Here is a 1,153,433-nt window from a genome sequence, read left to right as displayed (position 1 = left end):
AAAACGTTAGGCAAAATATCAAATACAAGGAAGCTAAATAGCTATTTTAATATTAAACAAAATATGCTATGAAGCAAAAACATTATTAGATATAAGTATATTCAACACATAAGATAAATTACACTGGGAAGATAATTTAAAAAGTGTATGCACTTAATATAACTCCTAAAAATATATACGGCAAACACTGGGGAAACAAAAACAATAGGAGAAATTCAGTATCTTAAAGGGAGTTTGTAATACTTCTCTCAGTTTGGTGGATCTAATTGGCAATTCAAGCTGACCTCAAATGAATAAGTTATAGAATACTTGAATAAATAAATAATAATATTGCTGTAATGACCATGTTTAGAATATCATACTTAACAATTTGAGGGTAGATATTCTTTTCATACTTCATTTTTGTAATCAGTCTTATACTAGGTTATGAGTCTTAAAAACTCAGTATGATACATAAAACACATGTGAACATATACATTTAATTTAGAAATTCATAATAGAGATAATTTTTAAAAACTTCATATGTTTGAAAACTTAAAAGCATTTTTAGCAAACTCATAATAAAAAAATAAATTATTACAGCAACTAAGTGAAATAATTTAATATCCTACATGTTAACTCTTAGAGTATCAGAAAGAAGTTTTCAGATATAAAATCTTATGGGAAAGAATAGGAAAGGTAAAAAATTAATGAGCTGGGAAACAAATAAAAATTAGAAAAATAATAAAAAATTGGCACAAAGACACAGAGGATAAATTTAAAAATAAGAATAGATGTTAATGAAATAGAATACAAAGCTATAAAAGAAAAGAACAAAGAAGCTAAATTTATTCTCTACAAAAACTAATAAAATCGATAGACTTCTAGTAAGATCAAGAAAACAAGAGTGGGCAATATAAATAACATTAGGAGATAAAAAGAGGGACATAACCGTAGATGCAACAGATTAAAAAATAAGGAAATCATATAGAAATTTTATGGTAATAAATTTGAAAACTTAGAAGAAATAACCCTCAGGTAAAATATAAATGACCAAACTGACTCCATATGAAATAAATTAAAAAGTCCCATAATAAAGAAATGAAATCTATCGTTAAAAATCTTTATTCTTCCCCAGAAAACAGCAGGGTAAGTGACTTTAGAAGTATGCTTACCAAATATTTAAGAAATATGTCATTAAATCTCAACCACACCCTTAAAATAGAGGAGAAAAAAAAAGAAGATTCATACCTCTACTCATTTTATGAGATTTGTATAACAATAATACCAAAACCAGACAAAGATAATATGGAAAATAGCAGTTAAATGCCAATCTTATTTATGAAATATCTTTAAAAATTTTAAATATTAGTTTTATATTCTTCACCAATTACAGAGAGATATTACAGACTCATTTACTTATATAAAGTTCAAAACTGTGCAAAATTGAACTCTTTTGAAATATATGTGTATTTAAGATGGTAAACTTATTTATTTGAAAAGCAAGAAAATGATAAGCAAAAAATTCAGCATAATGTTAATCTATAGGAGGATCACACAAAAATTCAACATACTGTTATATTCTATTTCTTAAACTGGGTGGTAGATATGGGGTTGCTTGTAGTATTATTGGACTGCATGTATATATACCCTTTTGCAGATATATTTATTATATAAAAATATATAATTTTCTTTATATATTGGTTATATTATGTAACCAAAATCTAGAAATAGGAACAGTAGACAAAGCAGAGTGAAGTAGATTTGTGATCTTTACTGGTTGATGAGGCTAAAAAATTGACACCAGTGTCTCAGAACATTGTGTGACTAAAATAAGCTGAAATCTGAATCTCCTTGGTGGATTAATAATAATAACAATAATTTTAATAATAAAATTGAATGAGCATATACATTGTCCTATGGTGAGAATTTGGCCTCATAGAGTAGAGAGGCTAAAATTCTCATTTTATCTGCTTTGAAAATGAAACATTTGCAGATGACCAGGAAGAATAATACAAATGAATATTCTGTACAGGGTTTTACTTAAGAAATGAAGGAAAATTTTTAGGGCTATAAGCCCATCATCCAGGTTCAAATGCAGATCTTGGAGAGCCAGATGTCCTTCAAAATAAGGAAATTATTTTGTCATAAAGTTTGAGATTTGATAGCAGAGAACTGAGTGCTGCCAAGAAGGAGGGAGATGGTTGGTGGGAAGGGGGTATTGAGAGAGAAGCTTATTGAGATTGTTGCCAAACTTCCAATCTGTTAAAAAATTAAACCTGTCTTCTACAGGAAAAAAAGTTACCGTATATCATCTTAAACAAGAAATAATTACTACCATTCCAGCATTTTTTATAATTGCCTTTACTACTTACATTAATTAACTTATTATAAGTTTAAATAGATTTCATCTCAAATAGCTTTTATTTGGCATCTCTCATAAAACTGTATTTACACTGAACATTATTCCATCTTATTTAATGATGTGGCTTCTCATTTTTACCAACACAACTAACTTCTTGAGATAAGTATATATACTGAAGGAAATTCTCATTATTACCAAATGTAATAGATTTTTTTGTGAATAGTAGAGTCAGGAATGATGAGGTGTTTCATCAAAATGAATCATTTTGTTTAAATCATTTAGTCATAAGGTCCAAGTATAATACATGCCTTCAGGAAGCTTCACTCACAACTGTTTTCGCTGTGATGACTCACTCCTATAACCCACCATGATTTGACCCTTCTGTTTCAGGTCTTGATTCTGCCTTGTAGATGTACTGGCTACTATTTGCATACTAATGTAGCTTCAAGAACACTGAGAGGTACTGGCTAGTCAAGAACTTTTCTTTGTTGGTGATGAGGACATGGTTTGGCTCTGTCCATCTTAATTCCTGTCCGCAAAGAAATAATATATGCAAAAGAGAACAGTAACAGCCAATAATTTCTCTCTTCACACATGAGCAGGTTCAGCTAGTTACAATATAAAGAATTTCTGTTTCCCCTAACAGAATGAAAATTGCCTCATTATCACTTTCATATAAATCAATAGAAATATGCTTTCCTTCTGAAAGTTTATAAGAACACAATATCCAACCCGTATATGAAAGAACCAACTAATTCACATGAAACCTCAAGTTCTATAATTATAAATGAGAAGCATAACTTTTTACTCTGTTACTATTTATATGTTGAATAACATCTCCTTACATTAGCGTACCAGCTAGCACATAACAGTGAAATTTGAGAACACAAATAGTGGATTCAAAGAACTTAAGTTTCATATCCATCTCTAACTCTTATTAGATATATGGTATTCAGCAAGTCGCCTTCCCTGAGATTCAGTTTCCTCATCTACAAAATGAGATTAATATACCCATACTACAGAAATGTGGTGTGAGTTAAATGCATTGCTATATATAAACTACATATTGTTTAACCTGTAGAAAGTGCTCAATCTAAGATAAATTATATGTGGATGGACTTCAACTTTTGGTGATGATTGTATAAGGCCCTGACAACACCCTTTCCCAAAGAAAACAACTATAAAATGCAGACATAATTAAAAAAATACCTGAAGACACTGCAGAGTGATCAGAACTCCTCGATGGAAGGGAGGAAGGGAGGTGGATGAAATAAGTTCCTATCTGTGGCTATTAGCCTGGAGCTAAGTGCAGTCCAAGTGGTAAAACATAATTGAAAATATGCAGTTCTTTTGGCCTGGAACATCAGAAAAAAGATGTATCTGGGGAAACCATGATGACTTAAGAGAACGAGGAAATAATGGAAGGAAAAGATCCATAGAAGACATCACCAAATTTGGTCTATCTATTTTGGTCTATCAAATTTGGTCATATCTATTTTTGTTTCCTGGACAATGTATTTGCAGAAAAGACTAAAGCATTTTAGCTAAAGATAAGAGATTTGAACTGACACTAGAGCTGTTGCCCAAGAAAGAGAATTTGCTATTCAAATCCTGCAAAGTTAATTGTCTGTTGAAACAAAAATTACAACACTCATCAAAAAACAAAACAAAACAAAAACAAACAACTTAGGTTTCCTACAATTAAACAATTATAGTGTGTAGGATGCATTTGAAAATTACTTGACATACAAAGAACCAAGAAAATGGAACACATTTTTAAGAGAAAAGAAAATCAACTTATTCCAACAGTGCAAAGAGTAAGAAATTGGAATTAGCATAAAAGTACTTTAAATAAGCTATTTGAACTATCCTAAATGGAGTAAGGTAACATATGCTTGAAGTGAATAAAATGGTAGAATACCTGAGCAGAGAAACAGAAACAATAAAAAGAGAACCAAATGGAAATTCTACAACTAAAGAAGAAACAATATCTGAAATGAAAAATTCACTGGATACAATTATAATCAGTAATCAGAGATTCAGAGGAAAGAGTAAGTGAACTTGAATATAGATCAGCAGATGTGAAGAACAGGTAAACAGTGACTGAAAAAATAAGAACAGAACCTCAGGAAATTGTTACATAATATTACACAGCTCAATATACATCTAATTGGAATTTCAGAAGCAGCCCAGAGAAAAAATGGGGCAGAAAATATTTGAAGGAATAATGTCTGATATTTTTCCAAATTCAATGAAAGATGAAAATTTATACATATAAGATTCTTAATGGAGACTATTGACCTTAAACAAATAGTGAGTTATTTCTCCAGCAAAAGTGGGTTTATTTGGGATCCACAAAAAATTGCAATTCAAGATTTGCAGCCATGGCAAGCCACTGTGCAAGTCCCCAGCAGCAAATGGAGGGGAAACGCTTTTATAGAGGGGAAGAGGAAGTTGGGAAGGCTACTGTAAACAAAGAGTCTGTTAGGGGAATTGAGATTTCCATGTTTAGTGCCTTTTCATTGGCTGAGCTGTGACAGTCTCATTCACTGAACTGTTGCTGGGCAAGAAGAGGAAGTCTTCTTCCTGTTGGGTTCTGCAATCATTATAGGGCAGGAGAGCTCCCCCTTCTGGCCTCTCATCTCCATTTTAAATGAGGTTTCTGTTTATTAATTTTCACAAGAAAAAGCAGAATAAACACAAATCTAGGCTGAGACACATTGTTGTCACACTGTTGAAAGTCAAAGATAAAGAGAATATCTCAAAAACAGAAAGAGCAAAGGGAAATATTATATACAGGAGATCAATATTCTGATTAACAGCTGACTTATTAAAAATCAGTAAGAACAAATAAAAGTGGAACAATATTTTTAACCTGCTGATGTTAGTAAAAACTAAAAACTTAAGAACCTGCATGCACTGAAAATATCCTTCAATAAAAAAGTTATAAGTCGATGATTTTAGATAAAACTAGAGAATTCACTGCCAGCAGTTCTTTTTCACTGTAAGAAATGCTAAAGAACATTACTCAAACTGAAGGTTAGTCACACCAGATAGAATCTTGGATCATCAGAAAAGAAAGCTGAGCATTAGAAATGGTAAATATCTGGTTAAGTAGAAAAAAATCTGTATATTTTTGTTTTTGTCCCGTCTAACGGTTTTCTAGAAGATGTTAAAGCAACATAACACAGTCTTGTGGGGTTTACATAATATATAGGTGTAACCCATAAAGTAACTATAACATGAAGGATGGGAAGGGGTAGAGCTAAAAATTGGTGCAAGTTGTCTAAATTTTTTCATGAAGTAGTACAATATTTACTGTAAATGGAATGTGAAAGCTTAAGGATGTATATTGTGATCCAACCACACTTTTAAAAAGTGAAGAGAAGTATAGCTAAAAACTTAAACTAGTAAGTTTAAAATAAAATTCTAAAAACTATTCAAATATTTCTTAAAACACAGGATGGGATGGGGGAAAATGGAAATAAAAGAGGAGACATAGAAGAAACAGATATTGAAATGATAGACCTAAACCTAATGCTATAAATAACTATATTAAATATTAATGCACTAAGCTTTCCAATAAAAGGGTACAAGTTTTCAAAACATTTAAGTAAATCAAGACCCAAGTATATGTTGTCCACAAAAGACAAATTTTAAATTATAAGACACAAATAGCTGAAAGTAAATCGGCGGGAAACATTTACCAAGCAAATACTACGCGTATGTATGTAGGAGTAGCTACATGGAAATCAGAAAAAAAAATGCATTTTTAAGAAAAAATTATTAATAGAGACAAAACAAAACATTTCATAATGATAAAGGGGTTAATTAAACAAGAAAATATAACAATATAAGTATCTATGCAACCATTAAAAGAGTTGCAAAATACAAGAAGCAAAAATCAACAGAATTAAACACAGAAATAGAAAATTCCACAGTCATAGTTGGAGAATGTATTGATTTCTTGGGGCTTCTGCAATAAGTTACCTCAAATTTATTTTTTGTTTTATTTTCTCACAGTTTTGGAGGTTAGAATTCTGAAATTAAGGTTTCAACAGAGCCATGCTTCATCTGAACGCTCTAGGGAAGCATATTCCCTTGCCCTTTCTGGCCTTTGGTGGCCCTTGGCATTCCCTGGCTCATGGCAGCGTAACTACAGTCTTGGTCTCATCTTCACATGACCTTCTCCACTCTGTCTCTGTGTGTGTTCTCCTACAAAGATGCCTGTCATTTGATTTAGGTCCTACCCTGATCTAGGATAACCTCATCTCAAGATCCTCACCTTAATTGTACCTACAAAGACTTTTATTCCAAATAAGGTCACATTCTGAGATTCCGGGTTGACGTATCTTTTGGAGGCCTCTATTCAATGTACCACAGAGAGTTAACACCTCCTCTCAGAAATTCGTATTCAAATTAGGAAAAAAGCCAGCAAAGATATACAGGATATGAACCATCCTATCAACAACATTGACTTAATTTATATTTATAAAACACTATACCCAACACAGGCAGATTACACATTCTTTTTAAGGGCACATAGAATATTTCTCAGACTAGATCAGATTCAGGGCCATAAAAACTTGATTGAAAAAGACTGAAATCATTCAGAGTATATTCTCTGAACAAAATGCAATTGCATTAAAAATCAAGCAAAATAAAATAAATCCCAAATCCCAAATATTGGAAAATTAAACGACACACTCATAAATATTCCATAGGTCAAGGGAAATAATCAAAAGGGAAGTTAGAAAATATTTTGAATGGAATAGAAATGAAAAGATCATGAGAAAAATTTCAAGACGCAGTCAAAGCAGCGATTGGGGTGAAATTTATTATTTAAATGCAATGAATACATCAGAAAAGGAGAATGATTTCAAATCAATGATCTGGGTTTGATTTTAGAAAATTAGACTGAAATAACAAACTCAATTAAGTAGATATGAGGAAATAATACATATAATAATAAAAATCAAGAAGTGAAAAAAAAGAACAAAAGAGAAAAATCAGTGAAAAGGACCAAAGCTGGTCCTTTGACAGGGCAAATAAAATTGATAAGCTTCTAGCTTAACTGGTTAAGTAGAAATAGAGAAGATGTACATTGCCAGGATCAGAAATGACATGGGAAGCTTCACTATAGACCCTACAGATATTGAAGGATAATGAGAAAATATTATGAAAAACTCTTGCCAATAACCTCAGCTACTTAGATTAAATGGACAAATTACTTGAAGAAGACTACATAGCAAAACTCACTCAAGAAGAAACAAAAGAATTGACTAGCCTTCTAATGAGTTAAAACATTTAATTTATAATCAAATAACTTTTCTATGAAAATTTGATGAAGCCTAGAAATATTAAAGCAATAAATAATATCAATCTTACACAAACTATTCAAAAAGAGAGAAAGAGAGAACATTTTTCAACTTACTTTATGAGGCTAATATTACCCAATCAAATTTTAACAAGATTTTGGAAGAAATTGACAAGCTCATGTTAAAACTTGTGTGAAAATGTGTGTGTGTGTGTGTGTGTGTGTGTGTGTGTGTGTGTGTATATATAAAACAGTCAAAACAACTTTGAAATAGAAGAACATGATTGGAAGATTTATATTATATGATTTCAAAACTTAGCATAAAGCTTCAGTAATCAAGACAGTGAGGATCGACATAAAGATAGACATACAGATCAACAGAACAATATAAACAGTACAGACAATCCAGAAATAGACTCACTGTGATATGAACAATTGACTTTTGAGAAAGTGTCAAGATAATTCAACTGAGAAAAGATATGTTTTTCAAGAAATGTTGCTAGAAATATTGGATATCTGTGTGGATAAAATGAACGTTGGACTTTTACCTCACATCATACACAAAAGATAAATCAAAATTGATCATAGACCTAAATGTAAGAGCTCAAGTTACTATATTTAGAAGAATATATAGCAGAAAATCTACGTGGCATGGTTAGCCAAAGAGTTCTTAAAATGGACCCACAAAAAATGAAAACAATGAAAAAATAAATTTAATTAAAATAAAAAAGTTTGGTTCTGTGAAACATACATTTACAAAAAGGAAAAGATATTAACTGGCAAAAATATATTTGCAAAGCAAATACTGACAATGGTTTTGTATCTAAATATAAAATGAACATTTATAACTTGATAATGAGAAGACAAATGACACAACAAAAATGGGGAAAAAGTTTTGTATAGATACTTAACAAAATTTAAAATTGGTACACTCATTTTGGAAATCAATATGGAGGTACCTTATAAGGTTAATCATATACATCACACAATTTATCAATCCCTCCTAGATATTTCTGAGAATATGGAAACACATTCACACACAGACTTGTGAGTGAATGTTCATAGCAGCATTATTTATAATACCTGAAAGTGGAAACAGTACAAATATCCACTGACTGCTGAATAGATGAACAATTGTGGTATGTCCATCCTGTGGAATACTACTCTGCAATAAAAATGAATGCAATATTTACGCATTCATCATCATGGATGGATCTACAAAACTTTATGGTAAATGAAACAAGCCAAAGAGGAAGGCTGCATACTATATGATTTCATTTATATGCAATTCTAGGAAAGGCAAAATTTAGTGACAGAAAGCAGATCAATGATTGCCAGGGACTAGGGGTCAAGTAGGGACTGAATGCAAATAGACATGAAGAAATTTTGGGGGCTAAGGAAATTTCTACATCTTGATTGTAGTGTGGTTACACAACTATACACAATTACCAACATTCTTAAACTGTACACTTACAATGGGTGAATTTTAGTGTATGTCAGTTATATGACAATAAAGCTAAAAAATAATAATTTTACGTAGATTCAGAGATCATCATCATACAGTTATTTTCAGATATTAGTTAGCAGCAGAATCTTCTAGGAAGTCTGTTAAAAACCCAGATATTTACGCTCGATATCCAGATATTCTTATTCTGTGGGTCTGACATGGAGCCTGGGAGCCTGCATTTTCACCAGTAGCCAAAGGGATGGTCTACATACAGATGGGCTACAGACCTGAAACTAGGGAATTACCTGAATTCAGGGAGAAGCTAAATAAGTCTCTTATAAATAAAAATAAAATTTTAGATGTTAAGCTTTCAGGGAGCAAGTATTGTACAAACATGACTTGTCCATATAACAACCAGTTAAACACAACACTTAATAAATCAGTTGTATAATGCAGAAGTCATGAAGGTTGTTATGTGTCAATGAACCTTTGGGACGTGGGGCTGATAAATTATTCAGGGAAATGCGAGGTAAGGGGAGCATGGGAACCACAACTTGAGAAAAAAGCAGGCTTCACAAAGGCCTCATCTGCCTCACAAAGACAACTGGGAAAATCCACAGTTCTGGAATGTACTTGAGTGCTTCTTGTTAATAAGGAAAGCCAACACTGCCACCCTCAATGCATCGCTTGTCCAGGCCATCCAGAGTGGGGTGCTGCTAGAGTCCTCTGGGGTCAGCACGGCGACCAGACTCCTTGAGAGTGTTCTCCCTCTTCTCCTGAAGGGAGACAGTGAGAACATTTCCAGTTCCTGAAGAGAAGGCAGGAGCAGCCAAGAGAGACAAGTGTCCTGCCGTGAGGACCTCTCTGGAGAGGGCAGACTGACTCCAGGGGTCCCAGGAGGGTTCTCCACGTGATGTAACAAGGTCGTGATGCAGTGCCATGGAGGCTTCTGAGGCAAAACCAGTTGCAACTCAGTTGGAGCAGGAGCCATCTTCCTTGAGATAAGAGGAGAGGTGTTAGTAGGGAGACGACTGTCCCACCAGTTTGGGGGAGAATTGCTATTTTAAAGTGTGGGTACATTAATAACAGAGTCTAAGAAGTAGAGTTTTCAGAGTCTACTTGGGCTCTGGGCTCATCCTACTCTTGGGCTCATCCTCTCCATCCTTTGGTTACTTTTTTCAAGAGTGATTCTGCTGAAGAGCAAAACACAGGGGCAGGACTGCCTACATAGCGTGTGCATCTAGCCCAAAATGAAAATGCTAGGTCCTTTGTTCAAAAATTATGAAGAATTTCAAGATGGTAACACCATGCATTGAACCAAGTGTGAGGCCTTTCTAAGGGCTGAGCCCACTGTAGCTGCACAGGTCGATGCCTAGGAAGGCAATCCTGACGGGGGCGATGGGTTCTCAGTCCAGCCCAGCAAGAAGAACATCGGATTCTACACTGGAACGCTTCTCAGATGGGGTTAGCAGAATCTTCTGGGGCAGCGCTGAGTTAACGAGGTTCCTAGATGCCCAAAACGGAGAGTCTGATGTGGAAGGTCATGGGGGTGTTCCAGAATACTGTTTTAATTTGCCAGGTGATTCCACTGTGCAGACAGTTTTGGTAATCAGGGCTATATAAGTCTCATGCTAATTTATATAAGATGAGATTTGAAAAGGTTTGAATACTCAACTCATTGTTTAAATCGAAAGACCTTTGTAATCCTATCTGATATTTAGCTCTTTAATATTAAACATGGGTTATTATGGTAATTATATTAGATCATTATGAAAGCGTTGGAATCAGCTAGGGAGTCTAAATATTGTGTCAAATTCTGCACTTCACTTTTCAATGCATTCTCACTGCCAATTGACTCCTACTATCTTTTTTTCCTTAATCCCCATTTCCTTCTGCTACTTGAACCTTAAATATAACCTAGTTTTTAAAATATTTGCATAGTATTAGTTCTTAACACTGTTTAAAACTCTTAGACGATCCATTAGGTTCATAAAAACATTAATAAAACAGTAAATCCTATCCAAATGCCTGCAATCTAAAAAAATTGGTATATAAGAGAATTCTTAGGACGATGCCTGGTAACTGATTCGCTTCAAAGTACCAAGATCATCAGAAGATATTACCTAAAATTTAGTTTTAGGTTTTTAAAGTACATTTTAATTCTTTTTTAAGGCCTTTGTGAGTAATGTAATCCTTCATTTTCCATTTGCTGAGACTAGCAGTAAATCTCAGTGTCAGAGGTCACCGAGCACAGTCATCAGGCAGACATGGACCGCACTTCTTGAGCTCGGCACTGAGACAGGAAATAATACATGTGAGATACACAAAGTAGTTAGGAGTCGAGGCTAAGCTGCTCACTTTACACACTGGCATCGAATCTAGCCCAATCTCTACAGAGCTCAGCTCTATGTTCTCCTGATATTTTCCTATTTCCTTCATTTGGAAGCAGAAGATAGACAAAAATAAAAAGGATATTCTCCCAGTACTTCCTTTCTAACAGAAAATGTGGTTTAAAAATAAATGAATTTTCAGGCAACTATTCCTTCCTGAGCCAACTCTGTTTTGTTACAGTGTGTTTCCATTCCCCTCAGGGCCCCTCTATTTATTTTCCTTGTAAAAGAATGAAGGAAAGTGAGGGTTATACCAAGCAATTGCCTCCTATCCTTCTTTCTCGAGTGCGAGGGCCAAGTGCATTTCCTGCCATCTGTTTCATTCCATCTTCTGGTGCTTGTTAGGAACCTGGCAGCAGTGGGCAGATGGAGAAAACTGGCAGGACTCGTTGTTGATTTGTAAAAGCAGCCCGATTTGGTAGATTTGCCAAGCAAGCCCCTCGTGGTAAAGATAGAAAGACTATTGAAACTCTCAGTTGAGGACAGTCTTTCATAGTACAGGGATGAAAGCTTAAACTGAGAAGAATACTAATATGGTGGGGCCCCCCGACACCACCCAAAGTCAGTGTAGTCTCCATCCTTGACTCTTAATTCGTTGTTGCCACCATGACACACATTTAGTGGCAAATGCTGATGATAATCTGCAGTCTGGATCAGGGCTTCCTGCCTCCCCATCTCTACACCTTGACTTAGAAAAATGGGTGTGAATCCTCCATCTACTCTTTGCTCAGAGAACCCCAGGTTCCTATTTGCAGTGTCCACCCAAATGCAAGTTTTCAGATTCTTTCAAGTGTCAGAAGAGCTAAATCTTTCCCTTCAATCTGTTCACGGTTGCTGGTTGAAAATTTACCCAGAATATAGAAATAGAATTTGTTGGAGTAGTTTAACAACCACCTCACTGCCTGTGGAACAAGGATCACAATTGTATCCCCAGGTTTTATTTTTATACCCAAACATTTGGAGAATCACTGCCTTCTGGAGTCCCCCAGATGAGATATCGACATTATTGTACAGTTCTCAAACCCAAAAATTCCCAGTGAAAGTCTCTGTTCTAGACCAATTGCCCTGAGTCTCTCATCCTGCAGGCGCTATAAACCTGTCTGGCAGCAAGTAAGACCAGCAACGTTTTCACTGCATACGTCCAGGGAAGCCACCAGACATCCTGCTGGTTGGATGGCCGTCTCGAGATGCTCAATTGCCATATGCTGAGTCAGCTTCTCTCCAGGTTCCCTGGGTTCTCAATCATTTCAAACTCAAAGACTTTCAGGATCAAGCCTATCATTCCTCACATCTCCCCCAATTCATCGGTCATTATCAGAAATACAAGACTCTCAGAGGAGTCATCATTATATAGGCTCATTTTTTAATTTCCCTGTGTAAATCTTTTGTTCTACCCAAACTCCCAGACTTTCCTCCCCAAATCTTCCACTTAGCTCTCTTGGTCTGTTAAAAGCAAATTCTTTTCCTCTATACCCCCTTCAGTTTGTTGTTCCAACTGAAACTTAGCTGCCCCTTGAGGATACCTCTTCCCCTCAAGTCCTCACAAATAAAAGCTTTTTTTCTTTCTGTACCCTCATGCTTCAAAACCTGCTTGTGGAGTTGATAGGATCCGTGCTTTTATTTATTGCTTCTGGACTCTTCTCATCTTCTTTCAAAAATATAAGCTCCTTTGAAGTGTTTGTCACCAGACTTTACCATTTCTTCTCCTTGTCAGTGTGTTCTGCCAGCTCCCAGCCACTGTCTTTCCCTTCCCTGAAACCTGGTGATGTCAGACAGCCAGATGACTCATCTAATACTCTGGCCCCTCAAGTCCTTGAACTCCTTGTCGCCAATGAACTTCTCTTCACCTCACCTCTCACAAGGTCAGGACCCAGATCTGGTCATCACCAATGACTGCACTGCCTCTGAAATCTTGACTTCAAATGTCAAGAGAGTTGTGTACGCCCACCTTTTCTTTCAGAGCGTTTACTCCACTATACCCATTCCAGCAATCTTCACTGAGACTTGGAATCTGCTGATTCTTTTCCCTATCTGTTATCACCTCTTCTTTCCTCCCTTTCACATTTAAGAAAGTTTTCTTAGATCCTGTGTCTAGCTCCTACTAGCTCCCAATTTATTGTTCCAAATTTTGCAAAAGAATTGTATGAAGTTTCTGTTTTCACTTTATCACCTTCTGATATCACTTTTAACCACTATAATTGAGCCTTTGCCCTCATCATTCCACTCAAAGCAACTGTTTAACAAAGCTATTAATATTTGACAAAGCCAATGGTCAATTCTTTGTCCTCATCTTAGTTGCTCTTGGTAGTATTAATGATAGACATTCTTTTGAAAGCACTTTGTTCTGCCAGAATCCACAATGCTAACCCTCCTGGGTTTCCTTATAACTCGCTGGTTACTCCTCTCACATCATATGCCGACTAATCCTCCTCTGCTGTTGAATACTGGCTGCCCAGAAGCCTATCCTTACCATTCTTCTTTATGTCATTCCTTCTTTCTAAGTGATCTCAATCAGTCCCATTGACTTAAATACCAACCATACACTGATGACTCTCAAATGTGTGGCGTAGCCTGGGCTTCTCTCACGACTCTCAAATTCAGTTATATACTTGTTTATTTGAAATTCTTCTCTGATATCACAAAATCAACATGGTCAAAACAAAGGTATTAATTTTCTATCAAAATTTTCTATATCCCCAAACTCTCCATCTCAATAAAAAATACTATTATTCATTCAGTGTCTAAGTCCAAAAGCTAGAAATCATTCTTGATTTTTCTCTTTTCTCCACATCTTAAATTTAATCCACCAGTATATCCTACTGGCTCTACTTTCAAAATATACGCCCAAATATGACCATTTCACCATCCCTACTACTGCAAGATTCAGTTCATCATCTGTAAAACAATTGCCACAGGCTCTTAACCAGTCTCCTTGCCTTTGCTTACCTACCCCTTCACCTCCAAAGTCATCCCCCCATCTGCAGACTTTCCTTCTAAAGTGTAAACTATGTCACTCAACATTTAATACGTTCTAACAGTTTTCCATAAAATGCAGGAAAAAAATTCAATTTGTACCATAGTACTAACCCCATCTCCTTCCATTTCCCCCAGAATTCATTATGTTTTAGCAATAATGATCTAAAGAGCTGTCTCTTGAACATGCTAATGCCATTCCCATTTTAGGGCCTCTGATGCTTACCCTTCCTTGTATAATTATTCTCCTAACTATCTTCACACAGTTTCCTCCTTGCTCATAATCCAAGTCTATATTCAAATGTTATATTTTCAGAGAGGGTTTCCCTGACCATTGCAGCTAAAAGAGACATCTGCCTTTCAGTAATTCTGCATCACATTACCGTTATCTTACTCATAGCCCTTACCGTTACTTCCTAGTATTTTTATTTGTATGTTTATTAGTTATCTACCAGCCCCTTTCACCATGATGTAGCCCCATAAGACTCTGTCTTGTTAATTGCTTTTTCTCAGGAAATGCAAATTGTGCCTACACAAAACCAATAATAATAATAACAACAACAACAACAAAAATAACTAACATTTATATAGTGTTTATATGAGCCAGGCACACTTTTAAGTGCTTTTCATACATTAAATCATCCAATTTTTACAACAACTGTATGACCTAACAACTGTTTTTTTACAGATAAGAAAAATGCACAAGCTCACATAACCCGGAAGTTAGTAGAGGCAAGACTCAAACCTAGGCAGGCTGGCCTCAGAGTCCAGACTCTTAGCCACTACACTGTATCCTTCTGATTTATTGGCTGCCTGACTACCTCACTCTTGAAGTAAGGGTCTTAAAATGCATGCCCGCCCATATGTCATCTGACTCATGTAGAGCACTGGTCAGAACATCTCAGTGACATAGTCATTACACCCTGTAAATGCAGCTCAATATTGTTGTAGACCAGTGTTTCTCAAAGTTTGGTCTTAGGACACATTTACACTCTTAAAAAAGTATGGGGGGGTCCCCAAGGAGCTTTTATTTATATGGGTTGTATCTCTTAACAGTTATCATTTTAGAAATTAAAACTCAGAATTTTTAAAAATACCTATTTATTAATTTTAAAATAATAATGCCATTACAAGTTACTATAAATAACATTATAGTGAAAATTAACTACATCTATAAAATAAAAGAAATATATTGCAAGAAGGATAGCATTATTTTACATTTTTGTAGCTTGCTTTAATGTCTGGCTTCACAGGAGCTAGCTGGATGCTCATGTCTGCTTCTGCATTCAATCTGTCGTGATGTCTCCCTTCATGTAGCCTCAAGAAAACTTCACTGTGCACCCGGTGGAGAACTTTCTTGAATTGAATTTGCACATGGAACTTCTGTTCCCTAATCCCCCAGGTTGTTCTCACTAAGGTAAATAATTGGTTTGCATATTTTTGCCTACATTTATGTTTACCACATTAATTTTCATTATTTTTTCCAGCTCAATTGTTCCTGCTTGCTTGGGTCATTTAAAAATAGCTAATTGCTATTAAATTTAATGCTTTTAAAAGACATAAGCTTAATATGTGAAGTTGCCAAAAAAAGTTAAATAGTCCTCAACTGGAATTCACTCCAATCATTCAACAAATGCTAACAGAGTGCTTATCAGGTGCCTGGCTCTGTTTTAGGGCTTGGGCTGCATAAGTGAACACAAACAGATAAAAGCCCATGCCCTCGTGGGGCTCACATACTAAGAGAGGCAGACAGTAAAGAAAAAATATATAGTATGTTCAAAGGTGGAAAGTGCTATGGAAAAAGATGAATTGGAGCCTGGTAAAGGGCATAAAGGTGGACATTTTTGTGTGAAGGTGAAGTTTAAACCTAGGTGGTAAGAGTTGGCCTTATAGGGAAGGCGACGACTGAGCAAAGGCTTGAAGAAGGTGTGGGAGTTAACTGTGCAGACAACTGGGGAAGAACATTCCACGAAGAAGGAGCAGTGGCACAAAGGCCCCGGGCAGCACAGGGACTTGGTGTTTGAGGAGCAGCAGGAGGTCTGTGTCTGGAATGGGTGGCCAGGGGGAGAGAGAGACACGAGGTCAGAGCTGTCAGTCAGGCGTCAGGCCATGTGCATCTCATGTGCTGTCAGCCTGTATTCTGAGCAAAATGAGGAGTCAGTTCTAGTCTGGATTATGAACCTGAGCTTCATAAACTTGCAGAAAATGAATAATTATATGTCTTAATGTCTTTGAATATAAAATTCGGAAATAATACCAGAAAATTTCCAAGATTCCAACAGACTATAATTCTGTGATACTAAGGCATTTTAAATGCAAATAAAAAAATCTGTTAGTGAGCCTGAGCCTCTGCTGTCAACAATCAATAAAAGCTAAAATTATTAGTCACAAAACTAAAATTTTGATGAGGGTATATTTCACAAGGATATATTTTAAAATGTGCAAATCAGAGACACGAAGTGAGCAATAGATGGCACAGGGATTCAAAGAGTTTAAAAGAAAAATAAAGTCTAGTCTCTAACGAGGTAAACAAAAAGCAAATAATTGAGATGAAAGTCAGAATGCTACTGATGAAGCTATTAAGACACATACATTATTTATTTTTTTTACCGTTGGTAGAATATTGTATCTTAAAATATTATAGTGTTGTATCTTAAAAGAAACTAAACATCCTGTTCCACACATAAGAAGCTTGAAAGTCACCACTCCATTCTAACAAGTCAAAGGCTGAACAGACCGAAAAATCAACTCTTCCTGGATCCACAAGAGAGGGAAGGACACAGGCCATACCACTGCTCCCAAGACTGGAGAGGCAGACAGGCAAATGCAGGGTGTCCTGGCTTACCGGAGCAGTCACACAAGGGGACACTGCATCCGACCCAGTGCCAGGGTAGGAAACCAGAATCATAACTGAAAGTGCTAAAGGCTTAGTGTGGACAACTCTGAGAGTTAAAACCTGCAGGGGGACCCAGTCATAGTCAGGGCTGCCCAGTACTGTGAGATTTACCTCCAGGAATATAACCAGATTCCCACAGTAAATATAGAAGAAAAATCCCCTCAGGCTTCCTGCAGCAGGAGAGAAAAGCAACCATTTTGAAATACCTCAGAGCACTCTCTTCTTCTTAACAAGGCCTGCCCTCAGGGGAATCTAGTTAACCACTGCCTAACCTGCTGGGGCATTATTAGAGTCTAACTGACCTGAGGAAGAGAAATACCCAGCTGTGCCTCACTCTAGTCATCCTGTCCCACCTAAGGCGGGAGAAAAAAACTGAGTTCAGAGTCCGGAGGCACAGGCTCACTAACAGGTTGGGACCCAATCACAGGACTATAAACACTTCCCCTCCCCCCACACCTCACCATCACATGACTAAAGCCAATTTACAGCAGTGCCTTTTACCCAGTACGTCAGGTCCAGTTATCAAAAATAAGGCACACCAAAAGGCAGAAAACACAATTTAAGAGACAGAGCAATCACCAGAACCAGACATGGCAGGGATGCTGGAATGATCAGACAGGGAATTTAAAACAACTCTGGGGGCCAGCCTGGTGGTATAGTGTTTAAGTTCACACGCTCTGCTTCAGCCACCCAGGTTTCAGCCACCCAGGTTTGCAGGTTTGGATCCTGGGCACGGACCTACACCACTCATCGCCAGCCATGCTGTGGCAAGACACATATACAAAATAGAGGAAGGTTGGCACAGATGTTAGCTCAGGGCCAATCTTCCTAAAGCAAAAAAGAGAGGAAGATTGGCAACAGATGTTAGTCCAGGGCCAATCTTCCTCACTAAAAAAAAAAAACCACCTTGATTAATAGACTAAGGGCTCTAACAGATAAAGTAGACAGCATGCAAGAACGGGTGGGCAACATAAGTAGAGAGAGAGAAATCCTAAGAAACAACCAAAAAGATATGCTAGAGATCAAAAACACTGTTAATAGAAATGAAGAATACCTGTGACAGGCTCATTGGGAGACTGGACGTGGCTGAGGAAAGAATCTCTGAGCTAGAGAACATATTTGTAGAATCTCTGAAAACTAAAAAGCAGGGAGGGCAAAGACTGAAAAAAACAGAACAGAATATCCAAGGACTGTGGGACAGCTGCATGAGGTGAAACATGTACAACAGGAACACCAGAGAGAGGAAAGAGAGAGAAAGCAACAGAAGGAATGTTGGAAACACTTATGAACTGAAAATTTCCCCAAATTCACGTCAGACGCTGAACCACAGATCCAGGAAACTCAGAGAATACCAAGCAGGATAAATACCAACAACCTACAGCCAGGCATATGATGCTCAAGCTGCGGAAAATCAAAGATAAAGTAAACCCCTGAAAGCAGCCACAGGAGAAACACCTCACCCACAGAGGAGCCAAGAACGATATCCAGCTTCTCCTCAGAAACCATGCAAACATGAAGAGAGTGGAGTGAAATATTTAAAGGGTTGAGAAAAAGAATCACCAACCCAGAATTCTGTACCCTGTGAAATTATCCTTTAAAACTCAAAAAGAAATCAAGACTTTTGTCAGACAAACAAAAGTTGAGGAAATTTATTGCCAGCAGATGCACCTTGCAAGAAAGGTTAAAAAAAGTTATTTAGAGGGGCCGGCCCCATGGTGTAATGGTTAAGTGCGTGTGCTCTGCTGCTGGCGGATCCCGGGTGTGCACCGGGGCACTGCTTGTCAGGCTATGCTGTAGCAGCATCCCATATAAAGTAGAGGAGGATTGGCATGGATGTTAGCTCAGGGCTGATCTTCCTCACACACACACAAAAAAGTTATTTAGAGTAGGAAAATAATATAGAATATGCAGAATAATGTAGAATATGCAGAAACTCCAATCTGCATAAAGAAAGGAAAAACATTGAGAAAGGAATAAGTGAAGGTAAAATAAAAACTTTTATTTTTCCTATTCTTAATTGATCTAACAGATAACAGTTTGTTCAAAATAATAATAGAACAATGTATCAATTATATATGCTTATGTAAATATGATATCTATGTTTATACATAAGTTAAATGAGTGACAGTAATAATATAAGGGACAGGAGGGAGGAATTAGAATTATTTTGTTACAAAGTACTCACACTACTGGTAAAGTGGTATAGTGTTATTTGGAAGCGGACTTCTAAACATATATTGCAAGCTCTATGGCAACCACAAAAAAGTAAAAAGAAACTAAGATCCGAGGAATACTGCAGATTTTAAAAAATATATTTAAATGCATGTTATTCTAGTAAGCCTTAACTGGCTTCCAGAATAATGGGTTCTTGGTAAACTGTCAGCTTTCCATCAGGGAATTCAAACAAGCCTCTTGGGTCAGAGATGAGGATCTACAATTTGGAGGATCTGCCAGTGGATTTACAGTTCATGATCAGTATAGTAACACACTTGTGTTTTTTGACGCTTTAGCCTCAGACCTCAGCTTGAGGAAGGATATGTTATCATGTTGGCTTCAGAAAGGGCTTGGAGAGCTCCCTTTTGAAAGAACTAGCTTTACACTGTCACTTTTCTGTTGGACTTTCCTAGTTATCACTTAAGGCCTAAAGGAGAAAGGAATTATGTAGTGTCCTTTTCTCTCCCAGTCCAGGGTCTAAGAACCCTAAAGCTAAGCGCAAAAATCAATGCTACCTCAGAAGAAAGGGAAGCTTAGCCCAGTGTCCACGTGCAGGTTTACAGTGACAGATGCGTTCCGGCACCCAGATACTCAATCCAGCGTCCTGGAAGGGACAGCTTACAGGCTGACACTCCAGGCTGAAGTCAAGGCAAAATCCACTAGGCTGTCAACCAAATTCCAAGCACCACTTCCTGGGCTCTTTTGACTTGTACTCTTCTGTCTTCATCTGCTTCTAGAAGTTTCACTTGACTGGGTGATTTTAGCTCTGATCAGTGTTCCTATTTGGGACTAAGAAACACCTTCTCTACCTGGTTAAAGCTACTGATACATTCTCACTAACTTCATAACCGTGACATAACTAAAGATGAGTTTAATTCAATATATTTTTATATTGAGTGTCTCCTATGTGCCAAGTACCACAGTATTCCAGGAGATTCTAAAAATAATAGAGTAATTCATAGAGGAGCTCAAATTCTAGAGTTGTGCTGTCTAATGCAGTAGCCTACATGTGGCTATTGACACTTGAAATGTGGTTAGTCCAAACTGAGATGTGCTCTAACTATAAAATGCACTGGATTTCAAAGACTTAGTATGAAGAAAGAATATAAAATATTTCATTAATAGTTTTATATCGATTGTATGCTGAAATGATAATATTGTAGACAAAATAAAAATATAATTAAAGTTAATATCTCCAACTCACAGAGGGATCCAGATGATGGATTTATGAGCCATGGCCTTTAAAATAAGTTTGATTAGGGCCGGCCCAACGGCATAGTGGTTAAGTTCACCCGCTCTGCTTTGGCGGCCCAGAGTTTGCAGGTTTGGATCCAGGGTGCAGACCGACGCACCACTTGTCAAGCCATGCTGTGACTGCATCCCATATAAAGTAGAGGAAGATGGGCATGGATGTTAGCCCAGGGCCAATCTTCCTCAGCAAAAAGAGGAGGATGGGCAACGGATGTTAGCTCAGGGCTAATTTTCCTCACACACACAAAAATAAATAAATAAGTTTGATTAATATATTTGAGAAATCAGATAACAAGAAGGAGAATTTCAGCTGAGGAATGGAAACTATAAAAAAATCCAATGGAAAGTCTAGAATCAAAAAATGTCATAACTGAAATTAAGAATGCTGAAGTATGTATTCATTCAGCTCCTTGATAAATACCCAAAGAAATGCCTAAGAGAAATGTAGATATACATGCTCCAAGAGAAATGAAGAATTTTAGACTATTCAAAATAGTCTAAGATTGATTTAAAAATTGCGGTATAGTCATACAATGGCATACTAGACAGTACTGAAAATCAACAGCAACATAGATGAATCTCACAAACACAATGTTTTGTGAAAGAATGCATATATGAAAGAATATTTACTGTATGATATCATTTATATAAAGTTCAAAAACAGGTAAAATTAATCTATGGTGTTGGAAGTCAGGATAGAGATACCTCTCAGGAGAAGGGAGAGGGTCATGATTAGGAGGGGACATAACCAGGACTTCTGAGAAGCTTATAATGTTTTATTTCCTGATCTGGGTAGTGGTTAGAGAAATGTGTTCACTTAGTGGTAATTCCTCAAGCTGCACACTTAGGGTTTGTGAATGTTTCTATCATATATAAAAAGTTTATAATATAATGTGATACAATATAATAAACTTCAATAAAGTGTTTATTGAAGTAAAGCAAAAAATATATATAGTCCCATTTCTTTTTACCTTTTAAATATGGTTACTAAAAAAATTTAAATGACAAATGTGACTCATTATATTTCTATTCGATGGCACTGCTCTAAAGAAATAAAAGATTACCGTAAATCATTAAGTAGGATCACAAAGTAGATCATGCAAAATGCTATAACTGAGGTTTTTTTTTTTTTAATACAATGGAAGACTAGGAAGAAGTCCAAGAAAGCATCACAGAAAAGATGGGCTTGTCTCTGTGCTCTTATGGGTAAATCTGAATATTACACAACTATAAATACTCTTTGAAGAATTAAATAATTTATCTCAATTAATCTTTCCTTCATACAGCAGCCGCTGTCCTGCACTAAAACTTCTTCCCTCTCGTCCATCATAAAACTTCCCTTGTGGTTTGGGAAATTGTATTGCTGATGAAACACAGTGCCATTATTTCAAGGGATCATGTGCCTTATGGTTTTGTTTTTTATTTTTTAACAATATTGTCACTAAAACCAACATGGATACTACACTGTTTCATCAGAAGTCGGGATTTAATTACATAACTGAATTCTCCTGGACCCTCAGTATCAATGTAACATGAACATTCTCTTACTAAACCCAACAGAAGCTCCTTAAGTTAAGAACCGAAACCAGAGTCTCTGTTGCTGTTTAGTGATGAGCATTTGCCTTCCTTCCTCAGTCAGGACCACTGGGCTCTGAAACTGCCGTAATCTGCAACTGAGACCACTCACAATTAAGTCCCACTCGACTGCACCATCTTTACTAGAGTAATTGTAGCCAATTCACCGTTCAGGCCAGGCCATGTCAGCAATCTTGATAACCACCTTAACAAATACACCGTGAACCCTGGAATCCAGAATTGGTAGGCCTTGTTTTCATTTTATAAAACATATATTTTGATTCTCAGAAACTCAACAATTTGCAGAAAATCACTACCTTGTAACTGTGAAGGAACTACAGAAAGTCAAGATCCACCTTTCTTTTTTACTCCCTGCCCCTCGCACCTCTGAAGCCAATTCAAGCCAATCCCTGGCAAATTTGTACTTGTGGAAGTCAAAAACACCTATAAACTCATGAAACCCAAAACAATATCTAATCCCAGAAGAACAGGAAGGTCCTACCTCTAAACCAGATGTTTAACACAAGTATACTGATGTAGCAACCTTTTCCAAGACATGCTTCCTAACATAAAACTCTTAAAGGCTTCCATGATAGTCCACTTTTGTGTTCAGGAGTTCTTCTGCCAGTGTGAACGTCCTGACTTATTAATCTCTAGCCAGAGTAATCCATAGCTCCTTTTTATTTGATCTCATTACGGAATTTCAGGTAACATATAGTTAGCTTCTCATCATAATATCCACACAAAAAGAGAGATATATTCATAATGATCTCCTGTAGTCCACTTGTTTCCTCTTAGACTCTAGTTTCAAAGTGTCATTCTGCTTCTTCCTTTGCTCTCTAACTTCTGGTTGACAAATCTTACTAGCTCCACTACATGTGGACTTATCTCTACCCCTAACCCCCACCCCACCCTCTCTATCCTGGGACCTGACAGCTCATCACCACAATTATTCACCCCAAAGAGGCTATGCTGTCTGTGACTCTCAAGATAAGCCAACAGCTTGGAACGCAATGATCCCCAAGTACATGGGTGCGTTTTTTATGGGTGTGAAATATTAATCAAGTAACATGACATAGAAAGTCTCTCTGGTGCCAACGCCATGGAGAAGATGGCTCTGGGGATGGAACCAGACTGTGTAGCAGCATAGAATCAGGCAGCAGGATAAAGAGGAGAGGTGGAGGCAGCAATTTCTGAGAGCCTTGCTTTGTGCCAGAAGCTGCCCATGCAAAAATCTTCATTTTATACACTTGGAAATGAAGTCTCAGAAAGATGAAATATGTGTCACACAGCAAGTAAGTGGGAATAGGCTTCAAACATTGGTCCCCCTAACTCTTAACCACAGGCCCTTTTCTTTCCCTTTATCACCTGTAAGTATACTCAAGCACATATTCATGTATTTTTGGAAATTGTGCTCAGAATCAGTTTTAAGCATAAATAAAAAAGCACTGGTACAAAAAGAACCCAGGCCTCCCCTTGGACTTTGTATCCTCAGGCATCTAGCCGAGTTCAGGAGGCGATTTTCCTTGTTTCACAACAGGCCTTGGAAGTACAGAGTGATGACATCATGGATATCTTCCATCCCTATGCTCTGGTTTGAATTTGCTTCCATTTGAGGCCAATATTAGGTCAAATTTCCAGTCTTCAGACTTTCCATTTTTAGCAATAAAGACCAAGTTTTACAATGTCTGTTTTGTTCAAGTTCTTCCCTGAGGTGATCCAATACCTAGTACATCTGGACAACTAAAATGGCTTAATCCCACTGATTAAATAAAACCAAAAAATATTCTCATAATTTTAAGGCACAACCTATTAATTTATTGGCTTAGGCTCCTTAGATTTGTTCAAATAAACTATTTTTTTGGCCTTAGTACATGTCTAAATTGGAGTACAAGTAAAATTACCTCCATGCTATGAAGGTCCAAAAAATGAAGCTGATGGGTTTTTGGCTATTTTCCAAAACAACATAGTAGCGTGGATAGTACTAGTAGTGTTGATAAACGTAACTTATAATACGTTTTAAGTCCGTGTGACCTCCATGTAAACTACATTTTTGGCAACAAAACATCTAGAGTCATCACGTTGTAATAGTGTAATGCAAGCTGTGCAGATACATTTCCATCAGATGATTTTGAATGTTTCATCAGAATTCTTGCTTGTTAATAAGATTTAGAGTAGAAGAGAAGCTGAAGTGTAGAAACAGAAGCACAAGCGTATAAACTTTGGAGAAAATGCCTCTACTCCTTCTCTAATTTTAGTTTAATTTTCTTATTTCACAGATGAGAAAATTAAAGCCCAGGGCTGTAGAACCTTATCCCCAAATTATTACCCCTCCATCTCATATCCTATGATTTCAGAGAAAGGAGTAGTCTCTTTGAGGACAGGCACTGGCTTTTCTATAATACTTGGCTCATACCTACCCTAGAGTAAGTATTCATTACATGTTTCCCAAACTGAGTTGAATTCATGATGAAATCCATGTCAGTGAATTTTCTTATAAACACATAGGCACATCTATATAGTGAATAGTACCTTTTCATAATCAGTCTTTCAGTTATATTAATATTAGTCTCTCACCATTTAATTATATTAAAAACTCTTTGTAATGAAGATTTTAACATTAAAAAATAAAATATTATATAACATAGCATTTACCCTTAAGAAAACGATTGTATACAACATTGAACAAGAGCAAGCCATTACTGCTCTGTCAGTCCAAAATCTAATATCATGCGATAGCCTTTAAATTATACTGTTATAAAAATATTGTTTTACTGGTTCCTTAGGAATTAATAATGGTCCTGAAAATAAACTAGATGATTTTTTTTCCTTGGTCTCCATTGTAGGTCTTAAATGGCATTTCTGTGATTACAGTCATCTTTTTTAGTGAATAAACTTGTTTAACATCCAGGAATTGCTTTGGGGAAAGAGAGTCTACCTATGACTTTGCATTTCTTTTTTTCCCAAAAGAAAGGAAATTGGGAAAATTCCCGAACCACTGCTATTCCCATTTCAGTCTGCCCTTCTTTCCTTTCCTGTGCTCTTTGGTCTGCACTGTGCTAACCAGCTCCCCTCTGAAGGATGATCCTGGGGGCTTCTCCTTGAAAAGTCAAACTGGCAGAAACCGGCAGCCAAAAGGATGATAAACTCAGATACCGCTGCAGTGCAGAGCATCTGAAGGATAACATTTCAGTTCTGTATACGATTCAGGACAGCCAATTAAAAAGCATGTAAGTCTATTCATGCAACTACTAGCCACTTGTATTTTCACACAGCCCAAGAGTTGACCAGGACTAGCAAAACGGAACTTGTTTTCTGCATGGAGACATCTACCCTCTTAAAATCCAATCTGAACACAAGTTTGAGCACTACCAGGTTGCAATTTACTCTTCAAGAATACACACGTTTTAAGCTTATTAAACCATAAAGAACTCAGCACAGTGTTTTGGCACTAAATTAATTCCTGTTAATTAGGAGATGATATTTGTAAATATATTTTAAAGGCAAAGAATAATTTTTGCTATTTCAAATAAACTATTTTAGAAATATTAAAGACTGTGTTTTCATGTAAGTATAGTTAAATCTTACCTCAGTTTCCTCATCCATAAAATGGTGTGGAATAAAATGAAATCAAAAACGACGCCTGAGAACAGGATGGACTCCGTGTGGCTAATCCGGACCTAAAAACAGAATGGAGGGAAGCGGCCACGACAGAACGGGACGCAGTTACTCTTTTGTTCTCGGAAAAACCGCAGAATGCACCCTTAAACTCTGTCAAAGCTCCTGATGTTACAAAAGTCCCTAACAGCCACCTAGACCTAACCAATAAAACTGTGACGTGTGCCAACCAATCAGGATTAAGCAGGCTTGCTGTCCTCATTTGCATAAGTGGACCTGAATGAGAAGTTGGGCGGGAACTTTTTCTATCAAAAACAGCGCTCTTCCTTTGTTCCGAAAGGCTACTTTCGGTTTGCTGTGGAAGGCTACATTTGCAAACTGTATGACAATAAAGCTTTCCTAACTAAATTCTTGTATTCAAGAGATTTTTGTTGACATTGGAATAATAACAAAACCTTACTTGTAAGATTGTGAGGGTCAAATGGGTTAACACCCTTAGCACTTAGAACAGTGCCTGGCAAAACGTAACCCCCGAATGAATTTTAGTTCTTATTCCTGCTCCTCCTCCTTTGTCTTTTATTGCTATTACTGATTATTAAAGTCTTAAGGAAGTTCATTGTACATACTTTAAATTGCTCCATATTTGCCAGTAAAAAAAAACTGGAAAATATGTACACGCAAGCACTCATATACATACATTTAAAATGTTCTGTTTTTAATTGAGTAGTAACTGGTGAATTACTGGAGTCACACTGTATTTTCATAGAATGCTTTTTCTGGAGCAAGTCTAGCAATCCCCGGAACTCCAACAGGAAGCCTGCTACCAGCAGCGCCCCAAAAATGGAACAGTCTGTGCAATGGCTGCAACAAGGTAGCCCACGAAACAGCCGCCTGCCTTCTTCAGTGGCTTCTAAATCAGAACTGGGTGCCAATGCTGCTGGAAACACCAGGTTCTCTGGAGTAAACCAAAATTCCCAAAGCCCGTTCTCCTTAAAAAGGTTCATACATTCACACACATATCCGCTCATACACTCGCACATTTTCACCCACACAAAATCTTATTGCATATCCTCAAAGAGGTAAAAGCAGGGTTTAGGACATCTGTAGACTAGGAGGACCGTCTTCCCCACTTATTCCTCTCAGTATTTTCTCTTAAATCATCCTTTCCACTCACCTTGCTCATTATTTTCAAAGCTCTAATTTTATCTTTGGAAGATAGTAATCTTAATAATTATGATAAAAATAATTTTTAGTGTGTGAATATTCATCTTGGTGTGTTGCCCTCTTTACAGGAAAAGTGCTAGAGGGTAGAATAGGACCTGGAGATAGCAACACTTAAACCAAAAATGAAGACCAGAGTTCAGATTCTTCCATGTGGGTAAATATGTTGAGGAAAGAGGAGTGTTTATGAGATCCTTCATTCCAAACACTGTGTACAACTACCTACTTCTCTCACATGTAAGAATTCCTTGAAATCCATTGGAAGACACTAGGGCCAGCCCAGATGCCTGAGGTACCCAAGCAGGGATGCCTGTAGGATGGAGAAACTTCTGGCCTTGATATGACCTAATATTAATCCAAAGACTTTGATTCTGGCCAGATACATCTAATCAGAAGTGAGAGCATGCACCATTTACCGAGATATCTATGGCAGGTACCTTTACCCGCTTTGTCCCAGGGAGTGCACTGTTGCCAATTGATATCACAGGTGGAAGCTTCACGATGAGGCACTTGCGCTCAGTGGTCTGAGGGAGTGAGAGAGAAACACAAGCCCATGCTCCTTAACACTCTTTTCTAACCTCTATATAGGCAATATTAACCCTCGTGATGTGAGAAACTTCCTTTGTTTTTCCTCTCTCTAGGAGCCTGACAGGCCACTATGACCATTTGCCATTTGATAACCTACTGCAAACTCAAGGAGCTGTCTGAACACCTGTACTGATCATGGTTTTTTTTCAGTTGCCCCTAGTTTGCCCTATGCAATGCAACAATCAGGTACTCAGGCAGGGACTTGCCAAAAGAAAATCTAGATAACCTACTCATTTACATAAAGGTGCTAGAAGACGACCAATCCAAAGAAATTAGATAGATATGGAACTATCTTCTTTGTTCAAACAAAAGTTAAATATTTTCTTCAGTCATTTTTGAGCCAATGGCTTCCTTGTATCTTTCTGATAAATGGTCTCTGGTCTATTTTAAAGCATGGCTTTAGGACACATTGGTTTGGCATTACCTTCTGGTTCTTTGATGCAATGTTAATCATTGTTCTTGATCTCTTCTTTCATACTACGAAATCCGTTGGGTATTCAATGATCATGGAGTCATCTAGCTCAGTAAAACTGATCAATGGAAATGAAAAGAAAGGTTCTTAGGTTCTTTGTCACTATCTCATGAATTGGCTCAAAGCTTCTTGAAGATGTGTCCTTTTTCTTTCTTCTTCTTTGGTTAAAGAAATTGCTAGAGGCTTCTCAAGAGGCAATTCTAGTCTTATAAGAGCCTGAACCTGAAAGTCTCTTTTGACTTCATCCTCCATATGGTGTGAACCTCATTCCTTTTTATCCTTTTTTACTTATATCCATTTCATACTTCTCTTGAGAGCTGCTTTCCTTCTTTCTCTCTTTCCTCTTCTCTCCTTGTGTTATGATCACTTTTGTACATCAAAGAGTCTTGTGTCATGCCGTGAACTGCCAGTGGGAGCCCTGTGATTTCCTTTCCTCTCACTTTTAAGGCCTCATTCAAGGCTTCCCTCATGGAGGTCTCTGTGAGACTGTGATGGACCTGTTGTAGTACCTACTCCCATGCCAGAGCCAGGTTGTGGGGCATCTTCCAGTGTGACCCAGAAGAGTGTGTGGTGGAAGCAGAGCCTGTGAGACCCTGAAACCCTGAGACTCTAAGGGGGGCAGCACATGCCTGGGGGTGATATAACCTGTCCCCCAAGACCCTAAAGGGGGCAGCAGGAGAAGCCAGTTTGCTAATAATTTTCTTATGATTTCTGAATCTATTTTTGTTAGTGAGATTGGCCAGTAATTTTATTTTCTGGAACTATATTTATCTGGTTTTGGTATCAAAATTATACTCGATTCATAGGAAAATTAGAGAATATTCTCTGGTTTTCTAGTGTTTGGGTATGTTTGTATGCATGTGGAATTACCAGGATCTTGAAAAAATTTTAAAGTCACATCTTTGAGTGTCTAGGTCACTGGTGTTTTCCTTGTAAGAATGGTTCTTTTTTTTTTTTTGTAATTTTATTTATTTATTTATTTTTTCCCCGAAAGCTCCAGTAGATAGTTGTATGCCATAGCTGCACATCCTTCTAGTTGCTGTATGTGGGACGCGGCCTCAGCATGGCCGCAGAAGCGGTGCGTCAGTGAGCACCCGGGATCTGAACCCGGGCTGCCAGCAGCGTAGCATGCGCACCCAACCGTTAAGCCACGGGGCTGGCCCGAGAGAATGGTTCTTTACATGGTTATAAAATTATTTAAACTTTCTATTTTTTTTGTCAGTTTTAGTCATTTATATTTTTTCTAGGAATATGCCCATTTCATTTATTTTCAAACAAAATAGTAAAATGTGTTCCATAATATTTGAGGTAGATTAATTTCATTAAAGGCCCCAATTTTTCATGCCTCACAAATACCATGGATGTGTGGCTTGGTTTGGCCAACAGGACAGTAGGTCTGGCCAACTTGAGGTAAGCCGAGTTTTGAAAAAGCACTTGCACATTTCTGCAACATTTTTGGGATCCTGCTACTTCCACAGAAGCATGTCAAGTCTAACCTGTTAGAGAGTTGTGCCAGAATGTGCAGAAAAGTTGACTCTTCCTAGCCTATGGTGGCATCCTAGATCAGCCAGACCCTAGTCAACCCACCAACAGACACAGGAGTAAGACCAGTTCATATCAGCCAAGTACAGATCACATGAGCAGAACTGTCCAGACAACCTGTAGACACATACATGGGTGGTTTTATATACAGCAAAAGAAAATGATAAAATATTCTTATTTGCTTTCAATCTCTGTGTATCTATAATTAATAAATTCTTCACTCTGAATATTATATAGTTGTCTTTTCTTTTTTGCTTGCTCTACCTGTTTTGGTTTATTAATATTCTCTATTGTATCTTAGTTTCCTATTTATTTCTTTTCTTTATTAGCAATGTTCTTTTACTTTCTCTGAATTTATTCTGCTGACATTTTTTTTCCAATTTAAGTCAAATATCTTTTAGTCATTCTTTGTAATATGAGCATCAATTACTATAAATATAATTTTAGCTGCATCTCACAGTATTTAATATATAGCATTTTAATTATGTTAATTTCTAATTATTATTATTTTAAAATTTCTTCCTTGATTTTTCCTTTGAACCATGGATTATTTTGATGTATAATTTATTTTCCCAATATGTTTTTTCGGGTCATTTATTTCTATCTTAAGTGCATTGTTATTAGAGAATATACACAGTGTTATACTAAGTTTTGGAAATTACTGAGGCTTGCTTAATGACCTAAAGTGTGATCGATTTCAGTAAATGATCTGTTCTTCTTGTGACAAGTATATATTCTCTAATTATAGGGCACAGCGTTCTGTAGATATCAATTACATCTGTTTTTAATTCAGTTTTTAAAATATCCTCTACCTACAATCATGATATATCAATCAGTCAGAGGCATGATTTGACATCTCCCACTATGATGGTGGATTTTTCAATTACTTATTTTAGTTATCTCAATTATTACTTTAAATAGTTTGAAGTTATTTTATTTTTAAAAAGTTATTTTCTCCCTTAACTGAAAATGTATTATTATGTAGTACACTATATATCCTTTCTATTGGCTTCTGATTTAATGTCTGTTTTGTCAGATATAAACATAGATATGACAAGCTTCTTTTTGCTAGTATTTTCTGCATTTAAAATTCTTTCATTTTTTTATCTCCTATCCCTATATTTCAGAAGGCTTCTTTTTCCATCATTTTATCTTGAGTCCCTATGTTTTACAGGTCTTCTGTAAATGTCTCTATGTATTTTAAATTGTGAGTTAATCCAGTGATTATTGATATATTTGGATATATTTCCATTATTTTACTTTTTGCTTTCTCTCTGACCCACTTTTTCTTAATTCTTTAACTTTCTTTCTTTTGGATGACTCATTTTTGTTAATATAATTGTTATTACTATTAAATACTTTTATTACCAAACTATAGATTTAAAAGTTACTTTATGTAAAGTTTGAAATAATGTATAAAGACCGAGATTTGGAAAATTATAAAAACTACAGTTTGGAAGTATAACTAAGTAGAATAGTTATTTTAATAAAATTTGTTTTTATTGATCAATAAAATTTAAAATAAAATTTATTTTATTGATTTGTTTTTACTTTTCACAGTGCTTATTTAATAGTCCTTCATCCTCCACTGAAATATAAGTGCATCAGCACACTTCATCTCTGCTTCATCCCAATGCCTCTGGATTTCTGTTTACAGGAATTTTAGATCTCTTACTATCTTTAACTGTAATCCATTACTTGCAAGTTAGTACTGTTGTTTCAAACTATCAACATTTGTTCCATTTATCATTTTTTTTTTTTTTTTTTTTTTTTTTTTGTGAGGAGATCAGCCCTGAGCTAACATCCGCCAATCTTCCTCTTTTTTTTTTGCTGAGGAAGACGGCCCTGGGCTAACATCTGTGCCCATCCTCCTCCACTTTATATGGGACGCCGCCACAGCATGGCTTACCAAGCAGTGCGTCGGTGCGCGCCCGGGATCCGAACCAGCGAACCCCGGGCCGCCGCAGCGGAGCGCGCGCACTTAACCGCTTGCGCCACCGGGCCGACCCCTCCATTTATCATTTTTTAACAAATTTTTTGCTCAATATTTCTTCTTGCACTTCAAAAGCTGGCTTACTTTTGTACTTCCTGATATTTAGTTTTTCCGGTACTATTGAGATATAATTGACATTGTATAAGTTTAAGGTGTGCAACATAATAATCTGATATATGTATATATTGTGAAATGATTACCACAAGTTTAGTTAACATCCATTACCTTGCATAGTTAGTTTTTTTCCTTGTGTTGAGAACTTTTAAGATCTACTCTCTTAGCAACTTTCAAATATAAACTGCGGCATTGATAACTACAGTCATCATGTTATACATTTCATACCCAGAACTTATTTATCTTAAAACTGGAAGTTTGTATCTTTTGATCACCTTTGTCCAATACACCTCCCACCCCACCCCCACCTCTGGCAACCACCAATCTGTTCTCTCTTTCTATGAGTTTGCGTTTTTTAGATTCCACGTGTAAGTGAAACCATATGTATTTGTCCTTCTCTGTTTGACTTATCTCATTTAAGGTCCATCCATGTCACAAATGGCAGGATTTCCTTCATTTTATGATTGAATAACATTCCATTCATCCATCGATGTATACTTAGGATGTTTCCATGTCTTGGCTACTGTGAACAACGCTGCAATAACATGAAAGTATAGATATCTCTTCGAGATCCTGTTTTCATTTCTTTTGGATACATATCCAGAAGTGGAATTGCTGGATCATATGGTAATTCTATTTTAGATTTTTTGAGAAAAAAACCATACTGTTTTCCACAGTAACTGCATCAATTTACATTCCCACCAACAGTGCATAAGAGTTCCCTTTTCTCCACATCCTCACCAACGCTGATCTCATCTTTTTAATAATAGCCATTGTAACAGGTGTGAGGTTGATATCTCATTGTGGTTTTGATTTGCATTTCCCCAATGATTAGTGATGTTGAGCACATTTTCATGTGCCTCTTGGCCATTTGTATATCTTCTTTGAAAAATGTCTGCTCAGTCTCTCTGCCCATTTTTTAATCAGATTGTTTAGGTTTTCTTTCTATTGAGTTGTATGAGTTCTTTAGATATTTAGGATATTAATGCCTTATTAGATATATGATTTGAATTATTTTCTCCCATTCAAGAGGTTATCTTTTCATTTTGTTGATGGTCTCCTTTTCTGTGCAGGAGCTTTTTAATTTGATGTAGTTCCACTTGTTGATTTTTCCTTTTGTTGCCTTTGCTTTTGGTGTCAAATCCAAAAATCATTGCCAAGACTGATGTTAAGCTGTTTACTGACTATATTTTCTTCTAGGAGTTTTTCACTTTCAGGTCTTATGTTCAAGTTGTTAATCCATCTTGAGTTGATTTTTGTGTAAGGTGTAAAGTAGAGGTCCAGATTCATTCTTTTACATGTGAATATCCAACTTTCTCAACACCATTCATTGAAGAGATTGTCTTTTCTCTATTGAATATTCTGGGTCTCTTGTTAATCTAGTTGACCGTATATGCTTGGATTTATTTCTGGGCTCTCAATTCTGTTTCACTGGTCAAAGTGTGTGTTTTTATGCCAGTACCATAATGTTTTGATTACTACAGCTTTGTAATATAGTTTGAAATCAGGAAGTGTGATGCCTCCAGATTCCTTCTCCTTCCTCAGGATTACCTCCTCAAGATTGGCAATTCAGGGTCTTCTGTGGTTCCATACAAATTTTAGGATTTTTTTTCTATTTCTGTGAAAAATGTCAGTGGACTTTTGAAATAGATTGCATTGAATCCATAGATAACTTTGGATTGGATGGACATTTAATCAATATTAATTATTGCAATCCATAAACACAGTATAGTTTTCCATTTATTTGTGTCTTCTTCAATTTTTCTTTGATCAATATCTTATAAAGTTCAGTGTAGGGATCTTTTATCTCCTTGGTTAAATTTATTCCTAGGCGTTTTATTGTTTTTGATACTATTATACATGGTATCTTTTCTTTATTTCATTTCACATAATTCATTGTTAATGGATAGAAATGATACTGATTTTGGTCAGCTGATTTTTGTGTCCTGCATTTTTACTGAATTCATTGATGAGATCTGACAGATTTTTGGTAGAGTCTTTAGGATTTTCTATATACATAAAATCATGTCAAGTGCAAATATAGACAATTTTACTTCTTCCTTTTTGATTTTGTTGCCCTGTGTTTCTTTTTCTAGCCTGATTGCTCTGGCTAGAACTTCCAGTACTTTATTGAATTGTAGTAATGAGAGTGGGCATGCTTGTCTTGTTTCTTCTCCTTCTGGGATTCCCACACTGTATATATTTCTTTTCTTTTCTTTTGGTGGAGTCCAAAAGTCTCACAGACTTTCTTTACTCTTTTTCTTTTTGTTCTTCTGAATGGATAACTTCAAATGACCTATCTTTAAGGTCACTGTTTCTTTCTTCTATTTGGTCAAGTTGATTGTTGAAGATCTCCATTTTTTTCAGTTCTTTCATTGTATTCTTCAACTCAGGATTTCCATTTGGGTTCTTTTGACATTTATTTCTTTTATCTCAGCTCTTTGAAACAATTGCTCCATTATATTATTTTTTTCCATTATTATTGTTAAGAAATGTGTAGTCATTTAATTTTAATTCCTATTATTTAGCTAAAATTTCTCTCCAGCAACTTCCATTTTTCTTTGTATTTAGTGTTCTGCAATTTTCCTTCAAAAAGTCCAAATTTTTATTTCCTTTTATTATTCCTGCCTGCTTTAAGCTCTTATATAGAAATGTTTTTGTCTTTCATATATTTCTCCCACAGGCTCTACATTTTCTTCTTTGGAAACTCCAATTTGACTTATATTAGATATTCTTATCATATCTTTTATGTGTCTAAATGTCCATTATTTTCTAATTCTTTATTATATAGTACTTTATCCTTGGTAATTTGTTCAGATTTATTTCTCTTGTTCTCTAATTCTCTCTTCACGTCTAATCTGTTATGTAGTTCACCCATTACATTTTTAATATTTATTTTAGTTACAACGACCATATTTTCATTTTTCAGAGTTCTATTTTGTTCTTCCTTAAACTGCCAGATCTGGAGTGTCATCAGCAAAATCTTGGAATACGAGTTTTCTACTGTCTCCCAAATAAGAGAAATAAGAACACCAATATTGACAATCACCATGAATGATGATGCCTTTATGGAAGTCCAGGATTTTGGTGGAGAAGTTCCAGCACACAGTTGGAGCAAAAGAATTAGAAATTGGACACATTGAAGAGGGTAAGAGGAACAGTTTCAAATGACCTGTGTGAGTCCTCCTCCAATGCAGCACAGCTCAGTGCTGAGAACTTTTTGGCGTGATATTTCTTCCACAGGGGAAAATGAGATTGTGTAAGTGAGCACCTGGCTTCCTCATCCGTGTGGTATGCAGAGAGCTCCAATTCTTTCTCAACTTGTTCTGAATACTGAAGTGTGCTGCATCACTGGGGGATAAGGAGGGGCTGAGAAACATGCAGTTGGAGCTGTTGGAGAAAATGACAAGGATGAGGAGCCTACTAACCTCTTCATGGACCTCATAAGAAAGCTGTCCTATGCATCTCCAATGAGGATGACTTGCCTGTGGATCCCCTCATTTGGGCCAAGAGCACGACCAACACTCCAAACCCATCACCCACACAGCTCCCCATAGTATGGCCAGCTTCCTGTGTGGGACCTCAAGAGAAGTGAGTGCAAGTTATTGCAGATGGCTAGTGAGTATGTGCAAAATACAAACCAAACTCAATGGGATTGGGAGAAAGCACAAAAACTTAAGCATTAAGCACTGCCATAGGGAAGGCAACTGGGAGGCTGTCTGTACCTGGTCTGGCTTTGCAGGATTGAGAGGAGGCATATAATCTTAATAATTTCCCCCCCAACAGGGAAAAAAATGTATGGAACAAATTTATCCATAGTAAAGGTCTGAGAAAGCTTCAGAATCCCCAGCAGAGCTGACAGAGGTATTTTTCTTCCCAAACCAGTCAATAAAGACTGAAGGATGTGACTCCTTCTTAGAATATGAAGATAGCAATGCAAGACTTCAAGGAACATGAAAAATCAAGGAAACATAATACCACCAAAGGAACACAAGAACTTTCCAGTAGCCAACTCCAAAGAAATCAAGATCTGTGGTAAATAATTCAAAATAGTTGAATTAAGGAAGCTCAATGAACTACAGAAAACAAAGACAAAACAACAAAATGAGAACAAAATTACACACAAAAAATAAGAGTTTATAGAGAGAAAGAAATCACAAAAAGGAATAAAACAGAAATTCTGGAGCTGAAGAATACAATGAATAAAATGAAAAATGCAGTAGAGAGCATCAACATCAGACTTGATCAAGCAGAAGAAAGAAAACGTAAAGTCACAGAGAGGTCATTTAAAATTCTCCAGTCAGAGGAGAACAAATAAAAATGAATGAAAAGAGTGAATAAAAACTACATTAATTATGAGATACTACAAAAGAAATAATCTACACATTATTGGAGCCCAGAAAAAGAAGAGACAAAAAACGGTGCAGAAATCTTATTTAAAGAAATAATGGCTAACTTACCAAATCTGGAGAGATTTAGACATCCTAGTTCATGAAGCTGATATGCCCCCAAAATGAGTCATCACAAAATGAATATCTCCAAGACACATTATAATAAAACTATCTAAAATTGAATACAAAGAGAGAATTGCAAAAACAAGAAGAGAAAAAAATTTCTCATATACAAGGGAACCTCCACAAAGCTATAAACAGATTCCTTAACAGAAACCTTGCAGGCAAGGAAAGAGTTAGATGTTATATTCAAAGTGTTGAAAAAAAAACCTGCAAAAATAATACTTTATCTTGCAAAGCTGTATTTCAGATATAAAGACTTTCTCAGACAAATCAAAGATGAAGAAATTTATCACCACTAGACCTGACGTATAAGAATCATTGAAAGAAATTATTCAAGATTAAATGAAAGAATGCTAATTAGCAACATGAAAATGTTAAAAATATACAACACACTGCTAACAGTAAACATATAGAAAAATTCAGAGTACTCTAATACTGTAATATGGTAGTGTGTTAATCACTTAGCTCTTAATATAAAGGTTAAAGGATAAAAATACTAAAAATAACTATAGCTACATTAATTTGTTAGTGGATGCACAATATGAAAAGATGTAAATTGTGACATCAAAAACAAAAAGAGGGAAGTGAAAAGGTAAAGTTTTGTATGCAATTCAGGTTAAAGTGTTATCTGCATAAAATAGACTGTTATATCTATAAGGTGTTTTACATAAGCCTTATGGTAACCAAAAAGTAAAATCCTACAGTAGATACACAAAAGATAAACAGAAGGGAATCAAAGCATACCACTACAGAAAATCATCAACTCGAAAGGGAAGACAGCAAGAAAGGAAAAAAAGGAACAAAGAAACTAGAAAACATTCAGAAAACAATAAGATGGCATCAGCAAGTCCTTATTTATCAATAATTGCTTTAAAGGTAAATGGATTACATTCTCTAATCAAAAGGCATAGGATGACTGAATGGATAAAAAACAAGACGTGACTATATGCTGCCTACAAGAGTGAACATCAGTTTTGAACACATACAAAGACTCAAAGTGAAAGAATGGAAAAGATAGTGCATACAAATAAAAACTAAAAGATGGCTGGGATAGCTATACTCATATTAGACAAAATAGACTTCAAGTCGAAAACTGTAACAAGAGACAAAATGGTCATTATATTATGATAAAGGAGTCAATTCAACAAGAGGATATAACAATTGTAAATATATATGCACTCAACAACAGAACATCTAAATATATTAAGTAAATACTAACAGATCTAAAGGAAGAGAAAGATAATAATACAATAATAGTAGGGAACTTTAAACCCTACATTCAATAATGGATAGGTCATCCAGACAGAAAATAAATAGAGTAAGCTTGGACTTGAACTATACTTTACACCAAATAGACCTAAAGACATATACAGGACATCCTAATCAACAGCTACAGAATAAAAATTCTGAAGTGTACATGGAACATTCTCCAGGATAGATCATATGTTACATCAAAGAACAAGTACTAACAAATCTAAGCATTGAAATCCTACCAAATATCTTTTATGACCACAGTGGTACAAAACTGGAAACTAAGAGGAAAATTTTAAAAATTTGCAAATATGTGGAAATTAAACAATACACTCCCGAACAACCAATGGGTCAAAAATTAAATCAAAAGAGAAATAAAAAAGTATCTTGAGAGTTTTCAGTTCAAGATGGTGACATAGGAAGATCCTGATCTCACCTCTCACATGGACACACTGAGTCTACAGCTACATATGCAACAATTTCCTCCTAAAAACCCTGAGGCTGGCTGAATGATGACTACATGTTGGGCAAATGAGAAGAAACCCACATTGAAGCATGTAGGAGAGGATGGGACACAATCTCACCATAAATCCCACACCTGGTGTGGCATCCCATAACTGGGGGAAATCCAAAACCCAGAGCTTCTCCCTGAGGAGTGAAGGGTTCAAATCCCACATTAGGCATCCCAACTTTTAAGACATACACTTGAGAGACAAGCCCCCAAAACATATAACTTTGAAAACCAATGGGGCTTTCATCTGGAGACCACAAGACTAGCAACCTGAGAAACTACTCTTAAAGGGCTCACCAGCCCCAGGTCCCAGCTTAGACGCAAATGATTACACCTAAACTTCAAGTGAAGGATGCTCACCTGCTTATATTAAAGCACTGGCTTTAGGGACAGCCATCTAATTTATCAGAAACACCTAGGAGCATGCTGGAACACTCTTTGGGAACTGAGACTGGAGGGTGCCATCTTTGAGCTCTCCCTTTGCCGTACTCCAAAGCACCAGTATTTCACAGAAGGGAACTTTTGCACATGTCTGGTGACTTGACTTTTGCGGCTGCCATCTAGGGGATGCCTCTTGATCACCTGGCTCTGGTGGCTGGTAGGGCTTATGCTCATGGGTCTCAGAGGACTGTAACTGATGGAGAAAGAGTTCTTAAACAGCTACCACCCCCAGGACAAAACAAGGGGCAATTGACTTAGGAGCTTAGTCTTTCCTTGGAGGCCTATTAGCTAATAATCATGACTTTAGCCTGCGGGGCAGGGTTCTAACTAAACATACATCTTGGGGCTGACTGTAATCCTTTCCAGAGACATTGTACAGTGGGCACTATCTTCATACTAACTCTGCGTTGCACTCTAGAATGCCAGTGTCTCCTGGAGGGGACTTTTCATGAGTCTAGTGTCGTGGTTTTATGTTTGGTGCCTTGGTTTTGGGGCTGCTGCCCAAAGGATGCCCCTTGATCGCTTGACTCTGCTGACTGGGGAGGGCTCGCATTGCTGGGTCCCACAAGACTGTGGCAATCAGAGAGATAGGTCTTGGCGGGCTACCATCCATGGGGCACTGCACAGACAGTGGGCGGAGGCACACTCCCCAGGCTCTCTGAGAAGGAGGCCTCTTTGCTTGTCCTGGAGCTTTGATCTGAGAGGCAGGCTTCAGGTTTGGCACACATTTAGTGGCCCATGGAGCTGCCCTCAAGAAAGATAGGCTTCGGATGCCATGTTGACACTTTTCCTCTGCCTACCCCAGTTCCTGATATCACCCAGAAAAGAGCTTATCACTTGTCTGGAGCCTCGATTTCTACGACTGTCATCCAGGAGATGCCTCCAGCCTGCCTGACTCTGGCGGCCAGTGAGGCTTACACTTGGGGTCCCACAGGACTGTATATATTTGCATACTTTTAAAAGCTGATGCTTGAGATTCTGGCTTTCAGCCAGCCTGAATCTAAATGCGGAGATCCTCCCCTTTGGGACACCAGCAGGTCTTGGCACACTCTCAGCCACTGGGAGCTATTAAAAATATAATAGGCTGCTTGGACAACCACAAAGGTTTGAGAGACAACCGGGAGCTGTGGCAGGATTGAATGACAAGGTTCACCTCCTATAGGAGGCCACTTTTTCAAGAGTAGGATAAGTGGTTGTTTCATCTACTAAATATAAACCAGCAAAGAGAGTCAAGCAAAATGAAGAAACAAAGAAATATATTCCAAATGAAAGAACAAGATAAAAACTTCAGAAAAAAACTTTAATGAAATGGAGATAAGTAATTTACCCAAAAACAGGTTCACAGTAATGGTCATAAAGATGCTCACTGAACTGGGAAGAGGAATGGATGAACACAGTGAGGACTTCAGTAAAGAGATGGACAGCATAAGAAAATATCAAGTAGAAGTCACAGAGCTGAAGAATATAAAAACCGAACTGAAAAATACACTAGACAGGGGCCGGCCCGGTGGCGCAAGCGGTTAAGTGCGCGCGCTCCGCTGCGGCGGCCCGGGGTTCGCTGGCCCGGATCCCGGGCACGCACCGACGCACTGCTTGGCAAGCCATGCTGTGGTGGCGTCCCATATAAAATGGAGGAAGATGGGCACAGATGTTAGCCCTCAGCAAAAAAAAAAAAAAAAAGAGGAGGATTGGCGGATGTTAGCACAGGGCTGATCTCCTCACAAAAAAAAAAAAAAATACATTAGACAGTTTCAACAGCAGACTAGATGAAACAGAAGAAAGGGTCAGTAGAACTCAAAGACAGGGAGGTAGAACTCAATCGCTGCGGCAAAAAGAAAAAAAGATGCAAAAAAAGTAAAGCTAGCTTAAGGGACTTATGGGACAACATCAGACAAACTAACATTAGCATCATAGGGCTCCCAGAAGGAGAAGAGGTAGAGAAAGGGGCAAAAATCTTATTTCAAGAAATAATGGCTGAAAACTTTCCCAACCTGGCAAAAGGAACAGGCATCCAGATCCAGGAATCCCAGAGAGTTCCAAATAAGAGGAAACCAAAGAGATCCATACCAGGACACATATAATTAAAAAGTCAAAAGTTAAAGACAACGAAAGAATCTTAAAGGCAGCAAAAGAAAAACAATTTGTTACTTACAAGGAGACCCCTCTACAACTATCAGCAGATTTTTCATCAGCTATTTGCAGGCCTGAAGAAAGTGGCATGATATAGTCAAAGTGCTGAAAGAAAAAAATTTCCAGCTAAGAATACTCTACCCAGCAAAATTATTGCTCATACTTGAAAAAGAGAGAAAAATTTTTCCAGACAAGCCAGAGCTAAAGGAGTTCATCACCACTGAACTGGCCTTAGAATAAATGTTAAAGAAACTTTTTTAAGCTGAGAAGAAGGGTTGCTAATTAGTGACAAGAACAAATATGAAAGAACAAATCTCACTATAAAGGTAAATATATAGTAAAGGTGGAGAATTAACCACTTATAAAGCTAGTAAAAGACAAAAATAGTAAAAATAACTATGATTACAACAACTAGTTAAGGGATACACATGATAAAAAGATATAAAATTTGACATCAAAAAGATAAAACATGGGGGGTAGAATAATAATGTTGAACTTTACAATGAGATCAAACTTAAGTTTTTAACAACTTAAAATAGACTGATATAGAATATAAGCTGTTATTTGTAGGCCCCATGGTAACCAGAAAGCAAAAACTTATAGTATATACACAAAACATAAAGAGAAAAGAATATAAGCATATCACCAAAGAAAGTAACCAAACTCTCCTCCACAAAGGAAGAGAGAAAGAGAAGAAATAAACAAAGAAGAACTATAAATACAGTCAGAAAACAATTAATAAAATGGCAATAAGCACATATCTATCAATAATTACTTTAAATGTAAATGGACTAAATTATGCAATGAAAAGACATAGAGTTGCTAAATAGATTAAAAAAATTCCATTTATATGCTGCTTACAAAGAAACTCACTTTTTTTGTGTGTGTGTGTGTGAGGAAGATCAGCCCTGAGCTAACATCCATGCTAATCCTCATCTTTTCACTGAGGAAGACCAGCTCTGAGCTAACATCTATTGCCAATCCTCCTCCTTCCGCCCCCCCCCCAAAGCCCCAGTAGATAGTTATATGTCATAGTTGCACATCCTTCTAGTTGCTGTATGTGGGACGCGTCCTCAGCATGGCCGGAGAAGCGGTGTGTTGGTGTGCTCCCGGGATCTGAACCTGGGCCGCCAGTAGCAGAGCGTGCACACTTAACCGCTAAGCCATGGGGCTGGCCCAAGAAACTCCCTTTAGATGTAAGGAAGCACACAGACTGAAAGTGAAGGAATGGAAAAAGATATCCCATGCAAATGGAAACCGAAAGAAAATTAGAATAGCTATACTCATAGCAGACAAAATAGACTTTAAAACAAAGACTGCAATAAGAAACAAAGAAGAGCATTTCATAACGATAAAGGGGTCAATCCAACAAGAAGATATAATACTTGTAAATATTTATGCACCCAACATAGGAGCACCTAAATATATAAAGCAAATATTAACATACCTAAAGGGAGGAATAGGCTGCAATATAATAAGTAGAGGACTTTAATACTCCACATACATCAATGGATAAATCACCCAGACAGAAAATCAATAAGGAAACATCAGCCTCAAATGATGTGTTAGACCATACAGACTTAAGAGATATTTACAGAACATTCTATCCTAAAACAATAGAATACACATTCTTCTCAAATGCACATGGAACATTTTCCAAAATACATCATATGTTAGGCCACAAAACAAGTCTTAATAAATTTAAGAGGATTTAAATCATATTAAACATCTTTTCTGACCACAATGATATGAAGTTAACTACATGAAGAAAACTGGAAAATTCACAAAAATGTGGAGATTAAACAACATGCTACTGAACAACCAATGGGTCAAAGAAGAAATCAAAAGAGAAATCAAAAAATGCCTTGGGACAAATGAAAATGGAAATACAACATATCGAAATTGGTGGGATGCAGTGAAAGCAGTTCTAGGAGAGAAGTTCACAGTGATAAATGCCTACCTCAAAAAACAAGAAAAATCTGAAACAAATACTCTAACATTACATCTCAAGAAACTAGAAAAAGAACGAGCAAAACCCAAATTTAGTAGAAGGAAAAAAATAACAAAAATTAGAGCAGAAATAAATGAAATAGGGACTAAGATGACAATAGAAAAGATTAATGAAACTAAGATCTGTTTCTTTAAAACGATAAGCAATATTGACAAATCTTTAGCTAGACTCATAAAGAAAAAAGAGAGAACTTAAACAAAATCAGAAATGAAAGAGAAGATGTTACAACTAATACCGCAGAAATACAAAGGATCATAAGAGACTATGATGAAAAACTATGTGCTAACATATTAGACAACCTAGAAGAAATGGATAATTCCTAGATAAATAACTTACCAAGACTGGATCATCATGAAATAGAAAATATGAATAGACTGATTACTAGTAAGGAGACTGAATCAGTAATGAAAAATTTTCCAACAGACAAAAGTCCAGGACCAGATGGACTCACTGGTCAATTCTACCAAACAGTCAAGAAGAATTAAAACCAACCCTTTACAAATTCTTTCAAAAAACAGAAGAGGAAGGAACTCTTCCAAACTCATTTTATGAGGCTAGCATTACCCTGATACCAAAACCTGACACAGCTGGCACAAGAAAAGAAAATTACAGTCCAATATCCCTGATAAACATAGATGCAAAAATCCTCAACAAAATATTAACAAATCAAATTCAACAATACATTGAAAAGTTCATACACCATGATCAAGTAAGTTATATTCCAGGAATGCAAGGAGAATTCAACATCTGGAAATCAGTCAATGTGATACACTACCAAATGAAAGATAAAAATCATATGATCATCTCAATAGATGCAGAAAAAACATCTGACAAAATTCGACATCCATTTATGTTAAAAACTCACAACGAACCCGGTATAGAGGGAACATACCTCAACATAATAAAGGCCATATATGACAAGCCCACAGCTAACATCATACTCAATGGTGAAAAGCTGAAAGCTTTTTCTCTAAGATCAGGAACAAGACAAGGATGCCCACTCTCACCATTTTTATTCAACGTAGTATTGGAAGTCCTAGCCAGAGCAATTAGGCAATAAAAAGAAATAAAATGCATCCAAATTGGAAAGGAAGAAGTAAAATTGTCACTATTTGCAGATGACATGACACTATAAAAACTCTAAAGACTGCATCAAAAAACTGTTAAAACTAATAAACAAATTCAGCAAAGTTGCAAGATACAAAATCAATATGCAAAGGTATGTTGCATTTCTATACACTAATTATGAACTATCAGAAAGAGAAATTAAGAAAACAATCCCATTTACAAGTGTATCAAAAATAATAAAATACCTAGGGATAAATTTAAAGAAGATGAAAGATCTGTATATTGAAAATTATAAAACATTAATTAAAGAAGACATAAATAAAGAGAAAGATATTCCATGCTCATGTATTGGAAGAATTAATATTGTTAAAATGTCCATACTATCCAAAGCAATTTACAGATTCAATGCAATCTCTATCAAAATTGCACAGGCATTTTTCACAGAAATAGAACAAACAATCCTAAAATTTGTGTGGAACTATAGAAGACCCCAAATAGCCAAAGCAATCTTGAGAAAGAAGAACAAAGCTGATGGCATCACACTTCCTGATTCAAACTATAATACAAAGCTATAGTAATTAAAATGGTATAGTATTGGCATAAAAGATCAATGGAACAGAATGGAGAGCTCAGAAATAAACCCATGCTTATATGGTGAATTAATTTACAGCAAAGGAGCCAAGAATATACAGTGGGGAAAGAACAGTCTTTTCAATAAATGGTGTTGGGAAAATTGGACAACCACATGCAAAAGAATGAAACTGGACCACTATCTTACACCACACACAAAAATTAACTCAAAATGGATTAAAGACTTGAACATAAGATCTGAAACCATGAAACTCCTAGAGGAAAACCTAGGCGGTAAGCTTCTTGACATAGGTCTTGACAATGAGTTTTTGGCTATGACACAAAAAACAAAGGCAACAAAAGCCAAGACAAGTGGGACTACATGAAACTAAAAAGCTTTTGCAAGGCAAAGAAAACCAAAATGAAAAAATGAAAAGGTGGGGCTGGCCCAGTGGCATAGTAGTTAAAGTTCACATGCTTTGGCAGCCCCAGGTGTGCAGGTTTGGATCCCAGGTGTGGACATGCGCACTGCTTATCAAGCCATGCTGTGGCAGGCGTCCCACATAAAATGGAGGAAGATGGGCACAGATGTTAACTCAGTGGCCAGCCTCCTCAGCAAAAAGAGGAGGATTGGCAACAGACGTTAGCTCAGGGCTAATCATCCTCACCAAAAAAATATAAAATAAAGAAAAAAGGCAACCTATGGAACAGGAGAAAATATTTGCAAATCATTTACCTCATAAGGGGCTAATATCCAAAATATATAAGAACTCATATAACTCAATATCAAAAAAAACAAGAAAGGATCCAATTAAAATATAGGTAGAAGGTCTGAATAGACATTTTCTCAAAGAAGACATACAGATAGACAACAGGTACTAGAAAAGATGCTCTACTTCATGAATCATCAGGGAAATGCAAGTCAAAACCACAATGAGATATCCTCTCACACCTGATAGAATGGCTATTATCAGAAAGACTAGAAAAAACAAATATTGATGAGGATGTGGAGAAAAGGGAATCCTTGTGCATTGTTGGTGGGAATGTAAATTGGTGCAGCCACTATGGAAAACAGTATAGGGCTTCCACAAAAAATTAAAAACAGAACTACCATAGATCCAGCAATTCCACTTCTGGGGATTTATCTCAAGAAAATGAAAATACTAACTCAAAAAGATATATACACCCCCTTCATTGCAGCACTATTTACAATAGCCAAGATATAGAAACAACCTAAGTGCTCATTGATGGATGAATGGATAATATACAATGGAATATTATTCAAGCATAAAAAAGAATGAAATCTTACCATTTGTGACAATATGGATGGACCTCTAGGGTATTATGCTAAGTAAAAGAAGTCAGACAGAGAAAGACAAAAATCATATGATCTTTCTTATATGTGGAATCTAATTTTATATATATATATATATATATATATATATTTATTTATTTATTTATATTGCAAGTCCATAGATACAGAGAACAGACTGCTGGGTGCCAAAAGACAGGGGATGGGGGGTGGGAGAAATGGGTGAACTAGTAAACTATTTTTTTTTTTTAGTTTAAATAAATTGAATTAAAAATGATATCTTGAAGTAAATGAAAATGGGTACACAACATACCAAAACTTATGGGATGTTGAAAAATTAGTTCCAAGAGGGAAGTTTATAACCATAAACATACACATAAGAAAAAGAAAAGATCTTGAATCAACAACCTAACTTTGCACCTCAAGGATCTAGGAAAAGAAGAGCAACTAAGCCTAACATTAGCAGAAGAATGGAAATAACACAGATCATAGAAAAACAATAGAAAAGATCAACAAAGCTAAGAGCTGTGTTATATATATATAATATTATATGTATATATATAACTATATATCATTATAATATATGTAATTTAGCCATGAGAAGGAAGGAAATCCTGTCATTTGGTTGAAACTAGAGGTATGTGTGAATAAACTTAGAAGACATTATGCTAAGAGAAATGGCAGACAAAGACAAATACTGTATAATCTCACTTATGTGTGGAATCTAATTTTTTTAAAAAATGTCAAACTGTGAAACAGAGAGTAGAATGGTGGTTATCAAGTGCTGGCACCTGGAGAAGATAGGGAGATGCTCGTCAAGGGGTACAAGATGAATAAGACGTTATAAGATGAATAAGCTCTGAGGATCTAATGTGCAACATGGTGACTATAGTTAATAAAACTATGGTGTACCTGAAATTTGCTGATATAGTAGACCATAAGCATTCTCCCAAACACACAGAAAAGTCTCTATGTGAGGTGTGCATATGTTAATTAATCTGTTTATGGTAATCATCACACAAAGTATACACATGTCAAATCATCACATTGTATACTTTAAATATATACAATTTTATTTGTCAATTACACTTCAATAAAGCGGGGGGAAAAACTACCTGGTCTGCTTTATATTTATTACCTCTTTGTTATTTTTTTCATGAATATATCTTAAAGAAATGTATATTTCATATGCAGTTGTCTTAAATTCTATTTGATCATCTCATTATCAGAAATCATGGGAGGGTGACTAAATTTGTTATTTTATTCTCTGCTGACTCTCATATATAATGGCTTGTTTCCTTATGTGTTTCACACTTTGCTCATATATATTATTACGATTATCAAAATATTATATTAGTAGTAGTTACTCTAATGTTAGATTTCATAGTACATACATTAGTATTAGAATAGTAGTCATAGTCATGGCTGTAGTTGTAGTCATAGTAGTGGTATTACTAATGGTAGTATTTGCCATAAGAGGATCAGAGAGAAGCTGGTTTCTATTACTCCTTTTTGCACGGGGGAGATTTTTTTCACTCAGGCTTTGCTGAGGATATAGCCATTCCAGAAATCCCAGATTCACACAGGATTTTCCATTCCCAACTGCCCCGTGTGGCACTAGTGTAAGGTCCAGGTTTCCATTTCCTTGAGCCTCTGTTAACCCCCACTGGAAGTTCATAATACTGAATTTTCCTCCTGAGGCAGCCTTAGTTTCCTCATTCGTGTTAATTTTCCTTTGTAGTTTCATCTATTTTGGCCCTTAGGGATTTCCCTTACTTGTGAGTCCCCCCAAAATATTTAAATGTATGCTTGGTGTATTTTATTTAGCATCTAAGTATTTGGTGGTAGAACATTTTGGTCTGGGTTTCTACCATATTGTCAGATTTTTTTATAAAGTCTAACATCTTTTATATTGGAGAAGAACATTAGACTAAAAATATATATATATGTTTATATACACACAACCATATGTGTATATATGTCTATATATATATAGGGTTTTTGATGAAATCATAATATTATTACAAGTGAAGTGCTGGGAAACTTTTAAGGTCCACATAAAAAGAATATCCTGATGTTTTATGTTGTAAAAATCACAAATAGAGAACTATATAATACTAAAAAACAGCAACAACATTCCTATTGTGTTGGGAATGAGTACCTGTGATTCCAGGTACAATTTTTAGGAGTAAGAGTTATACCGTAATAGAAATATACTGTATTTCAAATAATGAAGATGTAATTGAAGATGGTGGGGTATGTAAAACTCTTAAATGGTAATTTGGCTGTAAGTCAATGAGCATAGTCATGCTAAAAATGCATGCGAGGTATTTGAAAACGTTTGTTTCTTGAAGCATGAGTGGAAAGAGCACTAGTTTTATTTATTATTTTATATAATATATAACACAAATGTTTTACATGTAACTAAATTAAATAAATTTTATAATTGAATAGTTGACTTTTATCTACTTGCCTAATGGTTTATATTTCCAAGTAGACAAAACTTTCATTGATCTTTTCATTGGGATTGTTATATATTTGAAGAAATGTGAAGAATGTGTATTAAATTATTTTTATGTAATACTACTGGAAAATGTAATATTTCCAAATTAATGTATTTGTGTAATATGTGATTTTAAATATGCATGTGTAAATTAATTAATTGATTGATTATAAGTAGACTATCTGTTCAACATCTTTTAAAGTTTAGATATTCAGTTTGGTCGAAATACTCTTCTATCTTTTCATTGGTGTCTTTTTATGTCTGTGTATGTATAATATTTATTTTAAAATAATTTTCAGACTGCTCAATTAATTGCATGTAATGAGAAAGGATTCTTCTTCTAATTGCTGATTATCCTTACTTTTAGTTTCTATTATGCACTATAGAATTTTAGTTTAAAGAGCTTCTTGTGTGGAAGTGCTATTTTTCTCTCTGCATTCACCTTTCCTAACAAGGATTTTAGTTTCTCTACTTGGCTACTTTGAACTCAGAACCAGGCCAGGACCATGACCTTGGGGTTTCTGTCCAGTGGACATTTAGGGACTGTCACAATACAATCACCGAGCATAGAATGTGAATGCCCAAGTCTTGGATGCTGGGCCGCCATTTATTTCTCTTGCAGGTTTGTAAACCCTACAGTGGAGAGAAGAAATGACATATATTTTTGTGTTTTTCAAGGTCTGGAAAGTTTGACTGAAATCCCTAATCTTATGTAGTGAATTTTTCTTAATTCACCCACCACAATGGAGTATTTTTGGTCTTATTAGCCCAATAGGAGTCAAAAAATGTTTTTCAGGTATAATTGACATAAGAACATTATATTAGCTTCAGGTGTATAACATAATGATTCGATATTTGTATATATTGCAACTGATCACTGCAATGTGTCTAGTTAACATCCATCACTGTACAGAGTTATAGAATTTTTTTTTTTGTAATGAGAGCTTTTAAGATCTACTCTCTTAGCGACTTTTAAGTATGCAGTACGCTCTTATTAGCTGTAGTCACCATGCTGTATATTATATCCCCGCAACATTTATTTTATAACTGCAAGTTTGTAACTTTTGACTCCCTTCACCCATTTTACCCACCCCTTACTCCCCACCTCTGGCAAGCACCAATCTGTTCTCTGTATCTGTGAGCTTGATTTTGTTTGTTTGTTTCTTTTTAGATTCCACATATAAGTGAGAGTGCATGGTATTTGTCTTTCTCTATCTGACTTATTTTGCTTAGCATAATGCCCTTGAGATCCATCCATGTTTTCGCAAATGGCAAGATTTCACTCTTTTTTTATGGCCGAGTAATATTCCATTGTATATGTATACCACATCTTCTTTATCCATTCCTCTATTGATGAACATGTAGGTTGTTTCCATATCTTGGCTATTGTAAATAATTCTGTAATGAACATTTGGGTGCATATGTGTTTTCAAGGAGTCAATTTTTTTGTTTTGTTTTTTTGTGAGGAAAATTGGCCCTGAGCTAACATCTGTTACCAAACCTCCTCTTTTTGCTGAGGAAGATTAGCTCTGAGCTAACATCCATGCCCATCTTCCTCTACTATATATATGGGACACCGCCACACATGGCTTGAGGAGCAGTGCATCCGCCGGGACCTGGGATTTGAACCTGTGAACCCTGGGCCACTGAAGTGAAGCACAGAAACCTAACTGCTACGCCACAGGGCAGGCCCCTCAAGGAGTCAAATTCTTGACATTCCCTACTTATTTTTAATTAGCTGTCCCAGACTTAATGCCTCCTTTTCTCTGTGTAATACTGTTCCACTTTTGATCCAAGTAGATATTAATCTTATTTTTACTTGTTCTATGTCATTTACTTAAAAAATATTCTATTTATCGTTGCTATGTGTTTGGAGCACAAAGAAGAATTAAAAAAAATAAATTCCCCTCTCTCTTGACCTGCTTATATTTTTAACAGAAAAGGGAACAATAAAATATATCACAATCTCCTGATATATAATTTTGCACTTAACTAGAAACTTTCTTCTTTTAAAATTTTTCATATAACTTTATTTCTTACTTTGCTTACAACATTTAGTAATGATGGAGTTTTCTTCTTTAAACATACTAAACCATACTTATGGAAATGTGTCAGTTTCTGTCATCTTATTCTATGGGGAAGAAAGAAGAAAATTGCTTATGGTGAAAATATCCACGGCACAAAAACGTCTTGGGATTATAATTTGTAAGTAGTTCAGTTCAACAGAAATTTAATGAAGATGTCTCGTGTACAAGGCATGATACCTGGTTCAGATGACAAACATGAGAGATCAAAAAGGCTTCTGTGAGAAAGTGACAATTTTACTAATATCCATTTTGAAATTAGTAGTCTGATATACTCCCAGACCAATTCTAAAGGGAAAACAGTTCATTTAACACCTATAATTGACTCCAAGAGAAGTGATGCAGGTTTTGGTGTCAGGCAAAATATTGTATTCTAATTGTTTGACAGAGACCCTTTAGATTTATGGGAATCATAACTACCTTAAGGATTTGTTAAAGTATGATTTTGTTCCAATTAATTGCTGTTACAAGTGATAAAAATGTATTCTCTTAATCACGGCATTAGATTGTCGACGGAAAATACTATTCATGTCAAAACGTATTTTAACCCTTTCCTTCTAAATAATTATTCTCTGGAATGCCAAGCATTTTTTTTTCTTTGATTAGATCTTAGCAGGTCACTACGCTGTTTCAAATTCTTTTAATTTCTTTTATTGTTTTCAAGGTAAAATCCAAATTTCCAAGCGTCACCTAGCCCTTTCTCATGCGGCCATTTTCCCGTGTCCGGACTGCTGTGCTCTCCTGTCACACACTGTTCGTCAGCCTCAGGAGCGGCTTGTCTTTCCCCCAATAGGCTTCCTCCCAACACTGCAGCTTTGCAAACCTAGACGCTGTCTGATTTGTACCTCACCTAACACCTTCATCCTTCAACACACTGAGATCAGGATGGGGCTTTTATTCTTGCATTGTCAGCCATCGATAATTCTGGGTGCATCTTAGTTCACAACAAGTTTTTAAGTAATTACTGATTGAATGAATAAAGTTAAGATATCAAGCCCACAAGGGCAAATGATTAAATTTCAAATTGCCCTATTCTAAATGCCTAAAATAAGTGACCTACACTGAAGCTGTTCCACTCGTTGACAGGTAGTTTTTCTAAAGAGTGCTTAAGTCATTTTCTCATAACTCCATGCACACTACACAGAGCAACTAATATATCACATCCATGTAAATGCAGATATTACTTGAGAATTATATATATTGATAGCGTCAGCTCTGACTCATTATATCTTTTCAACTCTCCTTTAAAAATTTCAAAAGTAGGGCCGGCCCTGTGGCTTAGCGGTTAAGTGCGTGCGCTCAGCTGCTGGCGGCCTGGGTTCGGATCCCAGGCGCGCACCGACGCACCGCTTCTCCGGCCATGCTGAGGCCGCGTCCCACATACAGCAACTAAGAAGGATGTGCAGCTATGATGTACAACTATCTACTGGGGCTTTGGGGGAAAAAATAAATAAATAAAAATTATTAAAAAAAAAAAATTTCAAAAGTATATGAATTTGAATTTCTTTTTTCATTTATAAATATGTCTATAACAAGATATTACATTTAAAAAGTAAACATGTGATAGATTAAGAAAAAACAAAACAAACAGAGACCAAGAGGACAACAACCGCCTGCCATGGCGGCTCCGAGTGACGGTTGTGGGTAGAACTCCTGATCTTCTGCTCTGGCCAGCAGCTTTGCATAGATGAATATTCTGAAGTTAAAAGCTCTCAATTTAAGGAGTTTTCTATATTATATTAAAGTCTAGATACAGAATATGAAAATTATCTTCCTCTGAATATTTTTGGTAGCTGTCTTATGGTTGTATGTGAATTATCTGAGTGGTTAGCCTTTTAAACAAATAAGTAGGCATATAATAACATATATAATGCAAAATATTCATAGCATGTTGTTCTGTACCTCAGAATCTGAGAAAGTAATAATAGACATTGTTCATGAAATGGAAGAGCTTTCCTATACACTAATAGAAGATCATATTCTTTAATATTTTTCTAATCATCTACTCTGATGCCTTTTGGTGATTTTTTTGCTTTAAATTTCTGACATGGCTGAATATATAAAATAGGAGTTTAGAAGAACCTTAGGATTAGCAAAAGATGTAATTTTCTTTTAAAATCAAAAACAGTGTGAAATTACGTGTTATATTTGGTTATTGCTGTTGGTGCGGATGTTGTTCCTTTTTCTTGATATAGCTTAAAGCATGAACAAATGATCAATTTTCCCATTAGAATTTTATGTTGACATTATTACCCATGGGAAAATAAATTTCACACCTGAGTGGAGCCAGGTTATTTGCTACTAGTATGGAAAATCCACTTATTTTGTTGCCTTCTTTTCTTGTTCATTTTTTGTATTTTTTTGGCATGAGTTAATATTTATAGCTTAAAATGCATGAACAAAAAAATAAGATTTTACATTTACAATTTCTTGTGCCATTTTGACAGCTTTTGTGAGATATTTGAGCCTTTGGATGAAAATGATACTTGGGATATTTAGTGAATGTAATTAATTCATATAGTCTTCTCCTCTGGATCATTTGGATTTGTACAAGCTGGTTATAACCGCAAAACGTTTTCTTCCCGTTCTCAATGGAGTATGACCCTAATTAAACTAAAATACAGTGTTATTATTCTTTTTAAGAAAATTTTCCTTGTATGTTAAATTTTTCCTTAATAATTTTGCAATACTAAAAATCAAGAGGAAAGAAGAGAAATCTAGTTTCCTCTTTCTCCATTGCATTTCATCTAACAAAGAAGAAACGATGGCACTCCAAATAGAAAGGCAGCCATATGTTGGAAAGAAATATGAGAAACCGAATTGTCAAATTCTCTATTTCAAGAGTTCTTTGGCGAAACTGGTCATCAATCATGTTTTAAAATAGAATGTGGGCACAGGAAACATTCAGGAAAAAGCATTTTTCCACATTACTCTTTTCAGTTTTATTGGTGGCCCAGTGCCTTATAAGGATTGTTTATGTTCATTATAACCACAAAATTCGCTACTCTATAAGCAGGACTTCTCTACTTTAACTGATCATACATTGGATGTCAGATAGCAAATTGCCAAAGACTATGTTCAATATCTGGATAGAAGAAGAGGATAATGTTTCCTTTGTGAAAATTGAATTCTATTTATTTTTTCATTCATTCATTCATTCATTCATTCATTTACTTTTTCAGTATTCAATACAACAAACATTTTTAGCTTTTACTCTGTGCCAAGGTTTTTGTTAGGTACTAAGTATTAGAAGATGAATAAAATATTATACTTTCCTCAAGGAGATCAAATATTCCATCCCAGTCACTCTCCATCCAAAGGGCTATGCCAAATGTCAAGTGAAAAAGTTACCACAGTTCCAATTATCCATAAAGAACAACTCATTGTTATTCCCACAACTTGTCTAGCTTAATCACCACTCAAGTCTTAAAGCTGTCAGGCAATATTAATTTCAGTGAGATCTAAAAGGAGCACAGACCCAAAAATCCTGCTTGAATATAAAGAACCCTTGTGTTTTGCTACTCCACTGTTGGAAAACGCTTTGTTATTGTTGGAAAATGCATTAACCTCATAGAAAACAAATGTCTGCAGCCATCATGAAGCCATACTAGACTTTCCATTAATCCCTACTTTAGGCCATTAATAAAATTAAGAGAAAAGGGATAGAGGTGAGTTGAAAAGAGCTGAGTTTTCATTTTCTGGTCACTAAAATACAAAAATAAAATACTGCATTTTTATGAAGGACTATTTATACATTATAGGGCTATTTTCAAAGTGTGACTTAAGTTGTGACCATGACAGCCAATGCCATGATTTTATACTGAGTATGAAAAGGACAACTACTTTGGTAGTACTGTAGATTTTTATTTCCTGGCTATAAAAATTTAACTGAATTTATTTTAAAGTGTTTAGTTTCCCAGAAGAAATGCCTTATCATTACAAATGATAATCTACCTCCTTTCTTTCTTTTTGTCATTTTTCTTGAAATGCTTTTTTGTTGGATTAAAATGATTACATGGCCTATTTAGTTGTAGTTTAGTGTAGTTATACTTCAAAATTGTATAGAATATTTCTTTTAAAAAAGTTGTGTTTTCCCTTGTGGGAATGATGTTAATTCCTTGTTATTACCTACAAAGAAAAGAGTGATGATACTTAAAAACTGCTGTTTCTGGACTGGTAAACAGCTTTGGCCACATCTATAAAGCTAACTTTTGAACAAACTAAAAGTGGACAAAACCAATTTTTTTAATGAAAGATTATGAGAAGATAATGAACAGTAGCAGACAGAATAACAAAAATGACAGAATCAAACACCTAGAAACAACATCTACAAAAAAAATAAGGGGATAAGAATTCCTCCTGAACCCCAAAATACAAACTACAAACAGCTACAACACCATTTAGTATCATCATTTGTGTGGGAAAAAGCATAAAAAAGGAATCTGTACTTCTAGTGGCCCTGAGAACAGTAGAACAGTAAAATTACCACTAGGTACTCAATGGAAAGTACAACAGGTCAGTCTGCAAACACAGAGAAAAGTGGAATGGGCTTCCGCAGTACATAAATGTCAAGTTAGTGTAAGGAGACAATGATGGGTATATGATGCTCCTGGAGAGTATGGATTCCAGAACTGTCAAACACAATCTCCTTTCCAAGACAAAGCCATGCATTGAGTTGAAACTGCTGACAGCTGAATATAAATTGAGCAGGGTAGACATATTATGATCAAAGGAAAAAGAAGTTTTAGATAAAAGTGTTACAGTGGGAGTAAAATTTCACAAAACATTATGTCATATTTTAACACTTTCCTTAAAAAATTAATTAAGAGAGGGAGTCCTAGAAACATAAAGGTAGAAATTGTCTCTGGGTCCATCCCTCCCTTCTAAAAGTAGAGGAAAACTCATTTCATTGAGACTATGGTTCACAGAAAAGGATTTCAGATAAGCCCCATATACAATAAATTTATCATGAAAGAAAAAGAGAATAGGAGCAGAATAATATCTCTGTAGATGAAGCAGAAAAGCATATGTTTTTTTAAAATGGTGAAAATTATAAACTATTTCAATATGACTCAAAAACGATCTGCCTTGAACAAAAAATAGACTTGAAAAAAGTGGTAACAAAATTAGAAAAGTACCAAGAATGTAATAAAAAAATAATTTCAAAAACTAAGACTAAACTAGTAATAGCATGAAAACAACACAACAGCTAATGCCTTAAGAGATATGTGAAAAGAAGGAAAACTTTTAAAATTCAAAATAAAGGGTCTGATAACATGTTAGAGATAAAAGATAGATGAATAAGGTCCAATATATGTCTAATAGGAGACCTTGGGGAAGAAAACTAAACCAGTCAAGAAGGACATATGCTAAAAATTATGATTCAAGAAAACTTAACAAAAATAAAAGACAAGCTGAAAATGCACATTGAAAGGACACACTGTATTCCTGGAAAAATTGACCTGTTAGAGCCAACACTGAGGAATATTATGGTAAAATAATTCAACTTTAAAGAGAAATGCAAATATAATCCTCTGGTGTTTAGGCAAAAAAGACCAAGTCAGTTAAAAGTGGAAAAAAACCATATTGTCACCATTCTTTTTGACATCAAAGCCAGAAGACGATATTTAAGATACTCATGGAAAGAAACTACATGCTTGCATTTTATATTTAGCCCAACTGTTCAGAAATAATCGTTATTAAATTGCAAATATCAGAAACTTTTTTTTTCCAGGTCCTTTCTGAGGAATTTACAAGTGGACAAGTTTCAGACAAAGGACATGACTGGAGAGACAACATAAAATCTGTTGGATTTGCTTTAAAATACTTGATATGTCAAAGAAGATTTTTTTTTTCTTTTTGGTGAGGAAGATTAGCCCTGAGCTAACATCTGTTGCCAATCCTCCTCTTTTTGCTGAGGAGGATTGGCCCTAGGTTAACATCTAACATGTTAACATCTGCCCTAACATCTAACATCTGCCCATCTTCCTCTACTTTATATAGGGGACGCCCCCACAGCATGACTTAATAAGCTGTGCATAGGTGTCCACCAGGGGTCCGAACCTGTGAACCCCAGGTCACTGAAGTGGAGCCCATGAACTTAACCACTACACCACTGGGCCGGCCCCAAAGAAGATTTCTTATGTTAAGCAAGCAAGGACTTCAAAGATGAGATGCAATGAAACAACATGCATAAAGTATCAAAGTAACAGGAAAAAACCATCTTGTACTCAGTTAGTGAGAATGTATCAGGAAAGAGTTGGGGTGTTTGGTGCTGAAAGAACTGAGGCAAGAAGGTCACGTATGGAGCTTAAGATATCAACTGATATGCTTCAGACTGTTTCAGGGCAGGCCTGTTCAATCTATGGTCATCTTTCCAGGATGATCTTGACAACAGCATTAATGTTTATTCCCACTAATGCTAACGATTTCAAGATTATATCTCTTTCCTAAACTCTAGGTCTACATATCCCAAATCTCTATAAACTTCTTCATCTGAATGTCTTACAGTTGTCTCGAACACAACATATTCAAACTTACCTTATTTTCACATCTTGTCCAATGTTCATTTTCTCCCCAAACATACTTTATTCCTGCTTTTCCTAGTCTGGCAAAATAACACACAAGCTTCAATATTTTTTAAGACAGAAACCTGTTAACAAAGTTTCAAGTGCACTTTCTCTTATGCATTATTTTTTGCATTACAACAAAAAATCTCCTTCCTAGTTTCATCATTGTCAACAAGCCACTAGAATGAACCTGCTAAAATCAAATGTGATCATGCCCTCTTCTGCTTAAGAGTATTTAACAGCTCCCCAATGACAGGAGAATAGACTGTGTTCATCTTTATACTTAGCACAAATTTCTAATATTATACTGTATTTCTACCATACTGAATTACATACACTTGCGCTTTATGCATATTTTTTTCAAGCCAATGCAAGTAAGAACTTCAGCACAGGTATTATATTTGATTATATATACAGTATAATACCTGTATATTGCACTTTATATCACATGTAAAATTTGAAATTATGGAAAAATGACATTGAAGTTGGACAAATTTGAGTAGTTTTTAGATTGGTGCTTATTTATTTTATAGTTTTGAGTAGGCTTGAAGCATTTTTGAATATATAATTGTAAAAGAACTGTGAATAAAGCCATATTAAAGAGATAATGTAATGCAAATATCATTGGTCAGAATTACAACTTCACGGCTATTTTTCTCTCTGTGATATATATCCAGGCATGTGAAACACCATCATTTAACTATTGAGATCTGTATATCATGATGGTAAAGAAGATCCTTTACTTACAACAAAAACAAAAACCTAGCAGCGTCTTTTTATATAGACCTTAATGAAGAGGCCTCTCTAATAACATAATAATAACGATAATCACAACTATTACTTCTACCATCACTTAGATTACTACCATTTACATACTTATCTCTGACTCATACGTATGAGTATTTTGGTCAATAATTTATAGAAGATTGAACATATTGCGGGCTATAAGAAAGAGTTGATTACTGTAAGAAATGTGTTTGTGTGGCCACAGTACTGAATTCTGTACATATGCCCACCATACATGGACACAGTTGCCTCCTATAATCAACTCTCTCATTAACTGTATACGAACTTGAAAATGGCAAAGTTACTTTAAGCCTATACAACCTTCTACACAAGCTCTACATTATTTGTTCTTTTGAACTTAGGTGGAGAAGTTCCTGTATAAATGTGAACATTATCTGAGAACCATAAAACATTAAGTCCGTGCTGGTCGTTAGCATATTAATTTGAATTTAATTATCTAATTAGCGTAGTAGAGGAAAGCTCCTATAGGTCTCTAGGCCCATGTGTTTATTTGAGCAATTTAAGCCACAGACTCGAGTTCATGGATTTTGGAAGGTGTTCATTCTGTGAGGTGGAGAGCAGGTTCCTCTGGCAGGTGCGAGGTCAGCCACCGCGTCAGGTTGGCACCTCTGTGCACCAGGAGCCTGGCAACTGGCCAACTGCTGTTTGGAATAGCTAGAGAGCCTTGTGGGAAAACACCAATGTTGGGGCCGCCCTAGAATATACTTTTTCCCCTGTTTAACTACAAAAGAGAGGTGACTCTATAGCCAACAGAAAGGAAAGAACTTTGACATGGAAAGACAGGAACCACATGCACCATCTCCTTAGATCCATGTCCGGTGGGACGCTCCATCCCACAATTGCTTGGCGGCTGTGATAGTGAACGGCACCAACCACCTTCAGTCACTGCTCTGCAGCTTCAACTTCAGTAAGAAACTTCCAATGCATTCCTTCAAAATTATCTTTTATAACACAGGAAGAATTATCTTTATCTTGAGGGCTTTTTTTTCCAAAATGAGGTCAGAGGACACTTTGTAAACTTACTATACAAAGATGAGAAATGAACCATTAGAAAACAGACTTTGAGTTGTAACATATTAAATAATTCCAAATATTTACATCCTAGTGGCTAAAAAGCAGTGTCAATTGTCTAATGCATATCATTTTATTCCATAAAAGGGGTAAATCTAAATTGAAGGAATATACATTTTTCTCTAATGGAATCCTTTTCATTTTTAATAGGAAAAAGAAATGTGATCTATGAATATTTTAGAGTTTTAAACAAATTGCCCTCCTTGAAAGGTGATTTCCAGTGAGACTGTGGAAGGTAAATGGGCTTTGGAGTTAGCTTGGCCTGGACTTCGCTTTGGCTCTACCACTAGTGTTCTGAGTGAGTTAATCAAGAAACTGAAGCTCCCCAAGGTTTGGATTCCTCGAAGTATGTGAAATTACTTAGCACCTGGCAGTTTCAAGATTATTGTCTTTTTCTGAGTACTTAGCAGGACAATAAATATTGATGACAGAGAGAGGGAAGAATCTAGATCAGGCTGTGAGGACAGGCACTGCTCAGGAAGGAAACTATAAACAGGAAAGTGCCTGGAGCAGTGGACCTTGGCTCGCGGGCTGCCGAGGGGGATGGACCGAGGGAGAAGAGATGTCGTAACAATACACACGAAATAAGCTTCGTCCTGTCTCTAGTTACATGTGAGGAGATGGACAGATCGTCATCAAATTTGAGGGTCATTTGGGATGATTTGACTTAAAAATATAGATTCTGTGAAATGAGAAAAATCTTCGTCGTGTGTCCATACTACGTGTGTGGAAGCTGGCGCGTCAGAGCAACAACTGAGCAGTCTCCTCAGAGGCCCCAAGCCTCGGTATGAGGTGGGGCTGCTTCCCACTGCCTGTCTGCTTCCAGGCGAATCCCAGCAGGGCTCGTTTATAACAGGACAGAGGTAGCTTCCACAGCCAATTTGTAGGTGTAAACTTAGTGATCGTGACGTCTCCACCCACTGCGCGCACCGACCGTGCGACGCAAGAACCTACAGGGACGTTAGAAGCTGTGAGTCACAGTGGTGAAGACCCAGGCTCTGAGACGGAATGCCTAGGGTCCAGCCCGGGCTCTGCCACTGACTAGCTTAGCCGCATTATTTAGCTTTTCCAGGCCTCAATTTCCTCATCTTTACAATTAGGGATAATAACAATCCCTTTCTCATAGGGACATTTGGAGAGAGTTCAGTGTGACATCAGCGTATAAGTCATCTAAATTTGCTCATCTTTCTGCCATATGGGATCTAAGTCCTACAGCAATTAACACAGCAGAACTATATTCGTGTAAGTAACTTGATAGTCTCTGCTTGTATGCTGAGCAGAACTAATTCATTTCACACATAATTTGCAACTTGTTATAGAGCTTCCTCAATACTAATACCCAAACATGTGGGACAAAGAAAAGAAGATAGACAGTTTTGTTTGGTACATTGTTGGTTTTCCATGGATTTTTTAATACTCTATTTTCAACTTCTTAGCGACGTTGGCTATATTAAGGGTTTGTGCCATGCACCCTGTTGTGAATGAAAAAACATTTTTTACAGTTGCCATTACAATAGAAAACCCCTATTTTCATTAAAAGTAATTTTAATGTCCTTTCAATATAAAATTATACTAATAGATCATTTTAAAGTAACACATTTCTCTTAAAGAGACAAAATAGGAAAATAAAGTGATAATAATGTGTTTAATTTATAAGTAAACCCTAGGAATACAACTTATTTCATTTTGTTACTATTAGACACAATAAAAATGTATTGTTTTTAACAGATGCCAATTATTAACAAATACCATTTATCTCCTATTTATTCTTTTATCATGTAGGTGAAATTCCTTTTCTTCTCCATGTTGGAGGCTAAATTGTGATGATCAAATAGAACAGTATAAACAAACAATTAGAAGATTAATTTGCTACATACCTCCCTAAGATATAAAACACGTTATCCAGTCATGTATATTTATGGCCCAGGTTATCAATAAAATATAAGCAGAAGTTACAAAAAATGATGAGAAATAAGATAAAATATATTCCTTAGTAATTCTCAAGTCCAGTTTTTTCTTCTTGTTTTCTCACATCATTCAACTCACTAAAGATTTATTGCTTATTAGATGACAAGAAATATAATATTTTAGGTATAAAATGAATAAAGCAAATTCTCTACCCTCAAGGAATTTGCAAGAGAAAGAGCAAGACACATTACTATAACACTGTAATGCAGTGCACTCCAGTGAGTACCATTTGATGCAATGACAGTGCTATACGAGATTTTTTTTTTTTAATTTTTTGTTTATTGCAGTAACATTGGTTTTTAACATTGTAAAAATTTCAGGTGTACATCATTGTACTTCTATTTCTGCATGGACTACATCATGTTCACCACAAAAATACTAATTACAACCCATCACCACACACATGCTATACGAGATTTGATAAGCAAGTGCTGTGGAAGAAGAGAGGAAGGACCAGTGACAACTGAGCCTGACTGCTGGAGAAGAACAGAAAAGGACCAGAGAAGAGTTAGCACCATTACCGACCCTAGAGGATTAAGCAGGATGCCTCCTGTGGAAAAGAGGTGGACATTCCACATAGACCATGTGCAAAGGCAAAGAAGAAGAACTATTTTGAGAGATAAACAGGATTTGGGTTGAAGGGAACATAGCATGTATGACAAGGATTAGTGAGAGAAAAATTTAGAATAAAAAAATTAGGGCCACATGGTCAGAAATTTTACACATCCTGGAGGCTTTGGGGGAGCCATTGGATAATTTAAAAAGGAGTGTGGTGGTCAGAACTTTATACAAATAATAAAACTGAGGGCATTTGGGAGGCTAAATCAGGAAATAGCAGAATGTAGACATAAATGGACCAAGCATAAAGGTTGGAAATGTTTACGTTTGACCAACTTACTGAATTGAGGCATGCTAAATATAGAGTCCATAAGTTTGCATGTTTTAAAGGAAGGCTAATGTTCCTGACTTACTATTATTCACTTAAGCTGGAATCACTACACTTTTATGCATACAAGTACAGATATAACAACAATACGGATACACCGAAAGTTATCAGTATGGTATAAGTAGATTCTCCCATTCTTCAGTCTCTTGTAGATTTCTTAAGATGTTAAGAGCACTGTTAGTGTATGATATATAATATAATGTAAAAGCAATTCTTAAATCCACGTAGGCTTCAAGGAAAATTCAATATATTTATTCTTAATTCATTGACAACTAACTCACTAACTGTGGTTTTGTTAGAGTTAATTAATGTTCAGAAATATTTCTCAAATTTTTATAGTTAGATTTGAAAAATTATATGTGTACCTTGATGCACCACACCTGCAAAAAAAATTATTTAAAAATATAAAGCAATTTTTGAAGGAGCAAAAAAAGTATATTTTACAGTAGGAAGATTTGAATTTAATTCAAAGCCTTAAAGCCATGAAGTTTAAGTGACATCAAACTTGGCATTAAGTGTCTCTGAATTCTTACTCACTGCAATCCAGAAAAGTTGCTTCACAACTAGACTAAAAGTAGAAATTGTTTGGGATAGGTTATTCTTTCCTTTATGTAGTAAACTAATAATATCTGGAATACTATGTGCTTCCAATGTTCAAATTATGTTCCCAGCCTCAGCGTTAAAAGTTACTAAAAAGTGAAAGTTTGTAATGATTTTGAAAGGAGGAATAAAAGTTGCTGTAGAGTATAGGAAAAATGGAAATATAAAATATTTTAATGGAGAAAGAAAATAGTTCTAAAGGAGACACATCTCACTGTATTTAGAAAGCAAAAAATATTAAGAATTTGGCATAAAACAGTTCATAAAATCATATACATGAGTATTTTGCACATTAAGATTTTCCACTGAGTTATTTAGCAAATCAGTTTGTTTCAAAATAAATGTGAGTTTAAAATTTTAAGTGTAGATATAGCAAGACATACAAACTATTTTGAAGTAAACTGGCTTAATTCAAACAAAGTAGACTGATTTTCAAAACTTCAGTTGTTTAATTGTGTTTTCAAGTAAATAGTTTTGATTCTCTTTGAAAGTTTCAATTTTGTAACACCATTTTATTCCTATATTTATTTGCTCATCCCCTCATTCAAAAGCTATAAATGAAGCATTTATTATCTGCCAGGTATGGTGCAACTCACCAATACAGTGGGGAGCGGGGCAAGCTGAGGCTTTGCCCTCACAGATTTTCAGTTAAGCAGGAGGGCAACCTGGCATTTAAAATGGAGCAAACAGCATGGATGAGCATGTTGTGACACAAATATTTACAGAATGGAGAGAAGTTGGATGTGATTAAGTACAGCTTGTGAAGGAGACCAGTAGGATATGAAACGGAAACAGTAAAGTTATGGTCATTCATTTATATTAATTGAGTGGATCTTATGTCTCAAGCACTGTGCTAAGATTATAGCAAAATCAATTAGGAGGTTATTTTATTGATCCATGTGAGATCTGATGGCAGCTTGGACAAGGATGATGGTGGTGGATAGAGGTGTAGAAAAAAGAAGAGAAATCAAAATTTTGACCATGGTCTAGAATAAGATATAATTTTTACCTTTCACCCCAGAGTGTGCATGCATGGGCACACACGCAAACACATGCACATATAAATGTCTAATGAAAGTAAGTGTTTGTGACTTAAAATTTACTCTGATCTCGTTCATCTTTAGTTTAATATAATTCTTTTTTCATTAAAAAAAAAGGGGGGGATGGTCCTGACCCATTTAATTGATATCAAAACTTGAGAAGTACAGTTTGGAAAACCCTAGATAGGTAATTAAGAATGATAATAAAATCCTTAATTTTTTGGTTAAAGGAATAGAGGATGATGAAGGAAATGTATCAAGCTTGGCTCTAAAGCATTTGCTTCTTGAAACAAGATAGCAAGTAGTAACATTTCCTGAGTAGACTAGGTTTTGGAATGAATTTATGAGTTTGGTTTTGGACAAGTTGAGTTTGAGGTTCTTTAGAGATATTCAAGGATATCTGTCAAGGGGGCAGTCTGATTCCTAGGGTCCAGGGCTCGGTGCAGCGGCCTAGTGTGTAGATGTTGATGTATGAGTCATCTGCATGTATATGGTCATTGCTCTGTAGACACGGATGCATCACCTAGGAAGAGACTAGGGAGTAAGATGAGAAGACTGAGGCCTGAGCTCTGAGGAGCTCCCGACATTTAATGGCTGCTTGGAACTGAAGAAATCCAAAGGAGACAGGAAATCCAAAGGAGACAACATCTAGAGGGACAGGAGAAAAATGAGGCAGAAGTTGTGTTGATAAAGCCCACAGCAGAAGCAGGTGCTTTAGGAAGGAAGGGTGTCTATTCCATTAACTGACAAGGAGGTCAGTGGTGACGTTTCAGGGCAGTAATGAGGGTGGAAGCCAGGTCGCACTCCCTGCCGCTGAGCAGTGAGCATATGGGAAGAAAAAGAAGAAAGCAAAACCACGTCTTTGGAGAAATCTGGCTGTGAAGCAGAAGAGGGCAACGAGGTAGGAGGCAGTTGGGAACAGACTATACAGAGCCTTGTGTGTTATGCAGGGAAATTGGAATTTGTCCCATTATCATTGAGAGATCACAAATTTTTACACAGAAGTGGGGTATAATTGTTTTTGTGTTATAGATAATTAACTTCGGCAATGGAGTATGAGGTGGGTGGGCCGTGTTTGGAATGAGACTGGGGGCATGGAACCTATTTAGGAGTCTATTACCATAATCCAGGTAAGAGAAGGCGGTAATTGAATATCATTTAAGGGAGATAAGTTATAAAAAGGAAACTGAAAGTCTGAACTTCTTTCTCATGCTTTGTCCTCACATACTTATATCAAATCAGTTTCTTCATTTCCATTTTATATAATGTACTAAATTTTTTAAAAATCCATATAGAGGAGATTCTTTTCCCTAAGGGCTTTTAAAATGAAATATATTGTTCTCAATAAAATAACTGCGGAAAGAAGCAGAGCAATTTTAAAAAAACTAGTGGGGAATAAAAATAATTAACTTTCAAAACTTAAGGCAGGAAAACAGCTGACAGGTCCTCAATCTACTCAGGATTTAAGTTCATTTCCCGTTAGTAAGTCATTTACTGAAGGAATAAAATTAGGATACTCACATTTCAGTACACTTAAAAATTAATCTATGTACTCTATGAATTAGGAAAATAGAATGCTTTCTTTTAATTGACATGGAAAACAAATGAGAGTTCTTAAGATACTCTATGTATTACTCATTTTAAAAAATAGTAGAACAACTAAAACCATAGAGTAGATAAAATCAAGTTTTCCTGTTTGATGAGTGTTAAAACTTTGAAGTGATTAACCATAATAAGTAATAAAAAAAATGCACTCCAAGTATGTGTTTCTGGGTTATTTTTCCCTTTAGCTTTCCCTTAGACAATTTTCCATAACCGGAGGACACGTCAAAAACACTTTTGGAAATTGACAGTGTTTTAGAATTAACGAACAACATTCTAGAAACATAATTTGACTTAGCTAAAGGGCATAAAAATAAAATTTTCAAGACAGGCCTGAATGACCTAGAATGTAGTTAAAACAAATAAAACAGAGAAAATAAATGCACAAATTATGATTTAAAATATGAAGATTATTGTATATTTAATAATTTTACCTTAAAATAAACATATGATGCCAACTCTTGTCAAAAAGGCATTTGAATTACATTGCAGTAGTGGACATGGATTTTTACTGACACTCTTTAGAAAGGTAGAAGGAAAAGTAAACAGTGTCATATTATTCAGAGACAAAAATGGTTTAAGAAAAGAGGAGGTGTGATGGAAAGTGAATAATTTTGTGATTTGTGTGCTTAATAAGATGGCTAAAATATTGAAATGAATTTTGATTAAAAAAAAATCTACTGCTTCCCTTGGGAGTCATTAAAAATGAAAGAAATCAATCATATGGAAGCAGATGTTGGAATATTTGGAAGTTTTCTACTGCTGATTGATAACTGTGAAGTTAACAAGAGAAAAAAAATTAAGTGGCTGGACAGATTTGTATTGCTAATGACTAAATGTTCAGTTTTATGTATTCATTTGTTTGTTTGAATGTTCTATATGCTTTTGCTGGTACGTGTTGAAAGAGTGGAAAATGGAGAATAAAACCAGTGAACTTGGCGATGTTGAAATTAAACCTTCTGTTTATGTTTATTAAAAAAAGATGAATTCATGCCATGTAGTATAAAAATGGAATAACATAAAAGGGATGAGAAAAGTAACCCTCTCCCCTAATTACAGAATAGATTCTTAGAGGCAATTACTTTTAAATATTTGCTATGGAGACTGTTGTCAGGATTGGAGTAGACAGGAAAGGTATAGGAAGTCATGATACAACACGTGGGCCCCTGGGCTTTGATAAATCCTCTCAAAGCACTCTGTGCATCAGCCCCAGTAATGCACTGACTACATTATACTGGCTGGCTGCTAGTATTTTGTGATTATCTTCAAATTACAAAAATATCACTATTTATTGATGTTCATATATTCCTGTTCCAATAGATAAGAATTTTGTCTGTTTGAACATCTCAATTTCTGCTCCCTCTACTCCCGTATTTTGATTGTTGTCTCACTGATTTTAGTTCCTGTAATGGATACCTTTGTAACTACATGGATAACTATGGATAACTTTGTTTCTTTAAAGTTCAATTCATCAGCATTCCGCAGTGTCTTTTGATTTGCTGCTTTTTAAGATGAAAACAGTAATTTTTTGAGTGTAACCTCTGCCTCTACTCAAGTTCTACTTCCAAAAATCTGACATATCCTATTTCTGTTCTATAACTAAAATTAAGTTCTTCATCCTGATTCTAAAAGTTGACAGCCAATAAACAGTGTTTACATAATTATGACCAGGTGAATATTTTTTACTGAGGAGCCAAGCAGTATGCTATTGTTATCTTTCCTTCTCTTCAGTTCTGCTGTTATGACTCTTATGCTGTACACAAAAACTGGTATTTCAAACATCAAATAAAATTATATTTCCCTTTCGTTCTTGCCTATCCGTTGTTTATGATAAGCCACATTCTATTTTGTTTCATACTTAGATCGTATCTTTCTTGGACATGTTTTTGTTTTTCCTGGAATTTGAGATTGCTTTCTATTTTTCTCATTGAGATATGAAATCAATACCATATTTATTTCCAACATCTTCCAAGTTCTTGCAAATTCTAACCTTTCTCTGTAGTATACTTTTCTCTTATATTTAAAACATTCTTAGAAGCAACTGACTTTCTGTCAAAATTTAGAAAGATTAATAGTAGGTCTCCTGCATGGCTAAGAATTTTTTTAATTGAACTCTTAGGCAAGGCCAGCATTTCCTGTATGCAATGTCTTTTTCTTTCTTGTTTTCCACCCTTGTTTTGCTAGAGTGCGACTTCAAAACCTTCTTCATGGAGGATGCTTATGAGATAAAATTTATGAATGTTTTATCTAAAACCTTTACTCATACTCATACTTGATTCATATTTTGGCTAAAAATATAATTTCAGTTTCTTAAATATATCCCTCCATCCTTTAAAAATTTCTGTCCTCTGTCTTCTATGATATATCATTATTGTAAAAAAAATTAGATGAAAGACTGGTTCTTGTTTCTTTATATATGTTTTGTTTTGTTTTTCTTTATGAAACTTTCTGAATTTTGTTTTGATATATTGAATACTTTAATAATTGACAATAGTTTTTTTAGGTATAAGTCTTTCTCAAATTCTTACTAAATGACACTTAGAGGGTCCTTAAATATGAAAACACATTTAATCTGTCCTATTACTGTTTTGGAAAAATTTCTTCCACTATTTCTTTGATAATTTCCTCAAAAAATTAAAGATAGAACTACCATACGATCCAGCTATTCCACTGCTGGGTGTTTATCCAAAGAACATGAAAACACCAATGCATAAAGATACATACACCCCTGTGTTCATTGCAGCGTTATTCACAATAGCCAAGACTTGGAAGCAACCTAAGTGCCCATCAAGGGATGAATGGATGAAGAAGATGTGAAGAAGAAGATATATATACATAATGGAATACTACTCAGCCATAAGAAACGATGAAATCCAGCCATTTGTGACAATATAGATGTTGTCATTGAGGGTATTATGCTAAGGGAAGTAAGTCAGAGGGAGAAGGTCAAATACTGTATAATCTCACTCATAAGTAGAAGATAAAAACAACAACAAACACATAGAGACAGAGATTGGATTGGTGGTTACCAGAGGGGAAGGGGTGAGGGAGGAGGGCAAAAGGGATGATTAGGCACATGTGTGTGGTGATGGATTGTAATTAGTCTTTGGGTGGTGAACGTCATGTAATCTATGCAGAAATAGAAGTATAATGATGTGCCCCTGAAATTTATACAATGTTATACACCAATGTTACTGCAATAAACAAAAAATTAGAAAAACAAAAAAAACAAAGAAAGAAATGAGGGAGGCTTTGTGGAAAGGGATAGTCAGATTGCCTTCCTCTCCCTGGCCGCTTCTTAAGGTAACATATATTATACACATTTATTAAGGTTGTAAATAAGTAAGCAAGTGCACACAGAGGCCTTCACCTCCATTCCTCCTCCTCCACTCCTTTCCCCTGAAGGGAGAGTTGCATGCACTCTCCCTTGTGTGGCTGGATGGAGGCCCAGAAATCTGGAAAGTGTATTAAGTGTGATCCCCACGGAGAAGCACTTGGCTGCCGGCAGCTCTGGCTCTGGGTTCCCACACACCATCAATCTGGGGCCTGGCAGTCACCGCTCCCCTCCTCACCTCACCTCATACAGAGAGCAGACACAGTGCAACTATTTGTCTCACGTTGCAGCAGCCAAGCCATTGGAGGAAGCAAAGAAAAGGGGAAAGGAAAACGATTGGGGTAGGGAAAAAGAACAACCTTCCAATAGCCCTTACAACTCCGTTTTACCGTCAGATTTCTTGTTATCAGCTTTAGCATGGACATTAGGATACAGATGGTGGAGGAAGAAACCAGAGTTGACTCAGAGGGGCAGGGCCAGCATCTTGACCAGCCTTCGGGAATCATTTCACAGTGAACTAAGTGAAACTTCAGGTGTTCTCAGAAAAAGGGTGGATTTGGAAAACAGTGCTGGAGGCTACTTTGCAAGTGAGAGCAGGAGCTGAGTCCTTCACTAAACAAACCCCTGTGGTCTGATTCACATCCTTTGTACAGAATAGGAAACTGAGGTATGCAGAGGTCAACTCAGCCGTGAAAATCACACAGATTACCAGGACCGGTAGCATATATGTTAGGCATCCTGTTGTTAGAATAAAGTGCATGTGTTTTCTTAGACTTCTGAAGTCAGCTTGATAGTCTCAAAAAAGCAATAAGGAAAATAGTATTTCTGTAGAGAAAGACTTTTCTCAGACCTCATGATGCCTTTGAAAAGTTCCTACTTCTGGTTTTTCTAGAAGAGCACTCTGTATGCTTGTGTCTTTTTGACTGCTGCTCAACAGTGGCAGGAAAAAAGCCAGACTATGATTCAAATGACATCTAAACTCTCGCTCCTGCTTGTTTCAACTTTGACCTTAACTGCAAGTCTCACATTTTCTTGCAGTAGGAAAGGACCGCAACCTGCTTGATCAGTTTTTCTATAGCTCGTCTAAGGTCTGAGACCTGAATCAGACTTGACTAGGGAGTAGAATTATTTGTCAGCCCTAATGAGTGCAAATTATAGTAGAAAGAAAATTTGTAATAAATGCCAGACACTTTCAATGATGAAAGATAAACATTTCTATATTCTTCAACTTCCTTTACTCATACTGGAGGGTTGTGTCAGAGAATTAAATATTTTCAGTGACTACAAGGAACACACAAAGGCATAGATTTGTCCCTGAAAAAAAATTATTGTCTGGTGTAAATATATGCTCAAATGTGTTTTTTACTAAAACTCTTGAGGTTGTGCTTTCTGGACACAGATTATGAGTGTTTGTTCTGTTCTCACAACACTTATGACACCCACTCAGGTATTACCACTCTTTCGTGAATGCAAACCCCACCTTCTAATTTGGAAGCTCTAATTTTATATTGATAGACTTGGGCAAAATTTCACTGCTAGCAAAAACAGCTTTATTCAGCCCATAGTTATTTAGTATCTCACGAGATTAGGAGAATTGCAATACCTGACTTAAACATATAAATGCTTGACTCTCTGAGCTCACAGTGTCTTTGGTTTCCAAGAATATTACAGAAAGTTTATTGTACTTTCAAGCTTGGCAGTGCTTTATGCACAGGAGCTTTCAAACTGGCAGTGGGTCTGGAGCTAATGAAACTGTAGGAATAACACATAGCAGGAAATGGTTCACTGGTTTTGAGGCTTCATTTATTCCAAAGAAAAGAGCAATGTTATTGTAAAAAGGTTAGCAGTATTTGTGTTAGAGCAATTGTAAAAATCTTATCTGCTACATTCACATAAAACGGGAATGAAAATTAGTTTAACTTTTAAAGGGAAACAGTCATTTAACCTGTAAGCCTGTTTTATTTCTTTGATAAAGATATTTTAACACAACATTTTATAGTGCTTTACACTGAAGCAATCATAGTCTGAATGTTTTGCCTTAATCAACTAAAGACAGAAAAAATTATTTCATTCTTTATTATCAAAGGATCAAGGAGATTAGCCATTTAAAAATGATGAAAATGTTTACTTATTCCCAATAAAATTATTATAGCTGTTCCCTTAAACCCTAGTTTGCATCCTCTTTTCCACTAACTTTTCAAAATATGAGCCTCTGTTAATACTTTGTTGTATCACATTAATTTTCTTAATTCTTTTTTAGTTCCAGGAAGAGTATTTTTGAAGCCTAATTCAAAAGAATTCTGCTCTCCCTCATCATACCTGCTAGACCTTGCACAAATCAGACTCAGAAAGCATGACTAGAAATAATTTCCTTTTTTTGGTGCTAGGGGTTGCAAAGCAAAGTGAAATTAAAAAATAAATAAATCACAGCTCTGCAAAGTATGGTCTTTGGAATACGTAATTATTATAAAAATCCATGGCAGAATATTTTATTACAGATAATTCTGCATGCTTCATTCCACCCAATGGGATCTTTGAGGTCAAAGGTCATTTCCCCGCCACCATCTCCTGTTTCTAAGCAACTGACACCTCTGTCAAGTGTGTTGCGGCTTCACTCCTCAGGGATGGTTCACTGGTGTTTCCCTGACTGAGCACGTGTCTTATTTTCCTCTGTCACCCAGAGCAAAAGAGGAGTCAGTCCCTAGATAGTCACTGATTTGAGTATATACTGGGGCTTCTGCAGGTTGCTGTTAAGTCAGCAAGAGCAGAGTTGACTTCAGAGCACATTCTGGGTCTGGTGCAGGCAAGCAGCCGAAAGCTCAGCTCTTGTATGAAACCTGACCACGACCTGACGACGGTAGTGCCGCGCCACAGGAAACACTGGAATGGCTTCCCTCACAGCACTGCTTTCTTATCACTATTTTTGAAATCTCTACCTCTAATCAGTTCCATTTCAGAGAACAATGAAAAAAAACGTATATTCCTATTCAAGAGGTTCACTGCAAATGTTTAGATTGAGTTAGGAAGGTGAATGATTAGGAGTAACAGGGGAAGTTTTTCCTTTATCCCTAAATGAACAGCTTGATATTCTGAGAGTGTAGAATTAATCACTCTTTTTATTATTAAGTTAAATAGTTCATTTTATTTGAGGTGATTGAATTTTCCAAGAACAGTTTTGTTCTCTGGCTAATTGTTGAGCTGAGCACAGTGAGGATGAATAACACCCAGCTTGCACGATAAGCAGGTGTTAGCCTTGGTCTCTAGAAACACCTGGTTTAATCCGGCATGATTGGTTCCTTTATGTGGAGGATCTGGTAAAGAAAGCTGGACTCTCTCCTCAGCCGCTTGTGATAGCCTTTATTAAAAACAAAATATTCAGCTGTGGAGAACTTGAGCTTCACTTTGAGTGTGTACAGAACGTGATTCTAAGTGACACAGAGCAGGGGTCTTGTGATGTATCACAATGATTTAAATTGCTTTTACTGATTTATTGTGAAGCCTGTGGAATATGGAATTTCAGTGGTGAAATTTGTATCTAATATGGTGATATTTGTACCAAATTTCTGTGTTGATAGTGTGAAGATAAAGACAAAAGGGATTCCCATCAGGAGAGGTTTGTAATAGCACAGCAGTAGCATCCAAATTCACCATTTGGCCAAGGAATCATTCTTAGAGTTGTGTGTGTATAACTGTATACTCATAAAAGTCAGTAAGCGGTCATATGAGTATATTTAGTACATTTTTAAATTTAATAAGTCAATGCAAGAAGGAAACTGTGCAGCAACTATAAGGGAACACAGTTTATGCCATGTTTACATCCCTAGTCCACCGTAACTAGGCCTGGTGGTCCTCAGGTGGTTAGACCCTTTTGAACTTCCCTTGGAAGATGAGATTTAACATTTTAGCCTTAGACCAGCCTCAACTTCCAAAAAGATCAACTTTTCAGAGTTGAAATCAGAAATAAATACAATTTATTTATTTCTCATTCATTTATTCATCCTTTTATCTATTCAACTTGTATTGATTGAATACATGAATATCAAATGACAGATACTAGGATAGGCATACATAGATGAGTAACACACCATCTTTCTTCGAGGTGATTAAATTCTAGAGAGGGGGGCCGGCCCCGTGGCTTAGGGGTTAAGTGTGCGCGCTCTGCTGCTGGCGGCCCGGGTTCGGATCCCGGGCGCGCACCAACACACGGCTTTTCCGGCCATGCTGAGGCCGAGTCCCACATACAGCAACTAGAAGGATGTGCATCTATGACATACAACTATCTACTGGGGCTTTGGGGGAAAAAAAAAAAAATTCTAGAGAGGGGTGCAAAAGAATAGAAATATAACAATATAGAGGGATAAATAAAATGAAACACATAAGATGTTTTACTTAACTTGTTTTATGTGATCAAGGAGGTGTTTTCTGATGGTGGTAATATTGGAGATCATTTATGAAGAATGTGTGGAAATTTTCCAGGCTTTCGTATCTGTAAGTATATTTTTGACAGAGGGAGTATTTAGTGTATATTAATTAGCAAGATGATATATTCTAAGAAATGCAAATGGTTTGTTTTGCAAGTGTTTGGTTGACCTTGAATATGACTGTCAAGATGTATCTGGAAAGGTAAACATAAGCCAAATGATGAAGGCCATGTGGTCATATATGCCAAAATAAAGGGGAATATTTTGTCCTCCTTGAGAAGGATATTTAATTAAGAGACTTAAGCTATGGAGAGAGTGTTGAATAGGTGAAGTACATGGCATCTTTTAGGGGGGATAAAACAATTCTGCATGATACTATAATTGTAGAAACATGACCCATTATGCGTTTGTCAAAACACATTGACACAGATAATGAACCCTAATGTATGTAAATTTAAACAATTACTAAAGAGCTCAATGGATATTAGGAGGGAATGCAGAATGTAATAAAACAATCTAACTGTACTACAAAGGTATGAAACAATCTCGCTGAAAACAATGGGGGAAAGTTGCTGACTTCAGTAACTTTGGAAATAAGTCGAATCTATAAAAATCAAGACAAAAGGAACTGTACATAAGCCCTGTGCCTTAGTTCTTAAAGTTGATAAAGTGAGTGGGAAGTTATGGATACACATGGGGAGAAGGCTAGAATGATCCATGGGTAATAGGTTAGAATTGGAGATATCAGAATGAACTCATGTTCACCTTAGTATAGATGCAGACAGTTGCACGTAGAATTATATATAGTTGTGTGTGTATATATATATATATGACTTAGTATATATAGATCTATTTCCTTTCTCTATCCACTGAAGTGAACACACTTAGCACCCAGATATTGGTTTCTAATACCATTCTCCAGACAAAGGAACCAAGCTCCTTGCAGAAATAGCTAATTCCAGGACTGGGGCAGAAAACATACAAGATGAGCCTGGAGCATTTTGTAGTGCCAGAAAGTAAGAAGTATTAAAAAAAAATAAACAGAAAACACTGATGGGCATATGACAAAGAAGCACAGGAGCCAAATGAAAGAGTTTCTAATAGCCAAAATGCCTTAGAATTGACAATCAAGTATCAAAATAAATGAATAAATAATTGAAAAATGATAATAGTATATTTTGTAGTTTTTTTTTTTTTTTACAGTTCCTCTACATATCAGTTAGAAGATATACACTATTTGTGATATGAACCACATATCTAAGTTGTTGTTGGTCTAAGTCCTGGGGACACTCCAAACATTATCATACCAGTTGGGATAAAAATCTGGCGGAAGACAGGAGAGATAGGAAATAATGAACTCTGGGCCAATCAAATGGAACAATGTGAAGACAGAAACACAAATTTTCCACTGAGAGATGACCATTGTCACTCGCTAGATCATCCTGAATTAACCAATCATATACTACAAAATGAGAAAGAGGTTATTTCTCAAATAAACCAATTTCAGTGAAGAAAGCATAGCTTGGAGAATGTATCTTATTGAGCCTCTGAGGTTTTATCCTTCATTTATCATTTTTAAGTGTTTTTAGAAAATATTTGAATGTTAGGAAGTGACATTCTCTTCACCGTTATAGTGTTTTGTGAGTTAGTGTTTCGTTGTTTATTACGACCGCTATGATCATAGAATACTTTCTTTATCTCATATCCTGTATCTTTACTGTAATTTATGTTCTTCTCCTTCATGCTACTTTGCCAACTCAATTCTGTCATCCTTCTGTCAAATTCAGTAGCCACTTTTAAGTCCACCCTGACGTAGCATCATTACAGCACCTGGGGCTGTTGACTGCCTTACAAGTTTGGGTTCTGAAATTAGAGTAGCGATCTCCGAATCTTTGTTCAACTGTATACTAACCACTTAAATTCAGGAAAGTTATTTAAGCTCCATAAGCCTCAGTTGCTTTGTCTGTAAAATGGACAGAATAACAGTGCCTACTCCATTCGAATGTCTTAGTATTAAACAAGATGATGCATATAAAGTACTTCACACCAGATACGTAGTAAGTGCTTAATAGACACTGGTTGTCAGTCTTCAACACACTTAACAGCACTCTTTACTGGCCCTTCTGCCTTCCTTTTCATTGTTGCTCTGCTCCACTGGTGGCTCTGGCTCATTCCCAGTCTCACTACTCCTTATTTTACAAATTCTTACTAGACAAGCCTGTGATTTCAACTTGTTTGCTGATTACTTATAAACATCTATCTGAACCTAGGTATGGTTCCTAAGTATGAAGACTTGTTTATTCATTTTTCACAGCATGTTTATTAGTTCTTTAAAGATAGAAATAACATCTTCTTTGTTTCTGCATTTCCCTGCAAAGCACTTCATGCAGGGCTGGCTATTCAGAAGTGCTAACCTGATATTTATTGAGTGAATGGGCCTATCAAATTCATTCGTTTTCTATTGTTTTCTTTCTGACTTTTGTCTTTATTTTGGCTTATTATTCTGGGTAAATTCTTAGAGAAGATCAGCTATTCCTGAGTTAGTATTTTGTTTCCTACATGACGTAGAACCAGCCCAAGGTTCTTGATGTTACCAAAGACAGAAACATTTTAACCCCCAAAATTTTCCAGAGCTTTTGAGATGTATATTGAGATGTGACATAGAAGGATAATGTTAAGACATATAAAGTGTTAATCAAATGAATATGAAAAAAGGTGTGAATAAAGAAATAGAGACAAAAAGAAAAATGAATCATAAGAAATAACTTCCCTATATTCTCCACGTAAATCTACAAATAATTAACCCTACAATTCTTCCTCTTTATTTTAAAATGTTCACACAGACAAATAGTAGGATGGTATACCAATTTACTGACGTATTGAGTCCCTGGCCAGAAAATTCACATTTCCATAAAGAATTTAATAAGAATGCAGAACAATAATACCTCATACCTGAAAGTCAAATCTCCCCTATCCTCTCATGTATTTCTGAATTCCCACGTTGGTGTTTTTGGACTCCTGAGGTCGTCACCACCTTACTGCGCACGTTTTCAGGTATTTCTGACACATCGCCTGAGGGACACTGTGTGCTGACATCCTCTGGCATCATCATCTTAGGCAAAGAAATGAATGTTGTGACTCCTTGCCAATAAACTTGAAAATGACGACTTGGTCTTAGGTTTTAGGTCGTGGTGCCAAGTTTCAGCACCAAAGCCAATTTTGCAACTGGTTTCTAAATCTCTGAAAATTGGGGTCCATGGAAGGGCAAGAAATGAAAATGCAAACTCAGTTTTGGTCCATCCAGTCAAAACTACACATATAGATTGAAATGTAAAAACTCTTATCCATTTATTATCGTCCTACAGAAAATATTTGTTTAATAATTAGTCCTGCAAAATATATCTCACTAACAATTTGATCTATTTAATGTAAGTTGTTTGAACTGACTAAGCAGTTTGATGTACTTAACTGTGTACTCTTTAAATCTTTAGAAATAATCTTCAAAAATAAAGCAGACATCTTTAGGTAGATATAGATATGCAATTTTTTTTCAGTTGTAATTAAAAAATAAAGGTAATGGTTAAAATGTTACAAAACGCTATTGTTAAAAAACGTTAAGCATAGAGAAAAGTTTAAACACTTATACAGTGAACATTCAATATCTACTCCTTAGATTCTACCAATAAAATTGAACTATATTTGCTTTATCATGACATTTTATATCCATCAATCAATTCATCTTTTTAATGCATTTTTTTTGTGTGTGAGGAAGATCGGCCCCGAGCTAACATCTGCCAATCCTCCTCTTTTTGCTGAGGAAGACTGTCCCTGGGGTAACATCCACGCCCATCTTCCTCTACTTTATATGGGACGCCACCACAGCATGGCTTGACAAGTGGTGCCTCGGTGCGTGCCCGGGATCCGAACCGGGGAACCCCAGGCCGCCGCAGCGGAGCGCACGCACTCAACTGCTTGCGCCACCAGGCTGGCCCCTTTAATGCATTTTTGATGCAAATAAGTTATAGCCATTAGTATACATTCCCCTAAACACCTTAACATACATATGATTAAGAAGAATTCTGTAATTGCTGTTCATTTTTTTTCTTTTGAGGTAAAACTTATATACAATGAAATGCAGAAATCTTAAACATACAATTTGATGAGTTTTGGCAAATGCATACAGTTGAACACAAACCCCTATCAGGGCATGGGATATTAATGTTACTCCAGACAATTCTGCTATGCCTTAATTATAATTTTCAACTGATAGAATTTTAAGCGAATATTCCATATTGAGGGATCAGGATTCCGTCTCCTACTAACTTATTGACCTTGTAAAAATAGCAATTCAGAAATTATATTACTGATTCAGTAAATAACAGTAGCTGTGCTTGAGGAAGACAATATTGAACAAGAAAACTCAATTCATTCTTCTTGCTGCAAATACAGAAAAATGTAATTGAGAACGGAATTGAAAGTATCCTCTTATCTGAAGAGAAAAGTTTTATTCTGGTCATCATCAAAGAAAGAACTACGTATTATTTCTCCATAGCCTTTATCTTACTGTAAGAAAACAAAATATTGGTTATTCATGAAAAGTATTTTGTATTGACCTTTGTTGATGAATTCAAAATTGAAAACATTATCTTTCTTGACTTGTTGAAAAATTTCTTATAGATAATACCTTGCAAACAGCTAGTCAGTGTTTTAAAACATAGTAAAACTAATGAATAATACTGATCCATACATATATGTCAAAATCAAAGCCTCCACTAGGTCTAGTTCAAATGATAGAAATGTGAAGACAAAGCCAAACAGTTTCTACTAAACCCTCAAGTTTTTTTTTTTAATTGATGTTTTAATAGTTTATAACATTGTGAAATTTTGGGTTGTACATTTTTGTTTATCTGTGACCATATATATGTCTCCCTTCACCCCTTGTGCCCACCCCTCACCCTCATTGCCCCTGGTAACCACAGTACAGTTTTCTCTGTCCATGTGTTGGTTTATATTCCACATATGAGTGAGATCATACAGTGTTTGTCTTTCTCTTTCTGGCTTACTTCACTTAACATAGTACCCTCCAGGTCCATCCATGTTGTTGCAAAAGGGATGATTTTGTCTTTTTTATGGCTGAGTAGTATTCCACTGTATATATAGACCACATTTTCTTGATCCAATCATCAGTCGAGGGACACTTAGGTTGCTTCCACTTCTTGGCTGTAGTGAATAATGCTGCAATGAACATAGCAGTGCATAAGCCTCTTTAGATTGTTGATTTCAGGCTCGTTGGATAGATTCCCAGTAGTGGGATGGCTGGATCATAGGGCATCTCTATTTTTAATTCTTTGAGGAATCTCCATACCATTTTCGATAGAGGCTGCACCAGTTTGCATTCCCACTAGCTGTGTATGAGAGTTCCTGTTTCTCCACATCCTCTCCAACATTTATTGTTTTTTGTCTTGGTGATTATAGCCATTCTAACGGGCATGAGGTGATATCTTAGTGTTCTGATTTGCATTTCCCTGATGATTAATGATGTTGAACATCTTTTCATGTTCCTATTGGCCATCTGTATATCTTCTTTGGAGAAGTGTTTATTCATTTCCTCTGCCCATTTTTTAATCGAGTTGTTTGTTTTTTTGTTGTTCAGTTGTGTGAGTTCTTTATATATTATGGAGATCAACCCCTTGTCAGATGTATGTTTTGCAAATATTCTCTCCCAGCTGGTGGGTTGTCTGTTCATCTTGATTCTGGTTTCGTTTGTCTTGCAGAAGCTCTTTAATCTGATAAAGTCCCACTTGTTTATTTTTTCTTTAGTTTCCCTAGTCTGGGTAGGCATGTCATCCAAAAAGATTCCTTTATGACCAATGTCAAATAGTGTGTTCCCTATATTTTCTTCTATGCGTTTTATAGTTTCAGGTCTCACCTTCAGGTCTTTGATCAATTTTGAGTTAATTTTTGTGAATGGCGATAGCACATGGTCCACTTTCATTCTTTTGCATGTGGCTGTCCAGTTTTCCCAACACCATTTATTGAAGAGACTTTCCTTTCTCCATTGTATGTTCTTAGCTCCTTTGTCGAAAATTAACTGTGTGTATATGTGTGTTTTTATTTCTGTGCTTTCAATTCTGTTCCATTGATCTGTGTGTCTGTTTTTGTACGAGTACCATGCTGTTTGATTACTATTGCTTTGTAGTATGTTTTGAAGTCAGGAATTGTGATGCCTCTTGCTTTGTTCTTTTTTCTTAGGATTGCTTTAGCTATTCGGGGTCTTTTCTTGTCCCATGTGAATTTTAGTATTCTTTTTTCTATTTCCGTGAAGAATTAAACCCTCAAGTTTTAAATCTGTTGGAAAGTAAAGTGCCATTACTGAATGGGTACTAATTTTCACAAATTTTGCTCAATTTATTCAGGCTTATGACTGGATGATTAGGATTCTCAGATTTGGGGATATTAAGGCATTTAAGCCTAACTCTTAGATTCCATGAAGTTTATCTGTTAGTTAAGGAAGACAATGTACCAATACTCAAATTCAGAAGTTTTATTAGTGGGATATCCTTTATGGAAAATAGGCTGGCTTTTCCTATATCTAAAGAACAGGTTGAAGAGCAAGATTTTCACCTTCAAATTGTCTGTATTTACAGATAATTAGAAATGTCAACAGATATCTATTTGCCCCCAAAAGTCTGTATCACTGGACCACAGATATTAAATCTCTGCTCTAGCAATCGTGGTAAACGTGTGTCTAAATACTGCAAGCCACTCCTCGATTATCCTTGAACTTACTATCTTTTTGTTTTTTTTAAATTACTCACTGGAATTGTAGGAAGAGACCATTCAGTCAGAAACACATAAATCTGGGTATTATTTTCCCAAGCAATAGGAGAGGGCCTGGAATAAGAGAAAGCCATGCACTTAGAGAGGAGTCTCAAAAGAAATAAGCAATTTAACCCCTTAAAAAATGTTCTGTAACTCAGACTCTCTTTATTAATCACCACTTGGGATTAAATTATTTTTGAAAAAATTTTAAAATATTCAAATTAAAGATGAATAATTAATATTTTAATGTAATTCAAATGTACTTTTGTGGATAAACAGAAATTGAAAACATTCGTTTAGTTCATCTGTTCCTTTATGGTATATAGAATTTCTTTGCGTCAAGCTTAAGTCTAAGATGATCTTTTCTCAGATTTCCAGCTATTGATGTGCCTTCATTGAGAATTTTAGGTCACCAACGTCAACAATGAACAGCAATAGTGATGCTGAAACAGAGCTTGTTAATATGCTCCATTTTACATGGGTTTTCAAAACTATGCAGGATGTTTCTAGAGGACCTATCAATTTTGAGAATAAATTCTAGAAGTTAAGTAGCTAAAATAAAAGGATCCGTATTCCTTTCATACATGCAAGTAACATTTTCTAAATTCTCCTCCATCATTTTCTATATTTGCCTCCCTCATCCCCTCCTCAGCCTTATCCCTTCACCAAATACAAAGGGAAAAAGAGAGCTGACAGAACCAAATTACAGTATTTCTTAGCTGTTCAATAGCTTTTAATGTTTAATATAAACAGTTTCACAATTCACAATTCATAATTCAAAATTTCACAATTCCTAGATGTATACAGGTAAATTATTTTAAAATTTATCTTCTTGAATGTAAAGTTCAGTGTACATCTGGGATGTAGATTTTACCTACCTCTTTTTTTTTTCTTTTTTTAAATTTTTAATTATAGATATTTTCAAACACCTACCTCTTGATATAATACTTACGCAGCTTTAAGTTAGCTGACATGGCTCTACCACTATGGCCTGTAAATACATGCAAGCTTCTCTTTCAAGTACTGTGTCAAAATTAGTCTCAAATGTATAGACTACTTAGCTATTTAGTGTAATTGTACAACTACTTTAAGGCAACTCATTTTAAAATATTTCTATCCACCTACCCACATTTACATCAGATGTTACCAACAAATGTCTATCAAGGACAAGGGCAGAAATTAATCATCAGAGTCAGGCTCAAGTTAGGCCAAAAAGATATCTTGTTATATTTGTATAGCAATATAAGACCAAAGGAATGCTGCAATCACTGTTCTTTTCTATCTCCAAGAATGGGACTCGAAGAGCTGAAAAGTTCCCCTTTGTGGCAATTCAAAATGTGGATGCATCCATCGGCTTTCTGCAACTCAGTGCCCCCCTGTTGATCCAGTACTATTCTAAACAGAAATACTAGATAATTTCACAGATTATCCATGAGATTTCCCAAGTATAGTGCTTTTTCAATAACTACCCTTTTAATTAGTGTATTATAGAAACAGAGCACCTGGAAAAGTGTTCCTGTATCAAAGTCCTTTAAAGAAAATGGAAATCGTTTTAGGTATTTTAACTGAGATCATTTAATTCAGGGAGCTGCTTACACAGGCGTTGTTATTTCATTACAGAACTACCGCAGAGCCTGAACATGACCTCGCTCCTTAGAGACACGGTACTCACAGCAGCTACTACGAATTAATCAGAGATGGCACTGGATGAGGCAGACAATTTAAATTTCACACGTCTTTCTCATTTGTAAAATTTATTTTTTCTTGTATTTTGCTAAACTGTGTCACCCCATAAGTACTACTCATTGATCACTGAATAAATCCAACTGCTTTTCTTTACTAAAGAAAATCTTTTAAAAAGATCTGAAAATCTTTTAAAAAATCTAACATACCTAATATGTTTGCACTGCTCTAGTCAAACATCTCTTGGTCCTTCAGTCACTCCAACTAGAATAAAATATAATTGTGCAAGCCTCGTTGATCTACACACGCTGGCTCTGCTATTTGTTACAGCAGTTCATCACAGTGTTTGGAGACCCGCTTCCAAATACTCCTTTTAAGAATTGAGCTAATAGAAAGACATTTGGTTTGGCATTAAGTTGTCATTTTTCCTTAAAAGCTAAGCCTGAAAATTTTCATATTTCTGTTACAGAAAGAAAGAAGGAAAGAAGAAGGAAAGGAAGGAGGGAGGGAAAAAGGAGAGGAAGAAAGCAGGATGGAGGGAGGGATGGGAGGAAAAAGAGAGGGTTATGGAAGGAGACAAGGAGAGATATGGAAGGAAGGAGAGAGGGAGGGAGAAATGAAAAAAAAGAATAAAGTCTCAAAGTCTCTTTGGAAGAGGGTATATAAATAAATGACTAAATAAGGATCAAAACATTATTCATTCAATTAATTCCTGTTGAGCATCTTTGAGTGGATAATCTTCATTCTAAATAATGGAGATATACAGCTAACAACAAATAAACTCACTGGGAGCTTACATTCTCGTTTGGGGGAGCCATGTAAAAAATAAACACAAATAAAATAACTAAGAAACACCAAGGAAAGAGTCACAATGGAGTGAAGTGATATACAGAACGTGGAGGGAAGTAACAAGTCACAGTTAGTCTTGAAAGGTATGAAGAGCCAGACGTGCAGAAATCAGGGAGGGACATTTCGGGCAGGGAGCAGAGTTGGTGCAAAGGCCTGCTCCCAGCAGAGAGGGGCTCAGTGTGCCCAACAGCAGAGCGGGGCCTGTGACGGGGGAGAGTGCAGTGGGATGAGAGCTGAAGGGCAGGAGGGGAAGGGGACGGAAGCTGGTGTAGCCCAGAGTAAGAATTCCACCTGAAATAAATGTGAGGGGAACATCTTAAGCGGATGAGTGGTGTAATATAATTTGTGTTTTAAACACTTCTCATTGGATATTTTGTGGAGAAAGAATGATATAATTTACCTTTTATTAGGTTTATAGAAAAATATCATAATCTTTTCCATAAATGCTAAAATGGTGCTTGATGCATATTTTAAGCATTTCTCAATTTCTTTTTCTGACATTTCATTATATTGCCAGTAAGTCAAGGGCAAGGACTTCTGCTTTGCAGAGGGGTCTCCAGCACTTCTTATGGTGCCTGAACTGTAATACGTGCTCCATCAATATTTGTAGAATAAATGAATAAACGGAAAAAATATAACAACATACATAATTCCCATTGCTGCATACATCTTTGTTCAAAAAAATATTTAAGTCAGATTTTTTCCCTAGAAGCCGTCTCAAATATCCATGTTAGCCAGTGATTCCCTGGCTTCTCCTTGTTCAAGCGATTGATCAATATTAGTGGACTTGGTATAAAGTGCATTGTTGTAAATTTTTCTGAAAAGTAGTTAATTGAGAAGAAAATTCATTCAGTAATTAAAGTGTGAGTTTTTTTTTTAAATGCTCTTAGATCACTGAAGTTTCCAGATACAAGTATGGATAAAATATGGTGTCAGGAGGGGGAGGGGAATGGGAAGATTCTTTATATGTTTTACTCAAACGTACATGAATTATAATGTCTTACCATCGGTTTTACTCTTTATTTAGAGTATAAAATATTTCTCATAAAGTGTTACATATTCTACTCTAACTGCATGTGCCCGCTTTGCTGTTAGCCAACTTGAACATACTCGAATTCTTAATGAAGAATTCTAAGGTGAGTTGAGGAAAATTAGGTGAATTCCTTGAAAAGCCAGCCCCTAGTTTCCTGTTGTCTCAGGTTATGCTCTTCTGGGGAAAGCACGTGTCAGCCTTGTGAGGCAGCCTGTTCTGTTTCACTCCACACGGTGTCACTCTGTCCCTGCCAAGGATGCAGTTATCGCCAGTTCAGTTTCTGAACTTCTCCCACTGTATAATAAGGAGAAGCATCATATTTATTTTGAATCACAGTAATGGAAAAAAATACCAATTTCCACTGTAAGATAGTATGGTAAATTGTCCCAACTGTCTCTCATTTCTTTCAAACTTCAAAACAAACAGCACATTGTAAGATAAGTAGGAAGTATACTATTTTGTCTCCCCAGGCTAAGTCACCAAATTAATAGACTTAAAAAGTAATATTCCCCAAATGCATTTGCAACAACTTCATTACAAACATTCCTTCTTAACCTTTTCTTAGTGTATTTATTTAAATATGGTTTTATGTTTAAATATAGATTTTTAAAATTTAAAAGTTATATTTTAAACTATGTATAATTTTTATATTTAAATATAAAATATACTACTAAGTGATTTACTAGTTTCTTGAGAAAATGCAAAAAATAATGTAATATATAGCTTAATTAAATTAGAGTTTAAAAAACAAGTAAGTATTAGGTGACAGTAGTGTGTTGATTCTTTGCCTCAAAAATAACTATAGTAGGTGCAGGGAGTAGACTTTGCCAGAAGAATCTTTTGATAATATCCACCATGGCTTTGTGGTTGTAGAGGCACAACCCCCCTGATATACTTGGACCATCACAGAGGGAAAATAAGAAGCTATACACTGGTCACTGTGATTGCATTATCAGTATACAACTGCTTTTTTAAAAATTATTTTATTGAGGTCATATTGGTTTATAACGTGTAAATTTCAGGTGTATATTATTATACATCAGTTTCTGTATAGACTGCATCGTGTTCACCACCAATAGTCTAGTTTTTATCTGTCACCATACAAATGTGCTCCTTTACCCCTTTTGCCTTTCCTCCCTCACCCCCTTCCCCTCTGGTAACCACTAATCTGTTCTCCTTATCCTTGTGTTTGTTTATCTTCCACATATGAGTGAAATCATATGGTGTTTGTCTTTCTCTGTCTGGCTTAATTTGCTTAGCATAATACCCTCAAGGTCCATCCATGTTGTTGCAAATGGCATGATTTTGTTTGTTTTTTGTGGCTGAGTAGTATTCCGCTGTATGTATATACCACATCTTCTTTATCAATTCATCGCTTGATGGGCACTTGGGTTGCTTCCACGTCTTGGCTATTGTGAGTAATGCTGTGTGGAACATAAGGATGCATAAACCTCTTTGATTTGTTGATTTCATGTTCTTTGGATAATTACCCAGTAGTGGAATAGCTGTATCATATGGTATTTTTATTTTTAATTTTTTGAGAAATTTCCATACTGTTTTCTGTCATAGCTATACCAGTTTGCATTCCCATCAGCGGTGTATGAGTGTTCCCTTTTCTCCACATCCTCTCCAACATTTGTTATTTTTGTCTTGTTAATTATAGCCATTCTGAGGGGTGTAAGATGATATCTCATTGTAGTTTTGATATGCATTTCCCTAATAATTAGTGATGTTGAACATCTTTTCATGTGCCTGTTGGCCATCTGTATATCTTCTTTGGAAAAATGTCTGTTCATATCCTCTGCCCATTTTTTGATCAGGTTGTTTGTTTTTTTGTTGTTGAGTTGTATGAGTTGAACAGAATTGAAAGCCCAGAAATAAACCCACACATTTGTGGACAGCTAATTTTCAAAAACGGAGCAAAGAACATACAATGAGAAAGGAAAGTCTCTGCAATAAATGGTGTTGGGAAAACTGGACAGCTATGAGCAAAAGAATGAAAGTAGACCATTATCTTAAACCACACACAAAAATTAACTCAAAATGGATTAAAGATTTGAATGTAAGACCTAATCATAATACTACTGGAAGAAAATATAGGTAGTACACTCTTTGACATCGGTCTTAGCAGTATCATTTGAATACCACATCTATTCAGGCAAGGGAAACAAAAGAAAAAATAAACAAATGGGACTACATCAGACTAAAAAGGTTCTGCAAGGCAAAGGAAACCATGAACAAAACAAAAAGACAACCCATCAAGTAGGAGAAAATATTTGCGAATCGTATGTCTGACAAGGGGTTAATTTCCAAAATATATAAAGCATACAACTATTGATAGCATAGTGACACTATATCATACAGAGAGACTCTAGAGCCAAGACTCCCTGGTCTCAAATTTTGATTTCATACTGTGTGACACACTGTGTCATTACATACTGTGTGATCTTAGGCAAGTCATCTCACCTCTTGATACCTCAGTTTCTTCATCTGTACTACGGGGATGATAACGATACCTATTTTAAAAGTCATTGTTGGTATTAGGTATGTTGTATTTACACAAGATATATATATACAATTTGGTTTTTATATGTATATATGTATAAAATAATTAGGGACCAATAGACGATTTTGATGAATGAAAAAAACAGGACAGAGTCTAAGAAGAAAAATTTTATCGTGGAGATATATACACTTGTCTATGGTTCCATAAAGCCAACCCTACAAATTGGATAATCCTTGTCTAGATTTGATTTGGGATTTTTACATAGCAGTAAAAAGATGAGATTCAGAAGTAACAAAGTATTTATCTTCAGATATTCACTGGTCAACAGGGAAAGAGAGATTGGACTTAATCTTGACATTGTGCTTCGAAACCAGAAGGAGATGGTGCAAAGTGGTAAAATCTTGACACTGAGTTAACCATTACTGGAGACATTCAGGTCTGAAAAATGTGACCACCTTGTGATGATGTTGAAGGAGACATTCAGGCAAACAATGATTTTCTCCTTGAAGTTCTTTCAGCTCTTTTGAAATGTAGGATTTTTGCCTCAAAATTAAATATAGTAGGTGCAGGGAGAGAAGGAGAATGGGAGAGGCATTAAAATGTATAAAGTCCAGCCTCTGAATACATTACAAACAAGGATGTACAGTTACTGATTACCTGGTAGAAAAAAATTCTAAATCTGATTTATATATCAATATTTTTTCTCTCCAAAAGTTTTCAAGCAACTTAAATACAGTTGTAAAATTGATCCTTGCTACCATAGCAGCTAGTCAAGTGATAACAACATGGTAGGAATTTAATATGTAATTGTCGAGTATACTTTATGAAATCAAATTAAGGCTCAAATTCCAATAGCACAATACCGCTCCGGAAAGGTACAAAAGCACCTGAAATTCCAGGTGCTATAAAATTCTACCCAGATGTGAAAAAATTGGGAGTAACACTTATAATCTCTTTTATGTGACTGATTGAATTATACAAGTGGCTTATGAAGACATTTTTATTATAACTATTATAAATATTGTGCTGTGTAGTCTTCCAATTATTTTACTAGTATGGATGTGTGTGCATGTATGTGTTTGCTTAATAGTTTTTCTTCTATATAGATGAGGTCACACCATGGGTATTTTGCTGCACCTTTATTTTCTTATCACTCATGTATTCAGTCACTTATCAAATAAACATTTAATGAGGGCCCTCTACATGTCATGGTAATTGTGAGGTACGATGATGAATAGGACACAAACGAGTGAACAAGAAACTGTAGGACAACATGGCCAATGAGCTGACAGTATGGGCTGCACGGACATCTATGGCAGCATGTAGAAATCTTGCCTTTGTGATTGGGAAAATCTTCTTGAAGGAGGTCATGACTAAGTTGATATTAAAAATGGAGGAGTTACTCAAGATAAAAAGGGGAGGGGTAAAGACATTCCAGTTCCAAAGAAAGAAAACAATATGTGGAAATAAAAAAATAAAATAACGAAAAAGACGTGGCACGTTAAAGAGCTGTGGAATTGTGCAGAGGGGTGACAAGGGAGAGGGGGCTAGGCAATGCTGTGCTTCCAGTTCCCTGCTGAGGGTCACTCTGACGGATAGGTAAGGTCATGGGAGGCTTCTGGCAGGTATGTGGCATCTTCAAAAGTTTGACTTTTTAGAAAGATCAGTTTGGCTGCAGCTTGGAGAATGGATTGGGGCTGGTAAAACTGAAATTATGGATACATTTAGGAAGTAGATATAGTTCCCAATCAAAGGTAATGGAAGCTAAACGAAGGCAAGGGAAGAGAGGATGGTGAGAAGCGGAGAGATATGTGGCGGATGGGAAGGCTAGGAGGTAAAGGAGAGGATGGAAGTTGTTCCTCAGGGTTCTTACTGGAGAACAGTAGAGACAGTGGAACCACTTGCTGATGTGTGTGTGGAGCAGATTTAGCCTTCCCTTGTCCGAATTCATCAGGTATAGTGTCCACCCTCAAACTTCAAGGTGCTCTGGCTTGTCAGAATCTCGGCTGAGATGTCTTTAGATCACATTATCTCCTTAGACCTTATAAAGAAAGAAAAAAGGGGAAAGTGAAGGGAAGCAGGGAGAGAGACTGAGCGAGGGAGAGAGGAAGAAGTGAAAAAGAAAAGAAAGAAGCGAAAGAAGAGAAAGCATTAGATTAAAGAGGACAATAAAATAGTGTTTTCTTTCATACAAGCCTGGCTTTTAATTTTGGCTCTACCATTTGAAGATATGCAAATTTTGACAAATTGCTTAACATCTCCCTACTAGGTTTCCTCATTTGTAAATGTACTTTCTTAGGGATTTTACTAACTAGTGTGATAAGATATGTAAGGTACTTAAGAGTGCCTGAAAATATGATAAGTTCTTTAAAAATATTTCTCTCTTCCTCTCTCTTCACAATGTATTGATTGTCTATTCTATGCCAGGTATTAATGTCAAGCATTAAATTATGTATAGTAATTACGAACACAGGTCAAAATGCAGAACAGAGTGTGTATGTGTGTGTTTGAAAGCATCAGAGAGCTACCACATTAGTGAACACCTGTGGATTGTTGGGACAAGATTCTGGACTTCAGAGATGTGAGCCCTACAATCAGTGTTGCTTTACCCCTGGAGATATTTTTGATTTTTGATGAGGCTGCTGAAAGGCTAAAAAGCTGGTAGAGCTTCTGAAAATCCTATGGAGCTATGAGGACAAAAATTGGAGTTCAGAGCTTATGAAGGATAAGGGAACATTTAATATCTCAGGCTATCAGCTGGGACCCCTCAAAGGATTTTATGCAACAAATTGAGGTGAATCAAAAAGATCAGCTCTTAAAAATTCAGAAGCCCTGCTCTGGATCACCCCTCATTAGCATTAAGTTAATCTGCACCTACCTTAACTGCTTGGCAGAAGTAACAGTAACTCTTCTACGGAAGAAAATAGCATTATTCAGATCTGCATCTTATAATTTTTTTAACTTGCAATGTCGAGAGTTCAACAAAATTCCAGTCATATCATGACACAACTTCACACAACTTAAAACCAAGAGAAGAAATAGATAATAGAAACAAACCTAAAACAGATCACAGGAAATTCAAATGTTAGAATTTATTGCACACGGATTTTAAAAATAACCACAATCAATACGTTGAAGAAATTAGATGCCACGGTAGGAGATGTAAAAAACTAGAAAGTATAAAAAAGAATCAGATAGACATTTTGGAGCTTTCAAATGCAATAATTGAGCTTAATAATCCAGGAGATGTGTTTAATAAGAGACTGTACACAGTTGAAGAGAAGATTAGTAAACTTGAAGACAAATCATAAGAAATATACAGACTGAGATTCAGGAAGACTAAAAGGTAGAAAAATTTAGACAAAAAGTAAAGAGATATGAGACACAGTGAAAAGACTTAACATATGTGTGAGTGGAGCTAAAGAAAGAGAATGGGACAGAAAAAATATTTGAAAGATAATGGCAGAGAATTTTGGAAAATAAACTAAAAACAAGAACTTACAAGTTCAAGAAGGACTTTGCAACCAAAACAGAATAGTACAAATAAAATTATACCTAGGCACATCATAGTAATGGTTAGATTAATTAATTTCTGAAGAGGCCTTAGAGGAGTGCCTGGAAAAACAAATATCCAGTTATTATAGTTGTTATTAATATACTATTATTGTTATTTATACTCAAGTTTCTCTTATGTAAGTTAACTGGATTATTTGATGAACTAATTTAGGAAAAGTGTGTGATAATGTATCATTCTTCTAAGATATTAATATTGAATAATAGCCTCTCAGTTATATATTATGTGTTGTTCAAAGCTTTTCATGTATGTTAATGTATATTATATCTTTTTAAAGCTCTTTAAAGCAAATTGATAGCATACTTCTTAACAACAACAATAAAAGTGGAAAATAATGAAATGGTAAAACTGAGAGTGCTTACTACCAACACACCAATACAAACAGAACTTCTAAATGATGTATTTCAGGAAGTAAAGAAGGAAGGAAGGAAGAAAGAAAGAAAAGAAAGAAAGGGACTTACATGTAAGGAAGAATAGTAAGCAAAGCAAATGGTGATAATAAGTAAACTTAAAACAATATTATTGACATAAAATAATTAAAATCACAATGTGTAAATTGTTATGTTTTTAAAAAGGCTAAAGTATAAAAAAAGCAAAGTAGAGTCAGGAAATAATACCAAAAAAGAAAGAAATAACAAAGCAAAAAGTAAGCAAGAAATAAAGAAAACGAATCTAGGAAAAGCAAGACATATATTAAGCTCAAAGTAAGATAGTAAAGATAAATCTAAATTTATCAGTAATCATAATAACTGTTAATGACTAAATTTGCCAGTTACAATATATAAATTATCAGTTTTGTTTTAAAGAATCTAGCAACATGCTATTTATAAACAATATATCTAAAACACAAGAACAAAGAAATGTTGAGTATCAAATAATGAAAAATGACACATAAACAAATACAAACCAGAGAAAACTGGGGAAAATACCTTAATTTAGTGAAAAACAAATATTAAGACAGAAAGTAATCAGAGGGCTGTTAAAAGCTCAGAACTTCTGAACTACACTGCCTGATTTCAAATCCTGGCAGTATGATTTGCTTTGTGACTTTGAACAAGCTACTTAAAGTTTGTAAATCCTCTTTCACTTATCTGTAGAATATGGGTAATCATTGCCTCCATCTCAAGGAAAATCTCAAGGATCATCTGTTATGAAGATTAATTGAGTTTATGTATGCAAAGCACTTAGAACCTTGCCTAGGGAATGACAAACCCATGCATGTGTTTCTTAAAAGGAACGAGACCATTAATAAAGTGAATTGATAGTGTAAAAATTACACATTTGTTCTTCATCAGTAATTAGAACAATATAGCAAATCAACAGATTTTTGTTTCATTCCATTTTATCTTCTAAAAATGGCAGAATGCCTGAATAGCTGAAAAGAACAACAAATTGCATAGAAAATAAAGACCTAAATAACCAAGAGTTGACTAGTAGAATGTTGGTAAATGAGAGAAAACATTACAGAGATGTATTTGAAACAAAGTCATTTTAAAGACTATTTTGTATAGAAATATTCAAAACCATATTGCCACTAAGAGATCAAGTTTGGACTTTGTAGTTCTTCATCCCATGTCTTTGTTGATAGTATCATTCGAGTAATTGGATGTGCAGATAAGTTCTTGCTATCCTAATTGTTTTAACATACACACATGGCTACCAAGACCAACAGTAATTGATATCTTCCTCTAAAACAAAATATTAGCACTTTTTTGGCAGAAAGAATTTGAGTAACACTGACTTTCTTTGGTAAAAGAGCTATTTGTTGCCTGAATGAAGGGAAACAATTAAATACTGTCTTTAAAAATGACAAGTTAAATTCACAAACATCTGCTGTTTGGTCAGAGTTTGCTGCAGCTTTGGGATGGTCCCAGGGACCCATATTTCCCTATTATAGGGAGTTAATGTACCCATAATGACAATGCCATGGGATTCGGCCTTGTTTTTTCTCCATCTTTTCTAAAGACGAAGATTTTCAGCTGTTCTTTATTAGTTTCAAAATAAGGTTTAAATAGGCCAGAAGGTCCATTTCTGAGAATAGCGACATTGTAAGATTAAAGACTCATATCTGTGCCCTAAAGTGACAGAGGACATTCAGTCTTCATTCTCAGTGTTGCTTTTGTGTGAGCTCAATAGTGTTAATAAAAAACATTATATAATCACAGAAACATTATGTAATCACTTCTGAATTACCATTAACTTAACAGAAAGCTTCTGAGTTTAGTGACTTTTCTCTTTTTTTGGACCAAGTGTGAGAAAGAGGTCAAGGGCACTCATTCCTAACAAATACATGACAAACACCATATGTTTTTATTTTTAAGGAACTTACTGAACTAAGTGTAAGTTTGTAATTTTTATGGTGACGGTGTTTTCAGTTCCTCTGGGAAATGGAAACTAAAGAAATCACATCTAACACAGTGATTTTAACACCGATTTTGTTAATATTCTGCAAACCAGTAATGTTCACACTCTCGGGTAATGTCAGCTTTTGAGATTTGTATAAAATTCGACCCTCTCCCCAGAAAAAAATGCACTTAGACAAGTACCTGCTCAGTGCGGCCTACTATTTCAAGATTTTCCTCAGTCTATTCATTTGTGGGTCCCCAAGAATCCTTAAACACTGGTATCCTTTGTGGAAGAATTTGACCACTTGTTCTTTTGGGAGAAAATAAACTACTGCATCCAGTGGTGGGACATGTGACCGATCTGTCATGGGACAATTCCCGGTGCTCCTGCGATGTTCTCTTCCTCTTTTTTTGTACAAAATGATGTCATTTTTAATCTTTTTCAATTAAAATCCAGTCCAGGAAAATTTTCTTTCCTAAAGAGAAATAGCCATGAGAGACATCACTAAGGAATGTGGATAGACTTGGGGCAGCTGGATAAGCCAGCACCCATTATCAAGTCACTAGACTCTCTTCTCAAACTATCTGTTGATAGTGAACTTTCTTCAGGCATTGTAACACTTTCTTGGTAGTAACCATCTTTTACTTGTGCTTCTCCCTGTGTAGACGACTTCTAAGTACTTAACATAGGCTTTTTTTCTTTTAGAAGATTACGAAAAAGTAGGATTTTAAAAATCCATGGATTCATGGATTTTAAAAATAATATTGATAGGGCAATTACTCTTCCTCCCATTCTCCCTCAAGATATACAATAACACACAGGGGTGGGCTTCGCAGTGATTAAACACAGGTTTTTCTGACTCCTCTAAGCAGTTGAAATCCCCATGGTATGTGTTAGTTCCATGGGGACACAGGCTTGAAAACAAGTAAACAAAGCTGAGGGCATGGTGGGAGCAGGTGGCCCTCTGACAGTGGCATGCCCTTCACCTCTGCCCAGTGCCAGATGTTTTTGAAATGATATTATCAGTCTCCTAGACACTAAAAGTAACTATTCACTAAAGGTATCCATTTCTACGCCTCCTTCATAAGAAAACCATCAAGATTTCATGTAGCAGATCAAAACTTTCAGAAATAATAGGAGAAGTGGCTCCCCACCCAAATCTCTATATCAAACTCGGCTTTTTCACAAGGTAACATCCGATACCAGCCCTTATACATGAGGAAAATGACCTTTTGTCCAGTGCATTTCAACTACTGTAGGTTGTCAACCCTAAGGTTGAGAAAAAAAGTAGAAGAAATGAGTAAAAAAGGAAGAATTTTAAGACCTTTGTCAAACATCTGAAATGCTATGATCCTAGTGTCATTTAAATTTCTCCAAAGATTTAGGACAATTCATATGGAAGACCTGGGACTAATCCGCTTAAAAACCAAAGTCATTACAAATCTCATTTCTTTATAGATTGCCTGATATTTGACAAATCAGAACTAAATAAAGGTGTATTCTTCTGAAACTACTAGAGTCTAAAATCATGGCAACTCTGTGAAGACCAATGTGGTACCTTTCAAATAACTAACTTGGATTGAAAGCATATTGTGTAATCATCATAGTGGTGAAGATAAGTTTACAGATATGCTCCTATTTCAAACAGAACTATGTTGTAACAGAGACAAAGACTATTAGCAAATTCATTTGGATTCTTTTTCCCAGATTAGTAAGCATAAATAAGAATGGTTTTTTAGAAAGTTAAATGTAACAGAAGAAATACAGATGTGCTTAGAGGTGAATTTGTGATATTGAATATGGAATTTTAAGTTTGATATCTGACTAGTGTACATCTAATCAAATTGTTATGACATTTTAACACATAAAGCCTACCAATGGAATAAAAATACTATCTTAAAATCTTTTAATAATTAGAAATATCAATTTATATATGCTGTATTAAGATGAAATTTCCTGAGTATTCTGAGACATTTGTCTGAAAAACTACATGAACATGGGAGATGATTCTTTCACGGTTTTTTCATTCAAATAGTATGAACTAGCTTGTAGGGATACCATTTTACCTTTCCTTGTTCTATTTTATTTTTCAAATGACCATGGCCTACTTTACTGACATTTAAACAGAGAAATCACAAGCAACTCTAGACTGAATCAAGGTAATTCCTGTATTTGGTTACAGGAACTTTATAGTTAACTGCTTTTCTTCTCTTGTACTTTGAAAGATGTTAAAATTTGAGAAAAATGGAACTTTATGAAAACTGGTAGCTCCTAAATGTCAGTAAAGAGTCTGATGTTATATTTTATTTCATAGTAAATGAAATTACTTCATACTGTATCAAATGTGTTTCCACATGGAAAGCCAAAACCTACATAAACTGTATTTTGCCAAGAAATTTTCTGCCATGGTTCTCATTGTTGATATAGAGTCTAAATGGAGGCCTCCGTTGAAGAGGGAAAGTGCATCTTTACATCCAGCTTTCTTGGCAACAGAAGAAAGTGCTATATTGTTCTTCACACAAACCATTCCCATTAGAGCTCAAGATGTTCTTTTCCTTCTAATCCTCATTTGTACCCTTAGCCATTTGTTTAGAATTAAATTAACTGCAATTTGGAAAATGTGGATGAAAGGTAGTGCATTGAGTAGATATCACATGCTTCCTGAATGGTGCCTGTTCGGCCTCTTTCACGGCCACTCATTGTGCTTGAAAGAGTATAGTGTGTGAATTGTGGGACTGTCACTCTGCGGAGAGGTCTGGCAGCCAGGGTTACCATGGAAACAGCAGGAAAAAGACAATTAACAAAATGGCTCTGATTTTTTTTCCTATTTCTTTTTCTACTCTTTAGATCTAGAGAGGATATTCCCCCTTTAAAACACACATACACTCATACATACACACATGCAAACATGCACACATGATAAAAAAAACAATATTTGAAATTCTACTTACATCTGGATTCCTCCATTGATGGTATCAGTGAATTTTTTTAAAAATCATACTTCTAGCATAAAATATTTATAAATGCTCCTCTCAAGTTATATCTCCCTCCCCTCTTCAGTTTTTGTTCTTTTCAGACATTGAAAGAATTCTTTGGAAATATCCTTAGGTAAACGACTGTTAATGAGCAGAGTCTGTGATTTTAACCCTGGCACATTCATTGGACTTTTAATTAGTCCCTCTTATCTTCACTCCTGTGACAGAAGCACAATGTGGGCCCAAGGGCTTAAACCAGAAGAAGGCTCTCTTTAGATTTGCCAAACTTAGTTTAAGTTAGAGCATCAGGAAAAGTGGGTTATGTATGGTCACTATGGCTGGAATTTGTGACTGAAGGGTTAACAGAGCATAATGAGTAAATATTTGATGTCACCACTAATACTAAAAACGCATTGCAGTCCAAATTTGGTCAGACTTTGATTTCCTTTAAAAAGGCTATTTAGAAATAAAGGAAATGATTGTACATTGTAAGCATCATAATTAAAGTAAAATATGAGTGGGAGAACTATTGAGCCTATGTGTCAAATATTCCATTGAAATGAAACATTGTACTTTGCAGATAAGCACGCTAAGTGCAAAGAGATACTGGAAGTGTGAGAACTGAGGTTCCTTTGGATACTGTAGTTACAGTCTGTTCTCTTTCCTAAGCCTTATGGAAAAATAGAATTCTGTAGGAGGCATAAGTCCAGTAGTGACCTTGAGTTTGCTCTGACTTTAGTATAGATTAAAACAAAGTTTTCTACCAGAATGAAAGGGAGTGCCTACTATTTTATAGAACATTTATTGACATCCCTAAGATTCTAAGCAAGCCTCTAGAAATCATTCTTCAAGTGTCCCAAACCAAGAAAGGCTTAACCAGTGCTGAATTATGTGTTCTCTTACTTTTCTCCAACATTCTTCTTTTCCTCTATTTGACAATATTTACTTCTAGTTGTGAAAAGGGTCATTTAAACATAAAACAACAGGAAAGATTTTCAGGCAAGGATGTAATCAGTTTTTCCAAATTTTAGAATCTTGGTGAATTTTTTTAAAAGCCTATTAATTTCTGCTAATAGTTTAGGGTATAGTTAACGTGATTGGACAGATAATTGTCTTTATGAAGTAATTTTAAAACAGATCCTTAGAAAAAGGGAAGGTGTTCTAGACTTGTACATTCCCATACTTTTGGAAAGTATTAGAAATTTATACCATGAAAAAAAAAACTAAAGAAACTATTGGCAGGAGAGAAGTCAAGATGGCAGCATAGGTGGACTCTGAACTCACCTCCTGCCATGGACACAGCAGACCTGCAAGTACTTTTGGAACAATTACCCCTGAGAGATAACTGAAAACTGGATAAGAGGAACGCCTGCAATAAACAACAATCTTAATTGAGGTGGAAGAGGCAGAAATTCCCTTCAGCAAGAAAAATGCCACCTTCACAAGCCACAGTGCTTCACAGCCACCAGGGAGCAATCCAAAGGCACCCAGCCTTCCCTGGAGGAGTGGGGACCTGAGCTGGGGAGCATTGCCACTATAAGCATTTTTTGGACCCAGTACAACCAAGATGAGTTGTGCTCATCTGGCATAATATCTGGCTTTGCTGGCTACTAACAACAATCAGGAATACCCCCAGAAAAGCTGGGACATAAGGAAATTAAAGCCAGCTCTTAAAGGGCCCATGCTCAAATTCACCAATTTCAGAAAGCAACCTAAAATCACCAGAAAGAAAGGTGCACAGTCCTTTGGCAAAAAGAGACTTACCTGATAGGCTCTGGATACATCTCAGTGAGAAGTGAAACCTCTCCAGGGACTGAGACATTGGCGATGGCCATTGTTGTCACAGGGTGCAGGCGTGCTGACACAGATGCTGGCAGACTCTATTGGAGTTCGCCCCCTGGCCTGCTGGCCCAGGGTCTGCCCCACTAGAGCACTGATTTAATCCAGCTCAGCCAAGGCAAGCAGCCCACCCTAGGGACGGGCCCCACCCAGCAACAAGCCCTCAGGCAACTTGTGGGCTTGCATAGGCAGGGTGCCTGGATTCTCTGCAGCCTAGCAAGTGGGTCTACCTCTGTGGGTCAGGGCATGTGCAAGGAGTGGGTGGAGAGTGTGGGGCATTGGTGGAGTGAGTGGGGCTCCTGCCTTGGAGAGACTGGGTCCTCTTCAGGACGTCAGGGCATGTGCACGGAACAGGACTGTGTTGATGGTGTATGTGGCCCTGAGGATGGTGGGGCTTGTCAGCTGCAGAAGACTTGTGCTTCTCAAATGGCCACATAGGGGATTAGTCTCACCTTCCACAGCCTGAAACAATTGGGTGCTCCTGTACCTGGGGCCAGCCTCACCCAGCTGCAATCCTCAGAGAGCTGACAAGACCCATATAGGTCAGAGGCCTATAGCGATTGTAAGCCCCTGAGCCTAACAACCAGCCATGCTGGGAGACTACTCACTGACAGAAAAACTGCAACAGGAATTTGCTATTAGACCTTGCAGCCAACACTTCTGGGGCTCCCCACACCTGATAGAGACTGAAGGGTCTGCAACAAGCACACACAGCTGAACATTACAACCAGCTGGCCAGGGATACAGCTCAGCCTCCCTGGGAACCTACAGCAAGAGCAACCCTGCCACAACACAAAGACATGTAACTCACACAAGGGTCACTCCTGGAACATTTGGAACTGGTGATGAGAGGGAAGCACATTGCTGGGCCTCATAAGGCATCACTTACATAAGGTCACCTTTCCAAGATCAGGAGATGTAGCTGAACTACCTAATACATAGAAACAAGCACAGGGAAAGAGGCAAAATGAGGTGGCAAAGGAATATGTTCCAGGTAAGGGAACAGGACAAAACACCAGAAACAGAACTAAATGAAACAGAAATGAGCAATCTATCTGACAAAGTGTTCAAACAGAGTCATAAAGATGCTCAGTGATCTTGGGAGAACAGATGAACTCAGTGAGAATGTCAACAAAGAAATGGAAGATATAAAAAAGAACCAATCAGAAATGAAGAACATAATACTGGAAATGAAAAATCCACTAGAGGGACTCAAGAGCAGAATAGATGATACAGAAGAACAGATCAGCAAGCTGAATGAAAGACTAGAGGAAATCATCCATGCTGAACACGTAAAAGAAAAAGAATTAAAAAGAGTGAGGACAGTCTAAGGGGCATCTGGGACAACATTGAGCACAGTAACATCTGTGTTGTAGGTGTCCCAGAAGGAGAAGAGAGAGACAAAGGGGCTATTTTTGAAGAAGTAATAGCTGAAAACTTTCCTCACCTAAGGAAGGAAGCAGACATCCATGTACAGGAAGCACAGAGAGCACCTAACAAGATAAACCCAAAGAGGCCCACACCAAGACACATCATAAATAAAATGCCCAGAATTAAAGATCAAGAGAGAATACTAAAAGCTGCAAGAGAAAAGCAACAAGTTACATACAAATGAAACCTCATAAGTCTATCAGCTGACCTCTCAGCAGAAACCTTACAGGCTAGAAGAGAGTGGCATGATATATTTAAAGTGCTAAAAGGAAAAAATCTACAGCCAAGTGAAGGGATGGAAGACTATCCTCTACGCACTCTGGGTCCTTTCTGGTTGGGCTACAAATTAAATTGACTTATAAGACTGAATAGCAGAAGAAAATCAAGCAAAGCTTTATAATATTTAACATGGGAGAAACTCAGAAAATAGAAACTGAGCAACTCATCATTCTGATTAAGTTACTTGCTTAAGTATTTTCCAGCTCAAGATAAGGAGGGTATTTGGGTAGTGGTTTGGGATTTCAGAGGGGAGGAAAACAATTCACATGGAGATGGAAATGCAAATATTTGTCAGACAAGTCTTTACAGGGCCACCTATAGAGAATGTGGCCAGAGAAAAAGAACTTTTGATAAGATGGGCTTGTTGGTGCCTTACTTATCACATCTATTTTACATATGATACTACAACTATCATATGGGAGTGGTTCCTTCCTGGAACAGGCCTTCTATGTTAAATTCTTTAGGCAGTTTGGGAGGGAAGGTCAAATGTCCTTCAGAGAAAATAATCAAGGTAAAGAGACATATTTTGAGGTGATCAATTTTGATCTCCCACACAAGAATGCTCTACCCAACAAGGTTATCATTCAGAATGGAAAGAGAGATAAAGAGTCCCCCAGACAAGCAAAAATTAAAGGAGTTTATCACCAAGAAACCAGTACTACAAGAAATGCTAAAGGGACTTATATAAGGGGGAAAGAGAAGACCACAAATAGGAAAAAATTATCTATTTCCATGATAAAAGACTAACAGAAAGAAATGCAAAAAAGGGGTTAGATATGATATCAAAAACATAAAATGTGGGAGGAGGGGAGTAAAAGAGTAGAGCTTTTAGAAAGAGGTCAAACTAAAGAGACTATCAATGTAATATAGATTGCTATATACGTAGGTTATTATATATGAACCTCATGGTAGTCACAAACCTGAAACCTATAATATATACACAAAAAACTAAGAGAAAGGAACCCAAACATAATGCTAAAGAAAGCCATCAAACCACAAGGGAAGAGAGCAAGAGAAGAAGAAAGGAACAGAAAAGAACTACTAAAACAGTCAGAAAAGAAGTTATAAAATGGTGGTAACATACTTATCAACAGCTACTTTAAATGTCGATGGACTAAATACTCTAATCAAAAGGCATAGGATGGCTGATTGGATTAAAAAAACAAGACCCATATATACATTGCATACAGGAGACACACCCCAGACCTAAAGACACTCACAAACTAAAAGTGAAAGGATGGAAAAAGACACTCCATGCAAATGGCAATGAAAAGTAAGCTGGGGTAGCAATATTTATATCAGACAAAATAGACTTTAAACCAAAAACTGTAACAAGAGATAAAGACAGGCACTACTTTGTAATGATCAAGGGAACAATCCAACAAGAGGATATAACACATGTAAATATCTATGCACCCAACATACGAACACATTAATATATAAAGCAATTATTAACAGATATAAAAGGAAAAATAGGCAGTAACACAAAAATACTAGGGGGATTTAATGCTCCACTTACACTGATGGATAGATCAGCCAAACAGAGGATCAATAAGGAAACGTTGGTCTTAAATGACACACTAGACCAGATGGACTTAGTAGATATATACAGAACATTCCATCCAAAAACTGAAGAATACACATTCTTTTCAAATGTACATGGAACATTCTCCAGGACTGACCTCATATTAGGCCACAAAACAAATCTCCATAAATTTAACAAGATTGAAATAATACCAAGCATCTTTTCTGGCCATAATGGTATGAAACTAGAAATCAACTATAGGAAGAAAATCAGAAAAGCCACAAATATGTGGATATTAAACAAAATGCTACTGAACAATTGGGTCAACAAAGAAATCAAAGGATAAATCAAAAAATACCTTTAGACAAATGAAAATGAAAATACAACATGCCAGAATTTATGGGATACAGCAAAAGTGGTTTTAAGAGGGAAGTTTATGGCAATATAGGCCCACCTCAACAAAGAAGAAAAGTTTCATATAAACAATCTAACAGCACACCTAAAGGAACTGGAAAAAGAAGAACAAACAAAGCCCCAAATCAGTAGAAGGAGGGAAATAATAAAAATCAGAGCAGAAATAAGTGAAATAGAGACTAAAAAAAAAAAAAAAGAAAGCAAGAAAGAATCAATGAAACCAAGAGCTGGTTCTTTGAAAAGATAAACAAAATTGACAAACTTCTAGCTAGACTCACAAAGAAAAAAAGAGAGTAGGCTAAAATAGATCAAATCAGAAATGAAAGAGGAGAAATTATGACAGACACCTCAGAAATAAAAAGATTGTAAGAGAATACTATGAAAGCTATATGCCAACAAATTGGATAATCTAGAAGAAATGGATAGATTCTTAGAATCATACAACCTTCCGAAACTGAATAAAGAAGAAATAGAGAATCTGAATAGACCAGTCACCAGTAAGGACATTGAAACAGTAATCAAAAGTCTCCCAAAAAATAAAAGTCCAGGGCCAGATGGCTTCCCTGGTAAATTCTATCAAATAGTCAAAGAAGACTAACACCTATCTTCTCAAACTCTTCCAAAAAATTGAAGAACATGGGAAGCTTCCTAACTCATCCTATGAAGCCAACATTACCCTGACACCAAAACCAGACAAGGACAACACAAAAAAAGAAAATTACAGATCAATATCACTGATGTATATCTACGCAAAAATCCTCAACAAGATACTAGCAAATCAAATACAGCAATGCATTAAGAAGATCATACACCACGATCAAGTGGGATTTATTCCATGGATGCAGGGATGACTCAACCTCTGCAAATCAATCAACATTAACAAAATGAAGAATAAAAAGCACATGATCCTCTTAAGAGATGCAGAGAAAGCATTTGACAAGATACAGCATCCATTTATTTAAAAACTGAATAAAATGGCTATAGAAGGAAAGTATTTCAACATAACAAAGGCCAAATATGACAAACCCACAACTAACATCCTTTCCAATGGTGAAAAACTCAAAGCTATCCCTCTAAGAACAAGAACCAGACAAGGATGCCCACTTTCACCACTCCTACTTAACATAGTACTGGAAGTCCTAGCCAGAGCAATCAGGCAAGAAAAAGAAATAAAACGTATCCAAATTGGAAAGGAAGAAGTGAAACTGTCACTATTTGCAGATGGCATGATTTTATATATAGAAAACCCTAAAGAATCCACCAAAAAACTTTTAGAAATAATAAATGAATACGGTAAAGTGGAGGATACAAAATCAACATACAAAAATCAGTTACATTTCTATACACTAACAATGAAGCAGCAGAAAGAAAACTTAAGACTATCACATTTACAATTGAAACAAAAAGAATACCTAGGAATAAACTTAACTGAAGAGGTGAAAAATCTGTACAATGAAAACTATAAAACATTTTTGAAAGATATTGAAGAAGACACAAAGAAATGGAAAGATATTTCATGCTCTTGGATTGGAAGAATTAACATAGTTAAAATGTTCATACTCCCTAAAGCAATCTATGGATTCAATGCAATCCCTGTTAAAGTTCCAACAACATTTTTCATAGAAATAGAACAAAGAATCTTAAAATTTATATAGAACAATAAAAGATCCCGAATAGCCTAAGGAATACTGACAAAAAAGGACAAAGCTGGAGGTTTCTCACTCCCCTATTTCAAAATATACTACAAAGCTATAGTAACCAAAACATCACGGTACTGGCACAAAAACAGAAACACAGATCAATGGAACAGAATTGAGAGGCCAGAAATAAACCCACACATCTGTGGACAGCTAATTTTTGACAAGCAAGCCAAGAACATGCGATAGAGAAAGGAAAGTCTCTTCAATAAATGGTGTTGGGAAAACTGGACAACCGCATGCCAAAAAATGAAAGTAGTCCTTTATCTTACACCATACACAAAAATTAACTCCAAATGGATTAAAGACTTGAATGTAAGACCTGAAACTATGAAACTTCTAGAAGAAAACATAGGCAGTACGCTCTTTGACATTGGTCTTATCAACATATTTTCAAGTACCATGTCTGACTGGGCAAGAGAAAAAATAAACAAATGGGACTACATCAAACTAAAAAGCTTCTACACAGCAAAGGAAACCATCAACAAAACGAAAAGACAACCTAACAATTGTGAGAAGATATTTGCAAACCATACATCTGATAAGGGGTTAATCTCCAAAATATATAAAGAACTCATGCATCTCAACAACAAAAAAACTAACAACCCAATTAAAAAATAGGCAAAAGACCTGAACAGACATTTCTCTGAAGAAGATATACTGATGGCCAACAGGCGCATGAAAAGATGTTCAACATCATTAACTATCAGGGAAATGCAAATCAAAACTACAATAAGATATCACCTCATGCCCATCAGAATGGCTATAATTAACAAGCCAGGTAACAACAAGTGTTGGAGAGGATGTGGAGAGAAGGGAACTCTCATACAATGTTGGTGGGTGCAGCCATTACGGAAAACAGTATGGAGATCCCTCAAAAAATTAAGAATAGAACTACCATATGATCCAGCTATGCTATTGCTAAGTGTTTATCCAAAGAACGTGAAAACATGTGTGCATAACCATACATGTACCCCTGTGTTCATTGAGTATTATTCACAATAGTCAAGACTCGAAAGCAACCTAAGTGCCCATGAAGGGATGAATGGATAAAGAAGATGTGGTATATATACACAATGGAATACTACTCAGCCATAAGAAACGATGAAATCCAGCCATCTGTGACAACACAGATGGACATTGGGGGTATTATGCTAAGTGAAATAAGTCAGAGGGACAAGGTCAAATACCATATGATCTCACTCATATGTAGAAGATAAAGAAAACAACAAACACATAGAGACAGAGGTTGGATTGGTGGTTACCAGAGGGGAAGTGGTGAGAGAGGAGACTGAAAGGGATGATTAGGTACGTGCGTGCGGTGATGGGTTGTAATTAGTCTTTGGGTGGTGAACATGATGTAATCTATGCAAAAATAGAAGTACAATGTTGGATACATGAAATTTATTTAATGTTCTAAACCAATGTTTCTGCAATCAAAAAAAAAACACAAAACAAAACAAAGATGTAAAACATTTGTATAGATGATGATAGGGAAGTCATTAAACATAATTTTGTACTTGTTTTTTAAGTATTCTTTATTAAATGTCTGCTCATCTTTTTTTGTAAAAAAATAAAGTATTGGCATATAAGAAAGACAATGTTAGAGAAAAAAGTCAAGTGAAATTTCAAAAAACTGGTATGGTTTGAATTGAAGTCAAAAACTTGGCATTTTTAACAAGAGGAAACCACAAACAAAGTAGGGACTTTCAAATTCTCTAATCCTGTGCAGTCTTACTGTTCACTGTATCGAACTTATTGTAAACATATCATCGGGATGGACAGAAACCCCTAGAGAAGTATTCAGGAGCTAATTGAGAAGACAATTACTTTTAATTCATCGTGCAGGATTCTAGAGCAAAGATGTTGAAAACCTAATGTCTAAAATAAAAAAAATGACATGGCTTACCTAGCCATTATTATGACATATATTTCGTTAACAAAAACTCATATAGCATCAATTTTGTGCCAGGTAGCTATAGGACAACAAACCTGGGTAATGATCAATAAACAAGTTGGGATTTGTGAGGTTCACTGAGATATCAGCTTCATCAACATATTTACAATCCTCCCAAAGAATGCACACTTAATGAGAACAAGGATGCAGTGACTAGACCAATGCCTGCCATGAACTGTGCACTTCAAGATGTGTTTGTCTAGTGAACTCATCTCTCTTTGTCACTGACAAATCAAGGGGTTCTGACTCGTTCATCTGTCCATGCATCCTTTAACGTGCATAATTTCTTCTTCTAGATTTTTTCCTTCAATAAGTTTCATATAAGGTTGTTAGGTTATGGATTTCTACATCTCTAGAACTGATTTAACACATACTTTAAAATTTTTGCCCATTTCCTATGTTTTCTATAATTTTTTACATTATTTATAGCCAATATGGTATAACAGTGTTACAACTAGTATAACTAGTTATGTACAGAAAATATAACTAAAATTTAGTATATTAATCTCATTTCCTCTTGTATTTTCCATTTTAAAGGTAATCTTACATTTTCACTATATTATGCTACATGCTATCAAAGAAAAAGAAAAAGATGCAATAAAAAGAAAATGGAAACAAGGAAGAGATGAGAAGGAAGTAGAGGAAGAGGAGAAAAGTGAAAGAAAGAAATGAAGTTTAAAAGCAAGAAAGTAATAAAATATATCATCCTATACATTGCACCATATAAGGACACCTAGGCTTGGAAGAAATTCTATCTTCAAGACAGTGTTCCTTCTGATTATATGATAAGTATCTTACAAATCAGTCCTTGAGTGCATATCTAAGTTATTTTACCTGTTTCCTGAGATGACCAGTTACTAAGCAATGAGTAATCTCGAATTCTACATACGCAAACGAACTGGTTACAAAAAAACATAGAGGAATTTGAGAATATTGAGATACTATAGAAGTAAAAAGACTAAATGAATATTTAATCTTGCAAAATAGATATAAAGGACTTTAAGAACTTGGATATCAAAGAGGTCAGTGAGGCTAATAAGCCACAAATACTCTGATTTTGAAAAAGAGACATACATCCTGACATGTCATCTAGAAAATACTGTAGCCAGGAGATTTTTGAATGTGGTCAACATTTTTTTCTGCTGCCTCATTAGAAACTGATACTGGATTCTAACATTGTCAATTTACAGTTTTCCTCATATTTATTGTTTCTTCCACATATATAGGTATGCATATTCATGTCTGCATGTTTATATAAATATATGGTTTATTTTGACTATTACGAAAAATACTGAGAAGACTCAGAAATAAAATCAAGTCATTCATAAGATCATCACATATAGAAAATCACTGTGAACAATTTTCTGTTTATCTTTTCATTAATTTTTGTGATTATCTAAAGTTTCGATATTCACAGAAAAGAAAATTTAACCTACATTCTAGATCTGTGTTTCCCAATAAGTTAGGCCACAAGTCATATATGACTCTTTAAATATAATTTAAAATCAATTAAATAAAATTTAAACTCAGTTCCCCAGTCATACTAGCTACACTGTCAAGTGCTCAGTTGCCACATGTGACTGGTGACTACCACATTGGGTGGTGCGGATTACAGAATTTATCCATCACCACAGAAAGTTCTCTGAGGCATTGCTGTTCTAGGTCCCTCTTCCTGCAATGGTGTCGTCTACTATATACATTGCTCTGTTACTAAATTTTTTCACTTAAAAGTGTATTGAATAACTTTTCTTATGACATTAAACATATATATTATTAAATAATACGGAGTTACCTTAATTATCTTGATAAGCAGGTATTGTGAGACATGGAACTTTTGCTTTTTTATTATTGAAAAAATACTTATCATAAATGTATTTTATAAATATGCCTGCATAGAGGATTTTAATTTGAGTTTTAGTAAAAACAATAAGACAGACATAGCTATAGCCATCTGATCAGATTGCAATTACCACCCATTCTGTGGTAAAGCTCTTCTAATAATGTTGCATTTTAGATTTAGGCAGTAGTTTACAATGTTTTATGTAAGAGTTTGCTGGTGAAACAATATCTATTTTCTACACACATTGACTAAAAATACATATTTTCTTTTTGCTAAAAATCCAGAGAATTACATAACTTTCTGAGTTTCTGAAATGATGCACCAATTATCTCACCATTATCCAGTTCTAGCTCCTTCTGTATGCATTTCTTTTTATTCAAATGCTTTAGATGAAAATAGAATCACCATTAAAAGTCTATCTGGTCAGTAGAAAATGCATGCTATTTTACTTAGAGGTTACCCATTCAAGATTCCCCTTCCATTTTCTTCAATCTTTTCGCAATTTAAACTATGCATACACTCACTCCTTTGAACTGTTTGACTAAGGTAATTGCAGTTTTTACCAAACTCATTTGTTTTTTCTTAGGCTGTACCCTTGGTCCTAGTACTCTTGTGTTCAAACATCCTTGCCTCTTGTTTTTCTTATCATCTCCATGTTTAACTTCATTAAGAGTTTACAGAAATTCTCATTAATTTCACCATAGACCACTCTGTCAGTAAGCTGTATAATTCACAATGTGAATCTTTAAATTTTAAAGAAAAAGAGAAGAAAAATGTTTAAACATGTGCATTTCAGAACCTTGCTAAATTAGATTTTTTCTCCTTCTAGTAACAATACCCCAAGATAGTGAAAAGAGTTCTCAAGAAACTCACAGGATATAACAAATGTTGACATGAGCAGAAATTACTCCTTTAAAATTATGTCCCAGAATTTGAAATTCCTAATTGTTTCAAGTATTTTTTAGTACAAGAAGTGCCATGGACTCCCTCCCACACAATACAGATTGCAATGAGTATAACTGTTTGTTTTATACGTCTATAAGCATGTAAAATCCATACATTAGCATGGTGTTATGTGCATATTTATTAAAATTATTCTCACTTAGCACATTAATGAAAACAATTTTGTATTTCTATGCATTTTGGCACAGATCAGAGTACAATCTAATGTTCTTTTCTTTTTCTTTTTCAGTTGCTCTTGTATTGCATTTTTTGCCTTTTGACTTCATGTGTCAACTTCACAGGGAATGCATAATAATGAGTCTTCTATATTCATGAAATGTGGAGTCCTGAATTTGTCTCACTCAACCCTGTGCCTTTAGTTCCCAGTCCATCTCAAGCTCTGCTGCCAGCACCCAGAAACAACGCTCTATAACCTCAGGTTTTGTAGTCAGTGTTTTCTACCATTTGCTGCAGTCAAATGCACACCCTGCTTCCTAGTCTCTCTGTCCTCCTGGACCCCAGTCTTCTCTCCTCATCTGAGTTCGGTGGCAAGGCTTTGCTGCTCCAGCCCCTGGTCTGGTCAGGGGGCGGTCTCTCCTCAGCCATTCTCAACTAACAATTACATTCATGGTTCTGAGGAACTTCCTGATTCAGCCGTAAGATAGTACCTAATTAAGCATTTATTTTATGACTGATACATGCCCTAACCTGTCTCTCTTTATGACAATTTCATTTCAAAATTTAACTGTCTTTCAGATTACTTTGGGATCTCCCTACAAGCGTGTATTTCAGGAGGCTGGTATTGGAGTTTTGTCAATTCCCATAAAAAGTGTCCTATTTTAAGTTGGAGGAGTAGGGAGTGTCTTTTGTGAATCCATTGAGGCTACCACTCCCAGAAACCTCTGGAATGTAGAAATAGTTTCAGGCTGAGAGAAGAGCAGTCGGATCAGCTTGTTTTAGGAGATTTTTCTATTTGCTTGATCATCAGAGTGATTTTCTGATAAATCAAAGCTTTTAACATCCATCTTCCATTGAAACCTAACAGTGGCTTCCTAAGGTCCATAAGGATAAAATTCAAACTCCTTTCCATGTATATAAGACCAAACATGATTTAATTGCTAACTAATTCTTCTGCTTTATGTTGATTTAGTGCACAAGAAAGTTAAAAAAAAGAAAAAGAAACCTCAAAGAATACATCATTTAGTTTTATCTAATGAAATTGATTTTTTTTTTTTTCCTGCAAAACAACTATCATCTATTGACTGAGAAGCATCTCATTGCCTTGGAGGATTTGCACTGTATTTATCATATTTCTGTCATGAACTGAGGCCAAGAGCAGTGTAGGGAAATGGAAAGGCACAGTAGGTTAAGCATCTGAATATCTTCTCAACTCCACATCTCAAGTTAAATTGTTGTTTGGTGAACGTAAGTGTGAGAACACGTCACAACTCAAACAATTACAGAAGTGCTTTCTTTCAGACAACCATCCTTCTTTGGGATGCAGCATACTTCATGCATAGATCTTAAAGAGGTGTCCCTCCTAGTTCAAATAGCACTGCATTCCACCACGCGATGCTGCTCTCCAACGGTGCACCACGGACACTACAGATGGATCCTCGTATAATTTCTCCAAAGGACTTGGGATTCTCCCTCTTCACATATCTTCAAGAAAAAGACATTATCTCTTCAATAGCTCATGTACACAGACAGCCCGCGCTTGAAATCCCCTGGCCAGAATCAGCATGCTCCCCAGCTGCCCAAGGTCAAGGTCAGCCTGAAGGAAAAGAAAAGTGCCCTCCCCACCCCCACCACCTCACTCTGTGTCACTCAGCTCCTGAGGCTGCACACACTACTCCGCAATCTCAAGTCAGACTGACGGTGTTCCCTGATCTATAAACTCTTTAGATAGTTTGGACAAAGCCATGTTTATTCTAGGGAGATTCTTAAAGAAAGTGAACAATAGGAAATTTAAAATAATTATGTTTTGTAAGGCAGTGAGAAGTAACAGAAAGAATAATGGCTTTGGAATCAGACAGAAGTGCATCCCAAAGCTGTGGATATTGATTGGCTCTGTGATCTGGAGCAGATTACCTTTTTTCCAGGGCCTTGGTTTCTTATGTGCAATACCGAGGTAGGGTTAGTTATCTTGAAAGATGGTTGTAAATTAGGCAACACAAATAGTGCTGTACATGGCCCATAAATGGTCCTGAATAAATTAAGGCTGTCATTATTATTACAAATTATGTGCTTTAAATTTAGTTTTTTCTCATCATTGTCAAGAATTCAATCGCATAATTGTGGTAAAGATCTAGACATTCTTTGCACAATTTATGTGAGGCTATTGAAATTTCCTATTTCCTCTAGATTTCATTGGAGAAAGTTGTCATCTCTATGTGACTATTCTAAGAAGGCTACTTGGGAAAGTGATATTTTAATTGTTGCTTCAATAAAAGAAAAAACAATACTTTACGAAATTATGGGATGTGTGATCCATTAGAGATTTACTGAAATTTGAAAGAAATTCAAAGCCCGAATTTGTAAGATTATATATACATTTAAGAGAATTTTAAATACACAAAAGCTATTGCTGGGGCCGGCCCGGTGGCGCAAGTGGTTGGGTGCGCGAGCTCCGCTGCGGCGGCCCGGGATTCGCTGGTTCGGGTTCCGGGCACGCACCGACGCACTGCTTTGTCAAGCCATGCTGTGGCGGTGTCCCATATAAAGTGGAGGAGGATGGGCACGGATGTTAGCCCAGGGCCGTCTTCCTCGGCAAAAAAAGAGGAGGATTGGCAGATGTTAGCACAGGGCTGATCTCCTCACAAAAAAAAAAAAAAAAAGAAATCTATTGCTGTGCATTTTTTATATTTATACAGAGAAAAAGCGGCTGTTAATATGAACAAATTGATAGTTTAAATTTAAACAATTATAAAGGCTGGCATTTTGATGAGATAATGGATTTGGGCATGTAAATACAATATATATACAATCTGACAACTCCTACTTTTCTATTTAGAATTATGAACCACTGTCTATCACTATCCTTGGCCTTCACTATCTGTACATATTCACACTCATCTTATTAGCTTTCCACTCTTCTCTGGAATTTATCCGCTCTTCCCTCTTCCCTCCACTCACCAGCTAACAGCCCCTCAATTATTTATTTATTTGAAAAATTATTTATATCAATGTTGACTCACAGATATTTATCTTATACTTTGAATTATAATCCAATACCACTTCATTTATTTTATTGCTCAAATTAATCTATCCTTGGACATTGGGACTCTTTCATTGTTTTTTGTTGTTGTTGACTTATTTATTTTGTTTTAACACTCTCTTACTTTCTGGCACAACAAGATGCTCCAAGCCAATCTTGTACATTTCCTGTTCTATTTCTATTTCTTTTGTCAGTCATTTCTTCAAAGTAGCAATTCCTTTGATTTGAGATGATATTAGAAACCAAGATCTGGTTGTGAGGTGTGCTCATTTCTACTGGTATGTCATTGCTTGTAGGCCCTCTCAGTTTACAGAGCAAGGAAATAGATGTGTGTATACTAAGCTGTGTACATAAAAGTAACTATAACACATTTCTATATGTAAGCATCTCTGTCTTTTTGTTAATAAGTTCACAATAATGTCTCCAACTCAATTCCATTGCCACCTGGATTGTTTTGACCTCCTTCCCTTGCTTAGACGCAACCTCTGACTCCAACAGTGAGAAACTTGGTTCCTATCACTTGCCACCCATTTACTTAAGTGTCCAGTTTCCGTATACATGCATATCAGTATCAGGATTGCTACCCCATTCCACTGTGGGAAACGACTTTACCAACAAGAGTACATTGCTCATGTGCAGTTCCTTTTGCTTTTAGTCTGACCATCTCCATTCATTTTCAAAGATACTTAGGTCAGCACATTTCCCCCCTTCCCCTCCTTTAGTGAGATTGCTTCGTACACTTGTAGTACGGTTAGATTGTTTATTATATTCTGTATTCCATCCTGGGATGCCCAGACCATCTAAATTTTTAAAAATTTGTATACATTAAAGTTCACTCGTTGTGCTATCAAGTTCTTTGGTTTTTGACAAATGCATAGTATCATGCTTCCATAATTACAGTATCTTACCAAATAGTTTCACTGACTCAAATAACCCTCTGTGCTTCACCTATGAAACCTCCTCTCTGAACCCCTTGACAGCTCATTTAATTTATAGTTCAATCATATTTCATTTTATGGATGTACCACAGTTTATCTATTCATCTGTTGTAAGACATCTTGGTTGCTTCCAGTTTTTGGCAATTATGAATAAAGCTGCTATATATATTCATGTGCAGGTTTTAGGGTGAACATAATTTTCAAATAAGGTAAGTAAATATCTAAGAACACTATTGCTATATTGTACTCTAAGACTCTAGCTTTGGGGCAAATTGCCGGTTGTCTTCCAAAGTGGCAGTACCATTTTATAAATGGTGAGAGAAATATTTCTTGCTTTGCTCTTGATCTTAGGGGAAAAGCATCCAGTTTCTCACTATTAAGTATGATGTTAAAGTGTTCTTGTAGATGTTAAAGTGTTCTTGTAGATGCTCTTTATCAAGGTGAGGAAATTATCCTCTATTTCTAGCTCACTGAGAGTTTTTAAAATAACGAATAGATTTTGTCAAAAGCTTTTTCTGCATCAATTGATATAAGCACATAATTTTACTTCCTTAGCCAGTTGATTTGGTGGATTACACTGACTGATTTTCTAATGTTGAATGAGCTTTCCATACCTGGAATAATTCCCACTTGGTCATGGTGTGTAATTTTTTTATGCATTGTTGGATTCAGTTTGCTGCTGTTTTGTGAAGGACTGTTGAACCTATCCTTCACGAGAGATCCTGATCTGTAGTTTTAATTTTTTATAGTGCCTCCATTGTGTTTTGGTATCAGAGCAATGCTTACCTCATAGAATGAGTTAGGACGTGTTCTCTCTGTTTCTATTTTCTTGAAGAGATTGTGGAGAATTCGTACAATTTTTTCGTTAAATGTTTGGTAGAATTCACCACTGAACTCACCTGGGTTTGGGACTTTCTTTTTTGGAAGGTTATTGATTTAATTCCTTTTATAGACATAAGACTATTCAGGTTTCCTATTTTTCCTTGTATGAGTTTTAGGAGTTTGTGTTTTAGAAGGAATTGGTCCATTCATCTAGGTTATCAAATTTGTGGGCATAGAGTTTTTCATAATGTTCCTTTATTATTCTTTTAATGTCCACAGAATCAGTAGTCATGATCCTTTTTCATTTATGATACTGGTAAGTTGTGCCTTATCTTTTTTCCTTGGTTAGTTTGACTAGATGTTCCTCAATTTTATTGATCTTTTCAAAGAACCAGCTTTTGGTTTTATTCATTTTCTTTAATGTTTTCCTGTTTTCAAATCCATTGATATCTGCTCTACTTTTTATTATTTCTTTTCTTCTCCTGCTTACTTTTGATTTTCTTTTCTTTTTCTAACATTTTAAGGTGGAAGTTTGGTTATTGATTTTATATCTTTCTCCTTTTCTAATATATGCACTTAATAAATTTCCCTCTAAGTACCGATTCTCTGTATCCCACAAATTTTGATAAGTTTTAATTCTATTTTCATTCAGTTCAAAATATTTTTATTTAAGCTTAAGACTTTTCTTTAGACCCATATGTTCCTTAGAAGTGTACTGTTTAATCTTGAAATATTTGAGGATTTTCCATCTCTTTCTGTTATTTATTTCTAATTTAATTTTATTTTGGTCTGAGAGCATGCTTTGTATTATTTTTACTCTTTTAATTTTTTTAAGGTGTTTATGACCCATAATGTGGTATATCTTGGTGCATGTCCCATATGAGGTAGAGAAGAATGTATATCCTGCTATTGTTGAATAGATTATTCTATAAATATCATTAGATTAATTTAATTTATAGTGCTGTTCAGGTCAACTATATCTGTATTGATTTTCTGCCTTGATCTACCAATAATTCAGGGAGCTGTTGAAGTCTCCAACTATATTAGTGGGTTTGTCTATTTCTCTTAGCAGTTCTACCAGTTTTGTTTCATATTTTGATGTTCTGCTGTTAGATGCATCCACATCCACATCCACACATATGATTGCTATGCCTTCTTGGAAAATTTTATTATTATGTAATGCTACTTTTTCTATTTACTCTTTTGTCTAAAATCAACAGCTACTTCAGCTTTCTTTTGATTTTTTTTTTAAAGATTTTATTTATTTATTTTTTACCCCCAAAGCCCCAGTAGATAGTGTCATAGCTGCACAGCCATCTAGTTGCTGTACGTGGGACGCGGCCTCAGCGTGGCCAGAGAAGCGGTGCGTCGGTGCGCGCCCGGGATCCGAACCCGGGCCGCCAGCAGCAGAGTGCGGGCACTTAACCGCTAAGCCACGGGGCCGGCCCAGCTTTCTTTTGATTTATGTTAGCATATTTTATCTTTGTTTAAATTTTAACTTTTAATCTATAGGTATTTTTATATTTAAGGTGGTTTTCTTGTAAACAATATGTAATTCAGTATTGTTTCTTTATCTATTCTGACAGTCTCTGTCTTGTAATTGGTGCATTTAGACCGTGTACCTCCAGTGCTATGTTAAGTATGAGTGTTAATAGGGGAAGTCTTTGCCTTGCTTCTTTTTTTTTTCATATTAGTATTTTGATTTATTTTCTTCCTCTTTTTCTATGCATTTTGACATCTCTATGAAACTAACATATGAGCATTTTCCTATGTCATTAAAAATTCTAAAAATGTTAATTCTTCTGCCTTATTTTGGACATTTACTCTGTTTCTGATTTTTCCTATTATAAATAACACTTGATGAATAACCTTCTGATAAATCTCCTTGTCTCCATCTCTGATTAGTTCTTTAGAATAAATTTCTGAACATGTAATTGCTGGATCAAAAGATGTGAACATTTTTAAGGCTTTCGATATATTTTGCCAACACATCTTCAGGAAAGATTGTTTCATTTTTTTCAATTATTCTATTGAGGTCTTATTGGTTTATAACATTGTGTAATTTCAGATGTACATTATTATGTATCCATTTCTGTATAGACTGCATCGTGCTCCTCACCAGTAGTCTAATTTTTATCTGTCTCCATACATATGTGCCCCTTTACCCATTTCGCCACCCCCCACCCCCTTCCCCTCTAGTAACCACTCATTATCCATGTATTTGTTTATCTTCTAACAGGAAAGCATCTAGTTTCTTACCATTAAGTATTACATTAGCTGTAGGTTTTCTGTAGATATTCTTTACCAACTTATGAAATTTCCCCTCTATTCCTAGTTTGCTGACAATTTTTAGCATGAATAGGAGTTAGATTTTTGTCAAATACTTTTGCTGCATCTCTTGATATGATCACGCGATTTTTCTTCTTTAGTCTGTTGATTTGATGAATTACAGTAATTTATTTTCAAATGTTGAACCAGCCTTGCACAACTGCTATCAGTCCCACTTGGTTGTGGTATATAATTCTTATTATACAATATTGGATTTGATTTGCAGGTATTTTGTTGAGGATTTTGACATCTATGCTCATGAGAGATACTGGCCTGTAGTTTTCTTTTCTTGTGACGTGTTTGACTCATTTCGGTATTGGGATAATGCTGGCCTCATAGAATAGGTTAGGAACTACTCCCTGTGCTTCTACCTTCTGGAAGAGGTTATAGAGAATTGGTATAATTTCTTCCTTAAATGTTTGATAGAATGTACTAGTGAATCCCTCTTGGCCTGGTGCTTTCTCTTTGTGAAGTTTTTAAATTTTTAATTCAATTTCTTTAATAGCTAAAATCCTAATCAGATTATCTATTTGTTCATGTGTGAGTTTTGCCAGATTGTGTCTTTCAATGAACTGATCCAATTCATCTGGATTATCAAATTTGTGGGCATAGAGTTGTTCATATTTCCCTATTATGCTTTTAATGTCCATAGATTAATAGTAGTGGCTTTTCATTTTTTATATTATCAATTTTTTTCTTTTTTTGTGAGGAAGATCAGCCCTGAGCTAACATCCGTGCTAATCCTCCTCTTTTTGCTGAGGAAGACTAGCTCTGAGCTAACATCTATTGCCAATCCTCCTCCTTTTTTTTCCCCAAAGCCCCAGTAGATAGTTGCATGTCATAGCTGCACATCCTTCTAGTTGCTGTATGTGGAACGTGGCCTCAGCATGGCCAGAGAAGCAGTGCATAGGTGCACACCGGGAATCCAAACCCCTGCCGCCAGTAGTGGAGCGCGCACTTAACCGCTAAGCCACGGGGCCGGCCCTATATTATCAATTTGTGTCACCTGTTTTTGTTCCTCAGTTAGCCTGGCTAGAGGTTTATCAATTCTATTATCTTTTAAAAGAATTTGTTTTGAATTTGCTGATTTTCTCTATTGATTTCCTGTTTTCAATTATACTGATTTCTGCTTTAATTTTTGTTGTTTCTTTTATTTGCTTACTTTGGATTAGTTTTCCCTTCTTTTATTCCTAAGATGGAAACTCAGATCATTGTTTTTAGATCTTTCTTCTTTTCTGAAATATACATTTGATGCTATAAATTTCCCTTTAAACACCGCTTTCACTGTGTTCCACAAATTTTGTTATATTTTCATTTTCATTTAGTTCAAAATATTTTTTATTTATTTATTTATTTCTAAATTATTTTTGTGTGTGTGTGAGGAAGATCGGCCCTAAGCTAACATCTGCCAATCATCCTCTTTTTTTTGCTGAGGAAGACTGGCCCTGGGCTAACATCCATGCCCATCTTCCTCCACTTTATATGGGACCCTGCCACAGCATGGCTTGACAAGCAGTGCGTTGGTGCGTGCCTGGGATCCGAACTGGCGAACCCCGGGCCGCTGCAGCAGTGTACGCATCAAAATATTTTTTAAAATCTACCTTGAGGTTTCTTCTTAATCCATACTTATTTAGTAGTGTGTTATTTAGTATTTAAGTATATTGGGATTTTCTAGCTATCTTTCTATTATTGATTTCTAGTTTAATTCCATTGTGGTCTAAGGACAGACACTGCATTACTTCCACTTTTTAAAGTATGTTAAGATGTGTTTTATACCCTAGAATACAGTTTAACTTGATGAACATTCCATGTGACCTTGGGAAGTAGATATATTCTGCTGTTTGTGAGTGAAATATTCTATAAATGTCACTTAGATCCAGTTCATTGATGATGCTGTTGAGTTCAACTATGTCCTTACTGATTTTCTGTCTGCTGAAACTGTCCATTATTTTTAGAGGTGTGTTGAAGTCTCCAACTATAATAGTGGATTTGTTCATTTCCCTTTGCAGTTTTTGATTTTTGTGTCACATATTTTGATGCTCTGTTGTTTGGTGCATACACTTTAAGAATTGCTATGTCTTCTTAGAGAACTGCCCCCTTTCATCATTATGTAATGCTCTCTTTATCCCTGATAATTTTCCTTGCTCTGAAGTCTGCTTTGTCTCAAACTAATATAGCTACTCCAACTTTTTTTTGATTATCATTAGCATGGCATATCTTTATTCATCCCTTTACTTTTAATCTGTATGTGTCTTTATTTTTAAAGTGGAATTGTTTTATATATCATATAGTTGGGCTTTGTTTTTTGATCTACTTTTACAGTCACTTTCTTTTAATTGGTATATTTAAACCATTGATGTTTAAAGTAATTATTGATATAGTTATTATTTTTTGTTCATTGCTCTTCCTCTTTTTTTCTGTCTTCTGTGGTTTTAATTGAGCATAGTATATAGTTCTACTTTCTCTCCTTCCTTAGCATATCAGTTATGCTCCATATTTTACCCTTTTTACTGGTTGCCCTGGAGTTTGCAATACACATCTACAGCTAACCCAGTGCACTTTCATATAACACTGCTGCTTCATGGTAATACAAGTATCTTGTAAAAACGTGTTCTTACTTTCTCCCTCCTGTCCCTTATATCTTTGTTGTCATTTATTTCATTTATTCATATACTATAATCATTGAAGACATTGTTGCTATTATTATTTTGAACAAATTATTGTATTAAGTCAATTACAAATAAGAAAAACAGAAGTTTTTATTTTACCTTGACTTGTTCCTTCTCTCATATTCTTCCTTTCTTATGTAGTTCCAAGGTTCTGATCTATATCATATTACTTTGCTCTGAAGAAACTTCTTTTAACATTTCTTGCAAGGTAGGTCTATTAGTGACAAATTCCCTCAATTTTTGATTGAGAAAGTCATTTCACTGGATACAGAATTCTAGATTAGTGGGTTTTTCTCTTTCAACACTTTAAAGATTTAATTCTACTCTCTTCTTTCTTACATCATTTCCAAAGAGAAGTCAAATGTAATTCTTTATCCTTGATCCTCTATAGCTAAGGTATTTCTCCCCACCCTTGGCTTCTTTCAAGAATTTCTCTTCATATTCGATTTTCTGCAGTGTGAACATGATATGCCTAAGTATACATTTTTTTTTTTTTTAATTTATCCTGCTTGGTATTCTCTGAGCTTCCTGAATCTGTGGTTTGGTGTCTGACATTAATCTTGGGAAATTCTCAGTGATTCTTGCTTCAAATATTTCTCATGTTTCTTGCTTTTCCTTACAGTATTCCCAGTAAGTGTATGTTACACCTTTTGTAATTGTTCCATAGCTTTTGGATATTTCATCCTAGGTTGGCTTTTTTTCAGTCTTTTTCTCTTTGCTTTTCAGTTTGGGAAGTTTCTATTGATATGTCAAGTTCCTGGATTTTTTCCTCAGACATTTCCAGTCTAGTGCTCATCAAAGGCATTCTTCATTTCTGTTACAGTGTTTTTGTTGTCTAGCATTTCATTTTGATCTTAGAATTTCTATCTCTCTGCTTACATTATTCCTCTGCTCTTGTACATTATCTAAGTTTTCCATTCGAGCCACTAGCATATTAATCATAGTTATTTTAAATTCCCAGTCTAATAATTCCAACATCCCTGCCACGTCTGAGTCCAGTTCTGACGCTTGCTCTTATCTCTTCAAACTCTGATTTTTACCTCTTAATGTGACTCGGAATTTTTTGTTGAAATGCAGAAAAATTACCAGGCATACTAAAAGGTAATGTAAGCAGAGAGAGGGAAATTCTAAGAACAAAAAGCAATGCTGGAAAATAAAAACACTGTTTTGAGTAAAGAGAACTGACATTGGCTCCAGCAGTGGTTTCTGGGCATCTCTGCTCTAGGTAAACCACGTGCCTCTGTGTCTGCCTTTGTCTCCAGTTTCCAGTGTGGTGGTTTGTCTGGTAACCTCAGTTCTTTGAGGAATCTAAAAGAGTTGTTGATTTTCAGTTTTTCAGTTTTTTTCTTGCTGTGATGACTTCCAAGTTCCTTACCTGTAGAACCAGAAACCAGAAGACTGTAGTCGTTTTTTTCAATCTGTAGCATTTTTTAAAAATTCTTTCCTAATGCTTCAGTCTCTCTGCTTATATGACTCCTATATTCTTGCATGTTGTCTACTTTTTTCATTTATCCTCTTAACATATTAATCAGTTATTTTTAATTTTGTCTGATAATTCGAAAATTTGTGTCATATCTGAGTATGCTTCTGAAGCTTGCTCCACCTCTTCAGATTGTGTTTTTCCTTGTGATTTTGTTGTTGTTGTTGAAATCCAGACATGATTTATTGGGTAATAGGAATTGAGATAAATAGTTATTTAGTGTGAGGTTTCATGTTAATCTGGCTAGGAGCTGGGTGCCAGTTTTTACTATTTGATATAGCTTTAGGTGCCAGAGACTTCAAATTCCTTTAATGCCCTTGTTTTTATCTCCTGCGTTGTCTTTGAGTTTCCCTAAGAACTCATCCTGAGACAGAGTATGAATTATGAAGCTCTCTCAGCTGTGAGCCACTGTTTTTACACTGCAGCCCTGTTGCTATGGTGGTAAGTGCTCTATAATCTTATGATTAAAACTCAGTCTTCTAGTGGGCATATGTCTCAGGGCTGTGACCTTCAAAAGGGGTTCTTAATTCCCCCTCTAGATAGGCAGCCTATAGGGGGGTAGAGTCAGGGAAATGTCCTTCCCCTAAGTGTAATGGGGCTATAAAAAGTCTTTCACTGAAGAGTGTTCTGGGAAAATTTCAGATGGTTACTTTTCCCTTCTGTCTGTCAGAGCGATGAGGACATTTTACTTGTTTCTTCCCCAGGAGAATCTGGCAGGGTTTCTGGTGATAAAACCTATGAAGGCTGGGGATCCCTCTAAGACTCTTTCCCTTAGGAATCTTCCTTCACGCTAGTCTACTCTCAACTTCCATCAATTCATCAAAGTTACCATTTAAGTTTTCCTACCACTTTTTGGCTCCAATGACTTTTTTTCAAGTGAACGTGTCTTGGTTGTAACTCTGAATTCACCTGTCTCTCCAGATTCGGGGATGGTCGTTTTCACTGTGACCTCAGTTCTCTGATGGATACTAGAAAAGTCATTGATTTTGAGTTTGTTTGGTTTTTTATTGTGGTAAGGATGAAACTGACAATTTCCAAGCTCTTTAATGTTGTGGATCTACTGACATCTTTATATCAAAATCTAATATTCTATAATGACGGATATTTTGGAGGTAGACTTTTTAACAACTTTAAATATCACATTGTGCATGGAATCAATTTAACTTTCATACCAGATGGGCTCTACTGATTGTTATTTTAAAATGTTCTTTTTATAACATTTCAACTAATAGCACCTCATTTTCCTTAGTCACATTTTTGAAATTAGTCATGACTTTGGAGATGCCTATGTGACTCGCTATGACTGCTCTTCTTTGGTAGTGACTGAAGTGAGCTTCCAGTGACCATGGCTCTCCTCCGTGACTCCCCTTCCCAGGTAGGGCAGCTCGGTCCAAAAGGAGACATTTCACTTAAAATGCGCCAATCAGGTGGGATTTTGAATTTGGAACAAAGAAGCCTATATATTCCTATTGCTAGACACTTGTTCTTCCTGAGACTTAGATACTTAACTGTTCCTTGAATTATTAACTCCATAAGCTTTTTAATAAATTCTCTTTTTGATGGGCAGTAATAATAGCACTTTTCCATATGCCAGTCACTCACTTTTTGATACCTTCTAATATATCAACTCATTTGATTCTCACAACCACCTTGGAAGCTAATTACTATTATTTTTCCCATTTTACTGATGAAGATATTAAAGCACAGGGATGTTAAATAACTTCTCCAACTTCTAACAGCTAGTAAGTTGTGAAGGTGAGTTTCAAATGCTAGGGTCAATTGAAGATCTGGTAGAATATGGGATAGATTAGTATCAGATGAAAAATATTTGGAGACAGTTGATATCCAGGTGAGAAAATATAAAGGCTTCAATTCAATTAAAAAAAAACAGTGGTAGTGGAATAGACAGGCCCATTTCATAGACATTTCTAAAGTGAAACCGGACTGAGTAACTAGTTAAATGACTTTTCTGGGCAGTGGTGGGGATGGAACTTGATGATAACTCAAACTTTTTATTCTGGAAACCTGGGTGGATGGCGACATCATTATCTGATATAAGAAGAACAATTTTAAATGGATGAAAAGAGAAATAGAAAGAGATGAAAATGAGTTCAGCCTGAGGCCTGATGACTTTGGATTCTCATTAAATACCCATATGGCAATGTCTACAACTTTTAAAGTATATGTTCATTTCAAAAGATAATTTAAATCTGGAGATACAGGACTGGGAGTCACTGGATAAACGAGTTAAATTATGTTCTTATTAAACCAACCCATTGGATATAATTTTCTAGGCAGTAAATATATTTAAAAGAGACAGGAAGCTTTCGGATAGAAGTTGTAGTAATTTCTATTTGCTTAGAAAGACATATTGGTATAGTCCTCTAAATCTTATTAGCTGATAACAATGAGAGCACACTTAAGAGGGCATGCTTACCATGTACAACGCCTTATTCTAAGCATTTTGCAGGTATTAACTAATTTAATTTTCACAACAACCCAAGAGGGTGTTATTAATTTCTGTTCTTCTTTTTAAGAGCCCTCATAAAGTTAAAATATTTTTTCAATGTTTTCTTCCAAGCATCTGCTAAAAATACATCAGAGTTGGCGCCTGGGCTTAAGACTTTTGTCAATCCAGACAGGGGAATTATTAATGCTGGTTAACCAACCGTGCCTGTTAAGCTAAGGCAAAAGTATTTGGATTATTTCTTTAAACTTTTAAAGTGGAAATCATTGAAGGTATTTATTACACTCCAAATTAAACAAGTTAGTGTTACTTTCAGAGGTAATAGCCTAGGAAAACTTTTAAAGTATTTGGCAATGCATTTCACATATCCTTATCCTGAGGAACGAAACCTTTTATTTTCCAATCACAATTTTCCTGTTCTCTCTACTCATTCCAGAATAATTTTGTCCAGCACATCAGCCATGCCCACAACAAAGTCTCTTCTGGCTACTGTGGTCCCAGGATTGGGGAGCTCTGTAAACTTTATTTAGTAAAATTTTCTGAATTGCAGGGAAGAGAGAGTGTTTCCATCTCCATACATAAGGGACATATTAAGACTAGACCAACTTCTACCCAGGGGAATGAAGGTAACCTGTGTTTGGGGAATTTTGTAGAAAAAAGATATTGGAAAGAATTAGCTTAATTTAGATTTTGGCTTTTAGAGCTGTCTTTAAAAAGTCGCAATATGTTGTAAGACTCAATAAGTCCAGCAACTCAGGTCTATATGACTCTAATGCTCAAGTTCATTCACTACATCCCTGAGTAAAAAATATCTTTTCTCATAAATTGGTTTTTGTGGGGACAAAGGGCTCCAAGGGTAGAAGGGAGTTAACAGTTAATAGGAATAAAGAAAGTAGGATTTTGGAGCCTTCTTTATAAAAGCTAAGGAAAATACTAGACACAGTGCTGGGCCAGAGAAGTAGCCCAGCAGAAGAGCGGCCATGTCTTCATGTAGTAAATGGGATTAATATTTTTCATCTTTATTATCAAATTTAAAAAAATTTAACTTTTTTGGGATATATAAATCATCTCCTATAGGCATCCAAGTACTGTAATATTGAATTGTATTATTTCTCCATCATCAAATGCAGGCCCACAATATTTTTGAGGCCAGATTCAGAAATTTAGGTTTAGAAAGATACTATTGTGCCCGTGCTCTTCAGTGTGGTCTGGAGCAGCACTTTGTAATAAGCATGTTAATATTTCTGCACCAAGTTATGTGAGGTCAGCTCAGGCAGAGGTCAAGTCAGGATTCCCACCTGAGGACTTCAAGGCAGGTCACTTTCAGATTTGGACTTTGGAATTGTGGATACCAAAAAGTGGACCAGTTTGTTCTGCGTAGTATTGTGAATAGACGAGAGGACTAGAAAGGAGCAGCCTTCAGTGGGGTGTAGATGTCTAAATAGCAGACGTTTGCCTCTGTCCAATTTGCCTAATGAGAAGACTAGAGTACCGTGAAATTCTACCTTCAGTTTGGTATGGAATTCTTGCACTGTTTGTGACTACGCTCAGTAAGAGGAAGGAGGGAGGGAAAGGTGAAGGGAGAAAGGAAAGGAAGGGGGAGGGAGGGAGGCAGGGAGAATGAGAGAGAGAGGATAATTTTCAGGAGCTTGCAAATTACTAAACTAAGGCTGATCTAAACAGAAAGCTGTTTAGATTCATGGAACAGACAAAGTTATAATTTGTGTCATGACAGACTCCCTATATTTAACTTGGCACAGAGCAATGGGTATTCAACTCTGTTTCTTACAGCTTTAGGATTTCTTTGAAAGTGGGAAGAGGAGTGGGGGGCAAAGAGAGGATCTCAGGGGTTGAATATAGTGAGATGATTGGATTGGATTTTGGACTTTTTCCTGACATTTTAACCAAGTCAGTCGTGGGCCATTGTTTGAACACAGAGTCCATGACGTTTCTGCTTCCTCTCTTGTTTTCTCCTCTTCTCGCTAATGGAAAGCCACCGGCCTGTTTCAAATGTAGAACCCTCCAAGTATTTAAACATCAAAAAACAATAAAAGCTTAATTATTGGTCAATGTATACTATTTTAAAAATACTATCTCTGCAACTTAGAGCATCAGCTAATATCAGGACTAAAAAAACCCTTAGAACCCAAAGATCATATGGATCCCTTCTTCATCCGAAACATCAGGAAATTGTTTCAGAAGAGATATGATTTGAATAATGATGATTAATGAGAGATTAGAAGAATTTTAAGATCTACAATTTTCTTCAAACTTATTAAATACTGTGTTATAGTAAAAGTACCTTATGTTTCTTTTAAGAAGCTTGATATCATAAGGAACATTATCCAAAACTTGGAAATAAAGCAAAAGCGAGAGACACCTGTCTTTTCAATGTTATACGCAGGAATTGTTTCACAGGCTGATGCAAGGATTATTTAATATCCTAGAAGAATTTAATTAGAGCCCAGAAACTGAGAAGTTATACGTTAACTTGCAGATTTCTCTTTGGTAGAAATGATAATTGCAAAAGTTGTGGTTTTGCTGCCCTGTATAAACAATTTTTTCTCTAACCTAGCAGTCTTATTATAAATTTGTAATTTTTTAATAGACATTAACAAATATCCATTTCCTCATATGCTCTTGGCACTAGGCTTACCATCTCAATGCATAAGGAATGAGTGAAACACATTTTTAACTTGTGTTAATTTTATATTTACATAAGAAATGTGTTTTTAGTGTTTTGAAAATTATACTTTAATTCTTACGGAGATTGGCTCACCAGGATGCACAAGTGGACTCCCTACCAAAGCCAGATAAACTGTGCTGTCTGCGAAGCGTCCCTCAGTTGAGTTTTATTGCCAGGCCTATCTCATCTGGCCCCTGGAAGGAATCCCCATTGGCAAGCAGAACTGAAATGTTGCCTCAACTCTCTCTCTCTCCTCCTGAGTCTATGTGGGGAGTTTTGTTTCTACTTCTTGACCAAGTCCAGTTCTGGTTTTAGTTGGCACAGAGCCCATAAATTATCCCCTCTGCTGGCAGCAGTGATTGGAGAGCTGAGTTTTTGGTCTGACCATTGAGTAATACCAAATAGAGAGATGGGGACTTATCCTAGTTGGGAGGAAGATGGCAAAGACCTTATTAATCCTCTCATTTGTTTGTCTGCATAAAATAGCAAATTATTTTATGCCCACTGGGGGACAACAGCCCTTTGTGGTCTGGACTGGTGAATTTTTGTGTTCTGTGCTTTCACTTTTCCCATGTCTGAGATAGTAAAACTGAGATTATGAAACTCCAAACTGTGTGTTTGTTTGTCTATCATTATGAGAAACTTTTAGCTCTCATTGTGTTGTATGTGAAGTATTTTCATACTCTCAGAGAATATTAGTAAATTAATAAATTAGATTATAATATCTTTTACACTAAAAAATCTGTTCTGATTAGTTTATAGAGATTAAGAAGCAATTACCTAAATATAACATTCTTTCATAGCTACCAGAAAATTAAGAGACATAATTTTCCTATTTAGAAAAAAGGCCTTCTCAAAAAGAGTTGCTAACTCAGGAGCAATCATATATAACAATCCAAATTTATTGGATCAAATTGAATCTTTGGAATAATCAGAACGGCTTAATAATTTTGGTTTAAAAAGAAAAGCTAAGGGGCCAGCCTGGTGGTGTAGCGGTTACGTTCGCGTGCTCTGCTTCAGTAGCCCGGAGTTCACAGGTTCGGATCCTGGGTGTGTATCTACACCACTCATCAAGCAATGGTGTGGTGGCATCCCATATAAAGTAGAGGGAGATGGGCATAGATGTTAGCCCAGAGCCAGTCTTCCTCAGCAAAAAGAGGAGGGTTGGCAACAGCTGTTAGCTCAGGGTTAATCTTCCTCATCAAAAAAAAAAAAAAAAAAGAAGAAAAGAAAAAGAAAAGCTAAATGTGTCTGCTCTTAGTTTATCAGTGTAGGCAATAATACAAGTTTGTCTTTAAATATGTAATAGTCACACATATTCTTCATTAAGATAATAGCTAATTTGGCCGTTTTTAACCTCTTCTATTGTTTACTGATTAGATAATTTAATATTACTCCCACATGATGTTTAAGATAATGAAACAAAAATGTAAATCTTTCTTCAACTTAATTGAATTATTATTCTGACAATTTTCATATCAACACTCGTTATGTTTTGAAGTGCATCAGCTTAAACATAATTTCCAAGATCCTTAGTTAATGTAAAAATTTGGACTAATACTAGAGTTAATTAACATAAATAGTTCCTAAGTAAGATACAATACCAAAACCTTGGTGTAATTGCAGAGTGACACAATTGCACCATTTGTGAAAGCATAAAGGGGTGTGTGTGGATTTGGGAATTGCTTTCCCCGCTGCTCTAAGTGTGACGTAGACTTCTCAGCTGTCCTTCTCCCTGGGCTCTCTGCGAAGGAGAGATATTTTGGTTACACGATATAATTATTAGGAGTAGTTGCAATTATACTAGAATACTTATGGCGCATTATATGCATTCAAAGGAATAGGATGTATTTTTGTTTTCAAAAGATAAAGTAGTTATATAAAGATTCAAAATATGAAAGAGTATTGTGAAGGAAAAAACTTGAGTGTTTATAGCAAGTTGTAAAAGATTTGAGGAAGTGATATTTATTTTCCTTTAATTATAATACCTGCAAATGATGAGTCTGAAAAACAAAATGAAATGCATTATAATGTGGCTAAAATTGGCTCAGAATAGACGGATTTATTTATTAAAAAATTGTGAATTCTTTAGTGTCAGAAGTTATATTAAAGCAATACTAGAATTTGGATTTCTATTAAAATGACAAATGAATCTGGTAATATTCATTCCACTGTAAGGATTAATAAAAGATCATTTTTTACCATTTGGGAATCTTCCTGTAGGAAATTCCATATTTTAATGTACTTGGAACAGCATACGTTGCTCACTTTGAAGGGGATAAGTTTCCTTACAATTATGATATCTTCTTCTATATTTATTTTAAAATACTGTATTGTCACTTTGATCATTAGATAGCTAAGCTGCCACCATTAGATTCTCAGCATTTATACTCCTATCTTAATCAAGGGACTAAATCTTCTTTGATAACACATTTTATTTTTGCCCATCCAAAATTATATCCCAAATTCAGAAAAATGAAATTTTTAGTATTTGTTTTAGGACAATAAAGGCATCCTTTAGATTTCCTAGAGGACTCTTGGAAAAGCCATAAAGGTTTTCACCTTATAAAATGAGTGATGCTAAAAGAAATTAGACTTGTTTGGTATAATTTTTCTTGGTTTTTTGGGAGGAAGATCAGCCCTGAGCTAACATCCATGCTAATCTTCCTCTTTTTGCTGAGGAAGACCGGCTCTGAGCTAACATCCATTGCCAATTCTCCTCCTTTTTTCCCCCAAAGCCCCAGGAGAGAGTTGTATGTCATAGTTGCACATCCTTCTAGTTGCTGTATGTGGGACGCAGCCTCAGCATGGCCGGAGAAGCGGTGTGTCGGTACGCGCCCGGGATCCGAACCCAGGCCGCCAGTAGCAGAGTGCGCGCACCCAACCGCCAAGCCGCGGGGCCGGCCCTGGTATAATTTTTCATCAGCTTCACACATCTGTATGGGTTACATAAAAAGAGTTGTCAAATCTGAAAAGCTCAGCTTTCCCTGGTTAATTTTACAGCGGTAAAGTATTATTGATATACGTGTTTCAGGGATTGTTTATGTTACCTAATAGATTGGAGATTTCATGGCCATGGTATGTTCATGCGCTCAGGTGAGACATTGATAAAGTCTTTATGAAATATTGAAGTATTGCACCTTAATGCAGAATTGTATTCTCCTCTATTTTGAAACTCTTTGTTATTGCAATAAATTAACCACAGCCATTGAGTCTCATGTCTAAGTGGTTTTCCCTTTCCTGTAACACTTGCTTGAAGGTTCTGCTATAAAGCAGTGACCACACCAGTTACTTCTAAATCTTATTTCAAGGCTTTCTCTTTTTGATTCAGAAGCAGATGACTTTATGAAAGTAGAGGACTGACTCATAATCCAGTGGAACAAGCATTAAGGCTTGAAAGAATTCATGAGGGAAATTCAATTGTGTAGAATAGTGATATGGTTTTAATGTTTTATTTTCTGGTGGATAGAGAACTCTTTTATCCTTTTTCTAATTTATCTCTGATTCTTATAACTGAAATACATCAATTAAACAGTATCTATCTGATTTTCATTTTTTTTTTGAGAATTCAGAACACATAATTTTACAGAGTCTCCTTAGTTTTTATAATCTGTCTTTTTTTCTCTGAGATTTAATTGGACATCCAAGGCTATCCATCTCCTTTATCGGGTATAACAAATCCACCATTAACAAACAAGGATTGCACTTCAGGTGTTGATCCAATGCCTACCAAGTCCTCCCAGGGAAAGACAGATACCTGTTCTGTGGTCCCAGCCTCACAAGTGATGAGAAAGTCGCTGCCAGCAGGCCATGAGTTTTAGCACCCTGGGGAAACTTGAGGACGGAAGACTTCTCCCATGAATTTAACTTCTTCTTTCTACATCTATGTAAATCATCAGGGCCAAACATAGTAAATTTTTTTTTTGATCTGAATAACATTTGGATATTATTGATGATCAAAATAAGGAACTGGTAAGAGGCCTTAGTTACAAATTAGTATTAACCAAAATAATTTGTGATAGGAGAGTTTTAAGAAAAATTAACTATAAACTCTGATATAAGACATGTATTTTCAATGTTATACTGGGATATTATTTAACAGAACAACCAAAGAATTACTTAATTCTCTTTTGACTTGACTACATCCGATTTGATTTCATCCTAGACACTGTGAAAGTACATGTTAACTCGTGAGTTTCTCACTCGTGCATAAAGACAATGCCAGAAGTTACGGCCCTGAAGGGGTATTAATCAGTTTTTTTCACAACTGAAAGCAGTTTGTTGAAATTTAGAAAAGTTACCCTTGAATACATTTTACCATATATATCATTATGAGTGTTACTATATTATATTAAGTTTCCAATTTCCTTTTTTCTAATAAGGTTTAACATTTATATTCAATCACCACAAATACAATGCAATTGGAAAGGTTTTCTTTATTGTGGTAAAACATACATAACATAAAGTTTACCATTTTAACCAATTTTAACTTTAAAATTCAGTGGCATTCACAATGTTGTACAAACATCACCACTATCCATGTCTGGAACTTTTTCTTCACCCCAAACAGAAACTCTGCACCCATTAAACAGGATATTACTACACCCCTCAGTTCCTAGTGACCTCTACTCTACTTTCTGTCTCTATGATTTTGTTTATTCTAAGTATGTCATGCAATATTTGTCCTTTCATGTCTGGGTTATTTCACTAAACAATGTTTTCAAGTTCCATCCATGTTGTGGCATGTATTAGAATGTTATTCCTTTTTAAAGCTGAACAATATTCCATTATATGGGTAAACACTTGTTTCATCCATTCATCTCTTGATGAACGTTTGAGTGCTTTTTCCTCTTGGCTATTGTGAATAATCTGCTGTGAATATCGGTGTTCAGTATATATCTTGATTTTCAATGCTTTGGGGTGTGTACCTTGGCATGGAATTGTTGGATCATATGTAATTCTAAGTTAAACTATTTCAGAAGCTGCCAAACTCTTTTCTATACCAGCTATACCATTTCACCTTCCCATCATCAATGCACAAGTGTTCCAATTACTCCACATCCTTGCCAATGCTTGTTATTTTCTGGGTTTTTTGATAATAGCCACCCTAATAGGTGTGAAGTGGTATTTCATTGTGTTTTGATTGGCATTTCACAAAGTGCTAGTGATATTAGGCATCTCTTCCTTTGCTTATTGGCCATTTGTATATCTTCTTTGGAGAAATCTGTATTCAGCTCATTTGCCCAATTTTAATTATTTGTGTGTGTGTATGTTGGGTTGGAGGAGTTCTTTATATATTCTAGATATTAATCCCTTGCCATATATATAAATTGCAAATATTTTCTCCCATTTTGTGAGTTGTCTTTTCACTCTCTTGATAATGTCCTTTGATGCAAAAAGATTTTAATTTTGATGAAGTCGAATTTATCTATTTTTTCTTTAGTTCTCTGTGCATCAGTGTCACATCAAAGAAATCATTGCCAATATTATGAAGATTTTCTCCTATATTTTCCTCTAAAAATTTATAGTTTTAGCTTATACATTTAGGTCTTTGATTCATTTTGAATTGACTTTTTTATATGAATTAAATCAACAATCCAACTTCACTCTTTTGCACGTGCATATCCAGTTTTCCCAGCACCATTTGTTGAATGATGTTAACCAATTTTAACTCTAACCTAGCTGTCTTATTCTAACATTCTTGTTTTTGAAAAAAATGTCTATAGAATTTTTCTTTCTCACACATTCTTGGAACCACGCTTCCCATCTCACAGGTTCCCTCATGGATGGGTAAAATAAAATTTGGCCCAGGTTTATTTTACTTGTATGAGAGTTCTATTAGTAAGCTTTCAGAAAATTATACTCTAGCTGTGTAAATAGCTACTCTCTATTAATTGTAGAATGCCTTCATTTCTTTTCTTTCTGTAAAGAGGATTTATGGGATTTGAAATATCACACAGGGCTGTTAGGATCAGGTGACCATTGTCCATTGGTAGGTTGGGGTAGTAGACAGATTTTTAAAATTAACAACAAAAAGTCCTTACTGACAGAAAATGTGTGTCCATTCTTTCTTTACACTTCTCGCAAGGTACATAACTATGCCCATTTTTTTATTCTGAGACTTCTGTAGAGGGGTGCTCTCACCTGAAGGGTACTTTCTGTCTATACTACAAAAGATGCCTTGATCAATCTCAAGAGATATTAAAAACTGCAATAGTGCAATGTGAGATACCCAGTTACGTCTCTGCAGGTATTGCATCGTGGTACTTGCAGGAGGGTTGCATGAAATGATTTAAAGCTTTCAGATCATGGGACAAGCTTAGAACCCATCTTTGTGAACAGTGGCTACAAATCAGTATTAACCAGAGGGATATTGAGATATCGTGTTGATTTCTAGCATATATTTGTGCCAGCAAAGCAGCTGCAAGTTAGTCTCTGCTCTCAAGGAAAAGGCTTCATGTGGACACCTGTAAAATCCCCAGCTGTAATCACTTGCAGGCGTCCCCCCACAAGGACAGCATTATAACCAGTAGAGCAACATTCATTTCCTCAGGGCAGATCAGCAATTGAAAAAATAAAACAAAACCCACAGGCCTAGGCATGAGTAAACTTCTCACTTAAAAATATGTTTCCATTTAAATGAAAGCATGCTTTTTTAAGGAAGAGAGATGTGCAAAGAATAGAACTGTTAATATAAGGGGGACGGTAAGCATAACACAAAGGCAAATGAAGAGACTTGACTAAAGCATCAAATTTGCAGGTGGGAAGTGATACTCAGCTATTTCATCTGGTAGTTAGAAAAGACAGATCCATGGTAAAGGAAGTAACTTGTAACTCTTTGGAAAAATGAATTTATGATATACTAATTGCCAATAATTTTGAAGATGGTATATAATTCTGAAGGATATAGTATACATATATTTATATAATATTATATATAATATAAATATATATTATATATATTTTTATCAATATATTGTGAATTGATAAAAATCAGATTGTGAATTGATTTGCTCTCCTTTCCTTCAACCCAAACTCTAGCTCCAATACAAAAGTGACATATGGGACTGAGAGTAAATTAAGTGAAAATAGAAATGATTATTAGTAACTAAAGAAAAAAGAACACTAATTACCCATTTATTTAAAGCAGAATATTATGTTTATGCCTAAAATACAGACTGAACTGTTATTTAAATTGCCTTTAATTTTATTCTTTTGCTCTTTCTTTCCTAAGATTCCACTTCTTTTGCTCTTTCTTTCCTAAGATTCCACTTAGAATCATGCAAAATCAAACTAAAAAGAACACGATTTACTTACATTACTGAGGTCTTTAAAAATTTAAATAAATTTAGGCATTTACCTCAACCAAAACTAAATGACCAGAGACCTACACGCTCCACAGGAAATGAGCTGAATTCGTATTTACCTCAAACACTTGTCAAAACCCTAAACTTAAACCCATTTTACAACACAAGTAGTTGTTAACATTTTCTTTTGCATGTCTTTTTGCTTTTTCCTTAGCCTAGCTGTTTCCTTAGCCAGACATGCCTGTATTTAAATAAGATCAAAGACTTAACCAAAGTAAAGGAAAACTGCCAGATTTCATTCTGAGATTCAGTCAAAGCAAGGTAAGAGAAAATTTAGAGCAAACGTTGACCTTCTCAATGTTTTTCTGAACTGAAAAGAACAATGGCAATCTCAGGATCTTTCCTAGTGATTAAAGAATGGTGCTATTTCAATTTAAGATTCACTTTAAGAAATTGTTGCAGGAAATGCTAGATTTTTCATATATCATTTTGCTCCATTTTTGTTTTAATTGCACAGTATGCTATGTGCAAGATCAACACAAGCAGAAACAAGAAAAAGTTTATAAATGTGATCATTTTGTCTCCAAATCAAGGAAAAATGGCAATCTTGGCATTAAAATTGTGCATTGTATGTAATTTTCTCTGCTTTTAGTCATAGCATTATCTAGAATTTTTTTCTCCTCTAGCTTTCACAGATATTGGGATTTTTTACAAATGATGTACCATGTTAAATGTTACCTATAACCAGCATTAGAATTTCATGGTAATTTCCATTGTTTTATTTCAAAAAATGTGACTCTCAAAAATGAAATCAGTTTTCTTTTGGAAATTAGAATCTATCAAGGCAAGGACATTTCTAAAGGAAAATACTTGAAAAGACAATTGATAGGTGAATTCACCAATAAGATTAATTCAATTCAAAATTATTTTAGCAAATTATATGTGCACAGTACTCTGTGAAACAGCAGGGAATATCAACATTAAAATGACAATACTGTTTTATAGCAGGAGAGAGAGAAGCCATTAACTAACTGAAAAATAAGGCAGAGCAAGGTGATACCAAATTACTATATATACAAGAAAGGCTGGAGGAATTACGGGAGATGGCAATTAGTTTCAAAACAGCTTAAAGACATATACATGGAAGACATAATGCTGAATTTTCTGAGCCTACTATCAGGAAAGGGGTAGGAAAATCCAGGCCGTCAGATGATTTAGGTAAATGCATGGTGAGAAGGCGCTGGCTACGCTCAGGGAGCAATGAATCCCGCACGACTGCAGCACTGGGTGCTGCTGTGAGCGTGGAAGAGAGGACACAATGAAGGAGAAAAGTGTGGCATGGTAATTGGTATCCACAGTGCGCCAAGCATTATAATTTTACTTTCTAGGCCAAAAGAGACTAGAGGTTTTTGAGTAGACAAGTGATAAAATGAGATATTTGTGCTTTAGAAAAGTTAATTGTAGCAAAATGCAGGAAATTTTGGAAGAGAGAAGAAATAAAGTCTATATGGTGAACTTAAAAATATTTTTAAAATACTAAACTGAGAGCCTAAGCTAGGAAGTTATTTTTCTGAGAGAGAGAATAAGACACAATTAGAAACATTATAGAGGGAAAATTGATGGGAACTAATGACTAGTTATAAGTGGGAAGTAAAGAAACAAAACAATTTAATAGAATTCTGAGGTTTTGAGTCTGGGTTAGTAATGCCTTTTGCAGAGATAGGAAATGTTGACGATAAAGCAGATTTTGAGGACAAGTAATTTATATTTGATTTGATTTATGGAAATATTTATTTTCTTTTATATTTTTATTGAAGATATAATTCACATATAGTAAAATCCACAAATCTTAAATATATGGCTGGATTAATTTTTACTTGTGTTTATCTGTATGTGTTATATGTGTCCATGTAATCATGTTTCTAACCCTCCTCTAGAAAATTCCCTCCTGTCCCCTCCCTGTCTATAACACACCTTCTCAGGTGATCATTACTCTAATTTCTCATACATTAGTTTTGCCTATTTTTGAAATTCATAAATATGGAATTATACAATGTGTACAATTTTGTGCCTAGCTTTTCACTCAACATATTGCATTGAGATTAACCTATGTTGGTTTGTGTAACAATAGTTTCTTCTTTTATGTTACTATGTAATATTTATTTGTATGAACATATCAGAATTTGTTTATCATCTTCTGTTGATGGACATTCAGACTTTTTCCAGAATTGGGCTACTGGGAATAGCTGCTATGGACTATTTAGTACAGACACTTTTTATTCATTTATTTAGAGAATATGTACTAATTTTTCTTAGGAATGGAATTTCTCAGAATATGTTTAATTATAATAATATCTGTCAAGCAGTTTCTGAATGAGATTGTACCCACAATCTCCCACAACCAGTATATGAAAGTTGTGGTTGCTTCGTATCCTATGTCCATGGACAAAACTATGTCCATCTTTTTAATTTTAGCCATTCTAATGGATAGGTAGTCCTGTCCCATTGTAGGTTTAATTTACATTTCCCTTACGTCACACTAATTTTCTTATGATTTGCATGTTGTTCTCCATGTTTTAACTTTCAATCTATCTGTGTTCTCATGTTTTTAAGTGAGCTTTGTATAAACAGCATAAAGTTAGGTTCTTTTCTTTTTAATATGGTCTGAAAAATCACTCTATTTTAGTTGGAATATTTAGTCCATTTATATTTAATATAATTACTGATTTGGCTGGAATTAAGCCGGCTATCTTGGGTTATTTGTTTATTTCCAACTGTTATTTGTTCATCTCTCTCTACTTTTAGATTAATCAAGTTTTTATTATTCTATTTTATCTCTTTTGTTGTTTTTTTTAACTATAAATTTTTGTAGTATGTTTCCAGTGATTAGCAATTTACAGCTTCATGGATAATGTAAGAACCTTACAATATTATAGTTTTATATACCCTTCAAACCTTTTGTATTAGTATTGCCATATATTTTACTTCTACATGTGTTATAAATCCTTCAATATATTGTTACTATCAATTGCTTTAAACAGTCAATAACCTTTTTGTTTTTTTAACTTCCATTTCTACCCTTTATGAGAACCAGTAGGTGGGCAGGGAGAACTAACTCTGCATTTAGGGATTCTACAAAATCCATGCCCATGAATGACCTCTCTCAACACAAACAAATTCTCTCCGTCCATGAAAGGCCTGTTTCTCTTCTGGCACATGCTCAGACTTGGCAACACATCCAGCTGTCTCAGATCCCTCACCCTCTTGGAAGGGCTTGTTTCACTTGAGAATTTATTTCCTTTAGGTATTTTTTGCATCAAAGCTCTTCAATTGTTAAAAATATATTTGATGTTTTTAGTCTATCTTTTTATTCTATTTTGTACAGTTGGAGCAATGTAACAAGATGTGGAAACTGTCAGTGTTTTATATAAAATATTTATATTTTTATGATTTTTATGCAAAATATTCAAATCATATTGAGTTCTGTCAAAATATCATTGCTATTAGTTACTATTAGGATACAGGGTACCTTTGTTAAAAATTCTAGGTTTAATGATATAGTCGAGATATACATAGTATAGTCATTTATCAGAATGTTTATATTATTATCATAAAGAATAAATGTTATATGTTCACCAATTTCTCAAAATTCTTCTTAGGATAGAATATGATACCATGTAAAATGCTTTGCAAATTACACGAACTTTGCATATGCAAATGATTATTATTGTGATCTGTAACAAAGTGCTAATTACTTTTGGAAATGAAGATAGGTATGATATATGAGTTCTTCATGAGACTTAAGATTACATATATATATATATATATATATATTACATGTATATATAATATATATAGAAAGAGACAGTGACAGAGAGAGTGACAGAGAGAGAAAACTTACTGTGTCCCAGGCATTGGTTTATACTTGTTACACAAGTTAATTTATTTACCATCACCACAATCTGATCTCATAGACAGGCACCATTATTTTTGCCATTTTACAAATGAAAACAAAATAAATTAACATAAAATCAAAAAAATTTTTATTGAGTATAGAAGGTGAGAGATAAATGGAGAGAAAGAAACAACAACAGGAATTTCCCTTAACTTCTAACACTAAACACACATACACACACGCACATATGCACACACACACAAATACACACAACTCAAGACATGGTCAAAATGAAATTTTCCTTTCATCAGAATCTTTCCAATTATAGCTTAAAAGATTCCTGGAGGCCATATCTGGGAACAATGCTTTAAAAAAAAAGTGGTGGTGCGTACACAAGTATGTACTTTGTGTATATACAAGGTATGTGGTTTTTTTATTAAAATAGAAATATAAAATTTTTAAAAAAGCATAGTAGGGTCCTCATGAGAGTCTTGAGCTGATATTGAGGATTCAAATCATGAACAGAGCTATGAGAAATTTGAAATGAGTAATTAAAGAAAGCAGAGAAATGAAGCATTAAACCTTCTAAAAGAGACAGTTTAAGAAATCAGGGTTAGGTTGTCTAGGGTACCATATTAAGTATAGAATCTGTTGATATCATCAAGACAATTACACTAAGTCCATCTAGTTATTCTTTATCTCTCACAAGGAATGTGGCATAATGAGTTGTTTAGGTCAAATTTCAGGAGGATTTATTCAACAGTAGAAAATTTGTGAATTTATATGCAATTGTCCTGTCTGATCCATAAATAAACATGAATCAGTAAATTAAAGTTCAGCTTTATAATGAGTAATCGGAAACCACAGATTAAATAATTAGAGATAGATACATATTGAAAATAAGGATAAATGCATGCTAAATTATTATATTTGAATTGTAAATCTAAAAACATCTTAACTCACAAAACTTGATGATTAAAAACATAGTAACAAATTATTAAAAAGCATCATTTTTTTCGGTAGTGGCTCAGTGTTCACACTAAACATAAAATGTCCCCATTGTTGTGTAAAAGTTTTACTATGTGAAGTTACTACATTCACTCATAGAAATCTCTTCCCAAATAAATGATGTAGAAATCACAATAAAAAAATAATGTTTCATATTTACAAAAAATCTAATAAATATATGATTTTCCTTTTTAGATAAAATTATTAAAATGATTGAAGTGGAAAATATTGTATATAAAATTTAAAAATGATAAATCTCTGATAATATCAAAAATCATTCCTAAGGTAGAAGTTTTTGTTGTTTAGAAAAATGACTTTGAGGATTTTTTTTGATGAGGAGCTAAGTTGCCTGGCACAACCAGGATTACAACAGTGAAACAAAGAATGAACTGTAGTGCTGGGTCATGAACTAAGAGGAAGAGCCAGTTAACATCAGTGGCTTGGGAGAGGGAGCATGGCAGACTCAGATATAGAAAGAATAATACGAGAAAGGTTTGGACAAGAAATTTCAAGAATATGTTGTTAGAATAGAGCTGGAGAAATTCCGTCTGATGGAAATTAATGGAAAAGTTCAGGATAGTGATGTCAAAACATGCATGTACGTATATATGCAGTGTGTAAGTGTATTTTGATACCCCAGGGTGATGTAATATTCCCTTGTCTCATCCACATAAGAGCCTTGAATTAATGGTGCGTGGAGTATGATGCGGGAGGAAGTGGGGTGACTTTCCCTGCCCGAGAGAACTGAGGTGGAGAAAACCCTGCCTTGCTCTTGTGCAGAGAGGAGTCAGGTGCTGCTGGGATGAGGAGAGGCCAAGATTGACACAACATGAAGAAATTCTCAGAGAATGTTGGTGAAGGCTCTGAATGCCACAAGTACAAGGGATAGGGAAGTCAAGACTTTTTAATATTAAGAGAATAAAGGATCCTGGAAGCCTGAAGAAAGTAGACACAACTTGACTGTGGTTGTTTGTTTTTGTTAGAGTTTTCTCCAAATATGGAAGCATGATTGTTTAGGAAGAACATTCTTTCTTACTCCCCAGTGCCTTACAAATATAGTGATATTCTGAAAGCAAATGCACTAAGCATATAGAATCTTTGGGAATGGCTGGATTTTGTGGGGAGCATTCCTGCTATCCACAGGAATTAAAACTCAGTGTACTTGGCCCCGGTCCTGTATTGGACAGTTAGGTGTGTAGGAGATACAAGTTTTTGCTTGAACAAAGGGAAAGCACAGGGTTAAGCGTAAGAAGGTTATGGTTTTGTGTGTGTGTGTGTGTGTGTGTGTGTGTGTGTGAGGAAGATTAGCCCTGAACTAACATCTGCTGCCAATCTTCTTCCTTTTGCTGAGGAAGATTGGCCCTGAGCTACCATCTGTGGCCATCTTCCTCTACTTTACGTGGAACGCCTGTCACAGCATGGCTTGACAAGCGGTGCATAAGTCTGCGCCCGGGATCAGAACCTGCAAACCCTGGGCCGCTGCACGGGAACTCAATCACTACACCACCTGGCCAGCCCCAAGAAGATGATGGTTTTAGTTGTCAGTCCTGCTGTTACTACAGACTAACTTTTTATAAACACATAATTTGTTAGGGTTACCATCTCCTTGTCTGTAGAATAAAATATCTTAAACTTGCTTAGAATTTATAAGATGACTTTACACACATCTGCAATTTGACCTTCACAAGAACCTTGGGAGATACGTGAATTCACCAGAACAGGTATCATTACCCCATTATACAGATACAAAACAATATCTGGGAAGCTAAGAGATATGAGCAGATCCCATTGCTAATATGAAATGGGGCTGGGAAGGCTAGGACTCGTAACTCCCAGGTTTTCTGACTATAAGTCCACTTTTGTTTATGCATTGCTCAATTATTCCACACTCTAAAATTTACCTAGTGCTGTCACACAGAGAAGTGCTTCTAGCAAGTTCACTTAATTAAATAGATTTTATAATTCCATTAAGAAGTTCTAAGATTAATTGAAGATTTTGTATTTCCATTCAAGTCTTCACTCATTCTGTAAAAATAATTATTTTTAAAATAACTGTATTGAAAATATGCCAGGTTTCATGAACCACTGTTAATCTTACTTTTTGTTCCTTATCATGTGCCACTTACCCACCACGACTTGACTAACCTAAAAATCTATATGCTACCTTATGTGAGTATTCCCTTGCACATACTATGCTTTCCTTCACAGTCTCCTCCTGTGATTCAGGTGAACTCTTACTGATCACTCAAAACTCACACCTTCCAGAAGCCCTTTCTAATCTCAGTGACTCCTCGTAAAGTTAACTATTCTATCTGTGCTCTTATTTTGTCTTCAGCAAAATTCTTTTCTTGACCTTAATACATGTTACCATATTTGTCTGTAGGTCTGGCTTTGTGAGCAGGGACCATATTGTAGTCTCAAAACCTAGAGCAGTGCATTACTGAAGGATCCTACTGGAGTCTCCATGAACGTTTGTTAAGTTGGATTGAATTAAAATGCTCCAGACTTTAGCATGGAACTTAAAATTCTCATATCCTTGTAATATTCAAATAACATCATTTACTGAGTCAGCAACATGTAATATCACCAAGAAAACAGCAAAATGATGTTATAAATTAAAATTGAATTACAAATTTAGCTCTAATTTAAAAAGTATTTATAAGTTGTCCCCAGATCTAGAGATCAGTCTGAAATTGGTCCTAGTTATACATATATAAAATAAAATATATATTCATATGAAAAATGAAACGGGCCATCCAATATCTTAGTGAGGATATGTCCATCTTTTCTGATTTTGTATACAGAGTTGTTTTAACAAAATTCAGGGATTCTACTCTAGTCCCAATGAGTTAGGATATTTTAGATGAATAATATGGAGAAGCTTCAGAACGCTTTAACCCACTCAACTTACCATAGGTCCAGTAGGTATTTCTCAACTTTACTTCTCAAAACACAAGGTTATATGGCCTTAGTGCTGAAGATGATAAAGCTGGACTGTGCTCTGGCTGTATTAATTCCACTAGCCCACCTCCGAGCAGTTCTCACTATCAGACAGAAGACGGCAGCCCCCAGGACAGCGCGGCTCTGCCTGCTTCCTTTAGCCCTCTAAACAATGTATTGCAGGAGCCCCTTATCCTGCTCTGCTCTGTCATTTCCCTTTTTCCTTCTTCAGCTCAATTTTTCTAATGAGAATCATTGAGGAGAAATGTAAGATTTTCATAGAATAGAAGTGAAAGTCTTACAGGTGTGAGAAAAATAGAATGGAAACTATGGATATTCAAATTGATTATAATGGGACGGTCTTATTGCAATAAAATGATGCTTATCAAGTCAAGGAAATATTTCATCCTGGGACTAGGACAAGAGATTAAGTGATGGTTGTGAGATGACCATCATGGCTGTGTCCAGGCCTCCCTAATGTGTAATGTAGCCAAGACAGGGGCCCCAATTCCGTCCCATTCATGCAAACAACTTTTCACTCAATGGTGTATATAAATAAATAAACATAGACACACAAGCACACATTTTTTATATTTTTTTATAGAGAGAATGCACATATATATTTACTACATATGAAAAGTAAAATATCCCTTTCAAGATGTTAAAAAGAGACATTCTTGTCAAGTGAATCCTCTTTCTATATGACATTTATCCACCTCAAAACAAGAGTTATATTTTGAAATAACCTAAGTAGTTATTGATGAGAAAAATACATAAGCATTAGGTAAGTAGAATTGTTAAAATAAATTTCTTGAGATTTATGGTGTGATTTTATGGTATGATAACAGGGTCTGTAAATCTAATGGCTTCCAAACAACGTTAAGCAAGGGGAAAAAAGGGAGCCCAGTTTTGAATATGTATACATTTACATGGTAATCATCAAGTTGTTTAATTTCTGGCATGAATGATTAGGCCTAGCTATAAATCTGCAGCTGAAACTCGGTCCATTTTGACCAAGGAACTGTATGTGGCACATAACAAGAGTTTGATTTTAGTATTTATTATAATTTTATTAATATACTCAATATAATGTTAGTCTACATGTCTCCAAAATGAAATCTATTAGTCTAATTCTACATACGAACTCAAAAGACATGTGTTTGTGCTTCAATGTGGCACAACTCAAAAGACGTAGAGCTAAACGTAGCTCTTCTTTACTCACACACACTGAGTGTACAATTACTGTTAGCATTTTTATTCTCTTGAGGAGATGTTGGTGAAACCTGATATTATAGTCAACTGACTAAAGGGCATTGTTTTGCCAATATTCATCAATTTCAAGAAAATTCTGGATCAATAAATATGCCTTTCATACAAATATTCATAAACCTAATTAAGTACTCAGAACTACATAGGATACATCAACATCATATTCCTTTTACTGTATGTTTACCCAGGATCATTTTTCTTACCTTTAAATTTGCAAGGTTGAAAATTATAGTCCCATAATCTGCTCAGCTAAAGATGTCCCTGTATTAGCTTGAATTTCCTTCAAGTCCTGATGATATTGCCAATGAAAACTTTTAGGTAATTTTGATGCCAAGAGTTAGAACAGGCAGCCAAGATACTTATTTTGAAGAGAGGAAAACAGAGAAATTTGTAAATATACTTCTCAGGAAGCAATTATTAATGGTAGCATTTTTTTCCGTTTCAATTCTCCAATTTGTTAAGTGTAGCTGTTAAAGATGTCTATTTGTCGCAGAAAATTATAGGAGTAATTAAACTTATTTAAATAAAAAATAACCTGTTTCATAATAGACCCAATTTTCATCAGAGATATTAATTACCATCCACTTAATTTGATGTATTTCTATGTCTCAGTTTGTACTCTCTCTATTACAAGTATTTTCCATATGCCTAATTTGTGCTGGGGAAGAGTATCTCTTTTGATGCATGCTTACTCTGAGGATGTACACAAATGGCAATTGGTTTTGTAATTTGTATTCTGTACCTGTTGCAAAAAAATGCCTCGATTATCCTAACTGGAAGCAAGACATGGTTTAATAAACACCAAAGCAAATAACTCTAGAATTCCAAAATAGTAGGATTTTTAGGATTATGATATTTAGGTTTCAATTATTTTCTCCACCAATTTTCATTAGGAAACTAGTAATGAGAATGAGAGAATTCAGGTATTTAAAAAAATCAAATTAACACCCTGCTGATTACAATAAAGAACTATGAAGTAATCCAATACCTGCAACCTAGATAGAGAAGTTCACATGAATTAAAGAGGCTCCGTGTATAAAAGCAAAAGCCAGTTGTGCTACATACACCTGGCCTGTTCATTCACACTGGAAAACTGTGGTTGCCTAAACAGTGCTGCTCTGGATTTGTAAGGGCCTCGAAACCCAGTGAAGGGGACAGGAAAAGAAAAAAAAGAACAACCTAGCAATTTTCAGCAGGGAGCACAGTCATCAGAAAGCTGGGGCCGCCTTTAACCCAATCACAGGTTAAACCATTTGATTTATAACAATGACAGAACCTTCTGCTTGTACTTGAGTTACAGCACATCCCTTTGAGGACATCCATACAATAGAAAGCCAGGGCAGGTGACATGCAGGAGAACAAAGCGTGTTGCCAAGCAAAGGAAATACTGCACTTGGATGAAATTTTATCAGCCTCTTTAATTAAAAGGTGGCAGGGGTAAGTAAGAAAACCATAAGCAGACACAATCCATAGGTAAGAAAAATCATATCCAGGAGGCTGTATTTAGTAATATTCATTTCAAATATCCTTGGATAATTATGATTTGACTGTTTTTTGACTATAAGAGTCTTTATTCACTTTTTAAAACATCACCTATGATGTAGCTTGAGTAGGTAAAATATGAAAACATCACACTGGAAAATTCTCTCTTTTACCTCCCAAAGCACTATAATGTGGCTTTTGAAAATATTTCATCATTTTTCTTTAGTTCTTGAAATGATATCTGAGAAAGTGCCTATGTAAATACAGTGGTATTCCATATTCCTTGCAGATGTGTCTATTCAGGAGGCTTCATTTATATAGATGCTCTAAATCACAATCTTTGATGATGTATCAGCTGGAAATTTTATGAATGTAGCTAAAAGGAAATATTGAGCCTTCACATTTCTCTTCTTAAATAATTAGAAATTAAAAGTGCCTTCTCTGCATTTTATGGTTCTTTATATGAAGGGAAACAGACTTGACAAAGTGACTGGACTTACCACTTCAGTTCAATTTATAAATTCAGTGACGTACGCTTGTCGGGTCAAACTAATCTGTAGATACTCCACAGGTATTACACATAATTCCCACTGTTTGTGTTTTCAAGCAAAGAGAAAAATAAATTAATTATTTTACATGTTATAATCTTAAGTAAATTCTTTCCAAAATTGATAAGAAAGAGCACAGCAAATCAAAGCTTAGTTACATAAAATAGTAGACCAAAATTCAGCTCAGAAGATTTAACAACTCTTGGACTCCACCTACTCAATTGGAAAACAGAGGTAATAATCCCAACTATGATTATCTCGCAAGGTTGATGCAGGGTTCATTTGAGAAAAATATTCCTAAAAATGCTTTGAAAATTATAAAACGTCATCTTAATAAAAAGTAAAATTATAAAATTGGTTTTGAAACAATACCAATTTATTGGGGGTAAATTATGCTGCATACAGAGCCCCCCAAAATAGGCAATACTTATATCATCTATGTCATCAAAGAGGAAATGATTTCAACTTGCCTGGTCACAAAAGCATTCTCTGTTTGCTGTGGTTCTGGTCCATCCACACACTAGTTAATCACGATTGGAACACATATTTTTTTTCTGAAAGCTAGAAATCTCTGGTCAACAGGCTACTCTCAGAAAATAAAATATGGTTAAGTGTTTCACTTCAATTCATTGTGCTTGCATGAAGAGTCAAGTGAAACAAGACTATTGAGTTATGTCCCATATAGAGTTATGGTATTCAGAATATGGAAGAGAATTGGAGGATAGTTCTTCTACTTCAAGTTTCCATCCCATGTATAAATTCCTGCTTTGAAGCAGAAGAGTATACAGTTGTAAAATTCAGGTATAAACTATAACCTGCACATGATTGGCATTTCATGGCAATAAAAGCAATATGAGTTTAACATGGGGAGATAATTAGATAAGTAATCAATTGACACTAGTGTAAAAAGCAAACAAAGCTGATAGTTGATTGCTTTCCATATATTTCAGATCTTTTGTGTGAATTATGGATCACTGAATGCAGATCTACTTGTTTCAAGCATTTCCTCTCAAAACCCCCCATTTACAGAAATTTTCTTTATGAATTTGGCAGTTCTTGTGTCTGTTACAAGTCTTCCAAAAACATGCTATTTTAGAAAAATATAGTGAGTTAAAGCAAATTTTTTTAATACAAGGAATTTTTGAAATTAACCTAGTTGAAGCTTAATTTGAATTCAATACAATTAAGTGGAGAGTTGCATGAGTTTTGACAAGTATATGCAGTTGTGTAACCACCACCACAATCAAGATTCTAAGATTTCTATCATTCGAAAAATTCTGTTATGTTTCTTTGCAGTTGGTCCTTACCCTAACTTCCCAGACAACCACTAATCTGCAACCCACCACTACAAATTCCAGTTACAGAATTTCATAATAATAAAATTGTGCAATATGTACACTTTTGTGTCATTCTTTCAGCATACTGTTTTAGAGATTCATACATGTTTTGTATAAATCAGTAGATCTTTCCATTTTATTACTGACTAGTATTCCACTTTATGGAAATATCACAATATATTTATACTTTAACCTATTGATGGATATTTGGACGTATTTCCAGTCCTTGGTTAGTACAAATAAAGCTGCTATGTTCATTTGTGTAGACATATTTTCATTTCTCTTGAATAAGTATCTAGGGATAGAATAACTGGGTCAAATGGTAAGTGTATGTTTAATAATATTAAAAAAAAAAACAAAACAAAGTTCTGCCAAACTGCTATCCAAATTGATTGCATCCCTTTATATTCCAACCAGCAGTGTGTGAGAGTTCAGTGTTACTATGTCCTCTCAAACACTAGATGTTGTTATTCTTTTTTTGTATCCATTACAGTTTTGGTACAGTACTATTGCATTGTGATTTTAAGTTCCATTACCTGATAACTAACGATGTTAGCATCTTTTCAGTGTTTATTGGTCATTCGTGTATCTTCTACTGTGAGCGTCTATTTAAATACCTTCTCATTTTGTTATTTCTTGAGGCTTACAGAATGCCTGCTTCATGGGCATGAAATCTCACAATATAGCATCTGACCAGAATACCCAGTGAAGGATATACAGAGGTGGACCCGTTACCATGGAATCTACTCTTCATATTACATAACACATCACAAGAAGCAGCTGGGCTCACAGAGCGCTGGAAAAGCATTCTAAAGAGATAACAGAAACACTACCTTAAAGTAAACATTCTGAATGCAGTGGGGTACTAATCTCCAGGGAACAGTATATCATGGATCTCTGTATGATAGTCTTTCCTCAATAGGAAGATTGTCCTCAACAGGATTGTCCTCAAAGGTCCTCTAGGGTTTTTGTGCTTCTCATTCCTGCAACTCTGGGATCAGTAGTGTGTGCATGTCTGGTCTCCAAGGAAGGCTCTCTACTGGGCATTTTGGATTCCTTGTGTCCAGAAACTAAAAGCAAGAAGAGACCTCATCACTGAGGCAGGGATAATTGACTCTGAGCAGCAGGAGGAAATAGAGGTGCTATCCCACAAAAGCATTTATGATAAAAATAATTCCACAAAATCCATTTATGATAAAAACTCTCAACAAAGTGGATATAGAGGTAATGTACCTTAACATAATAAACACCATCTCTGACAAATCCACAGCTAATATCACACTCAGCAATGAAAAATTGAAAGCTTTTCCTCTAAGATCAGAAACAAGACAGGATGCCCACTCCTGCCAGTTTTATTTAACATAATATTGGATGTCCTAGCCACAGCAATTAGGAAAGAAAAAGAAATAAAAGACATTCAAAATGGAAAGGAAGAAGTAAAATTGTCACTATTTGCAGGTGACATGATACTATATATAGAAAACCATTAAGATTCCACCAAAAAACTGCTAGAACTAATAAATGAATTCAATAAGGTTGAAGGATACAAAATGAATACACAAAAATCTGTTGCATTTCTATACACTAATAACAAACCATCAGAAAGACAAATTAAGAAAACAATCCCTTTTATAATTGCATCAAAAAGAATAAAATACCTAGACATAAATTTAACCAAGGAAGTGAAAGACCTGTACTCTGAAAACTATAAGACATTGATGAAAGGAATTGAAGAAGACACAAAGAAATAAAAAGACATACATGCTCATGGATTGGAAGAATTAATATTGTCAAAATCTTCATATAACCAAAAGCAATCTGCAGATTCAATGTAATCCCTATCAAAATACCAATGGCATTTTTCACAGAACTAGAACATATAATCCTAAAATTTGTATGGAACCACAAAAGACTCCAAATAGCCAAAGCAGTCTTGAGAAAAAAGAAGAAAGCAAGAAACACCATGCTCCCTGATTACAAAATATACTACAAAGCTACAGCAAACAAAACAGTATGGTAATGCCCTAAAAACAGACACATAGATCAATGGAAAAGAATAGAGAGGACAGAAATAAACCCACACATGTATGGTCAATTAACCTACAACAAAGGAAGCAAGAATATGCAATGGGGCAAATACAGTCTCAATGGTCCAATGATCAATGGTCCAAATGGTGTTGGGAAAACTGGACAGCTACATGCAAAAGAATGAAACCGGAACTCTATCTTACACCGTATACAAAAATTAACTCAGAGTGGATTAAAGACTTGAATGTAACACCCGAAAACATAAAACTCCTAGAAGAAACCATAAGCAGTAAGTTCCTTGACACCAGTTTTAGCAATAAATTTTTTGATCTGACTCCACAGGTAAGGGAAACAAAAGCAAAAATAAATAAATGGGACTACATCAAATTAAAAATCTTTTGCAAAATTAAGGAAACCATCAACAAAAAAAGAAAAACAACCTACTGAATGGGAGAAGATATTTGCAAATCACATATCTAATAAAGGGTTAATATTCAAAATACCTAAAGAATTCATACCGCTCAATATCAAAAAAAAAAAAAACAATCTGATTAAAAAATGGGCAGAGAACCTGAATAGACATTTTTCCAAAGACATACAGATGGCCAAAAGACACATGAAAAGATGCCCAACATCACTAATCATCAGGGAAATGAAAATCAAAACCACAGTGAGATATCACCTCACACTTGTCAGAATGGCTATTATAAAAAAGACAAGAAATAACAAGTGCTGGCGCACATGTGTAGAAAAGAGAACCCTTATGCGTGCATGTTGTTGAAAATGTAAATTGGTGTAACCACTACAGAAAATAGTATGGAGGTTCCTCAAAAAATTAAAAATAGAACTATCATACAATCCAGCTATTCCACTGCTGGGTATTTATCTGAAGAAAATGAAAACACTAATTAAAAAAGATATTTGTATCCCTATGTTCATTGCAGCACTATTTACAGTAACCAAGACATGCAAGCAACCTCAGTGTCCGTTGATAGATGAATGGGTAAAGAAGATGATGTATATATACATTGGAATATTACTGAACAGTAAAAAGAACGAAATGTTGCCATTTGTGACAACAGGTATAGACCTTGAGGAGATTATGCTAAGTGAAATAAGCCAGACAGAGAAAGATGACTACCATATGATTTCATTTATATGTGGATTCTAAAAAACAAAACAAAGAAACAAACAAAACAAAACCAGACTCATAGATACAGAGAACAAATTGGTGGTTGCCAGAGGGGAGGGTTTTTGGGGGGAATGGGTAAAATGGGTGAAGAGGATCAAAATGTACAGGCTTCCAGTTATAAAATAAATAATCATGGGGATGTAGCATGTAAACAGCATGGGGAATATAGTCAATAATAGTGTGTTAATTTTGTAGGGTGACAGAGGGTAACTAGACTCACTGTGGTGCTCATTTCACAATGTACATAAATATCGAATCACTGTGCTGTATATTTGGAACTAATATAATATTGTATGTCAGTTACACTTCAACAAAAAGAAGCATAAACACAAGAATACATACAACAAAGAGAGAATGAGTCAATTCAATGACAATAATAAGGAATTTATCCAGATAAAGAGATTAAAAAATCAGAAAAACTAGTTAAGAAAATCTCCAACACACTTCTCATAGGAATTTCAAAAGAAGGAAAAAAGAAAGAATGAAGGAGAAGCCATATTTAAGGAGAACGTTCATTCAATCAACAAATATTTACTAAGGGCCCATTTTGATAAGTTTCTGTTCTAATCATAGAGAAGACTTAAGAGAGAAAAAATTGACAATCCCTTTACTAATTTTACACTTTGTGCTTCAAAATTTCCAAACATGAAGAAATACTTGAGTCCTCTGAAAGTATAAAACAAGTGCTGAGCATTATAAAGGTGAACGCACGCCCAGATACGTTGATGACATTCATCTTTAGTGTTTATAAAACAGTCTCTAAACAATTAGTTTACTTTGCAGTAAGAGGATTCATATCCTCCTCTTCATTGTTTTCCTGAATGTTTTCTTCCATTCCTCTTGATTATTCTAACTTGAGGTTATTTCCTTAAGAAAATGTTTTTAGTCTTACCATTTATTAATCAATTTTATATTTTTCATTTTCTAAATCATGATTTTTGTTTTTCTTTATTAATTTCCTTCCCTTAGAAATGTTTTATGATCTTTTATGCACTTGGTGGGATAAATGATTAACTCATCTATTCTGTTTCATTAAAAAAAATATTGACAGTCTTGAAATTTTTACCTTGTAAGGTTTGGCACCACAACATAAGTGTTTATATATCTCTCTGTGTGTGTTTCTCATTATCATTTTTCTTAATTTTATAATTTTTTAAAAGATTTTTAAACTTTTTCAAATGTAGATTGTTTATTTATAAATTGGTTATTAAATTCTTGTTTCATTTCCATATGGTAATTTCTGCCTTGGAGGATAAATTGAAAAAAAAGGAAGAATAATAATATTTCACTGGCTTTTAAAAAGAAAGTGTATTTTTAATTTGGAAGGTACAGAATTAGATATTTTTATGAAAATAAGATAATTATACAGATCTTCTACATTGAATAATCTGTTTCATTTCCTGTGAAATCTGTTAAAAACCAGAAATATTGGTCTGTTTGGTCTGTTTACAAATTTTTATTAGTATATTTAAATAGAGATATTTAATAAAAACCTCACAATTTTTAAAAAATTATAGGTTGTACATTTACTCAATTAAAATTTTCTTCTCTCTTCTAATTTTTGATTAATGTTTTCCTAGCATAATTTCAGCAATGTGTTTATCATTCTAATTTAATCTTCTCTGCATATACTGAGGTTGTTCCTTTTACAACATAACATATAAAACATTTTAACAACCTAAGAGTAATTGTTTTTATTGTAGAGTATTACTTTTATTTTTTCATATTTCCTTAAGATGCCTTACTTTTAAATTTTTCTCAATTTACTACAGTTCCTCTCATTTTCCTTTCTTGTTGACTGATTTTAATAAAGACGTTATTTAACTATTTACCACTTTAAGTTAAATTTCAGAAAATAAAAACAGTTTTTTAAATCAATACCAAGAATAGAATGAAATATACAGTTACACTATACATGGTTACAAATTAAGTAAACTGTTATCTCTTCCTAACCTTTTACGTGCTACAACTGACTTGAATTTAAACTCAGTTTTTTATTCTTAAATTACAACATTTTTGCTATATATAAACCTCCTCTAATAATTTATTTTGATAATTCCTGAATTCACAGGTTGAAAGGCATCACTCAGTAGCAAGCAGGATTATCACTCTGTGTGAGTGATTACAATCCTCATCCTTGCAAGCTTCAGTTGCATAATTTTTTAAGACACAATTTTAACATATTAACACTAGAATTAGCTGAAGTCAGGAAATTACTTCTGAATTTGAGAAGGTTACAAGTGAACATCGATGAGGGAGCATACATAATAGCTAAACTTTTCTGTCTGCTAGGCACTGTGCTAAAAATTTTGCATGAATATGATCATTTCAAAACTACATACAGAAAAACAAATGCAAAAACAATAAGAAATATAAAAGAAGTCTTTCCTTTAAATAGATATAATCTCCAATTATTTTACAGTGTAGATTTTTACCCCTGCCTGACCTCCTTTAAATTCAGGCATTGTACTAAATATTTTATAAATTTATTTAATTTGGCTTAAAGGTTTTATTTATTAGTAGTACCTTTGTATCCATGTAAATCTTGTATGAAATAAACAATTTGAATCTAATAAGATATTTAAAAGTTATTCTTTCTGCATTTGAAATTTTGAACCTTTAAAGCACTAAAAAATGCCTTGTGGAGGAAATATTATTTTTACTTTAAGAAATATTAAAGTAAAATAAAAATTTGTGACTCATAAAGACACTTCATTTTTATCCTCTGTGTTATTTTTCTTACAAATGGCACTTAAATGTTTTAGAAATAATATTTTGAAAATATCATGTAATTTTAATTCAAAGTTTCAAAAAAATGAAAGCTTTAATCCAATTCCATTTACTTGAAAAAATACAATTCACACTGGGTATAAATTTATATATATGGATGTAATGTTTATCATCAACAAAGAAACACAATAGAGTCATTGTTAAATTGGGTAAGGCAAATATTAAAAAAGCGATGCAAAGTTACATTACCTGTATATGTATGTATGTGTATGTGTACATGCATGTATATATACATACATATGTATGCACACACACATGGAATACCAATGGGAATCTATCACTTAATGCACAGTGCATAAAGAACAGACGAGAGAGGTCACCAGAATGCAAACTTAAAATTCCTGAGACGATTGTTTCTGAAATTCTTGCAGGATATGGAGAAATTAAAATCTTGTTTAATCAAGCTTCTTTGTTTGTTGTTATTAGGAGACTCTTACAAGCAAAGCAAATGGGAATATTCTCTCACTGAAACTTTCTGTCAATAGTCAAGTTTATAATGTAAGGGTGATTCAAATGGCAGATTGAATATCAAATATGAAGGGCTTTTGTCCCCCATTCTTATTTTTAATCAACCACAAACCGCCCACACCTCCTAAAACGGAAGCTAAAGAGGCAGGTGGAGGAAAAAATGTTCTATACCAAGGTGTAGATGTTAAGCCTGTTATAGTGTTTACCATACCACCCACAGATATACACAGATTTCGACAAAAGTGGCTTGATCCTTCAGGAAATGGGCTGTAACATCCAATTCATTAGCTATTTGTTTTCTTCTTTATAAAAGACATGGGAAATATAAAAACAAAATATCCTCCTCTACGGTTTTTTGTAAGTTAGAAAAGGGATTTGTAACTTTTACTAAAAGATATAGGAAGTAAGCTGAAATTAGTATATTTGTTCATTTCTGAGATTCACACCTCCTATAAAGAAAGCCAGGAGAAGGGCTGAACTAACTTTTGTGCTCTGTTGTGCTCAATAGAAGCAACGAGCCACACCCACATCAAGAGGAGAGAAGCAAAGAAGGATTTGGAAAAAGAAAACCTACGATATTTAATTTCTCTAAATATTTATTAAATTTCGAATGCTAGGTGATTGCTTTCATATTAATTTTTTCAGCAGAGAAGCTAAATATAATTCAATAGATTTTTAATTTGATGAGATTTTTGATGTTAATTTTGAAAACATGATTTGCATTAGGTGTAATAACTTCAAATATAAAGATGAAAATCAAGGAAAACTGATTTTCTTTAAATTCAGTCAATAATTTCTTTCTCATAATAATTAAATGAATGATATTACTAACTACGTAGATTAATTAGCTCATGGTTAGCTGTTCTATGTAACAGAACAATTAGCTATTCTATGTAAAAAATGTCCAACTACTTTGAGAAAGACTGTAATCGTGTACTTTAAACAGTTTTTACTTATTGATATCAATCCTTTTATGACATAATTTTTTTTACAATTCTGTATCTACTGTTTTCCAGCAGCAGTTACAGTTGTATAGGGTGAGCACTACAATAAAGGAAGTTATATGGTAGTCTAGGAGCTTAAAAAAGAGGTAAAAATGATTTCAGTCTTTCAATAAGACAGATAAAATCTTCATACAAATGAAAATATTTTAATTGGATCTTGAAGAATGAATAAAAATTGACAGAGAGAAAGAATGGTCAAGCAGATGGACTAGAAAAATTAACAGAGTTGTATGAAAGAGTGTGTATCTTTGAAGGACATAACCAGTTCTATGTGTGACTACAGTGTGAGTCTGTGGATGAGAGTGGTAGATAGCTGGGGAGAATGTCCCTAAATATCAGTGAGTCTGTATTTTACCTTCAAATGTTGGGAAGTAAGTCAACAATTTTTCCAAGAGTACTTTGTATAAACTTTTGCATTCTAGATATATGTCTTTGGGATCTATTTAGAAAAAGGAGGCAAAAAGACCAGTCAAGACTATTTTAATAGTACAGGCACAATGTGACAGCTGTCTGAATTAAAACAGTAACAGCAATACAGAAGAGAAATGGCAGATTAGAAAAGTAATTCAAAGTAGAAATGACAGAATTTAATAATTTGATTTAGAAGGAAGAGTTAAGGAATACTCTGAGCTTTCTTGGTGACTGGCTTGATATTGTCGTTAGCTGGGATGAGCAATACCTTAAAAGGAAAAAGTTTATTTGCTAACATACAAAACTTGTTTATGAATATGTTAAATTTGAGGTGCAGTAGTGAATGCAGATGGAATCAGTCAGCAATTAAAAATATGGGACATACAAGAGAAATCTGGAGTGAAACTTTGAGAGACATAGGTCAGAGGAAATGTTGGAATGGATAAGAAAGTGTTGGATCAGGAAAAGGATTTAGAACACTGTTTCCCGAAGTGCTATGGAGTTTTTACACACATATACATACATACTCATAAACACAAATATTTCACCCTCAAAGAAATTTAGGAAACATTTGTTTAAACAAAGTTAATAATCTTTCTTTACTGAAACATTTCTTGGAGCATTTTACATCACATTTATAGGTATATGGTATATAGCATTTCCCAAACTATTGATGGCATTCAAGGCAGGCTGCCCTGAATAAGCCATTTTGGCACATTGATTATTTTTAAAGTTACTTAAGAAACAGCCACTGTAAGAAGGACACTGTGACCCTATTTTGTCTCCCTGAAATCAGAATATAAATCTCCCACAGGAAAGGTATCCTCTCTGCAGCAGGAAAAAGAGAGACATCCTTATCACCAGAGATAGGGAATTTAGAGCCAAGAGGCTGTATAAACAAAACTTCTCACTTCTTTACTAATTTACTACCCAAGCCCAAACCTCTTTGTCTTGTCAATACTTCACAAATTTATTGTTTCTTTGTCTAAAAGGCATAAAAGCTGCCCACTTTGATCACTTCTTTGAGTCTCATATTTTTATGAGCTCCCATACATACAAAATTAAATTTGTTTTTCTCCTATTAATCTGTCTTATGTCAATTTAATTATTAGACCAGCCAAAGAACCTAGAAGGGAAGAAAGGAAAAGTTTTCCTCTCCTACATTATCATAGAATTGCATTTCATGAGCACGTTTCAGGAAAATTATTCTTGATCTGGGAAATATTGGTGCAGAAAAATAAGATAAGAAATACCTATCAAGATCAGTATTTACACAGTGGGAATAATTAGAAGCCTATAAGAAAAGAAAATTGTTAAAGAGATAGGGGGCCAACATTGAGTGGTCTTAAAGAAGTCAAACCAGAAGAAAATTTCAAGAAGGAAGTGGGAATTGTTGAAAAAAATTGCAATGGGTTAAAGGTTTTAAAAACAGGTGAGAAGAGAGTAGACTGTTATTTAAAAAGAGAAGAGAACAGGGAAGCAGAATTGGAGAAAAAGGGACTTATTATTGTTGCTATTATTTGCTTTTAATGGAAAAGAACATAACAATGGATTTCAACTTATGAGTGCTTAAAAATATGGAGACCATGATTAAAAAAACCATACAGCAGAGCATAGTGACTAAGCATGTGGTGTCTGGCGCCAGGATATCTGGACATGGGATTGAATCCCAGCTCTGCCACTTTCTGGTTGTGTGACCTCAGCAGATTACTTAGGCTTTTAGTGTCCCAGTGTCCCCATATGTAAAATGAGAATATAATAGTAACCTACTTCATGGCTTATAGTGAGGATTAAGTGAACACATGCAGAGTACTTCGTGGAGTTCTTGTATTAGTTTCAAAGTGCAGCTTCTAGAGCCCCTTAAGTTCTGATTCAGTAAGTATGGGACAGGTGAGGATCAGGCATCTATATTCTTAATAAGCACCTGGGGTCATTGTCATGCAGATGACCTTGGGACCACACTTTGAAAAACCCTGATGGAGCTGATCTATAGGTACATTCAAAGAATGGTTTTAGGGAATGACTAGGAAATTATTGATCTTGCCCCAAAAAAGAGTTAGAAGGTGTAATTTCCTAAGACTGCTGTGATAAAGTAGCATAACCAGGTGGCTTAAAACAACAGAAATTTATTCTTTCATAGTTCTGGAGGCTAGAAGTCTGAAATCAAGATTTTGGCAGCACCTCTGCCAAGCTGCTTTCTCTGAAAGGGAGGAATCCTTCCTTGCCTCTTCTAGTGTCATGATTGCTGGCAATCCTTGGCGTTCCTTGACTTGTAGATACATCACTCTGATCTCTGCCTCCTTCCTCACATGGCCTTCTCCCCCACGTGTCTATGTCTCTTATCCTTTTCTTACAAGGATATCAGCTACCTTGGATTATGTCCTACCCTAACCCAGCATGAGCTCATATAAATTGTACCTTAATTATATCTGCAAAGACCGTATTTCCCAATAAAGTCATATTTACAGGTACCAGAGGCTAGGACTTCAACATATCTTTTTTGAGGATGTCATCCAACCCACAACAGGAGGAAAGGACTTTAACATAAGATGATAAATAATTCCAGTAACAAGATAATGTTCTTTAAAAATACCATTTCCATCTCTACAAATGTCAGATGACTGAACTCAGATAAATGCCACTCGTGAGATAAACAATCATTGGTCTCATGGTTGGCATTAACCTGAGATTGAACTACTATGGCAAAACACATTATCTTCAGTGGTTGCAGGGTTTGGGTGAGCATTTACATAGAATATGACTATTATAACCTCACTCATCTCATTTCCATAGCTCTTCACTGATCTGCCTGATCTTCTGATCATGTTCTGCCAAATCTCCTACTGTCAGGCCAAACCATAAGCCCTCTATGAGAATATTTTTATAGGAAATGGTAAATGAAATTCTACTCTCTTGAAAGATTTCTTCTCTCCTCTGTCCAAAGGTGTCACCCTTGAGTAGAGATATAACATTATAGAAAGCCACTTCTAGCAGATGGCCACATAATATAAAGGGCCTTCTGTAATGCAGATTTTTTCCCTCGTCAATCATCCAGTTACAAGCAACTCTCTGTGAGTCACTGAGGTACAGAAAGAAGGTGGCAGTGTGGCAGGAGCAGGCATGCTGGGACATAACCTGCTCATGAAATTGTGCCTTGGGGCCTTCTCCGGCATAGCACCGTGTGCACAGTCGCCACCTGGATGATGGAAGGCTGCTCTGTACTTAATTTGATCACACAATGCTCAGACCATGATGGGTCACCCTTATGTCATGATCAGGCATTCCTTTTCATCAGTGCCCAGGTGTCAAACTGTTTCTCAAAAAAAAAAAAAAAAAGCAATATTTGCAAAAGAGCTTTACTCCAAAATCGAGTGGCTTTCCCTGTATTTCTCCTCTGGGGACTTGCCACAGGCTCCATAGAGCAATTCTATCCGTCATAGATACCTGAAGCATTGGTTCCCCCCAAAAAATAACAGATCTACTTTACTGCAGTCTTCTGTAGCTCAAAACTTTTCTCTTTCTCTGAGTCCCACTCATAGCCAACATCTTTCTTGGCACATATCTGTGAATTAGGACACGAATCCAAATATATTACATGTTGCCTCTAACATTCAAGAGAGCTCACTAGCAATGTTCCTCTTAGTGTACTTCCCTGTCGTTTGGAGATAGTATGCCCAAATACCACATTCTACTGGATTCTTAGACTTCGCAAAGGTGTAAACCCTCATTTTTGCCATGGATATCTCTAAGACATTTAAAGTATGCTCTACTTCTCCTCAGAGCTCTAGAGCTCCAGAGCCCATTGACTGTTGCCATCCATGTAAACACCAAGGTTATGCCCCTTGGGAGAAATGGGCAGGATTTCTAAGAACAAAATTGTGGCAGAGTGAAAGAGAGTTATACGTCTGAAGCTGGATAGTGAGGATGTCTCACTAGTGAAGATATTCTACTAGATAAAAGTAAATAATTTCAGCTATTTTCCATCTATGGAGACAGAAAAATAATTTGCCTAGCTGCATAGCAGGTACCAGGGGCTAAATGTATTTACTACAGCAAGGAGACTACATCTGAATTTAACATCTCCATTTTCTTAAGTTTACTACACTATTGCTTTCTAATATCCAACTCTTGTGCAATTAGCCAAACTGAAGGCTTAAATGGGAATATGGGAGGAATCATTGCATCTGCATTTTTCAAATAGTTGATGGTGATATTCTCTGGATATCCCCCAGAGATGACTGTGATGATGATGATTATGATGTCCACAAGTTACATTTACTGAGGCACTACCTGTGTAACAATCACCAGTCTAAGTATGTGATATGAACCATCTCCAGTGACATTGCTGTTTACTAAATAAAGTAATAGGAGGATCTATCAGGACTATTATTGGGCCCTTTCTACAAAAATACTATTTCCCACACGAGTTGGGATCAGAGTGGGAATTCTTCCAGTTCCAGAAGATATCTTGTCTGTTTGTATCATCTAAAGATGGAGAAATAACCACTGATGCGGGGAGACAGTTCCTGAAGTCCATTGTGAGGCAAAATTTGATTAATCCTGTTCAACTCTTGATACCTGCTCCGGGTAATCTCTAGGCTGCCTCAGCTGTTTGGATTCTCAGAAATTCTATCACCTATATAACAAATTTCCTGCATTAAAATTCCCCTATTGTAAATGTTCCCAATGATTTCTGTTTTTCTGCTTAGACCATGACTGATATGGGACCAAATGATTGATTAAAGCTTACCAAATCTTTCTGTAGATGAGACCATTTTTATTGTGATGCTGGCCCTTAAAGCATTCTGTTAACTGCTCCCAGCACGCTTCTGTTGGTCCCTGGCACCTACCCATCCATAGCCGCTGAAATCAAGTGGACAAATTTCCTTATCAGCACCTTCAGAAAATAGCCACTAACGCACTTTTGAAAGATACTAGTGGCCCCCTTACCAATCTATTTCTTAAGGTCTTAATAAAGGAATTATATTCCGGAGCCACATTGTCAATATGGACAATGTATGTATGAGAAGATTACACATGATAAGTTCATTCCAATATTTCTATCTCCCCAAGATTTTTTTTTTTTTTTTTTAGGAAGATCAGCCCTGAGCTAACATCCATGCTAATCCTCCTCTTTTTGCTGAGGAAGACCGGCCCTGAGCTAACATCTATTGCCAATCCTACTCCTTTTTTTTTGCCCCCAAAGCCCCAGTAGATAGTTGTGTGTCATAGTTGCACATCCGTCTAGTTGCTGTATGTGGGACGCGGCCTCATCATGGCAGGAGAAGCCCGTGCGTCGGTGTGCGCCCGGGATCCGAACCCGGGCCGCCAGTAGCGGAGCGCACGCACTTAACCACTAAGCTACGGGGCCAGCCCGTCCCCAAGATTTTGAGTGCCCTTCTCTACATTATACAGAAGAAATGTGCGCATCTCAATTTCACTTAGAGTAAGCCACTAACGTATTCAAATATCATTTAACCAACCATGCAAATAATGAAAATCGCTCACAGTTGCCTAAGTAGAAAAATAGAGAGATATACTGTTCCTTACCCTCAGGGTCATGAAGAAATTCATAACAGTTTTTATAATAAAGGAATTTACCTTTCCTTCTAGTTGTTAATTATTGAACTTGGAGACATACACCAAGTAGCTCGTTTTGTTGAACTTAGAATCTCTTGTAGCCGGATCATACTAATGAATTTAGCCAAATCCAAAACTTTGCTCCTCTTTCCTTGGTCTACCACCTATAGGATCCATTTCCGCACAGTTTTCAGATATTTGTCAATATAAATTGTCAAAATCTTGCAATTGTTTTGGGGCATCCACTTTCTATTCCGAGGTTTGCACAGAGCTGGCGGTAGTTATAGACAGGGGAATAGAAAGAAGCTTTAGGAGGGATGCAGGAGGAAACTAGCTTCCCCTCGTAAAGTAATTCCCTAAGATAAGGTTACTACAGAGCCTTCAAGCAAGGCAGGGACAGCATCAAACAATAGGGCTGATTGCTTCAGCTGGTAAGGACCCTCAAGAGGGTCAGGGGCTAGGAGTACCCTGAGTCATCCAAATCGCCCGCTACCTCTCCTTCCCCAAAATTCTCCATGTTCAACGTTTGCTGAATTGTGCCAAAACTTTCACATAAATGATTTTGGAGGCCTTAAATTGAATTAAATTGATATTTCTATAATCAACAGAATCTATATTTTCATTTGACCCTTGGCAAGCCCAACCCTTGTCTACAAGAGAAAAAATATTTTAACACAGTCCGAGAATGCCACTGCCTATTCAATCCATAGTTTTAACTGAGAACTGTGGAATTTAAGCTAGTCATTTTCTCTTGTAGTGCTACAAAGAATTGCATTTCAGGCAGGAGATCCTTAGAGAAATGAAGAATATAGAATCAGTTACTTGACCAAGTTGGGGCTATTAGAAGTGAAAATATTTACTCACAGATGAGATTCTGCCAGCTCATGGCATGCAGTCATGAATGTTGTTCATGACATCATCAACGGACCCCAGTTATGAAGTGCCCATTGAAGGAAGGATGAGGGGCCAAGTGGCAAGAGGAAGTTACGGATAAGAAAATGACTAGCTCAAATTCCACAAAGGGTTTAGGAGTCCCAGAGAAGAAAAACAATGTACAATAGTGGAGAAGACAAGTGCTCAATAGTGAGATTATGAAAATAAGGAGCAAGTGTTGTATCAGAGATCAAGATTGATTCAGAAAGGGGAGCTTTCCCAGCACTGGGGAGGAGGGATGCTTAAACTTCCAGAATTCAGTTATAAGCTTAAAATGAACTCCTATTGAATTTCTCTTTGACCTTGGCAAGTGATGTGTTTAAATAAGATATGATTAGAAATAGAAAAATAATGAAATATGCTATTCCTTATCCCCAGTGTCATGGAGAAATTCATAACAGTTTTTTATAAAAAAGGAATTTATCTTTTCTTCTAGTTGTTAATTATTAGAGACATACATCAAATAGGTCATTCTACTTCTGAAATTTTGTTTTAGTTCCTCCCCTCCCACACACACAAAAAAGATTTCAGACTAGCACAGAGTCAAGGGCAGCCTATCTGACTGTTAATAAAATGTTTCATGCTACGTTTACATTTAATAAATATGTTCTTGACTTACCTGTCACAGCTCCATCTTACTTCCGGTATTGTAAAACTCATAAGTAAGGAGGAAAACAGTGTTTTCTGAGCTCCAAATCATCAACCAGGAAAAGCCCTCTTCCCTCCACCCCAAACTGAGGGTCATCTCTAAAGGGGAATTCTTGAGTTGAACCAGGACCACTTATATTCTGTGTTCCTGACGTCACTGTGCACAATTAAAATCAGCTAATATGAGCAATAGGGTGTTTACTGCAGTGATATTTAAGATACTAAATAGTTGGAAATAATCTAAATGTCTCATGAGGTAACTTGTCAACTAAAGCAAGTATATAAGACTTAATATTATTCACACATTAAACATATGTTTAGAAAAATAACAACATAGGAAAATGACTTATTGACACAGATATAAAATAGCCTAGAAATATAACTAAACCATCCTAAAATGCATTTTAAAAGAAAATATGCAAAATACTTTTGGTGTTGATTTTGGATGATGGAATTATTACTAAGCTTTTTTATTTTCTCTACTTTTCTTAATTAACTTTTTTAGTACTTTTCTAAATATTTTTATAACAAGATTTGTGTGTTAAAAACATCAAGTGAAATCTGGAAATCAGAAAAAGTCATATTGCCAAAAGGGGATGGAGTGAATAAATTTGAGGTTCTATTAAGTTTTGTTTGGGATGGGTAAACAGACAAAAACAAAACAGCAGCAGAAACAAACATCCCACTCTCTTCTGATAAAGGTAAATGAAACTCCAGAGAATTTTCATACATGGAAGCTATAAATTTCAAGTCAGTTCTTAGTCAAATCATACTTTTCAAAGAAAATGATAAAGTTTTAATTCTCATTGAAATGCTTATTAAAGAAAAAGTCTATCAATATTAAAAGACAGATATGGTGAGAGAAAGCATTGAGTCATTAAGTGTTGTAGTCACAGAAAAGGGAAAAATGCCATTTCTTTGCTTAATGTTGCCTTAATTTAAAATAAGCCTTTAGATTTTTTGGCTGTGAGGTGTAAGTTTGCCAAAATAAAGTATCAATTTTTTACCTATAATTTATTCTGTGATAAAACACAGAGATAGTTATTTATGTGAAGATTAACAGATTTTTCAAAAGTGTGAACTGTAAAGATAATAAATCTCTGCCTTAAATTAGTAGAAAAGGTGCTCAAAACCCAGCTGAGTGATTCGTCACTGCAATGGCTTCCTGTGGCACTGCACAACCCCTCTCTTCATTTGTGTTGGCAGTTTGAGTCCCTGTTAAGGACTTGGGCTTACAATGACGCTTCTATAAATTTCTGGATCTTTGTCATGCTGGCATGTAGGTCATTCTCCTTTGGGAGTGAGGAGGAGGCTGGAAAGCAGGTGCCCCAAGGGAAAGGGGAAGTTTTCAAATCTGAGCTGTCCAAGCATCTGTGTGAAATGGAGTGGGCTGCTGATCCAGGCTCTGACAGAGGCAGCAGCCCAACAGAAGCAAATCTACAGACCCTTCTGCCAGGTCTGTCCCAGCAGCTGTCACCAAAAGGCAATCCCGTGGGCCTCTGTAGCTGTGCTAACGGGGAGGAGTAGGAGGAAGCGACCTAGTGCTTCACCCAAAGGAGAGACTGGGACTTTTTCTGCATGTCTTCCCTCCCCTTCCCACTCCTGGATTCCCAGTAACATATTGATTTGAATTTATATTATCAAACCACAATGGTAATAAACAGATTGCTCTTTCCTTTCACAGATAATGTGTTGGTTTTATATTTGTATTCCCAGCCGAACAATGTCTAAAGATGTACTGAAACTGACATGAAATGCAGCTGATCGCCGTCTGACCGCATGTCTACTGCAAGAACTTGGAGATAATTGAAAGAGGAGTTCCTGCAAATGCAGAGAGTGTCAAGCATTTGAGTTTAAGATACATGTTAATTAAACGGCAATGTGAGGGGTAGGGCAAGAAGAACCTTTCCATCAGAAATCCTGCAAGAACAACTAAGTTTCCTAGTCATTCAGAGCAAGACCTAACGTGATCTACTAAATGCATGGCCTTGGACAACCTCTGGGTGCCTGTTTTCTCTACAGCGGAGAAAATAACACCTACGTCAGGGCGGTGCTGTGACGATGGTAATGAGCTCCTGCAGGAAAAGATTCAGAACAGTACTAGCACGTGTTCAGAGCTATATAAAGGTGACTACAAAGTGACCAGTGGCATCTGCTAACTGCTGTCTCCAATTTTCTCAGTAATACTATAAAGCTGTCTATTGATTGAGCAATTTTATTTATTCCTTCCTGATATGATAAAATATGGATCCCCTCACTAAACCACCTCCCAAACCTCTCTTCCCTTTTTCCTGCATTGGTGACTTATGATTTTAAGTAGCTTAAATATAACTGCATCTTTTCCAGCAAGTCAAGATTGCTTCCTGCTTTGTAAGAGGAGGGTGCTAGTGGCCGTTCTTCCCCTCCGCTCTTCTCCACACATCCCACTGCTCAAATTCAGGCATTTGTACTTTTTCTTTTATATTTTCAGGGTTTATATATTTTATAAATATATATATATTCTTTTATATGTTTTAGGGCTCATTATAGATGGCAATGGTAATATTGCAAATTACTTTTAAAAATGGAATGCCTTAAGTAAGCAAGGTACACAATCTCTACGAATCCATAGGCCTTACTCACCATTTTTTAAACGTCTCCCTCCCCCACCCTTTGATATTTCTTCACCTGCTTGGATACTGAGAACACGTGCGTTTATGATAGCTGCTGTGAATTATGCTGGGTAACCAAAGCTACACATTTCCTTTGCCCCCGCAGTGACAAACCAGCGTATCAGTACCTTTCCCTTCTTTCCAGCTCTTGTTTTTCCTGATGTTTCCTTAATGTTTTGTTTTATTTTGCATCCTGCATCTTTAACATTTGCTCAGTTCTTTTCCAAATTCTCCTTCCCCCAATTTTCCTCCCTTAACTCGCTTCCTTCCTGGGGTTCTTTGTCCACAAAAGTTTTGCTTTCTTGACCTACTCTATACTTGTAATTCTGGAACTTCTCTTCTCTTCTGGATTAGGTCCACTCTTTCCTGGGTTCTACAAATCTCATTTTTCTGGATTATCTACACTCAAAAAATTCCTAAGAAATGTTGCAAGGGAAACAAATTTTCGGGGTTCTCATAATAAGTTAAAATGTTTTTATTTTTTCCTCGCTGTTGTTGATATTTGGCCAACTATATAATTTCAAGGTGAAAAAACTTCCCACACAGTTTGAAAGCGTTGCCCCATTTTAGTCTAGTATCTAGCACAGCTGATGTCCGACGTTGATGTTTGATGCCAATCTGGTCTTTATTCCTTTGTGCAGATCCCTCATCCTCCTTCTCTGAGAGTGTCTAAGTTCTGCTCTTTATGTTTAGTGTTTTGAGTTTCACAACTACCTTCTGAGTGTGGGTATTTTTCGCTTCTTGACTGCACTGGCCCTTTCAGTCTAAGACTGGGAGCCTGTAACAGCATCAAATTCACACCTTGTATTTCTCTGATGAACTCCTTTCCTCCATTTTTTCCTATTCTTTCTTTATGGAATTCCCATTAGGTGAACGATTGTAGTACTAGACAGATGATCTTTGTAACTTATCTTTTCTCTAATAGTTTTGTCTATTTAGATTTTTTTTTTGCTTTACTTTAATGAGTGATTAATTAAATTTATCTTTCAACAGTTTGATGGACTTTATTTATTTTGGCAGTCCTATTAGAGTTTCTTGAGCTATTTCCTATTTGCTGTTTCTTCTTTAGTTCATTAGTCTCATTTTTTGATCGTAATATTTTCTCAAATGTCTCTGATGACAATTTTATCTTTTTTTCAGTTCCCTGAATTACATCATTAGTTCTGGAGCCATTTTTCTGAATCTTTCTTTTTCATGAGGCACATTATCTCTTTCAAATTTCCAGTAACCATTACTTGTCCATCTACATTTAAGACAATGGCAGCATTGACCGTGAGCTTATGGCACAGCCGAGCCTGTTCCACACTCAAGCACTGCTTTATGATGCCCGCGTGAGAAATGTTGTTTGTTTTGAGACAACGAATTTGAGAATACAGAGGGCTTTGGTCTAGAGTACTTGCACCTAATCTGCCCTAGACCTCTCCAAAGATGCCACAACATCCGTTTGGACAGAACTCTTTCTGTTTGTGGTGGTTGTTAGCTTGGGAGGTAGAGAGCCAACACTGGCCTACCAGGACGTCTTTGCATTTGGCAGCCTTCTCTGCCCTGCTTCCACAAGTCACTTCTTCTCATCTGCTTTTCATCTACCAGAAAATATTTTAAAACTCTCTTCTCCCAATGATTGCCATCACTATCATGGATTTTTACCTTTTTTATTTCTTATCTGAATGGTATCTCAGAAAGGATCAAAGATGAAGATATGTGTTCAATATACTATATTAATTGGAAGTCCTTTGAAAGTACCATATTTTATATAACCTCATTCTTGGACATTTATTTTGCTTTTTTTTTTTTTGTGCTATTATAAGCATTGCATAGATAAACATTTTGTCTTTTGTTCTATTTGTCTTTTTAGGAATGCTTTCCAAACTTGGAATATCTGTGTTTTAGGCCTAATACATGTTCCCAGATTAATCCCTAAAAATATTTTAAAAATTCCCTATCTAGGAATCAATTAAAAGAATATTTACATCAATATTATTAATATTCTAATATGAAAAATATACTTGGTTACAATGATATCCAATGATTTAAACCAAGTACAGAGGCCTTCTAAGTGTGGGGATCTATGCAATGGCACAGGTCACACACCCCTGCCCTCGGCCCTGATCACTGGATTCAGGAAACACTGAGAAACAGACTAAGTAAATCTACTTCAACTCTCCTTCCTCTCACTCTTTTTTAATTGTAACTCATTGAAGAGTACAAGATATCTCATATATTTGCAAAGACATAACCATTTATTTTTCTCTTTTATGCCAGTGTATACCTAAGTTTCAATTTTACCTTATGTAAGCATAGAGTTGTTGATTACAAAGAGCAAGGATAAGTTTTTAATGTCATGTTGGGAATGATTTATATCTGGTACTGCCATCTCTACCTATTGACTGCGGAAGTATTAAAAGTGTTAGTCCCCAAAAGAATGGGAATAAAATCTTCGAAATATCAGAATATGCAGAAATTACACACATATGAGGGAACTTCAGAGACATCTGTGTCTTATCAAATCTTTGCCTTACTCTGGAAGGATCTCCTTAGTAATTTCTTTAATTTATGGTTACAGTTGTGCACATTTTGTAGACTGCTATTGTCAGCGTTCTGACTACAAACGCCTCATGCTTTTCACAGCTCTGACAGAGGTTTTCACTGCTCAACCACTAAATTGCACTAATCTGTGAGATAATAAAATGTGCTAAATGGCACACAGCATGATATATATTTGCATAATTCTCTGAAATGCTTCATGTCTCTTAAAAATCTTAATGGAAAACTTTTCATTCCCCTTATTGGGGTTTTCTCTGTCTTTGATTTAAGCCTGGGAACTGCAGCTTCCCTATAAAGATCTGGGACTCATCTTCAGAAATTGTGTGCCACTGAAGAAAGCACTATAACAAAGACCTTCATGAGCTTCTGAAAATAAGAACAGTTAGAGAGGACCCAAGGCTAAGCCTCCTCATATACCATTTCAACACTACAGTTTAGTAGTCCCTGAATTTATGACACTGAAATAAACATGAGTAAGGCTTTTTATCTCTAATGCCTAAAACGCCCTGTGTTTATTATCACAATGTAAAAATTAGTGCTTAACTATTTTAAGTTAAATAATTTAATAACTTTTAGGTTAAATAACTCATGCCTCTTGTGAAAACCCTAATTAAACAGGGCTGGGAGAAAGCAACAACCACCTCATCTGTGGATCCCAGGATAATTGTTGTTTCTTGGTAGTTGTGGGTCGTCAGGACCAGAGGAGAGAACTGCCTTGGGGTCAGCTTATTTTTCAAGACAGTTTTCTCTCTGTCACAGAAAAGCATGACAGAGCCTTACCACGAATATCTCCAATTGACTAAAACCTAATCATCTTAGCACATGAGATTTAAAAATGCTGTTAGATAATAAGGTGTCTGCTATTCACAAGTATGGAATTGAACAAAGATCAGGAATTAACATCTTTTCCTAGCTTCACTCAGTATTTTAAAACTTCTTTGGTTGGAAGATAGGGATGACGAGTAGATATCTCCAGGCATTTACATTGATATGCACAGAAATATATTTTATAAACTAAAGCAAAATTATTTTTTATGAAACTTGTGGTATTCTCCCTATATTGATTTTATAGGTGTGCTATATAGAATTAATCAAATTACAAATCATTTCTATCCTTTGGGTAATAATTTCAACAGCAACAGATGAAATCACAGTAGCAGTTATTCTGCCTCACAGGAAATATTTTTTCATTGTTGCCTCAAACGTATCATCAATTTTATAAATGGAAAACAGAAAATCATTTCTTAGTTACTCTCTAACCCCATGAACTGCTCTGGGCCTTACTTGTTGACTGAGTTGAAATCAGGTGGCTAAAATACCATTCAATATTCTGAGTGCTTAAGTATGAAGAGCAGAAAATGCTAAAGCAAAGATGAACTACCTCAGTGTGCAGCAGATAAACTAGAGACGGAGGAGCTGTTAGTGAACAGAGTGCTGTTTTAAAAATGTTTAACTATTTAATTGATGATGATGATACAATTTAAAAATTTTGATTTTCTTTTCCCTGAGGATATTATATATTTACTTCATGACAGAGTTTTTGTGCTTGGTATCTTTTAGTGTTTTTATTTTTGTATTGCAGTTTGTTAATAGTTTATTTAATTGCTAAAGGTTTTGATGAAAACAATATAAAAAACCATTTGACCTTTGTATAATGTCCAGTATTATTGCTTTGTTGATCAACTAGCATACTTCAAGGATTAAATGCGCAGTTGTGTATGTCTGCTTCTGCACTACGATAGCAGAGTTGAGCGGTTGCAACAGAGGCCATGTGGCCTGCAATGGCTGAAATGGCTTTTCCATCGCCGTTTACTGCAAACATTCGCCAAAGCCTACTTTAGTGGACAGTACTTATCTTTCTGGAATGATTTAGTTTACTCAGAAGTCCTTGTTTCTTTTTCTCTTTTTGGTATTTTTTCTTGCATATAGAAATAGAAACATAGAGTCTTATTCAAGTAAGGCTTGGCTAATTATTCAGAGACAATTTCCATTCTTTTCTGGGGAACCGCATTAAATTGCATTGCTCATCTTTCTTATAGTTAGTCGTAGTCAAGGGACTGAATTCCAGTTAATAGGATTTGAGTGGAAAAGAGATTTGAACTGGGACATGAGAAAAAAAATTCTTTATTAAACTGCTGAGGGCCAGCAGTTTAATAGTGAGTAATGCATTTATAAACATATATTTAATTTACAGAAAAAATAAAATTTCCATATTTTATTTTATTTGTTTAAATGAATGCTCCAATTCATGTTTCTATTATATCTACCCTTCTTTTACATTACAAGTCTCCTTGTTAACAATTTATACTAACATTTTCTCTCTTTTGAAGATTGCTATGAGCACATGCTCTTCTAAAAATTCAACTTTTCTAATTAAATTTAATTATTGTGTCAACAAAATCTTATATGTTGTTATCAAATAAAATATAATTGAACTATTATTGTTTATTATTTTATGTTAGGACTGTTACAAATTAACTAGTAGGATAGTCTTTAAATTGACACTTTTCCATACTCCCCCTAAAATTTTGATGTTTTATAACAAATGTTTCAGATTTATGGTGACTTTTTTCACTTCAAAACGTGGAACTAACTAGCTTCAAGGAGTCTGGGTTCCTTTTATTGGAATACAGTATTAGAATTGATATCTGGGTGTTAGTGTTGTACATAAGAAGTAGCACTGGTTAAAAGTTCTCCTGCTATGACAGAGATGGAAAAATACCATATTTATTTTTAAGTTCGCATTTGTTTTTCCAATTTACCATATATTTCTATACCCCCACTGTTTCTAGCGTACAGAGATGTATTGGTGTTCTACTGTAATGACAATTTGCATTATAGTTATTCAATGCTCCAGTGCAATTTAAGATACACATAAATGATTTGTTAAATTTATGTTTTCTTTCTGCTACCTAGTAATGACCTACTGCAAAGTAATGTAGCAACAATATCTACTGATTTAATTTTCATGAATGATAGATGTGATTTTTTCAATATAAAAAAATGTATAAATAGGTGCAAAGCAAAATAATGTTTGAATGGTGTTCAAGGTAAGCCTTGTATGCATCGACATAATGTCTTGTTGTGCACATGACAACCTTCATTCACTGCCACTAGGGGGGTGCTAGAGGTTCATGCACTAATGCGAGAGATGCTCTGCTTCAATTTCTGTTATCAACCATCTTTCTTTCTGATCATACAACTATTGAGGGCAAGAAATATCAAGCACATAATATCGTTATTTGTGATATCTGGTTACCAGAGCACATGAAAACAGAACTCCCACCATCAGATTTTATAGTGAGGATATGAGTAATGTAGAGGAGAAAACCTTTCCCCTTCTATCATTCTAGCTTCATTGGCTGGTCTAATAATTAAATTGACATAAGACAAACCCCAAAGATATGAGGCAGCTTTTATATCTTTAAACAAAGGAAGAATTGTTTGTGAAGAATTGACAAAGGGGTTTGGGTTTAGGGGAGCAAACTAATGAAGAAGTAGCAAAGTTTGTTTATACAGGCTTCTTGGCCTTGAATTCCTTCTTTGGCGATAAGGATGCCTTTTCCCCTCCAGGTGCAGGGAGAGTATCCTTCACATGGGGAATTTATTTCTTGCTTTCAGGGGGACAAAGGAGGGTCAGAGTGTCATTCTTGCATTGGCTGTCTCTTAAGTAACTTTAATTCAAAATAATCAATATGCCAAAGTGGCCTGCCCTGAACCCAATCAGTTCCCTCCACTGAAACTTCGTTGTAAGTTTTACATATTAAAAAGCTGAGCTGGTAAATTGCTGTATTATTTTATTAAATTAATCTCTTAGTCGTGAAAATAGGTCACTTAAGGTAAACAGTTGTGTCTCATTTTAGGAGGTGGTAATGCAGCTGGGCTCCCAAAGTTAGGCCTATATTATCGGAGAAATCAGGTATTTAATAAGGCATTTCTATGGAAACAAAAAGAAAACAGTGGTTAATGATTGGAGCAAACTATAAACCAGTTTCCAAGTTCTTGGGGTAGGAAGTTGAGAAAATTTCTAGGTGTCAGACTCAAAGCATCTTCAGACAGAATGAGGACAGGCAGTGGCAACCTGATAGATCTTCCTGGTTTGCACTGTGAATGTCTCTGGTGACTTTTCTGCATGCTTACGCAGCAACAAGCTCAAAGATTGTCCATACATGAGCTGTTGTGCTGATTTCTCTCAAGTTTATATCAAGTTGTCCAACTTTAGTTTGTATGACTTAGGAAAATGGGCAGTTTTAGTTTTTAATGACTCTAAATCAGAAGGTTGGGAGAAAAATTGGAAACATTAGTTTGGAGAGTTGCAGCCAGATATTGGAAGAAACTAGAAGAATTCAGGGTCCAGTCCAGTTTACAGGTAGAAAACAAAACCTCAATGGCAATTAATACAACTAAAATCTAATATCCACAAGTGTGTATTATAGTTTCTATTGAAACATAATTTTTTCTCTCTATGATTATCCCCATTTTTATTAAAGATAATGATAGTAAGACTAATTTGTTTGCAAATTAAGTCTAGTTTCAATAAACTTGGCTTGATTATTTACGTAAGTGAAGCAAGAATAGCAATTGACCATATAGAATCTTCTAATGTGCTTTGTTGCAACTTTTCATAAGGAATCTCAGAATGGACTTTTCAAAGCCTCTTGAGGCTAGGAAGCCAAGTCATGGACTTTTCATTAGACTTCACCTGCAATACCTATTGATTTGGGTTAATTTCTCTCTTCTCAAGGTCCCCCAAATATCTTAAGGTTCTTGCACCTTCCAGGGAATGAAATTACTTACTCACCTTGTAAGACTTCTGGGAACCCTGTAAGCAAGATAAAAGTCAATTTTTCCAAGGAGCTTTATTGGTTCCATAAAGTCAACCTTAGTTCCTTAAAGCTGTCTGGTCATATCTGAGTCTATGCCTGTCTCTCTCAAACACGACATTCCGGTCAAAGCCTTGGTAATATAACCGATGTTTCCAATTATGTCCTATTACAAGCAAAGCAGATTCTTATTGAACTTATGTAAACAACTATTTTGTCATGAAAATAAGACTACTAAGAGTTTTTGAATTCTGGAGGGATCAGGTAGGGAGAAAAATTCTGCTTAAAGAGGTATAATTTACCAAATTGTTATAAATCATAATTAGCTTAAGAAGAAAGATTTCCTTGTAGCTGGAAAACAAATGATTAAAGAACCAGCAATATTTCAAACAAAAAGTCATAAAAATTATAATGATTCTTGTCAGTTAATTTAGTCCTGTGTAATTAATTCATGTTGATCTTGATCTTTTGTTAGCAGTTTTATGAAGCCATCAGTTTTTTTTTTTTAATTTTTAATTAGAGTTCTGTAATTTCTTACCCAGTTTAGTGGTATGATCTGAAAGCTATCAGAAAGCTGTATTCTAGAGTACAAGTTATTAAAGTCCTTTCCATGAATTTCTGTGAAGATGAAACACTTTCACAGGAACATTTTTCCAAAAGCATGAGAGTAAAATAATAACTACCTATAAATGACAAAAGATCTAAAAATGGCCATGGTTAAAATTCAGATGAGAGTTCATTATAACTCAATTGATAAGAAAATTTGGTTGTTCCTGTGACACAACATTTTAAGATAATAAATAGAATCCAAGTGATAATATTATCCCAGGACATATAAGACTTCTTGGAATTTTACAGAATTTCTGGAACACTAACAACATATATCTATACAAATACAACAGAGAAGGCTTAATATCAACTTCTTATTTGAAAATGCTTCTCGTGTAATTTAACATATCAAATACATCTATTTAGTTTAATATCTTCCTTTCTATAAAGAAAGAGAACAAATCTTTTGAGATGTTCCAGGGGCCCTCTGGAAAATCCTAAAGTTATTTCCAGATCAAAAAGATTAGAATTTGATTTTGTGAAGTTTGTCAAAAATATCAACAACATTTTAAAACACTTGGTTAGATAAGATCATAGGTCACTATGAAACAATAATTACTTATCTATTTAACCAAAATGACAATTAAATATTCCAAGCAATATAGAAAGTTACATAGTTGAACAAAAACCTTAGTTATTTTAATAGAGAAGATTCAATTTTCTTAAGTAATCAAAGAACTTATTAAGACAACAGGAAGCACAGGAAATTATTTTGATAAAACACAGAATCTTTGTTTTCTAGGCAGATTACATAAAAGGTAAAGAAAAATCTTCGTTTAAATTTTTTATTAAGAGCAGACCAATAACTAAGAAAAGTTTGTCCTCAAGAGAGAGAAAACCAAATTCTAATTTTGTACCAGTGTACTTTTGGTATTAAGATTCATTCATTTTTTTAAATTTCATTAAATCCATTCCAATCTTAGCCAGCTTGACCATATATAAGATTCCTTTCTCAAGACTCCTTTTCCGTAAACCTTCTTCAACTTTTTATGGCCATTTTAGTTTGTCTTTTCTTACCAAAACATGCATCCTAATTTCCCTGCTTATGGAGATGTTTTCCTTATTATTTTTAGTAGTTTTAATTACATGTATTAGAATTTTTAACCCTTAAAACCTTAATTTCTAGTGAAAATTAATAAGTAAACAATTATTAACTGTATGTTACTGGCAAATTTATGAATATATTTTATAATTTCTGGAAGCATATTCTTTCTCATGGTAAATTTTTCAATGTGGCACCAAAACATGTTTACTAATAGATCCAAATATGTTTAGTTTCTCTGTAAAGGGAAATCAAAAGTGGATAGACTTATGTTCAGTAATTAATGTGTCTGTACTTTATCTTATTTGGAAATGATCTAGATATTCAATAAAATGCCATAATTTGATTTAACTTAGAAAAACTCTTAACAGTCGATGTCATCAAAGAGATTTGGGAAACTGTTTAAGTAGACATATAAAACAATCATTACTGAAAAGTTCACCTAAAAGCTCCTATCCTACTTACGTCTATTTAACTCACTTGTTTTTAACAATCATATTTAGGTTACCCTTGAAGATTTCATAAGACATTAAAGCAGTTAGCCATCATCTTATATTATTTTTCTTGTTAACAAATTTTGTAATAGAGATAACATGCTTATTTGGCTTTTAGTAAACCTAGGTAGAATAAAAGTATTATACTTAATGCTCTAAACTCCAAAGACATATATATAGTCAATAAATTAACAAACTTAAACTAGCTTTTAAATTATCCTAAATCATGTAAACTTGAAAAATATTTGGGTTCGTTTTTATATTTCTATGTTTTAGAAATACTTAATTTGATAAGCACTTTTTTTAAGTCAATTAAATAGAGCTCTTTTGGACATTAATTTTGGCAATACCATTCGGAGGTAGAAAAATATCATATCTATAATGTACATACACAAACATATAGATAGACACAGATCTCATAACTCTCATTCTAAAACTTTAGCCATGAATCAGGTACAATACAAAAGTCACTAGTTTATAAATAATTGTGTCTCTGGCAGATGGAACAAGTTAAGGTTACCTGTTTAAAAGCTTTTTGCTAATATTTGTGGAGAAAACTTTTATTTGTATTTGTTCTTGATGAGCAATCTTAAGGAGACTGTGGTCCAGAGTTTGGACAAGAGAGCCCTTTTAGCAGTTTATATTTTAAAAAGGCTTCTTTCTCCTCTTCCCTTTTTCTTTTAGTCTCAAGCAAGTTTTAGTTACCTGCTAGTGTGTTTACATTTCAAAGACATGGTAAGATTTACATCTTCAAGGGACAGAGAAAGAATGTAAGTTTACTATCTTTAAATTTGGTAGGATCTTCTGAAAGTGGAGGTAAAAGGACTTTTTAGTTTAAAAGATCTGCTGCTGTCCAGGTGACATGAATTCTTTGAGTGGGAGTCTAGAATCTATTCACAAGGGACATTGCATAGATAGTCCTGAAGCTGGTAGATGCTGATTACAAAGCCCAGCAAAATGAGACTTACTGTCTGTCCTGGGTGCTTCTGCTAAATTTACTTCCTGGCTTTTAGTATTTACATAAGTAACCTGTACACCCTGGGCCTAGAGATTAGGCTGGAGTGCTCTCCGTAAATCTTTTAGGGAAAGGGAAGCTAAAACAGGCAACTGGGTGTTTAAGGGATTTTCCGAGGAAGGTAGAGGACTTTGGGAGCTAAGGGAATTTGCTGAGGAGACAGGACTGGATTTTAAGAAGCGGAATTTATGTTGAATATGGATTTTAATTTTTGTTTTAAGTCAAATTTCTATTCTTTCATCCTGTTAAGGGAGTCCCTAAGGCTAGCTATTATACTATTTTTGTATCCACTTTTAAATTTGGTCTTTCCGTAGGAATCAATAAGACAATTGTTTATGATGAGAGCTCTCTAAAAAAATTTTTTTCAAATATGGAAGTTTTTCCAATTCAAAAGATCCATCTTCTGGCCATTGATGAGTAGGAGCTATTAATTTCAACAGCTACTCAAACCAATAAGCCTTTTTATGGCTTAACCAAGGAAGCAAGAAGAGTACCACAAGAGAGTACAACAGATGCAGCCCTCACAGGATCCAGGAAGTTCACTCCCAGAGTTAGCCTAAAAAAGTAAAAGCCTTTGCTGCCACAGGTGGTAAGAATTGTGTAGTTCTCTCATGGGAGAATGAGATGCCTCCAGTCACAGACCCGCTAATCTGTGACACTGAGCAGGCACTACTAGAGTGGGACTTTTCCAGCACTAACAAAGCAGTGAAGGTTGAGATGACAAAGGCCTCTTGTGGACGGGGACCCCTTATGACAAATTCCCCTGAGAGCTGGCGTGGCTGGACAAACAGTCTTGGAATCCCAGGCTATTGACTGGCCACCAGATGTACACTGGTATGTACACCTTCCAAATGGTGGAGGCCAGAGAGAAGATTTTCTATGTCTCAGGACATAGAACAAGATGACAGGAAATCTCATCTGGTTTTCCTCCCTAAGACAAATGACACAAAAGACAGAGACAAATGAAAATAATGACCATCTCTGGGAGGAAGAAGATCCTTACTTGTACTCATAACAAATCCTTACCAAAATCACTATACCCAAGAAAGGAATTCACAGAAATATTTTCTCCTAATAGTTTAAATTTAGAAAAAGAAGAGGACTCTCACCACTCTCACTCCCACTAGGCTCTGCAGGTGGAGATCCAGGAGACCGACATGGTAAGAATTTTTATGTTCTGCCAGCTCTTGTCAGAGGCTCCAGGATCTCTCAGTTGCAGAAGCCCTCAAGTGAGCAGTGTCCAGCCAGCAAAGAGCCCCATGTTGGGCGTCAAACTATAGGGGAGAAAAACTTCCCTTCTTTCGTTCTAGGTTCTTTGGCTGGTCTAATAATTAAATTGACATAAGGCAGATTAACAGGAGGAAAAAAACAAATTTAATTTTGTACATATGGGAACCCCAAAGATATGAGGCTCAAAGAAGTGACCAAAGCAGGCGGCTTTTATACCTTTTAAAGGAAGAAACAATTATTTGTGAAGAATTGACAAAGGAGCCTGAGCTTGAGGTAGCAAATTAATGAAGAAGTAACAAAGCTTGTTTATACAGCCTTCTTGGCCTTGAATTCCTTACCTCTGGTGATAGGGTGCCTTCTCCCCTCCAGGTGCAGGGCGGGTATCCTTCACATGGGGAATTTATTTCCTGCTTTGAGGGGGACAAAGAAAGGTCAGAGTGTCCTTTTGCATCAGCTGTTTCTTAAGTAACTTTAATTCAAAATACTCAACGTGCCAAAGTGGCATAATTTGGGATGGCCTGCCCTGAACACCATCAGGAATGTCTGGATATGCGAGTGAACTATGATGCTTCGGGCCAAACCAGGTGCAAAACAGACTTCTTCATTTAGTGAGCAAACAGAACATTGAAGAGTGGATTTTTACTGAAAAGATGAAAACATGAATGTGACTCCATCATAAATTGGAAGGTTTTGAAATGCCAGGGTAAGTAAGGAGTATAAATGTCTTTTTTCAGTAATTACAGTTCAAAAACTCAAGAAAGGATAAAAATATACAGGTGGCCTTCATATGTCCTGAATGTATGCAACACAGAAATCAGAGAAATTAAGAATAATAAACTGTGTACTGTATATAACGTTGTACTGTGTAGGGAGAAACTGTCTTTTAAAATTGTGATAACTGGCTTGAACAATACAGCTCAAAAGGGTGGGAAGCTTCTCAAATGACAGTATAAGACCTAGATTAGAACGGGATAATTAACTTTACTTCCTAAATGCTTCCATTTTTAACTCTTAGTTAGACTATGAGTGTCTCTGTTTTTCCTTCACATACATTCTATATATAATTTCAGATGTGTTTACATTCTTATTTGGAGTTTCAAAAAATAAAATGAAATGTCTTTATTTGAATTGATTGACATAATATAAAATTTACCCCTTTATTTCCCTCTTATCCAAAAATGATTGCTTTGAAAATCTACTGCCTGGAAGAATGTTTGAGAAACACTAAGCTTTTAAGAATTTTGTGGACCTGAATGGAAGTATAATTTTATTAAATTTAAATGTTTTTCTTTTTCTCATTCCTTTTTTCCTTCTTTTCAATTTTTTATTTTTTCCCCAAATTTCCCCTTTGTGTTCCTTTCCATCTGCATGGATTACCCATCAGTTAAGAGAAACTTAACAGGTGGTCCAAACGAAATGTTGATTGTTTAGGAAAGTTTAAAGAAAATAAAATTAAAAAAACACTTATATTGGGGCTGGCCTGGTGGTGTAGTGGTTAGGTTCACGTGCTCTGCTTTGGCGGCCCAGGGTTTGCAGGTTTGGATCCTGGGGGTGGACCTACACACTGTTCATCAAGCCATCCTGTGGCAGTGTCCCACATATAAAATAGAGGAAGATTGGCATGGATGCTAGCCCAGGGCTAATCTTCCTCACCAAAAAACACCAAAAGCAAACAAACAAAAACACACTTATGTCCCAAAGCATATCTGAGATAAGCAGAAAGTTTCTGGACATGTCCTACAATAATGAAGTATTTGATACAGTTTCTGAAACCTTATTGCTATAAACAACTGAAATAATATTCTTAAAAACAGAAAATTTGCAGAAGTAAGCAATGGGAAAAATTTCTTCTATCTCTTCTACTCACCTTTTTGCACACACACACTCACATGTACACACACATACACACCTAAGACCATAATTTAGTAACTACAAAGGAAAAGCAATGTATATGGAAATGAGAGCCTTGCAAATAAATGCATTTCTGTTTTAGTCATAGATTTGGATGCCATATATATATCTGTATATTCCTTCAAATGTTTCTCCTGTGGTGTTAAAATATGAGTCCATTGTGTGGATAAAACACCCTCCTACTTGGATTAAACTTCACTCAGTATGAAGAGCTAACTTTACAGCTGCAGAGATGTACTCTGCATATTTCAGATATCAGTGGAATAGAAAGCTAGAAGTATTTAAAAGAGTTGGTTTGACATCGCAATTCTCCACCAAAACAGAATCCCAAAAAGAGATTGGAAAATATTCCATTGGTCTTTCAAATATACACTGTAAGCATTTTCATCTTATATCCAACTACTTCTCAGCAAAAGTCATTTTTTATTTCATAGACAGAAATAATGCATCTTGAAAGCCAAAATTCTGACACAAGTTTAAGCTTCTAAATCACATTTTAAAATATTTCTTGAGGATGACAATATTTTATTTAAATATTCTTACCTTTAAATCTTTCCTCATAATAACAATTTTGTCAACACCCATTTTATATCAATAATAATTTTATATAAACATTCACTTTTCCCTAATTTTAAAATTAGCTTAAGTCAATTTTTGCTTTAAAATACATATTTCAAATTTAATTTCACATAAAATACCAATTCTAGTTCTCAACTTTCCCTTAGCAAGCATTAAATATCCCAATTTCATAATTCTTTCCCAAACCTTGGCCTTAAAATGTTGTATACAAAAAGCAGAGAAAGAACACAAACTTGTTCAAACTCTAGGAATGTTTGAGCCTGTAACTCTGGGAAAGCCTTTATCTAAAACCAATGAACTTTTCAGGGCTGTTGAGAAATGACCAGAGGGGCCAATTAGCTGTTGCACAATAGGAATCTTCCTGACGTTTTGTCAATAATTTATAAAATGGAGAGGGCAGAGGGGTCACTGTCACTGAGGAGAAGTTAAAATTAAAATGTTTCTCTTACATATTGTGCTCTAAAAAGCAAGAGGATGCTTTTTTCACTGAGGAAATCCATTTTGATGTAAAACAGACAATAAATTGTGCGTTATTGAAATCCAACAATTGTGCAGTAGCCATAATCTATTTTTACATATCATCTTTCTTACCTGCCTTAGATTTCAAATCCCTAGTAGATAATGCAAATATATTGCTTTAATTTTTTTCTCTATTGCTGTTTATACACATGATTAGAATCCTGCTAATTCCCATTGCTTCATTTCCTGAAAAAGAGGTGTAATCAATCCTTCCTTTTCTTTCTTCACTCATGAATATGAAGAAGCTCGGGAGGCTAAACTATTTCCCACTTCCCTTTGGGTATCTAGCTTCAAATTCTATATTAGTCACAAAAGAATGAATGTGGATCCCTCATTCCATTGGAAGAGAATGGATATCCTGAGACTGAGATTACTCTCAGTAGCAGGACAACGTTCAATTTAATTCTCCAACTTCATGACACCATAAGGAGAATTATATGAAGCTTTCATTATTTAGTAAGTTCATTAAGTGGCATAATAAATTAAAACTGGCTATATTTAAAGAATTTAAGCTGAGAGTAGATACACGTTAACAAGACATATTAGCTTTGTGAAAGTTTTGGATTTAGGAAATTTTGATAGGTAGTTTAGAGTCATGAGAAATCCTGAGTTAACTAAAAACAGTCCTTAATAAAAAGGTAGAGTGGAGGCAAGTGAAAACGTAGAAATGAAGCTAAAAATGATTCAAGTCAAAATGATCACTCCATTTATTTAATCTTCATCAAGAATGTTTCACTGTTTACGATGTATGCATATATCAAATCATCATGTTGTACACTTTAAATATCTTACCATTTTATTTGTCAATTATACCTCGAATGAGGTATAGAAAAGAGGCTGGAAAAGAGTAAAAAATAAAAAAATAAAAGAAAGAATGCTTTACCACACAAAAAGTCATCAGAACATTCAAATGAACATAAAATCTTTAGGTGAAAATAGATTTACTACATTAGCATCCAGAAGAATAAAAATAAAACGGATTTTATCTAGCTTTTGAACAGAATTAACATTAATTATTTTTTCTAGCCCCTGTCTTAAGTTTGATTAAAATCTTTTTTTTCCCCCACATGGGGAAGAAGGGAGATAAAGAAATGAAAGAAATAGTAGCACATATTAAATAATAAGTTTATTCAGGGATGAGTAAAGGATACATATCAATATATTTAGACACTCAGAAAAACAACATAACTCATAAACCTTTTCAAATGGATTCTTCTCAAGTGCTCCTGAACCGAACCAGAGTCATCCCAGCACCCAGAAATCTTTGGCACCGAGTATGCTCCTGGGTCTTCCACTTTTGAGGGAAGGAAGTCACTCCACTCGTTCCATGGTCCTACATTCTTTCCTTTAAACCTAGCTAACCATGGTTCCAGCCCCTTTATTCACTTTTACCAAAATTCTTTGAGCTGTCCCATTATACCTCCTTGCCTTCAGTTACCACTTGACTTAGGACTCTGAAACCTCGTCATCAAGGTTGACTCACTTATTCAACTTTTTCTATAATAAATTGTGTTTAAATATGTCCTTCTCAACCATGTCCTCTGTGAAATACTCCTGGAGATACGGCTTCAATGATGCCAATATTCCTCCCTGTCCTATTTCTTACCCTTAGCATAGACTTCTCTCGTAATTACCTACTAACTTCTTCCCTGAACCCTCATCGTCAGAATAACAAACTCTTGAACATCCACCTGGCTGTTGTTTTGGGCAATTCATGGAACTATAGCTAGATCTCAGCTTACCTTACTTCTGCCACCAGTGAAAGAATATCCTGCCGGATGAGCTGATCCTGGCTTCCTAAGTACTGATTCCTGGTGGTTGTACAGAGCATCAGGCCCTGCATTAGAGGGTGGGGTCACTGGCAGGCAACGAAGGTGTCCTCTGCTCTCACAATATTGCTCACTGATGCTGAGGTAAAATTCAGATGGTTTATCCTAGCAAACATCTCCAGGCTCTTTCTTCTTTCTTATTTTTCTTGGTTAGCCTGGCTAAAAGATTATCAATTTTATTGATCTTTTCAAAAAATCAGCTTTTGGTTTAGTTACTTTTATCTATTCTTTTCAGTTTCAGGGATTCTCCTCTAATGTTTATTGTTTCTGTATTTCTGTTCTTTACATTGCTCTTCTTTCTCTAGTCTCTTGAGGTGGAAACAATTTTAAATCTTTCTTCTTTTCCAATATATACATTTAATGCTGTAGATTTTGCTATAAACAACACTTTTGCTATATTCCACAAATTTTAATGTTATATTTTAATTTTTCAGTTATCTCAAAATATTTTTTTAATTTAACTTGAGAGGTCTCTGGTGAATCATTTAGAAGTGTCTTGTTTAATTTCCAAATATTTGGAGACTTCCCAGCTACTTTTCTGTGATTTCCAGTTTAATTTCATGTGGTCTAAGAATATATTTTGTATGATTTCTATTGTTTTTTTTATTGAGGTACAATTGATATATAACATCATTATATAAAATTGGTATATAACATTATAACTTGACATCTGTATACACTACAAAGTGATCACCACCAAAAGTCTAGTTTCCATCCATCACCATACAGTTGACTCCTTCACCCACTTCACTCATCCCCTAACTTCTTTCCCCTCTGGTAACTACCAATCTGTTCTCTGTATCTATGAGTTTGTTTTTGTTTTTATTTTGTTTGTTCATCTTTTTTGTTTTTTCAGATTTCCCATATGAATAAAATTATATGGTGTTTGTCTTTCTCTGTCTGACTTATTTCACTGAGCATAATACCCTCTTGTCCATCCATGTTGTTGCAAATGGCAAGATTTCCTTCTTTTTTTGTGGCTAATATTCTATTGACTATACATACCACATCTTCTCTATCTATTCATACATTGATGGACACTTTCATATCTTGATTATCGTAAATAATGCTGCAATGAACACAGAGGTGTATATATCTTTTCAAATTAGTGTTTTTGTTTTCTTTTGATAAATACTCAGAAGTGGAATAGCTGGATCACATTGTAGCTCTCTTCTTAATTTTTTGAGGAAATCTCCATAATGTATTCTATAGTGGCTGTGCCAATTTACACTTCCACTAACAGTGTACAAGGGTTCCCTTTTCTCCACATCCTCTCCAACACTTATTTCTTGTCTTTTTGATAATAGCCATTCTAAGAGGTATGAGGTGATATCTCATTGTGGTTTAATTTGCATTTCACTGATGATTAGTGATGTTGAATATCTTTTCATCTGCCTGTTGGTTATTGATTTCTATTCTTTTAAATTTGCTAAGGAGTATTTTATGGCTCAGAATGTGTTCTACCGTGATGAATGTTCTGTGGGACCTTGAGAGAATGTGTATTATGTGCTTGTTTGATAGAATGTTATATAAATGACAATTACATAGAATTGATTAATAATGCTATTCATATTGACTATGTCCTTATTGATTCCCTGCCTGCTTGATCTATCAGTCAGCGACTGAGTTGCTTAAATCTTCAACTTCAAGAGTGTAATGTGTCTATTTCTCCTTTTCTTTCAGATTTTACTTTATTTATGCTTTATGTATTCTGATGCTCTGTTGTTTGGGTCATACATGATTAGGATTGTTACATCTTCTTGGAGAACTGGCTCCTTTGTCATTATGTAATGCCTCTGTTTATCCCTAATAATTGCTCTTGTCTGAAGATTGCTTTGTCTGAAATTAATATGGATATTCCAGCTTTCTTTTGATGAGTGTTAGCGTGTGATATCTTTTTCACTTCCTTTACTTTTACCCTGTCTGGGCCTTTATACTTGAAGTGGGTTTCTTGTAGGCAACATATATTTGGAGTTACTTTTTATTCACTGACAGTCTCTGTTTTTTAATTTGTGTATTTAGACCATACACAGTAAAATTGATTAGTTGTAAAGTTAGATTAATATCTACCATGTTTATAACTTTTTTTGTTGCATTTCTCTGGTTTTAATTGAATATTTTTATAGGATCTCATTTTATTTCCGTAGTGTATCAATTATACTTCTTTATAAAAACTCTTTATTGGTTGCCCTAAAAGTTACAATATACACTGAACTAGTTGAAGTCTATCTTCAGATAACACTGTACCATTTCATATGTAGTACAGTTACATTATAACTAAATAGTCCCAATTCCTCTATTCTGCCTCTTCTGACATTATTTTTTTAATTAATTTTTTGTTGAGACAGCATTGGTTTATAACATTATATAAATTTCGGGTGTACAGCATTATATTTTGACTTTAGTATAGACGACATCATGTTCACCACCCAAAGTCTAGTTTTCATCCATCAACGGACACATGTGCCCTTTTACCCTTTCCCTCTGCCCCTTCCCCTCTGGTAACCACTAATCTATTCTCTATGTTTGTGCATTTGTTGTTGTTGGTGGTGGTGTTTTAATCTTCCATATATGAGTGAAATCATGTCGTATTTGGCTTTTTCCATGTTTCACTTAGCATAATGCACTCAAGGTCTATCCATGTAGTTGCAAATGGGAAGATTTCACCTTTTTTATGGCTGAGCAGTATTGCATTTTATATATATACCCCATCTTTAACCATTCATTCATTGATGGGCACTTAGGTTGTTTCCAACCTTGTGACATTCTTGTCATTGATTTTGCATGTCCATATGCTGTCATAACCCAATACATTGTTACTATTATTTCTTTAAACAGTTATCTTTTAAATCAATTAAGAAATTAAAAGTATTAAAGATTTTAACTTCATTTATTACTTGTCCAATGCTCTTCCTTTCTTTATGTCGATCCAAGTTTCTGACTTGACATTTTTCTTCCGCCCAAAGAACTTCTTTTAATATTTCTTGTAGGGTTTGCTGGCACTGAAAGCCCTTAGGTTTTTTTTTTGGGTTTTTTTGGTTTTGTTTTTCCTGAGATAGTCTTTATTTCTTCTTTGCTTATCAAGAGCTACTTCACTAGAGATACAATTCTAAATCGGTGGGGTTTTTTTATTTCAACACTTTTATTTCACTATGTTCTCTTTCTGCTTGCTTCTGATGAGAAATCCACTGTAATTTTCATCTGTATTCCTCTATATGTAAGGTGTTTTATTTGCTTTGGCTTCTTTTAAAATTTTCTCTTTATCTTCTGTTTTTTTGCAATTGGCATATGATATGCCAATATGTGGTGGGTGTTTTTGGAGGAGTGGAGTGTGGGAGAGTGGTTAATTATTCTTCTTGGTGTTCTTTGGGCTTCCAGGTCTGTAATTTAGTATCTATCATTGATTTTAGAAAGTTCTCAGTCATTATTACTTCAAATATTTATTCTGCTCTGTTTTCTTTCTTTTCCTGCTGATATTCTCATTATGCATATATAACACCTTTAGAAACAATCCCATAATACTATAATGTTTTGTTCTGTTATTTTCACTCTTTTTTCTCTCTGGATTTCAGTTTGGGAAGATTCTGTTGATCTTCATTCAAGAACACTGATAATTTCTTTGTATGTGTAGAGCCCACTGATGAAGGACACCTGTGCTGCTTCCAGTTTTTGGCTATTATAAATAACGCTGGTGAATATTATTGGGGTACAGGTTTCTGTGTAAACATAAGTCTTACTTCTCTGAGATAAATGCACAGAAGTACAATTTCTGCCTCCTAGGGAACTTGTGTGTTTACTTTTTCTTTTTCAAGAAACTGACAAATTTTTTTCCAGAATGGCTGTACCCTTTTACATTCCCACCAGAAATGTAAGAGTGATCCATGTTCTCTGCATCCTTGTCATCATATGATATTGTTACCATTTTTTATTTTAGCCATTTTAATAGGTGCATAGTGGTATCTATTGTAGTTTTAATTTGTATTTCCCTAATGGTTAATGAACATTTTCTCATGTACTTGTTCGCCATCTCTCTATCTTCTTTGGTGACATATCTCTTCATGTCTCACACCCATGTTCAATTTAACTGTTTTTTTATGGTTGATTTGTGAGAACTTTTTACAACTTCTAGATACTAGTCCTGTGCTGGATATGAGATTTACAAATAATTTCTCCCATTCAATCCTTGTCTTTTTATCTTCTTCACAGAGCAAAAGTTTTAATTTTTTGAAGTTCAATTTATCAATTTTTCCTTTAGTGGAACATGTTTCTGATGTCAAGTCTAGGAACTCTTTGCCTAGTCCAAGATGCTAAAGTTTTATCTTGAATTTTTTTCTAAACATCTTAGAATTTTACATTTAAGTCTGTAATCCATTTTGAATTAATATTTGTATAAAGCATAAGACTTAGAATGAGGTTCGTTTTTTTGCCTGGTGATGTCCCCTACTCCAACACCATTTGTTAAAATGTCTCTTTCCTCTATTGAATTGCTTTTACAAACTTTGTCAAAAATCAATTGGGCATATTTGTGTGTGGGTCTATTTCTGGATTCTTTATTCTGTCTTATTGATTTATGTCTATTCTTCCCACGAATTCCAAACAGTCTTGATTACTGTACACATACAATAAGTCTTGAAATCAAGTGGACTGATTCCTAACACTTTATTTTTCTTTCCCAAAATTGTATTTTTATTTTCATTCATATTTCCCTTGAGACTTTCTGACAAAGAAATTATTAAGAAATGTGCTTTTTAGTTTCCAAGTGTTCAGAGATTTTTTTTTCAGCCTTTGATTTCAAGTTTGATTTTATTGTGTTCACAGAATACATTCTGCATAATTTCAGTTATTTTAAATTGGTTGGCGTTTGTTTGATGGTCCAGACATGGTCTATCTTAATGTATGTCCCATCGGCATTGCTGTTGTTACTTGATGTGTTCAATAAATATTTATTAGATCCTTTTTGTTCATGGTGTTATTGAGTTTTGCTATATTCTTGTTGATTCTCTATCTAGCTGTTTTAGCAACTGTTAGGAGAGGGGTGTTGAAGACTCCATGTATAATTAGGGATTTGTCTATTTCTCCTTTCTGTTCTATCAGTTTTTGCTTCATATATTTTATAGCTTTTTTGTTTGGTGCATACATATTTAAGATGTCTATGTCTTCTTTGATGATTGACCCTTTATCTTTATATACTATCCTTCTCCATCTTTGGTAAGTTTATTTGCACTAATCTATTTTATCTGATATTAATATAGCTACTTTTCTTTATTGTGATTAATTTTTGCATAATATATATTTTTCCATCCTTTTGGTTTCTATCTGCCTTTATTATTACATTTGAAGTGAATTTTTTGTAGATAGTGAATAGGTCAGAAATTTTTTTTATTGTGAGTTAGTCATGCTTTTAATCAACTCTGACAAATTCTGTTTTTTAATTGGTATATTTGGACCATTTACGTTCAATGTGATTATTGATATTTTAGTGCTTAAGTTTTCCATTTTATTTTTTGTTTTCTGTTTCCTCTGTTTCTTGTTCCTCTGATTCTTTTTGTTGCCTTCCTCTGAGTTACTTGTACATTTTGTAGAATTCCATTTTAATTTATTTATAGTGTTTTTGCATTTATCTCTTTATATAGCTTTTTAAAGTGGTTGCTTTAGTTATTAGATTATATATCTATACTTGTTATAGTCTATTGGTGTGGTCATTTTACCAGTTCAAGTGAAATATTGAAGCTTTGCATCCTTTGCCCTCTCTGGTTTATAATTGTCTTAAACTTTTCCTCCACATTCATTTAGAAACACATCAGAAGGTGTTTATAATTTTTGCTTTGACTAACATAATTTAGAAAACTCAAGAAGAGAAGGCTAGTCTATTATATTTGTCAGGAGCTCAGGTGAGCTGGAGAGAGCTAAGCTGTCAGGTGTCAGAGTAGACAATTAAAGTAACAAGACAAAAACGGAAGTCACAGTGAAGTCTTTAATTGCTTACTGTGATGGTATAAGCAAGGGTCTAAAACAGAGAAAGCTCCAATCCCCACTGTTCTGCTTTCTCCCATGCAGTGTGCCCTGGGTGGGGGTCAGGTGGATCAGCACAGATGTGGGAGCTGTCTCAAAACAAAAGGCTAATGCAATTTTATGGACCCTGGGACTGGGTGGGAGGCAGGGAGAAAGGGAAGGGCTAGGTGTGACAAAGTACTGAGTACTCAGTCAGAGTGGGGAAAAGTGTCTTCAAGGTTCCCACTCCTCCCTGTTATAAGAAGTCCTCACAGAGGCACCTGAAGACTTCTGCCCAAGGCCTCAGGTGAAGAAAACTTGGAATGGAATGCCTGGTCTAGGCATGCAAATACACATAAGAGGATGGCCTGCCATGGGGGCCTGAGTCTTTGATTTCAACACTCCTTAGAACTGACATCCACTGACTGTGCACCAAGCCTGGTGTGTGTGGGGGGGCAGCTTTGCCCCATGAGGTCTGCCAGGTAATTGCTTGTGTTAAGGCCTGAAAAATCACATATAGGAGCTGCAAGCCTCAGTATTTACCCATATTTTTGCTTACTGTGCTTTTACTTCTGCTCTGATGTTCCAAGGTTCTTTCTTTTATTGTTTTCTTTGTATTTTAGAGAACTTCCTTCAGCCATTTGTTTTGGGTAGGTCTTCTAGTGACAAGTTGTCTTAGTTTTTCTTCATCTGAGAATGTCTTCATTTCCCCTTCATTCCTGAAGACTATTTTCATTGGATATTGAATTCCAGGATGACAGGTCTTTCTTTTAGCACTTGGAAAATATTGTGGTACTTCCTTCTATCCTCTGTGGTTTCTGATGAAAAATCCACTGTCATTAAAAATGCTTTTTCTCTGTAGGTAACATGGTATTACTCTTTTCTTGTTTTCAATATCTTTAATGTTCAAAAGTTTAATTATGATGTGTCTATGATGTGTCTATGATGTGTGGATTTCTTTGAGTTTACTCTGTTTATGTCCACTCAGCTTCTTTAATCTGTAAGTATATGTCTCTAGCCAAATTTGGGAAGTTTTTACCCATTATTTCTTCAAATACTTTCTTCAGCTTTACGCTCTTTCTCCTCTTTTTTCTGGGACTTCAATAATATAAATTTTAGATCTTTTCTTATTATCTCACAGATCCCTGAGCCTCTATTCATATTTTTTAATTCTATTTTTTCTCTGTTGTCCATACTGGGTGACTTATATTTTTCTGTCTTCCAGTTCACTGATTCTCTCCTCTGCTTCCTCCATTCTGCAATTGACCCCATTCACTGAGTTTTTAAGTTAACTGATTGTATTTTTTAAATCTAAAATTTTTATTTGTTTCTTCTTTATGTCTTCTGTTTCTTTGCTGAGACTCTCCAATTATTCATTTCTTTTTGTTTTTTTGCTTTTTCTTTTTTTGGTGAGGAAAATTAGCCCTGAGCTAACATCTGTTGCCTATCCTCCTTTTTTTCGCTGAGGAAGGTTAACCCTGGGCTAACATCCGTGCCCATCTTCCTCTACTTTATATGTGGTACTCCTGCCATAGCATGGCTTGATGAGCAGTGTGTAGGTCCATGTCCAGGATCTGAACCCGTGAACCCTGGGCCGCCGAAGCAGAGTGTTAGAACTTATCCACTACGCCACCTGGCTGGCCCCTATTCATTTCTTTAAAATGTGTTTGTAATTGCTCATTGACATATTTCTATTACGATTGCTTTAAAATCTTTGTCAGATAGTTCCTTCATGTCTGTACTATTGATGTTGACATCTCTTGATTGCCTTTCTTCCTTCAGTTTGACGTCTTCCTGATTCTTGGTATGATGAGTGATTTCCTATTGATTTCAATTGATTTCGTATTGACTGGACATTTTGTTTTATGTTATGAGACTATATTTTATTTAAATTTCCTGTTTTAACTGCATTTTTCTGATGTCAGTCTAGCAGGAGGAGAGGGAGGTATCACTTCATTACTTCCAAGTGGAGGTAGACATCCAGGTTCACCACTCAGACACCATGACACCAGATTTGGGGGTCCTTACTACATGACCTTGTAGGTAGGGGTGAGAGTTCCAGCTTCACTTATGGTCCCCACTGACACCATGAGGGGGTGGTTTTGGTACCACTGGGCAATGGTGAATGTCTGACTCTCCAATGGTCTTCCCCAAACATCAATCCATCAGGGAGGGTAAAGATTGTCTTGTTACTTCTGGATGAAGGTAAAAGTCCAGGCTTCCCATGTCGTCTCTGTGAACATCATGAGTTGGGAGGGCTTGTTACCAGTGGGTGGGGAAGAATGTCATGGCTCCCTACTTGGTCTCATCTGATACCACCAAGGCAAGGATGTTGGAGCACCTCATCGCAGCTTAGTGAGACTGGAAGTCTAGGCTCTCCACTTGGCATTTGTTGGTGTTGTGAGGGTTGGGGCTGGATGTTTTCTTCTTTTGTGTTTGCTGTTGTCTAAAAGTTCCCTGTCTTGCTCTGCTGTCCCTTTTGTGGTCCTGTGGCTAGGAGAGCAGGTTTTTGTCGGAGCTTTTATGGTTTGTGCCCCTTGGGATTTCCATATTACTGGCTTCTTCAGTCCAAGTCTTAATTATATGAGGCAAAAAGCAAACCCAGGAACTCACTACCGTGTTGTTCCCTGTGTCCCAAGTTCCCTAGCTGATCTGCCTTCTTCTCCCCACTTTTCAGAATCTTCTTACATTTGTTTATATACAATTTCCAGTTTTTAGATGTATTTAGCAGGAGGAATAGGGAAAAATATGTCTACTGCATCTTCATAGAGGTAGAAGTCCTGTATTTTTTGTTTGTTGGTTGGCTGTTTGGTTGTTTTTCTCCTGGGTGAGACAAGAAAGCTAGAGGGGGCTGGAGTAGAAAGAATTCCCTTCTCTCAAATGGAATAAAGCTCTAGCAAAGTCCCTTCCTCCAGAGGATGAGTCTTTGTTATGGAGAAGTCTCTAGTGCATTTCACAAGGATTATTCTTCCCTTCCCCTGCCAGAGTCAAAAGCTAGAAGGGAATCTTTCCTGGCTCCTCCTCATGAGTATCTGATGAAAAGTTTGGAGGTAAATGTGGGGGCTAAGTTAAAAAACTGCAGCTCCAACTCTCCCACTAGCCCATACAGCCTCCAACAATTCTTTCAAATTGTTACCATGCAAATGAGGTCCTCCTACTCAATGAGCATTAAAAAAAGCCAATTATTACAGCATGAGCTTTTGGGAAAAGAAAATAGTTTTACTGCTAAATCAATCTGCAAGGAGTCAGCAGGTATATGCTTTCAGATCTGTCTCCCCCGTCCAGGGCTTGGGGCATAATTTACGGGATGAGGAGCAGAGTGGTCTGAAGTGTGGAGATAGACGATTGGAGGTGAGGAAAAGTGAAGTAATTGATGAACTGTGCAAGCGTAGTCCAGCTTCATGGCTCTTCATAGGATGCATGTTCACAAAATGGCGGTGTTAGCATGATCTGAGGGCAGAGTTGTCAGCCCTTTGATGTCAAAAAGGTCATTTATTGGGCACTTGTACAGGCCCAGCTGATGGGCTGGTGGCCTCAACCAGCCTGGACAAGGGAGACTCTCAGTTCCTCAAAGACCACTCTTAATTACTCTGTTGGTAAGATTGGGTCTGGTCCAATTGAAGTTGAAGCGGTCCTAGTATGCCTGTGGTTACAAAATGACCTTTTAAGTAATCATACCATTTTATGGCTCCAGTGGCTTCTGCTCCAGGTCAACAGATCTCAGCTTTGACTTTTGGGATGCCCTTGCCTCTCCAAATTTCAGGGCGGCAGTTTACCCTATGGTTATTTTTCTGTTGGATTCAAGAAAAGTGGTTGCCATTCAGTTTGTTCAACTTGTTTCTTGTTATACAGATGAGAAGGACTATATCCATTCTCTTTACACATTAGAGCTAAAATTGGAAGTCTCCTGGATGTCCCTTACCTTTCTGTCTTTATCTCATGCCACCTCCCTTCATCTTGTTTGCAAATGTAGCAAGATGTATTTTGAGTTATTAATTGAAGAACTCCTCCCAATAGTTGCTTGTCTCCTATGAACTTTACCCTCTAAGACCTTTCAAATTTCTAGCCTACAAAAGAAATAGTGAAAGAGAGAGGAAAGAATAAATTAAAATACCTCAACTCTTGAATTATGACAGCTGTGGAGCACACTTGAGAGCACAATCTTTGGAAGAATATGGCAGTTTTTCCCACTCCCCTGTAGTCCCTGTAACCTCTCCATGCACCCACTGAGCCCTTAGCTTGGGATGGCAGCAGAGAGGAGTAAGAAGGAAAGAAGTCACTTAAATGCTAGTGGTTCCCTGAGCTTGACTCATGTCCTCTTCCTCAATGTTGGGTCACACTGAATGTGTGTGTGTGTGTGTGTGTGTGTGTGTAGGTAGGGATATGGGAAAGGTATATGGAGAAGCAACAGAAACATCAGGACCACCTTCATGGGCATGCAGTAGCACAGGGTCCTTCTTTCAGAAGGGCTCCACACTTGTTTCAATGATTTGCTGTTGCAAATTTTTAATATTTTAAAATTTTTTAATAATTTTTTAAACAAAGGACTCTGAATTTTCATTTTGTCCTGGACTCTACAAATTTCGCAGCTGGTACTAGGAAATATAAGAGCCAAGGAGCTTGATTCCTGGGACAGGCTCTTGGTGGAGGTAAGCTTTATAGAGTTCCACCAAGTCTATAACATATTGAGAGTGGTAGTAGAGAGATGGCTACAGGGAGTGTCCAGGCAGATAGGCCTAGGATAGTGTCACAGTTTCCTATATCTATCCAACATTGAATGGGGAGCAGCCAGATGTTGATGCATAGTAATGAGGGGTATAGAAGTTACTGTGAAGAATGGGTGTGAGGGGGAGGAGAGAGAGAAAGAGACAGAGGAAGCACACCAGACTAAAGAGACCTTATGAAGAAAAGAATTAAGGGGCCAGCCCTGTGGCACAGTGGTTAAGTGCTCACGCTCCGCTGCTGGTGGCCCAGGTTCGGATCCTGGGCGCGCACCGACATACTGCTTGTTAGGCCATGCTGTGGTGGTGTCCCACATAAAGTGGAGGAAGATGGGCATGGATGTTAGCTCAGGGCCAATCTTCCTCAGCAAAAAAAAAGAGGTGGATTGGCATGGATGTTAGCTCAGGGCTGATCTTCCTCACAAAAAATATTTAAAAAAAAGAAAAGAATTGAGAATGAAGCAGCAGGAACTGACCACCAAAGACATGATCCCAACAATGACATGTCAAAGATGCCATCTGGAGAGATGATGAGTAGTGATGTTCTTATATGGTCACCTATCTAATGCCCTAGTACTATGTTAACCCTTGGAATTTAGTTAACCCTTGGAATTTAGACCTAGTATAGAGAATGTGGGGGAACATACCATGAGTTGCCAGAGATTACCCCAAATTAATTGAAACTAACTTCCCGCTGTCTGGTAGAATTGGGATATGAAATAAAATCAAACTCAGTGATATGGACTGAATGTTAGCATTTCCCCAAAATTCATATGTTGAAGTCCTAACCCCCCAGTGTAATGGTATTTGGAGATAGAGCTTTTGGGACCTAATAAGGATTACATGAGGTCATGACAGCAGGGCCCTGGTCTGGTGGGATTAATGCCTTTATAAGAAGAGACACCAGAGAGCCTGTTCTCTCTCCTCCCTGTGACGACGTAGTGAGAAGACCACTGTTTACAAGCCAGGAAGAGCGTTCTCACCGGAGCTTCCCAGCCTCTAGAACTGTGAGAAATAAATTTCTTGTTTCAACCATCAGTCTACGGTATTCTGTTATGGCAGCCCAAGCTGACTACGTCACTCAGTTAAAGAAAAATAAAACTATACTTCCTGTCCTTTTTAATTTAAGGTTAGCTATTTGTGTCAATTTTAAACTACTTTTCAGCCCAGCAAAGAGTCTGACATTTTCCAAAGGTGACATTCTTTTCTTCGCTTCTGAGTCTCTGTACACATTCTAATCATGTTAGATTAGGTTAGATTAGGTTCTGACTATGCAGGGGTGTGTGCGTGTGTGTTTCTCTTTCATTTTGCCACACCAGGGAGGAGGTCTTTGCTGCCCCAGCCTGAGCAACATTTTTTGCCTCCATTTATTGGTAGGATGCCCTTCCTCTCAACTCCAATTTCAGAGTGAGCCAGGCTTTGACCCCATAGGATATTGAAGCGTACTCAGTTACTCACTCCCACGAAACTGAATTCCAGGCCATATCTTCCTGTTTCTAGACCTGCAGTACAGTAAGTCTGCACCTTCAACCTCCATTTACTGCTGTATTGTTCTATTCCATTTCTAGTCCACAGAGATGATTACACAATTTTTGAGTGAAACTGTATATGTAAAATATATTTTCAGTGTTTCCAGGTAGAGATAAAAAAAATTGCAATAATGAAAACCAAAAAGACATAGTCACAGTCAAATGTAAGGCAAATATATCCCTTGCAAAGAAATGGATCCAAATTGGTGAAAGAGCTGAAGTTTCTACCTTGCTGAGTCTGGGACCAGAATCAGGCAGTGGCAGTATAATTTTTTTAATCTGTTCTCCCAAAGATTGTTGTTCAATGTGTGTTGTTACAATGCTTCAGTGGACTTGATGCATGTGTATATGCAAGAATGTCTTTAGGGAATACAGCTAGCAGAGAAATTGCTGGGTCATGGCACAAGGCACATTTTGAATTTTCAATATATTGTCAAACTGGTTTCCAAATTGTAGCAGTTTACACTCCCACTAGCACAGTTATGAGAATTTCTATTTCTCCATATCTTTCCAACATCCGTTGTCGTCAGATACCCCTCTCCTAATTATCCCATCTGATGGAAGTAATGTGGTATTTCATTGTTTTCATTTGTGTGTCCTTGATTACTGAGGCTGAATCATGTTTCATCTTTTAATATGTATTTGGGGTTCATCTTCTGTAAACTTACCTGTTCATTTCTGTGGCTCATTTTTCTCTTGGTTTCTTTCCTGTTTTTATATTTTAGAAGTCTTCTATACCTTCTTAAACCTAGCTACAATATAAGTTCCCTTCTGAGCACAGCACTAAAACTGCTTGTCAAGGTCACCTCCCTATTTCCAAATCCCACATATACTTCTCCAGCCTCATCTTGCTCAACGTCTCCACATCGCTCATGGAGTTGACCCCTCCCTTCTCTTTGTCAGTTTCTTCTCTCTTGGATTTTGTATCTCACTTTCTTGTTTTTTTTGTTTTTTTTTTTTTTGTGAGGAAGATCAGCCCTGTGCTAACATCTGCCAATCCTCCTCTTTTTTTGCTGAGGAAGACTGGCCCTGGGCTAACATCCGTGCCCATCTTCCTCCACTTTATATGGGATGCCGCCAAAGCATGGCTTACCAAGCGGTGCGTCAGTGCGCACCAGGGATTGAACCCGCGAACCCCGGGCCGCCGCAGCGGAGCGTGCGCACTTAACCGTTTGAGCCACTGGGCTGGCCCCTGAATTTCTTGTTTTTTCTTACAGATTATGTGCTTTCAATTTTGAATTGCCAGTGCCAAGAACATTGTCCAGCACGTCAGACACTTAATAATTACACTTAGCTGTACAATTTCTAGTGGAGGGTTTCTAGCAGGATCACGATGCACACATTGACCCTCTAGTCCTGTCTCTCTCTCATCACCCAGCAGGGGCCCCTGTGCAAGCTTCTAGAGTTTCATCCAGTTTTAACTTCTCACAAGGAACGTTCCTTGCTTTCCTCTAAATGTATTCATTGATGTTGCAATCAGTAGCCTTTTTAAATGAACTTTGATCCTGACACTTGGTAACGTTTACTCTAACGAGCCTGGGTACAGGCACCAGTAATTGTGTTAGATTATGTAGTACCTGTGGGATGTGCTAACATAATATCTAGAAGAGGTCATCACACTCACCTTTCCTAGCCACCAATGTAGAATTCAAAGCCAGTTATCCAGAGGCAAATAGTTACTATTTTACCTACTGAGCTGTTTCACATTGCTGAACTAGAAAACAAAATAAAATTGAAAAAATTTTAAAACTTTTACCAAGTATAAGATATTTTAAAGGGTTAAACTCTTTTTTATTCTAAAATGTCAAAATATGAGATAATATTTCCCAAATTTTATTAGTTAAATGACTATGATTTACCAATATCAGAGATTTAAAAATTACTTTAGTAGTAAGGAAATGGATTGATCTTTTGTGACTATGAATTATTAAAAGGTACTTTTTTTCTAAAAAATAGGTGACATATCTGGTTTAAAAGAAACTAAATAAATATACATGTCCATCATGAAGAAAAGAAAAATCAGTACTGCTTATTTAGAATATAACTTGATTTGTAGTGACTTAAACTCATTATATTTTAACCAAGAAGTCCAATATATGGTACGGAAATAGAACAGACAGAGATTTGAGCCCTTTCTTTCCAATCTTTCTTCCCATTTCTCCTTTCACAGGCTGCTCAAAGCAGTGTTGAATGGAGAGTTTTCTTTGCTAGTATATTGAAAATTATTACATATATTAGGGATTAAAATAAATTATTTGAACGGACTCCACTGTTATATTTTGAAAAAAAAGACACTCTGACATTTAATAAAACATTGATTTTCTGAGTTCTATGAAAAAATTAATTGTGAAAAGTGTGATGATGAAGCAGCACAAAAGGGTCCACTATACATAATGAGAATGGTTGAGAACTCTTAACTTTCCTAATTTACGTCCCAGCCAAAAAACATAAATTTTTTAGAAGTGGCATTGACAGTGGGGGAATAAAAACCAAACTTAGTTTTTATTTTATTTTTATTTTTTCATTTTTTTTGTGAGGAAGATCAGCCCTGGGCTAACATCCGTGCCCATCTTCCTCCACTTTATATGGGACGCCGCCACAGCATGGCTTGCCAAGCAGTGCCTGGGTGCACGCTGGGTCCAACTGGGGAACCCCAGGCCGCCACCTGCAGAGCGTGCGCACTCAACCGCTTGCGCCACCGAGGTGGGCCCAGTTTTTGTTTCATTGTTTAATCACAAGTGAGATGGAGAAAAAAACTGAAGAACCAGTGGAGCCCAGCTCTGTAAGACAGGGAGCAGTTGACTTTCTTGTGGGCCCGCTGTCTGTGAGGCTCCCTGGACACTCTCATCACTGAACGAGCTACACGCAAATTCCTCCTTTCTGCCTCCCCGACCCCCACCACCACCTGCTGCAGCGCAACGAAAGCCACGTAAACCCACACTCACGACGCTTTGTTGGTATGTGGAGGAACCAGAAGGCAAAAACTGGTTTTAGTTGCCGAAGAGACCAGCACCTCAGAAACATGGCTACTCTAAAGAAACAAAAGGTCTCGGATGACTCACTCCAGGCAGGTGGGATGAGCAAGAGAAGGCGCACCATCTTCCAGGTAGGCATGGGATGGAGTAAAACTGCAGTCTTAGTGGGTTCGAGGAAAGTCTCTGGCCCATTCATACTGTTTTCTGTTTATTGGTGGCATGTATGTTATCCTTGAGAAGCTCTAGGTTTTGCATTTATATCAAGGAACTCCCACACTGAAAATGAAGGCTGATATACAGGAATCTAACTGAGTTTTCAGCAAATGCAGTGGAACTTGCAAGTTCCAGTGAATTTTTCCCCTTTAATCACCTAAAGAGGTTTTGTAATTATAGTAATATTGCTACCACTCGAAATATTTCCAGCCATTCTTTTTGCAATGTTCCTCCGGAGAATATTCTCACACTTGCAAATTTCTCATTCTTTGAGGAATAATTTTATTTTTTAAAAAACCAAATCCAACGTCCGGCCAGTGGCGGTGGGGTTTGCAGGTCTGACTCCCGGCGCGGACCGATGCACCGCTTGTCAGGGCACGCTGTGGTGGCGTCCCATATAAAGTGGAGGAGGATGGGCACAGATGTCAGGCCAGGGCCAGTCTCCCCCAGCAAAAAGGAGGAGGATTGGCATCGGATGTTAGCTCAGGGCTGGTATTCCTCACAAAAAAAACAAAAACAAAAACAAAAAAACCAAATCTAAATTTTAAGTAACATCTTATGAATATTTTTAAGCAATGTGAATTTTTTTCCAATTTTGAAAATTATAATCATGTAATAATTTGGCTTATAAAGTGACAATAAAAATAATCGCTATGATTCGATCAAGGTACAGTATTGAACTTAGTCGATAGTATCAGAAGGTGGATACACAAAGGTGCAACATTTACTTGAATATGTATATATATTTTTAAATGCAGTCACTTCACTTTAGTATCACAATTCAAACGAAAAGAAGGAAAACTAATTCATCCATGTGATATTTCCTGAGGGTCCTGAGGATGATGAATAAAATGAAGACACAACATTATATTTGCAATTCTCTTCATCATAAATCAAATTAAAAAGCTGATGCAAAAAAATCCATTTTGTTTGAATTCTTAGCGTGATCCATTCATTCTGCAGCTAAGGCTGAAAAACATCATCTTAGGAGCTTTCAGAACATCTCCCAATGAAAACTTGGAGGCTAAGGTTATGGTAGACTGGTCCTTTTACATGCAAAATTAATGATGCTGACCCTCTTGTCAATAAGGCACGGTCTCTGAGTTATTTTTCCAGCATTGGAGATGGATTTATTCCAGCCCCTTCAACCTCTCTGTCCTGTCCCTTTATAACCTACAGCACACATTTGCCAGACGACTGCCTAGAGTTTGAAGAATATGTGTGTAACTCTGGGCCTGTGGACAGCAAATCGAACTACACAGTATCATGCAACAGTCTGGCACTAAATTTCAATAAGAATATCTGTGATGCCTGTTTGAAAACAGAGTCCCCCACTCGCCAGTCAGACCACATGCAGGAGCTTGCAGTCCTGAGATTCTACTCTGGTGACCAAATAGGAGAGCTAGAGAGGAGGATGCTATTGTCCGTGAACTGAGCGATATGCAGGCTAATCATGTAAATCATGAGTTTGTAAATTCATATAAATCATACAATAATGGATTATTACTTTATCTCTTATAAAAGGATGAAAAATTCCTTGGCAGTATCCATTCTTGCAGTTAGCACCTTATAGAAAAAATTCAATCAATATGAGAAATACATTGACAAAGAGAGGAATATTTAACAAGCATCTTAGCGACTGTATTTACCCTGTCATGAATCGTTGAGCATTTCCCCAATTAATCCTTTGAATAATCTCTGATTATAATTTTAGGCTTAAGTATTTGAGTGCTTTTGTATAAAATTTGGACTTTAATGTAAAATGTCATTTTACTTTTCCTATAGATTTTCAAAATCCTGTGGTGGCACAAAACTTCACCGGCTAAGAAATAATCTTGATGACCGCTGCACCATGAAATGGCAATTGTACAGTTGGAACCACCCCCTTCAGAGAGAAGAAATGCATATGTCAAATTGCCTTAACTATAGATCCTTCAGGCAAAATGCATCCTTCTTTTGGCACTGTCAAGAACTTGAATAAATCAGAGATAAGTGGGTTAAAATGTCAGTACCCACTGGGGCTGACTGAGAAAAACCTACTACTTTTCCACAATTCAGTAAAATATTAACCATAGTACCCTCAGTTCTTCATGTATTAATATGGGGAAGGAAATGATAGTTTCATAATCACTGGAAGATTGTCAAATTGCCAGAAGACTAGAACTATTGTCATAAGAGATTAAATGGGATGATATGAATTATCTTGCTAAAAGGTTTTAAGTCTCTGTTTGTTTATAGAAATAATCCTTTCCCCTCTGTTTCATCAATCACTGTTTCTAAAATACCAACCATTTGGATGGCAATTTAGATTACTACTGCTTTTTAAAATAGTTTGCTATTTTAAATCACCAAAATGTGATTGGTGAATTTCAATAGAAAATCATTTTCAAAGATTTGTAAGTAAACCTGTTAAAACTAGGAAACTTGCTAAACCCAGTGAGATAGCCCAGGGCTAAAGACACTTGCTGGGTCATTGATCAACAATGACAGCAAATAGTGACCTCACACCAACAGAATGTAAACTTCCAAACTCATTGATAGCATTCCTGACTTGGGGTTAGAATTTATGTTCTCTCTCTATAAACTGTTTGACTTAGATGATGAATGATGGTTAAGGTAATAGAGCATAGCTCCGATGAAAATGCAGTTGAGTTTAGGTTATTTTAAGTCTGGCTTTCTTTGAAGGTCAGTTTAAATGTCTTGATATTCTATAAAAGAAAAGTTATTAGAATTGCTGTTTCTTTCTTATTTTAAGAAGGAAAATTCATTTTACCAATGCAATTTTTCTTTCTGAGTCATTTAGTGAAAATAATCTTTAGCTTCCAATTTTGCTTTTCTTTTTAATTCGACAAAATTTAGATTTTAACTATCTATAGTTTCCTTTACTATTATATATTCTGACTAATTAATTAAAAAATGTGAGTTTAGCTACTCTTCCTGCAAAAAGTCTTAAGAAGATTAATTTCTTAGAATACTTTTACTTGTTGTAGTCTTTTTTTTTTTTTGGATATAGTGTGGCTATTTCCAAATTGGTGAGTCTTCTAAAATTTTCCAAGTAAATTGCCATATCAAAGATTCTATTTTATTACCTCAAAATAGTCTCCTTTTTACTTATTAATTTTTAATTCTTCTAACAACACATGAGTTCTTGCATGCTATTACATGACATCTTATAGTAAAGATGGGAAACAGACAAGTTTCATGAAAATGCTAAAGGAGTAAAATAATTATATTCATAAAATTATATCTACCATTTATTGAGCAGCTGGTAATAATGTGCGATGCTTTTTACTAATGTTATAACAAATAACACCTCTGCATGGCTGAATGTTATAGGTCCACATTATAGTCCATGTTAGGCCTTCTGCTTCCTTATAGATGAGGAAATTCAGGCTAAGAGGCCAGCCTATGAAAGGCACAAGCATAGTAAGGGCATATCCATTCAAACAGAGGCCATGGGAAAGTCAGAAAGGAATAAATATAAGCTTATATATTAGATGATATGGGAGATCAGAGGAGAAAACAGATGTTATGGTTAAAGTGACTGATAAGGGCCAAATGCAGCAGGTAGAACTTAGACTATGCACCACAGATTGGATGTGCCTGGCAAGATGGAGAGAAGGGAGAACTGGATGCAGTCACACTCTGTATCTTTCAGATACAGATCTTTCAGAGATTAAAATATTCCTGAAAGAATAGAATACTCTCTTTGAAGGTCCTGGAATACCTCTTAATTGGGAACATACTTTTCGTCATATCTCACATGTTGACTTCCACCTCTGATAGAATACTCACGTTTATTATGGGAAAGGCAAAATAACTTTTTAAAGCCTCCACACTCTCTAAAGGAATAGAAAGAACCAGTCACCTCAGGGGTTTTCTTAAATGCTACTGAATATGTGTGAATAAACTCCAGATAAAATCTTCCAGAATAGAGTCACCTGGAACCAGCTAGAAGACTCAGTCTACAAAGTGGTAATAACAGAGGCTGTTAATGTGATCTCCACGCCAACCTCCCCTGAAATCCAGACGTATAGCTATGATTGCCTACTTTGTTTCTCCATTTGGGTGTCTACAGAGGCATCTCAACTTGGTATATTCCAAACCAAACTCTCGATTTACCCCACAAAACTGCTCCTAACCCCAATATTCCTCACCTCAATAAATGGCAACTCTGTGTTGCTTATCCAAAAACCCTCCAACTTCCTGACTCCCTTCTTTCTCTCACATAAACATTCTTTAGTTTTTTATTCAACATATGGTCAGAATATGAACGATTGTCATCAATTCCTCCAATATTATCTTTATCCAAACCATCCCACTTGGACTATTGCAGTAGCTTTTCCTCACAGACCTCCTTTTTCCCACCTCCCACCTCCACAGTCTATTCCCTATGAAATAGCTCAGAGAGATCCTCTAAAATAAAAGAGATTACATCCTTTCTCTGCCTAAAACCTGTCAATGATTTTCCAGTTCACATAAAATAAAATCCAAAGAATTTCAGTGTCTCTTTATGACTTGAATTCTCTGCTCCTCCTTGCTCAGTCTGACCCAGTCTCACTGCTCCCTTGCTCTTCCAAGAACACACCTCCCTAGGCTTGGAATGCACTTTCTCCAGATATCAGCAGGGCCTGCCTCCTTATCCCATTTAGGTCTCTGCTTAAAAGTCACCTTATCAGAGTCCTTCCCTGATCACCCTATACTAAATCATGGTTTTCCAGATCACTCTCAGCAGGACCACCATATATGGTGCTGCAGTTGTGCTTGACAGATGGGCACCTGGAGCAGGAGGCAAGCCAGGGCTGAGGCCTGCTCCCGCCCTGCCGGCCAAGCCGTGTCCTCTAGCTCCATGGTAAGTCAACTCAGAGAAAGAACACCTTTCTAAAATTTTTGTCAAAAAGAGGAACCTATTTAAAATTTCATGAAGAGAAATTTTAGCAGTAGCGACAAATCTGAAGTTAGATGGATGGATAAATAGATAGATAGGTAGATACATACATACATACATAGACATACACACATATAGACACATATGTAAATATACACACATAAGAAATACATATAAACATATTTATATGTAATAATTATACATATTATTATGTATAAAATCTCTTTCCCCAACTTGTCTCCCGCTCCGCTCAACCAGGATGTAAGCTTAACAAGAACAGAAACTTTATTTTGTTCTCTTCTGGGTCACTCAGCTCCTGGAACAGCACTGAGCACCCAGTGAGCAAAAAAATAAATATCTGTTGAATGCATTAACGGTAAGTCAATAAATGAGTTAGTTTATGTGTGTGTGGGAAAGAATGTCATAAAAAGGTCTGAGCATAGACGTTCAAAAATTATTTAAGATTTCCAGATGCTGTTGTAAGATTTAAAACAAAACCAAAGACACAAGAAAGGAAGGTTCAATTTAGACATTGCATTGTTAGATGTTAGCTCAGAGCTGGTCTTCCTCAGCAAAAAGAGGAGGATTAGCATGGATGTTAGCTCAGGGCTGATCTTCCTCACACAAAAAAAAAAAAACTCCTCTAGATATTGCATTGTTAGAAACAGTAGTGTGTTTATTGACTATGGTTGAAAAAGATAGGCTTTAGCTTTTGCAAAGCTGCCCATGTTAATTCAAGGTAATTGCTTTAAAATATGTCCAAATAAGGCATGCTATAAAATGGTTGATTTAGCTTAAACACAAACCAATAAATCCAAAAGGAAAGGGATGTTTTCTTTCATAGTGAGAGTTTTAATAAAGAGACTTCATTCCTTTTCTCAAACCTTAATGATCAGCAGTGAAGCAAATGACTAACTCATTTTCTCGAAAATCTAGGTGAGCTTTTGCGTCACATAATCAGTCTAAAGAATGATCTTATAGATAGAGAAACCCAAATCCAAAGATCTCCAGTGGTTTGCCAAATTTACGTAGTGAGTAGCCTGAGCTTGACCTAGAACTCATCTCTCCCAACCGAGCCTGCTGTATGTGTGACCACAGCGGAGTGTTTCTTCTTCAGTGAAACAAACGCTGCTGCTCACTGTTTGTACAAAATGTTCCACAGCAACTTGAGAAGCTCAGCCACATCCTTCATCTGCTCCCTACCACCTGTAATACTTGGGGATGTAAATAAACATGAGATGCAGCAATTCAGAGACCCCTCTTCATGGCCACTCCTCCCATCCCATCTGTTTACTATCCTGATGCTAATAGCCGGGAAAGTGCCAAGGACGGCTGTTTCTCCTCTCTGTGGTTTATGTCTTGGCTTTTAGCATTCATAAAAACATCTAAATTGAATCTTTACTGCCTGTTTTACTTTCCTGCTGTGTAGTGAAAACTACTGTCTCTGCAGGGGTCAGCACACACACTCAGGCTTAGTCATCTCTGTCAGTGGTGTCGTCTCCCAACCTGAAACAGAGCAATACATATCTGCCTGGGATTCTTTAAGAGCTGTCCTAACCTTCTGTCTCCTATGAGACACACACACACACACACACACACACACACACACAGCACTCAGCACTCAGTAGCGCTTGGTGAACAGGAAGGTTAAATTAACCCTCATTAGGCTTTATCATAAGAAGAGCATGCTTGGCTGCAATAGGTCTTCCTAATCTGGTTTTAATTCCTCAGAAATCACATACTGGCTACATGAATGCTCTGCAACATGTAGCAGGAAGAAGTGCTTTTTGGAGCTATAATTAAAAGGCTATTTATACCACACATGCAGTTATGTGCTCTCTCTGACTAGCTCTTAAAGGCGCCTAGGTTGAAGGAACCCCCAAATCAGTTGCACGTGTGAATGATTTTGCTGCAATATTACCTGCAGCTGCTGAGTATAGCAAAGTTTATCATTCTATTAACCCCACATTAACCCTCATTACATGGCCTGCTCGGTGAAGGTGCACCCCCAGAACGTGTTCAGTTTGTTAATGGCCAATCCCATTACACAAGTAGACATTATCACGGCTCAAGAGGACATGCCTACCACATATGCTTTTGGTATGGAGAAAGAGTGGTTGCCTAATTCAATTGAGTGGAGTGTCTTCAGCAATAGAAGATGAACAACAGAGGTACAATTGATGTAATTTCTAACTTTGCTTCTTTCCACTGCAAGGTACTGACTCTCACAGTTGTAGTCACTTAACCACTGTACCTATAGAACACCAAGTCAGACTCCAGTCCACCCTACCCCCAAAAACATGGCCCTAGGCAGGAAGAATATAAGATGTCCCAGGTGAATTAGATTAGCAATATAACTGATTTTATTCTGACCCTTTGCCTCCTTTTGCCAAATACTGTCACACTGTCTTCACTGTCCAATGTTGGCTCTCAAATTCATAAACTGGGTCCTTTTATGAGAAATATTTTCCTTGTTTTTAGGATTATACTTAGTGGTAGTGTTGGCATTAGAATGGCTGAGCACAGTACCTCTCTTATTCCGTTTGAGTTTTTTGTTGTTGCTGCTTGTCCTTGGAGAAATAGACATATGTTGACAAGACCCAATCCTTGCTATTAGAATAAACAAAGTTTCCTAATTTAATCACCAAATGTGTAAATAAGATTAAGTGCATACCACAGTTTGGCATTTAAAACCAATTTTATTTTTTGTTCTCAGGAGAGAATCTTTTCTTCAATCCCATTTTCCTGCTATGTTGGATTTGGCTCTCTTGCATGTGGAGGGTGAGGCACATTCCTCACCGTACCACATCCACACCCATAACCCAAGAAGGCCAAGTGAGGCTGACAGGGTGTGACATTGGATCTCTTGACTTGCTGAGAAATGGGCCCAGTGAGCCTGAGAGCAGATATTCCCCAGGAGGAGGAATCAGACTTGGTGGCCAGTGAGTCAGATTTTGGTTTACCAGTATCTCTTTCACTTCCACCAACTTTGCTGCAGTAGATTCATGAGTCAGTGTAAAGTGTTCCTTTATTTATCTAGACTTACCGGCCTCAGTCAGTGAAAAACAGCCATTTTCACACTGTTGGCTTTGACGGCCAGTGGAGTTCAGTGCCCATGATTACTACAGAGTGGTGAGTTAGGCTATGTGATTAAAGTTTACGTCTCCCAAGTCATTTCCAATAAGCAGGGCTATGTCTTAAATTGCTGAATCTATATATATGCAATGGAGATGTAATGAAAAGCATACTGCATTGAGAACCGGAAAATCTGGGTCTACTACTCACAAAATCATGGCCTTTATCAAGTCAATTTAACCCTTCTGGACTTCAGTGTTCTCATCCGTCACAGGAAAGAACTGGATTGGATCCATTCCTTAGAAGAAAAAGATAGATAGATGAAGGATAAATAGGCTGATAGATCACACAGTATTCAGTGGTGAAGAAAACAGAAATGGACTGTGTTTCTATAGGGTCTAAAATCTAAACAAACTGACAAATACATGCATGATTAGAGATGATTACATATTGTGTTAACCTTCAGGGTGATATGAGAAGGGACAATAGAGTGAGAGGAAAGCTCTCTCTAAGGAGGTGATGGTTCAGCAGAAACATGAAGAGGGCAAAGGTCAGGCACAAAAGGAGGAAGAGGAGGTAGGGGCAGAGGATCATATATACTGGTCAGTTTGAGGAACCGAAAGAGGCCTTTGTGTTCAGAGAGTAGTAAGTGTGAGAGGAGAGCAATGCAAAGATAACGCTAGAGAGGAGACAAGGATAAATTTCTGCCAAACTTATGATCCAGGTTAAAATGTTTGAAATAGAAGCACTGTGTGATGCAATGGAATAGTCTGCAGCAGGGAAGTGTGATGATCCAAATAGGTTTTCAAAAAGAAAGTCAGAGGAGGAATTCAGAGAGGGCCTCGATAAGAAGTCAGAGCAGGCGGAAAGGGAACAAGGTTGATTAGTGAACAGAAAATGAGTTAGTGTAAACATTTAACCAAAAGAGCAAAGAAAACTTACAGGGAGACAGACAAATTGGAAGAAATTTGTAGGACCTGTAGAGTGATATTCATTTTTTCAATAGTGAGATAAAGGGAAGACAGTGAAATTACGGTGTCAGGAAAATTGTGCAATACCACTACCAATTTCCCTGACGATGAAGCCCCACATTTTGATAGTGATGATATAACGAACAAACAAACAAAAACAAAAAACAATAGACAAAGAAACAAAGCTTATGAAGAAATTCATAATTAAGGACAGAACTACGTATGGTCTGGCTAGCTTCCCCTTGGGAAAAGTGTGTGTCTCCAGAGAAGATAAGGGGAAGAATTGGTATTTTAAATAAAAAGGGTAAATTGAGTCTGCTGGCTCAAAAGCTTCTGGTGGTACTGCAGACCTGCTGTTTCTCACTCTGTTTTATTCTTAACCAATTCCAATAAATCCAGGAGTTGCAATCCCCTCCACCATTCACCCCAGCCCCACCCCTAGCAAACTGCCAAAAAAGACGTTTAAAATCACTCTCCTGCATTGAACAGAAGTATCACCAGGAGATGTGAAAAGGTAGATTCTAAGTCCACATGTTTGAAGTGAGGCCTGAGATTCTGCATTTCTAACAAGCTCTTGGGTGACACTGATGTGGTCCAGAGACCACACTCCGAGTAGCAGAGTCAGGGAGAGTGAGGAGAGGCACTGAGAAGAAAGTTAAATGGCTATTAGAGGAGTTCAGGTTGGAGATGGTAGAGCTGTCTTTGACTAAGGCAATGACAGGGAAGACGAAGAAATATAAACAGGCTGGAAGAAAGTCTATAGGTCAAATTAGCAGGATTGTTGACAGGTGAGATGGAGGGGAGCAAACTGTGGGAAGGCCCTGAAGTTTCCAGCTTGAGCAAGCGAGTGTGTGTGGTTACTGGACGAGGCAAGGTTCATGAGGGCTAAGGTCACTGCCGGCTCTAAAATCTGGACTCCAGGCCACTGTGAGGCTTAAGTGCTTTCTGTGGACTCAATATGTTCACAGCTAGAGTGTTACACGTGTATGGAAAGATGTGGGGCAGTGACCACCAGCACGGTTTTGGAGTCAAGTAGATTTGGGTTTTTGTCCTAGTTCTCCCAAGTCAGTAACCCCTCTGAGACCCACTCCCTCATCCGTATAATTTGAAGGACATAATATCTACACATAATGTCCCTGTGAGGACAGACAGAAGAGGTAGAAGAGCACTCAGCCTCCTGGCCAGCACAGAGTGAACGTGATTGTCGTCATCATTATATGAGAATTGCTTAACTATCTTTCTCTAAGAATAAAAAATTTTACTTTAAAATTATATACTTTTTAGAAAATTTAAAGTTGAATTAAAATATGTAAAACATGAAGAAATGACTATAAAAATATTTTTTAAAATAGCAAATAGCTTATTATGTTGGTTTCCTTTTTTAAATACCTTAATATCGTCATTAAATGAATGAATTGAAATTACTTCTCTTATTTCCTGTTATTTCATTACCACCTGTAAAAATAAATAGGATCAACAAAGATATTTTCTAGGACATTCATTTTCTCTCCTGTGTGTTATGGCAGGACGTTCTCTCTCTCTCTCTTTCCCTCCCTCCCTCCTTTCCTCTCTCTTCTACTGCAAGGCTGTAATTAACTTCTGTGCAGTAAGTATATTTGTGTTCCTAAGCCTGTTACAACAATTGGCTCTTAGGAAGTTCTCAATAAATGCTTCTAAATGAGTGGATTAATACATGCCTATTAAATGAGGCAGGATGAAGCCCCTTATCTTGTTCATCTAGGAAAATTAATATTTTCAATTCTCTAGGTTTGGTTTTATAGGTGATAAGGACACAACTCCAGCAGACCTGGAATTTAGTGGTGTAGTCCTAGAAGATGCCTATGGTATAACCAAACAGTTGAAGTTAATGACCCCTACGATCTCAGAGATTTGCTCAGCCACAACCTAAGGGATATTACATATGCTTCTAAGGGATGTTGTATATGATATTTCCATTGATGTATTTGGGTAAAGATTTTTATTATTAAATGTCAAATCTACATTGCATTTCCTTTAAGATCACAACAAGCCGTTCTTCAGAGGTGCTCTGTGGTCCTGTAAATCATTCTCTGACTATAAAATAAACCCCTGATGGCAGCAGTTACTCTCAGAATGAAGTGCAAATCAAACTCTTAAAACTTGTAAATGCAACATACTGCTGGTGATTAAGATGAAATTATTTTGACAGGTCACTATATTTTTTCCATTCAAGTCTCTGTTGTTTATCCATTGCAATAATACAGGTTTAAATGTCCCTGTGGTGCGAGACAATACTTGAGAAAGTATCTGCCATACAAAATGGCCATCCACTGCCCAGGTCACTTTCTGTGGAAACCTTCAGAGATAAAAAGAGTCAAACAAATCGGTTACTCATGTCCACCATGGTTGAAACTCCTGTTTGTTGACTGAAAACATTTATTATCAATTCATTTTTATGATGCTTCATTTTACAATCAAATTATAGTCTGACAAGTAGTTTTGGTCTGAGGAAGGACTGCTGGTGAAGTAATTGAATACAAGCAATAAATATGCCTTCCAGAGAGTTTTCCTAACACATGAAACATTTTATATTTTTAGAATATTTATTTAACCAAAGGAAACACATGGAAAATGAGAGGAAATGGACATCAATTTGTGTTTTTGCTTACTTCCCCCACAAAACCTTTTGGATTACATAGTTTAAAAATATAATTAAAAAAATCTTGTTCAGAATTCCAGTTAAATACAATAAAAAGTAGCTATGACCCACCCTAATTTTATTTGTAAGTAAAATGCAATAAAATTAGCTTCTGGTGATTTGTTCTGGACAAAATCTATTTGAATTTTACTCGTGTGTGTCCAGAAAGAGAAAAGAAATTGGAACTCACTGTTTCATTTTGTGAAGTTTTTAATGAAGGCTGATTATCGTAGAGACATGCATTTTAACAAAGACTGCAGCTCATTTAGTTTTAAAGGCCTCGTGTTTCATGATAGCAATGCATTATATAAGACTGCCCATGTTCAAGGCATCAGGTGGTCCTGTTACAGAAGCCAGAATGTGGTCGTGCATTTATTTTTTTAAGATGGAAATAACGGTCTGGGTTTCCTTTCTCATTTCTGACTGCTCAGAGCTCCCTCTGAGGTTGTTCTTCCTAGCATTGGAAAGTTACCAGAGTCAGAGTCAGAAAGCCTGGCTCTGCTGTGACCTGGCGAGACTAGGCAAGTTACTCAAACTTGTGGAGGAGAGTTTATAGTGGATGAGCCCGAGGGTTCCCTCCAATTGTGACAGTCTCTATTCTATGATTTCCCCCTTTTAAAAAAATGCCACTTCTCCCAGAGCTGGCTGGGAGCGTTCTAATCCACTTTCAAAAACATGAAGAAAGTCAATGGAACCTAAATATATCAAGTATAATTCTTTGAACTAATAATTTAGGAAAATTAAAACCTAGGAGAGTTAACTGACTTTTCTAAGTGTGCCCGCCTGGCACGAGGCTGACTGAGACTGGAACGCTCCAGTTCAGTGAGCTTCCCAGCCCCCCAAAGTGAAGTGGCAGAGGACAGGATCAGGTTGGATCAGTCAGCAAGAAATCCAATGTAGGACTATGGCACTAACCAAACAAATCTTCCCTACAATGAGTTACCCTCCGTTTCTTCATTCTTTCCCACTCGTCTATGGGTAAGAATTAAGACACGTCACGTAGTAAACATTAAAATGTCAGATAATAGGATATAGATCTATTTTAGCAAGGGTCATGGACAGAGCCTAAAGAACGTGTCTACCTTGTGTACAATGGCATAGATTTTTATTATTAAAAGGAAAAGTAAAAAGCCAACAGTTTCAGTTGCAAGAAATCCCTACCATGGAGAAAGCAGTAAATGCTACTTAGGGACAAAAATTCAATTGAATGATCTCACTTACATCTCAATTCCAATTCATCATCAAATCTTGTTTGTTTTACCCTCAAAAAATCAAGAATATTACCATTTATACTCCCCCTGCTGCCACTCCTGTCCTCTCCACCACCTCCTGCCCAGGCTGTGCAACTCGTGTCCCAGCAACCACCTTGTCCTCCCGTCATCTATGCTCAACACGGCAGAGAAGCAATTCTGTTAAAACGGGAGGCAGATCACGGCATTCCTCTGTTAAAAAATTTCCAATGGAATAAACAAACTGTGGTACATCCAGATAATGGAATATTATCCAGTGCTAAAAAGAAATCAGCTCTCAAGCCATAAAAAGACATGGAGGAGGGGCTAGCCCAGTGGCAGAGCAGTTAAGTCACCCGCTCTGCTTCGGTGGCCCGTGGTCCGCAGGTTTAGATCCCGGGCGCAGACCAGCGCACCGCCTGTCAATCCATGCTGTGGCAGCGTCCCGTACAAAGTAGAGGAAGATGCGCACAGATGTTAGCCCAAGGCCAATCTTCCTCAGCAAAAAAAGAAGAGGATTGGCAATGGATGTTAGCTCAGGGCTAATCTTCCTCACACACACACAAAAAGACATGGAGGAAACTTAACTGCATATTACTAAGTAAAAGAAGCTGATCTGAAAAGGCTATGTACTGTATGATTCCAGCTATGTGACATTCTGGAAAAGGCAAAACTATGGAGACACTAAAAAGATCAGTGTTGGCCAGGTGTTAGAGGGGAAGATAGGACAAATAGGTGGAGAACAGAGGATTTTGAGGGTAATGAAACTATTCTGTATGATACTACAATAGTGGATACATGTTATTATAAATATTTGTCCAAACCCGTAGAATGTATAGCATCAACAGTGAACCCTAACGTAAACCATGGACTTTGGATGATAATGATGAGTCAGCATAGGTTCATCGGTTGTAATGAACCCACCACCCTTGCAGTGGATATTGGTAATGGGGGAGTCTACACATGTGTGGGGCACGGGTCGTGCTGGACTCTGTAACTACCACTCAATTTTGCTGTGAACTTAAAACTGCTCTAAAAATAGTCTATTAAAAAAATTTTGAAACAAGATAATGGTGATGGTTGTCAAACATTGTAAATTGACTAAATGCCACCTAATTGTACACTGCAATATTGAGAACTGATAAATTTTTTATGTGTATTTTACCATGATAAAAAAAATCATTTGGGGTGAAAAGAAACCTTTCAATGGTGTTGAGTAGGAAAAATCTACCCTCCTCCTGTGTGTTTCCCTCCTTTACTCTCACATTACTGCCACACTCACAACATTTCTGATGTCAGATATTACAGGTTTTTCCCCACCAAGCAATTTCGTGTAACATCAGCAGGGTGTCCTACAATTCAGTTCAATCGTGGCACTAACCGGAGTTAGTGCAGACCCCAAGGTTAAGGGCTTGGTCCCACGAAACCAATAACAAACCCAGACGCCAATAACAAGTAGTAGGTCCCCAGGTTACCCACAACTTCTGTCCAACTTGGCTACAAATCAGAGGTTCCCATGGTCTCTCTCACCTTAGTACCGATTATTTTATGGAACAGCTCACAGAACTCAGGGAAACACTTAAGTTCACTGATTTATTATACAATAAAGGGTATGGTAAAAGATACAAACAGCCAGGTGAAGAGATACATAGGGCGAGGTCTGGAAATGTGTCGATTGCAGGAGCTTCTGTCCTGTGCACTTAGGGTGCACCACCCTGCCGGTACGTGGATGTGTTCACCAATCTGGAAGCTCTCCAAATCCCAAACTATTGGGATTTTATGGAGGCTTCCTCAGGTAGGCATGATCAATTATTAACTCTATTTCTAGCCTCTCTCCTCTCTGTGGAGAGTGGTAGGTGGGGCTGAAAATTTCAAGCTTCTAATCATGTCTTGGTCTTCTGGTGACCAGCCTCCATCCGAGAGCCACACAGGAGCCCACTCAGAGTCACATCATTAGAACAAAAGATACTCCTATCTCCCAGGAAATTCCAGGGGATTCAGAAACTCTGTGTCAGCAACCTGGGTCAAAGACCAAACATTAGAACAAAAGATGCTCCTGGTGCTCTTATCACTTTAGGAAATTTAAGAAACAAGGATTTTAGGAGCTCTGTGCTGCGACCTGGAGTCAAAGACTAAATGTTAGAACAAACGATTCTCTTAGCACCTCTATTTTCAAGGATTTTAGGGAGCTCTATGTTGGGAACCGGGGGCAGAGACCTATATATATAGGTCCATATATATTTACTATAGTAGTATAGTAATAATATAATAGTCTTTACATGATTTCTTCTTATTTCACAAGCAGCCTCTCACATCCTCAGTAAAAGCTCCAGTTGTTAGGAAAGCATGTAGGGTTCTCTGTGGCGTCTGGTCCTCCGTTACTTCTCTGACTTCATATTGCAATAGTCTACCTTTCACGTGACGTTGGCCTACTTGCTGTCCTGTGAGAGTGCCAGGCACTCCCCAACCTCAGAATCGTTGATGTCTTCCTCTTCCTTCAGGTCTTTACTAGTGTCACTTTCTCAGTGGACCTTCCCTGGCCATCCTATCAAAATCTCAAATGTCTTCCTCTGCCACTTGCTGTGCCTGTTCCCTGTCTTATTATTCCTCCTTAGCACTTATCACTATCTAGTGTACCACACGTGTCAGTGGTCCTACACTAGAAGGCATGAAGGCATCCACGAGGGCAGAGATTTTTGTCTTTTTTCTTCATTGCTCTGTCCCCAATCACATCATAAGTTCTTAGTAAATATTTGCTGAATTAATGAATTCACTGGTAAACAAAAGTGTATACTCCTGACCCAAGAGAGAAGGCATCTCAAATTCTGAGGAACATTTGGACCCAGGAAGGCAGGAATTAGTCAAAACATACATTCTTCATCTACATCAGAGATTTTAGGTTGAGAAGAACTGTCTGATACAGCAGAGAATGGTGTCCTTTAACTGCCCCCTAGCTTACTACACAAGAAGCTTTCTAAGTCCTTTAATAGTGGAAAGCCTCAACACTGAAAGAGAGCCAGGGTGGCAGATGGAGGTTCCTGTCACTAGAGAAATGCCACATTGTAGCTCAGATCCACTGTAGTCAGGGCAGAGAGTGCCCTGGAAGTTTGAGCAACAAATATAATCATGCCAGGTCTTGAGGCCATTAGTGCATCCATTTAGAAATATTGAAAACCTGCCTCAGGCTTCCCAATTTCCAAGACAATAAAAATGAAACCCGGAATTAAACTGATCGCTTCACCCAACTAATGGGTAGAGACTGGTAATAGTCCACTTGTCTAATCCTGGTAATTGATAGAGCTTGACTGGGGCTTTCTTGGGCACTCAAGAGCCCAGCAGGCCATAGCCTTCCCCCTTAAATTTTATCTAGAAACTTCTGGCCTATATTCCATGAGCCTCACAATAATAATGACCTAATCTGAAATTCTGGACATTTCATTAGGGCTCTAACATTTGCCTACCTTCTTGTAGCCTTCTCTGTACCTGGGGTTCTGGACCTGTACACCCAGCCATTTGCTGGGGCCTTGATTCAGATTAGATAGGCCTTCTGGGAATCCAGTTTGACCATGCTTGTATATCCTGATCATTAACTCTTCTTGGGCCTGACATTTTCACATCCCCTTTTCCTGATGCATCTTATTGAAAGAGGTATAAGGAGGAAACCAGGTTTTAGCTGAATGGAACTCGTATTGAGGGTTGAATTCCTGCTAACTATGATGGAGCATCTTCTGCGTGGAGATCCAGAGACATAAGCCAGGTAAAGAGATCTTAGGAAAAGATGTGATGAAGTCCAAGTACTAAAATTAAGTACCTGCTATTGACTGAATTGTGTCCCCCTCCAAATTCATATGTTGAAGGCTTAATTCCCAGTGCCACTATACTTGGAGATAGGGTCTTTAAGAGATAATTAAGGTTAAATAAGGTTATAAGGGTGGGGCTCTAATCTAATAGGATTGGTAGCCTTAAAAGAAAAGGAAGAGAGGGAGATGTCTCTCTCTCTCTTTCTCTCCGTGTACGTGTCCTAGGAAAAGTCCATGTGGGAACCCAGGGAGAAGGTGGCCATCTGCAAACCAAGAAGAGAGTTCTCACCAGAAACTGACCATGCTGGCACCCTGGTCTCAGACTTCCAGCTTCTAGATCTGGGAGAAAATAAACTTTTGTTGTTTAAGCCACACAATTTGTGATATTTTGTTATGGCAGGCTGAGCTGACTAATCCAAGCCCAAAGGGTTGTGGATCCAAAGGTTCAGAATCAGGTAAAAAAGGGTCAGCAGAAGAGCAGGTCAGAACAGACAAGGAGCCCGGAAGGTGTCCTCAAGCAGCTCTGGGCTTTCCCTGACTCTTTTCTATTGACCAGAGATTTTAGGGAGTGTAGAGGTGAAGGCTGGCTTCAAGGGGCAAGGGGCAATAAAACAATCCATAATGGTGTGATTCAATTGCTAGCCACAGCCCGTTGTTGTCACAATTATCACTCTCATTTCTTATCTCAAAAACCCTTGTGGAGCACTTCCTTCCCCTAAATTGGCTGAATATGAGATTCCAGAATATCTTAAATCCAAGTTTAATGTGGCCTTGACAGATATGGCAGGCCCTGGTATGTGTTTACCAAACTAGTTTGCCAGCCTCCCTTGGGCTTAGCCTCTCTTGGGACTGTCATGTTACTGAGTTTCAGCCACTGGAATATAAATTAAATTTTGTTGTATCTGGCCCATAAAGACCATCCATGAGTTACTTCATGCTCTTTCCCCTTCCACAGTTGGATAGCTTTAACCAGGAGAACCTCATATGCATGTATTCAAGATGGCAGAGCCTCCATTAGCCTGGATCCCTGAAGAACTATGTGGAGCAGAGCCTTGCCAACTTGGAACTACCTTGGACTATTGACATTAGTGAGAAATAAACTTCTATTGTGCTTAAGCCATTATACATTTTGGATATATTTGCTACAGTATTTCACCTACCCTAATTAATATGAAAGAATGCAAATCAGAGGCGTAAGATGCAGTGACAACTGGCATAACAACATGGAGAGAAGAAGGCCCAGAATCTTGGTAATTATGTACATGAGTTCTGGACAGTAACTAGCCTGGTTGTGCTCAAAGCAGTCATTCCACTGTGATAATTTGTTACAGGTTCCCCCCACCCCACAAGACCCCCAGTCTACCTGACTCCACTGAGATGAGCATTGTCCCATTCGGTTCTCAGTCATCAATCCAGTGCTGCACTGCCACATCAGTCCTTGTTTCTGACTTTGATATTCTCAGACTCTGGCTCTTTTTCAACCCACCCCCATTTTATGCTCACAGGAGACATTTCTACTCTTTGAGCATCACTCTGTAGTCTATAAGACTGGAAGAGATTATCCAGGATGCTTCATCATTTCCATTTTCCACTTTGATGAAAGAATATTCTGCTCTTTCCACATCTTGTTTGGGTGCAAAACTCCATATCACATGCTGCCATAGGCCTGTTAGTTGGGAAAATTCATATAGCTATTTTTTCTCAATGCTTCCATGTCACTCCAGGACCCAGGGAAGGCCTGAAGTCTTGGTCTCCAGGAAGAAATGCAAAGGTCCTCTTTATTCTTGGATCACCCATACTTACTTAGGACTTTCACTATCACCACACACCAGTAGGTTGGGCCCTGGGTAGGGAGAAGATGTAACCCCCTTTTGCAAGATCACACAACACTTTCTCTCTATTTCTAACTTGCTGAGAAAATTTAACATGAATGGATATTGATTTTTTCAAATGCTTTTCTATATTTATTGGCATGATCATACAGTATTTTTAACTTAGTCTGTCGATATAGTGAATCACATTGATCAGTTTTCAAATGTTGAACCAGCTTTACATTCTTTGGATAAACCCCACCCAATCATAATGTATTATCCTTTTTATGGATTGGTAGATTTGAATTGCTAACATTTTGTGAAGAATTTTTACAGCTATGTTCAAGAGGGTTTAATTTGCATTTCCCTTATGGCTAATGATATTGAACATCTTTTCATGTGCTTGTTTGCCATCTGTATATCCTCATCAGTGAAATATCTCTTCACACCCTTTTGCTCATGTTCTAATTCGATTGTTCATGGTTTTGTTTTGTTTTTTTTTTTTACTGTTGGGTATTGAGAATTCTTTATGTATTCTAAATAATAGCTGTTTGCTAGATATGTGCTTGGTAAATATATTCTCTCATTTTGTATCTTGCCTGTCCATCCTCTTCACATGTTCCTTCTCAGAGCAAAATATTTTAACTTTGATAAAGTAAAATTTATCAATTTTTCTTTATATGGATTATGTTTTTGGTGTCAAGTCCAAGAACCCTATATACCAAAGGTTTTCTTTCTAAATATTTTACAATTTTGCATTTATATTTTAAATTAATTTTTATATAAGCTGTAAAACTTGTCAGGGCCTGTTTTTTAAAATTGCCTATTCATGCCCAAATGGTCCAGCACTATTTGTTCAAAGGGCTATCTATTCTCCACTGAATAGCTTTTGAAACTTGAAAAACCTTGAAAACCAAAATAATTGGGCATACTTTGGTTCTACTTCTGGATTCTCTTCTCTATTCTGTCACATTGATCTATATGTCAATCACTCTGCCAAAACCACAGTATTGACTACAGTAGTTATTTAATAAGTCTTGGAGTTGGGTAGACTGATTCTTCACACCTGATACTTCTTTATCAAAATTGTTTCATCTATACTGGCTCTTTTGCCTTTTCATATAAATTTTAGAATAATCTTGCTCATATCTAAAATAAAATCTTTCTGGAATTTTGATAGGAATTCTTTTAAGTTTATATATCAATTTTGAGAGAATTGACATCTTTATTACATTGATCTTACAATATATAAACACAGTCTATCCCCATTTAATTAGACCATCTTTGATTTCTCTCATCAGCATTTTGTAGCTTTCAGCATACAAGTCCTGTATGCATTTTGTTAGATTTACTGTGAAGTAAACCATTTTTTGTGAAGTTGTAAATAGTATTGCATTTTGAATGTCAGTGTGCACTGCTAGTATAGAGAAATACAATTTATTTCTGTATGTTTATCTTGTATCCTGTGACTTTGCCGAATTCACTTCTTTGAATTTTTCTGTGGATTCCTTGGGGCTTTCTATGGAGACAATCACGCCCTCTGTGAATCGAGACAGTGTCTTTAAATACATATAGTGTTATGTCTCTCTTTCCTATTTGTATGTCTTTTATGTCCTTTTCTTGCCTTATTACATTGGCTAGAACTTTCATCATTACTTTGAATAAGAGTACTAAGAGCAGACATTCTTGTCTTATCTGTAATCTTAGTGGAAAAGCATTCAGTCTTTCATCATTAAATGTTATGTTAGCTGTAGTTTTTGTTTGTTGTAGATTTTCTTTATGAAGTTGAGGAAACTCCCTCCTATTCTTATCTTAGAGGTTTTATGATGAATGGATTTTGAATTAAGTCAAATACTTTTTCTGCAATGATTGATGTGATCATATGAGTTTTCTTCTTCAGCCTGTTATGGTGAAGCACATTGATTGGTTTATCAAATATTGAACCAGTCTTGCATTCCTGGAACAGACTATCCTAAATCATGGTGTATAAATCTTTTTATATATTGCTGCATTCTTAACAATATTTTGTTAAGGATTTTTGCATCTATATTCATGAGTGATATTGTTCTGTAGTCTTTTTTGTGTGTTATCTTTATTCGGTTTAGGTATCATGGTAATTCTACCTTCAAAAAATGCATTAGGAAGTGTTTCCTTCTCTTCTAATTTCAGTAAGATAGATTGTGTAGAATTGGTGATAATTCTTATTTAAAAATTTGATAGCATTCTCCAGTGGAATCATCTAACCTAGAGATTTACTTTTTGGGAATTTTCAAGGTAAAACTCAATGTCTTTAATGGGGCTATCCAAATTATGTACTATAAATATCTATATACATAGGGTGAGTTGTAGTAGTTTGTGTTATTTAAGGAATTGATTCATTTCATCTAGGTTGCCAAATAATATGTGTAGAGTTGTTTGTAGTATTTTTTTATTATCATTTTGATGTCTACAGGGTCTAGAGTGATATACCCTGTTTCATTCCTGATGTAGCAATTTGTGTCTTCTTTCTTTTCTTCTTTGACAGTCTTACTAGATTTCTTTAAAAAAAATTATTGATCTTCTTAAAGAGCCACCTGTTTGTTTTACTAATTTTCTCTATTGTTTTTGTTTTCAATTTTACTGATTTCTGCTCACAGCTTTATTATTTCCTTCCTTTTGCTTCCTTTGAGTTTATTTTGTTCTTTTTCAAGGTCCTTGAAGTGACAGCCTAGATTATTGATTTGAGACTTTTTTGCTCTTCAATGTATGCATTTATTACTATAAATTTTGCTCTCAGCACTGCTTTAGCTGTGTCCTACAAGTTTTGATATGTTGTGTTTTCATTTTCATTTAGTTCAATGGATTTCTAAATTTTCCTTTGAGATTTCTTTTACCAATGGATGTTTAGGAGTATATTTTTTAGTTTCCAAGTGCTTGGATATTTTCTTTTTATCTTTCTGCTTTGATTTCTAGTTTGGTGCAATTCTGGCCAAAGAACACATGCTGTATGATTTCAATTCTTTTAAATTATTTGCTAAGGTTGGTTTTATGGCCCAGGATATGGTTTATTTGGAATATGTTTGTTGGCACTTGAAGGAATATATATTCCACTGTTGTTGGTTGAAGTGTTCTATAAATGTCAATTAGACCCTGTTGGTTAATGGTATTGTTGAGTTCTTCTACATCCTTGATGTTTTTCTCTCTAGTTGGTCTATCAATTGTTGAGAGACGGGTGTTGGAAATATCCAAGTATAATTGTGGATTTGTCTTTTCTCCTTTCACTCCATCAGTTTTGCCTCATGTAATTTTTCATCTCTCTTGTTCAGTGCTTATGCATTTATAATTGCTGTGTCTTCTTGGTAGATTGACATTTTTATCAGCACATAATGTTCCTCTTGTCTCTGGTGGTTTTCTTTGCTCTAATCTACTTTAGCTAATTTTAAAATAGCCATTTCTGCTTTGTTTTCATTAATGTTTACTTAATATATATTTTTTCTATTTGTTCCCTTTCCACCTGTCTATATTGCTATATTTGAAGTGAGTTTCTTACAGATAGCATATAGTTAGGTCATGTTTTTAAAATGCTCTTTGTCAATTTCTGTCTGTTAATTAACATATTTAGACCATTTATAGTTAATGTAATTATTGTTATCTAAGGGTTTAAGTCTTCCAATTTACTTAATGACTGTCTTTTTTATTTATTTTTCTTTCTTTTTTTAAGCCTTTATTTTTTTAGAGCAGTTTTATGTTCACAGCAAAATAAAGGAGAAGGTACAGATTTCCCATATATCCCCTGCCCCCAAACATGCACAGTCTCCCCCATTATCAACACCCCCACCAGAGTGGTACATTTGTTATAATTGATAAATCTACACTGACACAGCACCATCACCCAAAGTCCATGGTTTACATTATGGCTCACTTTTGGTGCTATACATTCTATGGGTTTAGGAAAATAGATAATGACATGTATCCCCCATTATAGTATCATACAGAGCATTTTCACTGCCATAAAAATGTGCTGTGTTCCACCTATTATCCCACCTCCTCTCCTCCCCAACTCCTGGCAACCACAGATCTTCTGACTATCTTCATAGTTATGCCTCTTCCAAAATGTCATATAGTTGGAATCATATAATATGTAGTATTCTCAGATTGGCTTCTTTTACTCAGTAGTATGCATTTAAGTTTCCTCCAGGTTTTTCATGGCTTGATAGTTCATTTCTTTTTAGTATTGAATAATATTCCATTATTTGGATGAACCAGTTTATTTATAGATTCACTTAAGGAAAGACATCTTGGTTGCTTCCAAGTTTTGATAATTATGAACAAAGTTGCTATAAATATCCATGTGCAGGTTTTTGTGTGGACATAAGTTTTCAGCTCCTTTGGCTAAATACCAAGGAGTATAATTGCTGGATCATATGGTAAAAATATGTTTAGTTTTGTAAGAAACCAACAAACTGTTTCCCAAAGTGGCTATATCCTTTGCATTCCTGCCAAAAATGTAGTAGAGTTCTTACTGCTCCATGTCCTCACCAATCAGTGCTCTGGATGTCGTCCATTCTAGTACCTGTATAGTGGTATTGCATTGCTGTTTTAATATGCATTTCCCTGGTAACAAATGATGTGAAGCACCTTTTCATGTGCTTATTTGCCATCTGTATGGTTTCTTTGGTGAGGTGTCTGTTAAGGTCTCTGGCTCATTTTTAAATCAGGTTGTTTTTCTCTTTTGTTGAGTTTTAAGAGTTCTTCGTATAGTTTGGGTAAGAGATTTTTATCAGATGTGTCTTTTGCAAATATTTTCTTCCAGGCTGTGGCTTGTCGTCTCATTCTGTCACCATTTTCCTTTCACAAGGTAGAGGTTTTATTTTTAATAAAGTACAGCTTATCAATTCTTTTTTTCATGGATTGAGTCTTTGGTGTTGTATCTAAAAAGTCATCACTATACCTAAGATTATCTAAGTTTTCCCCTATGTTATCTTCTAGGAATTTTCTGGTTTTGCATTTTATACTTAGGTATGTGATAAACTATGAGTTAATTTTTGTGAAGGATGTAATGCTTGTGTCTAGATTCATTTTTTTTGCACGTGGCAGTCCAGTTATTAGAGCGCCATTTGTTGAAAAGACTATCTGTGATCTATTGTATTGTCATTGCTACTATGTGAAAGATCACTTGACTTTACTGATGCAAGTTTATGTTTAGACTCTCTGATCTGTTCCATTGATCTATTTGTCCATTCTTTCAGCAATACCACACTGTCTTGATTCTTGTAGCTTTATACTAAGACTTGAAGTCAAGTAGTATCAGTCCTCCAATTTTGTTCTCCTTCAATACTCTGTTGGCTATTATGAGTCTCTTGCCTCCCTATATAAATTTTGGAATCATTTTGTCAATATCTACAAACTAATTTGCTAGGATTATGATTGTGATTATGTTGAATTTGTAGATCAAGTTGGGAAAAATGGAAATCTAGACAACATTGAGTCTTCCTATTCATGCACACTGACTGTCTCTCCATGCACTGAGTTCTTCTTGATTTAGTTCATCAGAAGTTTGCAGTTTTCCCCATATATATTTGTATATATTTTGTTGGATTTATACCTAAGTATCTCATTTTGGGCGATGCTAATGTAAATGATACTTTGTTTTTAATTCTAATTTCCACTTGTTCAATGCTGCTATATAGAAAAGCAATTGACTTTTGTATATTAAGCATGTATCCTGAAACCTTGCTATAATCAATTACTAGTTCTACAATTTTTTTGTCAATTCTTTCAGATTTTTTACATGGATGATCATGTCATCCACAAACAAAGATGGTTTTAGTCTTTCTCTCTCAATCTGTATACATTTTGTTTCCATTTCTTCTCTTATTGTATTAGCTAGGAATTCCAGTATGATTTTGAAATGCAGTGGCGAGAAGGGACATCCTTGCCTTGTACCTGATCTTAGCAGGAAAGTTTCGAGTTTCTCACCATTTAGTATAATAGATATATTTTACTGTAGATGTTCTTTACCAAGTTGAGGCAGTTTCTCTTATTTCTAGATTATTGAGAGTACTTAATATAAATGGATGTGGATTATTTTGCTGATGATTTTTGCATCTATGTTCATGAAAGAAATTGGCCTGTAGTTTTCTTTTCTTGTAAGATATTTTTCTGGTTCTGTTATTAGGGTAATGCTGGCCTCACAAAATGAGTTATTAAGTATTCCCTCTTCTTCAATGTTCTGGAAGAGATTGTAAAAAATTAGTGTAAATTTTTCCTTAAATATTTGGTGAAATTCACTAATGAAACCATTAATTAAAGATTCAATTTCTATAATGTATACATGCCTAAACAGGTTATATATTTTTTCTTGTGCATTTTGGTAAATTGTGTTGTTCGAGGAAATGGTCCATTTAATCTAGGTTACAAAATCAGTGGTCATAGAATTGTTTGTAATGTTCCTTTAATATCCATTAATATCCATGGATCAATAGTGATGGTCCCTCTTTCATTTCTGTATTATGAATTTATATCCTCTCCTTTTCTTAGTTAACCTGGCTAGAAGTGTATCAATTTTATTGATCTCTTCAACCAACTTTTGGTTACACTGATTTTGTCTGTTTACTTCCTGTTCACAATTTCATTGATTTCTGCTCTAATTTTTATTATTTCTTTTTTCTTCTTACTTTGGGCTTAATTTTCTCTCCTTTTTATAATTTCTTATGGTGGAAGCTTATATTATCGATATTTTCCAATTTTTTCCCAGCATTATTGTGACATTTGTCATATAATATTGTGTAAGTTTAAGGTATATAATCGGATAATTTGACACATGATATATTGAAAAATGTTTATCACAATAAGCGTAGTTAACACACTATTTACCTAACATAATTACCATTTTATTATTGTTGTTGTTGTTACAGTAAGAACAGTAAAGCTCTACTCTTATAGCAACTTTCAAGTATACAGTACAGTATTGTTAACTATATTCACTATGCTATACCTTTCCTGGATTCCTGGAACTTATTCATATTATAACTGAAAGTTTATACTCTTTGAAAAATATCTCCCAATTTCCCCCACCACTTAACCCCTGGCAACCACCATTATATTCTCTGTTTCAATGAGTTTGATGTTTTTAGATTCCACATGTAAGTGATGTCATACAGTATTTGTCTTTCGCTGTCTGACTTTTTTTCAGTTAGCATAATGCCCTCAACGTCAATCCGTGTTGTCGCAAATGGCAGAATTTCCTTCTTTCTCATGAATGAATAACATTCCATTGTATATATACCACACCTATTTACCCAGGCATCTGTAGATGGACACATAAGTTGTTTCCACCTCTTGGCTATTGTGAATAGTGCTGCGATGAACATGAGAGTATGGATATCTCTTCAATATCCTATTTCCTGTGGATATATACCCAGAGTGAGATTGCTGGATCATATGGTAGTTCTATTTTCAATTTTTTTGAGGAACCTCCATACTGTTTTCCAAAATGCCTCTACCAATCTATATTCCCACCAACGGTACAGAATGGTTCCCTTTTCTGCACATCCTCACTAACGCTTCTTTTCTCTTGTCTTTTTGATGATAGCCAGACAACAGTTGTAAGGTAATATCACATTTGTGGTTTTGATTTTCAATTCTCTGAGGATTACTCATGCTAAGCATCTTTTCATGTATTTGTTGGCCATTAATATGATCTCTTTGGAAAAATGTCTGTTCGGTTTCTCTACTCATTTTTAAATTGGATTGTTTGTTTTGTTTTGCTATTGAGTAGTATGAGTTCCCTATATATCTTGGATATTAACTTCTTAACAGACATATGCTTTGCAAATATTTTCTCCCATATTGTGTGTTGCCTTTTCATTTTGTTGATTGTTTCTTTTGCTGTGCAGAAGCTTTTTAGTTGGATGTGGTATGATTTATTTAATTTTTCTTTTGTTGCTTTTGTTTTTGGTGCCATACGCAAAAAGTCATTGCCAAGGAGCTTTTCCTCTGTTTTCTGGTAGCAGTTTTATGTTTTCAGTCTTTTGTTTAAGTTTTAATCCATTTTGAGTTAATTTTTTTGAGTTGTGTAATATAGAGGTCCAATTTTATTCTTTTGCATGTGATTATCCAATTTTCCCGACACCATTTATTGAAGAGACTATTCTTTCTCCATTAAATAGTTGGTTACCTTGTCAAATATTAGTTGACCAGATACATGAGGGTTTATTTCTGGAATCTCTATTCTCTTCCATTGGTCAATGTGTCTATTTTTAGGGCAATACCATACTGTTTTGATTACTATATATATAATATCATTTAAAATTAGAAGTGTGAGGCCTCTAGCTTTGTTCTTCTTTCTCAAGATTGTCTTTTGTGGTTCATAATAATTTTAGGATTGCTTTTTCTATTTCTGTGAAAAGTGCCATTGAAATTTTGATAGGGATCTCATTGACTCTATACAGGGCTTTGGGTAGCATGGACATTTTAACAATATTAATTCTTCCTATCCATGAACGTGGGATATCTTTCTATTTACTTGTGTCTTTTTCAATATCTTTCATCAATGTCTTACAGTTGCAGTATATAGATCTTTCACCCTCTTGATTAAATTTATTCCCAAGTATTTTATTCTTTTTGATGCTATTGTAAACGGGATTGTTTTCTTTATTTCTAATTCATATAGTTCATTGTTAGTGTATGGACTTGCAACTGATTTTTGTGTGTTGATCTTTTATCCTGAAACTTTACTTAATTTTTTTATAACTTCTAAAGTTTTTGGGTGGATATCTAGGATTTTCTACATACAAGATCATGTCATCAATAGAGACAATTTTACATCTTCTTTTCTGTTTTGGATGCCTTTTATATCTTTTTCTTGCCAAATTGCTTTGGCTGGAACTTTCAGTACTATGTTGAATAGGAGTAGTGAGAGTGGGCACACTTGTTTTGTTCCTGATCTTAGAGGAAATGTTTCAATCTTTAACCATCGAGTATAATGTTAGCTGTGGGTATGTCATATATGTCTTTTATTATATTAAGGTATGTTCCTTCTTTACTAAATTTGTTGAGATATTTTATTATGAAAGGATGTTAATTTTGTCAAATGCTTTTTGTGCATCTATTGAGATGATCATATAATTTTTTCTTTCATTCTATTAATGTGATGTTTAGTATTTATTGATTTGCATATGTTGAAACATCCTTGCATCCCAGGAATAAATCCCACTTGATCATGCTGTATGATCCCTTTAATATGCTGCTGAATTTGGTTTGCTAGTATTTTGTTGAGAATTTCTGCAGCCATATTCATCAGGGATATTGATCTGTAGTTTTTTTTTCTTTTTGCTACTCCGCTTGGATAATGTTGATTGACCTCTCTTCTAGATCACTAATTCTTTTTTTGCTCAATGAAGTCTGCTATTGAAGTTCTCTATTGAATTCTTTAGTTCAGTCAGTGAATTCTTCAGCTCCAAAATTTTCTTTGGTTCTTTATCATGTTTTATATCCCTTTATTGAACTTTTCATTTTGTTCTTGAGTTGTCTTTTTGATTTTTAAAAATGTTTATCTGTGCTCTCTTGTAGCTCTTTGAACAATTATTTTGAATTCTCTGGTGGGCGATTCATGTATTTCCATTTGTTTAGGGTCAATCACTACAATTTCACTGTGTTCCTTTGGTGGCATCACGTTTTCCTGATTGTTCCTGATCTCTGTAGTCTTGTGAAAGTGTCTGCACATTTGAAGAAGCAGTCACTTCTTCCAGACTTTGTGGACTGACTTCAGTAAGGAAAGACCTTTATCTGCTGTTGCGGGCAAGCTGGAGCATGTTGTGACCCCAGGTCCTGTGGTGCAGGGTGTCAAGCACAGAGGTGTGTGGCAGGTCTGGGTCCAAAGGCCTGTGATTTCTTGTGTGCTCAGGTTGCTGGTGTCCACAACATCAACAACTACACGGTCCTGTGTGTCTCTTTGGGCGTTTCCAGAGGCTGCAGGGCTTTGACATCCTAAGCAGTGCCTCCAGATCCAGTGGCTATGAACCAGGTAGGCAGCAGTGGTGGCCAGAGCCAGTGTCATGCACACACTTGGCTGCAGAGTCCAGCTGCATTTGCCTGGGTAATGGTAGGGACTGGTTGCAGGCACACACATAGTGGTGGGGGCCAGGGCTATCAGCAAGGGCTAGGGCCAACTGCAGGTGCACTGGCAGCTGTGAGGGTCCTGGCTGTCAGCACGCACCCCTGTGGCTACAGTCTCCCCACAGGCGTGCACATGACAATAGAAGCTGGTGAGGTGGTTTCTAGCCAAGGCTGTGCAAGTGCACAGCTAGGGGGCGGGGCTACCTGCAGGTGAGCCCAGTGGTACAGGCCTGTCATAGGAGATAGGGCCAAAGCTGGGCCTACGACAAGCTGCAGTGGCCTTGACTGTGGCTGCAGGGTCTCACCATAGGTACACAGCAGTGGGATCCAGTCACGGGGTTGGGCCAGGGGCATGCAGCGACACAGCTGGAGGGGCTAGCTGTAGGTGAGTACAGTGGTATGGGCCAGTGACAGGAGACAGCACAGAATCTGAGCCTGCAAGCAGCTCGGGGGCCTTGGCTGTTGCCGTGCACTTCTGTGGCTTGCAAGATTTCACAACAGTCATACCTATGGCTTTAGGAGCTGGTGGTGACAGCTAGAGGGGATAGCCCAAGCAGGTGCACAGTGCTGGGGGTCAGCCACAGGTTTCTAGGCTGTTTTCTTGCACTCTTGCAGATGCAGAGTCCTGGGCTAACCGCCAGTGCAGATCCCAGCCTCCTACGGGGCAGAGGATGGCAGTGGGGAGAGAGCAGCAAGGAACTGAGGCAGTGGGTATTTTTGAACACGAATACCTGTGGGAGGAAACCCAGTGAAATCTGCAGCAGCTGTGCTGGCCTTTAGTTTCTTCGGTGGTGAGAGCTCCTGGGGTCCTCTGCAGAGCAGGTCACTGGGGACCATGGTGACTCCTGTTACGCGGCTGACACTGGTAACCTTTTCTCTTCTTCCTTGTTCCTAGCCATCTCCATGTGTCTCCACTGTGCTGGTCTCTGGGCGAGGTGAAATCAAAGTGGGTTCTTCATAAGGTGTCCTGAACAACTGAGGAAGCTGGTTGCTCACCCAGCTCTCCCTTTCCCAGTGAGGGGTCTCCTTCTACCCAGGCAGTTCCCTCTCGGCTCTGAGCAGTGCCAGCCAGGGGATGGGATGACGCAGGCAAAATGAAGCCCACCTTCAGTCCCTTGTTGTGAAGGTATTCTCAGAGGTTTCTTTTTCTACTGTGTTGTTGAAGTATCTTAAGTGAGCTCCTGAGCTCTCCCTGGCTGTATTGTTCATGGATTGCAGTCTAACTGATGATCTCTGTAGAAGGACAGAGGATGGTGATATTTACCATCTTGGTGACATATCCACACATTCTTGATTTTATATCTTTCTTCTTTCCTAATACCTATATTCAATGTTAATTTACTTTTGAGCACTGCTTTTGCTGTATGCCACAGATTTTGATAAGTTGTGTTTTTATTTTCTTTTTGTTTTAAATACAGATGGTCCCCATCTTACAGTAGTTGGACCTACGATTTTTCAATTTTACAATGGTGTGAAAGTGAAACACATTCAGTAGAAACTCTACTTTGCATTTTGGTCTTTTCCTGGACAAGCAGTATGTGGTACGATACTCTCTTGTGATGCTGGGAAGTAGCAGCAAGTTGAAGCTCCCAGTAAGCCATGTGACCATAAGGGTAAACAATTGATACACTTGCAACCACTCTGTTTTTCACTTTCATTGAAGTATTCAATAAATTACATGAAATACTCAATATATTATTATAAAATAGGCTTCACATTAGATAATTTTGCCCAACAGTAGGCTAATATAAGTGTCCTGACATGTTTAAGGTAGGCTAGGCTAAGCTATGATGTTTGGTAGGTTAGGTGTATTAAATGCACTTTTGACAACGATATTTTCAAACTATGATGGGTTTATTGGGATATAACACCATCATAAGTTGAGGAAGATCTGTATTTTAATTTCTCCTAAAATTTCTTCTCCGAATCACACGTTATTTAGAAATGTGCTGGGGCCAGCCCCGTGGCTTAGCAGTTAGGTGCACGCGCTCTGCTACTGGCGGCCCGGGGTTCGGATCCCAGGCACGTACCAACGCACTGCTTGTCCGGCCATGCTGAGGGGCGTCCCACATACAGCAACCAGAAGCATGTGCAACTGCTACATACAACTATCTATTGGTGCTTTGGGGAGAAAAAGGGGAAAAAAAAGGAGGAGGATTGGCAATAGATGTTAGCTCAGGGCTGGTCTTCCTCAGCAAAAAGAGGAGGATTGGCCTGGATGTTAGCTCAGGGCTGATCTTCCTAACAACAAAAAAAATAAATTAATTAAAAAACAACAAAAAAGAAATGTGCTGGTTAGTCATTAACTATTTTGGGATTTTCCAGCTATCTTTCTCTTATTCGTTTCCAGTTTAGCTCTATTGTTATCTGAAAGCATACTTTGTATGATTTTTACTCTTTTAAATGTATTAAGGTGTATTTTATGGCCCAAAATGTGGTCCATCTTAGTGAATGTTCCATGTGATCTTGTGAAGAATGTGAAGAATGAGTTGCTGAATGAAGCATTCTGTAGATGCCAATTAGATCCAGTTGATTGATGGTGCTAATCAGATTCATTATGTCCCTCCTGATTTTCTGCTTGCTAGATCTATCAACTACTGATAGAAGACCATTAAAGTTTCCAACTATAATAGTGGATCCATCTATCTTTCCTTGCAGTTCTAATCAGTTTTTGTCTTATGTACATTGATGTTCTGTTGTTATGTACATACATACGAAGGATTGTTATGTCTTCTTGAAGAACTAACCCCGTTGTCATTTTGTAATGTCCCTCTTTATTCCTGATCATTTCCCCTACTTTGAAGTCTGCTTTTTCTTAAATTAATACAGCTACCTCAGCTCTTTTTTGATCAGTGTTAGCATGATCTATCTTCTTCATCCCTTTACTTAATTTATTTGTGTATTTATATGTAAAGTGTGTTTCCTGTAGACAACATTTAGTTTGGTCTTGTTTACCTAATTTGACGGTCTTTGTCTCTTAATTAGTGTACTTAGACAATTTACATTTACTCTGACACTTCACAGGTAATGGAAATACCATCTAGCAAAGTATTCTCGACTCCTCCTTCCCATCCCTTATGACACTGCTGTCATTCATTTTACTTATCCATAAGCTGTCATTACCAAATGCACCCTTGCTATTATTTTAAACAAATTGTTATCTGGTAGAACAGCTAAGAATAAGAAAAATAAAAGATTTTATTTTACCTTCTTTTATTTGTTTTCTAATGCTCTTCCTTTCTTTAAGTATATTCAAGTTTCTGACCTATATCATTTTCTTTCAAGTGATATATTTAAAAAATTCCCTCAAATCTCTCAAATTTTGAGGTGACAAATTCCCTCAATTTTTTTTTTTTGTCTGAGAAACTCTCATTTCTTCCTCACTTTTGACATACAATTTCACTGGCTACAGCATTCTAGGTAGGTAGGTATTTTTCACTCAACATGTTATATATTTCACATCATTCTCTTCTTGCTTGCATGGTTTCTGAAGAGAAGACCAATGTAATTATTACCCTTGCTTCTCTATATATGAAGTGCCCTTTTTCTTCTGACTTTATTCAAGATTTTTTCTTTGTCTTTGGTGCTCTGCAGTTTAAATATGACATGTGTGGGTGTAGGTTTTTTGCTATTGATCCTACTTAGTGTTCTCCGAGTTTCCTGGATTTTTGTATGATATTCATCATTTATTTTGAAAAATTTTCAGTCATTATTCTTTCAAATATTTCTTCTATTCTTTTCTGTCTTTCTTCTCCTTCTGATATTCTTACAGTGTATGTTACACCTTTTGTAATTGTCCCACAGTTCTTTGATATGATGTCTGTCTTTTCCATCCTTTTTTTCCCTTTGCATTTCAGTTGGGGAATTTTCTATTCACATTTCTCTAAGTTCACTGAGTTTTTCTTCGTCCGTGCTCAATCCATTGATGAGCCCCTCAAGGCATTTTTAAATTTCTGTTTCAGTGTTTTTGATTTCTAACATTTCTTCTTTCTTTCTTAGGCTTTCCATCTCTCCCTTACATTGCCTTTTGTTCCTTCATGCTGACCACTTTTCCATTAGAGACCTGAACTTATTAATTATAGTTTTAAATTCCAGGTCTGATAACTCCAACATCACTGCCATATGTGAGACTGATTCTGATGTTTACTCTGTCTCCTCAAATTGTGTTTTTTTAAAATCTTTTAGTATGCCTTTGTAATTTTTTAGTGAAGGTCAGATATGATGTACTGGGTAAAAGGAACTTGGGTAAATGGGCCCTTAGTGTGAGATTTTATGTTTCTCTGGCTACATATTAGGCTATGTTTATTGTTTGCTACAACTGTGGGTATTAGAGGCTACAATTTTCTCTGGAGATCTTCTTGTCCCCTTTATTGTCTTTGGGGTTCCCTAGAGGCTTCTTCTTAGACAAAGTCTGAGAAATGCAATTTTTTTAGTTGTATTCCCCTGTTATTATACAGGAGCACTACTGATGTAGTGGTTAGGTTTGAAGCAAGGAAGCATTCCATAGTCCTATGCGTAGATCTCAAATTTTAGTTAGCCTGTGTCCCTGGGCTGTTACCTTCCCAAGTCCTCCTCAACGCCCTCCCCAGCCCTATGCCCCTTTAGGTGAGACAGGAAGATCAGAGCAGGCTGGAGTTGCATATTTCCCTTCCTCCAGGTCAGTTAGGCCATGGCAAAACTCCAATTGGTTAGGTTCTGGTGAAATTGTTTCTTTCAAGAAGAGGCCTTCTTAAGAAGAACAGAATGCTCTGAGTGTATTTCAAAATGGCTACTTTACCATTTCCCCTCCTAAAAGCACGAGATTGGATTTTTCTCTAATCTCCACTGTGAGAAGCTAGTAGGACTCCTGGAAATGAAACTAAAACTGAACCCCTTTGGAGTTTTTTTTACTCTCAAACTTGTCTACACTGAGCCTGGAGCAATTGGTCAATTACACTTTAGGTTTTCTTCTCCTGATACTGGTTCTCCTGGAGATTTATGCTCATGAATTTCTGCTCTGGAAAGTTGTTACTCTCTGTGTGTTCCTCTCCATCTCTCCAATTTCAGGGGTGGTAGTTTGCTCTGTGACCTCAATTCTCTGATTAATCTAAGTTTGTTCAGCTTTTTTCTTGTTGTGTGAATGAGAGTGATGATTTCCAAATTCTTTCCGTGCCAGATCAGAAACCAGAAGTTTCCATTGAATTTTTTATTTTGGTTATTATATTTTTGAGTTCTAAAATTTTCTTTATTTTTTCCTTATATCATGTTTATTTGCATATACTCTCTACCTTTCTTTTTCATTTATTTTAAGCATTCTGTAATCCTTGAAGAATTGAAGAATTTTTATGATGCTATTTTAAAATCTTTGTCAGACAGTTCCAACATGTGTGTCATCTTGACATTTTGGGTCTTATTCTATGAGACTTTTGATCTTATTTACACCTTCCGTTTAAGCTGGCTTCCTTTAACACTGCTCTGGTGGGGAAGAGGACATCACCATCACTTTACAGCCAGTAGGATAAAAGTCTAGGTTCCCCATTCAGCTTGTTGATACTTGAGGAGGGAGTTCCATGTTACTGTCAGGCAAGGAGGGGAGTTGTGACTCCTCAGTAGGATCTATTGATTTATCCCTGGGTGGAAGGGTTAGAAGTGCTTCATTCCTGCTGCTCCTGTAGGCTCCACTGCCCTCATGAAGAGGGGGTTGCCTGGTAATACTGAGCAGTGGTGAAATCCTGGCTAGCCATTAGATCTCCTCTGAAACTTTACTCAGTAGGAATGGTTAGTTTTGCTGATGTGGTTGGGGATGGGTCACAGTTTATATTATTGTGTTTGGTTGGAGTAAAGTGGTTTTTTTTAATTAAAGTATAATTGACACACAATATCCTATTAGTTTCAGGTGTGCATCATAGTGATTGAATATTTATATACATTATGAAATGTTCACTGCAATAAGTCTAGTTACCATCTGTCACCATACAAAGTTATTCCAATATTATTGATATTATATTCCCTATGCTGTACGTTACATCACCTTGACATATTTATTATATAACTGGAAGTTTGTACCTCTTAATCCCCTTCTTCTATTTCATCTGTCCCCCAACCCATTCGCCCTCTGGTAACCACCAGTTTGTTTCCTGTATCTATGAGTCTGTTTCTGTTTTCTTTTGTGTGTTCACTTATTTTGTTTTTAGAATCCACGTACAAGTAAAATTATACAGTATTTGTCTTTCTCTGTCTGACATTTCACTTAGCATAGTATCTTCTAGGTCCATCCATTTTGTCACAAATGGCAATATTTCATTTTTTATGGCTAATATTCTATTGTGTGTATAGATATACCACAACTTCTTTATCCATTCATCTATTGATAGACACTTAGATTGCTTTCATATATTGGCTACTGTAAATATTACTGCAATGAACATAGGAGTGTATATATCTTTTTGAATTAGTGTTTCTGTTTTTTTTGGACAAATACCCAGATGTGCAATTGCTGGATCATCTAGTAGTTCTATTTTTGATTTTTTGAGGAATCTCCATTCTATTTTTTTCCATAGTGACTGCACCAATTTACATTCCCACTAACAGTGTAGGAGGGTTCCCTTTTCTCCACATCCTCACCAACACTTGTTATTTCTTGTCTTTTTTATAATAGCCATTCTGACAGTTTTGAGGTGATATCTCATTGTGGTTCTGATTTTCATCTCCTTGATGATTAGCCATGTTGAGCATCTTTTCATGAATCTGTGGCCATCTGTATATCCTCTTTGAAAAATGACTATTCAAGTTCTCTGCCCATTGCAGAGTTGTTTGGTTTTTTTTTTTTATATTAACCTCTTATCAGATGTATGATTTGCAGATATCTTCTCCCATTCAGTAGGTTGGCTTTTTGTTTTGTTGGTAGTTTCCTTCCCTCTGGAAAAGCTTTTTAGGTTGATGTAGTTCATTTGTTTATTTTGCTTTTGTTGCTCTAGCCTGAGGAGACTGGTCCAAAAAAAATATTGCTAAGACTGATGTGAAAGAGCTGACTGCCTATGTTTTCTTCCAGGATTTTATGGTTTCAGGTCTTAAATTCAAGTTTTTATTTTGAATTTATTTTTGTATATGGTGTAAGATAGTGGTTTTATCTTTTGCATGTAGTTGTCCAGTTTTCCCAGCAGCATTTATTGAAGAGTCTGTCTTTTCCCCATTGTATATGTTTGCTTCCTTCAACATAGATTAATTGAACATATGTGCATAAGTTTATTTTGGGGCTCTTTACTCTATTTCACTGATCTGTGTGTCTTTTTTTGTGCCAGTACCATACAGTTTTGGTTACTATAGTTTTGTGGTGTAGTTTGAAATCAGAGAGTGTGGTATCTCCAGCTTTGTTCTTCTTTTCAAGATTGCTTTGGCTGTTTGGGGTCACTTGTGGTTTCATACAAATTTTAGAATTGTTTGCTCTAGTTCTGTGAAAAATGCCAGGGATATTTTGATGAGGATTGCATTGAATATGTAGATTGTTTTGGGTAGTATGGACATTTTAAAAATATTGATTCTTGCAATCCATGAGCACGGTATATCTTTCCATTTATTTGTGTTGTCTTCAATTTCTTCCATTAATGTCTTGTAGTTCTCAGAGCACAGATTTTTCAGCTCTTTGGTTAAATTTGTTCCAAGATATTTCACTTTTTCGATGCAATTGTAATCAAAAAATGTTTTCTTAATTTCTCTGATTATTCATTATTAGTATATAGAACCACAACCAATTTCTGTACATTAATTTTGCATCCTGTAACTTTACTGAATTCTTTTATTAGTTCTAATAGTTCTTTGGTGGAGTCTTTAGGGTTTTCTATATATAATATCATGTCATCTGCAAATAGTGACAGTTTTACTCCTTCCTTTCCAATTTGGAAGTCTTTTAGTTATTTTTCTGGCCTATTTTCTTTGGCTAGGACTTCCAATACTATGTTGAATAAAAGTAGTGAGAAAGGGCATTCCTGATTTGTTCCTGATCTTAGAGGAAAATAGTTCAGCTTTTCATTGTTGACGATGGTGTTAGCTGTGAGTTTGTCATATATAGCTTTTATTATGTTCTATTATGTTCTATATACACTTTATTGAGAGTTTATATCATAAATGGATGTTAAATTTTGTCCAGTGCTTTTTTGCATCTATTGAGATGATTATATGATTTTTAACTTTTATTTTGTTAATGTGGTATATTACGTTGTATTACATTGATTGATTTGTGGATGCTGAACCATCCTTGTATCCTTGGAATAAATCCCACTTGATTGTGGTGTATGATCCTTTTAACATATTATTGAATTTGGTTTGCTAACATTTTGTTGAGAATTTTTTCATCTATGTTCATCAGGGATATTGGCCTGTAGTTTTCTTTTTTTTGTGGTATCTTTGTCTGGTTTTGGTATCAGGATAATGCTGGCCTCATAAAATAAGTTTAGAACTGTTTCTTCCTCTTTAATTTTTGGAATAAGTTGAGAAAAATAAATATTAACTCTTCTTTAAATATTTGGTTGAATTCTCCTTTGAAGCTGTCTGGTCCTGGATATTTGCTTTTGGGAGTTTTTAAATTACTGATTCAATTTCATTACTTGTAATCAGTCTATTCAGATTTTCTGTTTTTTCCTGATTCACTCTTGGAACGTTGTGTGTTTCTAGGAATTTACCCATTTCTTCTAGGTTTCCAATTTGTAGGTGTATAATTTTTCATAGTATTCTCTTTGATCCTTTGAATTTCTATGGTATCAGTTGTAACTTCTCCTTTTTCATTGCTGACTTTATTTATTTGGGTCTTCTCTCTTTTTTCTTGATGAGTCTGGCTGAAGTTTTATTGATTTTATCTTTTCAAAGAATCAGATTTTAGTTTCATTGATCTTTTCTATTGTTTAATTTTAGCCTTTATTACATTTGCTTCCTCTCTGATCTTTATTATCTCCTTGCTTCTACTAACTTTGGGCTTTGTTTGTTCTTTTTCTAGTTCCTTTAGGTGTAATCAGATTTTTTATTTGAGATTTTTCTTGTTTCTTGAGGTATCCTTGTATTGCTATGAACTTCCCTAATAGAACTGCTTTTGCTGCATCCCATAGATTTTGGAAAGTTGTGTTTCCATTTTCATTTGACTCAAGGTATTTTTTGATTTCCTCTTTGATTTGTTCATTGGTGGTTTAGTAGCATGTTGTTTAGTATCCATGTGTTTGTGTTTTTTCCAGCTTTCTTCTTGTAATTGATTTCTAGTTTCATACCATTGTGGTTGGAAAACATGCTTGATATGATTACAATCTTCTTAAATTTATTGAAACTAGTTTTGTGGCCTAATATATGATCCATCCTGGAGAATGTTCCATGTATACTTGAAAAGAATGTGTATTCTGCAGTTTTGTGATGGAATGTCCTGTATATATCTATTAAGTCTATCTGCTCTAATGTGTCATTTAAGGCCAATATTTTCTTATTGATTTTCTGTCTGGATGATTTAGCTATTGTTGTAAGTGAAGTATTAAAGTACCCTACTATTATTGTGTTACTGTCAATTTCTCCCTTATATCTGTTAATGTTTGCTTTATATATATTATGTACTCCTCTGTTGTGTGCATAAATATTTATAAATGTTACTTCGTCTTCTTGGATTGATTCTCTTTATCGTTATGTAATTTCCTTCTTTGTCTTTTGTTATAGAATTTTTTTAAAGCCTATTTTTGTCTGATATGAGCATTGTTACCTCCTCATTCTTTTAATTTCCATTTGCATGGAATATCTTTTTCTATCCCTTCACTTTTGGTCTGTGTGTATCTTTAGATCTGAAGTGAGTCTCTTGTAGGCAGCATATAGATGAGTCTTGTTTTTCTTATCCATTCTTATCCATTCAGCCATCCTATGTCTTTTGATTGGAGCATTTAGGCCATTTTGTTGGTTGTTTTCTGGCTGTTTTTTAGTTCTTTCTCTGTTTCTCTCCTCTTCTCTTGGTCTCTTCCCTTTTGGTTTGATTTTTTTTTTTTTTTTTTTTTTTTTTGGTGTAATGCTTGAGTTCCTTCCTCTTAATTTCTGTATATCTATTGTAAGATTTTTGGCTTGTGGTTACCATGAGGTTTATATATATATATGTATATATACATAGCAGTCTGTTTTAATGTGATAGTTATTTAAGTTCAAACACATTTTAAAAGCACTATATTTTTACTCACCTCTCCCATGTTCTATGTTTTTGATGTCATATTTTACAGCATTTTATTTTGTGTATCATTTAACTACTTATTGTGTTTATAGTTGATTTTACTACTTTGTCTTTTAACCATCATACTAGCTTTTCAAATAGCTGATTCATTGCCTTTACTAAATATTTGCCTTTATCAGTGAGATTTTTTCTTTCAAATGTTTTCTTATTTCTAGTTTTGGCTTTTTCTTTTCTGCCTAAATAAAGGCAGAAGGCCTTCTAACATTTCTTGTAAGGCCAGTTTAGTGATGATGAACTCCTTTAGTTTTTGCTTTTCCAGCAAACTATTTCTCTCTCCTTCAATTCTGAATGATAACCTTGCTGGGCAGAGTATTCTTGATGGTATGATTTTTCCTTTCAGCACTTTAAATATATCACACCACTCTCTTCTGATTTACAAAGTTTTTGCTAAAAACATCAACTGATAGTCTTATGGGGATACCCTTGTGTGTGACTTATTTTGTTTTGCTGCCTTCAAGATTCTCTCTTTATATTTAACTTTTTAAAAAAATCATAATGTGTCTGTGTGGATCTCTTTGGGTTCATCTTATTTGGGACTCTCTGTGCTTTTCTATACCTGGATATCTGTTTCTTTCTCCAGGTTAGGGAAGTTTTCAGCCACTATTTCTTCAAACATGTTTTCTGCCCCTTTCTCTCTCTCTTATCCTTCTGGAACGCCTATAATGTGAATGTTAGTATGCTCGATGTTGTCCAAGAGATCCCTTATACTATTCTCATTTTTTAAAATTGTTTTTTTCTTTTTGCTGTTCTGATTGGGTGATTTCCACTATTGTGTCTTTTATATTGCTTAGCCATTCTTCTGTATCATCTGTTCCTTAAATCCAGAGTTTCCTAAACAATCTACCATCTTCTCTCTGCCTTGTTGAGTCCTCTTATGTTTGTTTTGTATATAATGTCGAAGATTTTAGTTGTATTTACTGGGAGGAATAAGGAAAAGTACATCTATGCCATATTTCCAGAAGCAAAAATGTATCTCACCCTCAATTTTGAATGTTATTTTCTCTAGGTGAGAATTCTTTGTTGGTTTTTATTGTTTTTTGGGGTTTTTTTGTCATATCACTTGAAAGATGTTAATCCATTGATTTCTAGCTTACTTAGTTTCTGACAAGATGTCTTCTAAAATTCTTTTTTTTAACTTTGCATATATGTCTCATTTTCAGGCTCACTTGAATATTTTTGTGTGTGCCTAGATGTGTGTGTGCATGTGTGTATGTGTGTGCAACTATGTATTTATCTCACTTAGTGTTCTCTGAGATTCTTGGCTATATGGTTTGATGTGTATCATTAACTTTGGAAAAATTTCTGGCCATTACTTTTTCAAATATTGTCTGTGTTCCAGTCTGTATTTTCTCATACTGGGACACCAGAATATATGTTAAACTGTTTAATATTATCCCACAGATCTTGGATGATCTCTTCATTTTTATTATTATTCTTTCTTTATGTTTTAATTTATATAACTTGTGTATATCATTTGTATAACTAGGTATTAACTATAATTTATTTTACTTATGTATCATCAAGTTCACTGATTTTTTCCCCCAGGCTCTTTTGAGTCTACTGTTGAGACCATCAAAGGCATTCATCATCTCTATTACTGTGTTTTCAAATATAGTATTTCCATTATTATTTTCCTATAATTTTCATCTCTCTTCATAAATTACTCATCTCACTTTGTATGTTGTCTACCTTTTCCTTAGAGTCTTTTTTGATACTAATCAGAAATAATTTAAACTCCTTGTCAGTGTCAACATCTGTCTCATGATTCTTGTCTCGTTGATTGCTTTGTCTCGTGGTAGTATGTTCTTTTTTAATTGCTTCTTTTTATGACTCAGAATTGTTGGTAAACTGATTATTTTTTGTAGGACAATAGATACTAAGGTAAATAATATTTTACATGGAACAAAGCATACAACAAACAAAAACTGAACACAAACAAAAATTAAATATAAAGGCATAACTCAATGAAATAGAAAAATAACAGTAACAACAGCTAGGGAAGATTATCAAATTAAAAGTTGTTTTCTCAAAAAGAAGTGTAAGTAAGACACACTTCACAAAATTTTTCAGAAAAAAAGAATGAAAATGGAAAATTTTATAATACAAAAGAAAATAAAAGAATATAACACAACAGAGAATAATACATAGGAAAAAGATATTATTAATAACTATGTGTTAATAAATTTATAATAGATCAATAAATTTGATAGCCTAGATCGAGAGTCAGCAAATATTTTCTCCAATGTTCCGGGTAATAAATATTTTAGGTTTTGTGAGCCACATACAGCCTCTGTTTGTATTCTTTTTCTTTTTTCATTTTTTAAAACTCTTTAAATTAAATCCATTCTTTACTTGCAAACCATACAAAATGGACAGCAGGCTGTAGTTTTCTGACCCCTGGCATAAATGAATGGATGAATCCCTAAAACTATATAAAATGAGAAAATTATAAAATAAAAAAATGGAGAAATTTAATATAAGAACTTTAAAGTGTTAAAAAATTACACACAAAACAACTCATATTTTATAACATATAAGCAATGTATACTTTGGGTACATTCATTAATTCATTCGGCAAATATTTATTGAGGCCTTACTACAATGGCAGGCGCTGTTTTGGATTCCAAGGACGAAATGTGATCAAAAGAGGCAGAGATTCTTGGCACCTCCTTTTCTCTCTCTACTCCGTTATGCATAATTTATTCAGATATGCATATTTTTTCATATATTTTTGAGTTACTAATTGTCTTTTTACCTGCATTTACTGTGCAGAGCAATTTAAATCATCCATTACATTTTAAAGATTTTTATTTATTTATTTTTATTTTTCCCCCCAAAGCCCCAGTAGATAGTTGTATGTCATAGCTGCACATCCTTCTAGTTGCTGTATGTGGGACGCAGGCCGAGGCCGGAGAAGCGGTGCATCTGTGCGCGCCCAGGATCCGAACCCGGGCCGCCAGCAGGGGAGTGCGCGCACTTAACCGCTAAGCCACGGCCGGCCCATCCATTGCATTTTAAATTTCAATTATTACTTTTACTTCAATTCTAGAGGAATTTCGTTGGAACTCTGTGTGTTTGAATCCTTTGAAGACAGTGTCATAGTTCTTTATTTTTTGAAATTATTTTCACTTATTTTTGTTTACTTTTGCCTAATGTTTGTGGATAGTAAGTCTAATCCTTAGTAGTTATTGGTATTTTCCACTTGTCTTTTATGGTTTAGATAATTTCATGATCACTACCATTCATCTATTTATGCTAAATGTGAGCTAGAATAATTGGACAGTGGTGCTAGAAGAGAAGGAATTAAAAAATAAGAGATTAAAGTATCTCTTCAAGTTGGCAACTTGAAGTGTGAGAAAGCTACAGAAAAATGTTATAGCTGTCTTAATAATAGTCAGTCTAGAAACTAGATTCAGTCAATCTAGTTGACAAACTAAATTCAGTAAATTCAAGGAAAATGTAATGCTGGTGGCTTGCACAAATTCAAAAATATATGTCATAGAACTTCACAGCATTGGACTTGGTGATGATTTCTTGGATATGACACCAAAGGTACAGGCAACAAAAGAAAAAATAGATAAATTAAACTTCATGGAAACTTTTTAAAAATGTGCATCAAAAGACAATATCAACAGAGTAAAAGGGAAACTCACAGAATGGGAGAACATATTTGCAAATCATGTATCTGATAAAAGAATAATATCCAGAATATACAGAGAACTCCTACAACTCAACAACTAAAAAAAGAAAAAAACTGATTAAGAATGGGAGAAAGATGAATAGACATTTCTCCAACGAAGATATGCAAATGGCCAATAAGCACACGAAAAGATGCTCAACACTACTAGTCATTAGGGAAATGCAAATCCAAACTACAATGAGATACCACCTCACACCCATTAGGATGGCTACTATCAAAACAAAAACAAAAACAAAAACACTGACAGAAAACGAGTGTTGGTGAGGATGTGGAGAAATTGAAACCACGCTGCATGTTGGTGGGAATGTAAAATGGTGCAGACACTGTGGAAAACAGTGTGGTGGTTCCTCAAAACATTAAAAATAGAATTGCCATATGATTCAGTAATTGTACTTCTAGGTATATACTCAAAAGAATTGAAAGCAAGGTCTCAAATAGACATTGGTGCACCCATTTTGACAGCAGCTTTATTCAAAATAGCTAAAATGTGGGAGCAACCCAAATGTCCATCGATGGATGACTGGATAAGCAAAATGTGGTATATACATACAATGGAATGTTACTCAGCCTTAAAACAGAAGGAAATTCTGACATATATTACAATATGGATGAATCTTTAGCTCTTTTTTTTTTAATTAATTAATTAATTTTTTCCCCCAAAGCCCCAGTAGATAGTTGTATGTCATAGTTGCACAGCCTTCCAGTTGCTGTATGTGGGACGCGGCCTCAGCATGGCTGGAGAAGCAGTGCCTCGGTGTGCGCCCGGGATCCGAACGCAGGCCACCAGCAGCGGAGCGTGCTCACTTAACCGCTAAGCCACGGGGCCAGCCCATCTTTAGCTCTTATGCTAAGTGACAGATGCCAGTCACAAAAAGACAAATACTGTATGATCCACTTACATGAGGTACTTAGAGCACTTAAAATCTCAGAGACAGAAGGTAGAATTATGGTTGCCGGGAGCTAGGAGGAGGGGGAATAGGGAGTTATTTTTAATAGATATAGAATTTCAACTTTGCAAGATGAAAAGAGTTCTGGAGATTGGTCGCACAGCAATATGAATGTACTTAATACCACTGAAGTGTATACTTGAAAATGGTTAAGACAGTAAATTTTAAGTGTATTTTGCCACAATTAAAAAAAAAAAAAGTGTACTGAATTCTCTAAGTTTAAATGGTAGAAATTAAAATTTTAATTTTATTATTCATTTAAAAATTAGTACATGCAATCATAATCTGTGCAAAAGTAAGTATTATTAATTGCTTTTAAGAACACAAACATCAAACATCAAAGAACATACCCAGTTAAATAAACATTATGCTTCTCAGTGGAATTACCTTGGAAGGACATATTTTTTACCAAAGCAATGTTTCTTTTGCACAAAACTTTCTAGAAATAACTCTTTGAGAGATGTCTTCAGAGCTGATGTCAAGAATTATCTGAGATAACCTTAATACGTATCTGCACATTTTGAAGGTGGATTTTGATTTTTGGAAAACAAAGTGATTCAGAGCTAAATATGTGAATAAGAAAGTGATCAAGTTAAAAATCACTATTTTTGGTATGAAAAGTTTAATTTAGAAGTAATTTTGTAGTAAAGTTGTAAAGTACGATTCCAAAAATGATTTTGTCAATTTATTATCCTCACAATAATGGCATAGTTCTCAAGAAAAGTTATTTGAGGGGCCCGCTGGGTAGTATAGTGGTTAAGTTCACGCATTCTGCTTCCGTGGCCCAGGGTTTGCAGGTTCAGATCCAGAGCATGGACCTACACACTGCTCATCAAGCCATGCTGTGGTGGCATCTCATGTATAAAACAGAGGAAAATGGGCACAGATGTTAGCTCATGGCCAATCTTCCTCACCAAAAAAAGAGAAAAGTTATTTGAATGTCAATTTAGTTGGATGTGTTTATCCTTTTTTAATGCCCTAATTTAAGTTTTGATTGTTTTGCAGTCATATTTTATATTAATAATGTTGTTTTATTTTATTATTTATATTTATAAATAATACAATTAAATTGATAAATTTGACCTTTAATATTTATTGGAATTGGCAAATCAGTGGAGTACAGAGAGAAAATATACTATGATTTTTTTTCTAAATTTCTTTTATTTCTTCATTCTCCTATTTTCTGTATCATTATCACTATGGATCCTTAAGGGCTTCCTTGCATATCAATGTCAACTTTCTTTTAGGCAGACTTTTATAAGCATCTCTTTTGTTTGAGTTTCTGTATTTTAATATGCTTTCAATATTTTCATCTATTATTAGAATACCTTCATTCTTTTAAAAATATATGAGATGAATTTTGCCAACCTATTCTATTAAAAAAACCTCTATTTATAGCTTATAGAGAGTTATCTTAATATCACACAAATTAAATACATATGCATTTGATTAAACAATATATGCACTCTTTCACTCAAAATAGTGTTAAATGCTGTTAATATGTTGAAAATACACAAGAAGAAAACAAATTAAAATATATATTCTCTTTAAATGAATCTGCTAAAAGAGAATCAGACTAGACTACTGAAGCCTGATTAAGGGACTTGAAAGTGAAAATAACATAGATTACAGTCTCAAGGAGGATTGAGAAACCAAGGCTAGAAAAGGTTACCCCACTCCCAGCCCCCACAGTTAGCAGAAAGACATGAAGCAGAATATACCCTCTGAGTCCTACTGACTCTTGGGAAATCCTTACCCTGTCACACTTGATGAGACAAAATTGTCAAAAGAACTGGTGCTCAAATTCTGTCGGTTTCTTAATTTTCAAACACCATTTATTCAACCACTAATTATATTATTATTAATTTATTATATTTATATATGTATGTGTATATGTGCATATTATCCATTCTTGTTGGAGAGAAAAGGGCAATTTTAAACAAATCTTATGTTTTATGGTCTTTCTCTGTGTTCCTTCTATTTAAAAGTATATTCAGTTTCACGAAGTATAACAATCATTTTACAACAAAGCTGGTTTCTTTTCTTCCGTTACTTCAATTCTTGCTGTTACAACCTTTATATATTACTTTCAATGCTTAAGTTTCTGGATATGTCTATGCCACTCCTCAAAGATATCCCTCTGCTGGTTCTGTGAAGTAATAATTAATAATGCCCTTGCATCAGTCAATACATATTCTACTGATCACATTCCACATGCCAGGCTTTGCTATTTATACTAGAGAATTTAATCAAGGCAGCCTTGATTCCAAGAAATGTTGCTGCACATAATCCCCACTGTAGGGCGGCTCAAAGACTGCAGGTTTTAGAGAATGCCCCTACTCTGGGGAGCTCAGAACGTACTCTGGTACCACTATTCTACTTCGCTTGTTATCTGCGAAGAAAAAGTTAAAAAATTACTACTGAAAATGTATTAGCAATGAAAAACGCTTTTAAACCAAATCAATTTGCTTTGGTTTGACTGCTTGAGTAAAATACTTTTTTCCCCCCATTCTTTTCTTTCCCTGTGCAGTCATAGAGCACATTCTTTCCATTCTAAGCCTTGACCTCTACACATGGGAAGTGTGAAAATCTAACTAATCAACACAATCGTGGGTGGCTAATTATTAAGTCTAGTAATGTGTATATGTTTTTGAAAGTCTCTTTTTTGTGTGAAATGTGTTATAACATAAAATGATTGGGGCAATAAAGAGTGGATATGATTAAAAGGTATATGTATTTCATACAAATCTTTGATTTTAACTTAATCCTTGAAGAAATCTTCCTGGCCTGACCAGGGCTGTTTTTATTTGGTGTTGCTTGATGGAAGTGGAGCAATTTATTATTGCTTTGTCTTTAGAAACAAAGGAAAATGAAGTAAGAAATTCCTAGAATCACAGAAATCAAAGCTGAAAGCAACCAACTGTGCATTTTTCCATCCCTTCCTAGGACAGACTTTAACTTGATTGAGAATTTCCATATGCTATAGAACAGTTTAAAATAGTAAATTACCAAATAGCTCAAGATGGGAAACATTTGCTTTTACCTCCTATTTCCCACTTGTCTCTATACAGCTTTCCTTGATGCTAAATATGCCTTTCCCTTTTCCTTAACTTTACTGAAAAAAAGTATTTATGCCATATAATTTCCCTTTTTGATTTATAATAATAAGATTTTTTTTCATTAAATCTGGTGATGGCATCATTATTGATTATGAAGGCTGAATGGGTTATTTTGGGCTTTTTCTACAAGGAGTTTTGTTCTATTAACAGTATTTTACTCAAAATAGATCTAATGTTACATAATACAAACATCAATATTCAAATCAATATAGTAATTAATTTATTAAACCCACATTGGATGTCTTCTGTATTTCCTGCTAAGGGCTGAGAATATGAAGAGTAGTAAGACATAGACCTTTTCCTGAAGAAGTTTTAGTTTAGTAGAGAGAGAAAAGCATTAAAATACATGCATGTAACAATGTGGTATAAATTCTGGTAACTTCTAAATCTCCATCTTCAGCCTAGAATTTCAAACTTATAGCCAAGCGGTCACCCCAGCCAAGTACTCATTGAAGCTGGAAACCTGATTGTTATCCTACCTCTTCTTTATCTGTCCCTCTTCCAACCCAGCTAATACCTATGAAGTCCTACTGATTATATCTGCTAAAACGTCTTAAATCTGTTCCCTCGTCTCCATCCTTGCAACTTTCTAGCTGGTCTGCCTATTACCCACCTTGTCCCACTGCAATGCCGCCACCATAGAGCTACCATTTTAAATAGAATCCTGTTTCACAAGTGTCAGCGGCTCTTGTAACTGACAAGAAAAAGTCACAACCCTTTATAAAAGGAAAAATTGTTCTCCATGATCTGTTCCAAACTTTATCTCCAGCCTGACTGGGGGACACTCCTGACATAAAATTTCAGCAGTACCAAAATGCGCATAGTTTCCTTACAAAGACACAAAGGGAGGAAAGAAAGTGTGAAATGTTTCCTTCTTTTCCACCTGATTAGTTCCTGTTCAAGTTGAGAGATTCATTTCAGTCACACTTCTTCCAAAGAGCCTTCAGAGGAGTTAAGACTACCCACACATGCTGACTTAGGGTCTGCGTGCTCATCTCCGCCATGGAATTTCTGCATTGCTGTATTCATGTCCTGGGGTTGCTGTAACAGATTACCACAACCTTCGTGGTTTAAAATAATCTAAATTCATCCTTTCATAGTTCTGGAGGCTAGAAGTCCAAAGTCAAGGTGTTGGTAGGGCCGTGCTCCCTCCAGAAGCTCTAGGTAGAATCTGCCCCTTGCTTCTAGCTTCTGGTGGCTGCTGGCATTCCATGGCTTTCTTCGGTTTGAGGCTGCAGCACTGCAGTCTTTGCCGCCATGTTCATATTGCTTTCTCCTCTGTGTGTATCTCTGTCTAATCTCCCTCTGCTTCTCTTTATAAGAATACAGGTTCATCTGGACAACCCAGGGTAAGATTCTCCTCTCAAGATCCTTAACTTAATCATATTTTTCACCATATAAGGTAAAAATCAGAAGTTCCAAGGATCAGGAAGTAAATACCTTTGGAGTACCATTTTTCCACTTACTACAATTGTTGTCTCACCTATTAGACTGTGTCTTATTCTCTTTGTGCTCTCAGCACCAAGCATATACTAGTTTATAGAGAGAATAAATATCAATATCTTTATTAGAATTCTACTTAGGGTATCCTGAAGGAAGCAAGGGGCAAAACATCTTGGGCAATGTGACATCTGAACTTAATCTTGAATTCTGATTTCAGTTAGGTAAGGTGGGGGGCATGACATTGAAACCAAGATGGTGGGAGCCACGATAGGATTGGGTGAAAATGGAACAGGCCAGAGAGAATACAGAAGAAATGTAAGCTGAAGACATAACTGTCTTTATTTTAGACAAGCACTCTGGCAGCAGTGGGAAGGAATGCTGGAGGCACCTGAGGTCGAGTCGGCAGGCTATAATATTTCAGGCAAGAGATACTTACTTGTATAGTCATTAATAAAGAGTACGCTACCCTTAGAACTATGGCGCCTGTGAAGGTGTCATTTCCTAATCTCTGAAATCTACTAATGTTATGTTATTTTGAAAAAGATTCTTTGGAGATGTAATGAATTTAAAGATTTTGAGATGAGGAGATTATCCTGATTATCCAAATGCCATCACATGTATGTTTGTAAGAGAGAGGCAGAGGACATTTGACACAGAAGAGGAAGGCAGTGTGACTACGGAGGCAGAGATGGGAGTGATGTGGTTATAAGTCAAGGAATGCCAGCAGCTGCCAGAAGGTGAAAGGAGCAATGAGCAGATTCTCCCCTAGAGCCTCTGGAAGGAGTGAAGCCACACTGACTCCTTGATTTTGTCCCACTGATACTGATTTTGGACTTCTGGCCTCCAGATCTGTGAATTTTGTGGTAATTTGTAACGTCAGCCCCAAGAAACTGATACATGGTATGTCTTCATAATAAAAAGAAAAACACTAATATTAAATGACCAGTTCAAGGTCACATACCTAGTCAGCAGCAATGCTAGGACTTCAACACAGGCAGTCTTCTTCTAGAATCCATAATATTATGCTGTTAGTTTGGCTGTGTTACGTCTGAGACACTTATGAAACATCAAATTGGAAAGATGGTTGGGTTATACAACTGTAGGGTTTGGAGAACAGCTGACAGGATGAAGAGGTCATCAAGGCTTGGATAACTACTAGAGATATGGGAATGGATAAGATCACTCTGAAGACTACTTAGATTTTGGCAAAAAAGAACTAAGGATAGAATCTGGAGGTAAACACCTAAGTGGTAAGAATATTGAAAGGGAACAACAATAGAAGCTGGAAAGAAAGGATAAGAGAGAAAGAAGAGCTATGAAGGGGGAGCCCAAAAGGAGACAATTAAAAAAGAAATAGAGATAGAGGGAAAGAGAGAGACAGAGAGAGAAGGAGACAAGAAAGAAGGAAGGAAGGAAGGGAGATACAGCTTTCACTCTGTAAAAAACTTATTTAGCTGTATATTTGTGATTTGTGCATGCTTCTATATATGTATCATACTTAAATATTAAATTTAAAAATGCTACAAGAAGCCTAAGGAAGATAAGAACTGGAAAGAATTCAGTGGATTATCAATTGAAAGGTATGAGTGACCCTAGCCAGACAGTTTTAGGGTCCTGTAGTCCTGGGATAAAGACAGAAGTGAAGGGCAAGCAACAAGGACAAGTGTAGGTAATTCTTTCAAAGACGTTTTTACTGACTGTCAGATGGAGTCTGTAAAAAGGAATAACTTACAGTGTGTGGGTGAGTGAGTACTGGTGCATCAAAGTCCTTGAGAAGAATTGCATCAAATCAATAGCAAAGGTTGAGGGACACAGCTTGAAGAGACGGGCCGCAGCCTCTCCTGAGACGCAGGAAAGAAGAGTCTGAGATCAATGTGCAGGCATGGACTAGGAGGTGAAGGGAGCGCCTGATTCTGTCAGGCAGTTTTCTGTGCTCCTTATCAGCTAACTGCTATAAAATTTCCTCCCTTACATTCAGCTCTGTTGTTAGTACTACAATTGCCAAATGAAGAATTATCTCCATCATTTTCGTATTCTTCTTTTAAACATTTTTAAGACTGGGTTTGGAACCAGCCTGCAGTGTTTCACATGAATTCAATCTTCTCACAATGTATTGTTAAACCAATTAGTAGGAATAATGATTTCAGTGAAAAAGCTTGTGATTCACTAGGAATCAATGATCTTTTTTTTTTTTTTTTTTGGTGAGGAAGATTAGCCCTGAGCTAACATCTGTGACCAGCTTCCTCTATTTTTTTATATGGGATGCCAACACAGCACGGCTTGATGAGCAGTGCATAGGTCTGCACCCGGGATCCAAACCCGCGAACACTGGCACACCGAAGTGGAGCATGCAAACTTAACCACTATGCCACCAGGCCGGCCCATCAATGGTCGGTTTTTTTTCCAGTCACAGTGAATTCTACCATGTCATTCATCAAATTTTCCTATATATTTTAAAATTTTATTATCTACTTAGTATTCCACAAATATGTAACTAGAGGGTAAGTGCAAAGGGAGATGAGGTGAGGAGCAGATTATGGTGAGTCAGGATGATCCTAGCGACTTCATGCAGGAAGTGCCTTTGAATGAAAGGAGCCTGAATGTTTAGAAGAAAGAATGACTATTCCCCATGGCTCGATGAAAAGATAAAACTTGCTTAAACATAATGTAGGTATCACACATCCTAACTGTTTTCTGTAAATGGAATTAAAAACAAACAAATAAACGAATAACAACAAAACCCTCCTTGACAAAGCCATGGAGACCAGAACACATTAAAGAAGAGCATGCTTTGAATTCCTGGGGAAAAGTGCTTTGTAAATACCCAAGATTAGGTTTCATTTATATGTTTATTTTTCCCATTAAATGAATGCCTTCTCCTTTATGTAACAGCTTATTCTTTTTTTAAGAGCTGAGTTTATTTTATCACCCACCTTGTATGCAGTTCAGGATTCCATTGTTCTCAAAATATTCACAAATATCCTGTTAATATGTGTTCTATTATTTCAAAAAGTATTAATGTCTGATTTGTAAGACAGTAATTTGCAAGTTCATTGTTTATTCCTATTTTGAAGCTTAATACAAGACTTTATTGTTTTTCTAGCTTCTTTTGCCTCCATTAGGTCAATTTGTGTTTCAAAATAGTGGTAGGTGGCAATTCAATTTGTTGCTTTGTGTGTTCTCAGGTTGTTAACGTTTTCAGTCCTCCATGTTGCCAGCAAATCCTCTTGTGCTGATTTGTTCTCTTCAATTTTCATCTTTAAATAGTATTTTAAATATGATTTTATGGAATTCTCATAACTACATGACTTTGAAACAGCTAATTTTGTCATTGGATTATCTCCAAACAGTATTATCTGTATATAAATAAATATTTTTATTTTAATTATATTTTCTTTCTCATTTTCAGGAATATACATGATTCTTGATTAGGGCAAGGTTAGAAGTCTAGGGAGGATCTCAATTGTACAAATGCATACACAAAAGTTAAGTTTTTTACTTCTGTGGAAAATATAAAGGGGAAGGATTATTTGGTGAATTTAATCTATGCATATAGAAAATCCAAATTCTCAAACACCTCTTACTTTCTCTCTTTTCTTTTTCTTTGTTTGTTTCCCTCCCTTCGTCCCTCCCTCCTTTCCTCCCTTCCCTCCTTCCTTTCTTCCTTCTTCCTTTTTCAGTATGCATTTATCTTTACCAGACAACTGCTAAAGCTATTCTTTAAGAATTCAGCAACCATAACTCTGCCAAGGGAAAAAAAAAGTTTGGGACTATTTTATAACATCATCAAGCTCTCAGGAAAATGAATGAAAATTAAAAAAGAGAAAAGTTAACTTACAAATGAATGTAGACATCATTACTGTCTTAGTAATAGATGATCATTAATTAAACCACAGAGCTGCTGCTTTCAATGCTTGCAATGCCGTAGTACAGGGGAATAAATACATTTTCAGAAATGTTGCTGGGAGTTAGAAATGTATTATGGCAGCCAGACTAGAAGGAGCAGGATCTTGGAAATTCGCCTTGGGGACACATCAGGCCGCCAGCAGTGCGAGGCCGTCCAGGCTGGAAGAGAAGTGTCTACACTTCGTTCCTAACCCTTTCCTTCCATGACATACAGGAAAGACGCTGCCACATGCCCAGTATCCTCCCGTGAGTGTGAGCAGATTCGGTAAAACCAAAAAAGATTTTGCATGGAAGAAAAGCATTAGAATATAAGAATTTAATCACTATAATTAGTGATGTTCCATCAGTAATGATAACTCATAAAGAAAATAAGAAAATTATTTCACTATAGTGTAAATACCCTTAAAACGGGAACAGAGCGTCTGTCAAAGGAGAAGCACAGATTGCTGTGGGAGTTCAGAGGGCAGGCCGTTTCCTCCTTCCTATATGTTTATACATGTTTATGTGGGATGAGTCTAATTCCAGCCTTGAAGAATATGAAAGATTTCTGCCTAGAAGAGAGAGAAGGACTATTCCTGCTAGAGCGAACTCTCCTACAAAGAGAAAGAATTCTCAAATGCCTGAAGGCCGGTGTGACTGCCCCCTAAGTATGGACACATAAAGGGGCTTATGAACAGGAATTATGAAAAAGTAATCCAAGACCAAATGGTGGAGGCTTGTTTTATTTCTTATTCATTTTTCTATCACCTAAAAACTAAATATTTTACCTTTCCTTTGGGTTAATTGAAAATATTTTAAAAGAGAAAATATTTTATTACATTTATCATAGAAAGGGGTTGTTCTTTATACTAATGCTTTAATAGAGTACTTTCAGTTCAGGTGTGGTTTTATTTTAGTTACTGATTATGAAGGACAATCTCTACTTAAATATAAGCTTTGGAAATAAGTATACATATTATGATTTTTTTAAATGCAAGGGTATATCTGAATATTCCAATCCTAGATAAAGAAGAAAGAAAACATAATCTATCATCTTTGGCTTTGGGCTGCACTAGATTCATTCTGACATTGCTATAAAGTTTTAGTTAAATTATCCCGATAATGGTAAGTGTATGTTTTCCCTAGGTTGTTCTGCTGTTTGGGAAGTTTGAGAGAAGCTAGAAGGTCACTAGATTATTTTATTCTAACTCATCACAGTTACATCGTCTTGCATTCTTCTAACACTTTATCTTGTAATCGGTATATACAAGAACAATGAGAATATATTGACATACAAGAATTACTGCAGGAAATAATCACGATTGACATCACATTTTTAACGTGTTTTAACCGTGTGTGTGTGTGTGTGTGTATGTGTGTGTGTGTGTATTTAAATCTAGCATTTAATGTTGAGTTGTTTAAAACACAGAGGGAGGTGGAGATAACCTTTCAAAACCATTCAGCGTCCTTTCTGTTCCCAGCACAGGGTCCTATTTGCTCTGTCTGTCATGATGATAGAGTAGGATGAGGAGAAAGAAAGGGCATGCAGGAAAAGAAGAAAAATGACTTATCAAATACAAACAAATCACCAAAATATAGGTCATTTTTTCTGGGTTAGCTGCTAGCTAGTGATTGCTCCAGAACAAATCCAAAGCATATAGCATATTTATTTTGAATTCTTCTTCAGCGATAAACAATATGTTAACTGTAACTGAAAAAAACTGTTACTATTTCTCCAAAGTAACAAATGAGCTAAGGAGAGGACAAGTCAAAAAATATTATGGCTTTACCCTTCTCACCCTGAAAACAACTTTTTAAAGAAGGTATCATCTTCTCTGCATATTTGCTGAATTTTCATTTCTGTCCTATGATATGTCCTATTTCTAGTGCTATCAAATTAGGTTCAGTTTATCTATCAAGTTAAGTTAAAAGAAAGTTCAAGTTCTTCTACAAAATAGCATTATATTTAAAATAAGCAAATGAGATTTTCTAAAATTAATCACTGAAGAAGGTATTGGGGAGGGGAGAGAAAATGATCTGAGTCACCGGTGGACAGAAGGAAAACCCAAAGTTTTTCCAGCAAGAACCAGGTTGTTAAAGCCGTGAGTAGTAATGCAGAGAACACAGTAATGGGAGGCTGGTAACCTACTGAGACCAGAGGCTGCAGTCAAACAAATGGCATGTTTTCTCCCAAGAAGATCATCATAATCTATTACTCATGACCTTAACTTCAATCTAGTCATGAATAAAGAGCGAACAGTTCAGGCATTACTTCACCCCATCCTGCAATTTTGAGAATGTCTTGCAATTTTTAATTTAAGACATGCTTATAGGAGTTATTTTTTTAAATAGAAGTCAAAATAACATTATATTTTCTAATTCAGTGTTTGCCTAGCAACTATTTAAAGAACAAATAAAAAGAACGTGAAAAGATTTTTAAATAACCAGTAAAAGCTTGTTTTGCTCAAAGGTGACATCCATGGTCAGGTAGAGCGGGAAGAAAATCTGATTATAAGCATTACATTTTATGTGCCTAATATATTTTACACATTTACCAGCTTTGATATGATATTAGATAGTGTTTCTTATGAAAGGATAAATAAAGAAATCTTAGATCCTGAATATTTACTTTTGACTATCTAAATACCATAGTTAATTTTATTCTTAAATGTGATTTTAGAATCTTTTCCTATTTTGAATTTTCTTTTATAATGGCATTATTAACAAAAAAGATGAAGTTGTGTTACTACCTTCGTTCTCGGCCATCATTCCGGAAGGAAGATCAACCTCCCTCCAGCAGCATGCGAACATCCCCTGAAGGAGCCGGCGTCACCTCCTCTCCAAGCACACGATGTGAAGGAAAGCACTTTGACCAGCAGAGGTGGAAGCCGACTAGATCTGGGGCATTTTTAGCCTTTCCTGAGACTGGAGAGAGACTAGGAGCAAGGCAGCAGAGATGGATATCTTAGAAAGATGCGATGCGAGCGTCATTCTTGAGCAGCAGCGTCCAAGGACAGAGAGCTGGGCCGAGCGCTCCACCACGGCCTCTCCTGAGGCTGAAGCCAAGACGGCGCCCCCTCGGGGCAAAAGGCTGTACTGCTCACGTTCTTTTCCCGCCCCCGCTGAAACGCGGAATTCATATATGATTCTATGCAGGGGATGAGGAAACACTGAAAGGACTGACAGTGAGCTTAGTAATATCCTGGTAGGTTAAGCCCAAAAGAAAATTATATTTAATTTATAGTTCTGTAGAAATGTGACTTTTCCAACGCACGTTGCCCTGACCGAATTTTATATACACTCACTTTTAACAATGAATATAGTACTATATACATATCACTTAGCTAAACATTCTTTTCTTTATTTTTTTTTGTTTGTTTTTTGTGAGGAAGATTCACCCTGAGCTAACATCTGCCAATCCTCTTCTTTTTTTCTTTTCTTTTTTTTTTTTTTGCTGAGGAAGACTGGCCCTGGGCTAACATACATGCCCATCTTCCTCTACTTTATATGGGATGCCGCCACAGCATGGCTTGACAAGCGGTGCGTGGGTGTGCGCAGCAGAGTGCACGCACTTAACCTCTTGTGTCACTGGGCCGGCCCCTCTTTTTCTTTATTTTCAGACATAAAATTAATACTTAAATAAATATAACCTTTTTCCTGGGATAGTTAAGTGGTTCTTAAACAAGATGTAAAATACCTTAAATTGAGAAATTCTGTTCATCAAAGGCACTATTAGGATAATGAAAATGCAAGCTAGAGAATATAAGATGATCTTTTATATATATATCCCAACTCTCTAAAGGATTCAATAAAAGACAGGCAATCAAATGGAAATATGGGCAAAAGATTTGAAAAGTCACTTCACAAATGGGATATTCGATTAGCAGCATACAGACAAACAGAAGCTCAGTTTTATTAGTTACCAGAAAAACGCAAATTCAAATATGGTGCTTCTACACCCTCACAGAATGGTGAATATTGAAAAAATAAAACATACAATATGTTGGTTTTGAGGTGGAGCAACTAAAATTCACATACACTACTTGTAGGAATATAAAGAAAACTACTGGAAATATCTTCCAAATATGTGCTATGACCCAGCAATTCCATTCTGAGGACTATGCCCAAGAGAAATTTGTACATATTTTCACCAAAAATACATCAGAAATAACCATTGAAGAACTATTAGTGTCAACCCCAAACTAGAAACTACCAAATGTCCATTAATAGGATAGTGGATAAACTATACTACATTCATATGGAATACTAGGCAACCATGAACATGAATAAACTAGAACTGTACACAGGAACATGGATGAATTTAGCAAACAAAATGTTGAGTGAAGGACGTCGGGTATGAACAATCAACTACTGCAGGATCCCATTTTTAAGAAATTTAAAAACGACGAAACTAACCTCTAGTACTAGAAAGCAGCGTATGGCTTCGGAGTGAAGCAGAGACTGAGGTGGGGGGCTTAGTGCTGCTTCTTCATTTGTGCTGCTTGCACAGGTGTGCCACTGTGTAAAAACTCTTTGCGCCGTACACTTAATTTATGCACTTTCTTGTATTTAGGTTTTGCTTTACTTAAAAAAATTTACTTAAAAATATAATCACTTTTTTATAGAAAGATGATTTATGCTTTCAGCTATGAGCCAAGTTCTAATCTGCAGATCCACAAGAGGAGAATAATTTTATTACAACTCAATATTTCTAAATTATTTATGAAAAGACATTATTTTATTTCCTCTTTGGATACTCTGAAGTACTCTTTCCCATCAGCACATTTTAACATAATCTACTTCCGGGATATGCCTTTAGTTATTGCTGGATAATGGGAACAATTAACTACTACTTTTCGATAAACTGTGTAGCTGATCACCCAAAAAGTATCTCTTTCAAAGAGAGAGAGAGAGAGAGAGAAAGAGAGAGACTGATTATCCAAGCCCCTATAAATGCCCTCTCCTCTGTAATACTCAAATCAAAGTTTGATTTGATCTGATCTAAGCTTTGTTCAGTCAAGTGGCACTGAGCAAGTTCAAAGATGAAGGGGGAGAGGAGGTAAAGTATTATAAAGGTGTGTCCCCCATTTTAGCCACAATAAGTAATTTCAAATCTGCCACCTGTACAGAACACTTTTCTGTATTTCAGCTTTTCATATGGTGGAAAATGAACAGATTCTAGATAGGAAAGCCATCAGCAGACAATAAAAACATTGAGTCTTGGAGAGAAAGGAAAAACATTCTTTACAATGGATTCCATTAAGTAGATTTTGACAGCTTCCTGCTACTCTGAAAGAGTTATTTCTTTTTTCTTTCTTTCTTCCCTTCTTTCTTTCTTTTCTTCTTCTTTTTTTTTTTTAAACATACATGACAACTGCAGAAATTGTTTTGAAATCAGGAGCTACTTTACTCTAAAAAAATTACAAATCCATACTCTTAAGTAAACAGTTTGGGAACGCTCTCAGCATGTGGCCGGAGCAAAGAAAAATAGATAAATATTTCTTAAAAGCTCTATCAAAGTATAAAAACTCCTTAAATCTTTCTCAGGCATCTGAATCCTCAAGGACTATTCCCCCTTTCTTTTTTCTTAGCGGTGTGGAATCCAGCTTAGGTAATCTTTGTCACATTTGTCCAAAAAGTTTTTAGAGAGTTTTGTCAATAGTCCAGGGACATCTAGCGTATAGATTACGATTACTTTTATAGCAATAAAGTAAAATACTGTACTTACTTTATTCTCTTTTCAAAATAACCTTTCATGTTTCATTTTTGAAAATTTCATATACAAAAATTCCAGTATAAAGCACAGTAAACTGGAAATGGTTGGGAAGAATGATTATTTCTCTATAAAAATACTTTGTGGTACAAATTATTCAGTAAGTTTCACACATGTATTTGCAGCGCATTGATTCAACAGTGAACAGAAGAATGCTTAAGCTGTAAAATGCTAGATACATCTGCATTTCACTTTTTTATTTTATGATTACTCATATCAGATCCTTATTCTAAATAGGCACATAAAAATGCTTCGCAGATGTATTTGTGTACAGACCCAGAGCTAGCAATGTGGCTGGGATTGAAATTCAGTACTGCTAATCTGTAGGCCATCAGTTTTGGCTGTCTCCACCAGAAGCAAAAATAAGAGAGAAATAAAACATTATAATATAGTTAATTTCATACTATGAATTTTGGTATATCTTTCCTTCTTTGACAGCCAACTGGTTTTCTTTTAAGATCTAAAGAGTGATTTGTATCCTTTATATACAGGTTTCTTCATATCTCGATTAATACTTTATTCTAGCTTAGAGAAATGTTTTAGGAATGACAAAGTTGCTATACATTTAGGCTCTGAAGACCTTGAAAAAAGGGTATTACCCAAACAAAAACCGTTGTTATTCTTGGCAATTTTAGCAGAACCTTCCTGTAGCATGATACGATTTATTTTCTTGAGGAACTCAGGATGTTAATGTCATCAGTCAGAGATTCTTAAGTATAATAGAATAGTTCCTTTAGAAAAATTGTCAAGGAAATTAGTGGTATCGTCAAGGTTCTTTTCATTTCCCAAATCCAGGTGGAGAATGACAAGATCCACAAATTCGATAAGACATTTACTACTGTTCCTTGCATCAACATTTCAACCTATGAATTACTCTTGGCCTCAACACTATGACAGGAAGCCTGCATTAAGGGTAAAGGGAAACAATAAATTCAACGAGAATTTTCTGAATGGATGCTGGGTGCCTAGTGCTGGGAGAGACATTACATAGTGCACCCCAAAGCAGTGCACACACAGTCCTGTTAATGCTGAACTTAAAGACGTCAGTAGGAAGACAGGACACACATATGTGAAATGATTTGATGAGGCAAAACAAAAATTAATTAAATGCTAAAAGTGTATGCTTCAAATGATAAATGTCAATGGAATTTCAGGAAGGAGAAAGGTCAATGTAGGCTAGAGATTTTAGGGTAAGTTTCAAAGAAAGGGAAGTAGAGCTGTATCTATAAGACCTAACAGAACTGGAAGTTGATGGGACTATAATTCCTGGAAAAGGGGCCAGCTTCTTCCTGCCTCTGACCCTTACACATCATCATAACTACACATCAAAAACGTATTCCTGCATCTCCCACTTTACCGCTCCATCTCTTCCCTATATAAATCTTAACTATATTTTAGCTACAAAATATCATTTATCCAGAAAGACCATCTCCGGTTTCCCACGGTAGATGTAGCATCATTACGTCACCATAGTTCCCTGAATTTTATGACAGTATATTTTTACTTTTTTTTTTTTAACGTTGATCTCCTTTACTTGCCTGTTTGCTGTATGAGGGCAGGAACTGTCTTGTTCATTGCAACATACCCAGTGTCTGGTATTTATGATTAATGAATACATAAAGAATTAACAGATCATATGTGCTGTCACCATTATTTAAAGGAACCAACAAAAGCTAAATGACATAGGCTACACAGACAGGTGTGACGGAGCCAAAACTACAATCATACCTGCAGACTTTCACCCAATGTTCTGTCTACTCCAGCACACGGCCTCACCTGTATTGCATAGGGGAAGGGATGAGGCAAAGGAGAAAGTCTTCCAGAGGAGTAAATGTGCGTGGCTTATCAGAGAACTGGGAGAGGTCTGTGCTTTCTTAGAGGACTAGACTTTTACAATAAGGGATCAGCATCGTGCATTGTGTACAGTAGACCCCCTTATCTGTGGGTAAGATAAGACCCCCAGCGCATGCCTGAAACCACAGATAGTACTGAACCCTATATACCATGTTTTTCCCTATACATACATACCTATGATAAAGTTTAATTTATAAATTAGGCACAGTAAGAGATGAACGACAATAGCTAATAATAAAATAGAACAGTTATAGCAATATACTGTAATAACAGTTATGTGAATGTGAGCTCTCTCTCAAAATATCTTCTTGTACTCAGCATTCTTCTTGTGATGCTGTGAAATGATACAATGCCTAGGTGATGAGATGAAGTGAGGTGAATGATGTAGGCACTGTGACATAGCTAGGCTACTATTGACCTTCTGACAATAGATCAGAAGGAGGATCATCTGCTTCAGCAGCACAGGTAACGGCAACTGAAACAGAAAGTGAAACCTCGGATCAGGGGGAACTAACTACTGCGTTTTCTAGTATGCACTCCACTAGTCATTTCCTGCCATCATGTTCAAATGGATTGTCTGCCGTCTTCCTTTAACATCTAAACCAGATTCCATTTTACATGGGAATACAATATTGTTGTTGTTTTTAAGTAGAAATCATTTCCATAGACCCTATATTACAATTATTCAAAAGTTCTCCATATATATTCTTATAGCTCATTTAATGCTATTATTTTATTCCACTTGAGAATAAAACAATGTATCTTGAGATAAATTGTTCTGAAAAAAAAAGCTAGTTTATTTTTCCCAGCTTTATTGAAATATAATTGACATATAACATTGTATAAGTTTAAGGTATACAATGTGATGATTTGATACACATATATATCGTGAAATGTTTACCAAATCAGGTTAGATATATATTCTTCCCCTAACATAATTACCAGTTTGTTGTTGTTGTTGTTATGGTGAGAACATTAAAGCTCCACTTCCACAGCAACTCTCAAGTATACAATATAGTGTTGTTAAGTATAGTCACCAAGCTGCACATGACATCTCCAGAAGCTTTTCATCTTATTCCTGGAAGTTTGTAACCTCTGACCAACATGTCCCCATTTCCGCCACCCCTCAGTTCCTGGCAACCACTGTTCTACTCTGTCTCTGTGAATTCACTGTTTTTAGATTCCACATATAACTGACATCATGCAGTGTGTGTCTTTCTCCGTCTCACGTATTTCACTCAGCATAACACCCTCAAGGTCCATCCATGATGTCCCAAACGGCAGGATTTTCTTCTTCTATGGCTGAATAATATTCCATTGTATATTTATATATAGAAGTATAGATTAGATAGATAGATAGATAGATAGATAGATAGATGATACATAACTTACATCTTCTTTATCCATTCATCCATCGATGGACATTTAGGTTGTTGCCATGTGTTGGCTGTGGTGAATAATGCTGCAATGAATGTGCAAGTGCAGATATGTCTTTGAGAGAATGACTTCGTCTTCTTTGGATGTATACCAAGAAGTGAGATTGCTGAATCACACGGTAATTCTATTTTTAATTTTTTGAAGAACTTCATTACTCTTTTCCACAGTGGCTGCACTGACATACATTCCCACCAACAGTGCAGAAAGGTTGCCTTCTCTCCAAATCCTTGCCAGCATTTGTTATCTTTTGTCCCTTGATAATAGCCATTCCAACAGGTGTGAGATAATATCTCATTGTGGTTTTTTTTTTTTAATTTTATTTATTTATTTTTTTCCCCCAAAGCCCCAGTAGATAGTTGTATGTCATAGCTGCACATCCTTCTAGTTGCTGTGTGTGGGATGCGGCCTCAGCATGGCCGGAGAAGCGGTGTGTCAGTGCACGCCTGGGATCCGAACCAGGCCGCCAGCAGCGGAGCGTGCACACTTAAGTGCTAAGCCATGGGTCCGGCCAATCTCATTCTGGTTTTAATATACATTTCCCTGAGAATTAGTCATGATGAGCACCTTTTCCTGTACTTGTTGGCCATTTGAATATCTTCTCAGAAGACTATCTATTCAGTTCTCTGCCCAATTTTTAATTGGATTGTTTGTGTCTTTGGCTATTCAGTTGTATGAGTTCCTTAAATATTTTGAATACTAACCCTTTATCAGATATATGGTGTGCAAATATTTTTTCTTACTGCGTAGGTTGTCTTTCCATTTTGTTAATTGCTTCTTTGCTGTGCAGAAGCTTTTTAGTTTGGTATAGTACCACTTGTTTATTTTTCATTTTGTTGCTTGTGCTTTTGCTGTCATATCCAGGAAATCTCTGCTGAGACCAATCTAAAGGAGCTTTTGCCCTATATTTTCTTCTAGGAGTTTTATGGTTTCATTTCAGTCCTGTGTTTAAGCTTTAATCCATTTCAGGTTAATCTTTTTGAGTGGTATAAGATAGGGGTGTAATTTTATTTTTTTGCATGCAAATATCCAGTTTTCCCAACACCATTTATTGAAGAGACTATCTTTTCTCCATTGAGTATTCTTGACAGCCCTGTCAAATATTAGTTGACTGTATATGTGTGGATTTATTTCTGGCCTCTCAATTCTGTTCCATTGGTCTGTGTGTCTGTTTTTATTCCAGTACCATACTGTTTGGATTACTATAGCTTTGTGGTATAGCTTGAAATCAGGAAGTGTGATGCCCTTTGCTTTGTTGTTTCTCAAGATTACTTTGGTTATTTGGATCTTTTGTCATTCCGTACAAATTTTAGAATGTGTTTTTCTATTTCTATGAAAAATGTCATTGGAATTTTGATAGGGAATGCATTAAATTTGTATACTGCTTTGTGAAGTATGGACATTTTAACAATATTAACTCTTCTGCTATCCCAAGAAGATGGGATATCTTTCCATTTATTTGTGTCTTCTATAATTTCTTTCATCAATGTCCTATAGTTTTTCATAAATACATTTTTGACTTCTTTGGTGTAAATTTATGCCTAAGTACTTTATATAGTTTTTAATGTTATAGTAAATGGGATTGTTTCTTTACTTCTTTTTCAGAAATTCATTGTTAGTGTACAGAAATATGCCTTATTTTTGTATGTTGAATTTGCATCTGAAACTAATAAAATTCATTTATTAGTTGTAACAGTTATTTGGTGGAGTTGTTAATATTTTCTTTATACATGATCATGTCATCAGCCAGGAGAGACAATTTTACTTCTTCCTTTCCCGTTTGGGTGCTTTTATTTCTCTTTTCTGCCAAATTACTCTGGCTAGGACTTCTAGGTGTATGTCAATTAGGAGTGGACACCCTTGTCATGTTCCTTATCTTAGAGGGAAAGTTTTCAGGCCTTCCCCATTAAGTATGATGTTAGATGTGTGTTTGTCATGTATGGCCTTTATTATACTGAGGTATATTCTTACTATACCCAACTTATTGAACATTTTTATCATGAAAAGATGATTTTGCCAAATGCTTTTTCTGCATCTATTGAGATGATCGTATGATTATTGTCTTTCAATATAGTAATGTGATGTGTCACATTTATTGATTTGCATATGTTGAAACATCTTTGCATCCCAAGATATAGCGATCATGGTGAATGATCCTTTTAATGTGGTTTTGAATTTGGTTTGCTAGTATTTTTTTGAGAATTTTTGTATCTATACTCAGTAGGAATATTGACATGTAGTATTTTTTCTTGTAGTATCCTTATCTGTTTTGTAATGCTGACCTTATAAAATGAGTATGGGAATCTTCCCTCATCTTTAGTTGTTTGGAAGAGTTTGAGAAGAATTATTCTTTAAATATTTGATAGAATTAACCTTTGAAGCCATTGGTCATAGGCATTTCTTTGTTGGGAGATTTTTTTATTACTTAATCAATCTCCTTTCTTATTAGGGACAGATGAACAGATTTTCTGTTTCTCTGTGATTCAGACTTGGTAGGTTGTGTCTTTCTGGGAACTGTTCCAGTTGCTCTACGTTGCCCAATTTGTTGGCATATAATTATTCATAGTAGTCTCTTATGATCCTTTGTACTTCTGTGATATCAGTTATAATGCCTCATCTTTTTTTTTTTTTTGAAGATTTTATTTATTTATTTTTTTCCCCCAAAGCCCCAGTAGATAGTTGTATGTCACAGCTGCACATCCTTCTAGTTGCTGTATGTGGGACGCGGCCCCAGCATAGCCGGAGAAGTGGTGTGTCGGTGCGTGCCCGGGATCCGAACCCGGGCCGCCAGCAGCGGAGCGTGAGCACTTAACCGCTAAGCCACGGGGCTGGTCCTAATGCCTCATCTTTCATTTATTATTTTGTTTGAGTCCTCTTTGTTCTTGGCAAGTCTGGATAAAGATTTGTGAATTTTGTTTATCATTTCAAAAATTAAACTCTTAGTTTCGTTGAGCTTTTCTATTGTTTATCTATTCTCTATTTTATTTCTGCTCTGATCTTTGTTATCTCCCTCCTTCTGCTACTTTTGGGCTTATTTTGTTCTTCTTTTTATAATTCCTTAAGATGTAAAGTTAAGTTGTTTATTTGAGGGGTTTTTAAATATAGATATTTATCACTATAAATTTCTCTTTCATTCTGCTTTTGCTGTATCACATAAGTTCTGGTATGTTGTGCTTCCATTTTCATTTGTTTGAAGATTTTTTAGATTTCCCTTTTGATTTCATCTTTGACCCATTGATTGTTTCTAAGCATGTTGTTTAATTTCCACACATTTATGAATTTGGCTTCATGTTATTGGTTTCTAGTTTCACACCATTGTGGTCAGAAAAGATACTTGGTATGATTGCAGTCTTTTAAGATTTGCTAAGACTTGTTTTGTGACCTAACACATGATCTATCCTGCAGAATGTTCCACGTGCACTTGAGAAGAATGTGAATTCTGCTTCTGTTGGATGGAATGTTCTGTGTATGTCTGTTAAGTCTATTTGGTGTAACGTGTAGTTCAAGCCCAGTGTTTTCTTATTGATTTTCTGTCTGGATGATCTATCCATTGTTGAAAGTGAAGTATTGACTTCTACTATTGTTATCTCTTACTACCTTCAGATCTGTTAGTATTTGCTTAATATATTTAAGTACTCTGATATTGAGTGTACATATATTTACAATTTTTATTTCCACTTGAATGGCTGCTTTATCATTATATAATGACCTCTTTGCCTGTTGTTACAGTTTTTGACTTAAAGTCCATTTTGTCTGATATAAGTATATGTCCCCTGCTCTCTTTTGGTTTCTTTTTGCAGGGAATGTCTTTTGAACCCCTTCACATTCACCTATGTGTGTCCTTGAAGCTGAAGTGAGTCTCTTGTAGGCAGCATATATTTGAGTCTTGTTATTTTATTCATTCAGCCACTCTATGCTTTTGATTGGAAACCTTAATCCTTTTACATTTAAAGTAATTATTGATAGATAAGGACTTAGTATTGCCATCTTATTAATCGTTATCTGGGTGTTTTGTAGTTACTTTGCTCCTTTCTTCATCTCTTGCTGTCTTTCTTTGTGAACTGATGGTTTTCCATAGTAGTATATTTTGATTCCCTTCTCTTTATCTTGTGCATATCCACTCTGGGTTTTTGCTGCTTTGTGGTTAGCTTGAGGCTTACTTGAAATATGTTATTGGTATAATAATCTATTTTACTCTTAACTTTGATCACATACAAAAACTCATATAAAAATGTGAATCCCCCCCACATTTTATGTTTTTGGTGTTACAATTTATAACTTTTTATATTGTGTTTCCATTAACAAGTTATTATAGCTATAGCTATTTTTAATACCTTTGTTCTTTAACCTTTATACTAGAATTAAGTGGTTAACACACCACTATATTACAGTATTTGAGTATTCTGAATCTGACTATATATTTACCTTTACCAGTGTGTTGTATATTTTAATATTACTAATTAGCATCCTTTTGTTTCAGCTTGACAAACTCCTTTCAGTATTTCTTGTAAGGCAGGTCTAGTGGTGATGAACTCCCTCAGCTTTTTCCCTTGGGGGAAAGTCTTTATCTCATCTTCATTTCTGAAGGACAGCTTTGCTGAGTAAAGTATTCCTGGTTGGCAGTTTTTTTCTTTCAGCACTTTGAATATACCATCCCACTCTCTCCTGGCCTGCAAGGTTACTGTTAAGAAATTTGCTCGTAGCAATATGAGGTTTCTTGTATGAGAGAAATTCTTTTCTCTTATTGCTTTTAAAATTCTTTGTTGTTGATTTTAGAGAGTTATATTATAATGTATCTTGGGGAAAATTGTATTGGATTGAAATTTTGGGGTGACCTATTAGTTTCATGATCTCAGTTGTTCAGATCTCACCTCAGGCTTGGGAAGTTCTCAGCCATTATTTCTTTTAGCAATCTTTCCGCCCCTTTCTTTCTGTTCTCCCCCTGCAACTCCAACGATGCATAGATTGTTTCTCTCAATAGTGTTCTGTAAGTTCCATAGGCTCTTTTCATCATTTTTTCTCTTTGCTCTTCTAACTGGATCATTTCACATGATCTGTCTTTGAGCTCACTGATATTTTCTTCTGTTTAGTCCAGTCTGATGTTGATGCTCCTCATTAAATTCTTCAGGTCAGTCTTTGTATTCTTCACCTTAAAAATTTCTACTTGGTTCTTTGTAATATGTTCTGTATCTTTGTTGAAGATTATCTGCTTATGTTGTTCTTGTATTATTTTCCTGATTTTGTTAAATTATGTGTCTATGTTCTTGGGTAGCTCTCTGAGCATCTTTAGGACAATTATTTTGAATTCTTTGTGGGCCAATTCATGGATTTCCATTTCTTTGGGGTCAGTCACTGGAAGTTTGCTGTGTTTCTTTAGTGGCATTATGTTTCTCTAATTCTTCATGATTCCTGTAGCCTTGTGTAGGTGTCAGTGCTTTTGAAGATGAAGTCATCTCTTCTGGACTTTCTGGACTGACTTAGGTAAGGAAATACCTTCTCCTGCAGGCATGCCATGACCCCAGGTCTGGTGCCACAGAGCACCAAGAGCAGGGGCGTGTGGTGGCTTGAGGTCTGGGGAGGTGTGATGTGTTGTTGGCTCAGGCCACCCAGTGCCCACAGTGTCCACAATTTTATGGTCCTTTGTGAGTCTCTGGGGTGTCTGCAGTGGCTGCAAGGGGTGTTTGGGTCCTCAACAGTGCCTCCAGGCTCAGTGGCTATGGACTAGGGCTGGCAGTGGTAGTGGCCAGAGTGGTGGTCAGCTGCAGGGAGCAGCAGCATTTGCCTGTGTAGTGGCTGTTGCTGGTTGCACATTGTGTTTGGGGTCAGTGCCAGTAGTAACGGCTACAGTCAACTACAGTGCACTGGCAGTGACAGGAGCCCAGGCTGTCAGCAGACACTCCTGTTGCTTCAGAGTCTTCCCATGGTAGCACTCACAGCAGCAGAGGCTAGTGATGGGAGTCAGGCTGAGGGGGTGCAGGTACACAGCTGGAGGGGCTAGCTCCAAGCATGCACATGGCAGTGTGGGTCAGGCATGAGGGTCTAGGCTGGCGTGTTACATTCGCACAGCTGCAGAGTCCTGGGTTGTCTGCCAGTGTGGATTCCAGGCTCTGAGAGGCAGATGTGGGAATGGAGCAGGGAGGGACTCAGGTGGCTGGATTCTGTGCACATGAATACTGTGGGGTAAGAACCAGTGAAATCTGCAAAAATCCATGGCAGCTGTGCTGGCTAGTGGTTTCTTCAGTGACAGATGCTCCTCGAGTCCTCTGCCGAGCAGGTCACTGGGAACCAGGCCCCTCCTGCTGTGTGGCTCTTATTGACAGCCCATGCTCTTCTTCCTTGTTCCTCACCATCTCTACATCTCACTTTGCTGGTCTCTGGGTTGGGTGAAACTGAAGTGGGTCTTTCTTGACGTGCCCCAAAAGGCCGGGGAAGTTGGTCGCTCACCCCATTCTCCCTTTCCTAGCAAGAGGGCCTCTTTCTATCTGGGGGGGTTCCCTCTTGGCTTTGAGCAGTGCCGTCCTGGGGATGAAATGATGCAGGCAAAATAAACTATTTTTCCTTCCTTTTTGTGTGGTTATATTCAGTTTTTTTGTTCCACTGTGTTGCTAAAGTTTCTTAAGTGGGCTCCTGAGCTGTCTCAGAGCTGTTTTTGTTTCTGGATATCTGGTTAATTGTTGATCTTTGTGGGGGATAGAGGCTGGGGTCTCCTACTCTGCAATTTTAGTGACATCTCCTAGCTTTTTTTAAAAAAACAGAATTCACATATATGAAAATTTAGATCATTTGAAAGTTGGAAAAACTAGAAATTAGTAAGGAGAAAATATGTGTTAAAATATTGCAAGTTGAAAGCAAACAAAAATGTTAGTTTTTCTTTTAGGTTTGTCTGAAACAGTCTTTCAAAAATACTCTGTGTTTGTAGAAATACTTAATTCAAAAAGAAATAACACGAGAGTGACGTCAGCATCATGGTGGAGTGAGCTCTCCCATGAATTCTTCCCCCACAAGATACAACAAAAGCAATAGCCACAGACCAACAACGGAATCCCAGACAGTGAAAACCTAGAGCAGAGGGATCCACACTGCCGCACATCTGAGAGCGGAACGTGCTGCACCCCCGGAGGAAGTGGGGAGAGGTAAGGAGAACTCCGCTCCCTCCCCATCAGATCAGCGATCCCGGTCCGCGCGGCTCCCAGAGAGGGGGGAGGGGCGGCCCTCGGCGGGAAAACTGTAGCTCTTTGGCCCTCTCAGCCAGTGGGAAACTCCCGCACAGAGGACTCAGAGGAGCCACAGGGCTACCATCAACATCTGAGCACCCCAGAGAGCGGATAAAGAGGGGCAAACGAGAAGCCTCCCACGTCAGGGACCCAGAGGGCAAAAGAGAGAGCTCCCCCCTCCCCGCAACCCGGAGTCTGCAGCTCGACCAGACCTAGCGATCCAAGGCAGACCTGAACAAACTGGACTGGACCCGTGGATCGCAGCGGGAAAAAAAAAAAAACTGCGGATCACAGCAGAAAAACTGGGACAGCGCGCAGGGGGCTTAGACTACACAGCCCTTTACCACCAGACAGTGGCGGCAGGTGGAAATTGCAAGCAGAGACTTCCAGGATGAGGAAAATCAAAACCAACACAGGAACCACAATACAAAAATATATGAAATCACCAGACCAAAAACAAAATGACAAGTGCCCAGAAATCAACCCCGAAGACACAGAAATCCATAAACTAAATGACAGAGATTTCAAAATAGCTATCATAAAAACACTCAACGAAATACGAGACAACACAGACAAACAATTCAATGAGATTAGGAGTTTCTTCACAAAAGAGATTGAAATCATAAAGAAAAACCAATCAGTCCTGATGGAGATGAAGAACACAATGGAGGAGATAAAGGAGAATCTGGAATCTTTAAAGAACAGAGCTGACAATATGGAGGAAAGAATTAGTACTTTAGAGGATAGGAATACAGATATACTCCAGATGGAAGAAGAGAGAGAACTAAGACTAAAAAGAAATGAAGAAAGACTCCGAGAAATATCTGACTCTATTAGAAAATGTAACATAAGAATTATAGGTATTCCTGAGGGAGAGGAGAGGGAAAGAGGAACAGAGAGCCTATTCAAGGAAATAATAGCTGAAAATTTCCCAAATCTGGGGAAGGAGCAGGAAATACCAGTAAGCGAAGCCAACAGGACACCTATATATATTAACAGACAAAGGCCTTCACCACGACACCTAGTGGTAAGGCTAGCCAGGGTCAACGACAAAGAAACAATATTAAGGGCAGCTAGACAAAAACAAAAAATAACGTACAAAGGAACTCCCATCAGGCTCTCAGCGGATTTCTCAACAGAAACTTTTCAGGCTAGAAGAGACTGGAATGATATATTCAAAATACTAAAAGACAAAAACTTTCAGCCAAGAATACTCTATCCAGCAAAAATATCCTTCAAATATGATGGAGAAATAGTAACTCTCCCAGATAAACAAAAGCTAAGGAAGTTCATGGCCACGAGACCCCCATTACAAGAAATACTCAAGAAGGCCCTCAGGCCTGAAAAAAAGAAGAGAAAGGGAACACAAAGCTTGGAGTAAGGAGAAAAGTAGGTAGACAAAATCAGAGAAATAGTAGATCTTTACCAGAATAGGTTAGCAACCACTTAAATACTAAACTCAAAGATCAAAGGAAGAAATTCACCAAAAATAAATTTAACCTCATCACTGTAAACACACAGCCACAACACAAGATAGAATAAGGTATAACAAGAGCAACTTAGAAGGGGAAGAGGAAAGTGACTGAATTGACTTAGTATAAGGAAATAGGAGGCTATCAGATAATGGACTATCTCATACACAAGATTTTTCTCCCAAACCTCAAGGTAACCACTAAACAAATAATCAAAGCAAAACCACATATGATAAACAAAGAGAAAACTAAAAGAATCATAAGACAGAACAACCAAACTGAATTGGCAGTCCAAAACAAATGGGACAAGAAACAAAGGAAATGCAAAGGAACCAGAAAATAAGTGACAAAACAGCAACATTCAGCCCTCATATTTCAATAATTACCCTAAATGTAAATGGATTGAACTCTCCAATCAAAAGATACAGAGTGGCAGGATGGATTAAAAAGCAAGACCCAACAATATGCTGCCTTCAGGAAACACATCTTAGCACTAAAGACAAGCACAGGCTCAGAGTGAAAGGATGGAAGACAATACTCCAAGCTAATGGCAAACAAAAGAAAGCAGGTGTTGCCATACTCATATCAGACAAAGTAGACTTCAAGATAAAACAGGTTAAGAAAGACAAAGAAGGGAAATATATAATGATAAAAGGGACACTCCATCAAGAAGACATATCACTTATAAATATATATGCACCCAACATAGGAGCACCAATGTACGTAAAACAACTATTAACAAACCTAAAAGGAGAAATCAACAACAACACAATAATAGTAGGGGATCTTAACACCCCACTTACAGCAATGGATAGATCATCCAGACAAAAAGTTAATAAAGAAATATTAGACTTAAATGAAAAACTGGACGAGATGGACCTAGTAGACATATACAGAGCACTCCACCCAAAAACAGCTGACTACACATTCTTCTCAAGCGCACATGGAACATTCTCTAGGATAGACCATATGTTGGGAAACAAAGCAAGCCTCAATAAATTTAAGAAGATTGAAATCATAACAAGCATCTTTTCAGACCATAAGGCTATGAAACTGGAAATGAACCAGGAAAAAAAAACTGGGAAAGTGACAAAAATGTGGAGATTAAACAACATGCTACTGAACAACCAATGGATCATTGATGAAATTAAAGGAGAAATCAAAAACTATCTGGAAACAAATGAAAATGATAACATGCCATATCAAACCATATGGGATGCAGCAAAAGCGGTCCTGAGAGGGAAACTCATAGCGATACAAGCCCACCTTAACAAACAAGAAAAAGCCCTAATAGGCAACCTTAAATTACACCTAACAGAACTAGAAAAAGAAGAACAAACAAAGCCCAAAGCCAGCAGAAGGAGAGAAATAATAAAAATCAGAGCAGAAATAAATGATATTGAGACCAAAAAAACAGTAGAAAGGATTAATGAAACAAAGAGTTGGTTCTTCGAGAAGATAAACAAAATAGACAAACCCTTAGCCAGGCTAACTAAGAAAAAAAGAGAAAAGGCTCAAGTAAATAAAATTAGAAATGAAAGAGGAGAAATTACAACGGATACCATGGAAATACAGAGGATTATAAGAGAATACTATGAGAAATTATATGCCAACAAATTGGACAATCTAGAAGAAATGGATAAATTCTTAGACTTATACAACCTCCCAAAATTGAACCAAGAAGAAAGGGAGAATCTGAATAGACCAATCACAAGTAAAGAGATTGAAATAGTAATCAAAAACCTCCCAAAAAATAAAAGTCCAGGACCAGATGGCTTCTCCAGTGAATTTTACCAAACATTCAAAGAAGATTTAATACCCATCCTCCTCAAACTATTCCAAAAAATAGAGGAAGATGGAACACTTCCTGAATCATTCTATGAGACCAACATCACCCTGATACCAAAACCAGACAAAGACAATACAAAGAAAGAAAATTACAGGCCAATATCGCTGATGAACATTGATGCAAAAATCCTCAACAAAATATTGGCAAACCGAATACAACAATATATTAAAAAGATCATACACCGTGATCAAGTGGGATTTATACCAGAGATGCAGGGATGGTTCAACATCCGCAAATCAATCAACGTGATACATCACATCAACAAAACAAAGAATAAAAACCACATGATCGTCTCAATAGACGCAGAGAAGGCATTTGACAAGATACAACATCCATTTATGATAAAAACTCTCAATAAAATGGGAATAGAAGGAAAGTACCTCAACATAATAAAGGCCATATATGACAAACCCACAGCTAACATCATACTCAACGGGGAAAGACTGAAAGCCATTCCTCTGAGAACAGGAACGAGGCAGGGCTGCCCACTCTCACCACTCCTGTTCAACACAGTACTGGAGGTTTTGGCCAGAGCAATTAGGCAAGAAAAAGGAATAAAAGGAATCCAAATAGGTAATGAAGAAGTGAAACTCTCACTATTTGCAGATGACATGATTGTATATATAGAAAACCCTAAAGAATCTGTTGGAAAACTATTAGAAACAATCAACAACTACAGCAAAGTTGCAGGGTACAAAATCAATCTACAAAAATCAGTTGCATTTCTATATGCTAATAATGAACTAACAGAAAGAGAGCTCAAAAAGATAATACCATTTACAATTGCATCAAAAAGAATAAAATACCTAGGAATAAATCTTACCAAGGAGGTGAAGGACCTATACAATGAGAACTACAAGACATTATTGAGGGAAATCCACGATGACATACAGAAATGGAAAGATATCCCGTGCACGTGGATTGGAAGAATAAACATAGTTAAAATGTCTATATTACCTAAAGCAATCTACAGATTCAATGCAATCCCAATCAGAATCCCAATGACATTCTTCACAGAAATAGAAAAAAGAATACTAAAATTTATATGGGGCAACAAAAGACCCCGAAAAGCTAAAGAAATCCTAAAGAAAAAGAACAAAGCAGGAGGCATCACAATCCCTGACTTCAAAACATACTACAAAGCAATAGTAATCAAAACAGCATGGTACTGGTACAAAAACAGACACACAGATCAATGGAACAGAATTGAAAGCCCAGAAATAAAACCACACATATACGGACAGCTAATTTTCGACAAAGGTGCTAAGGACATGCAATGGAGAAAGGAAAGTCTCTTCAATAAATGGTGTTGGGAAAACTGGACAGCCACATGCAAAAGAATGAAAGTGGACCATGTGCTATCGCCATTCACAAAAATTAACTCAAAATGGATCAAAGACCTGAAGGTGAGACCTGAAACTATAAAACTCATAGAAGAAAATATAGGCAACACACTATTTGACATTGGTTTTAAAGGAATCTTTTCGGATGACATGCCTACCCAGACTAGGGAAACTAAAGAAAAAATAAACAAGTGGGACTTTATTAGATTAAAGAGCTTTTATAAGACAAATGAAACCAGAATCAAGATGAACAGACAACCAACCAGCTGGGAGAGAATATTTGCAAAACATACATCAGACAAGGGGTTGATCTCCATAATATATAAAGAACTCACACAATTGAACAACAAAAAAAACAAACAACCCGATCAAAAAATGGGCAGAGGAAATGAAGAGACACTTCTCCAAGGAAGATATACAGATGGCCAATAGGCACATGAAAAGATACTCAACGTCACTAATCATCAGAGATATGCAAATCAAAACAACACTAAGATACCACCTCACGCCCGTTAGAATGGCTATAATCACCAAGACAGAAAACAACAAATGTTGGAGAGGATGTGGAGAAACAGGAACCCTCATACACAGCTGGTGGGAATGCAAATTGGTGCAGCCTCTATGGAAAACGGTATGGAGATTCCTCAAAGAATTAAAAATAGAGATGCCCTATGATCTAGCCATCCCACTACTGGGAATCTATCCAACGCACCTGAAATCAACAATCCAGAGAGGCTTATGCACCCCTATGTTCATTGCAGCATTATTCACCATAGCCAAGAAGTGGAAGCAACCTAAGTGTCCCTCGACTGACGATTGGATTAAGAAAATGTGGTATATATATACAATGGAATACTACTCAGCCATAAAAAAAGACAAAATCGTCCCATTTGCAACAACATGGATGGGCCTGGAGCGTATTATGTTAAGTGAAATAAGCCAGAAAGAGAAAGACAAACACTGTATGATCTCACTCATATGTGGAATATAAACCAACACATGGACAGAGAAAACTGGACTGTGGTTACCAGGGCAGTGGGGGTGGGGGGTGGGCACAAGGGGTGAAGGGAGTCATATATGTGGTGATGGACAAACAAAAATGTACAACCCAAAATTTCACAATGTTAGAAACCATTAAAACATCAATAAAAAAAAAAAAAAAGAAATAACACAAGTGAAAATACCAGTTAAACAAAGTAGGAAGATGCAAGGAAAAATGTCAAGAGCTTAAAACAGTGTATAAAAAACCAAAGCTTTCATCTAAATACAGAAACAATATGTGGATGTGCATACATGTTCAGGAACTCTCCATATCTTACACATGCTTTGTTTTTGTATGTTCCTTCCATTCTCAGAAACCTTGCATTGATGCTAGATACTTTAGGTGGAATGCCATGTCACCATGAACAGAATTGCAGGCAGGAAGAGAACTGGGCTTTCGAGACCTCGATGAGGAGACTCACACAGTAGGAGAAAGGAACAAATAAGAGTCTGATACTAAATGATGTTCTTTTTCAAATTGATAAAAACATTCACACCTTTCCATTTCCTATTTTGACCTACAAGTACTAACAGACACTAAAGAAAAACTACTCTGCTCATGAAGTTAATCTGACTGAAAGTAATACAGCTATGTTTTGGTTTCTCAAGGAAATTCTTTCCAGGTGATATGATTTTCTCTTGGATGAATAAAACAGGAGTGCACAAATGTCATACACAACACATAAATGGTGTGTATTGGTCTGGGGCAGAGCAGATGGGAGTGGAAGTGAGGGCCACCTAAAAATGAGGACTAGCAAGTTCTCTTGGTGAATTTTCCAGTGTGTTGGTGTAAAGTTGATATTACTCAGACCAAAAGATGATGAAATCAACATTAAGCATTAAATTCATGCCTTCCCTTACAGAAAATAGAGAGATAAGCTGGGATGCAATTGTATACCATAAGAAGATTTTAATTACATGTGATGCATAGAAAATACGTATGAAGCACGGTTGCTATTATATCCAACCTGAAGTGTATGATAACAATGCCAACTTCGTGGCTTCAAATGTAAAAATAGTTAGTACATGCCTCACTTGTGTGTTCATTCAGAAAGAATTCAAGAAAGGCTTACTCTACCCAAAACACTGTAAAAATCCTCATAGGAAAAACAAATATGACACCAAGCAACAGTGCCTGATTGTGGATTTGTAATGTATTAGGTGCTGCTTTGTCAACATTATTCACTCTCCAGAACCAAGATATGTACTTTGAAAGTGGCCTGTTTAGTTTATTTACACTCTCTCATGCCCAAGTCCCATTCTAGTCAATTCCTTCTTTAGAGAAGGCTAGGAAAAGATAAAAATAAAATGTGTGGCTTTTTAGAGAGCAAAAATAAATAGCAGGCTGGGAATTAAAACATCCACCAGGAATTAAAAGTTATGTAAATAAAACATTGTTTGTACATGTATTAGCCATGATCCTTTTGGTTGCAAATGGCAGAAACTCAAATAGGTCTACTTTTGACAAAAGGGAGAATGTACTGGTCTGCGGAGTCCAGAGGAAGGGTTGAACCACTAAGAGCAGGGAAAAGGGGGTTGACAAAACCTCGGGAAAGACTTGAACTATGGACTTAAATGTCGACAGTGCTGTCTTCAGCTGTTCTCGATTGGTTTCTTTCAGCATGTCAACTCCGTTTTTTTCACACTCATTTCCTTCGCATTGTGGAAAATAGAAACACCGATTATTCTTAATTTTATATGCTATGGCTTACCACCAAACTAATTGCCCAAGTTCAAAAACCCAGATAAGTTTGATCAGGTTCTTTCCAGACCAGTGACTTGGGATGATCAAGTAAAAACATAGCAGCTTTCATTGGAACATCTCGGTTGGAGCTGAGGGAGAAGCAGTTCCTCAAAGAACAGGTTGGTGGCAGCCAAAACAGTCCGGATCTATTAGGCCACATGTGGCAAAGCAATGTTCATCATGTGAGTCAGTGTTCCTCACAAAAAGATCCATATAATGAGTCCTTGAAATGTAAGACCAGGAAAATATTTCTTCCCCAAAGCAATTTTTTATTGGACAATGGAAATGACAGAGCCAATTATGTTTCCTATTTTTGTTGTTGCTGCCAGAAAGTTCAGAATTAAATTAAAACATATAGTCAATTATAGTCATGAACTTACTTCAGGTTCATAGAAATATCTCCCACTGTTATCTATATTTTTTACTTTTTTCAATTATTTATTTATTTTTACTGTCCTTTTCTATGCCTTTTAAAAAATAAGTCCTTTGAATCTTTTGGAATCAGATGAAGAAGAGTAAGTAAATAGACAAGTAATCTAAAACATTGGCCTCATGGACACTGCACTTGCTAAGATAATCCCCTCAAATAAATGCTATGCCATTTAGAATACTCTCAAATGTATGGGGAAAATTCCATGTTAATAAAAATAAATAAATAAACTGAGCTCATTGATACAGAGAACAGACTGGTGGTTGCCAGAGGTGGTAAGTGGGGAATGGGCAAAATGAGTGAAGGTACAAATTTCCCATTATAAAATAAATAAGTCCTGGGGATGTAATGTATGGCATGATGACTATAGTTAATAATACTGTATTGCGTATTTGAAAGTTGCTAGGAGGGTAGATCTTAAAAGTTCTCATCACAAGAAAAAAAATTTGTAATTATTTATGGTGACAGATGTTAACCAGACTTATTGTGGTGATTATTTTGCAATATATACAAATATCAAATCATTACGTTGTATACCCGAAACAAATATAGTTTTATGTGTCAATAAAAAATAAATAAGTAAATAAGTAAATGGTTGGAAGGGTACATTTTAATAATTACAACTGCTTTGACTCAGATATTTCAAGCATTTTATTTATTTATTTATCTTTTTTGTGAGGAAGCTTGGCCATGAGCTAACATCCTTTGCCAGTCTTCCTCCCTTTGCTGAGGAAGACTGGCCCTGAGCTAACATCTGTGCCCATCTTCCTCTATTTTATATGTGGGATGCCTCCACAGCATGGCTTGATGAGTGGTAAGTATGTCCACACCCAGGATCCAAACCTGTGAACCCGGGGCCGCTGAAGCAGAGTGCGGGAACCCAACCACTGCGCCACAGGGCTGGCCCTGCATTTTTTTACTATTTTTAATTGCTGATTCTTTGTGAGCTTACTCTTCTACTACTATGCCTTCCCGAAATCCTTTTATTTATTCCAAATAAATAATCACAATTTTTGAAAAAGTGTAGATAACATCCCTCTAATTTTGATATAGGGAGGAATTTACATTTAACCAGCAATTCTCTTCCAATACAAGAGTAGAAACCCTTTGCTCTACAGAAGATGCTGTTCTTGGTTGTCAAAGAAACAGCAGTGAGAATAGTGGAGGGCCAAAAAAGGTGAATACAGTAAGAGGAGGAATGGGACAACCGTCCCGGTACATGTGTGTCCTCCACATCATGTGCTTAATTGCTCTGGTTGACTTCTCCTTGTAAAAGGAAAGATTTACTGCTTCCTGCTTTACTATAATCAGGATAAAAACCTTCCTTCCTAATCTCAGCTGGCAGACCTGTATAGCAATGAATCTATTGAAGTTAGTAGATTTTAAACCAGGGGCAAATGTCTTCGGATGCAGAATTTTTCTTGTTAGGTTTCTGTAGCCCTTGAGAAAATGGTTCATAGTGCTGAATTTCTTCACAGTAGGGTTCGTTGTCAATGGTTCAGAATGACTGTTGATTACCGTTAGCAATAACAATATAAAAAATAAATTTAATGTCAGGTGTTTAGCAATTGACCCAAAGTGTCATTTTTAAAAATTAATCTTATACGTTCTTTTTTCAAAATAAGAATGATTTTAGAGTTTGATTTCAGAGTTTCATTTTGGAAAACCAACATATTTAGTTTAAGGAAAATCCTTTAAATAGGATTTTGAAATCTCAATAATTTATGGTTTTCTTTGTTGAGGTGCACAAACCCAAAATTGTGTAAAAGAAAATATTAGAACCCTCTTGCTTGTGATGAATGACTCAGTTTTCTCATAATTTACTAGACCTCAGATTTTTGCCTCCAGTAAAATGCCATTAGACCCAAAGAATGCAAGAAAGTCTCTCTGTAGCATGGGTAAAATATTATTTGGGCTTGTAACACATCTATCCATACAAATATTCATTAATTCCTGATAAGGTTTTCAACGACACATTGCTAGGTACATTGGCTGTTCCCTAATTGTTAGGAGTATGAGACAATATGATGGCACAAAATACGAATTCTTAACCCAACCTTGATGTAGTTGGAGGTTTCTTGGTCTCTTAGGGCCTAGTCTCAAAAGTTCCACAAAATTACTTCTGCTTTATAACATTAGTTAAAGCAAATCATGGAGACGGGTATAGATTCAAGAAGTGAACGAAAAGATACCAGTTCTTGATGAGAGGTGCTGCAAGCTGGTGGGCTATATTCTCATCCTCTGTCCGCAGCTGCGACTTCCTTCCACTTGGGAAATATGTTCCCCCAACTCCCAAAGTCTCATCCCTTTATGACGTCTGCCTTGGGCTTACTGATGGACATACATTCATCTGATGGGTCAACTGGGGGTTGAATTTTATCCTTAGAATGGCTGACCATTGAAATTTTTTTTAATTTAGGGAAACAATATGATCAGATTTGCATTTAAACAGTAACTAGGGTAGTTCTATTGGTTATGGAAAGATATTGAAAAATTCAGGAGTTTTTAGGTGGTAAAATCAGCAGCTCTCGTTGATTATTTAGATGTGTATAGTGAGGGATGGAGGGTGTGGGGAGAAAATTGACACGACACCCAGGATTCTGGTTTGGGAAACTGGATAGTGTTTATTAAGTTGTAGAACATGTTGCACTTGAAAAGCCTCTGGATCAGCCAAGTGTAAGTTAGCTCCGTATTCAGAGCTAACTTCTTTTTTTGGAATCATCATTTTAACGATATCATTGAGTGCGATTCCATAGAGTGAGTAGAGAAGAGGGTCCAGGATAGTACCCTAAGGATGAACAACATGAAACAGCTACAAATAAAAAGCAAAGGAGACCAAGAACAGCAGCCAGTGCGTTGGGAGAAACATTGGAAGAGAGCAGTATCAAGAAACCAAGGAGAGTGTCAGGTACTTCACGTGAAGGAGTAAGAAGAGAACATGATCAAATGCATCAGAGAGAGCAGGAAACGTAAGAAATGAAACATGTAAATGTGACATCTTGGAATATCTGAAATACAAAGCACCATTTTCCCTACAAAATTATGTTATTATAGTATAGTATATTAAAATTATATTAGATCATAAATTTACATTGGCATACAATATCTATAACACATTATGGAAGAGTAGATTAGTTATTATAGCCTAAATATCACCAATTGACCTCATCCAGCGAGTTGAGAAATTGTAAAAGATGAATTTTCTGTTTCAAGGTAACCTTGATACTGACAAAGGCAGAGAGACAGAAATCACAAAATAAGACAATACTGAGAATTCAGTTAAATAAAGGAAATGGGGAAACCTAAATCGTACAGCTCCTGTTATTTACCCCCTGCCTGACTGAGGTGTTACACCCCCATATGTACACAGTCCCCTGTACGCCCTAATGGTTAACATCACTGATAGCATGTGCCTAGGGGCATGGGTAGGGGCAGAATTGAGGTGGCCAGATTAGTTAACCAAGAAATTACTATACCATCAAGGAAATGGTAGGTAGCTTTCCATATTTCCCTTCCTAATGGAGATATGTTGGATATGTTAGGGATTGTTAACTGGGTCATTTAGCTGCAACTTACTAGACCATGAAAAGCCACATCCAGACCTGACTCAAAAGATGTTACCCAATATCGTGGCTTAGAAAGAATGCCAGATGGGGGTTTGTTTCAGGTTGTTTTTCATTGATGAGAGCAAGATTGCATATCTTATTGTATATAGGATAATTTCTGATATTAGGTAGGAACATTTTTGGAAGCGTATATATGGAAATAAATGTGCATGTCAAAGCATCCTTCTTTGGGGAACCTAACCATCACCTTTCCAATAGTTCTATGGGCCATAGGGCCAGGCACACAATCTATGCTGGACCTTTCAGAGAATCCCAAAACTCTACCAACAACTGGTTCAGAGAGGATTATGTGATCTAAGCAGAGATAAACCAATATTCTTTTTCTAAGATTGTCTAATAGGATTGAGAAGGAGAAAAAGAGAGAGAGAGAAAGGGAGACAAAGGGCCCATCTGAGTGCTGAACTTGGTAACTAGAAGTATGTGAGTCTGGGACTGCCAACAGATATCCACATACATATAGAAGTCAGCCATACAGAAAAAGCAGAGTAGAGAGGTTGAGAGAGACAGAGGCTTGGCAGCATTGTTTTTCTTGCTAGATTTCATTGAGGCTGAAGATTCTCCCCTAAGCCTCTCAGTTTGGTAAACCAGTGAATTTTCAAGCTAGTTTGAGTTGACTTTCTGATATTTGCATGTAGGAATTTTTAATATGACCATGCAAATCAAATCAGACACAGATAACAAGCACCGGAAAATACAACATAGTCCTGCAGAAAATGTAGGAATTTAGAATTGGATATCAGGAAATGTTGGATAAATTATATCTGCCCTAACACATGAGCAAAAACCTGCAATTATGCCCTAGGCTCTTAGCTACATGCAATGGAAGGAAATATACATTCATTTGAAATTAATCATTTGCATTTTGAGCAGTTAAGTAGTGGAACCATCTGCCATTAGTTGGTCCAGGAGTTATTCTTTGTGATGCTCAAATGTCATAAAGACATAAATAAAGTAACGTGACAAAGTTCGCTCATTCAAACAAAGATTAAACCATAAACATACGTGAGCCCATGAACTGTATACACACGTACAACAAATAGGAAAATATACATATACATATACAACTTAAAAACAAATCTTCTTTGTACTTGTCAGAAGAGCTTAATCCAAAATCAAATGTGATCATTATAAATCTATATTAAAATTTGTTACAGCTGTCTAAATCATGACCCAGACGAAGGGTTCGCAGTTTCTTCTGTGACACCACCAAGCAGGGGAGGCACAAGGAGTTTCTCGGTGCTTTGAATGACTCTGAGATTAAGGAACGCCCTGCAGGCAGAATGGACTGCATATTCGTGAGAATTTCTTCCTGTCTTCCTCTCCGTTTGCCAGTGGAAACACACATGCACATACATACACACATTTTATTCTATTACTTCTCCCCTAGGATGCCTAGAAAAGACCACAAATCTGCTTCCACAAAATAAATAAAAATAGTTTTGCTCCCTGACTCCTTGTACCCCAAATCTCAATTCTTACACCTCCAATCAAGGCTGTCATCTGGAGGCCTAGACCCCTAGAGAATCTAAATTATTCTCTCTCCTGGAACAAAACTCTGTCTCTTAGGTTTGTGTGTAATGTAGTCAATGAAAAAGTATTACTGGTTCCTCAGGGGGGAAAATACTATTAGGCAACTTTAGCAAAGGTAACTATTCTGTCTGTCTTTACATTAATGTAATACTTTATGAGGAAAGATATCTATTGAGCCTCTATCATTATAACAAGTTGCTTTTCTTTAACAAATATGTCATATCTATCTTGTGATCACTTAAGATTTCTTCTAACTAGTCAAATTCTCATTATGCTTGAACAACCAGGAAGTTGAGAGCCAGATTTACAGCACCTCGCTATTCAGCCCCGCCTACGTCTCTATGCACTAAACATTATGGGCTGAATTGTATCCACTCAAAATTTATATGTTGAAGTCCTAACCCCCAGTACCTCAGAATACAACTGTATGTGGAGACAGGGACTTTAAAGAGATAATTAAGGTAAATGGGGTCATATGGTTGGTCCCTAATCCAATACGATGGGTGTCCTTATAAAAAGACAAGATGGGGACACAGACACACACAGAAGGAAGACCGAGTGAAGACACAGGAGAAGATGGCCATCTACAAGTCAAAGAGAGAGACCTCAGAAGAAATCAACTCTGTGGACACCTGGTCTTGGACTTCTAGCCTCCAGATCTGTGAGACAATAATTTCTGTAGCGGAAGCTATGCAGTCAGCCTGTGGCATGCTGTTATAGCAGCCCTGGCAAACTAATCCACTCACCTTTCAGCACAGCTTCACAACTTTCCTACTAAATTTGTGTTTCCCAAACTATTTATTTTTTCTTCACTGTTGTGCGTACTTCGTCTACTTTCTGGAGTAACAGATTTTTAAAATGTACTACAGTGCCCTTCCCTCTGCTTCAGTGCATTGACCTTTGAGATAGCGTACCGGCAGCCTCAAGTACTTGAGTCGTCTTAAACTCACACTTGTACTGTTTGTATTAGATGAGTCTTTGGCTAACACATTCTCTGGCATCCTGGAGGTAGCAAACACCGTTTCATTAGTTTTCTGAAACAGGAAACTAATCTTGATGCTTTGTTTACCCAGCCCACAACAATGCTCAAGCTGGCATAGCTATGAAACAAAGAAGTGAGCTGTTGGTGTCACTAGGGAATGTGAGTCTTAAGAAATGATTCTTCCCTGGTCTTTGGGGCAAAAATTTTAAAATAAATAAATAAATAACCTGAAAACATTTAACCAAAATAATTTTTGCATGTACAACTGGGAAATCTAAATCACCTGTGGAGATTAATTCTGCTCTCCACTTTAAGGTGATTATTCACATTCCAAGTCACAAAATTACTCATTTTCAGTTTTAGCTGAGGTGCCTGTACGGAGGTCAGGATAAAAACCAGAGAAACATCTGCTTTTTCCCTTTGCTTTTCACCTCAAATTGCTGATTCATGTTACCCCTGGATACCTAAAAAATATACATCTTTCCCTTATATCTTTTTAACATATTGAAATGAAGAGTTAGAATGGGAATGAAGGAAAGAAGGAAGGAAAGAGGAGGGAGGGAAGGAAAAATGGGGGGAAGGAAGAAAGGGAAGAATTAAGAAAACATGATTTAAAATACAAATGTAATTAGGCCTTTAATATAGTGGAATATCTTCAACCTTTCAACCTCAATTTGTGTGTTCCATCTCCCCAACATATGATTAAATATATTCGATATTAATTATTCTGTACAGGTTTTTAATATCGGATCTTCAACAAATATTTTCAGTAACTAATTTCTCTGTGGTGACACTAAGTCTATCCCTCTCTGAAATGTAACACCTGGCAATTCCTCCGGACTACAGGAGGCAGCTGTGAGGACTCCAGAGACAGCAAAGAGGAACATGTTCTGGTCCATGTCAGTGGGGCTTTATGGCTTTGGGGGAAAAAATTGAGTTTAAATAAGTAAAGTACTTATTACTCCCCAAAGTCATTAACTTGACACCTACCAGAAAAAGAAATGACTAGAAATCAGTGCACAGCAGTTTGAGTTGAATCATGGTTTCACCTCTCCTGCTCTCTGCATGGATGAAGATACCGGTTTGACACAGCATCATCCCTACCGCACCCTGCTCTGATATCCAAACTGTAATACAAGGATGTTTCTGCATATTGGCCTGGTCTCTAAGGACGGAAAAAGTTATTCGTTGACGTCCATTCTTTCAAAAGAAACATCCTTATGCTTCTAATATGTGTAAATCTTTGTAAGAGTATGAGAGACAGGGAAATGAAGAAGCCTGCCCTTCCCCTCAAGGATCTCACTCTGTAAAGGACTAGTGAGATGGACAGGGACTAAAATCTATTTAATATCTGCTGTAAACCAAACACTGGGCTAAGTGCTAGAGTCAGATTTCATCCCTGAGTTCACAGACATGATTTCTGTAAAGAAAAGTTATTAATTAAATTTGCATGTAAGTGTGACAAGTGTACGAATGAGAGGTACACACTGTTGTAAGATTCTACATCAGGGGTCATCAAACCACAGCCTGTGAACCAATCCAGCCAACTGCCTATTCTTGTACAGCCCACAAGCTAAGAATGGATTTTAAAATTTTAAATGGTTTCATTTTAAATGGTTATATAGGTAACTCCATAATATCTTTGATTTTTCCTATTGGCTTATATAGTCTAAAATATTTTTCATTTGGTTCTTTATAAGAAAAATTTGTAGATTCCTGTTCAGTGTCATAGACATTTGACCTAGTTGGGGTCGTAAATATAGACAAACTAAAAATTATAAATGTCTGTGAATCAAAACAGTTGATTAACATATTTTGTACCAATTATTTCATTAAAAATGTATACATATATACTTAAAATTAATCTGAAAATCGATTACATAAAGTTACATTGTATATGCAACTGAGTCCAGGATGCTGTATTAGATTGTTGCTTCAGGGGACATGGGGTTTTGGCTATTAGGCTTTTCTTTATGTAAAAAGGGACAATTATGTACAGGGACAATTTTTATGGAAAAAGAGTTTTCCATGGTTAGAGCTTAGAGGGTGGGGTTAGAAAATAAACTGGGATAAAGTTCATTTTAAAAAAAAGGATTGAAATCATAGAAGGAAAAATAAATAATTTGTTGACTTTCTTGTTAGAGAATCAAAAAAATTCACAAAAAGGTTGTAGTGGGAGATCAGAAAATATTTGGATAGTTCCCACCGAAGTATAAGACATGATGATAGCAAGAGCAGTTGAGTGCAAGGACAGGGGGCTCTGGGTTGGCAAAGAATAAGATCTGCTTTCTGTATATTTCTTCTGATTTAAAGTTACAAAATTTAAAATTTTTTCAGAATGAATGGAATCAGATTATTAGGACTGTAAATCACTAAAATAAGAAAAACAAAAAAGAACCGTTGTGATATCTGATGGCATTCAGAGAAAGCCTGGTCTTTTCAAGTCAGCCCTGAACAATTAAAATTGAAGACTGTTATCTTGGAAGCCCTGAGCCATTCACTGATGCAAACTTCAGTTTCCTGAGTCACTAGGTTAAGGAGATCCTTCTCAACGTTTTCACCACTCCAGAGAGAAAACCTGACACTCCCTGTATGGGTGGGAAAGGACTTGTGAGTCTGCACCGCTGAGGTCAGGGAGACAGCCGATGCCAAGGGCATTGCTAGAAATATGTAATATATATAACATGTAAAAAGAAAAGCAAATATTTTTCAGGATGATGAAAGCAAAACAAGAATACCAATAACAACAATGCAAATGAATAATTCCTTTATTTCAAATAAGCTTTATTTCCCAGAGGAAGTTAAATAAAAAACAAATTTTAAAGTAATTGATATCATGAATAATAATTGTTAAGTATAGTTTTACTTGTTTTGCTTCTAATTACTCACTTTACTTTTATTGTAGATTTTGCCAACTTTTTAGCATGCACAAAATTTATATCACAGCCTCTTCAATCTCAGGCTCTGAGGAGGAAACACAGCTAATCTCTGTAAGCAAAGGGAAGGCAAAGACAATGTTAGAATCAGAATCCCAGCGATATAGTGAATATATTGATAAATAAGTAGATTGAAAGATGTTCAAAAGGATTGTAAACAATTAACATATAATTAAACATACAGTAGTGAAGGGGCAACCTTAAAATCTATTGTACTAATAATAACTTCCAAAATAGTTGCAAATAGGATGCTCCTATAGATTAAAAAACAGGTAGTACATTAAATTGTGCATCCTTATAGGAAACAGTTCAGTGAAACTCAATTTTTTCTTGAAGATGTTATTGAGAATATTTTGTACTGCATTACAGTTGTCTACCCTCATCTGTGGTTTCGCTTTCTGTGGTTCTGGTTACTGGAGGTCAACTGCAGTCTGAAAATATTAAATGGAAAATTCCAGAAATAAACAATTCATAAGTTTTAAATTGTGTGCTATTCTGAGTAGCGTGATGAAATCTCAGGCTACTCTGCTCTGTCTTGCCTGGTCGTGAATCCCTTTGTCTAGTAAACCCACTCTGTATAAGCTACCCGCCTTTTAGTCACTTAGTAGCCTTCTCGTTATCAGATTGACTGTAGAGGTATTGCGGTGCTTGTGTTCAGGTAACCCTTATTTTACTTAATAATGGCCCCAAAGCATAAGAGTAGTGATGCTGGCAATTCAGATACACCAAAGAGAAGCTGTAAAGTGCTTCCTTTAAGTGAAAAGATGAAAGTTCTCAACTGAATAAGGAAAGAAAAAAAAATCGTATGCTGAAGTCGCTATGATCTATGGTAAGAATAAATCTTCTATTTGTGAAATTGTAAAGAAGGCAAAAGAAATTCTTGCTGGTTTTGCTGTCACACCTCAAATACGTATGTTTAGAAAGAAATATACTACATATAGAGTTCAGGACTCTCCGTGTTTTCAGGCATCCACTGAGGGTCTTGGAACGTAGCCACCGCAGACAAGTGGGACTATTGTATGATGTCTTCTTTATCATGGTCCACAGGAGATATTTTTTCTCAGATCTCAGTCTTCATTAGGTATCTTGAGCAAATACTTTACTTTTTAAAGAAACCAATCCTATGCATTCTTGAGTTGACTGTACTTCCTCTTCAGGTTGGCGGGTAGTGCAAATCCTATTTGAGCAAGCATGATGGCACATGGCGGCTGTCCACTTGTGTTTCTGCGGAACGTAACCTAACGGAGGGCAGCTTTACCTCCATCGTCTGCCTCCCCTGTGCAAATGCCAATAGGTGCATAAAAATCTCTCAACAAACAATAGTGTATTTTAATAAAATCAATGGATAGATGGGCGAATAAAATATATAGCCTAGCTCTAGCCAGTACATAGGAATTTATAGTCTAATTTTTTTCCATAACTTCACCTTAACTTTTACCTATCCCAATAGTTTTGAAATTCTAATTTCCTCTCTTGACTATTTTTTAACTATTTGTCAGCCATTTATAATCTTTGTTTTAAAAATAGGAGTAAAAATTAATAAATAAGCAAATAGATAAATTATGTCGCATCCTCTTTAATGCTTTCTTAGCACTTAGCATTTAGAATAGTGTGAGAGAAAGAAAGAAAGAAGAGTCATATAATACTTAGCATGAATTTTTTTCTCATGTGATTTGCGTGGCCTTTGCTAGATTAGCAATGATTATACATATTCTAATAGTGAAAATGCCCAAGTTCAATTTAGGAACCCATAAGCCCAGCATCTATGAGTGCTGCACTCATCTCTGGACTGACGCATCTATCATTTTTTACCTGTCTCAGATATCATACTGCCCAATAAGATTAAAAGGTAAGCCGATGAATAACATTCAGATTTTTTGGTAGAGTTCAAAATTATTGCAGATAGATTGTAAATATCAACTGAAGTTGGTATAAGTGAGCAGATCAGGACTTGGAGACAGATTGCCTTACTGGGGCAGACACTGTCAAATTTAGACAGTTTGATAATAATACAGATAATAAAGGAAATAGTTTTTAAAAACATGTCTAAATATTCCTAGTCTACTTGCTATCATATAGGATCTAAAAGTAAGAAGCACAGCATTTACTATTTCTGAAAACTTACACTTTTCACTGAAAACAACCTCAATTTATTAGCTCACTGGGTTTTTAGATGATCTTTCTCAGCATTATCTCTACAGAAAAGGTAAAATATGGCATTGATTATTTGTAAATAAATACACACATACATAAATAAATAATAAAAAGTCTCATGAGTCATATGCCTAATCTCGGTAGGCTGCTGAGAAAGTATAGACAAAATGATAGATTTTACCCTGATATAATTGTAAGAAAACCTTCCAAGTTGTGTACTGGTTGATCACACATAAGAACTTAAAGTGAATTTTCTTTAGTTTTTGTTGTTTATTCATTTGACTGAATATTTTGCTTGTCAAGCATGATGGTCTATATTATGCATCAACTTGACTGGATCATGAGATAACCAGATACTTGGCTAAATATTATTTCTGGGTATGTCTGTGAGGATATTTCTGGATGAGATTAGCATTTGATTCAGCAGACTGAATAAAGCAGATTGCACCCCACCACCATGTAACTGGGCATCATCTAATTCATTGAGGGTCTGAATGGAACAAAAAGTTGGAGGAAGGGAGAATTTTCTCTCTGCTCCTGACTGCTTAAGCTGGGACATCAGTCTTCTGTCTACAGATTGGAAATTACACCATTAGCTTCCCTGGTTCTCAGGCCTTCAGGCTCAGACTGAAGTACACCACCTGATTTCCTGGGTCTCCAGCTTACAGACGGCAGATTGTGGGACTTTTCATCTTCCATAATCATGTAAGTCAACGTATTATAACATATATATATAATAGACTATATTATATATAAATACATTATAAATATAGTATTTATTATATAATATAATGTAATATCTACATATGTAGAGAGAATATGATAAACATCTACCTCTCTGTTTCAATACATATTTCTTTTTCCCTGGAGTACACTGACTAATACATCAAGAAACTCTGGTACTCCCAGTGGGTTTTTTGTTGGACATTGAGAAGTTGGAAAAGCAGAGAGTTTTTTTTTTTTTTTTTGAGTGCCTAGATAAAAATTCTCTAAATGGGAAATATAGGTCATTCTCTGATAGAAATGGAACATGCATTGACTCCTGGGTAACTGTTTCCCTATCACTTGAAGAACAAAGACTATTTCTGGTCTTATAGGGATGCTATTTGTAAATTTTGTTTTTATAGTTTTTTTGTTGTTTTCTAGTTTATATTATTTTAAAAAGATGATAGTGAGGGGCCAAGTTGGAACACCCCAAGGCAAGAAAATGCCTCAGTGACATTTAAAAAATTCCACAGAAATATTAATCTGCCATGTTTTGCTTGGGATTCTAGAAAACTTCATTGTTTTCCGTTTTTGCCCTCAGTTCTGTAGGACATGTATTATTTTTAATATGGCTCATTCAGAAGTTAGTAAGTAGCAAAGAATGTTTCAGTGTATTAGACAATAGCATTTATAGATAGAATTTTTCTCTCTCTCCATTAATACTGGATCACAGATTTGCCACACACTGAAATTTCCAACTCTAAACAAAAAATGATCAAACTACATGAGGATTGCTCCCTCAAGGGGGTCTTAGGAAAAAGAAAAGGTGGGAAAAGTGGGGAGAGGCTAACAACACCGTGACATCAAAAGATCAGAGTTTCCTGCAAACTCTAATTTTACACTCAGCTTTTTGACTCTTTTAAAATGTTGATATTTCTTGGCTGATGATCATTTGATAAGATCACATAGATAAAACAACACTTTTCATTTTCCAGGCATAATTAAATGCAACAAAAGCAATATTCAAAACAGAGAAGATTAATACACAATGAATAATTATGTGCATTGAGTTCTCTCTCAGTAAAGAACCTAATTAGACCTTAAGGGACAGTGCATCTCTGCTAGTCATACGTGCCAATCACAGCCCATGTGCCTGATAAACTTCCAGTACTCTGTCGGTTGCTAGTGTTATTCAGCTGTTTGTTTCCCCCTCGTTGGTACAAATTTCCCATACTTAAATTTCTATTTCGAATGTTTTCCCACATTAATATGATAGTAGCAGCATTTAATTTTTTTGTTAAATTCAAATAAGCTTAATTATTCTTCTAGAATAACATACATACATATGCAGAGAAACCTACTGAAAATTTTAAATTTGAATTGTTTGCTATTATAATTATATAAAGATTTTTTCAACAGGATTTAGCAGTGGATTTTATTAGTTCATTATGAACATAAACTCAATTTACTGGAGGTAACTTACCTTTTGCTAAAATTAAAGGATTTATTCTGTCTATAACTCAAGAGTCATTGGTTCTATTTTTTAAGGTCATTTCAATTAATACAATGAAAAATGTTTGACCATGCCAAACTACGAGTGTCACTTCTGCAGGTGAAATTAGCCCTGCTTCATTCTTAGCTTCTTTTTCCCCTAGTATTCATTAAAAATTATAAAGTGCAATTGGCTTTAACTGTTTTAAATGTAATTTTTTTCAAAGTAATTTCCTTGGTTTAAGTTGATTTAAGTGAGTGTCTAACTAAATTTGTAAAATAAAATATATTAAAAAAACAACTCCATTATGACAACCAAGACCCAGAGGAGATTGGTCTAGAATAAAGAATTTAAAGGAATTCATTATCAGAATGAAACTTGCTGTCTATACAGAGGGATGGAATTTTGGAGGTGGAAAATCTCTTCATATGCTTATTTATTACACTTATATGGCCGTAGAAATACTGGCATTAAAAAGTCATTTAAGATAATTGATTTAGTACAGTGGTTCTCAATCACTGAGTATTCATCAAAATTATCTGTAAAGCTTTTCTTTTCTTTCTTATTTTTAAAAACACAACTGCCTGGACCAACTCATGGAGATTTTGACTCAAGAGATTTAGAAAAGAGCATGTAAATCTGAAGGATTATAATCTCCACAAATAACTCAGATTTATTTGGAATTGAGACTGAAGAAACACTTATTTACATAAAAAATAATTGATTAAATCTATTAACCACACACCTAAATTCTCCCTAAGTTGTATATTCAACCCGAATGTTATAAACATACTTCCTAAATAATCTTTCTTGACAAAGACTCTCTCCTTAACTGAACTTCAGACGGCTTCCTCCAACCCCTCTCTTCTGCTAGGCCTCTTCCTTGGGTTCTGTCCTTGGTCTACTGAAGTCAGTCTTAGCAAAGATCCTGCTAAGTCATTCCCCCACCTTTGACTGCTGATCACCCTTGTATTCAAGTTCCTCATCCCTAACCTTTGACGTCTTTGGCCATCCTTCAGTAAGAGTCTAGTGAAGTCAATTTAGCAAGAATCTCCCCACCCTGTTGTCTCTTCTTACTAATTTCCCACCCACTGACCCCTCCCACTCGCTCCTTGGCTATAAATCCCCACTTGTCCTGTTGTATTCAGAATGGAGGTCATTTCTACAATGAGGTCTCTTCCCCCTATTGCAATAGTTACTGAATAAAATCTGTCTTCACAGCATTTGACTAGGGTCTGGCTCTATTTCTCCTGAACATTCTAGAGGCAAACACATTAATAATAACATAAAAAACCTGTTACAGTGTTACTAATAACTTTTAAAGCAAATAGTCTTTGAAATAGTTTTCCAAAATGAAATACAGGAGGCAAATTGCTTGAGCCTGTGTTGATCATGTGGTCTTTAATAAAAAATTCTTAAATACCTTTAATTTTCCTACTTAAAAAGTCACACAATTCAAATTTCAAATGTAATATGTAGAATTAATAAAATGTACTCAATAATTAATAGAATATCTAGATTGTTTTGGCCAATATTAATATTAACTAAATCTATCGTTAAAATAATTTAAAATAAAATAAAAAGTTTGATATTAAAATATCAAACTCAATGTATATTAACTATTTTTTTCCTGATACACGAAAAATGTATTCCTCTGAGTTGTGAATTGAAGTTTTTCCCAATTTTTTAAATTTAAGAACCTTTAAAAAATTATGAAATAGTGTAAAATATAATAAATATTCAAATAAAAAATAAATATATGGCAACAGAATTAGAATTGATAATTCTCTAAAATGGCTTTCTTTTCTGACAATATGGTAGACTCTAACTTGAATAACCATCATAGAGCAGTGAAAAAGAAATAATGCTTCCTGTTTCCTTGGGGGAGGAGCTGGTCTTTGTAACCAGATGAGGCCTCAGACATATTAAAGGTGGTACGTTAGATCCCTGTGTAGACCCAGAATGATCAAAATACTATAAATGCTGTGAAAGGGGAATCTATAAAATCCCATGTAGTGACAAATAAGACGACAAGAAAACTTTCCTGTCTGAGTCTGAGCTCTGGTTTAGAAGAAAAAGAGTCTCCTGTTCCACTTAACCATGCAGCTACAGCATCACCACGAGACACTGAACCAGGCTGCAAAGACAGACTCAGAGAAAACCCACAGAGCGTGAGTTCCCATTCTTACACGTTGTTGTATTGGACCCTAAAATGCTCAGATAAGAGATTTATCAGATTAATACTATCAAAATGTTTAAAATGAAAAGACATAAGAAGAAATTGAAAATATTAGAAACTGCAGAACACCAAACAAATAAAAAGATTTAAAAAGTAACCAGAAAGGAAAAAAATAAATCAGCTAACAACTATGATGCTGATAGTCAACTTCTCAACAAGTATAATAGAAGCCAGATGAAAGGGGAAAACATCATGGAAGAGCTGAAAAGATAACCACCAAGCTTGAATTTTAAATCTCACTATTTAAGAATGAGGCTATATAGATATTTTCAGTCCCAAAGAATAATTGAGATTTAACAATGAGTCCTTCATTAAAGGAAATATTAAAAATATATTTTGGATAAAAAAGATTATAAAGCCCAGATGAAGGACTGAGATATGAACAAGAACGTGAGCAGAGAATTTAGAAACATGTGGGTGGATCTAAAGAAGCATTGATCGTATAAGAAAAAGAGTCATAATAACAACAAATGAGGGGGTGTATAAAAATATAGTGGATTTAAGATACTACAAAGAATAGTAAATTAAGTTATATCACAGGTTATTAGAGCTAAAGTTTTAACACCTTACTATTGTTAATGAGGAGGATAGATATGCTTGATTTTAGGTAAAAATCCGTATTAAAAGTTTATGGTGAGTGATGAGACCAAGATGACAAAATAGATTATTCCTGACTTCTCTCCCCTACACAAGAAAAACAAGTAACAACTATTCAATAGCAAGAAACCATTGAGAGAACCTTAGAACACAGAGGTGAGGTTGAAGCACCCCCCTGCTCTATAAAGACCAAGACAGCCTGCATTAGAAAGGTGAGAGAAGAGGCTACATGCTGACTGCATTGCCCCTCCCCCAGGCCAGCACACCACCAGGTGCTGAGGTCTTCCTTAAGCCTCTGGTTCCTCCAGTGGGAAAAGAGAACCCAGGAGGGACAACCAGCCCCCACGCAGCATTGGGATCGTTGTGTGGAAGTCCCTATTCTGATCTTGCACCACAGGATTCCAGGGGAAACTGTGAGGCTCAATCATTGGGAATCTTACTGTGACAGAGAAGGGGAGATGCGTTTCCAACAACATGGATCTTGGCAGACCAAGAGTACTGCAATGTCCAAGCAGTACTCCCAATCAGTGCCTTTGCTCATCTGCAGAACCAAGTCAGTGTTGCACTCTGACCAGGGAACTTGGCGGGGTGCAGATCTATCTGATTTGGATCCTGAAGTGAGGGGTTTTGATGGCCCTAGAGCCAGGTTTGCCCATGCCAGGCAAGGAGCAGAGTCATAGCCCCACCCACTGGAGAGGGTCTTCCAGCCGCATCTGATCAAGAGGGCTGGCAACAACTCTTGGAAGCTGCATGGCTCATCAGTGGTGCTCCAGCCTAGAGAAGGGCAAGCAGAGCTGACAGTTCGCAAAGCAAAGTCAGTGGCCGTGTTTGGCCAGGGAACTTGGGGTGTGAGTCCAGCTTGAGTTGAGACAATAAACACAGAGCTTTACCAGCTTTAGAGAGGTTTGCCCCACTGTGCCCACGCAGGGAATCTAATTGGTAGCCTGCTCATCACTGAATACAGCCTTCAGCCTGTCCAATAAGGGAACCCATCCAAAGCACATGGGAAGCCGTGTAGCTCCTTCAAGAGCCATACATACAGTGGCACCTGAACAGGAAGCATGGCCTGTGGCTTCCCTCATCTGCAGAGCAAAAGTAGTAGCCTCACCTGACCAGGGAATTCAGTGCACACTCTGGCCTCATGCAGGGTTCCAGACAATGAGCTGTACAGGGTCCCATCCTGCTGCCTGGCCAGGGCAGGGAAGCTAATTCATAGCCACATCTGCTACTGAATAGTACCCAGTTCCAACCATCTAGTAAATCTGACCAGGGAATGTAGGCAACTGTGGAGCCATCCTATAGCCTTATTTGTGTAGGGAACAAAGACAGTAATCCTATCCAACTGTTCTCAACCAAAGGTACACCCTCCAATCTCTGTCCTCAGAGTTTGAACAGTTGCCTTGCCCTGAAATAGACATAATAGCAAGTCCTACCCACCCAAGGACATTACCAGCAGCCACACCCAGAAACCCAAACTGAGTTAACTGGTGAAGAACAGTCTCTGCCAAAGCAAACTTGTAAAGTCTAGAAGAGGACCCCAATTACTCAAATGTGCAAATACCAAGGTAAGGAATCAAGGACCACAAGAAATCACATAAATATGACACCACAAAAGGAAACTAATAAAGGTTCAATACTGACCCTTAAGAAATGGAGATCTATGAACCATTAAACAAAGAATTCAGAATATTCCTCTTAAAGATGTTTAGGGAACTACAAGAAAACACAGACAGACAACTAAAAAACAATCAGGGAAAAAATGCATGAGCAAAATGAGAAGTTAGGCAAGGAAATAGCCACCATAAGAAAAAAAAAAAAAAGAAAGAAAAACCAAACAGAAATCCTAGAATTGAAAAATACAATAACTGAACTGGAGAATTCAATAGAGAGTTCCAAAAGTAGACTCTACCACCCAGAGGAAAGAATCAGGGACCTGGAGAACAAGATATTAGAAATTACCTGGTCAGAGGACCAAAAGGAAAAAGAATAAAGAGCAGTGAAGAAAGCTTACGGGAATTATGGGGCACAATGAAAACAAATGATGTTCCCATTTTGGGAATTCCAGAAGAAGAAAAGAAAGAGAAAGGGACAGCAAATATATTTAAAGCATTAATGGCTAAAAACTTACCAACCCTGAGGAGAGGAATGGACATCCAGATCTGTGAGGCCCAAAAGACACCAAATAGTTGGAACCTAAATAGAGCTACACTGAGACACATTATAAATAAATGGTCAAAAGTAAAAGTCAAACAAAGAATTTTAAGAGCAGCAAGAGAAAAGAGAGAAGTTATATACAAGGGAACTCCTATAAGACTATTAGTGGATTTGTCCACAAAAACTTTTCAGGCCAGGAGAGAATGGGATGACATATTAGAAATATTAAAAGAAAATATTGAACTGTCAACCAAGAATTCTATATCCAGTGAAGCTGTCCTTCAGAAGGAAAGAAAGGAAAAAGACTTTCCTGAACAAACAAAAGCTGAGAGAGTTCATTACCACCAGACCTGCCTTACAAAAAATGCCAAAGGGAGTTTTTTTAATGGAAGTAAAATAACGCTAATTAACATCATAAAAACATAAAATGGTAGTGTAAATCTCACTGGTAATGGTAAATATATAGTCATAGTTATATTCTACAATATGGTAATAGTGGTGCATAATTAACAAGCTCTAGTTTAAAAGTTTTTAAAAAAGAAGATATCAAAAATAACTGCAACTACAATTATCTGTTATTAGGTACACAATATAAAAAACGTAAATTGTAATAACAATAACCTAAAATGCAAGGCGAAGGAGAAGTAAAAGTGTAAATTTTATGAATTCTGTTGAAGTTAAGGTGTTATCAGTTTAAAATAGGATATGATATATTTAAGGTATTTCATGTAAACCTCATGGTAACCACAAGGGAAAATCCTGTAGTAATTAAACAAAAGAACATGGTCAAGAAATCAAAACATACTGATACCAAATGACATCAATACAAACACAAAAAACAACAGGATAAGAAACAAGAAACAATGGATCTATGAAACAACCAGAAAATAATAAGCAAAATGACAATAGTAATTCTTCACCTGTCAATAATTGCCTTAAATATAAACAGATTAAATTCTCCAATTAAAAGACATAGAATGGCTGTATGAACAAAAAAACAAGATCCAGGGGCTGGCCTGGTGGTATAGTGGCTAAGTTTGTGCACTCTGCTTCGGCAGCCTGGGGTTCATGAGTTCGGATCCTGGGCATGGACCTACACACTGCTCATCAAGCCATGGTGTGGCAGGCGTCCCACATATAAAATAGAGGAAGATGGGCACAGATGTTAGCTCAAGGCCAATCTTCCTCAGCAAAAAGAGGAAGATTGGCAACAGATGCTAGTTCAGGGCTAGCCTTCCTCACAAGAACAAAACAAAACAAGATCCAATAATATACTGCCTACAAGAGATTCACTTTAGCCTTAAATACACACAAAGACTGAGAGTGAAGGGAAGGAAAAAGAAATTTCAAGAAAATGGTAACCAAAAAAAGCAGGGGTAGCTATACTTATATGAGACAAAATAGACAAACTAAAAATGATAATAAGAGAAAAAGAAGCTCATTACATATGATGAAGGGATCAATACCTCAAGATCTAACAATGATAAATATTTATGAGCCCAACATTGGAGAACTTAAATATATAAAGCAAGAAGTAACAGAGCTAAAAGGAGAAATAAACAATAATACATTAATAGTTGGGGACTTTAATATTTCACTCTCAACAATGGATGGATCATCTAGACAGAGGGAAACAGAAGATTTGAACCACACTACAGACCAAATGAAGCTACAGACACATAAAAGCAACAGCAGAGTATACATTCTTCTCAAGAGCATATGGATCATTTTCTAGGATAAACCATATGTTAGGCCACAAAAAAAGTCTTAGCAAATTCAAGAAAATAGAAATCATAATAAATATCTCCTCTGACCACAATGGCATGAAACTAGAAATCAACAAGAGGAAAACTGGAAAATTCATAAACAGATGGAAATTAAATAACATTCTCCTGAACAACAAATGGATCAAAGAAGAAATTAAGGGAAAATAAAAAAGTTTCTTGAGACAAATGAAAATGGAAACACAACATACCAGAACTTACAGGATACATGAAAAGCAGCTATAAGAAGGAATTTCATAGCAATAAATGCCTACATAGAGAAGCAAAAAAGATCTTCAATAAGCAATCTAACTCTACACCTTAAGAAGTGAAGAAAAGAAGAAAAGAACAAACCGAGCCCAAAGTTAGCAGAAGAAAGAAAATCATAAAGATTAGAGCAGAAATAAATAAAATAGAGAAGAGAAAAACAGTAAAAGATTAACCAAACTAAGAGTTGGTTCTTTGAAAAGATAAACAAAATTGATAAACTCTTAGCTAGAATAACCAAAGGAAAAAGAGAAAGGGCCCAAATCAGCAAAATTGTAAATGAAAAAGGAGACATAACAACTAATGCCACAAAATTTAAAGCAACATAAGAGGCTACTACAAATAACTATATGCTAACGAACTGGACAACTTACCTAGAAGAAATAGAAAAATTCTCAGAAACATACAACTCACCAAGAATGAATCACAAAAAACAAAAAATTGGAACAGACCAATTGCTAGTATGCAGATTGAATCAGTAATCAAAAATCTCCCAATGAAGACAAGCCCAGCACAAGATGGCTTCACTGGTGAATTTTACCAAACATTCAAAGAAAAATTAATACCAATCTTTCTCAAACTCTACCAAAAAATAGAAGAGGAGGGAATACTCCTAAACTCATTCTATGAGGCTGGCATTATCCTGATACCAAAACCAGAAAAGAACATTACTAGAAAAGAATACTAGAAGCCTGTATCCCTGATAAATATAGATGCAAAAATTCTCAATAAAATACTAGCAAATTGAATTCACATTAAAAGGATCATTCACTATGATAAAGTGTGATTTATTCTTGAGGTGCAAGAATGGTTTAACATATGAAAATCAATGTAATTGATAGATTAATCTCGTTAATAAAATAAAAGAAAAAATCATATGATCAACTTAATATGCACAGAAAAAGCATTTGACAAAATTCAACATCCATTCATTGTAAAAACTCTTAACAGAATAGACATAGAAGAAACATATCTCAACGTAATGAAGGCCATATATCACAAGCCCACAGCTAACATCATATTCAATGGTGAAAGGCTGAATGCTTCTTCTCTAAGGTCAGGAACAAGACACAAGTACCTACCCACTCTCACCACTCCTATTCAACATAGTACTGGGAATCCTATTCAGAGCAATTTGGTCCATCAATGGATAAATGAATAAAGAATTTATGGTATATATATACAATGGTATATTATTCAGCCATAAAAAACGAGGGAATGCTACCATTTGCAACAACATAGATGGATCTTTAAGGCATTACGCTAAGTGAAATAAATCAGAGAAAGACAAATATTGTATGATATTTGTCTACAAGGTCTACGAAATCATTTTTTCCACATCAGAGTGCTGAATATGCACAGATATCTAAATAAATTAAATCTCAGAAATTGATAAGGCAGGCCAAGGAGAAAAGATTTGTAAAGCTGCTTCCATTTCTGGCAGAGGAAGAGGAAGATGAATCCATTATGAACAGGTGTGAAAAAATAATCATCCAAGATTTTGAAAAACTTAACAGCTATGTGTGGGCTTGTGTGGCATATAAATCTCCTGGAGAATTCCAATCCCAGAGCAAATTGGCACCCACCTGCTAAAATTTCTTCACAGTCCTTCACTGAATACACAGTGGTTTCATGTCACAGGCAAGAGGCAAGGCAAGAGACATGAAAGTGGTCCTCTGAAACATGTAGGGCCTTGCTCAATTGTAAGTCAGTGGCCCACAGAAGATGGAAAGCGGAGTAGAGCTGAAAATATCCCCTCAAGGCACTCTGCCTTGACTAAATGCACTGCATGGCTTCTGGAGTCTTGCTTGTGTGGGGGCAAGACAGCAGGCAGGAGAGAGACCTGCAGAGGCACAGAAGCCTAGAGGAAGACCGAGGAGTAAAGAGAATTCACAAAGGCCCCCAAACAATGAACTAGTTATAAAATATAGCATTCCCATGAGTTAGAAAGTCGGAGGCTGTGCTTGAAAGCATAGAGTATTCATGGCAGACTTGCAGGTGCTCAGATCACATGCTCGACTAAAGAGAAAGCCTTTGGAATTTGGATAGGAATTGCTTTGAATGTATAGATGGCTTTACGTAGTAGGAACATTTTAACAATATTAATTTTTGCATTCCGAGAACATGGGGTATCTTTCCATTTATTTGTGTCTTTTTAAATTTCTTTTATCAATATCTTATAATTTTAAATGTACAGATCTTTCACCTCCTGGTTAAATTTTTTCCGAAGTATTTTATTATTTTTGATGCTATTGTAAATGGGATTGTTTACTTTATTTCTTTTTCTGATAGTTTCTTGTTAGTGTATAGAAATGCAACTGATTTTTGTATGTTGATTTTGTATCCAGAAAATATACTGAATTCATTTATTAGTGCTAACAATGTTTTAGCACAGTCTTTAGGGTTTTCTGTATATAAGATCATATCATCTGCTAACAGGGACAATTTTACCTTATCCTTTCTCATCTGAATATCTTTTACTTATTTATTTATTTGTGCTTAATTGTTCTTGCTAAGACTTCCTGTGCTATATTAAATAAGAGTGGTGAGAGTGGGCACTCTTGTCTTGTTCCTAATCTTAGGCAGAAAGCTTTCAACCTTTCACCATTGAGTAGGATGTTAGCTGTGGGTTTGTCACGTATGGCTTTTGTTCCATTGAAGTATGTTCCTTCTATACGCAATCTGTTGAGAGTTTTTATCCTGAAAAGATGTTGTCCTGGACGTTTCTTTGTTGGGAGGTACTTCTTCAACCTCCTAAGTCCTTATTGGTCAGTTCAAATTTTCCATTTCTTTAATCCAATTAAAAGTTAACAAAAGACTTGAATAGACATTTTTCCAAAAAAGACATACAAATAGCCAACAGGTACATGAAAAGGTGTTCAACATCACTAATCATTAGGGAAATGTACATCAAAACCACAACTAGATATCACTTCATATCTCTTCAAATGCCTATTATCTAAAAGACAAGAGACAAGTGTTGGTGAGGGTGTGAAAAAAAGGAAATCCTTGTACACTATTTGTGAGAAAGCAAATTGGTGCAGCCATTGTGGAAAACAGTTTGGAGGTTCCTAAAAAACTTGAAAAAAGAACTACCTTATGATCCAGCAAACCCACTTCTCAGTATATAGCCAAAGGAAATGAAATAAGGATTTTCAAGAGAGATCTGCACTCCCACATTTATTGCAGCATTATTCACAATAGCCAAGATATGGAAACAACCTAAATGTCCATCTACTGATGAATGTATAAAGAAGATGCGGTACATATATATACTGCAACATGGATGGATCTTGAGCACATTATGCTAAATGAAATGTCAGATGGAGGAATAGAAATGCTGTATGCTCTCACTTATACGTAGAATCTAAAAAAAACTGAACTCATAGGAATAGAGAGTAGAATGGTGATTATCATGGGCTGGAGAGAGTGGGGGAAATGGGGCAATGTCAGGTACAAACTTCCAGCAATAAAATGAATGATTTCTAGGGATCTAATGTACAGCATGGTGATTAAAATTCACAATACTGTATTGTATACTTGAAAGTTGTTAAGAGAGTAATTCTTCAACGTTACCATTACAAAAAAAAAAAAAATAATAATTATGTGCGGAGTTGGAGATGTTAAGTAGTCTTATTGTAGTAATCATTTTTATTATATATACCTGTATCAAATCATTATCTTGTACATCTTATCTTGTACAACATATACATATGTTATATGCCAATGATATCCCAATAAAGCTGGGGACAAAAGGGTCTTGCCCTTTTCTGACGTGAATATTATTTACTTCAGTTTCCATTTTTCCTTTACATACAATGCCTAGCATATCTGAATTTTTAAAAAGTGAGATGCTCATAAAGCAAGAAAATGAGGCTTATGTTCAAGAAGAAAAATAGTCAATAGAAGCAGACCCATTGATTGCTCATATCTTGAGATTATGACAAAAACTTTAAAATAAGTATGATAAATATGTTAAAGAATAAAGCAGAAAAGGTTGACAGATAAGTAATTTTAGCAGAGAAATAGATGAAAGAAACAATCTTTTAAAAAAATGCAACATCAAAACAGACACATATAAACTAAAAATCTAAATAAAAGACAAACTATGTCTATATCGAAAGATGTATATTAGCTATGCTTTATTAAACCACTGACATTCCTAGAGAGTAATTTCTGTGTAGAAATTCCTTAGCCTTTATTCTCTCACTGTACCGAACTGAGAATTACTGATCTAGAAGTATGAAATAACAGACAAAGCTAAATGACAGCATTTTAGGCCAAAGTCAAGTATCAAGAGACACACTGTCCATTAAAATGAAGCAGGATTTATGATTTGATAGGAAGGCATATTTCTGGCATTGTTATTATTCATCTCCTTGTATTTTTTTAGTCTTTGTCAAGTTTATACTGGGAAATTGCCATGAGTCATTAATGAGATAAATGCAGATTACCATGAAATGGATAAATAATGCTTACAGATGATTTAAGAAATATCAAAAGCATATGAAGACCAAGGTAAGGAATGATCTAGAACTGAGAGACAGAAAAATCATGTGAAAAGCCTAGCTCTGTTTCTCAGAATTTGAAAGTGAATACTTAATCTGTGTACACCTCAATTCCTTGAAAAATAAACTTACATTACTGTGTGTTGTTAGTGCTGTTGAGTCAATTCTGACTCCTAGCTCCCTGTGGACAGCAGATTGGAACCCTGCCCAGTCTTTTTGCACCATCCTCTCACCTTCTGGCGCTGTGTAAGACAATGTTCTGCTCTAGTCATAGGGTTTTTATGGCCAATATTTTTGGAAGTGGGTGGTCAGGTCCTTCTTCCTAGTCTGACTTAGTCTGGAAGCTCCACTGAAACCTGTCCACCATGATGACCCTGCTGGTATTTGAAATACTCATGACATAGCTTTCAGCATCACAGCACGAGCAGCCTCCACAGTATGACAGCCGACAGACAGTGGTGTGAGTCCTTGACTGGGAAACAATCTGGGCTGTGGAAGTGAGAGCGCTGACTCCTAACCACTAGGGCTGGCTAAACTTAGGTTATTAGGTTATAATAAAACAAGGGTCTTTTTGGCTCTAAATTCTATGACCACAGAGACTTAAATAAAGAACAGTGAAGATCCTAAGAACAGACACTGAAATAGCATAGAGTAAGAATCACATTTCAAAACCATTGAGATATCCACTTGAAAAATCAATGGAGATGATGGCTAGGTGAAATTGTCATGATAGTGAAATGATTTATAAAATAGAAATATTTTTCCATGGTATAAAAAATCTATTGACTTGATTTACTTCTCTATGGAGCAAATGACATAAAAAGGAAATAGAAAGTTAAGTTATAGGCAGAAAGAGCTGAAGCGTTTACACTCAGAATGAATGTATTCAGCACTTTGTGTGTCTGTTCCTGGGAAATCTACCTAAACTGGGTGAGCCTCAGCTTACCCAAGTATAATGTGAGAATAATAAGTCACTGCAAGATAATGTTGAGAAGATTAGTGATAAGGTTCTTAGTGAAATGCTTATCATAGTAGATGCTCATGAATAAATATTATGATACACAGAAAATTAATTTCATTTGAAGTAGGCTACTATGGAAAACATATTATAATAGCAGAAAAGGTAGGTTGCTAATATGTTCTTAATACCAGACATAGATAATTCACTTAACTATGGAAAAAGGTTTAGAACATTAAATTTTAGGATATAATTCAGTTGATTAAATTCAGTGTAGAGGAAAGTAAACAGGACCCAAGAAACTAGCTAAGGTTTTGATCTTATATTTAGATTTTAGGGAATCCAAAATTTTTGTTTTTATTATTGTTTTTAACATTTAATGTGAATTAGTTACCAAGGGATTCAACTATGTTTTCCTTACCTACTATATCAGCGTGAAATATGTACATGGAATTTTATTTGTAGTAAAACAGTTTAAAGTTTTAAATACTAGCTGTTTTAAAAGTACAATTCATGTGCTGAACTTGAAACCTTGGCTTCCACAACCATTTTTTACTCCCATGTTCCTTTCAGTCTACAGAAAAGAATTTCCTGTATTCTTATCATTTTTTTCCTTTCCCTCCTCCACAAATCCATCTGTGAATGCCTCGTTTTCTGCTTTGCCATACAGTTCCCTAACATGTGTTTACTTCTCTCTTTCTCCCATAGCAAGAATTCATCTCAAGAAATAATAACTGAATGAATGGCTTTCATTCATTTAATTTAAGATATGTGAGTGGGAGTGCTCTCAAATAGCTAAACCATCTAGGTTAAAAAATGACTCATTGGACTAGATATGACAATTCTTGGCCCAGTCTTTCCATTGAATAAATAAAATAATTGGAGCTTATGGCCTAGGCCTAGAAGACACATAGTAGCAAACAAAACCTACAACTCTATGAACCTTTCCCAACACAACTCTGCTCCTGTGATCACACTGGTTACATTCTATTGACCTTACAAAGTGAATATTCAGGCTGTGTGGGAACAGCATTGCAGACACAAAACACAATTACCAAAGGGGGAGGAAAAGAAGGACAGCATTAGTGTCCAAACAATCAGCATTGTGATTTAGCTTTTTGGGGTTAAACGTACATGGGAAAAACTGTTTACAGAATAGGATGCATCCAATTCTTGAGTTTAACCTATTGCTGCATTGGTGGAATAAATCCTTGTTCTAGCATGCCTTTTTATTACAAAATATCAAAAAACATAGTTGGCTTGTAGTTCCATCATTAATCTTTGAAAGAGAATAGAAAAATAACCACCACCTCAATCACCTCCCATAACTTATAGTTAAATTTATAAAATATAATGTTTTTTGCTTGTTTGTTTTGCTACAAAGGTAATGGAATTCAAATTATAAGCTTCAAAATCAATTTGTTTGATATCCTCCCCTACCAGTACCTTGTTCCAGTATGATAACAGTCCCCATGGAGTGAGAATCGATCATTCCCAATATCATACTTTCCAAAAAAATACAACTATTCATTAGAGAAATTCAAGTTAAAAGGAGAATATGTAGTGTAAAAGTAAGAGAGGCAAATCCAAAAAGCATATGTCTCAATAATACCTTTCTGGCATTTCCAAGTCCCAGAAAGGGAAGATGTGCTGAATAGGCTGAGCGTAACACCAGGAACAGGGTTGATGCTGCTCCACTTCCTCTGCAGTGATCCGGGCAAAGGCGGCCTGAAAGCTGTCCTCCTACCCCACATACACCCCCGGGGCCAATGATGCTAAAGGAGAATCGGCAATGCAACGTGCACGATGTGTAAGCAGAGAGACAATGTGATGTTTTTGGTTCTGCCAAGCCACTGCCGAGTTCCCTGTGGCTTAGGTGTGTCTTAAAAGTTTGGACACACATCTAGGTGTGAAAATGTAAACACACAGACTAAGTAGCTTGCCAGCATCCCCATGATAGTGTTGTGGTGGCTCCACAAGGAAGGCTACGGAAATGACTGCCTGAGTAGAGGGAAAGGGGAAGTCACAGAAAAATCTCTAGGAGGTCTGCCTCATCAGTAGAGTCAGAATGGTCAAGTCTGGAGGCCACTTGGCCCTGACAGACTTGAGAAGGAAGTCACAGATTTCATGACTGAGCACCTGCAGGGCAATCTGGGGTAAGATCCCATCAACCTCATTTCCATGGTCAACACCCACCATACACCTAGGAACAAGAATTATACCAGGTAACCTTCTTTCCCTGAATGGAGGCCACAATATCTTTACACAGTGGTACGATACTGAAGGGGAAGAAAGGGTGTACATGGAACTCTGAAAAAAAAAAATCTAAAAACTGACATAAAAACATGCTTAAATTTTGAAATGAGATTAAATTTATAATTTGAACTAAAAAATAATAGTTTTATTTTTTCCCTCTTCGATCACAGATAATGAAGGTTCACAGGAACTTCAGTTAAAAATAAGGAAAGAAAAAGAACAGAAGGAAGAAGGGAAGGAAGGAAAGAAGAAAAATAAAATGCATGGCAGGAGAGACTTAAGAATAATACTAATCTACAATCTTAAGATAAACATATTCTTAGGATCTTAGTACAACTTGACCGTATTCTGACATTTTCATCAACAAAATCTTAGTGTTCACGTGGCAAGCCCACCTTATTGCTGGCCATTTGAATTGGTTATTTTTCAAAGAAGTTTTACAATGCAAATCCACCACCCCCACAAGCACATACACACTAATATTGAGAATGGGTTTCATTACATTTCTTTCTTTTTATTTTAACAAGATTAAATAAAGGATAATGAGAATTTTTTGATTTTTCAAAAAAAAATCATGTCTATATTTAAATGAGACAATTATTGATTATCACATCCATATTTAAGTATGACATTCTACTTAAGGTTCTACTTAAGACAGTCTACATTTAAATTTCACATTCTACTTTGAAAGAAAGTTAAAAGATATTCCTCAGAAAGAAGGAGAATGATGTAGGTCAGAAACTCAGATCTACATTAAAAAAGGAAGAGCATTAGAGAAAGAATAAATGAAAGTAAAAACAAAACCTTTTATTTTTCTTATTCTTAATTGTTCTAACAGATAACGGCTGTTCAAATTAATAATAGCAACAACATATTTGGCGTTTATGGCTTATAAAAAAATAAAATGAATGAGAGCAATGATATACAGGATGGGAGGGAAGAATTAGAAATACTTTAATATAAGGTACTTGCACTGCCTGTGAAGTGGCATAGTGCTATTTGAAAATAGAATTGGATTATAATAATTATTATAATGGATATGGTAAGGGAAGAGAACATTGAAATAATACAAAATGCTCAATTAAAACCACAGAAGGCAGAAAAAGAGTAGAAGACAAGAACAGGAGCAAAGAACAGGGGTGCTGAGTAGAAAACAATAACAAACATGTTAAATATTAATCTACGTATGTCAATAATCACTTTAAACATCAGTGGTCTAAATTTACCAATTAAAAAACAGAAATTGCCAAAGAAAGATAAGCTGTGCTAACAATAATAAAAAGAAAGGTGTATTAGCCATAATAATTTCAGAAAGCAGACTTAAGTGCAAGGAAAATTATCAGGGATAAAGAAGGGTATGATAAAGGGGCCAATTCTATAAGAAAACATAACAATTCTTAATGTCCAGAGAAACAGACAAATTCACTATTATAGTTGAAGAATTCAATACCCCTCTATCTGTATACACGGATCTATCTGGTAGAAAATCACTAAGAACATAGTTGAACTCCACAATATCATCAGTCAATTGGATCTGGTTATACTTCATCCAGCAACAGCAGAATACACATCCTTAGCCAAAGAGAGGCCACATTCTGGGCCATAAAATACATCTTAACAAATTTAGAAGAATGGAAACCACACAATACATGTTCTCAGATGACAATGTAGTTAAACTAAAAATTAATAACAGAGAGATAAAAGGAAAGTCCTAAAGTACTTGGAGACTAAATAGCACATTTCTAAGTTACTCATGTGTCAAAGAAGGAGTCTCAAGATAAATTTTAAAATATTTTGAACTAAATTAAAATGAAAATAGAACGTAAAATTTGTGTAATACAAGAGAAGCAGTGCTTTGAGGGAAGTTTATAACATTGAATGCATATATCAGAAAAGAAAAATGATATAAAATTAATAATCTAATTTCCACCTTTAGAGACTAGAAAAAGAAAAGCAAATTAAAGCAAAGAAAAGCAAATTAAATCCAAAGTAAGCAGAAGAAAATATTACATAAAATTAGAGCAGAAATCAGTGATATTGAAAGCAAGAAATCAGTAGAGAGTATCAACAAAACCAAAAAATGATTCTTTGAATAAATTCATAATATTCCTAAACTTCTAGCCAGGCCAACTAAGAAAAAAGAGAGAAGATACAAATGACTAATATCAGAAATAGAAGAGGCACCATCACTACTAATCCTATGGACTTTAAAAGGATAATGATAGAATATTTTGAACAACCTATACCCACAAATTTGATAATCTAGATGAAATTGACCAATTCCTTGAAAAACACAACCTATCAAAACTCACCAAAGAAAAAATAGATAATATTAATAGGCTTGTTCCCTATTAAAGAAATTAAATCAATATTTAATAACCTTCCAAAAGAGAAAGCATAAGGCCCAAATGGGTTTCTTGGTGAATTCTATCAAATACTTAGCAAAGAAATTATACCAATTCTCTACAATGTCTTCCAGAAGGTAGAAATAGAATGAATACTTCCTATCTCATTCTATGTGGCCAGCCTTACCCTAATATCAAAGCCAGACAAAGACATTACAAGAAAGAAAAACTGCAGACAACCATCTCTCATGTTATGGACTGAATGCTTGTGTACACCCCCCCAAGTTTATATGTTGAAATTCTAACCCCTAAAGTGATGGTATATGGAGGTGAGGCCTTAGGGAGGTAATTAGGTCATGAAAGTGGAGGCCTCATGAATGGGATTAGTGTCCTTATAAAAGGAACCCTAGAGAGAGTGCTCTCCCTGTCTTTCTACCAAGTGAGGATACAAGAAGTTGGTTATCTGCAACCTGAAAGGGGGCCGTTACCAGAAATTGACTATGCTGGCACCCTAATCTCAGATTTTCAGCCTTCAAGACTGTGAGAAATAAATGTCTGTTGTTTAAGCCAACGAAATGTCTGTTGGTAATTTATTATACCAGCCTGAACTGATTAAGACATCTCATGAACATTATTACAAAAATTCTCAACAAAATATTTGCAAATCAATTACAACAATGAATAAAAAGAATTATACACTACAACCAAGTGTGATTTATCCCAGGTACTCAAGCTGGTTCAACATTCAAAAATCAATTAATGTAATCCATCATACCAACACGTTAACAAAAAAAAATTATTATATCAATAGACGCAGAGAAAACATTAGACAAAATCCAAAATTAACTCATGATAAAAATTCTAAGCAAAATAAGAATAGAGAGGAACTTCCTCAACATTTAAAAAGAACATCCAAAAAAAACCTACAGCTAACATCATACTTAATGGTAAGATAAGGAACAAGATAAGGATGTCTACTCTTACCACTCCTATTTCAACATCATACGGGAAGTTCTAGCTAATGCAGTAAGACAAGAAAAGAAACTAAAACATATTTAGAATGAGAAGGAAAAATAAAACTTTCTCTGTTCACGATCACATGATTGTCTATGTACAAAACCCCAGAGCACTGAAAAAAACACAAACCTCCTGGAACTAAGTGATTATAGCAAGGTTGTAGGATATATAGTTAATATAAAAAAATCAAATTCTGTTCTACATACCTGCAATGAACAATTGGAATTTGAAATTTAAGACACAATACCACAATATCACTTACATTAGCACCAAAGTAATCTAACAAAATGTGTACACAATCTATATGAGGAAAATCACCAAGCTCTGATGAAAGAAACCAAAAAGAACTAAATAATGTATTCCATGTTCATGGATAGATGTTCTCAATATTATTACGTATCAGTTCTTGCCAACTAGATCTATGTATAGACTCAAAGTAATCCCAATTAAAATCCCAAAAAAGTTATTTCATGGATATTGACAAACCGATTCTAAGGTCCACGTGGAGAGACAAAAGACCCAGAACAGCCAACTCAATATTGAAGGAGAACAAAGTTGGAGAACTGACACTGACTTCAATACTTACTGTAAGGCTACAGTAATCAAGACAGTATACTGTTGGCAAAATAATAGACAAATAGATCAAGGGAACAGAATAGGGAGCCCAGAAATAGACCCACAAAAATACAGTCAATTGATCTTTGATATAAGAGCCAATGCCATAGAGTGGTTAAGGGATAGTATTTTCCAGAAACGGTGCTGGAACAACTGGACACCTACATGTAAAAAAATGTATTTAGACACAGACATTTCACTTTTCATTAAAAAATAAAAAACCCTCAAAATAGATTATAGACCTAAATGTAAAAAGCAAAACTATAAAAATAAAATGATAAAAACAAAAAAATAATAAAAACAAAAGAAACTGTAGAACTACAAAAATAGAAGGAAATCTAGATAACTTGGGTTTGATGATGACTTTTTAGATACAACACTGTATTAGTCAGGGTTCACCAGAGAAAGAAAACCAATAGTCTGTCTGTCTATCCATCTATCTATCCATCTATCTATCTATCTATCCTTCCATACAATAGTATGATGTAGTGTTAAAAATACCTAAATACTATGATGTAAAGTCAATATATCTTACATTATATGATAAGGGGATAAGAGAAGAAAGAAAGAGATATTTGTGAGATTATATATATGTGTGTGTGTATAAGCATACACAGAAATATATTAGAACGAGAAGGAAGAAATCTTCATAACAGATACAGTTCTCATTTTCATAATTGGTCACATGGTACCTGTTATTTATAACTACCTCCTTCCATTACTCATTCCATATTTCGTTTGCCCTCAGCAAGCATCTCAGCTGGTTGTGGTTCTTTACTTGGTGGGGTAACACAAATAGCCATTTTTGAAGGGTCTAGGCCATTAGTAATTCTGCCGGAGTTGGGTTGTTGTAGTTTTCCTTTGAATTTGATCACAGGGCATGGTAGTAATAATTGATGCCATAAGGGATCTCCTGTATTTCAGACATATACTTCCTTACCTCCATTGTGGAGTAGCAGTCCAATTTCCCTTGGGAGTCAGAATTAATCCCTCCAGCCAGCACAGTAACTCCTTTGCCTGTTGATTCAGAGGCATGAGAAGCCTAAAGTGGCCAAATGGCAGTCTTAACTTCCTGTTCAATGGAATTGTTGTGTCTCTTGATGGAAGCATTCCTGTCTTTGGAAGTAAGACATCTAGATGAGAAGAGCATAAGGTTTTGGAGACAGACAGCAAAACTTTTTCTAGTGGATCACTAGGGGTAATAGTGGGTGGTGTCACTCGCACTTCCACATCTTAGTTCTTGGACCCATGAATCCTGGCTGTCAGAGAAACAATAAAGTTTATCGGATGTTGATTCAGAGCATATACAGTGTCTTGGAGAACCTTGCTTCAGCCTTGCAAGATATTGCCACCTGTCAGGTGCAGTAACTGAGTCTTCAAAAGGCCCATCCACTGTTTTATGAAACCAGCTGCTTTAGGAGCGTGGGGAACAGGGCAAAACCAGTGAATTCCATGAGCATGGGTTCATTGCTGCCTTTCATTTGCTGTGAGATGAGTTCCTTGACCAGAAGCAATGTTGTGTGGAATATCATGATGATGGATAAGAAATTCTACAGGACCACAGATGGTAGTTTTGGCAGAAGCATTTCATGCTGGGAGGGCAAGTCCATATCCAGCATAAGTGTCTATTCTAGTAAGATCAAAACACTGCTCTTTCCATGATGGAAGCAGTCTAATGCAATCAACCTGCTATTAGGTTGCTGGCTGAGCATCCCAGTGTTAGGGACTCAGTTTTGGTTTCTGCTGCTGTCAGACTGGATACTCAGCAGTGTTTGTAGCCAGGATGGCCTTGGTGAATAGAAATCCATGTTTCTGAGCTCATACAAAACCTCCATCCCTGCCACCATGTCCACTTTGTTTATGAGCCCATTGGGCTACAACAGGAGTGACTGGGGAGAGATGGACTAGTCTCCACAGAATGAGTCATCTTAGCTACTTGATTATTAAAATTCTTCGCTGCTGAGGCACCCTTTGGTGAGCATTCACATGGGACACAAATACCTTCATGTCTTTTGCCTATTCAGAGAGGTCTATCCACATACCTATTCCCCAGACTTAACTGTCACCAATTTTCCAATAATGTGCTTTCTAAGTCCCTAACAATCCAGCCAAACTATTGACCACAGGCCATCAATCAGTCTACAATCGCACATCTGGCCATTTCACCTTCTACCCAAAAGGAGCCTTCAGGGGAACTGTTCAATGTTCTGCCCACTGGGGGATTTCCTTTCACCACAGTCTTTTAGGGATGTCCCAGACAGCGGCTGTGATGCTGTAGCTGTCCACATTTGGGTGGTGCCTGTATATTGCACAGAACCATCTCAAACCAAATCTGAGTGTTTTCTGCCTCAGTCAACTGATCACGCAGAACAGGTACAGGCTGGGAGAGAGAAGGTAATACAGGAGGAGGGGGCACATGGGCTTTTGAGCCACTTCACCATGTAACTTACTTGTGTCATTAGGACCTGCTCGAGCCCAATCTCACATATGCCACTTCCATTTGATGATATAGTTCTGCTGTGCACACCCAAATTTTTGACTTGATAGGTCACATAACACCCAGTTCTTAATAGACAGCTCAGGTTGCATGGTAATTTGGTGGCCAATGGTCAAGCATTCAGTCTCCACCAAGGCCCAATAGCAAGTCAAAAGCTGTTTCTCAACAGGAGAGTAGTTATCTGTAGAGGCTGACGGGGCTTTACTCCAAACTCTAATTATCTGTGCTGTGATTCACCTATAGGGGTGTGCCAGAGTCTCCAAACAGCATCTTTCTCTGCCACTGACACCGCAAGCATCTTTGGATCTGCTGAATCATACTGCCCCACTTGTATGATTCAGAGCTGCTTGTGTGGCAGCCTGACCTGTTACAGAGCTTTCTCTTTTTCTGGGCCCCACTCAAAACCAGTAGTTTTGGGGTCACTTGGTAAATGGGCTGGAGTAGCACATCTGAATGAGGAATATCTTGCTTCCAATATCCAAAGAGGCTCACTAAGCATTGTGCCCCTTTTCTAATTTTAGGAGGGGCCAGATGCAACAATATATCCTTCATCTTAGAAGGAATATCTCAACATGTCCCACATCACTGGATCCCTAGAAATTTCACTGAGGTGGAAGCCCCCTGAATTTTTGTCATATTTATTTCCCACCTTCTGACATGTAAATGTCTTACCAAAGAGTCTAGAGTACTTGTTGCTTCTTGCTTGCTAGGTATAATAAGCATAATGTCCTCAATGTAAGGGAACAGTGTGATGTCTTATGGAAGCAAAAAGTGATCAGGATTCCTGTGAACTAAATTATGACCTAGGGCTGGAGAGTTGACATACACTGAGTGAAATGAAGTGAAGTGAGTGAAGTGAAGGTGCATAGCTGGCCTTGCCAGCTGAAACAAACTTCTTCTGTGGTCTTTACCAGCAACTATGGAGAAAAGTGAATTTGCCAGATCAATAGCTGCATACCAGGTATCAGGGGATATGTTAATTGCTCAAGCAATAAAACCATATCTTTTAAAGCAGCTGTAATTGGTTAAGCTTAAAATAATCCACTGTCATTTTCCAAGACCCATCTCTTTTCTTCATTAAAATTTTATTTTATTTTTTTAAATAAAAATTATATGTATTGAAGGTATACAACATGATGATTTGATATACATAATGAAATGATTAATACAGTCAAGCTAATTAACATATCTTCTGCACAGGCCAAATAGGTGAGTTGAAAGGGGCTATGGTGGAATGACCCCTGCATCCTTCAAGTCCTTGATGGTGGCATTAATGTTTGCAGTCCCTCTAGGAATGCCATATTGCTTTTGGTTTACTCTTTTTTTAGATAAAGAAAGTTCTATTGGCTTCCACTTCGTTTTTTTGCCATGATAGCCTTCACTCCATGTATCAGGGAACCAACGTGGGAATTCTGCCAGTAGCTAAATATATCAATTCCAATTACACATTCCAGAACTGAAGAAAAAAAACCCCAGGTGGCTTTAGAAACCCATCAGACTCACTGTTAGACAGACTTGAGCTAAAACTCTATTGACTATCTGACCTCCATAAGCCCCTACACTGACTAGTGGACCATAGTGATGTTTTGGGTCTCCTGGAATTAATGTCAGTTTAAAGCCAGTGTTAGTTTAGAGCCAGTATCCCCAGAAATGTCTGAGTATTTCCTTTTCCTCAATGCACAGTCACTTTAGCAAAAGGTCATGGTTCCTTTGGGGAAGGCTGGGAGAAAGATTAACAGTACAAATTTTTGGCAGTGTATTGAGGTCTTTCCTCAAAGGGACCTAGCCTCCTCTTCATTCAAGGGGTTCTGGGTCTGTAAACTGTATGGAAGTTGATTGAGGAGCCATGACTCTCTATTTTAATGATTCAAGTTAGGTTTGGTTCAGTTGACTAAGAACTCTTTGGCTTATACAGGTCAAGTAAGAAGTTGTTAGACTTTCATGTATCTCACTTCTGGAAACATCACAGGCAACTAGCAAATGCCAGAGGTCTATGTAAGTCAGATTGTTCTGATTGCTGCTTTGACTCTACTGTTGATTACAGTAACCTAGTCCACGGTCTTTACTGAATAAGTGCTGCCACTTGGACCCTCCACTGCAGGATCCAATCACCCCCATTGTATATAGGTTTCCCAATTCAGTGGCAACAGTTCCTACTGAATATCTTACCTACAGAGAGAGAGAGCAATCGCAGAGCTCTCCAAGAATGCTGGAACTCCCCTCACAAATTTATTTCTCACAGTTTTAGTAAAAGATGTGTCCTCTGGGCCCTTCTAGGGTGGGAGCTTAGGTCTTAAATGAGAAATCCACTCTCACATTCTAATCTCCCTAAGCTTTGGATCCCTTCCCTTATAGTGTAGCAAGGCAGTTCTGGCATTTCAACTTCATTTAGTGCTGGTCACTTCTTGGTCCATGTTTCAGCCAATGGGACAAACTGTTAGAGCCCTTTCTAACCCCTCTGAGCTGCAACATTAAACCCAGAATTCCTGCTGGGTGGGCCCATATCAATAAATTCTTCCTGATTCAACTTTATGTTCTTTTCACTACTATCTCAATGCTTAATGTCCATTTCCACACATATTCCCCAGATTTCTGTCTGTATAAGTTGGAAAATCATGTAGTTCTTTTGGAGTGTAGTGTACCTCCTCATGGGTCACACTTTGTACCTCATCTTTTGGGTTCTTCTGGGAATTTAGTCTAGTTATAGGTCTAGAAGTAAAGAAGGGTGGTAGGGGTGGGTCCAGAGAAGAATCAGCAGTGTCTTGCAAGACAACTACCTCAGAGGAGGGCTTTACAGTCTCCCCAGGCAAAGCAAGGTTAATCTTCTCAGATGGGTGTAACAGCTGCTTTTACTGGCAAAGAAGATGGATCAGAATTTAGGAGTTCAATGTCTCCAGCTTCATCAGGATCACCTCATGTGTCCCCATTTCAATATTCAAGATCCTATTTCTTCCCAGCCAATGCCCTCACTTTAACAGCAGACACCCTGTGAGGTTGGAAATTCAATCTTCATTTTAATTCAATTACTTGCAAGATGAGGCTCTGGGCTTGGTTTCCAGCAATCTCAACTCTGTGGCAATAGAAGATAAGGATTTCAGGGCAGACATAGAAATTTTCAGGTAACTTATGTGGTACTTGAGCCAGGTATTCGAATGCCTGAGCTCATCCTTTGCTTTCTCCACTTTGTCCAGAGCAATTAGGAGTAACCAGCCAATCTCATTATATTCATTAATTGAACAAATGTGTTCTAAGGTATCAAATACATGATCACCGAGAAACTTGCCTCTAAGAAGTATTTGATTAGCATTATCCAGTGGTGATATTTTGTGCAACTGATTGCCACGTTATGCCATAGACTATCAGTGCTCACTTTACTACTGGAAACGGGTTCATTAATGCTTTTTAAACTAATTGGATTGGAAAACCAATTCAAGAAACCTGAGAAGCAACCCAGAAAACTCATCCTTAAGATTTTGTTCCTCTACAACCACTGTTAGTAACAAAATCTGTATTAGTTAGAGTTCTCCAGAGACACAGAACCAATGGGAATATATATATGGATAAAGAGAGAGAGAGAGAGATTTTAAGGAATTATTTTATTTTAAAGAATTAAATTGATTTATGTAATTGTGGTAGCTGGAAAGTCTGAAATCTGCAGTGCAGGCTGGCAGAACAGAGACCAAAGGAAGAGTTAATACTGCAGGCTAGAATCCAAAAGCAGTCTGGAGACAGAAATTTTCTTCCTTGGGGAACCTCAGTTTTTTTCTCTTAAGACCTTCAACTGATTAGATGACACCCACCCACATTATGGAGGGTAATCTGCTTTACTCAAAGTCTACTAATATAAATGCTAATCACATGTAAAAAAATACCTTCACAGGAATATGTGTTTGAACAAAAACTGGGTTACATGGTCTAGCCAAGTTGACATATAAAATTCACCATGATAAACATCGGTGTCATGACTATGAAAAAAATTAATAAGTTGGACTTCATTAAAGTTAAAAACTTTTGCTCTACAAAAGGCACTGTCAAGAGAATAACAAGAGAAATAACAGACTGGGAGAAAATATTTGCAAAAAACATATCTCATAAAGGACTGGCATACAAAATATACAAATAACTCTTAAAACTCAAGACTAAAAAAATAACTCAATTTTTAAAAGGGCACAAGATTTGAACAGACACTTCACCAAGGAAGCTATACAAATAACAAATAAAAATAGAGAAAGATGCTCAACCTCATACACCACTAGAGAATTACAAATTAAAATATCAATGAAATACTACTACATACATATTAGAATGGCTAAAATCCAAATTACTGACAACACCAAATTCTGGTGACAGTATGAGCAACAGGAACTCTCATGCATTGCTGATGGGAAAGTAAAATGGCACAGCCAGTTTGGAAGACACTTTGGCAGTTTCCTACAAAACTAAGCGTACTCTCACCATACAATTCAGCAGTTGTTCTCCTTAGTATTTAAACAAATGAGCTGAAAATTATGTCCACATATAAACATGCACAGGGATGTTCTTAGCAGCTTTATTCAAAACTACCAAAACTTGAAAGCAACAAAAATGTCCTTCAATAGATGAATGGATAAATAAACTGTGGTACATCCACACAATAGAATACTGTTTAGTGCTAAAAAGAAATGAGCTATAGGGCCACCCAAAAAACATGGAGGAACCTTAAATGTATGTAGCTAAGTGAAAAAAAGCCAAGCTGAAAAGGGTACATACTGTAAGATTCCAACTATACAACATTCTGGGAAAAACAAAACTATTGAGGCAGTAAAAAGATCCATGGTTGCCAGGGGCTTGGGGGAAGGGAGGGATGAATTGATGAAGCACAAAGGATTTTTAGGACAGTGAAACTATTCTGTACATTATAATGGTCAACACATGTCACTTTACATTTGTCAAAACCCAGGAGAATGTACAACACCAAGTGTGAACCATATTGGAAACTGTGGACTTCGGTTGATGATGATTCATCGATTGTAACAAACTTACCACACTGTGTGGGATGTTGATAGTGGAGGAGGCTGTGTGCATGTAGGTCAGGGGTTGTGGGAACTCTGTACTTTCTGCTTTGTTTTGCTGTGATCCTAACATTTCTCTAAAACCCCCCAAGCTATTACTTTAAAAAAGAAAATAACTTTGTTGAGTTGTTTGAACACAGGGCACAGAGTCAGAAGAGCTGAAGTTCTAGTCTTATTTCTGAAAAACTTCATAGCATTGAACAAATCTCCAAACATTTATTCCTTAATGTCTTTTCTGAAAAATGAAATCATGTTTACATCATCCTATATCTGTTGCAAAGAAAAGTAAATATAAAGGAGAACTGGGCTTCGGTCCATGTGTTGCCACTGATTTATTGGGCGGTAAAAGTCACCTTCTCTCTTGGTTTCTCATTTGGTTAATAAGAGTAATAATGTCTCCTTTCCTCTCTTCAAAGGGTTTTTTTTGAAACCCCCAAATTATATGGTATATATGAAAGCCATGTTATACCTTTCACCAAAAGTCTTTTTCCCCCAACTCATATTTTTTCTCTCTCTCTGACAATCTCTCTCACACGTACACATTCACACACCACAAACAGTGCTTCTAGTACTAAGATATTGTTAAAGAATAGAGGTTAGAGACTGCAGATATACTATAAAGGGTCCCACTGATCCTCTGTTGTTTGATCAATAGCATCTATCAGTCATTCAATGGCATGATAGATACTTCAACAAGGTCATCAAACTAGTGCTAAGTGACACTCTCTGCAACTGCAACTGCGCCCTCCTGATCTGATTGTACTTGGAAAATAGAGGATAGTCTTCCCACACAGATGCTATTGGGCCGTGGTAGAAATGAAGTGACATACCATAACGGCATCCTGACACACAGCTTTATGTGAAGAAACTTTGTCTTGATGAAAAACTACACAAAAAGATGTTCTAATTACCAATTTATGAGGAAAAATTTGTCAGGGTGCCTTCACTCTCTGGAACACTCGTAGGTACTTCTTTTTTATTTTACTGCTTCCATCACATATAAGAGTTCTGTTCACATTCACAGCACAGAGAATGTGAGGACTCTCAGATGTCAAAGTCTAAATGGTCTCAGTTTTAACTCAATGCCTCATCTTTCTACTTCAAGAGTAACAAAAGAAAGTGGGAAAAAGAATGACAGACGATTCTGTTATAATTTGGGGCTTAGATTTTAACAACCTATGAAACAGAAAACTACTTGTGATTTTTATTAAACTCAAAAGGTGTGCAATAAACAGTTGTTTAACTAAAAATCAATAGTATCAGGAAACTTCACGGCTCTGTCAATAGTGAGTATGAATTTCATCTCTTATCAGAAAGAGCTTTGGATGATAGATCTGTTTTCTTTTGTCTTTAGTCATTCCATGCACATGGGCAGTGAGTTGATGTGAAAAATAGAGACCAAATTGATATTTTTGTTTTGAATGAGAATTTTAAGGAGTATGTTTTTTAGGTAAATTATTTGTAAATTCTTTGTTAAAGTTAGTCAAGTACTTGGAAGGCTCTCATCGTACAAGCAGATTATAACAAATGTTAACATTAACATTTGATAATCAGTGCTATCTCTATTGAACTCAGAAGAATAGAGAAGCATTGACCTCAATCAATGCTTCCATAAGCAATAATTGATTGTGGCAGTATAATTACTATAATATTAATTATTTTTTTTTCTTTTTGGAGGATTGTTACAAATGAATGTTGGAATTTGATAATAATACACTCTCTACCTATTTAAAAATCTGCACAACAGAATGTCTTCTATGCCCTCTTTATGATACTGACTTGGATGGTACCTTTGACTTACATACTAAGAGAAAATGGAAAATTAAAAGTATCCAAGTGAGGTGAAAATGAGTTCAGGAAATGAATATTACATAGCAGGCACCCTGTTGTTATAAGGTTAAGAAGTTCTCAAACTCCAGCCAAAATATCATAGCACTCAAAATTAGATTCTGCTTATTCAAAGTTAACCAAATATAAAGTTTTTGAGGTAAGGAATCTATCAAAAGAAAGACCAGAGTTTCAAATGGTCACCAGAGGGCATAAAGCACTTTGGAATAGCTGTTACAAAATACTTTGAATTTTTTCAACCAGACAGGAAGATTCATAAATGCCATAGTGTAGGCAGGAGGTTTCAAGCTAAATATATCACCAGCTTCCTCTGTCACCACAAAGCATATGTAGTTTGATGTAGTACTCATGAGTATAGACAATCATCTTCTTCACCCAGAGTCACCATCCTAAAGAGAAATTTTATTTTTTTTTAAAGGGCAGAGTAGATCAAACTTAATCAATAGATAATGGATAAATATTTACTCAACTTGAGTTTATGGTCATGGATGGTGTTTCCAAGCTGCATCTAAGGTGGCCATGTAGAATTCTCATTAAAAAAAGTAAAATGTAACTACATCATCAAGACATAAGAATATGTAGATAATGGATTTTTTAGACCCATCAGACTTAATTATCTTACCTCTACTGAACTGCATAGCAAAATAGCACTGATATAATTATACCATCACCCCACTTCAAAAATTTAATATTTTACCTCGAATAATGATTCTCAAATTTTTGGTCACAGGAACATTTTGTACTCCTATGAATTATTGAGGAACTCAAGGAACTTTTGTTTATGTGGGTTATGTGGGTCTATCTCCATCTACTATATTAGACATTAAAACTCGACACTTTTAAGACTAGAATATATGAATACACATTGCATTTCCCATCAAAATAATGATGTCACTGAATGTTATGTAGACTCTGGAAAACTTCATTGTGTGCTCAAGAGAGAATGAGAGTAAAAAATGAATATAATGTCCTAACATTATTATAAAAATAGTTTTGACCTCAGGAATGTCCTGAAAATGTCTCAAGGAGCCCCAGCGTCACAAACAACACTTTCCAAACTACTAGCCTAGAAAACACAAATTCTTGCTATAATGGATTTCACATAACCTGTTCAGTCCTTTATACTCAGACCTCTTTCTACCCACTATCCCTTTGTATCTCCTACCATACTCTGTATTCTTTAGCAATATCTATTTACTCATCCTTTAACACAAGTGTTTACTGCATGTCTATGTGCCTGGCATTAGTATAGGCAAACAGTGAAGGTACAATCCTTGCCTCCAAGGTCTGAGAATACATTGAGCAAAGCAGAGATGTAACTCAATAATTAACACATACGTCATAGATTTTATAATAGAGATGTGTACACAGTGCTACAGAAGCTCAGAAGGAGGTCTTGCTAGACTACTGACCCATCATGATTGACTCGTGCTCTTTCCTCCATCTAATTGCTCTTCTTACTTCTCCAAATTGAAAACTACTTATTCTTCCAGTCCCAGGTCAAACGTTTATTCCGTCTGAGCTTTATCCTAATGCTGTAATCAACTTTAACTCTATGGTTTTTTCATTACACTGCACAGCATTTTAAAGATGTTCCATTACTATTTTTATCTGTTTTTTTAATATATAGAAAATTAAAGAAAGTCACTACATAATCCAAAAGAAACTAAAGTACCCTTGAGGCACTAAAGACAGTTTATTGTTTAGAAAATGAAAGAGGTTCTACTGTCTATATTGTGTAGGTTGGGGCCTCCCAGGGACAACCAGGATATTGACATTAAGCAGTGTGGGTGGGTATTCTATCTTCAAAAGTCTCTTCTGTTTGAAGGATTAGAAGGGAAAGCTTGTCTGGATCATCTAAGAGAAAAAGAGCTACAAGGAATGGATGCCCAAACCAATCTAAACCCAATGGCCCTGGTGGGGCTGGTGCCACTAGGAGAAGTGACTAGTAACAGACACAACGCTGGACATTCGCTACCTCTTGGCCTCTCTCGGCCTTTAGGGAAGAGGCTTATGTCCCCTCGAAGATCCAGAATGGCAGACTATCCTCCCTTGATAATTAGGCTAAAAGAAAAATTTTGAACTGGATTAATACTAGCAGCAAAACAGCATAATATAGTGGTTATAATCATTGGCTCTAGAACTAGACTGTGAGACTTCAAACTAGCCCCTTACTAGCTGTAGGAGATTGGACAAATTATTTAACCTATTTGTGTTTTACTTTGCTCATTCATAACATTGAAATAATATTAATGCTTTCTTCACTGGAATGAGTAAGTTAGTCAATATAGACATAAACAATGTCTGACCCACAATAAGCATAATAACACAAATAATCATTATTGTCACTGAATGCAAGGTTTTTAAAAATAAACTTTGTTTTCCAAGCTGTTGTATTTTCAGCTCCTAGAATAGTGCTTGGAACGTAACATCAATCCATAATATTTGTTAAATGAATGAATGAAAAAATCGATAGTCAAAATGGTAGGACACATTGTCAATAACAACATCATTTTACTGAAAAATAAGTTGCAGTTGCAGATCCACTGATCTGTGCCTCTCTGTCTGTGGCTGTGAAGTGGAGCAAACCCCACATTTGGACTGTGCGAATCTCTTTGACCATTGATGCATTTAAGAGATGAAGGAATCCTATACAGAGATAGTGGTTTTGCAGCAATTTTGAGATGTGGGCTCAAACCAGTATTAATTTAATTGGAATAAAGTATAACTATATTTTATCTCTGTTTTGTGATGTAGTTTTTACTGGTTATATCTCTATCACAATACTTATCACTTTGTATTGTACTTACTCCATGGTCCCCTAACAAACTGGCAAGAAAAATCTGATAGATTTAGAGAAATCAAACCAAGTTTTAAGGAAGAGATTTTACATAGGTTGTGCTATTGGCAGTGATTGAGTTGCTGAGGACAAGGAAGGGGCTTTCTTTTATCTAAGTCTTCCAAAATAAGATATGGTTCAATGAGAACATTAAAAACTGATGTAGAGAGAAGGTATTCAGGGGGGAAGTCAAGATGGCGGTGTAGGCAGACTGTGAACTCACCTCCTCCCGTGGACACAGCCAATTTACAACTACTCGTGGAAAAATTACCCCTAAGAGAGAACTGAAAACTGGATAAGAGGAACTCCTGCAACACAAGACAACCCTAATTGAGGTGGAAGAGGCAGAAACTCCCTTCGGGAGAGAAAAAAACGCTGCCTTCACAAGCCACCAGCTGCATGGCTGCCTGGGAGCAGCCCACAGGTACGCAGCCCTCCCTGGAGTAGTGGAGCCCTGAGCGGGGGAGCGCCTCCGCTGTGGGCATTTTGTGGACCCAGCAAAACTGAAAAGAGTGGCAGAATAACTGACTTTGCCTGCTACTAAAACATTGGGGAGTACCCCCAGAAAAGCTGGTTCACAAAGAAGTTAAAAGCTGCTCTTAAAGGGCCCACGCACAAACTCACCCATTTCAGAAAGCAACCGAAAATCACCAGAAAGAAAGGTGCATAGTGCTTTGGTGAAAAGAGACTCACCTGATAGGCCATGAGTGCATCTTGGTGAGAGGTGAGACCTCTCCAGGGACTGGGACATTGGCGGAGGCCATTGTTACCGCCTGGTGTGGGCGTGCTGACACAGACGCCATTGGAGTTCTCCCTGGGCCCTGCTAGCCCAGGTCTGCCACACCCACTAGAGCACCAATTTAATCCAGCTCAGCCAGGGCAGGCAGCCCACCCTAGAGACTGGCCCCACCCAACAACAAGCCCTAAGACAACTTCTGGGCCTGCATAGATTGGTGACTGGATTCTCTGCAGCCTGGCAACTGAGCTGACTTTAGCGGGGCAGGGTGTGCACAAGGAGCGGGTGGAGAGTGTGGGGCGGTGGCGGAGTGTGTGGGGCTCCTGCCGTGGAGAGACTGGGTCCACTTCAGGAGGTCAGGGCATGCACACTGGACAGGACTGTGTTGACTGTGTGTGTGGACCTGTGGGTAGCAGGGCTGGTCAGCTGCAGAAGACTTGTGCTTCTCAAAGACCCACATAGGGGGTTTGCCCCACCTTCCAAAGCCTGAAACAATTGGGTGCTCCCATGCCTGAGGCCAGCCCCACCCAGCTGCAATCCTCAGAGAGCTAACAAGAGACATAAAGGCTGGAGGCTTATAGCAATTGTAAGGCCCCTGAGCCTAACAACCTGCCACACTGGGGGCCTACTCACTTAAAAGAAATACTGCAACACAAATGTGGTATTAGAACTTGCAGCCAACTGTGCTGGGGCTCCCCACACCTCATAAAGAGACTGAAGGGCCCACAACAACTACAAACAGCTGAGCATTACAACAGCTGACCAGGAGCATAGATCGGCCTACCTGGGCACCTACAGGGAGACAAACAGGCCACAACAGAAGGACACACGTAGCCCACATAGGGTTCACCCCTGGAACATTGACAACTGAGGGAAGCACACTGCAGACCTCCTAAGGCATCACTTGTATAAGGTCACCTATTCAAGAGCAGGAGACGTAGCTGACCTACCTAATACGTAGACACAAGCACAGGGAAAGAGGCAAAATGAGGAGGCAAAGGAATACATTCCAAGTAAGGGAACAGGACAAAACTCCAGAAAAGGAACTAAGTGAAACAGAAATGAGCAACCTACCTGACAGAGAGTTCAAACTAAGAGTGTTAAGGATGCTCACTGATCTGGGGAGAAGAATAGATGAACTCAGTGAGAATGTCAACAAAGAAATGGAAGATATAAAAAAGAATGAATCAGAAGTGAAGAAGCAACCTAAGTGTCCCTCGACTGACGATTGGATCAGGAAAATGTGGTATATATATACAATGGAATACTACTCAGCCATAAAAAAAGACAAAATCGTCCCATTTGCAACAACACGGATGGGCCTGGAGGGTATTATGTTAAGTGAAATAAGCCAGAAAGAGAAAGACAAACACTGTATGATCTCACTCATATGTGGAATATAAACCAACACGTGGACAGAGAAAACAGGACTGTGGTTACCAGGGGCAGTGGGGGTGGGGGGGTGGGCACAAGGGGTGAAGGGAGTCATATATATGGTGATGGACAAACAAAAATGTACAACCCAAAAATTTCACAATGTTAGAAACCATTAAAACATCAATAAAAAAAAAAGATTATACAGCATGATCAAGTGGGATTTATTCCAGGTATGCAGGGATGGTTCAACATTCGCAAATCAATCAACGTAATACACCACATTAATAAAATGAAGAATAAAAATCACATGATCATCTCAATAGATGCAGAGAAAGCATTTGACAAGATACAGCATCCATTTATGATAAAAACTCTGAATAAAATGGGTATAGAAGGAAAGTACCTCAACATAATAAAGGCCATAAATGAGAAACCCACAGCTAATATCATCCTCAATGGTGAAAAACTGAAAGCCATCCCTCTAAGAACAGGAACCAGACAAGGATGCCCACTGTCACCACTCCTATTTAACATAGTACTGGAAGTCCTAGCCAGAGCAATCAGGCAAGAGAAAGAAATAAAAGGGATCCAAATTGGAAAGGAAGAAGTGAAACTGTCACTATTTGCAGATGACATGATTTTATATATAGAAAACCCTAAAGAATCATCCAAAAGCCTTTTAGAAGTAATAAACGAATTTGGTAAAGTTGTAGGATACAAAATCAACATACAAAATCAGTTGCATTTCTATACACTAACAATGAAGTAGCAGAAAGAGAAATTAAGAATACAACCCCATTTACAATTGCAACAAAAAGAATAAAATACCTAGGAATAAACTTAACCAAAGAGGTGAAAGATCTGTACACCAAAAACTATAAAATATTACTGAAAGAAATTGAAGAAGACACAAAGAAATGGAAAGATATTCCATGCTCTTGGACTGAAAGAATTAACAAGGTTAAGATGTCCATACTTCCTAAAGCCATCTATAGATTCAATGCAATCTGTATCAAAGTTCCAACAACACTTTTCACAGAAATAGAACAAAGAATCCTAAAATTTATACGGAACAACAAAAGACCCTGAATAGCTAAAGGAATCCTGAGAAAAAAGAACAAAGCTGGAGGTATCACACTCCCTGATTTCAAAATATACTACAAAGCTATAGTAACCAAAACAGCATGGTACTGGCACAAAAACAGACACACAGATCAATGGAATAGAATGGAAAGCCCAGAAATAAACCCACACATCTATGGGCAGCTAATCTTTGACAAAGGAGCCAACAACATACAATGGAGAAAAGAAAGTCTCTTCAACAAATGGTGTTAGGAAAACTGGATAGCCACGTGCAAAGAAATGAAAGTAGACCCTTATCTTACACCATACACAAAAATTAACTCAAAATGGGTTAAAGACTTGAATGTAAGACCTGAAACTATGAAACTTCTAGAAGAAAACACAGGCAGTACACTCTTCGACATCGGTCTTAGCAACATATTTTCAAGCACCATGTCTGACTGGGCAAAAGAAACAATAGAAAAAATAAACAAATGGGACTACATCAAACTAAAAAGCTTCTGCACAGCAAAGGAAACCATCAACAAGATGAAAAGACAACCTAACAATTAGGAGAAGATATTTGCAAACCATAGATCTGATAAGGGGTTAATCTCCAAAATACATAAAGAACTCATGCATCTCAACAACAAAAAAACTAACAATCCAATTAAAAAATGAGCAAAAGACCTGAACAGACATTTCTTCAAAGAAGATATACAGATGGCCAACAGACACATGAAAAGATGTTCAAAATCACTATCAGGGAAATGCAAATCAAAACTACAATGAGATATCACCTCACACCCGTCAGAATGGCTATCATTAACAAGACAGGAAACAACATGTGTTGGAGAGGATGTGGAGAGAAGGGAACTCTCATACACTGCTGGTGGGAGTGCAAACTGGTGCAGCCACTATGGAAAACAGTATGGAGATTCCTCAAAAATCAAGGATAGAACTACCATATGATCCAGCTATTCCACTGTTGGGTATTTATCCAAAGAACTTGAAAACACCAATTTGTAAAGGTACATGCACCCCTGTGTTCATTGCAGCGTTATTCACAATAGCCAAGAATGGAAGCAACCTAAGTGCCCATCAAGGGATGAATGGACAAAGAAGATGTGGTATATATACACAATGGAATACTACTCAGCCATAAGAAATGATGAAATCCAGCCATTTGTGACAACATGGATGGACATTGAGGGTATTATGCAAAGTGAAATAAGTCAGAGGGAGAAGGTCAAAAACCGTATGATTTCCTTCATTAAGTAGTAGATAATAACAACAATAAACAAACACGTAGAGACAGAGATTTGATTGGTGGTTACCAGAGGTGACGGGGGGAGGGAGGAGGGTGAAAGGGATAATTCAGCACATGTGCGTGATGATGGGTTGTAATTGGTATTTGAGTGGTGAACATGATGTAATCTATGCAGAAATAGAAGTACAACGATGTACACCTGAAATTTATACAATGTTGTAAACCAATGTTACTGCAATAAACAAAAATTAAAAAAAAAAAACTGATGTAGACTTTTAAAAACATTTCCTTTTGCCTTTATTCTCTGTTTTCCCCACAATATTGCAGAAAGATAGGTCATGTTAAATGGGAAAGAAAAGGAGAGAGGTTTTCAATCTCTCCCTGACAATGCTATAATTCATAAACATCCTCCTCATAAAGTATAGTGGTCCTTTTTTTATATAGAAAAACACTGAAAGATAAACAAGAACCAAATCCGTATTAGATTTGGAAAAGAAAAATTTGTGGGTAGAAAAAAATCTACAAAACCATTGCATGCATTATGCTGTCAATATATCAACCAAAAGGATACTCAGCCTTTTATAAACACTGTAATGGTCTTGAAAACCTTCCTGTGTAAACAAACTAAATGTCAGCCTTTTAGGAGAAGAGTCATAGAGTTGCTTACTCAGGAAAAAAATAATGATTTAAAAGTGCTTCTGGACTGAACTGGTTTTAAAAAAAAAGGAGGGGATTGCATTCAAGGATAGAGTAAATTAACCAGACAGAATCATTTGATACGTGGATGAATAGAGCATTGATTTAGAATGGTGAAATTTGTGAATCATTTGTCTTTCCTTTAATTCACTTAATTTTTTCGTAACATATATCTTCACTTGGCTATATCATGCTTTTAGTAAATTAGGAATGTCTATGCATTTACTAGGGATTTACTACATGCAGTTGTTTTGGAGTTCATTATCTCATTTAATCCTCACTACAGTCCTGTGAAGTACACACTGTCGTCCCCAGCATGTATAAGGCAGATGAGGTTACAGAGGTTATGTACCTTACCAAGGTCATACAAGTTTAATTGAAAGAGGTGAAATTTGACACCATGTCTCATAATCCTTTTTATTAATGTTGATTAAATGTTAAATCTAGATTATATATTTCAAAAGCCTTGTGTTTTTATTTTATTGCTTTTTAATTATATAATATAAAAATAATTTGCTAAATATGCTCAGAAAGTTTATATTATTTATCTTGTAGTACAATTATTATAGCATCTTATATTGAAACTCTGTTCAGATACGATTAATCATATGTTCTACAAATGAAGAAATAAATTTTGTTTCATTTGAAAACTATAAGAGTTATAAAAATACAAGATATTAATTATTACTACTACTACTTTGAGAGAAACAAGTGTTATGGAAAAAGCTATTGTGAGAGAAGGTAATAGAATCCTTTCATTCTGTAAATGGACGTTAATAGATAGAAGCAAAAGAAACATATCAGCCTTGGAAAGCAGAGCAGAATGGGAGGCAATTTTATCTAAACACTAGTGGAGTAGCCATCATGTTTTCTAGACAATTGGGTCTGAATCATATTCCTTGCCCACCTATAATTAGGATTCCCCAAGACAAATTCTGGGAACTTGCTCATGTTTGCCTTCTATCTGGGATTTTAATTCCCCACATGGTCACCTGTTTCTGAGCTTACCAGAGCAAGCTTCTACCTTACGGCTCCCCAGAGTTGAAAGGTATTACACTCCTTTGCTCGCAATGCAGAACTTATGCTGCACTGGTAATAATTTAGGAAAACATAACAAAGTGCAAAGATGATTTAAGAAGATTTCCCCTGGACTTTGTTCAGAGCCTGACTCTGTTCATTGTGTATGTGCCGTGAGATGAAGATGGGCAGAAGGCTAGGGGCCAGATAACATTTTCCTGATAAACTTTTCACTCTTGCATGCTCTGGGGATTCTTCTGTTGCTCTATATCTTTTCCTTGCTCACTGACAAAAACATCTGTGGATGTGCTTTTCAGTCCATTTAATACCGATACTATGCATGAATTTTCAAGAAAAGTGCTGTATCTTTTTGTGAGAAATATAATCCAATATGCTCTTTTGAATAACACATAATTTATAAAGTAGCTAATGTCTTAGACAGATGTTGGGTCAAGGCTAACTTGCTTCTCTTCAAAAAGTTACAGATATGGACATATTAAACAGACATCTAAATTTTCAGAGGCTAATGAAACACAGATACTTTTTCAGCTTTCTAGGTACATACTACAGGAAATTTTTGTATACTGTCAAATCAATTTGCTTCTTAAAAACAAAAGGGAAAATAAGAAAGCACTAACACAATTAGGTACTAGAATATGTTGTTTTATTTTTTATATTAACAGTTACATTGACAAAAGGTGTCCTCAGAGGAAATAAGAGGTAAGTATGCTTCAAAGTTTGAGCATCTGGTTTCTGTTCCTATCATTTTTATTTTTCTGTGGTTTGTTGGCATGAGAACAAATTATCTAACTGTGTAACCAAAATGAATCACCACGTGAAAGCAGAGTTACCTTGAAACCTCCATAGCATTCAGCATCACTGCAGGGCTCCAGCTACACTTACTCAGCTGGAGCCGGTCTGTTTCCCAGGTCAGGAATTAGGGGGACAGAGTAAGATTGTGACAGCAAGTGAAGTGATTCACCATTGTGAAAGGATACGGAAGATAAGTGACAAGCAATCATCTTTGATTAATGTGAACCTTCAGATTTCCATTTTACAGTCTGGATTATAATTTGGGACACAGAGGGAGAATACACATGATAATTTTTGGTAAAAACACACTGTTTTGCCTACTGTGCACTATAACAGTAGATTGCAAATGGCTAAGATGTGAAAGGGTGAGTGGAACATGCTAAACTGTACCTGGGTACATCGGAATTAAATATTGTTTTTGGCCTCTCCTAGACTCGCATGAATACAATGAGATACCATAATATGTGGTTAACATAAAACCAAATTCTATGTTGAAAACATGGGTTTATTCTCCTTGAAGGTGTCATGTTTCTAGATTTGATTTCTTTCTACAACCACAAAAATGAAGCGTCTCCCTACTGAGAGAACATTTACCGCAATAGTAGGAAGAAAGTGAAGCTAGCTAACGCTTGCTGAAAAGTCGAACATTCAAGTAGCCCTCTACTGTGATTGCTTTTATCAGACCCCAGCACCTCAAGAGCCACAGCTCACTTTTTTGTGTATAAGAAACAGGCACTGATAACCACAGCAAAAAATCTACAGTGCTTAGAATCTCTAAGTAGGTGATAGGCAGTAAAGGTGAGGCAGAATCAGACATGTGGCCTCGTATTGCTTTGCGTTGTTTTCTGTAGCCACATAGGTCTGTATAATTTCTTTTTTTTTTTTTAATTTTTTGTTTATGGCAGTAACATTGGTTTATAACATTGTAAAAATTTCAGGTGTACATCATTGTACTTCTATTTCTGCATAGATTACATCATGTTCACCACCAAAATACTCATTACAACCCATCACCACACACATGTACCGAATTATCCCTTTCACCCTCCTCCCTCCCCCCTTCCCCTCTGGTAACTACCAATCCAATCTCTGTCCCTATGTGTTTGTTTATTGTTGTTATTATCTACTACTTAATGAAGGAAATCATGCGGTATTTGACCTTCTCCCTCTGACTTATTTCACTTTGCATTATACCCTCAATGTCCATCCATGATGTCACAAATGGCTGGATTTCATCGTTTCTTATGGCTGAGTAGTATTCCATTGTGTATATATACCACAGCTTCTTTATCCATTCGTCCCTTGATGGGCACTTAGGTTGCTTCCAAGTTTTGGCTATTGTGAATAATGCTGCAATGAACACAGGGGTGCATGTACCTTTACAAATGGGTGTTTTCAAGTTCTTTGGATAAATACCCAGCAGTGGAATAGCTGGATCATATGGTAGTTCTATCCTTGATTTTTTGAGGAATCTCCATACTGTTTTCCATAGTGGCTGCACCAGTTTGCACTCTCACCAGCAGTGTATGAGAGTTCCCTTCTCTCCACATCCTCTCCAACACATGTTGTTTCCTGTCTTGTTAATTATAGCCATTCTGACGGGCGTCAGGTGATATCTCATTGCAGTTTTGATTTGCATTTCCCTGATAGTTAATGATTTTGAACATCTTTTCATGTGTCTGTTGGCCATCTGTATATCTTCTTTGGAGAAATGTCTGTTCAGGTCCTTTACCCATTTTTTAATTGGGTTGGTAGTTTTTTTGTTGGTAAGATGCATGAGTTCTTTATATATTTTGGAGATTAACCCCTTATCAGATCTATGGTTTGCAAATATCTTCTCCCAATTTTTAGGTTGTCTTTTCGTTTTGTTGATGGTTTCCTTTGCTGTGCAGAAGCTTTTTAGTTTGATGCAGTCCCATTTGTTTATTTTTTCTATTGTTTCTTTTGCCCAGTCAGACATGGTGTTTGAGAAGATGTTGCGAAGACTGATGTCGAAGAGCGTACTGCCTATGTTTTCTTCTAGAAGTTTCACAGTTTCAGGTCTTACATTCAAGTCTTTAATCCAGTTGGAGTTAATTTTTGTCTATGGTGTAAGGTAAGGGTCTACTTTCACTTTTTTGCATATGGCTAGCCAGTTTTCCCAACACCATTTGTTGAAGAGACTTTCTTTTCCCCATTGTATGTTCTTGGCTCCTTTGTCAAAGATTAGCTGTCCATAGATGTGTGGGTTTATTTCTGGGCTTTCGATTCTATTCCATTGATCTGTGTGTCTGTTTTTGTGCCAGTACCATGCTGTTTTGGTTACTATAGCTTTGTAGTGTATTTTGAAATCAGGGAGTGTGATACCTCCAGCTTTGTTCTTTTTTCTCAGGATTCCTTTAGCTATTCGGGGTCTTTTGTTGTTCCATATAAATTTTAGGATTCTTTGTTCTATTTCTGTGAAAAATGTTGTTGGAACTTTGATAGGGATTGCATTGAATCTATAGATGGCTTTAGGAAGTATGGACATCTTAACTATGTTAATTCTTCCAATCCAAGAACGCGGAATATCTTTCCATTTCTTTGTGTCTTCTTCAATTTCTTTCAGAAATGTTTTATAGTTTTTGGTGTACAGATCTTTCACCTCTTTGGTTAAGTTTATTCCTAGGTATTTTATTCTTTTTGTTGCAATTGTAAATGGGATGGTATTCTTAATTTCTCTTTCTGCGACTTTGTTGTTAGTGTACAGAAATGCAACTGATTTTTGTGTGTTGATTTTGTATCCTGCAACTTTACCATATTCGTTTATTACTTCTAAAAGTTTTCTGGTGGATTCTTTGGGGTTTTCTATATATAAAATCATGTCATCTGCAAATAGTGACAGTTTCACTTCTTCCTTTCCAATTTGGATCCCTTTTATTTCTTTCTCTTGCCTGATTGCTCTGGCTAGGACTTCCAGTACTATGTTAAATAGGAGTGGTGACAGTGGGCATCCTTGTCTGGTTCCTGTTCTTAGAGGGATGGCTTTCAGTTTTTCACCATTGAGGATGATATTAGCTGTGGATTTCTCATTTATGGCCTTTATTATGTTGAGGTACTTTCCTTCTATACCCATTTTATTCAGAGTTTTTATCATAAATGGATGCTGTATCTTGTCAAATGCTTTCTCTGCATCTATTGAGATGATCATGTGATTTTTATTCTTCATTTTATTAATGTGGTGTATTACGTTGATTTATTTGTGAATGTTAAACCATCCCTGCATCCCTGGAATAAATCCCACTTGATCATGGTGTATAATCTTTTTAACGTATTGTTGTATGCGATTTGCTAGTATTTTATTGAGGATTTTTGCATCGATGTTCATCAGTGATATTGGCCTGTAATTTTCTTTTTTTGTGTTGTTCTTGTCTGGTTTTGGTATCAGGGTAATGTCAGCTTCGTAGAATGAGTTAGGGAGCTTCCCCCCCTCCTCAATTTTTTGGAAGAGTTTGAGAAGGATAGGTATTAATTCTTTTTTGAATGTTTGGTAGAATTCACCAGGGAAGCCGTCTGGTCCTGGACTTTTATTTTTGGGGATGTTTGTGATTACTGTTTCGATCTCCTTACTGGTAATTGGTCTGTTCAAATTCTCTACTTCTTCTTGATCCAGTTTTGGAAGGTTGTATGATTCTAAGAATTTATCCATTTCTTCCAGATTGTCGAATTGGTTGGCATATAGCTTTTCATAGTATTCTCTTATAATCTTTTGTATTTCTGAGGTGTCTGTTGTAACCTCTCCTCTTTCATTTCTGATTTTACTTATTTGTGCCTTCTCTCTTTTTTTCTTGGTGAGTCTAGCTAAAGGTTTGTCAATTTTATTGATCTTTTCAAAGAACCAGCTCTTGGTTTTATTAATTTTTTCTATTGTTTTTTTGGTCTCTATTTCATTTATTTCTGCTCTGATTTTTATTATTTCCCTTCTTCTACTGATTTTGGGCTTTGTTTGTTCTTCTTTTTCTAGTTCCTTCAGGTGCATTGTTAGATTGTTTATTTGAGATTTTTCTTGTTTGTTGAGATAGGCCTGTATTCTATAAACTTCCCTCTTAGAACTGCTTTTGCTGTATCCCATAAATTCTGGCATGTCGTATTTTCATTTTCATTTGTCTCCAGGTATTTTTTGATTTCTTCGTTAACCCAGTCATTGTTCAGTAGCATTTTGTTTAATCTCCATGTATTTGTGGCTTTTCTGATTTTCTTCCTATAGTTGATTTCTAGTTTCATACCGTTGTGGTCAGAAAAGATGCTTGGTATTATTTCAATCTTCTTAAATTTATGGAAACTTGTTTTGTGGCCTAATATGTGATCAACCCTGGAGAATGTTCCATGTGCCTTTGAAAAGAACGTGTATTCTTCGGTTTTTGGATGGAATGCTCTGTATATATCTACTAGGTTCATCTGTTGTAGTGTGTCGTTTAAGGCCAATGCTTCCTTATTGATCTTCTGTTTGGATGATCTATCCGTTGGTGTAAGTGGAGTGTTAAAGTCCCCTACTATTATTGTGTTACTGTCTATTTCTGTTTTTATGTCTGTTAATAATTGCTTTATATATTTAGGTGCACCTACATTGGGTGCGTAGATATTTACAAGTGTTATATCCTCTTGTTGGATTGTTCCCTTGATCATTATGTAATGCCCTTCTTTGTCTCTTTTTACAGTTTTTGTTTTAAAGTCTATTTTGTCTGATATGAGTACTGCTACCCCAGCTTTCTTTTCATTGCCATTTGCGTGGAGTATCTTTTTCCATCCCTTCGCTTTCAGTTTGTGAGTGTCTTTAGGTCTGAAGTGTGTCTCTTGTATGCAGCATATATATGGGTCTTGTTTTTTTATCCAGTCAGCCACCCCATGTCTTTTAATTGGAGCATTTAGTCCATTGACGTTTAAAGTAGCTATTGATAAGTATGTACTTACTGCCATTTTTTAACTTTTTTTTTTCTCAGTGTTTTAGTAGTCCTTCTCTGTTCCTTTCTTCTTCTATACAGAATTGATGGTCCCTTTAGTTTGACCTCTGTCTGAAAGCTTTACTCTTTAACTCCCCTCCTCCCTCATGTTTTTGATATCATATCTAACCTCTTTGTTGTGCATTTGTATCCATTACGTTCTAATCATGGAAGTAGATAATTTTTCCTATTTGTGGTCTTTTCTTTTCCCCTTAAATCAGTCCCTTTAACATTTCTTGTAGCACTGGTTTCTTGGTGACAAACTCCTTTAATTTTTGCTTATCTGGGAAAATTTTGATCTCTCCTTCCATTTTGAATGATAACCTTGCTGGGTAGAGTATTCTTGGCTGTAAGTTTTTTCCTTTTAGCACTTTAAATATATCGTGCCATTCTCTTCTAGCCTGTAAGGTTTCTGCAGAGAAGTCAGCTGATAGCCTTATGGGGTTTCCTTTGTACGTAACTTGACATTCTCTTGCGGCTTTTAGGATTCTCTCTTTATCTTTAATTCTGGACATTTTGATTATGATGTGTCTTGGTGTGGGCCTCTTTGGGTTTATCTTGTTTGGGGCTCTCTGTGCTTCCTGTACCTGGATGTCTGTTTCCTTCCTTAGGTTAGGGAAGTTTTCATCTATTATTTCTTGAAATAGATTCTCTGACCCCTTGTCTCGCTCTTCTCCTTCCGGGACACCTATAACACGGATGTTAGTGCGCTTGATGTTGTCCCAGAGGTCCCTTAGACTGTCCTCAGTCTTTTTAATTCTTTTCTCTTTTACCTGTTCACCTCGGGTAATTTCTTCTAGTCTTTCATCCAGCTCACAGATCCGTTCTTCTGTATCCTCTACTCTGCTTTTGAGTCCCTCTAATGAATTTTTCATTTCCAGTATTGTATTCTTCATTTCTGATTTGTTCTTTTTTATATCTTCCATTTCTTTGTTGACATTCTCACTGAGTTCATCTATTCTTCTCCCCAGATCAGTGAGCATCCTTAACACTCTTAGTTTGAACTCTCTGTTGGGTAGGTTGCTCATTTCTGTTTCACTTAGTTCCTTTTCTGGTGTTTTGTCCTGTTCCCTTACTTGGAATGTATTCTTTTGCCTCTTCATTTTACCTCTTTCCCTGTGCTTGTGTCTACGTATTAGGTAGGTCAGCTACGTCTCCTGCTCTTGGAGGTCTGTATAATTTCTGATGTCCTGGATGAATAAGGTCTCTTTTCATTAAGGGAATAGCCCAAGTCAGAATCTTTTTCAGTGGTTTTCGTGATGGGAAATTAAAAAAATAAAATAATTTTTGAATTAGCTGGAAAAACAATTTTCCTACTTTAAAATGTTTCCATCAGTCACATATTAGCAATGAAAATTAGGGCTAGATTATATCTTGAAAAGGAGTCTGTAGTTTCTATCTATCATGGAATGGTTCGTAGACAATGTCAAATACTCCATGTTAAATAATGGAAATGTTTGACAGGTAGCATTCAATGATTATAAATAAAAATTATGAGGGGTATGTAGAAAATTTTTAAATTTATATGATAGACTAGTAAGCTAAAATAGTACATTACATATAATGAGGGTACTATGAATGCAACAATTAAAAATTAGTACATATGTAAGTTAATATGCACAAAATAAATGATGGAATTGGGTAACATTTATATCATACTTCTTTAATTATTTAATATTAAAATATTTGCTAATGTTTTACTATTTTTTAATCAAGGCAGTGATAAATGTTCACAGAATGTTAATATAATTGGTCTATAAATTTTTATCTTATGGTATTTTAGATACTTGGATAAAACAAGGTATAGAAAACAAGAGTGACATCAGCAAGGTGGTGGAGTAGAAAATCCTGAACGCTTTCTCCCAAGGAGCACACTGATTCAGCAACAATTCATGGACAAATTCCCTTTGTGAGAAATCCAAAAACTAATTGAAAGTCTCCAGTACCCTAGGCAAATATAAAAACAGACTCATTGATGCCAGTAGGCAGATACAAGACACACTCTTGCCAGAATCCCTACTGCTGGCACAGTATCATATGATCAGTAAGAGAACCCTCAGGTTCCAACTTCTCCCAGGGGCAGAAAAGAGAAGCCAGTCTGTGAAGACCAAGAAAGTTGCATGCTTTGTTTAATGCACAGAAACCAACACAGAGAGTCAAGAATAGTGAAGAAATAGATAAATATGCTCCAAAAAAAAAAGAATGAGATAAATCTCCAGAAATTGATACTAATAAAATAGAGTTGTATGATTTGCCTTACAGAGAATTCAAAATAACTCATAGAGATGCTCACCAAGGTCAAAAAAATAATGTGTGAACAAACTGAGAATTTCAACAGAGATAGAAAATATAAAAAAAATACTAAAAAGAAATCAAGGAACTGAAGAACACAATAACTGAAATAAAAAATTCACTAGATGGGTTCAAAATCAGACTAGATAAAGAAATATTCATTGATCCTTTCTTTTCTTTATGATTAAAGAAGAACAGGGTATGCATTATGGGAGTCCCAGTAGGAGAAGGTATAAAGAAAGAACCAGAAAATTTATGCAAAAAAAAAAAAGGCTAAAATCTTCCCAAATCTGGGGAAGAACGTGTACATTCAGATCCACGATGCCTAAAGCACACCAAAAAAGATTAATTCAAACAAATCCACACCAAGATGCATTATAATCAAATTGCCAAAAGTCACAGAGAGAATTTTGAAAGCAGCAAAAGTAAAGCAGCTTTATAAGTAAAGCAATTTGTCACATACAAGGGCATCCCTTATGAGACATTCAGTGGATCTTCAGCAGAAACCTTGGAAGCCAGAAGGGAGTAGGATAATATATTCAGTGTTCATAAAGGAAAGACTTACCAGCTAAGAATACTATACCCAGAAAAGCTTTCCTTTAAAAATAAAGGAGAGATAAAGACTCTCCAACAAACAAAGCAGAAAGAGTTCATCATCACTAGACCATCTTACAGGAAATGCTAAAGGAGAAGAGATCAAGATGATGGAGTAGGAAGATCCTGGGCTCACCTCCTCCCACAGACACAGCAAAACTACAACTACATATAGAACGACTGTTGAGATTGATCTGAAGACTAGCAGAACAAATTTTTCACAACTAAGGATATAAAGAAAAAGCTACCTCAAAATGGGTAGGAGACGTGGAGATGCAGCCTCTTCAGGACCCACATGCCCAGTGCAGTGATACACAAACAGGGGGGATATCATAAACATGGAGGTTCTCCCAGATGAATGAGAGGCCTGAGTCCCACATCAGGCTCCCCAGCCCAGGGGACCTGCACCAGAAAGATGAGCCTCCATAAGGTCTGGCTTTGAAAATCAGCAGGGCTTACCAGCTGGGAAAGCCAAAGAGCTATGGGAAACCAAGACTGCTCTTAAAGCGCATGCGCACAAACTCACTTGCTCTGAGTCCCAGTGCAGGGGTGGCAGTTGAAAAGTGCCTGGGTTATATGTGAAGAAGACTCATTGACTAATTTTAGGGCATATGCCAGAGAAGCCAGGATCTATTGGAACTTTTTCTGGGGAAGGAAGTGCTGGCAGGTGCTAGTTTTCTTTGCTGTCCTTCTATTAAGTTGGCCTGGTCTTAGCAAGCACCATTTCTGACATTCTCTATCTGCCTTGCTAGCACTTCTTTCCCCACCTTGGCATTCACCTATGGACCTGCCCTGGCTGACACCCCTCCAAATATGCTCCCTCCTCACTCCATCCAGTGAGTGGCCCTGGCTGAACTAGAGCACCTCCAAAGCAGCTCCAACTCTGACCCACCTGTTGGGTGGCCCTGGCCAGCACCAGAGCCTCTCCAAAGTGGCTTCTGCCTCACCCCACCTGGTGGGCAACCCTGGTCAGCATTGGAGCCCTTCCAAAGAGTATCCTGTCCTAGGAGGCCAGCCCCCTACACCAGCATGCCCCCAGCAATCATGGCCCAGGCAAAACAGGAGGACACATGCAACAAACACAGGGGACACACCTGGAGCACCTGGGTCTGGTGGCCAGGAAGGATTGCAATACTAGGCCCCACAGGACACCTTCAATGTAAGGCCTTCAAGACCAGGAGATATATACAATCTACCTAATACATAAAAACAAATGCAGAGAATTAGGCAAAATGAACAGGCACAGAAATATGTTCCAAATGAAAGAACAAGACAAAAACTCAGAAAAAGAACTAAACAAAACAGAAATAAGAAATCTACCAGATAAAGAATTGAAAGTAATGGTGGTAAAGACCCTCACCAAACTCAGGAGAAGAATGGATGAACGCAGTGAGAACTTCAACAAAGAGATAGAAAATACAAAAACAAACCAATCAGAGCTGAAGAATACAATAATGATAATGAAAAACACACTAGAGGGAATCAACAGCAGATTAGATGATATAGAAGAACAAATCACTGACCTGGAAGACAGGGTAATGGAAATCACCCAATTACAACAGCAAAAAGAAAAAAGAATTTAAAGAAATGAGGATAGCTTAAGGGACTTCTGGGACAACATCAAGCATACTAACATTCACATTGTAGGAGTCACAGAAGAATAAAAGAGAGGGACAGGGAGAAAAAAACAAATTTCAAGAAATAATGACTGAAAATTTCCCCAACCTGTGGAAGGAAACAGACATCCAAGTTTAGGAAACACAGAAAGTCCCAAATAAGATGAACCCAAAGAGGCCCACACCAAGACACATTATAGTTAAACTGCCAAAAGTTAAAGAGAGAATCTTAAAAGTAGCAAGAGAATAACACCTAGTTACATATAAGGGAAGCTCCATAAGACTACAAGCTGATTTTCCCACAGAAATTTTACATGCCAGAAGAAAGTGGCAAGATATAGTCAAAGCACTGATAGGAAAATCTTGCAACTGAGAATATTCTACCCAGCAAGGTTATTATTCAGAATTGAATGAGAGATAAAGAATTTCCAAAACAAGCAAAAACTAAAGGAGTTCATCTTCACTGAACTAGCTGAACAAGAAATGTTAAAGGAACTTCTTTAAATGGAAAAGAAAAGACCATAACTAGAAATAAGAAAATTATGAAAGAAAAAATCTCACTGGTAATGGCAAACATATAGTAAAGGTAGTGGATCAAACATCTACATAGCTAGTTTGAAGGTTAAAAGACCAAAGTAGTAAAATCATTTATTTCTACAATAATTAGTTGAGGGATACATTGAATAGAAAGATGTAAAATATGACATCAAAAATATAAAAGGTGTGAGAGGTGAGTAAAAATGTAGTGTATTTAGAAAACACTTGAACTTAAATGACTATCAACTTAAAATAAACTGCTATAAACATAGGTTGTTAGAACCTCTTGGAAACCAAAAACCTATAATAGATATACAAAAAATTTTAAAAAGGAATACAAACATAACACTAAAGAAAGCCGTCAAATCACAAGGGAAGAGAGCAAGAGGAAAAAAGTACAGAGAAGAACTACAAAAACAACTATAAAACAATTAACAAAATGGCAATAAATACATACTTATCAATAATTACTTTAAATGTAAATGGACTAAATTCTCTAATCAAAAGACATAGAGTGGCTATGAATAAATAAACAAGAGCTATCTATAGGCCACCTACAAGAGACTCACTTCAGATTTAAAAGCACACACAAACTGGAAGTGAAGAGATGAAAAAAGATATTTAATTCAAATGGAAATGAAAAGAAAGCTGGGGTAGCAATACTTATATCGGACAAAATGGACTTGATAACAAAGACTGTAACAAGAGACAAAGAAGGGCATTACATAAGAGTAAAAGGGTTGATCCAACAGGAAGATATAACATTTGTAAATATCTATGCATTCAACAAAGGAGCATCTAAATATATAAAGCAAATATTAACAGACATAACAAGAGAAATTGACAGTAATACAATAGTAGCAGGGGACTTTAACATCCTATTTACATCAATGGATAGATCATCCAGACAGCAATTTAATAAGAAAACATTGGCCTTGGGTCCGGCCTGGTGGTCTAGTGGTTAAGTTTACGTGATCTGCTTTGGTGCCCCAGGGTTCATAGGTTTGGATCCCAGGCATGGACCTATGCATCGCTCATCAAGCCATGCTGTGGCAGCAATCTACATACAAAATAGAGGAAGATTGGCACAGATGTTAGCTCAGGGACGATCTTCCTCACCGAAGAAAAAAAAAAAAAAAGGAAAGAAAGAAAACATTGGTCTTAAATGACACAATAGATCAGATGGACTTAATAGATAGATACAGAACATTCCATCCCAAAACACCAGAATACACATTTTTTTCAAGTGTACACGGAGCATTCTCCAGAATAGATCACATGTGTGTCCAGAAAATAAGTCTCAATAAATTTAAGAAGATCGAAATCATTTCAAGCTTCTTTTCTGGCTGTAATGGTATGAAATTAGAAATCAGTTACAAGAAGAAAACTGGAAAAAACACAAACACGTGGAGGTTAAACAACATGCTACTAAACAATGAATGCATCAACAAGAAATTAAAGAGAAAATCAAAAAACACTTTGTAATAAATGAAAATTGAAATACAACATTTAAAAATCTACAGGACACAGCAAATCAGTTCAAAGAAGGAAGTTTATAGCAGTACAGGGCCACCTCAGGAAACAAGAAAAATCTCAAGTAAATAATCAAACTCTCACCTAAAGGAGTTAGAAAAAAGAAGAATAAACAAGCCCAAAGTTAGTAGAAGGAAGGAAATAATAAAGATCAGAGTGGAAATAAATAAAATAGAAAGTAAAAAAATAATAGAAAACATCAATGAAACTAAGAGCTGGTTCTTTGAAAAGATAAAAAAATTGATAAAAAAAAAAGATAAAAAAACTCTTAGCCGAATTTATCAAGAAAAAAAGAGAGCGAGCTCAAAGAAAATCAGAAATGAAAGAGATATTACAAGTGACACCACAGAAATACAAAGGATCATGAGTTTACTATGAACAATTATATGCCAACGAATTGGACAATCTAGAAGAAATGGATACATTCCTAGAAATTCAATGTTCCAAGACCTAATCTGGAAGAAATAGAAAATCTGAACAAACTGAATACTAGTAATGAAATTGAATCAGTAATCAAAAAACTCTCAATAAATACAAGTCCAGGAGCAGATGGCTTCAAGGTGAATTCTACTAAACATTTAAATAAGAGTTAATACCTATCTTTCTCATACTATTCCAAAAAAATTGAAGAGGAAGTAATACTTCCAAACCATTCTATGAGGCCAGCAATACCCTGATACCAAAACCAGATAAAGACACTACAAAAAAAGAAAATTATAGGTCAATATCCCTGATAAACATAGACTCAAATCCTCCACAAAATATTAGTAAACCAAATTAAAGAATACATTAAAAGAATTATACACCATGATCAAGTGGGATTTATCTCAAGGATGCTAGGATGGTTCAATATTCGCAAGTAAATCAACATGATACATCATGTCAAAAAATGAAGGATAAAAATTGTACTATCTCAACAGATGCAGAAATAGAATTTGACAAAATTCAACATCCATTTATGATAAAAACTTTCAACAAAGTGGGTATAGAGGGAACATATATCTACATGATAAAGGCTGTATATGACAAACCCAGAGCTAACATCATACTCAACAGTGAAAAGCTAAAAGCATTTACTCTAAGATCAGGAACAAGAGAAGAATGCCAAATTTCATCACTTTTATTCAACATAGTATTGGAAATCCTAGCAACAGCAATCAGACAAAAAAAAGAAAGAAATGAAAGACATCCAAATTGGAAAGAAAGACATAAAACCGTCACTATGTATGATACTATATATAGAAAACCCTAAAGATTCCACCAAAAAAGAATGTTAGAACCAATAAATGAATTCAGTAAAGTTGCAGGATACAAAATCAATATATAGAAATCTATTGCATTTCTATACACCAATAACAATCAGAAAGAGAAATTAAGAAAACAATTGCATTTCCAATTGCATCAAAAACTATCTAGGAATAAATTTAACCAAGGAAGTGAAAGACCTGTACATTGAAAACTACAAGATATTGATGAAAGAAATTGAAGATGACACAAATAAATGGAGAGATATACCATGCTCACGGAAGAATTAATGTTGTTAAAATATCCATTCTACCCAAAGCAATCTACAGATTCAACACAATCTCCATCAAAATACCAACAGCATTTCTCACAGAACTAGAACAAATAATTTTAAAATTTGTATGGAACCACAAAAGATCCCGAATAGCCAAAACATTCTTGAGACAGAAGAACAAAGCTGGAGATATCACACTTGATTTCAAATTATACTATAAGGCTATAGTAAACAAAACAGTATGGTACTGACACAAAAACAGACACAGACCAATGGAACCGAATAGAGAGCCCAGAAATAAACCCATGCTTATATGGTCAGTTAATTTACAACAAAGGAGGCAAGAATATACAATCAGGAAAAGACACTCTCTTCAATAAATGGTATTGGGAAAACTGGACAGCTACATGCAAAAGAAGGAAACTGGACCACTTTCCTACACCATATACAAACATAAACTCAAAATAGATTAAAGACTTAAGGTAAGACCTGCAAGCATAAAACTTCTAGAAGAAAACATAGGCAGTCAGCTCTTTGGCATCTTTCTTAACAACAGTTTTTTGAATCTGTCTCCTCAGGCAAAAGCAACAAAAGCAAAAATAAACACGTGGTAATATATCAGACTAAAATCTTTTGCACAGGTGAAGGAAACCGTCAACAAAATGAAAAGACAACGTACTGAACCTACTGAATGGGAGAAGATATTTGCAAATGATACATCCAATAAGGGGTTAATATCCAAAATATTTAAAGAACTCATACAACTCAATATCACAAAAACAAACAATCCAATTAAAAAATGGGCAGAAGATCTGAATAGATATTTTCCAAAGAAGACATATAGATGGCCAACAAACACATGAAAAGATACTCAACATAACTAATCATCAGAAAAATGCAAATCAAAACCACAATGATCTATCACGTCACACCTCTCAGAATGGCTATCATCAAAAAAGAATAAATAGCAAGTGTTGGTGATGAAGTGGAGAAAGGGGAATTGTCATCCACTGTCAGTGGGAATGTAAATTGGTGCAGCCACTATGGAAAACAGTATGGAAATTCCTCAAAAAAATAAAAATAGAACTACTATACAAGCCAGCAATTCCACTTCTGGGTATTTATCTGAAGAAAATGAAAACACTAATTCAAAAAGATGTACCTCTATCTTCATGGCAGCATTATTTACAATAGCCAAGCTATGGAAGCAACCTAACTGTCCATTGACAGATGAATGGATAAAGAAAAAGTGGTGTGTGTGTGTGTGTATATATACACACACACACAATGGAATATTACTCCCATTACTCAGCCATAAAAAAGAATGAAATTTTGCGATTTGTGACAATTGGATGGACCTAGAGTGTATTATGCTGAGTGAAATAAGTCAGACAGAGAAAGAAAAGTACTGTATGATTTCACTTATATGTGAAATCTAAAAAAAAAGCCAGACAAACAAACAAAACTAAACAGAAACAAACTTCTAGATACAAAGAACAAACTGGTGGTTGCCAGGGAGTAAGGATGGGGCAATGGGCAAATAGGTGAAAGCGTTAAGATGTATAAACTTACAGTTATTAAATAAATCACTGGGATGTAATATACAGCATAGAGAATACAGTAAATCACATTGTAATAACTTTGTGTGGTGACAGATAGTTACTAGACTTGTCATAGTGATTATTACATAATGTATATAAACGTTGAATCGCCATGTTGTACACCTGAAACTCATGTAATAGTGTATGTCAACTATACTTCAATAATAACAACCAAAGAGAAATGCTAAAGGAAACAAAAAGATGCTAAAAATACAACATGATAGCATAAGAGAGTATAAAACTTGGTAAAGGTAAATATATAGACAAATACAAAATAATGCAATATTGTAATGGTGAGTAAATCACTTTTAATTCTAGTGCAAAAGTTAAAAGACAAAAGTATTAAAAATAACTATAACAAAAATATGTTAATAGATATACAACATAAATAGATGAAAATTTTGTACATGATAACATAAAATTTGGCGGGAAGAAGGGTAAAAGTGTTAAGTTGCTGTATGCAATTGAACTTAAAATAGCTCAAAAGAGACTCTTACAACTATAAGATACAGTCATGCACCACATAACACTTCAGTCAACAATGGACTGCATATTTAATGGTGGTCCCATAAGATTATAATGGAGCTAAAAAATTCCTATCACCTAGTGACATTGTAATGTTGTTGCAATGCTGTAGCATAATGCGTTACGTGTTTGTGTTGATGCTGATGGCATATACAATTAGGTAGAGTATATAATACTTGATAATGATAATAAACAACTATGTTACTTGTTTATGTATTTACTATACTATACTTTTTATCATTATGTTAGTGTACTCTATTTGTAAAAAAATGTTTACTATAAAACAGTATGGTGTGTTATACAGGCAGTAGCTTCATAACTTTTGTGTTTACTGGGTGTCTTGACTGCATCAGTTTCTCTTGTGTTTGATTTAATCTTGTGTTCAGTTGTTCATCATAGCCCCTAGGCATACAAAATCCACTGCTAATGCTGCCAGTAAGAGGCCACATTGAGTGATTGACCTAGAAACCAAGTTAAAAGTCATTAAGGACAACAGGTGGAAGGTCAGTGATGGTTATTGCTTGTCAGTCAGGCATGATCCCTGCCACCATAGCTACTATTTTAAAAAACAAGAACAAGGTGATGGAAGCTGTTAAAGGATCTGCTTCATTGAAGGCAACGAGACTACCAAAAATTCAAGAAGGGCCTATATCAGACACGGAGAAACTGCTAATGATCTGGATTGAAGACCAGACACAGAAGTGTATCTCTTTCAGCACCATGACAATCACGGCCAGAACAAAAAGTTTGTTTGCGATGGTCAAAGAAAAGACTGCATGTGACTACAATTATGAATATACTGCTAGCTCTGGGTGGTTTAAACAATCCAAGGATCATTATTCGTTACATAATGTGAAAGTGAGTGGTGAGTCTGCAAGTACTGTTGTGAAGACAGCTGAAGAATTTTTGGAAACTCTAGATAAACTGAATGTGGAGGAAAATTACTTGCCAGAGCAAATATTCAATATGGAGTTTCCTATTCTGGAACTGGATGCCTGAAAAGATTTAAAGGAGGCCAAGTCAATGCCAGGTTTCAAGGCTTTTAATGACAGGATAACAGTCTTGCTTGAGGGGGAATGATGTAGGCTACAAATTGAAATCCTTTCTGATCTGGCACAGTGAGAACCCCAAGGCCTTCAAGCATATCAATAAGCACACACTACCAGTACACTATAGGAACAATAAGAAGTCATGGATGACCCAGCTCCTCTTCCAAGATGCCCTTCTGAATTACTATGCCAGTGAAATGGAGAAGTACTGTTTGGAGAATAACATACCTTTCAAGATTTTGCTTATTGTTGATAATGCTCCTGGATATTCACCTTATATTGGTGATCTTCATCTCAATATAAAAGCATTGTTTCCCCCTCCAAACACCGTCTCTTTGATCCAACCAAAGGATCAAGGAGTTATCACAGCTTTTAAGGCCTACTACCTGAGGAGGACCTCTGCTTGGTTATTGCTGCAACTGAGGAAGACACTGAGAAGACATGGATGCAATTCTGGAAGGATTACAACACCTACGACTGCATCAAGAACCTTGCTTGGGTTTGGGGTGAGGTCACCAAGGAATGTATAAACGACATCTGGAAGAAGACACTCAAGAGGTTCATCTGTGACTTGAAAGGATTTGCCAAGAAAAAGGAGGTTGCAAAAATCAACAAGGCGATGGTTGAGATGGCAAACAACTTTAACCTGGATGTGGATAAGGATAACATTGAGGAGCTCCTAGACATGGTTCCTGAGGAATTGACTAATGAGGCATTCTTGGAAATGGAACAGTAACATATAGCTAAAGAAGCAAGAGAAGGAGAAGAAAAAAAAAAAGAACCACCAAGAAAACTCACAGTGAAAAGTTTAGCAGAAGCTTTTGTAGACCTCAACAAACTCCCTAAAATATTTGAAAATCTGGACACCATGACCGAAAAGTTTTTATTAATAGAGAGAAATATTCATGGTGCATTATCTGCTTACAAGCAAATCTATGATAAAAAAAAAAAAAAAAAGAAACAAACCAAGCAAACCACCATGGACATATTTTTGAAGAGTGACACCTCCTCAAGATGAGCCTCAGGCAGGTCCTTCAGGAGGTGTTCCAGAAGAAGGCATTATTATCATAGGAGATGACAGCTCCATGCATGTTATTGCCCTTGAAGACCTTCCTGTGGGACAAGATGCAGAGGTGGAAGACAGTGATAATGATGATCCTGACCCTGTCTGTGTGTGTGTTTGAGCTGATGTGTGTGTTTGAGTCTTAGTTTTTAACAACAAAGTTAAAAGTAAAAAAAATTAAAAATTTTAAAAATATAAAAAAGCTTATAGAATAAGGATATAGAGAAAGAAAATATTTTTGTACAGCTGTACAATGTGTTTGCGTTTTAGGTTAAGTGTTATTACAAAAGAGTCAAAAGTTAAAAAAATTAAACAGTTTATGAAGTAAAAAAGGTACAATAAGCTAAAGTTTACTTATTATTAAAAAAAGAAAAACTTTTTTTATAAATTTATTGTACCCTAAGTGTACAGTGTTTAGCAAGTCTACAGTAGTGTACAGACTGTACACAGTCTACAGAATGTGTACAGCCTTCACATTCACTCACCACTCACTCATTGACTCACCCAGAGCAACTTCCAGTCTTGCAAACTCCATTCATGGTAACTGCCCTCTACACATGTACCATTTTTTATCTTTTATACTGTATTTTTACTGTATCTTTTCTATGTTTAGATACACAAATACTTACCATTGTGTTACAATTGCCTATGGTATTCAGTACAGTAACATGCTGTACAGTTTTGTAGCCTAGGAGCAATAGGCTATACCATAGAGCCTAGGTTTTTAGTAAGCTATACCATCTAGGTTTAAGTATACTTTATAACATTGACACATTGACAAAATTGCCTAATGACTCATTTCTCAGAATGAATCTCCATCACTAAGTGATGCATGACTGTATGTGGAAGCCCATGGTAACCACAAAGAAAATACCTAAAAGTTACACAAATGAAAAAGAGAAAGGATTCAAGACACGTCAATACAAAAATTCAACAAAACTCAAAGGAAGACATCAAGGAAGGAAAGATGGACAAAAGAACTATGAAATCAACAGAAAATGATTAACAAATGGCAATAGTAAACCCATTCATATCAGTAATTACTTTAAATATAAATGGACAAAACTTCCCAATCAAAAGACATATGGGCTCACTTATATGTGGAATCTAAAAACATCAAATACATAAAATCAGAGAGTAGAATGGTGGTTACCAGATTTGGGAAGGTGAGAAAAATGGGGATATGTTGGTCAAAGGGTACAAAGTCACAGTTATGTAGGATGAGTAAGTCTAGAGATCTAATGTACTACATGATGATTATAGTTAATAATACTGTACTGAATTCTGGCAATTTGCTTAGAGTAGATTTTAGTTGCTCTTGCCACACACACACAAAATGATAACTATGCGAGAAGATGATATGTTGATTAGTTTGAGCGTAGTAATCATGTCACTATGTACGTGTCTATCAAATAATCATATCCTACAACTTAAATATACACAATTTATAATTAAAAATAATGATAAAAAATAAAAAAAATTCTAAAACTCACATAGGGCCACAAAACAACCTGAATAGCCAAAAAAATTTTGAGCAAGAAGAACAAAGGTGGAGGTACCACACTTCCTGATTTCTAAATATATTACAAAACTACAGTAATTGAAACAGTGTGGTGCTGGCAGAGATAGACATGTGGACCAATGGAGCAGAGTGGAAGTCCTGGAAATAAATCAATGCATGTACAGTTATCTGATCTTCGACAAAGGTGCTGGGAATACGCAGTGGAGAATGGATGGTCTCTTCACCAAATGGTGCCGGAAAACTGAATATCCACATGCAGGAGAGTGGAATTGGACCATTGTCTTAAATCAGATAGAAAAATCAATTCAGAATGGATTTAAGACTTGAACACAAGACTTGGAACTGTAGAACTCCTAGAAGGAAACATGAGAGAGAGGTTCATGGCATTAGTCTTAGCAATGAGATCATGGCTATCACATCAAAAGCATGAGCAGTAGGGGCAAAGATAGGTAATATCAAACTAAAAAGCTCTACACAGCAGAAGAAGCAATTGGCAGAGTGAGAGGGCAAACTATGGAATGGGAGAAAATATTTGTAAGCCATATACCCGATAAAGGATCAATTTCCAAAACGTATAAGGAATGTCTACAACCCAATAGCAAAAATAATAATAGCCTGATTAAAAATTGAGCTAAAGACAATAGATGTTTCACCAAAGAAGACATACAAATGGCCAACAGGTATATGAAAAACTGCTCAATGTCACTAATCTTCAGGGAAATGCCAATCAAAACCACAATGAGATGTCAGGTCACATCTGTCAGGATGGTTATTATAAAACAAAAGAACAGGGTTTGGTGAGGATGTGAGAAATTAGAACTCTAGTTTATTGTGGTGTGAATGCAAAATGGTGCATTCACTAAGGAAAACAGTATGGAGATTCTTGAAAAAATTAAAAACAGAACTACTATGTTTGAGCAATCTCACTTCTAGATATTTTTCTAAAAGAACTGAAATCAGGAACTTGAAGAGATATTAACACTCCCAATTTCATCACAGCACTATTCACAATAGCCAAGCTGTGGAAACAACCTAAATGTCCATTGATGGACAAATGTATAAATAAAATGTGGTACACATATACAATAGAATATTACTCAGCCTTTAGAAAGAAGGAAATCCTGCAATATGTGACAACACGGATGATCTTTGAGGACATTTTATTAAGTGAAACAAGCCGGTGATAGAGGACAAATACTGCATAATTCCCTAATATGAAGTGTCTAAAATAGCCACCAGTGTAGAATCAAAGACTGGAATGGTGGTTTCCAGGGGCTCAGGTGAGGGGGAATGGGGAGTTGCTAATCAATGCAAATTAAGTTTCAGTTAAGCTACATGAATAAGTTCTAAAGATCTGCTGTGCAACATTGTACCTATAATTAACAATATTGTATTGTACACTTAAAAATTTGTTAAGAAAATAGATCTCATGTTTATTGTTCCTACACAAATAAAATTAAATTTAAAAAATTTTACAGAAAATAATTTCATGATTACCATCTTGGTGTGACTTGCTACAAAATATTTCATATAAGTAAGTCTGAAGTGAAGTAGTTGAGCACCTTAAAAATATCTGGTTCCATGAAACATAGGAGGGATATCTGGCTTTTTGTATAAAAAAGAGATTATATTGTTCTATATAAAAGCACAGATCTTGTTGATTCTTCAATGGAAGTGTCACATGATATATAAATATATTTAAATATTTATTATTAATTTAAATAAATGTACATATAATTATAAATAATAAGAGATCCAGTAATGTTTTATGTTGACCTTTCTGTTAAAATGTTCCTGCCCAGTTATAGGAAAGATTAAAACACGTAGATACCAAATGATAAATAATAACTGTCTAAATTTGTTGTTTAAAAATAAACCTAAGAAAAAATGTACGAACTAAAATGATAAATTTTTATTTAAAAGCATTAAAATACCAAAATAAATTGAATAGCATTTCAACTTTAGAGATGAGCAGATTCAATTTCGTAAAGATGCCAATACTTCCAAAATTTATCTGTAGATTAATTGATAATTCTAATGAAAATACAATAGATTTATTCATTAAACTTGACAAAACTTATTCTAAAATATATTTGTAGAGCAAAGGTCCAGAATTAGAAAAGGCCTTAAAAAAAATTAGAAAAGAGAAGATAGGGAGATCTGTCATATTAGGTTTCAAGACTTATAATAACGCTATTGTAATACTGTAGAAATCAAGACAGTGTGAAATGACCAGAGAGAGACAAAGACATTAATGAAAAAAAAAATACAGAATCTAGAAAGACACATGAAACTATGATCCTTGTTGGAGAAAAATCTAGTGTTGAGTCTTGTGGAAAAAAATATGGACAAATGAATTTGTACTAGAATAACTGATTACCTGTAACAATAAATGTAGATTTGGTTCCTTACCCCTCACCATATGCAAAATCAATTCCCAGGTGGACTAAAAATTTGAATGAGGAAGAACAAAACTTCAAAAATTGCAGAAAAAATATAGGAAAGTTTGAGTATAAACTACTTAGATAAAACAAGAAACACGATTAAAAATTTTGACTACATTATAATTAAGCAATTCTGTTCATCAATAGACACCACAAAGAACATCTTTATCCAAATAAGAAAAAGACAGATAACCTAGTAGAAAACATGAACAGTCGTTTTCAAGGAAGAAATCACAAATTCCGTAACCATAAGTGAAGATGTTCAATCTTAATAGTAATCAGGAACATGTAATACTCAGTAATTCCATTCCTTGTTATAAAGTATAGAATAATTGTATTAGTATAAAAACAAAGAGATTGGGGAAAACTCAAATGCACATTAACAGAAAAATGAAAAAAATGTATTATATTTATAAAATGAAATATTCTGCAGCAGTAAAACTGAGTGTACAATGCGAAAGGATCTTATAAACATTATTTTAAAAAATACATTCCACAAAAAGATGTAATTACATCTACTTCAAATTTTAAAAATGTAAAGCCGCACAACACTTTGTTTTGACATACATACATCACTATAAATATAAAGGGAAGCCAGAGAACTCTCACATGTATTTGAGAACAGCATTGCTCTCTAAATTAGGAGGGATACAAAGCTCTTCAAAGATATTGGTAATGTTCTGTTTCTTACATCGTGTGCTATGTATTCATCGCCCTTCTTACTCTTTACATATTTTTGCATTTGTAAATTATTTAATAATAAAGTCTTTTAAAATAAGAGATAGGAAATTAATGATTATTTCCAGTTGATTTTCAATGACTGGAACTCAGACATATGGCCACATCTACCCACAAGAGAGACTTCAAATGCAGTTTAGTTTTGTCCCCCAAAATAGGAAATGAGTTTGCAGTTCCATCATTAGTCTCTACAGAAGTCTGTTCTTCTCGGAAAATATCAGTGTAACCCTTTTCCACACAAAGAACATTCTCATCCCTTCTCCAAACAAGATAACACAAAGCCCCATTCTACCGCTGTTTCTGGTTCAATCTAGGCTCTTCAGGGGATGCGCATTTTTCTCCATCAGGAAGAGGTTGAATTTCAATCACAATGAGAGAGAAATGTCTCTGTAGGAAATCAGATCCTTCCACATCTCCTACAACTTCCAAAAGGTAGCCATGGAATGGTTCTTTTAGCTTAGGAGTCCACTTCCACATCTAAGTTTCAAAGGGTAATGGTACCGTTTGTGAAACCAGAATTTTTCCTTGGTCTTAGGATTTTATTTTTGAGTTGAAATTGTTTCTTAAAAGTCAATTAGGTACTGCAAAATATTTTTTTAATCAATTGATGCAAAGCAGCAAATCTTTAAAATGGAGAGAAGATACAATTGGCAAAAGTGCATGTTGGGTTCTGCTGAAAACAACAAAATACGTTGAGACATGATGAAAGTAAAGCCCATCTATGCTTCTCAACACTACTGCATAGAGAGAGAGAAAATCTCTGCAGCTTGGCACATGTGCTCCTTAAAGAAATTTGAATCAAGACTTTTATAAACGCCCTACTTCTCTCCATGAAAGCTCTGTGAGCCATAATGTTAGGATAAGCAACTGTGCCCATTTCCTATGAATTTTGGGAATTTATCAAACATAAAGATGGAGCAAGTCAATTTCATTTTTTTCCTAGACAACTATGAGTGCATTTTCTTCTGCTCTCACATGTTTTTAAGAATTTTCAAAACCTGAGTTTCAAGAATATAAAGTCTAAAACAGATTGTCATCTTCATCATTTTTATGCTCAGCCATTTAGGCAAAAGTCATTCACTGCTTTTAGCATGGATTACGTTTTTGGAAAATTTTGTCTCTGTTATGGATCAAAAAATACACCTTCTCTTTGAACTCCTAGACATTCCAATATTCTAATTTTCTAGGAATGGTCCAGAATATTTTTTCAAAAGTCTTAGCATTCTGCTTCTTGATCAGATTTATTCTGTTATTTGTAGACAACACATAATTTTCTTTAATCAAATTATTTAATTCTGAGCCAGTCCTGATGGTCTAGTGGTTAAAATTCTGCACTCTCCGCTTCAGTGGCCCGGGTTCAGTGCCCAGTCGTGGAACCACACCACTCATCTGTCAGTGGCCATGCCATGTCGGTGGCTCACATAGAAGAACTAGAAAGACTTACAACTGGAACATACAACCATGCACTGAGACTTTGGGGAGAAGAAAAAAAAAGAGGAAGATTGGCAACAGACGTTAGCTCAGGGTGAATCCTTCGTTGCACAAAAAAATTATTTAAGGGCCCGGCCCGGTGGCATAGTGGTTAAGTTCGCATGCTCCACCTTGGTGGCCCAGGGTTCGTGGGTTCAGATCCCGGGCACACACCTATGCACCGCTTATTGAGCCATGCTGTGGCAGGCATCCCATATATAAAGTAGAGGAAGATGGGAATGGATGTTAGCCCAGGGACAATCTTCTTCAGCAAAAAGAGGAAGATTGGCAGAAGATGTTGGTTCAGGGCTAGTCTTCCTCACCAAAAAAAAAAAAAAAAAAGAAAAAGAAAAAAGAAAACAAAATTATTTAATTCTGCTTAAACTTTTTATACAAAAAGTTACTAATCCCTCACATCTGAAGTGTGCAATTTAGTCACACGATACATACATTTTTATTATAATACTTGGGGTAAGACACTCAGTTAAAAAATAGGTTAAATATATAAAGATAATTTGTTCATTGTAAAACAAAATAAAATTTATTGATTTGTATGAAGTTAAAAATGGAAGTCTGTCTGGGGCCGGCCCGGTGGCGCAAGCGGTTAAGTGCGCGCGCTCCGCTGCGGCGGCCCGGGGTTCGCTGGTTCGGATCCCGGGCGCGCACCGACGCACTGCTTGGTAAGCCATGCTGTGGCGGCGTCCCATATAAAGTGGAGGAAGATAGGCACCGACGTTAGCCCAGGGCCGTCTTCCTCAGCGAAAAAAAAGAGGAGGATTGGCGGATGTTAGCTCAGGGCTGATCTCCTCACAAAAAAAAAAAAAAAAAAAAAAAAAAATGGAAGTCTGTCATCTTCATCCTCATCTGCTCATCACTGATTTCCACTCCTAACCCCAAGCATTCCACAGGCTAGTGTTCAGCGCTATTGACAGGTTTAAATTTACACTTTAAGGCCATTTCTAGACATTATACTGTACAAAATAGATGTGTACACTAGATGCTCTCCTATGACGTAACTCATTCATTTTGGTATTTATAAGGATAACTTGTGCTAGCTTTTATAAGACACAAGACTTGAATTCTCAGTGGCTTAGCACCACGTGTTTATTTGTCAGTTATGTCACAGATTGATGTGGTTTAGCTGGGGTTCTTCCATGTTTTAGTTAGACCATCTGGAATGCATGGCCCCAAAGGCCACTGCACTAGGGCATAAGAAATACTTGAGAGGCGCACTGGCTCTTACCAGCCTCTGCCCAGAAGTGACACACATTACCTTCACTTACAGTCCATTGGCCAGAAATAGTCTTACTGCTGAAAATTTCCTATAAAGGAGGCTGAAACGTGGAGTCAATCACCAGGATATTTGGTGAGCATTCATAGCGTCTCTCACATTCACTTAACATGTTCAAGATGTCTCCCCATGTTGGTGTGCATGGATATACCAATAAAGTTTTTTAATCAAATAATATTTTTGTAATATAAACAGCATTCAAGCATCCATTTTTTTCGGTGTATAAGACCATAAAACATGAATCATTACAGTATATCTTTATTGATATAAAATGAAATAACTAAACAATTGTCCAAATTATTTCAAGACACTAAATATTATAATAAGAGGAAATAATAGGGATTCAGGACAAAAATATCTAAATTGAGTCATCATTGTACTTGAGGAAATTAGTAGTCCTGAAGCTTAGGGCCTCAATGTTATTGTGGCTTTAGAAACATAAGCTAAATAGTGGTCAACTGAATATATACAGCTTTGAAATGCCCTAATTCTGCTCTGTATTATTTGTGGTCAATAATGAGAACATTATAAGGACAAAAGAGTTCTGCACACCTCCTATCTCATAAGAGCTGTTTCATCTACACCCACACAATTCACAGCTATCTTCTTGACTGTTTTTCCAGTCTTTTCATTAAATAACAGTCTCCTTGAAATTTACGTTCACATTTAAATTTAACCAGGAATTGTTAGTTGTTTTCCTCTGAAATGCTCCTGTTACAACATTATTGACCAAAGGGTCTTGTCTTTCTGTATTGTTGATAAAATTACAAACTGCTATTGAAACATAAAGTCAATATTATATTGAGATAGTTAAATTACAAAGTACAAGTTGTACCTATAGTAAAATATGACAATATTATTCTTTTTGAAATTTCCTTATGGCATATTGGTTTATCTCTGATATTTTTGATAATTACTAGAAAAATTCCATCATCAAATTTATATAATTTGGTTTAAAATTTACCAGAAGTAATTGATGCATTTTTTTCCCCTAAATAACACCAAAGGACAAAAGGTTTACTAACTTCCAAGTTTTACCTATTTGTTAATTAATTTCTGCTCATTATCTGAAAAAATGTGTTTTACTGGAATTGATACGATTTCATAGAAACCTGGCTCAGCACTGATTGTGAAACAGATCTGAAGTGGTGTTTTCATCAGGGGCACCACAATGCATGTGAGCTGAGTCTCAAAGAATGTGCAGGTAACCACAAGCTATAATTTTGCCAATTACTGTGATGGTATTTTGAGAGATCGGATGACTTGGGAATTGTTTTTCTATTTCCTTCTAAAGGATCTTTTTAAAATTACTGATTCTGTTGAGTGTGGCTGACATAGATCTTTGCACATATTGTTTTATTTTAGGAAGATGTCTAATACCACCATTGTCTGATCACAAGGAGAGCACCATTTTCTTTCCTTCTTTGGGCCTCGGATTCTTTAAATTAACTCAGAAAATACCTTGAATATATATTTATTGATGAATGAAAATGGAGTAAAGTCACTTAATAGCCTAGCCATATCTCACTCAAAGGTCCTTACAATACTTGTGATTCTCATAACTGTACTGATTGCAGGTAATTGCAAATGCCGAAATATAGATGCTATTGCTTTGGAACAATGCATTGAAACTTATCAACCATTAACATATTAATTTCAATTAGTTGATCTCTTTCTAGGATTCAGAGGGAGTATGACTTAAGATGAGTTTGAGTTAGTGGAAAGGAAATGTTCCAAAACATATGGTAACATAGGCAGAAACAAAGCTTAACAGAATCTCATAATTGGAGAGCCTGGGAAATTAGCAGCTTATATGAAACGAGTAAAGTGGATACAGCTGGAGGCTAGAGATACACTGAGGAAAAATATCCTATTATATAACTTTACACAATATTCTCACAGTATTATGTTTCCACAGCAGGTCTAAATATAATAAACTAACAAACTCTATATATCCAGGTAGAACGAGGCAGAATGATATTGGATAATCACCGTGGGATGAGGGAGGTGAGTTGAAGCTAAGGTTCAAATTTGCCAGTGGGAAAAAGAAAGCTATAGAAGATTTTCTTTTGCAGTTTAAATAATCAATTAATCAATGCATTTTATGATTCGATTCTAAAGACTGGCAACAGAATCACTGTAGAATGCTTCCAACTATATCTTTGCTCTCAAGATATAGTTATTTTAGCAAAGACTGCTAGTTCATACCAATCTAAACTTGGTCTTCATGTGGATGAAGTGGGGGGTCAGCGGAGCCACCTGGAAGTCTTGCTAAAACATCAATCAATGGGCCCTACAAACAAGATTTCTGATTTAGTAGGTCTTAGAATGGGGTGCAAGAATTTGAACTTGAACGAGTTTCCAGGTGCTGCCACTGCTGCTCTGGTGAACCACTGGTGTAAATTTTCCAAACTAGGTGAAAATTATTAGTATGATAACTAGTGTAGATGATTTTATATTTGATAACATAAATTGAGAAACACTGGCTTGTTTTTCTTGCTTTTGTTTTTGATCTTTTAACCTTGAGAATTGAGTTTCCAAATTAAATATTTTTTATACAACAGCTATTCTTTACTTAGTTTTGTTACGTGCATTTAAGGAAAAGCTGAATAGTATGAGTTTTAAACAGAGCTGCTTCAAATGCATATCTATTATGGGCTATGAAATTCTAATAAGATGAGTTGACTTTTAGAAGTTTCTGATGATCACAATGGAATAAAAAGTCAGAATCAATCCATGGTTCTTTATTGTTCTTTAAGACACATTCTAGATCAGTGACCACATAGAGAGCATTACTTTAAAACTGAGAAAGCTGCCGTTGACAAGATGGACTACAATAGCTCCATAGGAGGTAGTATCGTTGGCCATGTCAATGATCCATACAATAAAATTCTGTGGCTTACTGTGTCAGTGAGCTAAAGTGAGTGGATTATTCATCTGTCTAAAGCCTTTGAAATCATATGTATTCTTTTTTTTTTTTTACTTTTAAATCGAAGGGGAAAAGAAATTAATCATCAAAACAGTACATTAAAACCATAAATTAAACTGCTCTAGAAATAAGTTTAGTCATCAAATTACTAATGTATCTGAAGAAGTAGAATATGGCTTGCTTTATTTATTTGAGAAATGATAGGTATGATGAGCAGAGTACGTTCTGAACATTTTAAGGCTTATGAGTTTAATGTCATGGAGAGCAGCTACGACATATTCTTGTCTAATATCCCCTGGGGCCATTGTCAAAAACACAGACACTGGATTAGCTGGACCACTGGTTTAACCGCCCTGGTATTCTTCAGCTATTCAGGAAAATGTTTTATGAGTAGTGCAGATATTGAAGCTATCCTTCATTTATAATTATATGGCTTTAAATAATTTAAAATGTATATTCATATACACAGTCTCTTGTAACATAGCAATCTTGTATGTGGGCAGAGCAATCCCATGACCAAGACACATCTTGCTCTCTGAAATCATGGAAGTTCCTAATTTAATTGCGGTAAAGCTGACCGTCCCTACCCAATACAAAATTAAGTATTCTGAGCAGTTGCAGCACTTCCATTCTTACTAGCAATTTGACATGATCATGGCGGTGAAGGACCGTTAAGCGTAGCCTCAGACCTTGCTCCTCCATGTTATAGGCCTTTTCCTTAATCACCTCATGATCCTCTGATTGTTCTTTTCAGCAGGTTCAGTGTTACTCATAAAGAAAATCAAGACTATTAGTCACAAGTCCTAGCACCTTGTTCTGGCTTTGTGCCTGGTGCCTCTTAGTTGTTCATATGAACATAAATTTTCTCATAAATAACAAGGTTGGCAATGTCTATATTACATAATATACTTATTACTGATATTCACATCAACCAAGGGTTAATGGGAAATGTAATAAATTCACTCTCACACCTATGTACCAGGTATCATGAAGATTGCCAGGGACAGAAGAATGAAAAGATGTGGTGCATGGCTTCAAGGATCATATTGTGTAGCATAGAGATAGGCATAAAAAGCAAATGTCACATATGAGATTATAACTACAATGGAAATATAGAGTAAGGACAGTGGAAACATACAAAGATGAGAAGACATATTTAGTTTGCATGGGCTAGGTGAGAGGGGCAATTCAGAGAAAAATAAAGTGCAGACTTCAATACAAATGTAAGGCATTTTATGACTGTCCTGTGGTGTGACTATTTCATAATACCCATGATATAAACAGCCTTATTGCTGTCTTGCATTTATAACATATGCCTTATATTGATTTCCCAATTGTATTTTAAATATCTCAACATCTAGGGTATTGTCCATAAACTGCTCTAAAAAATCTAAAGTGAAATACTAACATAACGAATGTATCTATATCTATATCTAACCTATATCTATATCTAATCACCTAAATAATTCAACACGGCTCCTAAATTTTCCTCCTTAAATGGTGAATTTTTTCTGATATAACTAAAATTTATCTATTTGCTTAGTATGGGACCAACGTTGTCCTAAGTGATAGTGCAGAAGATCTGCTTGTTAGTATTATTCCCTTTTTACAGACAAGAAAACTGAGTTCAGGGGTCCTAAGGGACTTGGCCAGGGCTATACTACTAAAAAGTCCTAGAATTTGTTTAATAACAAGAAGCAGAGGTTACTATAGCTTTATAGCAAATATTAAAATCAGGAGGGGTAAGACCTGAAGCTTTGTTCTTTTCTAAGATTATTTTGACTATTCAAAGTTTTCTGCATTTCCCTATAAATTGAAGAGTCAAGATCTTTTGCATTTCCTTTTAAATTTTTAGAACCAGCCTGCCAATTTGTCAAAAAAAAAAGATAGCTGGGATTGCAACTGATATAGTATTGAATCTACAGATCCACTTGGGAATAATTCATATGTTAACAAAATTGAGCCTTCCAATCAATAAATATGATACATTCTGCATTTATTTAGCTTATTAATTTCTCTCAGCAATATATGGTCATTTTCATGTGTAGATGACTTGCATATCTTTTGTTAACTATATACCTAAGAATTTTTAGAATATATCTAAAATTTTTGATTATATTTTTTTTAATTGATATTTTAATGGTTTCTAACATTGTGAAATTTTGGGTTGTACATTTTTGTTTGTCCATCACCCCATATATGACTCCCTTCACCCCTTGTGCCCACCCCCCACCCCCACTTCCCGGGTAACCACAGTCCAGTTTTCTCTGTCCATGTGTTGGTTTATATTCCACATATGAGTGAGATCATACAGTGTTTGTCTTTCTCTTTCTGGCTTATTTCACTTAACATAATACGCTCCAGGCCCATCCATGTTGTTGCAAATGGGACAATTTTGTCTTTTTTTATGGCTGAGTAGTATTCCATTGTATATATATACCACATTTTCTTAATCCAATCGTCAGTCGAGGGACACTTAGGTTGCTTCCACTTCTTGGCTATGGTGAATAATGCTGCAATGAACATAGGGGTGCATAAGCCTCTCTGGATTGTTGATTTCAGGTGCGTTGGATAGATTCCCAGTAGTGGGATGGCTGGATCATAGGGCATCTCTATTTTTAATTCTTTGAGGAATCTCCATACCGTTTTCCATAGAGGCTGCACCAATTTGCATTCCCACCAGCTGTGTATGAGGGTTCCTGTTTCTCCACATCCTCTCCAACATTTGTTGTTTTCTGTCTTGGTGATTATAGCCATTCTAACGGGCGTGAGGTGGTATCTTAGTGTTGTTTTGATTTGCATTTCCCTGATGATTAGTGATGTTGAGCATCTTTTCATGTGCCTATTGGCCATCTGTATATCTTCCTTGGAGAAGTGTCTGTTCATTTCCTCTGCCCATTTTTTGATCGGGTTGTTTGTTTTTTTGTTGTTCAATTGTGTGAGTTCTTTATATATTATGGAGATCAACCCCTTGTCAGATGTATGTTTTGCAAATATTCTCTCCCAGCTGGTTGGTTGTTTGTTCATCTTGATTCTGGTTTCATTTGTCTTATAAAAGCTCTTTAGTCTGATAAAGTCCCACTTGTTTATTTTTTCTTTAGTTTCCCTAGTCTGGGTAGGCATGTCATCCGAAAAGATTCCTTTAAACCCAATGTCAAATAGTGTGTTGCCTATATTTTCTTCTATGAGTTTTATAGTTTCAGGTCTCACCTTCAGGTCTTTGATCCATTTTGAGTTAATTTTTGTGAATGGCGATAGCACATGGTCCACTTTCATTCTTTTGCATGTGGCTGTCCAGTTTTCCCAACACCATTTATTGAAGAGACTTTCCTTTCTCCATTGCATGTTCTTAGCACCTTTGTCGAAAATTAGCTGTCCGTATATGTGTGGTTTTATTTCTGGGCTTTCAATTCTGTTCCATTGATCTGTGTGTCTGTTTTTGTGCCAGTACCATGCTGTTTTGATTACTATTGCTTTGTAGTATGTTTTGAAGTCAGGAATTGTGATGCCTCCTGCTTTGTTCTTTTTCTTTAGGATTTCTTTAGCTATTCGGGGTCTTTTGTTGCCCCATATAAATTTTAGTATTCTTTTTTCTATTTCTGTGAAGAATGTCATTGGGATTCTGATTGGGATTGCATTGAATCTGTAGATTGCTTTAGGTAATATAGACATTTTAACTATGTTTATTCTTCCAATCCACGTGCACGGGATATCTTTCCATTTCTTTATGTCATCGTAGATTTCCCTCAATAATGTCTTGTAGTTCTCATTGTATAGGTCCTTCACCTCCTTGGTAAGATTTATTCCTAGGTATTTTATTCTTTTTGATGCAATTGTAAATGGCATTATCTTTTTGAGCTCTCTTTCTCTTAGTTCATTATTAGCATATAGAAATGCAACTGATTTTTGTAGATTGATTTTGTACCCTGCAACTTTGCTGTAGTTGTTGATTGTTTCTAACAGTTTTCCAACAGATTCTTTAGGGTTTTCTATATATACAATCATGTCATCTGCAAATAGTGAGAGTTTCACTTCTTCGTTACCTATTTGGATTCCTTTTATTCCTTTTTCTTGCCTAATTGCTCTGGCCAAAACCTCCAGTACTGTGTTGAACAGGAGTGGTGAGAGTGGGCAGCCCTGCCTCGTTCCTGTTCTCAGAGGAATGGCTTTCAGTCTTTCCCCGTTGAGTATGATGTTAGCTGTGGGTTTGTCATATATGGCCTTTATTATGTTGAGGTACTTTCCTTCTATTCCCATTTTATTGAGAGTTTTTATCATAAATGGATGTTGTATCTTGTCAAATGCCTTCTCTGCGTCTATTGAGACGATCATGTGGTTTTTATTCTTTGTTTCGTTGATGTGATGTATCACGTTGATTGATTTGCGGATGTTGAACCATCCCTGCGTCTCTGGTATAAATCCCACTTGATCATGGTGTATGATCTTTTTAATATATTGTTGTATTCGGTTTGCCAATATTTTGTTGAGGATTTTTGCATCAATGTTCATCAGCGATATTGGCCTGTAATTTTCTTTCTTTGTATTGTCTTTGTCTGGTTTTGGTATCAGGGTGATGTTGGCCTCATAGAATGATTCAGGAAGTGTTCCATCTTCCTCTATTTTTTGGAATAGTTTGAGGAGGATGGGTATTAAATCTTCTTTGAATGTTTGGTAAAATTCACTGGAGAAGCCATCTGGTCCTGGACTTTTATTTTTTGGGAGGTTTTTGATTACTATTTCAATCTCTTTACTTGTGATTGGTCTATTCAGATTCTCCCTTTCTTCTTGGTTCAATTTTGGGAGGTTGTATAAGTCTAAGAATTTATCCATTTCTTCTAGATTGTCCAATTTGTTGGCATATAATTTCTCATAGTATTCTCTTATAATCCTCTGTATTTCCATGGTATCCGTTGTAATTTCTCCTCTTTCATTTCTAATTTTATTTACTTGAGCCTTTTCTCTTTTTTTCTTAGTTAGCCTGGCTAAGGGTTTGTCTATTTTGTTTATCTTCTCGAAGAACCAACTCTTTGTTTCATTAATCCTTTCTACTGTTTTTTTGGTCTCAATATCATTTATTTCTGCTCTGATTTTTATTATTTCTCTCCTTCTGCTGGCTTTGGGCTTTGTTTGTTCTTCTTTTTCTAGTTCTGTTAGGTGTAATTTAAGGTTGCCTATTAGGGCTTTTTCTTGTTTGTTAAGGTGGGCTTGTATCGCTATGAGTTTCCCTCTCAGGACCGCTTTTGCTGCATCCCATATGGTTTGATATGGCATGTTATCATTTTCATTTGTTTCCAGATAGTTTTTGATTTCTCCTTTAATTTCATCAATGATCCATTGGTTGTTCAGTAGCATGTTGTTTAATCTCCACATTTTTGTCACTTTCCCAGTTTTTTTTTCCTGGTTCATTTCCAGTTTCATAGCCTTATGGTCTGAAAAGATGCTTGTTATGATTTCAATCTTCTTAAATTTATTGAGGCTTGCTTTGTTTCCCAACATATGGTCTATCCTAGAGAATGTTCCATGTGCGCTTGAGAAGAATGTGTAGTCAGCTGTTTTTGGGTGGAGTGCTCTGTATATGTCTACTAGGTCCATCTCGTCCAGTTTTTCATTTAAGTCTAATATTTCTTTATTAACTTTTTGTCTGGATGATCTATCCATTGCTGTAAGTGGGGTGTTAAGATCCCCTACTATTATTGTGTTGTTGTTGATTTCTCCTTTTAGGTTTGTTAATAGTTGTTTTACGTACATTGGTGCTCCTATGTTGGGTGCATATATATTTATAAGTGATATGTCTTCTTGATGGAGTGTCCCTTTTATCATTATATATTTCCCTTCTTTGTCTTTCTTAACCTGTTTTATCTTGAAGTCTACTTTGTCTGATATGAGTATGGCAACACCTGCTTTCTTTTGTTTGCCATTAGCTTGGAGTATTGTCTTCCATCCTTTCACTCTGAGCCTGTGCTTGTCTTTAGTGCTAAGATGTGTTTCCTGAAGGCAGCATATTGTTGGGTCTTGCTTTTTAATCCATCCTGCCACTCTGTATCTTTTGATTGGAGAGTTCAATCCATTTACATTTAGGGTAATTATTGAAATATGAGGGTTGAATGTTGCTGTTTTGTCACTTATTTTCTGGTTCTTTTGCATTTCCTTTGTTTCTTGTCCCATTTGTTTTGGACTGCCAATTCAGTTTGGTTGTTCTGTCTTATGATTCTTCTAGTTTTCTCTTTGTTTATCATATGTGGTTTTAATTTGATTATTTGTTTAGTGGTTACCTTGAGGTTTGGGAGAAAAATCTTGTGTATGAGATAGTCCATTATCTGATAGCCTCGTATTTCCTTATACTAAGTCAATTCAGTCACTTTCCTCTTCCCCTTCTAAGTTGCTCTTGTTATACCTTATTCTATCTTGTGTTGTGGCTGTGTGTTTACAGTGATGAGGTTAAATTTATTTTTGGTGAATTTCTTCCTTTGATCTTTGAGTTTAGTATTTAAGTGGTTGCTAACCTATTCTGGTAAAGATCTACTATTTCTCTGATTTTGTCTACCTACTTTTCTCCTTACTCCAAGCTTTGTGTTCCCTTTCTCTTCTTTTTTTCAGGCCTGAGGGCCTTCTTGAGTATTTCTTGTAGTGGGGGTCTCGTGGCCATGAACTCCCTTAGCTTTTGTTTATCTGGGAGAGTTACTATTTCTCCATCATATTTGAAGGATATTTTTGCTGGATAGAGTATTCTTGGCTGAAAGTTTTTGTCTTTTAGTATTTTGAATATATCATTCCAGTCTCTTCTAGCCTGAAAAGTTTCTGTTGAGAAATCCGCTGAGAGCCTGATGGGAGTTCCTTTGTACGTTATTTTTTGTTTTTGTCTAGCTGCCCTTAATATTGTTTCTTTGTCGTTGACCCTGGCTAGCCTTACCACTAGGTGTCGTGGTGAAGGCCTTTGTCTGTTAATATACATAGGCGTCCTGTTGGCTTCGCTTACTGGTATTTCCTGCTCCTTCCCCAGATTTGGGAAATTTTCAGCTATTATTTCCTTGAATAGGCTCTCTGTTCCTCTTTCCCTCTCCTCTCCCTCAGGAATACCTATAATTCTTATGTTACATTTTCTAATAGAGTCAGATATTTCTCGGAGTCTTTCTTCATTTCTTTTTAGTCTTAGTTCTCTCTCTTCTTCCATCTGGAGTATATCTGTATTCCTATCCTCTAAAGTACTAATTCTTTCCTCCATATTGTCAGCTCAGTTCTTTAAAGATTCCAGATTCTCCTTTATCTCCTCCATTGTGTTCTTCATCTCCATCAGCACTGATAGGTTTTTCTTTATGATTTCAATCTCTTTTGTGAAGAAACTCCTAATCTCATTGAATTGTTTGTCTGTGTTGTCTCGTATTTCGTTGAGTGTTTTTATGATAGCTATTTTGAAATCTCTGTCATTTAGTTTATGGGTTTCTGTGTCTTCGGGGTTGATTTCTGGGTGCTTGTCATTTTGTTTCTGGTCTGGTGATTTCATATATTTTTGCATTGTGGTTCCTGTGTTGGTTTTGATTTTCCTCATCCTGGAAGTCTCTGCTTGCAATTTCCACCTGCCGCCACTGTCTGGCGGTAAAGGGCTGTGTAGTCTAAGCCCCCTGCGCTCTGCCCCAGTTTTTCTGCTGCGATCCGCAGTTTTGTTTTGTTTTGTTTTGTTTTGTTTTTTTCCCCACTGCGATCCACGGGTCCAGTCCAGTTTATTCAGGTCTGCCTCGGACCGCTAGATCTGGTCGAGCTGCAGACTCCGGGTTGCGGGGAGGGGGGAGCTCTCTCTTTTGCCCTCTGGGTCCCTGACGTGGGAGGCTTCTCGTTTGCCCCTCTTTATCCGCTCTCTGGGTTGTTCAGATGTTGATGGTAGCCCTGTGGCTCCTCTGAGCCCTCTGTGCGGGAGTTTCCCACTGGCTGAGAGAGCCCGAAGAGCTACAGTTTCCCGCCGAGGGCCGCCCCTCCCCCCTCTCTGGGAGCCGCGCGGCCCGGATCGCTGATCTGATGGGGAGGGAGCAGAGTTCTCCTTACCTCTCCCCACTTCCTCCGGGGGCCCAGCACGTTCCGCTCTCAGATGTGCGGCAGTGTGGATCCCTCCGCTCTAGCTTTTCACTGTCTGGGATTCCGTTGTTGGTCTGTGGCTCTTACTTTTGTTGTATCTTGTGGGGGAAGAATTCACGGGAAAGCTCACTCTGCCATGATGCTGACGTCACTCACCAATTTTTGATTATTTTTTATTGTGTTTGGTAAATAAAAATTTAAAATTTCTTTCAACTATTAGCAGCTAATATTTGAATATACAATACAGTTTTGTATATTAACCTTTCTAATTATATTTATTAGTTCTTTGTGTATTTCTTAGGTTTTTCCAGTAAACAATCATTTCATCTGCAAATAGAATAGTTTTATTTATTCTTTTTTGATCTTTATGCCTTTGTGCCCTTTTTTTCTTTTATAGTCTTACTGAAATGGCTGGTATCTTGGGTAGACTATTGAATAGACGTGGTGAGAGTGGATATCCTTGTCTTGCTCCCAAAAGAAGGGAGAAAGTGTTCAGTATTAAACCTTTAAGTACGATGTATGTAGGTTTTTTTCATAAATACCACTTAACAGATTGAGGATATTTATTTGTATCCCTTGTTAGCTGAGAGATTTTATCATGAATGATTGTTAAAATTTGTCAAATGGATCTTCTAAGTCTATAGAAACAATCATATCTATGTTCTCTTTACTTTGTTACTACGGCGAATTACATTGATTGCTATTCTAATACTAAACCAACTTTGAATCCTAGAATAAGCTTACTTGGTCATGATATATTATCTTTTTTATATGCTGATAGATTTAATTTGAATATTTTATTAAGGAATCTTACACTGTTGTTCATAGCAGATATTAGTCTTCAATTTCCTTTTTTTTTCGTAAAGTCTTTATCATTATATTTGCTCCATTAAAAAAAGTTTGGAGAGTGATTTCCTGGTATTGTGTTTTCCAGAAAAAGATCATGTGATATTGGCTTTAATTCTTCACTAAATATATGATATAATTTACCTAGAAAACCACCTAGGCCTGGGGTTTTCTTTGTCACAAGGGTTTTGATGACAAACTCAATATTTTTACTAGATATAGAGCTATTCAGATTTTCTGTTTTACTTCTTGTTGGTTTGGTAAGTTGTGTTTAAAATAAATGTTTCTATTTCTTTGAAGCTGTCAAATTTGTTAAGTAAATACCTGGGCACTACAGCCTTACCAAGTTGGCATATAAAAGTGACCATCACACCTGCCACGTGCCAAGAACTGTTTGAGGTGCTGGAGAGGCAGCGGTGAACAAAACAGACCAAAAAAAACCCCTGGCCCCAAGTAGCTTATATTACACCAAAGGAAGGAAGGTAATAAAGAAGTAAAACCTATGATATGTCATGTTCCTGGTAATAAGTGCTGGAGCTAAATTAATAGTGTGAAAAGGGAGAGGGAGCCATTTCAAATAGGGTGGCTTGGGAATGAAATATTTAAATCATGACCTAAAGAAACTGAAGGAACCATAAGAATATCAGATGGAAAAGTGTTGCAGGCAGAGAGAATAACAAGGGCAAAGACTGTGAGGCAGAAGCCTACCTCGTGTGTTCAACAAACGGCAGAAAGGCCAGCACAGCTGGAGGAAACCAGGAGAATGAGAATGTTAAGAGATGCTGTCAGAAGGTTACCTGAGTGTGGAGGACGGTTGGAGGTCATGTGGGAACAGCTTTTCTCTCTGGGTAATTGGGGAACCAAATGAGTGTTTTGAACAAAGGAGTCTCTCCTCTGTTCTAAGTTGATTCTACCACCAACTATATTGAAAACATACTGTGGAGAGTTTTAGAAAGCTATTACAGCAATTTAAGCAAAAGTGATGGTGGCTTGGAGCAGTAACGGCAGAGGTGGCGAGAAGCGATCATTTCAGGAGTGCACAGCCTGGATCCTCGCATAGGACTCTACGGCTGGTCGCCAGAACCAGCAAAGCTCCCACATCTGCTATGTCTATCTTTTCTCACGTAGCAAGAAGCCATTAAGTTATGAAGTGTAGTAAGCCCATTAACCAAATCAATTATAAAAGCATTGGACTCTGAATACGTCTGATTCACGTTTGTCCCATTGTGCTGTGGCTCAGAAAGATCAAACAAATTGCCCATGGTTATAAAAACATACTCAAAAGTAAATAGGATATTATAATGAATCTGTACGTACCCATCACACAGCTTCAGCAATTATCACTTTATGATGATCCTGCTTCACTCCACCCCCACTCACTGCCTAACACACTGTCTGTACACACATACACAGGGGATTATTTTTTTCCTAATATTCTCAAATAATTTCAAACTTACAGAAAAGTTGCAATAGTAGTTTAAATAACTTTTTTTCTGAATCATTCAAGATCAGGTTGCAGGCATGATGTCACGCTACACACAGAGACTTCAGTGCACATCTGCCACAAATAACACTTTCCTACGTAGCCACAACATAGCCGTTAAAGTCAAAAAATAAACATGAATCTTTCACTATCACCCAATCCAAACCTTTTTCAAGTTTTATCTAATTTCCCAACCATATCCTTAATTGCAAAAGATTCTCACTCAGAATCATTTATTATGCCTATGGTCACGTCTTCCCAATCTCTTTCCACGTGGAACAGTTCCTCAATTTCTTCTTGATTTTTACATGCATGACATCTTTGAGGACTACAGACCAGATACCTTGCAGAATGTCCCGCAGTGTGGATCTTTCTCATGTGTCCTCATGAGTAGACTCAGGCTGTGCACTTGGGCAGGGCTATCACAGAAGAGATGGGGTGAGCCTCTCGCTGCATGCAGGTGGCATGCATTCAGCTGTGTCCCGGGACAGGTGCTGGTAACTTCAATTACTTGATGGAGCATTGCCTCACTGGTGTTCCCACCACATTTTCCCGTTTCATTCGACAAGCATTATGTGCACGGATAATTTAAGAACATGTGAACATCTTACTAGAACCAATTATTACTATCATGGTTGCCAAATTGTGATCTTCCAATTTCACTATCCATTTTACATTTATTAGTTGGCATTATACTCCAAGGAAGAGCTTTCTTTTTTTCCTGCTTATTTATTCATCTATTTCATATTAGTATGAACTTATGGATTACTATTTAATTCACTAGGTTAAAATCTGTTGCTCTCATTATTTATTTTGATATTCAGATCATCCCAGATTTGGCCAGTAAGAGCCCCTTTGCGCTGGCTCGTGTATTCTTCTGGCATATCCCCAGCATCTTGGAGCACCTCTTTATTTTCAGGCAGAACAAGACAGTACCGACTCATCTTGTACTTTCCTTGCCTCAGCCCTAGAATCATCCATTTCTCTGAAAAGCCCTGGTTCTTTTTAATGGAGAATGATATTCAGAAAGCAAAATCAAGAGTCAGAAATGTATATATACATCTGCAATCAGCATTTATATTTTTCACTTGTTTTTATATCTATTGTTATATATTAGAAACCATGAGTTCACACTAATCCTTGTAACTCCAGTTCAACACTGACGTGTCATTTTAGTATTTTCCTTTCTCATATTTATAACTCCCTTCTCCTACAGGGAGAAACTTGTCTCCCATTCTCTTCAGTATGTTTACGATTTGCTCAGCTGTCTATTCATACTCAACCCCTGTACCCCAGTGGGCCACTCAGTGTTCTAGGCCGTCTGCTTTGTTCAGCCACCACTGTGCTGCCTGGCCACCTTCCTCTTAGGATTCCATTCCAGCCCACCCATGCTTTCCCCGGTGCTCTTCTCAGGGTTTTGGGTGGAATTTTCAAGGAAGAATGAAAGATAAAAGGAAGGAAGACTTTTCTGTTCTCAAACCTGGTTCTTTGGCCTACTTCTTGAAAGAATGTTTCACTCTGTTACCATGTCCCCTAAAAACGTTATTATGTGATAACCATTCCAATGAACAGTCCATCAAGGAGTTCTGCTGTCATTTCTTGTCAACAAGTTTAAAAACTAGCATGGGTGAAGAAATTGCACTGATATCTATGAATGAATAAAATAAGGATGCTATTCATTGCATTTCCCACAAGAAAGAGCAATTGTCTGGGAATGCACCCCAGTTAATAATCCACTTAGCCACAGACTGGCAGGGGTCCAGGCCATTTGTAAATGTGTTTCTGTGGCATACACAATCTCACAGATGTCTATTTAAACTAAAATTACAATGAAATCCTAATGTCTTAATGGCTATTCCATGTGACCCTAAATAGCCATCATTCTATTTAATGAGCTTTTATTGATCAAATGAGAATATTTATAGCATTCAAAGAAAGAATTTTTATATAGTAATATAAATTGACTCATCAGTATGTATTTGAGAATCAGAAACCTTGTCCATAATAGTGCTTTGTATTTATATTGGACCTAGATTTGTTTTTAAAAATGCATCTTTTTGTGGCTTGTAGTATTGTCTTGATCATGTTCCTCCCTTCCTCCAAGAATCATTCTTAAAATAGTTTTATGATAACTTTAGGGCTGGGATACACAGTACTGGCAAAAGATTTTTTTTATTCTCAGATATTAGTCTCAAAGTTTATTTAGGTCTGATATTTGTGTGGAGGTTTTTGTTTGTTTGTGTTTGTTTTCCCAGTGAACAAAAAGTGACCACATCTCTTCTAGAATATCCCATGTAAAGTCCCCTGAGTTCAAATAAATAGTCTATACTCACGCTCTCCACTTTCTAGTCTCTCATGCATTCTGTATGCTACAACCTCACTCCACACAGCCTCTGAGGCTGCTCTGACTAAAGTTGCAGACTAACGTTCTGAACGCATACCCACTGGACTCGGCTCGTTTTCATTTTGCTCGAACACTCCTGGGTGTAGGAGCCTGCCAGCCTGTACCTTCTCTCTCGTGTCACTCCCGATTGCACTCCCCTGTGCTTGCTGATCTCTGACCTTTCTTCCACGTTTTCCTATATGGCCATGGAATGTTGCAGTTCCACAGGCTTTTATTCTTGTCCCTGTGCCCTTCTCACTCTCCATGTTTCCTATGGGTGCCTTTATCTACTCACATGGCATCCGATACCATGTATATGCTAAAATCTCTGCACTGAGGCTTACACAAATATATCCAAAGTCTCATTGGGTATATTTAGCAGCATATGAGTCTCTTGAGGACCAGAACCACGTCTAATATGTCTTTCGTATCTTCAGCACAAATCGGAGTGCACTGATAGTAAACATTTGTTAACAACATCCTACACGAACAAAGGAACAAAGTTCTCTTTTCCAAGAACTTGGCCAACTTTCAGTATTACTTACCTTACTAAGTCAGAAGGACCAGGTACAAAAGCATAATGGTTGTTGTGACATAATGGTTGACTTCTCCATTACTGTCCACATCCAATCTGTGAAAACATCCATCATTGCCTCTCTATCCTCATTGCCCTTTGTCTTCTCTAACCTGACCCATTGCAATAATCTGTTATCTATTCTCTCCAGTCCTGACTCGCTAAAAAAAATCTACAAAACTACTGCCATAATTTGTGTTCTAAAAAGAAAATCTGATCATCCTATTGCCTTACTTAAAATCTTTCAATGACTTCACTTTGGTAAGAGGACAAAGTCTAAACTTCATATTCTCATAAAATCAAGACCATTTTTAATTCGATATATCTACCTCTCTGGTCTGTTCTCTCCGTGCTTCCTGACGCTTTCTATCCTGCCGCACCAAGCCAGCTGCCCTTCTGCAGTTATGATATACAGTCTCCTACCTCTCTGCTCATGCTGTTTCTCCTACCAAGAATTCTTTCTCTTTTCTATATATGCCTCTTTATCTTTCAAGATTTCCTTGGATGTTTCTTCTTCTTTTTTTTGTTTTTGGAACAATTCTGATTTTGTAAAATGATTGAATGTATATGTACAAACACGTGTGTATATACATAGATACATATGTACCATACATACACAAACACAAAGAAACATTGAAAGACTTGAAATTAATAAAGGATAAGATTAACAGTGATCATTCAGGTGGTAGGATTAAGTGTGATTTTAGTTTTCTTCTTTGTATTTTTCTGTATATTCTATAATGGACAAGTTTATTCTCATAGAAATTTTTTTTAATATTACTGATTAACTCAATTTATTAGCATCTTATGTCAGTTGTGATATTTGACCCTATTACATAAGTAAAATTGTGTATTACATTTTTTAGGTTTGGTATCAAAGTTACATTAGTTTCATAGCATTGTTTAGATAATTTTCCAACAAAATTTCCATCTTGTTTGTATAACCAATTTTTTATAAAACTTAATATTTCTTTATGTTTTGTCTCTTTTTTCAAAGTACCTCATGAATTTATCAATTCTTCTATTTGTTTGGGTTTTTTATTTATTCTTCTCTGCTTTTATCTTTTTTTTTCAGGTGTACATCATTATACTTCCATTTATGCATAGATTACTTCATGTTAACCACCCAAATACTAATTACAATCCATCACCACACATGTGCCCAGTCACCCCTTTCACCCTCCTCCCCCACCACCCTTCCCCTCTGGTAACCACCAATCCAATCTGTCTCTACGTGTTTGTTTTTTGTTGTTTTTATCTGCTAGTTATGAGTGAGATCATATGGTATTTGATCTTCTCCCTCTGACTTATTTCACTTAGCATAATACCCTCAGTGTCCATCCATGTTGTCACAAATGGCTGGATTTCATTGTTTCTTATGGCTGAGTAGTATTCCATTGTGTATATATACCACATCTTCTTTATCCATTCGTCCCTTGATGGGCACTTAGGTTGCTTCCAAGTCTTGGCTATTGTGAATAATGCTGCAGTGAACACAGGGGTGCACGTATTTTTATGCATGTTCTTTCATGTTCTTTGGATAAATACCCAGCAGTGGAATAGCTGGATCATATGGTAGTTATATTCTTAAATTTTCGAGGAATCTCCATCTGTTTTCCATAGTGGCTGCACCAGTTTGCATTCCCACCAGCAGTGTATGAGAGTTCCCTTCTCTCCATATCCTCTCCAACATTTATTTCTTGTCTTGTTCATTATAGCCATTCTGACTGGTGTGAGGTGATATCTCATTGTAGTTTTGATTTGCATTTCCCTGGTAGTTAATGATGTTGAACATCTTTTCATGTGCCTGTTGGCCATCTGTATATCTTCTTTCGAGAAATGTCTGTTCAGGTTGTTTGCCCATTTTATAATTGGATTATTTGTTTTTTTCTTGTTGTGTTGTATGAGTTCTTTATATATTTTGGATATTAACCCCTTATCAGACATATGGTTTGCAAATATCTTCTCCCAATTGTTAGGTTGTCTATTCATTTTGTTGATGGTTTCCTTTGCTGTGCAGAAGCTTTTAGTTTGATGTAATCCCATTTGTTTATTTTTTCTATTGTTTCCCTTGCCTGGTCAGACACGGTGCTTGAAAATATGTTGATAAGACCCATGTCAAAGAGCATACTTCCTAAGTTTTCTTCTAGAAGTTTCATGATTTCAAGTCTTACATTCAAGACTTTAATCCACTTCCAGTTAATTTTTGTGTATGGTGTAAGATAATGGTCTACTTTCATTTTTTTGCATGTGGCTGTCCGGTTTTCCCAGCACCATTTATTGAAGAGACTTTCTTTTCTCCATTGTATGTTCTTGGCTCCCTTGTTGAAAATTAGCTGTCCATAGATGTGTGCGTTTATTACTGGTCTCTCGATTCTGTTCCATTGATCTGTGTGTCTGTTTTTGTGCCAGTACCATGCTGTTTTGGTTACTATAGCTTTGTAGTATATTCTGAAATCAGAGAGTGAGATACCTCCAGCTTTGTTCTTTTTTCTCATGATTGCTTTGGCTATTCAGGATCTTTTGTTGTTCTATATAAATTTTAGGATGCTTTGTACTATTTCTGTGAGAAATGTTGTTGGAACTTTGATAGGGATTGCATTGAATCTGTAGATTGCTTTAGGAAGTATGGACATTTTAACTATGTTAATTCTTCCAATCCAAGAGCATGGAATATCTTTCCATTTCATTGTGTGCTCTTCAATCTCTTTCAACAATGTTTTATCGTTTTCAGTGTAAAGATCTTTCACCACTTTGGTTAAGTTTATTCCTAGGTATTTTATTCTTCTTGTTGCAATTGTAAATGGGATTGTATTCTTAATTTCTCTTTCTGGTGCTTCATTGTTAATGTATAGATATGCAACTGATTTTTATATGTTGATTTTGTATCTTCAACTTTACCATATTCATTTATTATTTCTAAAAGTTTTTTGGTGGATTCTTTAGGGTTTTCTATATATAAAATTACATCATCTGCAAATAGTGACAGTTTCACTTCTTCCTTCCAATTTGGATTCCTTTTATTTCTTTTTCTTGCCTGATTGCTCTGGCTTGGACTTCTAATACTATGTTAAATAGGAGTGGTGAGAGTGGGCATCCTTGTCTGGCTCCTGTTCTTAGAGGGATAGCTTTCAGTTTTTCAACATTGAGAATGATATTAGTTGTGGATTTGTCTTATATGACCTTTATTATGATGAGGTACTTTCCTTCTACATCCATTTTATTCAGAGTTTTTGTCATAAATGGATGCTGTATCTTGTCCAATGCTATCTCTGCTTCTATTAGATGATCATGTGGTTTTTATTCTTCATTTTGTTAATGTGATATATCATGTTGATTGATTCGTGGATGTTGAACCATCCTTGCATCCCTGGAATAAATCCCACTTGATCATGGTGTATGATCTTTTTAATGTATTGTTGTATTTGATTTACTAGTATTTTGTTGAGGATTTTTGCATTGATGTTCATCAGTGATATTGACCTATACTTTTCTCTTTTTGTGTTGTCCTTCTCTGGTTTTGGTGTCAGGGTAATGTTGGCTTCCTAGAATGAGTTGGGAAACTTCCCCTCCTCTTCAATTTTTTGGAAGAGACTGAGAAGGATAGGTATTAAGTCTTCTTTGAAAGTTTAGTAGAATTCACCAGAGAAGCCGTCTGGTCCTGGACTTTTATCTTTTGGATGGTTTTTGATTACTGTTTCAATTTCCTTACTAGTGATTGGTCTATACAAATTCTTCATTTCTTCCTGATTCAGTTTTGGAAGGTTGTATGATTCTAAGAATGTATCCATTTCTTCTAGATTATCCAATTTGTTGGCATATAGCTTTTCACCATATTGTCTAATAATCTTTTGTATCTGTTGTAATTTCTCCTCTTTCACTTCTGATTTTATTCATTTAAGACTTCTATCTTTTTTTCTTGGTGAGTCTAGCTAAAGGATTGTCAATTTTGTTTATCTTTTCAAAGAACCAACTCTTGGAGTCATTGACTTTTTCTATTTCATTTATTTCTGCTCTGATTTTTATTATTTCCCTCCTTCTACTGATTTGGGGCTTTGTTTGTTCTTCTTTTTCCAGTTTCTTTAGGTGTACTGTTAGATTGTTTATCTGAGATTTTTCTTATTTGTTGAGGTGGGCCTTTATTGCTATAAACTTCCCTCTTGGAACTGCTTTTGCCCTATGCCATAAATTCTTGCATGTCAGATTTTCCCTTTCATTTGTCTCCAGGTATTTTTTAATTTCTCCTTTAATTTCTTCATTGACACAAGCATTGTTCAGTAGCATTTTGTTTAATCTCCACATATTTGTGGCTTTTCTGATTTTCTTCCTATAGTTGATTTCTAGTTTCACACCATTGTGATCACAAAAGATGCTTGGTATTATTTCAGTCTTCTTGGATTTATTGAGACTTGTTTTGTGGCCTAATATGTGATCGATCCCAGAGAATCTTCCTTGTGCATTTGAAAAAATGTGTATTCTTCAGTTTTGGGATGGAATGTTCTGTATATATCTACTAAGTCCATCTGGTCTAGTGTGTTCTTTAAGGCCAATGTTTCCTTATTGATCTTCTGTTTGCATGACCTACCCAGTGGTGTAAATGGAGTGTTAAAGTCCCTTGCTATTATTGTGTTACTGTCTATTTTTCCTTTTATGTCTGATAATAATTGCTTTATGTATTTAGGTGCTCCTATGTTGGGTGCATAGATACTTACATGTGTTACATCCTCTTGTTGGATTGTTCCCTTGATCATTACATAGTGCCCTTCTTTGTCTCTTGCTACAGTTTTTGTTTTAAGTCTATTTTGTCTGATATAAGTATTACTACCCCATCTTTCTTTTCATTGCTATTTTCATGGAGTATATTTTTCCAGGCCTTCACTTTCAGTTTGTGAGTGTCTTTAGGTCTGGAGTGTGTCTTCTGTATGCAGCATATATATGGGTCTTGTTTTTTAATCCAATCAGCCACCCTATGTCTTTTGATTGGAACATTTACTCCATTGACATCTAAAGTAGCTATTGATAAGTATGTACTTACTGCTATTTATTAACTTTTTTTCTGGGTGTGTTAGTAGTTCTTCTCTGTTCCTTTCTTCTTCTTTTGCTCTCTTCCCTTATGGTTTGATGGCTTTCTTTAGTATTATGTTTGGGTTCCTTTCTCTTAGTTTTTTGTATACATATTATAGGTTTCTGGTTTGTAATTACCATGAGGTCCATATATAATAACCTACATATATAGCAATCTATATTAAGTTGATGGTCTCTTTAGTTTGACTTCTTTCTAAAAGCTCTACTCTTTTACTCTCCTCCTCTCACATTTTATGTTTTTGATGTCATTTCTAACCTCTTTTTTGTGCATTTGTATCTGTTACCCTCTTTTCACAGAACTAGATAATTTTTTACTATTTATGGTCTTCAACTTCCCCCTTAAATAAGTCCCTTTAGTATTTCTTGTAGGACTGGTTTCTTGGTGAAAAACTCCCTTAATTTTTGCTTGGCTTGGAAACTCTTTACCTCTCCTTACATTCTGGATGATAACCTTGCTGGGGAGAGTATTCTTGGTTGTAGGTTTTTTCCTTTTAGCACTTTAAATACGTCGTGCCACTCTCTTCTAGCCTGTACAGTTTCTGCTGAGATGTCAGCTGATGGCATTATGGGGTTTCCTTTGTATGTAACTTGTTTCTTTTCTCTTGTAGCTTTTAGGATTCTCTCTTGATCTTTAATTCTGGGCATTTTAATTATGATGTGTCTTGGTGTGGGCATCTTTGGATTTACCTTGTTTGGTGCTCTCTGTGCATCCTTCCTTAGGTTAGGAAATTTTCAGCTATTATTTCTTCAAATAGATTCTCTGCCCCTTTGTCTCTCTCTTCTTCTGGGACACCTATAACACAGGTGTTAGTGTGCTTGATGTGGTCTCAGAAGTCCCTTAGATTGTCCTCACTCTTTTTAATTATTTTTTCTTATACCTGTTCAGCATGGGTGATTTCCTCTAGTCTTTCATCCAGCTCACTGATCCATTCTTCTGTATCATCTATTCTGCTTTTGTGTCCCTCTAGTGAATTTTTCATTTCCAGTATTGTATTCCTCAGTTCTGATTGGTTCTTTTTTATATTTTCCATTTCTTTGTTGACATTCTCACTGAGTTCATCCATTCTTCTCCCAAGATCAGTGAGCATCCTTATGACTCTTTGTTTGAACTCTTTGTCAGGTAGATTATTTCTGTTTCCTCTAGTTTTTTTTTTCTGGGGTTTTGTCCTGTTCCCTTACTTGGAACTTATTGTTTTGGTGCCTCATTTTGCCTCTTTCTCTGTGCTTATATCTAAGTATTAAGTAGGTCAGCTATGTCTCCTGATCATGGAGAGGTGACCTTATGCAAGTGATGCCTTATGAGGCCCAGCAGTGTGCTTCCCTCTCATCACCAGTTCCAAATGTTCCAGGAGTGACCCCCATGTGTGCTACATGTTCCTTTCTGTTGTGGCAGGATTGCTCTTGCTGTAGCTTCCCAGGGAGACTGAGCTGTCCCCCTGGCCAGCTGGTTGTAGTGCTTAGCTTCGTGTGGTTGTTGTGGACTTCAGTCTATCAGGTGTGGGGGTCCCCAGCACAGTTGGCTGCAAGGTCTAATAGCACACTCCTGTTGTACTTTTTCTGTCAGTGAGTAGTCCTCCAGCATGGTTGGATGTTAGCCTCAGGGGCTTACAACTTCTATAGGCCTCCAGCCTATAAGTCTCTTGTCAACTCTCTGAGAGTTGCAGCTGGGTGTGTCTGGCCCCAGGCATGGGAGCTCTCAATTGTTTCAGGCTTTGGAAGGTGGGGCCAATCCCCTATGTGGCTGTTTGAGAAGCACAAGTTTTCTGCAGCTGACTAGCCCCACTGCCCACAAAGCCACACACAGATTCACCACAGTCTTGTCCCATGCATGCCCTGACCCCCTGAAGCGGACCCAGTCACACAACGGCAGAGGCCCCACACACTCCACCAATGCCCCACACACTCCACCCATTCCTCATACACGGTCTGCCCCATGGAGGTGGACCCACTAGCCAGGCTGCAGAGAATCCAGGCACCTAGCCTATGCAGGCCCACAAGTTTCCTGAGGGCTTGTTGTTGGGTGGGTCCAGTCCCTACGGTGGGCTACTTGCCTTGGCTGAGCTGGATTAAATTAGTGCTCTAGTGAGTGGGGCAGACCCTGGGCCTGCAGGCCAGCTGGAGAACTCCAATGGTGTCTGCCAGTGTCTGTGTCAGCACATCTGCACCAGGTCACAACAATGGCTGCTGCCAATGTCTCAGTCCTTGGAGAGGTCTCACCTCTCACCAAGATGCATCCAGAGCCTATCAGAGTGAATCTCTTTACACGAAGGGACTGTGCATCTTTCTTTCTGGTGCTTTTAGGTTGCTTCCAAAATGGGTGAATTTGAGCGTAGGCCCTTCAAGAGCCGGCTTTAATTTCCTTATGTCCCAGCTTTTCTGAGGTTATTCCTCGTTGTTGTTAGTAGCCAGCAAAACCAGATATTATGACACTTGTCTTGGTTGTGCTGGGTCAAAAACATGCTTATAGCAGCAATGCTCCTCAGCTCAGGTCCCACATTCCTCTATGCTGTGTACCTTTGGATTGCTCCCAAGTGGCTGTGAAGCACTGGGGATTGTGAATGTGGCTTTCTTTCTCTCCAAAAGGGAATTTCTGCCTCTTCCACTTCAGTCACGACTGCCATTTGTTGCAGGGGTTCCTCTTATCCAGTTTTCAGTTCTCTCTCAGGGGTAATTGTTCCAAGAGTAGTTGTAGGTCTATTGTGTTCATGGGAGGAGGTGAGTTCAGAGTCCACCTATGCAGCCATCTTAATTTCTTGTTCAGATGTTTCTTCTTGATGAATCCTTTCCTGGCCTCACTCTCTGCTCCCTCAGTAGGATTGGGTAAATGTCTTCTTCTTGGGAGTCTTCTATATATGTTCTACAGTGGTCTATCATAGCACCAAAATGCTTTTTTCACTTATTTTTCATAGTTCTGTACCCCAGTAACAGATAGTGCCTTCCTTGAGGTTAAATATAATCTCTGTCTGATGGTTTTTACTTCAGTTCTATCCCAGCATCATGCACTGGTGCTAGATGATGCTTAATGAATATATGTTGAAAGAATGAAAAAAATAAATGAGGAAACAGAAGAGAGAAAGGAAGAAAAGGAAGAAAGAAAGTGGCCTGACTCTACAGCTTACACTTAATGTTATATTTCATTAAGAGATCCAGTACAGAGATATGTGATATGTCATGTAGGCTAATTTGTATATGTTGGTTCACATTGATGATGCATTCTGTGTATGGATGTAGAGATATCAGCATAAGGGGGCAGGCCCTGAAGCCAAATCACCTAAGTCTTAATCATAGCTCCATTATTTACCAGTTTAGTAAACTTAGTCCAGATGGTAATATGAAAATTAATAAATAGAAAGCACATCAAGGTGGAGTGGAGACGCCAAAAGGGAGAGCTCTCACACCATCCATCATGGATGGCAGAGCACAACAGGAAGAGGAAAGACCTCCTTTCTTGACGGTAAGAAGCTCAGCCAATGAGAGACTGTCACAGCTCAGCCAGTGAAAAGCCACGACACCTGGAAGTCTTTGTTTACAACAGCTTCTCAACTTCTTTTTCCCTATATAAAGAGTTTCTCCTCCCCTTGCTGCTCTGGACTTGCATGTGGCTTGCCATGGTTGCAGACCTGGACTTGCAATTCTTTGCTCATCCCAGGTAAATGTATTGTTGCTGGAGAAATAGCTGGGAGGTCCATTTGTTTAAAGTTAACAGTAAATTTCGTTATTTGTTAAATAAAGATAAATTGGGTGTCTAGCCTCAAAGGTAATTTCAAAAATTTAATTGAATAAGCAATGCAAAGCACTCAGCTGTAATATTAATGGAAATTTAATAAAAATTGGCAATTATTATAATAAAGTGATGGAAATTTAATGATTAAATGAATCATTTTCGATATCCATTTTTAAAAATGGAAAACTATCTTATTTAAGGAATTGATTGCTATGTAGTAAAAAGGTAGGAATTTGCTATTTTCATTCAACAATATAAAAATATCAATTGTCCAAATCTTTTTTGTCCATAAAAAGATTTTGTGGTTTATGTTTTATTGTTTAACTTTGATTCCAAGATATTAAGTTAAAAACATATTTTTAAGAACAAATATTTTAATAAAATTATAAGAAAAATAATTCTTTAATTGAGTTTAAATTAATTCAACATCAACAAAGAAGTTAATGCTCTTTCTTTGAAAGAGCTCTTTACTAGCAAATATTCCACAAATTTATCAATAAAATTAAGCTTTGAAATTGATGACAATTTTTATTTCTTTAGTAGAAAGGAAAGTTGTTATCTGTGATTTAAACTTAGAAGACTAACTTCATTAGTAATGAAATTAATGTTTCCTTTCCAATAAGAAGAATTCCAAGATTTCCAGAATTTCTGCTTAACAATTATTGTATCATCCCTAATTACACTTTGGGAAAATTTTAAAAGTGATGACATGCTGAGGAGTAGATTCATGTATACCTAGAAATCTTGGTCAAATTCCTATCCAATTAATGTGAGGTGATATTAGCTATAGTTTGTTTTCTCCCTTAATAATATGGCTAAAGAACAAACTTCTTTACCAATAGCAACCCTCAATTTTATTGACCACTAATTAGTCTGATTTGCACTATAAAACATTGTGCATCTGCCAGAAAAGTTTCCTTTTTCCTTAAATATACAAATTTAAATGACCAATACCTTTTCCCATCATATTGCCCAAATGAGACCAGCTTCACCAAATGGTTCCTTCCTTTGGCTAATTTCTTTGTATAAGGCCGTTTGTTAAATGACATTTTCTTTGACTCAGGCTTCCAGAAGCATGCCTTCACTGCTAAGGGACCACTGCTTCTGCAGCTGCTGAGGAAATGCTTAGGCAAATGGAAAGAAGCCCAGAGCCCTCCCCTCAGGCTGACTCCTGCCTCTCCCTTTCCTGCCTGGCTCATTTAGCCACTGCCTGAGCTTCCTGAGGTTTTGCAAACTGTTCCATTTTGTCCTTCAATAGGTAACATGTTATGAAGCATTTCCCGGTTTAGCGTAGGAAGAACAATAATCTAGAGGTGCATCACAGAAAGACTGTGGATAAGGATGTGTGGGGAAACCTGCCTCCAGTGACTTCTTTCCTGACACATCCCTGGAAATCTGCATGAGCATCACTAGGTTACAGATTCTGAGAAGTTCCGCACCAAAGAACCAGGTTTAACTCTGCCAAGGTTCCTAATGTCTGTAATTAGTAATTTTTGTAACATGTATTATTATGCGCATACTTGGAGAAGCAGCGACTCCAGAACATCTGGGAGGACTGCATTTTTCTTTAGCCCAGTCAGAAACTCCTGGCTGAAGAGAAGCCGTGATTTCAATGCAGAAGCTTCTATATCCCAAAGCAATAATTCAAAGAGGAAGCCAGTGCGCCGTCTCTTTGAAAAATGGGCACTTTTCAAACACAATAGAGCTCCACTTCAGAGTGAATCTGTCTGCTTCTATTAATCCCTCTGAATGAATTAAAGGGAGCATACACAGTGTACCAATGCATTAAAACAATTATTTTCATAATTCTAAAAGACATTGTCACAGATATGTTTTATCAACTGGTTCAAGAAAAGGAAAGAAAATAACGGCTTTTACTGAATAAATGGATAAGGATGTGAACTTGTGTACTCATGCAAAGAGGGAAAAATACAAGTCACACACAGTGCGATACCTGAAAAATCGGATAAACACAAGTTCCCTACTTGCAAAGACAAAAGACAAAAAGTCAGTTAAATATTTAGGTGGACTTGTCTTGAAAATATATTTTATTTCAATTCTCCATTTCAGATGACTTATTATAAAACAAAGGTGAAAGGGTAGTATTGTCTTCCTAATTTTAATTTCATTTTTAAATGAGATCGTCTAAGGAATTTCCCAACAATTGGTATAAATCTTTTTCCATTCACAGTGTTTCCACTGGCCATTTAGAAGGGCAAAACATATAGAAATAGGCCTAAGGAAGCAGATATCAGATAAACATAGGAAGTAATTATTCAGCAGGAAAGGTTGAAGGAAATGGATTGTTTTTGTTTTGTTTTGTCTGTCTTCCACGGTGTTCCTTAAGGTCTGAGGCATCAGCACTAATGAAGGAAATAGATTTGTAATTGTAGGACAGCTATTATTTACACAATGTTGGCACTAAATGTGGCTCACAACATATTTACTTTTAAAAGCAAAGATAAACATTATCCTGAAATGAAAACAGTTTGCAAACAATGTGTCTTTCAAAATCTATACATCCTACTGACTTTTTGGAAATTAACATAAGGAAGAAAAAGTCCATCTGAAAAGAAGGTAAGAATTTTTAGCCCTGGATTGTATAGCCTGGGTTCTAATAACAGTCACAGAAGAAATGAAAAGGTACTTAAGTACGGTAATAATTTTAATACAAAATCTCTGTTACTTGAGCAAGATAAACTCAGGTGGTTACAATGATTTTAATCATAGGGAAATTGTTTTGAGATTAGAAGAAAACTGAATTTATTATATTTAAAAATTACCTTATCTTTTACCTCTTCCTATCAGTATTTGAATATTCTTCTGTGTTCATTATCTCCAAATAACCGCCGATGCTTACATAAACAGTCATCAGGACGGTATGATCCATGCTCACATTGTGGATTTGCAACCAGAAGCCTCCTGACTTGGCTGCTTTCCTCAGTGACAGTGGCTGCTTTCCTCGTCGTGGAGGCATGTAAGTCCAGGGCCCGAGAGCCGTGCTTGTAAACCTAAAACAGGGCCTGATCCTGTAGCCTTTTCAACAACCTTACACATTGCATGGTGATAAATCCTTGTCTGCCCAAAGTATTTAGAGCCATGTGAGTTAATGGTAAATAAAGATAACATCTACAATGTCTCCAAAATAGAAATATGTACACTTCATTCCCAAAATCAACCAACGAGTTGACCAATGTGTGATCATTCAGTTACTATAGCATACGAAGTTACCAGTACAAATGGTGAACATTTTGGAGCAGGGAAACAATGAAATGAAAAAAAAAACTAATTCTTTTGAGTTATAACTTTTTTAGGTGAAAAACTCTCATCAAACATGAACACCTCAAAAGTAAGGTATAAGTAATTAAAAGGCTATTTTTGATGGCATACCATCTGGCGTCACCTACAATGAGGTGACCCTTAAGTAAGTTTCGGAATCAACTAGAACCTCCCTTTTAAAATGTCAATGTTTTTATTTTAATTTTATTGATGCAAATATTTATAATGTATATCAGAAATATTTGTAACTTTTCTTAGTGTTTCAAGATTCTTTTACCAAATGTTAATTTAACACTTTTTATGTATAAAACATTGTTTCATCATTATATTATCTATAACTATGCTTTGCAAAAGTATTATCCACCCATTGGTGGATGGAGGAGGTATGAAATGCCCCATTGGAAAGCATTTTGTTAGGAAGCTTGCATATTTCTGGACATTTCCTCAAACAAATCTGAATAAGACAGATAAAAATCTTTTCAGAGTGAAAAATATTTGTGTAATTGAACATCCTCTTGCGTCATGAAAGAAGAAAACTGAGGATCAGAGACATTGAGATAGACCATCAGCCACACAACCATTATAGGGAAGTCGTAATTCAAACGCGTCCCCTGACTCTGAGCCCAGGGTTCCATCTAGCCCGCCCTGGCTCACCCTTCAGTGGCCTGTACCTAGAGCAGAGCAGGGCATGTCACCTGTGATCTGAAGAGGTTCCTTTACTATCTAAGGATCCAGGCTGTCCCCTCTCTAATTTGTGTGAAATAAATTTTGCCACCTCATTTTCATCATTTTGTTACTGCTTAGAATCTACTTATTTATTTAACTCACAATTGCATTGGTGGTGCTAATGGTGACCTCACCTAGTTACTTAACTTCTATAAGCCTCAGTTTTTCATCTCTAAACTGCTAATAACGGTATGAATCTTCCAAGCCTGCTTGGGGGATCATTTATTTATATATACATATATACCTAAATTTTATATATACATATATACACACACACATAGAGTATGTCATGATAAATATAATATACATATGCAAATATATACAATTACTAATATATAAGTATATATGTAAATTAACTAAATTAAATGTATATGTAAATTATATATATAATATTGTATGTAATGTGCTTACCACACAGACAGGCCCATGGTAAAGACAGCAATAAACACCATCTTTTTTTAATAAATACTATCAAGCTTTGTGGCAGTAATTTGCCTTTTGGCTGTCTGAGATGCTAGTTGGCTGAGATTGCTAGGTTTTTCACCTGGAATAAGTGAGGTGTACAAGCAGTAAGGTGAGTTGCTCACAGGATTCTGAGAGTTTGCATGATAGAATAAACACTGATACGAAGAATCAACAGGACTCTAGGCTGTCCTGGAAGACAAGCACGGTTTGCCTCTGGGCTATACTATTACCAAAAATAAAACAGGGTATTGGCAAATTGACAGGAAAGTGAGAGATATGACTTTATGATAAATGCAAGGAATTTTGCATAAAATGCCAGAAGATACATATGTGAAAAGAAAGAAATCATCAAAATATTCTTAGCAGCCAACAATGAGAAAGTAGAAAAAGTAATTTTGATATTTTTAATATTAGCCAAACTTTTTAAACTCATACTTTAGGGACTTTCGTTTTAACAAATAATATTGCAAACATGTTAATACTGAATGAGGCTTGGAAAACAATACTTATGCGATTTTCCTTATAACGGTATTTTTGTCCTATACTAAACTATTGCATTGAAATAGAAGAGCATGTTGAGTATTTTCTAAGCGCCTAAAACTAGAAAATCAAGCAGAGCAAAAGAAGGAAAACCATCATCCCTGCTGTCTAAGTTCCGCTGTTCTTATTGCATAGTATCTTTTAGAGTAAATTCATCAGATTTAGCAAATAAAAATACAGGACACTCAGTATAATTTGCATTTTAGATAAACTAAAATTTTTTAGTATAAGTATGTATGGGACATACTTATACTAAAAAAATTTACTCATTGCTTATCTGAAATTCATATTTAACAAGGCATCCTGTATTTTATTCTAGCAACTGCCTTTGGTGGATAATGCCTTGTTTAAAGTAATTCTAGCTGCTGTAGATAAACTGTCAAATCTTGATCGCCTAATACAATAAAACTCTATTTCTCACTCATAACTGATACGACCATTCCCATTTGGGCAGTTCCACTCAGGAGAAGAAACAAAAGCCCCTCCTACACTGTAGCTCCATTTTCAAAATATGGCTTGCAGATTTGATCTGGGGATTGTCTCCATTCCAGACACCTAGAAGGGAAGCCTCATTGTTGAGTGAGAGGGACAGACTCAGACATGACTTACATCTCACATTTCATTGGCTGAAACTCAGCCGCATGACCCCACTTACTTGGTGTCGGGAGAGACAGAGACAGAGAATCTCCCTCTGCCCTTTTCCTTAAGGTTCTTATGGCTGGCCAAATAATTAACAAGACAGGTTAGCTGGAGAAAATAATACCAAGTTTAATAACATGTATACATGGGAGAAACTCAGAAATGAGCAACTCGTCCCTCTGTCTAAGCTGCTTGCTTAAGTATTGCAGCTAAAGGCTAGGAAGGTGTTGGGGGTGGGTAGTGGTCTGGGACTTCAGAGGGCAGGAGGACAATTCTTTTCAGGGTCGTCTATAGATAATGTGGTCAGGGAGAGACAGAGTTTTTGATAAAAGGGGCTTGGTGCCTTTCCTATGGTAACCTCTATCCTACATTATCTTTACAGCCATCATGATAATAACTCCTTCCTGAAACAGATCTTTTGTTTTAAATTCTTTAGGCAGTTTGGGAGGGGAAACTCAAATATTCTTCCTGAGTTCTCTGAGTCCTTATTGTCTTCAGCTTGAAATAATCCGCATACCAGAGTGGTGCCTCCTGGGGTAGCTTGACCTGAGCACCATCACTGGGAACTGTAGTCTAATGTGTGGCCCAGGAAAAGAGGAAGCAAGTGGAGTTATTAACTAGTAGTCTTTGCTACAGATGCTGAAAATGATAGAGAAATAAAACAATGGTATCAATGGAAGATCTTTATGCAGTTTGCACACATTCAAGAAAAAAAACTACATTAATGTGAATTCTAGCAATGAAAAAATAATTTATATAAAAGTTTAAAAAGAGTGAATTACTATTTACAAAACTAAGTCAAAACACAGACATGTGATTTACATATAGTTAATTATCAATTATGCATATAAATATACACAATGTGCATGATCTTATTCTATTCATTAATGTCCTTACGGACTTCTAGTGGAAAATGACACCACTTTCCTCATAACCTCCTTTTAAAGTTGTTTGTGTTACCAGTCATATTTGGAAGCAATAAACCTGCATATCTTTCGTTCTCCAAATCTTATTGAAATTTTTCAGATAACTACAGTTTTAGTATGAAATTCCCATGCAAGTGCATGCAAAATGCAAAATAAAAGTATAGATAAAATATAGATTGAATAAGCGAGCTAAGATAGGCAAGTAAAAAACAGAAATGATAAAATATAGAATAAAATTTATAGTTAGAATTTATCAATTTAAAGAACATTAGTTAAAGAACACTTGCTATAAGTGATATTTTAAAATATATGTGAGGAAAGAAAAGAAGGTAAGAATAAAAAGCCAATCGGGAAGATATAAAAACCAGAGGAAGTGGAGGTCAATCTTCAAAGTGAAGGCCAGTGAAAAGAAGGAGGTGACACAAGGAGGTGTTTCTGTTTTTTCATTTCATTGTTTCCCTGCTTCAAAATGCTCACCATTTGCACTGGCAACTTCGTATGCTATAGTAACTGAATGATCACACATTGGTCAACTCATTGGTTGATTTTGGGGATGAAATGTACATATTTCTATTTTGGAGACATTGTAGATGTTATCTTTATTTACCATTAACTCACATGGCTCTAAATACTTTGGGCAGACAAGGATTTATCACCATGCAATGTGTAAAGTTGTTGAAAAGGCTACAGGATCAGGCCCTGTTTTAGGTTTACAAGCACGGCTCTCGGGCCCTGGACTTACATGCCTCCACGACAAGGAAAGCAGCCACTGTCACTGAGGAAAGCAGCCAAGTCAGGAGGCTTCTGGTTGCAAATCCACAATGTTTCTGACATGATCTTTTTCTCAACATAGTTGCTTTGTGACCTTTCTGCTTCTCTCTGCCTAACTCAGTTCTGAAATCAATTCTCTCAAACATATTGATGAAATTTAAATCACAATCAGAACCCTAACTGAGAGGAAGTCTGAGAAGCATAATATTAACATTGTAGGTTGTGCGGGGCAATAGACACCAGACTGGGGCTTCACATCCTCAGTGCTGTGGGTATTTGGGGCCAGATAATTCTTTATTGTGGGAGCTGTGCTGTGCATTGTAGGACGATTAGAACATGCCCAGTACATGTCATACTTTCCCCGTTGTGGCAGTCAAAAATGTCTACAGACGCTGCCAAATGTCCCTGGGGGGCAAAATCACCCCAACTGAGAACAACTGTCCTAGACAGTGCCTTGCGTTTTGTAGGTCACAACACATTAGACAATCATAAAATCAATCTTTTAAAAACATATATAGATTAGAATAAAATGCATAGAATATCTTCCTATTTATACTAAACTATACTATAGAAAACATGAGTCCACATGCCATAGGTTAGTATAGTTTCATGATGTTTTCAATTCTGTCAATATGTATGTACATGTATTTACTGACTTAAAGGTCAATGTATTTCGTATTGTGAATATCAGTGCATTTCATACTGTGGATAGTAGTCAAAAAGTTTGAAAACAACTGGATTACAAAATTGGAATGGAAGTAGAACAAACCAGTCCACAGAATACCCAACAATATTTTTTATTCCAAATACGAGAAAAAAAGATCAATCAGCATTTCCTCCACTGCTTGCTCTATATTCCTATCTATATAAAATTCAGTGTTATTGGACTTGCCTGTCTAGTCTTTCTCTAATACTACCGTACCACCTATAATCTCTCTTACGTGTTCTAGAGGACAAGTCTATTGCCTATAATTTTCACAAATGTAAGTATTTTCTTCTTTAAATATTGACAAAATTGAATGTGATGAGTATCTGATAAAAAATGAATTGCAGAGCTTCATCTTTTCTTATTCTTCTGGCTAAAACAGAAACCATATTACTAAAGGAACTTTTATCCTTAAGACTCAAAGTTGCATATTGATGGGTACACATCCAGGGACATATCTGGAAATCCCTGTGGATAAGCCACAATATGGCCAATCTGTACAAACATGATAAACATGGGAATAATTAGAGGCTAGTCTATTTTGTAGGATACATTATGGCTATTGTGCAAATATAGAATAATGTCCATAGCAAAGGGTATGAATCAGCAAGTTCATTGGATGAAATGCTGCAAACACTAAATATTTTTTTGAAATAAAGTATTTACATTAAATACATCTCAATATATTTTGACTGAAATGTTTTAATCCCTTCAAGTGTTTTGAAATTGGATACATCTCATAGGAATCCAATGTTAAACAATATTTGCTCATTATGACACTTCTATTCAATGTGTAGTGTTTTACTTAAGTTAATGCAGGATTAAACTTTATAATAGAAAAATAAAACCACCATGATGCAGATTTACCTAATAGTTCTTCCTTAAGAAGCTGTTAGCCTCTACATGATTTGTTTTAGTCAACAATACCCTAAGACTAGTAAAGTTCAATTTATACTGTCTGTCAAAGAAAAATCTTATAATTTTATGTCATATCAGTTATACTTTTAATACAAAGAACCCAGCAATAGTAGACAAAACCACATGTTAAAGAATAATGTTCTAGGTGCCTATCTTTTCCGGTACTCCATCAAGGGCATTCTTTAAAAAAATATCTTGCTAGTAATAAAAATATGATATGAAATCATTCTTTTAAACTAATAGCTCTTGCTTTCTCAAATCTTAACTCTCTACAACTTGCTTGTATGAAGTAAATCTCAGCTTCCCATTAGCTGTGATAAACAATCCTGAAAAGTTTAATGGTCCCTTCATCCCATCACAACAATTCCTGACTTGTATAGTCCTGTATTTAATAAATATATTTATTTTGCATAGCCCTCATGTTGAAGCCATGCTGACAGAATTCACTGAATTCCAGAATTTCTCTATGATTACATATGTCAGCAGATCCTGAAGTCTCACACTCTGTAAGTTCACGTGTTACGCCTCAGGGGACTCCAGAGTTAAATAATTCAGTGCTGGGGCTTGCTGTATGGCCATATCATCAAGTCTTGTCATGAGTTTGTATCCATGGAAGCATTTTCCTCGGTGTTCAACTCTCTCACCCTTCCCCATGTGTTCCTTGAACACATTCTTTTCACTTACATTGGGAGAAGTTCTGCAATCATAGGAAAAGATTTGCGTCAGTTGAGGGAGGCAGGACTGTAAATACAGCCCCATAATTTCAAGTGAGAAAGATGAAATTAGAGCCATTTTCCATTTTCTCTTCTCCCTCGGGGCCAATTTTAAGCAATATTATGAAGTAAATTTTCAGCAGCTCCCAGAATTCCACTTCTGATCCTTGCTCTGTGGTCATAAACACAGCTTCTTTAGGTTTATTTTATAACTCTTCCAGCAGGTCTGTGATTTGAAACAGAGTCCCTAACTTCACACACATTATCTATGCACTCAAATAGTGCCATGTGCTACTCTGGATACAGAGACTGAGTAACTGTGTTGTCTTGCTCTGTGCTGCTTTAGATCTTGCGGTGGCGTAATGGACACTGCCTTCACTGCTGGTGACCGTAGTTAGGTGCTGGTGTCCATTCTATCCTGCTGAAATGAGGTGATGGCTGGTGATGGCTGGTATGTAGGGAAAGCATTAATCCTTGCCAACCAAAATTGTCATAGTTAGGAATATTCACTAGATGATGCTAAATTTAGAAAATTAATAAAAATTAAGTTTGAGAGACCAAATGAATATTACAGTTTCTGTCACTATTTTGGGTTGATGCAGTGCAGTTGTGTGCTATTAAAATTGCAATTAAACTCCATCTTCTTGGACCACTTGATTGTTCTAATACATCAGTAAAAGCAACCCTCATTCCTGGAATATTGAGACGTGAGTGGCTGTGCTGAGGTTCAGCGAGTTTAAATTTCTGATATTTCAAATAATTAGCTACTTTATCAGAGACTGATCATTTCTGAATATTAAAGGACTTTTCTTGTTAAGGAAGGAAAGCACTTGAGTGTACCATCTCCATCCTAAGGAGAGGCTACTTTCTAGCAGATCTTTTCTTCCATGATTAGAGAACCAACTTCTTCTGATAATGCATTTTCACTCTTGTTAAATTACATAATTGTTTAGTTTAATTATCAAATAAACTTAAGAAACTACTAAGTCCAAGAAAAATTCTAGACACGGTGAAGATAGAGAATATGAAAAATAGAGTCTCTAGGGCCTTCACAGTATTCGCAATTTAGTTAGAGAGACAGATCATAAACTACGTAAAAGTTGAATAGTGCATGAGTTAATTATAACATGACTCAACAGTAGGAGGAATATTACAAGGCATTCATTAATTAATTGACAAATGGAAGATGTTGTCAGTTATTGCTTTGACTACTTTGACGTAGATTAACAACCAAGAGTAAAACATATTGACTTAATCATTGCATCCACTCACTTGTTTCTGATGTGTAGAATACAGCTACAGCAGACAAAACCACATGTTAAAGAATGACGTTATGGGTGCCTGTCTTTTCTGGTACTCCATAATTGATGCTGTTTTTAGGATAATGACTCTAAGATCCCAGCTCCACCAAGCCTCCCAACCCAGCTCTGCCATCCCTGTAAGAAGAAGCTCCGACTGCTGGCATGAAAAAACTTCTCATTAGAATCCAAGTCCAAACTTAGAGCACTAATGTCATGATTCTTTTGATGGGTGACTCCCTGTGAGCTGTTGGACATCGGATATGAACAGAAGAAATGCTTATTAAAACGTTTGTCATCTGAGATTTACTTTCCAAAATTGAAGTGCAGATATTCTAATAAAGGATGAAGGTATAATGCAACAAACACTGCATGTAGATTTCCTCTTTAAGTGAAGTCATCAAACACCACTTGAGCATTAGGAAGTGGTATTCACTTCAAGAAGCTTTTAACAATTTAAATCACAGAGCATTTCAAGTCATGTCTATGTGACACTAAAATATAGGGCAAAAAATTCAGAGAGTAATTTGGATATTCTTTCTTCATATGCCCAAAACTGGGACATTTCCAAATATGATAATAAAGTTTGTTTTTAATATTACATACGTACTAATGAAAAAATCTCTCACGGTAATGTTTCTGGTATGAAAAATAGACTTTAGAGCCTTTGATAATGAACCCACATTTCTAATTAGAGCAAACTTCTGAAAAAATAGAAAGTTAGATTTATACACAGTATCTTTAGAATGCCACTATTAAAATAAAGATAGCTGGAACAGGTAACAGATAATATTGTCAGCAATCACATTAAAAAATGTTAGAATTTCTTAGTACAGGTCCCTGGAAAAGCCTCTTGTCAGTGTGTATATAGCAGGTTGTGATTTTTAGCTTCTCTTGATGGGGCAAGAGATGGAGTGAAGAGGAGTGATTCACAGCCCTCTGAAACCAAATGTGCTTACGGCCTCTCTGTAATTCTTTAGGGTTTCTTTCCCATCGCCAAAGCACACAGAAGAGAGGGCATCATTACCATTTCTACAAATGCAGCTGCCTGTAGCCAGACAAGGCCACGGTGACCAGCCTCTGTCAGGATACACAAAAGAGACAGCCAAGCCGGCCTGGTTAAACTGATCATCTCAAAAGAGTTTATGCACCATCCTTAACCAAAGCAAAAGATGACCACAGATGCTGCTGGCGCGAAGCTGACAGCGCTCCACGCCAGGGCCCAGTGTATTTGCTCCTTGGAGGACGTGTGCTTTATTGCCTTTGCGAAGGAAACAGAGGTGTTCCCACAACATAAAGCTCCTGCTTTACTTCTTTCCTCATCTCCTTTTTATCTTTTCTTTTTTTCTTCCTTCTCTTCCTTTTTTTTCTTTTTGGAAATTTACTCTTGGTAATGACCAGAAGGAAAGAGAAGGGCAAAGAGAATCCATCCGGTTCCATTTTTGCCTCCGAAAAAGACATCCTTTTCTTATACTATGATTTTATGATGTTGTGTTTAATTTCTTGGAAATTGGCTAGTATAATATAATATCTCTTTTGAAAAATCACTCATGGCATGTGGACTCAAGAGAAAAGGAAACGGAAAAACGGGGGAGGGAAGAGATGAAAACTGTTTCTTGCCCCAGGCATCTTTCAATTTCTGTTCATCCAGTAACTGGGAAAATAAACAGTTGTGTGTTTCCCTTGGCCTCACAGGTGGTCTCTTAGAACACCAAGGTGCCCCTGCTAGTGTATTTTCTGTTTCTTATTTGATAAGATGTTTCATGTGGGCTTCAGATGGCAGAAGAGGAGGGTACCACATTTTCCTCACATACTCCATTTTCTTAATGTTGATTTCATGTGGTGACACTGTAGACTACCCAGAGTCTTCATCACATCTGTCTTGGCCTTCTACTGTTTCTGCACAAGGACACTTTTACACCTCCTGCTTTACTACTGCAAGAAGCACAGTGCAAAATGCACACTCAAGCCTGATGAGATGCTCTAAACCAACTTCTCAGTTTATTTTTTCTAACACGCGTAGAAAGAAGAGAAACTCTCCTCTAAGCAATGTATCATTTTGACCCAGTCTATTTTGGGATTTTTCCTGAGTAAAGCATCCACCAACAAAGGAACCTTAGAAATTGACCCAGATGGCTCAGAGAGTGACACCAGCAGAATCAGTAACCAAGTGTTTATAATTATATATTATATAAAAAAAATATGTCATACGTTTCCATGTCTTTCTATTTCCGTCGGCACTTCCGTCGCTTAGGCCAGTTGTTTTTCAGACTCCCGCCACAAGCTTTCAGACTACTCTGACGGCCTCCATCCTCACTTACTTCCAACCCATTTCCTACACTGCAGTCGATGTAATTTCTCCATGTTGCAAATATAATTACATTATCTTCAAGAAAGGAAAGCAATATCTTCCCATTGTTGTTAGTTTTATAAAGTTCACATTTGTAACAACTTTACTCTTTGCCTGATTCTTCAGCCTCGTATTTGGCAAACTCCTTTTCAGTCTACATAATCCGTCTCAGTTTACACTCTTTAGCCTCTGAATGCTCATACTCTACCCACCACATCCCCTTCCCCAAGTTGAGCGTCCTGTTTTACGTGTTTCCTTATCGCCCTCTTCCTTCCCCACCACAGCCCTCATCACACTTTACTGTGATTACTGCCAAACTCCTGTGTTCTTCACTAGTAGAAAGCTCCGTGAAAGCAGGGGCATTGCCCGTCCTCCTCTGGTTTACAGCATCTCATAAAGGGAGTGGCACAGAAAAAATGTTTGCTACATAATTGTGAATGAATGAATAAGTATGCTAGATGCTCGTATTGTGACGTGCTGGCTGAAAGTAACATCTGTTTTGAGGAAGTCAAATAGCCAGTTAACAGAAAGATGAAGAAGAAATTGAGAAACTTACAGTTTTTTCCTGAGAGCCAAATTCAAACTGGAACTGGGGACTCAAGAAACCAGAAAACATCTTTCTTCCTTAAACCAATCTCCAAGGAGAAATGGATTGGAATGGAAGGTGCAAGGCTTATGCATTAGACATCAGGATGGACTCTTTGATTAAGCTTAATAAAAGGTCATTGCTTTCCAGTTTATGTTTTTCACCTCCAAACTCCTAACACTAAATCACAGTTGTCTTCATAACATGTACAGCTGGCTAAGAGTGTGTTAATGATCAATATGATTCATGACTGAGGACACGTCATAATGAGGACAAAGGGGACATGCAGTGTCTGAGGCCACAGTGTGAAGAAGAGGGAAGCTTCAATACGCTGGGCAGTGGCACCAGAGTTTGAAAATAATGAAAACAAAGAAACTTCTGTTTGAGATTACTCTGTGGAATTTTACACTAAATTCCCAAGGCATTTTTCTTTCTAACATTCTGTGATTTGGTTGAAAAGTGTTCACCTTACCCACAACCTTCATGCTCTCAGAGATTTCATTTATCTCTGCTTTCAGTATTTCAAGACTGAAGAATTCATATCTTTTCAATTTACTCTGAATACAGTAGCTGGTCAAACTCGTTAATGGCATTTTTCACAGAAACAAAAAATAACAATCCTAAAATTTGTATGGCATCAAAAAAGACTCCAAATAGCCAAAGCAATCCTGAGAAAAAAGAACAAAGCTGGAGGCACCACACTTCCTGATTTCAACTATTCTATAAATCGATAGTAAGCAAAACAGTATGGTACTGGCACAAATGTAGACACATAAACCAATGGAAGAGAATCAAGAGACCGGAAATAAATCCTTGCTTGCATGGTCAATTCATATTTAAGAAGGGAGTCAAAAATACTCAATGGAGAAAAGAGAGTCCTTCAATAAATAGTGTTGCAAAAACTGGATAACCACATGAAGAACAATGAAATTTGACCCGTATCTTGCATCACTTACAAAAATTAACTTTAAATGGATTAAAGACTAAAACATGAGACCCGAAACTGGAAAACTCCTAGAAGAAAACAGAGAAAAAGCTCCCTGACTTTAGTCTTTGCAATGATTTTTTTGGATATGACACCAGAAGCACAAGAAACAAAGGCAAAATTAATAACTGAGACTACATCAAAAAAGCTTCTGCATAGCAAAAGAAACAGTCAATAAAATGCAAAGGCAACCTGCAGAATGGGAGAAAACATGAGCAAATCATATATCTAATAAGGGGTTAATATCCAAAATATATAAGGAACTCATACAACTCAATAGCAAAAAAACAAATAATTTGATTAGAAAATGGGCAGAGGAACTGAATAGACATTTTCTCAAAGACAAAGATACAACATTATCCCTATTTTACAGATAAGAAAATTGAGACTTGCAGAGATTGATAAATTATCACACAACTAATTCCAAGAACCCAAGAGTGCTTACCTTTAGAGACTAAACTCTTAAACGTGATGCTGTACTGTGAACTCATTAATTCATCCTCCAACGAATATCTATTAAGCATCCATTTTGAGTCAGACACTGATTTTGAAATACATAATTTTTACAAAGAATTATGCAAAATATAATGTGGAGCATTTTTTTTTGCTTTGTTGATGGTTATTTTTCATATAAAAATGATTTAATATATTGGCTGCCTGGCCCCTAATCACGCTGCACATATTTTTTGTTAGTTCATTTCAGGTCACTGTCAAGACTGCAAAGTAACATATGATTTCTCAGCATCTGCTTCGTGTCTTGGACTCTGCTATGTTTGGTGCTACGACAAAGTTCTCTGTCCTCATAGGATCCATTGTGGAGGGTTAAAACATAAGACACTGTTACCTCAGAGTGCAAAATGTGCCACAAGAGGGGAAGAGCTACAAGCCACTGGGAAGACCCGCGACAGAGGCCTGAGCCCATCAGGGAGGGCTTCCCAGCAAACAAGAGGTCTAAGGAGCTGGCACTGTAAAGAGGGTGTGTAAAGTAAAGATGAGAGAAGGCGTGAGAGGCCCGAACGAAAGAAGGCAGGCACATTCCGGAAAACGAAGGAAGTTGAATGGGGCAGAACTGCAGAGCCATGGAAGTATAGAGAAGGATACACAGCAGAAGGTCATTGAGAGACAGGCCCAGGGCCGTGCGAGCCAAGCTAAGGAGACTAGATGCCTGGTCCTGAGAAGTGTCCATTCATCCACTCTCTAAAGGAGTTTTGGGAAACTCTGTACCTCACTGCACATTTTTAGAATCACATGTTTAAATTGTTATATCTTGTTTCCTTGCTTTATCAACTTTTAAAAATAACAACTGATCCCTCGCTGTGAAACATGTGGATTTAATTGACTTACAGCCCCATTCTATACTGTCTTATAAGCATACATATGTGTGTATGTGCACACGTGTGTGTGTACACGTGTGCTTTGTTTCTTTCCTGTTTACATTTGTTTCTTCATTGGTTTCATTTGTAATGATAAATAATACTTTTAAATCTCTATTTTTGACCCACCAAATTCTGAAAACATCTGCGAACGCCTCTTTACTGGCTCAGGACATTAGCATCATACGCTTGTCATATCCTAAGTTTCCCTAGGCTCTGCTTATCATGAGGAGGGTAATATTTTCATTGAGCTATCAAAACCAAGTTTTCTGTGCTTCATCCATAAATTGACTAAGAATTGAACATAAAAAAATTCATGTTATTGTGATTACATAGATATTGTTCAATGATGTGCTAAGACTAGACTTCCTTCTCACTGGGTCCCGTGCAGACCTGGATCATGTGAAAAGAGTATATCTGTCGTTCATAAGAGCCATTAGTTGTTGACAGTCATGTTACATGTTACTTTGATTCATATTTCAGCCAAGTCTTTGTTGAAGAATTATTTGTTTTTCCTGGAGTTTCTAATTAATTTTCTTTCCTTTATTTTCCATTTTTTGCCCCAATGTTCTTTTTCAAAACTTATCTATTGAGATCTCTTTTGTTCTCTAAGATATCTCTCTTGGAGTCCTCCATTCTCCTACTTCAATTTAGGCTGGTAAGCAGCTACTACCATGAGACTTCCATTCAGCACTCTCCTGGTTTAGAGCCACTGTTAAAATGGAGGAACCAAATTTACCTTGATATAACTGTGGCACATCCAGTGGGAATTTAGATATACTAGTCTGGAGCTTATGATCAGGATGATATGTGAAGATAAATATTTTCAGATTATTGGATCTTGAAGCCATCAGGTTTGATGAAATCACTCAGTGGGAAGACAATTCTGATAGAAATACACAATAATATATGTGCACTAGTGGATATTGTGTGAATCCAGATAGTAATTAATTGTTTCTTCATGGTTCAATAATACTGGGTTCATATATAAAAAAAAAGAATGTTAACAGTTAATTACATAAGGCAATAGAATTATTGATATAGCCATTATCCTATGAAATTCGAGTAATTTAGTCTAGAAAACAATGTTAACCACATATATTCTAAATTTTAAATATACTTTATTTTAAAAACAAAGAAAATAGCATAGATTTTTCAAAAACAAGTGCTTGTTTGATTTCCATTATGAAATGTTGCAGTTTCAAAATGTTGAGTTTTTTTTCAATTAATATATTTACATGATATATTTTATTTAAATATATATATTTATTTTTAAATATTTAATATTATTTAAATATTTTTAAATAAATATATTTTATTTATTTAATAGTTTCTCTCTTTATTTACACAAGGAAATACATAACAGGTACTTTTCATATGTAGCATACAGGTCTATAGGTATACATTAAAACCGAACTAAAAATTAATTTCCTTCTATGCTACAATATTTATGTTATCAAGGCTCTCTCTGAATATAGACAACCATGGACATACTTCTACTAACCCCTCTAAGCTAATGTTTACCTAATCTGAAATAGTATATCATAAGTGCACTTATTATACATGTGGTACGATTATTTAATTATTTACATTTGGGCAGTATGAGTTTGAATTACTAGAGCTACAGATAGGCAATTTAAAGAGTAACTGTTTCAGATCAAGAGTACTTCTGTAATTAGTGTTTCATCACAAAATCGCATATCTTTTCTACATTCTTTTCATGTGGAAAAATCTTTTTTTTTTTTTTGGTGAGGAAGATCAGCCCTGAGCTAACATCCATGCTAATCCTCCTGTTTTTTTGCTGAGGAAGACTGGCTCTGAGCTAACATCTATTGCCAATCCTCCTCCTTTTTTTCCCCAAAGCCCCAGTAGATCGTTGTATGTCATAGTTGCACATCCTTCTAGTTGCTGTATGTGGGACAGGGCCTCAGTATGGCCGGAGAAGCGGTGCGTCGGTGTGCGCCGGGGATCTGAACCTGGGCCGCCAGTAGCGGAGCACGCGCCCTTAACCGCTAAGCCATGGGGCCAGCCAGGAAAAATCTTTTTTATATTGTCTTGATCTTTCATATGAAATTTAAGGTTAATATTTTTCTTTCATTTTACAGTGAGCAGGGGGAAAAAGAACTAAAAAGGCAGACTAAAAATGTAAGAAAACAATCTCCTGTATCAAGAGCTGAAGCAGCAATATTGCATATAGTTTTTATCTAACAATTTACAAACTAATGAGCCTGTCATTATATAGAAGGTTAATGGTATGTGTCTTTTCTACACATTGTTAGAAGCTACTTAAGCACAATCAGAAACTACAAATGGATTTCACTAAACATTAATATTGAGAGGAAGGTGATCTGGAGATAGGTCTTAAAGAATAAGTGACAATAATTTCAATAATTTGAAATAAAGTTCAAATTGTAATTAAAATGTTGCTATCAGGCTTGGCAAATCTCACCATGAACTGGCAGCAAGAGAAAAGCTACTCAATAACAAAATACTGTAATAGCCGACAGGCTCCTGACAAGCAGTTTCCAGATAGTTCTAATTACATGTGTATAAAACCCACACTTTCTTTTTTGCCAAGGCTAATCAGATATAAAATCATAAGCAAGTATGAGGAGGCAATTAATACTATCTCTGTCTTTGTTGATAATTTTGAAGCAAGATATAAAGAACAAATCATTCCAAACCTACCTTTTACTTTGCATTTAGAAAAGAGCTAGGTTATTGAAGTGAACATTCTTTCTCAGAATCACATTTAGCAAACAACTGGGAATTTATCTGGTATAGAGTGGCTATAATTATTTCACAAGCTTTCATTATGTTACTGATGTTTACATTTTTATAAATGAGAAGGCAATTGAGTTTCAGTCATGTCAATTTTATCAAACTTCTAGCAGTTAATTAAAAGAAGTGAGTGTTCTTTAGAGGTTGAAGAACATGTTGCTTTTAAATAAATTGGTATGTATTAATTACTATTTATACAATAGAGTATGCCAATCAAGATAATAATGGCTTTAAAATTTTCGGTTCTCTGACTAAAGACATAGTTTTGATTTTGTATATGTATGAGAGATTCCATAGTCTCCATAATTTATATAATAGATTAGTAATACAGTCTTTCATTTATGTAGGTAATTGTTTATTTCTTAAATTCATGTTTAAATTGGCTTTACCATAAAGGGCTATGATGTAAATTCAAATGACCTACCACAAAGTTCTTCTAAGTTGCAAAATATGTTTCATGGAAGATTTGTTTTAAAAGCACGTGTGAAAAATTAATTCATGTACCTTTCATTTATTTATTCAGTGAATAAATTAAGCACATGTCCTGTACCAGGTTGTGGTCTAGGTGGTTTGCATACTTCAGTGAACCAAATAATCAACCATCTTCTTCATAATGTTCATATTCTAGAGAAGATAGACAAATAAGTACGGTGTTTGGGATGACAGAACGCAGTAAGTCTATGAGAAAGATAGAAAGTAGAGTGGAATGAAAGGGTTTCGAGTGTGAGACATGGAGGCAGATTGCAGTGTTAAATGGGGTGAGCAGGTGAAATGATGCTATGAGAACAGACTCTAAGGAAGTGAGGGAGTTGGCCACAGCCCAAAGACAGCTGCAGACAGAGGAACAGCAAGCCTTGAGATGGGAGAACGTCTGACGTGTTCAAAGAATCACAAGTCAATCAGTGTGTCTGGAGTCAAGTGAGGCCTGAGAGGAGCAGTCAGAAATGAGGTCAGAGTGGGAACTGCGGGCCAGATCCAGAGACGTTGTTGTAGACGGTTGCAAGGACATCGGCTGTTATTTGATGTAAAATGGGCAGCCATAATAGCATTTTAAGGAAAGGAGTGTCATGATTTCATTCATGTCTTAGGGGAATCATTATAGCTGCATTATTGAGAATGACTGCTGTGAGGCTAGAGTGGAACAGAGAGATCAATTATTAGATGATTATAATATGACCAATAGTGGCTTTCAGTCAGAGTACTAGTAGGGGAAGTGGTAACAGGTGTATAGACTCTGGACATATTTGAAGGTGGAGCCAGGAGGATTTCCTGTTGTATGGGCCAGTTGTGTGGGAGAGAGGAGTAGGGATCGCTTCTATGGATTCTGGCTTGAGAAATTAGAAGAGTGAATTCCATCTCTTCAACTGAGATAGAGAAGTCTGTAGGTAAAGCAGTTGGGGATGGATCTATCAAGAAACCAGTTTGGGACAAATTAAGTTTGAGAAGACTTTACAGGCAAGTGATGATGCAACTGAATATAAGAATCTGAGTTACATAAAGATGCCTGGGCTAGAGATAATCACTTGGGAGATATTGCCATATAGATAGCACTTAAAACTAATAATACTAAATTAAATTACCGTGGGAGTTAGTGTGGATAGAAAAGAGAATCAAAGACTAAGTCCCAGGACATTTCCAATAAGAGGTCAGAAAGTAGAGAATGATCCAACAGATGAGGCTGAGAGAGGGCATTAATGAGGCTGGAAGAAAACCATGGATGTGCAGGGTCCTGAAAGCCAAATGAAGAGACGCCATCAAGAGGAGGAAGCTGGTAACTGTGTCTAATGCTATTGACATGTCGGGTAAGATGTCAACTGAAAAATGACCACAGATTTAGCAATCTGGAGGTTATTGTTGACCTCGACAAAAGCAGTTTTTGTAAAACGGTGGAGGTGAAAGCCAGATCGGAAAAAAAATTCTACAAAAATGTTTTCCTCCCAAATTTAAGAACTATTTTCATTTTATACCTTAGTGAATTAAATTCTTCCCTTTACCACACAACATAGCACAATTTAACCAAATAGAAGAACTTGCTGACCTTAGAGTTATCTTATGAACAATGACAATTCCAAGCTCATCTTTCTCACAAATATATAGATATTTACATATTTAACTTATATATTTAATTCACACATATGTCTACTCTTGCCAGCGGATATGGCTGTTATAAGTCCTATCAAGAAGTATGGTCCTTTCTGAAAAGTCCAAAGCTACCCAGATTCAGATCAGTGCATCTTCCTTTGAGAGATTCCCCAAAGTCTTAGAAAGGACAGAATTTGCTCCACCACACTGCACTCTTACTAAAAGATAAGCCTAACTTGTGTTCTGGAACGAAGCTCCTGTAAAAGAGAAAGTGTATAAGATCCTGTGTAAAATTATGCATAGTGAGAATCATATTCAAAAAATATAATTAGTAACTAACTTCTGAAAACATAGAAGACTAGTATAAATATTTATATATTTTTGATTAAAAATAACATGTTTTTCCAATTAATTAGACTAGCTTATAATGAAAGGAAATAGCCAGAAACCAGAAAGAGAGAGGTAAAAGAGAGCAAGTAGAAGTTAAAGCCAGCAAGACACACAGAAATTTTATATTAGAGGGCCTAGAAGCCTGAATCTTGCCTTCTAATGCTCATGTAGGAACAGAGGATGTGGGCACATGTAAACAGAGGGAGCTAGAACTCAGCCCTCCACCAATACAGCAGAGATCTTAAAATGTCACCCTTTCCATAAGCTAGGAAACAGCACCCGGTCGTCTGAAGAAGCAGCTGCAAATCTGGCTATCTATGTAGTATTTGCGAATGGGAAAATGTCCCTACCTTAAAAAAGGGCATACTTGTTAAAGAAATAAATAAATTTGTCAGACATTCAAATATCATAATTGAAGTTGAAAAGAATTCTTAGCAAAAAGGTTAAACAGAAGATGTAATGAAGATTGGACAAATCAAAAATTGACAGATTTAAAAAGTGACAAATCCATAGTAATACTAGAAAAAAATTTAATTTAACACTCCTCCAGAGATAGCCCACAAAGATTTTAAAAATTAGTTGAGATATAGAAAACATGAATATCAAAAGAAACAAGTTATATAATAGACATAGAATTCTGTATATAATAAATAGAAACACCTTTTTAAAACTTTCAAAACATATTTAAAAAGTGATCATATATTAGAACATAAAAGTTAACAATATGTAAATATATATTTTGTTTAGAATATATTTTCTAAAAAGTTCAACAAAATAATAAATTAATATCAAAAAGGTCAGCCACAAATACAGTTGTAAGGTAAAAATTAAACTTGTAAATAGTTCGTATGAGTCAAAGAAAAATTATAAGAAAAATTTTTAAATAATTAACATTGAATGACCCAAAAATTCACTATGTATTAAAATATGTGAGATGAGTGTCTGACACTCATTTGCCTATTGTTTCTCAGCTTCAAATGCATCTTTCTATTTTGTGCTTGTAACGCTAGGACAGACACTCTGCAAACTCTTTTTCCACTCTCAGTTGGCCTCCAATTAGGGAGCTAGAAAGGAAGTGGTGAAAAAAGACTTCTTTGTCCTGGCTCCTGCCGGCCCTCTTAGCATCCGCTCAGTAATGGCCCATCAGCCAGGCAGCACAAGTTTGTTCCAGTCTCTAGCATTTTTAGGACTTTCTCAAACCAGCCATACTACACTCCTTCAGAGAGAGCATAACCAACCAAGAGTCCCATCTCTGTGGGGTCTTTCCTCTGAGCTTCTATCTTCTGACAACTCAGTGTCTTCTTTCTTTTCCTCCAGGCGACAATCTTCCTGCAGCTGTTACATTTGTTTCACTTCAGTGTTCTCATCTTGCTTCTTCAGTCATTCAATACCTAGTTAATCAAGTCCTTGTGTTAAGTTTTCCCTATTGAAATACCTAATACTAGGCTTCCCTGCTGGGACCTTGATTATTATAAATCTAAGCCCATAGGCAGAGGACTTATGTAGTCTTAAATGTATATATAAGAAGGATAAGATCAAACCTCAGTGGACTAACATTCTCTTAAAAAATTAATAACGGAGCATCAGAGAAACTCCAAAGAAATTAGAATGATAAAAATAATAAAGATAAAGCAGAAATTAATGAAACGTGAAATAGACAAGAGAGAAGATAAAGAAAATCAAAAGCAGTTTATATACAGAGTATAAAAGCAATTGAATCAAAAAGGTTTTTAAAATATATATTTGATCAAGGAAACAAATACATAAATTTCCAATGCCGATTTGATAATATAAACTCAATTAGTAGAACTGATTTTATTGAGAGAAAATAGAAAAAACATGTAATCATATCACCAATTTCAAAATAGGATTTTTCTTCTAAAATTCAGCATCCATTTATTAAAATAAATCTTAACAAAGTAGAAAAAAGAGGCAACTTCTTTGTCCTAAAAAAGTGTTTCTATTAAAATGTTTTATCAATCATCAGACTTACTGATGGAACAGAATCATTCTCTTTAAAATTAAAAATAACGGGGCCAGCCCGGTGGCGCAAGCGGTTAGGTGCGTGTGCTGGCTGCGGTGTCCCAGAGTTCGCCAGTTCGGATCCCAGAAGCGCACCGGTGCACTGCTTGGCGAGCCATGCTGTGGCGTCGTCCCATATAAAGTGGAGGAAGATGGGCACGGATGTTAGCCCAGGGCCAGTCTTCTTCAGCAGAAAAAGAGGAGGATTGGCAGATGTTAACACAGGGCTGATCCCCTCACAAAAAAAAATAATAAATAAATAAATAAATAAAACAAAATAGTAAATAAATAAATAAAATTAAAAATAAGAAAAGAATTTCAGCAATCACCATTTTATTCAAAATTTGTTCTGATACTTCTAGCCAACAACCAAGATAACATGAAATAATGTCGTAAAAATTGAAAAGAAATTTTAAAAAATTGTGCAGTGTGTGTGTGTCTAATAACGGCCACTTCTACAATTTATGTAGAGGTTACACTAAAATATGTTTAAATTAATAAATTAAGTTTAATTATGTTTGTTTATATTTCACATGAAAATTATGGACTCTGATTAATCACATACCAATAAATATATCCAGGGTTAGACTCTAAATAACAAAAAGTTGTAATTTTTGTATTATACATTAGCCTTTATGCTCTGGAATATTCAACATGTTTGAAAGACAATTTAAAAATTTTAAAGTTGAGAATTAAAAATCGTTTTTCTTGAGTCCCAGTATGGTTGTTGCAATTTGTTTCAAGTGAAAAAATTATAGAGGTGTTTCTAACTGATAATAAAAATGTAATATTAATCCTTACAATAATCTTGAGGATCTGCTATGTGGAGATGTAAAAAGGTGAGACGAACAATCACATGAATTAGGACAAAAAATGGGATTATAATCCTTGATCTTCCAGTTGTTACTTTTGGGAAGTTGGACTTATCATGTCCTCTCTCTAGGTCTCACTCTTCTTATCTGTCAAATGGGTGGATTGGACAAGATCACTGATGTGCAATTTTTTAATGTAGAAAAATACTTCCATTCAAAATTAATATATGATGGAATTAAAAATACAGAGCATATACAGGCATAATTAATATTCTGTAAATAATTCATTGAAAGTCCAAAATCCTGCCCCCCTCATCTCTACCTCTGGCTGGAGCTCCCCCTCCTACAACAAATCCTAAAACAACTCCACATCATCTTATTTTTTTGTTATAATAGTAAATAAATTAAAAATTATAAATCCACAAGAATGAGAGGAACAGAAGAGGAGGCGAAAGTAGAATATGTCAACAAAATGTTGACATCTAAAAAGTGGATGGTTGGACAGTAATTGAGTCAAAACTAGAGAACACAATGCAAGAACAGAGCAGAAAAGACACAAGCCTTCTCCAAAGCAGCAGTCATTTCTGGAGGAGCGAATCACATTCTCATCCTTCCATCAGTTCTACAATATTTTGAAGGAAAACAAATACAAACAGTCAAGGATAAGCAAGAACAATAGAAGCAGGATGTGCTGAGAACGCACCAACAAAAACAAAAGACCACAGAAACCAGTCCATAAAGATTTCAGATGCTGGAATCATCAGATACAGACTATGAAACAGCCATGGTCATTATATTTAAAGAGATATAAGACAAGTGTGAACACACTTGCCAGGAATAGAAAACTAAAATAGGTATATTAGAAAGATTTTTACAGCACCAAAGATACTTTTAAATATTAAAAATAGTGTAACAAAAATTAAAAACTCAGTGGACACACTTAACAGTCAACTTCACAAGGATGTAGAAGGACTTTGTGAACTAGAAGATAGATGAGAAGAAATTAGCCAGAATGTCATACAGAGACAGAGATAAAGGGGGGGCAGAGGAAAAAAAAAAAAGAAACAGAAGAAAGTGAGCAACATTGAGAGGACAGAGTGAGTGGCTCTAACTTACAGTGAACTGACATTCAGTAAGAACAAAGGGAGAACGGTCAGAGGCAATATGTGAAGCAATAATACTAAGAATTTTCTGGGAGTGATAGAAGACCAATCTACAAATTCAAGAACTTGAATGAATCTGAAGTCTAAAAATTCTTCTTGACAATGTCCACACCTGGCCACGGTATAGCAAAATAGCAAAACAGCAACTATAAAGAAAAAATCTTAAAGACAGACAATGGCAGTGTACAGCTGACAATATCAACAATGGAATCTAGAACACAGGGGGAAGATACCTTCAACAGGGTGAAGAAAATGTTTGCCATCCTTAAATTCTAAACTCAGTGGAAGTATGTTTCAAGAAAGATGATAATACAGAGACATTTTCACACAAAGAAAAACTTGAAGATTTTTCGAGTGGTACAGACTTGTTAAAAAACATTTTAAAGGATATATTTCAGACAAAAGGAATCTGAACTCAGATGGCAAATTAGTAATACAAGAAGAGACATCGTGCAAATAAAGCGATAAATGTGTGAGTATAACTAATTTAATACTGACTCTCTCAAACGATACTACTCATGACCTTTGACACATAAAATGTTAGAAATGAAACGTTCAACAAAACATACATGTGACTCTAGAGTTTATATGTTCTTACATCTTTGTATTATTGAGGAAGAAGTTTTACCTTCTTTAAAATTTGACATTAGACTGACATCACCAAGTCAGCAGAGTATGAGACCCCAACCTCCATAACCCAACAGGGATCAGCAGTTAGACAGCTGTCCACGAACAAAAACAGCTCTGGGCGAGCTCGGCGGTCCACCTAAGAAACTGCAGCAACACAGCGGGACAAACACCCTGAGAAGAATCACATGAAAAAGGAAGGAAGATGAGCGTCATTTTGCTTGCATCGTCCCATCCCCCACGCCAGCACTGCTCACAGCCGAGAGGGAACTCTTCAGATAGAAAGAGACCCGGCACCAGGAAAGGGAGGGAGGGACCAGCTTCCCCAGCCTGTTGGGGCACCACACTAAGGACCCACTTCAGTTTCACCCCATCTAGAGACCAGCAACGCTGAGACGCACAGAGATGGCTAGGAAAAAAGAGGAGCAGGGGCTACCAATGTCAGCCACGCAGCAGGAGTGGCCATGGTTGCCATTGACCTGCTCTGCGGAGGACTCAGCAGCCTTCCGACTGAAGAAACCAACAACCAGCACAAGCGCCACGGACCTCTGCCGATTTCACTGATTTTCACACCACAGGTATTCGCATTCACAGACTCCAGCTGCCTGAGTCCCTCCCCACTCCCCATGGCCACCTGGCCCACACTGGCAGTCAGCCCAGGGCTCTACAGCTGCACGAGTGCAAGATGGTGGCCTAGATCCCGGTTGCTGACCCACATCATTGGGCTTGTGCTTGGGGCTGCTCCATCCAGCTGTGCACCTGCATGCTGCAGGCCTGCATCTCATGACTGATTTCTACTGCCGTGTACATGCCTGTGGGGAGATCTCGCAGCCATGCAAGTGCATACCAAGAGCCCAGGTCCTCAAAGCTGCTTGTGGGCCTGGATATGGCCCTATCTCCAGTCAATAGACTGCATCACTAGATTCACTTTCAGCTAGCACCCCAAGCTGTCCACCTGTACACTCCTGTCCTGACCCCTGTCACCAGCCTGGACTGCCATTTGCACGCCTGCGGGGATACCATACAGTCAAAGGAGTGCATGCCCACAGCCGGGGCCACTGCAGATGCTTATGGGCCCAGCTCTGTCCGCTGTCACTGGCCTGCATCGCAGGACTCATCTGCAGCTGGTACCTCCGGGCGTGCGCCTGCACGGCCCCAGCTGGACTCATCACTGGCATCCACTGCTGTGTGCTGTGGAGAAACCCTGCAGCTGCAGAAGTGCAGACCACAGCCAGAGCCCCTGCAGCTGGCCCTGGCCCCACCAACCAGGACTGAATCATGAAGAAATAGAAAATCTGAACAGATCAATGTGTATAGAGATTGAATCAGTAATCAAAACCCCTCGACAAAGAAGCCCAGGGCCAGATGGATTTATGGGTAAATTCTACCCAACATTTAATGAAGAACTGACATCAATTCTCAAAGGAAAATATATCAAACTAAAATGCTGCTGCACAGCCAAGAAACAATTAAAAAAGGAAAAGGCAACCCATAGAATGGGAGAAAATATTTTCAAAACAAATATCTGATAAGGGGTTAATATCCAAAATATAAAAGGAACTTATTTGACTCAAAGTAAAAAAATAATCTAACTTAAAAATGGGCAGAGGAACCGAGTAGACATTTTTCCAAAGAAAACATACAAATGGCCAACAGGTATATGAAAACGTGCTCAAAATCACTAATCATCAGGGAAATACAAATCAAAATTACAATGAGATATCACTTCATACTTGTTGGAATGGCTATTATCAAAAAATCAAAAGGTAACAAATGCTGGCAGGATGTGGATAAAAGGGAATCCTGGTGCACTGTGGTAGGAATATAAATTGGTATAGTCACTGTGGAAAACAGTATGGAAGTTCCTCAAAATATTAAGACTAGAACTGTCAAATGATCTAGCAATCCTACTTTTAGGTATACATCCAAAGGAAATGAAATCACTCTCTCAGAGATGTCTGCACTTTCGTGTTCATTGCAGCATTATTCATGGTAGCTAAGACGTGGAAACAACCTAAGTGTCCAGTGATGGATGAATGGATAAAGAAGATGTGGTACGTATATACACAACAGAATATTATTCAGCCATAAAAATAGAAGGAAATCCCATCATTGCAACAACATAATGGGCCTTGAGGGCATTAAGCTAAGTGAAATAAGCCAGACAGAAAAAGACAAATACTGTATGATCTCACTTATATGTGGAATCTATAAACATTGAACTCAGAAACAAAGAGCAGAATGGTGGTTTCCAGGGGCTGAGTGATGAGGGAGATGGGGAGATGCTAGTCAAAGGGTGCAAACTTTCAGGTATAAGACAAATAAGTTCTGGGGATCTAAGGTACAGCATGGTGGCTATAGTAAACGATCCTGCATTGTATACTTGAAAGTTGCTATGAGAGTAGAGCTTGAATGTTCTCACCATAACAGCAAAACAACAAACTGGTAATTGTTTGAGGTGAAGGATGTGTTAACTAACTTTATTGTGGTAAACATTTTGCAATGTATATGCAATATATACATTTATACCTTAAACTTACACAATATTATGTGTCAATTATATCTCAGTAAAGCTGGAAAAAAATTTGACTTTGAGCACTTAAGTATGTAGGTTTTAATTTCTGGAATAATTACTAATCCTTTTAGAAACAGAGTTTTAAATTTAAAAACCTATAGAAAAGAATTCAAAAATATAAAATATATAAAAATATCCCAAAAGATAAGGAAATATATATAAATCATCCATAAGGAAAGAAGATGAAAAGAAATGTAGAATAGGTGAAATAGACAGCAAGGACAAACTAAAAATGTTTATTTAAACCAGAGTTAAAATAACTAATTATTCCAGTTAGAAGACAGACATTTCTTAAACCAAATGTACACTGTTCAGAAGTGTATGAAATGTGAAGATACAGAAGAGGTAATGTTAAACAATGGAAAGGGGCATACTATTCTTATTTCAATATCAAAAATTAATTTTAAAGAAAAAGCATTATTAGAAATTAAGATAAGTAGTTCTTTGCAATAAATGATAAAATGTTTTTATTGTATGATACTGATGCTAATCATAAGATGATAATGATAAAATGTTTTAAGTCACAAAGAAGAAATAATTTTAAATTTGTATGCATCTAATGACAGTACTCAAATATATATATATAAAATACAATCTGAAAAACTTTATGGCAAGATATATAAATCCAAAACCATAATGAGAGATTTTAACAACTTTTTTTTTAATTCATTTTAATCTTTTCTTTCTAATTGTGGTAACATCAGTTCATAACATTACATAAATTTCAGGTGTACATCATCATATTTCGATTTCTGTGTAGATCACATCATGTTCACCACACAAAGACACTGCACACATGTGCCCTTTTATGCCTTTTGCCCTACTTCCCCTTTGGTAACCACCAATCTAATCTCTGTATCTATATGTTTGTTTGTTGTTGTTGTTTCTATCCTTCACATACAAAAGCACACAGTATTTGACTTTCTCCATCTGACTTATTTTGTGTAGCATAATACCCTCAAGGTCCATCCATGTTGTCACAAATGGCAAGATTTCATCTGTTTTTAATAGCTGAGTAGTATTCCATTGTGTATATATGTGTATGTATACCACATCTTCTTTATCCATTCATTCATCAATTGATGGGCACCTAGGTTGCTTCCAAGTCTTGGCTATTGTGAATACTGCTGCAATGAACATAGGGGTACACGTATCTGTAGGCATTCATGTTTTCACATTCTTTGGATAAATACCGAGCAGTGGAATACCTGGATCACATGGTAGTTCTGTTCTTAATTTTTTGAAGAATCTCCATACTGTTTTCCATAGTGGCTGCACCAGTTTGCACTCCCACCAGTAGTGTATGAGGGTTCCCATCTCTCCACATCCTCTCCAACACTTATTTCTTGTCTTGTTCATTATAGCCGTTCTGGCAGGCATGAGGTGATATCTCATTGTGGTTTTGATTTGCATTTCCCTAATAATTAGTGATGAACATCTTTTCATGTGCCTGTTAGCCATCTGTATATCTTCTTTGGAAAAATGTCTGTTCAGATCTTTTGCTCATTTTTTAAATTGGTTATTTGTTTTTTTTTGCTGTCGCGATGTATGTGTTCTTTTTGAATATTTTGGATATTAACCCCTTATCAGACATATGGTTTGCAGATATCTTCTTCCAGTTATGTTGTCTTTTCATTTTGTTGATGGTTTCCTTTGCTGTGCATGAGCTTTTTAGTTTGATATAGTCCCATTTGCTTGTTTTTTCTTCTGTTTCCCTTGCTTGGTCACACAGGTATTTGAAAATACGCTGCTAAGACTGATGTTGAAAGTGTACTGCCTATATTTTCTTCCAGAAGTTTTATGGTTTCAGGTCTTACATTCAAGTCTTTCATCCACTTCCAGTTAATTTTTGTGCATGGTGTAAGGTAAGGGTCTACTTTCATTCTTTTGCATGTGGCTGTCCAGTTTTCCCAACACCATTTGTTGAAGAGACTTTCCTTTCTCCACTGTATGTTCTTGGCCCCTTGTTGAAAATTAGCTGTCCATAGATGTGTGGGTTTATTTCGGGGCTCTCGATTCTGTTCCATTGATCTGTGTGTCTGTTTTTGTGCCAGCACCATGCTGTTTTGGTTACTGTAGATTTGTAGCATATTTTGACATCAGGGAGTGTGATACCTCCAGCTTTGTTCTTTTTTCTCAGGATTGCTTTGGCTATTCAGGGCCTTTTGTTGTTCCATATAAGTTCTAGGATTCTTTGTTCTATTTCTATGAAGAATGTTGTTGGAACTTTGATATGGATTGCATTGACTTTGTAGATTGCTTTAGGAAATATGGACATTTTAACTATGGTAATTCTTCCAACCCAATAGCATGGACTATCTTTCCACTTTTTTGTGTCTTCAATTTCTTTCAACAATGTTTTTATAGTTCTCAGTGTACAGATCTTTCACCTCTTTGGTTAAGTTTATTCCTAGGTATTTTATTCTTTTTGTTGCAATTGTAAATGAGATTGTATTCTTAGTTTCTCTTTCTGTTGCTCTGTTGTTAGTGTATAGAAATGCAACTGATTTTTGTATGTTGATTTTGTATCCTGCAACTTTACCATATTCATTTATTATTTCTAATAGTTTGTTGGTGGAGTCTTTAGGATTTTCTATATATAAAATCATTCCATCTGCAAATAGTGACAGTTTTACTTCTTCCTTTCCAATTGGGATTCCTTTTATTACTTTTTCTTGCCTGATTGCTCTGGGTGGGACTTCCAATCTTTGTTAAATAAAGTGGTGAAAGTGGGTATCTTTAGCTGTTTCCTGTTCTCTGTTGAGTATGATATTAGCTGTGGGTTTGTCATATATGGCCTTTATTATGTTGAGGTACTTTCCTTCTGTACCCATTTTATTCAGAGTTTTTATCATAAATAGATGACGTATCTTGTCAAATGCTTTCTCTGCATCTATTGAGATGATCGTATGATTTTTATTCTTCATTTTGTTAACATGCTGTATCACATTTATTGATTTGCAGGTGCTGAACCAACCTTGCATCCCTGGAATAAATCCCACTTGATTTTTTTAATGTATTGTTGTATTCGATTTGCTAGTATTTTGTTGAGGATTTTTGCATAGATGTTCATCAGTGATATTGGCCTGTAATTTTCTTTTTTTGTGTTATCCTTGTCTGATTTTAGTATCAGGGTAATGTTGGCCTTGTAGAATTTTTTGGAAGAATTCGAGAAGGTTAAGTATTAAGTCTTTGAATGTTTGCTGGAATTCACCAGGGAAGCCATCTGGTCCTGGACTTTTATTTTTGGGGAGGTTTCTGATTACTCTTTCAATCTCCTTATTGGTGATTGGTCTATTCAAATTCTCTATTTCTTCTTGATCCAGTTTTGGAAGGTTGTGTGATTCTAAGAATTTATCCATTTCTTCTACATTGTCCAATTTGACAGGATGTAGATTTTCACAGCATTCTCTGATAATCTTTAGTATTTCTGAGGTGTCCATTGTAATTTCTCCTCTTTCATTTCTAATGTTTTTCATTTTAGCCTTCTCTCTTTTTTTCTTGGTGAGTCTAGCTAAAGGTTTGTCAATTTTGTTTATGCTTTCCAAGAACCAGCTCTTAGTTTCATTAATTTTTTCTGCAGTTTTTAGTCTCTATTTCACTTATTTCTGCTCTGATTTTTATTATTTCCTTCTTTCTACTGATCTTGGGCTTTGTTCTTCTTTTTCTACTTCCTTTAGGAACACTGATTGTTTATGTGAGATTTTTCTTGTTTGGTGATTTAGGCCTGTATTGCTATAAACTTCCCTCTTAATACTGCTTTTGCTGTATCCCATAAATTTTTACATGTCATATTTTCATTTTTATTTGTCTCCAGGTTTTTTATGATTTCTCCTTTGGTTTCTTCATTGGCACAATAGTTGTTCAGCAGCATTTTGTTTAGTCTGCACGGAATTGCAGCTTTTCCAGTTTTTTTCTTATAGTTGATTTCTAGTTTCATACTGTTGTGGTCAGAAAAGATGCTTGGTATTATTTCAACCTTCTTAAATTGATTGAGACTTGTTTTGTGGCCTAATATGTGATCCATCCTGGAGAATGTTCCATGTGCATTTGAAAAGAGAGTGTATTCTTTGGTTTTTGGATGGAATGTTCTGTATATATCTTCTAAGTCTATCTGTTCTAGTGTGTCATTTAAGGCCAATGTTTCCTTATTGATCTTCTGTTTGGATGATCTATCCATTGATGTAAGTGGAGTGTTGAAGTCCCCTACTGTTATTGTGTTACTGTCTATTTCTCCTTTTATTTTTGTTAATAATTGCTTTATATATTTAGTTGCTCCTATGTTGGATGCATAGATATTTACAAGTATTATATCCTCTTGCTGGATTGTTCCCTTTATCATTATCTAGAGCCCTTTTTTGACTCTCTTTACAGTTTTTGTTTTAAAATCTATTTTGTCTGATATAAGTACTACTACTCCAGCTTTCTCCAGCTTTGCCATTTGTATGGATTATTTTTTACATCCCTTCACTTTCAGTTTGTGAGTGTCTTTAGGTCTGAAGTGTGTTTCTTGTATATAGCAGATAAATGGGTCTTTTTTTTATCCATTCAGCCACCCTATGTCTTTTGATTGGAACATTTAGTCCGTTGACATTTAAAGTAGCTATTGATAAGTATGTACTTATTGCCATTTTGTTACTTTTTTTCTGGATGTTTTAGTAGTTCTTCTCTGTTCCTTTCTTCTCTTGCTGTCTTCCCTTGTGATTTGATGGCTTTCTTTAGTATTATGTTTAGGTTCTTTTCTCTTAAGTTTTTGTATATTTATTAGGGTTTCTGGTTTGTGATTACTATGAGGTTCATATATAATTACATATGTAAATAGCAATCTATATTAAATTGATGGTCTCTTAATTTTGACCTCTTACTAAAAGCCTTACATTTTACTCCCCTCCCGTCACATTTTATGTTTTTGATATCCTAGTTAACCTCTTTTTGTGTGTGTGTGTGTGTGTATCCCTTAACCTCTTATCATAGAAATATATCATTTTAGTTCTTTTGTCTTTTGACCTTCATATTAGATTTATAGGTAATTGATCTGCCACCTTTGCTGTATATTTGCCTTTACCAGTGATTTTTTTTTCTTTTGATAATTTTCTTATTCCTATTTGTGGTCTTTTCTTTCCCCCTTAAATAAGTCCCTTTAGCATTTCTTGTAGGACTGGTTTCTTGGTTATAAACTCTTTAGTCTTTGCTTGTCTGGGAAACTCTTTATCTCTCCTTCCATTCTGAATGATAACCTTGCCGGATAGAGTATTCTTGGCTGTAGGTTTTTCCTTTCAGCACTTTAAATATATCATGCCACTCCCTTCTAGCCTGTGAGGTTTCTGCTGATAGCCTTATGGGGTTTCCTTTGTATGTATCTTGTTGCCTTTTTCTTGTGGCTTTTAGGATTCTCTCTTTATCTTTAATTCTTGACATTTTAATTATGATGTGTCTTAGTGTGGGTCTCTTTGGGTTCTTCTTGTTTGGTCCTCTCTTTGCTTCCTATACCTGGATGTCTGTTTCCTTCCTTAGGTTAGGAAAACTTTCAGCTATTATTTCTTCAAGTAGGTACTCTTCCCCTTTGTCTCTCTCTTCTCCTTTTGGGACAATAATACAGATGTTAGTGTGCTTGATTTTGTCCCAGAGGTCCCTTAGACTATCCTCGTTCTTTTTAATTATTTTTTCTTTTATCTGTTCAGCTTGTGTGATTTCCTCTACTCTTTTGTCCAGCTCACTGATCCATTTTCTGTGTCATCTACTCTGCTGTTGAGTCCCTCTAGTGAATTTTTCATTTCTATTATTGCATTCTTCAGTTCTGATTGGTTCTTTTTTATATTTTCCAATTGTCTAAGTTCTCACTGTGTTCATCTATTCTTTCCTAAGATCAGTGAGCATCCTTATGACTCTATAAAGAGTTTGTACTCTTTATCAGGTAGACTGTTTATCTCTGTTTCATTTACTTCTTTTTTTGAGGATTTGTCTTGTTCTCTTACTCAGAACACATGCCTTTGTCTCCTCATGTTGCCTTCTTCTCTGTGCCTATATCTATGTGTTAGGCAGTTCAGCGACGTCTCCCAGTCTTGGAGATGTGGCCTTATGTAAGTGGTGCCTATGGGGCCTAGCCATGTGCTTCCCTCTCATCAGCAGTTCCGAATGTTCCAGGAGTGTCCCCTGTGTGGGTCACATGTGCCCTTCTGTTGTGGTGCTGTTGCACTTGCTGTTGGTACCCCCAGTAAGCTAGGCTGAGCCCTGGGCCAGCTGGTTGTAAAGCTCAGCTGCATGAGGTTTTTACGGCCACTTGAGTCTTTTTATTGGGTCGGGGGAGCCTCAGCACAGCTGGCTGCGAGGTCTAATAGTGCACCCCTGCTGCTGTTTCGCTGTCAAGTGAGTCAGGCCCCCGGTGTGGCTGGTTGCTAGGCTCAGGGGCTCAAAATTGCTGTAGGCCTGAGGTCAGCAAGGCTGTCGTCAGCTCCCTCAGGAGTGCAGCTGCATGGGGCCAGCTCCAGGCACGGCAGCACACAATCTTTTCTGGCATTGGAAGGTGGGGCAGCTCCCTTGTGTGGCTGTTTGAGAAGGCCAGTGACACAAGTTTGCTGCAGCTGACGAGCCCCACTGCCTGTGGGCTCACACACCTCACCCACGCAGTCTTGCCCCGTGTGCAAACCCCACCAAAGTGGGCCCTCTGGCCCTGCTGCAGAGGTCTGACACAGCCTGCTTACATGTGGGCCACAAGCTCCAAGCAGGCTTGCTGGTGAGTGAGGCCTGTCCCTGGGGCTGGCTCCCTGACCTGGCTGAGCTGGATTAAATTGGTGCTCTAGGGGGTGGGTCAAAACCCTGCACTAACAGGCCAGGAAGAAATCCAGTGGTGTCTGCCAGCATCTGTGTCAGCAGACATGTACTAGGTCACAATAATGGCTGATGCCAGTGTCTCAGTCCCTGGGGAGGTGGGCCCAGCCACCTCTTGCCTCTCTGAGATGTGTTCAGAGTTTATCAAGTGAGTCTCTTTTACCAAAGCACTATGCACCTTTCTTTCTGGTGATTTTGTGTTGATTACCGGAACAGGTGAATCTGTGCATGGGCGCTTTAAGAGCAGGCATTTCTTTGTCTTACAGTTGATTGCTTTTCTGGGGATGTTCCTCATTGTTTTTAATAGCTAGCAAAGCCAGGTAATATGACATTCCTCTCGAGTGTGCTGAATTCAAAGGCTGCTTATTGTGGCATAGTTCTCCCCCTCAGATCCCCTGCTCCTCCGGGGAACACCTCGTACCTTAAGATTGCTCCTGGCTGTGAAGTATCACAGCTAGAATGTGTTTTTTTCCTCAGCAGAAAGGTATCCTTGCCTCTTCCACATCTGTCAGTGTTGTCCCTTTTGTGGGGGTTCTTTTTATCTGTTTCTAGATCTCTCTCAGAGGTAATTGTTCCACAGATCATTGTAAATTTGTTGTGTCCGTGGGAGGAGGTAAATTCAGAGTCCTCCTACACTGCTGTCTTCCCAGAAATTTTAACAACTTTTCTTAAGAATTAATAGAACACTAAGAAAACCGGAGCCTATAGAAGATTTAATCAACATGATTAACAAACTTGTTTTTCTCAACCTATCTAGAACACTGCAGCCAACAACTGAAGAATACATATTCTTTTTAAGCACAAACAGAACCTTTACAAAAATCAGCTATGTACTGAGCCATGAAGCAAGTGTCAACAAATTTCAAATTCCTATGCTGACAGTGTTCTCTAACCAAAAGATAATTATGCTACAAATTAATAACTAAATGGTTGCTAGAAAATCCCCATATGTTTGATACTCAGCAATGAAAATGAACAAACTACTTCCATGTACAACAATGTAGACAAATCTTGTAAGCCTAATGTTGATAAAAGAAGTAAGATATATAAAAAGGATTTCAGTGATTAAAAGCTCAAAATAGGAAAAACAAAACCATATTGTTTAGGGATAACAACAATAGGTAGTTAAACTAAGAAGAAAAAAGCGAAAGAATTTTAATACAAGTCTAGATAGTGGTTACCTCTAGATAGCTGGATAAGAAAGATATATGGTGGGGCTTTTGGGGTGTCAATGTTCCATATGTTGACCAAAGTGGGAATTACAAGGGTATTTGCTTTACAGTTATTTATTAAACTATATGTATATATTTATATATCTCTGTATGTACGTTGTATTTCACAATAAAAATAATATTAAAAATAAAATGAAATGAATAAATTACATTTCACTATGAATTCTTTAGAAAAACCAATGTATTTGTCTCTGATCCAAATGATTATTTAGAAGTACAACTATCTCCTACGCTGATTCTACCAAAGACTCTTAATATTAAAATTTACGCAACGTTACATTAGTCAGGAATAAGCTTTGTGCTGTAAGAATCTTAAAATCCTAGTGGCTCCTAACAATAAAGCTTTATTTCTTGTTCACCTCATACGAACGTGAATTGATAGCACTCCAGTATGGGCAGTTACTCTGGGATCCAGTCTTTTCTAGTTTGAGGCTCCACTGTCCCTAAGGAGCTTGGAATCAACCATTGAATTCTCTGTACTCGGCTTTCAAACAACGGAAGAGAGAGAATATACAGGATTATGTGGAAATTTGTACGGGTCTGTACATCTCTTTGCCCCACATTCTACTGACTGACACTGAGTTACATGGCCATGTCTAATTGCAAAGGAGGCTGGGAAATGTAGTGTAAATTGTGCCCAGGAGGAAGAGGGGAACAATTTGTGAACATCTGCCTAGTCTCTGCCACAATTGAACAGTCTCCATCACACTATTAATTCAGAGGGAAAATGTTTTCCATTCTAGAGTTCTATAGAAAATTATACTGCAAATTAAATACAATAATAATTAATTTATAGATGTTTGTAAGGTCTCTAAAATTTTATTCCTAGAAGATATGTTTCATCAGAATGAGGGAGTAAACTGAAATATAACAATTCATGTAGTCCATAGATCCAGTATATGTAGAGTTAAAAAACAAAAGAAATAACTGGATGATGGTGAAGGGAAATTTCGGGTGACTATGATGTATTAGGTTTGGAGAACAACTGATAAAAAATTGGAGCTAGAGAATGAAAAGAGAATGCAAGAGCTATTTCTGTAGTTAAAGTACGCACATACTACATTTATATAAATATGAGATAATGTTAGGTTTAAAGATAACTAAGCAAATAAATGAAGAAATTAGCAACTGGAAAAATGCATAGAATACAAGAAAGCAAATGTAATCATAGTTCATGATATGGCTTAGCTGCAAACATTATTTTCATGGTCATAATAATGTGAACCACTGAACATAGATTGAACAAAAATGTCATAGATCTACAGCAATATTAAGAAACTGGGGGAAGGAGACGTGTGCATGTGTGTGTGTGTGTGTGTGTGTGTGTGTGTATTGGGGGAATCTGTAAGAATACTGAAACCTCTTATATGTACATTAATTAAAATACCTAGATTATTATTTTTGTTCTTTACCTTTCTCTTGTGACTATTACACAAAATGCTAATTTAAAATTGATCACAGCCTGGAATGGAGCTCAATTAATACCTATTTGGAGCTACTTCACAATCACCACTTACGACATCTATTTAGACTCTTTCGAAAAAAGAAAACTCAAAGAGCATAAAAAGAAGTTTACACACTCCTCATTAATCATCACAAAGCACTGTTGATTTTCCTGTGTAGCTCCTTTGTGAAGTTTCACATCGATTCCATCTGTTGTTTCAGCACTTGGTCCCTGAGCCAAATGCTGATGGATTTGTCCTTTTTAACAGGCCTGTGTGGGAATTTAGGAGCACAGTTGATCCTAAACATTGCTTCCAGGAAAGAGACTCCAAAAGGGACAAGCAAAGGAATGATTTGTTTGTTTTTAATGCCTTCAAATGGTAGGGGGATACTTAAACTGTGTAAAACTCTGGCCAAATTCAGATTTGAAGTGGATTCTTCCTCTAATCTCTGAGTGTGTTGGTGTTTTGAGAAAGAGGTCATAACAATGACAGAAACAGTCTCAAGCTGAACTACGAGTCAAACTGCATAATGATAGTAATTTGAAAATCATTCAAGTGAATTGGATTGCCCTTCTCTTTAAAAATCTTCACCTCCAATGTGGAAGATAAAAAGCCAAAAGAATTTGTAACATTATTCTATGATGTTTCATAAAATTATTTTAAAATATCAAACTTGACATAGAAATATGCTTCTGAAACTATATTCCCAGATTAAACAAGAGAATAATTTATTGGGTCTTGATTTGAAACCCATATAAATGTATTAGGTAATTCTGTCAAAGATGAAAAAAACCTGAATTTGAACTCACAACACATTTTGCTTGGAAAAAAATTAAATCATCAATTATGATTAATTCATATTGCTGTCTTACTGATCTTAAATGATCAAGCATTTTGGTTTGACTTTGCTTAAGGGAGAGGGGGGAACCTACATGATTCACTGAATAGAATTGTTGATGAATTTGATACAGTTACATGTCAATAAGAATCTTTATAAAGGCTTGAATCACTATCTTTTGCAGTGTTTCCAGTGCTAACCTATTAGAGCTGCCCATGACATTAGTTTTATTTTGAATATAATGTTTATATTCAGTAGCTTTTAACTGAATCATACTGATTATTTTCTTGAATAATTCACTCTTGAATTCTAATTCTTTTAAAAACATATTAATTTCTTTTTATAAAATTAATTTTAAGAAAACATAAGTGTGACTTGCTTTTAAAACTGTGAGCAATTTCTTCATCAATATGAGATGCAATTGTTTTGAGTAACTTACAAAAAACAAACATTCAGAGGCCCAGTGGCGCAGCGATTAGGTGTGCACACTCTGCTTCGGCAGCCCGGGGTTCGCAGGTACGGATCCCGGGCGTACACTGACACACCACTTGTCAAGCCATGCTGTGGCGGTGTCCCATATAAAGTAGAGGAAGATGGGCACGGATGTTAGCTCAGGGCCAATCTTCCTCAAGAAAAAGGGGAGGATTGGCTTCAGATGTTAACTCAAGGCTAGTCCTCCCCACAAAAAAAAAAACAGGAAACAAAAAAAACATTTATAGTCACTGACATTTCAAGATGATAATTTCAATTTTTTATAAACAAGTATATAAACATTTTATTTTCTGCTTTAGAACACACTCATATTCTCAGTGGGAATCCTAAATGATACTGATGTTTTGAAAGTTCAATTTAATCACCAACTATAGGATTTAGAAATGATGACTGATACGCCATATTAACAAGATCAATGGATGTGAGTTATAGCCGCTGAAATCAGACTTCTGAAGCAATTATCCCTCTTAGAAACTATATGCATTAAAATCCTGGGTAGAAAATAACTAGTCTGCATGAAAGAGAGCTTGGGAATTAAAAACCACCTGAGAATATGCTGAGTTTCTGAAAATAAACTGGAAGCTTGAATATTCTTAGGAAAAAAAAGTTAAAAGGAAGGAAAGGATGCAAAAAAAAGAAAAAAGAAACAAAGAGAAAAGAAAACACAGGAAAAACAAAGACACAAGCATGGTTTATTTCATAAATTAATTTAGGTAAGATTACCTTTTTTGGAGAATAATTGATTTGAAGAATCAGAACTGTATTTGGTACATGGTATGTGCTTAATAAATATTTGTTGAACAAATGAAAGACAGTAATACTACAGTGATGATTTACCTGAATTCAGCAGAAAATCAGCTAAAAGTGAAATAGAGTTCTCCAGACGTCATAAAATCTATAAGCTGTCCATCTATGAAGCAGGATTTGGTGGTTGATCCTTTCACCTACAGCACAGATCCTGATCTGTTTGTTATTAACCCTGTGTAATGAATCCTGTAGCCTGGTACCCAAATGTGTTTTACTTTGATCAATAGCAAGTTCCAATAGTAGTGGTGTTTCTTTGCCTACAATTTTCTGAAACAGTGAAATGGGTTGGAATTATGAGTCATGTTAAGCCAGTTTCACCCAAAGAAATCCTGGAGGAAAATTTGTCACCCTCATAATGTGCATTTACATTTATTGAAAATGTAATTAAGTCTTTACTCAAGACAGTTAAGGGCAGACAAATTTCAAACCTCTATAAAATTAACTCAATAAACTGAGATTTTTACATTTTCAGATGAATTGGTTTAATATTGCTCATCATACGTACATTAAGAAACATTTATCAAGTGCCTGTTATATGCAAGCACTGTGCTTGTCTCGGAGGATTAGAAGGTGGTTGAGGCAGAGTCCCTGTGTTTAAAGAAAGCACAGAAGAAGTGGATGAAGCAAGGAATGAAAAGTTCTTGGTTAGAAAGACACGCCGTGAAAATACAGAGAGGGTATAATTCATTCTGTTTGAAAGAAACCAGGAAAACTTCCCAGAGCAGGTGAGATCTGAGATAAATGTTGAAGGATAAGTATAAGGTTGACAAGTAGACAAGGCAGATGGGGGTTCAGACAAAACGAACAACATGAGCAGTGGCTCAGACCTGAGACTGTGCAGTTAGAGTGGTTTTGTGCTGCAGGAGGACGGAACGTTGACGACAGTAATGAGTTCTACGTCAGCAAGAGAGGCGGAAATAAAAACAGGAAGCCCTTCTTATGCCGTTTTAAAGAATTTGCACTTGCCTACTGCGTATAGAAAGGGGGTCAATGGAGCCCTTTTAGGGCAAGGAGTTATATAATTAGATCCATAGATTGAAACAGTATTTAGGAGACTGGAGTAGAGGAGGAAAAGAATGGAAGCAGGAAAACCAGTAAGAAGCTACTGACATCACCAAGTAAGAGATGATGGAAGCCCAGAATTAGAAGAATATCAGGCCTCTGCAAAGAGGGATTGCATTTGAAAGATATTTTAATTAAAATAAAGAGCATTTAGTAACTGATCTATAGAGACCAAACAGAAGAAAGAGTGAATGATGGCTTCATGTTTCAGGAAGGGTAGTGTATCATTAGCTTTTACTGCATAATAAAGCACTCCAAAATTAAATGACTTAAGGAGCCAGCCCAGTGGCTCACATGGTTAAGTGCACAAGCTCTACTTTGGTGGCCCAGGGTTGGCAGGTTTGAATCCCAGGCCCGGACTGCCGCGGCACTTGTCAGGCCATGCTGTGGCAGTATCCCATATAAAGTGGAGGAAGATGGGCATGGAAGTTAGCTCAGGGCCAATCTTCCTCAGCAAAAAAAAAAGGGGGGGGATTGGCATCAGACGTTAGCTCAGGGCTGATCGTACTCACACACACAAAATTAAATGACTTAAGACAACAATAATTTATTATTGCTCATGAGTGTCTTGGTCATCTGGACATTGCTGCTGAACTGGGCCAACCTCAGCTGATGTCGGCTGGGTTTGCTCATGTCTGTAGTCAGTTGCTGGGTCAGCTGGGGCCCAGCTCATCTACTATGGCCTATGCTGGGGTACCTGGTCTCTGCTCCACGTAGTCTATCACCCTTCAGCAGGCTAGTTCAGAGGCTAGGCGGGGCTTCTAAGACAGTGAACACAAGCACACAAGCACTGTAAGCCTTATGCTCAACATGAGCACACAATCACATTCTATTGGTTAAAGCAAGTCACCAGGCCAAAAACAATCAAACAAACAGAAAGCAAGTCAAAAGGTGGGGATAGACTATGCTTTTTGATGGAAGGAGCTGCAAAGTTACATCACCCAGGATTATTGATTTGGGGAGAAGAAAACTTGTAGCCACTTTTACAAAGAATCTACTACAGATAATAATTCATCAATAGAAAGAGAAAGTACAGAAGATGGGTTAGATTTGAGAGGAAAGATAAACTCTTGGAATATAGTTAGTTTCAGGCTCTATCTAAACATCTAGAAATATTCAGTGAGAAATTCAATTCAGTGAAGTTAAAGTGACTTGCACAATATTATATAACTACTTTGAGACAATTAAACCCAGAACACAGGACTCAGTCTACAGTCCAATAGTCTTTCCACTGATCTATTTATTTAGAAGACACTTCAAGAGGACCAAATGATCAATTGTCATTCATTCACTTGATTGGTTATTTCTTTTTTATTTTTTTGTGAGGAAGACCAGCCTTGAGCTAACATCCAATGCCAATGCTCCTCTTTTTTGCTGAGGAAGACTGGCCCTGGGCTAACATCCGTGCCCATCTTCCTCTACTTTATATGTGATGCCGCCACAGCATGGCTTAACAAGCGGTGTGTCGGTGCGGGCCGAGGATCCGAACAGGTGAATCCCGGGCCGCCGCAGCAGAGCGCATGCACTTAACCGCTTGTACCACCGGGCCGGCCCCTTGACTGGCTATTTCTTAATTTTCTCTCTCATCTCCTTTCCTCTTCTCTCCCCACTCTTTCTTCCCTCTGTTTCTTCTCTTCTTTCTTTCCAATATTTATTGAATACCTAATGTGTGCTAGATGCTATAGATGTGGACAAAAGAATTGGACTTTACCTTATTTGAAATTGGTTAGTTCAGATTAGATCACAATGTAATTAGAAAGAACACCGACCACCCTCCTCACTTAGGAAGATATTTATCTGTTTTGAGCTTCAAGTTGGTGATAATGTAGTCAAGCAACTTTATTTACCCTTTGGCAAATAAATGAATACCATAGAGCAGACTGAATATAATTAATTGCAAACTGCCTTTTGTAACTTAATTAAACATTCTGCTCCTGAAGCAGGAATTTGAATCTTTCGTGTGGCTGCTAATTAGAGTATGTGAAGCCTATCTTTAAGTTGGCTAGTAATAAGTAACTGAGCAGAAGAGTGCTGTTGTTTGCCACTATCACAGTAGTTTTAATGTAGATATGTTTACTATCTTAACTAAAATGGGTTTTAGAAATGTAATGCTTTATTGGGTCTAAGTATGACCTTTTTTTAAAAAAAAACAAAGATCACCTTGTCCAATAAGAACAAAATGAAAACAAGCTAATTAAATTTGAAAAAAATCTTTTCAAATATGCATAATGCTTAGTTAAGAAATAGAACCCACAACTCACTCCTAGCTAAGAAATTAATTCATTTACGGGCAGATACGCACTAGGGTCTCAGTCTTGAGTGAACGATTGATAGAGATGGAATTTCAGATTTCCTTCTATCGAGTATTGTTGTCCAAGGAAGAGTGTTTATAGAGAGAAGGTAATCTTGGTTCTTCCACCAGTATCCACGAGCTGTAGCCTCAACGTCACCTGAAGTTGTTGCAGTTCATGCATTTAGCCCGTGTATTTGCAAATTCTTTCTAGATTCCTGCATTGTTGGTGATCTTGGTACTCATAAATACCTATTCCAAATATGCTTTAAATATTTCAACTAAATGTTTAAATCTAAATGCTTATATTTAAATATTTACACTTGAATGTTTAATATTTAAATATTTAAAATTAAAAGAGGAATACAAAAGGTTCCAAGTAATAATTTCACTTTCATTCTTTAGTTCTGATTAAATAAACAACACATACTGAAAAGGAAAAAATTAAACGAGAAAGGAGGTGAGCACTGCTTAAATATGAATCACAAATTCTGTATGGCATGTATATGTTTACACTCCTTGCTTAGCACATGTAACTGAGAACTACTGTATTCACCCTAAAAGAGAGAGAAGCATATATTCCTCCTATTAAGTTTTGGTCTGCCTTGTCCTTTTAAACAACATGTCTAACCATATTAATACATATTTAGAATCTATTCTGCACAGACTATATTCATTTTTATGACTTTCAACCTGTTCTTTTAATAAACTAACCATAACTTTTGGCATCGCTTATTCTCTTGGTGCACTTCTTATCCTTAGTCAGAATTGCATAAGTTTGCCTTTGTCAAAAACAGAAAGGGCAGACCCTCAATAACATACACCCGATGCTAGAAGGCAGGAATCATAGTTAACACAGTGTTCTGCAGTCAGTATTTCAGCTGTTTCTCAACTCCATGGAAGAACCTGGAAGGATTTTAATTGGTTTAGTCCCTAGTGAGTGTCCATTTGCTACTACTCAAATGAGGTAAAATATATTACAGTTGGAGAAAAGAGTAGTGGGTAAGTGACTTGCAAGTATATAACCAAAAATATCCAAATCAAATTAGCAGGAAGGAGGGAGGAGAAAAACAGAGTGGAGAAGGAGAAGCAAAAGGCAGATGAGGAAGGGGGAGAACAAGAGGAGGAGGAGAAGAACAGGAGGAGGATAGACGTTAGGATATTTCATGAGCTGCTCATTATGCTTCTGGCCTCTGGCTACATGACTCATGGGATGGGGATAGGCTGTGGGAGAGAATCTTCCTGGGAGCTCCAAGAATGCTACAAGAACCTACAAAAACACTTCTAGTATGCTTTGAGTTATAACAGGAAATATCCACATTTTTACTTTATGATTCATCCATTTGACATCATGGATATTTTGATATCCCAACCTAGAAGAGTGCTAATGCTTTATTATTTAAGATTATTAAATTCTTCTATAATGGATGGGAGAAACAAATTAGGAGGACAGATTAAAGTAAGTATGATAGTAAGTAGCTTGTGAGAATCGTCAGATGTAGATAAAGTGAGTTCAGCCTAAGTGTGCTGAACATAGATAGGAAGGGAGAAAAGGACCCAGTAGGCACTAAACATGCGTGGGACAGTAAATATTCGTCAGTCTTTGGTGACTCTCATTCTGGCACCATGTATGTCCTGCCTGAGATATACAGACAAGAGCCAGACTTCTCAGCAAGCTGTCAGTGAGCTCCAGCTACTGGCCAGAAATCCCGGAACCCATGCCTCTCTGCTGGAGGAGGTGAGTGCTGGCTTCAGCACTCCTTGTCTGCCCTACACTCTGGTCCTTGGAACCACATCACCAGCAGGGAAGGTTGATGTGACAGACAAAAGCAAGGAGACATGAGTGTTGGGTAACACTAGGTCCATGTGGTTTTTCCATTCCACTGGCTCCCTTCCCTCAGTCTGTGAACCTACTCCCTCTCTTTCCCCTTGAATTTGCTGTACAATTTAACAAAACATATGACTTGAGCATCTTACTTTGGTCTGAGAACATTTCTCTTCCTTGGTCTCGGGAATAATTTGCTTATAGTACACTTGGAGGCCACTAGGACTTCAAGAAATTATCCCACCACATGAGATATAATTGAGTCCACCTGGTGATGTTTCCTGATCAGGGAAAAAAATACCAAGTAGTTTTTCACTTTCAAATTAGATTTTTTAGCAAAAGAAGTTCAACCACAACCCAGTGAGCTGTTGCTGGCCAGTGGCACGGCTTGTTTTTCTTCAGTTTGAGTCTGTTGTCACCAAAATGTCTCAATTATATTCCTAGCTCTTTGAAGGCCAAATTGTTTGCCATCTGCACACAGTTGCCGCTGCAAAAGTCTCATCAAAATTTCATGACCCTAAAGCACTTTCTCCTCCTTTTATAATATAATGCTTTTCCAGATGCTCTATTATTTTGAAGGGAGCAGTAGTCTCCTGTGTAGCATAATAAGTAAGGCAGCTCCCAGTGCTGTATGTTAAATGCGTATACCCCAGAGAGAAAAATAGAAAATGGCACTTTCCTCTCAATCCCTCCACCTCCCCCCATGCTCCCAGTGTATGGGCTGACAGATGTATATGAGATTTTTTTCCTCATAGTGTATGAGGTTTGTTAGTAAGCCTGACATGTACAAACAAGAATTGCTGAAACACTAAGTCACATATGAATAATGAGAGAAAAGCCAAGTTTCCAGCTAAATCAGACAATTCCATGACTCAGCTAAGTTATTTTCAGGAGGTAAAATTTGTGTTTAGAATGTGAAAGTAATGGAGCCATGTTGCTCTAGACTACTGAAAACCACACACACAGAGGGGATACTTCACATCTTTACTTGATGTGTCTGAATAGGTGATTAGGCAGAAATAAACTCTACTGTCAAGTGAACACATTTTGTTTTTACATAGAATCCTCATGAGGAACCAGGGCCTAGAACAGATCAATCACAAGACCCGGTCTCAGATACTTGGCATCCCACGGTCTCCTACAATTACACCTTGAGAATCTGATTAAAAATTTCATGCAGAGACACAACACACCTGAATATCCTTGATCCCAGCATTGTTCTCCTCTACCTGTGAAGGTTGTTTTCCTTTCCTTAAGCTCTTATTAAGAAAAGATGGACCTAAAACAGTAAAGAATGATGGGGATCTCCACCACAGCCAAGCAGAACAGCAAATCTCCATGTGCACTCAACAAGGTGGCAGTTATGGCTAGGGGGCCCTTAGGTCTAAAATGTTCAGTAAGTCAATTTCTTTGGTCTATGTGTTACTCACCATGGAAATATTTCCAGGCATAGCAAACCTTTTCTAAACCTCAATATTAGATGACAACATTGTCACAGGTTCTATAGTTTCCTGTCTTACATTAGACTTTTTATATGCACATGATAATTTGGTGGTATAAAGATAAAAATCTTGAGCTGTATGACCACACTCCAGCTATACATGGATAGCTTTTTTTAATATTCTGTTCCATGTTTTCACACCACATAGGTATAATCTTAGCATTACTAATGAAGAAATTGTTTAAAATGTGAAATAAGCAGTCAAACAGGACCAATCTCCACTAACAAACACACCTTTTTTTAAAAGAACTTTCTCTTCCTGTTACTTGAGAAAAACGAAGATGGAAACAAACACAACCTACTGAGTATCTAGTACGTACAATAACCACTTCCACGTACATCGTTTCATTTAATCCTTATGCATCTCATAATGTCTCCTTCTTTCCCTCTGCTCCAGCGGCTCCTTGCCAGTGTACATGGCGCTGGGACGCAGTAAACTGAATGTTTCTACCACAGGCATGCTTAGTCACTCAGCCCTGGAGAAGCTTGGCTGACGGCTGACTGGGGCCATGATGAAGTGAGAAGTGACTGGTGATGGTGACACCGTACCTAAGCACACCAAACAGTTTTGTTTTGTTTTCTTTAGGAGAACTACACACAGCCAATGTCTCTAGCATAGAAAGTTAATGTGAATTGGGTTGATGAAATGAGAATTACATCATTTACAATTTAATGCCCTAGTTAAAGGGCTAAATTAAATGTAAAGTTAGAAGGAAAAAGAAAACAAATGGTAATCCTAAAGAAATGAAATAATCTACCAATTATAAAATAAAGTAGATTAAAATCTAAGATTTATTGGATATATATTTTCCTTCCACTGATGGGTGATGAAATAGCATATCATTTTAAAAAATGAGGCTGGTTTGGTTATCCAATTAAACAATCAACAGCTATTTATTGAATGCCTGCTATATGTACTATAAATTTAAAATAGCTTAATTTTCTGAAGTAACTATAAGCTTCCCAATTGTTATGTAAATAAGTAGTATGTTTTCTAAAGACATTCTTTAGCTCTAATTATGTGGTCTCATATATATCTAACAATTTTTGAAAAAAAACTATGAAAACACTATTTACAGATTAACTTTCCCTTTATTAAATGTATGCATGACTACATTGAAAATAGAAAAATCCAAAAGTACATGGATAAAACACACTGATTCAATTCTATACAGAATTATGCTTATTTTGGATATGATAGAGAAATTCAAGTAATCTAAGCATTATTCAATAAGTTTTTTATCAACTGCTATGAGTCATAATTATTGTCGATGAACCAAGGTAAATCTTTATTCTGAAATTCATTCTAAAACATATTATTAAAAGTAAATCCCCTTGCAAATGAATGGAAGTATGAATTCAAGACTCATAGATTTATACATGGTCACTTTGATTACCTTATTCATCTTAGAGAAGGCCATTGCACAAATAGTTCATTCAGTGGTCCCTCATTGTTTACAAAATCAAAATCGAAATCCTTTTCCTGGCTTCCAAAGACCACCACAACTTGTATTCAACTTCCTAAACTTATTTTTAACTATTTCACTTTAGGCATCCTGTGCTAAAGCATATCTCAAATAGCAAGCAGCTTTTTCTTTTCTTTTAAGTTTTCTAAGATACTTTATTTTTTAGAGCAGTTTTAGATTCACAGTAAAATTGAGCAGAAGGTACAGAGATCTCCCGTATAACCTCTGTACCACATACACATAGCTTCCTCCATTATCAGGATAATGCACCAGCAGGGTACATTTGTAGCAACTGATGACCTACACTGACACATCATTATCACCCAAACTCCAGAGTTTGCATAAGGGTTCACTCTTGGTGGTGTACATTCTGTTGGTTTTGGCAAATGTATAATGGCATGTTTCCACTATTAGAGTACTACGCAGAATAGTTTCACTATCCTAAAAATCTGCTATTTGTATTCACCCCTTCCTGCCCCTCAACCTCTGGCAACCATTGATCCTTTTACTGTCTCTATAGTTTTACCTTTTTTAGCATGTCACAATTGGAATCATACAGCACGCGGTCTTTTCAGATTGGCTTCTTTCACTTAGTGCTATGTATTTAAGACTCCTCCTGTCTTGATAGCTCATTTCTCTTTAGTGCTGATTAATATTCATTGTCTGGGTGTAGTACAGTTTATTTATCCATTTACTTACTGAAGGGCATCTTGGTTGCTTCTAAATTTTAGTAATTATGAATAATGCTACTATAAACATTTGTGTGCCGGTGTATGTGTGGACTTAAGTTTTCAACTCATTTGGGTAAATACCAAGGAGTGCCAAAGCTGGATATTATAGTAAAAGTATGTTTAGTTTTGTAAGAAACTGCTAAAGTGTCTTCCAAAATGGCTGTGCGATTCTGCATTCCCAGCTGCAGTGAGTGAGAGCTCCTGTTGCTCCACATCCTCACCAGCATTTGGTGTTATGAGTGTTTTGGATTTTGGCTATTCTAATAGGGGTATAGTGATATCTTGTTGTTTTAATCTGAAATTCTCTAGTGACACATGACGTGGAGCATATTTTCATATGCTTATTTGCTATCTGTATATCTTCTTTGGTAGGATGTCTGCTTAGGCTTTTTGCCCATTTTTTAATTTGGTTGTTTTCTTATTATTGAGTTTTAAGAGATCTTTTATATTTTGGATGAGTCTTTTATAAGATATTCCTTTTACAAATATTTTCTCTCAGTCTGTAGTTTGTCCTCTCATTACATTGATAGTATCTTTTGCAGAGCAGAAGTTTTTAATTTTAATGAAGTCAATATAATTATTTATTTTTTTCATGGTTCGTGCCTTTGGTATTGTGTTTAAAAGTTCATTGCCACACACAAGGTCATCTGGGTTTTTTCCTTTGTTTTCCTCAAGGAGTTTTATATTTTGCTTTTACTTTTAGGTTGATGATCCATTTTGAATTAATTTTTGTGAAAGGTATAAGGTTTGTGTCTATATACATATATGTATATTTTGCATGTTGATGTCCAGTTGTTTCAGCACCATTTGTTGAAAAGACTATCTTTGCTCTATTGTATTGCCTTTGCTCCCTTTTCAAAAATCAGGCTACATTGATATGGGTCTCTTTCTGGGTTTTCCATTCTATATCATTGATCTAGTAGGTAGCACTAAATACTGCCCAAAAGAGGCCCTCTAAAATACTACTTATTTCTGCTCCAGTCTTATTCGTGTCTCAACAGATGTCCTTGTCAATGTTTATTCAAAGCCACACTGCAACCTTACCACCTTCCCTGTATCCATCTGAATATCTGCTAGAGTCCTCTAAAATGCCGACCATTTTCCAAACTGGGTTGATTCTCTGGTCATGGGCCATTGGAGGCTTACTGCCACTCTCCGTTCAGTTGCCAGATGATGAAGGAACAATGCTATCCTTCTTGCTGCTCTTCATTGCCCTTCCTCAAACTCAGTAATGTAAATTAAGGCTTTGAATTCCTGAGGCATATGAGACGATCACCCATCAAATCAAATAACCTGGTATTTCCACCTGGAATAGATTGATTCCAAATTATTGTAGCTCTGTGAATCCCCACTGGTCATCCAGCGTTGCAGGCCTGTGCATCTTCGCTGGGGATTTCCACACTTCACAGGGCTGATGTTACTCTTCAGGGAGTCAGAGTGTCTATCTTTATTCACACAGTATCCCCAATGAGGCTAACAGCTAAGCACCACCTTGCCCTCTCTTGACCTTAGAGTAATAGTAATAGTTTGCCCAGAAGTAAGAACTTTAAATTTCTCAAAAATAGTTTTTTTGCCACTTTTATAGATCATCATGAACCTACACAGTAGGTGTCTCATTTTCCTTGAGTTAAGCACAGATCGTAAGCTCCATCATACAATACATGCACTCCTTGGATGGTACTGATACATTAGATAACCATTTGTTACACTTCTGTGTTAACTGTGTTAAAACATAACCAAAAAGAACTTATTTCAGAAATTTACAGCAATGGCATTACATTAGGAAAAGATTTGAAAATAAGGCCCATTTCACCAAGAGTATTCAGACAAAGACATCAAAAATATAGAATTAAGACAACATTATTGCCTCACATTTAATTACATGAGAGGTATGCAGGATTGGTACAGCAGATCCATTTGATTTAAAATATGTAAATATGTTGATGACTTTTTACGTGGGCTTTGCTTTTCCAGAATTTTCTAATAAAATTCAATTAAGGAGAGTATTTTGGAGGCTAATTTTGAGATAAAGGGTAAAAGTTTTAAGATAGGAGATGTCATTAGGAGTCATCATTTCAATCAAAGTTTATTTCCAGAAAGCCTTATTGCTCTATGAAAAAAAGAAAAATATGAAATGCCTTAGAATGCTATGCTATATTGACATACCTCAACTCTCAGTGGACAAGGATTAAATCAGTTAAGTGTGTCTTTTTAAAACTCCATAAGATTTAATGTGACCATGACATTTTAGCTTCCTCCTCTGTTAGGTGTGAACTCTACTAAAGGTTTATAAAGGTGTTTAGGGAGAAACAGAATACAATCTTTGCTAACCTGACCTAGTAAGGATTTATAGAGGAGGATTTGTATAAGTTAGGGCAATAAAGTCCCCAAAAGGAGTAATTGGAACATCTGGAATCAATAATCTCATAGGACTGGTTTCCTCTCCCCAACTTCTCTTTTCTTTTGCTTCCTGGCAGGTTATCAAGCCAATAACTCTAGGAAGTTATATTTTGTTTGAGAATTGAAATATTTGTGAAGATGCAGCTGCAAACATCAGTTTAGAGTCAGAATGAGATCAACGATATAGAGAATTAGGAGATGGAAATTGGAAATAAACTCATTTTATGTGTATTTTTTCAATTACAAAATAAGTAGAACTATTGTAAGAAATAATAGCATTTTTAAAAATCAGTATTTAAATAAAATAAGCATAGATCTTCTATAGAAATGAACTCGACTGGAAAAGAAAAGTTAGGATCATGTATTAATTTGATTTATCTCATTGAGAATCCAATTGTTGAAATACAAAGGTGAAATACATTTCCCCTAATCTCACAGAGTGCATTAATAGTGAGTTGAGGAGGCAAATCAAGAAATTGCAAAAAAAAAAAAGAGGAAAAAGAAAAAAAGGAGTCTTTTACTTCCTGCTGCTTTGAATGTAGTGTCACTATGTATTCAAACCAGAAGCCTGAGATTCATCCTTGACTCATTTCCTTGTCATGAATTTTTCTAAACATGATAAATAAAAACAAGGAGGTAGAGTTCTTTTTGTACCTTGTTTTGCTTTGATTTTCCTTTTTGGATCAGTAAATGGTCAAGTCGACGAGGGCTGAGATTTCTGCTTGTTTTGTTCTCTATGTGCTTGTTTTGTTCCCAGTACCTGAAATCATACCTGGCATGTTGGAGGTGCTCAAAAAGTATTGTTGAAAAGTTTACAGATGATACTATCAGGGACATCATCAAGGAGGAAAAGATACAGTGACGTCAGTCTATATTCATCATGATATTTGAAAAGTGCACAGAAGTGTGTCGCCTTGGGTGAGTTGTTTAACCTTTCCAAATCAAAGTTTTCTCACCTGCAAAATGGAGGTTAACAATCACAGCAACATCATAAGATTAATGTACCAGTCATTGGGGCTCTCTTCTCTCTTTCCTCTTTCTCCTAATAGATCCTCGTTGAGGAAGAGAAGGCAAGAACGGTGCCAACACCATGAGAAAATAGCAGGTTTCATAGTGGTATGACTGAAGTAAAAACGGTAGCTGTGGCTCTCTGAGCAACTGGAGGCTGAGTGAGACGGGGCGGGGTGGATGAAAGGTGCCCAGGGTAGTGCGAGTGTAAGAGAACATGCTCCAGACAGGAACCACTCCCTGGAAATCTTAGGTCTCTCTTAGGAAGTAGACCCCTCCAGTGTTACACCTAAACAGATCCATCATTCAACGGTGAGGGGACTAAGAGGCTTGGGGGAGTTCACATGCCTCATTAGCCTTGTACTTGTTTGGATCTGAAGTTCTATCAAAGCACGAGCAGTTGAAACTGTAACTGACACTGAGCAGTAAAGGGCTGCTAATGTAACAGTTTCCCATAAGTGAAAGTTTGAGGAGAACATCAATCTATAGCCTGAAGTGACTGCCAATACAGTCTATGAAATGATTACAGCCCCGTGACTAATACACAGGACTGTCAATCCACTATGACCACCACCTGCTGGGAACTGGGATGTTTAGGAATATGACAGACAGAAAGACAGGAAGGAGAGAGGGCAAAGGAACAGAAACACGTACACTTAAAAAATGGTAAGCTATCAGTCTTCCCAAATCTCCCGACCAACTCCGGAGTTACATTTTCAAATGCACATAAAATTAGATATTTTCACGCTAATGGCAATGCCTATTTCACTATTAATTACAATTTAAATGTTTATTCCAAGAGCAGAGGAGACTGTTTATTAATTAGCTACTTTGTATATTTAGTTATTAAGAGGTCTTTTAAACGGGTTCCATTCCAACAGAATTTCCCTTCATAATTATCAGAAGGATATAAATATTCTAGAGCTTTCCTTCAATTGAGAAATTCAAGTTAGTTCTGCCAAAGTAATATAACATAAACTCTGATTAATGAATGAATATCAATGTGGTTTTATGAAAAGTAATATTAACTCTGATCAAAGTTCACAGTTACTGGGTTTATGCTTAAAATCCATTAAACCTTGTTGTCACCTTTTATTTCATAAAAGGCACATGTAGACATTGATTACATTTGAATTGCCTTTTATTTCTGCTTATAGTCCAGAGAATTAAATGGAAATACCATCAGCATAGTCTTTAATAAATTTAGAATTTGTTCTGGTTTTAAAGATCCCCAAAATTCTTTGAGATATTTAGGTATGAGATATCTGTCAACAACCTAAATAGAATGTTATGTCGGTTCCACAAATTTGAAATAAACTTTATTTTTTCTGTTTTACTACAGTTTTAGAAAATATGCAGTTTTGGATTTTCATCAAATTTTTGCATAGTGGAAGTTCAATAATAAATTGTTACATTAAGTAGGTGTATCTGGGAACATTTTTTAGTAGATTTTAAAATTTTAGAGCAGTTTTATTTCAGAACAGTATGCAGAATTATTGCAAAGATAATATCCCACACCCAATTTGCTTTATTATTAACAACTTATATGAGAATGGTACATTTAAATTTAAAGTTAACTTTGATCACCTGGCTGAGGTTGTGTTTGTCAGGTTTCTCCCCTGTAAGTTAATCTTTTCTTTCTCTCTTTCCATACTGCACTCTTTGGAAGGGAGCCATTATGTACAACCTACACTTAAGGAGTAGGGAGGCATGCTCTACATTTTTCAGGGCAGAGTGTCTACATAAGTTAATTGGAATTCTTCTGCACTAGAGATTTGTCTGTTCTCTTCTCTTCTTAAACTTATTCAATCATTTATTTATATGTGTAAGGACTCAGGGATATTTATTTTATATTTTGGGTTATAATCCAATGCTACTTTACTTTTGTACCCAAATTGTTCCAGCTTTGACCATTGGGAGATCTTTCAGTTAGATCCTGTATCTGTTTGACATATCCCCATCGTTGTGGAGTTTTTTCTTTCTTTTGAGCACTTTTTCTTTTTAAGCACTACAAGATGCTCCAGGCTCATCTTGTGCATACCTGCCCCAGAATAAGTCATTTCTCTAAAGAGACCTGGTTTTTTTTTCAGAGAATGACTTTAAAATCCAAGATCTGGGTGCTAGGTGTCATTGATTCTAGACCCTCTCAGTTGACATAGCAAGGAATTAGATGTATGTGTGCCCACCTACAGATATAAATGTATATCTTGACGTGTATCTGTATGTAACTAATCTGTATCTACATTAAGCTGAATATGAGTTCATACTGATGTCTCCACTCTAATCTCTTACTCATTGATTATTCTAGCCTCTTCCCACTGCTTATCTATAACCTCCCACTACAAGGGTGAAAGCCTGCTTCTCACCATCAACTCTCCATTTACTTAATTGTTCGGTTCCGGGACACGTGTGTAATAGTTTCGGAATCGTCAGCTCGTAACCCTGTGGGAACCAACTGCATCAACTAGACTACAGTGCTTACATACGATCCTTTTGCCCTTAGTCTTACAGAATTCACTCATTTACAAAGTGGTTTAAGTCAGCACAACATTCCCACACTGCCTTCAGTGAGATCGTTTCTGATATTTGTAATACATTTAAATTATTTTCTCACGTTCTGATTCCATTCACTGTATGGATACACTACAGTTTACTTGTCCATTTACCTATGGAAGGACATCTCGCTTGCTTTCAGGTTTTGGTAATGATGAGCAAAGCCACTATAAATATTTGTGTGCAGGTTATTGTGTGGACATAAGTTTTCAAACCAGTTGACAAATACCTAGGAATGTGATTGCAGAAATGTGTGGCAATCCTGTTTACCATTGTAGGAAACCGCCCAACTGTCTTCCGACAGTGGCTGTACCACTGTGCGTTCCCGTCAGCAGTGATTCAAGTGCCTATTTCTTTACATCCTCACCAGAAATGGCATTGTCAGATTTTGTCTTTTGTTTTATTTTTTGTTTTTGCCATTTTAATAGGTATGTAGTATTTTCTCAGTGTTGTGTGTTTTTGGTGTGTTTTTTGCAGTATTTTTTATATGTCTCTTTATTGTTTTGCAGGCATTGATTTACCCTGAGCTAACATCTGCTGCCAATATTCCTCTTATTTTTTTTTCCTCCCCAAAGCCCCAGTGCATGCTTCTATATCCTAGTTATAAGTCCTTCTGGTTCTTCTATGTGAGCCACCACCACAACATAGCTACTGACAGATGAGTGATGTGGTTCCATGCCTGGGAACCGAACCCAGGCCACTGAAGCAGTGAGAGCGCTGAACTTTAACCACTAGGCCTGACTCCTCAGTGTTGTTTTAATTGCAATTTCCTAATGGCAAATGATGTTGAGCATCTTTCCATTTGTAAGCTGAAACCAAAAGTAACCTAGATTCCAGCAAATTATTGTGTTTCACGCCAGATTGAGTTCATGAAAGATTTCACTAATACTACATTAAATTTGATTGGATCATAAAAGATTTTACTGTCACATAATTGATAAGGTCATCTAAGCTCATGCAGGAGCCATCTACCAGCATCATGTGTTTTGTAAAACCCTCCTAATTAGAATGCATGATATTACTGAATATTAAGAAGTTGAGAGCACACCATCATTCTTTTCCATTGTTTGTGTTTAGTCAAGAATATATCCAGTAGTTCACCTCAAGGGATCATGTGACTTGTAAGTATGACAGCAAAGTACCTCTAAGAATTTGTCAATTACTTAGTTAAGAATGTACTTCCAGACTGGATTAAAAAAAATTTTTTTCTATTTTTTTCTGGTAATCCTAGTATCAAATATATGAAGTCAAATAGAAAGTCTATGAAAGATAGTCTCAAAGGTTAGAGAGGACTAAAAATAGAAATGTTACTGAAATGACTGGGAATTACAATGTGAAGTGAATCTTAATTTTCAAGACCCAAAATCCTCCTTTCAAATTATACTTGTATTTTTATTTAGTAATAAAGATGTCATTTTGATGGAATTTTAAATTGATAGAAGACAATTTGCCAACACATTTTGAACTGCATTACATAAAATCACATTATATTAAATGGTGTCATTTTAAATGAGCTGGAGTGTTTGTTAATTGTTATCTGGGTGATTCTGGAAAACTCCTACAAATTAATTACCTTAATAATTAGATTATGTATCCTTTCTAAAATGAGCCGCAAGTTTTCTTTTTAAGAAATGTTTCGAAACCATCAACAAAATGAAAGGGCAACCAATGGAATGGGAGAAACTATTTGCAAATCATATATCTGATAAGCGGTTAATATCCAAAATACATTAAAAAAAACTCATATAACTCAATAGAAAAAAAAATTGATTAAAAAATGGGTAGAGGAACTGAACAGGCATTTTTCCAAAGAAGACATACAAATGGCCAACAGGTATATGAAAAGGTCAACATCAGTAATCCTCAGAGAAATGCAAATCAAAACCACAATGAGACATCACCTCACACCTGTTAGAATGGCTAATATAAAAAAGACAAGTAATAACAAGCGTTCATGAGGATGTGGAGAAAAGGGAACACTTGTACATTGTTGGTGGGAATGCAAATTGGTGCAGCCACTATGGGAAACAGTATGGAGGTTCCCTCAAAAAATTCAAAATAGAACTACTATATGATCCAGCCATTCTACTTCTAGGTATTTATCTGAAGGAAATGAAATCACTTCTTGAAAAGATATCTGCACCCCCATGCTCATGGCAGCATTATTCACAGTAGCCAAGACATGAAGACAACCTAAGTGTCCACTGACAGATGACTAGACAAATAAACTTGATATATGTATACATATATATCACATTTTCTTTAACCATTACAATTGTGTGTGTGTGTGTGTGTATATATATATATATATATGTAAACATTATTCAGCCATAAAAAGAAGGAAATTCTGCCATTTGCAACAACATGAATGGAATTTGAGAGCATTATGCTAAGTGAAATAAGTCAGACAGAGAAAGGCAAATACTGTATGATCTCACTTATATGTAGGACATTAAAAAAACATGCTCCTAGATACAGAGAACAGATTGATAGTTGCCAGAGGCGGGGGGTGGGTTGTGTGCAAAATGAGTGCAGGGGATCAAAACATACAAACTTCCAGTTATAAAATAAATAAATCCTGGGGATGTAATGTACCGTACGGTGATGATGGTTAATACTGAATTGTATGTTTGAAAGGCACTAAGAGGGTAGATCTTAAAAGCTCTCATCACAAGAAAAAAATTATAACTGTGTGTGGTGATGGATATTAGCTAAACTTACTATGTTGATCATTTCACAATAGATACATATATCAAATCATTATGTTGTGCACCTAAAACTAACACAATGTTATATGTCGATTATATTTCAATTAAAAAAAAAGAAAGGAAAAGCCTTGGGAAAGAGTTGAGATGTGAGATGTTAGGACACCAGCAATAAGAGACATGGGAAGAGGACGTCCAGACAGATGAGTCATTACCAGCCAAGAGATGTGGGGTCCAGGGAGAGGGATGAGGTCAGCACAGGATGCTAGGATAGCTGGACTTCTCCCAAAGACCAGATAGAAAAAGCCAAGTTGGGGGCCGGCCCCATGACTTAGCAGTTAAGTGCGCGCGCTCCGCTACTGGCGGCCTGGGTTCGGATCCCTGGCGCGCACTGACGCACTGCTTGTCCAGCCATGCTGAGGCAGTGTCCCACGCACAGCAACTAGAAGGATGTGCAACTATGACATACAACTATCTACTGGGGCTTTGGGGAGAAAAGGGAAAAAAAGGAGGAAGATCGGCATGGATGTTAGCTCAGGGCCGGTCTTCCTCAGCAAAAAGAGGTGGATTGGCATGGATGTTAGCTCAGGGCTGATCTTCCTCACAAAAAAAAAAAAAAAAAGCCAAGTTATAAAAGCATGTGCTTCCTGCTAACCATCCAACTCCTTTTGGAAAGTGAAAAACATCTAAACAAAAGCAATAACAATAACCATACAGTCCTTTCTTCACTGATTCCACATAATTTTTGAGAGGGAAAAATTAATTCCCAATATGTGATGCAATGGACCAGGAGTCAGTAGAACCAAGTTCTGTGATTATTTAAATTAATGAAAAAGAAAGAAAGAATGTTTCCTTCTATCTTTGTAGTCATGTCATAATGTATTAATATGTGCACAAGAATTGTAATATAATACACCAAAGTGAAAATAGATATTTCTTATGTTATGATTGAATTTTCTCCCTAAAATTTTATCTAATAGTGATATCACATCTAAAAGATGGTTAATTTTTACTGATATATAAGAATTAAAAATAAGCAAAAAAAATAAAAATAACCACGAAAAGAGACATTGAAATGTTTTTACAGCTGCCAATATCATACCATTCCTTCACAAAAATCCCTTTTTACTTATGTGCTAGGCAGTAACCTCAGGAACAATTAGGGAAGTATGTTTCTTTGAGCTGGATAATTAAATGCCAAGAAAACTCACCACTCAATATGTAATTCACTCAACATCTTGTTGTTTGAAGGAGCCAGTGTTCATACATAGGATGGATTGAATTCCTAACAACATCTGGCATAAGCAGTGGACTTGGCCCTCACCATAATAACATTACATTCATGGTTGGAATGACAGCTAAATGGATGGTTGGAGCTTGTCTCTAATGGGGCAGATTCATGACTACAGCATAATGAATCAGAAAGTTATAACCTCTGGTCACATACACCCTGGCCTGTTGCTCCTTACAAGCTATATCAGGGGATACGGAGTAAATTCCTGTTGTCAGATCTAATGGTGAAAGATTCTGGCTTCTAACTTACTGGGAAAGCAAAGTAGAATTTCCATTCCAATAATCTGGATCAAAACACTTCCTGATCGCCGTGGTCAATTTATTCTGTCACTTAATTAAACCCAAAGCATTGCAAATTGTATAAGTAAGCAAAAGAAAGACTGCCTCTTCAACCTTGAAAACCAGTCCTTAAGACAAATATCTTATTAAGTTAGTTAAGTTCTAGGACATGCATTACAGGAGGTTTTCTCTAGGGCTTTTTCATGGGTTAAACAGGGATTAAAGCAAATGGCAAACAAAGTCATAATTAAGAGTTACAAGAGAAATTGAAATGCAAGAGGAATTCACACAAAGTGATAAAAAGCAGAATTCTCACCACAGAAGCTTTTTCACACAAAGAAAAAAAATTTAAGATCTGGGAAAGGGAAAAGCAAAATAGCTCATATTATTTTAATTTTTCCTTAAGCTTGAAAAGTTAGCTATATAAGTTTTCTGAGCTGAAGGCCCTTGGATATTGGGGAGAAATAGTACTAATTGATTCTTTAAAAGTTTGAAAATTTGTTCATTTTTCAGTACATCCCTTTCCTTTACTTCAACATAGGCAAGCTTTAGCAAAGCTCAGATTGAATGAAAGGGGAACTGCAATAATGGTGTGGCTTTCATTGATGGATACTCATCACGCTCAGATGTATTCAAAATTAATATTTGTTCACGGGGTAAAATGTCCTTGTCTCTCACACACTGTCATGATTTAGGTTACCCTATGTTCTAGAAACTTCCATAGGGAGAATTACAACTGAGCTCATGTGTGCAAACGTTTGTAAGTGTCTGCTGTTAATGTGCACTGAGTGAATAGTTCTACACTGCCCCGAACTTTTCTTTCTCTTGGAGTTGTGAAGCCCTGATGACATGCCTCAAGAGAGTAGCTGTTTCCTGATGAAGTGTATTTGTTAAGGAAATGTGCATAAACTCTACGGGGAGGTAGACAGCACGCTTTCAAGGAGACTAACAAATTAGAATACATGGCATAATGACTGCTTTCTGCAGCACAGTGTGCACTCTGTATTTTAAAACACTGAGACTATAATTTGGGTATTTTTAGGTTAATTTTCAAGAGTTCCGCTAGGAAGAAATTATTCAAGAGGCATCATACAAATCGTTACACAATTGAGAAATGAACATGAGAGTTTTAGTATCTGCAAGTTGCTCTATAACACATGTTCTGAAAAAATACTATAACTAAACACAGAGAGAGAGAAAGAGAGAGAGAGAACCTCAACTAATTCTTTTCCAATGCGTTAAAATTACTCAATACGTAGATTCAATAAGTGCTTATGAAAAATGATGGCTACATAGGCATAAAAACTGCAAAACTGTACCTTGATTTTTGCTTCAATCAGTAAACCTAGAGCATTTTAAAGCTTTTGAAAACATTTAATAGCTGTTAACATGTGGAGGAGATTTTACAACTAATGACATAAAAGGAATTATACACACTGTTTATTAAGATGTTCTGCAAAGGCTTTTATCCACCAGGACTCAATTTTTTTGTTAAACCTTTAGTGGTTGAGGCACCATCAGCATTTCAAAAGTGTTCCAACGCATTCAGAGCTGTGTATTCAACTACAAATACCATGTTATCAGTGTAAGTGCTCTGTATGAAGGGAAAATATTGTTTCACATATACACAGAATGTTAAGATGAAGTGATAAAAGTCACAGGAAGGAGACAGCTTTCCATACTTTTGTTTTTAAATTTAACTGTATGCGCATAATTCATGGATGTGTGCTGAGGGACAGGATCTTGAGATCTAGGAAACCTTTCAGTATTATGGGTAGGTGGGCAGAATATCCCATTTTTTAGGGAAAATAGCTACTTTCTGGCTAATTATCCACATTAGTCCATCAGAAGATGAAAGAGTATACCAATACAGTTTTTATTTGATTATTTCCTCTACTGTTGGGCAATATTTTTTAGCAATTATTTCAAAACTTTATCTGTAAAACATCTCTTGTTCTAGAAAAAATAAAACAAAGCATGAATAAATATTAAAATATGAAAATTTTAATCATATTTGCATTTTTAAAAACAGAAAAAACTGTCAAGGCCCTAATTATATTAATTACATAAGGCCTTTCCCATAACTACTTAGGAAAGCAGAGACCAATCTCTAGAGCTAAGTAGTGTCCTAAGAAATGGTGCCATGGCCCTTCTCACAGGTTGTGCTCCAAGTCAGAGGTACCATTTACTCACTGGACATAGAACTGGTGTCTACATATAACCATTAACTAGGCCATGTTCATTCAAAAGAAAACAGTTTTTAATTTGGTATTTTGTGGTATACATGACCCCAAAGAATACATATGATAGATGACTTTTCACACCAGTGATTCTAGAAGTATGAAAACACAGATGCACAAAGACATGAAGAGGAGGAATAACAATAAAGCTCCTCCATCTTTGAGCCAAGTGAAATGTGGTGGTTTCCTTTAGTCTAAATTTTTCTGACGTAGATTTTCAAAGAAGCCAAATTTCAATACAACTGTTTGTACAATGTTAGAAAACACATGCTACCAATTCACTGAAACACTAAAAATGCATTATCTTTTTTTTTTTTGCGAGGAAATCAGCCCTGTGCTAACATCCGCCAATCCTCCTCTTTTTTTTTGGCTGAGGAAGACTGGGCCTGGGCTAACATCCGTGTACATCTTCCTCTACTTTATATGGGACGCTGCCACAGCATGGCTTGTCAAGCGGTGCATCACTGTGCGCCTGGGATCCGAACCGGCGACCCCTGGGCCGCCGCAGCGGAGTGCGCGCACTTAACCGCTTGCGCCACTGGGCCGGCCCCTAAAAATGCATTATCTTTTAAAAGAGATAATCACATATCCATGTTTTGAAGTATAACTTTATCATCTGTACAGGCAGACTTTATTCGGGGCTATTGAGATAGGTGTCAAGACTACTGCAATGGGGGAAAGGGATGGAGCTCAACTCCAATACAACAAGAACAAGTGGGGATCCACAGCCAAGGAGGAAGCTGTGGTGGGGGCAGTGGACAGAAAAGTGCTAAGAGAAAACATCAAGAGTGGGGGGAGTCTTATTAAACGGACCTAAAAGGATTCTTGCTGAAGTCAGGCCAGGGTGATCAGACGTCTCCTAGGGATGGAAGAGGGTCAGGAGTTTGATCCAATATCAAGGTTGATTAGATATCAAGGATGGGAGAATTTTCTCTAAACTGACTTGGCAGGATTCTTGCTATAACTGGACGCTGCAAGGACAAACATGGAAGCCCAAGGTGGAGGCCTAGTCAAGAGGAAGGCTGAAGGAGCCTGACTAAGGTTTGGTCAAGGAGAGAGTCTTGTCACGTCTCACAGGAATAAGGAGGTGATACATGGTATTCCCAGTACCTACAACAGTGACTGGAGAATAATAGGGACTCAATAAGCCTCTGTTGAAGGAGTAAATACATGTATAAATGTCTATGCAAATTCCGCACATTTTTACTTCTGTTTAGTATATCTAAAGTGGATTTTGTGATATTATTTGATAGATCACATTTATAATAATAATGTAAAATATTGGAGCTTTGGACTTGGTATCGATGCTAAAAGAAAACATATATGGGATAGAAGTTCTATCCCATGGCTCCATTCTTTGAAACCTCTTCTCCTCTTGTGGACCTAATATTCCAGAGGAGGAAGATAGGTAAGTACTACGTAAGTAAATAAACAGATAAATAGGACCAAGTTGTCCATGTATTGAAATAAGTAAAGTCTAGTATGTGATAGAGGGGGTCTGGATGAAGGGAGGGTGCTGAGGACCCCAGGAAGAGTCACAGGCACCATCCCAGGGCGACTGCTCCAGGCAGAGAAGCAGTGTGTGCAAAAAGGCCGCCCCAAGGGAGAAGGGCCGGCATGAAGGACAGGCTCGCCCGTGTGGCCCTACCGTGACTACCAGGGGGGACAGCGCTACAAGGTCAGGTCAGAGAGGTGGCAGATCTCGTAGGGTTTAGGAACCATGGTAAGAAGTTTCAGGGTACAGAATTAAAAGAGCAGAGAGATGAACTTAGTTCTTAGGTGACAGCAATGTTTATGAGCCCAGTGAATGAAGAGGCTCCCCTAAAGAAAAACAGAAAGGAATAAAATTGTAGAAGGAAAATTAGAAGCCAGCAAAGGGAGAATTTCAAGAAGAAAATAGCTGTTCCAGTATGTCAAATACCACTGAGATGTCAAATAAAATAAACACATAAGATTGTTCCTTGGCCTTGGAAATGTACAAGTAGGAGAGACTTGAGCCTATAGTAACAGTTTGCCAACAAAATACTACAGACTGGGTGGCTTAACCAACAGACAATTTACGTTCTCACACTTCTGGAGGCCAGAAGTCCAGGATCCAGGTGTGCGCAGGGCAGGCCTCTCCTGAGGCCTCTCTCTGTGGCTCGCAGACGGCCGCCTTCTCCCTGCGTCTTCTCGTGGGCTCTTCTCTGTGCACACGCATGCCCGGCATCTCTCTCTGTACATCCTAATCTCCTTTTCTTGGAAGGACAGCCATCAGATTGGATTAGGGTGCACCTTAATGGCTTCATTTTAACTTGATTATCTCTTTAAAGTCCCTATTTCCACACACAGTCACATCCTAAGATACTGGAGTTTAGAGCTTCAGCACATGAATTTTGGCAGCCCACAATTCAGTCCATAACACCTATATAATCAGTTCTCATGACTTACAGCTTTTATATTCATAAATTCACCTACTTGCAAAGCTGCGTTTTTAACCCCAAAGCCGAGACTCCCCGCACTCTCACTGCCGTTTGCGTACATGTGCAGAGCAGGGGAAATTTCAACTTTCCCAATGCTTGCGCTCCCAGCTGAGTTCAGCAAGCTGACAGTCTGCTCTCTTGTTTCAGCTCTCATACTGTAAACAAGTGTCCATTTCGTGATCTGTTTAGGGCCACTGTTTTCATGCTTTTTGTTGGTGTTTTCGCTGTGTAAGATGGCCCCCGATGAGGCGCTGGAAGTGCTGGCTAGTGTGTGGGAGCACAAGGCTGCCGTGTGCCTTAGAGAAGATACGCAGTTACATAAGCTTCCTGCAGTCCTCAGTCGCAGCGCTGTCGGCCGTGCTTTCAGCTTTAATAGCCAGCAATTCCTAGTAACTTAGGAGTCATTAAACAGAAACATACATAAAACAAGATTAATGTATTCATCGGTTGACATGATGTTGTGGCCAGAGGCTCACAGGAATCTAACTCTGCATTTCCCAAGGAGCTATGGTTTAGCGTTCATTAATTCAGTGTCTGTGGTGATTGTACAGCACATAACTACTAGGAATAACTCAATTCTGTGTGCTGAGGAATAAATGCTAATAGAACAGGAGAGCTGAACTTGCAGGGGTCCGGAAGGGATCATCGTTAGAAAGAGGTCCTCAAAGGGGCAAAGCAAGACAGGTCTAGAGCACAGCTGGAGGGTTAAGACATGGTCAGGAGGTTGATCGCTGGTTATACAGAGACAGAGGGCCGCCTCTATAACCAGGTGCAAATGGGAGTGAGTTGGTAAGCAAGGCTGCATTGTGACCTCCATAGGCCCTGGGAATTATGCCCTCATGGGCTCCATAAAAGATGTTGAAAATTATATTTGATACAAAGGTGAATATAGTAATCTTATACATTAAAACATTCTTCAATCTAAAGGTTCTCTTTTTTTATTCTGATTTTAAAACAAATTAAAACATTTTAGTAGGCTCCTACAAGTATTGTGGGTTCTGGGCACTGTGCCTTATAGTTAAGTTGGCCCTATTTGTAGGTATGAGGGCAGTGAATTGAGAAAATTCTTGCTCAGTGGTCTCAGTTTTCTCATGAACTAGTAGGCAATAACTACTGTAGAGAAAGAGATGAGTTATGGATAGAAAAAGGAATTCATTTGAGTAGAAATTTAGAAATGCAAGAAGGAGCTTGCCAAGATCCAAATGAGAACCCCAAATTTAGGATCCACAGTCTCCACAATTATTTGATTTTTCTTGAGTGGCACTTAGCAGTCTTGGGTTAGGAGTTGAAAGGAGAATGTTAGATTACCCAGGGTTAGATTTTGCAAGAGATATTGTATGCAAAAATTCAAGAAATCAGATCAGCGGGGAAAGAATGAATACATAATGTACTCCAGGAGCTGAGTTAGCAAGAAGAGAGCAATGACAAAGTGAGCCTGACAGTTTGGGATAAAATCTAGTTGCCTGGGAATTGTATTTAATTTTTTTGTTTCTTGTTTTACAGAAGGTTTTGGAGCTATTGAATGGAAGATTTGGGGGAATAAGAAAGTGAAGGAGCCGTAAGAAGGCAGCCATAGTGGGAGTGAAATGTAAGACACTAGTGGTAGAGAAATTCTAGACTGCGACGAAGTCCAGGGAGTGGGTTGTTGCAATGAAGCGGTAGTGAAGATCATTCACGTGGAGAGCTTCCGTGTATAGACTGGGGAGTTGGCTAGAAATTGGCTTGAGAGCTCTACCAGGGCTGGAGAAGCCAGCCCTGAGCCAGGGGCCAAAACAATCGATGCATAAAAGGAAGAAAGGTCAAAAAGTAGGGAGATGGCAAGAAAAAGATTTTCTTATGCCAGACAGAAAAACTATAAAGGACGGTTTCATTTGTTCTTGTTTTTTCTTTGTATTCTGTCCAAGCTTATTAGTAAATAACTGAGTAGTAGCAAATAGAAGCAAGAAAAGTGACAGCCCTGCCTTATACTTGGTCTTGTATTATTTGGAAAGTAGGATAATAAGTATTTTACATTGGAGAGGGCTACAGGGAAGAGCACGTTCCCTTGGATTAGCCAGGTTTCTGCCAAGACTAGAAAAGAGACAAAGGATGTAGTAAAAAGCTAGAGTACAAAGCAATTTCATTGCAACGGGAAGGGTATGCAGGTGAAAGGCTTCGTCTGAACTAAGCAAAGGAAGAATGAGTTTGAGGAAGAATAATATGGCAAAGTTAGAGTAGAAAAGTAAAAGAGATATATTCTGGAGTTTATATTTTTAGTGGTAGTCAAGGATAAAGGCAATGAGAAGTGTGTTGTATTTTAACTCTAACTGAAAACTATGGCATGAAGACACTTCTGCCTGCAAAGACAGATCTATGGGATGGTGTCAAGTCATCAATTTTTGCAACTATAAGGAATTTATTTTTCTTAGCAAAGTTTAGGCTTGTTCATTCCTAGGTCAAAACATAAGAGGACCAAAGCTCACTACATTCTTAAAAAAAGCCCATATAGACATCAAGAGCACTCGCCTGGATGTTAATAATGTTCTCAAAGTGCTATTTTCTGCGAATAGTGTTCTCAAAGTGCTATTTTCTGCACATTCCCTTGGACATTTTATGGGCTAGTTATTTTTTAATGAGTCAATCTGAGGACCTCACTACCATTTAACATTGTTTCTATTGAAAAATTGATTAAAAGTTCAAAACATCTGATTTTATAAATAAACTTTCAGAAGCAAACTCATTTATAAGCTGAGGATGTATTATAGTGCCCAGGTTTGTGATATTCGTAGTAAAAACAAAAAAGAATCACACTAAACCAGAGAAGTCAATATTGGTGCGTGTTACCGAGGATTACTTAATGGATTACATCCTTGTTTCTTTGGTGTCAGAAACTCCCTGTGGAATGATCTTTTCTTGGATGGCTTGTGAATAATTTAATATGTGATTTTAAGCAGTGAATAATTGCTTTGCATGGCATGAGGTGCTTCAGCGATCATCCTGGTGAGCGTGGATAGTTTAGTCTTTCAAATTTATCATCTCTTGATTTTCTCCAAAATACTTTCTTATTTATCAGGCGTTATGTGACCTTGCCCTGCACATAAGTCATTTACTTTTACTTACATAGATGGGATATGGTAGGATTACACGACCATCCATCCGTCTGTGTAGTTTTATGGTAATAGAAAATCCCCTGAAGTCGATAAATGTTTCCCCTCCAGTTCATAGCAGTGCTTGAAATTCCATCATTGGAGATATATTGCTTTAAGTTCACTGCTGTTTGAACTTAACTTAAATTAGTCTATATGGTATTAAATTATTCTGATAAATAGCAGAGAACAGTACCCTTCAAGGCAGGGCACAGTGATCACAACGGCGGACCCACCCAGGGCAGCAGATTTCAAGCATTGCTTCTCAGTGTCATTCTTAGAGATGCTTCAGGGGCTCTGCAAATGTGGGGCTTCAAGTTTTTATAAATTTTTGCAGGATTGTTTTTATAGAACTTACTTCTCTGATCCCAGGGCATGGGATCTGATAGTACAAAGTCTATGTACGTCAGCCTGGAAAAGAGGACAAGTGGAGGTTCTTTTTCATCTGTTCAGTGATTTGCTCAACCCCACATCCTCACCTGTCTTCCTTCTCCCTAATGTTTAAATTTCTGGAAGGAATACGAGCAACCAGAGAAGGAGGGAGGGCATTGCCTTGTGGTCTTCTTTGGGCCCCGTTAAATAAAACTTCTCTCTTCAGATATGGGATAGGATATGGCTAATGCTTAATGAACTCCAAAGATGTGTCCTGAATTGGGATGCAATATTTAAAAAGAAGGTATGATGCCTCAGGATGTGCGTACACACGTGTGTGTGTGCGTGTGTGTGTTTCTGTGTTTCTGAGGATAAGGGTGAGAGTTTAGAGAAAGAACATTAAAAGGTAAGGTATACTTCAAAATAGAAGAAACGGTATATACTAAGAAACGGAAAATAACAGGTTTTCTTAAGCTTCTGGACACTTGGGATCACTGGGTTTTACACTGCAGAGGACATGAAAGTCTGCTGCAGCTCACACACGTCATGGCTCATCTACTGGCTCACCTGGTTGACGTGGGGCAGCGTTCGGCACACAGCTCCTTTAGCCTCAACACGATCTTCTGCTTTAGCTTTCCCACCCTTGGGCCGGGTGCATGTCTAGCTTCTCCTCCAGGACATCCCCGCCCAATGGGGTGCTAGTAAATTGGCTCTATGGGGAAAAAAATACTCATCTGCAATGTTTGCCAATTTCCATAGTATAAACTCTCCCGTCATGGCCAATTTCAAGTTATTAACAGTTTAACAAAGAGATGGCACAATTCCTGAATCCCGAACAATCTGCTGTCGTGAGGCAGAGTGAGCCAGTCCAGCATGCCACCGCCCTCTTGCCTACTGCACTCACAGAAACAAACACTCCCAATCGCTTTATGGGGAGCTCTGGGTGGGTGGGAAAGAGCCTCATGTACATTAAAGAAAAGTAATATTTACTTTTATAAGTGGTGTTCTACATTACTATTGAATCTATAGTAGAGATGATTAGAAAACTGTTCTAAAGGAGTACAACATTTGCATTCAAAACCAGTATATTTCACTACTCTGAGAGGGTTATGGAATGAGGGGTTCACTAAAATGTAAGCCTTTCTTCCAGGCACTAAAATATAAAATTGTAACCAGGGAGCCAAACAAAGAAAGGGATACTGATGGTCTGTTAAAAACTAACATTATCTGTTGAATGTTTGGCAGACAAAAAGTTTCAGGAAGAGCCTAACCACAGAAGGTTCCCACAAGCAAGCTAGCTGAAGCCAGTTCTAGCTGCCTCAAACTGCTCTAAAATAAACTAAAGTAAACTGTTCCCATTATAGTCTCATTAACATCTTCAATTCTCCTCCTCTGGGAGGAGTACAGCAGCCACTTTTAGATCATGTAAGTATGTAGTAGCATGTACACATGCCACACACGCACCTTAAAAGGACATGGCTATTAGATGATAAACCCCAATCTCCTGCCTTTTCCTTAACTGAATATTCATGAACTGGACTCTGACCTAACAACAAAAGGACCCCTCAAATCTTTGTTCGGGAGGCACTGTTTTGGGAAATGTCCCCCGTGTTCTCCATTGCTTGTGCAAAACATAAACCTCTCTTCACCCACTTCAGCTTTGATTGTGCTTTTCGGCTCAACACTCACCAAGAGACAAATCCACTGCGTTCAATTACAGAGTGACATAATTAAACTGATATACTTCAAACATATGCTAAAAAGTTAGCATTTAACATCTCTACTATCTCTATTTCTTTTTAGCACTTTTAATACTTTACCAGATGCATATCAGTTTGCTATTATTTAAATGTTACCTTTGTTAACGTCAGGTTCCCCTCAATTAAATTACAAGTTTCTTGAGGATAGAATCCAGGTTTCGGTTTTTATCCAGTGTATTAGTCAGAAAAACAGAACTGATAGGAGATTTATGTATATATGAATATGAAGAGAGAGAGAGAGATTGGTTATGAGGAACTGGCTCACACAATTGCAGAGGATGAGAAATCCCACGATCTGCTGCCTGCAAGCTGGAGACCCAGTAGTGTAATTCAGTCCACGTCCAAAGGTTTGGATCAGGGGACACAATGGTGTAATTCACAGTATAAGGCAGGAGAAGATGAGATGAGATGTCTCAGCTCAAGCAGTGAGATAGAATAAAAGGGGGCAAGTTCCTCCTTCTTCTGCTTTTTGTTCTATTCAGATCTTCAACAGATTGGATGATGCCCACCCACACTGGTGAGAGCAATCTACTTTACTGAGTCCACTGATTCAAATACTAATCTCATCTGAAATACCCTTACAGACACACCTGGAAATAGTGTTTAAGCTGGGTATGCCATGGCCAGGCAAGTTGACACACTAGAAGTAGCCATCACAAGTTCATCCTTTGTCGGTTTGACACCTCTACATATCTCCTTCAACCATATTTAATCTCCAGCTAAAAACAATGACAGGGTCATAATTCTGCCTACATGATATAACTATCCTATGTACAACCAAAAACACACTAACCCCTTCCTCAGAAGAGGAGGTAAAGTCCTTGTGTGATGTTTACTCTTCTCCTTGATATCTTAATTTAAATACTATGATGTAAAATTAAGTATTGTTAATTTTACATCAGGGTAGTTCAGTTTCCCCTTGGTAGTCAAGACAAATCATCCAAGCCAACACAGTAACTCCTTTCTTTGCCTGTTGATTCAGAGGCATGAAGAGACCAAAGTGGCTGGTGGTAGTCTTAACTTGCAGTTCAATGGAATCATTGTTGCATCTCTGGTGGAAGCATTCTTCCCTCTGGAACTAAGACCTCTAGGCCAGCAGAGCACAGTCTTGGGAACAGGAAGCAAAATTTTCCTATTGGGTCATTAGGGGTAATAGTGAGTGGTTCACTCCCATTTTCACTCCTTGATTCTTGGACCCGTGAATCCTGGCTGTTGGAAAAACAGCACTATATATTGGATGCTGATTCAGAGTATATAAAGCCTTTTGGTCTCAGTAACAAAATCTGTTTTAGTCAGGGTTCTCGAGACAGAGAAACAGTTCCAATAGGATATAGATATATAGATATATGTAAAAGGATACTTACCATGAGGAATTGGCTCATGATTAGGGACGCTGAGAAGTCCCACGTTGTGCCATCTGCAAACTGGAGACCCAGGAAACCCAGTGGTATAATTCAGTCCAAGTCTGAAGGCCTAAAAACCAGGGGATACAATAGTGTAAATGCCACTCCAAGGGCCAGAGAAGATCAGAGGAAATGTCTCAGCTTAAGTAATGAGGCAGATAAAAAAGGGGGTCGGGGGGCAAACTCCTCCTTCCTCTGCCTTTTATTCTATTCAGGCCCTCAGTGGACTGGATGATGATGCTCACACACATTGGGCAGGGCAATCTACTCTACTGAGTCCACCGATTCAAATGCCAATCTCATCCAGAAACACCCTCACAGACAAGCGCACAAATAATGTTTAATCTCGGCACTACATGGCCAGTCATGTTGACACAAAATTAGCCATCACATCTGTTTCCTGAGGAGCGTAAAAATATCTTGTCAACAGAAAATGTGTAGCCAATGAAAAGCAGATGTTCAATTCTCTAAAGTTTTAAAAGTCCCTGTCAAGTCAGCAACACTGTACTCCCTGGTTCTTCATACTAATGTTAAAAATGATCCTACCTTCATAACGGTGAATATCAGGTGAAAACATGGTGAGCATGGAATGAAGTTTCTTTTCATGTAGAAGGTTCTCTCTGGTGAGTGAACTTAGGCATTACTAGTTCAATTGGGTGTGTGGGAGGCACTCTTCTACATGGCTTTTAATCCTGTTTAAAATCTGCAAATCATTTTTTTAAATCAACTAAATCTCTCACTGTTAAAGAAGACTCTTTAGAATGCTATAAAAAAAGTAATAGTCAGCTTTCTATTATAAGCTGTCTCCTAGTTCACTTAGGTGTTTAAGTAAACAAAAGACTTGTCAAAAGACAATTTTAGAGCCAGCTCTGATGGTCTAGCGATTAAAGGTCTAGCGATTAAATTTAAGCATGTTCTGCTTCAGCAGCCTAGGTTCAGTTCCCAGTCACAGAACCACACCACTCGTCTGTCAGTTGCCATGCTGTGGCAGTGGCTCAGATGGAAGAACTAGAAGGGCTTACACCTAGGATATACAACCATGCACTGGGGTCTGAGGAGGAAAAGAAAGACAATTTTAACTGAATGCTAGTGCAGTGCAGAATGAACTTCCAGCTGACACAACTGATGTGAGCTTCAAAGGAGAAGACAAGAAGTCCTTTCACTCGTAAGGTTTGTATTTTCCAACCAAGGAAAAATGTGACTAGAGCTCAGTTGTATTGAAGGGGAGGTGGGGTGGAGGGACTGTGAATGCCCAAAATACAACCTAGTGTGTTAAATACGTGTGTTGGGATCAAACCTGAAATAGAACTTTGAGTCTTTATGGTTACTTCCTCTAAATTTCAAATATTTTACTAATGATTTCAAGTCATAGAAAGTGAAACCATTTTGTAACATTAACTACTGAGAAATGTCTCATATTTCTTGAAATTGACTTCAGTTGATGACTGGACCACTATATTGTCCAGATTCTACTATCCTTTTCTCTTTTCCTGGATTTTTTTCGGACGCTTCCATATTATAGATATCTCCTAAGACTTAGACCCTGACTCTCTAATGCAAGCTTATTCCTGTTCACATTCTCCCCCCTAGAAACTATATTTGCAACTTCACAATGCGTTCCCGTTTGACATCTAAATATATCTGTAGCTCATATTTCCTTTGTATCAGTCACCCACGAACCTCCTTTCTGTCTGGATGGCCCATCCTTACTCTAAACTCAACATGTCTTAGTACCATGACTTAATACCATTTCTTGCCAGAGATGAGGACTTCTCACAGCATATATCAAAAGGAAAAAATCTTTGATCACTGTTCTTTCCTAATTACTCTCATTGCTTAAAATAGTATAGCCACTAACATGAACTCTCAAATTGGGTATTTTAGTCCTTTAAACTACCTTGCATATTGACAACAAATTACTGTTTAAAACACTAGTTTCATCATGGCACCACTGAGCTCAAAGTTTGTAAATGACTCTTTAGTAGCTACTCTGTGAGATCCAACTGTTAGCAGCCATAGCTTAATCTGTTTCCCTTAAGAGCACATCAAACAGTGTTTCCAAAGACCAACACCGACCTCCTACCCAGAACGTAGTCACCTGCTGTTTCCATCCATGTGGAATCGACCACTCTTTCCAGAAATCCCTGCCTCCTTCATGGTATCTCTCCTAACATTGCCAGTCCCCTCCATACATTTTCAGTCAAGTATGCTGATTTTTCTATTATGTATATCTATTAACTCAAGTAATTAAGTTTGTATGTACCCCTCTTGTTTTTTGAATTAAAGCATACTTTTTTTGGGGGGGGGGTGAGGAAGATTGCCCCTGAGCTAACATCTATTGCCAATCTTCCTCTTTTTGCTTGAGAAAGGTTGTCCCTGAGCTAACATCTGTGCCAATTTTCCTCTGTTTTGTATGTGGGATGCCGCCACAGCATGGCTTGATGAGCAGTGTGTAGGTCCGTGCCAGGGATCTGAACCTGTGAACCCCCGGCCACCAAAGCAGAGCGTGTGAACTTAATCATTATACCACCAGGCCAGCCCCTCAGGTATATGTTTTTTATGTGCAGGAATGTACAGACTGTGTGTACCTCACAAAGCAACTGGTATAATACACACAGTGGGTATTTAACAAATGACTGCTCAATAATTTTAATTGAAATAAACAAATATTTATCACGTATCTATTATAGCTTCATTACTGTGGATACAAAGAAAAATAATACAAAGTTCCTACTCATAAAGTATTACTATAATCTATGGGGAAAACAACATCATGGAGAAAAAGAAGAGAAAAAAATTATTCATGATTCTATAGATTTTTGGTTATTTGAAATCTATTTGAAGTATGTTACTTTCTCTCTGTAATGATTAGAAAGTTATACAGTAAGTTAAATTGATTACCTGTACTAAATAATGCCATCGGTCCAACCATATTCCCTTAATACTCACCATTTCAGTGCATTCCCATGGCAAGCACTGGTGACTCTGCCTGAGGGGTCTCTTTGGTCCCTGGAGCTTCCAGGTCCAGGTGTGTGCAGGCCAGAAGAGCCAGTGAGTTATCTCTCTGGGAAGCAGTCCTCAACCAAAATGAGTCTGGCATCTGTATTTAAATATCTCACTTTTCTGGCTCCCTGGGGGGAGTGATTGTTCTACATTTCTTAGACCCCAGCAGGGTGGATCCCCAGTTGTCCTCAGCAGCAAGCTATACATTAACACCCTCTAAAGGCTTCTTTCCTTTCCTGTCTGCTTATTCACTGTCCTACTAGTTCAGGGGATCACTTCCCCATAGAAACTACATGCACCTGAAAACTCATCTCGAGTTGTGCTTCTGGAGAAACCCACGTAAGACATTACGTAAATTACACAGTAGGGCCCAACTTAATAGAGCACTCAGGTGATGGTGTATTCTGTGGTAGTGTCTTTATGCTTTCCAAACCTGGCCCTTATTTGGAAACTATAGATAATTTTTCTTCTGATGATATATTGAAATGTGCAAGAACTTAGCCTCTGGAGTTAGAGTAGCATTGGTTCAAATCCTGGTTCTATCCCCCACCTTGGGTAATTTTGTTAAACTCCTGAAGATTTGGTTTCCTCAAAGATATAAGAGGAATAATGACAATCCTCACTCCATAGGGTTGTAGTGAAGATTACATAAAAACATGCACATGAAGCATTTAGCATGGTGCCGGGTACATTGACAATGAGCAATAAACACTAACTACTACTTTTATCTAAAGATTTGAAACATCTTTTTCATCATGAATGTATAGAATGCTTCAGAACATACATTTCAATACTAAGAAATTCAACTTTAGATTGAAACTTTAAAACTTAATTTTTGGAAGTCTGGATATGCTCAGCACAACGTGTTCTTCAAAAGCTTGTTTGCAACAGCTTATTTGAAGAGTGTGCCTGATGGTCAGGGCAGAGTCTTGAGGGCTGAATGTGGGCTCCACAAATATAATCCTAGGCAGTTTCTAAAAGCCCTACAGTGATTCATTGTTAAGATTTACAATTTAGTAAAATAATTCTGTTAGCATATTACATATAGTAAATATTTAGGAAATTAATCAATGGCATTTTGAGATCAAAATACTTTATATTCTAATTGAGGTTATAAAATATGTTTAAGGAAATATTTAGAGATTGTTTACTTCCAATAAATGTTTTCCACAGAGACATAAATTGGCTGGAGATTTATCATGGAAAAAAGCATTCCACTTCTTTTTCTTTTAGTAATATGAACTTTTGGTCCTTTTTTGTTATTGTTTCTGGGTGGGTACAGAGCTCTTGATTTATCTGAGAAGTTATTGGAATTTCATAGGAGGAATCATTGGAAAATATTTCAGTCTCTAAAGTTGCTGCAACAACATTCTTAAAAAAGAAGAATTTTAGTAGAATTGAGAGATTTTCTTGTTTCCATTAGATAGCTTGGTGAGATATTTCATTGGTTTCATGCAAATTAGAGGTGCCAAGGTCTCTTGTGTCTCCTATGTAGTCTTTCTACTAACATACACTGACTATTTCATCAAGGTTTTCTTGATTTTTAGTTCATGCTATCAAAATATCTCCTTTTTTCTCTAAATTCATTTTGATGCTTCAGAGTCTACTACAAATATTATTGCTTGCAAAGCATCCCTATCCTAATAAAAGTTTTAATTTTTACTTTTCTCCCAGCATATAGTAAAAACTAAACAAGAGCTGGAATCGAGAAATAAATAGGCAGAGAACTAAAAATGCGGTTAAATTGTTGTTTCCATGGTCAAATATTGAGAGGGCTCTAGATATTTTAATACATTCCCTAACCATAAAGAAATAAAGCATATATACTTAAAGGATAGAAATGTCAAAAGAAAGCCCTTATTGGTCCCAGATTTTTCCTCTCATTGATATGTGCCAAGGGCATGCTGCTGGCAATCAGAGGCGTCAGGCCCAAGGAGAAAAACACGGCACTGGGAGCTTTGTGGGCCTTACGCAGGTGGCAAACCTCTCTCATCCATATTTTTTATCTGGCCTCTCTAGACTGCTCCCCCTGTTTCGTTTGTTCTCCTATAATCTAGATTTTTCTCATCTATTGACTTTGGAGTCAAAAGAGTTAGGTGCAAACCCAGGCTCTGGCAGTTACTATTTGTGTGACCTTCAGCATGCCAAATAACGTCATGGAGCAGCAGCACGTACTTCCATTAGAAGTGGGCTAACAGTCTACCCACAAAGTTACCATAGGAAGTAAATGAAATTACCAGCATGACACTTAGTGGGAACCTAATAAATATTAGTTGCACTCTCCTCAACTCTCTGTGGAAGAAAGTGTAGTCATATAACGTTTTATTATATTCTTCTTTCCCTGAAGATACCTCTTCTGCAATTGTAATGTTCCCCTGATAGCACCTAAGAGGCTTTAGACAGTAAATGCTTCAGTTTCCTGTGTCTTATCCTGTGGCTCACCTCCATCCCATCATCCTTGCTTTTGAGAAAGAACAAGTCAAACACACGGTAGATTTTCAGTGTTACACAAATATTTAGTAAAATCGTGTGATTGTGTGGAAAAATAGCTGGACTTAGAGTCTGAAGTCTAAAATTCAAGAACCATATCTTGAATTCTCTAAGCCTTAGTTTTCTTGTCTTTGAAATGGGAATAATACTTTTCCCATCTTCCCTGGAGCGTATTTTTGGTATCGAATTAAATCCTTTCATATGAAAATATGGTAATATATCTCAAACAGTGTACACACAGAGCAAACCACACTGAAGTTAGCCAGTGAAGTTGTCACACTGAGGCAAGAGTGATGACAAGTAGAATACAGGGACTCACTCGGCCCTGTACCACACAAATTTCTGACCCCTGAAAGCACTATCATGGAACAGGTTGGGCGAGAATCAAAGAAGGCAAGGAATGACGATTTTGAACAATGAAAAAATGAGAATGTTAGGTACATACAACTCAAGCAGTGAGACTATGAAAAAAGATGGATGTTGTCAATGGAGGGTTTCTCTAGGTAGTCATTTAGAGGCAAGGACCAACTATAGTTCAGGAATACATAAGTTGAGTGCAATAAACATTAAAATTCAAGGTCATTTCTTTTTCATTGACCTATTAATTCCATTATGTACTAGCTGACTACCCAAAAATCCTGGGGGCCGGCCCCGTGGCGTAGTGGTTAAGTTCGTGCCCTCCACTGCTGGTGGCCGGGGTTCAGATCCCAGGTGCGCAGAGATGCACCACTTGTCAGGCCATGCTGTGGCAGCGTCCCATATAAAGTGGAGGAAGATGGGCACAGATGTTAGCCCAGGGCCAGTCTTCCTCAGCAAAAAGAGGAGGATTGGCATGGATGTTAGCTCAAGGCTGATCCTCCTCACACACACACAAAAAATCCTGGTGACACTCTCCCGTCTTTGTCATGGAAAGCGTGGTAAGCATTAGTAGGTGTGGCTGCAACACGTACCCAGTAGCAAAGAAGGCACTTGTAGTGATGACATCTGGACAGGATGGGAAGTTTCTGTTGATTCTCAGCCATTGTCTTTTTTTTTTTTTTTTTATGGCAACCATCTGGATACCAGCAGTGCTCATATGTCACAAATCCTTTTTATTTCATCCATGGCATTAAGGATAAAGAACACACACACACACACACACACACACACACACATACACTCCTCACTTTGAATGGTTCTTTTAACAAGGCATGGTAAGAAATGCCTACAGGAGGCTAAAGGAGATGGAAAAATGTACTCCATAAGAATTTCCATTCCAGGCAAGAGTGCCAGACCACCAGGCCTGCGTGTTTCGACAGTGCCAGAACCAGTAGGTCAAAAAACGGAGGTTTGCTGAGGCATAAAGAATGAGAGGGAAATAGTTTTTCAGCTCTGGAGAGTCAGAAGTCAGCCTAAGAGCACACAGGTAGTGCCAATTATATTTTTAGAAAAGTCCTTTAATGATCCCACTCTTTTTTATTATCAAAGAAATAGGATGTGGGGGAGGGGGTTAGATGTTGCCAATGAGAGAGAGGAGGAAGAGGCTGGATACCAACTTAAAAGTAATGGCTTTTTGATGAAGGAAATTTCATCATTTTGATACAAAATTTGATTTCTTTAAACCAGCCCCAATCAACAAATGAAGATGTGTCATCCTTTCTAAGTTTCCTCTGCAACTGGAAATAAAATGTTATCTATTCATCCATTATGACAATAAAAGTTATAACTTTGAAGTCAAGTACAAACCTGAATGATAGAAAGCTGTCGCATGTATATGTAACAGTGGGAAAATGCCTTTACAAGCAATATATTCTCCCGCGTTGAATTCTTTCAAAATTAAATTTATGGACCGTTCATACATTCCAAAAGTGCAGGGTCACCGTAATGTCTGAGTGTATCATCTGACCTCAGGAATTCAGACACGGCGATTCTTCCCACTGAGGCATTAATTGCATAATTGGCAAGTATAAATATTAAATATTAAAAAATCAGTATATTTATCTGGATTTTAAAATATACTTTTAATTATTTGCTGATACTTATACTGTTTGAAGTAGAAAAGGGTAAAAATGTGTGTTAAAGATTTTGGAACAAAAAGCCAAAACCACTTTGTCTGGTTACCAAAAGGGGCAGCAGTTTGGTATAAGATGTCGGCTTCCTGGCTCCAACCAGGCTAAGCAGAAAAGAAAAAACCCACAGATATTGCCTGACAGGAAAACAGTCCTGGTCCTGCTGTTAGCTGAACATCGGATCTTAGGCAAATCATCTCAGTTTCCTTGCCTGGCAATTTAAGATCTCCTATTTGTTTACCTCCCTTGAACAATAGATCTGAAAACACTTTAGAAACGTATACGAAAGTGCACTGAAAAATAAAGATTTTTACCAATAGAAAGTTCTATTATTATTATTTGGTTTAATGACTCATATGAATCGTGCTCACAGTGGCTTTGCTGGCAGATTTGTAACATTTTTCCTGGTTCTAAGCCCACTTTCACTTGGATCCTGTACAGTCTGGGTTTTTATGGAGGAGACATTCTGACTCTAGGTGAAGGGAGATGTGAATCTGGATTTTTAGCAGTTTTCCACAGACGAGACTTGATCTCTCCCAAACATCAGCCCACTTCTTTAAAAAGTAAATAATATTTCTTCTGCAATTAGATTCAATCTCCTTAATAGGCAACAAAAGAATGGTATTTTATCAGGAGATGGAGCTAACTCTTGATTTTTTCAAACAGCTAACAAAAGTTGTTGTAAAAGGTCAGATGACTTTGTAATATATCCAGTCAAAGAAATAACAAAAAACTAGACCATATTGGGCCATTTAAAAGCCTGATAACATTTGGAGAATAGATAAAAGGAGAAAACGAACCCCCCCAACAGAAGCAGCGACATGGAACATGGTAAAAATTGAGGTATTTTTTCCCCTCAGGTAACACTCTTCCTCCACTTCCCTTCATCCCTGCTCAGCTTTCCATTGGGGCTGCCCGTTTGCCAGCGAGCAATGTCTTGCATCAGGAGAGCCCACAAGTCGAGGTTGAGAGTATTCTTGAGGCCTTGGCAGGAGCTGTGTGGTGGGAGGAGGGGCTGAGAAGGTGGCTGTGTTACCCAGACTCCTGTTCCTCACGTGAAAATTCACTATCACCAAGGTGAGATGAGTCACCAATTGACATAAGTACTCTGGAGAACCCGGACTACATTTTAGTGATATATTAACTAAATTAATCTTCAGGTGTTGATGAGGCACTTTGTATAGCAGTGGGCCCTCCAGGGACCTGAGACAACATAGCTCTGAAGGGCATCACCGTTCTTCTGTTTAGGGCTCACTTTGTCCATTCAAAGGAAGAAGCAGAATTCATTCTAACAAGTATTTCAGACTTTCAGGCCAAGCTGTTTTAGAATTTGTTCACAAAAGCCATTCAGAGCAATTAAAATAATTCTGTCTACTGTTCTCTCAGCTTCCAATTTGGGTTTTTCCATTTTAGGTCAGGTTTTTCCAACCTAACCACAAAATCTTTCTGCTTTCCCTAAGCAGACCCTTTATTCCACTACAAATGTAATTAATTAATAGTAGTTTGAAATGCCGCCTTATGATGTCATTGCTATCAATTTCCCAATAGACTATGAGCATTTTAAGAGCAAGTGATATTTTTTATTTTTTTAATTTTTTTTGTATTGTTCTTTGTATTCCTATCACCTAGCAACATACTTGGTATGACAAGAGAAGCTAAATCAATGTTTGTTGATAAATGAAAAAACCCTTAGAGGATGTGGTGAATATTTACTACATGTAAGACAATATATCAGGTGCCCTTGGAAGAGATATATTTATATCTTTATGTTGTATCTTTATCTAGGAAATAAGCATGTTTGAACCTCTTGTAGCTACTACACAGGGTTGGTCTGAAAACCAAAATAGAAATCTAAAAGGAAATTCATCGAAAAATAAAAGATGTTCTAAAACAAAATGTTTCACTGTTAAGCAACTATGTGACCATGTTATGAACCGTATTCATGTCCTCCAAAACCTAATCTCACGTGTCAAAGTCAATTCCCTTGGATGCTGGTCCTTTCCCAGACAGTACTGTATTGAAGAGGTTTTAATTCATTTTCTGTTCCCATCTGCATCTATATCAATTTATTCTAAAGGGCAAGGCTACAGCTGAGCTGTTTGCCCATTTAGTCGTTTGTAAATGGAAGATGGTCTCTACAGACAAATTTACAAATCAAATAATGGTTACCAAATGTGGTGCCACAGGAAGACTCTCAGGAAATGTGAGGATAAGATAGGGTAAGGAATGTGAAACAAGTAATCAGTTGAATCAAAGAGCACATTAAGATAATACAAGAAAAAAGGAGTTAACATGATGTGGCATTTTAATAGAAAGAGCACAGAAAGAAAGTTTAGTAAATAACTAGATGGCAAAAGTACAAGAAAACTGAATCACATTTTATTTTGTACAGAAGTAATTTACTTAATAATTTAACAACAGCCTAATACATGCCAAACACTGGTCTTGGCTCAAGGGAAGCATTCACAAATATGACAACTCATCCTTCTAGAGATCAAAATCTATTGAGGGAAGCAGTCAATAAACTAGAATTAAACAACAATTTCTTTCCCCCTCAGGTCACGCTTGAAACCCCATTAGCATTTATCTGCCCTGCTGGCTGAGGACAGGAAGAAGGAAGAAAGGGATCAGCCCAGAGAGAATGAGAAACCCACAAGATAAGTCGGCTCAAGAGGGAGAAGTTAGCAAAACCTAGGGATACGATAGAGAAAATTCAATGAGTAAAACTCCTGAGTAAATCTATGCGGGGGAACAAGAGAAGTCTCCTTTACAGCTTTCAGTCTGACGTCCTGAGAGCAGCCATCAGTATTGTTTTAGTCTTGTTTTTAATAATAAACACTTACTGGTGCCCAAGGTCATGACCTTTAGAGGGCAGTAGTTCACTGGCATCCACCGGAGATGAGAATGGCTTGCGGAGCCGGAATTAGAACAAAATGCATCAAGATTTTTACACGGGTTGTCTAAAAAGTGACTTTTTCTCCAGACACAACTGGGTTAAGCATTTTCCTGGTGCTACTTTTTCATTATAATGATGCCTCGGGGAATCTATGAAGGAAAGAAATTTAATCTGGCTGTGAGTGAGGGTGCTGCTAGAAGAGCTTAGAATTCTTTAGCACTTTTTTTTCCCCAAGAAGGAAACAATAGACTTAAGTGTTTTTAAAAATGTGCTGACTTCTATCAGGGTTTTAAAATAAACTGATAGGAAGGTTACAGCTCACTCGCCGTGCCTGCTGGCGAGAGGAAATTAGAGAGGAAATTCTCCCTTGGCTTCACGCTCGGCCACCTTTTCTAAACTGGATCCAGTTCCAGGTGACAGGCTCCCCCGGTCTCCTCTGACCGGGTGCACAGCAGAGGAGGGACGGTGGATTCCCCACGTCCACAACACTCCAGGACCTCCACTGACGGCCCGGCCGCACTGGTTCCGCTGAAAGGAACTCTACAAAGTCGTTCTGGCCAAGAATCTTTGGCTCTGAACCAGCAAGAAAATATTTCCTAATTCTTTTTTATTTCAAGCTAAGGTCAAAAGAACCTTGAGTCCTCAAGAGGTTTTCCAACAGCTTTCCCTTCTTCTGTGTGCAGGATAACAGCTTGAAGTAAAGGAGGGTTCCTTTTCTGACTGCAATATATGGCGTATCATACCTTAGAGGAGGGGTTTAAGCAGAGTCGCCACATGCACTGTGAAATTATATGAATGACTGAAACTTCTTTCTTTGACAGGGCACACAATGCCTTTTTTGTAAAGTGCCAGAGACTAAAGGGAAAAATCTACCTAGAAGATTCTGGAGTCATTTGGCTACTGACAATGTAACTTGTTTAAAACAAGGAAAAGAGGAGGGATACAAGGGTGGGGACAGTGGTTGGGAAGGGGATTATGAATAGTTCCTGCTCAAAAAGAAACTGGTGTTAGAGAAATGTAAATCAAAATGACAGTGACATATTATTTCACATCTATTAAGATGGCAATTATTGAAAAAGAACACAGAAAATAACAAGAGTTGGTGAAGATGTGGATAAATTGAAAGCCTTGTGCATTGTTGATGGGAATTTAAAATAGTACGGCCACTATGGAAAACAGTATGGCAGTTCCTCAAAAAATTAGACATAGAATTGCCATATAATCCAGGAATTCCACTTCTGGGTATATACCCAAAAGAATTGAAAGAAGGGACGCAAACAGATATTTGTACTCCCACGTTCACAGTAGCATTGTTCACAATAGACAAAACAACGCAAATGTCCGTTGATAGGTGAATGGATAAACAAAATGTAGAATATACATACAATGGAATATTGTTCAAGCCTTAAAAGAAAGAGAATTCTGACACATGGTACAACATGGATGAACCTTGAAGATATTATACTAAATGATATAAACCAGACACAAAAGACCAAATATTTTGTGATACCACTTATATGAGGTACCTAGAGTAGTCAGATTCATAGAGATTGGAGGCAGGATGGAATGGGGAGTTATCATCTAAAGGGTACAGAGTTTCGGTTTAGGAAGACAAAAAGTTCTAGAGGTCTGTGTAATGATGGTTGAAATATAATGTGAATAAACTTAATGCCACTGACTTTGCACATGAAAAGTTAAAATGGTAAATTTCACGTTTTTTATGCGTTATATTTTGCCACACAAAAAAAATTCATTAACTCACAAATAACAGAGGCTCTATCCATTAACATTTATTTACCAATGCCACCCTCAGGAATTTTCAGTTATAATTTCCCCACATGCATTATCCTTCACCAAGGGGAAAAAGTGAGCAAGAGCCCAATTTTGGGCACTTATGAAAAATGCAGCTATGAAAGTTATTTTACATTATTCATGGTGTACTTATGCCAGAGTTTCTCCAGGGTTTGTTCCCATGAATGCAATTGCTAACTCAGAGAGTATATCTTCAAATCTACTAAATAGTAAGTTTTCCAAGGCTCTTGGGCCTGTTGAAACATTCATAAGCAGTAATGAGTTATGTTACATCCTGAACAACATTTCAGTAGTTCATAATTTTGTATTATAGGGCTTTAATTTGCTTTTTGATTATTATTAATAGATTTGTTCCATACATATATGTATATATATGTGTGTATGTACCATATATATATATATATGATCAGTAATGACATGTGATTATATCATGATTAGCAATGTTGAGCATCTTTTCATGTATCTGTTGGCCATCTGTATATCTTCTTTGGAAAAATATCGATCCAGGTGCTCTGCCGATTTTTTAATTGGATTTTTTTTGCTAGTGAGTTGTATGAATTCCAATTCCTTATATACTTTGGATAATAACCCCTTACCCAATATGTGGTTTGCAATTACTTTCTTCCATTCAATAGGCTGTCTTTTCATTTTGTTGATTGTTTCTTTTGCTGTACAGAGCTTTTTGTCTGATGTATCCCAGTTGTTGATTTTTGCTTTTGTTGCTTGTGCTTTTGGTGTCATATCCAAAAAGTCATTGCAAGACTAATGTCAAGAAGTTTCTCCCTATGTTTTCTACGGGAGTTTTATAGTTTCAGATCTTCTTATGGTTAAGTCTTTAATCCATTTCAAGTTAATTTTTGTGAGTGGTGTAAGATAGGGGTCCAATTTCATTTTTTTGCACATAAATATCCAGTTTTCTTAACATAATTTATTGGAGAAACTATGCTTTACTCATTGAGTATTCTTGGCTCGCTTGTCAAATCTTAGTTGACTGTGTATGTGCACAGTCACATACTTTTATTTCTGGGCTCTCAGTTCTGCTCCATTGGTCTATGTGTTTGTTTTTATGCCAGTACAATACTGTTTTAATTACTATAGCTTTGTAATAAAGTTTGAAAATTTTCCGATGAAATGTGATGCCTCCAGCTTTCTTCTTCTTTCATGGAAGAAGTTGCTTTAGCTATTCAGTTTTTTGTGATTCCATACAAATTTTAGGATTGTTTTTTCTATTTCTGTGAAAAATGCCATTGGAGTTTTGATACATATTGCACTGAATCTATAGATGGCTTTGGGTAGTATGAACATTTTAACAGTATTAATTCTTCTTATCCATGAGCAGAAGATATCTATCCATTTCTTTATGTCTTTTTCAATTTCTTTAAAGTCTTTTAGTTTTCAGTGTACAGATCTTTCACTTCCTTGGTTAAATTTATTCCTAAGTATTTTATTTATTTTTTTGATAATATTGTGAATGAAACGTTTTTCTTTCCAGATATTTTATTTTTAGTACATAGAAATGCAACTAATTTATGTATCCTGTATTTTGTATACTGCAACTTTACTGAATTTGTTGATTAGTTCTAACAGTTTTTTGCTGGAATCTTCAGGATTTTCCATATATAAGATCATATACAAAGAAAATTTTACTTCCTCCTTTCCAATTCTGATATCTTTTATTTCTTTTTCTCGCCTAATTGATCTGTCTAGCGCTTCCAGTACTATGCTGGATAGGAGAGGTGAGAGTGGGCACTCATGTCTTGTTCCTGATCTTAGAGAAAAAACTTTCCACCTTTCATTATTAGTATATTAGCAGCGGGTTTTTCATATATAGCCTTTATTATGTTGGGATATGTTCCTTCTATACTTAATTTGTTGAAGTTTTTATCATGAAAGGATGTTGAATTTCGTCAAATGCATTTTCTGCATCTATTGAGATGATCATATGATTTTTATCTTTCATGCTATTAATGTGGTGTATCACATTTATTGATTTGTGTATGTTGAACCATCCCTGCATCTCAGGCACAAATCCCACTTGATCATGGTGTATGATACTTTTAATGTGCTGATCAGTTTGGTGTGCTAATATTTTGTTGAGAATTTTTGTACCTATATTCATCAAAGATATTGGCCTGTATTTTTTTGTAGTGTCCTTATCTGGCTTTGGTATCAGAGTAATGCTGGTCTCGTAAAATGAGTTGGAAGTACTCCTTCCTCTTTAATATTTTGGAAGAGTTTGAGGATTAGTGTCAATTTTTGTTTAAAAGTTTGGTAGAATTCACCAGTGAAACCATCTGGTAGAATTCACCAGTGAAACCATCTGGTGCTGGGCTTTTCTTTGTGACCTTGTCATGAAGACTTGTTTTGTGAGCTAACATATGATCTCTCCTGAAGATGTTTCATGTGAATTTGAGAAGAATGTGTATTCTGCTGTTGGACAAAATGTTCTATGTATGTCTATTAGATCCATTTGGTCTAAGGTATACTTCAAGTTCAATATTTCATTATTGATTTTGTGTCTGGATGATCTACTCATTGTTGGAATTGGAGTATTGAAGTCCTTTATTATTATATTTTTGTCTGTTTCTCCCTTCATATCTGTTAGTTTTTGCTTAAAATATTTAGGTGCCTCAATGTTGGATACATATATATTTGTAATTGTTATCCTGTCTTGATGAATTGACCCTTTTATCATTATGCAATGGCCTTCTTTTTATCTTGTTACAGTTTTTGAAATAAAGTCTATTTTGTCTAAGTGTTCTAAATATAGTGACCCCTGAGGTCTTTTGTTTTCCACTTGCATGCAATATCTTTTTCATCCCTTCACTCTGAGCCTCTGTGTGTCCTTAAAACAGAAGTGAGTCTCTTGTGGGCAACACAATATTTGGGTCTCGTTTTTTTTATTCATTCAGCCAGTCTAACTTTTTGATTGGAGAATTGAATCCATTTACATTGATAGTAATTATTGACAGGTACAGACTTACTAATGCCATCTTTAATTGCCTTATGGCTGTTTTGTAGTACCCTTGTTCCTTTTTTTCTCTCTTGGTGTCTTTCTTTGTGAATTAATAATGTTCTGTAGTGGTGTGCTTTGATTCTCTTCTCTTTATCTTTTGTTTATCTACTATAGGTTTTTGCTTTGCAGTCACCATGAGGCTTACACAAAGCATCCTATAGATTTCAGTCTACTTTAAACTGATAGCAACTTTACCTTCATGGCATACAAAAACTTTACACTTTTACTCCTCCCCCTCCACATTCCATGTTTTTGATGTCACAATTTACCTCTTTTTATATTGTATATCCATTAACAAATTATTGTAGCTATAGTAATTTTAATACTTTGTCCTTTAACCTTACCATACCATATTTCAGTATTAGAATATTCTAATTTGACTACATACTGACTTTTATCAGTAAGGTTTATATTTCCATATGTTTTCATGTTACTAATAGCATGTTTTCATTTCAGCTTGAAAAACTGCTTTCAGTATATCTTAAGAGGCAGGTTTAGTGGTGATGAATGCCCTCAGCTTTTGTTTGTTTGGGAAAGTCTTTATTTTGCCTTTATTTTTAATGGACAACCTTACTGGTAAAGTATTCTAGTTAGTAGTTTTTTCTCTTAGCATTTTGAATATATAATATCTCTGTCTCCTGGTCTGTGTGGTTTCTGCTGAGAAACCATTGAGAGCCAAATGGGGGCTCCTTTTATGTAAGAATTTTTTCTCTTGCTTCTTTTAAAATTTTCTCTTTTTTTTGATTAAGACAGTTGTATTATAATATGCCTTGGAGAAGATCATTTTGGGTTGGAATTTTAGTGTGACCTATTAGCTTCATGAATGGGATGACTAAATTGTTCCCCAGATTTGGGAAACTTTCAGCCATTATTTCTTTAAATAAGCCTTGTGCCCCATTTCTCCTTCTGGGACTTCAATAACATACATTGTTTCTCTAAATGGTATTCCATAATTCATATAGACATTTTCACCCTTTTTTTTTCCTCTCTACTGACTGGATGATTTCAAATGACACATCTATTGGTTCACCAATTCTCTCTTCTGCTTGTCGGAGTCTGTTATTGAAGCTTTCCAATGAATTCTTCAGTTAAATCATTGCATTCTTCAACTGTAGGATTTCTGTTTGTTTGTTTTTTAAAGGTTTCTATTTCTTTGTTGAACTTTTCATTTTGTTCATGCATTGTTTTCCTGATTTCTTTTAGTTGTCTATCTGTATTTTCTTGTAGTTTACTGAATTTCTTCAAGAGAATTATTCTGAATTCTTTGTCAGACAATTCATAGATTTCTATCTCTTTAGAAACATTTATTGGAGTTTTATTGGTTTCCATTGGTTGTGTCATGTTTCCTTGATTATTTATGTGGCCTTGCATTGGTACATGCACATTTGAGGAGGTAGGCACCTCTTCCAGTCTTTACAGGCTGCTTTGGAAGGTAAACCCCTTCACCAATCAACCCATCCAGAGAGTCTAGATGGGCTGACCAGAGGCCAGGGACTAGTGGGGCTAGGCCAGTCATCTGGGTCTGTCGGGGCTGGCCTGGTGCTAGAATGAGCTGGGAGCTTGAGTTCACTAGAGCCCACCTTGAGCGTGGGACTGAAGGCTGGCCCAGTCCTGGGTGGGCTGGGTCTTGGGAGCCCACTGGGATCACAGCCCTACAGGGGCTTGTCTGGCACTGGGGCTGGCAGGGAGCCTGGGTACATGAGAACTGGCCCAGAGGCTAGGCCCATGGGTGCCATCCTGGTGCTGGGGCAGGATGGGAGCCTGAGTCCCTGTGAATTGGCTCAGAGGCTAAGCCCATGAGTGCCATCCTGGTGCTAGGGCAGGATTGGAAGCCTGGGTTTGTGGGAACTGCTCTAGAGGCTACACCTTTGGGTGCCAGCCTGGCACTGGGCCCAGTTGGGAGCTTCGGGTCACGTGAGCTTGCCAGGGGCCTGGTGCCATAAGAGCCTCCTGGGGCTGCGGGAATTGGCCAACTTGTTCAGGTTTTTTTCCCAATTTTCTATTTTTATTTTTATTTGGAGAAATTATTTATAAATACCAGAAACTAATCCATTGTCAGTTTTATATGAAATAATACCTTCTCTGAGTTGATGGTTTGCCTTTTCAGTCTCTTAATGGTGACTTCTGATGAATGGAAGCTATGAATCTATTAGTCTTTTAGATCATAAGTAGTACTTTCTGGGTAGTATCCAGAAATGATGATACTCTCTGATATAGTAATAGTTTTGCTGTTTTGCCTCTCATCTTTAGGTGGTCAGTAGTCCTGGAATTGCTTGGTATGGCTGATGTGAGATTGGAATCAAATTATATTTTTTCCCCAAATGAATATGCAATTATCAGCACAATTTATTGAAATGTGCATTTTTTTTCTTCCCATGGTGCAATTCTGACATTATGTTATATATTATTTTCTCTCTTTGTGGCTCTCTTTTCACTTCAAAATAGATAGAGGGCTCTATGTGCCAAGCACTGTTCTAGACATGTGTTACTTCTCAATAAACAACACAGAATAAGATTTTCTGCCTTCATTGATTTTATAGTTTTGTAGGGAGAATCAAATAACAAACAATGGACATAGTAAATAAATAAATTGTTTAGATATAATAAGGTGATAAGTGCTATGCAAAAAGAGGAAAAGTAGTTCTGGAGTGGAAGCGGGGGTGTGGGTATCAATTTAAATTGGAATGGTCAGAGCAAACACATTCAAAGGGTAACATTAAAGAGTTGAAGGAGGGGCCAGCCCTGAGTACTAGTGGTTAAGTTTGGCATGCTCAACTTTGGCAGCTTGGGTTCGCAGGTTTGGATCCCAGGCATGGACCTACACCACTCGTCAGTGGCCATGCTGTGGTGGCGACCCACATACAAAATAGAGGAAGATTGGCACAGATGTTAGCTCAGGGTTAACCTTCCTCAAGTGAAAAAGAGAGGAAGATTGGCAATGCATGTTAGCTCAGGATGAATCTTCCTCAGCAAAAAAAAAAAAAGAGTTGAGATTAGAAAGTTAGCAGTATGGTTATCCAGGGAAAGAATAATTGGCCAGTGCAAAGGCTAGGAGGCAGATGCATGCCTGACAGATGAAAGAAAAAGCAAGGACACCATGTGGCTGTATCGAAGTGAGTTAGAGATATATTAGTGGGAACTGAGATCAGAGAGTTAATGAGGGACAGATTAGGTGGGGTTTTAGGCCATTATAAGTTCTTTGGGAGGCCATTGCATGGTTTTGAGCAATCAGATTTACTTTTTATAGGACCCTTCTGGCTGCTGGTTTGAGAATAGAGTGGAGCTAGGGTAAGAAGAGAAGTGGAGAGATCCATTAGCAGGATATTGTATTAGTACATGTCAGATATGGTTAAAGCTTGCACCAGATGGTTCCAATGGAGGTAGAAAAATAAGGTCAAATACTGCATATTTTAAAAGTACAGCCAACAGAATATACAAATTGATTCGTACATGGTAAGAAAAAAAAAGGATGAGTAAGAGTGAGGCTGGCTTAGGTTTTGGGGGGTGATTAGAAGTTCAATACTGGATACATTGAGTTTGAAATGTTCATCGAGCTTCCAACTGGAAATACTGAAAAGACAGAGATGTGTAGCTCCAGAGAAATGTCTAAATTTCAGATATAAATTCATTATTCTGTTGAATTTCTCTTTCCCTGAAGCAAATCTACACTTTCTTCAGTGCCTAGCTTTATGAGCACAGTAAGACCAGGTAGGTAAAAATGTAGTCCTCCCATGTTATGTTTCTCCTCCAAGAATGTCTTCACTATTCCTGGTCTTTTGCACTTCCATAACAATTTTGGAATAAATTATCACGTTCCATTAAAAAGCAAAAGAAAAAATAAGCAAAATTTAGTGATACTGTCAATGTAATTCCTTTGACTCTATAACTCATTTTCAGGGAAATCAACAACTTAATATTTATGAGATTTCCAATATGTGAATACAATGTATAACTCAATTTATGTAGGTCTTAATTAATATCTCTTAATGAGGTTTTCTAATTTGCTTTATCATATCTGTTCAGTTTTCCTTTCCTCTCCTTTAATGCCTTGTTTTGGAATTAGCTACTTTTAATCATTTCACTTTTTTAAAATTAGAATTTGTAACTTTGATTCTGTTTTTAAATATAGGTTACCAGAAAAATTGCAACCTTTATTTATTTATTTTTGTTTGGAAGATCAGCGCTGTGCTAACATCTGCCAATCCTCCTTTTTTTTTTTTTTTTTTGCTGAGGAAGACTGGCCCTGGGCTAACATCCGTGCCCATCTCCCTCTACTTTATATGGGACGCCGCCACAGCATGGCTTGCCAAGCGGTGCGTCGGTGCGCGCCTGAGATCCAAACGGGCAAACCTGGGCCACCACAGCGGAGTATGTGCACTTAACCATTTGCACCACTGGGCAGGCTCCACAAGCTTTATTTACTAAAGTTTAATTTTAATACTTGCACTATCCTCTAGAACCGACACATAAATTTTAGAACACTTGAAGTCTTTTCATCTCTTCCCCAATTTATTTTGTTTTTGTCATTTATTTTACTTCTGTTTTGTTTGTTCAATAATCTCACAAGTTTTTAGTTACTGATGCACCAGTACTTGTTTGGATTTGCCCACGTGTTTGCAGTTTCTTTCGCTCCATTTCTACTGCATCTGAGGCTTTTCATCTGGGAGTCTTTCTCTTCTGCAAAAACTACAGCTGTGAGAAATTTCTCACGCTTGGCTCCGTTGTTGTTAGTTCCTGACGCTCCCTTGACGTGGGTGAAATTTTAGGCTCAGGGCACCCTGAGCGTATGGCCCTTTGGTGAGCCCGCCTGGCATCAGGAGAGTCTCCTTTCTGCCTCCCATCTTGGACAGACTCTTCACCTCCATTTCTGTCTGTCTTACCATTAAAACTGGGAGTATGAGGACACATTTCTCTTGATAGACAGATGCTCTCAGGGAAAATCAGCTTCCGTGTGCCCTGTTTTCTTCCCTGAATTCCCCCTTTCTCTTCGATTTGAAAACCATGCGGATAAATGGAGCATAAGCAGTGAACATTTTACCTCTTCAAATGGTGATCCCCTCTACCTGCGACCTTGTCTCCCTCCTCTCTCAGAGGAAGAACTGCTTCTGTCCTGTCAGAGCGAAGCCTCGCCTGAGGCTCCAGCTAGCACCTCTTCTGACTCCTTTGCTCTGCTGATTAGCCCACTTCTCTTCTGAAGAAACCCCACGGCTTCTTTCCCATGGCTCTCAAGTACCTGCAAGTCTGCCATTATTGAAAACAAACAAAACAACCTCTTAGACTTACTCTACAACAGCTATTGTCCAATTTCCTCACCTGTACATATTTTTTAAGATTATACATTTGTTGCCTGTTTTCCCCATCTTAACCCACTCCAAGGAGGCAAAAAAAAATTATCTCAATTACATTTGGAGAACCTCCCTCATCTTCTATCTACCGATGATAAAACGTCTCTACTTCTGAGTCTCTTATACTAGAGAGCATATTGCAAATTAAAAGCTAAACGAGTAGACGTGTCGCAGAGGTGGCCTGCCTCTGCTCGTAGTAACAACATGGTGGCACCATGACCTGTTCCTGAGGCTGTGACGGGACTGACTCTCGTTTAGGAGGCCCGGGTCTTAATCAGCTCTGTTACTGCTACTGTCAGAACTCAATCATTATTTGCTAAAACATAATAAAACCTTATGGCTATTTTGAAAGAAAATTATTCTAAAGAGCAATGGTTTTTAACATATATTTTCTTATGTGGAAAACCTTCAAAGATTACATCATATTATTAATATATTTTTATACATATATTTCATAATGTTTCTCCTTTGTAATGAAAAGATATTTGAATTTAACAGAGGAAAGAAATTTACATTATCTCTTGTCTTGCCTGTGTGATTCGGATTACGTGTTACTATAATAATGTTAGTGAGTAACGTTCTGGAAACATTTTAACGCATTTATCTTCCTAATTTAATGAAAAAGTGAACAAATCCGTGATCGTATGCCCTATGTAAAGTGTTACACAAAGGATTTGTGCCTTTATTATTTTACAGCACAGTATTTAAAACTGTGCACTCTGGTTTTAATATTGTATCCTAGTGCCAGCAATTCCTAGCTGTGTGACTTTAGTCAAGTTACTTAACCTCTCTGTGCTCTATAAAATGGCAAATGACAATAATTATTCCTATTTTATAGGATTTCTCGAAAAAGGAAATGAGTTAACTTATGTAAAGTCTTAAAATAACACCTGGAACATTGTCATCCCTCAATAAATATTAGCTACTTTAAGTCATATTATTATGTCATTTTATATGTTGTTATATGTTTTAAGTTTATTAATATTTTTTAATAAAAGCTAGATATCATAAATAGTGAAATAGATAACATTACATACTATTTTTCCAGCACTTTTTCAAGTTCGTTGCACACAATTATCACCCTGTTTGACAACGTCATGTGGAGTGAGCAGGGAAAGATGAATGTGATATTCTGATGATGATGCAGTCTCAGAGAAAAAAAATGACTTGAAAAAAGCACATCACGATTTTGGCACTAAACTAGATTCTGAATCTTTTTGTTCCCAGTAGGGGTGGCGGGTATGTGCTTTCCCTACTGCTGGCCATTTCTTCCCGGTGGTAGAGTGGACAGAGAATGGACCTGCCCTGCCAGCTCTGCTGCGCCATGTCTTAGCAGGTGACTCCAGTCATGTCACTGTGATTACATGAACAGCTCTACTCTCACTGTTAGCATGGGGATAACCTTCCCTTAAAGAGAGCCAACCCTTAATTCTCATTCTAGACCTGGCTCCAACCCTCGGAGCCTCACACAGCAAGTTTAAACCCTGCTGCGCACGCCGGCTGACCCCCTCTCCTCTCTCTGAGTGAAGTTCGTTCTAAAGGTACCTTTGCTCCAATCACCTCCTATCATCCTGACCGTTGTCTTCTGAGTCTGTGTCCTGGTGGTTGATAGCCTTCTAAATGAGAGGTTCAAAACTCTGTTATACACGTGTAGCAGAATTTTACTGACTTTATGCTTATTAATAGTCTCTACTAATGCTTATTAATGGACTCTATGCTTATTAATGGTCTAAAATGAAATTAATTTTTAAGGCAGCCATTTTTCATAATTGACTCATATTCAACTTTATATTAACTAATATGTATATTTTATATACATAAATATAAATATATATATATATTACATTGGAAAGGGAAAGGAGATAGCTACAAAATCCAATAGGTAGGTCTAATGAGGATATTTATAAAAAACAGATGAATAATGGATTAAAATAATAAGCAGCAAGAAAAAGAAAATGCTACACATACAGATGCATGGACCAAGAGAGGCATAATTTTTAGAGCATCTATGACTTTCAAAACCTGTACTTCATTCTAGTCTGATTGACTAACAAGTACCCAAAATAGATTTGTGTTGGGGGCCAGCACCACGGCCTGGGGGTGAAGTTCGGCGTGCTCCGCTTCAGGTGCTCAGGATCAGTTCCTGGGCACAGACCTACACTGCTCGTCAGTGGCCATACTGTGGCGGCCACCCACACACAACACAGAGGAAGACTGGCACAGAGGTGAGCTCAGGGAGAATCTTCCTCAGCAATAGCAATAAAAAGAATAAACGTAAATAATTATACCCTTTAAAAAATAGAAATTTGTCATCTATATATTTTCCCAATATGTAGAAGTATGTCTTTTGTGAATAAAATAAAGACAGGAATCAGAATGCCCTATACAAAGTAAGTCCATGAAAGATGCCTATGATATTATGAAATTCCTGTATCAAAAGTAACTCTTCATATAAACCTCACACCTTATGACCTCCTAATAAACCTGTGTTAAATGAGCTTTATAATGGTATTAAATATAATACTTCTGAAATGTAAATTTAAGACATGCATATATATATGTTTATTAAAATATATATTTAATAAAAGGGGATTTTATTGGATAAAAACTTTCCATCAAAAAGTACTATAAATGTAAGTACTTATTTATGTGTTTTCATTGCAAATCAAGGGGTGATGTTTAGTTTGAAGCTATAATATTCATAGATATTGCTGGGAAGTACCATATGAAGATTAACATTTTTAAAAAGCATTTTAAAAGTGTGAATTATTTGTAACTAATCAAGTGCTTTCATATATAGTGGTTACTCTGATGCATTGTTCCACCCATTCATTTTACTATTTTGTATGGAAGCCTGAATCAAACTGACCATTCAATGATCCAGAGTTTTCAGTAAGGCTGAAATAATAACAAAAATAACCAGACTGACTCTTTAAATATTCAATAACATTGAGTATCCACAGCATGAATTTCAATATTCTTTATATTTTGTTTCTCAAAAGATAGCTTGTGTTTGCTTAGGCTTTCTTTTATTACATCATACAAGCAATATATTTTAGAAAATGGCTTGTTCCCCTGTATGATCCATCAGTCCTACACCATAGAATGTAAATAAGAGATTAACCTTCCCTAAACAAAAATATGGTACAATTGGTTATAAAGCATGGAAAGATGATAATACTGAAATGATTTGTTATATATATATGTGTTTGTGGTATATGTGTATATGTATATTTTGTTATATATAAAGCATATCTTGCTAAAGAATCTATTTTTGTTTCTAAATTCAAATTTTTCCAATTGTTTTTAATATGGTGTTAGCTCCTCTGAGTTCCATCAAAACATGCCACAGGGTTAGAAAGTAGAGAGAAATGTGACAAAGGTGTGATGAAAAGTCCTTTTTATTAATTCATGAGTTAATACGAGTCTCTGATGTTGCAGATACTTTAGGTTGATAGAATTTGACATTATTGTGCTTTAGTACGTTGGTCCTCTCTTTGGCATCAGAATTCATCATAGCTTTGGACATGTTGGATAATGATACTTTCTTCTTTTACGGAAATAGATGATCATATGCAGAACTCTTGTAAATGATTTCTAAAAGCAGCAAAGAATAGTAAGATAAATATTGAAGGACAAGCGGATTCAAAGATTGAGTTCATTTGTTTTTTCTAAAAACAAAGCATTAAATTTTAATGTTGCATTTGTTCATGACAGTTAAAGCGCTTCAGTGGAATGCAGAGATCTTTTTATGTCAGCACTGTATTAATGCGGGAATAGTTTATTTGGGTAATTTATGACCGGTAGAATTGAATGAGGCTGCAGGCTTTCTGCAGTGGATGGGGGCTCAGGGTTTCACATTTGTGCGTGTGGTCCGTTGCTCTGAGGCCGGCAGATTAAAGACAGCCACAGATTCTTTCACGATTTCTCATCAGCTTTCCCATTAAGAGGCAGGGTCTGTTTCTCTGCCTCCTCCTCCTAGCCCCAACCCAGGACTGGCCTGGGACAGCTTTGACCAATAGACTGTGACAGAAATGACACTGTGACAGTCCTGGGCCTGAGGTACTGGCTCCTGCTTCCTTGGAATTTTGGAGCCCTAAGCTACCTCATAACTGTTTACTCCTCTGCGGGAGAGACCCCAGGGCTAGGTCCCAGGAACTTATGTGGGGATCCAGCAAACCAGCCTCCAGATGCCCCGGCCAAAGCACTGGGCACGTGCTCGAAGACCTCCTGACCCTCTAGACCTTCCCGCCACTGGTCTCCTATGTGTGCAGGAGGGAGAGGACCACCACCAAGTGACCCAAGGTGATGCCACCTGGGACTGAAGTCACACAGGCGAGACTTGCCTGAATTCCTGACACACAACATTCTGGAGTGTAATAAAATGGTGGTCTTTTTTAACCTCCTGCTTTTGGGTGTTTAGGTGGCAATAGATAACCAGAACAAAATCACCAAGCGAATAGTTAGTGTCACCAAAGCAGCCAGTGATATTAATGGTATTAATTAACTTTTGAAAAACAATAAAAGCTAAAATTTAAATTCTAAGTTTCCAGTTCTGTATATATGCCTCCAAAATATCCTGATGACTCCAAAACCAATATGATCAAAATTCAAAATAAATACATTCATTAAATATATAGTTTATTCTAAATCAGTGCTTTCTATATAAATAAATTTTGTTGTTGGCTTTTTAATTTTCATTCATACTGTGGGTCAGAGAAAGGTATATATATATTTTTTTTTGTGAGGAGGACTAGCCCTGAGCAAACATCCTATGCCAATCCTCCCCTTTTTTCTTGGGAAAGACTGGCCCTGGGCTAACATCCGTGCCCATCTTCCTCTACTTTTTATATGGGACACTGCCATAGCATGGCTTAACAAGCGGTGCGTTGGTGTGCTCCTGGGATCCAAACATGCGACCGCCGAAGCGGAGCGCGCTCACTTAACCGCTTGCACCACTGGGCCAGCCTGAGAAAGGTATATTTAATAACCTGTGGACTTAAGAATTATGGTATTTTCACAGTGATTTCAGTAGAAGAGATTAAATTGATAAAAGAAGAGACGGCACAGATCTGTTGAATGTGGTGTCCAGGCTGCCAGACAAGATGCAACGGCAACTGCAGGAGAGAGTGTGGTTCATAAACCCGGTCTGCTCAGCTGGACTTCTTACCGCTCCTTGATCTCTGTATTGCCTCGGAGGCCTCTTCCTGGAGCCCCTTCATCCTTCTCCATAGTTAATCCTTCTCATGTAGCTTCCTGACTTGTTCAATGTCACCCACCCAGTGACACCTCTTTTTGATCATCTGCTATGGACTAAATGTTTGTGTCTCCCCCAAGATTTACATGTTGAAATCCTAACCCTCAATGTGAAGGGTTGGAGGGGAGGCCTTTGGTGGGTGATTAGGTCATGAGGGTGGAGCTCTCAGGAATAGGATTAGCTCCCTTACAAAAGGGCCTGGGAGAGCCTCCTTGCTCCTTCTGCTGTGCAAAAACACAGCAGAAAGATGGCTGTGAACCAGGATGTGGGCCCTCACCACACACGGAATCTGCTGGCACTTTGATCTTGTACTTCCAAGCCTCCAACACTGTAAATAATAAATGTTCGTTGTTGATAAGCCGCCCACTCTATGGTGTTCTTTTATACCAGCCCAAATGGACTAAACCACTATCCAGTGACAGCTGTTTAATTCTTTCCTCTTTACAACCCCATACACCTGGGGAAAGGTTAAATGAATCTCTAGATGTTCATCCTTACAAAGGACCATCCACTGTAAGCCTGGTGACCATCCAGGGAGCTGTGCTGTATTCAGTGAGCCATACAGAGGTCGAGGGCTGTTCCAATTTATGGTTCCATTGTTACAACACACGGCCTTTTAGGGTACAGGGCAAGAAAAGGCTTCTTACTGCCTCAGCCCATGTGTAAGAAGGCTGGAAGGGCTGGTCTCCAATGTGTGCAGGAGGGAGAGGATAACCAGACATGTGTGGACAGTGTCTGCACCATACTTAACCATAAGATATAAGACAAAAGCAAGAAGCAGAGAAGGTGCTGTGAGCAGTTCCGTTTTTTTACAGACTCTACCCTATTAACCTTTATAAATTGTAGTTATCTGAGGTAAAGTCATTTGGATAGATAAGCCCATGTTTACAATGCAGGAAAGAGTGAGCATCTGAGATACATAGAGCTCTGGAAACTGAGACTATATTATTCAAACTCTTAATGTGGTATATCTGGGGGATAGGGTCCTGTATGTAACCAAGGCTACACAGCCAGCAAGTGGCCACAACAGGAAGCTCTGAGCTCCTCTAGTAATACACTTCCAATCTCATCATTGGTGATAAAGCAACTGCGGAGAGAAGGGAAATTTGAAATGAAAGTATTTACCCATCTTCCAATGGTTTCCATTTTTCTCCACTTTCTTTCTGATCTGACGTTTCTAAGTTGAAAATCATACCAAGTTCAGGCCATTACATTTGGACACACGCACACACACATATCAAACATGAACTTTGGATTTACAAGTGTTGAAAAGCATTAACTATGAGTTTAAAGGGTTTTTGTTGTTGTTGTTGTTATTTGCTAAGGAGACCTTGGGATCTGTTCTTGCTTGCCAAGCATTGTATATAAATAGTTTGCTTAATGAAAAGAGGCTTGAGAAAGATTCTTACTTTGAAAAGGAGATTATGATTAAAATTCTTAGAATTGCAGTCCACAGGGACAAATATTATTATGGACTAGGTGATTTGAAGAAATAATTTGTTTTAAAAATTAACTCTACTAATTAAGTTTCCAAATTCATGCACACAGAGGTGTTTTAATTAGTATTTCCATTTATTTATAATATATGTGTATATATTTTAGAAAGAACAGCTTTCTTAGCACCTGAGGTATGAGTCATTTTTGCCCAAAGCAAGCCAGGATAGTGAGCTATACTACAGGATAATGAAGACTTAGAGGGGAAAAAGAGTTCTGGCATAATTTTAAAAGAATATTTTATCTGTTGAAGTAGATATCTGTCAACTAATGGTCTTTCAGCACATTTTTTCATATAGGAAAAAATGAGTTTTATGTTACTCAATTTCTTGACTTAAGGTAGATTAAAACTACAGATTAAATTTAATCTTTATTCCCAAAGTCACTCCTATGTACTATGTTAGGCACTTGGGCAGCACTTAAATTCTTTGAGTCCATTAGAATTCCATTTGTTCTGTCATTGTTTTAGCACAAAAAGCTACTTTCATTTGTGGGTGCATGATTTAAGTTATAAATATTTAAAGTGTGTTTTTCATCTTCTCTTTTCTTACCGCCTCTTTCCCTCCCAATTAATCCCTTCTGCCCCAGGATCCCAGGACACATGACATTGTTTCTGACTTGGTTCCTACTCTGAGTCTCTATTTCGCTAAATTGTGTCTCTCTGCACAACCCTTGAGCTTTTGTTAGTTTCCCTCCCCACGGACCAGAGTCCTGTTTCTAAATCTCAGGGAAGAACTGAATTTGGTCACTTTTAAATTGAACTCATTTTTATAAGAGATACTAGCTGTTTTTGTTCTATATGCCATTTGAGTTTGCTATATGCTTCCTTTTTACCCAAATCCTGACTAGAAATTGGCTTTTCTTTTAGTAATTTGGCTTCACACACCCAAATTCACCCCTTACTTGAGCAGGTTGCATTCTCCAATGCCTGTTTACTTTCTGCCCTGTTCTCTCCCTTCTCTGCTAGTCACACCACAGGAAGTATCCTGAAACATGACATTGCCAAGTTATCTTTGTCCTCAAAACAATAAACACGGTTCCATTATCATTTTGATATTCAAAACACCACATATGTCGGTATCAATTCATGTATTTAATCCATTACCAAAAGCAAAAGGAAACTGGCATGCAAAGAGAAGTTAAAAGGAACCAATGTAGGTGTAACAACCCTGTCAATGTATCTATGAATGTCTTTCTATATTCATTCAGAGAATTCGTTTCATAGAATATGGCCTTAGTTTGCTCAGTTTCTAACTCCTCTTTCTACAAATATTAGCTATGAGAGACCACCACTCACTACTCCCTCCTTCATGTGAGTACTAATACCACCAAATATAAGAATTATAATTAGAAAATGACATTACTTAAGAGACATTAAGATTGTGTAATGTTTAATATGTAGGAACTAAATATCCCTAAATTTCTAAGTATCTAATCATCTAGTGGTTAAAAAGATGGAGTGTCTTCCTGGTTTGCTTTCTTGCTGGCGAGCTACTCTTGTGTGGTACTCCCACGCTCTCCCTTCTTCAAAGCCTCACCTCCACATTTTCAGGGTCTGTGGACATCTGCTGTCTCTGGAGCTTCCTCATCTGTGTGCCTGACTGCCTCAGTTTCTCTCACATATTCATGACACTGGGAGGGTTGAGAAAGGAGAAAAACTTTAGTTTCTTTTTAGGTGCTTTTTACCAATAAGCACCATTTCTTAATGCCTAGGTTTTTCAGTGTAGGATTTTTATTTATTTCCATTTCTTTTGTTGTTGTTGTTCCTTTTTATTCCCTCTGGGAAGAGAAACATTTTTGATGCCCATAACTTTAGAAACTTTGTTCTTTTCTATCACTTTAGTTTTTCTGGGTAGAAAAGCCAGCCCCACCCAGGAATATTATCCCTGACCCAAAAGAGTCAGTTTGCTGTTGTAGGCCTGCCTCACAGGGTTTCTAAACTATATCTCCATTTTTAGATAGCCTCCTATGAATTTGTCATATGGTCTAAAATAATTATTTATTCGATATTTATTGAGCACCCATCATGCAGTAGAAAATAATAAACAAAACAGAACTGGTCGCTGCCCACATGGACTTACAATCTTATGCAACTTACCTGTTGCATACCACTTTATCAATATCACATACTGCGCAAGGAGAGCTGGGCTCCATATGTAGCTTGACAGCTGTACAAGGTTGGCACGTATTCATTTATTTAAATTTTTCCTAGTTAAGCATAGACTTTAATTATTCTCATCTAGTCTTTTACTCTGTCCCTTCCACCAATGTCAGTTCAGGAAGCCAATCACTCTGGTTTGCCTTTTCCTGCTGCATACTACTAAATTGGTACATTTTTTTTTTTAAAAAATGGCTTTTCCGAGAAAATGTGAAATGCTCTGATAGTGCTCAATGAAGTATCAGGGTGAATTTTACTCTGATCTTGACTTCTTGTGTTACTAGGCAGCTTCAATCACACTTTTGACTAAAACAAAGTAGGAAAGAGTAAAAGGAAGAAATATTGGGTCATTCCTTACTTTTGTAAATTAAAGAATCATCTTCATGCTACAAGAACATTGAAATGACCTTAAAACATTTAATTACTTTGATTTTTAAAATTTATCATGAAAATGAAATGAAATGGAGGAGATTGTTAAATATAAGAAAAATATTTATCTGAAGAAATAAGATTTCCTTAAAGAGGTCTCTAATGTTAATCAAAGTCTTTATGAAAAACATTAAGAAACTTCCAGTTTTCAGTTGCATATGTAAGAAGCTTGGAAGTTGCCACTCTATCTTAACAATAAGTAAAAAGCCGAACAGACGGAAAAATCAACAACTCTTTTAGGATCCATAAGAGAGGTGAGGACAGAGAACAAACCAATGCCCCAAAGACTGGAGAGAAAGACAGGCAAATACAGAGAATAACAATTGACCAGTGCAGAGACTCAGGAGCAGATACTGCTGCAGGAACCAGTGCTGGGGTAGGAAAACCAGAATTGTAATTAAGTACTTGCTTGAAGCTCAGTATGGACAACTCTGAAAGTTAAAAACTCCATGGGTCCCAGCCGTAGGAAGGCCTCCACGATTTTGTGAGATTTACCTCCAAGGAGCTTGACCAGGTTCCTAGAGAAAATATAAGAGAAAAATCCTCTTGTGCTTGCAGCTGGTGGGGGGGGGGGGGGACAAATTTGAAATATTTCAGAGTACTCTTGCCCTCAGCAGAAACTAGTTAACCAGTGCCTAATCTGCTGGGGCATTATCAGAGTCTAACTCAACCAGGGGAAGGGAAACACCTGACTTCATTCTGTACTTGACTTCCATGTGAGAGAAGGGAAATACCCAACTCTAGCCCACTCTAGCCACCCTCTCCCACCTAAAGGGAGAGAAAAAAATTTAAAACACTTGTGAAGTTCATAGTCCAGAGGCATAGGATCACTAACAGATTGAGAACTAATTATAGGACTAGAGAACAGTTCCCCTCCCCCCACACTTATCACCACATTACTAAAGTCCTATTTACAGTAGTTTCTTTTACCTAATACACCATGTCCAGCTATCAAGAAAAAATTACAAGTCGTATCAAAATGTAAAAAACACAATTTGAAGACAGAGAACAAGATTCAGAACCAGACATGGCAGGGATATTGGAATTGTCAAACCAGGAATTCAAAACAACTATGATAAATATTCTAAGGTTCTAATGGATTAACTAGACAGCATTTTAGAACAGATGGGTAATGTAAGCAGAGAGAGGGAAATCCTAAGAAAGAACCAAAAAGAAATGCCCCAGGTATAGATGGGTTCACTGGTGAATTCTACTAAACATTTAAGGAAGAAATTATACCAATTCTCTAGAATCTCTTTCAGAAGATAGAAACAGAGAGAATACTTCCTAACTCATTCTGTGAGGCCAACATTATCCTAATAACAAAACCAGGCAAAGACCTTACAAGAAAAGAATACTACAAAGTAAAATCTCATAAACAAAGATGTAAAAATCCCAAATGAAATATTAGTAAATCGAATCCAACAATGTATACAAAGAATTATATACTATGACCAACTGGGATTTATCCCAGGTATACAAAGCTGGTTCAACATTCAAAAATCGATTAATGTAACCTATCACATCAACAGACTAAGAAAGAAAAAACACATGATCATATCAATAAATGCAGAAAAAGCATTTGACAATATCCAACACTCATTCATGATAAAAATTCTCAGTAAATTAGGAATAGAGGGGAACTGTCTCAACTTGATAAACATCTGGAAAAAACCTACAGCTAACGTATACTTAATGGTGAGAAACTCAAAGCTTTCCTGCAAAGATCAGGAACAAGGAAAGGATGCCCTCTTTCACTACTACATTTCAACATTGCACTGGAAGTCTTGCTAATGCAATAAGACAAGAAAAGGAAATAAAAGATACACAGATCAGGAAGGAAGAAATAAAACTGTTTTTGTTTGTAGATGATGTGATAGTCTATGTAGAAAATCCACAATAATTGACAAAAAAATTCCTGGAGCTAATAAGTGATTAAAGCAAAGTTTCAAGATAGGAGGTTAATATGCAAAAGTCAGTCACTTTCTTATCTACCGTCAGTGAAAAAGTAGAATTTTAAATTAAAAACACAATACACATTATCAGCCAATATATGAAATTTATGGGTATAAATGTAGCTAAATAAGTAAAAAATAAGTACAATTTTCTATATAAGGAGAATTACAAAATTCTGATGAGGAAAATAAAAAAAGAACTAAATAAATGGAAAGATATTCCATGTTCACGGATAAGAAGACTCAATATTGTCAAGATGTCAGTTCTTTGAAATTTGATCTATAGAGTCATGCAATCCCTGTCAAAATCCCAGCAAGTATTTCTGTGGGTATCAACAAACTGATTCTAAAGTTATATGGAGAGACAAAAGATGCAGAATAGCCACTATACCACCAAATGTATTATTTATATTATTTTCTTATCAATTTTTGCTGGTATATGTTATTTTCCTTCTATCTACAAATTTAATACATTTATATTTCAGAAAATATTTTCTGTAGTGTCTACTAGTACATATTCTCTTCCCTATATTGAGCTCTCTATTCCAAGGAAATTTTCCTTATATTGAATTTTCAGTATATATTCTCCATATTTTTCATCTTCTCACTAATCCCTTCCATCTTTTTTCCTGGTTGCATTTATCACTGCTCTTACAAGCCTTTCTACATGCCAGAATTTTCACTTTGCACAGGTATATTCTTTTGCTTTACATTCTAACTGATTTATTTGATTTTCAATGTCACCATTTGACCCTCAATTTATTTTCATGTATTTGCAATTTCTCTTGATTGCCTTACTGTTTAGTATTTGAGATACTCTTAGTAAGTTATCCCATAATGTAGGATATTTCTAGAGATTATGTATCTATTCCTGGGGAAAAAACGTTATCTCCCAGACTGGGTTCTTCATTTTTCTTTTATTATGCCATGTTCCTTTCTTGCTTGAGGAGGTGAGGAAGGAAAGGTTATAGTATTACTTGCATGATTATTATGCTATTCTTTTCATCTTGCTTATGTTTAAGGTGACATATCTGTTCAGATTTTCTATTTACTGTGATATATTACAAAGGACTATTCCTGGATAACGTCTACCCTCTTGAAGTTTCATTTTTAGAACAATGTGACTTCCATATATTAATTCTATAGCCTTAGCATATGGGATTGGACTATTTTTTTAATAGTGTAATTTGTAGGAGTGAGAAGGAAAAAGAGCTTGGCTGGACTGAAGACAGACCTTGCTAGGGAACCTGACTTTGTTGTCTCTCTGGAGATCTCTCCATATGCCCTGTACCAAACACCACTCTACCCAGCTAAGGGAGTATCACCCCCAGGGATCTTCAGCTTATTCTCCAGTCACCACCACACCCCGGAGCTCTGAACATATTCAATGGGCAGTCAACATCCATCCTGGCCTCCTCTTACGTGCCTTACGGTATTGTAGAAGGCATTTCCCATACTCCTTTGTAAATAAGGAGAAGTAAGCAAACTGGATGTATTCATGCTATATTCGGAATTTATCTTTGAAATGTAAGCTATCATCCTGCTGCTATTTCTGCTGGCAGGCCAGGTCCCAGGGATGTACATATTGAGGAGAGCTGTGGAGACCAGCTTTAATGATCTATATTCTGGTCACTGGGACTGTGAGGATACTTTGAGGTGGTTGTGGGAGTGGATATACCAGTGGTATGACTTCCAGGTCCTTAGAGCACAGCTATAGTAGTGATTTCTAAACAAAATAGATCCATCGGTAGCCCTACTTCCTACTATTGGAGCACTTGCAAAAATGTTGTATTTTTTCTGTTAAATTCCTCTCTGCTTAAAATATCCAAGTCCATTTGTTGCCCTGAATCTGTGTAATATGCCTAGAATATGACAAGACCTGGCAGGCCTTCCTGCTAATGCTGAGATTTGCAGGTGACCTAGGATTTCTTACTCTCAAGGGTTTATTCTTGATTTTCCCCAAGCTGACCACTCAGTCCTTAGGTTTGTTTATTTGATACAGGTTTTGTTTTGTCACTATGTAGGGGTTTATTTTACTAGATATGGAGCAAGGCAGAGTTTAGCACCCTACTTTACTCCACTATCTTTCCCTAATAGTGAAGGGAATGATTTAAAAACTCATCAGGAAGAAATATACATTAGATTAATTTTATTTGACAAATTTAATTTCAATCTTCCCCAGAGGCCTTATAAATTCAAAGTGGAAAGAAAACATACAATTAATTATATTTGCAATTAATTTGCTTAGGGTCTATTTTATAATATTGTATTTATTTCGTACATTCACTTTATCATACGTGGTCACTTTTTCATAAACATATTTTGACCATTTTAAATATTTGATCTTTGGATCATTGACTATTTGTTGAATATGTCTGATACACCAAGCACTTTTCTAGGTGCTGGGGAAAAAGATGAGTCAGACCAATTCTCAACTGTGTCTCCAGTGACCATTGCTGCTTCAGAAACTACCACTATATGTCTCTAAAATGGCAATGTCTTAGATAGAGCAACCTATCTTTCTTATATTTATTGAAAGGGAAGAATGAAGAAAATTGACATGTATTGGTTCTGTTACTTACATTGTTCATTAATCTTCACAGAAATATTAATATGCAAATATCATTCAAATTTTACAATGGAGAAACAAAGATCAGAAACATGAAATGACTTGAAAATCATCTTTCAGGCCATAGAATAATGGAGCTGAATTCTAAAATCCATGTTATTTTCACTTCTTCATGCATTTTCTAAGGAGATAGAGTTATAAAAAGGTAATTTTTTGGAAAATTTAATATCCATGTTATCCTACAAGTAAATGCTCTTAACACTTCTCAAACCAATTTGTAGTTTCATTACATAATTTAGTAGTTAAATAGTCTTGTGATATTGGCAGGAGTGGAAATGTACCCATTTTATAGATGTGGGCAGTGGAGGTCCCTAATCTAAATTTTTACATGTCACTTAGTTTTACATTTCAAAAAACAACAACTTTCACTTACCTAAATTTTGCTGAGTAAATACATTAAGCAGGATTTTAAAAATTAGTTGGGGAAATTCTTACTTTCTGACAATCTGTCTGAATAATATTCATTTCAATTTTACTTAAATGGTTACATTTTAACCAGTTTTTCAAAATTTTCTTAAAAATGAACATCAGAAAAGACTATATGAATGCATCAATAAAATTTTAAAATGAATATTACTGCAGGATCATGCCAACTTGTGAGTTAGGACTATTATAGAAACTGAATGCTATTTAGTTAAAATACAAACATGCTTACTCTTGCCCTATGCCTTTGCTCTGGCTTTATTAACTTCAGCATTTTTCCAAACATCCTCTCTGACTATGGACTAGAAGAGAATTAAACAGTGTATCAACTCTAGATGGGCATTATCTCCTATATAACTGAGCCACATCAGAGAAAGAAAGGGAGCAAGTGTGTAGATGGTGGGTGCATCTTATAGCCATGGCCTTCAGAATATATGTTGTGCCCTTGAAAGAAGAAAATCAGAATGATCAAATAGGAAGGTTCAACGAGATCTTGGAAATAAATGACACTGTTCCTTTTGCCAGGCAAAATTGTACTAAAACCACCTGGGATTGTTTCAAATTAGGCTATTTGTCTTTGGTTGTTTTCTGTTTTATACTAGTCAGAATTTGTTCATTTTTAATCTCAAAGTTATTTTACACTTCAACTATTGCTTAGAAATGTCAAAATTTCTTGTTCATTGAGATGCATAATATACCTTGCCCACATTTAATCCTTTGCCCCATTTAAATGTACGTATTCTGATTGCTCCTTATGTTACCATGATGAGTTGATGATTACCTCCTTAAATGTCACATGCAATTTGAAAATATGACTGGATTTCAGCTTGTTGTTTTTGACACATTTCACATTAATTTTAAGATAGCTTTCTTAAAGACTACAGTTAAAAGGGAAAATAAAATAACAATGCCATGGATCTCATAAGAGCTATTCTGAACATTAATTCTTTCCAAACTACGATTGCTAAAAATTCAACTGAGATAAAAGATAGCACCCTTCTTAAAAAGATACGGGAGCAACTCAGAGCCTACTGTTTTCACACAAAGAATATCAAAATCTAATTCCTAAAAATGTAAAATGTTGCCAAGCCTTCCAGCTATAACTTATCAAAGCTTTCAGGGATTTCCAGTTTGCACTTTCTTCTTCCTGCCAACCCTGAGTATATACCTAGTGGCTTGAACAGCTTCACGTTGTCTTCCTTCCAAAGACATATTTTAACAACATAGGTGCTTCTAATTTTAGGATTCTGGCGTAAGGGACATCTAACTGCTGACAAACATGTTGATTTCATGCTTTGGAAATCATTAACTATCAACATACAGTGAATTTTGTAACACAGAAAGAGCTTCAAGTAATAAACTCTACAATTTTAATGCTGTTAAGTTAGAAACCATTTCTATAAACAGAACAAAGTAAAGCCCTGATAGAGAAGGCTTTGAACAGGAAGAGCATGTTGAAATACAAAATATTTGTGTGTCACACGTGTTTACTTTGAGACAGTCTTGCTATTCAGGCTGGACTTAGAGACTCTGTGGAAATCAATTGCTATTGTAAACAGAAAGGGCACTAACTAAGCAGTGGCACTATATATCAGTAAGAAAGGATCTGATAAATCAGCTGATATTAAAATAAATTGACCCTCAATATTTTCATATTTTAAAAGGGGTATTGAGAGTGACATCAGCAACATGGCAGAGTAGGAAGGCCTGAACCACCCTTCCTCCTACAAATATACCAATTAAGGGACAATTCATGGACACATTCCATTTATGAGAAATCCAGAAACCAAATGAGAGACTCCTGCACTCCAGGTGACCATGAAGCTAGACCCACATAAACAGGTAAGGAGATTTGGGATACCTTCTTACAAGAGTCTCTGACTCTAGCACAGTGCCATACAAGCAGAGACCTCCTAGTTCCTGGCTTTTATCAGAGGAGAGAGGGGTTGACTTGCACAATCAGTGGACCAACTTTTCTGAGATGGCTCCCTGGAGAATTGACCTGGATCCTGCTGATCTTGGAGCTCAGATGGGTCCACCACAGTCTAGCAGCCTTTGGGTAGAATGGAGACAGCAGTGTGTACTTGCAGACATCATGTCTCACTTCCTGTCCAGCACAGAGTGGGTGGATGGTAAAGTCCAGTTCTCAGCTTCTCCAAGGAGGGAAAGAGTAGAGGTGCACACATGGTGCACCACCTTCCTCAAGGGGGTTCCCCAAAGGACTGATCTCAGTCCTGCCAGTCTTGGAACTAGCTGGGCCTACCACAGTGTAGTAGCCCGGGGAGAATGGAGATGGCAGCCAGGGCTGGTAGAAGCTGTAGCTGACCCTCCTGGCTCACCATAGAGCGTCTTGACAAAAACCACAGCTGCCTGCTTCTCCCTAGAGAGAGAAGGAGTGGAAGAGGCCTCTAGGATCTCTGTGCTGATTGGTGGGGGTAATTTTCTGTATGAGGCCAGTCCATGAAGACTAGGACTAATGTACTGACAATGACACAGAGATTCAAGAAAAATGAAGAAAGAAGAAAACATGTTCCAAACAACAAAATAACATAAATCTCCAGAAATCGACCCTAATGAAATAAAGTTATATGCTTTTCTTGACAAGAATTTAAAATAACTGTCAAAAAGATGCTCACTGAGGTCCAGAGAACAATGCATGAACAAAGCTAGAAATTCAACAGAGAGAGAAAATAAAAATAAAAAAATACCAAACAGAAATTAGGAAGCTAAAGAATGAAATAACTGAACTGAAAAATTCACTAGAGAGGTTTAATAGCAGACTAGATCAAGCAGAAGAGAGAATTAGCAAGTGTGAAGACAAGCCATTGAAATAATTCAAAGAACAAAAATGAAAAAAGGAAGACAGCTTAAGAGATTCCTATGACAACATCAAGCAGATCAATAAACACATTATGGAAGTCCCATAAACAGAAGAGAGAAAAGAACAAAAAGATTATTCAAATAAATAATGGCTGAACACTTCCCAAATCTGGAGAAGGAAACAGATATCCAGATTGAAGAAGCCCCAAATCACCAAATAAGATGAAGCCCCCAAAATCCACACTGAGACATATAATCAAATTGTCAAAAGTCTAAGACAGAGAGAATTTTGAAAGCAGCAAGAGAAAAGTGGCTGGTCAAAAAAAAGGGTCATTCCATAAGACAATAAACAGATTTTTCAGCAGAAACCATGTAGGCTAGAACGAAGTGGGATGATATATTCAAAGTACGGAAAGAAAAATACCGCCAACTAAGAACACTATACCTGGGAAAACTTTCCTTCAAAAACAAAGGAGAGATAAAGATTTTCCCAGACAAACAAAAGCCAAGGGAGCTCATCACCACTAGACTAGACCTGTCTTACAAGAAATGCTAAAAGGAGTTCTTAAGTCGAAACAAAAGCATGCTAAAGAGCTATCATTTTCTTATGATAGCATAAGAAAATATGAACCTCATTGGTAAAGGTAAATATATAGACAAATACAGAGTTGCTGTAATGGTGGTGGATAAATATCTTTTAATTAAATATAAAAGTTAAAAGAAAAAATACTAAAAATAACTATGACGACAAATATGTTTACAGAATATAAACAGATGTAAATTGTGGTGACAATAACATAAGGTGAGAGGAGGGAGAAGTTAAAGTGTAGTGTTTTTGCATGCAATTGAAATTAAGTTATCAACTTTATTTAGACTGTTAAACAGTAAGATATTTTATATAAGCCCCAAGGTAACCATAAGAAAACCTATAGAATTTACATAAAAGTAAAACAGATAGGAATCAAAGCATATCAATGCAAAAAATCAACAAAACACAAAGAAGGTAGCAAGAGAAGAAAAGACAGACAAAAGAACTACAAGACTAATAGAAAACAACTAACAAAATGGCAATAGTAAATCTTTCCCTCTCAATAAGCACTTTAAATATAAATGGATTGAATTTCTCAGGCAAATGACATGGAGTGAATGCATGAATAAAGAAACATGACCCAACTATGTGCTGCTTACAAGAAACTCGCTGTAAAATTAAGGACACACAGAGGCTGAAAGTGAAGGGAAGGACAGATATTCCATGCAAATGGTAACCAAAAGAGAACAGGGGTGGCTATAGGTTTTTCAGAAAAAAAGCAGACTTTAAGTCAAAAACCATCACAAGAGACAAATAAGAACACTATGTAATGATAAAAAGTTCAATCCACTGTGAAGATATAACAATTATAAATATATATGCACCAAATATTAGAGCACCTAAATATATTTATTTGTCAATGTCAAGCAAACATTAACAGAACTGAAGGAAGAAATAGACAGCAATACAACAATATTTGGATATTTCCACACTCAACTTTCAATACTGGATAGAATTATAAGACAGAAGATCAATAACAAAAGTGAGAACTTGAATAATGCTAGATGCCAAATGGACCTAACAGACGTGTACAGAACATTCTACCCAGCAATAGCAGCATACACATTCTTCTCAAGAGCACAAGAAACTTTCTCCAGGATATATCACATATTAAGCAATAAAACAAGTCTGCACAAATTTTAAGAGATTGAAATTATATCAAGCATATTTTCTGACCACAATAGAATGAAACTAGAAATCAAAAGTAGGAGAAAAACCATAAACTTCACAAAAATGGAGAAATTAAGCAACACATTCTTGAACAACTATTATTGAATTAAAGAAGTAATGAAAAAAGAAATTAGGAATATCTTGAGACAAATAAAAGTGAAAATACAAAATACCAAAACTTATGGGATACAGTAAAATTAGTACTAACAGGGAAATTCATAGTGATAAACACTTTAAAAAAGAAGAAAAATATTAAACAACCTAACTTTATTTTTTTTGTGTGTGAGGAAGATCAGCCGTGTGCTAACATCTGGCAATCCTCCTCTTTTTGCTGAGGAAGACTGGCCCTGGGCTAACATCCGTGCCCATCTTCCTCCACTTTATATGGGATGCCGCCACAGCATGGCTTGCCAAGCAGTGCATCGGTCACGCCCGGGATCCGAACCGGTGAACCCCAGGCTGCCACAGCGGAGCGCGCGCACTTAACCGCTTGTGCCACCGAGCCGGCCCCAACAACCTAACTTTATACATCATGAAGCTAGAAAAAGAACAAACTAAGCACTAATTCAGCAGAAGGAAGGAAATAACAATGATTAGAGCACAAATAAACAAAATAGAAAAAAGAAAAACAATAGGAAAAAAACAATGGAACTAAAAGCTGGCTTTTTTGAAAAGATGAACAAAATTGATAAACCCTTAGCTAGACTAACTAGGAATAAAAGAGGTAAGGCACAAATAAATAAAATTTGAAATAGAAGAGATATGACAACTGATGCCACAGAAGTAAAAAAAAAGATTATAAGAGACTACTGTGAAAAATTACATGCCAACAAAATAGATAACTGGAAAAAATGGATAAATTCTTGGAAACATAGAACCTACTAAAGCTAAATCATGAGCAAATGGAAAGTCTAAACAGATTCATAACTAATATGGAGACTCAATCAGTAATCCAAAACCTCTTAATAGAAAAGGTCCAGGACCAGATGGCTTCACTAGTGAATTCTACTAAATATTTAAAGAATTAAAATCAATCCATCTCAACACACTCCAAAAAATTGAAGAAAAGGGAACGCTTCCAAACTCATTCTATGAGATCAGAATTACCTGATACCAAAGCCAGACAAAGACATCATAAGAAAAGAAAATACAGAACAATATCCCTGATGAACGTAAATGCAAACATACTCAACAAAGTCTTGGCAAACCAAATGCAACAGCCCATTAAAAGGATCAAACACCATGATCAAATGAGATTTATCCCTGAGTTGCAAGGGTGGTTCAACATGTAAAAATCAATTAATGTGACATTTCACATCAACAGAATAAAGAATGAAAATTCCACCATCTCCTCAGTAGATGAAGAAAAAGTATTTGACAAAATTCAACACCTTTTCATGATATAAACTCTTGACAAACTAAAAATAAAAGGAAAATATCTCAATGTAATAAAGACCATATATGAAAAGCCCACAGCTAACATAATTGCTAGAGCAATTATACAAGAAAAAGCAATAAGTCATCCAAATTGGAAAGAAAAAAGTAAGTTATTCATATTCACAGATGACATAATCTTATATGCAGAAAACCTTGAAGACTCCATAAATAAATTAAAACAAAAACCTGTTAGAACTAATATTCAGTAAAGTTGCAGGATACAGAATAAACATACAAAAATCATTTGCATTTCTATACAGAGACAATAAACTATCTAAAAAGGGAGATTAGGAAAATAATCCAATTTACAGTAGTACAAAAAGAATAAACTACTTAGGAATAAACTTAACAAGGAGGTAAAAGACTTCTTTACTGAAAACCACAAAATGATGAAAGAAATTAAATAAGACACAAACAAATGGAAAGACATCCTGTGTTTATGGATTGGAAAACTGAATATCTTTAAAATAATCTAATACTCAAAGCTATCTACATATTTAATGCAATCTCTATCAAAATCCTAAAGACAGTTTTTTACAGAAATAGAAAAAAGAGTTCTACAATTCATATGGAACCACAAAGACCAGGAATGGCCTAATCAACACTGAGATAGAAAAACAAAGCTGGAGATATCATGCTTCCTGATTTCAAAATATACTATGAAGCTACAATAATCACAATAGTATAGTACTGGCATAAAGAGAGACATGTAGACCAATGGAACAGAATAGAGAGCCCAGAAATAAATCCATACATATATGATCGACTGATCTTTGACAAGCGTGCCAAGAATACACAACAGGGAAAGGATAGTCTCTTCAACAAAGGATGTGGGAAACACTGGATATTCGCATGCAAAAGAATGAAATTGGATCTTTATTCTACACTATACACAAAAATCAACTCAAAATGAACTAAATACTTAAATGTAAGACCTCCAACTATAAAACTCCTAGAAGAAAACATAGAGGAAATGCTTCTAGACATTGGTCTTAACAATAATTTCATGGATATGACACCAAAAGCACAGGCAACAATAGCAACAAAATACACAAGTGGGACTACATCAAACTAAAAAGCTTCTGCACAGCAAAGGAGACAACAGAGTGAAAAGGCAACATATGAATGGGAGAAAATATTTGCAAACTATATATCTGACAAAGGATAAATATCCAAAATATATATGAAACTCATATACTCAATAATAAAAGAAAATTGATAACCCTACTAAAAAATGGGCAAAAGACTTGAATAGACTTTTCTCCAAAGAAGATATTCAAATGGCCAACAGGTACATGAAAAACTTCTCATAGTCACTAATCATCAGGGAAATGCAAATCAAAACCAAATGAAATATCATGTCACACCTGTCAGCATGGCTATTATCAAAAAACAAAAGGCAATGAGTGTTGGCAAGTATGTGGAGAAATTGGAACTCTTGCACACTGTTGGTGGGAATGCAATATGGTGCAGCCACTATGGAAAATAGTATGGAGCTTTCTCAAAAAATTAAAAATAGAGCTACCATATGATCCAGCAATCCCACTTCTGGGTGTATGTTCAAAATAATTGAAATCAGGATCTCAAAGAGATATTAGCACTTCCATGTTCATTGCAGCACTATTCACAATAGCTAAGATGTGGAAACAACATAAACATCCATTAACAGATGAATGATTGAAGAAAATGTGGTATATACATAGAAAGGAATACTATTCATCCTTAAAAAAGAAGTAAATCCTGCAATATGCAACAACAGGGATGGACCTAGAGGACATTATACTAAGTGAAGTAAACAAGACACAGAAAAGCAAATCCTGTGTGATTCCACTTATATGTAGTATCTGTAATAGTCAAATTCATAAAATCAAAGACTGAATGGCAGTTACCAGGTGATGAGGGCAGAGGGAAATGGAGAGTTAATAATCAGCAGGTTAAAGTTTCGGTTAGGTAAGATGAATAACCTCTAGAAATCTGCTTTACAGCATTCTACCTGGAGTCAACAATAATGTATTGCACACATATAATTTGTTAAGAGGATAGAGCTCATGTTAAGCATTCTTACCATAATAAAATTAAATTAAAAAAAATCATTTTTCAAAAAGAGTATTGATACAAATATTTATTTAATTTTAGGCAAACATAATAGGTATCCAGAAATCTTTGCCAATGGCTCACGATTCATGTGATTTCAGTTATGAAAATTTCTGACCCTGCTGAGCAGGAAATGTAATGCCTTTGCAACTCCACTAGGCAGACCAGAGCAAAAGCAATAGCCAAGAATAGGATCATGACAAAAGGTTTTCTCAATCCACGTCTATTGCTTGCTTTGATTACATCCTCTACCCAGTAGTACATTTAAGTGATTTGGTTATCAGAATATAAATTTCTGTCTCTAAATCTGCTGATGGATTTCTCCCTGAGAACATGGATTCATAGAAGCCAAAAGTGAATAATCACACTATAGAGCAAGATGAGTTTCTATAATATTCTACTCAATGTTCTACAAGCAGTAATATTCATAATAGCAAACATATGACTGTTCACTGTATTCCAGGAACTTTTTAACATGTTTTATATGCATTCACTCACTTAATTCTCATAACAAGCCCATGTAGAAGGTATGGTCAATATCCCCACCTTAGAGCTGAGGGAACTGATGCACAAAGAAATTAAATAGATTGCCCACGGCCAGGTAAGTTGAAAGTAGCAGAGCTGACATATGCGCCAGGCAGCCCTGTTCTAGAGCCCCTGTGCTCCAGTCTCTCACTGGAGGCCTTCACTAATGTATTGACTGATAAGGGCTAAGGTTCTGTTATGATTGCAGTAGTCACTGAGCCAAGACACAGAGTTATCACAATTACCTCTTATTTTCTAGTATTTCTTTTCCATTTTCCCACGTTTCTTTTATGCCTTACCATGTTTAAGACCCTAATCAACTGTGCCTTAGTGCTATCTTTGTGCCAACGGCATTCTTTCTCTGTAGCCTGCTAGGGAGCTTTCAGCGTACATGATTTACCACATAATTAAAAGATGGTCTGCTTTGATAAGTATTTGTAAATTGTCTGAATTTGGAAGAGAAACCAAATGACTTCGACCCACAGCTTTTTAGGCTCAGTTGTATTTTCTAAATTGAATATCTTCACAATTTGTTTATTATATAAATAACAAAAGAAAAATATAATATGGAGAAATTCTATATTCTCACATAAATATTTTTACATTTTATTTATTTTGCTATATTTACATTTAGATAGAATAGTAATGACCATGAATTAATTTATTAACAATGTTATTTGTGATGGTACATTTCAGTACAGCAACAACTATTTTTCTCTGTAGCAATGACATATATCTGCTGGAAAAAAAATAAGACTCCCATCTCTACTGACTCATTTGGTGAAAAATAGAAAAGAATTCATAAACCAAAGATTAGTTTGACCCAACATAACCCATTCATCAATCTTTAATGTGTTTTATGCTAACACATTTTGAGAAGTGGCAAGCTTGTCTTTGACATTATGTTCTTATTCTCAGAAATTTCCATGGACCCACAACTGGCATTCTATGAGATGCATGTGCCAGAGACTTCAACAGCAGAAATATCATGTGACTTCAACCCAGGCCACAAATTGATGCATGAACCGGTTGGCAACTTGTAGTTTATCACTCCATCTGCGTGAGTCAGTTAAGATGAGAATGCCAATTTCAGCAGATGTGTGTTTTCTGTTTTCGTAATATAATGCGAATGTGAATGATGATTTTCACAACTAAATCTCATTGTCAGTCTAATCTGAGCTTCCTTAACGTGGAAATGTTTTACTGCCTGCATGAATTGACACTGCTTATGGAATGACTTTTATAGCACCCAAAATCAGAGTGAAGTAGGCCAACTTGGTCAGGTAAGAACTTACGGTAAATTATATGAAATGATTATTTAGGTGTTTTATATTTAAAAATTCTTTACAAATCAATGCAATAAACAAGTCATGTTAATACTAAACATTTTCTTTTTATATTATTATCAATTTTACAATTAAAAATATTCAATAGGGAGGGATAAAAAGACCTAGAAATGGATGCATATGTCTATTTTATGGGCAATGAAAAGGCAGAGTGTAGCTTCAAGGAACTTAAAATGGAGGTTGAGATATAAGACAGCTTTATGTGAAACAACTAGAGAGAAAATAGATCAATACAAATAAATCATCATGCAGGATCAGAAACAGACAATTTTGGTGTGCAATCCACCTGATAAACCTTCATGGACAAGTTAAATCTTGATAAAGGTCTTGAAAAATATAGAATATGAATAAAACCAAAGTAGTGAGTAAGATGATGTTGAATAAATAGATTTTGGTAAATAATAAGGTGATATAACAAAATAGGAAGGCATAATGCTTTTGTAAGGGAGAGAGTCGTGGCATTTAAGAGCCTTTAAGAAGATTAACTTAGCACCAGTGAACAAGCTAGTTTTGGAAGAGGAGGATGAGCAAGTTGAGAAAGTCCTTGGAAATCTTTGTCAGGAATCCAAGTGTGAGGAGAGGAGCTTAAGTAGAGACAAAGTGTTGAATTCAAGCATATTTCATAAGAAGTATCAGCAGAACATCATATATTGATTGTCTATGATAGTTCAAAAAGGAAATAGTCTATAGACAATTCCCAAGTCAGGTTAGTGGATTATATGGGGAATGGAGATGTTAGTGAATGTAGGGAGATGACAAGTTTATTTTTTACACAAGTTGCTTTTCAGTAGAAAGTTGCTCATTAAAGTAAATATATCATGTACCTCATCTTTATAACTCTCCACTAAAGTGTCAGCTCCTGGAAGCCGAGAGGTATGTTTTATGTTTCTTCTATAACTCATATAATTACAACATATGTTTGGTAAATATTTAATGATGCTATATGAGCTAGAAATATTGGAGGAAAACTTAAATAAAAATTCAAGAATAAATATATAGATAAATTGTTTAACATAATCAAAGAAGGAATAGTTGAAGCCATGAAACTGGATCTTCAAAAAGAGATTGTGTCTGGGGAGGAGAGAAAAGAATTGAGGCCATCACTTTGGAGAAACATGATTTAGAGAATGCAGTTGAGGTAGAAAGAGAGGGATGAGTTATAGAGGTAGGAGGGAAGCAGGAAAGTAGAGCATCATTGATGCCAAGAGACTGTTTTAAAGGGCAGCATATAAAGGTTCAAAAAAGTCTGACACTGAGGAATGACAGAAGACTATTAATTTTGGCTAAATTAAGTGAGGACAAATCATAGTTTTGAGCAGTTCGGCCACAGAGAGATTGAGAAATATCCATGAGAGGTCCTGCTGGGTATTAGACTGCACCAGGTCAACTGCATTAGTTGTAAGCTAGCCTTTAACTTAGAATTTTCACCACCAAGACAAGTCAGTATAGCTAATTGCAGGGTTTGTATAAACTCTATGTTAGCTATTCAGAGCTTTTGCTATTTTGCCATTTATCATAACTAGAATGGCGACCACATATTAATGGTTGAGCCAGGAGTACACCAAGGGGCTTGTAGCATAAAAACTCTTTCCTCTCACTACTGGAAAGTTAAAGGCACACATAAATAATAAAATAATTCAGGTTTTAAAAAAATAAATCGTTGTACAATGCTAAGGTATTATGAGTGGTGATGACAGTACCAGTGGTAGTAGCAGCAGCAGGTATAGCAGTCACATCAGTAGTGGTATATTGGTAATGTCGGCAATATCAGTATTACTAACGATCCATTGTGGTTTGGAGCATTCTCTATCAATCCACAGCTACAGAACTCCCAAACATAGTGTGACTGCCTTTTGGTTTTACTAAGTTTTGTAGCTTGTGTTTACTTTTAAATAGGAGTCTTGACTGAATATGTCTTTACCTACTACTGAATAATGTTGATATATGTATTTTTACTTCCTGACTGACAGTGGAGAGTGTGATGGAGTGATCAGGGCAAGCATCACAAAGTCTGTTTCTTAAAAACATCTCTTTCTAGAAAGGTCAGTATTTATTTGGTTTCACAAACTCTTCTTGAAGATTACAGAATCCCATAGGATTAAGCTGCCTCTAATCATACTTGAACGTCATAAGATTGATAGCTTCATTGAACCCAAATGTGGATTAGATGAGAAAGGAAGAAGTAGGAAGAGAGAGAAAGAGAAGGACAAGAGGAGACTAGGGATAACTGCTGAGGAAGGTCTGACCTGATTTCTCCCGACCCACCGTGGAAAGCTTCCTTTAAATATTAGGAACCTCTAGAAAATGGTTTTACAATGAGTTTAAATCCATGTTCTTTTTCGATACCATAACAATCTCAAATACTTAGGATTTTGTGAAATTTTCCCTTGTGTAGGAGGGGAGAGTTGATTAGCCATATTCCTCTCCAATCAAATTTTCACCAGCCCAGTAGACTTTGTATAACTTTATATTTTATACTCTGTTTTATAAAAATAACAGTTTGAAGAGAAGTTATGAATGTCTAAATTTGGGGGGACAGTTTTTCCAGTTATGTGAAACTGAAGAAAAAAATGAAGAGACATATAAGCTGGCAGGATGAAGGTGATAATGGCAGGCAAGGGGACACATCTGGAAAATGTATGATGGGTGATCACAGGCCCTCTCCTTCTGAGGACTGGGCTTGACTCTTGCTACAGAGATTTACAGTCTTGAAGCAACACAAGTTCAACATCTGCTTACAGATTCCCAAATGGTGTGTACAGGTAAGAACAGTGCTTGTGCCTCTGATTTCCTTAGAAACTGCATAGACAGTTCGTACAGATATATATATATATATATATATATATTCTCCATACCCAGATGAGCCTGCTAGCGGAGTAAGTCCTACGTGGGCAACCTCCAAGTCCATTTGAGAACTTCACTCACCATAAGGGCCAATCGGATTACATGGAGAAGGTTCATCCACTGAAAGATGAAACAGAATGGATAGAATTTGTCAAAAATTTTCCTTCATATCAATGTCTTTGTGGCTATTAAAAAAATTTAGAATGATCACACTTGAATTTATTTTTTAGAAAGTTAAATTACTTTGATAATGGTACTGTTGTATGGCAGTATAACATTCGTAGGTTATGTAAAAGCTTAGTTTTTGAGATTTTAATGATTTCCATATTATACACACTCAATTTTTTAAAAATATTAAGAAAAATACCTCACTAGCCAATTGATAGTTAGGCAGAAATTTTCCTGTACATTTACTCTAATTTTTAAATTTAATGTACATAACTTTAAAAAGATGGCTGATCACCATTAGTCCTCATATTCTTAATGAAAAATAAACTGTGATTTAGGATTGTTGGCACTTTGTTAAGCTCACTGGTCCATTATTTCTTTTATATGGCGTTTAGTGGCTAAACGTGATTGGTTTAAGTCAAAAAATCACTTAGGGCCAAAAGATACTCCACTAGAGTGCAGTTGCCCACTGTTCCTTCCTGTTGTTACGTGGGATCAGTAATTGACTCACATGTAAATTGTTTTGAGAGAGTTAATTTTGCTTATCTGACCTTGCCTAGTAATCAGATGTCTTCACTGATGGTTTTTAGATCTGACAAGTGTCAAAGTTAGCTAGCTAAATCTCTCTAATGTATGCTCATGTTGGAAATCTTAATTCTGTATTCCTCTGACTTTTAGAAGTGGACCAACTGCTCCAGGAGTCGTCATTGTAGAAAAATTTTTAGTTTATAATGTTGGGAAATATTCTCTTCTTATTCTTGACTAGGTCTTGGAAAGCAGTGATTCATTAGGATATTTTTTTTCTTCAAACAGTCAAATTAATGTTTAAATTGAGTTTGGCCATGATTCAGGACAACAAATGTGTGGTCTTGAACTAAATTATTTTACCTCAAATAATAATCATCTTTAAGTTATTTTATTTCTTCTTGCATAGTAAACCATTGAAATCCTATATTTTTACTTAATCAGATAGGATAATTTATACTATGTTAACAAATTAACCCCAAAACCTCAGTGACTTATTAACAAAATTTCTTATCCATTCACCCAAAACGTGCTGCAGATCTAAGGGGTTGCCAAGGGAAGCCGCCTTCCAAGCAGTGACTTGAAAGCCATCTTGAAGATCCACAATAGCAGCACAATGACCTTGGCAGTGGTTGAAAGAGAGAAGGAGAACTCATGTTTCAACTTTGATATGACATACATCACTTCTGTCCAATTGGCCAGAATTAATCACATGGCCCCAAAAGACTGTAAGGGAGGCTGGAAAAGAAAGCCTTTATTCCTGTCCGACTAGGAAGAGAAAAATGAAATGAGATTTAAAGAATCAGCAGAAATCCTCAACAAAATCCTAGCAAATCAAATCCAGCAACATATGAAAGGATGACACATCATCCCAAGTAGGGCTTATCCAGGAAATGAAAGACTAGTTCAACGTTAAAATATTATTGTAATTCACTTTATCAACATAAAGAAAAAGAAAAAAAATATGAAAATTTGATAGATACAGAAAAAAAAATTCACAAAGTTCAATATGTATACATGATAAAAATTCTCAACAAACTAGGAATAGAAGGATACTTCCTCAACTGAAGAAATCTACAAAAAAAGTATAGCTAACCTCATACTTAATTGTGAAAGATTGAGTTCTTTTCCCCAATATTGGGAAAGAGACAAAGCCGTCTGCTTTTTCCACTCCCATTAACATCATTTTAAAGGTCCTAGCCAGTGCAATAAAGAAAGAAAATAATAATAAAATGCATATAGAAGAAAGAAATAAAACTCTGTCTATTTGCAGATGACATAATTATCTCCATAGAACATTGTAAAGTATCTATAAACGAGCTATGAGAAGTAATGTTTGCACTTACAAGGTCACAGGATATGGAGTCAATATGCAAATCTCAATCATATTTTTATAAATAGTAGCAATGAACAACTGAAAATTGAAATTTTTAAAGTACTCAAAAAATGAAACTTATAGGCGTAAGTCTAACAAAACTGTTAAAGATACATATGCTGAAAAAAATAAAACAGTAATGAAAGAAATCAATAAAGACCAAAAAAAAAAAAAAAAGGGAGATATACAATGTTCATAGTTGGAAAAACTCAAAATTGCTGAGTTGTCAAATATCTCTAAATTGATTTAGGATTCAACATAATTCTAATCAAAATCCTAGCAGGATTTGTTGTAAAAATTAACTAGCTGTTTCTAAAATGTATGTAGAAAGGCAAGTAGTCAAATGATTTTCAAAGCAAAGTTAGAGGATTCACTCTATCTAATTTCAAGACATTATAAGGCTATATTAACCATAACAGCATATATTAGCATAAAAATAGACGCATAGATAAATGGAACAGAACAGAGTAGCGATCAGCAAACTATAACACTCAGGGCAAATTTAACCCACAGTCTATTTTTATAAATAAAGTTTTATTGCAACAGAGCCATCCTCATTCATTGATGTATTCTCTATGGCTGCTTTCCCACTATAATGGTAGAGTTGAGTGGCTGCAACAGAGATTGTATGGCCCTCAAAGCCTAAAACACTTACTTCCTGGCCCTTTTCCAAAAAAGCTTGCTAATCGCTGGAAGAGAGTGTTCAGAAAGAGACTCACACATGTATGGTCAATTGATTTTTGACAAAGGTGAAAAGACTATTAAATAGAGAAAGGATAATCTTTTTAACAAATGGCGCTAGAACAATTGGACATTCATAGGTAAAAACGAAAAAAATCTCTTGACTATAGATTGCATTAATTTTTTTAAACAAAACCTCTCAGTGAATCATAGATCTAAATGCAAAACCTAAAGTCATCGAACTATTAAAATAGCTAAACTTTAAAAAATGACAATATCAAATACTGGAGAGGATTTGGAGGTATACGTTTTCCGTGGAAATGCAAAATGTTATGGCAACTTTGCAAAAGAGTTTGGTAGTTTCTCATAAAGCTAAACATATACTTATCATATGACTCAGCAATCTCACTAGTACGTATTATTAAAAATTTATAATCATTAAAAAATAACTAATAATTAAGTAATCTCATTCCTAGTATTATTAAGTGAACCAAAAACTTATGTTCACAGAAATACTTGTATGCAAATATTTATAGTGTCTTAATTCATAGTCACCAAAAACTGGAGACCACCCAGTTGTCCTTCCACTGGTAAATGGATCAACTGTGGTACACTTATAGAGTGGAATACTAGTCAGCAACAAAAAGATGCGCACTACTGATACAAGCCATGACATGGATGAATCTTGAAAGTATTCTAAGTGAAAGAAGCCAGACTCAAAAGGCCACATATTATATAATTCTGTTTTGAAAAAGGCAAAATCATAAGGATAGAAAACAGATCCGTGGTTGCCAGGGGTTGGGGGTGGGAAAAAGTGCTGACTTGAAAGCAGCACGGAGGAGTTTGTTGGGTGATGAAACTAATCTACATCTTCCTTTTGTTGATAGCTCCATGACTGTACGCATTTGTCAAAATTCATAGAACTGTACCCTAAAGAGAGTGAATTTTACTAAATGTAAATTTTAACTTCATAAAAATATAAATATTTATTATCCAGTTCCATAGGACATAAATTACTGAGAGTACTTATGGTTAATGGCTTAATTTGGAGTCAGACAGCTTGGGTGCAAATAGATCTCTATCAGTTTTGAGCAGTCTGAACTTGGGCAGATATCTTATTGTGCTTCACTTTTCTCGCCTCTAAATGGGGATAATAATTATACCTATATCAAAGGGTGGGAGAAACAGTTAAATGAAATGATGCATGAAAACTACTTGAGGCAGTGTCTGACAAGTGGTATATATCCAGTCAGTGTTAGTGGCTGGTAGTACCAGTAGGATGCTGGCATATGCTCAACACAGATTCTTACCCACTGTGATTGTCTCTTGTCTGATTTCAACTTGTTTATATTTATTTTAAATATCTACCATTTGCCAAGTACCAGAGACAGTCAAATGCATAGCTCTTGCTCTTGCAGTTTATGATTTTGTTGGAAACATGAGTTAGGCCCATAAAAATATTTAATTAATCAAGACCCCATCTGTTCTGCAACATAGGCTGGGATGATGCCACAGCAAGGCACTGCATCAAGTCTTTGGGAGCAGAGATGCAAAGCCCTGATATCTGCTGTGCTCCCAAGGATGTTACAACCTCGCTGCTGAGGGAAATATGAACACAGACCACAGATCGCTAGTCTACACTGGAATGAAGGTGCAATAGGAGACGTAAAATCGAACTCTGAAGGGTGTGGGAGAGAGAGACAGAGATAAGGAAGAAGACATTTCTTGCAAGAGAGTATATATGTTTAAGCGTCAAAATGTTCTAAACAGGCTAAATAGAGAGGAGGAAAAAGGAAATTGGGATCAAAGACAGCTTGAATTGTTGAAGGAATTCCCCTGGACCAGTTGGATATTGAATCAGTCTAAAAGAGATAAAAATATTATGGATAATTTAGAAAAAAGGAGAACAGAATTGCAGTAGAAGGAAATTTATTAAAGGAAAAAGCACGCTTGGAAATATACTATGATGCTATGTCTCTATGGTCTTCTGTGGGTTGAAGCTTTTTTACTCACATCTTATTTTCATTGTTTTGAAAATGGAAGGGCTCAAAAGAAATTTGAGATGTTCTGCCCCTCCTCCCTGTACCAGAAGTCTAGAAGCATCTGTTTCAAAATAGTGTCAGGGTCGCTGTGTTGCTTACCACAGAGACTTACTCAATAGTTTCTCACATACTTTTCTTGCAAGCAATTCAATATTTCTTCCCACTGATTTATGCAGCTCCCTCTGGCTCAATGAGTGGGGCCACAGGGCCCAGACATGAATGGCTTTCACACTGTCTCACATTCTGGTCACCGCCGCAGCGCAGAGCATTCTGGTACTAAACGCACTTTGCTGTGTGTGCGGGGGGATGGAGGTGGGAGAGGGGGCAGCACGGTGATGGGGTTCTCTGTGAATATCTAAAAAGGCATCATGTGTGGACTTTCATGTGGGAACAACTGTTAGTTGTTTCCTGAAAGTAAAAATAGAATCTGGCTTATATTGCAGCTACAGAAATGTGTCTGCAATTACAAAAACGTTTGTTCTTTCAGAGGAACAGGTTGTTTCTATTGTTATGATGAAGATGATTTTATTTTTTCGTTTCACTCCCACCCCCACTCCACCCAGCGCAGAAGGTGTGAGGACCTGGGGAAGTGACCTCACCTCTCTGGGCTATCGAATGGGTTACACTGAGTCGTTTCTGCCCAGCTCCAGACTTCCCGAGTCTCGGTGCTCCGGGGCGGGGAGGTCAGCTGAGAATCTGTGCAACGAGCTCAGCAGTTCCCAGCTCTCAAATAACAACACTCCTGGCAGTTGCTCAGCAAAGGTTAGTTCCTTTTTCCAAGGCAGCCTGTCAAATTCCTTTCTAGCCTACAAATGCTGGATCCTGCGTAGGGATCATTGGAGGTAGGAGGAAAAGATTGACAAAGGACATAACGAAACTACAAAAAAGCCAAGAATTATTACAATAGAAAAGAGGCATTACACACAATCCCCTCAGGAAATGAAAAAAATGCAGAAGTTCATCGCACAAAAATTTAGGAGAAAAACGAACATGACCCGGAGAAGCAGTCTCCTGAGTCCCTGAGGACTGCAGAGAACAGGCAGGTGCGCGTCCGCTCGCAGCCCGCTGTCTTCTGGGCCCCTCCAGCATTCCCGTCCTCACGGCCAACGCGTCCCCCGCTGAGAAACCCGACGGCGGGTGTTCAGGATCACAGGAGTGTACCGGATGTTGCAATCTTAACCTGTTGTTTGTGCACATAGTTAGGTACACATACTTCTATTTTGAACACTGCTGATGTATTTTCAACTAAATGGCCCAACAAGCTTACTGTGTGTGTAGGGAAATAAAAACCCAAATTTTCCACCGATTCTAACAATACGCCATTATGCATTAGCCTCCTCTGAGGTGCAGCTTATGCAAATGACAACACTACAATTGCTGCTAGGTTTACCAAGAGCTCAGTGAAACCATCAGAACAAAGTTACTTATTACACAGAGCCAGGCCAACAGTTTGACATTTTGAGGGAGATAACCTTTAACCTGGAAAAAAGGCAACCAAATAGAATTTAAGTTTTCTGTGAAAACAAAAGTAACTCTTGCTCTAAAATATTCCTTATTTACTGAAGGAAAAAACAAAAACAAAAAATTTCAAGTTGTTTCTGAAAAAACAATTAAAACCATGAAATTCAAAATAATTTAACTCTGAAAAACTTAAATTTTGGATCTGTCACATTGTTAATGTAACCTAAATATCGAGTGTTAAAAACTGACAGTGTTGTAATCAGAGAATGTTGGCCGAAGAGAAGATACACAAAGAAAACTGTCCCTGAAATGGAGACTTTGAACTCAAAAGGGGCACATGTTTTTCACGTCAATTAAGGAGGAAATTGCGGCAAGATTAATTCTATTGAAGAGAAAATACACCTTAAAATAAGAAAATATTTTTTTAAATCACATTGGTTGCTCATCCCCAAACTTCCAGACTGTCTCTGTGTTTGTGGTGTGTGTATTTTTAAGGCTTTTCTGTTCAAGGAAACTGACTTTGCACCAAGAATATATTTTTTTGTTCTCTATTTTCTTAGAAAAGAAATCCAAGGAGAACAGGAGAAAAACAAACCTAATATTTTAAAGTCAAGTTCTTTTCGGAGTCTCTCATGGAAATAAACCATTACTATGTCAGCCAAAAGAGGTCAGAGAAGGGAGAGAGAAGAGCTGCAAGGGAGGGAGCTCCTGCAAGAGCCCTAGGCCTCTACCCGCAGTGAGACTGCATTCCAGACTTGCATAGTGGAGGTGGGAGCTCCAGCAAGAGGAGAGCGGGCATCTGTGTTCTCTTGTTTTGACATGTGCCGCACTGCTCTGGGTCCCATCCCCTCTGAGTGGGGTGAGAGGCAGCTCCGCACTGGGAACGCGAGCCAGTGGACGCTGCCAAGAGCAGAGGCAGGTCGCCTGTCGGGCCCTCCGGACGCTTGCCAGGTGAGGCCTTTCAGCGCCTGAGGACATGAACACAAATGGATACTCCTTGCCTGCAGGCCACGGTTCTCAGCCAAAACATCTGATTCTCACAGTCAGTCACCGCTTGACATGCATTGGTTATATTCCTTTGGCTTCTTCCTTTCTCCTTTAAAAAGTGGTAAGAATCCCAGTGTTTTCTCACCAGTATTGTATTGCCCTGTTGCAGCCAAATTTTACGGTTGCAGAAAGCATTAGCAAACCAGGCCAAAAAATACTCTGACTTTCATTTAATATGAAATTGCACATTGCATTTCCAACTATTTCCATCATTACAGTAATTATTTGGCTTATTTATGCTTTCATGATGACTGTAAAAAGTTTCCATTTTTCAGAAAAGCAGTAGTGTTTGATAATAAACGAGTATAGCTCAGATTCAAATAAACACATTCGTCAATAGTGCATTCCTACATGGCACTCTGCTAATAACTTTTTTAAAAGACTCGATGTTACGTTATTTTATCCACCGAATTTGCTCTGGTGTTCCACGCATGCACTCAAATAGCTTGGATTTTCTGTTTTTCGAATTTTCTATTTTTCCCTCATCTCTGTAAAAGTGAACCATCTTTTTCTCTGTCTATGTATTGGATGATATCTATTATCTACAATAATATATATTATATATACAATATATAAAATCATATAACCTGCATTACAAAATATTGGGAACAAAATTACTGTTAAAATATTTTATTTGGATTGATATTTCAAAAAAGTAATTGCCAGATATCCTTTGTTTTATCTTCACCTTGGTATTCTTACAATGAACTATATATATAATCTCCTGGTTACAAAATAAATCTTTGTACAGATTGTGATCACTACAGGACAAAACAGTTATCCATGTAGTACAAAGTAACCGTGATATTTTATGAAAAATTATGTAATAATCCAAAATAGTGTTATCAAAAAGCACCCTATTTTATGACGTTAATGTTCGTCTATTTTTCTGAGGCTACATATTTTTTCTTTTCTTGGTAGTCCCTAGTTCCATCACAATTTTTCTATGCTCCATGTGTCAAAGAAATATCCTTAAACAGAATGGAAACTTCAAGTGCATAGAGTGGAAAAGTGTTCTATCTTTCTGAGCAAAAACAAGTGAAATCAGGTTATCTATGAAACTTCTGTGGGGCCAGAGAAGCGAAATACGTAGACGGAGCCCTCCCGAGAGCAGCCCAGGCGCCCCGCAGGCCGCCTCACAAACAAGGAGCTGCTCCGTCGCCCGTTTGTCCTCACTGCACTCGGATGCCGTGTAATAGTCTATTTTGGGGATAGAATTATTGCTAAATCAGAGTCCTCTTCATGACCTCTTGAATTGGGAATTGGAATTGCTCAATTTTTCAGCAGTCGTTAGAAGTACTTTCTGGCTGTGTCTAAATATGTAATGATAAAATTGCAAGGGGAAAGTTCCAACTTCATATTTATGGCAATGAACCAGATAAACCTACTGTTCACACTATATCTTTGGGCCAGTGGAATATAACTTATTAATTTGGACAAAACTTATTGTTCAGGATAATTTTATTTTATTTTATTTTATTTTTGGTGAGGAAGATTAGCCCTGAGCTAACATCTGTGCCAGTCTTCCTCTATTTTGTATGTGGGTCACTGCCACAGCATGGCTAATGACTAGTGTAGGTCTGCGCCAGGATCCAAACCCGCAAACCCAGGCTGCTGAAGCAGAGCGCGCCAGACTTAACCACTATGCCATGGGGCCAGCCAGGACAGTTATTTTAGGAAGTATCCAGCTGAAGTTTAAATGAAATGATGTGGAATTCAATAATAAGATACCAAAGAATTTTTCTACAAAAAAAAAAACGGGTACTAGAACTAGAACTATGATTGACTATTACAGAAAGATAACATACAAAACTACTTCCTAATATTCGAGCTGTATAAACACAGAAGAGGGTGTCTTGAGAGATAACCACGTAGTTGTCATGGAGATCTCATCTCTGAAATGCTCTCTGGAGTTCACAGGACCATCTGGCCTTGATACTGCACATGGGTGGTTATACCACATGACTTGTAAAATCCTTGTAATCTTAATGTTTCAGTGAATACCCAGAAGAGCATTTCACAAACTGTTCCTGTGCCCCATGATCAAATAAGTATAAAAATAGTGCATATGTTTTTCCCTGGTTGGAGATTTTAAAGCTCATATTTGAAAAGTAAAGGCTCTAGGAAGTTCTGCAATAAAGAAATCTGCCCAATATTGTCTAACTCAAGATTTTCCAACTCTTTTATTTTTCACAAAACATGTTATTATAATGCCGTTGAGCACTAATTTTTTGACACACCTGGTAGAGCAATGTCAAACTAGAAGACTTTTCTTCTTAAATCCAGCTTGCATGTTTTTTGTGAGATTCTTCCTTAAATAAATGCAATTTTCCACTCTTTTTAAACACGTCCACATTCTTTAGATTGTCATTGAAGGCCCCAATTTTTTTTCTTTCCAAACTTATGGTTCCATTCCCTAAAAGGACTATTTTTTAGTCTATCCCAAATATTTTTCTCCCTCTCAGATCTATTACTTACATTTTTTTTCCACTTTGGAATGGCATCCACTTGATAGTACTTTTTTTTTTTTTTTTTTTTTTTTTTGCTGAGGAAGATTTGCCCTGAGCTAACATCTGTGCCAGTCTTCCTCTATTTTGTATGTGGGTCACCCCCACAGCATGGCTGCTGACAAGCAGTGTGTAGGTCTGTTCCTGGGATCCAAACCCGGGCCACTGAAGCAGAGCGCACCAAACTTAAACACTAGGCCATGGGGCCAGGCCCATATAGTGCATTTTTAAGTCTCAGCTCTCATCCCAATTTATTTTATGAGAGCGCCCCTCCTCCATGACTTCAAGCTGCACTGGCAGAGCATAGAATCTAAACTATACATCTTAATCCTTCAATTTCATTTCTTGGAATTTCCTTCTGTCTTTCTTTCCTTCCTTCCTTCCGTCCTTCCTTCCCTCTTTCTTTTCTTCCCTTCTCCCTCCCTCTCTTTGTTTCTTTTGAATTTGTGCTAATCTTATCTATCCAAATTGATTTCACACTTCTTGCCAAAAAGTCATTCCTTATATTTATATATTTCACAGAATAACAGCATTTTGAGATATATAAAACATTCTTTCCTTATGGAATTTACAATCCTATAAACATATGAATTGCACAAAGAAAAACATTCCTTCAATAAAAAAAAAAACAAGAATTTAAGAAGCCTTTATTATTAGAATTTATGTTAAATACCACATTAATAATATGAAGTGCCAGCCACATAGTGAGTACTCAATAGCTATCTGTTGAATAAGTGAATGAGTGAATGAATAAATTAATCTGTGTGATTCTACTTCATCTCCTTCTTTTTCATATTTTACCCACATTTTAGTTTATGCATTTTCTCCTTTGAAGGGAGAGGGGGTGAAGAATTCATTTTTTCCCATAAGATACATAAAATTATTAAAATCTGGATAGTCATAGAATTATAAATGTCCTAATGAAATTCTTTCTCTCATTTGTGTGTGTGTGCATGTATTCTTTTGTAATTTCATGTTCTGTTTTATTTGGTTTTGTTCTCAACAAAAATCCAAAGTGTCTTTATATTGATAAGACTGTATCTGGTAACTTTCCTGAAGCTTGTCTCAATATTTCCAAAGTCATACTGAAATGAAAACTATATAGACACCCATGTGTGTGTGTATTATTTTTTAATGTTGGCATTTATTCGTATCATTCAGCTAAATATAAATTATTTAACTCCTGTTCCTGGGGCAGATTTTCATGAATTTAGTTCTCAGTGAGACATTCAGTTCTAGTTTTAGACTCTGCAGCAACTTTCTGAAATATTCTTAAAACACAGATTTTTTTGACCATTTACCTAAGTGACTGTTTGCATATAAATTTCTACCAATGGCTAACTAACGCCACACTTTTAATTTCAATACAACGGACTCAAGATTTAGGACTATGGCAAAACAAGGTAAGCCTGTCAGATTTATTCTGACCTATTAGAAATTTACGATTGTCACCACCTGCCTACCACATCAATTTCCTGCAATGATATTTTCATACAAAATGGTGTTCAACAGATCTAAAAAAAATGTTGCCTGAATTTTCTGAATGAATTTGCTGACTATTATCATTGGGATTATCTTACATCATGTATTAACTACCAAAAGAAAGTGTGTGTTTGGGTGAGGAGTGTGGGTGTGGGTGGAGAGAGAGAGATGTACATTGTGTTATTTTTTGTTTTTATGAGAAATGTGTATCTGAAGGAATGCATGGGAAACTACCACCATCAGCAACTCTATCTCTTCTATCAAAAGAGAAGCACTATGGGGCTGGCCCTGTGGTGCAGCGGTTAAGTGCACATGCTCCGCTGCAACGCCCCAGGTCCACAGGTTCGGATCCCAGGCACGCACCGACGCAGCGCTTGTTAAGTCATGCTGTGGCGGCATTCCATATAAAGTAGAGGAAGATGGGCACAGATGTTAGCCCTGGGCCAATCTTCCTCAAGAAAAAAGGGGGAGGGTTGGCATCGGGTGTTAGCTCAGGGCTAGCCCTCCTCACAAAAAAATAAAAAAAAAAGAGAAGCACTATTCCAAAGACTTTTATTAGAACATGTCTGTATTTTTTACTGAGGAGGGGTGAATTCTGCCAGGTCTTAAAGCCATAAAGATTTCAATCTTCCATAGTACAATATTGAGGATCCAATCGTTCCCACAAATCAGGACTAAAAACCCTATTACTATAAAAATATTCCATTTTTATTAGGAGTCTAGTAAAACTGGGGATATAATCTAGAGACAGAGGTAAAGTTACAATTAAAAGTAGAGCTGGAGGGGTCTCAAAATACTAATATTCCAACTAGCTACTACGGCTTCCTTTTCTGATTCATCTCTGTATTTTCCACTAATGTTTCCATTCATAACAAGACAAAATTGAGGATATGATTTAGAATAAACATTATTTTGTATAAATCCAGACTCATGCAATTTCTGAGTGCTTATCAGCTCCCTGTGGAACTGAAGGCAGGGGAACCCTAGAGCTCCTATATCCTATTGTTCTTAGAAATTTTGCCTTCAAATGATTGGAGGACAATGGCACATTTGTGAGTGTGTGCCTGAGTGCATGTTTAAATAAATCATCCACATCCTCTCCCAGACATAGATAAACTTGTCAGCCACTTAAAGAGTGTGATTGGTGGGGTGGTGAAAATTGTACCAGCCCAAAAATATCACCCCTATCAGCCTACCACTCAGTCAGAAATTCTCTAGAGGCGAGTCACTCCTTATCTACCCAAAGTTCCTGTTAAATACCAACAGTTTTACTCTGAAAGAGGTAACATATAAACTCATTAGTATGTCTCGGTTCTTTTGCAGCGAGCATGACTTTAAGGGAAAGAGACAGATAGCAGAATGCATGATTTCAGATTGATACAGATCATAAGATTCTAAACATGGTATAAACCTTGAGTCAAGTGCTTTACGGAGATGACTTCAGTAATTGCGGTGAAAATGGTTGCAGGGCACACTGGTCAACATAAGCACCTTGCTATCACAAGGGAGTCAAGATAAGAGACCATCTTTGAGAAGCGAGACTTGCAATAACTATAGTGCAATGTCCACTATGATGAAGGCTATAATTTAGACAATAAAAGCTGAGTAAAACCTAGTGCAAACCTTCAAAGAACTGAGAAAAGGCCAATACAAATAACAAGTAATAAAAGCACGGAAATTGGTATGAAGTAAGCATCAGTAAATATTTGTTCAAATGAGCAAATATCACTGCAGAAGTACCAGTAATGGAATAATGAAACTCAAACAGTGAAAGTCTACCCAGCTGTAATGTCACTTCAGACTTTAGAAAAATGAGGCATTTGTAAAGGCGGGGTAAGACTTCAGCAGGTTGATGTGAAGGAAGGAGGAAAAGGAAGACACATCTGGTAGAGAGAACAGGCTTAACTGTGCACAAGGATGGGAAAGTGGAAAAAATAAATGAGCAGCTGTTTATAGTCCACTTTGTTTATAACTCAAGAAATGTATTAGAAACAATGTGGAATAAAGCAAAAGGGCTGTTTTATGGGAGAATCCTGGAAATCAATGAATGTTGGACTCAGGGTCTTATACTTACCAATGTAAACACTCTGAAGTTTTTAATTTTTTAACCAGAAAATAACACCATTTTCAAATTCAGAAATATCAATCTGACAAAATGGAAGCCACATACAGGTTTGACAGAGAAAGACACCAGAACCCGTTAGATGCAATGGAAGCATGGAACAATGATTTAGTCCAAAGTCAGGAAGGAAATGAAAATCACTGGAGAGGACAGATATCCAGGACATTTGGCAGAGAATCTTTAGGAGTTGGAAAGTAATTAGAACGTAAGAGCAGAGAGGAAGAAAAGAGCGGCAGAACAACTCTGGAGTTCTGAGTCTACAAAGTTATTGCCCAGTAAGTTTATGGAATGGGAAAGAAGAGCGATAGAGAAAATAGTATATTGTTTTAATTTGGTTTGTGACTTGACACATATAAGAAAATTTTTTCCTTGGAAACCAAGTGAAAGAGTTTAATAGGTATTAGAAAATGTCACTTTGGGATCCAGGAAATAGTTCAGGCATAAAAGACAATTGCTGTGTAGAATTTACGAGAAAAGTGACAAGAGTTAACTGAAAAAGCAGAAGTAAGGTCCCAGGCACGTTAAGGGACCTGTGGAGTGGGCCTGACCTGCAAGGTTTTGTCGTATTCTTAGAAATAGGAGAAGGGAAAAGAGACTTCAGGAGTTAAACAGGTATGAGAATTAGCGAAGTGTTCAAGTAGATGAAGGAGAGGATCAAGGGCAGGAGAAGAAACGTCTAAATAATTGAATTGAGTGGAATCGTTTAAAAATGACTAGGGCAATTGCTTACTGGCAGCTCAATCATTTTCTAGAAATTACGTAATATGAAGCTACAACTTTGTCTTCTGGCTTCTTATCCATTGATAAGATGAAGAATTAAAGAGAGAAAATGAAGTACATTTTCTAGCTTAAGGAAACTCTCTGTGTTCACACGCAGCAGACTCCCGATTGGGTGCTTGTTACGTGGAACACGGGTGTGCTCTTGTGCTGAGCTTTCTCCACCAGGCTTTCCTGTCCACTGAGCTATCACGATCAGCAATAATGTTGACTTCACCTGCATGACCATGACAACTGATTCAACTTTGACATTAGCAGCTGTAGAGAAGAGCAACCTGCAAAGGAACCCAAAAGATAAAATGGAGTGTTCCAATTGGCTCCTAATATACTCAAACTACCAAGTGGTTGCCAGTAATTGTTTTCTCCATGTTTCTTCATTTTTCACATGGTTTCTGATTATAATAAAAGATTTGAATCAGCAGGGGAAAAAGGGAGGATTAGGAACTCAGATATTCCCATGAGTTTATTGTAGGATATACAAGGACTGGTCAGTGAGAGAAAATCAGTGTGTAAGGAATTTTAGCGTCTTTGAAATTATTCCTAAAATTCCTGTGGTGTTATGTTTCATTCATTTCAATTTTTCATTCAAAATATTTACTGATTAAATATTTATTCAAATTAAATAACTACCATAATTAATAGCATATAGACTGTGTACAATGCTCTGGGGAAAAACAAAGATGAATAATGCGTAGACTCTGCCCTCAGGGTGCTTCCATTCTCACAAGAGAGCTGAAGTATACACAAGAATAACTACAATGCGAAGTGAAATCTTATCAAGAGCAGCTTCTGTTTCTCGCCATGACAGAGTAAGTCATAACAGAATAACCCTGTCACCATGAACAACTATAAAAATGAAGCACAGACAGTGCAGGATGGATCCCTGAGAGAAGAGAAACATGTGAAGTGAGTGCCTTGATTGCTCCTGCCTTTTTCCTGGAGGTACTTTCTAGAAACGATGTGGGTGTCCAAGAAGAGAAGAGCAGTGTCATTGAGAAGAGGAGGCACACATCAGAGTTCAGGGCTGCTGGGGAGGCTGGGATTGTCAGGAAAGGGAGCAGCATAGGAGGGACTCGTGCTGAGAAGGAACCATGGGCGTCTACACAGGCGGCTCCTTCAGGTCTTGGACAAATAATAAGCGGCGCTCGGAGAGCTCCCTGGGAAACCCAGGCATCTATCCGGGACCTCAGAACCTCAATGTAGAAGTTAGACTATTCTAGACCTATAAGAGCTGCTTTATATGCACCCTAACTAAGCTTTAAAATCACTGAAAAATGAAGCAGAACTGTTAGCAAATTATCTGCCAGAATAAAACTAATACTCATGTAAAAAAAACTTAATTTTTAATAAAGTAGCATTCACAATATCCATCGTAATTTTATTTTTAATTACTACACATGCAAAGAAGAAACAAAATGTGACCTAAAATCATGGAAATTTTTTTTCCAAAATGCCATTAAAACAGTCCCAGAGATAACAGAGATGTAATTGGCAAACAAAGACAAAGGAAATGATGGGCATAATGAGGAAATAGATGCGGAGGCTCAGTAGAAAAATGAAAATGGTAGAAAACATTTAATGAAAATTCTAGAACTTAAAAAAATAAAATATTTGAAATTAAATCATCACTTGATATGCTTTGTAGTAAATTGGACACTGTGGGAAAAAAATCAGAAAATGTGAAGATATGGCAGTAGGAAATACCCAAAGTGAAGCACATAGAATAAAAATGCTGAACAGTTAAATGAACAGAATCTCAATGACATGTAGGACAATAGTAAGTGTTCGCACATATATGTAATTGGAATCCGAGGAGGAAAGGAGAGCTAAATTGGTGCAGAAACATATTTGAAGAAATAAAAGCTTCAAATTATATTGACTGACAGATCTGAAAAGCTCAATAAATTTCAGGCAGATTAAGCACACACACGTGCACACACACACAAGCCACTTACAGAACTATCATAGTCTTATTGTTGAAAAACAAGGATAAAAAGAAAATCTTACAAAGCAGTGAGAAAAATAAATACACCTCAAATAGAAGGAAAAAAAATACCAAGTAAAAAGGATTGTATTTCTCATCAGAAACAATGCAAGACAGAAGACATTGGAATGACATCTTAAAAATACTGAAAGAAAAAATAACATGTCAAACTAGAATTCTATGACCAGTGAACATAGAAATTACGTAATTACGTAAAGAGAAAGAGAAAGAAATCTCTTTCTTTCAACTTCATTTTAAAAGAAATGAAGTTGAAAGAAAGAGATTTTAAAATAAACAAAAGCTAGAGGAATGTGTCAACTCAGAGCTGCACTGAAAGAAATGCCCGATGAGGCTCCTCAGACTGAAGCAGAAGGATGCTGGATGAGAACTGGAGTTGCACATTAAAATGAAAGCAATGGAAGTGGGAGATATGTGGGTAAAGATAAAAGATCTTTTCTCTTCGTAAAACTTATTTTAAGAAAATTGAATATTTAATACATAGCAATGTATTATGGGGTTTATAACAGAAGTAAATTATATATAACAGCAATGGCGTAAAAGATGAGGGGAGTAGTAAAATATGTTGTTATAGATGTGTCACCTCACCTGGGGAGGGGCAATTGACTACAGTAAATTAATTGCATAATGCAAACCATAGAGCAACTCCTAACACTAAAACAAAGGTGTTCACCTAATGAGACAATAGTCAAGGTAAAATGAAACATAAAAATAATAAAAAGAACACTTATTAATTCAAAACAAGCCATAAAAAGAAAGAAAAGGAAACAAAAATAGATGGGACAAATATGGGGAAAAAGACAAGATAGTAGAAATAAACCTAACTTCATCAATAATTATTTCGAACATAAATGGATGAAACACTCCAATTTAAAGTAGAGATTGTCAGACTGGAGAAAACAAAAACAACAAAACGAGACCCCACTATACGCTTTTAACAAGAGTTTCATTGTAAATATATGGACACAACAAGGCAAATATTAATCATAAAAACACTGGAAAAGTATGTTTCAAAGCATGGAGTATCACCCAAGATACAGAAGGACATTTCCCAATGATAAAGAGTCAATTCTTCAAAGAGACACATGTGTGCACCTCATAAAAGAAAATCAAGATATATGAAGCAAAAACTGAGAGAATTAAAGGACAAATATGTAATTATAGTTGGTGATATTAACTCTTCTGTCTCAATTATTAATAGAAACAAGTAAACCAAAAGTAAAAGAAAAAATAGTAAGGATATGGAAGATCTGATCAACACTCTCAATAAACTTGACCTGATTGGCACTTATACAACACCTCACCGAAGCAGCAGAGTACATTCTTTTCAAGTACACATGGAATTTTCAACAAATGGACTTTATGATGGGAATAGTCTCATTAATTTAAGATTATTTAGATGATACAGAGTTTATTTTCTGACCACAATGGAATTGAAGTAGAAATCAAAACCAGAAAGATATTTGTAGAATGTCTCAAATATGTAAAAATTAAAAATCATATTTAAAAAAATCCCAGGGGACAAGGAAGAGATCACAAGGGAAATTAGTAATTTATTTATATTGAATGAAAACATAAACACAGCATATCAAAATGTAGGGGATTCAACTACAGTGATATTTATAATGAAATGTTTAGCTTTAAATGCTTATTTTAGACAAGACGAAAAAGTATCAAATAATGATCTAAGCTCCTATCTTAAGGTAGAAAAAGAAGAAAAATGTACACTAAAGCAATTAGAAGGAGTGAAACAATCAAGAGTGGAAATCAGGGAAATAGAAAATGAACAAACTAGAGAGAAAATTTAGTTTTCTCAAAAGATAAAAAAAATCATATCCCTGTTGATAGAGTGATCAAGGAAAAATATTAGTTGCCAATTTCAGTAATGAAAAGGAGGCTATTACTATAAAATCTATTGAAATTAAGAGAATAATAAGAAAATATTATAAACATATAAATAAATTTGCCAATGAATCTCTTAAAGATGCAAATTATCAATGACATAAGAAGGAAACAAAAATAGGAAATAGCTCAGCATCTGTTAAGTAAAATGAATTTTCAATTGAAAACCTCTGACAAAGGAAACTCTGGGCCCAGATGTCCTCATTGAATTCTCTCAAACATTTAAGAAACCATAATGGTAATCTTACACAAGCTCTTTCAGAAAATAGAGCAGAAGCGAACACTACCCAATTAATTTATGATCACTGCATAATCCTAATTCCAAACATTAACAATGATATTATATGAAAGTAATAGTATAGATCAATATCTCTCAAGTTGAAAAAAAATTCTTTACCAACTGCTAGCAAATCAAATCCAGAACTATATAAAAAGGAAATGCAGTGTAAATAATTGTGGTTTATTCCAGGAATGCAGTTAGCTTAACATACAAATATCAAAGTTGTTCAGCACATGTGGGAGACTGTATCTTACAAAGAAAGCTACTCCGATATATATCTTACCCCACGTGCTCTGTTTGACATTCACTACTGACACCCCTCCTTTGACTGAGGAGGTCTATATTCTCTCTAGTTGGACCTTTGTTACTACCTTGATGAGTAGAGTCTGGTGGAAGTGATGCTAGACGGCTTTTGATTCTGGATCATAGATGACAATATGGTTTCTGCCTGGCTTTCTCTCTCTTTCAGGAAATGCACCTGGGAAGCCTTTAGGGAATATATAAGAACTCCAAACTATTTAGGGACTATATAAGAACTACTCAAACCCAGGAACTGTCTAACTGCAACTTCATGAGAGGCTCTGAGTAAGAACCACTGAGCCAAGCTGCTCCTGAACTTCTGACACAGAAATTCTGACAAACAAATGACTATCACTGATTTAAACCATAACGTTTGGGGAGATTTTTTTTTTTTTTATGCAGCATTAGATGACTATTAAAGAGTTTTTAATTACACCTGCAATTGGGATGCTGCCAAAACTTTGATAGTGGCTTCAGGACCCGGCAGCAGGCAGAAGTTAGAAGCATCTTGAAGAGGTTGTTAGCGGAAGCCCGATGACCCTGAGCAGGTTGCCAACGATGGTGATTTCCGGGCAGTGTACTGAAGGCGTTGTCCAGCGTGTCCTGCTGCCTACGGCAAAAGATGGGAAGAGAGATAACATAGAGAAAGAAATGTTAAACACAGGGAGTTAGGACTTTGTTTCCAGCCTCTCCAAGATCCTCAAATTAAGAAAAGACATCAGAGCAACAATCCGATCCAGCGTGGTGTTGGGAAAACATTGTCTAAAGATGAAGCCAAGGGCATAATTGTAAAATTTTTTATTAAGACTTCAAAAAGCATAGAAGTAGTATTTCAAAGAGTAAAGCAAGTCCCTGTAAGATTCTTATGGGTGTGTCTCAAATATCTTCTCCATTACTCATTAAGGTTTCTAATAATCTTAAGAACATTGTCCCACAGCTGCCTTACAGGAAGTCCCGTGTCATGAGGGGCTTGTATTGGCATTGAAAGGGTAGGACTTTTATATAATCAAGTACAAAAAAACTCATAGGAACCCTACTGGTTTTAAAGAGAACAATATTGGCAGAATCATCACTAGCTTTGGGAAAAATGACGGTATAAAATAAAAAGAGGTCTTGAAACCCTGAACAACTACAAGCAGGAAGTAGGTTGAGGAAACTACTCAGCTGCAAACACCAGCCAGACAATGCAGAGAGAGGGACAAGGAATTCAGAGTGTGGATCCAAGAGAAATGATGGATTATTCCAAGTCAGTAGAACTGACTTGACTTGATCAAGAAACTGACAACATATGCCAGTATGTATTTCAGAATTGCTGTGGACCAGAGATTACCATGCGCATCTTTTCCCTCCTCTTTGAATGGGAGATCTACAACATTAGTCTATGCCTAACTTACCATTTTATGTTGGGTGTGTGGTGAGTAGGTAACATATCCCTTTTGTTCACAGATCCTCTGATTGAATAAACTGTATTCAAGGAAATTCACCTGTCATAAGGGCCTTATTTGCATCTTTACATGATTTTATATAATGAGATTCCTGACTTTGGGCTTGGTAAATTAATCATAATCAAGATTAAAACTTGTACTTATAAAAATACACAATTTAGAACATGTCAAGCCAAGCCACAGACTGGGAGAAAATACTTGCAATAAATATACCTGATAAAAATTTTGTACCCAGAATATACAAAGAACCTCTAGAAATGAATAATAAAAAGGTAAACAACAAAATATAAAAATTAGACAAAAGTCTTAAACAGACACCTCATTAAAGAAGCTATATGAAATGGCAATAAGTACCTGAAAAAAGTACTCAACATCTTTAGTTATCAAGAAAGTTAAAATCATAACTGTAATGAGTTACCTCCATATTCCTGCCAGATGGCTAAAATTAAAAGGACAGACACTAACTATTGATGAGGAGGTTGATCAGTTGGAACTCTCATACATTGCTGGTTGGAGTACAAGATATTTCAACAACTGTGGTCAATGATTTGGCAGTTTCTTATAAAGTTATACATATGACTCAGCAAGTCCAACCCCTAAGTATTTATTCATGAGAAATGAAAATGTATATCCACAAAAAGAATAATCATAGCAGCTTTTATCATAATAGCCAAATCCTATTGCTGTTGGGTTCATCTTGTGTCACATCTTGTGTCTATTTCTAAATTTGTCTTCAGTAACAAACTTTTTTCTTTAAATACAGTGATGGTTTCATTTGTGTCGTGCTTAGATTAAAACAGCATCTGGGGCTTTAACTAAGACCAGTTTTACGTTTAGGTAGTGGCTCTTGTAGTCTCCCTATAAGAAAGAAACTCCGAGTAGCAACGCTCCCCTCTCACCCCAGCCAAATATGTCTCCTACACTATTTGCATTCCTTTTTATTAATGTTTTGCTTCCTTTAAAAATAAAAATGCCCCCTAGAAAGTGTCGCACGCAAATCTATTACTATTTTGGTCTCGATGAGTGTGTCAAAAAATAACTTGGTGGTCATCTGTAATGTCACAGAGTGATGAGATAGAGATGAAGTAAGTGTCAAAGAAGCGGAAAAGAAAGAATCACTATGGATCCCTGAAGTGGGGAAGTCTGAGGAGCCAGGAAGAAGGGGCGTCGTTAGGACATAGGCTCTCTGAAAAGAAGGCAGAACAAAGCAGAGCGAGGCAAGAATGTGGGGAAATCATTGCTACCTACCTTTGTAAGACCAAACAGTGATACAACGCAAACAGCAAAAACCCAACAACCGTAGAAGAGGTAAGGACATTTAGTAGTGGTCACATAGAGGAAAGAGGATGAGGAATTGACTTTGCTCCCAGCATTACCTCCTCCACTCAAACTGTGAAATACTGGACACAATGTATGTACTGGTGTCCTCAGGTTTCCTTCTCTCCCATCAGTCACCATCAAAACCAGCTTTCACACTCAGGGAGAGATGAATTACAAACAACTGAAAATGTTGCTTCCTTTCTGTATAAAATGCAGTAGTATAGCACAATGTCTTCCAACATTTTGAGCCAAAGTAAAAAATATATTTACAATATGTCTTCATAAGCACAGGTGTATAAAACAGAGACAAACCTGATAATCTATGCTATGCTAAGCCATGCCATGCTACTTCACTCCTTCCACCCCATCCCATCCCACCCCATCAAATCCTATCCTACTCCATCCCATCCCACCCCACCCTACCCCATCCCATCCCATCCCACCCCACCCTACCCCATCCCATCCCACCCCATCCCACCCACCCCATCCCATCCCACCCCACCTCACTCCATCCCATCCCACCCCACATCACCCCATCCCATCTCATCCCATCCTATCTTATCCTATCCAGTCCTATCCTACCCTATCCTATCCTATTCTATTTTAATTTATTCTGCTTTGTTTCATTAAAAATCATGTCTCAACACATGTATTGATGTCATGGCTCACGAAAGGATTAAAATCAACAATTTGAAAAGCACTGGCACGCTGTTTCAGAGTTCAGGCTGTGTTTATGTGTGTGCATGTGTGAACATCTCCATATGTGTCCATATTTCAGATGTGAAAATTCCCCCAGATCACCTGTACATCTCACCATCTTCAGATGTGTTGTACATTTCGCCATTCTCAGTCCTACCAGATTTAATACCCCCTTTTTATAACTAATAGTTTGGAATACCCATTTACTCTCTTGAAATAAAATCAATTGATAATACATTATTCACATAATATAAATTTATATTGTAAATTTTGAGTAAGTTACATAATTCTAAACAATTATTACAATGTCCTAATGTAAAATAAAACATAAATAATAATTTATAACAAAAATATGTATTTTATGCCTAGGCACAACTACACTAGAAGATACTGTAAAGTAGTCCCCTTCACACCTATACCTAGAATCTTCATGTAATTGACCTAAATTTAGATGGCTACAGGTGGTTGTACTGGAACTCACATACTGCAGGCGTGATGTCATATCAATTTTCCAAAATGTTGAACAACTCTTGGTAGAGTTCTGAACCAAACAAGCCTGTATTCAGGCTTATCTTCATTTATGTAATTTTTTGCATTTTTAGAAAATTCAGTGCATATTAAAATCCTACAAAAATTGTTTTTATTTCTATGTAAAAGAGATTTAGGTTTGAGGCTTAGAAAATTAGATAATTGCTTACATGAATACCCAGCAAGACATTGTGAAGTCATGTGGGCCATCTCACTCACTCAGCAGGATCTTTAACATTGCTGGCCCCTACCCTCAAAATGCATCCTCTTCCCATCTGTGTGAAAATCAAAACAGCCCTCTAATTTCCTAACTGTATCACCCCTTTTGAAAACACAGCTACCAGAGAAGAACTGGTTGGATCTCTTCCAGTCCATGACTCTGGTCTTCACCGAGCGTGACATACTACGAAAGGCAACGTCCCGGGATCTGTCCAGGATATCAGGGCGAGGGACTGCTGCAAAATACAACCACCACCATCTAATTTGCTTTACTATTTTATTTTTTTTAAAGTATGTATACAAACACATAATGATAACAACGTTATTAAATGTTGGTGGAGAACAAACACTTGTGAGGCCGGCTCCGTGGCTTGGCGGTTAAGTGCGCGCACTCCACTACTGGTGGCCCGGGTTCTGACCCCAAGCGTGCACCAACACACCGCTTCTCTGGCCATGCTGAGGCCATGTCCCACATACAGCAACTAGAAGGATGTGCAACTATGATGTACAACTATCTACTGGGGTGCTTTGGGGAAAAAAAAAAAAAGAAAGAGAAAAGAGAATCAACATTTGAAATTTATATAATTAATGAGTTTGGTGAGAGCAGAGGCTAAAAACTCAGTGGTCATATATGAGGAAAGATTACAAACTATTGCTTAAGAGCCATTTTCAACTACATTTCTGGAAGATTTTAAGTTTTCCTTTCTGTGTAATCATGCCAGAACTGTGTGTTTTTTCCCTAAGCCAACTCTTATTCTATTTGGCCTCCAAGCCCCTGAGGTGCACTGTTGAAGACTGGGAACAAGATTTTGATGGGCCAAAGATTTTATGAATATGTAAAATGGAATCTGGGCCATTTCTAAATATAAAGTATTGTTTTTGTTTTCCAGGACATAAAAGAACTTATTTTTAAAATCAATTTTAAGACATAAAAACTGTCGAGTCATTTGCTAAATGTGATGTAAAAATATATAATTAGGGGGCAGCTTTGAATATCATTTACTTGAGCTAATTTTGCCAATTAAAGCTAAAAGCATGAGAAGAAGTAAATAGTTCAGGTCTTTTTTATTCTCCTTTGCAACAAAAGCCCAGTCGTACCCTCCCTGTGCTAGAAGAGAATGCTTATTTCATAACTCTATGTTTCTGGTGTACCTTTTTAACTAATAAAGAAGACATTTTCTTTCTTCAGTTACTCATTCCCTCTTACATAACGCAGTTCTACAGTTTAAATGCTAATTGGCCATTTTGGCTGAGGAATTCCTAGTTAAAAGGTTTGCCATTTAATCCCAAAGTGTCTTTTGATTTCTTGAGAATGATTAAATGGAAATCCAGCCCTAGTTCAGTATCATAGAAGCCCATGCGTGCTCCCCTGTTGAATTCCCATGGTCTGAGCATCCTGCTGGGAGACTCAGGCTGAGATTTTATTGAATCGGGCCCTCCGTAGCCAGGCTCAAAATAACCTCCAGGAAACTGATAAAAATAATGACCGTTTTGCAGTTGTAAAACTTGAAACTATTCCTTGAATGTTAACTAATGCCAAAAAGCTGTTTCTGCAAATGAAATGGAGGAATTGGAGCCACGACATCTCTCTGGATGAAGACCTGGAAATGGCATTCCACTTTTCCTTTCAGTGATTACGAAATGGTGAGGTTTCCTCGGAGCTCGTGAAGCCGTCTCGCTCGATTCCATTACGAGAGCAATACACAGAGATGATGACACCGGGCAGCATCTTCAGAGGAGCGGGCATATCTGCCCACTTAATTCATCAGGAGTGGCTTCTCAGTCCCCAGTGCTAATGGCTTCTGCAATCATAACATTATTTAGCTGATGGAAAATAAAAGATATAAGCTCAAAGTAAGTGTTAGGAAATGCTGACAACTTGCAGCATTTGACATCTATTTCCCAAAGCACTTGACATTATAAACACTTGCAGGTAAAACGATTCCGTTCTCTCATCTTGCTAATGTTCTCTCACAGGGCAAGAAGACTTTTACTTACAGCCAGTTTAACAGGCAGTGGGAAATAGCCCTATTAGATAGGTTTATTTATGCTGACGCAAAGAAAGCCACGAAAAATCCAAGTTCTAATCTGTAATTTATTCCTGATATGTGTAAATCAGTAGGATTCCATTGCCCAAGTAGGGACTTGCCATTAAACAAGAACTGAAACATAATGAACCTCATAAATGTTCTCAGCGTTATGGAGCTGTTATTTATACATGAGCTCATTCAACAAACTCTCCTGCTGGTCTGGTCATGATAACCTAGTGTCCTCAAGATACTATAAGATATACAAGAATAATGGTGACCAAATTCTAGCGTTAAAATTCAAGAAAAGTGTTTTTTTTTTAGTTATGGTTTATTCATTCTGTCAGATTAATCTCATTACTGCATCCAGAGCTTTTCTGAACATCTGCTTAATTTCTCAATTCTAAGCCCTTTGTTACTATTGTTGTTGATGTTTTTGGAAAAGGTAGCAATTGTCTAGACCATATCATGTGAGATACAGTTAGACAAACTTTCAACAATTTTTCTCCAACTAAAACAGAAAGTGGTTTTCCCCCACGAGAGGTGATATAGAACATCTATAGAATAAGATCATAGTTTTCTTATTCCCAAAGTAAATTATGGTCCAATACAGTGCACACATCAAAAATTAAATGGGGGGCCAGCCCTGTGGCCTAGTGGTTAAGTTCAGTGTTATCGACTTCGGTGGCCTGGGTTCGGTTCCCAGGCACGAACATACACCACTCATTGGCAGCCATGCTGTGGTGGTAGCTCACATACAAAACAGAGGAGGATCGGCATAGATGTTAGCTCAGGGTGAATCTTCCTCAAGCAAAAAGAGGAAGATTGGCAACAGATATTAGCTCAGGGCAAAACTTCCTCAGCAAAAAAAAAAAAAAAGAAAAAGAAATGAGAATAGTTATATATTCATGTAGAGGGTCTGATGAAAAAATGGGCTATTCAGAATTACTGTAGTGGAACATCATATTGGAATGATCAAAAAGAAATCTGTTGGATTAAGAGAAAGAAGGCCTGAATTTTAGTCCCAGATCCTTTATTTTCCAATTGTGTGAACTACATTAAGTCATATAACCTCAGCCATATGTTTTACCAGTAACAGAAGGGACAGAAGAAAATGAATATTGAAGGAATTGGGGTGGAGGGCTGTAGAGAATATTCTGGAACATGAAAGTGCTTCCAGTTTAGGGTAGAGCTAAAGGGAGCATAGAAGTGAGGTCGCCTGGTGACCTGTCAGCAACATGAGTATCTGGAACACTTTGGGGGAAGTCATGACATAAACAAACAAGAAAGATAGGGAGTGACAAATGTGGGCTTCCACCTCGTGTTTTTTCCAAGGACTGACCTTGGAGAGGCTGCAACATGTCCAAATCCCATGCTTAGCGTGTAGACACTGGCCTCTGCTTCCAGCCCAAACAGAGGGAGTGGTGATGGTGTTTTCCTACTCCATCCAAGCCCTGCTACTGAGGCCTCCACAGTTCAGCTTTGTACGGGAATTCCCAAACGGGCCCCGCACACAGTATCAATTCTGTGTAGTCCTGAATGAGACACCGAAAAGAAAGGCAGAGTGGGAGAAGAAAGGGGGAAAGGACCAGACAAAGGACCCCGGGCATATTTTATTACACCAGTGTACCTGATACCTATTGCAAGATGCAGGTCTTATAGAATAATCCCCGGGAACAGGGTCAGGTGCTTAATTCAGATATGCAAGACAGGGCATATCTGAGCTCTCCTGAGCTCTCTTTAAATAAGAAAGCAGATTAGATAGCTTTGGGAAAAACGCCCATGAGGTAACTGAGGGTGGTAGCCTGTTTTAGTCTCTTTTTGTTTTCTTTCTATGCTGAAGAGTCTGCTGTTTATAAGCAGGATTCCGGTATCCTAAGTCTCTATTGAGACATACTCATGTGAAAAAGCATCCTCAACAAGGGAGGCATTACAAGGACTAGAAGAAATGGAATTCAAAACAAAGGGATACTCCCTATGAATAAGCCAGCTTTGGCTGCTCTTCTTGAGCATCACACAATGTTTCCAAAATATCCCTGGCTCCCTGGCTGGAGAACTTGCGCTTGTCAGTGAATCTGTTTATGTTGATTTGCACGTCTAAATTGGAACATATCAATCACTATGATCTCATTAAAATCCTGTTCTTCTTTTACCTAAAATCTGTGCACATTGCATTTCTCAAATGGAAATTTTAAAGGCAAAGGAATGCACCAAATTATAAGAACAGATTATATAAGCAATTTCTTAAAATATATTTCCCTCCTTGGGAAGGAGTTGAAAATATAGGTATTTCCAGAACCCTTTTTTTGTCTCATCCTTTCCCCCTTCCCTTTAGTTTTCTCTAGAAAATAACTAATTTTAGATTGCATGTTCATATCTATACAAAAATTCAAAGAGTACTTTGAAAGCTATAGTCTAAATTTTATGAAAATTACATAGACTTTATTTCTTCAGTAGAAAGAATAGCCAATTTAAGTCATTTATTGAATGTAGATTTTTGCAGACAGATAAGTAAAAAAAGAAAAATTTGTTTAACCCGCCTTTGTCCTCTGGAATGGATGAAGTCTTTGAGGCAAGAAAACAAATACACATATGCATACATATACGTGTGTGTGAAACAGAATAAATGTTTTGTCCAACACAAACCAGACAAAAACCTAACATAAATAGGAAAATTGCATTTTTAAATGAGAGTGGTTCCTTCCATAAATGCAGAAACTGACGATTTCTAGTAAGAAAATAGTCAAGCAGGGGAATAAACTCTAGGATGCTGGAAGCTCTTCTGCAGGAGAGGTTCTGACTGGCAGCAACACACACTCGTGTGTGCGCACACACCCCCCACGTCCTGCATGCAGGAAGAGGGCAGTCAGGATGCCTGTCCAGATGTCTCATGAGACGGGACAGCAGGAAAACTGATGGGAGAGAGACATTCAAAGACGGAGAGGAGCAGGTTTCTAAGCCCCTGTTAGTGAATGGCAGGAGGAAGTGACAATGTAATGCTCAAGATTGTTTTTAGGGAATTTACAAATTGATTTCAGATATAAAAGCAGGAAAGAATAATTCCTCACTGCTAACTTAAGGTCACATTGTGTAGACAAAAGGCTGAAATCCTGAAAAAGGACCAGATGATATTTTTTGGACAGACAAATATGGACTCAGACAACCTGACAAGTGGAAACACATGCTCTATAAAATTTACCCGTTTACACAAAAATTGACGTTATGGCCATTCACAAAGTGACCCAGGTAACTTCTAAGATGTTTTGACAGTGGGTCTTCAGTTTGGCTTTCTTTTACTGGAGAATATTCCTGAATATCCTAAAAGGGTCCCCCAAACATCTCTGCAGGAGGGAAACCTGTAAATAAACTCAGATGTGATGATTAATTAAAATAGGATTAAAATAATCAGGAAAATAAATTTTTGCACAGCAATATCATGTACTTATATAAATATTATAAGTAGATTTTTAAATTATAACATACACATAATAAGTGCAAAACTCTTAAGCATACAGCTTAATCAATTATCACAAAGATAAATTACCATTAAACAACCATTCATGTAAAAAAATAAAACTTGACCTATACCTCAGGAATTCCCTTTGTGTTCTTTCCCAGCAACTACTGTTTCTTTCAACCCAAAAGATAACTGCTATTTGGACTTATAGTACTATACTTTATTTTTAAATTTTATATACATGGAATGATGTGATTTGAATTGTAATTGGCTTCTTTCCCCTATCATTATGCATGTGAGATTCATTTAGGTTATTATGCATGGTATTAATTCATTCACTATCCTTGCTGATGATAATTGTTAATGGATTTACCCAAGTTGATTTCCTTGTTCTACTAGAGATGGGCATTTCAATTACGTACAGTCTTTGTCTTTTACAACTATTCCTGCTCTGAACATTTTGTACGTATTTCATGATGAACACACACAAGCATTTCTGTTGGCTATACCCTGGGAGTAAAATTCTCTGGGCCATGGGCTATGTGTATATTCAAATTTAATGAATAATACTAAACAGTTTTTCACAGTGATTGTCACAATGTACTCTCCAGCCAAGAGCACATATTGAGTTCATCCTCGCCAGCATGTATTATCGTTAGTCTTTTTAAACTAAGCTATTGGGCATGTAGTCTTTTACACTGTGGTTTTACATTTCATTTTCTGGTGACTAATGAGGTTGAACACTGTTCCATATGCTTCTCGGGCATTTGAATATACTCTCTTGTGTATTAGTTGTCCAAATCTTCTATATGTGTTTTTTTTATGTCTACCTGTTTTATTAGTTACTGAGAGAAGTGTATTAAAATCCCCAACTATGACTGTGGATTTGCCTTTCAATTTCTGAAAATTCGGAGTTTACATATTTTGAGGCTATATTATTAGGAGCATTCAAATGTAGAATTATGTATCTTCCAGATGCTTGATCCTTTTAGCTTCAAAAAATGTCCTTCTTTACTAATACTAATACTAAACTTCAATACTAATGTTTATTCCTTAAAATCTAGTTTGTATGATATTAGCACAGCTATGCCATCTTTCTTTAGGTTTTTGCATGGCACATCTTTTTCTATCATGTTGTTTTCTGATTTGGATTTAAATCAATTCTTTACTGTTGGTCTTCTACTTGACCACCTTCTCTCTGTTTGTTTTGTTCTCCTTTATTGTCTTCTTTTAGAGTAATTTAGTATTTTTTCATTATTCTAAATTTCCCTGTGCTATCTTGTCAGTTATACATCCTTCTACTATCATTTCAATGGCTTCTTTAGGAATTCCAATTTTCATTCCTGAATTATCAGACTTACTGTAAGTCAATACTTTAACTACATCCCAAACAATGAAAAAATCTGTAACTCTAACCGTATTTTCCCTTTCAGGATTCTTTTGCTATTGTTTTTCAATTTTTTTTATTCTCCCTGTATTTTAAACAATAGGAGACACAATTACTTTTATATAGATGATATTCATTTAAATTTTCCCATATAATCACTCAAGTTATTCCTTCATGTATTCCTTGCCTCCACCTAGAAACACATTTCTGGATAACACTTTTAGTACTGGGGCGTGAGAATTAACACTTCTTTCCTTTTAGTCCTTTAACACGTTTTCTGGCTTCAGTTGTTTTTGTTAAGAAGTCAGCTGTCAGACATATTATTGCTCTTTTGAAGTTAAAATATCTTTGTTCCTCTGGCTACTTTCAAGAAATTATTTTTCCTTGCTGCTTAACAGGTTTACAACTTTTGCCCAGCTATGGCTTTTTCTGTATATATTTTGCTTAAGATTCTTTGTGCTTCTTTTATCTGTGACTTAATGTCTTTCATCATTTCTTCACATGTTACTACGCCCCTTTCTGTCTCTCTTCTCCTCAGACTCAAATTATGTGTATGTTAGATCTTTTACAATGTCTTATACAATCCTTATGCTGTTTTCTACATTTTCCATCTGTTTGCCTCTCAGTGCTAGAGACTCAGAAATTTCTTCTGACCTGTGTTTTAATTCACAAATTCTCTTTTCAGCTGTATCTAATCTGATACAAAAACTACTATTGGATAATTTTTGTTACCATATTTGTTAGTTCTAAAATTTACATTGAATTTATTTTTATAATTTCCAGTTCTTTGATGAAGTTCTTGTTATTGTCATTAAATTTCTTGACAAATAATAAATTTAATTTTCTTCACAAACAATGTCACAAATTGAATTATCAGTAGGTCTGTTTCTACTGTCCTTTTAAAAACATTTTTTCAATTCTTATTTTTTCTGATTGAATAAAACATTATATATGAAATATTTTAAAGAAAATTTTAATATTCTATTTTAAATTATGTTGCAAAAAATATGGTATATTTGTTTTTGAACTTTTAGGAAAATATGCTACTTGTACAAAGGCTTTGTGTGAATGTGTGTCTTTGTGTATATGTATGTACGTTAAAATCAAGAGAAAAGACCCAGTTCTGCATTTCAGTTGATGTAGTATTGAATCAGGACACATGGTCGGGTCTGGTGTGGTATGTCAGGGTGCTTCAGAGAAACAGTATGTTATGAGAGGTTCGGGGATTCGATCGGAGATGTAAAAGACACTTTCCACTCCAAACAAATGGACTGAAGGTATATTTTATTATATAGAGGATAGTAAAGGCGACAGTCTGCAAACAGATCCAAATAGGTCAAATATTAAGAGGGAAAAAACATCAGCCCGACTGGAAAGGGAAAACACCCACATTTGCTGAAGAGAAATGACACAAATCAACCGGAAAGAGAAACACCAGGTTGACCGAAAAGAGAACACATCAAATCAATTACTTCATATCAAATCAATTACTTCACATCAAATCAGTTACTCACAACATCCACGCCCCACTGCCGGGAGAGCCCTGTCAATCGACGCGGCTGGGCAAGGATCACACGTCCTGGGCAAGGGGTCCCTTCCACAGGTGGAACTCTCACTAGGGCTCAGTTTCCAGCAGTTTTTATACCATCAGTAATTTTCAGAGTAAGCAATTACAGAGTTTGCAGAGCAAGCATTTAGTGTTTCCATGCACAAAATGGTTATCAGTGGCGTACGTGCACTGAGCCCCCCTGGCTAACGTCCCAGCCCAGTAGTTGTGTACGTGCATTGCTCTTTGGTTATCGTCCCAGCCCGGCACAGATGGCCAGTCCATCCCGGGCTACGACGCTCCAAGAGCCTTGAAATGTTACAACTTGCAACTCTCTCTGTGGGGGAAGAGCCAGTTCCCACCACACAGAAAGCAGCTTGGTATTTCTGTTTGTGCTGGTGGCTATAGGTCAATGGAGCGGCCAAACATGGCTATACTCATGTCAAGACACAGTACCAATAGGATGTATGGATGTATAGAGAGAGGGGGATTTATTTTAAGGAATTGGCTCATGCAATTGTAGGGGCTGGCAAGTCTGCAATCTGCAGGTCAGATAAGCAGGCTAGAGACCTAGGAAAAAGTTAATGTTCTGGCTTGAGTCTGAAGGCAGTCTGGAGACAGCATTCTCTCTTCCTCAGAGGACCTTAATATTTTTCCTAAGGCTTTCAACTGATTGAATGAGGCCTAACCATATTGCAGAGTGCAATTTGCTTTATTTAAAGTCTGCGTGGGTTTATACATTAATCTCATCTAAAAAATACCTTCACAGCAACATCTAGACTGGTGTTCAACCAAGTATCTGCAAACCATGGAGTAACCAAGTTGACACATAAAATTAACCATTGCATATGGTATGGTGAGATGGCTCAGGAGTCAGATCAGAACCATAATTAACTAAAAGAACATGTCTCACTCCTCCCAAAAAATATTCATGAGATTATTGGATATTTCACAAGTGCTGCAATGGGGTGCTTGCTAATGCTTATAGATCTTAAGGGCAGAGAAACTGATACTGCATTATACTTACAATCATTGCTAATTTATGCATATTTTAATATTTTATTAGGTAATGTAGAAATACTAAAATGCATGCTTTTACACACTGCAGTGAATGCTGTGGTAGTCTTCCAAAATCCCCTTTGATGCCAATGGACTCATCCCCCTAATGCTAGAGATATTTGTTCCTATTGACCCACAGCTGTGTCCCTCACTGGAAAGTGTTCTCACATTCAGGAACTGCCTCACTTAAGTTTATGACCTTTCCTAAGTGACAGACCATGGCCAATGACTGACTTAACCCCCCTACAACAGTTTAGGACAATTCTGAGGGACAATTCCAGCTCCAGTTTCAAGGTTCCCCATAGAAGTGCCTAAAGCTACATTTGAAACTGCACTATAGGTCAACCTTTTCCTTTGTCCAGTCCTGCCTTCCTCATCACCTGGTAGTTATATTTCTTCATAATATTTCCTGACAAATTTAGTGCACATGTCTTAAGTCTGTATACATGGGAAGCAGAGATTTGCACGCAAAAGCTTTATTGATGAGTGTTCTGAACAACATTATCTTTAAGGAAGTAAGAGTGGAACAAAAAGTTGAACTGTGATGCAGTTACAACTAAGGTGCTTTATCCAATCCCACAGGGAGTTTAGAGAAGAGAGAGACTTTCATAGTTGTCCTAAATTGAAGCAAGGGATCTGGGTTTGTCTCCTTATATGGCGCACTCACTGAATGCAGGCTGTCCCTGATAAGGGCCTATAACTTTAGATGAGGCATAACTCTTTGTCCTTTTCAAAAAGGGAACTTCCTGGGGAGGGACTGCCTTTTGAACCACCAGCAGGCACCACTCATGGCAAGGGGGGAATGAGTGCCTTAGTCCTGAAGGGAAGATCCAGGTAGCACACTACAGTATTCAGTGCACCACTGAACTCTCTGTCTCATGCTCTGTCTTCTGGTGCCAAAAGTGTTCCTAGGAAGCAGACTCTAAAGTATGATTTTGGACCTGGCTGCCTGGCAATGAGGACCTTGTTGCTTGTGGTAGGTAGTGCATCAGTAATTACTGCTGTGCAGTAGCAGTCTAACTCTTTAAACTTTCAGTAATGTAAACTGAGAGGAAATACAAGTGAAAGGAGATGTGCTGGCTGGTGCAATATATCCAGTGTAAGGGAAATGACAGCTATAAGGATTTGGGAATTTGGTGGTTGTTGCTAAGCACCAATGATTTGTTAAAAGACATAATATCAGACTTAAGGGGGTTAATTACTAATTCAGGCAAAATATCTCCTTGCTAGCCAAAAAATCTCCTTGATATGATTCCCCCATAGCCAGAAGGCAAACACAGCAGAGAACGAGGCTCAGGACTTAATTTTAAAAGTAATAAAGCTTCAGAGAAAGTTCTCAGCCCTGCTAGGTTTCATATGCCAATGTGAGGGTCAAAATAGGGAATTAGTGAGATCCTGAGACTTGAGAGAGAAATACCTGGGTAGATGTAGCTCATAACCTTGAATGCCTACATTCCCTTAAACCCACTGGGTCTGCAAAAGTGGCCCATTCACTCTTATTAAAAGTCAGTCTCTCCTCGCCCTTACCTGTAGATCATACAGAAGCCTCAATTGAGGCAGGTGCCTTAGAGGGCTATTCTTGCCCCTACCTTAAGATCTACCCCCACTGCCTCTTCTGTCCACCAAAACAATTGAAAACATCAAATCCCAGCATAGCCTTACCGGCAATGCTCTGAGCCTATTAAGGGAGGGCAGGGACTATCAAAAAGAGATGCATAATTTGGTTAATTGTAAACTGGGAACCATGGGCATGCATGGAACTGGATTCCAAGAATGCTGGATTATGTGATGTAGAACATAAAGTTGGATAAGGGAGAGTTGATGGATATTGGAGCACTGTCCCATGATACAGGACGTATCACCCTGGGGAGAACCCAGGAGACATTGCCAATACATGGCTGGGATGGACTGTGGAAAATTGGAAAAAGCGATCTTCACTAAAAGTAACACTTCACTAAATGAAATGCCAGAACTGACAGAGTAGATAATCAATAAACAAATCAAAATGTAAAAAGAATTGGAAATACCAGAACAGAGTAAATCTAGAAATCCTACCAGCTAACTATTTTATGGGAGAGGACAGAGGGTACTCCATTTGTCAAAATGATGACAAATGTGACAGTGAGAGGGACAAAAGTGTTACTGACATGCTCAGTAGTGTTTTTCTACAGGATTCCTGGGCTGATTGGAGGCAAAGCTATTACAGAGCTGGGCACCCTGAGGGCAAAGAGAATGAAATAGCAGAAGCCACATGTTGATGCTTAACTGTCAGAAGCAAGGTTTGGCAAAATTATTGTAATAAATAGCAAGACTGGAGTGGCAGCCAGAGCAGAGAACGCCAATGCTAAGAAAACTAAGGAAATAATGAAGAGAACTCAGAGGCCTTAGGGGCAGGATAAATGGGCATTCAAAAAAGATATTACTGCTCTGGTCCAGCGTGTAGGGAGCTTGGAAGCTGTCACTCCATCCTAACAACAAGTTAAAAACTGAATAAACTGCAAAATCAACAACTCTGTGGGATAACTACAAAAGGTGTAACAAACACATAATGGGAATTCCAGAGTAAGAGAAAAGCAAGGAAAAAACAGAAAAAATAGTTGAAGCAATAATGACTGAGAATTTTCCCAAATTAATTTCAGACACCACAGAGCCAAGAAAATCAGAGAATACCAAGCAGGATAAATTAAAAAACAAAACAAAACAAAACAAAAAAACCTACATCTAGGCATATCATATTCAAACTGCAGAAAATCAAAGATACAGAAAAAATCTTGAAAGAAACAAGGCAGGGGAAACAACCTAGCTATAGAGAAGCAAAGATAAGAATTACATTCGACTTCTTCTCAGAAATCATGAAAGCAAGAAAAGAGTAGAGTGAAATATTTCGTGTTCAAAGAAAAAGACCATCAACCTAGAATTCTATACCTTGTGAAAGAAACCTTTAAAATTAAAGGAGAAATAGAGATTTTATCAGACAAACAAAAACTGAAGGAATTTGATGCCAATACCTGCCTTGCAGGAAATGTTTAAAGTTCTTTGAAGAGAAGGAAAATAATATAGGTCAGAAACTTGCATCTACATAAAGTAGGAAAGAGTACTGAAGGAGGAAAGAGTGAAGGTAAAATAACTTTCATTTTCTTATTCTTAACTGATCTAAGAGATAACAGTTTATTTAAAATAATAATAGCAAGAATGGATTCCATTATATATACATATTATACTTATTTATATATATAATTATGTATACATGAAATGAATGAGAGCAACACTACAAGGGATGGGAGGGAGAGATTGGGAATATTCTATTATGAGGTACCTGCACTACCTGTGAAGCAACATAATGTTATGTGAAAGCGGACTTGGATCAGATCTAAAGGTATATTGCAAACTCTAAGGTAACCACCAATAGAAGTAAAATAAGAAATATGAGTGATATTCTAAGAAAGGAGATAAAATAGAATCACATAAATCTCTCATTTAAAATTACAAAAGGCAGTAAAAGAGTGGAAGACAAAAATAGGATCAAAGAATAAGAACAATAAATAGAAAATAGTAATAAATATGGTGGATATTAATCCAACTACATAAATAATCACTTTAAACACCAAAGATATAAATATACCAATTAAAAGACACAGATTGTCAGAGTGAATCAAGAAAAAAGATTCAACTATATGTCGTCTACAAGAAACTCATGTTAATATAAAGACACATATAGATTAAAAATAAAGGGATGGAGAAATACATACCACACTAACACTAATCAAAAGAGAGTGGGAATAGCTTTATTAAGTTCAGACAGAGCAGACTTCAGAGTAAGGAAAGTTACCATGGATAAAGCAGGGCATTTCATAATGATTAAGGAGTCAGCTCTCCAAGAAGAAATAACAGTCCATAAAGTGTATGTGCCAAGCAGCAGACAGTCAAAATGTGTAAGGCATAAACTGATAGAATTGCAAGGAGAAATGGATGAATCCATTATTATAGTTGCAGACTTTAACACCCCCTATTAGAAATGGGCAGATCCAGCAGGTAGAAAATCAGTAAGAACCAGTTACACTTAACAGCACTATCAATCAACTACATACAATTGACATCTATTAACTATTTCATCCAACAACAAAAGAATACACATTCTTCTCAAGCTCGCATGTAACATGCACCAAGATAGACCATATTCTGAGCCATAAAATACATCTTAAAAAATTTAAAAGAATAAAACTCGTACAATGTCTGCTCTCAGACCACAATGGAATTAAGCTATAAATCAATAACAGAGATAGCTGCAAAATCCCAAAAATAATTAGAGATTAAACAAACAAAACATTTACAAATAAAACATGGGTTGAAGAATAAATCTCATGAAGAATGTAAAAATATTGTGATCTAAATGGAAATGGAAATACAACATTTCAAAATTCTTGAGATGCAGTGAAAGCAATGTTTAGAGGGAAATTTATAGCATTGAATGCATATATTAGAAAAGAAGAAAGATCTAGATCTAAAATCAACTGTCTAAACTTCCACCTTAGAAAACTAGAAAAAGAAGAGCAAATTAGATCCTAAGTAAGTAGGAGGAAAAGAATAACAAAAATTAGAAGAGAAATCAATAAAATAGAAAACAGGTCATTCATAGAAAAAAATCAACAAAACCAAAAGCTGGTACTTTGAAAATATCAATGAAATCAAGAAGTCTATAGCCAGGTAAACTAAGAAAAAGAGAGAAGACACATATTAATAATATTGGAAATGAAAAAGGAGATATCTCTATAGATCTCATGGATATTAAAAGGATAATAAAGGGGCCTGGACCATTTGGACATTCCACAGAACATTGCTTTTGTGCATTATATTAATGATGTCATGTTAATAAGACTGGATAAGAAAGAGTTGGCAAGCCCATTGAAGACTTGGGTAATTTATATTCACTAAAGAGAATGGGGTGTATTCTATGAAGATTCAGTGCCTACCACATCACTGACGACTTAAAGCCCCATTTGTTTGAGGCAAGCTGGAGTATCTCTTCCAAAGAAAAGAATCAACTATTGTATCTTGCACTCGCTACCACAAAAAGGGACTCATAACGCTTGAAGTCTTCTTTGGGCTCCGGGGGCAGCACATCCTTCATATGGCAGACCACTCTGACCTTTTTAACAAACACCTTTGAAAAAGCAGCTCCTAGAGTGCTACTAGGCCCTTGTGGAGACTGAATGTCTGATAATGGACACCAAATGACCTGCATACAGCTCCCTATGATGAATGAGTTTCATCCTACCCATCCAATCACTTAGACAGGCAGGCCTGGCCTAACAGCAGTTCACCACACTATAGAAGTGGTTCATCAGGATTGGGTTCAAGCAGGGACAGAGAACAGAAGTAAAGAAGGTCCAAGTGTGGGTACATGTCCATGGAAGTCCACGAATCTTGCCTCACACTGTACCACCCCAAAGCCACAGGTCAAATAGAATGGTGGGATAGCCTCTTAGATATATAACTGAGGCACCAGCTTGAAGATAATACCCTGCAAGGATGGGATGCCGTCCTCCACAAATCACCATGTATGATGTAGTGCTGTTTCCTCAGTAGACAGGAATCATGTGTCCAGAAACCAAGCAGTGCAAGTAGGAGTTGCTGTCTTGTTATTACTCCCAGTGACCTACTTGGGGGAATTTGTGCTTCCTATTCCCAAACTTTTACCTCTGTGGGTCTAGAGATCCTGATTCCCTGAGGGAAATGCTTACACCAGAAGACACAGTAACAGCCCCATTGAGCTTTCAGTATAGCTGATGCAAGGTTGCTTTAGACTCATCATGCCAATAGACCAGCAGGCAAGGTAAAGAGTCATCAATCTAGCAGGGATCATTTATCTTACTTATCAGGAGGAGGTAGGGTTGCTCCTGTTGGGGCAAGGCAGAATGTTTGGTGTTCAGACGTCTCAGTGGGTCTTTTCTTGGTGTTCCATGCCCACTCTTACATAGGCAAGTAGAGCAGCCAGAGCCTGAGAGGGACATGATAACCAGGGATCAAATCTCTCAGAGATGAGGCTCTAGGTCTCCCTAGCAGGCAAACTGAGCAGACCAGGAGAGGTGCTAGCGGAGGGCAAGAGGAATCTCGAAAAGGTGGGGAAGGAGGAGTTAAAGAGTATCATTACAACCTCAAAATCAACATACGATCTTTCTCTTATAAGTTTTCCCAGGAAACAAGACCAAGAAGAATCTTGGAGAAGCTCTCCCCGAGTTGGGCAAACACTATAAAAGCTAGTGTGGTTATGCAGTGCAAAGACTGACACTGCGCTCTTAGGAATTTCAGATGCTGATGATCAACAGCTGCGTCCCTCAGGCACTTGCGCTTCTACCCAGGAAACTGCCTGCCCCCAGTTATGCTCCCTCCTAGGGTGAGCGGAGGTGGGTAATGATTGTATGATGTGGGGATGCAAAAGCCCAGCTCCCTTGCTTCACTGTGGAGTAATTTTGAAAACCCATTGGAGTTTCCTGTACGATCAGCTGAGACCTTAGTTGTAACCAAATTGTAGGTCAGTTTCTCCCTCTGCCCGGTCTTGCCTTCCTCACTTCTCTATGGATTTATCTCCAAAGACCTCTTCCCAGAAAACCCTTAGGCAACTCTTTGTTTCCAGGAAACCCAACTGAAAATACACACACACACACACACACACACACACACAAGTAGGGTACTAATTAATCTTCTATCCATTTTGCTCAGCTAATTAGACCATGGTGCTAAGCGAGATAAAGTTGATGATTACTCTTCATCTACAGAAATGGAAGTGAGGGTTGGAAGCCGTGATTTATTAGGTTTCTGTCAACAAAATACTAAGTCTAATACACTTCATTGACTTTAATTAGTTCATAAATTATTTTTTTTCCTCTGACAGAGAATATAATATGTGGAATATAATTCCATAAGAAATGCATCTAACCCAAGTGATTGATCTAAAGGATACGTGTGTTTTATGACAAGACAACTAGAGAATATTTATAGCTCAAAACAGTGCCCCAACAAATACTAGAAAACACAATAAATCTGATTTCCCAACATTAATGGGTCAGTAATGTTATTTTCCTAAAATAACGCACTTTGTCATTAAACAGAAGTACCTGGAACACCATGTTCACAGTTGTAGCAATATTCTGTAAAGACATAGAAATTCTCTTCTATTACTGATTTGGGGCCTATGGTAGATACCCCCTTGAATATAACTCGTGTGTTGTTTCCTACTCTTCAGTTCATTTCCCTTTAATCATTTTGTTCAGGCTCCTGATCAAGGATCTCTTCCCAACACTGAACATGTTAGTCATGGTTTTTATAACTGCTTTATTTCTTTTTCAGGATGCTATATTTTTTTTAAATTTTTTGTTTATTGCAGTAACATTGGTTTATAATATTGTAAAAATTTCAGGTGTACATCATTATACTTCTATTTCTGCATAGATTACATCATGTTCACCACCAAAATACTAATTACAACCCATCACCACACACATGTACCGAATTATCCCTTTCACCCTCCTCCCTCCCCCCCTTCCCCTCTGGTAACCACCAATCTCTGTCCCTATGTGTTTGTTTATTGTTGTTATTATCTACTACTTAATGAAGGAAATCATACGGTATTTGACCTTCTCCCTCTGACTTATTTCACTTTGCATTATACCCTCAATGTCCATCCATGTTGTCACAAATGCCTGGATTTCATCGTTTCTTATGGCTGAGTAGTATTCCATTGTGTATATATACCACATCTTCTTTGTCCATTCGTCCCTTGATGGGCACTTAGGTTGCTTCCAAGCCTTGGCTATTGTGAATAACGCTGCAATGAACACAGGGGTGCATGTACCTTTACAAATTGGTGTTTTCAAGTTCTTTGGATAAATATCCAGCAGTGGAATAGCTGGATCATATGGTAGTTCTATCCTTGATTTTTTGAGGAATCTCCATACTGTTTTCTATAGTGGCGGCACCAGTTTGCACTCCCACCAGCAGTGTATGAGAGTTCCCTTCTCTCCACATTCTCTCCAACACATGTTGTTTCCTGTCTTGTTAATTATAGCCATTCTGACGGGCGTGAGGTGATATCTCATTGTAGTTTTGATTTGCATTTCCCTGATAGTTAGTGATTTTGAACATCTTTTCATGTGTCTGATGGCCATCTGTATATCTTCTTTGGAGAAATGTCTGTTCAGGTCTTTTGCCCATTTTTTAATTGGGTTGTTAGTTTTTTTGTTGTTGAGATGCATGAGTTCTTTATATATTTTGGAGATTAAGCCCTTATCAGATGTATGGTTTGCAAATATCTTCTCCCAATTTTTAGGTTGTCTTTTTGTTTTGTTGATGGTTTCCTTTGCTGTGCAGAAGCTTTTTAGTTTGATGTAGTCCCATTTGTTTATTTTTTCTATTGTTTCTCTTGCCCGGTCAGACATGGTGTTTGAAAAGATGTTGCTAAGACCGATGTCGAAGAGCGTACTGCCTATGTTTTCTTCTAGAAGTTTCATAGTTTCAGGTCTTACATTCAAGTCTTTAATCCATTTGGAGTTAATTTTTGTGTATGGTGTAAGGTAAGGGTCTACTTTCATTTTTTTGCATGTGGCTATCCAGTTTTCCCAACACCATTTGTTGAAGAGACTTTCTTTTCCCCATTGCATGTTCTTGGCTCCTTTATCAAAGACTAGCTGTCCATAGATGTGTGGGTTTATTTCTGGGCTTTCGATTCTATTCCATTGATTTGTGTATCTGTTTTTGTGCCAGTACCATGCTGTTTTGGTTACTATAGCTTTGTAGTATATTTTGAAATCAGGGAGTGTGATATCAGGATGCTATATTTTAAAGACAATTCATATTATTTCTCTGATCTTGCTGCCTTTTGCCACCATTCCCAAGGTCATGACTTCCACTGAGTTTGTCAGCATACTTGCCAATTTCTGATCCTGCCAGTGAATGTGACTGCTGCTAACACTGCACACACAGGCCCCTAGCCATGCCACCACGCATTGTTTATTAGCACGGCACTGCGTGTTTAATACTAGCCAATTTAAACTGACTATATGGTTGAAATTCTTCAAGAGAACATAAACAAGTTATATTGGCAGAGAAATTCCAATTGAAAATGAGAATAAATATACATTGTTTACATAAAAGTTATGGGGCCCAACCAATCCCTGAAAACAAAAAGATATCTATACTTAACAGTGGTTTTTTTTTTGCTGATGGAGATATGGGATCCCACCCAAATGTATAGTATTCAGTGATATTTTTCCAAGTTTTGTTTTACAATCAAATTTTAAAATGGCAAAGGGTGAAGTGGGAAGGATAATTGGATATAGTATCAGAAAAAAACTTAATGTTTTAAAATTTTATAATTAAATTTTTATGTAACAAAATTTTACATTTTTCTAAAGGTAAGAATTAGTGTATTTGTTTTTTGTTTTGCATTTTAAGGTAAGAATTGGATATAATTGATAATCTTTCCTAAGAAAGAATAATGGTTAGAATATGATGTAATTATGAAAGTATTATATTTTTGTTACTTAAATTAAAGACCAAAGATTACACAATCCAGTATTTATATACCTATTTATTTGCTGTAAGATAAGTAATAAAATAAGTTACAGACAAGAGCAGGCTTATTAGATATCTATTGCTCCACAACAAATTATCCCAAAACTTGATGACTCGAAACAATATTTATTATATCACAGTTTTGTGGGTCAGGTATCCAGATGTGGGTGAGCAAGGTTCCTCTGGCTCTGGGTCTCTCACAAGGCTGCAGTCAATATCATCAGCCAGGTCTTCCATCATAAGGCTTGACTGGGGGAGCTCCACTCCCAGGCTTCCTTGTGTGGCTGTTGGCAGCCTCAGGGCCTCACTAACCTTGACTGAGATGCCAAGACCTTCCCACACGGATCTCTCCAAGAGGCAGCTCAAAACATGGCGACTGGCTTCACTCATATGCCAGTGAGAAAGCAAAAGAGGGAAAGCAACACAGAAGTCGCAATGTTTTTGTAACCTCATCTCCAAAATAACAGCCCAGCATTTTTGCCAGAATCAATTCACTAGTCCATTGTACAGTTAAGAGGAAGAATTATACAAGGGCCTGAGTACTTGGAGGTGAAGGTCGTTCAGGGACATCTTAGAGGCTGTCCACCACAGCAGAGCATTGCTGAAAACCATTCGTTGACTCTTACAAAAATCTTACAGCTCTTATCATATATAAAAATAACATTTAAAGGAAAAATGTTTTTCCCTCAAGGAGGAGTATGACTTTGAATTATAGCCTTAGTCTGAAATTACACTTTTTTTATAAATAAATCATAATGGGCTTTTGAATGCATTTTTTGCTAATCTCTTCATTAATGAGAATAATGTATAGAACTTCAATGGTATGATAAACCTATTGTCAATGCCATGGCAAGGTCCTCTTCTTTAGGAGGTTTTGGGGTAAAGTCTTGATGGAGTCAATCCTCTAAAAAATGTCTCAATGGCTTTCCAGAGAAGAGTTGCGTTTGTTCTAAGGATACTGGATGCAATTTAAAAAACAAAGAAACAAGCAAAAATATTTTATTACAAACCTATGGTATTGAATTATTAGTTTAACCACGCCGACTACATTGTCTCAACAGCATGAGGTAAATTTCTAGGATTGTAATCCAAGAGAACGGGAATCATGCTTGACCCTTTTATCCAATTACCCACTGCTGCAAATCCAGGTCTCAGAGCTTACCTACCACAGGACCACCCTAATATTTGTCCTCTATCCTTTTTTCACTCATTCTCACTGATATTCTTTTAGTTTAGATCCGTACATCTCTGCCCAACTCTGGTAACTAGTCTCCCTGTCACTAATCTCGCAAACAACTGAAAATCCATCCAATATATCATGCTACTCTCATATTTAACATCCTTTGTTAGTTTCCTGACACCTAAAAGATAAATCCCAAACCTATTTTAATCAAGTATAGACCCTGCCTGCTTCCCTAGACTCATCTTTGTTCCTTTGTTAACCTAGGCTTCCCTATGCACAACTTTTGTTCAAACCGTACTACTGACTTAGTCCAATTAGTAAGTACTATCCCTCTCTTATGAATTCAGCTATCACTTTCTCTATGAAATATATCCTGATTCTAGTTTTACACCCAGTTGACCTCTTCCCTGCACTGTTTCTTAGATATATTTCTATCATAATACCTCAATATTAAATTTCTCTGATTTTTTTACACTTCTGTAAACTTCCTGAGGGCAGACATCCCGTCATATCTTTGTGTTTTCAGAGCCTACCACATAGTAGGCACTTCGTTTCTGAATGCATGGAGATACCATCGCATCCCCAATCAGCTTTCAGTCTTGAATTAGGAGCATCTTAACTGATTTGCAAAATGCTGTAGTTCTCTGAATTTGGAAAACTATAGAAATTATGATGAGAATAACTATCCTGTTTCTATAATCTTTTAGCTATAGAAATATCTAAGAATTTCTATTGTTTGGAAAACGGTTCCAACTCGCTATAGAGTTCCAAGATAATAAATTTCATAAATAACAGTAATCCTGGAGAATCCTTGACATTCTGTGCACAAAATAAGTTCCCATAGATTCTGGTATAGTTTGACTAGAATGTATTTGGCTACCTATTTTCTGAGACTCGCTCAGAAAAATTATTTCAGTCTAGGACAGATAGCCAACATGAAGTAACCATGTAAAGAGGCTAAGAACTTTCTCTGTCAGTCTGTGAAGACCCACTTTGAAGAGAGAGAAAATGACATGGATGGCATAGGACTAAAAATATTCTCCCTTAAATGCAAAACCATAATAAAAAAAAATAGAAGCAGAAGAATCAGTTTTACTGAGAGATCTTAGGCAATTGCAAATCATTGCCTTCTAAAGAGCCACTCTCCTTAGGAAGAGGGCAGTCTAAGCTGCCACATATTACTGGAGCTGGCACTTCATCCACTGGGAAGCAAGGGCCATCTCTAATAAGCTGGGAAGTGAGATAATAGGATGAGCTAAGAGAACTCTGACAAAGCCATTTTGTATTTAATTCGAAATGGCCTGTAAGGTCAAAAGTGTTTTGCACCCTGCCTCTGTTAGCCTGGTATGGTGGAGAGAACATTGCACAGGAGAAAGATCTAGATTATCTATTATCTGCCCAGCTTCTCATCGTAGTTGCCTTATTTAACTCATAAAATAAAGCTAAAAATAACTATACGGAATTGTGCATGTATCATAAAACTCTATATAATCATAATCATTCAAATCCATACATATTAAACAGAATTTCAAATATAGAGATATATTTAATTATTTCTCATTTTTTTCTTTCCAAAAGATTTCAAAAGGAAGATAATCCATTTGGAAATTGTAATAGTTAATTTTCATACCATAAATTTCTTTAATGCTGAATGCTAAAGATTTAAATACTGAATTATATTATCTTAAATTTGAAAATAGAGGCATACCAACCTAGGAAGTGTTTGTGTGGTATGTTTCAGCCACCAATCAAGAAGTCTGCTTCGTGTGAAGAGATTTGTAATGTTTAAGAAAATTCCTAGACTTCCTCTCCTTTACCTCCCACATCCAACAGAATATAAAGCTCAAATACATATTACTTGGTTGAGCGCCCTTCAGATTTATTATCATTAAAGTAGGAAGCATTTTCTTGACATCAGACTCAAGCACCATGGCCAAGGCAGCCCCCTGACTGAGGGCTCCTCCTTCCAAGCTCACACTGATCTCTGCTCCACAGCTCCTCTTCCTGACTGGGATCAGACAACACAAGGAGAACATCAAAAGCCCCTTTAATCCCTTCCTCTGAAGCCAATGGTCAAATCAAAGCCACCTGCTCTTCACTTCCTTTCCTTGAATCTGCTCTGATGAAATTTCTCTCTCCAAAGCAAAGGGACCCCTAATACTCCAAGTGTACCCCAGCCTGGTGCACCTCTTCAAGTCAAACACCTACTCGTGCACTCTGACATAAGTAGGAGGATGAGGACTATTTGCATTTCTTTCACGTCTTCCATGGAACTCCTACTCACCAGATCTTGGTGATGTTTGACCTAGAGATGAGAGGTTGAGGGGCAGTGAAAAGAGGCTGTCACTTTCTCTGGTTAGAGAGTGAGTATTGCTCCATCTCTTACCAACATTTTCACTTTATAGTGACTCTTCGTGATGCTTCTCCATATTATGCCTTTGAGGTCTTTCAAGACCTTCCTTAACGTTGAAAAAGAGGATAATGTAAAATTCCAAGCAATATTCCAGATCAGAATTTTAGAATAAGAAATACTACTGGTCTTGTAAGCTTCATGATAGCGACACACAAAGATATTCAATTGGGTATGCTTTAGGTGAAAGTGGATGGGATATTGTAACTACAACTTGTAACTAATAAGTTCCTGTTTTTAAGTCCTATTACAGATAAATTTCCAAAAATATTTTGGGATCATCATACTGGCACTCCTCATTCTGTTTGTGTTACCATTTGGAGCTCTGAGCATATTTTTAAAAATCTGGAGCAAAATTAAAACTTCCTCTGGAAAATAAGTTAACAGAATACACATCTATGCACAAGACATATATTCTAAAATATTCTGAACAATATTGTCACAGTGATCAAGACCAATATATTAGTATTTTCTGTCCTTTGTCTTCAAAAAGCATGTGAGAGCCAAGGGTATCTGCAATTGCTCTTCAAATTTTGTTATTCTGGTCTGAGACTTGTAAGTAATTATTTTGGAAAGTTTTCAAGTAAATATTTAAGTTGATTATTCTTATCTCATTTGTACATTAGTTTTAAAAAGCAGCTGGCTGCCAAGTTAATAGTTCTAGTGAGTTCATCTCAAAGAACAGGGCATTCCAAGCAGTGTATTATAAACATTAATGAAGTTACTCTGAACGGTCAGCTGCAATAGAAACAATTTGAATTATCCAGTAATAACAGACCTTACAGAAACTGACCTCTTTTTGAAAATTCAACTGTTTGTAGGACATCACTGCTTTAGTAAGAGATGAAAAATATATTTATAGATTACCTCTTATAGATACAGAATACTAAGGGGAAAAAAATAACATCGCATCCTTCTTGCAAAGAGTTTATGGCATGGTGACAGAATAAATACTTTAGTAGCACTTAAATCTATTGTGACAAGTTTGGTCAAGGGACAACTTTAGGTATTAAGAAAGATTTTGAAATTGTGTTGATTATACTTGTTAAAACTCTTTTAATTTCAAAACAACACAGTTACTAAGAATTGACAATCACTTAAGAAATTTAAAAAAGAGGTAGTTCTCCTACTATAAAATGCCTATTTCCATTACCAGCACTTGGATTAGCCAAGCATATTAATGACACACAACTTGCTAGAAATCCTCCTTTCCTGTCACAAATATTACTCGTTAGCTTATAGAAATGAGGTATTTTGAGAAATCATCTGTCAGTTTAGCTGATTCTCCTTCCCAAGCATGCCTCCTACATATTGGAGCTCCTCAGGCTTCTTCTGCCCTGGGCCCTTTTCTCACCTCAAATAATGACTTCAACTACCATCTATATGGTTCTGATTCCCAAATTCATTATCTCCAGCCCAGGCATCGCTCTCAAGCTTCAGTGCTATGGATTCATCTTCCTTTCCTCAAACTTGCTAGTCCTCTTCTATGAACCTTCTCCTTTTTCTGTGTCCCTTGTCACTCTCATCCACACCACTGACTAATCAAAAAGCCATTTTTCTCTTCCTTATTCTTACTTCACATCTAAACAAGATTCATTAATTTTCTCCCTGAATCTTTTTTTTACATACAGCTTTATAGATATATAATTCACATACCTTATAATTCACCCATTTAAAGTGTGCAACTCAATTTTTTTCCAGTATATCGACAAAATTGTGCAACCATAAGCACAATCAACTTTAGAATATTTTCATCACTCCGAAAAGAAACCTCATACCCATTAACAGTCAATGCCCCCAGCACTAGATGACCACTATTCTACTTGCTGTCTCTATAAATTTTCTGGACATTTTATGTAAATGCAATAACACAATATGTAGCTTTTTGTGACTGATTTCTTTCACATAGCACAATGTTTTCAAAGTTCACTCATGTCGCAGCATGTGTCAGTACTTCATTCCTCTTTACTGCCAGATGATATTCTCTTGTGTGGTCATTTGATCTCCTCATCAGTTGATGGACATTTGGACTGGTCCCAGTTTTGGCTGTTCTAAATAACACCATTATAAACATTTTTAGACAAGTTTGTGTGTGGACATACGTTTTCATTAATCTTGGGAACATATCTAGGAGTGAAATTTCTGGATCATATAGTAACTCTATTTTTAACCTTTTGAGGAACTGCTAGACTATTTTCCAAAGTAGATGCATCATGTTATGCTTCCACCACTAATGTATGAAAGTTTATTTTCTCTATGTTCTAGCCAACATTGGTGATTATCTTTTTTCTTATAGCCATCCAAGAAGGTGTGAAGTGGTATCTCATTGTGGTTTTGATTTGCATTTTTCTGATGGCTAATGATGTTGAGCATGTTTTCATGTACTTATTGGTCATTTGTATATCTTCTTTAGAGAAATGTATATTCAGATCCATTGAGCATTTTTAAATTGAGTTATTTGAGTTTTTATTGTTAATTTATAAGAGTTCTTTATATATTCTAGTTACAAGTCTCTTATAATATGTATGATTTGTAAATATTGTCTCCCATTCTATGAGTTTTTTTTTTTAATTTTCTTGGTGGTAGCCATTGAAGCAAAAAAGTTTTTAATTTTGATTTGAATTCCAATTTATCTATTTTTTTCTTTTGTTGCTTGTGCTTTTGGTATCATATTTAAGAAAACCTTGCCTAACCCAAAGTCATAAAGATTTACTACATTTTTTCTTCTACGAATCTTAACTCTTACGTTGAGACATATGATCTATTTTGAGTTAATCTTTGTGTATGGTGTGACTCCTAAATAATTTTTAAATTTGTCTCCTCGTCTCTAACTGAATGGCCACTTCCATTGTCTAAGCCAACAGCATATCTTGCATAGATTACCACATGGATCCTTTCATGGTTTCCTTTGCTTTCAGTCTGTGTCACAGTCATTATATATTCTGAAATAAGTGGTCTTTCTAAAATACACACCTAACTATGTCACTCTCCTTAAAGAAATATATTTTCAATGATGTAGCATATATCTCAGACTTTAGCCTTAAAGACACAAAATTGAAGAGAGAAGAATTCTCTGATCAAATAGTCTCAGATGTTTGGCAGTTTGGTGTGTGCCTACCTAACCAATTTGTCTTAAATCTGGATTTGTGAATATTCTTCGAGATTTTAGAGTAACAAAGAGAAATTCCTCTCCCAAACTATAAGAAAGGTGAGAAGAACTTTATTTTGTTTTTTTCTCTTGTGTTTTGTTATTACCGTTATTGTTTCTGACTAATGTATATAGCAAGAAGTTATATGACATAATTCTTTTCAAAAAATAATAAGTATACACACACCATACAATACACACACAGATACATAGGAATAAAGGATATAACAAACTTAGGAATTTTTTCTTTATATTCTTAGATCTCAAATTATAAAATAAAGGCATTAAGTGAATAATGAGAGATATATTTTGTCTTTGTGTCCACATGTCTAGTATTCGGTCTTGTACATAATGGACCATAAATAAATTTATTTCTAAGTGAATTGATAAAATTTGAGCCTGATAAAATAATGCAATAAATTAGAACAAAATATAGTTATTGGAAGTGTGAAATATTGTGGTATAGTCGAATTTCTCAATTAAAGAATGAGTATAAATTGAGCCAATATATATAAAGTCAATATTAACTTGCAAAAGTTTGAAAGATAATTTTGCAAAATCAGAAAAAAATACTGATCTACAGCTGCTATAACTTGTTTCATGTGTATTTAGCCATGGATTAAAATATAATTTTAGCCTTTTGTTGTATCCTATCAGAGATTATACTACATAATCCATGAATAAACTGAAATATTCTATTTTCATAACACTTAAATCTTGGTTCTCATCCAAGAAATGCAGGATTTCTTGATGGCTTGCAGGATTTGTGTGATGACCTGATGTATAAAACATTCTTACTGTATTCATAGAGATGCAAGAAAGCTAAGAAAGAGAAGAAAGAAAAAGATTTCTAAAATTTACTGAAACAAATATTGTATTATGAACAATATGGAGTTTTCTCTTGGGAACTTATCTGTGAAATAGACGCCTGTTCATCATGCCCAAATGCAGTGACGAAAACGTACAGGTTGTGGGGCAAGTGACACACATGAATGGCCAGGGTGTTAGTGGGAGCTGACCCAGAATGATCTCATGTATGAATCTGCCTTTCTTCAAAGAAAACCACGTGAGGTTTACAGCTGACATTTTACTTAATTCATGGTTATGTGCATATCAACCATTTATTATGTGTAAGTTATCTTATAAAATAACAGAAATGGAAGAACTCTCTAGATTGATGGTTACAGCCAGGGAATTGAAAGTCAGAGGCTCATGCTTAGGTCTGACAACGGCTTTTTGTACAACAAAGGCAAGTTTCCTGACTTCAGCAATTAGGTTTACCATAGATTGACTGTGTACTATATTCATTTTTAAGTTTTCTAATTTCAGGAAAAAAAGTTCATTCATTTCAGCAATCAACATTTACTGAGCACTTACTATGTAGAAGACACAGACCCACCAATCTGGGGCATATGTTCTAGAAAGTATATTTTAAGGCTTTAATATTCAAGCATTTTGATGGAAACAACCCAGTACTAAAATCCCTTTGGAATCTTAATAATTCCAATTTGGAAAATCCCATGAATGGAATGATAGTTTGGCAGGAGCATCTCTCTAGTGGTTTCTGTGAGGTTCCTGAATTCCACTAATGCTTATATTAGATTATGCAAAGCTGAGTTTGCAGCACTTGAGACTTGAAGAGGTATAACAGGGTGTGGGAAATACCTCAGTCTAACCCTTAACTCCGACAATCTTGACATGCTAAATAAAATTGCTGGTATTGCCTCTCAAGGGTTGTGGGGCAAATGACACAGGGCATGGTGTGGGTCTGATCACATCCTTACCATTCAGACACGGTGTGATCTCAGACAAATCAACCTGTCTCATGGTTTCTCATCTGTAAAATGGACATCATAATAATTATCTCACATGTTACGGTAAGAATTACATAAAATAACCACTAGCATTTAGAGGATTCAATAATCATTAGCTCCTTTGTACCTTTCTCTGATCAGAAACACTTCAAGATGCACCTGCTGCAAATAATTCACTTACATGGAAATTACACTTTTTGGTCAACCCAGATTATAGTCCAATATTTTATAGTTGAACAAAATGTAGAGAACTAAATGTTAGAAAAATCTAAGCTGGGAATCCTTGGCTCTTCTCTAGTTGAATCTGTGACTTTAGGAAAGTAAGTCAGCATCTTTGGGCCTCATTTAAGCACCTGGGAATAAGGAGATCAGCTCTTTCAATGCTTTTTTACATGGTTACCAGGTGAGCCAAATGAATTGTGAAAATGGTTCAGAAAAAAACGCATTGTTCATTTGCCAGGTATTCTTATATTCTCTTGGTCTAAGCAAAAATTAGGAAAGGCAGAGAAGAGAGTGAAGCATGTTGAATTGAATACATTCTTTTCCCCAATAATGAATTTGCAAATTCATATTATGGAGAAATTAGTTCAATATGTCCACCACCAATTTACACAGAAACAATGATCACTTTAAACATAAAATCCCAGACTAGTCCTGCGTGTAACATCAGCCAGAACCTTCAGGCTGAAAGCTTCCTGTGAGAGTGACGAAACACTGCATCCTGTTTCAAAGCTAAATAATAATATGAATAATAATAATGTTATGAGACTTCTGTGGTATTAATTAATAATAGTAAAATAAGGATCTAGTGAGATAATTGGAAAAGAGTTGGTCATACATGTTTCCACCACACACATGACATTTCAAACAAGGTGTTTAACCTTAGGCAACCTCCCCTTGTTAATCTGGGGTTTCCTTGCATACAATTCAGAATTCTTAAAGTTAGCTGGTGCAATGTTTTCCTCAATCAACTACTAAGAATATGTTCTTTCCTCCTTATCCAGGAAAAACACCCCAGAGGATTTTCTTATACAGCTCTTTCTGCAAGAATGAAAAGCGGGCATTGAGGGGTAAGCTCTGCTGGAGGCCGCAGCCCCTGAGGGGAGAGAGCAGGTGTTGCCCTGTGCAGATGGCTGGTGGGTAAACAGTCTCACTCCCAGTTTATAAGAGTTCCTATGCTCCCCATGATGTTCAGGGGACACAAACGAAAATCAGAAGGGAACAGTTAAAATCATCTCCAATCCCACAGGAAAAATCAAATTTAAAATTTGGTTGTATTTTATTCTATTTTTGTGTGTATAAGCTCATAAAGAAAAAAGTTTTCTTAAAGTTTGAATCAATTTGTATGAACAGTTTTATATGTATCATTTCCCACCTTACTGTGCATTGTGAGTATTTCCTTACGTTACTAAATATTTATTAAAGATACATTTCTAACAACTGGATAACATTCATACTAAGACTGTTCTATAAATTAGAGATCTCCCTATAGCAGGACATGTAGATTCTTTTCAAGTTTTCAGCATCATAGTTAGTATTAACAGTTATACACATAGATAAATCTGTGGCAGGTTTTCTGACCATTTCCACTGAATAGATTTATATAGATGAATTGCTATATTAAGGCATGTGGACAATTTTAACACTTTTAGTGTATACCATCAAACCCATTCCGTCAAAGATGCGAACACGTGCTCTTTGCAGCCTGATGTGAGAGTGTCCAGCCCTTCTCAGTATTGAGAGTTATCAGAAACCAATCTTTAAAAGCTTATGAGACTAGAATTTCTCTTACTCTAAACCACTGTAGTGTTATTGAGTGTGAAAATACTATTTAGATTTCAAGGAAAGTCCAAACCTCTCCTCAACTTAGTCTGTGTTTGTTAGTGTCGTGGAGTGGATTCAAACTCCTAGAGGCCCTGTGGACAGCTGAGCCCCTCTCTCCTTCCGGCATTCTGTCAGTCAATGCTCCACTGCTATTTACGGGGTTCTCAGGGCCAGTGTTTTCAGAAGTGGGTGGCCAGGTCCTTCTTCCTGGACTGCCTAGTCTTGAAGCTCCACTGAAACCTGTCCACCATGGGTGACACTGCTGGTATTGGAAATCTTGGTGACAGAGCTTTCAGCATCCCAGCCACACACAGATGGGTGGTGTGGTTCCCTGACGGGGAAATGATCCTGGACCTCGACAGTGAGAGCATCAGATCTTAACCAGTAGACTACCAGGGCTGGCTCCTCAACTCAGTAAAAAGTTAAAAAAAAAAATGACAAACAGATTCCATGATGGTCAATAACGTTAAATACACCATTAAAGAAAGAGTATCAAATAACACACAGGTATTCATAATTCTACCTTTCATATACTCAAAGGCAAAATGTGTCACCTATTTCATAATTTAACAGAGTGTAAGCAGAAAATACTTTAGTTTTTCTCAAATACTTCAGTTTTGTAATGAAAGAATAGGAAGAACATAAACTGGTTTTGATTTTGAACCACATATGTGCATAGAAATGTGTAAGAAGACACTTGCATAGATGCTATCTGTAAAAATATATATGAATGATTTCAAAGTAGTCTAAAATTTTACTCTTTCCTCTACAAAGACAGCAGAGTATCATCAAAAACTCCTCACGGCTCTGCATCTGCCCGTCTGCTCAGATGGGGTGGTGAATGTGCAAACCCGCTGGGGTCATCACTCCAGGGGGTCTGAACCGCACGCTCTCCCGCGCCGGGACATGGGCACTGCCGCTCTCCATTCAAAACGCAGCACAGATAAGCTGTCTGGGATGGGATGAAGCGACAGGATTTTGAATTTCTAGGCCCAGTTCTGCTCTAATTCATCTATGATATGGCACTCTTCCCTTCTGTGTGTCATTCTCTTTACTTATTCATAGAAGCCAAATATATAAATGCATTAATAACTTCCATCATTACAACATTTCGTGAATGAAAATGTCTTAAAGAAAATTGCTGGGATCTAGAAAATCTGGGGGAAAAAGTTGAGAAGACATATGGGCCCTGGAATCATATTGCCAGGCTCACCTAGGGTCTACACCGTCTAGACGTGACCTGGAACCAGCTACTAAACTTCTTTAAGCCTGCTTCCTCTGCTGAAAATAGCACCAATAAAGATACATACCTCATAGGGTTGTGAGAATTAAGGGATATTCGGCATATAATGTACTTAGTAAGCAGTCAATGAAAATTATTATTTTTCTCTCTTTTTAAAACAGGAAGGTATCTTTATGAATTAATTGGACAATGAACTCTAATGGCCTACATCTTAGATATTTTTGAATCCCTAGTTCCCTGCACAGGGCAAGCACAGTGTTCTAAACTGTGAGATCGAATGAGGGCAATAATGCTGTCCACAGTGGCAGATGAGAACCACCAACGCAACTTCTGCAGGCATAAACCAATTGACCTTATTTTTATGAAACATTAAGCCTGTCCAAAAACTAGTCAACTTGTCATCAGCAGTTGCCTTACTTATAGATAAATCAGAAAATTAATCCCTGATATGAAATCAGGTAGTCCTGCATTGAATAAGCTCCATTTCTGAATAAGCTATAGAAAGGAATAGAATAGATTTATAACCATCGCCACTTGCCCAGTTTCCATTGTCCAAGTCAGAAACCAGGGATACATCACAATCTCCTAAAATATAAGATGGCCATACCATCTTCCAGCTAAAATCACTTTAAGGATCCTCTATCGTTTAGAAACTTTTTTCAGCTTTATTGAGGTATAATTAATGTACAATAACCTGTATCAACTTAAAGTGTCCAATTTGATAAGTTTTGATATAAGCGTACATCCAAGAAACTATCACCCCAATCAAGGTAATGAACATATCCATCACCATCATAAGTTTCCCTTTGTCCCTTTGGATCCTTCCCTTCCCCCACCTCCCACCTGCCCATCCATAGACAACTGTGGATCTGCTTTCTGAAACTGTAGGTTTGTTTTTCTACAGTTTTGTGTGTATGGAATCATATAGGATGTCATTGTTTGCACTTGGCTCATTTCACTGAACATAATTATTTTGAGACTCATTCGAGTTGTTGCACGTTTCAGTAGAGAATTGTGTTTGATGCCAGGTGGTACTCAATTGTACAGGTACACTACAATGTGTTTATCCATTCAGCTATTGATAGCTATTTGGGTTGTTCCAATTTCGGGCTGATACAAATAAAGCATCTACCAGCCTTCATGCACCAGTGTCTAAAAAGTTTGTTTAGACATAAACCTTTAGGCTTTGGTCTCTGCCTGTTTATTATCATCTTTTACTTTCTCTTCCTAGTACACTACAGTTGTGCAATTCACAACTTGTCTCCCTAACTCCTCGCCAGGCCAAACCTCTCTTCATTTGTCAAACTCAGGCATCCTTCTACCGTAGAAGCCTATTGTTACGCCTTCACTTCTACTGTGTGCTCTCTCTGGGCAGACAGAAAGAGGTGCTCCCCTTCTCTGTAGGCTTAACGCATCTTATAGGACCCCAATTTCCCCATCACAAATTTTTGAAATTATTTACTTCTATGTTCACCTCCCACATCAGACTATAAACTCTTACATGTCAGGGTCAAGGTGATTTTCATCCTAATTCTGCAGGTCCTAGAAAATAAATGTTTAGTTGATTGGGTGTTATATACGCAATGAAGTAAGTATGATTATGTATTTAAACTATATACACACCGAAACTCACTTTATAGATGGCTCGTTTGTAAAAATACAATATCTAATATTATAAAGCACTCACCACTGCCTAAAGGTTTCCAGCCTAATTTGTTCACATTTCACAGTCACAAGTGAAAAGCACATTTTAAAATATGACATGTCCCACAATTCTGCAGGAATGTTTATGTTCCTATTTATTCTAAGGGTTAACATTTGATAAAACTTTGAGACTCACGTGTGTCTCATGAAGTACTGTGAGTATCCGGGAGCCAGCAAGCCACTTGGCTGCCTTTGCCATTCTGGATTGTGTGTGTTAACATTCTTTTACATTTGAAGCTTATCTTCTTCCAAAAGAACATTAAGAAATTAAATTTCTGAAAAGTGCTAAAAATAAAACCCCTATTTGGTGATGGATGTTTTCTAAAACGCTTTGTAGTTAAGCTATACAGACAACTATGTTGTGAACTTTTCCCATCTGCTCTTAAACATGGCTCCATGTCCTGGCCCAATCCAGCCAGTGAATTAGACAAGCTCGTAACTTTCTGCTGACGCAGGTAAAGGATCAGCCTTAACCGAGTTAGTGTTATTTGAACTGTGGAACTGGGCTAAACTAATATCTTTGTATTTTAATTTATATTCAATATGTTCACCCCAGATAAAGAGTTCTATAGCATATTTTTTGTTTGTATCATCTTATTTAAATCTTTCCATCACTACTTCATAACTTACCAGTTGAGGAAACTGAGATTTCAAGAGGTTCTGGGATGTGTCCAGGGCTACAAATTGTAAACTCAAATGCTGGTTTACTGACTTGAACCCCATGCCCTTTGTACCACGCCATCTGTCTTCCTGTCAATCTAGCCTTACTAAACCACTGAAGAAGTTGCCGGGCATTTTTTCTTTAGAGATTCTGAACACTTTTCATATTTCATTGGTCCAGATTTTTGGCTGATGTCTCATGGATGAAATTGAATTTTGGTTGTTTTGCGAAAAGGATAATGGCATTTAAAAGTAAAGATTATATAATGTGCTCGCTGGGCTCCCAAATCTTGGGATATCAGACTGATGTTATCTAAGCTAAGGTTGGTGGCAGAGGTGGAATCCAGGGCTGAATAAAACAGCAATCCACAGAACAACGGCATCATTCTAGCACTCGCTGGTACAGCATGCAGCATGTGGCCTAGAGATGCACGGAGGAAATCCGATGAATAATACTGTGCAAACACTATGAGATTTTTGTTTCTAAATCAAAAAACTAAGTTGCTTGCTTTCTTAACTTCCATCAACTGTAAACCTTTTACAGAGAGTTTCCAGGACACTCACAAAGGAAATTGGACCTGAACAATGGATAGCCAGAGCATTTCTCTCTCGTGCCCAACATACTGATAAAAAGGAATTAACCAAACATTTTCTCTCTCAACTCATTCCTTTTTCAGTTGTTTTCCCCCCATACTGTTATTTCATTCTCAGCTAAATATCCAAGTTTAAAAAGCTCTTCTGCTCTAAATCGTATTATACTACACATATGTACTATTCTCCTCCACAGTGTTAACTTGCTTTCAGAGGTTCCTTATTCTTAAATTATGATAGTCATCAAGATTGCTTTAAGCCGTATGGAAGTTTTTATTGATTTTTTTCCAATTTCCACAAGTAATCTGATATTTCAGTGAGTATTAATAATAACATGAAAGATGCCCTGAGCATCCATCCAGCTAAGATGTCTCTGTGCATAAAAATTTCACCTCGCAAATCCATTCAATTTACTCCAGGTAAAGATCCTAGCCTGGACTTCCACTTGCACATGTGGTAGAGAACCACCAGGAAAGCTAGAGATTGTCAATCTTCTACTTGAAGGGGTCAGAGAATGGGCAGAGTCAGGACTAGAAGGAGAAAAACCCCCAAGAGGAAAGAACTTTTCAGAGGGGGACTGAAGATCTGCAGAAATCTCTGGGGGTATTTGCTGATTCTGTGTATAGGCCAGAGGCTGAAGCTGCTCTAGGGGACAGAGAAACCAGCACAGCTTTTGGCAATCACATGGAGCTAAGTGACAAAGTTGGAGACTTGAGGGGTCTCAAACACATGTTTGGCTTCTGTCTTAAAACATTTGCTGAAGTTTGAAGCAGGGATGGTGGCTGAACAGCTAAGTCATGGTAACTCTAGAGTGTAAAAGTCTCACAATGCTTAGGAGAAGACGGTCTTCCAGGGAGACACTCGAAGAACAACAAGTGGGAATCAAATGCCCTTCCTGGAGTAGCGGATTAAAAGTAAAAATCTCCAATTGCTTATCCTGGGGCTTTGCTGATATGGGCATAAGTAGGTGCTTTGACTCTAGCACGTGGACACTGTTGGGGAAGATTAAAAACTGGCAGAGCCTTTGGTGATTGTACAGAGCTGGAATGACAAAATTAGAGAGTTGAGGGGTTTTAAATATACAGTAGATCTCCCCTTTAAGACACTTGCTACATTCTGAAGCTGTTCAGGGAGGGAGATAGACCTAAGTGGAAAACCTCTGAGAAGCAAAGCAGAAATTCGTGCAGCTTCTAGGTGCTGAGGAGACAAAGGCATACCAAACTTTCAAGTAAAAGTCCTCGAAAGCCATGCTCTTGGTGACAGGAGTAGATGAAAGATAGATGAAATTTTACTAAAACTTGAACCCAGCCTTGATCCAGCTAAATTCGTGATTGGATTAAGATAATGAACCCCCACTCTCAGACCAACAGAGTACAGTATTAACACTCTCTGATGGAAGATAACATCATCCGAAGCTTCTAATTAGTTTTTGCACAATGTCTAGCATACAATTAAAATTTACTAGGTAGATTAATTGTATCAGTTCTCCATTGTCACAATAACGTTACATAACAAATAACTTATTCAACTTTAAGGCCGGACAATATTTATTTAGGCCACAACTCTAGAGTGGATGAGTTAGACTGACTTCAAATGGGCAGTTCTTGGAGTCTCTCCTGACTGGAATTTGGCCAAATATTGTCTGAATTGTCTGATTGGGCTGGAATCACCTGGAAAGTTTGGCTCGGCTCCATGTGCCTCGTCTTCTAGCAAGCTCGTGTATCCATATTCTCACGGCAAAGGCAGAAGAGCAAGATGGCAAAAAGAAACATACAGGTACTTTTTCAAGTCTCCACTGTGCCATTTTACTAAATAGCCAAAGCAAGTCATATGGCTAAGCCTAAACTCAGGTTGTGGGGCAAAACACCCCGCCAGGTGGGAGAGCACTGGAAACTTAAACAGCAATGTGTGAGGATGGAGGGAGGGATAAAACTCAGGGTCATGAATGCAATAAATCTCCTAAATCAAGAAACAAGACTACATGAACAATAAGTAATAGTGGAAAAAACACAAGGACAGACGCACAGATGATCCAACTATTGCATTATTATTCAACGAATTTAAAATAACTGTGTTAAGTCCATTCAATAAATAGAAGAAAGGATGTACGAAATATATAAAGAGTTGGAGATTTTCAACAAAGCATTGAAGCTTAAAAAAAGCGATCGAATGGACTCTCTAAAACTGAAAAATAAAATACATGATGTTAAGAACTCATTAAGAACCCATTGGAATGGATTTAAAAGCAATTTGGACACAGTGGAATACAAAATTAGTGAATTAAAGATAGTTAAATAGAAAATATAAGAATTCAGAGAAGGAGGAGAAAAGACCAGAACCTGAATGTATATATACTCCTGCAGTGTTTCTGTCGTGTGGTTGCTTTTTTTACAACCAATACCTCCAAATGCTTCTGCTTGACTTTTAAGGCCTTTTATTAAATACCCTGCAGTGCTCATTGGACCTTATATCCTAATATACACAGAGAGCATTTTCACTGTCTCTTTGAAACTTTTAAATCTTCTAAGTCTTACCCATCCTTAATTGTCTCCTCATAAATACCTCCAACGAAAATCTCCCACAGTGTTCATTTCCCCTCCCCTCTGCAATCCTGTTGTATTTTTTACAGCCAGTATTATAAAATTTAGCACATATGTTCCATCTGCTTAGCTGGACTATAAAATACCAGAGGACAGGAATGAAGTCTAAGGTTTCATTGGTAATCTTTTAGAAGTCACACTGAGGTATCCCTTATAACCATAGAAAGAACAGGATAGAGCTTGGCCTATGGGCCAGATGGAGACAGGGATGCAGTCACCACCAGGCAAGACTGTCCCATTTCTCCATCTCTTGAGACAAGAACAATTTCCCCCACAATTCACTACTTCATCACAAGAGAGGGACGGACTTCTTTTCTTCAGACCAAGACTTTCAGTGGCTTCTTTGGGTTAGCTGCTACCCCCGGAACCAGTTAGTAGTGATAAAGTACTGAGGATCCCCGTGAGAACCACGTGATCTCTGTGTGGAAGGAACAACACTCCTCCAAAAGAAACCAGGGTGCTGGTCTTAGATAAAAATGTGGAATATTGGAAAAAGAATAAAATTTTCACTACAGTATATAGTAAGTAATTTACTAGCTTAAAGAAAGAACTTAGAAAAAAGAAAGGAAGGAAATCATCAACAAAGGAAACATTCGATAAGAATATGGTTTTGATCATTGGTCATGTGTCCTCGCAGTACGGAATTGTGATAAGTTGAGAGAAACATATGAACCAATCAGAAAGGAGGGTACATTTTGTTGTTCCATATGATCTAAAGCTGGGAAATGGAAATTATATTTTGCAGTCCACGATTTAGTATTTTATTTTGTGCTCTGACTTTAAAAAATTATTAACTTGAATTAGAAGAAAAATTGGAAATAGAAGAGGAAGATTAAGTTTCAAAGGATATCAGCCAAGCACGGAGCATATGCAAAAATGCATGACTTTAAGTTGTATATAAGTGCTAAGGATGAGTTAGAAATACAACTGATCAGTCACACAATTACTGTGTCCATATGAAGCAAGCAAATAAATTGCTGAGGGGAAGTACCACTATTCTTGATTCTAAATAAAAGAATTCTCCCAAGGATTGTCTTAAATATAAAGAATGACATCAGTTCACAACAATGTTCCCGTAGCATCATGCTTTATTCAGTAAAAATCATTCTGTCCTCATAAGAGACAATACAAGGCTAGGAATGGGTCATCTAAGGCAGTCCTTCTCACTGTAGATGATTCTGACCGCATTTGGCAATGTCTAGTGACTGTTTTTTCAGCTTTATTTAGATATAATTGACATGTAACATTATGTAAGTTTAAGACATACAACATGTTAATTTGATACACTTATATATTGCAAAATGATTACCACCATAGCACTAGTTAACACCTCCATCATGTCACATAATTAGTATTTCTTTTTTCTGATGAGAACATTTAAGATCTACTCTCTTAGCAACTTTCAAGTACATAATACAATATTATTAACTATAATCACTATGCTATACATTAGATTCCCAGAACTTATTCATCTTATAACTCGAAGTTTGTACCGTTTGACCAACATCTTCCCATTTTCCTCACTTGCCAGCCCCTGGTAACCACCACTCTACTCTCTGATTCTATGAGTTTAGCTTTTTTTTTAGATTCCACATGTGAGGTCATACTATATTTGTCCTTCTCAATCTGAATTATTTCTCTTAGCATAATGCCCTCAAGTTCCATCCATGTTGTCACAAATGGCAGGATTTCCTTCCTTCTAATGGGTGAATAATATTCTATTGTACATCTTCTTTATCCATTTGTCCATTGATGGTCACATAGGTTGTTTCCATATCATGGTTATTGTGAATAATGCTGCACTGAACATGGGGGTGCAGGTATCTCTTCAATATCCTGTTTTCATTTCCTTAAATATATACCCAGAAGTGGGATTTCTGGGTCATATGCTAGCTCTTTTTTTAATTTTTTGAGGAACTTCCATACTGTTTTCCATAGTGGCTGTACCAATTTACATTCCCACCAAGTACACAAGGGTTCACTTTTTTCCACTTCCTTGCCTAAATTTGTTGTCTCTTTCTTTATGATAGCCATTCTAACAGGTATGAAGTGATATCTCATCATGGTTTTGATTTGTATTTCCCTGATGATTAGTGATGTTGAGTATCTTTTCATGTACCTGTCAGCTATATCTTCTTTGAAAACATGTCTATTTAGTTCCTCTGCCCATTTTTAATCAGATTGTTTTTTCGTTTTTGTTTTTTGCTATTGAGTTGTGTGAATCCCTTGTATATTTTGAACACCATCCTCTTATCCAATATGTGATTTGCAAATGTTTTCTCCCGTTCCATAGGTTGCCTTTCCATTTTGGTGATTATTTCTTTAGCTGTGCAGAAGCTTCTTAGTTTGATGTAGCCCATTTATTAATTTTGGCTTTTGTTGTTTGTGTTTTTGGTGTCATTTCCAAAAAAAATTGTTGCCAAGACCAATGTCAAGGAATTTATCTCAATGTTTTCTTCTAGGAGTTTAACAGTTTCAGTTCTTATTTCAAGCTAATTTTTGTGAATGATGTAAGATAGGGGTCCAATGTCATCCTTTTGCAATTATCCTTTTGCGATTACTTGCATCCTTCATGCAATTATTCAGTTTTCCCAACACCATTGAAGAGAGTATTCTTTCCCCGTTGAGTATTCTTGGCTCTTTTGCCAAATATGAGTAGATTGTATACACAAGGATTTACCTCTGGAGTCTTGATTCTGTTCCATTGATCTATGTGTATATTTTTATACCAGTAACACACTGTTAATTACTATAGCTTTGTAGTATAGCTTAAAGTCAGGAAGTATGATGCCTCCAGTTTTGTCATTCTTTCTCAGGATTGTTTTGGCTATTCAGAGTCTTTTTTGGTTCCATATAAATTTTAGAATTGTTTTCTCTACCTGTGGAAATGCCGTTGGAATTTGATAGAGATTGCAATGAAAGTACAAATGGCTTTGGGTAGTCTTGACATTTTAACAGTATCAATTCTTCCAGTCCATGAGCACAGGATATTTACTCATTTGTTTGTGAATTCTTCAATTTCTTTCATTAATGTTTTGTAGTTTTCAGTGTACAAATCTTTACCTCCTTGGTTAAATTTATTCCAAACCATTTTATTGTTTTCTATGCTACTATAAATGTAATTTTTTATAATTTCAGATAAATATCATTGTTAATGTATAGAAACACAACTTATTTCTGTATGTTGATTTTCTACCTGCAACTTTTCTGAATTCATTGATTAGTTCTAACAGTTTTTCTGTAGAGTCTTTAGAATTTTCAATATTTAAGATCATGTCATCTACAAACAAAGAAAATTTTACTTCTTCCTTTCTAATTTGGATGCCTTTTATTTCTTTTTCTTGCATGATTACTCTGGCTAGGACTTCTAGCAATATGTTCAATAGGAGTGGTGAGAGTTGGTCCTTTGTCTTGTTCCTAATCTTAGAGGAAAAGCTTTCAGTGTATCGCCATTGAGTATGATTTCAGTGGTGGACTGGTCATATATGGCTTTTATTATGTTGAGGTATACTCCTTCTGTACCCAATTTGTTGAGTGTTTTTATCATGAAATGATGTTGAATTTTGTCAGGTGATTTTTTTCTGCATCTATTGAGATGATCATATGATTTTTATCTTTCATGCTATTACTGTGGTGTATCACATTTATTAATTTGCATATGTTGAACTATTCTAGCATCTCAGCAATAAATTCTACTTGATCACAGTGTATGATCATTTTAATGTGCTTGATTTCTGTTTGCTAAATTTGGCTGAGAATTTTACATCTGTATTCATCAGGGATATTGGTCTATTTTTTTCTCATAGTGTCCTTAACTATGAGCTTTGGTATCAGGGTAATGCTGGCCTCAAAAATGAGTTTGGGAGCATTCCATACTCTTCAGTTTTTTGGAAGAGATTGAGACAGATGGGCATTAATTCTTCTTTAAGTGTTTGGTAGAATTAATCCATGAAGGCATCTTTTCTTGGGCTTTTCTTTGCTAGGAACTTTTTATTACTGATAAATCTCGTTACTCATTATTGCTTTGTTTAAACTTTTAATTTATTCTTGATTCAGTTTTGGTGAGTTCTATGTTTCTAGAGATTTATCTATTTCTTCTAGGTTATCCGATGTGTTGGTGTATAATTGTTCACAGCAATGTTTTATGATTCTTTTTATCTGTAGTATTAGTTGCAGTGCTTCCTCCTTCACTTTTTTTTTTTTTTTTTTGTGAGGAGGACCAGCCCTGAGCTAACATCCAAAGCCAATCCTCCTCTTTTTTGCTGAGGAAGACTAGCCCTGGGCTAACATCCATGCCCATCTTCCTCTACTTTATATGGGAAGCCGCCACAGCATGGCCTAACAAGCGGTGCGTGGGTGCGCACCCGGGATCCGAACCGGCGAGCCCCGGGCTGCCGCAGCGGAACGTGCGCACTTAACCGCCTGCGCCACCGGGCTGGCCCCCCTCCTTCACTTTTGATTTTATTTTTTTTGAAACTTCTCTCTTTTTTTCTTAGTCTAGCTAAAAGTTTTCAATTTTGTTTATCTTTTCAAAACTGGCTCTTGGTTTTATTGATTTTTTAATATTTTTTTCTATTTTTATTTTTTCTGCTCTGATCTTTGTTATTTCCTTCTTTTTTCTAACTTTGAGCTTAGTTTGGTCCTCTTTTTCTAGGTCCTTGAGGTATAAACTTAGGTTGTTTATTTGAGATCTTTTTTTCTTTATGCAGAAATTTATCACTATAAATTTCTCTCTTAGAACTGCTTTTGCAGCATCCCATAGATTTTTTCCATTTTCATTTGTTTCAAGGGTTTTTTTTCAATTTTTTCTTTTACCTGTTGATTGCTCAGAAGCATGTTGTTTAATTTCCACATATTTGTGATATTTCCAGCTTTCTTCCTATTATTTATTTCTAGTTTCATACCATTGTGGTCAGAAAAGATACATGGTGTAATTTCAGTCTCACTAAATCTGCTAAGACTTGTTCTGTGACCTATCATATGATCCATCTTAGAGAATGTTCTGTGTGTACTTGAGAAGAATGTGTATTCTGCTGCTGTTGGAAGGAATGTTTTGTGTATATCTGTTAGGACCATTTGGTCTAAAGTATGGTTCAAGTCCAATGTTGCCTCTTTGATTTTCTGTTTGCATGATCTACCTTGTTAAAAGAGGGGTATTGAAGTCTCCTACTATTATTGTATCATTGTCTCTTTCTCCTTTCACATCTGTTAGTATTTGCTTAATATATTTAGGTGATCCAATGTTGGGTTCATATATATCTATTATTGTTATATCTATATCCTCTTGATGAATTGACCTCTTTATTAATATATAGTGACCTTCTTCTCCTGTCACCGTTTTTGGCTTAAAGTTCATTTTGTCATATATAACTAACCCTGCTCTCCATTGGTTTCCACTTGTGTGGAACGTATTTTCCATCCCTTCACTTTGAGCCCATGTGAATCTTTGAAGCCAACGTGAGTCTCCATAGGCAGCATATAATTGGGTCTCACTTTTTTTTTTTTTAAATCTATAAAGTCACTCTCTGTCTTCTGATTGAAGATTTCAATTCATTTACATTTATAATAACATTGATAGGTAAAGACTTATTAACACCATTTCATTACCTTTTTTCTGGCTGTTTTGTAATTCCCTGCTCCTTTCTTCCTCTCTTGCTGCCTTCCTTTTTGAATCAATAATTTTCCACAGTGGTATTCTTTGATTCTTTTGTCTTTATCTTGTTTTTATCTACTATAAGTTTTTTTTTTTTGTCATTACCCTGATGCTTAAATCAAACATTTTATAGAAATAACAGTCTACTTTAAGCTGATAAGTTAACTTCAATCTCATACAAAAACTCTATCGTTTTACCCCCTCCTTTCACATTTTATGTTTCTGATGTCACAATTTACATCTTTTTATATTGTGTGTCCATTCACAACTTATTGTAGCTATAGTTATTTTTAAGACTTTTTTCCTTTAACCTTTATATTAGAATTAAGTGGTTGACAGGCACCATATTACGGTATTAGAGTATTCTGAATCTGACTTTATACTTACATTTACCAGTGTATTGTAAGTTTTCATGTTACTGATTAACATCCTTTCATTTCAGCTTGATGATCTCCTTTCAACATTTCTTTTAAGGCAAGGGTAGTGTTGATGAATTCCTTTAGCTTTTGTTTTTTAAAGAAAGTCTTTATCTTGCCTCCATTCCTGAAGGACAGCTTTGCTGGGTAAATTATTCTTGGTTGGCAGTTTCTTTCTTTCTGTACTTTGAATATATTATCTCACTCTCTCCTGGCCTGCAAGGTCTCTGCTGAGATACCCACTGATAGCTTTATTGGGGTTCCTTTGTAAGTGAGAAAAATATTTCCTTGCTTCTTTTAAAATTCTCTCTTTGTCTTTGATTTTAGACAGTTTTATTATAATGTGTCTTGGGGAAGATCATTTTGGATTGAATTTTGGGGTGCTCTCTTAGCTTCAGGAACTTGAAAGTCCAAATCTCTTCCCAGGATTTGGGAGTTCTCAGCCATTATTTCTTTACATAAGATGTCTGCCTTTTCTCTCTTTCTGGGACTCCAGTGATGTGCACATTGCTTTTTTTAATGGTGTCCCATAGGTCCCATATGCTTTCTTCATTTTTTCTTCCTCTATTTGGATAATTTCAATTGATCTGTCTTCTATATTACTTGTTCTTTCTTGTACTTTGGTCAAGTCTCATGTTGAAGCTCTCTATTGAATTCTTCAGCTGAGTCATTATTCTGCAGCTCTAAAATTTATGTTAGGCTCTAATTTTTGTTTTCTATCTTTTGGTTAAACTTCTCATTTTGTTCTTATATTGCTTTCCTGATATCATTGAATTATTTATCTATATTCTCTTGTAGCTCTATGAGCATCTTTAGAACAATTATTTTGAATTCTTTGTGGGACGATTCCTGGATCTCCATTTCTTTGGAACCAGTCACTGGAGGTTTACTATATTTCTTTGGTGGACTCACATTTCCCTGATTCTTTGTGATCCCTGTAGCCCTGCTGGATGTCTGCACATTTCAAGAAACAGTCACTTCTTCCAGACTTTAAGGATTGACTTTGGTAAGAGAAGACTTTCACCTAGATGTGGGATGTGTTGGAGCATGCTGTGACCCTGTGTCCAGGGCACAGGGTGCTTTATGTGGGAACATGTGATGCTGGAGTCCTGGGGGACGTGATGCCTCTTTGGCTCAGGGTATTAGTTTCACAGCATTGACAACTTCGTGGTCCTTGTCAAGCACTGTGGGAGTCCACAGTGGCTCTAAGGGCCATTGGGGTCTCCAGTAGCACCTCCAGGTCCAGTGGCTAGGATCTAGGGCAGGCTACAGTGGCAGCCAGAGTTGGTGGTGTGAACACACTCAGCTGCAGGGGCCAGCTGCAGGTGTCTGTGTAGTGGCAGGGGCTGGTTGTAGGCATACATGTGGTGGTAGGGGCCAAGGTAGACAGCAAAAGCTAGGGCCAACTATGAACTCACTAGCAGATGCATGAGCCTTGGCTGTCGACATGCACTACTGTGGCTGCTGGATTTCATCACGAGTGCATAACAATAGAAGCTGCCAATGGGAGTCAGGCTGAGAGAAGGCAGGGGCTAGCTGCTGTTGATCACAGTGGTGCAGGCCAGTGACGGAAGACAGGGCCTGATCCGGGCACTCATGTAGCTGCAGGAGTCCTGGCTGTCAGCATGCTCTCTTGTGGCTGCATTGTCTCCCCTGGGCACGTACACTGCAGTGGAGGCTGGCGACAGGTGTCAGGCCAGCAACATGCAAGTACACAGTTGGAGGGGTTAGCCCCAAGAACATGTACGGTGGTGGGGGTCAGCCTCAGGAGTCTAGGTTGCCATTTTGCACTTGTGCAGCAGCAGAGGCCTGGACTGGCTTCCAGTGCAGTTACTGGGCTCCAGTGGGGCAGAGGAAGGAGGGAATGGGGAGAGACTCAGGCAGCTGGCATTAAGGAATATGTATACCTGTGGGGTGAAAGTTGGTGAAATCTGCAGGGGGTTCATGGTGGCTGTTCTGGCATTGGTTTTTCAGTAGTGAACTCTACCGGGTTTGTTTCATTGTGACCCACAGTTGCTCTTGGTAGCCCCTGCTTTTCTTTCCTTTTTCCTAGCCATACCTATATGTCTCAGCTTTGCTGGTCTGGGTGGGGTGAAAATGCAACAGGGCCTTCATGTGGTGCCCCAAAAGGCTGGAGAAGCTGATTGCTATCCCACTCTTTCTTTCCTGGCAAGGGAAACCCTTTCAAGCTGAGAAGTTCCCTCTTGGCACTGAGCAGCACTGGCTTGAGGGATGAGATGACGCAGGCAAAATGAAGTCGTCTTCCTTCTCTTCTTGTGTGGTTATTTTCAGTTTTTTCTTCCTACTGTGTTGCTAAAATTTCTTAAGTGGACAGTAGAGCTCTCCCAGGCTGTTTTTGTTTGATGGTAGCTGTCTGCTTGTTGATCTTTGTAGGGGGACAGAGGCTGGGGGTCTCCTATGTTGCCACTTTAGTGATGTCACCTTTGATAATATGCCTGAAGACATTTTTGATTGTTACAACTGGGAGGAAGAGTGTGCTACTGGCATCTCACAAGTAGACACCAAGAGTTTTGCTAAACATCCTACAAGGCATGGGACAGTCCTCACAACAAGTAATGATCTGCCTTATAATGTCCATAGTGCCAGTGCTTACAAATCCTGAGCTAAATCTTTTCTTCTTTTCCTTTTGCTACCACTTGCCAGTCAATACACTCTTCTCTCTCGTAAAGCCCTACCAAAGGTAACTGTGTGTACGTATGTGTATATGTTTAACAGACAGTGTGTGCACATGCATATATGTCAGCCAGTCTGTGAGGGTATCTATTTTGAGGTTTCTGGAAGGAAAAAATATAATCTAGTTTATTTCATCATTTAGTCATACATATTTTTGCATAAAGAGAATAGCAACTGAAACGAATTTATTTTATTGTTTAATTTTGGATTATCCATGGAAATCATAGAAATCCTATCACCCATTACCAAAGATCAATGAGATATCTGGCCATGGTGCCATCATTTTCCTCATGTCTTTGTTCTGAACTCTAGCAGAGATTTGCGTCACTCAACGGTAATGACTACGTTGTTATAGGTCGGTAGGTCCATTCGAGCCAGTGTGAAAAGGAAGGTGTCCTTGTTCCAGCAAGGACAATTTACCATGGAAACTGCCATTTGTGTTCCCTTCTGAGGTCAGCTGCCTCCATGTCAATTTAGTTACCTATAATTTTGACAAATATATTTTTCATAAATGGTAGCTGCAAAGAGTGCCCTTGTGTTGTCAATAGAAATGTTATGCAGCCATTTGAAAACTGTCACTTAGCTCTTAAACATATCTTCATCTGAGAGAAGAAAATGATTCTGAGATTATAATACCCTGTGTCAATTGGAAAGTAAGGCACAGAGAAGAGACACTTAATTATTCTATTATCACCTCAACAAGTTAATTTTCCTAAAGTGGAAACTTAGCTCTGCCTTTAGTTAGACTTTGCAACTAGCAACCTCCCTGACCTCCAGTTCTTGGCGGGCTCCCGGGATCCTGCCTCTTTCGAGAGTGCCAGGGCTACATACAGAGCCAGCCTTTCTCTGTGCCCTGACCAAGAGCTGTCACTCTCCAGTTCTGGGCTATGCCCATCTCCAGAGAGGGCCACTCTGCCTGCAGGCTTCCCTTTGGCATGCAAATCATGGTGACATTGGAGAGAGGTAGAGCTGGAACCTACTGAGATCTTTCCACTTGGGTTTTTTCCCCATGGAAGGAAAGAATATATGGTGCTATTTTTATCTTGAGAAACTCCTGGGTTGAAAAATGAATGCAGGAAGGCAGATTTGGATTACAACATACAAGGACTTATTTTACTCTCTCCTCCTTAATGTGAGCAGAGAATCATCTTTTCCAAAGAGTCCTGCATACTGACTGACTTGTTCTAAATCAGCCTTGTCAGTGACCAGGATACCATTTTCCCAGTGTATCTATCCAGTGTTTAGAATGATGTATTTTATCAAATCATCAACCAGAATTTATTGAGAGCTTTCCTTTTTTTTTTTTTTTTTTTGTGAGGAGGACCAGCCCTAAGCTAACATCTGATGCCAATCCTCCCCTTTTTTCTTGAGGAAGATTGGCCCTGAGCTAGCATCCGTGGTCATCTTCCTCTACTTTATATGGGACCCCGCCACAGCATGGCTTAACAAGCGATGTGCTGGTGTGCGCCCGGGATCCGAACCTGCAAATCCTGCACCACCACAGCGGAGCGCATGCACTTAACCACTTGTGCCACTGGGCCGGCCCCTTGAGAGCCTTTCTAAGTGTAAGTATCCTGATGAGACTCCTGCTTTCAATAATTTTTGAGTCTGGTAGAAGGAACAAGACTAACACCTATGAAAAAGTCTCAAGCAAAGCAAGAAAGTGTATAATAAAGTGCTCAATGGGCAAGTGGAGTTTAAAAGGCTATAAGAAGCACAGAGAAGAATGACTAAAGAAAACTAAACTTAATTTGTAGAATTTACAGTTTCTTAGAATTGAAGAACTGATTTAAATTCTGTTTTCTTAGCCAAGAGAAGATGTGCTATTTATGTTTCTTCTAAATGATGTTAAAGCATTCAGGTGAAAAGTAGCATAATTTTGTATGTTATCTAGGTTTAGCTAAATATCTCATTTTGTCAGGTTCACAAACTTTAATGTGTGTAGGGGCTAGGAATGTGGTGCGCATTAGTGACGTGAGCTGGTGAGGGGTCATCGGGAGTAAAGATGAATCCCTGGACCGTCCAATGGAGGCACTGGGAGTGCCAACCTAATGCTGGCACACTGTGTCATATTTTTTAAAAATCTGAAAAACCAAATATTTTTTTATGTAAAATCTCCCAATTTGTAAATATTAGCAACAAAGAAAAATATTTTTAAATGTATTACAGGCCAAGTAAAACACATCTACAGGCCGAAGGAGTGCAGGAATATTTAAAACATGGGTTATTTATGTGTGGTGGTGGGTGTAATGGGAATACGTGGGAGGGAAGTGGTAGCAGGGACCAGATTCCACCAGCACGGGCCAGCTATGGGAGGAAAAGGGTACTGTATCCTAACAGTAATGAAGGATTTTAAACAGAAAATGATGTGACTACATTTGCATTTTCAAAAGTTCTTTGTGGATGGATATAGTCTGAGGCACGGATTGATGTGGGCAACATTGCTGCCAGGGAGATTAGGTAGGATGTTGTTGCAGTATTTAAGATATATATATGTGCTTAATGAGTAACGTATATATCCTATACTTCATATATATGATTATCTATCTATCTATCTATCTATCTATCTATCTATCTATCTATCACCTATCTATCTATCTATCTAACTTCCTCTGGCAAGAGCATTGTAAGGTATGGGGCCAAAACATCTTTTGCCTCAACAAATAAGCATAAGATAAGAACTGGATAATTTTGGTTTCCTTTTAATAACTTTTTCCTGATTACAAATGAATCACCATGAAAAATTTAGAACATTCAGAAAATCACAGTGAGAATAATTACAACAACACATAAGGCCACCTCCATCATTACCTAGTGTTCAAAGTCTGTGTCACTGAAAGCATCTAAGATCAGGAACCAGATGGAAAGCTGGTGTGACTGCAGCATGGGACATATCTTTGGGACCCTCTAAAAAAACTGGGTGAGGGCAGAGACATTTTAAGGGAGCTAACTTCCTCTAGTCACCCTACGGCTTAGAGGTTTGTGCTGCAATAATTCAGATATGATCAAAAAAGGATAAACTATTCACAGGCTGGTGAACCATGGCACCTATGGATTATAGAAACACCCGTGATTATTTCTTTAGGAATTAGGACTTGGAAACCTAGAATTAGTATGTCAAAGGATAGGTATATTTTAAGGCTTCTGTTAAGTACAGCCAATGCCCAGGTATATTTTAAGGCTTCTGTCAAGTACAGCCAATGCCCAGGCTAGCAGTACAAAATTGTAATTACTCTCATTTTCCTCATCAAAATTGGTTATCAGTGTGTGTGGCTGATTGTGTTTTCCAAAAATGGCTGCAAAATGTTTCCCACCCCCTGTGCTCGTTGTACATGTGCTTTTGACACTCCTCCCCTCAAGAAGTAAGGTCTTTGTTCCCTCTCCTGATGTTGGGTGGAATCATGACTGACAAAAAGGATGTGGTGTGATTTCCAAGGCAAGGTTATAAAAGGGAAAGTTTTCATCTGACTTCTTTTGGGACACTTGCTTTTGGAAGTCAGCCATTCTGTGGTGAGGAAATCAAATAGTCACATAGAGAGACCATATGTTGATGGCCGGTTGACAGCCAATCTGAGGTCAACCACCAGACATGTGAATTAATGAATTTTCCCAGCTGAGCATCCAGACACTGTGGAACAGAGACATTTGTCCCCTTTCTGAATTCCTGACAAACAGAATCCACGAGCCTCATAAAATGATGGTTCCTTTATGCCACTTAATTTAGGGTGGTTTTTGCACAGCAATAGCTAACTAGAACATTGTGTGTGTTCAACAATTTGAACAATTTGAAAGGTAAAACGTAGTATCTCATTATTGTTTAAATGGCATTTCTTTAAATGTCTATTAGGCTAGTTTTCTTTCTTTCCCCTTCCTTGCCACCTTTCTTCCTTCTTTTCTTCTTTTCTTCCTTCTCTCCCTCTGTCTCTTTCTTTCCTCTCTTTTCCTCTTTCCTTCTTTCCATTTATATTGCTTTTGAGAATTACTTCATCATTAAGAATTTAAATTTCAGAAAGAATTACATTCTGCATCCCCAGTGATTCACCAATGCCACACAGGCACTTCTATTAATAATATCATCAGTAAAATAATACAAGAGGGTGGATGATACGTACATGCAACTAAAGAAACAACTTAGGTTTATCGTATATCTCTCACTTTGCTCCACTATTAATGATTTCAGGGAATTTTCCTATGACTTCTCCACTTCCTGAGTTTACCCAGAGAACCCATGGCAGAGGGCAGATTCTGTATCACCACCTAATATCCCTTGTGCCAGACTGGAGGCTGGCTTGCGATGACAGACTGTTACCTCAGTTTGTGGTAGTATTATCTTGCTGTTTCAGATGTTGGAGTCTTCCCTTTGCAGTTGATCTTAGTCTTAAAATGAATGGTGTGCTACCTCAATTTTCCTGTTAGATAATCCAGAGTGAAGCAATAATGTAAGACATACAGGGTCTGAGTGTCATTTATTTTTGAATTATAGGAATAAAACTAAGATTTTGTGTAAGATCTGACATTTCTTCAATCTAGCACCGTAAATCTACAAGCAATCTCAAAGATGTAAAGAATCCTAGGAGGGAGTTAGGGGTAAAACAAAGGTAGAAAATTCACAGCATGTCATCCTTTACTGACCCGGGCAAGATTTTGTGTTTGCTGTACTGATCCCAATGACAAAGTGAATGTATCTTCCTATGAACATTCTTTAGATGTGGCTTCTTGCTTATTATATGTATGGTCATCCAAGGATGTGTTAAGTCGGCTATGCACAAGGATCTTTGAGTCTACATAGCCTGGCTCCTGTCCGATCCCCACATAGGGGTCTTTCTCGATTGCCTGTCTTCTTCTCTGGAATGTGAGCTTCGGGACAGAAGATGCCTTGTCTGATTATTCACTGACATGTCACCAGCACCTGGGACAGTGTCTCTGCATAACAGACACACAATCATCATTCCAGACCATTCCAAAAAAGTCTGGACCAATATAGAGCCTGTTCAAATAGTCAAGCCAAGAAAAAGATAATGAGATCAAATACAGTCTTTTCTAAAAACTGTAACACTTAGATGAACCTATTGAGCATTTGCTATGTATTCCAAGGCCCCACATATTCAGACCGTCTTCCTCTTTAGCTGTGGCATCACTATCTGGGATGCTCTCAAATCTCAGAAATCTCACTGTGAAACCTTATGACACAGGGTTATTGGATTTTGTTAGGTAACTGTTTGTGTGCTTAAAAGACTCACATTGAAAGAGTTTCTTCCATATTCTCCCTGGGACTAGTCAGGTAAAAAAACTCCATTATTGGGGCCAGCCGGGTGGTGTACCAGTTAAGTTCTCACGCTCCGATTCAGCAGCCTGGGCATGGATCTACACACCACTTATCAAGCCATGCTGTGGCAGGCATCCCACATATAAAGTAGAGGAAGATGGGCACTGATGTTAGCCCAGGGCCAGTCTTCCTCAACAAAAGGAGGAGGATTGGCAACAGATGTTAGCTCAGGGCCAATCTTCCTCACCAAAAAACAAACAAACAAATAAACAAAAAAACCTCCATTATCTCACCAAGTAATATTTTGAAGGGAAAAGGAGTAAGAGATCCAAAAATTAATGATTATCTTGTGTCATGTGCTACAAAACATATGTATGTAAGTATATGTCAATCCTCCCAGCAAATTTATGTCTGATCCTCCCAGTCTGAAACTACTACCGATTTGGGGGCTCTTTAAAAAGAAAGCAGGCCAGCCCCGGTGGCCTAGTGGTTAAGTTCGGGGTGCTACGCTTTGGCAGCCCAGGTTCCGTGCCCAGTCGCAGAACCACATCACTCATCTGTAAGTAGCCATGCTGCAGCAGCAGCTCACATAAAAAAAAAAAAAAGAGGAAGATTGGCAACAGATGTTAGCTCAGGGCAAATCTTCCTCAGCAAAAAACAAAAGAAGAAAAGAAAGAAAGCAACACAAAATTTGGACTACTAAAGAATGAAATTGTTTTTAAATGTAAAAATAAATCACCACAAGGTAGAAATTTACAAAAGCTTATGAACATATAAAATCTAGAAAAGCAGCTTGTTTTATTATCTAATTGAAACAGTTTCATAACACTTTTTTCTCTATAGGTTTTTCCTGTGTACCTCTTGATTGCTCCTTCCTAGTGGTATTTTCTATACCACTTTCTATGAGGGTATAGAAAGATAAATTAGTCTTCCTTCTGGCATGGTTGGTCAAAATATGTTTCTCATTTCTCGTTGTTTACAAAGATTTATTTCAGCCTCACTACTTATTAATGGTAAAGTATATTTTTAGGATTGCTGTCAAATTTGGGAATAAGTATATTAAGTTTATTTAATTTAGAAGGCATAAGGTTTAGAAGAAAAACTTCTGTCTCCATACATTTCAAGCCCGTGATTTCTGCATACGACACACTTGAGGGCTGTGCACACTGGACACCACTGGACGTGTCGCACTGCACACTGACCTATGTCCTTGCACCTTTGTATTACAATGTCAAGTGAATCGGCAGAGTAGGCAATAAGGTTATTTCTAGAACTCACTTCTACACTATGAGAGCTAGTAGTAACTTAACTACACGCAGCATTATCTGTGAACCATGTAAATATATCACCAAACCCCAAATGAAATGTATCTCCAGTTCAGCTCTCCTTAGACAAATCCCCAAATATCCCGGGTTACTTCAGTGCAGCCTGATGGGAGGGACAGTGCGATGGGAAGAATGATGGGGTGCAAGACGAAACGGACTTTATGAACACCAGTTAAAATGTGATTTCTTGGGGAGAAAACAAACCTCCTATCTCTATTGGGCTGTCCGTGCTCTGATTCTGACTCGGCCGTTTATTTGGTGTGTAATCTAAGGCAAGTAAGTTATCTCTTTGTGCTTTGCTTTAATATTATTTCCCATTTCATAAGTTGTCGTGATAATTAAAAGATTTAATGGATATAAAGGGCTTAAAACTGTGCCTGGTATAGAGTAGGAGTCACAAAATGCTCTGTTTTTGTTGCACTAAACGCTGTGTCTGATTGTCAGGGATATTAAAGTGGCCAATAGACTTTTCTATAAAATGTTTTACATTTAACTTTGAATGCAAAGATAAAATAACAATTCTAATGCCAAGTCTGAAAAATGAAAGGGATTCTGGATATAGTTACAGATCTGTATTACTTGACTTAAAATAGTTTGTTCTTGGATCACAAATTATGTAAAAAAAGATGTTTGGAAAAATAAGACAAGAAGCTGGGAAGGGGTATAGTGCTAACAGCTCAAACACCCTGTCATGGTGTGATTATTTAGGCTCACATCTTTCACTTTATTCGTCATTTGCTTATTGGCACTGACAACTCAGCAAGGAAAAGGGCAAGAGGGTTAGGTAACGATGCATCTTTAGGATAAGTCTTACCCTAAATGTCTCCAAGATAGAGAAGTGAAACAAAAGTGTTGGTGAGATTTTGCCAAGAGTGAATATCCTGGACTCCCATGTTTATAAGCAGTATTTAATGTCTCCCCAAAAGGTCATTATTATAGGCACATAGAAAATGTGACTTTTAAACAATAGGAAAAGAAAATCAAGAAACCAGGAGAAGATCTTTAAATTTCTACCCATGGAATGGGACCTATGATCCAATTTAGATTCAACTTGTTTCCTCACTGTTGAAGACCAAGCCCCTAAAGTTTCTTTTCTTTCTTTCCTTCTTTCTTTCTCTTTCTTTCCTTCCTTCCTTCCTTCTTTTTTTCTTTCTTTTTCTTTCTTTCATTCTTTCGTTCTCTCTCTCTGTTTCTCTCTCTCTCCCTCCCTCCCTCTCTGCCTCCTTCCTTCCTTCCCTTCCTTTCTTTCCTTTCTCTTGCTCTCCCTCCCTCCCTTCCTCCCTCCCTTTCTCCCTCCCTCCCTCTCTCTCTCTTTCTTTCCTCTAACACATCTCCTCAGGAAAGGCAAGGTGTAGACATTGAGGCCTCACCGAGATGGAGTACAGAAAAGATAAAGAAAAATGAAAGAGGAATAGTGGGAACTCTTGCCAGGAAAATTTCTTCTATTACTTTTCAGAGAAAATAGTCAGAAAAGTAAACTTAAAAATTCAATGCTTGGGTCTGGCCTGGTGGCACAAGCAGTTAAGTGTGCGCCCTCCACTACAGTGGCCCGGGGTTCGCCAGTTCGGATCCCCGGGCGCACACGGACACACCGCTTGTCAAGCCGTGCTGTGGCGGCATCTCATATAAAGTGGAGGAAGATGGACATGGATGTTAGCCCAGGGCCAGTCTTCCTCAGGAAAAAAAAAAAAAAGAGGAGGATTGGCAGATGTTAGCTCAGGGACGATCTTCCTCACAAAAAAAAAAAACTTTCAATGCTTGCTAGACTTCATGCCTAACAAAATTTTTCCAAATGACATAAAATTATTCAGGAGCCGTTTGAATTACAGGGATCCATATAGAGCAGCCCTGATGTTTTCACACGTGTTTATGCTGTGAGCTCTCACTGGCCTACGTTTACTCAGCAGATAGCAAGGCTTGTGACAGTGTCAAACAGCCTCCTGTCAAGAGAGCAGCTCATTTTGCGCAAGGGACCTGTGAGGTAGCCCTCTCTGCCAGTAAACACGTGGACAGGCCAGGCTGCTCCCGGGGAACTGAACTCCAGAAGCCACAGAGGGGAGGGAGAGGGACCAGTAGAGGCAGCTGAACTCCAGAAGTCTTTCCGACAGAAAAAAGTTTGACAAATTATGACCAAGACCTAAAAAATCACAATCAAAATTTTTTCCTACTAGTGTAATTTTTTATTAAAGAAACTTTATATCTGGAACACAAGTTGGTAAATCATAAAGAATACACCTTGAAACTTTCTTTTAAATAAAGAATAGCATTTCCAAAATGACTTTTTTATTCCCTTTTATTAAATTCTTCTTAGAAAACAAATACACAGAGACCAATGACTGTACGGTGTTGGGATACAAAGGCTGGCCTCCCTTGCCTTAATTTGGAATGGCCATCGGCTCAGAGTCCGGTGTGAGGTGGGCTGGGCCTCAGTTGCCCCTGCATGGCAGGTCAGTTTCTCCCTTTGCCCACCCGGCTTTCTTCACTTCCTGCAGGTGTATCTCCCAAGAGCAAGGAAAGCCTCTAGAATAGCAATGTACTCCAGATTCTTGAGAAACAGAGTAAAAAGGTTTTGAACCTGAGACAAGACAGCACAAAGTTCTTTGACCATGGAAACTTCATGAAAGCAGGTGGTTTTTTCTTGGTGGTGGTTTTGTTCTTTTGTTTGTTTGTTTACTCCTTAAACCCCAGTACCTTAACGAGAGTTTGACACATCATAGGTGCTCAAAGAATATTTGTCAAATAAATGAACTAGTTCATGGTTTTCTCAAGCGACTTTTGGAGCTCTAGACCACTTTCCATTAAGAGAGTTGAGACTTAAAAAAGTAACTGTTGGAGAAAGGGGATGACAAGAAATGGGGAGTCCTGTGATCAGCTCGTTTATTAGTTGAGAGATTTTCCTACCATTGAAAGTTTAAACATTGTGCTAAGAAACATTGGGGAGAAAGATCTTGTGGATTGTTTTAACTCTGGATATGTCTGATGATCTTCATTTAAGAATGTAAGTGTATCTCTCTTTCTATGGATAAGGACTTGTAGGAATACATCCAGGTAATTATCCAGAATAATTCCTCAGTATCACTTAGAGAATCATATAATGAATGGTAAGTCAAGGTTATTTGATAACATTGCCGAAAATCAGCAACTTGTTGCTCAAAGCAAGTAATTTGATGGAATTTAAAAATTTAATGGAAAAAAACTCCATTGTTTTAGGATTCTTGAAAGTAGCTTCTATAGCCAAGCCTCCAAAATTTTCCAGTAGCTATTCATTTTCAAAAACATTAACCTTCATATTAGCTATCATCTATTTTCCAAGTTTCCAGTCTCTGTGTTGTATATTTGTGATCGAGGCATTTTTTTTTCAGCTATATTGAGGTATAATTGACAAATAAAATTGTAAGATATATAAAGTGTGCAATGTGATGATTTGATATATGTATACATTATGAAAGGATTGTCCCCAACAAGTTAATTAACGTCCATCACCTCACGTATTTACCTTTTTTAAGTCTACTCTCTTAGCAAATTTTGATTATACAATATAGTGTTATCAACTGTAGTCACTGTGTTATACATTAGATCCTCAAGCCTTATTCATCTTATAACTGAAAGTTTGTACCCTTTTACCAACCTTTCCCTATTTCCCCCAATACCAAGCCCCTGGCAACTACCATTCTACTCTCTGTTTCTATGAATTCAACTTTTGTTTTTAGATTCCACCTATAAGTGATACTACATGGTATTTACCTTTCTCTGTCTGGCTTATTTCACTTAGCATAATGACCTCCAGTTTCCTCCATGTTGTCGCAAATGGCAAGATTTCCTTCTTTCTTAAGGCTGAATGATATTCTACTGTGTGTGTGTGTATATGTATATGTGTAGGTAATAACTCTCTTATCCATTCATTCATCAACTGATGGACTTAGGTTGTACCCATACATTGGCTTTTGTAAATAATGCTGCAATGAACATGGGAGTAGAGATATTTTTTCAAGATAATGATTTCATTTCCGTTGGATATGCCCAAAGTGGAATTGTTGGATCATATGGTAGTTCTATTTTTAATTTCTTAAGGAACCTCTATACTGTGTTCCATAGTGGCTGCACCCTTTTACATTTCCACAAACAGTGCACAAGTGTTCCCTTTTCTCCACATCCTCACCAGCATTTATCTTTTGTCTGTTTGATTACAGACAGCGTAATAGGCGTGCGGTGACATCTCTCGTGGCTTTGATTTGCATCCTCTGATGACGAGTGATGTCGAGCACCTTTTCATGTACCTGTTGGCCATCTGCATGTCTTCTTTGGAAGAATATCTGTTCAGGCCCTTTGCCCATTTTTAATAGGGTTATTTGTTTATTGTTATTGAGTTGTATGAGTTCCTTGTATATTTTGGATATTAGCCCCTTTTGAGTATGTGTTTTGTAAATATTTTCTCTCATTCCGTGGGTTACCTTCTCATTTTGTTGATGGTTTCCTTTGCTGCACAGAAGCTTTTTAGTTTGATGTAGTCCCACGTTTGATTTTTGCTTTTCTTGCCTTTGCTTTTAATGTCAAATCCAAGAATTCATTGCCAAGACCAATGTCAAGGAGCTTACATGTTTTCTTCTAGGAGTTTTACAGTTTCGGGTCTTACATTCAAGTCTTTAATCCATTTAGAGTTGCTTTTGGTGAGTGCTTAAGATAGTGGTCCAGTTTCATTCTTTTGCATAGGGGCTATCCAGTTTTCCCAACACTGTTGAAGAGACTATCCTTTCCTCATTCTATATTCTTGACCTTTTGTCAAAAATCAATTGACCATATATGCATGGATTTATTTCTAGTCTCTCTATTCTGTTCCATTGATTTATATGCCTGTTTTTATGCCAAAATCATACTGTTTTGACTACTATAGCTTTGTGATAAAGCTTGAAATCAGGTAATGTGATGCCTCCAGCTTTGTTCTTTTCTCTGAAGATTGCTTTGGATTTATGAGGTCTTTTGTGGCTCCTGGGAATTTTAAGATTGTGTTTTCTATTTTGTGAAAAATACCATTGGAAATTTTTATAGAGATTGCAATGAATCTGTAGACAGTTAGATCTTTCTGGGCAGTATTGACATACTAACAATATTAATTCTTCCAATCCATGAACATGGAATATCTTTCCATTTACATGTGCCCTCTTCAATTGCTTTCATCAATGTCTTATAGTTTTTAGTGTACAGATCTTTCATGTACTTGGTTAAATGTATTCCTAAGTATTTCACTCTTTTTGATGCTATTGTAAATGGGATTGTTTTCTTTATTTCTCTTTCTGATAGTTCATTGTTAGTGTGTAGACATGCAACTGATTTTTGTAAAATGATTTTGTATCTTGAAACTTTACAGGGGGGTATTTTTTTATGATGAGGTTGAACTTCCCTTGCCATCTCATATGTTTCTGATTTCTCACCATAAGATGTTCTTGCTCAAGGAAAGCAGATGCCCATCCCTCTGAAGACAAACTTAGGAATGTAAATATAGTGGATATAAATTCTTGCAAGTATATGTTTATAGATTTGTGAATGTGGGTCTATGTGTGAGTGTCTGTCATCTGAGAGCACATGCATGTCCCATATGGGATGAACTGAGATACCTCTTCTTTTCATTCAGTGACAAACTTGAGGCCATTAGCCCAAGTGCCTGGGCAAACAGGTGGTCCTTCACGCTTAAGAAGGAAGCCAATATCTGTAAGCACAATAATCCTGGGGCTGTCATTAAACAAGGACTTGGATCAAGTTATGTGCTTTCTTTACGGAAGAGCAGATTAGGCTCTCTTCAGAAAAAATAATTCAGTGGAGTGAGGAGTGATGATGAGTAAAACCAGTGGCAGGCTTTTCTGATCTCATCTCAGAGCCACCAAAATATAAATAGAAGCCACTTTACATTAGCGTAGGGCTCAGGCCTCAAGAGGCAGAAGCTACAAGTCCAGGAAGGGTCAGAGACCCTAGACTCCTTTCTCCCGTGATGTGCAAAGCAGTTCCAGTGGAAGACAGTGGGGCTACCAGGACCCATTGGGGTTAGCATACACGGAGGGGAGGGTGTCCCTCTTTCTGAATCTGAAAGGGTTGGGATGAGAATGCTTCCACGTAGGGCCCCTGCAGAGGTCTAAATGGTACTTCTCACTCTCCTCCCCAAGTGTACCAAGTAGTCACATAAAGTTACAACTTCTTGTCGTTTTACTCAGTCCCTCTTCAGGATGCTTTCCTGACCCTTCAATAAAATAAGTGCTCATACTTCTACTGAAGTTAACTGCAGGTTGGCCTAAGAAAGATGGACATAATTTGTCTCAGGTGGCACCACCCTGGTCCTCCTATGTTTGTGTTCTCCCTGTGGATAAGAGAAGTATTCCTGCAACAAAGGGACGTGCCCACTCAGAGCAGTGGCTTCAGTTCTGGACTTCATTCCAGTTACCTGGGATGCCAGAATAGCCTGCCCAAATGTCCCTGAGTCCACTGGAAACCGTGCTGTCCTCAGCTGTGGGTAGGCTTTTTAAAGGCAAACTCTTCACCAGTATGGATGTGCAAGGAGTTGGCCAAGAGGTAATTATTTGTTGGGGGTAAAGGGGACTCTAATAAGCAATTGGGGTGCATTGTGGGAGAACGAAGTAAGCTAAAATACGTAATGTGCATAGAGCAGGGCTGTGACACAGTAAGTGCTCCATAAATTTTAGTGGCAGCTATTATATTATGTTATTATTATTACTACTACTATTATTGCACTGCATCTTCTTTTTCTCATCTCTAAAATGAAGAGATTAAATAGACAATTGATGTATTATATTCTGTTATATGATTCTATAATATAGATAAACAGAATAGTATTTTATATTATTATTATTATAAATTACCCATAGCTAGAGACGATATTTCTCTTACCCTTTTTCTTCATTTTTATGAGGGATTTTTCAACCATGTCTTGTGCAGTTTAAATCCTACATACATGGTACTACTTACTTTTTCCTACTGGAAACCTTATTTTGGAGGAAGAAGTATCCATTTAGAGTGATTGCTCACACTCAGGTTTTTTTTGAGGAAGATTAGCCCTAAGCTAACATCTGTTGCCAATCCTCCTCTTTTTGCTGAGGAAGACTGGCCCTGGGCCAACATCCATGCCCATCTTCCTCCACTCTATCTGGGACACCTTCACAGCATGGCTTGACAAGTGGTGCGTCGGTCCACTCCCGGGATCCGAACCTGCGAACCCCAGGCTGCTCGAAGTAGAGCGCACAAACTTAACTGCTACATGCTGCCGGGCTGGCCACCACACTCAGATTTTTAACTGCAGGAATTCAGATTATGCTTTCATATGTGATGATCTAACCCACACCACTCTCTTCTGCTCTCAGTAGATTGAAAAAGTCAGCTTAAACTGAAATCATACTGTATTCAAAAAAGAAATTGTTATCCCTGAAATTGACACAGTTCTTTCAATTTGAAAATGATGTATTTAATTCTTTACTTATAACAAAAAGACATAAAATTTCAGCCAGATGGAGTGTAATGGCAATTGGAGAATTTTAGATATGTTGAGTGTCGAAAGAATCAACAAGGAGGCAATAGCATTCAATATGCGATGAATTCAAGTTTAAAGAAAATTCAGTTAAAACAATGTTCCATAGAATAAAATAATTTGACACAGATTGGGCAATTTTCAAAATAAATGATTATATATCTAAATACTGAAACACACCCACTCTAACACCAAATTTTCAGACACCTTGGGCTGAACAAGGTGGGTTAAGGAAAGTGCCTTTCCTGCTTGAGAGCGTATGCAGGCTTATGGGACATCCATGGGCCTACAACACTGTTTTTTCCTCTGTAGACGCTCAATAAATGCTAGCCCACTGACGGAGCATTCTCTTGTGTGACCGATTAGTCCTGCAGGGGATTCAGAACTACCCATTGTTCATCTATTTCTAATGCTATTCAGTCTCTCCAAGGCCTCAAAAAGAGGCTTGGCCAGTCCACTGGGCCGATGGATTAAGTACATCATTAGAGGCTCCCTCCTGTGTTACACATTGGCTTCATCAAAAACAGATTTAACATGATTAACTCATTGCCCAGGAATGATCTGCTCCCCTTCCTCAGGACCATAGCCAAAACAGCTGCTCACAAACCAGGCCCTAATCCCGCAGCACGAATGGCAAGCTCTCCTTAACACGCCTGTTGGAAGGTAATGTCTATAGCAGGCTGAGAGATCCTAGCATGGCCTTTATGGACTATTCAAGCATTCTTACCTTCAAGTGATATTTTCTACAAAAACTGAAATGTGTATTTCAAATCAGAAAACTACAGAAATATTTTGGCCAAGGGAATAGAGTCATGGCCTGGGGCCAGGAGACACGTACAGAGGTTGTTTCCCTGCCACAACACTACCAATTTATTGCATGACCTTGAGCAAGTCAGTTAACCTTGGCTGATGTATTATTTACTGAGCAAAATAGTGTTCTAGAAGATATGAAGGGCTCATAATGGATTCCATATACATGCCTATAAGGCATTCACAGAAGGGAACTGGGGCTTCCTGACTAAATTAAAGGCCAGGCCCTGTCAAGTCCACAGCAGGGAAAATCTACATCTTCTGGAATTCATAAAGCTGTGAGTACATCCATTAGAGATCTAGGTTTGACACCTACATCATGAGCACCTAAGACTTTGGCTCCTCTGCTACAACACGCTGTCCCCCAAGAACAGCACACAATACTGTGAGATAAGACAACCAGCAGTCAACTGTTAAATACAAAATGAATGCAACCAAGAACAAGTGGCCAGGCATTTCAGGAAAAGAAATGTCAAGCATGCAAAAGCAGAAATAAAAATATGATAATGCCTTTAGAAGTATGCCTGGCAAGTAAGCGCAAGTGTCCATATTAGGGAGGATTCCCAGTATGCCAAGGGCAAAGGGTCCATTTCTCAAGCTGCCTACAGCGACATCATGAAAGGCCCAGCAGCAGAGTCTCCAGGAGCTGCCATCCACGCCAGATCCCTGTCAACTGGCTTGTGTTGTATTTTGGTCAGTTTCCATGGATTTCAGAATAGTCAAGCAAATTATTCTGGAACAAATTACTTCAAACTAATAATACAAAACTACTTTGAAAAACTAACACCCATCTCCCTGAACCACCGCACGGTTGTGTTATTTTCTCCTGTATGGGTGTCTCCCCACTGACTGTGGCACCTGGAGGGCTGGGCCTGCATCCTGTTTACCGAGTAGTCACAGAACCTGGCCGACGCCTGGTATGCAGCGCGTACAAAGTAATGTTTAATTGATGAGTAACCTGATGAAGGAGTAAAAATATCTGTCCAGACAGTTAAAAACAGAATAAGCATAGGCTGAAATTATATTTGTTAACTAAAGTGAAGGAATAAAGCATCCACAGTAGAAAAAACTGTTTGTAGAGTAGTTTTCTGTTAGTGGAGATCTTGCCCACGTGTCTTAAGGAGTTAATGAAGTGGCTTTTTATGGAGAAGGAATGAGCAAGGCTGCTTAAGGAGACCCAGGGACAGCATCTGTGGTAGATGTGTTTTCTTCAAGTAATTTAAATGTGGAACTAAAACAATGTTTTTAGAATGAGTATTTTCTTTTTATGTAAGAAGAAAATATAACTTGGCTTACCGTCAGCATTTATCATCTCTTTGCTTCGTCTATTATTCCTGTGAAATAGGAAACTGAAATGGCAGAATGTCTCCTCTGAGACTGAGAAAGAAAAATCTCCATCAAATCAGTCCAAAAATATCCTGTCCACCACAGTAGTTCTTGTAGGACAGGGTTATACTAACGGGGATGTCATTGTGTGGGAGCGGGGTAGAGAACATTCGTAAAAGCACAGCAATACGTATCCAAAAGGAATGCTGTGGGAATTTATCAGTGATTTCTCCAATTAGAGCTGGAGCCTTGGAGCTTAGCTCTGAATCCACCCGCCAGGGAGTAGTATCAGTACTAGCTAAATAAATGATAGAGTTGTCTGAAACACTCCTGACATGCCGAGTTTAAGGCGTGTTCAGACTTTAACCCAAGGCAGCTGATGCTGAATAAGCAAACTGTTTGATTGTTATCACAAATATCAGCACACACCACTGTACCAGCTACCTGGAGCCAACGGAAAGGTTCTCAATTGTTACTGACCTCAAGTTATTACCAGTTGTCTATTGAATAGAAAGTGATGTAAGCATTAAACCAACATATGTGAACATCATTCCTATACTTTTTAGCCTCTCTGCTATGAATACATGAGACATAGATCCACATATATCCCCAGATGGTTTTCTGCAGTTAATTCAAAATAAGGAATTCTGAGTTATATTAATCTTCACGGGAGCTATTTTAGACCATTCGGCATTGATATCGAGATTTATACCTCCATAATGCAACAGCATATCAATTCATCAAATATTCACGATCATAAAGAGCCTTATACTGTATATGTGGGATCAGACATTGAAATAGTAAAATCCCAAGGGTTGGCAGTATTAATGTTTCCATTTAAGAGGAAACATGATATTAAACTTTGAATAAATTAGAGATTTGCAATGCTTCTTTTCAGGATGAGATATCATTATCTTTCATCAAAAGTGCCTTATTCTAAGTGGACAGTTTATGAAGGAGAAAATATTTAAAATATTTAATATATTTGACTGTACAGAATTTTGGTTAACAAAGATTGAATTTAGACTGGAAAATAGACTGATAAATTTGATCACATAAAAATCCAAGATAAGTGCATAGACAAAATAAAATAAAACAAAATACAAAACAAAGCAAAAAACCCTACATTTCAAAACAAAGACTATAAGTAAATAAAATGAGAATAACAAACTCATATCATAAAGGGTTAATTTCTGCAGCTGGCCTGGTGGCGTAGTGGTTAACCTTGTGCATTCTGCTTTGGTGGCCAGGGGTTCACAGGTTCAGATCCCAGGCCAGGACCTACACACTGCTCATCAAGCCATGCTGTGGCAGCATCTGACATACAAAATAGAGGAAGATGGGCACAGATGTTAGCTCAGCAACAATCTTCCTCAGGCAAAAGAGGAAGATTGGCAATAGGTGTTAATTCAAGACCAATGTTTCTCACCAAAATGAATAAAAATAAAAAATAAACAGTTAATTTCTCTAATGTATAATGAGCTCTAAAAACTGAGAAGAGGAAGAACCCAATAGAAAAATAGTCAGAGATCAGAGCAAATAATTTTCCAGAAAAGGCACACGATATTTGCAAACATACAAAAAAGATGTTCAATCGCTTTTAAAAGTTTAATGAAAACTAAAACTACAATGAGATATAATTTTCCACCTATCAGAATCACAAAAACTTAAATGTTTGATAACACAGAATGTTGGTATGACTGAAGGAAAACAGACGCTTCCATTTCTGGTGGTATTGCAAAATGTCAAAATCCTTATGAAAGATAATTCAAAACTACGCATGGATTTACTCTTTGACCCAGCAATCCCACTCCAGGGCAATTATCCTAAATGTATAGCTGCAAAAGTAAAAATAACATTTACACAAGGTTATCATGGCAGCATTGTTTGTAATCACAAAACATTGTAAAGGAATTATCTTTCTACAGCAAACTACTTAAACTATAGAGTACTTCCACACACAGGACTAGAACTCTGAAATACATGAATGTATGCAGCTAAAGGCCCCTACACGCTTATATGGAAAGTTCTGCAGGAGCTGCCATGTGCCTAAAGTCCATCGAGTAAGCTACTATTGTGTAAAACGGATAGGAAATAAGAAAACGTATTTATGCATACTTATATTTGCATAAAGAAAAACTGAAAATATAAACGCAAAACTAATAAAAGTCGCTTCTTATCAGGGCATGAGGTATAGTGGGAGAGGCAGAGGAGAGAACGGAAGCAAGCATTTGCAAAAGTTTCCTTTCTGTATAAGGAACGGCAAATACTACCTACTCAAAACTAAAATAACTTCAAAACACAATACACATTTTAAAGAAAAAACAGAAAGCACCTACTTCATGTAGGTTAATTCCATGCATCAGTCCTTCTCCAAATTAAGATTTTTCGTTATGGTATTTCCCAGATGAATCTGTTTGCCAGATATCAAATTATCCACATATATATACAATATTAATGGATTGATTCTTCCATTTAAATCTGTAAATATTATGAAGCCAACAGGTGTTGTGTCATTTTATAAACATTCCTATTATCCTGAATCAACCCACATATATTGCATCAGCATTACTCGAAGTTGGATAGTGATATGAGTGTGTGTATTCACTGTTGTATCTTTGGCTGGTAAGATAGTGATTTGGTTTTCTACTTAATTCTTTAGAGTGCTTTTAAACTATCTGCTGTAAGAGTGTATTAATTTTATAATCAGAAAAAAGTCAATAACAGTTGCTGTCAAGATTTTATTTCGTTGCCAACAAACTTGATTCAAAAAAAGACAACTAATATACAGCAAGTGCAATTAAAATGAGCGTCAACGCGATTTGGACTGGGCTTGATTGAAGACCGTGTGAACTTCAGCTCTCACGCGGTGCGAGAGGTGGCACACTTCCCTAACAACCTCGAGAAGCTGACTCAGCCCCACGAGCACAGTTAAAATACTGGATTGTTTCTAAAATCAGAGAAATTTCCCAGAAACAAGTAATACTCTGGGCCCACCAGTCAAGGCTGAATTCTCAGTCCGCTATTGTGCTCTGTGCTAATGATATAGGCTGCCCATTTCCTTAACAAGCTGGGTTTGTTCATTGGAAAATGTAACAAATAATTTCAAGGTTATGTCACTCTTGGCAAGCGCAGTGACGCTGGTGGAAAAAGGAAGTTTTCAGAGTAAGACGAAGACTGAAATCTTGTTTGGAACCCCAGCCTCCAAAGCCTGCAGTAGAACCATATTGTTCAAGTTCACAGGACACCCCTGTGCTCAGAGATACGAAATGCCAACTGGCTTTTAAAAGGGTGTAAGTTAGAAGAGATTAATTCGTTCAAATTTAGCCTTGACAAGTAAGAAAATAGCTTTGGAATATACATTTTATTCAGCGTGTCTTTCCTTTAAATGTCTGCTTGGTAAAGACTGCCTTGTCTTTGCTTCTAATCACAGGTAACTTTTGATTATTCAGGAGATGGTTATTTGCATGAATTTGAGTTCTGTATTTCTTTCCTCTTTCCCACTTTTGTAATTTTTCTGTTTATTAGTCCTTCCTTCATTATATAAGCAAAGAAAGGGAAATTCAGCTGCAATAATTAGTTTGTTATAAGCCAATTTTATGTTAAATGTGCTATTCCCTGCCCATAGATAATTACTAGTGCTTTTAGGTCATATGATAGGCAAGCATTTATGGCGGCTAAGATGATCAACACTTGATGTCAGGATTGACAGTTGATGGATACTTTGGTCCTCCCTGGGCGCTATCACAGCGGTTCATGCGCAGCAAGTGGACGCATGCACGTTTGTGCCATTTTACCTTACCAGTCAGCTCCTCTGCTTATCCAAGCTTACAGTCTTCTCTGAAGAAGAGGAATTGTTTTGTTCTAAGTTCAGTGTCATGAATGGGATTTATCCTTCTTGGAAACCATGGCTTCCCATTTGCATTATATCTGTGTAAGTTCTACTGACTGAAGGAAAGTGGGAATTTTAAAGGAGTTTAAAAGTCCTGTCATCCATCTCCCTTATTGGAATAAGCCTTTGACAGGTGCCCCAGAAAATCTGAGTGACCCATACAAAGAGGGAACCTGAAGTAAGAGAGAAGAGAAAGAAGTTAATAAGAAGCTATGTTGTTTATCTGTGGCTACCCTTTCCATGTGGCTCTTATTAGAAGCTATTTCTCACTGCCCAAAATTATGCTGCTCAGTCAATAGAGGGTAGAGGCTCAGAACATTGAGACCTGGAATTCTGGAAAAATCTAGGATATGTTGTTTCATCAGCCAGTTGGTTGTTGGTGATGTGGACCAGGGTAACCAATGGGATCAGTGAATTCAAAACTAAGTAATCAGCAGTAAAATCATCGATGCTACTAGGGAACCCAAAGAGGGAAGCCTTACACTTGGAATTTGACAAGGAGATCACTGGCTCTAGGCTCTGAAGTCGCACATTGGAGTTTCTTGGAAGAATGGAAAGTTTATTATTCAGCAAGTGGCCATAAAAGTCATATGACCCAGAGAGTAGTGGCAGAGCACAGCACAGAGGGAAAGATATTAAAGAGCAAAGAGGGATACAGACTGCAAGAAATAATGCAAGGGTAGCAGAAATAGCAGCAGTGCCGAGAATAGAGAAAATTTATGGTAAAACATCAGCTTCTAGCTCCGTAACAGTTGAATACTGAACTCATACAAATCACTGAGACAGACAACTCAATGGAAAAATGGGCGAGTTAAGCAGGCACTTCACAGAAGAGGATAGCCAAATGACCAATAAGCATATGGACAGATTCTCAACATCATTAGTCATCAGAAAAATACAAATTAATACCAAAGTGGGGTACCACTACACACCCAACAGAATGAGTAAAATTAAAGTAAACCTGACAATACCAAGTATTGGTGAATCTTTATGGCAGCTCCATTCATAATAGCTGAAAATTTGACTCAACTCAAATATCCATCAACAGCAGAATAGATGAAAAATTTGCAGTATATTCATACATAAATTACTACACAGGAACAAGAAAGATCGAACAACAGTTACACACAACGTGGATGGATCTCACAAAAATTATATTGAGTGAAAGAAGTCAGACAAATAAAAGTACCTATTATATGATTCCATTGATATAAATTTTAACAACAGGCAAAACTATCACATAGGGCTTGGAGTCAGAATAGTAGTTACTATTAGGGAGTATTGATGGAAAAGAGTATGAAGGGAGCCTTCTGGGATGCTGGGAATGTTTCATATGTTGATCTGGATGATCATGACAAGGGTGTTTACGGGTGTTACACAGGGGTAAAGAGATATTGAGATGTACACTGAAGATTTGTGCACTTTACCTTGTGTATGTTATACCTTACAGAATTTTTTAAAAAGGAAACCAAACAAAAAGGAAAACAATTTTAATCAAGAAACCACTGCTGCCAACCAGCAGGGAAAACTATGAATCTCAAGGAAAGGACATCTCACAAAAGTCTTGAGCTGTGTTGAAATTTGCTTCTAGATACATGCAGTTAAGAAGTTTCCCATTGCCTAGTGAGAAGATACTAAACAAAACCACATTTATCTCATACATGTAATAATTAATGACACATGTGTCTAAGATAAGTAGTTTCACCTATAAGAGTTTGGGCTCATCTCAACTAATTTGTTTTCTCTTTTTAAAGTTCTAAGTTGAAGAATCCTGTTCAGGTAATTTAAACCTGACATTAAGCACTGACGGTTAATGTGATGATTCTCTAAACGGAAGCACTGCATTTCTAATTGCTTACATTTCCAATTTATGTAGTAATTCTCTCAATTAAAACACATAAATGTTGTTGAAACTCTTTAAGTAAGTAAATATGTTAAGCCCCTTCCAGAAATGAAAACCAAATGACCAAATTCTGCCCCCAAAACGGCTAGTTGGCAAAGATCACTGTTAGGTGTCTCTGGGTGACCTAGGCAGGTCAGGTCTGCAGGGCACGTGGTGAGGTCATGACTCCATCATTTCACTCCTGCTGTGTAAAGCTTACTAGAGGCTTTCTCCCAGGAGACTTTCATTCCTTCGAGAACTGAAACCGTCGCTTATTTGATACCTTATTCTCCTCAGTTTCTAGGGCAGCACACAAATGTCTTGTGTTTTCTTCACTTAGCTTTACCCAGACATGATTAAAAACAGCTTACAATGATATAGCCATAAATATAGATAGAGAGGACATGGTTGATTTTTTAAAGACTAAAAAGAAAAAACAATGGTGAATACATAAAATTGAGTCAACATGAGATTTAAAAGGCAAATCCTGAAGTGCTACGCACTTTCTAGGGGTTGCACATTAATTTGGCTTGCAGTTTCCAGCAGCCAACTCCCATGCTGGGCATATTGATAGTGCTCAGTCCACACAGACCGTTGTTGAACGAAATCAGAACAGAGACACCATAGACACAGCTGGAAATCTCTATCTGAACTCTTTTCCCTCTCTGACGGATTTTGATTTCTCTTTTCAGAGCTTATTTTGATTTGTGAGCTTAAACTGTCCTGGGTCCATGAGCCTTCTTGCTTCTGATCTCCTGGCTTCCTGCTTCCAGTTATCCAGAGCTCACACTTCCATTTCTGCTCTGTTTTTATTCCTTCTATTTAATAATTTGACTTTGGAATTCTTGACCCTATACTGGAGAATAAATATTGACAACCCTCTGTCCCTTAGCAAATTAACTGCAATTTAACACTTATAGCAAATATATAATTCAATATTAGTGTAGTATGTCATGCTAAAGTGTCTTTTTAAATAATGGTACCAAAAATAAAGCACTACTAAAATAATTTAGAACCTGGCCTCTGTTACCTTCTGCAAAATTATGTAGGGATTAGACATGATATTGTCTATAATTTTCACTCTGAGTAACATGTGTTAATTATATATGGGGAGAAAAAAAAGAGAGAGAATGAATTGCAGGCTGTGCACACCAAAATTTTTACAACTTAGCAGTTGTTATCCGAAAAGTAGGAGTAGGAGCAATTAGTGTTTTCTTTCTGCTCATGTAGCTTCTAAATTTTTTGCAAAGAATTTGAATTTCTTTTGTAATCAGAAAACACATATTAAACAACAAATACCTATTAATAAGCATAACTAACCAAAAAGAAATACCTTTAGCACATAAATCTTCAACTTCAGTGAAGTATCTAGAAACTCAATTTTATTTTATAGTTATTGCTTTATAATAGGCCAAAAAGGATAACTAAAAACACTGTAGTAAATGAATGGGCCAGCCGCATCTCTCTACTTATTTTCAGCCCAATTCACATAGCTGCGCACACCCGCGTGTATCCGTGTGCGTGCTTACACCTGACAGCCCCTCACACTGCTTACATAGATGGATGATAAGATCTTATTTTATGTTTGGCTGATCAGGGGTTAGCACTCGGGTGCAGCAGTGCGCAACGTTAACTGCCATCAATGTTTTATTCCAGACAACTCAGCCAAGATTTAAAAAGGAAAAAGAGAATGAAAAAAGAAAAAAACCACACAACTAAGGGCCCTATTCTTCCATTGATACAGCAGGATTTGGAGGACAAATCCCTATTAGCGTCAGTGGTAGTTACAAGCCTGAATTTCCCCCACGTTCACCCAGGCTAAATGGGCAAATTTGAGAGTCTATGCCCTAAAACATACACAGCAGCAAAAATCTTGACTTTTCAGGTTTTTCTATATGTATCCTCTCCAAAATCCTGTATTGAACATGTCACACTCATTAAATTTGATTAGAGCAAAGCCAAATGATTTTTTTAAATTCTCAACTAATTGTTTCTTAATTAAGTTGGGTAATTTGTGATTCAAAAAGAATGTTAGGTTTCTAGTCAAGTAGAGCTCAGCTCACAGTTACTGATGGAAGAAAAGTAAGATACAGAATTGAGTTTCAGAAATCAATACAAAATAATAAAAAATTAAAACGGAGAAGCAGTCTATCAATAGTCCTGCTGTAACAAAGGGGAGGCTTGTTTTATATTGATTAGCTACTGTTAAATAATGCATCACTGCCTCCCAACAGTGCAGGTTCTAGCAGGGCTGTTTATTGCAAAGGGTGGGTGGACAGAGTCAGGCAATCAATACTGGAGCTGTAAACACACTTGAAGATGCAGTTTCGCAGCTCACCTCAGATTAGTTCTCGGGCCAGTAAGCTGAGGGGGCCTGGAAGAAGGTGGATAGACTGGTGCTGCACAACATTCTTCATAGCCCGCTGTAGACAGCACTAAGACTCGGTTTCTGTTGAGATGTAACTAACTCAAGATGTTACATCTGAATGCTCTCCAACCCTTCATTTACTACATTTCATTTACAGATCTCACAGCTTAAATGAGTTATGCACAATTTGTCAGCCCTTTAGAAGATGTTTGTCAGATGCACTTTCCACTATTCAATTATCAAGTATGTTGAGAATCATTTCCTTGAAAAATCACCTTGCAATAGGACCCTTAGCTCTGTGACTCTCCTCAAATTAATTATTTTATAATTTAAAAGCAACAGTGTACATTAGAATAAAAAACTAGGTACCTCATTATTATCTTCAGTGTTCAAAATCCTATCAACACTTAAAACTTAGTAGCATTAAATGTTTTCACTTCCCATGAAAAATAACCGTACTCCAAATAGTGTCTACTGTACCTGATACCCTGTGAGAGGGCAGTAGCAATTGTGACTTGTTCTTGGGGTCTTGGTGACATAAAAGCAGGGTTGGAGCTTCTGCTGCTTACAAGTTCTATGATTGGAGGTAAAGCCTTTAGACTTTGGAAGCATTTCCACCCATAAAATGAGAATAACACTATCTTCCCTTTCTGATTCACAAGACTTTTGTGGGAAGATAAATAAGCTAGTGTACACAGTGGGCTTAGGAACTGTCGAGTGATGTACTCACTTCATATTGCATTATTCTTTTTTGAAGGAAGAGCTGAAGAAAAGGACTAGAGAACCCTTCATGGGAACTAATATCTCCCAGGGGTTACTGCAAATGAAACCAAAGATGAAAGTTAGATTTGGACAAGTATCACAAAATTTGAGTATTAAATGAATCTTCCTACTAATAGTTAATGTTATTTCATGTTTATTTATTTTATCCTATTCCAGAAAGAATTTTAGTTGGCTCAAAGATATCTAAACTATACAGAGTAACATAGGATAAAAATGTGGTGAACAAAAAGCAAACAAAAAAAACAAGGGTAGTAAAAAGTGGGGCCAGGAAAACACATGGAGAGCATATGGCTGAGGCAGGAACACGATGGAGGGGGCCAGCAGGACCCGGAGCTGGTTCTTACCAGCCTGCAGATTCAGCTGTGCACATCTCTTCCCAGCTCTGCACGTTGTGACATCGTGTTGCCGGCTTGATATCAGCTTTAGTGGAATAATTTACACCTCAGAAATTGGCAAAAACTACAAATCAGAACTTTTTTCTTCCCCAGAGGTCCAGTTGTGAAACATTTACCAGCGCCATGGATGGGCTAAATATTGGCTTCAAGCTTGAGAGTACCAAAGAAAAACGAAAATGTTGTCTGTTACAGAGTTCAAAGTCAATAGGATAATTTTTATTTAATTTGTAAGGGGAATTTGTAACTATTCTTGTTAGTAAGCATAGGTACTTCTTGCTTGGGGTTCTCACAAAGAAAATAATGTATGAGGTCGTGGAAAATCCTCTTCAATTTCCTGATCTCCAGCAAATTCAGGAAAAACAATTGTGCTGTAAGTAGGGGGATTTTAACAGTTATAAAGGAAACTAGGCAAGATTTTCTTTCATGAAAAAGCATAAATGATTATTTTTTAAAAAGCACACCCTTATCCAAAACAATTCAAAATGAAGTCTAAAAACAGTAAGAAATTAAATAATCTCCATGTAGAGAGGAATTGCCAGGGAGGAGGAGAAGATAGAAAGCGTTGCTCTAAGAGGACCTCCGTCTCCCACAGCCTGGGCATGGCTCCTAACTGGATAATTAATCCTTGGTTATTAATTTGAGGAGTATTATTTCTGGTAGGCCTCTATTTCCATCTTCTGTTAATGTCAGAAAATTTTAAAGTAGCTTATAACTTACTCCATACATATTTATATTGACATACTGGACATAATTTTTAAAGCATAATTTTTATTTTCACTAGAAATAGTAGTCTGTGTTCAAAAATCTTCATTTTAACTATGTTATTGTATGTATATTTGTGTGCATTTTTAGGTTTATATATATTGTATATATAAACATAATGTTCTTTTCATTAAACCAATTTTTATAAAAGTGTAGAGAGAAAAGGTAAAAGAAATTCCATGATATGGGTAGATCTCCACTCTATTATATAAGCTGATTTATTTTAGCCAAACAAACTTGGTATCTTCTTCTCTTTTCTGTTTTTAATACAAGTGCTATTTGCTCAGACAAAGGTGTCAGCATCATTGGAATTTCAGAAAAGGAAAAACGCTTGTCAACACTTTTACTTTCCTTCATTCTCACTCATTACAAATGCACCCATCGGAACACAAACACAGACACACCTATCTCCCTGCCACTCACAGGTAACACTCAATTTCCAGCTTCATCCTCTACTCTGCTAACTGTTAAACTACAATCCATTCACACTCCTGATGAAAGAACACTGCTTAAAATACTGGACAATCATCAACTCTATCTCTTTTATATTACAAAAAGTAATGGGCAAGGCAAGAGATCTTTCCGGAGTTTGTCAAGTACATTACTAATTGAAAGGATAAAATATATATTTTAATAGCATTATTTGTTGTGGAAAAAGAATATGTACTCACTATAAGAAATTTTTAAAGTAGAGAAATGCACCCCCAAAAAAGCTATAAAATAAAATTACACAACAAAGAGACAATCACTGCTAATACTTCAAGACCAGTCATAAGAATATCTCTATACATACATGCAGTAATATGCCTTCAATTTTACAAAATATGATGATAATAGAAATGTTACTTTGTAAAGGTTTTTTAGTCAATAATATCGTAGGTGTTTCTTTATAGTATTGGTTTTAAAATTTGGTTTTGGGCTGTTACTGATGGTGGAATCTCAGAGCTTATTGCTTCATAAATAAGAAGAAGATTCTTACATGCTTTAGTAAAGGATAAACCTAATAATCTATGATTAGGAGATTCCAAATTCCTTTATCGTTCAAAACATTGCTGGACTGCCTACTCCATAGTAGGAACAAGGTTGGGTCAGAGGAGAGCTCGCCTTGTCTGGTTCCTATCCCATAAAAGAGATAAATTTGTAATCGATGAATCACATAGAACAGAGTGAGTCCCCTTATATGCAAATGGAGCCATTTAACAACTGTTGATTGAGTTTACACCAGATCCAGGGGCTTAGATCCAAGTGCCTGATAGATCCTCCCTTCAAAGAGCTCACAAGATGAATAGGAAGCAGGATGCAAAAATAGACAATTTAAAAGAATGTGGAGGGAAAATTGAATCAAGACTTTCAGGGGTAGAATTGAGAGAATTTTGTGATTGAGTGAAGAAGAGTTTTTCAAAACTAAATTTGAAGTTTCCAGCTTTAGAGACTCATTGGATGAATGGACAATGCGGATAGAAATAGGGTGGAGCTGGTGGGAAAAATAAAGACTTCAGATTTGGACTATGTAAGTTTAAGATGCCTATGGGATTTAAAACTGTATGAAGAGGGTAGATTATGTGTTAAGTGCTCTTACCACAATTAAAAAAAAAAAAAAAAGGTGCCTATGAGAGTTCCAGGAGAAAAATTCCAGTGGGTATTTAAAATACAGTTCTAGATTTCTAGATTTCCGGAAGAGTTCACACCTGGAACCAAGAGATCAGCTTAACTGGAGGAGGAAGTGTCTAGAGATGAGGCGGAAGACCTAAGCAGGAATTCAGACCACGATTTGACTGGACTTCACCAGAGGGAAAGGGAAACTAACATAAACAGATGCTAGAAAAATCATTCTGACTCCTGCCTGGAAAATCAATGGGATAGAGACAGAAAGTAGGAAATTAGCTAAAAGGCCACCATGTTAATCTGCTAGTGAAGTAGGAACGGGGGAAATGGAAGGAGGTGGACTAACTCAAAAGGTAGTAACAGTTTGCCAAGAATAGCCATGGACTTCCCCACTCATGCCTTTAATCAGTTGCAAAACTGGGCCCAAATACAAATTTTTCCTAAATTGAAATCTCATGCTCTTGTCAATGTATTGCGTATATATCAGGCTGGGAATATTTATCAGCTAAATTGGCTAACTAGCAACAGTTACTGCCAGCACTAATTATGTAGCTAATCTCTTGGGGCATTGAGAAAGCATGAAAACAGGCAAGTAAGTGAGGGGCCTGATTCCAGGACACACCTAAACCAGGAACCTGAGATGCTCATTCAGGATGTTTAAATTCAGAGTATTTAAAAAATGCCACAAAGTTATATTAATGTCTTTTGTGCTCCTGTGCTTAAAGAAAGTTGTGTAGAATACCCTTGCTTCTTTCTGCAGTGCATTCCTATACCACTGGGGAGACCAGACACGACCAAACGAACCACATGATCTCTGCATACTTGGGTAATGGAGACAGAAACCTTGTGGTGAGCACGCTTTACCACCACGTGGCGTAAGGCCAACAAAATAATAAGTAAGTTTGCAACAACAGATTGCAGAAACTCCTGGAAATTGTTTGATTAGAAGTGTAAAATGATAGAATTAATTTCCACTGTCAAATGTGTAAAGAGGCAAAAATTGAGACCTGTCAGTATATTTTGACAATCATGTACTTGTCTGGGCTCTAGTAAAAATGAAATTATGGCCTTTCTAAATGCCTTTCAGAACAGTCCCTTCACCTTCTGGCTCCACTTCCTCCCTGGATCCACCGCCTTTCTGAGTCCTCAGTCTTCTGGGAATCCTCAGAGTGCCTCCTTCCTCAGACAGCAATCCACTTTTGCTATTTATCTTCACTTTCAAATTTCAGTTTCCTTGGCATGTCTAATTGCATTTCATCCTTCGAGGGGAAATGACTGTCGTAACTCTTTGGGGTCTTTACATTGGGCAGAGGGCAAGCTTATTTTATGAAACAAACACTGAAACAAATCATCTTGTGGAGAATTTATGAAAAATACAGACTATTTGAACATAAAACTCTCCTTGAAAATCAAAATATGTGATTACCAAAGTACTGGATCTATCACACTGCTAAGCTGCAAAGTTTGTACGGAGTTAACAGTTACTTGATTTGTTTTAAATAACAGAGTTACTAAGTCAAAGGAAACAATGATTTAATAGTAGGATTTCAGACTGTGTGGTAGGAAGTCTTCCCACACAATAGTTCACTTTTGTACCTGTTTTTTAGACGCACATAAGATCGTCCCTGATTTAAACACACACACACACACGCATGCACCAGTGTTACAGGCCCTTTAGGAGTGTGGCACAGTGTACATGTGTGAGTGAATTGTGGGTGCACAGGGACTATCCATTAGAAGAGTGGGCTTTACGCTAGATGTGAGGGAAAAGCTAATGTTTAGTGAAGACAAGACCCAGTTCTCAAGAAGACAAGGCAGATAAACATTTAGTTTCACAGACACAACTAAACAGAGACAATCACTAATGTAGGGATGTCTGGAAATTGTGATCATTATTGAGTTTGACGACAGATAGGGGAGGTGTGCTGCTTAGAGTCTAATTATTGATGTGTCAGGAAATTAGAAATATAACATGTCTAGTGCACATTTGGAAACAAGATACAGAGATTGCATATATTAAACAGGTTACTTAGCGTTAATGGTTTTTTCTGAGGGGGAGGGAATGGAGAGATCCGGCTGGGAATTGTTAATGCACATTTGTTTTTTAGAAATAAATTTTCCTAATGCATGTGTATTTATGTATATTTTTTTAGGCCACAAAGAATATAGTTGTATGTCTTACAATGAAGAAGGAAACAAACCAGGGACTCTAGTCACAACCTTCTCATCAGCCCATCAATATGGAGCCTTGTTTCGTGGGTGTTTCTGTTTCGAGATACCTTATTTCGTATATACTGTTGATTCATTAGCCTTGAACTCATGGCCAACAGCAGTATCACTCATGCCTAAATGAAGCTTATTCAACACATATATTTTCTACTTAAGACACATGACAGCCTTTCTATTTTTAGGAACATTAGATAGCATTTCAGCACTGTGTGTGAGGCCCATTTTAAACAGAAAAATCACCACCAACCAGAAAAACCCCACAAAAATGCAAAAAACGTGATGCAAAATAGACTGGGAAAAGAACACTTGCTTATGATATGAGAACTGAAGCAAGAAGGCAGAGTGTTCCCTACTTGGGCTTCAGCTGGGACAGTGTGTGTTGAGCGGCTCAAACTTACCCCACCCTGCACATGGCTGTAAATGATGCAAAAGCACTGCTAGTATGGATTTGGGTTACAAACACATTTTAAAAAGGAAGGGAATTAGCAAGATGGAATTTGTAAATAAGGAAGTTCTGCTGTAGGAAAAGACTCTGGTCGGACATTGGACATCACACAGCATAGACGAGAGGGAACAGGCTTACTTCCTGGAGGTGGTTTTCAGGCTGCAAGGCCCTTTTAGGGAGGGAGAACCAAATACGGCAGAGATGTCTTGCTGAGTTGAGGAGACATACACAGTTCAGTGAAGCTGATGCAACCAGAAATTATGAGAGAAGATACCAGAAAGTAGGGACATGCAGACACACACAGATACACAGCTCCTGAGATCTGCTGAGGAATCCCTTCTGTCTTTGACTGAGTACTAACCTAAGTAGATGTTGGGGATTCTCCATTAGGTCAGAAAGAACATCCAGAAAATAGCCGTCCAAACAATTGCCAACAAAGGGATGAGAATAATTTGTGTTTCTTCAGCCAAAGTAAAGAGACCTTATACTACTTGGTGCATTAGGAAGAGTTCTTAGAATTGCGTAGTCATCGTAGTGGGAAAAGTTAGCCCAAGAGTAGAGACTATTATGGATCTGCCATACCCAAGCTGAAAAGCAAGCCTTAACAGGATTGAACCAATCTGCCAATAACTACATACCAGTATAAAATCCAACATTTCTTGATGGAATGAAACAAAATCCAGAGCCCAATATGTAAATTCACTATGTCTGCTACTAAGTAGGAACTTACCAGGCAGCCAAAGAAGCAGGAACATATTCATAACAGAAGGAAAATTAACCAATAGTCAGAGACACAAAACAGCGGGAACAATGGAATTATAAGACAAAGGTCTAAAACAGCTCTTAGAAATGTTATAAATATGCGTAAAGATGTAAAAGAAAATGTGAACATAATGAGGAAAGAAATGAAAGCTATAAAAATGATTCAAATAGAAATTTCAGAGATGAAAAATTCAAAATCCAATAAAATTTATAGGAGAAATAGACAAATAATAGAGATTTCAATATTCTTCCCTCAGTAATTGATGGAACAAGTAGACAAAAAAAAAAAAATCTGTTGGGAAATATTCCTGTAACTATTAAAGACATTGAATTCATAGTTTAAAATATTCTTCAAAGAAAATTCCAAGCCCAGATAGGTTAACCAGTGAGGTCTATGAAATATTTAAGAAAAAAAGTATGCCAGATCTGTAGATATTCTTTCAAAAAACAGAATTGGAGGGAGCACCTTCCAATTTGTTTACTGAGGCCACTATTACTTTGCTAGGAAAACCAGAAAAAAAAGACATAATAAGAAAAGAAAACTATGACAGAAATACAAACATGTGTAACAAAATATTAACAGATTAAATGTAGCAATATATAAAATAGATAATTCAGCATGACTAAGGCTGGGGGAGGTTATACCAGGAATGCAAGGTTGGTTTAATATTAAAAAAAATAAAACAATATAATCACTATCATAATAGAATTAAAAGAAATAGCATATGATTATCTCATTAAGTACACCAAACATTTGAGAAAATTCCACCACATATTCATCATAAAAATTATTAGCAAAATGTGAATAGAAGGAAACTTTTTGAAACTGATAAAGGACATCAACATAAAATACACAGTTAACATCTTACTTAACAGTGAAATACTGATGGCTTTGACCTCTAAGACTGAGAACAAGATAAGGGTGTCCACTCCCATCTTCCCTGTTCACAATTGTACTAGAGGGCCCAGACAGTGCAATAAGGCAATGAACAGAATCCAAAAGCATATGGATTAAAAAGGGAAAAGTAAAACTTCTTCATCTGCAGACAATATGACTGTCTATCTAGAAAAGCATAAGGCATCTATAAACCAACTATTAAGGTGAGTTTAGGAAAGTCACAGAATACAAAAATCAATTTATTTCCATATATCAGAAAAAAAATATTGACATTAAATAAACAATACTATTTACAATAACATCAAAATGAAATGCTTAAATATAGATTTATCAAAATTTGTGTAAGATTTGTACACTGAAAAGTACAAAACATTCCTGAGAGGAGTTAAAGAAGGCATAATTAAATAGGGAAATATAACATGTTAATGGACCAGAGTATTCAATATTGATAAGATGCCAAATCTCCCCACAACTGATGCATAGATTTGACACAATCATAATACCATTAGGAAATATGACAAGCTGGTTTAATTTTTTATAGAAATTCATTGAACCTAGAGTAGCTAGAAGAAAAATATTGAGAAAGAACAAATTTGGAGGACTTCCACTACCTGCTTTCAAGATTTACTAGAACACTGCAATAAGCAAGACAGTGTGGTACTAATGTAAGGATAAACAAATAGATCAGTGGAGCAAAATAGAGTCCAGAAATAGACCCACACTGATATAATTAATTGATTTTTTGACACAGGCATTAAAGCACTTCAAAAGTCCAAGAAAGGTCTTTCAATGAGTAATGCTGAAACAACTGGATATTCATATAAAAAAATGAAAGAAAGAATCTCAAATATTACCTTATATCATATATGAAAATAAAAAAAAATAATTTATTATAAACCTAAATGTAAGAGCTAAAGAAAACAGGGAAACATTTTTGTGACCTTGAGTCAGGCGAAGATTTCTAACAGGACACGAAAAGCTTGCAGTGTATAAGAAAATATTCATAAATTGATCTTCAGAAAAACTAAAAACTTTTGTACTCCAGAAGACAATTCTAACAAAATGAAAATGCAAGCCACAGTCTTGGAGAAAATGTTTGCAAAATATACATCTGATTATGAACTGTATCTAGAATATATAAAGAACATTGTTAAAAAATTATTCTGATACCTGTTGAAACAGTAAGAAAGAATTTGTTCAGGACTATTTTAGTAGGTGTCAGGACTATTTACAACTGGGGAGAGAAATCAGGCTTAACTCCAAATACAGGAAAGATAGCTGGGGACTTAGAGACATTGAGCAGAGTAAGGCAAGCAGTGGATGGAAAATTACTGTGAGGAAATGTCAAGGGTAGGGGAGTTTTGCTGAACTGACTTTACAGTTTTCTTACGGGGAAGACAGGCCAAACGCTTAGACATCAAGGGTAGAGGCTGAGGAATTTGATTAGATATCAAGGGTGATCAGATATGGAGGATGGAGGATTCTCTCTAAACTGCCTTAGCAGGATTCTTGCCACAACTGGCCTAGGAAGGCTGAAGACAATGCCCAAGGATGAGGCCTAGTCAAAAGAGGGCCAGAGGAGTCTGTCTCAAGTTTGGTCAAGGAGAGTCTTTGTCGATATTTACAACTCGATATTAAGAAGACAACCAGGTTTTTAAAAGGAAAGAATTGAGCAGAAACATAACCAAAGATGGCACAAAATGGCAAATAAGAACATAAAAAAAAGTTCAACATTGTTGTTCCTTAAGAAAATGCAAATTAATACCATAATGAGATACTACTTCCTATATGCCAGAGGGATTTAAATTAAAATGTTGGCATAGCTGTGGAGCAACTGAAACTCTCATTCTTTGGTAGTGCAAAATGGTAACCACTTTGCAAAATATTTTGATACTTTCTCAAAAACTTAAACATGGACTTACCATATGACTCAGAAATCCCACATCTAGATGTTTACTAAGATAAAGGAAATATGCCTATAGAACAAATTATACATGAATGTTTAAAGTAGCTTTATTAGCCAAACGCAGAAACAACCAAAATGCTCATCAAGTGGTGAAAGGATAAATATATTGTGGTGTATCCATATAATGGAATACTATGCAGCAATAAAAAGGAATGAATTTGTTTGATGACAATTCTCCATGAGATTTCTACGCTCTTGGTGACCACTTTTTCCCAGGCTGCTATTTAAAGGATGTTTGTATGAAAAACAGCCTGGGAGGACAGAGATAGTGTCTGTATTGTGGCACTCTGCTTCCTGACTAGCATAATGAAGAGAATGTCTTCCTCCAGGATTAAAGCTAGGCAAGTTTTCAAGCAGATTTGCTGGCAGATTCATAAGGTCAGAGTTCCGCACCTGTACACAGACCCAATGCACTTCGGGGCTTGGAAGGAAACGAGAACATGATGAAGCTCATGCTCTCTGCTGTGTCGCGAGTCTTACAGTCCTTCATCTCTGAGCCAGCAGTCTAGTGCCTGCTGTCAGAACTGTGAAAGTCAGGCAGCCTCACTTGTTAGCACGCAAGCAGGGTAGAATTTCAAACCCTTCACAGTCCTTTACAGAACTACTGGTAAATGCAACAGCACGCACGCATCTCCAAAGCACTATGCTAAGCAATAGGAGCCACATAAATGACTGCATACTGGAAATTCTAGAAAAGAGGACACTGCAGTGATGGAGAGCAGATCGATGATTACATAGGGCGAAGGTTAAGCAGAGGGATTGGGTAGCAAAGGGCAGGAAGGAGTCGTGGGGGGTGTTATACGCCATGATTGTGGCGGAGGAGTAGCTGTGTGGTTCGTCCACACTCATTACACTCTGCACTCAAAATGGTGAACTTCATTATATTTAGTGTAGACTTTAATAAATCTGATAAAAATATTAACAAAAATAAAGCTAGATGTACCTATATTTTCAACATTCTGAATTAACTTTCAACATATTGTAGGCACTTTTGCTTAATTTTCTGGAGATCAATTACTAATTAATCCCTCAAACTCAATAAAACTATAAAATAATTTAAATGGGGTAAAACATATTGGTTTTATGTGTATATATTTGGACTCATCCATTTTATAGACATTTGTCTTCTGTAAAAGATGCTTTCCCTTTAAAGCAGCTTTTACCCTGGGAATTTAATTCCAGGCCCATCTTAGGCCAGTGCGAATTACAGCCTCAGTCATTTTTGGGTTCCTTGTCTACCTTTACAATGCTTTGTTTTGAAAATTCAGTTGTACAAAGCAGAGTAAACATATAAACAGGACCTTTTGGTCTCTGAGTCATAGTGATCACTTCTCCTGTTTCCGGTCGAAGACTGCAGAGCCCAGCGAGGCCCAACACTTCTGTGCTCCAGTGTGATACTGGCCACTGGAATTGTTGCTGAGGCCCAGAGTCCAGGTGCCCTGGGGCCGCCCTTCCTAGACCGCTTCATGCAGCCCCTCCCTGAGGACCTGAACATAATGCGCTGTAGCCTGGAAACACAGTCTCCAACACTTGAGGGACCTCCAGGCATCTACCCTCCCTCTAGTCTTGGGAAACATCGTTTCTCCCTCCTGCTCTCACCTCCCATCCCTCGAAAACACTCCCTCTTTTCCACTCCCACACACTTTAATCTTTCTATGCTTTCATGGAAAGAAAAGTGATTGTCTCCAATAAACTCTTTTTATGCCCTACAAATGTAGAAGAGGAAAAGGAATAAAAAGTCTTGAAAAAATTTTTGAAATGGAAAAGTCAAAATATAGAAAAAACACACGAATAGCTTTTATTCTTAATTTTACGGAGATGAAAAGAAAGTAAACATTAACATCTCAATATATTTTCCTTCCACATTCTCCAAGTTTCTTTTATAGTTTTCAATTAAATAACTTATTAGATCTGTATTCTTGGCCCTGGGTCCCAATACATTTCTCTGAAATCTTCTCAACACAGAATTCCTAAATTAAATATTCCTGGGGGGAAGATCTTCCTTTTTTCCCCCATGAACTGTATATTTTAGTTGAATAAAGTATTTTGATTTTGTAACATTGCAAAGCCAAGTATGCGGAGATTGGTAGGTTCTTGAAAAATTAAAAGTATTTTAAGACGTATTTGGTTAACAGAATAACTCGGGTTTCCCTCCCAACGTTGGCATCTGCCCATTCTTCACAAACCACTGCTGTTAAATTACATGCTGTGCACGACGACACAGAGATAATGGACAGTGGGTCACAGCAGACAAAAACAGATGTGCCCAAACAACTTATCACGTTCAGGACATTCTTCTCTGTTTATGACAAACGGGAACTTTGGTTGCATTTGACTAGTTCTGAGATTTTGCACGTACTGATATTGGTTTTAACAAAACAGCAATATTTTTTCAGGATAGCTGCAGCAATAGTGATGCAATATAATTTGATTTTACATAGTACACTTAGGGACTAAATTATAGTAACTCTACCTTAATTTGTGGGATACCAGAAAGTTATGTGCAACTTTCCAGATTAAACCAATAGACCAAATCCTGCCACAAGATCTTGGCCTCTCTCGATGGAGCACAAACTCTCCAGCACATGACTCCTCTCTGGGGGAGCACTTATAATGAGACGTGTCAAAGTCTAGCAGTGGAGTACAATCAGAAGAAAACCTACAACTATGACTGGATGACAGTGGTCTGCATCTCTGCATTTGAATTTTTATGGTTCATGTAAAAAATGGCAATATGGTATCCCAAAAATGTGGATGAGTGGAGCACTGGGAAAGCTGAGTGCTGGAGCTGGTCCATCTACCAGCTAGCTGTCAACTTTATGCAAATGTTTGCATTTTTCTTGACCTCATTTTTCTCATCTGTAGAAGTAGAGAGTTAGACTAGACAATGCCGAAGCTCCCTCCCAATGTTAAAATTCCAAGGTAAAAAACGATTACATAAGCCAGCATTATTCTTAGCATTTTGCATATACAAACTCAATCCTCAGAACCGTTCTATGAAGCAGGAATTATTATTACCATTTTACATGTAAATAGAAGTATAATAATAAAACTTTCAGTTAAAAGGTAAACTTGTCAAACATATGCATGTTTTGTTTGTATTACCTTGGAATCCCCCCGGTCCCCCTCCTTCCTGCCCCTGACCCAGTCTCCTCCCACTTCCTCGCTCTCCCACACAGCCCTAGGACTTACCCCTTGGATCGCTACAAGTTGAATGGATGTGCATTTGGACAAAGTTACTGAAATTCAGAAGAGAGATGGAGATTGTAGGCAGAGATTTCATCAGCTTCCAGGAGGATTTCAAACCCTGGCCGTGGATAGACTCTACTATAAGGATCATGCACATAAGAAAAGAGGAGATCCAGGACTGGAAAGACCGTCAATAAGCCAGAAGACGAAAGGAGAGCGTGGAGGTGGTGGTATTCATCACCCAGTGTCTGTTTTCCCTCCACTCCCGGGAAGAGGACTGTATTTCCCTGCCCCATGGCAGTCAGGCTCGGTCATGTGACTAGCTTTGGCCAATGAAATGCCATAGAAATGAAGTGGCCGAAGCTTTAGTGGCAGGTTTGTTCTTTGCTGGGATCACTTTTCCCTCTGCCACTGTGACCTGCGTGCTTCAGAGAGGCTGCCCTCGCTGCCCAGCTCCCAGAAGAGAATGAGACAACACGATGACTATACAGTCTAACTGAGAAATCAACCTTTGTTCTCCTCAGCACTGAGATATGAATGCGTTGGGGAGAATGAGAAGGAGGGTCCAGAAAGGTAAATGCTGAACAAATGGAGAATTGTGTCACCAAAGTCCACATTAGAGAGCATGGGGAGAAAAGTCAAGAGTGTCATATGCTGAAAGAAATGGGGTTAGAGAAGACAATTGTGCACTCATTTGATCTTATTGAGAGCACTTTCAATGGACGAGTAGGGGCTAACTCAGACTGCAGTGGTTAATGTCAGTGCAAATGCAAGGAAATGAGAATAGTAATGCAGAGAACTGTCCTAAAACATTAACAAAATAAGATGGATAAGGTTACACAGGGAGATAGGGAGAGCGAGGTAACTGGAGCGACTTGCACAAATGGGAAGTGCAGGGCACCCCACATTTACTGCGAAAGTGTCCTAAAGTGCTGGGGTTTTATCATAACATAGAGTATGATATGCAGACATTAAAAATGAGGGGGCTCCTTGTGTCTGTGTGTAGTGTACAATCAACCATTTATTCTAAGTACTCACATCTCTTCTGGTGAGTTATGTACATTTACGAATGCCCCCCAACACCTGGGTCATATCTTCATAATTTTTTTGTGGTGGGGAGGAAGATTGGGCCTGCGCTAACATCTGTGGACAATCCTCCTCTTTTTTCTTTTTTCTCCCCAAAGCCCCAGTACATAGTTGTGTATCATAGTTGTAGAGTTGTAGCTCTTCCATGTGGGACGCCACCTCAGCATGGTTTGATAAGTAGTGAATAGGTCCGCGCCCAGGATCAAAACCGGCAAACCCCGGGCCACCAAAGTGGAATGCATGAACTTAACCACTGTGCCACCGGGCTGGCCTCCATCATAATTTTTAATGGTCTTACCTATGGATACACTTGTGCTCAGATATATGAGGGTTTAAGGTAATAAATATGTTATGATATTTGAAAACTTGCATTTCCTTAACGTCTAAATCAAAATTGGGTCCAAGAGGATCTTGAATAAGTTATAGGCCAGTACCCAGCACCCAGCCTGGAGTTTGAATCCACACTCCACCACTTAGTACTCGTGTGCCACTAGTGAAGTTACTTCACTTCTTTTTACTTCTGTTTATTTATTACTCAGCCTCAACCAACACACACACACACACACACACACACACTATATTTGTATAATTCCATTTTTTTATTTTAAAGTTTATTAATATACACCCAAAAATTTTCCAGAAGGAAATGTACATTGCTTTAAAATCATTTTTTATTGGTAGAAAGTGGGGAATAGACAGGGATGCAAATCATTCAGGACAAAGGCAGTCCTCAGTGCTGGAGGCTCCAAACCCCAACCCCACTCCCAGTGACCAAGAAACATGGAGAGGGAATTAGATGGGTTAGTTTTTAAAGTTCTTGAATAGAAGGCCCAGATGGAATATTATAAAAAGTTATTCCTCTTATAGTAATTATGCTAACACTTTTGTAAACATTTTTAATTTAATACCCCTAGTAACAATTCCTAAATTTCATGACACACTTTTTCCTTTTTCTGAAAAATACTAAATGGCTAATTTAAAATATACGTGAATTTAGGTTAACTTTGTTTTGGGATGAGTATCTCAATTCTCGAAATATGTTAAAGCAAAGATTAGGGCAGCAACAGCTTCTTAAAGTTGCCAAATGTCTACAGTACAAGGGAGAGAACTACCTGGGTTTATCTTAACTGTTGAGAACAGAAACTGACTCTTAAACTATTTTGTGGCATTGTCCCAAAGATTATTATTAGATCTGGACTTTAGTAATAGATTCCAACATTATAAGAACATTTTGACACTGCACAAATTATAGAACCATCACAGTGATTCTAACGGGAAGGTGCCTCAGAAACCATTCAGTCCCTGGCATAAGAATAAGTGATTTACCCAGAGTCACACTTCTTAGAAAAAAATCCATTATTGGTGCCAAACATGAAATAAATGACTACAAAGCTTAATATTACACTCTCATTATTGGTTAACTACCTCATAAGTAAGGCTATATTTAGAGTTTCCAATTACAGCTTCTTCAGTTCTAGTCTTGCCTCAGAAAGAAAGAGCCCCTCAGGCTTAAGAGGTGATTCAGATCCACATTCAGGATGTGTGTTTTTTCTTCTGTGATTTTCCTCCTTTCTTCAGACAAGTCTCTCTTGGATGCTGTGGGATGCTGTGCACATCTGGGCATTGAGAAGGATACTCATTTCACCCAACATTCATGAGATTATTATTGATGGATGATTACTTTAAGAAAATAAACAGAACATGAATTATGAAACAATAACCAATCACACAGGTATCTAAACTTACCCACTAGTGCACAAAGCACAGAAGAGATGAACAGAGGTGTGGGGGTTCGGGGGACAGCCATAAGCAAGTACCAGGCTGCCCATAGTGTCAGAAAGGCCATCAGACACTGGTAGGAGGTGTGTATGTCTATATGCATTCTCCTGTTTACAGTCTCTGTGAGCAAAAATTTGATTAATAAAACATATCCAACATATTCTCTCTCCTATAAATCCTTCCAAAAAGTGAAATTCAAATTACAAAGAACTATTTTATTATTATTATTATTGCTTAAAAATTATATGGGTTGTCAGTATAGAAATGGGAGGTGACAAAATGGCATTTGGTCTGAGTCCACCCACTGAAAAGAAAAATGTCCAGATAGAAGGCATTGATGGGGTGTGTGTCTTTTGTAACTTACAGTGTATTTCACTCCAAGCGGAATGGAGTGCTGAGGCTCACACACTGCTGAGTGTCCCTCACAGAACGCCAATTAGCATCAGCGCCCAGTGGCAGCCCCGTTCCAGCGCAGTCTATAGGCGCTCACCCATTACACACAGCAGGAAGTTGTATTGCTCTAAAACCACAAGCCACTGCTTTGATGGTTCAGGAGACCTTGGCCTTTTATACGTATAAACAACCTTTCTTTTCTCCTCTGGGCCATTAGAGGGAAATGCTGTGAAAGTCTGTGTTCTGAAATAACCAGGTTTGCTCAGAGTCATGACAGTTATCAATCTTGCTGCCAGTAACAGAAGAATAGCGTTCAACTAAAAATAACATGGGTGAGGAATGTGCCTTGGGCACCTACTGGGGCCTAAAGGGTTTCAGATTAATTTGAAACCAAGCAAAGGCGGATTTTCTCTCTTCTTTGGCCGTTTTGTGGGTGTTGTAATCATGGGGAAAATTCATCTGTCTAATGAGCTCTCAGCACAGAAAGAAAAGAAACTGTGTTTGAGACTAAAACACTCATCAGGCACCAAATGGCTTTCCTTTTCTAGGTTATAATCAGCATTCCTCCATTGATTCTGTGCCGTTCCTTAGTAAGAGTTCTTTCTCGAGTGCCAAGTATTCATTTGCAATCAAGCACTATAATTAAAATTAACTGATTAATAAATTTATGCCAATCAGGTTTCAATACTTTGGAAAGTGCTGATAAAATTAAAGACAGCTTACAAGAATCATATTCTGGATACCCTGCCGCATAGACAGATCTCTTGTAGTGAATGAAGTTGTCATTTTCATTCATTTTATTGCTTTTTGGGCAGTCGATTGAATTGATAGATGCTAATTTAAATATTCAAACAAGGCTTTGAATGTTCTGAAAACTTCTGAAACTTAAGATGTTGAAACCGTCTTTCCAAAATTGGGGCTATTTCTGAACTCACACATCACTCCCAGGAGTTCCACCTTCTAACACATGCATCTCCCAGAGCCTTGGCTTTGCATGTGCTAAAGAAGGGAAAGAAAAAAGAATGCTACCCTGCGTCCTACTAAAAACAGAACGAAGCATAACCCAAAATATGACTTTTAGGCTCTGGAGGGGGAAAAACACAGAACAACAGTCTGCAAAAGAATATCTGCTCTTTGGGGCTAAATATGAGACTTCAGTCCCACAATTCAAAGCAAGCTCTTTCCTAGGCAGGACAGTGGGAGAATGAGGGAGTGGCCCCAGTATATGAGCACAACAGATTTGCAGTGCATGAGCCAATGTGGATGAAGCTACGCAAAAAACACCCCCTCTGTCCAAGTCCAAAGATTGATTAGGTAGAAAGATAGGTATTTCATAGCTTTATTGGTGTTCGGCATTTTAGCACCGCTTATTTCATTTGTTGGTTTCCATTTATTTGTCTCCCAGAGAGAAATGTCAAAAAAATCCAGGACGCCAGAGGGGCTAATGTATATAATTTGTTTTATGACACTAAATTTACAATTTCAGATGGTTAGAAATTTTAAAAATATGTTCAAATAGACTTGTCTACAATGACTCATCAATCTAGGATACAGAAAAGTATTTACCCAAAGACTTAGAAAATAAAATGGCCCAATTAACCAAGTGCTAAACATAGAACACTTATTTTGCTTAAACCATTGTTGAAAATCTTGATAAATACTAACAGCATAATGAGTATATGTCTTTTTTTTTATTGCAGTCTCATTGGTTCATAACATTGCACAAATTTCAGGTGTACATCATTATACTTCTATTTCTGCATAGATTCCATGTTCACCACACAAATGCTAATTACAATCCATCACCACACACGTGCCTAATCATCCCTTTCGCCCTCCTCCCTCCCCACTGCCCATCTGGTAACCACCAATCCAATATCTGTCTCTATGTGTTTGTTTGCTGTTGTTTTTATCTTCTACTTATGAGTGAGATCATATGGTATTTGACTTTCTCCCTCTGACTTATTTCGCTTAGCATAATACCCTCACTGTCCATCCATGTTGTCACAAATGGCTGGATTTCATCGTTTCTTATGGCTGAGTAGTATCCCTTGATGGGCACTTAGGTTGCTTGCAAGTCTTGGCTATTGTGAATAATGCTGCAATGAACACAGAGGTGCCTGTATCTTTACGCACTGGTGTTTTCATGTTCTTTGGATAAATACCCGGCAGTGGAATAGCTGGATCATATGGTAGTTCTATCCTTAATTATTTGAGGAATGTCCATACTGTTTTCCATAGTGACTGCACCAGTTTGCACTCCAGCCAGCAGTGTATGAGAGTTCCCTTCTCTCCACATCCTCTCCAACACATTTTGTTTCCTATCTTGTTATGAGTACATGTCTTAATCATCTTTGTATATATAGAGTTTAATGGCAAATAGTGGGCATTGGATAAATATATGTCGAGTTAAGTAATTAAATCTTCCTCATGATCAACATTTGTGAAATGCCTCAGCCTATTGACTTAAATTTGCATTATTTTCATATGCAACAAAAGATTTTATATCTAATATCTCTCATGTTTTTCTGTGTCATTATTTATTCTTATAACAATCCCTGTAAGTGGGAAGGACAAGTTTTACCATCTTATGCTGGATCAGAGTTGATCACACGGAGTCATACAGATAGCAGTTTATGTTGATGGTATATTGAGAGGATATTTAACAATAATTTGTTTTATTATTTCCATTTTCTTCTTAAATTTGATCAAAGAAAACACAGGCCAGCTAATAGACAATCTTCACTCCTTCCTCTGGTTAATTGAGAGTTTACTGTGCATCTCTCTCATTCACACGTACACATACACACATGCACACACACACACACACACACACTCTCTCTCTCTCTCTCTCTGTCTTTCTCTCTAATTGTCTACAATAGTAATGCTCAAACTTTTTGGTCTCAGGTCCCCTTACCAACCTTAAGGATTCTTGAGGACCACAACAAGCTTATGTGAGTTAAACCAAGCGATATTTACAATATTAGAAATTTAAACTGAGAAATTTTTTAATTATGTTAATGCATTTAAGAATAAAAGTAGCAATTACATTAGATGTTAACATGAACAACATATTTCATGAAAAATGACTATATTTTTAAAAACAAAAAGAATTAGTGAGAAGAATGACATTGTTTTATATTTTTGCAAATCTCTTAATGCCTGGCTTAGAAGATATCAAAGTTTTCATATCTGCTTCCACATTCCATCTATTGTAGTACTGTAGTTTTGTTTAAAGCATATGAAAAATCCAGCTTCACACATATGTGTAGTTTAAAAAGGGAGGAGCATTTTAATGGTCTACCTATGGAAATTCTTCTTAGCTATTGCATCAAACCTTGACAAGTGGTAGTTTCTTAAATGTTAATTGCAAAGTAGATCTGAAGCCCTTTCAATCAGCTTCTGCCCTTTCCTATTAAAATCCAATGATCTATCTTACACTTTGAAGGAATCTTTTAACTCACACATGATTTTGAAACATCATGAATTGGCAATTTGGAAAATATTGGTTTGCTAAGTTATACAGATCTTCCAAATGTTGACATAGTTCTCTATTTAATATTTAAAAATTACAGTTTTTATTATTGCCACTGATCTCATCAGAATAGTCTTTAAGTATTGGGAAGCTGTCCAGCTCACAGTGGCAGATACAAATTTTCCAAAATTCTAATTTTCACTAGGAAGCTCTAATTTTGTCATTGGCCACAAATACTGTCCGCTGTTTTCTTGAAGTAACAGACTCTCTTCTTTTTTTATCCGAAAATGTCAGCCAAATATCCAAATTAAATGTGAAGTAATGGATGCGTTAATCAATTTAACGGAGGGATGTCCTTTCACAATGTATATGTAAGTCAAATCATCACGGCCTACACTTTCAATATCTTACAATTTTATTTGTCAATTATACCTCAATAAAGCTGAAAAAAATTCTAGCTCAAAAAAAATAGTTTGTCAGTCATTCTTGCAAGTAAAACAGTGTTCCAGGAAAAAAAAGACTAGTTCAGCTCACAACTCAGACAGTCACTCAAGCGCCTTTCCTGGAGATACTACCATTCTGTCACGCGCAGCATGCGTGCTTTATGAGTAATTTCCACTTGGTCACATGGAATACCACAAAGACGTGCACTCAAGGGTTGAGATTTAATAAGATTTATAATTGTCCCTGCTTCGTCGAGGGCATTAAGTGAAACTGGCTCTTCACATCGCTGTGAGGATGTGGTGGTGACGTCTGCGATGAGTACAGTATCGTTTGGCCCTGCCGCCCTACCTGTGCGTCAGTACTAGCAGCTCCACGCCCCCTTTCCCCGCATTGCTTCTGCATCCTCATTGCTAATGTCAACACAGTGAAAAAGACAAAGATTTTATATTATTATGAGGATAGTTTTGACCTCATGGAACCACTGAAAGAGTTCCACAGACCACACTTTGAGAACCACTGTTCTACAAAAACAAAAACGTCTTTATGAAAGCAACATAATGTAGTCGAAAGAATTTGGAATCATACTGACCTGAATTTGAGTCCCAGCAGCCCTTCTAGCTAGTCAGGTTATTTGGGAAATTTTTCTTAAATGTACTGGTACTTCGTTATCTCATCTATCATATGGAATCATGAATGTCACTGACAAAAGGGCTTGCAAACTACTGCCCAGGGGACGAACCCCTTCCACCACTCTTTTTATTCAAGCATTGACTTAATCTGGGTTTATTGTGAGCTCTCACGATGCTCAGTACAATTTGTTTACAAACATATACAAGCATATTTCAGTGCAAGACAATTGAAAGAGAAAGTAAAACATTAGAATTTCTAACCTCTAGCGTTGTGCTGTCCAATATGATAGCCACTAGTCACTTGTGCTATTGAGCTGTTGAAATGTGGCTAGTCCAAATTGAGATGTACTTCAGCAGAGAACCTTATATGTCCACAGCTCAGTGTCGCTGTCTGCCATCATCTCATTTCAGCTGAAGGATTCCCTTTAGTGTTTCTCGTAGAACAGGTCTAGTGGCCATAAACTCTCTCAGCTTTTGTTCATCTAGGAAAGTCTTAATTTCTCTTTCATTTTTTAAGGACAATTTTGCAGATACAGTACTGTTATTTGACAGTTTTATTTTTCTTTCAGCACTTTGACTATATCGTTCCATTCTCTTCTGGCCTACAAGGTTTCTGCTGAGAAATCCACTGATAGTCTTATGGGAAATCACTTGGCATGTGATGAATCACTTTCCTCTTGCTGCTTTCAAGATTTGTCTTTGACTTTAGACAGCTTGATTATAATGTGTCTCAGTGTGGTCCTCTTCGGATTTTTCCTGGTTGGAAAACTTTGAGCTTCTTGCATCTATATGGCCATTTCTTTCCTCAGATTTGAGGAAGTTTGGGGCCATTATTTCTTCAAACAAGCTCTCTGCCCCTTTCACTCTCCCTTCTTCTGTAATTCCCATAACGTGTGTATAGGTCTGCTTGATAGTATCCCATGAGTCCCTTAGATCTCTTTGCTTTTCTTCATTATTTTTTCTTTTTGCTCCTCTGACTAGATAATTTCAAACGACCAATATTCAAGTTCACTGATTCTTTCTTCTGCCTGTGAAGTCTGCTGTTGAACCCCTCTAATAAATTTTTCAATTCAGTTATTGCATTTCCATTCTTTTATTTCCATTCCAAGGAAGGAGCCCCCTCTGAAGGGTTTACCCTGAGTTGCTCTGTATTAGGCTGCATATGGGGAGGGCACAGATGTATATGAAAAATCCTGTATATTTTCCTACCCTTTTCACTGGAATCCCCTCTTGATTTTATAATGGCCTGGATGCTGTAGCTTCTCAACTCGTCTCTAGAGTTCTTACAGAGGTCTTCTAGTTCACATATTATCACTAACTAAGGGTCTGTAGCTTCTTATTCTTCTAGCTCACTGATGTCATCCTCTCTATCACTTATTTTTGTAAATGAAGTTTTATTGTAATACAGCCATATTCATTTATTTTTGTATTATCTCTGGCTGTTTTTATACTACAACTGCAGAGTTGGGAGTTGTACTACAACTGTCTATCCTACAGAGCCTAAATATCTAGCCCTTCATAGAAGAAATTTGCAATGCTTGAAAAATAAGGTAGACTTTCTATCTCTTTCAAAGTAAAAGCCAAAGTCTTTACCATGTACCACAAATCCTTTAAACTCTGGATTATGTTAGGTTTCTGACCATACCTCTTATTGTCCTCCAGTTGACTCTGTTCACTCCCTGACCACACAGGTATTCTTGTTGGTCCTCAAATACTTCAGGCACACTTCTACCTCAGGACCTTGGCACATGCTGTCCCAAAGCCTGGAATGCCCTGCCAACAAATATCCTTTTGGCTAGCTCCAATGCCTTCAGATTGTCACTGAAAAGTCATTTTCTCAGTGATTAGCCATCAAATCTAAAATTTCAACTCCTACTTTTAACATTTCATGTCATCCCCCTGCTTTATTTTCCCCCTTTAACATAATTTATTCATTATCTTCCCACTCCCCCATTTTTAAACTTTCTATCTTCCCCTTTAGGATATGATCAGGATGTTTAAATATTTTATTTACTGCAGTATCATAAAACAGTGTTTGGGTGCTACAAAAAACATTGAATTAGTAAACGAATGAATGTGAAAGTGCTTATGTTATTACAGGGGCTGAAAAAAAATAGTGTACTTATTACTGTGTCCTTGAATTCAATATGCCTTATCTGTAAAGAGGTTCTAATATACATTGAAGCAGTTAAGAGTCCAGGAAAAACACAAACTCAACTTTAAGTTCTAGCTGGTTTTGAACTAAAAGTATCTATTTATCCTACTCATAATTTCACAAAAGTTCGAAATCATGTCATCACAGCCCCTTACAAATGGAGGAAATTTATTTGGGTTTCTCTTTTCATTCACTCAAAAAAGAGGAGTTTAACATGAAAGAGTAAAATAAAATCTATGCAAGCGCTGATTTAATCATAGTATATATTTTGGATATTACTTCTATTTTGTATTTTGCACATTCTAATGCCATCTTTGGTATCTGAAATGGTCAGATTTGTTAGGATTTCTGAGAGAGTTTCAACAAAGCGATGTGCATTCAATCCTTTTTTCTCAAAATATCACAGTGTTCACAGCTGAGCTCCAACTACACATCCTGCAATCCATTTACCTCAGACCTCAGAGGGCCAACAGTGTTGTGTGTGGCTTCTCTTACAACCCAGCCATTAAACTTCAATAGGTTTTTTCTTTCTTTTTTAATTATATGTCACAGGTTGATTTTCTCTGTAATTTTTTATGCACGTTGGATTCTGTAGGAACACACCCACTTCTAAGCTGTATCTCTCCTCTCTTTTCATGAAGAGAACATATTTTTATACAGAAGAAGATGTATTCACAATTGCACTTGCGTTTGGAACACAGCAAAGGTAGCCGTCATCCTGTTTTATTGTACAACAATCATGTAAACTCCAGCTGTCAGGGCATCTGATCAGTTCTTCAATAGGAAAAAGAGGCCCCGCTAAATCCTGCCACATGCTGATGTACACCCGCCTAATAACTGTGACTTTTCCTCTTTATGAATTTCATCTACAATTATTCTGGGACTTTCAAGGAATATCTTGAAAGAAAGACGTGACTGGAATTGCTAAATAATATTACTTTCTGTTGGGGGGGTGGAGAAAACACAATCTGTTTTAACTTACACGGAAACAAAGTGATGAAACCTAGCCGCTGTTCTTGGGGTAGTTTCCCAACTTAGTCCACAAAGGTCTTCTCTTTCTTTGAATTCTTGCAATAAAGATCTGTTAGAGACTGACTTTAAGACATCAACAGAGTGTAGTGGCAAGCAGGTGGAGAGGACAGGATCTTTGGGATTGTTATTAGAGAAATCCTCACTAAGTAAAAAGTAGAAATATGGAGCTCAGGTACCTTGATCAAAATCCCCCAGAATTTGCTATGTTTTGTTCCAGATCTAGCACTAGGAGCCAGATCTTGAGAATTACAATTAAAGTTCAGTTCCTTAGATTACACACACACACACACACACACACCTGTGTGTACACACATTCACACATATATTACAAAAATATCTTTGTCACAGGAATGAGAGGTGAACTGAAAAGAAAATATTGTTGTTGCTTCTGCTGCTGCTATTGATCTTGCTGTTATTATTGTTGTTGTCATTATTAAGGGCTAAGTGGTCTGGAAAAGAAGCAAGAATCCTTATACCACCAAAGTTAAGAGCATCTGGAAAGCAAAAACTCAGTCTTATTCACTTTTGTATACAAACGGACTGCCATATCTGACACATAGTAGGTGGTGAATAAATGTGAATGGATGGTGGATCCTTACTCATTAAAAATTTTCAACTTAGAAGAAATGGCCAATTTATTTGACATAATTGGAATTCAGTACAGACGTTTTACTTTTTTCCTCATCATGGATTTGTATTCAGTGAACCAAGTCATACACTAATAGTTTGGGAGATTTTATTAATTTATCACCAAACAAAATCACGACATTTTCTATGGATTTTGTAGTTCCTAACCTTTGGCACTGAACTAAGCTGCTGCCTTGCAGCAGATTATGAGTGGTTTTATAACTAATGTAGTTATGTGATTATTTTACTGATATCCATTAAACTAGGCTCAGCAAGAAAGTTAAGAAATCTTTTCACTTTTAATTTTTCTCCTTAAAGGAAACATAGTGATATTTATGTAAGGACCAAAGCCGTGCAAACATAACTTGTCAATAAAATAATCCATGTCAGTGCAAGAGATCACATTAAGTAGTAATAAATAAGCAAAGAGAGGATACTGAATATATCATTTGGACTCCTCCTTTCAAAGAATTCTTCAAATAACCACACATTGAAAAACCAGTATGACTGCGTTTCATTTGGCTGAAAGAGTTTTAGATTATGAAATCTGACTAAAGGAGTGAGGCTGACTCCACAGAAATCTATTTTGTTGTTTCTCGTTTAGACATATAGGTGTGGACGTACTATTCTTATTCCCAGATATGCTATGCTGGTTTCTAAATTACTTATGAAATTGCGTTTTTCAATTCCTAGAACTTCTGCAGTCCACATAATCTAAACAGAAAAGGTTGTATCAATAACTACTTGCTGACAGCAAGAACCTCAAATTTTGATGTAAATTTTTATAGTTTAAATTGTATTTTATCAATAGCCATCTGAACTAGAAGATTTTCAAATAATGCTCTCTGAGTTACTCCTAGGATATAGGAACTGTGAAATCATCTCATAAATTAGTTACTCTTTAAGGAACTGAAAAGCAGTTAATTCTTTAGGGATAGTTTAATTTAAAGAAAACTAGATGGTATACTTTAGACTGCTAAGACTCCATAAATTTAATAAAGATATGATTTTTACGTCTCCTCTTTGGCAAGAATAAACTGAAGACAAGCGGCCATCTTAAGTAAGTTATACTTAAGCTCAGATACAAGGATTTTTGTGCCAAATGCCTAGCATATTATGGTTGACTCCATCTCCATCAACACGAAAGCCTCGTAATAAGCCCTCCTCAGATTTATTTGAGTATGTTTTCTATAAAAAGTAGGAACAATAAATGAACAGAGAAGTTGAACAAGAACCAAAGCAGCAGCAGCAGCAAAACCTTGACGTTCTGCCCGATGGAAAATAAAATGTCCGGAGATGGGAGAGAGGCACAGAGAGTCTACCCAAAGATCCTTCTTCCACAGCTCAGTGTAGAAACATGTCTGGGATGTTTTCACACCCGTGACAATGTGGGAGGAAAGAGGGCAAACAAAACAGCAGCTGAGGAAGTGGGGTGTGCAAAAGTAAGAGTGATAATCCACATTTGGTGTGACAACCCTACGAAAGAGCACTGTAAACACGGGGAATACTACATATGTGCGCTCTACAGTCTACATTTGCCTGGGCACTTTCAAGTTTATTTTGAGTTGAGTTCAAATTAAGTAACTATCATACAAATTTTGAGACTGGTTTGAGCCAACACTTTCAAATCTGCTGCTGGTTAACACACGTAAAATACAAGTGAAAATTATTTCTAGGGCAAATTGAATCTACTTCAGCAAACTATCAGTGGCTGCTTTTGCCAAAAGAAACAAGTGTGGATGCTAATTCTCAACAAATACCTTTCTACGACCCAGCTCACATTCCCTTAACTCATTTATCATCTTCATTTAGAACCATTCCTGTCTCACAGGATAACGTCAGAACTTGAATGACTCCACTACCCCTCAAACATTGACGCAGGCAAGGTGTTTATACGAATAATTCAGAGCTGATTGAACATAATTAATAACAATTGTCCTATGGCTCCTTTCAATTAATATCTTTAATCGTTCATCAACTTTTTAAACCAAAGTATTAAAAAAGTAGTAAAAGAAACTGATTTGATTTTTTATCTTTCCAGTGTTCAAAATGAAAAAAGGGGTAAAACTCAAAAGATGGGCCATGAGAGGATAGAAGAACGAGCAGCAGGACCCTGGATTCCACATGTGTGACTATGAGCGCCTGGATGGGTCTATGGTGTGTGTAACCCACACTAAAATAAATTAGAGCTAAGAGTTGTCCTTCTCATCGAAAGTTTTACAGAGACCAAGAAAAGCATATCATCCTGGCAAAGAGTGAGAAAGAAAAAAAAGCTAATAAGGCAAGATTGATATTTTTTTGGATATCAAGTAGTCCCAGCAAGCAATGCTTTGATGACTTAACAACCTCATGAAATATATGTTTTTACTTCCCCTTGAAGGCATTTACATTTCAGAATTAATGGTGCTTGGAAAATAAATTTGGGTTTTTCCCAGCCGAACATATTTAGATACTAAAGAAAAAGATTAAACCAATAATTTAACTTTCTTACTAAAAAAAAGAAGGGAGAGAAAAGGCCTCATTAAGCAAAAGCATGCTCTGTTTCTATTCAAATTGTTTTAACATTTTGTTTTTTAAATTAATCATTTCTTCTTATGATGTTCACTAGCACAGACAAAATCCATGAGCATAAATGAGTACTGCATTATTTTTACTACTCATCATCGAGAGAACTTCTGTTTGGATCTTGTAAGCCTTCCCAAATGCTCCGGAGTGATTATTACAAAATTATTTTAGGCATTTAAAGATCACTTTGAGAGATTTGAGAGTTAAAGAGTTCAAAATGGATTTTGGAAGTTAATATAAAACCAAAACCAAGATGAAGCACTCATGGGAATTCAAAAAGCGAGGGAAAGAAAAGAAAGTGAAATATTAAATTTATTTTTCCTAAGACTCTATTAGAAAAACGAAGTGTCATATTGCACAGATTATTTGTAATTTAAAAGAGGACCACAGAGAAAAAACAATGCTTCTCCCAAAGAAATGAATTGCTAAAGGTAGAACTTCAGCTTCCAAGGACTTTTCAACTTGGTTCAGGCCACCTGTACACAGATCTGATGCTAGTTAGATCGACATACTTAAAGCTGAATGGGATGTGAATAAGAGGTCTCACTGGTTAGTTTAGCTACCTGGCCCTTCTGTGGAAGCGCCACATGAGTAGGGAAGCAAACCAGCTGTGTCTTTGAGTTGTTTCCAGTGTTTTCCTCGCTCACCAGGCCGGGGTAAACTCTTACTCTCAAGGCTCCCGTCAGTATGCTTGTCCATTCCGACGCGTGTTTCCTGTTTTGTACGTGTCCACTTTGTTTTAATTTGTGGCTTTTTTTTAAAGAAAATTCTGACTTTCTGTTTCAGGAAAACCTAACTAGAATTTATGCATCTCAACATCTGAGACAAATTTATCTTTGTTTTACATTTGTCATAGATTAAAATGCCACATTCCAAGAGGAGTTGAAGTACACAGTGGTTAAACACTCAACTTGGGAGTCCCATGGACATGGAATGATACCTTCACATCGATACCAAGTATTGGTCACTTAGGACACTTTATTGAATCCCTCGGATTGCCATTTCAGAGGGTAGTTACAAGCATTAAATTAAATTATTTATCTAAAACATTTAGCCCCTTTTCTGGAACCCAGTGAGTCAATGAATGTTAACTATTATCATTATTAAGTCATAGTGAAGGAAATACCTAAAGAAGTGCATCAAGTAACCACCGAATTTAAACCACCAGCCTCGTAGCACAATATAGTTCAAGGATGCACAAACTAAGCCTGAGGGCCAAATCGGGCCCGTTGCCTGTTTCTGTAAAGATAATGTATCTTCACTGTTGACTTTATTTTCTGCACAGTCCATTTGATTTTGCAATTGGACTACTTATAATGCTTCTTAAAACTGTGTTCACCTCTGTTCTGGTTCAAAATACTCTTTCTTTATCAGCGCTAGCTCCCTCTTTATTTTTGCCTTGTTTCTAATCCAGCTAACGCTTACCTCCATTTGTTTTGTTATCATCTCATCGTTTACTTCTTTTCTAATGGAAGCTATGTCTTCTTATATTTAAGTAAGAATTTAATTGCTTTGCTTCTGCCTTTGAACAAGGGAATTGTGTTTTTGTTTTTCGTTTTTTTGTTTACAAATTTCAACAGCATGCATCCCTGAGTTCTACCATCACCACAACCCAGTGACTAGGGATTCAAGTAGGACTTTCCCAGTGAGAGTAACAACCAAAATCAGCACTCAACCTGTACACTAAAGTGAGGATGAGTGTGAGTCTAGGACCTTTCTATGTCTTGCAGAGGAGCTGTACCACTCCTGACAGGTGGCTTTCAGGTTAGCCCTCCGTTCTTTACTGTCCCTTCAGGGCAGCGTATAGGAGAAAACCTCCCAAGACACTGCTATTTGAATAATTTTCTTCTCCAACTTCCAGGGCTAATTCAGATTTTCCCTCATTTTTGCGTTCTCCAAGTTATTCATGAAGGTAGAATGGAAGATGAATAGGGTGAGAATGAAACATAACGTCCTCAATTCTTTGTGCAGTAAGTAGGGCTAGATTATCTTTTGTCTTTTGATAATTAACACTTTGTTATCAGGAAGGCTTCTGTTTTCTTCACTTTGCTTCCTCTCCCAAATAAAAATTGACTTTGACTTCAGTCCTGCCATTCCGTCCTGCATATATTCTGACCATTGTCTACAGAAGGCTATGGCTGTATGACAGCTGCCCACCAGTTGATGATGGTTGGAGCTGTCAGCCCCTCAGAAACACTGGGTATCTTAAAGCACGCACCAGTTTTCCCGTTAACATCTGGGTGTCTTCAGATAGGCAATAGGGTTGGGAGTTGTGATGAGCAGTAAAGCTCCCAGTGTTTTATGCTGAGCTACCTTCCCTCACATTTTTTCCTTAGCATCTTTTAAATCCCAAGACCATCAGTGCCTGGGGCTTCCCACCACGGGGAGCACTTGTATAGCATCTTAGCTTTCCACTGCTGCAGAAAGGAGTTAGGCTGGCACACATAACCCAGAGAAGAGGCCCCCAGAGGTGGGCTACGGATGCCCCTGCAGGAAGGAGAAGCCGTGTCCATCATTATATCAGTTCTGGGCTGACAGTTGGACTCAGCCAAATCACCAGCCACTAGAACACTTTATTTGTCAGTGCCACACACAAACATGACCTGAAAGGCCTTGTATCATGCAAAAGGGCAGGGAAGGATGCAGAGGCCTGTGAGAGCAGGATCCTTCATAGTCTCTGCAAACTTCTAGAATTATCTGCCTATATCCATGCAAGTCAGGTGTATTTTTATGACTGCTCAGTATTTATGGAGCTGCTGCTGGTATTGTAGCCAGTTTTACGGGTTAGAAGGAGTCTGGGATTTGGAGTCACTTGAACGCAGGCTCAAGTGAGCTGACAGTGTTCTCATCAATAAAATAAGGCTAATAAAATAAATCTTGCCAAACGTTCACGGGATTATTAGTAATTTATGTGAAGCTCCTCGCAGGATGTCCGGCGGGCGGGCGGTGCTGAACTGAAGGTGGTTGCTCCTCCTCCTCCCACCCTGACTACCAGCGCTCTCTCCTACCGCTGCTAACGGTAACAAAGGCGACGGTCAAGTCCCACAGCCTACACCAGAAAAGACACCTTTGACCTTAAATATTTAAACCTGTAGCAGCAACTCCAAAGTCTCAGCAAAGATACACTTGGTGCATTTCCGTTTACAAACGGGCTCTGAAGTCAGCACTTAGCAGTGACACAACCCGAGCGCCTTCTTGGACGGCCGGAGCGGGGAGGATGGATGCGCTCTCCCTGTGTAATCGCTCGGTGTGCGGTCTGCGCGCCGACGCACTCTTCCCTGAACCTCACCAACTGCACATTCCCCAAAGTAGAGATGTTTGGGCTAATTCCAGCACAAGCAGCCGAGAAATGGCCTCACTGTAAAGGCTCTGAAATGAAGGCATTCAGATCCGTTTGGATTAATTTACAGGGAAATGGAGTGAACTGGACCTACTCATTGCTCAGAAGGCTAAAGGTTGACGCTCTGTTAGAGGTTATCCCAGGTGAAGATCAGCCTCATTTACATCCAGCCTCAGAGGTATCTGTCTCATCAGGGGGTGATCCTGCTGCCCCAGGGCCCCTGGAATGCAGATGTTATGCAGGAACCAAGGGGAAAACTAGGATGTAGTAAACCAGAAATTCCTGTGTAAACCAGTTTGTAAGATCTGTGAGCAATTATACGTGGTACAATTGTGGAAAATATATAAGAATTACAGTATTTTACTGAAAAGTACATAATTTCATGTTCCAAGTCAGCAAAAATAAACATTTTAAAATATTCTTATGGGTCTAAATCATAGACCTAATATAATTTGTTTCCATTTATATTCATTTCATTATAAATCAATTTAATCTCTAAAATACTATATTTCTATTCTTCGTACTTTTAAAATATTCAGGATTATTCCATTATGTTTAATGTATAATTTATTCCTTAAATTCCTATAGCTTTAATATTTTCAAAGTAATTTATACATATTATCCATTAATTTTCAAGGAATAGTCTTGTGAAATTTGTAGGACAGGTAGTTATTTTCTCTATTTACAGAAGAAGAAATGGGGTCTTGGAGGTTGAGTCAGTTGCTAAAGAAAGATCACCAGCCAGCTTGTGGCAGAGGAAGGGCCTAACCACAGTTGTTAGGACTCTCAAGAGGAGACTTCACTCCAGCCTATGCCTTCCCAGAGATTCTAGATAATTCAGAATAAGTTCTGGAAATGGATTCAGTTAATGTGCACCGAGGGTGGGTAGTCATTTACCAAACGATTGGATTTGATATTCCAGTGTGGCAGCAATCCAAAAGAAAAGTCTTTAATGGCAAAATCTCCACAAGAGCAGTGCTAAATTCTCCTGGTCAAACACAGAAACACTATACACGTTGGATATTCTGTGCCTTCAATAAACGAGCCATTGACATAGTCCCAGGCCTGACTTTACTCTCAAAGTCAGAGCCTTGGCTGACTCTGCAAAGAACCCACTGGAATAGGCATCAAGTCTGTGCACATGAACCAGGGGCCCACCCTGTCCTGATGTTTGTGGTGGTAACCAGGGGCCCAGCAAGCTGCTAAGCAAAGGAGGACCAAGGACACATAGGCCCCACTGTGATGCAACAGCCACCTGCTGGAGCATTTACCTAAAACACTGTCCTTGGGAAGACTGGGTCCACCAATTCAGGCATGACCCAAAGTGTCCCCTCCTGTCCTTTAGGATACACAGAGACCAGAACTTAGCTTGTCACTCCAAAATTGAACTGTCCCTAACTTGGATCTGTTCTTTTGCACTCCACATACCTCCCATGAAGCACCCTGACTGCAGGGCCACATTCCAACACCTCAGCGCCTGGGTGCATTCCTGGGGGAGGGGCTTGGGCTTCACAGACATATGACTCAGACCAGAGCCGTGTGTTCATTATCTCAAGCTAAACAGATTAATATACATTTATGAAACCCATTTGTTTCTTGAAAATTTGGCTCAGGAGGATTTTAATAATCCGTCTGGATAGTGGCTTGAATAACCAACTCCAGCATCTGTGCGTCGGCAAGCCAGGGAGCAAGGCAGGGAAGAAGAGAGAAATGTCGACAGACAGAGCTTTCTCTATTTTGGGGGCTTTCTTGGAACAGCTGCTCAGTGTCACATTTTTAACTAAACAAGTAACCCTCACGTGCTTTCTTGTGAGGAATAAGAATTGCTATACTGCCAGCAGACAGAACGCACTAAAAAGTGGTAATGAAGCTTAATGTCAGAACTGGCTGATTTCCAGTTGCTTAGTAGATACAGTGAGGTAACCAGAAGGAGATGTTTTCACAGGCTGCTTCTACAGAAAGTAGGCTCTGTAGGCAATTTGCACTGGAGTTGGGTGGAAGGTGATGATGAAAAGAAGGAGAACAGGAAACTACAAGCAGGGTCCTTTAAACTTCATTCTGGAATTTCTAGGTCACTTCTTTACAAGTTGAGGCTAAGTGAGGCACAAGAACCTGCATACTAATGTAAAGATCTTCGTGTTAATTAAAAGAAAATATCACTCAACCTAATACCTAATATGTGTCACGATGATAACCACTAAATTTGAATTAGGCAAATGGCTTGATAATTTTTTTCCGATTTGTGGGATAAGTATTACAACCTGGTGTAAAAGTAAATCACTTTTAGTTACATACTATATAAATCACCTTTAATGAAAAGACAATATTACATTAAATTTACACTTTTCCCAAAAACTCATCATGAACTTTTAATATGAGATTATAAAAGACACACAGCATGTTAACTTCAAACAAAATTGCACACTTAGGATTCTACTGACTATGTTAAGCTTCATTTCAGTTACTGAATTTTATGTGTAATCTCTTCTCAATGGCTGGAAGAGAAAGGACGGGATGGAAAGGCTGGGTAGGATAGTGGAGACCTGCTAAAACAGAAAACATGCCATCCTTTGTGCTGAGATGCTGGAGTGGGGTTATCTAGGTGCTAGATTGACACATCCAATGCCCTGGACAAACTGGGGCCTCTTTTGCCTCTGGTCTCAGTCTTTCCACTTGTGAATGAAGGAGTTGGATTTGTCCACCCTGAGTTCCTCTTCTGCTCTACTCTTCTATGATTCTGTGACTGAACTCACACTGTAGATGTTAGCAGTCCCCCTCTCTGGCAGCCGGCCTCCGTGCGCATCGCTTTATAGATTTGACTCTGATTCCTCTTGTTCAGACCCCTGAGCAGGTAAGAATAAAGGGTAGGTCACGCCTAAAGAAACCACTCCCCAATATTTTTCCTCCAAGTTATTTTTATGATCCAGATGCAAGTGTGCAAAAAATACACAATACAAGCTATTTGTACTGTCAATAAAAAGAGGATTATTCATAAAATTTTATTAAATTTTAGTGGAAAATATCATTTACTCAAAGATCTTTTTATAAGGCTAGACAGAAAATTTCTGTTTGTGTTTAAATGAAGAAAAATGTTGTTTCTGCAGACAAATGTGCCTGCATTCATCTGTCAGGAAGTAGAATCTATGCAATATGACATGTTTTCCCTTTCACTTAGCAGCCGGAAAAACAAAAGCTAGAGTCAGTAACGCACCACATAAATCTGACCATCTTGAGTGTCTAGTAGTATCTTTCTTCCACTTCCTTCAAACTACATCAATCTATTTTTGTTCCTAATTACCCTATTTTTTCTTTATATTTAATTTCATTTATTTCAGATACATTTGGGAGAAGACAAACTATAGTTGTAGTTATAGTAAACAATAATATAATTAGTTGAACAAATTATATAGCCAAAATTCTCAGTAAACTCAATATAATACTGATTAAAATTTTGAATATTCAAAATATTATGTAATTGGAGAAATTTTTTTGAAAAACATAAAACATCTTTATAAAGATATTTTGCTGCATATCTCTAAGCCGTAATGACCAGAAAGTGGGAACAAGAGTCATTTCTAGGTTTAAGCCTAAGGCACCAGATGCCTTAGGCCACTTCAGAGCACGCTGAACTCTGAACCTGAGAGACTGCTCCTCAGCTCCAGCCCGGGGAGAAGGGCAAGATAAGCACAAATAAGACTCAGGAACAATTCAGCCAAGTGACTTGCTAGAGGAAATGTAAAGACTCTGGAATTTTCCAGACAATATTTGCCTAATGCAGAATTTGATGTGATGCAGATTCATCTTAACCTCATTCGGGGAGGTGGGAACCAGAGTTGGTGGCAGACACTCAGGGTCACATGGATGTCACAGGCCTGTGAACACCAGGGCTCCAGTCATGCTGCGTGTGAAAAATATCTCATGAGTGAACAACACCGTACAAAGGACTGGTTTAAGAAAAACTAGAAGTTACAAGAACAGGCATAACATTTGAAACCTAGGGGGAAAATAACATGAACAAAAAGCATGCCAGTTTGGACCCCCGTCTTCTAACAGCAAACCATTTATTGAACAATTTACTGTTCTTCTGACATGAAATGGGAATGTAGCCTAGAAAAATTATAAGAAAGTGAAGGTAGTATATAGAGAACATAATAGTCTCTAAAACTTGTCTCCCTGTATCTATGCACACAGCCCTTGTAAATTAATCTTCCTAAAATTCAACCCTGATTATTAATTCATACATTCATTTAAACATTTTCAAAGCACTTTATTAGATATTGTAGGAAGAAACGAGGATAAATAAGACACAGCCGCTGTCCCTCGAGCCTGATCCAGTTTATAGTCATTGCTTCTTGCAGATGCAAATTCTTTAACCAGATCCGAGGGCTTCCTTTTTTTCTCTTCTTTCTCTCTTTTTTTTTTTTTTCTTTCTTTCTCTCTTTCTCCCTATTGCTGTTGTTTTTGTTGCTTGTTTGTTTCCTTTATTCCAAACTACCCTTTTAGGTTGTCTCCCTACTCCTCAAAATATTCCTTATATTTCAACAAACTAAACATTTTTCCTTCAACTTGAGGACTTCATTCGCTTCATCTCCCCTGTGTGGACTCATCAACACAAATCATCTGTACGCGCTGAAACTCTACCCATATTTCGGAGTCCAACTCAAACCCTTTCCTGCCATGGGCCTTGACATTGGACAAATGGCCTCAAATCACGGCTCTGTCATTTCCTACCTGTATGACTGCAGACAAGTTACTTAACTTCTCCAGCTTCTGTTTTCTCATCATAAAATGGAGTTAACACTTACTCAGAAGGTTATTTTAAAGGTTAAGTGAGATAATACAAGTAAATTGCTTAGCACAATGCGGTACTTAGTAAAGTTCTACAAGTTATCTGCTACCATCATACCTTTTCTGCCAATAACACCAAAACTGAATGACCACTTCCTCCACAGAACACCAGATATTTGTTTCTTTCTAATGTCTTTTATTAGTGTCATTTCTGCCCTGTCAGTTGTTCTCCCGTATTACATTTCAAAGTGTCTTGCATATAGCACAACATGATCAATATATATACACTGAGTATTTTAATGTCTTTTTCATAAATTAGTATTTTTGTTTTTATCTTGATGGAAATCTGATGCATGATCTTTTAGGAACCTGTGTGTTTAGGTTTCTATCCTCCAGAAATGTCCACTTGGTGCTGCCTCCTAAAACCCTCCCATTTATCAGTCTCCAGCTCAGAGTTACCCATCTCCCGTAATAAAATCTTTGCTTAACATAGTTTCTTGCTTCATTGACAATTCATGGATCTTTAGTCTTAAGACACTTTATCATATCCTGTTTCACCGTATAGTTGTGTGCATGTATTTTTCACATGCCCTAATCCATTATAAACTCTTTAAGTTTGCGAAATACTCCTCAGTCTTTAACCCCTTGCATTTCGTAGTTTGTCCATACATTAATTCATTCCTTAATTCACCCATCTGTTCACCCCTCACTCACACCAGAACCAATGGTTGAGAGCTTACAGTTGTGGGGCACGGTGACAGGAGTGCAGGGTCGAGTCCCTGGGCCATTGCTGTGTCGTCTCAGATTCTCTGACATGGCTTCCTCAACCGTAAATGTTTAAAGTATGTTGAATTATATATACAAATATAAAAATGTTACAGAATCACCTAGCAGAGTCATCGTAGAGTCTAAGTAAATGTCAATATTCTTCTCTTATCTTCACCAACCAATTATTTGTTAATAGAAAGAATCCCCAGGAATGTTGTACTCAGAGTAAACTATTCTTTACTTGAGCAAGCATTCTGAATTGTGTCACATGCCGTAGAGTCTGCCCCTGCATCCCTGGATCAGTACTTAAAACGTTTCTAAAGGCAGCCATTGGGGGAAAACAAAAAAAAAAACTAGCGAGCAACAAAACTGAAAAACCAAGATATCAAACATCAGCTCCCCTGTTGGAAACTGTTAATTGTTTTGTTTTGTTTTTTAAAGAAAAAGGGTAAGAAGAGTAACATGGATTTCTGGTAAAATAGAATCCCCTCCCATGACCTGAGAGCAGGCTGACTCTCCACAGAACCCAGGGTCAGGCTGCATTTCTGATTGCTGCAGGCAAGATCATTTTTCTGTGGCCTGAGGACACCCTGAATTGTGCTCTCTTCTGTCTGTGTGCTGTGTCAGCAGAGTTGGCATGGGCCAGATCACATCCGAAGTCAAATGTTACTTGATCCAGGGCCTCCACCATCAAACCAGTCTGTCAAATGCAGAGTACAGGGCACATGTGCTCTCTGTTTTTCCAACCTAGAATTAAAATTATTTTAAAATATAAACAGCCTATGGGTAGCCTGACTATTGCCAATACTATTTAAAGAGTATATTACGTTAGTCAATTCCTACTTCACGTTTTGGTGATTTAGTTTTAATATACCAGAAAGCCTCAAAATCTCATGCTATTAAGTTCCAAAATCTACTGTTCCCTTTACAGATGTTTAAATCACTGTAGAAGAAACAACTTTGTATCATAGTAAAAGTTCATACTTTACTTTTTATATTTTTTAAGAGAAATTTTAGAATAAAAACATTTTAAATACAAAGGATCCACATAATTTCATTTAGAAGCTAGAGTTCAGAAAATAACTGTTTATTGTTTCTTCTCACATGGAAGGTCAGACACACAAATCTCTCAATTTGGCCTGGCTTTGTTGCACCACTCTGTGAATTTGAGCAGTCTTCAGACTGTACAAAGTGTCACTCCACCATTGCTTGTTCAGTCAGGGACATTTCATTTGTTTGGGATTAATTACACTGAGTTCTTGTCTAATTTATAACCCAACACCATAGTCCATTTATTCTGAGCCGCATTAGGTGCATTAATCATTTCATGTTACCATTCGCTAGATTTAAATCAATATGTCCAGGTCACCTTGTAATACTGTCACTGGAAGGTGTGCTTGCAGTGTGATCCAAGTTTAAGAAGAATGAACTTCTAACCATTTATTACCCAACTTAAAGCTAAAATGTCAGGAAATTGGCAAACTATTTTGGTGTTTTAAAAAATTAAATTGATTTATTCTTGTGGTTTTGCGTGTAACAGAATGGACCAATATATAAACAATGCTACTTCATCTGCATACAAATTGGTTTAGTTTCAGAATGCAAAATAGATGCCAAAATATGTACAAATCAAATTTATAACTTGGGATAGCCAAGTGAAAAATTTGATGTCCAGTAGGAAAAATACACAATTGATTACGTAGTGTGATTATTAAAGTTATTATGGCTGTGTAACAAGTTACTGCAAAACTCAATGGCATAAAACAGTTATTTATTATGCTTGCAGATTCCGAGAGTAAAGAATTCAGACAGTGCACAACATGTATGGCTTGTCTCTGATCCATGATGTCTGGGGCCTCAACTGGTACACTTGAAGGCAAGGGTCCAGCATCATCTCCAGACTTACTTGTCTGGTAGTTGATGCCTCTTGTTGGAGTCTGTCCACATGGGCTTCCTCACAGTATGGCTCCAACAGGTAGCACCCCTAGAGAGAGAGCCAACCAACCAAACCTTTATCCTTTCTATGTCCTAGCCTGGAAAGTCGAAAGCCCACCCAAGTTTAATGGAAATAGGTGTGGTTCTCGATGCGGGTAGCAAGGTTCTGAAAGAGCACGTGGTACTGAAAATATTTGTGTGGCCATTCTTGGAAAACACAAGTAGCAAACACTCTTAGCAAGATATAGAGCACTCCCACCACCCCAAAAAGTTTCCTCATGCCCCTTCCAATCAATTCCAACCCACTTCTTCCCTCAGTAAATGACTGTCCTGATTTATTCAACCAGGATTAATTTTACCCCTTCTAAAACTTCATGTATACAGTCTTTATTTATTTGCTACTATTTGTACTAGTCTTTTGTGTCAGCTTCCTTCTTTCAGCATGATATATTTCATATATCTTATATATCTTGCATATATCAGTAGGGTTTTTTTTCTTTTTATTGTTGAGTAGAATTCCATTGGATACAACAATTTTTTATCCATTCTCCTGTTAATGGATATTTGGGATCTTTCCAGTGTGAGATTATTTATGAATACTGATGCTATGAATATTCTTTACAAGTCTTTTTGTGAACATATATTTTCATTTCTCCGGGATAATATCTAGAAGAGTAATTTTCTGAGTCATAAAGTAGATGTATATTTAACTTTATGAGAAACTGCAAAACCATTTTCTGTACTAGTTGTAACATTTTACACAACCACCAGCAATGCATCTTCACCCACATTTGCTGTCAGGCGTTTTTTTGTTTTTTTTTTTTAATTTCAGCCATTCTAGTGGATGTATAGTAGTAGCTTATTGTGGTTTTCAACTGGATTTTCTTAATTATAATGATGCTGAGCACTTTTTCATGTGCTTAATGGATACTCATATTTCTCCTTTTGTGAAATGTCTGCTCTAATCTTTGCCTATTTTTTATTGTTTGCTTTTTTTGTTATTGAGTTGTAGAAGTTCTTTATTCTGAATATAAGTTTGGGATTTTTTTTTTGTCAGATTATTTTTGGAGATTATTTTCTTCTTCTGGTTAATGGCTTGCCTTTTCTCTTTCTTAATGATGTCTTTTGATGAAGTTTATAATTTGATGTAGTCTAATTTATTAATTTTTCTTTTTTTGTTGGTTGCTTTTTTCTGTGCCCTACATGATAGTTGTCTGCATTAAAGTCATGAAGATATTCTATAATTTACTCTAGACGATTTATAACTTCAGCATTTATGTTGTGGTCTATAACCCATGTCAAAGGAATTTTGTGTATAGTAGAGGTACAGGCCATGGCTCCAGCATTCCAGCATCATTTGTTAAAAGAACTTTCATTGCAGAATTGTTCTGATGGCTTTGCTGAAAATCAGTTAACCCTATACGTGTAAGTAACTCTATAGACAATAACTTCTGTTCCATTGGAACCATTTGATTGTCCTCACGCCAGCCCAACAGTCTTGATTACTGCAGCTTTACAGTTAAGTCTTAAAGTCAGGTATTTTTTCTTCTGAATTTGTTTAATTTTCAAGACTCCTTTGACTATTCTAAGTCCTTTGTTTTCCGTATAAATTTGAAAATCAGCTTCTCAATTTCTACAAAAGGAATTCCAGGATTTTGATTGGTATTGCATTGAATCTATAAAGAAATTTGGGGAGAATTGACATATTAATAACATTGAATCTTCTGATCCATAAAGATGGTATATTTCTCTATTTCTTCAGGTATTATTTATTTTCACTCATAAAGGTTTTACACTTTTTATTATAGAAGTCTTGCCTTGCTTTTGTTAAATTTATTCTTAATTGTTTTGTGCTTTCTAAGGACATTGAAAATGACATTAAAAATTTTTTCAAAGTATAGCATTTTAGTATTCAGAAATACAATTGATTTTTGTTTAATGACTCTCCTGCCACTTGGCTTAATTTATTTCTTAATTCTAGCAGTTACTTTGTAGATTCCTTAGGATTTTCTGTGTAAACAATCAGGTCTCTTGGAGGTAGAGATGGTTCTACTTCTTCTTTTCCAACTGCATTATTTTGTTTTATTCTTTGCTTCATTGTACTGGCTAGGACCTTCATTTCAACTTTTAATGCCTATCCCCAATCTTAAATGGAAAATGCTCAGACTTGCACCATTCAGTTTAGTGTGAATTGTAGATGCTTCCTTTAGTGTGTAATACTGAGGAAGGTCCCTTATCTGCCTAGTTTTCTAATTTTTTAAAATCATTAATGATTATTGTTTTTGTTAAATGCTTCTTCTACATTTATGAAATTATTTTCTCCTTTTGTCTATTAATATCATGAATTATACTGATTGATTTTCAAATGTTAAACCAAACTTGCATTCCGTGTGTACATTCCACTGGGTCACGGTGTTTTCATTTTCATATACTTTTGCATTCAACATTTATATATTTTGCTAGCATTTTGTTAAGGACATTTGCATCTATGTTCATGAGAGATATTTTGTATTTAAAAATTTTTTTTCTTGTAATGTCTCTGTCAGGTTTTGACGTCAAAGTTGCTATGGTAAATTATCTGGAGGTATCTCTGCCCCAAATCCCTATAATTTCTGTACATGGATGCTACCACCACCATCAAGAGGTTTAGTCTCATTCCCCTCTTCTTCAATTCCCCTCCTCTTCAGTCTGGGTTTGCCTATGTGACTTGCTTTAACCACTAGAACGTGGCGATACCATACCCGTTCTCTGCTTATAGTCATAAGCATAAGCTGGGCCGGCAGCTTCCACTATTGATCTGTTGGGATCCAGCCTCAGACAGTTCAGCCCCAGAAAGCACATGGAGAGAGAAACATTGTAGCTTCCAGTGATCCCTGCTAATGCCCCACACATGAGGGGGAAGCTAACAGGGCCTCTCAGCCCTGCCCATCCGCCTTTGATTGCTGCAGCGTGAGTGACGGCAGCTGACTCTACGGGGAGTGGTACCATGCCGCTGGGACCAGAATCGTAGAAATCAGACATCACTGCTGTTTAAACCACTGATTTTTGTGGTGGTTCATAACACAGCGATAGAAAAGTGATATATGGTTATGCTAGTCTCATAAAATAAGATGGAAAATGATGCTACTGTCATTTTGTTCTAAAAGATATTACACAAGATTGGTATTATTTTTCACTTAATATTTGATAGAATTAATTAATGATTAATCTGGGCCTGCTGTGCTCTTTACGGGAAGACTTTTTATATAACAAATTTGATTTTTTTAATAGATGAGAGACTATTTAGATTTCCTAGTCCATGTCAATTTTGATGTTATTTTTACAGATTTCGTCTATTACATTCTTGCAATTATTAGCATAAAATTTCTCTGAATATTTATTCATTTTCTTTTTACTATCTTGCAGTGATATCCTCACTTTAATTTTTGGTTGGCATTTTTTGGAATTTTTTGCTTTGATGATTTTCTGTAATTTTGGCTTTTAAGTTATTTTTGTTCTGATCCTTATAATGTCCTTGCGTCAACTTCTTTGGGTAAAATTTTCTCTTCTTCTAGGTACTTAAGAGAAAACTTACACTATTGAACTTTTTCCTTTCCCAATATGGGAATAAAAAAATCTATAAATTTCTCTCTAGATATATGGATGTGTCCTAAAATTTTTCATATTTTGTCTTTTCACATTAAAAATGGAAATTGATCTAAAGCAGAAGGCATGAACGTGGCAAATATAGTTTGCAGAATACAATATTTTCCAAACTCTTACATTCTTAACCTGTCTATATTTAAACTTTAGGAGATTTAATGTTTTAAAAATCCAAATTTCAATACTAAAAAAATACAATAAGCAAAATTTTTTTAAAAAAGACTAAATGGGAAGGTTTTTGCATAATATATTGTATAAGGTTAATATCTATCTAAAGTATATAAATACTTTTAACAAATTCATGTGAAAAGTAACATACTCCAGAAAAGTGGGCAAAAATCAAGACAGAATTGCTAAAAGAAAAATGACCAATGGCCAATAAGCATATAAAATCACTAGTGGTGAAACAAATATAAATTAAACACTATGCTTTCATTTATCACTTCAGAAATAACAAAATTTTTGTTTTTTTTGTGAGGAAGATCAGCCCTGAGCTAACATCCATGCCAGTCCTCCTCTTTTTGCTAAGGAAGACTGGCCCTGAGCTGACATCCGTGCCTATCTTCCTCCACTTTATGTGGGACGCCGCCACAGCATGGCCTGACAAGCATTGCGTCTGTGCCCACCGGGGATCTGAACCCCGGCCGCCAGCAGCGGAGCGCGAGCACTTAACTGCTACGCCATGGGGCCAGCCCCAATGACTTCTTTTTTAAAGTTAATGTTGTCTGCTATTCAGGATGTAGTGAGACAAGCTCCAGTATACTGTGAGAGTGTAAATTGTGACGAAATTGTTGGAAAACAATTTACAAATACATATGAAGGCCATATGTATTGATCCCTAATCCCAATTCCAAGAATATGCTTTGGGAATATACTTAGGAAGCAAGCAGAGATGTTGACAGAGTATGTCTAAGAATATTTTCAGTGCTATCTGTACTAGCAAAACATTGGGAATGACAGCTAACTGTCCAACACTAAGGGCATGGGTACATGAGCTGTGGTGTAGACATATTATTGACTAATAGTCTATAACATTATTTTGAAGAATGCACAGCATATTAAGAAAATGGGCAGTATAGAATGATGTACAAATTAGCAAAATACTAATTTTTTCATCTAATATTGTAACTGGGTAGCCAGGAAGATAGGTAGGGACAAGGTTACTGAGAACCTGATTAACAACTAACAGAAACTGTCAGATGTTTTTCAGACAAGGTTCTGGAAAGAACAAGAAGAACCCAATCTAGAGACCTCTTGCAAGATAGCCACCCCAGCTGAAACCAACTCTAACTGCCCTGAAGTGACCTGCCCTCATTAACATCTTAAATTCCCCTCCTCTGGAAGGGTCCAGGCAGCCATCTTCAGATCACGTGACATATGCAGTAGCATGTATACATGCCACACATGCCCCTTGAAAGGACAAGGTTGTTCTGCAATAAGCCCCAATCTCTTGCCTTTCTCTGAACTGAATGTTCATGAACTTCCTTCTGATCTAAAAATAAAAGGATCCCTCAAACCCCTGTTGGGGAGACAGTGGCTTGGGAGTTATCCCCAGTGTTTTCCATTGCTTGCACAAGTGATAAACTTTTCTTCACCTACTTCTGTCTTGGTTGTGCTTTTCAGCTCCACAATGACCAAGGGATGAACTCACTGAGTTCGGTTACAATATGATCACAAGTATACAATATTTATCAAGTATAGAAAATAGTTTTGTCTGGAAAGTAATAAAGAAAAATCTTAATCCTTGGTGATATCACTAAGTTGATTTTTATTTTCTTTTTTTATAATTTTCTGTATTTACTAAATTATTTTTACTGTGGACAAATATACATAACACAAAATTAAACATTTTAACTATTTTTAGGTGTAAATTTCAATGACATTAAGTAAATTTACCCTGTTATGCAACCATCACTATGATTTACTAATTTTTTTAAATGGCCAATTATCATTTTATAATATAATTATGATAAATATTATTTTCCAATTATTTCACTGAATCTAGATCCAGACCTTTTGCAACAACAATTGTTGAAAAATACAGAAGTAAACATCTTCCTCATGGTCAAGAGACTACCTCAGTAATGAATTATCAGATCAGGGTACATAATTTTTAAACAGATATTTTTAGATGTAAAACACTTTTGGCAAGATGATAATTTTTTTTTTCCATGTACATTAACATTGACTCAGGTGGAGAAAGAGAATGTTCATTTTTCTACTGTTATTCTTTTAAAAACTCTGGTAGGGCTTTCAAGTTGTGTTGTTTCAAACATTTCAAGATCATTTCAAAATTATCTGTCATGGTTAACATTATAGAATTTACTAAAAAGGATTTTATAATAAATAATTGTTTCTCTTACAAAAATGCCAGGGAAGTTAACATGTAGAAGCAATTGATAAGCAAAAACATTATATTTACTTTTTTAATATATCTGGTAACTGAGATATTTTGTTTTATTTTATTTTATGTTAATGCTATTAGTCAAATAAATTGGGATAGGTAAAAAAAAAGAATCAAATAGATCAAAAGAGTTTAGATCTCAAAAGAACAATTCCTATCCAATCCTCTCCAATCCACCTTCCATTCTCTAGCCCACCCGTCTCCAGGCACACATTTTCAACACTGAGCAATTTCTCATGGTCTATATTTCTAATTGTTTCCATTCTTGCACTCTCTCCACCATGTTTAATAATTGCTCCATTATTTTTCATTTGCTTATATTATTTGCACAAGATTGTTATTTTAGTATGTCCTCACCTCAGATTAGTTTTTTCTGGAGAAAGAATTATGGACTGGAAAGAAGTTTTCCTCTATGTTTTGAAGTCATACGTCCACTGTTTCCTAGCTTTCAATGCTGCGGCAGAAAAGCCTACTGCCATTTAGATTCTCATTCTTTCATGTAAGAACTCTTTTTCCCTTTAGACTTGTGTTAGACTCTTTCTCTTACACTGATGCTTCTTGATGTGGGTATTTTACCATCATGGTGCCAGGACTGGAAGGCCTTCAGTGAGGAGGAGATTAACGGCATTCAATCAGAGCGCTGTTTTCTTGCATTAATTGATACTTTCTTCCTCTCTGATTTCTCCTGCTTCCTCTTTCTGAATTGTCTATTGATTCAATTCGGGACCTTCTTAATTCAATTTCTAATTTTGTTAACTAGTCTAAACTATCTGTTCTCATTCTTGTCTTTTTTTCCCTTATCCTCTGGGAGATATTATCAACTTTATCGTCAATCTTTCTCTTTACGGGTGTTGTTTTTGAAATTTTACTTAGTCACAGATTTCTTCCTGTTTTGAAGACACCTCTTTTAGAATGTTTTCAACAGTTTTTTTTTTTTTAATTTGTTTTTCCAATCCCTCTGTAACCTGTTTCCTTCCTTCCCTCCTTCTTTGTCTTAGTTTGTTTAGGGTTTACTCCTTCCAGTGTGAGGCTTCCCTTCCAGGTCTGGTGACTGGGCTGCCACTTCATTGTTAAGAGTGAGGCAGTAAGAGTTAGCCAGAAGTCCTGAGTGAGCAAGAAGAAATTGTTGGGTGGGAGTTACTGTAGGACACAGTAATCAAGTGGGACACAAGCATTTTTGGAGGGGAGCCTCAAATATCTATGTTGAGAGTTTATTTGTTTGTTTGTTTGTTTGTTTAGCCATTCAGTTTCTCCAAGGTGGAATTCTTCTGTCGATGGGGTAGAGGTTTCAAGTCTGAGTGAGAAAAGGAAGCTCCTTTTACTTATTCCACCTATTTTTAGCCCCACACAGTATTTCTGCCTTCCCTGTGGCTGGAGTCTCTGTAGCTTGCTTTCTGCAGAGAACAAGGCTGTGGTCTCTGACAGGAGGCAGGGCCAGGCCAATCCCTGCCTGGTCAGGAGAGGAGAAAGGACTCAGAAACAGATTTCAGTCAATGGCCAGTTCACAGCTGCCTCCTGTGAGGCCTGCGCCTCAGGATGATGACCCTCTCAGAGGTTCTGAGAAGCACACTGACCTCAAATTATAACTTTTATAATTTCTCCTGCTTTGCTAAGTCACACGTCACTCCTCCAACTCTGTTTTTCCAAAATTAGTGTAAATGTTTTGTCTGCTGAAATCTCCCCATTGTCTTTATGGGTTAACATAATTTTTGAAAAATTTCTTTGCTGTCATTTTATTTGAGTTTTAGTAGGAAGAGGTGATTGATACATGTTGTCAATACTCCATGTTTAACCAGAACTCTTTGAACTTGAACTGATTTAGAGTCTAGCAATATCATGATGCTAATTTAGTTACCCTCTCAAGAGAATGCAATGTGCACGTATATTAGTGTTGCAGCTAATGAAGGTGAACCTTAAATGAGTCACGTATAAATTGAATATCTGTGTTCATGAATGTTAAGCATAATATGTTTTCTTTATAGAAATGCAGAATATAAAACATGTGGTATCTTTTCATCAATTTCTGATTTTAAGTATTATTATCTCAATTATCTAGATGTTGAGGGAATAGATCATTAATAGATTGGTAGATAGATAGATTTCTAAACTATAGCAGAGCTCTTCTTAAAGCACAGGAATAAAAATGCAGAGTGGTGAAGAAATTCTTGTCATTGCTGTCAGCTTCTGATTAGTAGATGATAAATATAGCCTAAAGATTGAGTTGTTAGGAAACTCATTTTTCTCTACCAGTTAAGCTGAAAATGGTAGGCTGCCACGGAATAGAAACAGTAAATGGGAACAAAGGTGGACTTAGAACTGTAATGGTTCCCTGAGTGGATTGTGCAGCAGTTTCACTCCAAACCCAAAACATGGAGAACACTGGATATATAATTATGTTTGCATTTGGCTTCTTTTTACTTGTGTTCTTTTTCTTGGCTTCAAACGGTTTAAGAGTTAGAATATCTTTTGTCTTTTATTTACTTATGATGTTCAAAATTGGCAGAGTTTGTAGATTTAGGACTATAGAACAAACCCTAGATTAACTGAGCTGTTGAACGTCCTTTTGTTAGAATGTGAAGTGTTCTATTCTACCCATCAAAACAGATATTAGGTGCGTTCTTTGCAGTAGAGCACGCCCACCTCTTTCAGTAAGGAAGCACAGTTAGGAAGCAAATCCACTGATCCTCTTGTTACAAAAGCAATGTTTACCCCATGACAAGATATTTTGATGTTAGTAATATTTAAAGCAGGTTTCCAAAAAGGAATCCAGTTAAAGTATAGGGTAAAACATATTCGGAAATAAATAAACATCCAAGAGACATCTCTATAATAACTGGGCCTCCTTCTCAGGACTAAATAACCATCAGTTCAGATATCTGAAAGTTATCTACAAACCGTAGTGAATGGAGAAAACTGAGGTACTCTGCCAGACCACACAGAGCTTGTGGCAAGATAAAACCTAAAGTTCATTTTTTAAACTGACATATATTTTTTTAGCTCATATAAACAGATACACTACAGTTTGGTTTTAATACTGAAACATATCATACAGGCTGTCCTGAAGTGCTGGTTTTCTCTCAGATCAGATCAGTTCAGAACATTATGAGGCTGTTTTGCAAATAAATCCTCCTCCACCAGTCCTCACAGTTCTAGTGGCCGCGCACAGCAAGAGAATGGAAAATTTTCTTTAAGGCTTTCGGGCAAGCTGATCTTTAACGTCCATATAATCTAGGAGCTATGCCCTTGCAGTTAAAGGAGAAGGTAACCTTTCATGGAAATTTTCTTTCGGCCTTCATAAAGTTCAGGCTTACATAACGTTTTTTCTTTTACTATTGTCATAGTTTTTTTTTTTTTTTTTTAGTCAAAACAGCATATGCCAGTAAAAATAAACAAAAATCTGAAAACTCTGATCCAGTGTTTGTACCTTCTGCTTCAAAATATTTTGTATCATAAATTCTACTAAATTTTGATCAAATAACTGTGGGAAAATATTATGGCTGTATAAGAAAATTTTAGAAATGGAAAAATAACTTTTCAAACAAATATAAATGTGAAAGTCATTTAAATAGTTAATATCTAACTTTTACTTTCTGGGAAGATACGTGAAAATGTTCTTATTTTATCTAAATTAGTTTCCAGAAACCTAAGGACAGAAATTTAAAAACCTTGCACTATTATTCTGTATTTTAGCCAGTAAATGCACAAGAGTTTTGTGGAGAGCTGAATGTCCACAGGGTTAACTTTGTCCTCCTAAGCCTGAAGAAGACAGTCCTATCAAGCCTCACCCTGGTTATTTTCACTCATGATTAGGCAACTCAAAAGGGATAAAAGCAATGGCATTTCATATATGCCTCTTTTCAAACATTGAAAGGGTTTCGGAGTGAGTACAGGGCTACTTCCAGTTTGTAAACTGCAGAAACCTGAACAAAGTCATAAATCATCCCCTGTAGCTGAGGCTCTTTTCAACTTATTTAAATTCTATTTGTCTACCATGCTAAGTGAGCAAAACCCTGTGAAAGTGATGACCATGTGAAACAAGCTCAGTAGTATCCAAAAATTAAGAGAAGTTTAACGTTTATTTAGTTGTGTTGAATGCTAGTTACCGTGCTGCCGGGTAACTGGAGGTAACTGGGAGAGTCAGCCCCGTGGAGGATGCAACACTGACGTGCTCTGGGCTCCCAGGCAGGCCTGAGCTCAACTCGCAGAGCTGCTGCTGCCAAACTGCATGATCTGGGCATGGTTCTCAACCTCGCGAGGACTCAGTTTCCTACAAAATGCAGGTGAACCTAGTACCTATGTTACAGGGTTACTAAGGGAACCAAAGAAGACGACACAGTAGAAGGCTTAGCCTGAACATTGCCAACACCCTACAGATGCTGGTGTTTAATTATGGCTATAGTCAGTACGACTTTTACATAAACAAACTGAGTATTTATGAAGTCATATGGGAGAAGTGAATTGAACAAGATCCCCTTTCTCAAGTCCCATAAATTCTTCCCCTCCCTCCTCAGAAACCACTCACTGGGCCAGGTGTGAAGGTGAATTCTGAGGTGTACACAAGCAGAAGAACTCCTCAGTGGATAACAAGAAGAGAGAGAGAAGATCCACAAGGACGAGATTGATCCTGTTGCAGTTCAGGAGCGGGTTCCAGCCAGCACCCTCTCTGTGAGTAACCTGCAAAACAAGCCCAGAGTTTCTGCCCAATAGCCCCATCTCCTTCAGAACCCCCAGCCCCTGTCCAAGTATTGATCCTTCTTCTCCAACCAGGCCCACCCCCAAATCAAAATATATCCTTTCTTCTTTCCAAATTAACCATGCCTAGATTGTTCAGCTAAATTACCTACAAATTGTCTGTACAGATGGAATAAAACTAAATCCTTCTGGGATTAAGCTACTTCTAGTTCCCCCAATTCACCATCGATTTAGACCCTCACATCTTGTGCATGCCGTTCTCTCAACCTGTCCACCTTTACCTGCTCTGGAAATTCCTCTTCAACCTTCAAGTCATCATTCGAACTTTCCTTCCCTCTAAAATATTCCAGCCTGACCCAGGCAAAGTCAGTCACTTCTTCCACTGTGTGTCCATAGCCCACTGTTTTGTATTTTCAAATCATAGTATTTATCACCATGTCAGTTAACATATGATTTCCCCATCAGACAAAAGGTCAGGGACTGTTTGATTCTTCCTCGTAGCTTTTTATGTTTCCAGCCCAGGCCTGCACTACAGCAGATTCCCAACAAGTGCTATGTGGACAAATGCTATTGGTTATTCTCTTCTAAAAATCAGTGGAATTGGCTTTGGACCTAGCAAAATATTAATGGAGCAGCATATTTTTTCTTCACCATTGCAAGAATGGGTACAAATGAACCTAAAACCACCTAAGCTCTGGAACAGAGGGGGGTGCCTTTGGTTTTATCCCTTTGCAGAGATGCTGTGGGATAGCAGTAACATAAAGAGGATGGGACAGACTTTGAAGTCAGAACCAGGGTGTAAGTATCATGGCCAGCTCCACCACCTGGCAGCCGGGAGCTTTGCACACATTACCTTCCTTGCTAATCCTTACTTCCCTCTTTTATAAAGATATAGAGATGTTGTGAGCATTAACTGAAATGATGCATAAAAAGAGCTGAGCAAAGGTGTGGCACACAACGATGCCTAAATGAATGTAGTGATCGCCGCTAAGACCCTTCCTCCTCCAGGTGCCCGGGCATGGGCTAGAGGAAGACCCGTGTGGGGAGCCTTGCATCACATTCCCCACTAGGGGACCTGGACACTAATTAAGGGAAAGCTAGACCCAAGCATCTTATTTTGGGAATCAAATCCGAAGTTAAACACTTCATTTTACTTAGCAGTTAAACACTTCATTTACTTACACATTGATGATATCTAAGCTATATGTTATGTGTATGTTTTGTTTTATCTGTTTTAACAGCCAAAAGAGAAATCTTTACATTTTCTCCGTAAATATTTTAATAGTTTTTTGCTAACCGGTTTAAGAAAAGACATAGCAAATTAATATAATTATTTTTTCTGAATCTCACAACAGTCTATATTTTTAAACAAGGCAATTAGTATAAGACTATTATGATAAAGAAAAATTTTTTAAAAACTTTCACCATGCAAAAACAGACTTGATCTCAAGTGGTTACAGAATCCACACGTTTTCTCACACACAAGCGCTGCGTCAGGTCACAGGGTGCGCCTGGGGAATTTACGAGTCTCCCTGGGAATCACCGGACTGACTGTCGTCTCCAGACACAGGCCAGCCTTAAAAAATAACGGTGCTCACAGCACAGAGTTGTGTTCTGTTGTGTGTATGCTGTGTGTACTGTTTTACACCCTCCATTTTACACATTGGCCTCCGCTCAGTAAATCCTTTCTTTGCCTACCCTGCAGCAGGAGAGTGAGGCTAGCTGGAGTCCTTCAGCTGAGGCCTGGGCCGTGGCTCTGACTCCCCTGTGGCCAGTCGGCTGTGTGCTGCCCTGAGGCCAGACTGTACCCCTAGTTTGGCTCTATGTCCAAAGAGAGCAGCTGGGAGAGGAGGTCTGCCCCGGTGCACTCAGGTTCTCCCCATAGGAAGAGCTGCTCCAAGTGTATACCCTGCTAGAGAATTTGGGAGGGTCCTTTTCAAATTACAGGCCAACACAATGTGTTAATATTCATTTGCTGCACTGATCATCATCAAATAATCTATTTTCAGAATTTATCACCTCTCCTGGTGGAAAAAAACATGCCAAAAATGTGCCAAAGTTTGTGAATTATACAACTGTAAAGATAAACATTCTCCTTAGAGAGATCTCTGCAAGCCCATCTAGGGTTCCTTCCTCCATTCCCTCCTCCCAGAGTCATTAGAAAATGATTTTTCAGTCTCAGACTATCTGAAAGAACTCCTGCTTCGCTCAGGAAGATACTGCTCGAAATAACTGTCCTTTTCCTTGGGAATTAACATTGCACCCACTTAGGTCACCTTAGGATAAAATACCAAGTTTTATGAGCTGATTAGACTTTTCCATTGAAGTATGTTGCTGGGTTTTTTTTCTTGCCTCAAGCTTTCTTAATGGCCAGTTTCCCATGAAATCATTTATTCATGTAGTCGGCTAGCCGATCAACACATTTATTAAGCACCTATTATGAACCAGACACTCTTCTAGGTGCTTCTCAAACTTCAATAGAGATCTTATTAAAGCAGACTTCGAGTCAGGAAATCAGAGGTGGGGCCCACCATCCTGCATTTCCAAGAGGTGATGGTAAGAGTGCTGGCCCGGGACCACCTACCCTATTATATGAATTTAAAATAAGATGGCTCAAAAGAGACCCAGTTTCAATGCAGTGTTCGTAAGAGTACAGAGCAAACTCTAAAAAGGGTCAGATTTTTCAACTAAAGTTTGGCTTTTCTATGGATATTTAACTGATTTGATGTAACTATTGAAAAGAAGGCTGGGCTAAATTGGTGAAAAAGTCTGAAAGGAGTTTTATTTTTTAGGCTACACAGAATCAATATCTAATGACCAGCAAAGCGACACCTAGAAGATGTCTTCTTGTCTTGGCTACACTAGGAGATAAGATTGACTTTCTACCCCTACATTCAATTGCATTTATTCAACTTTAATTGCAAACTGACTAAAAATCTGAATGGTGCTTAAAAGACTGAAATTGTGTTTTCTTCCTAAAAATTGCATACAGTTGTTAAAGAGTTTTTTTTTCTATTGGCATACTTGAAAAACTATTGTATCTCCTGAACTGCTCTTTGAAAGCACAGATCCACTTACCAGAAGTTTCACAAGTATAGTTTTCCATCTGGAAGGTGAAGTTTGGCAAGCAAAACCCCAGGGAAGATACATGGGACGACTCAATACATTCCTAATTCATCATTTAAATTTCCACGCCTGGAGAAAATTTTGTTGGAAATTTTACAACCCTAAAATGAATGCTGAGTAAGGCACAGTTATTTCCAGTGTTTTTTTGGTGCTGCAAAACCACCCCTGTTAAGCAAGAAATAACCCTGTGTCACAATGACCAATTTCATTCAGTTTAATGCATAATGCCTTCTTACACCAAACACTCTGTGTTCTTCCTCACAAAAATCCGTATTTTTCACAACTTTTATGAGATGTAAAAACTCAAGGGGACACTAGCTGATCTGTCTCTGAGATTAAAAACAGAATGATATCTCTAAGTTTAGGTTTTTCTCTAAAGTTGTACAATATTATAAATTTAAGTATATACTGTAGAATTTTTCTCAGTGTATTTTTACATGATTCTCTACACTGGTAACACATACCAGCACATTGAATACGCTCAGATTTCCAGTTTGTTTTCCATATCCTTGCTCCAAACACTATCTAAAATTTAATAGTGGCCCAAAATTTGGAAATGTATTTTTAACTATTAAGCCTAGAGAGAATTACTAAATAAGATTATTCCTTCTCTTCCTTAAATTCTGCTTTGGGGCATCGAGGTGTAGTTTTAAAGCACACACTCTACAAAAAGTTTCCTATTTCTCAAGGAGCACTTTTTGTCAGCTATCTCTGTCTCCTAAGTGATGGAATAAGGCGTCTCCTCCTCAAAGATCAGGCTTTCATGAAGCCAATCAAATGTAAAGCGCAACCATGCTTGCCATCCCCCCAGCAAATGTTCATGAAAATTGGCTACTCTCTGAGAGCAACTGAAAAATATGCTAAAAATGATATGCCCACATTTTCCTGTGTTCATTCTTGTGACGGAGGAGTAGCTGAGAATTCTTAGCCGGCCCCTCAATCTTCCTGTGAGAATCCCCTTGTGCTACGGGTTCATTCAAAGCCAGGAGGATCGCTTTACACAGATTTTCATTGTACTCAAGGGAAGTTTATGGAAATGTTACAGAATAAGCTACAAATGGAAACCTGGCCTTCTGCCAAACTGCATTTCTCTCTCCTGCTCTAACAACATTTCTTTCCCCTCAGCACTTAATGTGTTCTATAGCATAGAACATTTATCTAAGACTGATTTTAGAAATACAAAGTACAGCAATTACATCTCAAACAATATTAATAACTGATACTTCTATAGGGTAGCTGTGTGCCAGGCATTTTTCTAAATATGTTACATTTATTAAATGTAAATGTTTTTCCAAATGCTTCACAGAGACTAACTCAAGTAATCCTCACAACACCCCTGAGCTGGGTACTGTTGGTGCCCCCATTTCACAGGTGAGGAGATCGAAGCACAAAGAGGTGAAAAGATTTGCCCGGGGTCACTCTGCATGTGGGTGGCAGATGTAGAATCGGAGGCCAGGTCGTCCTGCAGCAGAGTCCAGGCTGCCTCAGTCCTTGCTGTAGACTCTCAATGACAATTTCCCTCTGTCCACAATAAGCTTGAATGAATCAGAAAGAACTATTGAGGAAAAAGGAGATGGATCTATTTCACATTTGACTTGACTTATTTTATATGACCTGGGTCTTACGCTATAATTTTTTAAGCAATTATGGTGCAATCTTTCTTTCAAAGATGGGTAAGTGCTGTCTTATATTTTTGATTTACCCAATATGACCAAAATAACACATATTACAAAATGGATTTAGAAATAAAAAAGCATGACATTTATTTGGATATCCTTCACTTGGTAATCACAATGATTTTTCTTTAAAGGGTTGGGTTCCATGAGTTGAAATAAATTTTTAGGAACAAAAAGAAAATGAAAGAGAGGAAAAGCAGAGAAAAAAGGAATAGAAAATAAAAATAGTTTTCAAAATTCTGACTCACATGAATGTGTGACATTGGAGATGCCTGTATGGTGCTTACCATGGTACATTTGCTCATCAAATTGAGATTGGAAACAAGAATTCTTCTGAGATTACTGGGCCTTCAAGTTTGATAGGAAACATAAAAACAGGAATATACCCCCCATATGCTTTTCCCTTGCTAGTATAGTGTAGCTGAACAGAAGATTCCCAGCCCAAAGTTCCTGTGTAGTATTCCCAGTCCTGACACTGACTCGTTCAGTGACCTTGGCAATCGGCCAGGCTGCTGTGATTTCAGCTCCTCCTCTGCAAAATTAGCAGAGCACTTACCTACATCCCAGATGTTGGAAGACTTAATTAACGTCAGCATTTGTGTAAAAATGAAATGCTGTTTACCCAATAAATGCCAAGCAATCCAGATTTTTTACTCCCACTCTTGGCAGGCACCATAGAGTAGAGAAGAAAAAACATTACTTACTAAAATAATTGGTGATATCAGGGATTCTCAAACCTTTATTTGCAGTTTATTAAAATTGGCCAATCTAGCAACAGTAATCACCAAAAATCATTTATTAACACCTCACATAGGAATGATTTTCTGCATATAGTCTACCAAATTTTACATAAATTGCACTAGTTAAAAATTTACAGATGAATATGTCAATTATACCTCAATAAAGCTGAAAAAATTTACAGCTGTGTCCTCCTACTGGTCTCCTTACACAGCTGTGCTAATGAGGATCAGGTCCTGGGTTCTACCCGCAGTGAGTCTGCTGTCCCATTGTTTTCTAAGGCCACAGACTGTCTATCTACACCATGAGCAAGGCATCTTGGAGATGCACGCCATGAATCACAGGGAGACTGAAGTCGATAGATTAGCATGACTCCATCCACATTTCTGAGAAAACAACTTAATGTTCTTGTCTTACTTTTTGCCTCACCATCTTGTGTCTACCAACACATGCAACTAATCATTTGTTCAGTCATATATTTAAATAAGCATTTCTTGATTGTCTACTGTGTGCAAGACACTGTGCTCAGTAAGCACTACGACTATATTGGCGAGCAAGACAAAAATAGTCCTTGGTACTATTAAACATACTCCAAAGTGGAATACAGACATTAAGCAAGTGTTTATAATCAAATGTTAAATCATCACGATGGGGAAAGTTCAAGGAGACCTAGCACTCTAGAAAACCAAGGAATATCTCTCTAAGGAGATGATATTTCAGCTGAAATTTGATGGTGGAGATGAGTGTGTCCAGACAGAGAGAACAGCATGCACAATAAGCCAAGAAAATGAACGAGGACACAAAGTTCAGTCTGGAGCGCTCTCATACTGAAGTGGCGTTAGGATGGAGAAGCACCTTATGCTAAGGAAAGTGGGACGTTATAGAAAATTTTTACGCAAGGATGTGAAACGGTCAGATTAATGTTCTTTAAAAAATCACTCTAATGGGAGTTTGGAGATCGGATGAGGGGAGAGCACTAGGGGCAGACATAAGTTAGGAGGCCATAAACATTATTTCCCAAGAGTTAATGGTGGGCTGGATGAGGGTAGTGGCAGGGAGAGTGTAAATAAACAGAGTGAAGCGTCAAATGTTTGGAAAATAGAACTAGCTGAACATAGAACTTTGTTGGGTATGCTGAAGGGGAAGTGAAGGCAGGGAGTTGATAAGGGAAAGTAGGACTTAAGGATTCCTCTCTGGTCTGGCGCTCACTAGGTGTCGAGGAAACCTTCACTGAGCGAGGGAACACTGAAAGCAAGCGGCTCCAGGGAAAAGATGAGTTTAGTTTCAGACTCATTAAGTTTGCAATGCCTGAAAGACATCCTAGTGAAGACATCTGAGAGACAATTTAGTATACGACTCACAAGAGCATTCTGGCTGGAGATGAAGACTTAGGAATCTTCAATATATAGATTGGAAATAAAACTGTGGGAGAAGACATTACACAGGGCAAGTGTGTACAGTGAGAAGAACATAAGGTACAGGAGAAACGTCAATATTTAATGAAAGAGGAAGAGGGGCCTACAAAGGAGAGTGAAGAAGAGAAGTAATAGAAAGAAAAGGAAAGCCACGAGTTGCCAGTAGAAGAAATCTGAGAGAAACAGGTTCTCTGAGCACTGCTGGTGGGAAAAGATACTGGAATAATTTCTTTGGAGAGCAATTTGTCAATATCCATCAATATTAAGAAGACACCTTCAATGTGATTTCACTTTTCAGAAGTTTACTCCTTATATAGGCACACATACACAAAATGACATATGGACAGTGATATTCTTTACATTAACGTTAGTAACAATATGAGACGGAAAACAACCCAAACGGCATACAATAGGGAACTGGTTAGACAAATTATATTACAACCACAGAATGGAATACATTGCAGCTGTCAAAAAACTGTTTTTTTCATATTGCCTCAATGATATTGTTAAGTGAAAAAAGCAAGCTATAGGGGCCGGCCGGATGGCGCGGCTGTTAAGTGCGTGTTCTCCGCTGCGGTGGCCCCAGGTTTGCAGGTTTGGATCCCGGGCGCGCACTGACGCACCGCTTGTCAAGCCATGCTGTGGTGGCGTCCCACATAAAGTGGAGGAAGATGGGCACGGATGTTATGCCAGGGCCAGTCTTCCTCAGCAAAAAGAGGAGGATTGGCGACAGATGTTAGCTCAGGGCTGACCTTCCTCACAAAAAAAGAAAAAAGCAAGCTTTAACACTTCATGTATAGTAGGTTACCATACTTCTATGTTATATTACTCATGTAGAATAAATATATATGTTATGATATAATATATAGGAATAGAAATGAGAAAATGGAGACAGAGTATAGAAATCCCTCTCTAGAAAGTGGTTATGAAAGTAAAGGGAGAGATATGGGTTATCGCTGTTGCATAATGTGGAATCAAGGGTGGCTTATTTGAGATGGGAGATGAGAATATTCAAATATTGCCACAAAGGAGGCAGTTTGGGGGGAAAGTTGTAGATAGGGGAGAACATGAGGATGATGGTGGAACTACTCCACGAGGAGAGGGAAGGAGATGAGATCCAGAGCCTCGGGGAGAGGAGGAAGGACATCTTTTCTAGATGTGACACATGGAAGGCAGAAAAGCATGGGAGTGCATGCAGGGAAAGTACAGATTAGTGATGAGAACTTAAAGAGACTACTTTTAATTAGTCTTATTTTCTCTCTGGAGAAGGCCCAGAATGCTTGGGGAGGTGTAAGTCAGAAGTCTGAGGAATTGAACAAGGTTTAAAATTGTGAATATGACAAATAGGAAGCCTAACTGATGTTGCAAATGTAGAAAGATTGCTGGGTGGTACTGATGATGTAGTTGATGATCTCCTGTAATATTCATTCTCACTTGTTTATAACTTACCAAAATCCTACCCATTCCAGTTTAAGAAGGTTGACCAGGCATACCTGTTTACCTGCCTTCCCTCCCAATTTCCCACTGACAAGACAGTAATGTTTTGTTACAAAGGAAATTTTTTTTTTTTCTACAGGGCTGAGAATGAGAATGGAAATCATAAGGAAATTTGAGATTTTGATGAATTTTGGATTGAGGAACAGATGGATAAGCCAGAGTTTAAAAAGTCACAGGGCAGAATGAACAGGTGAACGTCTGCGGCAGAGGAGGTAGGAAGTGCTGGAAAGGCACGCCTGGCGAAAGGAGACTCCAAACAGCATCAGAACAGTAAATAAGGAAACTGATTGCAAGACTCTTCATCAACAACTGGGATGCAGAAAAAGAAGTAGAATTATATAAGCTGGTAGAGAGAAAGAATAAGTCACAAATAATGAAATAAATTGAATTATCAAATTTCTCATCAGCAACACTACAGGTTAAAAGAAAATGGAGAAATGTCTTCAAAGTCCTGATGGCAAAAATTTTAAACCTAAAATTCTGTATCCCATGAAACTATCAAGTATGAAAGAAAAATAAGGGTATTTTTGCAAGGACTTAGAAGGTTTGTTTTTACAGACTGTTGCTGAAAGAAAAAAAAAAACCCTACATTATAATATTCTCCAGCAAAATGAGGAAAAAGAAAACACTGTATCCAAGAAACAGTAGATTTAATTCAAGATTGCAAAGAAAAGTAATTTCAGGTTGGCAGTGGTCAGTTAACCCAAATCCAAGTAAAATGTCTTCAAGAATTACTTTAATAAATACTGTAATTAAAAATTTGAATGATTTTAGTGGTAGAGTGAAGTCATAGACCATTTATCACTAAGAAAAAGGAAAGGCAGTTGGAAACACCAGGGAAAACAAAAATCTGTTTAAGAGATCATGACACAAATATAAAGAGGAATTAAGAAATGCCATCTAAATTTGACAGATGAAGAAAAACAAATTTAAAAGCAATATTTAAAATTACAAAAGTTACTACTAATAGATATACTAAAATATAGTATTAACAAAAATTGGGAAGAAGAGTGAGCAAGAAGAGATGGAAAGAAATTTACTTAGAGTAAATCAAAATTCTTAATCTTTCATAGTGGAAAATATTGCTCTACCTTTCCTTTGTTATATATGCAATACGTGAGCATAAATTTCATCCCTATACAAATTCAGAAGTCGCTCTTTCTTTATCTTGTACTGGGATAGTGAAAACAGCACATGTTTTGGAACAAAACAGATGAGGGTTTAAATCCTGGGTCTGTTACTTATAAGCTGTGTGTCCATGGGCAATTTACCTTAGCTCTCTGAATCTTAGTTGGAGAAGTAAATTACAGAGTGAATATTAAGAGCGCAGTCTATTGTTTTCCACATAGTAGGCTCTCAGTGAATATTTATTAGTATTCCTATTATTATTTATAGAATCTTCTGGAAACAAGAACTCAGCATGTGATATGGTTGATGACTACTTACTACCAGGGATGTGGCTTTATTATGAAAGTTGTAGAATGGGAAGGTGTGCGGCTTTGCATTAACATTTAGTGTAATTAATTGCCTGAGTAAAAGGAACAAAAAGTGGTTTACTGTCACAGAGGATGAAGGGGGAACAGTGGTTTCCAATCCATACTACTCCGATCCCTGGAGAGCCCCCAAAGTGGTAATTATTACCACAAACCTAGATGAAATATTTCAAAATTTTAAAGGACACTTTACTGGAAGCTAAATAATATGCCAGATTTCTTTGCTTTTGTTTGAAATAATATTAACTTGCTTATGGGAGCATTGGTTATCTCTAGCTTATCCCCCCTAACTGGCAGTTAGTTTTATCTGCCTTGATTACTTAAAATTGGAAATTATATGTATTACTTAATAAATGAAGTTCCTTTGGTAGAAACAGTTCTTTGATAAAATGGAGCCCACATGAGGAAAATAATTGAAGTGGCCTCTTAGGATTATTTCTTCCCTATACCTCTGGTTACATGAAGGGGGTTTCCCTGAACACCCCTGGCCTCTTGCTCGGTTATTAGATCTCCCAAGGAAACAGAGTGAGTGAGCAGAGCAGTGAGCTTAGGAAGGCTGACGGCTACACACTGCTTTACCCCTTCTGCTCGGCTGTCTTGAGCCCGTGGAGAGCCCACAGTCGGCTGTGCGCCTAGTGCCCTGCTGGTAAAAGAAGAGGCGCTGGCCACTCAGTGCAGCCTGTTGTAGATGGGCAAGTTCAGTTTGGGTGTTCAGAGGGTTGGGAAGTCCATTGTCGCAATGCGGAGAGCCTTATCTTATAATCTTAGCTTTTATTAGTCGAAAATTGAAACTCCATCCACCGAACTTTGCTGCCTCTTCTCTCTCCCTCTCTCTGTCTCTCTCACTCTCCAAGTTTTTAACTTTTTAAAGTGGGGGAAAGAGGTCTTATTTGCTGAGCCTCTTAAAATCTCAAAATAGTACTAGGTGGGAACAACTACATTCAAGCCTTATGTATCTTTGAAGCAATTTGTTAAGCAATTACACACCAAGGAAAGGAGATAAACAGAAATGTGAAAACTAACATTGAAAATGTAGGTAGTTGACTACCCTGTAAGACAACACTTATAACACATAATTAGCACAGTTTGGTACCTGTGATAAAATTCTATTGCAAGATACATTGACATGTTCTAATTTTTGGCAACCTGTCTTAGTCTCCAAAAAGTGATACACTCAGCATAAGCCCCCAAATGTCCATCTTCACCTTTTGCCCTGAATCATGGGACTCCAGAACTTAAGGAGATCTACCATTTCTCATCATTATGAACTTAACAAAGATTTGTAGCTGCTGCTTTATAATTCTTGTAATACCTTTCCATTTTGACCAAAGATTTTGATAAAAACACATAAAACAGAAGCACAAAATGCATGATCAGGTTCAGGCTACAGTAAAATTTGAGGATCAAATTATATAGTAAATTTTTATGTTAATGTTGACCTTAATACCAGCCAAAGCTTAAATTTCATTTTAATAAAGTTAAATTAATAAAATATAACTCCTCCTAGATGTCTTCCTAAAGTCTAAGTATTCTAATAGCTTCTTAATTAAAAATGCTTTTGATAAATTATTATAAAGATAGGATGATTCTGTTTGAGGTAATACAAATTGATTTTATTCTGTAAAAAAATCATTCTTTTAAAAGTTTGAGATATTAGCCAAACCATACAGGAAACAGAAAGCATATTTAAAAAATATATGAGCTCAAAAAAAGAAAAAAGCTTTAAGACCAATCTAGACTAGTTATCTAAATGATGCCAACAGCTATAGGCTCTGTTATTCGTATTCTCTACTCAAGGCATCATCAATCATAATTTTTAAAATTTTTTAAAAATATATAATATGTAGGTAGGATCTAGGTATCTTAACCATTTTTTAATGTGAAAGAATTAATTCAACCACAAGAATGGTATGTTGGGATATATGACATGACATTAAGGCACCTCCATATAATTCTTTAATTTTAGTAAAGTCTATAAATAATTAATTAGTTAATTATAGGTCAATACCTATATACAACTAGGAACTCAGTTTCTCATAATAGTTATAAAATTATTAAGAATTTACTATCATTTATCATTTTTAATTGGTACTTACCATGCAATCCAGATTTCCTTTTTTTTTTTAAGTTAATTTTGGTTAAATGTTTCATTTATTGTAGGGAAATATTCCAAGATTGAAGTTAGAGGACAATCTAAATGTCTTCATTATAAAAAGATAGCCTTACTAATTCAATGACTTAAAGCTGTCAAAGTGATTTTACCAATTACAGAGCATTTGGATAAGTTACAGGAGTTATAGATACTTGACATCGTTTTGGTCGCTTTATTCTATGGCCTTGGGTTTGCATTTTTCTTGATCTTTGGTGCCTGGGAAGACTTGACCAATGTAACTAGGTCAGTCTTTAAATCAATTCTACCACGAGTGCACCTCTTGGTATCTGCACTCCAGTTACTCCTGAGCTCCAATAACTCAAAATTCAGATTAGGGTCACTCGATTAGACCTTCTTAGTTTATGTAAAAACCTATTCATAAAAGCCATTCATCTGCCCCAGAAGATGTATGTGAGTCAAAAAATAATAATAATAATAACCTTTAAAAAATCAAAATGTGGAAGTAACTCTATGTCACATTAACTGAAGGCAGTTAAATTTTCTACTACCTTCATATTTGGATGTAGTAGAGTCTTCTAGGTATTTAAAGATTCTGAGGTTGAAAGTTATCTTAGTTGCCTCTAGATAACATCGGAACAATTTAGGAGTCAACAATTCCAGCAAACTCTTTAGTTACATACAAACAAACCATGAGCCTTATTTCAACTATTATTCGTCAAATTATTTTGTATTCAAAAAGACATCAGCATGTATGAGCATTTTCAGATTGGAAATATTAAAACTTCCTTTAAGATAGTAACCCAGTTATAACATTTTAAAATTCCTTAACTGTCAGTTATTCAACCTCAGTACTGGCCACGATATAAGGGCATTTTAATGACAAAACCCAGGCATTTGTGTTTTTTCATAAAGGTTGGTTTCAAACACTTTAGTAGCATAAAAGGCAATCGGACATCTTTAGAATAGCAAAACACCATTGGGATATGAAACGAAACACAGTTCAACTGAGATTGATGGAGGAGATTTCAGATTCAATTCTGTCCATTTTTCTTACGTTTAGATCTATAAAAATATTCAAAAATGGATAATGGATTTTAAACTTTATATTTCTAAAAGCAGCTTTTGTCGCCTCACATGGCATTGCCAGGCATTCCTTAGTGATGGGGTGTAAACTTTTCACCTCCCACGTCCACAGGACAAGACCCCATTCATAAACACAAGAGGCACACACAAACGCAAATATGACATACCTAGTTTTTGTTGCACATCAGAAATCATACAAATTATATTCAATTTTAGGAAGAAATCTTGTCAGTTTAGAAACCCTCAGGAAGATAAATCAATCGGTCTTTGAAGTCAGCCCAATTATTTACGCAAAAATTTTAAATATGCCACTGGTGTTCTAAATAAAAAAGTCCTATCACAAGAACACAAACAGGGTGTTTGAACCTATCTCACTGAGTAAGGAAAAGAGTGAAAGTAAATAAAAATTTGAAGGAAAGAAATAGAATTCCATAAAACAACTAATATATCACTGGTTGAATGCAATTTTTCACTCCCCTAATGGTTGTGTTGGCATCCTGCAGACACAGACCATGTGTATGTGACAGGTATATAACTTATCAAGGGCTACAAACTTTTTTTTAGTGTAAAAGAAAAAGAAGTCATCTAGTTTCACAGTGTCCCAACTTTCCTGAAGGATAGACTCACAGTGAATTATTGGTTTGTGCAAAGTACAACAAGGTACTACTCAACACACAAGCTTTGGTGTATTTCACAATGCTTAACTTCAAATAGGAAAGAATAATTACGAATGGTCCTTATTTTATGAGAAATTTGCTTGAAAAGAATACATTTTTCACACAAAATTTTGAAGTTTAGTCAGGTTGAACAATTAGCAATTACATATATAATGAGATCTTATTAAAAGTCTTATGATCTGATCCTCTTCCTAAAAGGAATACACAATCACTCTCAATCGTTCCTGCCTTTTTCTCTTTCCCCGTAACTTTCATACACAGGACCTGTTGCATCATCATCTTCTTGGTCATCTCCTCAACGAGGAAGAGAGAAACATATGAAGAAAATGAAGAAAGCAGATGCCACTTTTATGGCTATTACTACCCACTCTTACTCCTCTGAGCGGCCAGACAGATTTGTACCTTTCCATCTTCTCCTTGCCAACCTCCATATGTAGCACAATTTAAATACATCGTCAAATGGTTTTGTCAAGAGAAATTCACAATGTAAAGTGATTTGTAAACATTTGATTATTAAGAGATTGTTGTTCTGATTACCAAAATCCGTTACTTTCATATAAAAGGTCCTCTATTTTTTTGCTTCTCAATATTTTACCATCGTATTTATTTTTACTGTTGGAACAAAAATATCAAATCATAATATTTTCGACATCAAGGGAAGAAAATGCAAAATACATGATGGAAATAGGGAAGAGTTGACTATCATCGATTACAGTTTAGAATGAATTCTTGTACAGCAGTGTTACTTTCTGCATTGCTAACTTTATTGTTAATTGTAGACTATCTCATTCCACAAAAAGAATTGAGGCCACATACAAGGCTATGTACCTAAAGCAGATGAGGGGAAGAAAATGAATGGAAGGAGAAGGGGAGAAAGAAGGAGACAGCGTGGACATCAAGGGGTCCTGATCATATATGTGATTTAAAATTTTTATCTCTAATTATAAAATGATGATATTTGTATTTTAAACATGAGCAAGGTTGTAGGGTTAAATTTAAGGGCAAGATCTTCCCGAAGTTTACATTGCTTTAGAGTCACCCTGATGACAGATCTACTTTCCCCATCACTGTGGCCAGGGGAGGGGGAGATAAAAGGCCCTCACCTTTTTCTACAAACTTGGATCCCCTAAATCAGAGGAGTGGAGAGAGATCCAAGATGCTGTTTTCCAAGGCCTCCTACCCACGGGTACTACTGAAAAAAAAAGTGTGGGTTAAAACTCACCAGCCTTTTCTAAGCAGCAGTACAAGGACCTGGAGGCTATCCTGCCCCAACTCTGGCAAGTTCTATCCAAATGTTTCCTAAGTCCTCCCTTCCCGCCTCCCTCTTCCCTTCACATCCCCCAGTTCTCCTAGAGCTGGCCCACGGGCTCCGTGTCTCTGAGTTAAACCCAATCCCAGCCCACCCTCTCCACCGCAGTGGAGTTGTCTCCACCGTGGCTTTAAGCAAGGTGATTATAATTTCCTCCTGTTCCAGTTCCTCTCTCTGATCCCTAGGACAGTGGTTCACAGCTCTGTGGTCTCAGGACCTCTTTAGAATCCTAAATATGGCTGAGGACTCCAAAGAGCTTTTGTAGGTATGGGTTGTAGCGATTGGTATTTATCATATTGGAAATTGAAACTGAAAATGTTTTTATTTATTTATTAATTTATTTAGAAATATCAGGAATAAACTCCCAATAATAAACATATTAGCATCAATAACATTCTAAAAATAGCTACATTTTCTAAAAAAAATAAGTGACAATTGTCATTGTTTTACATTTTTGCAACTCTAATGTCTAGCTTAATAGGAAAGAGCTGAATTCTCATATCTGCTTCTGCATTCAAGCAGTTGTGATATGTAGTTTTGGTTGAAGTATATTAAAACCTGGTCTTACACAGATATGTACTTAGAAAATGAGAAGGATATTTTAATAGTTTTCAGATAATTGTGGTAATACAGCAAATCTTGAAAAGTAATAGTTTGTTAAAGGTTAGATGCAATATGTACTATGAAAGCATACCAATGAATTTTGCATATCTGTTGCATCAAAATCCATTGGTCTTGCACTTTTGAAAGAATAAATTTACCCATGCATGATTTGTAGTACTGGTCGTATGGAATGTATCAGTTCACTGAGTTATGTGTCTCTTCTGAATATTAACACATTTTACTACGTAATATTAAAGAATCACAATCACTGATTTCATCATGGATCTTGTTAGAAAGTCTTGAAGCATTGGAAAGCTGTCAAGATCATGGTAGCAGTTACAAGTTTTTCAAAGTTCTAATTTTTGCTTGAAAAGCTCAAAGTTTATCACAGGCAACAAACATTATCAGTTGTTTTCCTTGAAGTGACAGCCTCATTTTGCTCATTTTTGAGAAAATGTCTGCCAAATATCCACTTATGAATAACCATATTTCGTCTTTCAGATATTTTTTCAAGTAAAAAGGTGTTCTGTGTCCAGAGGGGCCACATCTGCACCACTCAGAGATCACACAGTGCTCTCCTGGAGACGCCCACTGCCCTTTGAGAGCAGAAGTGCTCAACTGTACAGCCCATTTCATCACACAGAGCATTCAAAAGACTCGGACTGCAGAGTTAAGACTTAATAAAATTAGTGCTTTTTATTACTTTACCTAGGAAATTCTTAGGAGAAACTGGATTTTTTTCCTGCTGAGCATGCATGAAGAATAGAGACTGCCAGTACAGTTCAGCCACTGAGCCGATTCAGGCACGTTGCTTCTGTACCATCACAGCGAAGACGCACAATGGAAAACAAATAGCATCTTAGTGTTACCATGCAAATAGCTTGATCTTATGAACCCCTTGACAGGTTTGCGGAGACTCCCAGGGGTCCATGGACCGGGCTTTCGGAACCTCTGGTCTAGCGTCTTCATGCTTTAACCTTTCTCAGCATATTCAGGGCTAAGAAACTTGGAGGAGAGGGACTTTTCCAGGAAGGGACAACAGTTAAGGAAGTTCCCAGAAGAAATCTGGAAAATTGGAAGATCAAGCGAGGTTTTCATCAGGGCGAGTCCTAAAACAGAGAATGAGAGAGTGGGAATTTTGTCCTGACTGGGAGTGGGCTCCACCACGTTTGACTTTGAGCCTATATGACAAGCTGTGGTGAAAGTAGTAGGGCGAAGGGAGGCAGGGAGAAAGCCAGCGATGTTTGTCACAGGCACCTCTTCTCCTGCCCGAATTCGGGGAACTGTTAGCGTGGATGCTGATGTGGTCCTCATTCCCCTGTCTTGGTCCCTGTCCAGGCAGCACTTGTAACTGTGAGCTTTCAAAATCCATCCTCCAATCTGAGGGTCAGCAAATGTTTTCTGTAAAGGGCCACATAGTAAATATTTTATATTTTGCGGGTCATACAGTTTCTATTGCAGCTATTCAATTCTGCTATTGTGGCAAGTAAGTTTCAAAATCTTTATGTATGGACACAAATTTGGATGTCATAAAGTTTTCGTGTGTCACAAAATATTATTCTTTTAATTTTCTTCCAAGCATTTAGACTGGATTTGGACTGTGGGCCATAGTTAGCAGACCTTGCTCTAACCAAAAGGAGAGACTCTAGTGACAAAAATTTGGAGTACGATGAGGGGTAACTTGGATAAATGAAGACTTTTTAATATTCTTTGATTTCCAGGTTTATTGCAAGCTGACCTTATGCCCTGGTCAGCCAAGTACATGTGGCATTGTTTTTTAAACATTGCTGATAAAAGTCACAGGCCTTACGACAAAAAAGTCGTGGAACGTAAAATACACAATGTAACATAGCATAACACAATGTAATATATTGTGATAACAAGACAGTTGAAGTTTTTATTAAATTCTACCAGTTTTCATCTACGAAGCTATTCCACAAAATTGTATTTGCACCAAAAAAAAAAAAGAGAAAAACAGAAAAGAAAAGAAACCAAAAAAACAAACTCCCCCCTGCATTTGGCCACAGGCAGAATCAAAAAAACTAAAAGCAGAAACATGAGTTCTCTAAGCAACTCAGTTCTGATGGATCTAACCTTTTAAACAATGCTGCTGTGAAACCTCAGAGTAAGTGACTGGATTTGCTTTATCCCAGGAATACTCTCTGTGCCTGCCTCGCCTCTTCAGAGTCTAGAGGCTCTTCAAGCCCAATTCAAATCTTATCTTTTCTGTAAAGCCTTCCCCTGTCTAAGTCATCACTCATATCTGAATTCCTAGGCATTCCTTTATGGTACTATATATTTGACTATCATACTGATTAGTAGGGTCTTTTCCAGTGTTTTCTTAAACTGTTTTTTGACTCCTGAATGTTTAACTGTAAACCCATCAAGAATCACAATCCTCTTCTAGTTTCTTGTAACGTCTGGGTCCCTTAGCACAATCCCTCACTCACAGTAAGAGCAACTCAATAAGTACTTGGTTAACATCAAATGAAAGTAAAAGAATACATTTTTTAGCCTATTCTTCTTCATGATTTCTCCATTCAATTTCTGCTTCATTCTCCCAGGAGGACAATTTCTCCATTAGTATTCATCTTGCTTTGGAGTTTTTAATGTACTCAAGAAATTTTTTTAATCTAACATTGAATTTACAAACTAACATTATTTCCTTAGCTGTCCATTCAGCACTTTGATGCATAATCATTCCCCTTTCATTCTTTTCAAATCCTAAGAATTTAATGACATTGAGGTGTCTTTTTGAGGTGTCAGACGTGCTGAGCTGGGTCCTCACCATGAACCAGGTTACCATTAGATCCCTGACCGTCAAAAAGGTTCTGGAGTTGCATATATAAACGAGTACAGAATTAGAGCACAGATATTGAGTTAGCACATGAGGAATGGGTTTGGGAAGCATAAAATTGCTACATCGATTTTGACAAGCAAATAGATGGCACCCATCACAATTCTGAACACAGATATCCTTTGACCCATCAATTGCACTTTTAGCATTTGGCTCTATAGGTATACTTACAAAAGTATTTCAAGATATATGAACAAGAATGTTTACTATCGTATAATTTAGAGTAGGAAAAATATGGAACCACCTACGTGTACATCAGTATGGAAATTGTTGAATAAAATATATTATTTTCATAAAATTAAATACTATGTTGTATTAAAAAGGATGAGATAGGGCTGTGTATGATGATATTGAAAAATCTCTAAGATTTATTATTTACTAGTTGAAAAATCAAGATGCAGTGCAGAGTAAATAATACGATTTCATTTGAGAATATAAAAAGGACATTACTTATACAAGTTTATACAAAAAATATTATTTTCCCTAAGAAGACACACAAAATTGTTAACTGTGATAATACTTAGTGAAAAATATTAGGAGATCAGAGAAGGAGACCCCCACTTTTCATTTGGTGCCTCTGTTTTGTACTATACAGGTATCAAGAGCAGTAAATTTGAACTTGCCGTGTGCTTGGCAAGTAGCAGATGCTCCACAAATGCCATTCCCCTCACCCTGTCTGCGTGTCTAGTCACTACTCCAAAATGTTTTTCAGAAAATATTTATGCCAAATTAGAAAATGCATGAACTGTGATGAATCACCGTCCAATCTGTAGAGCCACTCTGTGTGTTTAATTTGCAAACCTAGATTTTTCACTACGCACACACACATCTATGGTTTAATTTTCTAGATTGCTTTGAGATGACAAAATAAATAAACCTGTATTTGAAAGTTTTTTCTCTTAAAGGATCTTCTAGTTTAAACTGGAATATATATTTAGACACAGGCAATTTTTAAAACAGTCTTACTGATACTATATCTTTAGGTAAAAACACAAAGTTAGATGATGCTGACTCAGCCTGACTAATGGGAAAGTAACATTTCATCTCACATCCTAATAGTCTGGTCAATCCAAAATAAGAATGCCTTCACCAAGCCCACATGAAAGAGAACAGAAGTAAAGAAAAGTAAAGGAGAAAAAAACACAAAACAAAACAAAGGAGGAAAGGAAACTCCTCTCTTCTTGGGAGGCCAGCATGACATAGGCCAGAACAGAAGTCAGAAGTGTGTTAGAGAAAGTATGATCCATCCCATCTGCATTAACTCTTGCTATACTTGAATTATTACCATTCTACTCTATATTTTCACTGATAAAAAAAATGGATTTTTAATTATTTAGTCTGGTTTCAGTCACCTGTCAGAAATAATGATATAAATTACCTTATCTCAGTGTATCACTATGGCAACCATTGAAAACCAAATATTACTTAGCCTTGAGTTATTCCAAAGTGCTAGGAAGAGACTCAGACCCTGTAGACCATGCTGCCATGTGTCTGCTGCCAACCGCACCTCATGGCAACAAGGAAGGCAGTGTGAAAGAGCATGGATTCCTCAGGAGCCTGTATAAGGCTTTCCTGGAATGTGGATGGACAAATCCTAGTAAATACATGAGGCTTTATAACACTAAACCTGTGCTTAAGGCACGCTTGGGGTGAAGGGAAAATTTAAAAAGCAGTATGTTGAAATCCTTTTATAAAATGGCACAATCTGAAATGGTAATGTTACAGAAATTTACTGGCATACTGTTGGAACTAGAGGAAAAAAAGATCTACAGAAGAAATCTCTGAAATGACCCTTTCATTTAATGATGAATAACCAGGGAATTTTTCTCACTTGCCTAAGTTGATACAACAAGTTAATATCGTATCTAAGAAGAGAACCTGAAGGAGTTGCATGAAAGGTTATCCATTAGAGAATACATGTACCTTTGAGTACTTGTAATAAAGATAATCATGGAATACTTGGAATAATCAATTCTACAACCAATCCTAAATCTTGTTTGGGCCAATTTGACTCTCTTTCCCACCAACTATTCATTAGAGCTAAAATACTAACCTGAATTCACTCTCTTTCTTTCCTTCATGGATTAGCAAACTCTTATGGAGGAGAGAACAGTATCAAAACACTGGAAAGTCACGGTCTAGTGGACATACCTGTGAACTAGGAGAGCGTTAACCGTCAGAGGTATGTGTAGAGGGCTATTGCAATGCAGTGCAGAAGGGTCTAACTGCGATGGGGGCCATCACAAAGGCCTCTTGGGAGGGACACTTCAGTGCACTTTGAAGAGCAAGTAGGAGATAGTCATGGAGACAAGAGAGAAGAACATCCAGGTAGAGAAAACAGCATATGCAATGACTCAGAGACCTGAAAGTTTTCATAAAAATTTATGTCGAAGCACAAGTTGCAAAGGAATAATCCTAGGTGATGAGGTTAGAAAATCAGGAACAGAATATACAGAGTTTTGGTTGCCATGTTGAGTTTCAAATTGATCGGAAGGCTGACCTGAGACTTCTGCAACAGTCATTTTGCAGCTGTGTGAAAGATGTGGTAAAACAAGGAACAAGGGCATCTTTCCAAAGACCACCAAAGTGAAGTGAGAGCAATACGTAACCTGAGGACAAGTGAGTGTGGGTAGACAGGGAGACAGGGATGGTTAGTTTTGAGAAAGGTCAAAGAAAAAAAACATGAGTAGCAATCAGATTTTCTTGATGTAGGCACTGGACTGATAAAGTGGAATACATATAGTGACAATGGATGAAAAAAGACACTTTGTATTTTCTCTCTGTTCTAGCTTGGGTTATAGAACTGGAGGTGTTGTTTAGCTATGGTAACTTTCTCAGTCTAGCCACATCTACCATATAATATTTACTCAAAGCTTGAAGTGCTTTTGTAATTTTGCATTTTAATACTTTCATGAAGTTTTTAAAGGAAAGTCACAGGAAAAGAAATGACTTGTTGTTATCCATTTGTCATTTCGATGTGAAAGTCACCATATTTCCTTTTCTTATTCTTTTTACCTACCTGCCAAACCAGATTTCAAGTTCCTATTTTATGGGCAAAAATATTATATAAATTTATATTTCTATAATGTAGGATAATGTAGGATATTAAATGTAAGATATTTTATATATATATATATAATGTAGGATATTAAACTCTTTTTTATTAAATTTTGAGATGTTATTTGGGAAATGGAGATCCATGGAAGATTTTCTTACAAACCTCTGTACTAGGAAAATAGCTACATGTCATTATCTAAAGCATAAAAGTAATTTTGAACCTGTTCGATTTTCTCTTATCACAAGCCATTAGAAGGCCTAGAGCAGCAATGGGGTCCACCTTTATTAACTGTGTCAAGCTGTGGGGTAGGCATTTGTGTGTATTAACTTTCACATTAATTGACTCTCATTTCCTTTCATTCAAACTCATTCAAATAAAAAAACTTCCTGTATTTATAGAAATTGTCTCAAATCCTTTATGGAAGCAAAGGGTATAAATGATAAGATAGACTCTACATATTGTAGCATTCAGTAAATATTCACGGTTAGTGATCATAGAATATATAGATAGCACCAAACCAGAATAAGAGAGAATATGACAAATCTTGGTCATGTTACTTTATTGTGGCCATGCACTGCACTGGCTATTTGAGAATGTACTTCCTACCATTCTGCTTCACAGAAATAATGAGATACCAGTATTAGAATTTCTTTCAAGGAAATTTCCTGGACTGAACAGAATAATTAAATAGGCTGAGATTGCTGAGGTTATCCAGGCTTCGCTAATGAGGAACTTGTCTGTTCTTCTCCTTAAAGTCTAAACCTGTTTCGGTTTAATGGAGTTACAAGTGGTATCATAAGCCTTCCCTTTTGAGTTTATATGAAAATAAATTTTACCCTCTGCTAAATCAGAGTGTAAATAACTAATCCCTATGCTGCTTCAAGGGCTAGTTGAGGGATAAAATGATACTGCACTTTCCAGAAAATGAAAGAATTTTAAAAATTAGTGTATTTGGCACTGAACAAAGACTCCTGGCAGAAGACCCTTTTCAGAATCACCCAAGTTCTAACTGTAATACGAAAAAATTATCTGGAGTTTTCCTCCATCTCTTCTTCCTTCCCTACTTTATTACTTATAATAGATTAGTTACTCTAGTCGGTGGGTGGTATGGTATGCCACCACGATCCCCCTTCCAGAATTGAGGCATTCATTTCCCCCCAGCTACTTGGAATGTTGGGGCTCACAGTTCTCACAGGGTCTCTCCTGAGGAACTGATCTCAACTGAAGACTTCTCAAAGGCAACAGCAGATGTCAGGAGAAATGGAATGATATGCTCAAGTGCTGAAAGTAAATCACCATCATTCTAGAATTCTACAATCTGCTGAATCATGTTTCAAGGGTGGGGCAAACCGAAGAAGTTCAGGCAAGTGAAGACTGAGAGAATTTACATTTAATTGATCCTCACCGAAAGAACTGCTAAAAGAGATACACAAAGAAAATGAAAATTGAACCGAGAAAAAGGAGATGAAAGAACAGATGAATGGTAAACCCATCAGAAAATCTGCCCAATACAACAGTAATTGTAATGATCAACTACAGCATAGAGAAACACAGTGGAAGTAAATTGTTGGACAACATTGTGTAAGATGATAGGAGGTGATCAGACTTAAAAGTATTCTTAGGTCCTTGTGTCAATTGGGAGTTGGAAAGTGATGATGATTAACTTCAAACACAAATAAGTATGTGTATTAAAAATGTAAGAGTATCCACTAAAAATATTGAATCTATAATTTCCCAACTAATAGTGGGAAATAAAGTAGAAAAGGGGATCCTGATCTATCCATCTAAGAGTATAAAAAGAGAAGACACAGATGGCAAGAGTAACTATTCTGGGTGCTGCAGTGAGCCCTGGCAGCCTCTCTCAGGACTGAGGTGTTCATTCCCTCATGTGCCAAAAGTGTTGGCTGTTGATGGCGCACTCTTGAAGGAAGATACCTGCACAAGTTTACACCCTGTCTCTGGTGACAGCCCACATCCAATAACTGGTCAAAGCAGGAATATAGATGTCCAATTCACTTGCCTCAAGATGAGATGAATCCTAAGAGCCACCTTAACTCCAGAGCTCCCAGTAGGACGAGCTGAGGCTTTTGCTACAAATGCATCACAGTTCAATTCCTTGCTTCGTCCAGTTCTGCCTCCTTCTTTCGCCTACACATACTGATCACAAAAGCACTCCCCAATAAACCTCCTGCATACCAGTCTCTATCTTAGATTCTTTCACCCAGGAACCTGGCCTAAGGCAATTATCCTATATGTGCTAGGCAACAAGATACAAGGATGAGTAGAAAACAAGGTGTACCAATGGAGTTACAAAGCCAATTTATCAAAATGTTTAGACTGTAGGTTCTGCATTCAGATTTGCCTCTTACTACCTGTGTGACTGGATAAACTCAGTTTCCTTAGCTGTAGAATAAGATTGCTATGTGCTACGGACTGAATGTTGTGCTCCCTCCAATTCATATGCTGATGCCTTGATCCCCAGTGTGAAGGTATTTATAGGTGGAGCATTTGGGAGGTAATCAGGGTAATTAGACCATGAGGATAGAGTCCTCCTGATGGGATTAGTACCCTTATAAGAAGAGACACAGGAGAGCTTGCTCTCTTTCCAAGCACATAGAGAAGAGGTCATGCAAGCACACGGCAAGGTATGGCCACCTACCAGCCAAGAGAAGAGGTCTCAGAATGAAACCCACCTTGTTGGTATCTTCATCTTGGACCTCTCAGTCTCTAAAACTGTGAGAAATAAATTTTTGTTCTTTAAAGCCACCAAGTCTGTGGTATTTTGTTATAGCAACCCGAGCTGACTGAGACACTATGGTGCTTAGTAGTGCTAGATAATATTATTCGTCATATATGAAAGTATAATACCAGAGTATTAAAAGAAAAAAAAAAGATAAAAGTGGAATGGTTTTATTTTGCCTCAGAGAAGACTTTGAAAAGAAGTAATATTGAAGTTTGAACTTGAAAGATGAATAAGACAGTGTCAAACACGGAAGAATTGAGATATAATGCCAAGCAGAAGAAAGAACAGGAGCCAAATTACAAATGCATGGTAAACTGCAAATAATCTGCTTGGGATGGTATAGATGAAGCCGGCAGGAAGTAGCACTGGGAAGACTGGAGCTGGCCTTTGCAGCTTGGATTTCATTCTGTAGTATGCAACAGGAAATTACAACGCCTTTATAAATGAATGGGTGACATGATTAGATTTGCATTTTTAAAAGGTAACAGACTAACCACAATGGCAAGGATATAGTGGAAAACCAAGGAGGATGTGGAAACCAGGAGACTCGAAAGGAGCCTATTGCGTTGGTCCAAGCAAAAGATGAGAACAGGCTGAACCAGGTCAGTGGCAGAAGAACTCAATACTGAATGACTGACTTTAAAGCCCTGAGGAGGCAAAGTCAAAAGGATTTGGGATGCCTAGATAAAAAGGGATGAAGAAAGAGGAGTCCAAGCCAGGCTCTGAGTGTTCTAACTTAAGTAAGAGGTTGAGAAATGGGAGAGACTAGTTTTATCTTGAACATGATCAGTTTAAGATATTAGATGAGCAAAGAATTATGTGGGAGGACCAGAATGAAAGAGGCTGAATAAAACTCAAACAGAACAATACTTGAACAGTGGTGTCATTATGCATGGAGAAACAGTCTTCATCTGTCAGTGTGTCTGCAAAATAATTTTCTACCTGGTTAGATTAGCCTATGGAAAATGTGTGTTTCTTTTCCCATGGAAAAAGAACACGTAGGCAGTGAATACATAACAAGCCAGAGTACTTCATTCTGAATACCTGAATGTGGGTTTTCAATGGACAATTCAGACTGAATTTCATGCACTGTTCACTAATAATTTATAATATGCATAAATAGCCTTCTCTGTTAGATTTATACCCATGCATTTAAATTAAGATCCACTTAGTCTGATGCCTTGGAGTCTAGTTGAAAATATGCCAAAAGTTTGGCTTTTAAGTTTTCAAGCTTTGGGAGGATTAATTCATCCACCAGAAGCACAATAATTCCATATGTCCGTGTTTAGATGTATTTGCTACTTCTGAAGGAAACAATGATGACACTATGCTGACTTTCAAAATGAATCAAATAAAAGGAAAAGCATAATTCAAAGCCAAATTGGGATTCATTTGCACATATTTGGGACTTAAAAGATTTTTGTCATCATTTGACTGGAGCCCTGTTGGAAACTATTTATGAGTCATTTCTGGAGAGCTCTTTTCAGGATGCTCAGCTTTAAATTGCACCCAAGCCCTGTTTTGCTTTCCCTGATCGTGTAACCAACTGATAGCCTTTGTATAATTGAGTCTCTGAAGCCCTGTCAGCAGGATGACTGCAAAGCCACCTTTAAATCTAGTGAAAACATGAAGCCCAAGAGGAAATGTAGCACTTGAACTCTCAACTGAAGGGGCTCTGTGGTAAAAGAAGGCAGACTAGGATGAAATGAGAAAATTTCATCTGGACATAAAATCATTCATTCTGAAGACCTTAAAATGGCTGCCTGGGAGAAACTGTACCTCTAAAATTTTTAATAGTACTCTTAAATATCAAATGGTTCTAGTGGTATGTCTACAGAAAATTTTATAAGAATTTCAAGAGAAAAAAATGATCTTTACTGTCAATTGTATTTATTACTATGTTCCCCTCATTCAGCAATGGATCTCCTTCATGAAAGGTGCTGCGTGCTGATGTTTCTCCAACTAATCAGCAAACACTCACTGAGCTCCTAGGGATGCTGAAATATTCTCCATAAAATGAAAGTAAAATATTTTATAACAAGTATATAAACACTTGTTATGTTTTAAGAACAGTAGACTGTATCACATAAAGACAAAAGGTTGGGGGGCGGTTCTCTGGCAAAGAAGAAGCCACATAGAATTATGTATATCAATCTTCATGTACCTAGCCCAAAGGGAGCCTCCAGGGTCATTATGTCAAACAACCAGTGCTGTTTTTAGCAATTCTGATTGTCCATTTTAAGCTTCTAGAAAAAGCTTCTTTTATTCTGTATTTCTCTGATTTTCAAAGTCTAGAATGCATAGTATTACACCAGTGCATCTGTGAAGATTTGAAACATGTCCTCAAAGTTCTTTGACTTTCCTCTCATTGAGAGGTGGGGTCAAAGTCCTCTCCTAGAATTTGGGCCCTGATTGCTTGACCAATGCGATACCAGTGGAGGTGATGCTGTGCCAGTACTGGGCCCAGGCCTTAAGAAACTGGGAACTTCACTTTCTATATCATGGCATACTCTTTATTGGAACTCAGACAATGCTCTGAGGAAGTCAAGCTGCCCTATGGAGACATTTCTGTGGAGAAAAATCTACAACCAGAAAAAAGAGTAGATACCACCACTCTAGTTGAGTTGACCCAACCAATGTCAGGTGGAATGGAGATGAGATATCCCCACTGAGTCTTGTTCAGACTGAAGATTCATGAACAGAAAACTATCAAAATATCAGAATTACTAGAAACATCAAAACAAATAGAATGTCTATAAATTATATATACATATATACGTGTATATATACATCACGTGTACATGCATTACATATATATACACACACACGGTGAAATTTAAAACCCAATAAAAGAGTTAAGTATCTGACTAGACACAATTGAAGAGAAGTTTAATAAACAAGAAGTTAAAAACTGGAAAAACTGCAACAAATGTAACACAAAAAGCAAGAAGCTTTAGAAAACATGAAGGAACAGTAAAGGAAAATGGAGCTTTGTGATGGTGACTGAGGAATAAGCAATATTTAAATGGATAACGGCTGAAATTTATCCAGAACTTAAGACAGACATGTATTCTCCATTAAAATGTCCAAAATATTAAAAGCAAGATAAATAGAAGGAAGTACACATTCAGAATATTTTAGTGTAAGTGCAAACCATGAAAGACAGAAAGAAAATTTTAAGACTATTCAGAGGAAAACACAGTTCACCTACAGTGAACTAAATAAAACTAATAAGCTACTTCTCAATAGAAGTAAAAAAAGACAAAACATAGTGGTAAAATACCTCCCATATAGTAAGAGAAAACTATCACTCTAGAGTTGCATTCTCAAAGCACAATCATTCTAAAACTAAAAGGAAATTAAACAAAAACTGAACTTATTATTAATGGGAAACACTATTTTCTCACTTGGGATATATCACGCATGATAGATCCTCCAAAGGGACCTGATTTAATGTAACTCTAGACCTCCCTCTGTCCCTTTAATCAAAAAAATCAAGCAAATTCAAGAGAAACGACTTTATAGAGTGAATCCCTCTTATTACTTGGGAGTGAGCTGCCCACAGACTGCACATCTTCTGTTCAGCTCCTCCACGAACATCATCTTGGCCCACTGTTATATAGCCTCTCTTCCTAGTAAAGGAAATACTGCGTCCTTTATATTTATCCAATGTTTCTTTCTCAACTGTCAGAACATGGGCAGGGAAAAAGTGTGCAACTTACTAGGGATTCTTTGAAATCTCCAACAATCACCTACAGACCCTCACTCAAAGAATATGTAAGCAATAAACACAAAGAATAAGAAAAATGACCCCAGAGGGAAATTCTTAGATTCTAGAAGGAATTGTGAATAAATTAAATTATTTAAAATGTGGGTAAGAATAAACAAATACTGAGTATATAAATCAATAATAATAATGTTTAATTGGTTAGGTTTAAAAAATCTTCATAGAGTTTAAGTCTGGATAACATTAATGCATAAAACTAGAAAGGGGATGGTGACTGGAATTCAAGTATCTTAAGGTCCTTGTATTGTTTAAGGACAGAGTAAAGATTCCAATTAATTTTAGACATGATAAAATGTGCATTTACTATTTCAATGCCATGATCAAAAGAATTTAAAAGAAATTATACCTTCCAAACAATAGTGGAAAAATAGAATCAGAAAAAAATGATCAATCCTAACAAAGGCAAGAGGAAAAAATAAGCATAGAAAAAAAGGTACAAGTTCAAAAAATGTAAAATAAAAAAATTGAATGAATACTGAAGTTATAAACTTAAAAATACTTCAACTACCATAAGAGAAATAAACTAGAAATTGATTACAAAGTGGTATCAGATAAATATCCTAAATATGTGAAAATTAGAAAATATGATGCACCAAATGAAAATGAAAGTACAACATATCAGAATTTGTGACATAGACACAGAGGAGACACAGGGGAGAAGGCGGCAATATGAAGATGCAGGCGGACATGGGAGTGACTTGCCTACAAGCCAAGGAATGCCAAGGATTGCCAGCAACCACTAGAAGCTAGGAGAAATGCATGGGATGGTTTCTCCCTCACAGCCTCCAGAAGGAACCAATCCTGCTGACTCCTTGAATTCAGACTTCTGGCCTCCAGAACTCGATTGAGCCAGCTTTGGCATAGTCAGCAAACCACGTTATATTTTGCAAGGGCAACAACTGAAGCTACTGGAGAAGGTGGCAGAACAGCAAGTGTAAATGCCCCTGGTGTTTATCAGAAACAGAGGTGCACAGAGAAGACACTTCTGGACACATCTTTGATTGTGTCAAGATTCACCATATGTGGAGAGGAGCTTATTTTCTATAATTACAATAATCCACTGAATTTACTCTCAAAAAATTGCTGCAAATAGTTTTGACATTGCAATGGCAGATCCTCCCTATCTTTCTGTGGAATGTCTCAGAAAAATGTCAAAAAGCATCAAGTTTCTGACTGGGGCGAGATTCTACAGGGCGATCCCATAGTGCCTTCATGGAAGAATAGGCAGCAAAATGTCCTGAAGTGAAGATGTGCAAGTTTATTCCAAGACACACCCAAAATTTGGCAAGTGAATTTCTCTATTATGTGAATTATGATCCTGGGCTACGCTGTGAACGCTAACTACAGATAGTAACATAAAACAATAAAAGACCTGTGTGATGTTTCTCTTTTTTATTTTCTTAGTAGACTGAGAAATTATAACTCTCCCTTCCAAAACTGGGGTTATTCCTGGCCTAAATTTCAAAAAAAGGAATACAATATCACAAAAAAAACAGTTTGTGGAATATAGCTAAAGAAGAGCATAGAGGAAGATCTGTAGCGCTAAATTATTATATTAGAAAAGAAGAAAAGTTTCAAATCAATAATACAAGCTTCCATTTTGAGAAACCAGAGAAAGAAGAGTAAAATAAGTCCAAAGCAAGCTAAATTAAAAAATAATACATAAATTAGCATAAATTAATGAAATAGAAAAAAAGAAAAATAATTAAAAAATGAAACCCAAATCTGGTTGTTTGAAAATATCAATGAAAATGATAAATTTCTAGCCACACTATTCAAGACAAAAAGAAAGAAGATACAAATTACCAACATCAAAAATGAAAGAAGTAACAGCACTATAGACACTAGAGACAGAGACTAGTAGGAGAATGTTAAGAAAAACTCCATGTTCAGAAATGAGATGATTAGATAACCTAGGTGAAATGGATGAGTTTCTTCAAAGATATAAATATGAAAATTCACTTAAGAAAAGATGGGTAATCTGAATAATTCTATTATATAAATTGGAATTGTAATTAAAACTCTTCTCACTAAAAAACAAAAACAAAATAACAAAACAAAAACAAAAACATAAAAAAACCCTTCAGGGCTAGATGGTATCATTGGTGAATTATATAAAACATTTGAAGAAACAATACAAATTTTACAAAATCATTTCCAGAAATTAGACAAGAAAATGAAAATTTCCAACATATTTTACAATTCCAGCATTATCCTAATACCAAAACCCACCAAAAACATCAAAAGAAAACTTCAGACAAATATTCCACATGAACATAGACACGAAAATCTTCAACAAAACATTAGCAAATCAAATTCAGCAACCTATAACAAAAATTATACATCATGACTAAGGTTTACATTTGTTGGTTTATCAAAGGCTGGTTTAACATTTAAAAGTCAATGTAATTTAATATATTAACAGACAAAAGAAGGAAAACTAAATAACCATCTCATTGATAGAGAAAAAACTCTTGACAAAATTCAATATCCATTCATGACAAACACTTTTGGTAAACTAAGAACTGGAGGGAATACTCTTAACAACATCAAGGGTTTCTACAAAAAACCTACAAGTAACATCATAAAATCAAGAACAAGACAAAGATGTCAACTCTCGCATTCTTATTCAACATCATACTGGAAGTCCTAATAAGTGTAAAAATGCAACAAAAACAAACAAAAGACACTTAGATTTGAAAAGAAGGAATAAAACTTTCTGCATATTCACAAAGGATATCATTGTCTAGGCGGAAAGCCCCGAAGAATCTACAAGAAAGCCCCTAGAACTCATAATTGAATTTAGCAAAGTCACAGGAGACAAGGTAAATATATAAAAATCAAGTGTATTATCATATACTAGCAATGAACAATTATTATATAAAAAAAATTTTTTAAACAGTACCATCTTCAATAGCACCAAAAAATACAAAATATGTATAAATCTAAGAAACATTATACATACAGCAGAGATTAATACAATAATATTATTTAACGAAGATGATGATGATGATGATGATGATAAAGGTGATAACAATAGAATCAGCTAACATTTAGGTAATGCTCACTCTACACCCAGCACTGTTCTATGTAATTTATATGGATTAGCCCATGTAATTCTCACAACAACCTTGAGAGGTAAATATTATTATATCTCCATCTGACAAATGAGCACGCAGAGACACTAGAAGGTAGATGTGAGGTGCCTAGTGTGAAACAGTAAGGAGTGGAGCCGATATTGGAACACAAGCAACCTGACTGTCTGTGCACTTATGCAATGTTATGCTTCCTGAATACAATCATTTTATTTGTCTTCTTAATCTTGCCAACAGGGCTGCAAGTAGTGTAGTCATTAAAGTCTCTTTATATAAACCAAATTAATAAATTTTGTTTTGTGTCAGAATACTAACTGATAAAAAATTTCAAAGTGAATGACTCTTAGACAGCAAGTAGTCAAAGAACATTCAAAGTATGATGCATCTTTACAAGTTTAAAGACACAAAATTAAATAATACATTGTTTAGGAACATATGGAATAAAATTATAAAGAAAATCCAGGCAATGTTTTTAAAAATATCACTTCAGGAGGGTGCTTACATCAAGATGGGGGCAGAGGAATGGGATCAAGAGTGCAGAGGGGCCTTCAATATCAGTGATCCATTTCTTAAATTGGGTGATGGGTTGATAGGTTATATTTTCATGATACTTCATAATATTATTTTATATATGCAATATATTATACACTGTATAATAAAAATGGAAAAACACCCATATCCCACTTGAGATATAATTTTTAAGTTCACTATATAAGAATTAAGGTAAAGATGACTAGTTTATTGATTTAATAAATATTTATAGAGTATCTACTATGTGCTAAGAATGGTTCTAGGCACTGGAGACTCAGAATTCTGAGATGTGTGTCATATGGTGGTAAGTGTTACGTAAAAATAAAAGAAGGAAAAGCGAAAGAGTCTCTACTGATGGTCTATAATCACATATTTTGAAGATAGTTGAATAAATAACTATTAATTTAGAAGAAAGAGTAAATGGGAAGGAAGAATATGAATTCAATGTGTAAAAAAAGATTTAATTTTTGTATATTTATTTATAACCACTTTAGTGTATATATGTGTATATACTTATTTTCCTAGCAATTTTTCAATTTTCTTGAGGGAATATCAAATCACTAGCAAATAATATACTTCATAAATTGAGGTGTAGCAGGGCAATGTGAGACAAAAGTCAGAATGTTTGTGGGCTATTATCAAAGGGCTAGAAATAACTGATTTAACAAATGTTTACTGATGGTTCTTTTACACCAGGCCCTGTGATAAGCACTAGAAATAAAATGACCAGCACAAGTGGCAGTCTCCAACCTCAAGAAAGTTACCTTCAAAAGGTGGAGTAAGACAGTGGCTAAATAACTATAAATCAGTGTAAAAATGTTATGGAGAAGTACAACTGGCTAAGACAGCATACAGTTGCAAGGATACCCAGCTAGGAAAGTCAAGGAAGGCTTTCTTGTAGCAGGAACACTGGAACTGAGGGCCAATGAAAGAGTAGAAAGATGAAGGGGGTGCGTGTGACAACGGGGGAGCAGGGCAAGAGAAAGGACTGAGAGGAACCCCTGTGCACTGAGCGAGGGGAGCTCGTGGTCAGGCTGGAGACATGGAAAGTGCATCCCACACCATTCCAGGTGAGCTCCAGGAGCACAAAGATCTCACCTAGAACACTGTCTCACACTAACAGGCATGCCATAAATATTCATAAAGGAGTGAAAGCCCATGCAGATCTCTGCACTCGTGACTAATGAAAGTTTTTTCTTTAATTCTGATAGCAAAAGAAAGCTATTAAGGAGTTCTGGGAGGGTAGGTAATATGACCAGATTTGCTTCTTTCCATATTACTCTGGTGCAGTGTGGAGAACAAATTGGAGAGGGGCCTCAGTGCATAGATCTTGGGTCTTCCGGAGGCTCTACCCGAGTCCAGACAACTACCAAGATAGCAGCACTGGGGGGGTGGGGTGGCGGGAAGTACAATGGAGAGAAGCGGTGGAGTGGACCGATGCGAAGACACTTAGAAGGTAAAATTGGCGGAATTTAAGGATGAATTTGTACTATCCATCAATCATAACACCAAGGAACCAGTGGAGAAAGAACTTTTTTTCAGAGCCCAACATAGCCAATATCTTATTAGCACAATAAAGGGGAATCCAAGATTAGCTTACAAAAAAATGGAACAGAAAGGAAAAAAAAAGCAAGACTATGAAATGATAACTTAGACAAGAATGCCGGGTAGCCTTACAAGTCTTGCTGAGGCAGAACTGCTTCGCGACATAAAATTACGTTATGTTGAACACGTGCCTTCAATCTGGACGGCTAATTACTCACCAGCATTTATGCCAATGTTTTGTCAAGTAAGTTCTCACTTCCGCCACACAGCAAATAACTAGAAGATGCAAATTATCCACGAGGCTGATCATTCAAAATCGATAGCATCTTTGGCCCATCCGGGAGCGCAGACTCAGCCTAACCCAATAGATGCTCCCTCAAGAGTAAAAGGATATTTACTTCAGATTGAGTGACAAGATTAGCACTCTAAAGTCTGGAAAAACAAGAGGTATCCACTTAAAACAGAAAATATAAATCTGATTAATTAGTGGACAAAACAGAAATACTAAGCGAAAGCATGCAAAGCCCTGATTTTTCATATCTTATTCCCAGCACAGGCAGACACACAAGCTCTGGCACTAAGCTAATCACTTGCACCCAGGGGCTGACAATATATCTTACTGTGCTACAAATAGGTAGCAGCCACAGCCCACAGACTGCCAAATCTCTGCTGCAGAACAAACAGGGCGATGATTGTACTCCGTAAAACAAAATAGTGCCCAAGGAACGAGCTCGACAGAGGGAACCACGAGTGCAAATCTGTAAAAAGCCTCAGGAAACAGAAGTTCAAAGTTATTATTTTATTGGGGTTGGGTATCTTGGGGGATTAGAGATAAAAGATTTATACCTCTAGGTTTTCTAGCTTAAATGAATTGAAAGCATGAGTAACTTTTAAAATATCAGAAAACAGATTGTGTTGTCCTAATACTTAGATAAAGTTGTCTATCTGAAAGAGCCTGGCTGTTACCCTGCATCACAAAAACCTTGGCGTGAGTGCTTCTTAATGACTGGATAGTTCCCAGACAAGCGTAAGAACTTAGAAAGCTGCTTTTCAGTTGAGAATTATTCACAAACACAGATACTCCTAACATATTACAACCAAATCTGTGTTTGTTGAAACAGGGAGTCTCATCCATGGAAAGAACTCTTACCTTGACATAAAAGGGGAGAATAACGTGTCTGCGTCTTTGGATCAGCAAACGACTGGATATGAACCATCATATCCTCTACCCCCCAACCCCACCATTATTAAATTACCTTTCTGTGGGATATCTAATCAATATTTCTAAAGCCAACACTAATTTACATCCTTATCTAAGTCAGCCAAGTTGTAAAATATTTTCCACTGTGACCATATGATAAGAAACAAGAAAAAAAGTCTAAAGACAGAATTTTTACTGCTCTGATCACCTGGCATCCTTCTTCTGTTTTTGTTTGATTGTTTGTTTCACCTCTGTGTCTTTAGTAATTCTTTCCTGTCCTTAACAAAGGTTTTAATTCTCAAGGACTGAAACCTTATCTTCTATCCTCTCAATGTTTTTTCTCTAGCACATAATGAATAATCCATATAGTCAATTAAGGATTACATAAATTGTAACCTCATGGTAATTTTTGGTATAATTGCTTTATTTCTTTCTTCAGAACACTAATGAATAAAAATTACTATCCTATATTTAGAGAAGGCAGAAAACTATGTAAAACCAATATAACAAAGCCTAATTAATTCACATTAATTGTTAGGAGGAATGCTCAGTTTGAATAAAGAGGAAATATGAATTACGGAATATTTTCAAAAATATGTAGTATTAGTTCTTTCAATTACACAAAGTATTTTAAATCAGGTAATAAAATAGCACCAACTTATATGTTTAAGGGAGATGAGTAGAATGTTTTTACAAAATAGCATAACATGCGGTTTTCCAAAGGCTTGAAAGCCATCTCTCTTCAGTATGTTGAATATTAACCAGCATTACTATCTTGACCTATTCCAGTTCTGCTACCAGCGCCCCAGCATACCATATTCTGCATACTAGTCTTTGTGCATAGTAAATAAAGCTAATTATTTTGCAAGTTAATGCTAACTTCTTTGTTTTTTTACCATTTGTAGGAGAGAAAACAAGACGAAAGGCAGAAAACAATCAAGGGTCAGCCAGCTGTTCTGTAAAGAGCCGGCTAATAAGTATTTCAGGCTTTAAGTCTTTACTGCAACCACTCAACTCTGCTGGAAATAGAGATACAAAAAGATAATTTATGATTTTAGAATCATTTAAGCTGGAAAAAATGTGCTTTCTATAATAAAATGAAGCTGGGAGGAGGACCACAGAAAAGGAGGGGAAAAAGAAGAGACTAGGAAAAACAAGGGAAGTGGTAGGAAAAGTGGGAGGAGTCTACAGAAAGTCTGCGGGGGGTTGGGAGGGTGGGGGAGGGAGAATATAAGAAAATAATGAGTACTGCCAGGATAAGAACACCAGCTTTGAATGTAACCACTTTGGTTTCGAAACTCCTGAGGATAGATTACTATTAATTAGGTCAATTCCTGCTGCCAAAGTTTGCACATTCTTTCAATACCCTGGGAATCCATATTTTATTTGTACAATTTGGTAAACATTTTTTTGGCATATATTTGATAGAAATAAACACTAAGTACTTTTATATTTTTCTTTTTATATGTAATCGTTATTTTCCAAATTTTCAAATTGTTCTAGTTTGTGTTATTGTGTCATTATTTCTCACAGTTGAACTCCTACTCTCTCAAATCATCCCAAACCGTTCTTTCTTCAATGTTCTCAGTCTTAGTAAACAGCACCACAATCTACTCAGTTATTCACACTAGAAACCTGAGACCCATCTTTATCTCCTTTTTCTACCTAACACTTAACGTCGGTTATTGTACCTTCTTGAATAGTTGTCCTGGTGGTCTAGTGGTTAAGATGCAGCACCACAGCCCAGGTTTGTTTCCTGGTCAAGGAATCACACCACCTGTCAGTTGGTTGTCATACTGTGGTGCCTGCATGTTGCTGTAATGCTGAGAGCTCTGCCACCAAGATTTCAAATACCAGCAGGGTCACCTATAATGGACAGGTTTCAGCAGAGCTTCCAGGTTGAGACAGACTAGGAAGAAGGACCTGGCCACCCACTTCCGAAAACACTGGCTATGAAAACCCTATGAATAGCAGTGGAGCATTGTCTGATATAGCCCCAGATGGTGAGAGGATGGCACAAAAAGACGGGGCAGGGTTCTGCTCTGCTGTACGCAGAGTTGCTAGGAGTCTACTAGAAGCAGGAATCAACTTGATGGCACTAACGACAACCTTCTTGAATATTCTTTCTTCTCACCATCCTCGCTGCCTCTACTCTAGTATAGAATGGGGCACCATCACCTCTGACCCAGTTGCCTTTATAATCTCTAATGTAGTTCTGTGCTTCTCTTCTTCTTCCTCAATCCTCACCTGTAGCCATAGTGAATTTGTTGTTGTTGATGCAAATCTGATTATGACACTCCCAAGTTTAAATTCTCCAAAGACTTTGCATTGGCTGGGGATTAAAAGCAAAATATTTAATATGATACACAGGTAAATACAAAATATTTAATATGATACTCCATAAGCTGGTCCTTGTTTCTGTCTCCAAACACATCTTTCCTTTGCTTTAGCCTCTCTAGCCATATTGAATTCAATTCCTTGAACAGGCCATGTTCTCTTCTTCCTCTCGTGATGGTAAATGCAAATGGTAGACTCTGTCCCCTTCACTTTGCCCAGTTATTCCTATTTATTTTCCAGGTATGAGCTTAATTGTCATTTGGCCAGGGAGGACTTTCTGATCATGTTGTTCATTCGTGTATTACCTTTTACTTCTCTTTCATAGCACCTTCGCATATATGTAATTCTTAAATCAGTTGGTTTTAAATATTTCATGTGTGTTCTTCCAGCCAGACTATGAACTGCATAAAGGCAGGGCCACATCTCTCTCGCTACCAAAATAGCTAAGAAACTGGAGCATGATATATTCTCAATAAATATTTCTCTCCAAGTTGACTTATAACAACTACAAGGTGTGAGAGAAGGATACATGAGAATATAATAAAATCAATGGATTCAATATGCCTAGTTTAGTGAGTAAATTTTTAAAGCAATCCTGAGAGCTTGGTGCTGATAGTCTGCGACTCCCCACTTTGCTGGTAAGAGCACATCCTACTACCAGCAATGGGAGAAAGTCCCGTGAGGACCAATTCTGCTGTTCAGCTTAAGTCTGGAAAATAGAGGTGACATACAAAATATGAACAGATAATTACAAGTAGGCATTGGGATTTTCCTTGGCCAAAAAATTTAATCTCAATTCTAGTCAGAGAGCTTATGAATATCATGTCAATAATTATAAGGAGGACCAAATGATAAAACAGGATTTAATAACTTTAAGAACAACCACCATGCCAAAAGTAAAATAGTTAGGGGGCAGCTGGTAGAATAATGGTTATGTTCGTGCGCTCCACTTTGGCTGCCCAGGGTTCATGGGTTTGGATCCCAGGCGCAGACCTGCATACTGCTCATCAAGCCATGCTGTGGCGGTGAACCACATGCAAAGCACAGGAAGATGGGCACAGATGTTAGCTCGGCTACAATCTTCCTCAAGCAAAAAGAGGAGGATTGGCAATGGATGTTAGTTCAGGACCAATCTTCCTCACCAAAAATAAATAAATAAATAAATAAGTAAAATAGTTAGTGATGAGCAATATACTAGTACATGTTGAATGCTGCTGCAGTTGACTACTATCAAAAGATATTTATTAAACACACAATGAGATGTGCTGCAGATATATTGTCCAGTGATATATTGTCCAGTGAATTGAAAACCCATTAATTAAGAGTATATTAGCCTTAAATTGAAATCAATAGGTTGAAGAATATCATTCTAAAGCATTTTATCTAATAAACTCTACCTTTATTTTTAAAGTTAATACTGATAATATTTTTCCTTAATCAGGTAAAATTTTACAATATTACTATTTAAAGCATCACAATTATTTTGCTGCTTTTAAAAAGAAAACTGTCACATTTAGTTATGCAATGTTTGAATGAAAAATTAGACATTTTACCAAATGGCAGAGTGTTGTGAATATCAATTGGAGATAAGATTTGACTGTGGATGTGACTATTGATGCAGATTTATAGACAGAGGTATGTGTATGTGTGTATGCATATATGTATGTATGTATAGGTATAGGTATATACACACACACACACACACACACAGATAGATGTATATAGAAATATATATCTATCTATAGATATAGATATAGATATAGATGGGTATATATAAAATCTTAAATTGTTATACCAGATGCCAGATTATTTCCAAGTGATCAAATGTGGGAGATTCCATTAAATACCTTCAAATCTGATCTTATTTCATGAGGCTTTTTCTCTGGCATAACCGAATATGCTTAGTTAAAAAAGCCTCAAAAAATTTAAAAACCCTACAAATAATTGGAAATAATCAAGAAATAAGATATCTTGCTATGTAAACAAAGTACATTGCTTTAAAATTGAGGTAAAAGCCAGAAGTCCACTATAGACATTAATCAATCATCTAAATTGGAAGTCTGAAGTATGGTTTTATAATCAGGAACAGTGCTTGATTATTCAATAGCCCAACCAAGCATGTGCATAATGTACCAGCAAAAGAATGGCAAACAGAATAAATTTGGAATTTATATTAAATGTGAAAAATTTTTAAATCTTCATTATTGGGGATTTCAACACCCCACTCTCAGCAATTGATAGAACTGTCAGACAGAATTAGCAAGCATATGGAAGAACCGAATAATATCATCAACCAACAAAAGGTAATTGGAACTTATAGTCAAGTGTCCACCCAACAATATCAGAATACATATTATTTTCAAGTCCTCATGGATTATTCACCAAAGAAGATTATCCTGGGTCATAAAACAAACTCAATGAATGTTAAAGAATTGAAATCATATACAATATGTTCTCCAACCTCAATGAAATCAAACTAGAAATCAATAAAAGAAAGACAACAGGAAAATCTTCAAACACTTGGAAATTAAACAGCACACTTTTTAAAAATAAGGTCAAAAAAGAAATCCCAAAGGAAATATAAAAATACACAGAACTAAATGAAAATGAAAGCACAATATATCAAAATTTGTGGGATGCTACTAAAGCAGTACTGAGAGGGAAATTTATAGCACTAAATACCTACATTAGAAATGAGTAGATATCACAAATCAATAACCTAAATTCTTATCTCAAAAAACAAGATAAAGAAGAGCAAAATAAACTCAAAACAAATAGAAGGTAGAAAATAATAAGGAGCATAAATCAATGAGGCTGAAAGTCAATTGTAAACATTTTTCATTTTAGTTTCTATATGTTTGTTGTTAAATAATAGAGAAAATGAAAGAGACCAAAGGCTTTTTCTTTAAAAAATCAATAAAACTGATGAACATCCAGCAAGACATTAATATAAAAAGAAGAGAGAAGACACAAATGGCCTATATCAAGAATAAAACAGGGAATATCACTACAGATCCTCCAGTCACTAAAAGAATAACATAAGAACCCTACAAACATTTTACACTCATAAATTAGGCAACTTAGAATAAACTGATCAATTCCTTGAAACTTACAATCTACCAAAACTCAACCAAATGAAATAGACAACCTGAATAGCCCTATAGCCATTAAAGAAATTGAATTTATAATTGAAAAGTTCCTGGAAAAGAAATCCTCAGGCCCAGATGGCTTCACTGGGAAACTACCAAACATTTAAAGAGGAAGCAACACCAGTTTTACACAATCTCTCCCAGAAGAGAAAGAAACAAGTACTAACTCAGTTTATGAAACCAGTATTACCAAAACATGACAAAGGCAGTACAAAAAAAACAAAAGTAAAAATCAATATCTCTCACAAACTTGGACACAAAAATCCTCAAGAAAATTATAGCAAATTAATCCAACAATATATCAAAACAATTATGCTACGTGACCAAATGGGATTTATTCCAGGTAGGGAATGGCTTCATATTCAAAAAAGAATTGATGCGATCTATAATATCAACAGACTAAAAAAGAAAAATCATATGATCATATCAATTGATGCAGAAAATGTATTTGACAAAACCCAGCGCCTATTCATAACAAAACTCTCAGCAAGTTAGGAGTAAAGGAGAATTACCTCAACTTGATAAAGAGCATCTTCAAAAACCTGCAGTTAGCATTACACTTTATGGTGAAAGACAGAATTCTTTCCCCCTAGATCAGGAACAAGGAAAAGACATCAGCTCTCACCACTCTTACTCAACATAATACTATGTAAATTTAAGTCACTGAAATAAGGCAAGAAAAAGAAATAAGAGGAATATAGATTTGAAAAAAATAAAACTTACCCCATTTACAGCTGACATGAGTATCTGTCTAGAAAATCCCAAGGAATCTACAAAAAAATAAAAAACTCCTAGAACTAATGTGAGCTCAGCAAGGTTGCAGGTACAAAACTCAACAAACCAAAATCAATTGCACTTCCATATACTAACAATGAATATGTGGAAACCAAAATGAAAATCACAATATCATTCATAATTACTCCAAAGAACACGAAACACTTAACAAAAATGTAGATCTGTGTGCTGAAAATTACAAAATACTGATAAAAGAAATCGAAGAAGCCTCAAATTAGTGGAGAGAGACATCACATTCATGGATTTGAAGACTCAATATAGTAAAGATGTTGATTCTTCCAAATTGACATACAAGGCTTAATGCAATTTCTATTAAAATTCCAGTAATTTTGTAGGTAAATAAAAAATTGTCTAAAATATGTGTGGGAAAGCACAAGCCCTAGAATAGCTAAAGCTTTCTTGAAAAAGAGAAATAAAGTGGAAGAAATCAGTCTATTCAATTTCAAGACGTTATATAGCCCCAATAATCAAAACTGTGTAGTATCACCAGAGGAATAGACACATAGATCAATGGAACAGAACAGAGAACTCGGAAATAGACCCACACAAATACGTCCAACTGATTTTTGATAGAGATGCAAAACATTTCAATGGAGGAAGGGTAGCCTTTTAAACAAATGGTATTTGAACAATTGGGCATCCACAGGCAAAAAAATAAACATTGGCCTGAACCTCACACCTTATATAAAATGAACTCAGATTGGATCAGTGACTTAAATGTAAATGATAGAACTTCAAAACTTTTAGAAAAATCTATGGAATCTAAGGCTAGGCAAAGAGTTCTTAGACTTGACACTAAAAGCTTGATACAGAAAGGCAACATTGATAAATTGGATCTCATAAATATTAAAAACTTTTGCTGTGTGAAAGACACCATTAAGATGTTGAAAAGAAAAACTACAGACTGGGAGAAATGTTTGCAAACCAAACTCCAACAAAAGAGAATTATCAATACTATACAGAGAACTCTCAAAACTCAACAGTTTTTTAAAAAGTTCACTTAGAAAATAAATAAAAAACATAAAGAGCATTTCACCAAGGAGGATATACAGATTGCAAACAGCAACACGAAAAGATGTTCAACTTCATTACTCACAAGGGAAATGCAAATTAAAACAACAATGAAGGGACTTCTGATTTCTGGTCCAGCGTGTGAGGATCTTAGAAGTTCCCACTCCATCATAACAAAAAGTAAGAAGCTGAATAAACTGCAAAATTAATAACTCTTTGTAGATCCGTCAGAGGAGTGAGGTCAGAGGGCAAACTACTGCCTGAAAAATCGGAGAGACAGCCAGGCAAACACAGAGAATCACAATCTATCAGAGCAGAAACCTGTGTGGGAACCAGTACCAGGGCAGCAAAGCCTGAACTGTAATTGACAAATTGCAAGAGGATCAGTGTGGACAAGCTATAGAGTTGAAAACTCCGGGGGAACCCAAGTTATAAAAGGGCCCCCACACTTTGGTGAGTTTTACCTCCAGGAGCTCTACCAGGTTCTCACAGTGAAAATTAGAGAACAATCCCCTCAGAGGGAAAACTAACCATTTTAAAATACTTCAGAACACACTGTTCTATTAACAACGCCTGCCCTCTCGAGAAACTGTTTTACCAAAGCCCAAACTATGGAATTTTTATCAGAGCCTAATTCTCCTGGGGGAAAGGGAACATCCAACTCCAGCCTCCCCCAGTTATTCTGTGACACCTAAGTGGGAGGCGAAAAAACTGAGAAGCAACTGTGAAGTTCACAGCCCAGGGACACAGGCTCAGTGAGGGACTGAGGCCAAATCATAGAACTACAGAATGCTTCCACTTCGCCCACACCATACAGATATATGACCAAAGGCCCCTTTACCCCAGTTCTTTTTACCCAGTATATCATGTTCACCTTTCAACAAAAAATTACAAGGCATATTTTTTTTTAATTAATTAATTTATTTAGTGTGTGTGTGTGAGGAAGATCAGCCCTGAGCTAACATCCATGCCAATCCTCCTCTTTTTGCTGAGGAAGACTTGCCCTGAGCTAACATCAGTGCCCATCTTCCTCCACTTTTTTTTTTTATATTGGACACCGCACAGCGTGGCCTGACAAGCGGTGTATGGGTGCACGCCCAGGATCTGAACCTGGGCCATAGGCAGCGGAGCGCACACACTTAACCGCTGTGCCATGGGGCCAGCCCCTACAAGGCATATTAAAAGGCATAAAAACACAGTGTGAAGACACAGAACAAGCATCAGAATGATACCCAGAAATGACGGGGATGCTGGAATTATCAGACCGTGAATTTAAAAGAACTATGATTAATATTCTAAGGCCTCTAATGGAAAAGAAAGAACAAAGGGGAAATGTAAGCAGAGAAATGGAAATTCTAATAAAGAATCCAAAAGAAATGCTGGAAATCAAAATCACTGTAAGAGAAATGAAGAATGCCTTTGGCTCATTATGGGACTGTTCATGACAGAGGAAGGAATTTCTGACCTTGAGGATAGAAATGTCTATAGAAACCTCCAAAGCTGAAAAGCAAAGAGAAAAAAAAACACACAGAATATCCAGGAACTGTTGGACAACCATAAAAGGTGTAACATATATGTAATGGGAATACCTGAAGAAGAAGAAAATGAAAACAGAACAAGAGAAATATTTGAAGGAATATTGACTGAGAATTTCCCCAAATTTAGTGTCACACACAAACCACAGATTCAAGAAGCCCAGAAACACTAAGCAGAATAAAAAATAATAATAATTTTTAAAAACCCTACACATAGGCATATCATATTCAAACTGCAGAAAATCGAAGATAATGAAAAAATCTTGAAAGAAGCCAGAGGAGGAAAACCCTTTACCTATAGAAGAGCAAAGGAAAGAACTATATCTGACTTCTCCTCAGAAACCATGCAAGGAATAAGAGTAGAGTGAAATATTTAAAGTGTTGAGAGAAAAAAAAACAAAACAAAAAAACCCTGAATTCTGCACCCTGTGAAATTATCCTTCAAAAGTGAAGGAGAAATAAAAACTTTCTCAGACAAATAAAAATTGAAAGAATTTGTTGCCAATAGACCTGCCTTGCAAGAAATGTTAAAAGAAGCACTTTGCAGAAAAAAAAATTATATAGGTCAGAAACAGAACTACAGAAGAAAGGAAGAGCACTGGAGAATGAATAAGTAAAAGTAATTTAAAAACTTCTATTTTTCTCATACTTAAGTGATCTAACAGATAACTGTTTGTTCAAAATAATAGTAGCAAGAGTGTATTCCAATGTGTGTGTATATGTGTGTGTTGTGCCTATATATATATACACACACACATATATATGCATACATAATAATAAGTATACTTACACAGGTTTGTACACAAACCTATTTATAAATAAAATGAATGGCAGAAATGATAGAAGAGTCAAGAGGCAGGAGTTAGGAATATTTTTTTATTATAAGGCACTTGCACTACCTGGGAAGTGATATTGTTATTTGAAATTGGATTTGGGTTAGTTGTAAATGTATATTGCAAGCTTCAGAGTAACCACTAAGAAAAGTAAAAAGTAAAAAAGTATAACTGATCTGTTTAGAGAGGAGAGCAAATGGAATAATACAAAATTCTCATTTAAAACTACAAATAGAAAAATAGTGGAAGATAAAAATAAGAACAAAGAACAAGGGCAAAAAATAGCAAACAATAATAAATATTATAGATATCAATCTAACTATATCAATAATCACTTCAAATATCAATGGTCTAAACACACCAATTAAAAGACAGAGATTGTCAGAATGCATCAAGAAATAAGACCCAATTACATGTTGTTTACAAGAAATCCACTTTGAATATAAAGACACATATAGATTAAAAGTCAAAGGATGCAGAAAGATATACCATGCTGACACTAATCAAAAGAAAGTGGGAGTAGCTATATTTAATTTCAAACAGAACCAACTTCAGAGCAGGGAAAGTTACCAGAGTTAAAAAGAAACATTACATAAAGATAAAGAGGTCTATTTTCCAAGAAGACATGAAATGCTTAATGTGTATGAGCTGAACAACAGTGTCAAAATCCCATTTCTAAGTGCAGCAAAAAGGAAAAGATACCCAGGAACAAATTTAACCAAGGAGCTGAAAGACCTGTACCCTGAAAACTATAAGACACTGATGAAAGAAACTGAAGAAGACACAAATAAATGGAAAGATATTTCATGCTCATGAATTGGAAGAATTAATATTGTTACAACAATCATACTACCCAAAACAATCTACAGATTCAAAGCAATCCCTATCAATGTTCCAATGGCATTTCTTCACAGATATAGAAAAAAACAGTCCTAAAATTTGTATGGAACCACAAAGACCCCAAATAGCCAAAGCAGTCTTGAGAAAGAACAAAGCTGGAGGCGTTACACTTGCTGATTTCAAACTATGTTTCAAAGCTATAGTAATCAGAACAGGATGGTATTGGCATAAAACCAGAAATGTAGGTCAATGGAACAAAATAGAAATAAACATGCATATTGTCAATTAATTTTCGACAAAGGAGTCAAGAATATACAACGGGGAAAGAACAGTCTCTTCAATAAAATGTGTTGGGAAAACTGGTAAGCCACATGCAAAGAATGAAACTGGACCCCTATCCTATACCTTACACAAAAATTAACTCCAGATGGATTCAAGACTTGAACGTAAGACCGGAAACCATAAAACTCCTAGAAAAAAACATGAGGGAAAAGCTCCCCCACGCTGGTCTTGGTAATGATTTTTTGGATTTGACATCGAAAGCAAAATTAACAAGTGGGATTATATCAAACTAAAAAGCTTCTGCACAACAAAGGAAACCATCAACAAAATGAAAAGGCAGTCTGTGAAATGGAGAAAATATTTGCAAAACCAATAAGAGATTATTATCCAAAATATACACAGAACTCATACAACACAATAGCAAAAAAACCAAATAACCCAATTAAAAAACTGGGCAAAGGAACTGAACAGACATTTTTCCAAAGAAAACATGCAAGTGGCCAATAAGTACATGAAAATGTACTCAACATCACTAATCATCAGGGAAAGGTAAATCAAAACCACAATGAGATATCATCTCAGACTAGTTAGGATAGCTATTGTCAAAAAGACATGAAATAACAAATGCTGATGAGGATGTGGAGAAAAGGGAACCTTCATGCACTGCTGGTGGAAATGTAAATTGCTACAGTCACTATGGAAAACAGTATGGAGTTTCCACAAGAAATTAAAAATGAACTACCATATGATTCAGTAATCTCACTTCTGGTATGTATATAAAGTTTATATGGAGGGGTAAAAGACTCAGAATAGCCAACTCAATACTGAAGGCGATGAATTGGAGAACAGACACTACCTGACTTCAAGACTTACTGTAAAGCTACAACAATAAAGACAGCGTGGTCTTGGAGAAAGACTAGACAAATAGATCAATAGAACAGAACTGAGGGCTAGAAATAGACCCACATAATATAATCAACTGATATTGACCAAAGAGCAAAAGCAGTACAATGGAGCAAAGGTAGTCTTTTCAACAAATGGCCCTAGAACCATCGGACATTTACATGTAAAAAGAAGAAAATCTAGAGACAGACTTTACATCACTCACTAAAAATTAACTCAAAATGGATCATAGGCTTAAACGTAAAGTACAAAACTACAAAATTCCTAGAAAATAACATACGAGAAAATCTGATCTTGGGTATGGTGAGTACCTTTTAGATACAACTCCAAAGGCATGATCCTTGAAAGAAATAACTGAAAAACTGTACTTCATTAAAACTAAAAATTAAAAACTTCTGATCTGTGAAAGACACTGTCAAGAGAAGGAAAAGACAAGCCACAGATTGGTTGAAAATATTTGCAAAAGACATATCTGATAAAGGACTATTATTTAAAATATACAAAGAACTCAATATTCAACAATAAGAAAACAACCTGATTAATAAAAGTGGACCAAAGATTTGAACAGGTGTATCACAAAAAAAGATATACTGATGTAAATAAGCATAGGAAAAGATATTCAACAACTTATGTCATTAGGGATTGCAAATTAAAACAATTGGATCCCACTATCCACAACATCAATTTCTAGTGAGAATGTGGAGCAACAGAACTCCCCTTCGTTGCACAAGGAAATGTAAATTAGTAATGCCACTTTGAAAGACAGTTTGGTGGTTTCTCACAAAACCACACACATTCGTACTATATGATCCAGCAGTTGTGCTCCTTGGTTGTTTTTTTTTTTCTTTCCTAGTTTCATTTTGTTGAATACTTCTAAAATTATCATCATACATACAAAATAAGTATGTATTGTTGCAGGAATTTCAATTTCTTAAGTAATTCATAAAATGAACCAAACAAATCTTTGAGTTACCTTACTGTAGTATATTCTAGCGGTTATATTCATGGACACAAGAGTTAACCAAGCCTGGGCTCAAATCCTGGTTTTGTTGGTCAGTTACTATATATGCCATCTTTATTTTTAAATAGACTTTATTTTTTAGAGCAATCTTAGGTTCATAACAAAATTGAGCTGAAGGTACAGAGATGTTCCACATCCCTCCTGCACCACATGCATACCCTTCCCCATCATTGACATCTCCCACTAGAGTGGTACATTCACTACAATTGACAAAGCTACATCAACCCATCATTTTCATTCAAGGTCCATATTTTACATTAGAGTACATTGGTGTTGTACATTCTATGGATTTGGACAAATGTATAGTAACATGGATCCACCATTGTAGCATCATGCAGAATAGATTCACTGCCCTAAAAATCCTCTGTGCCCCACCTATTCATTCTTCCCTTCCTCCCCAATTTCTCGCAATCACTGATCTTTTTACTGTCTCCATAGTTTTGTCTTTTCCAGAATGTCATATAGTTGGAATCATACAGTATGCAGCTTTTTCAGATTGGTTTCTCTCACTTACTAATATGCATTTAAGTTTCCTCCATGTCTTTTTATGGTTTGATACCTCATTTCTTTTCAATGTTGAATAGTATACCATTGTCTGAATGTACCACAGTTTATTTATCCATTCACCTACTGAAGGACATCTTGGTTGCTTCTAAGTTTTGAAAATTACAAATAAAGCTACTACAAACATTTATATGCAGGTTTTTGTGTGGACATAAGTTTTCAACTCCTTTGGGCAAGTACCAAGGAGTATTACTGCTGGATCATATAGTAAGAATATTTTTAGTTTTGTAAGAAACCACCAAACTGTCTTCAGATATGGCTGTACCATTTTGCCTTCCCACCTGCAATGAATCAGAGTTCCTGTTGGTCCACATCCTTGCTAGCATTTGGTGTTATCAGTGTTCTGGATGTTGATCATTCTAATAGGTGTGTAGAAATATCTTATTGTTGTTTTAATTTGCAGTTTCTTGATGACATATGATGTGGAGCATCTTTTCATAGGCTTATCTGCCATCTGTATATCTTTTTTGGTGATGCGTCTATTCAGGTCTTTGGTCCATTTTTTAATTGGGTTGTTTTCTTACTGTTGTGTTTTAAGATTTCTTTGTATATGCTCCTTGGTACTTATCCAAATGAATTAAAAACTTATGTCCACACAAACCCTGCACACAATTTTTACAGCAGCTTTAAATTGTCAAATTGTCAAAACTTGGAAGCAACAAAAATGTCCTTCAGTTGGTGAGTAGATAAACTGTGGTACATCCAGACAATGGTATACTATTCAGCAATGAAAAGAAATGAGCCATAAAACCATAAAAAGACATGGAGGAAACTTAAATGCATATTACTAAGTGAGAGAAACCAATCTGAAAAAGCTGCATACTGTATGATTCCAATTATGTGACATTCTGGAAAAGGCAAATCTATGGAGACAGAAAAAGATCAGTGATTGCCAGGGATTGGGGGAAAGGAAGAATGAATAGATGGGGCACAGAGGATTTCTAGGGCAGTGAATCATGCTGCATGCTGCTACAATGGTGGATCCATGTCACTATACATTTGTCCAAATCCATAGAATGTACAAAACCAAGAGTGAACTCTAATGTACAATATGGACTTTGGATGACAATGATGGGTTGATGTAGGTTCATCAATTGTAACAAATGTACACTAACAAATGTACACTAGGTTGGGGATATTGATAACGAGGGAAGCTATGCATGTAGGGGGCAGGGAGCATGCGGGAACTCTCTACTTCCCCCTCAATTTTGCTGTGAACCTAAATGTGCTCTAAAAAATAAAGTCAAGTAATAAAAAAAAAGACGTCATTGCACATCTGTCAAAATAGTTAAAAAAAAACTAGTGACAACAACAATGCTAGCCAAGATGCAGAGAAACTGGATCACTCTTACACAGCAGAGAGAATGTAAGATGGTACAACCACTCTAGAAAAACAATTTGGCAGTTTATTTAGAGAAAATTAAATATACAATTGCCATATGACTAAACAATTGCAATCCATGCTATCCCAGATAAATGGAAATTTATATTTGACAAAAACCTGTCCATTATTATTCATAACAGTCAAAAGCTGGAAATCGAGGTGCCTTTCAACCGATGAATGGTTAAACCAAACATGGTACATCCTCACCATCAACTACTATTAAGCAACAAAAAGGAATAAACTATTGCTATAGAACAAAACTTGGATGGATCTTCACAAATTTATGCTAAATAAAAGAGTCAATCGGGTTACATACAGTATGATTCCACTTCCAAAATACAAATGGAGCTGAGATTAGGTTAGAATAGTGTTTGTCAAGGATTAAGGGGGGGGGGGGGCTGTGGTGGTAGGGGAGAAAAGTGTATGTGTTATATAAATGGGGCAAATTGGCTCTGCATATTGCTTCCTAAGTTGTTTATTTCTTCACAGAAGTCTAAGACCCACTAGTACAAAAGCCTAGTGGCACCAAATTCAAATTTTTACACATAAAATTGTTTTAAATGTAACTGAAGTCAGTAGCTTTCTACCACTTAGAGCCTGCTTGACTTTCACACCCCACAAAATGGCGCCTGAGGTCTGTTAGTCATAGACACGCTCTTGCCCTAGAAGGGCCACAAGCCTCTGCTGCCTTTCAGAGCTTTATGACCCAGAGACTCTTGCTCTGTGCTGCACAGTGACGCCACTGAGACACGAAAGCCCTCTCCCCAGTTCCCTACTCCCCGGAGCTCCCTTGCCCTCCGCCCCTTCTGAGCAGTGACCCCATGCAGCAGTGTCCTGACCATCTCTTCCTGTGAGGGACTTCCACATCCAAACCTGTCCAAGCATCACCCAATAAAGCTGCATGTTGCTGCCCTATGGGTATGCCTTTTTCCTCGATCAGCCTCCAAATCCCTCGAACCCTCAGTGTGCTTATGAAAGGGCAACACGAGGAATCCCTGTGGTGAGAGAACTGCTCTGTGTCTTGACTATGATGGTGGATACACAAAGCTACACCTGTGATAAAACTGCATAGAACTGAACAAGCACACATCAGAGTACAAGTGAAACTGGAAAATCTGAACCAGATCGATGGGCCACACTCATGTCATTCTCTTTGTTGTAATGGGTATTACAGATTCTCAAGGTATTATCATTGGAGGAAATTGGATAAAAACACACAAGGTCTCTCTAATTTCTTACAACTGCATGTGAATTTACAATTTTATCAAAAGAAAAAGTTTAATTTTAAAAAATCATCATAGAAAATTTGGGGATTACCTCTCACAGTTTAGTATCATTTTGATTTTGAGGTACATATGTTGGGGACATCACAATTCTTTTAGGACTTAGGGCTCTCAGAAGGTCCTAATAGAGCTCAGGTTCTCTAGGTGCTTTTCAGGGGAAAAAGCACAGACACACACACGCACACTCACACTTGCACTCTTGCACTCACACACGCACACGTGCACACACAATCCCTGAACTCTGGGAATTTCCAGCCCAGTGCAGATAGTGCAGCAGGCTGGACTCCTGCGCAGGAAACCCCTGGTGCCCTTCTCAGACACAGGTTACATTTTCCACTTCCTTGCTCTGAGGGGCGTCAGATATTCAGACACTCTTTTATTTTCCTTGTTTTCCATCACTGAAGCCACTTTTTCTCTCAATTTGGTTCTAACTTCCCAACCTTGACCCTACCAAATTCTCTAGAATAAGATGAAGATTCCCAACTCTGCTCTTGCCCTCCTATTTTCAAAGCAGGCCCATCTCTCCCTTTTCAGTAGCACCCCCACCCAGTCCAGACCCAGGGAATATTCTCTACATCACAATGCAGCAAGACAGATTTTAACGAGATCACTCATGTGCTCTTCCGTCCCCAAACCCAGATCAGGTTCTGGAATATCACAGCCTCCACTAGGACAGTATTTGAAAGAATCAGTTCCATGAAATTGGTATTCCAATTTGATTCCCTGAAGCTGAACTCTCAATGTTCAGTCCATCTCTCCTTCCCCATTTTTAGTCAGAAGGTCAATGATAAATACCCAAATAAATAAAAAAAATAATTTCAGATGGCGATAGGTGCTTGAAGGAGGAAAAGGAAAAAAAACACATACATGATGCTATACAGTGTATGAGTGCATCAGGTAAGGCCTGTCGTTGGGTACGACATTTACATTTGGACTGAGATGTGAAAGTTAAGGAGCCGCTCATAAGAAAACAAGCAGGACAGTGTCAGTGAGGAAGGAGTTGTGTCCCAGAAGAGAATACAGAGACATAAAGGCCTGAGGTAGGAGGAGGGCCAGCACCAAGTGAGGGAGGCGCCAAGGATGCGTAACGTAGAGAGGCGCTCACTCTCAAAGCCGACCTGGCACTGGCACGGGCCTGAGAGCGGGCCCCTCCTTGCATTCTGCAGCCTGGGCACCTCCCTCTGCAGCAGCACTGGCTCTCAGGCTCATGCAAGTGCAAGGGCAGCCCTTGGGCGTGAGCTCCTCTGTAAATGCTATGCCCTGGCCCCGCGGTTGGCTCACGCTAGTCCAGGCCATAGGCAAGAACAAGCCTGTGATCTTGAGGAACAGAGAGAAAGCTGGTAGGCCTGGAAGATGATGAATTGTTGCTGAAGGGTAGGCAGGAGGCAGACTGAGTGTGGGCTTATTGACCAGAGAAGGGAGTTTGTATTTTATTTTATGTGTGACATGAAGTTACTGGAGGGTTTCAAGCAGGAGCATGTCTTGATCTATTCTATGTTGTTAAAGGCTCACACTAACTTCTCTGTGGATTTAAGTGGGAAAGTGTGGAAACAGAGAGACCAGTAAGGAGCCTATTCTTGGGGTCCAGATAAGACATGATGATGGTTTGGACAATGTGATAGCAGCAAATGGAAAGAAGTGCACAGATTAAAAACGAATTTTGGTATAGCATGAGAGCGACCACTTGGTTGAAATGGTATTGTTCCAGGAAAGGTTGCAGGTGGGGAGTGTGGAGGAGGACTGTGAGATTGTGAATCACATTTCTACCACATGATTTGAGACTCAGCTATGGATCAACGAGTACTATAGAAAGAACACACAGCCAGGAGGAAAAAACCAATTCAAAGCCTATGAGTTCCTTGTAGACATCTCCTTGTGCTGTGAGAAAATTCCTCCTGGATAGAAAGGTTGCTAGCATCGGCTGTGTAATAGAGTTATATGCATCTTCAACCACATTGAGTATTGAAAAATAGCTTTACAAAGAGCTTGCATCACACTTAATCTCCCAGAACCAATGTCTATTAGCATCACTAAAGAATTCTAAAGAAAACACGCCCTCAAACCTCAGCTGGGCTGTGCTGACTCACAGCAAGCTTGGCATCTCTTCTGCACCCTGGGTCGTCTTTCCACACTCTCACCCTCTCTTCCTGCCCTGCGGCTGTGCCTCACTCAGCATGTAGTCTGGCATACTGCTTTCCACACAAAAGACTGACTAGATTTGAATCTTTTTTTATTTACTTGTAGGACCTTAGGCAACTTACCCTGGTCAGGTCTCCGTTTCCTCACTTGTAAAATGGAAGTGATAGCACTGCCCATCTCTGCTATTAGGAATGAAGAATAAGTGTGAAAACATAGAACATGCACTCAGAAATTGCCTGACACATAGTATGTGCTTAATAAATTATTGTTACTTCGGAAAGAAAAGTGAATCCATTGGATAACAACCTCCCCAATTTCTGCCTATAAACGATCTAAATCACACTTATTCTTACTTCCTCTGTTCTTGCGTAACTGGAAGGTGTCGCTCTTCTGATCCAGTTTAATCCTTCACCCATATCTGGATCCCAACCTTCCAGCCTCTTTTGGGGCTCTGTTTCATCAGATATTTTCTCCTTTTCTGCATCTTTAGTCTCTCTCAACTAACGTTTCTCCCAGATACAAAAAATAGAAACATTCAATCTGCACTCCCTGTTCCCAATTTCTCAGCCTCTTTAGCTCTATCTTTCATTACAATAATTCTCTCTTCAGTTATGTCTAATCTGTTATGTAGCTACAATTATTTTTTTCAATTTCAATGATTGTATTTTTTTATTTCTATATATTATATTTGGTTATTTTTCAAATATAACTATATTAACAACATATTATATTGTTCTTTTCTCATATTTCTATTTTTTCTTTGATGTATTTAATCATTTTAAACATGTTTATTTTATGGCTTCAAATAGCTTTATTATTTGAAGTCCTTAGAGTCGCAATCCTGCTGTTGCCTGTGTTTGTTGCCTCTTGCTCACAGTATGCCACCTGCTCATATTGTCTATAACCCCCATTGTAAGTTCATCCTCAGTGGCGCTTTACCTCAGGATCCTCATTTGGCCTAACTTGAGGAGGTGAGGCTCCTTTCAGCTGCAGGGGTTGTCACTGGCCTGGGACCATCTTTGTGTTACTTCTCAGCTTTGGGCTTTCAAGACAGTGAGGGGTGTGTAAATTGGAACCCAAAACCACAGGAGGCAAAGGCAATAGCTACAAACCCTCAGAAAAAGCTTTTTTCCCCGCACATACTACCCGGAATAAGATGAGCTTCTTTCTTTCCTTTCTTTTTCCCTTGTCTCCCTGGGAACATTTTTCCCAGTGCACACTTTACAGGTGCATTCACCCTCCACAGGTCCTGGTTTTTGGTGAGGATGCTCCCAACCTAGGCAGGCCCAAGGCCCTGTCTCCCACCGTACGTGTCTCCTAGGTCCCAATGATGAGCCAACCTGGCCGGAGTTCTTGAGCCTGCTCTGATTTTCATTCTCTATTTTATATTCTCTCTGCCTCTATCTCATGATCCATGAGGATTTTGTTTATTTTCTTGGGGGCTCAGCCACATATTTAAAAGGATTTTTAAAGATATATTTTATCCAATTTCTAAGCATTTTAGCAGGAGGTGTTTGGGCTATCTGGTCCCTCTGTACTCAAAGTGTGGTCCTCAGATTAGCAACATCACTTGGGTGTTTATTAGAAATGCAGAATCTCAGGCCACCCCAGACCTACTGAATCAAAATCTGCATTTTAACAAGACCCCCAGGTAATTTAAAGTTCAACAAGCACATTTCCAAACAGACCTAATACTGCTTTTAGGGGTCAAGTCTGATCACGCAGTGTCTGTCCACCACCTGCAGTCAAGCGTTTGGGTCTGTGATGCATCCTGTCTGTAAGCTCTGTGCCCTCTGCTGACGCTGTGTTCTCCTGCTCGGCCTTGGCCTCGGCCTCCACCTCTGGGGTGAGCACAAGGGCTGCTTCCTCTGGGGAGCCCTTCCTGCTGCCCAGTGAGGTGCCCTCTTAGGTTCCCCCACAGTGTCCTGCCCAGGCGTCTGTCGTTACACATTGCGCAGTGTGATAATCCCCTCCCGAGTCACTTACAGACCTCTGTAACACAGGGACGGCCCTTCCTCCAGCACAGAGCCTGGCACATTGCAGGCATCTGATAAACATTTGCTAAGTGAGTAAATGAATGACTGAAGGGATGGACCTACTTAGTCAGAAAATATGGGGTAGGATCATGGAAAACCAAGTGTAAGATAGCCTCAAATTAGCTAATCCTCTATGGCTGCTCTTAGAATAATTACTTTGCCAATCCATTCAAGTCCCACAACTATATCTGGGAAAGTTAACTCTGAATGTAATATGTGCTTAATAAATATTTACTAAAAAACTATTTTTAAACTTTTTTCTTTGATACACATTTGAAAAGTGTGAAATGATGGTGTATACGTGTAGATGAGATGGGATACCACTGCCTCTGTGTTGCTCTGGTTTAACACAGCTGGGTGGGGGTGTAGAATCTGCAGGAAGGCAAGAAAGAGGTCAGCGCAGCCCACAAATACTCTAGCTCCTCCGCATACGTCTCCAGGAAGACCTTCTGTTGAAGAAGCCCCCGTCCAGATACACTTTCTCAAGACCATGCTCCGTGAAGAGTAATGGTAAGGATTCCTTTTTCCTTTCTTTCTTTTTTTTTTTCCTTTTAACCAAAGTGTATTCTAAGTCCTCCCAGAAAAGCTTTCTGGTATTGTTCTCTGATTTGTGGTATTGCTTTGCATCAGGGTATTGATTTTGATTTTAACTTTCACCAAAAATGAAGTTAGACGTTGTTAACTGTGAGCTTTTGTCATCTGTGGAGCCCTCAATTATGTTTTAATGACTGTTTTGCAGTGAGGTAATATTCCTGTTTCCCTCTTCTGGGGAAACACATTCTCTAAGATTTTCAGAACCCAGCTATCTTACAATGGATTTGCTTCCTCTCATTACCCTTATCCTGTCACCATATTTTCACTCTACTGCTCAGCATTCTAATTCTGCGTGCCAAGGTAAATAAATAACACTTCAGAATATCCAACAACTCCAGCTTAATAACCATCCAGACACCAAATTAGAGAAATGCCATGTACCAGACAGAGCAGCTCATTTTTTCTTTCTTTCTTTAATTTCCTTAAGGTCTTTGGCAGTTCAGTCTGGAAAAGTAAAAGCTCTTTACCCAAAAGACATTTAGTAATTTTAAACCCCCCTTTCAGTTGGTCTCCAGCAAGAAATGGAACAGAGGTGGGGAGGCGGGGAGGGGCTCTCACTCCAGCTGTTAGAAGCAATCTTGGCTTGAGGAGAACATCAAGTCCACCCACAGCATGCTGAAAACCGTGGGGCTGTCAGGACCAGTGGAGCAGTTCCACAGAAGGCCAAACACCCAACTGCCCAGGCTTTTCATGAACAATTCTCATGCTTGTTTCTCTGTTTGGTGGGGTCCCTTCAGCAGGGGCTGGGATTTATACAACAGAGGGTAGTGTAACAACAGCCGAGCCTGCCTCTTCGAATTACCTCTCTCCTGCCCCAGGCAGCGCTCAGCTCCGTCCTCTGCCTCATGTCTCAAATCTGGAACCCGCTGAAAACCCCAGCTGTGCGAGCCTTTTTATTTGGCTTCAGGTGGCTTTATTTCCACTTTTCTTCCTTCCATTATGTGCAGGATACTCTTTCTGAAAGGCAGATTAGACGTGCAACCACTCTGACTACATTTGACTGAAATCCCAAGAGATCTCCATAAAAATCACACGTGCTTTTGTGGGAGCTACCGGGGGTTGCTGCTGTTGCTTGTTTTTTCTTGAAGCATATACCCCTGTCTGGGCTTTGCCGTGCCTGGTGCTGCCCAGCTGGTGAGGGAGCCCCTGCCAGATGCTGGGAACTTACACGTTCATCCATCACACTCGGCCATCCTTTTTCAACCACGCAATTAGAGAGTGTTTGGGGATGCGAGGTCTCGAGTGGCTACAGTCTGCTTCTTCCATCAGCTGCTTTCACTCTCGCATCTGTGATAACCAACATCTCAACCGGAGTCTCTGGGGCGAAACTGAGCATCCAGAGGAAGAGCTGTTTTGACTGGGAGCCAGAAGACCTAAGTGTCTTCCAGCAGAGATGCACCTCTTCCACCGAATATTACCACATCCAGCAACAGATGTAAAACTCATCTCTTCCCTCAAGGGTCGGACAAAAGAGCAAACTCCCAGAAGCGGGGCTGCATTTTCACCCAGCCCAGCTCGGGTGAAGGCTAAATGGAGAGTGTGTTTCGCGTTTGTATTCTCTCCTAACATCTCTGACAGGGGAGGGATGACTTATCTGCCTGGATAGAGGCAGAGAAAAAAGAGATGGTCCTTTATCTGGCAAGTTCTGCTGCAGCCAAATTGCAACCCACTTTAAGAACTTTGGAAAAGTGAGGAGGATGAGAGAAATAGCGTTTATTGAGCACCAGTTATTTACTCACCAGACATTTATCAGGTGTTTGCTATGTGCTAGGCAGAATGCCTCATGGTATGTTCCTAAGACTTAATGTGATTATTTTACTTAATCCTCGAAATAACGCTATGTTCTTATCTGGGGTTGAAGATGGTTCTAGCCTCCATTTCTACAGTTGAAGGAACTGAGGCTGTTCCAGGCACACAGCCTGGATGTGGCAGAGCAAAACTCTGAAGCCAGTATGTTTTCAGTTCAAAGTCTGTGCAATTTCTAGCTCACCATGTTGCTCTTATGCTAACATAGGAAATGATGTCAAAAAATTAAGGTGAGTGTTTCACTGAGTTGTAAGGCCAGTTAAAAACTAAAATTGTGATGGTGACCAAGTCCAAAGAAAAGCTTGTTGTGAAGGTCATGGGCAGTTACATGTTTAGTAATCACCTCTCAGTACTGGACATAAAAGTAAAAGAAAGAAACGAAAACTGTACAAACATGGTCTGTTGTGACGCCGCTTTGTACAGGGAGAGCATTAAGCTGCATTGGGCAGTCTTGGAGCTACGTAATAAAACAGGAAGGACCAAGGACACAGCCTCATATTCATAACAAAATCGCACCAGCAGAAAGGACAATCAAATCAACAGCTTGACATTTTTGGATACTAAAAATATAAATACTTCTAATTCTAGGTGTACTTAATTATGAAATCTTGATATGTACACAGTTTTAAAATCTTTGAGGAAAACATAAAATATTTGTTTAACCAAATATTTAATGAGAATCTACCTCATATCAGGAACTACGGTTGGCCCTGGAAATAGAGAGATGAGATATCCTTTTTACCCTGAGGGGTATTACAATTTATAAAAAGCAGAAAGAAAATTTTGCTGTCATTGATCTTGAATAAATGTGCTCCATTGGGTCCTGGTTTGTCACAACTCCTTTGGCCCTTGGCAAACCAAGGTAGCATGCTGTAAAGGTTGTCGAATTAGGGTTTTGGACCCTGCCCTCAACCCTCACCAGACTTCAATAAATGGTCACTGTTCTAATTGCTAAAAATAAATCTCTTTATGCCTTTGGATCATATTTTCCTCACCTATAAATCAAGAAGTTTGGCTGATAGGAATGCCGTCTTGGAGCTCTGTTATCTATAATTCTTTGAACCTGTATTTTCAAAAATAAGGCTAACCCACAGAGATATTGGAGACCATGTCACAGTCAGTCACTAACATCAGGGAAGGAAAAGTAAGTTAAGACTAATTTTTCTACTGCAGCTTCTATTCCTACCAAATAATAGAATGTATTTCCTCCTTTCTGCCCATTCTACCTTCACATGGCTGTTAACCAGGCTTCAATTTGACAGGTTTAAAATTCCATCTCATTTCTTGCCCACCATAAGCTCAAGTAGCTAATGAGCAGAAAAATGACCAGAAGATAGGAAAGAGGATAAAAAACGCTAAGTACTCAGATGATAACAAAGAATGTGACAGCTGAAAACTGACTGCCCCTTGTTGACCTTCTCAGGGAGCTTCCTGAATAAATACATGTGGTTTAATTTTTTAACAAGGTTTATTTTTCAAGACCCTCCCCCACTACAATAAGAAAAAGAGAGGGAAAACATGATCATTTATTAAAATGATTTCATGCATTCAAAATCAGAAGAAAGAAAGATGAAGCATAAAGAAAGATCTGTGCACTTTCTAGAAAAACAACAGACAGTAAATGGTTGAAAACGTCTAAGTCATGAGCATTCCCTGGCATGAGCTCCATCTGCTGCCCTCTGTGACAGTCCCAGTTACAGCCTCAAAGGTGGCTCCTGTCAGTGACAGCCAGCAGCACCTCCAGTGGGTGTGTGGTCCCCAGGGGAGCCTCTCTGTGGCTAGGGCAGCTCTCAGCAGCTGCCCACTCACCCTCCATGATGGCGCCCACTGGTGGCAGGTACCAGCTCTCAAGCTGTCATTTGATCCCCCACATTCCGAAGTCCGCACAAATACAACTCTCCCCTCATCTGCAACACATCTACAAGGCGGCTCCTTTGAAGAACCTAGAATTTTATAATGCTAGCCTTGGAAAGAAGCTAGAGATCTACTGGTTTCTCATATCCCACCTCCACCCCTGTCAACCTCCAACACACACACACACACACACACACACTTTTTTCATGAGGAAGCCAAGGTTCAGAGACATAAGGCACCTTGCCTCAGTGCGCTCGTCCTTCAGTGTTCATCCCACCATGTGCATCTCCAAGTACAGTAACAAAAGGAGCTCTTGAGACGCAGCTTCATCACTCCAAAGAGTTTTACCAGGGAAGACATGTGGTCCTGCACAGCATCCCCCTTCACTCTTATGTCGCTGTAAAACAGAAACAGCACCCTCACACTTGCCACAAGACGTCTTCCAGGGAAACGTGGTGTCTATTTTATCACTTCATAAAGGCCATGTCTACACTTGGGCACTAAAGGACAATGACACAGGAGGGGTAGAAAGAGCCTGGTACTTGGCAACAGCAGGTGATGTCATAATCACTTGTTAATTTCATAACTTTATATGAGTCATGCAAACAACTTCCTGTTCTAAGATTGAACTTGGTGTATGAAAATAATTTGTAAACAGTGAAAATGTTGGAAATAGTGGATTAGGCAAAAGCCCCACTTTTCATTTTATATACAGCCTCCTCTCCAGAAGGAACAAGAAGCAGATGTGGAAGCAAGTTCAAGGCACAGTCTTGAGTGCTCTACCATCCCCAGCTAGTTATGCAAACTAACCTCCAAAAGGCACCCTGAATTTTAGAAAGGACTTTTTTAATCATAGTAAGTTGTCAAAGGCTCTTTAATCATCCTTTGGATTTGTATAGTTCTTTATAGCTTAGAAAGAGCCTTTTCTTTAATCAGTTGCAGTCACAGCATTATTAAGCAGTAAATCTGGGTCTTGAAACCAGGTCTTCTAACTCTTATTCTAGTGGCCTTATCAATTCATCAGTATCTAAAAGTTGTGAGGTGAATCTGAAATAGGTTAGGAAATAGGAAGGGTGTCCATGTGAATTTAGGACTATGGCTTTTGAGTAGACCAAACAGAATGTTAATAGTTGAAGAGACCTTGTACTACTAGGAAGACAACACCACATTTTACACACAGATAAATGGAAGCCCAAAGGGGAAAGTGACTTTCTCAATTTTATGAAGCAATCTAATGTCACATCCTTGGCTGAAATTCAGATATCCAGGTGCCCACACTACATCCACCCTGGGCACATGCACACCCTTCTGCCAGCACTCAGATCCCTGATTTAATCAGACACTCAATTTTATTCAACCAAGGAGTGCCATCTTGGCCAACTTACCTTGAGGATCCCATTCCCGTTACCAGTAATAGACAAGTGCATTGGCATGCGATGTAATTCAGGCCAAGAAGAAGGGAGAGGAGGCAAAATGAAGGGCTTCTGGGTAAAGTTTCTTCACAAAGACATAAGATAGAGATATAAGATAGGGGCAGCACTTTTTTCTGCCCTTGGATGTTGCTGGGTGTGGATGTGATGCCTGGAACTGCTGCAGTCAGATTGCAATCCTGAGGAACCAGCCTTAGGATGAACTCACCTTAGAAAATGAATTAATTAACCTTGCATTATTTAAATTGAGATCTTTGTCTAAGCAACATAATATATTCTTATTGTTTTAAACCATTCTGAGTTGTAGTGCCAGGCATCGTGCTTAGATAATGTATAGAAGGATAAAATATTTGGATGGATGGACCGATGGATGGGTGGATGGACGGATATGTGTAGTAATATAATTACATAACTATAGCCGTCTATTATACAATCCTCATGATAAGCCAGAGTGGAAATTTATTATTATGTGCATATTACAGAAAAGGAAACTTAGGCTCAGAGAAGTTAATGATTTGCCCGAGGTCATGGAGCTGTTGAGTGGTATAACAGATTCCAGCCCATCCTACCTGGCACAAAGGCCGTGTATCCTACTGCTTCATAATATCATTTAGAGATATGGGGAATATCTGAACAGTAACAAATGGTTTCCATTTCAAAGTCTGACAGTACAAATAGTTATTTGATAACAAAAGCAAGGGTGACAACCCGGAGAATGGCTTTATGAACTCTCTAAACAAAATTAGAACTAATTTCTCTATTTATTGAGCAGTTACCCAACAGTTCAACAAGAGAGATAACTATGATGACTGCACAGTCTATCATCTAATTTAGAACACTTTTGAGAATGCAAAGACATACTATCAATAATTAAGCCATCAGAACAGGCGTGTACCCAGACTCTTCTAGCTTACTTGGGGTCTATGGTCAACCCAGAGGTAGCCAAGGAGCATGCCTCAGGCCTCCCTCTCTGTTAGAAACATCATCATAAAGGAAAATACATACGACATTATGAGAATTGTCTCATCCTTTCCCTGTGTAACAATCACTCTATTCTGTACCCTTCTATATTACATTTCATAATTAGTAATTTGTTCTGAAATTAAGAAGAAAAAATACAGTTTAGGAGTTTGGGGGTGACTTGGGGATTGGAAGCAGATAGCTCCAGACAGACTTCAAGCTAGATAAGCAGCAATGATGGTACTTATCATTTTACCAACTGACAGCAGAGAAGAACAATGTAGGAGAGAGGAAACTGTGCCATGAAAAATTGAAATAAAGAAGAAAACAAAATAGAGAGAAAATACAAAAGAGCTGGTCCTGAAAGAGAGCTGGTATCCAGGAGCGTATTTTACTTGCCCTATTTCACCATAACCCTGGGATACTTTTAATTACTTGGCTCTTTTACAAACAGCGCCTGACTATTTTGTCAGAGGGTCAAGGATAACAGCGGGACCTGCCCTTTCCTTGTGCTTAAAGGGACACCACCCCCGTATACTTTCAGGGACACCCAACCTGGAACAACTTGTCAAGAAGGACACGCATTTTTCCTGAGCGATCTTTCCCCAAAAAAGCCTTTCCTGGAGACTGTGCTTGCTAAGCCAGCGAGAAGAAGTCGGCATCATCAGACACTGCCTAATAACCCAGAATAAGATCTTGTCTGAGGTGCAGCAAATGCCCAGTCGATCTCAGACTTAGTCCTCACAGTGAGACACATCCAGACAATGGAATTAGAGGACACAAAGAGGAAAACCAATGAATAAAATGCTGATGATAAAAAAAACCCTGAATTTTGGAGAAAAATGCGACATGATTTTTTCTTTTGCCTTTTTTCCTCCCAGTTCACAAAATGTGCCCTTTTTCTAAAATGACATTAATTACACTTTACTCACTAACCCATTAGATTAAAACATTCATTTAATAAGCTTCAATAAGATTTAATCTGGGAATACACATACACTAGAGCTAATTAAAATGATATTTGTCTAGAAAAATCCAGGCTGTTTCTACATAAGGATAAAACAACCATGTCCACAGCAGAGTTACAAAGGATTATCATTTTCATTTTTGTTACTTCTTCTTTAAATTTGGTATTTTGCTGGTCTGCTTAACTGTAAATCTTTAAGATTGCATAACCCCAATTCAGAAAAACAAGGAGCAAATCGCGAGCCAGTGTTCTTAGAGGAGCGCTGTTGGCTGAGGCCCCAGATGTTTTTTGTATCTCCAGTGAATTGCTTGTAAAATTTCCAGGAAGTTTGGGAAAACGTTGCATTGACATCACTCGGCAAACCTTGGAAAAGCTTTACCAGGGGAAGATTGGAGGCCAAGCTGACTGTCTGGGGTACTGATCCTGCGGTATTTGTAGACTTGCTTAATGCTGATGAATTTTGCAGAAATCTCCATTCTCTCCTTTCCTCCTACAGTCCTAGTCTCTTTAGTGAGAAATAATTTAATAATTTAACCATGTTTTGTTTTCTCTTTGCTCCAGGTTTTCTCCCGTCTCAGAGTTTCCTTGTTTATTTTTGTTAAAATAAATACTTTAGTATTATGGTATGGAAGAACAAAGAAACTAAATTTTACGTTCATTTACTTTAAATTATAAAAATATGTTGTCAACCAACATAAGTGATAGGTTTATACATAAAAATACTATGAATTATTTTTTATATTTAAAATTATTATGTTTGAGGGGTTTGCCTTTATTTAATTTAAAAAGGAAGTCATTTCAAATCACCCTTTTAACTGGATGAGTTTTCTCTCCTTTATTTCCATTTTAGAGAGCACAGATTAATGTCATATTTCACAAGAAACCATTAGAATTTTATAGTAATCTTATAAATTAATTCAAATTGACGTTAGAATAGTAGATTGAACTACAAAAAAATTAGTGACATAGGAAAAAAAAATTATCTCCTTTAAAATACTACTTTTAAATGTGAGTCTCACAGAGAAATACTGTATCAGTAAGATATATTTTTGAGGAATAACATGTGAACTAAAAAAACATTGTGAGAATTTACATATTATAGTGTATGTACATATTATAGTGTTCACTTCTCTGTATTCTGGGTCCAAGAATTTGTACCCAGCTGTTTTTTGTAACAGCTGTATTGAGATATGTCACATAGCACAGAATTCAACCATTTGCACCATGCAGTTCAATGGTTTTCATTATATGTGTGCAGATATGTGCGGCCATCGGCACAGCCAGATTTAGAACATTTTCAAGACCTTGAAAAGAAACTCCGTACCTTTAGCTCTGCGCCCCCATCGCCCATCCCTTCTCCCCAATCCCAGTCCTAGGCAACCACTAATCTACATTCTATCTCTACAGATGTGCCTTCTCTGGACATTTCATATGAATGGAATCAAGTAACATGTGATCTTTTGTGACTGGCTTCTTTCTCTTAGCACAATGTTTTCAAGGTTCTTCCATGTTGTGGCATGTATCAGTACTTCATTCCTTTTAGTGGCTGAATGAAAGACTTTTTTAGTATCTGGATTTCAATTCTTTTTTATGTCTTTTTATTAAATGGCTTAAAATGAAATTCTAAGTATCTTTTCATCTTGGTACACAGTAGTTCTTCAAAAATGTATTCCTTTTAAATTCTTAACATTCAAAATTTTTCTGTATCTTGTTAATCCTTGCTTTAGAAATGTAATGTATAAGTCAAGTAAGACATCTCATTCCAAAATCAATCAACAGAAAGCTAAATGTTCAGTAAAAATAAGCACAACTATTTGTTTAATAGGACCAGTTTTTTTGGAGGAGTGAATAGGGCAAGATTTATTATAGGTATTCTGGGAGAAAACTTTTACTCCCAGCTGGAAGGATCCAAGCGTGTATTCTGTTCTTGCATGATGGTTATTACGCATTGAAGACATTGTTGATTGAAATGCTTACATATGCAGTGCTTAGCCTGATGTCTGCCACACAGTGTGCAAAGCTATTTACATAGTCAGGTTATTTGAATCCTTCTGTTGATTTAATCCACAATTATATTGATTAGATGTCAATATCTTGCCCAGTTTATGGATGGGGTCAATATCTTTCCCAGTTTATGAATTGAGAACATTCTGGAAGTTTCTCAAGATCACACAACTAGCAAGTAGTAGAGCCAGGAATTAAAATCCAGAGCCAGTTTCAAATCCTAGTATCAAAACCCAGAGTCTAAGTGTTTGTTCTCCAAGATTTTCCTATGAAAACTTTCTAAAATATAAAAAGGTTGAAAGAATTTTCCAGGGGATACCAACCACCTCAATTCTACAGTTAACATTATACACTGTTTGGTTTATCACATATCTGTCCATTTACCCATCCCTCTGTCCATCCAACAGCCCATATCACTTTTTAAATTCGTTTCATAGCAGAGCCCAGGTTCTGGCATTAGGCAGCTCAAAGCCTAAATCACGGCTCACCTACTTTATAGTCTCTCCAGCTGGGCCTCCATTTCCTCATCTGTAAAGTGGAAACAGTAATAGTGCCACTGAAGATTATTTGTGAAATGGGTCACAATGCTCCTCCTGGACCTATGCCTCATTGTATGTGACTTTACAACACTTCCCATCACTAGGTGCAGTCTGTTTCCCTCCCCTTGAGTCGGGGCTAGCCTTGTGACTTGCTTTAGGTGACAGAAAAACAGAAGAAATGATCGTGTGCCTGTTCTGTACATAGAGTTCAAGAATCTTGCATTTGTTCACTCTTCCTCATAGAAATCTGCCCAGCTGCTATGTGAAGAAGCTTAGGCTGGAATGCTGACAACGAGATACCACACTGAGCAGAGAAAACAACACAGCTGAGGTCATTCTAGACCAGCCAGCCCCCAAATGACCCAGCAGCTGACCAGAGACTCACAAGGGAGACCAGAGAGACCAACAAGACTCACCCAATGGTTTCCAGCTTGAACGACCAACCCACAGAGAATCATGAGCGAAACAAATGGTTGTTGTTTTAAGCCACCAATTTTGGGGTAGAACACAATAGAAAACTGATACAACAGTCTACTTCACAGAGCTATTTTGAGTATCGAAAAAGATAATACATATCAAATGCTTTGAGCTTTGTCTGCCATATAGAGAATTATAAGTAAACATTAACTGTCATACTTCATCATCATCATCACCATTATTTTGGCATAAACTGCTGTAGTTTCTTAATGGCGACTCTAAGATCCACTTCCTCCCTGACTGCAATGTTTTTTCCCTTGTCTTCTTTCTTAGAAATATGTCTTGGTCCAGCCCAAATGTCACATCCTTGGAGAAATCTCCTTTGGGTTACCTACCAAATTAGCTTCGTCCTCTCCTAAGAACTTTGTTTATTTGACTCATACTATACTGTAATATATGTATTTGCATTAGTGTCTCTCCCAGAATCCAGAGTGTATCTCATTCACATTTGCTACCTCAGCAATAGCACAGTACTCAGTTAAAATTTATTGAATAAATGGATAAAAAGAAAAGACACATTATGTTTTACCCCAGGAGCTCAAAGTCCGTATTTGGCGTCTTATTTTATTCATATGGCATATCACTTTAATCAGTTCATTTCTACTTATTTCCAAACCAAATAGCTTCTTCAAAATAGTGACATGTAAAGTCCACATTCCTTCTTGGAATCCTGCATTTGTAAATACATCACAGCCTTTCTAAAAATTTTATCAGAGCCCATCCATACTTTAAATTGCTTTAGGCTATTTATCTAAGAAACTTATGCCACAATACCCAATATTCGTAATTGAAGGCCTTTATAGAACAATCTGTGAATGCATTTGTGTGCTGTTAAATGAAGCTGTTCACTCACGTCCAGGCAAGCATTGATTTATTTACTGGTAGAGAAGACCCTTGTTCTCTAGAGAAGAAGACAACTTGGTAATTTGGTAAATATTTACTGATAAAAGAATTAGTAAAAAAGAAATACAGCCTAGCTCATTACAGTCCTGGGGAAAAAAACGTTATAATTACACATCACTTACAACTCACCAATCTTCTGATCTGTCAGTTCATCCATAGTTGTTTGCCTTTACTTCCTTCTTCCTCCACTCTGATTGTCGCGTGCAACCAGGTGGCTCTGTGGGAGCCAGAAACCACATTTAAAGCAGGAATTACATAGAGAAGGGAGAGGAAAGGGCATATGCTGCTGTCAATTTAATTAATGACTTTTGAAGGTAAGTTTTACAACATCTTTTATACGTAATCTATGTTCGCTAGTTATGTTTCATCACTGTTATTCTAAAGACACTTTTGATGAGTCGTGAGTATAGTGGAAAGCAGAAATCTCAGGCAGGCTTCTCCTGGGGTCCTGGGTAACCATAACTTTTCTGTGGCTCATTTCCTTATCTGGCAAGTCTTGCTGATCCTTTGGAACCTGCCTGGGTATTCTACCCCCAAGAAAATGATGATCCAAATATTCTGGGTTGAGCAGGGCTCCCCCACAGCGCCTTTGCTTGCCCCTCCAACACACCAATAGACTGTAATTGTTTGTCTTTCCAGTAAAGCAAGAGATTTGGGGGTTTGTTTGTTTTCTTTTCTTTTTTTCCTTTTTGTTTCCCTAGCTTTCATCCAACACCTCAAGCAGAAAAATTATTTGGTAATTGGTGGGGAGATGAATGAGTGAGGAATAGTTAGTAATTCAAAGCGCTGTGCTAAGCTTTGTGAGGGATCCAAAGTATTTCCAGATGCCACTCAGGAATGCCACAGTCAAGTCGGGGAGACGGGACGCACACTTACATAGAGTAACATAGCTTTGTACACACATCCTCTTCATTGTCTTCATGCCTGCCTGACATATTGCCTAGGATCTTTTTGTTTCAATCCAATTTTAATAAGGAGATAATAGTGACATACTCTTACGTTTTAGGAGCTATTTAGACTTAATTGGTCCTAAAACTGCAGTCAAGGTCTGCAGGATATGTCTAAATGTACAAATTAATTATTTAACCAGACTCACTTTATTTTTAGTGTAGGTTATTGATTGGTAAGTTAGTCAATAAAGTCAATATGGTTACAGCAAGTAGCACAGTCTCATGGTCAATACACAGCTCCGATTCCTACCTACAACAACAAAAAGTGGACAGATGAGCATTACCTGCCAAAGAAAGAAAAAGGAAATATGTCCCCAAGAAAATTTCCTGTGTACCCCTTTTTATTTTTGTATACCATTTTAACTATTTTTGACTATGTAGTCCAGTGACATTAAGTACATTCACAATGTTGTGTGATCATCACCACTATCCGTCTCCAGAACTTTCTTCTCATCCCAAACTGAAACTCTGAACACATTTAACAAAAAATTTCCACTCCTTCCTCCAGCTGCTGGCAACCACTACTCTACTTTCTGTCTCTGTGAATTTGCCTAATCTAGGTACCTCAGAGAAGGGGAGTCATGTAATATTTGTCCTTTTGTGTCTGACTTATTTCACTAAGCATATGTCTTCAAGGATGATCCATATTGTAGTATGTGTCAGAATTTCATTCCTCTTTAAGACTGAATAATATTCCATTGCATTCATATATCACATTTTGTTTGTCCATTCACCTATGGATGGACATTTGGGTTATTTCCACCTTGTTGCTGTTGTGAACAATACTGCTACAAACATTGGTGTACATGTAAGTCTGAATCCCTGCTTTCAGTTATTTTGGATATGTACCTAGGAGTGGGATTGCTAGATCTTATGGTGATTCTATGTTTAACTTTTTGAGGAAGTCCTCTGCTGTTTACAACAGTGGCTATAATTTACATTCCAACCAGCATCATGCAAGTTTCTCCACATCCTCGCCAACATTTTTTATTTCTTTTTTTTTTTTATAGTAGCCATTCTTATGGATGTAAAGTGGTATCTCATTGTGGTTTTCATTTAAATTTCCCTTATGACAGTGATGTGATCATCTTTTCATGTACTTATTGACCATTTGTATATCTCCTTTGGAGAAATGTCTATTCAAGTCTTTGCCCATTTTTTAATTGGGTTGTTTGTTTTCTGTTGTTGTTGAGTTATAGGAGTCCTCTATATATTCTGTATATTAATACCATATCAGATATATGATTTGCAAATATTTTCTCCCATTCTGTGGGATGTCTTCTCAACATAGTGCCCTTTGATGCACAAAATTTTTAATTTTCATGAAGTCCAACTTATCTATTTTTTCTTTTCTCTTCTGCCTATGCTTTTGGTGTCATCCAAGAAATCACTGCCAAATCTAATGTCAAAAAGATTTCCCCTATGATTTCTTCTAAGAGTTTTATAGTTTCGGGTTCTTATACTTAGATTTTTGATCCATTTTGAGTTAATTTTTGTATATAATTTAAGGTAAGAGTCCAACCTTATTCTTTTGTATGTAGATATCCAGTTTTCCCAGCACCACTTGTTGAAAAGGCTGTCCTTTCTTCAGTGAATGGTCAGTCTTGGCACCCTCATTGAAAATCATTTGACCAGATATGCAAATGTTTGTGTTGGGGTACTCTATTCTACCTGTATCTTTTTTTACTATTTTCTATGTACTCAGAAAATACATATGCTGGTACTATGCACCGTGCTAGAGAGAAAATCAAGTAGAGGAGAATTAGAACATTTAAAAGACGCAGACCTAGTAAAGTAGTGAGGAGAGGGTAGCTGTTACTTCTCACCGAGCAGAATCCCCAGAATAGGATCAATAGCATCAGCGGGTACTTTATGGACTGGAAAGAGTAGAGAAGGGCTCACTTAACATGAATGAATCTTCAAGAATCTATTGAGAGTTGCCAAAGTATCCAACCCTTGGATTGAAGAGCCGAATTTATTGTTCTTCCTATATTACTTTTTAATTATCTTTAATGGACAATTAATTACACATCCAAAAATTGTTCTCTCTTACTCTTTTGTGCCTTTTACTTACTATATTGTTCTGCATTATAAGGCATCTTGTACTGATTGATTATGAGCATCTCCAATGAAAATAAAATACATATGGAAGAGCTACACAACACTTTAAACTATCCGCATGTGCCTTCATTTCTCTTCCCACCACCAAAATTTTCATCCACTCTATAACTAAGCAGTTATAAATGTGGAGAAAGAAAGGAAAAAATTTACTCAGTCTAACACAACTCATTTCATATAAAATCCTCAAGGTTATAATTTGAGAAGAAGGCTGAATCGCTCAGAGTTCCCTTTCTTAGAGAAATTCTGACCCTTAGAGAATCATTGACGTCTTCTCTGACCGATGACTCAGCTTGGAAGCTGCAGTCTGGTTGGTTAGGTTTCTGCTCAAGATCTTAATGGTTATCCACAGGATCCTTCTCTCAATATCTTAAGAACTTCTTGCCTAAATAATCCATCCTTGTCAACATTAACAACAACTTCATCCTTGTCCACTTGTTCATAGGCACACACACTCATAACAATTGTTAACCTTCAAGTCTTACCATACACTTTTCTACATTGCAGAAGAATTTCTCCAACATTTCCCAGCCAAAGCCATTGTTCAAAGCCCACAGGTGGCTTGGCAGTCACCACACAGTGGAACTCTAGATTCTTCAGCTTACTTCCTTCCCTTGAATGTACTCTTGACCCAGCCCTAGGCAGAAAGCACCTCAAGGCAGGGATTGTGTTCATCTCTGGCACAATTTCATCCATTGTGCTTGGCCCTAGATGTCTCTGCCTTATATAAATATTAAATAATAACAAGACAATGACTGTTCTTTCCTCTGGAGGGAAGGAGATGTTTTCCACTATTTACTTTCACCTTCCTCTCTTTCCATTTACACATTTCAACTGAAAACTTTAATTTAAAAAATAACTTAAAAACGTGCATATACATATTAAACCTAATTTTCTACACATTGCTATACAGCCTTAAAAAATATTCGAATTTCTATTACACTCTGGCAGATCATCATTAATGCTGCTTTGGATGCTCAGCAGAAAATTATTGGAAAAAAACAGAAAAGAAAACATTAAAAATGAAATGACACTTGTTCTAACATGGTCCGTGAGCACTCCATACATTCTCATGAGCCCTGTACACAAGCTGTTGCAAGTGGGGTAAAAGTGAAATTATGAGGTGTAGTGTACGTTTTGTTAACTACTGAGAAAGGAAAGCAGGTCCAAACTCAGGGAGGAAAATGTGAGCATTGTGAAATGCCATGTCTTCCTGTCTCTGGGAGATTTATTTATTGGAAATTATATTGTGAGGAAAAAGTCTAAATAAATTAAGTCCCTGGTTATTATGTCACATGTAGCCACACTGTAGAATAGAGCTACAATTTTGCAGTTATGTAAACTAAGCTGTCAAGTACTTGTTATTTTAGAGCTGGAACCAGGCAGCTCCCCTGACAGCCCTGTGGTCCCAGCTCCCAGCCTGATTCATGGCCGGCGCTGAGACACAGGAAGTTCGCGTCTGCTATAATCTAAACACTGTGAAAATGGAACACAAGAAGCAGTGCAGAAAGGTAAAAATAGGCTAAACCCCATAACCCAGACGAGAACCATACAACACACTTGGAGGAAGGAGAGGGGAATTAAGCCTGTGAACTACAGCAGGAGCTTGTACACAGTTAGGGGTCCTCGGGCCTGGCTACAGAATTTGCAGGCCCTGTTGCAAAATGAAAAGGAAGGACCCCTTGTTCAAAAATCATCAAGAATTTCAAGACAGGGATAGCAAAGCATTAGACCAAATGTGAAAGCCCTCTAAAGTACAGGACCCTGTGTGACTGCACAGGCCGCACACCCATGAAGCTGCCTTGGGGGAACATTGTAAACAACTAAATAGCTAAGAAGCAATGAAATGTCACTGCCTAAGATAAATGGAAACAATGTCCTTCATCTGTATTTTTCTACAACAGCATTGTGTATTTAAAATGTAAATACATAATAATATGCATTCTATACATTTTAAAGTCTTTTTTTAATGTGTGGTTGTATAGCAAATGCTTACGGTCAGTGTAATTCTTTCCATATTTTTCTGCTCAGACACAGTAATCTGAATTGTACATCAATTCAACAGTAATAAAATTTGGACTTTATGTTTAGCTGGGAATCAAGACAGTGTTCACTGCTCCAGGAAGAGCCACTGGGGAACAGGGAATATTTAAAATACACTGCTATAAATCTGCTTGATTGTTTGTTTTGGGGGAGGGAGTTTGACCATTCTTACCCTAAATAAAGCCAAGCCATGATTTATATCCTATAAAAAAAAATGTATATTTAGCTGTCCATACTTCTCATTTAACAGGAAATTACACTTTACTCTTATTATTACTCTGTACAAACAAAGAAAGGACACAAAACTTTGTCTTCAATCCAAAGCAAGAGTTTACAAAAGGGAAGAACAAGAGATTACAGAGGCAGCAGATTTGAGCAGCAAATCTGATCCTCAAAATACCTTTCTTTTTAGCACAAAGGTGAGTATACGGCAGGAGACCCTGAGCCGCTGCCTTGGGGCCCTCCATTCAGCTCAGCTCAGAGCAGAGACCAGGGCGCCCCTCAGGAAGCTCACCGGAACAGTAACGCTATCTGCCGCAATTTGCCTGCACCAGAGGCCTGTCAACAGGCGGTGGTAGGCCGTTCTGTTTAAACAGAAGTAATTAAATCTCTCTGCTCTCATAAAAGTTAAATAAAATAAAAATACAACTGCCTGCTGCTGGTCAGTAGAATTACAATGAGTGGAGGTAAATTTTAATTTAACGGTGCAAGTGTTAAATTATTGCCCTCTAAGCTGACTGCCAATTCTGCATGAAATCTCACCACATTTTAATAATTTGTCTTTTGTTTAGGATGGAAAGAGCCTTAGAAATAGCACATGTGTTATGATTTGGAAGGAGATTTTATGTGCAATTAGAGTCCTGAGAACCACAACAACATAACCACACTCAGGGTCCCTAATTGGACCAAGAGGAAACTATCATTTCTGAAATGATTTGGGGGCCTTAACCTCTGTTCAACGTCTCTAAAACACACTTGGAATTATTTTGATAGTGTCTGCTTATTTTCAAGACTTCAATTTAATTTTAAAACCGTGCATTTTATAGACGTGCATCTCCATTAATATGTGAAGATTGTTAATGATCAGTCTCTTTCACTACATTGTGAAACTGTCAAGAAAATTGTCATTTATAACTGATTCTATGTGACAATTTTTAAAAATTTTTTTTTAAGGTAACTTTAATAGAACCCCAACCTCTGCCAAGACTCAGAGCCAAATAAGTATCAATAGGGACCTTATTTCTGCACAAACCATCAATAAAAAGCTGAACATTTAGAAAAAGTCAGTTTTGAAACATTAATAAAAGTCTCATAGGTTCTTACTGATGAGCATTGAAAGTCTCAAAATAGTCTCAAGTTTATCTCATAATTTTTGCATATCTCCATCCAACTAGTGAAAACAAAATGTTAAATAACTTTAAATGAAGAAAGAGAAAAAATCACTTTAGTTTGTTTTAATCAATATTTTATATCTTGCAAAGCACTATGACTGCTGTGTTCAAAATCAATGATTCAATATATCCCTTGTAGTTCAATTGATTTGCTGCTCTTAGCCATTCTGCATAGCTATTAACGTAAAGCAGAATTAAAATAGATGCTGTGCAGTCAGACCTGAATAATCCATACATAGTTTATCCCACACCCTAGGGTATCTGAAAAGACTACTCAGAGAGTGAATTAGCCTGACATCCTCCATATGCTATTGACTTGTTGAATTCCAAATTCTTTAATCTGTATAAAAATAGCATTTTCAAACTGACTCATATTGGAGAGGTCCAACTACATCCAAATCAATAATTCCTGAGAGACGGAAGAATGCATATTAACCAAATAGACCATAGTACAAAGGCAAAGGTAAATATACATATAAATGGACCAAGAATAAAAGTCCAGATAACCAGAAATGAATTTATAGACTCTTTGTAATTGAAGTCAGCAGAAAGTACACTAAGTGTTAGGAGAGGGGGCGACAGGTGGAACCAGGTCCATCAGTTCAGAGTAAAATGTCCTCAACTGTGAGAGAACCTCCTTCACCAGAGTGTTAAATGTTCAAGCAACATTTATGTGTGTTTATTTCAGATTTTCAAACTCTATCTAGACAGAAGCTTTCATTTTCAGATATCTTTATTCTATCCATTTTCTTATTTACTGTAAGATTTTCTCTGACATTTTCATTGCCTTTGATTTCAGGAAATTCAACAAAGAAAGCTTAGAATGGTCATAATTCTAAATCTAGCTTAGATATCTTAATTCCTCAGAGCAAGTTATCTTCATTATTCAGCTCCTCACAATAAACATACCCACAGAATGTATATACAAATATACATACATATGCATAGGTATGTATGTGTTTATATATCTACATCTATATATCTATACAGGCATATAGGTATGTAGACATATATATATATACACATATATATATATGTACATATTGCAAATACTAGTCATTCAGTATCCACTAGGGCAACAAATTTAAAAATCGTAGATCCAGAAGAAACTTCAAGAAGTCTTCAGACCCTACCTCTGTCTATAAGTAGGCCACTTTCTTGAGTCATTTCAAAAGAGATGGTGGACATTGGATAAATATTAGTAATTGTCAAAGCTGGATGATAGACATAGGGTTTAATTTTCCTATTCTGTCTACAAATGTTCATGTCTTAAAATGTTCACAATAAAATGTTAAATATAAGAAATGGTGGGCTATGTTATTATTATCATTTTCTCTCTTTTTGGTTTTATGTTTTGCTTTTGCTACTTGTTTTTCCTCATTCAAAATAAAAAAATCACAGTTTCCATTGCATATGGATAATCCTTGGCACATAATTTAATCACAATTTAGCAATTGATGCTGTCGATGTAGTTATGTAGGTTAACATCACCAATTCATTCTGCAAAATATTTTATTATGACATTCATGAGGTCACTATTTTATACACCAATATTATCTGAGAAGAATTGTATATTGGAGTTCTTTGATCTCATTTTAGACAATTTAAGATGCCATCAACCAACCATAAGACACACCATTAGTTTATGTATCACTAAGAAAGAAGAACTCGGCCAATTAAACTATTTAAAATGCTCACTCAGCCCTTTATATTTTATTTTCTTTTTACCTTCCTCGTATTTTATTTTATTAAAAGCTCTTTTAGGATTATTTAGGCATGCTGTTAATCATATAAAACTCAAGCATACATAAAAATGAAAATATAAACAAAATAAATTTGTAAAAATATTCCTAAAAATTATTTACCTCCGGCTCAGATTAAGAGTTGTTGATGTCTGTGATTTTACACACAATATCAACCCCCATACCATGAAGAGCATTGATGGTGCAATCTTTCTTGGGAGTGCTCCACTACTGTCTCCAGGATTTTTTTCCAAGCTGCTGACACTCATTCTTCAAGTTTGTATGCACGTATCTGTGTGTATGTCCTACAAATATAGCAGTATTTTTCTCCAGGTTTTTATGTTGAAAATTATCAAGCCTAAAGGAAAATTAAAAGAATCATCCAATGAATACCTGTAAACCCTAATATACTGCATATATAGCTTTATCTTTCCCTCTCCACTTGGACTTTGAGGGACCATTTGAAAATAACTTATAGACATCATGACGTGTCACTCCCAAATATTTTAGTGTGCATCTTCTGTGATAAGAACGTTATCCAACATAATCCCGATACCATTATCCTATTTAAGGAAATTTACATTAAATCGGTAATACACACAATCCATGTTAAGCTTCCCCGATTGTCCCAAAATGGTCTTTTGCAGCTTTCTGTTCCACTGATCCAAGGTCCAATCAAGTTGGTTATTACATCTGTGAGTTCCTTCTAATCTGGGATAGTTCTTTACATTCCGGGTGTGTGTGTATGTGTGACATTGGCTACATTGGAAAGTCCAGGACTGTCTTCTTGTAGAATGTCTCACATTATGGATGTGTCTGAAAGTTTCCTCATGACTATATTCAGGTTGAACATTTTTGGTAAAATATTACATAGGTGAGTTTGTATATGTCTAATTGCATCACATCAGGAGGCAAATACTGTCAGTTTCTTCCACTATTGGTATTGCTAAGCTTAATTACTTGGTTAATCAGATGGCTACTATATCCCCATTATAAAGGTAATACTCCCTTTAAAAATTAATAACTATCGGGGCTGGCCCAGTGGCACAGTGGTTAAGTCTGGGCGCTGGGCTCCGGCAGCCCAGGGTTCACAGGTCCGGATACCCGGCACGCACCCGTGCACCGCTTGTTGGGCAATGCTGTGGCAGCGTCCCATATAGAGTAGATGAAGATGGGCACGGATGTTGGCCCAGGGCCAATCTTCCTCAGGGAAAAAAAGAGGAGGATTGGCATCAGATGTTAGCTCAGGGCTGATCTTCCTCACACAAAAATAAATAAATAAATAAATAAATAAATAAATAAATAAATAAATAAATAAAGAACTATCTTTTGAGACATACTCTAAGACCTTGTCAATATTACATTCCCCCACAATCTATTACACAACAGTTTTAGTATTCATTAATATCCTCTATCTAAATCAATTATTATATTAGAAGTTAGAAATCATTCTGCAAGCTTTGATACAGGTGCTTTCTTGATCTTATCAAAAAACATCAACAAAGGAATATAGTCTACATCACTCCCAATAGTCTCTTAATGATACATCAACCAAATTATTAGAGGGCTTTAATTGTCCAGTCTGTTCTCAAGAATAACAATCAAGTGTGCACCTTTACAGGCAATGAAAACCACCACGTGAATTTGTCTGGCCGAGCGGGATGGTAAAATGTCATCACCTGTAGAAAGCATCCTCACTGCAGAGATGGTATGATGTGAGAAAAAAAAGAGTTCATATCGGAATGAAGGAAATAGAGCAATTCTGATTTTATCCAAGTAGTATTACACGGTTTTCTAGATATTTTTAGAAATGTCACAAAAAGTAGCATCACAAAAGAATGGATGAATTCATGAATTAACACATTAGATGAATTAGTGAACGAGTGACTCCGTGAGTGAAGGAATGCATGTTCAAGTAAGTGCACATGTGACATGAAAAGCCACATACGTTGTTGTTATGGAAACTCAATCATGATAATGGTGTGAGGATTTAATGCATGCTGTAGGAAAGACTGCCCAGGAAGACAACCCCCAGACAGGGATCAGCATGCAGGAAGCTTATTAGGAAGAGTTTTGGGGATTAAAACCTGTAGGGGAAGGGAAGAATGCCACAGGAGATTGGGTGGAACTGGGTTGCCGTTGCAGTCACAACGAGGGCCTCAATAGACCCTGCTGGTTGCTCTGAAGCTGGTCTAGTCCTTCAGAATCGACCTGAATTGAAAGGAGGGAGCTGAGATGTTAGATCCCTGACTTGACCAATCATTGAATGCAGGTTGCCTCCTGGGAGGGAGCATGACCTTGGGAAAGGTGGCTTTCTTCTGCCAACGGCAATTCCTACCGGGGTCTTGCAGTGAAGGGAAGGAGTGTTTTAGTTCTGATGGGGTCTGGATGGCACACCACCACATCCACTTCAATATATTTGGATACTACAGGCACAAGCATTTACGGAGTGAGTAGTTTTGAATTACATATAAACATATGTAATAGGGACTTAAACGTAATAGACTGCTTGTAGAAGATTATATGATTTTGTCAATTTTAAATACATTATTTCAAAAACTGTAACAAGTGAAACCATACCATATAAAATCAAACTTTAACTTTTTATCTAATAGTTATGATACACATTATAAAATATTGATAATGTCATTTCTATTATGGATAAATTAACATACCACATTGTCTAACATTATGGTGTGTGTACAACAGGGAAGAACTTCATACTTGTTTGGCTATTAGTTAATCTCCTTCAAGTTTGAACTCCTGGTATCCTGTTTGTGTGTTTGATGGATTTGTTAAATCAAATATCTCATACAGGGTGGATTAATAATAGTTACTATCGGGGCCGGCCCTCCGCTACTGGTGGCCGGGTTCGGATCTCTAGCGCGCACCGAGCACCGCTTCTCCAGCCATGCTGAGGCCGAGTCCCGCATACAGCAACTAGAAGGATGTGCAACTACGACATACAACTATCTACTGGGGCTTTGGGGAGAAAAAAAAGAGGAGGAGGATTGGTAATAGATGTTAGCTCAGAGCAGGTCTTCCTCAGCAAAAGGAGGATTAGCGAAAAAATAATAGTTACTATAAAGTCTTGTAATCTGTTAGACACGTTTTCAAAACCAAGTTTTGTGTACTTCTAGTAAGTATTTACTGGTTTTCATCTATTTTGAGAACACAAAACTACAATTAAATTAAGCTACAGATGTAGACAGTTTCCAGTTTTATTTGGTCATCCTGAGTGCATTCATTTACTAAATAAACATTTTCTCTAAATATACTATGGGCAGATGCTCGGGAGTGAATATACAATAAGAACTAAGCTGAGAGAGCTTGTGCTTGACAAATAAAGAAACAATAAAAATGAAAGTTAGGTCAGTATCATGGCAATGGGTCTGTAGAAACACAAAAATGAGGCATCAAGATCAACCCAGCAGTTGAATGAAGGTTTCCCAAAGTGCTGACATCTTAAGTTTTGAACGAGAATAGGAGGTAGCCATGCAAAGAAGGGGGCTGAGGGAACACCTTCTGCTGATAATAGGCATTTTTTAAGCATTTACTATGCATCAGACACCCATCCAAATACTTTAATGTACTATATGATTAATCATCAAAACAACTCTATTGATCATATCCTGTGATTGCCCTTATTTTATAGATAAGGCTACTGAGACTAAGAGAAGGTAAGGAATGAGACCACAGGCATATACAAACAAGCAGCAGAGCTAGAGTTTGCACCTATGGGGAGGTAAAGAGGTGTGAAACAATCTCTTAACTGCATTGAGAACTGTCAGTTTTTTAGATCTGGTGGCACAAGAGAGAATGTGAGAAGATTGGGAAATGAAACTCAAGAGGTATTCTGAAGCCACATCATGAAGAGTCTCTATGTTGAGTTAATGAGTTTGAACCTCATCCTGAGAGAAGAGTGACAAGATTAGATTTGTATTCTGGAAAGACTACTCTGATATCACCGTGAAGAACACACTGAGTTGGTCAGGAGGCTATTGCAGAATTCTAAACTGTAAGCAGTGAGTGCTGGAACTAAAGCTGTTGGCAGAGGTAAGGAGACAGATTTAAAAATAATTAAGTTGTGACGTCAACAGCACTTGGTGGCCAATTAGCAGCAGAGAGCAAGTTCCAGGACAGAGTCTCCCTGACTCCCAGGTTTCTGGCTTGGGAATTAGATGGATGGACGGATTCACTAGATAAGCTAAACACCAATAGAGTTTGCAAGGAAAATGATTCTTAAAATTTTAAATATTATATCCTAAAATAACAATATTTTGCCTAGAATATGAATGTCACTAGTCCTTAAGATCTTTGGACGTGATTTAAACCTGAAACCAGGGTGCCCGTTTCCATTGCTCCCTCTCTTTCCATCGTTCAATACACTGCAGACCTGATTTCTTTGTTTTCTTCCATCCTTTCCCCTTTTCTATGATATTTCAAGAGTTGGAAGAAACTTTTCTGAAAAATCATCTCTCCTTGCATATTAGTTATCTATTACAGTAAAATAAATTATCCTGAAACGAAAAGCTTATGTAACAATGGACATTTATTATCTTACATAGTTTCTGTGAGTCATGAATTTGGGAGCAGCTTAGCTAAGTGGTCTGACTTGAATTTTCTCATCAGGTTGCTATTGAAATGTTGGCCAGAGCTGCAGTCATTAGAAGGCTTAGCTAGAACTGGAGGATCTGCTTCCAAGATGGCTCACTCACATGGCTGTTGGCAAGAGGCCTCAGTTCCTTGCCTTGTGAATGTCTCCATACGGCTGCTTGATATGGTGTCCTTGTGACATGGCCATTGGCTTCCCCTAGAGCTAGTGATCCAAGAAAATGAGCAGGGAGAAAGCGACAGTGCCTTTTATAAGCCAGTCTTGGAAGTCACACACCATTACTTCTGCCACACTTTACTCGTTAGAAGTAAATCACCATGTCCAGTCCACACTCAAGGGAAGGGAGATTATGGACTTTAGTTAACAATAATGTATTAGTATTGGCTCATGGGTTGTAACAAATGTATCAATACTAATGCAAGATGTTAAGTATAGGGGAAGTTGGGGATGGAGGGGAGAGATTATGTAGAAACTCTGTACTTTTTACTCATTTTTTTCTGTAAATCTAATATTGCCTTAATAAATAAAATCTGATAACTTTTTAAAAAGAAAATTAAAGACACTGGTAAAATGGACAACTCAATTTCATATAGCAAGTGAATAAATGTCAAATGTAAGAAAAAAAGGAAGGAAGGAAGGAAGGAAGGATGGAAGAAAGAAAGGAATTATAGTTACTTTTTAAAACTTTTTAGAGATTGTTCCCCTTGGCTAATTTCTGCACCATCGACACTAGATTGTGATAATTCCATATCTATTTGTACATTTGACTGAAATATTTAAGACATAAGCTATATGGCAGTGAAGGCCCGTGAGGTCTAAAAAAGATTCTAGTAGACCAGTGGGTATTTTCATGACTCACTACCTTGAGTAGCTTTCTACCTCCCATCACTTTATAATAAAAGACAATCATACAACTTAGTAGTTACCAGAGCTCTGGATCTGACTAACCGAGTTCAAATCTGGTTCCATCACTTAATTAACTATGTGATGTCGGGTAGTTAGTAGTAGCCACATAGTGTAGTGTTACCTACCACAAGAGTTCTGCCTTTAAGCCTCGATATTTAGATTAAATAAAGGATGCAGCATAAATTTTCTAACCATATCTTTCCTAGGATATTTCTAATGGAACTCTTTTCATTAATATAGTTCCCACTTAGAAAACCCATCTTTACTCCAAACTAACACATTCCATTTCATATCTCCCACGTTCTCAACAAAAGTGGTTTAGTTTTTAATCTCCATTGTCCTTCTTCCTTACATAATGGAAAATTGGAAATATCTATTTTTCCTTAATTACGGCCAACATGGGAGGCAAATTCGGTGCAGCAGGATCCACATAAGCGAAGCCATTGAACTGAAACCACATAAAAGCTGCACCATGAAGCTACAGAGACAAGGACCTCAGCAAAACCACCCAGACAGGCTGTGGGAGATTAGACAGATTAGGATCATACTTGGGGAAATACGACTTTTTGGAACACCGATACCTGCAGTCACACACATTACATGCAGAGCTTCCGTCTTTTCATGAAGTACTGAGCTCAGACTAGAGAAGCCTGGCCATGAGAAGCAACACTCCCCAACAGGAGATCTTTCCATTTCAATTTTCCAACTGTATCAAGCAACCCTGAATCCACAAATTTCAATAATGGATATTATTAGATAAATGACATTAGTTATACTCTTTCTCTTTTCCACTGACAGAGAAACAAGAATTTCCCCTTTCCTTGAACAGCCTTGATTTCATTACCTTGTCTAATGTATTTTTGAAACAGCTTAAATGTTCGAGCCCAAAAAGGAGAAAATAAATTTCTGTCTGATGACACTTAAGATTCTAAATCCAAAGGCAAGGATTTTTTTTTTAGATAGAAGGTACTGAAAACCTAGAAGCTATTAATTGGTAATGTCTCTATCTATCACACATAGACTTAATTTGCCCTTATTAACTATTTTCACTAACTTAAAATGCAAAGGCCATTTCTCCCTTCAAAATATTCCTTCAAAATACAATTGATTAGATTTCCACCTCCGCATGACGTTTTTTAATACCAGATATGCATCTTACTTTTCCAGAGCACTCAAAAAAGCTTAATAATTCTCTGCAAACCGAGTTGCCAAAGCCGCACCAGAATTTTGATGTTTCCATTAATAAAAGATATATGCCTGCAGGAGGTACAGATTTCTGATCTCAGGATCCAGAGCTTGGGGGCAAAGGGAAAGCGGCTTGCATCTGAACAATAATGAAAAGTCTGTTCAGAGAGAGGAGCGCTGAAGTGTCTCTACAGGTCTAACAAGACCCACTTGGACCTGCAGCTCTCCCCCGCAGGTGTCTTTGATGGCTTTATCTGTGCCAGACGCCGGGGCTCCATCCATCCTCACTTGTCAATATGCCATGGCAGCTTCAAAGCTGGAAATGGGGGGATGACGGGCCCCACGAGGAGAAGCCTGAAGGTCGGGGAACCATTTGACCAAGACCACACATGGCCTGACCAAAGTGTAATGTCAGAAAAAAAACACAAGTCAAATGTCAGGAAAAACATTGAAATGATGACAACCAAGTTTAAAAATGGAATCTATAACTAGTAAAGAACTGAAACTCCTCAAAAGAAAAATAGAAGTAAACATATTTAAGAACCAAATATTAGTCCTATATTCCTGCCTCCTGGAGGGGGTAAGGGAGAGAACACCATGAAAATATAGGCCTGGATGTATATGAATAGAGCCTGGGGCACTGTGTCTCCATGAAGATCTGTTGTCTTTTTGAGAGTCATTTAACAGAAACCTGTCAGCTCATATAATCTGGTCTTTAATTGTTTTAATCAATAAATTTTTATTGTGCCTTTTGTATGCATAAGGTACTATACTAGATATTATAAATGAGAAACAAGAATCAACTGAGTACTGTTTGTTTTCTTTTTTTGCAAGTTAAAATGGTTTTATTTTTGTTCTTATGAAAACTCATGCTAACTATAAATATATAAAAAATATATACTAAAAAATAAAATTACTATCTAGAAATAACTGCTAATGTCATTGTGGGATATATTATTCTAGTCTTTCAAATACACGTACATACACACATATAGCATTAGTTTGCAAGGGCTACCATAGCAAAATACCACAACGGAAATTTATGTTCTCACAGTTCTGGAGACCAGAAGTCCAAGAACCAGGTGTGGGCAGGCCTCTCCTGTGGCCTCTCTCTGTGGCTTGCAGACGGCCGCCTTCTCCCTGTGTCCTCACCTGACCTTTTCTCTGTGTATGTGCATCCTCAGTGTTGCTTTCTGTGTCCAAATTTCCTCTTATAAGGATGTCAGATTTTAGCCAAATGGTCTCATTTTAACTTAATCATCTCTTTAAAGGCCCTATCCCCAAATACACTCATTCTGAGTTTCTAGGGGTTAGAGCTTCAACATATGAATCTTGATGGGACACAATTCAGCCCATAACATACATACGTATATGTATGTATATACAGTCATGTGCCACATAACGACGTTTCAATCAACAGCGGGCCACGGGTACGCCAGTGGTTCCATAAGATTAATATCATCTATATGGTGTGTGTGTAGGTATGTAGTAGGCTACACCATCTAGGTTTGTGTAAGTACACTCTGATATTTGCACAACGACAAAATAGCCTAACGACACATTTCTCAGAACGTATCCCCATTGTTAACAGACGCATGACTACATACAGAGAGAGAGAGATTTCTATTTTCCTATAAACGTGAGATCATTTAGGCACTGTTTTATAATCTGCTTGTCCACCTCTATTGATTGACATATTTTTATCATCTCCAATTGTTATGACTATGTAATAGGTCATTGCATAACTTTAAGGCAATTTATTTACCAAACTGCTAATATTTAACTCAGATTATTTATGATTACTTATATATAAATCCGTCTATCTATCTCTCTATCTATCTATCTCAACTTTATAATGAATATCATACTGTGTACATTCATGCATTTAGGCTTTGGGGAGATTGTTCCTCAGGAGAAATCCCTACAAATGGAATTGCCAGATTAAAGGAATGCGTATGAATCTTATTTTTAAATTGCCCTTTAGAAAGCTTTTATCAGTTCACAAAAGAAGTTTGAGATATCACCTCACACTTGTTGAAATGGCTATGAGAAAAAAGACAAGAAATAACAAGTGTTGGCTAAGATACGGAGAAAAGGGAACCTTCAGGCACTGTTGGTGGGAATGGCAATTGGTATAACCACTATGGAAAACAGTTTGGAGGTTCCTCAAAAAATAAAAATAGAACTACTGTATGATCCAGCAATCCCATTTCTGGGTATTTATCTGAAGAAAATGAAAACACTAACCTTAAAAGATATGTGTACCCCCATGTTCATTGCAGCATTATTTACAATAGCCAAGATACGGAAACAACCTAAGTGTCCATCAATGGATTAATGGATAAAGAAAATGTAGTCTATATCTACAATGGAAAATTATTCAGCCATAAAAAAGAATGAAATCTTGCCATGTGTTCAACACGGATGGAACTTGAGGGCATTATGCTAAGTGAAATAAGTCAGACAGAGAAAGACACATACCATATAATCTCACTTATATGTGGAATCTAAAAAGAAAAAAATTCATAGATACAGAGAACAGATTGGTGGTTACCAGAGGCAGGGGGTGGTGGCTGGGGTTTGGGCAAAATGAGTGAAGTGTGTCAAAAGGTACAAACTTCCAGTTATAAAATAATTAAGTCATGGGGATGTAATGTACAGCATGGTGACTATAGTTAAAAATACTGTATTGCATATTTGAAAGTTGCTAAGAGAGTAAATCTTAAAAGTTCTCAACACAACAAATAAAATTCTGTAACTATGTATGGTGATGGATGTTAATTAGACTTATTGTGGTGATCATTTTGCAATATATACAAATATTGAATCATTATGTTGTATACGTGAAACTAATATAATGTTGCATGTCAGTTATACCTCAATGAAAAAAATTTTAAAAAAAGAAGTTTGGCTGCTTTCCAACATCCTGATTATACTACTAATATTTATTTTAGTCTGAAAATATGCTAGATGGAAAATACCATCTCGATTTTATTTGCATTTCTTTGCCTACTGTTGAGTCTGAATATCTTTTTATCAGTTTATTGTCCATATTAATGTATTCATTTCTTAAATCCCTTACTATATCTTTTGCTCAATTTTCCATTAAAATATTCCTCTTTTACTTATTGATTTGAAACAATTTTTACATATCAGAATTAGTCATTTGCCTATCACATACACTGGAATTTTTTTTTCAGATTTGTGCTTTGCTTTCTAATACTGTTTATAGTGGTTTTCTGCCATTCTGAAATTTTTGTTTTATCTCCTGTTGTTTTTATTTAAGAGTTTTGTTGTTATCGTTGTTGCCAATCTATGAACATTTTCCCTATGGTTTTGCAGTTGGCTATGCACGGAAAGGCCTGCCCCCCCAGGAAAATTGTTCATATATTCACCAATTTGCATCTAGTATTCTATGGATTTTATTAGCAGTTTTTAATCTAGTTACAATGAAAGCATGACATAATAATCTAATATTGTTCATAAAATAGGATTAGCTTGTTGTAATACCACTAAATAAAGAGTCCACCTTTTACTTAATGATTTGATGGGCCATAATATTACGGGTCATAATACTATATTTTAACACCATAGCACTTAAAATTTGATGAGTTATACACAAGATTTTTATCTATACTCTTCTTGATTTACTTTAGCATTATGGTCTGTTTTTTTAACCACTCTTATCTAGTTCTAGGATCATGCTGTTTATTTACTGTAACTTCATAATATATTTTAATATGTGATAGAACAAATTCTTTATTTTTCATAATTTTTATAACTATTTTCTCATATTTATTCTTTAAGATTAATTTTGTCAAAAAATTAAACTTTACTTGGATTTTTAAATTAAAATTACTTTGTATGTATATGTTAACTTTTAGAGATTTATGCATTTAAACTATTTATTGATACCATCCAGGAAAATAGTGTGCCACTTCTTTTATCCAGTTCTTATTCTACACCACTCAGTATTACACTTTCATAATCATGTATAACTTCTGTGTCTTTTATTACAAATATTCCTGAATATAGCTTATTTGCTATTGCAAATATGTTATTTTTTTATTGTATTTTCTAACTGGTATATAGAAAAGCTATTAAGTTTTGGTATGTTTACTAAATAAATGACTACCTATTATATTTTTATTAGTTCAAATGATTTTGCAATTGGTTATCTTATGTTTTCTATAATATCAAACAATAGTAATTAACGATGAGTCCATTCCAAAGTGAATACCACTTCTTTCTTTTTTATTCTGTTTTTATATTTGCTAGGACTTTCAGAACACTGTTGATTGGTGGAAGCGAGAGCAGGCTTTGGTGATTCCTTCTCCTTATTAACAGGAAGTCCTTGAACACAACTCCCTTCGGCAGGATGTCTGCTCTTGGTTCAGATAAAACATATTACCTTATAACTGTTCCTACTATACTGTGGATTAGGTCTTTTTTTAATTTTATTTTTATAAGAATGGATGCTGAATTATATCTAATGTTTGTTTGTTTCTTAATTTGTCACAATGGCCATGCATTTTCCTCGTTTGTCTCATTAACACGAGGAATCACGTTACTCTATTTGCCAGTGTTAAATGAGCCTCACGTTCTTGAACTAAATAAGCTCTATTATGTATAATTTTCTTTTCTTTATTCTTCAATTACTTTTAATTAAGGTAATATTTGATAATTACAAAAGAACATAAGTAATATATGTGTAAGTTATAAAACATAACTTCAAAAAGAACTCGCAAGAAATCTGCACTGAGTCTAGGAATAGGAGCATCTCCAATATCTTACGTCCACCTGCGTGTGCCAGTGCCCTGCCTTCGTCCCACCACATCAGCCACCACCCTGAACTGCATTACGTGTTGTTCTTCAAACACACCATCCGGTTGAACATGCTAACGATTTTTTAGAAATGTTTTATCTATATTCATATGGGAGGATAGTTTATAGTTTTCTTTTCTACGCTATCTCTTTGATGTTTAGAAGTATCAAGCCTCAGGAAATTGAAAAGCTTTCAGTACTATCCTAATAACGCAGGATTTATCTGTTCCTTGAAGACTTGACAGAACTCATTTTTAAAACCAAAGTTTTTGGCGTACTTCTTTCATGATTCTTCTCCTGCTTTATGCTTTGTGTTCTCCTCAGGAGTGCTTTATTCTGTTGGAGTTTTGTTTTGGGGTTTGTTTCTTTTTAACTCTCATTGCTTCACTTTTAGTGACACGTATTTCACACACTCAACACACACGTGCTAATATATCAGCCCAAAATTTAAATTAATATTTGATTTTTATTAATGATCTCTATATAATCTGATTCCTGATATTGGAATATGAATTTTCATTTGGCTTTCTTCTTAGATTTTCTAACTTTGAATCTTAGTTATCAATTCTACCATAATCTCTGTTTTAATTAATTAATTTTTCCTATACTTATTGTTTTATTCCTTTTTAAATTAACAAACTGTTCTTTCTAGATTTTGGAGTTGATTCTTAGTACTGGGACTTTTTATTCGAACAGATTGTTATCCAGAGCTTTAATACAAGAGAAAAAGGGCAGAGATGTGCTGGTAAGAGTAGAAGGGAGCAGATCTAGAATCACACCGTCAGCACTTACTGTAGACAAATGATTATGTTACACGCTGCTGCCACTGCTGGGAATTTCTGAATGGCTTAAAATGTTAGTTTTTGTCTTCTCATTGAATCAATATACATTTAAAGGGTATTCAAAAAATATTTTCCAAGGGAAAATGTTTTTTAAATTAAGTTGTGAGTTACAGCTCTGTTGCCAGGGGTAGAACACAGTCTGTGCACCTCTGGTTGCGTTGGTCTGTGTGAAGTTGCTTGTGACTTGTGAAAACAGCAGTTTTGCATGTTTCAAACTATACACTGGGGAATGTATTCAGTTTTCCTTATTACCAATTTTTGTAAATGTCTGATAAATGTTTAAAAATAATGTGTTTTCTTAGTGAAGTACGTCATCCGTATGTTTATTAAATTAATTTAATTGACTATATTATCCAGATACTATACAACTGATTTTTCAATTTGAGGCCATAAACACTTACTTGGCATATGGAATTGTACAATGTCTCTAGTTTGAAAAAATTATATCTACCATCAATTTTGTTTGTTTTAATAATTCAATTTATTTTGAAATTTTAAATAACACAGGGTGTGAAATTTTTATATTTCTCAAAAGGGAGCATTGATTTTTCAAACTATGAGAATCACTATTAATAATCATTTTTGGCTACTTGATTGGTAAAGTACAAGTGTGTTTATATCTTCTTACTCTGAGATCTTGTAGTTTCTTCCCATATTTATATGCATTATTCATTTATATATGGTATAATACTTTAGGTTCATAACAGTACATGTCTGCTCATCTTCATGGCAAATCATGCCTTCTATCTTAAGATAACATTCTTTTCTCCCATTTAATGTGTATTTACTTTGAATTCTTCTTTGTCTGACATTGATATTGCTTATCTGCTTTCTGTTGGTTTTCATTTGCATGGTATCTCATGGTCTATCCTATATTTTTAACATTACTCTTTCATTTTGTTTCAAGAGCCATGTCTCAGAATACATCTGAACTTTTTTCTATTAATATAAAAGTTGTTGTGTTTTAATAGAGTAATATGTTCTACTTACATTTATTTTAATGATTATGTGGTTTTTTGTTGTCTTCTCACAATTTTCTTTATTAAAATGTCTTGTTTACTTTCTTGTATGTTTCCATATTCATTCATTAGATCATTCAAAATATTTATTAAGCACCCATGTGCCAAGCACCATTATTCTTGTCCAATCAATTTGTCCTTCCCCTGACTATAACAGTAATAGCCAACATTTATTAAATGGTTTCTGTAAGACAAGTGCAGTTGCAAAAGTTTTACACATGTTAACATATTTAATACTCATTACAGGTAAAGTGACAGCACTATTATACTCATTTTAAAGAGAAGAAAACTGATGCACAAACGAATTCAGAGCCCACTGCAGTGAGTGGTTCATGAGTGGTGGAGGCGGGAGGCAGGTCCGGCCAGCCCGGCTCAAGCAATCTCTGCCTGGGGAGTTCTATTTTCTGTTTTTATTCCACTGACTATTTCAGCTTTAAACTTATTTGCACTTTTATTTAGCAACATGAAAATGGAACCTGACTCTGTGTTTATTTTCTGATAGTTTCCATCACTATCTTTTTTCCTGCGAGTGTTCGGGGAGTCTGGGGTTTAAGCTCCATGCTCTGCCTCTTCCACCACACGCCTAGCACACAATAAATAATTGTGAATATGATGTAGATCAATAGCCATCAGATTTCCCTATCTCGTTTTCTGAGATATCCAACTTGTTCTTCATTGCTTCTACTGAGTTACTTAGTTCCTTGAATGTTTTTCATCTCCTATCATTTTACACATTTTCAGGTCACTCCATTTTGCTATAGTTAAAACTATCGTTTGAATCTCACTATTTCTTGCATTCTCTGCAGTAAGTAACTATGTTTCTGTTTTGCTTGCATGGTCCCTCTCATTAGAATATATCCATTATATAGGAATCTGAGAACAGAATATCTCATGATTTCAAGTCATGAGATTTTGGTAAATATTTGAAAGAATCTTTTATTATTCCAAAAGAAATAGTACTGCATGAATTACAGCTAGAAGAGCTAGACAAATTATTTTTTAACCAAGAGCTCTCGCTAAAATAGGTATAATTTTATTAAAAGAATGTTACATAGTTTTGTTTAACAAAACCACATAAATGTATCATTGATGCCATAAAATACTTATCCCTTAAATATTGACTATTCTACAGCTTTAGATAATCCCATTATACACAGAAGAACACATAGAAAAGGGCCCCAGGTAATGGATTCCTTGAAACGCAAGAGCTGATGCGCGCGGTCAGCAGGCACGCGTCATCATGTCGGTCTCGAGGGCCGTTTCACACGCCCAGGCCACAGCCGCCTCCCTCACGGACTCACTCCCAGCAGCCACTGTACACACCAAGACAATATTCTGTTCCGTTGATTTTCTCCCAACACATAAGAAGTACATTTCTAGCTCTGTTTCTCCTCCCACTCAGTGACATGTCATTTATATCATTTTCTATTTGTTTCGTATGGGTTTCAGGAACTTCATACCAGCCAGAATACTTTTTTTAACTAGACAAAGAACACGGCTCTTTTCAAACCGCAGGTTAAGTCTCCTATTTGGAGTTGGTACAGAGAGAACAGGCAGGAAAATGCCCTCTTGGCTGGAAGAAAGGAACAGAGTTAAGTGCACCTTGTAAAAGCAATTATTCGCCCTGCTGCAGAGTGTAGAGTGGGAAGAGGGAGAAGGCCAGAGAATTACTCAAGGGGAATTTGCTGCTTCAGTGACCCTGTTAGACACCTGTTAAGACCTTCTGCTTCCTCTACCGTTTCTAACTAAATCTCAGCAAAAAAGAGAAATCTAAAGAAATGGTGGGAATTATGTCAGAACTGGGCATTTTCTTCTTCAATGTCACTGTAGCTGTTATTCCCTGGCAGCTTAATTGTAACTAATTAGAATCTTGTTAGATACAGAGACAGCACGAAAACCCTTTGCTTATTTCGTCTCCTTGATGGTCAGGGTTTGTGCTTATATCTGTTCCGGGCAGGAAAATGTTCAGTTCTACAATCACTTTTCAAATTCAGTTTTATGTTTATTTTTTCTTCCAAATAATTTGCATGATTCTGACATTACACTGTGGACCATGTGAACCACTTTCAAGACTCACTGCCAGGTTAACCACTGAATCCACTCAAGGCAGGATAAAGCCCGCCTACCGCCCACTGGCTCTGATTGCAGGATAGCCAGAGGGGATCCATTTGGTCTATAATTAGGTCATTTCTCTCTCATCCCCGGCAAGTGTGTATAATTATAAATTAATTTAAAATCCCACTGTGAGAAAAGAAATTCACTGTAATGTAAAAGGAAAGACAAAAGCTGCAGGAAGTATGTCTTTAAAAACATTTTTTGGTGTTTTCTTCAAAATTGGTCCTCAAAACTAGTTTTTCATTCTACTATTCATTTTCCTAGCTGGGAGCTTCATCATTGTACATTTAACTTTTGGGTCAATTTAAAGTTATACTGCAGCCTTAAGGTTTTGATGCTTCCTCCGGAATTTACATTCAGATCAAGACAATTCTTTGGGGACATAAAGCCCACTGCGAGGCCAGCCTGGGAGTGACGCTTCGCGGTGGGGCCGCGCCGCGCGCCGCCTCTCATCCTCTCGGGGCCGCGCTTCCGCGCGTCCAACACGTGCCCTTCTGTTTTCGCCGTGAAAATGTCGTGCGTTGTACTCGGTGAGACTAGACGTTTGCAGAAAGCAAGCTGGCGCGCTGAGCACGCGGCGGCAGTCGTCCTCTGCTTCTGCGTGGCCGAGCTCCTCTCGGGTCTCGCGTGCCCACCCCGAGGCGCGGCGGGCGGCTCGCCCGCACACTGGGGCGGGGGCAGCAGGCGCGGCCCGCGCGTCCGCGCAGCACGGCCTCCACGGGCGCCGCCTGCCGCCCTGCCCTGGCTGTCAGAGGACCGCGCCCCTCGGGGCCGAGGGGAGCGCACAGGCCCAGACCACCACACGACCTCGGGTCTCCTCGAGCCTGCAAACGAGAGGGCGCGGGAGCGAAGGCCGGGGAGACAGTGTGCTGCCGTCAGGAGAAGAGGTGCCCGAGTCGTTTATCCACGAATATTCTGATGAATTCATCATAATCCCTACAGAAACGAGAAAAATTCATTTTCCACAAAGTTACATGATTTTATTACTTTGCGAAGACCTTTCCTTACTTCTGACATTCCATTTAGACGATAGTAATGGTAACATTTCACACTCAGAATATTCCAGACGCTGTTCTAAGTTCCTTACATTCACCCTGTGAGGTGGCATTATTATCATTATGATTCAGACAAGGAAAATGAGGTACAGAGATGAAGTAACATGATCCGGCCTACCCAACAGGTCGCTGGAACTCAGGCTTCTGGTTTGAGAGTGCTGCTCTGACCACGCGATGTCATGCTGGGTAATGAATGGGAAGAGAGCAGATGGGCCAGATGCCACGTCCTCTTGACCTGGGAACCTGACAAGGCAGGAGGGGCTTTGGCTAGTATTCTGTTAGAGCTCATCAACTGCTTTCTGGACTGGATTTACCAGTATCTTCTTAAATCTAGTGGTAGCATATGATCAGGTTGGGCATTCAAAAGGGTATCTCTAGCCACAGAATCTCCAAAGGTATTTTACACCAGCAGGGAATTCCATAGTTAAAACCTGCAGAATTTACTTCTGATCAACTAAGTCTAGTTCTTAATTTGTGTTTATTTGGCAACCAAATGAAAGTAAAAATGGAATGCTGTTGAAATCATTGCCATCATCAAAGGCTTTAAACTATCAACAAGAAATCGTGTCCTGAAAATAAGTGGAAAAATACATAGATGAAAATAAGTCCTTAAAACACCAAATTTTGGAAAATTTTGCATAGCCTTAGATTTTCTACTTTCAAAAGCCACAATTCCCACTTCTATCATTTGAGACTTTAAAGACGTTTGGATTCAATTCACAAATAGCACTGAACCTTATATTTTATGAGAAGCAAATAAGCCTAATCTATTGCCTTCAAATCACTAACAAGCAGGAGTCAGCAAACTTTTTCTGTAAAGGGTCAGATGGTAAATATTTTAGGTTTTGTGGCCCACACAGTCTCTGTCACACCTACTCTGTCAGTGCAGCACAAAAGCTACCATAGACAGTATGTTAATAAATGACTGGGGTTGTGTTTCAATAAAACTTTATTTACGAAAACAGGTGGTGGGCCATAGTAAACATACAGGATACAGGTTGCCAACTCTAGATTTATACCATAGAAAGATCATGTATATTTTTCACCTCTCTTCTAGGAAATAAGAATAGATTTATAAATCAAATTATTTTTTCAACATAATAATAAACTCTCAACAAGACCATTTCTGCAAAAACTTCCAGATTTTAGCCAGTAGTATAACAAGTCTGCAATTTTCCTCTAATTCCTGTATGATCACTGTGGATTGTATTTCTCTATTTTCAATAGATATTCAGACCCAACCGAAGTTCTGGAAAACTAAGAGGTGCTTTCTAGTCTTAGCCCTAGCTGTGAGATCTGAGCCAACCCTAGATGCTACATTTGACTTCTCAAGTGTTTTGTCAGTGTGGCTCATGAATCCATTGAATATCAAATGACAAGACAAAAATCACATACAGCCGTGTGCGTCCTTTTTCATCTGCCTGCTCCCTCCCTGGTTAAGATATACCCATTGTTAGTACCCAAACCAAGCTCTAGGACAAACCAAACTAAACAGATTAACGTAAGCAAATGATTTTATGCAGTTCTGTCCAGAGAGAGAACAGGGAGGAATGAGGTGGTCAAGCGTCTGGCTGAAGTGGGCTTGCTCCTTGTCTCCATTCAGCTTCAGATGTGGAGTACCCATTTTTCATGTCCTCCATGAATGGTTAAGAATTTAATGACTTTTTAATGAATGAATGATTTAGAGATTTTTAAACAAATTTGTTGGACACATCTCTGCCTCCTGTCTAAGATAAATCTTACTTGTAAGTAAAATTCTTCCAGATAACTGGGAATATTCACAAATGGCTATTGAAAAAAAATATAATTACAGTGAAATATTCTTTTTAGAATCATTGACTGCAGGGCTTCAGTGTTCTTCTAACTAGATGCATTCCTAAAACAGGCGTTTCCAAATATAAACTATTCCAGCTACATAATGTGCCCAATACATATGAACAAATTGGTTCTGAAAATGGTTGATTGATCTTGGAATCACAGATTTTTTTTTCTTCTTTTCCTCCATGCAGATAGAACGCCATTTTCCTATGGACACCTCAGAAAGTGTCTATTCAGCTCAAATTATATCACAGAATTCTTGGGAGAAAATCACAAGATTTTATGAAATTACATCATCAGTTTTCTTTTTTTTTTTTAAAGATTTTATTTATTTTCCCCCCAAAACCCCAGCAGATAGCTGCATGTCATAGCTGCACATCCCTCCAGTTGCTGCATGTGGGACGCGGCCCCAGCATGGCCCGAGAAGCGGTGCGCCCCCGGGATCCGAACCCGGGCCGCCAGCAGCGGAGCGCGCGCACCCAACCGCTAAGCCACGGGGCCGGCCCATCATCAGTTTTCTTAAGGCACTAAAAATAATTTTAAAACAAGCATAAATTATGACAATTTCAAAATGGGCAGGAATTACGACTACGTGTCTCTGGTGATTTTCTCCTGGTCAGCACATGGTTCATCCCCATGGGCCCTCCAATCTGTGGCAGTCCTCTCTGGAGGATCTCTGCAAGGCTCAGCTGTGAACATTATCTGCAGCTCCTTGTCTGTTTGCCCAGGGAGGTCAAAATCACAGCAGCCCAAGAAAACCCAAGAGGCTTGAGAACTGCAGATATAGCGAGGTGCTCTTTAGTCTGCTGGGAATAAAACAGATATCTGGTGAGAGGTCAGTAGAATTCATTAGCCGGGCAGCACAGCAGAGCCAGTATGAGGCAGGAAGAGTGGATTTAGAGCAAAGGGCTAATTACTCCAGGACCCGCTCAATCTCCTGCTAGATTTACTGCTAATTAATTTTCTCTTCTTCATTTTACCTATCCAGCCAGTGAGTTAAGGACCATCACTCACTTTCTGCTTTTCCTCCTATAACTGTCACCAGTTTCTGCTCCATTAGCAAATTGCCCTCTTGAGCATCTCTTTTCTGAAGGTTTGTTGCCTGGGTGATCTCAGTGGTCTTGACCTTGGGAAGGCCTTTTGCAAAAGGACTCAGGGCAACAAGATGCAATCATTTGAAGACAACAAAATGGGGCCATGATAACGAATGAGGGTTTTTTTGTACTTTTTTCCTCTGACTCCCTCATAAGGAAAGAAAATTATTTTTCATGACTCTTATTTTTCTCCTATTTCCTCAACAGTTCATGTAGACAAGGCATATTTCTAGAAATAGTGCTGGGCAGGGAAGTAAATGCCTGTGAATATATTCGGAGAAGGTATGGGCAACACTTAATGGAGAAAGAGAGAAAGGAGAAAATTTTAAAGACCATTATTTGGATGTTACAAAGATTTATAAATATGTCTTATTTTAACCAAATATTAACTCTTTTAAATAGGTAAGAAAATAATGCAGGCTTGTGTTGATATGTACCATCTAGTACTTCTAGAGTTGCTATTTGTGAAAATAACGATAACTGTGACACAAGTGCGCCATGCCAGAATTACAGCAAGGCTCCAGTAGCACCAGCTAGCAGTTTTCCACAAACTAAAGGTTTGTAAAGCTGATTGGCAGGTTTGTTTCAACAAGTATATTTCTGTGATGTCTTATGTATTTTCTATGTGTTCCTAGACAACAGAAAATTCTGCTTTTACTCTGTGAGCTGAATTAAATGAGTGCTCAGATATATGAACTTTTCAAAGAAAATAACATGGTTTTGAATCCAAGCTGTGTTAAATTTACTTCCCAGAGCCAAAGTCTGTGGGACAATACATATCAGTTATAAATTTGGGATTAGAAGGAATTGGAAAGTGGATCAAGAAATTAATTAAAATAAGGCTACAACAATACAGAGAAGAAAATAAGAGGATGTTCTTAAACTCCTGAGTACCGAATACTGCCTATGGAAACAAGCTGTGAAGACTGCGCGTGGGGCCTCTTTACAATGAGGATGAAACCATCAGACAGGATGGCACTCTGCACACCAGGGATCCTTCCCATCCAGCCCATGGGAACAGGGGGCTGAAGACTTGCTACGCTGCCTAAAAGTCAAAGCCCAGTGGTAGTGGGGGACATTCTCATGGGTGTGCCACAGATCATTTATCTGACCTTATTTAGCACACACTGGCTACCTCCACTGAGTAAATCAAGCTTCCTGGATTAAATCTCTGTTTGTTTTATTACCACAGATGTCCTGCTTATCACTCCTCTCTCCTGAGATCTTTATTCTACACCTCAGAAGGACATGGATGTCTTTGAGGAGGTAAAAGTGGAAATGCTGCAGGGTTTTTGGGGAATCAGTAATATATTTTTGACACAGCCACAATTAAGACAAGAGCAACTGCGTGACTCATCCCACATTCTACTCGTTGTTGTTTGTCCTTAGTGCCGTGGAGTGGATTCCAACTCCTAGCGCCCTGTGGACAGCAGAGTGGAACCCTGCCTGGTCTTTCCGTGCCGTCCTCTCACCTTTCAGTGCTGTATCAGACAATGCTCCACTGCTATTCACAGGGTTTTCATGGCCAAGTTTTCGGAAGTGTGTGACCAGGTCCTTCTTCCTGGTCTGTCTCAGTCTGGAAGCTCTGCCACCATGGGTGACACCGTTGGAAATCCTGGTGGCATAGCTTTCAGCATCACAGCAACACACAGCCACCAGGGTACAACAACTCGCAGATTGGATGGGGTGGTTCCCTGACCGGGAAACGAACCTGGGCCGCACCAACTCTTAACTACTAGACCACCAGGGCTGACCATTCTACTCCTACAACAATCTAAATAAACCAGTTCAGAAACAGTAAGCTAGAATATTGTGACTTTCGTGAAATAATAAGAAAAAGTATGGAACATCAAAATATCTGCACAAAATGCTATAGTCTTCGGGTTTAGATGATTACATATATTCAAACTTTCATAACAGAATATTTTCAGATGTTATACAAATTACCTAGATTTGTCAACACAGCATAACCGAGTAAGATTTGTAATGATGGTATTGGTGATATTTGGAGGCAAATAAGTGAAGACAGAAGTAACTGTAATGTCATCTTCATCAAAACAAATTTAGAAATGCAAATAGCCAATAAAACTATAGTTTAATATTCAGAAGCCACTCAGTTCTCGCTCAGCTCATGGGAGACAAGTGAGTTTTGGAGGAGGGGAAGTATAGGAAGGTATGAAGGGGGTTAGCTAATGCATCCCAATAATAACAAGAGACAAGAGAAAACCAGCTATTACGAAGGTTGGGAGGATTTCTCCGAGGCTAAAGCAACCCTAGGTCACCTCCAAAGGTTACATCTGCCGTTAAGAAAAATACTGAGGGACTGGGTTCCAGGATTGAGTAGATCCAACAGTTTAGGTTATTCAGATGTTCATATCAGAAGCTAAGGAAGTGTATAGAATATTAGAAACTCAATGAGTGTTTGATTTTCCTGAGAAATGATGATAATGATAAGGACAGATATCAACAGCAATAAAAAGCAAAAGCTGAAAAGTAAGGTTGGACATATAGCATAAGTTTCAGTTAGTGAAATATAATTCACCCAGACTTCTCTACCCCTAATCACTTGTAACATCAGATATCCAGTTAAATGTCATATCTAAGGTAATTTTAAACCTTTATGTGGTAGTTATGAAAGACTCCTAGAAAATACATTTAAACAAATTTCTCTTCTTTTATTATCTGTCCAAAGGAAAAAGTATTTAGTTTATTGGATATAATGGGACCTTTACTTAGTAGTTCTGATGCATAAGCAAGAGAGTTGGTCCTGCTAGCCTCAGAAATTAATTTCTAAAGAAAAAAGAGAGATTCTCAAGAGCTTTTTTCTAGTGGACCAAAATGACGTGGGCACTGAAGTCTGGCGTGCCTTGCCTGGAGTCCATTCCTATCATTCACGAGCTCTGGCATCCCAGGCAGTGAAGGCAGGTGTGCCTCTCCTGGAGTCCATTCCCATCACTCACGAGCTCTGGCATTATGGGCACTGAAGTCCAGCACGCCCTGCTGGAGTCCATTCTCATCATTCACGAGCTCTGGCATCATGGGCACTGAAGTCAGGTGTGCCTCACCTGGAGTCCATTCCCATCATTCATGAGCTCTGGAATCATGGGCACTGGAGGCAGGTGTGCCTCACCTGTAGTCCATTCCCTTCACTCACGGGCTCTGGCATCATGGGCACTGAAGGCAGGTGTGCCGTGCTGGAGTCCATTCCCATCACTCACGAGCTCTGGCATCATGGGCACTGAAGTCCAGCGTGCCTCGCTAGAGTCCATTCCCATCTCTCACGAGCTCTGGCGTCGTGGGCAGCTCATTTTATTTCTGGAGCTACAAATTCCTCATCCAAAAAGCAGAGACAGTGATATTTAGCTTTTAGTGCTTTTGTGAAGATTAAATAGAGTAGTGTGTAACATAATGCCTAAGAAATAGTGAATAGTCATAAAGTCCCACCAGCTCTTCCACCATAATGGGGATGGATATCATAAAATCAGGGAAGAAAGTTACATTTATATGTCAAAAAAGGCTTCTCCTATGATTTTACTCAAAATATTTTGCAGAAGTCCAAGATGATAATAAGTTCTTGGAAATTACTTGCAAGCCGCCCTGAGCTTAAACAAAGGATCTTTTAAATAAGAGGGAAAATTCAGCTTTGGGATAATATAGTTTTATCATACTGTCTTTTCATGATTATTAATAAGAACTAACTGAAATAAGCAGGAGAAAGGATACAGGTGTGTGGGCTTATTTTTTCAAAAAAATGGAAATACAAATATTCAGTTAATTTTGGGTTTTTTTTAATTTTTAATAAAAATGTTTCACTATCTCAGTAGTTAATATGTTAATGAGATTCTCTCTAGGTTTGAATCACAACTCAAATTTTATTATTCTTGATTATGTTAACTCCCTTTTGTGTTATTTTTATTCTACCATTGCCACTACTGTGATAATTTAAATAACTTGTAGAAACCATGGAACACACCCTGAACATAGTGTCGTAATTATCTTAGAATGATTTTAACAACCAAATATATTCAAAATTCTATCCAATATGTTGACCCTCATCCTCATATTTTTTAAATAGATCTTCCCTTTGTAGTTCTAACGCTCCCCACTCCTGGCTACTCAGCCTTTGCCCGTAAGTGGATGAGAAGTCATCTCCTCTCTCATAGAATGAGAGAACATTCCACTCAGGAAGACCCTGCTTCTTTGTCTAAAACTGTCCCCTAATGTTAAACTTTTGCACTGCATATTCAAGGCAACCATGGAAGCAGTAATGTTTCCTGAAAGGTAATACACATTAAACCACCATGGGCCCTTACTTACCAAAGGTTGGCCTTGAGGGAATGGATCCAGGAAGGAAGGAAGGAAGGATCAGCACTGAGTCTTGCTGTCAGAGGGATTCTTGCTCAGGAGCACACCCAATGCCTGAAGGGAAGCACAGAGTGGTCTGTGATGTGGCTGGAGGGTCCTGCAGAAAACCCAGCCTATTTCACAATTCAGCCTTGGGCCAAAGCTGATCCCACCAATGCCCCCCCTTCATGAAGCCCACAGAGGCCCTCTGATTTATACACCTGCCTCTTCTAGGCCAGTGGGGGTTGTGAGTGTGCCTGTGCCCACTTTCCTTTACCAACACTAATCTCACAGCATGACACGAAGGCTAATTATTTGACTAGGACGGCAAATCCTAACAGTTACTGTGGAGTTAACATCATTGAAAAATAGAACCATTTAGCTGCAAGAAATCTATAACCTAGTTTGTGCTCAGCCTCTAGGCAGTAAGAGCCCACTGACGATTCCAAGAAGTGGTGTCGACCTTCTTCTCACCGAGCTTTAAGGAAGGAGCTTTAAAAGCTTCTCTTTTCAGTGTTTCACTCCCTTATTACCAGGAAAACATTCTTACAAAAAAAAAGTCCTTCTGGTACAATTTAAACCAATTTCCCTTTGTCTGGAGGTCAAGTGAAACCAGGTGAATTGCTTGAGAGTGTGTACACTTCCTCGGCTTGTGGAGCATTCACAGTGCCGGGAAGATCCTGGGAGGGCATTTCGTTCATCTCCCTTATTTTGCAGCTGGGGATTAAAATGCAGGGGTGTCTAGTGACTTGACCAAATTCATACTGTCAGTTCATCATAGATCCCATGAGCTTCAGTCACACACAATTCAAATAATTCAAGGCATTAAGTCCTGGAATCACAAGCCTTGCCCAGTGAAAGAGGAACTCCAACAAGACGAGCAGGTTTAGTTGGGAGTCAGACCACTGGGTTCTAATCCTGGCTCTGCTGCTTACTGTCGTGACTTTGGGTAGTTAGTTCACCTGCCCTCCAGTTTCCCACCTGTGAGACTGCGTCGGTGACAGCGCCGAGCGTGGAGCGCTCTGACGAGGGCTGTATGAGCTCACACACAGTAATGACAGCTACCGTGCTATTGTGTGTCCAGGACTATTCCACGTGCTCTGACTACTAACTTAATTTCCACAGCAAACCCTGGAGGCAAATACTATTGTTCTCTTCATTTTACAGATGACAAAACTGAGGAACTTATACAAGTGCCAGGCACGCAGTGAGTGTTCTATCAACTTTAGCTGCTGGCATCATCGTCATTGTCATTATCATTATTAGTTGGTGATTTACATACAGATTAGTCTTCAAATGTTTTTGGAGCAGATTGGTTTACCCCCATGGTGCTTCCAATCCAGGGCAGTTGCCAAGGTCGGGAAATGGAAACATTAAAAAAAAATTTCATCTGAAAAAAAATCTGTGGCCCAAGGAAAATCACAAACAGCATTCCAAAGCCAAATGAGAATAACATTGGCATTCTTCATTCTTTGGAATTATCTCCATGTTGCTCCCTTTGATTGTATAGATAACAAAGAGTGAAAGAAAAAAAACTTTTTTTCCACTTGCTGATGAAAATCACAAACATTTTAATATGTTACTATAGTATTAAGATTCATGAAACATGACATTCACATATATTGCTTTTTTCCTGAAATGCTCTTGTGACACTTGACAGCTCATTAAGGATCCATGCAAGCCCAAGCTGGGCTTCCACGTGCTGGTAACCAGCTGCTCTCACCTCTCAGAATGTGGCTGCCATAGCGCGGACTGGCCAGTCTGAAGGGAGGGTGGATCAGAGAGAGGATGTTTAGTAAGACTTCCTAGCCTCCCCTGCCGGCTTTTATTTTGACATGTGGGGCTGTAACCCAGAGTGCACAAGGATTAGAGACGTCATTTTGTGTCAGTTGTAAGACAGGATACAACAGAATCTGAGAGCAGATATTCCATCATTTGTCTGTCGTGACACTTCCAGAAGAGAGGATGCCATGGTCAAAACTACCACCTTTTCTGATAGGGGTTTTTCTTTGCCCACTCAAGCTGTCAGCAGTTCTTAACTGGAGAATTTCACAAGCTGCAAAACTTAACTTCTTGCAAGAGAATGATTCTACTTCCCCACAAATGGGTAAATGCTGCTGTGAAGAGGTGGGTGTAACTTAGATACTGTTGGATTGCTTTGGGTGTTCAGGGTCTTTTGTTGTTCCATATAAATTTTAGGATTCTTTGTTCTACTTACATGAAAAATGTTGTTGGAACTTTGATAGGGATTGCAGTGAATCTGTAGATTGCTTTAGGAAGTATGAACATTTTAACTATGTTACTTCTTCCAATCCATGAGCATGGAATATCTTTCTACTTCTTTGTGCCTTCTCTGATTTCTTTCAACAATGTCATAGTTTTCAGCATACAGGTCTTTTCACCTCCTTGGTTAAATTTATTCCTAGGTATTTTATTCTTTTTTGTTGCTATTGTAAGGACCTTGAATAGCCAAAGCACTCCTGAGAAAAAAGAACAAAGCTGGAGGCATCACGTACCCTTATTTCAAAATATACTACAAAGCTATAGTAACCAAAACAGCATGATACTGGCACAAAAACAGACACACAGATCAATGGAACAGAATCGAGAGCCCAGAAATAAGCCCACACATCTCTGTACAGCTAATTTTCGACAAAGGAGCCAAGAACATACAATGGAGAAAGAAAAGTCTCATCAATAAATGCTGTTAGGAAAACTGCACAGCCACATGCAAAAGAATGAAAGTAGACCACTATTTTACACCATACACAAAAATTACCTCAAAATGGATTAAAGACTTGAATGTAAGTCCTGAAACCAGAAAACCCCTAGAAGAAAACATAGGCAGTATGCTGATCAACATCGATCTTAGCAGCATCTTTTGGAATATGTCTCCTCAGGCAAGGGAAACAAAAGCAAAAAGAAACAAATGGGACTACTTCAGACTAAAACCTTCTGCACAGCAAAGGAAACCATCAGCAAAACAAAAAGACAACCTACCAATTGGGAAAAGATATTTGCAAATCATACATCTGATAATGGGTTAATATCCAAAATATATACAGCATATAAACAAAAAAACCCAGCAACCCTATCAAAAAATGGGCAAAGGATCTGAACAGACATTTTTCCAAAGAAGATATACAGGTGGCCAACAGGCACATGAAAAGATGTTCAACATCATTAACTATCAGGGAAATGCAAATCAAAACTACAATGAGATATCACCTCACTCCCGTCAGAATGGCTACAATGAACAAGACAAGAAATAAGAAGTGTTGGAGAGGGTGTGGAGAAAAAAGAACCCTCATAAACTGCTGTTCGGAATGCACACTGGTGCAGCCACTATGGAAAACAGTATGGAGATTCCTCAAAAAATTAAGAATAGAACTACCATACAATCCAACTATTCCACTTCTGAGTATTTATACAAAGAAAAAGAAAACACAAATGCATAAAGGTATGCTCACCTGTGTTCATTGCAGCATTATTCACAATAGTCAAGACTTGGATACAACCCAAGTGCCCATCAATGGATGGATGGATAAAGAAGATGTGGCATATATACACAATGCAATACTACTCAGTCATTTAAAAAGATGAAATCTTGCTATTTGTGACAACATGGATGGACCTTGAGAGTTTTATACTAAGTGAAATGTCAGACAGATAAAGACAAATATCGTATGATTTCACTCATATCTGGAAGATTAAAAACAACAACAACAAACAAACACATAGATACAGAGGACAGGTTACCAGAGGGGAAGGGAGGTGGGAAGAAGGCAAAAGGTATAAAGGGGGACGTTTGTACAGTGATGGATAGAAACTAGACTTTTGGTGGTGAACACAATGTGGCATATACAGAAGCTGAATTATAATGATGTGCACCTGAAATCTATATAATGTTATAAACCAATGTTACCTCAATAAAAAAGAAAGAAAGAAACAATTGGAAGCCCAGAAAAAGAAAGCCACCAACTCAAATCTAAAACCTGATGCCATCGGTTTCCAAATGGTCACAGCTACCTAGTATTTAGTGGGCTGTGCTAGAACATAACAACTAAATTTAATTTTTCAGAGAATGACCAATTTCAAACAATTTGCTCATATAAAGAGTAAACAATAAAAATGTATTGAGTGATCAGCAGGGTATTCAAAAGAGGATTCTTTCAGAACACATAAATTGCATAGTAATAGATTGCTCACATTTATTGAACACCTGCTATATGTCAGGGAAATTGCTCTGTACTTCACATATGTTGTCTCATTCAGTCCTTTAAAAAGAATAAGAGCACGAGTCTCAGAGAGCTAACATATGCTACGTACAATCACATAACAAGGAGAAGCATAGCCAGAATTCAAACTTTCCCAGTCTGATCCTGCAGGTCACATTATCCCCTAATGCTCACTCTCTCAATATGGGGTACATATTCCCCATTGGTATCTGTTTGTGATAGTGTGATTTATAATGAGAAATGTATATTTGGTCTTCATCTCCATTTCTGGCACAGAGCTCCTAAAATTCTTGGAATTTCCTAAGTGATAAGAGCGCTATGAGTGTCGTTTGTTCTATGAATGAGGTGGCTTTTGGAAAGCACCTGAAGATGGGGGCTGGTTACCAGGGGACACAACCAAGTGATTAGAAGGTTGGGACTTTCAGTCTCACCCCTCTACTCCCACCTCCCCCGGGGAGGGGAGTGGGGCTGGAGATTGAGTTCAATCACCAATAGCCAATCCATCATACCTGTGTAATGAAGCCTCCAGAAAAATCCAAAAGGACAGGGTTCAGAGAGCTTCCCGGTTGGTGAACACCTGGGGATTCGGGGAGAGTGGTGCACCTGGAGAGGACATGGAAGCTCCGTGCCCTTTCCCCGTATCTTGCCCTGTGCATCTCTTCCGTCTGGCTGTTCCTGCGTTATATTCTTTTATAATAAATCAATAATCTAGTAAGTCAAATGTTTCTCTGAGTTCTGTGAGCCACTCCAGCAAATTAATCAAACCCAAGGAGGGGGTCGTAGGAACCTCTGATTTATAGACATTCAGTCAGAAGCCCAGGTGACAACCTGGACTTATGATTGGTGTCTCAGGGGTGGAGGGGGAGAGGGCAGTCTTGTAGGACTGAGTCCTTAACCTATAACCCAAGGAGGGGTTGTATGAACCTCCAATCTATAGCCAGTAAGTCAGAAGCACAGGTAACAACCTGGGCTTGTGATTGGCATCTGCAGTGGAGGACAGTCTTGTGGGAATGGGCCCTGAACCTGTGGAATCTGATGCTGTCTCCCGGTAGATAATTAACATCAGAATTGAGTTGAATGTAGGACACCCAGCTGGTATCACAGAGAATTGCTTGTTGGAATGGGAAACTGCCCCCACACCCTCATCAGAATTGGGTACACAACCGTTTTACTGTTCCTCGGCTAAGGTGCATGCCAAACACAGTCTGAACATGTTGTAACTTCCCAACATTTTCCTGTAGCTATGGAGAAACAACATTTTATGCATTTGAAATTTAGAAATATTCTGTCAAATGTATTTCTGAAAAATTCCCACTTCTTAGTTCCAGCCAAGATAAAAGTTTATTTGTTTGCTTCTTTGGGAAAGCAAAAAATTTTATATGTAGGAGATGATTTGAAAATTTGGTGACTGACTTACATAGCTAATGCCAGAGTGGACATGTTGACACTTCTTGTTTCTTAGAAAGTGGGTGGAAGATGGTAAATTGGAACTTAAAATAAGTGTTCTTAATTTTAATGCCTTCTTTTAAATTTCAGAAAACAATGCTGGATCCCACAAACCAGGCCTACTTCATAATTGATCAACAAAACATATACTGACTACGTTTAGCTTCACTTCTCACCTTGATAACTCAAAACTACTGAAAATTCTGAGGTTTGTGATTTTTGTGTCATTCTTCACTTGATATCTTTAAAGTGAAGTAATTTTTACAATATAATTTCAAGTGGGAGTACGATTGGCAGATAAAAATTGCAAGTTTTGTATAGTATTGATCCCAAGAAAGGTCAGACTGTGAATCAGCCCAAGTGAGAAAGACGATGTGGTTGCTGAGACCCCACAATGCGCTTGCAGCTGGGAAGATGAGGCTGTTACCCTGAGCTCAATGACACGAGGGACACGTCCAGCCTCATGTAAAATATGGGTTACATTATCGTAAGGACGAAAATGAGTAACACCTTGATGTCTCTTATGCAAAAATGAAAAAATAAATTTTCCTGAGCAATAACTCTATGAAATTGTCATTCTTGCAGCAAGTTTAAAACAAATCATGGACATTTTGAAGGAAAAAGCAATAGATTATTTACACCTAAACAAGAGAGACGTCTTGACTAGAATCAATAAAACAAAAGTACAAATCAAGCTAAAAATTTTTAAATGGTTGGGGTTTGTTTGATAACCAATTTCAGAATCACCTTGAAAGATGATGTTTATGAAATAAGAAAAAATTAGGTAAAGTTCTATTCTTCAGATATGAAAAAAAATTCTCCTTTTGATGAAAAAAGACAGCAAAGCTAAAGAAAACAAAATTAATTTCCTCATACAACTTTACCAAATAATGCAGTTTCAAGTGCCCCAAAAACAGAGTTGAATTGGTTGAGAGACTTTAGGTTCTTAGGTAATTAATTCATACTATATTTTGGATTTTTTCACTATATTTATAATGATTTTATCTATGAAGATATGTTCATTGAAAATGTTTATAGTTTTTTTTTTTTTTTTTTTTGACAAGAAACATACTGATGTGAGTTATTTGTCAACCGAATACTATTCACTCAAAGAACACACAGACGTCTGCACGGTAGGGAAGAGTCTACAAGTGGTTAAAATGACATGAGTCGTTGCTCACATCAAGGCCATAGGAAACACTATTAGCCAGTCACTACTGCATTACTCAGCAAGGACCTCTCTCAGATGGTTTCATTCCTGGTTTTGTTCAGTTCATTCACTGAGGTTGTAAAAAAGCTAAATGTTCTTAAAACAATAAAAAATACTGGTTTGAATATTTGTCTTTTAGAAAATCTGAATTAAAATGGAAATGTACTTTGGAAGCTGGCTGTGCTACATAGATCTATTCTGATACAGTCAGGGGGAGGTGCTGAACAGAATTCGTAAACTCAGATTTAGGTGTTATTTTTTTTTATGAGATGTTGAGAAGATAATGAAATTTTTTAAAAGGATAACATCCTGGCAAATATGTTTGTTGACCCAGAGTTGGCTTGTTTACCAGATATATTCTTAAGACTGCATGCCCTAGATCAAGGCAAACCTCCATGTTTCAACTGCCCACGAGGATTGCTGTGAGGAAGACAGGCTAGATGAAGAAATTTAACCTTGGAGACTAAGAATCATTGGAGACTCTTGATTTGATGCACGTTAAAGTATCTGTGGCAAAATAAAAATCAAAAACCATTTTTCATTAATGAAAAGACTGAGAACAAGTATTTCCCAGACATGATAGTAGAACGTGGTCAAGGATTCAGCCCCTTGGAGTCAAGACCTCGGGAGGTGGCTGTATAACACAGGTGACCAGAGAGAGACAGTTAATGAATTTCCTCAGCAGGATCCTGAAACGCCAAGAGGCACAAACTCAAACACCTTCAGGGCAACGCCAGTCAGTGATCCTGAAGAGGTGAGAGACAACCATTTACCTTCCTTTGTGGAGGAGGGGCTGAATTTTGCCCTCAGGTCACCAGTATGTGACCTGCACTCCAATATGTCCCTTGTCTGGCCAAATTTTGGGCATCTCTCCTCAGTCATTATTCTGACTTTACTTAGAAAGTGTCAGAAAATGCCATTTGTATACCTATTATGTGAATCAGGGTCCTCAAAACACACCATGCCAAACATGGGACCAAATCAGTCTGGTGTCGATGTAACTCAAAATTACCTTTATGTAATGAGGTAGGATTCTCTGAAATTTGCATTGAAATGCATTGTCTTTCAAAAATGACATGTAAATGAATTTTAATTCAAATCATCCATTGTTCATCCATTATCTAAGAAGAGAATTGGGATTTTTTTTATTTTGTCTTCTGAAGGTAAATAATTTGAAACGTTATTACAGTGTAAGTGAATCCTGTAATAAAACCCTGTGCCACTTCTTTCAAAGAATGAATCAGTGTATTTATTGTCATTCAACCAATGTTAAAAGAGCTCCTCCTTTGGGCCCCCAGGTTTTTGGACAGACTGCTGCTAGAGAATGACTTAACATCTGGAACCTGTGCTGAGGGAAGTCCTAATATGTGTCTTTACACAATTTACTCTTACCTCGCTGCATCCTCTATAGACACAGACATGTCTAGAGTCTGATTATAAATATGTCTTCCTCAGTTAACTACTACCTTTCTGTATTTTGTCCCTTCATGTCTAAGGTAAAATCAACTTTAAGATATGGTCACAATTTCATTCAACCAAAGATTTCTATTGCTTTTCTTGCCTTGTTTACATGATTTTTATCGACTCCACTTGATTTAAAAGAATTGCCATTTTGATTACCTGGAGTGTGCGCGCATAAGTGTATGCGCTTTTCAGTATATCGTCTGCCAATCTCAAATTTTATTTGACAATCATGAACGGGAGGTGTTGTTTAAAGATTTATATTGTTTATTTATTGGTCATTTTAGTTTAAATCTTAAATCTTAGACAAAAGGATTAGCCAACAAAATGATGGTTTCCTGATAAAACTGGTTCTGTTTACCCGGATGCACGATCATGAGCATTCTATTCTGAATGTAATGTCAGACCAAAGAGAGCAGGGCAAGTCCTCGACTCCGTGCTGCACTCAGTGCAACCAGTGCTGACCTCTCCTCCCTGCTCGTACAGAGGAACCAAGGGAATTCCTTAGATCAGAGCTTCCGCTGGGCATTCTGGACACTGCACTTTCCTTCCTTCAAAACAATTTCCTACATAAATGCTTATCATTTAATTTTTACTTATTTACTAGACTTCATGAATTGGATTAATCATAATCTTTCATTTGCAGTATACCATCATAATTTTACATGTATGACCTTTCTTTATATAATTTAATAGTTTATTTTCTAATGTACTTACTTTTAATTCTATAATAAGCACCCGAAAACATCATCTAACCGAAGAACTAGAAATATTACCCAAAACTCACATTTTCTCAAGTGCTTCTCCCAAACCCATATCCCTGTTTTCTCCTTAAAAATAATCAATAGTCACGCATCTCTTAAAGACAGGGAGACGTTCTGAGAAATGTGTCAAGTGATTTCATGGCTGTGCGAACATCACAGAGTGTACTTACAGAAACCTAGACAGTACAGCCTACTACACGCCTAGGCTCGATGGTCCTGATTTTGTGGGACCCCCCTCCTATATGTGGTCCGTCATTGACCCAAACATCATTATGTGGCGTCTGACTGTACAGGCATGCCTTGTTTTATTCCCGCTTTGCAGATACTGCGTTTTTACAAGACCCTCCACCCACAACAAGATTATGACTGGCTGAAGGCTCGAATGATGGTTAGCATTTTCTAACAATAAAGTATTTTTTAATTAAGGTAGGTAAGTTTTTTAGACATAATGCTAATGTACACTTAAAGATTACAGTATAGTGTAAACATAACTCTTCTATGCACTGGGAAACCAAACAATTTGTATGACTGGCTTCATTGCAATATTCGCTTCATTGCAGTAGTCTGGATCTGAACCTGCGAGACCTCTGAGGTACTCCTGCACCAGAATTTTGTATCTGTCATCCCCGTATTTTTTAACGTAGGAGTGTCGCTGCATATATTTGATGCATAAAAAATGTATGTTTCATTTTACCTAGTTTTCAGTTTCAAAAAATGGCGTCAAACTTATGTTGTCTTTTGACTCTTGCTTTACTGACTCAACAAAATGACACTAATATTTATCTATGTCATTGTATGTAGATGAAAATATCCCACCGTGAAAAGATACTACAATTCACATATTTTCTACCAATGGACATTTGCATTGTTTCCAATTTGGTTTTTTTCTATACAATTAGTGTTGTTTTGTACATGTTTGCTAGTGTACATATGCTACAATTTTCCTTGGGGAACATTGAAACTTGGAGTGTAATTATTAGATTATAAAGAATGCAAAATTCAGCTCTACATTTTTTTCAAAGTGGTTATACTAGTTTATATTCCCACCATCAGTGAAAAAAGAAATCCTTGACACACATTCTATCCAACACTTGACACTGTCAGACTGCCTTATTTTTGCTACTCAAAGGTAAAATTGAAATCGCCTTCTCGCTTTGCATCTCCTTCATTGCTAGTGAGTTGAACAACTCGTGAGTTTTTGGCCATCCGTGTTCCTCTTAGGTGACATGCCTGCTCAGATCTTTTGCACATTTTTGTATTCACTTTGCTGTTGTTTATTAATTATTTAGGAATTCTTCTACATTGCATTATTGATTTTATGTTGATTTGCCAGCATCTTCTCCCAAACTTGTAACTTGTATTTGAATTTTCTTTACGGTATCTTTTTATGAAAAAAAAAAAAGTTCTTAATTTTAGTGTATTCAAATTTATAAATCCCTTTCTTTAGGTTGGTATTTTTTGTTTTTTATTTAAGCAAACTTTCTTGCCTTGAATTCAGAAAGCTATTCCATATTTCCTAAATTTTATTCTAAAAGTTTTAAAGTTTGCTTTTAACATTTAGATTCTCAATCTATTCAAAGTGGATATTTGCACATGGTGGGTATGAACCCATCTCCCTCAGCCCACACACAGAGATAACTAATTTTGAGTGCTTGATTTGTTAAGCAACCTTCCTTTCCACACTAATGTCATGCTATCTCTGTCATATCAAAGTTCCATCTCTGCATGGGTCTGTTCCCGGGTTCCATTCTATTTGTCTCTGTGAGTTCCCTGCATCGATACTGCTGCCTTCTAACAGTCATAAGTCTGTTAAGGCCATTCTGCAGACATAGGAATCGAAATATATTGTTTCTTTGTCTCTTGACACTCACAGTGGCTGGCTTTCTCTTGTGTTTGGTGATCTTTGTGAAAACATACTTGATTTTAATCTGTGGGACTTATCACAGACCTAAGATAGGGAGACAGTCCTCCAGGAGGTCAGTCTCTTCTTCTGTTGGTCGTCAGAGAGTACCTTGTGCAGGATGCAGTCTATGGTTTTCTTGTTTTCTTTTTGATGTTACCTGCTAATATTATTCTATGTGAGTGTGTTTATTTTATTTATTTATTTATTTATTTTACTATTTTTCATTCAGTAATGTGTAATTAGAGCCAACTATGGACAAAAATGGATACAATAAAATATTATTTATTGAGCATAAATGTCAAGTATTTTCCTAAATGTTTTATATGCATTATCTCTTTTAGTCCCTATAACAACCAGATGAGATTATTACTATCATTATCTTCAATTTATGGATGAGGAAACTGAGGCTTAGAGGAGCTAAATTTCAGTGGCCCAAGATCACAGAGCTGTGGGAAGCTGGCATTTGCTTCAGAGGCTACACTCTTAGCTATTATAGAGCCAGCCTTGATGGCCTAGTGGTTAAAGTTTGCCATGCTCTGCTTCGGCAGCCTGGGGTTCAGTTCCCAAGCACGGAACTACACCACTCATCCATCAGTAGCCATGCTGTGGTAGTGGCTCACATAGAAGAACTAGAAAGATCTACAACTAGAATATAGAACTATGTACTAGGGCTTTGGGGAAGGAAAAAAAAAGAGAAAGATTAACAACAGATGTTAGCTCAGGGCAAATCTTTCCCAGCAAAAAAACAAAAAACAAAATAGTACCTAGGAAATAACAGCCTTCAGTATAGGCAAATGTCCTTATAAAAAAAAAAAACTATTATGCTATGCTGCACCAAAAGCAAACATCAGTCACTAACACAGCACTTATGTCCTAACCTCAACTCAGTCTCATTAACTGTGCAAATGTATTCATTGATATGGTCATGTGTGATATTCTATAATGACTAGTGAAAGCAAGGAGTTCCAATAAATGAAAACAGGAATATAACAGGCCCTGTTGATCGCCTACCCAACATTTTCTCTGGTTCCTAAGGGAATATGTTTTAAGATATCCAGCCTTCCTCCACAGAGCCATATGTTTCTGAGGAAGCTGACTCCATCATCAGATGATCCAGTGGGTCTGGAGGAGTCTGAGTCCAGTGGTCATAAAGATGCTCTTGCCAAGGATTGGTATAGGAACAAACATGTGGTCAATTTCAGATCCATGAACCATATGAGAAAATCTTTTCAGCATGAGAAGCTGTCCTTTTTTACTAACACAAGAGACATAAGAGTAAACTCCTTTTCTGCTACTACTCATTATTGTCCCCAGATGATATGTGTTACAGCCACATGTGATCACAAGAGGAAACCAACTATAGGATGAAGCCAAAAGTGGGGACAGTGGAGTGGAAACTGAGTGGAAGGAACCTGAATTTTTGATAAAATTAATAAACTCATCCTACCTTACTGGATACCTTACATCTTTTTTTTCATTGTGAGAAACAGTACATTATCTTTTGGTTAAGACAGGGAGGGTAAAGCAGAGTTTTATGATACTTGTTGCTAAATCCATCGTATCTGATGAATGGTGATGACTTTTACAAAATAAAGACCTCCATAGTTCTTCAATCTCATTCAATGCAAGAAGCCTATATTTTCCCTTTCTATAGAATACAAATCCATAAGAGTAAATGTTTCACTGAATTACAATAAAACCCAAGATAAATAAGTTACAGTCCCAAAACAAAATCCTTATCAAAATTTTTATTTAATATTAATATAGAAACTCTTATGGATATATACATACACTGCTACTGGTTGTTGTACATGGACACATCTGAAAAATAATTTGACTATATAGAGATTTTAAATTAAATATTCATACCCTTCAAAAATAATTTACAACCATGAACATAAATAAAATCACCTAAAGAGAGAGGATACAAGAGAAAGAGGAGAGAGTGTGAGATAGAGTCTGGATTCTATGTAGAGGAAGATGACGCAGAAAGAGACAGAGAAAGCAAAGCAAGAAAGTTGAGAGAAAAAGAGGAGAGAGCTCTGCCACAGAAGCTAAGACAAGAGAGTGCTTTAAAAAAGAAGAAACAGTAAATAGAATTGTATGTCTATAAAAAGCAACTTAAGAAAAACAAAGAAAAATCTCCTTTAGCTTAAGGGAAATGGAAGCCATTAGTGACCATGGGGCCAGAAGCTAGATTAGAAATGGTTCAGTTATAAGTATGTGTTGTGTGGTGGGCTCCATGATGCACCATCCAGATCCCCTTCCTTTAGCTTAAGGGAAATGGAAGCCATTAGTGACCATGGGGCCAGAAGCTAGATTAGAAATGGTTCAGTTATAAGTATGTGTTGTGTGGTGGGCTCCATGATGCACCATCCAGATCCCCTTTCAGATCAAGAAGACTTATTTCTCTAGCTGCTGGGAGGGGTGCCAGCACATAGCCCTCAGCTATCAACCCCCTTTGGGGTTTGGCTCAGCTGCAGAAAGCTGCCTTGCCCAAGGTCACACCTCCATTCCTGTGACAGCCTGGGTCCAATGACTGATTGAAATGGGTGTAAAGTCCCAGTCTTCTTGACCCAACTGCGGACAGCTCTGAAGAGTCTCACTATCTTCAGAACCCCCATCAGGGCTGGCTGAGGCCTCTACTGAGACTGCAAAGCTGCTCAGCTTCTGCTTCATCCTGGTTCTATCCCTTCCCTTATGCAGGCGTTGATCCAAGAGCACTCTGTAATAAACGTACTGCACACCAATTTCCACCTGAGCATTGGCTGCCCACAAAACTCATGCTGCAATAAAGGAACAGGTGAGTTCTGTTACTAGTAGAAAGTAAAGAAATTGAAATGATGATTGAAGACTACTTTTTCAAGGTGTGTGGCAATGAGGGAAAGTTAGAGATAGTACTTAAAAGGGTGATGAGAGGATTTCCTGTTTTTATATTTTTATTTGAGAGAGACTTACATTTCGTGAAGCAGATACACAAAGGAACACTTTCCTTAAGAAATATCTAAAAATGCTGGGAAATGAAAATTTTTTTAAACATCTTCTTACGTGACAGTCAAACAATAAGAAAGTGAAGAGAACTCTCAGAGGGCAAAAACAATGAAAAGACCAGGACTTCAGAGAAGTAGCAGTCTTAAAGCCAACAGCCATCCTGCGGTATCTGCCAATCCCTGATGTCTCCTGGACCTTTTGGTTTTAATAGGCTTGAAGAGGGTAGAAGAAACAGTCTAGGACCTACTCAAGATGGGAGATCTGGTCAAGACTCCCACACAAAGCTGGGGCCACCAAAGACGACTCTCACAATCCAGTGGAGCCCAAAGAAAGAAACCAGTGACACAGACTCGCCCCACAGAGAAATAGAAGTGTAGCCATCTCAGCCTTGGCCTTCAAGTGTGGGGGAGGAGGCACAATGCCTACTCTTAAATTTTCTAACCAAATTGCTCTCACACAGGTTTGAGCCCAGATTTTATACCACATTTGTAGCCCCCAAAAAAACTCAAGCTAAGAATTTAACTTATAAAGTTCTAATCCAGCCATATGTGACAACATGGATGGACATTGAGGGTAATATGCAAAGTGAAGTAAGTCAGAGGGAGAAGGTTAAATACCGTATGATCTCACTCATTAAGTAGTAGATAATAACAACAATAAACAAACACGTAGAGACAGACATTGGATTGCTGGTTACCAGAGGGGAAGGGGGGAGGGAGGAGGGTGAAAGGGATAATTCGGCACATGTGTGTGGTGATGGGTTGTAATTAGTATTCGGGTGGTGAACATGAAGTAATCTAGGCAGAACTAGAAGTATAATGATGTACACCTGAAATTTATACAATGTTATAAACCAATGTTACTGCAATAAACAAAAAATTTTAAAAATAAAAATTAAAAATTAAAAAAAAGTTCTTTATATAGAACCTGGCTGATGCACATCCAAAATCTCTTAAACACCTTAAATGCAGGCCTTAAAGTCTCACAAATAAAATGGACGTGATTGAATGCAACAAAAAAATCATTTAAAAACTCATTAAAAATACTATTAGAAAGAATCACCAGAAACAACAAACAGAACTATTTAAGAAACATTACAGATCCTTTAATGTCAGATATTGAATACAAATAAGTACGTTTAATATATTTTAGAAAAATAAAATTAAAAATGCTATTGAGGGTGTGGCCAAATATTGAAAGACAATCAAAAAATATGAGATAGGTTTGGAAGTCTGGAAATAAGGTAGAAATTTTAGAAATGATAAATATAATAGCCAAAAATTAGAAATTCAATAGATCGTTTAAAGAACAAAGGTCAGAGAAAGTTTAATAAATTAAAAGATTTGAATAAATAAACCAAAAGATAAGACAAATAATTTTATAATTAAGGGAGAAAAAATCTTTCAAAGAGAAAATAATAATGACATTTTCTAGACAAACAAATACTGAAAGATTTAGTAAAACACAGGCTTTCATTAAAGGAAACTGGAAAGGATATTCTCTAGGAAGGAAGAGAAGGTACCATGTGGAGAAATCTAGTCAAACAATGATTGCGTAGATAACAACAATGGTAATAATAATCCATTTTATAGAATTTAAGAAAATAAGATAAAATTTAAAATGTTGCATTAAAGCATAAAAAGTGGAAAGAAAATGATCACAATTAAAGCACAATAATGTCTTGAATTTTTCAGAAAGAGAGTAAGATACTGATTAGTTTCAGACATTATTATGTTATTTTTAACTTTATTATGCTTACCTTTTTCAGATAGTGATGAAAATATAAAAATAGAGAAGGAAAAATAGAATGAGAAAAAAACAGAAGGAACATGAATCCTAAAAAAGTGGGACAAAGAAATCAAAAAATACTATAGTATAAATAAATCTAAATATTCAAACAATAATAATAATATATATAAATAATCCCATTTAAAATACAAAAATTACATCTTTATAAAAAAGTGAGGGCCAGCCCCCATGACCTAGTGGTTAAAGTTTGGTGCGCTCTGCTTTGGCGGCCCAGGCTCGGGTCCTGGGCACAGAACCACGCCACTGGTTTGTCAGTAGTCATGCTGTGGTAGCAGCTTACACACACACAAAAAAAAGAGGAAGATTGGAAACAGATGTTAGCTCAGGGCAAATCTTCCCCAACAAAAACAAACAAACAAACAAAAAATTGAGCTCCAAAAATGTTGAAAGGAAATTATCTAAAAGGATACATGAGGTAAATAGTATTCTCTCCCTCCTTCAAAAGAAAAGTTGCTAGTGAAGCATATTGTCAGATTTTAAAGTGACAGCTGTAACTGGAGACAAATCTATGGTCTCTAGATCATAATGAAAGGTGCAATAGACCAGAAAGATAACATTAAACCAAATTTTAAAATATATACAGCAAAAATTGACAAAATTATAATGAGAAATCCCATCCTAGTGGAACATTTTAATGCAACACTTTCCAAGATTCATGGTTCAGTAGAGGCTAGAATATTTGAACAATGCAATTTGGAAACTCAATCTAATAGGCAGTTATAGGATATTATATGGAACAATTGAAGAATACTTTTCAAAATGCTTTTGAAAATTTAGAAATATTTAAAGATATACTATGCCATAAAGCAAATCTCAAAAAATTTCAAAGAATCATGTATTGTGCAGAACACATTTTCTGATCCTAACACAATTAAGTTAGAAAAATAATTTTTCAAATCCCACAAACTAGAAATGTGTAATACACACTTTTGAATAACTCATGGATCAAAAAAGAAATTATAATTGAAATTTAACATTCAGAACTAAATAATGAAAATATTAAATATAAATATTTGTGTGATCCTGGTATAAGAGTAGTTAGTGACAAATTTGAAAGCTAAAATTCTTGTATTAAGAAGGAAGAGAAGATAACATTAATATGTCAAACGTTTTCTTTAAAGAATTAGGAAAAGGAAATAGAATAGATGCACCAAAAAATCAAGCCAAAGTAAGAAAATAACAAACGAAGAGCAGAAGTTAACAAAATAGAAAGAAAATTAGTTCTTCAAAAAGAGTAATAAACTTGACAAACCTCTGACAAGACTGATGGAGGTAAAAAAAGCACAAATAATATTAAGAACTAACAAGAGGACATTTTCAGTCAGGAGCAGAAATTTAGACTGTTAGAGAATATCAGGAATATCTTTACGCAATTAAATTTTAAATGTTAGGTTAAATGGACAAATCCCTAAAAACACGTAAAATACCCAAGCTTACTGAAGAAGAATAAGAAAACCTCACTTGCTACATCCATTTCGAAAAATGGATTCACACTTTAAATTATCCTTGTAAAGAAAGTACTAGTATCAATTGTTTTCACAGATGAATTCTATCATACATTCACAGAAAAAATTCTTTCAGAGAAGAGAAAAAGTAAAGAAAAAGACAGAACACCCCCTAACTATTTGTTGAAGACAATATAGCCTTGTTACCAAATCCAGACAAAAAGCATGGATAAAAAATAATTACAGGCCAATTTCACTTAAGAACATAGGTGTAAACATCTAAACAAAATATAAGAAAACAAATATAATATATAATGACCATATGACCACATTGGGTTTATCTCAAGAACACAAGAGTGGTTCAACTTTAAGGAACTCTATTAATTAGATGCACTATCATAATAAAGTAGAAAAACATAGGATTACCTCAAATGATGTACAATAAGCATTGACTAAAACATTACCTATTCATAATAAAATAAAATATTTGTTCTTCTTTTTGTAGTTCCTTTAGGTGTAAGGTTAGATTGTTTATTTGAATTTCTCTTATTTCCTGAAGTAGATCTGTATCATTATGAACTTCCCTCTTAGAACTACTTTTGCTGTGTTCCATAGATTTTATAATATTGTGTTTTCATTTTCATTTGTCTCAAGTATTTTTTGATTTTCTCTTTGATTTCTTTATTGATCCATTGGTTGTTTAGTAGCATGCTGTTTAGTCTCCACCTATTTGTGTTTTTTGCAGTTTTTTTCTTGTAATTGATTTCTGGTTTCATACTGCTGTGGTTGGAAAAGATGCTTGATATGATTGCTATCTTCTTAAATTTACTGAGATTTCTTTTGTGGTCTAACATGTGATCTATCCTCAAGAATAGCCCATGTGCACTTGAAAAGAATGTGTATTCTGCAGTGTTGGGATGGAACGTTCTGTATATATCTAAGTCCATCTGGTCTAGTGTGTCGTTTAAGGCCAATGTTTTCTTGTTGATTTTCTGTCTGGATGATCTATCCTTTGATGTAAGTGGGGTGTTAAAGTTCCCTACTATTATTGTATTACTGTCAATTTTTCCCTTTATATCTGTTAATATTTGCTCTATATATTTAGGTGTTCCTATGTTGGATGCATAGATATTTACAAATGTTATATCCTCTTGTTGGATTGATCCCTTTATTATTATGTAATCCCTTTCTTCATCTCTCGTTACTTTGTTTTAAAATCTATCTTGTCTGATATGAGTGTCACTACCACAGCTTTCTTTTTGTTTCTATTTGTATGGAATAATTTTTTCTATCCCTTCACTTTCAGTCTGTGTATGCTTTTAGATCTAAAGCCCATCCTTTGTAGGCAGCATATAGATGGGTCTTGGTTTTTTTAAAACATTCAGCCACACTTTGTCTTTTGATTAGAGAATTTAGTCCACTTATATTTAGAGTAATTATTGATAGCTATGTACTTATTGCCATTTTGTTAATTGTTTTCTGGTTGTTTTCACAGTTCTTCTCTGTTCCTTTCTTCTTCTCTTGGTCTCTTCCCTTGTGGTTTGATGACTTGAATGTAAGACGTGAAACCATAAAATTCCTAGAAGAAAACATAGGCAATATGCTCTTTGACATCAGTCTTAGCAGTATCTATTTTAATATCATGTCTCGTCAGGCAAGGGAAACAAAAGAAAAAATAAACAAATGGGACTACATCAAACTAGAAATCTTTTGCATGGCAAAGGAAACCATCAGCAAAATGAAATGGCAACCTACTGAATGGGAGAAGATATTTGCAAATCATATGTTTCATAAGGGGTTAATATACAAACTATATAAAGAATTTATACAACTTAATATCAAAAAGCAAATAACCCAATTAAAAATGGGCAGAGGAACTGAATAGACATTTTTCCAAGGAAGACATACAGATCGCCAACAGGTAGAAGAAAAGATGACATCACTAATCATCAGGGAAAGGCAAATCAAAGCCACAATGAGATATTACCTCACACCAGTAAGAATGCCTATATTAAAAAGACAAAAAATAACAAAAATTGGTGAGGATGTGTAGAAAAGGGAATGCTTATGCATTAAATTGGTGGGAAGGTAAATTAGTGCAGCCGTTATGGAAAGTACTATGGAGCTTCCTCCAAATATTTAAAATAGAACTACCATGTGATCCAGCAATTCCACTACTGAGTACTTATCTGAAGGAAAGGAAAACACTAATTCAAAAAGGTATATGCATCCCTATGTTCATTGCAGCATTATTTACAATATTCAAGATATAGAAGCAACCTAAGTGTCCAGCTATAGAAAATGGATAAAGAAGATGTAGCATATATATATAGATAGATAGATAGATACATATAGATATACAATGAAATGTGTTTCAGCCATAAAAATAGAATGAAATCTTGCCACTTGCAACAACATGAATGGACCTAGAGGGTATTATGCTAAGTGAAATAAGTCAGACAGAGAAAAATAATGACCATATTACTTCACTTACATGTGGAATCTGAAAAACAAACCAAATGAACACAGAAAACAGAACAGAAACAGACTCACAGATACAGAAAACAAACTTGTTTGCCAGATGGGAGAGAAATTGGAGAGTAGGTGAAATAGGTGAAGGGGATTAAGAGGCACAAACTTCTAGTTATAAAATAAATAAGTTATGGGGATGTAATGTACAGCATAGGGAATATAGTCGATAATATTGGAATAACTTTATATGGTGACAGATGTTAACTAGAGATGGGGATGATCATTTTGTAATGTATATAAATATTGAATCAGTATGATGTACACCTGAAATTAATATACTATTATATGTCAATTCAATAAAAAAATAAAATAAAACAACAATAATAAATCCCCCCCAAAAAAACATAAAATTACAAATGGAAGAAATCTTCCTTATCTGAAAACATTCCCTTCAAAATCAGGAAGAAGACTAGAATGCCCACTATCCCCATTTCTATTCAGAATTATCCTAGAGATCGTAACTGTCAATATAGGATAAAATAATGACAATAATAATAATACCACCATAATGTATAAGGATTGCAAAGGAAGAAACAAAACATTTCTTATTTGTAAGATTATATGATTGTCTACATGAAAAACTCCACAGAACCTACAGATAAATTTCGTAAATTAGTAAGATAACTTAGGATGTTTTCTGCATATAGAATTAATATTTAAAGTCAGTTGCATTTTTATTCATTCAGAAAATGTAGGTAATTAAAAATGTCATTATTCTTTTCTGTAGCAACAAAGAAGAAAGAAAAAGTTACCTAGTGTGGTAGTTTTACAATATGGCTCCAAAATGCTTTGACATTGCTTCCATGACATGAGGCAGCCTGTGACTGCTTCTGCCAATAGAGTAGTGTTGAGAGAAAAAAAACCAACCTAGAATTCTATACCTTGTGAAGTTATCCTTCTAAGTGAAGGAGAAATAAAAACTTTCTCAGAGAAACAAAAATTGAGAGAATTTGTTGCCAGTAGACCAGCCTAGCAAGAAATATTAAGAGAGATTCTTTAAAGAAAAGGAACATGATATAGGTCAGAAAATCAGATCTACATGAAGAATGGAAGAGCATCAAAGAAGAAATAAGTGAAGGTAAAATAAAGTCTTATTTTTTCGTATTCTTGATTGAACTAACAGATAAGAGTTTGTTCAAAATAACAGCAACAATGTATTTTAGTATGCATCTTTGTGTATATACATGCTCTTGTATGCTTATGTGTAAGTGAAATGAATGAAAGCAATGATACAAGGAACAAGAAGGAGGAATTAGGATTGATTTGTTATTATAGGGTACTTACATTACCTGTGAAGTAGTATATTGTTATTTGAAATTGGTCTTGGTTTAGTTGTAAATGCATATTGCAATCTCTAGGGAAAACAGCAAAAAAAGTTTTTAAAAAAGTATAGCTAATATCTCAACAAAGACGAGAAGTTGGAATCATATAAAAATTAAATTAAAACCACAGAAGGAAGAAAAAGAGAAAGTAAAAATAGGAACAAAGATCAAGAGCAGCAAATAAAAAACAGTAACAAATATGGTATATATTAATCCAACCATATCAACAATTATTTTAAATATCAATGGTCTAAATGCACCAATAAAAGACAAAGATTGTCAGAATAGATCAAAAAATAAGAACCAACTGTACATTGTCTACAAGAAATCCATTTTAAATATAAAGACACATACAGATTAAAAGTAAAGGGATGGAGAAACATATACTATGTTAACCCTAATCAAAGAAAGTGAGAGTAGCTTTAATTTGAGACAGAGCTGACTTCTAATTGTGGACAGTTATCAGGGATAAAGAGAGACATTACATAATGATAAAGGATCAATTCTCCAAGAAGACATAACAATCTTTAATATGTATGCACCTAACAACAGAGCATCAAAATACATAAAGATAATTCCTTTAGAACAATACTGGATGCAACATACCACTGGAAAGGAGTTGGACAAATCACAAGAGTGTGCTGCCTGAAAGAGGCCATTGCATTGGACCTGGCCATTCTTTTACTCTAAACTTTCATTTTGTATATTTTTGTTTTTGTTTTATTTGGGGTTTTTTTTTTTGCCAGTAAATATCATCTAAATACTCTACACTACACTAGCAGATCTCAACCACTCTTTTTTTTTTACTGTCAAAAGATGTCATTGATAATTGTTATATTTTTAGTGTTCATTTATTGGGAAGATGATAGATAGATGATGATTAGATAGATAGATAGATAGATAGATAGATAGATAGATAGATAGATAGATAGACAGACAGATAGATAGATAAATTCTTTGACCCCTAGGCACGATACCCACTCTGTGCCCCAGATTTCCAAGACAGATGGTTTGGCAACTACTGTTCTATATCTTTTACTGTTTGATACATAAAGTTGGTTTAGTACATTGTGCAATAAAAAAGATGGCAGGGAAATTACTTTTCCTTACAAATAATTCAAGAGGAAAAATAGATAGACCTGCAAGGAAGAAATAGATAAATACACTATTATAATTGGAGACTAAACACCCTTCTATTAGAAATGGACATATCCAGTAGGCATAAAATCAGTAGGGCACAGTTGACCTAAACAATGTCAATAACTGCATTTAATTGACATCCATAGACTACTTCATCCAATGAGAACAGAATACACATTATTCTCAAACCAACATGAAACATTCACCAAGATAGACCACATGCTGGGCCATAAAACACACCTTAAATTTAAAAATATAGAGATTATACAATGTCTGCTCTCAGACTACCATGGAATTAAACTAGAAATCAATTTTAAAAAATACCTGATAAATCCCAAAATATGTGGAGATTAACAAGCACACTTCTAAATAACACATAGGTCAAGGAAGAAATATCAAGAGAAATTACAAAATGTTTTGAACTGAATGAAAATGAAAATACAACTTTTCAAATTTTGTGGGATGCAGTGAAAGCAGTGTTTAAAGAGAAATTTATAGCATTGAATGTATATATTATAAAAGAAGAAATATCTAAAATTAATCATCTAAGGTCCCATCTTAGGAAACTAGAAAAAGAAGAACAGATTAAATCCAAAGTAGACAGAAGAAAAGAAATATAAGAATTAGAGCAGAAATCAATGAAATTGAAAACAAGAAATCAATAGAGAAAATTAATGAAATCCAAAGCTGGCTCTTTGAAAATATCAATAAGATCAACAAACCTTTACCCAGACTAACCAAAAAAAAAAAAAAAAGAGAGAGAGACAGGAAACAAATTACTACTATCAGAAATGAAAGAGGGCACATTCCTACAGACTTTTTAGACATTAAAAAGATTACAAAGGAATATTATGAACAACTGTATGCCCACAATTTTGATAACCAAGATAAAATGGACCAATTCCTTGAAAGAAACAATCTTCCAAAATTCACACAAGAAGAAATAGACAATCTTAATAGACATATATCTACTAAATAAATTGAATAGATCATTAATAACTTTCCAAAACATAAAACACCAAGTCCAGGTGAGTTCACTGGTGAATTCTACAAAATATTTAAGGAAGAAATTATACCAGTTCTCTACAATATTTTTCAGAACATAGAATCAGAGGGAATACACCCTAAATTATTCTATGATGCCAGCATTACCCTAATAGCAAATCAGATAAAGACATTACAAGAAAAGAAAATTACAGATCAAAATCTCTCGTCATACACATCCCAATATTCTCAGCAAAATACTAGGAAATCAAATCCAACAATGGATAAAAAGAAGTACTGACCATGACCAAGTGAGATTTATCCCAGGTATGCCTAATTGTTTCGACATTCAATTAATGTAAGCCATCATATCAGCAGACTAAAAATGAAAAATCATATAGTCAAACCAAAAGATGCAAAAAAAGCATTTGACAAAATTGAACATCTATTCATGACAAAAGCTCTCAGTAAACTAGGAAGAGAGGGAAACTGCCTCAACTTGATAAAGAACATCTACAAAAAACCTATGGCTGACATCATGAATGGTATGAAACTCAAAGCTTTCCCACTTAGATCAGAAACTAGAAACAAGGCAAAGATATCCCATCTCACAACTTCTTTTCAACATTGTACCGAAAGTACTAGCTCATGCAATAAGAAAAGAAAAGGAAACAAAAATAGATGGGAAGGAAGACATAAAACTGTCTTTTTTTCACATGACATGATCATCTATGTAGAAAATCTGAAAGAGCAAAAAAAAACCTCCTGGAACTTATAACCAATTATAGCAAGGTGGCAGGATACAAGCTTAATATACAAAAGTTTATTGCTTTCCTATATACCTGAAATGAACAAGTGGAATTAAAATTAAGAACACAATAGCATTTACATTAGCACCAAAAAAACTTGAATACTTAGGTATAAATCTAACAAAATATGTACAAGATCTTGATGAGGAAAAGTACACAACCCTGATGAACAAAATCAAAGAAGAAGTAACTAATTGGAGAAATATTCCATGTTCATGCATGGGAAGACTCAAGATTGTCAAGATGTCAGTTCTTCCCCCCTTGATCTATAGAGTCAATGCAATCTCAATCAAAATCTCAACTAGTTACTTGTTAAATATCAAAAAAAAACGATTCTAACATTTACACAGTGAGGCAACAGACCCAGAATAGCCAACATGATATTGAAGTAGAAGAACAAAATTGGAAGAATAACACTGACTTTAAGACTTACTGTAAAGTTAAAATAATCAAGACTGTGATATTGGTGAAAGAAGAGACAAATAAATCAATAGAACAGAATTGAAGGACCAGAAATAGACTCATACAAACACTGTCAACTGATCTTTGACAAAGGAGCAAAGACAATAAAATGGAGCAAAAGCAATCTTTTCAACAAAGGGTACTGGAACAACTGGACATACAAATGCAAAAAAATGAATCTAGACACACACTTACATGCATCACTAAAGAACAACTCAAAATAGATCATAGACCTAAATGTAAAATGCAAAACTATAAGACTCCTAGAAGATAACATAGGAGAAAACCTAGATGACCTGGGATAGGGTGATGACTTTTTAGATATAATAACAAAGGCACAATCCATGAAAGAAATAATTGACAAGCTGGACATCATTAAAATTAAAAGCTTCTGTTCTGCAAAAGATAACATCAAGAGAATGAGAAGACAGGGGCCAGCCCCATGGCCTAGTGGTTAAGTTCGACGCACTCTGCTTTGGCTGCCCAGGTTCACATGTTCGGATCCTGGGAGTGGACCTATATGCTGTGGCAGTGACCCACACACAAAATAGAGGAAGATTGGCATAGATGTTAGCTCAGGGCAAATCTTCCTCAGCAGAAAAAAGAAGAGAGACAGAGAATGAGAACACAACCCAAGATGGGAGAAAATATTTGCAAAAGACACATCTGATAGAGGAGTGTTGTTCAAAATATTTAAAGAACTATTAAAACTCAACAATAAAAAAACAAACAACTCAATTAAAAATGGGCCAAAAACCTTAACAGATATCTCACCAAAGAAGATATACAAATGGCAAATAAGCATATGAAAAGATGCTCCACATCATATGTCACCAGAGAAACACAAATTAAAACAAGAAGATACCTCTACACACTTATTAATATGGACAAAACCCAGAACACTGACAACACCAAATGCTGGTGAGGACGTGGAGCAACAGGAAGTCTCATCCATTGCTGCTGGGAATGCAAAATGGTGCAGCCACTTTGGAAGGCAGTTTGGCAGTTTCTTACAAAACTAAACTTACTCTTACCGTATGATCCAGCAATTCTGATTCTTGAGATTTACCCAAAGATGCTAAAAGTATGTCCACATGAAAAACCTGCACACAGATGTTTGCAGTAGCTTTATTAATAATTACCAAAACTTAGAAGTGACCAAGATATTCTTCAACAGGTTAATGGATAAACAATCTTAGGTATATCCAGACAATGAAATATTATTCAGCACTAAAAAGGAATGAGCTATTAAGCCGTGAAAAGACATGGAGGAACTTCAGCATATTACTAAGTGAAAGAAGTCAATCTGAAAAGGCTATGTACTGTATTATTACAACAACATTCTGGAAAAGAAAAAAACTATGTAAACAGTTAAAAGATCAGCCGTTGCCAGCAGTTGAGGTGGGGGAGGGATGAATAGGTAGAGCACAGAGGATTTTGAGGGCAGTGAAAATGCTCTGTATGATACTGTAAGGATGGACAGATGTCATTATACATTTGTCCAACCCATAGAATGTGCAACACCAAGAGTGAACACTAGTGTAAAATACGGACTTTGAGTGATTATGATGTGTTGATGTTGGTTCATTAATTGAAACAAATGTACCACTCTGGTGGAGGACGTTGATATGGGGGAGCCTATGCAAGTGTAGGGTCAAGGGGTATATGGGGACTCTCTGACTTTCCTAATTTTGCTGTGAACCTAAAACTGCTTTAAAAAATAAAGTCTTAAAAAAAACTATTCAGATTTTGGAAAGTAAAAAAAAACACAAGATAAACACAAAAATTAGTTCACTCTGGGAGCAGAGGTAATGGTATAAAGGATGAGAACTTAAGAAAGTTTTTAAATTATTGGTAATATTTTATTAAATTGGGCAGTGTGTTCAACAGTGGAGCAGAGTCTCCTTGGACTTAAGACCCTTACCCTACGCATGCTTTGACCCTACCCGCTCCTATCTTATCAAGAAATATATTACAGGATAATCTCTTCTTTCTCTTGTATAATCAACATTTCCCTTATAGATGTCCCTGTTCCATAGAGTTTGGGACTGTGAAATATAGAGACTAAGTCTTATACATATTATAACATTCATAGCACCTAACTCAGCGTGAAAGTTACTAAAGATGCTGCATTAATCATGTTTTTAATTTTCTGTATTTTATGATGTTTTGACATCTTAAAAGGCTTTCTGGCCAAGGAGAGATAGACCCTACCAGGGCTAGCCCTTTCTTGGAGACAGCAAAGGGCTGGGCTGGAGCACACCTTTCATACACAAACCAATCAATCCCAAGTCTACAGCCCCAAGCACCACTTATCCAACTCTCACACACCAAGCTCTACGTCATCCCTGAGCCAGATACCACCAACCAGAGACCCTCCTATAGCCCAGAGTTCCCTGGAATTATTCAATCCTAAACTATTTATTCTGACTTGTGTTGTTTTTCCATGGAAACCCCAGTCAAGACTCTGGCCTAGACTTTCCCTTGTTCCTGTCTTCTAACACCTGACCAAACCTGGAGCTTCCCCTGTAGCCCTTATGAGGCATGTAGTGGCCCTTTCTCTAGAACCTGTGAGTACAATAAACTTCCTTCCAAGCCTCGTTCTTGTTTCCTCCTGTGACTACACTGACTTTACCATACCATATCCAACATTTACATTCCTAGAACAAACGTCCTATAAATATTTCTATAGCCTTGCATTTCCTAACAAATAAATTTAGATTCTTGAAGTCTAAATATCTCACTAGTAGCTTCGATAGGGTTTCAATATTTTGTGTATTGTGCATATTATATATAAAGGTTTCTTTACAATGGAATCAAAATAAGTATTTTTCAAAGTGTGTTTAACATTTTAGCTAGTTTTTCTTATTGATGCTTAACTTTTTTCCACATTTGGCCAGACTCTTTAAACCTTCAAAATATAGATTATTTGTTTATAAATAGCCGGTGTCTCTACATGGGTCAAAGCATCTACATAGAGAAGTTGAGTCTCCCTAAGAAAATTCATGGGTTTTGTCAAACCTGCTCTGGAAACACATAGATTGTAAAATCAGCTCAGGATTATTTCCAGTTTGACTAAGAAGCAACTTGTTAACCTGGTGGATCCTAAGTCAATGTCATTTCGTTGGAACAAAAGCAATAAAGGTGAGAGGAGGGGAGGAAGGGGAAATTTTTTTTCTTAAACCTTTGACTTAGATCAAATTTTACCAAAATAATGTTAAGGAATAAACAGTGACCTAATTTACTTTACTTTAATAAAATTTTGGCAGAATTTTCTACTATGGTTCCTGGTCTGATTTAATTGTGTCTGGGAAGCGCTTAATATCCTTCCACATAAAAATCACTTCCAAGCTGCCAGAATGTCCCTGCTGACTTCTTTGGCAGCGAGTAGTTATGGTGGCCTCAAACATGAACCAATGAGAAGGCAGACATGCTGAGCTTGCACAGACCTGATATGCACCTTGAGACAGTCCCTTTGACAGAGTCATCACTGTTCATTTTCCATAGGGGAAAAGTATTGTAATAAAAAACAGTATGACAATATTTGACGTTAGGTGTGCTATGAGACCTGAGGATTGATTCTAAATTCTAAGTTACACAAATACAGGTAAGAGAGGGCCACAGTACAGTTTTCAGGCGAGTCAATGACCTGAGTAGTGAGGGAAACATTACTTTCATTTTGATCTTCATGATGTTGAAGCATATATCGTCAAACAAACACAAAAGCTCAAAGCTATATTGAGTACTATGTTTCAAAACATAGCCAAAAAACACGGAGCAAACTGAAGAGCTTACATAACTTCAACTATCAATAATGTAAAAACCAAAAATCTAAAACTTTCAGTGCAGATAAGGCTTTGTTTAAGAAGAAAAACGGAACGAGGAATTCTGTGAAATCCATGAAGAGAAGAATCTACACCTTTCCTTTTCCCCACTCCCACCCCTCACCCTTGACTACAAACTATAAAAGTTAGCCACCCTGAGCCCCAAGCACGAATGAACTCTGCCTCCCCCGCAGAGAGAATTCTACTCCAGCACTTGTGGGGCAGGGGGAGTGCAAGGCTAAACGCAGCTCAGGTTTACTCATCTAAGCCAAATAATTGGTAAGTTTGGCCAAGATTCAAGTTCATTCTGAAGCATTAAATCAAAGTATTACAGGGTGGTTCCAACATTTGAGAACGCCTCTAGTTGTGAGTTACGAATCGGTCACCTTCCACCTCCTGTAATCAATCTAATAAGTGACAGAAGCAAAGTAATGCCAGGGCCTGGCCTGAATGGCAAAAATAAGACAAAGAATTAGAACAGTAAATTTCATTGTTAACAGCTCTTCTGAGCAAAGAGAAGGGATTAAGGAAGGAAAGGAAGTAATCCAACAAAGAAGACACTTGGAAGAGAAAGGAAATAGGCATTTCAGTGCAGAATCGGAGAGAAAGAGCAGATATAAAAAAAGAGGGAAGAAATCTTAACACATCCCAAAGTTAGGCTCGATTCTAAGAGACATTTGATAGAGGGGTCTGACCTTGAAAAAACATTAATGCAGGAAGAGAAAACAGAAGAGACAAGAAATAAATTGGAACAAAGGCACATTCCCCAGGACACGGGAAGCGGAAGCTCTCAGGAAGAGATCCGTGAGGAAGGTGAGGAGATGCTGGCCGGGAAGGGGCCTGTACCAAGAACCAGAAAGAATGTTTGAGAGCCTGAGATACTAACTCTTTGGTTTTTAAACATGGAGAACAAAGGAGGTATTACTTGGAGAAAAAAATTATTTGTTAGACGGTTAAATAGCTTTTAATTTGCCAGAAATATTGAAATGTATCAAGAGGAAATAAATGTAAATTATACTTTCCACATCAAAATAATTTTGATAAACAAAATTATAGTATCTCTAGCACATCACTCACAGAACTAGGAGAATATTCAATTAAATCTGAAAATTTTTATAAAAAAAGGCAAATGTAAAGAAATTCTAATGAGCAAATGCATTATAATTTCTTTTTGCAAACCATAGATTGGAATGTGTTGATTAATAGTGACACCAGCCTCCACTTAGTGCTTGCAAAGAAAGATTCCTTCATGTTTACTACAGCCACACGATGCGAAATGAGCTTGGGTCTAAGAGACAGAGAGGTGTGGCTGGAGGGGGCTGGGGAGACGGGAAGGAGGTCAGGATCTTAACTGATGGGAGAGACGCAAGCACGCAACATGATACCACGTCACGCTCTCCAAAGCCCAGATGAGTAACAATACTAAAAGAAAGCTAGCAACACGCAAGCGCGCGATATACGAAATGGTATTGCTCTATGTGTAAAAAGACATTGCTAAACATTTTACTTTTATGAGAAAACAAAAATCAGTTCTTTCCCTCTTTCTCCATGTAAAAGTCCTTATTACAGTTAATTAAGGCAAGAACATTTCATCTTTTTATCTGATAGATTCTTCCACTCTTTTGTAGAAAACGACTTAACTCAGGGAACTGTACAGCCTTCTCCACAGATTCTAAATAATCCTGACTCCGTAGATTATCTTCCAGCAGCTGTGAGGAACACAGAGCTTCTCCTAGACCATGGCGGGAGAGGGCAGGGCGGAGGAGCAGGCAGGATGCAGTGGCGGGCAATTCTGAAGCAGACTAGAGGCAGCTTCTCCTCAGCTCTCATGTGACTTTTTAGAGCCAGCCAGTCTGGAAAATGTTGAATTTGTTTGTAGGAAAGGTAAACACTGCCAAAATCAACAAGTCCCTTCCTTAGGGGGCTGTAGGGAAAATTGGTCTACAGATTAAGACAGATCAGACAACTTACGTTGGAGTAGAAGTGAACCCCTTCGGCACCCCAGTTTTACCCCAGAACTGTATTAGAAAGCTGATAAATCTCTGTTGGAGGAATTACAAACTCTATACCCAGGAGGTAAAGGAAATTAAAATTGATCTCTTCTATAAATATCCTAGACAAAGTGATTTTTTTTTAAATGGCTAAGTAGGCCAGGAGGCTTACCGACTTGGGCTAAGTGGCTCACCCACACTGGCTAGATTGCTTGTTCTGTGCAAGTTAACTGGGATTAGACCTGTATAAAATGGTTTCATAGGTGATTGGTTACAAGTCAACAAAAATGCTTTGATGAATATGGAACAGCTATGCATTTTCCGCATGCCCTGAAATTAAGACTGCCAAATAAAAATGCAGGACACCAGCTACACTTGAATTTCAGATAAACAACAAATAATTTTTTAGTATAAGCATGTCCTAAATATTCCATGTGACACACTTACACTAAAAAAAATTATTCATTGTTTATCCGAAATTCAAATATAACTGTGCATTCTCTATTTTTATTTGCTAAATCTGGCAATTTTACCTGTAACACATACAAAATAGGGTATGTGTTTTTTCTACTCCCACCCCCAAAAGCACACTGAATTCATATTTGAATAAGTATAGCCAATACCTCTGTACAGAACACTGAAGATTAAGTGTTACTTATGAGATGAAAATGCAAGCAGGGTTTTCTAAGAAGTTAATTATACAAGTTACTTTAGGGAATTGAATTTCCTGAGTTCAATTCTAGGTTTCGTTTTATAACTATCCAGAGAATTTTAAAGATCCCTATGTCCAGGCTGCAGCTCAGACCAATTAAACCAGAACCTCTGGGTGGGACCTGGGCATCTAGTACTTTTTAAAGCTCCTCAGTGATACCACTGTGCTGCCGGTGTGAGCATCACTACTCTGCACAGATTGCTACCAACCTGCCAACCTGTGATCGAAAACACAAAAGATAAAAAAGGTACGAATGTTTTCATGAGAAATGTCATTTAGGTTAGCAGAAAATTTGATTGCTTTTGCCCCTTCTTGCTTTGGAATGTATAAGAACACACAGCTACTGATGGGAGCTAAAAATGAGTAAGAAATAGTGAAGATGAGAAGGTTCGTAAAAGTCTAAACTAGATCTTCAAATATAGCAGGCTTTTGACCTTTGTCAGCCTGAGTTTTATGAACACAACTGTTAAGTTAAACACCCATAAATCTATGCTCTTATCAAGGGATTAAAACTATGTAGAGATATATATTTACATTTACAGTGCATAGATAGAAGTCACAAAGTATATATTTTAAGTACATATTTCCCCATTATTTTATTGTTTTTTCCCAAAACATTGCCTATCAATGTCAGCTATAGAATTCTGAAAAATTACAGAAAGACTCAAGCAAGTTCACTATTTTTTATTCAAATTATGGGTTCCTTTCATTTCCAATGTGCTCTTAAAGTTACTAAATGTAGCAAAGATCACTAAGGTTAGTTTTCTCAGCAAACGTAACTGACAGCTGAGGCAAATGTATCACCCGAAATTAATGTAGAAAAATTCTTTCTGTATTTGTCTTGGAAGCTGACTGATAAGCCGCTGCAGTGCTGCGTGCTTTCGAGCATTCCTCGTCAGAAAGCCCAAGGAATTGTTATATTATTAAAACCCCCATCCCAGCACTTACAAGGGGAGCTCCAAAGCAAGCCCCGCATCTTATCACATCCCACAGGCTCCGCGGTGCATTTTTACACAGAGTGTATTTACTTTCAACACTAACAACACTCCCTTTGCTCTACTCATGTCCCCCAGACTCTCCTGGATTTAAGAATTTCTTGTGCATTTTTCAACAAGTTGTTTTTGTAATTTCAGCCCTAAAAAGGACAATGAGTTAACTAAATCTTCCATTAATAATGGAGGACTGATGGTCTCTATATACTTGCCCATAGAGTTTTAGTTCGTCTGGCACAAGAAAAGAAGAGAGAGAGAATAGAAATCATAAAATTATTTCATGTTTTACTTCATCTTAAGTCCCTTTTGAATACTAAACACTATCTGTACTTACAAGCAAAGTGTTTTCCTTTGATGGAATTGTGCCTTGTATTAAGGGGCACATATTGGTTAAGTGAAAAGAGAAGCCATCTGTCACCAGATTCATCCCCAAATGCATATGATCACTATGATTCTGTTCTCCATCCTCTTTTCTTCCTCTGTATGTTCTTAACTAAGTCTTTAACCATCTCCTATGTGTGATTACCCTCAAATATGTATTTCCATCTCTAAATTCTCTCGGCTAAGCTACAATCTCACAGTTTTAGTTGTCCAAATAATAAATCTCAGTTCCCTAGGCTCAAAATCTTGAAGAAACTTTGACATAATCAACAAGTTTGCTCACCCATTCTTCTTTCATAAGTTTCCATGTATGTCCTTCCATATACATTCCTACCGTCAACTTCCTGCCTCAGGCTTCATTAGTTCATATCCAAACTATTACTGTAAACTCCTGATTGAGTTCCCTTTATCCACCCCATATATAGTCCTGATAATGACACTCCCAGGGGAAAAGGAATTAAAAAACTTTAGAGTATTCTCATTTTACACTGACTAAACAACATCATGCTAAAGATACAGACATTAGAGTCTGGGAGTATCAGAGGAGAGGGAGCCTAGCAAATACTGGGGCATCTCAGTGGGCACCCTGGAAGTCTACACCCTAGGAGTGTGGAACAACCAGAGATAGACTTAACCATACAAAACTGCAACCCAGCCTTGAGGAAGCTGCCTCTACTGTATGGTGTTAGTTCAGGCTAGGATAAAGCCTCTTGGGAAAAAAGATAGTATCATCCAGAGCCCACATGATGACTGTTGTTGAATAAATAATTTACTAGGCATACCAAGAATCATGACCAGGAGAGAGAACACCAGAAATAAACTCTCACTTCACCAAGTTATTGAAATTATCAGAGCATTTTACTAGAGAATTGGAATCTATTAAAGAGAATAAAATAACAATTCTAGAGTTGAAAATGTGATAAACTGAAATTTAGACTTTCATAGATGGGCTTAACAGCAGATTGATAGAGCACAAGAAAGGATTAGTGAACTTGTCAAGAGATAATGATGAAAATACAGGCTGAAGCAGAGACCAAAGCAAAAGAAAGAATAATATAGTATATATACTGTACATGTATATATAATACAGTATGTATACTGTACATGCTTATATAATACAGTATATATACACATCTCTAAATATATGTACCTATATCTATGTAGAGAGAGAGATTTATATAAATATGACATGGAAAAAATTATATATAATTGAAGGTTCAGAAGAAGAGAGAGGAAATAGAGGAGAAACGATATTTGATGAGATAATGGATTTTCAAAAAGTGACAAAAAAATCAACATACAGATCTTAGAAAAACTGCGGACCTCAAGCAGGATAACCACACACACACACACACGCGCGCGCACGCGCACACACACACGCACACACGCACGCACACGTGCACACACGTGCACACACACACAGTGTCACACCATAGAGAAACTGCTGAAAATCAGAGACAAAAGATAATATTAAAAACATCCAAAGAAAAATATTATCTTTAAAGGAACCACAACGACTGACAGCTGGTGTCTCAATAGAATGATGGAATCAAGAAGACAATGGAATATCTTTAAGGAGATGAAAGAAAACAACTGCCAAACTAGAATTCTAAATTCAAAAGAAATGCCCTTCAAAAGTGCAAGTTAAATAAAAGTATTTCCATTTGTACAAAAACTGTGAGAATTTGTTGCCAGAAGACAGAAACTAAAAGAAATAAAGGTTGTTCTTCAGGCAGAAGGAAAATGATCCAGGTAGCAACACAAAAATGCAGGAAGAAATTTAAAACACCAGAATGTATCTGAGTGATTGGTATGTCGTATAATGATTGAATTTTATGACAAATAGAAATGGTTAGCTCTTCATTCTAAGTGCTCCAGTGTCAGTCTCCTCAGTTATTGCTACATCCTGAGGGCTGGAACTTTGTCTTATTCTCTGTTGTATCACTAGTGACTAAAATGGTGACTGGCATTTGGTAAGTACTTAACAAACATTTGTTAATTGAATGACTAAGTGAATACTCCCTACAACTTTGCACCATATTGGGAAGCCTTGGGCAATAATAGACACTACTTTAGCTACCCAGTTATAATGTTAAGGAAATTATGGACTGAGATGAAAATTTATGGTTATTTTTTGTGAAGGAATGAAGGTAGGAGGGGAAGAGATAGAAACTCACATAATATTGTGGAGCTAACACAGAGAAAGATAAGAGCAAGTGTTTAACCCTGTTGTACCCTCCAGTCCTAAAACATTGGAAGGAAAATTTTGTAGCTGTGGTGCAGAAAAGGCAGTCAGGTCTCCCTCTGGAAATATTTAGTCATTTATCATTTGTGGATCAATACTGTTTCAGAGGTCATAGTAACAATTTTAAGAGCAACATGGTAAGGCTAATCACGCCCACAATGAGAGTCATCATCTAGAAAAGGAATGCAGGATGGTGCGTAAGTCAGCAGGTTTGTAATCAGTGAGGCTCACTGTTGTTATCCCATTAAGGTAGAAGGGAATGGCTGTCACAATAAGTGGATAATGTGACTCCCTGCTGTTGTCACCTCAGGGTGCCAATAGCATGGCACTGCTATTATCATTCCAGGGTGGCCAGGAGCTCATGCTATTTTCTTCTGCAAGTTTGGGGAAAGATATGTTGCTGTCACAATAGGGTAATATTAAACAGGTGTCACAGTATTATGCAGGCAGGCAGAGAAAAAGGAAACAGACTTGAAACTAAGCACAGCCTCAGTTATAAGTTTCAAAAATAAGTGGTTGGTGAATAAGAGCTTAAAATTTTCAGATCTCTCATTAACTGGGCCTTGTACACTTGTCCTGGTAGTTGGATAAATAAGAAAGAATATGTAAATTACATGTTACAGGATTGGGCAGAAAATAGGGCCCCAACAAGAGTTGTTCCCTTCGCCCACTGAAGTTTTAGATAGCTGGTGCTTATGAGCTAAGGGCATCAATTACAGTCACAAAACGCAAATACCGAACTGCTGTTAATATTTATGGCTTAAATTTGGATTATTTGAGAATTTCACATTAGTCTAGCATTAACTGAGTTCAAGTAGTGATACATTCTTTTTTTAAAATTCTATTATTTGCTCTATATTTCTGTAAACAAATTTTGGAAGTATACACACACACACACACACAAGCACACACACTATCCTGTATAAAACCCCTATCTAGGGTCTTCCTCATTAGTAATTGGCGTGCTTTCATAATTCTTTCTCAACCAGTGAGCTTGGGAGATGAGTCATTTTAGACTCACTTCTGCCCTTGTTTGTCATGTCTACGTCACAAGGGTGTTGCAAGGATTAATTAGTTAACGTGCAAGATTCTTTGAAGATGAAAAGCATTCTGAAATTGCTAAGTGGTGCTAGCATTCCTCCATAGTACATATTTTTCCTTTTATATTTGTAAAAATTCACCTACCTTGTGTTAACCCTTTTTGCTAACATTATGTGCTCGGATTGCTTTTTTTAATTAACTAGCCTTATCTTTTTCTTCACAAGGCTCAAAATATTTACCTATATCTTCATTTCTCCCCTTCTCTATTTTCTCTACTAAGTATTAATTTTTTTCTTACTGAGAGATCCTGATATAATTTATGAAATCCTACTGACTAGTTATTTTTTCCTCATTACATTTTTTGTATTCATTGGAATTGTGGATTGGTATACCTAAATATCATGAAAGAGAAAAAGGAAAAGTCATTATTACTAAATTTTAGAGGCTTAGGCCGTGAAAACTATTAATTTGGATCAAATGGAATAGTCCAAAGGGCAGGCAGATCTACTTGTGTAATTCACTGAGCAAGAAAGAAGCATTTGCTTTTTTCCCAAGATCTAAATTTTTCATAATAAGGAGTAATTTAAAATGTCTTTCATAAAGCGGTATAGATTCAAGGAAATCTGATGAGGTGCCCCCAAGTGTTCCAACTTCTGACCCTGGATGCAGCTGCAGCTAAGGGCGTCTGCAGCCCATGAGCAGTGGCTCTGGAAGCCAGAGGAGGAACAGCTCCCCTAGCAGACGGGAAGGCTCATTAGCCTTTGATTAGAAGGCTCCTTTCCAGAAAGCCTCCAAACATAGAGGTCTTTATCTAGAGTCATCACAATTATCTCCACTACCTAATCTGTAAAACAGAGGTGGTCGCCCAGGATGAAACCCTAGGGTTTTCATCATACCTCCAGCTATGAAAAACCCAGCCATTGTTTTTTCATGTCTTTTTGGCACTTTCTATTTTGATTATAAGTAGGACTGTGAAAGTTTAAATGTATCAAAAATGTTTAAATGTATCAGCTTTTTAAAAGAAGTATTCCTCCTGTCATTCTTAAAGGATAAGTACCCCAAGAGATTATGGTACTGATCAAGATCTTTACAATAAACAGAGGTTACAAAACACAGCTGCACGCAATGCTTTTGTGCTTTTTAATGAACTTAATTCAGCTAATTTTTAAACATATTAGAATAATATATTTTCATGCTTCCTGTCCTTAATAGAATGAACAGAAACCTATGAAACATCCACAAAATAAAATGGAAAATGATCTTAGCACAGTATATTTACTACTATTGTATATAACACCCATACGCCCCCCCAACACATATATCTTAATTATAATGCTATTATAAGAAAGCATATTTCAAGAAAAATACCATTTTTCTTTCCTTTTTTATTTGATAAACAAAAAGTTGTACATAATTAATACATACAACTTGATGAGTCTGGAGATAAGTATACACGCATAAAACCATCACCACAATCTATGCCATAAAACCTATCCACCACGTCCTACAGTTCCCTCCCCCTCCTCCTCCTTCTGCTATTATTATGATTATTAATATTATTACTATTTTCTGATAAGAAAACATAACATAAGATCTACCCTCAGTAAATTGTTAAGAGTACAATATAGTACTGTTAACTAAAGGCACTATGCTATACAGATCTCTAGGATTTATTCATCTTGTATAAATGAAATGTTGTACTCTTTGACTAATACCTCCCCATGTCCCCCTCCCCTCAGCCCCTGGCAACCACCATACCACACTCTGCTTCCGTGAGTTTGACTATTTTAGATTCATCATATAAGTGATATCCTATTTGTATTTCTGTGTCTGGCTTATTCCACTTGTAATGTCCTCCAGGTTCATCAATGTTGTTGGAAATGTCAGGATTTCCTTCTTTTTTAAGGCGGAATAACATTTCGTTGTATGTATATACCACATTTTCTTTAGCCATTCATACGTTGGTGGACATTTAGGTTGCCTCCATATCTTAGTTACTGTGAATTATGCATCAATGAATGTGGAAATACATACATCTCTTCAAGATCCTGATGTCAAATCCTTTGCATATATACTGGATATATACCCAGAAGTGGTATTGCTGTTTTTAGTTGTTAAAGGAACCTCCATGCTGTTCTCCATAGCAGCTGGGACAATTTACATTCTCACCTATAGTGTACAAGTGTTCCCTTTTTTCTACATCCTTGCCAACATTTGTTATCTTTTTCTTTAAATAAAAGCCAACCTAAAATGTGTGAAGTGACATCTAATTGCGGCTTGAATTTGCATTTCCCTGATGATTACTAATGTTGAGCATCTTTTCATATATCTGTCTTTATATGTCTTCTTTGGAGAAAAGTCTACTTAGTTCCTTTGTCCATTTTTTAATTGGGTTTTCTTACTATTGAGTTGTATGAGTTCCTTATATAGTTTGGATATTAACCCCTTATCAGATATACGGTTTGCAAATACCTTATTCCATTCTGTATGTTGCCTTTTTGTTGTTTTTGACTGTTTCCTTTGCTGTGCAAAATCTTTTTAGTTTAATATAGTCCCTCTTGTCTATTTTTGCTTTTGTAGTTGTGCTTTTGGCGTCACATCCAAGGAATTGTTGCCAAGGCTAATGTCCAGAAGCTTTTTCCCTGTGTTTTCTTCTAGGGATTTCATGGTTTCAGGTCTTTGGTTTAAACCTTTAATCCATTTTGAGTTGATTTTCATGTATGATGTGAGATAAGGGTTGAATTTTATTCTTCTGCATGTGGCTGTCCAGTTTTCCCAACACCATTTACGGAAGAGACTATCCTATCCCGATGTATTCTTGGCACCCTTGTCGAAGGTCAGCTGACTATATATGTGTGGCTTTAATTCTGGGTTCTCTATTCCGTAACATTGCTCTATATGTATATTTTGATGCCAGTGCCATACTGTTTTGATTGCTGTAGTTTGTAACATATTTTGAAATTAAGAAGTGTGATGCCTCCAGCTTTGCTCTTCTTGCTCAAAACTGGCAATTTGGGGTCTTTTGTGGATTCATAAGAATTTTAGGATTATTTCTTCTATTTTTGTAAAAAATGCCATTGAGGGGCCAGCCTGGTGGCATAGTCGTTATGTTTGCACCCTCTGCTTCAATGGCCCAGGGTTCACGGGTCCAGATCCCAGGCACAGACCTACACACTGCTCAACAAGCCATACTGTGGTGGCGTCCACATACAAAAAATAGAGGAGGACTGGCACAGATGTCAGCTCAGGGACAATCTTCCTCAAGCAAAAAGAGGAAGACTGATGACATATGTTAGCTCAGGGCCAATCTTCCTCACCAAAAAAAAAAAAATGCTCTTGAGGTTTTGATAGGGATTGCATTGAATCTGTAAGTCACTTTGGGTAGTACGGACATTTTAACCATATTAATTCTTCCAATGCATGAACACAGGATCTCTTTTCATTTACTTATGTCTGCTTTATTCTCTTTCATCGTTTTATAATTTTCAGTGTATAAGTCTTTCATCCCCTTGGTTAAGTTTATTTCTAAGTATTTTCTTCTTTTTTATGCTATTGTAAATGGGATTGTTTCTTTAATTTCCTCTTAATAATTTGTTGTTAGTGTACAGAAATGCAACTGATTTTTGTACATTGATTTTGTATTTTGCAACTTTGCTGAATTCCTTCATTCTAATAGATTTTTTTTTTTTTGTGGACTCTTTAGGGTTTTTCACATGTAAGTTTATGTCATCTGCATGAAGAGATAATTTTACTTCTTCCTTTGTTATTTGGATGCTTTTCATTTCTTTTTCTTATTTATTGCTCTTGCTAGGACTTCGAGTACTATGTTGAATAGAAGTGGTGAGGGTGGGCATCTTTGTCTTGTACTAAATCTTTAAGGAAACTTTTTCCAATGTTAACTGTTGTCTTTTTATATATGGCCTTTATTGTGTTGAGCTGAGTTCCTTCTATGCCTAATTTGTTGGGACTTTTTATCATGAAAGTGTGTTGAATGTTGTCAAATGCTTTTTCTGCATCTATTGAGATGATTGTGTGATTTTTATTCATCATTTTGTTTATTCACATTGATTGATTTGTGTATATTGAGCTATCCTCACGTCCCAGGGATAGAACCCACTTGGTCACAATTTATCATCCTTTTAATATGCTGTTGAATTTGATTTGCTAATATTTTGTTGAGAATTTTTGCATCCATGTTCATCAAGAATATTAGCCTTTAGTTTTCTTTTCTTGTGGTATCTTTTTCTGGCTTTGGTATCAGGGTTATTCTAGCCTCCTAAAAAGAGTTTGCAAGTGTTCCCTCCTCTTCTGTTTTTTGGAAGAGTTTAAGAAAGATAGGTATTAATTTTCTTCTGACATTTGGTAGAATTCATCTGTGAAAGCATCTGCATCTAGGCTTTTTTTTTTGTAAGATTTTTATTACGAATTTAATTTCCTTATTTTTTATTGGTCTGTTCAGGCTTTTTATTTCTTTTTTTAGTCAGTCTTGGTAGATTATACTTTTTTAGGGATTTATCCATTTCATCTAGATTGTCCAATTTGTTAGAGTATAATTGTTCATAATAGTCTCATGATTTCTTATATTTCTGTGTCATTGGTTGTAATGTCTCCTCTTCCATTTCTGATTTTATCTATCTGAGTCTTCTCTCTTTTTTTCTTAGTCTACCTGAAGGTTTATTGATTTTGTTTTTCTTTTCAAAGAACCAATTCTCTGTTTTTTCTGCTTTTTCTATTGTTTCTCTGTTTTCTGTTTCCTTTATTTCTCCTCTAATCTTATTTCCTTTCTTCTTCTATCTTTGGGCTTAGTTTGTTCTTTTTTTTCCTAGTTCTTTGAAGTATAATGTTAGGTTGTTCACTTGAGATCCTTTTTCTTTTTTAATGTAAGCATTTATCACTATAAACTTCACTCTTTGTAGTGCTTTTGCTACATCCCTTAATTTTGATATGTTGTGTTTTCATTTCCATTTGTCTCAAGGTATTTTCTGACTTCTCTTTTGATTCCTCTTTGACCCAGTAATTGTTCAAAAGTATGTTTAATTTCCATGTATTTGTGAATTTTTCCATTTTCCTTTTGTTATTGATTCCTACTTTCATTACATTGTCACGAGAAAAGATGTGTAGAATAATTTCAGACTACTCAAAAATTTTAAGACTTGTTTTGGGACTAGCATGTGACACACCTGGAAAATGTTCCATATGTGCTTGAGGAGAAGGTGTATTCTGCTGGTGTTGGATGGAATGTTCTATATATGTCTATTAGCTCCACGTGGTCTATCATGTAGTTCAAGTTGGCTGCTTCCTTACTGATTTTCTGTCTGGATGATCTGTCCATTATTGTAAGTGGGATATTAAAGTCTCCTACTATTACTGTATTGCTGTCTATTTCTCCACTCAAGTCTGTCAATGTGTGCTTTATATATTTAAGTGCTCTGATGTTTGGTACATATATATTTATAATTATTATATCTTTCTGTTGAATTGACCCTTTTATCATTATTTAATAACCATCTTTGTCTCTTGTGACAGTTTTAGACTTAAAATCTATTTTATCTGATATATGGATAGCCACACTTGCTCTCTTTTGGTTGCCATTTTCTATCCTCTCACTTTTGGCCGATGTGTGGCTTAAATCTAAAGTGGGTTTCTTATAGACTGTGTATAGTTGGATCCTGTTTTATATCCATTCATCTACTCTATGTGTTTTGATTGGTGCATTTATTCCATTACATTTAAGGTAATTATTGGCAGGTAAGAACTTACTATTACCATTTTATTAATTGTTTTCAGTCTTTTTGTAGGTTTTTTTCTCTCTATCTTCTTTTGCTGACTTCCTTTGTGATTTGACGATTTTTTTGTAGTGATATACTTTCTTCTCTCTTCATCTTTTTTTGTATCTGCAATGGCTATTTTCTTTGTGGTTATCATGAGGCTTCCATAAAACATTGTTATAACACTTTATTTGAGCTGGTAACAAGTGAACTTCAATTGCATACAAAAACACTACACTTTTACCACCCCCACAAACTTTATGTTATTGATATTGGAATTGACTTCTTCTTATATTGTGTTTCCATTAACCAATTTTTGTGGTTATTCTTCATACTTTTGTCTTTTAACTTTTATACTAGGGCTAAAAGTGATTTACACACCACCCTTACAGTGTTACATTATTCCATACTTGTTTATATATTTATCTTTACCTCTGAGATTTATACTTTCATATGCTTTCATGTTGTAGTTTTGCATTCTTTCATTTCAGCTTGAAGAACTCCCTTTAGCACTTCTTGTAAGGCGGGTCTAGTCTGATGAACTCCCTTAGTTTTTGTTTGTCTGGGAAAGTCTTTGTCTCCCTTTATTTTTAAAGGACCATTTTACTGAATACAGTATCCCTATTTGACAGGGTTTGTTTTTTTTTCCTTTCAGCACTTTGAATATATCAACTCACTTTTTCCTGACCTGCAAGGTTTCTATTGAGAAATCTGTTGATAGACTTTTGGGGGTTTCCTTGTATGTGATAATTCACTTTTCACTTGCTGCTTTCAAAATTCTTTTCTTGTCTTTGACTTTTGACAATTTAATTATAATGTATGTTGGTGTAGACCTCTTTAGGTTCACTTTGGGATCCTTTGGGCTTTATGAATTTGGACATCCACTCCCCTCCCCAGATTTGGGAAGTTTTTAATCAATTATTTCTTTAAAATAAGCTTTCTGCCCCTTTCTCATTCTCTTCTCCTTTTGGGACTCCCAACAATGCATATGTTTGTTTTTTTGATGGTACCCCTATAGTCTCTTAGGCTTTATTCACTCTTTTTCATTCTTTTTGTTCCTCTGACCAGGTAATTTCAAATAACGTGTCTTCAAACTCACTGATTCTTTCTTCTGCTTCACTGTGTCGGTTATTGAAGCTCTCTACTGAGTTTTTCACTGCAGTCGTTGCATTCTTAAGCTCCAGAATATCTGTTTTGTTCTTTTTTATGGTTTTTATCTCTTTGTTGAACTTCTTATTTTGGTCATGTTTTATTTTCCTGATTTCATTTAGTTGTCATTCTGTGTTTCCTCGTAGCTCACTGAAAAATAGCTTAAAAATAAAATTTTAGTATATTCTAATAGATCAAATCACCAGTGTATCTCCCCAATTGTTGTGCTTAACTAAACATCAATATATTAAAAACTCTCAAAGCTGGATAAATAAGGTACACCGAATATCTCAAATGTAACTTTTCTAGTCATTTCAATTATTCTTCAATAATCAACTTTTATGTCAGTATTCTTAATAAGTCCAACATATTAAGTTTATTTTCCTTTCCTTTTGTGGTAGATTTAAACTACTGTTACTAAGTGTTCAATCTCCTCCCTGCAGGAAGAGAGAAATATATATCTGTACCTATTCCCAAGTGACTCATTGAGATCCCTATGGGAGAAGTACACATTTATCTTCGGCCAATGGAATATGAATGAAAGTGATGTATACCATGGCCAACTAGAAGCTTTAAGAACCATCGTATAATTCATTTTTCTTTCCCTCTGCCATAAAACAACATGTCTTAGATGGGAGATGAGATTTTAGCCTGGATTGCAAAATGAAGAAAATGTGTGGAGCCAGAACAACGCTGTCATCGGATCACAACCAACATACACCTTGCATGAGAATTAAACCAAAAGGTCAGCCTGGAAAATAGGAGAGATTTTCCATGATCAAGCTTTACTAATAATCTCAACGACGTCAACAATCAAGAGGCACAGACAAAGAAGAAAGAGGCCTGAGACTACCTAACTGGCTCTGCAGGTCTTTCCAGGAGAGTATCAGAAAAGCTCTCTGGCTCAGAATGATAGATGAGGTCACCTCACAGAGCAGGGAGTAATACATCTCTACTTTTTATTATGAATAATTGTATAGCCAATGTGAGAAGCATATTTTAGAGAAGCATGCATCATAAATTCATAAATTCCAGTTTTCCATAAGCAACCCTAAACCAGGGACATCCTGCTAAGAGCTCTTCTTGGGTATGGACTCTCTAGCCCTAGCAATTATTATTACCTTTAAGCATGTTTACAAGAAAATAGATCATGTCACCTATTTTCTTTCTCTGGGAGCATCCCCTTTATAACAGGAAAGAAATGGATCACAGGTCAATTGCTTTAATCCTTCCTTCGTGAGAACATCGGATTCGACAGTATAATTCAACAATAATAGAAATAGCATGTAGTACTGGTATTAATATTAATGTTAAAATGTATTGATCATTTATTACATGCCAAGGAGATAAGAAGCTAGCATACTTTATTTCTTTAGATTCTCAGCACCACTCTATGAGACAGATATCTCTATCAGCCACAGTTTTGAGATGAGAAACTATGAATTAAGCAGAGTGAGGTAAACACACTCATATCAGGTGAAAAATGTTAAGGAGCACCAAAAAACTCAACAATCAAGATAATATTTTTATACAACATTTTTAAAAATCTAAAGTAATATGAAAAGTTCATGATGAACAAAGTGTCAAAATTTTTAATTTTTTAAAAAGTGAGTACCCCTAGTATTGATTTCTCCTTTTGCCTCATGCTTTAATATGGCTCAACATAGCATTGATACTGACACTGATCCGATCTTTATTTAAAATTTTGTTGGGGCCAGCCCAGTGGCGCAAGCAGTTAAGTGCGTGCTCTCCGCTGCAGTGGCCCGGGGTTCGCTGGTTCGGATCCCAGGCGCACACCGACGCACCACTTGGCAAGACATGCTGTGGCGACGTCCCATGTAAAGTGGAGAAAGATGGGCACGTATGTTAGCCCAGGGCCAGTGTTCCTCAGCAAAAAAAAGAGGAGGATTGGCAGATGTTAGCACAGGGCTGATCTTCCTCACGAAAGAAAAAAAATTTGTTGTTTTGTTCATCATGAATTCTTTTCATTAATTTTTATTTTTTTAAAATATTGCATTAAAGTATTATTTATCAAAGTACAGTCATTTTGGAGGACAGTTTGGTGTCTTACAAAACTAAACATACTCTTACCCTACAATTCAGCAATAGCACACCTTGGTATTTACCCAAAGGAGTTAAAAGCTTATGTCCACAAAAAGACCTGCACACAGATGTTTACAGTAGCTTTATTCATAACTGCCAAAACCTATAAGTAACCAAGAGGTCCTTCAGTAGGTGATAGGATAAATAAACACTGGTACATCCAGAAAATGAAATATTATTCACAATAAAAAGAAATGAGCTATTGAGCCATGAAAAGACATGGAGAAAAGTTAAGTGCTTATTACTAAGTGAAAGAAGTCAATCTGAAAAAGCGACATACTGTATGATTACATCTTTATGACATTCTTTAAAAAGACAAAACTATGGAGACAGTAAAAAAAATCAGGCATTGGTAGGAGAGAGGGATATATAGGCAGAGCACAGAGGGTTTTTAGGGCAGTGAAACTACTCTGTTTGATATTATAATGGTGGATATGTGCCATTATACATTTGTCCAAACCCCAGAATGTACAACACAGACGGAATCCTAATGTAAAAACTATGAACTTTGGGTGATTGTAATGTGACAACATAGGTTCATCAGTGGTAACAAAGGGTCCACTCTGGTGGGGATGTTGATAATGGGGAGGCCGTGAGTGTTTAGGGGCAGGCAGTACTTGGGAAATCTCTTAATTTTACTGTAAATGTAAAACCACTAAAAAATAACCCTAAAAATATATTATTTATCTTGACTGCTGAATTTTTTGTCACCCTTTTAAATTTTATTTGCCTCATCCTAGTCCTGGCCCTGAATTACAGATGCAAAGCAATTTGATAGAACCAGGTTCTGAGACCAGCTATTTGTGACTATGCTCTTTATTAATTTGGTATGTTGCTATATGTAACTGTGCTATCATTTCTAGTAATTTTGTATTTAAAAATTACATCATTCACTTGTCATATACAGTAAATATTAAGATAATAAAGTAAACTTTCTCAGAAAATTCATGAAATTATTTAATCATAGCCATGGCCATTGACTACATGAAGAAAATGCAAAGAATAGAAGCACATAGATAATTGCCAATTTGAGTAATCTGTCCCCAATAATGGAAGAGTAAATACATGCACTGATCTTCACTCCCTCCTCTCACCTCACTATAATGACAGAGGAAGAAGGAAAAAGACATAAAACTGCCAGAAAATACAGGAAAAGAGCGAAAATAGCAGCAGACACGATCAGCAAAATATTTTGAAGATGGATAATGCATTGGTAATGGGCTACTCCCTGAGAGAAGAAGAGAAGGTTGAAACCTACATATCTTCAGAGAGAAATGCCACAAAGAAGCAATCTGATTCCTACTACACACTCTAAAAGATGTGGAAATTGGAGGTACCATATAACCTGGAATACGGGATAAACATATAACCCAGTAGGAGATTAAAGATGTCTTTTCTGTAGAAACTCGCCCAGAAAAATTTTATTGCTTTAGGGAAATCTACTACTCTGAATTGGCTGGCTTCCTGCCTGATCACACTCCAGCGAAATGCATAGATCCATGATCAAATTTTCCAATTGGCTTTTTAGTCCTTACTATACTAAATATGAGCAGACATAAAGAGATCACCAGATATTAGAGGAAAAGCTAGAGACCAAAACAAACAGGAGATTTGGAGGAAATGAGAAAAAAATAAGAAAATATAACATAGTATCCTCTAAGAGCTGAGAATAATAAATATAAAACAAAATAAGAGCAGATTTCTATAGAAGGATCTTTCAACAAATAAATAAAATTTCATAGAAATTAAAAGTATGATGGTAGAAATTCTGAAAATAAACAGAAGAATCAAAAGATAAAGTTGGTAAAAAGACAACAAAAATGTAGAACAAAAAAACAAAGAGATGGAAAATAGGAGGTAATTTTTTTAAAATTAGGATCATCCAAGAAACTCTAACATTCAACTGCAAAGGAGAGAAATTATCAGAAAATCATGAAGAAAATATCTAGATTTAACAATGACTTCTCAGCACAATGAATGAAAAAGACACATACCAGGGCACATCACAATGAAATTTCAGTACACCAGGGTAAAAAGAAACCATCCTAAAATCTTCAAGAGAAAAACAAACAAGTAAATCATATTAAATGTTCAGGAACCAAAATGTCATCATATTTCTTAACCACAACACTGGAATCTAGGAGACAATGGAACAATGCAATCACATTTTGAGAAGAAATGATTATCAACTTAAAAGTTGATGCACAAACAAGTTATAAATAAATGTAAAAGTGAAATAAAGACATTATCAAACAGACAACACCTCAACAGATTTACTGCTCACACATTTTCTATTAAGAAGCTACTAGAGTATGTGCCTCTCCAAAGAAGAACTCAAAGAGTGAAAGTCACTGGATGCAGAAGAGAGAAAGACACAGGAAATGCCTAGGCTGATGGTTTACCCAAATTCAAGAATGACTACTGAACACCAGGTACAGAGGTAAACCAGTTCAGACTGGAGCAGTCAAAAGGCTCCAGGCTTTCATCAAAATGAAATATACAGAATACTTGATGTTCTACGTGCCTTGTAAGAGGAACACGACAATTGGCAAAGATAATGTGACTTGAATTAGTGATAAATGCATAGAAATGTAAGACATGAAAATACAAGATAATTACTAGTGATAGAGAAGACAAAACGTCTTTCAGAAAAGGCAGAATAATCATTAATTTAAACAAAGTTTTAATAGTATAAACACTGAATATTAATCTAACCAAAATTACTACATAATTCTACTTCAGGGATTGGAGGATAGGAAGACCACACGTGATATGGTAGAGATGGGAAGAGGAAAGAGGTCGAAGTCCATCTTTAATTGTGGAAATTCTATTAAAAAATGACCAAAAAATAATAAGTAGCAATATGAGAATAATATTTAGAGATATAACGATTATAAAAAAATAATTAAATGTTAAGAAGAGGATAAAGAAGATAACGAGGAAGAAGGAAGAAGAGGAGAAGGAGAAGAGGAAGAGGAGGAAGACGGAAGAGGATGAAGAGAAAAAGAAAAAGAAGGAAAAAGAGAAGGAAGAAGATGAGAAGTTTGCATAGGAGGATGTCATCCTACCAGATATCAGTGCTTCCTATAAGACTACGGTAACTAAGACAGTGTGGTAATGACATAGGAATAGAAAAATAAATCAATGGAACACAAAAGAAGATCTAAATAGAAACTTCGAAAATGTAGAAAAACATTATACATACAAGTAAATTGATACTTGATGGAGTGACCTTGCAGATCAGTCAGGAAATGACAGACTATAGAGAGTACAGTGCCAGGACATGGGTATTCATACAGGAACAATCAAGTTATACACCGACCTTGAAATGTATTCCACCCGGGTGGAATAAAGAACTTGAAATCAATCTCACAAAAATCAGAAGAAAATATAAATTATTTTTATGACCTTGGTGTAGGAAAAGATTTCTTATACAAGATAGGAAAAAATTCAGATCATAGGAAATGATTGACAAATTCTTCTATTTTAAAATTAGAAATGGTCAAACATCAAGATATTATAAAGAAACTTAATGGATAAGTTACAGCAGGGTCAAGTACATTTGCAAAATTTAAAAGTAAGAAATATTAAATCTAAAATATATAAAAAATTCTCCCAAATTAATAAATAAAAGGCAAATAAGACTTAAAAATGGGCAAATTCACAGATTAAAAAACCCAATGGCCAATTAACCTAGGAAGAGAAATCCTCACTGACAAATGGGGAATTGCAAAATAAAAGAACAATTAGAAACATTTCACACTCAGCAGACTGGCAAAAAATTAAAGTTTGACTCAACCAATTATAGGTAGGAATAAGAAGCAAGTGGAAACTTTTACTGTGCTCATAGGGTTATAAACTGTCTGAACTACTCAGGAGAGATATTTGGCATTATCTCTTAAAACGGAAGGAGCAGCCCCAGGACCCATCAACTCTATTTCCAGGTATAAATATTATAAAAACTCCTGTCTCTGTGGGCAACGAGATATGTACTAAAATTCTTGTAGCAATATTTTTATAGCTAAATTTTTAGTATAAAATAAATACCAATCAAAAAATAACCAGAATAAACACATTGTGTATATAGACACACGATGGGATATTTATAATAAAATGAATTAGAGCTACATGCATTAGATATCTCAAAAACCCATTGATGGGGAAAAGCAAGGTTTACAAGAATACATACAGTATGATGCAATTATATAAAGTTAGAAACATGTAATATATTAGCTAGGGATATATACATATAGAGTAAAACTGTAAATACTTTATAGGAATAACAACCAAAACTTTGTGGTGTTTACGTCTAATGGTCAGGGAGGGAAATGTGATCAAAAAACAGTTTATCAGTGGCTTCAGTGCTATTTATAAAATTTTACTTCTTAAATGGGGTGATGTATACATGGATATTTGTTCTATTATTCCTAATACCTGAAAAAATCTGAATGCCTAGGAAATACAACATAATCAGCTGGTTTTTTAAAGGATATTTCAATTCTAAAAGGAAAATTATACAGATATGAAATATAATCGTAGCATACAAGCATGGATGTATGCCTCAGCCTTGAAAAATATCTACATAATTGTAAATAGTGAATATTAATTTAACCAAAATTTTCAACATGCTTTTATTGGGAGGATGGGGAATGAACATATTTTTGTAGCAAAGAGTTTATGTAGATGAGCTAAATCATTTTCTTCCATAATGGCAATGTAAGAGAGAATATCAAAACCCAACATTTATTTAGGAATGTTGAGGTTCAAGAAGAATCAGATAAAGAGTGACTATGGTAACCTCTGGTAAGCAAGATTCAGGAATTTAAAGGGGTGGACAGAAGACTGCTGTTTTGAATGATAAGCTTTTGAGGACTGTTTGGGTTTTAAACTATACGTGTATTTTATTTCAATAAAAATAAATTTTAACTTAAAAAAATTCAATTAAGAATCTACTTCACACAGAACAGAGTCTGGAACCTAAACTGCAGCTACACCTAACATTGACCTACAGCTGCCCATTGGCGTGAGCTGTAGGTCAGCTCTGGCTGTTTGTGTTAATAGCATCCACAGTCATCCAGAAAACTATATTATATCTGTCAAATGAACTCTTAGCCACAAAATCCCAAAACATTAAAATAAAATTTTTTTTAAATTTCATTCCCACTACCTGGGAAATCTAAACCACACATTAATATAATGTGGAAAAAAATGAAATCCATAACTGTGACTGCTCGTGTTACCAGCCATTCGTGGAAAAGCAGCAAATAGAGATGCAACAGATGATTAGGTAATCTTGTTCCTACAGCATGTATTCTCTGGTGGGTTTACACAACCAGTCTTGTTTTGAATGACTCAAGAACAGGAGTGGCTCAGCACCACTGCCCAGGGAAATGTAACGTGTGTGAGCACAGAGCACCTGCAGTGATTCCGTCACACAGACGTGCCAGACGGACCGAGAAACAGGAACGACTGGGGAAAAAAAGAGAGACAGGGAAAAGAGTTTTTGAAAAAGTGTCCCTTGACACCAGCACGCCATGTAATTTCCCAGGATTGGAAAGACTAAGAATCAATAAGAAAACTATTTTTTTCCTATTCTAAATTCGGTGCCATCTCACCTACATTAAAGACAGTCACGGCACAAGGAGAGTTTAAGAAAAAGTAAACAAAATAATTTCTTGGGAGTGTGGAGGAAGGTGAGAAAATGATCTGTATTACAATAATCACAGAATGTATTTTTATTCTATTCATCTGCATGTAAATATGTGAATATAGTGAGCTGCAATGCAGAAAAATCTAGTCCTAAATTATCATTTTTGCCAAATTCTGCTTTTTCTATCCCAGAATGATTCTTCTCCCAAGATTCACTTCTTTATGTTCTTTCAGCAGCAAAGACATAATGAATGATGAGCTCTTCTTTTTTGCTTTTCTTTCACCAACTTGAGATCTTCACACAGTTTAAAGTGTATTTATTGGGTATTGTGCTAGACTCTGACGATACACGTAAATAAGATCCCAATAAAGACTACTACTATTACTCTACTAAGAGTAGCTGCCATTTTTAAGTATTTACTATGTTCTAAGCATTAAACTTAAATTTTCTTCTTTAATTATCACAGTGAAATTCACATTTCCTGGCTGTATGGCCTTGGGCCTAATGACTTGATGCCTCAATTTTCAAATCTATAAAAAATCAGGATGACAGTAGTTAGACAATAGTTCTAACTGAAGCAACTATTATGAAAAAATAAATTAGTCAATGTATACAAAGTCCTTACAAAAGTGCTCAGCACACAGGAAGTGCTACATGTTAGCTGTTATTACAGTAGGTGATGTAATCCAGATCTATGGCTTTAAATGTCACCTCTATGCTCATGACTTCCAAATCTAGGTTATTACCCTTATCTCTGCAGAACTTCAAATTCATATTTCTAATTGCCTGATTTCATGTTCACGTGGATGTCTAGCAGCCATCTCAAAATTAACACAGCCAGCAAGATTCGATTTCCTCCCCTCCTCAAGAGAAAAGCCCAGCTCCTCTGTCAGTAGACCCAGCAAATAAAAGTCCATATAGAACAGCGTGTGTAAGCATACAGATTACAAGGCCAAGTGGCCTAGGTTCAAATCCATCACTTAACTAGTTGTGTGCCCTGGGGTAAATGACTTACTCTCTTAGTGCCCCAGCTTCCTCATCTGTAAAGACTGGAGATAATAAGAGTGCCTTCCTAGAGCTGCGATGAGGATTCAATGAGTTAGTATACATACAAATGCTTAGAGCAGGGGCTGGTACTTGCAGTAAAGGCTACATGAATATATACAGTTATCATGATCTTCATTAATCATCATCATATTCCTCTTAATTCCTAAATCAAACAGCTAGGAGTTATTTTTGATTCCTTCCCTTACCCCTCACACTGAATCCATCAGTAAATCCTATTGGCTTTGTTCCAAAACACATCCCAAATCCAGTTACATAAGCACCACTACGGTGCGCCCATACTGGGGTCAGCCACCATAACTTCATACTTGACCACCTCTGGAGCAGTCTGTCTTTCTGCTTCCACGCTTGTAAGCCCGCCACCTTCGCCCACTATCCATCTCCAAACTATAATCAAAATGACCATCTTAAAAGTAAGGCAGAGCAAATCGCCCTCCTGGTAAAACCTTCCAGTACAACACTCTCCTCACACTTAGTATGATATCCAAACTCTGTACTAACTGCAGTATCTGAGGATGGAGAGCACAGAGCCCGATGGCCACCGCATGACCTGCACAGGCTACCAGCAGGCTGCGCCTTGGTTTCCTCATCTCCAGTACGAAGGTAACACTGGTACCCACCTCCGGCTGTTTCCCCCCCTCCAAAGCCCCAGTAGATAGTTGTATGTCATAGATGCACATCCTTCTAGTTGCTGTATGTGGGACGCGACCTCAGCATGGCCGGAGAACCAGAGAAGCGGTGCCTCGGTGCGTACTGGGGATCCGAACCCGGCCGCCAGCAGCGGAGCGCGCGCACTTAACCACCAAGCCACGGGGCCGCCCCGCGGGGCTGTTTTCATGGGCGCGAAAGGCTTAGCACAGCGTGGATGCAGGGTGCGCAGGCTGCACGTGAAGACGCGTTCACCCGCAGCTCCGGCTTCCTCGTCTTCCCCGCCCTCTCCCCACCACTTGCTGCTCTCCAGCCAAGGCTGCTGTCCATGTGCTCTTTGAATAGGCCAAGTTCATTCCTGCCTCGGGAACTTTAAACGAATATCTTACCACCCAGAATGTTCCTCCACCAGATCACCCCGCGCCTGGCTCCTTCTTGTCTGAATGAGCTCAAATGTGTCCACAGAAACCCCTCCCCTGACCACCCAATCTAAAGTAGACACCGTTACTCCCTGTTGCGTAAGCCGATTTTAATTCTCTGGATAGCACTTTTCGTTATCTAACTTTATACATGTGTTTACTTATCTGTTCACTAACCTCCCCTACACACCACACACACACACACACACACACACACACACACACACACACACACAGAGAGAGAAACCCAAACTCCATGAAAGCCAAGATTCTGCTTGTCTTGTTCCCTGCCATATCTTCAAAGTCTAGATCAGTCCCTGTTCTATACTGAGTGCTTGATAAATATTTATATTTTTCTATCAGGACACTTTATTTAAGGATATCTTTAAATACTAACATAAGCAAGACTGATAACATTGGTTCTGATGTCTTTGAGAAGATAGCAATGACATTGGGTTGTTCAATAAACACCTGGATGGTACAGGCATTTCTATTATGTGCATGTCTAAGGTGAATACATCATAACAGTATAAATGTTAAGTATGCATAACTTTTCTATTTAGGTGCTTTAAAGCACCAGATTTGATTTAATCCATGAGCTGTTTAAAGACTCTCTATAAACGTAATGTCAACAGACAAATCGTCAAATATATAGCATATTCCACAATCATATCATATCTACATTTATTGACAAATCTGGGTTTGCCCAGCAGTCTCCAGAGTGGCTGACAAGCAAGGGGAATTGGTCAGGTTGGTATTAGTGAGGCTGGATTCAGTTGCAAATTGTTTTCTCTCCTTGAGGATGTGAATGAGCTGAGGTGTGAAGTCATCGTCACACTTTGGCACGTTACTGAGGTGCTTGGACGGAGGATTTCTAAAAAAAATAAGCAAAGAATTAAACCGTGGGGGAGCTCGCAGTGCAGCTGGAAATAGTAGTCTCTGGTGAGCAAGTTGAGCCAACAACCAAAATTGAATAATGCTCTGAAAAGCGATCCTGCCCCAAGCACTACATGGCACAGCTTCTCTGACACCCCCTGCAAAGGCCAGAGGCATCACAGACTCCAGTCTTATGAATACTGCCCTTCAAGGCCACGCGGAGCCAAATTCAAAACCAGATGCCTACTTGGAAAGGAAATTAAGAGGCAGCCTGAAACAAGTTACATGAGAATATTATTTATTTGATCATGTATAGCTGAAATCCAACCATTTCAGCCTCAAAACTCTATTGAGTAATCAGGAGTGATGCCATGAATGTACCCTGCAGTAATTAAGTGAGTTTTGTGTGTTAATACAAGATGAACAACTCTGCGGCAAATATCTCAAGAGGGCATGTGGAAACCAAGACTTAATAAGCTACTCTAACCAAAAATAGTTTTACCTATTAACGCTTTATAGATTTTCATAGAGACATTAATGCTTTATAAATCTCAAAATGGGCCCATACGTTCCATGAAGGAGACATGTCCTTATTTTCTATGAGATGAACATCTTTCTTCAACCAACGACCCTTATAGAACCTCTCGGCCTTTATAGAACCTCTCAGCTCTTTTAGAACCTCTCAGCTCTTGATAACTTTATTTAGAAACAAACAACCCAGAGGTACAGTGAGGGAGCCCCTCACTGAAGCAGAAGAGTCACACACGTTCCCTTCCCTGGCGTCAAAAGTGGTGAACACGGGAAGAGAATATCACCAACGAGGAGAGCTATTTTCACTATTAGCTATATACATGGAAAGACTGTGAGCAATTCTGAGTTTTACTGAGGTAGGAAAAGCCCTCTTGGTACTAACATAATACTGTAATTTGGTGAATAGCATTTTTTTAGCTATAAAACTTGTAATGATGACAGAGAAAATATTGCCTTTTCACTGAAACTCATTTTCTCATTTCTAATATTCAAAAACGTGTTCTCATTTTACCGAAACACTACCGCCATTTTCCTGGAACCTTCCTCAGCATCTTTCCCTGTAATGTGAGCCAGACTGATTAATCTGTAGTGTCCTTCCTCTAAGCAGGGAAAAAGCAGTTACAATGTTCCCATTGAATCCTGGCCTGGGCGGGTAGGGAGTCTGTTCAACAAACGTTTCCTGGTGATTCTCTGTGCTCCAGTATGTTCTGAGGCATCGAGCACTATGACTAGGCACTGGCTATAGGGACTCTATACCAAGGTTATATTCAGGGTCACAGACAGATTGGGACCAGATACCTCTATTCTCTGGAATGTAGGTTTTATTACTTCAGGTACAACATGACTTTGAGCCAAAATATAAATGGACAATAACTGGCAAAATGAGGTGAGTAACAAAATTAAATTTCCCAGTAAGGCCCTGCAATCATAATAATGTGATTATGTAATATTGAAGATATTGGTGAAGTACAGGCCAAGTAAACAAGTGTCTTCCTGTTGTCCAGAAACACCTGTAAATGTTCTCAAATATGCTGGGCCTGGTTCTCAGATGTTGTGTTTTCCTCTTTCTAAATTAAGAATTCCTATGACCTGGTTAAGCAAATACTCAGTGGAAGGATAGCCTATATTTCATGATAAAATGCAGGGGAAAATAACACGCACCTTGTCTTTCTATGACTCATGCAAAAATCTAATCATTCACCCCATTCCATGGCCCACACCAGATTTAAACAGCTAGAGCCTGTCTGCCAGGTAGAAAGACTTAATGTCCCTCTTGAGAAGAAATTAACTGCTGAAACAGACCGAGGTGAAATAGAGTTCTGTCTTCCATCCTCAATGCAGCCATTTTTCTCTTTTAATCTTGCTCTTTCGTTCAAGCGGAATGAAGACTTGGATCTTTGCCTTGAACAAATTTCACTTCCAAGGTTCAAGTTCTGGGACCCTGTTTAATTGCAGAGTGAGCTACCCTTGTAGCAACTCTAAAATCAGACAAGTCCACCCCTTAAGAGCAGGAAAGGGGTAAAGTGGTGTTCCACTTTCTAAATCACACGTTGCCCTTGGGGGAGCCCTGTGCCTCTTTTCCTTCTTCAGCACAACTTTGCTGGATTAGTTAATACTGCAAAGTTAATGTAGTCCAGACAGCTCAATGGTAGCAAAACAACAGACTCAGGTGTGTGACTCAGGCTTTCTCAGCCATCATGACCATGACTTTTTATCTTGGCACATGAGGAAGGAGAAGGCTGAGGGGAAAAGTGGTCCTGTTGTAGGCTTCAGCCAATTGACCAGAAAGAATCTTCTTCTGCCAAGATGACTTGTCCCTTCCAAAATGATAATTGAGTTCTACAAAGTAGAAATAAGTGTTTACTGAACAAGAATATAAAGGGAAACCTGATGTATTAGTAAGAAACAGAACCAATAGGATAAACAGATGATAGCTGAATATTTATTGTAAGGAATTGGCTCACACAACTATGGAGGCTGGCAAGTCCCAAGATCTGCAAGGTGAGTCAGCAAGTTGGAGAGCCAGAACAGCCGATGGCATAGTCCCAGTCCAAAGGCCAGCAGGCTCTAGGGCCCAGGAAGAGCCAATGTCTCAGTTTGAAGACTGTGAGGCAGGAGGAATTCTCTTTTACTCAGGAGAGGGTCAGCCTTTCTGTTCTATTCAGGCCTTCAACTGACTGGATTAGTTTTATTCATATTTTGGAAGGCAGTCTTCTTTACGGGCTATATCATTAAAATGTTAATCTCGTTCAAAAACACCCTGACAAAAACACCCAGAATAATATTTGATCAACTGTCTGGTCATCCCATGGCCCAGTCAATTTGGGACATAAAATTAACCATCAAACCTGAGGTGCTAGTTCATCTCATGTGCAGGGCAAACTCCAGCCCAGTCAGCCTGACCTCAGGTCTCCTCCTCCACTCTTGGCTCCTCCTCACAATGATTGTGTAGAATGTTTGGATGCTTCCTTTCTTTGCTCTTCTTTAATTTGGTGTCAGATCAAACCACTTCTATTCCACAGACCTAGTTATAACCTAAAAGTGTAGAGATCCAATTATGGCATAGATTTATTTCATTTCTTTATAAATATCTCTTTTCCTGTTCCTCTTCACCATTTTGTTTTAATCAATACTCAAATACTCTAAATATCTAACAAAATTTCATTATACATGTTCAGTAAACCTACAATATATGAGAGTTATCATTGGTATTTCTTGACGTAGATGAAGTCACCTGAGCTTTTACAAAGAAGCAAAGAAAATTCGACGGATAAAGGGTAGTCTTTTCAATAAACGGTGACGCAACAATTGCGCCAAAAAAAAAAAGAACCCAGACACAGATCTTACACCTTTCACAAAAATTAACTCAAAATAGATCATAAAGCTGGGGCCGGCCCGGTGGCGCAAGCGGTTAAGTGCGCGCGCTCCGCTGCGGCGGCCCGGGGTTCGCTGGTTCGGATCCCGGGCGCGCACAGACGCACTGCTTGGCAAGCCATGCTGTGGCGGCGTCCCATATAAAGTGGAGGAAGATAGGCACAGATGTTAGCCCAGGGCCGTCTTCCTCAGCAAAAAAAGAGGAGGATTGGCGGATGTTAGCACAGGGCTGATCTCCTCACAAAAAAAAAAAAAAAAAAAAAAAATAGATCATAAAGCTGACAGACAGTGAAAAACAATAAAACTTCTAGAAGAAATGTGAGGAGGAATCTGTAAGACTTTGGGTTTGGCAATGAGTTTATTGATATAACACCAAACACATGATCCATGAAAGAAAAAAAAATGATAAATTGGACTGGTAGTAAAATGAAAAATATTTTGCTCTGCCAGAGATATTGTTAAGAGAATAGAAAGCCGAGTCACACATTAAGAGAAAATATTTGCAAAACATATATCTGATAAAGGGCTTGTATCCAAAATATACAAAGAATCTTTAAACTCAACAAAAGAAAAAAAATCCAATTAAAAAACAGTCAAAAGTTCCGAACAGACACCTCAATAAAAAAGATATACAGATGAAAAATAAGGATAAGAAAGGATGGTTGGCACCATTAGTTATTAGAGAATTGCAAATTAAAACAGGAATGAGATACCACCACACAGCTATTACAATAATTAAAATCCTAAAATCTGACAACACCAAGTGCTGGCCAAGACGCAGAGCAACAGGAGCTCTCGTTCATGGCTGATGGGAAGGAAAACGGCACAGCCACTTTGGAAAACAGTTTGGCAGTTTCTCACAAAGCTAAACATAGTCTTATCATATCATCCAACAATCATACTTTTAGGTGTTTAACAAACTGATTTGAAAACTTATGTCCACACAAAAACCTGCACGTGACTGTTTATAGCAGTTTATTCATAATCACCAAAACTGGAAGCATCCAAGACGTTCTTCAATAGGTGAATGGATAAACTGGTTGTAGTACGTCCATACAGTTCAAGAGTCAAAATAAATGAGCTATCAAGTCATGAAAACACATGGAAAAATCTTAAATGCATAATGATAAGCAAAGAGGCCGGTCAGAAAAGGCTACTTATTGTATTATGCCAATTATATTGTATCCTGGAAAAGGTACAGCTGCAATAGTTAAAAGGTGAGTGGTTGCCAGGAGTTTGGAGAAAGAAGTGAAGCACTGAAAAGATGAACCACATGGGCTGTTTTAGGGCAGTGAAACTACTCTATGAAAATGTAATGCTAGATACATGACGCGTTTGTCAAAACCCATAGAAGTTTACAGTGCTAAGAATGAACCTTAATACATCCAATTTTAAAAACTTGTTCAGGAGTTTGGCAGATATCAGGATAGAATACAGACCGGAAAAAGAAAAAGAATCTAATGTTACCACAACTAAATGAAACAACTTCACTGAAGCGGGGGGTGGGGTGAGGGAAGATGCTGACCTCAGTGATGTGGAATGAGTGGGCTCTGTAGGACTGGAGACAAAGGAACCGCACGCAGTGCTGTGCCCTAGCTGCAGTTGTTTCCCACGGGGGTCCTGGCAAACAATTCTGGTAGTGCTCTCTACGTACACTGTAACTGAACAACTGAGTAAATGTGGGGTGGACAGTGAAAGCCAGGCTGCTCTCCGTAGGAGCTGGAGTTTACAGATAAGCTAGGAAAGGAGGTCGTGTTTGATACATGTAGTAATAGACTAGAGTTAGAAACATCACTATGAACTCATATTGAGCTTAATGTAGATACAGATGGTTACATATATAAATAGTTATAAATATGTGTATATAAGTAGGTTAGTATATATACATACTTCTCCTTCCTCTGTCAGCTCAATGGGCCTAGAAGCAATAACACACAGTAGCAATGAGCACACAAGCACCCAGATCTTAGTTTCTAATACCATTTTCCAATGAAAGGAACCAGGGATACTTGGAGAAATTCCTGGTTATAGGACTGAGGCAGGAAACATATAAGATGAGCCTGGAGAATCTTGTAGTGCCAGAAAGTAAAGACTGTTAAAAAAACAAAAACAGTGATGGGGGTATGTCAAAGGAGCATAGTAGCCAACCTAACATCCGCATGATCAAAGCTGGACAATTTGAGCAACAAATGAGTAAAGTAGTGTTGGAGATTAATTCAAAGCACAAATCGAATACCTGCGAGTCCATACTGATATAAATATATGATCGAATAAACAAAGAGGGAGAAGAAACATGCCCCTGAAGCAGAAGAAGTCCCAATAATTCCTGCAGACACTGTGCCCTTGAGGAGGTGGAGCACACCACCCGCTGCTGAGGTGTGGGCTGTGCGTGGTGACTGCCCTCCGAAGAGGCCAGTGTGAAAAGGGGGGAAAGAAACTTGGAGTGGAGAAACCGGACAAGCACCCCCCGGCGGGGAGATCAAGGTCAACGTCGGCTGTGATTAGTCATGTTGGCAGTATGTGTCCTCGATCTGATGTGATGAAAATGGTGCTTTACCTTCGTGATCTCCCTCCCCAAAACCATCACCCAGGACCAATCATGAGGAAAACAGCAGACAAAACCCACTTGAGGGACGTCGTACAAAATGCCTGACCAGTCCTCCTAAAACTGTCAAGATCATCAAAAACAAGGGAAGTCTGAGAAACTGTCACAGCCGACAGGAGCCCAAGGAGACATGACTAGATGTAATGTGGTGTCCTGGATGGGATCCTGCAGAAGAAAAAGAACATTAGATAAACACTGAGGAAATCTGAATAAAGTGTGGTCTTTGGATAACAATGATGTATCAATATTGATTCATTAATTGTAACAAATGCGCCAAACTGATGTAAGATGTTAGTAACAGAGGAAACTGGATGTGGGGTATATGAGAACTCTCTGTACTATCCTCACAATTCTTCTGCAAATCTAAAACTAGTCTTAAAAAAAAGATAAGTGTATCGTCTAGTTACATGTTAACTTTACGTTTTATTCCAAGCATTCCATTATAGCTATAAAGATTATCCAAAATTCTATTTTGAAATCTATTTTGTAAACATTACTATGTTCTAATTAAATTTATATTATTTATTTTAAGGAGTGAATCACCCAATTTCTTTTAGATCATTTTAAAAAAATCATTTCAAATGAAAATCTGAAAATGCCGCAGATCTCAGGGCCTTCCCTGCCTCCGATAAATGGAAGAGGCTGTCTCAGACCAGTCCTATACAACAATGGATTTTTTTATGGTTCTGACTGAATTTGTTTCCCATGCTTTAATGTTTTTTAGGATTATGTTTCACAAACTTAAATGCCAAAATAGCATAAAATAAAATAGCAGAAGCCTGTGTAAATCTTTGAATTTAGTAAGTTAATCTTGTTGCCTTCAGGCAAGATCATATCTAAGATAGGCAATTAGATGATCGCCCATCTTACTTCCGTTTAACATCTGAAGAAGACATTCTGGTGTTCTTCCACATATTTAGTAATCCCTCTGTCAAGGTCTTTTTAAAGTCTGAATTCAACCGTTTATGCTGCTGCTGAATTCCATTTCTTCCTATTATTTTTCCGAGTAAAGACAGAAAACAATCCCTGGCCATTTCCTGTATAGCAATCATGCATGTGTATATAAAGATTATCATTAAATAACCATTCTCTTCAGGTTAAACGAGCATAGTCCCTTTAATCTTTTCAATTCAAAGCCAATCCTTTTGTCTTCTTGTGGGTGGTTATTATCTGAACACTTTTCTAATTTGCTACAGTCTTGTCTTCAGTTCAGCACCAAAGAATTAAACTTGACATTCAAGACAATAGGTTTGAAAACCCCTATGTGATTTTGGAAGAAAAATAGTCTATGAAAAGAATAAGGTTACCTAATTTTGTCATGGAGAATGAATTTTACTGAAAACATTTCCAATTAGAATTCCAACCTTCCTTTTGTGCATTTGGATACAAAAGGGAATGTAAAATCTGATAGAATATTACTTTTTAAAGAACATTCTCCTCCATGTGAATATTAGAATACAGGCTATTTGTTGGGACACTAGTGTGATGGATTGGTGGGCAAATTTATTCCAATATAAAGTAGTAATAGAAAGAAATATGTGATATTTGCCATCCCTGGCAGCTCTCATGTCAGGCAGCAAGGTTCCTTGAACTGTGAAAAGGCTTTCCTGCTGCTCACAGTATCTGCAGCCACACAGCTTTTGGAACAAAATTTACTGTTTTTGTCAAATAGGCCTAAAGTAACATACCACATTGTCCTGCGGGCTCTGCAGGCAATCCTCTTCCATGTGGAGGCTTGGTCATTTGGGCCCACGTGAGTAGGATTAACTCATTGCTTTCATAAAGGCAATGATGTACTTAAGTGATCACAGAGGAAAACATAGGTAAAGCACTTAGCACAGGCCTGGCATCTACTAAGGACTCAGAAAAAAAGTTAGCTCTCTCTTAAAGAGGAATTTGCAAATTACAAATGTGAGGCCTTGTAACCATGATAGAAAGGTTTTTTTTCCATTTTGTAAGTGAGGATTTTTTTCTGACAATTACTCTGTTTGCTTGGTTATTTGGAATTTATTCCAACTGCCTGTAGGACTCTCGTCCTCGAGATTTACCTGAAGTGAGTTGACATTCTCCATCTCAGCTCTACATGGGGCCACATCTTTAACCAGTTTGCAAAACCAAATATTAACCTGGTGGTTAGGATAGTAAGTGCTCTGACCTCTGACTTCCCTCTCCACCTCTCACAAGGTCTCAGTCCTTTGAAATGCCCACCTGTGAGCCGCTTGTCAAAGGCCACGGCTTCACTCTTCTGTTCTGGCCTCAGTTTCCTATCCCTCCCTTTCTTCCAAGCCATGGAATAAAGCCTTACCTTCTCCCACCACAAAATCTTAGCATCCTCACCCTTCAAACTTAACACATTCCCACCTGGTCCATGATACACCGAGATACTAGACATACCAGCAACCCAGTGAGCCAGTATGGTGATTGTGTGTGATTGTTAATAACAGGGAAATAAATATTGGACATAGGGACATAATACAAAGTGCCCATGAGGGTGCCTTCTCAAACATACAAATCAAGGATGTTGATCAAATGCCCTTGAAGACATGACCCCTATCTTTTAGGTACTCTGTGGATCCTCATATAATATGGCATTATGTCATCTCCAAGGATGCTAATTACTGGGCTGCAGTTTTCAAGACTACCATAAGGGAGAAGACATCTAATAATGTTGGGGATTGGGAAAGAAGTTCCAAAGAAAAAGCAGTACCCTAGGTCTCTGTTTATTAATATTTATGTGTAAACAACAAGAAGTGGAGGTAAGGATTTCAGATCTACAAAATACTTCTGGCTAACTTATCCAGGTAATTGAGATAAATTTGACATTTGTTGCATGAAGCATCTGGACAATTAAACTTTTTATAAGGACTCAGCAAAGAATGTCCTTTTTAGGGATGTTCCTTTTCAAGAATGATTATGTTTTTCTTTTTTAACCCTAATCTTCCCCAACATCTTCCTCACGCTTGGACATGCCCAAACCAAGATGCACAAGCCTACACCTGTGGCTAAGTAACAATTCTGCTGTGAGAATACTTTTTAAATAAATATACATACTTTTAAAAATATATATTCAGGGTTCAACTTAGATTTTCAGCATATTTGAATCTTATCGATGTAAAGGACATATCACAAGATATGGCTTATTTATAGGATTCTTGATAAGGCAGCCCATGAGGGGAGCAGCAGCCCAGCATGGGGAGCCCCAATCTCTGTTTCAGGGCTGGATCACAGCTTTAATCTCACACCTTGAGAGGCCTCGTCAGTGGAAAGGAACCCAGTGTGACAGCTTGGTCACATCCCTTCCATCAGGAGCCATGTTCAGGACTGCGGTGTGCGTGGCAGGAATCCTGCTTTAGGAATGCAGGCAACTTCTGCTCAAACTGACACATTCAAACAACCAAAATGATACAAGGGAGCACTATCCCGATCAGACTTACATCCTTTTACAAAGAGATTCGTTTGTTAAACTGTGCTAAGGGGGCATCTAAACCACCTTTCTTCTGCTTCTCAGTTGCCTGTCATGGAGGGTCATCTGACTCAAGAAAGGAAACATTTCCATTTTATAATAGAAAGGGCATTACAAATATATTTTGCCTAAAGAAAAATATTAACGAGATAAATAAATCCAAATTTTGGTAAAGTGTCAGCCAAAATATTTCCATCACTGTCAGTCTGAGTCAGTCACGCAGCATTCCAAAGGTAAGGACAGCTCGAGGCTGTTGCTAAATTGGGATTATAAAAGATGTCTTCATTCTCAGGGTGTGTGTTTCCAAGGAAGAAGTAGGATGAATTTCCCCTACTCTGTATAAAAGAAAGACTGAAAATTACCTGGAGGGAAGCCTCCCTGTTTGTGTCTAAGTTTAGTTACAATCACCCTCCCACCCCCACCCCCCACCACTGCCTCCAGAAGTAACTGTCTTCTCTGTGGGTTGAAAATGCAGTGGTACGTCGTTCCACAGCTGAATCGCTTGGGTTTAAATCTCAGATCCCCCAGACGACTTTATGACAGTTAGCAAATCACTCAACTTTCCTGTACCTCAGTATCATCTATAAAATGGAGATAATAATAAGGACCTTGGGGCTTCTGTCAGGGTGAAAAGAAACAGTAAAGTGTAAAGTTCTCGGTGAATGCTCAGCATACAGATCAATAAATATTAGCTATTATTAACAGAAATACCCACAGCACTTTCTCTGAGCCTCTTTTATAGAACATACCACTCATAACACTGGATTTCAGTTTTGCGCGTGTATCTTACCACCTCAAAGTACCGTGAGGTTTGCTCTTTGTTCCTTGCAGTGAACAGTCTTCCTAGTAAAATGTTTCACAAATTTCTAAGAACATTTTCATTTTGTTTAATGAAGACGATATTCTTTCAACTCAATTATTGATCACCTATCACTCTACATCAAAATTTACCAAAATTTAATTTTTATATTATTGTAATTTAAATTATAGGCCAACAGGAAACATTTCTGCTTTAAAATTACTAAAACTGGGTATGTGAATTCTGCCCTGTCCAGAATGAGAGTTGTGTAGAGCAAGGTGCTTCCCGATGAAATTCCATAAGAACCTGGCAGTGAACTTTGAGAAGTGCCCACTTTTTCTGGAGGTGGCTCTCACTGAGCTAGGCTTGCATGCAACAGTCAATTCCCAGTGCTGAGGCAGCCTTGTCAGCCATGGCAAATATATAGTGAATACCTGCAGATCTCTACAGAACCTGCCATGTGTTTCTGAAACACATGGCTTATAATAAATTTATTAACTTTCATATCTAAAATTGATAATAATATTTTTATTTTACTATTTGGGAACATAGTAGTTCCTTGATCAGTTTATTCAACATACATATCTTTTAATAGTTGCTAACACAGCCATTGTCTTGCTCACGTGAACAGGGGCACGTGCTAAGAACAGCGGGGGGGATGCTGAACCGGGATGATAGGCGGACGCTCTTTCTCCTGAATGCCTGACACAAGTGCTCCCCGATGATACAGGAGGTATGGACCAGGAACAATTTCTGCCCTCGGGCTCTGTGGATCTTTTCCCAGAAGGCATCAGAACAGCGTAAGTGAAATCCCACACAACTCAGGAAATAGAACAATCTTTACTCATACTATAAATAATTTTATCTTGGGGGACAGGATTTTGTTTTTAATTTAGAATGAGTTAAGCAGTATAACACAGACTAGCCTGCCCTTGAAGAAATAAGATTTGGTAACAATTGTCAATTAGATTAGATTTTTTTAATTATTATACTCTTAGTTCACACTATAGTTACACGAGCAGTTGTGACAATTCCCACCAGTTTATTCTAACGGTTCATTTAGGCCTTTAGACCACTTAATATTATTTTTAACTTCGTTTAAAATTCATGTGCATAATGGAGGAAAATGGCAGGTTTTTTTCCTTTTGGTTTTATTCATTCTTTTCCTGAGTTCTCCTACATCTGTTTTAAAGCTCAGTTGATAAACAATATTTTCTTCCTAGGAACTTGGCACTTCGTACATAAAGCAACCACAGTACTATTATTTATTCCTTCAGGTAAAATGGGAAAATACACAAAACACAGAGACACACACAAAAAGAGACACAGACACACAGAGACGCACACAGAGACATATACGCAGACAGACACATGTAAACACATACACACACACGCACCAAGTCTCTGATCAAGAGATGCGTGTTGGCCAGGACCTAAATCAGAAGGCGAGTTGCTGCAGTTGACCAAACTTAAACCAGGCCAGGCTTGGCCAGACCCGGCCAACAGCTGCCAACAGAGGCTTTGAAGAGCTTCTACTAGATTCATTTCAGATCATTCCCTACCCCCAGCAAAAGGGCATTTAAAGATTTATTGAGCTTAAAAGACATTTTCCTGATGATTTAACCTTTGCAGGGCAGGAGCATTCATTATTTTGGCCTTTAAAACCCTCTGCAATTACCCAACTCAGTAGTGGTAGTTGTTCCAGGTGTCTAAACTGCTTAACACATCATCTAAGACTTGGTGGCTGGAAACCACAATCGTCGTCTGTGGGGTCTCGGTCTCGAGAGGCCAGCGCTCCCAAGCGGCTTGGCTGCTCAGTTCTGGTTCCGGTGCCCTCACGGCGATGCAGTCGGGCCGGGCTCAGGCTGGGACATCACCAGGAGCCTTCTCTCCTCTGTCTGGCGCCAGGGTTGGGGGGACTCAAACGCGGGGGCTGGACAGCTGGGTTCCCCAGGTGTCTCCTTCTGTTTCTATGTGTCTCTCCAGGGGATCTCTCTCCAGAAGGGCGTTTTCAAGAGAGCGGGTCTTCTTACGTGTTGTCTCAGGGCTTCCAAGATGCGTATCTCTGTAAGAGCAGGAGCCCAGAGGTGACCCAACATCATTTCTACTACGTCTCAATCATTAGAAGCAAGTCACTAGTTCAGCCTCATTGGGAAAGAGGAATTAGACTCCATCTTTTTGAAGGAGGTGTTAAAAGAATTTCCAGATGTATTTTAAAACTATCTCAATGGTTATGCCTAATAATTGTTTATTTTCATAAGTATTGGATGGGCTTTACCCAACATAATAGCAGGCATAGACTTCTTCCTTAAAAAATTTTAAGCTTAAAATATATATGTCATATTTCTTCGTTTTTTATTGTACGCTGAAATAATTCTTAAGCAAATCCTTTGTGAAATAAGGAGAGCTATAAATAAACAGAATAAATAAAATAAACACATAAATATCTGTACGAAATGTTCATAAAGGCATTAGAGGATAGCACTGGAAAGGTTATCAGCTCCCATGTGCCACTCTGACTAGTCCTCTGAATATTATCTCAGAAAAGATAAAAGTTGGTGCTTTAAGCAAGTAATATTCACAATTTTAAACATGAGTAGAAATGATAGACATGGAAAATAAACATTCTCCTACATTTTCTTACAAAATCATTGCCCCAAAACCAGTGAGACTCTTTTCTGAACAGTTTGACTTTGAAAATAATTCTAATTTGAAGCTGATGGAAATGACAGTAATTATTAATTCAAACCCAATAAGTAATAATTGATTTTTGCCTTCTTGTTTATGCCTCATGAAATATCTCTGCAATCAGCTGACACGCCGCCTCCTGGATTAACGCTCAGACGTGAGCTTGGCATTCAACAGGTGTTTACACTAAGAATCAGAGCCTTTTAATTAGCAAAATTCATTTTGTTGAGGGCAAGTGAGGCTTTTATCAATTAAAAAAAAATCCTTCTTTTGAATAATAATGAAAATGTAGCCCAGCACTTGAATGTCGCCAAAGAGGTGACAATAGGAAAAAAATCACTAAACCCAGAAAAGAAGAAACATAAAGAACTCTAGCAGATTTCCTGCAGGGAGGTTAAAACTCAGAGCTGTAAGCAGAGTGGCCAACACAGACAGGAAAGATGGAAACTTAGATCAGCCTAAGATTCAAGGCGTTTGTAAGAAGCCAAGTTCACATGCTGAGAAGTTTTGTAAATTTTATTTTCAAGTTTAAACTTGCCACATGTTATGGAATTGATGTATTGGTCTATTATTTCGGGTCATTTCCACATTTTTCTGTAATAAAACCTGATGAAGAAGTTAAGGAAGAAGAAATTCTCAGTTCTAAATGTGCATTATATTTGCCAATATTTGCCACACTAAAATAACCAAAATAATTTAAGAACCAAAGAAAGACACATTTTACAGGGATGGGTGTCCTTGTCTACCAACTCTCACACAGAAAAGAAGTGTGTGTTCTTGTGGGGAATGTCAAAGCTGAGGTCAGAAGCCCCAGGTAACAACAGTTTAGTAAAGTGTTTTGGTTTAGAAATGAGTAAAAAAGAGAAATTACAGAGTTTGATTGCCAAATATACTAAATATGTAACATGCTTCCTATTATGGATAATAAAATTAATTAATGTTTGAAGCTGAGGTCCTTCCTTCAGCTATATTCTTTTCCTATTCGCTACACTTGAGAGGGCCTACTGGTGGTTCAACAGAGACCGCTGGAACGAATGGGATCCTGTTCTGTGAATCCACACACTGATAGGAATAGTCCCTACCATCTGGAGACTTTGTCATATGGTCAGACTTTTAATTAGTGTACTTTTAAAATATAATCAAAGCTGAAATTATGTTTTTAGCTATCACCAGTAAAAAGCGATAATGGAGGCCAGGACTAAATGAAGGGAGCCCTGCTCTCGGCTGTGTTCACTTTCATTTCCCATATCATGCGAAGAGCCCCAGAGAGGAAGTTATGGGTCCAGGTTCTTGATCCAGCCTGAGCTCTGAGACTGGGACCAGGCTCGCCCTCTCGGATACTCCACTTCTGAATCTGTACACTGACTAATTAGCTAAGATCCCTCCAGCTCTCAACTGTTAGGGTTATTTGAAACTAAGCCTTATGACTTCTATAATAAGGCCTAACACCTAAAATTAAATGCCAAAAAAGAAATAAGAAACACTATTATTTAAATTTCCCTTTTGAGACTATTTGGCACCCTTGACCTGGCACATAAAAACTGGCCAGTTTCTGTTGCTGAGTAGACACATTTACAAGGTAACCATTACTTCATCCATAAAATATTTATTGAAATTCAGCTAGATAGAAAACATGGTAGCAGATGCTGAGAAAGAGGCAGGTGTAAGCCACTCTTCCTCCCTGGATCTGCTGACAGCACGCACAGGCATCTGAGACAAGCTCATCTCAAAGATCAGCACGATGCTGGACAATTAAGAGATGAAACAAATGACTGTGGTATTAGGGCAGCGATGCACAGAAGGGGAAAGGTTTAACCGTTTTGCTAGATGTAATGGCTGGGAGGGCTGTAGCTTAGTCTCCTTGTAATCTCCTTCAGCATCCTGTAAAGTTACCCAAATAAACATAAAATCTATGCAAGAAACTGTGTGCTTGCCGTGCAAATGCACTTTCAAGGCACGTGCCATAGTTCCTACTTCCAACCAATTAATCATGCCATTTGTGTTATTTCCAAATAAAAGTGGTGGACCCACCCTTGACTATGGTCACCAGGTTTAATTGGTTAGTGACTGATCAATTCACAATTTGGGACTTGTATATATTAGCCTGAACTAGCATGCCTTAAAATCAATGAAAAGAATATTGAGGGCTCCACCTGAAACTAAAATTGTACAGTTGTGCCTATAAAGAGGAAGATTTATGAAACCAGGTCATGAATTTAGAGCAACACATTACACTCAGAAACCTAGTCAAAGTTTTCCCTTCAGTCACTAAGGTCTCTTTCCACAGACATGCCCTGCTTCCAAACACAGACGTCCAAATTATGAATACTTTCTCAATGAGTTATCCAGTCAGACCATATTAGATGAACAGGTAAGGTCTGTAGCAATCTGTGTAAGTTGAGAAAGAATATTTTTGTTAACATTCTAGTTTTTACTGTATGTGGCCCACTAGCTCACAGTCTTTATCCAAATAGTTCCTTAAGTTTTTACTTTCATCCTCCTCTTTCCTCTTCTTTACCCCTCACTACAGCCTTCGAAGGGCCCTGCTGTGAGAGAAGAAGAGCACAGCTGAGGTGGAGAAAACAAGAGGGAAGTGGCAGCTGAGGAGGCTGAAGAGGTGGGCAGTGGGCGGTCAGGGCAAGACCCAACGGAGGGCTTAGACTTTATCCTGTGGGCAACGAATAGCCATTGGAATGTGTCCAGGAGGAGAAAAATGGCAGGGGAGAGTCATTAATTAGTGTTTCTACATCATCTCTCATAGCCCAGAATGGAGGCTACACCGTCCCAGGTCTAGAATAGATCATCAGGCTGTCACACCAGCCCAGAAGTTTGAGCACATCAGGATGGTGGCTTGAACTTGGCTGATGACACTGAGTGTGGGGGACAGGAGCAATTCAAGAGGGGCTTTGGAGGCAGAATCAACAGATTTGCAAACAGACTGCATTTGTGAGCGTGAGAGTTGAGTGTTGAAATGTGACTTCGCAAGCTGCTGGCAGACCTCCAGGAGCAGTCTGTTTTGTTTACATGGTCCCCTCTCTGTGGAAGGAGGTGGCAGTTCCAACGCTGGAGGTGAAGGTATCTTTCCCATGTTTCCACTACCTAATTCCGGAATAACTATTACCTCCTAAGTACCCAAATTCAAATCAAGTACAGGATTGAATCATTCTTGTATTTAAAAGAAAACGCTCTTATAAAAATTCACAACAATAAGCCTTTGTCTTCCTCTGCCTCCATTATGTCTGTTTCTCAGTAGGATTTGAAGTTAAAATTTCAAAATAATCTGAGAAATAAGACATTTCTTATGTTTCTGACCACATGGAAGCAAAAATAATAAGACAGGCTGACGGTCATCATGTTTACAGACCAATTCTTAAAATGAAAAATAAAAGATGAAGCATTTAATGTTCTGTATCCCTTTTCAAACAGAGCCACATTACTTCCATTTTCAAAATCGTAAACTTGAGGATTTCCGGGTTTTTGTTGGCATTATTCAAGTGTGTGTTTTACAACCAGCTCTCTCTGAGGGCTTTAGGCCTGTTTGTTTTTCATGGTGCCTGGCCACAATTAAAATGGGTTGGATTTTAACAAATACACAAATGGTTTTAAGAAAGAGTACATTATCACCATTGTTCTGTGTAGATTAATCTTATTCCATTAAGTTTTACATCCAGAAAATATTTACTTCCACAAGGAATGTAAACAGTACTAATAATTCTAAGTCATCTGAGGATGGGCTTTTGGTGGAATAGTTCTGGAAGATGACTAAATTCTCGAAGATTAAGTCTCTTGAAACTAACAAAGCACAATAGATGTAAATTCTCAAAGTGTCAAAGAATTTTTCTCAAATAACATAATAATATGAAGCAGAAATAGCAAAATGGCGAATAAATCCAATTTTCCCAGTAAAAATCTCAGGGGTCATTTTCCACAGGCTTTTTTTATGAAAAAGACTTGAAGTGGTTTACAAACACAAAGACCACAATATACCTTCAAGCAGAAGTAAGAAGACAGGCAACATGTGGTGCAAGGAGCTCCGGGGAGTGCCGCCAGAGTCGGCACATCAGCTCTCCTCTCCCTCTGGGCGCACGGAAGATGCTCTGCTCAGCCCCTCGCAGAGCAGCCCAAGGAGGTGCGGGGGCACACGGCGCCTTCACTTCCCGGTGGAGGCAACCTACCTAAATCCTAGTGATTCCCGGTTCCCCCCTCCCGCCACTGCGGCCGAGCAGGCTGCGTGTTCCCCAGATTGCAGGGTGGGGACCCCTCCATTTGGGTACCGGACAGATTACGGAGTGGAGCACAGCCCCTGCCGGCCTGCTCAGGGCTTGCTGCTTGTTCTGCTAAACCGTGGAAGTCTGAGGCGTTTTTGTTACCATATGGCCTAGCCTGTGCTGACATATACTATTAGCAATTATTTTCCCAAAAAAAAACAAACAACTTTGTTCACCAGAAAACATGGATAACAGAGATTAACAGTGATATAAAAGCCTCAACTCAGTAATCATTCATAAAATGTTATTAAAATCTTAGGTTATATTTTTTGAGTAGTTGCATCTATTAAACGCTCTACATGCATTATCTCAGTTAATCAAGATGTGGGAAGCACAGTTTAAAGGGATTAAATAATTTGCCTGATGTCTAAGGAATGGAGCAGGAGTTCAGCTGAGGGGTCTGACTCGAGAGGCCTCCTTGGACTGGGATCTGGAGGAGAAAGTTCACACAGGGCAGCACCTGGTGAAATTAACACGACAGCAGGAGAAAGATGTTTCTTCCTAGTTCTAAGGAGACTGGAAGTTGGCACATGAATCTTTAAATAAGGAACATAACAATTTATTTGATAGTAAAAATTAATTAAAAGTACGAAGGCTATGGGGTCTGAGAGACCTAAGTTTGGATTCTGGAGCTATGACTGTTTCTGAGGGAGAAATCGAAGAAAACAAAATGCTCCTCTTATTCCGGTGAGTATGGTGTCACACGAGATCTGGTGCTCCCTAAAAGAGATGCTGCCTGATCTTTTTTTTAACTTTTTATTTCAAATAGTATTTGAAATATTTCAACTAGTAGTATTCTGAAGTAATTTCAAACTTAAAGGGTTGAAAAAATGCATTCACTGAGATTTATCAATTGTTATGTTAGCACATTTGCTTTCTCTCACTCTCTCTCTCACACACACACACACACAAATTATTGGTTTGTTGTAAACCATTTAAGAATTAGTTGCAGAATGATTTCACCAAAATGGCAATGTGGGCAATGTGGAAGCCCCCAGCCTCGGTCCCCCAACAAAGATCAACTAGTAGACAGCTTTCCATGAGCAAAAACAACTCTGCAAGTGCTCTGGAGTCCACTTAAGAAATTTTAGCAAGACACCCCCCGGTACGTGCCAAGAACTAACAATTGTCATTGCTGTGGACCTTAGTGGCTTGAGCTGAAGGGACATCACAGCCCCCTGGATGTGGTACTGCCACACAGCCCCACACTTGGCACACTGCACCACTAGACCCACGGTCACAACACACTCTAGCATGCCCCCACCTGCAAATGAAAGTCTTCCCTTGCTGAAGTCAATCCATAAAGTCTGGAAAAGGTTAGTCCTTTTACACATGCACAGACACCTACACAAGACCACAGGGAAAGTGAAGAATCAGGGAAACACGACTCCACCAAAGGACACAGTGAACCTTCAGTAACTGGCCCCAAAGAAATGGAGATCCAGGAATTGCCCAACAAAGAATTCAAAATAATTGTTTTAAAGATGCTCAGGGAGCTACAAGAGAACACGTGTAAACAATTTAACACTACTAGGAACACAATACAAGAACAAAATGGGAAGTTTGACAAAGAGATAGAAAACATACAAGAACCAAACAAATTTTGGTGCTAAAGAATACAACTGAACTGGAGACTTCAATAGAGAGCTTCAACATCTGACATGACCAAGCAGAAGAAAGAATCAGTGAGCTAGAGACAGATCAATTGAAATTATCCAATCAGAGGAGTGAAAGAAAAAAGAATGAAAAGGAATGAAGAAAGCCTACAGGACTTTTGGGGTACTGGAAAGAGAAGTAACGTATTCATCATTGGAGTTCCAGCGGAGAAGAGAAAGAGAAGAAGAAAGCTTATTTAAAGAAATAATGGCTGAGAACTTCCCAAACCTGGGGAGAAATTTGGACATCCAAGTTCATGAAGCTAATAGGTAACCCCAAAATTTAAATCCAAAAAGATCTTCTCTCAGACCCATTATAATAAACCTGCCTAAATCAAAGAGAAAGAGAGAATTTTGAAAGCAGCAAGAGAAAAAAAATTGTGTCATACAAGGGAACCCCTATAAGGCTCTCAACTGATTTCTCAGCAGAGGCTTTGCAGGCCAGGAGAGAATGGGATGATATATTCAAATGGCTGCAACCAAGAATACTTTACCAAGCAAAGTTGTCTTTCAGAAATAAAAGCACGATAAAGACTTTCCCTAACAAACAAAAGCTTTAAGGGAATTCATTAACACTAAGCCTCCCTTACAAAAACTGCTGGAAGGAGTTCTTCAAGCTGAATTGAAAGAATGCTAATGCTAATCAGTAACATGAAAATATACAACATATTGGTAAATGTACATAGTCAGATTCTGAACACATCAATATTGTAATATGGTGGTGTGTTAACTACTTAACTCCAGTATAAAGGTTAAAGGACAAAAGTATTAAAAATAGCTGTAACTACAATAATTTTATTGGATACACAATTTAAAAAGATGTAAATTATGACATCAAAAAATAAAAGGAGAGACTAAAAGGGTAGAGTTTTTGTACATGATTAAAGTTAAGTTTTTATCAGCATAAAATAGACTGATATATATAACAGATGTTTTCTATAAGCTTAATAGTAACCACAAAGCAAACGCCTACAGAAGATTCACAAAAAAGCATTAAAAAGAAAGGAATCAAAGCATATCAATACAGAAAATCATTAATTCACAAAGGTAGGCAGCAAGAGAGGAAGAAAGGAACAAGGGAACTACAAAACAGCAAGAAAACAAGGAATAAGATGGCTTTAGTGGGTCCTTACTTATCAATAATTACTCTAAATGTAAATAGATTGAATTCTCCAATCAAAAGACACAGAGTGACTGGATGGATTAAAAAACAGTAACCGGGGCTGGCCCAGTGGCGTAGCGGTTAAGTGTGTGTGCTCCGCTGCTGGCGGCCCAGGTTTGGATCCCGGGCACGCACCGACACACCACTTGTCAGGCCATGCTGTGGCAGCATCCCACGTAAAGTGGAGGAAGATGGGCATGGATGTTAGCTCAGGGCCAGTCTTCCTCAGCAAAAAGAGGAGGATTGACATGGATGTTAGCTCAGGGCTGATCTTCCTCACACACACAAAAATAAATAAATATAAAATAAAATTACCATAATTTAAAACAAAACAAAACAGTAAACAACTATATGCTGCCTACAAGAGAGTTACTTCAGCTTCAATGACATGCACAGACTCAAAGTGAAGGGATGGAAAAAGATATTCCATGCAAGTGGAAACTAAAGGAGGGCAGGGGTAGCTATACTTATATCAGACAAAGTAGATTTAAGCCAAAAAGGGTAATAAGAGACAAAGAAAGTCATTATACAAGGATAAGGGGGTCAATTCATCAAGAAGACATAATAATCATAAATATATATGCACTCATCATTGTAGCACTTAAATATATTAAGCAAGTATTAATAGATCTGAAGGGAGAAATAGAGATAAATATAATAGCAGAGGACTTCAATACCCCACTTTCAATAATGGAAAGATCATCCAAACAGAAAATCAACAAGGAAACATTGGAATTGAACCACCCTTTAGACCAAACATTTACAGAACATTCCTTCCAACAACAACAGAATACACATTCTTCTCAAGCACACGTGGACCATTCTCCGGGATAGATCATATGATAGGTCATGAAACAAGTCTTAGCAAATTTAAGAGAATTGAAATCATACCAACTATCTTTTCTGACCACAATGGTGTGAACTAGAAATCAATAACAGGAGGAAAGCTGGAAAACTCACAAATACATGGAAATTAAGCAACACACTCCTAAACAACCAATGGTTCAAAGAAGAAATCAAAAGGGAAGCAACAAAATAAATTAATAAGTGGGACTGTGTCCAACTAAAAAGCTTCCACACAGGCACAAGAAACCATCAACAAAATGAAAAGGCAATCTATGGAATGGGAGAAAATGTGTGCAAATCATATACCTGATAACGGGTTAATAGCCAAAATATATAAAGAACTCATACAACTCAATAGCAAAAAACAATCTGATTGAAAAAATTGCTGAGGAACTGAATCAACATTTTTCCAAAGACATACAAATGGGCTTTCAGGTCCATGAAAAGGTACTGGACATCACCATTTATCAGGGAAATGTAAATCAAAACCACAGTGGCATATTGCCTCACACTTGTTAGAATGGCTATCATCAAAAAGACAAGAGATAACAAGTATTGGGAAGATGTGGAGAAAAGGGAACTTTTGTGCACTGTTGGTGGGAATGTAAATTGGCACAGCCACTGTGGAAAACAGTATGGAGCTTCCTCAAAAAATTAAACATAGAATATCCATGTGACCCAGCAATCTCACTTCTGGGTATATATCCAAAAGAAATGAAAACAAGATATTGAACAGATGTCTGCACTCCTATGTTTATTGCAGCATTATTCACAATACCCAAGATATGGAAACAACCTAAATGTCCACCACTGGATCAACACATTGTACACCTTAAACTTACACAATGTTATATGTCAATTATATCTCAGTAAAGCTGGGGGAAAAAAAGAGTTAGTCACAGATCTCATGTCTAGATGTGTATTTCTTAAACATAAAGATGTATGGTTATGTAACTAAAGTACAATTGTAAAATTCATAAAATTTAACGTTGACCTAATATATAGTCCATATTTAAATTCTGTCAATTGCCCCAATAATGTTCCTTAATCTGGAACACTTCACTATTCTTTATGTTTTCAGAACATAAAGAATATGACGTGTTTTCAGAACAGAGATCAGCCATTTTAAGGAATGTTTCTCGCTTCGAATTTTTCAGACATTTCCTTCTGTTTAGATCCAGGTTATGCATTTTTAAACAGAATACCACATAAATGGTGTTGTGTCCATGTTCACTTGCTTATTTGTTTGTTTATTGTCTTTTTTATTTTATTTATTTTTTCTGTCTGCCTAACAGGGCTTTTGGAGTTCAAATGTGATATCTTTGAACATTTTTTAAAAGCCATAAAGGATTTTACTTCCATATGCATAGCAATTAGTGAAAATCATGAGTTGCATAAACATAAATGTCAGGGTTTTTTCAACGTAAATGTCACAATTTTAAAGGAATGAATGCCTTCCAATTTCAGAGAAAAAAATCATTATTGTCTTAACTTCATTGCATACAATGCGTTACAAAAAAAAATGCCCATATGTGAAATGGTAAAAAAAATTGAATAAAATTAAGCAATTTACCCAATTATTTTGAAGTTTCTCAGGTAAAAAAGCATGCTTGATCTAAATTATTATTCATAAATTATTCATCTTCTTGCTTTATTTAAGTGAATATAGAGTTTAGAAAAACTGACTGCTGACCAAAGTGTAGATCCAAAATAATGGCCGTGTTACCTCCGTTTTGCAAGATATCTTGTAGTCTGGGCCTGGCTAATCGCTGTGCACAAAACACAACTCATGTGAGGCTTATCAAAGACCTCCTTGAGACCCAGATGTAGAGAAACTATGTACTTCATGTAATTGAAGGATCTGCTTTTCTATTGCCCAGAACACATATGAAGTTTTCTGTAATAGCATCACGTCAGGTTGAGTAAAAACATGATACAAAATAGTCTAAAAATGCCACTCGTGTTCCAGACACTAGCTTTCCAAATTGCTGATGGAGGTGCGTGAAGAAGACTTTGCAGTTGGGCAACCTCAGAAAACTGTCAGTCTTTTGCCCTGTCTGGCTGCTTGTATTTTGTTTGTTTTGTTGTTGTTTTGTGTTGTTTTGGGTTTTTCAGATAAGTGAATGGAGATGCAAGGGTTTATGAAAATTCCTCATTAGTAGGGGAACTAGAAACCTAGGAATTTGTCTGATTTATCTTAAGGATCAGGAAAATGCTGTGTATGATAATTAACCTTCAACTATGACCATCTAGTAAGATGTAGATCTCCTAACAAAATAAGACTGCATCAAGTGAGAGTAGTTTTCTTGTTGGGGTCCATGGACACTTAAGGGTTTAGGGAGTACCATCAATGAACCATGAATGCCTCAAATTGCAAGAAAAGTGTACATGTTTCAGGAGAATCTCCCTGGCTTTTATTAAACTTGCAAAATAGGCCAAGCCGGGTGAAAAACAACTTCATGATGTGGTGTGGTCAGTGTGGTGTGATCACAGGGGTCCTGACCCACTTCCCTCGTTAACCACGACTGGTCTGTTGATGCTTCCCTGAGAGCTGATCTTCTGTCTGCCAGGCTCTTTATCTCTATCTTCCCCCCTAGGTGTTCCCGGTCCCTGGCTGGCGTATGCTCTTCACCTCTGTCTTGTCTTTGCCTGGATTCTGGGCTCTAGAAACTGATCTCTCCTCTGTGATCTTATATGCTACTTTCTGCCCAGCCATACTTAAATCAGACTGGCAAATCCCACCCTACTGTGAGAAGTAGTAGTCTGTGACTTGTTAAAAAACATTTGTGATAGTTCCTGCCATATGCATCATCAGGGTTAATAGAGAAGTGAATTACTTATATAAAGCCTTGAAATATATTTAAGCAAAATCTTAGACAAATGGCTGTAATTTGTTTTTAAATCTCTAAACACACATTCATTAGAAAATAAAATTAATACACTCCATTTGTTATTTAATTGGGTAATTTCAAAATGAATACACTTTTGGATAGTTTCCATAATTGACTGGGTCATACATCTATATACTTTTCAAATAATGGAGAAAATTATCATTGTTTATATGTGAAACTGATATGGTGAAGGATAATAAAGCAATGAAATTACTTTGTTCTTCTTGAATTTCTTTGCAATGATTAGTGTTTGATTAAATTAAAATGCCCAGCTAGAGAGAATGGAAAATCAAGGATTTTCAAGGAGAAATGACACTATTTTCCATGGAAGATCAAGAATTACATAATATAATGAAACCATTTTATTAAGAGGAAGGCACATGTTCTAAGAACTTGTCCAGAATCACAATTATGACCGTGGGCTTCAGTCACACTAACATTTGACTGACTCGGTAACTGTTTTTGCTGGGGGCACAATAAATCTTAATTTAATTTTTTCACTATTTTCCGGGTCAAATATCCCCAGCAGGCACTAGAGCATTTGCCCACTGACCTGCACTTCTCAGAGGAATGTGAAGGAGCAGTGATAACTGGAAATCTACTGAGCTTTGATTCTGACCCTCCGTACTCCCTCTGGCAGTGCATTTAAGTCCCAGCCATAAAAACCTGAACCTCTACTAGTGGATTGACATCAGGAGAATTATGCCAGCCTGAAGAGAAACTTTGATGGAGGAAAGACAGAGTAAAAAAGTCATGCATGAGATGGTTAGCAGAGTGGGAACACCTTGCATTTGTGTACATTCTTGGCTTATAAAATATTTTTACCTAGGTGACCTTGTTCCATGCTCACATCCACTTTGTGACATAAAGAGTCAGGTATTTTTAGCCTTTTGACAAATTGAATTTTTTTCCTTAATGAGCGTATGAAGAGGGGGCATCAGGGGTTGTGGTCTTATGCAATATAGCCTTCACAAAATGGAGTGAGCGCCCCAAACAATTGCTGGAGTGTCATTTCTACAACTTCGAACCACTGCATCTGTGAACAGGGGGTTGAGTTGTGTTACTGAGATGGCCTTTTGTTAGCAGTTCTGAGCATGCAAATGTGGAAATTTCCCTTCCTGATTCCTTGCCTCACACCTCAGACAACTGGCCATACACTCGGCACTGCTTCCCTCTACTCACCAGCTTCTCGCTGAAGCTCAACGTCTGGGGTGGAACCTATTTTCCAGTTAGTGACATGGACAGACTTCACCGCTGTCACTCCACGTCTGTTCTTGTAGCTCTGCAGAAGAGCCAAAGGAAATGAGACAAGAGCCATTAGAGGGGCCGTTCATGTTTACCTTTCTGGGATTTGGTTTCCTTGTATTTGAAGTGAAGGACTAGGACAAAATAGATCTCCAAGATCTATGCCAATTCAAACATGAAAGGCTTGCGGTCGGTAAAAAATATTTGTAGGGCAATCATTCTTACAAAACTTACTTCTAAGGCCACTGGAGAGTCTTTAGAGATTCCATTAATTTACACTTTCACTGCCAAGGAACATTTCTATCCAAACTCACATCCAAACAATCCTGTAGCTATTATCCAGGCATTATAAAGGGTGTCCGAAACCCTGGCAGAGACAGCCCTACCTGTAAATGACTCAGGAATATAAACGGCATGAGCACATGCGCCTTCCTCCCTTCGTCTCCTCACCTCTGGGACCTCTGGTCTACTGCCAAAACAGCCATTCTGGGCAAGCGTTAGAGAACTTGGAGGTTCAGAAATGAAGAGAGGAAAGGCACTGTGCAAGAGGAAATGCAGCAGGGGCGGACCAGGGACAGGTGCACAAAATGAGCTGACCTTCCCAGCCCAAAATATCCTTCCCCTACTGTGCCTCAAGTTTTGACTTCACTTTGGCATGCTGGCTGAAATCTCTCACTGAGACACGCTTTTTGGATAATAAGCAGTTTCAAAAAAAAAAAAAAATGCAACTAACTCTAGGAGAGTTCAGACACTGTCCAGCCCTTTGCGTTTGTGTGGGTTGGTTCAATTGGATTGTTTTCCTCCTCACACCCAGCTGAGATCAACAAACCTGAGTTAATCAGAGTTTTGAATAGCTGAAAAGGAAAGGCAGGTAATTTTGGTGAAACATAATTTGAGAGAATGGGCTAATTTTGGCTAATGTAGATGGAGAAGTTGAGAGGTCCGTAAATTAGGGCACCAGAAAATAGAGGAGTTGCAGAAAGCTCCTACCCACAAAAGAAGGTTCTGGACACTTTGCCAGATGCTTCATGCTTTTGAGAATTAGGTAATATTATCTCTTTTGCAGGTAAGGAAACTGAGGCTCGGAGAGATAAAGGAACTTACCTAGGGTCAGAGTCAGACCACGTTATTGCCCCCATTTCATGCTGCCTCCACCCTATTCTCTTTCTTACCCTCCTTCTGTTTGTTTTCCCATCATCTTCCTCTTCACTGCTGCCAGGACTTAAATGTAGAGAACAACGGAGACAGCAATGTCATTCAGCTGCAATTTCTGTGATCTAACCTGGAAGAAAACATGGTTTGGGTTCCAAGTAGCCACTTTATAAATGAGCTATTGGTATACAATTGTTCTTAAGTTGAGTAATTCAGATACTTTTGATTTTTTTCCCAGCTTCATAGATAAATTGATGAAAACTGTAGAAATAATTTTTTATTTGTAATCTTCTCTAATTGTTACATTGCATTATGGTGCATGTTGACTTGTGGTCCTGCTGGACTACGCACTCTTCAAGCAGGGCCTCTCCTGCACCAGGCATACTAGGAATTCAGTAAACGTACTGAGTGAATAAAGGAACGTGAATGAATAAAATCTAATGAAAATGGCCTACTCAGTGATTAGTTGCATGCACATATTTTTCAAACTAGACACCACAGGGTAGCATGGGCTAGCCTGGCTCTGGCTGCCAGTGAAAGCTCGGTCAAAAGCAACTGTGGGAGGCATAACTCATTTGGTTCAAAATGAACAGTCTGGACATGAATATGTTTCATATCTTCCCAGATTTGCAACTCCCCCCCTTTTTTTTTTAGTCTTTATTTTTGCAAGAGTTTCTTTTGACCATAGAGTTCAGAAGAATGAAATAATTCTGGGACCAAAAATGAAGAGTTCAACTTGGAATTTTAAGAGCATAGGTAATTTTGGCATCAGAATAACATGTAGAGGGTGCATTATATCATAAATCATGAATAAAAAAGCAGTCGCAGTCAGTCAAGTAGCTGAGGTGTTAATGAAACAGTGTCACTTGAGGGGCAAAAGCTTAAATCTCCCTCTGTTTCCATGACCGATCTTTGGTCTAGTCTTCACATTCCCAATCTGAGGGGAGAAGACTGACCACTCACTGGCTAATGGTAGACCTTTTGTAAATTGAGCTGTCTGAAGCAGCAGCTCAGAAACCTTACTTATTCATGAGAAAATGCCTGCAGTGAAATCAGTACTTCTGGGCCATGATGTAAATGTGAGAGAACAAGACAGTGAGATCTGAGCCATGATCCCCCTGCCCAGAGGAAGAGGCAAAGATGCCCTATCAGAAAATAGAGCTGGGTGTTGATAAAGGACTCAGTACCAATGTGGTTAGGAGGTAGGCCATGAAGCTGCTTGGGTTCCAACCCCAGGCCCACCACATCCCACCTGGGGCAAGGGACTGAAACTTTCTTCATTGCAAAGCGGGGGGCTGATAATAGTACACACTGTAGGGGACATCCTGAGATCTAACTTAGTTAAGATGTGTAGACGCACTTAGGAAAGTGCTTGGCGCAGAGTCAGCCTCAGTGCGCTTGAGACCTGAGTGAGGCCCCGTGTCTCTGGGTCTCATGTGCCCCGTCAGGGTGATAGAGTGAGTCAGCACCGAGCCACGGCCACCCGCTCCAGGCAGAAGCAGTGACCCTCTGGGGCAGTGAGCGGTCATCTTTGCACTCCTCGTAACTGTGCAGAGGACTGAAGTGAGGGAGATTTCAAGCTCATGGCAAGCATGTCCCTGTTAAGGGGGGAGGCCCTGAGCTGCTGCCTCAGACAGTTCCGTGACAACAGCTCTTCTAACTAGTAGCCAGGCTGCTCCTTAGTGTGGAAATGGAAGTCTAGGCTAAAGATTGCCCACTGAATTAGAAATCTCAGCTTTTGCTCCTAAAAAGTTCTAAAATGGTATCATTTAAATCAATGCCTTAGCTACCTTACCGTGATGACTGATGTGTGACTGTATTTTTTTAATTCATGATTTATGATTCAGTGCGCCCACTACAAGTTATTCTGATCCTGAAATTTTCTATGCCCTTAAAATTCCAAATTTAACTCTCCCTCTTTGCCCTAGTGATGGCGTTCCTTGAAGGCAGGCTTTTGCAGACCCAGGAATTTCACCTCCAGTCACAACCCATTGCCCTTACGGTCACTCCCAAGGCTGAGTCTGTTGTAACCGCTCTGTGTATAACTCTCTCATTGTCATTTCAGCCCAGAAAATTCCAGTCACAATTGCCTTCTTGGGATCTAAATCAGGTTATGGTAATGTGACAGCTCATTCAATATCCAATAACTCCCCAGTCTCGCGCCATCAACTCCCATTCACAAATTCATATTTTACAGAAAAACTTCAAGTGAAGCTTCAATGAGGCAAAGACTGGAGTGTGGTCCAGACACTTGCTGGAATTTGCATTCTCCGTGGAGGAATCTGACAAAATTCTAAATAACTATTAAACACATTCAAAATTACTTAAAATTTTAGGTTCCTCAGAGAAGGCAGCCTGACTGAATACGAGGCACAGTGGCCTGGAACTTGAAGAGGCATCCGTACATTTCAACTTTCAAACTTACTCTCTAACACCATGGCTATGCCACAGCATTTTGGTCCAGAAGGAAAATGTCTGTGTAGAGACCATGTTCAGGTAGAGCATATTTTTGAGATTCTTGGACTATTTGACCATGGAAGGAGCAGAGTACCTGGGCAGACAGCTGAGGAGACATCAGAAGCTTGCATCAATGAGCTTTGCCAGCAAACCACCGAAACGGCTGTAGGATCTTAGGCACTCGTTGTTCTCAGAAATAAGGGTCAGGACAAGCTGACTGCTAAGTTCACCCCAGGGTCCCATGCTGAAAGGCTTGTCCACGTACCCTCAGTGGCCAAGCCCGCTTGGCAAACCCTGAAGAGCCAGAATCTAAATTTAATTCTCCTAGTGAAACTGGCCACGTTGACAGTTCTATATTTCTTCACTCTCTTTGAAAGTGTATTTACAAGATGCTGTTATTGTCTTCCTTATCTTAATACCAAATTAACATAAATTATTATATTTTCCCTTTTGTAGAAGTAATAAGATAGGTTTTTAGTTTTGAAAACATGTCTATAGATCATATCTGAGTGCATGCTTACCAGATGTGTCAAGAACAAGATGACCTTTTTTTTTTACTTCTCACTTATGAAATCTTTTTTTTTTTTTTTTTCACTTCTCACTTATGAAATCACTGTTTCACATAGGAAGACATCAAATAAGTAAGACACTGGTACAGCAGAAGGAGCACAGGGTAAACTCTAGAAAATCTAATCCCAGTTCTCCATCCTGGATAGGAAGCCTCACGTCTGTTACTCAGGTTCCCAAGAGTACACAGAGAAGTAGAGACGATCTTTGATGTACACTCTTGCTCTCAAATTCTGTTACTCTGGAGAACAGCCTCCCTCATTTCAACCTTGGTTCTTAGTAATCTCGTGTGGTAAGAATGAGTCAGTTATGTGGAAAGCTGTTCATAAATTTTTATTTAATGCCGAACAAGTGGAGCAGAGGTACCCACCAAATTCTACTGGGCTCAAATTCATTATAAGCACTGAGGAAGAGCAGAAGATTTCGGAAGAGGGTATAAACATAGGCAATTGCTTTTCCTGGTGACTCTAAACTCTTCCACTTATAACTTCACCATTTAGGAGTGCATTCCTCCCACAACACACTCAGATGGTTGCATGCTATGTTTGCAGCTAAACAGGATAGTTTTGGGGCATTGTACATGTCTTTTGCACTATCAGAAGATGAGTCCTGTAGCTATATCCTTTGAGATTTGCAGTTGCTACAGATGCACTTACTGTCATACATGGCTAGAAGATTCAAGAAAGCTTACTGTTGTGTTCAGGAAAAAATAAGCATTAAAGAAACTATCCAAATGAGGACAGAAGTTAAAGAAATCTTTAGCTGTTCGGAACTGATGCCTTTTACAGTCTGGTTGAAAGGTAATCTCCCAAGGTACTAAAAGCTGTTGTGTTACCTGGGGAGAAACACTAACGGGCTGTGTGATCTTGGGCAAGTCGCTTAGTTTCCTCTTTATAAAATCGAGAACTTAAACTGGATATCTTTTCCAGCTCTAAAATTCCACACCTTTGAGTCTAAGAATTACTGCTTTCTTGCAGATGAAGTTTAATCCTCACACAGACGGGCTTATTATTACAATCCAGTGCAGTTCAAATATAACTCAAACCAAATCACATCCCCCACAGCACAGAAACAACAGCAGGAGCAAGCTTGATGTCCATGGGAATGAGATCTAGCCTCAGATTTCAGCATTATTCTGGGTTCCCACCAGAGTGCCCTGGATTCTCCTCCCCCCCCCGTTCAACTGTGCAGTAAATCTTCGGGATGTGAGATCAGTGCTCGCTCAGACAGATAAATGAATCAACATTAAGCAAGTGCAGTAAGTCGTCAGCTTCCCTCTCCTCAGTCTCCCTTCCCTGCCAAATTTCTACGGAAACAAACAAACAAAAAAGTCGGAAGAGAAAGGAAAGAAGAAAATATTTTCAGTCTACTCCGTGATTTGTTTGACCAAGATTGCCCTACATTTTATCAGCACGGCCTCCACCTGCCCTCCTACCTAGCAGAACTATTTTCAGCACATAGGCCAATGCTTATTTTTGTGGATGTATTAAGCCACATCTCCTGTTAGGCAATTTTTGTTAAGGAAGTTATTCCTTAAGCCCATCCAGCTGTTTTCTCAAGTATACCTTTAGGAATAAGGGGACAGGAAGCCTGAGAAGATGTAGCCAGCTCAGCACTACCCCTCCCAACTACAAACCAAGAAAAACATCTCAAATGAACTTCCCTTGTTAATAGCAGATCAGCAGCACCTCCTCGTATGAAAAACAGTCATCTCGTTTCTTTATTTGGCCATTGTAAGTCCTGGATAATTACTTTTCTCATTCTAATTTAATTTGCATTAAGCCCAGTGTGTTTAGTTTTTGAGACCTAACACTCAAATCTGGCAGACTCTGGCCTGTGGTGAGGAATGCAAGACTCCTGGGAAAACATCTGGTCTCATTCTGAATAAGTGCCTGAATTCACTTTATTCTCATTGAAAACCTCTCTGAATGTCCTTCCTAATGAAGTATGTGCTGCACATACATTATTTTACAATAAAAATAGATGAATGACCATTGAGAAAACAGTGAACAGGAGAATGTTTGATACTTTACCATGAATTAATCATTAAAATGATTCCTAAAATTATCCTATTATTTTAAAGAACCGCATACCAACTCAAGGCATTCCAATTTGGCAAATCAATCTTGAGCGGATTGCAGCCCTTCCAGCTCTCTTCTTTATTCTCACAGTGTCGTCCACTAACTTGACTGAGCCAGTGTCATGACTGCAGAGGGTGAAGTGCTGAATAACCTTTCTATACACAGCACCTATCAGGTGGTTACTAAGGGATACAAAACGTAACAGAAGAGACTACCAAAATATTTTAGCTATAAATTAACTAATAGTCACTTAATAGCTTCTCTTGGCCTTTCACTACCATATAAACATGCACACACATGTATATGTATACATATGTGTATGTATATGCATTCAAGTACATGTGTGTATGTATAAATTGGACAATAAACTGGGAGTGCTTCTATTTCAATTTATGGGCTATGTTTGTGAAGAATCAACTTCTCCAAAGAAACCTTGATGCATCTCTAACTACGGCCATAAGAATACTATGTATCTACCTTGTCTACTGTGTACAGTTAGAACCTCCAAGCCAACTGCACTTAATTCTAAATATTTATCATTGTTTAGTGCTGGAAAGCTGAGAGACTATGCACACTTAAGTTGATAAAACGTGGTTGAAGCATCCAACATAAGTGGACCTGGAGTTCACTTGAAGTTAATGAGAGCAGGAATGAGACAATCCCTGTGCGTCTGCATCTTCTCCTACAGAAGGCCTGACCCCCAAATGGTACTGGACTTTTATGGTCAGAGAAAATACAAATGGCCCAAAACAGTGTGTGTCAAACTCAAGGCCTTAGCCCTTTGGGTAGGTTCAATAATTCTCAAGAGTTAACATCAGTTATATTCTAATTTGACATGGGCAATTGACTGGGTTTTTTTTTTTTCCCTTTGGTAATAAATATAAATAGAATAATATTGTTTCACTGCGTTACATTTTTTCAGTAATTCTCCACAGCAAGTAGTTCCACGGAATACTGCCATGGTATATGTTATATTCTCCTTTTCCAGCCCTTCTGGAAATATTTAAAATTTATAAAAAGGTCTTATTAATGGAAGATCCAAGATACCACACTCTTCTAATATTGAGCATGGACTGCAAAGAATCACTGAGAAGTCCTGGATGAGGTTAGCTCGTGCAAATCACCCCACATCACCATCTGTGAGCTCTGAGTTGTGGGATGCTGGTGACACAGGCCTCAGTTTCTCCATTTTCCCAGACTCTCCTGAACTCCCTGAAATCAATCCTCTTCACGAGGTACACTGAACATCTCATTGCACACATTCCTTCATCTTTCCCTGCTCTCACCCAAGCCAGGGAAATCTAGAGGCTGCCAAAAATATCCACTCTGTGGAGCATACTTGTAATATTTTTAACCTGGTGGTTCCATTACAGCCATTTCAATGCCAAGGGCTCTTTGACATTGTCACAGGCTATCTTGATCCTCAACATTTTCACACAACCTAAAAAAATAAAATAAGATATTATAAGATAATCTTTTGTGCATATTTTGAAAGCTCTACATCACAACTTTCCAGATTTCTCCCTTATATTCAATAGCACATAACTAGAGGGAATGATATAAAAGCAACAATGTCATTCAGGTTGCACAAGAAATCTGCAATTACATTTCTCTTGATAATATAGTTCATTTATAGAATATCTTTGGCTTGGAGAGTAGGATTAATAGCCCATCTGGAGGCAAATCCACTTTAAAAATGAGATTCCACTTCTGGTGTGAGAGTGTGAGACCCACTCCCCAGCAAAACTGGTCAAAAGTATTAAATATACATATTAAATTATTAAAATAATTAAATAAATTATATATTATTTATATGAAATATATATACTTTTCTATATACATTATTAATATACATTTAATAATATAGATACACACACTAGAGTCTTGATTGTCCTTGTCTCAGATGGAAAGATGGAGGTTCTACATTTAGACAGGCAAGCCAAGAAGAACTGAAGCTACTGCCCTGTCACTGAGCACTCAGCTCCTAAAGCAGTGGTATCACAAAGAGAGAACATGGCACTGTCTCATTCCCCGCTCCTGAGATTTTTGCCTGGGAGGAAAAGGAGGCAGTAAACCAGCTCCTATTCTCTTCCCAAAGAACTGACTTCATTTGCTACAGAGTATAGAGAAGTTTAAGCCTGAGGACACCCTCAAAAATAGCGGAGGTCATGGTGGTGAGCGATTGGGAGGAGGTTGCTGGGTTCATTGGCAATAGAGGCTAAACTGTAGACTGAGTAGTTTGCAGGAACAAATTGGGGAAAGAAACAGTGGCGAGGAGCCTTCCTGGGGTCAGACGATATCCCAAATACTGACCAGACAGTGGGGTGTGGTCATGATAAGAGACAGTCAAAGAGAACCGGCCAGAAACCCTGTCGTCCCAACATGACTGTGAACAGACCTGAGGCTGTGCTCCCTGAGGCACAACATCAGAGGCTTCACACTGAGGAGTTGGGGTGGGGATGGAGCACAGACTTTACCAGAATATCCACAGTCACTACACAAAAAAACAGGTAAATAAAGCTAACAAGTCCCCAAAGCCCCCAGGGAGGGGGTCACTAGTACCAAGAGTTATTACAATATAATATCTAAATTATCTAAAATGTCCAAATGTGCAAAGAAATAGGTAAGTATGACCTATAAGCTAGGAGGAGAGGGGGAGCAGGCAACAGAAACTGTCTGTGAGAGTAAGTGGATGCCATATTTAACTGACAAAGACTTCAAAGTAGCCATTATAAATATGCTCAAAAAATTAAAGGAAACCATGATTTAAGAAGTAAAGCAAGGTTTGGTGACAACGGTGCTTCAAATAGCAAATATCATTAAAGATATAGAAATTATTTAAAAAGAACCAAATGGAAATTCTGAAGTTGAAAAATACAATAACTGAAATGAGAAATTCATTAGAAGAGCTCAACAGTAGATTTGAATTAGCAGAACAAAGAATTACAAAATTCAAGATAGATGGATAGAGCTTTCGCAGTCTGAGGAACAGAAAGGAAAAAAAAATGAAGAAAAATGAACAAGGCCTTAGGAAAATGTGGGATGCCATTAACTGCACCAACATGCATTTAATGGGAGGACCAGAAAGAGAAGGGGGGCGAAGGAGCAGAAAAAATATTCAAAGAAATAATGGCTGAAAAATTCCCAAATTTATTGAAAAACATAAATGTACACCTATGGGAATCTCAACGATTTCCAAAAAGGTTAAACAAGAGATTCACATCCATAGACACCACAGTAAATATGCTCAAAACCAGAGACAAGAAACATATCCTGAAAGCAGCAAGAGAAAAATGACTCAGCACTAACGAGGGAACCCCAATAGGATTCAGTGAGTTCTCGTCAGAAATAATGAAGGCCAGAGGCAGTGGGGTAACATATTCAAAGCACTCAAAGAAAAGAACTGTCAGCCAACAACCCGATACCCAGCAAAGCCTTGTTTCAAAAATGAAGTTAAAATAAAGACATTCTCATACAAACAAAAACGGAGAGAATTTGTTGCTAGCAGACTTGCCTTACAAAAAAATACTAAAGAAAGTTCTTCAGGCTGAAAGCAAGTGATCCCAGAGGGTAAAGACACGAAAAAGCAAACAGCACTGGCGAAGGTAAGTGTGTACTTATAAAAGACAGCATAGATGCATACGTCTTCTCTTTTCTTGTCAACTAATTTAAAAGGCAATTGTATAAAACAAAATGCGTATAGCATGTTTTTAAGCCTATAATATTTAGAACTGTAATAAGTTTGTAAATAAGGGCAGAAAGAAGACAGGCTGGAGCAAATCACTCCAGATGGTAACTCCAATCCACAGGAGCAAAGCAAGAGATCCAGTAATAAGAAGGTTAATATAACACAGGCTATGAATATATACTTGCTCTCCTCTCTTCTCTCAGCTTCTTTAAAAGACATAAACCTATATAAAGTAATAATTATAACAGTATAATGTTGGGCGTGTAACATTTATAGATCTCATATGTATAATAAAAGTATCACAAAATGGGGGAAAGGGAATAGAGTTATATAGGAGTAACATTTCTATAACTCACTGGAATTAAGTTAGTATAATTTGAAGCTGATTCTGATAAGCTAATATGTATATTAACCATAGAGTAACCAATTAGGAAATAAATTTTAAAAATAGTGAAAAAATTCATTAAAAAAATTAAAATTCTGTATTACCGCATATTCACTTAAATGAAAAGAAAGTGGAAAAGGAGGAAAAGAGGGACAAAAAAGACATGAGATGTATGGAAAACAAAAAGCAAATTGGCACATGAAAATCGAGATATATCAATAATAACATTAAGTTTGAATGGATTAAACAATTCAGTCAAAGACAGAGATTGTCAGACTGGATAAAAATATAAGATCCAATTACGTGCTGTCCACAGGAGACACACTTCAGATTTAAAGATATAAATAGGTCAAAAGGAAAAGGATGAAAAAATACGTATCATGCAAAGAGCAACCACAAGAAAGCTGGAGTGGCTATACTAATATCAGATAAAATATACTTTAAAACATTACTAGAGATAAAGACGGATATTTTAAAGTGATAAAAGGGTCAATTCTTCAGGGAGATATAACAATTAGAAACATATACATACATAACAAATGTGCACCAAAATACATGAAGCAACAAGCAATAGAAATAAAGTGAAAAATGGACAATTCAACAATAGTAATTAAAGACCTCAACATCCCACTTTCAATAATGGATAGAACAACTATGAAGAGGGTCAACACAAAACAGAAGACTTGAACGACACAATAAACAAATTAGACCTGACAGACATCTGTAGAACACGCCACCCAACAGCAGCAGAACATGTATTCTTCTCAAGTGTACATGGAAGTCACTTTTCCAGGATGGACCATATGCCAGGCCAAAAAACACACCTCAATAAATTTTAAAGGATAGAAATAGTAAGAAGTATGTTTTCTGACCACAGTGGAATAAAATTAGAAATCAATAACATAAAGAAATTTTGGCGGGCCGGCCCCATGGCTTAGTGGTTAAGTGCGCGCGTTCTGCTGCTGGCGGCCCGGGTTCGGATCCCGGGCGCACACCGACACACCACCTCTCCGGCCATGCTGAGGTCGCGTCCCACATACAGCAACTGGAAGGCTCTGCAACTATGACATACAACTACCTACTGGGGCTTTGGGGGAAAAATAAAGAAATTTAAAAAAAAATTAAAAAAAAAAAAGAAATTTTGGCAACTCACAAATATGGGAAAATTAACATACTCCCAAATAAGCAATAGGTCCAAAATGAAGTGAAAGGGGAAACTAGAAAATGCTTTGAGATAAATGAAAATGAAAAACAACATAAAAAAACTTATGGGATATAGCTAATGCAGTGCTGAGAGGGAAATTCATAGCCTTACATGCCTATATTTTTTAAAAAAAGAACTCAAATCAATAGTGTAACTTTCCATCTTAAGACACCGGACAAAGAAGAATGAATTAAACCTAAAGCAAGAACAAGAACAGGAATAATAAAAATTAGAGTGGAAATTAATGAAATAGAGAACAGAAAACCAATAGAGAAAATAAATGAAACCAAAATCTGGTTCTTTGAGAAGATGAATAAAATTGGCAAACTTTTAGCTAGATTGATGAGAGAAAAAAAAGTGAGAAGAGTCAAATTACTAAAATCAAAAATGAAAAAGGGATATTACTACTACCCTACAGAAATAAAAAGGATTACACAGGAATACTACAAAAAATTGTATACTAAGAAATTAGACAACTGATATGAAATGAAAAATTCCTAGAAAGACAGGAACTGACTCAATCTGAATACAGCAATGACAAGAGGTTGAATTAGAAATCAAAAAAACCACCCACAGGGGCCGGCCTGGTGGCGTAGTGGTTAAGTTCGCATGTTTGCTTCTCGGCCCGGGGTTCACCAGTTTGGATTCTGGGCATGGACCTACTCATCACTCATCAAGCCACACTGAGGCAATGTCCCACGTAGAAGAGCTACAACTCTACAACTATGATACACAACTATGTACTGGGGCTTTGGGGAGAAAAAAGAAAAAAAAAAAAAAAGAGGAAGATTGGCAACAGATGTTAGTGCAGGGCCAACCTTCTTAAAAATAAATACAATTAGGGGCCAGCCCGGTGGAGCAGGAGGTTAAGTGCACGCGCTCTGCTGCGGCGGCCCAGGGTTCGCCTGTTCGGATCCCGGGCACGCACTGATGCACTGCTTGGCAAGCCATGCTGTGGTGGCATCCCATATAAAGTGGAGGAAGATGGGCACAGATGTTAGCCCAGGGCCGGTCTTTCTCAGCAAAAAAAAAAAAAAAAAAGAAGGATTGGCAGATGTTAGCACAGGGCTGATCTCCTCACAAAAACTAACTAAATAAATAAATACAATTAATTTAAAAAAAAAAAAAAGCTCCCCACAAAGAAAAGTCCAGGCCCAGATGTCTTCATGGGTAAATTCTACCAAACATTTAAAGAAAAATTAGTACCAATTCTTCACAAACTCCTCCAAGAAATAGAAGAGGTGGTTACATTTCTCAACTCATTCTATGAGGCCAGTATTGCCCCGATACCAGAACTAGACAAAGACATCACAAGGAAAAGAAACTACAGACCAACATCCTTTATAAATACAGAAGCAAAAATTCTCAACAAAATACTAGCAAACGGAATCCAGCAACACATAAAAGGAATTATACACCATGAGTAGGTGGAATTTATCTCAGAAATGCAAGGTTGGTTTAACATCTGAAAATCAACTAATGGAAAGCATCATATCAATGGACTAAAAAAAACAAAATCGTAGGATCATATCAATAGTTGCAGAAAACACATCTGACAAAATCCAACACCATTTCTTGATAAAAACACTCAGCAAACTAGAAATATAAGTGACATTCCTCAATGTGATAAGGAGCATCTATGAAAAACCAGCTAACATCATAATTAATAGTGAAAGATTGATTTCTTTCCCCTTATGATCAGGAACATGACAAGGGGTCTGCTCTTACAATAGTAACATACCACTTTATCCCCACCGGGATAGCTATAATCAAAACATCAAATAATGATGTGTTGAAAAGGATGTAGAGAAATCTCTCCTGCAAGGCTGGTGGGAATTTAAAATAGTGGAGCTGCTTTGGAAAACAGTTTGGCAGTTCCTCAAACAGTTAAACATACAGTTACCATATAACCTAGCAATTCCACTCCTAGGTATATACCCGAAAGAAATAAAAACATGTCCACACGGAAACTTATACACTCATGTTCACAGAAGCATTATTCATAATAGCCAAAAGGTAGAAGCAACCCAAATGTCCATCAGCTGATGAAATGGTAAACAAAATGTGGTCTAGCCATACAGTGGAATATTATCTGACCAAGAAAAGTAATGAAGTAATGATACATGTTACAACATGGACAAACCTTGAAAACATTTTGAGTGAAAGAAGCCAGTTATAGAAGACAACATATTATATGATTCTATTAATATAAAATTTCCAAAATGGGCAAATCTATAGAAAGATAAAGTAAAGTTGTGGTTGCTCAGAGCTTGAGGGTATGAGGGATGGGAAAGAGACAACTAAAGGGTAAAGGGGTTCTTTCTGAGATAATGAAAATTTTCTGAAATCGACTATGTTAACAGCTGCATATATCTGTGAATATACTAAAATCATTGAATTGTACACTGTAAAAGGATGAATTTTATGGTATGTTAATTATATCTCAATAAAAAAATCTATAAACTCTAAAAATATTCTTTTTTTGTTATTGGAAAAGACATGAGTATTGAATAGTCTTCTCAGATAATTGTGGTATTTTTCTTGGATTCTCAGCACAACCAGCAAGCAGTAGCTTCTTAAAAATCAGCTGAAATGCAGAACCTGAAACCACATCAATGACCTTCTCATTTTCTTTAAACCCATTTGCCCATCTTGTACTTTTAACGGATTTTTAGTCATGAATGATTTTGTAATACCACACATTGGTCATTTGGAAAATACTGGTTTGCCCAGTTACGCAGGTCGTCCACATCCTGTCACGTTTCGTTACTCGACACCAGACGTCATGTGTCACTATCGCCCTGACACCTTCAGCACGTGTCTGGAGCGGGAAACCGCCCATACTTTATAGCCCAAGTGAAAAACAATCAGTGGCATGTTACTGGATTTGGGTTGAAAAAATATCTTTATTGTCTTTTCTGATAATAAAAGTTATATAATTCAATAGCAGGCATAATAAAAATAGTTCTAAATATCTTTAAAATAAATGAAATGTAGTCAAACTAAAAGAAACAAAACAATAGCTGTAATAATACAAAAACGAATAAAAGGGCCCCATAGTCCCGGTGGGTGAGAGTCCAGTAAGAGGCAGGGAAGTGACTGTAATACATGACTTTACTCTTTGACAGGGTCATTTTCCTGCAGTTATATCAAAACTGATTATTTAAAATTGCCTTGTCAAAATGCTCCACTTTGCTATGGAATTGCCGTCTTTGCTGCAATCAATTCATCTCCCAAATTTTTGATCTCCTAACAGCTTTTGTGCCACCGCCTGAGAACCCACGGCCTGTTCTTTCATTTCAGGCCGTTAAATCAGTTTTTTTAAATCCCCAGTTCAGCACCATTAAACTTCTACTGATTTTATTGGGAAAAGAGAGTGAGTTAATTGTGCTGCCCTCACACCTGTTCATTCTCTCCTCTATCCTCCGGCTCTGCTGGCCTGACACTCACACCTGTTTGCTCTGAGGGCTCTGTCTTTCTCAGTTGGCCCTTCGGGGCACTCTGCCCATAATTTTCCAATTCTGTTTCTCTCTCTATTTCAAGTTCACATATGTTTTTAAAAATAAAATATTTAAATTTTAACATCTTTGTTATATGACCATATACATATTTATGTTAAATTGTTATATAATTCTATTCAGCAATAACAATATAGTTTTTTTTTTAATTTGTTATATTAAAATAGAACCCTAAACTAAAGGGGAAGCCTAGACTAAAGAAGACAAAAAAAAAAAAATAAGAGCATAAATCCAAAAGGTCATGTACTTTGTCTTTTTATCAACCAGGAGAAGAGCTGATGTTGATGCGGCCCTACGACTCGACGTGCGGCACGTTGTTTGTGAGGCAGACTTTGCCACTCCTTGGACGTTGACAAAGGCTTTTCCAACAACCCGCTGCTGAGCATGTTCTCAACTACTGGGAGGCCTGCCTTGGGATTGTGCTTGTCTTCATTTATCGTCTTTTTCCCCTCCAATTACGTAAAGCACATCCACTGCTCAACTCTTAAGTGTAAATGCTGCTAAGCTTGCTTGCAGTCTAATGGCATCATTTAACACGATTCTAAAAACGACATCAGGATTGCTCTTACTAAAATTGCAACAATGAACTCGACTGCGTATTATTCCAGAGCTAACGCCACTGAAAGAATAAAAATTCAAGAAAGAGTTCAGGAGAACAAATAGAAATCCAATGCAGATGTTTCGTATAAAAGTATTTTAATGAAGGGGTTACACGGAGAGTTGTGGAAAATGTTCAGCCAGCAAAGAATGCTGAGACACCCAGACTTCGAACCGTGAGAAACTGCTAACACCAGTTGGGCTGAAAGGGCAGGGAGATGAAAAGTGCTCTGGAAGCCCAGAGACCAGAGGGCAGAGACCCAGCAGGAGCTGCGATCGCTGAGGGGCGCAGACACAGATGGGGAGAGAAGGGGGAACGTCAGCCCACTCTCTCTCTCCTCTGGTCTTTGATTTCCAGCCAGTGTCTTCCATTGGCCAAATCTAAGAGAAAACTGCTAACCAGGGGTCCAGAGAAAGAAGCCCATAGGGGTCAGCTCCCCTCCGCATGAGGGAGAGAAGGCCAGGACAGGGAATTTATCTGTGGAGGCAAACGTAGACTAAGCTAGTCTAGATACTAGGAAAAAGGAACCCAGGAATCTCAAGAGACACCCCTGCACCAAATATCCAAGACCCAGAGGTAGCTGCTGATTTTCAGCTCTTCTGTAAAAACAGTATAGCTTCCAAGGGGTATTTCCACTGCTGGACAGAATCTTCATTTCCTTTTGCTATCTCCTCATGGTTTCACCTCTGGTGAAGAACTCTTCTTTTACGGCCATCTTGTAGTTACCTAGATAGATTATGCATTAAAATTTCCTGGGAAGAGATTCAGAAGTTGAAAGAGACAAATTGGCATTCCTTTTATGGGGTCTAGGTTGAATACTGGAATGCTCAATCACAATGGGCAAAGTCAGGTTATTGGTCAAGAGGTCATAGCTTCTTTTTCACTTGAGGCTGCTGCCTGTACATGGAATAATTATCTCTGGCATCCTTACCCAATTTACTTTCAAAACGCAGGGCTCTCTGGCCATTACTTCATAACTGTTGTAATAACTAAGGCTCTGTTATTGAGTGGTGCCAAAGTCATCGCAGAATAGATTCAACTCTCTATGGTGCCTACAGCCTGGATAGTGTGGGAAGCACTTGTGTAGTACAGCATGCTATTTGCTCTGTCATACAGTATCAGCATCATGGTGCCTGTGTCAGCCAGAGTCTCAGCAGGGAAAGAAGTCTGCTCTGATGACTCAATTGAAGAGATTTTAATGAGACCGTTTCAGAGGTGTGAGCAGGGTTAAGAGTACCTACAAAGGATGTTGAGGCACCCAGAAATTTTCTATTGTGGGAAACTATTACCACCCTCAGGGCAGAAGGGGCAAAGGCGGCTGCTGGGTTGCGTGACCAGATCCCTGTGAGCTGGAACTCTGGAGAAGGAAGAGGCAGAAGCTGCCGTCACGGAGGGACACAACTACTTTGAATTATGAAACATACGAATGGAGAGAATATCAATTCCCCCACTTCTCTCTCCTTCTGCCTCTCTCTGGCTGACCCCTCCCGTTGGCCGCACCTCTCTACTTCCAGTGGCAAAGGCTCTCACGTACTGTGGCCCGTGGGAGTCCACTGCCCAGGACACAGCAAGGCAGAGAAGAGCAGGATGGGAGCAGAGGAGGGTGCCAAACGGAAAACAGCCAGCACAGCATCCCTCCATAATAACTCACTAAAACTACTAATAACAGGTAAAATATTGGGAGAAATCTAGATTTCAATCCTTTCCAAGGACACTCAATTACTGAAGTGCCAAAGGATCTTGCTACTTACATAACAAATGGTAGTCAAACCTGAAAACAGCATTATAGTTTCCATTTTAGAGCCAAGAGTGTTGGCTCTAAAGAGCCAACAGGAATACATCCATTTTGTTGACTTCTCTACGTTAAATACATATATGTTATATATCTTCCAATTTTGTCTTATCAGTAACCTCTCAAAAATTCTTTGGAAGTAACTCAATTTTATTCCCTAAACCAACTAAAGTATGGTATGTTATTTTCAAAGAGTGAGATTGTTAATTATGGACATTATTTTGAATATAAATTGAGTACTCTTGATTTGCATCAAAGCACAGTGACTAGGGATTTTCTATGTCACCTTTTTTTCCTGTTTAGTATGCACAAAATTATATGTCTCCTTTCTACTCTAGCTTCATTGCATCTGTCACATCACAAATAATATGATCAATCACAGAACGTCCCATGGTCAAATGCATTGTTTTTCTAAATTTGGTATTTTAACTGCTTTTTCACTTTATAGCATGAACAGCATAATTGATTATAAAGCCAAAAAAATAAGGCATGTTAGTAAATTGTTGTAAGAAGAAACATCATATTGCAAATGAAAATTTCACCAAATGAAGTCTCATTGAATTATAGCCTTCGTAAGGACAACATCCCTCCAGCTTAATCTTCAGATACAATGTCATGCCTTTTCCTCTCCTGCTGTTAGAGCTACTTCTGATAAGGTTAAGTCTTCCTCTGATATTATTTGAACCAAGCTATTTACATAGTTGTAGCTGTGATGGCTCCAGAGACTTGAAGCTTCTTGATGTTTTTGTTAGCATCGTAACATCTAGGACTGAAAGTAGAAGATATTTTACATTTTAAATATTTACTTGGATCTTTTATGATTGGTAATTTTATAATCTCATGTGCCTTCAGAGAAATTTTCTCTCAAGTAGTAATTTAAACATATCTTTCCTTGAAATACAATGAGACTTCTTAAATGGTTCTACTTCCAGACAAGTCCACATTCACCTTTCCACTTTTGCCAGCTCTCATTGAGTGGCACTTCTCATACCCACGTGTAGGTGTGCACACACAAACACACCCACACACATTTACTAGAGCACTGGAACAAATAGATGGAGTAAGATCACATTGATGGTCCAGAAACTGTGCAATTTCTGTAAAATGAAAACAAAAGGATCATGTTGCCAGAACACTCTGTTACAGATGAGTGACCTAAGACCCAATTCAGGTCAGAGAGGGGACTGAGATAAGTTAAATAAGGCATTTCTTAACTAAACTCCAGCAAAACCTCCCACTTTGAGCATGTCATGGAGCATTCTGCAAGCCCATTGAAGGCCTTGGTGGTTATGTTCATGCTATATTCTGTGCACACAGGATGCAGCTTTAGCATTCGTCATGTTTCTACCGGCAAAACTGCTCCTCTCAGTGAAATGAGAGGCATGTCCCAGTAGACCCCTAGCACGGACGTGGAGGCTAGAGACACACAAAGCCGTCCTCCATTTAACTTGAGGCTTTTCACCCCGGTGCCCCCAAATGAGCAATAGCCTGCCCAAGATGGCAAAGAAATCTCCCATCGTGCTCCTCAGGTGGGAGCACTTCCTCCTACTTCCACATCCGAGGGGGTCCACGGACAGCCAACATGCTTTCCTTCCACACATCCTAAACAGAAACATACCAAGCACGAGGTCCAGCAAAAGCCACATGCAGGCTCAGTGCCTGCACTTCTGCATCTACACTCAGTTTTTCGGCGAGTTCATAGCTTTAAATCCCAGCACTAAGCCTCTGACCCACAAACTAACGTCTTTCCCCTGGATGTCTCCTGTGAAGGGCACATGCGCATATCCACATGCCTTGGCGACATCTGTACTCGGATGTCCAACAAGTGTTTCAAAAATAACACGTACAAAACTGAACTCCTGGTCTCCCTAAAACCTGCTACACCTGGCATTCCTTGTTTTAGCAATCGCTACTCCTCCTCTTAGGCACTTAGACCTGAGATCCGGGCGTCATCCTTTACTCCTGTCTTTCTCCCATACGCCACGAGCAATATAGCACTACATCCCATTGTCTTCAAACGCATCTAGAATCCCCTGCCTCTCACGATGGCCCTGCTACCCCCTGGCCCATCTCCATTGCTGTCCCCTAGGCTCACAGCAATAGCCTTCTAACTGGCGTCCCTCCTCCACTCGCGCACTCGCGCACTCTTGCTCTTATTCCCAACACTGCAGCCAGTTTGATCCTCTTAATCCTAATCAAATGAAGTCATTGCTTTACTCAAACCTTCTGATGGCCCTCCACTTCACTCAGACTAAAAGCCAAAGTCCACAAGACCTCAAATGATTCCGTCCTGCGTCTTTCTTTGACCTTATCCCCAATTCTGCTGCCCTCAATCATGTCACTGCAGTCACAGCTGTCTCCTTCTGTTCCAGGAACATTCTAGACACATTCCAACCTTAGTCTCATCACACCTATTGTTCCCTTGGAATGGAACGTTCTTCACCTGATACCTTCCTGGCTCGCTCCTTCACCTGCTGTGGGCAGGCCCCTGCTCAAATGTCATCCTCTCGGTGAGACCCACCGTGACCCCCCGTTCCACTCACTGTCACAGCCTCCCTTCCCTGCCAGCCCTTCCCTGCCCCCTGCCTGCTCCTTCTTTTCCACAGTACTTATCACCTGCAACATAGTACAACGTTTATTTGTTTATTGCTTTTCCTCTCTCCCCCCACTAGGATATAATCTCCCCATGGCCAGGGATTGTTGCCTATTTTTTTCTCACCATTTCCCAAGTGCCTAGAATAGTGCTTAGCTCAGAGTAGCTGACAAATTTATTATGTGCAATAAATATTTGTTAAATGAAATGCAGATCTCCAAAGTCAGCCTCCATCTTCAAAGGGAAATTCAACATTGACTTGCAAAACCTCTGATGGCCCCTGTATCAGTACTGTACCTGGTACTGATCAACCTAATCACTGATCTATAAATATGAATAAACAAGACATTTTTGATCATTTGTGGAAAATTAGCAGCCTGAAAGTGGGTAGCCAAACTAAACAAGCAACAAAAATGCTTCCTACAAACAAAGAAATGTACAAACAAAAACAGACAACGCAGTAACAGGACATAACATTTTTTAAAAAGAATTATGAATCTCAGTTTTAAGAACTATCACATCTATAAGAGAAGAGGCTGCTATGCCAAAGGAACCATTGGAGAACCAGGAAGCCCTGTTGGAATTTAAAAATGTATTTGCTAAAATATAAAAATCAATAAATGAATGTAATTGCATAACAGATGCTCCAGAAAACTGAATTGGTAATTTGGAACCTCATCTTAAGTAATTCCTCCATAATTTAAAAAGAAACAAGATAAAAAGCATGAAACAAAGCTTAAGATACAAGAAAAATGGATCCAGAAGATACTATATTTACTTATTAGAAGTATCAGGAAAAGAAAATGGAGTAATTGGTGGAGAAGAAACAATAAAAAAATAAAAAGAAAATCTCCTGAGCTGAAGATGGGAGTGAGTTATTGGGACAAAAGTGCCCACAAGGGCCACAGGGAGAGAGTGCATCAAATTACACACCAGCAATCAAATTACACACCAGAAACAAGACAAAATTTCCTTCAGGTGCAGACGGACTTGAGTTACTAAGGAAAAAGTGCCCACCAGGTTGCAGGACTAGAAAATTAAATGAATATTCACAGATAGATATCTCCTCATCAAAATTCTATAAAGAGAAGATTCCAGTTTTCTAGAAACAAAAATAGTTACCTAGATGAAAAAGAGATTCAAACTAACATTGGATTTCTCAATTATAATTGTAAATGTTAAGAAAAAAAACAAAAAATTTTGACAGAGTACTAGAGAAGAAAGTGTCTACAAGTGTATAGATTTAATGAAGCATTTATATGCTTCTATGCTATGACATAAAAGTAGTTAGTAAAATAACTATCAAATATTGATGTGAAACATGTTTTCCAATTGCCTTTTCTCACAAACATATTAAACTGAGTTAAAGAAACTCTTCCAGAAAGAAATTATTGTTACTTTTCTTCTCTTGGATAAAAATTCTTAATCCTCTTAGACTTTCTATGGACTAAAGCACCATAATAAAAAGTATTAGGAAGCACAAAAAACACAATATCTAAAAGCACATTGAAAATATAACTAGATCTGAAAATAGAAATAAGCATATTACATCATATTCATGCACTCAGATAAAATTAGACTGATTCACAATTGTTAACAAATCCTGTGCATTAATTTGAAACAAGATCTATGTATTTAACAAGCGAAAGCTGACTTACATTTACCACCACGTGGGAAAGCATGGAGCGAATGGAATTGGAAGAATGAAGTCTACATTTGTGTGTGCAAACCGCAGCGGCGACTGCGAGCACCCCCTACATTGTCCATCCTCCAACTGTCCCAGGGAATCATTGCCACTGTCCTGGGAGCCCCTTCTCTTATTCATTAATAACAACACAAAAGATGTGGTTCATGGGTAATTATGTTTCCGAGATTTTTGCCTTTGCTGCTGATATACTTCACCCTATTTTATATTCCCCAAATCATAAAAGGTTCTCAGACATACTATTCATCAATTAAATCCACCTATTTTTGGCTTTAGCAAAATATCTATTATTAGATCATTAGGAGAATATATCATTTCAGAATATTTATTTTATATCACATATTTCAGCACAGCCCCCCCTCCCCAGAAATAGTATGTGTAGAAAAATAATTTGTACCACTATGAATATCAGTATGAATCAAATAGTAAAAATCGATCACATTACATAGATTTTAAATATTCAGATCAAATGACATGTAAGTTTAACTTATTCTGTTTTCCTACAATGACAGCTATCATATCGAATAAAACACATTTCATATATCATGTTTAATAACTTAGCTTTGTGACATGCACATATACGTATATACATACCACCCTTCCGAGTATATAATTTTTAATATAACTGAAGTTAATACTTTAAAATTTTCACACATACTCATATACACAAAACAGGAATAATTGTATACACACTAGAGGCACAATTATTCCAGGCATCCTGATCTAAGGGGACTGGATGAAAGAATCCATGGATTTACAGATGCAGTCCAAACATTTAGGTAAAAGATACACTACAGAACCAAAACTCTACATCTGGGAAAATATAACGTGTAGAATAGTTTTCCATCTGTACTTTTCCCGTGATCATTTCAGGTGGACAACGTAAGCATCAGTCAGAGCTGCCTTTCCCTGTAGATTGTTAAGTGTTCCCAGCGCTAGAACACTTCTTTGAACCAACGTGTAGGTAAGACCCTCACGCTTCTCGAGGGCTTTGTCTGATCATTGAATACCCACCGAGCATGGCCTTTGTTGTCTTTCCATTAGAAAGTAAGTCTAACATCCACACCAGTGACAGTTGTCATCCCCACCAGATCCCTTTCACTCTCTTTCGAGGCAGGGCAGAGGTCACCAGGTGTATGTTTCCTATTCTACATTGTTTTAAAGCTTTCCTGGCTTGTAACAAATACTTTCATATCTTTTAGCTTCTCTAGTAGCACTAAATCTCTCGAGATTTCTTTGAAAGAGGTATTCTCAGATTAAAATCAGTTCTTTCAGTATCTTCACTGAGAGAAGTGAAAAGGAATTAGATAGTGAATATCCTATAGTTTGGCTGATAACATCGCCTGTACCGCTGAAGTGCTACAAGCATTCTGTGCTCAGATCCGGCACACACTGTGTTTTCCTCTGAGGTCAGCAGCTCAAAGCAGAAGAGCCCATAGTCTATGTTTCAGAGGCTGTTCCTTTCAGCTACAATAAATTATGGTGGAAAGTGCACAAATTATAATTAGAACATACCATCTTTCCTCTGGTATCCTCCTAGAAATAAACACTTAGAAATGTACTTTATATTTTGAAAACAAACTTATATCCTCAAAGCACATGTTCCAAATTCTTCTCCAGAATATTTAGAGAACTGGTGACGCCACTACTGAAAGGTGTGACTTGACACTGGGGAATAGAATAGACTGTGGAAGTTCTGGCTGTTTCAACATATTTTGAAGTGGTCTATAAGGTGGCCCTTTCTCTGGATCCTATACACCTATGAGAGAAGTAGACAAACGGAATACTGTAACATGGAAAATGGGCTGCTTTAGCAGACAACCTAAGATCAACCCACTTATCTTTTCTTTCTATATTTTAAAGTTTTCCCAGACATACATTTCTTTCATTCAACAAATGAGCATTGAGCAGCTACTCTGCACCAGGCGTTGCATGCCTTGAAGACGCAGACTGAGCAAAGACAGAAATAGTCCCTTTCACAAGGAAATCACCAGTGCTCAAGGGACAAGACCACTCCATTAGGCTGCTCTTATGAGGCTGTGCTGGACATGACCATCACCACGGGGCACCCCAATTTTCACAGTGAAGCCCATCTAAATGTATCTGGCTCTGCAGCTGGGAAATTTGGTATCAAGAGATTTCAGTAAAAAGATTGAAATATAAATTTTGCTTCTATCTCTCCAAAAATTGCCTGTCAGGCGATTTCTATAAAGTTCTAGCAAATCCCAGAAACCAGAGATAAACAACTTTCCCATGAGATCTGTAAATTATGAGAAACACTAAACTAAAGAAAACTGCCAAGTTTTCAAAAGTCACATATTTTTCTAAACTTTATCTGAAATTCTGGTCATACCACAAGACTAGTTAGAAAATCAAAAATAACCTATCCCTGAATCTTGGATGTTACAGTTGTCTAATATTTCCAATGGGATTCTTAGACGAGACAGCTTTGTTTTAAGATGTGTATGTGAAGTTAACCACTTCTAATTAGCTTTAAGCTGCTTTAAAGATAAAACTTGCCCCTGAGGTTCAAAGGCTGGGTCCTCTCTTAGACCCCCACACACTGGACCTCACCCTAGAGGGTCCCCCCACAGCCCTGCAGCAGCCTGCTTCCCCTCCTGCCCCTCCACAGACTAGTGTCTTCATGAAGGCGTGGTCATGTCTGTCTCAGTCACCAGGGTATACTCCATGCCTGGCAAACATAAAGTACTCAGAAATATTTTTTGAATAAATAAATAAACAGTAAATTAATGTACACTTTAAGTTTTAAAAATTTATTGTATAGGTATCTATGAGTTAGTATTTTACTCCAATAAAATAGATTTTGTTTAATATACACTTCAGAGTTTATTTTCGCTTTCATATCTATACAGCATTAAAGTTAGGGTAGCAAATGTCCAGCGCACGGCTCTGGAGTCAGACCTCCTAGATCAAATCCTAGTTCCGTCAGTGACTTGAAGTTACTTTTCGGTTACTTCAAGGTACTTCTTGTTAGAGTATTTGTGATCACAAAATAAGAGAATTACTGTAAAGTATTTCACTCAACACCATGTTATCTGCTCTTTTTGTTTGCCAATGCTATTTTCATTTGCAAAATAAAACATAAGGCAGGCTCCCACCACACAGGGAACCAGACCTTCGGCCACACCAGGAGCTACTGTTTGCAGGTTTCTCACTTTTAGGGGCTTTGCCTGACAGTGAAAACTCAGCATGAGTCTATGCCCAAAATTAGACATATTTTTTATTTCTATTATCTTCTCAGATGAAGCTGTTGTTTCAGAAGTAGCAAAAGACTACAATAGAACAAATATTTCTCTAGCTAGCCCCACCTCAAATTTCTGCATAATGTTATCTACAGAAACCGAAAAGGAACAGAACGATAATCACCTTTCCTTGAACCACAAGCACCGTGCTGTATGTAACATGCTCTCCTTCCCAGTTGGCACTCGTGCAATGGTGGTGAGTGCAGCCTTTGCACAGGGTAATCCAACAATTTCTCTGCTGCAAAATGTGTACACAAATGTGTTCAACATTGAGTTGTTTAATATAGCAAAAACTTAAAATCTAAACGTCTATCATTTGGTTAAATTAAGAATTTAACAAAACCATGCTTTATTCAAGACTTCAGAATTTTTAATTTATTTATTATGATCTTAAATATATTGTTAACATTTGTAATGGGACGTCTTTATCCTGCTATCAGAAATGCATTTAAAAACTATCTAAACAATGAATCAACATGAGAAAAATAAAGAGAGGAAGCAAGTAAAACAGCAATGTTTCTGGAAGGATGTTCACCAAAATGTCAACTTACAGTTGTTCACATGTTTTAATTATGTAAACATTATGGTGTTTAAATTGTTATTAACAGTGTATATTGCTTTTTCTGACACACAGCCAAGTTTAGAAGCCATTGATTCATAAGACAATATCCTCTCTTACCCATTTCTGTAGGACGTATTGCAGTGCAATCATAATTATTTGTTGGATAAATGTAAATAAAAAGTTGGCTAAGTATTAACTATAGATGAATAAATGAATGAACTATTGAACCACGTGATAAAAATCTCATACATTTTATCTGGGAGAAAAAGCAATGAATCGGCAGCTTTGGTAAATAAAAAGTCTTGCTGAGAACGTTATGGGCCAAGATCCCCTTTGCACTGAGAAAAGAAACTACCAAACTAAGCTAGTTCTTAAGTAAAGTTTAGAAATTGACAGAGCTGTGTTTTGCATCCTTTCTTTATCCGCCTCTCAGTTTCACATTCAGACACTCAGGACTCGCCTATTCCCTCACACTTTTAAAGGAACCTGCTTTCAGGAAAGTATTAGATACCTGTCATGTTGACATAGATTCAATTCATTGTTCTTCTCCCAGGTGTCTCGGGAAGTTTAGCTTAGATAATCTCCTTTTGCTTTATAGTCAGGTTCTTTGGTTATCAGACTCCAAAGTTATGTCTATGGGCCTAAGACGTAAAGCTGTTAATATAACTTGCTTAGAAAACAGCAGTTTATGTACTAATGCTAAGTTTGAAACGGATGCGAGTAGTAGACTTTTAGTTACCTATTCTAAAAGGATTGGTGGGTTATGTTCAAATGAGCAGCCTCAACCTCAGTGCCCAAACCGCATCGATGTGAAAAAACAGTCCAGTTACTATGTATGTGGTCCCTGCAGATGATACTGGATGGTCTGACCTCTGACATCCGGCTCTTCTTATCAGAGAAGAACCAATCGGGAGCATGTCCCCCTGGCTCCATGCGAGAGAAGGCCTACTGGCTGTGTCTCAAGGCCCATCTAAGGCTGCAGGACTCACACTGGGTCTTTGTTCGCTGCTCCTACTGAGCCCACCGGTGGGGAGCTGCTCGCCCTTGACCGACCAGGCCCACATTCCACGTGGAACCTTCCAGGATGACTCCTCCTGTCTCTTTGCTCCATCTGCACACACGAAATCTGATGGAGAATTGAGAAGCCGACATTTTGGATTTGCCTCTTTGTCGAGAATCACACAACTTGCTCATGTTTGGCTGTACTCTGTAAGACTGTATCTTCATATAAAGGCTCGTGCACGTAAAGAACAACTACTTTGCCTTTTCGCCTCTTCTGGAACTAGCATATCATGAAAATTATGGAGTGAAATGTTTTCATCCTGTTAAAGGAATTCCTGACACCCATGGGTAAGGGAACTATTTTGAGGATTCTGTAGAGCATTTCCAAAACTCACAAAGTCAGCCATCAGGCGACAGTTGACCCCACCAATGAGTAAAGGCAACTCCGACGCCAAGCCGAAGGCTGTTCCCTCCTTGAATGGTGAACAGAGCACTCTCCCTCCTACCAGGACGTAGAAGTGCACCCTCTGTATGTGCACCCTTACGTTAGGAACTTTGAAAGGAAGAAGGGCTTCTCATAAGACCAAAGTTTTCTCTTGTAAAATGTAAATTAATTTCGATTCATAGCAATTATAAGAGCTAATATTTATTGAGGTAAAAATGCTCTTATATCCCCATCTCTCTGTGACTCACATTATCCACTGAAAACAGTTGAATTTCCAAATTTTAGGGAAATTATTTTTTAAGTTTCCCTAACAAATTTATTTGAGGACCATCATAGAAGTATCTAATGATCAGTTTCCAATCATTCGTCCAGCAAGTATCAATTTAATATCTAGGAACTGTGTTATTAGGAATACAGTGTTGCAAATGACAGAACATGCAGTTAAATCTATTTAGTGAGAGAGACAGATGTGAAATCCCACTCTGCCACCAAAACCACCCCTGGCAAGGTGGTCGATGGTTAATACTTGGCCAGTGTGAGCTCCCTGAAGCATCTGACAGAGATGATCATCCCTTCCTCCTTGGTTGATGGGACCTCCCCTTCTCCTGGCTGATCTTCTCAGTCTCCTCACCTCCCCAACACTGTTGAGTGAAGATCCCAGAGCTCTGACTGTTCTCTCCTCTAGTCGGTACTCACCCTCATAGTGATCTCTTCTGGGTACAAGGTTTTAAATACCTTCTAGCGCTGATGACTCTAAATTTATGTCTCCTGCTCAGACACCCTCTCTGAACTCTAGACCTCTATACACAACTTTGAGATCTCCACTTTGGATCTTTAACAGGTATCAAAATCTTAACACATCCAAAACCAAACTCCCATTCTTCCTCCTAAAATATTCTCTATCCTCAGTTTTCCCCCTCTCTGCTCACAGCAATGCCATCCTTCCAGTGCTCAAGTCAAAACTCTTGGAGATTTTGTGACTTCACATGTCTTACACACCCCACATCCAAACTGTCAGGAATCCTATATTGGCTCTGCTTCCAATATATCCAAAATATATCCAGACTCTGGCCACCGCTCACCACCACACCTCATAGGTCATGATCATCTCATGCTTCAATTGTTGCAAGTTTTCCAGCTGACCTCTCAGATTCTCCTCTGAGAGGAGAGTCACAACACATCAGACCGAGGGATCTTTCTAAATTTTGGCTCAGATCATTGTCACTCTCCTACAGAAACCTTCCACGGGGTTCCTCAGAGTAAAAGCCAGCATCCTCACAACGGCCCATGAGGCTGTGCAGTCCCCTCATTACCTCTCTCACTTCATCTCTCAGTGCTCTCTTTTGCTAACTGTACTCCAGCCACAGTGGTTTCCTCAAGTATGTTCCTACAATCCATCACCAGTGACCAAGATCCTGCCTCAGGGCCTTCGGACTTGCTGTTCCCACCTCCTGGAATGCTCTCCTCCAAACACTGCTACTCCCATCCCTCACCTCCTTCAGTTTTTACTCAAACGTCGCCCTCTCACCAGAGCCTTTCCTGGGCATTCCATGTAAAATTATATCCCCTCAGCCACTTAAATTCCTATCTCCCCTTTCCTTAATTTTCTCCACAGCACTCATTAGCATGTATCTTGTTTGTTGTCTGTTTACCTTCATTGAAACATAAGCTCCATTAGCGCAGGAAGTTTTTTGTTTTTGTGTGTGTGTGTGAGGAAGATTAGCCCTGAGCTAACATCTGTTGCCAATCCTCCTCTTTTTTTGCTGAGGAAGATTGACCCTGAGCTAACATTTGTGCCCAGCTTCCTCTATTTTATATGTGAGATGCCTGCCACAGCATGACCCAATAAGTGGTGTGTAGGTCTGCTCCTGGGATCCGAACCTGAGAACTCTGGGCCGCTGAAGCGGGGCGCATGAACTTAACCACTATATCACCGGGCCAGCCCCAGGGCAGGAATTTTTGTTGTTTCATTTACTGCTGTGACCTAAGTACCTAAAACTGCATCTGATGCAAAGTAGGTGCTCAATAAATATGTGTTGAGTAAACGAATAAACACTCGAACAAATATTTCATAATTGCAATCGTTATTGGCGTTGAGGTTAAGTCAGTCAGGAGGGGCAGAGAACACTCACTGAGAATGTGGTCATTGAGGCTGGGTGGCTGGCCCAGATCAGCCAGGTGGAGAGGGGGTGGAGAACATGCGCAGAGGGTCAGTGTGGTGGTGGCATGAGGCCAGAGTTGTGTGGTCTGGGACCTGGAAGAAGGTGGTGCAGCAGGAGAAATGAGCAAAGCAGAGGGGGTTTTGGATGTGGGCGGAGGTGTTGGCCAGTCATGAAGGGCACGTGAGCAATGAGGCATTTTGGATTTGTCCTAAAAGGATTGAGGGGCCAGTAAATCATTTTTAAGTGGAAGTGAATTAATTAAGTGATTAGATTAGCATTTTAGAAAATTCGCTCTGACTCCAATTTGGAGAATGATTGGAGGAGGGCAAGACCAAGTAGGCAGTCCCTACTCTCATGGAGCATGAGACAGGCAGAAAGTAAGAAATAATCAAATACTGTATTTCATCAATCCAAAACGCTCACTTTTTCCACCTTTTAAAATTTCTGAAACTGGGATGTGGGTTACAACCAATAGTGTCTTAGATTTGATAAAATGTTGTAAACAAGAAAACATCAGGTAACAATAAGTGCTCTGATATGAGGAAAACATAACCATGTGAGCGAGAGTGAACACAGATTGCTGTGGGCTGAGCCGTCAGGCGAGGCCTTTCAGTGCAGAGGCTCCACCTGAGCAGGGAGCCCTCCATCCGAGGACGGGGCAGGAGAACATACCGGGCAGAGGGGACAGTTAATATCAAGTCCCAGGGATACGAATGAGCTTGGTGTATACAGTTACCTATGGCTAAGTGACAAGCCACCTCAAAACTCAGTGACTTGACAGGACGTCAGGTATCTGTCACAGCGGGTCAGCAGTGTGCACAGGGCACAGCTGGAGTGGCTCAGCCCATGGTGGCTGAGCTCACGCATGCGTCTGGGCTCACTCTATGTGTGGAGGTGGACTGGAGGTTGGCAGAGAACGAAAGAAACTGAGCCATGTGTCACCCACCAAACAGCAGGGTAGTTCAGGCTTCTTCCAGAAGCAGTCAGAGAAAGAGAAACCCCCAATGTGCAGTGTTAATCAAGCCTCCTCTTCTATCACATTTGCTCTCGTCTCAGAGGTCAAATAAGTCAGATGGCCAAGTCAGAGTCAGTGTGGGAGGGCCACAGAAGGGGTGAACACAGGGAGAAGTGACTCCCTGAGGCCCTTACTATGACAATATCCACAGTGAGTCTGAGGAAAGAAAGAAGGCTAATGTGGCTGAAGCACAGCCAACCAAAGGAGGGCAGTGGGAGACAATAAGTTCAAAGAGGCAGGTAAGTAGGGTTCAGATCACGTAGGTTCTCATAGGCCAGGAAAGGTCCGTTTGTTTCTAAGTGCGTGGAGAGATATCATAATGTTTCAAGCCAGGAAATAATTTGATCTGGTTTACATAGTTCACTCTGGCTACTCATAACTCATAATCACACATGTGTATTGTTTAACAGGACAAGAATGTAAGCAGGAGGCCTATGGTCCTGAGAAGGGACAACTGTGGTGTGCCCAAGGTGTGGCAGTGAGAGGAGACGAAGTGGATGAACAGAAGATCCTCAGGAGGGAGTACTGAGGCCTTGTTAGATCCGGGGATGAAGACCATCGAGCCTTGGTCTCTGTCCAGGAACACATCCTGGTTGCAGCAGCTCATGTGGTGCCCAGGACCCACGAAGGGCCTTGTTCATAGTCAGCACTTATGACATTTGCTAGATGAATGAATGCATTAACAAATTCATCATCTCTTTGATTTTTAGCATCAATTGTAACTGCCTAGACACAGGCAGGGGCTGCTAACTAATTCAGGTTTTTCACCCGGCTCTGGGGTAAGTTTTACTGCTATATTTACTGTCTATTGCTGTGTAGCAAATTATCCCCAAATGTAGTGACTTAACACAATAAATATCTATTATCTCGAAGTGAGGAATCAGGATGGCTCTGACTCAGGTTCTCTCAGGAGGCTGCAGACAAGGCGTCGGTCAGGACTGCAGTCATCCGAAGGCTTGACTGAGCTGGAGGATGCACTTCTAAGGCAGCTTATTATCCAACAGCCAGCAAGTTGGAGCTGAATGCTGGCAAGAGGTCTCAGTTTCTCTTCAAGGCTGGCTCCTCCACATGCACCTTTCCACACACTGCTTGAGCATCCTCACAACATGGTGGCTCACAGCAAAAGTTGTATCCTCTTTAGGACCTAGTCTTGGAAGTCACACGTGGTCACTTCACCACCTTCTATTCATTAGAAGTGAATCACATTCATGAGTCACCTGCATGGGTCCTGGGCACCACGTGAGCTGCTTCAACCTGGATGTGAACCTTCAACCAAGACGCCAAGGCTCTTGATCAGTCTCTTCCAGCCCACATCCAGAGGGAGGAGAATCAAATTCCACCCTCTGAAGGGAGATGTGTGAAAGATTTTGTGGGCAAATTTTAAAACCACTAGAACGACAAATAATAATCACCGTCTTTTGAGTACTCACAGGTGTCAAGAGCTGTGCTAGCTATTTTATATGCATGATCTCATCCTCATTCTCAAACCTGCAGCTGACGGATGAGGAGACTAAGGCTCAGAAGGTTTGCTGACTTGTCTAAGATGTCAAGGCTGGAAAGTGGCAGAGCCAGGACTCTAGACGCAGTCAGGCTGAGTCCAGAATGGTCTCTATTTTGCCCTACCACCAGCTGGCCTTTCTCTTCCCCCAAACCACACCAGAACCTTAAGAAAAAGCTTGGCATTTCAGAAAACTGATTACATATAATGCATCATCTGTTTGTTGTCACCGATCTGCTACCCAGAAGCACTGACCACTTTGTTGCAAACATAAAATTATATTAATTTGAACATCACTATTTAGAATTGTGACAATCGTTAAGGCTTATCATTTCAACTTATAAACAAGTTGATGGTGTACATAAGACTGCATTTAAAATGTGACAGTTTTCACAGATATTGATTGTGCAAAATTCTAAATCACAGTATTTTCACTAAAGCAGACCTAGCAAAATTCATATGAGCTAAAACCTCTTGGGTGAGAATTTATATCTCTTTTTGTACTAGAAACAATTAACGCTAAAATTTCTCCTAAGACACACATTTTCACTGGTTCACTGTTTCAAGCTGACTTTCTTCCTCATCCCCAAAGAAATATGGAGTCTTAGATTATATGTTTTTCACATTTTTATTTAAATGTGATACGACTGAGGATATCTCAATGCCAAACTACCAACAATAGGATGCTAAGAAAGCAAGGTTTTTTGGGGAGTGCCTTTGCCACCTGTAGACGTGATAAGAAACGTTAAGTCACAGCTGCACACAGAAGCCGTTCTGCTGAGTTTGGAGAAGTGCTTAGCTCCGACTGTGCCTGCCAGGAAAAATAAGCTTATTTGGGGGCCTCTGAACATCTGTCCTGAACACTGCTAGCTGGCATAAAGAAAACGCAATGAATGGAGCCTCCACTGCTCTGAGAGCAGGAGTTCGGAACGTGTTTCCAAGCCTCTAGCCTGTGGCCGACACCTGCCCTCCACATCAGCTCACACCTGTGCCCGAGTGCCGCCCAGGCTGGCCTGGGAGAGGCCAGGGACACGCCCATGTGCTTCCAGACTCCTTTCAGGACCTCCCACTGGGAGCTTCTCGTCTTCCCCAGAGCACTCTCCCCCCCTACGAATTTTTACCTAATCCTTATCCATCTTCTCTCGCACATTTTCTCTCTCCCTCTGTCTCCCATGCCTCCCTTCTTCTCACACTCTCTATTAAGGGAAAATCTGTCTCTGTCTGCCTGCTTTAGATGCAGTAGCTACTGATTTTCAAGAGAAAGTTTATTCTGGAAAAGCCTGAATAATAATAGGTAACATCTATAGAAAAAGCTTACTGTGCACCAGATACCTTCCAAATGCTGGTGGCACACTCTCCTCATCATCATCACAACCCTGTGGGGGCGGCAACACGACTGCCCACTTCTTATAGACACCCGACAGGCGCAGAGCCCAGCTCTGCCCCGGCCGCCTCGCCAGCAGCTCTCGGCTGCCACGAAGGAGCTGCAGTCGGAGAGCCAGAGAGGGTCACCCTGGTCCCCAGGGTGCAGGTGGCTTTTGCTCTTTCAGCTTTGCTTTTCAGGAAGTTTATAATCCTGTTACCGCATGGCTCATTATTCCATGGATTTGAATAGAACACGGATCAAACCAAACCCCTCAAAACACAAGTACACACTAGCCAGTAGAAGACTTGCATACATGGTATATGTTTATGTCAGCATCGTCCTCCACATTCTAACATCTAACATTCGCGTTTTACATCAGAGCTAAAGAAGCAGTTTGACCGGAACAACCGTCCTGTGGAGCATGTTGGCGAGGAGGTGTCCTTTCACAGCTCTGGGGGCGGATGGCCACAGTTCTACCCTCACAAGTGGCTTGCCCTCTGTGCCTCAGCTTTCACATCTGTGAAGTGGGCACAATAATGATATGGACTTTGTAGGCTTGAGGATGAAAGGAGTTAACACATATTAAACTATTAGAACTATGCCTGGCACATAATAAACTCTTAGAAAGGTTAGATGCTTTTAAACTCAAGCAGGTGCTATTCTCACCCACATTGTATAGATAAGAAGACTGGGGGAAAGAGAGGTTGGATGACCTACACCAAATTACACAGCAAGTAACCAAAACAAGTTTGACTTCAAAATAAATGTTGTTTTCTCAAGATGCAGTCTTGTAGAGACATTAAAGGAACAAAACTCCATTTTACAGTTTGCATCTGTCAGTCTCCCTGTATCCCTGTCCTCTCTCCAGCCCACCCCCAGAAACACTAGGCTGTGGTGCCGTGGGTTCAACTGTTTCACCTGCAGAACAAACACTTGTGAAGGCAGTGAAGTTGCTAATTTACCACGCACACTTTTGGGAATTGCCTAATTATGTTAATATTTAATATTTCCTCAGAATAAAAACACCCCTAGATTTAGATATTGTATCCTAAATTATTAAATATTCCACAGTGAATTCTTTAATTCTCCAACGCCACTTTTAGAAACGCTGCTGAGTGGCAGACTGTCGTCAGAGGCAGCCATAGGACGAGAAACAGAGAAACGCAGCTCAGCCTAGGAGATTCTGACCTTTTTTCCTTGCCTGTGGCTGGATAGTGACACTACCCTAGAGTTGGCAGAGAGGCAGCCCATGGGGCGGAGGTCATGCTCTGCTAGGGCTAGAAGTACACACACAATCAGCTGATAAATTGCAAAGGAAGTGACACCCTTCTTCCCAGATGTCCTTCAGGCAACCCACGTGAGACAGATTGTCTCGAGGCTCTTGTTTTCACCTGCGCACAAATATGAGGGGTTTTGCAGAGGGAAAGGGATAGTAAAACCATGTCTCCTAAGTATGGCCCTATATGAATCGTGAACTTCTAAAAGTTGCCATTTTCCACAGGTACAGAAAGTGAAATAGCTCAAATTCTCCACTAGAAGATTACAACATGCTAGAAGCAATGTGACCGAATTCAATTTCTGCAGGAATGGGATCAAAAAGAAGCTGTTAATGTGTAAACAGGAAAGTATTTTATAAAAGGTAGACCTTGAAATTTGACCTTAATATTGAGGAAAGAGTGGGAAGCAGAAGACAGACTGTTCTCGCACAGTAAGAATGGTTGCTGGGACAGAGTGAGACCCCAGAGACTGGAGTGCTTGGGACCTGAGGGGCCCTTTAGTGATGTGGGTGTCAATGTTGAGGGACTGAAGACCAGAGAGTTCAGAGGCTGTGGGAAAACAAATGAGTGACTATTCAGTGGGAAGACAATTTCCACTCGGACGACCTTGACACCAAAAGGTCTTCAAAATGTTGTGTAGAGACTCTCCAAAGATTCCTCTTTGGGCTTCATTCAGAACAGCTGATTGATATGAGTGTTCCCCATGGCACGCTAACGTACTCCATCCGAAAGAATGATGAGTTTTATGTAAATATTTCCTTACTCCACACTCCCTCGTGGCTAATAGAGAAAACATCTTTATTAACCAAGTAACTTAAGGACAGAGTAATAACACCTGCAGTGACATGGGCTTTAGTGATATGTGTTAATTCAAAGACAAGAAATGTAGCATCTTCCTATTTTTTTGATCTATTTCTAAAAAGCCTTCATTTGATTTTATACCTTTAAACATATTTGTGGGATATTTTAGATAGCTTATCTTAGAGACTGGGTCAGAAGATTATCTCTCAGAATCAATTGAAAGAAGCATGGTGTTCTCCAGACCATAATAAAAGAATGCACAGTGTCGTAATATAAATAATATCGTACAAAATAGAAAGCAATGTGGAATGCTGAATCTTACTGAGAGATTTCACAAACGATTACATTCACCATGATGTGATTCAAGATCTTTATATTAATACATTTTTCATTTTAATATAGCTTCTTTGCTTATTTTATAATAAAAAATATCTTATATTTTCCCAAAATAGAAGTAGAATGTGATTCTTACGTGAGAGTATTTCATGTATGCATGGATACTGATTTAAGGAAAAAATACCTATTAGGGAATACAAAAGTTGGAAAAGCAATATAAACGCACTAGAGCCAATATTCTAATTATGTACCCATTAAAAGAGTAAATTTGGGGCCGGCCCCGTGGCTTAGAGGTTAAGTGTGTGCACTCCGCTACTGGCGGCCCGGGTTCGGATCCCGGGCACACACCGACGCACGGCTTCTACGGCCATGCTCAGGCCCCATCCCACACACAGCAACTAGAAGGATGTGCAACTATCACATACAACTATCTACTGGGGCTTTGAGGAAAAAAAAAAAAGGAGGAGGATTGGCAATAGATGTTAGCTCAGAGCCGGTCTTCCTCAGCAAAAAGAGGAGGATAGCACGGATGTTAGCTCAGGGCTGATCTTCCTCACAAAAAAAAAAAAGAGTAAATTTGTACATAACCGTCCCTTGAATTCAAAGAATCTTACAAAATTGCCTTCTTAGTGCCACTCTGGGCACATTACCTTAAAAACCAAACCTTAAATACACACACACGTGCACCCACACTCAAGTCCCAAAGTACAATGGATAATTAATTCCATTATCCAGTTAATACGAGCTTCTCTTCCCAAATGCTGCTTCTCTCCTCAGCTCATCACTGACTCCATTCTTAGGATATTTTAGGCAAAAAAAAGAAAAAATGTTTTTGCCTAGCTTCTCAAAGGTAATAGGCTCATTTTTCCTCCCTCACATTGACACAGCCCAGGTTGCCTGGAAAAGGCAAGTGGCAGGCTCAGTGCCGCCTCTGCCTGCCCTGAGGGTAATGATCTTCAGTACCAGCTTAGCTGCTTCCTCCTGAACCCTGCGGTGGTTTGCCTCAGGCTGTCTCTGTTCTTAAGAAAAATTGGACACATCTTAAAGATTTGATTATTTTGACTTCCACAGTTCATTAAGAGAGCACCACAAGCATTGAGTCCAGGAACACCCAGAAGTGCCCCAATTCTGCACAGCATTTAGCTTCCATTTCTGATTATTTTCATCTGCCTGGAAAGCGGACCACATTACCCAATCGTGGACATCACACACAGCATCGATTAGTTTGGTAGAACAGAGGTGGTCCCATTTCTGCTCAAATCTGGTAATTATTTCCTCTTCCCACACCCCATAGTTCCTTCTCATGCCATCTCAGACTAACAGTCAAAAAAAGAAAAAGAAAGTCAGAACGCTGCATGCACAAGGCTAACAGGTGCCGTAAGCTACTTCCCACCTCCTCTGTCTGTTAACGACATCAATGTCTCCTCGACCGTGACGGACTGGCAGGGACAATGGACCAGGAGGCCTAGGAGCCTCACCTGCCGGCCAGGGCCTGTCTTCACAGTCCTCTCCTACCAGGATTTTTGGACATTGCTTCCAGAAGACACTTTTTGAAAAGAGAGAGAGGGGGCCTAACACACCGAGTTCAAAACTTCAGCTGAAGTGAATTCACTGACAATTCTTCCAAACCATCTGTTCTCCTCCGTTGATTGCTTTGCACTGGTGTTTTTACTCCAATCTTTCAAAACAACTGGCACCTCAGCTCCCGGAGACGGGATGGTTGCCAGCTCTCTGGTTGCCTCCCTCCCGGACTGAGCTGAGCACATGGGAACGAATGCTCTGGTGAGGCATCGCTCACCTGTGCCAGAGCCACAGTCTCCAGTTGCTCTGGTCAGATGAAAGAATTCAGATCATCAGAGCTCCAACACTTGGAGAAGACAGCTACAGACTTGGCCAAAAAGGTCGAGCCCCCTGAGCAGTGATTTCTGTTACCTAATATGTTTCAATGATCACTCAATATCTTGGGAAGAAAAAGGGAATAGCCCTGCTCAGCCTGTGAAACAAGGCGCTGTCTGTACAGAAATAATACACCCTGATTTTTCCCTGCAATCCCACACTTAAAGAAAACCCCAGACCAGAATGCAGGCAGATATCCTAGACGACCTTCTGTCCATTTCCCTCCAAGGGAGGAGTAGGCTCCCGAGACCATCCAGCAGACTGAGCGGAAGTCCGGGTGCACCACTCCAAAACTCTGACGGCTGAACAAGCTTTCTGCATTGAGACAAATCTTGGTGCGTCTGACCAGGTCACTGTTTAATGAGAAAAGAGATAAATGCTTGAAATCTCACCATGGATTCAGAGTCAAAAGGCAAGAAGGCAAAGAAAAATGTCTTCTTACAGACAAAAGGCTTTAAAAATATCAAAGAACTCCCATGTAGAGCATGGATCTACCGGATGAGTCAGTGGATGGAGACCGGAACTTAAGAATTAGTCAAACATTGTTGGACGTGCAACTGCATTGGAACGTGGGCTGTGTAGCTGGTGTCCAGTATAGTTCAAGGCCTCTTTCGATAAAGGGAAAGAAACTGAATGTCTTTCTAGTACTATGTCTCCCACCCTAGTTCTGATTGTGCCTTTGCTGTTATAAAAAAGGTAGAAGTATTTATTCAATAGCATTTTAATGGAATAACAAAAGTCAGAATTTATACAGTAGATTTTACCACAATAATATGACCTAGGAAATATGATTCTCATTGAACGATTGAGGAAATTGTAAAAGGAGGCTTATTAACGTCCAATTTCAGAGAAAGTAACAGACTTGCCTTCCGCCTGGAACGGGAATAGTAGGTCATTCTTCTCTTCTCTTGGGAGAGATTCTTGAAATCTCTACTGACCACTGACCACTGACTCCTGAGGAAAAGATCATCTTGTTCCCCTACGTTTACCCAGTCTTCCTCCTTGCTGTCTCAGCAGGCACCCCTGCCTAGCCACTGAACGTGAGTTCTGATCATTTATTTTTAGGTTTATACATACCACCTAATTAGTGGTAGCCTCAACCTAGACAGGTCCGGTCCATTTTGTTCGTAGTTGTCTTTGTCCTCCAGATGCAGCTTCACCCACCATGCACTCCCTAACAAATCAGAAGAACAGCCCAGAGTGTGAGTAAGTGTATTCATATTATTGCCTGGAAAGTCCTCTCGGAGCTCTCCTTATCCATTCCAAATGTCCACTCACCCCACCAATGCAAGCGCAGAGAGAACTCAGGGCAAAAGTGTAATAAACCAAACCAAAATTCGCTGCTCTCTGGGAAATGGCTCACTGCCTAACTGCCTTACCAACAATGATCTTTGTTTAGGTTGCCTGCTACCTTTTATTGATAATGACAAACTTCACTAATAACAACAAGTTAAATCAACCAAGCTACGGTATTTTGAATTAAAAAATTCATAGGATAGAATAAAAAAATAGTAAAGGAAATCAAAAACAAGTGACAGCAAACAGAACCATAACGTCTTCCTGTCACTAACATGGATGGAATTTGTCAAAAAGCATTAAATAATCTTATACTCATCCTAATTAACCAGTGAGTGTGCAGCTTTCATTATGAGACATAATTTTTTGAGGAGTATAGCATAGAATCGCTAAGACTATCAGGGAATGTCATCTTATATGGCGCTATATTTATATCAGTTATATATTACACTTATATATATTACATAACAGAAATGTCATATTATATAGGCTATTTTTAATGATCTAAGAGAGGAAGGAAGGGAAAAAGGAAAGAAAGAACCAATGAACAAATGAAGGAAGGTTGGTCCGAAACATTGCTTGATAACTCATTTTAGGGGAGGCAGAGGGCTGGTCTCCCTGCCCCCACTTCACTCTTCTCTCCAGTCGGTCCTCCTCTGCATGCTGCCAGGACGACCTCTAAAATAAATCTGATGATTCCACATCCTCCAAGCCCAGCCTACGGTCCTTCTGCTGAGTGCAGTGGTAGCTTTCAATTCTTTTTGACTGTGGCTCACAGAAAGAAATACATTTTATGTCTTAATCCAGTACACATACACATATGCACACACACACACTCACACAACTGAAAAATAAATTTCATGGAGAACAGATTGGTGGTTGCCAGGAGCTGGGGAGTGATACTGCAGTTGTATAGGATGTTAATATTGGAGGATACTGGAAGAGGGATACATGGAACGTCCCCGTACACTTCTTTGCAACTTCCTGTAAATCTATAATTGTCTCAAAATAAAAATATTTTTAAATAGTTTAAAAAAAAAAAGAAAAGAAATTTCACAAAGTATACTTAACCTCAGTATAGGTGATGTACTCTGATATTTTCTATTCTCTTCCTTTGTGTCTGTGTGTTGTTGTTGGGTTGTTTTTGTTTTTTTGTTTTTTTTTTTTTGTGAGGAAGATCAGCCCTGAGCTAACATGCATGCTAATCCTCCTCTTTTTGCTGAGGAAGACCGGCCCTGAGCTAACATCTATTGCCAATCCTCCTCCTTTTTTTTCCCCAAAGCCCCAGTAGATAGTCATATGTCATAGTTGCACATGTGTTGTTTTGTTTTAATGCAGGCTATAATCCATGAAATTATTCCGTGACCCATGACTTGATTGTGAGACCCACAATTTGAACAACACTGACCTAGAGAAGAAAACTCATCATTTATCATGATCAAGCCTCGGCCTAACTTTCTCTTTTCATCTCCCATCACCGTCTTTCCATCAATCTTATATTCTAGTCACAGGAAATCATTTACCAGCCCCTAACCATTGTCCTCTGTGTCTTGGTCTCCTTGGAATATTCTTCTCTTTCTACTAGGCAAACAGTCATTCTTCAACATAAGCTCAGTGCCTGTTTTCTGACAACTTATCCAACCAGACACATGCTACCCTCTGAGCTCCCTTAGCATCATGTACATACCTCTACTAAATTTCATCTTGCAATAATGTTGGGCCTTGCCATTCCATGTTGAGGAATTCATGCTGGATGCTACGGTTTGCTCAGCCTTGGGTCCCAAGCGCTTGGGCAACCTTGGGATGTACTAGTCTCTCAATAAAAGCTGAACACAGAAATGAATGATGGAGGTGGGAAATGTGCTGGCCTTTGTTTACCCCACTTGTTTCTGACTCAAAACTAGTAGGAGAAACTCTGAGTGTCTTTTGTGTATTTTAATAACATTTGGGTTTATTCTGGTAATAAAAATATGTAGAGAATTTAGAAATATAGACAAGTTAAAAACCAGAAAGGAAATCATCATTAACCCCACTCCCAGAGATGACCACTACTGATATTTTGATGTTTCCTTAAAGTGTTTTTATGCACAAAATACATATAAAGAGACACATTTTATAAAGTCAGCAACACAATGATATGTGACTTTGTCATTGTTTCTTGATCTACCATCTATTTCGAGCATTTTCCGTGTCATTCAGTATTCTCTGAAACACCATTTCCAAACCATCATGACAGGGAAGGACTGTAAATGTTCTCAGGTTTGAACACCCAGCTGTGTTGAGCTTCTGTCGCTGGATAACTCTGCAACGACTGTCTTCCAACACACCTTTTCATAAAGACTCGCGCACAACACGGCGTAAACCACGTTTTCATTCTGGCTAGACTGATAGGCGAAAAAACAGTGTTAGTCGGAATGGGTTTTTGGGGAATGCGAGTGGTCGATGAGGTCGTGGGGTGCCAGAAGCCCATACCCCCCTGACACATGTTACCGGGGTCGGGCCTCAGAACAGTGTGACCAAGGGTGTCTGGGTTGGCTTCCTGTCATCTGAATGCTTGCTCTCCTTTTAATAATGTTGATCAAAGTTCTTGGACTAATAAACATTGTTCCGATCACACGGGAGAACACGCAGGCCCCCAGTGACCGAGCCTCACAAACGCACACACAGCGGAGGCACCCAGTGTCGCTCTTGGCGCAGCCCTGCTCTGCCACCACCGCGCAGGGCCCGGGCCACCTCTCCCCCCCTCCTCCCAGCTCCCTCTTCCCGACCCGGCCCTCCGCCCGCTCACAGTCCGGTTCTCGAGCAGCGAGCGAACGCGAACGAGAGCCTTCTCGGCCCTTCCTTCCGCGGGGACACGCCCTGGGCACAACACCCTCCAGCCCGGAGCCTGGCAGCCTGGTGTCGCCGGGCCTCGGAGCGCCGGGCAGCCTGCAGGTGAGCAGCCCCTGGAATTCCACCTGCTTCCCAACTGCCCTCTGGCTCCAAAGGCCCTTTCTTTCTCCTCCCAAAGGCACGGACCAGCAACACCTCTTTCCTGGAAAGAGAAGCAGATAAATATCGCGTTGGCTTTAAGAGTGTTGACAGGAGTTGGGACAGGGTTCTGGCCCTGGGGCTGCCATATGAAGACAGGACAGGATGGGATGTCATCATTTCTCCATGAGTTCCTTTGCCCCCAAATGATGGTATTCGTGGTTGCCTGAACAGAATGAGAACAGTGTGAGGTCATCGTGGTGACCATGCTCTGCAAAGCGGTACACTGTCGCAGGTGAGCAGTAGCTCACTGTCCCCTGCCGCGAGCACTCGCACCTGCCGGGGCCGGCACCTCACCTGGGGTGGGAAATGCGCCTGAGAGCAAAGGCTGCAGACAAGACCAAAAGCAGACACTCACATCCCGGCACCTTTGCTCTCCTTCTCCGTGTGGCGCTGGCTGTCATTGTGCCCAAAGGTAAAAATAGCTCCACTTTCAAGCTTCTCCACAATAAATTAGGACAAAGGTTAGAGGCCAAGGTTCTCGCAGAGGAAACCTTGGCAGCAACAGTGGGACGGCCCCTCAGACCAAGGGGAGGCTGGTCCTGGGGCACAACATTCACTAATTTGCCTCCAGTCGCTTCATCTGGCTCTGACAGCACCACCCACCTAAAGATTAGGCGCGTCTTCCTTGATTCTGAGCGGCCTTTGAAAAATGAATATGTTCAACAGAATCTATTTATCTTGGGGGGAAATGAATATAATTCTAGTCAGTGTTCAAAAGACACAATTTTTTTAGCCTGCACAGTAGCATCTGGTGAAGGTAAGGCATCGTGTCAAGCCAAAGTCTTTTGTGAGTGCAGGGCAAAGCTCCTTTCCAACGACACGAGGTAATTATGAAGAGAAGGGTGACCCTCCTTCAAGTCCGGCAGGAGCTCCGTTCCAACTATTCACATTGGTCATACCCACTTGGAATGACAAAATCATCTGACGGATGGAGGACAGATATGCATTATTCACAGAGGCGTCTTCAAAGGAATTCCATAAATTATAGGTTTTCTGAAACTGAAAGTTCCAGTGAGCTGGCAGTGGATGCCAGGGGTGAAGAGGTGTAATCAGTGTGAATACTGTTCCCAGTTGATTTGTCCCTTATACGCGGCTGCATTCTATGCCCCAGGAAGAAGGGCTGCCTTTGAGCCTTCTTGGCACCGCTTCCCCTCTTCCCAGACCGCCTGATGCACTGGCTGCACGGTACTATCACCTTGGAGCTTTTAGAACCCCAGTGCCAGGGCCACATCCAAGAGATTCTTCACTGACCTGGAGTGGGGCCTGGGCATCAGTATTTTTTTCATCTCCCCAGTCCTTTCTAACATGCAGTCAGGGTCTAGGAACAGTGAACTAATCACTATAATCCCTTAAGAGATCTGCATATTTTTTAACCAATTAAGAGAAAATAAGTCGTGTTCTTCAGGAATAAGTTTCCCGGTATACTTAGACTCCAAATAAGTAAACCACAGTCCATTTAATTCAGGATTCTCCAGACAAACAGAACCGATAGAATGTACATATAGAGAGAGAGAATTATTTTAAGGACTTGACTCATGTGATCATGGAGGCTGAAATCTACAGGATAGGCCGGCAGGCTAAAAGCCCAGGGAAGAGTTGATGTTGCCACTGGAGTCCAAAGGTGGCCTGGAGGCAGAATTCCGTCCTCCTCAGGAGACCTCAGTCCTTTCTCTTAGGGCCATCACATTACGGAGGGTAATTGGTTTTACTTAAAGTCTACTTGGTTTTACTTAAAGTCTACTGATTTCAAAGTTAATCACATCTAAAATGTGCCCTGGTGTTTGACCAAACAACTGGGCACCACAGCCTAGCCAAGTTGACACACAAAATCAACGGTCAGAGTGAACGTCAGCTGATGTATCTGGATGCATAGATGACTCAGCTCTGTGGCTGTCCAGAAGAGTGCTTCAAATCCGTGCTCCTCCAGCTCTTCTCTGGTTATTTAAATTATTGACTAAGGAATAATTAGTTAATGTCTGTGTCTCCAAAGGGGACAGGAGTAGCTACTACTCAGTGGTGGGCACCAGTGTCGGGCACCAGTAGGACACCAGTAGGGCACCAGTAGGGCTGGTGAGCAGCGCAGGAGGCACTCAGATTGAGGTCCTTGGGTCAGTTGAAGAGAGAGGACTGAGGAGACCTCAGACCAATGGACGCACGGAGCCGGGACCCGGAAATAAGGGGCAGCCTCCAATGCCATGTAGGGGCCTCCAGGTGGGGAGCTGGAGGCAGGAGCAATCCCTGACACAAGAGTCAGTCCAGGCAGATGGGCAAGGGGTAACAAGCAGGCTGCCATTCGTGGGGCAAGAGAACTCTGTACAAACCCTGGAGGGAGGAGCCAGAGCCAGACTGGTAGGGAAAGCTCTACTTGCCATGACAATCCTTGTCGCGTCTGAAGTATGTCCTCAACACAGTGGTGGACAGATCCCAGTTTATCCTCCAGCTGTATGAATAAGGTGTAGGACTTAATAGCAGGTTGAAATATAAGGGATGCCAGTCCAGGGACTCTTACAAGTCCGTTGTGTTCGATCTCATCCACTACGTCACAGAACACCCTTGCTCTCTGGCTTCCAGCAGGAGATGGAACAGGAAACCGGAGGCAAGCAGAATCGTGAGGATGGGGAGTACATTTCCCAGGGTTCCCACCCTGCAGGGTGGCCACAGGCTGGCTGACAGCATCCCTCCACCAAAGGTCCTGCAGCAGACCTTCTCCACACAGCCCTCTTTCTCCTTCTCTCCAGGCCCAGGCTCGTACGGGTGCACATTGTCACTTGCCTGGGGAGACTCAGGTCAGCAAGGGCAGAGGTGGGTCCTGAGGGCAGTGGAAGGTATCCAGCAGAGGAACTTGTAAGAGTTCCCTACACAGCTGTGCCTTTGGCAGTGGTTCCTCTTTCCCACCAGGATGTTGACTGACGCAGGACCATTTACTGTGCATAAATGTGAGACTTGAGCTGCATCCAGCCAGCCCTGGGTTCGGTACAAATGGCAATTATCCAGCTCGGTTCAGAAGCAAGGCCAATATACCTATGGGCTAAAGCCAGATTATGCTGTGTCCCACCTGTGTGACCTTGGAAAGGTAGCGTCTGGGCCTCAGTGTCTTCATGGATAAAGTAGGGATGGTAATACTATCTCCTCAAGAGAGTTGTTGAGAGAACTAAATAATTTAATACATTTAAATCACAGAAAAATGCCTGGTATGTAGACACACTTTATAAATCTAAGTCGGTGGTTCTCGAAGCATGTTCCACAGACTCCTGAGGCCCGCAAGACCCTTTCAGGGGTTCATGTGGTCAAAGCTGTTTTCATAATAACACTAAGATGTTATCTGCCTTTTTCACTCTGTTGACGTTGCACTGATGGTGCAGAAGCAGTGGTGGGTAGAACTGCTGACACCTTCACGTGAACCAAGACTTCAAACTCTCCTGGTGGTCGTTCATTGAGGTCTTCATTGCCATACAGTCACAGTAAGAAAAAGTCAGTGTCACATAAGAACTTAAGAATGTCCTTGATGTGATGAAGAAGTACATTTATTAATTTTATGAAATGTCAACTCAGGACTGCAGGTCTGTTTAATATAAAACAGAAGGTATGCATAAGGCACTTTGGCTGCATACCAAAGGAGGCAAAAGACTTGTGCGATCATTCGAACTGTGGGCTAAACAAGCCACTTTTTCATGGAATAGAGTTTTGCCTGAAGGAATAATTGACAGACAAACCACAGTCCTTCAGACTTGGGTGTTTGTCAGGCATTATCTCTAAAATGAATAACATGACCTTGTCACTTCAAGAAAGACAGCTGACAGAACTTACTAATGATAAAATTCTAGCTTTTAACTGAAAATTAGAATGCTACAAAACCTGTATCTGCCACCGTGAGCTTGTGAGCTTCCCAATATATGGAGACTTTTCTAATGAGACGGAAGGATGATATAACAAATGTGATCTTTTGATACTGTTTAATGGACTATGTCAGCATCTGGAAGATCTGTACAACTCAATGAACTAATATTTTCCAAGTGACCAATGCATGAAGTTACCAAATCACACACAGGTAAAAGATCCATCCACAGTGCACAATGGAGCAATGGGTTACAATGTAGCAGAGTATGAAAAGTTTATTGACATGGTTTCAGATTCTATAATTGCAACTAACTTTTAAGAAATTACTTCTTGTCAAATTCTGATGTAATACCACAGAAAAATAGTCACAATTATTTGAAAATGCTATTAAAATATTTCTCCCCTTTCTAACCACGTATCTATATGAGGCCAGATTTCCTTCAGCCCTTTCAGCCAAAACAATATATTTCAACAGATTGAATGCAGAAGCAGATAAAAGAACCAGCTGTCTTCTATGAAGATTTGCAAAAAACAATGCCACTATTCTCTACTGGTCTTTTGTTTTTTAATTTTCTTTTTTCCCCCCCAAAGCCCCAGTATGTAGTTGTGTATCCTAGTTGTAGCTCTTGCTAGCTCTTCTATGTGGGACATCACCTCAGCATGGCTTGATAAGCAGTGCATACGTCCATGCCCAGGATCTGAACTGGTGAACCCCGGGCTGCCAAAGTGGAGCACACTACCTTAACTGCTATGCCGCCGGGCTGGCCCCCACTCTTCTCACTAAAATGTTTTGTTTTAGAAAATATAACTAATTTTCATAAAAATATGTTATTTGTTTTAACTTGTAAGAGATTTATTATTGTTATTTTAAAGTAGTAAATGTTTCCAAATTTCTCAGTTTTAATTTCTAATCTAGTAAATACTGATAGAAATGACCCACATAAACAAAAATTCTTTGACATGTTCAATAAGTTTTAAGAGTAAAGGGATCACAGGACCATAAAGCTTGAGAACGACTGATCCAGGTTCTCATCATTACACAGCTGAAGCTAGACTGGGAGACGCCCCACCAAAGTCGCATTCCGTTCCTACAGCATATCTTCATTCCGTCTTGGCCCCTCAACCTGCTCTCCCTATTCTCTTCATCCACCCAAAGCCTGCTTATTCTTCCAGGCACATCTGAAGTGTCCCCATGTCCCAGAAGCCCTTCCTGGGAACTGTCAGACACACACCTTACCATCCCTGACTTCCACTGCTCTTCTGGCTGTGCCTGGATTACCTTCTCTAGTTGTCCAAAGTTATACAGGTCCTATCACACCAACTTGATTGTAAAATCTTTGAGATTAGAGACTCTGCTCAGTAATTCTTTATCTTCCTATATCCAGCACCTGGATACATATCTGCATAATTTAATTGAAAGGTGATCATCCAATTTCAATGTATGTATCAGAACAGATAGTGAACAGGCATTTGCCACACAGCTTCCCCCTTAGAAATCGACCTTCTCTCATGACACTTACATTTTCATCTTTGTGTAAACGAAGAACCTTCTATACACAATTGTTCTTTGTCTGCTCACAGGATTTTTCTTAAAGTGGGTTGATGCTTACCTCAATAAATGCTAACTGGAGGAGGGAGCATAGTTGATCCTGCTTCTGTGTGATTAAACACTTTCCAAATAGATGTCCCAGAATCTCATGACCAATTGCATTCCCTGAAAGAGCTATGGTCACAGTGAGCATCTTTGTAAAGCTGGACGAGATATGAGAATAACTATGGAAATGCATATAGATTAAAAAAACCACAAACATGATAATAATTATATTAAAATGGTGTGATTATGAATGATTTTTTCTGTGTCACAAATTTTCTGTAATATGATTTGAATTAATTTTTTACAATTCCATTATATCCTTAAAATCTACTCATACATTTCTTTTTTTTTTTTTTTTTGTGAGGAGGACCAGCCCTGAGCTAACATCCAATGCCAATCCTCCTCTTTTTGCTGAGGAAGACTGGCCCTGGGCTAACATCCATGCCCATCTTCCTCTACTTTATATGGGACGCCGCCACAGCATGGCTTAACAAGCGGTGCATCGGTGCGCACCCGGGATCCGAACCGGCGAACCCCGGGCCGCCGCAGCGGAACGTGCGCACCCAACCGCTTGCGCCACCGGGCTGGCCCCTACTCGTACATTTCTTAAAGGGGACTTGTACCAGTTGGGATTTGTGATGGCATGCATGCAAAGCCAACTGTAAGAACTGTACCGTTAATGAATGATATTTCAACAATGCTGTTATAACAAACACATCCACCATAGTACTATACAAAGCTATAGCTATGAAAGAGCCACAAATAAAAATTACAATAAATTCATTGCAATGGGGTAAATGAACAATGCTCTCCATTCACCTAAAAAGAAAATTATTTTCTGTCTTTTGAAGGTAATGTTGAAAAGTCTCAGTTCCTCTAGACTATACCCTATGGCAGCAGATATCTTAACTTGCCGTCATTGCTCCTTTTCATTAGTCCCGACCCTGCGCATTCTTCGAGGCCAATCCTGAGTCCCTACTCTTCCATGAAGTGACATAAGTCCTGTTCTGCTAAAACGATCACCTACCTGTTGACTGAAATACATATATTTGCAAACATTCTAGGATCTAAATAAAAGCAAATGTTAAGATGAGAAGAGCAACCCTGATGCCAAGTACATCCGTTTAAAAAAACAATATCCCAGAAGCAGACATTAAGCAGTTAGCAGCCAACAGGAGTAGATTTCAACCACTCACAGTCTCCCTGGAAATATAACCTAGTAGCTTACTGTGTTCACCTGGACAAGTAGACTCTAATTCAAGTCCCACCTTCTCTGTCTCTTGGCCATGTAACCTTGGGTCAAGTTACTTTACTCTCTAACCTAGAGTTGCCTCAACTGCAAAATAGTAATAATAATAGCACCCACCTCTGAGGGGTTGTGTTGGGATTACATGAGATAATGCACACAATGTAACCAGCAAGTGCCTTATTCATAATCGCTTAATAAATGTTAGCTATGATTATTATACATTGACCTGAATTCAGATTTCAAGTTTAATTCTTTTTTTTTTTTTTTGTGAGGAAGATCAGCCCTGAGCTAACATCCAGGCTACTCCTCCTCTTTTTGCTGAGGAAGACTGGCTCTGAGCTAATATCTATTGCCAATCCTCCTCCTTTTTTTTCCCCCCAAAGCCCCAGTAGATAGTTGTACGTCATAGTTGCACATCCTTCTAGTTGCTGTATGTGGGGCACAGCCTCAGCATGGCCGGAGAAGCAGTGCGTCAGTGCGCGCCCGGGATCCGAACCCGGGCCGCCAGTAGTGGAGCGCGTGCACTTAACTGCTAAGCCATGGGGCCGGGCCTCAAGCTTAATTCTTCATATAAAGTAATAATCATTTCTTTCAATAATTCTAGTTTCAGCATGAGTAGCAGGCAACAGAAATTTACCCCGCTTGACATTTAAGTAGCTACTTAATATTAGGAGATACTTTAGTTATTAGTTAACTTGTCATTAAAAAAATGGGTTGAAGGTGGTTTTCATTGTTTTGTCCCAATTTTTAAATGACTCATATAGAAGTTAGTCTTGTTAAATGCTTACATAGAGCATTTATATCGCAGAGCTAAAATCCAAGGACAAAGATTTGATCCCTCCTTTAGAAAATGATACGCAGGCAGGCAGGAAACATTACCACTCTTGTTTAGGAAAAGGAAGAGGAAATGAATTTGCATGCTGGGGAGGGAAGCAGGGACCAATGGCAAATAACACACCGCAGCTGTGAACACCTCCGAAGTGTTCTGAAGTGTTACTCACTGCTGAGAGAGGAAATCTGAGCTGACATGTTATTTTCTGAGCTGTTTATTAATGTGTTGACTAGGAAGAGGCAGGAGCAGCTTTCGATCCCATCCCTCCACTCAGAGTCATGTCTCATCACCAGCTCTCCTTGCTAGCTGAGAGGAGAAAGGGAAAACTGATTCTGAAAAAGCTGTTAAGAATAGCTGAGAAAAGAAGAAATCTGATCTTTTCCCTCCTTGCATAAGTATAACAAAGCTTATGCTTTCAGTGGGAGCATCTGAAGTGGAATTTCCATTAATCCCGGGCCAGAAGAAATGCCTTCTGTTCAGCCACCAATCAATCAGCCCAAATGAAGGAGGCAGTTAACGTTTTTTACCAAACTGAAACGCTCTGCCTCTGGACTAATATCAGAGCTAAAGAAATTAATCAGGCATATACTGACAACGGAGCTTCGCAGTGTAATCTACATTGATGGCTCCTAACTCTGAGGTTGACCAGTTAATGGGAAAAACCGACCAACAAATGATTTGGCCTGAGCCTTACCGAGGGCTAAGAGGTAATCTTGCTACCATGGTAAAAAGCCTAAATGGTGCTTCTACGTAACATAGCAAAGTGACCTCAGTCCATCCCACGAGAAAAGGGAAGAAAGAGGGAATTAAAATGCATCGTGTGAAAATGGAGTTAGAAAGAAGCATTTACTGATACCAAGAGGTGTTCAAAATTAGAATCGGTTACCTCAGAGCTGATTTCAGCTCCTTTGATTCCTCTTCCTTTGGGGGTTTTTAAAAATCAGACTGTTTGGGGTGCCGCTCTTCAACTACAGCTCCTGACTAGAAATGCATTCACACAATTCTGCCAAATGTGAAATAGGAGTCAATAGATTTAGAGAAGAGTAGTTTCAAACTCAGACCAAGCACAAAGCCCATCCACAGAGAGCCCACATCTCTGCCTCGTGCTTATAGCCACTGTTTACACTAGAATCTGTGGAATAAATCGGCTGGGCACCACATATTTGAAAATTCAATTCAACCAGCATTTATTAAGCAACCGTTACTGCAAAGTACTGTGCTAAGTGCCATGGGATTGACTGACGAGTCCATGTCTGGTTTATGCCTTCACATAGGTTAAAATCGTGTTGGAGAGACAAATATGCAAACAACTACAGTAAAAAGCAAAACTATGGAAAGAGTGGAATTGGAGAAACAAGCAAATGCTGGGGAACGTAATTGAGATGACTCTCCTTTCCCTCCACCACAGGCTGTCACCTGCTAATGATAGTTGCCAAAGTAAATGACCCAATGGTTGAATCACTGCCACCTTGCTATTATAATTCTGCACGTCACCTTCCCGCAAGCCCTTAATCAGCACTTTCACTTCAATCACAAGGATTGCAAAGACCTGACTGCAGAACAATTGCAGAAAGTCATTTTTTCACCCTGACCAGTGTGGTTTCGAAAGTTACTATCTTCAGAGAAAGTAGAAGCTCATACAATAGTGCAAATTTCCTCTTCAAGGTCTTTGCAAAAATACCTGATATGTATTCAATAGTATTTTGCAAACTAACATATATGAAAATTTCTAATTAGCATATCATAGGATCATATACCTCATCTTTTTTCTTCCCTCTGATCTCTTCCTAGTTGTAATTAAACCAGCTGTGGCATTTATGCCTTTTTTCATGTTCCAAGGATAACCTTCCCCTCTTTCTATCAGAACCATTAGAACAAAATGAAGTCTTAACTTTGCCTTGGATGAATCACACCAGGATCTTATTTGAGCCCATAATTAAAATCCACTTTAATCCACAGCAAATAATTAATCTAACCTAGCAGGCCTCAGTGAGAGGCTACCATAGTAAACGCTCTTCATGTACCTGACGGAAATGACTAAAAAGAACTATCCCACCAACCACCTTCCTCAGCTTTAAAAGACCCATGAAACATTAGGACCAGAAAGAACCTTAGAAACCTTCATTTTATAATCCAAAAGAAGTAATAGTAATGAGGCATTATGCTAGAAAATGCATCACATTTAACCTACCCGCACCCAGTTAGGTGGGTTCGTCAGTTAGGGGGGATCGTCATCCCTCTCCTACAAGTTGAAAAGGGGATTCAGAAGGAGGGAGTTGGGATTCGAACCAGGTCTCCCGAGCCAGGTCTCTCTAGCCAGTGATCTGGTTTCCACCCTATGCTAACTCCCCAAGGGTCAACCAAGTTCGGGAACTTTATGTGACAGTGGTGGAGCCAGGCTACCCCAGCCCTGCTGCCTGTTAGTCCACGGCTCCTATGGTTATGCAGGCTAAGTCTCAGAGAGGATGTGCTTGGAGGACTGCCTGGCTCCAAGTCCGATGCTGCTGAAAAGGGAGCTCTTATGATTCCCATAGGACAGATTCCCTTGTCTTTATTTTTCCCTCTTTCTTATTTTTATTCTAACATTATCTTCTTGATTTCAAATAATACAGAATATTCAGAGTGAAAACCAGTTTAATTTCACTTCCCAGAAGTAATGTGCATCAATGCACGTTTTGGTGTGCATTGGTTCGCATCATTTTTGACATTCTCTGTGCATTTGTATTCTATAAAGACATCTTTTTACATTAATGCAATCATTATATTTCATTCTGTGATTTGCTCTTTCCACATAATACGTCTTGGAGCTCTTTTCACATCACATTCATGTGACTCTGTCTGTTTGACTCATGCTGAGTATCCCATTGTAAGAATGCACCATGATTTCACCTACAGCATTCAGTTTGTTCCTAGTTTATTACTATTACAAACAGCAATGTAGCAAAACAAAATTGTAAAAGTAGTAGAAGAAAATATAGGAAAATTAAAAAAAAAACGTAGGCAAAGGAAAACCAATCTTCAACAAGATATAAAAACCCAGAAAATAAAACAAAAGATTTACAGTCTTGAAACTATAACATTCAAAATATAGGACATTATAAAAAAGATAAAATACTTGCAATATAGACATCAAAAGGAGGATTACTACCCAGATTGTATAAAGAACTCCTATAAATCAATGAGAAAAAAGTGCTACCTCAAAGAAAATACAACTATTGTACATTATTGAATGTGATGCTTTATCTATTTATCATAATTGGTTACAAGAATACATTTCCTAATGTTGAATGATCTTTGTATTCCTGATCTCAATACATCATAAACAAGTAAAATTTTTCTTTTAATAAATTAGGATTCAATTTCTTAAGTACTGCCTTAGATTTGTTCATGAGATTGGAGTATGGTTTATTTGAGGGAAAAACATTCTTATTGTTATTTTCGAACTTTTTCTATTACAGAGGTTTGTGGTTTTTGATTTCCTTGTTTATTCTCTGAGAGTGCCCATTTTTCAAGAGTAGAATTTAATTCATTCACATTGATTAGTATTAATGTTATATTTGACCTTGATTCTGCCATCTTATTTGTTTTCTATTTAACATTCATTCTTGTTGGTTGCTGTCTGTTCATCCTTTTTAGTTTTTGTTTTTATTTTCTTTACTTCCTTGCCTTTAGTAGTATTGACCAATTTTTCTTTATTCCATTTTTTCCCCTCTAGTGGTCCGGAAGTGATAAATCCTGATACTGTTTTTGTAATAGTTGCTCTTAAAATTTTTACACACAACGCTAAGCATGTTTATTTCTGCATTCTCTCCAAAAACAAGGAAGAATTTTAGTGTGTTGTCTTACTACTCTGCTCTCATAGCTCCTCGGTGGATAAATATTGCTGATCTTAGTTCTGGTTGTTACTTCCCTATCTTATGCATCAACGGTGAATTAACCTTTTCTGTGCCTCTAATCACTACTATGATCCCCATCATTTCATAGATTTATTTTTCATTTCAATGCTATTATTAATTCTTTCAGAGATGGTCAGTGAAGAGTAAATCCTGAGTGCTGCGTGTCTAAATTGTCTTTATTTCTCCCCAAGAACTTGAATGCTGTTTTACTGCGTGTGGCATTAAGGTTGAAGGCATTTCCCCTCTTTTGGCAGGAAGGGAGGTAAGGAAGGGGGTATGCTCAGTCAGCCAGTTTCACCCACTGTTGAAAAGGGCTTCATTGTCTCCATCCAGGAGAACTCTGGTGCCAGTGGGATTCCTGTTCTGCTCTGTAGGTGTTTCCCTTTGTTCTGAAAACTCGTGCTTTCCCCAGGTTGTCCCCAGCTTTGGTCTTTCGTTACTCATAGTGCATAGTACTTGCAGCATCCTTTCATTCCTAAGGCTGATAACTATGTTCACTTTGTGGAAATTATCTTTTACTATTTCTCCAAATGGTGAAGAGCACAGGCTTTGGAGCCAAACAGCCTGTGTTTGAATCTCCTCCACCACTCATTAGCTGTGTGACCTTAGGCAAATTGCCTAAGCTCTCTGCTCCTCAATTCCCTCATTTCAACAGTGGGACTGTTCACAGTCCCTGTCTCTTAGAGTTGTTGAGAATCGCATGAGGTGATTCATGACAAGCTCTTGGACAGGTGCCTGACATCTGGTAGATGCTCAATAATTCACTGTAGGGGCCAGGCCGGTGGCGCAAGTGGTTAAGTCCTCGCGCTCCGCTGCGGCAGCCCAGGCCCACACACCAACGCACCGCTTGGCAAGCCATGCTGTGGCAGTGTCCCATATAAAGTAGAGGAAGATGGGCACGGATGTTAGCCCAGGGCCAGTCTTCCTCAGCAAAAAGAGGAGGATTGGCATCAGATGTTAGCTCAGGGCCAATCTTCCTCATAAAAAATAAATAAATAAATAAACAAATAATTCACTGTATTTGTTTTCACGGTTCTCTTCTATTCACTGAATCATTTCCATTCTCTCTGGCCCTGCTCAGCCTTTATGTTTTTCTCCAGGATGTTGGTTTTCCTGGAAGACCTAAGAATCCTTGATTATTTTTACGAGTGAAAAGCTGGGTTAACTAGGCTAAGGAGTGTAGATGACTGCCGTGTGTTTTGTCTGCCGGTATGTAGGATTTGTTTCCTCTGAATCTGCGAGTCGCCTGTCTTCACCTTTCCCCGTTTCTTCCTGTGCATGTTGCAGGCTTTGCTCCCTCCACCCTTTCTAGCTCCCAGGAACTCCCCACAGTTCCTGTCCAATCATAACTACCCTCCAACCTTCTGGTTCTCTCACATGTATAATCTTTTTAAAGACTTATTTTATGTCATTAAAGGGGAGTGGGGTCAACGGGGGAAGAGACACCTATGCTCAGTTAGCCTCCTAGATGTAGGCCTTTCCTGACCACTTGGTGCCTCCCTCTTCTCCTGCTCTCTCCAGCCCCGAAATCCATGGTGTGGCTTCTAAGACCTTCCCGTGTCCCAAGGTTTGATTCCTGCGTATCTCTTCCGGTTCACCTCATCCTTTCATACTTGAAGCACTTTAACCATAGTGAATTTCTTTTATTTCTTACATGCAATCTGCTGGCTTTCACCTCTAGGTCTTCACACTTACTCTTCCCTTGAGCTAATGACTGCTCCTTCTGTGCATCTCAGATGCTGTTTCTGTGTCAGTAAAATGAAGCCTTGGAATAAATTATCTTTAGGAGCCTTCTAGCTCTAAAAGTTCATTATATGCAAATAAATAAACATTGATATCTGAACACTTTCTTCATACTTCCTCAGTTTAGTTAAGTGTCACTTATTCTAAGGAAATACGTGAGATGCAAATACTTAATTTTTACCTCAGTTCTCTATGTAACACCTCAGACTTAACAGACCTTTTAATTGCAGCCAAAGTATTTTCAATTGCTGAGTAAGAAGTTAACATGTCAGCACAGCAGGGCGGGACGAGATTACTAAGAATAGTAGTCCAGCTACCCAGTTAACACCTCTTTTAGTTTGGAGCCCTGATAAAGAAATGGTTTCTGACAGAGCCTAGCAAATTTTCCTCAATTAATAGAAGAAACTCAAATCCTGACCTTGAATCATAGCACTTTCAATAGACGTTTGAAATTTTCCTCTCAACACCGGAGCAATATATGTGAGCATGCGCAGTCTTGCTGAGAATCATTTGCCCTCCTGTAGCTTAACACACAGAGCAGGCAGGTCGTCTGCCCCAGAGTCCAGCCACACAGCCATTTCTCCCCGAGCCTTGGGGCTCACGTCATTTCTGTACCCTGCCGTAAATATCGCTTCTGCAGGATGACCCGTAATGTCTTCCTAGGGCCCACCTCTATCCCCCACTCCTCAGCTTGTTTCTTGTTTCCCTTCCCCCAGGAATGCCTTGCTCTCCGGAGACTTAATACCATCATAATCCCTGTGTCATAAAAGACAAAACCTGTCAATAAATGCTGCAGCTGTGGTCATGGAAAGGGAGGAAATTCACTTTAAATCACCATCTCCGAAATGAAAAAATGTCAAGTCCAGAAGGACATTAAATGCAGTCTGGAAATGTCTTCACCAGAGTCTCACGGGAAGTGGTGGTTTCGCGTTGCTGCAAACACTGTCGTTATTGTTCACACTGATGAATAGTTTTAGTTCTCACTAATATGAAATTCCACCAAATGAATATCCTGGAAAACAATCTCAAGCTCCAAGAATAACACAAGTATGAGTTTACTGTCAGGCTATCTAAGGAGATTCCATCTATTGACCGCTTCGTCCCCAGAAGCTATGGAGACCGGATAATTTATCATCCACACTGGGACAGATTTGAGAGTAACAGGAGCTCTATTAACATCAGGCCAACAGGCACAAACAAGACTGTCTTGGCCATAAGGAACGTATCCTACCAGAGATAAATACACTAACAGCAGAACTAAGTCTCCTCGTAAATCCCTTGTCTTACTGCATGCTGTGGTTCAAAGGATTAATCAATCCCACTTGCTGTTAGAGGGGAACATTTATTCCTCCTTTTTCATGCTTCCATGAGGAGGCACTTGAGCGGGACTTGCCCTTTCTGCCCCTCTTCCTGTCCCCCACCTCATTTGGCGTCAGGTGGCAGGTGACTTTTCTAAGTAATGAGTCAGTAAAGGAAACTGATCTCCGAGTTTCCTGCTCGCCCTCCTGGAGGCCAGCCTGCCTGCACAGGGCATGGTGCTGGTCCTCCCTCTGTCTTACAGTTGGGCCTGCCCTGTGGTGGCAGCATGGAGATGCCCAGGGCAGCAGTGACCAAGAGCATAAGTCCCTCTAACCCAGGTGGGCCGTTTGAACCAGGCTTTTTGCCCACAAACCAAGAGCCATGTTCTCCAGCTGGCTTTATCAGTAATGAAGCTGACTTTAGGTCTCCATTTATCTGTCTCTTGGTTCTTAATTCTCTGTTGGTTCTGAACTTGAAAGGGGAAGTAATGTGTGTTGCATTTTCACCCCTAAGATTCTCACCCTTGTTGTTTGCAATGCTGGCTGGAAACAGAAGCTAATGAGAATCTAGGGATGTATAAGAAAGGAAGTAAGAAAGAAATTAGGTGGATAAACATCTGTCATCTTTGATGGTAAAAAAAATAGGCTGAATTTTACTTCAAAATTAATTTGGATATAAGATTTTTTTAAACGATGCAGCATCATATTAATTTTCACACACACACACAAAAAAAAAATCCTGAGAAGATTCAGCTGTAGGGACTTTTCTTTTTAAGAATATTCATCTTTAAGGATAGAAAGCCTAACAGGAGTGGTGGAGAGACTATACAAATATCTTACAGTAGTTCTAAAAGTTGGAAGATTCCAGAAACACCGTTCTCATAGACACACATCACAGAGAATGTGGTGATACCTATCTTGCAAACACACACACTCACACCATATACACACACACACACACCATTCTGAACATCACCCTGATCATCTGAAATATCAAAACCCGATGATCAAACTTCTATCATTTTTCTTTATTTCTAATGTGAACAATAGCTGAAGTTAGTAATAGACTTGGAAAGAAAACCTCTCTAATGAGCAGTTACCAAGAAAGAGGCCTAGTTATCAAAGTACGTGTTGGTCGTTTCTCCATGTCATGTCACAGGGTACAATAATCTTCAAAAGTCCAGTGCCATCATCTAAATGTTGGCTCTCTCCTTGATGGACCTGAGGAAAAACATTTTTAAATCGCTATAGCCAAACCAGCCATCTTTTAAAGCTACTAATTATTGCTAGACAAGTAATTCCACAATACAAACTATTTATTTTCAGTGTAACATTTCTTCAAAGGATACAAATGAAATATAAACTATTTTGTCGGATTTGCTTCCAATTATTCTAATTCTTTCTTTTGCTTTAGTATGTCTTAGAGTTGGGAAAGGAAAATTAATTAGCAGCTGTTTGAATTAAGAAGACTTCTAATTTCTCCTGATAAGTTATGGTAGTTGTATAATTAATATTTTAACCTGCCCGCTGTCCTCCCAACTGGGAGAGCAAACGGTGTGTAGACAGGATCAACCGGCGCTAGACCTCAACACACACTTCTATCCAAGTGCTCAAATAAACTTTGTGTTCCGAGAGCTGTGGGTGTTTGTTTATATAAATCTACCAATAAGTTCATACTTTTAAAATGTAACAAGGTTGGGAAAAGGAAGGCAGAATTGACTCCAGATTTAGATTCATGTGATTCTGGGGTACTTATCTTCCCGAGTCTTTAAGTTTCTGCTAAAATATTCACCCCTGTTGGTCTAATTATAGCCCCAGAGGAAAATGGAGCGCAAGCAGTGAGTCAGAGTACAACGCTCAAAATTGCCCACGTGGAGAGAAATGGGCACATTTGGCTTTTTGCCAGCTTCATCACTGAGCAAAAACGTACTTTTTACTGGGTGAAGGTTTGCAAATTTTGCCATAAGCAAAACACGTTTTTATTGCCTCCTGAGTAATTTCCCATGATAGAAAAATATTTCCACCTATATTTAGAAATTTTGTCTCACAAAATACTAAAATTCTGTCAAGAGGTAACATACCTAACCCTAAATTAATTTGGGTAACAAGGAAACTGCAGGATGGAGGGTGGAGTTTCCACTTTCTTCCATATAATTCTTCAGGAAATGTGAAAGACAGGACATTTGGAAACCCCCAGCATGAACCAGGTACTGTCTTGGGGGTTTGGGGGCTTTCCAGGACCACAACAAAATATAACATCTGGATCAGGAGGGAGGAAACCAAATAAATTCTCCTGACTCTCAGCCCCCAACGGGTCATAGCTGCAATCCCGAGCCTCCATCACTGGAGCTTACTCAGCAGAACCATACACCAGTCAGCACTGCACACACCATTTATTTGATAAAGATGCAGGTTAAGGCGTGATGGGTGTTCAGAGCTCCCCAGTGAGGCTCCATAAGCCGAGCAAGTATCCCAGAAGCACATCAGATCAGGCCTCCACTGCACATGAGGGAAAAGGACCCAACCTGACATACATCTTTCTCTATCAAAATACTGTGAAGTTCATGAAGACATAGGCCAGGCCTTAGTTATATTCACAGGTCAAAAATACCGTGGAGGCCCTGGCACATGACACATAGTGAGTTCTAGTAAATAGTTTCTGCTTTATTCTATTTTTCTATGCATGTGTCTTTTGTAATTAACCAATCTTAAAGAGATCATATGCTTCATGAACCTGACTGAGAGAAGTGACCCATATTTTCTGGAGATCTGCCCCTCAGAGACTGATACCACTAAACAACCCAAGGTCATCTTCAGAAATGAGTTTCAAAGGATAGGTTACATCCCTGCGTTGAGGGTTTGGACTGACCCCAGGATGTTATGATGACCCTACTGACAATAATCCAGATAATACCGTAGTGGAGTGTGAGCTAATGAGCCCCTTCTTACCTAGGGGGGGTGTACCTGAGTAGTTGCTGTACTGGATAGCTTCATAGGTCTTGCTATAAGCCTGAGGCTGTGTGTAAGCCACAGCGAGAATGTCCATTCCCAAGAGAACTAATTGGGGAGGAGTGGAGCCATCGCACATCCTGGGGAGGTTTCCAGCATACTTGCAGTGGCCATACTAAGTGGCATTTCTGCACTTAGACAACTCAGAGGGGATGAGAATGCTTCCTCTATCACTACAGAAGTGTAACTGGCAACAAATAGAAAAATTTCCAGCTCAGTCTTTAGGGAAAATATGACTGCCCTAGAGAGGACCGAGGAAGAGCAGCCAAAGGCCATCAGAGGCTCTCCTTTTTTCTGCACAGGCTGGTGCGCTTGTTAATCTAGGAAAGAAGTGAAAGAAGCAGATCTCCAAGGGATCCTCATCCTAATAGATAAAGAGCCTATTCTGAAACAAAAGGAGAAGAGATGGATTCCTCCTCTACTGTTTTCTAAAGAAAAGAGAGGATTGATAAGATTCTCTGTCATCATAAAATTAGCAGACAGTGGTATTTTCCACAATCAAAAGTCATTTGCAAACTCCCAAGGAGGACAAAAATCATGGAAATAAGAGATAATGGACATAGACTATCAGGCCTACCTTCCAGTCCCTTCAATATAGAAGATATTGATCTCCACTTTCTTAATTTAAAAAAAAAAATGAAAATAAGTAAATCAGTTTCTAAATATATTAACATTCAAAAACCAAGCCAACCTTGGTATCAGATATTTTTCAAACAATGCTTTATTTGTTAATTTGGATAATCTTAGTGCTTAGTACTCTCAAGCAGGCCAATTCAAGAACATTACGGAAATTATTCTTGGGTCCCAGAAAAGTTAAATTTACAACTTAACTAGTTAGATTTTTGTCTAGACATAGGACACATATTGGATAGTTCTACTGCCCTGCCTTTTCTTAATAAAAGAAGGAGAGAGGTATCATAAAAACCCAGAGGTGTTCACAACTCTCAAATCTATCCTGACCCTCTTGACATCATTTCTCCTATATATCCAAGTCCATCTCCTAAACATTAATTTCTACCAGGAAGTGTGTGAGTTGTATTTCTAGTGATATACAATAAGTTTCTCAGCCATATTGAGAAAAGGGAATGAATTTGGTATCAAAGACATCCAAGGAATATCTGATGTCCCTAGGACAACAAAAATACAAATTATTTCAGAAATTTTTGATGAAGTGGTGTGAAAGGAATACACAGAGTACAACTCAGAATAACACAGCCTGAGCTGAAGCTCAAACTGAATTTATGAGCATAGCAGCCACAAAGGAAATATAAAAGAATTCATCAAGGTTTTCAATGATCATAATTTATATAGTCACATCACCTTTATGTAAAGGAAAAAGTATATACTTCAAGTTAGAAGAGCTAAGGTTGAACTTAGAATGATGTTTACTCCATACCAGACCCTAGAAGAGTCAATTAACGACAAACGTTTATTGAGGAGTAATATGTTCTAGACCTTGCTGTAATGGTTTTACATGTGTAAAGTCATCAACACTCAAAATAACCCTATGAAGTAAATATTATTATTAGCCTCATTTTATAGATGGAGAAACTAAAGCACAAAGTAGTTAAGTAACTTGTAGAAAGTTGCTAAGCTGATAAGTCGCAAAAGTGGGATTCAAACCAAGGAAGATTCAGGCTACAGAGCCCACAGTCTCTCTCACCCCACTATACTGCCTCTCAGTTTAAGTTCATGGAGTTTCAATCTCCTCAACTGCAATATGTGAAAAATACCACCTACCTCATTGCTCTGGGGCTAAAATTTAAAGTCATCTTGATAAAGAGCTAAGAGGTACAAAGTTGGAGGGCACTATTGATATCCTCATTGTTAGCATAACAATATTCAGCGTATTGCCTAGGAGAAATCCCTGATCAAATCTACGTTCTTTGATGTAGCAAGAATAGGTGTTGTGAGAGAGGAGGTGAAAGAAAAAGGGAAGGAGAAAGCAGGATCAGCAGAAAAGACAACACACTCTTACATATCCTAGAGAATCCAAAGATGCACAGCCAGAAAAAGAGATGGTCACAAGAAGGGAAGAAATCCTGTAATAATAGGCAATAACATGTAAAAATGCTCCTAACACTTTGTGAAATCAAGGGGGAAGGAATAAAAAGACTGCACAGCATTATTGCAAAAGAACATATGTGTTCTTACACATAGAACACTGGAAGCCTGGAAGAATGTGCGTTAAGATGCTGAATTATGGCACTTCGCTTTCCATCGCCATGATGGAATAACAGGACCAGACTTACTCTCCTGCCTTAACCATTTAGAAAACTGGACAAAAATGTATAAAACAACAGTTTTCAAACATTGGACAACAGGCAGTGCAGGACAGTGATCCCTGAAAGAAGGAAAACAAATGAAGCGAATCCTGGAAATGCCCCAACTTACTGCCTGGAGAGTTGCCAGGCATCAGTGCAAAGAGGGAGAGCCAAAACATAGTCTAGCGGTTGCACTGACTGGAGGCGACAGAGCTCAGAATTTGGGGAGGCTAAAGCAGACAGAATTTACAGAGCAGAGTAATGAAGAGGCGAGAGCTACATAAAATGAAAGCTTCATAGATCTGAAGAGGGGTCCCCTTGAGTCATTGGCCTGGTACTATCTACACATGCATGTAGGGAAATTACCGAAGCCAGAGAAAGAACCAACAAAAAGTAGACAGAACAATCCTGGAGCATACACAGGGTCAGGAATAGTTCACATTTGCATAGATCATAGTGGAGAGTTATGTAATACATGGCAATTGAGTACATTCTGCAAAACAGTATTGCCTTAGCAACGGGAACAAATTAGCCCCAGACAAAAAGTTGTTCTGGACTCACCTTAAAAATGCTTAAAAACAGTCCTTAAAAATATCAAGTTAATTCCAAGTGTCAAAACCAGATCCCAGAACAAAGCCCCAAAATATTTAAAGGAATACAAAGAATATCCAATATTCAACATCCAACCAAAAATTTCCAGGCATGCAAAGAAGCAGAAAAATAATCAGGGGGCAAAAAATCAATTAAAATCAACTCATAGAAACAGACCCAGAAATGACACATATGATAGATTAGTAGAGGCAATAAGCATAGCTATCAAAAATATGCTCCATGTGCTCAAAAAGGTAGAGGGAAACATACAAGATCAGGGGAGAAATGGACAATATAAATAATACCCAAATGGAACTTCTAAAGATAAAAATTAAAATATTTGTAATAAAAAAAATCATTGGATGGGAGTAACAACATTTTAAACACTGCAGAATAAAAGATCAGTAAACTTGAAGACATAGCAAAAGAAACTATCCAAAATAGAATGCATTAAGAAAAAGGGCTGGAAATATAAGAACAGAGCATCAGCGATAGTTAGGACAATATCAAGTGGCCTCATATATATGTAATCGGATTCCTGAGGACAGGTGAACGAGTCAAAGAAAGAAAAATAATTTAAAGAATTTGATGAAAAAATATAACCCCAAATTTGATGAAAAATATAAAAACTACACCAAAGCACATCATAATCAGATTGCAAAACAAACAGTAATAATGAGAAATATTTAGTAGCAACCAGAGAAAGAAAAAGTCAAATTACATACAGATAAAGTTTAAAATGATAGTGAGAAAATAATAAGTAGAGTGGAAATCAATGACCTTGAAAACAGGAAATCAATAGAGAAAATCAAAGAAACCAAAAGAAATCAAAGAAACCAAAAGAAATCAAAGAAACCAAAAGATATTTTATTGAAAATATCTATAAAATTTAAAAGCCTCTAGCCACGCCAACTAAGAAAAAAAGAGGGAAGATACAAATTACTAATATCAGAAATGAAAAAGGGGACATCACTACAGACCCCATGGAAATTAAAAGGATAATAAAGGAATACTGTGAACATCTCTATGCCCACAAAACTAACAAACAAGATGAAAAGGACCAATTCTTTGCAAGATGCAATTGGCCAGAGCTACACAAAAAGAAATAGAAGATCTGAATATCTATTAAATAAACTGAATCAGTAATTAATAATCTTCCAAAAAAGGAAAGCACCAGACCTGTGTGAGTTCTCTAGTGAATTCTACCAAACATTTAAGGAAGAAATTATACCAATTCTCCACAATTTCTTCCAAAAGATGGAAGCAGAGAGAATAATTCCTAACTCATTCTATGAGGTCAGCATTACCCTAATACCAAAACCAACTAAACACATTACAAGAAAAGAAAACTACAGACCAGTACCTCTCTTGAATATAGATGAAAAAATCCTCAATAAAATATTAGCAAATCAAATACAACAATCTATAAAAGGAATTATATACTACAACCAAATGTGATGTATCCCCAGTATGAAATGCAGGTTCAACATTCAAATATCAATTAAGGTAATCCATTACATAAACAAACTAAAAAAAAAAAATCACATGATCATATCAATAGACGCAGAAAAAGTATTTGACAAAATTCAACATCTATTCATGATAAAAACTCTCAGTAAGCTAGGAAGACAGGGGAACATTCCCAACCTCATCAAAACAATCTACAAAAAATCTACAACTAACAGCATACTTAACGGTGATAAACTCAAAGCTTTCTCACTAAGATCAGGTACAAGGCAAGGATGTGCCCTCTTACCATTCCTTTTCAACATGGTTCTGGAATTCTATCTAATGCAATAAGATAAGAAAAGGAAATAAAAGGTATGTTAACAGGAAGTAAGACATAAAACTGTCTTTGTTTGCAGATGACATGATCATCTATGTAGAAAATCCAAAAGAATTAAAAAAAACCTCCTGGAACTAATAAGCAATTATAGCAAAGTTGCAAGATACGAGATTAATATATAAACATCAATCACTTTCCTCCATACCAACAATGAACAAGTAGAATTTGAAATTAAAAACATAATATCATTTACATTAAGGTCTCCAGATAATGAAATATTTAAGTATAAATCTCAAAAATATATACAAGATCTATATGAGGAAAACTGAAGAACAAAATCAAAGAACTAAATAATGGAGAAATATTCCATGTTATGGTTAGGAAGACTCAATACTGTCAAGATGTCAGTTCTGTCCAACTTAATCTATAGATTCAGTATAATCTCAATCAAAATCCCAACAAGTTATTTTGTGGATATCAACAAATTGACTCTAAAGTTTATAAGGAAAGGCAAAAGACTCAGAATAGCTAATTCAATATTGAAGAAGAAGAACAAAGTTGGAGGATTGACACTATCCCACTTCAAGGCTTACTATAAAATTAAAGTAATCAAGACAGTGTGGTATTGGTGAAATAACATATATACAGATAAAAGGAACAGAATAGACTCACATAAATACAGTCAACTGATGTTTGACAAAAGAGCAAGGGCAATACAATGAGGAAAATAAAATAAAATATTTTCAAGAAATGCTGCTGGAAAAACTGGAGATCCCCATACAAAGAAATGAATCTAGACACAGATTTTACACCTTTCAGAAAAATTTTCTCAAAATGAATTATAGACCTAAATGTAAAATAAAAAACTATAAAACTCCCAGAAGATAGCATTGGATAAAACCCACCTGACCTTGGATATGGTGATGCCTTTTTAGATACAACACCAAAGACACAATCCATGAAAGAAATAATTGATAAACTGGACTTCATTAAAATTTAAAACTTCTGTTCTGCAAAAGACAGTAACAAGAGAAATAGAAGACAAGCCACGGACTAGGAAAAAATATTTGCAAAAGACACATCTGATAAAAGACCATTACCCAAAATATATAAAGAACTCTTAAAACTCAACAATAATAAATCAAACAAACCAATTAAAAAATGGGACAAAGACCTTAACAGACACTTCACCAAAGAAGGTATATAGATGACAAATGAGCATAAGAGAAGATACTCTACATCATACATCATCAGGGAAATGCAAATTAAAACAGTGAGATACCACTACACACCTGTTAGAATAGCCAAAATCCAGAACACTGACAATACCACTGGAAAGGACATGGAGAAACAGGAATATATTGCTGGTGGCAATGCAAAATGGTTCAGCACTTTGGAAGACAGTTTGGCAGTTTCTTATAAAACTAAACATGCTCCTACCGTAAAATCCAGCAATTACACACATTAGTATTTACCCAAATGAGTAAAAAACTTATGTCTACAAAATACCTGCACATGATATTTATAGCAGCTTTATTCATAAGTGTGAAAACTTGGAAGCAACCAAGTATCCCTCACTAAATGAATGGATAAATACACTGTGGTACATCCAGGCAATGGAATATTATTCAGCGCTAAAATGAAATGAGCTACAGAGCCATGAAAAAGCATGGAGGAACCTTAAATGCATATTATTAAGTGAAAGAAGCCAATCTGAAAAGGCTCCGTACTCTATGACTCCAACTATATGACATGCTTTAAGGGCAAGACTATGGAGACAGTAAAAGCTAAGTGGTTACCAGGGGTGAGGTGGAAAGGAGAGATAAATAGGCAGTGCACAGAGGATTTTGGGGCAATGAAAACTCTGCATAACGTTGTAATGATACATGCATGTCTTTATACGTTTATCCAAACCCATAGAATGTAGAACACCAAGAGTAAATACTAAGGTCAACCATGGACTTGGGGTGATTATGATGTGTCAATATAGATTCATCCTTGGGGAAAAAAATGTACCATTCTCGTGAGTGATGTTGATATGTTGACAGTGGAGGAGGCCGTGCGTGTGTGGGGCAGAAGGTACATGGGAAATCTCTGTACTTCCCTTTCAATTTTGTTATTAACCTAAAACTGTTCTAAAAAATAAAGTCTTTTTAAAAAACTTATGGCGAGAAGACAACAGGTACATCTTTACAGTACAGAAAGAAAAAACTTGTCAACCTAGAATTCTATCCCAGCACAAATATATTGCAAAAATGAAGATGAAATTAAAATGTTTATAGACATGCAAAAGCTGATAAATTTATTGCCAGCAGACCATATAAGAAATGTGTAAACAAAAAAAAAGAAACCTTCAAGAAGAAGGGATATAATGTTAAGTGGAAATATAGATTGATCCATTGTGATAAAGAAATTATTAATGTGAGTAAATATAAAATAACATTTTTTTATCTTTTGTATCTCTTTAAAAGAAAACTGACTGATGAGAGCAAAAATTCAACAGATAAAATGGATAAATGTCTTTTTTTTTACAAACTTTTTTTTTTACAAATTTACAAACTACCAAAGCTCACTCGAAAAAAGAATAGATGATAATATATAACCTGCGTAGTCTTAAAAGACAATAAAAATTTTAAAAACTTAATTTAGTTTACTTTACAGTTAAAATTCTTCCCACAAAAAAAGTTCTATGACCAGATGGATTTACTGATGAAGTCAACCAAACACTTAAGGAAGAAATAATACCAATTCTATTCAAACTGTCCTAGAAAATAGAAGAGGAGGGACCCACTTCCTAACTGATATAAGACCAGCATTGCCCAGATACCAAAACCAGATAAAGACATTGCATGAAAGGAACCACAGATCAATATCCCTTGTGAATATAGATACAAATCCTTAACAAATTATTAACAAATCGAATTCAGCAATGTACAAAAAGGATTATACATCGTGACCAAGTGGAGTTTATCCCTGGAATTCAAGATCCGCTCAATATTCAAAAAGCAATCCATCTAATTCACCATATTAACAAACTAAAAAAGAAAAACTCATTATTATCTCAATAGATACAATTAAACAAAATTTTGACAAAATTCAGCACTCATGATAAAAAAAAATCCTCTGCAAATTAGGAATAACAGGAAATTTCCTCAATTTGATAAATGACATTACAAAACAACTGCAGCTAACATCATATTTAATAGTGTTAATAGAGCGAATGATTTCCCTTCTCCTAAAATAGAGAACAAGACAAGAATATCTGTTCTTACCACTTCTACTCGTCACACAAAGAATACTTATAGCTCCATACTAAGATAAACTCAATTTTTTAAATGGGCTAAAGATTTTAATACTTCACCAAAAATAACATGCAGATATCAAATAACCACATAAAAAATGCTCAGAATTGTTATTCATTAAAGAAATGAAAATTAAAATCCAAGTGTGACCCCACTATATACACACTAGACTGGCTAAGATTAAAAAGTATTACAACATCAAGTGTTGGCACTAATGAGAATCCAAAATGATACAACCACTTTGGAAAACAGTTTGGCAATTTCTTACAAAGTTAAATATAAACTTACCATAAGACTGACTAATTCCAGTCCTAGGTAGTTACCCAAGTAAAATAAAAATTTATGTCCACAGAAGACTCACACACTACATGAATTTTCAGAGCAGTTTTATTTACAATAGCCAAAACTTGGAAACAACCAAGCGTCTGCCAATCGGTGAACAGGTAAACAAATTTCAATATGTCCATACAAATAGAATACTACTCAAGAGTTAAAAAGAAGGATCGGACTGCTGATAAATGCAACAACATTGAATCTCAAAAGCATTATGGTAAATGAAAGAAGCCAGACACTAAAGACTTCATACTATATGATTCTATCTTTACAAAATTCTAGAACATGCAAAACTGTACTGATAGATAGCACACTAGTGGTTGCCAGGGGCCAAGAGTTGGCAGGAGGGGTGTTTGGAATGTTTTATATCACCATTATGGTGGTGGTCACACTACTGTGAACATTTGTTAAAACTCATCTCATTGTAAAGTCAAAAAAGATAAATTTTACATGTATATTATCCCTCAATGAACCTGACCTCCCCCCCAAAATGCTGAGTAATTCTTATTGGTTATTATGAATAGTTTTTTCTCCTCAGGACTTTGCTATGGTTTGCAAACTTTCTATAACACATACGAATTGCAATACAATACAATACAGCATATGAAAATTTTATAATCATTAAAAATTTTAATTGTCTCAATAGTAGTAGTTTAAATGAGTAAGAAGAAGAAGATAAAGGAATTAAGGAGAGTGGTAGATATACACACCATTTGTGTGTAAAGAATAGAGAGTGGGACTTCCATTCCTGGAAAAACATCATGCTAGATGTTTAGATGAAGAAATCCTCCAATAAAGAACAAAAAATGATGGACAAAATATTCAAGAAAAGAAAAGAAAACTTTTTAAATTTATGGGAAGTAACAGAAGCATCTGAGGTTAGATAAAAACAAGTAAGCCAGAAGGAAAAACAACAATAAAAAAGAAAGTAAGCACTGAATCAGACCTGAATAAGACTCGAAGTCTGTGGTTTTCACTGAGACATCTGTTTATCTCTGAGGCCCTAGGGCCTGGGTTTAAACAGGCCACAACTTCTCAGAAAGCAAGAAACAATGCTGAGATCTCTAAGTAGAATTTGAGCTCAGGTCAGGAACTTCTCAAATAGCCAGGAGTCCTGAATGAGAATGCCCTTAGGTGGGTGCAATCCATAAAGATCATTTCACATTGACCAAAGTTTCAATTCACCAGAAATATATAAAAAGCCTAACTTCTATGCATATAATAACACTCATAACATATAAAGCAAAGGTTTTCAGAACCTCTAGAAGTAACAGAGAAATTATCTAGTAAGAAGTTTTAGGATACCTCTCTTAGGACTTGATAAATCAAGCAAACCAAAAAAAGTCAGGAAAGATATAGAACAGCACAACACAATTAACAATAAAATTAATAAGGTTTCATTTACATACATTAACAAAGAACATTCAGTAAATAAAGAACACGCATCCTTTTCAAACACCTATGGGATATTTATAAAAGTTGATTGTGAGGAAGTCTCAACAAATTTCAAAGAATTAGTATCATACAGACCACATTCTCAGTTTGTCTATAACACAGTTAGGACAGAACTCATCAAAAATATAACATTAAAATGTGTATATGTACACACATCTATTAAGAAACTTTAAAACATAGCAAAATAACTTATGGGTCAAATAAGATATAGCATAAAACTAAATGGTGATGGAAAATACTGCTTATCAAAGCTGTGAGATGCATTTAAAATTACATAGAAAGGGTTATAGTCTTAGACACATACATTTGAAAAGAAGGACTGAAAATAAATAAGCTGAGCATACCACATAAACATTTTTTTAAAAGGATTGTTAGAATAGCTTGAAGAAAAAAAAGAATAAAGGAGAGAAATTATGTAATAAAAAGGAATTATTTTTTAAACAGGCAAAAATTGGTTTGTTGAAAAGACAATACAGTTGTCAACTTTGGCAGGCGATATAAAGAAAATACTTGGGAAGGCACAAAAAAACAATATTGGGAATGGAAAGAGGATAATATTTATTTTGGAGGAAAAAAAGGATGCATTTGGGAACTTTTAAAGTTACTGGTATTATTCTTTCCTAAGTTTGGTGATTACAGCATTGGTGCGCATTTGTTATAAATTGTACACATATGTCATATACCCTGTTTTGTAGGTATGAGCATGACTTTCATGTGTGGATATGAAATTTTATACTGTATACTCACACCCTCTACGTGTGTATAGCATGAAGCATCCGTACAGATGGAGATAGGCCTATTCATTGACAGAGCTGGAGAAGGGGGAGGAGGAAGAAAAGGAGAGGAGGACCTGAGAGAGTTCAAGAGAAAGAGGAAATGAGAGACAGAGGCAGCCAACACAGAGGAAAAGGAAGAGAGAGACAGAGACGGAGGAAGTCAAGAACCTAAGGCAAGAGAGATGGTGAGAGTGATCGTGACTAAGGAGCAAAGTTTTTGTCTTTGCATTTTTGAGGCTGGCATGACACAAACGGGAGGAGACCAATCGGGCTTCTGGACAAGGGTTCCTTATTTCCTTCATCTCCCATCTCATACGAAAATCTACACTCGTTCTCTCTTTTCTGAGAGCAGCAATTCTCAGAGTGCAGTATGGGGACCCCTGGGGATATCCAAGAACTTTTAGGCAATCTACAGAATCAAAATTATTTTCATAATGATACTAAGATGTTATTTGCCTTGTTTGACTTTCACCCTCTCACGAGTGTGCAGTGGAGTTTTTCAGAAGCAACATGATACATGATAATATTGTTTCTCCTTTGGCTAATGGAACACGAGCTCATTAATTCTTATACTTTGCATTTTTCTCAGTTTTAAGTTCTAATATGTTAAAGATAGATACACATCGCCCGTGTGAACACAAGCTCAGTTAACCCACCTGAGCAGATGCTCCCTCTGTTCTGTATGGGCAGCACTCATGTATTCTCTTTGTTCTTAATTTACTTGCCTCACTCCCACACCAGCATGTAGGTGCCCTAAGGTGCTGTTGTGGCTCCTTTCTCAGACTCGTCTCCATTCTATTCTCACCCACACCCACACTCACTCCTCCACACATAATGCCTAGGTCCTGCTCCACACATAGTTGGACTCTTTTTTTTTTTTTTTCCTATTTAGAAAGGGATATATTTATTATTTTAGAGTAAGATAATTTCTTTAGATGTAAACAGAGCAAACTATAAAGAAAAAAATTAATAAATTCACCAACAATAAAATGAAAAAAAAACGTGTTCATCAAAGGACACTATACTGGTTTAGTGTATAGAATATATTAAAGATCCAGTGAATCAATAAGAGAAGTAAAATCAGCGAATATAAAAATGAACAGAATTTCAAAAAGAGAAAATCCAAAGAGTCAATAAACATATGAAAACTTACTGAGCCTCATTAACAAGTAAAGAAATCTAAATTAAAACTAGACAGGAAATAAACGGATGGTTACCAGAATGGGGAGGGCTAGGGACAGGCAAAATAGGTGAAGGGGATTAAGAGGTATAAGCTTCCAGTTATAAAATGAATGTCATGGGGATGTAATGTACAACATAGGGAATATAGTCAATAATATTGTAATAACTTGTATGGTGACAGATGATAACTAGACTTATGGTGGTGATCATTTCATAATTTATATAAATATCGAATCACTATGATGTACAGCTGAAACTAATAGAATAGTGTATGTCAATTATACCTCAATTAAAAAAAAAACAACCTAGAATGATATGCTATTTCATATCCACCATGTTGTTAAAAATATAGAAGTCTGAAATATACCAAATATTCATGTGGATGTGAAGCAAAAGGAACTCTTCATACACTGTTTTTTTGTTGCTGTTTTGTTTTTTTGTTTGTTTTTTGTTTGTTTTTTGTTTATTGCAGTAACATTGGTTTATAACATTGTATAAATTTCAGGTGTACACCATTATACTTCTATTTCTGCATAGATTACATCATGTTCACCACCCACATACTAATGACAACCCATCACCACACACATGTGCCAAATTATCCCTTTCGCCCTCCTCCCTCCCCCTTTCCCCTCTGGTAACCACCAATCTAATCTCTGACTCCATGTGTTTGTTTATTGTTGTTGTTATCTACTACTTAATGAAGGAAATCATACGGCATTTGACCTTCTCCCTCTAACTTATTTCATTTTGCATAATACCCTCAATGTCCATCCATGTTGTCACAAATGGCTGGATTTCATCGTTTCTTATGGCTGAGTAGTATTCCATTGTGTATATATACCACATCTTCTTTATCCATTTGTCCCTTGATGGGCACTTAGGTTGCTTCCAAGTCTTGGCTATTGTGAATAATGCTGCAATGAACACAGGGGTGCATGTATCTTCACGCACTGGTGTTTTCAAGTTCTTTGGATAAATACCCAGCAGTGGAATAGCTGGATCATATGGTACTTCTATCCCTTGATTTTTTGAGGAATCTCCATACTGTTTTCATAGTGGCTGCACCAGTTTACACTCCCACCAGCAGTGTATGAGAGTTCCCTTCTCTCCACATCCTCTCCAACACATTTTGTTTCCTGTCTTGTTAATTATAGCCATTCTGACGGGCGTGAGGTGATATCTCATTGTAGTTTTGATTTGCATTTCCCTGATAGTTAGTGATTTTGCACATCTTTTCATGTGTCTATTGGCCATCTGTATATCTTCTTTGGAGAAATGTCTGTTCAGGTCTTTTGCCCATTTTTTAATTGGGATGTTAGTTTTTTTGTTGTTGAGATGCATCAGTTCTTTATATATTTTGGATATTAACCCCTTATCAGATATATGGTTTGCAAATATCTTCTCCCAATTGTTAGGTTGTCTTTTCGTCTTGTTGATGGTTTCCTTTGCTGTGCAGAAGCTTTTTGGTTTGATGTAGTCCCATTTGTTTATTTTTTCTATTGTTTCTCTTGCCTGGTCAGACATGGTGCTTGAAAATATTTTGCTAAGACCGATGTCGAAGAGAATACTGCCTATGTTTTCTTCTAGAAGTTTCATAGTTTCGGGTCTTACATTCAAGTCTTTAATCCATTTGGAGTTAATTTTTGTGTATGGTGTAAGGTAAGGGTCTACTTTCATTTATTTGCATGTGGCTGTCCAATTTTCCCAACACCATTTGTTGAAGAGACTTTCTTTGCTCCATTGTATGTTGTTGGCTCCTTTGTCAAAGATTAGCTGTCCATAGATGTGTGGGTTTATTTCTGGGCTTTTGATTCTATTCCATTGATTTGTGTATCTGTTTTTGTGCCAGTACCATGCTGTTTTGGTTACTATAGCTTTGTAGTATATTTTGAAATCAGAGAGTGTGATACCTCCAGCTTTGTTCTTTTTTCTCAGGAGTCCTTTAGCTATTCGGGGTCTTTTGTTGTTCCATATAAATTTTAGGATTCTTTGTTATATTTCTGTGAAAAATGTTGTTGGAACTTTGATAGGGATTGCATTGAATCTACAGATTGCTTTAGGAAGTATGGACATCTTAACTATGTTAATTCTTCCAATCCAAGAGCATGGAATATCTTTCCATTTCTTTGTGTCTTCTTCAATTTCTTTCAGAAATGTTTTATAGTTTTCGGTGTACAGATCTTTCACCTCTTTGGTTAAGTTTATTCCTAGGTATTTTATTCTTTTTGTTGCAATTGTAAATGGGATGGTATTCTTAATTTCTCTTTCTGCTACTTCGTTGTTAGCATATAGAAATGCAACTGATTTCTGTATGTTGATTTTGTATCCTGCAACTTTACCACATTCATTTATTACTTCTAAAAGTTTTCTGGTGGATTCTTTAGGGTTTTCTATATATAAAATCATGTCATCTGCAAATAGTGACAGTTTCACTTCTTCCTTTCCAATTTGTATCCCTTTTATTTCTTTTTCTTGCCTGATTGCTCTGGCTAGGACTTCCAGTACTATGTTAAATAGGAGTGGTGACAGTGGGCATCCTTGTCTGGTTCCTGTTCTTAGAGGGATAGGTTTCAGTTTTTCACCATTGAGGATGATATTAGCTGTGAGTTTGTCATATATGGCCTTTATTATGTTGAGGTACTTTTCTTCTATACCCATTTTATTTAGAGTTTTTATCATAAATGGATGCTGTACCTTGTCAAATGGTTTCTCTGCATCTATTGAGGTGATCATGTGATTTTTATTCTTCATTTTATTAGTGTGGTGTATTACGTTGATTGATTTGCGAATGTTGAACCATCCCTGCATACCTGGAATAAATCCCACTTGATCATGGTGTATAATCTTTTTAAGGTGTTGTTGTATGCGATTTGCTACTATTTTGTCGAGGATTTTCGCATCGATGTTCATCAGTGATATTGGCCTGTAATTTTCTTTTTTTTGTGTTGTCCTTGTCTGGTTTTGGTATCAGGGTAATGTTGGCTTCGTAGAATGAGTTAGGGAGCTTCCCCCCCTCCTCAATTTTTTGGAAGAGTTTGAGAAGGATAGATATTAAGTCTTCTTTGAATGTTTGGTAGAATTCACCAGGGAAGCCGTCTGGTCCTGGACTTTTATTTTTGGGGAGGTTTTTGATTACTGTTTCGATCTCCTTACTGGTTATTGGTCTATTCAAATTCTCTACTTCTTCTTGATCCAGTTTTGGAAGGTTATGTGATTCTAAGAATTTATCCCCTTCTTTGTCTCTTTTTGCAGTTTTTGTTTTAAAGTCTGTTTTGTCTGATATGAGTACTGCTACCCCAGCTTTCTTTTCGTTGCCATTTGCATGGAGTATCTTTTTCCATCCCTTCACTTTCAGTTTGTGAGTGTCTTTATGTCTGAAGTGTGTCTCTTGTATGCAGCATATATATGGGTCTTGTTTTTTTATCCAGTCAGCCACCCTATGCCTTTTAATTGGAGCATTTAGTCCATTGACGTTTAAAGTAGCTATTGATAAGTATGTACTTACTGCCATTTTTTAACTTTTTTTTTTCTCAGTGTTTTAGTAGTCCTTCTCTGTTCCTTGCTCCTTCTATACAGAATTTATGGTCTCTTTAGTTTGACCTCTGTCTAAAAGCTCTACTCTTTAACTCCCCTCCTCCCTCATTTTATGTTTTTGGTATCATATCTAATCTCTTTTTTGTGCGTTTGTATCCATTACTCTCTTATCATGGAAATAGATAATTTTTCCTATTTGTGGTCTTCTCTTTTCCCCTTAAATCAGTCCCTTTAACATTTCTTGTAGCACTGGTTTCTTGGTGACAAACTCCTTTAATTTTTGCTTGTCTGGGAAATTTTTGATCTCTCCTTCCATGTTGAATGATAATCTTGCTGGGTAGAGTATTCTTGGCTGTAAGTTTTTTCCTTTTAGCACTTTAAATATATCGTGCCATTCTCTTCTAGCCTGTAAGGTTTCTGCTGAGAAGTCAGCTGATAGCCTTATGGGGTTTCCTTTGTATGTAATTTGTCTTTCTCTTGTGGATTTTAGGATTCTCTCTTTATCTTTAATTCTGGACATTTTGATTATGATGTGTCTTGGTGTGGGCCTCTTTGGGTTTATCTTGTTTGGGGCTCTCTGTGCTTCCTATACCTGGATGTCTGTTTCCTTCCTTAGGTTAGGGAAGTTTTCATCTATTATTTCTTGAAATAGATTCTCTGCCCCCTTGTCTCGCTCTTCTCCTTCCGGGACACCTATAACACGGATGTTAGTGCGCTTGATGTTGTCCCAGAGGTCCCTTAGACTGTCCTCACTCTTTTTAATTCTTTTCTCTTTTACCTGTTCACCTTGGGTAATTTCTTCTAGTCTTTCGTCCGGCTCGCAGATCCATTCTTCTGTATCCTCTACCCTACTTTTGACTCCCTGTAGTGAGTTTTTCATTTCCAGTATTGTATTCTTCATTTCTGATTGGTTCTTTTTTATATCTTCCATTTCTTTGTTGACATTCTCACTGAGTTCATCTATTCTTCTCCCCAGATCAGTGAGCATCCTTAACACTCTTTGTTTGAACTCTCTGTTGGGTAGGTTGCTCATGTCTGTTTCACTTAGTTCCTTTTCTGGGGTTTTGTCCAGTTCCCTTACTTGGAATGTATTCCTTTGCCTCCTCTTTTTTCCTCTTTCCCTGTGCTTGTGTCTACGTATTAGGTAGCTCAGCTACGTCTCCTGCTCTTGGGTAGGTGACCTTATATAAGTGATGCCTTAGGAGGCCTGCAGTGTGCTTCCCTCAGTTCTCAATGTTCCAGGGGTGACTCCTATGTGGGCTACATGTGTCCTTCTTTTGTGGCCTCTTTGCTCTCCCTGTAGGCGCCCAGGGAGGCCGAGTTATGCTCCTGGCCAACTGTTGTAATGCTCAGCTGCTTATAGTTGTTGTGGGCCCTTCAGTCTCTTTATCAGGTGTGGGGAGCCCCAGAACAGTTAGCTGCAAGTTCTAATACCACATTTGTGTTGCAGTATTTCTTTTAAGTGAGTAGGCCCCCAGCGTGGCAGGTTGTTAGGCTCAGGGGCTTACAATAGCTATAAGCCTCCAGGCTTTACATCTCTTGTCAGTTCTCTGAGGATTACAGCTGGGTGGGGCTGGCCTCAGGCTTGGGAGCACCCAATTGTTTCAGGCTTTGGAAGGTGGGGCAAACCCCCTATGTGGGTCTTTGAGAAGCACAAGTCTTCTGCATCTGACAAGCCCCACTAACCACAGCTCCACACACACAGTCAACACAGTCCTGCCCCATGTGCGCGCCCCGACCTCCTGAAGTGGACCCAGTCTGTCCACGGCGGGAGCCCCACACACTGCACCACCGCCCCACACTCTCCACCTGCTCCTTGTGCATGCCCTGCCCCATTGAAGTTGGCTCAGTTGCCAGACTGCACCAGTCACCAATCTATGCAGGCCCACAAGTTGCCTGAGGGCTTGTTGTTGGGTGGGGCCAGTCTCTAGGGTGGGCTGCCTGCCCTGGCTAAGCTGGATTAAATTGGTGCTCTAGTGGGTGGGGCAGACCTGGGCTAGCAGGCCCCAGGGAGAATTCCAATGGCGTCTGTGTCAGCACGCCCACACCAGGCCACAACAATGGCCACCGCCAATGTCCCAATCCCTGGAGAGGTCTCACCTCTCACAGAGATGCACTCAGGGCCTATCAGTGAGTCTCTTTTCACCAAAGCACTGTGCACCTTTCTTTCTGGTGATTTTAGGTTGCCTTCTGAAACGGGTGAGTTTGCGCGTGGGCCCTTTAAGAGCTGGTTTTAATTTCTTCGTGAACCAGCTTTTCTGGGGGTACTCTCCAATGTTTTAGTAGCAGGCAAACTCAGATATTATGCCATTTGTCTCCATTGTGCTGGGTCCACAAAATGCCCACAGCGGGGGCGCTCCCTGGCTCAGGGCCCTGTGCCTCCAGGGAGGGCTGCATACCTGTGGGCTGCTCCCGGGCGGCCGTGAGGTGCTGTGGCTTGTGAAGGCAGCATTTTTCCTCTCCAGAAGGGAATTTGTGCCTCTTCCACCTCAAGTAAGATTGTCGTTTGTTGCAGGAGTTCCTCTTATCCAGTTTTCAGTTCTGTCTCAGGGGTAATTTTTCCACAAGTAGTTGTAAATTGGCTGTGTACACGGGAGGAGGTGAGTTCAGAGTCTGCTTACACCACCATCTTGTTTTCTATCCCATAGTTGGATTCTAATCAATGTTGTTGACTAGACAAATTCACATTCCATCAGCAGGTAAGATGTACTGACCACAGTGAAGTGGTTGACTGAGCCCAGATCCCTAGAGTTGACCTTTCTTCCAGCTTGACCCCTGTGAAGTTCTTAAACTTGAGGAAATCACTTCATCTTGCCATACATCTGTTTCTCACTTCCAAACAGCAGCCCCTATTCACCTGAGTTCAGGTGTCTCTGCTGGAGGGTTGTCTCTCTCACATGCACAGACCCATCCAAGTCACCTCCTCATGTTTGACCCTCACCACCCCCCACCTGCCTTCACCAGTGAGACCAGCAGTCCTCTTAGTGTTTTCTTCCCACTTTCCCTTGTCATTTGCCAAATCACACTTCGTTCTAATTCACAAACCCCTAAACTCCCACATTCATGCAAGAAGCCTAACTGGTTAGATTAGGCGAGAGTAACCACAGGGGTTTCCTAAAACCCCTGTCAGTTGATTGACCTGACCTACCCTTTCCCTCTCCCTCCCCGTTTCTTCTAGACATTCCCAATAAAAACAGAAAGAAAGAAGGAGAAAGAGCAAGAGGGAGGGAAGAAGGAGAAGGGAGGGAAGGGATGGAAAGGGGAAGAGAGGGGAGGAGAAGGGAGGAAAGGGGAGAGAGAAAGGCCCAGAAAAAATGACATGCGGCAGCGCCATGAGAGAAGCCACGCGCATGCCGACGCACAGACGTGCACCCTGAAGCATCTTGGTAGACTCTCACAGTTAACAACAAATCAGTGAACAGGAGTCATCAGTGCATCATTAGATCTTAGTGTATTTATACACTCTATTCTCACCCATGGCTTTGTTACCTAATTCTCCTCATTAGGAATTATTAGCGAAGCAAAGAAGAAAATTTTACAAAGATTGGTTAGGCTGGTAACACGAGTAAACATCAGCACAACTGGTGAGTCCCTAATGAAGATAGAGACCTGTTAAATCAGCCATTCTACCAGGAGTAGAAGCGTTAGAGGAGAAGCAGTCTACCTGGGGGCTCACGCTTCCTCTCCCCATTGTCTGTGATTTGTTCTGGGCCCTGGGTAAGGGATGTGGTTTGTTCCTTGTGTACAACCATAACAGATGGAGTTGGGCTTTCCTACCTTTCCGGAAAAGGAGGTACAATGAAGTGACCTATGTTGAATAGGGCTTGGATTAGAACTCTAAGGAAAACCCTGCCCACCACATGCAGCATCTACTACTTTTAAATTGCCATGACTTCTAAAAAACTGCATACGTCATGGAAAGATCCAGTGGAACTGTGGATAAATGTAATCATTGAGTTCAGTTTTCAAATACATTAATTATTTGCATGGCAAATTGTTCCATTGATGTACTAGATTAGTTCATAAGTGATACAGACAGACTATCAATAGGAATTGTCTGCATTACATCATGTAACCTGTGAGTTCTTTAGTCCTGGTATCATGATATCAGATGTCAAGGCAAGGAAGCACTTGGAACCAGCAACATGTCCCTCCCAAAGAAGGGAAAAATGGGCTTCTTATACCAAAAAATTTAATCATGTGTTTACCAAGGGCTCCCCCCTGTGCCATCCTATGTCTTAGGGGAATACACATGAAGCACAGGCCATAGTCCCTGCTACCAGAGAGTGTTCACACACATCGCCACAAAACAACAAAATGGTATATCACTAAATGCTCCATGTGCAGTCAAGACAACGACTACTACAACTGGGAAGGGAGATGTCTGCAGGCTGGAGGCAAAGGGAATGATGCTTTCAATAGCTGGTGCTTGATCAGGATCAAACAAGTGAGAACAGGAGTGGGGGGACCAGAGAGCAGAGGGCCCCCAATGATAGAACTTTGCAGAACATCTATAGACCACAGTGCAAATTGGTGGTGGGTTAGGGATAGAGGAGTCAGGGAAGGATGCACGAACAAGATTGTCAACTGTATCTTGAGAGGAGATGTAACAGAGCCTAAAGTGCTCATGACATGACAAGCAGTTCAGTACAGCTGAACTTCATGGCTTAGGCAGAAAACATTGGAGCAGCGGGAGATGAGGCTCAGAAAGTAGCCTCAAAGCATCAAATCATGAAAGTCCTTGAGTGCCGTGCTCAGGCATCCAATTATGTCCAAGCGTCTGCAAAGATACAGTTTGCTTCAGGGAAATCGGAGGCAACAGAAGGAGAAAGTTGGCTTAGATCTCACCTCTTCTGAAAAGCCTCCTCCTGCCTTGAGCTCCTGTTACACCTCTATTACCCCACGAAGATAATAAAGTAAGGAAAAACATGGTGTCACGGAGTCCAGTGGCACAGACTTGGTGGTTGGGAAGTCAGCCACAACAGGGAGGGAATCGGGTGCACAAACACAGTGCTCATCCTGGAAAGACTGGGAGATCCAAGGTGCAACCAGTCCCTGAGGAAGGAGAGGTATTGAGCACGCACAGGAGAATGAAACAGGTTCCTGGTTTCTGCACCGGGTTAGAAGGGAGGTTGCAGAGTAAAAGCCCAGCTCTTAGACACAAACAAGGGCTAGAGTGCGTGTCTGAGCAGGCGTGGCAGCCAAGATGAACTCTGGTAAACCAATGGGTTAATGAATGACCAAGAGATGGCCCCAAGAGGCTGTGGTGAGGCTGAACCACAACCCCCCTGTGGACACGAGAGGGCCATGGAGACCTGGGCCACCTCAGTATGTAGCACGCTCCTTGGGGCACTAATGGAAAACAGGCTGTGGGACTGGGGAGTAAGAGGGGAGCACAGTGCAGGGAGAAGGACTAGCATAAAATGAGATGTCAAAAAGACAGACTCGTTTTGCAAAATCTATCACATGACCTTTATGAGTACATGAATATATTTTTTTCTTTTTGGAGCCTGAGTCATGCTGTGGAATGTACATGTTGTGAAATTTCAGCACATTATGAGAACACAAACTTTTTCTCTTACCATTGGGATTTATCAGCACAGGATCTTTTACTTGAAGCCAGCAAAATTTTCAGCATAGGCAGGAGCAGTGTAACGAACCTCTGTTCATGAATAAAGGCGTTTTTACCTGCTGAGGCCATTAGTCATTATCCAGGGTCTTACTGTGACGTGCATGGTGGAGAAGACAGGCCACTGAAAATAAGATAAATAGGTAATTCCAAGCTTCCTGGATAAGTGAGTCTCCCATCTCTTTCCCTTTTTACGTTTTTAGGTTAAATGAACAGGTGTTATCATTACCATCTGTATATTTAGATGTATACTTTTATGAGTTCTATTCACTCTTCCAGGGAGGAAACCAGTACAGGATGTGAAAGGACCAGCATTCCTTGAGCCCTTTGTTGGCTGTCTGGGGTGTGCAGTGCATGCATGTCCCCTCCCTGCTGGAGGTCTGATTGGGGCAGCACAGACATAAACACAAATAAATCCCAGTCATTATCAGCTCTACCAGAATCCACAACTCCCACTGCAGGTCTCTGGTAAACCCGGAGTATAAAACACAGCTTAGGCCGGGTACCTCTTTGAATCTTTATGTGGGAATTGGCCTACTCGGTGAGGTCTGCAGAGATGGGAAAAGGCCTATCAAACTGCAAGAAGTCTAACATAACCAACTGCAGGGTGGGGAACCTGTGGCTGCCTCATACACACAGGGGCCAAGGGCACCAAGAGAAGGATAGGCCAACGGCTCCAAGGACAAGGAAGTGTGTGAGAAGGCAACACAGCCTGCTCTCACCTTCAACACAGGGGCTGAGCCCATCAGGAAGAATGACCCAATGAATGTTAAGTGCTGACAAACAGATGACCAGTGACTGAGGAGCAGTGAGTGAGGGGGTAGAGAGAACAAACACTTCCAGTGTTTCCTCTGTTACTCCTCGCGTGGGGAGGGAACAGGCACCCCCCTTTGTCGACTGAATGTGGAAAGGGAGGGAAAGTGAATTCTCCTGGGGCATTTTACGTGCGTTGCCTGATTTAGTCTTCACACCCACCACGTAGTGTATACGTGGTTATCTCTATACAAATAAGGAAACTGAGGTTCAGAGGTTAGGGTATTTGCGCAAGGTTAGAAAGTAAATAAGAGTGTCCATATTTAAACCTGGAGCTACTCCAGGAGTCATGTTCACATTCATTTCACTATACTTTGACGACTGGGGCTGCCGTAACAGAGTACCACAAACTTGGTGGCTTAAAACAACAGAAATTTATTATCTCCTAGTTCTGGAGGACAAAAAGGTTCAAAATCAAGGTGTTGGCAGGGCTACATTCCTTAGAAGGCTCTAGAGAAGAATCCTTCTTTGCCTCTTCCAGCTTCTGGTGACTCCTGGCGTTCCAAGAGTCTGCATCACTCTAGTCTCTGCCTCTGTCTACAGGTGGACTTCTTTTCTGTGCATCTGTGTGTGTCCACTCCCCTTCTTACAAGGAGACCAGTCTTTGAATTTAGCATGGTGGCCACATGCTCAAGTTTAAATTGATTCCAAACGCAATTGGGAGGTACTCCAGGAGGCTCGGATCAGAGGGGCATGTTCAATACCAGCATGAAGAATATAATGCCTGTTTCTGTTTGCAAAATAAATTAGAGCAGCTAGAAGTAATGGTGGTATATTCGGCTAGGCCTGAGGTGGTCGTGACTGAGGAAGAGGACAGAATGAGCTACAAAATGTCAGGAAGTACTTGATAAAAGATGAACTGTGAGGGACAAAACTAAGGAGGGGGAGGCCAAAGATAAATCCAAGTTTAAAAGATTGTGAAAAGCTTCTGTTGCTCCCAGTAGGGGACAAGGTGGGATTTGTAACAACCGGGTGCTAGCCCGACAAAAACCAAAATATAGTCCAGCAAACCACGCATTATGTAGGAGAGCACAAACTACACCCCAGCCTACGATGCCACTGCTCAGCTCTCACCTACAGAAAGTACAGCACACGGCCGTGTCCAGCGCGGGAGCACCTATCCTTCCGAGGGCTCATCTCAGCAGTGAGCTGGACAACGGTTCCTGAGCCCGATGCAGTCTTCTCGCCTCCTCCTAGCTGAGGAACATCGTCAGCGATGGCTCTGCTTCAGGTTGGGTATCTAACCAGGGCTCTGTCATCCAGAATCGATCACTAGTTGTTTTATTCCTTTCTGCTTGGTTCCTTGGGCTCCTTGGTCCAAAAGATCACGTTTTCCCCCTAACTTTGGGCTATGATGAATAAAGAGGCTATGTACATTGCATACACGTCTGTGTGGTCCCATATTCCGTTAGATTTCCAGCAGAGGAATAACACCTAATTTACTTTTTTCAATAGACTTTACTTTTTAGAACAGTTTTAGGTTCACAGTAAAATTGAGCAGAAAGTACGGAGTTCCCATATACTTCCTGCCTCACACACACACACACACACACAACCTCCCCCACTATGAACACCCCACACCAGAGAGTTACATTTGTTGAACCTTCATAGACACATCATTATCAGCCAGAGTCTCTACTTACCTCAGGGTTCACCCTTGGTGTTGTACATTCTATGGCTTTTGACAAATGTATGATGACGTGTATCTAGCATTATCATGTAGAATATCATACAGAGTAGCTTCAGTGCCCTAAAAATCCTCTGTACTTTGCATAGTCATACTTCCTTTCTCCCTAATTCCTGGCAACCACTGATCCTTTTACTGTCTCCATAGTTTTGCCTTTTCTACAACATCATGTAGTTGGAATCATACAGCATGTAGCCTTTTCAGATTTTCTCTTTCACTTACTAACACACATTTAAGGTTCCTCCATATTTTTTCATGACTAATTTCTTTTTAGTGCTGAATAGTATTCCATTATCTGGACATACCACAGTTTATTTATCCATTCATTTACTGAAGGACATCTTTGTTGCTTCCAAGTTTTAGCAATTATGAAAAAAGCTGCTTCAAATATCCATGTGCACGTAATTTGTGGACATAAGTTTTCAACTCATTTGGGTAAATACCAAAGAGTGCAATTGGTGGATTGTGTGGCAAGAGTATGCTTAGTTTTATAAAAAACTACCAAACTGTCTTCAAAGTTCCTGTTGCTCCACATCCGCACCAGTATTTGGTGCTTTCAGTGTTTTGGATTTTGGCCAATTCAATAAGCGTATAAGTGGTATCTTATTGTCCTAATTTGCATTTCCCTAGTGACATATGATGTGGAGCATCTTTTCATAAGCTTATTTGCCATCTAAATATCTTCCTTGGTGAGGTTCCTGTACAGGTCTTTTGCCCGTTTTTTAACTGAGATGTTCTTTTTATTATTGTTGAGTTTTAAGAGCTTTTGTATATTTTGGATAACAGTTTTGTATTAGATATACCTTTTGCAAATATTTTTTCCCAGTCTATAACTTGTCTTCTCATTCTTGACAATATCTTTCATATATCAGAAGTTTTTAAATGAAGTCAAGCTTATCAATTCTTTCTTTCACAGATTATGTCTTAGCCATAGCTCTACCCAAGGTCATCTGGGTTTTTTTCTACATTTTCTTCTAGGAGTTTTATAATTGTGTTTTACATTTATGTCTATGATCCATTATGAGTTAATTTTTCTGAAGGATATAGGGTCTGTGTCTAGATTCATTTTTTTGCACATGGATGGATGTCCAGTTGTTCCAGCAGCATTTCTTGAAAATACTTTATTTTCTCATTGTATTTTCTTGACTACTTTGTCAAAGATCAGTTGATTATATTTATGTGGGTCTATTTCTGGGCTTTCCATTCTGTTCCATTGACTTGTTTGTTTATTCTTTCAGCAACACCACACTGTCTTGATCACTGTAGCTTTATGCTAAGTCTCAAAGCCGAGCAGTGTCAGTGCTCTAACTTTTTGCTTCTTTTTCAATATTGTGTTGACCATCTGGATTTTTTGCCTCTCCAGATAAACTTTAGAATCAGTTTCTTGATACCCATAAAATAATTTGCTGAGATTTTGATTGAGATTGACATTGAATCTACAGATCAAGTTGGACAGAACTGAAATCTTGACAATATTTAGTTTTCCTAACCATTAGCATGAAATATGTCTCTACCTATTCAGTTGTTTGATTTTGTTCATCAGAATTTTATAGTTTTCTCCATATTGATCTTGTACATAGTTTGTTAGATTTATATCTAAATATTTTTTAAGATGCTAATGTAAATGGTGTTGTGTTTATAATTTCAAATTCCATTTGTTCATTTCTGCTATGTAGAAAAGAGATTGACTTTTGTACATTAACCTTGTGTCCTGAAACCTTGCTATAATTAATTGTTTATTAGTTCTAGGAGTTTTTTGGTTGATTCTTTTGGATTTTCTACTAGATGATTGTGTCATCTGCAAATGAAGACAGTTTTATGTCTTCCTTTGCACTAAGTATACCTTGTATTTCCTTTTCTTGTCTTATTGCATTAGATAGAATTCTAGCACTAGGTTGAAAAGGAGTGATAAAGGGACACATCCTTGCCTTGTACCTGATCTTAGTGGGGAAGTTTAAAGTTCCTCACCATTAAGTACGGTGTTAGCTTTAGATTTTTTGTTGATGATCTTAATCAAGTTGAGAAAGTCCTCCTGTATTCCTAACTTACTGAGAGTTTTCATCATGAATGGGTGTTGGATTTTGTCAAATATTTTTCCTGCATCTATTGATATGATCATGTGATTTTTCTTCTTAGCCTGTCAATGTGATGGATTACGGGAATTGATTCTACATTGTTAAATCAGCCTTTGTATACCTGAGATAAATCCCATTTGGTTGTGGTGTACAATTCTTTTCATAGATTGTTGGATTTGATTTGCTAATATTTTGTTGAGGATTTTCTCATTTATGTTCAGGAGAAATATTGATCTGTAGTTTTCTTATCTTGTAATTTTTTTTTCTGGTTTTGGTATTAGGGTAATGCTGGCCTCATAGAATGAGTTAGGAAGTATTGCCTCTGTTTCTATCTTCTGGAAGAGATTATAGAAAATAGATATAATTTCTTTCTTAAATGTTTGGTAGAATTCAGAAATGAATCTATTGGTGCCTGGTGTTTTCTGTTTTGGAAGATTACGCATTATTGATTCAATTTTTTTAATAGATATAGGCCTATTCAGATTCTCTATTTCTTCTTGTATGAGTTTTGGCAAATTCTGTCTTGCAAGGAATTGGTCCACTTCATCTTGGTTATCAAATTTGTGGGCATAGAGCTGTTCATAGTATTCCTTTATTATTCTCTTAATGCCTAAGAGATCTATAGTGATGTCCCCTCTTTCATTTCTGATATTAGTAATTTTTGTCTTCTCTCTTTTTTCTTAGTTACCCTGGCTAGAAGTTTTTCAATTTTATTGATCTTTTGAAAGAACCAGCTATTGGTTTTGTTGATTTTCTCTATTGACTTCCTGTTTTCAGTTTCAATGATTTCTGCTCTAATTCTTATTATTTCTTTTCTTCTGCTTACCTTGGATTCAATTTTCTCTCCTTTTTCTAGTTTCTTAAAGTGGAAGCTTAGAGTATTGATTTTAGATCTTTCTTCTTTTCTAATATACATATTCAATGTTCTAAATTTCCCTCTAAGCACTGCTTTTTTTTCCATCACAAATTTTGATAAGTTGTATTTTCATTTTCATTTAGTTCAAAATATTTTGTGCTTTCTACTCAGATTTCTTCCTTGACCCTTGTGTTATTTAGGAGTGTGTTGTTAATCTCCACATATTTGGGGATTTTCCAGGTATTTTTCAGTTTAATTCTGATTTCTAGTTTAATTCTATTATGGTCTGAGAGCAGATATTGTATGATTTCTATTCTTTTAAATATGTTAAGGTGTATTTTATGGCCCAAAATGTAGTCAGTCTTGGTGAATGTTCCATGTGAACTTGAGAAGAACGTGTAATCTGCTGTTGTTGGGTGAAGTAGTCTATAGATGTCAATTATATCCAGATGATTGATGGTGTTGTTGATGTTAACTATGTCCTTACTCATTTTCTGCCTGCTGAATCAGTTCATTTCTGATAAAGGGGTGTTGATGTCTCCAATTATAATACTGGGTTCACCTATTTATCTTTGCAGTTTTATTGGTTTTTGTCTCACATAGTTTGGTGCTTTCTTGTTAGGTCCATACATGTTAAGGAAACTTATGTCTTCTTGGAGAACTGATTCTTTTATCATTATGTATGCCCCTCTTTATCCCTAATAATTTTTCTTGCTCTGAAGTCTGCTCTGTCTGAAATTAAAATAGTTACTCCAGATTTTCTTGGTTAGTGTTAACATGATATATCTTTCTCTATCCCTTTACTTGTAATCTATATGTGTTTTTATATTTCAAGTGCATTTCGTGTAAGAACATAAAATTGGGTCTTGTTTTTATCCACTCTGACAATCTCTGTATTCTAATTGGCATATTTATACTATTGACTTTTAAAGTGATTCCTGACATAGTTCAATGATATTTACCATATTTGTGGCTGTTTTTTATTCCTTTCCCTTGTTCTTTGTTTTCCACACTTTTTCTCCCTTTTGTGGTTTTTTTGTTGTTGTTTTTTCTTTGTGTTTTTGTGTGTGTGTGTGAGAAAGATTGGCCCTGAGCTAACATCTGTTGCCAATCTTCCTCTTTTTGCTGAGGAATATTGTCCCTGAGCTAACATCTGTGCCCATCTTCCTCTATTTTGTACATGGGATGCCTCCATGCCTCCACAGGATGGCTTGATGTGTGGTGTGTCAGTCCGCACCTGGGATCCAAACCTGTGGACCCCAGGCCACCGAAGTGGAGCATGTGAACTTAACCACTATGCCACCGGGCCAGCCCTCCCTTTTCCAGTTTTAACTGATCACTTTCTTTGATTCTATTTTTCTCCTTTCTTAGCATATCAATTATATTTCTCTTTTTTTTACTTTTTTTAGTGGTTACTCTAGAGTTTGCAATATATAGTTACAACTAATCCAAGAGCACTTTCAAAGTACAGTACACCACTTCATGGGTAGTACAGTATTTTATGATGATAAAATATTACTATTTTCCCCATTCTGTACTTTGTTTTATTGCTATCATTCATTTCACTTATACATAAACTATAATCATCAAATACATTGTAGCTATTATTTTGAACAAACTGCAATGTGTTAGATCAATTGAGAGTAAGAATAATAATAAAAGTTTTCATTTTACCTCCACTTATTCCTTCGTTAATGTTCTTCCTTTGTAAATTTCTGAACTGTATCATTTTCCATATCTATGAAAACTTCTCCTAACACTTTTGTTAGGCAGGTCTACGGAAACAAATTCCCTCAATTTTTGTTTGAGAAAGTCTTTATTTCTCCTACATATTTGAAGAATAATTTCACAGGGTATAGAATTCTAGGTTAGTGGGGTTTTTTTCCTCTCAACACTTTTTTTTCTTTCTCTTTTTCTTTTTTTTTGTGAGGAAGATTAGCCCTGAGCTAACATCGGTTGCCAATCCTCCTCTTTTTGCTGAGGAAGATTGGCTCTGAGCTAACATCTGTGCCCATCTTCCTCCATTTTACATATGGGACACTGCCACAGCATGGCTTGATGAGCAGTGTGTAAGTCCATGCCCGGGATCCAAACCTGCGAACTCCAGGCAGCCTAAGTGGAGCGTGCAAACTTAACCACTATGCCACTGGGCCAGCCCTCTCTCTCAACACTTTTAAATATTTCACTCCAGTCTCTTCTTGCTTGCATGGTTTCTGAGGAAAAGTCAGATGTAATTCTTGTCTTTGCTCCTTTATAGATAAAGTGTTTTCTTCCTCTGACTTCTTTCAAGATTTTTTCTTTATCTTTTATTTTCTGTAGTTTGGATATAATACTCCTATGTATAGTTTTGGTTTTCATTTGTTTGTTTTGGCATTTACTATTGGTGTTCTCTGAGCTTCCTGGATCTGTAGTTTAATGTCTCACATTAATTTGAGGAAATTCTCCGTCATTATTGCTTCAAATATTTCCTTCATTCCTTTCTCTCTTTCTTCTACTTCTGGTATTCTCATTACAGGTATGTTACACCTTTTGTAGTTGTTCCACAGTCCTTGGATATTCTGTTGCATTTTTTTCAGTCTTTTTTGTCTTTGCTTTCTAGTTTTAGAAGCTTCTATTGACATGTCCTCAAGCTCACAAATTTTTTCCTCAACCATGTCCAGTGTGCTAATGAGCCCATCAGAGGCATTCTTCATGTGTGTTACAGTGTGTTTTTTTTATCTCCAGCATTTTCTTTGATTCTTTTAGAATTTCCATTTCTCTGCTTACATTACCCATCTATTCCTGTATATTGTCTACTTTCTATTAGAGCCCTTAGCATATTAATCACACTTGTTTTAAATTCCCAGTCTGATAATTCTAACATCCGTGCCATATCTGAGTCTGTTTCTGACACCTGATCTGTCTCTTCAAACTGTGTTTTTTGCCTTTAGTATGCCTTCTAATTTTTTGTTGAAAGGTGGACATAATGTAGGGTAAAAGGAATTCCAGTAAATAGGCCTTTAGTAAGGTGTAGGGGGAGGAGGAGTGTTCCGTAGTTATGACCAGGTATCAGCCTTTCGGTACATCTGTGCCTTGGATTGTGAACCTCACTGTGCTGCTCAGTTTCCACATCCCCTTGGGTGGGACAGGAGGTCTAGAGGGGCTGGAGTTGAGTATTTCCCTTCCCTCAGTTTGGTTAGACTCTGGTAAAACCCCAGTGTTTTAGGCAATAGTAAAATAGTTTCTCCTGAGGGTAGACGTGTTAAGAAGAATGTTATGGTGTATTTCAAAATGGTTACTTTTCTCCCCATGGTAAGCATGAGGGGATTGTTCTCAGATCTTCATTGTGAGAACCTGTTAGAGCCCCTGGAGGTAAAAAAAAAGTGTGGAGTTTTTAACTCGCAGACTTGTTCACACAAGTCTGTTCATACAAGAGCTATTCATCTGGCAATTTGTCAATTACAGTTCAGGTTTCCCTACCCCAGTAATTGTTCCCAGGGATGTTTCTGCTCATGCATCTCTGCTCCATTAAATTGTGATTCTCTGTATTTGCCCTTCTGTCTTTCCAGTTTGGGAGGCAGTAGTTTGTTCCTATGACTTCTCTTCTCTGAAAGATCTAAGAAGAGTTGTTGATTTTTCAGTTTATTTAGGGTTTTTTTTGTTGTAAAAACAGAATGATGACTTCCAAGCTTCTTACATACAAGACTAGACACCAAAAGTCTTTTTTTTTTTACAAGGATTTTTCTTAAAGTCTTTCATGATTTTTCCACTACAGCCTTTTTAAAAATCAAGATTTAATTTTGGCATTAAATTCATTCTTTTCTGCATCTATTTAATAATTTTTATGAGATCTATCGGACAAAAGACAGTTGTCTATTTTAATTCATATGTAGGCCTAAACAAAATTTTGCTAAACAGAAACAAGTCTTCCATCACTTCAGGCCAGAGTTGCCTATATTACATTTTCTGCAGGACTAGCCAACAAACTCTTCATGTATCAAAGTTCAAGTTCCTATGATGAATTCACAGTGTATAAGCTTCCTATCTTTAATACTATTCTCTAACAACATCATCAAAAATTTTCCAAGAAAAGACTACTCGATTTTAATAAAATTCAAAACTCTTGGCTTGAATAATATAACCTCTTGTAAAAATATAACCACTTCTAAACAACATGTTTGCATATACTTAAAAATAATGCAATTCTATTATTCAGTGCAAGCAAAATGGTAGATGTTGACTAAAATCTAGAAAGCTTGTATATTGTCTATCGAGTTTATCAAATAAAAAACAGATAGCTGACACTCCAAAAGAATTTTGGGAAATGCAAATGGAAATATTTTAAAAGAGTTTGATCCAGTTACCATCAAAAATAACTCCTATTATCTTCTGAGGCAGAGTCAAATCTCCTGGATTACACCACATCATAAAACAGAGGCACTATTCTCTGTTGTCATCATTTACCAATATATGATTAAATAGATTAGATCCACAGTAAGATTCATGTACTTTCAGAAAGCCATTCAGTGAGAAACATGTGCCAGACAATCTCTTTTTTTCCATGGATACCAAAACAGGTCAGGCTCACCCCATCCTCAGGGTGGACACGTCAGTAAGAATCACAGGCACTTGTTTTTATCCATCCTCTTGGAGCTGAACATTGTCCCTTTTAAACGTGCTCGAGGAAAAACTTCAGAGACAGTAAAATTTCTGTGCTCCAAGGACGGTATTATTTTATTAAAGATTTTTTCTGTTACTGTTAGTTTTAGATACTAAACTCTCTCTAATATAAAAAATTCCTGGGTCCTATTTTCTTTAGAAAAAGTAGTGAATTTATGTTAATGTTCCATGGAAAAGTGTCACCAAATCAATTTTAATGTTATAACTTTTAAAATCATACCTCATCCTAGACCAATATTTCTTAGCTGGTTTTTCACTCTCGCCCCCTTAAGGAGCCTTTTAAATATTTTTTTTCCTAATAACAACCCCACCTTCCCCATACAATTTTAATACCACAAATACACTGTGTATCCGTGTGTGGACCGCGGCCCTTTGGAGGACCATGTACCATTAAATATCTAAGTTTGTGGCTCCACCCCCAAGAACTAATTTTTGCCCCTTGGGGGGGATATAAAGCATCATTTCTGGAGTGGTGCTCTAGAAGTTAAGGCTGTTTCATACTGGTTTTTGTAGAATATTTTTATGAGAATGTCCGTTTCCACAGTCTTTCATTTGTAACAATGACACTTGAAGGCTGAAGTATTTAACGGTCAGACTTCCTGTAGAAGGTCAAGCTCGGAGAGGCCTGTGCCTTAGGAAGGACAATGGGAATGGAAGAGAGCCTCTGGCTAGGCCCTCATCCCCACCTTTGCACAGCCAACTGCCTGGGAGATGAATCCTCCTCCGTGACTTCCCCAAGGACGAGAACGACAGTGAAGGGGACACTGGAGTATCTTCTCTGAGTTTTATCTTACTTCTGAGAACGTCATATCACTGAATTCTCTGAGGCTGTGGCTCCATCCCAATCTGGACGCAAAGATGGAAGAGGCCAAGGTAAGGCTGGACCACTAGTCCTGGGCCTAACCCAGACACCAAATTTAATAAACTGAAGAGGGCAAAGCAGATTCCAGGGCTGGAATAAACACGTGTGAAATATTTCATCTCAGGCAAACAGGCATGGTTGTTGGCCCCATACGCTGATGAAAGCTGCAACTACTCAGGGAAACAAACACATTTCTGCCTTTCCCACCCCACACCCACTCACCCCTCCCCCACTACCCACCTACTTCATTTACTTTTGATTGCCTGAAAATCTTACAGCCAAATGAACCTCATGGTTTCTACTAGGAAAGGAAAGCTTTCCACATCTTCGGTGGTGACAGCTCCAGTCGAGAGCCAGCCATTCCTGGTCCTGAGATCACTGCGGCCTCTCCCATGTCCAGGGCTCTGGAGACAACTGTGACGGGAGACAAGAATGATTTCCCTGCCAAGACTCCCAGCTCCTTACCAGGGATCTGAGTTTTATAACACCAACAAGTTTATTCTGTAAAATAAAAAATATCATACTCATCCCATAACTCTGAAAAATATAAGAAAAAGTTGTGCAAGGAAAATGAACATCTACATTAACAGTATCCGCAAGAAAGAAGAAATTAGATTTTATCTGCATCATCTATCGATGGTGTGAAAAAGAGTTACATTTTGCATTTCACTTCCCCATATTTTGCCTCACCACTAGGTTTCAAAGTTCTAAAATTTAACTTCGGCTTTTGTAAGTACCTATTAAAAGTATACCCAAAAGATGTCCTATCCTTCCTGCAGGTATATACCCATCCATCGTGTCCCTTCTTCCTGCCCCACTGTGCTGCTTTCAAGATTCTAAAATCAAAATGAAGCCACCCGCATGCCCACAGTTGTCCAGCCTTGTCCTGCTGTGGTTCCGTTCAGCCCCTTCCGCTGGCACACAAGCACCACGCCATCATCTGAGTCAGGGTCCCCTTGCAGGGGTTAACTCAGCAACCAGGAGGACAGGAGGTGCTGGCTCCTTGAGACCCTGCATCTTTCATTCATTAAAGTTAATGGAAATGTTTCTGCTTCTTGGAAGAAGGAGAACTGAGTGGAATCCCCACCATGGTAGAAGTTCACTATTAGATGTTAATGCTCTACAGGCCCAGAGTGAATTGACTAGTTTCATGATTTAGCGATTATACTGTGAATGCTCACATCTGTATCCCAAGAGTTACTATACTTAGCTTAGTACACTTAGATTATGTGGTTGAGTTTTAATTGCCGTGAATTTGAAATAGGGCAATACACTTGTTGGATATAAAATTTCACTTATGGGCAAATTGCCTTTGTAATAGGGTCCTGCTTTCATTCAGAATATCCCTCCTTTCTCTTCTAGCCTTCACTGACCCTCTGTTGTAGAGGATCCCAATTAGACTGCGAAATCTACTAAAATGAGCAAAGGGGTCAGGGGAAATGAGGGAGAGGTGAGACAAAAAGGGAGTGAGAAGAAAGGAGAGGGGGAGGTGGGCGAGCACTCCATCCTTCACCCAGAGGGGATCTTTTGCCAGACATTGAATTTCACTCCAAGTAGCTTTAGCAAATATGGGTCCTTTTTACACGGTACCTCAAGGGATTTCATTTGGAACTTTGAAATTCTTTGCTAGTGCAGCTTTGCTACAAACAGGAACCTGATATTTGTGATTAACACTTTTACAGAAGCTCCAGGCCACAGACTGTCGGTGATCACAAGCATAGGAAAAATCGTCAGCAGAACTGCAGGTCCCCGTGTCACCTTTACACCATACTTACTGTCTGGACCTCTCATCTGGTCCTGTCTTGCTGCAGTTATCTTTTTATATGTTTTTTGCTTCTCTTCCCTAAATTAGAAGTTTCTTGAAGGCAGGGACTATTTTATTCACTTACATATTCCCTACAGGCCCAGCAAATATTATAGTAAGTACATAATAAATATGTTATCCACTGATAATTACTAGTGCATTATATTACAATAATACACAGAGAGTGCAGGATATTGAAGCCATTTCAGCCAACGTACTTAATACACAATTCTTTTGACATGCCACTGTTGACATCACCATAAAAGACAGACTTGATTAAATAATAAACACTGCCCCCACCCCACCCCCCAAAAAATAAGATGATTCGGGGTAAATCAAAGAGATGGCCAGAAGCTAATAATAATAATAATAATAATAATAATATAAAGCTTTTTCTCTTTCACCCCACAGACCACCTCTAGACCACCTGCTCCAACTGTGCATCAAGAAGATGCAATTTCTCTCTGGGCCTTGAATCACCTCAGGCAGTGATATCTGACTCAAAATAAGTTGAGGAATAGGAATACAACCTCCCAGCGCACCCCTTTTGCTCGTGCAGCTCAAAGGAAGTCTCCTTAACAGACTCACATGTGTGGGTGTTCCCTATGTACAAATGGCAGAACATAAAACAGGTAGGTCTGAAAGTATTTGGCCATCTTCAAATCATTTATGAAAACCCTGGAAAAACACTCACCCAAATGGACTCCAGTTTAGTTTAAAGACAGTGCATTTGCCTCCAAAGCTACTCTCTTTTGCTTATCTCTACTTATTTCCAGCTTGAATACCTGGGGAGTTACTCATGACTTTATGTTGCAAACCTGTCAATGGCTGATTTAAGACTTAAAAGGAAGCAGAATCTGACAGGTGTGGGAATGCAGATCTAGCTGGAGACTCTCCTGAGGCTCCGGTGATGTTCGCTGGAGGTTCTGGGAAGGCTTAGGCCAGTGCTGGCCTAAGCGGATGGGCAAGGAACGACCTAAGAACTGAAAACACTGTCGGTGTGGCTCTGTGTTTCCCCATATCTTTAGAAGCATGGGTATTAAAAAGGCCCTCTCTACAAGCTCAGAGGCTATGGGAAGAGGTGATTCTCTTCTCTTGCTAGAAATATGTTACCTCAAAAATATACATGTCTATTGCTTGACAAAACACATGGGGAAAATGTTTTTTCTTCCCTTCACAAAGGAAAGGTAAAATGAAACCAAGTAAAAGCCCTAGCACTTTGGGTTTGATCGCTGATCCCAGGCTGTGTTGATCACAGGGACGTCCCTAGGCCCTGAAGAATCAGAGCTGTCCTGCCTGCAGCCCGGCAGGGACCCAGAGAGGCCTGCAGGGAGTCTGGCACCCTTGAGGCCAGGGTCTCCCAAAGGGGCCTGCACCTAGGTTACAGAACTTTGGACATGCAAATTACTGCTGTTCTGTTCTGATTGGCTCTCCAGAACTGAAAGAGGGGCTGGGGGAGGTTTGTTGAGATCTGTCCTCAGAGACAAGAGCTGAAAGCAAGAATTCAGTGGGGTTTCCAGTTTCCATTTTAGCAAAGCAAAGGAGATGGAGGAAAGAAAAGTAAGCTGAGCAGCTGGGGCCTGGGGAAAAGTGTCGCATTTGTTTCAGAAATATGCAAGCAGCTAGTCTCCTCTCAAACTGGCTCAGAGCTCAACGTCAGAGAGACCTTTGTAGGGATCTGACCAGAGAAATGTTCAGAGGCAGCAAAGTATGCCCTAGAACACTTCAAATCACTCAAGGCAGGCCATCACCTATCGTGTCCTTGCAAGGGATCGCCTTCTCCACCTGCTCAGTGGTCACTGAGCCCCTCCACTGAGCTGGCCACTGAGATGCCAACTGGCAGCTAGTCTCTCCAAGCGCTGCCCACGTGAATCTCGCAGTGCAGCAGGGGAGAGAAACTGGTCAAACTACCACACCCAACATGACAGGCAATGCTGTAACAGAAAAAGGGTAAGATGTCACGAGAGCATAAAAGAGAGACCCTGGAAAAGTGTCAGCTTTAGAGAAATTAGATGTGCTTATGAAGGAAGAACATGTCTTAAGATGAAACAGCACACTTTTAGAAACTCTGATAAAGGGAGTATTGGTGCTTTTTAAATGCATTTTAAAGGTTAGCCAAGTGCTTCAACTGTCACCAAATGCTTCAACACTAGTCTTTATGACATATCGAGATTCCTCTAACCTTCCCCTCCTCCCCCAATGAATCTAAGCAAGACCAATGGCTACTATTTTAATAAACATTTGTTAACAGAATATTCCAAGAGCACATCTCTAGTGTACCTTGGACTAATTAACAACTAGCTTGAGTCGAGAAAAAGTTCACTCCAGGCACTTTTATAGTGAAGACAAAGTACAAAGTTCTTTTGCATGTCTTAACTCATCTTTTAGAAACGAATGTCCTGAAGGAAACTTAATACCAGGAGTGATCTTTATAGAGGCGGAATTTAATTTAATATTTACATTTTCTATCTTAAAATACTCAATGAATTCTGATTGAGATCAGTAAAATATATATGCATAGACAAGGACCACAACAAAAGAAACAATAGAAAATTAGTATTTCTTGGTCTAGTTGCTCAGAGTCATTTATGGTGATTAAATGAGTTTTGATTAGATAGTGGTAACAGTAATATCATGCATTTTAAAGGAAAAGATCTGAATGATTTTTCCACATATTTTGTCCTATATGTACAAAGTATTTATTCCCTTATAAGTATGATTTCAAAGGATGCTAATAATCCATCCACAGCTACTGTGGTAGATTTCGAAAACAGCCTCCATTCTCCACCTGCCCTGTGTCCACACTCTGCCATGTGACTTTGTTGCGACCCTATGCTTTGATTACGTCATTCCTGCTGAGGACATCCAGGGTCAGCTGGCAGCTAGCAAATTCCAGACACGCAAAGGAGCCCACACAAGACCAGCCGTCGCTACACACATCCCAGATGCGGAGGCAATAAATGCTTACTGCTACGTGTAGTCGAGGACTGTGGCAGTTTGTTCTGGAATATTATTGTGGCAATACTAAAGCAACCACCGTCCCAAAATAATCATCTTCCTCCAGCACGCTCAAGTTTCTTGCCTCCACGCTCTGTAACATTACCTTCCTGGAAAACCCCATCCATTGATTAATCTAGCTTTCTGCTTCCTCCACTCCTACAGCTGAATGGCTAAGTAATCCTGGAGAAAACCACAAAACCATTCATATAGGAGCTACTAGGAACTGAAGATAGCCCACCTCAGCCGTTCTCTCCCACAATACAGCTGAGCCACCCTGTTTCGTGTTTCTGGAGAGATCATTCCCCCATTCTCCTCAGGAGCTACTTCAGACCCTCCTGGTGTCCTTCAAGCTCCCAACTCCCTCACTATATCCTTCATCCTAAGAAAACTCTGCCTCCCTTTTCCTTATAACCTCAACTGAACACAGAGACCCATGTAGTCCAGTGTGGGAGAGAAGTCTTACTCAGTAAAACACAGTCCCTGGCCACAAGAAATTACAAAGTAACCACAATCCTTCACTTGTATTTCTCTTAGAATGTAAAAAGGGAATCCAAACGTGTACCTTACTGCTACACTAATTGTAATTCTCTTTCCTCACTTCCTTAATTATTGGGTCCCTCCTCAAAAGAAAAAAACTCCACTCCAGAAATTTTCACCAACCCCCAAAGCTCTCTCATCCATGCTAGACAAACAGTGTCTTCCTCCAGTTCCTTCTACCTAGTTATTAAAATATACAATCTTATCCCCAAACCCAGACTTGCTGAAGCCAAATTTCAGTGGAAGAGGCTGCACAATTTGTGTGGTTAAAAACGACTGCGGGTAATTTCTACTATCAAGCAAGTTCAGAGAGCACTGCTATCTTGAACTCTGGTGCTCCGTCTCGGTTGCATATCAGGATCTCTTGGGAAGTTTACAAAATTCCTGATGATTGGGCTGCCCCTCACCTCCTGCCCCAGGTTCTGATTTAATTGAAATGGAACAAGTCCTAGACATCTGTACTTTTAAGAGCTCCCCAGGTGATTCTCATATGCAGCCCAGTCTGAAAACGAGGGGGCTTGTGTAATACTATACAAATATTGCCCCAGGTGTACGGGGGACACTGCAGGAGGGTTTAATTGGAAGAAACCAAGGAACTCACATATGCAAATCTTCTCCATACTGCAGTCCAAATGAGTGCAATGAAGCCAACTTCTCTCTAACAACGAGCAGCACGTGAAGATTACGAGTTTGCTACTTGCATCCAGAGTAATTCCCAGAATTGGGCACATGGGAGGAGGAAGGAGAAGGAAAGGAGAGGAAAGAGAGAAAAAAGGGGAGATGGGATAATGTGATACATTCATTATAAAAGCTTTACCCCCCGACACACGCAGAGAGACCAGAATTCATTATTTTATCATTAACCAAAACTAACACCTCGGAGTTGCACATTTTCTCACAAAGTTTGCAAAGAGAATATAGCTTCTTTCTATCTTTCCTTTCTTTCTTCCTTTCTCTCTCTCTTTCTTTCTTTCCTATAACAGATCTAATCTTCCACTTAAGCCTCCTTGCTGCAGAAGGAAGTGGACAGGGGCGCGGGTAGATCTATTTAGACAATCTGACAAACTCAAAATGATTCAATATGCAAAGAATTCCTTGTGGTAACTAATCTCTTTGTCAAGGTCACTTTTTCAAGGTCCTGCTCCTGGTTCAGATGGTCCTTGGGATCGTGGAGGAGAAGATGGTGTGGAATCCAAGTGTGTCCACTGGATCTTTGGTGCCCTTTGCTGAGAGTGCCTTCTCTGGTCTGGTCCCTGATCTACAACCACTGAGCTACGTGGCCCAGCACCATCTGCTCTCACAGAGAGACCTTCTCGCTTTGATGAGTGGAGGCCATTGTCCCAAGTCTCAGCCTCCAATCTCAGAGTCCCTCACACACATCATGGCCTCTTCATTCTGACCCTCAGCCTCCACCCAACCAATGACCCCTCTGCAGCTCAGCATCCCCTCAGTGGGGCACACAAACGTCTGAATCTTCTGCACATCATGTACATGAAGGGGGCACCACGGCTGTTGCCCCAGGCTCACTGTTCCGGCCTCCCGCTGCCATAGCCACCCGTCATCCTCCACTAGGTTAGATGGGTTCTGACCCAAAGGCTGAGGTGTTCTTAGGTATTGTGAACCATCCCCAGGCCATGTCCAGGGAAGCAGGCCACTCACGTGGTATCCTAGAGCTCCTTCATGCCTGTATGGATGTTTCCAGAAGCACACTCCCTGATGTTCTCCCCACAGTTCACCACTCACTGAAGTGGCAGGATTTTCTTTCAGTTCTTCTTCCCTTGTTTCATGTCTCTGTCTATCCCAATCCCTGTCTCATGGTTCATTCTTAATGGCAGAAAAGATGCAAAGAGAAATTGGCTTAAATATAAGAGAATATAAATCATGAAATACTTCCAAAATAACATTTCAGTTATGCCAGCATTCATCCTAGTTATCTTAGAAAAAAAAAATGTGCAATAAATAGAGTTGATATTGTCCAAATATTGATTGCAACCGAATCTGGCTACATAATCCATGGAGCCCAGTAGAAAATGAATGTGGATCCTCTTGTTCAAAATGTTACTAATAATTTCAAGACAGTGACATAGAGCATTCACCCAAGTGTGGGTCCGTTCTGTGTCTGAGAGGCTGCCATTGCTCAGGTTGCACATCCCAGAAGCAAGCCCTGCCTGCAGTCACACTAGAAGAGAACCCCGATCCCCTTACCCTTACCAGACTTGTGGTCAAATCTGACAGGGGGAAAACATCAAAGGAATCAATCTGTGGAATTTCACATGTGATTAATTTCCAGATGCTAGAAAAAAGGATCCCCAAGTTATTCAACATAACCGTCTTCTTTTTGAAGAAGTCTTTCAAAAATAGTCATTTATACTCCAAGTTCTCCAACCCTCCTGCTATATCCATCCTCCAATTAAAGGGGAGCTCCCTGAGCTAATCAAAATGCAAAACAAAGTGTTTCCCCTCTTTTTCCTTCCCTCCCTTCCTTTGATATTTGGAATAAAGTATGTTAATCTCAGTCCACCTTTACTTTATCATCCAGTTAACTATAAGGCTGTCAGAGATTCCCCTTTATGGAGAAGGTTGTTGAACTTCCCAAATTTACTCTGGGCATAACAACCCCTCAAATTATAGAGCAAATGGCAGCTTAATGAAGAATGACAGCAATTTTTTAACAACAACCAGCTTCTCAAGATTTATCTGTTCCTCCTCTTCCTATCCAAGATACAGCAAAAAAGGAGAATAATGCCACAACTCCTGCAAATTGCCTTGTCTTGAGAAACTACTTGCTTCCTTCAGAGGAGATCTAAGTGTATTTCTACATTGTTATAATTACTATTCCGCTAAGAGTGTCTTCAATCAGAACATGTGATCAGAAGATAAATTCACTTTATAGTATAAGGGAAAATTAAGCCATTGAAATAGCACCACTATCCTTTGTTTAATGATATCAATAGTGCATTATGGGGAGTATCTAGCAGTATAAGGGTCATACAAATGATACAAAGATAAACTATACTGAAATAGTTTGGGGTTCTTTTAGCCTTCATAAGAGCTTATTGTAAAGCAGTGAATGAATCCATCAGTAGGTGCTTCATTGATACACCAATGTGTGCCAAAGTGGTACAAACTTTAATATAGTCCATATTTCTAAATATCAGTATTACAGACAGTGAGATTGGATAAATTGTTGTCAGAAGGACAAACTGCTAACTTGGCATTTGGTCAGCAAATTGTATGTCCAGACCACTGTATGGTGATAGCCATATGTGAAGATATATCTAGGTGTCTCTACCATACAAATGGCTACATGGCAAAGCACCAAAGCAATGAGCAATAACACCACAACAACACTAGCTGATGTGTATTCAGTTCTAGAGTTTTATACGTACTCACCCATTTAGTCTTTCCAACAACCCTATGAGGTAGGTACTATTATTACACCTATTTTACAGATGATGAAACTGAGGTACAGAGAGGTTGAGTAACCTGACCAAGATCACCCAGCTAGTACGTCATAGAGCCATGATTCAAAAAGAGTCCACCTCAAAAGTCTGCACTCTTATCCATATGCTACTATACTATTTCTCATTTAACTAATAAAGCAGAAGACAAATCAAAGCACTGTACCAATATAGCATGAAATTTATATATCTAAAATTCACCTGGCTTAATATCTTTATTATTTTACTCAGAACCAGTGGCTTGGCCTTAAAGTATTAGTCAGATGTACAAGCAATCATAGCAAAAGGATGTAGCGTCTGAATTTGAACACAATAGCATTGTTAATCTGTTCTTCACAACATGTTCTACTCATAAACAATGAGTTTATAAATGATTATGACATAGCTCAGGTTCATAAACGTCTCGTTCAAAATAATTTGAACAATTTTATGATAATTTAAACAAATTAACAAAAATAAACAATTGATTATAAGTTCTAATTAACTGTTTTCATATGCAATTGCCAATCTTTTGTTTCCTACAGCAACTCACCAGGTTGTACATTTTTAACCAGATGCTAAAATGTGCAAGCAAATTCTGAGCCTGCTCTCTTTCCTAAGTTAGAGGTGCATCAAATCACTGAGAACTGGGGTCAGCTGCCTTGCTAGGGATTTGAATCAAGACAGAGAACTACCTGGTGTAAAGCAATTAAGTCTGACCGGTCGTGATGGCCATTTAACGAGCCTCCTGGTGGCAGAAGGGAGTTCACTCCTCCTGTCTCAAATAGGTTGTGATACGCCATAAAGCTAATGCAATAAATAATTGAAATGCTGAAATATTCCTGCAGAAAGGCTTTCTTGCCGACTGTGTAGTACCTGGCTCTACTGTCATAAATGGAGACGGTGCTTAGGAACCTGCCCACTGATTGGTTAACTAAGGGACAGGAAATACGGCACCTCTTTTTATGGGGAAAGAGTTAAAACGCTGGTTAAGAGTTGAGGATATCATGCTTGTACTTCACGTGCATCTGTCGGGCACAATGGACAGGCCTTGTCTCCCCTGTCAGGCACCTAGACGGCACGGCCCTGAGATTGAATTAATGGTGAGAAGGAGGCTGTCCCATAATTACACAAGAAATCACATACCATGCTATCTAGCCAGCAAAGCTGAGTGGTTTCTACAGATGGTAAATTAACCCAGTGGGGATTGGGGGAATATTTCTGTGCAAGATTTCTTTATTCATGAGAATAATTGGATATTGAAAAGCCATCATGTATTGTATCTTGTTTTGAAACTGTCAGCTGGTACGTGAAGCCCCCTCCCTCCCTGGCCCCTCTCCTCAGCCCTGTGTGTCTTTGCTCAGCCAATTACGGAGCCGCCTGGCTGCAGTAATGCCCAGAGCCCAGGACCAGGATGACTCCCAAGTCACAGAGGTTGGGGCACAAACCCTCCAGCTTGAGAAGCCTGTCCTGATCTGCATTGTCCCTTCTGGTCATTAAAGTGACCCCAGGAAAAAGAGAAATAATAATATATTTTTTTAAAGGAGATAAAAGAACGGTCCATCTTTAAGGCGGAAATCGGAGCACTGGCTTCGAGGTAGCATCCTCTAGGAGTTAAAGGGAGTGCTTATTTTTACAGTTACTGCATTTTTTCAAGCATTTTCTTTCCACATCCACATTCCAAATATATCATTTAGAGAGAAAACACCAGACACATGCACTGGAAGTTCACAAGTTATGAGGTAATTGCATTAGCACATAGAGAAAAGAGAAAGTATGCACAAAATCCTGATTGGCATTTCTCTGTTTAAAAGGCATTTTCCAATACCTGAGCATGCCCAGCGGAGCTGTCTCTGAGCAGCTGTGAAACAGAACCTTTTTACTTCAGGGTTAGTGCAGAGAGCTCATTAGCACCGGCTCTACCCTCAGCTAAACAGCCTTGTTTGCATATTGAAGCAATAGAATGTGAAGGTGTTAAAAAGGAAGAATTGCTGCCGCTCCTCCTGACTGACACGTCTATCTGGGCTCTTGTGTTTACAAGAGAATAACGAAGCTGCCCCAAAGCCCCTACTGGGCCTGATTATTATGCAGAGGCTTCTTAGATTATGTATAATTGATATCCTTTTTCCCTCCAGCTAACCAATGGCAGCTCTCAAGAGTAATGCTAATTCTCCTGCATCTTACCATCCAAGCAAACACTGGAAATTGCTATCTTTCTCTCTGCTTAATAATTTTTAAAGACCAAAAAAGTGACATTTACATTTTTTAGAAGCACAATGACTGCAGTTGGTGTGGGTTTACTGCTTAATAACAATCATTGAATCAAACAGTTGAGAGGCAGTATTCAGGACTTGCGTAGCCTCTGCAAGTGTGTGTGTGTGTGTGTGTGTGTGTGTGTGTGTGAATGTGTACTACGTGCTTGATAGAAATACTCTGAACAACAGTCACTCTTTCTTTAAGGCAAAGTATTGCCTCTAATAATCCCCCTTCATTTGGGGTGGGGGAGGGCAGCAGGTCGCTCAATCGTGAGCCCTGGGTATCGGAACGACAGTTACATTTGAAATGCTTCCAAGGGAGCCACTCTTACTAGCAATTTCTAAACATACCGGTGTTAGCTTAGCTCCGTCTTCCACTGGGATGGTTCTTTGGTGCTTTAAGTCTTGGAAGTTAATTTCTGAAGGGAAAAGTCATGGATATATGACATAATTAGGCAAAAGGAAGAGTTCAGCTGGGTTGCATCTTTGATCTCAGTTTGTGGGCTGCTCAGAAGAGAGAAATGAAGGGAAGGTAGATTGATGGCGTGAAGTCCCCATACGTCAGCCTCATGGAGACCACTCAGTCTCCAATGCAGTCAAACTCCCCAGCCTCTTATAAATGTGGATATCTGTGTGCTGCTTGGAAATTGGAGTGTATCAGCTTAACCATGCCTACGAAAAGATGGTAAAACAACCCCAGCACGATTTTCATCCCGAGGGAAGTGTCATGACAGCAGAACACCCTCAGCCCATGGACCAAATCCAGACACAGCTCCAGAAGCAGCTTCCAAGGCAACAAGAAAGTTTGGATTTAAATTGGGGAAACTCATTCATTTCACAAATTTTGTTGAGCAACTATTAAGTGCCAAAAACAGTCCAGAAGCTAACTGTGAGCAAGATCAGGTTTCTGCCTCATCGAGCTCACTGTCTAATGACGGAAGGAAACAATTAAGCAGGCAATTGGAATAATAAACTGTGGTGTGAACCAAAACACAAGACGCACTGGAAGCACATGGGGATCAGTCCTGGACCCCAGTCAACTCGTGCGATCAACTTGCACTCCAAGCCAGGAGACCCAGAAGACCCCTCCTGTGTCCAGAATAACTCAATCCCAAGACCCAACCTGTAAGAAATGACATAAGACTAAGGAAGAACGAGGCTATTCTAAACTCAGAGTGGATTCAGCCTGACAGCCTGTGTGCCCCTTGGAAGGAGGTTATGGTGAAGCATAAACTATATACCCCCAAAGAGCTTCTGTACCCCCTTAATTACTCCTTGTGGACTCTCCATGCATTTTGCTTAATTGTTTTGAACTTATTTGTATTTCAGTTTCTTCCATTTTGGGGAACTGTGTTCCCAAAATTACACTGTTGTGTGAAGTGGGGTAACCCACATGAAGAGAATAGAAGTGGGGTGCAAGGTAGAGTGATCCCAGTTTCTTTTTGTCCCCACAACTGAAGCTTGCTACAGTCTATTCTCAAAGGAGAATTGAATGTGCTGTATAAGGTCCTAGGTGGCTCAATTCAGCTGGGTGACGTGGTAGAGAAAGAGCTCAAGTATGAGGAAGAAAGCAGAAAAGATCATTGTGTTTTCATTCAAAATAATTTGGCTCTCAGTCTTTGTACTGGGTCATAAAGCACCCCCAAATTCCTGACGCTTAATCAACCTCTGAAATTCAGGAGTGAGTTGGCTCATTAATCTTAATCATTACACTCTGCAATACGCATGCAGCTTGAGGAAATACCAGCACTTTGTGCTTTGAGTTGGAATATTAAGAAAACAGCCATTCCCCAGTGCTGGGACAGCTCCATTTCTAATACAGAGACTTACAGCACCTAGGTCTAAGGCTGGCCTTAGGGTGAGGCCAGCATGGGAGTGGGACTCTTTGAAATTGGAAGGAGAAGAGGTCAGACCCAGCCTAGGTTTCCCCAAAGCACATTCCTTATCCAGGACTCTCTTTAGAGAGGACAGAAAAAACGAGAAGCCTCAAGCATGCAAGCTGCTTAGTTGCCAGTTTTACCCAACTTCCCAACATCCACAAAGTTTCCCTCCTTTCCTACAACGCAGCAGCCAAAGCTACTGAGGACACGAAATCTCAGCGAATCTGGAAAGTTCAAGGCTTTGAGAAAACAACTCGTGCATGTATTTCAGCATTTGTCATTCTGTCTCCTTTAGACTGTCAGTCAGAGGTGGTAACTCCATAGTCCGTGAACACAGAAGTCTATGTTTCTTTCCTCATTTAAGTGTTCCTCTCTTTAAATGAGTTTCTTTAGAAGAGGAAGGTCAATGGATATTCCACTGTGTAGCTTTTAAGTTAGTTTATTTTGTTTTTCGCCTAGATTTTCTACCAAATCTATTTTCTCCAGTTATCTTCAATAACAAAACAGATTGTTCCTGATGAATTAGAAAAAGAATTAAACAATCGTCTGCATGCAAACTTCTGTCTGGTCCCTGTCTTCATGGTGTTGCACCAAGAATATCAAAGCCCTTCTCTTTCCATTACTGTTACTATTAGTCTGGCTCAGACTGATCCATGCTAACAGCGCTGGCAGTCACTTTGGAATGTCTTCACAGCATCTCTCTCCAAAAAGACAGTCTCTAGGAAGGAAAGGAATGAAAAGGTTGCCTCTATTTTAACCAAACAGAAACACTAAGGACCACTAGATGTTGTAATCATTTTGCAAATTGCCCAACATGGAGATTTTCCTTCAGGAGCAATGAATCAATATGAGGACCCTGCTCTGCTCTGTATGACAAAGACAAGGAAAACTGGTGAGGAGTTAAGGACAGTGTGTGTGTACCATCAAGACAGTCCCATATAGGGAGTATCTATAAAGTGCCAGGGCTACCAAAATTGGAAAAGATGAAGTTCTCACCCTCCAGGGATGCCCAGCCTGCTGGGGGAGACAATTTTGCAAAGAAACACACTAGAGTAAATGCTCTGTGGATAGGAGCTCAGAGGCTGTAAGCAGTCAAGGGAAGAGGAGACTGATGTTCCTTGCAGACATTCAGAACGGTTTCACAGAGAAGGGGAGAAGTCAGGCTTTGAAACATGAGTAGGAGTTTACTACACAAATGAGGGAGAAGGTAGCCCAAGCAGAGAGAGCGGTCCATGAAAAGGGGAAGAATCACTGAGAAGGTGAAGTCTAGAGAGCCCAATAGGAGAAGGAGGAACGGGCCATCACATTGGAAGCCAGCCGTCTTGGAAACACCTTCGTGAATGCCATTAGTAAGTGGTCCAACCACAGAGGATTACTGGAGATTTGTCCTAATGAGAACCTCCTAAAATTTAGAGCAGCAGTCAGCTCTGAATTTGGGCAATCTTCACTTGCTGTAAGGTTCATGTCTGGTACGCTCAACTCTTTAAAATATAGTCAAGATCTAGAAAGACTTTTGAGCAATTATATGGGTTTTCCCAAAGTCGCTCGCCTAATGTTCTTGCGTATTCTTTTTAAGAGAGTTCCTCAAAGCCCTACATAGAGTCTGTTTGTGCTTATGTTGACGATAATTCTAATAAATCAGACTATCTTCATGAATTTGAAACAATAAATTGAAGGGAGGAGAAAGGCTGTTAAATTAACTTTTTAACAACATTAATAAATAATATTTAAATTGAAGAAAGGGAAAAAAAACTAAAGAAGCCCATTGATCTGATACAATGGGCCCAGATTCTCTTGACTCATGAACATCCAATGTTTAAGGTTTTTGAGGAGTAGAGTGGTAAGTTTCAATGTCAAAATCTGGATAAATATTTAAAAGCAATACCTTACTTCCATGATGGTGCTGATGAAAAAGTTGTACATATTATGAAAACATGTCTCTAAGCACTGCAAAGTCTATGCTGCTATAATTTGAGAATTGAATTTCTAAGAGACTGCATGTTATCGAATAGTAATACAAACACAATTGTTTAAATCAATAGCCCTTAACTGGAGGTGGTTTTGTTCCCCCTGGGCCTCGGGCAATGCCTAGAAAAATTTTTGGTTGTTACAACTGGGGGAAGGAGTATGCTAAAATGGGCGGAGGCCAGGAATGCTGCTAACTATCCTGTAATGCACAGGACAGCCCCTCACAACAATTATCCAGCCAAAAATATCAATAGTGCCAATGTTGAGAAATCCTGGTTTCAATGAAGGAAAGTATGTTAGGGTCCTAACAGCTCCATATTTACAATATTGAATTTATTATTTCTTGAAGAACTTTCAACAATAAAGAGGATTAATAGTTATATATTTGTGTGTACATTTTAATTACTGGCTAAAATAATAGTTTATCAAAAACAAATAAATATCCACAAAAATAAATCTAAACATCACTAAGTAAACAGGCACTTGAAGCAGCACATAGACCCAACCAAAATCAAAGAGCCCATCAAAATAAGTCACAGAGTAGTTCACACCCAACAAAATTAGCACTAGTTGAGAAAGCAGCCATGTGTTCTTGGCTGAAACAAGTAACAGCTTCCTTGCTTACATGAAACAGGCTGGTCTCCAATCAATGAAAATCTCCCCATAACCAACAGTTGTCTCTAGAGTGTTAAATCATGTCACTAATTAATCAAACTCCATTTGGATATGAAAATTTGAGAAAGTATGAGAGATGCCTCTACCACGGACTGTCCTCAGGGAGGAAGCTCTTGAGCTATTCTAGCGCTTAGTGAAAAACAGAGGTGGTCTGCTTCTATGAATTTATATGAGATGCATTTAAACTCATCTCCACAGTCATCAGACACCAGCTTTAAAAAACCCTGAGATTTCAAAGTATCCTCAAGAAAGAAGAGGCCTGATGTGAGAATTATCTCAGTTAAGATATTTCAACATTTAATGACTTTAAGATTTTTGATAAAATCAAAAATTCTTTGCAAGTATGGAAATATGCCATTAATATACTTATTCAAGTAATCATGTAGCAGTCCACAACAATCATCACCAACCAAATGTCCTGTTTAATTTATTTTCCCACTGATCACAATAGTGTACACTTTATTTTATAGGAAATCTAAGGATGCAATAATACAAATATACCAAATGTATCGTTATGTCAATCACTTTATTTAATATAGATCCAAGAAGGAAAGCAGAGGCAGGCATGAGAGCAGGCTGGATTATTCTCCCAGAATGTATCTAGCATTGCGTTGGATGAAAAGTGACTCTAGGATGAAGTAAGGGATGGTTTATGAGATCCTCTAAGTCATAATGTGTCCCTAATGCAGGAGCTAAGGACCCAGAAGAAACGTGTGATATTCCAGCATGCTATTAGGGCCTAGGGGAAGTTATGACAGCCTCAAGACCAAGCCTCCAGGTGGTTCCTAAATCATATCACAGCCATCCTGTTTGGTGGACTGTCACCAGTTGTCATCATGTTGCAACACTATTGGACAGGAGGACAACAAGAGCTCAAGATGCTGGAGGATGCCACTTTACCCATGGGCCAATAGCCATGAGTTGTAGGGATTCCATTCATTTTTATGGACCTAGCACCCTTCTATTCATGAGATCAGAAAGTTTTTACACCATAAACCACTAGAACTTCAACTTCTGTGAAGACTGAGTCTACAGTCATATTCTTCTGATGATAAACATTGAGATTTACCTTCACTCCCTTTCCCAAAGTCACATAAAATATAAATTAAATCACATCCCAATTAATCGTTAGAATTAGCTCCCCTCTTGTGGTCAAAATCCCCAATAACATTCAAATATTTGAAGGATTGGGTAATTTATTTGGACTTCTCCAAATCTTTATGATTGGTCAAGAATTCTTGGGAACATTGGGTTATTGTAATACATTTCTGTAATATGTATGTTTTATCACTTCTGAGATAAAACAATGATTAGAAATAATGATTAGAAATTAGAAATAAAATGAGTTTATTCTTTTTCAAATTAATCAAGAAATGTTTCTCCCTTTTGTTAACATCCAACTAACTCCTAGTAAAACAGTCTTAGAGTTTTTTTCTGTACATGTATTCTATTACGAATGATATTTATCTCGTCTGCATGTGGACTTTTGCCTCACACTCATGGACAAAAGATCATGCTTCTGTTAAGAGTTGTTATTAATTTGAGTTTCCATCAATTCCCTCTCATTCCAAATCAAAAGTGCTTGTTAAATTGCAGCCATGATGATGATACTTTGGAAATAACAATGAGATAAAGCCAAGGGTCACTGAGCTCTCCTTTCTTTTTCTTGTTGTTATTGTTATTTCTGGTATCTTAATTTAGCAACTTGGGATGAGTTCTGCCTGATATAAAAGTCAGAGGTATATAGAGCTGGCAGATTTCTTAGAGGCTATTCTTATTTGAAACTTTTATTATTTTTCCTAATCACGAAAAGGAGCTGGCGTTTGGAGAGGGAAGGAGCCATTTCCCAGTCGAGTGACTGGCTCCAGTTCCTCCAGCTCCTGGATTATTTAACTGCAGGCCCAGCATCTCTTAGAGGAAGACTCCCTCCCACTCCCCACCCCCGCCCCAATCCCTTAGTACGTAAGGATGGCAGAGGCTAGAGAGTGAGAATGCAAAGTGGGGATCTCCACCTTGGTTAGTGTAGCTGCTGACTGAGGAAAGCAGGAAAGTATCTGCCCAACTTTGCAAGGCGGCAGGGAGGAAGCCAGGCTTTTCTGCAGAGCTGCATTGTGACAGATCCATGCTCACCTCTCAGGGAACGCTGTCTGATCCGTCTGTAAAGAGTGACAGCTGTGACAGGTGTAAATACCCCTGTGTTGTAAATTTCATGAAAGCAATACACCTGGGCCATCTGGCTCAACATTGCAGCCTGCTGTGTGCTCCTCCTTGACACCTCAACTGCTGGGAAAGCACAATGCATGCCTACGCCTCCAAGGGGAAGGGGAGACGGGGCGGGGAGAGGCGAGGCCTCCAGACCAGCAAAATCATCACAGCTGCTGTGTTTGGACCACCGGCTGCCCCAGTTACTGCCTAGGTGCATTTTCTAACTTATACCCATTCACTTAATCTTCTGGAGGGCTCTATAACTTAGATAATATCCTCATATTACTGATAAAGACACAGAGAGGTTAAATAGATTGCTCATCCTGAGCTAATCAGCAGCTGACCCATGATTTAAACCCAGGTCTGTTGACTGCAGTGCTCAAGATTTGTATTACTGTACTAAAACATTCTTATCCTTTATTTCCTCCCTCTGTTCCTCTGCTCCATTGTTCCAAGAGATGGTAATAAGAGTTTATTAACGTAAGAAGAATCAGAGATCTGTGAACTCTCAGCCCTAGAAAATCTAAGCAGAAGGTTTTCTTAGCCTTTTAGAGGCTGCTGTGGGGCCAGACATAATAGTTCAACAGCTGGAAGGATCACTATAATGACTCACCACAGCTGTACTTTCTTTCTCTTTCTTTTTTTTTTTGGGGGGGGGCATTGGCTGTTTGGATTAAAACATGGAAAATGTAATAAAATCTTTTAAAAAGAGGAGTGAAAAAATTACAACAGAAGCTGAATTGTGCCGTGCATTGAGATCTGATGACAGACAAAAGCCATCACAGGGGTCAAGTGCAGCGGGGTGGCACATGGCATCTGTTGAAGAGCAGAGGCCTGAAAACCAAAAGGCACTTCACACCAAAAGCCACCCTTACAGACCCTGCAGTGTGTTTACCCATCAGTCACCAGTCCACGTGTGTCGGTGGAGCCACGGAGCTGATGGTTCAGAAGGAGACTGTTCCAGACATGAGGCTATGACGGGAAATTATCCTCACACACGAGTCAGGGTTTGTGCAGCATTAGAAAGCTGTTTAACACAACAATATGTAAAAAACCAAGAATAAAAGACAACTTTGAAAAGCACATATTTTTTAAAAAGTTCTCAGGAAAAGGTCATATTTTAAGAGTCCACTATAGTTCCAGCCGCATATCTGACAGTGACAACATCCACTTCCACACGGTACACGTCCGGGCACAAGGCGACCGTGGGAAAAACGGTCCTGCCAGTTAGTGGTGCTTAGTGTCCACTCTCCTTTCCTGTGAGTCCCTGCTTTCCCTGGGGTCTCTCAGCTGCTGTGTGTGAAGCCCAGGTGTCAGCTTCAGGTTCAACTCCACCCGGTCCCCAAGACAATCCTGCCTGAGCTCTAGGGAGCATCCACACCTGCCCTACCACGTGGAGGTTTTGGAAAGTATCTTGTTAGTTCAGTAATTAACATTCAAAATACCACCACTATGCATATCAACCTGTGTATCAGTTATCCATTGCTGCATAACACACCACCCACAACATAGTGGTGCAAAATAACCGCCTATTTATCTAGTCACAGTTCTGCAGGCTCACAGTGAGGGTGGGTGCAGCTGCTCATGTGGTGTTGACTGGACTCCCTTATACTCTTGCAGTTAGGTAGCAGGTCAACTGGGGACTGCTTATCCCAGGTGGCCTCACTCACGTGCCTGGCAGCTGCCTGGGACAGTCAGCAAGGGCAACCTTCCAGATGGCCTCTTCCATACGGCCCCTCCTCCTCCAGTAGGCTAGACAGGGCTCTTTTCATGAAGGTAGAAGCATTCCACAAAGGCAAGAGGAGAAGCTACAAGGGTTCTTGAGGCCTTGTGCAGAAGTCATGCAATGTAACATTCACTGCGTCCTATTGGGTGAAGCAAGTCACAAGGTCAGTCCAGATTCAAGAAGTAAGGAGGTAGACTCCAAGTCCTTGTGGGCAGAGCTGCAAAGGACCTGTGAACATATTTAATCCACCACAATGTGCTTACAACATTAAGTAATAGCCTCTGCTATGTGCATCCACATCCTTTAACTGTGATATTGAATCCATTTTCTGATGGACATTGGTCACTCTACTGGGTCTAGAGTCCTATTCTAAGCCACATCCTATTGGGTTGTGGCTGTTCCCTGTCCCTCAGAGAACAGCTGTACCCCTAGACCCTAGCTAGATTCTTGTTCCAAACATAAGGATGCTCTAGTCATGGCAAGAAGCTCTTGCGGCTTCTGTCTTTATTCATAAGATCAGACACCAGGATGTTAAATTCCTGCCTAGATCATTCATCCAAAAAATGTTTACTAGGATCCTGCTATGTTTCAATGGGCACTAGATAACTGAGGAATTTCTGGCCTTTTGGAGAGGCAGCTATATATACAGGTAAATTGCATTGCAATGTAATAACTGTGCTACAGAAATATAATGACAAGCTGATGGGCACCAAGGGTAGGAGAAACTTGATCAAAGAGGGGATAGTTTAATTGGATTCTGAAGGATGAATAAGAGTTTGTCAGTTGATGATAGTAGAGAAAGGAATTTCAGGTGAAGGAAGCTGCAGAGTTCTGGTGAGAAGCGTGGTCCAATTAGAAAAGCCCAAGTTTTATTTCATGTGGACACGAAGGAAAGCCCAGGGGTGAGGCGGAAGAGGTAAGTTAAGTCACATGGGGAAGCAACTAAGCTGAGAAGTTTGTTTTTTATCCTTCAGGCTAGAATCCCGCTGCTAGGTGATCCCAGACTTGCTGATCCTCTGAATAACCAGCATCTCAGCCCAGACCAATGAATCAAGAGAGCCTCGGAGCATGGGAGTCTGAGCTGTTAAAAACTACCCCAGTTCTTCTTATGACCTGTCTTATTGGGAAGCACTGTCCTAATCTAACAGGGAAGCTCACATAAGGGTTTAAAATAAAGTGATGTGATTACATATAGATTTTGGAAAAGTGACTCCAGAAGCAGTATGGAATTGAGTAGCAGTGTGGGGAGATGAGAGAAACTGGCTGGAAGGATGTTGCCATGGCCTAAGGAGAAAGGAGTGATAAGGGTTTGAACCAGGAATATGGTTCCATGGGGGAAGGAAGTGTCAGACTGAAGAGATGTTTCTGTGGAAGAATCATTTCAACTTTTTGGAGAGGTGGGTGAGGTAAAAAAAGAAAAGAAATAAAGGATAATGCTAAAGTTTCTGGGTCGAAGGGTGAGTAGACAGGAATGCCATTAGCTGAGGTCCAGTATTTGGAGAACTGATTTTGGGGAAAATGATAAAGCATTTCATCTTACACATGTGGAATTTGAAATATCAGTAAGACATCAAGGTGAACCTGTTCATATGACAGTTGGAAAAGTGAATTTTAAGCTTAAAAAATAGTGAAAAACTCTAAACCAAAAGATATCAACAAAAGAAACAGCAGCTAAAGCCACGGCAGTAAATGAGTTGACCAGGAACCATGCAGAAGAATCGTTCTCAAACTTTGAAATGAGTAAGAATCATCTAAGAAGCCTGTTAAAAGGCAGATTCCTTGGACCATTCCCTAGAGATTCTGATCCAAGCGGTCTTGGACGTGGCTAAAGGATAAGTATTTGTAACCAGAAGTACAGGTGATTACTGGGACCATGTTTGGAGAAACACTGATGTAGACAGAGCATAGGATAAATTTGAGACAATTCCTGAAAGCATTCAGCAAATAAGAGGCAAAGAAGGAGAAGCCAACAATAGAAAATCTGTTGTGGGCTGAATTGTGTCCTCCAAAATTCAGATGTTGAAGTCCTGACCCCCTAGTACCTCAGAATGCGGCTGTATTGGGAGGTAGGGCCTTTAAAGAGGCAACGCAGATAAAATGAGGTCATGTGGGTGGGCCTTAATGATTGGTCTATGTAAGAAGAGGAAATTTGGATGCAGACACACACAGAGGGAAGACCATATGAAGACACTGGAAGAAGACAAGCCAAGGAGAGAGGCCTCAGAAGGAACCAACCCTGCTGACACCTTGATCCTTAAACTTTTAGCCTCCAGATCTATAAGAAAATTAATTTCTGTTGTTTAAGCCACCCAGTCTGTGGTACTTTGTTATGGCAGCCCTAACAAACTAATACAGAAGCTAAGACAGAGTAGCAGAAAAGTCAAAAAAAAAAACAAGAGAAAGTATACTCCAAAAATGAGAGAAGGGGTGTCAACAGGGTCTGATGCTACAGTGTCTGATTCTACAAAGAGATCAAAGAGGATGAGCCCTGAAAAGAGGGTAATTGCCAAGTTATCTGAGCAAGAGCAGCAGCACTAGAGTGATGAGGCATAAAGCAGGACGCCATAGGTCAAAGACTGACTTTGGCAGTGGTGAAGTGGGACTGAGGCTGATACCTTGAAGAGCAGGCACATTTGAGGTGAAGCATTTTTAGGATAGAGAAGAAGAGTTGAACATGTTTGAGACTAGGAAAAAGAACTAGCAAAGAAGGCTATATTGAAGGTCAAAAAAATTAAGGCAGAACATAAACAGAAAGGTAGAAAGAAGTGAGAGCACAAGTTTAGATGGAGAAGGGGGAGGAGGAGGAAAAGGAGAGGGAGGCGATAGAGAGGAGGAAGAAGGAGAGGGGCAGAAGGGGAAGGAGAGGTCTGGAGAAGCAGAAGTTTACACCTTTTCTACAATAGAAGAGAAGGAGAAAAAGATGGATGATATAAACAAATTCGAGATGGAAGATCGGGCAGTCAACACTCCGTATTTCTGAAAATAGACATCTATTTTCCCAGTAAAGTAAAAGGTGTGGCTATCAGCTGAGAATTACGGTTTAGGGTTGAGATTTTTATTTAGATTAAGTGAACACATGGGATATATTGAATGGGTACCTATATCCTTCTGATGAAGTGTGCTTAGACGGGGGCAATCTAATTTTATCCAATTTACAAAATAAACAGCGAGCACTTGGAGCCAACACTTTCTGCCATCCTCTCTTCAGTTGGCTGCATGCATCTGAGATTAGTCAACTCAGGCTTCACAATTAACTACCTGGTCAACACAACAGTGTCCTTAAAATTTGGGGATATGAGATGAGAGAAAGAAAAGCCAGACCAACTATGATCTGTAGCCATTTTACAGAGTTAAGAGTTGGCTCCGTGCATCCTGTTTGCAGCTGCTTGTTGAGTTTCTCATATATGTCAGTACGGTCACTGGTAGTGACGGGAGATACAAAAATGAATAAGATATAGTCTTTGATCTTATCCAGGTCATAATCTAATGGGAAAAATAAAATTGCATTCAGCATAAGTGCCAAACTAGAGGTAAATGTAAGGTAGAGAGGAGCAAAGAGGGAAGATCACAATGACTAACTCTGTCAAATGAAGTCAGAGGAAGGGGTTCCCTGGTGGGAGTTCACCAGGAGACAAGGCCAGGAGGAGGGGCTTCCAGGCTGTGAGGACACACGTACAAAGGCATGGAGGGAGTGAGCAGCCTGATTTGTGCAAAGAACAGCATGTAGTGTGAAACCGCTGTAATTTTAGGCATGAGGAGTCAAATGGTGAGAGAGAACTTTGAAAGCCAGACAAAAAGGCATGACATGAAGCTGAGGGTTTTATTTGCTTTGGTAAGGGGCTCCAGCCTTGTATAGAAGGTAGGAGAAGCCGCAGGCACATGTAGGATTGATTGGGACAATGGAATACAAAGGAAAGAAAGGGGTCCAACAGGAGTAAAATCCTAGGGAATGCCTATATCCAAAGAATGCAAGAAGGAAGCCTGTGGAAAAGCCTGAAAAGAAGCCATCTGAGCAGTAGAAGGAGAACTAGGAGAAGGAAATGGAGAAAAGAATTTAAGGAGAACATGGTGGGTCAATAGTGTCAAATGTTACAGAAAGGTCAATGAAGAAAAGGCCTGAAATTCTTCTACTTGATTTGGCAAGTAGAAGACAGTAGGTCCCCTAGCAAGGGCAGTTCTATGGCATGGTGACACTAAGGGGTGAGTTCCTATGCAGCCTTTTTATTTTCCCCAGTGTCCTCCTACCGCAGCCAACATACAGTGCCACCAGGCAAACAAGGCTTTCTCCTGGTCTAAGCAGTTCACTTCTCATGGACACAGTTACCTGAGTCTGAGATTATAGGACACAGCATCACCAAAAATGATGCTATAAAGAATATTCAATAAAGAGACCATTTAGAAAAAGCTTTTTAAAGACATGCAGCTACAATTAGATAGATTTCTTTTTTTTAATTGTGGTGAGAACACTTAACATGAAATCTACCCTCCTAAAAAATGTTTAGGTGTACAATTCAGTATTGTTAACTATAGGCACTATGTTATACAGCAGATTTCTAGAACTTATTCATTTTGCATAATTGAAAACAATTAGACAGATTTCTTACTAATCTAAACAATTCTGACATTTCCATTTTGGTCTGCATTTACCCTGGTTTTCCCTGGTCTTGGTTCAACTAAGGCCTGCTGAACTCTTCTTTGTCTTGCGGGAGCACAGCCAGTGAGATGTGCTTTTTCTTTCTTTCTTTCAGCGAGCTTCCACTTGCCCTTGATCACGTATGTCCAATCAGAGAGACCTAATCACCTCCAACTGAGGGAGAGGAAGCCCATTAGTTTTCTGAGCACTCCTGACTCTACTGCAGTTTGCTTTCGCCTTGTGGCAAAGCAGAAAGAGCAGAAATGAGGTAACAGCAGAAATCGAGTTTTGTAAGACATTTGATTATAACCCTCCAATCAGTCATTTCCTATCCTCTAGTTCTCCCTAACACCAGGGACCCAGAAGACTGCCAGTCACTACCCTGATGACAAAGAGCCCTAGAAATTAACCTCTGCTGTTTTCTAATGTTAAAGGCACCACATATGGTCTAATATTTTTAAAGAAAATATAGTGTTTTTAACAGAACAAAACAAAATCTTGCTCTATCTCAATAACAACTTTTATACTCTTTCAGTGAGGTCAGCAAATAAATTGGAATGACCCTATATGAGGTGTAGCCACAGGCTCGACTTTGAACAAGATTGAGTTTCTCTTCCGCTACCTTATCAACCAAGACTTAAATGGCTTTCTCCACTCCTGACACCCACTCACCCTGTAATAAGAGCTTTACTCTCAGTCACAACTTATGAATTCAGCTGAAAACAGCTTAAAAAATAGAGACTCCTGAAAATTTTACCAAGACGTCAAGATCCAAGTATTGAATTCCTATGACAGAGTTGCAGACCCCGTGAGAACTGAGTGCAGTGTGGAGGAAAGAGGGCTTGCTGTTGCCCGTTGATCAGCCCGCACACGTGCACTGATGTAGCGGGACTCAGGGTTTGACTGTCTGTCACATGGTCTGACGGCGCCTCCAGTGGTTGAAATCGGGACCACCAAGGATCTGTTGGTGTCTTTCCCTACCAGGGTGGCCACACTCTCCTTGACATGCAAAAGGTGTTCAGGTCCTCGGACCAACCCCATTTGTAGCTAGCCAATCCATTTCTTGGCAATCAGCAAGCAAGCTGTTGAGTCTGCCAGCCTTACCCACCTGTCATGTGTCTCGATCTCCAAGCAGCTGGTGAAAACCAATATCGCACTGAGCGCCAGCCCCTGCTGTGGAGGTGGACGCGGCCAGGAATTAAACACACACATGTTCACTCCAGCTCCTTCTGACCTTGCAAACACATTGTGACAAGTCGCATGCTGCTCTGAATGGAACCACCCAGCTTTGGTTTTGATTACATGAGATGCCGCTGGTAAAAAGGAACTATTTTTCAGCAACATGTGGCATCTGACTGCAGATTCTGGGTGGAGCCCATGGACCCTGCCTGTAGAGTCTGTCCGTCCCATCACCACACACTCTGAGCTGAATTCCGTGCTGCGTTAGGCCAACCCTCTGCGCAGCAGGGAGCTCAAATGGGAATATTTTCCCAGACATAGCCCAGCAGGGCTAAGATTTTCCCAGGCACAGGAAAAAACGATGATTTTTCCCCTGTCGCTGGCTCCATTTATCCGGAAGGCAACTATTTGATGTTTCATTTCTCTGTTGTAAATAAACCCAATGATGTGAGCCTCCCAGGTTATAGCTTTCCTGTCAAGTATCAGGTGTCACAATCCGTATCTTGATACAATAAATTTAAGACTCTAGATCTAGTTGGGACTGCCTGTCAAAGAGCTGGGATGTTTCAGATGACCATCCCGGCAGGATTGGTGCTATGGCTTTAAAGAGAAAAGGAATGTAAAAACCAATAGCAGAGTTTTTGTTTACTCATCATAATTTTTAGGGTACCTTGCAAGGAGATAAGGAAATGGCAAAGGACAGACATGTGGGAGGTCTTTTTATCACTTACTATCACTTACTATGTTCCATCACTTTCTGGTGAGAACTGCTTATCTAATTATGTTTTAAATATTCCTGACCTACCCTTTCTATACCCACCCATCACTCCCCCCACCTTCTTAGATTTATTTTGTGGCATCTTTATCCTAATTCAATCAAAATCTGCATGAATGAAAGGACCAGTTATTTACACATAAATATGCAGTTAAGTCAATGGGATCCCTATTTCCGTTGGATTTTACAGCTGATCTCTGATGGGGAGGCGAGAGAGTAAGACTTTTACATTGTCTCATTTACCTTTGATTACTCTCCTTTGCCTATGGGATAAAGTCCAAATTCCTTAATATCAACAAATCAACGAATATTTGAGTCCCTAACATTGTTATTGCATAGCCCTAATTCCTTGACAAAGGAAACAAACAAAAAAGCATCTCTCAACAGAGGACACAGTGGACAACCCATAAATGTTTACTAAAAGAATAAATAAGTGAACGAACCAAGAGGTGGACAAAGTATATATTATCATCCCTATTTGTGTTTGTGGTCTCACTGCGGAGGTAAAATATTCATTTTAGGGTTACCATAACCATGTTCTGAACCAATTAAGAAATAGGCAAGAAACAGAAAAATGAAAATCAAAATAATATCTTCATTACTGAGAAAAGTTGGGTTGGAAAATGTGCCCTTGGTGTGTGGCAATAAAGGGCTTCCTAATGTGAAACCCCAGCATTAGACAAAACCACCCAGTCATGACACAGTGGACACCCACAGGATTTTATGTTGACGTTGTCCCTAGAAAACTTTTCAAACCAAGAACCAAGAAATAATGTGAAGGGCAGCCTGGCCTCCAAGAGAGAGTGAGAGAGGAAGAGGCCAAGCCGTGACCGCCCCGTTTCTCATCCCAGGCTCACCAATCAGGGCAAGAAGCCAGTGTATAAGCCTCTATAACTTTTCTCTTAGGAAAAAATCCTCCCTCCTGGAATCAAGAGGAGTTGGCAATAAGTGTTTTTCCCCTTTTCCCGTCCACCTCAAATGCCTCCCCAGAAAGCCTTTCCAGACCTACTTCTACCCTTTCCCCAAGAGGAACTCTGTTGGAATTGAGGAGCGGAGACTCCTCAGTCTCTCATAGCTTTCTCTTCTAGCATTTCTCGTATTGTGCACTGTATCTCAGTAATTGTTAAATACGCCTGCATCCCCAACAAGACTATAAAATTGATAAGGACTAGAAACCTGTCTTTTTATCCCTCAGAAGTCTAGGACAGCCAGTGTTCAATGAATGCATTTCCAATCATAGGAATATCAAGCACTGGTGAGTAGTATTTCTTTGGACAAAATTAACCTTCTCAGTTTTCTGAGAAATCCTTTGTTAACGATGCATCTTGAAAGAGAAGGTAGCTTCATCACTCCGGTCCTGTTTGTTCAACAGCTAACAAAGAGCAAGTAGGCCTTTTTAAAAGAGCTGCTAGTTGGATTCTCCAACGCTGAACTGCCGACTCCACCTCTGGGTCAAATGGTATAGCTAATTCAGGCGTCCTGGGGGGACATTTCAGGCACAGAAACGACTATTTATACTTATTTTGAACTTTAATAGAAGACTTAAAGTTACTAATTCAAAAGTTTATTTTTTACCTAAGCTTTTAAGTTTAATTTGTAATTTTATAAAGATTTTAAAAGATTCATTGTTATATATCTTTTTTTTGGGGGGGGGGGTGAGGAAAATTGGCCCTAAGCTAATGTCTGTTGCTAATCTTTCATCTTTTTGGTGAGGAAGATTGTCCCTGAGCTAACATCTGTGCCCATCTTTCTCTATGTTGTGTATGAGACACCATCACAGCATAGCTTGATGAGCGGTGCATAGGTCTGTGCCCGGGATCTGAACCTGTGAACCCCGGGCCACCAAAGCTGAGCATGCGAACTTACCCACTATGCCACTGGGCCAGCCTCCATTCTTATATATCCTAATTGTTTATAACATTATTTATAATCACTTATAAGGGGTCTTCAATAAGGGGGAAGTTAATTCCCTTAATTGCCTTAAACTGCATGTATGAATTTAATATATTTGATTTTCTTTTACATACCTCAATTGCTTCTAAAATCTAGAAACTTTCTAAAATATAAGTTCTTATAAATCAAATAAATGCATAAATTCAACATGTCTTGAACTTTCTTAACATTTTAATATTCTTTACACACTTAGTAAAATTCTCAGAACTTTTGACTTAAAAGCACAATAACATCAACTATATTTTGAATTTTAATCATGAGGCCTATTTGTCAACTATCCTCATTTGGTTGCTATTTCAGTTGCCCAAACACATACAGACAATTCCTAAATGGAATATTGTGGGCCGTGTTGACTTCATCACCTCTATAACTTTTCTCATTCCCAGGGTTAAAAGACACTGACTCACTAAAGGGGCTGCTATGTTCTGAATGTTTGTGTCCCCCCAAAATTCATAGGTTGAATCCTAATGCTCAGTGAGATGGTATTAGGTGGGGCCTTTGGGAGGTGATCAGGTCATGAGGGGGGAGCCCTCACGCATGGGATTAGTGCTCTTATCCAAGAGGCCGGAGCAAGCTCATTCACCCCTCTGCCGTGTGAGGACACAGCAAGAAGTCAGCAGTCTGTGCCCCAGCTGAGGGACTTCACCAGAACCTGACCACGCTGGCACCCCAATCTTGGACTCCCAGACTCAAGAACTGTGAGAAATAAATGTCTGTTGTTTACAAGCCACCTCATCTGTAGTAGTTTGTTACAGCAGCCTGGGTGGACCAAGACAGGCCATTTATGTTATCCCAAGCCAGTGGGGGTTCCCAACTCAGTGGGCCAAGATGTAACATTAGCTGGAGAAATTTGAAGCTGAGGTGCAGGATTAAAATCCTGCACAAGAAACAGATGGGACTGGTTGAATCTTTTCCAGTCATTGTAACGAAAATTACATTGAAACGTCATTCTAGTGAATCCATAACATACAGAGAGACAGACTGCCCAGCCTACAACCCCGGATTAAAATTCCGTTTTGCTTCATTCTTCCCTCTGAGTTCAGCCTATTTCCCCCTTTTCAGGAACAGGTAACTTCTTTCCCTGCTTGCTTGGATTTGGGGGTTTTGTTTGTTTGCTTTGTTTCGTTGCCCTCTCGTGGCATTTAATGTCTTTCTCTCTGACTCTAAAGACACTTTTAGCAGTATTTCATTTGATCCTTCGGCCTCTAATGTATTTCTTTCATATGTTTTATCCCCTGATTTGGGTAGATCAGATTCAATAATCATTTTTTCCTTTTATTTTTCCTGTTCTGTAAAAGCCACAATTCTTTCAAATATTAATATGACGCCCAGTTGGGTTGTGCATAGCTCTGTGGCTTTGTGAGACTCTGTAGTCGGAATGCCAAAGTCACACTAAGGACAATGAGCACGTGGAAGCTCGCTTGACACTCCAGCTCCCGGCCTTACTGAAAATCGCAGCCCCTCTTTGAATGCTCCTGCTCGGGTTTCTCCGTGGTTCCCATCACCTTGGAACACGATGCGGTGGAACTTGCTTCTCCGCTGCCTGGTAGCGTCTTGTCTCCGCGGTGGAGCGCGGGCTCCGCGCGGCGGGCGGCCGGGCTGTGCCCCGCTGAGGGAGCAGGGCGCGGCGGCGAGGGGGCGCTCGGACGGGTACGCTGGGTGAAGGGGTCAGTGTTAGCTGCACTGGCTGCGTGATTTGTGGGGCGCCGCGTAAGATGAAAATGCAAGGCATCTTGTTCAAAAGTTATTAAGAATTTCAAGATAGTGACAGCAGCGTGTTAACTGAAGTACGGGCCCCCTCTAAGCTCAGGACCCTGTGCAGCAGCACGGGTCACAGCCCCCCAAGCGAGCTGGCCCCGACTGGAAGCGCACAAGCGCGCACGCGACAGCGGCACAGGGCCCACCGAGAGATACGCCCGTGTGTGCATCTGTCTGACCCTCCTGGTTATAAACTCCGCATGGACAAGGTCGTATGTTCTTCACGTTTGTGTGTCAAGTTTGCGTATCGTTGGTTGAATCACTAGACAACACCACGTAAGAGATAAGTGCTCCAGTGCTCAGCACAGTGCCTGGCAACAAACATAGATGTTTGCTGAACACACAAGGAAATGTGCACGAAGGAACGCTCTGACAAAGAACAGACCATTTCAAACTCAGGGCACCTTTTGTCCTCCAGAATCCTCCGTGGATGGACTACAGCATCACCAAAGGCACTCAGTGCTGTCAGTATTCGTGTTTTATTTGGGGACTCTTGAGCCTGGAATTGTTCCCCAAAGCCTCTGTTAAAGAATCATTACCTCAGACTTCAAGCATTTCTATTTTCACAGTGGGAATTCTCACCAAGCGAGTGTGAGGAACCACGTGAGCTACAGAAAGTTAGGGGAACCTAGCAAACAAAAATCCCAACAGAAATTGCAGAAATAGGTCAACTGCAAAGGCATATATAGAGGCCACATGCTATATTAATTCTCAGGGAATAAATTCCATGAAAAATTTGAGAACAAGTTCTTATCGAATAGGTATTTGTGGAGGTACATTTTAGCTTACACCACATCCACAATTTGGTTGGAAAATACTTGATGAACAAGTCAAGAGTAAAAAACAATTGTTACTAATATTTTGTTTTGCTTTTAAATGCAGAACTTAGATTGCTCTCTATTAGAATTATATCCCCTTAATCTTTAAATCATTTCACTGTAGAATCAACCAATAAGGAATTTTAAACCATGCCACAGAGCTGTACAACACTGTGGAGGGAGGGCAGCCATGCTCTTCCCCACCTAGAGGAAGAGAGGGAGGTTTCGCAGCACCAGGGTGAGGTTGGGTGACAGAGAGGTCACCGCTTGATGAGTGGAGATAGAGTCAAGACAAAAATAAAGTCAGGACAGTCAGTGCTGGGGGGGAAACGAACACACAAAGCATAACTCACAGCTTTGGAAAACCACCAACATTTTCAGTCCTAGTCAGGACATAAATCAGATCTGCAGTCAACCATCTGACCATTTACCTGAGGCCATGAGTTTCAGGGAAAAGCGAGTCCACACGTGCCTCCTCAGTGGGTTCTAGACTCTCCCCTTCTTCCATTCCCCAAGTACATGTCTTCTAATGACCCAGCTGGGAGCTGTAGAGTGAAGGAAGGATTGATAGGCCCCAGGAAGGGGCGTTTGTGAGTTATTGGTTCTATCACTAACACACACAAAATAAGAGGCAAGCACAGAGTGGCGACTGAGATGCAATTTTATTTTATTTATTTATTTTTTTGGTGAGGAAGATTGGCCCTGAGCTAACATCTGTTCCCACCTTCCTCTGTTTCGTATGCGGGACGCTGCCACAACATCGCTTGATGAGCGGTGTGCAGGTCCTCGCCCAGGATCCGACCCTGCGAACCCCTGAGACGCAATTTTTAACATCTCTGTGGTCTATGAAAAAGCCGGAGGAAGGCTCTTAGCCTCTCAGAACACCGTCCTGCATCCTTGAGGTACTGCTCCTATCTCTGCCATAGCCGGGCAGAGCCAACAGACGCGGCATTGGTAGAGCAGAAAAGGCAGAAAGGAACTTGCCTGAAGTCATACAGAGGGGAAGCCAGTAGCCTCAGAAGGAGCCTGACACAGGGACATACTGGGAGAGACGCAAGTGAGTCGGAATCAGACTGGTCAGCTCCACAATCAAGAGCAAGTCACACACCTTCCCGGTGCGGCAGGTTCCTCAGCCCTAAGATGGACTGGGAGCTCTCTGTATGTTCTTTACTCACTTAATGAACATAACGGTTTGACTAGAGTTTGCTAATAAATACAATGGGGTGTTCAATTATGTTTTTCCTTTGCCAATAAAGTGTTTTCAAAAAATACAACTTAAAAAAACCTGCACTCTATAACACTGCCTTAAATATTTACAAATCCTAAATAAATGAAGAATACTTTCTAAAACGTCTTTCAGAACAAAATGGAAATAAACTGTATGTGATAGAATAGAATATAAAAAGAATTCAGCTCACAAATAAAGTGAAGCAAGATTGAACAAGAAAAATCAAAGACTCAAAGTAATATGATGCAGAGACGTTTTTGGCAAGCAGGAGAAAATGTGGGAATGCTTTGTCTCTCACAACACAGCCCCAGGCCAGTCACGAAAATCCACTAATGATAAATTAGGCTAAGCCAATAAGGGGGTACACGTACACCTGACATTTGTATCAATAGCATATACACTAGACATAAATTATCCAGGCTGTACTTCTGCAAAGACTAGTTAGAAAAAAGATCAAAGTCCATTTGAAGTGAAAGAATTGTAATTTTAAAATTAAGGGAAAGGACAACAGATTAAACTGAGTAGTTCCTGTTGCCCACTATGATAAACCCTTCAAAGTCTTCATTACTCTTTCTTCTCAATTCAATAACCAGGACAACAAAAGAGAGGGTGGTGCATGGTGTGCCCCTCCCCACCCCTGCCTTGGGCTGGGGGACTGGGGAATCTAGCGGGAGTTTAGAAGGAAGCAAGTTCTGAATTTTCTGTTGCTACAAGAATGCAAATCACTCCACAATTTACCCGTGATAAACTTAGTTGACTTTCTCTGAATAAGGGATTTCCATACCTGCCACAGCTAGCCAACTTGCCTACAAAATAATGCCTCTACATTCCACTTGATAAGCAACTGTGATCCAGAAAAATAAGTAAAATTATGTCAATTGTCCCACAGTCCCTAGCACCCTTGGACGTTCTTCCTGTATCACTATAATATCCCTGATAGACACTAGAGCAGTGCATCCCGCAGCTGAGGTGGGATAAGCGCTGATGAGCGAACAGACAGCTGAGCCAAAGGAGGAATGAAGACGGCAGAAGAGAAACTCACTGACGACGGTGGGGTACAGGAGTGTTTACGTCCATCCTCCGGCTCCTCCTCGTGTCTCCAGGTTCTCAGGCTTCCACCTCCTCAACCCTCCTCTGATCCCCCCACCCATCTAGAATTTTTGGGCTTGTCAAGGAGAGATGGCCAAAAGAATGTTGCTTAAACCCATCGATTTTTATTATGTTTAAAAAACTTGGTCAAATAGGTGAAAAATTTTGTGTAATCTGAGACTAAATCAGGAACTGAGTCTTCTCTATTCCTTTACTTCTTTCTCAATTTCCTGTTACTAAAATAACAAAGAATTAGCTGTGGTGCTCTTAGTGATATTGGGTCCTTCCATCCTGCCTGCAGTCCTCAAATTGTCTATCTGCAGGAAAACTTAGGGAATCATGTGCCACTACAATTTGATCTTATCCTGCTTCCTCTGTTATTTAGTTTCTATCATTTCCCCCAGAGCCTCTCCTTCAGTCTCACCCTGCATGACCCTAAAATGTTTTTCTCATAACTCCCACTCCTCCTTTGCCTCTTGAACGCCCCACGCAGGTGCGTGGGGCTCTTCTGACTTTCCATGGCTTTCAAGCAATACAGCTCAACACTCACGGTACACTCACTGCCCTGTGCTGTCCTCGCATCATCTAGTGTCAGCCGAGACTGCGCTTGAGCGCAGGACTCATGTCTTACGCTTCTTTCCAGTCTGGCGTTGGCTATTATCGGCAATATTTGTTTATTCGCTAGTCTGTTGAAACCATAGATCTGTTTCTGTTTTCCAAGAGGAATATTCTCAATGTTGTAACTGGCCCTGTATCATGTTGGTTCTCTCTAGTAAAAATAACATCCAAAGTCATAGCTTTCCAAGTTTCTACATCCCTAAAACTCTGTTACACAGGACTTTTGCATTAAAAGGATGGGTTACATCTCTGACCAAATTAGGATTCTCTTTCTAACAAAAATTGTACAACATTCTTGCATCAGGCCCCTGGTCAAGAATATCTATTTTATTTGCTTCATCGTTTATTTTTCATTCATTTACTTATTTATATCTTTAACAAACACTTAATAAGCACCTATATGGAAGGCACTTTTTACAGTCATTTCTCTCTCTTTTTTATTCTGGAGAATGCCAATAAAATGAAGATCCTGTCGTCTGGTATGCGCAGAGTGGCGTAAACACAGAGGTGCAGATCACAGAGGAGCAGTTGCGAATGAGGACGCTAGGTCTGTGGTGGGGATCAGGAAGCCCCTCGCTGCTTCAGACTCGACACAGTCTGCGTTTACAGCGGCGTGGACTGAGGCTGGTTGCTGCCTGCCAAAGCTGGTGTCTACAGCAGAAGGTCTCCCAGCAGCATGTTGACAAAATATGTTCAATCAGGCGGGGTAAGTGCGTTTGGCACTTTTTTTCCCACTTCTGTCTGCCTTTTGATGTCTAGAAAAGTGCCACTTGTTAACCAAGTTACCCCATTTGAAAGAAGCTTCCCCTGATTTGAAGACTTGCATGGCCAGACTTGCCTCCTCTCCTTTGACTCCATTTAAGTTGGGTCTGGTCTCTGACTTCAAGGCTGCAGACTTCAAGGGGGTTGACAGCAGAAGCAAAGAAAGGAAGCAGACTGGAATGGCTTCTCCTGCTCCTGAGTACTGCTTGAGTGCTTCTCTGTCCCTTAGTATGCTTGTTTTCTGTTTCAATTTTTCCTCTTCTCCCTCTCTCCCTCCAACCAATTCATGAATCATTTGAGGGTGGAGTTCCAAGTTTTTAAAAGAGTAATCCCACTTGATACTTGTATGACCATTTAGAACCCAGCCCTCGAGGAAGGGAAGGGCAGGCTGGGCTCCAGCCTGGCTCTGTCACAGATCAGCAACAGAACAATAGCTCAGGCAAATACTACCATTATTTATTACTTATTCCATCAAGTTGATTTTCTCTCCTTTAAAAACAAAATCAAAAAACAAAGAAAAACAAGGAACTGAGGTGATTTACGGAGATATATAAAACAGGTTAAAAAATAACATGGATACAGAAAATGTAAGAAAAAAACGAATTAAATAATCTACAAAATGTATATACTATGGGTACCAGTTGGGGTTTTAAATTAGGTGCTAAGATTCCTAGAGACCAAAGTGAACAACATCACTTAGATTTCATTTCTTCTACTCTCTTATCTGTAAAATTGGAACAAAAAATATAGCTGAATTATTCAACGATCGTGGAAGCAAATGTTTCTCACCTAGTGTCTAACACTGACTAAACACTCAAAAATTAATTAAATCTGAATCTAAATATTTCTTGAGTACCTGCTATGGCAAGGTACTCAAGATATTTTAAATTCTGTATAATGTTAAGATGTTATTTTATTAACCTGTGTGTCAGAGCCATAATGTGCTAAAAAAAGATTTATTGCCTCCAATTATCTCCTTACCAACAGTGGCTAGAAAGCAAATATCAATATTATTTTTATATTTCTGTGAAGAATTTGAAATTTTAGAAAATACTTTCAATATTTCTATAAATCTAGGAAAATTTTGCACTAGTGGACATTGTCCAGCAAAAATGCCTTCACCATGTGGTCTTCGTGCTGCCACAGATTTCTGGTTCATATTTTATGAGTTGTAATAGCATATCCAACCAGCATTTTGCTGGTATTTTTTCTTATTCAATAAGTAATTAATAACTTATTTTTTAATTTATTCAACACTTTTAATTATTTTTAAATTTTAAATTCACAGAAGACAATATACTTATTTCATGCATTTTTAGAGTATGATTACAGGATCTCAGTTTTAGCAAAAATGTTATGGGTCATTTTTGTAAATTTGCAGGTTTTGTAAAATTAGAGTTTAACTCTCAGTTGTTTAGAGTCCCTGAGGCTCTTCAGGCACAGATCCAGTGGCCACTGCAAAGCTAACACCATCACTGCTCTCCTGACTTTCCACTACCACACACAGATGTCTGATGAGCTCTTACATCAGGCAGGACCTTTGGTGTCTGTCCAGGCATCTTGTACGGTGGCTGAAGAAAAGGAAACCTTGGCAGGTTGACACCGTGAGTTAGTGGTAGAAATAAAGCTTTACTCAGATCTTCCGACTCCAAGTCCAGTGCTCCATCCACCTTTGTGTAGAATTTTCAACCTTTAAGAGAAAACAACAGGTCCTATAGTTTCCTATGTAATGGCCTCCCTAATGCAAGAGGAAGCAAGATCGACTTCAGAAAATTGGCTTGAAAAGGTCTAGGAAAAGATCTGTTAGGTCATTTGAATTCAAAGAGGGAGCCCATGTAAAGTAAAGCAGGGTGAGTACACATACACACAAATACACAGAGATACACATACACACAAAGAAAGGAAGCACACACAGAGATACACATACACATTCCTACATGCATACATACACACAGACACACATACACACAAACACATATAGATACACGTACACACAAACACAGAGATACACATACAAACACACAGATATGCATACACACACCTACGTGCATACATACACACAAACACACACATAGATACACACACACAAACACACAGAGATGCACATACACACAAACACACAGAGATACACATATACACACCTACATACGTACATATACACAAACACACACATAGATGCACACAAACATGCACCTACATACGCACATGCACGTACTCACACATACACATACACACACCTAGAAGCACACACCTACACACATACATACATATACAGATTCACACATATACATACATACACACACACAAAAGCACACCTATAAGACACAAACACACACCTACATATACACACACATGCATGCACACACAGAGACACATACTCCTACACACACCCCTACACAAATACACACAAGCACATACATACATACAAAAAACACACTCCCACGATACACACACCTACATACACACACATACACCCATACAAGCACACACAAACACACGGTAATGGCTAGAACAGATGATTAAAATGTTCAAGGATGAAGAATTAGAAGTTCGAGATTACTGAATTTATTTACAGCACACCTGATTCGTGTGAACACAGAGCAGACTTTGCTTCACACGTCTCATACTAGCCTTACTATAACTTTCTATTGTTTGTGGTCTAATCAACACATTAGAAACATTTGTCTTGTTACTTTCTAAACTTTCACATGAGCTGAAATTAGACAGCTGGGCATTGCCATCTAAGACCCTGTAACGCTTTGAAAAGAAACTTTCACAGTGCTTAAAGAAAGAGGAAACTATTTCTCACTACATTATATAATTTTTCATATTTTGGAAGAGACCGCAGCTTCAGAAAAGTCTGAAAGAGGTGATTGTTAGACCTAGAAATTGTACCTTTACTGCTGGGAAGTAGAGGACACTGCCTAATCTTCCTTTCAACAGGCTTCTGAGAATGTCTTTAATGCTCTCTGGGAATGTCTCTTGGCTCTGCATTGTTCCTCTCTTGAGTGACTCAAAGACTGTGTGACTGTTTAATAAGCATGAGATAGTAACAATCACACCAGATTGTTCATCTGTAATTTGAGATTCCTGGAAGAAAAGTAATGCACAGTAGCTTATGTCTGACTGACATAGTTGAGTTTCTTTCAGAGTCTTGGTGATGGAGGCACTATTTGCCATGTTCTGTCTGGACGGCATGTCTGAGTTAGACGTTGGAGTCAGGCAAGTGTGTGTTCACCCTAGAACTGCCACTTGTCAGTGGTGAGAACTGGGGCACTCAATTTAGCCACCCCGAGCCTCACCTTCTTCATTTTTAAAATGAGGATAATACTACATACCCCCCAGGATTCATTGAAAGTGACTGGCTCATAATAGCCTCTCAAAATATGTGTTTTATTTTTCAGTTTATTATTCACGGCATCAAAACAACCACTATCTCAGGGAAATGAGGAGTCTTAGTTAGACAAAGTATTTTTTATTGTCTTTTATTTTTCAACAACCAGCTTCAGTAAATTACAAAAGGGCTTTGAAAAGATTAAGAAAATAGTTTCAAACTAAAATCATATTTTTATTGATAACAATACTGTTATTAATTAATAATAGCATCTTCTTCAGCTCTTCATTTTTGCCAACTAGAAAATTAATCAGTTATTTATTGAACAAGAAATTAAAAGGAGAATGTAACCCTTTATCGATTTTTTGAGCATTTTCCAGCTGTTAGTTTAGAATGAATCTCACAGAACTTTTAACCCTGCCCCCTAGCAATATATAACAAAAACAGACAATTTTAGCAAAATGTAAAGGCAATGTTTATGAGTCGTGTTCAAGTTGTAGTTTTGACTTGGTTCGGGTTTTGTTACACATAACATCTGCTGCTCCGTAAAAGACACCAACAGCTCATCTGAGTGTCTATGACAGTCCCTCCAAAATCCAGCCGGGACCACGAGCGGCCGGACTCTTCTCGCTGGACAGTCTGCAGACAGACGGCTGGAGACTTCTGTCCACGGCATACGGTGACCTCTTTTTTACCCAGAATTTAGTGGTTCCACATGGTTCAATTTTTCCCCAGAACTTGAGCCAATACTGTAATGGGTAGACTTAAATAATTACTGTGTCACCTACTCACAAAAACATTGATGAGTCTTTCCTTTCTTTGAAACTATTATTCACTCATTTGATAAGTGGCGCTCATGGTTAGGTGTGATTTACGCTAAAAATCAACTGTGTTATTGTAATCTATGATATTTTATACAGGCCTACACAATATCAAGCATCCAGAGAAAGTTTAAAACTTTGGGCATGTACCTAGATGTTTATTCTACATTCCACTAAATACTCAAATACATTTTTTCAAATAATCATGTTAAAAGAAACTTTCATGTGGAGGTGTAGCTGGAGTCAAACTACAGATGCAATATGAGAACATACGTTTACTTAGTACTAAAAAGGAAAAGGGATGTAAAACTCTGTGTTTTATTATTTTTAGGAAGTAAAGGATCCAGTTTAAGACATTTTCCCCAGATGTTTGCTTCATGGAAAGAAGCACACAGTGACAAGAAAAACCTGACTCTGTCCAAGATCATCATTATTAAGCAATGTGTCTGGGAATGTGTGCCATAAACCCGAAAAAATTAAAACCTTTATAGACATTTCTGTAACTACTTGTTACATATTTCCTTTACTGGAAATGAGTTCCTTTTTTTTTCCTTGTTTGCTTTCTATTTCTGTTAGTTAGACATTTTTTTCCTTGCAGGAAAAAACGATGAGAGAAGATAAAAATTTTACATAGTATATTTCTATCTTAATCCCATTTAAATATTTAGAATTCAATCCATCATACATCCTAAAACTCAAACTCAGTTACGTCATTCACATCTATTGTGTAGTTTTCACTGGTCTGCTCTCTAATCACGCAAATGCACATTTTCCAGAATTACTGGATCTTTCTAACCCATTAGCCCAAGTGAGCACAATTTTTTCTCCCACAAGCCTTCCCTTTATGAAACTAAACTCAATAAGATTTTTCCCTCTGGGTCTCACAACTGACAAATCATGAGCAGGTCTTCGGTACTAATCACATCAGACTCACTGAGGAAGGGCAGTTTGCGAAGCTGAAACAGCTTGGAAGGACGAGCCAGGAAACTTGGGACTGTAGAACTAGCTCCATTGCACACAGCAGCGTCTGGATGACAAACACGCCAGCAGCAGCACGTCGGTCCCTCAGGAGCCTCCTCTGAGAGCACATTATCTGTTAGAGCATTTCAACAAGAGGGAAGGCCCAGACAGCCCTGGAAAAAAGGTCAGAGGTCACACACGCAGCCCTCTATTTTGCACAAACATGAAGTCAGACCTGGAGAGGCTTGAGCCCAAACCATGTGAGCAAAGCTGGCACCTGAGGTCCCATCTCTGACTCCCTGTGCTGTCCATAAGCGGCCTCATTTAAAGCAACATGGAAGCTCTTGGCGGCGAGGCAGTCGTCTGAAACGCTTGCCCAGAGTGTGGAATTCTCAAGACTGTCGGGACTGGCAGCCCACGGCAGACAGCTGTTGGTTGCCTACCAAACAGTCATCCCCCACTGGCTCCTTGCTCCAGAACCCCAGCTCAACTGAGCACGAGTGGCCATGTGCTCTGGGGAAGATGGGCCTCCTGACCCAGGTTATCCCAGCTCCCTGGCCAGTCAGTGGGTCACCAGGGGCATAAGTTGCAGTTCAGGCCCATAAGACACGAGATTTCTGCTAGTTCTTCTGGGGACGTTTTCTTCCCTCTCAAGACAGAACATGAAAAGGAATGAGCTCTCTTTCCTCCCTTGGCCTCTACACAGTGTTGTATGAGCTGCATCGGCCGTCTTGCAATCCTGAAGGAGCAAGTCTGAGGACAAAAGGCAGCCTGTCGGGCCGGCCCGGTGGCGCAAGCGGTTGAGTGCGCGCGCTCCGCTGCGGCGGCCCGGGGTTCGCTGGTTCGGATCCCGGGCGCGCACCGACGCACTGCTTGGCAAGCCATGCTGTGGCGGCGTCCCATATAAAGTGGAGGAAGATGGGCACAGATGTTAGCCCAGGCCCGTCTTCCTCAGCAAAAAAAGAGGAGGATTGGCGGATGTTAGCACAGGGCTGATCTCCTCACAAAAAAAAAAAAAAAAAAAAGGCAGCCTGTCGAGGATGGCAGAGAGAAAAGACGAGGGAAAAACTCGACCCTTGGTAATCCGTGGAGCCACTGAAGTAACTTCCCGCGGACCTGTTCTTCCTCCAAGCTCCTTACGAGAGATGATAACTTGTCCTTATTGTTAGGTCATTTGAGTTGAGTTTTCTGTTGCTCACATCTGAATACATTCTTTTACTAAGTATTCAAAGTGGGAGTGAGAGGGGCCCTGCCTCGAGTCAGGGTGTTGGGCCCCCCTGACCCCGGGGAGCGAGAGGCCATGCCCCGCCAACCACCAGCCTGATCTGGGGGTCTGGAGATGGTAGCTCTCCAACCATCTCCCTCTGCCAGGAGCTCTGTCTCTCCGCCCCTGTCAGGAGAACTGTGGCACCCTCTTCCCAGCCTAACCTCAGGTTTTTGAGCTGCAGCTGAAGGCAGAGCTCTCAAACGCCTGCCCTATTCCCTGAGCCCATTCTAGGGGCGGGGACGCCTTGAGGCTCTCTCCAGTCGTCCTTTTGCCAGTGGCCCTGCTCCCAGAAGAGGGAGGCCTCATTTCCAGCAGGACGTCCCCCGGCCCGCCCTTCTCCCAGGCATTGGGGCCAAGTCTCCTCACAGCTGCAGGCACCACAGCCTCATTTTCCAGCCTGCACTGGCCCACTCGTGCTCGTGGGTCTCGGGGGGCCTGCCTTGCCTTCCCTGGGCCCTGCCTCCTCTCCTGTGTTCTCAGGGAGTGCCGGGCCTCAGATTCTCCTTTCACATTGGGGTCCCCCAGCCCCTGGTTAGTCCCTGTCTGCTGGCATCATCAGGTGGTGTGAGGCGTGAATAAAGGTGATGTGGAGCCAAATAAAGAAATCAAGCTGTACACCTTATACACATATACAATTGTTATTTGTCAATTATACCTCAGTAAAGCCGGAAAAAATATATGCTTACAACTGTGACATAAAACGAGGTACTCTGAAGATGCTAAGAGAAAGGATGAATGGTGACAGGACTAAGAAATACAAAGTCCTGGTCTTCACCTTAGGACACTGGAATCACAGTGGCATCCACAGGGCCTCACAGCTTTAGGGGAGACCTGTAATAATATACATATATGCCAAATATTTCACACGCCCTCTGTAAAGAGCCAGCACACTTTGTGAGATAACTGTGGTATCATACCAACGTGCACACCAACTGAAGTGCTAGGTTGTCGGCTCCAGTGGCCAGTGCCGGGAACACTTAGGAAGCAGGAGATGTTGATGTTTTGCTGCATTCCCAATGACCCCTTTAGCACCCCATTATCACATATCAATCGCCAGTTCCCCTGCTACATTTAATAAGATGCAACCTTCCTTTTTTCTGATAAGGGTGTGAGATGATATTATATCAATCTATTATGCTTTATTAAAAGATATATATGGATCTATTGGGTTCTATTAAAAATTGACTACACAAAGGAACAATGCACAAATAGTGCTGTCCTGGGGACAGAAAGTTAAGAAGACATTTGGGGCCTGGGATCCTCCTAGTGTCCCTCAGTTCATCTCACTAGACAACTGCCTGGTCAGCCTACAGTGCAGCCAACCCTGGAGAGTGTGTGTTGTTAAATAACCAAAACGCAGCTGAGTAAATCTGAGGGTCTAATCAGCTTTACTGATCAGGAATCGGGCAGCATCCCATCTAGCAAGTAGAAAGGAGCTCCAAAGAGCTACAGAAAAGCAAAGGTTTTTAAAGGCAGAGAGTGGCTGGAAAAGGAAATTATTAGTAAAGGATGCATTGTTTCAAGTAAGGTTGCCCTCCTCAGGGGAACAGAAGGGGTATATCAGGCAGCTTACCTTACTAGTGCTGACCAGGGAATTCTAGGTTGACTGGTCAAAGGTTACACTCCTGTGGGAGGTTAAAACTACAGTTGGGTTAATATGAAGTCCTGGTTTGCTGACGTGGGGCTGAGCACAAGCGACTCCATTTTGGGCCTGTTGTCTCTTTTTCAACAGTGTATACTGGCCTAACCCACCCTTAGCCAGAGAAAGAGTCCTCAAGAAACACTCAGACATCTGCTTATTTCAGAGGGAAAGGTCCGAGGGTCTCATACGGGGCCTTCTCCTCTTGGCTGAGGGAAAGCACAAGCATAATAAAAGCAGCTATTGTCTAGGTGTTTTTAAAAATTCCATTATGTAATTAATCAAATTGGATCAACCCACTTTAAAATAATCAGCTCAGCCATGTCATAGCATGACTCCATGGATTTAACATATAGTACTAAGGAAAAGAATAGAATTACAACTTATGGTCTTCATTTTTGATAAATATGGAATATTTCAACTCTTGGGGAAGTAAACACATTTTTCACTGAATTACCTAGGTAACTGCCTCACATCCCTGCCTCTCCCAATTCTGCCACTTTAGACATAGCCAGAGAGGAAAATAAATACATCTTTTTAGCAGAATAATTTTACTGTGATAAAAAATGCAAATATTGTATGGTCGAAATTTTTCAAGAATTCTAGATCATAAGTGTATTTCCACAACACTAGCAAAATGGACTGTTTCTAGGTGTTCCTCCATGGCTAAAGAGTATTTTGCAGAGTCCCCACCTGGGCCACATGCTAACGTGATACATTTCTGGAATGCGGGTCTGAAACATGAGATAAAATACTGGTTTCTAGTAAAGGTCTAATGGCCCCAAACAGAGTTAGTGGATTGGCAGAAAAGGAATCTCATCACCCTCCAGTTTCCCAGGGAGGCTTCAGGATGTCCAGTGAACACGAGGGGAAAAGGATTCTTCTTTCTTTTTTTCATAGAATTTTCCCAAACCTGAACTCAATCTAAATACTGAATGTTAAAAACTCAGATTTTATACAACAAGAACGAGGAGATTAAGAGGCAGCTCTGGTTCCAGTCCTGGCCCTAATTGGCTGGAGGCCCTGAGAGAAGTCACCTTAGCTCTCTGGGCCTCAGTCTCCTCCACTCTAAAATGAACAGGATGCTCTCCTGCCTGCCTCCTCTCTCTATCACTCTGCAATTGTGCTCAATGACCTTGATCTAAATAAAAAGAATTTGTGTATAACTCTGTAAAATACTTCAGAATACCTTAAGGTCAAATCCAAAATTTTGGAGGGCAGTCTAATTTTTCAAGAAAATCTTAAATCCCTCATTATCGTGATCTTTATCCCCCACTTCCTCACCATGATCGCCTCCCCGGTTTTTGGACCTGATCATCCTCCATTACTCTCCACCTCAGAGAAGACATAGCGCCGAAATTCACCCATCTTCTCAAGCCAGAAATAAGGAGGCATCCTTGGAACCTCTCCTTCCCTCATCGTCCGTGTCTAATCCACCCCAGGCATCTGGAATATCTCTAACTCTCTTTCATCTGGCCTTGAATATCTACTTCAGTGACCTTGAGGCTCTAATCCACTCTGGCTTTTCCCTAAACTATTTACCACACTACAACAGAAAGGATTCTTTGTAAATGTCAGTTCTGATCATGTCTCTGGCACTCACACACACACACACACACACACACACACTCCCCAAACCTTCAATGATTATCTTCACCCTCAGCGTAAACAAACATAACAAAGAGTGCCTGCTTCCTTTCACCAGTCAGTGCCTCCTCCCTGACATCTAATAAATGAATTCAGTAAAGTTGCAAGATACAAAATTAATATACAGAAATCAGTTTTGTTTCTATACAATAATAATGATCTACCAGAAAGAGAAATTAGGAAAACAATTCCATATAAAATTGCATCAAAAAAAATAAAACACCTAGAAATAAATTTAAGCAAGGAGGTAAAACTATAAGATATTGATGAAAGAAACTGAAGATGACACAAATAAATGAAAGGCTATACTGTGCTCGTGGATTGGAAGAATTCATATTGTTAAAATGTCCGTACTACCCAAAGCAATCTACAGATTCATTGCAATCCCTATCAAAATACAAATGGCATTTTTCAGAGAACTGTAATCAATAATCCTAAAATTTGTATACAACCACAAAAGACCCTGGAGAGCCAAAGCAATCTTGAGAAAGAAGAACAAATCTAGGTATATCATGCACCCTAATTTTAAGCTACACTACAAGGCTATAGTGATCATAAAATTATGGTACTGGTACAAAAACAGACACATAGATCAATAGAACAGAATAGAGAGCCCAGAAATAAACCTACACTTATTGTGGTCAATTAATCTATGACAAAGGAGGCAAGAATATACAACGGGGAAAACACAGCCTCTTTAATAAATGGGGTTGGGAAAACTGGACAGTTAATGCTTAAGAATGGACCTGGACTACTTTCTTATATCATATACAAAAATAAACTCAAAATGGATTAAAGACTTGAATGTAAGACCCAAAACCATAAAATTCCTCAAAGAAACATAGGCAGTAAACTCTTTGACATCATCTTAGCAATATTTTTTTGGATCTGCCTCCTCTGGAAATGGCAACAAAAGCAAAAATAAACAAATGGGACTACATCAAACTAAAAAGTTTTTGCACAGCAAAGGAAACCATCAACAAAACAAAAATGCAACCTGTTGAAAGGAAGAAGCTATTTGCAAATGATATATCTGATAAGGAGCTAATATCCTACATATATAAAGAACTTATACAACTCAACAACAGAAAAATAAACAATCCAATTAAAAAATGGGCAGAGAATCTGAATAGGCATTTTTCCAAAGAAGACACACAGATGGCCACCAGACATGTGAAAGATGCTCAATATCAGGGAAATACAAATAAAAACCACAATGAGATGTCACCTCACATCTGTCAGAATGGCTGTCATGAAAAAGACAACAAATAACAAGCCTTGGTGAGGATGTGGAGAAAAGAGAACCCTTGTATACCGTTGGTGGGAATGTAAATTAGTGCAGACTATTAAAACAGTATGGAGGTTCCTCAAAAAATTAAAAATAGAACTACCTTATTATCCAGCAATTCCACAATTCAACTTCCCAATATTTACCTGAAGAAAACAAAAACACTAATTTGAAAAGACAAATGCACCTGTGTTCATTGAAATATTATTTACAATAACCAAGATCTAGAAGCAACCTAAGTGTCCACCGACAGATGAATGGATAAAGAAGATGTGATACACACACACACACACACACACACACACAGGAATATTACTCAGCCATAAAAAAGAATGAAATCTTGCCATCTGTAACAACATGGATGGACCTAGAGCGTATTATGATATTATGCTAAGTGAAATAAGTCAGACAGAGAAAGACAAATGCCATATGGTTTCACTTATATGTGGAATCTAAAATCAATGCAAATGAACAAAACAAAACAGAAACAAACTCGTAAATACCAAGATCAAACTGGTGGTTGCCAGAGGGGAAAGGGGTTGGGCAAAATAGGTAAACGGATGTAAGAGGTATGAACTTTAAGTTATAAGTCACAGGGATATAATATATAGTATGGTCAATATAGTCAATAATATTGTATTTATTTATTTATGTTTTTGTGAGGAAGATCAGCCCTGAGCTAACATTAGTGCTAATCCTTCTCTTTTTGCTGAGGAAGACCAGCTCTGAGCTAACATCTATTGCCAATCCTCCTCCTTTTTACTCCCCAAAGCCCGGTAGATAGTTGTATGTCATAGTTGCACATTCTTCTAGTTGCTGTATGTGGGACACGGCCTCAGCATGGCCAGAGAAGCTGTGCGTCGGTGCGCGCCCAGGATCCAAACCCAGGCCGCCAGCAGCAGAACGCGCACACTTAACCGCTAAGCCACAGGGCCAGCCCCAATAATATTGTATTAACTTTGTATGGTGACAAATGGTCACTAGACTTATTGTGGTAATCATTTTGTAATGTATATAAACATCGAATCACTATGTTGTACACCTGAAATTACCATAATATTGTATGCAAACTATACTTCAATAAAAACAGACAAAAAATAATAAAATAAATATTTGTTGTTTCCTTCAACTAAAGGGTAAAATTATAAATTGTTAAGAGAGGAAAGACTTAATCATGGAACGTATTTCATCATGAATTTAGGAAAGATGTCAAAAATAGAAAGGAAAATAATAGTCATCCAAAACTAGCTTGTGATATTCACTAAATTTGGAAATAATTTTAAAAAATTTTTCTATATTCTATCTTTTTTCCCAGCTTTATTGAAGAAATTGACAAAACTGTAATATATTTAAAGTGTACAATGTGATGGTTTGATATATGTAAACATTGTGAAATGACTACCACAATCAAGTTAATGAACACATCCATCACCTCACAGCCTTTTTTTTCTGAGAACACTTAAGAACTGCTCTCTTAGCAAATTTCAACTATACAATACCGTATATTAACTACCTCCTCCAACCTCTAGCAACCACTGTTCTACTCTTTGTTACTATGTTTAATTTCCAGTATACAATACAGTATTATTAACTACCATTAACTACCCATCCCTCAGCCCCTGGGAACCATCATTCTGCTCTTTGTTTCTACCAGTTTGACTTTTTTTTTTTAGATTCCACATATAAGTGATATCATAGAGTATTTGTCTTTCCCTATCTGGCTTATTTCACTTAGCATAATGCCTTCCAGGTCCATCTATGTTGTCACAAATGGCAAAATTTCCTTCTTATTTACGGCTGAATAATATTCCATTGTATTTATATGTATGTATATATATATATATCCCATTTTCTTTATCCATTCATCTGTTGATGGACACTTAGGTTGTTTCCACATCTTGGTTATTGTGAATAATGCTGCAGTGAACATGGGAGTGCAGCTATCTCTTCAAGATAGTGATTTCATTTCCTTTGGATAAATACCCAGAAGTGGGATTGCTGGATCATATGGTAGTTCTAGTTTTAATTTCTTAAGGAATCTCCATACTGTTTCCCATAGCAGCTGTATCAGTTTACATTCCTGCCAGCAGTGCACAAGGGGTCCCTGTTCTCTACATCCTCACCAACATTTGTTCTCTCTTGTCATTTTGAGTATAGACATCCTAACAGGTGTGAGGTGGTTCTGATTTGCATTTCCCTGATGATTAGTGACATTGAGCATCTTTTCATATACCGGTTGGTCATTGTATGTTTTCTTTGGAAAAATGTCTATTCAGGTCCTCGGCCCATTTTTCCATTGAGTTATTTGTTTTTTTACTATTGAGTTTTAAAAGTTCTTTATATTTTTTGGATATTAACGCCTTATTAGATATATGGTTTGGAAATATTTTCTCCCATTCCATAGGTTGCCTTTTAATTTTGTTTATTGTTTCCTTTGCTGTGCAGAAACTTTTTAGTTTGATGTAATCCCACTTGTTTATTTTTGATATTGGTGTTAGCAATGATTTTTAGGATCTGACACCAAAAGCACAGGCAACAAAAGCAAAAATAAACAAGTGGGACTACATCATGTCTTAATATGGAAATGACTTTAGAGGCCTACCAAGTTCAACCTCTTAATTTTTCAAAATGAGGAAACAAGGGTCCCGAGGTGAAATAATTTGTCCAAGGTCACAGGGGGTCATGGACAGTATCTGGCATAAAATCCCCTAATCGTGGGTATGGGGACAGTAAAGGGCATGAACTCCCAGATTTAATATGTTTCCCTTACACATTCCACCAGTTCGTCATTAATTTGTTTGATAAACTCTGTTTTGAAAATATAAAATTATACTGAAAGGATTGAGGTTAACAATAAATTTTCCAGCCCTGCAGAGGTCTGTGCGATGGATGAAGGCAGAATGGGAGACAGGAGCTTCCGGGAGAGCAAACCCTGATTGAAGCTGGCAGGACAGCTGGATGGGTCCTTGGAAGGCAGAAGACCAACACTGGCCTCATGGATGACTGTATATAGATTCTTAAAATGTTTTTCTCACTTAACATTTTCACTTATTCTCGTTTCTTTTTAAACTAGAAAAATAATAAAAATGGAAAGAAAAAAGTCACATATGTCATTTGAAACCAAGCATCAGTCCTAGCATTTTGGTATATTTTCTTCAAGTTCTGTGAACATATTTTCATAGAGTTATGATCAAATGACTAAATGATTCTACTAGCTATTGAGTAGCAACATGTCACACTAAAATGATGTCACTTTTTACTAAAATATAGGGTAGGTGTCAAAAATAGTACCACTAACTTTCTGGTTCATTCAGTAGCCCAAATGTCCCAGAATGCCATGTGGCTCCCCTTCATCACTGTTGGAGAGTTATAGTTCGGGGTGGGAGGAAAGTAGAAAAAGGATGTTTTATTTACACAGAAGCAAAACTTGAAAATAAATAATAGAGTGAGCTTGGGTGTAACTGACCCAGGCTAACTGACATCCACTTTCTGAATATGTTTGAGGGCATGTCATTCACAAAATCACAACTCACATTTGAATAAATTGAAGAACAATCAAAGATGAATCGTCTCCTCTAAAATGTCATAGCATGAATGAATTAATGGAAGTTAATAAAAATATTCAATTAATTAGAACAACACATTAGCAGACCAGGCTAAGTTAGAGTTTTTATGCAATGTATTTTCAATACGTTACCAACATATGGAAATTACCCAATGTGATTTCAGTTTCTTTAAAGATAAATCATATAAGCTTCCAGATCTTGCTTTTTAATACTATTGTCCCACAAAAGAAACCAGGGCGCTTTGGAGATACAATGATTCTAGGACTTGGCAGTAAATATACATGATGAGCCTGGAGCATCTTGTAGTGCCAGAAAATAAAGCACTAAAAAAAAATATCCCACAATGATAAGGGTATGTCAAAGGGGCACAGCAACCAAGCGAAAGAACTCCCAAAGGCCAAAGCTGGAACACTATGAGCAACAAAATATAGTACTGGATTATAACCCCAAAATAAAATAAATATCCATAAGCCCTTACTAATACAAATAAATAATTGAATAAGTTAACAAATGGGGGGAATAGAGACAAATCTCTCATGCATAAAAATTCCAAATAAATTATGTAGATATTTCATCCCAAAGCGGGGGGCATAACTCTCTGCTCCTTGAAAGTGAGTGTGCCTCATGAGCACAATATAGAAAGTGGGGGAGAGGAACTTCAAAGTGGACCACCTGACAAGTGCTACCTCAGCCAGGCGAGCAAGGTCAACATCAATGACTAAGGCTATGTACCCTGGATGTGATGTGCTGAAAATGTGACCTTCCTCCTCCTATAATCCTGGTCCAATCATAAGAAAAACATCACACAAATTCCAATGGAGGGGCAGCCTCTGATGTACCTGCCCAGCACTCCTCAAAGCTGTCCAGATCCTCAGGATAAGGGAAGTCTAAGAAGATGTTACGGCTGAATAGGAAACATGTGGCTGCACGTCATGCAGTGTCCTGGATGGGGTTCTCAGACAGGAAAAGGCATTAGATAAAAACTAAGGAAACCTAAATAAACTGTGGCCTTAATTAATAATAATGTATCAATATTGGTTCATTAATTATAACAAGAATACCACAATAATGTAAGATGTTAATAATAGAGAAAATGGTATGCAGGAGAGAAATGGGAATTCTCTACACCATCTGCTCCATTTTTCTGTAAATCTAAAACATTTCCATTAATAAAAAATAAAATAAAGTATAAGATTCATAATCATTTTTAATTAACAAAAATGTCCTGCTTGTTCTATTTCTCATAGCTAGCTCCTAACAAAATGAGCAGCTTCAGGTCAGGGATGGTCTGGGCGTCAGTGGCTCTCATTTAAATCACCTAACATATTCTAATAACAATAAATCAGAATATCTGCTGATGGGTATCAGTAATTTTTTAAACTTGATCATACTACCAAAAGTCTAGTTTTACCAACAGAAAAATCTCATATAACCAAATCATAAAATCGCACCTTTTGCCATCAGCATGAAATGTCTCTTTCTCATAGTAGAAAGTAAAGTTGCTCCCTTTTTCTTTCTCCCTTGGGGTACCCTGGGGATTCAGCAATGATTCTGGCAATATAAAGATGAGTAAAATAGTGACTACAACCAACTTAAATTTTGGAAACTTAAAGCAGCAAATTACAAAATCTCTCTTGCTTTATTTCTCTTTTATTATCTTGGCAAATCACTTCCTAGGATATTGAAAATTAGTGTAGTTTAAAAAGAAAGATGAGCTTGAATTGAGGGAAAAAAATGAAATTTTTTGATCTTAAAAAAACTAAAAAATCTAAATTCAAGGCATCTAAATTTCTGGTGAGTACAGACAATCCCTGCTAGCACTTGGGAAGTGCTATCGAAATGACCCTTCTGAAAACCACAGAACCACATACAGCTTCCCGAGTGCAAGTGCGTCCTGGACAGGAAATCACGAGACAAACCCCGAGCCCCGTGCATAAGACCACAAGGTGTGCCAATCTCCAGCTCCCTGCTTGGCCCCACCTAAAACAGGGACTTCCCAAACGCTTGGACAGCACTGCCAGGCTCAGAGTCTGTCTCCATCAGTTTTCATAATGCTATTTTAAGAATAAGATCATTACCCATCTTAGCCATCCAACTAAGAAATGTGTCAATTACGTGCTAACTAATTGAGGTCTTCTGTGCTATGAAATCAGAAGCTGCAGAGCACAGGAGCACAAACACGAAAGGAATTCGGGGCTTGTTTTTCCCCTGCTGCACTTCCCACCGACCATCTGATCTGGGGAGGTCAGAAGAGTCTGGAAAGCCCTGGGGACGGCAGGGTCTATCTCAACAGCAGGTAGAAGCTGGGATTTTTTAAAAGGGGGTGGGGAGTATTCTTCCTTAATCAAGTGAGCTTTGTCAGAGCACTGGTTGCTTAGGACAGCCAAAAAACCCACAAGGTTTAGGAGAGTTCATTCTGAGTCCTGGATGCTTGTCTCATCAAATTACATCTCTGCTCCACGCACTGTGGTGAGGTGGGAATTACAGGCATTTTGGAGTCAGAAGACATATGGGTGGGGCTTTTGCCATGCTGGTGGTCAGGCTGTTTGAACTTCTGTGCCTCGGTTTCCTCATGTGCAAAATAAAGCTAAGTATACTTACTCTGCATAAGGATGGGATTCTAAAGATCAAACGGATAACATATGACTTCACATTATACTGTATAAGTAGACAAAGGGCACACATTATTATTCATATCATTATTAATTTTAATACCTACCAACAACTGACACCCTCACCTCTCACTGATCTTCAACTTCAGCTCATATTTCAACCAGAAAAATTTACTTTTCACCCTCCACGTAAGTGGTTGCATTTCTTCTCCACCACCCCGCCTCCCCGCTCTTGAAGAACCCCATCCCTCCCTCCTCCGCCGTCCTTCAGCACTCTGCTCCTTATCCACCCCCCTCAGGAAGTTATCCCACTCAACACCAGTCACTTCTTACCCAGACCTTCAGGCACCCTTCCACATATAATAAAAAAGATTCCACGTTCCACTTGTCAAAGAATCATAATTTCATTTTAGAACTGAAAGAAGCTGTAGAAACCACCTAATCCAGTGTCTTAATTTCACAAATGAGGAAACAAAGGCTCACATCATTGAACTCACCTGCTAGTTGGTGGCAGAATGGAGACTAACGTCCAGACCTCCAGAGAATAGTTGCCAACATTTGAATCCAAGCCTGACAACATTAAGCCATGACAGTGTCAATGTCATTTACTAAAATTCACAAGAAGAATTCTTTAATACAAAATATGGATCCCCTTAAGTCTCATTGTCCAAGCAGTAGTTAACTCCCTTATGACAAAGGAGTACAATTGGTTCATCTAAAACATGTGAATGAAGTAGAAGCTTGGAAATGTTTATTGACAACACTTAGTATCATGCTATATATACAGAAGGTGCTTAATTATTGTTTGGTTAGTGGGTGAGTGCATGCATGAATGAATGAGGATTCATGAAGGAAGAGCTTCTCAAAACCATCATAGGTATTTCACTAAAGAATTTGAAAGCTTGATTTAGCACTGAAATTCATTCCTTCTCTAGAAATTTGGACCTTTTGAAATTAACTTTACAGAGTTCATGTGTTATTTGGAGACAGTTTTCCACATGTGCAGAGGTAGAAGGCAAAAAAAGCTACCAAGGATTATATTAAACCAATGTAGTTCCAATTAAAATTCCAGCTGGATTCTGAAAAACAAGAACCATGTAGTTAAAATTACTCTACCAGATATTAAGACACAGTATATGCCATAATGATTAAAAGATTATATTTCTGGCCCAGTTGTTAAAAAATTAAGCAATGGAACAAAATGGAGAGCTTCAAAACAGACCCATACTCACATCAAAACTGAGCTATAATAGAAATGGCATCACTCATAAGCAGAGAAAACATGGATCATTGAATCAGTGGTGCTGGAAAAATCAGTTCATTGTAATGAAAAGAGTCAATTATATCCCTACCTCACTCTATAAGCAAAAAAAAATTCAGATGAGTATAAAACTTTAGTACAAAACAAGCTATTAGCTGAGGGGAAAGTAAAATAACTTTATGACCCTGAGATCAGGAAAAATTTTCAAGCATCTCACAAAAAACACTAGCTATAAAGGGAAAAATGGAAAGATCTAGTTACATCAAAGATTTCTGCTCCACAAAATATACTCTAGACGAAGTTAAAAGACAGGTAATAGATGGAGAGAGGATATTTCCAAAGTATATAACCAAGAAAGGATTAATACTCAGAATATTTAAGAAATTCCTATAAATCAGTAAAAACAAGAAAGACAACCCAATAGAAAAATGGACAAAGGCTACGAACGCTCAAATTGCTGAAGTGGAAATGGGATGGCTGAGCTGAAGAGATACTTGTGCTCATTGGTAGGTAATCAGAGAATTCCAAAACAGAGGCATCAATTTAGAGCTACACTGACAACAAATGATCATTCAGATACTAGCCAATGACCACAGCACGAGGGGAAATAGGACGTTTCACGTGTGCCGGTGACTTGACACATACTTATTACAGCCGTTTGAGGAATGACCTAGCTACGTGTGGTAACACTGTGTTAGCACATGCCTATAACATGGGAATTTCCAGATACATATCTCCAGAGAGCTCAATAAACACAGAGACACGTATAAAGATCGTTATAATAGCAAAATAAGGGGAAAATATTTTTAAAGTGTGATTCTGCATACATATTATTCGAGGGTCAAAAGATGATTAACTACCAAGGAGGGAGCAAAAAACAACATTGAGAAAAAATCACGTAAGGAGTTTAACATGGCAGACAGTCCAACAATATTTAGATCAAGTTCAGAGCATACAGAAAACATATTTTTCATAGATATCATGTGTAGAAGGAGAAGGCCCACAAAGCAAATAAGAGTGAGCACCTATGGGAGCCAGACGATTGTAATGCAGTTGGGAGACAAAGGGGAAAAACAAGAGGATCTGAAACGGGAATAGTTCTTTTAATGTGACACAAACCAAGGGGCATCTTGGGCATAGTGATACAATTTTGCACACTTACAGGCCAAAACGGTTACAAGTAATAAAGACAACAGTCTAAGATGGGGTGAGGAGAAGAGAGTAAATTACCTGTCTTTAATTTATGGACAGCTAATGTAAAGAAAGGGGTTAACCTAAAATTCACTGAAGTCAGAAATGTATTTGGATGAGTGGCCACCCCCCTTGACAGCCTTGCACAGTGGAGGGCTAATTGAGTGTTAATTCCCCTGATCTCATTTGCAGCAGCTCCTCCAGCCCCCAAGCATCCTGGCTGTCAGGCAGCATGCTTTACATAGCTGTGGACTTAATGTTTTTCTTTGGACTGAATTTTTTACCTGAGGCATTTCAATCCTGTAACTTCAGCAATCAATTTAGGCCCAAAGCAGCCCAGGCCTCAGTCCCATCGAAGCAGGCATTTGCATGTAAGCTACCAGTTTAAGCACCAGAGAAATGAGCTGGGTCCAAACAGACGTAAGCAGCAGGTCTGTGTGCTAAACCACGACATAGTCAGCTAATTTGCCTGCCACGGAATTACACTTTGTGTGTGAAAGTGGGAGTGAGTATGTGTGTGTGTATGTGTGTGGTGCGGGGAGATGATCCACTAAATTTTTGTATTATTTTTTAAAGCTGTAAGTTATTTTTTAATTTTGTTTGCTTTAATGATCCTAAGCCAATATTTTAAGAAGTCATCATGACATTCTAATAGCTAGGTATGTTATAAAAAGAGAAATAGTTTGAAACATAACTTGAGTGGAATTATACTAAGAAAATTAGAATTTTATTTTTATTTTTTAGACAACTCAATTTCTTCGAAAAATAAAACCCACAAAAAGTATGTGATAGGCATGCCCTGTCAAGAAATGGAATATAATTTGCACTGAGAATTTGTCATATATTTTAAAAAATTTCTAACCTCTAAAATGACATAGAAGCCATTTCCACTCATTATAAGGAATTCTGGATTCAGGATAAGACATTTGTGGGGATCATGCAAGCAAACTAGTAGCATCATTTATTATGTCCAGATCTTTTAACCAAAGGGAGAAATTGGCACATTCATTGCCATTATTTGTGATAAGTAGCCAGCATCCCAGCGAGAAGTTCCCTGTATCCTCCCAGCTACGTTACAGAATAAAAATCCAGACTAAATAATCAAGCCCAACGTGAGTGGAATATAAAGAATCTCAGATCCAGATACTTTCCGTGGGTGTCTGGAAAGAGAACAGCTCCTCTCTCAGCTGTATCGCAGGAGAGGACTGTCACACATTCTCAGCTAGCCCTCAGGGATGACAATCAATATTCTTAACTCCCCCTAACATACTGCAGGAACTGGTCCCCTACTAACATACTGCAGGAACTGGTCCCCTACTAACAGTCAAAATAAAATAATTTTACTTACGCCATTGGCCTGCAGGTCAGTACTAAGAAAAGAAGTAATTCCTTAGTAAAAAGCAACGCATCCATTTACGTAAGGCAAGAAGAGCCTAGAAGCCTATGAAAAACCTAAATTGAATAAAGAATAAGTTTGTCTGAAAACTGAACCTAGCAGGTTTCAGTCCACCCCGTTGAGATTAGTTACTGAAGATACAGAGAAATAAAGGCAGGTGTTCTGTAAGCGACAAAACGTAAGGTAAATGATGGGTTTTCTTCACAGCAGCTTTTGCCCCAATTATACAAGGATTAATAGGAAGAAGTTCACGTAGATGCAAACACGTTCATGGGTAAGAGGCTGCCTTTAGAAATGAGCAGTGCCTCCTGCCTGGGGTTTGTGGCATCTGCCAGAAGAAATGGCTACTGACCACGCTGACCCAGCCTCTTACACAGTTTCCCTCCCTCCGTGAACCACTGAGACCCCCAGCAGCGGGAAGGGAAGTCAGCAGTCGGTTTCTCCTTCCCATGGCAGCAGTGCAGCCATAACAGGGACTCAGGATGCTCAAATGGAGACAAGACGGTCAATTTGCATTTGAGATTTCGATGAAGTTATTCAGGACATGGGCAGAGAAGGAGGTGGAGGATGAGTGCTGAGGCAGTGCTTCTCAAACTTCAACGTGATACAAACCACGGGCGGATTTGTTAAGATGCAGATTCTCCCTCAGCAGGTCTGAGGGGCTGGAGACAGTGCACTTCTCACCAGCTTGCACGCGTGGGCCGTGCTGATGGTCTGACCACACTTTGAGTAACCAAGTGCACAAGAATCACGAAAAAAGCAAGAGGGAGCGATGGACGCCCAACTCCTCCAACGCGGTGAGCTGACCGGGGGGACCCCGGGAGGTACACAGCCTCCCCGCCGGAGCAGTGCGCGCGAGGGGCTTCGCTCCCCGCGTGCAGCCACGGACCCGCTGCTTCCCCGGCGCCTAGACCTGTTGGTGGCTTCATCAGCCACCCAAACCTGCGAGACAGAAAGCTCACATTTATTCTCAACTCCTTGCCTCTCAACCCGCACGCCAGACCCCACGGCCCGTCCAGTCAGCCTTGCCGACCTCCCCTTCCACTTCCCACTCTGTCCTCGCCTCTCCAGCTGCCGGCGGCACTTGCTGTCTCGTTCCGGGACCGCTGTGCTGCCCCTGAATGGTGCCCTCACCCGATTTTCTCTCCCTTTGCAATTGCTCCCACCCCTCCGTATACAAGCACTATAACTCTAAATCTCAGGTGTGCTCGGTATCGTTTCCCTGGTAAAATTCCTCCCACCTGACCCGGCTTTCCATTTCCTAAAGGATAAAGGACAAGGCCCTGAGCGGGCATCTGAGACCGTCCGCATCGGACCCCAGCACCTCCTTCTGGACTAAGGTACTGTCCTTGCCCGCGCCCCCGCTCCATCTCCGGGATCTGCCCTGCCCCGGGCTCAGGCCCATTCACACCCCCACAGATGCCGCCAGGCCCTTCCCTGGGCCTGGAGCAACCTCAGCCCAACACTCAATCTCCAATACTTCTTGGTCTGGAAACCACCTTATCCCACAAAATTCATCTTTAATGAGTGTTTTCTCCTCTGTGGAGCCTCCCAGGTGTGCTAATTCCTGGCATACAGTAGGTAAACCAGCAATATCACTGGATCAATGAGCAGTGCCTGAGGGTTGTCTTCTGCTCAGAGTGGCTTTCTCGAAGTAGCTCAGCCACAGAGCCAGGATGCTAGCAGGTTGGGAGATGGGGAAGAAAAAATAAGATGGAAATCCTCATGTTCTACCAACTCCTACTCTAGCCATCAAAACAGAAAAGTCATAATTTTGAAGTCCTATAAATCAGGGCTTAGAAAACTTTTTTCTTGATCATCAAGGACAATGTCTGAAGCTAGAGATTCTTTAGGGGCTGGACATGGAGGAGGTGGTGTGGAGGGGGAGAGGACTTGTTGCGTCTCCTAGCATCTAAGTGGTTATTCTTTTCTGGACTGCATTACTCTTAGGGGCATCTCAGCAATTTAGAAGCTTGGATGAAGCTTCTAAAATCTTGCTTAATTCACTCCAACAAAATAGTACATTAGCACGAGATGAACAAAGAGCAAGAGGCACCAGTGACGTTGGACGCGCACACTTGTTTCTCCAGATGCTGGCAACCACAGAAGGAAGTGAATATCTACAGAAATGAAGCCAACAGCCATTAATTCGAGTTCGTAACATAACATAGTCTTATGAGAAGGACAAAAGAAATCCATACTTTCCCATGAGTTGTAAGCATGTTAAAAAAAATAAACAAATGTTTTGGTGTGTTGAAGGAAACAGTAAGAAATTTTCAGTCCTCTGTTATATTGCCTTTCTCTCATATTGGAAACAGTAAAAATGGCCATGCATTCATTTATTCATTCAATCAATCAGTCAACAAGTACTTAGTGGGTATTGTGGTGGTTTTAACACATGTCCGCGTATCCTTTGACACTTCCTCTGTCGAGGAGATTAGTCCCCTCCCCTGAATTTAGACCAGCATTGATGTTGTTAATGGACAGACTGCAGTGGGAGGATGCTGCTTGACTCCCAGGACACATTGGGAAAAGGAGCATGTGCTTCTGCAGGGCTCTCTAGGGACACACGCCTTTGGAGCTCCAGGCACCATGTAAGAAGTCCGGCTACCCTGAACGTGACATGTTGGAGAGACCACATGGAGAAACCAAATAAATAGAGACAGAGAGACATGTCTAAGGGTCATCAGCTGTTCCAGCTATTTGCGTCTTCCCAGCCCAGGCAATAGACACGAGAGTGAAGGGGCCTTGAGATGAATCCAACCCCGTCACCATCTGATGGCAGTCACCTGAGAGACCCCAAGCAAGAACCATCTCGCTGAGCCAAGTCATCCCCAGGACCAAGAGAGATAATAATAATAAATAATTGTTATGATTATTATTATTTTAAGTCTAGATGATTTGTTACTCAGTAGTAGATAACCAGAACAAGCACCTAATGTAGGTTAGGCACCGTGCTAAGTGTTGGAGATACTCCTCCCCTCTTGGAGATTAAACTTGCTGACTCAGTGCACCACGTGAACGTCAGAAACAACCCCTGCTCTCCTGATGTGCGGTCCACACAGCAACATATTACATATTCATATAAACACATACATGCCAATATGTGCTCAACAGAGCAAACAGAGTTGACTGAAAGGAGGGAGCTCTTGGGACCTGCACAATCAGAGACAGAGTCAGCAAGGAACTGGGAACGGGGCTCAATGTCCAGGTCATGAGGGTAAAGGAGCTGGGGAGGGAGGGGCAGGCATGTCCGCCAGAGTGTGGCAGGGTGGCATGCGCTAGTTTGGGAGAGAGAAGTGTGTGAGGGAAAAGAGTAGGACAACCAACAGGACACAGAGGAGAGCAGGTCTTGAAGGTCGTAGGAAGGGTTTAAAAGGACCAGACTTCATTCTCTAGGCATGAGACGAGACCGAAGGTCTACAAGCCATAGATGGGCCATGGTGTTCACAGCATGCAATTAGCCTGACCGTGGAAGGAATATGGATTGATGTGTTGGGATTCTCACAAGATGCAGGGAGACCAATCAGGAGACTCTTGAAATAATTTCAAACACGGAGAGAAGGGTCTTTCACCCTACATAACTCCCGTCCCCTGATGTGCTCCATTCCAAAATGTCGCTCTTGCCTCTCCCGTCTGCATCAGGACTGTCTGGCCCGGGGGCGGCGACGTTGTCTAGCTGACCCACGTTCCCCTTCGCTGGGATCCAGTTATGGCAGTCGAGCCCGGCAGCCGGCAACTGAAGGGTGGGCTGGTTCCGTCCACGCTCACTGCCAGCTGCTCCAGGATCCTAGGAGCTCTGAGCGCCTGTTGTTTGCTCTGCCCGTTTGATCCTCCATCCTCTGCACAATACCATTAGTTCACGGGGGCCTGACACGTTTCATCCTCAAGTGAGTGATACATGTGGAGACATGCTCGAGTGTTCCCTGAAGTAGAAGCATTCCTGGTTTCTGGAAGAGATGATATGTAATAACAATTATGCGGCGCTTTCATCTTCAAAGCCCTATGCAAACATTATCTAATTAACCCTCCTCACATACCTGGAAGGCAGGCAAGCATCATTAAACCTGGGTTTCAGGAGAGGAGACTGGAAGCTACAAGTTAAATGACAAGACCTCCACCAGAAAGGCTCAACCTTGGTGCCCAAATTAGCAAGAAAGAGCCCCTGACACTTACTCCCGTGCTGAGGCCAAGGGTGATCTCAACACCGAAGCGTTGAACCGACTGCCAGGGTCGTCCGCAGTAGCTCCTTGTGAGACAGAGCAGAGCACCGAGAAGCAGACTGTATTCCTACAGGGAGGCAGGATGCCGGGGTGCTGGCGCTGGGCTTTCGCTGTCTAGTTGCATGCCCTCTCTGTACTTTGAATTCCTCATCTGTCAAAGCAGCCCTATTAGTCTCTGATTCCCCACGCATAACAGCACTAAAGCAATTCATGAAAAGAGGGCTCAGAAAATGAACTCACGAGGTCCTACAACAGGAATCATTCGTGAAGCTGGGAAACACTGTAGGACAGACAAGTCCTCGCCCTCCCCTTCTACGCAATTGCTGCCTCTCTCTGCCACGTCCCCGCCAGCAATAATGAGCCACATTAGCTCCCTGAGCAATGTCCTCAGGATCTCTCTCCTGCTCGCCCATCAAACCTACCTCAGAAACAGCCTCTGGACCCCCTGACACCAAGGCCAGAAGCGAGTTAAGGTTTAATGGAAGCCATCCCAGGGGGCCTTTGCATTTTCACAGGGGACAAAAGTCCTATTCAGCCAAACTGCAGCCCTGACTGGTGTTCTGGCCACAGGGAACTCCTTGTAGAGGAGGGATGTGGTGGTGGGACCCTGATCTCACACCACCTCACACTTACAACAACCGCAGGAAAAGCCAACATTTTTTGAAAGCTTACCGGGAACCAAGCTGTGTTTCAAAAGGAAGTCTGGTGTCATGGTTAAGAGCATGGTCCTGGTCTTTCTACCACTAAGAAATGGCTTCGTCTCTCTGTTCCTCAGTTTCTTCATCTCTAAAATGGGAATGAGGGGGCTGGCCCGGTGGCGTAATGGTTAAGTTTACATCCTCTGCTTCAGAGGCCCAGGGTTCGCTGGTTCAGATCCTGGGTGCGGACCTACACACCATTCATCAAGCCATGCTGTGGTGGCGTCCCATATAAAGTAGAGGAAGATGGGCACGGATGTTAGCCCAGGGCCACTCTGCCTCAAGCAAAAAGAGGAAGATTGGTGTCGGATGTTAGCTCAGGGCCAATCTTTCTCACCAAAAAAAAATAAATACAAATAAATAAAATGGGAATGATAAGGATCCCTGTCCCCTAGGGTTGTTGTGTGGATGGACAAATTAATGCACACTAAGTGCGTGGCACTGTGCAGGCACATAACAAGTGCCAAGACAGAGCTGCTGTCATGACAGGCTCTTTACTGGCAGGAACAAGCATGTGTTAATACGACCTGATGAGGGGACGCTCTCTCCAGTCCTATTTTACAGGTGAAGAGGCTGAGGCGCAGAAGTGAACACACTTGGCTCAGTCCACAGCTGGTCAGCAGCAGAGTCGGGACTCTCCCCAGGGCAGCCTGGCCGCGGAGCCCAGACCTCGCCACCAGGCTGCCCTGCCCGGGCCTCACAGTGTCCAGGGCCTCAGGGAGCCAGGGCCCCAAGAGAGCAGCACGGGGTCGGCCGGGACGAGCCTGGATTCACGCTGGGACTCACCCACATCAAACACACCAAGGAAGGTGTCGCTCTTCTTCCTATCTTGGTATCTTCATCTTTAAAACTGACAAAATATCTACCTTACAAGTTGGCCACAAAGATCAAATAACTTGTGCAAGGGGATTTTAAAAATTCTGAAGTGCTTTCTCTTCCAATGTAAGGAGTTACTGTACCTACCGCAGGATGAGCTCAACTGGGGCAGCTAAAAGAAGGGGCTAAAGGAAGCCAGGCTCCATGGGCCTGGGAAGCTCACTCGTGCTGCGTGGGTCCTCAGTTCGTGGGGGCAATCAGCAGCCAGAGCAACCTGGTCAAGCTGGGCTGGGGGTCCCGGAGTGCGACCCCGGGGCAGTGGGAGACACACCCCACACCACAAACCATGCTGCGAGTCCCGCCGTGCAATGCTCCTGTCTACCTCGTAAACCAGGAAGCCAGTCATGTTCCAGGCGCTGGGGAGGCTGCCCTTCACTCCCTCCAGAAAGCCCCTCCAAGGCAGGGCACCCACAGGAAGGGGCCCTTGGGACTGTGGAACCTGGAGTCTCTGAGGAAGGCAGGATGAAAGGGCTGCCTTTGCAGGGTCTGCAGGGCCCCAGGGTCCTTGGCCCCTCACGGGGGCTTCATCAGCCCTCTTCTTCCTTCTGTTTTATGGCAGAGCCATGCTGAAGTCCCCAAAGCGCTCTGGGCCATCTCTGGTCAGTTCCCTGCTGAGGGTCTGGGGACAATGCATGCTCTCACCTTTGGAGAAGTTCACCCCGGCTCCTGGGGACCTGTTGTCTCAGTGTGTGGCCTTCTAAATTCCCAAAGGCAAATGACTCAAACTGCTATGCTGGGGATGTTCGAGGATGTGCATATGCATTTTCAAATTACCCATGTTTTGTTATGGCAGGAAATCTGCTTTCACAGCTGATCAGAATGGTCTCTTTTAAAAATCATTACTTTCCTGTCTTGTGTTTTGGTTAACCAGAGCCGTCATCCCTTGCCCCTAAATAAGAACAAATGAAGGACTAAGGGCAGCCCTGAAAAGACAATATCCAGCCGGCAGTCCCAGATCCGTCCTCCATCTGCAGTTGGGCCCGGGTGCCAAGCTGGCTAAGGTGACGTGGTCCTGGCGTAATTATGCTGGCACCTTCGAGCTGCCTCTGGGATCCTTCTCACCATTTGGCTGCTCATTGGCTGCCACGCTGCCGGCTCCTCTGAATGCTATTTCCTGTCCTAGCAGCTTGATTTCACTACAATTTGCACATACTTTACCACTCGTGAATAATGCCCCCATTCAAATCTGTCACAGAATGCAGTATATTTTGGAAGCCACTTAATGGCAAAGGTGAGTGATTTGCCCGAGCTTGTGTGTATTTTCAGAATCCTGCTTCCCACTGGTTTTCTAAATGCCACCCTGGCTCACAGTCCTTGCCTTATTGTCACAGTGTTATCGTTTAACATGTATCAAGTATGCTCCGTGTGTCCAGTGTGCTAACAAATGAACAGAAATGTAATGTTCCTGCCAAGTTGATTTATCATTTAGCAAGAGGGAGCAAGAGAAGAAACAAACAGTAGGAGAAGATGCACCGCTCACACTGAGGTCAGACCACGGTAAAACTGGGCCAAGCGTCTTTGTTGCACAGCCTTCTGATCCCGCCCACAGACAGCTCTTCTCCGAAGGACACTATTGTGGGGTGAGCTTTAAGGAATTTTTTTTTCTGAAATAAGGTTACCACTCTATTTCGGACATCCCCCTAAAACAGGATCCTGGTCCTGCTTCTGGCAGCGTCATTTATCCACCATGACTCTAACCAACAAGCTCTGGTCCTCTTTGCTCTGCCACCCCCAACCTATCCTTCACCCAGGAGAGAAGGCAGTTTTGAGAGCCTTTTACACCCTCAAGGGGAATATTTATCAGACGTCTTTTGTGAGAGCAGACTTTTTGTATGCCTGGATCCCTACATCCAAAAGTAAGCCAATGCCCTCTTCTGGAGTTTCTCCCCACAACTGGCAGTTGGGTGACATAAGTACTTTCAGCTCCATTAACTCTTATTTTAAAGTTAGTATTGATCACAATTATAAAGTAAATCTAAGAATCAGCCAGGAGAGGGGGGTAAGAAGAGTTTATATCAGACAAGGTCTCACAAGAATGAGGTCTTAGATAAGCAGATTGAAGGTCAGCACAGTGCAGGGGGCTTGGGGAGGAACGGGCAGGCACTCCAAGCCCCAAAGCCACTCGGAAAAGTGTTGTCTAAAGCATTTCCCCCTAGGGCAGAGCTAGACGCCATGGCTGAGGATGAGCATCAGTTGGAATCCTGGCCTGAGCCCCAGAGTTTATTCCTCCCTGGGCACAGAGTCAGAAATCTCAGGTTGCTCCACATCAGGACTCAGAGGTGTTTCCCACTCTCATGGGCAAACTTTTCAGCAGAACATGAGGAGTGGTTCATGAGGCCAGAGGCAAACTGGGCCCAGGGTGTCTGCCAAGAAACATGCGGGTCGTCTTTGGTCTCTCACCTTGGGTTATCCGAACTAACCAATTTCCGTTCACTTCCCCTGCTGTTCGGGGCTCCAGGCCCTGATGGGAATCCTCTTTCCCTTGACAACCTGGGCATGCCCCTGGGGTTGATGCTGGAAATGCTCTATGCAAAGACTCGGCAAGGAGGAGCAAGGCTGTAACCAGCTAACCTGGTAGCCCCTACTTTTGTACCTGGAGTGGGTGCTAACTGCTAGACATTTAAGCCTGATTCTCCTCGGAAGCTCTGATCAGTTCATGCCCAGAACTGGCACTTTCCAGTTATCTTGGAGAAGGGGCAAGTCTGTGAGCCCTACCCAGTATAGCCTTATAGTTTGTGAATGCTCACAACAATCTAAGAAAGAGAGAATTATTTTTAGCTCCATTTTAGAGTTTAAAAAAAAAAAACAGAAAACTGAGGCATAGAAAGTCTAAGAAATTTCCCCCAAATTCACCCAGTTAGCAAGCAGTGGGGACAAGATTAGAACCTAGTCTGACTAGGTCTCAGGTCAAACTCAACTACCTGTTAGAGCCACAGTGGTTACAGAACAGAGACTTTCTCTGCTGGCATGAGAAGTCAGTCTTTTTTACAGGAAGAATTAGCGTAATTCTTAGATTCTCATTATATATATTTTTATTTACTGATATGTTGTTTGGTCATGTTTTAAGTCATTTCAAGTCTATCTGTTTCATCTCTTCATTAGACTCTTTCTTAAGGATAAGTACTATATTTCCTTTTAAATTGTTCTTCTTTGCTTAGCTCCACTAGGATAATCTCCAACTTAATTAAAAAGTGTTCCCAGTGTGCCTAACCTGGCAGGACATGGCTTCCTGGAATTTTGCTCCATGTTTTTTTTTCGTAACATTCCCATTGCACCATCTGAAGCTTCCACCTGGAATGCATCACTCCCAAGACTAAAGTTTGTTCCTAATGATGCTCATACACTTACCAAGATGGCTGTCTCAGTCCATTTGGGCTGCTGTAACAAAATACCACAGACTGAGTAGCTTACAAACAACAGAAATTTATTTCTCACAGTTCTGGAGGCTGGAAGCCAGAGATCAGGGTACCAGCATGGTGGGGTGAGGGCCCTCTTCCAGGTTCTAGATTTCTCATTGTATCCTTTCATGGCAGAAGGGGCTAGAGAACTCCCTAAGGGCTCTTTTATAAGGGCATTAATGCCATTCATGACAGTTCTGCCCTCATGACCTAATCACCTCCCAAAGGCCCTATTTCCTTATTGAAATGGGACAGCCTAGAAGAAATGGAAAATTCCTAGAAACATACAACCTACCAAGACCAAATCATGAAGAAATAGAAAATCTGAACAAACCCATTACTAGTAAGGAGATTGAATCAGTAATCAAAAACCTCCCAAGAAACAAAAGTTTAAGGCCAGATGGCTTCACTGGTGAATTCTACCAAACATTTAAAGAAGAATTAATACCAATCCTTCTCAAACTATTCCAAAAAATAGGAGGGCACACTTCCAAACTCATTTTACAAGGCCAGCATTACCCTCATACCAAAACCAGACAAGGACACTACAAGAAAAAAAATTACAGACCAATATCCTTGATGAACAAAAATGCAAAAATCCTCAACAAAGTATTAGCAAACCAAATTCAACAATACATTAAAAGGATTATACACCATGATTTATCCCTAGGATGCAAGTATTATTCAACGTCTGCAAATCAATCATTGTGATACACCACATTAACAAATTGAAGAATGAAAACCATATGCTCATCTCAATAGATGCCTAAAAAGCATTTGACAAGATTCAACATCCATTTATAATAAATAACTCTCAACAATTTGGGTATAGGGGGAACATACCTCAACATAATAAAGGCAATATATGACAACCCCACTGCTAACATCATACTCGATGAAAAACTGAAAGATTTCCTCTAAGATCAGAAACAAGACACAGGTGCCTACTCTCACCACTCCTATCCAATATAATACTGGAAGTCCTAGCCAGATCAATCAGGCAGGAAAAAGAAATAAAAGGCATCCAAATCACAAAGAAAGAAGTATAATTGTCTTTGCCAATGATATGATCTTTTATAGAGAAAATCCTAAAGACTCCACCAAAAAACTGTTAGAACCAATCAACGAATTCAGTAAAGTTGCAGGATACAAAATCAATATATAAAAATCAATTACTTTTCTATATACTAATAATAAACAGAAAGAAGAATTTAAAAAACAATCTCATTTATAATTGCATCAAAAGAATAAAATATCTAGGAATAAATTTAACCAAGGAGATAAAAGACCTGTACACTGAAAACTGTAAGACATTGATGAAAGAAATTGAAGAAAACACAAATAAATGGAAATCTGTTCCACATTCATGGATGGGAAGAATTAATATTTTTTAAAAGTCCATCCTAACCAAAGAAATCTACAGATTCAATGCAATCTCTATCAAAACTCTAATGGCATTTTTCGCAGAAATAGAACAAACAATCCTAAAATTTGTATAGAACCATATAACATCCCAAATAGCCAAAGCAACTGAGAAAAAAGAAAAACGCTGGAGGCATTATGCTTCCTAATTTCAAACTATGTTATAAAGCTATAGTAATCGAAACAGCGTGGTACTGGCACGAAAATAGACACATAGATCAATGGAACAGAATAGAGAGCCCAGAAATAAACCCACACGTATATGGTCAATTAATTTATGACAAAGGAGCCAAAGATATATAATGGAGAGAGAAGAGTTTCTCCAATAAATGGTGCTGGGAACACTAGACAGCCATATGCAAAAGAATGAAACTGGACCACCATCTTACACCATATACAAAAGTCAACACAAAATGGATTAAAGACTTGAACATAAGACCTGAAACCATAAAACTCCTAGAAGAAAACATAGGCGGTAAGCTCTTTGACATTCATCTGGTGATGATTTTTTGAATTTGATGCCAAAAGCAAAAGAAACATAACAAAAAATAGTGAGACTACATCAAACTGAAACGCTACTGCACAGCAAAGGAAACCATCAACCAAATGAAAAGGCTATTTATGGAAGGATAGAAAATATTTACATATCATATATCTGATAAGGGGTTAATATCCAAAATATATAAAGAGCAAATACAACTGAAAAGCAAAAAACAAACAATCCAATTAAAAAATGGGCAAAGGATCTGAATAGACATTTTTCCAAAGATGACATACAGATGGCCAACATGTATATGAAAATGTGCTCAACATCACTAATCATCAGGGAAATGCAAATCAAAACCACAATGAGATATCACCTCACACCTTTTAGAATGGCTGTTATCAGAAAGACAAGAAATAACAAGTGTTGGTGAGGATGTGGAGAAAACGGAACGCTTGTGCACTGTTGGTGGGAATGTAAATTGGTGTAGCCACTATGGAAAACAGTATGCAGATTCCTTAAAAAATTTCAAAATAGAACTACCATATGATCTAGCAATTCTACTTCTGGATATTTATCTGAAAAAAAAAGAAACCACTATCTGGAAAAGATATCTGCACTTCCGTGTTCATTACAGCTTTATTTACAATAGGCAAGATATGGAAGCAACCTAAATGTACAGCAATATATGAATGGAAAAAGAAGATGTGGTATATATACAACGGAATATTCTTCAGCCATAAAAAAGAAGGAAATCCTACCATTTGCAACAATATAGATGGACCTTGAGGGCATTATGCTAAGTGAAATAAGTCAGAGAGAGAAAGACAAACACTGTATAATCTCACTTATATGTGGAATCTAAAAACAAAATGAAATCATAGATACAGAGAACACATTGGAAATTGCAAGAGATGAGGAGGTAGAGAGTTAGGGAAATGGGTGAGGGTGGTCAAAACGTACAAACTTCCAGTTATAAGATAAATAAGTCCTGGGGACGTAATGTATGGCATGGTGACTATAGTTAATAATACAGTGTTGTGTATTTGAAAGTTACTAGGAGAGTAGATCTTAAAAATTCTCATCATAAGAAAAAAAAACTGAAACTATGTGTGGTGATGGATGTTAACTAAATTTATCTTTGTGGTAGTCATTTCACAATATATACATGTGTCAAATCATTATGTCCTACACCTAAAACTAATACAATGTTATATGTAAATTACATCTCAATTTTAAAAAAAAGAATTTCAGCAAAGGCACATAGAGTGTCCTCCAAAAATTCAAAACAGATTCTGAAGACAGACATTGACACACCATGTTTCATCTGGAAAAGAGCTGACATGCCATCATAATGTTGGGGTAGGGTGTGATATTTTTAATATACCATCAATAAATTAAAAGAAATTAGCAATCCCATAGAGTATTGATCAAAAGCTTCACCCCCTTAATTTACCAAAGAAGTTATTTCATAAAAATTATTTTGGTCTTGACTTACTTTGGTCACTCAAAAATAGAAATTCTTGCAAGATACTCTTTTAATTGAGGACAAAGGGTATTATCACTAAAGTTAAATCAAATTTAAAAAAAAAATAGTAAAGTAAAAATACATGTGGGACTAGAAGATTTTTGTCCCAATTTGAAATAGACTTTCTATATGCATCCTCATTGTCAAGGACCCGGAAATATCTGTTCTGTCGATCAAAAGGAAGGCCCTTAATGAGACCACGTAAATCCCTACATGAGAATACTGAGTAATATACATGTATCAGCCCAGTTTGACCACGAGTTTCTGGATACTGTCTCCAGGAAAAAATTCAGAGAATTTGCACACCATCTGAATACATAAGAGCAGGAAGATCATCGATGCAAGGCAAATAAATCAGCTATAACTTTCATAGAAACAGAAAAACACTACAACAGCAGATCTACACTCTATTAAATGGATGGTTGGTTAAACTTCTTTCTCAGGTGTCACCACCGCAATAATTTTTTTCTTCACCTGAGTGTAAGTCCCTCCAGTATAATTCCTATTTACTTTGGAAACATAAAAATTAACAAAGACACAAATTCAAGAAGTAAATTCTTCTCTGTATCAAAGTCAAAGTCTACTTTTGAATAACTCAAAAGTCTTACAAATATGACTACAAGTAGACCTCTTCAGTGTCTACCCCTTTGTTCATTTCTCTGTCTCATCAGATGCCTGGTGTCCTACAACAAGCAAATCCTTGATTAGAGGGTGACATTACTTTCCAAAGGTCTGGTGACTCCATCCCTCCCTCTTCTGCAATCGCCATATAGGGAAGGAAAAGGGAAGCAAATCTGCCGGAATATTCCTGCCACCTGCTGCTTGTGATCCCTTCTCCTGCTTCAATTTAGCTCTGGAGGAGGCAAAACTGACCCCAGCATGTAATGTGCTTCTAGAATCTTCTCTTACCTCCTCTACTTCTGAAGCAGAATCTGGTTAATGAGTCAGTTTGGGGTTAGAGTATAACTTTTTGTATAAGATTTGATAGTAATTTTCATTGTGAAAAACAAGCAAGAGGAGGACAATATTTGGGCCACTAACTTGTACGTTTGCTTTTCTTCTTTGGCCTATATTTAAAAAAAAGTGATTGCTTCTTGGTTGTGGCTGAAAGTGCTCATTATCTTTATCATCAGAAAGCACTCCTTAACTCCTAATTGGGCCAGGTGCTTCAATTAGAGGTGGCACCACTAAATTGGAGTTATAGAAAGCTTCTCATTGTACTCATCATGGAAAGATGCATGTGTCTGGGAAGGGTTTAACTTCACATATTTGAAAGCATGTTCAACCCCAAGGGATTTGTTTTGTGTGAGTCTCTAGATAGCAAGATGTAAGATAAGAGGGAAGAAGAGGGGGATGGTATCTTTGCTTGCTAGCAAACAGACACTGGTGTCTATCACTAAAATAGAGATGTGCACATATCTATATTCCCCTGAAACGAGTCCCTATAATGAAGGCATCTCCCTCTAGAGAGCAGCATATTTAATTAGAATGGATTTATGTACGGCCTGGCTCACCAGGATAGCCTCAAGGGATGAACGTCCTGTTATGGGGAAGCCGGAGAGGTGTAGCCGCCAATTTTCCTCCAGCAGACTGGGCACAACGTGCACAGTGAGTACCTGGGTTCTGCCCCTGATCAAGACACAGAGCCGGAGCCACCGCTTCTGCTCAGTTTTCAAGAGTGGCCTTTTAGAACACAGGTATCCCTCCTTTTGCCACATGAGGTAAACCTGCCTCTGTGACCAAAGCTGAAACTCCAGAACCTTCCTCTGGGCTTCTTAGCTGCTGTATTTAGCAAGAAGGAAGGGCGTCACTTCTACCCCAATTCACACTATAATAGATTCCTAAATATAAAGTACTCAAATGCTCTAAATGCAAATATTTTATTCATTCCTCTATAACCAAAAAAGCACTCTTGACAATGTCTCAACATTAGGTCCATTTTTTTATTAATCTTTTCTAGAAAACTGTAGTTTTCTTTAAAACAATTTTTTTACATTGTAGATTATTGCATAAAAACAAAAATGTAATGATTTTAAAGGGATGGTATTTTATATAATTTAAATTTTTAAAACTAAAACACAAATAAGGGGTAAGCATGTTGTTAAAATATTAAATAACAATATCAAAATATCTCATGCTTGCACAGCTCCTTTCATTTTGCAAGAATCTTTATCTCTTTACAACACTTTAAGTAAGGCAGGAGGTATTAGCACCACTCACACCACGCCAGCAAATCATACTGCCCTCTGTTGAGTTCAAAACCATGAAATCATTGGAGGCTGCAAGTCTAAATCATAAGAATTTGAAGATGAATTGTGGATTGTGTTAAACTGAACTATGACTGAAACCGCCATTATACATGGCCTATCATCCTAACTGCTCTGCTCGTTTTATTGGCTGACTAGCAACTTCTACTCCAAAATTCACTTAATCAGTACCAGCGTCACCACATGGCCACATGAGAGGGAGTGGCTTGGGGTCCTGGCCACTCCTCCTGTTCAGCAAGTGTAATCTGCAATAACCTTTGATAATCAACCAATTTAACTGAAACATTTCATATCAAAGGAAGGTTACCAGAGTGATTCCTGTCTCTTATTAGGCACATACACTCAGCTGTCCTGGTGATCATTAGCAATTCTGGTGAGGTTTTAGAAAATTGCTTTATTAGGAGACTTACCAAATAAACCACAGATTATTTAGCAAAACTGAAACAGAAGGAAACTTTCCAGGGTTTAGCAAAACAGACATGGCAAAGAACACAGGCTGAAAGAATGAATAGGCAGCTCGAGAAGAGAAGGGAGAAAGAGTAGCAAACGCCCTCCCAGGGTTCATTACGCCCCTTGAGTTGCTGGTAGTCAAGTTAATTTTTAACTGCTTTGAGGCGATTAAGAAGCTGGGCATCACTCTAAATGTAAATAAGTCCCATTTCATTTCCTGGAAGCTGACTCTGACGGGAGCAGTCGGCAGCTACTTATCCTGCTGATAGAGTGAAGATCCAGAGCCTGGTTCATATTACCCCTGTCTTCTTATGAAGTCAAAGCTTAGCAAACGCACTCATAAACACGAGCACACCCAGAGACTTCGCTCTCCAGTTTCGCTGGGGAAACGTTCGTTGTCAGAGAAAGCCATATTAGGATCCAAAAGCCTTCTGGTGCTGATGGAGCGCTGACCAAATATTTGGTAGAAGGTGGTGTCATTTCCTTCAACCAACAAATATGAAAAGTAATTTGAGAGACCATCCTAGCAATTGAATTTTGGTCCTTTTTTGATAACAGGATTTCTGTCCCTTCAACTTAAAGCTTCTGGAAGGAGCCCAATGAATTATTTATTTCCCACTCACTTGCCCTTTCTCCTTGCGTAGGCTCTATTCAGTCCTCTATCTTATCGTAATAAGCCGGGTCACCGCTGAACTGAACTTGAATCACGACTGCTTGCATCGCCTGCTTTACGGGCCTGCATGGCCTACTTTACATTGTTTGCTCTCCACTGAAGTCGGTGTGCCAGTGTAAGATTGTGTAACTGCTTTACCCCAGGGACCCTTATAAAAACGAGAGGGTTGGCTCATAAAACTGTCCCACTGTGCAAAACTGTAAATAGCTTCCTCAGAGGCAGGACGAATCCACCCCGCAAAAAGTGCACCCCCTCAGTGCCAGAGGACAGGACCACCCCTCCAGAGTCAGCACCTCCACCATCCCTTGGGCCTGTTTGTCTGGGGAATTGCAATGCCAATTGTTTTATCCATGTTTTGCAACTCAACACCATTTCCTCACTCGTATTTCCCTTCTGTTTCCTCTTTGCCACTGTTTGCAGACACAGGAAGAGGCCATGGGCTCAGATGAGGACACGGCCCCCGCTGGAGCACAGGCATGTTGACAGGGCAAGTTATGACCCGTCCTGCTCGCTGTGTTTATGCGAGAGATTAAATAAATAAACAGACTGTACAGCTGCTATCTGCTTTCCAGATTCAGAATGATGTTCCAGAATAGCTGGACTCTGACCCTAGCATAATGAGCAGCAGTGAACGGGGGATTGTTTAGATGCCCGTATTGTCTGTAATACTTCCATCACCAGCACACTGGGACACACCACATATCTTCTGCCAGCTACTAAGAACAACCAGTACCTCCATTCGAAACAGTTTTCTCCCTGGTATATTTTCTAAGGAAGCACTGAGGGAACAGAAGAACCTGAGACAAATTCATAGATATGATGTGGCACAGGCTAGAGGCACATGGTGGTGTCCTGGCTAGGAAAGCTGGCCCTTCCCCCTATGGGTATTGTGAATTTGAGCTGCAAATTAATTGCAAGCCTACATTTCATCTTTCCCAGAGCAACCCCACAGAGAAGACGGAGTATAGCCTAGAGCAGTGGTTCTCAAGGTAGGGCCCCATTAACATCACCTGGGATCTCTCGTTAGAAATGCAAATCCCCAGACTTACGAAGCAGAGACTTTTTGCTAAAGTAGAAATGCAATTTTGCTGCAGCTAAAGTGTGCGAACCCCTGGCCTAGAAATTGGACAGCATACATCATCAAGCTGTGGTGGGCGGACCTAGCTCTGCTGACCTCAGACAAGTGATTCATATTCTTTAAACTTCCATTTCCATCTAGAAAACAGGCAGTAATACTTACGCTGTAGGGACCATTTAGTGAATGTATTTGGCCTATTAAACACTTAGTATAGGGCCTGCTAGTAGAAAATACTCAACAAATATTAGTTATCATTGTTTTTATTCTTCTGAAAACACTAGGACTGGAATAAAGTAGTTGCTCAATAAATGAAATGAACAAATGAATCCGCGAATGAATGACAGGATTACAGATGGTCAGATTGCGTTGAGAAGGAAAATGCTAATGGAAATACATGACTAGACCTCTGCTGTTTAAAACACAGATTAGAAAAATAAAGGTACTCTTCTCTGAGACCTTGTGAACATCACATGCATTTAACTAATGGAAAGGGTAGGGAGGGAGGGAGGGAAGAATAAAGAAAAGGGAACGAATGGAAAGAGTAGGAATTGAAATTAGTTGCTGTCCTGCATTGCATTTTTTTATGATACTTTTTTTTTTTTGGTGAGGAAGACTGGCCCTGAGCTAACATCCATGCCCATCTTCCTCTATTTTGTATGTGGGACGCCACCACAGCATGGCCTGACGAACCGTGTGTTGGTCTGCACCCAGGATCCGAACCTGCAAACCCCAGGCCGCCGAAGCAGAGAGCGCAAACTTAACCACTAAGTCACTCGGCCGGCCCCCTGCATTGCATTTAAACGCAGAGTGTGGCTCAGAGTATTTCTTTCCTCCAAGTAATCCACCCAGAGCTGTGAAACCCTATGCCTTTAGGGCCTTTGTTCTCTTTTCCTTTACCCTTCTCCCTTCGGTTTAAGGCAATTCTTTCCTGATGAAGAGCTACTTTGTGTTTCCCCAAATTCTGATGCTTGCAGGGGAGGAGTGCTGGAGTGGAGGAAATGAGGAGCAGTTCTAAGAGAGCCAGGTAATGAGGTAAAGATAGTGGAGCCAGGGGCTGCTGAGGGCAAGATCAGAAAACATCTGCTCATGGGATCATCATAGGGAGCATCTGCTCATGGGATCATCAGAGGGAACATCGGCTCATGGGATCATCAGAGGGAACATCTGCTCATGGGATCATCAGAGGGAACATCTGCTCATGGGATCATCATAGGGAGGATCTGCTCATGGGATTGTAGGGAACATCTGCACATGGGACCACCAGAGGGAACATCTGCTCATGGGATCACCAGAGGGAACATCTGCTCATAGGATCACCAGAGGGAACATCTGCTCATGGGATCACCAGAGGGAACATCTGCTCATGGGATCACCAGAGGGAACATCTGCTCATGGGATCACCAGAGGGAACATCTGCTCATAGGATCATCAGAGGGAACATCTGCTCATGGGATCACCAGAGGGAACATCTGCTCGTGGGATCACCAGAGGGAACATCTGCTCATAGGATCATCAGAGGGAACATCTGCTCATGGGATCACCAGAGGGAACATCTGCTCATGGGATCACCAGAGGGAACATCTGCTGATAGGATCATCAGAGGGAACATCTGCTCATAGGATCATCAGAGGGAACATCTGGTCATGGGATCATCAGAGGGAACATCTGCTCATGGGATCGTCAGAGGGAACATCGGCTCATGGGATCATCAGAGGGAACATCTGCTCATGGGATCATCATAGGGAGGATCTGCTCATGGGATTGTAGGGAACATCTGCTCATGGGATCACCAGAGGGAACATCTGCTCATGGGATCACCAGAGGGAACATCTGCTCATAGGATCATCAGAGGGAACATCTGCTCATGGGATCACCAGAGGGAACATCTGCTCATGGGATCATCATAGGGAACATCTATCTGCTCATGGGATCCTAAGGAGCATCTGCTCATGGGGTCACCAGAGGGAACAAGTGCTCATGAGATCATCATAGGGAGCATCTGCTCATGGGATTGTAGGGATCATCCGATCCTGGCTTCAGAACACAGTCACCACACCCAACCCAGGTTTGAAGTTAGATCAGGTGAGGAAATAAGAGCTAGCAGCTGGAAGTCTCCGCTAAAACCAGCTTAATCTGACAACTCTGCTGCCTCCACTTTGCTGTGAGAAAAATCTTCAGTGACTTGAAAAATTGAGAAAGGATTTTTCCCTAGATGTGAAGTCCTGAATCACCTATCAAACCCAAATGGAGACTAAAGGAGACTGTCTGTCTATTATTCAAGCCGATAGTGTATTTCCTCTGCTGGACACAACTACCAAATTCTAGAGAGTAAAAGAAAGCCAAGAGGCAGCTGCAGAATGTTAAAAGGTGGGGCCAGCCCGGTGGCGCAAGCGGTTAAGTGAGCGCACTCCACTGCGGCGGCTCGGGGGTTAGCCGGTTCCGGTCGCACCGCTTGTCAAGCCATGCTGTGGCAGCGTCCCATATAAAGTGGAGGAAGATGGGCATGGATGTTAGCCCAGGGCCAGTCTTCCTCAGCGAAAAACGAGGAGGATAGGCAGATGTTAGCTCAGGGCCGATCTTCCTCGCACACACACACACAAAAATGTTAAAAGGTGGATCTTCAAACGAGTTGAGCCGGGCATTTTTTCATTTTTCTACCCAAATCAGGCCTATCTGAGAGATCAAGGAACAACCAAAGAAAAGAGGTTAGATTCATTCTGAGGTCAAGACATTTCTTGTAAGTCAGAGCAACAGGTTTGACCCAAGGCTAAGACGACCAAGTTGCCTGCTCTCAATAGGATACTTGCAGCAAAGTCTTATGGCTATGACCTGTAACCACCGTCCCACCCTCCCAACCCTGCCCTGAGTCCAGTTTCTTCAAAGAGCACACCATCTGATCACACTTCCAGTCGGAGTATAAACTACCTTCAATTACGTTAATTGCATGCCTCCATATTGGACACAGGATGCTGTCTATCCTGGGCCGCAGATGTCTCACTGAGTTCCTCCCATCTGGTCACTGCCATTTTCCAGCCTCTGAAACTATTTGACCTGACCACTCTTCTCCATGAAAGAGATTTCTGCTCTTGTCTCTCAAAAGTCATTTCTCTCTATCTGACACAAGTGAGCAACATATATCCCTTTGCCCTCCCCCTCCCACCATCCAAGACCATTTTCCTGTTAGGGAATTCCAACCAAGAACTTCCGGTAGACCCAATGCTGAGAGTGCTGATGGTGCTCAATACATGGTTGAGGGTTGTCTTTCTCCCCAGAGCACAAGTCACTTCTACCGAATGAAAACCCTTTTCTCCTTTCCGAAATCACTTCATTCTTAACTCCAATGCTCGTCTTCCTGGTCTTTACAGTTCTCTCTCCAGAGTTATCAGGTCTGTTCTACATAGAAAATCACCCCCTGCTTCCCCACAGAAGCTATCAAACACAAGAGGAAGTGCAATGAGAACCAGGAGGAGTGACAAATGTCTCTTCTAATACTTATCATCTAATAACAAGAAAGCGAATACTCTAAAGCCAAAATGAATACATAAATAAAGCATAAGTATCCATGTTGACCTTATAAATCCAGCCCCCTGCAATAGAAATCTTTACCAGAGCTCCTGACATAACGTGTCTGTGCTCACCTTTGCATCCCTCCCCTTTTTCCAATGACCACAGGCAACAGAAAAGATGCCATATACTGCCCGAGAGTAGCAATCTTGTATGTAATAAGTTCATTTCCCAAAGATCTCGCTGATATTCAGAGCATAATCCACATATCCAGCAAGGAAGAATCAATAATTGTACTCAGGCAATAGAAATAAGTAATGAGGGGTAGGACGAAGCTTATTGAAACCTCACTTCTCGTAGTCTTTTGAGGACTTATTCCTTAACATCTCTTGCTAAGTGCAATCCTAATTGAGGAATATAAAATTTGCTCCATAAATGAAACGTTGCCAGGTCAACCATAAGAACCCCCATCTCTGAGAAAATATCTTCTGCGCCTTTATTATGTCATTGTCATTTACTGAAACAATAAAAGCAGCAAAATGATAATTGACAGCTGTGTGGACAGTGAATGAAAACACACGCTCAGGAGTCCCGCAGAGCTGTGTTTGAATCTTGGCTCCACCGCTTAGTATGTAGCTCCACTTCTCCGAGGCTTAGTTTTCTTAACCTGGAAAATGGGGAAATAGTGTTATTTCCTTCAGAGGGTCATTGGGAGGATTAGAGAACACATCGTGCCTGTGGCACAATTCCTGGCACCTAGCAGTATTTATGTCTAATTTACCACCTTGACAGTTTCACCAAGAGCTTTCACCTCTGCATTCCCATTTGATCCTGGCAGCATCAACATGAGGCTGGTGAGGCAAGTATTGTTGTCACCCCCATTTTACAAATTAAAATGACAATTGGGTCAGATGGACCAACTGACCTGCGTTTGCTCACATAGTAGGTGACAGAGCCAGCACTTAAATCCGGGGCTCCTGTCTCCAAAATAGGTGCTCATTTACTACACTGTTTTATGCTTTGGTGCTAATATCAATTTCCTTTGTAACTTACATCAAGTTATTTCATGTGATTCGAACCGCAATCACACGAAACAGGTGGGGCCGACGTTGTATTTTGCAATTTGACAAACGGGAAAACAAGTTAGGGAGCAAAGGTTCCCGGGTCCGCGCAGAGCGGCAGCCGACGCCGCGCGCGCGCCTCCTCATCTAGTTCTCGATCCACTGAGCCAGCCGCCCTCCGAGAGGAGAAACAAACTCCTCCTCAAACTACAACGAATCTAGTTTTCAGTTACCCCTGCTCTAAAAACTTTCAAAAATTAACTGTTTTCAATCTACAGAAGGCACTTGTAGCATATCATTTCAAGAGCAGTTAAGCTTGCAGACGTTTTTAAAGGGTAATTTCTAATCCAGGGTGGGAAAGATAAACTCTCTAATAAACCTGCATCGCCCAAGGTTCCACCGAATCTGCTCTCACCTCGCAGCCCCTGGAGCTGAGGGCGGAGCGGGGGGAGGCGCACACAGGAGCGAGGGCGGCCGCGGTCACCCGGCCCAGGAGCCATCTGGGTCGGGGGACCGCGGGACCAGGCCTGGGTGGCCTCCTGGCCCTGGGCGCCGGGTTTTCGCGGGAGATGCCGCCTGCTCAGGTGTCCCTTGATCGCCATTTGCAGACAGGAGAGGGGCAGTTGTTCCCTGGATGCGGCCCAGAGAGAGGAGGCGCTGCGGGAGCGCTAGTAATTTTGTAACCAACAAATGAAAGGGCAGAGAGAAGCACCAGGAAACCTTTCATTCCGAGGTATCTCTAATTTGTGCAATTATGTAAATGCATCATGCCGCTCTCCTTCCATTCTGCACTGCCAGGGGAGAAAGGATACTAAAGCTGGCTGACAAGGCTGGCTCGGACAATTTGCTATGGATTTAGTTGGAAGGCGGAGGGGTCAGAGGAGAGGGCTTCATTCAGTTGAAGTGTTTCATAGTTTTGAGATCTTTTATTTCTGCTCCATTTTCTAAATCTCAGACTGAAGCGGAATGAGACTTTAGTTCTGTACACCATCCAGTTTTACAATAAATTTTATACAGACTGACAGTCCCTAAATAGAGTTATTTCTATGCAACAAGCAAGATCAAAGGAGGCAAGTGGATGATTTGACAAGAAGGGGGGAGAGACGCCTGCATGTCACTGGGGGAAGCCTAGGGGAGGGCAGGGCGGGAAGCTCAAGACCCGGTGGGAATCGGATCAGCAGCGCCTGGCCGCTGCCAAGGGAGATCACTGATTCAGCACTCCCTTTCTCCAGGGCCTGCGGCAGGATGACACACTGAAATTAGCACACAGAATACTAAGTCTTCCCAGTCATTTGGAACGACAATTTCCAGTTTTTAAAAATTTCTTTGCTTGAAACTCATTTTGCTTTGTTTTTCCGAAGTGTCAGAGTTACACTTGATGGTCAAGTAAAGTAGCATCTCACTTCTGGTAAAAAAGAGCACCCTTTGTTTTATATATAATTTCTAAACACGTTTTCAGACTTCACTCTCTAAAATGTGAGCCACAGTACAGTTAGAGCTCAGAGAATGGAGGCAAAGTGTAGCCTGGACCTCGGTGGAGGCAGGGAGAGCTCCCCAGAGGCTGGGAGGCAGGGCTGGTGGCCTTGGGGCCATGGTCAGGCTGTCTGCCCAGGGGTGAGGACAGTCTAGAGTAAAGAGCTGGCAGGCACATTGGATTGGGACAATTTGGGGACTGCATGGTGGAGAGAATTAAGAGCCTGGCAGTGGGCATGAGAAGGTTTACAATTATTACATTTGTGCCTCAAAACATTCCTAAAAAGTTTTTTTTTTAATCTCTGTAAGTGAGGAAATAGGCTCCGAAAGGCAAGGGATTGCTCCAGGTAATGTAGCATCTGTAAGGTAGGACAAGGACTCGACCCCGGGCCTAAGTCCTCTGCTCTTCTGCACGTTGATAACAGCTGTTCAGTAGAATGACTCAATTTTCATTTAAGTGAAATCATTTATTCAACAGACACCCATTAATATGGGGAAGAAAATCCAAATCCCCACCTAGGAGGGGCTCCTGGTCTTGTAAAATAGCAGAGGAGTCAACAGTCCCCTGCATGGAGGGGCGGGCGTCCGGAGCAGGCGTGTTTGACCAGCCCTGCGGGGACAGTGGCTAGCCCGGCTAGGAAAGGAGAAGGCAGAGGAAACACCATGTGCAAAGGTAACAAACGAGCTCAACTGGAAGAAGAAACTAGAAAGAATGTAACGTCTGGAGCTCAGGGCCCCCAAGGGGAGAAGGTGACACATGAGGCGGGAAAGGGAGGGTCCTTGCGTGCAGGCTGGAGCTGAAGCCTGGAGGCGCAGGGGACTCTTGGAGAGACTTAAAGCAGGAAAGTGACATGATTACATTCGCAGTTTAGAACAACCCCCCTGCCCGAGGGTGGGGAGTGGATTCCAGGATACCACCCACCTCCCATACGCCCCGTTTCTGTTCCTAACAGATTTTGTCCCGTTAACATACTGGCTAGTCTGCATCTGTCCCTCCAGAATTAGTCCCCTCCCTTTCTCGCCCTGTTCTCTGCATCGCTTAGCCTTCCTTGCCCTTCAGCTTCAGTCTGGGCTCAGCCTTGGAGGCACGGGGAGCTGGGTCCCTCCTGGCCACAGCTCCTGTCTGCTGGACTCTCCCACGGCACAACCCTCGCTGCGTTTCAGTAACACTGTGGCCCCCACGCACCTCAGGCTCAAGGATGACACCAGCTTCCCACAGTTACCAGTCCCCTGGAGCTTCGCCATTGTGTACTGGCTCCCTTAACCCTGCCCACACCTCAGTAACGTGGCCCTTTATTTAATTCTTTTGGAATTGAGTAATCCATCTGATTCTTGTAGGGACTACCGCCCCATCCGCACTTCCACAGGGCCCCTGCTTCATCTAAGCCAATCAACATGCGGCATTCCCTCCACAGCTGTTCTTGCTCCTGGGACCGGCAAGAGACTCATTCGGGCCAGTCAGCCCGAACAGCGTGATGTATTGTGCATGCATAAGGGAGATCTCTCTGTCTCTGTCTCAGTCTCTCTCCCTCTCTCTTTATCGAACATCAGTTCCCATTGCCACGAGGCACCGCAGACGGCACTGTAATGAAGCTGCTCCTGAGAGGAGAGTGGAGGGACAGACGAGCCTGGGTTCCTCATGTCACCGCTCAGCTAATGAGGATAATGCACCTTGAGCCAGCTCTACAGTTGGACTCCCAGTAATTTGACATAATAAATTTTCCTTTGTTTAAGTCGGTTTAGGCCAAGTGTTTCTATCACTTGTAGCCAAAAGCACTCCTGAACATACTAACGGGAAAAAGAATGGGAAGAAAGGGGTGTAAGAGACTATCACACTTGTCCAAGGCATAAAAAGAAAAAACAAAAGGAAAAAGAGAGGGAGAGAAAGAGGGCCTTAACTGGGACAGCTGTCAGTGACAATGGGAGAGGGTGAAAGAGCCAGTGCCTAGGAGGTATCATTTCTACACGTTGCATGAATGATGAATACAGACCACCACCCACCAACGCAGATAAAAGCCAGAACAATGGGTAGAAACCATCACATGTCAAATACCCAGATAAACCATGCTGCAGTTTGTTTCAGACATCAGATGTGAACACGATGTAAATAGTATAAGCAATTATATTTACTATGGCTCTGTGATTTCAGGACATTCGAGATGCTGTTTCAGTTTTGTCAGGGATATTATTGTCAGAATTGGGAGACGTATGGCCTTCCATCAGTTCTAATTACTCTATTACTAAATATTCTAATGGCACGTGGTGCTTGATGCCACGCATACATTACTTATATGTCACTCATATGTGACTTTTCTATAAATAATGGTCACACATTTCACATTTTAAGTCCTCTAAGGGTGCATTTTTTCTAAATAAAACTTGTGCTAAACCGTCTTTTTAAAATTTTTGTTAAAGTGAAGAATTCTCTTACAAAGCAAATAATCACGTTCTTCATATGTGTGTTCAGACTTATAAATTTTTGGTTTTCCCCACAAAAATTTCTTAGAGCATAGCTTTACAAATTCAATCTCTTGAAATTACATTATTCAGTCAACAAATATTTATTGTTTATGTGACATTTTAAAATACTTTTCGAGGTACACTAAGGTCAAAAAGTCCTTAAATATTTTTTCAGCAGTCTAGTTAAAAGAGTACAACAAACAAGCTTTACTAGAAACCAAAGAAACATGATAAGTCAGAAATGCATTACAAGATGTACAGAGCACGAGATCTCCAGGAGTTGACAGTAGGCAGAGGTCACATAGGAAGAAGATAATCAAAGGTATCAGGTACTATGGATTGACTTGCCCACTTCTCTTTCCAACACCTTCTAGAATACCACCGTCAAAGCTACAGCCTGCACTGCTCAGACTCCTTTGCAGCTGTGGGTTCTGGAAGTGGTCTAGTGCTGCCAAAGAGCTGCTCCACCGTGCGGAGTCTGCCCTGCTCAGGAGCAATCACACCCTGCGCTGCGCTATTCTTGCTGATGCAGCGGCATAAGTGTGGGCTTCTGGGGTAACACTGGTTGAGGTTCTCGGGTCCTTTCCCTAGGATCATAGGTCCTAAGTGGGATGAGGCTGTGGCAATGAGGTTTTCACTACATTCCTACATCTCCTGACTGCTGTGCTTCCTAGGTGTGTAGCATCCAAACCTGGTTTCCTACTCCCCTAGGGATTCCGTAAGCTAATTAATACTCACTAATAAATCTCTTTCTACTTAGAGGGAATCTAGGGACCCTGACACATGAAGTCAAGGAAGACTTTATAGAAAACAAGCAATTTTGGCTGAGCATTTGAAAGCTGGGTAGAATTTGAATAACTGAAAAAGAGAGAAGAGGAAATTCAAGCTGATTGGAGACAAAGAAAGAAGCTGGGGGCGGGGGGAGGACACGGCAAATAGAGTAGTCAGTGAGACTGGAGTAGAAGGCTCACACTCAAGAGTAGCAGAAATAAGATGGAAGAAGAGGTCAAGCTCAGATTGGCTTCTAGATACTTACCCAACAGAAACTAACATGGGCTGCTGGTTCTCACCTTAAATCCAACACAAAAGGTACCAAAGAAAAGATGGATGTGATGTACAATCATCAAACTAGAGAAAAATGGATGTAAGACTGGAAAGCATTAAAGGAGGAGAAACTAGATGATAAATAAAAAACATGAATGAGAGAGAAGTCCTAATCAAACTCTGTAACTCAGACGCACCATAGCATAATGGTTAAAAATGGGAAGCCAGAACTGGATTCTTGGAGCTTGTACCCTGCCTTTGGCTCTACCATTTGCTTGTTGTGTAACCTTGAGACTAACTGTGCCTCAGTTGCCTCACTTGTAAAGAGAATATATTCCATCTACCTCCTCAGATTAATGTGAGGATTAAGTGTGTTACTATATGTAAAGTCCTTGGAACCATGCCTGGTATGCAGTAAGCACTACACGATGTTTATTATAATAATTGATACATAAATTTGTTCACCTCATCAATCAAAAGAACATGTTGCTCAGATTGGATTAAAGAGATGAGACAATCGTGTTCTCCACGTAAAACTTAAGAATACAAAGGTTGAAAATATAAAGGAAAACTATATAAACTATCTACTTATATATAGAGAGAAAGAGAATGATATATACTCTTTTAAAGAAAAAAATCAAAATGTGTTAATAATCATGAATAATCATGCATCTGACAGTATAGCTTATCAAAGCAATTTAACACACTCCTCTCAAAGTGACAAATCACGCTATCAAAAATTAACATACGTAGATCTAAATAGCATGACTAATAAGCTGGAAATATTAGATATATGCAGAATCATACCTACCAAACATAAAAATATAATTTTTTTCAAGCACACATGTAACATTTACCAAACAGAAAACAATATAGTATCATATGGACTACGTTTGCTTATCACAATGAAGTAGAAGTGGAAAGCATTAACCAAAACGTTAGCTAAAAGAAAGTCCATATGTCTGGAAACAAAAACGACACTAAATATCTTATTTGAAGACAAAATTATACAAAATTTTGAAATACTTAAAACTGAACGATAAAAGTACCTCATGTCAATATGTATGTAATAAAACAAATGTAGTACCCAAAGGAAATTTATAATTCCAAATATATTTGTCAGAAAACAAGAGAGATCAAAAATCAATCACCTAAGTATACCAAGAGTACAGGTACATCTGGGGCTTATTTGTACTGAAAGCTTTTCTCTGTGGCTTTAATTCAAAGCAGGGAGATTTAAGCAGACATACAACCTTCTTACTTTCTCCTTATTGAAGATCTCAATTCATGTTCTTCAAGGGCCTGGCAGAATCATGTTCCCAGGAGTATTTATTTTCCATCATTCTGTCAAGGCTCAGTGATATGACTAATTTCCCCCACATCCTGCTCACGTCTAGCAACACCACCAGCTGCAAGACTCAGGACCCGCTCCTGGGCTCCACTTGCTGAGCTCCTTAGGATTCTGTCCCCCAGGCATCCGTGCCAGAAACTTCATGAAGTCACCTGGTTCCCTTCTTCCCAGGCAGCCCCAGACAAGCAAGACCTACACAGACTTGTCAGGTCTTTCTATTATCTTGGTCCGAAATCTTTTCATTTCCCCTCATTCTTTTCCAAATATTGATGATCAGCATAGTAAATCATCTAGTTACCATTTGTATGAAATTTTCTCCTTTCTTTAAAAATTAAAAAGTATAGGGCTGGCCCGCTGGCATAAGGTTAAGTTCGCACGCTCCACTTCAGCATCCCGGGGTTCACAGGTTCAGATCCCGGGCACAGGCTGACGCACTGTTTTATCAAGCCATGCTGTGGTGGCGTCCCATATAAAGTAGAGGAAGATGGGCACGGATGTTAGCCCAGGGCCAGTCTTCCTCAGCACAAAGAGGAGAATTGGCATAGGATGTAAGGTCAGGGCTAATCTTCCTCACAAAAAAAAATATATATATATAAGCTATGAAACAGGACTAAATGCTCTCGATATATATGTACATATGCATGTGTATATTTATATATACATATATACATTAGAGAGAGAGAGACAGAGAGAGAACATTTAGTCCTCTTCTGCTCTAAGTTCTGTGGATACAGCAATACGCCAAAATGACAAATATCCCTGCCCGGGGCCCTGACACTCTAGTTGGGAGAGTGGTGGGCAATAAACAAAATACATGAGTCTGTCATATAGTGCAATGATGTGAGGAGATCATGGATAGGGAGTGCCAAAGGGTGGAGGAGAGATGGGTGGCAATGATGAAAAGACAGATCTAGAGCTTAACTCCGACTCCAGTCAGGAAAGGAGACAGTGTCACCGTTCTCTAGTCAGCCAGTGCCAGAACCTCCATCACTGTGGACTTCTCCTTTCCTTCATCCTTATCCCCATCAAAGTGGCCTCCAATTTCTTTTGTTTGTTCATTTCTAATGTCTTTGCAACCCATTTCTCCTCCCCATCCCCCACATGTGGAGGTCCTTGTCCTCTGTCCTGTCCCCTCCCAGGAAGCCTCCCTGGAGCCTTGGCCTGAGCTGACCTCTCCAGCCTCTGTGTTCCGTCTTCTTTATTAGCAGCAGCTCTCTGGGCGCTTAGCACTCACTGCTGTGAACTCTTGGCTGTTTGAATACAAAGGAAAGTCTCAATTATTAACGCTCTGGGGATGAAAGTTTCTCTGTATCAAAGCATATGAATGATAAGAAAAAATTGTATAAACTGTTGAAGCTGTGCTACAAAGGTCTGCACTTGGCATGACAAAATGCTCTGCAGAGCCTCCTGGAAATGGGAGGAATTTCGTGGTGAAGTTTCTGAAGCCTCAGCGTCCTTGTCTACAGAATGGAGTGAATAATCCCGACTTCACAGGATTAGGAGCACTGAGCAGAATTAAGCACTTAGCACGTGCCTGGCACATAATATATCAGCAAATGTCTCTATCACCATCATCACTTCAGATGTGAGGGTTCGCTTCCACTTCCCCTCTTGGTGACCCCTCTCCTTAAGCTCCGATTCCCAGAGCCACCCTGAACTCCCGCCCCCACCATTCCCTATATTAACGTGTGAAAGGAAGCCTGCTACTCTTCTCTCACACTTGACGTGATTCTAATTTACTGGGAATAAATTTCAGTGTGTCACCTCAACCCGTATTTGCATTTGAAAACTTCAGTCTAATTTGGGAAAGTTTCCAGCCTCCTGGACTAGGTTGGGAGAAATGTGGGCAGTTAAGAGGATTTTGGAAGGAGCTTCCAGAACCTCTCCTTCCTGCTTCCCTGAGATGGATACTGAAGAGTTTGCCCAGTTGCAGCTGTGAAAAACTGCATTCGTGACCAAGCATTTTTTCCAGGATCTAACATTGAGCCCCTGAGAGCCCCTCTTCACTTCTCCCCTCCTGTCACGAGTCAGCTGAATACATGTCTCAACTCCCAGCCGGCCCAGGAGTTCTGGGCACCTAAGGAGAAGTCTTCCCTGTTGAGAAACAACACAGACAACATGCAGTCTTCTCCCGGGGAGAATCCCTACAAGCGAGTCTACGCGTGAGGCTGTTGTAAATGGTATCCCAGTCTTCTTTGAACTTGGGTTTCTTGCCATAAATGAATATTCAGCATCAAGTTTATCAATCCGCTCTTTGGTGTGAATTTAGGTAGCTTGAACCCAAGACCCAGGTGCTGATGACTCCCGTGGAAGAAGCTGCCCGATGCTTCTCTAACCCTGCGATAGTCGGAGCCAGAGCCCCAGTGGAGCTCTGGGGGTGCCAGCGATAAGCAGCCCAATCTCAGCCTGACCCCGTGTTCTTCCCACAATAGTGAGATGATGAAACACATTTAGGCTTACTTACATAAGAGGGCCTTGTCTCCCCACTCTGGGCACAAGTTCTTTGAGGGAAGTTCGAGTTTCCCATAAACCGTGTGTCCCATCAGTCCTTAGCACCTGGCCCGTGACATGGACTTTGTCACCACTGATTAACTGAGTATATCCAAATACAGAAGCAGGATTTCTCCACACTCCACACTGCATCGTACGTTGTTTGTGAATGGGCCCCTACTGGGAGGCAGGTGATCTCATGGTGTCTTCAACTCTTTAGCTTGTTAGACACCTGATGAGAAGAACTTGGACAACGCCACTCACGGCGGACTGGAGGGAATTCCAATGTTAACAACAACCACCAAAAAACAGTACAATAAAGTTCTGAGATCAATGTATAGTATCTTGTTGAAAGGGACAAGACTCATGAAAAGTTTCTGCCACTCGTGCCAGCTTTTCCTTATAAATCATTGATTGGAAACATGAGATTGTAAATTACTTCAAGCTGGTGGGGCTAGTGTTCGGTGATACCAATTACCCTAGACTCTGGATTGACAATGCTGAGATTTGTGCATAAGCAATTTAACCCTCTGTGAAGCTGCCAATGATGAAACTGATCCTGAGGGGAAAGCCACTAATAAATGGATTATTAGCTACATGGGCAAGAAAAGAAAAAGCTTAGTGAAGAAAAAAATTTTGTTTTAGAAAAATCACCTGAGCAACAGAATTTCTTGCTTTGGATGCACTATAATAAACACCAAGCCGCCGGGCAGCTATGCCTCGTTATTCTCAGCTGCATCGAACCCCACACCTGTTCATACTCATTAACCCTTAGCATCTGGTAGCATTTCCATAATTTCCCTGGAAGGGGGCATTTTCTCCTCACCTCAGGAATGAGCTGTGCAGTGCACACAGCTGAAGAGGAAGCCAGCGAGTCTGGGCAGTCCAGGCTGCAGGGGTTGGCGCTCTGGTCCATGGGACACCCAGGGGCAGAAAGGCAAGGGCAGTAGCTCTTCCCTCACCTAATAAAACGCATTCTCATTACAGGCTCGAGAGTACTCACAGATAAACGACATCTCCATCATTTAGTTTTCTCCCTGGAAGCCTAACCCACTCTGACAGGAATCATGTTTAGTAGAGTGTCCAAATTAACTGGGATTTGAAGGTTTCAAATGACTTACGCAGTCTGATAAATACTTGTACCAAAATGATCAGAATTATACACAAGTTCTCAAAGACATTCCCACGCACGAGGGGTGATGTTGGGGAGGGGCACAGATACAATAAAAGTTATTCCTACAATGCCCTTGGTGCAGTTACTCTGACTCAGTCCCTCGATGTTCTGTAAGCACCTGTTTTGCTATGATGCTGCTCTTGCTTATGTATTTCTCAGTGCAGGTTCTTATAGCCCTGGTTAGCACTAACTTCTGGAGAAGGCCTGTCGTCTCTGTCAATGTCAGGAACGCTGGGCTCTGGCTGGGGCTCAGTGAATGTCTTTAGTGCCTCTGCTGGGGCTCCAGGCCATGCTGTCTCTGCCCTGCCTCCCCTTTCTTCTTCTTTTCCTACCCGTAATAGAGAAAAGCAGAAAAAATACGTCTCCCAGGGGAGCTGGTTTTGGTCACTGGTGGAGAAGTTTTGCCAAGGCTGCAGCCTAATTTGGAGAAAGCGTGCTCTCCACTTTTGGCTCAGAGCCAAAATGCGCCTCTCCCCTGAATCCTTACTGGGCAGCACGGGGGCAGGAGATGCCCGGCAGGGCCAGCACCCCAGCCAGCTGGTCCTGGAACAGTGCCCTCACCTTCGGAGGGCATGTGCTGCTCTTGATTCCTTGTCTTAGACTCCTAGACATGTCCACATATGTGTCCATCTCCCAGACAAGGGGACTCTCCGGGAAGCAGAAGGCTTTCCCGTCACGTCCCATCCTTGGACTTTGCACAGGGCTAGCTGCAGTAGGTATTTAATGGATGTCTTTTGAATAAAGAAGCAGACATGGCAGTCTGTGGATTCCCTTCCTACATGTTCCTCTGTCCCTCAGGCTTCACTCTGGCCCTTTATGACGCCCCTTTCCCTCATCTCCACCTGGCGCTCTGATCTCACCTGGATGAAGATTTTGGGGGAGGGGCAGAAGACACCTGGAGAGCATTTCACAGAACCTCTTCTTGTCAGCCCAAAAGACACACATTCAAGGGTAGTTAGAGAGCAGCTTACTGACCCATGCATCAATGGTCCAATTATTTGCATTTAATTTTTCTTTTTCTTTTTGCCCTTAAACCAGTTACCCAGATTTCATGAGAAAAAAAGTTGAATCTCCTATCACCCTACTAAATGCTCCCAAGTTTAACCCACCAAAGCCAGTCCAAAAGGTGGGTTGGATCTCAGAGACTTGTGGGGATGGGCGTCCAGAGTAGGGGCCCGCTCCCCCGCCCCCCCCGCGCGCACACACACACACACACACACACACACACACTTACTAGTTCTTTGACTTTTACAACTCACTAAAGCAAATTTTATTTTTTCAAAAGTGAGACGACAGCGCGTGCCCTTGGTTCTTCCCCGGGGGTTCCTCCTGAAGACCCCAGGAAATGGTATGTGACAGGGCTTTGTAAATGTAAATTACTACCTAGGGGGAAAGAATTGTTGTTACTTAGTCCGTCTGCAACTGGTAAAGATTTGGGATTTTGTAGTAAATTAGAGGAGACACTGTAGTGCTACCTTTTTGTGCTAATTTTTTTTTCCAAACTTACTTCATCCCTTCTCAGGGTCTACAGTGGATGCAAAAGGTTTGGGGTCATTGGCTGCCATAATTTAATCTTGCGCTGGACTCACCCACCTCTGCATTTCACTCCTCCCAAACGCTGCAGCTGTAACTGCTTCAAAACCCTTGGATGAGGATGGAGCTCACACCCACAAGCTTCCTTCGGAGGCCATTGGAATAGGAAATTGTGCATCGCTTTGAAGGAGTGAGAAATGGTCCAAGACAGACTTCCCATGTAGCAGGCTGTCTGGCTCTAGAAAGAGTGAGATGGGAGAAGGAGCCTCTGGAAGTCTCTCTTCCTACTCGTGAGCCACCCCTGCCTTCAGCAGCAGCTCGGAAGCCCACGTGGCCTTAGACAGCAAAGGATGCTTGGAGGAGAAGGTAGGAGGAGGGCTAGGAGGCTGAAAAGAATCTCACGACCCTCCTAACCCCAGGAGAAGAGACCTAGCAGCCACACAGGCCCCTCTCCCAAGCATGAGCCCTGCCCAGGCCCTGCTCCTGAACACGCACTCTGGACTCCACTGGTCCTGTGAGCACTGTGGAGTGGGACGAGGGGGAGAAAAACATTAGTGAAGAGGAAAGATGTGGGAGGGATATTTAAAAATACAAAGTAAAGAATTAAAAAAGGACCAATGGAATAAGAGCGAAATGAGAGAAGGAACATGGGAAAGCTCTAGCGGGAATTTGTAATGCCAACACAGGGACATCTGGAGGGAGCCACAGCTCCACCTCATTTGAGGAAAAGCTCCTAAGGTTTCCAGCAGCCAGATGCAAGTTACAGAGCAAGCTCCTCTCATCTCCACTGCTATCCCCTAACCCAAGTCAAGGTCACCTCACCTGCACTATGAAATAGCCTTATAACCTGCCTCCCTGCCCAGGCCATGCCTCTCAAACTGTTTTACACAGCAACCAGAAAGCTCTTTTTAAAACATAATTCTATCCATGTCATTCCCTAATTAAGACCCATTAATGAGACACACCTCTCTCAATCCAAATGCAGAGCAAAAATAGATAAAATAGAAAAACAGAAAACTAAAGGTGTTAATGAGACTCAAAATAGATAAATCTCTGCATGAACCAGAAACATAAGCCAGTGGGGTTTGCTGGAGCTATGGGCCTGCTGGATGCCATTCTGGACGGAGGCTGTGGCAGTCAGCAGTTTGGTTCCAGTGGGGCAAGGAAGATGAATTACTCCCCTCGAGAATGGGGATCCAGGCTAGCATCACTTACCAGCTCCCATCCCCACTCCCAACACCATCCATAAAAGAAACTAACAGCTGTAGCTAACCATCCCCTGGGAGTGAGAATTTTTAGTAAGCTACAAGCCTAGGAAGGAAAAAGAAGATAGAAATGAAGTCTCCAATCACGTCAGGAAGCAAGCCACAATATCCCCAATACCACTGTGGGACAGGAGCCCTGGAATGCCAGGTCTAGGGCGCAGAGTCCTGAGCAGCTGGGCAAAGGTAACCACAAAACCACTGGCCCAGGAGAGGCGAACGCAAAAGGAAACAGAAAGAAGAAAAACAAAAACAAAAGGCTCCCACTCAAAATAAGCCTGCAAAGCAAAATTCCAAAACAGAGGAAGAAATGTAATACTGAGAAAGGCAGCCAACAAAATCAACATTCAAAACATGACTATGCCCCAGAGGAAATTACATTTGTGGAACCATCTGGCAAAACTTTAAAATAGGTATGTTTGGTTGCCCAATGAGATAAATGAATCACTTCCATTTTAAAAGTGAGATATTTTAAAATAAAAACAGACATAAATGAACAAAATAAAGACATTGAGTTAAAAAACTTAATAGATTTTATATGCTTGGACCTGACACAGAGAGGGAGGTGGTGCATTGCAAGGAGTCTGCACTGAATGCAGCACAGAGAGATCACAAGCGATTAGGATGCACAGAGAGTGGACTGAGGCTCTAAATGTCCAACGGGAGCTCTCAAACAAGGAAATGGAAGCACCATTCAGATTTTACAATTGTCTAGATTTGAAGAAAGACTTCAGATGAATCTTCAGGTGGAAAGTACACTCCAAGAACCAATCAGCATAAATAATTGTAAAGCCATTCCCAGAAGCACCACAGTAAAACTGCAAAACATGAAGAACGAAAAAAAAACATAAACATTTTCTTTCAGCTACCAGAGAGAAAAGGCAGATTATCTACAAAGGAACTACAGTTAGAATAACAGTGGGACTTCTTATCAGAACAATAGATGACAGAAGACAATGGAATTATATCTTCAACTTAATAAGAAAAATCAGTAACTCTCAACCTCAAATTTCATACACAGATAAACTATAATTTAAGACTTAAGGGGAGAAAATATGTGTTCAGACACAAAAATTAACAGCTAAGTACCCACAAACCCTCACTTGAAAAAATATTAAAGGATATTTTACTTCAGGAAAAAGTAAAAAAAGAACTCAGAGAATATATAAAGGATTTAAAAATAAAAAGTGACCAGAGAAAAAGATAAAATGTTATTAACTAATAACTGAAAAATAAAACAACTTTTTAAAAAAAAGAAAACTAGAAACAAAGATAAGATGGGTAGCATATTCTATGGATGGTTGATGTGGGCTGATGTCCATGTCACGTTCAGGGGCAGGATACAAATACTGTGCTAGAAAAATTGACAACTAAAGATGTTGGTTTAAAAGTTAAGAATAACTGACTAAAGGATGGAAATGCCATGTGTAGCTTCCAAATCAGTAAGGACTTAAAAGGTGGAATCTAGGAAACTTTATTACTCCAGTAAAGAGTAGAAAAAGAACTGATAAGGAGGATAGTATAAAGAAAATTAAAAATAGGTTGGTAAAAATATATTAGTAATTAAAATAAACATAAAAGGATTCACCCACCTATTAAAAGATAATTACCTGATTTGCTTAAAAAAATAATTTCTGCCATATGCTACTTGCAAGAGATCATCTAAAAAAAAAAGACACTGTAAGGTTAAATATAAAAGGATAAGTAATATGGCATGCAAATATATTATTTAAAAACAAACCTATTATAGCAATTTTAATACCAGGAAAAAAATGATTTAAGAAAAAATGGATACAGTGGAATAGAAGAGGGATAGAAAGGAATAGAATTCTATATACTACAAAACAACAGAAAACAATTAACAAAATGGCAATAGTAAGTCCTCGCCTATCAATAATTACTTTAAAATAAAAGGATTAAATTCTCTAATTAAAAGACATAGAGGGGCCGGCCCGGTGGCGCAAGCAGTTAAGTGCGCGCGCTCCGCTGCGGCGGCCCAGGGTTCCCTGGTTCGGATCCCGGGCGCGCACCGACGCACTGCTTGGCAAGCCATGCTGTGGCGGCGTCCCATATAAAGTGAAGGAAGATGGGCACAGATGTTAGCCCAGGGCCAGTCTTCCTCAGAAAAAAAAGAGGAGGATTGGCAGGTGTTAGCACAGGGCTGATCTCCTCACAAAAAAAAAAAAAAAAAAGACACAGAATGCTGAATGGATGAAAACAAAAACAAGATCCAACAATATACTGCCTATAAGAGACTCACTTTAGCCTAAAGACACACACAGACTGAGAGTGAAAGGATGCAAAAAGACTTTTCAAGCAAATGGGAACCAAAAAAAGCAAAAGTAGCTATACTTATATCTGACAAAATAGACTTTAAACTAAAAATGGTAAGAAGAGATGAAGAAGGTCATTATATAATGATATAGGGGTCAATACATCAAAAAGATAAAACAATTATAAATATTTAGCACCCAACATTGGAGCACCTAAATATATAAAGCAAAAACTAACAGATGTAAAAGACAAACAGTAATACAGTAATAGTTGGGGACTTTAATATTCCACTCTCAACAATGGGTAGATCATCCAGATCTAGAATCAATAGGGAAACAGAGGATTTGAACAACATTATAGACCAAATGAACCTAACAGACATATATAGAACATTCTATCCAACAACAGCAGAAAACACATTCTTCTCAAGTATATGAAACATCTTCTAGGATAGATTATATGTTAGGCCACAAAACAAGTCTTAGCAAATTCAAGAAGATTGAAATCATACCAAGTATCTTCTTTGACCACAATGGCATGAAACTAAAATCAGTAACAAGAGAAAAACTGGAAAATTTAAGAACACATGGAAATTAAACAACACTCTCCTGAACAACCAATGGATCAAAGAAGAAATTAAAGGGGAAATAAAAAATTTTCTTGAAACAAACAAAAATGGAAACACAACATACCAGAACTCGTGGGATGCAGCAAAAGCAATTATGAGGGAAGTTCACAGCAATAAACGTCTACCTTAAGAAGCAAGAAAGATACCAAATAAACAACCTAACTCTATGGCTTAGGGAACTAGAAAAAGAATACTAAACCAAGCCCAAAGTTAGAAGAAGAAAGGAAATAATAAAGATTCGAGCAGAAATAAATGAAATAGAGAACAGAAAGACAAAATTGACAAACTCTTAGCTAGACTAACCAAGGAACAAAGAGAAAGGACCCAAATCAACAAAATTATCAATGAAAAAGGAGACATTACAACTGGTACCACAGAAATTCAAAGGCTTGTAAGAGGCTACTGTGAACAACTATATGCCAACAAACTGGACAACCTAAAAGAAAAAGAAAAAATCTTAGAAACAAACAGCTTACCAAGACTGAATCCTAAAGAAATAGAAGATCTGAATAGACAATTTTCTAGCAAGGAGATTGAATCAGTAATCAAAAATTTCCCAACAAAGAAAAGCCCAAGATCAGATACCTTCAATGGTGAATTTTACTAAACATTTAAAGAATAATTAACACTAATTCTTCTCAAACTCTTCCCAAAAATCGAAGAGGAAAGAACACTCCCAAACTCATTATGTGAGGCCAACATTATCTTGATACCAAGACTAGAAAAGAACATTACTAGAAAAGAAAACTACAGGGTGATGTTACTGATGAATATAGATGCAAAATTCTCAATAAAATACTAGCATACCAAATTCAGGAGCACGTTAAAAGAAACATACACCATAATTAAGCAGAATTTATCCTGGGATGTAAGCATGGTTTAACATACGCAAATCAATCAATGTGATACATAGCATTAATAGAATGAAAGAAAAGAATCATATAATCATCTAAATAGATACAGAAAAAGCATTTAACAAAATTCAATGTCCATTCACAGTAAAAACTCTTAACAATTTAGGCACAGAAGTTACATATCTCAACATAGTTATTATTGAGGGCCATATATGAGAAGCCCACAGCTAACATCATACTCAATGATAAAAGATTAAGAGCTTTTCATGTATAGCTCATTTTAAACGTGTCTCCACTAATGTTTGCAGCTGTGTTATTTGTATAAAATAAGGCATTTAAGCAATAATTGCCTAATATCAACTTGTCATCCATCCTACAGTATCTTGTACAACAACTTTTTCTTTAATTTTATATCATTAATTTGCACTTGGTGTTTGACGCCAAAGATAATTTAAAATGCAGTGCGAACATTTTAGTTTTTTATTCCAAAAATTTACATTTTATAAATTTTTATTGATATCAATTATTTGCAAACTTAAAAGTTGTTAGCCAGCAGAGTATATATGGTTTTTTTTCTTAACACATATTATTATTAGTACTTCTTAGTTGCTGGTTCAAACCATAAATTAATTACACCCACTAGTTGCAAACTAGTCTAGATCAGACAGTTGTGACTCAAATTGTTCCATCCCTGTATATGTCATAAACTGTAAATGAGAGTTGTTGGTAGATGACAGATATCGTTAAAAGAACATCAAAGGTTTCTCTACTGTGTTTAACATTAACACTCTAGAGTGTACACAGAAGTATTTGTATAGACCACTAATTCTTGTATCTCCTTCCTGAAATGTTCTATCTATAAATAAACCTGTATGTCAAATATGAAGCAAAAAAAAGAGATTAAAAGCTTTTATCTAAGATCAGGAAAAAGACAAGGGTGCCCACTCTCACCACGCCTATTCAGCATAGTACTAGAAGTCCTAGCCAGAGCATTCAGGCAAGAAAAAGAAATAAACGGTAGCAGGATTGGAAAGAAAGAAGTAAAATTGTCTCTGTTTGCAGATAACATGACTTTATATATAGAAAATTCTAGACAACCAAAAAACCATTAGATCTAATAAACGACTTCGGTAAAGTTGCAGGATACAAAATTAACATACAAAAATCAGTAGCATTTCTATACACTAACAACAAATTTTCTGGAAAAGAATTAAATCAATCCCATGTACAATAACATCAAAAACAATAAAATACTTAGGAATAAATTTAAGTAAGGAGATCAAAAATCTCTACTCTGAAAACTGCAAGACATTAACAAAAGAAATACAAGAAGACAAATAAATGGAAAGGTATCCCATGTTCATGAATTGGAAGAATTAATCTTCCTAAAATGTCAATACTACCAAAAGCCATCTGTAGATTCAATGCAATCTCTATCAAGATTCCAATGGCATTTTTTACAGAAGTAGAAAAGACACTCGTAAAATTTATATAAAACCATAAAAGACTCTGAATAGCCAAAGAAATCCTGAGAAAGAAGAACAAAGCAGGAAGCATCAAATTTCCTGATTTTAAGCTATACTTCATAGTACAAAAGGCTATAGTCATCAAAACAGTATGGTGCTGGCATAAAAACAGACAAATAGACCAATGGAGCAGAATCTAGAGCCCAGAAACAAACCCAAGCATATATAATCAACTAAGATTGGACAAAGGATCCAAGAATACTCACTGGAGAAAAGACAGTCTTTTCAATAAACGGTGCTGGGATAATTGGATATTCACATGTAAAAGAATGAAACTGGACCTGTATCTCACACAACTCACAAAAATTAACTCAAAATGGATTAAAAACTTGAAAGATACGAAACTCCCAGAAGTAAATATAGGCACAAAGCTCCTTGATGTGGGTCTTGGTAATGATTTTTTGGATATGACATCTAAAGCACAAGCAACAAAATAAAAAATAAAAAAAAATGGGACTACATCAAACTATAAAGCTTCTGCACAGCAAAAGAAACGATTAACAAAATGGACAACCTATGGAATGAGAAAAAATATTTGCAACTATATATCTGATAAGGGGTTATTATTCAAAACATATAAAGAACTCATAAAACTCAATAGCAAAAAAAACAAATAACCCAATTAAAAAATGGGCAGAGGACCTGAATAGACATTTCTCCAAAGAAGATATATGAAAGGTGAACAGGTACATGAAAAGATGCTCAACATCTCTAGTCATTGGGGAAATGCAAATTAAAAACACAATAAGCTATCACCTCATGCCTGTTAGAATGGCCGTCATCAAAAAGACAAGGCCTAACAAATGCTGGTGAGGATGTGGAGAAAAGGGAACCCTTGTGCACTGTTGGTGGGACTGTAAATTGGTACAGCCACCATGGAAAACAGTATGGAGGATCTTCAAAAATTGTAAATAGAACTACCATATGATCCAGTTATTCCACTCTGGGAATATATCCAAAGGAAATAAAAACACTAACTCTGCACCCCTAGGTTCATAGCAGCATTATTTATAATATCCAAGATGTGGAAACAACTTAAGTGTCCATCTATGTATGATGGATAAAGAAGTTGTAATATATAAACACAATGGAATATTTTTCAGCCACGAAAAAGCAAGGAAATCCAACCATTTGCAATAATGTGGATGAACCTGACAGCATTATGCTAAGTGAAATAAGTCCGAGAAAGAAAGACAAATACTATGTGATCTCACTTATATGTGGAATCAAAAACAAACAAACAAACTCATAGAAAAAGAGGTCAGACTTGTAGTTACCAGAGGCGGAGGGTGGGGAAAGGGAAATTGGAGGAAGGTGGTCAACAGGTACAAACTTCCAGTTATAGGATAAATAAGTAAGTACCAGGGATGTAACGTATAGAATGATGACTATAGCTAACACTGCTGTATGATATATAGGAAAGTTGTTAAGAGAGTAAATCCTGAGTTCTCATCACAAGGAGAAATTTTTTTCCTTTTTTCTTTCTTTTCTTTTCTTTTTATTGTGTCTATATGAAAAGATGGATGTTAGCTGAACCCATTGTGGTAGTATCACAATATATGTAAATCAAACCATTATGCTGTACACCTTAAATTTATAGTGATGTATGTCAATTATTTCCCAATAAAATTTCAAAAAAAAAAAAGACATATATAATTCTGCACCCAAAGAACTAGCAGTACACATTCTTTGTACATTGATTATTTTCTAATAATGAACATTTTAGGTCACAAAGGAGTCTCAATGAAAATCAAAGATTTAGTATCACATAAACCACATTTTCTGACCAAAATGCAATTAAATTTTGTATAAACATAAAAAGATAGCACCAAAAAAAGTATGATTAGAAACTTTAAAGCACACACGAAAACAACTCATAGGTAAAACAAGAATTCCCAATAAAAATCAGTAATGTTTAGTACTGAACAATAATAAATTAACTACATAAAAACTTATGAGATGAAGCCATAAGAGTATTTAATTATAAAATTATAATGTGAAATGTATTCATTTTAAAAACAAATAAGATCAAATATAGAGGAGTTAAGCATACAATCTATGCTTGGTGGGGAAGAACACATTCTAAAAAACAAAAAGGAGAGAAATAAAAAGGTAAGAAAATAATAAAATAGAAAACAAAGAAATAGATAAAGTACTCAAAAAGTGGTTCTTTGAAAAAGATAATGAAGTAGAAAAATCACTTGTAAGACTGGTTAAGGAAAAAGAGAAAACACAAAATAATAAGATTAAGAATAAAAGGAAGCCATGATTATTGACATAGAAATATGTTTAATTGGGAGAATTCAATAAACAATTTTATCAAAATAAAATAGAAAGCTTAGGTAAAATAACTTTTTAGAAAATTAAAATTACCAATATTGACTATAGAAGAAATATATAACTGAACAAATTAATAATCCATTTAAAATTAAATTAATAATCAAATCTCCACCTCCAAAAGTCATCAGACCCAGAGTATTTCAGAGGAGAATTTTACCAAATTTTCATGCCACAAACAATTTCTATTTTACTAACTATTTCAGAGTTAAATGAGGAGAAAAAGGTACCCATTTGGAGGTATTGGTCAATATAAATCCTGTCAAAAGAGACAGGATAAATGTCATAAATAAAATTATAGTTAAATATAGTTGAATATCATATATGTAAAAATATCACACATGCAAACATCCTGAAAAACTAATTTTTAAAAAACAAGTCAAATTTAAATGTTTTTGAAAATAATATACCATATATTAATATAAGTATGAATAAGACCAAATAGATATACAAGGATATAAAAGATATTTCAACATTAGAAAAATCTGTTGATATAATGGAGAATAGTCAGAAATTAAAAGGAAAAAAACAAAATTGTCCACTCAAAAAATTTTTACAAAGCATTTGACAAAATTCAACACCTTTTCAATATTAAAATATATTTGAGAACTAGAAGGAATTAGGAAAATTATTAAACTGAATAACTAACCAAAAACTACATAAAATATTATAGTTAACAGTAAATTTTAGAAAATATTTATTCATCATGAATTTTTTTTGTTTCCAGTTATCACTGTTTGTGTTCAACATTATACTGAATGTCTAATTCAATTCAACAAGACAGGAAAAATAATTGGTAAATATGAAAATTAGAAATGAGAAGACAAAATTTCCCTTTATTTGTAGGTGCTGTAATTGTTCACAGAGGAAATTTAAAAGACTCTAGTTAGTATTGTAGCCCTTCATACATAATACAGAAATTCTGCAATGATATAGATACTTTTCTTGTAACTGAAGAATTTCTTGTAATTTAGCACTGCCAGTTTTGCTAGCAATAAACTTTCTTAGTTTTCTTTCATCTGAAAATATTTTTTATGTATTATTATCATTACTATTTCAGAATATTTTATCTGGATATAGAATTCTGAGTTGGCAGGGTTTTTTTTCCTTCAGCACTTTAAACATGTTATTTCACTGACTTCTGGACTCTATTGTTTGATGAGAAGTAAACAGTTATTTCAATGATTACTTCCTAATACATAATGTATTGCTTTTCTCTGTCTGTTTTCAAGACTTTCCCTTCCTCTTTGGTTTTCCAGTTTGACTAGGGTGTTCTTAGGCATGTTTTTCTATTTATCCTACTTGAGATTTTCTGAGCTTCTTGAATCTATAAATTTTTCTTTCAGCAAATTTGAAAAATTTTCTGCCATTGTTTCTTTAAGTAATTTTTTCTGCCCATTATCTCTCTCCTATATTTCTGGGCCTCCAATTATGCATATGTTAGATCTCTGATATTATTCCCCAGTACTCTGAGGCTCTGTTCATATTCTCCAATCTTATTTTTCTCTGTTCTTCTTATTGGATAAGTTGTATTGGTCAATTTTAAGCTAACTATAATTTCCTCTGTCATCTGCATTCAACTGTTAAGCTTATTCAGTGATTTTTTTTATTTCATATATTTTATTTCTCAGTTGTAGAATTTCTATACTTCATACTTCTTATTCTTCCACTGAGATGTTTCTCTCTTTTTGTCTGATATGAGCATATTTTCCTTTACATCATTAAGCATTGTTAAAATTTCTGCTCTCTAAGTCTTGCCTGATCATTCCAACATCTGGGGGTTGGTTTTTGTTAATTTTCTTTCCCTAGAGAATGAGTCACATTTTCCTAAGTCTTCAAAACTTCAGTAATATTGGTTGTATCCTGGACATTGTGTATATTATATTATAAAGACTCTGGATTCTGTTACAGTCCTCTAAAGAGTGTGGATTGTTTTTATTTGTTTACAAGGCACTTAACATTGTTGGACTGAAACTGAAAACTCTGTGTCTTGGATGGCAACTCAAATCTCAGTTCACTTCTTTTGTCTTTAGCTGAGCTTCTCAGTCTGCCCCACATACATTTGACTCAAGAGTCAGCCAAGATTTGGACAGAATCTATACAGAGAATCTGGGGATTTCCTCTTGGGCTCTCTCCTTTCTGAGATTCCTCCTTAATTTTATGGAGACTGAATTTGTCCCCTGGGTCTTCACTCTAGAAATACTATAGGTTTTCCTAGAATTTCAGCTGCCTCACATGGTAGAGAATCCTCTGAAGCTGGCTAAAACTGGGACACTCCTAGGGCTATCACCTTCTTCCAAGTGTCAACATTCTTCCAAAATATTCCTGCTTTGGTTCACTTTCCAGTGCCTGCAAGTGCTGTTTTTGTTTTTGTTTTTTTTCTTTTCTTCCCTTTACTTTTTTATTTTTGTTTGTTTGTTACCTTTTTGTTTGTCCAAAGCATGTAGTTATTATATGTGGGAGGCTCAGTCTGATAGGAGCTTACTTGGCTATTACCAGAAGTGGAACCAATTTTAAAAAACTTACAGACTATTTGAACTTGTGAAAGAGTACAGCAAGTTGCTAGATACAAGGTCAACATGGCTTTACTTAAAATATAATAGGAAATAAAAATTTTTAAATTCCCACACAAAATTATAAGCACTTGGTATTAATCTAACAAAAAACATGTAAGAACTTTATGAAAATGATTGTTCATGGATCTATAAGGAGTTTGTTGAGAGAGCAACTATATTCATGGATGGAAAAACTCAATAGAGTAAAAATATCAGTTTTTCAAAAAGTAATCTATAAATTCAAAACAATTCTGATTAAACATCCAAGAGGAAAAAAAAAAACAAAAACAAACCAAGCTCACAGATGCAGAGAACAGATTGGTGGTTGCCAGAGGTGGGAGGTGGGGGTGGGAGAAACGGATGGAGATCAAAAGGAAAAGACGACCTGAAATCAGAGTTTTCAATTAAGACAACTATACACTGAAGCAAAGTAGAGGTTACAACTTGCTCAAACTCTCAATCAAGCATAGGAAACTAATAACCGTGGAGTATACGGATTATAGCTGACTCAACGATTGCAGCTAAAAAAATCGATCAACTTATATTTCATGAATTCAAAACAATACTCCTAAGACTAGAAGTAATCCTTTAATTTTGTAGCCATGGATATCAATGAAAACATTTGAAATTTCCATTTTTTATTTCAAAATGCTCACATTACGCAATTCCATATGGTTCACCCTCAATATGTATAGCTTTACAGAATTTCAGCTGCAACCATTCAAGTAAATGTGAAGAAAAATATCCCATTTTCATTTTTAAGCATACTGATGTATGAAAATGTTATTCCCAAAATAAACCACAAATAAATGCACAAATTAAAAAAAAAAAAGGTGTAGGGCAAGAATTAGTTACTCTCACATAACTTCTTTTTTATTACAGTGAAGAAAATACCAGCAGATTTTTACGAAATGGGAGAATGTCAGAGTTTATTCATAAATTATCTTTAGGTTAATGGGCCAAAGTTATCCATACAGAAAATATTACTTGGTATGGATTAAATTACAAGGCTAGAAAACAACATTGAGCTTTAGCTACAAGCCTACCATGGACTCTACAGCCCTGGGTAAATTATTTGCTTTTTGTTTCTTTGGTTTTTAAGTTCTTGCATCTATTAAAAAAGAAAGAAAGAAAGAAATATACAGTGTATCTGTGATATTAAAATTTCAAGGGGAGGGAAATTAGGAAAAAAGTATATCTTCTTTCAAATGTACATGTAACATTTGCAAATATTGTTACAAACACAATCTCAATAAATGTCAATGGATAGTTATAACACAAACAGTATACACATATATGTAGGGAACCTATAGAGAGTGGGAATTAATAGGTTGGAGAGGACTGAGGTATCAGCGAGCGTCTCTGACTAGACATTGTTTCGTTGTTTTATTTTAAAGATACATTATGCATTAAAAGAAGATAATATTATCTAGTCCCTGTGTGCAGAATGGTATTAGGGAGCCCAGTTAGTAATCTGCTATAGCAAATGTTCAGAACCAAGACAATGGTAATTTGGAGTGGAATATTATTTGAGTGTTGAGAACTGGTGTAATCTGCGACGTATTCAGGAAAAAAAAAATTAAAAAGTAAAAACAGAACTTGCTGATAGATTGGATATTAGGTGTGAGAGAAAGGGAAGAATTATGATGATTCCTAGGATTTTGGCCTGATTCAGTATATAATATTGCTTTCCTTCATGAGCATTAATTTAAGTGTCTGCTCTACTTTTTGGTTTGTTTCTTAATTATCGTCAAAAGGAAATATTAGTTCATTTTGGGGGGGGGTACCTTTTTATCTTTTTCCTTATGAGTCAGCTCCAAGCCTTACAGAGTAGCTGAAGCTTTTCAAGGGACTTGAAGCAAAGAGGAGTCTCATTTTAAATTGGGAATTCAAGGAACCTTGAAAGGACCTGAGGCAAGAAGGAGTCATAAAGGAAAAACTTGGTCATTGGACAAAGCGTAAGTGGTGAAGAGGCAGTTATGGGAACGACCCACAGGAAAGATATTGGGAAGACCATTTCCATTTTGGATGTCAATTTTGACCATCTGTCCACATTCAGGGGTATTAAGTGGGGCTGAGGCTTGAAAGCAGGATGTTCCCAGCAGAGAGCTCTTGCATTATGAGCCTCACTGCCAAGTGTGCTGGCTGCTTTCACACAATTTCTGTAAGGCATTAATATCTTTTAATGAAGCTTGTTTGTAAATAACGTGACACAGAAAGTGCTTTCCTGTCCTAATGTAATATGGGCAGCTTAAGGAGCTGATGCTGGAATCCAAAACATAGGTATAAGAATTTTTTCCAGAGTCTGGAACTCTGATGTGGACCTGGGAAGAACTCTCCACAGTAAATCACCTAACATTATATGACTACAAATTCACACTAATAAGGAGGTAAAAATTGAGAAATTTTGTCACTAGCAACAGCTAAAGTCTAACATTTGTATCTTCATTCAATATCTTCATTTTCCTACTTTAAATGGAACTATCAAAAAAAAAAATTCTGGCTAACTTCCTGTGTGATTTGGGTGTAGGATTGTTGTAGAAGAAGAAAAGAAAACCATGAAGTGCGAACAGAACAGAAAGGGAATTTCAACCAGATCCTGGGATGTTGATCAGGGAAATGAATCATCCTTAGCTATCGAAACATAAAGTTGATGGAGACAAAATTGTGTCTCTGAGGCCAAATGAGGACTTACCTCCAGTGTGGTGGATTTTCAGAATTTTCAAAATGTGGAAGGAGACGGCTCAAGACCAAGAGCAGATCTGGAGTCCCATCTAGATGCTATTACGGCTTCCACATGACACTGGCATCTACCATCTCTGGACAGTAGTAAATCTCCCCAGTACTCTCTTGAGGACCCCCATTACTTCCTTGTTTCTCAGACTATAGATAAGAGAGTTCAGTACTGGAGTAATGATAGTACAAAATACAGGGAGGATGTTGTCCTGCTGGGGACAATGGTAGGAAGTGGGCTGGATGTACATAAACATGGCAGCTCCATAGTACATTCCAACCACGGTCAGGTGAGAAGAGCACATGACGAGGGCTTTCTGCCTTCCCTTGTGTGAGGACATGTGGGGGACAGAAACTAGGACAAATGTATAAGAGGTGAGGATAGCAGCAAGGGTAGGCATGACAAAGATTACACTTGTCACATACGCCATGCGCTCATATCTGGAACGCATTGAAGTTGCAACAGGACAACCTCAGCAAGGCTGGGATCTTGCAGAGCAGGTGCCTGATTTCCTGGGACATGTAGAAAGGAAAATGCATAGTATACGATGTGAGTATCACAGAATTTAGGATCCAAGATGTGGCCATATAAGCCAGCAGAGGACCTCATGAGGCCTCATGAGGACCACGTAGTTCAGAGGATGACAAATAACCGCATCCCTGTCACAGGCCATGAACATCAGTATGAAGTTCTCTGCACCTCCCGAGGTGAGGACCACTAACATCTGAAAGGCACAGCCCCCAAAGGAGATGGTGTTCTCCCCACGCAGATAACCACGAGTGTTCTGGGAGTAACCAAAGATGCAAACAAAAAAAGAAATAAAATTTTTTTAAAAGTCCAAGAGGGTTTTTCATGGACAAGCTGGCCCTTAAACTCATATCGAGAACAACTCTAAAGCACTGGAGTAACGACTTGCCACATAAAGTTGCGTGGGAAAAAGCAAGTTGCAAAATTATAGAGCATAATATTAATTATATAAAGTTTTAAACCTTGCAAAACTATATTATGCATTATTTATAGCTACATAAAGTTTTAGTGGGAGGGTAAAGCCTGAATGTGAATGGTGGATGCAAATGCTATAGGGTGATTATCTCCGGGAAGAGAGAGAGCGAAATCAGAAAGGTATGCATGAAGGCATCGTGTGTATCTGCAGTGTTACATTCCTCTAAAAAGAGGAAATTAGGGAAAAATATCCAAATTTAATAAAGTTGAGTGGTCAATACAGAGATCTTTGTTTTCAGTATGTTTGAAATCCTGTTTTTCGACACAAACATTGTGAAGATCACGCAATTGCTGTTCACTGCTCTTAGAATAAAGTTAGAAATCCCTAGCTTGACCTACGTCAGCCACTCTCCTCCTGGCTCTCTTCCTTCCAGGCTCTGCCCTTCGTGCTCCCTGCCTCAGGACCTGCATATAACATGTGCTGTGCCCTCTAAGAGGAACACTGCCTCCCACACCACCCTCTTACCTTAGCCAACTCCTCTGCCACCACCGAGCTCCGACGTCACACTGCCAGAAACAACGTGCTTGCCCACCTACCATAGAACAAGCTAGGGTCCCCGTCACAAGCTCTCACACACTGTGAACTTCTCTCCCCTTGCCCTTGTAAACATAAAATTAATTATTTTATTTATATAACTTTTTAAATATCTGCTTTGTAAATTCCACAGGAGCAAAGAAAACATCTGTTCTATTCACCACTTAATGTATCACAAGTCTTGATATCTAGAATATATTCAATTGATGTGTTGGGAGAAGGTGAATGGAGGAAAGGGAAAGAGGAAAGGGAGGGAGGGAGGCAGGGAGGAAGGAAGGAAGGAAGGAAGGAAGGAAGGAAGGAAGGAAGGAAGGAAGGAAGGAAGGAAGGAACCACAACCTAGGCACCATTTCTATATAAAATTATACACATTTGAAAAATGCCACAGGCCAGGCACACTGTTTTTAAGGAACTGTAGAGATTATCTAGTGACCAAATTCTTGATTTTTAAAGTGAGGAAATTGAGACTCCCAAGAAATGGACAGTAAGTAATCACCCTGCCACTGGTAGAACGGTCCTAGAATCCCGGTCCCCGGCGTTGAACCTCACGCTCTTTCCACTTTACCAAGTTGCCAATTAGCACTTTAGTGTCAGAACAAGTTTTGACCCTGTGTTCGTTTTAAGTTTATTAGATGATGCGTCCACGCAGCAACACTGCTATATATACCACAACAAACGTGTCTATTTTGACAGTGAGTGCTTAATGTTTCCCTTTTTGACAAAGCTCACATTTCATATCTTTTAATTATCACACAAAATATAGAGAAATGAATCATATGATTACGACCTTGTGAAAAAAGAAAGAGTATGCGTGATTTTTTTGTAACTTCTCCTCCAACAGATGCCCTCCTAAAACACCTGACACTGGGTATTGAATGTTAGTTCCAACCAGCAGGGAGAAAGCGGCTGTTCATTTACTGAGCATTCTGGATTGCTGGTCGGGAATGGTGAGGTCAAGAGAAGTGGAGGAGGAGAGACAAAGAGAAAGTAGGATGATACCTAAGATAACTTCAATTTCTCTCTCTTTTTTTTTTTTTTTGTGAGGAAGACCAGCCCTGAGCTAACATCTGTGCCCATCTTCCTCCACTTTATATGGGACACCGCCACAGCATGGCCTGACAAGTGGTGCCTCGGTGCGCGCCCGGGATCCAAACCCGGGCCGCCAGCAGCGGAGCATGCACACTTAACTGCTACGACACAGGGCTGGCCCCTAACTTCAATTTCTTAAGACGTATATTGAAAAGAGCTAGGGGCTGGTTTCTATTGGCCTGCACTCCGTTTTTCCAGTGTTCAGTTATCCACAACTCCTGATCTATAATTTTGCATTTCCAACAGGGGCCCAGTTGCAGGAAGCCACAATTAAGAGTTCCTGCTAAATTGTGTATTAGTCATTATTTTAACATTCACTGTAACAATATATTCAATAGTGTATTTGTATATTTAAAAGGGAGAAAAGGAATTATTCTACATTAATATTACGCATTAGTTTAGTGAATGAAGCAGTTAATTTAAGTGTAGTCTAATAAGACCACATAGAGTTTTCAACACTTGGCCCTACTAAAACGCACACACACTCACCAACACTCTCACACACAAACACTCGAGCTCACATACACACACCACTTAATTCGTTACTATTGCAGTAAATATTTATTAGACAATAAATTTAAAGACGAAAGCTATTCCTGAAAGAGTTCAAAGCTCTTTTGTATTTTGAAATAAGCTGACAAAGGTGATGATGATGATGATGATGGTGGTGGTGAATATTGACAAAGAAGCATGACTAACATTTCATTTAATTATGTAAGCATGCGTGTTTGCTATGTGCCAGGCGTTATACTAAGGACTTTACATGCATTAATTATCTTACTTAACCCTTGTAAGACCAGATGAAATAGGTAATTTTATTACTCATTTTACAGTTGATAAAAGTAAGGTATTCCTGCCCAAAACTTATCTAACTTTAAAGTATCTGTGCCCAGCCACTTTGCTAACTGTCTCACCTGCCCCACCCTGCTTTTAGAGTACCAGAAAGAACATTATCATGGAATCAAACAATTTCAGAATCAGAAGGAAACTTATAGATCATTCTAGCACAACTCCTTCATTTTAAGGAAGAGGAAGCTGAGATTCTTACTATCAACTAGAATCTTTTAATATTTAATGGGAGCATAGACTCAAAATAATAACTAATAAATAAGCTGGTTCTAAAAGATGGTCCTGACACACAACAAAGTCTGCAGTGGACAGGACAAAGCAAGGGCTCACTAAACGTCTAGTGGAAGAATGACTTCATCGAAGACTTTGCCAATACAAATCTTATAAGCCCCAGTTTCTCAGGGGAACTCAAGGTCAGCCCATTGTTTTTAAGCGAGGCGTCTGGCCACTTGGCTTCCACTTAACTGGCATTGAAATAGGGGTTCTTTTTCCAATGGCTTGCTTCCAATCCTCTCCGTCAGAGCCCCAGTTATTACAACTATGTAAAAAAAATGCCATTTATTCTCATTGCTAAATCTTAGTCTTTTTAAATTAGTTCTATCCCTGAGAAGTTAAGGAGTAGAACGCAAAGAGAAACAATTGCCATACAATTTCCTTCATAGACAAGGCATGCAATTAACTACAGAATCGTAGAATCTATCAGTTGGACCTTATTCCAACCTCCCAGTTGTTGAAGGAATCCCACCTAAAACACACATGACCTGGTTATCCCGTCTCAAAATACGTCTGGATTCAGGCATTCCCTGTTTGACAAAGACATCTGTTCCACTTTTAGATGGCTTATTTCATAGAAAGATTTCTTTTTTCCCTACAATCTGCCTCCATAAAACTTCTCCCCATGGTTTCTAGTACTTCTCCTGGAGCTATAGCTTGTACCATGATGTATTAAGCATATTTTTTATTTTCCATATTTGATGATGTTTTGACATCTTCCGGGAGAGGCAGGCTGGGGAGAAACTGCCCCTCTCAGGAATAACTAATTCCTGAAATAACAAGAAAACTCGCCTTTCATATACAACCAAGCAAGTCCATACCCGCAACAACCTCCTTTATCCAACTCTCACACACCAAGCCAATGTGTCCTCTGCCCTATGTCACCCCAGGGCCAGGTACCAGATGACCAGGGACATCCCCTTGGCCTAAGGCCTGCTGGAATCATTCAAACTAGCCAGTCCTAAGCTGTTCCCCTCTCTGCCTTGCCTTTCCCACGGAAAACACAGTGCAGGCCGTGGCCTGTCCTTTCTCCTGCTCTTTCCAGCACACGAGTACCTCCCCATGTGGCCCTGTATGGCACGCCATGCCCCTCCTCTCGGGATCTGTAAGTAGTGAACATCTTCTTTCACCAGCATTAGCCTCCTTGTGTTGTCATTTGGTCACCTCTGTAAATTACAATCCCATGGGTGCAATCACTGAGATATCTGACAGCCCATCTAAGGCTATGACCCTGTCCCTTCCAAATCTTCTCTTTATGCCCTAGACCCATATCCTTCATCACATTTCTCAAGACTCTACAGCCCTTCACATAGGGTCTGACTATTTTAGAGTGCTAAAGGACTTTTAATTTCTTTGACCTGGGCAATATGCTTTTATCAATTCAGTCATTATCTTTTTCAGTACTAACTTAACACTACTGGTTAAAATAAAGTTTTATTGTTAACAAAAACTTTCAACTCCATTTCACATGAATATTTGTTAAACCAAACTTCCTCAATCCTTACTTGCACAAGTGATTTTTAAACTAAATGTTAAAATTCACTATTGTCTCCATTAAATTTGCAGTTACTTACCAGGACAAGATACCTCTACCATAGCATTTATATATATTATATAATTATAATTAATTATTATATAATATAATATATATAAAATATATATAATTATACATTATATAATTATATAATATAATATAAATTAGTTATAATTTATATATATGTCATATAAGAATATATATATTCTTAACTAATAAAAAACTATCATGACAGCAGTAATAATGGTGGCTAAAATGTCTCGGGTGCTACTATGCTAAGTATTTGACATGCAATATGCTATTAAGTCCTCACAAAAGGGCTGTGGAGTAGATACTCTTATCCCATATTATAGATAAGAACATCAAGACTTTTAGAAAGTAAGTGTCACTTGCCCAAGGTTACACAAATTGATGTTAGAACAGGGATTCAAATTCAGGCTTAAGTCCTATATTACCTGATCTTATTTATTACATTTTGTTTTAGTTGTTCATGCTTTTATCTCCCAGTTAAATTGTAAGAATCCCCAATGTGCTTATCTTTATATACCTGATACTGGCTCAAGACAAGGTTGACATAAGGGAAGCCATATTGTAGAAAAGAAAAACTCTATTGTAACTTTGAATGACCTCTGATGAACTAACCCAGCTGCATATGCACCCTCCAGGAGATCTAACTGCTCTGTAGATTTTACGACCCCTGCTTGCGCATGTACCTCCCAGCCGAGATAAGATGATAACTTCGTTTTTTTTGAGTTCCTTAGGAATGTGATGACCCCCGAACAGAGAATCTATGCTGATAGCCATCATCAATGAAAACTGAAAGATCTGGTGTGGCACTCCCAGTCTGTAACACCAGAAGGTCAACATTGCTAACCCCCTCCCCAATAACACAATGGCCTATATAACTGCGGTAAGATTTCGTGCCCCCGTAAGATCGTTCTTTTGAACATGAGTCGCCCGTCTTCCCTGTTGCTAGCAAGCTGTAATAAAAAAGTCCTTTTTCTCCTAGCACCTTGCCTCTTGACTATTGGCATGTCTTCCAGAGAGCAGAAGGCCACACGTTGCGCGATAACATACCCACCCCCTGCATGTGAGTGCTCAGATATGTGTTTTGATTAGGTTCTCTGTTAAATCTTGATCATTTCATCAGTCTTACTGTCCAGTCCGCCTGGGTCTGCACAGACATCTTTGTCTTCATGCAGCCACCGACCAATATGCAGAAACCTATAAGACTCTGTAAGTCTGCCCCGAGACCCTCTCCTCTTTGAGATGATGCTGATAATTTCAGTGTATGGGTGCTCACAAGCTGTGGAGCTTCCAACTAGATTACTCCTTTCAACATTCCTCCCTACGTAAACCCAGTGCTCCCCCACTGTCACTATTTTTACCTGAATACCCACGCTCTACCACGAGAGAATTTCTCAATGATTTTTACAATCATGATTACATCAAGTTTACAGTAACAAACTACTCTAACAGGAATGAATCACTTCATGAAAAAAAGGAAATGAGCTTGCTTCCTTTTCTTGTGTACCAGCGCAGGCTCACCCATTTCTCTTCTGAGCACTCTTTACTGTATTTAATCAGGTGTTCTAGCTTCCTTGATGTAGATTGTGATGAAATTGGCCAGAATAACTTTTCCATAATTCTAATACCTTATACTCCAAAAGTGCTTTGCAATTTACCAAATTTATATATAAATTTCACAAAATATAAGTTTCACAATATGTGAGGGTACGGTGAATTCCCCACTTGAAGAGATCAGCTCTAGAAAGCACAGCAAATGGAATTGCTGACCTTAAACTGGGTCTTCCATCTCTACACCTGGAGCCCCTTGCACTGGACCACGGCAGAGTGAAACAAGACAACAGTTCAGGCTCTGTGCTTTCTCAGGAGCCTGGAGAAGCCGACGTCCGAAAGTGGAGACTGGGGCCCGTTTTAAGTTTGAGGTGCTCCTGCAACCTCATGCCTCTCACGTTTCAATCCCCTCCTTGTGGGGCTTGTTCTCTATGTCCAAGTGTAGAGGTCACCATCCCCGCTTACAAACAGCAATAAAATATATATTTACGTGCACAACATTTTACATTCTTTTCAGTATTCTTCTACCTGCAACTTTTGACCTGAAAAATCTCTCCAAAAGAAGACTTCAAACTGCCACATTCAAGATGGAAAACACTGCAGAAAGCTTTCCAAGAGCTATAAAAGTAGAATTTGTAACACTTGGCTGGTGGGGAGGGCGGTGTGTTTACAGCTCCAAGGTAGAGCCTTGCACAGCTGCTCTGGGCTTTTTCTCACGGGGCACAGTTTCAAAGCCCTTCCTTCCTCTGTGTCCCAAACCTGTTTACAACAGTCTCTCTCCTCCACAGTACTTGCCACAGGTAGTTAAGTGTGAATAATGACAACCAAAAAAACAAATAAAACTAAATTCCCATTACTAAAGAAAAACTCAAGTTAGCCCTCTGGGGGAGATGCTCACAAGGATTAATTATATTGTAGGAGTTGATATCTTTCTTCATTTCCCTTTCCAGCAGTTTTGCAAATACATTTTTCCACATTTTTAAAGAAATGTAAGAACTCCCAAGTTCCACAGCCAGAAAATCCTGACAGTCTCTGATAGCTGAATAATGGATGAAGCTCCACTGTTTACTTAGCAGGGGGAGAAAAAAAAGAGCGATAGAGAGGTCGAGATAAAGTGCAGAAATCTGACATCCTCTTGTGCAGGACAATGGTGAGAAGAATATCCTGGCTTCTTTTCTTTTTTGGTTCATGTACAAAATGTATATGGAAACAACAGTTCAGTATGAGGTTTATTATCATTTCAAGCCTGTACCTAAGAGTTAATCCCCGGATTTTACTCTGTGTCAATGTGATTACTTCCTTCAGTAAGAGGATAAGACCTGGAACTCAGACTGCTAAGTATTTCCATCCCCACAATCTCGGATCTCCTATTGCACTGTCACTTGAGAGACTTTCCCTAAGATATTGTATAATTTTCCCGTCTGGAAAATGCCTCCAATGTTACCATGTATTCATATATTGGAAAACTGATTAAAACATTAAGTTATAATTAGCAAAGCTTAAAGTCTTCTTTTCAATAAGGTTCAGTATTTCATTGCTGATTAATTCACATTCCCATACTCCTTTGTAGGGCCAACCATACCAGGGCCAACTCCAGTCAGTGGAGTTGAAGGCTGTCAGGGTGTTTGTCTTCTGAGACAACCCTTCCCATAAAATCTCCCACAATGCCTGTCACAAATACCTAAAATTCCACCATTAGGGATTCACTCTTTTGGTTCTAGAGGCATTTTAATCCCTGGGGGCTCTATTAAAATGCAAAAAACTCTGAGAAGAATAACAGCATTGAAAGCTATTATTAACTGACAGCAAGGAGGCCCTGGGGAATCGGACACAGGGTAGAGCCAGAGGAATGACTACAGGAAATCAGGACATAAGGAGAGGGAAGGTAAGATGGTAGCAAAAATAAACTTTATCTGCTTCACAATTTTTCAGGGGCAAGGCAGCCCTACTTCTGTATGCCCTACTCTAGGGGAATCCCTTCAAGGCGGCATGATGGGCACAATATAAGCAATTTATTTTCAGTTGTGCTAAAGGAGAAAATCAGCAATGACAGATAGTAGTATTTATGTAGAACTCTGACTTTAGTTGAGTGTGTTTAATCAGGATGTTGCCCCTGGACTTTCTCCTCCAATGCCTTGAAGTAGTCACTTAGGTTTGTCAATAAGGTTTGTATCTAAATCACATGATTACATGCTCATGTTCTCCTATTCCACCATTCTCTTGGGAAAATACCAGAATCAATACCACCAAGGTGGAGTTGGCAAGATGTATAGAATATTTCTTTGTCTTTGGAGACAGCAATATGGGAACTTTCGTTTTTCATTTGCTTTTAAAATTGTTTATTTTACATACACCAGAAGTGTTGCTTTAGAAAACATGGAAGTGACTTAAACTAATAAGATCTCCAGAAGGGAAAAACTTGGAACTGACTTTCTGAATTTCAGGAAAATCTGTCTGTCTCCATCCAAAAAGTTGCTGATTTGCATCAGCAGGAAATGGTCCTGGAACAAAGTCTTTGCACCCTTCAGAGATTCTTCCTTCCTTGAAAGAGTAATCTGGGCACTAAGAGTTTAAAAAATACGAGAAAAGACTGAAATTTTGTGTTACTAATGTGTAGTGGTGTGTGTGTGTGTGTGTGTGTGTGTTTAAAGATATAGATGCACAGGAGAAAAAATTGCAGTGGGAGATTGACTTTTTCCTAGAAAGATAAAGTATTTGAAGGTGTTACGCCTGTAGGGGGAAAAGAATAATTCGAAGTAATACATTTTTATACTTTTCTCATACACCTGGAATAAAAGGTTGTGGAGGTATTTTTTGTGTTTTGTTTATTGTCATTGTTGTTGTTGTCAATTTTATAGTAATAGGACAGAAGTATTTGACTCATACCCGGACCTGCCTCAAAGCACTTCAAAGTGCAGCCAAGGCTCTGCTCAATGCAGGTGGCCAGGTGAAGTCAGCAAAGGGCTTCTGACCAGAAGAAGAGAGGTCTGGTCTAGGAAATAAATCCCCAGGGATAGAAAGTGAGTAAGCTTTAAGACAATTGTAGATTCAAGAAGAAAGAGTAGATTTATTTCTTTAAATCTTGCTTCAAATAGTGCCTTCACTCTAAGTGAATAACTATGCAACTGTAGTTAATTAAGGATTGATGGTTATATTATTATTTTAACAAAGACTTATAGTTTTATAGGGAAAGCCTAATCAAGGTGCCTCAGCTGCTCATCTCAGTTATCTGAGCCTGATGTAAGATTCTCCACTGACCTGTACTGCTCTGTGGGCACTCCTCAAACACAACGTGCTCCATTTCTGACAATCCAGAAGAAGAAAACACAAAAGTCAGAGGCATCTGAAAAAAATCCAGGAAAATCCTAGGCCAATACAGAGGTTTGGAAGCCCACATACTACAAGAAAAACCACAAAATTAATGCCCTGCTGGCCATGGTTCAATAGCCTTTATAGATGTGAAAAGCAAGAAGTTCATTTTACAAAACAGCAGCTCCTTTTCCTCTGAGCACTGTGCAATGGCTTCACCCTGTACCCTACTCTTTCCAGTGTACAGAAGGAGGAGCAAGAACCCTCAAGAGTCTCCTGAAGTTGCCTGAAATAGCCACTTCTGAAAGCAGTAATAATGAATCCAATGTCTGGGGATTGTCAATATTTTATCATGGATATGGAGATAGTGAGTGTGCACGTACATACTGTGTTTTATGACTAAAAAAAGGGAGTTTCAGGGCCACCCGGTGGCGCAAGCGGTTAAGTGCGCATGTTCTGCTGTGGCAGCCTGGGGTTCGCCGGTTCGGATCCTGGGTGCACACAGACGCACCACTTGTCAAGTCATGCTGTGGCGGAGTCCCATATAAAGTAGAGGAGGATGGGTATGGATGTTGGCCCAGGTCCAGTCTTCCTCAGCGAAAAAAGAGAGAAGGATTGGCAGATGTTAGCTCAGGGCCGATCTTCCTCACAAAAAAAAATAAGGGGGAGTTTCAGTTGTCACTGATAACAGTCACAACCATTCGTTCAATCAACAAACAGTGAGTACCTACTGGGTGCCAAGGCATGTGCTAAATACTAGGAAGAACAGTATAAACAAGAGGCAGTGTCTGCCGTCTAGTCTAGGTTAGGAAACTACTCAATAAAATAATGACAGTGCAAAGTATTAACTGTTATAATAGATGTTTGTTAGAAGTGCTATGAGCTTTGAAAGCTGTCACTATAAGAATGATGATTATATATTGTAATTTATTTTTTAAATAATATATGAATAATTACGATGTAATGAGCAGCCATATACACATAATATCTCTTTTACTCTTTACAACACCCCCTGAGATAAGTAATATAATCCAGCTTAGGAAACTGAAGCTTGCAGGGTTAGCCGATTTTTAAGAATCACACAACTGTCGTAGAGCTGATATGTAAACCCAGGTCAGGCCTAGCAATGGCCATGATCCTAACCACTAGGCTGTACTAGTTCCAAATCCTAAAATATACCCTGTCCTCTTTGCCTTGGTCAGCACTACTGTGCATTTCTCCAAAGACTTGTGGAACTTGTCTTTGAAAATTACCCCCCATCTGTAGCACAGAGTGTTGAACCTGTTTGTCCTGGGTACAGTCGATCCCCAAAGAGATGCCCCTGATACCTTAGACATGAAATGATCTCAAGCAACTAAAATAAAAAGTCAGCAAACTTCAGCAACGTATCCCAGTGAGAGCCATGTGCAGGGAACTATTTTGAGGTCGTATAGGAGACAGTAATCTTTGTTTGGGGGCCAAAGCACACTTCCCTAGTGAGGCTGCAGGATACACATAAATAATCCAGCCTGGAGAAAGGTCATCTCTGGGGCTAGAACAAGGGTTAGCAGAGACAGCTTGCAAACCAATTGCTCTAAAAATCTTCAACAAGTCTGGCTAAGTACCACAGGGAGAGTGGTGGTGAAAGCAGATAAGACTTAACTCCTCTGCAGAAGGAGCCAACCTTGAACCCTACTGTTGCTCAGGAGATTTTGTTAGGCATCACACTGCATTCCCCACAGCAAGGGCAACCACGCAGCAGACAAGCGTGCTCCTCGAGGGGCAGGAAGCACAGGCCACAGAGCATCCAGGGAGGCCACGAGACCACAGGGCAGCAGGCAGGAATCAGTAGCACTGGACGGGCCCCAGGGTCAGGGGCCCTGGGACTGTGTGGCAGTTTAGCCACTTGACTAACAGTGCCCTTGGGGCTCGCCCAGCGCCGTGCAAGCAGTCGCAGACACCAATTTTAGAGAATTAGAAGAATAACACTGAACTGCACCATGAAACAGATCTGTCGAAGACACATTTCCTAAGCAGGGACGTCTGGCAAAGGCAGGCCATTTGGTCACATGTATGATTTGAGAGGCCTAGGAAAGTGTCCGTCCCTGGTACCTCTGGGCCTGACATTATCCGTTCTCTGGGTTAAATTGTTCTCTCTTTCTCTGTTATACATTTTTAACTGTTTACTACGAGAAATTTCAAACACATCCAAAAGCAGAGAGACTGGTATAAGAAACCCCCACATATACACCCCACCTTCAACATTTACTCACTCATCCCCTCCCACACCCCATGCACACTCTCCTGGATTAGTGTGGGGGCGAACCCTAGACATGATAACATGATTTTGTCTGTAAGTACTTCTGTTTGAATCTCTAAAAGGCCTTCCTTTGTGAGCACACCACACACTATGATAGCACCAAAAATAAACTGAACAATACTTCCTCAGTATCATCAATGATCCAATTAGTGTTCAGATTTCCTCGATGGTCTCCAATGAGTTTTTTACAGTTTGTTTTTTTGAATTAGAACTTAAACAAGGACCACACATTACAAATGATTGATATGCCTCTCAAGTCATTTTTGAATCTGTATATTTCCCTCTTCCCTTCACTGTTTTTCTTTGCAATGTATTCATTGAAAAAACCAGGTCTCATGACCTATAAAATTTCTCAAGTTTTGGGTTTTGCTGATTGCATCCACAAGGTGTCATTTAATGTATTCCTCTGTCCCCGTATTTCCTGGCAATTACGTCTAGATACTTGACCAAGTTCACATTCCATTTTTCAGCAAAAATACTTCACAGGTGGTATGTGTGCTTCCATCGAAAGACACACGGCATCAGGTCGTCTCTCGCGCTCTAATGTCAGCTGCCGTTGATGGTTGTCATCCAGATCCATTGCTTCGTCTAGGGTTGCAAAATCCTATTCTAATTCTTTATTGTTCTTTAATCTAATAGATGGAATGCTTTTCTAGAGAGAAACTTGCCCTCGTCAAGAATCTGTTTATCCAGAGACACATAATAAATTTGCATCTGAGGAAGCAAGTGTTCTCGATTCTTTTCCTTTATTTACCAGTTTCCATAATCATCAGTTGTTTCACCAGCACCCTTAAAAGAATCTTTTATTAGTATCACTATGATCTCCTTGATTATACATGTTTGATATATTCCAATCCACTGCCACTACTACTCTTGTCGATACTCGGGCTGTTCAATCTTTTACCAGTGGAAGCCTCTTCAAGTTGCCTCCAAGTTCCTTTTGGTATAACTTTTGATAGCTTACTTACTTGCTCATCTTCTGTTTCTTTCCCCAGCCCTGGAATCAGCCATTTATCTAAGAAATGCTAGTTCTCAGATATGAAAAGTGGTGTGAGAGACCGCAATCCGCCCACAGGCGGCACTAACTGAAAATGAACTGATCGTTATTTTTAGGTCAAGGACTGAACCAGGGCATCCATTTCTTTTCAAAGAGAAAATACTGCATGACTTCATACCAAGGCTGCCAACTAAAACTTAGGATTCCAGGGTTTTTACTTAATGGCTAAGATTTTATATGTATACTCCTTTTCTCTTACACTGAGATAGGTTCCTAATGAAAGTGACAAAATTATGTAATTGCTTTATCTGGTAATATGTCCTTAATAGCTTTAGACTAGCAACACCAATGCTATCTCTAACATTATGATTACTAAAAACAGTTCAAGATTTTTTAACAGTTTATTGTTATTGTTGTTTTGCTGGTAAGGTATATTTCTCTAGGGATGTATAGACAAATTACTGTGTTTAAAGCCATTTGAAATAATTCTCTGTGTGCTCATGCCACCAATTTGATACATGGTTAAGGTCACACATTCATTTTGGATTTCTTTCTTCTTTTTCTTTTTAGGAATTGCTTATTAAATTTAATTTTGGGTTTTAATTTGATAGAACACTGACATGGTTTCTAAATTGCAGCTACAAAAAAAGTGTATTCAGAGAAGTCTACCTTCTCTCTCTCTTCCACTCTGTTCCTTCTTTCTCCCTTGATGGATTTTTGTTAGGTTTTGGTTTATTATATATAAAATGTATATTTGTTATGTAAATATAGGTAGACTATATTTGTGTGTGTGTATATATAGGTAGACTCACACACACACATATATGCATATTCCTCCTTTTTAGATTATAAGGTAGTATACCATATACAGGTTTTTTATTAACCTTATTTTTTCACTTAAAATCTCTTAGAGATTAAGTCATAACAATATATAAAACTATTTCTCATTCCTTTTAATAGCTGAATAGTACTGTAATATGTCGATGTGTCACAGTTTTCAACTAGTTCTGCCCGTATTGATAGCTATTTGAGCTGTTTTCAGTCTTTTGCTATTGCAAATAATGCTCCAATGACTCATCTTACGATATATCTTCTTCTTTCTTTTCCTTTCTTTTCTTTTCTTTCTTTCTTTCGTTATTATTGTTGCTATACTATTTCTAGGATACAAATAGTTCTCAGAGAGATATACTTATCATTGATTCTCACTTCTGGGTGAACTGGCTTATCAGATCACCTGGTCAGAATATGCATTCAACTGTTTGTTAAAATAATCAGAGTCACTCATCTTCTGCTCAGAAGGATTCAGGCAGAATGCGAGTCCTTGGCACAGAAGAGGAGGTTCAGCACTGAAGTCAGAGAGCAGGGTCACAAAGATGTCAAGGGTATATGACTAGCCTATTTCACAATTTTGCCTTATCAGGGGATTAACGGAGACCAAAATGCTTGCATGAAATCTGTAGGTACTTTTCAGATAGAATATAATTCACTTGAGGTTACTTTTCTTTTAAATCAGCAGAAATCAAGCATGTGTTCCTTGCGGCAACCATTTAGTATAGTATAAGTTGCTTTACTACAATCATATAGATACACTAGTGAGGATTAGAGCTAAAAGAGCATACATTTACCCCTCAACGGCTACTAAAGAAAACCTTAGCAGCCTTCACAAACTGCATCTTCCCCTTTGCTAAAGAACCATGGTCACTTACAGTTGCCTGGCAAGCAGGGCAAATAATTGGAATTTAGATGTGTCGTTGTTCACTCCTTTAAGACCTCTCCCCCGAGTTCCTGAAAACAGCCACCAAGACAAAAGAATTTTGGGAGCAAGCCACTTATTTATGAATGAATGACACAGAAGGAGAGAGAGAAGATTCGCAAAGTATTTGGAAAATGATAGCTGTAGCTAGAATTATTGTTTTTTTCTTTCTAAATTTTAGGTTTGAGATTTAATTACATCTCTACTAAAAGAAGACCAGACGGGGAGGTGGCGTGAAGGCCCAGTCACCCCCTTGAACTCTGCATGAGGTTGGAGGGGCTTTGGAAATTTACTAGGACTGAATTTCATCCCAGGAAAAGTTGTAGGGTGACATTAATAAGGAGAAAGAGGGAGAGTGTACAAGGGCCAGGCAATACAGAAATGAGAAAACAGTAGAAGCTTTTAAGTGAGGAATATCACAGAGCAACTTTTACTTCTGAAAGGGAGGGAATGAGGAAACCCAGTTCCTGACCAGCGTCTGCCAGATGCCGAGTGCCAGCCTGGCTTCTGACCCTTCATTTGGATTCTGTCTGATGGGCACTCCTGTTCACCTTCCCAGACTGACCTGAGAATGAGATTTGTCCCCAGTTTCCACTAATTTATGGACACTCTCTGAACATTAGCTTTTTCTGGCATGGCTGGATTTAAATTCTATTGGGTATTTCTGCTATGCTGTTGTCATGGCAACCTTCACATTATAAACCTGGCACTCAGGGGAGGAGTCGATTACATCTGGAAGGAGGAGCTTATTTAAGCAGACAAGCGAGGCATGAGGCCAGCCTTCCAGACTGAGGGGTGGTGAGGGGGGAGGGAGGCAACAAGTGCTCTGGGCCTCCTCCTCCAGAGAAACGGACGTGTGTAGGTGTCCCCCCGACAGCAAATCTATTTCTAAGCACTGCTGAAGCACTCCACTGCCTGTCCCATGAAACCCAAATGCCTCAGCTCACCCTCGGATGCCCACCACAAATACCCCCTTTCTTTTTCACTATGGCCCTTTCTCTCTAGTCCCTTAGAAGACCCCTCGCTTCAGCCAAACCTATCTCCTCATTAGCCCCAAACTTCGCTTGCCTGTTGCTATAGCCAAACTTGGGTCCTCATTCAACCCAAGCTACCTTCTCAGCCTCTCTCTGCCCCCAGCTTCTAACCCAGAGAGTAATTCACCCCCTTCAGGAGGCCTGACTCACCTAGGCACCCTCACAGTTCTCCACTTGGTGGGGAAGAAGATTGCACCTGGTGCACAGCAGCGTGTATTTGCGGATGCCCCGTGCTCCTCCTTCGCCTTCCCGGGCTGGACCAGAAACTGTGAACCTAACCCGAGTCTCTGAGATCAAGTGTGGCTGTCCGTGTGCAGGAATGCATCTGCCTTCTGCGTGTGCCAGGCTCTTCCCGTTCCTCGAGTGGCTGGCTCCTCAGCACTCGGGATGAAGTGCAAGCACCACCTCCTCGCAGACGCCTTCTCTCGCCTTCCAATCTAAAGCAGCCTCCCAGGCATTCTAGCGGGCATCTCTGTTTTGTTCTCATCACACCACTAATGATTTTTTGTGTACTATTGCGTTATTTCTTTATTATCTGTTTCCTCACTAGAATGTAAGACTCAGAAGAGAAAGGAGCTTGTCTGTCCTGCTTGCAAATTGCCCCTGGACTAGTGGCAGGTCTATATTGTATTATCGTTAAGTACTTGTTGGTAAATCAGTGAATACCCAGTCTAAGAAAGCAGTCATGACTTTTCTTTAATTATTCCACCCATTCATTTACAAATAAAGGAACTAGCTGACAGCCCGGGAAGTTTTCTAGTTCTCTTTGTTACGCTTCTGCCCTTTTGTTGTTAGAACGAAGAAGACAGATGCAGCTGAGGCAGCTGCATTCCCAGCGCTCTTGCACCCGGGCTTCCTCCCCTCCATCCTTCTAGAGGATAGAGAGTGCTTAATTAATGAACTTGTCAGATGCATAGAGAGTGCTTAATTAATGAACTTGTCAGATGCAAAATGCAGCCAACTTCAAAATTTTATTAGCTTTGTAGGTGTTTTTGGAGGAGTGGAGGGACGTTTACAAGCTTGTAATGACCCATTTTTTGGTTCAACCCGTCCAGCACTCTTCTGCAGTAGGAATGGTATACTCCCACATGGTAGAAAATAGAGCAGGAGCTCAGAGTGTTGATCTGCTTGGGTTCTAGGAGTAGTAAGTAACCAGACCTGCATTCAAACCTGGGTCTTTTTCACATCAACCATTTTTCCCTCAGATCTTATAGCACTAGTTTCCAAGAGGCAGTGCCGTGTCATGAAAGGAACCCTCGCCCAGGACTTGGAAAATCTCTCCTCATTCACAGCTTGGCTTGTCATTTGCTGGCCATGTGACCTTCAGCAACTTCTCCATCTGTAAAGTCGTTGTCTCCGTCAGCTCAGGCTTCTACAACAAAATACTGTAAACTGGGTGGCATATAAACAACAGACATTTATTCCTCATAGTTCTGGAGGCTGGAAGTCTGAAGTCAGGGTGCCTGCATGGTCAGGTTCTGGTGAGGACCCTCTTCTGGGCTGAAGACCCCTGCTTCTCATTGTGTCCACACATGGTGAGAGCAGAGAGGGAAAGCAAGCTGTCTTGGGATTGAGGGCACTAATCCCATTCATGAGATCTCCATCCTTAAGACCTCATCTAATCCTAATTACCTCTCCAAAGGCCCCATCTCCTAATGCTATCACATTGGGAGTAGGCTTTCAACAAAGGAATTTTGGGGAGACCCAAACGTTCAGCCCATAGCAGTTGGGAGAGCAAAAAACATACCTTCCCTGCCTCCCACTGTGGCTCCAATGAGCACTCGGGATGATGTTTGAGAAAACACCACGCTCTAAGCAAAGAACGGATTCCAGCGGCTTTGTGTCCTGACTGCTTGCCACTCTACCCTCTTGGCTTGAAGTCTAATCCCGAATCTGCTAAAGAGAGAGAGGAGTCACAGGTGAGAAACTCAATGAAGTCACAGGTTTGGCAAGACCAGATGGGGCAGGGGTGGTGAGTATCTAGAGAAAACTCATCTGGAAGACTAAAAATGTAAATAGCAACCAGCACTCAGACCACGCTGCCCACTGAAGCGAGTATTAGCTCAAGGTCTCTAGGCAAGTCCTAGAGACACAGTTCACAGTGAGAACAGGAGGTCAAGACAGCAAGCTCCGGCGAGCGCATTTCAGCGGGTTTAACACGACAAACCCGAAGGAAACCAACCAGCCCCGAAGGGGCCTGAGCTCCCAGCTCGCCTCCTGTGACCGACGGTTAACATCCAACGCGGCAGACTGCTGGAGGACATCGGCAACTCCATCCCACCTCTGCGGAGGACCAGATCTGACAGGTCAAGTGAAACAAAATCATCCTTTTCTCCTCCCTGATCAAGTTTTCCAGAGAAACTGGTGAGAGAACAAAAATAAATCCCTAGAATAATCTTTGTCACAGAATCCTTTTCAAGCCTGTAACTAAACTAAAACAAAAGCCAATAAAAAACAAAGCTAAAAGTTTTTCACATTTTAGTTGAATCAGAAGGATTCATGTTATGACCTAGATAAGAGGTACTTATATTTTTTTTCTTTTTCCTTAAGACACTATTAAACCAAGACTCTTGGTATCCTATCAGAAAAAGACGTGAATGAATCTATAATTTGTGGTGTGATTTTTGAAAGATTTCACCTGAGGGAAGTACCAAGCCCATCAGAGCTCTGTGAAGCTCTCCTTGGAAATGCTTTCCATTACTAATAGACAGAACCTTTTTCTCTTATTATTTATACAAGGGCTTCTTTGATTTTCTGCATGTGACACTTTGAGATGAAAAACTGGTGACTGCATTAATTAAAAGCAAAGATGAGATGTCTTATTTTTTTCTCTCCAGAAAAATCCTAGTCAAAGTCCCTGCAAGCAGACCTCAGTGTGAGCCTGCAGCCTGCCAAGCAGGGTGAGCACTCAGGTTTTGTCATTTGATCTGATACACGCGTTAAGTCACTGATTAAAGCCATTAATTGGAGACTAAGACGAAACAGTTAAGCGCTAACGGCTAACGGCTGAGACCGGCTGAGGCGGCAGTTTGATCAGTCATATTAAAATCTAGAGAGAAAAGAGGACTCCACCTCCTGTTTCCTCCCCCCCCAACCCCATCAAACTGCTTGATCAGACTTGAGAGGGAAGGAAGAGCAAAGGGTGGGGGCTTCGGCCTCAAACGCCCTGGGAAGAGCCTGTCCTCCACTGTGCGTCACTTGTAGGAAGGAGTCCCAGGTGCCTGGGAGGCAGCATTATCTGGACGCAAATCTTGGGTCCAGAAGTCACTTCTTTTCTCCCTAAGAAAATCAGTAAATGAGGGGCTGGCCCAGTGGCATAGCAGTTAAGATCATGTGCTCCGCTGCCGCAGCCCGGGGTTCGCAGGTTCGGATCCCGGGTACACACAGACGCACCACTTGTCGAGCCATGCTGTGGCGGCATCTCATATAAAGTAGAGGAAGATGGGCACAGATGTTAGCCCAGGGCCAATCTTCCTCAGCAAAAAGAGGAGGATTGGCATTGGATGTTAGCTCAGTGCTAATCTTCCTCACACACAAAAAAAAGAAAAGAAAATCAGTAAATGACAATACCCATGTATGAGAGATAAACATGTGCTTTCAGCTGCGTTATCCCATTTGAACCTCACAACATCCTGGTGAGGTCAGTATGGGACTTTTTCAGTTTCAACAATGAGGAATGGTGGGTTTGCCCAAGATTCCCTTGTTGGAGAAAGAAAAGACTCAACACCAGAACTGGAAAAATAGATGGGTTTTCCATCTCAGAGTTGGCATTCTTTCTTACCTCTCTGCCTCCTTTAAAATAGTAACTATCGAGAGGCGGAGTCAAGATGGCGGCGTAGGCAGACTCTGAACTCACCTCCTCCCGTGGACACAGCCAATTTACAACTACTGGTGGAAAAATTACCCCTGAGACAGAAATGAAAACTGAATAAGAGGAACTCCTGCAACAACGGACAATCCTAACTGAGGTGGAAGAGGCAGAGACTCCCTTCTGGAGAGGAAAAACGCCGCCTTCACAAGCCGCCAGCTTCGCGGCTGCCGGGAGCAGCGCACAGGTACGCAGCCTCCCTGGAGGCCCGGGGCCCTGAGCCGGGGAGCGCCCCTGCTGTGGGCATTTTGTGGACCCAGCAAAATCGAGACCAGCGGCGTAATATCTGACTTTGCTGCTACTAAAACATTGGGGAGCACCCCCAGAAAACCCGGTTCACAAAGAAACTAAAACCGGCTCTTAAAGGGCCCACGCACAAACTCACCCGTTCCAGAAAGCACCATAAAATCACCAGAAAGAAAGGTGCACAGTGCTTTGGTGACAAGAGACTCACCTAATAGACCCTGAGTGCATCTCGGTGAGGGGTGAGACCTCTCCAGGGACTGGGACATTGGCCGCGGCCATTGTTGTGGCCTGGTGTGAGTGTGCTGACACAGACGCCATTGGAGTTCTCCCTGAGGCCTGCTAGCCCAGGGTCTGCTCCACCCACTAGATCACCGATTTAATCCAGCTCAGCCAGGGCAAGCAGCCCACCCTAGAGACTGGCCCCACCCAACAACAAGCCCTCAGGCAACTTGTGGGCCTGCATAGATTGGTGACTGGATTCTCTGCAGCCTGGCAACTGAGCCGACTTGAGCGGGCAGGGTGTGCACAAGGAGTGGGTAGAGAGTGTGGGGCGGTGGCGGAGTGTGTGGGGCTCCCGCCGTGGTGAGACTGGGTCCGCTTGGGGAGGTCAGGGCGCTCACACGGGGCAGGACTGTGTTGGCAGTGGTGTGGACCTGTGGGCAACAGGGCTTGTCAGCTGCAGAAGACTTGTGCTTCTCAAAGACCCACATAGGAGGTTTGCCCCACCTTCCAAAGCCTGAAACAATTGGGTGCTCCTGTGCCTGAGGCCAGCCCCACCCAGCTGCAATCCTCAGAGAGCTGACAAGAAACCTAATAGGCTAGAGGCTTACAGCAATTGTAAGGCCCTGAGCCTAACAACCTGCCACGCTGGGGGCCTACTCAGTTAAAAGAAATACTGCAACACAAATGTGGTATTAGAACTTACAGCCAACCGTGCTGGGGCTCCCCACACCTGATAAAGAGACTGAAGGGCCCACAACAACTACAAGCAGCTGAGCATAACAACAGCTGACCAGGAGCATAACTCAGCCTCCCTGGGTGCCTATAGGGAGAGCTAACAGGCCACAATAGAAGGACACACGTAGCCCACATAGGGGTCACCCCTGGAACATTGAGAACTGAGGGAAGCACACTGGAAGCCTCCTAAGGCATCACTTACATAAGGTCACCTATCCAAGAGCAGGAGACATAGCTGACCTACCTAATACATAGACACAAGCACAGGGAAAGAGGCAAAATGAGGAGGCAAAAGAATACATTCCAAGTAAGGGAACAGGACAAAACCCCAGAAAAGGAACTAAGTGAAACAGAAATGAGCAACCTACCTGACAGAGTTCAAACTAAGAGTGTTAAGGATGCTCACTGATCTGGGGAGAAGAATAGATGAACTCAGTGAGAATGTCAACAAAGAAATGGAAGATATAAAAAAGAACAAATCAGAAATGACAAATACAATACTGGAAATGAAAAACTCATTAGAGGGACTCAAAAGCAGAGTAGAGGATACAGAAGAACGGATCTGTGAGCTAGAAGAAAGACTAGAAGAAATTACCCAAGGTGAACAGGTAAAAGAGAAAAGAATTAAAAAGAGTGAGGACAGTCTAAGGGACCTCTGGGACAACATCAAGCACACTAACATCTGTGTTATAGGTGTCCCGGAAGGAGAAGAGCGAGACAAGGGGGCAGAGAATCTATTTCAAGAAATAATAGATGAAAACTTCCCAAACCTAAGGAAGGAAACAGACATCCAGGTACAGGAAGCACAGAGAGCCCCAAACAAGATAAACCCAAAGAGGCCCACACCAAGACACATCATAATCAAAATGTCCAGAATTAAAGATAAAGAGAGAATCCTAAAAGCCGCAAGAGAATGTCAAGTTACATATAAAGGAAACCCCATAAGGCTATCAGCTGACTTCTCAGCAGAAACCTTACAGGCTAGAAGAGAATGGCACGATATATTTAAAGTGCTAAAAGGAAAAAACTTACAGCCAAGAATACTCTACCCAGCAAGGTTATCATTCAAAATGGAAGGAGAGATCAAAATTTTCCCAGATAAGCAAAAATTAAAGGAGTTTGTCACCAAGAAACCAGTGCTACAAGAAATGTTAAAGGGACTGATTTAAGGGGAAAAGAGAAGACCATAAATAGGAAAAATTATTTATTTCCATGATTAGAACGTAATGGCTACAAATGTACAAAAAAGAGGTTAGATATGATATCAAAAACATAAAAGGAGGGAGGAGGGGAGTTAAAGAGTACAGCTTTCAGACAGAGGTCAAACTAAAGTGACCATCAATTCTGTATAGAAGAAGTAAGGAACAGAGAAGGACTACTAAAACACTGAGAAAAAAAAAAAAGTTAAAAAATGGCAGTAAGTACATACTTATCAATAGCTACTTTAAACGTCAATGGACTAAATGCTCCAATTAAAAGGCATAGGGTGGCTGACTGGATAAAAAAACAAGACCCATATATATGCTGCATACAAGAGACACACTTCAGACCTAAAGACACTCACAAACTGAAAGCGAAGGGATGGAAAAAGATACTCCACGCAAATGGCAATGAAAAGAAAGCTGGGGTAGCAGTACTCATATCAGACAAAATAGACTTTAAAACAAAAACTGTAAAAAGAGACAAAGAAAGGCACTACATAATGATCAAGGGAACAATCCAACGAGAGGATATAACACTTGTAAATATCTACGCACCCAATGTAGGTGCACCTAAATATATAAAGCAATTATTAACAGACATAAAAACAAAAATAGACAGTAACACAATAATAGTAGGGGACTTTAACACTCCACTTACACCAACAGATAGATCATCCAAACAGAAGATCAATAAGGAAAACATTGGCCTTAAACGACACACTAGAACAGATGGACCTAGTAGATATATACAGAGCATTCCATCCAAAAACCGAAGAATACACATTCTTTTCAAATGCACATGGGACATTCTCCAGGATTGATCACATATTAGGCCACAAAACAAGTCTCCATAAATTTAAGAAGATTGAAATAATACCAACCATCTTTTCTGACCACAACGGTATGAAACTAGAAATCAACTATAGGAAGAAAATCAGAAAAGCCACAAATACATGGAGATTAAACAAAATGCTACTGAACAACAACTGGGTTAACGAAGAAATCAAAGAAGAAATCAAAAAATACCTAGAGACAAATGAAAATGAAAATACGACATGCCAGAATTTATGGGATACAGCAAAAGCAGTTCTAAGAGGGAAGTTTATAGCGATACAGGCCTATCTCAACAAACAAGAAAAATCTCAAATAAACAATCTAACAATGCACCTGAAGGAACTAGAAAAAGAAGAACAAACAAAGCCCAAAATCAGTAGAAGAAGGGAAATAATAAAAATCAGAGCAGAAATAAATGAAATAGAGACTAAAAAAACAATAGAAAAAATTAATAAAACCAAGAGCTGGTTCTTTGAAAAGATCAACAAAATAGACAAACCTTTAGCTAGACTCACCAAGAAAAAAAGAGAGAAGGCACAAATAAGTAAAATCAGAAATGAAAGAGGAGAGGTTACAACAGACACCTCAGAAATACAAAAGATTATAAGAGAATACTATGAAAAGCTATATGCCAACCAATTCGACAATCTGGAAGAAATGGATAAATTCTTAGAATCATACAACCTTCCAAAACTGGATCAAGAAGAAGTAGAGAATTTGAATAAACCAATCACCAGTAAGGAGATCGAAACAGTAATCACAAACCTCCCCAAAAATAAAAGTCCAGGACCAGACGGCTTCCCTGGTGAATTCTACCAAACGTTCAAAGAAGACTTAATACCTATCCTTCTCAAACTCTTCCAAAAAATTGAGGAGGGTGGGAAGCTTCCTAACTCATTCTACGAAGCTGACATTACCCTGATACCAAAACCAGACAAGGACAACACAAAAAAAAGAAAATTACAGGCCAATATCACTGATGAACATCGATGCGAAAATCCTCAACAAAATACTAGCAAATCGCATACAACAATACGTTAAAAAGATTATACACCATGATCAAGTGGGATTTATTCCAGGTATGCAGGGATGGTTTAACATTCGCAAATCAATCAACGTAATACACCACATTAATAAAATGAAGAACAAAAATCACATGATCATCTCAATAGATGCAGAGAAAGCATTTGACAAGATACAGCATCCATTTATGATAAAAACTCTGAATAAAATGGGTATAGAAGGAAAGTACCTCAACATAATAAAGACCATATATGAGAAACCCACAGCCAATATCATCCTCAATGGTGAAAAACTGAAAGCTATCCCTCTAAGAACAGGAACCAGACAAGGATGCCCACTGTCACCACTCCTATTTAACATAGTATTGGAAGTCCTAGCCAGAGCAATCAGGCAAGAGAAAGAAATAAAAGGGATACAAATTGGAAAGGAAGAAGTGAAACTGTCACTATTTGCAGATGACATGATTTTATATATAGAAAACCCTAAAGAATCCACCAGAAAACTTTTAGAAGTAATAAACGAATATGGTAAAGTTGCAGGATACAAAATCAACATACAAAAATCAGTTGCATTTCTGTACACTAACAACGAAGTAGCAGAAAGAGAAATTAAGAATACCATCCCATTTACAATTGCAACAAAAAGAATAAAATACCTAGGAATAAACTTAACCAAAGAGGTGAAAGATCTGTACACCGAAAACTATAAAACATTTCTGAAAGAAATTGAAGAAGACACAAAGAAATGGAAAGATATTCCGTGCTCTTGGATTGGAAGAATTAACATAGTTAAGATGTCCATACTTCCTAAAGCCATCTATAGATTCAATGCAATCCCTATCAAAGTTCCAACATTTTTTACAGAAATAGAACAAAGAATCCTAAAATTTATATGGAACAACAAAAGACCCCGAATAGCTAAAGGAATCCTGAGAAAAAAGAACAAAGCTGGAGGTATCACACTCCCTGATTTCAAAATATACTAGAAAGCTATCGTAACCAAAACAGCATGGTACTGGCACAAAAACAGACACACAGATCAATGGAATAGAATCAAAAGCCCAGAAATAAACCCACACATCTATGGACAGCTAATCTTTGACAAAGGAGCCAAGAACATACAATGGGGAAAAGAAAGTCTCTTCAACAAATGGTGTTGGGAAAACTGGATAGCCACATGCAAAAAAATGAAAGTAGACCCTTACCTTACACCATGCACAAAAATTAACTCCAAATGGATTAAAGACTTGAATGTAAGACCTGAAACTATGAAACTTCTGGAAGAAAACATAGGCAGTACACTCTTCCACATCGGTCTTAGCAACATCTTTTCAAACACCACATCTGACCGGGCAAGAGAAACAATAGAAAAAATAAACAAATGGGACTACATCAAACTAAAAAGCTTCTGCACAGCAAAGGAAACCATCAACAAAACGAAAAGACAACCTAACAATTGGGAGAAGATATTTGCAAACCATACATCTGATAAGGGCTTAATCTCCAAAATATATAAAGAACTCATGCATCTCAACAACAAAAAAACTACCAACCCAATTAAAAAATGGGCAAAAGACCTGAACAGACATTTCTCCAAAGAAGATATACAGATGGCCAACAGACACATGAAAAGATGTTCAAAATCACTAACTATCAGGGAAATGCAAATTAAAACTACAATGAGATATCACCTCACGCCCGTCAGAATGGCTATAATTAACAAGACAGGAAACAATATGTGTTGGAGAGGATGTAGAGTAAAGGGAACTCTCATACACTGCTGATGGGAGTGCAAACTGGTGCAGCCACTATGAAAACAGTATGGAGATTCCTCAAAAAATCAAGGATAGAACTACCATATGATCCAGCTATTCCACTGTTGGGTATTTATCCAAAGAACTTGAAAACACCAATTTGCAAAGGTACATGCACCCCTGTGTTCATTGCAGCGTTATTCACAATAGCCAAGACTTGGAAGCAACCTAAGTGCCCATCAAGGGACGAATGGATAAAGAAGCTGTGGTATATATACACAATGGAATACTACTCAGCCATAAGAAACGATGAAATCCAGGCATTTGTGACAACATGGATGGACATTGAGGGTATAATGCAAAGTGAAATAAGTCAGAGGGAGAAGGTCAAATACCGTATGATTTCCTTCATTAAGTAGTAGATAATAACAACAATAAACAAACACATAGGGACAGAGGTTGGATTGGTGGTTACCAGAGGGGAAGGGGGGAGGGAGGAGGATGAAAGGGATAATTCGGTACATGTGTGTGGTGATGGGTTGTAATTAGTATTTTGGTGGTGAACATGATGTAGTCCATGCAGAAATAGAAGTACAATGATGTACACCTGAAATTTTTACAGTGTTATAAACCAATAAAAAAAAAAAAAAAGAAGCAAATAGACATGTAAAAAGCTAGGATAAACATTTGGGGCCAAGAATGAAGTGAAGGCAGAAAGGTTACCATTGACAATGTGGATATAAAAATATCAATCTGCAATATAATTATAAATAAAACGGCAATTAACGTTAAAAAAAATAGTAACTATCATAAAGCAAAGGGAAAACAATAAAGAAATACTAGACTTGATCACTATTGTCAAAGGGCTTCCCATTCTGTTTGGGAGTACAGAATGTCATGTGGCTGTGAGTTAACTGGCTGTAATATCTCAGTGTAACCACTGTGATGCTGTGTAAGAAGGAGCAAGTTTACACTTTCACTCTAGGAATGGTCAGCTCCTACATGCTCTCTGGAATGCCCAGTCCTGAGAGGTTCAGCAGCACTGTGCCAGAAAGGGCCACACACTGAGTTCTTCTCTTATCATTATTGCCAACAAAACTGACATTTTGCAAAGTGGTATGGCAATTCCCGAAAAAAACAAATAAATAGAATCACCATATGAGCCAGCAATCCCACTTGTGAGTATACACCCAAAAGAACTGAAAGCAGGGTCCTGAAGAGATGTTTGTACACTCGTGTTCATGGCAGCATTACTCACAATAGCCAAGACGGAGAAGCAGCCCAGCTGTCCGTCAAAGGATGAATAGATAAACAAAATGTGACATATACCTGCAATAGAATATTATTTAGGCTTAAAAAGGAAGAAAATTCTGACCCCTGCTACAACATGAATGAACCTGGAAGACATCAAGCTAAGTGAAATAAAACAGTCACAAAGGGACAATACTGTATGCTTCACTTATATAAGATACTTACACTAGTTAGATTCATAAAGAGAGGAAGTAGGATGTACGTGCCAGGGGCAGGTGGCACGGGAGAGAGGGGAGTTAGTGTTCAATGGGACAGAGTTTCAGTTTTGCAAGATGAAGAGAGTTCTGGAGATGGATGGTGGCAATGGCTACACAACAATGTGAATGCACTTAATGCCACTGAACTGTGCACTTAAAAATGGTTAAGATGGTAAATTTTATATTATGTGTACTTTATCACAATTTAAATAATAATAAACTTTAAAATATTTTTTAGAACTAACATTCTGTGAATGAACATACTGGTTATCAAAAATGGGTTTTCGTTGGTAAAACTAGTGGCTTTAAAGTAGCATGACGATTACTAGAAATTGTCTTCCATTGGTGAAATTAAAGGTATTCAGAGTATGTGGATTCACTAATGTGGATTCCCGTCCTTGCATGAAGAGGGTAGAGAGGAGCGCACGGCCTGTACGGGGCGACCCTGGGGGGCACACAGGAAGTCTGACCCCGGTCAGTGCGCGGTGCAGTCCCGTGCTTGATGCCCAGCAGGCCAGGAGCCCACCTCAAGGGGGCCGCTGGGCTCGCCTCGACAGACCCTCTGTGGCTGGAACCTCTGAAAGCCTGGGAGCTGGGGCTTCGTTGAATTGCAGAACAGGTTTATAAACTGTTTTGTGCCTGCTCGTGATGAATACTTGGCTAACCAATGTGTGTATAGAAGCGTCAGTTCATTATAAGCTGACAGCAAGAGTGTGAGGGAGTAGCCATTTCTCACCACCTCCAGCATCTCGGTGGCTCTTTACCAAAACAACCACAAAGCTGTGCAGAGGGGCAGATTCACTGGAAGCTGATGACGCTTCGGCTGCAAGGCCCCTCACGTGTGGGGGCCTTTTCTCAGGCTCCGTATCTAATGTGCTAGTCAGAGTTGCGAAGTCTTTATCTTAAAAAAGGGTCCCCAAATTGAATGCATTTCAGGCCCAACCATTCTTGGCTAGACCTTTGAGTGGAGAATGACTAAGTTAGCCTAGGTCAGTTCCACCGAGGGTGATCTGGAGGAAGCAATCTGGGTGTTCTCTCCCTCTCCTCTCTTCCTTCTTTGGATTTCTGAGAGCCCAACCCATGAAGATTAGGGGGAAAATGTGACCTGAGTTCCAGGCAATAGCCTCTGCGTCATGTTTGCGGGACTAGATGTCCCCTCCAGGATTAGATAAGATGTGGCTGGGGAGTGGAGGAAGGACCTGAAAGAGGAACCCTGGAGTCCCCAGCGGAGAGAGACGAGAGCCTTCTGGCACCAGGACGGAGAGCACGGTGAAAGGACTCGAAGGAGAAAACTGTCTTTCAGCATGGAAACCCCAGCCACCTGGGGACAACTGACCTGTGTCAGTCACCTGAACAGGTGGGGAACTTGGATACCCCATGAGGCGGTGGGGGTTTAGGAAGAACCCTGGCTGTGGTGACAACAAATCTAAGCAGTGGAGAGTTTCCCTGTGAGTTGGACGTGGTGGCGCCACTTTCACACGTAGGATAAAAATGGGGCGAAGTGACATCACTGGGCTCAGTAAAGAAGGCAGAGAACTAGCAGAAATGTAGGCTTCGGATCCAGGTCTGAGGTCAATCCCTGTCCCGTGGCTCAGTAGCCGTCTTGTCTTTCACAAATCAGTCAACATTTTAGAGTTTCAGTTCCCTCCTCGGGAAGTGGGGGAAAGAGAAAGTACTTTTGAGGACTGTCTTATGTCTGAAGTCGGAATGAAGCCTGTGATGTGCCTGCAGGGAGCAGTGTCCAGGGAGCCCCAGTAATGGCCACTAGGACGGCCTGCAATGCTCCACTTTGGGGGGCGCCCTGGCAGACTCTGGTTAGGGTAGGACCCTGATGGAGGAAGAATCTGCTTTGCTCGCCACAGTTGAGTTACTCATCCCTTCCATTAGGCATTATTTCACTGTATCACAAACCCAGAACTTTTTTACAGGGCTGGAAAAACTACGTTAAGTATTTTTAGGTGAAAACTGGACATCTATGTTGCTATTATTAAATTGCCATACTTGGAGTTTGGAACCAAACGTGTGCATTTTTTCCACCACCCAGCATCTCCCTTCCAGCTTTCCCATGCCAGAACCTGCCTGAGCCCCTGGCCATCCCCACCGCACCCCTGTTTCCAGATGGGTATAGATTTTAGACAGGACCTCCTCAGGCACTACCCCTTTCCTGCTCCCTGTGCATGCTTGGCCGCCTGAGAGCCCACAAGCAGTCGCCTGGAGCCAGGTTATGCCCACCCCAGACCAGGAAGCAACAAGCCAGAGACAGGGGAGGAAGGGCTTCTTCTAACCTCCTCACTGCCCGAGGAAGGCGGAGAGAAGTCCTGGCAAGAGTCCCCCAGCCCTAAGAACAGACCACCTCCTTCTACCACAGGTCCTCCCAGAAAGAGAAAATGGGGAGCACGAATTGTGGCATTATGCTGGCCTGGGTTCAAACCCCAGCTGCTCCTTTTGAAGCTGTGATTTCGGTCAAACCACTTAAGCTGTCTGAGCCCCATCTGTAAAGCCTTATTTGTCAAAGGAAGAAAATGATACATATGCCATTGAATTCCATTGAGGATTGAATAAGCTGTAATATGCCTAATAAACACCAGGTATCGAGAGAGCACAGTATCTGTGCCACAGTATCCAGCTCAGAAGTGTGGGAACTGCAGTGACAGCAGGGGACAGGTTGGGGACAACCAGGGAACCACACACCATGAGCGGGGCTTGCGGGACCGGAGAACCGGCGTGGTGGGGAACAGCCCAGGCAGGGTGATGAGAGAAACAGATGGTGCCTAGGCCACCCTTCTGTCTGGGATTGGTTACAGTGCTTCTGCAGCCACTCTGTTCATCAAATTCTTCTGGAACAGCACTGATAAAAATACCAACCCTTTCCACTGTAGCTTGACATGCAATAGTTGCACAACTAGCAAAACTGACTTCATAACACAGCCCAGGAAGGAAGAACTATGTTCCATTTTTCTCCTCGTGTCCTGTGCTATTTACCAGCTCCAGGCCGCGCTGCCGGTGTCGCCAATCTCTAACAGCCCCGTCAGGGCCACCTTCCCTGGAGCAGCATCACGTGGCTCCTCTCCCCCTTTGGTGCCCAAACCTCCATTCCAAAGTCAAGGAAAACGCCAAACAGCCTATGTTCCGTCCGAGGTTGTAGCAATAATGGAGCTCTGCCAGCTCACTTTTCATATTCTCCTCATTTCTAGGCTGTATTCTTTTCTCTCTGGCTCCTTCTCTGAAGTAACTTGAAAACTCCTTCCTCTGCCTTTGCCTTTCCCAGGGTCAGACCCCTCCGGCGTCCTTGAAGAGCATTCGTATGGAGGAGGAAGGGGATGTGCCCTGCTGCCCCTCTCTTGCCTTTGTGATTTCTTTCCATTTGGGCCACAGAGGGCTTTGCAGGGGAGCAGAGATGTTCTTTTCTCTTAATGTCACCCATTGAATAGTCATCAGGTGATGGATTCTACCTCAAGGATCAGCAAGGGAACAAAAATAGTTTGCAGCCAGCTCTCTGCCACAGAGAGAGCTCCCAACCACGTGGAGGTGGAGCTGTTCGTACCAGGTGAGGCCATGACAAGTGCTGTGATTTCCCCAGACAGAGTCCGAGCAGACGCCTGTCAACCAGCCCCGGGTAAGCGGCAGGAGTGATCTCACTTCCTCTCCCTAAAGGTAACTGTCCTCATTACTCTCATTACGGAGCTGAGTGAACCTTGGACGCATAATAGAATTTTCTTTAAAATATTCATCATCAGACAGCTGATATTTCAGCCATATTTCCTTGAAAACTACATTGGGAGAAGAAGGCTGAGCAGTAGCGCTCAATTAACTTAGTATTTTGCTCAGCTTCTGAAAGTACTTTTCAAGTCGAAGTCATTAAAAATTCATGGGACCGTGTAACGTGTTACTTTCCCGTGAGCTCTCTGAGCAGGACAGAGGTGGCCGCCAATGCACAAGCCGCCACTCCTGCAGATGCAGCCCCAGCTGGAGAAATGGTACTTCTCCTGCTGAAGACAAACGGGAGCTCTCCCCACCTTCTCCCTGCCCCTGCCCTCACCAAGCTCCTCACTTCATGCGAGAGGAATCCGTGCCCCTTTCCAGGCCCTGTATGGGTCTTCCAAGTGAGCAGACCCAGCTTTCTCACAGTTGCTAGATAAAAGAGGAAGCCGTGGGTACACAGGAACACACTGGAAACATGGCGAGTGGGAGAAGCTGGAGATGGACACACTTGGATTCACAGGCCAGTTTTGCCACTTATTTCTTGAGCTTGTTTCCTCATCTGTAGAACACACACAGAGTTATAGTGCAAGGATTGGGAATAGCCTAGAGAACATGCATTGAACAGCTCAGGGCACAACACTGAAAGTGAAAGGCCTCCCCCATCACGGGGGAGTACTCAGTGGTGTCTAGACCATGCACACTACACTGTATCACCATTGGCTGCCAACAGTCTGCCTCCCCAACTAAAGGGCAGCATCCTGAGTCCAGGGCCCGTGTTCTGTTCACCTCCACCTCAAGTTCAACATGGTCTGGTACAGAAAAGGGACGCGAGGAAACTTTTATGAGGTAATTGTAACTATTCATTAATTCATATAATAACTACATATAAATATTATAAGGAAATAATTATTAATTATTAATCCATGAATTATAACTTTTGAATATATAAGAACTATAATAAAGTGAACACAGACTAGTCGTTACCAATGTAATAATATTTAAGCAAAATTTTAACACTAAATTGACCAAAATAAGTTCTTCTTCTAATTACAATTGCTGCCAAGTCCTAAGCAATTTCACTTTAGAAGAGAGCAACTGAAAACAAAACGAGGCCCTTTGGACATGGTCTAAAAACAAGCTTGATAATTGCATCCTAGTTGCTAATGGACATTTGCCCACAGCCCCTCAACCATCCCATAATTTGAAAATTTTCGGTTTGTTTGTCATTCCTCAGTTTGCTGAGGTTCGGTTTTGTCTCAGCATCCAAACATTCAGAATCTTATTCAACCTGATCCAAACCACTCTGGTCTAGAAATAGGCCTTGAAATCTAGCCAGTCTGGGTTTTTATGCAATATTTCCAGTACTTCTGCTTTCAAAACAACTTGATGGAAAGAAAACACTAGACAAGCCCTACTGTGGTATTCCAGAACTTTCCCAGTTCAGCCTGGAAATGTTGGTCTTCTTCAGAGAACTGTGAGATACGACCAAGAAAAATAAAAATAATACCACTTTACATTTGTCTGACATTTGATGGTCTGCGTGTAGCTGGTGTTTATTCAGCACATTGCGTTTCACACATATCTCTTGAATCCTCCAAACAACGCTGCGAGAAAGGAATTTTCCCCTTTTCACAGAGGATCCTTTTTACAGGGATTTAAGTGCCAAGCCCAGGTTCTTGGTTTTCTTGGAGCTTCCACACTGTTATCTTATTCAGTCATCTGGCAACTGGGGACAGCAGGTAATGTGAGCTCTGCCACGCAGAAGCAGGGTCAGGAAGGTGACTTTCCCAGGGTCACAGAGTCAGAAGAGGCAGAACTGTGGCTGGCACTCAGGGTTCTGACTTCTGGGTCTGTGCTGTTTCCATGTATCCATGTATCATGTGTGTTCCACTGTGCTACAAATGTCGTCACACTGTAAATACCATCACAATACTTACTGTTTTTAAAAATTAATTACAGAACTATAGGTGTACCATATATCACTAACAGAAGTAACCTAGGTTTAAGTCAACTTCCAGTGTGTTCCAAAGCAATTACAGTAGCGTTTTATCCACACCGTGCGGTGAAACAAGAGTTCAGCAATGTGGATACTAGGTCTACACCCTCAAACTGGATAATGAATAATAATTTGTATTGACTACAAATTAAATAAATTAATGAGGATTGAAAGAGTTGGTATATTCCAGGCCTTGGTAAGTCTGACTTGTTATTTGAGAGGCACGATAGGGGAGTGGTTAGTCACAGACTGTGGCTCCAGACTGTCTGGATTCAATCCTTTCATCTACTCAGTGGCTCCGATGTTGGGTGGGTTACTTACACTCTCTCTGTCTCTGTTTTCTCATCTGTAAAATAGGGATACTAATGTCACCTACCTCACGTGGGTGTTGTATTCATTGAATTAATATATGCAGAGACCTGGAATAGTCCTTAGCACATAGTAAGCACAATATAAGCTTTTGCTCTTATTATTGACTACATTGATCCTCTAAAGGAGTAATTGCTGCCTTCTCATTCCAGGCAGATACACAACGATCTCTGTCACTCATGTGTGCATATTTTGTGTCCCCAGTGAGAATATACATGCCCTGAGGGCAAGGGTGATTTGTTATTAATTTGCTCCCCAAAAAGGCCTAGCAGAGTGGCAGACACATAGTAGAGGGTTAATAAACACTCATGGAAGTGACAGGCCAATATTAAAATCTTATACTGCCGTGTAGTGACTTGAAAATCTCCGACGATTTCTGTCAGTCAGGGGTGAAAGCCAGGCCGCCAGGTCTGTCTTACAAGGAGGCCTGGTGCTCCTTCCCTCCTTCACCCCAGCTGGCTCTCTCGCCACACCCCAGCGTGCTGGCACTCCCCACCTCGCTGCCTCTGCTTGCTTTTCTTCCTCTGCCTGCAGTGCCCTTCTTCCTGGGCTCTGCTTATCCTAACACAGCCTCTTCCTTCAAAGCCCGCTCGACCCCACCTCCTCCCAGGAGTTGCTCTCCGCCTCCCCAAGTCAAGAAGTCACCTCCGTCTTCTCTGGACTCTTATCACTTTTAGCTACGATGCATTTGAAATGTCTCATATTCAGTCTTAATCGTTGCTCAAAATATCACGTATGGCCCCATTATATTTATTCTATTGTTTTTTTCTGCTTTTTTTATTGTAGTAAAATACACATAACATAAAATTTACCATCTCAACCATTTTTAAGGGCACAGGTCACTGGTATTAAATACATTCACATTGTTGTGCAACCATCACCACCATCCATCCCTGTAACTCTTGTCATCTCATAAAATTTAAACTCTAGACGCGTTAAACAGCAGCTCCCCATTCACCCCTGCCCCCAGCCCTTGTCAACCACCATAATACTTCCTGTCTCTATGATTTTGACTACTCTATGTACCTCATATAAGTGGAATCGTACAGTATTTGTCTTTTTGTGACTCAGCATAATGTCCTCAAGGTTCATCCATGTTGTTGCATATGTCAGAATTTTCCTCCTTTTTAAAGCCGAGTAATATTGCATTGTGTGTACATACCACATTTTGCTTATCCATTCATCTGTCGATAAATACCTCTGTTGCTTCCACACTTGAGCTATTGTGAATGATGCTGCTATGAACATGGGTGTACAAATATCTCTTCAAGACCCTGCTTTCAATTCTTTGGGTATACACCCAGAAGTGGGATTGCTGAATCATATGGTGATTCTATATTTAATTTTTTGAGGAAACCATACTGTTTTCCACAGCAGCTGTACCATTTTACATTCCCACCAACAATGCACAAGGGTTACAATTTCTCCACATCCTCACCAACATTTGTTGTTTTCTGTTTTTTTGGTAGTAGCCATCCCAGTGGGTATGAGATGGTATCTTACTGTAGTTTTGATTTGCATTTCTCTAATGGTTAGTGATGTTGAGCATCTTTTCATGTGCTTATTGACCATGCATATATCATCTTTGGAGAAATGTTTATTGAAGTCCTTTGCCCATTTTTGAATCTGCTTGTTTGGTTTTTTGTTGTTGAACTTTAAGAGTTCTCTATATGTTCCAGATATTAATCCCTTATCAGATATATTTTGCAAATATTTTCTCTCATTCTGTGGGTTGCCTTTTTACTCTGAGGATAGTGTCTTTTGATGCACAAAATGTTTTAATTCTCATAGAGTCCACTGGTCTATTTTTTCTTTTGCTACCTGTACCTTTGGTTTCATATCCAAGAAATTGTCAAATCCAAGGTTGTGAAGATTTTGTCCTGTGTTTTCTTCTAAGAATTTTATTGTTTTAGGTCTTACATTTAGGTCCTTGATCCATTCTGAGTTAGTTTTTGTGTATGGTGTCAAGTGAGGGTCCAACTTCATTCTTCAGCATGTGGGTATCCAGTTTTCCCAGCACCATTTGTTGAAAAGACTACCCTTTCCCCACTGAATGGTCTTGGCACCCTTGTCAAAAATCATTTGACCATATATGTGCGAGTTTACTTGCGGGGTCTCTATTCTATTACATTGGTCTATGTGTCTTTATGCCAGTACCACGCTGTTTATATTGCTGAAGCTTTGCAGTAAGTTTTGAAATCAAGAAGTATGAGTCTCCTAGTTTTATTCTTTATTTTCAAAATTGTCTTGGCTATTTGGGGTCCCTTGAGATTCCATATGAATTTTAGGATGAGTTTTTCCATTTCTGCTAAAAACATCATTGAGATTTTGATAGGGATTGCATTGAATCCATGGATCACTTTGGGTAGTATCAACATTTTAACAACATTAAATCTTCCAATCCATGAACATGGGATGTGTTTCCATTTATTTATGTCTTCTTTAATTTATTTCAGCAATGTTTTGTAGTTTTAATTGTACAAGTCTTTCACCTCCTTGGTTAAGTTAATTCCTAAGAATTTTCTTCTTTTTGAAGCTACTCTAAATGGAATTGTTTTTGTAATTTCTTTTTCATATTGTTCTTTGTTCATGTACAGAAATGCAACTGATTTTTTCAAGTTGACTTTGTGCCCTGCTACTTTGATGAATTGATTTATTAGTTCTAACAGTTTTTTTGTAGAATCTTTAGGGTTTTCAACATATACGATTATATCATCTGCAAACAGAGATAATTTTATTTCTTCCTTTCCAATTTGAATTTTTTTATTTCTTTTGCTTGCTCTGGCTAGAGCATCCAGTGCTATGTTGAATAGAAGTAGTGAAAGTGGGAATCCTTGCTTTGTTCCTGTTCTTAGAAGAAATGTTTTCAGTCTTTCACCACTGAGTATGGTATTTGCTGTGGGTTTTTCATATATGGCTTTTATTATGTGGAGGTAGTTTCCTTCTGTTTCTAGTTTGTTGAGTGTTTTCATCATGAAAGGATACTAAATTTTATCAAGTGCTTTTTCTGCATCAACTGAGAAGATTATGTGGGTTTTTTTCCTTCTTCTGTTGATGTGTCATATTACATCGATCAATTTTCGTATGTTGAACCATCCTTGCATTTCAAGAATAAATCCCACTTGGTCATGGTGTATAATCCTTTTAATATGCTGCTGAATTCTGTTTACTAGTATTTTGTTGAGGATTTTTGCATGAACATTCACAAGGCGCACAGTCTTTAGTTTTCTTTTTGTGGTGTCTTTGTCTGGCTTTGGTTTCATGGTAATGCTGGCCTCACAGAATGAATCAGGAAGTGTTCTCTCTTCTTCAAACCTTAGAAAAGTTTGAGAAGGATTAGTGTTAGTTCTTTTTTAAATGTTTAGTAGAATTCACTAGTGAAGCCATCAAGTCCAGAGCTTTCTTGGGAGATTTTTTTAATTACTGATTCAATTGCCTTGATAGTTACAAGTCTATTCAGACTTTCTATTTCTTTGTGATTTAGTCTTGTAGGTTTTGTGTTTCTAGGAATTTGTTCATTTCATCTGGGTTATCCAATTTTTCGGCAGACAATTGTTCATAATACTCTCTTATAATCATTTCTATTTCTGTAGAATCAGTAATAATATCCCCACTTACATTTTTGATTTTAGTAATTTGAGTCTTTTTTCTTAGTCCATCTAACTAAAGATTTGTCAATTTTGTTGATCTTTTCAAAGAACCAACTTTTGGTTTCAATGACTTTCTCTATTGTTTTCTATTCTCTATTTTATTTACCTCTGCTCTAATCTTTATTATTTCCTTCATTCTGCTAGTTTTGAGTTTAGTTTGTTCTTCTTCTTCTAGTTCCATAAGTTGTGAAGTTAGGTTGTTGATTTGAGATCTTTCTTGTTTTTTAATATAAGCGTTGATAGCTAGAAATTTGCCCCTGAACACTGTTTTCACTGTGTCTCATAAGTGTTCATATGTTGTGTTTTTGTTTTCATTTATCTCTAAGTATTTTCTAATTTCTCTTGTAATTTCTTATTTGATTCATTGATTGTTTGAAAGAATGGTGTTTAATTTCTACAATTTTGTGAATTTTCCAGTTTTCCTTTTGTTATTGATTTCTAACTTCATCCCATTGTAGTCAGAGAAGATACTTTGTATGATAACCATCTTTTAAAATCAATTGAAACTTAATTTATAGCCTAACACACGACCTATCCTGGAAAATATCCATGTGCACCTGAGAAAACTGTATTCTGCTGTTGTTCAGTACAGTGTTCTGTATATGTCTATTATATCTAGCTGGTTTAGTATGTATTTTAGGTTCTCTATTTCCTTCCTTACTTGTCATTGTCTGATTGTTCTATCCATTATTGTGAGTGGGAAATTGAAATCTCCAACTATTATTGTAGAACTGTCTATTTCTCCCTTCAATTCTGTGAGATTTTGCTACATATATTTTGATGGTCTATCCTTAGGTGCATAAATGTTTATAATTGTTATATCTTCTTGCTGTATTGAATCTTTTATTAATATATAATATTCTTTGTCTCTTGTAATCTTTTTTTATTTAAAACCTATTTTGTCTAATATTAATACAGCCACCTCTGCTCTCTTTTGGTTACTATTTGCATAAAATATCTTTTTCCATCATTCATTTTCAACCTCTTTATGTCTTTGGATCTCAAGTGAGTCTTTTGTAGACAATATATATTGGATCATCTGTTTTTATCCATTCTACCAATCTTTGTCTTTTGATAGTAGAACTAAATACATTTCTATTTAAGTAATTACTGATAAGGAGGGACTTACTTCTGTCATTGTGCTGTTTTCTATATGCCTTATAGCTTTTTTGTCCCTCACCTCATGCATTATTGTGCTGTCTTGTGTTTAGTTGATTTTTTTGTAGTGAAATGTTTAAATTCCTTCTTAATTTCCTTTTGTGTATATTCTATAACTATTTTTTTGTGGTTACCATGGGGATTACACTTAACATCCTAAAGTTATAACACTCTAACTTGAATTTGTATAAGCTTAACTTCAATAACATACAAAAACTCTGCTCCTTGACAGCTCTGCCACCCCTTTCAGTTGTTGATGTCCCAAAATTACATCTTTATACGTTGTGTACCCCCAAAAACATAAACTAATAACTCTTTGAAATACATTAGTCTCCTAAATCATGTAGAAAACAAGATTGGGAGTTATAAACCCAAGTTGTAGTAATACCAGCTTTTACACTAATAGTTTTGTTTTCTTTAAATGTATTAGTCTCTTACATCATGTAGAAAACAAAAAGCAGTTACAAACCATTGGTGCAATAATACTAGCTTTTATAATTGCCCATGTATTTACCCTTATTGAGATCTTTATTTCTCCATATGGTTTCACATTACTGTCTAGTATCCTTTTGTTTCACCTTGCAGGACTCCCTTGAGCATTTCTTGCAGTGCAGGTCTAGTGGGCACAAACCTCCCCAACTTTTGTTTGTGTTAGGATATCTTAATTTCTCCCTCACTTTTGAAGGACAGTTTTGCCAAATATAGGATTCTCGGTTGATAGGGTTTTTTTCTTTTAGTGCTTTGAATATATAATCCTACTGTCTTCTGGCTTCCAAAGTTTCTGATGAGAAATCTGCTGATAATCTTACAGAGGATCATTTGTATATAATGATCTCTTTCTCTCTTGCTGCTTTCAAGATTCTCTGTCTTTGCTTTGGAAAGCTTGATTATAATGGGTCTCTCTAGGTTCATTTTACCTGGAGTGCATTGAGCTTCTTGGATGTTTATATTCATGTATTTCATCAAATTTGGGAAGTTTCCAGCCATTATTTCTCCAAATATTCTCTCTACCCCTTTCTCTCTCTCTTCTCCTTCTGGAACTCCCACAATGCATATGTTGGTTCACTTGATGGTGTCCCACAGCTCCCTTAGGCTCAGTTCACTTTTCTTCAATCTTTTTTCTTTCTATTCCTCAGACTCAATAATTTTCAATGTCCTATCTTCAAGTTCACTAGTTCTTCTGCCTGCTCAAATTTGCCTTTGAATCCCTGTGGTGAATTTTTTATTTCATGTATAGCACTTTTCAGCTCAAGAATTTCTTTTTGGTTTCCTTTTAGGTTTTATATCTTTTTATTGATATTTCCATTTTGTTTACACATCATTTTTATTTTACTTTCTCCATATCTTCCTTTAATTCTTTGAGCACTTTTAAAACATTTATTTAAAGTCTTTGTCTAGTATATCTGCCATTAAGTCATTCAGTACCAGTTTCTGTTGGTTTATTTTTTCCTTTGAATGGGCCATAAATTCTTGTTTCTTTGTATGCCTTGTGATTTTTTTTTTTTGGTTGAACACTGGACATTTGAATCTAATAACATGGTAACTCTGGAAATCAAGTTCTCCCCCTTCCCCAGGGTTTGGCATTTTTGTTTACTGTTTTTCTTGTGTTTGTTATCATTATTATTATTATATTATTATTATTATTATTATTAAGAGGCCTTCTTAGGTCTTTTCTGAGTCTTTCCCTGGTCATGTTTGGTCACTTTCTAATTTTACCCATATATGCAGTTGCAGTTTAATGTCCTAGCCTTTAATGTCTGGCTTCCAAAGGGGGAAAAAAGGAAGAGGGTGAGGGGAAGGGCACCAGCCCTTTAAATCCCCTGGAACTCACTTCAGCCAGAGGGGAAGAGACTTTCAACAATGGGGGAAGTGCAAGAACAATGGCTGTCAATCTCTTTGTCTACACTTCTGTGATCAGAAGTAGCAATTAGCAATCAGAGCACAGATTCCTGATATTTGGAAGACAGGGTCCTTTTTCCCTCCCTGGCTCCCATAAGTTGTGTACAAGGTACTCTAGGAATCCACACACAGCTGCCTGCTATGTGGCTAGTGGGTAGCTGCTACTGTGCTAAGAGCTGAAATTGATTGAAATTAACCTCAATTTACCAACCAAGTCTTTCTCTGAAGTTGCAAGCCTCAACAGACTCCAGAGTTCAAAAATGGTTACATTAGACAGATTCTGCTAGTGCAATCGTTGTCTAGGTGGGGAGACAGATTCCTGGTGCTTCCTATTCCACTATCTTCCCAGAATCCTCTCACATGCTATTCTTTAACTGATTATGTATTTGATAAATTACAAGCACTTGGGGGGGTCACACACATTGTCCATCTTGATTATCATTTTGACCCCCAGAATAGCACCTAGCATATAGTAGATGCTCAGTGTATTAGTCATCTATCATTGGGTAAGAAATCACCCCCAAAACTTGCTTGCTAAAAACGAAAAGAATCCCCAACTGCCTTACACAGTGTCTGTGGGTCAGGAACCCAGGAGTAGCTCATCTGGTGGCTCTGGCTCAGGGTCTCCCCTGAGGGTAGAGCACGTGTTGACCATGGCCTCAAGGATCTTCAGACTCTACTAGAGCTGGAGGATCCACTTCTGATGTGGTTCACTCACCTGGCTGGCAGGTTAGTGCTGGCTGTTGGCAAGGGGCCTCACTGCTTCCCACATGGGCTGCCCCAGAGGGCTAATAGAGTGTTCTCTCAGCAGAAGCTGGCTCCACCCAGAGTGAGCAATCCAAGAGACCAAGGCCTAAGCTGCAATGTCTTTTATGACCCAGCTTTGGAAGTCACACAGTGTCTAGGAAGCTGGGTATTACAGTCAATAGATAACTGTGTTTGGCTGAGTGTCTTCTCCTTCGCTAGTTTATATGCTCTTTGAAAGAAGAAATTGTCATACCTTCCTTGTAGGATCTGGCACAGTGCTTTGTATCTAGTAAGCACTCAGATCTTTAATGTATTCACAATTAATAGAAAGATATTTGCCAGTAAATATTATTAGTATTTTCATAATCAGCCAAATCATGACTTAATTTTTATTTTTTCATTGGACAATTATTTTATTCAGATGAATAATGTTTGAGGAAATAGAATTCCCATCTTTAAAATGCTTTAAACCAGCTGGGACTTTTGATGGACACCATCAGGAACAAGTTGCATATAATCTCCCTTAGCTACTGAGGATAACACTTCATGATTTTCTTATTTAAGTGTTGTGTCTACATGTTTGAGGTTTTCATTTGCTTTTGTTGGCATAAACTCACTGTTTCTAGACCACCAGTACTCCTAAAGACCAAAATTAATTGCTAGTTTTATAGTTTTATATGTCTAAATGATAGGGATGCCAGATTGTTTCAAAATGAAAACACATCCAAATTTAATGAAGTTCAAAGGAATAAATGTTTATTTATGGATTAAAGTATAAAATGATCTGTTGCTTGTAGTTGCTGAAATAGTGACAGCTCTTTTTAGCAGAGGGAGGGAGGGTGAGTAGGGAAGAGCAAGGGAAAAGTCCTCCTGATGGACTGATGCTGAGAGTGAATCAACAATCCAGACAGACAAATAAAAGGCTCCTGGGTCTTTTGACACCAATTGATAACACAGATGATATACAAATGAAGTCTGAGGAAGGGAGGGGGAGCCTCTGGTAAGAGGGCAGAGGTTTTGTTCTGTCAGCTCATCACACATTTGTACAGGGATGTCTTGACATGTCTTCAGGAACAGAGCATACTTTGTCCCTTTGGGGCACAGCTTTGCTGGTTGTTGAAGTTCAATGATATCATTAAGCATTCCCAGAGTTTTTGGAATGGAGGGCACAGAGAATCTAAACTATAAGGCTATGAAAGAGACTTATTTCCATGTCTTTTATGGCCAGCACATCCCTGTGCACACATTGCTTAAGATCACTTCATTGGACACCATGTTTGCTAGAGCAGAAAGAACTGGACAGCTGTTGAAATTGAGCAGAAGTCCTGAACTGTTCTATAAGTTTTTCATTCTTTCCAAGGACTTAAGAGCATCTTTCTCCCGTCACAAAATAAATCAATATCTAGTTACACTTATTTTATCCAGTAAAAAACTTAAACTATTACATTCCTCATTTTGTTCAATCTGAACTTGTGCTAATTCTAGAATTTGTGAATATTGCACAATGATTCATAATTTAACATTTAGGTACATAATTTCTATCAATTTACTTTTAAATTCATCCAAACTCTATATTAGCTTTCTTTCTTTTTTTTTTTTTGTGAGGAAGATCAGCCCTGAGCTAACATCCATGCCAATCCTCCTCTTTTTGCTGAGGAAGACTGGCCCTGAGCTAACATCCATTGCCAATCCTCCTCCTTTTTTTTCCCCAAAGCCCCAATAGATAGTTGTATGTCATAGTTGCACATCCTTCTAGTTGCTGTATGTAGGATGCGCCCTCAGAATGGCCAGAGAAGCGGTGCATCAGTGCGCGCCTGGGATCCAAACCAGGCCACGGTAGCAGAGTGCGAGCACCTAACCGCTAAGCCACGCGGCCAGCCCTATATTAGCTGTCTTTGAAATGAATTACAGTTTAGCTATAGTAGAAAGAACATTAGATTTGGAGTCAGAAAACCCAAGTCCAAATCCCTAGTTTGCTACATATTTTCCATGTGATCATGAATATATCACTTAACTTCTCCGAGTCTCATCTCAGTTTCATCATATGTAAAGCTGGGATAATCCTATTCCCTTCTGTACTCCATAAGATTGCTGTGAAAATCAAAAGCATTGATGGATGCGAAAACCCCTAGTAACAGAGGTGTTTTACAAGCGTGAAATGTGTTGATATTTTTATCTTACACGTAAGGTACTCAAGCACAATGCTTCCTCTAACATTCCGCGTGCCCTGTTTCACCTTCCACCACCACCACCACCTGGCCCCAAAAAGCTAAGTCATCATGTTAACTGATGTATTATAAACTTTTGATTTCATAGGTAGAAATTGTCCATGGGTCAAACTGTGTGATCCTGGTATAGATTGTCGGCTATGGATGCCTCTTCATAATATGTTACTAACAATTTGGGAAGACAGGAATAATTTTCTCACAGTTTCAATTTTAATCCTAAATGGTGTGAGATGAGACTATCTTCTAGCCCTCTTCTTTCTCCATGTCTAAATAATTTGGTGCAGCTTTTAGATGGATTAGAGACATACTTTTACTACTGTGAACAAGAAATGGTCTCAAGAAAAAAATTGGACCTGACATCTAATTACCATCAGAAAGAACAACTCAACAAAAACATTGCTGAAATCAAAAGTCGTGATTTGGGGCATACCATCTTCATTGTTCAAATTAAAGATATTAAATAACTCCACCCTAGGGGTTAGTTTAGCTCCTTTGTGGTATGCTGTGTAGCTAATTCCCAGTGCAGGACGCAGGAGTAGTCAAGTTCAACTGTTCCACAGGAATCATGGCAAGGCCTTCCATGGTCGGGCTGGCCAACTGGCAGTACCTGCCCCTTTGACACTTTCCAGGCCCCAATCATCTCTTCCGTGATCTGTGGCATGGAACAGTGGGGTTTTACCCAAGGAGGCAGATCCAAAGCTGCTACATTAGAAAACTGTGGCCCCAGCCCAGTTCCACACTGGGGTGAAAATGGCCTTCCCAGAAAGGAACTAGTCAGCGAGGGTTCCTTAGCCTTCACAGAGGCATGTCAGCTTTGCCTCCTGCGTGTCTGGTGTCTGATAAACTGGGATGTCCCTTCAATCAGCAGCAGAGGCTCTGCCCTCCAGGCACTTGCCAAAGAATACAGGCTTGAAATCTCCACTTGACATTGCTAAAAGCCCATGGAAAACAAACAATATTTCAGAATGGAATTGTTCAAATTCCCTTAAACAGAGATCCACACAATAAATTGCTTTTGGAATTTATTAGCAAGAAAAAATCTATTTCACTCAGTCATTTGCCATGTTTTATTTTATCAGGCAAATAGAAGTATAAAATACATCTATACCTTGCTGTGTTTAGGTATTGAATTAGGTGTTGAGATATACTTAGTACTGAATTTTTGAAACTTAGCCTACAAATGTAATTCCATTCCTCCGTCTCACTCTAGGGTGTTTAGTTTTCATTTAAATATTCCTAGTGCATGTAAATGTACATACACATGCATACACATCATCATCATCATCATCTATGTCAAGTAATTTTTGGAAGTAGGTTAAATATAAATTATAAATAAATGGATCTTACAATTCCAAACCTTTACCATACATGGTATAGCAAGGCCTGAAAACATTTTATGTTTTCATTTTATACATTATTTGGGTTAAAAATATCCTCAGTATCTCCTGAAAGTAAACCCCTAACCCCAACTCGACTAGTTCCTACTCACTACTGAAGAATCATCTCTGGAGTTATCATCTCCAAGAAGCTTGTCAACTCCCAGACTCCAGCCATAGTTGGAGCCCCCAGCCTGTAGCCAGGGGAGTCTGTGATGACCCTGGCAGCTCTCTGCTGTAACCTGTGAGCTTCCTGTGATCAGAAACTGTGTCTTATCTCTGAAGCCCCAGCACCTAGCTTGGGATCTGGCATATAATAATGACATAAAAAATGTTTATAGACTAAACATGAAAATACACCACTTCTCTTGACAGTAAGAAGCAACTTTTCAAAGAAGATAATAGAGATCAAAAATCTGGCTTTAAACTTGAATTATTAAGTTATACACTGAAATAAATAAGCTCTTTTATATGTTGTTCAAACATCAATCTCAATCTTGTTTATTTGAAAAAGGAGAATTGGCATGATTATTAAGTGGTACACTCAAAATATTTTTAAACTGATGCTATCACTATACACATCTGCATTAGTAGAAGATATAAGGTAAGAGCTCTCTAACTAGAAAAAACATCATCTTTAAACATGATTGTCCCTTTAATTTAGAAAATATTATAAAAATTAAGCCTCCAGAAGAAACCAAATGAAAATGATTATGCTGGTTTCTTTAAGAGAGATTAAAGCTCACCTCACTGAGAGTTTTAAAATGTATTATCTTGGCCAAATATAGTCTAAATTCCGATGCAGAATTATCCAAGTGATCCAATATTAACCAGAAATTCAAAAGAATTTTTGTTCATTAAGAAAACACACACATGGAGCAAACGGGCCATGGGAGAAGACTGAGATGGTTAATACAGAGAGAAGATGAGATGTTGAGATTCTATTTATTTTCCCAAGCTTTTGATACTAGATGTTCACAATAGCCAAGACACAGAAGCAACCTAAATGTCCACTAGTCTACGAATGGATAAAGAATGTGTAGTATATACAGACAATGGAATATTATTCAGCCTTAAAAAAGAAGAAAATTCTGCCTTTTGCAACAACATGGATGAACCTAGAGGACATTATGCTAAGTGAAATAAGCCGGACACGGAAGGACAAATACTACATGATGCTACTTTTTGTGGAATCTAAACTGGTCAAACTCATAGAAGTGGAGAGTAGAATGGTGGTTACCAGGGGCTGGTGGGAGGGGGAAATTGAGAGATATTAGTCAAAGGGAACAAACTTTCACTTATGCAAGATGAGGAAGTCCTAGAGATCAACTGTACAGCATAGAGCCTGTCATTAACAATACTGTAATGTATACTTCAAAATTACCTAAGGGGACAGATCTTACATTAAGTATTTTGTGTGTGTGTAAGTTTCAGGTGCATTGCTTTATAATTCAACATCTGCATACACTACAAAGTGATCACCACCAAAAGTCTAGTTTCCATCCATCACCATACAGTTGGCCCCCTTCACCCATTTTGTCCACCCCTTACTCCCCTTCCCCTCTGGTAACCACCAATCTGTTCTCTGTATCTATCAGTTTGTTTTTGTTTTATTTTGTTGATTCATTTGTTTTGTGTTTTTAGATTCCACATATGAGTGAAATCATATGGTATTTGACTTTCTCCATCTGACTTATTTCACTTAGTATAACACCCTCAAGGTCCGTCCACATTGCCACAAGATTTCATTCTTTTTTTATGGCTGGATAGTATTCCATTGCGTATATATACGCCACATCTTCTTTATCCATTCACCCATCTGTGGACACTTGGGTTGCTTCCATATCTTGGCTACTGTAAATAATGCTGCACTGAACGTACAGGTGCATGTATCTTTTTGAACTAGTGTTTTTTTGTTCTTCAGATATATACCTAGAAGTGGAATTGCTGGGTCACATGGTAGTTTTATTTTTAACTTTTTGGGGACCCCCTGGCTGTTTCCCACAGTGGCTGTACCAGTTTACACTCTCACCAACAGTGCACAAGGCTCCCTTTTCCCCACATCCTCACCAACACTTGTTATGTCTTGTCTTTTTGATGACAGCCATTCTGACAGGTGTGAGGTGCTATATCATTGTGATTTTGATTTGCATTTCCCTGATAATTAGTGATGTTGAGCATCTTTTCGTGTGCCTGTTGGCCATCTGTATTTCTTCAGAAAAATGTCTTTCAGGTCCTCTGCTCATTTTTTAATTGGATTCTTTGTTTTTTTGCTATTGAGTTGTACGAGTTTTTTACACATTTTGGATACCAACCCCTTATCAGATGTATCATTTGAAAATATCTTCTCCCATTCAGTAGGTTGCCTTTTCATTTTGTTGATGGTTTCCTTCACTGTGCAAAAGCTTTTTAATGAGACATAGTCCCGTTTGTTTATTTTTGCTTTTGTTGCCTTTGCCTGAGGAGACGGATGCAAAAAAATATTGCTAAGACTGATGTCAAAGAGTCTACTGCCTATGTTTTCTTCTAGGAGTTTTACGGCTTCAGGTCTTACATTCAAGTCCTTAATCCATTTTGAGTTTATTTTTGTATATGGTACAAGATAGTGGTCCAGTTTTATTCTTTTGCATGTAGCTGTCTAGTTTCCCCAACACCATTTATTGAAGAGACAATATTTTCCCCATTGTATATTTTTGCCTCCTTTGTCATACATTAATTGACCATCTAAGCGTGGATTTATTTTTGGGCTCTCTATTCTGTTCCATTGATCTATGTATCTGCTTTTATGCTGGTACCATGCTGTTTTGATTACTACAGCTTTGTAGTATAGTTGAAATCAGGAAGCATGATTCCTCCAGATTTTTCTTCTTTCTTAAGATTGTTTTGGCTATTCTGGGTCTTTTGTGGTTCAATAGAAATTTTAGAATTATTTATTCTAGTTCAGTGCAAAGTGCCATTGGTATTTTGATAGGGATTGTATTGAATCAGTAGTTGCTTTGGGTAATTATGTTATGTGTTCTTATCACACAATAATAATAATAAATAAAGAGGGCAGAAGGAAACTTTTGGAGGTCATGGATATTTGTACAGCATAGATTGTGGTGATGGTTTCACAGGTGTATATTTATCTCCAAACGCATCAAGTTGTTAAAAAAGAAAGATCTTCAACAGACACAAACACATAAATACATATACACAAAAGCACACCCTCATGTGTCTCCCATTTAAGAAAGTTCATGTGGCCCTTTTTTGAGATCTAATCTCACAAGTACAATGTTCCTGAAGTTCAAGTCCACATGGTAAGAGAAATAGAAGAAATGAAGATTTTTCTGCCATCTTAGTTACTACTTTGTCATTGATGTGTCTGTCAAATGTGCTCACCTCCATCGAGGGAGTAGAGGGGACTGGACTCTGATCCACCTGATGTCTGGTAAGGGATGAGAGTCAGAGCTCAGGGGCAGAGAACTGTCACTTATCAAGAGAGAGGAAGTGGTGACAGGAACTAGACTACATAGACGTAGACATAGGCGGCGTATGAAAATGTCCCCCAGAGCAGCTCACTGCAGATGGCTCCGAGGTCCAACTTGATATTTATTTAGACATCATATATTAATATACACAACATTTCATATGTGTAGATATATCTACTTACATGTGTGAGGAGAGAGCATTTAATGTGACAGTTCTGGCTGAACCAAGTTTATGTAAAAGAGGACCTAGAAGTTGAAGAGAAGACGCAGTGGGACAAGTTGGCCATGTTAATGGCACAGGAATTTGTCCTCCTGAATTTGAGCTTTTATCCCTGGAATAAAATAGAGGAAACACCACGCCCCTCACACATTCTGGCTCTGAAAAGGTTGCCTTTTCTCTTTTCTCTCTTGCTATATCTATTTGTCTTCCTGTCTGCCCTCCTCATAAACCGTCACCACCACTACATACACACACATTTTACAAAAAAATCACTTATTTTCTTTGTTAATCCATTGAGTGTCCTATCAAATTGCCAGTAGACCCTCTTTCACTCCCCCCAGGAATAAACAGCATGCAGCTGCCTGAGAAAATCTATCCACATTTGGAGGGTAGAACAAGGAGTGGACTGTGGTGTGTGTGTGTACATGTGTGTGCATGCATACATTTGTGCATGTATGTATGTGTGCACATCTTGGCTGGGCATAATCACAAGAGAAAGAGACTGCCTAAATAACCAAGGAATTACTGACTAAAATGGAATCACCTCCTTCAATAACCCATCCACTCACCACCCACAACAAAAACAAAGTCAAATACAATTAGGGGTGAAGGAATGCCTTTTTATCTAAGGGGTAGGGGGTAGGGGACAAAAAGTAAGCAAGCTAAGAAAAATAGACTTCTACCTCAATTTATTTTTACCAAATCCAAAACATACTGCCTATAACATTGGCAGTTTAAAATGGCAATTAACATCAATCCTAGGGTCTAATTAACCTCAATCAACAAGTCTAAGTAGGTTAATTAAATAGGATTTGGCTAAGCATGAAGCAAAAAAATGCAGCTGTCTCATTTAAATATGATTTACTAAGAAAAGTCACCATTTACCAAAGTTTTTCAATTTCTTTTGGGGCAGCAAAGGGCATTGGAGTGTGGGGTGGGGTCGAGGTGTCACTCAGAGAACCCCCAAATAGCCTGCCTCTTTTCAAGTTTCTTTGGTACTAGCCAGTTACACATAACTCAAATATTACCTCTAGGTTATCTGCATTCATCTCCACCTAATCTTCTTTTAGAAACATGGACTCACCCCTTTGTTGTTTATTTTGCTTCTCCCTTATATTATAAATTCCTTCAGGGCACAGAGCCTATTTGATTCATCCTTGTCTCCTTAAAATCATCAAGCACAGTGCTTTGTGACTAGTAAGTGCCCAATTAATTGTTCTTTTAATTGGATTTTCATCAAAATACACTTTTCCTCACCTTGCCCCCGGTCATAATTTGGATTCCTGGGCTTTAGGATGAAAGTCCAGATACTGTTGGGAGGGGGGCAGCCCAAGCTGTGGTTGCCTCTGCGGTCCTTCACTCAGTGCTTGTTTCCTGCCCACAGTGGTTCTGCCTCTGTTGTTCACCATGGGATCAGCTGTGCATCAAGGGTTCTCAATGTTCTACTTTCGAGAGGACTCAGCAGTGGCCACATTCGGAGTTCCGTGGACATAGGCCACTGCAATGGCTCCACGAGGTCAAACGGGCCAATTCTTCTTCTGCATGGGGTCTGCCATTACAGGATGTCTACTGGATAACGTATCCAGATGAATACATGATTTTTATTTTCTTTGCTAGAAGCATTTCAAGTTGCCTAGGCATAGCTGCCTTCTCAATCTCAGATCCAAATAAGGCCCATCTGGTAGCTGACTCTGAAAGGGAACGAAGCTCCTTCCTGGGCCTGAGCGCCAAGATCACGGAACCTAGATCAGAAGGGACCTGAGGAATCACCAGTTCACCCTTCTCATTTTGCAGATGTGGGATAACGAAGTGGGCCAGGCCACGCCCCCTGGGAGACTGACCCAGCCCGGAGCTCCTTCTCTGCCCTCGCTCTTCTCCGGTTGGCGGAGCTGCCATCACTCCACCAGGAACCAGAGCACAGCGTCACACAGGCTTGCTGTGGCTCCCCCGAGACGTGTAAGTGCAGAACTCAGCTGAATTATGAGGTTTCCTGGGGGATTTGGTGTTGTCTACATCCACGCTAAAGGAGGAGAGTGCTGCCAGGTATGGGCTGTCCACTCAGGAACCCCCCCAGGCACTTATTACCACGTTTAATCTTAATAAGAACTCAAAAAATATCATCTTAAGTCTTATTTTTAGGTTTGAAAACGAAGGCTCAATTATTTTTCCAAACTCTGATCTCCAAATTCTATATGTTTAACACAAGTTGAGCTAGGAAATCAGGCAAGTTAGAAGATGACACAGGCAATCCTGTCTAACACTTAGGCTGACTAACTCCGAAGGAGCCCAGCATCCTAATTATTGCTGCTCTCTCTCTGCAGTCTCTCATCCACTGTCTGGCCAATATTTATATTTGCTTTCTTGTTTGTTTTGAACCCTGTCTAAAACTGTTCTCATCATCTGGCCCTTAACACTGCTTTTCCTCTTGACTCCGTGGTGCCTGTTGAAGGTGGCTTCATTCTCTGGTCACTCAGGCCAAAAGCTTTGAGTCGTCACTGGCTGTGCTCTCACATGTGACTCTGTCTACCATGCCTTCCACATTCCTACAGCCACTGCCCCTCTTAAGACCCCTCCCTAGGTCAGGCGTCTCCTCCCCCAAATCCAGTCTATCCATTGAGACCAGGTTATTCATCTTAAAGACAGCTTTCAACCTAAATATTACAGTCCAGGATTATGCAGTCCAACAGAACTTTCCGTGATGATGGAAGTGTTCTCTCTCTGATCCTTCCAATATGGTAGCCACTGGGCATATGTGGCTATTGAGCACTTGAAATGTGGCTGGTGTGAGTGAGGAACTGAATTTTTTTGCTATTTTTTCTTATTTTATCTTAATGGATGTAAATTTAAATAACCACATGTGGCTAGTTGCTACCATATTGGATAGCGCAGTTCTAGGCAAAGTGATCTATTGTCCCTGGAACATGACTTACTGGTTCCCTATCTTCGCGTGTCTGTAGAAGCAGGACCAGTGCCTGTTTTGTTCACTGCCACATTCCCGGCGCCTAGATAAAGGCTTGACATGTGGTGGGCTCCCGAGAAACACCTTTCAATGAACAATCTGTCTCCTCCACCTGTCCATCCTTTTCTATTGTTCAAGCTTTGCTAATATTTACATTTTTCAAAAAAATCAATAGCATGTGGTATTTGTGTTACTCATCTGGCATATGAAATAAGGTACAGTTCATGTTTTTAAGTGTATTCTTATGTGTTTTGCTTCAGATTTTTCAAGTTCCTTGAGGGCAGAGTCCAGGTCATATGGCCTTTGGATCCCACAGCACCAAATACTGGACACCATATGTAGCTGGTGATGGGCCACTACTGGGTCAATGGACAGACTGTCCCTAGCTCAGTCCTCCCCCCCGCGGGCCCAGGGCACTAGCACATCGCTTTCATCCCCGCTCAGCCTCTGGCTCATCCTAACCCCTGCTCCTTGGGAAACTGGAGCCACTCTGCCGAAAAATCTCACTTCTTACCCCACAAAACTGAACCTCCGCCAGGTCTTAATCCAGCGGGGGCTTCTCGCTCACAGCAGCCAGAGACGTTCTTGGCCTCACTTCGTCCTGACACCCAAGAAAACACGAGAATGGTGTAGAGGGGAGACCCATGGAGTGGGAACCACAAGAGCCACGTTCCCTCTCTTAGTAATTATGTGACCCTAACCAAATTTCCTCAGCTGTAGAATCAAAATTATCAGAGATCCCACACCTAATCCCCTGGGCTGTTGCAAGCTAATAGATGTGAAAGTATTTTATAAAGTATAAAACCCCATACAAATGCAAAACATTTAAGTCAGCACATGCTTGAGTCACTGAGATTTAAGGTACATTATTGGTGTAAAATACGTAGGTCATTCATTCAATTAATATTTACTAAGCAAAAGCACTGGGCTAGACACTAAGGAGACAACAGTGAGGAAGAGCCACATGATTCTGTACTCAAAGGGTGTCATTCTAGGACTAGAGACAATTTTAAACAGTAAACATAATAAATGATGTACTATTGTGACATGAAGGGAAACGCAAGGTGTTACATGCATGTATGTGTGTGTGTAGGAGTGATTGGGCAGGTAGTGCTGCATGGGAAGAGCACGTCAAGCAGATAGGACAGCACATGCAAAGACCTTGAGGTGTGAAGGAACGTGTACACCTAGAGCAATGAAAGACCAGAGCGGCTGGAAAGCGGAAGTCAGGCAGAGTGGGAGCAGGGACGTGGGTACTAGTGGGAAGAGGTGAGAGATGAGGCTGGAGATATAGGCCGGGGCCAGATCAGGTTGCACCTGCAGGATGGTGGTTTTATCCCAAGCAATGGAAAATCCTTGGAGAGTTTTAAGAACGTGGGTGATATGAGCAAATTTGCATTTCTGGAAGACCCCTCTGGGAGCTCTGTGGAAATCGATGGGAAGAAACTGAGAGTAAATAGCTGGTAGGCTCTCAGAGTAAAAAAAAAATAGAGTTTTTGCAGTAAACAGGGCAAGAGGTGGTCTTAATACAACCTATGGCGTTAGCAGAAAAAAGAGAAGAAAATGTACATATTCAAGAGATATTAAAGGAGTAAAATCCTAAGACTCCTTATTGATTGGCTATGAATGAAAATGAAAGAAATAATAATCATAACCATAAGAAAGCACAGTGTAACATAACACCTGCCACATGCCAAGCACAGTTCTAAGTGCTTTGCATACGTTATTCTTTTATTAGTACCTCCATCTCACAGGTGAGGATGCTGAGAACAACAGATTAATTAAGTTGCCCAAGTGCCAGATCTAGTCAATGGTAGAGCTGAGATGTGAACCCATGCAGCCTGGCTCCAGAGTCTGTGAGGATGAACTTCAATACTATGCAGCCCCTCATAACAAGGACTTTCTACTTCCCAGGCTATTCACTAAGACAGGAACACAGTATGGAGATCAGATTTAAGTGGGCCTAGATATAAGAGAGCCACGAGTGTATCTCTGGAGATATTAAAGATGCAGTCCTGTTAGATGTTCAATAAGTCGTTGGACACACCAGTCTGGAGCACAGAAGGAAATTCTGGACTGAAGATATAGGTGGTAATTAAAGCCATGGGTTTAGATCAAGAGTCAGCAAACTATGGCCCACAGGCCATAGTTCTTATAAATAAAGTTTTATTAGAACACAGGCAAGATCATTCGTTAACCTATCATCTGTACCTGTTTTCTTGCTACAATGGCAGAGTTGAGTAGCAGCAAGAGACCGTATGGCCTGAAGAGCCTAAATTATTTACTATCTGGCTATTTAGGGAAAAAGTTGGCCAACACTGGCTTAGATGAAATCACCTTGAGAAAGAGAGTATAGCATGAAAAGAGAATTTGATCACCATGGTTAAAGGCAGGATAAAGAAGAAAGAACTGGAAAGGGAGACTAAGAAGAGCCGCCAGAGAAGTATAGAAAGAGAAAAAGGAGTGAAAAAAGGAAAGAGGGAGGGAGGAAATGATACCAAGGGAAGCAAAGGAAGAGAGTGACGAGAAGGAGTAGTCTGCTGTGCTAAATGCTGCTCAGTGACCAGGATGGTTGAAAGGGTCCAGTGGGCTGAATACCATAGAGGTTATTGGGAAATTTGGTGACTTTTTAGTGCAACGTTGGGGCTGGATGTTAGACTGGCGCGAGCAGAGGGGGAAAAGGAGGTGAGAAAGCAGCGGCACCATGCAGAAGCAACTGCATCTCGAGGTGGGCTCTAAAGCAGAGGAAGGAAGCAAGGCAGTAGCTAGAGAGATGAGGGCAAGATTGATATTCAGTTGAATCAGAAGAGTTTTGTTCTCAAGACTAAAACTGACCTGATTAGTTATCTTACAATTAAAACAACCTTGTCCACTTTCATATGGTCATTAACTCAACACCAGATTCGGAAAACATCTCACTTTGTAATCGATGTGGGATACTCAGCTTCAGTTGAGCACAAATAGAGAATTTCACTCAGTGAATTTGTAATCTTGATTATCAGCCTATACCTATTCTTAGTGATAATAAATGTCTAGCTTTTAGTGCTTACTCTGTGCTTGCACTGTCCTAAGGGCTTACACTCATCTGAGTCTCACAAACCCCATGACTTCGTGTGCTGTCTCCTTTTTCACTGTAGAAATAAGGAATATGATGCACTGAGAGGTCAAGTGACCAGCCCAAGGTTAAGCAGTATTTAGTAAAAGAGCAAGAGGTCAAGTTCAGTCTCTCTAGACTATGCTTCTTCTCTGGTAAATAAATGGGACAAATTTTACATATTCAATTAAATTTAAATTATACCTGCATTTGCATAACCTTTTACAGTTCTCAGAGCACTTGCATATTTGACCTTCATACAATTTTATGTATTTAGAACAATTTTGTTATTCTTGTACTGCGATCATGCACAAATGGAGAAACTGAGGCTCAGAGAGGTCAGTTACCCCAACTAAAGTCACGAGTCTGTCAGTGGCTCGACCCAGACCAGAAGCTGCGTCTTCTGACCAGCTGTCTGGTTCACTTTCTATCCACCCACCATCCTCAGGGGAGGTCATAATGCTCCATATCTTCAAACTAACAAAGTGTCTCTGCACTTTCCACAGTCTGATTCCAGGCATCATCAAGTACACGGCCTAAGTGTACCAAGATTTTCCAGGAAAAAATCATCTGGTTTTTCAGATCAATTGACACCAGCAGAGTTAAATGGTAGGAAAAGAAATTTTAAAAATGGATAACTGGTAGCTAGTTTAAGTACTTTAAATTTTTTGTGTGTGTGTGTGAGGATGACTAGCCCTGAGCTAACATCCAATGCCAATCCTCCTCTTTTTTGCTGAGGAAGACTGGCCCTGGGCTAACATCCATGCCCATCTTCCTCTACTTTATATGGGATGCTGCCACAGCATGGCTTAACAAGCGGTGCGTTGGTGCATGCCCGGGATCCGAACCTGTGAACCCCGGGCCACCTAAGTGGAGCGCACGCACTTAACCGCTACGCCACCGGCCTGGCCCCTTAAGTACCTTAACTTTATGTTATTCTTAGAAAATACTTTTACTTCTCAATATATGAGATGTTTACTTAAGGACATGATGGTTCCTTTGAATATGATACTAACAATACATTTTCAAGTTACAACTTCCAAATAAGCTCTCTCTCATAAAGGTACAGTGACATTTCATTTTGTTAGTAACTTGTTTTGCTCTGTTTTGCCCATGTGGGCAAGAGCCAAGTGCCACATATCCCCAAAGGCGATTTAGCAGGCCGTTCCTTTTTATGTCCCCAAAACACTGCAGCAGGGAGGGGACGTTTTCTCAGAATGATTCTAAGGTTCTGAAAGAGTCTGTGGGCCAAGCCCTCTAGACAGCCCTGGCCTCCCTCCACGGATGCTCAGCACAGCATTGGTGTCACCTGCGCATCCCCAGATCAGGAGGAAACTAACACTGTGTATAGCCATCAAATTCAGACAAGTGTTCTTAAACACTCTGAATTAAAGTTTAACAGAAAGAGGCGGGCTTTTTGTCAGGTAAAGATGGTGCATAGCCTATAGGAGCTTATTTTTCACCTTCTGCAAATTCTATCAAAATGAAAATAAGAGAATTAAAAAGCTAATACAAAATAAAGCAAGAGAGGGAACTTCGGTGGTTGAGAAATTTCAACCAATTTTACGTAACATCCTGGACAGAGGAGTGCAACATGCCTTTGGCGAGCAGCAGAAGCCACCATCTGAAGGGCGTGCAGTTAGCCACACGGTTTAGAAATGAGTTATCTTGTTCAGCCCCAGACAGACTTAGGTTTGATGGGATCCAAAACAGGGGAGAGCAGTGTTGAGGCCCCTCCTCTACCCTCTGCCCAGGACACGAACATCCAAGTGCCTCCCCAGTTCACCCCATCACACCTGGACAGGAAAATGGAGGGTTTTTTCTCGTGGAAAAGTTAAATGAGAGAAGCTTGGGATCTGGAAACACCAGCCTTAGCAGAAAGTAGAGACTCATCATGGAACTGTACACAGGGGTCCTCATTCAAAACATGCACATGGCATGGTCAGACCCCTGACCCCTGACAAAGACAATACTCTGGTTGCTCAGAAATCTCTGCAGAAATTGAATAGCTACAGAGAAGAGACTTCCACATTCTGCTTTGTGGAATTCCCCTAATGAAACATCCAGGTCCCCACTAGTTACCCCAAAGTGAAGTTCTCCAGCTGGGAATCCTCACCCCAGTCTACAGAAGATATCAAGGAAAAGCCCAACACAAGGAAGAGGCCAAAATAAACAAAGAAAAATGAAGCCAAATGAAATAGAGATAATGCCGGAGCTAAAACAAAACTTCAAAAACACTAATGTCCTCGGAGAAATACAGAGCATTATATTGCATCAATAAAACAAGAACAAGATGTTACAGTAAATGAAATATCAGAAAATAGGCAAGAATTCTTGAAAATTAAAAATACAGAAGACATTTTAAAAATCCAGTAGATGGGTAGAACATAAAGTTGAAGAAATCTAACGAGATATAGAACAGAAAGAGAATATCCAACAAATATTTATCAATTACTACCTCCCATGTTCCAGACGCTGTTCCAGGTAGTGGAAATAAAAGGGAATAAAACTGACAGGAGTCTCTATCCTCACAGAACTTACATTCCACACGAGGAAATCAAACATATGAGGGAAAAAATGAGGTTCAAATCCAGATGACCAAACTCCCATGAAATATGAGTTCCAGAAAGAGAAAACAGGAAAAAAAAAAGATAGAAATGGAATGAAATTATCAAAGAAATAATACAAGAAAATTTCCAGAACCAAAGGATACAATATCCAGATTCAAAGAGCTAACCAACTGTCCAGCACAACAGAAAAAAAAGGTGCATATTATAATGACAGATCTGAAACCAAAAATGGAGCTTCCTAAAAGTTTCTAGATACAAGCAATAGGCTACATTCAAAGAAAAAGAATCCGAATTCTTGATAGAATGTTGGAGTAAGGCCTAAAATATTATGGAGAAAGTAAATTTTAACCTAGATACCTGTGACCAAATTATCAAGTCCATTGTGAAAGCAGAATAAAGATATATGCAGATATTCAAGGACTCAAACATTTAACTTCCACCACCTCTTCCGTACATTGCTACTAGAGATGACAAAGACAAGAAATCTAAACATAGGATTTTCAAGAGAAAGTTCAAGGCTGATGGTGGTACAAAGGGCTGAATAACAACTAGTCTAAATGGAAGCATGAAGGTGGAGGGTCCCAGGAATATTATTGTGAATATTATAATGTTGACTTTAAGTGTGAATGCAACTCCAGAGAACGCAGCCACAAATTTCCTGCAATAATTCATATGGCACATCAGAAACCCAGAACTGCTCTGAAGAAGGCATTCCCACTAAAAGTGGTCTTTATTATACAGCAACCTCGAAGATTCTGAGCTGAGACGTTATCTGCCTGACCAGTCACGTGCCATCCGTAACCTAGAACACTTTCGGGCTACAAAGAATGAGGGAGATCCACACGTATTGATATGGAAAAATCTCCAGATATATTGGCAAGTGAGAAAAAGCAAGGCATAGGACTTCCTTTCAGAATGCCAACATTTATGTCACAAACGTGAAAAGGCACATTTAGAAATATGCCTGGGTCCACAGAGAATCTCTCTGAAAAAAATGCAAGAAACAGAGTAGTTTTCTCTGAGGAGAGGGACCAGGGTCTGGAAGACAGGAGCAGAAGAAAGACAGTTTCATTGAATTTTTTACCACGCACATGAATTATCTAATCAAAAATAGATTAATTAGTACTTGCCCTATTTAAACAGAGTGCAAGAGGCTGAGAGGGATATAATCTTAGAGATTCCTATCATAAGTCCTCCGAGTTTTTTAAATTTCTCTTATACCTCAGAATTATCTACAAAACTCCATCTATTTTATCCAAATAATTTTCCATTTAGTCATAAGAAATTTGGTTTACAGAAATATTTATACATGTAAAGAACTTAAAAGTACGGCTTTTAACCTCATTACTTGCATATTATATTTAATCAATCTCCACTAATATTACCTTAATTTAGAGATACATCTTTTTATTCATATTTGGTTGCCAAAATTTATTCATTCATTATTTTTCAAAACATTTACATGAGTTAGTTTATCACTATGTATGTCAGAGAACAGAAAATAAGATATTGGACAATAAATCAATTTCCTGTTAAAATGAAGTCAGGACAATGAAATACATAACTGGAATCTAAAGATTTAATTTTCTGTCAGCACCATTAAAATGCATAGCCTTAAAAATGAGCCAAACTTTCCAAATACCAGGCTCCGGCAAATACTCATTAAGCATCTACTGCACAGAACTCAGTGTAGGAAGCACGTGAGGAAAACGTTTGAAGTGTGGTTCCTCCCTCCGTAGAAAAGACGTCTATTGGGATATATGAGACCTGTGTACCCACGGAAATAATTATGTGGAATCGAGCTCCATGTGGTTAGCGTCAAGTGAAGAATATGGTCAAAGCATGTAAAGACAACTACAATCTATTCTGGCTACAATCCATTCTGGCTGGAGTGCTTAGAAATCTTTTGTTGAGGAGATAAGATTTAAGCCAATATTAAAGAGTAGATACATTTTTTATAAAGCAGATGATCCAAGTATCCAATATAGTCCAAATAGAAAATAGTTTACACAAGTTTATCTTGCCCATGTTATTTCACCCATCATAAAGGCCAGATTAGATCAATCACCATCATTCACCAAATTATATCAATCACCATAAATCATCATTTTGTAGCAAGGAATTGCTAAGGCAGCCCTTCCCTTCCCCTGCACTCATCACTCTTCCCTTTCCCTGCTCTCACTCCCTTTCCTATTCTTCTCTCTATCCTCTCACCCCACCCACCAAATAAATGAATCAACTGCAAAGTTGTCAAAAAAAGAAAGAACAGCAAAAATATTCAAGGATGCTATCCTTGCACATTCTATTACAAGTTTTTTCATGGATACGGATACGGTTAAAAGTGCGACTGCGTGTTCTATGGGACTTGCACATTTCATTATAGCGATAGGTTGTTTGTTTTATGCTGAATTTTACACAGTGATGGCAGCTTGGGTTCTTGCAAGTCCACCATGGAGAAAAGGACCTGGAGAAAGGGCCCTTCTTTCACTTGCCTGCAAAATGTTGTTTCAAGAACTCCCTGCTTCATTTAGGGACCTGCTCTAACACATTTCATATCAGCCTCCCATGCCCCCAAAGTAGGCCCAACATAGACGCATGTAGATGTCATTTGTTGAACTTACTGTGGCTTCCAGCCCAAGGGGCTGATGGAGAGAAAGCCTTAGTGATGTCAGGGGTGCTGGGGTGCCAGACAGGACATCACAAATCCGTCAACCCTTCCAAAAATGTTTTTGTTCTCTCCTTACTGTAGTACAACTATTGTTGTAGTCCTGCATCCTGCTTTCCCAGAGCAAATGTTCTTTTGTGTGTGTGTGTGAAGAAGATCAGCCCTGAGCTAACATCTGTGCTAATCCTCCTCTTTTTGCTGAGGAAGACCAGCTCTGAGCTAACATCTATCACCAATTCTCCTCCTTTTTTTTCCCCCAAAGCCCCAGTAGATAATTGCATGTCATAGTTGCACATCCTTCTAGTTGCTGTATGTGGGACACCGCCTCAGCGTGGCCAGAGAAGCAGTGCGATGATGCGCGCTCGGGATCCGAACCCTAACCGCCAGTAGCAGAGCGTGCTCACTTAACCACTAAGCCACGAGGCTGGCCCCGCAAGTGTTCTTTAAACAGATTCATTTTAAATCCAGCTGCCTATTTCGAGGACCATTTCCCAAGACATGGCCAGCTGTGCCACATCAAGCCTCATGGCATTTCTGCACCCAACCCAGTCACATCAATTCACCATCAGACACCCATTATTCATGTGTTGATAGAGCTTTCTAGAGAGGCACATGTTCCCTTGTTGAAGGGAAGTTTTCACTCCAGAAACTTCCTGGTGGTCTTTTATCCTGTCTTTGCTTATGTATCTAACGTGCCTTTGGCTAATGCTGAAGATGTCTTGTCCAGAATTTCATCTGCTACTTGTGATGGTTCTCAAACTAACAGTCTTTTGGTTGTTTCAACATTACAGCCACTTTACTGACACCTGGCAGGAGGGGTGATGGTGGGGAAATGCTGGGATTCTGCCCTGCCAATCACCCCTTTTATGGTAAAATTCCCAAAGAAGCACTCTCCCAAGGAACTCTAACCAATAAAGGAGACTGAAGTGCTCCTTTATTACTATCTGGGCCTCTCTGCTGACCCAGGCTAGACCACTCAGCTTGGGCTCAGACTCCAAGCAGGTCCTTTCCTTTCTCCTCCAAATCCCAACTCTACAATCAGAAAGTAACGGACCACAGCTGCAAACAGCATTCTCAAATGCCCAAGCCCACACTGGAGAAGCGAGAGCAAGTTGGATGTGCAAGGAGGGGCCTAGTGACCCCCAACAAACAGAAGGGGGCACACGGGTCCTTGCCCTTTTAAGCGTGGTGACCTTGTCTACTTGTAAAGTAGCCGACCAGGGTATTAGAATGTGACCAATTAATTGGTGACCCCTACAGTTAGGAAAGGAGACTGGGAGGGAGGCGGAGACTCAGAACTTTCCTTTCCCTTGTGTGACCTTACAATACTTGGTATGATGTGTGACTAATTTCTCCCCAAGAAATCACGCTTCTTGAGGGCAGGAGCCAATAAATGTTCATTGAATTTCTTCAAATCCTATCTCTGGGAGCACCAACAGAGGCCTGGCCATGAAATCAAATATTTATGAGTCAGATTTTTTTATCTAGTTTTTGGTCTAGTTGATGCCACTCTGATGACACCCAAGGGCCCCCTGATCTCATCGTCCACTTCTTTTGTCCAGCTTTCTCTTAGTACATCCCGCTGCAGTTGCAGGACCCTCTGGCAGTTGTGCCAGGATGGTCTGGAGCTGAAGGAGACTCCCTGAATGCAAGTTGGTACACGACCACTGTCTTCTCCAGGCTCCTGCTGATGCGCGGAGCCTGGTGGGTCTGCAGAGCCATAAATCCTCTGGCGCACATGGGACCCAGCACTGGGAATCTCCTGTTGCCTTCAAGAAACAGAGGCATACAAGGACACTTTAATGGGCCAACAATTTCAGAGATTCTTGAGTTTAAAAATTGCAACAATGGGGGCCGGCCCAGTGGTAGCCGTAAAGTGCACGCACTCCGCTGCGGAAGCCCGGGGTTCACAGGTTTGAACCCCGGGCGCGCACCGACACACTGCTTGTCAAGCCATGCTGTGGCGGCGTCCCATGTAAAGTTGAGGAAGATGGGCAGGGATGTTAGCCCAGGGCCAACCTTCCTCAACAATAAGAGGAGGATTGGCAGTGGATGTTAGCTCAGGACTAATCTTCCTCACACACACACAAAAAAAATTGCAACAATAAAAATAGATTAAGACAAGGAAGCAACCATCAATCCGTCCAAAATGATCACAAGCCTAAATCTATTTAGCAACTGTGGAGAGATGGCTCATTTGTGGAGCAGAGATCTGCGTTCCAGTCCTGACTCATCCACTAATTAGCTATTTCATCTCAGGCAACTGGGTCCACTTGGGCCTCCATTTCCTCATCTGTAAATTAGGAGGTACAAAGTCTAAGGTCACTTTCAACCCATAAATTTACTAATTTTGGAAACGCTCAAGACTTTTAGCTACAAGTATGATAAAATAATTTACTTTGTGCAATTCAGTATTTTTAAATGTGAACTGATCTTTAAAGTGAGTAGCCTCTTCCATCATCTTACTGACATAAAGTTAAAAACATTCAAAGTCTACACAGGGCAATTTTATACAAATAATTTTAATTTAGTTTCTTTTCTTTCTTTTCCTTTTTAGAAATAAGAAAAACAAGTGATGGGAAACACTGGTAATGTGATACTAAGATTAATGCCAATAACAACATTATGATTCTGACTGTAACCTTAAGTCACCCACAAGCCACGTAAGCTGCTCGTGAGGGAACATAAGAAGCATTACACGTTTCACTCGATGATAGAAATTCACAAAAATTGTACACATAATAACTTCTGCATTTCTACCACTGGCAAGGTTATTTCAGATATTTAATTTACTGTATTAATTTGGAGGAAGTTGCATTTGACAATATACTTGTGCAACGTGTATTTGGGGAGGTTAGTTTGGGTAAGAAGGGAAAACAGACTTTCTAAGTGTTACACCAACAGAGAATAGTTATTATACTTTCTCCTAAAGAATTATAAATTAACAGGTTGAATCCACAACAAAAGTATTCAGCGTCTGTCTAAAACAGATTGAAGGAAAAACTGCTTAGTCCACCCTTAAAACCTCTCCTAGCGTATCTTCCAGTGGCAAGTGAGGTCCTGCGGGGGATCACCAGCCTTCACTTGGAGCCTCTTTCCTGGCTGCCTTCCTCTGCCAGAGCCAGTGCCTTTGACGTCTCTGACATATTTCCCTCATTGCTGCAGGGGGGAAGTCATGAGATGCCACCCAGAGAGGCTCAGAGAAGTGCAACGTGACAGCAGGGGAGCACACGCTGAAACACAGGCCCAGAAAGGCAGCAAGCTGTGCAGGAGTGGAGGAGTTGAGCAACTTCGCTTTTTAGTGGCGCGCATGCCACAACTTAGAGATGCTGACTCGATTAGGAATTAAACTGTTCTCTCCACTGCTCCGCTCCTGCAGGCCACAGCAATGGTGGAGGATTATTTTGAAAATTTACTTCAGCAGCAAACTCCAGGGAAGGAAAAGAAGTAGGAGAGAGTGGCAGCATCTGAAGTCTGCACAATCAGTAAGGAAAGAGGGAGGAAGAGGCTGGGTGGGTGTCAGGAAATGCACAGTTAAAGAGCATGGAAGTAGACCAGGAACTGTTCCATCTCTGATTCTATTTCAGGACAAACAACCAAAAAGTAAGAAGGAAATTAGAGATTTTGGTGAGGTGGGCCATAGGAAATGGCTGGGGACCCTTCTCAAATAAGACCTACAGGACAGTCACACCTGTGACCCAAATGTCTCTTGAGATCTTCAATTATAAGAAACCAAAGGCATGTACATATACACAGAACTCAAATTTTAAAACTACGTAAAGCATAGTATAATGGGAAAAACAAGAGCTTTTGGCATTAAGACAGGCCTGAGTTCAGATCTGTCCTCCAAACTTTTGCAAACCCAAGAAAGTCTCCTTAGCTCTCTGGGCCTCTGTTTCCTTTTCATAACACGATGGTCATGATTCCTGCGTTTCATGTCTAATGGGCATTGGAAGATAATGCACATTCAGGGCTTAGAGTCAGCTCTCGGTGAAGAGCAGTGACTTATTTTATTGCTACAATCACCAGAGGACTGTGAAGGCTTAGGAAGGATGGCAGCATTGGCCTCAGCAGAAGCTCTGTGGTCACATGAGCTAGGCTTTCAAATTTAAAGGATGTCACCAGGAGCCTGGCAGACATCCAAACCATCCCCAAGGCCAATAGGTCTGGCAAACTCTCTCCCCTCTCACCCATTCACAATGTTGTTTTGCCCTCGTCCTGACAACCCACAACCCTATATCAGTTTCCTGGAAGGTGAGTCATGATAACATGAGCGCACAGAGAAAAGAACACACGACAGGAATTATGTAAACTACACTTCCTTCTCCCGAACAGATGAGGAGTGGGAGTGGTGTGGACCTGTTCACACTGCCCGCTCGTGCTGAGCATCACGGAGATCTGCGGAGGCCGGGGGTGCTGAGCACGGGGATCTGGCCCCGCCCTGGCCTCACTCACCCACTGACCCGCCAGGCCTCTGGAGCGGGACCATGCCTGCGGGGGTTATTCTTGTGGGGACCCCATTGTTTTTCTGTCAAGCCAGGGCCTGCTGTTCTGAGGCTTTCTCCTGCTTATCTCTCTCTGGTCTCTCAGGGCTCTAGTCTCTGTCGACGTGTGTGTGAAACTCGCCGTAATGGGAATCAGAGTCAGAGTCAGGCTGACTGACAAGCCTTCCTGAAAAGCTGCCAACCTGGCGGGCTCTGATAACAGAATAGGAGGCTGGAGACAGAGCCTGAGAGCCAGGCTCAGGCCCCTCCACCAAGATGGGCCTCTGTCCAGTTGACACCAATCTGAGAACAGTGTCCATTCAGCCACGGACATTCACTTCCAAATAATCATTCCCACGCCCTCGGCAGAGTCCCCGAGCGCCAGCCCTGCAGGGCACCTTCCAGAGGCCGAGGGCCCCCACCCTGGGCTGAAAGCCCCCAGCCACTGGCTGTGCTTCCTGCCACCCTCCTCCTGAGGCGGGACTTCAGGGGGAGCAAGCCAGGGAGGAGAACTGTACTGTCCCCCAGTGCCCTTGGCTGGCCAACAGACAACCATCTGCTTTCACAGGAAGGTTTTGTCACAATAGCCCACAGCCTGCCCAGCCCCTTCACAGAAGGGACTTTCGATGGCCATCTCTTGCTGCTGTGGCAACTCTCCACTTTTAGGGGGTTCACTCCACCTTCCCCTGCACTGCCATCCCCAGACTGAAGGTCTTCCCTAGAGGACCTTTCCGGATCTGCCCTCCCTCAAGGCTCTCACATCCCTGCCCATCGCCTGCCCTGCCAGACAGTGTGCTCCTAATGCCGAGGTCTGAGCTATTTTCTTCTCTGAATCTTTGCACCCAGTGTCGTTCCTGAATTAAAACTTAAAATTCATCACACATCTAATATGTAGCTGACATTTTACACATGTAAAGCATTTAATCCTCACAATGATCATTTAAGTATTATCTTCACCGTTTTACAACTTGGAGAGACCCAGACCAGTTAAGTAATTTTTGTAAGAGCTGCCAGTAACCTGTGACTGATTTCAGAGTGGGATGTTCCAATCAGCACCTACAATTACACACAGTAGGCACTCAATAAATGGCTGATAAATTAATAAATAGATGCATAAATGTGTTTAAATGTTATCTACCTACCGCACTGCATTTCATTTAATATAAATTTTCCTAATTTTAGAGAAAAATGCAAAGAGAATGGAATTGCTCAGATATGGTTACATAACGACTTTGTGTGTGTATGTGTGTGTGTGAGGAAGGTTGGCCCTGAGCTAACATCATGCCAATCTTCCTCTTTTTGCGTGAGGAAGACTGACCCTAAGCTAACATCTGTGCGAATCTTTCCTCTATTTTGTACGTAGGATGCCGCCACAGCATGGCTTGATGAGCCGTGCGTAGGTCCGAGCCCAGGATCCGGGCCTGGGAACCCGGGCCGCTGAAGCAAAGCACGTCAAACTCAACCACCACACCCCCGGGCCGGCCCCATAATGACTTTTTAATAATGTCAAATACGAATGTTTTTCTTAAGACAATGCTGATGAATAATTCCCTTTCTCACAGAGGAACAAATAAGGGGGAACAATTGTCCATCGAAGCAGGAAAAAATTTCTCTGCTATCAGAGTGCTCACTTACTGGAAAGAGATATTGGCATCTCCATCTCCAGAGATTTTCACAGAAGAGAATGGAAAAACCAGCTGTCCTGGATGGATTAGCCACGCAGCAGGCCTTGGTGTCCACTGGGCTTCCACGTTGTTCTGATAGCTCCTTCAAGAGTTGTTGTTCATCATTCATCATCGGTACCTGAAGCCTGAGGGTGCTCCTTTAGAGACAATGGGGCTTCCTGTAAAAGAGGAATTTTGGAGCTGGAGTTTCACACTTAACCATAGACAATACCTAGCTGCCATTATACAGGTTGGTTCTGGACAAAATTAAGATATAGGATTTTGAATTTGTTTTAAAATGTTGGCCTTCTCTTTCCTCACAAGCCTGTTGCTGTGCCCTCCTCTTCTCACTCACCCTTTCCCTCATTCTTTCCTTCAACCAAATTCTTCCCCATAAACACTTTTTGCTGTGCCCATAATCCACCACAGTGTCTGCCTCTTAAATGCTACCCTTCCTGAGCCCCTTTGGCCTGTGGTCACCTATGACATCTTTTAGCACAACCAGCCTTATCTGTGACTTAGGATTCCTACCACGGACACGTCTTCTAGGCATTTGACAGTCGGCCCCCGTGTGATGACAGCAACACAAGCAGGCTCACCCCTGCTTTCCACCTCACATGACACACCTACATCCCCGTCACACTCGAGAAAAACGCAACACACACTCTTCCTCTCTATCATAATAATTTCACTCTCAAGGCAATTGTTATTCATTTAATCTTTACTTTTATGAATAGTACCTTACATGAATTCTCGTGTGGACTCAGTAATCAAATTTATAAGAGAATACACAAAGGCTTCGTCAGAAGCTTTTATGCTGAGCTGAGATCATAATTAAGTGCTGACACAGAAGTGAATAGTTTGAGACTGATCTGGTAACAACCGTGCTCCCATTTTGAAGTGAATTTATCTAATGATGAATGGTTACGCTTTTAAAGGAGCAAAGATAAGAGACGCACATGCTGCTGCAATCAGGAGCCACGCTCGCACAAGAGGCCCGCTTTCCCTGTTGGTACAATTGTGGCTTTCTGTTACTGATGCTGGATTGACACATTCACTCTCATTGTGTAGGACCTTATTGAAACAGGAATCGGAGTTAGCTGTGAAAAGTCTCACGTCCCCCGCACATTTCTAGGACCCGTTACGATAAATCATGCAAGTATTTCTCTGGCCTCTTGTATCTCTCTGTTCCCGGCCAGGGGCCTCTGTGGCCACAAATGACCTCAGGACTCAGCCACAAGCTGAGCAGACAAGTAGAAACACAGACCCAGAAGCCGGTAGTTGTTAGGCTTAGTGATGATAAATCACTTGTTCTACTGTCCCTGTTATGGCTTTGAATTTGTAACATCTTTATACTGGCAAGTCCCAGCTAGGATAAACTTAATTATTTATAGCTGCTGCTAGATTCAATTTTTATAAGACTTGAGCATACATGTAAGTCTTCTATAGTCAATGAAGAGAATAAGTTAATATCAGGTTGAATATAATGCAAAGGGGCTTTATTACAGGATCGAGAGAAAAGCTTTCTCCATATTTAACCAAAGTCCACTGTCTGCTATCAACTACCGAGTCTCTCAATGTTCATCCTCCCAGTACAGCTACAGAACAGCACGAAACAGAGTGAAAATGAGCATCTGGTAGCATCACTGAGACGAAGCCCATAGACCTACAGCAAAGCAAAGTACAGAATTTTAACTATAGCAAGACTGGGAATACCCTCCTGTGCCACAGTTACTGCCTGAAATGATGAAACCATTCTTTCAAACAAGTTGATCTGCACAGTCCAATGTCTAAATGATGGTTTCTTGCTTTTTGTTCATTTATTACTGTGCTGCAAAACATTGCTATTCAAATCTTTGGCATTGTTTTCAATGGTTATTGAACACTTCTGATTAAACACTCTACCTATCCTACTATTTCTAAAACCAAATTGTTAAAAAGAGTGAGCATCATTTGGTTTAGAAGTTCTACTTTGAAAATGAGAGGGGAAAAATGATGACTTATACTCACACAGCATCACTGATTCTTGGGAGTCAAATTAGGTAGATATCTAATTTTAAAATGTCATTTAAGTTGCTATCATTTCATTTTATTTGTTTACTATTCACTTTTTTAAATTGTTTACTATCTATTTTACTATTGTGTATTATCTTATTTAAATCGTTTGCTATTTAATAAGTTTACTGTCTCTTCAATCTGTGACTAGACCCAAGACCCGGAAAAAAGATAAACACTCTGGTCATCGATTCATTCACTTTTTCCTTCAACAAATATTCACTATGTGCATTTCCTACATACAGGACACTCTGCTAGACACCGACAGTTCAACAATGAGTCAGGGCTTGTCCTTGCCCCCAGAGGAGGGTGAGACACATAAATAAGCTGAGAAATCATTGTACACATTGTCTTAGAAGCATTGGACAAGGCACCATGAGGGCCCAAAATGGAAAGTAGTTGCTCCATCCAGGATGTTAATGGGAGCATCCCACTGGAGGTAACCCACCAGATAGACCCTGATGTATGAGTAGGAGGTCACCGGGCAGACAAGGGTGGGGTGAGTCATTCCAGTGGAAGGAGACACATGAGAACATGCACTGAAGGCTGGAGGTTGGAGCACACGCTCAGGGGCTGAAAGGTGTGTCCCCTGAAGTGTCAAGTGCCGACAGTGAGGTAGCAAAAGGTGAGGGGAGCAGAGTCAGCCACGCAGGGCATTACATGCTGTGCCAGACATTTGGGCCTTAACTCTGAACATGAAGGGGAGCCTTTGCCACACTGTAAGCAAAGCTGTATGACACTTCCATTTGCGTTCTAGGAAGGAGGGGCTGACAGTAGTGTGCAAGGTGGACTCGAGTAAGCGAGACCAGAGAGGGAGACAGGTAGGATGCATCACAATGACCTGAGTGGGAACTGAAAAGGGCTTAATCCAGGGCCAAAATAGAGGTGATGGCACGAAGGGTGGAACCAAGGGACTCATAATTACTCAACCATGCCAAGAAAGTGTAGCTCCCTTACTTTTTCTATAACTCTTGAGATACAACCTGGGTGGGAGGGAAAACAAACTTTCTAATTTAAAAAAGCAGTTTCTTATAGTTTAAATATTGTCTTTAAGGTAAATAATCAATTCAAGATTCAACTCACTATCAGCACTGGTGTAGATAGTCTCTTATAAAACTCCATCCCTTTGGGTAAATGTCCAGTCTTTTAACTCTCCAAGGTGGCGTCTGGGTGGATGAGAGGGACTTCTTCATGGAGAAGACAGAGGTCTTCAGAGCCATACATTGGCTGCCCCCTCACAGCCTGTGCTGCAGCGTTGCTCATCAGGTCTCATCCTCTGGTTCCATCTGGTTTTTCAAGACATCTTACTGCCTCCTGCCTCTGGAGTCCTGGACAATTGCTTTTTGCAACAGAAGGAAAGACATGGTATACTGATCCAGATGCAAAAGGTGGGCAGACAAAATGAAGAGACGAGGAAGTTCTCTTCTGATTACCTCTGCTTCCTCAGTTAAACAGGAAGCAAGATCATCAGTTGAGTGAAGAAGGCGTGAGAGGGAAGAGAGGAAGAAGAGTCATGGACAAGGGCCAGGAGGACTGAATGGACCAGAGTCTCACTGCCACATGCACTGATGGCTCCCTGGAGGCTCGTGGTGGTAGATTAGAGTTAGATGGTCAGCCTGGGTGTGTGTTTTCCACTGGCCACATTGGTGGTCACATTGGTGCAGGCACAGAGTAGGTGGAAATTGGATTTAATCAGTGTTCAGGTTTTGCAAGGTAAGTCTGATTAGGAGGGATGGAAAAGGAACAGAGGGTGATACAAGGGAATGATTACGATGATGAAGCTGGAGTCTAAGGTGTGTACGGAGGGAAGGAAGACATGAAGGGGATGAGGGACAATGAAAGGGTAATAGGACAAATGAGCTGTTGGGTCAAAGTATTGTTGAGGACAGGATAGTAAAGGAAGTGAAAGGAGGATGTGGCCGGAGACTGGGATGCTTGAAATGAAGGTTGTAGGGTTTGTAGTTACTGTAGGGTGTGGCTGTCAAATAACATACTGAGGTGATGCCTAGAATGAGATCTTTGGAGAAGAGGTCAAGGAACTGAGAGACCAGAATCCTGAAAGGATCATGTCCATAGATATTTAAATCTTCAAGAATTAGAAGGACCAATTGGGAAGACCAATGATGAGCCAGGGGAGCCACATGGGGCTGTAGATGACTGCAACTGTGGTAGGCAGTAGACGCAACACTCAAATCCAGGGGTTCTAGAGAAGAGGAAGGGAGAGAGGAGAGAGTCTGGAAGTGGTGATGCAAAGAGGAGCAGGGTGACCAGCGACCCCAACCACAGGTTCAACATTAGGAGGAGTGTGGGAGAGAAAAAGCTGCTTTGTTTGTATGTGTGAGGAAGACTGGCCCTGAGCTAACATCTTTCTCTTTTTGCTTGAGGAAGATTGTCCGTGAGGTAACATCTGTGCCCATCTTTCTCTATTTTGTATGTGGGATGCCACCACAGCATGGCTTGATGAGTGGTGTGTAGGTCTGCGCTCGGGAACTGAACCTGTGAATCTGCGCCACCAAATCGGAGCATGTGAACTTAACCACTACGCCACTGGGGCAGCCCCAGAAGAAGCTGCTTTTTGAAAAGGCATCAGGGAAATGAAGCCTTACCTTCCAAGCTATGATATGAAGCATTAATCCTGAGAAATTTGCTATTTATCTGAGATATTTCTTCCCTCTCAGCAGACTGCCTTCTTCACTATTTGTAAAGATTTTAAAAGGAGTGATGATTCTGAGGCTAAAAGACAAAACGCGTTAAATGTTGGCTTTGTGAAGAAGGGCGTTATCCCAGCTCATAGCAAATGAGAGAGTCTGTTACTGCTGAACTCTGCCTACTGCATTCGGCTTCAGAGGCAAGAAATCTAGAGCGACAGATTTGAGTTTGCCATTACCACTCACTTTAGTCTTTGTCTTGAGGAAATATAATAGGCAGCCTGGAACAGTGTACTATTGTTCACATTATGTGAGTGGGAAGATTAAGCTCTTAATTAATCAGGGAATGGGTAATTGATAATTGTAAGTCCCTGAAAGTAGTCATGATCACATATGAGTCCATGAAATTGATAATTGTCTTTTTCCCTGAAAATGGTCATGATTGCTTATGAGTCATTTTGTAACGAATGCTGAATCATTGTTCACTCGCCTGGGAATGGTGATTAGTGGTTTGGTGGAGCTCAGGATTTTCCCCATGTGGAAGCCTTCGCACTATTCATATCAGCCTTTTGAGAAGGAGATCTCCAGATTTAAATATACCTGGAAGAATAAAGAAGCAATATGGGGAAAAAATTAACAGAAAGAAAACCAAACTTTTCAAGCAAAAGTGATTTGAATTCAACGCCTAAGGAAAGCTGGTGGTAAAGATGGTTTAAGGATAAGAATTCAGAATCCCAATATTAAACCTTGTTCTCAATTCTTCCCCGACTGGCACCATCTTTGTGGGAAGAAAGGAAAGGATGGAGAGGAAGGGAAGTAATTACAAGTATGAATACAGAATAACTGCCAACGAGATTTGTAAATTCACCTACATTTCCTGGCTTTAATGGTCTCAAGTTAAAGATTAACTTGATGCATGTTCTTCAAGTTATTGTTTTCCCAAAAACCTCCTTTCTTAGCTCTGTTGAGTCAAAGAAAGAATCAAAGGCATTCTTTCAAGTCATGGCATCTGTGGTGTGTCTTCAGCAGAAGAGTTCCTCTCCTCCTGCCAGACCTGCTGTTACCTGGTGTTAAGAGCATTCATATAAATAAACATGAGTGGATGCGAGCAGTTAGCTGTATTTTGCAAACACAGACAATATTTCCTGGCGATGTCATAGCGTGAATTACAAAAATGAAAGCTTCACCAGGAGAATCTTCCTGAAGAGGTTCTATAAATTGTCAGTGCTAGACATGGTAGTTAACCCACAGTGCCTTGATCAGCCATTGTACAAATGTTTATGAAGACAGACTTAGAGGGGAATTATTTATTCAGCCAACTGCACTTGCCCGTTTGGTCGGGCAGCCTTGATTGTGAGGGAAACTGGAGAGCTGTTCAGGTTACCCTGACCTGCTGCACTGGGACTCCAGCTAAGCGCACGCGGCGTGTTCACAGAGCTGGTGGAATCAAGGTGGGCGCACCAGCAAACCCGATACACGGCAATAAAGATCTATGGAGCCACTGCAGTAAACTGATTATTCACCTAATAACACAATGACAAAAGATCGTTGGCTTTATCAAAAACAAAGTCATCACAACATTTCTTTGAATACCAACTTCTCCTAAAGCAATTAAAAAATTAGCTTTTATTAAGAAGATTTTATTGACAATTGTGGGAAATGAAGCATCCCTGTAACTAAGGGGTAGTTGGCCTTAACACCCCCAGTCCCACCTCCCACCACAGGGATCAGAAGAAGTGAGTTGAGACAAAGGCTGAATCCTGGTCTCCTCTGTCTCCGAACACAGAAGAATTCCTCGTTCATGCAAGTACTTACCCAGTAAGACCATATAATCTTTTCACACAGGGTTTGTTCAAGCATGTTTTAAAAAAGGAAGCATTTGGTTTGGTGTCCCTTCTGCCCTGCTTCTTTGGCTCTCCTTCTTTCGTCGCTCTTCCTTCAGCTCTCACAGCTCCCCCAACTACCCCCTACCAACCGACAGGGACTCCCATGCAGGTCTTCCCTCCACCCCCCACCAGGACCCATGCTGCTCCTTCAAAACTTACCAGTGCTCTGTCGCATTCTTCCAGCCCCAGAGTCTATAAGTCTAATTTTGGAAACAATCCATGCCTAGGCATCAGTGGATGATACATTTTCATAGTATTACCCCTTTTTATGTAATATATTTGCATTTAAATGCAAATTTGACTTCAAGACGAAGGACTGGAAACTCAAATCCCCCCACACACGTGTTGCCTTCACTTTCTGCTCCCAGGAGAGATGAAGACTCTCCCATCGGTAACCCAGGAGGACACTCCTTGTGGAGGCTCCAAGGAAGATTCTGGCACATGTCCTGCCATGTTTTCGTGGCTCCTGCACTCACTGATGCCCACTAAACAGTGATAGAATAAAGATTGACGTGTTTTCTTTATCAGACTTGTGACTGTAGCCCAGATGAACCAAGGTTAATTCTGTAGGAAGCAGCCACTCCAAGACCTCTCTCCCCAGAACAGATTCTCATATCTGGCACTAGGATGGAGCATTAAGGGTTAGAAGTTCAGAACAATTCCAGAGAGAGATGTTAAAAAAAAATGCTTTGTGAGGAGAAGTTGAATGAAAGGCTGTTAAGAGTAGTATAGAGAGATCTGATCAAGGTGGTTCTACATGGAAGAAGGAGACGTTGGAGGACTGAGGAGGCCAAGTGGAAGTCAGAATGGAACACCCCTGAGAAGTCATTCACTGGAGGACTTCTGACACCAGAAACAGGAGACTGAGTTCAAACCATGTAATCCAGAAAAGAGACTAGGTGGTCAATGGGAACTCAGATGCAGAGCCAAAATAGGGGAAGATGAGGAGTCAGGAAACCTAAGAAGAAAGAATACAAAAGCTTGGGGCCGCCCCATGGCGCAAGCGGTTAAGTGCACGCGCTCTGCTTCGGCAGCCTGGGGTTCACAGGTTCGGATCCCAGGCGCACACGGAGGCACCGCTTGTCCAGTAGTGCTGAGGTGGCATCCCACATACAGCAACTAGAAGGATCTACAACTATGACATACAGCTATCTACTGGGGCTTTGGGGAGAAAAAGGGGGAAAAAAAGGAAGAGGATTGGCAATAGATGTTAGCTCAGGGCTGATCTTCCTCACAAAAAAAAAAAAAAAAACAAGCAAGAACCATAAAGGCAACTTAGGGACACTCCATGAACACACAAAGCAAGAGCACCTAACCCTCCACAGTGGGGAGGAGGTGAGTCAGGTGGGGTGGGAAGGAAGGCCTCCTGGAGGAAGAAACACGTAAGCTCAGAGACTTAGATCAGTGGTTCTCAATTCAATCAGACTCAAAGCCCTCTTTGCTACAAATAGCTATAGCATACTCTTTATTATCCTGCAATGAAATTCATAGGTAATATAACCTTCCTATAGACACAATTTAATCAGTATGATTCCTTAACTGTAATAAAGAAATGAGCAAAGTAAAAATCATTTATAATAATGTGTTTCAGTATGCAAATGTATTGCTATGTAATCAGGGAGTCATAAAAGCACCATGAAAGGGACAGCCCCCAATATGATGTCAGGGGGGGATCAGTAACCCAAAGACCGGGAGGGCATTGCCATTAGTGAAGTGATTTTCATAGAGGAGGAACAACTCTCGGTAAAGTTCAAAATACAAACAAAATTCTATCTACCCTTGTTTTACACAGTAGTTGTATTCCTGGAAAATTCAATTTTCCTGACATACGAAATGGTGAAAAGTAGACCTTGTATTCATATATAAACTGGAGGCTCATCAAAGAGAAGGGTTTTCACCTATAAGAATATCAAGAGGGACCTTTGAAAGTCATGCACTGCTCTGTTCTTCACCGTGCAGGCCTGCCCTACGTGTTGCACAGTCTGGACTCCCTGCACCTGCTCACTACAGCTTAGCTGTGCCTCCTGGTCACTGACAAGCAAAAATATGCCCACACTTTTCCAAAATGCTTCCCACCTCAATTAAAATCACTGCTCTGAAATACTGTAATTCCCAAATGGGATTGTATACCGTGTGGCAAGTTTGTCTGTAGCCCAAAGACAGACTTCATGGGCTGGCTGTTCTATAAAATCCAGCCTCATTGGTTCAGGTGGGCCAAGCCCTGCCCAATTCTACACCTGCGGGAGAGTGCACGACCCAGGCCTGATCAGTATCCCATCTGCCACACCACAGCGCTCGCCAAGGCACAGGCTGTGAGTGCCCAAGCGAGGCCCTTTAGAAGCCTCTCCTGACCGTGTACTGGGCTTGTCAGGAGAACAGTGCTCTCTTTTCTCTAGGAATATCAGTTGCAAGCAAAATGCAAAGCATTTCCACACAAAATAAAACATACTTCATGGAGAGTTCTCAAAAAATTAAAAATAGAAATACCACATGACCCACCTATCCCACTACTGGGTATTTATCCAAAGAACTTGAAATCAACAATTCAAAGAGACTTATGCACCCCTATGTTCACTGCAGCATTATTCACTATCACCAAGACGTGGAAGCAACCCAAGTGCCCATCAACTGATGACTGGATAAAGAAGATGTGGTATATACATACAATGGAATACTACTTAGCCATAAAAAAAGACAAAATCATCCCATTCACAACAACATGGATGGACCTTGAGGGTATTATGTTAAATGAAATAAGCAAGACAGAGAAAGACAAACACCATATGATTTCACTCACATGTGGAAGATAAACTAACACATAGGTAAGGAGAACAGATTAGTGGTTACTAGAGGGGAAGGGAGTTAGGGGTTGGGCACAAGGGGTGAAAGGGTGTATTTATACGGTGACATTACAAATAATAATGTACAACTGAAATTTTACAATGTTACAAACTATTATGACCTCAATAAAATAAAATTAATTAATTAAAAAATGCAAAATAAGTTCCACAATGAACAAAATATCAACATTTTAATTAAAGACAGGCTGCAACTCGAAGAAAAATTACTTTAATTTTAATAAATAAAATCTGAGCTATTTGCTCACTTGCAAAAAAAAAGAAGAAGAAAAAGAAAACGTACTTCTTAATTTCATGACGATTGTAATGCCTTGAAAATGGGCTCTTATCAACATTTGTTAAATTGAATGTTTGGCAATACTAAAATAGGGAAGGGGCAGTGTGCTGCCTCTTCCCTCCTGATTGTTCCTGCAGGAGGCAGAACTCCACTGGTTGACTCTTCTCACTTCTCTCTGAGTCTTTGCTTACTTTGTCCCTGGGGAAGGTGATGCTATTTAACAGACAGTTCAATATGAGGCAAAGCTGGGCATCGTGGCTCTTCCTCTTGGGGAGAAAAACCTGTGCTAAGAGAGCCAGCGTTCTCTGTGTTCAGCACCATAAGTTTTACTGAGACCCACTGTTAAAGGTTCAATTGTGTCCTCCCAAAAAGATATGTTGCATTCCTAACCATCGGTACCACAGAATGTGACCTTATTTGGAAACAGAGTCTTTGCAGATATAACCAAGTTCAGGTGAAGTCATTAGAATGGGCTTTTAGTCTAAGATGACTAGTATCCTTGTAAGAGGGAAATTGGACAAATGACAGATGAGTGGGGAGAAGGTCATGTGACAACAGGGAGTGGAGAGATGCAGCTGCCAGCCACGGACTGATAGCCACCACCAGCAGCTGGGAAGAGACAAGGAAGGATTCTCACCTGCAGGTTTCAGAGAGATCTTCAGCTCTGACATCTTGGTCTCTGACTTCTAGCCTCTAGACCTGTGAGACAATCAATTTCTGTTGTTCTAAGCTGTCTCATTTGTGACACCTTATACCGTAGCCCTAGCAAATTCATGCACTCGCCCTCGGGGAGGCCTGCCCGCTCTGTGCTGCCCGGAGTAGGGGAGCAGTCAGCCCGCCTCTGGGTCAGGACCAACGCACCCACTCAGCTACCACACCCAAGGCCACATGCTCCGACTCTGTTCTTTTTAGCTTAATATTTTGGTCCCCATCTGCACCTCTTACTTAAAGATTTCAAATTCTTGATCCCTGCAGGGTCGAGGGGTGACATTGATCAGGAACCCCAATCTCACATGGCTGACTAAGGTATACCACAAGTCTCCCTCTGTGGAAAGTTTCTTTAGGGACAAAAATTATCTTTCCAAGAACCTGTCTCTTGTCGTCATCTAACTTCCCTAGGTATTCCGTGCATTTTCTCAACAACACCGCTAAATGAGAAGTCCTTGAAAGACCTAAAGTTATTGAAATCAAAGAGCTGTTGAAATCAAGAATGCCGACCACGACTAGCAGTAGTGTGACGTATAACCTAACCTTTAGGCTAAATATATTATTATAACTGGCCTTAGGATAAGAGAACTGGGCATTTCAAAGTGAGTGAACCGTGAGGCCGGTGTTCCTTGCCCTGTGAAGACCACGGAGGCGGCAGCACTAGAGAGGCAGTGGGGACCCCTGCGGTCCTATCTGACACCTGCAGTTAGGGATGAGGATGTGGGGGTCCCTAAAGTAGCAAAGAGCAGAGCTCATTTTCTGATTCTGAGTTCAATTACCCGAAGCTGTCACAGTGAAAATGCTTAAATGACTTCCACCGAAGGCGTTTCCACTGTACACGGCGTGGGACTTGTTTGCAAGTGGTTGCCTCCCAGATTGTCCCGCAGCCTCAGGAAACATGAGACGTGGGACTGCTCAGGCCCCTGAGCAGGCAAAGCATCAGGAGAGGGCCTAGGAGGGGTATCAGGAACGGGCAGCCTCGCTTCCACACTGACCACACAGAAAGAAATCAGTGGGGAAATGCGAGTCTGTCTTCTGCCCATTTTTAAGTCAGTATCTACCCCTGCTTCAGAAGCATCTTCCTCAGCAAACTGGGGGAAATCACAGCTCATTGCTCTGCCCACAAAGGCCCACGGTGTCTCCACACCTGCAACTTTGGAAACAGAGCTCTCTAGCACTTCACATCTGGCTGCAGAGTGGGCAAAGTGTGGGCAGCTGGAGAACAATTCTATCCATCTCCAGAAGCTGCTCTTCTACCAGCAGAGTGACCCTGCAGCTCCTGGGGGTGCAGAGCACAGGCATCTCCCTCCTCTTCCATTTCCATCATGAAGAATTCTTTGCAGCACAGCATATACATTTACATCTCACTTTCAGAGCTGTATATAGTTCTCAAATACACACTTTTTGGATTTTGTATACTTCAGCTTCTAAGAGCAGATATCCTTCCAAGAAAACAATTATTTGTTCAACTGTTCAACTGTACCTAATCTTTTGAAAAGAAAAAAAATGCACCTGTAATTAAAGTTAAAAATGCATTTTGCATCCTTCTCGCTGCTCCCATCATTCCCTAAAACCAGCAGAGATCTGGGAGAACCCAAGGCTTCCTCTAACAAGCCCGTGGCCACGGCGCCTTAACTGTCAGCTGGTTCCATAGAGAGCTCACAATAACCACAGGCTCATCTTCAGATGGATCTTGGCTGGGAGGCCCCAGAGATTGTGAATTTAGACATTTCTTGGTTTGAATCTGGCCTCCACCAGTTGTGAACTGTTTGATGTGATATTTAAGCTTTCCTATTTTCAAATGTTTTATCCTAAAATTCAAATAATATGTATTTCGAGGGATTATTATAAAATTAAATAAAATGTATGAAAAGCACCTACCCCCCATGAGTGAGTTTGCCAAATGTAACACTTGTGTGCCTGCTCCCTAGCATCCTTAGAGATTAATCAAGGGCAGGTATTATGACGGCGAAGACGATGACAACGATGACGACAGTAAATGGTTAGGTAGCATCTACAACACACGAGGCTCTGTTCTAAACTCTCAAGTATATTAGTTTACTTAATTCTCACAACAGTCCTACAAGGTGTTCTACAGATAATGAAACCAAGAGCCGGGGAGGTGAAGTCGCTTGTCCAAGGTCACACAGCTAGTCAGCGGTAGAGCCAGGATTCCCTGCAGACAGTCCCTGGGGTTCCGCTGCGGGCAGTGTCTCCGGTCTGTGCCCTTATTCACTGCACTACGTTGCCTCTTGCAGTGTGGTGATAATCACAGTGGTGTGACTCCCAGTTTCCCTTCTAAATGAGGTGCTTTAGGCTGCCTCTTCCTGTTGGAGCGGAGAAGCTGCTGCTGCAGTTGTCCGTGTCTCCTGCAGTCACTGCCCTTTCTCCGACTGTCCCAATGGCCTCTCTTCTCTCCTTTTCCTCCTCATCTGACAGCACCCCTCCCTCTCTGTGCTCCAACCACTGGCTTCCTTTTGGTTCTTCAAACACAGCGTTCTCCCTCCACTGCATGGAGCACTCTTCCCTCCTCTTTCCTCAAATACTCATTCACCCCTCAGCTCTGAGCCCAGTTGTGATCTCCCCAAGGAAGCCTTCCTGGGCCTCGTCAACAGCATATGCATCGCTCTGTGAACCTCTCCCGAACAGCACCTGTCCATGAGAGTAGGGGCCACGTGCCTTTTTTGTTCACCTTGTGCCCATAAAATCTGGTCAAGGGCCACACACATAGTAGGAGCTCAATAAATATTTGCTGAATAAACGAATGAACCTTGCTCTGTGGTTGGAAGTGGCCAATGATGTCATCCCTCCCACAGCTTCTCCTAACTCTAACTTCTCTCTGCTGCTTCCGCTGGGCTCAGAAACCTTCAGAAAGTCTTTGGAGATATATAAAGTGTCTTTCTATCATAGTAGAGGACTCAGGGGTCACTTCTCTTTCACTGTTCAAAATGTAACTCAAAGGACCTGCAGCTAGGATATACAACTATGTACTGGGGCTTTGGGGAGAAAAAAGAAAAAGAAGAAGATTGGCAACAGATATTAGCTCACGGTCAATCTTCCTAAAAAAAAAAAAAGTAACTCAAAATACTATTAATTGCAACCTTTAAAGCATTATAATAATAAATATTTAAAAGGCAATATATACATACACATGAGGCTGTACCATGCTTACCTGTGGCCACACTGCAATCAACAAATCCTTGACCAATATTCAATAACAATTGTCCTGATTCAAAATTAGTTGAATATTTGTAAATTCTTTACAAGAGAATTCCCTGGAGGGTTATATTTTTCCCCCAACTGGTACTGGAACACTACTGGATTTCAAATCTCCTGGGTATGGTTTAGTTTGTACCAGGCAGCAGCTTTCTGCTCTGGTCCAATTTGTCACACACATGGCAGGAGGGAGATGGGATTCCAGTTAAGGAAGTACTATGAACTTTTTTGCCTACTTATATTTACCATTCTCTTAACTTGGGCATCTTCAACTTCAAATACTTAGTAAGCAGTTTATTCTTAAAGGTTATTTGTATTTTTTATTTTACTCTTTTTGTGACTATCCTATTTCTGACCCTGGGTAAGTTATTCTCTTATTCAATCACAGAGAATGTGGCATATAAATATTTTAATATTTTAATTAATTTTATTTTCATTATGCTTGTCTTGAGGCTTCCTAGGCTAAGAGTAAAATGTATTAAATCTAAAATAGAAAAACCATGACTTCAATTAGTTCATAAGTGGGATCAGTTTCAGTTTTAGACCGAAGAAGCTACTTTATTGTGACCTGTGACCAAGGTGGCACAGGTAGCCTCTATAAGGCTTATTCTAATGGCAGTCAAGTCTCCTGGCCCAAAATTAGCAATATCTCCCACACACACAAACACACACACACACAGACACACACACACAGAGTTAATGCCTGTCATTACTCCATTATTTCTTTAGCTCTTGAAGGCTTCCTGGCCTTTTAAAATACTACTTGAAGGTATTAAGCCTTATCAGTTCATAGCTTTGTTATCAGCCAACACCTTAGCTGACAACCAGCTGAGAATGAGAGCTTGCCAGGAATGTGACCTGGGTAGGTGCTGGGCTTGGGGGAGAGGAGGAGGGTGTCAGGAGGGAGGAGGAAAGTGCTGTGGGGGCAGGGGGAGAGTCTAGTGACAGCTTGGGCAGGAGGCAGCTGGCCCTGCTGCCATTAGGCACGTTTTGCTCAGTGCTAGACTTCAGCTTCCCGGAGAGAAACATCCTGGCCTGCGGAAGTAAGGGGCTGAGGGAGGGAGGCATGGCAGAGGCAGACCTGGTTGGAGAAAAGTCACTCCACAGGTGGAGGGGATCCAGACCCCTCTGCAGACCCCAGACAGATAGCTCCACACACTTCTCAGACTATTGATAACACCCTCATCCTATTGACAATGCAACCACCTATATCATCAACAGAAACTAGCTGACAGTTGTATAATATTTACTGCATCTCAGGCACCATTCTGATGCTCTACGGGCTAGGTGACAGCTATGTGACTGGCCGTCTTCTACATATCAGAACTAAGGTTCAGAAAACAAAAGTAACTCTCCAAGAGCACACAGCTAGGAAATGGGAAATGTGGGATTCAAACCCAAATTTGCCCAACTCCAAAGCCTAGGATTTAACCACTATTCCTTTGAACTTCTTTATGTTTATAAAGTACTCTTTAAAAACCTATTGTTTTACTTACTATCAAAACATCCTAGGAAATACAGAGGCTGTGCACGCTCTATTATTTCCATTTTAGAAATTAAAAAGCAAAGACTCCGGGGGACATAAGTTAATGGCCCTGGGTCTGCAGTCAATTGCACAGCGTGGATAGAAACATATCCCCCAGGTGCCACCCAAGACTTCTTATAAGAGGCAGCAGAGTTTCCTTTAACTTTCTCAATAATGCACATTGTGTTTTTACTTGTTTTGCTATTGTTTTAGCATTTCTTTTGTATCTACCATTGAGACTATGTCTTTGCCAGAGACAAACCTCCATTTCAAAATTTGATCTGCTCAATTTGTTCGTGGGCCCAACTCTGTGCTTTTGAAGATCATTTAGGTAAAAATCATTGCATTAGGAAGTCTAATCAACCATGATGCTGGTAAGCGTTCCTGAGAAAGCCCTCTCATGATCGTTTAGACTCAGAGAAGTCCCCTGAAGAAGGGGAATAGAGGGCCCACGAAGTGGCTGCCAGCAAAGCCTTCTAGAAGTTTTAACAAGCAGCCCTAGTTTTTTATTGACTTAAAGGGAAATGGAGTCAGGAGGGAAATTCCAATAAAATTGTAGGTAAGTCAAAGGTTTGTTTTTGTTTCTACAGATTAGTTCTCACACATATCCTGCTAACTAGTTTTTCTTCTGGTAATGTGTAATTTTAACCACAAACCAAGCATTAAACAATGAGTTCTAACGTCTATTTCCTGATGAACTTGAGAAAAGTCAGAGGTTAATTGGGCCATGCCTGGTTAAAATGTCATAAGCTTGAAGGTACAGCCTCTGGCTTCAGCATAGTACATTACAGCATGATCAGAACCTGGGATGGTTCAGAGGCTTAGTAACAAGCAGACACAGGGGTGTCTGAGCTTTAGAGAAACCAATCTAATTTTGTCCTAACTGTGCTACACTAAATAAACGACTCAAACTTCCTGAAACCTTAAGAAAACCCAAAAGGCTCTTAGTCTGAGAGTCTGGGTCTCACTGATATGACCTTCCATCCTTGCACCTGCTGCAGAGAACAGAAGCAACTGAAATTTATACTCATCGTCGATTATACAGAATCAGATCTGTCACCAGCCTCCAGACTTGAATTTTCCTGGGGACAATGAATAACATACATTAACAAAAAGTCTAAAGGGGACTAAGAAGGGGGAAGAGGGAACTCCAGGAAAACGCGACAAAAAGCTTTTTGTGTGTGACCACAGAATCCACTGAAAAGTGAGTTCAAATCAGACTCAGCTTTGCTCCCTGGAATTCAATCAATGTGTCCACAGAGTTTAAAAGAACAGTTTTTCTGAAACACAATTACTGATTTCCATTCAGAATTTCAGTGTGATGATAGTCAGTAGCTGAGGTAAGATGGAGAGAACAACTCAACATTTAGATGTTCTTTCCAAAATATTCTGTCTTGATTCAGCAAAACCAATTGGAGAATGGCAGCAAAGAGTCACGTGGAAGCAATACTGAAGTCCCAAATCACAAGAGGCAAATCCCTGCGGGATGAGGTATTTACGGATAATTCACGAATGTGTAAACAAGGACAACTGCTATGCAGACTTCAAATCATATTTCTATTTTCAATTAATTGCTTAAGTTCCTTGTTTCGGCCATAATTTTTAAAAAATAAAAAAAAATTAATTATTAAAAACTTGTCCTAGAAGCGTTGGGCTGTGGAGAGCTTTCAAACCTCTCTAGAATCAGCTCAGCATATTCCCGAAACCCACATTCCTGGGACAAGAGAAGAAGGTGTCAACAGAATCGACTTGTGAACTAACTTCTCACAGGGACAAACTAACGATAGAAGAGAGCTACAGCTGAAAGGACACGCTCTGACGCCATCCTGGTCTGCTCATTCAGAGCTTTGGGGACAATCTTTCAAACAGAATAATATCTTGCTTTTCTTAATGAAAGAGAGTCTGAGATTTTAAATTATTTGAATTATTAGTCAAAAAAATTCCATTTTAACTAAACAAGTTCAAGAATGCTTGATTTGGGAGGGGGACAGGTGGGAGGTGGGGAGGAAGGCAGTGAGTTTTTTGTATTCCGGAGGATAAACCAAAAGGTCCAAAACAAATTTTTTCTTGGCTTACACATTTACATATTTTTACTCTTAGGATATAAATTTCTCAATTTGAAGGGAAGTGTAGTATTTAAAATGCTGCCTTTGTGTTTTGGATGCTAGAGTGAATTTTTCTAAGAAGGAATTGTTTTTAAGCCAGATTCTCTTAGTGAATTACTCAAAGAGGACGTTTGGGAGGCTCTAGTCATACTTTCTGGAGTAACATTCTGAGTTTTAGTTATATACAGTCAAACTGAGAAAGATCAGTCACACTGCCCAGGACATCTGAACACACTGCTCAGGACGACCCCACCCCTGTGGCAGGGCCACACACAATAAATGAGCTAACCAAGACAAACCACGCATCCTGCTGTGCGTTTGCCTTCCAAAAAGAAGCTTTCTCTCCCTGATAAAATCTATTTAAATAGGAATTTAGTAAAACAAAAAGACAAAACATGTCCATTAGGCTCAGCCAATAAAAAGAACACAAAAATGTCTTAAATAAAAAAAATACGTTGAACAAAAATAGACAAGAATATGCCCAAACATTACCAGTGATCACCCCAGGGATGGGCAATATTTTTCCTGACACTTTTCTTAAATTCTCAAATTCATACAGTGAATTTGAAAGTCGTTAAAAACATAAACTAGAGAACAAATCCAGAACTTCTAGTCAAGATGGCATTATAAGGCCATGATTTGAAAAACCCCCTCTGTCCCATATATATATATATCAATCACATAAAATTTTAAAAAAGGGAAAATTAGAAAGACAGAACAATACTCCAAAGCAATAAAAGATTTAGTCATAATGTAGAAAGAACCTCACATAATAGAAAAGTGGATAAAGAATGCAAACAGGAAATTCACAAAAAGATACTCATACCCTCTAATAATGACGTCATTGTAAATTGAAATAAGATATCATTTCATATCCATAATACTGGCAAAATTTTAAAGTGCTAAAATTCCAAGTATTGGCAAGAATGCGAGGAACTGGAAACTCCCATACTGCTAATGATTGCATAGATTGATACACCACTTTGGAGAATAAGTTGGTGAGGTCTAGTAGAAGTGAAGACAGGCGTACTGGATGACTTGTGAATAGTGTTACAGAGTGCAACTTTACCACTCCTGCACAGGGAGACATGTGCCAGAATGTTTATTGCAGCATTGCTAGAATATTGAACAATTGGAAACAACCTGAATGTCAATAGAAGAATAAATAAATTGCAATATGTTCATAAAATAGAGCACTTTAGAGAAATTAAAATAGACAAGATATAATTGTATCAATGTATGTAAATATTGAACACATTAATCTGAATGAGAGAAGCATTTCACAGAATGATATATATAATTGTATATGCCATGTATACATATCATATATATCATGTATATATATCATGTGTACATCTTATATATATCATGTATACATATCATTGTATACCATTTACAGTATATACATGTCATTGTATATATCATGTATATATATCATTGTATATATCATGTATACATATCATTGCATATATCATGATACTGTACATATTATTTGGTGACTTGCTTTTGGTATGCAATGTATTACCATTTGTGTGAATTTTTAAAACATAAAATAACACTTCATATTGAATAAATGTCAACTTCATGATATAAATTAACTGACAGGGAGGGAAGGAAATGGATGAAAAATGAATAAAAAGTTTTTCAAATGTACATTTGTAACATTTTATTGCTAAACCAACAAACAAACAACTTGAAGTACAGCGTTTGTTATATCTGGGTGTTGAGCACAACCGAGTGTATCCTATTATTATCTGTCCTTTTCAAAATGTTTGATATACTTCATAAATTAAAAAATTGTGTATGCAGGATTTGTCAATTAAGAGGTCATTGTTGATTTTAGCCAGAATAAATTTTGGGAGTGGCAGGGGAAATGTCCGCATTTCAGAGGCTAGAGACGGAGACAGAGCTGAGATAAAGGCTTGTTATCACCATGGAGCAACCTGAGCTTGTGTGTAGACACGATGTGGCACGAAGCCACTGTGGAGATGGGATAGTAGGAGGGGGCAGGCAATGATTGACCCCTGAGCTTGTGAAGGAGAACTGGACCCAGAGGCTGAAGGGGAAGAGATGAGGTTCTGAAAGTATTTGGAGTGAAAGAACATGGAGTCTCGGGTGCACAGTGGGAAAGACAGCGGTCATGGCAGAGCTGCTGGAAGTGAGCAACTGAAGGCCTTGAGAGCTTGGAATGTCCCACAGCGTGAAAGAGCAGGGGTCGTGGGACTCAGGCAGGGGCAGAGTGGGAAGGGAGGAAATTGTGCTCGGGGAGCAGCAATGGGAAGCAGAGCAGTCGCGGATGCTGGCCAGGTCTCAGCAAACACTAAGTAACCGCGGTGGAGTGAAGAGGCTGCTGCGAAGGCTGGGCTGAGTGGCCCGGGGAGGGAGGGACTAGCCTGGACGCTGAGGTCATCAGGATTGAGCCAGGATCTCAGGGAGGGAAGCAAGCAGAGAAAGGAAGACGGTGAGCTAAAATGCCAGACACCTCAGTGGACCTGAGAGGCACTGGGAGAAGGGGAACGTGGAAGAGGACATAGATGACCTTCCAAAAGAAGGCTGTCTGACATTACTTTTGCCAAGACAATTGTGATTAGGAGAAGTAAACACGATTAGCAGAGGTGGCTTTACCACTGTTTGGACCCCTCACTGGCAGAGGCCCTTCCAAGGCTCTGGGAGGAGTCCTAGAAGTTCGTTCACAATGGTACATGCTTTTGTGTGACTTGCAGAGGTCAGATATTTTAACTGAAATCTGTTGAGGCTTCTGTCTCTTTCTACTCCAGCTTCCTCTTTGTCATCCTTACAAAAGTGCCAGGCAGAGTTGCAGGAGCCGGGGCATTCTGGGACTCTGGTTAAGGAGGTGAGCTGAGGGTACATTTAATTTGGACCTAGAGGGACACATTTATATAGATTACAGTCACTTCCAGGCAGTCATTGCTAGCCAGCACAGGGCAGGAGTAGCTTCGAGCAATAATCCCGCCGTCCACCCCGCCCACTCACTTGGCATCACGATATAAGGGTTCAGGGCCAGAAGTTCGTCGTTATAAGAAGGAGCTTCAGGACGCTCAGAGACAGACGATGAGAAACAATGCTTGAAGCAGATGGAGGAGAAGGTAGTCTGTGGGAAATCCTTCAAACCATCCGATGTATAAAATTATGAATTAAGGAAATGTAGGAGAAAAGTACTTTAGCAGCATGTCATGGATTAGTCTGATAAGTATATCGTTGTTTTCTGCATTTGTGATGTTTGTGGTATTTGTCAGCTTGCATAAATTTGTGATTTGTTGTGGAGTTTTTTTAATTCTAAATAAACATTCAATTTCATACCTAACTTTATATTCATAATTTTAAAAGCGCCCTCCAAAATTGTATAAGCTTCAAAATTTGGATCCATTTCTGGTGGTTAAAAATTGGATTCAAAACAATACTAAAGAGTAATTAATTAAGTTTGCTTCTCCATCTTCAGTTCACAAGATTTTGTCTTTTCCCCAAAGAAATACAAGTTAAGATTCAGCCAAACATCATTTATTGTATTAAAATTTATGTAATCACTGTTTTCTTAAAATGTGATCCAAAGACTAAGGAATGAGACCAAAATTTTGAATATAGCAATTCTTGCCAAGTTTAATGACCTTTTAATGGTATGAGAGTTTCCATAATTTTATATTTCTAATTGCTTTTTATTATTGTTTGGATGAACTCTGCAAAACAAAAAAATAGTGTTAATAATAATCATAGCTTTTTTTATATTGAGGATGCCAGAATTCTACTCATTATATAAGGACTCAAACAATCCCATAAGGCACTCAGTCCTTCTGGAAACAATCCAGAAGTAGGAGCACAGGATCCCATGAATGCACCTCCAGTAGAGGGGGAAGAACTTAATTCTATCCCTACAAAAAGGGAGAAAAGGGCTGCAAAAGCCACAAGAAACAGAAACCCACTCGACTCTGTACTTTCTTCAACAGAAAACAGAAACAGCTTCAGTAAATGAAGGTCATCTGACTTATAGAAACATTCTTTCCCAGGCTTTTCAACCACCTAGGCATTCAAACTGTAAATTTGTATTAGCAAACATTTAACAACATCTTCAGATGATTTCCTCACCCTAGACCATCAAATGGCTGCTCTCCTCATCTTTCCAACAGACATCCCTGCACATTTTAGAGATAGATGGGCCTTTCTTCTTAAAATGTCTTTAAATTTGCTTTGTTTTTTAAGAGACAGTAAAGACTTGCCTACTCAAGAAAGGTGTTGCCGCTCCTCATGTTCATTCTCAAGTTCTCCAGTGCCTTTCCTGCAAAGCACCCTGGAACATACAGCTTGCCCAGGCTTGCCCTGACCTCCCCTGTCTGCTCTCTGCTCTCAGGGCCCTGTGCTGCCATGCGTGCTGCAGTCTGACCACCTCCCAACAAAACCTGCTCCAAGACAGGGAGCATTCGGGGAACAGAAAGCCTTCTCTGATCTTTACCAGCATTGAGGAGGTGGGGTGGGGTGTCAATTTTGTCAGAATTTACTAATAACCAGGAGAATGTTTATTAAATGGAGTTTTATTTTCTCCTGGATTACTGCCTTTCTTTCTCTCTCTCTCTCCCCCTCCCCCTCTCCCTCTCCCCTCCCCCTCCGACTGCCCCTCCCCCTCCTCCTCCCCCTTCTCCTCCCCCTCCCTCTCCCTCCCTCCCTTCCTTCCTTCTTTCTTTCTTTCTTTCTTTTTCTCTCTTTTCTTTCTTTCCTTCTTTCTCTCTTTCTTTCTCTTTCTTTCTTTCTTGTACAGGAATAAAAGCAGAAATCAGTGACCCTCTGATTTCTCCCCACTATGAATCATTTGCTCTCCAAAAATGATCCACTTGTGGGATAGCAAGCCATATCAACCAAGACACTCGGCAGTGAGCAAGGAGGAAAAAGCCCTTAGGATTGGGCAGGCCCTAAGAGTCCGTCTCTTCCTGCACCTGCATTTTACCTGAGAGCTAGGGGACTGCCAATAGCAGTGGGCTCCAACACCTCTCATTTCCAGTTTATGTGGCTTTCCCATTACACTATATCCCTGCAAGTAAAGATCAGAGTTAATTATATAGTTTAAAGAAAACCTTACTTCTATTTTTTTGAACTGTGTGCCCTTCCAGAGATAGGTAGTCTAATCATATCTCTCCAGTCTGGCCCCAGAGTGTCTCCCATTCTCACCTCCCACCCCCGCCCCTCTGCAAACCCTGTGCAGCAGCTCCACTGGCGTACTCAGCACCCGGGAGCTCCCTCAGCACTGTCTGGGCTTTGGGCTTTCGCTCAGGCTGTGAATCCTCGGGCACTTCCCCTCCTCCCTCACAGACGAGGCAAACTCCACGAACCCTCTGAAGCAGTAACTCCCTTCTGCGGCCCCAGCCCTGGGTGGTCATTGTGGTGTGCAGATCCCTGCTCCCCTGAGGCCCTGTGGCACCATTCCTTTAACACTGGACCTATAACACCTGGGGAAACTCTTTCACTGCCACTTTGAGCTATTCTTGCCACTTGTATTTTTATTTAACTTTTTGTATACTTATGTCTTAATTTCTCAACTAGATGGAAGACTCTTAAAGGCAGAGCTCTTTTTGACATAATTCTCTGTACTCCCCAGAAAAGTATTTAGTACAATTCCTTAGTTATAGCAGGTATTCAGTAAATATTAATTCAACCTGATTTGTAGGGTGGATGGATGGTAAGTAAATGAATACATATCCATGTGTAACTCAGTGGGTTAGGTCTACGCATTCCAAAACAACGTTGTAACCTGTCGTGTATTCAGACAGAATTCTACTTAGCTGGTTTTTCTCACACCTGGCACAGATTCTAATTGTCAGGTAGATTCCACTCACTCATGATATATGTATTTAACAATGTCTAGAAGAATTCTTTAACTCAGAACATTATGAAGATGATAAAAGAATTGTTGAGAATGACTGAGCACACAGTCTGCCATGAGAATGCTGACAATTTACTAGGCATACTTTTATATAATAAACCCTAAAGGAAATACAGGTGTTCTGATACCAGTCCCCAGTTCCTCCTGATTAAGAAACTGCTGATCATCCTCTCCAGCGAGGCTGAAGACACCACCCCATCTGCCTGGATCTTCTGAAGGCCCCACCTTTCACCTCCGCCACAGCTGTTGTACTGAGATACTCATTTCCTGCAGGGACCTTTGTAATTAAGTGTTAGTCTCTGCTTATGCACTTACTTTAAAAACAGTGGTAAGTACTGAATCCTTACCAACTATACCCACTACAGAAGACTACATATGCCGCTCACAGCCGACTGTGGCTGGTCGAGACGGCGCGTGCTTCCTCCTGGGCGCTCTGGTCTGTGACCTCCCACGTGGCTACACTGTGTCCATGGATCAGAATTCCCTCCTGCCTGGTAAGCATGGGAGACAGGCCTTCACACCCCTGGGGAGGAGGCGCTGGTGTGCAGGCGCGTGTGCACTGTTCCTCCTCTGCAATTGCCCTGGGAGCAGTGCCTTCAGCTCTTCTTTGTCACTGTGTACCCAAACGTGTGTGGACTTCAAGTCAATTCAAAGGAAACAAAGAGCCGGCAATTGTCATTAGGCAGATGACAAAAACTCAAAATGCTTACATAAAATTGTCTCTTTCGTTGTGAAAACTTGGTGAAGATGTCAAGAAAAGGAAAACTTCTTGGACTTTGTCAGAGCATCTTCATATCCAAGGAGTCCCTTAAAGACTTTTTTAAAGCTTCCAAGATAAATGAGCTCCAAAAGTAATTCAAGATCAGTTTAAATTATGAATTAAAAGTCTCCAAATGGGCCCTTGAAAATACCAGAAATATATACTTCTATATTTGAAAAATGAAAAGGTACCTCTCGTAAATGAGTACTTCAAAATTGCCTCCTTCTCATCTCCTCACACTGAAGCATTGACCGTGCTCCAAGGTTCTATTGAAATACCTCGGGCACATGTCTTTTGTGGTACCCAACACTTTGTACCTAGTTTGTGGTTCTTTGTGACATCACTTTACTCTGCTGGGTCTCCCTTGAGGACTGTATTGTGTCACATTCATCTTTTGTCTTATGTAGTGACCAGCTTTGCACGTTGCAGATACTCAATAAATATTGCTGGTATGGGCAAGTGAATCAGTGCTTTCTCATATTTGGCAAGTCCAGAAACAAAAACAAATATTTTGATACCAGAAGTAGGATGTCTAGAGCCAACAACTATCTAAAAGGTAACATCTGATTCTTATTGTATAATTCCTGCAAAGGAGAATCACACATCTAAACAAGTAAATGTGCTCAGGATGCAACAGCAGGCTAAGAACCCCCAAGCAATGAGTCTCCCTTTCACTCCAGGGGAGAGTATTCTGCGAGTAACCTTCATCTGTTCATTCAGTCATTCAGTCATTCAATAAACATTTGCCGAGGACATAAAAGGTGCCAGGCACTGTGTGAGATTCTGAACATACAGAGACAAGTAAAGCCCAGACTTTGTCTTCGAGAAGCTCATAGTTTGTTGGAAAAGACAGGCATGATGAAAATAATTCCAATTCAAGTGACAGAGCAAAAAAGACCAAGTGCTAAGGGATCCCAATAGAGAGAGCATAAAAAATGGAGTCTTTCTTCACATACAGAGCCAACACCGGATTCCAAGGGGAGATGGTGTTTGAGCAAAATTTTGTAGAAGTAAAAGTGTGCCAGAGTGACAAGCAGGAGAAGCATATTTTAGGATAAGAAATAGCCCGTGCACTGGCAGGAAAGTTGGGGTGGGAATGACAGGTTCAGGAGGAAAATCTATTTATTGTGTCTGGAGTAGGAGTAGAGCAGGGCGAGGGCTGATGACGAAGCCAAAAGAAACAAGTTGGGGCCACACTGGGATGAACACATGTCAGCAACATTTAAAAATTTGGGAAGCTTCAAAAAAAATTTATTGAAATGCAAGACAAAGTCAATGAAAGAAAGATAAAGACATGAAAATAAGAAAATAAACAGGAAGGACAGAGCAAAGAGACATATCCTGTGCAAAAGTATATCAGCTATGTTCCTTTGTTCACTTGTGTTTCCAAGAACCAGCTCTGGTTAACTTAAGCCCAAAGGGAAGCTACTGGCAAGATCTGGGGAATTCACTGTGTCGTCCACGCAAGGCTAGAGATCTGGGCTGGACGGAAGTGGAATGCCTGGGTCAGGGGAGCACGGACTGCTCCACAGTCTCATCCTCACACAACCACTGCAGAAAAGGAACTCTAGCCCAGGCCGGTCTTTTTATCACTCTGTTCAAAATTCGAATTCAGGGGGGAGGACTCACATTCCTTAGCTAAGGGAGGGCAGGCCTCCCAGATAAACAGTCCCACAGACTGCATCCAGTGAGGGAACTACAATTCCCCAAAAAGAAATCAGGCTAAGGTCAATGACAGACAGCCAAAAACACAAAGACAAAAAGTCCACTGCACTAAGCAATACTCCAGAAGGGAAACCAGCACAAGAAGACAGGAAGTACTTAAAGAGGTGGGAAGAAGAAATCCCTAAACTGAAGAGATCCTGGACTCTGCACATCTGCAGTTCACAACAAGCAGCTCGTAGCCTTAATGAAAAGAGTGAACATCCAGACACATCCTGGTGAGCTGCTCTAACTTCTCCAGGTGTAACCTGGAGCACCCCTCCCCCACGCCCCTGGATCTTGCTCTACACTAGGGAAGAAAGAAAGGCGTCTATTGTTCCCATTACACTTAGAGAGATGGATGGGGAGGGAGGGAGCCATGCCCACAATTTGAACTGATCTTAAACGAAGAAAAATTCATTCTTGGCTGCCTAGAGGTCATGGTCAGAGCAGACAGCAGCCAAATTGATAAGGCACGGTGGGGGCACTGCTTCTGTGTTCAGGGTGCTCTGGGCATGAGGGAGGGCAGGAGGATGAGGGTGGGGTCCTGATAACAGCTTTAGAAAGCAATATGAAACACTATCTTCACCAGGAGCAAGGAAATGCTGCGCATATTGCCTTTAGCAAAATAGTTCTCTGAGTGCATTTTAAAAGATCTGAAAAGATCCCCTCTCTGCAAATTATTATTTGCCCTTGGAAAAGGGTGGGTGTCTACTGCCCAAAACTCACTCACAGATCAAAAAGCCCTGTAGACAGGGAGGAAGCACATCTTCACCCCACACTGATGGAGACCTCAGGAAGGACTCTCCAGTGCAGTACAAATACACCTGGATCATTTTGCCTGACTCCAAAGCCCAAGCCCACCGGGGTCCACTGTGCTTAAGCGCCATGTGTTAGACCTCATAAGCCGCGCTTTGAGAAATGTGTGGCTGTGCATTAGTGGGTCCTCCAAAATGCCCTGGGGGAGATGAGCGACACATGTAAAATTTCATGGAGCTGTACCCCTGAGATTTGTTTACTGTATGCAAATTGTACCTCAATTAAAAACATAACTGCTGGGGGCTGGGGATAGGATGCTCCTAAGTGTGGGATGTACACTGTGAATAACTGCAGGAAGGGCTCTTCAGGAGGTCAGAAGGGAGGGTGACACTCAAGCAGAAAAGGACCCCCCAGTCAGGGTGAAGCCATGAGGGGACTCCAGGGAAATATTTACCTTGTCTTGATTCTTTTTCCCTTAGCCTCTAAGGAATACTATACTTAACATCCTGTTTAAGAATTTTTTCCTATTTTATAATATCCTGTAGTTACCCTTGAATTTTGAGTTAAAAAAAAAGTTCTATGCATGTAACCTTCAATGTGCTTTAAAATAATCCAGGGGAAGCGGGGGGTGATGTTGGTAAGAGATGAAGCAGAATTGGCAATATGTTGGTAATTGTTAAAATGAACTGATGGATATGAGGGCTCGTGAGTATGTTTGCTCTGATTTTTATATTTTGAGAATTAACATAATAAAAAGACTTTTTTTAATCTCAAAAAAAAAAAAAAAAGTTCTATGGTGGTTCTGTGGGGAATTAAGAAATGAGCAGCAAGGAGAAGTTGGCCTTCCCCCGTCGTTGCCCTGCAGAGGCATGAAGGGGAGGCAGGAGCCTCACAAGGGCATTCAGGGACTATGTAGGCACTGAAAGAAGTGGGATCACTCAACTGAAGAGAGAGGGGAGACAGCGTAGTGGGACACACAGAGCGGAAGTCCATGTACCTGACATCTGCACAGAGGGATCCCTGTGGTGGTGGGCCAGGGGCTGACGCAAAGATCTACTGGGCCATTCAAAGATACAGAATGAAACTTACAAGTATCCAGGCAGAAAGAGCAGGTTACTTATTTTAAAATGCACATAAAGCTTGCCTCAGACTTCTTCTCTGCAACTCTAAATATCACAAGATAATGGGCCCAAGAAACTTATACTCATTCAAGTTATTATTCAAATGCAAGGACAATAGAAATGTAATCACACACATACTCACACACACACACACACACACACACATGGTCTGGGAAGGTACTATCTACCCCCTGAAAGAAGAAATTACTGAAAGATGTCATCTAAAGAGATGAATAAAATTAAGTAACTCAGTATTGGGAAATTTGTGGTAAAAATTATGGGTAAAAATAAGTACCTCAAGAATAGAAAAGATACAGTGAAAATTATGACTAATAAGACACAAAACCAGTTCTGAATCACTACTTACATGGTCATATAACAGAAACAAGTGTCAAAAAATATTATCATATAATTATATGATATAAAAAGTAATTAAATAATAATAATCTGGATCTAGAATTCCAGTTTTATCCAAAAGAACTAGAAAATGGAGTGAGGAGTAAGGAGGAATTATCTCATTCTAAATGTGTTCTCTTCTTATAAGGAAGGAATAGGTGTTTACTATTTCATTTACTGTATTGATTATTAGAGAAAAATAAGTTTAAATATATTTTTTTAACTTAGTGACAAAAAAAGGGGAATAAAAATAACATATAAAGCCACTAAATCATTTGAGAGAAAAAACAACTACAAGAAAACATAATCCTCATAGTAAAAGACCTAAGTTTTTTAAAATAATAGCAAATCTCTATAATTTTTGTTTAATGTTTTTCACCCAAAGTGTTTTCACTCACATTATCTTACCAGAGTACCATCTGATGCTTGGAATCAAATGCGTTTTGTTTATCTTAACAAGCTTTGATCTTTGCCTCTTGGCCATAAAGTTGTGGGGAAAAAAATAACAAGATTTTCAAGATGGAAACATTAAATTCCATAGAATTCTCTTCCTACCTAGCAAGCTTGTGAATTGAAATTTTGGCCATAGAATGAAAACTTCATCATCAAGAACAGAAGACAGGATACTTTTCTATTCTTTTTTTCTTTTTTTTTTTCAGCTTTATTGAGGTATGATTGACAAATAATCTTTGTATATATTCAAAGTGTACATATCTTTTGATCTTTTGATATACGTCCCAATCAAGCTAATTAACTTATCTATCACCTCACATATTTACCTTTTTTGTGCATATGGTGAGAACATTTAAGATCTACTCTTAGCAAATTTCAAGTGTACAACACATTATTATTAACTATAGTCAGCATGGTATACGTTAGATGCCCAGAACTTATTCATCTTATAACTGAAAGTTTGTACCCTTTGACCAATATCTCCCGATCTCCCACACCTCCTAGCCACTCGCAACCACTGTTCTACTCTCTGTTTCTATGAGTTCGACTTTTTTAGATTCCACATATAAGTGATAGCATGCAATATTTGTCTGTGTCTGACTGACTTCACCTAGCATAATGTCCTCTACATTCATCCATGTTGTCAAAAATGGCAGGATTTCCTTATTTTTTATGGGCGAATAACATTGCATGTATCTACCACATTTTCTTTACACATTCTTCTATCAATGGATACTTAGGTTGTTCGTATATCTTGGCTATTGTGGATAATGCTGCAATGAACATGGGAGGGCAGATATCTCTTCGAGATGCTGATTTCATTTCCTTTGGATATATACCCAGAAGTGGGATTGCTGGATCATATGGTAGTTCTAGTTTTAGTTTTTTAAGGAAACTCAACACTGTTCCATAATGGCTGCACCAATTTGCAATCCCTCTAACAATGCACGAGAGTTCCCTTTTCTCCACATTCTTGCCAAGTCTTGTTATTTTTTGACTTCTTGATAGTAGCCATTCCAACAGGTGTGAGTTGATATCTCAGCGTGGTTTTGATTTGCATTTCCCTGAGGATTAGTGATGTTGAGCACCTTTTCATGTACCTCTTGACCATTTACATGTCTTCTCTGGAAAAATATCTATTCAGGTCCTTTGCCCATTTTTTAATTGGGTTATTTTATTTTATTTATTTTATTTTATTGCTATTGAGTCAGATGTGTTCCTTATATATTTTGGATATTAGGCCCCTATCAGATATATAGCCAGCCCTAGTGGTCTAGTTGTTAAGATTCAATCCTATCACCACTGGGACCTGGGTTCTTTTCGTGATCAGGGAACCACACCACTCATCTGTCTGTTGTCATACAGCAGCAGCTGTGTGTTGCTGTGATGCTGAAAGCTCTGCCACCAGTATTTCAAATGCTAGCAGAGTCACCCATGGTGGACAGGTTTCAGCACAGCTTCCAGACTAAGAAAGACTAAGAAGAAGGACCTGGCCACCCACTTTCAAAAAATTAGCCATGAAAACCCTGTGAAGAGCAGCAAAGCATTGTCGATACAGCGCCAGAGGGTGAGAGGACGGAGCAAGAAGACGGGGCAGGGGTCCACTCTGCTGCACACAGAGTGGCTAGGAGTCGGAATCCACTCAAAGGCACCAACAACAAAAAAATCAGATATATGGCTTGCAAATATTTTCTCCCATTCTGTAAGTTGCCTTCTCATTTTGTTCATTGTTTCCTTCACTGTGCAGAAACATTTTTAGTTTGATATAGTCCCACTCACTTATTTTTGCTTTTGTTGCCTCTGCTTTTGGTATTATATATAAAAATTCATTGCCAAGACCAATGTCAAGGAACTTTTTCCATGTGTTTGCTTCTAGAGTTTTTATGGTTTTATGTCTTACATTTAAATCTTTAATCCACTTTGAGTTGACTTTTGTATATAGTGTAAGATAAGTGCCCAATTTCATTCTTTTGCATGTTGATATCCACTTTTTCCAACACTATTTATTGAAAAGACTGTCCTTTCCCTATTGAGTATTCTTGGCACCTTTGGAGAAGATTAGTTAACTGTATATGTGTGGGTTTATTTCTGGGCTCTCTGTTCTGTTATATTGGTCTATATGTCTGTTTTTACGCCAGTACCATACTATTTTTTTTTTACTATAACTTTGTCATATAATTTGAAACCAGGTTTGTATTTTTTCTCAAGATTGCTTTGGCTATTCAGAGTCATTTTTGATTCCATATGAATTTTAGGATTGTTTTTTCTATTTGAGTGAAAAATGCCATTGGAATTGTGATAGGGATTGCATTGAATCTATAGAGTGCTTTAGGCAGTATGGACATTTTAACAATATTAATTCTTCCATGAACATGAGATACCTTTTAATTTATGTCTTTTTCAATTTTTTCATCAATGTCTTATAGTTTTCAGTGTACAGGTCTTTTACCACTTGGTTTAATTTATTCCAAAGTATTTTATTCTTTTTAATGCTATTGTAAACGGGATATTTTGAATTTATCTTTCTGATAGTTTGTTAGTGTATGTAAACACAACTGATTTTCATATGTTGATTTTGTATCCTGCAACTTTACTGAATTTTGTTTATTAGTTCCAACAGTTTTTTTGGTGGAGTCTTTAGGGTTTTCTATATATAGGATTATATCATCTGCAAACAGATACAAATTTACTTCTTCCTTTCTGATTTGGATGTCTTTTACCTCTTTTTCTTGCCTGATTGCTCTGGCTAGGACTTCCAGTATTCTGTTGACTAGAAGCGGCAAGAGCAGGAGTCCTTGTCTTGTTCCTGATCTTAGAGGAAGAGCTTCCAGCTTTCCACTGTTGAGCAGATGTTAGCTGTGGCCTTGTCATATTTGGCCTTTATTATGATAAACTATGTTCCTTCTATACCTATTTTATTGAAAGTTTTTATCTTGAATGAATGTTGAATTTTGTCAAATGCTTTTTCTGTATCTATTTAAATGATCACATGATTTTTATCATTCATTCCGTTAATGTGGTGTATCACGTTTATTGCTTTGCGTATGTTGAACCATCCTTGTAGCTCAGAGATAAATCCCACGTGCGCATGGTGTATGATTCTTCTAATGTGCTGTTGAATTCAGTTTGCTAGTATTTTGTTAAGGATTTTTGCGTCTATATACATTGGGGTATTGGCCTGTAGTTTTCTTTTCTATAATGCTCTTGTCTGGGTTTGTTACCTTGTTTCCCCAATACTAAGAAGTTTGCCACTTGCATTTTCCTGTTGTGAATACTTTGTGTATTTCCCCTTTCCAACTCCTCACTGAGAGTTGGAATTATAAGGGTTTTCTTGATGCTTAAAATGAATCATGGTTTTTGCCTATGATTTCTGTGCTGTGAAATATGACTACGTATGATTTATATAAAAATTCTTAACATCAGCTATCACAAAAAATATTTTTTCGTAGTTATAAAATCATAATCTCATCCCAACAGCATGACTGTCAGCTATGACTTTTATAGTATCTGACTATGGTATTTCTACAATACCAATTAAATACAAAAAGTTAGGTAGATGTGTTCTCATTTTTTCTGTTTGCAAGTTTAATCCTGGGCTAAATCATTTACCTTCTGGATTTTGATGATTAAAAGAATTGTTCCTAAATTTCTATCATCACTCTCAGTGGGAAAAAAAAAAAATCTTTGCAAAAGTTTTAGATCATTCTTAATATTCTATAGACATATTAGACAAGAAAACTTTCCACACTAGCCAAAAACAAAATCATTGTGAATTAAGGTTAAGTTGGCTTTTAATCAGTGGTTGCTCTAAGTCTGAAAAAAATTTGATCTAATGATGCTTTCATTTGTTAAGTGGATTTAAGTTTGAGGATAATTCTTGAAAATTAAGTAAAAATCCTGCTTTATGTTAAATTATCCAAGAAAGAGCAATTCCAGTTTTCATTTAAGCCCCAGCCTATATCAACATAGTTTTATGTTGCTATCTTAGAGCTAAAAGAACAGAAGGTCTGCAAAATTCATTCTCCCCCAAGCATTTAGAAAACTTATTCTCTTATATTTCTGGATTTCAATTACTCAATTGCTTCAGTTGAGGTCAGTCATAACTTAATAACGTGAATTACAACTTGCCATTTCCTGAATTATCTTTCCTGTGTATTCAGGTCCAGATCATGTAGTGCATTAGACACACAGATAGCCATATGACCCACTCGCATTTATTGGGACTATTGGCACAAATAGCAGAATTAGGAGGCACAGTTACATAGTCGCATAGATACGATTATTGGCTTATAGATAGAAAAAATAACCGAAGTTCACCAGTTAGCTGTATGCTATGCTACCTGGAACTCTTCTAACTGTTGCCTCAAAACATCGAGAGTTAAATGATGTGGGCAAGCCTTGGAAGAGTGTGGAAACAACATAATATTTATTTCACAAGAAACACCTTTTTAATACCCAATCTCCTGGCTTTATTGATTAATATTGATATTGATTCCTCATTTTCTTATGTTCATTTCTCCTTGCTGGTAAGACTGCTGTATCAGTCCCTAGCACTAATGGAGCATATACTGTACAACAGGCACTATGCTGAGCACTTGATTTTTATGATCTCATTCAATAGGCCATAGGTCCAGGGCTCTTTATTTCTTAAAATATTGTCATTTCATGGGGTTTCCCTTTAGTTTCACATGCCTTGGTCACTTTTGTTGTTGTAGAAATGTTGTCCAAAGGTAGGTATGAAAATAGGTAAAGACAGATGCAAATATATCTTTAAAAAACATTTCAACTCAAAATTAACAGTTTATTGTTCACTTATCAACAACTAAAATGTCAAGAAAAGCATGCCATGACATGTTCTAGTCCAATTGTCATCATCCAACAAGTCGGGCAAACTTGATTGAATTTAGCACTCATTTCAGCATAGCCAGTTGTTCATCAACGGTAAGGGGAGCTTGAATCAAGGTGGGGAGAGGGAATCATTCTCAGTTAGAACTAGATTCCATGCATTTTAAGCAGTGATGCTCAGATTCAGACTCTGCCAAAGAATAATCAGACATTTGTCCCTCAGGAGTCACTGAACACTTAGAGGAGTAGCCTGGGAATACCCCTTACTGACTTTCCATCAGGAAGTGTGGCTTACCTTGGTTTCTGAAAATGGAACCACACTACCTGTGCCAGCCCCTATGGCATCTGCGTATGATTGAGAAGCCCCTGTCTCTTCCAATCATTTTGAATTAAGTGAAGTTAAATTAACTTTTATTCTAGCTGTGATTACTACATGTCTGAAAAGAATAGAAGCAATGGGTCTGCAAAGTTCATTGTAGAGATGAATGCAGCCCTGCACCAGAGTCCACAGCTTGCTGAGCACTGAGCAGCATGGATTTTAGCCCCAAGTCACCTGCTTGGCCTGGTGGCCTGTGCCTGCACAGCCCTTATCTTATCCGGTTCACTGGGGCCTGTGACAGTCAGAAAATGCTGGAGCACAAGGGAGTATACCAGGAACTCTTGGTAATCATTTTACTAATATTTCATGCTAAACCTTCATGCACACTCTCTCTCCGGACACTCTGAAAGTCAAATTATACTTAAAAGTCTACATCTAAGTAAAAAATGTCACCTATGTTTCTATCTTCTTCCAAAAAACTATACCAAACCACTAAAATGAAAAGTGTTACCACACCTTCACCACCACCACCACCACCACATACACACACACTCCCCACACTAAGCCTTTGTCAAATTTCTAACTGTAGTTGAATTTGGCAGACACAATTACGGAATCTGATGACGAGCGAATGACGATTTTGTACAGAAAGGCTCCAATGAATCCTGGGGAGATGGGAAAGGCAGGGGTATCGTCAGGAAGACAGAAACACACCAGGAATTTTGAACAGAAAGGAGTGGATACAGTGAACTGACTACGAAATTATTGGAAGTGTTGAGCAAACAAAAAAGAGAAGGTAAGTTAACCCAGAAATTTTAGGAAGCCTATTGGTAGGTCAGAGACCAAGGCTGTCGGTTTTTCCATCCTTCTAATAGAACCTTATGCTTGTTGGCAGAGAGGGTCACTTTGAGGAATGTCAACCCCTCTCACTCACTGATAGAAGCTCAGAGCGGTTGTGACTCACATGCCATAGTCACCCTCGTCCTGGGATGAGTTGAGTAAAGCACAACAGATGTGGCAGAAGGAGGGGCCAACATGAGAGGAGTGTGGTCAGCCCGTGTGAGATGAGGATCGCGTGAGGAAGAGCGAGATATCCAAGGGAGCAGGCAGTTGAAAACTGGATTGACTGTTTGTTGAGAAGAAAAGACAGGAAACAAATGTAGAGCATTATCAAGACAGTAACACTTTTCATTTGGACAGCCATCTATTCTACTAAGTGTCATCACAACATCACCTCATTTAATCCTCACAAGTTAGAGGGCACTAGACGGGAGACGGCTCACAAAGAAATAGCAAAGGATGATGGAATCGCTCAGAAATATAACAAGACAGGTGCCCCAGCAGTGTGGGGAGGAATGAGCTTCAGCAAGGAGGCAGCGGTGAAACGCTGAGAGACGCTAAGAAGAACGAGGCTGTGGAAAGGCAAAAAGGAGCCACTGAAAACCCTGAGTAGTTCACTCAAGAGACCAGGGGGACAGAAGCTGGGTCGCAAAAGCAAGAAGGGGATCAGAACAAACGCAGGGGATGGATCTCACTCACTTTGTCATGGAAACAGCAGAACATGAGACAACATTTCACTTTGTGCACACGCGGGTGTGTGTCTGGTTGGGGCTCTTTTTAGTGAAAGCTGCACTTACTGCCTCCAGTTATAGTGACATCTACAGTTTGGTGTTTTGAAGAGTGAGATTGGAATTCTCCCTCTCTCTCTCTCCCTCCCGCCGCCCTCCTGCTCTCTCTCCATCCCCAGCCTCAGAGGGAAAGTTGCCAGGGTGCGGAGAGGACGAGTTTGATCCACCTGGGCCCCATGTTTTTGTGCTCTCCTTTTGACTTTTTAGACTTTTTACATACAAAGAGAATTTGTCAGCACAACCTAACCTTTTAATTACCAAAGGAATTCAAACATTAATACATAAATATCCTTCTCGATGATCATTGTTTCATTCTTTTCAGAGTGCTGAAGTCCTCCGTGTCCCCTATCAGTAGCTCACAGACCCTACTAAAAGAGTCTACCACAGAAAGTCATTCTAAACGGCACCACTGTCTCTGGTGAAAAAAAGTTTAAATCAAAGGGGGCATTTAAATGGCATTTCAGTTTTCTTTTCTGTTTTAAAAGTGGGCTTGCAGCTGGAGGATTAGATATCTCAGATTGGCGGGACGGGAGGCCTGTATCACTCTGTTGGAGCCTGCACGTCCCCGCCTTGCCCAACGCTGAGGGCGCATTTCCCCGTCACTGAGGACTCGCAGTTTGGCTTCATCTAGTCACCAGGTGACAGGCTCTTCCGCTTTGGCAGCGTCACCTAACTTCAGATAGAGGGACTTCCCGCCAAAGCGACATTATTTCACTGGAATCCGCTCCTCCTCCCACTAGGGCATTTTCTTTTTAGTTTCGGCAGACAGTGTGGCCTAAGGTAAGGTTTCCATTCTCACCGAGGAATTCTTTCCAAACAGACCAATGAACTGGCCCTGTTTATTGCTTGAGAAATAAAGTTACTGCTATACAGAGGTTCCTTTTTCATGACTTGAGTAGTATTAACATCTTCCACAAACCGTGTCGGAAGTTTGCCTGCCTAACTCTGTGTTTGCTAAGACATTTTTAAAGCTGCTTTAATCCTCGTTTTTCACAATAGACCAAACATAACTGAATCAGTCATGGACTTATAGAGCCCCTGGGAGATAAATCACACAACACCTGCCTGCTGGTATTATCTGGAATCTATCGAGTTTCAGCCTCGCCAAGTATTACCAGCCACGTTAGCCTGTATCACACCTTGTTAGCCATTGTCATAAAAGGGGGAACCCACAAATTACTGGAGACAGGAAAGGGGCTGAGGCTGGTGCTCCTGAATTCTGATTCTCCCTCAGAGATCGCCCTCCCATGATACTCTAGAGCCTATGTCTTCTGCATCGTTAAATTATACTCTCACCTCAAGAATCTATTTCAAATGCCACCTTTCCAGTGACACCTTGACCAATTGTACTAAGTCAGAGTATGTCCCCCCTTGGAATTCTGGGAGCTTTTAGTCTGTCCTGCCCAGGCGGGATTAAGTATTGGTACCCCATATGGTCGGTTATATTTTCATATACTGCTTCCTCAGACACTGCTCATAAACACTCTGAGGATGAGGACTGCCCCCTTTGTGCCCACCATGAGTGCATGAGCTGCACAGAGTGGTTACTCAACAATATGGTGATGTCTCCACATTTGCCACAAGCTGCCCTGGTCTGTTCCTCAAGTCCCCATGCACACGTGTTAGGTATTTTACCAAATCATAACTTTCCTGAGGACAAGACTGTTGTCCTCCACTCCTTGGTTATACCCACAATGCTTAAGACACACTTGACGATCTCCATAAAAATGTATTGCTTGACTGATTGATTAACCAATATAGCCATCTTCATTCTTCTATGAATTTTAGTTGTCCTAAGGATGTTCTGGTTCATAGCAGAACTGGATCTGAGCACACTCGCCCCTCTCATCTCTTATTTTGGACCTCCAAATGGTCTAAGATATGTAAATCAAACACACTGATCATAAAACCAGTTGGCCACGGTCTGACGCAGGGCCTGAGGAGACATGAAGTTACAGGCTTCTGTACTAGAAACAGCATCAGACTGTCTAATTACAAATAACTCAAGTCTGTGCCTTTTATACTTCACCTACCACTTTAAGCCAATGAGAAAACCTAAATATACTAATTCTAACCAGTATTTGGGGAAAAAAAGAAGAGGCAAATATTTGAAGTGAATAACTTTAAACTTCAACTATAGATACTGTGAAATCAATTCCCTAATTACATATATAATAAATCATTTTCCCCTCAGCAAGAAAACTAATTAATGAGCAAAACACAGGCAGAGAATCACCATTCCTTAACAGATGCTTATTTATAATTGTCAGGTTACCAGAGAAGATCGTGTTCAGAAGGAACAAACTTCAATTCCTTCTATTTCCGGTCTTCCTGCTCTGGCTAACAATTGCTGTACTGAAAGCCAGAACTCCCCTGAAGGAGAATAATCAGGGCTCTGGCAGGTTAGAAGCCCGGGTACCGGTTAATAATCCAAGAGCAGTAAGCTGTCAAGTTGTTCTCATGTGCTTTCCCTGAAGAAATGTCATTTGGGGCAAAAGATCTCTTGCAGAGGTTTCCTTCTCTTTCCACCAGAGAGACCAGTCTGGGAGGAAACGTCAAATCCAGACCATGGAGTGAATTGGGAGACACACTGCAGACCTCACAAAACAGAGGCTATATTTTTAAGGATTTTACTTCTCTTTTATTGACTAGCCAGCCTCAAAAAAAAAAGTCATGTTCCCCCCTCGTGAATACATCCTTTAATTTGAATGATAAATACTCTTGCACCTGCCCAGACTCTTAAATGTTTGCAAGAGAGTTACAGTGACTAACGGATTCCTTCTAGCCTTCCAGGCCTCCCTGCCTGCGGGTGATCTCATCTCTCTCTGACCCCCACCCCCAGCACTCGCTGCGCTCAGCATGGCTCATCCACAAGGGCTTGCTGGCGCTCTCCTTCGGATTGTTCTGTTAGTGAACTCTGCAGTCTCAGTTAGCTCTCTGTGCAAGTTACGTCTTGGCTCCTTAACTGGACTGAAGACTCCCAGCGGACAAGTGTTACATGAGTGGTTCTGTTAGTCAGCAGCTGTCTCTTCAGACTAGTTGCTAAGAAATTAACCCCTCTTTTCCAGTGGTCGGGCTCCAGCCTGTCCTTGACAATTCACAGCAAAACGATTCCGTGCAAGTAAGAAGAGTGTGGAGATGCATGTGGGGTGTTCTAGGGATGGAGAGGAGCTGGAATCTCAGCAATGTAAAGGGAACTTGACTTCTGAAAATAAGAATTGTGAAGTTTAGAGCCCTAGAAGTTCCCTGCCTAATTCTGTGTTCCAGCCAACATTCATGGCACTCGGCTAGTAGGAAACAAAAAGTGGCCCTCAATCTACTCGTTAACAACTCATAAAACAGCGCCTCGACTGCACACCGCCACGTGCGGTTCTCGGCGCCTCCCAGGCAGCCCCTGACGGCGTTCCGGGCGGCCGGGGGAACAGGGGCTACCGCCACCCCCTTCCCAGACCGCGGGCCGGGAGAGCCAGGACGCAGCCCCGCGGCCAGCCCTGCGCCGCGGCCGCCCCTCCCCTGGCGCCGCGCCGCCTTTCCTCGCCCGCTTCCAGCGCTGCGGGCGCCTCTCCTTGTCTTCGTGTATCTTCCGCCACAATAATGCACCACGGGACTGATGGAACTTACCAAAATTCTCTGAGTGAAAGAAAGTGGAATTTTTTTAACGGTTTACCCTTTCTATCCTAATAATTCCTGGTTGTGCGGCTGCACAATTACAGGGGTGCCATTCACACCGTCTTCTATATAATAGCGCCCTCTGGATTTGTGCAAGGCAGCCCAAAGTCTGGGCCTGCCTCTTTCCTCCTCCTTGCTTGAGAATTAATATGGATTATTCATTTGAACATTGTAGATGCACAAAATCACTCGGATTCTTGTGGTCCCCTGGCGCTATATAACTTAGGGTCCTTCGTGTTGTAAGTAGTGGAGACCAACTCCATCTGACCCTCCACACGAAGAGAGGAGTCACTGGTTCCTGTAACCAGAGGGACATCTGGAGCTCCACCTGACTTCAGGCACAGTGGAATCCAGACGTTCAAACAATGTCATCAAGTGCGGTCTTTGGTTTGCTCTGATTTCTTCTCTATTGGCTTCACTCTTTTAAGACAATCATCAGCAGTTTTAGGCTTGAAACTAGCAACTCTAGAGGATAGAGAGTATCGCTTTGATGTAGCTCTACCAACAGGCCAGGGAGGGCTCTGATTGACCAGTCTAGGTTATCTACCCACTCCTGAACGCATCTTGTGGCCTGAGGAACCCAGAACTCCCAGGGGCCAAGCCAACATCTGTTGGCCACCTGTGGGGAAGTCACCCCCACCTGAACCCACATGAAATGGGTTCTTCATAAGAAAGAGAAAAAGATGGTGAACAGATAAAAACAACAAATTCTCATAGCGAAACTATCAACGCACATATAAGAGTACATTTTAAAAACATTCCCAATTACATTCTCTGCATGTACTTTATTCTCTGCAGAATCCAATAGGCTAGGCAGGCTTCTTACTGTGGATAAGTCAAATGCTCTGAGCCTCAGTTTCAAGTGAGTAAACTGGTCCAAATGATCATTAAGAACCTTTTTTCTCCTTAAAAAAAGTACATAATTTAAGTAGTTTTCTCCATTAGAAATATACCAACTCAAAAAAATTATATTATATTAACAATCAAAACTGCATTCTGCCCCAGCTGCTAGGTCACAGAATTATGTAAATTCTTTAATTCCTTCAATTATCTGAATTACAAGTTAACACAATAACTTTCTAAGAAAAACACTTCAGTTGCTCTTGTTTATAGAAAAGTTTTATCTAGAGAAGATCACACACAGTGGCTGTATTTGCAGTTTAAAATTTTGAAATATGTCTGGAAAACTACTTACATTTGGAGGTATGATAATTTTGCTTTGTAGATCCATTCATCAAGCGACACCATCTTTTTTAGAAAGTTATTTTCTGGGAAGAAAAATACTGATATACACCACCCTAGGTGTGTTGTTCAGATTATGTCTTAGTCCATTCAGGCTGCTATAACAATATGCCACAGACTGGGGAGCTTATACACAACAGACGTTTATTCCTCACAGCTCTGGAGGCTGGGAAGTTCATGATCAAGGCACCAGCATGGTCGAGTTCTGGTGAGAGCCCTCCTCCTCGTGCATAGCTGGCACCTTCTTGCTGTATCCTCACGTAGTGGAAGGAGCTAGGGAGCTCTGTGGGGTCTCTTTTATAAGAACACTGATCCCATTCATGAGGCTCCATCCTCATGACCTAACACCTCCCAAAGGCCCCACCTCCTAACACTATCACCTTTGAGGGTTAGGATTTCAACACGAATTTGGGGGAAACACAAATATTCAGACCATAGCAGACTACATTTCCAGTCTGCAGCTCTGTGAATTCCAACAAGATGGACCAACTCATGTCATGACAGAAAGGACATTATGTGCACCAGTGAAGCAAATGCAAGGATGAACCATGAATATCTAGGAATGTCACATCTTTGATTTTGACCTAAATCATTGAAAAATTGCTTTTAAGAAATTAAGTGGGTTGATTTTTTTTCCTATAAATAGTCATTCTAATGTGAAAACCTTTACTATAAGCTCAAAACTGTTTGAAGAATAAACTATAAAGCTCTCATCTGGCCTCTAAGCTCTCTTTTTACCATTTTAAAAACGACTTCCATCATTGCTAAAAGTCATGGATTCCAGACGTATGTTTGATAAATCCAGCAAGAACACACAACAATATCTGAATAAGATGTAAGAATATTAGGCAGGCATCCAGATGATCTCTTTCTTCTACAATGACTAATGACTATATGTGGAAACCTTCAGAAGTTCAGGGCGATGTAACCAGAGCATAAATTCAATCAAACTTGCTTCCTCTCCTTGGCTTATAAACCCCTTCAAGTCTTCCATTTTCCTGAGATTTCACGTTCCACACCAGTTACCATCTTATCATGTAACACTTTAATTTTGACTTTAACTCTGTATTCCATTGTCTAGAACAACCTTTTAATATTTGTAAATGAAAAATGTTCGGGGAAGCATAATCCACATCCTAGGACTACATGTTTTTTATCTTCTTGAAATATCCAGACTGGTAGTATTCAGCTCTTATAATCATTCCCAAGCATGTTAATATCTGACTGCATTGTTCTGTGGTCAAAAGAAAATGTGAGACTTCCCGTTGGCCGACAGCTGAGAGCTGTGCTGGCATTTCCAATGACAGCTCGGAAGCAGCAGCCTTGAGGAAGGTAAGCCCCTGCTCTCTCAAACCTAGAGATTCAAGCTCAATCTTCTTTACCTGCGTTAGCCCAAAGGACGTCATGACACCCACCGTTACCTCCAGTATGGAGTCTGAGGGTGAATAAACTGGTCCAAATAAGAACAGTTTTGTTACGTGAAACTGATTGTGAATTTTATAATAGCATTTAAGTTCTTTCTAAAATATTAATTGATATGTGCTCCTTCAAGCCCAAATTCCTAAAAAGGAAGATTGTTCTCACAATGTTTCCAGCTCAATTTTCACAATATCTGAAACCCCTATCTAGCCTATCCTATTTAAAAATGCCAGACAGCTCTTAGACGCCTATAATTTGAGGCTGGCTTCTACCCATTTCTTCTGCTCCTATTTGAAATATGTAAACGCAGATATTTCCCTAACACTGAAAGAGGTTTTGAATTTTTTAACTAATCAAAATCTAACAGTAAAATAAAATTGAGAGCATTCCTAGGTCTATGACTGTCACCAAACCCTATTCATTCCAACTCCTAATCATTGGTTGAATTCTACTTCTACTCCTTAACCATGATTGCCACTGCCCTAGTTAAGAACAATTTCTCCCTTGATTCCTGCATCAGTGGCTTAACTAGTCTACCTGCCCATAGTCTCACCCATCTATAATCCATCCTCCTCACCACCAACTGGAAAAGCTCTTTAAAAATCCCTTTTGAGGAGTCCATATCTATAAAATAGTTGTTAGGGGTTGGACACACTGCAATTTCCCTCCCCATTATTGATTTCCCCTTCATCCTTATTAATAAAACTCTTCATTTTTAAGAATGGCAATGTGCCTACTTAAAAATATGTATTTCCTAGACCCACTGTGACCAGTTCTGGCCAATGATATCTAAGTAGAAGTCTCTGGGTGGCACTTCTGGAAACCTTTCTTATCCTGATCAAATGAAAGAGTTGACATGGGCCTTTCACCCTTTTCCCTTCCCTTTCATTCCTACCTGGAATGCATCAACAATGGCAGGAAGTATGGCAGCCATTTTGATACTATAAGGAAGGAATGCACTCACCAGGTGGAGAAGCAGTTCAGTAGGAGAAGTGGGGTCCCTGTCGGCAACTTTGAGCTGCCGTACCAACCCTGGCTGCACTGCACGCCTCTGGCCTCACTTCCCACTTCTTATGAGAGAGAAATAGCCCTTATTTTCTTAAAAAAATGTTTTTTGAGTTTCTGTTCCTAGCAGCCAAAGACAGTATTGCTGAGAGAGGGGATCAGGATAAAAGCCTTGTAAATTCCTTCTAGATCAAATGCTACCTGGTTCCAGGATTCAGTGCAAATTCATGTCCTCAATAGGATTTGATCAAAGAAAACTCATGCCAGGTTATCTTACCTCTAACACCAAAATGCCCTTCTAGAGGCTATACCTGATCAAATGGTTTCCCAAATAGAGCTCACTGATGTGTGCCTTTTATGTGGAATAATCAATGCTACAGAAACAGAGAGAGCATTTATTCCACTGAAAGCTTTACTTATTTATTTACTTTATTTATGCACTGAAGAGTAAAAAAGGAATGAAATATAGAGCCCTTACACTTAAGAAACCCACAATCTAGTTGGAAAGATAAGAAATAAACATGAAAAAATTATTGTAATGAAAATAGCAGATTAAGACAAGACTAGAAAAGACTTTATAAGACAGAATGCAGATTTATCTTTTCTTAAAAAACTGTAGAGACAATGAGAGTGTTAGAGAAATGTAAATCGGGAAGAGTGCCCTTTAACTGAATATTGAAAGGAATAATAGGCATTAGAAGATTTTTTTTAAGTCTCTGGCCACAATAGCATGGTGGATTCACACTTAGGAGTATCCTCCCTCTTTCAAACACATAGTAATTATAAATAAAATATAGAAATTAAAAAGAAAAAGACAGAACCAGTTTCAAAAACAAGAGACGGATATCCACAGAAGACAGAAATAAAACAGCCAGTCTGATTAAAGCCACCAGCCTGCTGGTGATAGCAGCCAGAGGTTGGCTCCTGTGGGTTAGAAAAAACCAGATGTTCCTGATATCACATGGCCAGCGGGCCGGAACCTGAGCCAGAGGCTGGGATGGCGCTCCACGCTGGCAGATAAGGAAACAGCACTGGACACTCCCTGACAGAACAGACTGAGCAAGCAGCAAGCTAGAGAGACGGGAAAGCTCAGACACGGCCTCGTGGCCAAAGTCAAACAAGCCGCCTGCTGACCAGGGGCTGAGTCTGCCATAGCCTGCCTGAGACTGGGGATGGGCATTGCCAAAATAATGGTGTAAAACCTGGGCTGGACCGGGGCCTAGAGATCTTGGCAGAAAAAACTGGAAAACTGACAGACAAGGAGGAGTGAGACCAGAGAAGGAATAGAAAAAAAAATAAACAAACAAACAAACCTAAAACTTACTGTGTAAAATGAGCCTGAAAATCTGAATTCCAAAAACTATGGAAAAATCTAATATAAATAAGATGGCCATAACATTTTTAAATGGAGAAAAATATATTCCAGGTAAAAATAATGGGATGAAACAGTACAATTTAGACTTTACATAAGTAAATTTAGATGCTTAAAGAGATAAATGAATTAAGTTCTATTAAAAGAAAGCAAGAGATTATTGGGGAAGGAAGGAAGATGGACAAAATTAAAGCAGAAACAGGAATAAATTATTGAAAACCATTCAAAAATATTGGAAATAAAAATATAGTCAAGTAAATTTTGAAAAGAAAACCCAACAGGATAGATGTCAAAATGGAAACAGTCAGAAACTAAATAGGAGAGTCGGACATAATACTGATGAAGTCACCTGAAATAGAATTTTTTAAAAAATATGCAAAACCCCATTTAAGATTTGAGAGTATATTTTAGGTGTCCTCAGCCAGGCACTGGTGACATTTTGTGCAGGGTAATTCTTTGTTGTGGGGGGCTGTCCTAGGCTGTGTAGGACGTTTAGCAGTATTCCCGGACTCTACCCAGTAGAAGTCAGTAGCATCCCCTACTTGTGAGAACAAAAGTGTCTCTAGACACTGCCAAACGTCCCCTGGGGAGGTGGGGCAAAACTGCCTCCTGCTGCAGCCAAATCTATGCCTGTTGAGAATCGCGGCTCTAACACGGATCTAAAGTGAGGTGCACAAAAGACAACAGGAGGAAGAGGAGACAGCGAGAGAGGAAGAGATGACAGCTGAGAGCTTTTCAGTAACAGGTGCTCAAATCAAAAACGCATCCCGAGTATGCTACAGGAAAAATGAAGAAACTCTAAACATAGGCACACTATTTTCTCCTTTTTGTATTGACATACAATTGACATGTAAAATATTAATATCAGGTGTACAACATAATGTTGCAAAATGATATACATATTGCAGAATGATCACCACAACAAGTCTAGTTAACATCCATCACAACACATAGTTACAAATTGTTTTTCTTGTGGTAAGAATTTTGAAGAATTACTGTCTTAGCAACTTTCAAATATACAATGCAATACTATTAACTGTAGTCACTATGCTGCACATTGCATCCCTATGAATTATTTACTTTATAACTAGAAGTTTTAACCACATTTACCCACTTCACACACAACCCACCCCTTGCCTCTAGCAATCAATCTGCTTTCTGTATCTCTGAGTTCATTTTTTTTTTCCACATGTAAGTGAGATCATGCAGTATTTGTCTTTCTCTGTCTGACTTATTTCACTTAGCATAATGCTCCCAAGGTCCATCCATTAATAAACATTAATGATAAAGAGAAATCTAAAGAGCCACTAGAGAGAAAAGACAAATTACCTACAAGGAAAAATAATTAGACTGACCTCAAAACAATAGATTTCAAAAAACGATGATATAAAAGAGATGAAGTAAAGCAACTCTTAATTTAGAATTTTATACCAATCACTCAAAATTAAGAGCAAAATACAGGTACTTTCAGACACGCAAAAACTAAGACTTATCTAGCTAAATCCTAACAATGAAGTTTTAAGGTATATAAGAAATAATATTAAGCACAGCAAATGATAAAAACATATTGGCTAATTTAATTAAAATTTAGTGGAAAAACTTTAACTCTTTTTGCATTAAAAGAGCACATCAAAACAAAATTCTAGATTGCAATCATAGAAGGAGGGTTAGGGAGTGGTGTTTAATGGGAAAGTATGCTAAGATTTATGTCATGTTTAAAAGGAAGAAAGAAATACTGAATGACTTTAAGTCTTATTATAAAAGTATATGATTTGTTTTTATGTTTTTATTTATTTTTTTATTGCAGTAACATTGGTTTATAACATTATATAAATTTCAGGTGTACATCATCATATTTCAATTTCAGTGTAGAGTACATCATGTTCAGCACCCAAAGACTAATTACAATCTACCACCACACACATGTGCCTAATCGCCCCTTTCAAAGGGTGTGTTTTTAAAAAGTAAGATGATAGGGCCGGCCCAGTGGCTCAAGTGGTTAAGTGCACGTGCTCCACTTTGGCGGCCTGGGGTTCATGGGTTCAGATCCCAGGCACACACGGACGCACCACTTGTCATGCCACGCTGTGGCGGCGTCCCATATAAAGTAGAGGAAGATGGGCACAGACGTTAGCTCAGGGCCAATCTTCCTTGGCAAAAAAAGAGGAGGATTGGCATCGGATGTTAGCTCAGGGCTGATCTTCCTCACAAAAAAAATGAATAAATAAATAAATAAATGAAAAGTAAGATAATAAATATAGCCATAAAATCTATGCCTTCTAAACCAGCAGACAAAAAAGAAATAATTTTTGATCAAGAGACTCTGCATTTTCATTTTACACCAGGACCTGCAAATTATATAGCCAAACCTAGTGAACAGAGAGGGATAGTGGCTCTACTTACCTGAGGACGCAGTCATGGTAGAAGCAAGCAATTAACCAGAAGAATATTCAAGGACTTATTATCAGGGAGTTCCAGGAGGTGGGAGAGGCATGGGGGCTTGATAAGGTCTCCACATATTCCAAGTTGATTCAAGGCTGTCTGCATTTGCAGCAGACATCAGAGCTGGTCCAAGCCGCTCATGTATCCCTAGCTGACAGAGCCCATGCACATGAGCAGGGGAGATGCAAGAGGTCTAGCCTAAAGTAAAAGCTGAGGCAGACTTGAAAATGGGCTGAATCTGAATGTGCTCCTTGGCCCACATATAAATCCATTAGCAGAGAGTACAAGCCTTACTGGCTTACATGTTTGGGAACAACCTCTCTAATCTTTGGCTGATTGCTAAGCTATGCAGACATTGAGATAAACCCAGGAAACAAGGCTTAAAAATTAAAAATTAACTGAGAAAAACCATCAGCAGTCACGCATTATGGGGAGATAGACTTTTCAGATTTAGTCTAGGCAAGTTATTAAACAACAGACTGACAACCCTCAGGGAGAAACCCAGAATGTTGCTACAACATATTACCGAAAATGTCTATAATTCAACAACAAAAAAATTAGTGGGCACACAAAGAAACAAGGAAGTGTGACCAGTAATCAAGAAAAAAAAGCAGTCAATAGAACCTATAGGAATGTCCCCAGATGATGAATTTAGTAGACAAAGACTTCACAGCAACTACAAATATGTTCAAAAATTTAAAGGAACCATGTTTAAAGAATTAAAGGAAAGTATGACAAGAATGGCTCAATGACTAATCTGAATAAGGAGAGAAAAAATATTTTTTAAAAGAATCAAATGGAAATTCTGAAGTAGAAAAGTACAATAACTGAAATAAAAAATTTACTAGGGAAGCTCAATGGCAGATTTGAGCTACAGAAGAAAAAAATCAGTGATCCTGAAGATAGGTCAATAGAAATTATCCAAGCTGAAAAAACAAGATTGAAGAAAAGTCATCAGAGCATTAGAGAACTACAGCAACAACATCAAGTGTACCAAAATATTTGTAATGGTAGTCCCGGAAGAAAGGGAGAGAGAAACATGCAGAAAAAGTATTTTAAGTAATAATGGTCTGAAAGGTTCTAAACTTGATGAAAAACATTAATATATAGATCCAAGAAGCTCAACACATCCCTAGTAGGATAAACACAAAGACATCCATGTCTAGGCATATCACCTTTAAACTGTTGGTCTATAGATTCAATGTAATCCCTGCTAAAAGCCTAATTGTCTTTTCTGTAGAAATTGACAGGCTAATCTCAAAATGTAGATGCAAATGCAAAGGGTCTACAAAGCCAAAAGAATTTTGAAAAAGAAGAACCAGTTGGAGGACATATACTACTCAATTTCCAAACCTACTATAAAGCTACAGTCACTAAGATTGTGCAATGTTGGTAAAAATAAGCATAGATCCATGGAACAGAATTGAGAGTTCAGAAATAAACCCTTGCATTTATGGTCAATTAATTTTTGACAAAGACGCCAAGACAATTCAACTGAGAAATGATAGTCTTTGCAACAAATGATGTTAGGATGATAGGATATTGATATGCAAAAAGACAAAAGAAAAAAAACTTAGACTCTTACGTGATGCTATACACAAAATAACTCAAATTGGATCCTAGACCTAAATTAAGTTTTAAACTATAAAACTTTTTAAAGAAAAGATAAGGGAGAATCTTTGTGGTCTTGGGTTAGGCAAAGAGATCTTAGACACAACACTATGAACATGGTCATAAAAAAAAATGTTAAATTGGACTTCATTAATATTAAAAATGTTTTGCTTCAAAAGACACAATTAAGTAAATGAAAAGACAAGCCACAGACTGGGAGAAGATATTTGCAAATCATATATCTAATAAAGGACTTGTATTTAGAATATATAAAGAATGCTTACAACCCAAGATAAGAAGAAAAACAATTCATTTTTTTTTTATGGGAAAAAGACTTGAATGGACATTTCACCAAAGAAGACTAATAAGCACATGAAAAGGTGTTCAACATCATTAAACATCAGAAAAATGCACATTAAAACCAAAATGAGAATACCACTGCACATCCACTAGAATGACAATATTCAAAAAGACAGACGATGCCAAGTGTTGGTAAGGATGTAGAGAAACTGAAACCCTCATTCATTGCTGATAGGAATGTAAAGTAGTACAGACACCTTGGAAAACTGTTTGGCAGCTTTTTAAAAAGCTAAATAGAACATTACCATGTATTCAGCATTTCCACTCTTAAGAATATACCCAATAGAAATGGAAATATGTCTACACAAAGACTTGTGTGCCAATGTTCACAGCAGCAGTAGTCATAAGAGCTACAGACTGGAAATAATTCAAATAATCATCATCCAGTGAAAGGATAAACAAAGTATTATATATCCATACTATCCAGCAACGAAAAAGAACAAAATACTGATATGTGGTACAACATCGAAGAACCTTAAAAACATTAAGTGAAAGAAGCCAGACACAAAAGACTACATGTTGTGTAATTCAATTTATAGGCAATGTCCAGAAAAGGCAAATTTATTAGAGACAGAAAGCAGATCAGTGGTTGTCTAGGGCTTGGGGGACATAGAGTGGGAGTAAGGATTGACTGCAAACTGGTTTGAGGGAAATTTTGGGGGTGATGGAAGAGTTATAAAACTAGATTGTAGTGATGACTGCACAACTCTATAAATTTGCTAAAAAAAATCTTTGAATTATATACTTAAAATGGATGAATTTCATGGTATGTAAATTACACCTTAATAATGCCATAAAAATGTTTTTGTGAATAACAACAACCAGAAAAAAAGACTAGAGACAAATCTAAAGAAAGTAGAAGGAGAGAAATAATAAAGATACATATATATACATATAGAAATCAATTTTTAAAAAATCAATAAAGGGAAACCACACAGGAAAATTGGTTCTCAGGGAAAAAATTCAAAATGGATAAACCACGGGTAAAAACTGATCAAGTAAAAGAGAAAAAACACAAAATTAACACTATTAGGAACAACAAAATAACACAGATATAATAGAAATAGATTAAAGGAGGATGAAGACATACAGACTGGGGAAAAGTATGAGCAAAATTATACCAGAGTGTTGTTAGCAGAGCAAGTAAATCAATTTGACTCCTCTAGAAAGAGTAGTGAGAAATAAGGTTGTGAACACAAGTAAGAAATTATATACTTAAGGATATCAAATTGAAGACATGAGGAAAAAAGACAAAAGCTAAAATATATCTTAAAATATGGTTAATACAGTGTCTTCAGACCATGTGTATTCTGCCTATAAGATACTCTATAAACAGAACTGACCCAACTCTGAAATCCTGGGAAATTTTATGTGGCATCTGCCATATATGAGTTCTGTAGAAGGAAAGTGATATTCAGTCAGAACAACAACTCATATTGAATCAGCATGCAGAAATTATATCAGAATCCATGCCCCATCTTGAAGTGTGACTATAAGAGTTTCCCACCACATACCCAACTGGATCAAGATTTCCCAAACAAGCCATTGCTTTTGAGAGAGCTCTAATTCTACTTGGTTGTGATTACTGATGTTAACACTCATCTATCAAAACCACCAGCGCAATAAGGGAGTCATATCAGCCATTCATTCATTACCATAATTAGTAACAAGCTGAGCAGCCTAAACTGGAAATCCACTCTGAGAAGCAAGTTAGCCTTTCAACGCCTCCATGGCTCACTCACATCCCAGTTCACTTTGTCTGGTTACAGCTTCAGACTCCACGGCATCCCAAGCCTTTACAGATGGTGTCAATTGTCATGATTTATGGTGAGAGACGGTTCCTTTCATTCAGTTCAGCTAATATTTGTTAAGGGTGTCCTCTGTACAAAGCACTTTTGGGTCTCTATTGGGGAACAAATGACCTTGAATGAGACATAGCCCTGCCCTTTTAGGTCTTAGTCTAGCAAGGAAAACTGACACATAAGTGAATGCTCAGATACAAGTTAGATGGAGAGATAGACGGCAGTTAATGGAGTTCCATCCTTTTGAGGTGACCTAGAAAGGCTTCTGGGGGAGGAGCAGAAATTGGAATTGAAGAAAGGGATCTGACAGGTTACAAGGCAGAAAGGAGGGTATTCAAAGAATAGAAGACTACTTAAACAGAGGCCCAGAGGAAAGGAATTAGAAAAGGTGTGGGAGAAACAGTGAGCAGATCTATAGGGCTGGATCTCAGTGCTCACAGGTGAGGAGGGTACGACCTGGAGGGGACATTCTGAGAGCAGAGGAATTTGAACACCAAGCAGAGAAGATGAACTTAAGTCTCTAAGGAATGAGGAGTCATTCCAAGGTTTCTACGAGGAGTCGGGGGAATGGTGTGATCAGAGCTCTCTGCGGGCTAGATGAGTAGGCAGAGACTGGGGCTTCAGCAGTGATAGAGGCGGGAGGGACACAAGCCAGAGCTTAGGACAGTGAAGACAGGTGCAGAAAGTTACAGTGGATGTACTCAGAGATAGAAACTCCTCTTCTTAGGTCCAACCAAATCATTGCTTCACAAAGAGCCATTTTTGTCAATTTAGATCAATATGTAAATATCGATATATATATATATTTATCAATATATGTATTTATCAATATAATTTGACAGCATCTTTTTCTTTCTAGGACATAAATAAAGTAATACCTCTAAATTTTCTTCCTCTCATGCAGAGAATTCTCCCAACGTAGATTATACATCTTCCCCAAGTTGGGAGGCATCACTTGCTTTGAACAAACCCCACACTACACAATTGAATACAGATGTTTTACATGAAAGTCCTCAACTACACAATTCAAGTAGAAGACTAGAAACCCCGTTCTCCAAAGGTCAAACATTGAGATCGAACATAAGCTCCCCAGCTTCTGAAGGCAGAAAGCGGCAGGCATAAAAACTCAAAGCTCAAATTTCTGATAAATTCAAAAACCTAATGAGTGTAGAATCCCTTACTTCTGGTCCCTCAGGTCAACTTTCTATACTCCTTGGATGCAGAAAGTGCTTGGGGAGCTCCCAACTTTGTCACAAATGTGCTCGTGGCAGGGGCAATAATGCGATAGAGTCATAATTCAGACTTGCCAGTGTGAAAAATTTATTTAAAGATTTTTATCAAAGGATCTCACAGCACATTGAGTATCTCTGGATCACTTCCCAATACTGGGTGTTTTATAATCCTTTCTGTGGGTCACTTGCACAGTGACTTGGTAAAAAAGGGTGGGAGACTTTAATCCCATTTTACAAGTAAGAACAGTCTAATATAATAAGGCAGATCAGCAGCACTCTGCCAAGATATGAAGGTAGTGGTGATTCTTTTCAACAAACACAAAATTTATATCTATATATCGTTATGGGCTGAATTGTGTCCCCAAAAATTCGTGTGTTGAAGTCCTAACTCCCAGTACCTCAGAATATGACTGCATTTGGATATAGGATCTTTAAAGAGGTAATTAAGTTCAAGATGAGGTCATTAGGTTGGGCCATAACCCAATATGACTGATGTCTCTTTACGAAGAAGAAATTTGGACACAGACAAGTAGAGAGGGAAGACCATGTGAAGACACAGGGAGAAGACAGCCATTTGAAAGCGAAGGAGAGGGGCCTTGGAAGAAACTGCAGCAGCCCTAGCAAATTTATGTATCATTTTATGATCTGTTTTAATAGACCATGCATATAGTTTGGTGAATTTTTTTTTAAAAAAAACAATAATAAGTGGTTTGTTTGTCTACTCTGTTTTGAAAGAGAATTGAATTAGAAGACCCTGGTCTGTTACCAGCCAGCTGCCTGATCCTAGGAAAACAACTTAATCTCTCTAACCTTCCATTTTCTTATAGGTTGACTGAGGAACTGTTAAACTAGGTGAATATTTTTCCAACCGTGTTGAGCAGAAGCCTAGGATTTCAGAAAGATGCCCCAGGAACTGCCTGGAAAAGCAAAAGCATTTCCCCCTCTCCCTATTTCTCTTTGGGATTTGGCATAAGAATGTAAGAATTCATCTCAAATGAGGGAGGTTACAAAAGAAAACCCCCACTAGATGATCTTCAAAGTTCTTTCTAGCCATCCTGTTCTGTATCATTCCATTAGCCTGCAGAAGTGTCTCCACTTGTTAATTCTGTGTTTGGATAATACCTAAGTATTCAAAACAAAAGTGCAAGTTAGTCAACTGACAAACCTTAGGAATCCTTATCATGATGTTGCACAGGGTTTCTCATTCCCTTTTCTCATCAGACCCTTTTTTTAAGCTACAAACCTAAAGTACCACACACATTCTGTAAATGTTCACCTCAGTGTGTATAAAACTGAGCTCCTCACCCAGCTGCCTCCCTATCTCCTGAGTCAGAGGCTCTGCCCTTCCCCCTCCCCACCTCCCATCCTCTCTAATCAGGACTCCTGGGCTCTCTGGCCTCCTCTTCACACTGGCCTCTAGTCAGTCACCTTTGCACTTAGTTTTAATGCCTGAACATCTCACCTAAACTCCTGCCATGTTTCCCTGCCTCTAATCCCATCCTCCAATCTCTCCTCCATTTCAGAGATGTGTCTTTCCAAAGGCGATTGGATCTCTTTGCTATGTACAACCCTTCTTTGCTTCCCCATCCCATTTGGGGGAACCATTCCTAGTTCCTTTCCTTACATATAAGCCCTTTTATGATCTGGCCCTGCCTACTTTTCCAACACAAATTTCACCACTCCTCAACACAGACCTTCCCTCACCAATATCCTCAGTACTAAGTTCTGGAATTCCCCAGAACGTGTCATACTCTCTCATGGCTCTCTGTGCTTGCTCATGTTATTTCTTCTGCCTAAAGGATCTTTCCCCCAGCTAATGCCTGTTCATCTTCAAGACTGACTCAAACATTCTTTTCTGCAGAAAATCTTCTCGTGCCACCCACTGAGGCTGAGTCAGCTGGCCCGCTGGCCCACGTTTACGATTCTGTTGCTCTTCTGCTACTTCCTTCAACTGTAGCTCTCCTCAAAAAGCATTATAATTACTAGTTCCTTTGGCAGTTTTCCATCTAAACTGTGACGGTCCCTAGTGCAAGGGCTGTGTCTGGGGCACCTGTGCGTCCCCAACAGACAGCACAGTGCCTGGCACGTGCCAGTTGCTCGATCCTTCTTGTTGAGTCAATGATGTGATGAGAATAGATAAATCACAGATTATCTGATTGGCTCCAGCTAACTATTCCACTTTTAACCAGATTGCTTTGTAACCTTTTTCCCTAGGTTACTTCTAGCTGATTAATTAATTTTCTTTTGTTTTCCTGGGAACCACAGTTAATTAGGCTAATATTTTCAGAGACACTCCTTTCCCTGTAAGTACCGACTAAATGTTCCATGGGCCCATGCTTGCTTTTGCTCACCTCTGTGTCCCCTGGAACCTAGCAGACTGTCTGGAATAGAATAGGTCCTCAATAAATATTTATTGAATGAATGAATGAATGAGCCCCACCCTCCACTGCCCAATTTTTCTCTTCAGGAAATTCCTTAGACTTCATTAGTATCCTGTGAAAAAAAAGCAGGTAAGACTAAAACATAGAATTATTCTTATATTTGGCTCAAGAAAAGTATCAATGGCAAAGCCAGAAATAATAAGCACTTATTTAATTCCCACACACTGCAGAAGGGGAAAAAAAAAAGACTGTAAAAATAAATCCTGTGAATGCTTTAACTTTCTGCCAAAGTCAGAAGATGCACCAATGAGCTGGAAGACCCCAGGATAAAGAATGCACTCAGCTCTAGGATCATAGCAACCCCTGCCTCATGTTAGAACTTGCATCCCGGGGTTGGAGCGATGGACTAAACTGAACTGTTGCCACTGAGATTAATTGACCATTTTCTCTAACAAAGTGCTGTAAGTGCTACTAAAACCCATACAAAAAGGCCACATGGTTGGACTTCCACAAGGAAATTCTTACCGCAGAAGGGCAGAATGGTAATCAAGTTCTCAACTAAAATAAACTTCATCATAACATTCTGCACAATTTCTAAATGGTAAAAGGGTCATTTTATAGGTTAATAATAAGCACTGTATTTCCTTACCCGGGGAATTTTCCAAATGGCTATTAATGAACCCAAAGCATTTTTCCATTATCATTAAATTGACTCTTGTGGGTCATGCAGCAATAGATCAATACTGAATTAATTCCGAAAGCAAACTTTTCACTGGGGAGTAAGGGAGACCATGCAACCACTGGTCACCTTATGTCCTTTACTAAAGAAAGACAACAAAAGCGGTAGAGCTTCCTACCGCCCAAGTTCACCAATGATGGGACCAAGAAGACTACGTAGCATCAGTTTGAATTCTGTACTGGAATTCTCACAGGTAAACGTGCGCTTCTACGATATGCTCACTTCTTTTAAAGACACAGTAACTGCTGGTCGCTGACTCTGACAGATCGGCTCCTAGCATAGTAAGGAAGGAGAAAAAATGGAATTGTATCAAATTTACCTTCAAAGACGTTTCTTTACAGCAAAAAAAAAGTGAATGCAAATAAACCATTTCAGTTTAGCGGCTACTTCAACAGACAATGAAGTGTCTCCTCACTCAGTGGACGTGCAGTCTGTTGTGAGCTTGTAAATAGCAAACACATTTTTTGCATGCAAATATCAAAATATTCCTGGTAAATGATATTTTGAAATTGAAAAAAGTCCCTGGACTCATTTCAGCTCCATTTCTAGTACGTATTTTCTTATAACTGCAAATAGATAAATCTTAGTAATAACCCAAAAGCATAAATTTGAATACAGAGATCAGAATGTACAAAACAGTTGTTCACAGGAAATAGTGCCAGAGGGCTGTTGAAAACACAAGTATTCTCAAGAACTTTTCATCCCATATTGCTCATCTAACATGTGCTGGAAATCTATTAACAACAAAAACTTCTGCCCCTCTCATAATTACACCACCATCCAGAGCCCAGCCCAGTGCCTTGCACGCAGTGACTGAAAACAAAAATTCTTTAATCAAATTTTACTTCTGTTCATCACCATGAAAAAGAATCTCCTATATAAGGGTTCCTTTGCTGGGAAATACTAGAAACCTGATACAAAGTAGCTACAACAGTTAAGATTTTTGGCTAACTCGTACATTTAAAAAAAGGACTTCAGAAGTAAGAGGTTCTGGGTGGCCTCAGCAGCCTGTCCACCTGTCGGGTGTCTGGTGGCTCCACATTCCTTCATCTTTCCGCTCCTAGGGTTGGCTTCACCCTAACGGGCAGGAGCCACTGGCGCCATATCCAGGCACAATGGCCTAGAGAAAGAAAGGAAGAGAAAACAACTCTCTTCTGGCTCTTTCTTAGGGGAAAGAAAACGTTACCAGAGGTCCCCCAACCGACTCACTTTCAGGTGTCATTTTCTATATTGGTTCACCTCCTGCTGTGATCTGAATATTTGTGCCCCCTGAAATTCAGATATTAAATCCTAACGCCCAATGTGATGTTATCGGGGCCTTTGGGAGGTGATTAGGTCATGAGGGCTGCACCCTCTTGAGTGGGATCAGTGGCTTATAAAAGAGGCCCCAGAGAGCTTGCTTCCCCTCCCGCACATGAGGATGCAACGAGAAGTCTGTGACCAGAAAGAGGGCCCTCACCCCGCCATGCTGGCACCCTGATCTCAGACTTCTAGCCTCTAGAACTGTGAGAAATAAATTTCTATTGTTTAGAAGTCACCCAATCTGTAGTATTTTGTCATGACAGTTCAGCCTAAGACATAGGCCTTCCCTGAACCAGGCACTAGGCAAATAATTCTGATTAGCTCAGAGTTATTTTCTCAGGCTGTCTTGGGCAATGAAGAGTCACTCACAATGACCAATACTGGTAAAACATTGCTTCCCCATCTGGCATGTGAATGCAGAGAGCTTGAAACCCTGGTACAGGACATACCCACAGATAGAAGGAGTTGAGTCCCCTAATGTCCCTACTGGCCAGGAATGCCTACATGGAACCGTTATATGAGTGAGAAACTTCTAGTATGTTATGACACGTGTGTTGTGGTTTGTTGCAGCCACTAATGCTAGGGTGTTTATGAGCGATTTTCGAGGCAACACAAATTTGCTGAGAATGACTGAACTCGTACTCAGGAACTGCAGTAACAGAAAATGCACTCTACGTCACTTACAGTCACTGTGCCCTAAAGAGTTTACAGCAGGTGTTGACATCTGTCTCCAGTTCTCTCAGAAAGAGCCTGTGACATCTCTCCAGGGTGGCAAGGACTGATTCCATGTCCATGGTCTCTGGAATATCTACCTGATTCAGGGAGCCTGGTACTGGCCGTGGGCTTTGCGTGTGTCCGTGCTCTCTGCACTCTGGACTACTGCATTGCATGTGTGGATTTTTATAGAAGTCTGCCCTCCTCTGATGCCCTTGTGAACTTGGAGCATAAGCCTGTATTGCCATAGCTCACTGTCTCTCTAACAGGAGACTGTAATGTTGATGTGTCTATGTTCCCTCCATCAAATCAGACTCTACCCTGTGGTAATTGGCAAGGGACAGAGAGGGTAGCAGAGCTGGTGGGGACCGTGACGGGGTGGTTAACATCATCTCATAGAGAAGACTTGCTTCTTGCTTAAAGCTGGAAACTAAAACTGGTCCTCCAATTTCTGCAGCACTGACCCGTCGAGGGCTCCCAAGCACCCTTCCTGCAGCAGCTCACTTGAGGCAGTGATTATTTAGTCACATCCCCCCTGGCGCTCTCTAGTTTATGGTTGCATAAAAAAATGAATTTTGTATACTCTAGGATATACGTAGATTAAAACCGACTAAGGCAAAAATGGGATGTTAGAGGAATTCATTTTGGAGAACACACATTTTGAAAATTGAATTAAAACATTGAAGGACATTTTCCTCAGCTTTAGCGAGACTATATTCCAAGCAGCATAGGCAAAAGAATGGTTTTTAACCTTTCGGAAGCATTGGGGTGAATGAAAATTCCTCAAAGCAAAATAAGTATACTATTCCTTCTTTTATTCTATTCCTGTATCAAAACTGAGGGTTGAAGGGGAGTAGAAGGGGAGAGAGTATTGGAAAGCACCAATTTTTATCCAGTTGGATGAGAAAGGTTTTGTGAAATAAATGAAGTTTTGTGAGTTTAGGTAATGACACAGAGAAAAAATTAGCACACTGAGGTTGAAGGCGGTAACTCAAGAGTAAGATGTCCTGACCCAGGCAAAGCTCAGAGATGGAACAGAATGAACAAATAAAAAAGTCATTTTCATTTTCCCTCATCCATTCAATCAGAAGTTTAGATTCAGAGCTAGACACAAACACCTTTTTTCTGAGTCTACAAAATCTGTCTTATGCCAAAATCCTGACTCTCACCACAATTTGCCACAAACCGTTTATCTCTTCAGCAACAAAATGTAGCAACAAGATATATCAACAAGACAGAGATTTTCTACAAAACTGTCATTATTCAACTAGTTCATGCTTCTCTCCTAAGGTTGAATCAGAAGATGATAGTCATAACGATTTCTGAAAAATTCAAGGATGAGGAGAATTTAGAGGAAAAAAACAGAGAATTTTGCTTTGCTTTGGTTCTGAAAGGAACCTTGACAGAAGAAGAAATTAATTTGTAGCAAAAATATAAATTCACCAAAAGAACAAAGCTCTAAAGCAAAAACATCTACATGTTTTTGGTCTAAGATTTAGACCAAAAGATCTAAAGCAACTCACCGCCCTCGGAAGTTCCCTTAATTTGCTATAATCACCCCACTTAAAGACTTACAGAGTGGGTCAGCATGACATGCCAGCAGGGACCATGGAGGGTTTCTGTTTCAACCACCTTATTTTGTAGGTAAGGAACCAAAGGTATAACGACTTTCCTAAAAATAAATTGAGGATTCTGCACCTGGGAAAGAGCTGCGATTCAGAATTTTCCCTCTACAGTAAAATCTGCGCTCCTGGAAAGACGGTCTTCAGTCAGAGAAAATGACCAGTTGTCATCTCTGGAACATTTTTAAAGTAGTGGATTTTAACGAGGGAAAGAATAAGCAAGGTCGTAGGAGTTTGACCAAGTTGATTGAACAATGTTTACTTTTTTCTGGGTAAAGTCTTGCCCTTGGTCCATATATTAAAAATTTGATTTGTAGAACAGATTCTCAATCTGCCTTTGAAAACACAGTTCAGTTCTCTTAAGCAAAATAAATGCAAATGTGCACCAAGGTTCATTTTTATCTCATGAACTGAAATATATTCTCCTCGTCTTTCACAAGAATTTGTAAAGTCTAGACCACTTCCTTCAGAAATCATCAGGGTGTAGTAAATGAGGCTGTTACACTAATTTCATTGTGTTTCAGCAGCTTTATATGTACAAAACCTGTGGTTCACAGCATAAAACCTTGCCTTTAAATTTCTACTTCAACATAATTATTAAATATGTAGCCTCACAACGTGCAAATTTATAATACTGAATGGAGAGGGAAAAAATGTAGTTAGAAATTCTGCAAAACTCCTGGGGAAGAAAAAAAGAAGAAAAGGTTTATTTTAATAGTTTTTGCATATTGGAATTTGCTGCCTCTTCAGAACAAATATTTATGGAAACATAATTAAGACTTTTTCAAACTTCCTGCTTCCTTTCTAACATTCCCTTCCAATGTTGTCATAATAAATTCAGCATTACATTCATTTTTCCACCTTGCCTCTTATCTAAAAACCATCTGAATGTACATAAAGCAAAAGATTGATATTGTTGAATATTGATATTTCTGAGTTCAAATAAACATAATCACTCTTTCAACAAAAACTGCAAAATACAAGCATTTGATGGATTTTAATTATAGGAAATACTGTAAGACAAGGCACAGAGACCCTGGACAAATCGAACCATTATTCAGATTACTTTAGCAGTTAGTCTAAGCACATGAAAAAAATCTATAATAAGACCACAGGCTGACAAATATAAGATTTACAAAAGATGAATATTAAGAGCAGTATAAAATCATCATCTCTTTCTAATCCATAAAGAATCCATTCATAATAGACCAATGGTTATATGGAGGCTTCAGGGATTTATTTGTTTAAAACACTATGATTCCTTCCCAACTTCTGTCAAAAATAAATTGCCCTCTCCCCATATTAACTACTCTACCCCTTGCCTTTTTCTCTGAAGCCATCAAAAGAATATTATTATTTAAAAAGGGAAAAGAAACTAATGGAGGTTGAGAATGCGAGAGATAGGGAAAGAAGGAAGACTAGAGGAAACCCCAAATCTAAGTGACTCTGATAATTAACCTTCAACCCTCAATTTAATTTGCTCGGCTATTATGAGAGTAAGTGACTATCGGATCCTGCACAGCAGACCTAAAATGACCATTTCGTGACAGATGCAGTAATAGCTGATCTGATTGACCAGGTTGGTTGGCCCTAGAGAAATGTCTATGGAGCTAAAAAGAGTCCTGGGCTTATGTATTTATGAGTCCATAAGGAACATTCAGTTTCACTTGGCAACATTACATGGAAAAAGAACATTATTAAGAAGGTCAACAATCAAGCAAATGCACATCTAGAATTTTGACTTCTCTTGCCAACTACTTAACTCATTCCCTCCCTTCATAAATATAGAAATTTTATACAAAATAAGGCAAAATCCCTTTGGGGACCTTCTATTGCTCCTTAAAGGGTGCTTTGGTACCAACTATACACAAAATATTTCTTTGCAGTCAGAAGATTAACAATCCTACCTCAAGATCCTCTTGTTTCTCTAGATTTAATGTTCTTCACGTTTAACTTGTAAATTGACCCAATTTCCTGAGTACTCACACCATGTTTTCCTCCTTCTCTCTGGGGGTTATTTCTAGCCTTCCTCTCTCATTATCTACACCAGTGGTTCTCAACCAGGGTGATTTTGAACCCCAGGGGACATCTGGCAATGTCTGGAGACATTTCTGATTGTCACAACTTGGGCGGGGGGTTTGGGGGGGAGGGGGTTGTTACTGATATCGAATGGGTAGAGGACAAGGATGCTGCTAAACATCTTACACTGCAAGGAAAACCCCCACAACAAAGAATTATCTGGCCCCAAATCTCAATAGTGCCAATGCTGAAAAACCCTCACCTGTATGATGCCTTTCATCCAGCCTTTGAGACCCATAAATGTGCTGGGAAGCCCTGCCTGGGCTTCCCCAGCAGCTGCTCAAATGCTGAGCAAATTTCTATCTTCCTTTTCAACAGACTATAAATGGGATTTGAAGTCATGAGACTGAATGAGAAGAGTACAGATAGTAATTTTTTTAATTGTTTTAAGAAGTCCAAGGACTGAGTCCTGGGCCACTCCAACAAGTAGAGGTTAAAGAGATGAAGAGGAACCAGCAAAGGAGGCTGAGCAAGGGAGGCCAGAGGGGTGGGAGGAGGCCAGGGCAGTGGTGTCCTGGAAGGCAAGAGCAGTGAGTCAGTGTTGGTGACACCACTCCGTGGAACCTAGGAATGACTTTGCTAACAGTGGCTCGATGAGGCAGCAGGGACAGAAGCCCGACTGGAAAGTGTTCACGAGACAGCTGAGGGGGGAGTTGGGAAGGGCATAGACAACTCTTTCTAGGAGAGTGGCCCCTAGCTTCCGTCCCCCACAGCTCTCCTGCTTACGCTTTAGTTACCTTTAGAGGACACTTCCTCCCCATCCATTGTTTCAGAAGTGTCTCCCACAGACATCATCTTTGATTTGGCCTTATACTTCAAACAGCTCTTTCCCAGTCTCAGCAAAAAGCAAAAGGTATTTTTTAAAAATCCTGCTATGATCCAATGGTTTGGTAAATCTTTCCAGATTCCACATCATAACCTACATGCTGAATCCCCTCATGGTTGTCAAATGACCCCCACACCTGTCCACTTGACTTGTATCTGCATCCTGCCTCAGTGTCCAGCTTCCTAGAACAACGCTTTGTTTGGACTCTGCCTACGTTTCTGACTTAATTTCTTTTCTTTTCTTTCTTTCTTTTTTTTTTTTTGAGGAAGATTGGCCCTGAGCTAACATCTGTTGCTGATCCTCCTCTTTTCCTTTTTCCTCCCCAAAGCCCCAGTACATAGTTGTATATCCTGGTTGTAGATCCTTCTAGTTCTTCTATGTGGGATGCCACCTCAGCACGGCTTGACTAGCAGTGTGTAGGTCCACGCCCAGGATCCGAACTGGTGAACCCCAGGCGGCCAAAGTGGAACGAGCAAACTTAACCACTACGCCACCAGGCTGGCCCCTAGGATAATTTCTTATCCTAGATTTTTATCTCTTGGGTTACCACCAACTCCTTACTCTACAACATGTGGGCACCCCACCCCTGTGCCCAACCCAGGCTTCAGGACACCCAGCCCAATGCAGCATTTCAAGTTCTTCTACTGCCAGGCTTTTTAAAGACAGTACGATTAAATACAGTCTTTAACTGAACTCCAGACCACAAATCTTTTAATAAGTATATCTCATTTTGGATTTCTTGTGACTGTTTAATATGATCTTATTTATATCCTCTTACTTCATACTTTTAAAATGTTTCTTAGGGTTTTTTGTTTGTTGTGTGCATGTGTGTGTTTGTAGACTGTATAGTTTGCTTTTCTTCTGCAATGATTCAGAAGGTAGACATTCTGTTTTTAATTCTTATGATGGCAATCAAGTTTTCCAAAATAACTCTTAAACATGTATTTAATTATCAATAACAATAAGTAATATTTTTTTGTCTTTATAAAAGATAAGAAACTTGGAACTTTTGCACCACTCCACCATCCATCACTATCTTTATAAATTTTACTTGGTATATAAATGCCGTATTTTAGGAACAGTAGATTGACTAAAATATCTTTGTATATAAAACTCTTACTGGTAATTAGCTATAATTCCTCAGCTTAATTTTAGTCCTTTCCAACTAAAATTCTTAGCTTTGTTTTATTTTTCATTGTTCTAGAAAATATTTTTGACTAGTCATTTAGGGAAGGAGGTTGGAAATTTCCTGGGTTATTGCACTTTTTAATTGAAATTTTATTGAGATAATTGTGAAGTCACATGCAGGTGCAAGAAATAATACAGAGTAATTCTGTGCACCATTTACCCAGTTTCCTCAGTAGTAATATTTTGCAAAATGATAGTACAATATCACAACCAGGATTTTTACTTGGATAGGATCCACAAATCTTATTCAAATTTCACCAGTTTTACTTGTGCTCCTGTGTGTGAGTGCATGTGTGCACACTCTGTACAATTTGTTTATCCAACACCACAATCAAAATATTGAACAGTTCCATCATGGCAAGAATCGCTAGTGTCTCCATTTTATAATCATACCCATCTCCCTCCCACGCCCTGCCCCTAACCCCTGGCAACCACTAGTCTGCTCTCATTTCTAAAATTTTCACATTTCAAAAATGTTGTATAGGGGCTGGCCCCTGGCATAGTGGTTAAGTGCAGCGTGTTCCGCTTCGGCAGCCTGGGTTCGCGGGTTCGGATCCCGGGCACAGACCTATACCACTTGTCAGCCATGTTGTGGCGATGACCCACATATAAAGTAAAGGAAGATTGGCACAGATGTTGGCTCAGGACTAATCTTCCTCACACACACAAAAAAATGTTATATAAATGGAATCCTATAACCTTTGCAGATTGGCTCTTCACTCAGCATAATTCCCTGAAGATTCATCTAGGTTGTCGTACGTATTAACAGTTTGTTCCTTTTTATTGCTGAGTAATATTCTGTGTATGGACAGACCACCATTGTTTAACCATTCACCTGTTGAAGGACATCACGGCTGTTTGTAGTTTTTGTCTACTACAAGTAAAGCTGCTATGAATATTGGTGTACAGGTTTTTGTGCGATCATTAGTTTTCATTTCTCTGAGATAACTGCCTAACAGTGCAATTGCTGGGTCATAGGTAATAACATCTTTAGTTCTTTAAGAGACTGCCTTGCTGTTTCCCAGAGTGACTGCACCATTTCACATTCCCACCAACAGTGTATGATTGATCCGCTATTTTCACATCCTCGCCAACATTTGGCATTGTCTTTTTTTTTATTTTATCTGTTCTGATAAACATGTGGTGATACTCATTGTGGTTTTAATTTGTATTTCCCTGATGGCTAATGATGTTGAATATTTTTTCCTGGGCTTATTCTCCCTCTGTAGATTGACTTGGGTAAAATGTCTCTTCATTGTATTTTGCCTATTTTCCGAATAGATTGTTTTGTTTTTACCGTTGGGTTTTAAGAATTCTTTATATATTTTAGATGCTACCCCTTTGTCAGATATGTGGTTTGTAAATACTTTCTGCTAGTATGTAACTGGACTTTTCCATGGGTTTCCCCACACCCAAAGAGATTTTAGTTTTGATGATGTCCAGTTTAGCAATTTTTCCTTTTACGGATTGCACTTTTGGTGTTATGTCTATAAACTCTTTGCCTAGTTCTAGATCCCAAAGATTTTCTTTTGTTTTCTCTAAAAGTTTTATAGGTGTACATTTTACATTTAAGTCTGTGATCCATTTTGAGTTCATTTTTGTATAAGGTGTAAGGTTTAGGTGGAGATTTCTATTTTGACTATAGATACCCAGTCACTACAGAACCATTTGTTGAAAGGCGATTGGGTTACTTCATGTTACAGGAAAGTCTTACTTTGACATCATTTGTGACCGACAATTTGTCTGTGTGCACAAGGTTTTGACCTTTCAGTTAGTGCCTGGGCTTCAGTGTCATAACGAGGTATTGTGTGTTCAAACAAGGTAGGAGTCTATTTCTCTTACATGTAACAGTCCAAAGGGAGCAATAAGAACTTACTAGGAAGCGCCACGGCACAGGGTCACTCAGAGACCCAGGCCCCTTTAGCGTACAGCCTAGCCATCTCCTCAGGTACTGACCTTCCAGTCTGAGGGAAAGAACAAAAGAGCCCAACCCAAGCTGCCTCATCTTTAAGGGGATGACTTGACACATCATTCTGATCTCATCCCACTGGCCTGCACTGTCATACGGCCACACTCAAGGATGAACAAGTGAAATGTAGTGTCTAGCTGGGAGGCCAGGTGTCCCACTAAAACTGAGGGTTTCTGTTTCCAAAAGGAAGAAGGGTAGAGACCCACCAGTTCTGCACATTTCCCGTCAGAGTTCTCCACATGGGACCAAAATCTCTTCTGGTGTTTACAGGTTTAAAGGTGTGTCTGTGATTATCCTCCTGGCCTCATGGCTTTCTTTCCTAAACACTTACAGGATCTTTTTTTCTTTGTCTTCAGTGTTTAAGGCCACTCTAGGAGTGGGCTTTCATTAATTTCTCCTAGATCATTTTACACATTTTCATTGAAGTCTTCCTTTAGGTCAAGAAAATTTTCTTCAGTGTTTTCTTATTATTTATATTAAATTTGTTCTGTTCTATCAGCAAGCCTATTGTCCTTATATCGACAAGATCTCTAATAAATGTCCTCCATGGCTATTATTTTCTCTCTTATATTTTCATCCCTTTATCTTTTCCCTTTTTGTTTTCTAAAAATTCTCCAAGTTTATCTTCTGTTTCACTGATTTGATTTTCTTCACTTAGCAATCTGTTCACCACGTTCATTGAGTGTCTTATTTCTTGTAATAACTCTTCTTCAGAAAAATGCAACCACTTCAAAAATTAATCAAAGAAGAATAGCTGACTCCTTTTTCTATGTTCCTTTCATTCATAGGGAGATCTATGCATGCCAGTTATTGAGTATTGCCAAATAGAAGTCAAGCTTGGTTGCGTTCCAAATTCACAAAGCAAACTCTAGTCCAAAGGAAAAGAAAAGAAAAAAAAATTGACTCAATACAAACTGGTTTTGTTTGAGGTGAGGGGTGGGAGGAGAAGGTTCTGTTTTTTCTTTCTGTCGTATCTTGCACTGTGGTTTGAAAGGTAGATACTCTGCTGTTAATCCTGGCAGAATGGCCACCTTACAGACCATGGCATAGCATAACCACTGCTGGAAACCACATCTCTTCATGAAATAGATGGACCCCCAAAGGAAGGCCTCCCTGTGTCCAGGTCTCCGTTTTGTGCAGCAGCCATGTTGGGATCAAATATAAGGCCTTAAAAACTGTTGGGGTTCTAAGGACATTGGTTCACAGAGGTCAGGAGAAACCTCAGAATTGGACATCAAGAAGCCCTGTCGATCCGTTTCCATTTACTACCTGCCATCCTTTCAGTGGCAGGAGTCACTGGTAAGTTGTGGTGGTCTCTCCTCTGACTCACAGCTGTGCCATTGTTCTCAGGAGGAATGTCGTTATGTTGTTGTCTGGGGTTTTTTTTTCCCTTCATTCTAAGCCCATTGGCAGATATTTAGCAGAAATTTCTCTAGATTTCTAGAATGTGTACATATCAGAGAGATTGAGAGAAAGGGGTGGTCAGAGAGGAAGGGAGAAAGAGGAAAACTGGTTATTTTAAAGGGCATGTATGGGTGGAGGAGTTATGTCTCTAGGCTGCCAATTTACCCAAATGTCTACTGCCCTACTACTTAAAAAGTCCAAGTGTCCCCAAACTGCAGTATTTCAGTGGTCACCTACAGCTGAATCCAGCGCTGATCTATTCAACTGCACCCGGCTCTGCACCCCCGCCCCCAGACCCACGCCCGGTTTTGTAGTTTCCAGTCCCAGTGCTGGCGTGTTGCCCCGGGGAGACTCACCCTGTGTGGCTTACCCGTCAGCCATCAGTGCTCCGCAGGTTCCGGACTCGGGGCTTGAGGTGGCCCCGGCACTCACTAAGACCAGACTGCACAAAAGCCTCGTCTGCCTCTTTACTGAGCAGATGTGGGGTGTTTTTCCCCCTAATGTTAAAACCAGGTTCAAAATGGTCCAAAATAAGCAATTTGCTGTCATTAGATATTTCCCTTATACCATAGACAGAATTCACACACCATACCTATACCATCAGGAATCCAGAAATATCTCACGTTCAACCCAAACAGCCAGTTGCTATTCATAAAGGCTGCTCAGCACCTTCAGGTCACTCATGAATTTCTTTAGTTATTCAGGAATTGAACAGCTCTGAGACCTTCGGGTCCTTGTTATAGTACAGAGCCAAGTATTGTGTTACAAGTGCAAAAATTAATCACAGCAATTAGGCAGGGAAGGGAGGTGTGAGGCCAGCTCACAGTTCCTGGAGCAGAGTTAGGTTACCACACGTGGATTACACAGAATATTGTTGGAGTCAGTCATATTGGGACCTCGGATGCCTACATTTTAATTTCCTTCATAGTTTTTAAATCCTGAGCTTCGATTCTCTCGACAACGACAACAAAAAATGCTATTTTAATCTGCATTTGGGTGACCTTGATCCCCTCTATGTTGCATTTCTTAGTGAAAGTAATCTTACATCGGTCATCTTTAATCATGCAAAATATACACTGGGCTGAAAATCTGTCAATGCAAAATGTTTTTTAATCCCTTAACAGTGTGGACAATGCTTTACCTAAGCACATTCTCTTCTTTCACTTCTCGAAAAGCGCAAGCTCTGCAACCAGGTGCTAAACTATTCAGGAAGTGCAACAGAAGTTCAGCGAAGAAAGAGGTCCCAGGGGCGCAGCAGTGGAAACACGTTATGAAGAATTCAGGCCTTGAGTGAGACTCTGAAAGATAAGCTGGCTGTGCAGAGCTGGTTGGGAAGGAGAAGATATTGTGGTTGGAAGAACAGCATAGATGAAGGCACAGGAATCAAGTAATTACATAAAATAGATGCAAGATGCTGCTCCAGACTCTGTGGAATAAACAAAGAGGATAAAATCTGTCCTTAAGGAGTATGGAAACTGATTGGAAAAATACACACAGAGTTAGCAATGCATTTCAGAATTAGAGGTGGCTGTAAAAAGCATGTCAGCGACAGGGTTGCTGTGAGCACAGGTGTGGATGTGAGGATGATTGAGGACTGAGAGATCAGCACATGGGAGTCTGGTGGGAAAAGGGGTGGACAGGGATGGAACTGAGTTAAAGAGAGCCTCAAAGTCAGTCAGGGCTTGCATTTGATAAATTTGGGGAGTCTGTGTACGTTCTTGGTCCAAGAATTGACACAAAGGAAGCAGAGCTTCCTTACCATAGTATAACGCTTAAAAGTTTACACAATTCCTTCAATCCCATTACTTCTTCTGGTGCCCACAACCTCACTGTAAGTAAGGTAGAGCGAATATTAAACCAATTTAAGGAAGGAAATCAGGACTTAGATTTATCAAAACCACAATCACTAGCTGTCTTTCTGCTCTTGCTTATTTTTGTGAGGCAGAAAATTGGGTTCACTTATTTTGTGTGTGTGAGGAAGATTAGCCCTGAGCTAACATCTGTTGCCAATCCTCCTCTTTTTGCTGAGGAAGGTTGGCCCTGGGCTAACATCCGTGCTCATCTTCCTCTACTTTATATGGGACGCTGCCACATCATGGCTTGACGAGCTGTGCATTGGTGCATGACCGGGATCCAAACCAGCAAACCTCGGGCAGCTGAAGCAGAGCATGCGCACTTAACCGCTATGCCACCAGGCCAGTCCCTGGGTTCACTTATCTTCTTTGGAGGATCTGCATTCTGCCCTACCCATTCATCCCAATGCATGCCCGATATATCATCCTAGAGCTCCAACAGCACATGCAGGTGTTACTCAGAAGTGAGGTTATGAGGGTCTAGATTAAGCTGATCACAATGAAGAAATATGAAGAGGAAAGTGATCAATGCCACGAGAGAATCAATAAGACTCAAGGACTAATCAGTCACTCAGGGCTAGGCACTTTTGCCTTCATGGGCCCCTTCTTCCATATATATAAAATCCATTATATAAAATAAATACATTATATATATAATGACATCATTGGTATAAAGATGAATATATAAGTGTTATATATTAGAACAGGTTTTTTTACCTAAGTTTTCTTCTTCGTATTTTAAAAGAAATTAAAACATTGTCATGGGCCCCTACAACCATTATAGGCCCTAGGCATTGTGCTTACTGTGCCTAATGGATAAATCCATCCTAGCTGAGGGGATAGAGGGAAGACAAGAGTTTTAAAGGATTGCAAAATTTCTAACAAGAGAACCCAGAAAGATGGTAGGTAGCATCCCTAAAAGAAGTGAGGAAGTTAAGAAGAGAAATTAATTTGAAGAGGAAGATAATTTTGATTTTGTACTTGTGGAACTTGAAGTGACTAAAGAAATCCAGATGAAGATGGCCAGAAAGTAATTTGCAATGTAACATCTAGGTTCACGCATATTTGAAAATCGATAGCATAAAGTTGTTATTGAAAATCATGAAATTGAATGATCTCCTCAAGGGAGTGGATTGTAGAGGGAGGTGCTGGAAACCAATACAAAAGGCTTACGAGGTGTTGCATAGGTAAGGAGATCAAAGAGAAAGAGGAACCAGCAGTACCTATAGAAATGGTGGATTCTTGTGCTCCTGAGAGAAGTTGTTGGTGCTGTAATTGGAATTATGGCTATATTTTATTTTCAAAATGGAATCCTAATTAGAAGTGGCATAATTATAAAAGTGAAGATGAAGACAGCAACTGTATCTTTTTCATTCTTTCTTCCTGTGTCCTTCACTGCCCCTGAATACCCACCACACACACACGCACACACACACACTTGAACATAAGCTCCCACATTATGGAACATTTCTAAATATCTCCACCTAAAGGCATCTTCTGAATGAAAATACACAGATTCAACTGAAGGAAACAATGGGGCAAGTGTAACCTGAGGCAAGCATACTAACTCAGCAAAGAAAACGTTACAACAGCACATTTATGGTCAAGACGTGAGCAGATGGGAAATATGGAGCTCTTTTGTTCATCTCAAGGAAAATTTTCCTTATTGGGTAAACTACCAGTTCCACTGTGTGCAGTCCAAATCATCATAATCATTGTCCTGGCTGTTGTTGAAGTAGGTACAAATAATGGCAGTCATACTTACAATCTATTATGAAAGGCTTGTTTTCTGTACTAACATTTCCTTAAAGAAAATTACCACTGATGAGGATTGCAACACATTTCCCCTGAGACTGTAGATGCTAGGTATTTCAGTGCAATTGCAGTAACCTACTCAGAAACAGATGGATTTGTGAATGATTGATGGATGAACAGGGAGGTGGTTGTTTAAGGTCAGTCACCTGAATCATGTCTTGGGAGAGTTCCCATTAAGTTACATAGGATGAAGATCTGGGCCAGTACTCACATGCTTGATTATTGAAGTAAGAACAGCTGCATTTATTTCAACATTCTCAGCCACACACATGCATACATGCTAGTGAAGCTTAGAGGTTAAAATGCAAGAGGGGGGCCGGCCCCGTGACTTGGAGGTCAAGTGCGCGCGCTCCGCTGCTGGTGGCCCGGGTTCAGATCCCGGGCGCGCACAAACGCAGGGCTTCTCCAGCCATGCTGAGGCCGCATCCCACATACAGCAACTAGAAGCTTGGCAACCATGACATACAACTATCTACTGGGGCCGTCCCACATACAGCAACTAGAAGGATGTGCAACCATGACATACAACTATCTACTGGGGCTTTGGGGAAAAAAAGGAGGAGGATTGGCAATGGATGTTAGCTCAGAGCCGGTCTTCCTCAGCAAAAAGAGCAGGATTAGCATGGATGTTAGCTCAGGGCTGATCTTCCTCACAAAAAAAAAAAAAATGTAGAGGAAAATCACAAGTAGGATAATAAGAAAATAGAATGGAAAAAAAATACCCTGGAAAACTCAACACATGTCTTGGCTCGGCTAGCATATAAAACTGAATAAGCTACTAAGAAATAGCACAGAGGAGAAAAAGAAGGAAAAATGTGAGTGGTTACGAGATGTGGAGGCAAGAAGGAGAAGGAGAAGCTCTAACATGCATGTAATTGGAATCTTAGCAAAAGAGAGTAAAGGTATAGAGTACAGGAAATACGTAAGGAGTTAATAGCTGAAATTTCCAGAATCAATTAAAATCATGAGTCCACAAATAAAGGAAACACAAAGGATACCAAGCAAGTAAACAAAAACAAAACACTAATTCTCCAAAACACAGTCAAGTTGAGGAACAATTTTAAGGAGAGAGAGAAGAGAAAAGATTTTAGAAGCATCCAAAGAGAAAACTTAGATCACCAGCCAAAGAACAGCTAGACAGACAGCAGAATTCTCAGCAGCAAGTAGAAGGTAAGAAAGAGTGGAGTGTCTTCACAATGGCAAGGCGTTTCCTGACAGCATAGAATGGGGTATTAAGGGAAACTCGCTCTCAAGAACAAAATAATAATCAGAACATTTTCAGATTTTAGAAAACCTGAAAAACTTCTAAAGGAAATACTTTGGGAAGAAGGAAATGATTCCAGAATGAAAATCTATGATATAAAAAGAAATAGCCAACAAAGAAATTGGTAAACATGTGGAAAAAGCTAAACATAAGAAATCTAAATAATTAAAAAAAACACATGGGTAACATCTAATTTGTGAGGTTTACAAAATAGAAGATGAATCTCAAAGACTGGGCAGCAGGAGCGTATGGCCGTGCGGCGGGGGATTGGAGTTCAGTTATAAGTCCTTGTGTTTCTCCAGAGGAGCGAGAAAGTTACTGATTTACTGTACATTTAACAAGTGTAACTTCAGAGGAAACCAATAAATAATAGAAATAAAATTTAATTTCCATGCAGTAGGAGATGAAGCCAAATGGAGGGGGAGGGGAGATACAAAAAACAGCAAGAAGGAAGGGGATGGATGAAGAGTAATAAAAGCAGGACGAGCAAGAACTAAATAAAATGGTGGAAAAAATCCAAAGATAGGTAGTCCAACTCACCAGTTAAGAGATGTGGGACAATCACAATCTCTTTGAACAAATGAGATCTAGTCACAGGAAACAAAGAAAGTGGGGTCCAGAGAGCGAATAGCCTCTTACTAAAAATTAGAATATGCATTACTAATATAGATGCTAAAATTGTGCAGAAAGGAGAGACATCAGGGCAGTGTGATGTGGCCACAGCAGACATAACACAGTTTGGCCCCAATCTTCTGCTCCACGTCTGTGTGATCTTGGGCGAATATTTAACCTAAATTTTATTTTCTAAAGCAGTGACTTGAGATGATAATGGCACCTACCTCATAGAGTTCTGGTGACAATCATATGAGACAAAATATGTAAGGTGCTTATGACAGTGCCCGGTGCAGGGGATGGAAACAGAGAAATTATTATTCGTGTGGATGGGGGAGCTGCAGCAGGTTTTGTACTGTGAAAACCCGTGAACTTGAGGAATGGCTGGGGGGACTTAGGGAAGGTAAAATGGTAGGAAGGACAGAAAATAGGAAAAAAAGTGAGGAAAGCCAAAGAGAGAAAACTACAAAGATGCGTCACAACTGGCCCGGGATGGAACACAGACGGGCTGGCTGGGGAATGCTTCTTGTTTCCTTATTATTCCATTTCCTCTTTGCCTCTCTTGTCCCTCCAGGATGTCCCACTGGAAGTCAATGGTCACCATGAGAAAACATCTGTATCTGAAAACAGCTGTATGTTCATTTGTCTCATTAAAAATATGTATATACTTTTTCAGAGTTTGGACATTAATGCTGTGTGTCACCAGCAATGTCGCGAGAAATCCAGAGAGAAAAATGTGGTCTGTGCAATTAACAGCCCTCAGGCAACAGAGCTTCTGCTTCAGACAGTGTCAAAACCTGACAAGATCCGGGACGGCAGAGCCAACTGCCAGAGCAGATGCCTAGACTCACACTGTTTCTGGCTTCACACACACACTTACACGCACAAGCGTGCACACACATGGCCACACACACACCGCGTGCACACACTGGCACAATGCATGCACACAGCACATAGGCACATGCCCAGCACACAAACACACACACTGGCACAACATATGCAGACACCACACATGCACACACGCGTGCACACGCCACACATGCACACATGTACATCACATGGGTGCACATGTGTACGTGCCATGCACACACAAACACTACACATGCACAGTGCACACGTGTGTGCAATGTTGACATCATGCATACGCCCACCACATGGACACACCATACATATGTATATGCATGCTGTGCATGCACATACATGCATGATCACGTGGGTGCATGTCATCTGCATGCACACACCACACACACGCATGCACACACCACACATGTGTGCATGTGTGCCACATATGCACATGCATGCATGACCACACACATCACACAGCCCCCCACGTGTCATACACACGTACACATACACATATACCACACACATGTGCATGCATGCACACACACACCACATATACATACACATACCACACATGTAAAAACACACCTACTAGCAAAATAATTATTTGAACGTAGCAATTAACAACAACCAAATGTTCTTGTATCTAGCTTTATATTAATTCTATATTTATATTCCTTGCACTCCACCTAATTTTTGAATCATGAAAACAAGCCCAATGTTAAATTTATTTTAGGAATAATTAAGCGTATTCTTAAGAGCTTACATTATTCAAATGGTATTCTATGCTTGAATCTGTCCTGAGTAATGCATTCATTTATATATCCTGAGAATACAATGATTGTAATTTTATAACTATAAAATTTTCTTTCTTTAAACAGACAGTGAAATGTTTTATTACATTATTTTATTACACTTATGGTCAAATTATAGCTATATAATAAAAAACATATTTCTGGGTAGGCCATTGAATATTATTAAATTTGAATAAGAAATGTTTGGCACAAAGAATCCAACACTTGTAGAACATCCCACAACAACTTTTTGAATTATCTGCTTGTCTTTGTGCCAATATACAGCAATTCTCTGTCTTTTCCAGTATTTTCCTAACTCAGTCATGAGCCTAAAATAGTTGCACTTTTCACCACTTTCCTGGTGGCATAGTAGAAAACAAAGCTGCACATCAATTTTGCTAGAATTTACCCTGGACGTTGTGAGGGGAAACTTTCTTAAATATTTGTGCATGTGTGCGTGTGTGTGTGTGTATGTGAGAGAGAGAGAGATCCAACAGATCTCAAGAAAGTGTTATAGTTTTGGCAACTTGTGTTTAGCTTTCTACACTAAATAACATGATTTATAAAGTGTATATGGGATTGCCTCTTTTATCAAAAGCCTTTCTTCAATGAAAGGTGGTTTATATTGAACGAATCAATTTAAAATGTTACATGGAAAGAGAAATGGCCCATCAAAAACAGAATGAAGTCCGGGAGCCTACCGGGAGCCGCCACTGCTACTGAAGGTGGCCTGGAGCTGGAGTGACGACAAGAGAGGGGCAGGCAAGAGCCGGAATAGGCCCAGCTCTAATCAGCTTAGGTTAATTGACTAGAAAAAGCATCATGTCCAACTTTTGTCTCCACATTTTAAGAGGGATGTGAAGACATGAATGAAGATCCAGGAAAAACTACAGACTGGCCAAAACGCAGACAAGAGGCCTAAGGGACAAAAAATGGGATGATGATGTTTTGAATCGATGTAGAAAGCAGAGGGGAACCCGGGTTCTGTCTTCAGGTCTAGAAAAAATGATTCCTCTGTGCACTTCCCTCAAGGCGGAAAGGACGGACATGTGCACTGACGGCGGAGGCGTTTGTCATGGGGGGGGTGGCTGGAGACACAACCTAACAGGAGCTTCTAACCAAGTCAGGACCCCCTCAGAAAGCCTTAACCTCGGGTGTTAGTTTCCTGGTAAGAGTGGGTTCAGAGAGGCCTCCGCGGCTGCGGGCCGCCCTCCACCGCAGCACAGTAGGGGAAAGCTGAGGCCTCCTGACTTAGAGCACAGGTTCTCCAGACACACGGCTTAGGGTTGCATCCCAGCTCTGCCACGTATTAACTGAGGAAACGTGGGCAAGTTACCTCACGCTTCTGTGCCTCCGTTTCCTCGTCTGCACCGTGAGGATAATGCCTGTATGTACGTCCCTGGGTTGTCGCAAGAATACAGAAGTCCAAGTGCAGAAAACACTCGCCCCAGATTATGGCATGTGGTGGCCCTCAGTCAGCTCCCGTGCTTTCACTGCATAGTCCATGGGCATGGTTGCCAAAATGGGAAGAGGAGACGCAGGGGCTCTCCGGGAATAGGCTGCACGCTTGTTGGAGCAGCGTCTGGCTCCATCATGCTTCACTGAGGCCGTGAGCAGAGCGTTCCCTCTCTCCGGGCCTGGGTTTCCTCATCTCTGCCTGTTTATCTCCGAGCGATTGTGAGGATCAAATGAAGACATGCGTTCCCCATCTACCTCCGGCACCACAGCCTGAGGCTGCTCTGGAGGGGCCGGTCTGGGGGTGCGGGAGGACCCTCGGCCAGGCCTGCTGAAGCGGCCTCCAGGCGCCGCCGGCCTCGGAGCGCGGCGCGAGCGGCAGCTGTCGATGCGCACGCGACTGTTCCCAGGGCGGGACTGGAAAGGAACAGGCAAGGACGAGACTCGGAAAAGTGCTTTCAAGTTCCGAGTGGTGTCTATCTAATGTCAGCAGGCTAAGTGTTTAATCAACGAGCTCAAATTCACTTGTGAAACCGATGAGATCAGGGTACACAGACAGGAAATAATGGAGACCCTGCGACTCTTACGGCCCCCGGAAGTTGAAGCTCACTGCCGACGCTGCAGGCTGCTCCAGTATCTAAGCTAACATTTTTTCCTAAATTTGTTTTGGTGCTGTCCAGTTAGTCCTTCCAGTTTTGTCCCCACCCTTCCAATCACCGGCCAGTCAGGTCACACTGCATGAGTCGTGCATCCTCAGACGGAGCCTGGCATTGGACCTACGTGAATGGAGAGGTGGTCCATGCGTGTTCCAAACACACAGAGAATATAGTGGACATCATTGAGACAACAACATGTTTCTCCCTCAGAAGGGAATTAATACATCAATAAGAAAAGAACTTTAAAAACTGCGTTGTTACTATTAAGATATTTATTTCAGTCTTGCTCCAAAATTATTTAGGTCATTTACTGCAATTGATAGAATTGTTCATTAGTGTGAGGACACTTGTATGCCAAGAGCCAAGGAGACTTACTTTACGCCTTTGGAATATTAAGAAGCCTCACACAGGTCTACTCCTGGAAACTTATTTACTGTGATAGTATATAAATGTTTTAAAACAGCTGGTCGCCAAATCTCAGTCAACATATGGACAACTTACACAAAAAATGTCACAAGTGCTGGGTTTCACCAGTTTCTACTCTGACATGGAGAGGAGTGGAAAGGGGGAAAAAAATCAGAGCATGCCAGCTCAAAAAGAAAAGCCTTTCCACTGCCAGTGACTGGCTGCCCTCCCAATTATTAATGAGCAAAGACTCCTTTTTTCCATTTCCTAATGATGTCCACAGTTGACGTGCAAACTGTGGACATCTACAGCTGAGTATTTAAGTGGAACATTTCAGGGACATTCATCATAAGTGGATACAGAGAGACCAGACTCCTGTTTCAGCTTCAAGGTTTAGATGTCAAACACCTGGAGACATAATTACTCAACCTTAAAATCGTTCTATGAGTTCATTGCTCTGGCTCAGGGAAAATCAAACTAGTAACTTCAGTTCAAGATCCTGTTTGGGCTGGGGGAAGAGAGGGTGCAGAGGGTGTGCAAGGGCATGAGGGAGGGGTCCACGATGGTGGTCTTAACCCAAGAGCACGCTGGCCCCGTTACACTATAGCAAGGAGTTGCACGTACTGAAAAGCTATGTTTGTATATAACTCAGATGGGAGAATGAAGGATTCCTTCATTCTTGTGCTTGAGAAACCAGGCACAAGCAATTGAAAATGATCTTACTGAAAGTAAACTCATCTAAAATTTTGCCGTGAACGATTTTCTGTTAGGATAAGGATTCTCATATTAAAATAGCACCTTCCTTGATTCAAATTTAAGTCAGCTACTATTTCTAACTTCTTAGCCCTAATTGCTTAGACCTTCAGGACAAATTCAACAAATTTCCAGAACAGAACAGACATTTGTCCTTTATTTCAAGTGCACATGAAGAGTAAGTACATGCTCCTCCTGATTTCTTTACCCTCTGCACCTAATTTCCTTATAAGTGAAAAAACAAAATACCATGCAGATTAAGGATGGTCTGGTTAATCCACATATTTTCAGAAACCCCTGACAAAGACATTTCAGAATTCTGAATGGCAGGACTCACACACCCCTGAACACACTCTTCCCAACTGACCAAATTCCATAGTGTCTTCTTACTCTAGAAGTACACGCTTCCATGTCTGTTGAGCATGTGGAAAGAATCCCTGCTGTCCTTATGCAAACATCCTAGCTGGAAACCAGAGCTCTAGCTGCCCCAGCAGCACAGAGCAGCCAGAAACCAAGCCAGCTACTAACACTCACTGTCGTGCACCTTGGCACACAATGTGGAAATGACAACAAGAGTGGCTGAATAAAGAAGAAGAAAAAAAGGTCCAAACCTGAAGCTAGGCCACACAGAAATGGTGAGTGATAGTCAAACTGGAAGTGTTCATAAACTTAGGATTTTACCCAAGACCGTGAAAATGTTGAATTCTGGTATATTGTCATACATATTGAAAATATTTATAATTTCTATTGCTCACACTTACACACACAAAGAAAACTAACCAAACATTTCTCTTCTTTTCCTGAACACAAGTGGAGGCCTGACTTGAGATTATTCCCAGGAAGAAAGAACCCAATTCACTCATCCTTACTCAACACTAAACAAAGTAAAACAATTTAATTTTTTAGTCTAATAAAATCTCCATATTTGCTTTAAGAATTTAGTCAATGCCACATCCTCAATTAATCAGGATTACAAGTAAGAATGTGAGGAGAAAGGAAATGCAAATTCCAGCTGTGTTAGAAAGCAAGGAGTCACTTCCAATCTGGAAGTTAAAGACCCAGTTGGAAGCTACAATCAGTTTGTCTAAAATACAAAGTCGATCTTAGGTTCATCTTTCTACTTGTTAAAGTTCTGGCTTTTGTGACTTTCTCCCTTTTAGAAAAGGCTTCCTCCTGCTGACTGCTGAAGACCATAAACTCCATTGCAATCTATTTGCACCAAAACTGCATGTGGTCATTTCAACTAGACTAATAGTCATCCTGGGGATGTATGTGACATCAGTGTAAGAAGTGTTCAATATCAAGCAACCTAATTGCAAAGTCACAGACTGCTTTCACGTAAGAGAAAAGCTCAAGGGCCAGAAGATTAGCTATAACTTATTCTGCATAAAGTCTATGGTCAATTTACCAAAGTGGGAAGTTTCTACAAAATTTTTGTTTCACTTCCAAAAGTAAGAGCTCAAAAATTCACGTTCCTATAGGGAAAGTCAAAGGAAAACCATTGTCCTTTTACAGCTCTATTCAGTTACTTGGAAATGACTGGTCCTAACCCTTTCTGCATGATCATTCATTCAAAAAAAAACTGGTCCAAGGGCATTTCTGCTAGGTATTGGAAATATGACGATAATTGGATGTGGCCTCTTCCATCAAGGAGTTTACTATCCGAGAAGAAAGACAAAAAAACTAATTTTAGGACAATGTGATATAAGTTGTAATATAGGTATGAACCACATGCTGTATGGTAAGCACCATTATATGAGAATCCCCTAGTGGAAATTACTTAGTAAGAGCTCAATGAATACCTGCGGACTGAATGAATGAATGGATTTTGCAGGTGAAAAAGCAAGGCTCAGAGAGGCAAAGCAATTTTCCAGAGTCACACAGCTAGTCAGCAGCAGGGAAGGACTAGAACTTGTATCCCCTGACTTGTAGTCAATTATCCGCTCTCCAGAGGCGTGACCTGTGAAATCTTCCTGTCAATGAGACAGCCTCCATTTAGTCTCTCACACAGGACCCTGTCTTGCCAGAGGCACAAGGCTGCACAAGTTGGGATGAGTATTCTTTCCCAGGGCTGAGTTAAAATCCTTGCTCAAGAGCACCAATATCTGGAAAAGGAAAAGATGAAGCAAGATGCAGAGCCTAAGATAGAACCCAAAAAAGGAAAAATCATCTCAAAGGACAATTTTAATGATAAAATTAGTTTTGAAATAAATCATAAACCTGACTGATACAAAACTGAATTATCAACAACTTTGACATATGACACAGTCCTGGGCCTTGAGAACTTCAATTGTAGAGATAAGAAATGTATGTGGAAAAGGCACACGCCAACAGTAGGCATTGTACGTTGAGTCCTGACTGAGTGATCAGACCAGGGTGATAGGGTGTTCAGATAGGAACTTTGCTATGGCTTCCACAGTCAGGGAAGCTTCCCTGATGAAGGGAAACCAGGACAGGGCTTTAGAGGATGGCTAGATTTCCGGGAAAGAAGACAGGTGGGCATGCAGGCCAGGAGGCTTCAAGGAATCAGAATGTGCAAAATTTGTCTGGAAGGGGAGTGTCTAGCTGAAGCATATTTACACACAGGACCTACTGGGATGAAATTATGGAGGATTCTGAACATCAAGTGAAGGAGTTTGGGCTTTGGACTTTAAGCAAGGGGCCCATTGGACATTTTTGAGCCAGGAAATGACACGATACAAAGTAGTTCATGAACAGAGGAAGCATTAGAGAATCCAATTCCTGATAGCAGAAAAATCCTTGAGGAGGCTCAGAGAATTGTCCAAACTGGGGCTTACATCGGGTAATGGCAGATGGGATGGGAAAAACAGAGAGACATTATTCACGAAATACTGGATATGACTTAGAAAATGATTGGAATTGGAGGAAACGAAGATAACCAATAGATTTCCAGACTCCGTGGCTGATAAAATGGTACTTTCATGAACCGAAATAGAGACTTTGAGGAAGAAAATCAATTCTATTCTAGAGAACTTTGTAGGTATTTGAGAGGAAAGTAATGGATCTGGACTGAAGTAGCCAACAGAGAGTTGGGAGTATGAGACAGAAGTGGAAATCAAGTTATGACGTCATCAACCTTTGTGCCCTGAAGGTGGTAGCCAGCCGAGGGCCCAGGCAGTGGGGGAGAGCTCTCCAAGGCGCAGGTGCAGCACCTGGGCAGAAGCTGAGGCGGGCTGAAAGCTATGGAAGAGTCAGGAGAAAACAGTTGCAGAAACCCAGGAGCAGAGAGTTTCCAGGGGGAAGGGTGACCGCCCCTGAGGGGCACTTCGAGCAGGTCAACTGTGAGGCCTACACAGGCCCTCACCTCAAGTGTCAGGCCAGTCTCGCCCCACTCTGCTCCTCACAAGAAGCCAGGTTAGTGTTTGAAAAGAAAAGGTTGGTACCCACCAGCCGGCTAAATTCGATTTCCATTCAGTTCATGTAATTATTTACTAAGCACCCATGGGGATGCTGTGCTGTTGGAGGGTCCTCTTTAAAGTATGTCACAGCGTTCTTGGCATCTGCCGATATTCTAAGAATTACTAGAATATTCATGTTTGTTAAAATTATTTTCTCATAATGTAAGCCTTAGAAGTTAAAAAATATGTTTCAAAGTTAGGGAGAAAGAGCCTACTGTGTGTCTAAGTTTTACGTGGTGTCTAAAACGATTTAAAGGCCTATAAACTGGATCCACCGAGCTGCTGCTCAGCCACACGACCGCGAGCCCGCAAACTAGAGCTGACTCCCAAGTGCCCTCGCTCGGAGGCGGCAGAGATCACCTCAGGCTGCACGGGGATCTTGCTGGAAGTGTTCCCCCTCTCAGTTCGAGTTCAATGTTTTTAAACATTCCTTTTCCAGGGAAGGTAAGAAAAAAAGTTCCCCGAGTTAAAAATGTCAGCACTTGATTGATGAGAGTAGTTTTCCGGCTTAACCAGTAAGATGATTTGAGCGGTTCATCTGTCCATCCAGTAAAACACATGTTAAAGATTACAAATTGTTTAACAAGTTTTGACAAACAAGTCCCCTGGTAGTCCCGAAATTTCTGAGAAGCAGATGGAAGAGGTACAATTTTATAGATTCCTTTTCCTCTCTGTACAAAGCCACAGAGGTCTAAAACAGGTATTAGTACAAATAAGGGACATTGTCAAACAATAAAGGGACACAATTGCCTCTGTTAGCACAACAATTAATTTTGTTTGCAGAGTACCAGTCAGTCTATTTGTTACCAGGAATGTGCTAATTATTCTTGCTAATTACATGCAAAACATTCATTATCACCTATAAGTGAAGCCGGACCCTTCAGATTTCAGTGACAAATTAATTACTGTGTTTTCCTTCTGAATGTATTTCTAGCCAGTTCCTGGTATTATCTGAAAAATAAATGGTTTAGCAGCCGCTTGTCTCTCGGAGCCACTCATTAAAATGAGAAGTAGGCATGCAGAGCGCTATTAGCTCTCCTTCCCTGCTATTCAGGTGGCAGTTCCTGACAGTCCTCACCTCCAGTCACCGATTTACAGATCCTGAAGCCTGGGAGACGTATGCAGCTGAGTTTCATTAGGTCCCGGGGCCGTATTTGCACCAGTAGCCACTCACTGAACCTCAGGAAGAAGGCCAACTGCCAGACCTGAGAGGAGAAAAGGATCCTACACGTGATACACACACCCACGCCATTCCGCCTTGCCTTTCAAAAGGATTGGGCGACATTTTGTTAATCTAGTCCAAATTTGGGATAATTGAGTTTTAGCCCTCCCCTCCACCCCCAATTTGGAATCTAGTCGATCACAAAACAAACCTTGAATTGCCGACTTACTTCTACGGCCCTTCCACCTTGGAACAAACCCAACAGTATAGATCCATACGTTTTTATTCTGAATGTGGATTACATTAGAAAGACCAGGGTCTGCACATTTGGAACTCTACCTTGACTCTGTATTGCCTGAAGTTATTCTCTAGCTGTCTTGACTGTTCCTAACAGGCAAGCAGCCAGTCTTCCTCTTGGCTCTCTCCCCACCTTGCATTTGCTCCCCACAGTGGCAGCCAACTAAAAGCTTATGGAGTGAACAGATGGATCTGCAGGGCTTTGGGTCCACTCTGATGTCCATCCTGAATCAATAATTCAGGGTTAGCCGTCACTCACTCCTCTTCTCACCATTTAAACTCACTTTCTGGAAAGTCTTTAAATAGAAAGCATTTCAGGTGAAAAGTTATCGCCACACCCCTAGAAACCCATCTAAGACTCTAGCCAGGCTCATGGTTCCCTGGAAAGCCAGCATCTCCTTTAACCCCTAATGGGTCCGGATTGGACCAGAGCCTGCATCATGCACAGGAGAGCCCAGCTCCAACTGAATCAGTCATGTTCATTAACCTACTACGTGCCCAGCCCTCTAGCGGCACATTTTGCAAAGCCCCAGGCGCACATGGTCCCGCAAGTCTATACCCCTTGTTCCTTCTAAAGCTTCCTCTCATGGGCTATGCAGATTTACTCTGGCTGTTCTCGGGGGCATGGGCCTTACATCTGTCAACATTCGGTCTATTTCTATAGTAGCTCTGCAGCAGTTGCAAACAGTAGTTCTTGACCATAAATAAAATAGGAAGGAAGTTTTCATTGTCATGTAATTTACCCTTCCCATCATTTTTGATTTAAATCAGTATTTGGAAACAGGAAATACAGGAAGCTAAATAATCCTCTGCTTGAGGTGCACATACATTCCTCACTGTCAGAATAACGCACTGTAGTTGCTTTTAACAGAATTTGGGTTTATGGGCTTATGGCTTTCAAGTTTTACAAAGGATAAGGTTTAGAATTTTTGTTTGTTTTTAGCATCACATTTATTTCTTTCTCTAGTTTCCTTCAGTTTGTGGTCATCTTGTCTGAAATGTGTAAGTTTAAATGGCTGAAGTAGAACTCTGTGTCCTAGACCGTATCCTGAGACCTAAGACCAAGCGCCTCTAAGAGTCAGCTCATGGGCATGCTTCTGCTGACTTCTGCTGTGATAGCAGAGAGAGGGCACACAGCTGAATCTGGTCTCCGTGGCAGGTCATACCTGTCTCGTCCTCCCTTTCCGCCTCCCACCCCTTCCTGATGTCCTAGTCCCTGTCAGGTCACCACCATGTCTGCACTTTGCCTCTGGTTCCTCACCTTTCCAAGGTCTCATCCCTTGTTTTCACTCGTTTAATGGTGGTTAGCTGTTTACTATTTACTAGGCACTGTTTAATACTTTCATATACCTTCTTTTTTTTTTTTATTTATTTATTTTTCCCCCAAAGCCCCAGTTGTATGTCATAGTTGCACATCCTTCTAGTTGCTGTATGTGGGACGTGGCCTCAGCATGGCCGGAGAAGCGGTGCGTCGGTGCGCGCCTGGGATCCAAACCCGGGCCACCAGCAGCAGAGCGCGTGCACTTAACAGCTAAGCCACGGGGCCGGCCCTCATATACCTTCTAATTTATATTTTTCTTGTTTCAAGGTTTTGCTAATACTATCAAATCATTCAGGCCAAAGTTTTCATGTGTTTCAGCCAGTCTCCTACCACTCGTAGATGATCAACAGAGTTCCACAGACCATTTTAACCCAAAGGGATGAATTTCTAACAGTGGGAATGGCTAACAATGTGGTGGTTTAGTGATGGAATTATTTTGAAAGTGGCAGGAAGTCCTTGGCAACCCAACTAAACCATGCGCAGTATGTGACACTGGTCAACAGAAGCGGTAAATCCCGCCCTGCATGCATTCTTTTCTTAGAGACGTCCAGAGAAAAAGACCACCCTCAGGAATACACTGAAGGAATTCTCTACACTTACGCTGAGGTGATTCAACCAAATATTTAACCAAATTTTAATTTCTTAAAATTATAGTTCTTTTAAAATAGAAAATGACTGTGTTACCCTGAAGGTAATTGTCCAGCGTGGAATCCTGGAACGTCAGGCTAGAGCACCTTCAAGATCATGGCCCAGACCCCTTTGCAGGGAAGGTTAAGAGCACATAAGTTGGAGTCAAGGAGACCTTGAGCTTGCACCCGGCTCTTACTAATTCTCTGACCAGTCTTGGTTTCTACATGAGTAAAATATAAGATGTTTTACTTTACTCGTTTACAAGGTGATGTGAGGGTTAAAGGCAAAAGAATATCTGACCTTTAACTGCCCCATTGGCCCAGTCAGTCAGGTGTGGTGAAAGAACATCTTCACCATCTCTGCCTGGGGTGTGGTCAGTGCACATTGTTGTCTCAACCAACTCCTCAGAATTAAAGAAATAAGCAGACCAATTCGATGAATCTAAAAACTGAAGATCTTTTTCTCATTTAGCTTATCCTTTCAAAACAAAAAACTCCTCATACAGGAACTGAAAAAAAAATTGCATGAATTTCTGGTTTTCATCAATACCACCATCTTGGGGGCCCAGGGCCCACAAAGGTTTTTAGGACAAGCGAAGGAGTGGAAAAGGGGCACAGTGGGGCAGAAGAGGGGAGGGGGCCGGACTCCAGGCCACTTTTGAGGATGGTGAGCACAAGCTACAGCAACCATCTCCTGGCACCAGGTACAGATCCAGCTCTCACAGCCCCTACACAGCACACAAATGTGTAACCTCCACCACCACATTCCAGCCTGAAACACACACGTGCTACTGGGGGCAGATAAGAGGAAAAGTCGGGGCAAGGCCTGATGTATCTTTGCCTAGGACTGAATATCACCTGGCAAGACCATGCTTCCAAAACCCATCAGTTCCTCTCTTCCCCTGGAGCTAAATTAACCCTGAAATTCTCCTTCCATGACCCATTTCAGAGCTCCAGATTTCACGTTTTCTTCCTACACAAATTAAATTGCGCAGTGTATCCTTCAACAGCACTTCCCTTTTTGTCAATTCTTACAGATAATGTAGGGCTTCACTCCAGTAGGAGCATCTGACATAACACTAGTATGAACTACCAGCCCAGAACGAGGGCTCTAATCCACAGCTTTGTCCTTCTCCAGATGCCTCTGGTGTAACTCCCCTGCCCTCTTTGGCGATCAAGCAACATTCTGGTCACAAAGGCATCTTCTCGCAGACATATAATTCATTTCGACTTGGTAAGTTTCAAGTCAGTTCATTGAGAATATTATAGAAAGAGTAAACCTAATGAATGACCTTTCTGAGAAATAATGTCAGAGCTGAATATCTGCCTCCTCTCCCCAACCAAAATCTCACAGCAGAAAGATCTTAATACAGTGTTCCTTTGAGGTTTTTTTACCAAAAATAGGTAATAATGATATTTGCATGCCCTGTTTTCTCTAGGACTCACAATGAAACAGAAGATTTTGATCATTGTACCTATATCCAAATAATGGATTATTGAAAGAAAAAAAGTTACTCAAATTCATTTAAAAAGAGTTAAAAGAATATTTCGCAGACACAATTTTCAGGTCCAGTTGGCTTCTCTTTAGCAGTTCCATGAATCAGGAAGCATGCAGTCTGGAAGACAGAGGGAGCTCCAAAGAGCTGTACAAAGCAACAGGGTCTTGTAGCCCAAGGTAAGCAGGAACGAGGACGTCACACCAGGCCATCACGGATTGGTGAGTGCAGGGCTGCCTTCCTTGTCAGGATTAACGGGGACTCTTAGGCTGGGTCAGGTAACCGGAGCCGAGCAGACAAGCTCTGACTGGCTGGCTCAGGTTTTGATTTGCTTCTATAGGCTGCTAAGGTACTAGGAACACCTCAGTCTAATGGCCTCGTTGTTCAATTTATTGAACGAGAGACACTTTCTTAGTCAGTTTGGGCTACTATAAGAAAGTACCACAGACTGGGCGGCTTATAAACAACAGAAATTTATTTCTCACATATATGGAGGCTGTAAGTCCAAGATCAGAGTGCCAGCATGGTCTGGTTCTGATAAGAGTCCTCTTCCAGCTTGCAGACTGCTGGCTTCTCCTTGTATCTTCAAGGTGGAAAGAAGACAAGAGAGCTCTCTTGGGTCCCTTTTTTTTTTTTTTTTTCTGAAGAAAGTTGCCCTGAGCTAACATCTGTGCCAATCCTTCTCTGTTTTGTATGTGGGTCACCGCCACAGCTCGGCCACTGATGAGTGGTGTGGTTCGGCGCCCAGGAACCAAACCTGGGCTGCCAAAGTAGAGAGCACTGAACTTAACCGGTAGGCCATCAGGCCAGCCCCCTTGGGGTTCTTTTTATAAGGGACTAATCCCATTCAGGAGGGCTCCACTCTCACAACCTAATTACCTCCCAAAGGCCCCACCTCCTAACACCATCACATTGGGGGTTAAGATTTCAATATATGAATCTGGAGGGACACAAACATTCAGTCCATTGCAGACCCTTATGAAATTGAATAAGTCTTTCCCACATCCTGGACATTTCCCACATCTCTCAGCACGTAACAGGCATTTAGTAAGTTCTCGGAGAATTGAGTTGCTAGGCGTCATTGGGAGGGGGCGGGGGACATGTCTCTAAAATTAAACCAGCTGTCATCTGCTCTGGTGTTTACCATGACGTCAGGTATCCACGATAGGATATTCACAGGGAAGGCGAAGTCCTCTGAAATATAGGAGACAGCATGTTCCCTCCAGAGTGGAGTGTTCAAATTTCTTCACAACAATTCAATGAACTTGGTTTATTTAATCGGTAAAGCAGATCTAAATGTCTCCTGAGCATCTGAAACTTGAAGATCACTAGATAACTCAGCTTCCCCATCGACTCCTTAACAGAAGGAAACAGTCCCAGCCCCTGCTGTCGCCTGGTGCCAAAGTGACCAGCTGGCAGCCCAATGACTGATCTGGACATAGATGTAACTTATTTGGCCAGGACAGTGTGTAGATTTTTATGAACTAGTATTTAAAAATTGATAGAGTTCACATAAAATCTGCATTTCTAACTTCTTTTTAAAACTCAGGGTCTCTGGCCATCTCCAGCTGCACGCCCATATGGCAATAATTGGCTGGACTGAGTACAGGCCTCCCTCTTCAGCAGAGGCTACACTCTTGAGGGCTCCACCACCTACCAGCACCTTCTGGCCAGTTTCCTATCTGGCTCACTTGACTCCTGACTTACCTGCCTGGCCCATGTTGGCATAAGAGTTTCTGACTCTGAGCTATAAATAAGTAGTAAATATATTTATCATTTACTGATTTTTCCTGTGTTCTTTAAAGGTCATACTGATCCTAAAGAAAATCTTGGCAGAAAAAAATGGAAAGACTTTTTTTGCCCAGTGCAATCTAATGAGAAGAAAGGATCCCTAAAAATGTGAAAGTTTGTTCAAGACATGGGGGAAGGGGAGTGGTCCTTAGGGCTGAGCAGGGTTGACCATAGGGCTGAGCAGGACCAGGAATTCCAGCCAGGAGCGGGTATGGCTGCCCTGTGTGTGAACAACTCTGTTCATGAATGGAACAGAGGTTTAGGTGAAACCAAACCATCCCTGATGAGAAATTTGACATGTTCATGGTTCTGAGATGTATTCCATAACAGATCGTGTTACAGAGCAACGTGCCACCAAAAAATCCTCTCAGTCTTCAGAGGGTCTTGAAGTCAACTTGTTGCTGGTTTATGATACACTGTATTAAACACTAGCCCAGCAGAGACCCCTGACAGATACAAGTAGGCAGACATGCTACGGAAAAGACCAAGGCAATTAAAACAATCTCCAGAAAATGAAGGAGTCTTAGTCACTAGGAAACAAGGTGGGTTTTTGGCAATTAGGCAAATCAAAACAATGAGGAAAAAATGATCAGAGAGCAAGCCCTTCCACAAGTAATATCAGCCTTTAAGATGCCATAGCCCACAGCAGCAGAGGCAGCAGCAGCAAACCCAAATCATGCTTTCCACAGCTTGTAAATCCTGTTTAAACACAAATAACACTGACAGAGTTTCACCATTATTCCAAAAGAGTCAAAAAGAGCACAGTTAGAAGGAATTTTGGCAATCATCTAGATTAGAAATCCTCATTTCACAGACGAGGAAACTGAGGCTCAGAGCAGCAGTCCGTGTGGAGCTGAGGCCAGCCTTGCCTCCCCCCGCCCCCGCCCTCCCCACCCCTGCTGCAGTCCTCCAGCTTCTGGAACAATGCATGGCATGTCATTCAAGGAAATAGGAGATGTGGTGATGTTTTGAATAAAAAATAATATTTCTTTAGAGAAGAAAATCTAAATAAGAGAAAAAGGAGGTAGAATGGGCTTACTCCTCCTTATTAATTGATAAGGATTCTTCTGAAAAATGCATATCATTTGTAACTTTCGCCTTCCACTATGCTATTCTTTACCTCAGAGGGGAAAATGTTTCAAATATTTAACAAATGAAGCTAATTATTCAAAAATAGCTGAATCTCTAACATAACGCCTAAGAGAATTCATTTTCTGAACATTTCTTTGTTTCCAATGTGAATCCCAAGAAGATAAAACAGCAGACAGGTTTGGAGAAAGAAAGAAAATCCTACCTTTATTTTCAGGCCTGCACTTGACTCAGGAAATAAGTTAATTATTAAGCTAGTTTCATTTTTAAAACGCAAATGTAATCATTCCTTCTCTATTCCAAATGTATGCTTTACTTAGGACTAGAGATGTCATTCTATTTGAAGAACTGTTTGCTTGAGCCCAGAATTACCCCAGGGCAATGTATTATTGATAAATCCATTTTCTTATGTAATCATCACTTCGCATTTACAACATTTCACAGGATTCCATCTGGAATCTTCACATGGTTTTCCTAGGCAAGTGTACTACAGTCCATGATGCCCAGAAAAAGCAACCTTATTCTTAAGGGTTAACTTTTGTATTCAAAATCCCAAAGTAATTTGACAAGACTTTCTCACAGAAAACACACAATTGAGGTTACTTGTAGCTATAAGGCCTGCTACATTTTAAGACTCATATGCGTATCTGCATACATTTACATGTAGTT

The sequence above is a fragment of the Diceros bicornis genome, chromosome 36 (genome assembly GCF_020826845.1).
Source record: "Diceros bicornis minor isolate mBicDic1 chromosome 36, mDicBic1.mat.cur, whole genome shotgun sequence".
Taxonomy (NCBI): domain Eukaryota; kingdom Metazoa; phylum Chordata; class Mammalia; order Perissodactyla; family Rhinocerotidae; genus Diceros; species Diceros bicornis.
The sequence above is the reverse complement of the archived record's forward strand: the minus strand, read 5'-3'. Positions refer to the sequence as shown.